Source organism: Ovis aries, chromosome 17 (assembly GCF_016772045.2).
Source record: "Ovis aries strain OAR_USU_Benz2616 breed Rambouillet chromosome 17, ARS-UI_Ramb_v3.0, whole genome shotgun sequence".
NCBI classification, from domain to species: domain Eukaryota; kingdom Metazoa; phylum Chordata; class Mammalia; order Artiodactyla; family Bovidae; genus Ovis; species Ovis aries.
This window is the reverse complement of record NC_056070.1, coordinates 28,787,728-29,906,586: the sequence shown is the minus strand read 5'-3', so window position 1 is coordinate 29,906,586 and position 1,118,859 is coordinate 28,787,728. Positions and strand designations below refer to the sequence as shown.

At 39.4% G+C, this 1,118,859-nt stretch overlaps 7 protein-coding genes, 1 long non-coding RNA gene, 1 other non-coding gene and 7 pseudogenes across 42 annotated transcripts; 7 read left to right on the top strand and 9 right to left on the bottom strand.

The window, feature by feature from the left end:
- The first annotated feature begins 10,604 nt into the window (after nt 1-10,604).
- Nucleotides 10,605-136,814, top strand: LARP1B (La ribonucleoprotein 1B). Of its 6 annotated transcripts, none has more exons than XM_027956279.3 (19): nt 10,605-11,500; nt 21,036-21,094; nt 21,457-21,516; nt 23,496-23,673; nt 24,858-24,998; nt 28,468-28,605; nt 28,830-28,995; nt 32,415-32,559; nt 41,002-41,176; nt 45,177-45,349; nt 50,034-50,399; nt 82,612-82,735; nt 103,104-103,312; nt 103,760-103,866; nt 118,550-118,710; nt 119,060-119,204; nt 132,010-132,119; nt 132,792-132,919; nt 134,024-136,814. In XM_027956279.3, the coding sequence occupies exons 1-19, from the start codon at nt 10,996-10,998 to the stop codon at nt 134,267-134,269; spliced, it is 3,336 nt and encodes a 1,111-aa protein (XP_027812080.2). In that variant the 5' UTR covers nt 10,605-10,995; the 3' UTR covers nt 134,270-136,814. The 6 variants fall into 6 exon arrangements, with proteins under 6 accessions (XP_027812080.2, XP_060257006.1, XP_004017305.5 ...); XM_027956280.3 differs by lacking the exon at nt 10,605-11,500 and adding an exon at nt 11,717-12,354; XM_060401023.1 differs by lacking the exons at nt 82,612-82,735; nt 103,760-103,866; nt 118,550-118,710; ... (2 more) ...; nt 132,792-132,919; nt 134,024-136,814 and having other exon boundaries at nt 103,104-103,201.
- A 26,950-nt stretch (nt 136,815-163,764) lies between these two features.
- On the bottom strand, nt 163,765-164,752 carry LOC114118837 (glutaredoxin-3-like; annotated as a pseudogene).
- A 10,738-nt stretch (nt 164,753-175,490) lies between these two features.
- On the bottom strand, nt 175,491-183,411 carry LOC101120017 (aminoacyl tRNA synthase complex-interacting multifunctional protein 1-like; annotated as a pseudogene).
- On the top strand, nt 175,530-185,798 carry LOC105602779 (WD repeat-containing protein 82-like; annotated as a pseudogene).
- PGRMC2 (progesterone receptor membrane component 2) lies at nt 181,728-200,636 on the bottom strand. 2 transcript variants are annotated; one of them, XM_004017531.5, is made up of 3 exons: nt 200,205-200,636; nt 185,372-185,527; nt 181,728-183,930 (listed from the first exon to the last, which is right to left on the bottom strand). In XM_004017531.5, exons 1-3 carry the CDS (start codon nt 200,620-200,622, stop codon nt 183,833-183,835), a joined length of 672 nt encoding a protein of 223 aa, XP_004017580.4. In that variant the 5' UTR covers nt 200,623-200,636; the 3' UTR covers nt 181,728-183,832. The 2 variants fall into 2 exon arrangements, with proteins under 2 accessions (XP_004017580.4, XP_060257005.1); XM_060401022.1 differs by having other exon boundaries at nt 181,728-185,527.
- A 53,751-nt stretch (nt 200,637-254,387) lies between these two features.
- Nucleotides 254,388-255,146, top strand: LOC101119757 (peptidyl-prolyl cis-trans isomerase A-like; annotated as a pseudogene).
- A 56,502-nt stretch (nt 255,147-311,648) lies between these two features.
- Nucleotides 311,649-711,573, top strand: JADE1 (jade family PHD finger 1). 12 transcript variants are annotated; one of them, XM_060401007.1, is made up of 14 exons: nt 311,649-311,853; nt 469,651-469,782; nt 505,572-505,634; nt 652,766-652,905; nt 673,803-673,880; nt 683,947-684,032; nt 686,167-686,324; nt 688,144-688,331; nt 690,725-690,936; nt 693,879-694,046; nt 695,262-695,378; nt 698,727-699,248; nt 704,365-704,482; nt 707,793-711,573. In XM_060401007.1, the coding sequence occupies exons 4-14, from the start codon at nt 652,839-652,841 to the stop codon at nt 708,701-708,703; spliced, it is 2,625 nt and encodes an 874-aa protein (XP_060256990.1). In that variant the 5' UTR covers nt 311,649-311,853; nt 469,651-469,782; nt 505,572-505,634; nt 652,766-652,838; the 3' UTR covers nt 708,704-711,573. The 12 variants fall into 12 exon arrangements, 11 of the variants coding, with proteins under 11 accessions (XP_060256990.1, XP_060256988.1, XP_060256989.1 ...); XM_060401005.1 differs by lacking the exons at nt 311,649-311,853; nt 469,651-469,782; nt 505,572-505,634 and adding exons at nt 624,482-624,571; nt 625,938-626,007; XM_060401006.1 differs by lacking the exons at nt 311,649-311,853; nt 469,651-469,782; nt 505,572-505,634 and adding an exon at nt 624,495-624,571.
- On the bottom strand, nt 401,116-419,269 carry LOC105602776 (uncharacterized). Its single transcript, XR_001021528.5, has 3 exons — nt 418,978-419,269; nt 408,337-408,396; nt 401,116-404,645 (listed from the first exon to the last, which is right to left on the bottom strand). It is a non-coding gene; the product is annotated as an uncharacterized LOC105602776 (long non-coding RNA).
- Nucleotides 606,591-607,328, top strand: LOC101109485 (vesicle transport protein SFT2A-like). The gene has a single exon (XM_042234345.2). The coding sequence runs from the start codon at nt 606,591-606,593 to the stop codon at nt 607,065-607,067; it is 477 nt and encodes a 158-aa protein (XP_042090279.1). The 3' UTR covers nt 607,068-607,328.
- Nucleotides 630,620-634,641, bottom strand: LOC101109213 (hsc70-interacting protein-like; annotated as a pseudogene).
- Nucleotides 634,643-640,791, top strand: LOC132658071 (eukaryotic translation initiation factor 1-like; annotated as a pseudogene).
- A 10,670-nt stretch (nt 711,574-722,243) lies between the features above and the next one.
- On the bottom strand, nt 722,244-799,952 carry LOC132658036 (sodium channel and clathrin linker 1-like). The gene is made up of 4 exons (XM_060401021.1): nt 799,765-799,952; nt 732,290-732,368; nt 728,884-729,020; nt 722,244-722,356 (listed from the first exon to the last, which is right to left on the bottom strand). Exons 1-3 carry the CDS (start codon nt 799,950-799,952, stop codon nt 728,895-728,897), a joined length of 393 nt encoding a protein of 130 aa, XP_060257004.1. The 3' UTR covers nt 722,244-722,356; nt 728,884-728,894.
- Nucleotides 723,647-723,718, bottom strand: TRNAR-ACG (transfer RNA arginine (anticodon ACG)). The gene has a single exon. It is a non-coding gene; the product is annotated as a tRNA-Arg (tRNA).
- LOC101108690 (sodium channel and clathrin linker 1) lies at nt 794,748-978,068 on the bottom strand. Of its 5 annotated transcripts, XM_060401008.1 has the most exons (19): nt 977,516-978,068; nt 960,702-960,769; nt 939,447-939,505; nt 938,844-938,916; nt 935,551-935,606; nt 908,239-908,377; nt 882,138-882,260; nt 872,681-872,746; nt 868,439-868,509; nt 853,951-854,070; nt 846,983-847,073; nt 843,052-843,143; nt 836,717-836,894; nt 830,304-830,402; nt 824,395-824,466; nt 820,767-820,841; nt 818,749-818,894; nt 806,604-806,795; nt 794,748-799,961 (listed from the first exon to the last, which is right to left on the bottom strand). In XM_060401008.1, the coding sequence occupies exons 1-18, from the start codon at nt 977,547-977,549 to the stop codon at nt 806,606-806,608; spliced, it is 1,752 nt and encodes a 583-aa protein (XP_060256991.1). In that variant the 5' UTR covers nt 977,550-978,068; the 3' UTR covers nt 794,748-799,961; nt 806,604-806,605. The 5 variants fall into 5 exon arrangements, 3 of the variants coding, with proteins under 3 accessions (XP_060256991.1, XP_060256992.1, XP_060256993.1); XM_060401009.1 differs by lacking the exon at nt 853,951-854,070; XR_009596990.1 differs by lacking the exons at nt 794,748-799,961; nt 806,604-806,795 and having other exon boundaries at nt 818,853-818,894; nt 820,652-820,841.
- On the bottom strand, nt 839,839-839,928 carry LOC114108877 (U6 spliceosomal RNA; annotated as a pseudogene).
- Nucleotides 978,069-978,150: 82 nt separating the features above from the next.
- C17H4orf33 (chromosome 17 C4orf33 homolog) lies at nt 978,151-1,068,691 on the top strand. Of its 13 annotated transcripts, none has more exons than XM_060401014.1 (7): nt 978,151-978,210; nt 988,007-988,196; nt 991,196-991,256; nt 993,999-994,050; nt 994,286-994,485; nt 996,292-996,438; nt 997,021-999,480. In XM_060401014.1, exons 2-7 carry the CDS (start codon nt 988,016-988,018, stop codon nt 997,124-997,126), a joined length of 747 nt encoding a protein of 248 aa, XP_060256997.1. In that variant the 5' UTR covers nt 978,151-978,210; nt 988,007-988,015; the 3' UTR covers nt 997,127-999,480. The 13 variants fall into 13 exon arrangements, with proteins under 13 accessions (XP_060256997.1, XP_060256996.1, XP_060256995.1 ...); XM_060401013.1 differs by having other exon boundaries at nt 978,151-978,296; XM_060401012.1 differs by having other exon boundaries at nt 978,151-978,296; nt 996,172-996,438.
- The last annotated feature ends 50,168 nt before the right edge of the window (nt 1,068,692-1,118,859 follow it).

The window sequence follows — 1,118,859 nt, the reverse complement described above, 5'->3', positions numbered from 1 at the left end:
TGCAGCAATTGTTTTCAATGATAGAAACCTTTTGGTGGCTTCCTTTTACTCTGAGAATAAAATTCAAGCCCTACCACTTATAGCTTCCCTGGTGGTTCAGATGGAAAAGAATCCGCTTGCAATGCAGGAGACTTAGGTTCAATCCCTGGATCAGAAAGAGCCCCTGGAAAAGGGAATGGCAATTCATTCTAGTATTCTTGCTGGGAGAATTCCATGGACAGAGGAGCCTGGAAGGCTACAGTCCATGGGTCACAAAGAATCAGACCTGACTGAACAATTAACACTTTGACTTTCACCACCTCTGGAAGCTGCAGGTTTGCCTTAGGCTTTCTCTCCAATCTCTCCAACCCATGCTTTATTGTGTCCTAGCTACAGTCCTCTTACCAGGCCTCAGTAAAAACACGCCCTCTTCACTCATCTTCTTTCAGTCCTTAACACCAAACTTCTTTCATTTTAACAAAATACTTGTCCCAGAGCCTGTTTCTTCTCATCCTTTAATTCTTAGTTAAATTTTACCTTGTTTCCTTCATAACATTTATCAATAATCTGCAATTATTGAGTTTGTTTGCTCTTTGTTAGTTGCCTCTAATAATAATTATTATAATAGTAATAAAACAGGAGGGGAGGAGGGCAGGGCATAGCATTTAAAAGAATGATATAGCCCAAGGACGTGACATAAACTGATTAGAACGAAATAGGTTCAAGAAGGCAGATGAGTCATCTTCCACTAAACCTTGAACTGCAGTATAGGCTCATTGTTACACATAGCAAGCTAAATGAAACATCCACAGGCACTATGACAGTTTAAGGTGGACCATAAATGAAACAGGAGGGAAGGGGGCAGGGCACAACTTTTGAAAAAATAAACCAATTAAAATTAAATGGTGAACACAACATAAACCAATTAAAATTAAATGATGCTGAAGCTGAAGCTCCAATAATTTGGCCACCTAATGCAAAGAAGTAACTCATTGGAAAAGACCCTGGTGCTGGGAAAGACTGAAGGTAGGTGGAGAAGGGGATGACAGAGGATGAGATGGTTGGATGGCATCACCAACTTGATGGACAGGAGTTTGAGCAAGCTCCGGGAGATGGTGAAGGACAGGGGCGCCTGGTGTGCATGGGGTTGCAAAAAGTCAGACACAACTGAGTGACAGAACAACAACAACTGTTAGGAAGTGGCAGAGCTGCTATTTGAACCCAGGTGACTGAACAACGACAATCTTGTTATGGGCTTCCCAGCGGTACTAGCTGTAAAGAAACCGCCTGGCTATTTGAACACAGATGACTCAACAACAATAATCTAGTTATGGGCTTCCCAGGGGTACTAGCTGTAAAGAAACCACCTGCCAATACAGGAGTTGGAGGAGACACAAGTTCAATCCCTGGGTTGAGAAGATCCCCTGGAAGAGGGCATGGCAAGCCACCGAAGTATTCTTGCCTGGAGAATCCCACGGACAGAGGAGCCTGGAGGGGTTCACGGGGTCACAAATAGTCAGACATGACTGAAACGACTGAGCAGGCAGTCTACTTTCATTTTTACCAGTGCCACTGTCATTTCTTTTTAACTGTAGGTTACAATCTGTATGTACCTATGTCAAGAAATTTAGGGCTTCTTGAAAAAAATTAAAATGGAATAGAATAAATCCTTACTCATTTAGTAAGGATAAGTACTGGTTTTGAAGCTTTTGACTCAATTATATATATATATAGTCACAAGATGTGAAAGCTACTGTACTGTGCATTCTGCCTTTCTGTATAAGTTTCAGAGCTGACCAGTGACCAGGTTCACCAGTGTATTCCCAGGGTCTAGCCCAGCCACTGGATCACAGTAAGTACACAGTGCATATTTATTAACTTACCAATAATAAACTATGGTAAATATTAAAAAGGTGATTAAAAATTTTTCCTTAATTTCTCTACAAAGTTTACTTCTTCTTATGTCAACCACTGATTTGAACTTGAATTTGTGCCAGTATTCATAAAGCTATACTAATATTAAATCTAACTGTTATGAAGAATTCAGAAGGGTTATTAATTTGTTGTATACCCTACTATTTGAAAATCTGTTCTTTGAAAACTGGAACAGAAAAAGGTATGCTTCCTTGAGCTTATACTTTTAAAACATTTTTTAAAAGATTAAATATTACTTAACTATTATTTGTGTTATTTCAAGTTATTGTAAAAGCACAAAGAGTAAATAGTGTGGCAGGAAAGGCAGACAGTTCAGACAGTTGTTAAATGTCAACTCTAGGCATAACTGGCAGAGAGTTTTCAAGCAAGACACTTAAACTTTTGAAAGTTCCCATTTTTGGTTCAGTTCAGTTGCTCAGTCATGTTTGACGCTTTGCAACCCCATGGACTGCAGCACACCAGGCTTCCCTGTCCATCACCAACTCCAGAGCTTGCTCAAACTCATGTCCATTGAGCTGGTGATGCCATCAAACTATCTCATCCTCTGTCGTCACCTCCTCCTGCCTTCAATCTTTCCCAGCTTCAAGATCTTTTACAATGAGTCAGTTCTTCACATCAGGTGGCCAAAGTCTTGGAGCTTCAGGTTCAGCATCAGTTCTTCCAATGAATATTCAGGACTGATTTTCTTTAGGATTGACTGGTTTGATCTCCAAGGGACTCTTAAGAAGTCTTCTCCAACACTATAGTTCAAAAGCATCAATTCTTCAGTGCTCAGCTTTCTTCACAGTCCAACTCTCACATCCATACATGACTACTGGAAAAACCATAGCTTTAACTAGATGGGCCTTTGTCAGCGAAGTAATGTATCTGCTTTTTAATATGTTGTCTAGGTTTGTCATAGTTTTTCTTCCCAGGAGCAAGCATCTCTTAATTTCATGGCTGTAGTCACCATCTGCAGTGATTTTGGAGCCCAAGAAAATAAAGTCTGTCACTGTTTACAGCGTTTCCTCATCTATTTGCCATGAAGTGATGCGGCCGAATGCCATTATCTTCATTTTTTGAGTGCTGAGTTTTAAGCCAGTTTTTTTCAGTCTCCTCTTTCACTTTCATTAAACTAGTGTGTTAAAACCTACATAAAAGTAGAGCGATCTACCTTCTTAGGAATGGCAATCTGGCTGAAAGGTAGCCTAGTTTTGTTTTGAAGCTATGATAAGCACAGTGTTTTCACCTATTTGTATGATACAGATAAGGTTAAAAAAAAAAGCAATTTTTTTCTAAAGGTGCTTTTATTCTCACTTTATCTAACATTGAATACCTCAGTTGTATTAAGTGAAGTGAAGGAGCAAAGCACATTATCATTGACCCTACATTGAAGGTTAGAGATAAGTGGAAGCATTTACTACTTACCTTAGAATTAGCTCATTATTAAAGCAATTATTACAATAAACAGAGTCTAAGGCTCTCCAATAGGAGGTAATAATGGCTCAATATATCTAGTTTAAGAATCTTTTTTAAAAATGTTATTTGATAGGTAGTTAAAAAAACAAACAAACTTGGGACTTCCCCAGTGGTCCAGCAGTTAAGAATCTGCCTGCCAGTGCAGGGGACATGGGTTAGATTCCTTGTCTGGGAAGATCCCACACACAGAGGGGCAACTAAGCCTGTGCACCACAACTACTGAAATCCACCTGTCTTAAATCCTGTGCTCCGCAATGAGACAAGCCAACACAATGAGAAGCTGGTGCACCACAACTAGAGAGTAGCTCCGACTCGCCACTGCTAGACAAAGTCTGCACATAGCAATGAAGACTTAGCACAGCCAAAAATATATGAATTAAAAAAAAAAATCTCTAGGGGACTTCCCTGGTGATCCAGTGGTTAAGAATACCCCTGCCAACACAGGAGACAGTTTCTATTCCTGGTCCTGGAAGATACCACACGCCATGGAGCAACTAAGCCATGCGCCACAGCTACTGAAGTCTGTGTGGTTAGAGCCTGTGCTCCACAACAAGAGAAGCCCCCAATCTCTGCAACTAGAGAAAGCCCTCTCGCATTAATGAAGACCCAGCACAACCAAAAAAAAAGTCTAAAAAAAATCTCTGAGCTCAGTTTTATCTTCTCCTTGAAATTTAGGACTTTGGAAAGGCCCTTGAAGATATGTATTAACATATTCTAAACAGGAAAAACAAGATTCACCTCTTAGAGGTTCATTTGAACATGTGATCATCAAGTTTGTATAATTACTTTAGATATTCCATTACTTCTGAGCCTTAGAGACCCATTCTTTCTTTTTTGAAAAGATAATCCTATACCTCTGTTCTAGATTCGTTTCCCATTAAAAAAAAAAAAAGATCAGACTTCTAATCCTGGTAACACAGTAAAATTAATGCTTGGTTAAGCATATGCATTTAAAAGCATAAAAATAGGTAGTATTATTGAGCTAAGCTCTTGGTAAGCATTTTACACATATTATCTTATGTAATCTTCACACTAATTATATTAAATAAGTATAAGTGGAGGGAGAGAGGCTGGCCAGTTAAAAAGTTGTAACAATATTGTTGTTAAGTCACTAAGTCATGTCCGATTCTTTGCAACTCATTGGACTGCAGCACATCAGGCTTCCCTGTCCTTCACTGTCAGAGTTCTCTCAAACTCATGTCCATCAAGACTGTGATGCCATCCAACCATCTCATCTTCTGTGGTTCCCTTCTCTTTTTGCCTTCAATCTTTCCCAGCATCAGGGTCTTTTCCAATGAGTGGACACTTAGTATCAGGTGGCCAAAGTATTGGAGCTTCAGCATTAGTCTTTTCAATGTAACAGTATTACAGAAGCATAAAGGCAGTTAGAGTAGGGTGGTGGCAGTGGAGAAAGTAAGACTTTGTGATAGACACTTAGGAGGTACAATCAACTGGTCTTGTTGAGTGTCTAGAACACTGCTTGGCAGATGCTTGAGAGATATTTGTAAATTAACAGATTATGGAGAGAGGGCTAAGGGAGTGAAAGGGTCACTCCTAGGTTATATGATGGTACATTCACTATGATAGGGAAAAGGGAAGGAAACCTGGTTAAAGGATGGACCTCTCTCACATTCCTACTGGTAGCTGGTTTTCCCATCCCCATTGCCTTGATGGCAGTATTTTGAATCAAATAACTTGTTTCTCCAGGCCAGATAGGGAGCCTACCCAAGGGCAAATAATTCATGGGATGGCTAATGATCTGTGTGATCGGGGTACAAAACATAAATTAAATCGAATCTTTTTTCATTTATTTTGACCTAAGAAGCAGAGGCAGAATCTGGCAGAGGACAGGCCAAATGACTTAACCTAACAGAGGTTCAGCAGTGGCAAATGAGATCAGTTAGATTCCCATCAGATATCAGGTGGAAAGCGCAAACTGAATAATTTGAAGAGAATTATTATTTGAGGGCTTCCCAACAAATGGCTCAGTGGTAAAGAATCTGTCTACCAATGCAGGAACCCCAGGAGGCTCAATCTCTGGGTCGGGAAGATCCCCTGGAAGAGGAAATGGCAACTTGCTCTAGTATTCTTGCCTGGAGAATCGCAGGGACAGACGTAGCCTGGTGGGTTACAGTTCACAGCGTCCCAAAGAGTCAAACACGACTGAGCACACACATACATTAAATTACTTACAGAGGTGCAGGTAAGAGTCAGGGAAAACCAACAAGGGATGGTGCACCACCTCAAGGGCTAGCGGTTATTATTACACTTCGGCCTCTAGAGGCAAAGGGAATGCTTAGAGTCTGCAGTCAACCCTTGGTGATCCACCTTAGGGAATAAGGACTATGACCCCACTATCTTTTGGCCTTGACTCTCCAGCAGATACTTCCCACTACCTGAATCCACAGAGTTACCAAGTAGGACAAGGTATTATCACAGGTGTAATCCAGGCAGAGTCAGCTCTTCCTGACACAAGAGCAGGGAAGGGGTGGAGAGCAGATATGGAGGAGCAAATAGGAGATAGGTGAGGTTGTTTCCAACAGTCAGTTACGTGGAAGCAAGAGTTAGTAATGTGTTTGAAAGAGGACAACAAATAGCCAGCTCCCTTCACTGACATTAGTGGTAATACACTAGAGTGAAGATACCCTATCATCTTCAGTTCTTTGCAGACCTTTTGAATACACACTAACCCTCCAGTTCTCTCCTTGCAAGTACAACTTATTGCCAAGGAAGTCCTTTTGTGTTTCTTCAATAAAGCATTATGATTTTTCACTTCAGAAACAACAACAAAACCGCAAACAAACAAAACCACCAACCATGGTTAAGTAGTCCATATGAATCTAACTTCAGGAACCACTCCACATACCCTTCTTTTCAACTGAATCTACATCTTTAATCCACTCTATTTAAATAAATGGTAAAACAGCTGAGAAAAGAGACGCTAAAGGCAAAGGAGAAAAGCAAAGATATACCCATCTGAATGCAGAGTTCCAAAGAACAGCAAGGAGAGAGAAGCCTTTCTCAGTGATCAATGCAAAGAAATAGAGGAAAACAATAGAATGTAAGACTAGAGATCTCTTCAAGAAAATTAGAGATACCAAGGGAAAATTTCATGTAAGATGGGCACAATAAAGAACAAAAACGGTATGGACCTAACAGAAGCAGAAGATATTAAGAAGAGGTGGCAAGAATACACAGAAGAACTGTACAAAAAAGATCTTAATGACCCAGATCACTCACCTAGAGCCAGACATTCTGGAATGTGAAGTCAAACGGACCTTAGGAAGCATCACCACGAACAAAGCTAGTGGAGGTGATGGAATTTCAGTTGAGCTATTTTAAATCCGAAAAGATGATGCTATGAAAGTGCTGCACTTAATGTGCCAGCAAATTTGGAAAACTCAACAGTGGCCAGAGGACTGGAAAAGGTCCATTTTCATTCCAACCCCAAAGAAGGGCAATGCCAAAGAATGTTTAAACTACTGCACAATTGCACTTATCTCACACACTAGTAAAGTAATGCTCAAAATTATCTTCAACACAATGTGAAGCAAGAAATTGCAGATATTCAAGCTGGATTTAGAAAAGGCAGAGAAATCAGAGATCAAATTGCCAACATCCGTTGGATCATCGAAAAAGCAAGAGAGCTCCAGAAAGACAACTACTTCTGCTTTATTAACTACACCAAAGCCTTTGACTGTATGGATCACAAAAAGCTGTGGAAAATTCTTAAAGAGATGGAATATCAGACTACCTTACCTGCCTCATGAGAAATCTGTATGCAGGTTAGGAAGCAACAATTAGAACTGGACATGGAACAACAGACTGGTTTCAGACTGGGAAAGGAGTATGTCAAGGCTGTATATTGTCATTCTGTTTATTTAACTTATATGTAGAGTATATCATGAAAAATGCTGGGCTGGATGAAGCACAAGCTAGAATCAAGATAGCCGGGAGAAATATCAATAACCTCAGATACGCAGATGATACCAGCCTTATGGCAGAAAGCAAAGAAGAACTAAAGAGTCTCTTGATGAAAGTGAAAGAGGAGAGTGAGGAAGCTGGCTTAAAACTCAACATTCGAAAAACAAAGATCATGGCATCTGGCCCCATCACTTCATGGCAAATAGATGGTGAAACAATGGAAACTGTGTTAGACTTTATTTTCTTGGGCTTCAAAATCACAGCAGATGGTGACTGCAGCCATAAAATTAAAAGATGCTTGCTCCTGGAAAGAAAAACTATGACAAATCTAGATAGCATATTATAAAGCAGAGACATTACTTTGCTGACAAAGGTCTGTCTAGTCAAAACTATGGTTTTTCCAGTAGTCATGTATGGATGTGAGAGTTCGAACATAAAGAAGGGTGAGCACCAAAGAACTGATGCTTTCAAACTGTGGTTGGAGAAGACTTGAGAGTCCTTTGGACTACAAGGAGATCAAACTGGTCAATCCTAAAGGAAATCAGTCCTGAATATTCATTAGAAGGACTGATGCTGAATCTGAAGCTCCAATACTTTGGCCACCTGATGTGAAGAGCTGATTCACTGGAAAAGACCTTGATGCTGGGAAAGAATGAAGGCAGGAAGAGAAGGGATGACAGAGGATGAGATGGTTGGATGGCATCATCAAGTCGATGGTCATGAGTTTGAGCAAACTCTGGGAGTTGGTGAAGGCCAGGGAAGCCTGGTTTGTGGCAGTCCATGGGGTGCAGAGTTGGATCTGACTGAGCGACTAAACTGAGAACAGATACCATTTTAACAGGCTTTTGTAAAAGAGACTGAAGAAGTACCTGGGGAAATTCCAAAAGGCTGATTATAACAGGAAGATCACCTAGTTGATAGGTAAAAGCATAAGGCTTCACCGATAAGAGTAAGTGAAGATGGTGCGTGCTAAGTTGCTTCAGTCCTGTCCGATTCTTTGTGACCCTATGAAGTGTAGCCTGCCAGGCTCCTCTGTCCATGGGAGTCTCCAGATAAGAATACTGAAGTGGGTTGCTATTTCCTCCTTCAGGGGATCCTCCTGACCCAGGGATCCAACCTATATCTCTCTCTTACATCTCCTGCATTGGCAAGCAGGTTCTTTACCGCTAGCACCACCTGGGAAGCCCAGTAAAGATGGTGCCTCTCTGGAAACACACTTTAAGGTGGACGTACAATGACTTATTTAATTGGAAACGGGCTTTCCTGATAGCTCAAAGGTAAAGAATCCACCTGCCATGCAAGAGATGCAGGTTCTATCCTGGGGTCGGGGAGAGTCCCTGGAGAAGGAAATGGTAACCCACTCCAGTATTCTTGCCTAGGAAATCCCATACGCAGAAGAGCATGGCTGGCTACAAGCCATGGGATCACGAAAGAGTCAAACACGACTTAGCAACTAAAGAACAATGACTGGAAAAAGGTTTATAAGGTTGCTTCAGTTCAGTCACTCAGTCATGTCCAACTGTTTGCGACCCCATGAATTGCAGCACACTAGGCCTCCCTGTCCATCACCAACTCCAGGAGTTCACCCAAACTCATGTCCATCGAGTCGGTGATGCCATCCAGCCATCTCATTCTCTGTCATTCCCTTCTCCTCCTGTCCCCAATCCCTCCCAGCATCAGAGTCTTTTCCAATGAGTCAACTCTTCACATGAGGTGGCCAAAGTATTGGAGTTTCAGCTTTAGCATCAGTCCTTCCAAAGAACACCCAGGACTGATAGAATGGACTGGTTGGATCTCTTTGCAGTCCAAGGAGACTCAATGGAAAAGACTCTGATGCTGGGAGGGATAGGGGCAGGAGGAGAAGGGGACGACAGAGGATGAGATGGCTGGATGGCATCACCGACTCGATGCACATGAGTTTGAGTAAACTCCGGAGTTGGTGGACAGGGAGGCCTGGCGCCTCGATTCATGGGGTCGCAGAGAGTCGGACACGACTGAGCGACTGAACTGAACTGAACATATATCCATTCCATGAAAAAGTATTTGGACTACGGGTTAATTCATAAACAACGGTTCTCTACAAAGCAAAGCAAAACAAAACCTTGTATAAAAACAAACAGTGCTTCCCTGGCGGCTCACTGGTAAAGAATCCGCCAGTTAATGCAGATGACATGTGTTAGATCCCTGGTCAGGGAAGACCCCATAAATGCCCAGCAACTAAACCCATGGTCCACAACTATTGAGCCTGTGCCTTAGTGTCGGAGCCGCAACTACGAAGCCCTGGAGCCCTAGAGCCTGTGCTCCTGCAACAAGAGAAGCCATGAAGTGAGAAACCTGATCATTGGAACTAGAAAAGCAGTACCCCTCGCAGCAAGAAAGACCTAACACAACCCCAAATAAACAAAAAAGAACCTAACATATAGCACAGGGAACTATATTCCATATCTTGTAACAAGCTATAATGGAAAATAATTTGAAAAAGAATATATATAACTGAACCCGTCTGCTGTACACCTGAAACACTTAAAAATTTTTTTTTAAAAGACACAGACAAAACCTGTAACTTTTATTTTTTTTTAAGCCGGCTTAGTATTAATCTGTTTTACTCCTAAGCACTTAAAAAATTTCGGATTGTGGGTGGGAATAAGGGCGGGGAAATGCACTAATTCTGGTCCCGGGGCAAAGGTTTCTTAAAGTTACCTATAAATTACAGTTTTTTATTTTTGACGTGACTCAAGATCACAGGTGACCACAGTGCCTGAAAACGCCAGGGGAAATCTTTTCACCGGGCGAAGCGACGGACGAGGGGAGCAAATTGGCCCGGTGGTGGAGGAGGGACCCTGAGGCCCATTCGGGAGCCGCCCGGGGTCGGCCGCCCAGATTACCCACTTCACCCCGAGGGAACTGGTCTTCAGGGCCCGGGGTAAAGCGACCCCAGCCCCCGGCTGCCCAGAGCCACGTGCGTCGGGCGCCCCGCCCCTCCCTCATAGCCGGCCGAGCGAGGCGCAAGCCCGTTGCGAGTCACAGAGGCCTGGTGCGCGCCCCGCCCCTGTGCCCGTAGCAAGGGCCGCCGTGGCCCGGGAGCCGGGGAATCGCCCTGTTCGCCCTCCTTTCCCCTCGGCTGGCCGCTGGGGCGGGGCCGGCCCTCAAGCAGGGCGGCACCCAGGCGGGCTCGTCAGTCACCCACCGCGGGCGGCGGCCTGGCGAGGTCCGGAGCCGGTGAGTAGCCACGTCACGCTCCTCCGGGAGGCCCCGCCCCCGCTCCGTCCTCTCGGACCGCCCCCTTTCCCGGCCCCGCCTCCGCCCCCGAGAGCAGTTACCGGCAGAGGTAGCGCGCGCCTCTCCGATTCTGCTAGAGGTCCTCAAGCCTCGGCTTGCGGTGCTTTTGCCTCAGCCCGCGCCGGGTGAGGGCACGCGGCTGCGGCTGCGACGCCCGGCGCGTGTTGGCAGGCTCGGGGCTAGCGCCGCTGAGGCAGGCTGGGCCGACGGGCGGTTAGCGCCCCGTTCGACGCGGGGAGGGGCGGCACGCCGAGAGCTGCACGGCCTCCTCACCCAACGCGGGCGGCCGTGGCGACGGCGGCCGGGTTCTCGGGTTCTCTTCCTCAGGCCAGAGCCAGTCGGTGTCCCGGCGGAGCGACGGGCAGCCGGGCTCCCTTGCCCCGGGCCCCCCCTGGCTGGGGCGGCTGGGGCAGGGGGACCATGTCTGCTCGCGTTCCAGTGCCCGCCGCTCACCCTCGGGAGGAGCCTCCCGCGGCAGCAGCTGAGAGGGAGTCGCTGGCGGCCGCGGCGAGCCGGCAGGCCGAGCAGCTAGCCCCGGTCGAACGGGAGGGCAAGGAGGCGGCGAGGGAGGAGAGGGCCGCGACCGCCACCAGCGCGGGGGCGCGGGGTGAGCCGTCGCCGGCGCCGGTGCTGGGACACAGCGTGCCTCAGGCGGCGGTGCCTGTGAAGCCCCTGGCGCTGCACCTGGCGCACAAGGCGCGCGGGCCAGGGGGCCCCTTTGGCGGGGAGCCGCCGCGACCGCTGCCGCGGGACCCGCCGGCCGAGAACGCCCGGGAGGAGGAGGCAGCGGCCAGCTCTGAGGAAAAGCTGCAGCCGCCGCCGCCGCCGCCGAAGGAGAATCCCTGGACCAGAAAGCCTCCTCAGCACCTGTCCCCCGCTGGGACGGGGCCTCTGCCGTTGCTCCCACTGGAAACCTTGGAGGCAGGTCTGTGGCTCCTCTGCGGTGGGCACCGGGAGGGTGTGTGCAGGGGCGACTCGTGGCGACCAAGGCTCCGCGGGGCTGGGGGAGGGGCAGGGGCAGGGCTCCTTGCCCTGTCAGTCGGAGGTGTTTCGTTCCAAGGTGTCATTCATTCTGCCTATTTACATAAATGGACATCTGGGAAGGGAGCGACAGGAAGAGGTGGGACCTCGGGTTCTCCTTGACTAGTGGGGGCACGGCGGGAGCGATGGAGCTGAGCCACTCCGCTGGCACTGCCTCAGTTTTGTCTTGCCCCCACGTGGTAGTGACTTGGGAAAGCTGACTTGAGGAAGATGTTCAGTTCATCCTACAGAAGTTTCTGTAGACTTTTTGAGAAGAGGTGAAGCAAGTCGGACGGGGGATTTATTTATAAATGGAAGCGTGGTTGTGAATTTTTATTATGAAATAATTGATAAGCTGAAAATTGTCAGGGTTTTCAAAACGGTGCTAAGTCATATTAAAAATGAGACACTATACTGCAGTTGTTAGTAAAAAGTTTTGAGTTCATAATTGTGGTGGAAAATTGTTGAAATAGGGTAGTTGACCAGAGAGTGAATTGCTCATTAGGTGAATAGTAGTCATAGTAGTCTTATGGTTCAACGGTCAAGAATCCTTCTGCCAATGTAGGGTATGCCTGTTGGATCCCTGGGCCGGAAAGATCCCCTGGAGAAGGAAATGACAACCCACTCCAGTATTCTTGACTGGGAAATCTCATGGACAGAGGAGCCTGATTGGCTGCAGTCCATGGGTCGCAAAGAGTCGGATACAACTTAGCGACTATATAACAACAAACATTCAGTTACCTGTCCTTCCTAGAGGAGGTAAGATTGTGCCACTGAATTTAATGCTGACCAATGCCCTGTGTTCCCTAGAGATTTATTTTGGTTATAACAACTTCAGGGTTTTTTTAAGTTAAATAGATATCCCAAATAAAACGAAGACAAACTAGTTTTGCTGTCTAAGTTGTAGTTAAGTTAAACTTCTCATATAGAAATTACAGCTGTTTACTTACAAGTGTTTGCTCTTCTTAAAGGTTAACAGTGAAACAGGGACAATTCAAGCGTGTTTACAGGGTTGTGAGGATCAAATGAGACTAAGGAATGGTCAAATATAAGGTGATAGTTATAGACACATATTGCAGCTATAGTAACATTTCTTCTAAGGAACTCCAATAGAGGGAGATAAGTGTTAGTTGGTTTGCACAGTAGTAATCATTTTTTAATGCTGCAGAACTTTAAACAAATAGTTTAAAGTATAACTTTAAACAAACAGTTATTTTACATCAGAGGTTTGATGGTCTTTAAATGATCATTTGATAAACCTTAACACAAAAAAATCTACTCAGAATTTTTTCTCTAAATTTAAACTTGCCACCATTCTCTCCTAGCTGCAAAGCTCTATTTGTTTACCACTGTTACTAAGTGAAGGGAACAAAAGTCTTAATTTGAAAACTTTAGTGAATCTTAATGTCTGTCTCACCTCCCTACTTTGAGACTTACACATATTATACATTATAGTCAGTGATCTACCAAAAAAAAAAAACACCTCTTGATTTTACAATTTGACAGGTTTTAAGACTCAAATTTTAATTGGAGATTACCTTGCTAAAATATTTAACAGTTTAATATAATTAGCCTGCAGGTGCCTTCATTAGGGACTTTAATCTTTGTTGCAGATTAAGCATCTGCTGATGAACCAGGTGTGGTTCATAGGGACTTTAATTTTGCCAATGTTTCTCTGTAGGCAACATTTCTATTCTTGGAATCTATTCGGTACCTGCAGGAATACTGTTCTTTATACTTAGAGTGCTGTAGTAACTTTATAGTCTATCCTCAACACTGACTCTGTACTTCTATGCAACTTCTGTTCGAAATTGAAAAACTCTGTCTAGGTAACTTAGATAAGAGTTTGTGGAGTAGAAATGCACAATTTGCATTCTAGACCAGACTAAACTACTATCTAGCTAGTTGACTTTTGGCAAGATTTCTGGGCCTTGTAAATGAATGAAGTGGATATATTTTCTTTCATTTCTTAATACCAGAGGGCCTTCTGTAACCTAAATCTGCCAGCTTTCTATTTTCCTGAGTAAATTTGCAACTTCAAGAATAATGATATAGGAGCAGACAGATGCCCTTTATGGTTCAGAGTCCAGAATAGGTGCAAACTTAGGGGAGTGTTAAATTAGTACAATAAATCTTTTTCGTTGGAAGCCTATGTGATTTATCCTATAAACCAAGAGATTCATGAGAGGGAAAGAGGATATTAATTATGCTATAATATCAGAATTAAACTTACGTTTTTCCTAGCCAAACCAGAATTTACTATCACTCACTTAATAAAGTACCAGAATTCCATCCATAAAATTTTTGCCAGAAAGTTTACTACCAGAGATAGAAACATAGGAAATGTAGCAAAGTATTTCTGGACTTGTAGTCATGATTTTTTTTGTTAGAACCTGGAGTTCTAACTGAATTGCAAGTGAGGAGTTCTTCAGCCCTGTGACACACTTTCCTTCACTTTGGGAATGGTTCTGGCTTGTGTATTGGTGTTTCTGGTAATCCAGATAAGAACCTCTTTTCAGCCAAAGCCTGGCCCACAAGAGAGCCTAGAATAGTATCATTGTGGTCTTAAGTTCTTGTCAGGAGACTAGAAAGAATTGTTCCCCGATCCATGTTTAAAGTATTTTACTTATTTTGAAGACCTTTACTAAAGTTACAGTATGGGATTTATGAGTCACTTACCTTGTACCCATGGTTATATTTTGCATATTAAAAACCAGCTTTCTAAATTTAATTTTTACTCACAAAAATATTGATTTGGGGGCTTGCCTGGTGACCTAGTGGTTAGGATTTGGCTCTTTCACCGCAGAGGGCCTGGTTCAATCCCTGGTTGGGGAACTATCCTTCATGCTGAGAGGTTGGGTCACAATACAAAAAATTATTTTTTTCTTTTTCATCTTTAGTCTTCTTGACCCCATCAACCTTTTCTCCAAGTGTGTTTCCCAGAAACCTCAAATAAGCTTACTGTAAATCCAATAACGTTTTACTTAAGTTATATAAGTTATACATAAATGTTTTTATAAACACAGAAATTTGCTGTTCCCTTCAAAAAGAAAAATGGTCACGTTACCAGTTTATTGAATATCCTTTCAGACCTTTCTGTGAAATTATTTCCAAATACAGTGTTTTGTATGTGCATTTAGACTTTTCTCAATTTAAAATTTTACCTGATCCTTTTATTTTTCTTTACAGTGAGTTTTTAAATTATATTAACAGTAGTTTCAGGTGTGTGATTCAGATTTGCATATACATATTGTGGACTTCTCTGGTGGCTTAGTGGTAAAGAATCCACCTGCCAATGCAGGGGATGCGGGTTCGATCCCTGGGTCAAGAAAATCAAGATGATGCTAGTGGTAAAGAACCTGCCTCCAGTGCAGGAGACTTCAGAGGCACAGGTTCGATCCCTGGGTAGGGAAGATACCCTGGAGAAGGAAATGGCAACCCACTGTAGTGTTCTTGCCTGGAGAATCTCATGGACAGAGGAGCCTGGTGTGCTACAGTCCATGGGGTCCCACAGAGTTGGACACGACTGAAGCGACTTAGCATTCCTGCAGAGAAGGAAAAGGCAACCCACTCCAGTATTCTTGCCTGGAAAATCCCATGGACAAAGCTGCCTGTCAAGCTACGGTTCATGGGGTTGCAAAAGAGTTGGACACAAATTAGCAACTAAACAACATTGCAAAATGATCATCATATATTTAGTTAACTACCATCTACATACTTTTTATAAAATTTTTTTCCTGTGATAAAGTTGATGCTTTTTAGTCTAAACTTTAAAAAATTGCAGAGAAGTGGTCAGTTATAACTGATGTGGTCAGTTTAGCCATTTTCCCATTAATCAACGTCCTGGTTGTTTCAAACATCTTTATGCATTTCTCTTATATACTGTCTAATTTACTCTAGGATAGCTATGTGGAATTGTTAGGTCACAGTGTATTTGTTGACAGGTTGTTCTCTAAAGTGACTACAGACTGAGTCTCAATTTTAGAGTCTGAGAAGTAAGTAGGCTTTTTTACATATTTTTTTAAGGTACTCATTTACTGTAATAAAATGGCATTTGATGACATTTCTCCCTTAAATATAATAAAACCATGTGATTAATGATTGATAACTGTCAATGCCTTTTCTTAATTAAAACTTTGCTAAAGATTATGGTCATGAAAATTAGAGTAAAATCACCTATCATGTTGAATTTTTTTGTTCTCACTATCCAAGCTTTTCAAATGAATTGTTTTCTTATCAGGAATTGTTTCCTTATAGATTAAGATATTACAGTAATATTCAAAGTTGTATTTTGGCTCACCAATAATTGAAAAATGGATATATGAAGATCATGTACTTGTTTATATATACGTATATACTTGGAGGCATGTATGTATATGTGTGTGTGTATGTTAGATACATATACATATGTATATACACATATACATATGTGTGTGTGTGTATATATATATATATATACAGTGTATGTATATATATATTGGAGCTTAAATTTCTTAGGCTTCATCTGTCTGAAAATTTTTAATTAAAGTTTCTATATTTCTAAATTTTTAGGTTGGCTTTCTTTTTCAGTCTTAGATTTTTATCTAATGACATACTGGGAGAACAGCTTCCTCCATTTTGTTTGGAACATGGGAATATGAAAATATTTTCTTGGTCTTGTTTTACATGTTCTATATGTGTGTATAAAATTATATGTAGAATCTGGTGTATTAATACATACAGATTTTTCTTATTTCTTAAGTTTTGCATTATTTTTTATAAATGTACCAATACTATAACTACTATATTGTTGAATATAGGAGTTACATATTTATTTTTTGGCTATGTCACACAGCTTGTGAGATCTCTGGAACAGTTTTCTAGAGCAGTGACGGCAGTGAAAGCCATGAATCCTAACTATAGGCTACCAGGGACCTCCCTAGAGGATATCTATTTAAATACAGTTATCTAGGGAACTTCCTAGAGGTTATTTGTTTTAATGAAGTCCGGTGGATCTTCCAACCCATGGATCAAACCTGTGTTTCCTGTGTCTCTTGCATTGGCAGCCAGATTCTTTACCACTGAGCCACCTAGGAAGCCCTTTACCTGCTACAATGAACATATTTTTTTGGCTGTGCTGCTCGGTAAGCAGGATCTTAGTTTCCAGACCAGTTGAACCCACGTCCCCTGCAGTGAAAGCATGGAGTCTTAACCACTAGCCCGCCAGAAATCCCTACAATGAAAATTTTATACAGACATCTTTGTATCTTGTCTTGATTCTCAGATAATTTCTAAGAAATGGAATTTTTTCATTAAAATGTGTATGCATTTTATTAATTTAATTTTTAAAAACTTTATTGGATTCCAGTTGATTTACAGTGTTGTGTTAGTTTCAGGTGTACCTCAAAGTGATTCAGAATGTATATTCTTTCTTTTTCAGATTATTTTTTCATATAAGTTATCATAAAACATTGAGTACAGTTCCCAGTGCTATACAGTAGGTCCTTGTTGCTTATCTTTTAAAAGGATATATATATATATGTGTGTGTGTGTGTGTGTGTATATATATATATATATATATATATATATATGTAGTAGTATTACTATTTTGCCATGTGGCTTGGGGGTTTTATTTAGTTCCCCCACCAGAGATTGAACCCAGGCCCTTGGTAGTGAGAGCAGAGTCCTAACTACTGGATTGGCAGGACATTCCAAAAATAGTATATACATTTTAAATGACAGATTATCCTTGAAAGATTCTACTACTTCATATTCATTCCAACAGCATGAGAGAAATGTCCATTTATACAGGGTTCCCAACGCTTGGCATTTTCTTTTTTGTCAGAATAATAGGTGAAAATTGTTTTCACTCAAATTTCTTAGTGCCATTTCATGTTTGGCCACTGCTATTTCGTTTTTGAATCGTGTTTATCTTTTATTCAGATTTGTTTTTTTAAAGCTCATGTCATTCTTTTAACTGAAAAAAGAGTGGGTTGATGAGGTGGTCTAAGAGAGCAGCACAAAGGACTTCCTTATGTTGAATTTGGGAATTAGACAAATGTATTCACAGTTGGCGTTGCACAACTGCGTGTTCCCTTTCTGCCTCTGTTGGGTAGTCTACCCTGTGTGGTTGATAGCATGAAGGAGCAGACCAGAATGCTTATTACTTTTTGTGGACAGCTAGCTCCCAAAGGAAGGAGGGGAAAGGTGCTGGCTTTGCAAGTCAGTTCTTTTCCTAAACTTACTAATCAGGAAACATTGTTTCTGTGGAAACAATTGTGACTTGGGAACAGGAATGTTCCAGGACAGTCTTCCTTTTAAAAAAGTAAATTAACTATAAGTGCCACTTGGTAACCAGTATTAAGAAATCCCTCTTTCCTATCCCAGAGTATCCAGCCACAGTGGCCAGCATAATTTGTCAAATATCTTTTGATGAAAATAAACTACCATATTGGTAAACTATATATCCAAATTACAATGTGTACTTAAAGATACTCTTGTCAATAAAATGTCAGAATTATTGAGGGCACAGAGTTAAATGTGGCCTATTTTCCCATATATTACCTGAGGAAGAGTTAAAGTTGAGAGATTAAAATTTAAACAAAATAATTGGTTGAAGTAAAAATCTCTCTTCCTTTTATTTTTAAATGTGTGAAGAAATAAAGATCAAGATTCTTCCTTCCTGCCTGCCCTGCTTGGCTTGCGGAATCTTTTGTTCCCAAATCACGGTTTGAACTCAGGCCTCTGGCAGTTAGAGAACTGTGTGCTAACCACTGAATCGCCAGGGAGTTACCTCCAACTTTTTTTTTTTTGAAGTATAGTTGATTTACAGTATTAGGTTACCTCCCCAACTTCTTTTAGCCAGAGGTTATAATCAGTGTCTGTGTAGGGTATGGCACCATGTTGATTTTTAAATCAAAATGATTATTAACTTACGTTCAAATATTTTTGTTTGTAAATAACTTGTCATTTAATACTGAAGTTTAAAAGTTTATGTGGTCAGAATAATTTTTAAATTTCTGACCTTAATTTTGTGATTATTAATGTCTTCTTGATTTGTAATAAAACTCACTTTTGTGGCTTATCCCTAACTACTTCCCATTACATCAAATAGTTTGTGTAAGGCTGTGTTTTGTAACCACCAGGCAATAGTTTACTTGACTTAGCAATATTTTAGAATGTGTTTTTACTTGGCTGAGGGAAAAGTCTTTCAAATGTTTGACACTGTGTAACTTTCATAAAATACATGTGCTATTTATAGAATATACCTTAGTCAAATTCCAGATAATATTTGACAAATACTGTTTTTGTTCAATTTTTTTCCTGCTTCCCTTTTTGTCCTACCTGTCCATCATATTTTTTTCTACATCTCATTTTTCTTAATGAAGTATTTATCCCTATGCATATTTACATGATGTATACATTTCCCTGTAGTAGTTTCTGTAGACTTTTTAAGAAGAGGTGAAGCAAGTTGGAGAAGGGGAATTTATTTATAAATGGAAGCGCAATTGTGAATTTTTTGTTATGAAATAATTGATAAGCTGAAAATTGCCAGGGTTTTCAAAACAGTGCTAAGTAGTCATATTAAAAATGAAACTGTACTGTGTTTGCTACTGAAAAATTTTGAGTTCATAATTGTGGTGGAGAATTGTTGAAATAGGATAGTTGGACCTGAGAGTGAATTGCTCATTAGGTTAATAATAGTCTTGTGGTTCAACGGTAAAGAATCCTCCTGCCAGTGTAGGGTATGCCTGTTGGATCCCTGGGTTGGAAAGCTCCCCAGTGACAACAAACTCCAGTATTCTTGCCTGGGAAAATCCCATGAACAGAGGAGCCTGATTAGCTGCAGTCCGTGGGTCGCAATCAGTCGAACACGATTTAGTGACTACACAATATGCTTCCCTGGTGGCTCAGATGGTAAAGAATCTGCCTGCAGTGCAGGGGACCCAGGTTTGATCCCTGGGTTGGGAAGATTCCCTGGAGAAGGGAATGGCTACCTTTGCTTGGAGAATTCCATGGACAGAAGAGCCTGGTGAGCTACAGCCTGCTGCTGCTGCTAAGTCGCTTCAGTCATGTCCAACACTGTGCCACCCCATAGACAGCAGCCCACCAGGCTCCTCCGTCCCTGGGATTCTCCAGGCAAGAACACTGGAGTGAGTTGCCATTTCCTTCTCCAATGCATGAAAGTGAAAAGTGAAAGGGAAGTCACTCACCCGTTTCCAACTCTTAGCGACCCCATGGTCTGCAGCCTACCAGCCTATGGGGTTACAAAGAGTGGAACATGACGGAGCGACTGACATTTACTTACACATTTACTTGTGTCCCTAAAGTATAAGGAAGTGTAGAGCAAATAGCCATGTACTCACTATCTGCTTTAGAAATATAATTTCTACAATATTCACACTCCTTGTGTGCCCATCCCTGGGGATGTCGTCATCCTTCATCCAGCTTCCTTTCATAATATCTTATTTGAATTTTTCTGGTTTTAACTCAAATCATTTTATTTTACTCTGAATTGGTCATTGCCATGATTTATGGGGTTCATTGTTTACTAAATTATTGTGTTTTCTGTTTATTCAACTTTAATATTTACTTTAGGGCATGTTTAACTAGATAATCATCGTGCTAGAGAAAAAGACATTTTAAAGCTTCATTTGGAGACTATTATTAACCTTCATTGTGTTCTTATTCAAGATAGGGACAGGTGATGATACTGTGATAGTCTTACACATGCTTTTACAGACATCTGTTTTATTTTTTATGGTTTGATTCTAGAGATAAGCTATTTTGGTTTTTCCAAAGACAAATTAAAGTCTTCTGACTTATTTTCTGGATGCTTCTTGATGTATGTGAATATATTTATATATACAAATATATGTATTATATATATAATATATGGCTTCCCTGGTGGCTCAGTGGTAAAGAATCCACCTGCCAGTGCAGGAGATAAGGGTTTGATCCCTTGGTTGGGAAGATCCCCTGGAGAAGGAAATGGTAACCCATTCCATTTTTCTTGCCTGGGAAACCACATGGACAGAGGAGGGCTCTGGAGGGCTACAGCCCGTGGGGTTGCAGAGTCAGACACTACTTAGCAATTAAACAGCAACAATATATATAATGTATATAGAAAAATACATCCCATTGGGAATTGATTCACCAACTTTACAAAAATGTGTTATATTTCTAATTTTTCCATGTTACACCTGTTAGTGAAAGGACTGGTTCTGTCAGTTCAGTAAGCTGTTAATATTTTCTTCTTCTTTATTTGAACACTGAAGACCACTTTCAGTCCATGTTTGAAATGTGGTTGATTTCTTGTTAGGAATTGGAGTCTTAGAACTTTGCATTTTGTTGAAAATAATGACTACATTGACTTACTGAAATTGGTTTAATTGTTATTTTGTCAAATATTTTAAGTGATACGGTTATAAAAACCAGTTCTTTGTTTTGTTTTTTTTTAGAGCTCAGTTCCCCCAAAATTATAAAAGCAGGAAAACTCAAGACAAAGAAATCCAATAAGGTATACTTGACAATAAATAATTTTTGACTATTCTGAAAGGAGCTCCTCAGATTACTGTGTATTTTTCTCTTCTGTCATTAATGTTTGATGTTAATATACTAGAGAATTGTAGCTTTTTCAAGATCTCCATATGCATATGTTATCCTGCATCTATCAGTTTAGTCAAAGTTGTTAATCGTTGTTAATAAGACCAAAGCGTTCTTTCTGGGTTCTGTTGTTGGGAGAAAGTTTTGGATTAATTTGGCAAATGTCTACATATCGATGAATGTAGATGATTTTAAAAGTTACATTTACTTTTAGAAAAATCTTTTTCTATTTTAAAAATTCCTAATTTGTATAACACTTCTTTTATTACTTCTTAGGCTAGTGATTTCAGCGATATGGCAAACTGGCCAACACCAAGTGAATTAGTGAACACTGAAGTGAGTATTCTTTTAAAACCTTTTTTTTAATAAAGGGAAAGTATTCTCATTTCACATGCCAACTTTATTTTACTTCAAATTTAGAGAATCACATTGATAAAGTACCCATTTTTCAAATACTTTGATTTCTTTCATCCTGTTGCCTTCTTCTGGTTGTATTCTCAGGACCATATATTTGGAAAGGTTGGGGTATACTGGGATGTCAACTTCATGTTATGCCTACAAATAGAGTATTTTTTAATGTAATGTCTAATTGAAGCCCGTTTTGTATTTCAAAATTTATTTTATATATGTTTGAGTAAAATTTTTCCAATGTGTTGAAGTATTAAGTCTTTATATATACATACATATGTATAACATATCAAAAGATGCTCAGTATATGGATTTTTTAAAACAGTTTTAGATTTTTATGTTTGCTTTATTTATTTATGACTGTGTTGGATCTTTATGCTGCTGTTGGGCTTTCTCTAGTTATGGTGAGCAGGGGTAGAGCATAGGCACAGCAGTTGTGGTGCACAGGCTTAGTTGACCCCAGGCCTGAGGAATCTTCCCGGACCAGGAATTAAACCCATGCCCTCTGCATTGGCGGGTGATTCTTAACCACTGGACCACCAGGGAAGTCTTAGTAAATTGATTTCTGATTTAACTATGAAAGAAGTTCTAAAAAGATATTCTGAAATAGTCTATCAAAAAGCTTTTTAGTTCCTTCCCTAGCTGTCCGGGTGTTAAGACCATGCTTCCACTGGCAGGGGCATGGGTTCAATCCCTGGTTGGGGAACTAAGATCCCACATGTTGGAGCCATAGCCAAATAAAAAAAAATAATAATAAATAAAGAGGGTTTTCTTTTTAAAGAAGTAGTGTATATAGTCATCTGGTTCCATGGTTTCATTTGACACTGTACATTTTGTTGTTTGTATTTTGTGCAGTAATATCGGAGTATAGTTTAATATATATGAAACAATTGATGACTAAACAACATAATGAACTGTATATGAAGGGTATAGTCTGATACCCTTTGACCTGTAAAACTTTCTCCACAAACAGGATAGTGAACTTGATTTGTAATTCTTCCCTGTTATGTCCCTCTCCACACCATTATCCCAACCACTGATAAGCTGTACTTAGTTAATTTGCCCTTTCTCCAGTTTAAAAAAAATTTTTTATTGGAGTATAGTTGATATACAATGTATTTACTACAGTTTTATGTAAGTGGAGTTATACAGCATGTATTTTTTTTTGCCCCTGGCTTTCATTTAGCTTAATTATTTTGAGTTTTATTTATGTTATATGTATGAGTAGTTTGTTCTTATTTACTGAGTAGTAGTCAATTAATGGATATAATACTGTCCATTCACCTACTGGTGAACGTTTGTGTTGATTCCAGTTTTTTGACTGTTAGGAATAAAGCTACTATATAAACATTAGTGTACACAATTTGCAAGGATATATGCTTTTATTTTTCTTGGGAGTAGAATAGGTGGATTTTATGGTAGCTATTTAAAATTTTAAATTACCAAACTTTTTATTCCACCAGTAGTGTATGAGAATTCTAATTGCTCTATATTCTCCCTAATACTTGACGTGGTCAGTCTTACTGTAGGTGTGTGATGGTATCACATTGTAGTTTTACTTTGCACTTTTCTATTGATGTCAAGTACATGTTCATGTACATTTGCCATCAGTATATCTTTTTGATGAAACGTCTGTTTAACCCTTGCCCACTTTTTAATTGTTTCCTTGTTGCTGCATTTTAGAGTTCATTATATATCTTGGATACAAATCCTTTTATCAGATACTTAGTAACTATTTTCTCCTTGTCTTTCACTTGACTTTTCTCTTAACAGTGTCTTTTGTAGTTTTTTATTTTTGATAAAAGTTGTCATTTGTTTTACGATATGTAGGTAAGGTATTACCACAAATTTGGGAATATGTTAGAGAAAATGTTCATGAAAATTTAACTCTGTAAAACCTTTTGCAGTGTCAGAGTGTCATCAGTCAAGGAAATAAGAAGCCACAAAATAGAAAAGAAAGAGAAGACAAGGTTGAAAAGAGAAGTGTTAACAATGAAAGCAAAGAAAACCGGGAAACAAAATTAGATGGTCCTGGTGAAAATGTCAGTGAGGATGAGGCTCAGTTAAGCAATCAACGAAAAAGAGGTTAGTTTGTTTATACCCTTCATTTTGATTTTAAGTATTTAAAGAGAGCTGTAGTAATGAAGAATCGTATTTAATCAGTTGATTGCTGATAGTCACCAGTGAGTAGTTTGGATTTCTTCACAACTGAGTGACTGAGCGCACAAACACACACAGAGCACACATTTATCTTTAAAACAAGCTATTTGTTGTTAGTCACTAAGTTGTGTCTGACTCTTTTGTGATTCCGTGGAATGTAGCCTGCCAGGCTCCTCTGTCCATGAGATTTCTCAGGCAAGAATACTAGAGTGGGTTGCTATTTCCTTCACAACCCAGGTAATGTTCCCAACCCAGGTATCAAACCTCCATCTCTTGTGTCTCCTATACTGTCAGGTGGATTCTTTATCACCAGGGAAACCTAAAACAAGGGCTTATTTATCCTCAAAGAATCTCATTGATACTCATTAGAATTTAGAGTATAGACTTTAGAGAACTTTTAGATTCTTTTGTATTCCCTTTGCCTTATCTGTCCATAGTTTGCCATATTTGTAGGAAATTAATACACTAATATTCTCTTAATTAATTTGGTAGTTTTTCCTTTTCCCATGAATCTTTTTGTTTTAGTTGAAAATTGTATTGGGCAGAAATCTGAACATTTTGAAACCTTAACTGTGCGATCCATGAATAGGTAAAGATTTCACTGTACTATAGCTATTAATTACACTATCATTTAGTCAACAAGAAATGTCAAATTGCTTTTATCTCTGAAGAACTTAGGAAAATACAAAGATTTATCAAATGAAGTTAGATTTGCAGTTAAACTGCATTTTGAAAAAGCTCATTAGTAGTTATACTGGATAAACTAAAATTTGAGGCAGTTATTTTAAACTAAAAGTGTTTTGAATCAATATTCAAATAATTTTCAGGTGTACCCTGTTCTGAAGCCTAAGTATCAAGTATTAGATGAAAGTAGTGTGTGTACTTAATATTCTTTTTATAACTTCTTTGTCAGAATTAAATGGAAGAGTGTGCATTTCATTTAAAAGCAAAAGAATTCCAGTTATATTCTATCATTGTCTTTTAACTTGAGCTTTAAAAACTTCACAGTTTTCATTTACTTAATTAAAATTTAGAGTCCTTTCACAATTGCAAAGCTTTAATGAAAATTGTGCATTGCCCTTAAATGATTTTATTTTGTTTTCTTCAAGCTAATAAGCACAGATGGGTACCACTGCACTTAGAAGATGTAAGACCAGAGAGTCAAGAAAGACCAGGGTCCCGGAATAGCTCAAGATGTCAACCTGAAGCAAATAAATCATCACATAACAATAGGAGAAATGACACACAAAGTAAGTAACATTTTAAGAGAAAAATGACTAATTTAGCCTTAATGCTCATTGTTGTAATAACTATGTATACAATATAAAGTATTTGAGAGTAAGTTGAAGATATTGTGCCCCTTATTCAGAGTTAAAGAGTCTATATCATAAGAACAGTAACACAGTCTGTCTGTCCACAGATAGAATTTCTCAGTAATGCCCTTTGCAGTTTTTCTGTCTTTCCCAGAATCTAACCTGTGACCACATGTTGCTTTTACTTGTCTTCTCTTTCATCTCTGTTAGTTTGAGATAGTTCTACTTTTGTCTTTTCATGATGATCTTTTTCTGAAGGACATAGGACAGTTATGTGTCTATGCCGTACCTCACTTGGGGTTTTCTGATGTCTCCTCATGATTGGGTTATGTTTTCTGATGTTTCCTCATGACTGGGTTATGAGTTTTTGGCAAGAATACTGCAAAGGTTAAATGATTTTCTTTCAAGTGTGTAACTTGAAAATACATGTAATATTGGTGTATCTTATTATTGGTGATCCTAACTTTGAGCACTTGGTTAAGATGAGGTACTCCAGGTTTCTTTATGATAAAGATACTCTTTTTTCCCTTGGTGATTAATATGTAATTTGTGGTCAGAGACTTTGAGAATGTGAGAATACCCATTTTTTCATACTTCCCTGGTGGCTCAGAAGGTAAAGCATCTTGCTTACAATGTGGGAGACCTAGGTTCAATCCCTGGGTCGGGAAGATCCTCTGGAGAAGGAAATGGCAACCCACACCAGTACTCTTGCATGGAAAATCCCATGGACAGAGGAGCATGGTGTGCTACAGTCCACGGGGTCGCAAAGAGTTGGACACGACTGAGCAACTTCACTTTCACTTTTACTTTAGTTTTCACTGATGATTTTTATTCTTACATGACTGAGGTATTAACCATGATGGCTACAAATGCTAATTTAGCTATTGCAGCATTTCTTATTGGCATTCCACTGTAAGAAACAACTCCCTGTTATTATTGGTGTGGACTAAAGTCATCTTATATTTTCAGTGGTTGAAATCATTACCATGATTGTTTAATTTTAATGCTCAAATTGTCCCAGAGTTGGCTCTTGGGAACCTCTTATGTTTGTTTCTGGATCCTTTAAAAAGTCAACTTTACTGAACTAATAATCAAAGAAACTACACTGAAATTACTGTCAAGTCTAAGTTTACTTTGTATCAGATTTTATTTACCTTTTCAGAATAAATTTAACTATACAATATAAATTATATCCTCTTGTATTTTTTTTGCTCAGTGTAATGATTTTCACATTCATCAGTATTGTTCTATATATCAGTAATTTCTACCTCTTTATTGCATAACAGTTTTCTGTTGAATGGATATACTCCTTTATCCATTCATCTGTTCATGGATATTTGGCATGTTTCTAGTTTTTGGCTGTTATGACTAATGCTGCCATCATTTGTATACAAGCTTTTCTGTGGGCATATGTCTTTGTTTCCCGTAAACATCTAGGAGGGGATTCCTAGGTGGTATGGTAAATGTGTGTATGTATATATACACACACACACACATATATATACACTTACACAGATACACACACACATACATACATACATATATTTGGTGTACCACACAACATGATCTTAGTTCACTGACCAGAGATTGAACCTGTGCCCTTGGCAGTGAAAGTGCAGAGGCCTAACTACTGGACCATCAGGGAATTCCCTGAGCATTTAGTTTTGTAGTTTTCTACTGAAATCTTTTAATTTTTTTTATTTTAATAATATTTAATTTAATTTCGGCTGTGCTGAATCTTGATTGCGTGAGTTTACTTTAGTTGTGGTGGGGGGGTAGTTCTCTATAGTTGTGGCGCATGGGCTTCTCATTGCAGTGACTTCTCTTGACGTGGATCATGGGCTCTAGAGCGCAGGCTCAGTAGTGGTGGTGCATAGGCTTAGCTGCTCCACAGCATGCAGAAACTTATACTGAACTGGGGGTCAAACCTGTGTCCCCTACATTGGCCAGTGCATTTTTTACTGATCCACCAGGGAAGCCCCTTCTACTGAGTCTAATAATTTTTAAGGCATGTTGTCCTATGAAAGCATTGTATAGCGAATACCTGTCTAATCACCATCTAGATTTAGTAATTTGGCTATCTTTAATTCATCTGCTGAATCGTCTGAAAGTAACTTGCAGATATTGTGACACTTGAGCACTGATGTCCCAAGAAAATGCAGCATCCAAGAAAATCAACACTAATTCCCTTATATCATCTAAAATCTAGTTAATAGTTATATTTACTCAATTGTCCACAAAATATGACTTATATAAAATTATAAATCTTGGTACTGGTATTTAGTGAGTAGAAACTAAGAATAACATGAAGACATCCTACAGTACCCAGGATAGCCCCCACACTAGAAAGTTATCTGATTCAAAAATGTCAATAATGCCATGGGTGAAAAACCCTGGTCTCTAGGGTATACAAACCTTTACATTGATTTCATTGTTTCAGTTTTTCAAAATTGAAATGTATTTGTTTTTACTCTGGCATTATACAAAAGTTCTATCTTCTCTATCTTGGTCAATGTTTGATATTATAGGACCTTAAAATATTTTTCACACTGGTACAGATTAGAAAATACTCTTTGATTGTCTTAACTTGCATTTCTCAAGGCCAGTAACACTGAGCATCTTTTTTTATTGTCTCTTTACATTTCCTTGTTTGCCCTTCCAATCTTTTAATGATTTTTTCCATCTAAGTCACTGCATGTGTGAGAATGTGCGTGTGCATGAGATACATTTGTGAGCTCTGTATGTATGCTGGATATAATTTGTGTATTGTGCTTCTGATATCTTCTCTCAGTTTTTGTTTTCATTTCCTTTTTTCTTAAAAGAAAAAAGTCTTTTACTTAAATAGAAATATCGTTTCCTTCAAAATTCATATTTCTCAAAATAAGTTGTTAGGGTGAAAACAAGTTGTCTTTTTTTTTTTCTTTTGGAGTTTTGTATTGTATAAAACTCAGTTACCTTGGAACTTCCTGAATTTTTAACAGTACAGTTTTAGGAAAGGATGTCATTATCTTTGTAGTATGTTATTTTACTTATTAGAATATCTTCTAATAAGTTATTATTATTATTATTGTATCAGAGGATGAGATGGTTGGAGGGCATCACTGACTCAATGGACATGAGTTTGAGGAAACTCACGGAGATAGTGATGGAAGCCTGATGTGCTGCAGTTCATAGGGTTGGAAAGAGTTAGACATGACTTAGTGACTGAACAACAACATAAGATATCCCTTTTATGGCAGAGATTTTGACAAACTACTGTGTAATCTCTTCAGTTTCTATCTTTCTGAAGAATGACCAGTTACTAATAACTGGTTACAAAGTGGGGTGGGGTGGTTACCACATTTTTATAAGATGTTAATCATAGTTGCAAACTGGAATATATAAAAATATTTTTATTTTAAAAAAGGTTGGAGGCGTGAAAGAGAAAAGAGAGATGATCAAGATGAAGTTTCCAGTGTGAGAAGTGAGGGTGGTAATATCCGAGGCTCCTTTAGAGGACGAGGCCGAGGACGAGGAAGAGGCCGGGGCAGAGGAAATCCTCGATGTAAGACATGATTTTTGTTTTATTAACTTAGATGAACGTTGAAAAATGTACAGATCCTCTGTTCTTCCCACTATACCATATAGTGTTTCAACTGATTTTTGTCTGATAATAAAGCTGGTTTTGTATTTGTTAACCCTTGAGAAACTTCACTTTGGATTTTTCTTTATAGTAACTGGTTTTTTTTTTTCAATCTGTGATCATTTTTCTTTCTTTGCTACTTCAAGTGAACTTTGATTATTCATATGGTTATCGAGAACATGATGAAAGGACTGATCAACCATTTCAAACAGAGCCTAATGCCAGTATGATGTATTACTATGATGACGGTACAGGTGTGCAGGTGTATCCTGTGGAAGAAGCAGTGCTCAAAGAGTATATTAAGCGCCAAATGTAAGTCACTGAACAGATGGGGTAGGAAAACCTGTTATAATGCCAAACTTTGACATCATTAATAATGAATATAACAAATTTTTATAAGCCGTTTATTGGTAAAATTAGAGGATTTTAATAGTCTTTTATATTTTATTTCTAGGAAATATTAGTAAAGTATATAAAGTATTTTAGAAAATTTATATTGGTTCATGTTGTTGTTTATATGACTCCTGCTTTCTCTACTGAGATATTTCTCTGCTTACAAGGATATTAGTGAAAAAAGCATAATGTGAAAGATTAAATATAAAAATTTAAAAAGTAAAAGTGTTAGTTGCTCAGTTGTGTTGGACTCTCTGTGATTCCATGGACTATTGTCTGCCAGGCTCCTCTGTCCATGGGCTTCTCCAGGCAAGAATACTGGAGTGGGTTGCTGTTACCTTCTCTAGGGGATCTTCCTAACCCAGGGATCGAACCTGGGTCTCCTGCATTGCAGACAGATTCTTAACCATCTGAGCCACTGAGAAAATGAGTGTATATATTTAAAATTGAACAAGTGAAATTTAGCTAATTTGCAAATAAATGTTTATATTAAAATTTGCAGATGAACATCAATGGCAAAAAAATGGTTGCTGTCTTCTGACTTTCTTCACAATTGATTTCAGAATTGATTGTTTTTTAACTTTTAAGTTTTCTGTGACATATTAAAAGGAGACTAATCCTTTTAGTTCAGACTTTTTATAATAGTTGCTTTCTGAATATTAAAGTTGATGTTAGGAGAATATTGTTTGTTCTAGTATCTTTAAGCAAGAAAAAAAAACCCTCTGTGTATTAGTAGTATTGTGTAGGATGTTTTGCATGTTTATATAATTTGCATATGCATATCTAATTTGCTAAAATTTCAACTTTTAAAATTATTATAAAGGGAAGGTAAAGGCTATTTTTGAAAGGACATAGCAGCTTTAAAATATCTACCTTTATTTTAAAAAAGAAAATGAACCTTGGCCCATTACCAGAAAATAATTTTTTCATTAGCATCAACCAGCCATCTTCCTTGGATGCCATCATGATGGATTTGATTGGCTTACAATATGAAGCAACTTGTTTATTTTTTTCTTGCTTCTTTTGTTACAGTTGATGAAAACATTGAAGAAAAGGGCCTTTTTATGGGCAGAAAGTGCCTGGCATGTGGCTATCAGCTTCAAATTATTATTCCTTTTTGTTTGTTCGTTTGTTTGTTTTGGTAACTCTTGCTACCAGGTCCCTTCTGAGACCTGACAGTGAACAGGCAACTCCATGTCAGGGTAACTGGCCTTCCAATGTGCTCATACAGGTGAGGGAGGAGAACAGCTACTTCAGTGTTGATAAAATTTCTGACCATGCAGTGTAGAATCCAGAGCTTCAAGGTAGGACATGATGATGTCCGCTAGGACAGTGGACAAAATGTTAGACACAGCACCAGGCATGACTTCTTTACTTGTCATTGTTTAGCAGCAGAGTTTTTGACAGGTACTAGAGCGCCAAGTTTAGAATGGCTGTTTACTGTTATCATTCTCTGATTAGTGCACATCTAGATTTGAGGAGTCATGCTTTTTGCCTTTGTATCTTTAAGGTTTCTCATACATATACAGGCTTATTCATTCATTAGTGTTTAGATTTTTGTCTTTGAGAAGTTCCTGAAAAACTTCTTGGACTTGTGGAATATTATGCTAAATATTTTTGAAGAGGCTAGATGTCTTAATGTCTGAAAATTTTCAAATTTAAACATATGTATTATGTGCCCTCCACATGCCAGGCACTGTGAAAAGGGCTTTTGAGGTGTAACAAAAATCAGAATGTTTCTTCAAGAAATTTCTTCAAGACTTAGATTTTTTAAAAAATTTTCTTCAGTGTTTAAGGAGAGTAAATGATTTACCTAGTATTACTGAGATGTTAGTTGTATTTCACTGATCTAAGGGAGCTTTACACTTTGATAGTTGGAAAATATCAGAGTAAAAATACAACTTGGGTATTTACATTTCTAAAATGAGATTTTTTTTCCCATACAGTGAAAGGTAGCTCAAAGCCAGCTTTCATTTATAGGTAATTATTTCTTCAAAATTAACAATTTGACCTAAATACTTCAAGGGTATCTTTAGTCACCCAGTTGCCACCCTTTGAAAACTTGCTTTGTGATTTGGATATAGTGTCGGATTGTTAAACTGTAAGCCATATCATTTGATGTCATGTATTTCTTTTGTATTATTCTTTTTTACATTTCCCCCCATTTATCCTCTTGTTTTGTTTCTCTAGAATCTTGTTTTCATTTTTTAAAATATGCAAGCTGTAATCTAAACAAGTGTTTCTGAAATGCCATTATTATATGTATTCTTAATATTATCTTTATATGTTGGAACTTGTTGATCCCACAGCTTGTTCATTTATATCTCCCTCTCTACTTTCCTAGAGAGACAATTAAGGTGTGAAAGTTTGCTTCTATAGTTTTTCGCCTATGTTTATACTTCATGGTGTTATAGATGTTCTTTATTTAGCTATATTCTGTTCATTTTTAAGGTCTTTTATAGTTCTCCCTCTCAAAGGGGAGGTTGAGGGTCTTGAATCATTCAAGTATAAAATTGGGTGTGTGCATCTGTGTCTGTGTATTCACTCAGCTGTTACTAAACATTGTGCTGTATGCTAGAGTTTGGACATATTAAACAATGTCATTACCCTACCAGCTTAGAAAACACAGCAAACTAATCTACTCTGTAAACTTGATAAAAACTGCTTCTAATATACCATTATTCTCAGTGATGGGAAAAAGTTGGAAGGCAGTCTGTTGACATGTTTAACTTTGTTATTTACTGTTTAAATGAAGCAAGTTAATGTGACTTAAAAAAAAAATTTTTTTTATTGAAGGATAATTGCTTTACAGAATTGTGTTTTCTGTCAAACCTCAACATGAATCAGCCATAGGTATACATATAACCCCTCCCTTTTGAACCTGTCTCCTGCCCCATTCCACCCCTCTGGATTGATACAGAGCCCCAGTTTGAGTTTCCTGAGCCATAGAGCAAATTCCCGTTGGTTGTCTATTTTACATATGGTTAATATGGGTTTGAAATGAAATTTTCACTTAATTGACTCATTAGAAAGTTAATTATTGAGCTTTTTTTTTTAAAGAATAACACTCTTTAATTGTTTATGCGTAGGTAAAGCTGATCTAAGTAGAAGTTAGTTTTTGAGAAGATAGTATTCTAAATTTGTTTCTACTTGTGTAAGAGAATTTACTAACAGTAGGGTTTTACAGCTATTTATATTTACCCTATGTTACAGTAAATGTGTATAATGTTACAATAAATCAAAATAGTTTTATAGCAGTTGATATCTTAATCAATAGACGTTTTAATTTCCGATTGAATAAATTGATGAAATTTATATTTACTTCTTTTTCTTTTCAGTGAGTATTACTTCAGTATAGAAAATTTGGAACGGGATTTCTTTCTTAGGAGAAAGATGGACGAGCAAGGTTTCTTGCCTATTTCCCTGATTGCTGGTTTCCACCGTGTTCAGGCTCTCACTACAAACCTTAATCTCATTTTGGAGGTAATTATTCATATATAGAACAGTCTGTACTTTCAGTTACGCTCTGAATCTAAAGCTGCTATAAAAAATAAATCTATTAAGTAATTTTAAGAAAAAAGCAAAAACATTCTTCCCTGGTAACAGAGCTGGTAAAGAATTGGCCTGCAATGCTGGAGACCCCGGTTCAATTCCTGGATTTGGAACATCCCTTGGAGAAGCGGTAGGCTACCCACTCCAGTATTCTTGGGCTTCTCTGGTGGCTCAGATGGTAAACAATCCACCTGGAATGCGGGAGACCTAGGTTGGATCCCTGGATTGAAAAGATCCCCTGGAGGAGGGCATGGCAACCCACTCCAGTATTCTTGCTTGGAGAATCCCCATGGACAGAGGAGCTATAGCCTATAGGATCGCAGAGGTGGACACAACTGAGTGACTAAGCACAGCGCAGTAACCTAAGACTCTTACTGTATCTCAAGGCTCTTTTGCCATTTTATAAAATCCAAATAAATGTCTAACCTTGGAAACCCCTCAAAGGATTACTGATGTTTCTACCTGTTTTTAATTGGATCCTTCTTGGTTGGGTTGAACCCCAAAACAAACTTAAACATTCTTGGGTATTCTTGGTCCTTTAGTATTTAGGTTGCTATAAAAGAGATTGTATTCTCATCATTAAAATTTTGAGAAATTTTCCTGTATACCAAGGGCTAGTTTAAAATAGTTATTCCAGATGTGTTCTTAAAGCTTTTATTAAATCTCTTGTCTGTTTTGTTGTAGAAATGGTTTCAGCATTTTTGGTTTTCCGTTCCCTACATATATACATAATATTTGCCCTTTTTCCTATATAGTTTTCTGAATTTTGGCAGTCTTACACACTTGTGCCAACCTGTGTAGCCAATCTCTTTCCTCATACATAGTCCCTTGGGACACTGATCTGATTTTGTTTTTTATCCCTCTAGTTTTGCCTTTTCTAGACCATCATGTAAATAAATTATACATCACTAGTTTGTAGCCCTTTGTTTCTGACTTCTTTGACTTAGCATAGTGCTTTTGAGATTCATTCTTGTTGTTTCATGTATCAGTTTGTTCTTATTGTTGACTGGTATTTCATAGTAAGGATGCACTGCATACAGTTCACTTGTTGATAGACATATAGATTGTTTCTGGTTTTTGAAGATTATGAATAAAGCATAGGTCTAAATATTGAGGATTGTGATTGCTGGAATCTGTGGTAAGTGTATGTTTAACTATAGGAAGTTGCCAACCTATTGTCCAAAATGGATTTAACCATTTTGCATGCTGCCATTTTGTATGAGAATTACATTTGCTTCTCATCAGCACATGGTATTCTCGGTTTTTTGAATAATGGTCGAAGAGTCAGACGTGACTGAGTGTACTCAGATCTCTAAGCAAGCTCTAGCTCCGCTATCATTTTCAATGAAGGTACCGATTTCCTCTGGTCTCCCTACCTCTAAGAATCTGGTTGTAATTCATTGCATCCTTTTTTGGTCTGTTCATATTCCCATTAAGTTCTTAATTTTTATATCACTGATTGTCTACTTCTATTATAAAACTTAGAGCAGTGGGGAAGGGATATTTTTAAAAGAACTTTTGCATTACTATACTGGTTAGCATTATTAATATGTAGTGGCTGATTTATAGTAAGAAATAAAACTGTTGTGAAACAGAAACATATAAGCATAGTGATTTAGAACAGCATAGGTCTGTATTCATTTAACATTCATTATGTACCTACCACTTACTACAGTAGGAAAGATGTCTTTTTTTTTTTTCCTTTAGGAAGGTAGGGCTTCATTAGGCTTTGCAGTGTAAACATACTGATTTAAAGCATGGACTTGAGGACCTGCATACATATCCTCATAGCTCCGGACTTCAAGCACTTCAGGCAGTGTTCTGAGGTTTCTGTAAAGTGGACTTCATGGGGTTGTTATGGGTATGAAATCTGTAATGACAGTATCTGGCATACACCTTAAGCTCTAAATAAAAATTCACTGTTACTTATATACCCTTCTATTTATTACTCCTTTTAATCAGCTTTTTCAAATATGTATTTGAATATGCTCAAGTGTTAACTTTCTTGAAAAGCTATCAAAGGAAGCAAAATACACTTTAGCTATTTCCCATCTCTACCTTGGTTGAGAATGTCTACATAGCCACACTTACTGAATCTGTTTCCTCCTTTCCCATTCATTTTCACCATACTGAATTCTTTTTCTTTCTCTCTCTCTCTCTTTTTTTTTTACTTATTTACATATGTATATTGTATTTTGATTGCTCTTGTAGCATTGTCACTTAACAGTTATAATACAATATTGTCTATAGTCATTGTACTGTGCATTATATTGGTCACTTATTTACTACTACTTATAAGTAAGTAGTAGTAAACAACATCGGTCTTATCCCCTCATCCATTTCCTGGTAAGCATTTTCTTCTTTTTTTTTAAAAAACAGGTTTCATTTTTTTAGATTCTACATATAAGTTATATCATACAATACTTGTGTTTGTCTTTTTCTGCCTTTTTTTATCTCACTTACTATAATGTGTTTAAAATTAATCCATGTTGTCAGAAACAGCAGGATATCCTCCTTTCTCATGATTGAGTAGTAGTCTATTGTGTATATATACCAAATGGTTTTTATCCATTCATTTTTTAGAGGTCATTTAGGTTGTCTCCATATCATGGCTACTGTGAATAATGCTGAATACATTTGGGAGTGCATGTATCTCTTTGAATATTTTTCATTTTCTTTGGATATATACCTAGAAGTGAGTGGAATTGGTGGATCATGTGATTCATCCAGCTTATTGCATTCTTGATAGTTGCTCCAAAACTGAGCTATTTGTGTCTTCGTTTTTTGTTAGATTTAATTGATTCTGGCTCTGCATTTAGTCAGTTGTATTCAAGTTATTTAACATCTTACATGCTAAAGTTTTCTCATTGTTAAAATACAACAAATAAGTGCTTAAGCTATCATAGAGTATGAGGACTTAGAGGAGTCATTAATATAATAATCATAAAGTCCTTAGAACTGTGCTTGCTACTCTCATCTCAAACCTTGTTGCCCAAATTGGCTGACCTTGCGGTTCCACAAAATGTGTGCTGCTCTTTTCTTACTTCTGTGTCTTTGCACAGGCTAGTCTTTCTCTTAATACCAGTCATAGGACTTGGACCTAGGGATATAACATCTATATGTTCCAGCATTGCTGGTTGCTCATAATAATAGGACCAAATACAGAAAAAAAGGACCAAATACAGAAAAAACCCCAAAGACTCAGAAATAACTGACTCACTGTTTCAGAGCTCAAGATAACAAGATTTGGTTTTAGTAAAAATATGTCTTAACACTTGTTTTGTCTAGATCTTTTCCTTAATTTGTGTATGCTATGAGTCTTTTAAGGCCTGAACCACAATTTTTCTCCTTTCTGCTTTCTTTATTTTCTTGAATTTCCGCCCCCCCAGCAGAGAATCCCCTGTGATTCAAGATTCAGTGGGTATATAGTGAAAAATTTCCTTCTCATCTTTCACCAACAGTGAACTAGTTAAACCTTCCTTGGTGTGGCAAGTAGTGTTATGCCTTTTTATGTATTTTTCCTGAGATCGTGTATGTTTTACTACATGATACTGTTTTGCTCCTTTAATAAAAACAGCATATATTGGAATATCATTCCATATAAAGAACTTTTAATTTTTTCTTGAATTTTTTTCTTAAATTGTGACATAGCTTAAACACTGTAAATAAGAAATTATAAGATTAAGGATGACTTCTTTTCCCCTATGTATGTACTCATGTTAAGTATTAAGTTTAAGGAAGCTTGGCTTCCCTGATAGCTCAGTTGGTAAAAAATCCACCTGCAATGCAGGAGACCCTGGTTTGATTCCTAGGTTGGGAAGATCCCTTGGAGGAGGGAAAGGCTACCTACTCCAGTATTGTGACCTGTAGAGTTTCATGGACTGTGTAGTCCACAGGGTCACAAAGAATTGGACATGACTGAGCTACTTTCTCTTTCTTTTCTTTTCTCCTATATAGGTACTCATGTTAAGTATTAAGATTAAGGTAGAACATTTTCACATTCCCAGAGAGTGCACTTGTACCCCGTCCTAGTCAGAATCATTGCTCTCCTCAAACATGGCTGCTTTTTAGAGAGTTCCCTCACCAGTTTAAAATATTATATAAAGTATTTGAATTTTTTTATACCCGACTTTTGCTTATTATTTCTGTAGAGGCTTATTGTTATGTGGGGCAGTTGTTTATTTTCCATTCTGCAGTAATATTTAATTGTATCATTATGAATACGCTATTTTTTCAAGCTCCTATTAATAGACATTTGGGTTCTTTACAGTATGAATATATGACTGTTGTGAATGTTATTGTACATACTTTGGATGGCTGCTGCTGCTGCTGCTTCAGTCGTGTCCGACTCTATGCGACCCCATAGACGGCAGCCCACTAGGCGCCTCTGTCTCTGGGATTCTCCAGGCAAGAATACTGGAGTGGGTTGCCATTTCCTTTTGGATGGATATACATATTTATTGTCTTGTGAAATTGATAGGTAACAGGATATATATATGTGTGTGTGTGTATGTATACAAATATATGTATATATAGTATATGAGCTTAGCTTTTGTAAATACTGCTAAAACATTTTTCCAAAGTATTGAGCCAGTTGAAAATATTGCCATTCAAGTGTTTGTCTTCACATCCATTGGTAGTCTTTTATTCAAAGTATTTTGAAAAACTAAACCCATAGGGAAGTTTTAAGGAGATGTTTCTCTTTCTTTTTTAAATTCAGGTAAAATAAGTAACATGCTGTAAAATGCAGGACTCTTTAGGTGTTCAGTTTGAGTTTTGAAAATTGTATAAGCCTGCTCCAAACAAGATATATCAATAGTTCATTACTCTAAAAACTTCCACAGTGGCCCTTTCCAGTCAGTTCCCCATCCTCTTGTCCTTTGCCCTGCCTAACCAAACCATTTTTGTGATTTCTGTTACCATAGATTTGTCTGTTATTTATGTTTGTATAGGTGGAAGTTTTCTGTCTCCTGGCTCTTTTCATTTGTAGTGTTGTTTTTTTTTTTTAATGTAATGTTATTTGAAATATAGTTGATTACAGTGTATTTCTCCTGTACAGCAAAGTGATTCAGTTACACACACACACATATATATATATATATATTCTTTCATGTTCTTTTCCATTATGGTTTATGACAGGATATTGAGCATAGTTCCTTGTTTATCCATACATCTCTATATAATAGTTTGTATCTGCTGATCCCAAACTCCTAGTTCATCCCTCCTCCAACCCCGTGGGCAACCACAAGTCTGTTCTCTGTGAAGACAAGGGTTATTTTATGAAACGTTTGTTACATATGTACATACAAAGTTGCATATGGATGTATATCTCTATGAGGTTCCAATGTAAGATGTATTTCTAAAGGTCAAATCAAATTTTGAGACACTGGGGATCACTTCAGGAGGTGAAACACTAGGATTTGAAAGGGAAGGTCTCAAAGGGGAGGCTGAATATCTGGCAGAGTAGAACATTGCCCTCTGGTGGATGGAAAAAGGCAGCACCAGACATCAGAACTAAGATCATGGCATCTGGTCCCATCACTTCATGGCAAATAGATGGGGAGACAATGGAAACAGTGACAGACTTTATTTTGGGGGGCTCCAAAATCACTGCAGATGGTGACTGTAGCCATGAAATTAAAAGGCGCTTGCTCCTTGGAAGAAAAGTTAGGACCAACCTAGATAGCATATTGAAAAGCAGAGATATTACTTTGGCAACAATGGTCTGTCTAGTCAAAGCTATGGTTTTTCCAGTAGTCATGTATGGATGTGAGAACTGGACTATGAAGAAAGCTGAGTGCCAAAGAATTTATGCATTTGAACTGTGGTGTTGGAGAAGACTCTTGAGAGTCCCTTGGACTGTAAGGAGATCCATCCAGTCCGTCCTAAAGGAAATGAGTTCTGAATATTCATTGGAAGGACTGATGCTGAAGCTGAAACTCCAATACTTTAGCCACATGATGAGAACTGAACTGAAAACTTCAGGTATCAACAGGATCTGGGGTAAAGTTGTTTAGTCACTAAGTCAGATGCGATCCTTTATGTGACCCCATGGACTGTAGCCCGACCAGGCTCCTCTGTCCATGGGATTTCCCAGGCAGGAGTACTGGAGTAGGTTGTCATTTCCTTCTCCATCATTTATAGTTTTTAAAATTCATCCATGTTGTTGCAAGATCTGGATGCTGGGGTCCACTGCTTTGCTACCAGGGTGTCATTGCTTCCAGACGATTCAGTGGACAAAACTAGGAAAATATATTAAAAAAAAAAAATACATGTATCACTAATTCAAAACCCTTTTTGGAACTTCCCTGGCAGTCCAGTAGTTAAGACTGTGTGCTCCTAATACATGGGTCTTGAGTTCGACACCTAAGGAACTAAGATCCCATATCCTGCAAGCTGCCTGGTACAGCCAAAGATTAATAGTAATAAGATAAAATACAAGGATGAGTAAGAAAAAAGAAATAAAAGATTCTTCTTTATTTCCTTCATTCCATATTTCAGACTCTTCTCTTTCAGTGATTATCCTGAGTCTCATCAAGAGTTTGTTTTTAAAAATTTCAATACTAACTTTATTAATGTCCAATTACAGAAAATATAACTTAAGAAGTAAGCATGATGCTAATATTAAGGTATAAAAGTGTAAGATACTTAGAGTAATAAATATAATGTGTTCTCCAACTAAAACACAGTGAGTTTTTAATCTTTATGTTAACACTTTGTATGTTGAGTTTTTATACTTGTCTTTTTTCCTTGTCTCTAAAGGTGAGTCCCTTTGAATTTCAGTTAAGATTCAAATTAGTAAGACTCTAATTTTTATTTCAAAGAAATTTTCTTAAAGTTTTATTTTTCCCTTAAATTATGCCATGTTTATTTATTTTTTTGAAGTTTATTTTTGAGAACCAGCATATCCTAGGGGCTAAGAGTTGTCATGTTTAGTTCACTTCATTCTCTCAGTTATGTTCGACTCTTTGTGATCCCAGCATCAGGGTCTTTTCAAATGAGTTGGCTCTTTGCATCAGGTGGACAAAGTATTAAAATTTCAGCTTCAAAATCAGTCCTTCCAATGAACACCCAGGACTGATCTCCTTTAGGATGGACTGGTTGGATCTCCTTGCAGTCTAAGGGACTCTCCAGAGTCTTTTCCAACACCACAGTTCAAAAACATCAATTCTTTGGTGCTCAGCTTTCTTTATAGTCCAACTCTCACATCCATACGTGATGGTTTTTCCAGCGGATGACCGCTGGAAAAATCATAGCCTTGACTAGACGGACTTTGCTAACAAAGTAATGTCTCTGCTTTTTAATATGCTGTGTAGGTTGGTCATAACTTTCCTTCCAAGGAGTAAGCGTCTTTTAATTTCATGGCTGCAATCACCATCTGCAGTGATTTTGGAGCCCAGAAAAATAAAGTCAGCCACTGTTTCCACATCTATTTACCATGAAGTGATGGGACCGGATGCCATGATCTTAGTTTTCTGAATGTTGAGCTTTAAGCCAACTTGTTCACTCTCCTCTTTCACTTTCATCAAGAGGCTCTTTAGTTCTTCTTCACTATCTGTGTGGATTACAATAAACTGTGGAAATTCTGAAAGAGATGGGAATACCAGACCACCTGACCTGCCTCTTGAGAAACCTGTATGCAGGTCGGGAAGCAACAGTTCCAACTGGACATGGAACAACAGACTGGTTTCAAATAGGAAAAGGAGTACGTCAAGGCTGTATATTGTCACCGTGCTTATTTAACTTACATGCAGAGTCCATCATGAGAAACTCTGGGCTGGAGGAAGCACAAGCTGGAATCAAGATTGCCGGGAGAAATATCAATGACCTCAGATATACAGATAGGGGACAGATAATAGTTTGACCTGGTATTACCTCATACTAAGTCTGTGACCTTTATCAAGTTACCCTACTTTATTTCTTTGAGCCTCAATTTCTTGTGTATGAATCCCAGCTTAAATTTACAAGGTGTTATGAGGAATCTCTGCATATGTGTGTTTATTATTCAATAATGGTGGGATTTATTACAGTAATTAGATATATTGCCTAAATTTTACTTGGTGATATTATATTAAGGAAAACAAAAGGAAATATTAATAGGAAAGGAAAAAATTGACAATAAAATTATAGTTGAACTTAATTGAAAATACTCCTTAATTGAAACTTTTTCACAATTAGAATAATCTGCTACATGCTAAATCAGGATATTTCATACTTTGCAGGCGCAAATGATTAAAAAAATTTTTTCTGTTCATGGATATTTTTTAAAACATGATACTATATGCTGATTTCAGACTTAAATTAGAAATACAGAGTGTACAATTAAATTTTTTGAATGAAATTGCTTTAATAATTAAAAATACCTATTTATAGGCACTGAAAGATAGCACAGAAGTGGAAATTGTGGATGAGAAAATGAGAAAAAAGATAGAACCAGAAAAATGGCCGATTCCAGGCCCCCCTCCACGGAGTGTGCCACAAACAGACTTCTCTCAACTGATTGATTGCCCAGAATTCGTACCAGGGCAAGCCTTTGGTTCACATACAGGTAACAACTTTTCTTCTAGAGCAAACAGCATTGTCAGTGGGGTATTTACTCCAATTTACCTATCTTTGTAAAAGTTTATTTAGACTCAGAAAATTAAAGATTATTTAATGTTTTGATGCTTTATGTTTTATTCATAATGCCTCCCACAGAAAGCTAGGAGTTAAATAGGGATTTAGGAATTATGGGAAGCGCTCTGCTCTATTTATTCTTATTTGTATACTTTGTCATGTTTGAAGTTTTTTCCTCTTAATTTTACTAAATGGGTATAGATATATTCTGCCTGTTTTCCCCTTGTGAGATTGAAGTAGTCTAAAAGTCTTACACTCAAGAGTGGGGGTAGCCTTCCTTTAATTTTTTTTCCAATGTACTTCAACTTTGTCTTGAAATCATAAGATGACCTATATTCTAAAGCAGAATTGGGGATCTCTTATGAAGTTATTATAATTATATGTTAAAGAATTGGTGGTATTTAGAATTTCCCCAAATTGCTTTAATGTTAAGAATTTTTTCCTGGATCATTTTTAAGACATTCCCTCTTGGGAAAAAAATATGTGTGCTTAAACTTTTTTCAGTCAGGGTGATGATCTACTGATGCTCTTGGATGTCATTTCATCGGAATATGCAGAGGAATAGGTGACTCAATGAAATATCATTATAAATATTGGAACAAATCGTGCTGCAGAAATGAAAGCGACCAGACTTCTCTGCAAGACTGTCTACTTCCACTCCTTGTGGAGGAGGTTGGGCCAACACTACAATGGAGATAACACCTTTGTGATGATGATGAAAGACAGACCCGAGAACTGCTGTTGTTTTTAATAGGAGCTGCCCATTTGTTTGTAATTAGCCTGGGCTGCATGTGCAATTTATTCACGGTGGGAAAGTTAATTATCTTTCTGGAAATATTGCAAGATTCTGTCTTTTCCTTCCAGACTTCTGTACTTGTGTCCAGATCAATAAAGCAGAAATAGGCTTGAGTGGAATTTCCCGGTTTGTTAGATCGTTTGATGTTTTCAGTATAGTGTACATTGTGTAACTCACCTATTGTCATAATATTTCACATGGACTATGAGATTTATTAATGTGGACTATTAAGGATAAGAAATCTTAAGAAATGAACAAGTGTATTTTTTTTTTTACTCTTTGAAATCTATTTTTGATATACCATTATAGAGACCTGCCATCAATAAAGCACTGATGGACAGTCTCACAGATATTTTTATTGAGCATTTCTTTGATTGTTAGCCCTCTGTGCCTCTCTGCCTAGAAAGCAATTTGGGCAGGTGTTTTAAAAGTTTGAGAACTTCAAGTGACTTTTTTTAGGTTTTTTAAAAAATATATGATGTCTGATTGTATAAGTTAGATTAATTTATTGTATAAACTTGGGGTCCAAGATGATACATTTAACCTTATGAACAGGCATTAGGTCAATTGTAAAATAGAAACAGGGTAGGTAAGATAGTCAAGTTGATGATGCCTGTCCATTAATCATTTATGCATTATTAATAAAATTACAAAAATAAAATCAATGTTTGTACATTTTTGTGTTTCTTTAAATATATACTCATTTACACACACGCATGTATTGTCTGAATCAAGTCAATCTGTATAGTTACCCAAAGCTATGATTCAAGGTGGATAAAAATGTCATGAAATAGATATCATGAAATATATATGGTAATTTATCTCTGAAAAGTCATGTTGTCAATTTTCAACTAGGAAAAAAATCTTTTTTTTCTAGGTTCTCACAAATTAGAACCTATTAAGTATCTCAAAATACGTGTCTAATTTTTGTCTACGACTAAGTGGTATTAATTTTGGGGGGGGCTGCATCCCATGGCTTGTTGAGATCTTAGTTCCCCAACCAGGAATTGAATCTGTGAATGAAAGTGCAGAGTCCTAACCACTGCACAGCCAATGAGTTCCTATAAACAAGTTTAATGTCAAATAATCCGTCATACTCAAACTCATTTGATCTTGGAAGATTAGGGTTTTACTATTACTATTAAATGGGCTTCCCAGGTAAGGGCATGGCAGTCCACTCCAGTATTTTTGCCTGGAGAATCCCATGGACTGAGGAGTCTTGGCTACAGTCCATAGGGTCACGCAGAGTCAGACACAATTGAAGTGACTTAGCACACACACATTATTATTAAAATTTACACACATATAGTTTGAAGTCTTTTCTTTGTAAAAGATATAAAAAATCATATAGAACATATGTTTAGTTTATATAGTGAACACCCTTTAAAAACTGTCAAAGACTCAAGTTTTCTTAACCAAATTCTTTGATATTTTAATGTCATTTAACATATAAGCACATGTGTTGTGAATATCATGAGACAAATAACTTCATAGCAAAAACATTACTCAAGCTTAAAGAGCATTTAGAGATGATTAAATCATAAGCTTAGGTTTTTACAGGTTTTCTTCAATTTCTGTGTTAAAAATAGTAGATAACTGATTTCTCTGCCTTGTGCCAGATACTATTCTAATATATACATGAACTCTGCATACTAATTTAGTTAATTCTCCCAGTTACTAGAGTGCTGGTTCTTAATTCACTGCATGAATAGAAACAATTCATGGCACCAGTAATAGAGTTATCTGAAGTTAATGTTCTTCCCATTTTGTACAACTTTTAATGTTAATACTAACAGTCCAAATCTTTTCACTCATACTAATTTTTTGGATCAATTAATTTGTACCATTAAGTTGTAGAGCAGCAGTGTCCAGTAGAAATAGTTTGCCACACATGTAATCCTAATAATTTAAATAGTATTAAAAGCTGTAAAACATGAAATTAATTTTAATATATCCAAATGTTAGAACATTAAAAATTATGAACCAATGTTATTTTTGTGCCAAGTCTTTGAAATCTGCTGCATATTTTATAGTTATATCCTGAGCACATTTCAGGAGTAGCCACATTCCAAGTGCTCTGTACCTCCATATGGCTAGTGGCTATTGTGTTGAACAGTGCAGTTTTAGAGCCTTTTTTGTTATGAAATAATATGCTTCTTTTTAAAGCAATATAGTAATTTGGTGGTTGAATCTTGGATCTAACCATGTCCATGGAAATGATAATGAATCCATCTAATTGTAGTATGTAGTAGATGAACGTAAAATCTTGAAATACTCTTCTCAAACTCCTGGCATGTGCCCTTGCATTTTCATTTAGTAAATTAAAAGGATTGTTGGTATTCATTTATTCAACTTTCTCTATGTAATATTCTGCTTTGCAGTATATTCAAGGAATTGGCTTTGAGGAGTAAATAATGCTTAGAAGTTTACAGTATAAATTTGTTTCTGAAACACGTTTTGTCCAAAGCAAGTGCATAATGCATTATAACTTAATATTCTTTCACTTTTGAAAAAAATTTTTTATAAAGGAAATTATGATTTGTATTTTATAAAGTATATAATTACTTTCATTAAATTGTGGAGAAAGGCATTTTAAATTCCAGCAGGACTGTAAAATATTCTAACTAATATTATTGCCAGTGCAGTGCACTTTAATGATGTGATACATTATGCTTTTTACAGTTTTCAGTTTACTGGATTTAAGTAAACCTTATTAGGAAAAAGAGAAAAGGCTGCCTTAGTGTAGATTCTAATAGAACCAATGACATTTTATTTGCTTAGTAGCGTTTTTTAAGATTCCTTAATTTCATTGCAGTTTATGAACCTAAGATTTCGCAGAGAATTGACTGAAATAAATGTGTTGTCATAATAAGTAAATGACTGGCATTGATGTTCTTGATAGGTTGGAATGAATGTGTCTCTGTAGGGGTTGATAACATTTGCTGCTATTATTCATTGGCTTCATTCTACATCTTACAGAGCCCTTTGGGTTTGAATATCATTGAAAGGTTATAATTGAGATTGATTTATCATGTTTTTGTGAAGAAAAAAAAAAATCAAGCCCAAGTAAAGAAAAAATGTGCTTTATAAGTAAGTAAACCATTATTTTAACTATAGAACTAACTTAAAATTTTAGAGTCTGCCCCAAATTCTCCAAGAATTGGAAGTCCACTGACCCTAAAGAAAAATGCAGAAACAAGTAATCTTCAAGGAATGTCTAGAGGTTTATCTACCAGTTTGCCCAACTTGGATTCAGAACCTTGGATAGAAGTAAAAAAGAGACATCATCCATCCCCAGTGAAACTGAAGGTAAGTTGTTATGACCCAAGTGAAGTTTGTATTCTATATCCTGAGTGGCTTGTAAGGCCACTGTTTTTCAGTTACATATATAAAATTTGGTAAAGTTTAAAACAATGGTAAAATTTGGAACCATTGCCCTTCAGTAAAAACTTACAGGTTACTAAGTAGTTGAAAATAATTGTATCAATTTTAAAAAATTATTTTACTTATGAGTATGATTTTAACATATTCTGCTTTAATCTTTTTACTTGAAATTTGTTTGAATACATTTCAGTTTTTTTAAAGATGACAACATTTTTCTAAATTTTGAATTTATAACTGCCGCATTATATGTAACCTTCTTAATTGTAGAATTATTTTACATATAATTATTTGTAAAGAATACGTGTCTGGTTTATGTTTTGGTGATTTTACAGTAAGAAAAAAAAATAATAAATTTCTTGGGGGCACACAAGGAAGTGAGATGATGGTAGTTACGGAACAATACGAGAGTTTCTTGCAATAGAACTGCTGTATTTTTGGCTGATGGTTGGATACGTGAACTTGAAATGTGATTTAAAAAAATGGCTCTGATGTAAGCTACAAACACAAATGAGTATAAGTAAAATGGAAATCCTAGTAAGGTTGATAGGTAACATCAATGTTTATCTTGTGGTAGTCTGCTATAGTTTTACAGTATGTTAACTTTGAGAGAAAGTGGGTAAAAAGTGCACGAGATTTCTGTTTTCTTTCTTTTTGGCTGCACTGTGTGGCACGTGGAATCTTAGTTCCTCAACCATGGATCAAACCCACAACCCATGCATTGGAAGTGCTGGACTACCAGGGAAGTCCTCAAGATTTCTATTTCTTATAATTATATGTGAATGTACAATTAACCCAAAGTAAAAAAGCTTACTGAAAATAAACTTGGTAATAGTGCCATTAAAATCATTCAAATATTCAAAGTAAGCTCTAAAAGGAAGAGGTCACAAGAAACAACAGACCCAAATGTAGGAAGACTGAAGAAGGCTATCATTAATATTAAAGATTACTGTGGTAGGGCTCTTTGTTCCTAAGATTAAAGTGTGAAGAAAGAAAGCATGAAGGACTTAAGGTTGTTTCTTCATTGGAGGAATGGAAAGGATGTTGATAGTTCACCTCAGCATAGGATGTTTGGCAATGTCTGGAGACAGTTTTTGGTTGTTAGAACAAAGTGCTACTGCATCTTGTGAGTGTGAAGGCCAGGGATGCTATTCAGTGTTCTCTAGTGCACAGGACACCTCCACCTCCACCACACATCCTGAAGAATTATCAAGCCCAGCATGTCATTAATGCTGAGTTTGAAGCCCTGATCCAAGATAACTTTGTACTTACTTATTTGCCATTTTTAAAAAAATTGGAATACATTTAATTTACAATGTTGTGTTAGCTTCAAGAGCACAGCAGAGTGGTTCAGTTATATATATATATATCCTTTTTCAGATTTTTTTTCCCATTATAGGTTATTACAAGATAATGAATATAGTTTCCTGTGCTGTGCAGTAGGACCTTATTGTTTATCTATTTTATACGTGTGTGTACATGTGCTTGCTTAGTCCCATGGAATTTTACAGGCAAGAATAATGGAGTAGGTTCCCATTTCCTCCTCCATGGAGGAGATCTTTCCAACCCAGGGACTGAGCCTTTGTTTCTTGTTCCTCCTGCATTGGCAGGTGAATTCTTCACCACTGTGCCCCCTATAGTATTGTGTATGTTGATTACCAAATTCTAATTTATCCCACCCCAACCCCCACTGTCCCCTGTGGTAACCATAAGTTTTTTATGTCTGTTAGTCTTTTCTGTCTTGAAAAGATAGCTTTTGAATTAGCAATGGTGGTTACACTCAGCATACTTAAGGTTTTCTTCCTTGGGTTATTTTAAAAGCCTAAGGCAGCTTCTCAAAATAAGATTTTTAAAATTAATTTATTTTAATGGAAGGCTAATTACTTTACAACATTGTGGTGGTTTTAGCCATACATTGACATGAATCAGCCATGGGTGTGCATGTGTCCCCCCATCGCAAACCCCCTTCCAACCTCCCTCCCCATCCCATCCCATCCCTCTGGGTCATCTCAGTGCACTGGCTTCGAGTGCCCTGTTCCATGCATTGAACTTGGACTGGTCATCTATTTCACATATGGTAATATACATGTTTCAGTGCTACTCTCTCAAATAATCCCACCTTCAGCTTCTCCCACAGAGTCCAAAGTCTGTTCTTTATATCTGTGTCTCTTTTGCTGTTTTGCACATAGGGTCGTCGTTACCATCTTTCTAAATTCCATATACATGCGTTAATATACTGGTGTTTAATATATTGGTGTTTTTCTTTCTGACTTACTTCACTGTATTATAGGCTACAGTTTCATCTACCTCATTAGAACTAATTCAAATGTGTTCTTTTTAATAACTGAGTAATATTCCAGTGTGTATATGTACCACAACTTTCTTTTCCATTCGTTTGCCAGTGGACATCTAGGTTCCTTCCATGTCCTAGCTATTATAAACAGCGCTGCAATGAACATTGGGGTACACGTGTCTCTTTGAATTCTCTTTTGTGTGTGTGCCCAGCAGTGGGATTGCTGGGTCGTATGGCAGTTCTAGTTCCAGTTTTTTAAGGAATTTCCACTGTTCTCTATAGTGGCTATACTAGTTTGCATTCCCGCCAACAGTGTTAAGAGGGTTCCCTTTTCTCCATGCCCTCTCCAGCATTTATTATTGGTAGACTTTTTGATAGCAGCCATTCTGACTGGCGTGAGATGGTACCTCATTGTGGTTTTGATTTGCATTTCTCAGATAATAAGTGATGTTGAGCATCTTCTTATATGTTAGCCATCTGTATGTCTTCTTTGGAGAAATGCCTATTTAGTTCTTTGGCCCACTTTTTGATTGGGTCATTTATTTTTCTGGTATTGAGCTGCATGAGCTGCTTGTATATTTTGAGATTAATTCTTTGTCAGTTTTGTTTGCTGTTATTTTCTCCCATTCTGAAGGCTGTCTTTTTCACCTTGCTTATAGTTTCCTTTGTTGTGCAAAAGCTTTTAAGCTTAAGTAGGTCCCATTTGTTTATTTTTGTTTTTATTTCTATTACTCTGGGAGGTGGGTCATAGAGGATCTTGCTGTGATTTATGTCTGTAAGCGTTCTGCCTATTTTTTCCTCTAGGAGTTTTATAGTTTCTGGTCTTAAATTTAGATCTTTAATCCATTTTGAGTTTATTTTTGTGTATGGTGTTAGAAAGTGTAGTTTCATTCTTTTACAGGTGGTTGACCAGTTTTCCCAGCACCACTTGTTAAAGAGATTGTCTTTTCTCCATTGTATATCAAAAAGAGATTTTCTGAAGATCCTGATTAATTTCTATATTTGTCATGGTGAACCTAGATAACTTGGGAGGATCATATCCTGGAAAAAATTTGTACTATATTTCAGTTATTCCAAGATCTACATTTTTTCCTCCACATTAAAAAAACTCTTTAACCCCTACTTTTTTTGGTCTCTTCCTCATAAATTATAAAAAGTTATATATAAAATATAAATTTATATATAACTGATATCAAATAACAAAAGACTGTCTCCTTGCTTTATCATTATTAACAGTTTGGTGTTTTTCTAAGAATTTTTTTATGTTTTTGCAAATGTGAAAACTAGTATATGTAGTTTTGTTTTTAACTATATTCACAGAGTGTTAAAGCTTACTTTTTTAAAAAAGTAATAACTTCTATTTACTAGAATGTTAGCTCCATCAGGGCAGACTTGCTGTCATATTTATTGTTATAATCTCCTACCTAGAACAGTACCCAGTTCACGTGAGGACCCAGATAATTATTGACCAAATGAATGAATATAGATTCACATGAATAGGAATTCTGGAGAGAACCAACTGTCTTCTTCTAGGGATAGGTTGGTTAGCATTTACTGAAGGATAAGGATTGATCAGAGCATGGCATTGGAAGATGAGAACATTGAAAAATCTATTTCTTTGTGTTGAGAGTTTGAAAATCTAGATTAAGTTAGACTTTAGAGGATCTAGAATCTACAAATTTGGACTTTACATTTTTCACAAGGGTGGAAATTCAATAAATAATTCGGCGAGTGATAGTGAATTTAACATGAAATTTTGAGGTAAAGAGATTGAGAATAGGGAGAATCATTGAATCTGGAAGTCTGAAGACCTTATTTTTTCTGGGAATACTTATGAAGTCCAGTGGTTAGGGCTCTGCGCTTTCATTGCTGGGGGCTTGGGTTTGAACCCTGGTCTGGCAACTAGGATCCCACATGATATGCTACAAGATGACTTTGGTTGTCTAGTTCATACTCATAGACTAATTTTGAGATTGTGGACCAACAATGTCACATTTGTAGGCCTTTTCTTCCCTCATCTGTAAAATAAGTTGGTATGCTGTAATAAATGTGCTAAGGATCATTCTAATTTTAGGGGAGTTTTTAATATAATCTTTCTTTTATTCAGTTTTGTGGGTTTTTTTAGTCTTGAACTTAGTATTTAGCAATTGCTTACTATTTATTGGGCCAGAATAATACTGGCATGATTTTCTTTTAGCATTTGACTGTTAATCCAGTTATTGAACAGTCTTGATATTACTTACATTAACATTGTTACACAGCATATATTATAAAAGTGATGATAATGTTTTTATATAAAATACCAATTCCTTCCTCTAGGAACCACCATCTCTTCCTGAAGAGGCATCAAATCAACTATATCTTCCAGATGAACAAGAACAAGAAGAACTTGATTTTTTCTTTGATGAAGAGATGGAACAAATAGAAGGTCAAAAAAACACATTTACTGATTGGTCTGATAATGATTCGGATTATGAAATTGATGATCAAGATTTAAATAAGATTTTGATTGTAACTCAGACACCTCCTTACGTGAGAAAACATCCTGGAGGAGATCGAACAGGCTACCACATGTCTCAAGCAAAAATTACATCTGAACTTGCTAAAGTTATCAACGATGGTTTATATTATTATGAGCAGGATCTGTGGATGGAAGAATATGAAAACAAACACACAGCCATAAAGGTAATTGTTTATGGCCAACATCTTTCTATTGATAACTTTGTTTTGATTGCATGTTGCTGCTTAGGTTTTCCTAAACTTGAGAGAGACCTTATTTTATGAAATATTGAGTATAAATAAATTATATTTAATTTGAAAAATTCCTAGAAATATATGATATTTACAACCTGAAAAAGTTATTTTATTAAAATGACAGTGAAAAACAAAAACAAAAAATAATGACAGTGAGTAAGTGCTTTCATTACCAAAAAATATTAGCACTCCCTGATTTAAAAAATCCTACCTTTTTTTCAAGTGAAAGTAATAAGAAGGCCTTTCCTCATTAGAAGAAATAAAAACTAAAGTTATGGACTGGCTTAGTTTATATGCTGTTTACATATGTGGCTATAATCACTTCAGCTGTGTGAGCAGGGCTTCAGAAAGTAGTTACTTTCATTGCCCTTTGTGTGCTTCTTACCTTAGTCTATGGTGCATGTTCTGTGACAGTGGAACTTGTTGACAAGTAGACAAGATTACACTGACTGTTTTCCTTGTTGATCATTATTTTGTTGCAGGACCTGTTTGAATGTTTGCTCCAGTTTTTCATCTTGAATTTCACCCAACCTCCTGGTATCTACCCCAGTTACTAAGATAAAATATAAGTCTAGAGTAGTCTACTGGCTGTCTGCATTCCTTTTATGTGACTTTTAGTGGTATAGATAGGGAATTAATAGGATCTTTTTCTGCCATTAAATTGATTAGAAAATTCCCCAAAATTAAATATTTACTTTGAGGTTAGAATAATGAGGAAAATTTGTATAATATACCAAATAGGAAAGATTTTAGAAATAGAGTTTTAGAAAAGCCAGCCAACTCATGGTTTTACAGTACTGGCTGTGAAGCTTCATATCATCAAGAAGTATGCTTTCCTTCTCAGTTTTTCCTGGAATTTCCATCACTGCTTTTATCCTCTTGTCTTGCCACTGCCTTTTTGAAGATCTTGCCTCAGGATATAGTAGCTTGTCAGTAAATTGGAGCCTGAGCAATTCTCACAGTCCTACTGCTATGGGAAAGGAAGTATGTTTTTATAGTTTCTTGGTTGAAATCTTAACTTGTGTAAGAATTGTTACATTATTTGTGATACTTAGGTTCTATAAATAATATCTAACTTAAATCTTTTTGGGAACAGAAAGAGATAGAAAATAAATTTACAATAGGTTAAGATTGCCCTACCTCCGTTCCCTATTCCTTTATCCTGCATCATTCTTCACCATCTGCCGTTCTGTGTATTGTACTTTTGATCATGTAAATGTCAGATCTGTGAGGAAGGGATTTTTGTCCTGTTTTTTGTACAGCCGTATCTCCAGTTGTAGCACAGTTGTTAGAGTTCCTGATGCAAAGTAGTACTCAATTCATATTTGTTAAAATGGATATTGAATTACAGATTAAACATTATGAACTAACCAGAAGAACCGACCTCTGTGTATAATTTTAAGAGAAGATATTTTCAGAGGTCCAGATAATGAAATTTCAAGTCACCTTGAAACAAATGCTCTTGGTAGGTGACTATTTGCTTGAAAGTGTAGACAGCAGTAATTAAATTCAATTACCTCATCTGTTGGCTTAGCCAAAAAATATTGGTCCAGAGAAAAAAGTCTTGGCTATATGGTTCTTAAGCATTATGGGTCTGTTCATAATTATGTCTTACCTAATCCCTATTGTATAACTTATTCCTCTTTTCTCTAATTCTGTGCTCAGCATATACTTTCTCATTAGAATTGTACTTCTTCTGTGGGTCTGTATAGAGGGAGAGAAATCAATTATTTAATTATTTATTACTCCTGCTGTGTGTATGTGACACCATGTTAGGTACTGGGCATGAAATCAGAAGATAACAGGATTTCTACATGCCTATTCTTACATATAATTGGGACAATAGACATTAAAATAAACCACAGTAAGTACCTGAGGTGCTGTTGAATTAGGCTATAAGGGAATGACTGTGAGAAAGTCACAGTTATAGTGAGATAGAAAGTATAGGTAAGAATGAACCATGCAAATAACAGATAAACCATATCCTAGGAAAGGGGAATAACAAATGTCAAGGATATGAGATGGGAAAGAATTTGGTATATTTGAGGAACTAAAAAAAGTGTTTATAGTATTTATACAAGAGAACAGTTATAGATATATAGGCATGTATCTGATCATAGAAGGTAACATGTGGGCCTTGTTAAGTAATTTGGAATTTACCTAAAGTTCAAATGGAGTACCTTGAAGAATTTTATACAGGCAACAGCATGTGATCTAATTTTTATTTTAGAAATACCAGTTTGGTTACTAAGGCAGAGAATGGATTAGATGGGGACAAGAGTGGCAGATGAAATTCAGTTGGGAGTCTTATTAAAGTAGTCCAGGAGGTGTATGTTGGTAATTTAAGATAAATTGGTGGCAAAGGAAGTGTAGAAATTAGACAACCCAGGTCTGAATCTTGAGGAAGGACCATTTAGGAGTTGTATAGGAAACTGGTGTTGTGGAAGCTGAACACTGTCTTCATGAGGAGAGAATAATCAGATATGCTGGAAGCTGGACAGATTGAGTTTAGGTATGAATGAAAAGAATGCCAAATTGGTAGGGTTGTTTGGTGATCATTTCTGCCTTTGTGAAGGGAGTTTTGCTGAAGCCATAAGCTATGTTGAAGTGTATGTACCAAAGAGTAGGAATAAGCCTTCTGTTTCTGACATGTCCTTATTGCTAAAGACAGTTAAAATGGCCTGCTAATAAATGAGAAAATATGAACTTAAAATCCTTGCAGATCTGAAAGATAAGTTATCAGTATAAAACCACAGAGAAGTAGAGGATTAAAATCAGTTTTGCCCGGGAGAGCATTTTGAAATTTGGATAGTTTGTGAAGTTCAGCTTTTCAAACGCCACCCAAAATATAGAGTAAAAGATAAACCTGTGGCCTAGTCAGAGTCAGGGGTTCTAACAGGAGTCCCTTCCCCTATTGAATTGGTACCTGAAAACTATACCCTAGTGAAAGGGTATAACTGCTTTCTCATCTGCTTCTCTAGAGGACTACAAAGCATATTTTCTTAGTTGTGCTGAGCAAGGTATCACATGTGAGAATGAACAGAAGTAGCAAACAATAAGCCCATACCATGAAAAAATTTAGGTAGTAGAATTATTAAGCATAGTATAGAGTAACTATGCTTACTATGTTTAAAGAATATCTGCAGGGAAAAAGAAATTCTAAAGAATAACCTTTGTAGAACTTCTGGAAGTAAAAACAGTTAAAGGCTGAAATTAAAAACTCAGTTAATTAAAGGGATTAACAACAGATTAGATACAATTAAAGAATCAGTGAACTGGAAGATAGGTTACAAGAAAGTATTCAGAAATCAACAGACAAAGAGATAAAATATATGAAAGAGGGTATAGAATGGTATTCTAGAAAGTCATTGCTATTATTTGGTATATTTCAAATCTAGTTCTGTAAGTTAACATTTAATGGATTTTATTATAAATCTTTTTATTTTTGAGAAAAGTAAAAAGGAAATGGAATATAGAGTAGAAAACGTGGTCTAAGATAGGTATTTATTCAGAGTTTCAGAAGGAAAGAGAGTAAATGGGACAGAGTCAGTGTTTTAATAGGTAATACCTAGGACATTTTCTGAGCTGCAGAGAAGTACCAGAGTAGAGTAGCCAGGGAAAGAGTGGGTTACTTTAAAGAAGAGCGGCTGGACAGTTAACTGACAGCTAACTTCTCACTAGTAACATTTGAATGCAACAGACCATGGAATTATGATGTTAATATAGCAAGGGAAAATAACTACCAACACCTAATTGTATGCCTTGCAAAAATATCTTTCAAGTAAGAGAGTGCAATATAAGAGAAATTGCAAACAGCAGAACCTCATCAAAGGAATTTCCAAAATGGAAATAAAAGTGATTCCAGATGCCAAAGGTACAGAAAGGAGTATAGAGCAAAGCAAGTGATAAATATGTAAACAAACCTAAATAAATATTAACTGTATAAGATAATAATTGTGTCTTACAGATTAACATTAACACAAACTGAGAGAAAGTACTTAAAGATACTTTTGTGTCTGAAAAGATAATTGATTATTTTTCAGTTTTAAAAGTTATTATTTTTCAAGTTTGGAGGATACCCATTTAAAAATAAATGTCTTAATGGGCTACTAGTTAGAATGTAATATGGTTCAACTATTTTGGAAAGCAGTTTGGCAGTTCTCAAAATGTTAAACAGAGTTATTATATGACCCAGGAATTCTATTCCTAGGTATATACATGAGAGAAATGACAACATATGTCCACAGAAAAACTTGTACACAAATCTTCAATACAGCATTATGAAAGTGTAAAGAACTCAAATATTCTTTGTCTGATGAATGAATAAAGGTGGTATAGCCATACAATGGAACATTATTTGCCAATAGAAAAAAGTGAATTTACTGATAATGCTACATGAAAACATCATGCTAAATAAAAGAAGCCCATCACAAAGTAGTACATGTTATATGATTCTCTTCATCTGAAACCCAAAACAGAGAGAAATTAAATTGGTGGCTGCCTAGGGTGGATTTTGGGATGGGTAAAGAAAATAGTGACTACTAGTGGATACTAGGTTTATTTTTGGAGTGATAAAAATGTTGAAATATTGATTATGATGGTGGTTGCAAAATTGTATACTAAAAACAATTATACACTGGGATAGATTGTACCATATTTGGATTTCATCTTAATAAAATTATTTTTAAACAAGTAAATGGAAAGACATCCTGTGTATATGGATTGGAAGTCAGTACTACCTGAAGTGATCTACAGATTCAGTGCAATCCCTGAATGACAATTTTTGCAAGAATAGGATAACAGATAATGAAATTTATATGGAATCTCATGGGACCCTGAAGAACCAAAGACAATCTTTACAAAGAAGAAATAAAGTTGGAAATCTCCTGCTGTTGATTTCAAAATACATTTCAAAACTGCAATAATCAAAACAGTGTCACTGGCATAAAGATAGACATAGACATAGACAAATGGAATTATAGAGCCCAGAAACAAACCCTTGAGTTGACTCTATGGTGTAATGATTTTGAGCTTGAATGCCAAGACCACCGAATGGAGAAAGGACAACCTCTTCAACAAATGGTGTTGGGGAAACTGAATATTCACATGCAAAAGAATGAAGATGGACCCTTACTATATCACCATAATACCTAAAAATTTTAATAACAGATTAAAGACTAAAACCTAAAACCCAAAGTCTTTAGAAGAAAACATAGGAGTGAAGCCTTGGGGAATTTGATTTGGCAGTGATTTCTTGGATATAACACCAACAGCACATGTGAAAAAAACAAAAATGGATAAGTTAGAAGTCGTGAAAATCAAAAACTTATGTGTATTAACAGACACTAAACAGGATGAAAGGACAGTCTGCAAAACAATAAAATAATTGCTTATCATAACTGATGATGTTAATACTATTGAATGTTTAAAGAAACCCAACAACTCAACAAAATAACTCAGTTTAGAAAATGTCATAGGACTCAATGGATGTTTTTCCAAAAATAGTATACAGATGGCCAATAAGCACATGAAAGTATGCTCAGCATCATTACCCAACAAGGGAAATACAAATCAAAATCAAATGAGTTAGCACCTCAAACTAATTAGGATGTCTACTTTCAAAATAAAAGGCAAAACAAAATTTGTTGGAGACTGTGTGGAGATATTGAAACCTTGCATTGGTGGTGGAAACATAAAATAGTATAGCTCCTATGGGAAACAATATGGCAGTTACAAAACTAAAGAGCAGCAGTATTCACAATAGCTAAAAAGTGGAAACAACTTAAAATGTCCATTATCAGATGAATGGATAAACAAAGTGATGGTGTATATGTGCAGTGGGATATTATTCAACTTTCAAAAGGAAGAAGGACATCTGTCCCATGCTACTACATCGATAGTCAAGATATGCTAAATGAAATGAGTCACTGAGACATACATGATTCCAGTTATATGAAGTACTAAAGTAGTGAAGTTCACAGAAACAAGAGTGGAGTGGTAGTTATGGGGTGAGGGGAAATGAGGGGCTATTAAATGGAATAGAATTTCAATTTTGCTTAATAAAAAAAGTTTGGTATCTGTTACACAACATGGTGAATATACTTAACACTACAGAACTATACACTTAAGATGGTTAAGATGGTAAATTTTGTTATTTGCTTTTTTTAAACCCCAATTAAAGGTGAAAATTAGAAACCCAGCCACTTATCAAATAAACAGTAAAGAAAAAAACTTTTGTGCATATATTAATATCAGACAGAATAAGGTTACAAAGTAGACTTGAAGACAAAAAGAATTACTAGTGCTAGAGAGTCTTTTAAAATAATGATTAAAAGTGAAGAAATTCATCAGAAAAGTGTAACTTAAAATTTGATGTATTTAATGCAGAATATTCAAATATGTGAAGCAAAAAGTTAATAGAATAAATCTAGTCATAGTGACTTAATTTACCTCCTAAGTAAATAAGGAATGTTCAAGTAATTTAAAAAGAATAATTTGATAAACAACTCTGTACCTAGCAACTGCAGAGTATAGCAAATTTTAAAGCATAATACATAAAACATAATAATGCATAAAACACATTAAAATTAAAATAATTTAGTATTTAACAATAGAAATAAAACACTTTCTGTTTTGTAACAAAGCTATATTTTATAAATAACTCACCAAGGAAGAAATCATAGTGAAAATTAGAAAATCTAAGTCGAATGTTAGCAAAATTTTAACGATGCACCTAGAGAGAGAAGACTCTCTTCAGTGCAGTTCAGTTGCTCAGTCGTGTCCGACTCTCTGCGACCCCATGAATCGCAGCACTCCAGGCCTCCCTGTCCATCACCAACTCCTGGAGTTCACTCAGACCCACGTCCATCGAGTCAGTGATGCCATCCAGCGATCTCATCCTCTGTCGTCCCCTTCTCCTCCTGCCCCCAATCCCTCCCAGCAACAGAGTCTTTTTCATTGAGTCAACTCTTCGCATGAGGTGGCCAAAGTACTGAAGTTTCAGCTTTAGCATCATTCCCTCCAAAGAAATCCCAGGGCTGATCTTCAGAATGGACTGGTTGGATCCCCTTGCAGTCCAAGGGACTCTCAAGAGTCTTCTCCAACACCACAGCTCAAAAGCATCAACTCTCTTTTAGGTAAATGCAAATATTAGGTAAAATGCTTGAAATCAATAAACCAATCACTGTTATTATCTTTTCTGTATAAAAATTTCCCCCCAAGTCGCAAAGCCTTAAAAACTTCTCACACTGCTTGATAGTGGCTGCTGCAAGTGAGTGTGTGTGTGTGTGGTTTGTTTGATTGGTATTCATTCTGAAAGAGGAGCCCTTATACAGCATTTGCTCATTCATTTATACAGCAGATGGGGTGAACAGGAGGATGAGCTAAAGTGTACTATTGTGTTCAAAATTGCTGCTTTTGTGGGGTTTATGTATATTTACTTACATTCCACCAGCTAAGGCAAATCACATGGCTAAGTGTATGGGCTGGAGTTGTATATGCTCAAGTGAGATGGAAGACAATTACATGATCTTTTAATCTAGGAAATCTGGGCTGTGAACAATAATATTAATACAATCTACTATAGCTTTTATAAAGCTAGAGGTAGAAATTTCTCATGAAGTTACAAAAGTTAGCAAAATAAACTTCCATAAGTTCAGTTCAGTTTAGTCACTCAGTCGTGTCCAACTCTGCGACCCATGGACTGTAGCACGCCAGGCCTCCCTGTCCATCACCAACTCCTGGAGTTTATTTAAACATGTCCATTGAGTCAGTGATGTCATCCAACCATCTCATCCTCTGTCGTCCCCTTCTTCTCCCACCTTCAATCTTTCCCAGCATCAGGGTCTTTTCAAATGAGTCAGCTCTTCAAATCAGGTGGCCAAAGTATTGGATTTTCAGGTTCAACATCAGTCCTTCCAATGAACACTCGGGACTGATCTCCTTTAGGATGGACCAGTTGGATCTCCTTGCAGTCCAAGGGACTCTCGAGAGTCTTCTCCAACACCACAGTTCAAAAGCATCAGTACTTTGGTGCTCAGCTTTCTTTATAGTCCAACTCTCACATCCATACGTGACTACTGGAAAAACCATAGCTTTGACTAGACAGGCCTTTGTTGGCAAGGTAATGTCTCTGCTTTTTAATATGCTGTCTAGGCTGGTCATAACTTCCCTGCCAAGGAGTAAGCATCTTTTAATTTCATGGCTGCAGTCACCATCAGCAGTGATTTTAGAGCCCCCTAAAATAAAGTCTGCCACTGTTTCCACTGTTTCTCCATCTATTTGCATGAAGTGATGGGACCGGATGACATAATCTTCGTTTTCTGAATGTTGAGCTTTAAGCCAACTTTTTCATTCTCCTCTTTCACTTTCATCAAGAGGCTCCTTAGTTCTTCTTCACTTTCTGCCATAAGGGTGGTGTTATCTACATATCTGAGGTTATTGATATTTCTCCTGGCAATCTTGATTCCAGCTTGTGCTTCCTCCAGCCCAGCATTTCTCATGATATACTCTGCATATAAGTTAAATAAGCAGGGTGACAATATACAGCCTTGACATACTCTTTTTCCTATTTGGAACCTATTTGGAGAAGGCCATGGCAACCCACTCCAGGATTCTTGCCTGGCAAATCCCATGGACAGAGGAGCATGGTAGGCTGCAATCCATGGGGTCGCTAAGAGTTGGATACGACAGAGCGACTTCACTTTCACTTTTCACTTTCATGCATTGGAGAAGGAAATGGCAACCCACTCCAGTGTTCTTGCCTGGAGAATCCCAGGGATGGGAGAGCCTGGTGGGCTGCCGTCTATAGGGTCGCACAGAGTTGGACACGACTGAAGCGACTTAGCAGCAGTAGCAGCAAGCAGGGTGACAATATACAGCCTTGACGTACTCTTTTTCCTATTTGGAACCAGTCTGTTGTTCCATGTCCAGTTCTAACTGTTGCTTCCTGACCGGCATACAGATTTCTCAAGAGGTAGGTCGGGTGGTCTGGTATTCCTATCTCTTTCAGAATTTTCCACAGGTTATTGTGATCCACACAAAGGCTTTGGCATAGTCAATAAAGCAGAAATAGATGTTTTTCTGGAACTCTCTTGTTTTTCCAGTGATGCAGTGGATGTTGGCAATTTGACCTCTGGTTCCTCTGCCTTTTCTAAAACCAGCTTGAACATCTGGAAGTTCACGTATTGTTGAAGCCTGGCTTGGAGAATTTTGAGCATTACTTTACTAGGGTGAAACTTCCATAAAAGTATATGGAAAGAAATAATTAGATCTAAAAGAGATTTTAGTCATACAATTATTTCAGAAGACTAAGATTACACTTAGGAAGACAATATAGAGGAAAATGTACATTTTTAGCTGCAGTGAAAGTGGGGGTGTACTTACTGATTATGGATAAATTTTTATTTTTAAAAGTACTTCAGATCTATAATTTGAACATTTAAGTTCAAGGGAAATTTTCTAGAAAATATGTAAATTAACAAAACTGACTAGAAAAGAATATAAGTTGCTAAAGACCATTTTAAATAATCTTCAAACTCTGATTTAACTTAGGTTTATTAGCAAGTTCTTCTAAAATTGAAATAATTTCAGCCATACACAGTTTCCAGTGACTGATAGTAAATATTCAAATATTTGTTGAATAGCTGAGGTGAAAAGAGGAAATATTTGATTCATTTTATGAAAAGAACATAACCTTTATACTAACGCCTGAAGAGAATATGAATGAGAAATTCATGAAAATACAAATGATGGTCTTTTAAGATTTTATTTTATGATAATATGAAACAACTGTGAAAGAATTTATATATTTTCTATGGCAGCCATGACACATTACTATGAATTTGGCAGCTATAAAACAACATGAGTTTATCATTTAATTTTATAAATCAGAAGTCTGAGCTCAGCCAGTTTCTCTACTCTGAGCCTACAAGAAAAATCCTGGGCTCTTATCTGTACTTTTATGTGAGAAATTACTTCCAAGTTCATTCAGATCGTTTGAATGAATTCAGTTCTTTGTGATTCCATGTAGAGTTGTTCAATTCAGTCGCTCAGTCATGTCCGACTCTTCGTGACCCCATGAATCGCAGCACGCCAGGCCTCCCTGTTCATCACCATCTCCCGGAGTTCACTCAGACTCAAGTCCATCGAGTCAGTGATGCCATCCAGCCAGCTCATCCTTGGTAGTCCCTTCTCCTCCTGCCCTCAATCCCTCCCAGCATCACAGTCTTTTCCAGTGAGTCAACTCCTCACATGAGGTGGCCAAAGTACTGGAGTTTCAGCTTTAGCGTCATTCCCTCCAAAGAAATCCCAGGGTTGATCTCCTTCAGAATGGACTGGTTGGATCTCCTTGCCGTCCAAGGGACTCTCAAGAGTCTTCTCCAACACCACAGTTCAGAAGCATCAATTCTTCGGCGCTCAGCCTTCTTCATAGTCCAACTCTCACATTCATACATGACCACAGGAAAAACCATAGCCTTGACTAGACGGATCTTAGTCAGCAAAGTAATGTCTCTGCTTTTGAATATCCTATCTAGGTTGGTCATAACTTTTCTTCCAAGGAGTAAGCGTCTTTTAATTTCATGGCTGCAGTAGAGTTGAGGGCCTTCATTTCCATTTTGGCAGACTGGTGCCTTTCAACTTCCTTCGACCCCCTGTGTTCTTGGTCAGATTGCACTGTCACTCTAAATCAGCAGCAATTGGTGGAACCCTACTTTGAATCTTTCTTGCCACATCTCTTTTGCCTGTAGTTGGAGAAAGTTTTCTGCATAATAAGATCACTCAGAAAATCTCAGTTACATCTGCAAAGTCCTTTTTGCCATGTATGCAATGTAATTACATGTTGTGGAGATTGGGATCTGTAAATCTGTGAGAGACCCTTCTGCCTAGTATAAGGTAGAGCTTTAGAAGGATGCATCACACTTTTAAGGAGAGCATTATAATACTTTTTAAGTTTTTAGTGAAGACACAAATGAGAGAAATAGCACAGTTCTTGTTTGAGAAATCAGTGTGATGAAGGTGGTTTTCCCCAAATGGATTGAAAGGTCAATTACATTCCAATAAATATTTCAACAGTGTTTTTTTTTTAAGGAATTTTATAAACTGATTCTAAAATTTATATGGAAATGTAAGGGACAGGAAACTCATCACACTCCTAAAAGCGAGGCAACTTGTTTTTATTAAATTAAAGGTACAATTTATTAAAGATATGAGACAGACTAGGAATGGAATAGGAAGTACAGAAACAATTGGATTCATCTGTGCACACTTGGCAAATGACATGATTATGTATCAGAGAGCTCTGATTTTTAATAAATAGTGCTGGAAAAGTTGTTGGTGAAAAAGTGAAATTACAGACTAATGGCTTACAGTGTCATTCATATCTATGTCAGTGAAGGGCAAAAACATTATTAGTGGATAACAGTAAAATGTCTTAATGCACTCAGGTAGGGAAAAGTTTCTTGAATGGACACAAAAATCACAATCTTAAATGATAAGATTGGTAAATTTAAAAACAGAATTTTTCATTAAACATCAAAGAGAGGGCATACATAATCCACAAAGTGAAGAAGAGATGGTTCTCATTCATGATTTGATAGGTATAAAACAAATGTATACAGAAGTTAAAAAAAAACAACACTGAAAGAGTCAGTAAAAACTAGTTATGAGACATGAACAAATGTTTCACAAAAGAGGAAGTCCAAGTAATTGAAATCATGAAAAGGTCTTCAAAGTTATTAGTAAAGAAGATGCAAATTAAAATTTCATTGTAAAAAAGCACATTAGCAAAGTTTAAACATTAGGCAGAAGTGTTTGGGAGTATTTAGAAGGAGAACTTCATTAATCCGTCTGTGATAACGCCAAAGGTACTATGCTTACCATCTCAATATGCTCTTGCGTTGCATTGTTCAAATGTCATAGCTGTTATAACCACATGTGGTTATTGAGTCCTCAAAATGTGGATAGTCTAAAATGAGATGTGCTTTAAATGTATAGTTTAAAGACTTAGTAAGAAAAAAGAATGTAAAAAAATCTCAATTTTTAAAATAATCACATTGAAATGATAATAAATTTGGTTAAGTAAAATAGTAAAATATTGCTCTTTTAAAAAACCTTTTTTAAAACTGTTTTTAAAACTTTATTGAAGCTGTAGCACACAGCGCACTAGATCTTCGTTCCCCAACCAGGGATTGAACCTGTGTCCCCTGAATTGGATGTATGGAATCTTAACCACTGGACAGCCAGGGAAGTCCCTAAAAAACCTTTTTAATGTAGCTACTGGAAAATTTTAAATTGTGATTTTTTGATATGTATGTATTGAACAGTACTTCTCTAGCAGAACCCAAGAAATGTTCATCAGGAACAATATATAACAGTATAGCAAAATTATTCATTATATTCACAAACTGGAAATAACCAAAATGTCCAACAGCAATTGACTGGATGTGTTGTGGTACAGTAAACAATGTGATACCATATAGTAGTAAAAATGAGTGACAGGTAGTACACATCTTTGTTAATCTAGAAAACAATGCTGAGTACAAGAAGTTAAGTACAGTTGCTTACAGACTATGATTCCATAAAGCTCTTGAGAACAAGTCAATTCAAAGATGCATTTTTTAGAAACATGTACAAGCATACATATAATATAAAGAAAAAGTCTGGAATAATGATCATATAAGTCAGAATCTGAGTTGTTTCTGCGAGGAATAAAATACACAGGGTTTCCAATGTACTAACAGTGTTATGTTTCTAGTAGCTTTTACATACTAGTTTTCTAAACAAGTTGCGTACGTACATATAACACATTTTCTTATGTGGCATATTTTATGACAATGCAAAGAACAGGCTGGTAGGAATGGGAATGTGTGGGACAAGAAGAGGTAAGCCAAAGATGAGTTATTTACTTCTTGGAGCTTCAAGGTTGTTCTTGGGCTAAAATCAAGGTTAGGTTGGCCCTCCCCCCGCTTTTTTTAAACTTAATTTTTATTTGAAGTATAGTTGATTTACAGTGTTGTGTTATTTTCAGGTGTAATGTTGAACCTGTTCTCGTTTTTTGTTTACAACTATTTGTATTCCTGTTCAGCAGTCTCCTTTGGGTGGTGGTGTAAAGCGATATGTTGTTGAAGGCTTTATTAACAGAGGACTTAAAGATAGGGCTTTCTTTGAAGAAACAGGCTGCTGGGCTTCTGCATCTTGTCACTCATATTGCTGGCTGGCTTCTGGGCTTGTGAGGGTAAAGAGTTGTCCAGTCTACTGTCTCTCATGATACCTCTCCCTAATGAGAAATCTTGAGTTTGAAACTGCAGAACAAAGGAGAGAAACCATCACAACCTGTTCTTCAGTCATTATACCCTCTGTCCAAGTTGCTTGTGTGGAAACCTAAACATGCTCATGCCTTTTTTTCTAGCATTTCAGGAAGAATCTTCAAATTAGAAGCTTTTGAATTATACTGGTCAGTCAGTCAGTCTCATCTTTAGGCTTACAGCATTTGCTGTTGTGCAGTATGTCAGTTTTGCCCAGTACTTCTTCGAGGATTATGTGAAGTTAACACAGGTCTTTGTGTCAGTTTCCAGAGTTCTCCTTGGCTTTCCTGCCTTTGTATTGTATGACAGAACATACTTAGTTTTGCTGGATGACTGAGACCATCAGCAGGCTCATTGCTGAGAGGGTAGATTGGACATAGGCTCTCTTCTGCTTTGACCTATTCTGAGTGTGTGGAGCCTAAAGCCTTGGGAGACCTGATGGCTGTTACTCTGTAGATTACTTTGCTGTCTTCTGTTGCATTTCCCTTACAAATACAGGCAGCTCTTTGTATTCGTTGCACATGGTGAGAGGAACTTCAGTTGTGGTGAAGTCTTTGGTATATAGCTGGAAGTGGTGTACAAATTCACCAGGAGATGCCCCATCATCACTTGGCAGACAGAAACATGACATCATCTTGACTAGGCAAGCCAAGAGTCACCACCACCATTTGAGCTGTTCCTCTTCTCACTAGAGAAGGACACCAACTTGGGAACCTCTCTGCCAAAAGCTGGGGACTGTTCTTGACCAGGAGTCAACTTGTGTGCAAGTTTCACTGTGTGCAATTCGGGACCAAAAATTAACTTCTCTGACCTTCAAATGGGGATCATTCTATTTTTTTTTTTTACCCCAGATGAGGATCATTCTCGTCTTCTTTACCTCAATGGGTTTTAAAGACTTAAAAGAATATATTTTGTTTATTTATTTATTTGGCTGTATCATGTCTTAGTTGAGGCAGGTGAACTCTTAAGTTGCATCATGTGGGATCTAGTTCTCTGACATGGGACCCTTGAATTGGGACTGCAGAATCTTAGCACCTGGATCACCAGGGAAATTGCTTTTAAGACTTTTGAAAACTGAAAGACTGAGCATGTGTGACAAAGAACAAAGGCCATATGGTTATGTGGAGGAATAATGATACAAATGGAGGTAAGATCAGGAATTTAAAGACAATGCCGAAACTTCAGGCATTACATAGAAATTGTGACATCAAAGTACAGTCTGTAGAGGTCTTCCCCTCTACAAGGCACTGTGAAAGTGAAAGTGTTAGTCACTCAGCCATGTCTGACTCTTTGCAAGTCCATGGACTGTAGCCCTACAGACTCCTCTGTCCATGGAGTTTTCCAGGCAAGAATACTGGAGTGGGTTGCCAATTCCTCCTGCAGGGGATCTACTTGACCCAGGGTAGATTGGGTAGATCGGGTCTCCTGCATTGCAGGCAGATTCTGAGCCACCAGGGAAGTACTATAGGGTCTGATATTTTCATAATTAGTCCTTTTGTGTTGTGTATTTTAAAATGCAAAACTCTTTTAATTCTTCCTCCTAATATCTTTCTCTGAAAGACTTCCTCAAATTTCCTTTCAACATGAGGCCTCATATCAACTATAGTCATTCTCTCTTTAGAAATGGTTTTGATTTGACTTCTCCCTGCTGAAGAGACAAGTGAAATAAACCTAATTTTTAATTCCAGCCACTGTTTAATTCCAGCCAAAGCCCCTGCACAAGTCAGATCCTTATTTTAATACACATACTTCAAATATGTTTTGGGTTTGAGTTCAGTCGCTCAGTCGTGTCTGACTCTTTGCAACCCCATGGACTGGAGCATGCCAGGCCTCCTTGTCCATCACCAACTCCCAGAATTTACTCAAACTCATGTCCATTGAGTCAGTGATGCCATCCAGCCATCTCATCCTCTGTTGTCCCCTTCTCCTCCTGCCTTCAATCATTCCCAGCATCACAGTCTTTTCCATCAAGTCAGTTCTTCACATCAGGTGGCTAAAGTATTGGAGTTTCAGCTTCAGCATCAGTCCTTCCAATGAATATTCAGGACTGATTTCCTTTAGGGATGGACTGATTGGATCTCCTTACAGTCCAAGGGACTCTCAAGAGTCTTCTCCAACATCACAGTTCAAAATCATCAATTCTTCAGCACTCAGCCTTCTTTACAGTCCAACTCTCACATCCATACATGACTGCTGGAAAAACCATAGCTTTGACTAGATGGACTTTGTTGGCAAAGTAATGTCTCTGCTTTTTAACATGGTGTGTAGGTTGGTCATAACTTTTCTTCCAAGGAACAAGCATCTTTTAATTTCACGGCTACAGTCACCATCTGCAGTGATTTTGGAGCCCCCGACAATAAAGTCTCTCACTGCTTCCATTGTTTCCCCATCTATTTGCCAAGAAGTGATGGGACTAGATGCCATGAACTCAGTTTTCTGAGTGTGGAGTTTTAAACCAACTTTTTCACTCTCCTCTTTCACTTTCATCAAGAGGCTCTTTAGTTCTTCTTCACTTTCTGCCATAACAGTGGTGTCATCTGCATATCTGAGGTTATTGATATTTCTCCTGGCAGTCTTGATTCCAGCTTGTGCTTCATCCTGTCCAGCATTTCTCATGATGTATTCTGCATGTAAGTTAAATAAGCAGAGTGAAAATATACAGCCTTGGTACAGTATGGTAGCTTTGTTTTAAGTTAACTCTTTGTCAGGAATTCATTAACATATGTTTGAGTGCCTGCTATGTGTTGAGGGCTAGAAATGTGGTATTTCAGGATGGTGACATTGGTGAAAGTGTAGATGGAGATAATTAATCCCGAAAATTTAGATAATAACTGCCATGATTGACTGTTGAATTTAGTTATGAGTTGCTTCATAAATAGGAAATAAGAAACTTGCTGAGTTATTGCAGTGGAACAGTTAAGGGAAAAGCCTGAATGAAGAAATGACAAGTGGAAGAATGTAGTACATTCAGATATATGTAAGTATTGAATATTAGCAATATAATATGAATATTGAAACTTGGTAATATATTGGAGAAATGGCAGTTCCTAAAAGTTGTTGAGTCCAAGCTTGCTCAGCTCGCCCCACAACAGGCCAATAAATCCCCGAGACATGCTGAGGCAAGGAATACTATTTAGAAAGTAAGCTGACAGAGAAAATGACAGACTAATGTCTCAAAGTAAGCATCTTGTTTACTGGATCTGGATGCCAGGTTCTTTTATAGAGTCAGAAAGAGAAGCAATGAGGAACTAAAGTCAAAAGGCAGAATAGGGAGGGAGAGGCAGTGAGGAAGTAAAGAGTCTTCAGTCTTGCAAAACATCTCCTGGAAGGGTCAGCCTTTGGAAGGGGTGTTAATCTCTTCTTTTTGTTGTAGCTATTCACAGGTGGGCAGGGGAGACTATCTCTGTATGAGCTGAACAAAGGCTCTTTAGTTTAACAGCCAGGCAGTGGGACAGGGTCCTCTGAGGCAGGCCATTTTATGTATGATTGTAGTAACAAAAGAAACAAAATGCAAGTCAAAGAAGCAGAATTGGGTTTTCCCTGCAACAAAGGGAGATAAAGAGTCAAAGTTGTGTGTATTTGTGTATTAATATATTTTTAAAGATTGGAAAGCACTGGAACATTTTATATGGTTATCGGAATGGTCCAGTGGAATGGGAGAGTTGAGGATATAAAAGGAAATAGAAAATGGAGTTAAATTCTTGAGGTTGTGAAACTGAATAAGATTCAGAGCATATGGATCAGAATTCGTCAGCCTTGGCCCTGTTGACATTTGGAACAAGATAATTCTTTCATGGAAGCTGTCTTGTGCAACAAAGAATGGTTAGCATCATCCCTGGCCTTTACCCACTAGATACCAGAAGTATCCCACCCCCATGACAATTTTAAAAAAATGTACCTTGAAGAGAGTTATGTGCACAAAATCACCTCTAGTTGAGAATAATTGATATAGAAGTATTGGTCTTTTAAAGAAAGGCTTTGGTTTCTTTACCTGGAGGAAAGAAATAGAACATGAGTGTGTAGATGGGTTTGTAGATTAGTTGGTAATAAAAGTAATTTTCTTCTCATGATTTTACCCTTCTCAATGAAATGAGTCAGGGTTATGTGGTTGGTCAAAGGGTCGAGAGTGACAAAGTTAAAAAGTCATTTTTGTAGAACGGGAGAAAAAGGTTCTTAGAAAAATCAAAGATTCCTGGTGAGCAGTTAGGGGGCGGGGCTAAGACTATTTCTTTTGCAGAAATTTTACTAGAGAGGCTTTAGACCAAAGAGACCAGACAGGAAAATGGAGGGCAGTACCAAGATACTTCTTGATTTAATTCTAAAAATGGTAGATAAGATCCTGTCTTGATCTTACTTGGTCACGAGCATTTAAAGCTGTTAACTTCTTGAAACTTTTTGACTTTCCCATTACACCACATTTTCTTGCTTTTCCTTCTACTTCTGTAGCCATTCTTTTTTCAGTCAGATTTACAGTTATCTTCCATCTGTTCCTTAATTTTCAGCAATTTCTAGGTTTATGACTTAAGCCCTCTATATTCTTACTGTTAACTGCTCTCCCTAAGCACTGTTTCTACTCAGGACTCTATTACCACTGTTTTTTTAAATCCCAACTCTTTTATATCTAAATTAGATTTTGACCCTGAATTTCAGATACAATGGATCTAGCTGTTTCCTGGGACATTTTCATCATATTTATTGTATAGTTCTTTAAAAAACAACATGCCCCAAACCAAGTTTCTCCATTCAGAACCTGCTTCTTTGTTCCTTTTCCTCTTCCAACTTAACAGAAGTCCCCAGTTGATTTATGATTCCCATCTTGGTGATTGGATCTGCAGCCCCTGAATATTGATTGGCATGGGTATATCCCTGTTGCCTCACATTAGTCAGTAGTCTTGTTTATATTACTCTCAAATTTCATGAATTCTTCCATATTTCCGGCTTCATCTTACTGTTCTTTTCTCTGTACACTGAAGTGCTTGAAGTTTTCCAAAGATACTCTTCTCATCTTTAAGCTTTTACATGTGTTTCTCCAAACCCTTGAAATGCTTTTGCCTCCATCATCTTTGCTACACAAACTCCTAGTCGTGTTTCAGACTTAGTTAGACAAAAAAAATAAGGGTATGCTCATTTCACAGATTGAAAATGAGATCCCAGAGAAAAGAAACTGAGCTCAGAAATGAGCATATACTCAGAGGAAATGTAGTAAATCAGATGAACTCAGTTTTAAAATTCACATCCTCATCAGCATGAGACTGTAGAGAAACCCTAAGATTCACCCAAGTTAGGAAGTAAAGTAGGAGACTGGGGTACATCTTAAATGTACCACTCAACTGAGGAGTAAAGAGAAGAAGCTGTAAGAAAAATTGCATGTTTTTGTCTTGATTCTGAATGGAGGCAGGTAGGAAGTAACCACTTGATGGTCAGACATTGTAGATTTGCAGCTCAAATTCATAATATAGCTCTGTCTGAAAAAACTAGAGCTAAGAATATAAAGTAGTTCTAGACTGTTAATCATCACAGGTGTCTGACATAAGTATGCCTATATCCTCTCTGGAGGAACTTATTTCAGAGGTTGGCAAACTCTTCTGTACTGGGCTGGGTAGTAAGTATTTTCTGCCTTTCAGGCTACTTAGGATTTCGGTTCTCTGTAGCATGTACTTTGCTTCATGTTTTTTTGTTTTGTTTTTAAATGTAGCCATTTATTGTAAAAACTGTTTTTAGCTAGAGGGCTCTACATAAAACAGACTACAGGCCAAATTTGTCCCATTGATGTAGAATGACTTCATTCTAATATTATTAGAATGTAATATTCCTCCAAATATTGCCATAAGTATTTTCTAGGAAAATTAAGTGATCAAAGAAAAAAAATGGCTAAGCAGGCAAGGAAATAAGTTAGCAAGTGTATTATTGTAGCTGAAATGACAGCAGAAAGAGACCCATAGGTCCTTTGAATGCTGCAATTATCAAAGCACAGAAGAGTCACAGAATATAAATGTTTACATGGTTTAATTAACGAATGATGCCTGGCGTGCTGCAGTTCATGGGGTCGCAAATAGTCGGACATGACTGAGCAACTGAACTGAACTGAGGTTCAAAATATGTGAAGGGGAAAATTAACAGTTCAGATTTGAAAAAAAGGAACAAAGCTCCTTTAAGAAGTAAAAGTTTATTTGAAGTTAAGAATTCAATGGTTGGGTTTAATAGCAGGTGAGACAAAGTTGATGAACACTGAGGATTTGTAAATTGAAAGAGAGGTCAGAAGAAATCACCCAGGATAAAGCACAGAGTGAAAGGGAATGTATGAAAGAGCTTCAGGAATTGGGGATAGAATGTACAGATGTAATTAGAGTTCCAGAAAAAGCAGGGAAAGAAGGGGAAGAGGCAATACATGAAGAGAGATCAGTACAGTTCAGTCACTCAGTCGTGAAACTGCACCATGCCAGGCCTCCCTGTCCATCACCAATTCCCAGAGTCCACCCAAACCCATGTCCATCGAGTCGGTGATGCCACCCAACCATCTCATCCTCTGTCGTCTCCTTTTCCTCCTGCCCTCAATCTTTCCCAGCATCAGGGTCTTATCAAATGAATCAGCTCTTCGCATCAGGGGGCCAAAGTATTGGAGTATCAGCTTTAGCATCAGTCCCTCCAATGAACACCCAGGACTTATCTCCTTTAGGATGGACCGGTTGGATCTCCTTGCAGTCCAAGGGACTCTCAAGAGTCTTCTCCAACACCACAGTTCAAAAGCATCAATTCTTTGGTGCTCATCTTTCTTTATGGTCCAACTCTTACATCCACACATGACTGCTGGAAAAACCATAGCATTGTTGAGACAGACCTTTGTTGACAAAGTAATGTCTCTGCTTTATATATGCTGTGTAGGTTGGTCATAACTTCCCTTCCAAGAAGTAAGCATCTTTTAGTTTCATGGCTGCAGTCACCATCAGCAGTGATTTTGGAGGCCCCCCAAAATAAAGTCTCTCACTGTTTCCATTGTTTCCCCATCTATATGCCAAGAAGTGATGCGACCAGATGCCATGATCTTAGTTTTCTGAATGTTGAGCTTTAAGCCAACTTTTTCACTCTCCTCTTTCACTTTCATCAAGAGGCTTTTTGGCTCCTCTTCACTTTCCGCCATAAGGGTAGTGTCATCTGCATATCTGAGGCTGTTGATATTTCTCCCAGCAATCTTGATTCCAGCTTGTGTTCATTCAGCCCAGTGTTTCTCATGATGTACTCTGCATAGAAGTTAAATAAGCAGGGTGACAATATACAGTCTTGACGTACTCCTTTCCCGATTTGGAACCAGTCTGTTGTTCCATGTCCAGTTCTAACTGTTGCTTCCTGACCTACATACAGATTTCTTAGGAGGCAGGTCAGGTGGTCTGGTATTCCCATCTCTTTCAGAATGGTTCCACAGTTTGTTGTGATCCACACAGTCAAAGGCTTTGGTGTAGTCGATAAAGCAGAAGTAGATGTTTTTCTGGAACTCTCTTGCTTTTTCTATGATCCAACGGATGTTGGTAATTTGGTCTCTGGTTACTCTGTCTTTTCTAAATCCAACTTGAACATCTGTAAGTTCACGTTTCACGTTGAACTTTGAAGTGTTGAAGCCTGGCTTGGAGAATTTTTAGCATTACTTTGCTAGTGTGTGAGATGAGTGCAATTGTGCGGTAGTTTGAGCATTCTTTGGCATTGCCTTTCTTTGGGATTGGAATGAAAACTGACCTTTTCCAGTCCTGTGGCCACTGCTGAGTTGTCCAAATTTGCTGGCATATTGAGTGCAGCACTTTCACAGTATCATCTTTTAGGATTTGAAATATCTCAACTGGAATTCCATCACCTCCACTAGCTTTGTTCATAGTGATGCTTCCTAAGGCCCACTTGACTTCGCATTCCAGGATGTCTGGCTCTAGGTGAGTGATCATACCATCATGATCATCTGGGTCATGAAGATCTTTTTTGTATAGTTCTTCTGTGTATCCTTGCCACCTCTTCTTAATATCTTCTGCTTCTGCTTCTGTTGGGTCCATATCATTTCTGTCCTTTATTGTGTCCATCTTTGCCTGAAATGTTACCTTTGTGTCTCTAATTTTCTTGAAGAGCTCTTTAGTCTTTTCCATTCTATTGTTTTCCTCTATTTCTTTGCATTGCTCACTGAGAAAGGCTTTCTTATCTTTCCTTGCTATTCTTTGGAACTCTGCATTCGGGTGGGTATAGCTTTCCTTTTCTCCTTCGCCTTTTCACTTCTCTTCTATTTGCAGCTATTTGAAAGGCTCCCTCAGACAAACATTTTGCCTCTTTGCATTTCTTTTCCTTGAGGATAGTCTTGATCCCTCTCTCCTGTACAGTGTCATGAACCTCTGTCCATAGCTCTTCAGGTACTCTGTCTAACAGATCTAATCACTTGAATCTATTTGTTGCTTCTACTGCATAATCGTAAGGGATTTGATTTAGGTCATACCCGAATGGCCTAGCGGTTTTCTCCACTTTCTTCAATTTAAGTCTGAATTTGGCAATAAGGAGTTCATGGTCTGTGCCACAGTCAGCTCCCAGTCTTGTTTTTGCTGACTGTATGAAGCTTCTCCATCTTCTGCTGCAAAGAATATAATCAATCTGATTTCTGTATTGACCATGTGGTGATGTCCATGTGTAGAGTCTTCTCTTGTGTTGTTGGAAGAGGGTATTTGCTGTGACCAGTGTGTTCTATTAGCCTTTGCCCTGCTTCATTTTTGTTGTAGTCTTACTTTTTTAGGTGCAGTTCCCTATCTCGTCACTCATTAAGATCATCTTTTCCTTTAGTGCCTCAAACATAACTCTGTGATAGTTATTTTTAAGTCCGTATTGTAAAATCCAACATTTGAAATATCTGGAAGACAATTTCTATTGACTGTTATTTTCTGGACTGTGTGTTACAATTGTCTGTTTTATTTTACATTTTAAATATTAAATGAGAAATGTCTTTTTACTAGACATTATAGATATTATCTGTTTATACTGTAGAGATTATAGATTGTTATCTTCTCTGAGGAATGTTGATTCTTTTTTCTTATTGGTTGCCCAACTTAAAATTTTTTTGGCTTGATTTTACTCTTTGTTGGGTCAGATCTTTGAAAAACCTCTAACTTGATAGAATTTAACCTGTAAACTCTGTGCCCCCTCAAAATCTTGTCAAGTATTGGGTTACACCTCTGCTAGAGAATCTAGAGTAAGTCTTAGTGTAGGGTGTGAGCCTTACTCTATAGCATGGCCTAATTTTAAGGTTATCTCAGCTGGATCCCTTGCATGTTGATGAGTAGTTAACAAGGGTCTCCATTCTCAACTGGGTTTATATGTCATCATCTTCCAACACTCAGTTCAGTTCAATTGCTCAGTCGTGTCCGACTCTTTGCGACCCCATGAATTGCAGCACACCAGGCCTCCCTGTCCATCACCAACTCCCGGAGTTCACTCAAACTCAAGTCCATCGAGTCAGTGATGCCAGCCAGCCATCTCATTCTCTGTCGTCCCCTTCTCCTCCTGCCCCCAATCCCTCCCAGCATCAGAGTCTTTTCCAATGAGTCAGCTCTTCGCATGAGGTAGCCAAAGAACTGGAGTTTCAGCTTTAGCATCATTCCTTCCATAGAACACCCAGGGCTGATCTCCTTTTCCAACTCTATTGGCCTTTATTATATGTCTTTAGCTCAGTTTCACTGCAGCCACTTTTGGCTGCGTCTTAGGGAGTCTTATATTGGTTTTCAGTTATTTTCATTGGGAGAAATAGGCTTGTATCAGCTCCTCTATCATATGAAGAAGCAGAAGATCATAACTCTTACATCATAAAGTTAGTCTGACAGAATTCAGTCTTTGTAAAGAATAGTGCAATAGGAACTCAGATACTATAGGTAGTGCTAGATTAAATTGTTACAACCATCTTTTTTTTCCCCTTTTGTCCTGGTTTTGAACTTTATCTAAATGTTACCATACAGTATACTTTTTTTTAGCTTTTTATTGGAGTATAGTTAATTAACAATATTGTGATAGTTTCAGGTGGACAGCAAAAGGACTCTGCCATACATATTCAAGTATCCTTTCTTCCCCAAGTTCCCCTCTCACGCATGCTGCCACGTAGCATTGAGCATAGTTCCTTGTCCTATGCAGTAGGTCCTTGTTGATTATCCATTTAAAATAGAGCAGTGTGTAGATGCCCATCCCAAACTCCCTAACTGTCCCTTCCCCTGTCCTTCACCCTGTCCTTCATTTGTTCGTTCATTACAGATATCTGAGTACCTGTGAGGTGTCAGGTATACTGGTAGGCACTTGTATACAGTGTTGAGTTAAATAAAAAGTTCCTGCTGCCATGGCATTTACAGGCCCAAGGTCCTTTATGTTTCCCCTGTTTGTTGAACTTGGACTAGGAACCTCTTTTGTATGTTCAGTTTAAGGTATAGATTAGTCAGCCCTACAACTGACTCATATCTTGCCTTTTCCTGGGACTCTGCTTGATTTCCTTAACAGGTTTCTGTGGCAGAGAAATGTTTTTACAACTGCTGAAACAGTGGTTGAAAAGTTTTGCCCCCTTTTAACTTCTATCAAAGTTTTCATCCCTTGATGCAGGCAAGAGCTTAGTCTTGGTTTTTAGGCAGTATTTGGAAATGTACAAAATCAGAATAGATAGTCCAGCTAGCAAAGGTAGCCAGTTGACTTGAAGCAGGAAAACGGAGAAAAGAGAGGTGAGGACAGAAAGTAGCCACTGGTGCTGGAAATGGGTGAACTATCTCTTAAGAAATGTTAAAATCTTGTGATTATTGCTAAGAACAATGATAATGAAAATCTTGTGTTTTAAAAAAGTGGATTGAAGAATGACCAAGAACACTAAAATAATATATGTCAATAAATGAAAAGCAAATCAGTTTCTAAAATATCTCCTTCAAAGATAATGTTAAAGCTAGCTGTTACAATGAAATATGTAGTTTATGAAATTCTAAATAAAAATTCTAACCTATTCCTTCTTTGATGGAATTCCAGTGATGTGTAACACAGATGTACTTTTTAATATCTTGATAAAAGATAATTTATGAAAAATATACACATGTATACCCGTGGCGGATTCATGTTGATGTATGGCAAAACCAATACGATATTGTAAAGTAATTAGTCTCCAATTAAAATAAATAAATTTATATTAAAAAATAAATTAAATGGGAGATTTAAAAAAAGGAAGATATAGTTTGTAATTTTTAAATGACTTTCTTGAGTAAAGAAAAGAAAAGTTGCTCAACCTTTTGATTGATTGGTCTAAGAAGACATAACTGTCTTCTCTAATGCAGTGAAGTCAAAAATTATTTGGGAATTGGTTCTAGAGTCCTTTTTAAGTTGAAAATTGAGTATGGCCAAAATACTCGTAAAATTCCATTTAACCAGTTATAAAGTATGTATATGGGTTTAAGCACAACGTCATATCATAATATGCATATGTAAAGTTATTATGTGTATGATAATGTAGCAGAATCATATTTATATAACACTCAAGTGTTTCACTGTTGGAAGCACTGGAGCAAATTTATGAAGATTCTAAGTTGGTGGCTCTTTCTGTTCATGGTCATCTTTTTCCTAAGAGCTGATATTTAGATTTAGTTAGTGTTTCTCTATGGTTCTCAACTTTTTAAAAAAAACATGGTGATGGTGCTCAGTGAAACTATAGTTGTTTGGATGGACACTTTACCTTTTAATCCTTTTTTTGGCCGCACTGCATGGCTTATAGTATTTTCTCAACCAAGGATCCAACCAGGGCTCCCAGCAGTGGAAGTGCAGAATCCTAACTGCTGAACCACCAGGGGATTCCCTGAACACTCTATCTTTTCATGGTCAAGACATTATTAAAATGTATATATCCCTTTGTTGTGTTTTTCTTTATGGGAGGTAACATTTTAGGGCTTAAGTTCTCCAGTGCATGCATATGTTCTTTGAGTAGAATGGTTGTTGCATTAAAAAATAATAACTTGAAAAAAGTTTTTGTTGTTGAACAAGTAAAATCAAATTTCTATAAGTTAAATATCAATATTGTTTTAATGTACTGAAGCTAAAGATTGTTTGGGTAGATAGGATGGGAGCAGATTGTGAAGCGTCTTAAAAGCTATGTAGAAATTTAGAATAAGGAGTGATTGTACTTCTTATAAAGAAAAGCAGTATGATCAAAATGTGGTTTAATAAGGTTTTAATCTCACAGAGGCATTAGTTTAGGTCAGAGTAGGGGAGGGCAGAGGATGAGTTACAATTCATTAATTGTAATCCAGGGATGAAATGAAGTGCTGAACCAAAGGGATAGCATTTATTATTTTTTCAACAAATATTCATTAATAGCCAGTTATGTTCCAGGCTTTGTGAGAATTGAAGATTAAGATACTATTTCCATGATCTTTTGGTACAGAAAGATTTACTAACCAGGATATAACACAATGATGCTAATAATTGATAAAATGTACTACATTTAACTTTTTGTCTCTTACAAAAGACACCATAAGAGAGTGAAAAGGCAAGGTTCAGAGTAGGGGAAAAACCATTTACAACATCTTGTAAAGAACTCTTAAAAGTCAGTGAGAGGGACAACTGTATAGGAAAATGAGCAGTAGAATTAAATAGTCCTACCACAAAAAAAAAGCTATCCAAATAACTTGTAAAAAGGTTTTCATCATTATTAGTCATCAGAGAAATACAAATTAAAACCGCAGTCAGATAACATATCTACCAGAGTGGCTAAATATTTAAATTTTTAAGTTTTGGGGGATAATTATAGATTCATAAGAAGTTGGAAAAATAGTTCAGAGAGGTCCATTGTACGCTTCATCCAGATAACCTTGAAAGGTTATCATCTTAGATAATTAAATCTAATATCTTAGATAAACCATAATTAAAGCACAATATTAAAACTAGGAAATTGATGTTCATTATCACAATGATAATATGTATGTGTAGTTCTGTGTCATTTTATCACATGTTGATTCACATAACTACCCTCAAAGTCAAGGCACTGAATTGTTTTTTCAGCATGAAGATCTCCCTTGTGTTCAAAAAAAAAAAAAAAAAATCTCCCTTCTGCTATTAAACTTACACCCATCTGCCTCCCTTCTGCTATTCCTAATCCTTGGTAGCCTCTAATCTGTTCTCTATCTCTGCAGTGTTATCATTTTGAGAATGTTACATAAATGGAATCATATAGCATGTTACCCCTTTGAGATTGACATTTTTTTCAATCATAATGCCCTTGAGGTCCATTCAGAATGTTTATATCCATAGTTTCATCCTTTTCAAAAGGACTAAATTTTAAAAAACTGGCACTCTCAAGTGGTGATGAGGATGTAGAGCAATATGAACTTACATATTGCTAGTTGGAATATAAATAGGCACAACTACTATGAAAGCGTATTTGCCAATTTCTACCAAAATTGAAGTGCACCACCTAATTTAGCAATTCCACTCCTAGTAAATACTCAATAAAAATGTATGTCATGTCTGCTGTCATAAATCACAGGGATATTTTTTGGGGTGTCTATCTCCTAAAATAAAGGGAATAAAAGCAAAAATAAACAAATGGAACCTAATTAAACTTAAAAATTTTTTGCGCAGCAAAGGAAATCATCAACAAAAGGGAATGACAACCTACCGACTGAGAGACATAATTTGCAAATTATATGACCAGTAAAGAGTTAGTATCCAACATGTATAAACAGTTCATACAACTCAATATGGAAAACAAAGACAAAAAAGATTAAAAAATGGATCAAAGAACTGAATAGACATTTTTCCCAAGAGGACAGGTGGCCAACAGGAACATGAAAAGATGCTCAGCATGATTAATCATCGGGGAAATGCAAATCAAAACCACAGTGGGATATCACCTCACATCTGTCAAAATGACGCTCATCCAAAAGAACGCAAATAACAAATGTTGGTGAGGGTATGGAGAAAAGGGAACCCTCCACTGTTGGTTGGAATGTATATTGGTGCAGCCACTGTGCAAAGCAGTATGGAGGTTTCTCAAAAATCTAAAAGTAGAACCACCACGTGACCTGACAATTCCAGTCCTGGGTGTATATCTGAGAAAACAACAAAAACACTTAATTTAACAAGATACACACACCCCAGTGTTCATAGCAGCAATATTTACAATTGCCAAAATATAGAAGCATCCAAAATGTGCATCAGCAGATGAGTGGATAAAGATGTAGTGTATGTATTTATATGTGTTTATGTGCACACACAGACACAATGGAATACTATTCAGCCACAAAAAGAACAAAATTTTGCCATTTGTGGCAATATGGATGAACTTAGCATTTGCTAAATGAAGTAAGTCAGAGGAAGAATGATCTCCTTTATATGTGGAATCTAAAAAACAGTGAACTAGAGAATATAACAAAAAAGAAACATTCTCATGGATATAGAGAACAAACTAGTGGTTACCAGCATGAGAGGAAAGGAGAGATGGGCAATATAGAGGTGGGTTAGTAAGAAGTACAAACTATTGAGTATAGGATAAGCTACCTTATCCTTGGTAGCTTGTACATATCCTTTGTATGTTGTACATATCCAAGGAATATAACCAATGCTTTATAATAACTATAAATGGAATATAACCTTTAAAAATTGTGCACCACTGTGTTGTACCCCTATCACATAGAATTGTTCTTACTGTTGTTTAGTTGCTCAGTTGTGTCCGACTCTTTGTGACCCCATGGACTCTAGCCCACCAGGCCCCTTTGTCCATGGGGTTCTCCATGCAAGTATACTGGAGTGGGTTGCCATTTCCTACTCCAGGGGATCTTCCCAATCCAGGAATGGAACTGGCGTATCCTGCAAGTCTCTTGCATTGCAGGCAGATTCTTTACTGTTGAGCCCCTGGGGATAGCCCTTATAATATAGAATATTATATATCAATTATTATTGTTCAATCGCCCAGTTGTGTCCAACTCCTTGCAACCCCATGGACTGTAGCATGCCAGACCTCCCTATCCTGCATCATCTTCCAAAGTTTGCCCAAGTTCATGTCCATTGCATCGTTGATGCCATCCAGCCATCTCATCCTCTGATGCCTTCTTCTCTTTCTGGCCTCAATCATTCCCAGCATCAGGGACTTTTCCAATGAGTCAGTCATTCGCATCAGGTGACCAAAATACTGGAGCTTCAGTTTTAGCATCAGTCCTCCTAATGAGTATTCAGGGTAGATTTCCTTTAAGATTGACTGGTTTGATCTCCTTGCAGCCTAGGGGACTCTCAGGAGTCTTCTCCAGCACCACAGTTTGAAGGCATCAGTTTGGTGCTCTGCCTTCTTTATGGTCCAGCTTTCACAATTACAAAATAAATGTCAATTATACTTCAGTTTAAAAGAAAAAGAGAGAAAGGGACTAACCTGGTGGTCCAGAGGTTAAGACTCCACACTTCTGCTGCAGGAGGCATGGATTTGATCCCTGATCTGGGAACTAAGATCCTGCATGCCTTGTTATGCAGCCAAAAAGGAGAGAGAAAAGAAAGAAACCTATACTTTAAGAGTTCCAGATATAGAAAACAAACTTATGGTTACCAGGGGATAGAGCAGAGGGAGAGATAAACTGGGAGACTGGGACTGATATATATAGACTACTATATATAAAACAGATGACTAATAATAACCTGCTGTATAGCATAGGAAACTCTACTCAATACTCTATAATGACCTAAATGGGAAAAGGATCTTAAAAAAGTGACTATATGTATAACTGATTCATTTACTGTACACCTGAAAGTAATACAACATTGTAAATCAACTATATGCCTATAAGAATTTTTTTAAAAGAGGGAAAAAATATATCTGTTGACCAAAGTAAGTGTTCTGTAAAAACAGTTATGGTAACATTTTTTATAATGACTGTAGTCTGAAAAGGACCTGAATGCTCATCAACAGTGGAATGGATTTTTTAAAAATCATGGTTTGATCATTACAGGGATGGACAAGCTTTTTCTGCAATTGTAGCACTGGAGCCAGCCATATGCAGTATATGAACAAATAGGTGTGGTTGTGTTCCAATAAAACTACTTAACAAAAACAAACTTGGCTTTTAGGGGCTGTAGTTTGCTGATCTCTGGTGTAGGGTCACAAACTATAAATGAATCTCATAAAGATATTTTCGTGTAAAAGAAACCATTTTATTACTTTTTTATAAAATTGAAAGACAGGCAAATGAATCTGTAGAATTAAAGTCAGAGTGTTGGCTATCTTTAGGAAGAAAGAGGGTAGTAATAGAAAGGTGCATGAAGGGTACTTCTAGGGTGCTTAGTTATCAGTTCAGTTCAGTTCAGTTGCTCATTCGTGTCCGACTCTGCAACCCCATGAATTGCAGCACACCAGGCCTCCCTGTCCATCACCAAGCCCTGGAGTTCACTTAGACTCATGTCCATCGAGTCAATGATGCCATGCAGCCATCTCATCCTCTCTCGTCCCCTTCTCCTCCTGCCCCCAATCCCTCCCAGTATCAGAGTCTTTTCCATTGAGTCAACTCTTCACATGAGGTGTCCAAAGTACTGGAGTTTCAGCTTCAGCATCATTCCCTCCAAAGAAATCCCAGGGCTGATCTTCAGAATGGACTGGTTGGATCTCCTTGCAGTCCAAGGGACTCTCAAGAGTCTTCTCCAATACCACAGTTCAAAAGCATCAATTCTTTGGCGCTCAGCTTTCTTCACAGTCCAACTCTCACATCCATACATGACCACTGGAAAAACCATAGCCTTGACTAGATGGACCTTTGTTGGCAAAGTAATGTCTCTGCTTTTTAATATGCTATCTAGGTTGGTCATGACTTTTCTTCCAAGGAGTAAGCGTCTTTTAATTTCATGGCTGCAGTCACCATCTGCAGTGCTTAGTTATATCTTTACCCAAATGGTGGTCCCACAGGTTCATTCACTTTTGACCCCTCATTGAGATATAAACTTATGATTTATGTTCTCAGTAATGTGTATATGTATATATAAATTTGGCTGTGTTATACCTTAGTTAATTTTAAAAATTAAAAACAAAACAAACATATAATTTGTGTTCTTGTCAGAATAGAACTGTTTATTCATTTTTGGCATGTGAGAAGCATACAATAAATGTTGACTGAAGTGAGAACTGCTAATAGCAAGTTCTATAGCAAGAGAAGGGCCAGTGAAGAGTAATGACTGAATTAGCTTGAAGAGTTTATTGAAGACTTTTGGGAAGTAATTTTGGTATGTAATATTGGGAAGTAATCATTTAAGACATTTTCATGGAAAAAAGATAGATCCTATTTTGAAAGGCTAATTGGATCTCATAAATGGTGTGAACTGGCAAGTAGCTATTCATATTTGAAGACAGAAGGAAAAGGTTGTTTGGTTAGCTGTTAAGAGCAAGATGTCACAACTATTTTGGAATTATGTTGTTTAATTTGATTCATCAGACAAATAACTTTGTCTTTTACCTGTGTCCATTCTTTTTAGATGTTACGCTGTAAATTTTAAGGTTATGGACATATTAGCACTGAGTAATGTAGACATGATATAGGGTTTATTGGGGGAAATAACTAGACGTAATACAATGTAAGCAGCCCCTCAAACTCTTCCCCCCTCCCCCCATGGCTTAGGCCAGGCTTGGATAGTCTTCATGCACTATGGCCAAATGACCTTCCAGTAGAGAATGGCCTTTACCTTTGTAATGTTTTGCATATTTGTAGTTCAGGGCAAGGAAAATCTAAGTAATTATGTAACAGAAATTAGAAGGGGGCCCAGGGACATGGATGGGCCCATTCTTCCTTAGAGCTAACAACATAGACCTACTCGGCATCCTTGCTGCTAAGTTTATAAAAGGGGTTTGGAAATGAATCTTCAGATCGATCTAGATTTATCTTCCATCATATGTTTCCCCTATTAGAAAATGAGGTAGAAACTTCTTGGACTAGTATTAAATGTCTACTGCTGCTGCTGCTGTCGCTTCAGTCATGTCTGACTCTGTGCGACCCCATAGATGGCAGCCCACCAGGCTCCCCTGTCCCTGGGATTCTCAAGGCAATGTGTTGCCATTTCCTTCTCCAGTGCATGAAAGGAAAAAGTGATGAAAGGGAAGTCGCTCAGTCGTGTCTGACTCTTAGTGACCCCATGGACTGCAGCCCATCAGGCTCCTCCGTCCATGGAATTTTCCAGGCAAGAGTACAGGAGTGGGTTGCATTTCTCCAACTTCCTTATCAGGGCTTTTTGCCACTAGTTCTAAATAAATTCTCTCATTTATTGAATTGTCTTCTAATAAATGACCCTTTATTCCAAGCTTCTCATCTGTGCTCATAGTACTTAATTTAGGATTCTTTTCCCTTTCTCTAAATTCTCATTTAAGGAGCTTCTTTTGTCTCATCTCCTCTGTGATGCCTCCCTTATGATCTTAATTCTTATACCAAATATTACACTTTTCAGATACTGTCTAATATTATTTTTATTTGTACATTTCTTTCTCTCCATCTAACTGGTAAATTCCTTAAGGATAGGAAATGTGTATTAGATTACTTTGTAACCTCGATAATACCTTAATGGTCTTGTGTCCCAATGCTCGATAAGTAATTAATGATAAGAATGTATGTTCTTATAATATGTTTTAATTATAAAATGTTTATAACATTTTAGGGTTCTTGATGCCACCTTTAGACTCTGAATATTAATTATTTTTAAGTATAATGCTGGATTCTTTATTGGAACATCTTTTTTTATTCTGTTGCAATCAATTCCGGTTTTTAAAACTCATTTTTTTGAGATTGGTATCAATTATTGTCTGTTGGTTACTCTCTTAGCCAGTTTAGTAATTAGATTCCTCCATTCTACTTTAGCAAGAAGTTGAGAACTTTAAGAAGCTAAATCTCATTAGTAAAGAGCAGTTTGAAAACCTAACACCTGAGCTTCCTTTTGAGCCAAACCAAGAAGTTCCTGTAGCAGCTTCACAGTCCAGGCAAGGTATGTAAGTCTGATTTTCTGTAAGTGTCTAAATAATATTAAAGCAGTTCTAAATTGTTTTTAAAGTTTGCTGCTTTGTTATTTGTGGAAAATGTTTAGATGTCTGATAAAAGGCTAGAATTTTAAAACTCAGCTTTTATATATCCTTTGATGAACTTCAAAACATTTTAAAGCCTTAAAAAATACAGATTGTAAATTTGGTAAGACAGCCATGTAGTAAGTGGACATAGTTGAAATTCCATCTTACTCTTGGTAAACAGGCAGGCAATCAATGACACAGGTGAACCAGGAGTTGTCTATTATATTACTAGATCATGCTCAAACTCAAATGCTTGCGTAAAAAGTAAGCTGAATTGGTTGGTTCTTTATGTGTCTTTCTTGATTTTAAGTTTGCTAGGAATCCTTTTCTTCGCAAAATAAGGAAAAATTTTCACTGACTTGTTGATTTCTTAAAATATACCATCAGTATAATTCTTTTGCTTTAAAGCCTTAGCTTTGTGTGAAAGTGGAAATACATTTGGGAGATTCATAAATTGAATCTGATATTTTCAGACAAGTGTAACTGATTTTATTATAGTTTTTCTGGAAGGCAGATTAAAGAAAAACTTTTAATTTGGAAAACTTCAGACATATGTAAAAATAGAGCAAATTGTATAATGAAATACCATTACCCATTATCTACCTATGCATTAGCTACTTAATCATCTTGTAGCCAATTTTATTTCATCTTGACTCCACTCATTCTCTTTACTTCCCATTGAATTATTTTGAAGCAAATTCCTAATTATATTATTCATATTTTTTATTTGTAAATATTTTTATATATGTTATTAAAAAGGACATCTATTTTAACACATAAATAACCCAGTACCATTATCATACTAAAATTGTTAGTAAAATTCCTTAATATGAAATATCTAGTTGGTGTTCAGATTTTCTCATTCCTCACTTTAAAAAAAAAATCAGGATCCTTAAAAGTTCCAAACATTGCAATATGTTGATATGTCTCTTTTAGTTATATAGGTTCATACTGGTTTTTTTTTTTTCCCCCTTGAACTTTATTGTTGTAGAAACTAGATTGTTTGCCCTGTATAGTATCTTACATTCTAGATTTTGCTGATTGCATCCCCATGGTCATCCAGCCGTTTTCTCGTCCTGAATTTTCTTTAATTGTGATTTTGATACAGAGGCTTGAACAGACTGAGGCTCACATTTCTGTAAGAATATGTCATATATTGTTTTGAAAACTACACCATGAGGCACATAATGCTTGATTCTTTCTTTGTGTTGGTGTTAGCTATTGACAGTCATTGCTTGTAGCTTTTGGTTCACATGGGGCTTCAAAATAGTGATAACTCTGTTTTCATAATTCTTTCTTAATTTAGTAGATTACGTCTGTAAAGAGAATTTCCATTAACTGACTGTTTATCCTGAGATAGAGTCCTAACAGGAAAAGGAATAAATGCTTAATTCTTTGTTTTTGTTTACTGTTTCCAAAGTAATGAGCTGGTTGTCTACATCTTTCTTTGGTGAGCAATGAGGAGTCTTTTCGGTTGTGATTTTAAAATTTTAAATTTAATAATTAATAATAATTTAAAAATTATCACTATGATCAAAACTATTCATTCATCAATAAATTTGGTAGAGTTGCAGGATACAAAATTAATATATATATATAGATACCAGTTGCATACTATCAAGGAAGTATCAGAAAGAGAAATTAAGGCAACCATCCCATTTATAATTACATTAAAAATAATAAAATACCTGTGAATAAACCTGCCTACAGAGGTGAAAGACCTATACTTGGAAAACTGTCAGAAACTGATGAAAGAAATTGAAGATGACAGAGACAGATGGAGAGATATACCATGTTCTTGGACTGGAAGAATTAATATTGTTAAAGTGAACATACTATCCAAGACAATGAACAGATTCAATGAAGTCCCAATGACAAACTTCCATGGTATTCCAGTGGTAAAGAATCTGCCTGCCAATGCAGGGAACACAGGTTTTGATCCCTGGTCCAGGAAGATTCCACATGCTGTGGGGCAACTAAGCCACTGCATGGAATCTCTGGAATCCACAAGCTGCAACTTCTGAGCCCATGAGCCACAGCTCCCGAAGCCCTCGCATCTTAGAGCCAGTGCTCCACAACAAAAGAAGCCACCACAATGACACACGCACACACCACAACTGGAGAGTATTAGCCCCCAACCTTCACAACTAGACAAAGCCCATCCACAGCAATGAAGACCAAGTGCAGGGCCCCACCCCCCTGCAAAAAAATGCCAATGACATTTGTCACAGGGCTAGAATAAATTGGAAGCACGAAAGGTGCCAAATGATTTTTTTCAAGACTCAAAGCAATCTTGAGAAAGAATAACAGTTGGAAGAATCAGAATCCCTAATTAAGACTATACTACAAATCTATAGCAACCTAAGTGTCCATCAACAGATGAATAAATAAAGAAGGTATGGTACGTATAGATATACTCAGTTCAGTTCAGTTCAATCGCTCAGTCGTGTCTGACTCCGACCCCATGAACCTCAGCACGCCAGGCCTCCCTCCCTGTCCATCACCAACTTCCAGAGTTCACCCACACCCATGTCCATCGAGTCAATGATGTCATCCAGCCATCTCATCCTCTGTCGTCCCCTTCTCCTCCTGCCCTCAATCTTTTCCAGCATCAGGGTCTTTTCCAATGAGTCAGCTCTTCGCATCAGGTGGCCAAAGTATTGGAGTTTCAGCCTTGACATCAGTCCTTTCGATGAACACCCAGGACTGTAATCCTTTAGGATGACCATAAAAAAAAAGAACAGAGTTTTGTGATTTGCAGGAACATGGATAGACCTGGAGGGCATTATACTACATGAAATAAATCAGACAAAGACAAATACTCTATGATATTTCTTATATGTGAAATCTAAAAAATACAACAAACTAGTGAATTATAACAAAACAAGAAACAGACTCACAGATACAGACTAGCGGTTTCCAGTGGGGAGAAGGAATGGGGGAGATTATGAGGTTAGAGGATTAAGAGATACAAACTATTATGTGTGATATAGGCTACAAGGGTATAGTGTATAATATGGGGAATATAGCCAATATTATTTATAATTATAAATGGAGTATTATCTTTATAAAAATTGTGAATCACTATATTGTACATCTCCAACTTATATAATGTCCATCAGCTATACTTTGATTAAAATATCACTAAGAACTGTACAAAAAAGATCTTCATGACCCAGATAATCACGATGGTATGATCACTCATCTAGAGCCAGACATCCTGGAATGTGAAGTCAAGTGGGCCTTAGAAAACATCACTATGAACAAAGCTAGTGGAGGTGATGGAATTCCAGTTGAGCTGTTTCAAATCCTGAAAGATGATGCTGTGAAAGTGCTGCACTCAATATGCCAGCAAATTTGGAAAACTCGGCACTGGCCACAGGACTGGAAAAGGTCAGTTTTCATTCCAATCCCAAATGCCAAAGAATGCTCAAACTCCTGCACAATTGCACTCATCTCACATGCTAGTAAAGTAATGCTCAAAATTCTCCAAGCCAGGCTTCAGCAATACGTGAACCGTGAACTTCCTGATGTTCAAGCTGGTTTTAGAAAAGGCAGAGGAACCAGAGATCAAATTGCCGACATCCTCTGGATCATGGAAGAAGCAAGAGAGTTCCAGAAAAACATATATTTCTGCTTTATTGACTATGCCAAAGCCTTTGACTGTGTGGATCACAAGAAACTGTGGAAAATTCTGAAAGAGATGGGAATACCAGACCACCTGACCTGCCTCTTGAGAAATCTGTATGCAGGTCAGGAAGCAACAGTTAGAACAGGACATGGAACAACAGACTGGTTCCAAATAGGAAAAAGAGTACGTCAAGGCTGTATATTGTCACCCTGCTTATTTAACTTATATGCAGAGTACATCATGAGAAACGCTGGACTGGAAGAAACACAAGCTGGAATCAAGATTGCCAGGAGAAATATCAATAACCTCAGATATGCAGATGGCACCACCCTATGGCAGAAAGTGAAGAGGAACTAAAAAGCCTCTTGATGAAAGTGAAAGAGGAGAGTGAAAAAGTTGGCTTAAAGCTCAACATACAGAAAACGAATATCATGGCATCCAGTCCCATCACTTCATGGGAAATAGATGGGGAAACAGTGTCAGACTTTATTTTTTTTTGGGCTCCAAAATCACTGCAGATGGTGACTGCACACATGAAATTAAAAGACTCTTACTCCTTGGAAGAAAAGTTATGACCAACCTAGATAGCATATTCAAAAGCAGAGACATTACTTTGCTGACTAAGGTCCATCTAGTCAAGGCTATGGTTTTTCCTGTGGTCATGTATGGATGTGAGAGTTGGACTGTGAAGAAGGCTGAATGCTGAGGAATTGACGCTTTTGAACTGTGGTGTTGGAGAAGACTCTTGAGAATCCCTTGGACTGCAAGGAGATCCAACCAGTCCATTCTGAAGGAGATCAGCCCTGGGATTTCTTTGGAGGGTATGATGCTGAAGCTGAAACTCCAGTACTTTGGCCACCTCATGTGAAGAGTTGACTCACTGGAAAAGACCCTGATGCTGGGAGGGACTGGGGGCAGGAGGAGAAGGGGATGACAGAGGATGAGATGGCTGGATGGCATCACTGACTCGATGGACGTGAGGCTGAGTGAACTCCGGGAGTTGGTGATGGACAGGGAGGCCTGGTCTGCTGCGATTCATGCGGTCGCAAAGAGTCGGACACGACTGAGCGACTGAACTGAACTGAACTGATGATCTCTTACATGTATTAGATGAATTATACTCTCATCTTGTTGATAACTTGTGCTGTTTATCAATTTATTGACTTTATCTACCTTTCATTGCTTTGTTTTGTGATAATGGAGTTGGATTCTTAACTGTCTTATTTGCCAGCTGGCCTGATGTTAATTAAGTTTTGTCAGTATTCTAGTTGCTACTGAGTTGCTTATTGTTTCTAGGCCTTTTCCACTGAAAGAGCTTGGAAATTTTTTTAAGGAAAATTACATTATGATTTTATGTTAATAATTTTTGTTCACATTTAATATTAAAGGTTTTATTAAATTTTATATTTGTACTGCTTTTTACTTACATAAAAAATATTCCTATGCACAGTAACAGAATTGTTTGTCCTATAATAATTTAAGAATAACAATAATATTACTGTAAATACTAAAAGCTTAGTTGTTTTAAAGTTCTTTAAACATTTAAAATTTGAACTGTTTAAAACTTTATACTTTTAAACTTTAAAAATGTTCTTAGGGTATTCCACTAGGGATCTTCAGAGTAATTATAAGATTTTTCATTTTGTTTAATTTGAATACCTTAAAATTAACAATTTATGCCCCTCCCTACATCATAGAATTAAAGTCCCATGAGGTATATTTTATTTATTTTTATTTATTTAAATTCCTGGGATCGACTTTTAACTTTATATAAATTATGCTATGCTATACAATGCAGTTTTAAAATTCAGTGACTCAAAGTCATTTAAAGTGATTATTGAAGTCAGAGTTAGCATGTGTATTTTTTTCATGGTTAAAGAAATGACCATGTTTTCATTTTATTTTTAATTGCATAATAATTACTTTACAATATTGTGATACTTTCTGCCATATGTCAACATGAATTAGCCATAGGTATACATATGTCCCCTCCCTCCCACCTTTTTTCCCCATCCCACCCCTCTAAGGTTGTCACAGCGCACTGACTTTGGGTTGTCTGCATCATACAGCAAATTCCCACTGGCTGTCTATTGTTACATATGGTAATGCATGTGTTTCAATGCTACTCTCTCAAATCATCCCACTCTCTCCTTCCCCCACTGTATCCAAAAGTCTGTCCTTTATGTCTGCATCTCCCTTGCTGCTCTGCAGTAGGATCATCAGTACCATCTTTCTAGATTCCGTATATATGCATTAATATACCATATTTGTCTTTCTCTTTCACTTCACTCTGTATAATAGGCTCTAGGTTCATCCACCTCATTAGAACTGACTCAAATTCGTTCCTTTTTATAGCTGAATAAGATTCCAGTATACTCTTACGTGTATGTGCACCACAACTTCTTTATTCATTCATCTGTCAATGGACATCTAGGTTGCTTCCATGTCCTTAGCTATTGTAAATAGTGCTGCAGTGAACACTGGGGTACATGTGTCTTTTTCAAGTATGGTTTCCTCAGGGTATATGCCTAGGAGTGGGATTGCTGGGTCTTATGGTAGTTTTATTCATCGTTAAGGAATCTCCATACTGTTCTCCACAGTGCCTGTATCAATTTACATTCCCACCACAGTGCAGGAGGGTTCCCTTTTCTCCACACCCTCTCCAACATTTATTGTCTGTAGATTTTTTGATGATGGCCATTCTGACTGGTGTGAGACAATAGCTCATTGTAGTTTTGATTTGCATTTCTCTAATGTTAAGCAATGTTGAGCAGCTTTTCATGTGTTTATTAGTTGTATATATGTCTTCTTTAGAGAAATGTCTGTTTAGAAGTGACCACATTTTAAATAAACAAAGGTTTCATGTTAGCATCTTTGTTTGGTTTGGCACCTTGGACTATATCCTCTGAGAACTATTAAAGAAATATGTAAAGTCTTGGAATAAACTATAGATTACCCTCTGATCCCCTGATAGTATCAGTAATTTTTATTGTTAACTGGGCAAATGTATTGCTCTGTGCAAAGGGAAAAAATATAACACTTTACTTTCAAAAGGAAAGAAGCCTAGAGGATATGGTTCACAGCTACAAAAATACATGTGATTCATTTGAAAATGGAGCCCTTTTAAAGACAGTGATCTAGTCAACCATCAGTATCTTCCATTGCCAAAAGTAAATATTCTCTCACATGCAGTTTGAATTGCATCATATCTGCCGCTCTTCATGTTACTCATTTTCAGTTCAGTTCAGTTCAGTTCAGTTCAGTCGCTCAGTCATGTCCGACTCTTTGCGACCCCATGAATCGCAGCATGCCAGGCCTCCCTGTCCATCACCATCTCCCAGAGTTCACTCAGACTCATGTCCATCAAGTCAGTGATGCCATCGAGCCGTCTCATGCTCTGTCATCCCCTTTTCCTCCTGCCCCCAATTCCTCCCAGCATCAAAGTCTTTTCCAGTGAGTCAACTCTTCGCATGAGGTGGCCAAAGTACTGGAGTTTCAGCTTCAGCATCATTCCTTCCAAAGAACACCCAGGGCTGATCTCCTTCAGAATGGACTGGTTGGATCTCCTTGCAGTCCAAGGGACTCTCAAGAGTCTTCTCCAACACCACAGTTCAAAAGCATCGATTCTTCGGCACTCAGCTTTCTTCACAGTCCAACTCTCACATCCATACATGACCACAGGAAAAACCAGAGCCTTGACTAAACGGACCTTTGTTGGCAAAGTAATGTCTCTGCTTTTGAATATGCTATCTAGGTTAGTCATAACTTTTCTTCCAAGGAGTAAGTGTCTTTTAATTTCATGGCTGCAGTCACCATCTGCAGTGATTTTGGAGCCCAAAAAAATAAAGTCTGACACTGTTTCTACTGTTTCCCCATCTGTTTGCCATGAAGTGATGGGACCAGATGCCATGATCTTCGTTTTCTGAATGTTGAGCTTTAAGCCAACTTTTTCACTCTCCTCTGTGGTATATTCACATAAAGGAAAAATATGCAGTAGTGGGAAATAAAAGATCTAAAGCTATTTGTGATGGTTTAATCTTAAAAGTAGAGGATGTAAAAAATCAGTTCACTAAATTTAGCGCTGTCTTACATAAAATTCATGGATACATGGATAGCTTGTAGAAACCATAAAGAGCAAGGGTAATTAATTTAAAAAATTTAATATAGTGTTTCAGTTCAGTCGCTCAGTCGTGTCCGACTCTGCAACCCCATGAACTGCAGCATACCTGGCTTCCCTGTCCATCACCAACCCCTGGAGCCTATTCAAACTCATGTCCATTGAGTCGGTGATGCCATCCAACCATCTCATCCTCTGTCATCCCCTTCTCCCACGTTCAATCTTTCCCAGCATCAGGATCTTTCCCAGTGAGTCAGTTCTTCACATCAGGTGGCCAAAGTATTGGAGTTTCAACTTCAACATCAGTCCTTTCAATGAATATTCAGAACTGATTTCCTTTAGGATGGACTGGTTGGATCTCCTTGCAGTCCAAGGGACTCTCAAGAGTCTTCTCCAACACTACAGTTCAAAAGCATCAATTGTTCGGCACTCAGCTTTCTTTATAGTCCAACTCTCACATCCATACATTGACTACTGGACAAACCATAGCTTTGACTAGACGGACCTTTGTTGGCAAAGTAATGTCTCTGCTTTTTAATATGCTGTCTAGGTTAGTCATAGCTTTTCTTCCAAGGAGCAAGTGTCTTTTAGTTTCATGGCTACAGTCACCATCTGCAGTGATTTTGGAGCCCCCCAAAATAAAGTCTGTCACTGTTTCCATTGTTTCCCCATCTATATGCTATGAAGTCATGGGACTGGATGCCATGATCTTAGTTTTCTGAATGTTGAGTTTTAAGTCATTTCTTTCACTTTCATCAAGAGGCTCTTTCATTCTTCTTCACTTTCTGCCATAAGGGTGGTGTCATCTGCATATCTGAGGTTATTGATATTTCTCAATAATCTCTTTGTTGACCCAGGGATTGAACCCGGGTCTCCTGCATTGCAGGCAGATTACTTACCATCTGAGCCATAGGGAAATCCCTAGGAAAAACATACTGCTATGTATAAAATTGATAAGCTACATTATACATTATAATGTACAATACATAGGAATATAGCCACTGTTTTGTAATAATTTTAAATGGAATAAAATCCATAAATATGTTGAGTCACTATGCTGTATGCCTGGCAATCTTGATTCCAGCTTGTGCTTCATGCACAATATATATATAGTGTTTAATATATATACAGTGTTTAATTCCTGAGAAATGGATGGAATTCTCTCTGGAGAGTCTGCAAATGGTTTGCCTGCATCTGAAATTTATGTTTCGGCCTTGGTGGGTTTCTGCGTACCAACCTGGTACCCACATAAAATGATTATGCTCTTTGAGTAAAGTCTCAGATATTTACCAAAAGATTTTTTTTTTAATCCTGTGTTTTTGGAAAGCTTGAATTTTTTCCTTACTTAGTTTCTTGTTCTCATTTTCATTTCTAAATCAACTGTATTTTAAAGTCTGTGTGTGTGTATGTGTGTATAAACCTTCATGTGCTATAATCTCCAATTTTTAAAAATATGAACAAAAATAAAATTAAGCACAAATTAAGAAGACAGAAATCAATCCAATATATTGCTAAGAAATGTTGACTAGATTAACTTTCAGTTAGAAAGACAGTTATGGGTTGGATTTAAAGGATATTCAGCTCTATGCTGTTTGTGTGTCATAAGTATACACAAAGATTAAAAGGTGAAAGGATGGGAAATGCTGTAAAACACTGATAGTAATTAAAAAAATTGCTGTTGCTTTAAAAAATAGAATTTGAGGTGAAAAAAAAAAGTATTTTGTTTTCACTGTCGTTAATATCTATCTTCCTTTTTATCCTCTAGACCTGATCCGAACACACTTCCGGCCCTCACACCCCAAATCAGCTTTAGCTAGTGCCTTTAGAGATCTTTGTGTTTAAGATGGGTCAAGTCAATCATCATCTTCCCTGACAGCAATGGATCAATCATTCTTTGTCTTGAAATATTCTTCTTCCTAGACACTGTTTGCTTAGTTCTCATTCAACTTCAAGGAGTCTTTTATTTGCTGCTTCTTTCCCATTTCCCCAGGCTTTGGATGCTTTAGCACTTAATCTTCAAATTTCTTCTTTCTGATTCTCAGTAACTCTGCAAGTAATAGTATTTAGTTTCATGTTTTTAAATGGCATCCTTATACTAATGAGTATCAAATTTATATGTATAGACTCCATCCTGTATTCTGAATAAATAACTGTGTATCAACAGTTTCACTTGGATATTTTATAAACATTTCAAACTGCATATGGTGAAAATTCGAAGTCTTAATTCTCACCCCTTTCCAAGGAATTCTCCCAGACTTCCACATCTCTATGATATGTTAACTGTATCTTTCTAGTTGTACAGGGGGAAAAAAAATCTTGATATTATTTTTGATCTCTTTCTTTTTCAACCTCTTATTTCTTATTCCTTGGCAGATTATTTCCATTATCCTTTAAAATATACCCAGAACCTAACCACTTCTCATCTTCACTACTTCTATCACTCTCACAAAAGCTACCATCATTTTACATTGGTTAATTATAATAACTCCTAATCTGTCTCCTTCCTTTCATTCCACTTTACAGGGATCCAGAATTGTCTTTTTTATTTCTTTTTTTAAAAGATAAGATATCATTTATACTCAGTAAATTTCACTTTTTGCATAAACAGATTTGGGAATTTTAACAAATACATAGTCTTGCAATTACCACCTACTCAAATTACAGCACAGTTCTGTTGCTGCTGCTGCTAAATTACTCTGCTCAAATTCTCCTATGTCTCTTTGTAGCCAACCCTATGCCTAGCCTTTGGCAGCCTGTTTTTTGTTTTCTACTCCTATAATTTTGCCTTTACCGGAATATCATATAAATGGAATTGTATAGAGTGTAACCCTTTGTGTCTGGCTTTTGTTTACTGTAATGCATTTGAGATTCACCATATTTTATGTGTCCTTTTTAATTGGTAAGTAATATTCCATCACATGGATGTAAGCAATTTACCATTAGTTGAAGAACGTGTGGGTTGTTTTTAATTTTTGGTGATTGTGAATAAAGATGCTATAAATAGTTGCTTAATAGGTTTTGGTAAGACAATAAGTTTTCATGTCAGTTGGGTAAATACTTGGAGTGGGATTGCTGGGTCTTGTGGTAAGTGTTTTTAACTTTATAAGAAACTGTCTAATTGTTTTCCAAAGTGGCTATGTCATTTTGCATCCCACCAGTAATGTATGAGGGTTCCCATTGCTCCATGTCTTCACCAGCACTTGGTACTGCAAAGTTTTAAGATATTTTTGCCTTTTATTAGGTATGTAGTAGCAACCCACTCCAGTACTCTTGCCTGGCAAATCCCATGGACGGAGGAGCCTGGAAGGCTGCAGTCCATGGGGTCGATAGGAGTCAGACATGACTGAACGACTTCGCTTTCACTTTTCACTTTGATGAATTGGAGAAGGAAATGGCAACCCACTCCAGTGTTCGTGCCTGGAGAATCCCAGGGACGGGGGAGCCTGGTGGGCAGTTATCTCTGGGGTCGCACAGAGTCGGACACGACTGAAGCTACTCAGCAGCAGTGTCTCATTATGACTAACAGTGCTGAGCATTTTTTTTTTTTTTTTTTTTGCTATTGGTATATATTTGGTGAAGTGATTGCTCAAGTGTTTTGAGATTTGTTTTTTTTCTTTTAGTTGTTTCCTTGCTGAGCTTTCAGAGTTCTTTATTCTAATCCAAGTCTATTACCTATATAATTTGCACATATCTTCCCCCAATCTAAAGATTTTCTTTTCATTTCTTAAGAATGCCTATTGGGAGTTCCTTGGTGGTCTAGTGGTTAGAATCCAGGACTTTCTCTGTTGTGGCCTGGTTTAATCTCTGGTTGGAGAACTGTGATCCTGTAAAAACTGCGTGATGTGGCCAAAAAAAGAGTGCCTTTTGAAGAGCAGAACTTCTTTTTTTTGGTTGAATTGGGTCTTTGTTGCAGTGCAAGGGGGTTTTTCTGGTTGCAGTGCACAGGCTCTAAAGTTTCAGTGCATTGACTTAGTTGCTCTGTGGCATGTGGGATCTTAATTCCTTGACCAGGGATTGAATCCACATCCCCTACATAGGAAGATAAATTCTTAACCATTGGACCACCAAGGAAGTCCTTATAACTGTAATCTTAAAAATCAATATGTGCCATCCACCTTTTTTCTCTTTTTATTTCCAAAATATTTTGACTATTCTAGTTTCCTTGCATTTTCACATAGATTATAAAAGTAGCTTACCTATTAAGCTATTTTTATTAAAAAAAATAGCTTATCTATGTCTATAAAAACTCCATATAGTATTTTGATTGGAATTGCATTGAATCTACAGTCTAGGAAGAATTATAAAATTTTAACAGTATTGAATCTTCCAGTCTATGAACATGATATACTTCTCCTTTTAAGTATTTGTTTGTTCTTCAGTGTTTTATAGTTTTTGTTGTATTTTGTACACATTTTATTGCCTATGTCCCTAAGTATATTATGATTTTGGTATCGCTATAAATGGTGCTTTAAAATTTTTATTATCCATTGTTTATTGCTATTATATAGAAATAGGATAGATATTTTTCATATTATTCTTTGTGGTGTTAATTTTAAGTGTCAGCTTAACTGAATCAGAGGATACCCAGATGTCTGGTTAGACATTGCTTCTGGGTGTCTTTGTGATGCTTTTTCTACATGAGATAAGTATCTGAATTGTTGGGCATGATAGATTGTCATCCTCAGTATCAGTGGACATCATCGAACCCATTGAAGGTCTGAACAAAAATGTGGAGGAAGGAAGAATTTGCTCCTTTTTTGCTGTCTCATTGAGCTGCTGTTGCTGCTGGGTCGCTTCAGTCGTGTCTGACTCTGTGCAACCCCATAGACGAACGTCTCATCTCATCTTGGGCTGGTATTTATATCATTGAGTTCCCTAGGTCTCAGGCCTTTGGACTCAGAGCTGAGTTACACCACTGGCCTTTCTAAGTTTCCAGCTTATAGATGACAGATTGTGGGATTTCTCATCCTCCATAGTCTTGTAAGCCAGTTCCTCATACTAAATCTTCTTTTCTATCCTACTGGTTCCTTTACTCTGGAGAATCCTGACTAATACAGTTTTGTATCCTGTGATATTGATAAACTTACCAGTAATAGTTCTAGTAGCTTTTTCTGTAGATTCTTTGATATATTTTACATTGATCGATTTCTGCATAGTCATGTTGTCTGTGAATAGCTGCAGTTCATTTCTTATTTTTATATATTTTCATTTATTGTCTTATTACATTGATTGGGAACTCCAACATGATGTTGAATTGAAGTTATAAGACATCCTTGCATTGTTTCTGATTTTAGGAGGAAAGCATTCAGTCTTTCACCATTAAGTATGATGTTAGTTATAGATTTTATTTCCAGCGTACTGAGAGTTTTTAAAAAATTTTTATTTAATTGGAGGCTAGTTACTTTACAATATTGTGGTGGTTTTTACCATACGTTGACATGGATCACTATGGGTGTACGTGTCCCCCATCCTGAACCGCCCCCCACCTCTTCCCCATCCCATCCCTTTGGATTGTCCCAGTACACTGGCTTTGAGTGCCCTGTTTCATGCATCGAACTTGGACTGGTGATCTGTTTCACATATGGTAATATACATGTTTCAGTGCTATTCTCCTGAGAGTTTTTAATCATGAATGGATGCTGATTTTGGATGGGGGGGTATTTTTTCTGGATCTTTTGAAATGATTACATGTTTTGTTTTAATTAGCTTATTTATATTGTGAATTGCATTGAATTATTTTCAAATAATGAGCCCAGGATAAACTTTATTTGACTGCGACATATTACCCTTTTTATACACTGTTAGATTCCATTTGCTTTTTTTTTTTTTTTTTTAGAGGAATGAAGAATATTGGTTTTTCTTGGATTATCTTTGCTTGATTTTGGTATCAGGGAATACTGCCTCATAAATGAGTTACTAAATATACCCTCCTCTTCTGTGTTTTGGAAGAGTTTGTATACAGTTGTTATTGTTGATTCCTTATAGAAGTGGTAGAATTTGCCAGTGAAGTCATCTGGGTCTGAAATTGTTGGAATGTTTCTAACTATTAATTAATTTTTTTAAGAGACATGGGCCTATTTAGGTAATCTAGGTTTTCTTGAGTGAACTTTTGTAGTTTATATATTAAAGAGTTTGTCTGTTTTGGGAGGTGTTTTTAGTAATATTCCTTTTTTATTCTTTCAATGTTTCTAGGGTCTTTAGAGATACAGGAATACCTCAGAGATATTATGGATTTGGTTCCAGACCACCATAATAAAGTAAAATACCACAATGAAGCAAGTCACAAGAAATTTTGGTTTTACAGTCTGTATACAGTATGTGTATACTATACTGTGGTCTATTAAGTGTGCAATAGCATTATGTCTAAAATAAAAATGAGCATATCTTAGTTTAAAAGTATTTTATTGCTTAAAAAATATGATAACCATCATCAGAGTCTTCAGTAAGTTATAATAGTCCTTTTCCTGGTGGAGGGCCTCGCCTCAGTGTTGATGGCTGTTGACTGATCAGGGTTGTGGTTGCTGAAAGTTGGGGTGGCTGTGGCAGTTTCTTAAAATAAGAGAACTATCAAGTCCACTGAATTGGTTGACTCTTCCTTTCATGAACAATTTCTCTGTGACATTTAATGCTGTTTGATAGCATTTTACCCACAGTAGATCTTTCAAAATTGGGAGTCAGTCCTCTCAAACTCTGCAACTGCTGTATCAACTAAGTTTATACAGTATTCTAAATTCTTTGTTGTCATTTCAACATTCTTCATAGCGTCTTCATTAGGAATAAGTAGATCTTATCTTAAGGAACCACTTTCTTATGAGATTACAGCAATTTAGTCACATCTTCAGTCTCCACTTCTAATTATAGTTCTCTTCCTATTCCCACTGGTTGGGACTACACTTTGAAAATAGTATTTTAGCCTAATCCTTGGAATATCAGTCTTCTCTGATAAACTTTTAGCAGAAACTGTATGGTAGACAATCACAATTGATATTCCCAAAGAGTAGATGGCCTGGTCTTCTGTGTTTTAAAGCTTTTTTGAGGTATAATTTCCACAAAATTAACTCACTTGAAGTGTATAGTGTGATTAATGTCAGTAAATTTGTATATTTGTATACCAGTGCCATAATTTAGTTGTTTTGTTTCTGTTTTTAAAAATTTATTTGACTGTGCTGGGTCTTAGTTGCAGCACATGGGATCTAGTTCCCTGACCAGGTATCAAACCCAGGCCCCGTGATTAGGAATATGAAGTCTTAGCCACCATATTCCCTGGGGTTGGAAGTCCCCCATAATTATTGTTAAATTGTGTCATGCTAAAAGTTACCTCACAATCATTTGCAGTCAATGTCAGCACTCAATTTCAGTCTGATATAACCAATGATCTGCTTTCTGTCTTTATGTTTTTGCATTTCCTAGAAATTTCATATAAATGGGATATATGATTTGTAGTCAATGTGTCTGGCTTCTTTCAACTAATATAATATTTTTGACATTAATCCATGTTGTTGCTTATGTTAGTACTTCTCTCCTTTTTGTAAGGTGTAGTGTTCTGTAGTATGGACATATTTCATTTTGTTTATCCATTAAATAGATGTATATTTGTGTTTTTTTTCCACTTTTGGCTATTATGAAAAATGCTATTTTGAACATTCACATATAAGAGATGGCCCATGATTTTAATTAAAAAGAAGTTATAATATCTAAATGATATTTGTATGTCATCTTTGTATTTTATAAAAAAATACTTTTTAATATATTCTTATCTCCTAACTAGTTATATTTCTAGTAATATAATTTTTATACTGAATATATTTTATGTACTTGCAATTTTCTTAACTGTTTTTGGTAATTTTTTTGTCAAAATATTATAAATTGGTAAATGATACACTATACAAATTTTGTTAAATGTTTCTTTTGAGATAACAAAAAGTACTCTATAGATCTTAATCTTCATAAAATTGGTATATCTGCTCTTGGTGATGGGTCGAATTCAGGCCGAATTCAACTTGGAATAAAATCAATGTAAAAGTGAAATAAAACTTTAACTTTTTAATATGAAAATGTTCAGATAAAAATAAAAGCAGAGAGAACTGTTGATGAACTCCCATGTACTTATCTTGGGCTTCCCCTTGTGGCTCAGCCGTGAAAAATCAGCCTATAATGCAGGAGACACAGGAGACTCAGGTTCAATCCCCTGAATCGGGAAGATCCCCTGGAGAAGGAAATGACAACCTACTTCGGTATTCTCGTCTGGAGAATGCCATGGACAGAGGAACCTGGAGGGCTATAGTCCATGATATTTGGACTCTCTCTTTGAGAGAGTTGGACAGGACTGAAGCACCTGAGCATGTTTACTGATGTTATCACTGAGTTTAGATGTTATCAGCCAGATCTATTCATCATCAAGTTTCCCTTAATTTTTTTTTTCCCCAAGGCTTTTGCTGCTAGAGCAGTTTTAGGCTGATGGCAAAATTTAGAGGAGAGTACAGAGATTTCACGTTTATACCCTGACCCTAGCTTGCTTGCTATTACCCATCTGGTGAAAGAGGTTGCCTCCTCAGAGCAATAGCCCACATCAGAGTGGTACATTTGTTACTACTGATGAGCCTACATTCACACATCATAATCAGCAGAAGTCCATAGATACATTAGCATTTACTTTTTTTTTTTTTTTTAGTTTCTGTTTTTCTTATTCTTTTAAAAAAAGTTTTTAATTTATTTTTGGCTGTTCTGGCTCTTTGTTGCTGTGTGTGAACTTTCTGTATTTGCAGTGAGTGGGGCCTACTGTAGTTGTTGTATGAGGGCTTCTCATTACGGTGGCTTCTCTTGTTGCAGAGCATGGGCCCTAGGCTTCGGTAGTTGCAGCATGTGGGCTCAGTAGTTGTAGCTCCTGGGTTTAGTTGCTCTGTGACATGTGGAATCTTCCCAGATCAGATATCAAACCCGTGTCCCCTGCATTGGTATGAGGATTCTTAACCACTGGACCACCAGGGAAGTCCCAGCATTTACTCTTGGTGTTGTATATTCTGTTGATTTGGATAAATGTATAATGAAATGTAGTCATCATTATAGTGTCATATATAGCATTTTCACAGCCCTAAAAACTTGCTCTGGGTTCTACCTATTCATCTCTGCTACCAGCCCCTAGAAACAACTGTTTGTTGTTGGTTTTTTTTTATCATCTCCATAGTTTTCCTTCTCCAGAAGGTCAAATAATTGGAATTTTGCAGTGTGTAGCCTTTTCAGATTGAATCCCCTCACTTGGTAATATGCATTTAAGGTTCCTTTGTGTCTTTTCATAGTTTGATAGCCCATTTCACTGAATAACTATCCATTGTCTGGGTATATGACAGTTTATTTATCCATTTACCTACTGAAGGACATCTGGTTGCTTCCAAGTTTGGGCAGTTATAAATAATACTGCTTTAAATATCCATGTGCAGATTTTTGTGTGGATGTAAGTTTTCAGCTCCTTTGGGTAAATACCAAGGAGGGTGACTGCTTCATGGTATGTAAGAATATGTTTAGTTTTGTAAGAAACTTCCAAACTGTCTTCCAGAGTGGCTGTACCATTTTTCATTTCTACAGTACCACCATGAATGAGAATTGCTGTTACTTCATATTCTCATCAGCATTTGTTAGTGTTGTTGGTGTTCTGGATTTTGGCCAGTCTAATAGATGTGTTGCAGAATCTCATTGTTGTCTTACTTTGCAGTTCCCTGATGATATCTGATGTGGAGTATCTCCGTGTGCTTTTTGCCATCTATATATCTTCTTTGGTAAGGCTTCTGTTAGGTCTTTGGTCCATTTTCTAATCAGGTTTTTGTTGTTATTGTTGTTGAATTTTGACGGTCCTTTGTATATCTTGGATAATAGTCCTTTATCATATGTGTGTTTTACAAATACTGTTTGACATTCTGTGGCTTGTCTTTTTATTCTCTTCAAAGTGGTGTTCTCAAAGCCGAAGTTTTTCCTTTTACAGAAGTTAGTATAGCAATTATTTCTTTCATGGGTCGTTAAATCTCTCCTCAGCATTTTACCAATGATTTTAGCAGATATTGATGAATATTTTCCTGATCCTCTATTTCACTAGAGTTGCAATATAGTCATCTTCTAATTTTGTTATTCCTTTTGTGTTTCTTAACCTAGAATTCTGTAAGGAAGAATTTTTTCTTTTAATTAATTCTTTATTTACTCTGGAATTCAATTTACAAAAAAGACAGGTTAAATTCTTTCTTCTTTCCTTGTATTCTATTGATCATTTTCAGAATAATGAGTTGGTGCCATAGCAGCCTAGAAATTTGATTAAATTTTAAAGTAACCATTATGAACTCATGGAGTCTGTTTATTTGATGTTCTTAGGCCAGTTCAGTCATTGTTTTGACTGGCAGTGTCTCCTAAAGTTTGCTGCTATGTCTCCATGAACCATGCTAATATTTTCATTTTTAACTTCATTGCTTTCTGGCTCAAGATTTCCTAGGCTTTTATAATACTTTGTGCTTCCGACTTTTTTTTTTAAAGAGACTAATCAGTGGAAAGTAGAATTTAGAAGCCATAATCTATATGCTAGGAAGCTTACTATTTCTGGGTTGTTACTGCTCCTATATCTTTGAATATTTCTTTTACAAGGGCACTGGCTTTACCATATTTTTCAGTGTATGCTCCTACTTTTAACCCCTGAGATTGTGTATCATCTTACCATACAGAAAAATACCATTAACACAATTCAGTTAAGTTTTTCAGTCATTGGATGGGGATATACTTTTTCCTAGGCACAATTGTAGATCCCGGTGTACATATATAGATTGCGGCCCTTGCTTTCAGAGAAGCACTGAGATTTACTGCTAGCATTTAATGGAAGATGTATAAGAAAATAAATTTTAATTTAACAAATCTAAAAATAAATGGATAAAAATGCAGAGGTGGCACAAAAAATAATTGATTAATGATTAATTCTGTTGGCAGAAGATGTTTGAAGAATGCTACACATTCCCAGAGAAAGTACTCAGCATTTGTGCTGGATTTTAAAGGAATGATATGAGTCTAGTTGGGTGTAAAAAGATGAGGGAAAGGGACTTTTAGATACAGGAAAAAGCATATGAAAAGATATGATGCAAGAAAACAAGAGCAACAGAAAATAGAAATAACAAGTAGGTTGCTATTTGGGGCACCAAGATTGAAATGGAGAATGACAATAGAAGCAAAACTTGAGCAAAATAGGAGAGTATTATATGCCATGATAAAGAGCCTATGCCTCTCCTAGAGGCAATGGGGAAAAACCTGAAAATTTTTAAGCAGAAATATGAAATGACCTAATTTGCTTCTCAGAATAATTATTCTGGCAACAGTAAAGATAATGGACTAGGAAGGAAAATACCAAGATCGTGAGACTAGGTAACAGAGTGGGTTTGTTCCCTTTTGAGTTTACAAACGTGTCTAAATAGTACTTGGAATGTATTAGGTACTCAGTAATATTTGTTGAGTGAACAAAAGTTTATTGTATGAATCAAAAGAAGTTGATAAGTCTGAATAAAAACCACATAGAAATAGAGCCTGCAGTTTTGACACTTTAACTTGATTTGTTTGCTTGCTTACTTAGTGTTTTACCTTCAGATTTTCACAAACTAATTAATAAAAATAACCCAACAGAAAAATAATCAAAAGGATATGAATGGCAAGCTCACACAAGGGAAATCTGAGTGCTGACTATATAAAAATATGCTCAACTTCACTAGTAGCCAAAGAAATGCAAATACCTTTTAAATCCCCTGAGATGGAAAAATATTTAAAAGTCTAAGCAAAACCTAGCCTTGACCAGGATAACTGCTAGTCAAAGTATGAATTGGTGAAACCACTATAGAAAGCAGGTTGGCAAACAGTACATTGCGCTTGACTCAGTATTTCCATTTCAGATATAAACCCTAGATAAATACTCATACTTGTACAAAGAGACATGTTCAGCAATGTTCACTGCACCACTATTGATTATACTAAAAATGTGAAAACACTGTCTTCAGGAGAATGAATAAATTTTAATATTTTGTATACAATATGATATTCTGCAGTGTAAATGAATAAACCAAAGCTGTATGAATAGAACTTGAGTAATGGTCACAAACAAAATATTGACTGAAAAAGCCTGCAAAATGATATTATACTATGATGCCATTTATATCAAGTTAATTATGCAAAATAATATTACTACATATATAGAGTAATAGATAAAAATATCAAATATAAGAGCCTGGTTATCTCTGAGGAGGAAAAACAAAATGGGATTAGGAAAGGTTATTAGGCATATTTTTCTTGAAAAAAAAAGTTTGGAACAAAGCAGAATTAAAATTTAGTTATCTAGATGATGTGTAGACAAGTGTTTTTCTTCTTAAATTTTTTCTTGTATATTTGAAATATTTCTAATGAAAAAAGTACTCTGAGAATAGAGAATTTCAGAATTATCCTTGTTCTCAGTAATAAAATAATTTTTCTAGCATTGAAATACTTTTAACAGTTGGTTTTGTTTGTTTGTTTGTTTGTTTGTTTTTTGCAGATTTGATTGATGAATTAGCTCAGAAACTGTTTGATGTTTCAGAAGAATCTTCAGCAACAATGGCCCGTTCATTGCCCACAGCAGTTCCAGAATCTCCCAGAATTTACCCTGCAAGGACACCCAAGACACCGCGAACACCTCGATTACAAGATCCAAACAAAACACCAAGATTTTATCCTGTTAAAGAACCCAAAGCTATTGATGTAAAGGTACACAGAACACCAAAAATATAAAGCCTACATTTTGTATACTTCACCATTACAAAATGAAACTTTTTTAGTTTCTATCACAATAAAAAAATTGTATTTTAAGTTGCAGGAATTTGTTTAAAAAAATGATATTTTACCACAGTGATGTCTTCTCAGGTTAAGGAATAACTTCTTTACAATGGATAGTGTTAATTAAAGGTGATCAGAATGTATAATAAAGAATCATTTTAAGCTGTGTTTTCTTTAATCCTTGTTTTGAAACCTTAGCCATGCTAAGTTTTGTAACTTGTATGTGAGATGTTTGAGTTTTGTGACTTCATATGATTTCATAATGTGTCATCTACAGTCTGAAACTGTTTGAGTTGGTTTATAGTCAGAGGGTTTTAATTTACTTGTGAGGTTCACACTACTGAAAGTAATTGCAATGTTTGACTTCTTTTTCCTTAGAGTCCAAGAAAGAGAAAAACAAGACATAGTACAAATCCCCCTGTAGAGTGTCATGTTGGTTGGGTAATGGACTCCAGAGATCACGGACCAAGAACGTCCTCTGTCAGGTACTGTATCTGTCAGACATTGCTTTGTTCTTGATTTTAAGTTCACTGGAAACAGTTACTAATTAGATATTTGGGAACATTTAAAAATTGATATGTTAGCAAGTTACAGAACAATGAAAATAGTAAAAAGAAGCCAAAGAAGAGGAAATAAGTGGGACAGTTTTACAATAAGTATGTTAAGGAATAATTCAGTAGGATAGTTTTTTTTTTTTCCCCTTTTTGAAGTAATTTCCACAAATGTGTACTCTTAGATTAAAAATATTTAGGTCTATTAAAGTTATTATCTTTGGAAAGATTCCAGATATTTTGTGGCATAGTAGGTTCTTAGTGAGTTAATGTGCTAAACAATCTGTTCAAACTATGTAAAGGATATGGAAATAAAACACATTAATATTTTAGAGTTTTTCCTTTGGGGGAAAATAATTTAGATTAGCTGGCTATTTTTCTTTTAGCTTTAATTTTACAAAAGACTATTATTTATCTGAAAAGAGATGACAGAACGAACTTTTACTATGCCAGTTAAATACATTATAAAAATATGGTTATGCTATGTCCTGTACAGTGATTGCAGAGGTGAGTTACTATTGCTTTGTGTTTCTTGAAAACCTGTCTTGCATTTGTATAGATATTTTCAAAATAATTATCTAATCAACTTTCTAATTGGAAAATGAGTTTTTAGGAAAACAAATCTTTCTTGACTGGTTACTATAAGGGAAGAATTCGTTTTAGTCAAAGAAAAACTAGAGAGTTTATCATGATCTGAAAATCTCCAAGTATTTTTTTTCAGGGATATTCATGTGGTACTTTTCATTTTGTTCTCATTAGATATATTTTCCTTAAAAGATAAAATGTCTATATGCTTTCCTTGCACATCTATTGTCTACTTAGTTATTTTGTATTCTAAGTCATTTTCAGAGTTTGTTTCTTTAATTATTATTTTTTATTGGAGGAGTATGTTTAGAGATAAGTAGATAATGATGAAAAATGTTGCACTGATATATAGCAGAGAAGACGATATATATAGTCCCTGCCTTTACAGACCTTAATTTGGAGATGGCAGACAAATATGTAATTACAATAATGAGGGGTGAATTTTTTTAATTAACTTACCTTGTAGAGTTTTAGTTATAAGCAAAATTGAGTGGAAGGTACAGAGTTCCCTTATACCTTTTGCATTGCCTGCCTCCCTCACCATAACCTTCCCCACTATAAACATTCATATCTTTTTAAAAAATTTATTTATTTTTAATTGAAGGGTTATTTAATTGCTTTAACAAATCTTTTGACCAGTTACATTAATGTAAGTATTGATTGGATTTAAATCTGTCATCTTATATTCTATTTGTCTTATCTATTCTTTTTCTTTTTTCCTACTTTATTTTGGATCAGCTTGGTTTTTGTAATGATTCTGTTTTATCTCTACTATTGGCTTGTTGTATCTCTCTCTCTTTTTTTAAACTAGTCTTCTAGGGTTTATAGTGTACATTATAACATATAATCTCCTTTCAAATGATACATCATTACATGTATAGGATAAGAACCTTACTATAGTAAAGTTCCATCTCTTCCCATCCTTTGTTATTATTATTTTTTAGACAATTAGATTTTAAAACAATTAACAGGAAAAAGGAAGTTTGAAAAATATTCTCATTTTTTCTATTTACAATGCTCTTCATTTCTTAAATATTTCTTGTGCTGGTCTATTGGCAATGAATTCTGTTAGTTTTTATTTAACAAGAAATGTTTAATAAAAAATTAAATTGAATTTAAAAGTAAAGCTGAAAGAAATTAAACATTCATTTAAAATAACAATGATAAATATTCTATATTAACCTAAATAAACATTTTAATAAGATATAGTTCGCAAAACAAAAGATTCCTGAATAGAGTGGTATTTGTCTTAAAGTTTTACATATTTGTTTAATGTTTTGTTTTATGTGAGATAACTGGATTCTCATATGTTTCTATATTCAGTCTTGTCATTTGTGGGTTTCTTTTGTTGTTGAAATAGAATAATAAAATCCAGGGAAGGGAGACATGTTTTAATAGCCTTTTCAGATAATTAAAATTTATTCTTTGATATTGTCCAAAGTAGGTATTCTTTGATTTTATCCAAAGTTGAACAAGTGGTAGTTTTGAAAATATTAGTTGCAATATGGAATCTGAAACCATATGTTAATGACTTTCTTATACTCAGTGAAGTTTTCATACTATGTTACATTAAAATCCACTGGACTTCTTCCACTTTGAATGGCTCTTTTGTCATGCATGCTTTTGTAACATCATGAGTCACTGGTCACCTGGAAAACTTGATTAACTTAGTTATGCAGACTTCTAAATGATGACATATCTCAAAATAAAATTTCAAAGTAATCACATTTTAAAAAGTCACCCCTGAGGAGGAGAAGGAGGAAAAGAGGAGGGGAAAGAGGAAGCAAGAGAAAAGAGAGAAGAAAGAGAGAAGGAAACACCATGAATGTCCAACAATAGGGCATCAGTTACACATATTGCTTTCCAAAGATACAAAGAGTTCTGCAACCATTGAAAAGTTATTGCTGGCTAGCTTACAGTATTTTCTTAAGAGGACCCCAAGAGAAAATACAACCAACACAAAATGAATGAGTATATCACATGTGCCTAACACACAGCGTTAACAATGTGATGAAGAGAGGAAGGCCAGCCTGGTGGGCAGGCACTGAGGAGTACACACAGTTCTGGATGTTTATTGAAACAAGGCCTCAAAACTGCAAGTGCAGAAGCAAGATTGTCAAATCTCATGATAGAGACCCCGTGAGGGCAGCAGCATCTATCAAAGGTGATGTTGAAACCCCCACCAGGTGGAAGAAGTTAACTGTGTGCTGCCCATAAGCATAGATACCCCATACCCATTGGAACCAAAATTAACTCCTGACACCTCCCCACCAACCAGTCAGCAAAATGAGAACTAGCTGATCATGTACCCCACAATCCCCCACCCTCACCCTGTCTTTTTTTGTTGTAATTGTTGAAGTATAGTCAGTCTACAGTATCGTGGCAATCTCTGCTGTACAGCAAAGTGACTCAGTTACACATATATAAGTGCTGCTGTGCTGCACACAGTTGTCGTGTGCTACTCTTTGCGACCCTGTGGTCTGTAGCCTGTCAGGCTCCTCTGTCCCTGGAATTTCCCAGGCACGAACGCTGGAGTGGGTTGCCATTTCCTCCTCCAGGGGATCTTCCTGACCCAGGGATTGCGTCTCCTGCATTGTCAGGGAGATTCTTTACCACTGAGTCACCTGGGAAGCCTATTATACATTCTTTTTTTTTTTTTTCATATTTTCCATTATGGTTTATCCCAAGCAATTGGATATAGTTCCCTGTACTATACAGTAGGACCTTGTTGTTTATCCATTTTAAGTGTAATAGTGTGGATATACCAACCCCAAACTCCCAGACCATCCCTCTCGCCCTCTCCTTCTACCTTGGTAACCACATATCTGATCCTGGTCTGCCTCACCCTGTCTTTAAAAACCTTTCCCTGAAAGCCATCGGGGAGTTTCGGGTCTTTGAAGCATTAACTTCCTGGATGCCTTGCTTGGTGCCTTAAAATAAACACACTAAGGAGAGTAATGTCAGGCAGATAACAGAGTGGGAAGGAATAGGTAGGTATCTGTCTCACCACTTAAACAACAGTTATATTTTCAGAAATTGTCTGTATCGACAGTTTTGGAACTCTACAATCTTCTTAAACACTTAAAGCTTCCAGAGGAAAGCATGTTGGGTAAATTGTCGATATTGGTTGATGTCAGCCTTTTGTGTAGTAGCAGCTGTCTATCTTCCTCCACCCCCAGCCCTGTAACTGGCGTTTGCGAAGATGGCAACCCCCACTCTGGTATGACTTGCTGGATCCAAAATAGGCAATGAGGACTTGTCCTCCAAATATTGGAGTTTGTATTCCGACTGCTGTTATGCCCAAGTCACAAAATCTCCCAATGACCACCAGGGAGCCGATATCCGATGCAAAAGCAAGAGAGTTTTTATTACCAAGCTCGAGCTGGGGTTCCCACCGATACCGATGCAGCAGCTATAGGGAGGAGCCCTGAGCTCTGGGTTACATTGCTTATATAGGGTATTCTCGCGCGAAAAATTCAAAAAACGGGAGTCTCCGGGTCTGATTGGTCACCTTCTGGTGAAGGGTTAGGTGTTGAGTTCTGATTGGTTCTCCTTTCCGAGGGCTTGATTCGAATTTCCCAGGCTGGCCAAGGGTTCTGATTGGTTCACAGGTGGTGGGGTAAGGTCAGGGGATTTCCAAAGGCTCTTTTCCTGGAACCTTACAAAATGGAGTAGCTTTGATTCTTCACTGCTAACTGCTTCTGATCAACAAAGTTCAGAGTCTGGTGGCCATTGTTTCTTCCACACTGGCTGAATGTCTTTTTTTGTTTTGACATTCAAAAGCAACCACTAATGGAGGGAAATTTAGAAAACGATCACCCATGCCCAAGAAAAGATGTAGGCTCAGAAAAAGATCTAAGAGACTTTAAGCTTTCACCTCAGACTTACCTCAGCACAGAATTACCCTACAACAGTTGAGGGAAAAAAAAAAAAAAAAACAGCAAACCCTGGGCAAGAGGGAGAATTTGATTTCCAGAGTTACCACAGTATAAGATTCAAATTTTCATTGTTAAACAACAAAAAAATCACAAGGCTTACAAAGAAATAAAGTATGGTCCGTTTGAAGGAATAAAATTAATTGATGAAAATGTACCTAATGAAGCTCTGATTCCCATTTTTCTTAATCAGAGTCTTTAAAACTGCTGTTTTAAGGATACTCAGAGAGTTAAATAGATATAGACAAAGATGGCAAAGCAATGTATGAAGAAAACAAGATTACCGAGAGAGAGAAATTATATGAAGGAACCAGAAAGGAATTCTGCAGCTGAAAATACAGTAACTAAAATGAAAAATACACAAGGGGGTTCAAAAGTAGCTTTCATCAAGCAGAAAGAAAAGAATAAGCAGACTTAAAGATGGAACAGTTTAAATTATCAAATCTGAGGAACAGAAAGAATGAAGAAAAAGTCAAGCAGTATCTAAGGGATCTGTCAGATACATGAACTAGACCAGTACACACACTGTGGGAATCTCAAAAGGAAAAGAGAAAGGGGGCAAGAAGAATATTTGAATAGTGGCTCCCAACTTGACAGAATACATGAATCTACAGATCTGGTAACCTTAATGAACTTGAAGTAGGATAAACCAGAAGAGACTAACTTCAAGACACTTTATAATGACACTATTGAAAACCAAAGACAAAGAGAAAATCCTGAAAGCAGCACAAGAGAAGATACTCATCATATACAAGGGATCCTTAGTAAATGTATCAGCCAATTTCTCAGCAGAATCCTTGTAGGCCAAAAGCCAGTAAACTGATATATTCAAAGTGCAGGGGGGAAAAAACCTGTCAACTAAGAATTCTTTATCTGGCAAAACTGCCCTTCAAATTTGAAAGACAGTCAGAGATAAAGCCTGAGGGGGGAAAAAAGAAACAAAAGATACATTGATTTAGAAGAAAGGAACAGAACTGTCTTTGCTCACAGATGACATGATTGTTTATGTAGAAAGTCATAAATAATCAATATACTCCTGAAACTAATAAGCAATTGCATCAGCATTACAGGTTACATGGTTAATATACAAATGTGAATCACTTCCCTATGTACTGGCAATGAACTGGTAGAATTTGAAATTAAGGGCAAAATACTATTTGCATTATCACCCTGCCCAAAATATGTACAAGATCTATATGAAGAAAAGTATAAAACTCTGATGAAAGGAATTTTTTAAAAAACTAAATAAATGGAGTTATATTCCATGTTCATGGATAGAAAGAGTACTGTCAAGATGTCAGTTCTTCCCAACTAGATCTACATATTCAAGACAATTCCAATAAAAAAAATCCCAGGAAGTTATTTTGTGGATGTTAACAGACTGATTCTTAAATTTTTTGTGGAGAAGCAAAAGACCCAGAATAGCCAACATGATATTTAAGAAGAACAAAGTTAGAAAATTGATATAACCTGGCTTCAAGACTTACTGTAAAACTACAGTGATCAAAACAGTGTGATATTGGTGAAAATTTTGATAAATATATGAATGGAACAAACTAGAGAGCCCAGAAATAGATCCACATAAATAAAGTCAAATGTCTTTGACAAAGGAGCAAAGGCAATACAGTGGAGCAAAAATAATCTTTTTAACTAATGGTGCTTAGCACAATTGAACATTCATATGTAAACAAGTCTAAACATAGATCTTATGTGCTTCTCAGAAACTAACTCAAAGTGGATCAGAGACCTCACAAAACTATAAAACTCCTTGAAGATAACAGGAGAAAATCTACGATCCTGGGTTGGATGTTGACTTTTTAGATATGATGCCAAAAGTGAAATTTGTGAAGGAAGAAATCAAGAAGCTGAACTTGATAAAAGTGGAAAACTTTTGCTCTGTGAATGACACTGACGAGAGAATGAAAAGACATGCCACAGAGTGGCAGAAAGTATAAAAGACACATCTGAGAAAGGACTATTGTCTATGATATACAATAAAACTCATCAATAAAGCTCTTATAGAATTCTTAAAACTCAACAGTAAAACAAACAAAATTAAAAAGCACCTGTTAGAAAATGGGCCAAAGACCTATCTGGTACCTCTCCAAATAAGATATACAAATGGCAAATAAGCACATGAAGATACTCCATCCACATCATATATTATCAGGGAATTGGAAAAGTGAGACAGCAATGAGATTGTACAACACACCTGTTAGAATGGCCAAATCCAGAACACTGACAACACTAATAAATGTTGGTGAAAATATGGATTAACAGAAACTCTCATTCACTGGCAATATTTTGGGATCTAAAATGGTACAGCCATTTGGAAAATAGTTTGGAAGTTTCTTACAAAACTAAACATACTCTTAGATACCATCTAGCAGTCACCCTCCGTGGTATTTACCCAAAGGAGCTGAAAACTTATGTCCACATGAAAATCTGTGCATGGATATTTAAAGCAACTTTATTTATAATTGCCCAATTTTGGAAGCAGCCAGGATGTCTTTCAAGTGGATAAACTGTGATATATCCAGACAATGAAATAGTATTTGATAGTAAAAAAGAAATGAGCTATGAAACCATGAAAAGACATCGAAGAACCTTAAATGCATATTACTAAGTGAAAGGATTCAATCTGAAAAGGCTACACACTGTAAAATTCCAACTATTTGACATTCTGGAAAAGGAAAACTATGGATAGAAAGACCAGTTTTTTCCAGGGGTTGCGGGGAAGGAGAGATGAATAGTTGGAACTTAGGGGATTTTTAGGCTGTGAAAATACTATGTATGACACTGTAATGATAGCTACTTCTTGTTATAAAGTATAGAATGCACAGCACCAAGAGTAAAGGCTAATGTAACTGTGAACTTTGGGTGATTATAATGTTGTCAGTGTGGATTGGTCATTTGTAACAAATGTTTCTACTCTGGTGGTAGATGTGCTGGATGTTGATAGTGGAGGAGGCCATGGTCTGGGGAGCAGGAAGTATAGATGGTATAAGGGAAATTTCTATGCCTTCCATTCAATTTGCCATAATGCTAATGTTTCTTTAAAAGATAAAGTATTCACTAAAAAAAAAAAAAAGCTGAAGGAGTTTGTTAGATTTGCTAGATTTTCAGAGTTTGCTAGATTTCCCCAGTAAGAAATGCTAAAGGTAGTCCTCAGTTTGAAATGAATGGACACTTGACAGTAACGTGAAGACATATGAAGGAAGAAGCAATTTTGGTAAGAGTTTTACTGTAATTTAACTTATAACTCCACTTTTTACTTTCTGTGTTATTTAAAAGACAAATAACTTAAAAAAATTACTGCTTTGTTATATAGTATATAAAGATTTAATTTAATTAGTAACAGAAAGTAGGGAACAGATATGTTGAGTAGAGTTTTTATTAATTATAATCCTCAAGACTACTACAAAGAAAAAATATATAGATCATATATAAGAGGAAATGATGAGAGTCAAAATATTTTATTCAGAAGGAAAAGAAACAACACAAAAGTTGACAGTAAGAGGAAGTGAGGGACAGCAAATCTATAAGGCATATAGAAAACTAATAACAAAATGGCAGGTCCTTCCTTACCAGCAGTTACTTTAAATGAATGACTTTAAATGAATAGACTTCATTTTCCAATCAGAAGACAGAGATTGGTAGAATGGTAAAAAACATGATCCAACTATATACATCTACTAGTTAGTGTTAGTTAGTGTTAGTCGCTCAGTTGTGCCCAACTCTTTGCGACCCCCATGAACTGCAGTCCACCAGGCTCCTCTGTCCATGAGATTTTCCAGGCAAGGATACTGGAGTGGGTTGCCATTTAAATTCAAAGACACAAATAGATTGAAAGTGAAAGGATGGTAAAAGATGCACATTTGAGAGAGCTGGGGTAGCTGTTTTAATATCAGACAAACTATACTTTAAATCTAAGAAAAATATAAGAGATAAGGACATTATATATTAATAGGAGGTTCAATATAGAAGACATAGCATTTATGTAACTAATAACAGCCCCTCAGGAGATATACGAAACAAAAATGGACAGAATTAAGAGGAAAAATAAACATTCTGTAAGCATAATTGGAGATTTCAATACCCTGCTTGCAATAATGCATAGATCAGCCAACCCAACATAAAATGATTAACAAAATAGAGTACATGAACAATATTATAAGGCAATTAGACCTAACACATTTAAGAATTTTTCACGTAACAATAGTGTGTGAATAGTGTGAAAAGTCACTCAGCCGTGTCTGACTCTTTGTGACCCCATACTTCTCCAGGCCAGAATACTAGAGTGGGTAGCCTTTCCCTTCTCCGGGGGATCTTCCCAACCCAGGGATTGAACCCAGGCCTCCTGCATTGCAGGCGAATTCCTTACCAGCTGAGCCACAAGGGAAGCCCAGGAATACTGGAGTGGGTAGCCTATCCTTTCTCCAGCATATCTTCCTGATCCAGGAATGGAACCAGGGTCTCCTGCATTGCAGGTGGATCCTTTACCAACTGATCTATCAGGGAAGGCCGTATTACCTAACAATGGAAGAATACAAGTTCTTAAGATCATGTGGGGCATTCACAATAGACTATATGTTTGACCATAACAGAATTTCTAATAAATTTTAAAAGAGGGATCACACAAAGTATCTTCTCTGACAACAATGGGATGTTAGAAATCCCTAACAGAAGGAAAATGAAAATTCACACATACATAGAAATTAAATAGCACATTCTTAAGTACCCCATGGGTCAAAGAAGAAATTACAGTGGAAATTAGAAAATACATTTGACCCTCCATATCCATGAATTTCTCATCCATGAAGGAAAAAAAAGATGCAAGAAACTCAAATCAGAAATGAAAATGGAGGCATTATTACTGACATTACAGAGATAAAAGGGATTCCAAGAGAATACTATGAGCAAGTTGTTATATATTAACAAATTACATAACCTAGAATAAATTCCTTGAAACACATAAATTACCTAAACTAATTTAATAAAAAATTCAACCCACCTATAAGAAATAAAGAGATTGAATCAGTAATCAGAAACCTCTAACAAAATTCTGAATCAAATGGTTACACTAGTGAATTCTGCCAAATATTTGAAGAAGAGTTAGCACTAACTCTCCTCAGACTCTTTCAAAAAACTGAAGAGAAGGGAATAGTTATTCTATTGAGGCCTGCGTTACCTTAATACCAAAGCCAGATAAAGGCATCACAAGAAAATACAATACATCCCAGTATCCCTTATGAATATAAATGCATATGTCCTCAGAAAATATTAGCAAATTAAATCTAACAGTGTATTAAGAGGATTATTCACCTTGACAAGTGGGATTTATCCCAGTAGTATAAGTGATTCAATATAATATAAGGGAACCAATACAATGCATCATATTAATAGAAAAAGGGAAAAAACTATGTAATCATTTCAACTGACATAGAAAAGTTATTTGATACAATCCAATGTCCTTTCATGATTAAAAACTCTTAGAATGCAAAAATTAGAGGGAAAATTCCCCAACATGATAAAAGGTATTTATGAGAAACCATGGTGGGCCTTATACTCTGGTGAAAGACTAAAAGCTGTCATCCTAAAATCAGGAACAAGACAGGGATACATGCTTTTGTCACTGGTATTCACTGCTGTGCTAGAATTCCTGTGTACAAAATGCATATAAATCAGTTGTCTTTCTATATGCAGCACTGAACAATTTGAAAAAAAAATTCAGAAAGCAATTCTATTTACATTAGCATCTTAAAAAAATAAATACTTAGGAATAATCTAACCAAGGAAACAAAAGACACATGATGAAAACTAAAAAAATTTAGTAGACCTAAATAAATGGGAAGACAGCCCATTTTCATGGATAGGAAGACTTAACATTGTTAAGACATTATTGCAGTTCTAAATGATCTATATATATTTGACACAGTCCCCACAAAAATGGAAAAAGCTTATCCTCAATTTTTTATACAATTGCAGGGAACCCTGGAAAGCCAAAATGACCTTTAAAAAATAAAATTGAAGGACCAACACTTGCCAACTTTGAAAGTTACTACAAAACAGTAATTAAAACAGTTTGGTCTTGGCTTAAGGACAGACATGTAGACTAATGGAATTGAAAAAAGAATCTAGAAATAAACACTGTCATATATGGTCAGTTTATTTTCTACAATGGTGCTGTTCAATGAAGGAGAGGATCATCTTTTTAATAAATGGTGCTGGGAAACTGGATATCCAGTGTGTGAAAGGATGAGATCCATACTTTACACCAGATACAAAAAAATTAATCGGAATGGATTGAAGACATAAACCTAAGAGCTAAAACTATAAAACTCTTAGAAGAAAACATAGGGGAACATCTTTATGATGCTAGATTTGACAGTGGTTTCTTGAGCATGACACAAAAGCACAGGCAATAAAAGAGAAAAATAGATAAATTTTACTTCATCATAATTATGCACTTTTGTATAAAAAAGAATACTATCAAAGTGGAAAGACAACCTACTGAATGTGCTGTGCTTAGTCACTCAGTCGTGTCTGACTCTTTGTAACCTTATGGACTGTAGCCCGCCAGGCTCCTCTGTCCATGGGGATTCTCCAGGCAAGAATACTGGAGTGGGTTGCCATGCCCTCCTCCAGGGGATCTTCCCCACCCAGGGATCAAACCCAGGTCTCCCGCATTACAGATGGATTCTTTACCATCTGAGCCACCAGGGAAACCCACCTAGTGAATGAGAGAAAACATTTGCAAATTATATATCTGATAAGGGGGTTAATAGTCTAAAAAAATCTTCAACAACTTCAACAGTAACCAGAAAAAACCCAATTCAAAAATAGGGAAAGGATTTGAATAGATATTTCTCCAGAGGAGATGTACAAATGGCCAATAAACCTGTGAAAAGGAGTGTAATATCATTAATCATTTGAGAAATGTAAATCAAAAACCAAAATGAGATATCCCTTCACACCCATTATGATGGTGTTATGGACTGAATTGTCTTTCCAAAATTATATGGTGAAACCCTAACCCTGCCGTGTGATTGTATTTGAGATATGACCTCTAAGGAAATTAAGCTTAAATGAAGTTGTCAGAATGGGGCTCTAATAACATAGGACTAGTGACCTTAATAAGAAGAGGAAGAAACACCAGAGATCTCTCTCTTTCTGCATGTAGACAGAGAGAGGAAAGGCCTTGTGAGGACACCTTGAGAAGGTGGCTTTCTGTAAGCCAGAAATAGAGACTTCTCGAGAAACCAAAACTTCTGGCCCTACGATCTTGGACTTCAGGCCTCTAGGACTGTGAGAACAGAAATTTCTATTGTTTAAGCCACCCAAGTCTGCAGTATCTTGTTATGGCAGTTGAGCTGACTAATACAGATGTGTATGATTTTAAAAATTGAAAGTAAATGTTTGTGTGGATGTGGAGAAATTAGAACCTTGTGCTTTGCTCTTGGAAATATAAAAGGCTGCAGCCATTGTGGAAAAAAGTTTGGCATTTTCTCAAAATGGTAAAACATAAAATTACCGTATAACCTAGCTATTTTAATCCCAAATCTATATCCAAAAGAAATGAAAAGTGTCAGTTGAACAGATATTTTTATGCCCATGTTTATAGAAGCAGTATTCATAATAGCCAGAGGGTGAAAACAATACATAGTCCATCAACATATGACTAGGTAACACAATAGGTATAGACATACAATGGGATGTGGTTCAACCATAAAGAATAATGAAATTTTGATTTAAGCCTCGACATGGACCTTGAGAACAAACATGCTTAGTGATATAAGGCAGACTCAGAAGGATGAATTTAGTATGCTTCCACTTATATGAAGTACCTAGAATAGTCAAATTTCAAAGACGAAGTAGAATAGAATTTATTGGGGGCTACAGGGAGAGGGAAAGTATTATTATTTAATGAATAGAGTTTTTGTTGGGGATGATAAAGAAGTTTTTGGTAGAGATAGTAGTGATATAATGTGAATATTTAATGCTGATGAGCCACTACACTAAAGAATGATTAAAATTACAAATATCATATATATTTTACATCACACACAAAGTCTTAAAAAAAAAAACCCCGCCACTGATTTCATTAGGTAAGTGTTTAGGTATGAATGGAAACCACTAGGCTTATGGTAACAAACAAAAAGTTTCCAAAATCCTTATTTTTGCATGAAATTTGGATTTTTCCTCAACATTTTGTTGAGGAAACAAACAGATTCATGTGTTCATTTTCAAAGAAATGACTGAGCCAAAACGAAGTCTGAATAACTATAAGTTGTTGGTTAATCTTCTAATTAAAAATGGTATTCCATGAAAAAAATCAGCTAGTCCAGGTCACAACTTTTTTTCAGGAGTGCTTTGACTTAGTACAACTGTCATAGTACTGCTGTAACAAATATGTCATAGACTGAGGAGCTTAAATAGCAAGTGTTTATTTCTCGCAGATCTGAGATTAATGTGCCCACAGATCCTGTGTCTGGTGAGGGCCTGCTTCCTAGTTTGCTCATGACCGTCTTGTTGTATCCTCACATAGCAGAGAGCCGAGAGAGTGGGAAGTACTCTTATATCTCCTCTCGTAAGGGCACTAATCCCACTTATTATGAAGGCTCTGCCATCATGACATATTTACTCCTAAAACCATCACATTGGGGGTTAGGAAGTCAACAAACAGTCCATAACAACAGCCATCATACTTTGATATGCTTCAAAAGTGCTTTTCTCCTCCTGATTGTGATAATAAACACATAGAATGAAATTTACCATCTCAACCATTTTGAAGAGTACAGTTCAGCAGTGTTAAGTATATTCACATTGTTGTGAAACATCTCCAGAACATTCTCATTTTGCAAAACTAAAGCTTCTGTTCCATTTTGTCACACGCAGTAAGACGTACTCAAGTGTTGAGATTTCATAAAGTTAATTTTGTTTGCTTCATCAAGGATCTCTTAAGATAAAACTGGCAAAAGAAAAAAAATTCAAGTATTACATAGCAGTGAATAATACAATCAGTAGTAAGTAAACTTTGGTGCCAATGCTTCAGTTTGCATCAGCAGTTTTATACACCATTGCTTTAGTACCATCAGTACAAATGTGGACACAATGAAGAGGGCAAAGAATGTCTAAAATTTTGTAAATAGTTTTGACCTTGCAGGCTTTCTGAAAGGTTCTTAGGAATCCCTCTAAGTATCTGCAGACCACATATTGAGAACCAGTGATTTAAATCAGTTTTAGGGAGATCACTTTGGTGACAGCATAGAGAAAGGAGGTTGGAAAACCCAGACACCAGTTAGTTCAAGTGAAAGAAAGAAAGCCTCAATTTGAATAATAGAGTGAAGATGAAAAGGAAAAGATGGATAAAGGTGAAATTTCAGAGGTGAAATTGATCTACAGAGAAGTAGGTATGTCTTTGGAGAAGGCAATGGCACCCCACTCCAGTACTGTTGCCTGGAAAATCCAATGGACAGAGGAGCCTGGTAGGCTGCAGTCCATGGGGTCGTGACGAGTCGGACACGACTGAGCACCTTCACTTTCACTTTTCACTTTCATGCATTGGAGAAGGAAATGGCAACCCCCACCAGTGTTCTTGGCTGGAGAATCCCAGGGACGGGGGAGCCAGGTGGGCTGCCATCTGTGGGGTAGCACAGAGTGAGACACAACTGAGGCGACTTAGCAGCAGCAGCAGCAGGTATGTCTTTAGGATAATGAAAATATTGTCTGCCGGATTTTACTCCTCATTTCTACTTATTCAATTTGTATTATTAACCTAATTACTCATAAAAATTGAAAATTTCTCCAGTACCATAAGAAAAAAAAATGTAAACTAAATTAACAGATCTGGAAAAGAGGAGTAAGCTAGCTGGTGAGTTATCTGCTTCTATTTACTGTTTCAGTTTGAGGATTTATGACCATGTCCTTTATCAACTTCTGAATTAAACCGTGTGTTGAACATGAATAGCTGTATATCATTAGTTTAGGAGAGTTTTAGGGGCTAATGCCTTCACTGTTCAAACTCCCAGTAACAAACAGTGCAAATTGGTTCTCGATATTTCAGTTTGAAGGTTTTTTTCCCCCTCCTCAAACAGCAGTTCAAATGCTTCGCCTTCAGAAGGTACACAACTAATAGGAAGTTATGGATGTACTCCTCATTCATTCCCAAAGTTCCAGCACCCTTCCCATGAACTTTTGAAGGAAAACGGCTTTACCCAACAAGTGTACCACAAGTATCGTAGAAGATGCCTGAGTGGTAAGATGCTTTCCTTTATATAGTGAGCTTTAAGATTAAAACATAATTGTAGCAAATTCAAGTTGTAACATTTAATATCAGGTTAAATATTCTTTTATTTTGTTTTGTTTTAATTACCTTAAATGTTTTTATATATTCTTTATTCATGTATTTTATAGTTTAGATACATTAGGGAATAAAGTTTACTGTATTCTCATTACCATTGACAAATGCTTAAACTTGAGCAATGAGTCAGAAAAATGATTATTCTTTGTTTAGAAGAAACCCAAATATGTTTTTGGAGATTAATGTATTTCAGCTTTCTTTATTTTATACTATGTAAAATGTCTGCCATTTTGACTTTTTCCAGAGAGAAAACGTTTGGGAATTGGCCAGTCCCAAGAAATGAATACCCTCTTTCGTTTCTGGTCCTTTTTCCTCAGAGATCACTTCAATAAAAAAATGTATGAGGAATTTAGACAACTTGCTTGGGAAGATGCAAAAGAAAATTACAGGTCAAATATTTTCTCATATTTTTACACTTGGAGGGAATTTTTATTTTTTAAAGTTGATTTATTTTTGGAAGCACTGGGTCTTGATTGCTATGCATGGGCTTTCTCTAGTTGCACCAAGTGCATGGGCTTCTCACTGCAGTAGCTTCTCTCTTTTCGGTGCGCAGGCTCTGGTTCAAGTGGGCTCAGTAGTTGTGGCTCACGGACTTAGTTGCCCTCTGGCATGTGGGATCTTCCTGACCCAGGGATAGAACCCATGTCCCTTGCTTTGGCCAGGAGATGCTTAACCGCTGGACCATCAGGGAAGTCCCTGAAGTAGTCTGATTTTGGACTGTGAAAATACCATGTGATAGCTAAGGAAAAGACTGTATTAGTTTTCTGTTGCTGCATAGCAGAATACCCCAGAAATTAAAAGCTTAAAATAACAAACATTTATTAGGTAATAGTTTCTAAGGGTCAAGGCTCCAGGAACAACTTAACCGAGTATCTCTGGCTCAGTTCCCCTGTAGGATTGCAGTCAAGGTATTGAATAGGGCTGCCGTCTCTGAAGAGGATAGAGGATCTTCTTCAAGCTCATTCACTTGGATATTGGCAAGAGGCTTAAGTACCTCACCACCTAGGCCTCCCCATAGGCATTTCACCATATGACTTCACTCAGAGTGAATTATCTAAGAAAGAGGAGAACTTCCAAGATGGACGCGTCAATGTCTTACATAACCTACACCTGAAAGTGACATCACTTCTGCCATATTACTGTGTTCACACAAACCAACCCTGGTATAATATAGGAGGGAGCTACACAGGTTTGTGTATATCAGGAGATGGGACTGTTTGGACCTGGCTTAGTGGCTGGTACAAAAGCCAAATGAAATTTGAGAGACATTTTTCTCTCCCTTGCCCTCACCATTACAGATTTCCCTTGGATGTGCATATATACATCCCCAAATTGATACATGCTTAGAGCCAAACCAATTGTTAAGATTCCTTGAGACAAGAAGTAAGGCCTCTCATGATACCTCCTGACTCACCTGTTCAATCTCATTTTTTCCTACTACAGTTGACCCTTCAACAATACCGATTTGTACCTGAATGGGTCCACTTATCTGCATGTTTTTTTCAATAGTATATACTATAGTACTCCATAATCTATGCGTGATTGGATCTGTGGATTTCTCTTATAAAGCTCAAATAAGAATCCATTGTTAATCAATTTGTGATCTTCAAGAGAAATACAAGATGCTGCAAAAACTTTTTCTGAAAAAACAATTTTTTTATACTTGCTCTGACTTGTGTAAAAATAAAGCCTGTTTAGTTTTCATCTAGAATCTTGATCAGGAATGATAGATAAATGGCATGTATACCTCATTACTGACATCTCTAATCAATCCCAGCATTATTTAATATTGTTCTCGAATTCAGATTTATAGTCTTTCTTCTCACACCTTTAATGGCTACTGCCAGTTTATCTGAGTTGGCACAAAAGGCAAAATTTGCCATTTCTTTAAAGAAGTTTTTTTTAAATTTTATATTGGGGTATAGTTGATTTATAGTGTTGTGTTTCAGGTGTACAGCAGAGTGATTCATTTATATATATCCATTTTTTTTTCAGATTCTTTGCCCAGATAGGTTGAGTAGTTTCCTGTATTATCTGTTTTATATATAGTAGTGTGTATATGTTAATCCCAACCTCCTAATTGATCCCTGCCCCCACCTTTCCCCCTTGATAACCATAAGTTTGTTTTCAAGATCTGTGAGTCTGTTTCTGTTTTATAAATAAGTTCATTTGTATCATCTTTTTAGATGCCATATATAATATTAAATGATATTTGTCTTCCTCTGTCTGACTTCACTTAGTATGATAATCTCTAGGTCCATCCATGTTGCTGCAAGTGGCATTATTTTATTATTTATTTACGGCTGAGTAGGTTCCACTGTATGTATGTACACATCTTCTTTATCCATTCATCTCTTGATGGACATTTAGATTGGTTTCATATCTTGGCTATGGTAAACAGTGCTACTGTGAACATTGGAGTGCATGCATCTTTTCAAATTATAGTTTTCTCCAGATATGTGCTCTGGAGTGAGATTGCTCGGTCATATGGTAGTTCTATTTTTCACTTTTCTCTGTACTGTTCTTCATAGTGCCTGATCTAGATATTCTCATTCAAACTGCGGTATGCTACCCATTAATGGGTTGAAATCAATTTAGTGGTTTTAACTTACTTAAAAAAAAATAGTAGATGCAGGGGACGTGAGTTCATCCCTGGTCAGGGAACTAAGATCCTATGTGTTGTGGGGCAACTAAGTCCGCATGCTGCAACTACTACAGATTCCACAGGATGCAGTGAAGAACCCATGTGGCTCAACTAAGACCTGACTCAGCCAAATAAATTGTAGGTCAGTTGTTCAGTCGTGTCGGACTCTTTGCAACCCCATGGACTGCAGCACACCAGACTTCCCTGTCCTTCACTATCTCCTAGAGTTTGCTCAAACTCATGTCCATTGAGTCGGTGATGCCATTCAACCATCTCATTCTCTGTCGCCCCCTTCTCCTCCTTCTATCAATCTTTCCCAGCATCAGGATCTTTTTTAATGAGTTGACTGTTTGCATCAGGTGGCCAAAGTATTGGAGCTTCAACTTCAGCATCAGTGCTTGCCATGAATATTCAATGTTGATTTCCTTTAAGATTGATGGGTTTGATCTCCTTTCCGTCTAAGGGACTCTTGAGTCTTCTCCAGCACCACAATTCCAAAGCATTAATTCTTCAGTACTCAGCCTTCTTTATGGTCCAGCTCCCACATCCATACATGACTACTGGAAAAACCATAGTTTTGGCTATACAGACTGTCAGCAGCAACCTGATGTCTCTGCTTTTCAATATGCTGTGTAGGTTTGTCATAGCTTTCCTTCCAAGGAGCAAGCACCTTTTCATTTCATGTCTGTAGTCACTGTCCACAGTGATTGGAGCCCAAGAAAATAAATTCTATCACTGTTTCTACCTTTTTCCCATCTATATGACATGAAGTGATGGGACCAGATGCTATGATCTTAGTTTTATGAATGTTGAGTTTTGAGAGGGTAACAGGCAGGAAGGCCAGGGGTCTCCAAATGGAGGAAATAGACTGCAAGTGTCAGACATATTTTCTCTCTCTCTTAAGCGGCAGGAGGAAACAAACTACAAGTGTCCAGATTTTTTCACCTTTTCTATGCAAATTTAAATAGGGTGGCCATGTGCAACACAAACCTCCGCGCAAGCACAGAGGCTTGGGCTATTGGCCCGCACACCACTATGCATGTGTATCAACTACAAGGATGGGTGCTGGAGTTGAGGCTTTCTATTAACACCACAGCCAAAGAGGAGGGTAATACTGTGCCTCTTTGTCAAGCCAAGCCCTCCCCCAGCTTTATTAATCTTCAAGCAAGTTCCTCACCAGCCACTTTGCTGAAAATCCTGCCAACAAAGTTGCCTGCAGGTATTGACCACAAGCCCAAGGAATGCCTAGGACTCCTAGAATAGGCTTATTTTCCTGTGGAATGTGGAGAAGATGAAAGGAGAGTTAGGCCTGAATATAGAGATGAGAAGAAAGTGAGAAAGCAGTGATTGAGAAGAGAATTTCGCATTGGCTTCAACTCTTTGAATGGTTTTTCAGAGACTTCTTTTCTTAAAAAAAGTTTTTATTAATATTTATTGAGGTGTAACCAATTAACAGTTGTGAAAGTCCTGCAGTCAATCCTGCTGGCCTTCGAAGTCAGATTCACTGGGGATTCCTAGTCCTTTGTCATTGTTGGGTTCCAGTGTCCTGTTGATGGTTATTAACCAGCTAGTTGCAATTTTGGTGGTCTCACAGGAGATGAGTGCATGACTTGGTCACATAGGAGAAGATGAGTGCCTTCTTAAATCTGTTTCTAGAGAGACTTCTTTATTCTGTATAAATAAGGAGACTGAGCAGTGATGTATGTCATGAATGATCAGAATATTGTTAATTATCCTCCAATTAAAAATAAATTTAAAAAAAGGAAGACTGAGCAGGAATAAGGCTGAAGTCAAGCTTGAGGAATTGGGGTTGGGCACTGAAAAAATTTTGATTAAGCTATTATCTGAGGAAAAATGAGAAATAATCAAAATAATTTTAGAAAGAGAGAGTCTCTGATGTTTGTGGATAAGTTTGAATCTATCTGCTTGGAAAGAGGAAGGATACGTTATGTCTGGACGTATGTTTGTTTCATCATCTTCATCAAAATGCAATTTTTGAATAAGATCTGAATGGGTTTCCCTCTAGCCTTAGCTAGTGATCTCTCCATTCACACTAAAAATTTAAGAGTTATGCTCCCATTAGAATGGCATCAAGAAAACAAAAAATAACAGTTGCTGTTGAGGATGTGGTGAAAAAGGAACCTTTATATACTGTTGGTGAAAATGTAAATTGGTCCAGTCACTATGGAAAGCAATAAAGAGATTCCTCAAAAAATTAAAAATAGATCTGCCATGTGACCCAGCAGTTCCACTACTGGGTATATACCCAAAGGAAATGAAAACAGTAATTTGAAGAGAGAAGTGCACTCCCATGTTTATCGCAGTGTTCCCAATAGAAAAGATGGCAAATAGATGGGGAAGCAATGGAAAGTGACAGACTTTATTTTTGGGGGGGCTCCAAAATCACTGCAGATGGTGACTGCAGTCATGAAATTAAAAGATGTTTGCTCCTTGGAAGAAAAGTTATAACCAACCTAGACAGCATATTACAAAGCAGAGACATTACTTTGCCTGCGAAGGTTCATCTAGTCAAAGCTATGGTTTTTGCAGTAGTCACGTATGGATGTGAGAATTGAACTGTAAAGAAAGCTGAGTGCCAAAGAATTGATGCTTTTGAACCGTGGTGTTGGAAAAGACTCTTGAGAGTCCCTTGGACTGTAAGGAGATCCAACCAGTCAATCTTCAAGGAAATCAGTCCTGAATATTCATTGGAAGGACTGATGCTGAAGCCGAAACTCCAAAACTTTGGCCACCTAATGTGAAGAACTGACTCATTTGAAAAGACCCTGATGCTGGAAAAGATTGAAGATGGGAGGAGAAGGGGACAACAGAGGATGAGATGGTTGGATGACATGAGTTTGGATAAACTCTGGGAGTTGGTGATGGACAAGGAAGCCTGGTGTGCTGCAGTCCATGGGGTCTCAAAGAATTGGACACGACTGAGTGACTGAACTAAACTGAACTGAACGGGAGACAACCTAAATGCCCTTCAGAGAATGAATGGATAAAAAAGATGCAGTATGTATATGCAGTGAAATATTATTCAGTCATAAGAATATTATTCAGCCAGTTTCAAACAACACAAGAGAAGACTGTACACATGGACATCACCTGATGGTCAACACTGAAATCAGATTGATTATATTATTTGCAGGCAAAGGTGGAGAAGTTCTATACAGTCAGCAAAAACAAGACCGGGAGCTGACTGTGGCTCAGATCATGAACTCCTTATTGCAAAATTCAGACTTAAATTGAAGAAAGTAGGGAAAACCACTAGACCATTCAGGTGTGACCTAAATAAAATCCCTTATGATTATACAGTGCAAGTGACAAATAGATTCAAGGGATTAGATCCAGTAGACAGAGTGCCTGAAGAACTAAAGACAGAGGTTCATGACATTTTATAGGAGGTAGTGATCAAGGCCATTCCTGAGAAAAGGAAAGACAAAATGGTTGTCTGACAAAGCCTTACAAATAGCTGAGAAAAGAGAAGGTAAAGGCAAAGGAGAAAAGGAAAGATATACCCATCTGAACACAAAGTTCCAAAAACAGGTTCCAAATAAGAAAGCCTTCCTCAGTGATCAGTGCAAAGAAATAGAGGAAAACAATAGAATGGGAAAGACTAGAGATCTCTCCAAGAAAATTAAAGATACCAAGGGAACATTTCATGGCAAGATGGGCTCAATAAAGGACAGAAATGGTATGGACCTAACAGAAGCAGAAGATATTAAGAAGAGGTGGCAAAAATACACAGAAGAACTATACAAAAAAGATCTTCATGACCCAGATAACCACGATGGTGTGATCACTCCAGACATCCTGGAATGTGAAGTCAAGTGGGCCTTAGGAAGCATCACTACGAACAAAGCTAGTGAAGGTGATGGAATTCCAGTTGAGCTATTTCAAATCCTAAAAGGTGATGCTGTGAAAGTGCTAAGGTCAATATGCCAGCAAATTTGGAAAACTCAGCAGTGGCCATAGGACTGGAAAATGTCCATTTTTATTCCAATCCCAAAGAAAGGCAATGCCAAAAAATGTTCAGACTACCACACAATTACACTCATCTCACACGCTAGCAAAGTAATGCTAAAAATTCTCCAAGCCAGGCTTCAACAGTACATGACCCAAGAACTTCCAGATGGTCAAGCTGGATTTAGAAAAGGCAGAGGAACCAGAGATCAAATTGCCAACATCTGCTAGATCATCAAAAAAGCAAGATAGTTTCAGAAAAAACATCTACTTCTACTTTATTGACTACGCCAAAGCTTTTGACTGTGTGGATCACAACAAACTGAGGAAAATCCTTTAAGTGATGGGAATGCCAGACCACCTCTCCTGCCTGCTGAGAAAACTGTATGTAGGTCAAGAAGCAACAGTTAGAACTGGACATGGAAGAATGGACTGGTTCCAAATGGGGAAAGGAGTATGTCAAGGCTGTATATTGTCACCCTGCTTATTTAACTTATATGCAGAGTACATAATGAGAAACACTGGGCTGGATGAAGCACAAGCTGGAATCAAGATTGCTGGGAGAAGTATCAATAACCTTAGATACATAGATGAAACCATCCTTATGGCTGAAAGCAAAGAACTGAAGAGCCTCTTGATGAAAGTGAAAGAGGAGAGTGAAAAAGTTGGCTTAAAACTCAACATTCAGAAAACTGAGATCATGGTATCCGATCCTATCACTTCATGGCAAATAGACGGGGAAACAATGGAAACAGTGAGAACTTTATTTGGGGGGGCTTAAAAATCACTGCAGATAGTGACTACAGCCATGAAGTTGAAAGATGCTAGCTTCTTGGAAGAAAAGTTATGACCAACCTAGACAGCATGTTAAAAAGCAGAAACATTACTTTGCCTACAAAGGTCCATCTAGTCAAAGCTATGGTTTTTGCAGTAGTCATGTATGGATGTGAGAACTGGACTATAAAGAAAGCTGAGCACCAAAGAATTGATGCTTTTGAACTGTGGTGTTGGAGAAGACTCTTGAGAGTCCCTTGGACTGCAAGGAGATCCAACCAGTCCATCCAAAAGGAAATCAGTCCTGAATATTCATTGGAAGGACTGATGCTAAAGCTGAAACTCCAATACTTTGGCCACCTGATGCAAAGAACCGACTCATTTGAAAAGACCCTGGGAAAGATTGAAGGTGGGAGGAGAAGGAGATGACAGAGGATGAGATAGTTGAACTGCATCACTGATGCGATGCACATGAGTTTGAGTAGGCTCCGGGAGTTGGTGATGGACAGGGAAGCCTGGCATGCTCCAGTCCATGGGGTTGCAAAGAATCAAACACAACTGAGTGACTGAATTGAACTGACCTGAACCAAATTTAAAAATAGGTTTCTTTTAAAATTCTGTGTTGCTGTGAGGACACCTGGCTCTACCAGAACTTAACGTTTCTCAAACCTTGGGCTAGCTGATGAGATGCGTTTTTCTTTTGGAAATGTTTGTCTTAAGCTATGTTAATGAACTATGTATTGACCCTAGACTCTGTCTTCAAGTTGTTTCTACCTAAGACTGTTAAACCTACTTGACAAACCAGTATGTTTTACTCATGCAAATGTTCTCTTAAGCTATGTTAATGAGACTGTATTTGCTTGGAAACCTGCCTTTCTTCAAGATTCATGTCCATCATTTTATGGCTGGGGCAACTCACCTTGTGCCATTGTTATCTCAAAATGTATGTTGTGGGTGAGGGTCCTGGTGCCAGTCTCTGAGTTTGGAGACATTTCCTTTCTCTAATTAGCTAACTGCTAGTAGCTATATAACATCTGGCTAAAGATCAGCAGGAGGGGCACTCTTTATGCCCCCTTCTGATGTCTATGTCAGAAGCTTTCTCTATCTCTTTTATACTTTAATAAAACTTTATCACACAAAAGTTCTGAGCGATCAAGCCTCATCACTAGCCCCAGATGGAATTCCTCTCCTCAGGACACCAAGAACACTGGAGTCGTTCATGGCTTAACAACAACCTTTCAGTTTTAAACCAACCTTTTCACTCTCCTCTTTCACCCTCATCAGGAGGCTCTTTAGTTTTTCTTTGCTTTCTGCCATTAGAGTGGTATCATCTGCATATCTGAGGTTGCTGATATTTCTTCTGGCAATCTTGATTCCAGCTTGTGATTGATCCAGCCCAGCATTTCTCATGATGTACGCTACAGAAACGGAGTGACTATATACAGCCTTCATGTGCTTCTTTCCTAGTTTTGAACGAGACCTTTGTTCCATGTCTGGTTCTAACTGTTGCTTCCTGACCTGCATGCAAATTTCTCAGGAGGCAGGTCAGGTTGTCTGGTATTCCCATCTCTTAAGAATTTTCCACAGTTTATTGTGATCCACAGAGTCAAAGGCTTCAGTATAGTCAATGAAGCAAAGTAGATGTTTTTCTGGAATTCCCTTGCTTTTTCTATGATCCAGCGGATGTTGGCAATTTGACCTCTGGTTCCTCTGCCTTTTCTAAATCTAGCTTGAATATCTGGAAGTTCTCTGCTTATGTAGTGTTGAAGACTATCTTGAAGGATTTTGAGTATTACCTTACTAGCACGTGAAATGAGCACAATTGTGTGACATTTTGAACATTTTTTGGCATTGCTTTTCTTTGGGATTGGAATGAAAACTGACCTTTTCCAGGTCTATGGCCACTGCTGAATTTTCCAAATTTGCTGGCATATTGAATGCAGCACTTTAACAGCATCATCTTTTAGGATTTTTAATAGCTCAGCTGGAATTCCATCACCTCCACTGCCTTTGTAGTAATGCTTACTAAGGTCCACCTGACTTCCACACTCCAGGATGTGTGGCTCTAGGTGAGTGACCACACCATCATGATTATTTGCAATCTGTGTATTCTTGTAACCTCTTCATAATCTCTTCTGCTTCTGTTAGGTCCTTGTCATTTCTCTCCTTTTTTGTGCCCATCTTTGCATGAACTGTTCCCTTGGTCTTTCCCATTCTATTGTTTTCCTCCATTTCTTTGCACTGTTCATGTAAGGCTTCTTATCTCTAGTTGCTGTTCTCTGGAACTCTGCATCCAGTTGGGTATATCTTTCCCTTTTTCCTTTGCATTTTGCTTCTCTTCTTTTCTCAGCTATTTGTAATGTCTCCTCAGACAACCATTTTGCCTTCTTGCATTTCTTTTTCTTTGGGATGTTTTTGGTCACTGCCTCCTATACAGTGTTATGAACTTACATCCATAGTTCTTCAGGCATTCTGTCTACCATATCTAATCCCTTGAATCTATTTGTTACCTTCACTGTATGACCGTAAGGGATTTGATTTAGGTCATACCTGAATGGTCTAGTGGTTTTCCTTACTTTCCTCAATTTAAGTAAGCCTCAGTTTTCAATGAGGAGCTCCTGAGCTGAGCTACAGTCAGCTTCAGGTCTTGTTTTTGCTGACTCTATAGAGCTTTTCCATCTTCAGCTGCCAAGAATATAATCAATCTGATTTCAGTATTGACCATCTGGTGATATCCATGTGTAGTCTTCTCTTGTGTTGTTGAAAGGGGGTCTTTGCTATGACCAGTGCGTTCTTTTGGCAAAACTCTTAGCCTTTGACCTGCTTCATTTTGTACTCCATGGCCAAACTTGCTTGTTACTCCAGGTATCTCTTGACTCCTACTTTTGTATTCCAGTCCCCTATGATGAAAAGGACATCTTTTATTAGTTCTAGAAAGTCTTGTAAGTCTTCATAGAACTGTTTGACTTCAGCCTCTTCAGCATTAATGGCTGGGGCATAGATGTGAATTACTGTGATATTGAATGGTTTGCCTTGGAAATGAATAGAGATCATTCTGTCATTTTTGAGATGCACCCAAGTACTGCCAAGTAAATAATTTTTATTTTACATAGAAAATATGAGACTTCACTGATGACAATGAAGTTAATATGTTTTACAATTCATAGATAAATGCAAATTTTTAAATTATTTGCGAAACTTATGTATGTTTTTATGTATACAAATAGGTGTTGTATTGACTGTCACAAGGTAAAGTATTTTTCTTACTGTTAGAACTAAGTTTTTAAGGCTTTTGTTATAATTAGTCTCATCATATTTTGGTACTTACGCAAACAATTTCTATTTGTTCCTCAGGACTTTCTAGTAACTTTTCTACCCAAGTATAGATTGGCAGCTCTCCTTCTTTGTTCCTGTGCTATCCTGTGTATAGATTTTTAAAACAGTGTTATAATTTTGATCTATTTCTGCAGTGTTCATGATGAGACTGCATTAGCTATTCCTTAGCAAGTATAGTTCAATGGTTAAGCACCTGAAGGCTTTCAAATCAAACCCATTAACTTACTGTGACCTTGGCAAGTTATAATCCCAGTAAGCTTTAGGTTCTTTATCTATAAAGTGGGGGAAACTATGGTAGATACCCTCCTAGGGTTATTGTGAAGATTTAAAAAAGAAAACATTTAAAGGGCGTAACATATTGCCTGATATGCTCAATAAATGATTATTCTTATTAGAAAGAAGATCAGTACTAAATATATTCATTAACTAACATTAGCATAAGATGATTTCGAGAAGGAAGGAGAGAGACAACATTTCATAGATATCTGCAATGCCAGGTCTGGTTTTTTAGTGCTTTACAAATATTATCTGACATTGAAAAGTAGGATATTATTACCCTCATTTTTAGGGATATGATTATAAACTAGAATTCAAATATAGTTATTTCTGGTTCTCAACTTTTATGTTTTCCACTCATCTAAGCTGTCTCACAGTGATGTGTCAGTGAATAAATGACAGCTGAGAGGCTGGTCATATTCCCCTACTCTTTCCTCCAGCAGTTATACTACATATTTGAGTTGCAGTATTAATATCATGCTTTTGATCTTTGGAATTAGTTTTCTAAAAAAATTAGACTGGGAATCCAGATATTGTAGTAGTCAGTTGTCCTTTACCAATAATCTAAGAATCCTAATATTCCTCTAAAATATCATTCACTCAGTATAACCTAAAATTTCTCAATTCTGCTTTCCATAAAGAAAGAAGCCTTAAAAAAAAGAAAGAAAGAAAGAAAGAAGCCTTGGCTTCATCGCAAGAGATTATTATTTCATTTGTTTGGAGTGGAGCCTGCATTTTTTTAAAAAGCTCCCTAGATGGTCCATATATGTAGTCAAGGTGAGGACCACTGGTATCAATATAATATGATTCCATTAAAAAGAGTTTTAAGATAGGTTTTTCATTCTTACCTGTTGTTTCATGAGTCTTCAGTCAGACAAACTCAAGGAAAAGCATCATTTATGGCTACCAAAGGAAAGGACTCAGGTTAGTGTGGTTGGTAAGCCCACATTTCTCTTGGCACCTTGCCAAGAAATTTGGTTATTCTTCCAGGCAGACTGTCACTCCATTTTAAATAAGCTGGTTACAAAAGACATGCATACACACGTCCTCTTGTGAATAATAGCTAGGCAGTGTTATGTTACCAGGAATAAAGAAATGTTGCCTCTTCTACACTGAGGTGTCCAGAATGATTTAGAGATTCTAAGTGAGGAAGTTTTTAAAATTGTAACATGTTTTAGTTGAATGAGCTAGATGGCACCTTTACTGTTGTCCATCGACTTATCCATGTCCACTCTCATGGATTCTGCTTATCCCCGTTAGCTGCAGGTTGAGCCCATGTAGTTTCTTGATCCATTGTCCAAAACTTGTCTCAGGTTCTCTAGGTGGTTGTAAGAAGAAAGAAATTTACTTTCTGATTTATGCAGTGATACAATTCTTCTGGAAAATTATCTTTTATTTAATGTGCTTTATAAACAGGAAGGTACTCTTAGAAGACAGTTTTAATTAGGTTTGTCCCTTTATAGTTGGGGCTTTCCTGGCGGCTCAGACGGTAAAGCGTCTGCCTGCAATGTGGGAGACCTGGGTTCCATCTGTGGGTTAGGAAGATCCGCAGGAGAAGGAAATGGCAGCCCACTCCAGTACTGTTCCCCAGAAAATTCTGTAGACAGTGGAACCTGGTGGGCTACATGGGATTGCAAAGAGTTGGACACAACTGAGCAACTTCACTTCACTTTATAGTTGATTGAGTCAACCACACCTAGGGTCTATGACCCAAGAGTATGGTCTTTATTTTCCTAGAGTAGGAAATACTTTTCCTAGAGTAGGAAATTAAATGCTCCTTTAAGAGCATTTAATACCATGTACTAAAACACCATTGCAAGCCTTCGTTTGGAAAAAAATCTAAAACTGCCAATTTGTCACTAAATCTTTTGAAATACCAAGGAGTTCTTCAGAAATAACAGAAAAAGATCCTTTGTCTGTTCAAAGAAGCCATGCTCTAGTTGTTCATGGGCTGCCTCTTATTTTGCACATTTCCAGTATACCTCCATGAGATACTGTGTCCAAGTCAACAAAAATAGGAAAACCAGCCGTGGATTAAAAAACTACATACAATTAAACATGCTTTTTTGGGATTATTTGTGCCGTGTTTGCTTATGTCAGTGCTATTAAGTATTATTATTTGCATTGTCACAGTGAAAATTTTATTATAAACCATTCCCCCCCCCCCCCGCCCCCCCACCCCCACCCCGCTGCAGGTATGGATTAGAATGTCTGTTCAGGTTTTACAGTTATGGACTGGAAAAAAAATTCAGACAAGAAATTTTTAAGGATTTCCAAGAAGAAACCAAGAAAGACTACGAATCTGGTAAAAACAAAATAATAACCTTATTCAATTTGAAAACTGTAAATACGAATCTGTCAATAAATAGGGAGATTGTATCCTTTTTTGGGGGTGGTACCACTATTATGATTTGTTATAAAGGATGGAGCACCATATAGTAAGAAGGTTTTTCATGTGAGATGTTGGAAAATAATCACTCCCAAGAGTTTCTTTATGGATTTGCATTTTGTCATTATTCCTTTGACTTACATGACTACTCACTGATGTTCCATTATGTGAAAATTCTGTAATATGAGCAAGTGTGCTTGGAATACAGGCTTTGGGCTAGATCCCTAAGTCTGAATTCCATTTCCACCCCTCAGTAGCTCTGTGGCCATGCTTAAGTTGCTTAATTTAACCTTGTTTAACTTGCTTAATTCAGTTGACTCATCAGTAATATTTACACAAGAGCACCTATATTACAGGGTGGTATATAGTTCAAATTAGTTTAATATACAATAAACCACTTAAATAATACCTGTTATATAGCAAATGCTTAATAAATGTTAGCTGCCATTATTCATTACAGTGTTAGCCTCAAGATCTAGATAAAGTGTATATTAGAAGACATGGCTTAATTGCTGGTAGGATCATAGTCAATATGAATCATTTTTTAAAGATTCTATATATTTTATTGTATATATTCTTTGTTACTAGGTCAGCTGTATGGATTAGAAAAGTTTTGGGCTTATCTAAAATATTCTCAATCTAAAACACAGTCTATTGACCCCAAACTTCAGGAATACCTCTGTAGCTTTAAGAAGCTGGAAGACTTCCGTGTTGATGTAAGTTTTAAGTTCTTTCACTGTATTATTTTTATTACTCTTATATTTGAGCTATTTGGGCTTATCAGTGACTTTCTTAACTTTAATTTTATAATTTTTATTTTTTAACTTTCATTTTAAAAATTCAACTTTCTAATTTTGAAATCAAATTTTAAAATAGGTGCAAAAATGGGACTTCCCTGGTAGTCCAGTGATTAAGACTCTACACTTCCAATGTGGGTAGCACAGGTTTGATTCCAGGTCAGGGAACTAAGATCCCACATACTGTGAGGCCAAAAAGGGAAGAAAAAAACAAAACAGGTACAAAAATTGTATAGAGAATTCCCATATACTCAGTTTACCCAGAGTCCCTAAATGTTAATATCTTACATAACCACAGTGGAGTTATCAGTCACTTTAATCAATTTGATTTCAAGAGGAAAGGGAAACATTTTTTAGAGAATGGAATGAGCATAAGATAAAGGAAAAGGGGAAAGAAGAGAAAAGAGAAAAAAGGAAAGAAGAATCAAAAGGAGCAGAAAAGAGAGGTGAAAGGTAAACTAGGTACTATAATTTGTCTTGCAGATTTGTGTAAATAGATTTGATAACCCAGGGGTGCAGTTAATAGAAGTACCGACATCTCTGGAATTAAAAAGCTGTGTTTCCAGAATGGTCCAGCCAGTTCTGTCACAAAGATGTCCTTGCTTTGACTTTGGCCCTATCTGAAGAGCGTTCAAGAATTCAGACCTCTGCTTTTAAATACAGTAGAAGTTTGGAGAAGGAAAAGATTAGAGTTATAAATGCTTTGCACTTGATGAAAGTGGCATAAAGAACAAAAATAGCCTCTCTGAAACGTTTTCCCAGAGTTATGGAACCCAGTGTATGGTCATGCTCTACTGTATAGTTCAAGCCCTAAAGATAGGAGAAGCTTAACAAACATGTATTGAATGAAAGAATTAACTGACAGGAAGGAAATTTAAGTTTAATACCTTAAATTTCTGTTAAATTTTCCTTATACTAATAAAATCTACTAAAGTTTCCCTCTGTTAGAAAATTCTGACCTTAGATTTTGAAGGGAGAAGAAAATAGTAAAATCATCACTATGTCGTCTTTCATAATTTGCAGCCCCCTATTGGTCAGGAGTTTGGAAGAAAAAGACATTCATCTACTTCTGGTGAGGAGAGTAATCGTCATAGACTTCCATCTAATTCCTCTACAAAGCCACCAAGTGTTGCTAAGCCTACACCTGCTAATCAGCTTCAGGTTCCAATAAATTCTCCCAGAAGGAACACTTCACAGGAGTCCAGTGACAATTCACACCAGAACAATGCTGCCTCAGTCCCAACAAATGGTGAACTGCCTGAGAAATAGACTCTTAACAAAAGTTGTTTACCCTTGAAATCAACATTTACATCAGTATTTATTGGGGAAAATCTTCTGATGTTTAATTGTGATAATCAGAAAAAAGAACAAGGAAGAAAAATGGTAGCATTTTTTTCTAGCAGGATAAATTCTAAAAATGTTGCCTTGATTTCACCAAGGATAGTTTTGGTAACCTTTTATAGAGATCCTCTAGTAATATATTTTAGTCTCAGTATTTCTTTTTCAAAGCCATTGTTTACAAGAACAGCCTTCCTTAAATATATATAAAAACATCACAAGGAATGCCTAACATTACAGCTCATACTTCTTAAAGAAGATATAGTATGTTGTATTCATCTCTTCTGTAGAGCTCTCTTAAAGAATCCAATTAACCCATTATCAATTATATTTGAACTTATCAAAAACAAAGGAAGATTACATATATGTTTTTTTAATTCAGAAAAAGAATGTGAAATACCACATTTGCTTTTCTTTTAGATGTATGGTTTAAAAAAAAATTTTTTTTTTACAAAAGTAGAGATATATTGCAGTTATATTGAAGTATATGCACCTTGGATGTTGGGTTTTGCTTCCGCTCCCCCACCAAGTCATACTTCATGACTTCCATAGTTATTGTTGTGTTGATGTGGAGTGTTCTGAATTGACATCAGTTAAACCTGCACAAGTAATTGAAATTGGAGCTGGGATTGGTTGGAATACTGTCCTAAGTTAATTAAATCTTGCACTGTTTTGAATGCATTTGCTCTTTGTACATCTGCAGGTCTGTATGTCACAAGTAGTCAGAATATCCTCAGTTTAAAAGGAATACCTAGTTTTTCCTTTTTTGTGTCTTTTAGTTTTGTTTTATGCTTATAAGTGTTTTCAAAAACAAATTTACTTCTAATTTTTATTACTGTTGCAACTGATGTAAGTGATAGTTTTAGTTTTTGTGGGAATTAAAATAAAGCACTTATTCTAAATTATTTGAATTGAATTTTAATTATTTTTGTTTAGTATATAGTTGAAAAGCTGTAATTTTCAAATTCTAGTAGAAGACCATTGTATTTTATGAATGATGTTTCAGTGTTAAACTTATATCTATTTTTATTTAACATATATTTTCCTGTATTGGGAAGAAGCAACTAATTTAATACACTAAATTAATTTATTATTTTCTCTTTGATGTCTTGCTCTTATAGAATGACAGTATTGAAATACATATTTTCTTTGGATAAATGGACTAGCCTTTAATAAATAAGAGATTTTCATTACTTTATTTCCCATGAATAAGTAATAATCTGCAGTTATATAATATTTAGTATTTGGGAAGTCATTTTGATATATTACTTCTAAGAAACTGTCAAATTTGAATATTCAGAAAATCTATTTAGATCTTGGGAAGAGAATCAAAAGTAAAACAAATAGATTTAGATAATACATTTAAAAATGTTTTCTTACATGCATCCAGAATACATATACATTCTGGCTTTTCAGTGAGGACTTTCCAAACCATGCTTTTTAGCTTTAAGTGCTCTCTTGAATTGATCTAAAAATCTTTCTCAATACCCTTTTTGTGTTGAACACTTACATCTGAAACCTGTATTTAACATTAAGATTACTTCCACTCACCTAAATATGCAAATGTATATTTGAAATTTGTATATGAAAATTGTATATTTTATGTGAAAATACAATAATCAAGAGTTTTGTGATATGTAATAAATTAGTAGTTTTATCATTATTTTGATTATAAAAACAATACATGTACATTGGGAAATTTAGAAAAGCACAAAGATGAAAATAAAGTACTTTTTTAAAAAAGGAAAAAACAAAATCAGTATCATGCTATACTTAGAGCATTATCACCTGCTTTTACTTGTAGAGGTGAGCATTTTCTGGTCATTAATATTTCTACACCATGACTTTTACAAGTTGTATAGTATTGTAGCATGCGGATGTGTCATAGTTTATTTAGCTAAATCACGTATGGTTGAAATTTTGTCTGTGGCCAGGTTTGGGCTGTTACAAACAACAGTTTAATTGATAATATCACAGATAAATCTGTGTGTAAACTTGGAGTTACTGCCTAACATAAACTCCTAGAAGTTGAAATTCTAAGTAAAAATATATTCCCAATTAACGTACTCTAGAATGGTTGTAAAGTTTACCCTTTTACCAATAGCATCTGCTTTTTACTGGTTATTATAAATCTTTGATAGATTGAGAAGCAAAACATTATTTTAATGTCATTATTAAGGTCATCATTTTAATCAAGTTACTAATGAATGATAATATTATTGTTTATTATAATAATATTTGTAGATGGCTTGGTCATATCTTTTATGTTTTCCTTTTAGCGTGATTTTATCTTTTTGATTAATTTATAGAGCTTTTTTACTTAGCAAGACTATTAATCCTTTGCTTTCTAATTTTGTTTATGTATATTTGACATAATATGTACATTTTTTTGGTAAAAGTTTAAAAAATTATACCACTTAAAGCCAAATGTGAAACTTAAGCAAATAAAAGCATTGCTATTCAATGAAAAGAAAAACATTATTGACTATAAATCTAAATAGTCCTACTTAAAATTTATGTAAGTTCCTAGAGAGCTTTCCTGGTGGCTCAGATGGTAAAGAATCCACCTTGGAGACTTGGGTTCAATCCCTGGGTTGGGAAGATCCCCTGGAGGAGGGTATGGCAACCCACTCCAGTATTCTTATCTGGAGAATTCCCATGCACAGAGGAGCCTGGCGGACCATAGTCTGTGGGATCGCAAAGAGTCAGACACAACTGAGCGACTAAGCACAGCATGGCACAGCACTGGAGACCTTAGATGCTTCTGTCCTTGGGATTTTGTAGTTTTCAGTTTTATTAAATAAAAAAGACAACATTAAAATGTTTAAATTAAGTTGCTTGTCCTTTTAAAGGAATGGTTGAAACCATCTTTGGAATTCTTTATACTAAAAGGAATTAAATAAGAAAGTTATGTGTTAACAGAGATATCATTTTAGTTTCTAAACAGATTTTTTAAACTTGTTTTGCCAGATTGGAACTTCACGCTAATATTCTCTGATGCTTCCTCTTGCCATTATACTAAATGACATTACCTCTTTCCTTTCTGTGCTTAATCTTATCTTTCACCTAATTTCTTAGCTCTTATGAAGCTGCTTTTATTTATTACATAGGAGACTGATCTAACAGAGTAATACCTAATTTTATCACCACTAGATGGCAGAATGGAATAAGTCAGATCTGTAAGTCTTTTGACAGTGTGTGTGTCTGTGTGTGTGTATGTGTGTGTAACTCTTACTCCATCTTGTGATTGTGTGTGTGTGTGTGTAACTCTCACTCTACTCTTACTCCATCTTGTGGTAATATGTAGTTATATCAATTACTCTTGCATTCCTAATAGTCACATGTTAACAGCTTGTGGTTACCTTGTTATAGTGATGCCAAGCTGCTTAGTTATTAGTAAATAAATACAGATAAATTAAGGTTTGCTTATGATTAAAGATAAAAATGCTTTGGGTTTTTTGGTAATTTCATTAAAAATTTGTAGTACTTCATTAGCATTATTTGTGATTAACTCTTGAGATGTAAACAAAGCAAGAAAATTGTAAGATGTATCTGTTTGTCTAGTTAACCTAAGCTGTGTAGTTAAATCCTTCCTGAAACACAAGAAACTAGGTGGTACTTTTATGACTTGAACTAAAAGTTATCATGCAGTTAGTTGAATGGCAGAGCAAGAATTTGAACTCAAGTAGTCTGGCCCAGACTTCAAGCTCTTCATCTTAACCAGACTGTTATTTAATAGCCTGAAATATTGAAACATATGAACCCTGACTCTAAAACTCAGAATGCTGTGATTCTTAATTATTATAAAATCAAGATTAGATTCTTATGGTTAAGACTAATGTTTTATCTTGGGCATCTTCTGTAGTAACGAGTGGTCTAGTGGAATAATTATATATATATTAAATGAGTCATGGTTAATGACAATATCATTCATGTGTTTCAATATTTTCCTAGAATTAGGTAAGGTAAAATAAAAAGTAAACATTTTATTCAGAATATGATTAGAAATTTTGCATTACATTAGAGTTATTATTGTCAACTACAGATATAAGATCCTGTACTATTTAGAAATAAGTGTTCTAATTTTTAAGAAGCTTGAAGGAAATATGCCACATGATTAACAGGAAGCACCTCTGGCTTAACATGTACTTTTAAAAAAATTTTTCTGAATTATTTACAATGAGCCTTTAAAAATTTTTAAAGTAACTTTTATTTTCCAATTTTTGTTAATATTTCATCTTGTTTTGCATGCTGATGGTGTGACTCCGTGGACTTAGCCTGCCAGGCTCCTCTGTCCTCTGTTCATGGGATTTCCCCAGGCAAGAATACTGGAATGAGTTGCCAAGTCCTTCTCCAGGGAATGAGCTTGCTTTTAACATGTCCAGTTAAAGACATGATTTGGTTAATAGACTGGTTTCTGCCAATACACTATACACATTTGCTTCAGATTTAAAAAAATCAGAATGTGCTGTTTTTTGTGTTGATTTTGTTTCTTCCAGGTAATAGGTCTACAAAACTGAATACCTTTCTCAGGGTATTTTAAGGTATGTTAGACCTTCATTACAGCATGAACATAATCATAGTACTGTAATGTTTTTAATGTTAAAAATTTCTGGTTTCTAGTTGAGTGTCCTTGAGTATAATCTGAGACTGACTTTTAATGAGTCAATAGAAGGGCTTTGAGAGGGAAGGTCTGTGAGACCCCAAAACTTAATACATAGGATTTTACATACTTTTGGGGGTAATAATGCATAGCTTTTATCAGATTTCTGTGAGGATTTATGATCCCAAATAAGTTTAATAACCACTTCTCTAGAAACAACTTATTTATTAGAAACATGAATCCTGGCTCCCCTCATTAAGTTACAGTCCTTCATCTACAAAATTGCACTTACCTCATAGTGTTATAAAGATTAAATGTAAAGCATTTAACACAGTAACTGACATGCAATAAGCACTCAGTAACATTAGCTATTATTAGGATTAAGAGCTGGACCAGTTATCTTCACGTTTGTAAAGATATTTTCTCCGGTAAACAGTGAATTTCATTTTAAATTTTCAGGTGAAATTAATTTATTTAAAACATTTTAGTCAGTAGAAAAAAGTGAGATTCCTTGTCATTGTTTCGTTGTCCTGGGATAATAACGTATGAATACTTTTCTGCTCTTCTTACCTCCATGTGAGAAGTAGGGTGCTTAGATGCTGCTCAGTTTCTGCTGACTCAACAACTGACAAGGGTAGGAATTCCATGAAGCAGTCACCATGTCATAGATTTGATTATGGAAATGTCTCCCTTTTAGTTCTTGCCTCTTTTTTTAAATTATTTAGTTAACAGTTTTGCTCATTGTGTTTTCCCAACCTCACCACAATCTGTTACTTCTGCCTCATCATAAATATCCAGTCCCTGAACAAGACATGAGAATCTGCCTTTCCATGGCCCATGCCTCTCCCAGACTCAGGCACACTCCAGTGACTGCCACACTGCCATTCATTGCCACTTACTTTCTTTTGTAAGAGGCAGAGTATACTGTGTAAGAGGCGAAATAGCTCACAAGTTTGTTAAAAACACACTTTTAGAGATTGCGTTGGGTCATCTAGGAACTATGGTGTAATGTAGTAGTTCTCAAGTTGGGGGTATGCCCAGGAGAACATAAATCCTTGCGGAGGAGTTTACATAGTTATAGATAATTTTAAAGGAATCAGTGTCCAGATTCTCAGGTTACATGAGTACTCTTTACTAAAATTGATTTATCCAATAATATGCTGGAGTTCCTAATAGTCTTTTTTCCTATGTTATAAAAGAAAGCCATTGCCCTTACCCATCCAAAATATTACTCTAGATGTGAAGGCCATCACGGGCCGCATAAAGGTTGAAATCTAATGATTTGTTGGGTTCTCATAAACTCATTAGACTTGCTGAATTTCTCTGCTTTATAAATACTTCTGTTAAGGGTAACAGAAGGTTTTGTGTATAATTTTGGTTGGTGTTCAATGTGTTATTTAATGAGAGTTAGAACATGTTTTTACCAAATCATACAAAATGTATACTATAATTACTGTCGGTCCTCATCTAATTTCACCTGATAAAATGTTTAAAATTTTCTACTTCCTATTTATAAGATACATCATTTTAAAAATAGCTGCCAAGCAGATTTGTTTTTAGTGGGCAAAAACCTCTTTGATTAAATTTCATTAAAATGTTAGATCATGATTCTTCTGACGATAAGCATTTACCATAAAACTTGTGTTGAGGATTGTCAAGTTATTTATCCAGTTCATTTCTCCTTCCCCTGGTCACACTGCATGCTCATTCTCCTTCTGCTTTAGACTTGCCAGTATAACTGGTTCTGGATACTGAAAGGCAGAGGAGGTAAGGGGCACTACTTTAAGACCTGCTTAAGTGCCATCTCCATGCTCAGTCTTTCCTTTTTTGACTGTGTGGAAGCCACATGTTCAAGATAGCAGAGCCTCCACATGGAGGAACCCGTGTCCCTATCTCTACTAACGTCTTATGAGACTCTATATTATAAAAAAAATAGTCATCTATTAAGCCATCAAGAGCTTGGAGTTACAGTAGTTAGTATTATCTTTACTGATAATGAAAAGTTTACTACCTATGTATATATATTGTCTCAATCATTATGTATTATTATTGGTAATAATGACTCCAATACAGAAGAAAAAAAATTTTGTCAATTAAAGCCACTTACGGTCAGAAGAAAATAAAAAAATTTTAATTGTATACTTATTTTGTTGTAGATAAATATCTGATGTTCAATAAGACATTCAAACATTAAAATGTACTAGGATAGAAATCTGGAGAAAATGGAATGGAAATGCAAGTTCAAGGGGAAAAGAGAAAGGTATAAGTTTTCTAAATGTTAAAGAAGAGCTTGCTTATACACTTTTTGAAAATGGATTTAAATATTATATTTGGGTTTCATTGAATTTACTAAAAAAGTGTCTTGTGGTATCACGCTCTCCCCTGGGGCTGAGTCGGCAGGCCCTCCCCTCCCATCTACACTCCCCGGGGCATTCCTTTGCTGATTTTTGAATGTGATTTTAAAGAGTGAAAAATGATACTATGTGTTTTTATAAAAAATAGTGCCTGGAAAAAAAAAAGTGATATTTATAACTTTGTAAGACTGTGGTTATAATATGCTGAAAGTTATGACCTTTGCAGCTATTAAAATGAAAAATTTTAAACAACTTAAAATTTGTGAGGGATACATACATTTATGAAAATTATCTTACAAGTTTTTCAAGGAAAAATGTTTGCACACTGATGGGAGGGGGGAAAGTGCAGACTCTGGAGTTATGTAGCTCTGCATCCAAATTTTGATTCTGCTGGATCACTGGACAAGTTAGGTTAATCCATCTTTCCTTATTCTTCTCTAGTATTTAAATGAAAATACATGTAAAAATTCCATGGATGGAGAAGGAGCCTGGTGGGCTGCAGTCCATGGGGTTGCAAAGAGTCGGATAGGATTGAGCAACTAAACAACAACGTTTGGTGCTAACTTGCTCTTGCTATTAAGAATCTTAATGAGGAAAGAGGGGTAAATTAGGAGTTTGGGAATTTATATCTAGTTTATATACACTATTGTATATAAATAGATAAACAACAAGGTAATTATATCATGTAATAATCTATAATGAAAAGTAATCTGAAAAAGGATATATGTATATGTAATAGCCACTGTATATGTATACGTAACTAGCCACTCCAGGTGAAAAACAATTTATCAAATCCCTTATATGTGAGAGTGAATTTATTGGATACAGGGTGAAAAGATTTTATTTTGGAAAGGAGGGATAATTTTAGAGTGTGAAGCAAGGGAAGAAGCTCTGTTACATGACAAAATGGCACTGGAAGGGACCTTATTTGAGAGGATATTAAGGATGGCAGGGTTGTTTGTCAAAGAAAAATAAGGAAACATAAATTTGCTTTAACTTACATTGTTGATTCTAGCCTACCATGCAATTAAAATAGCTCTTACATTTTAAAGTTACTCAAAAGATTGCTTTTAAGTTGGTGTAATTATTTTATATGTATCATAAATAGCATGTGCTTTATGAATCTCCTCCCTTGTGTGTGACTTCTATTTTAAGTAGATCCCAAGTGATGCCAGAGAATTAACTAGGTCAGTTGCCACTTGTGTTTGTTTCTTTCGTAAATCTTTTAAATCTCTGAGAGAATTCAAGAGGTTAAGTATGGCAGTTCCTTTACCTAGTACCTCTGATCACAGTGTGAACCTATTGACTCAGCAGATGAATGTTAGTCATCATGGCTGCCTGTGATGGCTATTGAACTGGGAAGTTCATGCCTGGTGACAGGGCAAATGCAGTACCTGGTGTCAGCCGACCTTTCTATTAAAATTTGGATTTATCACTAGAGTTCTTGCAATTTAGGGAAGGGATCATAGAAAGTCAGAACCACATTATGAAAAATGTTAGTGTTGGTAGGAGTATAAACTGGTACAAAAGTTCTATGATTGAAAATTTAGCAATAGCTTTCAAAATGCTGTTATGCCATGTGTACATTAAAGTTTATTGATGTATAGTTGATTTACAATATTGTATAAGTTTTAGGGATACAGCATAGTAGCAGTTATATGTATATTATATGTGTTCTTTTGCCTTATATGTTACTACATAACAATATTGAGTATAGTTCCCTGTGCTATACAGTTGGCCCTTGTTAGTTATCTACTTTACTTATTTTTGGCTGCATCAGGTCTTAGTTGCAGCAGGTGGGATCTTCGTTGAGGAATGTGGGCTCTCTAGTTGTGGCCCTCAGGCTCAGTAATTGCAGTGTGGCAGCTTAGCTGCCTGACTGGGGCTTGAACCTGAGTACCCTGCTCTGGAAGGCAGATTCTTAACCACTGGACCACCAGGGAAGTCCCAGTTAACTATTTTATACACAGAAGTGTATATATGTGAATCCCAGCCTCATATTTTGTCCCTCCCCCCACCTCTCTTTTCCTTTTGTTAACCATAAGTTTGTTTTCCGTTGTCTGTAAGTCTCTCTTTGTTTTGGAAATAAGTTCATCTGTTCTTTTTTTTTTCCTTTTATATTCCACATGTAAGTGATATTATATGATATTTATTTTTTCCCTGTCTGGCTTACTTCACTTAGTATGATAATCTCTCTAGGTCCATCCATGTTGCTGCAAATAATATTATTTCATTTTTTATGCCTGAGTAATATTCCTTTTTGTCCATTCATCTGTCCATGAGCATTTAGGTTGCTTCCATATCCTGGCTGTTGTAAATAATGTAGCTTTGAACATTGGAGTGATGTATCTTTTTGAATTGCAGTTTTCTCTGGATATATTCCTAGGAGTGGGATCTCTGGATCATATGGTAGCTTTATTTTTAGTTTTTTAAGGAACTGCCATACTGTTTTCCGTGGTGGCTGCACCAATTTATACTCCCACCAACAGTTTAGGAAGGTTCCTTTTTCTGTACACCCTCTCCAACATTTATTATTTGAAGAATTTTTGATAATGGCCATTCTGACCTGTGTGAGGTGATACCTCGTTGTAGTTTTGATTTGCATTCCTTTCATTATTAGCAGTGTTGAGCACTTTTTCATGTGCCTTTTAGCCATCTGTGTGTCCTCTTTGAAGAGATGTCTGTTCAGGTTTTCTGCCTGATTTTTGATTGGGTTGTTTATTTTTTTTAATATTGAGCTATATAAGCTGTTTGTTATGTGTACATTTTTTTAAGATTTTTTTTTTAAGTTCCTAAGCTTCACAATGCTAAGAAACTAAGATTTGTTACTTTGATTCATCTTAATATGTCCTTTTGGTTTTGCTGTAAGGTGACTAGTACAGCAATTCTATGTATATCTCTTCCAGATTTTTGGATGTTGGGATTTTACACAAGAGATAATAAATTATGTTTCTTTTTTTTTCCCTCTTCAGTGCTCCAAACAAACTCAGGTATATAGAGTCAGAAAGGGAGCAAAATATCTATCACTTACTAGTAACACTGACAACTGGGTTTAATACTCACACCTTTGCTCAAAAAATTAAGCTTGCCCATCCAGAGACAAGTGGACAAATTCAGGCCTCTCCTCAGAGGCAAGAGGCTCACCATTTAGAAGAGGAGAGGAGGTTAAGACAGAAAACTGGTTAGTTCTACACGGAATTCAACCTGGTAAGAGGAAGGGAGAGAGGAGCTGAGTGGGGCAACTCAGTTCTTTTGCCAGTCTCACCAGTCACTCGCACAGGAAGACTGAGAACTGAGAGAAGCACAGAAATAACTCTTTCCAGTACAGACTCCTGGAGGGTTTTTAGTTTCTGCCCTGGGGAGTGGTAGCAATGCTGGGAAGAGGATAGAGGCTGATTTCTCCTATAAAGACCCAGCACTGCTGGCATCCAGGGCTCTATCAGCTGTTAAACACCTTTACCAACTGCCCTCTCTTCTGATTCTCCTGCGTCATCCTGTCACACTGGTTTGATCACCGTCCCTGGCATGCCTTGCACAGCTTCCTGCATTTTGCAGTTTTCCTGGTCCCCCTCCCCCACCCCACTGCTGTCCATTTGCCTTTCCAGGTCCAGATCAAGCTCTCCCTCCCACAGCCCCTGGTCCTCTGAGCCCTTTCAGAACTTGTTCTCTGACACACACACACACCAACCTTTCGCCTTCAGCATGTGTTGCCTGTCTTGTTACATTTCTCCTTTTGGCTCTAGGTTCTAGTTCCTGTGCTTTTTTCAGTCCTAAAATGATCAATTAAGGAAAGCTTAACTTCAAGGAGAAAAAAAAAAGAGCGACCCTGTGAACTATGTTTTATATGTGGGAAACTAAGATTTATAACGTGACTCATTTAACATTGCAAATACAATATAGAAGATAATGTGTAGTGGAGGGACTGAGCTGTTCCTGTCCAGGCTGTGGAACTTAGTGTGCAATGGGGAGAAATTTAATCTCTCTTCCCACTCCCATCTCCTGTTTCCCAGGATACTGTGGCAATTGTTTGTTCATAGATGCCCCATAAGCTCTTGGAGGCGGCTGAGAATTAAGTTGCTTATTAATTCATTTAGTCTTGACCTACATATGGTTGAATAATCACAGGGCCATCTGTCTTCCTTAATTAACATGCAGAGATGAGGAGATTTCTCCCTACCTTCTGCAGATCGTGTCTGAATCTTGTCAAGAGGGCCCCAAATGACTTGCTGCCAGAGTCCTGGTAATTGCTTATAGTGAAACCAACAGCTAATGGGAAGGGCTTTTGTTGTTTTCACTTGTTTTGTCTTTTTGAAAAGGCTTGTTGTGACTAGCCCTTGCTATTTCACCAGCCAAAGATTCTCATAAATGAGTATGCAATTGTATATTTCCTTTCAGGTTCAGGAGACAGAATAAGGGATTTTCCCAGATGCTTGTGAGTTTTATCTCCCACAGTCTTCTGCTTTTCTCACAGGGTCCTCACTTATCTATATGACATCGATAGACTAAAGCAGTTATAAGGGCAGAAAAAAAACTTCCCTCTTCTCTTCTAGGTTCTTTGATGTCCTAATAAATTAATGTAAAAGAGAAAACCAAAAGTGTAATAACATGTATACCTCCATGTACACATATATACATGGAAGATGCCCAGAAAAACTAACTCACCAAAATGTCAGAAGACCTCACTATCTTTAGCTAAATATAAAATAAGATGTTTAGGGTGAGGAGTTCATTATGGGAGGTTATCAGGAAAAGTACAGTAAACAAGGATATTTGTGGAAATTGAAGTCTTGCCTTTCTCCTGTGATAAGTTCCCAGAGATTTGGTGATCCTCCTCTTCCTGATATAAAAAGGGAGACATCCTTACAAATAGAAAATTTTCTAACATATATAAATGTTTCTTACAAAAAGCTGATTTCTAACTCAGTTTTCAGAATTTCTCTCATTTCTGCTATAAAAAAAAAAAAAAAAAAAAAAAAACCACCAATAGTTTAAGGACTTCCCTCACAGTCCTGTGGTTAAGACACTGCACTTTTACTGTAGGGGGCTTGGATTAGATTCCCTGGTCTAGAAACTAAGATCCTACATGCCACATGGCACAGCCAAAAAAAAAAAAGAGAAAACAAAAAATAGCTTAAAATAGGTATATTTTGGGGCATCAAAATCTGTTCCCCTTCACAGCCTATTATGGAGTCTACTTTCTCTTGGTTGTTGACATGAAATGTGATGGGTTAAAAAGATGCCAACTAAAACGATGAACTCTTATTCATTTTTTATTGTAGTATAGTTGATTTACAATATTAATTTCAGGTGTACAACATAGTAATTCAATATTTTATAGATAATACTCCATGCAAATTATTATAAAATATTAGCTTTATTCCCTGTGTGGTACTTGATAGCCTTATAATTTATTTTATACCCAATAGTTTGTACCTCTTAATCCTTTTCATCTATTTTGCCCCTCCCCCAACCCTACTTGCCTTTAAGTGAAGTGAAGTCACTTAGGCGTGTCCGACTCTTTGCGACTCCATGGACTGTAGCCTACCAGGCTCCTCCGTCCATGGGATTTTCCAGGCAAGAGTACTGGAGTGGGTTGCCATTTCCTTCTCCAGGGGATCTTCCTGACCCAGGGATTGAACTCGGGACTCCCACGTTGTAGGCAGACAATTTACCCTCTGAGTCACCAGGGGAAGTGCCTTTGGTAACCATTAATTTGTTCTCTTTATCAGTCAGTTTCTGTTTGTTATCAAACCAAACTTGGTTCTGCTGTCCTTGGGCAATGAAACCAATTGACTGACACTACACTGTGGTGAAGGAAAGTGCAATGTTTATTGTAAAGTGCCAGACAAGGACTCTGGGGCAGCTAATGCTCAAAAAACCTGAACTCTCTGATGAATTTCAAGGAATCATTTTTAAAATCAAGATGAAGGAGGGGAGTTTCGGGATATGTGATCAGCTCATGCACAATTCTGATTGGTTGATGGTGAGGTAATAGGGTAGTGTCACAAGGGTTAGCATTATCAATGCTCAGGCTCCAATAGATCTGGGGGCTGTGTGCTCATGGTCATCAAGTAGTTAACTTCTTCCATTTGGTGCATCAGATACTGTTATCTAGGTACTTCGGAGAGGAACTAAAGATTCTGTGACTGCCGTATGGCTGATTTACCGTTTGAATTCTTACCCATTCTCCTGGCTCAACTGCTATTTTTATTGCTACATGTTCATATATTTTCAGTCATTGAGCCAGGCTTTTGTGACTTAGGAGCCTGGGAGACTGCAACTTTTCTAAAACAAGAGGCAGGCAAAGGACATGGGTGGATCTCCTATGTCTACAAAGCCTGCCACACATTTCTGTCACTTGAACCTCTGTGTACCTCTCCCCATGAGGTACACAGGGGAGGTACATAATCTCCATTTTATAGATCAATGAAAATCAGTAAATTGAGTCTTTGAGAGATGAGATATTTGTTAAAGTTACTGCTTCTAAGTGCAGGGTTGGAACTAGAATCCTGATTCCGATGTGGAAAGCTCAGTATCTCTGTATTCCAGTGCTGAATTGAACCTCAGAGACACAGTTTGGGGCAAAGTAGAAAAGGATAGATTTCTTGCTATGCCAGGCAAAGGGGCACACACTTAAAAAGCTATGTGTCCCAACCCAGAAGAATTTGATAAGTTGTTTTATAGCAGTAGTTCAAGGGCAGTGTTGCTGACAAGATTAGTCTCAGGTCTCCTAATCTTGATGAGCTTCTCTGGTCCCTTTAATCTTGCCTCAGGTGGTTTCTTGGCTGCTGCTTCTTTGATTAGTAACTGTTTGATGGAACTCAGAAGGTCATGGAGGCTGGAGTCCTGCCTACAGGGAATGGGGGACAAAAACACTTCCATGCCCAGAAGCCCCACAGGGTCCTCCTCAGTTTCACTTCTGGTCTCCTTACAAAGGGTTCTCCATATACCACTTAATTACAGTACTGTAGCATCAGTTCAGTTCAGTTCAGTCGCTCAGTCCTGTCCGACTCTGCATCTCCCTGAATCTAAGCACGCCAGGCCTCCCTGTCCATCATCAACTCCTGGAGTTCACTCAAATTCACGTCCATTGAGTCAGTGATGACATCCAGCCATCTCATCCTCTGTCATCCCCTTCTCCTCCTGCCCCCAATCCCTCCCAGCATCAAAGTCTTTTCTAATGAGTCAACTCTTCACATGTGTGGCCAAAGTATTGGAGTTTCAGCTTAAGCATCATTCCCTCCAAAGAAATCCCAGGGCTGATCTCCTTCAGAATGGACTGGTTGGATCTCCTTGCAGTCCAAGGGACTCTCAAGAGTCTTCTCCAACACCACAGTTCAAAAGCATCTATTCTTCGGCGCTCAGCCTTCTTCACAGTCCAACTCTCACATCCATACACGACCACAGGAAAAACCATAGCCTTGACTAGATGGACCTTAGTTGGCAAAGTAATGTCTCTGTTTTTGAATATGCTATCTAGGTTGGTCATAACTTTTCTTCCAAGGAGTAAGCGTCTTTTAATTTCATGGCTGCAGTCACCATCTGCAGTGATTTTGGAGCCCAAAAAATAAAGTCTGACACTATTTCCACTGTTTCCCCATCTATTTCCCATGAAGTGATGGGACCGGATGCCGTGGTCTTCATTTTCTGAATGTTGAGCTTTAAGCCAACTTTTTCATTCTCCTCTTTCACTTTCATCAAGAGGCTTTTTAGTTCCTCTTCACTTTCTGCCATAAGGCTGGTGTTATCTGCATATCTGAGGTTATTGATATTTCTCCCGGAAATCTTGATTCCAGCTTGTGTTTCTTCTAGTCCAGCATTTCTCATGATGTACTCTGCATAGAAGTTCAATAAGCAGGGTGACAATATGCAGCCTTGACTCACTCCTTTTCCTGTTTGGAACCAGTCTGTTGTTCCATGTCCTGTTCTAACTGTTGCTTCCTGACCTGCATACAGATTTCTCAAGAGGCAGGTTAGGTGGTCTGGTATTCCCATCTCTCTCAGAATTTTCCACAGTTTATTGTGATCCACACAGTCAAAGGCTTTGGCATAGTCAATAAAGCAGAAATAGATGTTTTTCTGGAATTCTCTTGCTTTTCCATGATCCAGCGGACGTCGGCAATTTGATCTCTGGTTCCTCTGCCTTTTCTAAAACCAGCTTGAACATCAGGTAGGTCACGGTTCACATATTGCTTAAGCCTGGCTTGGAGAATTTTGAGCATTACTTTACTAGCATGTGAGATGAGTGCAATTGTGCGGTAGTTTGAGCATTCTTTGGCATTGCCTTTCTTTGGGATTGGAATGAAAACTGACCTTTTCCAGTCCTGTGGCCACTGCTGAGTTGTCCAAATTTGCTGGCATATAGAGTGCAGCACTTTCACAGCATCATCTTTCAGGATTTGAAATAGCTCAGCTGGAATTCCATCACCTCCACTAGCTTTGTTCGTAGTGATACTTTCTAAGGCCCACTTGACTTCACATTCCAGGATGTCTGGCTCTAGATGAGTGATCACACCATCGTGATTATCCGGGTCGTGAAGATCTTTTTTGACTGTAACATCATGACCATTTATTTGTAATGTGACTACAAGCTACTGTAGGGGAGCAGAATTTGCCACCTTAAAATATATTTTGTTTTAAGCTGGTTATTTTCTGATAAACATAAACAGACATGGGAAGGACTCTGAAAACCAAGTAGGAATTGGCTTTTTGTAGGAGAAGGCAATGGCAACCCACTCCAGTACTCTTGCCTGGAAAATCCCATGGACGGAGGAAGCTGGTAGGCTGCAGTCCATGGGATCGCACAGAGTCGGACAGGACTGAAGCAACTTAGCAGCAGCAGGAAACTTACATTTGTAAGGGAAATCACCATTTGTAAGCAGCAGCAGCAGCAGCAGCTCCCTCTACCTAGAAGAGGAGAATGACCAATCTTTAAGAACTCTTATCATTGGAGAAGGCAAGGACTTAAAGCCAAATAAATTCTTACCCTCATTCCCTGTACTCACTTAACTTATTCTCCCCACCCTCAACATTCTCTTTAGCCTGGGGATGGTATTTAAGGTGAGGGCTTTGGCCATTTGGGCAAGTTAATCAGCTTTCCTGGGCTTCTCCCATGTACACATGTTGTGAAACTTTTATTTTTTCCCTGTTAATCTCTCTTATGTCAATTAAGAATTAAAGAATTAATTAAGACCATCCCAGAGAACCTAGAAGGAGAGAGGAAAATTTCTTCCTCCTCAACACTGCACTAAACCTCTAGGAGTGCAGAGTAGACCTGCATGATTAAAAAGGCATTCACTGGGACCTTGTCACAGGTGGAGAACTGTGAGGTCATGAGTTTGAGTTTTTCCCTTCTTGTCTTGAATGCATCTGCTACATATTCAAATCTATCTGCATACAAGTTATGAGCTATTGAAGGAAACTTGGAAAAGAACAAAGTTGTAAGACTCATGTTTACCAATTTCAAAATTTCCTACAAAGTTATCAAAACGTGATACTGGCATGCAGATGTACATACATACCAAAGGAATATATACAGAGCCTAGAAACGGTCCTCAGATATATAGTCTATTAATTTTCAACAGGGGTACCAAAATCATTCAATGGAGAAAGGACCATCTTTTCAAAAAATAGTGCTGGAAAAACTGGATATCCAACATGCAGAAGAATGAAGTTGGACCTTTCTTTTATACCACATACAAAAATTAACTCAGAATAAGTCAAAGACCTAAATTTAAGAGCTAAAGCTATAAAACTCTTAAAAAGAAAATATAGGAGAAAATCCTCATGGCTTTGGATTTGTTGACGGTTTGAATATAACATCAAAAGCATAGGCAACAAAAAATACATAAATTGCACACTATCAAAATAAACTTTTATGCATCAAATGATACTGTAAAAAGAATGAAAACATAGCTTACAAGATAGAGGATACTTCCAAATCATATGTTTGATAAGAGATTAATGTCCAGAATATGTGAACAACCTCTATAATTCAACAGCAAAAACAGCCCAATTCAAAAATGAGTAAAAGACTTGAATAGACATTTCACCAAAGAAGATAAACAAATGGCCAGTAAACATGTGAGATGATGACCAACATCATTAGTCACTGAGTGTGAGTGAGTGAAAGTCACTCAGTCGTGTCCAACTCTTTTCGACCCCATAGACTGTAGCCCACCAGGCTCTCCTCTGTCCATGGGATTCTCCAGGCAAGAATACTGGGGTGGGTTGCCGTTTGCTTCTCCAGAGGATCTTCCCAAACCAGGAGCAAACCCAACTCTCCTGTTTTATCTTATTTTAATTTTGCTTCCTTTTGGTCTTTACCCTACTGGGACCTTTGGGAACTGCACATATGTGTAACAGCATCTATCATACCTCTTCATTTTAGCTTAGGCTGGATTTGAAGAGCCAAAACAGGAAAACACTTAAGGAGACCTGAGACTCTCACAGAGAAATAAGCTAGAGCTGCTGTTTCTTTTAGCTTTGCTTTCCTGTTGTTTACTTCCCCTGGTGACTCAGAGGGTGAAGCGTCTGCCTACAATGCGGGAGACCTGAGTTCAATTCCTGGGTCAGGAAGATCCCCTGGAGAAGGGAATGGCAACCCACTCCAGTACTCTTGCCTGGAAAATCCCATGGACGGAGGAGCCTAGTAGGCTACAGTCCATGGGGTCGCAAAGAGTCAGACACGACTGAGTGACTTCACTTTTCACTTTTTTTTTCTTTCCTGTTCTTTATTATTAATTTTTTTAAATGCAATCTCTCCTTTTATCAACCTTCATCATTTCATACTGTAAGAAAGTAAAATCACTAAAGGCAAATAACCTTATGAATCTGCTGAGTGTGAAGACAAAAGGCAATGGTATAGATGAATGGATTAGGAGGGAGACACCTAACTCTAAGGGTTTACAGTTGATAAAAACTCAGGCTTTGTTGTACAATAAGTATCATTATGTGTTACGCAATGACTGGGTACTGATTGCTTGCAGTGACACAAGCATAAGCAATCCTTCAAAATCAAGCATAAATATAACAAGAAAAAAGGCAATATGGAAAAATTCAGAAATGTCCAACTATTGCTATTTCTTGGGTGAAACTCAAGTAGTTGGGTTCCCCAACAAAGTGTGAAAACAAGAGAATTTTAGAAAGCAGCAGTTTTAAATAAATGAAAGAAATGAAAGAAATTATGTAAAATGCCTTGCAGTCCTTCATTACATAGTTCATAAGTATGAAAAAAGAATTCTAGGCTGTCAATTCATAATTCTGGAAAATATTTTTGCATGTAGTGAATCTATAATAATAACTGTTACACAGTCTCTCTCTCCCTTGCTCTCTTTATGAGAGACCCTTACTACAAAGTCTTCCCTGCATAGTCTCTGTGCCACCATTTGCTTCCAGTTGCTTCACAAGCCACTCTTAACCCACCCTTGGAAACTATGTATAAAATTACTTAATGTGTGCTAACGATATGAGCATTTACACATCTAACCAATACATATTGAACCAAGATAATCCTTTAAACCATGATCATATGAGAAAGTGACATTATATCAATACTACAGACAACTTATTTTCCCTGTGAACTGTGGAATATTTTTTCCTTGGACAAATTCACCTCTTCCCAGAAATATGCAAAGTTCAGTGCAAAAGAGTAACAGTAAAGTGTTCATTACGCCATCAGAACAAATCACCTTGTTTTCAAAACATTAACTCCACCTTAGTTTCAAGTGCATCAGTGTACTAACCTAAAGGATTGTTAGCCATTAGGGGGCTACAAATCAAAACCACAAGGAGATACCACTCATACTCATTAGGAAGCCTATTATAAACACAAAACAGCACAACATTGTAATTCAACTATACTTCAAAAACAATTAAAAATTAAGAAATGGAAAGTGTTGGCAAGGATGTGGAGAAATTAGAACCTTTGTGCACTGCTGATAGAAATGGTGCAACTGCTATGGAAAACAGTTTGGCAGTTTCTCAAAATGTTTAACATTGAATTACCCTAAGAACCAATTATTCTACTTCTGGGTATATACCTAAAATAATTGAAAACAGGGAAGCAAACAGATAATTGTACACCAATGTTCACAGCAGCATTTTTCACAGTAACTGAAATGTGGAATAAAACAAATGTCCATTGACAGGTGAATGGACAAACAAAATGCAGTTTATCCATGCAGTGAAATATTAATCAGTCATAAAAAAGCCCGTGCTTACAGCATGGGTGAACCTGGAAACATTCTGCTTAGTGAAAGGAAGCCGACACAAAAGGACAAATAGCATATGATTCCACTCTGATGAAGCACATACAATAGGCAAATTCACAGAAACGAAAGCAGAGGTTACCAGGGACTGGAGAGAGGAGGAGTCACTGCTTATTGGGTATAAGGTTTGTGTTTGGGTTGATGAAAAAGTTTTTTTTTTTAAGTTTATGTATTTATTTGGCTGCACTGGGTCTTAGTTATAGCATGCAGGATCTTTGATCTTCATTGCAGCATGCAGGATCTTAAGTCGCGTCATGCAGAATCTTCAGTTGCAGCATGCGGGATATAGTTCTGTGACCAGGGATCCAACCTGGGCCCCCTGCGCTGGGAGTGCTGAGTCCTAGCCACTGGGCTTCCAGGGAAGTCTTGATGAAAAAGTTTTGAAAATGCACAGTTGCCCAATATCACAAAGGTACTTAATGCCACTGAATCATACACTTAAAAATGCTAAATGATACTATTTTTAATTTTAATGGTATGTATATTTTACCACTATAAAAAAGATTTGGATATAAAACAAAATAAATTATGAGCTAGGTGCTTTGTAGAGATACAGAAGCAGGAACTTGTAATTTCTCAGAAAATAAAAAGTTAGTTGGAAAGAGGGAGACAGGCCTTGAGTGGCTGAAACCAAGATGAGTGAGTTGCAGATAGCTTTATGGAGAAGGCTGAAGAATAAAGAAGGAAAAGAGCAAAAAGTATTGAGTACTATGAGTTACCAGACTCCATGAGAAAACTTTCATACACTTTTTTGTTCCATCCTCATGGCAATTCTGTGTGGTAGATACTGTTATGAACCTAATGTTTTGTGTGAGGAAACATAATTTTAGGTTAATAACTTGCTCAAGAATTTACTTAATTAGTGACAGAGCCAGGGTTTAAAACCTAGTATCACCTCCAGAACCCCTGCTCTTATTTTGCTGATCTCAACTTTTCTGGCTAAGAACTGGAACAACAGTATCCACCTCCCGGGCTTACGGTGATTTTTAAATAAGAATTTTTTGAGTTGGAAAATTCTGAATACACCTAAGGATTTTACGTTGTTCTTTGCTTGCTCTATCCTTTCTGCTACCGTTGGACGCTGAGACTTCTAAAGCACTCACTACCATAGAAGACGTTTCACTTAATGGATTGTTTTTGTACTCTTCCACCGTTTGTGAATTTCTCAGTAGCAAAGATACTCTTATTCATTGTTTTGGGTCAGATTTAAACTGGAGCAGTGGTTGTCAGAACAGAAGAGGGGACTTAGAGAAGTGAGAATCAAACAGCACGTATGAATTCAGGAAGCTCCAAAAGCTTCCTGAATCCCTACCACACCAAGTGTCGTCATTGCCCTCATTGCTGTCACCTCCGTCAACATTTATAACACAGCAATAACAACCCAGGAGCTTGGACATGTTACCAGAGCCTACTAGGGGCAGGCTTACTAGCCAGGGCTACAAATAGAAGTTTAAGCCCTTGCTTTCAAAGTGTCTAGAAAAGTCTCGTCTAGTCCCTCCCACCTTTCTCTATCCTGTCCTCTAATGCGAGACCCTCCTTTCATAAATGCCACTTTAATCATGTCATTCAGTGTTGCTGAAAAGAAATTCTGTAGTATTTAGGCCTTCCAAATTTGGATCTTAATATATTTAAAAAATTATTTCTTTTTAGAATAGATATTACATTCACACAGCTCAAAATTCACATTAGTATATGGACAAAAGTCTTTCTTCCCACTTGTTTCTCCCTGTTTCTCCATTCATTTCATGAATACCTTTCCAGAGTATTTCCCAGAGGGTTTCTAAACATGCTTTAAAAAAAATTTTAAAAAAAAAGACTATTTTTCCTAGAACAGTTTTAGGTTTACAATAAAATTGAGAGGAAGGTACAGAGATTTCCTGTATCTCCCACACATGAATGGCCTCCCCCACTGTCAACATCACTCACCAGAATGGTACATTTTCTTTTCTTTTCTTTTTTTTTTTTTATCAAGGATTGCTTATAAAAAACACCCTTGGTAAAAAAAAAAAAAACATCATATCACATAAATTGTGATATGTTATATTGATACATCATAATTATCTAAAGTCCATAGTTTAGAGTTCACTCTTGGTGTTGTACATTCTATGGGTTTGAAGAAATGTATAATAATATGTATCCATCATTATAGTATCATATAGAGTATTTTCACTGCCTAAAGATCCTCTGTGCTCTACCTATTCATCTCTCCCACAACCCTGGAAACCACTGGTCTTTTTCCTATCTCCATAATTTTTCTTTTTCCAGAATGTTGTATAGTTGGATATCATGCAATTTATAGCCTTTTCAGACTGGATTATTTCACTTAGTAATATGCATTTAAAGTTCCTTCTCAGGGCTTCTCTGGTGGCTCAGACAGTAAAGAATTTGCCTGCAATGTTTGAGACCCAGGTTTGATTACTGGGCTGGGAAGACCCCCTGGAGAAGGGAATGGCTACCTACTCCAGTATTCTTGCCTGGGGAATTCCATGGACAGGGGAGCCTTCTGGACTACAGTCCATGGAGTCACAGAGTCAGACATGACTGAGCAACTAGCACTTCCACGAACAAGGTTCCTTCATGTCTACATGGCTTGAAAGTTCACTTATTTTTTAGTGCTGTATAGTATTCCAGTAAGTATAGCGCAGTTTATCTACTCACCTACTGGAAAATAACTTGGTTGCTTACAAGTTCTGGCCATTATGAATAAAACTGGTACAAACATCTGTGTGTAGGTTTTTGTGTGGACATAGTTTTCAGCTCCTTTGGTTAAATACCAAAGAGGGGGACTACTAGATTATATAAATAAAGCGTGGTTAGTTTTGCAAGTAACTTTCAAACTGTCTTCCAAGGTAAGGTGGCTGTATCATTTTGCATTCCTACCACCAAGGAATGAATGTTCTTATTGCTCCAGATCCTCACATGCGTTTGGTGCTGGCAGTGTTTTGCATTTGGTCATTCTAATACCTTTAAGTGTTTGTCTGGAAGGAGTAATTGCAGTTAGACTTATCTGACCATATTTGGTGAATCTCTTTTCTCTTGAGAGGAACATCTATGGAATGATCAGATCTGTAATAAGGTTAAGAACATTCTGGCACCCTGAGAAGCAGGATTACTACTCACAAAAGAGCAGTCTAATGAAGGTGTGGGAGGGCGTGGGCCCCTTGGAGAACAGCTGTCTTCCTTCCCAGATGCTCCTTAGGTGGCCTCTAAAGGAATGAGTTCCAAAGAATTGATGCTTTTGAACTGTGGTGCTGGAGAAGACTCTTGAGAGTCCCTGGGACTGCAAGGAGATCCAACCAGTCCATCCTAAAGGAGATCAGTCCTGGGTGTTCATTGGAAGGACTGATGCTGAAACTGAAACCGCAATACTTTGGTCACCTGATGTGAAGAACTGACTCATTGGAAAAGACCCTGATGCTGGGAAAGATTGAAGGCAAAAGAAGAAGGGGACTACAGAAGGTGAGATGGTTGCATGGTATCACCGACTCAATGGACGTGAATTTGAGCAAGCTCTGGGAGTTGGTGATGGACAGGGAAGCCTGGCGTGCTGCAGTCCATGGGGTTGCAAAGAGTCAGATATGACTGAACTGAGCTGACTGAACTGAACTGACTGAAAGGACTGGGTTAACAGAGGTTGCAAGAAACATCTGATGTTAGGATGCCTGTGGTTTGCTCAGTTGGTAGCCTCCAGAGAGTCTGTGACTGGTCAGATAAGCCACTTTTGTGGGTAACATTCTTGTCCTGGAAACTGAAAACTGAAAAGCACTAAATAGAGTGAAAATAATTTGCCAGATATAACTCACCAGCTTGGAAGACCATATGGTTACATTATATGGAGATCATATTCCAATTCAAGGACTCCCCAAAATATCAATCTTGGGGAGACATTTTTAAAATTTATGTTTGCCTACTTCATTCTATAAAGGAATTGAGGTGATTTACAAGAATTTTAACCTTAGGATAAGTGGAAGTTTAAAAAGCTAGAGTTTTAAAGCTTTGATAGCATGCAGATTTATAGATTAAAGTAGTTTATTGTTCTTACAATTGGGATGAAAATATCTTTTTGAGCTGCTTAATAGCTAAGGTAAAAAGAGAAACATGATAGGTTAAAACTTCAGTTAAAGCAATGACAATTCAGCTTTTTAGGAGAAAGGAAACTTTTATTGTTTCTTAGGTCTGTAAGACATCTGTATGGGTTTTCATGTGTGGTCAGCAAGTGCCACATGGACATCTTTAATGTTCCTCAATAAACATGATAGTGGATACTGTCAGTAGTTTCCTCTACCATTCCTCTATGTAAACCAAAGATATAACATACATCATTCAAAAAGGTGATCTGAAGGAAGACAGGTCCAAGAATCAAGGCAAATTGGAAGTGGTCAAACAAGAGATGGCAAGGGTGAGCGTCGACATTCTAGGAATCAGCGAACTAAAATGGACTGGAATGTGTGAATTTAACTCAGATGACCATTATATCTACTACTGCGGGCAGGAATCCCTCAGAAGAAATGGAGTAGCCATCATGGTCAACAAAAGAGTCCGAAATGCATTACTTGGATGCAATCTCAAAAACGACAGAATGATCTCTGTTCGTCTCCAAGGCAAACCATTCAATATCACAGTTATCCAAGTCTACGCCCCAACCAGTAACACTGAAGAAGCTGAAGTTGAATGGTTCTATGAAGACCTACAAGACCTTTTAGAACCAACACCCAAAAAAGATGTCCTTCTCGTTATAGGGGACTAGAATGCAAAAGTAGGAAGTCAAGAAACACCTGGAGTAACAGGCAAATTTGGCCTTGGAATGCGGAATGAACCAGGGCAAAGACTAATAGAGTTTTGCCAAGAAAATGCCCTGGTCATAGCAAACACCCTCTTCCAACAACACAAGAGAAGACTACACATGGGCATCAACATATGGTCAACCCCGAAATCAGATTGATTATATTCTTTGCAGCCAAAGATGGAGAAGCTCTATACAGTCAACAAAAACAAGACCAGGAGCTGACTGTGGCTCAGATCATGAACTCCTTATTACCAAATTCAGACTGAAATTGAAGAAAGTAGGGAAAACCGCTAGACCATTCAGCTATGACCTAAATCAAATCCCTTATGATTATACAGTGGAAGTGAGAAATAGACTTAAGGGACTAGATCTGATTGATAGAGTGCCTGATGAACTATGGAATGAGGTTCGTGACATTGTACAGGAGACAGGGATCAAGACCATCCCCATGGAAAAGAAATGCAAAAAAGCAAAATGGCAGTCTGATGAGGCCTTACAAATAGCTGTGAAAACAAGAGAGGCGAAAAGCAAAGGAGAAAAGGAAAGATATAAGTATCTGAATGCAGAGTTCCAAAGAACAGCAAGAAGAGATAAGAAAGCTTTCTTCAGCGATCAATGCAAAGAAACAGAGGAAAACAACAGAATGGGAAAGACTAGAGATCTCGTCAAGAAAATTAGAGATACCAAGGGAACATTTCATGCAAAGATGGGCTCGATAAAGGACAGAAATGGTATGGACCTAACAGAAGCAGAAGATATTAAGAAGAGGTGGCAAGAATACACAGAAGAACTGTACAAAAAAGATCTTCACGACCCAGATAATCATGATGATGTGATCACTAATCTAAAGCCAGACATCCTGGAAAGTGAAGTCAAGTGGCCTTAGAAAGCATCACTATGAACAAAGCTAGTGGAGGTGACGGAATTCCAGCTGAGCTATTTCAAATCCTGAAAGATGATGCTGTCAAAGTGCTGCACTCAATATGCCAGCAAATTTTGAAAACTCAGCAGTGGCCACAGGACTGGAAAAGGTCAGTTTTCATTCCAATTCCAAAGAAAGGCAATGCAAAAGAATGCTCAAACTACGACACAATTGCACTCATCTCACATGCTAGTAAAGTAATGCTCAAAATTCTCCAAGCCAGGCTTCAGCAATACGTGAACCATGAACTACCTGATGTTCAAGCTGGTTTTAGAAAAGGCAGAAGAACCAGAGATCAAATTGCCAACATCCACTGGATCATGAAAAACCAAGAGAGTTCCAGAAAACATCTATTTCTGCCTTATTGACTATGCTAAAGCCTTTGACTGTGTGGATCACAAGAAACTGTGGAAGATTCTGAAAGAGATGGGAATACCAGACCACCAAACCTGCCTCTTGAGAAATCTGTATCCAGGTCAGGAAGAACTGGACATGGAACAACAGACTGGTTCCAAATAGAAAAAGGAGTACATCAAGGCTGTATATTGTCACCCTGCTTATTTAACTTCTATGCAGAGTACATCATGAGAAACGCTGGACCAGAAGAAACACAAGCTGGAACCAAGATTTCCGGGAGAAATATCAATAACTTCAGATATGCAGATGACACCACCCTTATGGCAGAAAGTGAAGAGGAACTAAAAAGCCTCTTGATGAAAGTGAAAGAGGAGAATGAAAAAGTTGGCTTAAAGCTCAACATTCAGAAAACGAAGATCATGGCATCCGGTCCCATCACTTCATGGGAAATAGATGGGGAAACAGTGGAAACAGTGTCAGACTTAATTTTTTTGGGCTCCAAAATCACTGCAGATGGCGACTGCAGCCATGAAATTAAAAGACTCTTACTCCTTGGAAGAAAAGTTATGACCAACCTAGACAGTATATTCAAAAGCAGAGACATTACTTTGCCGACTAAGGTCTGTCTAGTCAAGGCTATGGTTTTTCCTGTGGTCATGTATGGATGTGAGAGTTGGACTGTGAAGAAGGCTTAGCGCCGAAGAATTGATGCTTTTGAACTGTGGTGTTGGAGAAGACTCTTGAGAGTCCCTTGGACTGCAAGGAGATCCAACCAGTCCATTCTGAAGGAGATCAGCCCTGGGATTACCTTGGAAGGAATGATGGTAAAGCTGAAACTCTAGTACTTTGGCCACCTCATGCGAAGAGTTGACTCATTGGAAAAGACTTTGATGCTGGGAGGGATTGGGGGCAGGAGGAGAAGGGGACGACAGAGGATGAGATGGCTGGATGGAATCACCGACTCAATGGACATGAATCTGAGTGAACTTCGTGAGATGGTGATGAACGTGTCCGACTCTTTGCAATCCCATGGACTGCAGCATAAGCCTCTCTGTCCATCACCAACTTCTGGAGTTTACTCAAACTCATGTCCATTGAGTCGGTGATGCCATCCAACTGCCTCATCCTCTGTCATCCCCTTCTCCTCCAACCTTCAATCTTTCCCAGCATCAGGGTCTTTTCAAATGAGTTAGTTCTTCACATCAGGTGGCCAAAGTATTGGCGTTTCAGCTTCAACATCAGTCCTTCCAATGAATATTCAGGACTGATTTTCTTTCAGATGGACTCGTTGGATCTCCTTGAAGTCCAAGGTACTCTTAAGAGTCTTCTCCAACACCACAGTTCAAAAGCATCAATTCTTTGGCACTCAGCTTTCTTTATGGTTGAACTCTCATATCCATACATGATTACTATAAAAACCATAGCTTTGACTAGACGGACCTTTGTTGGCAAAGTAATGTCTTTGCTTTTGAATATGCTGTCTAGGTTGGTCATAGCTTTTCTTCCAAGGAGTAAGCACCTTTTAATTTCATGGCTATATTCACCATCTGCAGTGAGTTTGGAGCCCAAAAAATTAAAGGCAGCCACTGTTTCCCCATCTATTTGCCATGAAGAAATGGGACCAGATGCTATGATCTTTGTTTTCTGAATGTTGAGTTTTAAGCCAACTTTTTCACTCTCCTCTTTCACTTTCATCAAGAGGCTTTTTAGCTCCTCTTCACTTTCTGCCATAAGGGTGGTGTCATCTGCATATCTGAGGTTATTGATATTTCTCCCAGCAATCTTGATTCCAGCTTGTGCTTCATCCAGCCCAGCATTTCACGTGATGTATTCTGTGTATAAGTTAAATAAGCAGGGTGACAATATACAGCCTTGACATACTCCTTTTCCTATTTGGAACCAGTCTGTTGTTCCATGTCCAGTTCTAAGTATTGCTTCCTGACCAGCATACAGATTTCTCAAGAGGCAGGTCAGATGGTCTGGTATTCCCCATCTCTTTCAGAATTTTCCACAGTTTGTTGTGATCCATACAGTCAAAAGTTTTGGCATAGTCAATAAAGCAGAAATTGATGTTTTTCTGGAACTCTCTTCCTTTTTTGATGATCCAGAGGATGTTGGCAATTTGGTTCCTTTGCCATTTCTAAAACCAGCTTGAACATCTGGAAGTTCGTGGTTCACATATTGTTGAAGCCTGGCTTGGAGAATTTTGAGCATTACTTTGCTAGTGTTGCTTTATATGCTATACATAGACATCATCAGATGGTCAACACTGAAATCATATTGATTATATTCTTTGAAGCCGAAGATGGAGAAGCTCTATACAGTCAGCAAAAACAAGACCAGGAGCTGACTATGGCTCAGATCATGAGCTCTTTATTGCCAAATTCAGACTTAAGTTGAAGAAAGTAGGGAAAACCACTAGACCATTCAGGTATGACCTAAATCAAATCCCTCACGATTATACAGTGGTAGTGAGAAATAGATTCAAGGGACTAGATCTGATAGAGTGCCTGGTGAACTATGGACAGAGGTTCGTGACATTGTACGGGAGACGGAGCAAGACCATCCCCAAGAAAAAGAAATGCAAAAAAGCAAAATGGCAGTCTGATGAGGCCTTACAAATAGCTGTGAAAAGAAAAGAAGCCAAAAGCAAAGGAGAAGAGGGAAGATATTCCCATTTGATTGCAGAGTTCCAAAGAATAGCAAAGAGAGATAAGAAAGCCTTCCTCAGTGATCAGTGCAAAGAAATAGAGGAAAACAATAGAATGGGAAAGACTAGAGATCTCTTCAAGAAAATTAGAGATACCAAGGGAACATTTCATGCAAAGATGGGCTCAATAAAGGACAGAAATGGTATGGACCTAACAGAAGCAGAAGATATTAAGAAGAGGTGGCAAGAATACACAGAAGAACTGTACAAAAAAGATCTTCACGACCCAGATGATCACGATGGTGTGATCAATCACCTAGAGCCAGACATCTTGGAATGTGAAGTCAAGTGGGCCTTAGGAAGCATCACTATGAACAAAGCTAGTAGAAGTGATGGAATTCCAGCTGAGCTAATTCAAATCCTAAAAGATGATGCTGTGAAAGTGCTACAGTCAATATGCCAGCAAATTTGGAAAACTCAGCAGTGGCCACAGGACTGGAAAAGGTCAGTTTTCATTCTAATCTCTAAGAAAGGCAATGCCAAAGAATGCTCAGACTGAAGGAAGACAGTGGATTTCATATGCAACTCTATGATAATCCAAGGAATAAATTGAGGCATCTAGGGAAAAGGCTTACATTCTTCAAGATGTGTACTTTGCATATTTCCTTCAACTGGACTTTTGGTAAAGGTTGAGCAGGAATCTGGTAGATGCATTAAGATGAGGGGGATCCTTTCACTACAATGACCATTTTAAATATCTTACCATTTTATATGTCAACTGTACCTCAGTAAACGGCTTCCCTGGTGGCTAATGGTAGAGAATTTTCCTGCCAGTGCAGGAAACATGGCTATGATCCTGGGTCAGAAAGATCCCCTGGAGAAAGAAATGGCAACCCACTCTAGTATTCTTGCCTGGGAAATTCCATGAACAGAAGAAACTGGTGGGTGATAGTCCATGGGGTTGCAAAAGGATTGGATACAATTTAGCGACTGAACAACAAGTACCTCAATAAAGCCTGAATTTTTTTTTTAAGTTGAACAGGAGAAAATTAAATACACAAAGTCTCGCATAGCCTGACATTCAGATATTCTCTGTAGTTGTCTAAGAGAAGTCTTTCAGAATCAATCACAAATGGAAGGATGGCAACCTTTACAAAAACTGAAGGCCTGGTGTCATGGGCATAATTTTGATTTCAACTTCCAGGACACTGAAGCTTAAAGACTTACCTTAAAGACTTAGTTGTTGTTTTAGTCACTAAGTCATGTCCAATTTTTTTTTTTAAATTGAACTTTAAGATGTATATTGGGTTCTGTTTTTGGTGGAAAAAAGGTCACATATGTTATTTAGCACAACCTTGTGAAATACACAAAGTGATACTGGCGAGGAGCATTTTCTCCTCCTAGTCCATTTCTGAGGACTAACTCGTGAACTGCTCCACTGGAGGAAGCCTTCCTGCAGTGGGTGGGCACCAAGTCTATCGTTCATTAATTTTCTCCTTTCAGCAACTCCCCATTTTCTTTCAGTTCCTTCACGATGTCAGTCCTCCAACAAGCTCCCGCTTCACATACAGCTGGGGGTACGTTGGCCAATTGGAGTAAGCTTTTAATCCTTGCTGAACTTCTTCATCCTCCAATATATCAAATGTCTCATATTCAACCCCAGTACTATATAATACTTCCAGAATCTGTATGCTGAAGCTACACTTAGCTTCCTGTTTGTTTCCTTTCATAAAGAGTATCAGAGAAGCTTTATTTGTCCTTACTTTGAGCCTGTCCTCTAACTTGGGGGCTTTGGGGCAAATCGTATCTAGTTCTTTGATGTTTCTAGCTCCTTAATTATATCAAGTCCTCCTATGAGCTTTCCAGAAACATAGAGCTGGGGATAGGTGCGCCAACTGGAATAGGTTTTGAGGGCCTGACAAACTTCATCTGAGAAGATGTGGAAACTGCTAAACTGAATATTATGTTTGTTAAGAATTTCCACCATCTACTTGCTGAAACTGCAGCGTGGCTCCTGAGGTGTTCCTTTCATGAATAGCATGCAGTGGGCAGCGAGAAATAACTTCTTTGGGGGCCAGTTGAGGTCTTCCTTCAGGTGCTCACTACCACTGGGTGAGAAGGAGCCACTAGACGCATGTTGCTGAACTTTTTTAACTCTGGGGCCATGGGCACCATCTAATCAGTAGATTTTCTGAGAATTCTTGAAAAACAGGAAGGTGGGAACATAACTAATTTCATATTTTTCAGATACTTCAGGAACAGTTTCTGCTTCCAATTTCACAAATGAAACTTGTGGGAGCTCTTTGGCGAGCTCTGCCATCACGTTGTTCATCTGAGCACACTGAGGAGCTCATGGTGCCCAGAAATGGACCACAAGAAAGAACTTGGCTCTGAGGCGCAGCAGCTCCTCAAACTGCCAGGCTGAGCCGACCTCTACCACGGCTGCCACCACCTCAGCCACCCCTGCCACCATGCTGCCCATCATGTCCAACTCTTTGCAACCCCATGGACTGTAAGCCCTATGGTGGAAACACTATGTAGATGCCCCAAATCTATGAGATTCACTTTGTATTCTGTTTGTTTCCTGTTGTTGTTGTTGTTGTTGTTGTGTGTGTGTGTGTGTGCATGGTGGCCTCACCACTCAGCATGTAGGAACTTAATTGCCTTGACCAGGGATGGAACCTGTGCCCTCTGCATTGGAAGCACAGAATCTTAACCACTGGATTGCCAGGGTCCCTTTAAAGTGTGCTCTCTGCTGAATGTACCATTTTATGTAATAGCTTGAGTAAATGAAGTGCATTGTTCAGATCGTAGATATAGGAGTTGTATAGAACTTTATATGCCACTTCGAGAGAAGGCTATGGGTGAGGAAATTTTAAATTGATTGAGTTTAAATCAAACTCACTTTTCTGGAATTGACTACAATTATGGTTTCAACCACCAGAGTTGTATCAGTTATCTAGTGTTGCATAACAAATCATCCCACGTTAATGGCTTAAAAAGCCATCATTCATTTGCTCACAGTTTCTATTGGTTGACATTGGGCCAGACCTAGCTGGAGAGGCTCTTCTGCCATTCTTGCCTGAGGTTGCTTTTGGAACTGCAGTTATCTGGGGATTGCATGAGACTAGACCATCCAACGTGGAGTCATTAATAGGTCTGCTGCCTCAGATGGGACATTTGGGCCTCTCTCTCCACAGTCTTCTTCACGGAATGGTGGAATCTTTCTAAAAAGATTAAGAACAGAAGCTGTGAGGCCTCTTGAGGTCAAGACCAGAAGTCACTTGGCCCTTCTACTACATTCTGTTGGTCAAAGCAAGTCGCAGGACCCTTCCATATTCAGGGAGTGCAGAAATGGATTTCACCTCCGTGTGAATAGCTACAAAGAACTTGGGGCCTCTTTACATCCATTATGAAGGGAAATGCAAGTTCAAAATAGAGATCTAATTGGGTTACAGGTTTATAGGAAAAAAAGAAGTTCTATATATTATATTCTTGATTTATATGGTTTGAATATGAAACTGCTCCATTTGGTCTCAAAGCGGCTGTGTTGAACAGAGTGTTCATGTCTTTGTGAGGTATGTTTTGACAGGATTGAGAGCTTGCAGAGAGGGTGTCTTCCTGACTCTTTGCAGTGAGTCATTTCTTGGCTGCCTCAGCTCTTGGTAGATGCCCAGGCAAGAAATCCATCTTTAGAGCCCCGTAAGCTTAGGCCCTGTTTTGAGGGGATATGCAAAGAGTATGGGGCTTCCCTGGTGGTGCAGTCTGTAAAGAATCAGTCTACATGCAGGATGATCCCAGAGTCAGGAACATCCCCTGGAGAAGAAAACGACAACCCACTTCAGTATTCTTGCCTGGGAAATCCCATGGATAGAGGAGTCTGGCGGGCTCGAGTCCTTAGGGTCACAAAGAGTCTCAGACACAGCTTAACAACTAAACTGCCACCACCACATAAAGAGTATGACTTTTGAATAGCCTAGGGTCATAATTTATCTAAGTTCTAAAAAGAGTAAAACTTTTGTGAAATTATCTTTTCTTTATGTGAAGTTCACAGTATATGATTTGTTTTAGCAAGGTAAGGCCTGGCTGAAGGTAAATGCAATGGAAGTCCTGGTGACTGCCAAGTTAACGTGCAGGCACAAGCCGACGGAGAGGGAAATGGTAAACACTCTTATTTCAAATACCATATCCAAAATGACATAGGGCAGGGCAGAGTTGGAGTTTGGTATATCCTCTGAAAAATCAATGTGGAAGAGCTTGTAGTTTACACCAGGAAACTTTCCTGTGATCTCCTCACGAAAATAAAAGTTTCTGCTCTTAGAAATGAAGGCAGGGGAAGAATTCTTAATTTGAAAAATGCTGTTTTGGCCCTTTTCCTCTCTTTGAGTTGCCTTTCCTTCTGCCTCAACACATCAGATCAGTCCTATCTCCCCCAGGATTCTCTGGGAACTCACATCTGGTGTATGAAATGGATTTGGATCCTGTATTTCTGCCAAGTTAGACAAACGTGAGCACTGCAAGATGTGGGAGGCAAAGGAAGCAATTGTTTGTTACCGCACCATTTTAACTTTCCTCCCGACTTTCAGCTCTCACATTCACAGTGCCATTTGTAAAAGTGAAAATTCAGTGTCAATCCTGGGCCCACTTGAGTGTTCCATCCTTTTCCTTTGCTAGCTATATTTGTATGAAGAGACACACCATTCATTTCTTTAGCCTTCGGATCCACTTGAAAACTCTCACCAGGACTCAGACTTCTGTTCTTCTTTCTTCTAAGGCACTATATACATTTTTCGTCCTCTGAGCACCCTGGCAAGTGTGCTGACAGTGATGTTATTCTCTCAAGAGTGCAAACAGTGTTTTCTGCCTGACCATGGCTTCACACTGTCTCTCACTGAGGCCTGGTCAGGCAAGCTGTGGGTACACTTCTTGAGAAGGCTGATTGTTGTGAAAAACCTTTGCCACATAAACAGAAGTAAGGATTGGGTCTTTCAGATATGATTGCCAGCAACTTTTCTCTTATAACCTCTAGAACACCATTGCATCAGTTCAGACTTGTGACTGGGAAGAAATATCAGTTCAAAGACTTAATTGGCTAAGAATGAGGAGTACTTTGCAGCTTGGTGGATGGCAAAAGAACAGAATGCCCCAGGAGCATCTGCCTTGTTTCCCAATATTTAGAGGATTCACAGACTGGCTAGTCTGACTCAGACTCATAAAGGTGAGTTTTCCCCGGAGGAAGCTAGAGTGAGCCTCACTTTAGGTCTTCTGCCTTTTGGAGCACTCTCAGGGGCTTCTGTATTTCTGTATTTAACCTATCAATAAAAAGTAAGTATTGCTTTACCACAAACCTAATTTAGCTAAAATTATTTATTCATTTGTTCATTAATATTTATAAGCAGATACTGTCCTAGGGCTAGAGACACAAAGATAGATAAGACAGAATTTCTGCTCCTAAGAGTGAATGTCGTAGGGTGAGGATCTAAGAGAGGGAAGGGGTAGAGATATAAAAATAGATACTGATAGTACAGAACCCTTTCCCCCACTTTTTTATAATGTGAAAATATACTCTCTTCTGCTATGGCAAGTAAAGGTTTAATTGATTCATTTATTTAATCAGCAAACATTTGCCAATTGCCTGCTTTGCACTAGGAACTGTATCAGATGCTGTGTCTACTTAAAGAACAGCCTGAGGGTAACATAAGGAAGATCAAAGCAGCAGCCTCCCACGCCTCCCTTTGCCCTCTCCCTTGCTCTCTCACCTGGCCCTCTGCAGTGGGCTCCAACAGCACCAGATGAGGTGGCAGCACTTCCTAACCTTTTTTGTGTCCAAAAGAGGAGATGCCCTCAAAGGGGAACTTCAAAAAGAAGTAGAACTGCAATGCAAATATCACCTTCAACCATGCCAATCATTTGTCCTCCCTTGCTTTTCTTTAAACATACATGCTGCTTCATTCAAGGCAGTGAGGCAGCAACTCAAATGGAAGAACAGAAAAATAGAACAGTCAGAGTATGGTAGCTTTGCCAAAGACTGCTTACATCTTTGATGAGTCACCACCTTTAGTAAATGAAAACCAAGCCTCAAAAATGAATGGAGGCTACCTAGGGTAGTAATGGGTATGACCCAGATAAGGGCGGAGTCTTATCTCCTTCTCCACTTGATACCCAGTGAAGACATCTACAAATATTTCCATAATGCTTTTTAGTTCACCAAGCACTTCCTTTCCACACCCCGAGGCCCCAGATACATTAGTTCACTGAACCATACAGAAAAAGAAAAGAACTATTTGGGTAAATAAATGTAGATATTTCTTTTAGGTACTGAGGAGTAGATTGAAATCACTACATGGAAAATGAGACTTGAAATAGTTGAAAAAAGAAGAGGTAGATTTTGTTTGTAATATTACAGAAATATTTCCAAAATACATGAGTGGGTTAAACAAATTAAATTTTTTTTTTTTTAATTTAGCTGGGCCAGGCCTTAGTTGTGGCATGTGGGATCTTTAGCTGGACTCTTAGTTGTGACATGGGGGAATCTAGTTCCCTGACAAGACATTGAACCTGGCCCAGTGTTGAGAGAACAGTCTTAGCCACTGGGCCACAAGAGTCCCTGTTCTAAACAAATGTGCAAAGTAGCATACAGTAGTAGGATGCCATATATGGTTTTCAAAAAGGAGGTGAAATGGTAATAGCTAGGGTTTCCCTGGTGGCTCTGACAGTCAAGAATCTCCCTGCAATGCAGGAAACCTGGATTTGATCCCTAGGTCAGGAAGATCCCCTGTAGAAGGGAATGGCTATCCACTCCAGTATTCTTGCCTGAAGAATTCCATGGACAGAGGAGCCTGGCAGGCACAGTCCATGGGCTTGCAGAGTCGGGATGTGACTGAATGACTAACACACAGATGATACTTTGTAGTACTTACTACGTGCCATACCAGACACCGTTCTCCAAGCTCTTTACGTAGGTGAACTCACTGACACTCAAAACATCTCCATGACTTGGGTACTATAATTATCATTCCCATATTACAGATTTGAAAACAGCGAAGTTGAGTGTCTTGCCTAAAGTCACAAAGCTAGGATTTAAACCCAGGGCGGTTTGCCTATAGATTCTGGAACTTAAGTTTTGCAATATTTCCACAGGAACAGCTAAATGAATGTAAATGCTTAGGAAAAAAGATCAGAAAGATACATACTAAACTGAAAATCATGGTTGTCTTTGGAAAGAAATCAGGAATTGGAGACTGGGCAGGTCAAATATTCCATTAGCTACAATGCTTGAGGGTTTTGTTTCTCCCCAAAGAGATTTCCCCCAGGATAATGATTTCAGATTACTTCTGTTAAATTAATGTAAAAATTATTTAAAAAAATCTTGTGGTCAGTGGAAGTGATTTTTCATAAAATCACTAGGTTATGCTCTTCTCCTAAATTTCACATTGACTTTGGTATCTTTGGGAGTAGAAGCGTTAATTGTGTTAATCTTTCCTCTTTGTCCATCTCATAACCTCTGATGGAATCTTATTTCAGAGATTAGATAAAAAACTATTTCAGGTTTTGTCTGGAACAATGGGATGCATATTGGTGAAAGTATTATATTTCATGGCTGAAGTACCTTTCAGAGATACTTCAGAAACTGAAGCCCAGGTAGTCATATCAGATCAAGTATTAAGTATTGAACTAAATCAAGAAGGGATTTGTCATTTAATTACAAAAATGAAGTGGAACTTTAAAGTCTCATGCAGCTACTGCTGCTAAGTTGCTTCAGTCGTGTCCGACTCTGTGCGACCCCGTAGACGGCAGCCCACCAGGCTCCCCTGTCCCTGGGATTCTCCAGGCAAGAACACTGGAATGGGTTGCCATTTCCTTCTCCAATGCATAAAAGTGAAAGTGAAGTCGCTCAATCGTGTCTGACTCTTAGAAACCCCATGGACTGCAGCCTACCAGGCTCCTCCGCCCATGGGATTTTCTAGGCAAGAGTACTGGGTTGCCATTGCCTTCTCTGTTAAAGTCTCATATGTACTAATAATTAGAAAATAGTAGTGTGTTAGAGTTCTCCAGAGAAACAGACCAATAGGAGGTACAGACAGAGGTACGTCTAATCTTCGAATACAGATCTAAATCTCTGGGAAATTATAGATATCTATATATCTACATCTTCTCTCTAGACAGATAGATAGATAATGAGAGAATCAGAATTGGCTTACACATTTGTGGGGACTGGTGGGCCTGAAGTCTTCATGGTTGACCAGCTAGAAAATCAGGTAAAAGTTGATACACTCTGGAGTCTGAGGTCTACAAGGCAGGTCAACAGGTTGAAAACTCAGGCAGGGTTTATACTGATATGTTGCAGTCTTGAGGCAGAACTGCTTCTTTTTTGCAGAAACCTCATCTTCAACTTATCGGATGAGGCCTACCCTCATTATAGAGAGTAATCTGTTTTACTTCAAGTCAACTGACTTGTAAATGTTAATCACATAACACAAATACCTTCACAGCAACATCTAGACTACTGTTTGACCAAACAACTGGGCATCATAGACTAGCCAATTTGTGTGCATGTGTGTACATGCTCAATCATATCCAACTCTTTGCGGACCCCAAGGTCTGTAGCCCCACCTGGCTCCTCTGTCCATGGAGTTCTCCAGGCAAGTATACTGGAGTGGAATACTTGGAATATTGGAATACTGGAATACTTCCTATTCCAGGGGAATCTTCCCAACCCAGGGATTGAATCTGCGTCTCTGGTGTCTCCTGCGTTGGTAGGCAGATTCTTTACCACCATGCCACCTGGGAAGCCCCAGCCAGGTTAACACAGTTAACCATATGAGTAAAGTCTAATTTGAACTAAATTCTGACTGCTCAAAAATATATGTTAGAGATATGCCAGTCTAGTGATTTTTTTTCCATTTAAAAAAATCTTTATTGAATTTGTTACAATACTGCTTCTTTTTTGTTGTTTCATTTTTTTAATTTTATTCATTTTTTAATTGAAGGATAATTGATTTACAGAAAGTCTAGTGATTTTTTCACTTAGGATGACTGACGTTCTAATTTGCTTTAAAAGATTCAGTCATTTGAAAAAAAAACATTTGTATAGCGCATTTGCAATATATTTAGCTATTCTAATCACCAGTTTTGCTTAACACAAACTAGGTTGTGAGATAATTCTGAATTATTTCATGGCAGTCGAAATAAGGTTAACTAAAACAATGCACACAAATCTGTAAAGCTAACAGTAAACACACTGAACTCATTGCTATAATCATGCATTTTCACATTTGGTCTTAGTTAAAGATAGCTAGCCTAGATACAATGTGACTATGCTTTACAGTGAAACTGGTCAGTAATGAGGTGTGTTCAACTTGATAAAATCACTCACTTCTCTCTGACATCTCATCTGCAAGTTACACAAATGGTTAACTAAGTTACGCCAATGATTTCAGGATAATCTCAACCTGAATGTGGATTCTAAATAAATTATGAGTTGGGCATTTGAGAATATTAATAAATATGGATCTGTTGCCCCTGGCATTATTGCTGAAGTTTAGTATTGCCTTGATGCTCTGTTAGTAAACACATCAATTCTTTGTTACTGGTAAACTGAAGAAAAACTAGTGTCATTAGAATTATCAATTTAATTAACAAAAGGTTGTTACCTTCAGATAAGAACAAAATTATATACCACCTAAAAGCCATTTAAATGTCTTTCTGCCACTGCAAAGGAAGGAATAGTGTGTGGTGTATGCCATGGAGTTGGTGGCATTTGTCTTATTTCTTATCTGTGGGATAGGTATTATTAGTGTCTCTGAAGAGACTAACAGGAAAATTGTTGCTGTTCAGTCGCTTAGTCGTGTCCAACTCTTTGTGACCCCATGGACTGCAGCACACCAGGCTTGCCTGTCTTTCACCATCTCCTCAAACTCAAATTCGTGTCCATTAAGTTGGTGATGCCATCCAACCATCTCATCTGCTGTTGTTCCCTTCTTCTCCAGGCTTTATTCTTTCCAAGCATCAGGAGTCTTTTCCAATGAGTCGGCCTTTTTATCAGTGGTCAAAGTATTGGAGCTTCAGTTTCAGCATCAGTCCTTTCAATGGATATTCAGGGTTGATTTCCTTTAGGATTGACAGGTTTGATCTCCTTGCAGTCCAAGCGACTCTGGAGAGTCTTCACCAGCACCAGTGTTGGAAAGCATCAATTCTTTGGGGCTCGGCCTTCTCCATTGCCCAGCCCTCACATCTGTACATGACTACTGGAAAAACCTTCTCCATTGCCCAGCTCTCACATCTATATAGCTTTGACTATATGGACCTTTGTATGCAAAGTAATATCTCTGCTTTTTAATATGCTGTCTAGGTTGGTCATAGCTTTTCTTCCAAGGAGCAAGCGTCTTTTAATTTCATGGCTGCAATCACCGTCCACAGTGATTTTGGAGCCCAAGAAATTAAATTCTGTCACTCTTTCCATTGTTTCTCCATCTGTTTGCCATGAAGTGATGGGACCAGATGCCATGATCTTTACTTTTTGAATGTTGAGTTGCAAGCCAACTTTTTCACTCTCCTCTTTTCCCTTCATCAAGAGGCTCTTTAGTTTCTCTTCACTTTCTGACATAAGGGTGGTGTCATCTGCATATCTGAGGTTATTGATATTTCTCCTGGCAATCTTGATTCCAGCTTGTGCTTCATCCAGTCAGGCATTTCACATGATGTACTCTGCATATAGTTAAATAAGTAGGTTGACAATATACAGCCTTGATGTACTCCTTTCCCAATTTGGTACCAGTCCATTGTTTCATGTCCAGTTCTAACTGTTGTTTCTTGACCTGTATACAGGAGGCAGGTCAGGTGGTCTGGTATTCCCATCTCTTTAAGGATTTTCCACATTTTATTATGATCCACACAGTCAAAGGCTTTAGCATAGTCAGTGAAGCAGTTGTTCTGGAATTCTCTAGCTTTTTCTAAGATCCAATGGATGTTGGCAATTTGATCTCTGGTTCCTCTCCCTTTTCTAAATCCAGCTTGTACATCTGGAATTTCTCGGTTCATATACTGTTGGAACCTAGCTTGAAGGATTTTGAACATTACTTTGCTAGCATGTGAAATGAGTGCAATTGTGCAGTAGTTTGTACACTCTTTGGCATTGCCTTTCTTTAAGATTGGAATGAAAATTGACCTTTTCCAGTCCCGTGGCCACTGCTGAGTTTTCCAAATTTGCTGACATATTGAGTGCAGCACTTTAACAGCATCAGTATTTGAAATAGCTCAGCTGGAATTCCATCTAGCTTTGTGTGTAGTGATGTTTCCTAAGGCCCAGTTGATTTCACACTCCAGGATGTCTGGCTCTATGTGAGTGATCTTACCATTATAATTATCTGGGTCATTAAGATCTTTTTTGTATAGTTCTTCTGTGTATTCTTGCCACCTCTTCTTAATGTCTTCTGCTTCTGCTAGGTCCATACCGTTTCTGTTCTTTATTGTGCCTATCTTTGCATGAAATGTTCCCTTGGTATCTTTAATTTTCTTGAAGAAATCTCTAGGCTTTCCCATTCTATTGTTTTCCTCTATTTCTTTGCTCTATTGACTTAAAAAGCCTTTCTTATCTCTCCTTGCTATTCACTGGAACTCTACATTCAAATGGGTGTATCTTTCCTCTTCTCCTTTGCCTTTTGCTTCTCTTCTTTACTCAGGTATTTGTAACCCCTCTCAGACAACCATTTTGCCTTTTTGCGTTCCTTTTTCTTGGGGATGGTTTTGATCACCACCTCCTGAACAATGTTGTGAATCTTTGTCCATAATTCCTCAGACAATCTTGTCTATTAGATCTAATTCCTTGAATCTATTTCTCACTTCCACTGTATAATCATAAGGGGTTTGATTTAGGTCATACCTGAATGCCCTAGTGGCTTTCCCTCCGTTCTTCAATTTAAGTCTTAATTTTCCAATAAGGAGTCAGCTCCCAGTCTTGTTTTTGCTGACTGTATAGAGATTCTCCATCTTTGGCTACAAAGAATATAATCAACGTATTGATCATCTGGTGATGTCTAATAGGAAAATTGAGTGAAGTGAAGTCACTCAGTCGTGACCGACTCTTTGCGACCCCATGGACAGTAGCCTACCAAGCTCCGCCGTCCATGGAATTTTCCAGGCAAGAATACTGGAGTGGGCTGCCATTTCCTTCTCCAGGGGATCTTCCCAACCCATGGATCAAACCTGTGTCTCCTGCATTGCAGACAGACGCTTTACCGTCTGAGCCACCAGGGAAACCCAATAGGCTCATAAATTCAGAAACTTGCTCAAGGTCACCAGAAAACAGCAGATTCCCTTCAAGGCCTAAACGCTTCCTCTAAGACCCAGCTGAAGGAACTAAAATGTTTGCTCTGGTGTTTCTTCACATAACAAAGGTGATTTATTCTTATCTTGTGTTTGTCTCCTTTCTCACCTTTAGCACAGTACTAAGTGTAAAGGTCTTTCCCCACAAATAAGGCATTTCTTTCCAGGTGAGAGCAGCAGGTGGGACTGTTTTCAGTATGCTTTTATTACTTTGCAGTTTGTCTTTGGTTAGATCAAATTTAAACTTGTGTCTCGCCTTACTTGCCTTCTTCTGCATCACCACTGGAATAGACCAGGAACTGCAATCAGTGCCACAGTGATGGGAATGTTGGGGGTGGAGACCAGGGGTCATTGTGGGAGAGTGCAAACAACGCCCTGGGTGGGGTTTCAAGGCACTGATGAGTGTTTTTAGTTATAAGAGAAAAGAAAAGGGAGTCCTCTCCTTTCCTCTGGTTTTCCTTTGCTCACCTCTTCAGCGAAGCCTGTAAGCTGTTGTTCCTGCAAATTTTATTTAAATAGGCACTCAGGTCAAAATTGCTCTATGGTGCTTGTGCCTTGATTTAGTCATGAAGACGAATCTGTATTCTGCTGTCATATATCATTGCTAGATGTGAATAAGACTATATGGTTCTTCCCTTGAATTGTATTTATAAACTAAAGGGTACTAGAGATTATCTAGTCCAGTGATTTTCTCACATTTTTTTTTAATAGCACAAAAACCTTTTCAAACTTATTTCTAAGCCTACAAACAAAACAAAGAAGAGGTGCTGCTCTGATGTAGCTCTTAGGCTCTTTTCTCAGTTGTCTCTTTTTTTTTTTTTAGGGATGACTGACAAATGTATTTCTTTTTATTGTTTTCTCTAATGTATTTCAGAAACTGAAGTGTTTTATTTTATTCCACTGTTGGCCATTGTTTGAGCCCTGCACACTCCCTTTCCTTTCACCTTAAAGGGAGCGCCTTTGTGTGCAGCCACGCATTCATCATTAGTGTAGAGATCACGCTGGATCTGCCCCGAAATCTTCTTAGGATTTAGCTCCTTGTCATGGTGGGCAACCGCCGCCATGAATCTGACCAACAGGGTGCTGTGGAGCTTCCGCGTCGCCAAGGCGTTCCACGAAAACTCTGACAAGATCAACTGCTTCGACTTCAGCCCCAACAGGGAGATGGTCATCTCGAGCAACTCCATCGTGCTCTATGACTGCCAGGAGGGCAAACCAAAGAGAACCCCGTACAGTAAGAAATACGGCGTGGATCTCATCAGATACACTCATGCAGCAAATACAGTAGTTTAGGCTCCCCTGGTGGCTCAGACGGTAAAGCGTCTGCCTACAATGGGGGAGACCCAGGTTCGATCCCTGGGTCGGGAAGATCCTCTGGAGAAGGAAATGGCAACCCACTCCAGTACTTGGAAAATCCCATGGATGGAGGAGCCTGGTAGGCAACAGTCTATGGGATCACAAAGAGTCGGACACGACTGAGAGACTTCACTTCACTTCACTGTGGTGTTGGAGAAGACTCTTGAGAGTCCCTTGGACTGCAAGGAGATCCAACCAGTCCATTCTAGAGGAGATCAGTCCTGGGTATTCTTTGCAAGGAATGATGCTAAAGATGAAACTCCAGTACTTTGGCCACCTCATGCGAAGAGTTGACTCATTGGAAAAGACTCTGATGCTGGGAGGGATTGGGGGCAGGAGGAGAAGGGGACGACAGAGGATGAGATGGCTGGATGGCATCACGGACTCGATGGACGTGAGTTTGATTGAACTCCAGGAGTTGGTGATGGACAGGGAGGCCTGGCATGCTGCAATTCATGGGGTCACAAAGAGTCGGACACGACTGAACAACTGAACGGAACTGAACTGAACAGCTCTAACAAAAGAGACGATACTGTTCGTTACCTGTCCTTGCATGACCTCAAATATATCAGGTACTTTCCTGGACATCGCAAAAGGGTGGTGGCCTTGTTCATGTCACCTGTGGATGACGCTTTCATTTCTGGGTCTCTTGATAAGACCATTCGGCTCTGGGATCTCCGCTCTCCTAACTGCCAGGGTCTCATGCATATACAGGGCAAGCCAGTTTGTTCTTTTGATCCAGAAGAATTAATTTTGCTGCAGGTGTCAATTCTGGAATGGTCAAACTTTATGATCTTTGCTCTTTTGATAAGGGGCCATTTGCGACATTTAAGATGAAGTATGATTGGACTTGTGAGTGGACAGGGCTTAAGTTCAGCAGTGATGACAAGCTCATCCTGATCTCCACCAATGGCAGCTTCATCCGTCTGACTGATGCACTCAAGGGAGTGGTGATGCATGTTTGGGGGTTATGCTAAAAGCAAGGCTGTCACATTGGAGGTCTCATTTACCCCAGACTTCCAGTTTATTATGATTGGTTCAGAGGATGGCAAGATCCATGCTGGAATAGAGAGAGTGGTATAAAAGTAGCTGTATTGGATGGCAAACGCACAGGTCCCATTACCTGTTTGCAGTTCAACCCCAAGTTCATGACCTTTGCCAGCGCTTGTTCTAACATGGCCTTCTGGTTACCCACCATTGATGACTGCCCTGCATGGTGCTTGGCTGTTTTCTGTACAGTGAGGGGTGGCAAGTAGGAAAAAACTCAGAGGGGACTAAGATAATAGTGGGATTGGATCATTTGACTGGACTGGAAAGCATCCTTCCACATGGCCTTCCCAAGAATGAGCTATACATCTGCTCAAAAGAAGATAGTTACTTTGCTGAGCTTCTTACAAAAGGAATTCTGTCTCCAGAAACAGATTCATTAGGAGGTGCCAAGATTTCAACTTTCCCTGGTGAACTTTCACACATTACCATTGCCTGAGACAAAGTAAACCCACCATCTGATTTTGCATCTGTTAAGAGGAACATGCTCCACCAGGCCACTGACCACTGTTCTTGGGGCTCCAACATCTACTTCATCTACATACAAAGAATCTGTATCAGGGTGTTTTCTGGCAGTGATGATACACCCAATTCGAAGATCCAGATGGGGAAACATCAACAGGCTTAGAGTCAGCTACTGGTTGCTGTTTTTTCTCTTTTTTCTCCTTTCTTTTCAGTTTTCTCTTTCATCTTTTCTTCTCCTCCTCCTCCTCTTTTACTTGTTCTTTAGCACCAGAAGATATGGTTGCTATTGGTATAGATTGTATCTCATTTTCAGAAACTGTAGAATCAGCTTTTAGTGGAGTACCAGATGGAAATGGTATTTTACTCCATTTTGAATTTCTGCCTTAATTAGCTCATTTTAGTCCTTCTTCAATTTAGCATTTTCAACTCGAAGTTTCTTCTCTTCTCTAAGTTGTCTGCAAAATTTCTTTCTCCTTAATTAGAGCAATTTGCTGCTTCAATAATTTGATCTGCTTCTGCACCTTTCTGCTACAATCACTTCAGAACAGCATCTCTGGTTGCCATTTTTGCCAAGAAATGGTAGAAAATCATGTATCAGTGGACTGAGGCACCTCAGCAGCCTCAGCTGGGAGTGAGTAAGAAGTGCCGCCCCTCAGTTCCTAATATTTCCTTGGAGCCCTCATTTAAAGTTTATTGATTTAGTCTACCCTCTCATTTTACGAACTTAACAAAAAATTCTGAACAAATATTGTGTCTAGCTAGCACTGTACTAAGTTTAGAAAAAGTGTGCTTAGTTGCTCAGTCCTGTCTCTTTGTGACCCTATGGACTGTAGCCCACCAGGCTCCTCTGTCCATGGGGGTTCTCCAGGCAAGAATACTGGAGTGGGTTGCTATGCCCTCCTCCAGGGGATCTTCCCAACCCAGGGATCAACCCTAGGTCTCCCATATCGCAGGCAAATTCTTTACTGTCTGAGCCACTAGGGAAGCCCAAGAATACTGGAGGGGGTGGTCCACACATTCTCCAGGGGATCTTCCCAACCCAGGAATTAAACCAGGGTCTCCTGCATTGCAGGTGGATTCTTTACCAGCTCAGCTACCAGGGAAGCCCTTTGGAAAAACACTGGGCCTAAAATATGGGTATGCTCTGGTCCCTGGTTTATCAGGGAAGGCAGATGATTACAGCACAATAGTGAATTCAGTGATACAGAATTACCTGTGAAACTTGGAGCCATGGAACTGGGGCTCTCTAATTCAGTCTGGGGGTGAATTCAGAGTGTGAGCCTGAGTCTCTATGACTGGGCCAATTAGCTAGGAGGGCAGTTAAAACTTGGAAAGGTGTGTGGAAGAGTATTATATAGACTGAAAAATGGAGTGGGTAAGTAGCTAGAGGTATATTCTGGAAGCTACTAGGCATTTTATGTAATAGTTCAATGGGAACTGATGAAGAGGCCTAAGCCCTCCCTGTCTTGAAATTGAAAGTAAGGTGGTATCACTTAAGACCTTGAGGTACAGAAACAAAGAGGTCAAATTTATTTCAGATTGCCCATAGGGACAATGACCTTGATGAGAACTAGCAGAGAGGTAGGAAGACAAGCCAGGAGAGTCAAGAGCAGGAGCTCTCTGATAAGAGAACATGAGAGCAGAGGCAAGTCTGGGAGGAAAAGGATGCATCACACTGAGGTTCCAGGTACAGATGTCCAGCATGATCAGATGGGTATCTAAGGGGAAAAGCCTAAGTGGTTAGGACTCCAAGCTTTTACTGCTGACAGTGCAGGTTTAACCACTCGTCAGGGAACTAAGACCCCGCAAGCCTCTTAGTGCAGACAAATAATAAAAAGAGATGTGGGAAGATTAGTTTGAGATTAAATTAAGAGATTGCTTCAACTAATTTTGCTTCTCATTTTTCTTAACCTTTTTCTGTATACTAAACATATATTACTTTTCTAAATGGGAAAATGCATAAAGTCTGTTATCTTCCAACTTTGCTCTTTAACCCAACTGGCAGCATACCATGTAATAACCTGCATTTTCACTAATAATACTATGCAGCCACTAAAAATGATGATTGTGAAAGAAAAATGCAACAATTCACCAGTTTTCTTACACTAAACTTTACAATTTGGTTTAGTTGGACTCTGTAGATAGAGTAAAACAGAAAAATCTCTTGTGAATGAAGTGTTCACAGCATGTTAAGTGCTTTCTTGAATGGAGTAATCATAGGCACTCCTAATGTTCTGTTACCATTGATGGCAGAACAAATGCAAACCGGAAATATCTAGCCCAGTATCTCATCAGAAACGTAACTCACAAGTGTGTCTGAGAAGTTTCACGCTTTTCTGACATTGCCTGGGAATGATGAATTTTGCCTAAAAACAGTAACGAAAAGTTGGGTGGTTTTCATTTGAACTTCCTTGCCACAACAAAGAGATCATACTCTGTGATTACTATCACCTAGCAGATTGATAGCTGACCTACATGGAACATACATACTCAAAAGCTATCAATGAACATTTGCTACTTTTAATTCATTAGAAGAAAAGAACCATGCTCATTTCAGTAACTTATTTTCATTATGCTCAAAGCAATTTACACATTTAATAAATTTAGTACTACCCAGCTTATTTTTTTAAACCATTAAGAAACTGAAGTACAATTTACAATGTTGTGTTAGTTTCAAGTATACAATAGATTATTATACATATACGTTATGTATATATACTTTTTCAAATTATTTTCCATTATAGGTTATAACCTATTGAATATACTTCTTGGTGTTTTACAGGTCCTTGTTATTTATCTCTTTTATATGTGTATATGTTAATTAGACACCTTATTCCCTCCTCCCTTCCCCTTTGGTAACCATGTTTATTTTCTATGTCTGTGGGTCTGTTTTGCAAATAAGTTCATTTATATCATCTTCTCAGATTCCACATATAAATAACTTCACCTAATAGGATAATTTCTAGGTCCATCCATGTTGCTGCAAACGGCATTATTTCATTCTTTTTATGGCTGAGTAGTATTCCATGTATATATATCACATCTTTATTCATTCATCTATTGATAAGTCATTTAGGTTACTTCCATGTCTTGGCTATTGTCAACAACGCTGCTATGAGTATTGGGGTACAGGTGTCTTTGCAAATTAAAGTTTCCTCCTTCAGCTTATTCTAATCCATAAAGGCACAGTGTAAGCAAGGCTATACACTGTTAATATGCCAGAGATATCTATTTCTAGCAATGTGTAGCACTTCTCAGGTATCAAGATGTAAACAGGCTACTTGGGTGAGGAGTCTGATTTATCTCGTTTTCAACAGAATAATTTCCCCCAGTACTAGTTCAATATATTAACTTTTGCTTTCTAGATCACAGGTGGGGATAAATGTGTTAGACTCTGCAGATTTCAAAGAAGGCAGGTAGAATCACTGTCAGGAAAACGTGCACCATAGTCAAAGTTTTAAAAAACTTGACCTGTAATATGAATGGGTTCACCTTCTAATGAAGAGAAACTGGCTAGTACACACAGGATAGTCTTTATTTGGGAAACATAATGCCAACTTAAAGACACTATCAAAAAAAATAAACTGAAGAGAATAGAATTATTTAAAAAAATCACACACATTTTTATGTGAAATCTCATTTTTTACTCAGAACCACTATGGACGTTTAGGTAATTAAACAGAAAAGGAAATACAGCGAATCAGATCAAAATTGTTCAAAGGTTGTCTCTTTCAAGTAGAAGACAGAGACAATTCAGCTGAACTTTGAACATTATGTGGGGGTTTAGAGGTACCAACCTGTGCTGACAGAAATTCCCCTTACAGCCCTCTGAATTCTACAGTTCCACGTCCACAAATTCAACCAAATGCAGATCATAAAGTACTATATTTATTGCATATAGTAATACTGCATAAAAGTGGACTCACATAGTTCAAACCCTTGTAATTCAAAGGTCAGTTTGAAGACTGGTGTGGTGTTCTCAACTGTGCCTGATCATAAGCATTAACCAAGGGACTCCTTACAGTCCGAGACTCACTTTTTCCATTCTGGCTCACTGGGTGGCAGGTTTGGACTGCGGACCAAGAATTTGGATTTTAAGCACCTCAAGTGGTTCTAATAACCAGGCAGGTTGGGGAAATAGTGGTTAAGGGAGGAGGGGAGGGAGAAACAGCAGCAACACCAGTCACCACAGCTCCCATCCCCATACTCGATGACTGCCCATCAAACTACCTGAGAATGAGACCACTCAACTGAAATTGAGGAATTATCCATAGAACACTGTTTATTTCAAGTCCAAAACACATAATTAATCATTTTTCTTAACAGATTGTATAATTTTTACTGCATGAATATTTAGGGTTTCTCTATTCACAACTGTAAATTTACTTAACTTTAGGCTGAAATGATTCATTATATATATATATATATTTCTCCATATCAATTTACTCCAGAGGACACATACTTTTAACAAATCTGTTTAGAAAATATTTTACATAAAAACACACAAAGCATTACAACTCTTCAGTTGTTGCAACCAGCCTTCAGCAAAGATTTGGCTGAAACTCATCATTTTCTACAAAACATTCCAAGACTGAGTACAATAGAATGTAGTATTTTACATACTTTAGCTTATTATTGCAATTAAAACTTCCTCTTTCTTTGATGGCTTCTGCATATATTATACTCATACAGCAGGAGAATTCTTTTCTCTAACTGGTGACTTATTAAATAAAATGGTATTTTTGGGTATAACTTGTCTCCAATTAAGAACCTAAACAGTCATGATATGAAGAAATCAAATGATAGACATATATAGGGCTTTTTAGTAAGAGCATTTTCAAACAACAGAATTTAAAACCTATCAGTATAATATCCTTTATTGTTTTGTGTTCAGTAACTACCACCTGAAGTGCTATTACTTCTAGTATAATCAGTTGGCATCAAAATATAAAGTAAAAATATGTACATTTTAATATATCATTTCTTACCTGAATAATCTCAGATCTCTTGAGAATGTTCCACAAAGTGGAATTTCTTCCTAAAGTTACAGTGAATGTGGTACAATGTGTACAACTTGGTTAACCAGTGCCTGCCTTTCATTCCAATATTTTTCCTTATCTTGAATCAAATACACAATCTTGACTACCATATTATAATGCACTGGTTTACAGTTTGTATATAAAGTCCAACTCAAGCTTATTTTGGTTTATTGTACATGCTTTATTAAAAGGGTACGGGTATTTACAGTATCAGCAGAGTCCCTTCCAAGGCGCTCTCACACACACTCAAGACACACCCACACGACATCCATACTACAGCCCCATGCACCCACACCAGTGAGATGTGAGAGTCAAGACTCTTAAAATTAGGCAGCTGTTAGGGGACAGAGTTGTTGATTTGTTTTTCAATTTTTTTTTTTGAAAAGAGAAAAGCATGGGGGAATACATTTGGCCATTATAATGCTAATGAAGTTTGTGTATATTAACATATATATGGCAGTAACACTGAATATTCCTTTTACATTCTATATACACAGAATGACATCAAGGTTTCGCAGTCAACAGAATATTCCAACTTCAGTCTCAATGCTGCTTGTAGTGACTTCAGAATTCACATAGGGGCTTTCCCTAAAAATAATTCAAGTCTATGTAAGTGAAATAAGGCACAATTAATATTGATTTGATCTAGGGGAAGGAAAGGGATAAAAACTAGTTTCAAATGATCTTGCTGTTGGGGAATTAGCTTTGACTTAAATCCACCTGAAATCCATTCTTCTAATTTCCAAAGATTTCTTAGAAATAAAGGTTTTCTTCTTTTCCCTGACAAAACCCAAAAAGAAAAGCTTGGGATTCACATTTACCATTTTAATGTTTCAGTAGCCTTAACTACTTAAAACTGATGTACACCCTAACCTCTCCTGCCCAGGTCTCCTCTCTTCCTCACTGCTAAAACAAAAACACAGCACAAGAAATAGGAATTCCTTGCTGTGTTTTTTTTTTAAGAGATTTCAAAAAAATCTCTTATACACTCAAGTAGCAAATACATATCAGGTTGTCTTAGATTAAAAAAAAAGAAAAAAAGGAGAAAGTAATCTTGTCACTCTCTTGCTCTTTAAAAATATCCCTGTCTCCTTCCTTTCAGGATGAAGCCCCACCAGACATTACAAATAACTGCAACAAATGAGTCTGGCAGCACACATAATGTCTAGTATTCAAATCTTCATAGTGAGACTCATGTAGCTTGTACAATCTGTTGAATGTTTTTTGCAGCAGGTGAACCAAACCCAAAGATGCTGGACATTCTGTGAAAGGGAGTAAGAATTGCAGTTCTGAAGGCCCCTGACTTTGGTTGTTTACAAAGTTCAATCCTGTTTATTGTGATCCTTGGTATCTTCTTCATCTGTATATTCTGACGGTTCTTCCCCTGGTTTTAGGAGTCTGCCTACATAATCATATTTTTCTGAAAGATAAATCAAAAGAAAATCAGTAGCAATCAAATTTGTTTCAAAATTCCATTATACAGCAGGGAAGGTGTATGCTTCTTTCAGTCATAGAGAATAAGGTAAGTTTTCCCTATCATTTACCTTGTCCCATCTTTTTATACTCATGTAAGGCTTGAACATAAGAAAATAGGATCAGGGAACTTATAAAGCTTCGGATTTGTGCTTTGGAGGAAAGTGTTTCATACAACCAGTTCTTTTACCGTCTGCGCCACCAGGGAAGTCTCTATATACAACCAGTTCTTAATCAAGGACACTGCCTCAGAATCACTTGAAGATATTTTAAAAATATATGTTGAGTCCAGGACCCAGGCCAGGCTCTTGGAATACGTCTGATGACTGGTTTACCTCTAATGTGCACTGAGTCTCAGAGCAGATCTTTAAATTTAATAACCCAAAGTAACTGTAATTATTGTAATTAAATAAATAAGGTGGCAAACACAGGGCATTTCCAACAGTGAGAAGATCTTAAAAAAGTTAATGGTGACTTTCCTGGGGCTGAAGTAGGGAGAAGAGTATGAGGTGGAAAGTCACATGGAAAGTAAATCCAACCTGGACATATTCTTGGGGAGAAAATGTGACACACGTACTAGTCCCTAAGAAAACAAACCAAACGAACAGATGAAAATTCACTTGTTACTTATTAGCTTGCGTTCTTTGAGGTCCCGATATGTGACTCTCAGTATATTATTTTTCTTTCTCCTATTAAACTCTCTTAGATGTGACATGTTTTTGTTTGTGACTTGTTTTTATGTTACCATGTGTTTAATTTAGAACACTGTTATGCCCATTGTTATGTTCATGGTAATATTTAGTCATTTCTTGGTCAGGATTCTGAACTGAGTTTAAGTGAATTAACTGACAAATCAAGAGGATGAAATAGGAGGACTGCTTGGTTCAGCAGAACCAGTACAAGTGCCAAGAAGCCAGAAGAGATATTTCAAGGGATCCATAAGTCACATAAGTAGCAGTCCAGAGTGTTCACTGAGGCAGTAAAAACTGATGTCACAAGCATATAATGAATGAGAATGACATTTTTCCTTTATGGTTTGAAGGTAAGATAAATTAAATCATTTAAAAATAAACTAAAATTCAGTATCAGTAATCAACTCAGTTTTAAATATGAACCTATGTTGAAAAAACTCTTATCTTAATGAACAAACCTAAAGGTGTCACAAGTTTTATAAATTTTAGTTTGTAACAAGTGAACTTTTAAATATGGATTTTATTAACAATAAGCACATGTAACAGTCATTTTGATAGTTAGCTATGCTTATCATCAAATAATGATGGCAACGAAAACAGATAGCATCCTAAGACTCTTAAGGAGTAATGGAATGGTATGTACTTTCTTTGGCCATAAATTTAGTATTAGTAAAGAACCCAACAAAATGAAGGTACCTTTAAACTGCATTTCCCATTCTCGAACACTCTCCATTTGTACAGCATTCAAATCTGAGAGATCATCATATTCATCTTTAAGTGCATCTTTATCTAGGCAAAATGTTGCCAGTCCTCTGGAGGCATCCCTACCAGCAAATATTCCATACGGACCCGCTGGGGAAAAAAAAGAAATTATTTAGATTATCTAAAAATATTTTAGAATGTCTCAAAGGAAAATGTCAAATAAAAGAAACTTCATGTCTCTTATCTGGTACTCAGCCTTAATTTCAAAACATGCCCAGACACTAAACAGGATAATGAGAAGAAATTTCTTAGAAATCCACTTTTTTACCAAAGTAAAGTTTTTCACTGAAAATTTAGATTTCAACTACTTTAGATATTAAAAAAAAAAAAACTATTTAAACTTGAAGACTGTGAGGTATTAGAGAAAAGAGGAAACCTAGAAGAGTTAGGTTTGGAAGCCAGTTTTCTTGAGGGGAAACAATGCCTTATTGATTACTGTTAATTAGTTGTGGCATCTAAAAAGAATCAACAGAACACTGGCTGGATATATATATGGCTATAAGGACACAAAATAATTAGTGTAAAGAATCAGGAACCACCTTGTCTAGGGAGGAATGGCTACCAGAAGCAAGTCATTCCCAAAGTGTGTCCTTGAGAGCAGCAACTCTCTTGCACATCTCTGTATCTTCAATGCTTACCACAGTGCCTGACAGAAAGCAGGAACAAAATAAACACAGACTAACAGACAAAACTCCACACAACCGAACTTTCTGTATCAAGAATTTGCTTACATAAATCATAGGTCATTAATGAAATAGTACATAGCTATAAAAAACAATGAGGTAACTCTGTATGTACAGATGCACAAAGTCTATGATATAGTGACTGAAAAAAGCAATTAGATTACACAGTATGATTCATTTAGTTAGTTTTATTTTTATTCTTTTTTGGCTCCACTCTATGGCATGTGGGAACTTAAGTTCCTGGACCAGAGATCCAGCCCCCTGCAGGGGGTTAAGCCATGCCCCCGGCAGCCTGGTCTTAACCACTGGGCCACCAGAGAAGTCCGTAGTATGCATGACCTCCTTTGAACTAAAAGAGATGCACATACATGCACATTTAACCCGTATTTGTATATGCACAAAAAAAGCACCAGGAAGAATACAAACCAAGTACTTAACGGTAGTAATGTTTCTGGGGAATGGAGAGGAAAGTTTTACTTCATTTAATTGGCTAAGCCTGGCTACTTATTTATTTTTAGCCATGCCACACAGCTTGTGGGATCCTAGGTTCCCTGAACAGGGATTGAACCTGGGCCCTCAGCAGTTAAGAGTCCTAGCCACTGGACTGCCAGAGGATTCCCAAGTCTGGCTACTTAAAAAACAATATTTATAATATAAATCTTTTAAGAGTTAATTTTTTATTCATCTTAGTTTGTAGAACAGACCATGTAGATTTCCCTGTTTAAAACGTTTTAAGAAGTAGAAACTGAAGAGGAACTAAAAAGCCTCTTGATGAAAGTGAAAGAGAGTGAAAAACTTGGCTTAAAGCTCAACATTCAGAAAACTAAGATTATGGCATGTGGTCCCGTCACTTCATGGGAAATAGATGGGGAACAGTGGAAACAGTGTCAGACTTTATTTTTTTGGGCCCCCAAATCACTGCAGATGGTGATTGCAGCCATGAAATTAAAAGACACTTACTCCTTGGATAGCATATTCAAAAGCACATATTACTTTGCCAAAAAAGGTCCGTCTAGTCAAGGCTACGGTTTTTCCAGTGGTCATGTATGGATGTGAGAGTTGGACTGTGAAGAAAGCTAGGCACTGAAGAACTGATGCTTTTTAACTGTGGTGTTGGAGAAGACTCTTGAGAGTCCCTTGGACTCCAAGGAGATCCAACCAGTCCATTCTAAAGGAGATCAATCCTGGGTGTTCTTTGGAAGGACTGATGCTAAAGGTGAAACTCCAGTACTCTGGCCACCTCATGCGAAGAGTTGATTCATTGGAAAAGACTCTTGATGCTGGGAGGGATTGGGGGCAGGAGGAGAAGGGGACGACAGAGGATAAGATGGCTGGATGGCATCACCGACTCAATGGACGTGAGTTTGAGTGAACTCCAGGAGTTGGTGATGGATGGGGGGACTGGTGTGCTGCAATTCATGGGGTCGCAAAGAGTCGGACACGACTGAGTGATTTTATATATAAAAATTTCTTTCCTGAGTCTGAAAAGTTATCAATACATGACAAAAGAAATGTAGAGAAAACAGTTTAAAGACCAAATTTACTTGCTTAACTATTATGAGCCACAGAGTGGTCAGTGAAAAAACTTACTGTCCATTTAACAGAGTAAAGTATTTTCTAATGAGAAGTATATAGTACAAAAAAAAATTCCCTGATTTTTAAATGAGTAAAATAATGATTATAGAAAGTTATGTGTCAGAAAAGCATCTATACCTTTAAGAAGAAAATTCAAAAATTTCTAAACATTTATGAACCTTAGTTTGAACTACAGTGAGCACTGCACTATAAAGCTTACTGGGTTACTTAGGAAAACTAATGAGTTTTAGGAATGAGTTAGGAAAATTCATTCTCTTAAAGTTTCTTGTATGGAACAAAAAAGGAGCCTTAGCAATAAATTTAAGGACCATTATTAAGCAATAATATATTAACAGAAAAATAAAGGTAATACTTCCAGTAAAGTTTTTTATCCTGCTTTCCCATTCTTAAGTACTTTCCATATTGCTCCTTAATATTAGCTGAATATCACAATTCTCATTTAATCGTTATGTATTTTCCCACTGAATGGATATACCTATTAATTAACATAAACCCCTGACCCAGGGATCGAACCCAGGTCTCCTGCATTGCAGGCAGAAGCTTTACCATCTGAGCCACCAGGGAAGCCCATTAATATAAACTTAGGCTACCACTGTCTATTTCTAAATTTGTCTTCTATATAAGAAAATGGGACACTACTTACAACTGGTCAATATTGGTAACTTTCAAACATTGTCCATCATCTCAACTGACATTCAAAAAGGTATTTAAATGTTTAAGATAAAGAAATTTAATACTATTTATGTTTTTCCAGTAGTCATGTATGGATGATAGTCACAAGAGTTGGACTGTGAAGAAAGCTGAGCGCCATCAAAAGAACGGATGCTTTTGAACTGTGGTGTTGGAGAAGACTCTTGAGTCCCTTGGGCTGCAAGGAGATCCAACCAGTCCATTCTGAAAGAGATCAGCCCTGGGATTTCTTTTGGAAGGAATGATGCTAAAGCTGAAACTCCAGTACTTTGGCCACCTCATGAGAAGAGTTGACTCACTAGAAAAGACTCTGATGCTGGGAGGGATTGGGGGCAGAAGGGGACGACAGAGGATGAGATGGCTGGATGGCATCACCGACTAGATGGATGTGAGTCTGAGTGAACTCTGGGAGCTGGTGATGGACAGGGAAGGCTGGCATGCTGCAGTCCATGGGGTCACGAAGAGTCGGACATGACTGAGTGACTGAACTGAACTGAACACAGTAAATAGTAGTAAATTTCTATTTGCAAAGTAAAATCTGAAGTTCTTTAATTGAAGTTAATTGATTTGGAGAAACATTAACTTTTTTTAAAAAATTTAAGAATGGTTAATTTATAATGCTGTTAGTTTCAAGTGTACAGCAAAGTAATTTTTTTTTTAAATGTGATTTTTAAAAAGTATATATAGATTCTTTTTCGTTACAGGTTATTACAGATGTTGAGTCTAGTTCCTTGTGCTATACTAGGTCCTTGTTTACCTGTTTTTTATATTGTGCTTGTGCTTAGTCGCTCAGTCGTGTCTCTTTGTGACCCCATGGACTATAGCCTGCCAGGCGCCTCTGTCCATGGGATTCTCCAGGCAAGAATACTGGAGTGGGTTGCCATTTCCTTCTCTAGGGGATCTTCCCAACCCAGGGATTGAACCCAGGTATCCTGTATTGCAGGCAGTGAGCTACCAGGGAAGCTTTTATATAGTAGTGTATATACATTAAGCCCAAACTCGTAATTTATTTTCCCCTCATCCCCTTTGGTAACCATAAAAATTTTTTTTCTATGTATTTGTTTTATTAGTAAGTCATTTGCATCATTTTTAAAGATTTCACATGTAAGTGATATCATATAATATTTCTGACTTACTTCATTTAGGATAATCTCCAGGTCCAATCATGTTGCTGCAAATGACATTATTTCTTTTTTTTAAAAAATGAGAAACGTTAACGTTTGCTTTTCTTGACCAAGCCATGTGGCTTGCAAGACCCCAACCAGAGACTGAATCCAGCGCCAGCAGTGAAAGCACTGAGTCCTAACCACTGGACTGCCAGGGAATTTCTAACATTAACTTTTAAAACTAAGCAAGTTAAAAAAAAAAAACAAAAAACCAACACTAAAATTAAGCGAGAACAGTCCTGAGGGAAAGAAAAGTGGTCCACCTTAAAGCAGTTTAATGACCAAAAAAATCTTAATGCTGATTGGACCAATGCTTACAAACTTATAACAGTGATGAGTCAAACATAAAAGAAAAAATAAAACTGATTCAGGCTATAAAAAACTACAAGAAGAAAATGAGAATTTCAACTTTTTCAAGAATTTCCTTGCAATCTCACTTCCTTCTCATAGTATCGTGAAGTAGAAGGGATAGTTTTGCCCTCCCTTCTTGGCAGATGAAAAGATGCAAAGGTATTCAATGACTTGCCTAAAATTACTAACAGAATCAACCACTTTTCCAACTACACCGAACACAGTACATCTTGAGAAAACACAGAGGACCCACAAACCCAAAGGTGAAATGACAACCCTGAAAACTGGAGCATTTCACTGATCACAAAATTTCAGGGGAATGGCTATTTTAAAATACCTCTTAAAATGGAAGAACATTAACCAAAAAAAGCCGTAGAAATCAACAGCTTTTCTTAGCATTATGTTATATAATATTTACCTGCCTGCTCTACAAAATTCAATCTACTTGAGGATACTTCATCAACCTTAAACACATCCAAATGGTAAAAAGGAGAGACGAAAAGATGATCACTATAAGAACAGCAGTCATAAGAACCTCCATCTTTGAGTATATGGACAACATACCAGTAAAATTTCCTGCCAACTTCCCTAAGAGGGAATGCTGTTTTTTGGTTTGACTAACTTAAGAGTGGACTCGAGGCAACAGTTAATAATGCAAGCCTAATCCTAGACAAAATGATGTTCTGTTAACTATTGAAAAGAATGACCTCTCCACATATTTCAAATTTCCTACAGGAAGCATTTAACTTTTGAAAAGGTCTTCTTGAAAATAGTTTTCTTTTTCCTGTAAGATCATAAAGAATGTCATATTAAGACTAAGAACTAGAGTTGGAAAAGGATGACCTGCTGAGAAAGGAGGATTTGAAGTCCAGTTAAAGTACATTCCTCTGTTCAGTAATACCTCCCCTTTCCATTACCCCCTTATATAACTGACCTAAATGTTATGATTCTAATATTTTGGTGACTACTCTTGGCTATCCCTAATACTATAACAACAGAGAACTACCTAAGGAAAGCATATTTTAAATGCTCTTAGGTCTTTTGGTATGGTATAATTTATAAAAAAAAAATTAAAAGGCTAGCTTATATAAACCAATCAGATTGTTTTAACTATTAAGGTTCATTTCAACACTAACATTTCAGTAATAATAAAAGAATTAAACTCTTGCCTTCTAAAAAACTAAAATATAATGCTGATATAAAACTAGATTTACTATTTCAAGAATATTCTTGCTACAAAAAATGAACCCAATTATTTAGCCAAGACAGATTCTTTTAAATGTATTTATAAAACAAATATTCTAAGACATCATTTTACAGATAAATCTTACTTCTATGATACTGTTAAATATACCAAAGACATTATACTAGTTAGAATCCAGATTTCATTAATAGTTTTAAGAGTTAACATAACTTATGATAAAAATTTTTATGAAGTTCAAAAATCAATAAATCTATCAATTATTACATCCTGAAACTGCTTACTATCATACAATCAAATATAATGGAGTGACAGTTTTGAAAAGGGAAAGCATATGGTTATTGTAAAACACTAATGAGCAAAAAACTCCAGGAGAAAGTAAACATCTAAAATACCTAAGAGATCATTTTCTACTAGGGTGAGTATGTATCTATGAATATATTAGTATTTATGAAGAGAAGAAAATTCCAGAAGGAATATTTATTTTCATGGTATAAAAACCACAGTGCTCAGAGACAAACTTTAATTCATTAAAAGTTAAACAGCCTAGTTTTCTGGTGTGTTTTGACAATAGTCTTCTGTGATTATTAAAGCAAGTTAAAAACAAAAAATCTAATAATACTTGGTATAGGGCTTCCCAGGTGGCTCAGTGGTGAAGTATCCACCTGCCAATGTAGAAGATGCAAGTTCGATCCCTGGGTCAGAAAGATCCTTGGAGAAGGGAATGGCAACCCACTCCAATATTCTTGCCTGGAAAATCCCATGGACAGAAGAGCTGGAAGGCTACATTCCATGGGGTCGCAAAGCATCAGACACAACTGAGCACATGTGCACACTGAGTAATTTATTCCAAATATGGTTATAATGGACCTAGGAACAAATCAAACCATATATGAAAGTGATTAAATGAAATCCAACTAATACATCTTTTTTATACTTGGTTTGAGCAACTCCCAGGACTTTTAGAGGGAAGGCAGCATGGTAAAACTGGAAGAATACCTCTTCCAAGCCAAGATACTTGGGTTCGAGGCCACACTCTACATTTGAGGCAAATTTTATATGCCTAAAATTGTGGAGGTCAAACTAGATAATCTCCTAACTACAAGTATTAGGGAAGAAAAAGTATTCTATAAATGGTGTTGCAACAACTGAATAGCCCACTGTAAGAAAACAAAAACAAAAGTTGATGCTTACTTTACATCTTAAATAAATTCCGAATGTAACTAACCAAAATTCACTGAGAAAAAGAGAAACGTAAATTAAAATAATATTGAAATACTATTTTAACTTCTCAGATTGACAAAGACCAAAAAATTTTATATCACATTTTCTGCAAGAGAGTGAGAAATAGGCATTTTCATGTCATTGTAAATTGGTCCAACATCTCTGCAGGGCAATTTAGAAAAAAGTATCCAAATTAAAAAGGTCCATAACATAAGACTCAGTAGTTTTACTTCTAGGAATTTATTTAATAGATAATTATGATTTTAGTAACACATTGAAATGGTATGTACATGATACCATGCTTCCCAGGTGGCTCAGTAGATAAAGAATCTGCCTGCAATGCAGAAGGCTCTGGCAGACATGGGTCTGATCCCTGGGTAGGAAAGTTCCCCTTGAGGAGGAAATGGCAATCCACTCTAGTATTCTTTCCTGGAGAATCCGAGGAGCCTGGTGGGCTACAGTCTACAGGATCACAAAGAGTTGGACACGACTAAAGTGACTGAGCATGCATGCATGTATGTAATAACAAAAGACTGGAAACAAATATTCATTAAAAGTGGGCTACTAAATGATACACTCACAAGGAAGGCTCTCAATATATTAAAATATTGTTAAAGGTTTGCATTGTTAAAGTAAAAACCAAATTCATGGCATCAGGTCCCATCACTTCATGGCAAATAGATGGGGAAACAATGGAAATAGTGACAGACTACTTTTTGGGGCTCCAAAATCACCGCAGATGGCCACTGCAGCCATGAAATAAATAGATGTTTGCTCCTTGGAAGGAAAGTTATGACCAACCTAGACAGCATATTAAAAAGCAGAGACATTACTTTGTCAACAAAGGTCAGTCTAGTCAAGGTTATAGTTTTTTCCAGTAGTCATGTATGGATGTGAGAGCTGGATTATAGAGAAAGCTGAGCACCAAAGAACTGTGGTGTTGGAGAAGACTCTTGAGAGTCCCTTGGACTGCAAGGAGATCCAACCAGTCCATCCTAAAGGAGATCAGCCCTGGGTGTTCATTGGAAGGACTGATGTTGAAGCTGAAACTCCAATATTTTGGCTACCTGATGCGAAGAGCTGACTCATTTGAAAAGACCCTGATGCTGGGAAAGACTGAAAGCAGGAGGAGAAGGGGACGACAGAGGATGAGATGGTTGGATGGCATCACTGACTTAATGGACATGAGTCTGAATAAACTCCTGGAGTTGGTGATGGACAGAAAGGCTTATGCTGCAGTCCATAGGGTCACAAAGAGTTGGGAAATGACTAAACTGGAACTGGATATGTACTATAATTCCTGAGTGAGGGCAGATAGAAACTGATTTTTTTTTTTCTATCAGTGACAAAACTATAGGACATACCTCACTAAAATGAAAACTGAACTCTGAACAAAAGTATGAGATGCAAGAAATGACAGTGAATGAAGAAAATGGTAACTCTATTGGGTAAATTTAAATGAAAATTGGCTATTTAAAAAAAGTTTATTATTCAGTTTGAGGGTAGTGTTTGAAAAACTACAGTAAAACTCTAAGTCTAATAGAAATAACGTAGAAAATGGAGTGGGGAGGGATTAGAGTTTAAGCTTTCTAACCAAGGCCACAACATATGGCTGTGTACAACTCCAGGGGACACCATTCACATTTTTCTACATGATTGTCTTGTATATTTAATATTAAGAAATACTGTCAAATGGCAGTAAAGTGTTTTAAAGTGACAGTTCTAATTCGTACAAGAATGTTTGGTTAACATTCATATATTGTTCAGAGTAACAATGCCTATAGAAAAAATTAAAGGAAAAGACTCTTGTCACCAAAAGAATACAAATAGAATGCATCCAAATTAGCAGGGAGATATGAAACAGAAACAGACACCCAAATATAGAGAACAGACTTTTGGCTTCCAAGGGATAGGTGGAGTAGGGGTGGCAGAGATTGGGAGTTTGGGATGAGCAGATACAAATTAGTATCTAGAGAATGGATAAACAAAAGGTACTACTATATAGCACTGAGAACTATATTTGATACCCGTGAGAAACCACAAAGGAAAAGAATATGAAAAAGAATGTATGTATGTATGTAACTGAAACACTTTGCTGTACAGTAGAAATTAACACAACTGTAAATCAACTATACTAAAATGAAATAACAAAAATCTGTAGGGGAGAAAAAGTGGAATAAAAAATCCATCTAAGAAAAAACGGTGGGAAAGAAGACAAAGAAAAGTTGACAAGAGAAATTACTAAATAAGATAGTAGAAATAAATCTAAATATGTGAGTAGTGACAAAAAATATAAACTGATTAAGTTGTTAAAAGACAGTATTGGCATTAAATTTAGTTTTTAAAAATCCAGGTAATGTTGTTTATACAGAAAAAAATAAAAGATTGCTTAAAAGGATGGAAAAAGAACTGCTGAGGTAATACTTATCAAATGAAGCCTGAAGTCAAATCTGAAAATCAGCAAGGTGATAAGGATGTTTCTTCCTCTGATTAACACGGTATCAGTTCTAGATCTAGTGCTTCAGTTCAGTTCAGTCGCTCAGCCGTGTTCAACTCTTTGCGACCCCATGAATTGCAGCACACCAGGCCTCCCCTGGAGAAGGCAATGGCACCCCACTCCAGTACTTTTGCCTGCAGAATCCCATGGATGGAGGAGCCTGGTGGGCTGCAGTCCATAGGGTCGCTAAGAGTCAGACAGGACTGAGCGACTTCACTTTCACTTTTCACTTTCATGCACTGAAGGCAATGGCAACCCACTCCAGTATTCTTGCCTGGAGAATCCCAGGGATGGGGGAGCCTGGGGGGCAGCCGTCTATGGGGTCGCATGGGGTCGCACAGAGTCGGACATGACTAAAGTGACTTAGCAGCAGCAGGCCTCCCTGTCCATCACCAACTCCCAGAGTTCACCCAAACTCATGTCCATCGAGTCGGTGATGCCATCCAGCCATCTCATCCTCTGTTGTCCCCTTCTCCTCCTGCCTCCAGTCCCTCCCAGCATCAGAGTCAGCTCTCTGCATGAGGTGGCCAAAGTATTGGAGTTTCAGCTTTAGCATCATTCCTTCCAAAGAACACCCAAGACTGATCTCCTTTAGAATGGAATAGTTGGATCTCCTTGGAGTCCAAGGGACTCTCAAGAGTCTTCTCCAACACCACAGTTCAAAAGCATCAATTCTTCGGCACTCAGCTTTCTTCACAGTCCAACTTTCACACTCATACATGACCACTGGAAAAACCATAGCCTTGACTAGATGGACCTTTGTGAGATAGTTTCAAAACAACGATACACCCAATCTTTGTAAGGCTGGTTCCTTCAGGTTTTTGTTTAAGTTATCAATCTCCACTTTCTTGACAAACCAACATAAATAAGTACTTCTCTTTACCATCTAATGCTAATAAATAAAGTCCTTTATTATAATCATGTATTGAATGATTGTTTATTATCTGTCTTTCTTTAACAGAACATAAACTCCATGAGAGCTGGGAAGTACAAGTTTTGCAGACCCAGAGAATTACTCAAAACATTTATCTAGGCAACAGTGTGATGAAATCCAGGTAACTCCTTCTGAGAACTGATCTTGAGACAAAATGCTGGCTCTTGTACAGTAGTTATTTAGTGATGTATCTCACAAGTATGTATGTGGGGGATGAGTGACCTTTGCCACATGGTTGAAAGAACTATGAAAAGAACTTAAAAAGGGCTACCTCCAGATGTTAATCTATTCCTTTTCTTCAACCTGAACAACATCTTCTGGTCTCATACATGCTTTAAGCTATCCTTTTATACTCTGTGTTAGTATTTAATACAATTCCCTCTTTGATTAAAAACAATCGAATGATGCTGAACTCAGAGAAGCCAACCAACTAGGTACTGTAGAAATTACTAGTAAAGGGAATTCCCTGCCAAGCCAGTGGTTACGACTTTGAACTTCCAATACAGGGGGTGGGTCTGATTCCTGGTTGGGGAACTAAGATCCTATAAACCACATGGCACAGCCAAATAAAAAGAAAAGAAAAGAAATTAGTATAAATTTGAGCAGAGTATCAAAATTCATCAGAAAACTTAGCTGGTTCTGTTACCTGATTGTTAGGTAATGAATGTGCATGGGCATTAGACCTAACACAGACCCAGTTGGCTTCAAAACAAAAGACTAGGATGAAAGTTGGGTAGTGTCAATAGGACATTCGTGAAAGAATGTTTGTCTATATGTTGCAACTCTTGCTTCAGCTGCAATTTTGCAAACTACAAATAAAATTAACATGTGAATATGAAGTTAAAAAAGGAGGAAGAACACATAAAAGGTGTATGAACTCCCTTTCCCCATCTCCTAAACATTAGGCATCTCATGGGGGTACTTCTTACAAACTTCTTTTTCTTTCCAGTGGAATTTAAATGGTATGTTGGAGAAATTACAGCTTTGTTATGTCAAAGAATACTCTACATGGAATAAGGGGGAAGCTATGTATCTTAATACCAGAAATGTGAATAAACTATTATAAACTATAACTATAATTTCTTGCCATTCTAAAGAATAAAAAAAACAGTTTTGCTAGAATCCCACTGCAGAAATATTACACCAAATTATTAATAATTAATAATATTTAAAATGATAGATGAGTATTCCTCATCTATTATGATGCTGGAAACATGAAATTATATTATGCTGTGATATAGTAGGAAGCATAGCCTGTGAAGCCAGTTAGAGTGCGTTTGATTTCTACCTTGGCCATTTACTAGATATGTGATTTTGGGCAAAATCTCTGAGTTTCAGTTTCCACATTCGTAAAATGGGAACATTACCTATCTCCTAGAGCTGTCTGGAAATTAAATGATAATAAGCCCCAAATGGGAGTTTTCTCCTCCTTCTACCTTAACTTCTAGAATCAATGCTATTGAACAGAACTTGATGGGAAGATGGAAATGCTCTATAAAGTGCACTGTTTGGGCACTTGAAATATGGGTAATACAGAGAAACTCAATTCATGCGGCTTGTGGCTACTATACTGAACAGCACAACATGAAGCCATGAAAGTACGTTTCTCTGAGGCTTTAAATCCTTATGGGAACCAGGAGAGGGTATAAAAATAACAACAGATTCTCTATTTATCTCAGAATGCAGTTTATCTGAAATAGAGTAGACAGGCTTTGTGGTCAAATATATCTGGATTTGAATACCATGTCTGTGTGATCCAAGCCAATTTACCCCAAATTCCTAAACCCCAAGCTCTCCCTCTTAAGGACAGGAATGTTCACTAACCTCACTGAAGCACTGAGGAGATGGAGATGACAAATTAATAGATTTGAAGTAGTAGCTGCTTAACAAGTCTGCTTCCTTTCTCCTCCCATATTCTTTGCTTCTTACATGATCCACTTTCCTCACACACTGGCCAAGTGCCTGAACTGTTACTGAACTTAATATTGACAAAGGTAGCTAATGCCAACTGTTTCCCAATGTGTTTACTCCACTAAATTAAACTGCCAACAGCTACGTTTTTTAGAACTCAAACTTTAAAAATTATGACTAAAAATAAAAATAACTTCAACGCAGAAAAAGCCTCACAAGTAATCTTTTAACTCTAAAACCATTATTGAGAACTGGGAGTAGATATTGGCTAGACTCCCTAAACTCATTCTTTCAAGCTACGAAGTCTCATATAAGGATTTTTACTTCTGAATTACTCTGCTACAAAATTCCTTAATTGATTTGAGGATGAAAAAAATTAAAATAAAAACTGAATTTGTTTTATAGCCCCAAATTTTGCTTCAAGACTTCTGGGAAATGTTAGATCTCCTCTTAATGTGAAATACATTCCAAATCCATAAAGCTGATCTGGCTAACTTTAAGGTTCCTTTCAATAAAAAAATATTCCAAATATCTGTTTAGGTTGTTCAAAACTACTTAGAATTAAATAATGGGGTATCACTCTGCCTGTTCATCAGGAAGGACCTGGATGGAAATCAGTGAAAGCTAACCTAAAACCGAGCACTGGCTCAAGCCACACAAAGGCTATCTATATTATAACTATGACTCTCATCTTAATTTAAAAATTTCTGTTGCAGAACATTTGCCACTGGGTGCTGCCAAATTGTGTCCATGGCTGTCTCTCTTTGCTATTTTCAGATAGTGGCAAGGCATTAATGTGTGAGGACTGATAGGCTTCTTTGCACTAAACACTTGGTTGCTTCACTGTCCGTTTAGATAGGGGCTACAGAAGCAAGAGTTTTTAGTCTGGGTAAGTTCTGTATTAAAAACTTAAACCTGTACATAATTTCTAATCACTGAATACATAATACTGTATAAATTCGCGATTTAAAAAAATTAACTAATTTGGTCTGTTCCTTTAAATATTGTCCTTTGGCCCCATTGTCTTACCCATATTTGCTTAAGTAAACAAAAATGTACTAACTGTTTCAGCTGATATGAGTGGGTAGACATCAGGTTTTCTTTTTATACAAGCAGCAAGTACTTTATAAGCTATCTGTGACTTGGTTGAATTGAATGTAAATATATACACAAAATACAAGTAACTAAGAAATAAGTTCAACGTGTTTGTTGTTACTGGGTGTAGAATCTCCCATTTCTCTTCTCTAATCCAATTAACAAACAACAAACCAAAACACTTCTAAAATATCTTCCATCCACTAAGCACATAAATCATAGGTGTATAGTTGCAGGTGTCAATAAACAACATGGACTAACATATTAGAGGAAACCAACTTGTTTTTAGATTTGCCAACCCCTTGACTTTAAGACTTGGATGTCCTCTTTCAAATAACAGGTCACTATAGGTCTCTAATTTTATTTACTTTGACTGTAGTAACTCCTTAAAAGCTCAGAATAACTACACAACCAGCATGTACAATGTTGCTCAATTTTATGGTAGGCCAACAGGTTTCATGAGTCTGAACTGAAACGTTTGCTATAACTACACTGTTAAAGGGTTTCTAAACCAACCACCTTAAATACACAGTTCTCTGAAAGCAAAGCTTTAGAAACATTTAACTTGCAGAACTGGTGCATGGTAATATGAATTTATAGCTGTTTATAAAGTTCTTTCTCCTCAGTGAAAACAAAGTAAGTGATAATCAACGTGTATTTGAATACTTGCCTTCCTGCTACAAAAAAAAAGAAAAACTGGACAAGAACGCCTGCTGGGTATATGAGTTCCACCTCCAAAACTCAGGGCGAATAACCTTGCCAGTATTTATTAGGATCTGCATTCTGATCAGCTTCATCCCTCATATACTGTTAATCTTGGAAAGCATTTTTGTATCAAAACCGGTTTTTTAAAAAATGTCAAGGTTCTGCATATGGGACCGGATTTAATAGATTCTTAAAGGCTGGGACTTGGAACTACGTGTACTTAAACGTGGCCTTATGGGAACTAGTGGATAAGCGCTCGCGCGCACACACAGACACACAAGTAAAGAAAGTTATGAATTACAGGGTCTAAAACTTTAGGTCCCTACTTCAGAAATCTTCCTTCTTTCCCCGCAACGATTCCAGAAATCAGAAAGCTCAGTAAAGGCTGAGGGCCAGCGTGACTGGCGACAACTAGAAGGATTTTGAAAAATTCAGCCCAAGAAAAGGCTGAGAGGAGAAATGGGATAGGAAAAAGATGAAAACTCAGTGTCGCTCGGGCGACACTGGGATCCGAATTCGAAGGGTAAACACCGGTGGGGCCCGCGGCTGGGGCGTGTGGGGGGCAGGCCGTCTCAGGTGCGGCAGATACGGCTCGGGGGTCCAGATGTCGAGAAGGCTGGCAAACTAACCCGGTGCCCATGGGCCTCCCCATCAGAAGGGGGTCGAGCTTGAGCTGCAGGGGGTCCTCACCCTCCCCTTCCAACTCCTCCTCACCCGGGCCGTAGAACTTGCTGCCTTTGGTCACGTCGAAGACTTTCCCATTGACCGCAAGCAGGATGCGCGGGTTGCGAGACCCGTCGTACTGGCGCAGCTGCTCCAAGCTGAAGTCCCGCTTCTTCATACGAGGCAAAGAGGCAGCGGGGCTCTCTTCGCCCGCTCCGGCCCCGGCGCCCAAACCCCGCCGCCCCCAGCGCACCCACAGCCGGTAGGCCCCCAGCAACACCAGCGCCACCAGCGCCACGTTCAGCAGCATCTCCCCGCCCCCCGTCAGAAGCGCCAACGCCGTTGCCGACCAGCCGCCCCCTTCTGCTGCTGCTCCCGCGCCGCCTGGGCTCTCGCTACTACCGTCGCTGCTGCTCTCGCTGCCACTCCCCAGGGTGCCTAAATTCACGTCCCCATCACCCGCCGCCATCACTGCCCGCCAGCGCCTTCCTCCTCCTCCCCGCCCCCTGCCCTCCCCAACCCCACGGCCGGCCCCGCCCATATGGGGGGTTCCTAGCCAATAACGTGAGGGTAGGGGGCGGGGTCAGGCCGGCTCCCGATTGGGTGTTTACGCGGTAACGCTGTCTTGGATCTCTCCCTCTTCCTTCCTTTTGCTGGCCGCGCTCGCGTGCGACGCCCCGCCCACCTCGCCCCACACTTCCCTGCTCTCGCCTGTCTCCTCCTCTAGTTGAAGTACAAGAGGGGGGCGGGTCTGAAGAGAAGATACTGCGCCGGCCGCGCGCGCGCGCGTACGGGCGGGGCGAGGCTACGGCGCGTGCGCGGGTTCCGGGGCGCCACGCGCTCTCCTTTCCTCTGCAAACCCGTTGGGAGGCACGGCCTGGCCAGTGCTCTGGTTCTGCGCATGCGCCCACGAACCCCGCCCCTTCCCTGGTCTGGGTTTGCGTCCGCCAGCTCCCGCCTCTTCGCCTACGCTGCGCGTGAGAGTCTCACGTGCGCTGAGGCGGCTGCTGAGGCGGCCTCTCTCAGACATCTAGCCCGAGGTCGCGGGCTAATGGTTACTGAGAAGCTGCGACATAGATTTAACCGCTTCACGCCCCGAAAAGGGGTGTCTTTTCTCTCGTGGGCGCCGTAACGCCTGTCCAGAAGCCCGGAGCGTGGGCGCGCAGGCAAAGCTACGGCCCAGAAGTTTTGGCGACGTGCTGGAGTCGCCTGGCGCCAAGAGAGTGCACGGAACTCGCACTGGAATTGTTTGGCGAAAGGAATCTACGTGCTGTCTTCGAGGACACCAAGTAGCCACTTCCCAGTGGTTTTGGCCAAGGCTGCGCCTGTAGAATTTTCTTTCACATTTTAGACGAAAAGTGTCTTTATTCCTTAAGTCGCACTCACTGGGGCAGTAGGGAAGCGGATAGGGTGAGGTGGTCGTCCAGTTCGCTTATTTAGCTTAATCTACAGTTCCATCTACCTAGGTCTTGTAGTGTTAACCTTTCGAGTCCTTAAAATTTGGCGTAAATGTCACCTCTGAACCCTTATACTGAGCCCCTCACCTCACGCTCTGAACTCCTTTGTTGTGCTCCCTCGCCCTAGTTTGTTTTGTGTCACTAGTTCCCCGACCGCTACCCCCTCGCTGTAAACTACCCTTGTGGTGAATGAGGTGTGTCAAGGGAGTAACAGGTGGCTCAGACAGTTAAGCGTCTGTCTACAGTGCAGGAGACCCAGGTTCAATCCCTGGGTCAGGAAGATCCCCTGGAGAAGGAAATGGCAATCCACTCCAGTACTATTGCCTGGAAAATCCCATGGACAGAGGAGCCTGGTAGGCTACATGTAGTCCATGGGGTCGCAAAGAGTCGGACACGACTAAGTGACTTCACTTGTTTTAATCTTGAGGAACCTGTGGAATGGAGGAGAGATGTGGGCAAACTGGAGCGTATGGTATGCTAATTAGGGAAACAGCAAGTCGTCCATTTCGGCTTTAAGTACCGCAGAGGAGTGAAGTCTGGAAAACTAAGCTTGTAATCTTAGTATCATGGGATTGGCTTGGATTTACATTGCTGGTGCTTCCCTGGTGGCTCAGAGGGTAAAGTGTCTGCCTGCAATGCAGGAGACCTGGCTTCGATCCCTGGGTCAGGAAGATCCCCTGGAGAAGGAAATAGCAACCCACTCCAGTACTCTTGCCTGGAAAATCCCATGGATAGAGAAGCCTGGTAGACTATAGTCCATGGGACCGCAGAGTCCCTGAGCGACTTCACTGTCACTTTCAGCAGATACTGAAGGGAAAGCGATAGGATCAAAACTCTTCCCTAGAGCGATTATCTACTAGGATTGGTATGAAGGGTTGGAGTGCGGAAAGAATGGGAAATCAGCCGGCTAAGGTATTTGTGCAGGAAGTGCGGGAATCTAAGGGGCCAGATATTAACATTTTAGGTGTTTCTGTCACAGGTACTCGATTTTGCCTCGTAGCGACTTCACTTCAGAGGTATAAAAGCAGTCCATGGGCTGAACCTCTGCTTTAAACGTATTTTCTTGAGGCAGAGTGAACAATGGGGAGTAATCCTCCAATCTAGACTGTTTTTTAAAGTGAAAGTGGGCACTATCAACTACACTGGGAGAATGAAGAAGTGAAGTCACTTCAGTCGTGTCAGACTCTTTGCAACCCCGTGGACTGTAGCCCGCCAGGCTCCTCTGTCCATGGGATTTTCCCAGGCAAGAATACTGGAGTGGATTGCCATTTCCTTCTCCAGGGGATCTTCCTGACCCAGAGTTCCAACTTGGTTCTCCCGCATTGCAGGCAGACTCTACCTTCTGAGCCGCCAGGGAATTCAAATTTATACCTCTGGAAGGTTTTAAGAAACAAAGTTCTTTACACTTTTAAGTGACTGGAAAACTTATTTCATGGTATCTAAAATTGTATCAAATTAAAATTTCAGTGTCCATAAAGTTTTATTGGAATATAGCCAGTCATTCCTTTAAGTATTTTCTATGGCTGGTTTCCTCTACGAGGCAAACTGTTACTCCCTTGACACACCTCATTCACCACAAGGGTAGTTTACAGCGAGGGGGTAGCGGTTGGGGAACTAGTGACACAAAACAAACTAGGGCGAGAGGGAGCACAACAAAGGAGTTCAGAGCGTGAGGTGAGGGGCTCAGTGTAAGGGTTCAGAGGTGACGTTTACGCCGAAATTTTAAGGACTCGAAAGGTTAACACTACAAGACCTAGGTAGATGGAACTGTAGATTAAGCTAAATAAGCGAACTGGACGACCACCTCACCCTATCCGCTTCCCTACTGCCCCAGTGAGTGCGACTTAAGGAATAAAGACACTTTTCGTCTAAAATGTGAAAGAAAATTCTACAGGCGCAGCCTTGGCCAAAACCACTGGGAAGTGGCTACTTGGTGTCCTCGAAGACAGCACGTAGATTCCTTTCGCCAAACAATTCCAGTGCGAGTTCCGTGCACTCTCTTGGCGCCAGGCGACTCCAGCACGTCGCCAAAACTTCTGGGCCGTAGCTTTGCCTGCGCGCCCACGCTCCGGGCTTCTGGACAGGCGTCACAGTGACCAGGAGAGAAAAGACACCCCTTTTCGGGGCGTGAAGCGGTTAAATCTATGTCGCAGCTTCTCACTAACCACACTGGGAGAAAGGAGTGAAAATTGTCCCAGACAAACCTCATGTAGTCATCATAAGGTTAGAGATTAAGAGAAATCAAAGCTACCTTAGGACCTGGTAAAAAGGATGTGGTGCCAATGATGGAAACAGGGAGCTTGGGAAGAAACTGGTTTTTGGTGGAAGATGACTATAGCAGTCCCAGGTGTCACATAGTTCATACAACATCAGTGGACAAAAATCTCCCCAGCGGCTTCGTAGCAGGTCACTCCTTGTATGTTATTTTTCCAAAGTTGGGCTGTTAGCTAGTTTCTAAACCAGTTGCTGACAAGGAGCATAGGATTACCTTGATTTGTTAGTGTTTTTCTGGCTTTTCACAGTTCTTACACAGAAATGTGGACATTTAGCATCTCCGGTGCCTTCCTACTGAATGTCCGTAGCAACCCAAGACATTGTGACATCGCCCCCCCCCCAAAAAAAAAACCAACCAACCAAATCCCTCTATCCCCCACACACCCCCTCAAGAGATGATAGTGGTTAAGGATCACTGGCTTAGACCAATTGGAATTTATTTTGGAACTGAGTTATGTGTGTATAGATTTTTTTTGTTTCTGATTGGTTTGGAGGGAAGAGAGGAGTCAAACAGTATTGAAGTTACATTGTCAAGGAAATGGCAAGGAGAGGGACTATTGAATAGGTAACTAACATTGTCTGCCATGAAACTTAAACATTTTCTTTTATATTCTTGATAAATACCTCAGTTTTACACTTGAAATCTTTCTCTTTTTTCTTTTCTTTTTTAAGTCTTCTCCCCTCACCTCTCCCCCCAACAGGAAAATCTCTCTCCCAGTAGGATACTCTTGCTTTGAATACTGCAATAGCTTTCAGACTGGTGGCCTGCTCTGTCTTTCCCTCCATTCCTACATGGACTAGTCATGTATACTGATTTTCCTTTACTCCTTTATCTCCAGTGCTGCTCACCTAACTCAGAAACTCTTTTGGCACTCTGTAAATCCACAAATGGCTTCCCTGCCTTTCCCTTACAAATGTAATCCAGTGCTTACTGATTAACTTATCATCTCTGTGGAAGATATACCTCTTTAAGCTTGACCCCTTTCAGTGAGGTATTAGTACTAATCAACAAATGTTTATATTTCTTTTCTCAGACACGTAGCACACTTGCATCTCCCTGCTCCTTTGAACTCAGCATGGCCACTGAAATGTGACTGAAGTGATCTGTGTCACTTGCAAGCAAAAGTGATTAATATAGGAACCTGTGCACAGTTTCCCATGTCTCCTTTTGGCATAGTGACTGAATGTTTTAGTTTTATATTGCTGCATAACAAACCATCCTAAATCTTAGTGACTTAGAACCATAACCATTTCATAATCTCTCTTGGTTTTGGGGGTTGAATGGTCTCATGGGCAGTTGTCTCATCTTGCTTGGGGTCTCTCATGTGGTTCCAGCCAGGTATTGTCCAGCTGGATTAATTTGGAGGTGTGACAGGGATGCTAGAATGACTGAGCCTTTCTTTTCCCAGTGTTATTCCAGGGCGTCACTTCCCATGGCTTCTCCTGCAGAGTAGACTTCTTACATAGTGGCTCAGGACTCTTCAAAACTGCAAAAGCGTTCAGATCCTTCCAGTCTATTTCCAAGACTTAGGTGTGGAAATAACTCATTCTATTGATTAAGGCTGTCATAGGGCCAACTTAGTTTCAAGGGGAGGGGAAATAAAGTCCACTTCTTGATGGGGACTTGGGAGAAGAGTGACAAAGAATTTGTAGCCTTATTTAATCTACCACCCTAACAGAATTCCACATGGTGGCTGCTTTCATCAGCCAGGGTCTGAGAGTCAGAACGAAGTGGAAAAGAGTCCTTAGTTAACCCATATTGTTGTATGAGTGAGAAATACGTTTCTGTATACTAAGTCACTGAGATATTTGGCGTTGTTTGGTAGCAAATGAAGACTGATCTAATACAAAAATTGGTACTGGATGTAGAGCACTGCTGTAACACAAACCTAAAATATATGGCATTGACATATATGAATATGTTACAAATGGTGGTTGGTTGGTTGTTAGGCAGCATCCAGCTCTGATTCACCAAGGAATCTCTCAGCAAACCTAGCTTAGAAATTTGAGCTGAATAAATATTTCTTAAATAAGAGAGACTGTTTCTTATAATTCTGTTCTATTTCTCTATTTTAGGAGAAAACACTTCTTTCCCACATCAGATGTTTCTTGAAGTATGGAGGGGGTGCCACTAACATAACACTTGATACTTTATTCCAGCACTTCTAGCAAGTTTCCTGATGTGTAAGTTTGGCATGTGCAGCCCACCTTCCTCTCTCTTTTCTCATGGGAGCCAGGCCGCCCACAGAAAGTATGCTTTCTACCCTGCTGCTTCATACCACAAGTTTTACAGTGGTTTGCCCGTGCCGAGGGTGACCTGTCTAGGCCAAGGGAGGCTTGGGTAAGCTTAATAGTTTAAGTGCTCTGGGGGAAGGGAAACTTCAGGCTGGAGCTAAGTTCACTGGCAAGAAGTGATAAAATCTGTTATTTGAACTTAAGTTCACAAGAGCAAGAGAGTTAACAAGTTGGACGTTAATAATTTTGGACTTTAACATCAAGTCAGTCCTGATTACTTTGGGCTATAATTCAGCAGAGCAAGATAATGTAATTTCTGAGCTTTTCATTTCTTGCTGGAAAATTCATATTGGGAGTCGATCATAATCAGATTAAAGACATCTTTTTGGCTCTTAATTTTTAGAGTATTTTTATGTTACCATTTGATCTTGTTCCAGTAATGTTGAACAAGATAGTGGGACATAATTTGAAGTGGCAATAGAACAGGTTGTGAATTACAGTTCCCATGTACAGAATGACATGGGAGCTCATTTAATTGGTGTATTGTTCTGACTCAGTCAGGGTGTTCTGACAACAAAACCTACACTTTATCAGTGGTCCCATGAGATTCCACAAAAAAAGTGAAATTAGTACTGAAGTGGTCTTATGAAGATGGGAGCAGGACTACTCCAATTAACTGCTGACTTCTTACCCAAGGGAGCTAACCATATCCCAAGGTAATCGCAGTGGGTAAGCTGAAAGGTTTAAGGGAATGACCTTCATATATTTATACTAACATACCACCCAAAATAATTTTTAGCTTCACATGTAAAGGTTTTGTCCTTAGTGGCAAAAAATGTAATTTCTGGTATAATGTAAATATGACTATTTTAAAGTAAAAAGGTTTATGTTACTTAAAAATGCTTTAGTGAAATTAAATCCAATAGAAATTGAATACTCACATCTCCATTTTTACAGAAATTTTGCATTCTCTGTTTTTTGGGGGAGTGCTTTGCCATGGGATCTTAATTTCCCCACCAAGGATTGAACCAGTGCCCCTTGCATTTGGAGTACAGAGTCTTAAGCACTGGACTGCCAGAGAAGTCCCTACATTATTCTTTTTTTTTTCTCTTTTAATTTGTATTTTTATTTTACTTCCCCACAAAAGTCTTAAAAAAATATATTTTATGCTCAAATGTATTTTATTGCCTACGCTGTCCTTTTTTTAGGTGATTACAAAGTTGTTTATAATTTTTTAAAAGTTCTGAAACTTTCTAAAATTTGTTTTGGATTGAGTTATTATTATAATTATTACAATGAAATGGATGTAACTCCCCTTCTCCAATTAGTTCCTGAATATAATTTTCTGGTGTGCTGTGTGCTCAGTTGTGTCTGACCCTATGTGACCCTATGAATTGTAGCCTGCCAGGCTCCTCTGTCTATGGGGATTCTCCAGGCAGGAATACTGGAGTGGGTTGCCATTTCCACCTCCAGGGGATCTTCCAGACCCAGAGATCAAACTTTTGTCTCCTGCATTGCAGGCAGATTCTTTACCACTGAGCCATTTGGGAAGCCCGATTTTCTGCTAGGACACAGAATAAGAAAACATGTTGGGGGACTATTAGGCGTGGGGCTTACAAAAGATGAATAAATGATTGTTGTTCAGTGCATTATTTACAACAGTGTTTGGGTAAAAAAATGAGTATAGACTTACTGTATTCAGTAATCTTCAGATGAAAACTAGTGAAAATATTTTCTCCCATAAGTCTGTATAATTGTTCAAAAAGCACTGCAAAACATTAATGTATCTCTGAGATATGTTCCTTTTATATGTAATGTTGATCTGTTGGATGGAAATTTGGAATTTTTTAACATCCTTTTCCTTGAAATTATCTGAAATATGCAGTTGAGACACAGGAGAAAGACACAGAGTTCTCTCTCATTATTGAGCAGATGAACCTTGTAACTGACTGATATTTCCCAAAATGTTTTCCACATATCTTTCATTTTTGAATTCTGAGAGAGATATATGGAGCATGAAACTTTACTGTGAGTTTGTTACCCATATGAAGTAGGGCTCCCTTCAGCATTCCTTTTTGTTATCTCAACAGTTTTCTTTAACACTATCAGGGAATGGAAGAGGAAATGGTATTAGACAAAAATGATCATACCTCCTGCCATCCCACTCTGCAATATATCTGAACTCAGAACATTCCAACCCAGACCAAAATACTCAATTTCTAATGCCATGCTGTTTTCATAATAGAAATATATTTAAGATAAGGAAAGAAAGCCAAGAAATCTCCTTGCTACTGATGATGCATTGATTAAAGTAAATATTGACATCAGTATTCAGAATTATTCCTTTGTCTGGTGCCTTAGAAGCTTTTTGCACATGGGAGCAAGTTGTCATAGTAGGATCTGGGATGGGTGAGAGGATGCCTGTCTTTTATAAGTGAGGAAAGAATGATTTTAAAATGGAATTAGAAAAACTGAATTGAGATGACATCTCAACCTCACTAATATTTTAGACAACTCAATTTTAGGAAAGAGTAGGTGAAAGTTGATAATATTATCTGTGCTTGTATTCCCCTTGGAAAGTAGAATCCCAGGGTAGAGTTATTCCAGTTTGTAGATTACTAGGTTAAGAGAATAAAATTATGGGGCAGTGTGGTGTAAGTTGTGGGTTTTATTAACATTCTTGGCATCTTGGGCCAGCCCTTTCTCTTTCCTATTGAGTAAAATGCTAGTGAGGAAGTGGGTGAGAAAGGTCAGCCCTTTGGCTAGTCTTGATCTTGGGGCCAGGCTACCAGGAATCATGACTTATAGTATGTACCTTTTTGCTGCAGAATTTATAAAGGCAGATCTTTGGAGTAGGTGGACAGGAGAGTTTCTCTCATCCTGCTCTGCCAGTCAACAACTCCATTGTAAATCTGCCTTGTCCTAGGGATCAGTGTTGGAAGGCCCACTGGTGCCATCTTGCCTCCAGGATCAACTTTATCAGTATGAGTGGTGTTCTCAGCTGTCTACTCTTTTTCCTGTTTTTTGGTTGGCTCACAACTTGGTAGGAAGAGTCCCCTAAAGGTTCTCAGTCTTTATCAGTGCTATTCATATTAACACAGCAAATACTACTGTGAATTTTCCTAGAAAAAGTCAAGAAATTATGTTCAATCCAGCCTTTTTGTTTCTAATAATCTTTTGTATGTGTTTTATAGGTCTATACATATTAATGAGCATAGTTTGTTTTCAAAATGTCTTCTAAAGGACTGTTATTGGGCGGTATATAAAACATCAGAAGAGTTAAGTTCAAGAGAAAGATAATTGCTCGATAGCCTTAAACAGTTGGTTCTTTAAGACACACTATTGGCAAAGTTTCAAATAAGGTGAATGAATACATTAAGGGGTTGACTCTAAGGAGATCAGTCTTGCCATTCTTCCTGTGCTGTAAGTTACTTGGCCTGCTCTGCCTTTTAATATTCATAAAATCATAATATAAAAGATGGCCCTCATATGAGAAAATATAAGGCAAAATAAATATCTGATAACTATAATAGAAGCTCTGAGCCTATAGATCTCTAATATTTCAGGGGAAATAACACTTTTTAAAGGGACCCAGTCTTTGCTTTGTAAGCAACTTGGGTCTTTAGAAAATGAGCTGCTTTTTAGATTGAAAAAAAAAAAAGAGAGAGATTAAAGCCTTAGGTTAATGCAGAATAAACTGTTCTTGACTCTTCTGTCATAAATTGGCATGCATAATTCAAATATTGACATATGCTAGTGGAAATTTTGACTGGCTTTGACTTTGTTATGGTTACTGAAAGGAAGTTCTCCAGCAGAACACAGATTTTTATTGGCAAGCAGGTACAGGAATTTCTGATGAGATGAACCAAAAGATCACTGCTTTGATTCTTCTTTTTCTCTTGTCTGCAACATCCGATCAAAGATCAAGTCCTGTTGATCCCACCTCTAAAATATTATTCCAAATTAGACTAACCACTTCTTACCATGTCTGCTGCTACCATCTTGGTACAAGCCATCATTAGCTCTCATTTAGTCCATGACAGCAGCCTCTTGTCTGGCTCCTGGGTTGCAACTCTTACCTTCATAGAGTTTACTTTCAGTCATTAGCCATTTAACAATATAAATCAGGTTATCACTTCCTTACCTATACTTCACTGATGTTTTTACCTTGCAATTAAAATCTGAACTCATAATCACGGCCTTTATGATCTGTTCTGCACCTACCCTCTGATTGCTCTTGAGTCACATTCCTTGCTCTTTGTTCTCCAGCCAGATTGGTTTTCTGTTTTTGAGTGCTCCAAACTCATTTCTATCTTTGAGATTTTGCATTTGCTCTTTTTCAGGCCTGGAATTATCTGCTCCCAGATTTTCTCATGGCTGATTCATTCTCGTTGCTTAGGTCTCAGCTAAAATGTCCATCCCCTGGCAAAGGAAATGGCAACCCACTCCAGTATTCTTGCCTGGAGAATCACATGGGCGGAGGAGCCTGGTGGCCTATAGTCCATGGGATCACAAAGAGCTGGACACGACTGAAGCGACTTAGCACAAAATGTCCATCTCTCAGAGAAGCCTTATCCTGACAACACTAAAGAGCCCGTTACCCCTTCTCCCAAACTTTCATTTCCTATTCTGCTTAGTTGTTTTCACAGTATTTGATTCTGCCTGAAAGTATCTTATTTTTCACGTTTTTTGTCTATCTCTCTGCTAACCTCCAGTAGAATGTGACTCCATAATGGGTAGAGCTCATCTGTCTTGTTCCCTGCTATACTCTCAGAACTTGCAATGAAGGTTGTCATTTAGTGGAAGTTTATTGAATATTTGCTAGATGAACTCAAGTCCAGATATAGCCCGAGGGGGCCTCCCAAGAGGCCTTTGCATTAGTAATTTACCATAGTTCAGGGTTGTGGCCCTTTGTTTTAAATGCTCAGATGTCAGCTTTTGCCAGCGCATGGAGTTTTTTTCCTCAAGGGCAGAACTTATGTTAACCAAAGTATAAGATTGACATATAAAATCCATATGCCAATTTATTAGTTTTCAGTGAGCAGTGTAACTGTCACTTGGACCCAGACTTGGCTATGGACTGATATACATAAGATAGGGCATTAAATGAGAAGCTTTTGGGGAAAACATAGAATACAAAAAAGGAGAAAGAGTCAGATATCTGTTTCAAAATGTTCATCTAATAAGCATTTATATATTTCTGACTTTGTGTTCTGCGCTATTCACTGAAGAATCAACAAGGAATACTATTGAGCACCAGTTCTTTTGGATCTGCAGTTTAGTTGGAGAGGCAGACAACAAACCAACAATTAAAAACCAATGTCAAAACTTCTCTTTTTAAGTTAATGCCAGGGTGACATAGGAGGGCCTTGAAGGGAAACTGAGCCTTGGGGGATCAAGCCTTGGAGCTTCTCAGGAGATAGGGTTATTTGAACTGAGCTCTGAGAAGTCAGTCAGGCAGAACAAGACAGCAGGGGGTGGGGTGGCTGTGGGGAAGGGCACTGCGGGCAGAAACGCCAGCCTGAGCAAAGATCTGGAAGCTGGAGAGAGCACAACTTTCTAAGCATTAGAAGTAGTTCAGGGAGGTGGGATGAGAAGCCTGGCTTTCAGACTCACAGACCTAAGTGTGTGCGTGTGTGTTCTGTGTGATCCCATGCTCTGCAGCCCCCAGGCTTCCCTGACCATGGAATTCTCCAGGCAAGAACACTGGAGTGGGTTGCCATTTTCTTCTTCAGGGATCTTTCTCATCCAGGGATCAAACCCGTGTCTCCTGCATCTCCTGCTTTGCAAGTGGATCCTTTACTGCTGAGCCATGGGGGAGCTCCTCACAGACCCAAGTAGGTCTGGAGTTTCTCCCTGTAAAAGGAGCCACTGAAAGTTTTTGTTTTGGTGGAGGGGCAGAGTACATCTTTAACCCTGCCAAAGTAGAGCTGATACTTCACATTCCTTTTTTTTCCCCAAAGAACTTTCTATGAATATCTAGAGAAAGTCTACTCTCCTTTTCTGAGAACACATGATCTTTCATTTATCCAACCTGCTGCTTCCATTGCACATTGTGCTTCAGACACACCAAACTTCTCAGATTCCAGATTCACTTCCCAGTCTTTAATTATGCTTTTGTATGCCTGTCCCTTGCTATCACTCTCACTCACACCATTTTCAAAAAATGTTGTTGGATTAGTCCTCCAAACTGTAAAAGCAATATATGTTCTTTGCAACAAGACAGACAACCCAGAGATGTGCAAAGAAAGAGTTTGCACAAAAACTTTCTTTTCTTTTCAGTACCACACATACATACATAGTGTGCTTTGAAATATATATACTTTCAACTAAAATATATCTATGCTGTAAAATTTGTATAGTTCTCTCCTGCTCTGCCAACAGGATATCCAGTGTTTGCTGAATGCCAGGCCCTATGCTTTATCGTATTTATGCCACAACTACCATATAAGGTAGGTACTGTTATCCCCAGTGTGTAGACAAGGAAATGAGATGTAATTAATTTGCCCTAGGTTGCAAAGATAATGGGAGCAGCAATTTGAACTTGAGCAATGTGGTTCTCAAGTCCACTGCTTTTTGCTGTCTTCCAAATAATGCTATTTTTGTTCATTTCAGTGACTATATAATATTTTTATGGAGGCCCAGACTTTGGGCTACAGTCCATAGCGTTTCTAAGAGTCAGACACGACTGAGCGACTTCACTTTCACTTTTCACTTTCACTTTTCACTTTCATGCATTGGAGAAGGAAATGGCAACCCACTCTAGTGTTCTTGCCTGGAGAATCCCAGGGACAGGGGAGCCTGGTGGGCTGCCATCTATGGGATCGTACAGAGTCGGACACGACTGATGTGACTTAGCAGCAGCAGCAGACTTTTTTCAGTTCTTCTTATGTTGATGAATGTTGAGGTTATTTTTGCCACTTAAAATGCCTCGATATATAATTCTCCAAAGTGGGATTTGAGGTCAGAGGTCATACTTATTTTTAAATTAGTACATGGCCAAATTATTTTACAGGGATTGTGTAGCATTTTTATATTCCCCAAAATCATGGGATAGTAGTGTCTGTTCCTCAGTAGTTCTGATGATACTGATATTTTTAGGTTTGGTTTTTTTTGGGGAGGGGTTCTTTGGTTAGTAGGAACAGTGTACATTTGTTTTGATTTGCGAGTTTCCTGACTATAGATGAATTTGAGAATTTTTCTGTGTGTTTTGAGATATTTGCATTTCCTGTTCCATGATTTGTCTATTAATTTCCTCTCGGGTTCATATTTTCTGTTGGATGGTTTGTCTTTGATCATTTTGGGGGGATGGAACATATTTATAGTAGTAGTAGTATTAACCCTTTTTCTGACATATGTTCAAATATTTTCTCCTCTTGGTTCATTCGCCTTTTTAAGGCATCCTTTAGTTTAATTGGTTTGTGCTCAAATCTGTTGGTCTTTCCCTCATGGCTTTTGAGCTTCTTGGATTTTTGCTGCTGCTGCTAAGTCGCTTCAGTCGTGTCCGACTCTGTGTGACCCCATAGATGGCAGCCCACCAGGCTCCGTCATCCCTGGGATTCTCCAGGCAAGAACACTGGAATGGGTTGCCATTTCCTTCTCCAATGTATGAAAGTGAAAAATGAAAGTGAAGTCGCTCAGTCGTGTCCGAATAGTAGCGACCCCATGGACTGCAGCCTACCAGGCTCCTCTGTCCATGGGATTTTCCAGGCAAGAGTACTGGAGTGGGGTGCCATTGCCTTCTCCGAACAGGTTTTAGGCATCTCTCTTTATTAAGAGTTGGAGCGATCAGCTAGGACTCTCCTTGAAGAGTGCTTAATGGTCTTTGATGACTTTTCTCAGGCTCTTTTACCTTTGCTGCTACTTCATAGTCTCCTGAGGGATCTGTTTTCTTGAGATTTGTTACTACATTCGAGCAAAGCCTTTCTGGCCTGTGAGTCATTTGTAACTTACAAAAATGCGTTTGCATATTTTTGGTCTTATTTACTATGTGCTCATTTTGTTTCTCCTAGTTTTAAGAAGCAACTACCATGGCCTCTTCTATTTTATGTTCTGTGTTTTGAGTCATCTTTAGCCTCTGAGTTCTTAAACTTTTTAGAGGCAGTTTAGAGGGAAGATATGCCCTGGGTGTAAGACTTATGGATAGTGAAGATAACTTGGTAATGGGGAAGTTGTGGGCTTGAGAGGAGGTTCAAGAGGAGGTTTGATTCTGTTTTTGATTACAGCTGTATAATCCTGGGGAGGTTGTTATAAGCCTCAGGGCCCTTTATCATAAAATAGAAGTGATAATACTGCTCTGAGGCCAGTTTTTGACATAGGATAGGCTTCTAACAGTTTATTTAGATGTTTCTTCCTTTTTGGTCACATTTCAAGAATATTTTAATGAGATCAGGTCTTCACAAATTACCTTGCTATCCCTTTTGGCAAAACAAACTCTTTTCATTTGCTGTCAGCTTGTAAAAGAAGGATAAAATTTCTTAACCTTAAGGACTGGCATTCTTTACAGCTTTCTGGAATGAACTGCCTATATTTCATTATCGAAAAGAGAAACATTTAAACTCTTAGTGGAAATTATATATTTGAGACCATTGTATGCAAACCACAACTCAGGGCCAAGGATACAAGATAGAGCATGTGTGGATCGGGAATAGACACTAGGGCCTGGCCTGCATTTTGGTGGATTTTAAAACGTACAACCAAATTCATTCTAAGTCATCATTAGTGGGCAGATAGAAAAGAAAGTTAGAGGGAACCTAGATTTATCACTCAGGCCTGTCCCCTGCCCTCGAGCTGATGATCATGAAACCAATTAGTGAAAGCAGTTAGTTGAATCGATCAATTGATAATATACCTGGATAATAACTAATTTGAGGATTTGGGGCTAAGTACTGAGTCCAAGAAGCTAAATAGGAGAAGTGGGTCTTGGGAGAACTTACGCTTATCCTGTATGATGATCTTGGTTCTTTGCCTTCCACCTCCACATTTGAGGCAGCATCGTGTCTTAGATCAGGATACAGTAGATGAGGGGAAGGAAACCTAAACCAGTTCCTGGCTAAAAAGTCTTGCTATCAGCTCAGGCCTTGAAGGGTTCAGACTTTCTGCAGTATTCAAATCAACTAACATATTTGAACGCTATGTGTAAGTCACTGTGTAAGACGGTGAGGGTGTATGTTTGAGAGAAGCAGAGAGACAGGGGTTGAAGAGGGAGGAGGGGGTGCAGAAGGCAGATTTCTTGCCCGCAAGTAGCAGAGGTTGCTGGTAACTCAAACACTTAAGAGGTCAGACAAATAAGTTAGTTAAGTGGCTTTGCATGTGTAAGAGAAACTACAGAGTAAACATGGTAATTAACAACAGATACTTTTGTCACTGACAGTAGAAGGTGGTGTGGACTTTGGTAAACTGGAGTCCGTATTTAACAGGAATAGCCCTTGCAAGGATCTAGTGCAGTACTTCTCAAAGTATCATCTCTGGACCAGCAACATCAAAATCACCTGGAACTTGTTAGAAACGCAGTTTTTCAGTCCCATCCCAGACCTAATGAATCAAAAACTCTTAGGATGGGGTCTTGCAATCTGTATTTTAATGATCTCTCCCTTTGATTATTATACTCCTGAAAGTTTGAGTGTTGCCTTCTGGGAATTTGGGCCCAGTATTGCTAGATCTTTTGATTTTTCAAGAGAAGCTAGAAAAGTAAATTTTTATGGGAGTCTCATGATTTTTAAACATTATAAAAACTAGAGGATATGTGTAATTTTTGTTGGGTGGGAGCAGAGCTGCCTTTTGTAGGCCAAACTGAAGGCCAAGGAAAGCACATCTGTGGGCCTCGGGGTCTCCACGCTTCCAGTTTCAGCTTACAATAGGGTAGTCAAGTATTATGTTGACAATAGAGTAATTGAAAATACTATTGGACTAGAGGACTGACTCTCAATATGTGTTTGTTGGAGCGGAGTAGGGCAGCAGGGCATTGAAGTCTGCAGGAGGAGGCTTTAAAGAGTTGCACAGATTCTGAGACTTTACCAGACCAAATGCTTCCCTACTTCCTGCTGTGGTGACAGCCCTAACATTGTCAGCCACTGTTCCTCTTGCAAGTCCAGAGCATCCCTTGGATATGCAGTAAAGTGAAAAGAAGCCATGTCACAGGTCTAGAGCTGGTTTATAAACTGTTTTCACATCTGTCTTTGTATCAGACCTTTACAACACATACAATAGCTATAATGGTTATTGTTTCCATTTAAAGCTGTTGAAATAGGGACTTCCCTGGTAGTCCAGTGATTAAGACTCTGCCCTTTCAGTGCAGAGAGTTGGGAACTAAGATCCCACATGCTGAATGATGCAGCCAAAAGGAAAAGCTGCTGAAAAAGGCCTAGTGATTTGTTGAAGGTCACCTAACTTGGAAGGGGTAAACATGAGACTAGATACCTAATCTTATAATTTCTAGAGTTTTCCCTCCCATGTATAGTTTTATGTATTTATGTGTTTAACCATACCATCACTAATTCTTGAAAAGATCTGATGTGGCACACTTCACTATGATTGGTGACTTGGCCTCAGCTGGTCCCCTCTCTGGGTTGGTGTGCTTCCTGGGACCCCAGATTTTCTGCGGGCTGAGAAAGCATATGCTTTTAAAAGTTCCCTCCTGTCAGACTATAATGCCTGGCAGACACACATACATTCATTCCTCTAGTCCAACAGTACTTTCCATTACTCTATTGCAACAAGATATTAGATAGTATCACTGACTCAGTGGACATGAATTTGAGCAAACTCTGGGAGACAGTGAAGGATAAGAAAACCTGGTGTGCTGCAGTCCATGGGGTCACAAAGAGTCAGAAATGACTTAGGAACTGACCATAACACAACAAGATACTGAATTCCTCCCACCAGTTGTTCCTCTTGGAACCCTTCTTCATTACCAGCTTTCGTCTTGGCTCTGTGGGGTTCTGGGTTTCCTTATTCTGGACTGTTTTGTCACCCACTAAAAATCCCATGGACGGAGGAGCATGGAAGGCTGCAGTCCATGGGGTCGCTAAGAGTTGGGCACGACTCAGCAACTTCACTTTCACTTTTCACTTTCATGCATTAGAAAAGGAAATGGCAACCCACTCCAGTGTTCTTGCCTGGAGAATCCCAGGGACAGAGGAGCCTAGTGGGCTTCTGTCTATGGGGTCGCACAGAGTTGGACACAACTAAAGCGACTTAGCAGCAGCAGCAGCAAGCCTCAGGGGAACACTGTATCCAGAGCTGTCCTGAGTACAGGTGGTATGTGACCTGGACATCAGTTGTCTGGAATTGGACTAAGCACTCTGACGCTTTACATAGGCTGCTAAAAAGCTGCCAAAGTTGACATATGGTAAATTTGGATGATAAACGATAGACATTATTAAGGGAGGTAGAATTTAAAATTCCCTAAGTATTCTCCCTCAGTTCAGTTCAGTTCAGTCGCTCAGTCGTGTCCAACTCTTTGCGATCCCATGAATCATAGCACGCCAGGCCTCCCTGTCCATCACCATCTCCCGGAGTTCACTCAGACTCACGTTCATCGAGTCAGTGATGCCATCCAGCCATCTCATCCTCGGTTGTCCCCTTCTCCTCCTGCACCCAATACCTCCAAGCATCAGAGTCTTTTCCAATGAGTCAACTGTTCGCATGAGGTGGCCAAAGTACTGGAGTTTCAGCTTTACCATCATTCCTTCCAAAGAAATCCCAGGGCTGATCTCCTTCAGAATGGACTGGTTGGATCTTCTTGCAGTCCAAGGGACTCTCAAGAGTCTTCTCCAACACCACAGTTCAAAAGCATCAATTCTTCGGCGCTCAGACTTCTTCACAGTCCAACTCTCACATCCATACATGACCACAGGAAAAAGCGTAGCCTTGACTAGATGGACCTTAGTCGGCAAAGTAATGTCTCTGCTTTTGAATATACTATCTAGGTTAGTCATAACTTTTCTTCCAAGGAGTAAGCGTCTTTTAATTTCATGGCTGCAATCACCACCTGCAGTGATTTTCGAGCCCCCCAAAATAAACTCTGACACTATTTCCACTGTTTCCCCATCTATTTCCCATGAAGTGATGGGACCGGATGCCATGATCTTCGTTTTCTGAATGTTGAGCTTTAAGCCAACTTTTTCATTCTCCTCTTTCACTTTCATCAAGAGGCTTTTAGCTCCTCTTCACTTTCTGCCACAAGGGTGGTGTCATCTGCATATCTGAGGTTATTGATATTTCTCCCGGCAATCTTGATTCCAGCTTGTGTTTCTTCTGGTCCAGCGTTTCTCATGATGTACTCTGCATAGAAGTTAAATAAGCAGGGTGACAATATACAACCTTGACGTACACCTTTTCCTATTTGGAACCAGTCTGTTGTTCCATGTCCAGTTCTAACTGTTGCTTCCTGACCTGCATACAGATTTCTCAAGTGGCAGATCAGGTGGTCTGGTATTCCCATCTCTTTTAGAATTTTCCACAGTTTATTGTGATCCACACAGTCAAAGGCTTTGGCATAGTCAATAAAGCAGAAATAGATGTTTTTCTGGAACTCTCTTGCTTTTTCCATGATCCAGCGGATGTTTGCAATTTGATCTCTGGTTCCTCTGCCTTTTCTAAAACCAGCGTGAGCATCAGGGAGTTCACGGTTCATGTATTACTGAAGCCTGGCTTGGAGAATTTTGAGCATTACTTTAGTAGCATGTGAGATGAGTGCAATTGTGTCGTAGTTTGAGCATTCTTTTGCATTGCCTTTCTTTGGGATTGGAATGAAAACCGACCTTTTCCAGTCCTGTGGCCACTGCTGAGTTTTCAAAATTTGCTGGCGTATTGAGTGCAGCACTTTCACAGCATCAACTTTCAGGATTTGAAACAGTTCAACTGGAATTCTATCACCTCCACTAGCTTTGTTAGTAGTAATGCTTTCTCAGGCCCACTTGACTTCACTTTCCAAGATGTCTGGCTTTAGATTAGTGATCACATCATCATGATTATCTGGGTCGTGAAGATCTTTTTTGTACACTTCTTCCGTGTATTCTTGCCACCTCTTCTTAATTTCTTCTGCTTCTGTTAGATCCATACCATTTCTGTCCTTTATCGAGCCCATCTTTGCATGAAATGTTCCCTTGGTATCTCTAACTTTCTTGAAGAGATCTCTAGTCTTTCCCATTCTATTGTTTTCCTCTATTTCTTTGCATTGATCACTGAAGAAGGCTTTCTTATCTCTTCTTGCTGTTCTTTGGAACTCTGCGTTCAGATACTTATATCTTTCCTTTTCTCCTTTGCTTTTCACCTCTCTTCTTTTCACAGCTATTTGTAAGGCCTCCCCAGACAGCCATTTTGCTTTTTTGCATTTCTTTTCCGTGGGGATGGTCTTGATACCTGTCTCCTGTTCAATGTCACGAACCTCATTCCATAGTTCATCAGGCACTCTATCAGATCTAGGCCCTTAAATCTGTTTGTCACTTGCACTGTATAATCATAAGGGATTTGATTTAGGTCATAGCTGAATGGTCTAGCGGTTTTCCCTACTTTCTTCAATTTCAGTCTGAATTTGGTAATAAGGAGTTCATGATCTGAGCCACAGTCAGCTCCTGGTCTTGTTTTTGCTGATTGTATAGAGCTTCTCCATCTTTGGCTGCAAAGAATATAATCAATCTGATTTCGGTGTTGACCATGTGGTGATGTCCATGTGTAGAGTCTTCTCTTGTGTTGTTGGAAGAGGGTGTTTGCTATGACCAGGGCATTTTCTTGGCAAAACTCTATTAGTCTTTGCCCTGGTTCATTCTGCATTCCAAGGCCAAATTTGCCTGTTACTCCAGGTGTTTCTTGACTTCCTACTTTTGCATTCTAGTCCCCTATCATGAAAAGGACATCTTTTTTGGGTGTTAGTTCTAAAAGGTCTTATAGGTCTTCATAAAACTGTTCAACTTCAGCTTCTTCAGCGTTACTGGTTGGGGCATAGACTTGGATAACTGTGGTATTGAATGGTTTGCCTTGGAGACGAACAGAGATCATTCTGTCTTTTTTGAGATTGCATCCAAGTACTGCAGGGGTGATGGCCGGGAGGAGACACCCCATGTCTGAGGTCAGGGGCAGTGGCCGGGAGGAGCTATCCTGCATCTGAGGTCAGCGGCGGCCGGGAGGAGACACCCCACATCCGAGGTTAGGGGTGGCCGGGAGAAGCCACCTCGCACTGGAGGCCAAGGGTGGTGACCCTGAGGAGCCACCCCGAGCCCAAGGCCAAGGGTGGCAGCTGGGAGGAGCCACCCATGCCCGAGGGCAGGGCCGGCGGCCAGGAGGAGCATCCCGAGGAGCGGTGGAGGGCCTACAGGAGCTATCTCACGTTGAAGGTCAGGAACAGTGGTGATAAGGAGATACCCCTCGTCCAAGGTAAGGAGCAGTGTCTGTGCTTTGTTGGAGCAGCCGTGAAGAGATACCCCACGCCCAAGGTAAGAGAAACCCAAGTAAGATGGTAGGTGTTGCAAGAGGGCATCAGAGGGCAGACACACTGAAACCATACTCACAGAAAACTAGTTAATCTAATCACACTAGGACCACAGCCTTGTCTAACTCAATGAAACCAAGCCATGCCTGCAGGGCAACCCAAGACGGGCGGGTCATGGTGGAGAGGTCTGACAGAGCGTGATCCACTGGAGAAGGGAATGGCAAGCCACTTCAGTATTCTTGCCTTGAGAACCCCATGAACAGTATGAAAAGGCAAAATGATAGGATACCAAAAGAGGAACTCCCCAGGTCATTAGGTGCTCAATATGCTACTGGAGATCAGTGGAGAAATAACTCCAGAAAGAATGAAGGGATGGAGCCAAAGCAAAAACAATACCCAGTTGTGGATGTGACTGGTGATAGAAGCAAGATCCGATGCTGTAAAGAGCAATATTGCATAGGAACCTGGAATGTTAAGTGCATGAATCAAGGCAAATTGGAAGTGGTCAAACAAGAGATGGCAAGGGTGAACGTCGACATTCTAGGAATCAGCGAACTAAAATGGACTGGAATGGGTGAATTTAACTCAGATGACCATTTTATTTACTACTGTGGGCAGGAATCCCTCAGAAGAAATGGAGTAGCCATTGTGGTCAACAAAAGTATTCTCCCTAGTCTAGCTTAAGATGCAACAGTCATACATCTAGGTATCACTACCAAAAGAATTTTAGTAGTCTGACATTTCTAGGGTTCATTAAATGCTGCATTTAACCCTTCAGCAATGGCAGGGGGCTGATGGTGTAATTGGGGGACCCTCTGGTGGAGTCGAAAGTCCCCATATGACTTAAAATTGGCTCTCCCTTCATGGGTACACTTTCTCCATATCAGCAGCTCCATATCTATGGATTGAACAAACTGTGGATTGCGTTGTATTCTAATATTTACCATTTAAAAAAAATTTGTATATAAGTTGGATCCATTCATTTCATACCTGTGTTGTTCAGTTAATTCTGAAGAATTCTGGAATGTGCAAAATTAGGTGGACATTGTGGCTATCTTTGACATAGCCTTTTAAAGGGATTGTTTCTTTCATGTCTGGAAACTGGCCAGGAAAGGATGGTGGGGAGAGCTGGTTACTGCTAGGTATCTCAGTACTTACAACAGAGCTCTGCATGTCAACTGTATGAAAAGCTGTTCAGTCTATTTCTCATCTTTCCTCCAAACCATCATTGAGACTGACTATGTGTTTGAGAGGGAGAGAGACACAGAGTGAGAGAGACAGACAGAGAGACAAGAGCAGAGGAGAGAGGAAGGTGTGGGGGTGGTGGACGCTTAGTGACTGAGAAAGCACTGCGTGAAAAAATGGCTTGGTACACCCTTGCTGTGAATATTTGTAGGAAGAAATAGTGCCTTTTGCCAGGACCTTGCTTTTCCCAGGATTGGCTTCAATTACAGTTTTTTTTTAATCAGGAGTGGCAGATAACCAGTGGGAAGGGTGTGTTTCAGCCTTATCTTGAATGCTTCCTTACTTTACTTGACTTAATTAAAAAACTGGAGAACAGTCTAGTGTATAGTTTGTACCATTTCCTTTGCGTGTAATGAAAGTTTTATTTAAAGTCCTCATAAGCATTTCCACTTTTTTCAGCAGTAAGAATAATCAAATGAGAACTGTAAACACTTTTGAGGCCACTTTTATTCGACAAAACAATTCTCTTAAGCTAGTTTTCTCTTTCACTGTCTGAAACACTTAGGGACAGAAGAGTCTGACTTTTTTAGGAAAAATATTAATTCCTCTACATTATCACATACTGTTTAAGGCTTTTTCAGTTTAATAATAAATATTTTAAAACAAGAAAGGGACTTATTGATATGCTTGTCTCAGACTTCTTCCAACAGAAATATAGAATGCAGAGTATTTCTCAGATTATTTGAAAAATATAGCAAGTATTTTAAATTTCCCTCAGTGACCACATAAAATGTCATTTATCTGTCTACTTCAACACAGAGATGTTGGTAGCAAGTGAAAACTGAGGGTGGCTTAGAATAATAGCAGCTAATTTATACAGTTGTTTGCCAGACTTGTTCATACATGTTTGTGTAAATTCATACACGCACACATATATTCCTTTTAATCCTCACAATAATGTGTTGGTCAGGTACTATTATTATCACAACTTTACACATGAACAAACTGAGGTACAATGAGGTTAAGCAACCATTGCAGGTCACACAACTAAACCCTGATCACTTGCATCCAGGCAGTCTGTACTATGTGGACTCCCCTGACATGGCATTGCAGGGGCTCAGTGGAGGGTCAGGATTCTCCCATGCTGGCACCTGTGCCTAAGTTGTCCCACAGTGTTCTTGTGGGACATGGCTGCTATCACTCAGCAATCTCCAAAGGCTGCAATGGCTGACACCCATTGAGTCCTTACTACCTGCCAGGTAATGAAGGAAGTGCTTTACCTACATTATCTCACCAGTTCTCCCAGCAACTTTATGGGGTAGGAGTAGTTTCATCTTCATTTTACATATGAGGAAACTGAGACCTAGAAAGATTAAGTCACTTGTTCAAGATCACCAGCCAGTAGGGCCAGGACTTACCATTGTGCTCTCCTACTCTTGTGCTCAGGAGCTAGGCTCCTAATTTCTTTGCACTCCTAGTGAGGCTCTGCCAGCACACATTTTCTATATGTCATGACTGTTTTGCTAGGAACTTTCTGAAATTATGGATTCAGAGGTACTTTCAGAGAGAGAAAGCCCAGGTTACCAGGGAATCTGGAAGAGAGGAGATGACAGGGACTCTTCCCTTCAGGGGTGTGTGTGCAGATACATTATAGTGTGTTCCTGTTAGGAAGGGGGCACTGACTACTAAAATGGGAGCTGTCAAAATACTTGCTGTGGTTGGTTACATCTTGGTCATCGTCCTTAGATGTAGTATGCATTGTCTATTTCTCTTTTATTCATTCATTTGGCTGCTTTTGATGCCTTAAGTGTTCTAACTGCCTATTACAGCTGTAAAGCTCTAGCAGCATTACTTGAAAATAAAATCATCTACAGGCATACCTCAGAGATGTTGTAGGTTCAGTTTCAGCTTACAACAATAAGGTAAATATCTCAATAAAGCTAGTTACATGAATTTTTTTAAATTTTAAAGTTTATATAAAAGTAATCTTTACGCTATATTGTAACCTATTAAGTGTGCAATAGTATTATGTCTGAAGAAACAACATATAACATTTTTTTAATGTACAATCTTAATTAAGAAATACTTTATTGCTAAGAAGTGCAAAGCATCATCTGACAGTGCAGGGTTGCCACAAATCTTCAATTTTTAAAAAATGTATTTATAGACTACAATAAAATGAAGCACAATAAAATGAGATATGCCTGTATATAAGCTGTCAATATTATATTATAAAAATAGTTGTAGTAATTCCAGTTATTATAAAATGAAAGTATAAATATATAATATCAGATTTTACCTGAGAATAATAAGTGTTTAATTCTGTTTAATTCTGTTAATTTGTACTATTTTAATAAACATTTAATTCTGTATTTATAGTATATTAAATGCTTTGCCCGAAATTGGGATGTGACTCTCAATACCTCATGTCACTTCTATGTCTGAATATGAAGTTTGTGACAAAGAAATGTGTTGATAGAATATAATATCTCCATCAATGGGAGCAATTAGTAAACTGACTCAGTTGTCATGAAGGAATATTTAAATTTTCTGTTTGACGTAATAGTGATTTATTAATAGTGATTGCTGCTGCTGCTGCTGCTAAGTCGCTTCAGTCGTGTCCAACTCTGTGCGACCCCATAGACGGCAGCCCACCAGGCTCCTCCGTCCCTGGGATTCTCCAGGCAAGTACACTGGGAGTGGGATGCCATTTCCTTCTCCAATGCATGAAAGTGAAAAGTGAAAGTGAAGTCGCTCAGCTGTTTCCGACTCTTAGCGACCCCATGGTCTGCAGTCTACCAGGCTCCTCTGTCCATGGGATTTTCCAGGCAAGAGTACTGGAGTGGGGTGCCATTGCCTTCTCTGATTAATAGTGATTAGAAAATATTAATAGTAAGTAATGCATTGGGGAATTCCCTGGTGGGCCAGTGGTTAAGATTCCACACTTTGCCCAGGTTGGGGAACTAGGATCCCACAAGCTGGGAGTTATGGCCAAAAAACAAATAAACAAAGGAAAAGTGGTAAGTAATGCATCAACAATTATTAATTTTTTATGACATATAATTAAAATAACAATGAAAGAAAAAAATATGGAAAGACTTCACTTATAATTACTGTTATTATTCTCCAATATTCTTTTCTAGGCCTAGGCTCTGTGTTTGTGAAGCTGTCAAATGAGGTTCCTATTGCAATTCTGTGGTGGAGGAATTCTTATGAAAAATTGTGTTCCATTTGAGGGTTATGCTTCAAACCAGCTCTGGTAGTACCCACATTTAACTTACTGTAATTAGCTTTAATCTGGTATCTTAGAACTTTGGTGGCACCATTACAGTATTGAGATGTATCTTTTTTTTTTTTTTTGGTGTTGGTGGTGGGGCTATGACTTTACCATCAGCACATGGAAGAGGAGAAGGCAATGGCAACCCACTCCAGTACTCTTGCTTGGAAAACCCCATGGACAGAGGAGCCTGGTGGGCTGTAGTCCATGGGGTCGCTAAGAGTCGGACACGACTGAGCGACTTCACTTTCACTTTTCACTTTCATGCATTGGAGAAGGAAATGGCAACCCACTCCAGTGTTCTTGCCTTGAGAATCCCAGGGACGGAGGAGGCTGGTGGGCTGCCATCTATGGGGTCACACAGAGTCGCACATGACTGAAGCAACTTAGCAGCAGCAGCATGGAAGAAAAGCTATACAATACTAGGTGTTCATTGTATGTTTTGTTGTATATAGTGAGTTTTTGGGTATTAATAGGCCTTTACACATAAGAGTTGAATTCCCTCTTTAGCTTGGATTCCTGTATATTGTTGAAAAGTTCTCAGCTCAAGATAGGCAGTGGATGGGGCCTGAAGTAATAATCTACCTAATTCTTTCAAAGGGACAGCAACATGTATTCCCAAACTCAGAGGATAAACAACTTCCTCTGGCCTCTCCCTTTTCCTAGTTTTCTTTCTAAAATTGTGGATTTCTTATCTTAGTATTTGTAAAACTTGCCTGATTATAAAAATCATCTAAAGTGTTGGTAAAAAACAATTTTCTGGATCCTTTCCAGGCCCGTTGAATCTGAATTTTGAGGAATAGTATACCTTAAAGGGTATGTTTTTTCCAGTGGTCATGTATGGATGTGAGAGTTGGACTGTGAAGAAAGCTGAGCGCCGAAGAATTGATGCTTTTGAACTGTGGTGTTGGAGAAGACTCTTGAGAGTCCTTTGGACTGGAAGGATATCCAACTAGTCCATTCTGAAGGAGATCAGCCCTGGGATTTCTTTGGAAGGAATGATGCTGAAGCTGAAAATCCAGTACTTTGGCCACCTCATGCGAACAGTTGACTCATTGGAAAAGACTCTGATGCTGGGAGGGATTAGTGGCAGGAGAAGAAGGGGACGACAGAGGATGAGATGGCTGGATGGCATCACTGACTCGATGGACGTGAGTCTGAGTGAACTCCGGGAGTTGGTGATAGACAGGGAGGCCTGGCGTGCTGTGATTCATGGGATCACAAAGAGTTGGACACGACTGAGCAACTGAACTGAACTGAACTGACTGATACTTTAAACAGAGCTTTCCTGGTAGCTCAGTTGTCAAACAATCTGCCTGCAATGCAGGAGACTCTGGTTTGATTCCTGGGTCAGAAAGATCCCACGGAGAAGGGATAGGCTACCCTATACTCCAGTATTCTTGGGCATCCCTGGTGGCTCAGGCAATAAAGAATCCACCAGCATTGTGGGAGACCTGAGTTCGGTCCCTGGTTGGGAAGATCCCCTGGAGGAGGGCATGGCAACCTGTTCCGGTATTCTTGCCTGGAAAATCCCATGGACAGAGGATCCTGGTGGGCTGTAGTCCATGGGGTCACAAAGAAGTTGGACACGACTGAGCAACTAAGCACAGCACACAGCATGCTTTAAATAAGCACCCTGGACAATTCTTACAGTCTAAGCAGACTTGAGAAACAATAGTTTATTTGAAGCAAATTCATAGCTGTTGTGGCCATGGCCATATGAAATATAGCACAGGAGATCAGACCAGGTGGAAAGATCATCTTACCCACCCAAAGTCATCATGCAGAAGACTGCCCATAGCCGTCACTTTGCCTTAGTGAAGAGGGGAAAATGTGTAGATGGGTAATTTTCTCTGTGTCGCTTGCAGCTCCAGGATTCTACTCCTCGCTGAAATTACAATTATGTACATGATGAGATGTGTGTATATTTAGAATTTTTTCTAATGCTTTCTTCATGTGGTTATTGGGTTGTTTAAAAGTCAGTTTATGCACTGAATAATTGCTCCCTCATTAAACTCGGTGGTTTAATTTGAAAGATAAGCAGAGTTTATGTAACTCTAGGTCATTGCCCAGATCTGGAAGTAGTATTCCCTGGAAGTGAACTGGTCCCAAATTTGGGAAATATTGGGGCTTTTTGAGTTAAACTCACTTCCTGGTTCCTCTCCTCACCCTGGGGCATCAGGTCTCTCCTGCTGTCCTTCAGCTGTCTACTCTGTCACCTCTCTCTCCTCTTCTTTCCTTGATAGTGCTCCATGCTCCAAAATCATCTTTCTCTCCCTTTGAAGGTCTTCTCCTGAGTCAAAAGATAAAACAGAATGGCAGAAATAAAGCATAATCCATATGCATTTATGGACTATGCACAATCCATAACCCAATAATTCTTATCCTGTAGATTTGGTGATAAATGGCAATCCGCTCCAGGACTCTTGCCTGGAAAATCCCATGGACGGAGGAGCCTGATAGGTTATAGTCCATGGGGTCACAAAGAGTCGGACACGACTGAGTGACTTCATGTAGTAGAAAGGAAAGAATGGATAAATGCACACATGCCCTAGTGGGAGTGACTGATGGATGACTTAGTGCATTAACAAACTGTCCCACATTGAGAATAGACTGGTGGTTGTCAAGGGGGAGCAGGGTAGGAGAGGGTTAGGTTGAGGATTTGTGATTAGCAGATACAAACTGGTGTATATATAGAATGGATAAACAATAAAGTTTTACTGTATAGCACAGGGAACTATATTCAATATCTTGTGATAAACCATAATGGAAAAGAATATGAGAATGTATATGTATATATAACTGAGTCATTTTGCTGTACAGCAGTAATTAACACAGCATTGTAATTCAACTATACTTCAATTAAAAAAGAAAAAACTGTCATTGGCACTCTAAGACAATGCATGTTAACTAAAGGAATAAGTCTCAAATACATGCTATCAGGCAGTTGCAAAGGAGAGTGAGGGGAAATTTGGGGCAGAGGGATCTTTAAATCAAACCAAAAGGGGCATAGTTTACTCTGCTACCCGAGGTCAGCCGTTGTTCTTGGAAACACGTTGATACGATGTTCATCCAAGAAAACCAGGGAGACATGCTTGTGTCTGGTTAAAGGGCAATTCCAGGCCTTTCTCCCCACCCTCTTGGTTTCTCTTCACCTCTAGCAGGGCACTACCTGTCTACCCTCTGCAGGTAGGTCGTTCCAGAAACAGACAGTTTCCAGGAGAGCCATGAACTGTGCAAATCCACATTCAGAGTCCTCACATTTTTGATATTTAAGGCTGTTGACTTGTGGACTAAATGGTTGTCAGAGTCTTTTCACGTAGATAGAGTCAAGAACTTTTGGCTCAGGCTCTTATCACTCTACGTAAAGGTGAAAAATTGATTGGAAGAAAATGTGGCATTTTATTCTCCCTCATGTCAGTTGAAAGTTTAGTTTCCATGTCTTTCTGTGTCACTGAAATAGTAAATGCAAATCCAACCAGGCAGGCTTTTTTTTTTTCTTCACTAAAGGGTTCTGCATTAGGAAATGAAAAAATTTGACAGAGTAAATGCAGAGTGGATAATAGGAAGCATGTTGTATCCCCCTTTCCCAATTCAAGATACAAAGCTCAGTCATTCATCAGGCTGTGTGTTGCAGCATTTTATGGCATCCTTGGTTCCTTCGGTATCATGACTGCTTGGTGATTTTCAGTGATGGGGCAGACCTGCAGCGATAAGACAGGATGTGTCTCTGTTGAATTCAATTTTCACTTTACCTCACTCATTTAATGTTTTTCATATTTAAAAATCTGAAATATTGGTAACAGAAATTTGATGGGCCTGGCATTGAATGATACTGAAGAAATATTTTGGCTCAAGACCAATGATTAAATATGCTAAGAGACCTATTTTTCTGAGTGCCTTTGTATTTAGTGTTGCATTTTAAGTGACTTTGAAGTAGAGTTAGTGTTTGAATTACTTATTCTTTAAGGAACAAGTGTAGATATTTTATTATGAAATAGTGAAGAGTTTATCAGTAGTAAGTGACACTTCCTGGGTGCCAGGCTCTAACTGTTTTATGTGTATCATATGTTGTTCTCACTACAACCCCGGGAATGGCTGCCAGTTTTGTCGGTGTTTTTAGATGGGGAAACTGAAGCACAGGGATTTTGGATGACTTCAACAAGGTCTACCCTAGCTAGAGGTGCTGCTGGGCTGTGGGCCAGACAGCACTACTCCACAGTCTTCATGTGCATCCATAGAGCTGTACTGCCTCTACAGCAACAACGAAAATGTCTAGAAGAATGCACTGAAACCTGGCAGGACAAGTCCCCTCTAGGACTGCGAGAACTTTTATTTATGATGGTAATGTATTCATGTATTAAATGTGATTGAAACGTGTAAAGTTAAAATTGTGAAAGTCCTCAGTCAGGTTATTAATTTCCATAAATTTGTTGCTACTTGAAAAAATTGTCAATTAGACTCTTAAAGCTGGTAAAGAATCTAGGGATTATGTTAAAGAGATTATCTTCTTGTTTTTCCAGATGAGGAAACTGAGGTTGTATGACTTGCTTAAGCACATAAAACTAGTTAGTGACAGAGCAGTTCTGCTGATTTTGTGTGCTTTCTATTGCATTTTTGAGACATGTCTTACGTGGAGTAATTTGTAGAACTTAAGTGAATAGTTTGAGAATTTTATCAAATGCATGTACTCATGTAACCAATTTCAGAACCATATAGATGATTTAGTTCTTATGATAAAAATCATTGCTCCTGAACATTCCCTTGTATTAGGCAACTCTGAAAACTTTCCTTGTGTGTATTAGTAAGAATTCAAGTACTTACATTTTATGTGTATCCATACATTTTACCTGTCTCAGCAAAGATACATCTTAATGTGTGTGTGTGTATACTTCCTTAAAGACAGAAATAGGATTTTCACAAAGTCCCATGAGCTTCTTTTTATCCTTCTGCAAACCAGTTTCTAATTGATGAAATTGCTAATTGGTGTTCATTGTTTATCATTCACTCCAGTTGGTCTGTCAGTTCAGTTCAGTCGCTCAGTCGTGTCTGACTCTTTGCAGCCCCATGAATCGCAGCACGCCAGGCCTCCCTGTCTATCACCATCTCCCGGAGTTCACTCAGACTCACGTTCATCGAGTCAGTGATGCCATCCAGCCATCTCATCCTTGGTCGTCCCCTTCTCCTCCTGCACCCAATACCTCCCAGCATCAGAGTCTTTTCCAATGAGTCAACTGTTCGCATGAGGTGGCCAAAGTACTGGAGCTTCAGCTTTAGCATCATTCCTTCCAAAGAAATCCCAGGGCTGATCTTCAGAATGGACTGGTTGGATCTCCTTCCAGTCCAAGGGACTCTCAAGAGTCTTCTCCAACACCACAGTTCAAAAGCATCAATTCTTCGGCACTCAGCCTTCTTCACAGTCCAACTCTCACATCCATACATGACCACAGGAAAAACCATAGCCTTGACTAGACGGACCTTAGTCGGCAAAGTAATGTCTCTGCTTTTGAATATACTATCTGGGTTGGTCACAACTTTTCTTCCAAGGAGTAAGCGTCTTTTAATTTCATGGCTGCAATCACCATCTGCAGTGATTTTGGAGCCCCCCAAAATAAAGTCTGATACTGTTTCCCCATCTGACATAATTATTGTTACATACAACAGAATTCTTCAGTTGTTTGCTGCTCAAGCTCCCCATACACACTTAGAGTCAAAGTATACATGTCTTTTTTTTTTTTTTTTCCCAGTGTTCTTGCCTGGAGAATTCCAGGGACGGCGGAGCCTGGTGGGCTGCCATTTCTGGGGTCACACAGAGTCGAACACGACTGAAGTGACTTAGCAGCAGCAGCAGCAAGCAGTTTTTGTATTAAAGTCTTGAGAAAGTTTTGTTAAGAATAAGATGTATTGGCTAAAGGCAGTGTATCTGAGCATGGGCATCTTTGGTCTGCTGTGCTTTGTGTTAACTAGAAAAGCTTTCCAGCTGAGTTGGTGGTGAATCAGCACAATGTAGTCTGTCAGCTTGGCTCCTGTGCATCCTTCTCTTTCTCTTTCTGTTTACAGGCTTGGTGAATAGCATCTGTACGTGTAAGAGCTGTTGTCTGGCAATGGTGCCAGTGTTCATGAGTGATTTTCAAAACCTATTCCATATTCAAAAGTACGGAAAATGTGCTCTAGAGTGAGTGGATCTCAATTCATGTAAGTTCGACATCTAAAATAGTAGTCTTCTTTTTGTATCTTGTTCTACAGAATTATTCTAAAATCCCTAGCAAATGTTCTCAAAGGAAGTAAAGTAGTTTTTATACCTATACTCATATCAGTAATACTATAATTGAGAAAATTGGAGGTAACAATTGTTCAATAGAAGAATGATTATATCATAGTGAATATATAGATACTAAAAATGATTGATATGTGGCCAAGTTTTTACATGGAAATGTTTAAATAAGACAATATTAAACAAAAAAGAAGATCCTAAAGTTTCGATTGCTATTTTAAGTACTATAAATAGTAATCTTTACTTATGTGAAAAGTTTATACCTTAGAAGAAATTGCTTATGAAATTTTTATGCATGAAAATAATTAATTTTTTTTCAAATTGGCTAGGCCATACAGCATGGTGGATCTTAGTTCCCTGACCAGGGATTGAACCTGTACCCCTTGTAAGTGGAAGCAAGGAGTCTTAACCACTGTACTGCCAGAGAAGTCCCTGGAAATAATTTTTGACTTTATTTTGTTTTAAAAACATTGAAAGAGTTTTTATTTTGAAATAATTTGAACTACAAAAAAGTTGCAAGAATGATGTCAGTAACTCTCCCTGACCCTATACCTATAGTCCCTGATTTTTAACATTTTGTTTTATTTGTTTTACTTGCTTTCTCTCTTTCCTTATATATGTACATATTTTTCCTGAATCATTTGAGAGTAGCAGGTACATCATGCCCATTTACTCCCTTAATCTTCAGTGCATTTTTCCTAAAAACATCAATATTCTCTTGTGTACATACAGTAGAATTATTAAATTCAGGAAATTTAACATGGATATATAAAACTTTAAACAATGTACAGTCTATATTTCAATTGTCCATCGTCCTAACCTTGTTGTTTTCTAGTATTTGCCCCTCTCCAGTTCCGAATCCAGTCCAGGGTCATATATTGTATTTAGTCATCTTGTCTCTTTAGTTTCCTTTAATCTTCCCCACCTTTCTTTGTCTTTTATGATATTGGCATATTTGAAGAATATGGACCAGTTATTTTATATTCCTCAGTTTGAATTTGTTTGATGTTCCTTTGTGATAAGATTCAGATTTCTTCCTGAGGAAATTAAATGTTTGGCTAGAAAACTACAAAAGAAATGTCATGTTCTTCTCAGCATGTGGCATCTGGAGTCACATGATGTCTATCTGCTCCTCATTGGTCATGTTAATATTGATCATTTGATTAAAGTATCTGATTTCTGCACAGTATGGTTGCGATTTTCCCTATTAACAGCTGGTAAGCATTCTGAGGAGAGATATATTATGATCATAGAGGATAAGTATGCTCCTTGTCTTACTCTTGGGACTTCCCTGGTGGCTCAGACGGTAAAGCATCTGCCTACAGTGTGAGAGACCCGGGTTCAGCCCCTGGGTTGGGAAGATCTCCTGGAGAAGGAAATGGCAACCCACTCCAGTATTCTTGCCTGGAAAATTCCATGGACTGGAATCTGGTAGGCTATAGTCCATGGGGTCGCAGAGTAGGACACAACTGAGCAACTTCACTTTCACTTACCCTACTCTTTCCTCTAGACTTAGCATCTGTCTTGGTTTCTTTATAAAAACACATTTCTCAAGACTCACATATACATACCCTTGATAAAGAGGAAAACTTGAGTGATTTTGCTGAGATTATATCTTTGTCTGTGATACTCCCATTCAACCCTATCTAGTTTGTACCACAATTTAAGCCTATCTCAAAATGCTGTCTGTACTTCCCTATTTGTAACTAGATTTAATGTTTTCCTCTTTGACATCCAAGAGCACTTTGTACTTTTTTTGGGGGACATATTAACTTCTACTTTGTGCTTGTAACTAATGGTGTACTTCCTCCGTCTCAGTTACGACACAGCCAGTGCCTTGAGGACATGGACTGTGTCCTAATCTGCAACCTTTATTGGGCTTAGAAGAGGCAGTTGATGGGAGACACATGCTCGGTGTATTTTCATGAAATGTGTATTTACTCCTACTACACACTGCTTCTGATATACTAGAAATACTCAGTTGCATGTTTTAAGAACTCAGTTTCATCTGTTTAACATCTCTACACCTCCTGTTTAACAACATGTTGCTATTTTGCCCCTGAAGTAAGAATGGAAACCCTTCAGTGTCTGTCATTTTTGTATTCTTAGCTCAGGTGTTAAGAAAAGTGTTGTTGAGTGAATGAGTTGCTTCCTTACTGTGAGGATTTGTGTTTTACGTTGTCATCTAAGTCTCTTAATAGGGCACCAGGCCAACTTTTCATGGCTTTGACAAGAAGGTATGATGAGGTCTGCTCTTCCTCTGGGGCATGCTTCTAACACTCATTAAGGATAACTCCATATGGGTATAGACAGGAGAGCAGGTCCCTACCTCAGGACTCCTCTGTGTATAGGCTTTAGAAACTGAAAGTATAACCTGCCAAAATCACAGGAGTTAGGAGCCAAGGTTATTAATTTGTTCACATAGTATTAATTTATTCTGCCAAGACATGTAAGAACAAGCATTAATTTAGTTTGTAAGTTTAATGAATGTTTAGAAGAACTGAAATTCTAAGTAGGTCAATCAAATCTTATGGTACAGCTAACTTGCAATTATACTGGGAAAAGTTGTCCAGACAGATGACACTACACTGCATGTTACTTTATACAGAAACTGTATAAAATGCATAAAATCCGTCTTTTCTATAGTGTGTTTTTTTAGGTTAAGTTTTTGAAATGGTTTAAGGCATATCATTCTTCATAGTGGGGCTTTCCTTTAGAACATGAACTGGTCTATTATTTTAAAGATAATTTTTAAATTTTACCGTAGTTTTAGATTTCCAGGAAAGTTACACAGATAGTACAGAGAACACCTCAGCCAGTTTTCCTCTATTGTTAACATCACATTTCAGTATGTACATGTGTCACAAGTTAGAAATAAACACTGGTACATTATTCTTAACTACACTTAACACTTCATTCAGATTTCACCAATTTTTCTCTAATGTCCTTTTCTTTATTCTGGGATCCCACAGAGGACACTCCATTATGTTTAGTTAACATGTCTCCCTAGCCTCCTCTGGTCTGTGACAGTTTCTCACACTTTTCTTGATGGCCCTGACAGTTTTAAAAGTGTTAGTCGGGGTTTTTTTTTTTTTTTAAGACTGTCCCTCAATCTTGATTTCTTCAGTGTTTTTCTCATGGTTAGACAAGGGTTTTGGGGAAGAAGACCACAGAAGAGTAGTGCCACTCTTATTACATCATATTAAGGTTACATATAGTCAACATGACTCATCGTGTTGATGTTAACCTTGCCACAATGGTCAGGTTTCTATACTGCAAAGTTACTTTTTACTCCTTTTCAATACTCTACTTTTTGATGCCAGTCTTAAGGGCCAGCCTACTCTAAATGGAGTAATAGGGTGGAAAATTAAATTTCACCTCTTGGAGGGGGAAAGTATTGTCGTGAATTCTGCTGTAAGGGAGACTTGTCTCTTCTTACCTATTTAATCATTTATTTGTACCAGTATGAACACATTATATTTGCTATATACTTTGTATTATAATAAAATACTTTGTTATTTATTTTGTTTTCCAGACAGTTCCAGCTTTGGTCATTGGAAACTCTTTCAGCTAATTCCTGTGTCTCTTTGATATGTACCCATCATTTTTGTTTTTGGAGCACTTCCTTGTTTTCTGGTGCTAGAAGATGCTCTGGGCTATCTTGTATATTGTTGGACCAGCCCTAGAATCAGCCATTTCTACAGGGAGCCATGGTTCATTTTGTAGGAGAATGGTATTAGAAAGCAAGATCTGGTCCAGTTTTTGATCATATAATAATGAATTTTGCAAATGAAAGTGAGGTAGAGAACATATGCTTTGATAACAGCTTTAAGTTACTTTGAATCATATCTGCACCATGAATAGGCTGATCAGCCATCCCAGTTTGCATAGACCTGAGAGGTTTTTCCAGGGATATGGGACTTCCAATGAGAAGGGTGAGTTGGCCACCCTAGTCATGGAATTGGTTATATTCTTTGGTTGCAAGAGAATGAAATTCAAATAAAGTGACCTCAGTTTAAAAATGGAATTTAATGATTCATTTAACTGAGAAATGTAAGGATGTATGGATTTCAGGAAGAGCTGGATCCAGGGATCAAATTATTTAATTAGGGCTCCCTCTAACTTCATGTGTCAACTCCACTTCTCTCTGTGTATTGATTCTTTCTTAGACTTTCTGCATGTGGTGGGAAAAGTGTGGACTCTCTTTAATGGAGAAGAACAGCTGTCCTCATCCCCTAGAATAGGGATCAAAACTGCAGTGCCTAGAGGGGTGAGGCTTGGTGGAGGACAATAGGGAGTGATGGGAACTTTAAGGGAAGCTCTAGTTATCAATGCTATGCAGGAATGCAAGTTTACTATTGCCAGATATTGCCATTTTTCAAAAGAAGCCAGAAATTTGAAACCCTGATTTTTAAATGTTGGCAACTAATTAAATAACAACAGGAACAACATTAACTCTATTTGTACCAAGAATACGCCTATGGGAAAATATATTAAAATATGTTTTGGGTTGCCAGTTTATAACCTCTGGCTTCAGAAGCTCATGGCCACCATCTGGCAGCCTAAGGACCTACTTGGGTACATACCTGTGGAAGGTGGCTCATTTAGTGTTCTCAGGATACATTCACTATTTTTGAAAATAGATCCCATTTAACTTCATAATCACTAAATTCATCAAGCACTTTCTATGTGTCAGGCATTGTGATAAGCTATTTATACATCTCCTTTAATCTTTAAAGTAACCTATGAAATAGTTACTATTAGTATTATCACCATAGTCCTCCTACAGATGAAGAAACTGGGAACAGAGAGGATTTGTATTTTTCTCAGTATTTATAACTGGAAGCACCAGGGCAGGTTTTAGATACCTGCTGGGTCTGACTGCTCAGATTCTTTGCTCCATTGCTCCATTGTTTCAAATGGCTGCAGAGAAGAGACATCTTATGTCTCAGGGTCAGAGAAGGTCTGGGATGGAAAGAACCTTGGAGATTACTCAGTATGTTAACTTCCTTATTTTAAGATGGGGAAATTAAGGCCAAGAGCATGGAGTGATGGCCTCATGGTCTATCAGTGGTGAGCTGGGATAAGTGTAAAGCCCTTTTGATGCTTCATGTAGCTTCTGGGATTTGCTAACTGCAAGGACTAAATCCATGGTGGGTTTTACAAAGCATTCTGAAGACTTGACAAATGATCCCTGCAATTGCTGTTTCTGAATTGACATAATTCTTCATCTCTCATGTTAGGCTTTTCGAAGGGAAGGATATTTTTCTGTCTTTTTAACCAGGAAAGAAGATTACAACAATCATTTTTCTCTAAAGTGATAATTTCATCTATATGCTTAGCCATCACTGTGATTTGAGTACGAGGCCAGAGTAAGATAGGAAAGAAATTTCACAACTGTGATAAATATGTCTTTTAAGGTCTTTCTATCAATTCCTAAGAGATACGTCACCAAGATGCCTTGAAAGTTACATTTTGTCTTCATACAAATGATCATAATGTTCAATTTCAAAAATACTAAATTCCAATGTGTGATTCCTTAAAGGTATATACATGTGAATTTAACAGATATTTAAAGAAAACCATGTTTTTAATTGAAGTATAATTGATTTCCAGTGTTGTATTAATTTCAAATATACAGCACTATGATGCAGCCATACATGCACACATATATATCTATTCTTTTCCCTAATAGGTTATTACAAAATGTTGATTATAGTTCCTTGTGTTATATGGAAGGTCCTGTTGATTATCTATTTTACATTATATATAGGAGTGTGTATATGTTAATTCCAGAGTCTCTCCCACCTGCTTTCTCCTTTGGTAACCATAAGTTTGTTTTCTATGTTGGTCTGTTTCTGTTTTGTAAATAAGCTCATTTGTATCTTTTTTTAAAGATAAGCAATATCATATGATATTTGTCTTTCTCTGTCTGGCTTACTTCACTTATTATGATAATCTCTAGGTCCATCCATGTTGCTATATACGGCATTATTTCATTCTTTTTTATGGGTGAGTAATATTCCATTATATATATATATTTATACATATATATATATATATAAATACACCACATTTTCTTTTTCTATTCATCTGAGAGACAGCCTTTTGTATGAGAGAAATTTTGCTCATTTTGGGGGAATATAAAAATTAATAAGGCATGATTCCCATCTTCAGGGAGCTTATCACATAGTAGAAAAAAATTATTATTAATAAACCTCAATTACAATAGAATAAAAGAAAAGAAAAATAAAACGACTGAGGAAGTACTAGAAAAGGAAGCATCAAATCTGACTGAAAAGATCAGGGAGGACTTCGCAAACGATTTGAGCTGGATTTTGAAGGCTGGTCAGAGTTTAGCAGCTACAGACAGGGATGAAAGCTCTAAAGAGAAAAGGAAGTGCATGAGTAAATATGCAAAGTGAGAAACACAGGATGCCTTAAGAAAACACGTGATAACAAATTTGATCATATGTGCAGGGCTCTCTCATTGCCAGACTAAAGAGTCTGCTCTACTTGGTAAGCCTGGAGAATCTATTAAAGACTTTGAATGGAGAAATGAGATGATCAGGGATTTTTATAGGTGGACTTCACAGGACTGAAGGTGAATAGACTATTAGAAAAGCTATTGTGGAGCTTTCAACAAGAGCCAGTGCTGGTCTCATGAGCGGCTTGGCAGTGGGAGTAGAAAGAACATTGAAGGACATGGTGGAAGTAGTCTTTGGACTTGGTAGTGGAATGTGGGAAGAGCTTACAAGTTAGTTATAGGTGATTTCTGTGGTTTGAAGCCTCTGTAACTGGGAGAATGGTAGCATTATTATAGAAATGGGGAAGAGGGAGAGGAACTGGTTTGGAATAGAAGATGGGATAATTTCAAATTATTGAGACAGATGAGCTGTCTAGCTATCAAGGGAGATATATGTACATTTGGGTCTGGGGTTCTGGTGTGAGTACAGTTTATAGATTTGGGCTTGGGAGTCATTTACATGGAAAATAAGAGACAGGCTTAGCTGTTTATTATACTATGCCTCTTATTTTATTTTTTTTCTTCATTTTTTTTATTGAAGTATACTTGATTTGCAATATTCTGTTAGTTTCATGTACAGAAAAATGATCAGTATATATTTTTTCAGATTATTTTCCATTGTAGGTTATTATAAGATATTGAATGTTGTTCCCTGTGTCATACAATAAATGCTTCTTGCTCTGCTATTTTGTATATAGCAGTTAATATCTGTTAATCTCGTGCTTCTTACTTATCCCTCCCCATGCCCCTTTCCACATAGTAATCAAGAATTTGTTTTCTATGTCTGTAAATCTGTTTCTGTTTTGTGTATAGAATTATTTGTATTACTTTTTAGATTCTACAGATAAGTGATATATATATATATATTAATTTTTCTCCATATGAATTATTTCACTTAGTTCATATTTTCTATGTCCAGCCATCTTTCTGCAAATGGCAATATTTCAGCCTTTTTATGGATGAATAATATTCCATTACATATATATACCACATCTTAAGCCAATCATCTGTAGATGGGCATTTGGGTTATTTCCATGTCTTGGCTATTGTAAATAGTGTTGCTGTGAACATCCAGGTGCGTGTATTTTTTCAAATTAGAGTTTTTGTGTTTTCCATATATAAATCCAGAAGTGGGATTATTGGATCATATGGTAGCTCTATTTTCAGTTTTTTAAGGAATTTCCATACTGTTTTCCGTAGTGGCTGTACCAGTTTACATTCCCACCAACCATGTAGGAGAGTTCCCTTTTCTCCACACTCTCCAACATTTATTATTTGTAGACTTTTGATCATGGGTATTCTGACCAATGTTAGGTTATACTGCATTTTTGTTGGTCATCTTAGAAACATGTCTGTTTAGGTCTTCTGCCTGTTTTTTGATTGAGCTGTCTGTTTTGTGATATTGAATTGTATGAGCTATTGTAGATTTTGGAAATTAAGCCCTTGTCAGTCTGCCTCATTTGCAAATATTTTCTCCCATTCTGTAGGTTGTCTTTTTATTTTGTTGATGGTTTCCTTTTCTGTGCAAGAGTTTTTAAGTTTGATTAAGTCCCTTTTGTTTATTTTTGCTTTTATTTCTTTTGCCTTGGGAGGCTGATCTAAGAAAATATTGCTACAATTTATATCTGAAAATATTTTTCTGTATTCTCTCTAGGAGTTTTATGGTGTCATGTCCTATGTTTAGGTCTTTAAACCATTTTGAGTTTATTTTGTATATGTTATGAGGGAGTGTTCTAATTTCATTGATTTGCATGAGGTTATCCAGCTTTCTCACCACCACCTGCTGAAGAGGCTGTCTTTTCTCCATTGTATATTTTGTCTTCTTTGTTGTGGGCTAATTGACTGTAGACATGTGGGTTTATTTTTGGGTTCTCTATTTTGTTCCATTGAAATGGAGCTGTTTTTTGTGCCAATACCATGTTGTCTTGCTTAAGTAGCTTTGTAGTATTATCTGAAGTCTGGTTGGGATATACTTCCAGCTTTGTTATTTTTCCTCAGCATTGCTTTGGCAATTCTGGGTCTTTCATGGGTCCATATAAATTTTAGGATAATTTATTCTAGTTCTGTGAAAAATGTTTTGGATATTTTCATAGGGATCACATTAAGTCTATAGATTGCTTTGGGTAGTGTAGCCATTTTAACAATATTAATTCTTCTAAGCCAAGAACATGGGATATCTTTCCATTTTTTGAAATCATCTTCAATTTCATTCATCAATATTTTATAGTTTTCAGTGTATAGGTCTTTCATCTCCTTGGTTAGGTTTATTCCTAGGTATTTATGTGATTTTTAAGCAGCATTTTTTTTTAAACTTTCTGGTATTTCATTGTTAGTGTAAAGAAGTACAACAGATTTCGATATATTAATTTTATATCCTTATACCTGTTATTTTCTAATCTGTAGATAAGTTTAAAAAAAATATATTGTAGCATTCGGTTCTCATCACAACACCATGAAACTGGGGCCCAGAGAGGTTGATTAGTTTGCTCATATTCTCAGAGTTTGTTCATCCCAAAGACCAACTTTTTACCAGATCTTGTTCTGGTGAGAGGCAAAATTTGAAGCATACTGAGTTGAGTTCCCTGTAAGAAAGCTAAGGTTTGACTGTATTGAAAGGAGGCTGAGATGGAATGAAGACAGAATTTGCTGGGATTGCAGAGAAGGGAGGCCAGTGTCCTAACAGGGTTTATTGGTAGGTATGGGTCTTCCCATGGTGCAGAGGAAGAGCCAAGGATGTTGATGGAAGAGTGGACATGGGAGAAGATGTGGATCCTGGTTCTAAAGCAGCTAGGGAAGGATCTTTTAGGTCTATAGACAGCCATGAAGAAGGATGGCAGATAGTGGGGAAGTCAGATGACTTATACCTGAGATTAGGAGAGATTATTAACTAAAGTTTTAGAAAATAAGATGGTGTGAGAGGAGTGAAGAAAGCATAAAGAATGCTTATTCACGTTGGAAGGGAGATCTAGAAGATGCATGTAAGTGAAATAAGATGGTTGATAACTAGAGTACATTTGGATAGGGATGAAGATGCTGGTAGCTGGTAGAAAGGGAGGAAGAGGGATGACAGAGACATTTGAGAGGAGGCTGGAGGGGATGGAAGGTTCTGAAGAAGTCTAGTTGGAATGCTGGCTAGATTACAGTTCTATGTATAACCTAAAGTGGCTCTAAACCTAACTGCTATAAGTAAACATAGCTCAAGTGTGTCATACTATATAAATATTTTGGAATACAGAATGGAGCTGTTGTACAACAATGCCTGGAATGCTTTCTTTGTATTGACTAATCAAATAACAATCAACCTGAAAAGGTCAGGAGAGTTCTCTCTTCCTCTCTTTTTAATGGAACAAATGTCATCATACATCAACATTGTTTTAAAATTTGTGGTAGCTACATAAATAATTCTGTGCTTGGGAGGAATAACTCTCACACCTTTGGGGGTTAATTTTACTTCCTTTGAAATACTGTAGAATTTTAAACAAGTTCTCATTTTTGGATAACTGCCATGCCAGCTTTTAAAAGTGCTAAATGGCTTTTTGTGTGTTCATGTGTGTTCATGTGTGGATGTGATATTTAGTTTAAAAAAAACCTGAAGTCCACCCAACTTTTAAAACAACACCCTTTTTCCTGAATTTCAAGCCCCACTCTATGGTTATAACGGACAAGGTGGTGTTCATGGAATTGCTGCAACACAGGATCTGGCATCAGATATCCTGCACATAAGACCAACCTTCCCATATTTTAATGGAGTGACTTGGTGACGCTGGTTAACTTTCTTCAGCTTCAGTTTCTTCGTTTGTAAAATAGGAATGGAAGCATCTTGCCCAGAGATTGCACATAAAGATGAAGTGAGATAAGTGTGAAATGATCAGCTTCAAGGGTTGGGTGCTTGGAGCTTACCGTTACAACTATCTGTATTGGGGAATTCAGACGTGCAACAGTGTGAGAACTTATGGTCCAGGATATGTCTACTTTCTCATCTGAGTCTCTGAAATTTCTCATAGGTTCTATAACCAAAAATAAAACTGCAGTACTTATTTAAAGGGAAGATATAGGAAGTCTTATGGGCCACTGAGGGAATCGAATCAGCTTACTACAAGAATTTTAAGTAGCCTTAGGCACGGCCCTTGAAACTCTGCTTCTGATTCCCTTCTTGAGCTGCCACAATCCACTGGCTAATCCTTCTTGAGAGACAATGCAGGTTCCTCATCATAATAGTGAGATTAACTCTGATTTAAAAAACTTGTTTTTCTGGCAAGAGCAGAGTTCATGTTCTATTTATAGCAGATCTTTGGACTAATGCTCTCTAACTTTGCCTCTGAACTGATTCATATACACCAGGGATTTTAAGATCAGTTCTGATTCTAAGGTTAGGAAGACAGTTCCAAAGTGGCCTAACTCTTCGACCTTTCCTACTTATCTACATTAGTCTGGAAGTTGTACTAATATTTTTGGATGTAGAAGTTGAGGGATTAGGAAATTAGCTTTCATTTTGCAAATTAGATTTTAAATAAGATTATCCTTTTCATGAGGTTGTAGGAATGGATTAGTCCAAAGAATACCTAGATATTTTTTTAGCCCTTAAAGGATTACCCAGATCCTAACTTATCTCTTCACTTCCCTAACTCTCTTTTCCTCTCCCCTTCTCTCCCTTACTCTTCTCTTTTCTGTTTTCTTCCTTTCCTTTCTCTTCCTTTCCCTGTTCTCACTCATCTGTTATCTATCATCCATCTGTTTATCCATCTATCAGTCTGCCTATCCTCTTTTTCTCTCTCTATCTATTGCCGGGGTCCAGCCCTAGTGGATCCAGGGAATTCAAAGCGGGGACGGAGTTGGTGAGGAAAAACTTATTTATTTAGAAATATAAAGAGAGATTAGGAAAGAATAGTGTAGTAGGAAAATTAGTGGAGAAAAGAGGCTGAATAACTTGGCTTACGTGGAGAACCAATAAAACTCTGAGACAAGGGGTTTGCACCATCTACGTAGGCCACTGGCGCCTGCTTGAATAGCAGAGGGTGCCGTGCCTTGGGTTCCCTCTCGCGTGGGTCTTAGAAGCCAGGGCAAATAAGTAGACAGATGGGAATTCAGCCAGAAAAGGGAGAAAAGAACGACACGGGGGATCCAAGCATCGATGCCAGACCCAAGACTTTATTTTCAAAAGCAGCTTATATACCCCAAGTTGTACATAAAGAAATAATGGAATATGCAGAGTTATGCAGGGGCAGCAGTCCTGACCCTTATTGAGACCAGGCTTTCCTCTTGCGTACCTTCCAGTGTACAAAAGGTCCCAGGTGGTTTTACATCATCTTCTGGCCAGGGGGCCTGTTAACATTTTTATGGCTCTTTTCCTAGACAGATGTCTATCAACCAGAAAACCCATTTTCCCTTGAAGTGTTTTTTCTTAATCTGCATCACCCTCAAAGTACTAAATAAAGCTACATTCCTGTAGAACAAAGGTGCAGTGGGTTATAACAAAGAAAGTACTTAACTCAAAGATCTAATGTTGCTAATACTAGGGCTGCTACCTATTTTTTTCTACATGGCAACTATATCAACAAATAAAAGATATGAAAATTTGGCAGCAAGTATTGGCTCAACAAATGAAACCCTTAATCAGTCCTATTCTAATGATTTTGACTTCTCTGAAGCCCCTACATTCCTAGGATGTTTTAAGCTTCCTGTGCCTCTCGCGGTTGGGAGGCCACAAACAATCACATGCGCAGCTGTAAGAGTCTGGCAGGCAGGCTAGAAAGCCATCAGAGGGGTTTTTGGATTGAAACACTCTTATTAAGTCACCCAGGAGACTTATTGTCTAAAAGCTCTAAATTAACTTTTTCCAGAAAAAGGTGGTGGGGGACAGCCCCCTGTTAATGTCAGAAGAGTAGGTGGAAATCATAACACAGTAAAGCAGGCAGACTCTGGTTTTGGGGCAGATGCACGAGCAGATCCAGCGAGGCTCCCTTAAGGCCTGACTCGACTTTGCCTGTCAGGCCGCTTAACCTCATGACCTTTGCCACAGGCGGGACTCCTTGTGCTGGCTCCCAGCACTCTATCATGTACCTTTGTCTACCTATACTTTGTTTTAATGGGAATGGGAACAAAGGTGATAAGGGAGCAGTAGTTATCTGAAGTTTCAAATATCACTAGAGTTTGTTTGAAATGTTGCATGAAAGCAGTCCAATTTTACCTATCTTGTATCATTTCTTAAAATCATGGTCAAGGAAGAAGAGGACTTTTCTAGAGTCCAAAGAGATACAATTCAGTGTAATGAGACAAAACAGAGCAAAGGAAACTTGTTGGTTTAAAGCTAGAATTCCTAGTGATAAGAAAACAATTACAATCTCCTTTACCTCTTCAAAAGAAGAGGTACTAGTGGCTCCAGCTCCTCACCTGGCCTCATTTTCCAGTTGCCATAAAACTTTCTGCCCTGAGACAGACTACAGCCCTTCTGTCTGCACCTCACATCTGTGTAAGCAACCATCAGCCCACCAGTGCTGTGTAGGCAATCCACTCAAAACCTGGGTTTCTTAATTGCTTGAACTTCTCAATTCCTGTAATCCTCCCACTCCATTGCAACCAGTCATTGCCACTCCTCTGGTTAGACTACATATTTTTGGTAGTGTTGCTAATAGCTTCCCCTCCTTCAAATTTCTGGACAGTAAATTTTGACCTGCTATCTGATTACCACCTTCTGAATCTCAGTCTGACTCCTACCAGTTCCCTTTGAACTCTTCTTGGATGCCATAGGGACGTTCAATCCATTGACCCTAGGCTTTCTAAAAATTTTCTTCTCTTTCATATTGTTGTTTACCTTCTTGCCCAGCTAGTTTCTGTGATCTGGCATTTTAGTCACATCTTTGCAGAAAAGCTGAATTCAATTGTTCTCTCTCTCCGTAGTGCTCATTTGAAAAAAAACCCAACCTTGTGAAGCCTGGTTATCCTATGCTGTGACCATACCTGAGCAACTGCTGTTTGTAGAGAAAGTTTATACAACTGTGCTGACTGGGCTTGTCTAAATTTATCCACCCTAAATCTGAAATGGTATCCAATGCTGCCAGACAATGCTATTATAGTTTCCTGGCACATTAACTCTACTACACTCTAAGATGACCTATATTCTCAAACCTCCATACTTACATCCCATTTATAATCTTAACCAATTAAATGCAGATAACTAATTGCTACTGTATCTCCCTATCACTGAAACTATTAACCTACCTGCATCTGTACCTCCGCACATTCTATTTTCCTTCTGTTACACTGGTAGTAGTGTTTCCACTCCTCACATCTGATGTATTACTATGGATAGTTGTTTAAAATTAAACTGCCGTTGGTCCCACATCCCACTTGTATGTTCTGTTTCTCTATCTTTCTTTACATAATCTTCAAATTATTTGTTTATAACTGTCTTCATTTCCCATTTTTCTTTTCACAGGTCCTTTCCAGGGACATTTTTTGTACCCACCATTCTGCTGAAATTGGTCTGTTTACTACCATCTAATCAGTCAATTATCAATTTAATGGTCAATTTTTATCCTCACCTCATTCAATCTCTTACTAGCATCTGACACAGGTGACCTCTCTTTCTTTCTTCTCTTTCTTCATCTTCTTTTCATATTTAATGATTTTATTGTTTGTTTCACAAATAAAACATGTTAGTGAATAATTCTGAAGTGATGACTACAAATAGGTAATGAAATCCTGTTGACGACTGGCTTTGACTCCTTCATAGGTGCAGCTTTCCCTTTTTAAAAAAAAGTTTAAAAAAAAGTCTATTTATTTGGCTGCACTGGATGTTAGCTGCAACACTTGGGATCTTTGTTCTTTGTTGAGGCATGCGAGATCTTTTAGTTGTGGCATATGAGATCTAGTTCCCTAACCAGGGATCAAACCCAGGCCCCCTGCATTGGAGCTTGGAGTCTTAGTCACTGGACCACCAGGGAAGACCCCATCTTTCCCTTTTGAAATTCCTCAGCGATCTCCTAGTAAAGCACACTTGATAATTGAATATGTGACATATTTTGAAGAGTAACTGCTAATTCATGATTGAGTAAATATCTCCTTTCTTCTTGAAACTTTTTTCTCTAAACTGCCACATGTTTCTCTGACTTTTTTCCTATCTCATGGGTTGACCTTTTTGGATTTTTGCTGGTTGTTGTTTGTTATTCAACCTCTACACTGGAATGCTCCAGCATTGGGAACGTAGACTCTAGAACCAAATTACTTGGGTTCATATTCTGATTCTGTCACTTCCTATCTATATGACCTTGAGAAATTTACTGTATTATTTCCCTCATTGAGAAATGAGGGAAAATCATAGTTCCTGCTTCCTAGACATATTGTAAGGATTGAACGAGTTAATATATAGAGAGCGTATATGAAAGTTGTCTGTTAATTAGTGCTATATATTAATGTGATATATTAATGGAGCTGTTATTATTCCCCTCACTTTTTAATTTGGTGCTAAGGTGAAAGGGGCTTGCTTTTGGGTCATGGAACTGGAAAATGCCAATTAATAGCTTCTGGTGGCCCTTTTTTCCTGCTATGTGGAGAAAGTCAACATGAAAAGAATGAGGCTAACATATAAAAGTAGCTGAGAAGAAGTAAGTGAGTAGTGTAATAGTCAACATTCTTGGTTGTGAACAGCAAAATCAATTCCAGATAGTCCAGCTAAATTAAACAAAAAATGGATTTATTAAAAAAACATTAGGTGGCTGGAGGAATTTCCAGGATTACTGGAAAACACAATTGATATTTCATTGCCATGAAATATTACAGCCATGAACAGTATAGCTAAGAAAAATGGCTAACCTCTTTAAACAATTATTCTAGGAGAAGCACATCCCTACTATCTGCTGCCACTTAACATGCCCCAACCCTGAACCTGATGTCAAAATCTGTGCCACTGATGCCCCAGAAGACTAAGACAATTTGACTACTGATATTACTGGATAAATCAACAAATTTCCCAGTGCAAGGCCAACACTACAAGTCTTGTGTGGCTAAATCTGTTTGGCAAAGCACAGATCATATGTTTTTGCTCTAGCTGCAAAGGAGTCTGGTGAATGTAATTTTTATATCTTACTTTTGGAAGGCAGAATTGACAGTGTGGAAAACTATAAAGATATAAGAATGATTTTGGGCAGCCACAAGTGATACATTTCCAACATAGATTTGTGTTGTAGAAAAGGGGACCTGTTGATTTCATGTAAATTCCTTGATTTAGTTGTACCTAAGCCTGGAAAAGGTCAGTTTTCATTCCAATCCCAAAGAAAGGCAATGCCAAAGAATGCTCAAACTACTGCACAATTGCACTCATCTCGCATGCTAGTAAAGTAGTGCTGAAAATTCTCCAAGCCAGGCTTCAGCAATACGTGAACCGTGAACTTCCAGATGTTCAAGCTGGATTTAGAAAAGGCAGAGGAACCAGAGATCAAATTGCCAACATCTGCTGGATCATGGAAAAAGCAAGAGAGTTCCAGAAAAACATCTATTTCTGCTTTATTAACTATGCCAAAGCCTTTGACTGTGTGGATCACAATAAACTGTGGAAAATTCTGAAAGAGATGGGAATACCAGACCACTTGACTTGCCTCCTGATAAACCTATATGCAGTTCAGGAAGCAACAGTTAGAACTGGACGTGGAACAACAGACTGGTTCCAAATAGGAAAAGGAGTATGTCAAGGCTGTATATTGTCACCCTGCTTATTTAACCTATATGCAGAGTCCATCATGAGAAACGCTGGACTAGAAGAAGCACAAGCTGGAATCAAGATTGCCGGGAGAAATAGCAATAACTTCAGATATGCAGATGACACCACCCTTATGGCAGAAAGTGAAGAGGAACTAAAAAGCCTCTTGATGAAAGTGAAAGAGGAGAGTGAAAAAGTTGGCTTCAAGCTCAACATTCAGAAAACAAAGATCATGGCATCTGGTCCCATCACTTCATGGGAAATAGATGGGGATACAGGGGAAACAGTGTCAGACTTTATTTTTGGGGCTCCAAAATCACTGCAGATGGTGACTGCAGCCATGAAATTAAAAGACGCTTACTCCTTGGAAGGAAAGTTATGACCAACCTAAATAGCATATTCAAAAGCAGAGATATTACTTTGCCAACAAAGGTCCGTCTAGTCAAGGCTATGGTTTTTCCAGTAGTCATGTATGGATGTGAGAGTTGGACTGTGAGGAAAGCTGAGTGCGGAAGAACTGATGCTTTTGAACTGTGGTGTTGGAGAAGACTCTTGAGAGTCCCTTGGACTGTAAGGAGATCCAACCAGTCCATCCTAAAGGAAACTAGTCCTAAGTGTTCATTGGAAGGACTGATGCTGAAGGTGAAACTCCAATACTTTGGCCACCTCGTGTGAAGAGTTGACTCATTGGAAAAGACCCTGATGCTGTGAGAGATTGGGGGCAGGAGGAGAAGGGGACGACAGAGGATGAGATGGCTGGATGGCATTACCGACTCGATGGACATGAGTTTGATGAACTCCGGGGGTTGGTGATGGACAGGGAGGCCTGGCGTGCTATTATTCATGGGATCACAAGGAGTCAGACACGACTGAGTGACTTAACTGAACTGAACTGAAGCCTGCCCTTGGATCTTCTTGTTTTGTGAGAAGATAAGTTTCTTCATTTAGTTAACATAATTAACAGTTTTTTGGTTGATTCTATTAATATTTAATGTTTTTATAAGTATAGCTGGTTTTTTTTCCTTCTGATTTAAGCTCCACTATTACAATATCCTCTCAGTTGGTGTTCTACTCTAGGCCTGCCTTCTCTCCCTTTTGTTCATTTTCTTCTCTGGAGTTTTGGATACTCTTTCATCAATGTAAGCCTGTTCACTCTTCTGATTAAAACCCTCCTGACTTTCCATTGCCTTAGGATAAAAACATAGTGTTTGTACAGTGTACAGCTCTCTATAATCTGGCCCTCCTTTAGTTTATCTTTTTGCTGCTTCCTCTGATCACGTCTTAGTAGGCTTCATTTTATTCTCATTCATATCATGTTTTCTTTTCACTTTTATCTGTGCTTTTAGACTGTTTCTGTCTTCCTTACTGAGGGCTTAAGCCTGGGATACAGTCTCTCATTTCTGAGAGACTGTTCCAAAGAGGTAAGCAAAGGAAGAGACAGAATATATAGAGGTTTTTTTTGCAAAAACAATCAAACCAAAATAAAAACCAGGCAGTTGAACATCAAAGGATTACTGCTAATTAAAGAAAAACCACACACCTCTAGTTAATGAATTTTCTCCTTTTCTGTGTATGGAAAGATAGTGTACAAGAGTCTGGGCTTTTTTAAGCTATTCTTTTAATATGCATATTAGCTATCTTAAGCCAGTATCCTGTTATTTCAGTCCTGTGTTCCCCTCTGGGTGCTAATGAGGGTGGCTGCAGTTGCTGAAGGCTTTTGTCTGCAACATCCTTTGTTTACTGTAAAAGTCTTTGTTCAAGTCCTTGACTTTCTTCTCATTGGGGTTCTTGAGAGAATCAAATGATGTGTTCTGTAGAGGGTCTTCTGGTACAGTGGTCCCCAACCTTTTTGGCATCAGGGACTGGTTTTGTGGAGGACAGTTTTTCCATGACCAGAGTTGGGGTATGGTTTGGGGATAATTCAAGTGTATTACATTTATTATGCACTTTTTGTCTATTTGGGTTTCCCTGGTGGCTCAGAGGTTAAAGCGTCTGCCTCCAATGTGGGAGACCCGGGTTCGATCCCTGGGTCGGGAAGATCCCCTAGAGAAGGAAATGGTATCCCACTCCAGTATTCTTTCCTGGAGAATCCCATGGATGGAGAAGCCTGGTGGGGTATTATGTCTATTATTATTACTTTGTGATATATAATGAAATTATTATACAAGTCACCATAATGCAGAATCAGTGGGAGCCCTGAACTTGTTTTTCTGTAACTAGATGGCTCCATCCTGGCTGTGAAGGGAGACAGTGGTAACTGCTCTCCAGTGCTGACATTACTGCCTCAGCTCTACCTTGGATCATCATGTGTTAGATTCTCATAAGGAGTGGGCAACCAAGATCCCTCACATGCACAGTTCACAGTAGGATTTGCACCCCTGTGAAAATCTAATGCTGCTGCTGATCTGACAGGAGGTAGAGCTCCAGCAGTAATACAAGCCATGGATGAGTACATGCTAAATTGCTCAGTCATGTCCAACTCTTTGCAACCCGATGGACTGTAGCCCGCTTGGCTCCTCTGTCCATGGGATTCTCCAAGCAAGAATACTGCAGTGGGTTGCCATTTCCTCCTCCAGGGGATCTTCCTGATCCAGGTATTGAACCTGTGTCACCTGAATCTCTTGCATCGGCAGGCGGATTCTTTACAATTGAGCTACTTGATCTGACAGGAGGTGGAGCTCAGGCAGTAATGCTAGCAGTGGAGAGAAGCTGTAAATACAGATGAAGCTTAGCTTACTCACAGGCCAGTCACCTTCTGCTGTGCAATCTGGTTCCTAACAGGCCACAGACTGGTACTGGACTGTGGCCTGGGGGTTGGGGACCTCTGTTCTAATATAAAGGTGTACTCAGTTATCTTTTGCATGAGTCACAGTGCTGGGTTCTTCCCTGAGGTGAAGTCTTTGCTGCCCAAGGCAGGAGTGACTTAAACTCACAGTGCGTCTCCTATTTCATTAGATCTGTCCCACCTGATATGTCTCAGATGCTGGCTTTCCCCTTCCTGGAGTCACTAGAGCTGCATTGTGTCTTAAAAGGATGGACCATAAAAGCCTTTGTTAAGTTGTCCGTATACCCTTTATGTCTGTACTTATATCAGATTGTAAGCTCCTAGAGGAGCAGAGCCAAGTTGTTAACTCACATTCATGGTTCTAAATTCAGTGCAGTGAGCAGATCGGGTTTATCATCATCATGATGAAGAGGAGCTGGAAGATTTTTCTTCCATTATATTGAGTACAACTACTGAATTTTATAGGCTCCCTTGTAGAATTTTCTGGATGGTCTCTTCTTTTTCACTTGAATACCTTATTCCCCTGAAGTGAAATGCAGGATAGAGAGGTAAATGGTCTGAAAACAAATGTACTGTAATACATTCACTTTGGCTACAAAAATAAAACAACCCAAACCTAGTTTTTCTTGCAGTCTTTAAATCCAGATGGTAGTAAAATTTGACATTTCAATTCTGTTTGTGAAATTCATTTTGTTTTTAAATTGGGAAGAACCATAGAGCTAAAAATTGTCTGAAGTACTAGGAAGGCCTGGTGAGACCTCTTTAAGAGTGTTATTAATAAGGGCTTCGTATTTTAAAGTAAATTTAGAGGCACTGTAAATAGAGACTGCAAATAACTGTAATGATTGTGACTAAGGACCCTGATATCAGGCGGTAGTGTGCTGCCCCATACCTAAGATGAAAAAGGCAGAGGACTGGCTTGGACAATGGAGGGAAAAGAGAAATCTGGACAAAATTAGAGACAGTTTAGTAGCTAAATGTAGTTAATATTTTTTAGAGTTCTCATTTTTGTTTATAAGTCTCATTCCAAAAGATACGTTATTACACTCAACAAGTCTGTCTATAAAGTTCTAAAATTTAGATCATGTAAGGTCTCTTTATAAGTAAGTATTTATACTGTAAGGATCCAGTTTAATCAGTTAAGCTCAAGATTTAAGGGCCCAGTGTCCAGAGTGTTCAAAACCTGAAAAAAAAAATGACCCCCTTATACCTCTGCCCCTCCATTGACAAGGCTTGTTTCTGACTGGGTCTGATCTATATATATATCCCTGGAAGAAATCATAGAAATGAATCAGCAGCTATATGTTATAAGTAGTGTATCGATTAAGTTTGTTTTGGTTGAAAGTGAAGAAAGTTTAACCTAAATGATTTTAATTAAAAAAGGAGTTTATTGGCTTTTTAAACAGTCACAGTGGGGTGACTGGCTTAATTGTTGCTTGACACACATGCTCCAGAAATAGTGTCAAGGGCTGTGTCTTACCTCAGATTTTCTCTCTTCCATGTATAGATCTCATTCTTAGACAGAATTATCTGTTGGGACAGAGAATACTTCTCATTTTCAGCTGATGACCAAAAGCCCTGTTTCTGGTTCTCAATGCCTGCAGCAGGTCATATACTCATCCTTGAATCAGTCACTTTGTGTAAGAGAATTGAATCTGCTGATTAACTTAGTTCTGCCATGCCTTGCTCTCAAGTTAAGAGTGGGGACACGTCATTCAAATCACATGGTCTTAAGTTGGTGGGAAGGTAGTTCCTTTAGGGAGTTTCATGATGAATATAGGGGCCAATATGATAGATATCAGCTATAAATAATATTAAATTAAACTACTTGAAATTTTGATGGAATATTTACTTAATATTGACTGTTTACTGTGTGGTGGAACATGCGAAGATGAGTATGAAAGGTCTTCTCCTTAAGGTTTCTTATGGGGAAACCTGGGAAACCATCTAACTCTTAAAGTAAGGCTGCTATGAGAGCTTTATGTTTTCTAGCTCTGATATATTTAATTATAAGAGTCCAAGTACCTGACTGCTTTGATATATTGTAGGAAGCTACTTTCTCCTCACCTTTTCTCCAGGGAAGCACACATTCTCTGGAGATGGGAGAGAATAAGTTTTTTTGTATTCTCTCTTCCTTTTACGAACCACATTCTGCATATAGGCTAAAAGGAGAAAGAGTTATTTCTGGCATTGGACTGAAGGAAATTCCTCTGTGTTTATTGCTGCTGTATACATATACTGAACATTTTGAGTGCAGTGACAGTTATAGTTTCTTCCACTGGCTCTGGTTCATGTTCTTTTCTCTCTGATGATTTCTTCTCTGTTTTCTTCCATGTCTTTTCTCCTCCTCCATAAATGCATAATACATAAATGTGTGTGTGCGCATGTGTGTATAAACAGTTGATATGAGAATATTTAACAAATGGTATGTCATATTCATTTACTAATTAGAGTGGATGCCACCTATAAACAACCAGCGCAGTTGTAGTGGGACACAAAGCCTGTAAAGAAACAGAAACCATATCTGAGATGAGAAAGAGGAGATTCAGAGATACGAAGAAAAGTGTTAGGAAGCCAGTCAAGGGTGAGAGCAGAGAAGAATTAGGTTGTGAGAGAGAGCAAAGTGGAGAGGATGCTCAGTCTCAGAGCTACCTCCAAATTGAGAGGATTTCCTTTTCCCCAAGGGCTGTCTGTGCAAGTTCCTTTGAAATGCTGTTTCCCTTATTGCTCAATTGATTCTTCCGCTAAACCACCCTCTTCCCTTTAAAATCTACCTGAGGGACTTTGTTAGTAGAAACTAAAGCTAGCTGTCTAAAATGAGTGGAATCATACTATCTATAGTGTTTTTTAAATTGCTGTAACAACTTCGTCTTTCTCTTATCAATAGCAGACACCTCTCAGGTCAATAGATAACAGAACAATGTCATAGCTTTTGTGGCATCTGGTCTTTGTGTTATACCTCTATCTCTTATACCTCACATTCTCTCAGCCCCAGTTTTACTCCAGCCATTGCACAGGTGTTACCTTCCATGTACCTGCTTTACCTGTAACAGGTATTTCTGTTTCTGCCCTGGGTTTCTCATATCCTATATGGGAGATTCATGGGGACCCATTTAGCATTTGAGCATGGGCATACTTGAAGTATGAGGGAGTTAAACTTCATGGGAAAACCTTCACCAGTGGGGTATGAGAGTTGGTGGGTAAATGTTCCCTGATTCTATCTCCTGGAAAGGGACACTGTACATAATTCCTTAGAGGCCTCCAGTCAGATCAAGCTTCAATTTCCCATAGTTTCTGGTTTGGAAATAGACCTTTATATTGGATTTTCCTTCTTCCGGGTCCCATTCCTCCTGGTCCCTTACTACCATTCCCTGGGTTCATCTCTCAAAATAAATTACCTGAACTCAAGCCCTTTAGACTTCTACTTTATGTCCAGACCTAGTCTGAAACAGTTTTGCTTTGCCCTGGATGCATTCTTATTTATTATTTGCTTTTTAATGGACACGTTGATCATTTCCTTTTTTCATTGTTATAATCAATGTTGTGAGGAATGTTCTTATAAATACATCTTTGCATACTTGATACTTCTTTTCATAGAAAATATGACTATAAGTTAACTTGCTGAGTCTATTACTGATCAACAGGCACATACATTTTAAAGGCTTTTGATACATACTGGAGCAAAAACATTTGTATTTAACAGTTTCATATGTTTGTCAAAAAAAAATTAGCCACTAACCTGAGTGCATAATCTAAATGACTGATTAGATGTTCCATAACTATAAGCTAGCAGCTCAGTTGTGACTGAGATGGAGAGACTTGCTTCACTTGATCCAAATAAAACTTACTGCCAGATTCTTTGGGCTTAACTTTGTCCATCACACTTTGGGTCTTTTTAACACTATGGAGTAATAAGTGGCAAGAGATTAAAAATATTAAAATTTAATCAAGAGGCTCACTTTTAGATATTATAAGATGATCAGGCTAGTGATATCGCTGCTCAAGAAAGTTTTCAAAGACACGAAGACTTTTAATCTCTAATGCTGAAAATTTTAAGTTTACTACAAGAAAATTTTTCTTGAAAGAAAATAAAGGGGCCTTGCAGACGCCGCCACCCCGGAGCCTCCTTCACTGTCTAGCCATGGTCAACCCCACCGTGTTCTTCGACATCGCTGTCGACGGCGAGCCCTTGGGCCGCGTCTCTTTTGAGCTGTTTGCAGACAAAGTCCCGAAGACAGCAGAAAACTTTCGTGCTCTGAGCACTGGAGAGAAAGGATTTGGTTATAAAGGTTCCTGCTTTCACAGAATAATTCCGGGATTTATGTGCCAGGGTGGTGACTTCACACGCCATAATGGTACTGGTGGCAAGTCCATCTATGGCGAGAAATTTGATGATGAGAATTTCATTCTGAAGCATACAGGTCCTGGCATCTTGTCCATGGCAAATGCTGGCCCCAACACAAACGGTTCCCAGTTTTTCATTTGCACTGCCAAGACTGAGTAGTTGGATGGCAAGCATGTGGTCTTTGGCAAAGTTAAAGAGGGCATGAATATTGTGGAAGCCATGGAGCGCTTTGGGTCCAGAAACAGCAAGACCAGCAAGAAGATCACCATTGCTGACTGTGGACAAATCTAATAAATTTGACTTACGTTTTACTTAACCACCAGACCATTCCTTCTGTAGCCCAAGAGAGCACCCCTTCACCCCATCTGCTCGAAATATCCTATAATCTTTGTGCTCTCGCTACAGTTCTTTGGATTCCATATTTTCCTTATCCCCCTCCAAGTTTAGCTGGATTGCAAAGTTAAATTTATGATTATGAAATAAAAACTAAACAATTAAAAAAAAAATAAAGGGACACCAACAATTTAGATATCTCTGTGTCAGTATCACTGAAAAAGTCACAAGTGGCCCTATGTCTCTCTTCCTTGAAGATGCTGTCAGAGTTGACTGAAAGTAAGCCTCCTAAATTCTGAGTCCTTGGAAGAGGTGCCTCTCACCTTTTGCTTTACTGAAGTGACAATAAAGGGAAAGTTATCAAGTAAGCAAAGAAAATGGTGTAAGTGTTGATAGCATATCATATTAAATGCATTCTTATGATTGGACTACCTTGATTGCTTACATATAGTTTAGAATAATACACATAGTGGTGACTTATAGTTGACAATAGACAGTGATTGTAGGTTCCACAAAGGGGTGCTAAGTAGATGCTTGGTTAGAAGTATAGCTATTTTCACAGAAAAGAAAATCCTACTGACACTATTTTGACTTATAGCACTTCTTCCACTATCTTGACCTGCAATAAGTGTGTTGGGCATTAGCTCCTTAGTCAAGAGTGAAAATATTTGTAATGACATTGGTTCTCTGGGAAAACTAAAGTCTATTTACTTTATGTTGATTTAAAATAGCTTTTCCATGAACTTAACTCACATAAATGAAGAATTACTTGCCCTGCAATTTTTTTCTCTTTGTATAAATTTATAGGATATGTGGTTTAAAATATTAATACAGTTTAAAATTGCTTCTCTGTACTATTTCTGTTGATTAAATTTGGACAGAAGAGGTGGAGCCAGAACTTAGAAGCTGAGATATGACAGGAGTTTGAGATAGGCTATGTGGAGCCATTTAAAGCTTTCGAGACTTGAACTAATCAGAGCAAATCAGGATTTTCAAAACTATAATCTGGCCAGGATGTACATTTTAGGTTGAAAGAAAGTTGGGGGATCAGTTAAAAAACTGGCTTAGGTGATAAAGGCCTGAGCTCATTGTGCTGGCTCTAGAGGCAAACATAAATGAGATAAAGGAATAAAAGAGTCATTTGAAAGGATGCAGTGTGCTGAATAATAGAAGGACTGGGGAAAAATGGTCAGAAGGACTATAACTTTGTGTTTGAGTGACTAAGGGCAAGGACTTTGGCTTTTCCACCACTATATCTTTAGTGTCTAAATCAGTGCTTGGCACGGAGTAGATAAATATTTTCTAAAAGAGTGAAGGGCATTTATATCACCAAAAATGAGACGAAATTACCCATATGACCTTCTCAAATTAATTCCTCACTTGATATTTGTGAACCACCCACGTGGGACCCAGTGCAAATATTTACCAACCATATAATGTACACTTTTTCTTCCACCAGCAGACGTGATTTGGCAGATTTGTTTTGTAACATGTACATCATGTCAGCTTTTCAACTTCCTCTAGGAGTGAATTTTAGTCTCTCTAAGGGGTAATGCTTATACGACTCTTTCATCTTTGGAACAACAAAGTGATTTTCTCGTCGACCTGGCTGTTTATTTACTTCCTCATGAAGTCATGAAGAGCAACATGTTGCAATAGTATTTGCTTGTTTTGCATGGTATACGGAAACTGGAAGGAAAGGATTGACTTGCAGGGAAGAAGCCTATGGAGCCAGAGTTTATGCCTACAAAATTACTCATTAAACAAGGGTTATGGAATGGAAGGATGATCTAGAGAGCTAAAGTCCTATCCTCAAGAAACTCAGGTGGAGGAGGCCAAAATAGTATGGTAGAAACAACCTATGCAGAAAATAAAGAAATCTCAAGTGACAAGTCTCAAAGACCCTTTCCTGCCTCTTATTTTCTTCATATGTTAGAAAAAAGTCTTGAGTTAGGTACTGTTAGATTGCTTCCAGCCCTAAAGTCTACTATTCTTTTTCTAACCTTCAGTGCATTGATAAAAATATCTATTCTTCACGGTGGCTTCTGTTCAATTTCCTTCTGAATACTTATCCCGTGTTCCATGTTCCTTTTAGCACTTGCTTTAAGCCCTTACCAAACATTTTCACTTATGGAACATTTTCACTATGTTCTGTAGCTTGTTATCATGGCAGCAACTCCTGCTCATTTTGTTAAGATTTGATTACTTAGTCTAAGTCAGACAACACAGCAGTTGTGTTTGGAACAGCTAGTTTGATAGGGTTGTAAAAGGTATCCAGAAATTTGTTAAGAGCTGCCTCAGAACAAATCAGTTTGTCTGCCCTTAGCTACTGTTTATAACCTGAATATTTACACTCTCACCATATTTCTCCTTGAGCCACATTATTCCACTGAGGATTTGGGGACTGTGGTTGGCCCTTTCAACTCTAGTCCATCTCTTGAACCAACTTTTTTACCTAATGCCACATGGCACATAGTCCTATAATAAGTGTTATTAAAAGTAAGCAGGTTTCTTGTTAGGTGGCATCTCCTACTTGCTGTAAGAGAAGGTCTGAGTTCTTTCTCATATTCTTGATTCAACAGATTTATTATCAGATCACTGTCTATTCTGTTTTTTGAAAGACCACTACATTTCTGAAAAAATTCCTAAATAAATATACATAGTATTGTTGACCTCAGATTTCTTCATATTTATTAGATTTGAATGGTAGAGCTTAACAAGGATGGCATAGATTTCCATTGACAAAGTAGTACAGTGTCTGTGGGGGATTGATTCCAGTACCCCACAGATACCAAAATCTGTGGTTATTCAAGTCACTTATGTAAAATGGTTTAGTATTTACATGTGACTTACACATATCCTCCTATATATTTTATTATTTATTTACTTTTTTTTTTTTTTTTTTTTTACTGTGTTGTGTGACTTGTGAGATCTTACTTCCCTAACCTGGGATTGAACCTGGATCCACCTGCAGTACAAGTGTGGAGTTCTAATCAGTGGACTGCCAGGGAATTCCCTCATCTTACATATTTTAAATCATCTCTGAATTACTTATAACACCTAATACAATGTAAATGCTGTGTAATTAGTTGCTGGCACATGGAAAATTAAATTTTGTGTTTTAGAACTTTCTGGAATTTGGGGAAAATATTTTAATATGCAGTTGGTTGAAACCACACATGCTGAACCAGTGGATATGGAGTGCCTACTGTGCTGGTTATAAATTATTTGTAAAGATTGAATAGAGATGCAGGGTTTCAGTAGAACTTTCAACCTTTGCCAATAAATGCAGTGGTGTTGACTCCTTTTAAAAAGGTGCTTTAAAAAAAAAAAGACATGAAAATAGCATACAAGTGCTTAAAGGTACTAAAGACCCAAGGGAAAGTGTTACTCCTTTCTCTTTGGTTGTTGTTTGGATGCTCAAGTCACTGTGTGGGTTAGTAGCTGTCTCATTTGTTGTTGTTGTTGTTCAGTTGCTCAGTTGTGTCTGACTCTTTGTGACCCCATGGACTGCAGCATGCCAGGCTTCCCTGTCATTTACCATCTCCTGGAGTTTGCTCAAACCCATGTCCATCAAATCAGTGATGCCATCCGACCATCTCATCCTCTGTGTTCCCTTCTCCTGCCTTCAGTCTTTCCCAGCCTCAGGTTCTTTTCTAATGAGTTCGCTCTTCGTATCAGGTGGCCAAAGTATTGGAGCTTCAGCTTCAGCATCAGTCCCTCCAGGGAATATTCAGGATTGATTTTCTTCAGGATTGACTTGGCTTGATCTTGCAGTGCAAGGGACTTATGTGAGCTGTCTCATTTATGAAGTTCCAGTGGGGACTCTTGTTAATGAATCCCTCATTCAAATAAGAGAACAACTAAGGCTTTCATTTTAGGAGCTTGTTTCTTAGGGGAACTAATTTACCCCTTGATAAATTTCTCATAGGGAAGTGGAGGTTTGGAGAATGCTTATATTCACATACATGGCATGGGCTTTTTAAATATCTAGACAAAAATAAATCTTATTAAGACTGGATTCCTTAAAGGGTGCCTGCTTTGGTAGTCTGTAGTCTAATAGAGCCCACACAGCCCAATTGTCTGTGATTGGAGATTTCTTTACTGTCTAGTCTCATTCAAGTTCACATGCTGCTGAGGGCTACCCTTTCATGAACCACTGCTCCTCTGGGTGTCATGCACTTAGAAGTTTCCTAGGATATCCCTTAAGACGCATTTCATATGGAATTCAGCATGCTTTGAGGCATGAGTGGGTATCTATCTGTTAGATGTTTCGAGGATCATGTGTCAGCGTTTGTCAATAGTGTATTTTCACTCTGAAGTTTCTTAGCATGGCTGACACATGGTTTTCATTAGTATGATATTGATTAGTTAATGAGTATTGGCTCAGCTTCCATGTGTTTCTCTGGTATTAATTACCATGTGGTTCTTCCAGGTCCATTTTAGTTGTTTACAAAAAAATAATCACCTGCACCACTATTTTCCTCTGAACTCCAGCCCAAGGGATCCTGGGAGAGAGAGATTAACCTGGGAGAGGCCAAGAGGATCATTTGCCTTTCTCTAGTCTCTTCCAAGTTTATTACTATGACACGAACTCAGTGCCCTGCTCCTGCAATTATTGCGGTAACTGTCCTAATTCTCTGTATGGCAATGTGGGTTCTTGAGATTGATGAGGATGGGATCCAAGGAAATTCAGAAAAATAGAGCCATAAAGGTTAATGTTTTAAGATATGATTAATATGTCACTACATATTTCAAAATAGCAACGTCTAGAAGATTTCCTTACTTTGAAGTTTTATGTAGATGTTGAAAGTAACTGGTGGCCCAACTGATCCTAGATTGCCAAAAGACAATTGCATAAGCTCTCCAAGGGTTCTGAAATCCCTGAGAAGCTGGTGAGAATGCAAGTTGAGTAGCTTAGAGAAGAGTTAAGGTTAGCTTCCTGTTCTTGCTCCATGTGACCTGGGGAATAAAAGACTGTGAGTTTTTTTTTATTACTGATTCCAGTCTGTACATTTGCTCATAGTCCAGTCTTTAGCACTGAGGCTTAATCAACTGATATCTGTGGGATGTTTGCCTCTCTGTGAAGATTTCAGTCAAAATTGGAAGTGGATGTGTAACACTATGGTTCTCTTTCTACTGGACTTTATATATTTATGTGTATGTATATATGTGTATATATATATATATATATATGTCTGTATCTTTCTTGGCAGATAAATTCTTTCTGAGGGGTCAGATCTTTTTGTCCTATTGTGTTGATGAGAGAGAAGTTAGAGTCTGTCTTTTCCTTAAGTAATTAAAAAATTATTTATTTATTTATATTATTGGCTGTTCTGGGTCTTTGTTGTTGTGTGGGGGTGTTTTCTAGTTGTAGTGAGCAGGGGCTATTCTAGTTGCAGTGCGTAGGCTTCTCATTTCAGTGACTTCTCTTGAGTGCAGGCTCTAGGTGCATGGGCTTCAGTAGTGGCAGCCTGCAGGCTCAGTAGTTTCAGTGTGTAGGCTCTAGAGTGTGGGCTCAGTGGTTTTGGTGTACAGGCTTAGTTGCCCTGAGGCATGTGGGATCCTTCCGGACCAGGGATTAAACTTATGTCCAACTACATTGGCAAGTGGATGCTCCACCACTGGACCACCAAGGAAGTCCCTAGAGCCTGATTTTGGTAGCAGTCCCTCTTTTCTTGTAGTCCCCGTGTGGGTAGTCCCATAGAATATTTTGAGTAACAAATTAAAAATTCTCCTGGACAGCAGTGGCTTGACGTGTCCAAGTGGACCTTATGGACTGTAGCTTGCCAGGCTCCTCTGTCCATGGAATTCTCTAGGCAAAATATTGGAGGGAATTGCCATTTCTTTCTCTAGGGGATCTTCCTGACCCAAGGATCAAACCTGCATCTCCTGTGTTTGAAAGGTGGATTCTTTACCACTAGTGCCACCCGGGAAGCCCTATAATTATGATTATGTAAATATTATTCACATTTATCCAAGTCATGAAAACATTTACTTCTCTATACAACTTTTTGTGGGGTTTTTTGGGAATTAGTAATTTCCATGTTTACAAATTCATTGAGTTTTTTCTGTGCTTACAGTGTTGTTGTTGTTCAGTTGCTAAGTTGTTTCTGACTCTTTGCAACCCTACGGACTGCAGCATGCCAGGCTTTCCTGTCCTTCACAGTCTACTGGAGTTTGCTCAGATTTATGTCCACTGAGTCCGTGATGCTAACATCTCATCCTGTGCCACCCTTTTCTCCCTTTGCCTTCAATCTTTCCCAGCTTCAGGGTCTTTTCTAATGAGTCGGCTCTTCGCATCAGGTGGCCAAAGTATTGGAGGTTCATCCTCATCAAGAGGCTCTTTAGTTCCTCTTCATTTTCTGCCATTAGAGTGTATCATCTGCCTATCTGAGATTGTTGATATTTCTCCTGGTAGTCTTGATTACAGCTTGTGATTCATCCAATCCTTCCAATGAATATTCAGGATTGATTTCCTTTAGGATTGACTGGTTTGATCTCCTCGCAGTCCAAGGGACTCTCAAGAGTCTTCTCCATCACTACAATTCGAGGTCATCAATTCTTCAGCACTCAGCTTTCTTTATGGTACATCTCTCACGTTTGTACATGACTGCTGGAAAAACCACAGCTTTAACTTAATGGACCTTTGTTGGCAAAGTGATGTCTCTGCTTTTAATACTTAAAAGTTATGACCAACCTAGATATTATATTCAAAAGCAGAGACATTACTTTACCGACTAAGGTCTGTCTAGTCAAGGCTATGGTTTTTCCTGTGGTCATGCATGGAATTCTCCAGTCAAAAGACATAGAATGGCTGAGTGGATTAAAAACAAGACCCATCTATATGCTGCTATGAGAGGCTCACTTCAGATGTAAAGATACCACAGATTAAAAGTAAAGAGATGAAAAAAAATAGTTCATGCAAATGGAAGCCCAAAGAAAGCTGGGATAGCTATACTTATATCAACCAAAATAGGCTTTAACACAAAGATTGTAATGAGACACAGAAGGGCATTACATATTGATAAAGAGATCAATGCAACAGGAAGATATAACATTTGTAAATATTTATGCACCCAATGTGGAGAAGGCGATGGCACCCTACTCCAGTACTCTTGCCTGGAAAATCCCATGGATGGAGGAGCCTGGTAGGCTGCAGTCCATGGGGTCGCTAAGAGTCGGACACGACTGAGCGAATTCCCTTTCACTTTTCACTTTCATGCATTGGAGAAGGAAATGGCACCCCACTCCAGCGTTCTTGCCTGGAGAATCCCAGGGACGAGGGAGCCTGGTGGGCTGCCATCTATGGGGTTGCACAGAGTCGGACACGACTGAAGTGACTTAGCAGCAGCAGCAGCATGCACCCAATGTAGAAGAACCTAAATATATAAAGAAAAATATTAACAGACTTGAAGGGAAAATTAGCAATATAGTAATAGTAGAGGACTGTAAAGCCCCACTTATATCAATGGATAGGTCAGAAAATCAGTAAGGAACTATCAACTGGAAATTACACATTAAACCAGGTAGACTGAACAGATATATACAGGACATTCCACCCAAGAACCCTGGAATATACAATCTTCTCAACTGCACATGGAACGTTCTTTAGGCTAAATCATACATTAGATCACAAGTCAATACTTAATAAATTGAAGATGATTTCAATCATATCGTCTTTCCCAACCACAATGGTATGAAGCTAGAAATCAATTATAAGAAGAAATCTGCAAAATTAAAAAAAAATATTTGGGGATTAAACAGCATGCTTCTGAACAACCAATGAATCAACAAAGAAATAAAAAGCAAAATTAAAAATATATATCTTGATACAAACAGAAATGTAAATACAACATGCGAAAAATTAGGGGGTGTAGCAAAAACAGTTCTAACAGGGAAGTTTATAATGATAAGTCCCTACCTCAAGAAACAAGAAAAATCTTAAATAGACAACATAACTATACTTCAAGAAACTAGGAAAATTAAGAACAAATGAAGCCCAAAATTAGTAGAAGGAAGGAAGTAACAAAGATGAGAGCATAAATAAATGAAACAGAGCCTAAAAGGCAATAGGAAAGATGAGTGAAACTAAGATTCTGTAAAAAGATAAACAAAATTAAAAAACATTTAGCTTGACTCATCAAGAAAAAGAGCAGATTCAAGTATAAAATCAGAAATGAAAGAAGTTACAGCTGATACTGCAGAAATAAAAGGATCATAAAAGATTACTCCTTCCTGAGAAAAAGGTGTGTGGAATAATTTTTTGAAAGATTATGTAGTCAGGGTTTTGCCCTGGCAGCTTATTTGAACGCAGGCCTTCTTAATTAGATGGGTGTATAAAATTACTTTGTAGAATTTTAGAGAGATATATGCCCAGGCTTGCCTTGGAAAAGAACAGAGATCATTCTGTCATTTTTGAGATTGCACCCAAGTACTGTGTTTCAGACTCTCTTGTTGACTATGAAGGCTACTCCATTTCTTCTAAAGGATTCTTGCCCACAGTAGTAGATATAATGGTTATCTGAATTAAATTGGCCCATTCTGGTCTGTTTTAGTTCACTGATTCCTAAAATGTTGATATTCATTCTTGCCATCTCCTGTTTGACCACTTCCAATTTACCTTGATGCATAGACCTAACATCCCAGGTTCCTATGCAATATTGTTCTTTACAGCATCGGACTTTACTTCCGACATTAGTCACATCCACAACTGGGCATTGTTTTCACTTTGGCTCCATCTCTTCGTTCTTTCTGGAGTTATTTCTCTACTCTTCTCCAGTAGCATATTGGGCACCTATCGACCTGGGAAGTTCATCTTTCAATGTCATATCTTTTTGCCTTAATGACCCAGATAACCATGATGGTATGATCACTTACCTAGAGCCAGATACCCTGGAATGCGAAGTCAAGTGGGCCTTAGGAAGCATCACTATGAACAAAGCTAGTGGAGGTGATGGAATTCCAGTTGAGCTATTTCAAATCCTAAAAGATGATGCTGTGAAAGTGCTGCACTCAATATGCCAACAAATTTGGAAAACTCAGCAGTGGCCACACGACTGGAAAAGGTCAGTTTTCATTCCAATCCCAAAGAAAGGCAATGCCAAAGAATGCTCAAACTACCACACAGTTGCACTCATCTCACACACTAGCAAAGTTATGCTCAAAATTCTCCAAGTGAGGCTTCAATAGTACATGAACCAAGAACTTCCAGATGTTAAGCTGAATTTAGAAAAGGCAGAGGAACCAGAGATCAAATTGCCAACATCTGGTGAATCATAGAAAAAGCAAAAGAGTCCCAGAAAAACATCTATTTCTGCTTTATTGACTATGCCAAAGCCTTTTTGTGGATCACAACAAACTGTGGAAAATTCTGAAAGAGATGGGAATATCAGATCACCTGACCTGCCTCCTGAGAAATCTGTATGCAGGTCAAGACGCAAAAGCATCACTATGAACCAAACATGGAACAACAGACTGGTTCCAAATTGGGAAAGGAGTATGTCAAGGCTATATATTGTCACCTTGCTTATTTAACTTATGTGCAGAGTCCATCATGTGAAATACTGGGTTGGATGAAGCACAAGCTGGAATCAAGACTTCTGGGAGAAATATCAATAACCTCAGATATGTAGATGACACTACCCTTATGGCAGAAAGTGAAGAGGAACGAAGAGCCTCTTTAGTTGCTGAAAGTGAAAGAGGAGAGTGAAAAAGCTGGCTTAAAACTCAGTATTCAAAAACTAAGATCATGTCATCCGGTCCCATCACTTCATGGCAAATAGATGGGGAAACAATGGAAACTGTGACAGAGTTTCTTTTTGGGGGCTCCAAAATCACTGCAGATGGTGACTGCAGTCATGAAATTAAAAGATGTTTGCTCCTTGCAAGAAAAGCTGTGACCAAGCTAGACAGCATATTAAAAAAATAGAGACATTACTTTGCCAACAGAGGTCCATCTAGTCATAGTCTAGTCATAGTCAAAGCTATGATTTTTCCAGTAGTCATGTATGGATATGAGAGTTGGACCATAAAGGAGGCTGCGTGCCGAAGAAATGATGCTTTTGAACTGTGGTGTTTGAGAAGACTCTTGAGAGTCCTTTGGACTGCAAGGAGATCAAACCGGTCAATCCTAAAGGAAATCAATCCTGGGATGGTCACTGGAAGGACTGATGCTGAAGCTGAAACTCCAATACTTTAGCCACCTTATGCGAAGAACTGACTCATGTGAAAAGACCCTGATGCTGGGAAAGATTGAAGGCAGGAGGAGGAGAGGACAACAGAGGATGAGATGGTTGGATGGCATCACCTACTCAATGGACATGAGTTTGAGCAAGCTCTGGTTGTTGGTGATGGACATGGAAGCCTGGCATTCTGCAGTCCATAGGGTCACAAAGAGTTGGACATGACAGAGGGACTGAACTGAGCTGATGCCCAGGTTTCAGCCCTAGAGTTTTTGACTGATAAATAACTGCATTTGGCTCTGTATCTGGGGTATGATACTCAGTATGTATATTTTGAAAAAGCTCTCGGGGTTAATTCTGAGAAACATCTCTGAAAAATAGCTATTACTTTAGGGCAGCAACTCTAGAGTATAGTCTCAGGAGTGTGGAATCATGGAATAAAATAATGTGGAAAAAATAGTCTTTGAAATCAAACTTGAGTTCAGTGACTCCTCTTTAATTATCATAGTTGGTTGCTGTGTGATCTTGGGCACATGTTAAATGGGAATAATAATGATGAACTTGCTTGGGGTTTTGTGAGGTTAAATATGAAAATGCCTACCAAAGTGCCTAGCAGCACAGTAAGTCCTAAATTTCCTCCTCCCAACCCTTGAATGTGATATTGAGAAAATAGGTCAGGGTTAGTGTTGTTTTTTTGATTTTAAGGGAACGGGTAAACCATAGCCTGTATTGTATCAGAAGGGCATAAGTATCAGGTAAATGCTCTGGTGTGAGTCTTTCATTCTTCACATTCTCACAGCACTTGAAAGCTTGATTTATATTATATTGACCTGTGTTTAGATCTTTTGTCACTCAATAATTGCTCTTTAAATAGTTCTGATGGACATTTTGCCTATCCAGTCAGATGACAGATTACACAAAGGTAAGTGTACTCTGAGTAAGAACAGGGTTCTGTGCATTAAAAATTTAGTTCCTCAAATGATAACAACCTAACATTTACCCACTTTTCTGATTGATTGAGGAGACAGAGCATGAATAAAACAGAGCTTAGGAATTTAGGAGAATGTGATTACCAACTCAAATATCCAGTATGATGTTTCTCAGCAGTTATATGGATGACAACATAATGATACCGATTTACTGGTGTGTGCACGCATATTGGTTGCTTTAAAAACCACTTAGGAAGATAATTGCAGTTAATTCTTTATTTCTACTTGCTGTTAACTAGTCATCCCTTTACTGTTCTGGGTGACGATATTGGCATATGTAAAACTGCAGTAAGTAAAACATGCATGGTTTTCATTTTATTCATAAGATCCTTCAGGGAAGAACCTTTCCTTAGTAAATTTCATATTTCCAATCCCTAGAATAGTGTGTGACACACAGTAAGCATTCAACATAAATTCTGTTGATAAAACCATTTATATATACATAATACTGAGTAATGACGGAAGCCAGTAATTCTTTGTGATGCTAAGTATATTTCATCATTTTCAAAACAGAACATTAGTTCTTCTCATACTTTTGGGAATCTGCAGTCTTTTGGGCATTTAATCATAGATATCTGTAATCATTTTATATTACTAAAAGTGTTATGAATTTGGGATTTATGTTATTTGACTTTATAGCATTGCTACTTTTTAATTCAATACACTAAGTATTCACCAAATATCATCTGTTTTCAGGATTCCTTGAAATTCTATTGTAATGGAAACTTTATGTAAATTTAAGTTAAGGCTGACATTTGATCATTCAAGCAGTTTGCAAATAATTGTATTGATAAGTGTACTTTTAAAGTATTATTACTGTGGACTATGTTAGAACTGTAGTACATTTTAAAAATTATTTAGTTGCCAAATGATTTTTTCATTGTAAAATTCAGTTCAGTTCAGTTCAGTTGCTCAGTCGTGTCCGACTCTTTGCGACCCCAGGAATCACAGCACACCAGGCCTCCCTGTCCATCACCAACTCCCGGAGTTCACTCAGATTCATGTCCATTGAGTCAGTGATGCCATCCAGCCATCTCATCCTCTGTCGTCCCCTTCTCCTCCTGCACCCAATCCCTCCCAGCATCAAAGTCTTTTCCAGTGAGTCAGCTCTTCGCGTGAGGTGGCCATAGTACTGGAGTTTCAGCTTTAGCATCATTCCTTCCAAAGAACACCCAGGGCTGATCTCCTTCAGAATGGACTGGTTGGATCTCCTTGCAGTCCAAAGGACTCTCAAGAGTCTTCTCCAACACCACAGTTCAAAAGCATCAGTTCTTCTGCGCTCAGCCTTCTTCATAGTCCAACTCTCACATCCATCCATGACCACAGGAAAAACCATAGGCTTGACTAGACGGACCTTAGTCGGCAAAGTAATGTCTCTGCTTTTGAATATGCTATCTAGGTTAGTCATAACTTTTCTTCCAAGGAGTAAGCGTCTTTTAATTTCATGGCTGCAGTCACCATCTGCAGTGATTTTGGAGCCCCCCAAAATAAAGTCTGACACTCTTTCCACTGTTTCCCCATCAATTAATGTAATATAAAAGTCTCATGTTAACCATTTTTAAGTGTATAATTCAGTGACATTTAGGACACTCAGTGTCATGCAGCTATTACCACTATCTAGCTTTAGATGTTTTCATCACTCCTGAAGCAAATGGGAGACATTAAGCAGTCACTCCCATTCTACTTTCTCCACAGTCCCTCACAACTAATCTGTTTTCTGCCTACTCTAGATATTTCATATAAATGGAATTATACAATGTGTTGCCTTTTATGATTGGCTTCTTTTATTAACATTATATCTTCCAGATTCACCAATTTTGTAGCATTTATCAGTACTCCATTCTTTTTAGGGCTGAATAGTATTTCATTGTATATATATACTACATTTTAAAAATCCATTTATTTGTTGATGGATATCTGTGTTTTTCCCACCCTTTGGTGTGAATAGTGCTGCCATAAACATTTGTGTATAAGGCTCTGTTTGAGTCTTTATTTTTTATACTTTTGGGTATATACTTAGAAGTAAAATTGCTGAATCATATGATAATTCTATGTCTGACTTACATCTGGTAAACTGCCAAAAAGTGTCACCATTTTATATTACCACCAGCAATGTATGAGAGTTCCAATTTCTCCATATCCTCATCAGCACTTGTTATTTTTTTAAAAATATAGCCACCTTACAAATGATTTGAAACTTTGTTATAAATTCTTATCCTTCCATGGGGCATATTTGCAACCCTCCATTGTATATTTTCTGGGACACCTTTGAGTTTTGGTCCATTGCAGAGTTAAGGACACTCACTTGTCCCTTGGGGAGAATGAGTGGGGTGCTTTGTGTGATTTTGTGGTTAATGCTATTGATAACAGGGCTCTTTGTCCAGTCAGCACTGTGTTGTTTAGATGCCCAAGAGTGTCAGACTTGGAGTGTTGCTATTGATTGCTCTGAACAGTTTTCATCTTTGTAGGGAAAATTTGCAGGTTTATGGCTAGAGCAAGGACTCTTCTTGGTGCTATTTTTGCCACATCCAGATAAATCTATTGCAACAAATACAGGATAAGTTATCATTCTTACTATTTTGATGTCAGAAAGAGTACATTAGTAATAATTTATCTCTTCTGCTGAAAAGAAGCAGTGTTTTCCTCTGTTAGAAAATTATTTTAAAATGTTGACAACTTTAAGAGTTTTACTTTCTATTTTTTAACATTTTATCTTTTGAGAGACAAGTTTACACAATAAAATATACAAAGAGTTGTATCAGTTCAGTTCAGTCACTCAATCATGTCCGACTCTTTGCAGCCCCATGAATTGCAGCACATCAGGCCTCCCTGTCCATCACCAACTCCCGGAGTTCACTCAAATTCATGTCTATCAAGTTGGTGATGCCATCCAGCCATCTCATCCTCTGTTGTCCCCTTCTCCTCCTGCCCCCAGTCCCTCCCAGCATCAGGGTCTTTTCCAGTGAGTCAGTTCTTCCCATCAGATGGCCAAAGGATTGAAGTTTCAGCTTCAGTATCAGTCCTTCCAGTGAATACTCAAGACTGATTTCCTTTAGGATGGACTGGTTGGATCTCCTTGCAGTCCGAGGGACTCTCAAGAGTCTTCTCCAACACCACAGTTCAAAAGCATCAATTCTTCTGCACTCAGCTTTCTTTATAGTCCAACTCTCACATCCATACATGACTACTGAAAAAACCATAGCTTTGACTAGACGGACCTTTGTTGACAAAGTAATTAGGTTGCTATTAACTTTCTCATGTACTTTTCCAAAGAACCTATTAGGTAGAAACACAAATGTGAAAAATTTTAACACTACCTGTTACACCATTTGGAAAGAAATTTTAGCTTTGTTTAGAGAAAAACAGTTAATACTAATTTAAGCTTCTCAAAAGATATGTCTTCAAGATGCTAATATCTCCTAAGTGGTACAGAAACCATTAGTAAAAACAAGAAAATTAATGAAAGAACAATAGAGAATAAAAGACAAAGAAAGGCAAAGTATATCTCATAGTTTCTAGTGTATAAACATAGAATTTCAGGAAGCTCTATTGTACAAAGACATGCATAGTAGGCTTTCAAAAAGTGTAGAAGTTGAATAATGTAGGATAGAGAAAATGCTATAAACTAAATTAAAATATTTAACTTAATGAGCCAGACAGTCCAAAGAGGAAGCTTCATTTGTTTTTATCTCCAAAGGAGCTCAACTTTTCTGTTTACTGATCATTCAGCAATGTTTATTTAGTATCTTCTACATGTTAGGTACAGAGATGAAGCAGGGAGAAGAGATGATGAGAAGGCAGGGAATGAGAGGAATGTAAATAAAGATGTGCAGTCATAGAAATCGTACAGAGGTCAGAAGCAGATAGGAGAAGGAACTGACAAAGTAACTGACATTAACACTGACAAAGTAATGATGGCCTGTTAGAGAAGATTAACAAAGGAGATGACTGTAGCTCAGTTTTGAAGGTAAATTCTGGTTTAACAGAAAAGCAATGCGCAAGGAAATTCTGAGTAGCTAGAACATGGGCTGAAGTGGAGGCATGAAACAAATACAGTATGATCAGGAATTACAAATAATTTGGCATTAGTGGTTCTGAAAGTATAAAGTTTGAGGAGAAATTGTGAAATATAAGCCCAGAAAGATATTCAAGGCCTAGGTCTTGGAGGTTTTATATTCCATGATAAAGGGCACGAAATTTATCCACTTGTAGTGATGCGCCATTCAGTTGCTTTGAACAGAGAACTGGCAATTGAGATTTGGGATTCTTACTAAGATTTTGTATGGAGCAGCATTTCTCCTAGGACTGCAATGTTACCATCTTCTGCAATGCTTTTTTAAAAATTCAGAGGCTTGAATTCCACTGAATTGAATCAGAATTTCCGGGGGGAAACCTTTGGAATCAGCATGTATCTTCCACCTTGTAGTTTCAAGCTCATTCTTTCTCAAGGTAGGATTGAGGGAGTGGGCAAGACTAAATGCAGGAAGATCATCTAGCAGGTAATGTGATTATCCAGGTGAGAAGGTTTGAGACAGCCACAATGGGGATGGAAGAATTAAGAGAAGATTATGAACTTGGCAGATATTTTGCAGATAAAGTCAAATGCAGTTGGTGATTAGACTGAGTGAAAAGGAGGGTTTCAATTCAGGTTTCTAGAATAATTGGGTCATGTACAAATAGCTATTATTAATATTTTAATAAATCATAATTTTCCTTTAAATATATAATTTAAAAATTTTATGCAGTCTTAAATTTGACTTGTTTTTTTTGAGGGGGGTAAGGTGCCAATTGTTTTGTTGCCATTGAGTTTTATGGTAGAAATAAATGAAAAAAAATGTCAATTTATTGATATCTGTTACAGTCAACTTATCAGGAAAATATTTATTTAGTTTTAATGCCCCAAATACCTACATGCCCCTTTGAATAAAGCAAACAGATTTAGTTCTGATATTTTTGAGAGGACTTATACTTAAAAGAACTTCCAGATGTTTAAGCTGGTTTTAGAAAAGGCAGAGGAACCAGACATCAAATTGCCAACATCTGCTGGATCATCGGAAAAGCAAGAGAGTTCCAGAAAAACATCTATTTCTGCTTTATTAACTATGCCAAAGCCTTTGACTGTGTGGATCACAGTAAACTGTAGAAAATTCTGAAAGAGATGGGAATACCAGATCACCTGACCTGCCTCTTGAGAAACCTACGTGCAGGTCAGGAAGCAACAGTTAGAACTGGACATGGAACAACAGACTGGTTCCAAATAGGAAAAGGAGTACGTCAAGGCTGTGTATTGTCACCCTGCTTATTTAACTTATATGCAGAATACATCATGAGAAACTCTGGGCTGGAAGAATCACAAGCTGCAATCAAGATTGCCAGGAGAAATATCGATAACCTCAGATATGCAGATGACACCACCCATATGGCAGAAAGTGAAGAAGACCTAAAGAGCCTCTTGATGAAAGTGAAAGAGGAGAGTGAAAAAGTTGGCTTCAAGCTCAACATTCAGAAAACAAAGATCATGGCATCTGGTCCCATCACTTCATGGGAAATAGATGGGGAAACAGTGGAAACAGTGTCAGACTTTATTTTTGGGGGCTCCAAAATCACTGCAGATGGTGATTGCAGCCATGAAATTAAAAGACACTTACTCCTTGGAAGGAAGGTTATGACCAACCTAAATAGCATATTGAAAAGCAGGGATATTACTTTGCCAACAAAGGTCTCTCTAGTCAAGGCTATGGTTTTTCCTGTGGTCATGTATGGATGTGAGAGTTGGACTGTGAAGAAGGCTGAGCGCCGAAGAATTGATGCTTTTGAACTGTGGTGTTGGAGAAGACTCTTGAGAGTCCCTTGGTCTGCAAGGAGGTCCAATCAGTCCATCCTAAAGGAGATCAGTCCTGGGTGTTCATTGGAAGGACTGATGTTGAAACTGCAACTCCAATACTTTGGCCACCTCATATGATTCATTGGAAAAGACCCTGATGCTGGGAGGGATTGGGGGTAGGAGGAGAAGGGGATGACAGAGGATGAGATGGCTGGATGGTGCCACCCACTTGATGGACATGAGTTTCAGTGAACTCCAGGAGTTGGTGATGGACAGGGAGGCCTGGCGTGCTGTGATTTGTGGGGTCGCAAAGAGTCGGACACTACTGAATGACTGAACTGAACTGAACTGCTACTTACAAGATGTAAGGTCTAACTCATCACACAGCCAAAGCCCTTGAAAGTCTGAGCAGTGAGCTGGAGACACAGTGTTCCCCCCCTCACCACAGTGGGGTTTAATAGATTTCTCTATTAACTGATTTTTCAAACTGATTTTTCAAGTTGTGCAAAACCCAACAAAACACTCAAGTATGTACATTTTTCTCTGTCATTCTTTTTTTCTATCTCTTCATTTCTAATTCTGTCCTGAAGAAGAGATTCCTTACATACTACATGTGTCTATTGTTGTTAACTAACTCTTAACTGATGTATTGATACATAGGAAGCAAATCTATAATTCTTTAGGAGTGTGCTAGAAAGTATAGTGATCACTCACTGCTTTGCTTTCATATATTTCCCAGCTGTCTGTGCAATTAGGTTGGCCATGTGAATGATTCTGTATAGCAGAATGTGAGTGGAAATGATGTACTCCACTTGTAGGGTCTTCCCTTGTGGCTCAGCTGGTAAAGAATCCGCCTGCAATGTGGGAGACCTAGGTTTGACCCCTGGGTTGGAAAGATTCCCCCTGGAGAAGGGAACAGCTAAATTTCATAGGTGACTATTAAGGACATTTAAGTCACAAATGAATGGAGCTAGTGACAGACTGACAGGCATGGGGGTGACTCTTAGTTTAGCCTTAAAACATCATGAAGCCTACCCTTCTTGAGCTTTGTATTGTATTGAATGATATTGTATTGAAATCAGAATTTGTCTCTTACTTGTTTGGTCCTGCTTCCATTGTGTTTTCAGTTTTTTGATTTGCAAAATGGGGTGACTAATACCCATGTAATAGGATTATTGTCAGTATTAAAGATATGCCATATGTAAAATGTCTAGACCAGCGCCTAGCACATAGCAGGTGCCAGAGCCATCCTGGGAGAGCATCAGAGATGCAGTCCCATAATTAACTTTGTAAATTTCTGATGTGATTCACAGATGGGTGTTATTTACATTAGTGGCAATTAGTAGTTTTAAAATTCCTATCTAAAAATGGAATTTTCCAAATTCCAATGTCAGAGGGCTCTGACTCACCTGCCCCAGTGGGTGCATAGATAAGAGTGCAAATCAGTGGCAACTATTGTATTTTCCTGTTGCTCTTCAAAAGGAGATGAGGGCAACATTGCCATTGTGAGGGCTGATTATTCTCCAGGCTTGGGCCAGAAAGTCTGAATCTCCATGGCTAGGCTTGTTAGCTAGGCAATGCTGTACAACTGTTTGGATTGATGCCAGTCTAACTGATTTGTTCTAAAGGCTAGAAAAACTCAACTGAGCCATGGGCATAATAACTACAGTTCTAATCATGTTTATCCTCAAATTGTTTCTTTGTATAAATAGCAGGAAGAGTGTTAAATGAGGGTGGAGTGGTGGATTTCAGAAAACTTAAGATCTGATCTCCATAGTTTTGTTTCACTGTTGTGTTCTCAGCTTTACTGCTGTGTGACAATGGAAGCTTTCCAGTTTTGTCACCTTTGAAATGAGAGCTTGGACTGGGGTATCTTTAAGGATCCTCTAGGATCTAAGGATCTTTTCTGTAACCTTTTATAACCCAGACATAATTGAAGTTCCATAAGGCTCAGTCTCTGTGCAAGGATAATTCAAAGAAATGATGTGGCACCCCCAAAATAATTATATATTTTGCCACCACGTGCCATGTGGGGTCTTATTTTCTTGACCAGGGATTGGACTTTTTGGGCACACTGTGGCTTGATTGCTCACTTGTTTTTTTCTCTGTACTTGCAGTCAACTCTACATTATGCGTAACCAGAAGGGAGTGTTGTTTCTGAGGAAGGCCTAGGGTTTAGAGGACAAACTGCTAATTAATTTCCTTGCAGATTGACACAAATTCCACTTGTCTTGTTTGTGCTGTAACAACTGTAAGGCTATACTCACACTAGTTTTTTTTTTTTTCACTTCTACCTAAGGGGAGCAGGGCTCAATAGTATCTCTGGGATGGTGTGGGTGTGTCCAGGCAGGATAGGCCTGCCCTTGCCTGCAACTGCAGGCCCCTGCCTGATAAGGCCATAAGCTCACTGAAAAGTCATCTCTACGCATTTTGAAAATTTCACTGTGACCCACGTTGTTCAGTTTGTTGTTTTACTGAATTTCTGATGAAAATCAATTAAAGAACAAATATTTATTAAGCACCTGCTGTTGGGAAGATCCCCTGTAGGAGGACACAGCCACCCACTCCAGTATTCTTGCCTGGACAGAGGAATGGTCCATAGGGTCGCAAAGAGTTGGACATGACTGAAGCAACTTAGCACTCACGTGCACATATTCAAAATAATTCCCTAAGTATTCTGTGTAATAGTGGCTTCCTGGGTGGCTCAAATGGTAAAGAATTTGCCTGTAATGTGGGAGATTCTGGGTTTGATTCCTGGGTCAGGAAGAGCCCCTGGAGAAGGGAATGGCTCCCCACTCCAGTATTCTTGCCTGGAAAATTCCGTGGGCAGAGGAGCTGGTGGGCTATACAGTCCATGGGGCCGCAAAGAGCTGGGCATGACTAAGTGACTAATACTTTCATTTACACTTATTCTATGTAATGCATGGTCACTAGCCTCATACAGTTTTTAAATGGAGAAGTATATATAAGCACATAGAACAATATCATATTAGACCTAAAACTTTTAGGGCAACTTGAATTTTTTTCTTAAGGGAAAATATCTTTGTGATAGGTTGATTGTAATAATATATTGTTTACTATAAAATATTTTGTAATATATAGAAGTATGAAGAAAATATGAGATGAAAAAATTAAAAAAAATTTTAATTTTTGGCTCACCATGTGGCATGTGGGATCTTAGTTCCCTTACCAGGGATCAAACCCACATCCCCTTCAGTGGAAGCATGGAGTCTTAACCACTGAACCACCAGAGAAGTCCCAGAAAGATGAAAAATTCTGCTTCCTAGAAATATCTACTGTTAAGAGTTTTGATGAACATTCTTTGAGCCATCTTGGTATGCAATACACTCACACATATATTATGCATGCATAATTTTACATAAATGGACTTATAACACATTTGCTATTTGTAACCTGCCTTTTTTGACTCGGAAGTACATCAAGAAATGCTTCTCTATCAATAAATGTGTACTGGCATCATTATACTTATAGAAGACACCATAATTTATTTAACCAATCTTTTATTAGTGAAAACTTAAATCATTTCCAGTTCTTTGAGTGAGTGAGTGAAGTGAGTGAAGTCGCTTGGTCATGTCTGACTCTTTGCGACCCCATGGACTGTAGCCCACCAGGCTCCTCCATCCATGAAATTTTCTAGGCAAGAGTATTGGAGTGGGTTGCCATTTCCTTCTCCAGGGGATCTTCTCGACCCGAGGATCGAACCCGGGTCTCCTGCATTGCAGGCAGACACTTTACCGTCTGAGCCATATAAATAATCATTGCATATGTATCCAGTTTTGCCCTTACATAAATTACCTGGAGGTGGAATTGCTATATCAAAGAATATGAGCATCTAGACTTTTGATACATAATGCCGCTCTTCTCTCAAAAACCAAACCCTTGATTCAGATACTGTTAGCCCCTTGGCCCACTCTGGAGACCCTCAAATGGAGCAGGTTTACAGCCTCTTGTGTGTCTCTGCCAGGGTCATTCTCTAGCTTCTACAGTCAGGGAGGCAAGAAGTGCCAGAGAGTTCATGTGACTCCTAACTGATAAAGAATTGGAGGATAAATGCCCCAGTTTCTTGCCCTTTGGTGGGACTCTTCTGAGATGTGTTCTACACAGTCCTTGGAGGAATTCAGTCAGTTGCCTGTACTGAAATCTTGCTCATTAACTCACTTGTTTGCTTTCCTCTGTTACTGCATGACTTCCTCACCCCTTTACTTGGCTTCCTGGGATTTGTACTCAAATCCTTGCCTTAGGGTCTGCTTTTGGGGGAACCCAAATGAAGACATCTTTTGTATTTCAGATGAAAAGTGTAGTAGGCACGATAAGGGCCCCCAAAGATGCCTACATCTTAATTCTTGGAACTTGTGAAAATGTTTACCTTACATAGGATTCTGAAGATTGAATCACATATAAAGAACCTTGAGATGGGAAGATTATCCTGGATTACCAGAGTGGCCTCAGTGTAATCATCAGTTCAGTTCAGTCACTCAGCCGTGTCCGACTCTTTGTGACCCCCATGGACTGTAGCACGCCAGGCCTCCCTGTCCATCACCAACTCCCCAAGTTTACTCAAAAAAACATCAGTAATCATAAGAGTCCTTAAAAGTGACAAAAGGAGGCAGAAGAGGAGAGTCAGAAGGAAATGTGAGGAATAGTCAGGGAGATGCAGCATTATTGCCTTGGAAGACAGCGGTAGAGAACCATGAGCCAAGAGCTGTGGGTGGCCTCTCAAAGCTGGAAGAGGCAAGGAAATGGACTTACCTTTAGAGCCTCCAGAATGGAATCAGCCCTGGTGGGTCAGCAGACCAAGGGGCAGACCGATTGTAAGGTTCGTGCAGGGTATGAAGGGATGGAGTATAAGGTCAGGCCACTCAAGATGTTTGTTCTCTTGCTCTCTGTACATCCCCTGCCTCCTTCACTGGTACCCTGCACATGTGACTAACCTTCCTCTGAATTAATACTTGCCCCAGGCCCCAACTAGTGACTGTTGTTATCAAAGGGGCGGTGATGGGCATGCCCCTCTCCTGGTTCGATGGCAACTAATGACCCCACCTGATGCTAGTTCCCCAGCCCTGTACCTGGTAATCCCCCTCACCCCACATAGTGAGGACTGCCACCTTGTCCTGCCTGCCTGCCTGCCGTGTGCCACACATAGGACCTTGCTTCAGATACGTAAGCTCTCTCATACACTAAACCATTGATGTCTCTGTTTCTGACTTCAGGCTCCCTTTTCAGTCTTGAAGTCTGGCAAGCACTGGGCTTGTAGGCCTGTAGGGTGCAACCCAGTAGGACCCATGTTAGACTTCAAACCTATGAAATCATAATATAATAAATTTGTGCCAAGTTTGTGTAATCTGTTATGGCAGCAGTAGAAAACTAAGCAAAAAAAAAAAAAAAAAATACAAGGCAACTGATGCCAGAAGCATCCTGTGGCAGTGCTTATAGTCCCAAAGGAAAGGCGTGAACAATGAGGCTTGGAGAAGGAGGAAATTGTGAAATGCATTCCTTCCTCTGGATCAGTCATGGTTTGCCTACGGGTAAGTTTGGGGTAGATGATTCAGTGACCACCAAACATAGGCCTGGGCCCAGAAACTCTCCCAGCAAGCTAAGGGTTTGTGTGAGTTTTAATTTACTTGGAAATTCTATCAAGTTTAAAAACTTTCATGTGTGTGAAAACTACCTGGGAAAATAAAAGTTAAAGAAAGATCATCTGGGGAATTTGTTTAAAATGCAGATTTTGGATCTTATTTACCAGAGGTGCTGATTCAAAGGTTTGGAATAGGGCCCAGGGATTAACATGTAAAACTAGATTATTCTGACACGTATTGCTTTAGGGACTCTCCTATTAGAAACCTTTGCTCCTTGGTGGCTGGGGATGGGGTCTCCATGGCACCTGCTTTCTCAGGCAGGTTGTGGAGGGAAGAGCAGAAGAGAAGGAAATCGCTAGAAATTACCTACTATTGTATCATGTGCAGGAATCCTCCTTTAGTTTCTGTTTGGGAGAGTCAGTCACAACAGTAATTAGAGTTAACTGAAGCCTGATATTAATAAATGGAGGTGGCCTGTGTCACCAGAGACAGAGTATCTGGGCTGCTGGACCCCTGAGGATCTTTTGATCTTGTGGTTGATTTGCCTGCAGTAGCATTTCCTCATTTGGCTAATGGGCATATCATTTCCAGATGACCTTGCAGAGCCAGGGCAGTTCTGCTCTTACTCACTGGAAGAAGTGCACTCAAACATTTGGAACATTCTAAGGATTACAGATGTGCCCAAGGGTGTCTTGGCTCTCCTCTAATTAGGGCTGTGGAGGTCACTCAGAAAGAATTCTTGCATTTGCCTCATGCCTTTTTGAAGGAGGGTCTGTGCTTGTCTAGCTCCAAGCAGCTCTCTGAAATGTCAGGAGATAAGAAATGCCTCTCAGCACGAAGGCTTCCAGACACATATGTGACAAGAAATTTGGCATCAGCTTTACAAGTGTCAGATGTCTAGGATAAAGCAATATGGGTATAGTATTTCTAGTGCTATTTTGGTGCCTTGTGCATGAGCCTGCAGCATTAGAAAAACTGCTTTTCAGCTTTGGGTGATAGCCTTACTGGCTCTCGGCATGCACATCTGAAAGTACAGTTGGGTCACAAACTGGTGATGGGATGCAGCAAGTCACCCACAGTCATGGTACCAAGCTTCAAGGGAGTGCCTTTGAGGGAACCAGACATTCCTCAGCCTGTGATGACTTGAGTGATACAGCCAGAGCCTTGCATCAGATGATGCCTTAAAAGCATTAATCAACTTTTGCAACACCCGCGTGAAGTTGGTAAACACTTATCCTTGCTTTTCAGACAGAAAACTAAAGCATGGAGGGGTCCAGCAGACAGGGTCACAGAGTTAGTTGGTTTTCTTACCTTATTGTTTAATGATAACAGGTGAATGATTTCAGAGCAAGTTTCTACTTTATATAATTCAGGGAATATGTCTCTTGATGAGAGAACATTTTTGGCGGTTGTGACTCTGTAGAAGACTTGAAGCTCTCAGTCTGGCTGTTCATTGGTTAGGAGCAAATGCCTGGGGCACTTGACTTAACGACTGTCATAAGTGGTGTGAAAATATGTGTAAGAAAAAACAAAATATGGTAATGTAGTGAGGTTGTTACAGCAATAATATCCAAATAGGAATATTGTATATAAAGTCTAGGTGGTAATATAGCCCTTACTCCGAAGTTACTTGACCCTGGCTCTTCTTTTAATTTTATTTCTATTTATTTATTTTTTAAAGTTCAGTGATAAGCTGTGGACACCATAGTTTAAGAAACTTAGAAAGAGCTTACAGTGGTGATTCCCCCGAATGATTCAAATGTGGAAAAAGAAGGCCTGTGAGAAAAGATGAAGGCATTGCCCTTAACTTATAGAAAGAAAGTTGATGGAAAGTTATGTGGTCTATAAATATATCACAAGGCATTATTTTTAAAGGCAATTTAATTGTCTATTGATGACAGAAGTTGAAAAAAGTGGGTATATCCCAGAGCATGAAAAGTTTAAAGAGTCATAAGAAATAATTTTCTGGTGTGAAAGATGGTTAAAAACCAGAATAGGCTACACAGAAAAGAACTTCTCTTTTCTTAAGGTCTCATATAAATAGTCTAAATCAGCAAGCATGGCTAGTTAGCAGGGTTAATGGCTTCACATGATAGCCCATGTATCCTGAGTGAGCTGCCTAGTTAGTGATGGTAATGGAGTTTTTTTTTTTTCCCTGAACTTTTTTGTTTGAATTAATTTTAGACTTATAGAACAGTTACAGAAGTAGTATGTAAAGTTCCCATTTTATTCTTCACCCAGCTTCTCCTAATGTTAACATTTTATACCACCATGGTACAATTATCACAACTAAGAAGTTAATATCACTATAAAATGGATATCCAAAATTAATATCCAAAAATGAATTGAGACTTTTGAGAGGATGCAGAATAGTTAAGGCTATGGATAACCACATATCCTTCAACAGAAGAAATTACTTTGTTTGATATGTTGGAACTCCACATGAGACTTTGTTTATGCAAGTGATTCTATTGCAAAAAATTAAAAACCCGGGGCTCTAGGAAGAGAGGTAGTTAGATTGACCTCTCCTAGGAAGATTTTGTGCTTTTTATAATTATTTCACTTGTTAAATAATTAATTACAGGGTAAATGTGTTTGGTAATGACATTTATTAATATAACTCAATGTTACAGATTCTTTTTACTGTTTTTTCTTGATTTCTTCAGACTTGTCTTGCCTCAGGCAGAATCTTTATACTTGCTTTCTCCCCAGCACCAAAAATGATTTCCGACCCAGAGTCTGTGCTTAATTAATATTTGTTCATTGAAACAAATTGGCATGCTCATGCTTTTCTCATTTTTTCACATATTGTTCCTCTTGTTCAGTTGCTCAGTTGCGTATGACTCTTTGTGACCCCATGGACTGCAGCATGCCAGGCCTCCCTGTACTTTACCATCTACTGGAGCTTTCTCAAACTCATGTCCATCGAGTTGGTGATGCCATCCAACCATCTTATCCTCTGTTGTCCCCTTCTCTTCCTGCCTTCAATCTGTCCCAGCATCAGGGTCTTTTCTAATGAGTCGGCTCTTCGAATCACATGGCCAAAGTATTGGAGCTTCAGCTTCAGCTTCAGCAACAGTCCTTCCAGTGAACTTCCTAGGATTGATTTCCTTCAGGATTGACTGGTTTGATCTCCTTGCAGTCCAAGGGACTCTTAAGAGTCTTCTCCAATACCATAGTTCGAAAGCATCAATTCTTTGGTGCTCAGCCTTCTTTGTGGTCCAACTCTCCCATCCATGCATGACTACTAGAAAAACTGTAGCTTTGACTAGATGAACCTTTGTCGGTAAAGTAATGTTTCTGGTTTTTAATATGCTGTCTAGATTGGTCATAGCTTTTCTTGCAAGGAGCAAACGTCTTTTAATTTCATGGCTGCAGTTACCATCTGCAGTGATTTTGGAGCCCAAGAAAATAAAGTCTGTCACGGTTTCCATTGTTTCCCCATCTATTTGCCCTGAAGGGACCTGATGCCATGATCTTCATTTTTTGAATGTTGAGTTTTAAGCCAACTTTTTCACTCTACTCTTTCACTTTCATCAAGAGGCTCTTTAGTTCCTCTTTGCTTTCTGCCATAAGGGTGGTGTCATCTGCATATCTGAGGTTATTGATATTTCTCCCAGAAGTCTTGATTCCAGCTTGTGCATCAGCCAGTGTGGCATTTCACATGATATACTCTGCATATAGGAACTTCCCTAGTGGCTCAGATGGTAAAGCATCTGCCTACAATGCAGGAGACCTGGGTTTAATCCCTGGGTGGGGAAGATCTCCTGGAGAAGGAAATGGCAACCCACTCTAGTATTCTTGCCTGGAAAATCCCATGGACGGAGGAACATGGTTAGGCTACAGTCCAAAGAGTCGGACACGACTGAGCAACTTCACTCACTCACTCTGCATATAAGTTAAGTAAGCAAGGTGACAGTATACCGCATTGATGTACTCCTTTCCCAATTTGGAACCAGTCTGTTGTTCCATGTCCAGTTCTAACTGTTGTTTCTTGACCTGCATACAGGTTTCACAGGAGGCAGGTTAAGTGGTCTGGTATTCCCATCTTTTTAAGAATATTCCACAGTTGGTGGTGATCCATATATTCAAAGGCTTTGGCATAGTCAATGAGGCAGAAGTAGATATTTTTCTGGATTTCTCTCACCTTTTCTGTGATCCAGTGGATGTTGGCAATTTGACTTCTCGTTCCTCTGCCTTTTTAAAAGCCAATATGAACATCTGGAAGGTTTCAGTTCATGTACTGTTGAAGCCTCGCTTGCAGAATTTTGAGTATTACCTTGCTAGCTTGTGAAATGAATGCAATTGTACAGTATTTTCAACACTCTTTGGCACTGCCCTTTGGGATTGGAATGAAAATTGGCTTTTTCCAGTTGTGTGGCCACTGCTGAGTTTTCCAAATTTGCTGGCATAGTGAGTGCAGCACTTTCACAGCATCAGTATTTGAAATAACTCAGCTGGAATTTCATCACCTCCACTAGCTTTGTTTGTAGTGATGTTTCCTAAGGCCCACTTGACTTCAGACTCCAGGATATCTGGCTCTAGGTGAGTGATCACAGCATCGTGGTTATCTGGATCATTAAGATCTTTTTTGTATGGTTCTTGTGTGTATTCTTGCTACCTCTTCTTAATATCTTCTGCTTCTGTTAGGTCCATATCATTTTTGTCCTTATTGTGCCCATTTATGCATGAAATGTTCCCTTGGTATCTCTAATTTTCTTGAAGAGATCTCTAGACTTTCCCATTCTATTGTTTTCCTCTAATTCTTTGCACTGGTCACTGAGGAAGGCTTTCTTAGCTCTCCTTGTTATTCTTTGAAACTCTGCATTCAGGTGGGTAATCTTTCCTTTTCTCCTTTGCCTTTAGCTTCTCTTCTTTTCTCAGCTGCTTCTAAGTCCTCATCGGACAACCATTTTGCCTTGTTGCATTTCTTTTTCTCAGGGATAGTCTTGATCACTGCCTCCTGTACAATGTTATGAACCTTTGTCCATAGCTCTTCAGAGACTATTGGATCTAATCCCTTGAATCTATTTGTCACTTCTACTGTATAATTCTAAGGAAGTTTATTTTGGTCATACCTTAATGGTCTAGTGGTTTTACCTACTTTCTTCAATTTAAGTCTGAATTTTGCAATACGGAGTTCATGATATGAGCCACAGTCAACTCCCAGTTTTGTTTTTGCTGACTGTATAGAGCTTCTCCATCTTCAGCTGCAAAGAATATAATCAATCTGATTTTGATATTGACCATCTGATGACATCCATGTGTAGAGTCATCTCCTGTGTTATTGGAAGAGGGTGTTTGCCATGACCAGTGTGTTTTCTTGGCAAAACTCTGTTAGCCTTTGCTCTGCTTCATTTTGAACTCCAAGGCCAAACTTGACTGTTCCTCCAGGTATCTCTTGACTTCCTTCTTTTGCATTCCAGTCCACTATGATGAAAATGCCATCTTTTTTTGGTGTTAGTTCTAGAAGGTCTTGTAGGTCTTCATTGAACCATTCACCTTCAGCTTCTTTGGCATTGGTTGGGGCATAGACTTGGATTACTGTGATATTGAATGGTTTGCCTTGGAAATGAACAGAGCTCATTCTGTCATTTTTGAGATTGCATCCAAGTACTGCATTTCAGACTCTTTGTTGACTGTGAGGGCTACTCCATTTCTTCTAAGGGATTCTTTCCCACAGTAGTAAATATAGTGGTCATCTGAATTAAATTTGCCTGTTCGGGTCCATTTTAGTTCACTGATTCCTAAAATGTTGGTGTTAACTATTACCATCTCCTTTCTGACCACTTCCAATTTACCTCGATTCATGGACCTAACATTCCAGGTTCCTGTGGATTAATGTTCTTTACAGCATCATATTTTACTTTCACCACCAGACACATCACCAACTGGGCGTTGTTTCCACTTCGGCTCAGCCTCTTCATTCCTTTTGGAGCTATTTCTCCACTCTTCTCTAATAGCATATTGGGCACCTACCTACCTGGGGAGTTCATCTTTCAGTGTCATATCTTTTTGCTTTTTCATACAGTTCACATGACTTGCTCCTTATTCAAATATCTGGTCTTCCCTGTTGACTCAGATGGTAAAGAATCTGCCTGCAATGCAGGAGAGCCAATTTCAATCCCTGGGTTGGGAAGATCCCCTGGAGAAGGGAATGACAACCCACTCCAGTATTCTTGCCTGGAAAATTCTGTGGGCAGAGGAGCCTGGCGGGCTACAGTCCTTGGGGTCATGAAGAGTTGGACACTACTGAGGGACTAACACTTCACCTCACATCACCAACCTGGGGAGTTCATCTTTCACTGTCATATCTTCTTGCCTTTTCATACTGTTCACATAAGTTGCTCCTTAGTCAAATATCTGGTCAGGCCTTTCTTGACCGCCCTAACTAAAATAGCATTTCTCTGTCTCTCTTACTCTCTATGTTCTCTATTATTATTTTCTTTTTATTCAAAGTACTTTTCATTACCTAAAAGATACTTTGTTTGTTAATAGTTGTGTGATATCTCTCCTACTAGTAGTAAGCTCCCTGAGTACACTGACCTTGTCTTTTTTTACTGAATCCCTATGCCTACAACAGTATCAGGTAGGTGAGTTTACGTGAAACACTCTTTAAGGTGAATAAATGAATGTAGACATGGTCACCTGTACTTTGTACTTTGAAGATACAAATAGTCAACTTTAGAAAGCTTCACTTAGGCATCTTTGAATTTACAGTTTGCATATATGAAAACAAACAGTTTGACTATTTTTCAATCAGATCATTGTACTTCTAATTTTATCTATGCCTCTTACTGATGTTGAAAAATTATTTCTTATTTTAATCTTAAATAGTGATACTGCAGCTGGTAACCCCATAGGCACATTTTTGAGAGAAAATGGATAACTTCCGTGAAAGCCTTTGAGCTCCAAGAGAGATGATAACTACATTCAAGATATTTGTATTGTCATTATTAATTAGTGTTATGCAAAAGTGAAAGAACCACACAGCCCAATCAGTGTCACGGGATTCAGACCACCCACCAGATTCATAGGAGCTCAGATCCTATTAAATGAATTAAAATCATTCAAAATATTATACAAGTGAGCATCCCATCATATGGCAACTGAATTATTTTTTAGGTCCAGCATCATCTGTACACAGAGAAAAATTCACTTGTTATCTGTCTATATGGATGTGAGTGAAGCACTTAGTATATATTTGCCTTTTTTTTTTTTTTTAAGCATTCTTCATGCACAAAGGAAAAAACCTTCATGGTGACAATATTGTGCAAGGTTTGAAAGGGCAGTTTAGGGCAGCCCAGTCTGGAGCTCTTTGCTTTCTTTCGTCATTTGGCCTCTGGTTTAAGAGCTGGATAGAGGCTTCCTATCCTACACTGAGTGTGGTAGGCAGAATAATGGCCTCCAAAGTTGTCATGTCCTAATCCTTGGAATCTGTGAATATGTTAGGTTACATAGCAACAGGAAATTAAGGTTCTTAGAAAATTAATACTGCTTATCAGCTGACCTTAAAATGGGGAAATTATTTTGAATGATTTGAGTGAGCTCACGGTAATCTGCCTGCAATGCAGGAGACCTGGGTTCGATCTCTAGGTCAGGAAGGTCCCCTGGAGGAGGAAAAGACAACCCACTCCAATATTCTTGCCTGGGAAATCCCATGGATAGAGGAGCCTGGCAGGCTATAGTCCATGGGGTCACAAGAGTTGGACCTGATTTAGCAACTAAACCACCACCAAGGTAATCACAGCATCCTTAAAAGAGAAAGAGGAAGGCAGAAGAAAGTGTCAAGTGTGGTCATGTGAGAAACAATGACCATTTTTGACTTTGAAGTGAAAGAGTATCATGAGCCAAACTCAGGCAGCCTCTAGAAGCTAGAAAAGGCAAGAAAGTAGATTCTCCCCTACAGCCTCCAGAAAGGAATGCAGCCTTGGTTTTAGCCCAACCCTGGTTTTAATATTTGATGAGACTCTAATTAAAGTACAGAATAAAGATGGCAATAGGACTCACCTATTTCTGACTTCCAGAACTGTAAGATAACAGGTCTGTGTTTTTTAAGTCACTAAATTTGTTGTAATTTGTTAAAGAGTAGCAATAGGAAACTAATGTGCAAGGCTCATTCATATTCCTGTAAGACCCTCCTTTGGACCTACCCAGCATTATCTGCCTTTCCTATTGTATTTCTGCTCTTCTGCTTCAGTGAGATTGGTTTCCTCACTCATGATACATGCATTCTCACTCCCTAGCTCACTTCCAAACTCATCCGTATGTGGGTTTCTATAATTGAGAAAGAATTTCTCCCTCTTGCTAGGATGAAACTGTGTGAACCTGGCTTATTCTTCCCTTGAACTACTAGGTCAACCCTGATGACCCTAAATCTTCAGGTGCCCAGATGTTAAAAGTTTAAACAAGATGAGTTGAATTTCTGCCATGCACCAGTACTGTTGTCATGAAGATTAAGAAGATTAAAAGGCTTATTTTTAGGTACACACATGTTGACCAGCTGAAGAGAGATACACAGAAGCAATTAGGAAACAGCATGCCATATTCTGTAACTGAAATATGTTTGGAGTACTAAAAGAATGGAGGGAAAGGAATGACTAACTGCTTGATAGGGTAGATACGACGGTCACAGATTGGATTTCAATAAACTTTCTCGGGTGAGGGAATGTGTGGGCTCACTCATGAACGATGAGGCAGCAAACATATCCAAGGCCTCTGCTTCATTTATGAAATAGGCCTATTCCATAAATATCAGACGAAATATAAGATTATTTTGCTTTACTTTGGATATAATAGTTGGCAAGTTCTAACTAAAGTACAAAATAAAGATGGCAACCTGATCCCCAGAGATAGATCTGGAGCCTGGCAATGCTTTCAGGGGGCACCAGCAGAGCCTAGCCAGTTCAGCAGTCCTTGAATCTTTGTGTGTGCAGGCAGAGCAAGATTAATGTGGGCAAAGAAAGTGATTCCAACGACATTAACATACTGATTGCAGTTAAGTGCACTGCTTGTTCAACAAGTCTTCAGTAGACTAAAAAATATTTAATTAAACTAATGGGAAATGGAAAACATCTCTTATTCATATTATAAAAATATGTTTCTCATGTCTTCAGCTAATAGTTCTGTGTTTTTGATTCTCAAATATTTCTATCCCCAGTCATTAATTCTCACTTTTGCTCTAATCCTTGATTGAAAACCCTTACTGGACATTTCTAATTAGAAGTTCTGTCATTACATAAATGTCTATATACCTAAAACCAAATTAATATTATTTAAGAGCCTGTAATCTTTCCCCAAATCTCAATTTCTTTTGTAGGTATCACTAATATTATAATCCTCAAGATTTTCTAAATTGAGAATGAGTTATAACAAAAAATTCTGGAATAATTGTCAGAATTTTGGGGTTTTAGTTTAGATTCTGCCACTCACATACATGCTCTTGGTTCATTCACGTAACCTTCAGGATCTATTTCCTCATGGGCAGAATGAAGGACCTGGACTGGAAGCTAGGTGACTCACTCATGTATTTAACAAATACATTTTCAGCATCGACAATGTGTTGGTCAGTCATTAACAGAGCCTGCTGTGGGGATATGATTGACTGAGCTGGGCACAGATCCCAGCTTCATAGATCTGTTCTCTGAAAGACCCCTGCATCAGTCTTTCACTGTGTCCATTGATTCTGTCCTCAGGGTACCTCTGGGTGGGCTCTTGCTTCTGTCTCACTTTAGTCAGAGAGGGCTCTTACCATCTCGTGCTGAGGTGTCTGCCAGAGCACTTTCTTTGTCTCTGCATTCTCCCCATACAACCCAGGCTGCACAGTGTACTCTTAACCCATGCTGCACAGATGACCCTCCTCCTCAAGAGTCTGATACCTCCTATTGCTTCTTATCAGTGATGTCTTATTTTTTAGACTATTGTCAAAGTTCCCTGTAGTTTGTCCTTGAGTGTGTGCTCAGTCACTAAGTTGTATCTGACTATTTGTGACTCAATGGACTATAGGCCACCAGGCCCCTCTGTCTACGGTATTTCCCAGGCAAGATTACTGGGGTGGGTTGCCATTTCCTTCTCCAGGGGATTTTCCCTACTCTGGGATTGAACCTGCGGCTCTTGCATTGCAGGCAGATTCTTTACCACTGAGTCACCTGGGAAAGTCTGTATGTAGTTTGTCCTTACTTTATGTCTAATTTTATCTCTCTTGTTCAACATGAAACCTATTTTTTGTCAGGCCAGTCTCCTCATTCTTTGCCAATCACAGCTCACACATACATCTCTGCACTTGGTGAATCTCCCTCCTGAGACACTTCCTCCCACCTCACCTCTTGGCTAATGGTGTTCCCTCAAGGCTCAGTGAAAGTCCCAAATTCTCTAGGAAGTCTTCCCCAGAATCCACAAGCCACCATCTCCATTCTCTCATTTATTTTCCAAGACCCTTAGTGTATATTTTTTGTATTTTGGACGTTTGGCTACAGAATGTTATAGCATCCTCATGTGTAGGTCCTCAGCATGATAACATGCTTGGGAACTCTTTAAGCACAGCGACAGTCAGATGTTTTCTGTGGCCCAGCCCAGTTCAGGAACATAAGAGTCAAGGTTAAGACTTGTTGTTGTTGTTGTTCAGTCACCAAGTCATGTCCGACTCTTTGTGACCCCATGGGCTGCAGCACGCCAGGCCTCCCTGTCCCTTACCATCTCCCAGGTTTGCCCAAGTTCATGTCCACTGAATCGGTGATACCATCCAACCATCTTTGACTATGAACTTGTAAATCTGGTGGCCTGAGTTCTTAAGATGGCTTCACATTTTCCTGGCTGTGTGACCACAGGTGATTTACTTATCCTCTCTGAGCTTTCTGTTTTCTTATTTGCAAAACTGGGACAACCATATTACCTGCCCCAGTTATTCACTAGTTAATGTCTGTAAAGGGTTTAGAACAGATCTTGGAATATAGTGAGTACTCAAGAAGTTTTAGCTATTATTATTTCATTGAATTATTGTTAGAATTAAATGGAATAACTTATGTAAAACCCTCAGCATAGTGCCCAGCTTGTAGTAAGTATTCAATTAAAATTAACTGTTGTTATTATTCTTTTTAGCAGATGAGGGTGCTTTGTGGAAAAGAAAATGGCTATAGTCAAAATTGTTGTCAAATATTTAAAATTTATGAGGTACCATTATAATCTCTATTTTTTAAAGATGAGGAAACTGAGGTTTAGTGAGGTTAAGTAACTTGATAAGGTCACACACCTAGAAAATGATGAAGCAGATCAAACACCTGGGAAGTCCAATTGCAGAATCTGTACCTTTTAAACCAATATTCTTATGTTCCTCATCCTGGACTAGGCAGTTTAAGGGAAATCTTGATCTGTTAGTGAAAATAAACATGAAATTTGGGTTTTCAGTTCGGATTTTCGTATTTCCCGTCCTGGCCTTACCATTTATCTGGGCAAGATATTTTATCCTTCAGAGGTTATGTTTCCTTATCTGTAAGATGGAGATGGTAATACCTCTTTCATATGATTGCAGTGGGAACTAAAGAGGTAACATAAGTAAAGGTCTTCCAGCATAAGACCTGCACTTTAGTAGGTATTCAGGAAATTTTGGACTCCTTCTTTCTCTCCCTTTTGAAAATTTTAGCTGCAAGTTGTACATTTTAGTGCTTTTAATTAGTCTGTGATATGAGTTAGAATGCAGCATAGCAATCAGATAATCAGCCCATGAGACTCAGTTTCTGTTGCCCTGACTTTGTGTTATAAATAACCAAACATGGCTGGTATTCTTGACATGTGAACACATGGGCACAACTTATCCATGACCATTGTCCAGGCAGTGTCCCTAACTAGATGGAGTTCTTTCTACAAGTTGTGGCACGTTCCAGCAGGGAAAGCCTTTTGCCCAGCAGGTGGGGGTGAGTAAAGAATTTGAGACTGCCAATATAGTCTCAGTTGGGAATGCTCGGGTGTGCATATGAGGAGCAGAGAATGCTGGCACTTTGAGCAAGCATTTCAGTAAGCCTTTTGAAGGTCATGTCCCTCTTTGATGAGTATGCCATGGGAATTTTCCAAGGATTGTTTTACTTTAGTCTTTGGACTGAGTTGGTGGTCACACACTCTGTGGTTGAAAATAGCTTGAGTAATTAGGATAGAGAGAACATTAATGTCCCAAGATGTTAATAAAGCCAGCTACTAAGAATTCGTAGATAGGAATTCCCTTCCCAAACTTGATTCCTGAGCACAAGTTATATGATACATTTCAACAGCGAATAAGAGAAAACATTAGTCTCTTGCATATGTTGTAACCTTCAAGTAGGCATTACAGAGGCTACACTTTCCTTTTCTTCCTTTTAAAAATTTAATCAAGACGTCTTACCTTACACAGAGTGGATGATCCCCTGTGACTTCACTGCTCTCTCTCTCTCTCTCAGGAACAACTGCTGGCTGGCACAGTCAGCAAAGACAGCACCTTGGGTTTCCATGTGCTTCCCTGTTCTGTTTCCCATCTGATCTCTCATTTCAAGGATCCTTCATAACAGAAGCCTATCTCATTTCATAGGATTAATTTAGGAATAAAATCATTTCCTAAATATATCCTGCATAATACTTTGCATCAACATATTTGAAATATTTCACATCTGTGATAGAGTGAAAGCAGTTGATCATTAAAAATAAAACCCTCAACATTTCTACAGATGTGGTGATTTTTATCAGAGAGACTATATTAAGCAAGTAGTACTCTAAATGTAGATTGTCTGTGTTCAAATTCTGGCTCTACTGCTTATTAGATGTATTGTCTTAGGTGGGCTGTTTAACCTATCTGAGCCTTAAGGCTATCATGAGGATAAAATGAGATAATACATGTAAAGCCATAGTGCAGTGCCTCTCAATAAACATCAGCTATTTTAAGTACTTTTAATATCAGTATTACAGTGGTCTGCAAGGTTGGACTTTCCAAGAGGTAAATAAGATGGTACTTAAAAAGCCCCTTAGTACTTGAAATTGATTAAGCATATCCTTTTGAAGAAACTTGCTTACCTATAAAGAAAATGGCTGGATGAAGAAGAATGGGATTATTTTTCTGCTGTTTAAATGGGTAGGGGAACCACAAGGGGGGAATGGAGTAGGAGAAATTGGTTGATGGTATTGTCATCTCTGTTAGTCTCTCAATTTGTCATCCAGTAAAAAGATGACATCATAAAAGAGAAAATTTCATGTTAGATTTGCTCAAGCACCTGCTTCTTCACAAAGTCTCTGAGGATTCCATCTGTTTGTCCATCATTCATGCATCCATCCATCTAAATATTTACTGGGAGGAGGAGACAACAGAGGATGAGATGGTTGGATGGTATCACTGACTCAATGAGAGGCATGTAAAGATTTAGGAAAGGTCTTGCTGGTGTTTAGCCTCCTAAAGTATCAAAGATGGCACTTCCTGGTGGGTGAGGACTCAGAAGGTATCACAGAGGAGGGTGTCATTGAGCACAGAGCTGACAGCAGGTTGACTCTTGAGTGATGGGCCTGAATTCTCCAACATACCCAGCCCTAGTGAGTATTTCATGCCAAAGGCTAAAAGGAGCAGAGTAGGCCTCATCATAGGTCCTTTGCTTGCTTCTCCAAACAAGGCTCTCCAAACCCAGTTTAGAAAGTCAGTGTCAGGAAGGACGAAATGATTTAGAGCTTTTCCCTGCAAAGAGGCTGGGAAGAGCCATTGTTCCAAAGTCTGAGATAAATGAACTGCTGGATTCCTGCTGTGAGGTCACCAATGCCTGAAGATCATGTCTGATTATTTTTGTGAAAGCACATCTTTGTTGACTTCAAAATAAACTTCAAAGGTGATAATCCAATAGTTGTGTCATTGGCTGCACCCTTATGAGCTATGGACAGACACTGAAACAGGCAGGAATCAGGCAACGTTCCAGACCACAGATTAAACCTGTGAGTGTGCTGCTGATTTCAGTGTTATTACTGTGCCAATAAAAAGCTCTCAAGTTTTCTGAAGCATGAGAGGCACAATGGATAAAACAGGGGCTTTGGACAACTGCTTTTATTCCTTTATGTAGACAAATTAACTTTGGTAAATAACTTCTATGAGCCTATAAAAGCAGTGAGAACATTTACTTTAGTGGTTGTGAATATTAAACTATATGATATGGCCCACAATAATGCCTGACAAAAATCACTGCAGACAGTGACTGCAGCCATGAAATTAAAAAATGCTTGCTCCTTGGAAGGAAAGATATGGCAAACTTAGACAGAGAGACATCACTTTGCCAAAAAACATCTGTCTAGTCAAAGCTGTGGTTTTCCCAGTAGTCATGTGTGGATGGGAGAGGTAGACCATAAAGAAGACTGAGCACTGCAGAATCAGTGCTTTTGAATTGTAGTGCTGGAGAAGACTCTTGAGAGTCCCTTGGGCATCAAGGAGATCAAACCAGTCAATCCTAAAGGAAATCAACCCTGAATATTCATTGGAAGGACTGATGCTGAAGCTCCAATACTTTGGTAACCTAATACAAAGAGCCGAATCATTAGAAAAGACCCTAATGATGGGAAAGATTGAAGGCAAAAGGAGAAGAGGGCAATCGAGAATAAGATGGTTAGTTGGCATCACTGACTCAATGGACATGAGTTTGAGCAAACTCTGGGAAAGAAGGACAAGGGAGCCTGGTGTGCTGCAGTCTATGGGTTGCATAGATTCGGAGATGACCTAGCAACTGAACAGCAACAACACAATGCCTGGCAAAAAAAAAAAGAAAGAAAGAAGGATTTACTTCTAGATTTTCCTTGTTGGATATGGCAGCCAGCCGTTAAGTAATTCTCCAATGATTCATTCTCAAGGTATAACAATAGTGAACATTTATTGAATGTTTGCTATGTATCAGATACTATACTGGCTGCTTTACAATGTTATCTCATTCATTCCTTATAATAAGCCATTGACTTAACAGTATTATCCCTATTTTATAGATAAGGAAACTGAGCCTTAGAGAGGTTCAGTCATTTACCTAAGTTAACAGGTTTACCTTAGTATTAGAGCTAGGATCCTCTGCTGGGTAGTCTGACTCTGGGGCACATGTCTCCAGCCATGATATCATGACATACACGGACTTGATAAGTGAGGATACCTAGAGCTTGTGGCATTCTCTCCTACACTGTGAGGATGGCTGTGGTCTGCCATCAAGAGAGCCCTGAAGGGAACATGCTACCATTCTGGGGTCTGGTGGTTGAGAGATTTGTGAACATTAGGCAAAGACTTAGAATTTCCATAGACTGGCAAGGAAGGGACTGTATTATGTGGTTTGAAGTGTAGTGTGAATGGTGGGCAGAGTAAAGGTCATAGGAGGACGGTTTACTTTCACAAAAGTAGCAGCTGCTATGTAACTAAAAAGGCTAGGGAAGGGTAGTGGTGTTGAGGTCCTTACTATTCAAATCCATGAGGTACTGGGGTGACACTATCGTCCATGATATCTCATGTGTATGCACAGGATGATGAACTTTAGATTGTATGGTTTTTATCACTGCAGTTGTTTCTAACAATATGAAGATTTTCTCCTTCTGACTGTATGAATGGATTGGTGAGGATGTTGGGTCTGGGAACTCAAGGAGGCTGTTTCACTCTCTCTGTGTAGTCTGAAGTTGTCACAAATGCCTCAAAGTGGTTGCTTTGATTGAAACAGCTTTCTCAAACTTTTCTTATCACTTTGTAGTCCTAGCCTTTTGTTTGAGAAAAGAGACTCAGTTTGTTTCTTTTCCTGAACTAGAGATTATTATAGCTGTGTTCAGTGATATCAAGGATGTAACTGATCAGATAGATATTAATACTGCCCAGTATTGGGTAGGATATGAAGGAACTGGAAGCCACAATCCTGTTCTCAGGGATATTTTAATTTCGATTAAAGAGAAAACCAAAACACCACTAGCAAAGCTTAACTGCAGTTTTAAGGATTAAGATTACATACATCTAACAAAGTGGAGTTAATGAAACACTTTATGAGGAAACTCATGAAATTTTACTGGAAAAATTATTTCAGCATTTACAGGTCTGAATACTTGACATTTGGATGTGAGCCTAACTGAATGCTTATGAACAAAGAATGATGATTAATAACTATTTCTCCAAAGAAGGTTGAAATGTTTAGGAGGGATGAAACAAGGCTCTTTTAAATTCAGCACATTTACTAATAGATGAGGGAATAGATACTATGGGGCACAAATAGTAATGGAAACCTTATTCTTGATAAAGAAGAGCAAATGGTGCAGGGTTGTCTCTGTGTCAGCTCAGGGAAGTCATTTGATATCTTTGAACTCAGGTAAGAAATTTTTAAAGAAATTACTGAAAGATTATTATTTTCCATGCATTTGCTAAGAGATTTACATATGCCATGTCATTTGGTTCTTACTATAATCCTATGAGGCCTTCCCAGATGGCGCTTCCCATTGGTAAAGAACCCGCCTGCCAGTACAGGAGATGTAAGAGATGCAGGTTTGATCCCTGGGTGGGGAAAATCCCCTGGTGAAGGAAATGACAACCCACTCCAGTATTCTTGCCTGAAGAATCCCATGGACAGAGGAGCCTGGTGGGCTACAGTCCATAGGGTTGCAAAGAGTTGGACACGACTGAAGCGACTTAGCATGCACGTGAGTGCGCGCACACACACACACACACACACACACAGAATCCGGTGAGGTAGATACTGTTATAGTCTGCATTTTGAAATGAAAGCTCAGAGAGGTTAAGTAAACTGCCCAAATTTGCACAGCTACTAAATGACAAATCCAGAGTTCAAATCCTGGAGTCTTTGACTCTGAAGCTGTTTTTGACTATTCCTCCCATATATTTTATGAGGATGGTGATTGGGAGTAATGTAGGATTATTACATTCAGCAAACGTCAGTGATAGGGTTCTACAATTATGAATATTGAGGATTTAATGTGATTTATCTGGAGGTGACTGAAGCTGTTTCTCTGGCCATCATTAACTCCTTCGCAAACACCCCACAGTTGCAGGTGTTAGAGCTGATGCCTTGAGTTCAGCCAGATGTGGTGAGCAGAGGAGACTCAGATCCAGAAGTGGGATCTGGTGAGGGACTATGATAATGCAGTAATGGGCTATTCAGTTAACCATCTTTTCTCCTGTGTGCTTTGGTCTGTTCAACTCAGATGGATTAACTCTTTGGCCAGAAGTACTTCTCAGCCTCTGGTATTTCTTAACTCAATAGAATATTTTACAAGCTTCAAAAGTAGACACATAAGCACCATATCTCAAAATCAGTTCCCTCCTTCAGAGGCTACTGACTGGTTTGTTTACTTTTGGATTCTGTGGATTAAGTACTCAAGCAAATAATTCTTAAAACATTTTTTTTCTTTCATTCAGTGCTTTACTCTTTCTCTCTGCCCTTTTGATGCTTCGATCATACCCTGTAACCTACTCCTATCCTTCTCATTCTGGCCTTCTTTCCTGGTGACCTCTGAGAAATGGTGTTGAGTGATTTTGTCAGCACCATCTCATAACCCAGAGGCCTGTATTGAGTTGATTCCTCACAGCTTCTTGAGTGGAGACATGCGGGAAAAGCTAAATATAGCATTCCGGTCTTTGACCGGGGCTTCCGATCTACACACTTGAAACCAGCAGTCCCTGGGCACTGTGGTTCTCACTCATATTCAGGCCTGAATACAAATCAGACCTCCATGTTCTTCAAGAAGTGTCAGCATTCATGAAAGTTGAATATAAGTGAGCTACTCTTATTTTTATAATTTCATTTAAATAATATAATTTATTATCATAAATTTACATGTTACTCTACTGCAAATTAAGCTCTACCAGGCTTAGCTCCAAGCACAAAGTATATCCCTTGTGAACATGATCCTTTTCATAGAGACTCTTAGGAGGGACATAGATTGTATTTTATATTTTAAGAAGTCATTTATTTTCAGAGAATTCTGGGACTCAACCACTGTGATTATTTGTCCAGTCTTCCCAAGATCCCACAAAGCAGGCAATGTGGGCTAGATGGGATAGTGCACTCCATTTATTTATTCACTGCATATTTATAGAATGCCTCCCTGTTCCAGGCACTGCTGTGTGTTAGAGCTGTGGGGAGAGTGGAAATGAACTGGGATTGCTGCCTTGACTGTAGAATGTGTCACTTGACTCCACACCAGACAGCCCAGGTGGTCAGAAGTAAAATCACCTAGCAATGGCCACAAGGGAAAATGTCTTCTGGTGAAGCGGCTGATTTGACATTGAAGAGAGATTTATGACTGAAGCAAAACAGGGCCTGCTGACACTCCTGCTGATTTAGGGCCTCCTACCTAGGGTTGCCTGCCCAGGGTAGCCTCCTATCCTTTATTTTATTTTATTTTTTTTTTTTAAATTTTTTATTTTTTAAATTTTAAAATCTTTAATTCTTACATGCATTCCCAAACATGAACCCCCTCCCACCTCCCTCCCCATAACATCTTTCTGGGTCATCCCCATGCACCAGCCCCAAGCATGCTGTATCCTGCGTCAGACATAGACTGGCAATTCAATTCACAAACTGGGGGTTATTTTAGGTGCCACCAACTCCAGGGCCACAAGAGGGTGCTTTCCTCCTTTCAGGTTATGCCTTTTGGAAATGCAACTCTTCACACGTCTTAAAGCCAAGTTTCCTGGATCTTGGCAAATTCTGTCTATTCAGTGCGGGCCAGCAGACTTGATTCTAGGGGAAGAGAAAGGCGTAGGTCTGGAAATGTATGTTTATTTGTCTAATATCAGTTTTTTCCACTGAACTGTGGGCTTTAGGACCAGGTCTTGCCGTTTTGCTCATCCTTCTTTTCCTATGTCTGGATTAAATTCTGGCACGTACAAGGCCCTTAGTGAATATCTGTGCATTTAAAAACCTGATCTCACTTCAAGTCTCACTTCTCAGTGGTTTTCAACTTTTCTGTGTATCAGAATCACCCAAGGTCAGCTGGCCCAGGGATTCTCATTCAGTAGTCTGGGATAGGTTTGGAAATGTGATTCCAGAAAGCTCTGTGGTATTCTGATTTGAGGGCTGCTGTCCAGTTTTTCCTGCCCTGTACATAGAAATTTCATCTTGTTGCTCTGGACTTTGGGGCCTGTGGTTCCTCAGCTGCTTGAGTCTGGGCAGCACATTTCTTTATCTTAAACTTTTTATTTTGTGTTGGGGTGTAGCCAATTAACAATGTTGTGATAGTTTCAGGTGAACAGTGAAGGGACTCCGCTATACATATGCATATGCAGCCATAAATATCCATTCTCCCCCAGACTCCCTTCCCATCCAGGCTGCCACATAACATTGAGCAGAATTCCATGTGCTATACAGTGGGTCCTTAGTTGTTATCCATTTTGAATATAGCAACACATTCCTCTTTCTTTAGCATGCCTCCAATATCCCTTCAGTATGACCAACTCTCCTCCCCATTCTCCTCTTCCTGTTCCTCTTCTCATGAGCATCTCTTCCTGTCATCCCATTCTATAGGAGAAGGAGATGTTCCAAGAAGCCTTCACCTGCTGACCTAGGGAGGACACCTGGGAAGACACTTAAAACATAAGATTTTGGTTGCCACCCACAGGGTCAGCCTCTTTTGAAGGCTGATGTTCAGGGCCATCACTGATGGATGACACCAACTTCAGTTACACTTAAATATATACATTGATGCTGGAATAGATACAACCCTAAAGTTGATGAGAGCCCTTCCCTTATAACGGAGGCTGATAACATGGCTGAGATCTTCTCCTGCAAAGATCTTTTTTGTATGTTTTTGAGAAGGAAGTACATATGTATCATGATGAGTTTGGAGGAGAGTAAGTTTTTGTTTTTGTTTTTTTAAACTTGAAAAACTTATTTGAAAAAATATATGGGCTGGAGGAAACACAAGCTGGAATCAAGATTGCTGGGAGAAATATCAATAACCTCAGATATGCAGATGACATCACCCTTATGGCAGAAAGTGAAGAGGAACTAAAAAGCCTCTTGATGCAAGTGAAAGAGGAGAGTGAAAAAGTTGGCTTAAAGCTCAACATTCAGAAAACGAAGATCATGGCATCTGGTCCCATCACTTCATGGGAAATAGATGGGGATACAGTGGAAACAGTGTCAGACTTTATTTTTGGGGGCTCCAAAATCACTGCAGATGGTGATTGGAGCCATGAAATTAAAAGATGCTTACTCCTTGGAAGGAAAGTTATGACCAACCTAGATAGCATATTCAAAAACAGAGATATTACTTTGCCAACAAAGGTCCATCTAGTCAAGGCTATGGTTTTTTCAATAGTCATGTATAGATGTGAGAGTTGGACTGTGAATAAAGCTGAGAGCTGAAGAATTGATGCTTTTGAACTGTGGTGTTGGAGAAGACTCTTGAGAGTCCCTTGGACTGCAAGGAGGTCCAACCAGTCCATCCTAAAGGAGATTGGTCCTGGGTGTTCATTGCAAGGACTGATGCTAAAGCTGAAACTCCAATACTTTGGCCACCTCATGTGAAGAGTTGACTCATTGGAAAAGACTCTGATGCTGGGAGGGATTGGGGGCAGGAGGAGAAGGGACAACAGAAGATGAGATGGCTGGATGGCATTACCGACTCGATGGACATGAGTTTGAGTGAACTCCGGGAGTTGGTGATAGACAAGGATTCATGGGGTCACAAAGAGTCGGACATGACTGAGCAACTGAACTGAACTGAACGGAATGACAGAGAAGCAATTAACCTTTTTAATATAGAGTAAGAAATTATGCTTCAATAAAAAGCCAGTTTTTATACATACTTAACAATGTTGAACCTCATTCATAATTAATGGAACAGTTAAATGAGGTCTTATTTTCCCCCATCAGGTTGACAAAGATTAATGATAATATTAATCGTAAAAGAGGAGTCTTTTTATTATATGATTTGGCATTGCTAGAGTAGCACAGATAGTACAAAGAGCTTGGGCCTTGGAGGCAGATGGCCCTATAGAAACCCCTAAACCTGAATGTCTACCTCATTTGGTGTATTTGTGGACAAATGATTTAACCTCTTTGAGTCTTAACTTCTTTGTCTACAAGGCTGGAGAGTGATCTTGACTTTGTAAGGGTTCAAAACAAGCCTACCCCAGATTTTACACTTTTGCATCAGCATTATTTTGAGAGGCAATTGAGACTCTATATATTGGTTTAAGAGAAACTACTGCCCCTCCCTTTAGTACCTGCTGCTGCTACTGCTAAGTCGCTTCAGTCATGTCCAACTCTGCGCGACCCCATAGACAGAAGCCTGCCATGCTCCCCCGTCCCTGGGATTCTTCTGGCAAGAACACTGGAGTGGGTTGCCATTTCCTTCTCCAATGCGTGAAAGTGAAAAGTGAAAGGGAAGTCGCTCAGTCGTGTCCAACATTTAGTGACCCCATGGACTGCAGCCTACCAGGCTCCACCGTCCATGGGATTTTCCAGGCAAGAGTACTAGAGTTGGGTGTCATTGGCTTCTCCCCCATTTACTACCTAGAAGAATTTAAATTGGGCATTTATCCCAGAAAAGTTATTATTGAAGATAAATTTTTATCAAAGCAGACCCATCTATAGGTTGGACAAATATCTAATCACCAAATTTCAGGCCCCCAGCCCATTCTTTAGCTCAGGATGGCACATATACTTCATTTTACCTTCCTGTCTCTGACCTTCTCATGTACATGGGGTTCCTATACTAATGAAATTAAATTAGATTTTCTACTGTTAATTTGTTTCATGTCAATTAAATTATTAGACCAACCAAAAGGGCCTAGAAAGGTAGAGGAAATTTTTTCTTCTTTCCCAACAACTTCACAGAGTTTTAAAATAGCCCAGCTCTGGGCACAGTTGCTTTTAGTTAGTTAAAAGTCATCAGCTTATATTCAAATGTCACTATAAGCAATAGAGGTTGATACTTGTATTTGAAATTTTATTTTAAGGATATTGTAGAGGAAGTTGTTTTGTCCATCATGCAGTGTTCCTTTCCATTGGAGAAATTCTTATTTGATCTTAATATCAAGAAGTTTCACTTCTCCTGCTGTGCTTAATCTTATGGATTTGGTGATTTGTATACCTGACTGGTTTTCCTTCTTTGAACTAGCTGCTAGAAAGCCTGGAGCCAAATGTGTGGTCCATCAGTTTCATGCATCATTATGGTGTACAATCTTGGCCTCATACCTGGCTCCATTTATACACTGTCATTGTTTTGTTCTGTTTTTTAGATTTGCTCTCACTTTTCATTTATGTTATTGTGTTTTAAGTACTCTAAGCTGCTTTTTTAGCCTTTCTGAAAAGATACAGGATAAAAAAGTCATTACTAAAAAAAGAAGTAAACACATTTAAAGCAGTTTTCACAGTGCCTGGCCAATAGTAGGTACATAACATAAAAGTTAATTTTATATTTTCTTATAAACAAGTCTAATTATCATTTGTGGACACAGATTGGCCCCTTGTGGATTATATTAGAAAGGATGTGGCAAAGTGATTTTTTTCCATAGACAAGTATCCCAAACTGGAAAGGTATTACCACACTAGGTAATGGAAGGTATAACGCTAAAGCAAGCTGAGAGCCCAAATGGTCCAACCTCTGCATGGGATCCCCTCTAAGTAAGCCCAGCCTAGACCACAAATTATTTAAAAGTGATTTCAGTCTTTATTTGGGTCTCTCAAAGGACATGAAAGGGGCATTTGTTCTTATCCATCAGCTGCATGTCATAAAATGTGGCTTCTTTTCCTTTCCAGTTTTCTTTCACTCACTACCACCCAATGTATCCACTGACAACTAGATTTACCCTCCTCCCAACTCTTTATTATGTAGACTGACCAAGCTTCTCTGATTAGAGTTTTCCTTTTTTCTCATGCCTCTCTGGACTTCTTTCCCACTACTCATTCTCTGATTCTGTATCATAAAGGATTGATGAACTAGGCTGACAAAGACAATTCTTCTGCTTGCAGCTGGGTTGGGGAATTCTCACCTGTTAATAAATCTTCTCTGTCACCCAGGAAATAAAGGGTGATTAGTGTGTGATACAGTCCATGGGGTCTCAAAGAGTTGGACACAACTGAGCAACTAAGCACACACACACACATACACACACACATACAATGTGTGATAGAAGAAGAGAGCACATTGGAATGTGGCTCTAGCTCAGGAATACATTCAGGCATGTTGGGGCAAAGGTCAGGGCTTAATTCTTCTGGTCCTGCCTTTACCAAGGCTTCCCTTGAGTAAGGGACTTTATGACACCTGTAACTTGGAGGTAGAGTCATGATGCCCTTATGTTGGATGGAGTTGAAGCTATTGATGCAGAGTACAAGAATAATTTGTTGTTTAGTTGCAAAGTCATGTCTGACTCTTTATAACCCCATGGACTGTAGCATACCAGGCTCTTCTGTCCATGGAGTTTCCAAGGCAAAAATACCAGAGTGGGTTGCCATTTCCTTCTCTAGAGGATCTTCCCAACCCAGGGATCTAACCTGTGTCTCCTGCACTGGCAGGCAAATTCTTTATCTCTGAGTCACCAGGAAAGCCCAAGAGGATAATGATGGGGGCAAATGATCTGTCCTCTTCTTGGTTTCCTGTGGACTGTGGGAATGGCCATCTAGGCTTGCCTCCCTCTGAGTGGAGTAAGCTGAGAGGACGCAGTCTTAAATTCATTATACCCAGTTTGCTAATGCAAAATGAGACAGCCATACACTAGTTACTTTATTGCTCTTGTAAACCTATATGCTTATTTATCTTTCACATCAGCTTCAGGGTACCTAAAGTCTCTGATGTAAGGTTCACAGTAGAAGAGAACTAGAACGAGAGCTAGGCCAAGCCAAAAAATTGAGCCACAGAAATATTGACCCAGTACTGTGGTTAGTTAATATGATTCTCTTCACATTCTTTTCTTCAGTGACGATTTATTGAAAGCCAACTTGCCAGTTCTTCTAAATGCTGAGAACATTAAGATGATAGACCAATGGCCCCTGGTGTCCAGGAGCCATGGTGTAGATAGTAAGGGAGGCTGACCTAAGAAGGATAATCAGAAACATGGTGCTCAGTGCCACAGTTGAGCTATAAATGAAATGTCTTGAGAACCCAGAAGAGGGAGAGAGACTAATTTCAGAGAGTCAGAGAGGAGGAGACACTGGAGTTGGGGTTTAAGGATAAGCAGTCATTTGCTAGGGCTTCCCTGGTAGCTCAGTCAGTAAAGTATCTGCCTGCAATACTGGAACCTCGGTTCCATTCCTGGGTCAGAAAGATCCTCTGGAGAAGGGATAGGCTACCCACTCCAGTATTCTTGGGCTTTTCTGGTGGCTCAGCTGGTAAAGAATCTGCCTGCAATGTGGGAGATCTGGGTTTGATCCCTGAGTTGGGAAAATCCCCTGGAGAAGGGAGAGGCTACCCACTCCAGTATTCTGGCCTGGAGAAGTCCATGGACTGTATAGTCCATGGGGTCGCAGAGAGTTGGACATGACTGAGTGACTTTCACACACACACACACACACACACACACACACACACACACACACACACACACACACAGAGGCATGTGTTCATTTGCCTCAATTATATTTACCTGATTTTAGTTTGATCACATGACCTTATTAATATTAGAAAACACTGTCTAGCCAAATGTAGTCTTAGCATTTGGTCTTTTGCTTCTGCAGTTATTGATAGACCAGAGTGGAATTCCTGGAATGTTCTGAGCTAAAGAATTTGAAAGATGTCATACATAGTCACAGACAAACCACATCCTTAGGGCTTAGCAGATAAATGCTCTGGGACTTTGTTAATGAGAATTACGGGAGACTTTCACTTGGGCCACCCAGTATTTACTTCCTGTGACAGTAACACCATGTGAAATATATGCTGATCAGATGGGAAGCGATGGTCACTTGAAGCGTGAATGGGGATCTCCAGATCCAGGACAAATGGACAGAAGTTGCTGTTGCTTGGGATGTTGGGAATGATGGGGGCTCAGCACACACACGGGGGATTTCCTTCCAGCAGGAGTAAGGTTATTGGGTCACAGCGTGAAACTGGAGGTCTTGCTGAGCACTTGCTTCAGAATCACCACCAGCAAGGGCAGCAGGGTGGCACTCTCTCTCTGTGGCTTTCCTTAGCACTGCAACATATTTCTTTCCATTCTTTAGAAATAAATTCTGATTTACAGCTTTATATTTCTTTAGTGTCTGTTATAAAAGTGACCATTAAATACAGAGTTTTAGTGACTAAAACAGTTAGAGACCACAGCCAGACTGACAGCTTTAGGAGAGAGTTTATTTTCAATTTTTTTTCCCCTCCAGCCTGGCTTTGGCTTTAAATTAGATTGTAATAATCATAACAAAGCTCCTCCCTACCTTTAGTTGAAAGCACATTGTAGACCTGGACGCTTTCTGGGACTTTATGGCAGAATCCCATACTGTTTTAGAACTTTTATCTTCCAGGTTGTACAGCGTTTTATGGGTCTCTGTTTTCTATAGCATTTCAGAAACCAGTTCAAAACAATATGAATTTTCTAGGGTGCTAGAAGGATCTTTATGAAAAGCAAATCTCCCTCGCCTCCCCAACCCTGCCTCATTGTCTGCATTGATGTGGCTCTCATTATGTTAATAATGGATACCCAGTAAAGTAGGTTAGTTAAGCTGTTGGTTCTGGAGCCTTATTATCTGGGTATATTTCTCAACCTACGCATTTACTCACTGTGTGACCTTAGACCTCTTACTAAACAATTCTGTGTATCAATTTTCCCAGCTGTGAAGACAGAACAATGGTAGTGTCAACCTCAGAGGAAGGTTGGGAGGATTTATCAAGTTAAAGTACTTAGAGCACTTAGAACAGTTCTTTGCAGCAGCAAGTGCTTAACAAATGTTAGCTGTTGTTATTAGCTCAGAAGCTCATGAAGTTATCTATCATGGATGAATGATACTGAATGGCCTAATAGTCATCAAATAATTCCTCTCTGGTTGGTCTGCATGTACATGCTTGTTAACATTATAGTTAGGAGATTTTAAACTCTAAACAACTATATTCAATTGGCAACTACTTAGAATGATAATTTCCTAGTAGTTTAGAGCATTGAGTTTATACATGTTGAGCTCTTCTTGAGAGTATTGGGATTGGAGTCAGACTGTCTAGTCAAATACCAGTTCTGTTACTTATGTAGCCTCTTGATGGTTTGGTTCCCTCATCTATATAATGGAGATAATTTCTCACAAGATTGTTGTAAGGATAATAAATATAAATGTTTGGAACATGTTCCAAATATTCACAACAGTTGTCAAGGTGGAAAAGAGGAGGGATTGATGGCTCGTGGGTCAGGTTTGTTTATGACTAGTTCCCTGGTAACAAGTGATTGGAGCTGGGGATTTGCTCAGAGTGGCAGGCATCTGACAGCAAAGGGGAAAACACTCAGTCTTTTAAAACTTCAGGAATGTTGAGAGACATTACAAAACTCAGAAGGGCAAATGGCAGTTTGTTGCTGTCAGTATTATAATTGTGAGGGTGGACACTTCAATTCAGATGAATCATTCTGGATGTGTCCTGTCTCATCCAAGAATTCCACTTGGATAAAATGGGGTGACATCAGCAGAGAAAAGAAAGCAAAGGACCCAGTCTTTCTTCTTACTCCTGGAAATACTGACAGTGGTAGTACTATCTTGGGATTTATTCACTGTTACAAAGTTCCCAAATTGTAATGGGTGTAAAACTCAAATATGGAACTTGTTTGAAGGCCATCTTTCAGAGTTTCATCCACAGAAGTTCAATAGGCTGTCGGCGTAGTCTGGAAATCAGCTTGTTTTCAGACTCGAGGTGTTTCTGATGCAGGTGGTTAGACTACACTCCGAGAAAAAATGCCTCTAGTGAGACTGGGCAGAGTGAATTCCCCTGCAGAAGGTGACTGCCCGCGCCTTGGCGGGCATGATGGTTTGCTTCTGGAACTCAGAAACAAAAAATCCAGTTTTGCTTTATTTTGAGCCAAGGCACTGTTTAATAACCGATGTTATTTGTTAATTGTTTCTCACAATACTGCATGGATGACAGTATTAATTCTATTCGACACAAGAGGAATCAGGGCCACAAGGAAGATTTCTTTAAGGGTGCAATGTGGTTTGGTGCAAGCATGAATTATGGGCAAACATTATACGGGTCCTTTAATTTGTCCCCAGCCATCTGGGTATTGCTAAACACATCTGTTCCTTCTCCTGGAGAGGATGTTCCAGTGCTGCCGCACGATTTAAATTATGTCAAGAGAGAGGGTTCCATTTGTCCACTTCTCTGGTGCGTAGGGACGACTCCCCGGAGCCTTGATTTGCCGGGACTGGCGTTTATTCAGTGCTTGGGTACTTAACTCTGAATTTTGATTTGGGCATTTGCCAGGCATGATATTCTGCCAAGGCCTTCCCAGTCTGTTCTCTGCTGTTTTGCTCCTGAAGATTTACAGCTAATGAAGGGATAAAGAAAGGTCATGGCGAGAGGCGGCAGCATGTGGTAGTGACTCATGGTCTGGGCCTGGTGAGGAGCCAGTTTGGGTGGAACGCTCCACTAGCTGCTGTGCTTGTTTTCACGGGGCTCTCTGCCATGGCCCTGCAGGAAGCAGTTTCTCGCCTGTTGCCGGTCAGAGGGAAGGCCTGGTCATTCTCTCCATCCCTGTTGTTATGAACTCAGCTAAAGCCAACAAAGCCTGGTGGCCACTTGACAAAGAATCTTGTGGAGTAGGAGTTCAGGAGACAGTGGGATGGGCCAGTCCTGGGAGGGGTCAGGTCTTCAAGATCAGCCACAGATACCTGCCAGGGGCACTTTGACTGTGGGACTGAAGGGAGTCAGAGATGCTGAGACTGGCAGGCAGGGTTTCTCAACCCTGGCACTACTGACATTTTGGACCAAATAATTCTTTGTTGTGGGGAGGAGAACTGTGCTGCACATCATAGGATGGTTAGCAGCACCCCTGGCTGCTACCCACTAGATGTCGGTGGCACACCCCATGCTTCCCCTTTGCCCCCAGTTAATGCAACCAGTAAAGTCTCTGGGCATTGCCAAGTGTCCCCTGGAAGCAAAATAACCCCTGATTGAGGACCACTGTGGTCTCGTTGAATCCCAGGCATGGGACCAGTGTTAAGAAGATCCACTTTCCATCCTGTTTTCCTCATCCTTTTTCATTATCATCCCTAAAATGTATTGAGCACTCACCATGGGACACATACTCGATTTTGAATTTGTTATCTCATTTAATCCACACGACATCCCAGGATGAAGAAATTCTTATTGTTCCCATTTTGTGAAAAAGAAAACTGAAGTTTATAAAAGTAACTTGCCCAAGGTCACACAGGTAGTTGGGGCTTAAGCACAGGTTTACATGCCTCCTCCTCACCCTGTTGCCACATGTCATGGAGCCAATAACATGTGGAAAATGCTGACATGCAGGGTAAAAGCTGACATGCAGCATAAAAAAAGGGGCTGCTGACCAGAGGCAGGACCTCCACTTCAGGACTGGCATTCAGGATTATAAACTGTAAGCTCTGTGGAGATAATTAAGAGTTTAGATAAACTTGACTACTATGTAGTTGATTCAGATAGAGATCCAGCTACTGGATGCAGGTCAGGGCTTGATCACAGCTGAGCCTCTGCCTGTTTCCAGCTGTGGTCTCCTGTCCATGTCACTCCATCCCTGAGATGTGACACCTGATGGGATCCCGATGTGCCTTTTTCATTTCAGATACTGTCCATAGGACCATGGTATTCCACCCCAAACCCCAGTCCTTCCTTCTGCTTGAATCACTGCTGCTTCTGTTTAGCTCCAGCTGCCAAGTACTGGGGGCGTATCTGCTGAGTAACGACATATGAGGTTGCCCATCACCTCTGGTGCACTAAAGATTCTATGATATGACAACAGAAGCTGATGTGATCTCTGGTCTATGTAAAATAGTTGTAGTTTGTGGGAACTGATGACTCTGAATTGAATACCAATAGTCAGAGACAACTTTGGGAAGGTTTGCTGGGCAACAGTTGAGATTTTTAAAGGGAGGGTCAGGGCTTCTGGGGGTGTGCTTTCCTCAGTATTAGGAGCACCAGGTGGAGGTGTAGAAGATGTTACTTGAAACCCAAGTGAGCCTCTTCAGTGGGTCTTTTAAGTATATTTTACACTTAGTGGGGCAGAAGAGATTTTGGAATGCACAGTTGTTTTGTAGTCTGCTTGACACCTAGAACCAAATGGGCTTTGACGTTATCAGACAGCACTTGCTTCAACTACATGGACTTCAGCCCACATCCAGTTAGCATGTAAACTCGTGTGTGATGTGAAAGCTGTGAGTATCTTTGCAGAGGGAGAATTCCAGCTGACTTGCAGAGGGCTTACCTGAGGCCAGCAATAGTGTAAGGGGTTCTTTTTATTTTTATTTTGGCTGCACTGAGTCTTCATTGCTTTTTTTCCGCAGGCTTTCTGCAGTTGCAGCGAGCGGGGGCCACTCTTGGTTGGGGTGTGCAGTCTTCTCATTGCAGTGGCTGCTCTTGCTGCAGAGCACAGGCTTTAGGCACGTGGGCTCCAGTAGTTGCATCATGTGGGCTCAGCAGTTGCTGACTCATGGGCTCTAGAGCTCAGGCTCAGTAGTTTTGGCTCACAGACTTAGTTGCTCCACAGCATGTGGAATCTTCCCAGAACAGGAATCGAACCAGTTTCCCCTGCATGGCAAGGTAGATTCTTATCCACTGAGCCACCAGGAAGTCCTGTTTGGGGACTTCTGCTGCCCTTGTGCCTGATGGGTATTGATGTCCTGCCAAGCTTCCTCCATGTGTTAAAGTATATCTTGAACAGTCACCACACAGGCTTCAGCATTCCTACAAGACTGAAATCATCTCTGCGAATACCCTGTGTTCTAAATTCCCTCTGCCCTTCCCTGGTGGTCGTGCCCTTTCTAGAGGATATTGGGGTTGATACTGGCTGGTTTAGTGAGGTGTCATTTGAGTATACCAAGGCTGCTCACGGGAAACTTTTTTGCTTTTGCTCACTGTCTTGCTACCTTTAACATATCTTTTAAATATTAGAAAAATAATACAAGTTTATTGAATACAAATTAGAAAACGCAAATAGACAACAAAGGAAAGGAAAAGAAAAATTACCTTTTAATCTTATAACTCAGATATAGCCTCTGTTAACATTTTGGATATGTTCTCATGTTTTTGTTTTGCTTTTTACAAAGGGAGGAATTAGGAGAAATTGCTATAAGACTTGTGGCATATTCTTAGTAGAATATTCAAAATGATGCTTAAATAAATATTGATTTCTTGGCAAATGGGCCCTGATAATTTTTGACAACATACATGGTTTTAGAAATCTAAATAAGAAATGCAATATATTTTTCTCCTTGCTGATAAAGGGTGTATCTACAGGAGACAGTGTATGTGCATGTGTGTGTGTGTGTGTGTGTGTGTGTGTGCATGTATGTATGTAAATGGAATGTCTGTGGCTCCTGAAAAAGAAATTCTGTTGCTGGATTTGCTGACTCACTGCCAAGCCCTGCTGCAGGCAGGGAACAGATTCTGAGTTATTCAAGCCAAACATTTGGCCCTCATGGTTTATTGGCCACTGTGACAGACTTCTCCTCACACCTCACCTCCTCACGTCTTCCTTGTTGGCACGTGGACATATCTGGCATTTTGTTCATTTTGCCTCCTCATCCCCTCCTATTTCTTTCAGTTCCTCTTTAGCATTTCTCAGATTTATATCGGTACCACCACAGTTCCCTAGTGCACAGTGTTAGAAATACTCAGACACTTCCTTCCTGAGGTCACTGCAGGAAATCACCGTCTCTTTCTAGGACCCTGTCTGTGCACGCTGTGCCTTTGCAGGGCTCCTAATGTAATGGAGGGGAGGAAGACTGACCTTCATTTGTTCCCACTCACTCATGGAGTGGTTCTCTGTTTCCTTTCCCAGCCCAAAGTAGATCAGGGCATCAAATGAACCCTAAGTTTTGTCACACCCTGAGGTGGACAGGCTTGGTGAGATGAGGGAGAGGAACTGTACGGCTTCATTGGATGATTCCTTGTAACACTGAGTAGAAGACAGTTTTATACTGACTGGTATGACCAGTAATGCTGTCACTGTAAGGATGCATCTTAGGATCATAGTTTTAAAAAGTTAAAAAAAGAAGTGTTTAGCTCTAGTTGGCAAAGGAACCAGATACAGGGAATGATACTGTAGGTTGCTTGCCTTAATGGATCACGAGGTATGAAGGAGACTGGAATGACATGGACTTTATAGGGAAAACTTGTTTTCGCGCTCTGTAGTGTTTTCCCCCCTCCCACAGCCAGTTTTTTGGTTTGCTGTTGGATAATTTTGGAAAAGATCCTCAGCTAAAACAAGGCTATCAATAATTGCTTTTTAAGTTGTAATAATTGTCATTCTAAATTTTCATTCTATATGACAGATCATATAGTCACTCATTTATACCTTACAAAACTTCCATGGGAGGATCAATCACCTCTATTTTACAGACATGGAAACAGAGTATATACTTTAAGAAACCTACCCAAGGTCACATAACTGGTCACCACAGCACCAGCATTCGGGCCAGGAGTCTGACTTCAGAGACTACCCTCTGCTCCACCTCCTCTTGCAATAAATCAGGTGGTAAGACTCTGAGTTCCAGACAGACCCTTACTGTGTTATCTCAGGCGAGTTAGTCACCTCTCTGGGCCTCAGTTTCTTCATTTAGCTAAAATATCCTGTGATGCTATGGATGCGTTTATGCCATTCTCCTCCCCAACCCTTCAATTCTTGGAATGCGGGTAGAGAGAGAAATGCAATTTGCCTCAGAAGAAATCCAGACTTGGTTTTGCATCCAGCGCTTCCTTTGGTCTTGATTCCATTTCACCTGCAGGAGAGAGCTGCTATTCTACAGTGGTGGGAGGGGAGGTCTTTGTTAGAAGCCTAGACGATTCCCTTGGGGCAGCTAATCTCATTGGACTAATTCTACTGTTATGAAGAAAGGTTCACCATAACTTTCACAAGAAAAGATTTGAGATAGGGCAGTCCACAGAAATGGAGACAATTCTTCAGTTAGGAAGTGCACTATTCCATGTTTTCAAGAAAATTTTTTACTCCACAGACCCGGACATATTTAAAAGGAGAGACAATATGGTTCTGAGGATGAAGCAGTGAATTGGCTGAGGGAAATGCCTTTTTCCTACTGATTTGCCACATGTTCCCCATAAGTCATTTGACCATTTTAGGCTTCTGTTTCTTTGGTGAGCTTGCTATGGTAAAGCCTGAAGAATCACCTCTACAAATACTGACTTCTGATGGTCTCATTCAACCTCAGGAAGTTAGGTGTCTCAGCATGGGGTCCTGCTGCCCTGGTCCCTACTAGTTGAGCAGCATTTTCTGACTCCTCTGGTAGTCTGAGTTAATTCCAGCAGTGTGGGGATGGAGGGGTGTGCAGAGAGTCTGCTCCAAGTAGGAAAGCTGGTATAGACTGGACCCACATAGATCTCCCCATGGTTCTTGTGCTGTCTGACGATGGCCTCAACTGAGATTGAGCTCTCTGTGTGACAATGGTGATAGCAAACATGGCAAATGGGAAAAAGCTTTGGACTTTGTAATGAGCCACCATAATCAATAAAATAGCTTACTTTGTGACATGATGTGTGGGGGACTATGCGTACATTTGTAAAACTAGTTCTGTTCTAGCTGTTACACTAAACTTAAGACTGACTTTCTAATTCTTTATCTCCTGGAACAAAATCCATCCCTCTTTCCCTTTGACCATGAATATCATTCCCATTACCTATTGTCATGGTCTAGCTTTTAGGCACAAAAAGTTAAGCCTTAATTTCTTCTCTCATTCTTTTTACAGTGTCTTTGTTTTCTAACTTTTGTTCTGTGCACTGCAAGACTCACTCTTGTCTCTGCCTCTGACCTTTATAAGAATGTCTCAAGACTCAACTTCCATTAGGTGAGATTATCATTCCATAAATGTCTAGGCAGTGTGCCTAGGAGGAGAGCAAATCTTTGCCCTGACATTGGAGAAGCTGAGCACAGTTACTGTGCTGAGGTGGAGTGGCAGGGGATTATGCCAGAAGGGAAGATTGGCGTCAGATTGAGATAAGTCCCCTATGTCACACTGAAGGGGGTAGATTTTAAGCTATAAACAGCAAGAAGTTCACAGAAGGTTTAAACAGATCACACGCACATGCACACACACACACATACATCCCTCACCACATGGATTCAAGACTTGTTTGATTAGGTTTAGTTTATAGTTCAATACAAACATTTGATAAGCACCAATTTTGCATCAGGCTCTGTAACAGGTGCTTGGGCTACAAAGTTGCAGAAAGCATCATTCTTGCTTTCAGCGAGGAGTCAGAACTACATCATGACATAACAGTATAAGAGAAGTTCAGATTAAGTGCTTAGTCATTTATGCTGAGGAGGACCATTTTTAAGATTTAAATAAAAATACCTGTGATATTGGTGTGGGAAGAGTAGAAATCGGCAAAGTATTAACTGTAAATTTCTATGCGGTGTTGGTTGTCTTCATTATCATGATGTCTCCTGCCAGTTTTGGTCCTTTTGATTTGTGAAACCTGGTATTTCACACTTTAGGAAATCCTACCCAGTGGATTTCTTTCTAGGATTCATTAGGTAACATCTATTTGAAGAGAAAAAAAACAAAATGAGAATACCAAGGGAAGAAATCAGTTGGTGCCTGGCCAGATTTGCTTTGTATACCGTGAGCCCTTGCCTGTTTCCAAATGTTCTGGGTAAATTGTTTGGAGATTGTCCAGCTGAGACTTCTTATGAATAAAAAATGTTGCTATAATTAATGTCTTGCAGACCCAAGTTACCTTTTCCCAATAATTCACTTGTTATTTATGCTTAGAGACATATATAATATCAAGTTACCTAAGTGGAGAGGAGGAGGGTGGGAAAGAAAACCAAGCTCTGTTGTAAGGATCAGTTGTCAGAATACTGCTGACTTCATAAACCACTCGGGCTTTTTTTTTTCCCCAGGCAACACTTGATGTATTTATAGCCTTGAAATTTGGTTACCTATCAGTTAGCTTATATGTGAGTCACCCATGAAATATATGCACAGAGACCAGATGTACTAATTGCAAAGGTAGAGCACAGGTGGGAGAGCCCTGTTAAGACCCCTGTTTTAACAACAGTGGCAAATTGTGGGGAAAAGATAATTTATCATTAAATAACATTAAGACTCAATGGCAGAGCTTTCGAGTCTGGATTTAGAGAGCTATTCAGCTTTGCTCCTGTCAAGCTGGCCTCCCTGTCTTGGAGTCACAGGTTTCTAGTTTGATGTGGTATGTATGCTTGCTTCATGGAGTGAGAACAGCAGGGAGAGGATAGTGGTGGGGAGGATGGTAAGGGAGGTTACCGGAGAGAGAATAAAGAGTTGTTTGAGCAAAGTCATTTGTGGTAACTTAATTTGGCTTCAGAAATGACATTCTGACATAGCTGTTAAGAATTGCTTTGCATTTATTTATATTTAAACTTCCAGATTATTCTTTTCCTGGAATTATTTTCCATTCCAGACTCTTACCTGGTGAAATCTGATCCATCTCTCAAAATCTATCTCAAAAGTGACTTCCTTCATGGAAATACAGGTCTTACATTTTCTTTCAGGCATGTACTAGCATATTACATTCAAGCTGAAGGTATTATATTTAGGAGGAAGAAAACTTCAAGTTAAAAGTGAACACATTGTCTGGTATTTAACAAAGGTATATTTAAGGTTATTTCATTGATTATTTCTAAAGCTTTCTTCTGTGACTTGTGAAATTGTGGTTTCCACCTAGCCTTACGAGGAATGAATTAGTTACATTCAGGACAGATGGCATATTTTCCTCTCCTCATGCTTGTCCTTATACAAAAAAAAAAAAAGAAGAACCAGATGTTGGGGAATTTTCTTGAATGAAGTTATGTATTCAGGAGCCATCCAGACCTGGAAAATTATTCACTCTGCTCTGAATTTGGATGCAGTGTTCTATCTCTCGACTTGACTGAGTTGTAGAGACCTACCTTCAAAATGTTTTAGCAGCAGAGAAACTGAAAGCCAGATAAATTATTAAACTACAAACAGTGAGCCCCAGTTATTAAAATCAAACCTAACACAAACTAATGTTTTCATGCTGTTTAATAGATTCGCTCCAAGACTCCTTTTGAAGGTTGAATGACGGCTAAATGTACCTAACAGCTACAGAGGGAAAACTCCCCCTTGGCGTTTGAGACTTTTGTGGAGCTAGAGTCATATCTGGGCACAGGGAGAGTGTAATCCCTGCAGCCAGTGCTGATCACAGTTGTTGGCAAGTCTTGGTAACCATGCTTCGGAAGCTGCTGGCAATCACTAGGAGGGATGTGGAATTACATGTGTGTTAGTTGTTCAGTCATGTCCGACTCTTTATGACCCCGTGGGCTGTAGCCCACCAGGCTCCTCTGTCTAAGGAATTCTCCAGGCAAGAATGCTTCAGTGGGTTGCCATTCCCTTCTCCAGGGGATCTTCCTGACCCAGGGATTGAACCCTTGTCTCCCCCATTGCAGGCAGATTTTTACTGTCTGAGCCACCAGGGAAGCCTATGGAATTATGATGTGCCCAAATCTAAGGCTTTTCAATTGGAAAGATTCAGCCACATTCAGTCAGACAAAACATCCATTGTACTCTCCTCTGCCTTAATTCCTTCATTGTATACACAAAGACTTCATTTAAGAATGGCTGAAACTTGAGCTGTCATTCATTCATTTATTCATTCAAGAGAAAGTTATTGAATGCATATTATATTCTGGGTACTGTGTGAAGTGGAAAGAAATAAATAGGATCTTTTTCTACCAACCTGTCCAGGCTGGTGTGGGATGAATTGTTCTTGGTGAGTTTATAGGAGGTCCTGGAGATTAGCAGCTTTTTCTAAGTTGCTCATGTATCATTTTAAAAACAATTTAAAAATATAAGTAAACCATTAACATGGTTTAAACTAAAAAAAAAAATAAAAAGTGTGAAAGAGTTACTGTTGCGAAATTGCACCATCACACTCCTATCTTCTTGGAAACCGACACCTTTAACTATTTCTGCTTTTAGTTTGTTTGATATTACCTCCATATCTCTAAAAGCACACTTACTATATGTTTATTTATTTTTGGCAGCATTGCATGCTTGTGGGATCTTATTTCCCAAACCAGGGATCAGATCTTCAACCTCCGCAGTGAAAGTGCAGTCTCCTGACCATTGGACCACTGTGGAATTTCCCCTACATGTTTGTTTATTCATCGGCTATAGACATTTTATAATGATACCCTAGCAAAATTACTGCTGAGAGGAGTTAGAGGGTAAAGGAAGTGCTTTTAAAAAAAGGCAGGAAGGTATGGATAGCCTCATCTTAGAAAGTAAATGGTCAAGAAATTAAGTCGATTGTTGACTGACCAAGAAAATGATTTAAGTACATCATTTTGAGTTACAAAAGTAACCTTTACAAGAACTAAAAATAGTAATATAGTAACATTACAAAAATAAAGAAAGATGAATGAACTAGAGTCTCACCTACCCTTTTATCAGGAATCAGCCTAAATTTACACCTATAATGTCAACCCTTAAGAAGACTTTCTGCTCTTGAAGGACTGGGGTTTTTTGTTGATTTGTTTATGCAGGAAGAGATGGCTCTTTTATGCAGACTTTCTTTACACCTCACCTTTTGCGCCTCCAAATGGGTTTGCCCCTCTTAGAGGAGTTTGAGTTTTCATTTCACCTTAACTTGGAGCAAGTAAATCACTCGATAACCTGTGCTTCTTCTCGTTGTAGTTTCCTGCTCAAGGATTTTGCATCCCTGGGCTGGAATGAAATCAGGCAGAGCCCCAAGGTTTGTCTTTGACAAGCTTGAATCTTTTCCACAGAGGAAAATATGTGCTTTGATGCTCATTTTTGGGGGGCCTGAATCAATGTGTTTGGAATTATGGCTGGTTTTTGGGTTGCAGAAACAAGACTTGACCTGTTTTATTCAAAATTATAATGAATATTTTTAGATCATGTCTGATGAAGAAAACATTAAAAATATGCATACTCATGTAGAAATTACTTCAGACCAGATGTTAATTGATGGATCCATTCATTCCATACAGCTAATCTTTATTGAATGCTTAATACTAGGAACTGATAATAAGAAAGGATAAGATACTTTCTCCAAGAGGAAGCCTTAGCAGCTGTGGAGGCAGTGAATTACCTAGACAGAGAATGATTAGTACTACACCCGTTTGCTTTGCATTAGAGAACTTCAGCATAGCTCTGTAGCCAAAGGTTTTTATATCCAATGCTACCTGCCTGCTCAGTTGCTTCAGTCGTGTCCAGCTCTTTAAGACTGTGTGGACTGTATCCTCTGTCCATGGAGTTCTCCAGGCAAGAATACTAGAGTGGGTTGCTATTCCTTTCTCCAGGGGATCATCTCAATCCAGGGACTGAACCCGAGTCACCTGCATTTGCAGGCAGATTCTTTACCATTTGAGCCACCAGGAAAGCTCTTTATTTCCAATATTTTCCTATAAACAGGAGTTTAAAAAAATGACCAATCTGATATGTTTGCAAAGTGTAGGTTTGTTCATGTAGGTAGACCATTTCACAGCATGTGATTGTTTTGATCTGTCATTATGTGTCCTACATCCCAAAAGAGACTAAAATGGATTGGCTTGTGTTTCCCACACTGGCAGCTTAGAAGTACTACCAATACTGTACATTGTTGGTTTGAAGTGTCAAAGAGAAAATTTTCAGTTTAGAATTTAATCAATCATTCTTTATTTTTGCTATAAGTGAAAGTGAAAGTTGCTCAGTTGTGTCTGACTCTTTGTGACCCCATGGACTATACACAGTCCATGGAATTCTCCAGGCCAGAGTACTGGAGTGGGTAGCCGTTCCCTTCTCCAGGGAATCTTCCCAACCCAGGGATCAAACCCAGGTCTCCCTGCATTGCAGGTGGATTCTTTACCAGCTGAGCCACTAGGGAATCCCAAGAGCTAAATATATACTACACTGTACACTTTTAGATCTCCCCTCCTTTCTGAAAACAAAACCAAACCCTGCTTTTTGTTAATTAGCATGATAATCTTTCCAAAGGTGACTAGGAAATTGTTTTAGGTTAGTTCCTATTTAGTGTACTTTCCTGAATGAATATTTATTTTGCAGTGTGAGATCTACCTGTTTCTTATTAGAAGCCCAAGTGAGAATTCAAGGTGTGTGTATGTGTGTGTGTGTGTGTATGCATGTGTGTCTATGTGTGGTGGTGGTGGTGATGGTGGGGACATTACTTTGAAATACATCAGTATAACTCCTTATTCTTATTCATTATTATTCATTTGGTCCCTCTTACAATATGAATAGGAGAACAACATTTATAGATCACTTAAAACATTTTCCTAGAAGAAAGGGTACAAATTAGCCTACTTGAATCACTAGCTTTGCAGAGGAGAATGAGCAGAAGATATATTTAATCTTTCATCAAAGACTTTATTTGAAATTACTAATATACAGTTTCACTCAGAACACTGTGAAATGAGTTATTAGAACATTTAAACATGATCATCCTTTTTTTTATTAGCAGCATTATTCCTTACTCCTTTTGTTAGAAAAACACCCTGCAGTGTGTGCAGATCTGTTTAATTGCAATGCTTTTATATTTTTCCTCAAATGTATTTGACTTATTTTATAAATATTTCAAGTATGTAATTGCTATTTTGCTTTAACAAAAATCACAGATGTACTTAGATAATCTAAGGACTTAGAATCCATTTGCTCCCATGTCAGGTTTATAGGAGAGGTAAGTATGATTTGTTGACTTTATGGACTAAAGGAAAGCCTCTCACCCCCATAACCCCCTGCTGTACATTTTCAGAATGAACACCTAAGGAATGTAGTGAAAGCTGTGATATCAGATAGACCTGGACTCCAAGCTCAGTTCTTTTACTGAATAGTTGGGTAACCTTGATCAAATCCTTTATCTTATTTTAGGCCCTGGAATGTTTTGCAGAAATTATTGATAATAATATCAAACCTGCCAGACTAATATGAAGATAAATAGATAATATTAGGCACCTAACAGAGGGCCAGGCAAATAGTAAGTATTCAACACATGAGATTTCTTTTCCTGTTGGCTTGTTTTAATTGATAGAAGAGGCTTGCTAAGGAGAGTCTTGAGGTACTGATCCCAATCAGCAGAGATTCATCTGCTTTCTAAAAAATTACTGGGACTAAGAACCCTTGGTTTAACCTGGGACCATCTCTTCTCTTCTGTACACTATGTAAAGAAGTGTATTTTTATCCTCATCCACCCTCATCTTTGTGGTTCACCAATCATTACAATAGCAAATGTGAAGATGTAGCGGTTGTTTGGAATGGAGAAAAGTTGAGCAGATGTAGAATCCAGGGCCTGGCTAAGGGTGCAGGGAAGTTTGAATGAGGTGGACTGTCTGGGAATCCAGAAAAGCAGATGCCTTTGCAAGGCTGTTCAAGTTGGGGATAGAGGGGACAGGGCAGGGAGGCAGGCAAAGGTATGGTCCTTATTTGGGCAGAGGCAGCTATGAGCATCTTCAGAGAATCCATCCCACAGCCAGTGAATGCTATTTGCTCCTGGAAAGTATCTGAGAAATTATCCATGTTTTCATCACTTCACTTTGTAGCTCCATGCCTGAACAGTGCTCACTGACACAATTTGAAGTTGTCAGGTGAGTGTATGTTCCTCAGTTCTGTTTTGTCACAACAAAGATTTGGAGTGATGGACTTTAAAGCCCTTGGCGTGTCACAGCTCTTGGGTCTTGGACAGACCGTGTTATAGCTCTTAGGTCTCAAACAGACCGTGTTATAGCTCTTAGACAAATCAGTGTTACAGCTCCATATTACAGCTCTATTTTATTTAGAAAACAGCAGGAAAATCCATCCTCAAGGTATGAGGGCATGTCAACCCAAAGACGTGAAGAGAAGAGCACCTCAGCACATGGGAGAGAGAGAGAGAGATCCCTTTGGCTCCTCTTTTTATATGTCTTTTCCTCTCCCTGGGCCTGCCCTATGTAAATTGGGCTTGCCAGGAGTGTTTGTTCTACCTGAGGTCCTCACTCCGGTCCTTGGACATTCCTTTGTTCTGTTTTCGCGGGCTTTTCCCCTCCTTATCTTTTAGCCACTGCCATTCTGGACTCCTGTTTCCTATTCTAACTACGTAACAAAGTGAAACTGGTTACTTCAATTAATGGCGTAGTCTAGTGACTTCCCTTTCAGATACACCTTTCTTAAGGCTTTGTGCTGGAGAGGGTAAGCTGCAGGCATGAGCTCATGTGGTTTTTGTGTGCTGCTGTCCTGCTATGGCCAAAGGGGTAGCTTTGTCTTAAATGCAGTGCCTTGAAAATGTGGGATGTCCAATGCTTTCTCTGGTATTGTTGCCCAGAGAATGAGTAGGTTGACTCTATTTGTTGTTATTTGTCCCCTATACTACTTCCCTGGGTCAATTTGCAACCCACTCTAGAGGTGTGATGGAAATTGAAGTGGCAAGGCCAAATCTCCATTGACCATTAGTCATTCTGAGGCCTGGAGAAACCAAAAGCTGCCCTGGGGGTTTCTACCAACTCTGGACTGAGCTAAAAGGATCACCAGGCCTTCCTGGGAGTGGAAACCTTTTTTGCACCTCTCACAGTGCCCTGGGCAATGTTGTAACCACAAAATAATTGCTCAGTAAATACTTTCTGAATGAATGAATAAAAGTGTCTTTGAGACAGGCTCTTTTCATATTTGCTTCTTAACACTTGTCCGCTGTGCTTATCATTGTCATCATTGCCAATATCATCATTATAGTTGTAATCAGTAAGAAACATCTATCAAGTACTGATAAAAAGGGTGTGGTAAAAAGGAAAATCTAACAACATACAATCTAAGTGGAATTTGCAGGGAGCTGGGTTGTTATTTTTCAGTAATGAAGTCATGTCCAACTCTTTGCAACCCCATGGACTGTAGCACGCTAGGCACCTCTGTCTTCCACTAGCTCAAGGAATTTGCTCAAATTCATGTTCATTAAGTCAGTGATGCTGTCTAACCATCTCATCCTCTGCTGCCGCCTTCTCCTTTCACATTCAATCTTTCCCAGCATCAGGATCTTTTCCAATGAGTCGACTCTTTGCATCAGGTGGCCCAAGTACTGGAGTTTCACAGTTAGTCCTTACAATGACTATTCAGGGTTGATTTCCTTTAGGATTGACTGGTTTGATCTTCTTGCTGTCCAAGGGACTCAAGAGTCTTCTCCAGCATCACAGTTTGAAAGCATTGGTTCTTTGACACTCAGCCTTCTTTAGGTCCAGCTCTCACATCCATACATGACTACTGAAAAAAGCATAGCTTTGACTATATGGACCTTTGTTGGCAAAGTGATGTTTCTGCTTTTTAATACACTGTCTAGGTTGTCATAACTTTCCTTTCAAGGAGCATGCATGTATATGTATTAAGTCACTTTGGTCACGTCCAACTCTTTGTGACCCTATGGATCATAGCCCACCAGGCTTCTCTGTCCATGGGATTCTCCAGGCAAGAATACTAGAGTGAGTCACCATGCCCTCCTTCAGGGGATCTTCCCAGTGCAGGGATCGAATCAGCATCTCTTATGTCTCCTGCATTGGCCGTCAGGTTTTTTACCACTAGTGCCAGCAAGGAAGCCCCTCCAAGGAGCAAGTGTCTTAATTCCATGGCTGCAGTCACCACCTGCAGCGATTTTGGAGCCCAAGAAAAGAAAATCTGTCACTGCTTCCACTTTTTCCCCTTCTATTTGCCATGAAGTGATGGGACTGGATGCCTTGATCTTAGTTTTTTGAATACTGAGTTTCAAGCCAGTTTTTTTCACCCTCCTCTTTCATCTTCATCCGGAGGCTCTTTGCTTCCTTTTCATTTTCTGCCATTTGAGTGGTATTGTCTATGTATCTGAAGTTGTTCTTTCTCTTGGAAATCTTGATTCCAGCTTGTGATTCATCCAGCCCAGCATTTAAGTTAAATAAGCAGGGTGACAATATACAGCTTTGTCGTACTTCTTTCCCAATTTTGAACCAGTCAGTTATTCCATGTCTAGTTCTAACTGTTGCTTCTTGACATGCATGCATATTTCTCAGGAGAGAGGTAAGGTGGTCTGGTATTCCCATCTCTTTAAGAATTTTCCAGTTTGTTATGATCCACACAGTCAAAGGCTTTAGCGTAAAATTGAAGGAAAAATAGATGTTTCTCTGGGACTCCCTTACCTTCCCCAGGATCCAGTGAAGTTTGGCTATTTGATCTTTGGTTTCTCTGCCTTTTCTAAATCTAGCTTGTACATATGAAAGTTCTTGGTTCATGTACTGCTGAAGCCCAGCTTGAAGGATTTTGAACACAACCTTGCTATCATGTGAAATGAGCACAATTGTACAATGGTTTGAACATTGTTTGGCATTGCCCATCTTTGGGATTGAAATGAAATCTGGCCTTTTTTAGTCCTTTGGCCACTGCTGAGTTTTCCAAGTTTGCTGACATCTTGAGTACAGCACTTTAATAGCATCATCTTTTAGGATTTGAAACAGCTCAGTTGGGATTCTATCATCTCTGCTAGCTTTGTTTGTAGTAATGCTTCCTAAGGCCCACTTGATTTCTCATTCCAGGATGTCTGGCTCTTGATGAGTGATCACATCATTGTGGTTATCCAGGTCATTAAGACTTATTATTATTATTTTTTAATAGTTCCTCTGTGTATTCTTGCCACCTCTTCTTAATATCTTCTGCTTCTGTTAGGTCCTTACCATTTCTGTCCTTTATCATGCCCATCCTTGCATGATATCTCCAATTTTCTTGATGAAATCTCTAGTTTTCCCATTCTGTTGTTTTCCTCTATTTCTTTGCATTGTTATTTAAGAAGACTTTCTTATTTTTCCTTGCTATTCTCTGGAACTTTGCATTCAGTTGGGTTTATCTTTTCCTTTCTCCCTTGCATTTTGCTTCTCTTCTTTCCTCAGCTATTTGTAGAGACTCCTTGGACAAGTACTTTGCCTTCTTGCATTTCTTTTTCTTTGGGGTGGTTTTGGTCACTGCCTCCTATACAGTGTTACAAACTTCCATCCATAGTTCTTCAGGCTCTCATCTACCATGTCTAATCACTTGAATCTATTTGTCACCTCCGCTGTATAATCATAAGGGATTTGATTTAGGTCATACCTGAATGGTTAGTGGTTTTCTATACTTTCTTCAATTTAAGCCTGAATTTTGCAATAAGGAGTTCATTATCTGAGCCACAATTAGCCCCAGGTCTTGTTTTTGCTGACTATATAGAGCTTCTCTCTCTTCTTTGGCTGCAAATAATATAATCTGTCTGATTTTGTTATTGGCCATTTGGTGATGTCCATGTGTAGAGTCATCTCTTGTGTGATTGGAAAAGGGTGTTTGCTATGGTCAGTGTGTTCTTTTGACAGAATTCCGTTGGCCTTTGTTCTGCTTCATTTTGTACTCCAAGGCCAAACTTTCCTGTTATTCTGGGTGTCTCTTGACTTCCTATTTTTGCATCCCAATCTCCTATGATGAAAACTAGATATTTTTGATATTATTTCTTTGTATTATTTCTTTCTTTTTTTTTTTGTATTATTTCTTGGTGTTGTAGGTCTTCACAGAAACAGTCAGCCTTGAGTCTTACCTGACTCTTCATTCCTAGAACCTAGCACAGTTGAGGCACTGCAGGTTGTTGAATGGTACTGTTGTAGCCACATGTTCCGGGAAACAAACTCACTCAGAAGGACAATTCAGATAGTGGAGTGCAGTTTATTACAGTGGCGGGCCCAAGGCAGAGTCTCCTCTTAGCCAAGGACCCTGACCAGCATTTGTGAAAATCTTTTATACTCCATGTGTATGTGTCTGAACCCACCACTCCAAATTCCTTGAGACTTACATAAACCAAGGAAAATATGATCCGAATAATCCCATCATTCACGTGCTATGTGCTCATGTGCTCAGTCAAACAATTAGCCAATAATCAATAAACCCAAGGTTACACTCCGACAGATACAGAAAAATTTATGGCCTGTCTAGAGGAAGGGGTGATTAGCGTAGGTTTTCTCTTAGGCGATGAGTAACCTAGATACGATCTTCAAGGTTCCTCTGTCTGGAGGGGGTCTTATCCTTCTGTTGTTGCTTTCATAGGCACTAAACAGAGTTCAGAGTCCATTGGAAAGATGGCTGAGCATAATCAGCATAAACAGGCCTAAGATGGAGTTCAGGCCCTATGAATTCCTTCTTCAGTACCTGCAGGCATGAATGTGCAATAAGAACAGATTGGTGAAAAGGCTATCAGAGCTGAAGAGTAAGCTTTTTCAATCCTATTTTTTTTTCTTTGTATCAAACCACCTCCCTAGCACCTCCCACTGCACACCTGAATGAACTCTGTTTTTGTTTAGTTTGGTAAAGGAGTGCATATTGCCTCTCAGTGCTTGCATCTGTTAAGGTGAGCTCAGAATGTGGTGCTACTGTAACATTAGGATCTTGGCTGCCTTGAAATTTGCAGAGAGAAGAATTCTTTCGAATACTAGGAATAGATAAATACCCTGCTCCTGTTATTTCTCTGTGTCCAGGACACCCACTAAAGTCAAGAGGAGCTGGGGGTATATGGGGGGACCGTGGAATAGGGGGTTTTGTCTGTTAATTTGAGTTTCATTCTGTCATTTCACTCTGTAAGGTGATTCTGAAAGATGAATGCATTTATAAGGCTATTAATAACCATATTTCTCCCCTAATCATTATGATTAAGTCATTGGTACTGCCAGGTGCCTGCAGCTTTCATCACAAAGCCCTGAACAATTTTGCTTTGCCATTTGACTTGAGATACTCTGACTGACTCTGCCAGAGGAGTTGCTACTGATTTTCTTTCCTTCTTTGTTTAGTCGATTTAAATTCACACTGAAAACAGAGAGTAAAGTTTAAAATAATATTCTAAATCATGAAAGTCATTCTTCAGTTATGGAACAATAAGTCAGCTTTCCTTTTATTAGACTATTCCCAAAGGTTTTATGGTCAAAATGTCACAGCTTTTTTCCCTCACATTTTCTCTTCTTCCATCTTGAGTGTCTCATGATCCGATCATTCATTGCAGCCTGTGATTCCTGATATTTTATTCCCCACATTGTATTTACTGCAACAATGTCCCATATCTCCATGGATTAACTGCTACTCTCCCCCCACCCCATCCTCTGCCACTAACAATATTCTGGTGTACATTTGGTAACATCACAGAGCAGGGCAGAGTACAGTCCCTGGAGAGAGCCTGCCTAGTTTTGAGGCCCAGCAGTACCATTTACTAGCTTGTGATGTTGGCAAAGGAGAAGCCTCACCAAGCCTTCATTTCTTCATCTGAAAATTAGAATTATATAGCTATCTCCTGGGTTGGTGATGAAGATGAAAACTTTCCTGGCACATTAAAAGTACTGATTGGAGCATATGTGAAAGAGGAAGGCAGTCCTCAACATCCAGGAGCCGGACAGACACCAAGGGGTCTTAGTGCTTTCCTGTTAAACAATTTCTCAAACCATCAACTTCAGACAAGGCCACTCTGTGACTGTAGAGGATTAAAGAAAGCAACAACAACAAGACTACTGTGTAACCATGCTTGAACACAGACAAAATATGGACATTGTCCGATCCACAAACATAACCAAACATTTCTTTATCCTGGCTAATGTGAGTGACTGTGGATTCTTTAGCAATTACAGTTTCAACCTGGCTCTAGTCTTCCTTCTTGTTTGGAGTGGCAGAGTGCTGTACCGTGCAGCATGCGAAACTCCCCAACCAGGGATAGAACCCACAGCTCTAGCAGTGGAATCGCAGAATCTTAACCACCATACAACCAGGGAAGTCCTGGTCCCTCTCTCTAGATAAGATTTATTAAGATAGTCATAGAAGTACTCCCACTTCCTGATAGCATCCAATCCAGAGGACAGCCTACTTCCTTAATCCCTCTCCCAAATTATCTAATAGAGCCCGAATTCTGTAAGTCCTTTTTAACACTTTCTTATGAGATTCCCTGTGGTTCCTCTGGGTGTGTTTTCCCTATAATCCTAACATATTCAACTATAGGTGTATAGTCTCCAGTCTCCGGCTGGAGGGCATTGACAGTATTCCTTTTGATAACCATGAGTCACAGGATTTAAACACATACAGCATAGAGCAATGAAGAGGACATTTGGGGACCTTGTGCAAATTATTTAATATCTGTTAGTTTTCTCATTTGTTGAAAGTAGGAGATTACATTCATCAATTCTACTGTCCTTTTCAGCACAGCATGCTTTGAGATCTATGTCAGATACTTATCAACATTAGGAGTGCCATGGAACAAAAATAATTAACATAGGAATGTTCTCAAGCTTCCTATCTTTCCTGGGTTGCCAAAGAGAATCCTGTGATTACCAATCTAATTTCTCTCCTCCTCCCACCTGTTTATGAAGAAGCTCTGTCTTTATGGGAGATAGGCTAATATGCTAAAAGTAGGAGGAGAAAAAGGAAAGAAAACCACATAGTCTGGGGATGGAGGAGGATGTTTTCTGGGGATCACAGAGTCTGGTGGAGAGATTTAAACATCAAAAGGAAGTAGATGAGAGAAGCATGGGAAAAAGGAAAGTACTGTACAGATCATGTATGTAGATACTCTTTATTGCCTTTAAAAAGGAAGCACATAAATAATATAATTGATTATTAAATAATTTGGCTTGTTGAACTGTGCTTCCTGAAGGGAGTGCTCATCAAAAACTGAACCGTGCGGGTCTCTGAGTTTGTTAGGGTTTAAGCAGTACATTTCTCATGTAGTCAGAGAAGCCACCAAACAGGAGGCCTCTTTCTCCTGGAGGCCTTTAATAGCTAGTGAAGGAAATAATGGCTTCCCAGGTGGCTCAGTGGTAAAAAAAAAAAAAAAAAACAAAAACCCACCTGCCGATACAGGAGACGTGAGTTGGGAAGATCCCCTGGAGAAGGAAATGGAAGCCCACTCCAGTATTCTTGCCTGGAGAATTCCATGGACAGAGGAGCCTGGTGGGCTAAAGTCCATGGGGTTGCAAAGAGTCGGACACAACTAAGTGACTAAACAAGCACCACCCAAAGGAAGGAATAAGCTTTTTTGCCCATGTTTCCAGCAGGACTCAGGATTTAACCACATACAACTCCTCCTGATCTCCAATTGAAAGCATTCACAGAGACCAGGTCTTGTGTGGATAATAGTGAGAATATGCTTAAAGGGAGCTGGGTGGAAGGGGCAGAAATTAGTGTCATTAGCTGAAAGTTTCTCCTGGCAAGGTGTTCGTGAGGTTTAGTTAACTAGAGCTTTTAATTTGCATGGAAACCCAAAGAAGCTCATCTTTGTCAGATCAAGTAGGGTAACCAGACATTCTGGTTTGTCCGTGATTGTGGGGATGTGGGACTTCAGTGCTAAAATCAAGGATTCCTTGGCAAACTATGGTCACCCTCATTAGCATCCCTCTTCCTTCATAGCTTCAACTTGTCTTCCTTTCTTCATTCTGTTATAGGATTAATCCTTCTTTCTAACATGTTCCTTGTATACCAGATCCCTGCCAGTTATGGAGTTCCAGAACTGGAAGGGATTCTCAGATGTCATGAAGTCATCCTCTGCCTCCTAGCATGTTTCATTTAAATGGTCCCTTCAGATCATCTTTCCCCAGTGACAGGCTGGGCAGGGCTGTGCACAGGTAATGAACAGGTCAATGCTATTTCTATCATTTTATAATACTTGCTATTTGAATTTCTTACATCCTATCCAGGTTTTTTTTTTTTTTTTCCTTAAAAGTCGTTATGGGACTGGAAGAGAGGCATTGCTGCCCAGGTTTTTGTAAGGGAATTGTGAGGGTGTCCTAAGAGTTTAGAACTGCAGAGCTCTTATTTGTTAGTAGCCATTATGATTGGGGGTGGGGGGATGCTTTCCAGGTGGCACTGAATGTTAAAGAACCCTCCTACCAATGCAGGAGACTTAAAGAGAGGTAAGTTCGATTCCTGGGTTGGGAAGATCCCTTGGGGGCATGGCAACCCACTCCAGCATTCCCGCCTGTAGAATCTCATGGACAGCGGAGCCCGGCAGACTACAGTCTGTGGGGTCACAAAGAGTCAAGACATGACTGGAGCAACTTAGTATGTATAATTAATTTAGGGGAAATTACTGCTTTGTAATGGGACATTTAAATAAAAATTTCCAGGACTAGAGGTCTAAAGAGGGTTCTGTGTTTAGGGGATTCCTCCAAATTGCTGTTAGAACTCTAAGGAGATTGACTTGCCTGGTTCTTGGATGAGAAAGTTGCTGACATTTCAAATTCTGCTAGTTTTACTTAGATTTGGCTGAATTTCAGTCTTTGGCTGGCTAATTCTTTATAGTGGGTTTTCTCTTATGTCTTATTCAGATATATGTATGTCTCAATAACTTGAGTTTCAGAAAGTGTGATCCATTTTATTTTGTATGTATACAGCCCCTTTCTAGCTCGTCCAGGGTAGGTAATTTGTCTAATCTCAGTTGTTCAAACTGCTATTGAGTTCCAGTCATCTTATCTTGGGTAAACTGTAGAGAACTAGTTCAAAGACTCAGTAGAAAACTCTATTTGTCAAATTCTAGATCCCAAACCTTGGCTCAACTTAATACTTCAAGATATATTATATTTTGTTGTTGTTATTGGTATATAAATAATTTTGTCCCAAATTTATAACCAGTACATGTTCACTATAGTAAAATTTGTAAAATATAGGAATAATAAGAAAGGAATAATAGGAGTAAGAGTATATAGGAATAATAGGAAAATAATAGGAATTATAGGAAAAAGAGAAAAATTACCCTGATTCTACCCAGAGACAGTGACTGGTTTGGTGGGTATTCCCTTCTTTCCTACGCAGCTTTGCTTATTTTGCATATCACAGTATTGTACCCTTCTTTTTTTTCCGTGTGAATTATAACATAAGCTTTTTCCCCCTGTTTTACCATGAATTCTTTCTTAATAACATTTTTGGTGGTTGCTTAACACCCATGGAGTGCAAAGGCATTTCAGAAAGGACACGACTTGGTGGAGGAGACCACAACATACACATAGAGTCAGCTTTGAGCATGTTGCCAAATCAGTAAGGCAGGGGTATGAAATCTATGAGCAGCAAGTTGTCCTCAGAGGGTGGGAACAGTTGTAGCGTATCTCAGCATGGCTTTTCTTGCTCTGCACTGAACCAGATGAGGCACGTGGCTTCAGCAGATACTCTTCATAGTAGGTCTCTGGATCTGGAAGGCTCCACAACCCTTTCACCAATCTTCTGCATTCTTGGAAGAATTTACATCAATAAGCTATACACTTTGTTGAAGATAATTATTACTACACTGAACTTTCCTGAGGAGAAGGTAATGGCACCCCACTCCAGTACTCTTGCCTGGAAAATCCCATGGGCGGAGAAGCCTGGTAGGCTGCAGTCCATGGGGTCGCTACTATTCAGACACGACTGAGCGACTTCACTTTCACTTTTCACTTTCATGCATTGGAGAAGGAAATGGCAACCCACTCCAGTGTTCTTGCCTGGAGAATCCCAGGGACGAGGGAGCCTGGTGGGCTGCCATCTATGGGGTCGCACAGAGTCGGACACGACTGAAGCAACTTAGCAGCAGCAGCAGCAGAACTTTCCTGGAACCAAAGTCAACAAGAATAAGTGATGTTCCTGCCTTGGAGGATGTGTCAATTACCAATTTATTGCCTCACAGTTGCAAATTTTTCTTTCATTGTCTACTCTGAGAGAGTGGGTAGTAGTGTGTGCTCATTTGGGTCCTACTCTTTGTGATCTCACGGACTGTAGCCCTCCAGGTTCCTCTGTCAATGGGATTTCCCAAGCAAGAGTACTGGAGTGGATTGCCATTTCCTTCTCCAGGGGATCTTCTGACCTAGGGATCGAACCTGCATCTCTTGAGTCTCCTGCATTGTCGGGCAGATTCTTTACCACTGAGCCACCTATGAGCCCTTTAAGTGTTTTTTTCTTTACCAGGTGGCACCATGTTAAGCTTTGTCAGTAAACAATGCTTGAGAGACATTGTAGGAAGAAAGAATTTTGCTTTCCAGCCTGGCCTTTGCTCCCTAGGTAGGTTCCTGGAGTGATGTGGTTTCTCCAGCACTTGGCTCTGAGCTGCATCTATCATACATGGCAGCCAGCTGTACCCAGTGACTTGCATGTTACTCTTTCATCTCTTCTTAGGTGGTTTTGTAGTGAAATGCCTCTAGTGAGACATCTACCTGTGAAGACCTTTCCCAGCGCACTGGAGAAGGAATTCCTGCAAGTTCCAAAAAAGCAGATTTCCAGCATGTTTGGTCAACATGACACCGTCGCTATTTCTCTACCATTCATTCTGTGTCTGTGCTCTCTCCAGTGAAGTCTGGATTTCAGCCTTGTTTGAGGAGAGGCTGAGATTGTTCCTTAGGTACTGTGTCTTAGCCCTGGGGGTTGTAGCTCCTCCTTAATTCCATATCCTTTAGAGTTCCCTTTACTTCTTTGTGGCCACTTCCCTTTTACTCCAGTCTGCTGATGTAGTTAGTAGTTCTTTATATTAAACATTCCTATTAAATCACTACATGTGCTCTTTCTCCTGATTAGACCTAGATTAATAAAGGGGAGGGAACAGAGTGAAAGCCAGAGTGTCTATCTCTCCCTTTCTAGCATGATGGAGAGGCCATTTCCCTCATTTGTTACTCCTTGACTCAGCCTACCTGAGCCCCAGATTCCTCATCTGTAAAATAGTGTAAATGATAGCAATAGGAGAAGGAAATGGCAACCCACTCCAGTGTCCTTGCCTGGAGAATCCCAGGGACGGCAGAGCCTGGTGGGCTGCCATCGATGGGGTCGCACGGAGTCAGACACTACTGAAGAGACTTAGCAGCAGCAGCAGCAGCAGCAGTACTTGTCTCACAAAGTTCTTATGAGAGTTAAAAGAGATAATGCCTATAAATTATTTGAAACGTTGCCTGGCATGTAGTAAGTGCTTCAGTGTATGTTATTTGTCATTATAGTTTAATCCCGGTAAATCTGTCATTGAGTTTGATTGGAGGACCACAAGTACAAATTCAATTACTGACAAAAGCGTATACCACAGTTTGCTTAACCATTCCCATATGGTAGATGTTCTGTTGTTTTTGCTATTTTATTATAATAAACAATGCCATCATGAACATCTTTATGTATAAAACTCATTTACTCTGGGATTATCTTTCTTTATAAGGGAAGATGGACAGTCATTTATCCTTAGGGGAGTGCTTCATTAATATAAATTCTGGCCTGGCTCAATAAGGGAAGTAGAATTAGAAAGTATAGAATAAATCATGTTGAAGATCTCAGTGATTCTGAGATGTCACCAGCTTCTCAAGAACCTCTTTATGACTCTGCTCCTTACATGTAACAAAACTAAGATTTTCTTTTTGAGGAAATTCTAATAACTAATACACAATAAGTAATCACAGTTCTTCAGAATTTTTTTGTTCTAAGTTAGATACTGTGGAGGTGCCCATTCTCAGCCAATCAAATTAGTCAATTTTATTAAAATGCCAAATGTTTTAGGAGTTGAACTATTTGAGGATAGAATTTCAAGAATGACTTAATGTTATGTGAACTTGGGCAATTTATTTTAGCTTTTGTGAGTCCTGGAAAAATTCTTTTGGCTTTTCTGATATGCAGGTTCCTCAAAGTAAGATGGAGATAATCTCATACTAACCCATTAATTAATTCAGTTATTCAGCAATAGATAGTTGTTGAATAACTGTCTATTGAGCTTTTTTTCCTATGTGCCAGATAATATTCTAGGTGCTTGGGGGTGCATCAGTAAAAAATAAAATCCTTGCCCCAGAGAATTTTATGATATAGTGGAGATGGTGAGAAAGAGGGGGACAGATAATAAATGATAAGCATGATATTTAACTAAATTTTACAGCATGTTGAAAGATGGTAAATGCAAAGGAAAATATAGAGTCGAAAAATAAAGGAAGAGGAGAATTATGTGTACTTGGAAGAGCTGGGTTTTTTAAAGGATAGATAGGGTGGGCTTTATTGAGGTAACATTTGAGCAAAGTCTTAAAGGAGATAAGGCAGTTAGCTGTGTAGCTCTGTGGGGAGAAATATTCTAGGTAAAGAGGAATGTGTGGACAAAAGCTCTAAGGCAAGAGCATGTCAGGCATGTTTGAGGAATAGCAAGAGCACTGTTGCTGAAGCAGAGTGAGTGAGAGGGAAAATGGTAGTAGGTAAAGTCAAAGCAGTAAAGTGCCAGATCATGTTGGACCTTCCAGGCCGTTGTCAGAGCTTTGGTTTTTATACTGAATGAATTGGAGAGTCACCATAGGTACTGTGTGCAGAATGGACATGATTAGATTTACATTTTGTTAAAATCACTCTGGCTTTTGAGTGAGAATAAACCCTGGTGGTTAAGGTTGCTATTGCAACCCTGTCTCCATCATTTTTCCTTCCATGTGGAGGAGACAGCATGACAGTTGAAATCATGCGGCAATGAGGGGGCTTGGTGAACCATGCAGAAGTAAGGGCTGGGGTTGGGGAGGTATAGGCTGGTGGGTCAGCAGCTGAGAATATTGCAGAGAGGGCATGGTGTGGAGGTGGTAGGCAGAACTGGCCAGCATGGTGGGGGTGGGTCAACTATATTGAGCAAATTAGTAAATTAAGTGTGCATGTAAGTAAATATAATGAGGATAATAGAAGTCAAGTTTCTCACTGCTGGAGAAGGAATTAATGAGCACAGAAAGGGGAGAGTCTAGAAAGAACTCTGGAGTGTTGATTTACTTGATCTCTTTCTCAATATAGATATATAAGTAAGATATATAAGTATGTGTGTCCGTAAATACACATATACCTACCTCGTAGCTCTGTCAACTGAAATGACTTAGAAGCAATGGCATCTAGAAACTATGAGTATGATGAACAACCAGATATTGGTATCTAAGTAACCATCCTACAATAAAAGAAGCTAGGGATCCATGGAGAAATGGCCAATGGCTGATTCCAAGATGGGGGCATGACTTGAAACATCTTGTGTTGGAAAATGAGGAAATACTCAGTGATGGGGACATTTCAGAAGGATGCAGGGGCTTCCACTGGCCAAATCAGGGACAATCTTAGCATTAAAAAAGGGTTAATAGATTACAACTCATTGAATATATCCAGAATCCATGAATCCATACATACACATAAATAAATTAAAAGAGAAAGCTTGTCTTTCTTGTAGAATGCCAACTAATAAATGTAGCATGAATAATATAAATAGAGAACTGTGATTTGGAAACCTGAACAGATTTGGTTGATTTTGGCTGAAATAGAAAATCAACTAAGGCTGAAGGGTGAAGATTCCATGAGGAACAGGGTATTTTAATATAATCTAGGAATAGCTCTTCATAAAATATCAAACAATTACAAAGAGAAAAGAAGTGGAGAAACTTGGCAGATATCAATATGAATAAGTGACCAAGGTTAACATCACCAGTGTTGTATGGATTGATGTTACATATCTTTTACACTTTTACACCATGAAATTAAAAGTCTCTTGCTCCTTGGAAGAAAAGCTATGACAAACCTAGACAGTGTATTAAAAATAGAGACGTCATTTTGCCAACAAAAATCCATATATTCAAAGCTATGGTTTTTCCAGTATTTGTGTGCAGATGTGAGAGTTGAACCATAAGGAAGGCTGAGCACTGAAGAACTGATGCTTTTGGTTTATAGTGCTGGAGAAGACTCTCTTGAGAGTTCCTCAGATAGCAAGGAAATCACTCAATTCTACAGGAAATCAACCCTGCATATTCACTGGAAGGACTGATGTTGAAGCTGAAGCTCCAATACTTTGGCCACCTGATATAAAGAGCTGATTCACTGGAAAGGACCCTGATGCTGGGAAAGATTGAAGGCAGGAGGAGAAGAGGGCAACAGAGGATTAGAAGGTTGTATGGCATCACCAACTCAATGGACATGAGTTTACACAAACTCTGAGAGATAGTGAAGAACAGGGAAGCCTGGTGTGCTGCAATCCATGGGGTTGCAAAGAATCGGACATGACTTAGCAACTGAACAACAACATCTTTTATACTCAGTGTTATGTATCTCAGTGTGCTGCACTGAGAAGAGCATGGCATTGTCTCTGTGGAATTCTTGCCAAGAATAAATTTCCTGAGCCTGATCATGAGGAAACATCAGACATCCCATGTTGGAATTTGCTATGGTCTGAATGTGTTCCTCCAAAATTCACATGCTGGAGTCTCAGCACCCAATATTATGGCATTAGGAGGTTGGACCTTTGGGAGGTGCTTATGTCATAGGGGTGGAACCCTTCTGACCAAGATTAATGCCTTGTAAGTGAGGCTCCAGAGAGATTCCTTAGCCCCCGTCCACCATATGAGCACGCAGTGTGAAGATGTGTACTATGAACCATGAGAGGGCCCTCCCCACAAAACATGACCATGCGGTGACTTGACCTTGGATTTCCCAGCCCCCAAAACTATGAGAAATAAATGTTTGTTGTTTTTAAGGTATGCAGTGAATGATATTTTGTTTTAACAGCCCTAATGAACTAAGAGGTTATCCTACAAAATGTGCCATATGCTACGGAGTGTCTAGTAAATGAGAAATGGGGAAAGACTGAGGAATTGTTCTGGGTCAAAGGAGATATAGCATCATAATAGCTAAACACAATGTGTGTTCTTAAGAGGATCTTGGACTACAGAGGAAAAAGGAACATTCTTGAGATAATTAATGAAATTTGAGTGGGATTGGGTAGTATAGTAGTAGTATTGTCTCAGTGGAGCCTGGTCAGCTACAGTACATGGGGGTCACAAAGAATCAGACATGACTTAGTGACTGAGTGTGCACATACACACACGTCAGTTTACTAATTCAAAGAGTTGTGTGCTGGTTACATAGGACAGCGTTCTTGTTTTTGGAAAATACTTGTTAGGGGGTGCTTTGAGGTGATAGGACTTACTCTAAAAAAGCTCAAAATATTTTGTTAAAATTATTTCTAAATAGTTTTATTTCTGAGAGAAGGCTATTGGAGGTGAGAGATGATGGTGATTTAGACCAGGGAGGTGACAGTGGCATTGGTGGAAAATGGTCAGATTCTAGATATAATTTGAAGGTAGAAACAGTAGGACTTCCTGGTGAATTTGACATATGTTATAAAAGAAAATCAGAGTACAAGAACAACTCCAAAATTATTGGCTTGAGTACCTGAATTAATGGGATTACCATGAACTATGGGGTTGGGCAGGTTTTTTGCGGGGAGTTCTGTTTCGGATATGTTGAATTTGAGACACTTGCCAGGCTTCCTAAAGGAGATGTCAAAAAGGCAGTTAGATACAGAATCTGAAGTTCAAGACAAGATCTAGGCTAGAGATAGAAATCTGGGAGTTGGCAGTAAGTGTACAGTATTTAAAGTCAGTAGAGGATGAAATCACCAAGGAAGGGAATGTAGATTGAACAGAAAGAGGACATTCGCAGGACTGCTTGGCAGGGATTTTTCAGCCTAGGTAGTCTCATTGGAAAATGGCTCCAAAATGTCTAGCTACGATTTGCCCTCAGTATTTGAGAGATCCACATTCATAGATTCAAATATTTGAAAAGAAGTTCTAGGAAGTTCCAAAAAGCAAAGTTTGAATTTGCTGCACATGGCAGCAAATTACATAGTATTTACAACTATTTACGTAGCATTTACATTATATTAGGTATTGTAAGTGTTCTCAAGAAAGTCTTCAGAAGGTTGTGCATAGGTTTTATGTATGCCATTTTATATAAGGGACTTGAGCATCTGTGGATTTTGGTATCTGTGGGGAGTTGGTATACCAAGGACAACTGTATGTAAAATTCTATGCCCCAAATCCTGGCATTCTTTGTCCTCAAAGAGTTAACAGTTCAACACATGAAAGTAGGATAAATAACATAAAAGAATGAAGATACTATAAGCATTAAATTTACATTATATTTACTGTGTCAGGCACAGTGCTAAGTGCTTTATATGGATTATCACAATTAATCTTCGCCTTAACAATATGAGAGACTTCCCTGGTGGTTCAGGCAGTAAAGCGTCTGTCTACAATGCAGGAGACCTGGGTTCGATCCCTGGGTGGGGAAGATCTCCTGGAGAAGGAAATGGCAACCCACTCCAGTATTCTCGCCTGGAAAATCCCATGGACGGAGGAGCCTGGTAGGCTACAGTCCATGGGGTCGAAAAGAGTCGGACACGACTGAGCAACTTCACTTTCACTTTAACAATATGAGGAGGTAATAAGATTCTGCTCTTTTTTCTATGAAGAAACTGAGTCTTAGAAAATTTAGATAATTTAAGACCTCACAGCTAGTGAGGCTTGAAGTTCATACCCTTGTGCTCTACCTACATTGCTTTTCATTTTAGTGGCTGCACTGTCCTGCTTAAAGACTAGGACAAGGGCGAAAAAGCCTATAATGCGGTTCTAGATTCCTCTTGATCGGAGAAGGCAATGGCACCCCACTCCAGTACTCTTGCCTGGAAAATCCCATGGATGGTGGAACCTGGTAGGCTGCAGTCCATGGGGTTGTGAAGAGTCGCACACGACTGAGCGACTTCACTTTCACTTTTCACTTTCATGCATTGGAGAAGGAAATGGCAACCCACTCCAGTGTTCTTGCCTGGAGAATCCCAGGGACGGGGGAGCCTGATGGGCTGCCATCTATGGGGTCGCACAGAGTCGGACACGACTAAAGCGACTTAGCAGCAGCAGCAGATTCCTCTTGATAGGCTGAAACAGCCAAACCAAACCAATATACTTTCACACACACACAATTTGTAGCTGATGATTTAAAGGATTTGAGAAAATTCCATCCCTCAGAGTGACTGCTCCTCAATTCCTGGGGGTGCCAGCCTTTGGAGAAGGGTCCCAGAAACTCTGGTGTGATGCTGGGAGGACTGTTGTTTAGTCGCTGAGTCATGTCTGACTCTTTCGCGACCCCATGGATTGTAGCCCTCCAGGCTCCTCTGTCCATGGGATTTCCCAGGCAAGAATACTGGAGTGGGTTGCCATTTCCTTCTCCAGGGGTTCTTCCCAACCCAGGGGTCAAACTGGCATCTCCTGCATTAGCAGGCAGACTCTTTACCACTGTGCCAACCAGGGCTTCCCTGATAGCTCAGTTGGTGAAGAATCTGCCTGCAATGCAGGAGATCCCGGTTTGATTCCTGGATCATGAAGATCCCCTGGAGAAGGGATGGGCTATCCACTCCAGTATTCTTGGGCTTCCCTGGTGGCTCAGCTGGTAAAGAATCTACCTGCAATGTGGGAGACCTGGGTTTGATCCCTGGGTTGGGAAGATCCCCTGGAGAAGGGAAAGGCTACCCACTCCAGTATTCTGGCCTGAAGAATTCCATGGACTGTGTAGTTCATGGGGTTGCAAAGAGTCAGACACAACTGAGTGACTTTCACTTTCACTTTTACCAGGGAAGCCTTGGAGGGAGGGCTACAGGGCAGTAAACCCAAGTTTCTAAGAACCACAGTGCAACAATAGGTAGCAGAGAGACTTTTCTGCTGCTGCTGCTGCTGCTAAGTCGCTTCAGTCGTGTCCGACTCTGTGCGACCCCACAGACGGTAGCCTACTAGGCTTCCCCGTCCCTGGGATTCTCCAGGCAAGAACACTGGAGTGGGTTGCCATTTCCTTTTCCAATGCACGAAAGTGCAAAGCGAAAGTGAAGTCACTTAGTCATGCCCGACTCTTAGTGACCCCATGGACTGCAGCCTACCAGGCTCCTCCGTCCATGGGATTTTCCAGGCAAGAGTACTGGAGTAGGGTGCCATTGCCTTCTCTGGAGACTCTTCTAGGCTCCCAAAAGAACCAACTATTCCTAGGTTCTGAACACAACCAAGCCTGTGTTTTTAAGACTATATCTTTCCTGAAATTTCCTTCTTTTGGCTTGCTGTTATTTGCAACTTTTATAAGCTACTGAACCACATCAATGGTGTGAACAGTTTCAGAGCTTACATATTTCTTCTTGTAATCAATTTAGTCAATCTTGTAACTATAAGGAGTGAGATGGTAAATCCTGAGTTCCCATTCTGAGTCAGAATTTATGACAAGAACAGTGTGCTTGTGCCCAAACAGAACCATGCATGTATGGTAATATGGCACTTGAAATTTATGTACTTCCTTTTATCCAAGGAACAGAAAGTGCTTTGATAAAATGGATTAGGAGCCAACTGTCTTCAGCAGGCGACAAGAACAGTTCAAAATAAGACTGTGGAGGAAATCATTTAATTTCTGCAAGGCCAGGGTTCATATTAAACAAGCATGTTTCCCAGTGTCTTACAGAAATGGGTTCCAGGAGACCACTGCCATTTCAACCCCTGCTTAGCAGTAATGAATTTAACTGCATCTTTGCCCATCAGCTGTGTAACTGAAGAATTTCCTTCCTCACTGCTATTTGGAGCTGGTTGCCATGTAGGACTAGCTTCTGCTATTTGCTGAGGGTATTAGTACTCATTCCTTTCTACTCACTGCTTAGCTCTTCTCCTTAGTAAAGGCAACTCTGTCATTTTCTTTGCTAGCTTTAAAAACTAGCCTTGTAAATAAGTGCACTTTAATTTACAGCCCCACTAGAAAATAAAATGACTTCTATATATTACATATTTTAAAATGGCCATGGTATGACAGTTCCTTGTATCTATTCCTTTTTCCTGCAGTGTAACAAATTACTCAAAATGGAGTGCCTGAAAACATTTATTATCTCCCAGTTTCTGTGGATCAGGAGTCCTGGTGTGCCTTGACTTGGTCCTCAGCTTTAGGGTCTTTCGCAAAGCTTCAGTCAAGGTGTTACTCAGGGTTATGGTCAAACCCAGGCTTGACCAGGGGAGAATTTCTTTCCTTCACGTGGTTTTTGACAGGATTCCGTTCCTCGTGGGCTGTTGGACTGAGGTCTTAGTTCCTCACAAGCTCTTGGTCAAAGGTTTATCTCAGTCTCTGTACACATGAGTGTCTCGCAGGTGAGAGGGTGAGGGAGATGTCAGCAAGAAAGAGAGTGTTAACAAGATGGAAGTCAGCCCTTTATATCTTAATCACAGAAGTGACCTCCCATCACCTCTTACTCTATTAGTTCTATTACGCTACCAATTCATGCTTAAGTGTGGGGGATTACACAGGGCATTGAAAGCTGGGGGGCCAGGATCATTGTAAGCCATTTCAGAAGGCTGCCTATCATGGTCCTTCACATATCTTGTCTCACTTTATTCTCATAGTAATTTTCCAATGCATTTCTGGTCCTCCCATTTTATAGAAGGGGCAACAAGTTCTCTGACTCTCCTACCTGTACCTACGGACATTGAAATTCATCCTTAGTGACTCATAGTCTTTACTCATTTGTGTATTTATTTCATGAACATGTAGAATTATAAGATATTAGGTATGCTACTATGTTAGATAAGTTTGTATTCTTGTTAGAATATAGGTGTATACAAGCATCCTAATAGTTCTTAAGCAAGTGTTTCTTAAAGGGAGCAGCTGTTCATAAAGTATATTATAGTGCCTAATATACTGAGTTATAGCAGCAGTAGATATTCATAAGAATTATTAATCTATTAGTTTTTTTTCAAATATGTAACATATTTTTCAAATATATCTTCTGGTTTTTGAGTGTCTAGGACCCAATCACTGCTGTTTCAGAGTTGAAACACAGATGAGTAGTGGTTATGATGTGAACAATGCCCCAGAAGCTGAAATGGAGAATTTCATTCTAGTCCTATTTATAGCTCAACCTCAGTGTACAAAGTACAGGGGAAAAAAAACTGTATGTAACTTGAGTTAGCTCCACATTAAATGCATGAGTATCCATCCCAAGGCTCATCACTGTATTGCTGGTGATATAATGTACAGAAATGCTTTTATAAATTAAAAATGCCTATAAACATGAGATGAATCTTTAAAACCGTCGACGCTGCTGCTTCCTTAACTCAGGGAGCCTACAATGTGCCAAGCCCTGTGCAAACTGCTTCTTAGAATGCTACTTATTTAATCTTCCTCACAACTGCTCTAAAAAGCAAAATCAGAGCTGACAGTTACCAGTTGTACAAAAAGGGTTCAATTCTGCTTGCTGAGATGCCTTTGGGGGTGCATGAGTCTTTGGTGGCCAGAGAAGAAGAGCTCCAAGTGAACCCTCCCATACTGACACAGTGAAATCCCAGAGTTTTTGAAAGTGGGGTTGTGCTCCCATCACCAAGACCCACACAGAAACAGACCTGAGCAAGCAATGCTTTTCCTTTTTAGAAAGGTATAATGCCTCTTGAGATAACAGAAAATACTCTGGGATTTGAAAGTTAGTGAAAGGAACTACTCATGTAGGGTATTGCTTGACTAACGGAAAGGTAGGAATTCTTCCATGGGGCATCATCTAGCAGACTAGATGTAGCCTAGAGATGGTGATGTGGTCATCTCCGATCTATGCAGTTACTCTGAGGCCAAAAGGAAAAGCAAGCCCAGTTTAATAAAACTCAACAACAAGCATCTAGAGAATCAATAAATGTTGGTTGATGCCCACAGGGCAACTTGGAAGCAAAGTTACACCAACTGGAGGACTTTTTGCAGATAGTTATTTTTGAACAGCAATCTAAGATGTATAAAAGCAGAAATAGAAATGAGTGATGGCAGGAGCCCTGACTTGTGCCTTGAAATAATTAGTATGCTGTTGTTGATTTGCACTTTTTATGGTGTGGTCAAGAGGTCCCCATGATTCAGTGCTTCTTTTTCCTACCACGTGTCTCTCTTAGAAAAAACAGTGAAACAAAGCAATACTAATTTATTCATTAGAAGTTTCAGCCTCTAATGCAGCAGAGCAGGTAGGAAGTAGCTGCTGTAGTTTCTTTTACTTTTTTTTCCTTCAAATATCCAGATTTCTAAGGGTTGAAAAAGCACAAACACAAAAACCTCATTAGAATTTTGGATTAAAGACAGCTATCTGTCTTTTCTCATTTTTGATATGCCAGCTGATAATTGGGCTATAGCTGAGTCTAAAAATAACATACCGTACATTGAAATAATATTCCTTGGCTACATTTCCAAAGTGGTATTCTGGGACTTCTGTGCATTAATCCTGTAACAATAACAGGATTTGCGCTTTTAACTCCCTGGTGTAGCTTTGAAAATCTAGCCTAAAGCAGCTAATGTTGCTGCTGAAATCATCCTCTCACTATCCTTAGGGAAACGTGAAGATTAAAAAAATGACAATCCAACTGCTCAAATGACCTATACCTGGGAGAATAAGAGAAACAATCTATTTCTTCTCAGGAATTGGACTGATCAATAAAAATATTTCAAAAGGACCGTCATCCAGTAAAGTCCTTAGAATTTGTATCCTACTTCAGAGCACCCACCCTGGATATTTCCAGTGTGACCATATGACATTTCCCATAGGTAGGAGAGGCAGTGTGGTCGTTGAATAAGTGGAACTGAACTCGGTTGCATGCATGAACCCATATGTGTGCGTCTGTAGAGGGAAGGAAGTTGTCATTATTGTGTATGTTTCTGGTAAACATTCTTTTGCCCTACAGAAATTGGGCGTATCCCAGAAATTAGGTAATGTTAATCACATCAACTGAAAAGAAAATGCATATCCTTAAATTTGCACACAGCTCTAAATTGAAGCTCTAACTGGCTCTAAATGGAAGTGGCAGGAGTTTTTCAATGATACCATTAATTGCATTTTATTAATTGAGAAAAGGGGCTTTTGTGTAGCCATGGTTGTGATGGGCTAGATTTAATCAGTGTAGGTACCACTAACAGGCTGGCAGTGCTTTCGGCCTGCAATGCCTTTGAAATTCTAAAATGGAAAAGGAGGCCAACACACTGAGCAATTATTTCAGAACAGATTGCCCGTTAACATTTCATAATATCACTAAAACATATCCTTTCTGGGATGGAGACTTGCTTTGGCTATGAACCTCCAAGAGGTGGCAGCACCCCACGCTCTGTCGGCTGCTGCATTCTCCAGACCGAGCTCACCACGGAGGTCTCATCATTGCGTCACCTGAAAGCCAGTTTGCAGGGTGGGGGTGGGGGGGAGTGATAGAGGGGAGATACAGCATTTTGCATCTCAGTTCTTCCGGAGAGTTCAGGAAACAGCTGCACAGATTTCTTCAAAAGGATTTGAAAAAGGTTTTTTCTTTTTTTTCCCCTGAAATCTTCGGGCCTATGTGATATCTTCCTATGAAGACCACATGGGTGCACTTATGCATTTCCTGGTTTGCTCCCTGAGGGAGGAAGAGTTTCAATTGTCAGTGATCCCCTGAGACCTCATTTTCAATTGCCTGTACTTGTCTTTATAAACACAGGAAGGTGGGATTAAGACAGCATCATCGACAATCATTTTTGGAGCGTGCGTTTGTGCACGGCACTTAACACAGCGTTGAGAATGTGATGCTGTCCCCGGCTAGAACACTTCTCCTCTTTCCCAGCCATTCTCCCAGCCCCCTCCCTCATCTCATGCTAAAAATACTCCACAGAACAAATAGCTTTTGAGATAGCATGAAAACCTGAACAAATGAGTAATAGTATATAGCCTGACATGCAAAGTGTCAAATGCCTGAGAGGAAAAGCATCAGGTGATGTGGATAAGAGAGCTTTGGAGCTGGTCCAGACTGGCCGACATCCAGGTGTCTGTAGAACCTGGCTCTCTGCTTGTGTGTTAAGTTTGAGGGCAAGAACTGGGATGCACTGAGGGCACTTTACCGATGGGGGTTATTGGCAGATCAGAGGACAGAACTCTTATGGGAAACTAGTTTACTGGAGGCCACAAGGAAGCTGAAACTGGGGAACCCAGCCCAGCTCAGCCATGGGAATTCCTGTCCCCACTTTAGCCATCATAGGGACTTGCTTATGTGTCCACCACAACTACAGCCACCAACTTGGTCTAGCTTTTAGCGCTGTGCATCTTTTTAGCAGCTTATTTCTTTAGTCTCAACTTTGGCACTCTCATACCCTCTGTCTCATGGCATGTGCTTCCTGTATACATTTTTCCAGTTTCTGTTCCCACTGACAACTCAATGACCACATTCCCCATATTTCTCATTCAATTTCCAGAAAGAGAAAGGAAGAGAGGGAGGGAGGGAAGTGGGGGGCAGGAGAGAGAGAGAGAGAGAGAGAGAGAGAGAGAGAGAGAAGGAGAGTCTCCTTGGCTTGATTACATAATCACATAGTCTCTGTGTGGACTGAGCTTTGGAGGCCTACCCACCTCGCGAAAAATGAGCCAGACTGTGATTGGCAGTCCTTGAGTCACCTTTGTTAAAGACCTGCTTAGGGTGCCCCTCAGCCTGGACAGTAGGCACCGACATTCCTTTCAAGATGGCTGTGGATGTGAAAGGCACTGACTGATATTTTGTCCTTTCCTCCACACAAGGCAGGAGCAGCATTGTTCTCCGAGGCCTGACAATGCTGGATGTCCTGTTGTCAGGGTACTGCTGCCCTGGTGGGTTGCCCAAGCTCTAGTAAAAGGTGAACTCTTCACCTCTTTTCTTCTTTGCAGGAATTCAGTCATGCAGCTTGGAGAATGATCTTAAGGGTGATATTTTACACTCAGCGTTCAGTGATTCTGGAGACTTGGAGAAAGGGAAATAGAACCTTTATTTGAACCATGATGTCATGTGATTTTTGTACAGCACAGGTTTGTTTGGGCCAGGCTAAGGGAGGAGAGGATAGTAGTTGGATTAGGTACCAGTCTCCTTGTTATAATCAAGTTTCTCTTAATAAGATCTGGCTTATATTTTAATCCCAAGACAGATTCTCGAGGGCTACCTCTGGGTGCTATAACATATGAGCAGTGAGCCGCTTACCTGTTGCCCAGTGAGTTGGCAGCACCCCTGCTTGTTACTGCCAGTCATCTGGAGCAGGTGTGAGGGGGGCATACAGGGTGTGATGGCCAGGTAACTGCTACAGTTTACTGGTCTTGGGCCTTTGCCTTCCTCTAGTCTCCTCACTGTTACACTGAGGGTGTGTGGCCAAATGAGGCAGGCCTCACAAGGCAGCTTATTTGCTTTTGGTTATAAACCGCCAAGAATTTGAGGAACTCTTTCTTCTGCTGCTGTGTGCCTTGAGAGCCTGATTATCCTCTCTGACTTTTCCAGTTGTACCAGTCTCAGCCGTAAGGTACTGACAGTACGTTAACAGTGGATGTGAGGATAAAGTAGGGTGCAAACTACTGTTAGGTTTGTAGTGGTGATAGAGTTCCTTCAGCCCATCTATAGGGATTTTTATATATGGTGAATTTGGTCACTGATTCCACTGCTTCATGGCATCATGTTTATCATTACCTGAAGTTTTTTAAGAAAAAAATATGGATTGATGTTTCCTGATGTTCAGTTTGAACTCACTAATTAGGTTGTAAGTTCCTTGAAAGAAAGAAAATGCTTCTGTACTGCTAAGCATCTCCCACAATGTCAAACATCATCTTATATAAACCGTGGGTGCTCAATAGATACTTGTAATTTCAGGAGAGTTTTTGTTAGATCCTAAGGAGTCTAGATCCTTTCCAGTTATCTGTTTGGAAACCTGAAGGTACAGATTCATTTTGACCGAATTCTACCTTCTTTTGATCGTTCAGGAAGAACACCCTAGATACTGAGTTTTTCAGCACTCAGAGTCCCAGGCCTCTGATGAGATTCAAAATGTCCAAGAATCTTCAGCTTTTGGCTTATTACTTTAAAAAACTTTATATGTTTATGTATTTCTTTGGCTCCACTGGGTCTTAGTTGCAGCATGCGGGATCTTTAGTTGTGGCATACAAACTGTTCATCATGGCATGAGATCTAGTTCCCTGAAAGAAAAAGAAGTCACTCAGTCATGTCCGACTCTGCAAATCCATGGACTATAGCCCTCCAGGCTCCTCTGTCCATGCATGGAATTTTCTAGGCAAGGATACTGGCATGTGTTGCCATTTCCTTCTCCAGGGAATCTTCCCAACTCAGGAATCAAACCCAGGTCTCAGGCACTGCAGGCAACTCTTTACCATCTGAGCCACCAGGGAAGCCCTTGACAGGGATCAAATCTGGGTCACCTGCATTGGGAGCATGAGTCTTAGCCACTGGACCACCAGGGATCCCGACTAATTACTTTAAAATTTTCCTCTTAGTTAACTTCCTCTTTCACCAAACAATTCTTTCCTAGTAGGATAGGTGAAGTTATGCTGCAGTGAGGATAGCTTCCAAACTCAGGACAGATTCTGCCTGAGGGATCCTGGGTCCTAATAGCAGACAGCCTATCATCTCAGCAGGCTCTGCGGGGGCTCTGCGGCAGAGGGAGTGAGAGTGGATAATTGTGCCCTAACTCTTAACTGTGCCCCGCCCTTCCCCGGGCCCCTATAAAGTGACACACTTTACACCTGATCATATTCATTGGCTAGAGCATGTCTTGTGGCCATGCTTATCTTCAGGGGGATGAAGTTCAGTCTGTCCTTGTGCCTGCAGGATAAGAGAACCGGACATGCCGGTGACCTCCTCGATGACCTACACAGCTCCTCAGAGAGCTTCCAAGTTGCCACCTTCCAACACATCCTTTATTGAGGCATGGAACCCTTGCAAATCAATAGAAACATTTTGTTTTTTGGGGTTTCACAGGAATTAAAAATCAAAATAAATAATTTTTAAATTTGAAACCCATAATCAAGGTGATTTATATCAGTAAAAATTTAAATTTATTATGTAAGTATCATTTTTTAAATGTTTTTGGCTTAACTCAGTGATCAGAAGTAATCAGTGCACTCCTTTCTGAATGCCATCTGTAAATACATGGCTGAGGTAAGCAGTCCTCTGTGTTTATAGTTGCCAGGTCTGTTCTTATTTCCGATGGTTCCTGTACCTCACAATCACTTGGAGGCCCAGCAGCTCAAAGACACCTCCATAGAGCAGAGTCACTTTAAATTCATGGGCTGTGAGGTCCTACTCTTTATTTCTGCCCTATACCTGATTAGACTCTGTTGGTTGCAAAATAAGACGCTAAGGTTATTCAAAAGCAGGCAGGAAGCTGACCTACTCATTCAGTTGTCCTGTTTCTCACTCCCCTCAATAATTCCCCTCCCTCCAAAGAATTAATTATCTAACCATAAGAATATGAAGTTTCTTCACCAGTGTAGTGAGTTTGGTATTCAACTCTTTCAGTCCAAGTCAATGGACTGTTACTCTGATGTGCGAGATAAGAGCCAACCATTATGTGACTGAAAGAGCCTTTGCATTAGAGTCTGAAAGTTGCCAGTCTAGTGTTCAAGCTGTGTTAGCTTGTAAAAGTCACTTTGCCTCTCTGAACCTTCATTGGTGAGATTAGGATAATTATATTTACCTACCAGGGTGGAGTTTCCTGTCTATATAATGAAAATTATGTCTACCTCTCAGGGTCATGGGGATTTAAGTTATTTTGACAAAGACAATTTCCGGGAAATATATGTCTGTATATCCCAAGCTGGAAACTTCTTCCCTCCTTTTTTGCTTGCTAATTAAGAGTCATAAATAAAATGCTGACGAGCTGCAGTCTGCCGTCTGTGCTGTAGCTGGAGGGCTGTTTTGACTTTGCCTGACAAATGGCTAACCAGCCGCTCCCACCATGCCCAACTCAAGTGTTCAGCGCTGAGAAATCCAGCTACTGCCAACAGCATCTTATAAACTTGTCACTGTTTACTTACTCGGTGACAGTGTTTTTGTTCACTGATCATCCCTGAGATTTCACCCATCAGGGTGTGTCTGTTTCCCTCAAAATGCCATTTAAACACAATCATTTCCCAAACCACATGAAAGTACTGAAGATCCCTAAGTGAGACTTGGTGCCTTTACAGTTCATCCCCATTGCAATGCAGGTGGGGTGGAATGTCGTCTTTACAAAGCAGTAGGTAGATATACCTGGGACTTAATTCAATGGGCAGAAACTTCAGAGTTGCTTCAGTATACTACTAGCCAAGATTCCCAGGTAACCAGTTCAGTGGTTTTGCAAGGTGGTTGATGGTATGTTGGTAAATTGAAATGAGCCATGGTGGGAGTGTTTGTGCATGTGTGCTAAGTTGCTTCAGTCCTGTCTGACTCTTTGTGACCCTATGGACTGTAGCTTGCCAGGCTTCTCTGTCTGTGGGGTTCTCCAGGCAGGAATACTGCAGTGGGTTGCCATGCCCTCCTCCAGGGGATCTTCCAGACCCAGGGATCAAATCCGAGTCTCTTACATCTCTTGCATTGGCAGGCAGGTTCTTTACCACTAGCGTGGGAGTGTTTGCAGCATGAAAATTGGCAAACACTACAAAATCTGGCTTTTTCTCCTGGAGAGCTGGTTGCTAAACATTTACAAGCTCACCACTATGCAGTATAGCCAAGTCTTTGTGCACCTCGGTCAAACCCAGATATGACTGAGGATGGGAGAAAGGGCACTACAAATCAGAAGTATAAATGAAACTATGAAGGTGAGTTAAGAGGGAAAGAGTTGACTTTCTTGAGCCCATACTGTGTGCCAGGGTGTACTAGATGTAATCTAGATGGTTGGGATTGATACATACCAGGAAGTGTTTAGCAAGTTAATGGAGAGGGCCTACCAGAAATGTATTCACATGGAGGATAGAGAGACTCCCAGAGCCTGGTCATAAGAGAGGAGGGACAATTCAAGGTACAGCAACGTGCTTTTCACTCGGGCTTCTATCCAGGCCCAGACTGAGACTGGTGGAGGCTGTTTTGGGGAAGGGGTTTAAGCAAAAGCTGAAAAGGCTGCTTCATCAAGACTGTAGTACCAGGTAGCATGTTTAGATTTGGCATCTTGTTTGTTCCAGGACCTTAGCTGCCGCAGTGTGGGGACAACAGAGGCTCGGCGGACTCCCTGGAGCTCAGTGAGGTGGGCTCACTTGTGAGCACTTTCACAAGAGTACTTTGCAGAGGGCTACAGTGCTGTACGAGCAGACAGGGGCAAGGGTCAGTAGAATTTATTCATGTGACCTCGTATGTACCTTAGCTGATAAGGCAAGGGAGAAGCTTGGTGGCACATATATTTTCTCAGTGTGTTCTCACAACAACCATATGAGAAAGGCATTATTATATTCATCTTATAAGAAGATGGAAAAACTAAGGATCAGAGAGCTTGATCAACTTGCCTGATATGATGCAGAAAGTGAGTAGAAGGATTTCCCTGGTAGCCTAGTGGTTAAGACTCCACACTTTCACTGGAGGGGGCATGGGTTCAATCCCTGGTCAGGGAACTAAGATCCCACTTGCCAAAAAAAAAAAAAGTAAGTGGAAGAGCTGAGATCCAAACTTGGCGTAGTCTAACTTCAAACACCCCTGGGGTCCCCCTATGTCCTCCCTTTACCCCGTGTCTCTGGATATTCTGTCCTGTCCTTCTTTCTGGTCTTGGGGAAAAAATAGTCTCTCTTCTCTCTAAGGTCAACTTTTTACTGTGTCTACGATTTCTGTACCCTCCCATTTTCTGCCCCAGAGTCTTTATAAAGCACTCCCTTGCTCTGTTGTTCATCTTTGATCTGTCCCTCGCCACAGACTTCTTTCCCTCTATCACTTGAAGTGAGAGGCTGTATTGGTTCCTTCGTCAGTCTTCTCTCTTAGCCTTTCAGCCACATTTTACACAGTTCAGATTCTTCTTTATTCTTGAAACTCTCCACACTCAGCTTCTATGACTCGATTTTCTCTGCCCACTGTTACTCCTCTGGCCACTTTTGGCTCTTCTCCCTTTTTCTAATCCTTGAACTGTAGGCACTACTCCAAGAGTCTGGTGTTGGTTCTCGTCCTCTTCCTCAGTCTTTCCCCTTTGAGGTTCCCTTTGGCCTCAGCTCTCTACGCAGAAAATCCCAAATCAATAATCCACAGGTCTGATTGGGAAATGAATAGAAATAACTTGACTGGGTCTCTAGGGCCAAGAGCAGTCTCTGGCATAGAGTGAGCACTCAATAAAAAAATGGATTTCAGATGAAGAGAACATTGTGAATGGAGCTTAAGCATATGTGAATTGATTTATTTGAAGGGACTGAATTCATCAAAGTCAGGAACTGTGCCTTTCCCCCATTTTTGATTTCTGATCCAGCATAATACATAATAGCTGTTCAATAAATGTCCCTTGAATGAATGAGTCTAAGCTTGCTAATAACTCAGCACAGAATTGTGGCAGTCCTTATATAGGAATTTAGACCTCATTCTATGTGCAGTGGGCTTGGAGCCATCCAAAGGTTTTTCTCATTTGAGTAACTCAATTGGAGCCAAGCTCTAGGATGACTCATCTGGCTGCAGGCAGTGTTCAGAGCCTTGCACCATCTTCCTCCCTTGCCCTTGCTATTCTATCTCTAATCCATGGTCCAATCTTGTTGATTTTACTTAAGAATATGGCTTTATGACTTGTATCTGTGTCTGTGTTTCTCTTCTCACGGCCACCTCCCAAGGTCAGCCCTAATTACCTCTCGTCTGGGTTTCAGTGCTGGTCACTCTCACTCCAGTCACTGTTCTGTATGCCACAGGCTTTGGCTGTTCTACTAATGGTTGGCTCTGTGTTTGAAAAGAAAGAAAAAAAGAACAAAGCTGAATTGGTTCTGGGAAAGCAAGGATAAAGAGGACTAATATAGCTCTCCATTTTCTGCCTTTAATCTTATAGGTCCTTTAAATCTACTTACTGCTTCGGTTTTACCCTTGAATTGCCTGAGTGGATTTATCCCTTCATTGCTTCTTATAACAAAGACTAGGATTTCATCCCCACAATAAAGCCAAGTTGTAGGAGAAAGAGAGTGGACCATTGGAGAGGTTGTGCTTAACTACGATGTTACAGAGACCAGAGGAAATGTTCTGTCTTTTTGAAAGGAAGAACGATCTTTTAGGAGAGGGAGGACAGGGAAGGGAAGGGAAGGGAAAAAGTAAGAGACAGGGAGAAGATCTTTTTAGATAATAGATGAAGGGAAGGAAAAAAAGAGAGAAGAGCCGAGCTTCTGTCATTTTTTCATAGGTAATTTTGGGTAAACAGGCCCTTTCTGAAAATACTATTTTAGAACTCTGTGGGTCCAGAGTTTACGCTAGTAAAATTAGTGAGCTGATGGGCTTTAGGGGACCTCTTTGGGGACTCCTACACTTAAAAAAATTAGGTCAGTGTTATGCAAAGTGTGACCTGCCTTCTGCAAGGAGTTAAGTACAAAAATGACAATAAGTAGGAACTTTTTAATAATTATACATTGTCGCTGTGATGGGCTGAAGGTAGGTGGTACCAGCTGGAGGGAGCCAGTTACAGGCATTCCTTCCCATCTCTGTGGCTCAGTAACTTCAGATTGGTAGCCTGGAATCAGTCATGACAAGAAGTGTTTTTATCTAACAAATGGGCAATGCCACAGATCAGGACTCCTCCTCCCCCACACCCTGGGTGCTGAACATTTACCAGCTCACCAGTGCCTAGCTGCCATATCCACACACCTGATCAGGGGACACTATTGAGTAGAATGTTAAGTTTGCACAGTGAGTTGCTTGTGGCTGCTGCTGCCTTCTTAGCAAGCATAGTAAGATCATGTATCCGTCAGCCAAAGAATGGGGGAAAACTGGTTCTTCATCACGGGGAATTTGAGATGCACTGCCTTAGATCATCCTCAGCTTGTTCAAGCATTCCAGCAGAGGTCTTCATGATAACCACATGGAGTAGCCCACAGGTTTAGAAACCTGCTTCTCCAGGTAGCTGCATCCAGGGCAGCATAGAGAAGCAGAGAAGTGGTATGTGAAATAGATGAAGGTGTGTGTAATTAGTCTACCAGGGCTGCTATAACAGAAGACCATGGGCTGGATGGCTTAAACAACAGAAATGTATTCTCCTGTAGTTCTGGAGGCTGGAAGTCCAAGATCAAAGTGTTGGCATTCTCTCCTTGGCTTGCTGATCGCTGCCTTTTTGCCATGTCCTTACGTGGTCTTTCCTCTGTGAATGAACAGCTCTGGTGTCTCTTCTTTTTCTTACATGGACATTGGATTAAGGGCCCACCCACCCTTTTGACCTTATTTAACCCAAATTACCTCTTTTAAGGCCCTGCCTCTAAATATAGTGACACAGGAGGGTTAGAGCTTCATGAAATTCAGCTCATGAATTTTAAGGGATGCAGTTCAGTCTGTGGCAGTGTTGATTGTCAGTGCTGACTCTCTGGACTCATGTTGCATTCCAGTCAAGCATGGGGTAATGACATGAAACTGTCAGTATGAGGAGACCTCAACTTCACTCTAGGGATATCTTCTCACTTCTCCTGGATGCAGCTTTCACTTACCAGCAATCTGCATCCTTACCAGGTGCTTCCCCTCTGTTGGTTCCCATCTCTCCCATCTAGTCTTCTCTGACTCCTCCTGCTGGGAGAGGAGTCTCCCTCACCTGACTCACCCTAGTGCTCTCGCTGTGTATTGTTAAGTTGGTGATGAATCTTTGCAATGCCTTTCTTGATATCATCTCAGTATATACACTACATGTATTTAGGGCCTATCTACCCAGCTGGGTTGTAGGTGCCTTGAGAAGTGGATATCTCACTCTTCTTGACACCCAGCCTCCTCCATTCAGTGATTAATTAGCTATGTGCCTTTTATAGACTAAGAAGTAGATGAATATTGCAGAGTTGATGTAGCTTTTCCTAAAACAGTTAAGGTCATCATACACTCAGAGATGTACGTGGAATCAAATTCATAGCAGTAAGTACTGAGACTTTTTTCCCCTTTATTGTGGGTATCGAGCCAGAATTTTCCAGTAAATGCTCCTGCAATGTCATTTGTGGATATCATTGTTCCAGTGAGTTATTATGATTTTTAACTCTGACTCTGACACAAAAGAAACCTGGATTTGAGTTCTGGTTTTCCCAGTTACTGCTCTCTGGCTTTGAGTAAGTTATCTAAATTCTGTAAGGCTCAGTTTCTTCATCTGTAAATTACGAGTAATAATAATACCTTATTTCACAGAGTGGTAACAAAGGAGTAAAAGAGACATAAGTAGCGCTACGTGGATAGCAGATGTCCGTCATTAATATTACTCTGGTACACAGAGGGAAAAAAAGGTAGAAATCTTAATGATAGATATCAGTCTCCACTCCTCAGAACCAGAAGTAACATGAAAAGAAAAACATTTGCACACCATCAGAGGGTCAGCTGTGCAAATGGCACATTTAGTGCCCGATGCCAGGTGCTCCTGGATTAAGAATATTGTGAAGAATCCAGAAGGAACACTTTACTATCTATGACGTGTGTGCTAAGTAACTTCAGTCGTGTCCGACTCTGTGTGACTCGATGGACTGTAGCCCACCAGGCTCCTCTGTCCATGGGATTCCCCAGGCAAGAATACTAGAATGGGTTGCTGTGCCCTCCTCTAGGGGATCTTCCCGACCCAGGGATTGAACCCACGTCTCTTAAGTCTCCTGTATTGTCAAGCAAGTTCTTTACCACTAGCACCACCTGGATGGATTGACTTCTAAGCAACCTTTGGCCTTCTTGTGTTGTCATCAACCCCCTTCCCAAGTCCCACTTCCTTTTGTAAAGCACGAAACATCTTTGCCTACAAAACATTGTACATGTGTGGAGTTCTGTTATTCTGGAGGCCATTGGGTTGCATAGGAAGCACAACATCATTAACTGGAGATAAGTCAGCATGACATTTGTCTTGAAGTTAAGAATAAAATAAAGTTAAGGGACTTTTCCTGCAGTTCAATGGTTAAAACTCTGCTTTCCAATGCAGAGGGCTTGGGTTTGATCCCTGGTCAGGGAACTAGGATCCTGCGTGGCCTGTGGTGTGGCCAAAATTTTTTAAAAATTTAAAAAAGGCTTCCCTGGTGGTCCAGTGGCCAAGAGTCCTCCTGCCAATGCAGGGGACACAGGTTTGATCCCTGGTCTGGGAAGATCCCACATGCCTTGGAGCGACTGAGCCTGTGTGCCACAACTACGAAGCCACAAGAGAAGCCACTACAATGAGAAGCCCGCACACCACAGTGAAGAGTAGCCCCTGCTTGATGCAACTAGAGAAAGCCTGAGTGCAGTGACTAAGACCTAGCACAGTCAAAAAAAAAAAAAAAATACCCTTCAAAAAAACACTCTATAGTCTAACTAAAACTTCTAAATGTTCCAGAGCAAGCTTAGGTGGTAACACTCCTGTAGAGAGAGCATGAAGGCAGTGAGTGGGAAGACAGTGTGATCCTGTGCTTCTCTAGGCCAGCTGGTGCAAAGCAGAGGCCTCCTAAAAGACACAAAGTGGCTTGTCAGCTTTTCTACCTGTTCTAACAAGTTAGAAGTACATCCCAAAAGGTATACTGCAATATTGAAGTTCATTTATATACACTATAAAGTTTCCCCTGTGTGTCCTGCAGACTGGGAAGTGTCCATGGGTTGATCCCTTTGTGAATTACATGGAGCTGACAGGGCTGAAACCCACAATGACCCAGATGAGGATTGAAGCTTGTGCTGAAAGAGTGGCTGCCGCCCCAAACATGTAAGTAAGTAATATTAATCCCCACTGAGCAGAGTGGTGCAAAATTATTAAGGCTGCTTCCTGAAGAAACTTCTAATGTAGTGTGTAATGAAAATGTCAGGTGTGTGAGTTATTAGGCGCTGCCCTGCTGTTCTGAAGCACCAGGTATTTCTCTACCTGTTATCCAAGCAGCAGAGTCTTGTGAGGAAGGCAGTTGGGCCTGAGGAGAGCAGGCAATTATTTGTGCTGAGAGGATCTTAGAGTGAGTGACAACAGTGAAGCTGGCCTGAGGAGAGGGTGGCATGTCTGTGGTGGAGATGACGTGAAAAGGGGTGGGTGGGGAAGATGTGTGGGAGGATGACCCTGACTGGTGTTTGACCCTGCATAATGTCATGACCCAAATCATCTGGCCCTGCGGATTTAACAGTTGTTCTCAGGGCAGCTTTCATTATTAGGAATTCAGATGGGATCACTGTAGAAAGAAAGATGTTTACGGTTATTTCTGTAGTCGTTCTAGAAATGCAAACTCAGTGTTCGGCATTTATTTACATGTATTATTTATTTTGGACCTCATAGAAGTCTGCGTCTCTCCAACCTGTGTGTGGCTTATCTCAGCCAGATTCTTGGAGGCTCTCTGGCTTCCTCTCTTCTCTCAGTCATGTCCAGTCATTGTCAAATGGCACTGAGCAAGTTGATCTTTCTTGGTCTCCATTTCCTTGAGCACTACCTTTGTTGCGTTCCTTATAGTCTCTCCTGTTTTCTCTTTGCCACTTTCCTTGCCTGTACTCTGTCTTGTCTAGATTTTCTTCTCTCTGGTCTCCCTCGTTCCATCTCTTCCCCTTTGACCTTCCTACCCAGAGCATAGCAGGAGGATAGCTAACACCATTTACTAGATGCTTTTTATGTGCTAAGCCTTGGTGGGGTGGCGTGGGGGTGGGGTGTTACATACGTTGTATCTAATGTTTCAGTAACCTTGGAAATGGTATTGTTACTTCCACTGTTCAGCTTGGGAGGTTCTATCCACACTGGCTAATGAGAGTCATGGCTAGAAATTATAACCTAGGGTTGGTGAACCTCACAGTTCATGCTGTTCCCAACATGTGCTGCTTTCCCTGCTTAAAAATCTTCAGTGGCTCCCATTGCCTGATTAGTAGATCAAATCAGGTTTTTGTTTTTTTTTCTTTTGAAGTCCAGGCTCTTGTATCTCAGCATTCAAGACCCTTTAAAAATCTAGTTTACTGTGTTTCTAGGCTCTTCTGTCAACCCCTGTCACACACCCTACTATTTAGCCAGAAAAAATGAATAGCCAAACAAACAAAAAGCCTATTTTTATTTACACGCATATTTTCTTTCCTAAGTGCTTTTATGCATGCTCTTTTTTTTCTGCCTGCTGCAGAGACTCTGTCATTCCTTCCTCTGTGTAAGTAAGTGCTGCCCAAGCAAACACTGAACAGAGTTTAGCTGGAGATCCATTTATTTTCTGGTTCACAAAGGGTATATTGGATCTTTATTAAATAGTCTAAAATGTTCTTTCAATAATGTTTTTTTTTAATATCTTTTTAAAAGACATTTAAAGTGAATCAGAAAGCAATTAAATGATTAATTGCTGCAGCCGGATTCTGCTGCCCTCAGCCCCTGTGGATGCTATCTGACCGATTAACCTCTGTTTCTGAGCTCTGTCTGATTGAAGAAGGCAATGACGGAAAACGCTTGGCCTATCACATGACTGATCTTTGCTGTCATGAGCCATCGTTTTCTAACTGCAAGCTTTCATTTTCAAAGTCCTGGCATGATTTCAGGAGCTGTAAACCCTCATGTGAGTAAGTGAGCAGTAAGAACTGGCAGTTTTTCAATCTCAAGTCTCCTCAGCTTTAAACCTACATTTAGCTATGATTTTTTTTTTCCACCTTGAGTTGGGCATTCTTTTTGATAAATAAAATAGGGCAGAGGTGAATTTGACTGAGACGAATATGAGTTGGTCCAATTAGGCCTGACTTTAGAAAAAAGCCACAGCTGCCCCAACATTAATTCCATAGTCAGGTTAGGAGGTGAGAGAGGAATAGTGAATATATGGGGTTCCTAGTTTTCCTTCCACACCCAGGGCCACAGGGTGGGGAGCACTGAAAATGCAGCTGAAAATTATGAGTACGTTGATGGAGATGACCCATGTGCCAGTACTGATGTCTTGGGGAAGGTCAAGGAGTAACTCTCCAAGGTCTGACTCTGAATGGAAGAGCTTTGTGAGATATTAGGGAAGGAGATATCATTTGAAATATTACTTTCCTAGTTATAATGCTTAAGTAGTTGGAATTCAACTTAATGCACAATTTAATTGTTCTTAGTGCATTTTTACCTGGACAGTATGACTAATATTTTTACATTAAGGGGTGGGTAATCTGAAAACAAAAATGTGAATATACAATGAAGGACTTCCTCAAATATTTGTTCCTGCTTGATGGTTTTATTTTTAAATTTGTATACCAAGTGTTTAGCTATCCTCTTTTTATTTCTTAGCTTTTAAAACAAAGTAGTGAAAGGAGGATAGAGGAGGGAGAGAAGCTGTGCATACCACAAGAATGTTACAGTCGGCAGTATGATGAAAGTTAATTGTAATTTCATACTAAGGTTTTGATTCTGCATCTGTTTTTTGTTGTTGTTTTCTTATATCTAGCAAATAATTATTGACCAGCCAGTGTCCTTATGGTACCATTTTAGGAAATTTGATAAAAGAAATCCTATAAGGAAAAAACCATATTTTCGTTGTATGAAGCTCTTTTAGAAGACAGTTGCAGACAGCCACAGAAATAGTAGTAGCTTACATTTATGGAGTCCTCACAATTTGTCAAGCCCTACTCTAAGTGCTTTGTATAGTATTAGCTCCTTTAAATCCCTCTCAACGACTGTGTGAGAATGGTACTATTATCCCTATTTTATAAGTGAGAAAACTGAGGCACAAGGAGATTAAATTATTTATCTACATTCACATAGGTGACTGAATCCATAATTTGAACGCTGTCAGTCTGAATCCAGAATAAAAAGATAAAACAAATATAACCATAATGAAACTAACATTGCTCTTTTTAGATTGCCTAAACTTGCTATCACCACCAGTGAACTCTGAATGGTGATTAGTATAGAACTTGTAAGACTAGAAGAGGAATTGTTAGAGAAGAGAGATGGTGAAAGAGAGTGAAAAAAAGTGAGTGAGTGAGTGAGTGAGTGAAGTCGCTCAGTTGTGTCCGACTCTTTGCGACCCCATAAACTGTAGCCTACCAGGCTCCTCCGTCCATGGGATTTTCCAGGCAAAAAAAAGTGAAGATGTTAGCAAAAGCACCTGTGTGAGTTCCGAGGTAAGGATTCCAGAAGGTGAGGTGGCGGTACCCTCTGTGTATGATCAGCTGGGCCACAGCCTGGACGGGTGGGCAGTGAGGCCTAGCGGGTCAAGGAGCGTGGCTGCTGACTGATTTTTGTTACTCAGTGCACTGCTTTCCTGCTCCTCTGCTGAGATACGTAATGCCGACAACTCGCCTTGAATTCCATTCTATCTGAAGCAGTTTTAGATTTGCAGTTCACATCTCCTTCCGCAGAGCCAGAATGTGTTTCTTTTCTCAGACCTCTTACTACCTCAGAACACTTAGGACAGGTCCACCATCCTTTGTCTAAACACAAGGAGCCAGATATGTTTAGAAAGCCAAAATTTTCTAGGTTTTAGAAAGGTAAAATGGTAGTTGCCTCATATATTGTACATTATACAATGTACAGTGGAGTCTGGATCAGCACCCCATACTCAAATATTTTATTTCCACCACAAAATGTATGTGTCATCACACTTTGAGTGAAACAAAGAATGACTATCCTCAGCTATATGTTAAGAAGGTCAGATTTTGCCACCAGACAAATTTTTGTGCCAAATTTATGGGACTAATTTTGGTTGCAGGGCTTTTTGGATTTTGGAATTGAGGTTGGGGAATATGGAATGTATCATCATCAATTCCTTCCACTCTAAGTTGGCAAGAAGTTGACAAACCTGCTCCTGCATTTCCTACACTGGCCAGGAAGGAGTCTGACTTAGGCTGAGCCTGAAGAACCTCAGGTTTTGTCTTCTTATTCCAGATTTTAGTTGGGAAGGCAGACAATCTGGAAATAGAGTCAATATCTATACACTCTATATTCCCTGCAGTTTTGGTGGACAAAAAGTAACAAAGAAAATACAAACTCAGGAAAGAAGAGATTCAGGGTTTTTTTGTGTTTTGTTTTGTTTGTTTGTTAAACTTATTTTCGCTAGTTAGAAAAGCCTCTCCCCTTCTCTTGGGAATCACTTAGCTTAGCTTGGAGAACCACAGATTAAAGTACAATACAGTGAATATTATTAAAAAACAACCTGAAAAATGCATTATCCCAAAGATTTAGCAGCTAATTTTCTATTGCCTTTACTTCTTACATCATTCTTTTTCTCTCAGTGTATAACCTTCTTTAAATTTTATGTCCTGTTCTCAAATTCCTCCTGGGTTTAATGACTAATCTCTATTTGTGTTACCCTGGTGAAGCCTATAGAAGTAAAATCATAAATTAATGGCATATGTTTGTAGCTGTAAACAGGGGACAGATTCAGAAATATACAAACATGCCAAGTACCCTGTTTCCTAGAGCTGCAATGCTCAATTCCCAATTAACCTTAGATTTACAAGCCTAATCAAATGGCCCAGTCTATTTCTGTTGAAAAGCTGTGCAATGTGTATAATCTTTCACCTGACCTAAATCTCTAGTAAACCTTGGAAAGTAAACTCCTTTGTGGAGCTTGTCACTTTGTTGGATGAAGCTAATGCCCCTTTCTCAGGCCCCAGGCTACCATTTCATGTGCTATAGGACAAGTGGCAAAGGGACAGTCTGTGGCACTTTATGTAGGAGGACAGTCCTGACTGCTGATCCAGGGCTGTCACAGCAGGGCTATGCTGAGTCACTTGCACTTTGCCCCCAGGTCTTCCTTCCATTGACAGAGGAGCCTGGTAGGTTACAGTCCATAGGATCACAAAGAGTCGGACACAGCTGAGCATGAAGGCACACACGATACTTCAGTAAACTTTCTTTACAAATAGGGTATGATTTTGGAAGATAATGGTACCAAATATTTATTCACCACCTCTCTGGGTCAGCCATGCATTCTTTGAAGCTCTCTCCACCTATGAATACTCATTTAATCCTTTTAACAAGCAAAGAAAGAGTCAGGAAGTGTTATGATCTTTGTCTTAGGGACGCAAAAGTTCCAAAAAGGCAAAACTTGAATTTTCCAGGTACCATCAAGTATTTACATAGCTTTTACATTGTATTTACAACTATTTACATAGCACTGAAATTGTATTAGGTATTATAAGTAACCTAGAGATGATTTAGAGTATACGTGAGGATGTGCATAGATTATATGCAAATACTATGCCATTTTATGGGGCTTTCCTGATAGCTCAGTTGGTAAAACTACCCACTCCAGTATTCTGGCCTAGAGAATTCCATGGACTGTATAGTCCATGGGGTCGCAAAGAGTCGGACATGACTGAGTGACTTTCACTTTACTTTTTTTTGTGTGCCATTTATATGAGGGACTGGAGCATCCAGGATTTTAGAATCTGTGGGGCCCTGGAACAGACCCTGGTGGATTCCCAGGGACCACTGTATCAAGAAAGGATATAGATGCAAATATGTGTGGACTTTGGAGATTAATTTCAGGGTGAACTAGAGGCTGCTGCCTGGGCAAGACTAGATGGAAAGCTGATAAGGAGGAAGGTAGAGAATGCCAGAAGTGATGAGAAAAGAAAGCTTGATGTGGAAGAAAAAGCTTGTGATTAAGGAAAAGTGATGAACAGAGCTTAGGTTAGGTACTAAAATGAGCAGTCACGTCCTGTGAATTGGATTGCTGAAAGTAGGGTTAGGGAAAAGTAGAAAAGAAATCGATTGAGTGAGGCAAGATCAGAGAACCAGAATCGAAACTTTCCATGTGAAATGGCCAGAGCTCAAAGGACCCAGGAAGAGACTCTCAAGGCTTTATGTAGATAAAGTCCAGAGGAATAAAAAAATTATGTGTAATTTAAAAAATTAAGTTTATGAAGTTAGTAGATCTGAGAAAAGCAAAGAATTACGGCAGAGCATTTTTATCAGGTACTTTGCCTTGCCCTCAACTAGATGGATTCAAAACTGGTTGAGTGACCTTTCTCCAAAGGTGCTTCCTGGTGGATTACTGTCAGCCTGGTGGCCTTGCTCTTTATTTTATAAAGCTAATGCTCTGACAAAACTCTAACACTATGTGTTACCAAATGATGTTGATCTCATTTATCCTGTGTGTCCATTTCATCATTATCTAATTGGTTGTTCATGGGTTCCTGGGTGAGCTTCAGGGGGTCCATGAATCCTCTAAAATTATGATAATAGGTTTCTACTCACATTTCTGTATCCCTTGCTAGACTGTGAGTAACCTGATGGGATAAGGCAAGTTGTAATTGAGAACAGAAGAACAGTGTATATATTAATTTATAATTGAGCTATAATTCACTCATTCATTCATTCTACCTTTTCTTGAGTATCTCTGACATGCTTACAATCAGCTACTGGGCACACAGGAAAGAGAGGTCAGAATAAATTAACAAAGAGCAAAATAATAATAATTATTATTATAATGTGATGTTTGATGTAGCCGGGAGGCTTGAGGTTATCTTCCTAGAGAGGACACTTTACTGCAGCTGTTTTTTGGAAGGATACATAGGAATCAGTTGGGTTGGTGGTCCAGCAGGAGAAGGGAAGGGCATTTCAGGAACAGAGGTGAGAAACAGCATACCTTTGGTGGTTAAATGGGGTGGCTGTGGCAAAGGGCATATTGCAGGGGCTGATGTAGACAGGGCTAGGTGGTGACAGGCCTTTTATACGATGTTAAGAATTTATATTTTATTCCCGAGGTCATTCAGGCCATTAGAAAATTGAAAGGGTGTGATATGATTGAATGTTTATTTTGGAAGAATTATATTAGCAGTAATGTGAAGAATGTAAGAAGGGGCAAGATTGAGGCTAGGGAGTAGTTTTAGAAGGCTACTACAGTAATCAAAGTTAACAACGCTGCCGTGCCATTACTTACTACTCTTATTGCTGACATTGACAGCTGTTTCTCTATCTATTGCTATTACCACTGCCACTACTCCCACAGCAATAGTAAGGCTGATGGGGAGAAGGTGAGAGAAGCTGAAGAAGAGTCTGAGAAGTGTAAGTGTGATGTTGTGATTTATAATAAGAAATATATATTTGGTTTTTGTCCTGTTTCTGGCACCTAGCTCCTAAAATCCTTGGAATTTTCCAAGTGATGAGAGCAGTGAAGGTGTCTTGTTATGTTATTAATGAGTGACTTTTAGAAAGTTCCTGCAGGAACCTAAGGAGGGGAACCGCCTGGTAGGAGAACAAATCATGTGATTAGAGTGTTGGAACTTTCAGTCCTACCTCCTCCCTACCTGCCCTCCCAGCCCCTGGCCTCCAAGGAGGAGAGAGGGTTTGAAGATTGAGTTCAGTCACCAACAACCAGTGATTTAATCAATCACACCTCTGTACTGAAACTTCCATGAACCCCCAAAAAGGACCAAGTTGGGAGAGCTTCAGGTTGATGAACACCTGGAGGTTCAGGAAGAGTGGAGGTCTCAGAGAGTGAGGAAGCTCCATGTCCTTTTCCATACCTTGCCTATGCATCTCTTTCACCTGACATTCCTAAGTTATATCATTTTATAATAAGCTGATAATCTAGTAAGTACAATGTTTCTCTTGAGTTCTGTGAGCTTTTCTAGCAGATTAATTGAACCCAAGGAAAGGGTTTTTGGAACCTCTGATTTATAGTGGATGAGTGAGAAGCACAGGTGACAACTTGGACTTATGATTGGCATCTGAAGTTTGGATCAGGGGGCAGTCTTGTTGGACTGAGGCCTAAACTTGTGGAATATGAGGCTATGTCCAAGCAGATGGTGTCAAAATTGAGTTGAATTGTAGGAAACACAATATCACAGAATTGCATGGTATGGGGGAAAAAGTGCACACATTGAGGTTGAGTACAGAATCAAAGTAAGGAAGGTAGAGGAACTCTGAGAGGTAGAGGAAAATCAGGAGATAATGACCTCCTAAGAGAGGATGGTGAGCACTAACAGGTGATTAGGAGAGGTGAAGGGTAAAAAGAATTCAACATGTATTTGTATATTGATAAAGAAGCAGAGTTTTCTTTCCAGATGCTTCATTAACTTACTGTGATTTGACCAAGTTACGCTAGTGGAAAGCAGAGGGTGAAAGGGTTAATACTTTCTCCTGAGACTTTAAAGAGGGAGAGTTTCCCTGGTGGCTCAGACACTAAAGAATCTGCTCGCAATGCAGGAGACTCAGGTTCAATCCCTGGGTCAGGAAGATCCCCTGGAGTAGAAAATGGCTACCTACTCCAGTGTTCTTGCTGGGGCAATCCCATGGACAGAGAAAACTGGTGGGCTACAGTCCATGAGTTTGTAAGAGTCAGACACGACCGACTGAAACTAACTTTCCCTTTTATAGGCTTTCCTGGTGGTTCAGATGGTAAAGAATCTGCCTGCCATGCAGGAGGCCTAGATTCGAATCCTGGGTTGGGAAGATCCCCTGGAGAAGGAAATGGCAACCCACTCCAGTATTCTTGCCTGGAGAATCCCATGGACAAAGGAGCCTTGTGGGCTACAGTTACACAAAGTCGGACACAATTGAAGTGACTTAGCACACACACAGGAGATTTGTGTCTATTCCTTGAGTATTTGAGTAATACTTCAACTCCTGGCCAAGGACATGGGTCAATGATGGGTGCCTGTTGTTGAGAATGATGCCCTTGGAAACTTCACCACAGAGGAAAAACTGGCCTGTTTAAATCTGTTCTCAGATAATAAAATACAGGTAAAGACAACCTGCAGAAATACTGCGCCGTGATCAGAACATGTACTAATTCACATCTGATAGTTTCAGATACCCCTTATATAGTCAAGTTAGCAGAAATGAAGTAAAACAAAACTTGTCTTTCAGTTCTCCCCATGCATTTAAAAAATTGTCTCACCCTTGGTTCCTCTGCAGCAGCCCAGCAGTCCCAGTGGTGTATATTTAGTGGCAGGTAAAGTGACCACTTGTCTCAGGATCGGCTGCCCCTCCTATTCTCTAATTTCTAGGTGTACTTGGGGAGAGATGCAGCCCTGGCACTCCAACCTCTCACCTATTTGAAGGGTCAAAGCATTTCAGAAATCAGGTCTCAGGGTTAAAACCCTCAAGTGAACTCTGATGGGCTTTATTGGCAGTCAATTCCCTGAAATGCTGACGAGGAGCAACCAGCTGGCCCACCCATGATTAAAAAAAAAAAACTTCTAAAAACCCATGAGCAGAACTATTTTGAATTATGAATAAGAAGATTAAGGAAACATTAGTTTTTGCTATATTTAAAGTATTTTACAAAGGAGAAGTTCCAAGGAGGAGCTGTGCCAGAGGGTATGCACAATATTCAGAATCTCTTACTGTAAAATCCAGGCGCTCTCCTGGCATTTACAGAGACCTAGATAACAAATGTGTCCTTGTTTCCTGTAATTGTTATAAAGAAAACAATCCCAGCATCAGTGGAATCTTCCTCAATGACCTCTGAAGTGTCATTTGTTAGTTGAGAGTAAGGCACATGCTTGAAGAAGTTTCAAGTAATTCTCATTTGCACTGGAGTACTTAATCTTTACTAAATCTGGGGATTGACCCTAAGTAAGGATAGGACTGGCCCGACTGAGCTCCCAGCTGACATAGCAACTTACCAGTCATGTGAGTGAGCCACCTCAGAGATGGGTCCTCAGGCCCAGGAGGGTCTCCCCAGCCAACAGCTGACACTGCTGGAGCAGAGATGACAGGTTCCCACTGAGCCCTGCCCAAATTGCAGATTCTGAGCAAATTAAATGATTGTCGTTTGGTTAAGTTATAAAGTTTTAGGGTGGTTTTTATGCAGCAATAGGCAATTGGAACATTTGATTTCCAGGATGTCACACTCCTAGTTTTCTTCCTGCCTCATTGTCACTTTTTCTTGGTCTCCTTTGATGATTCCTCCTCATCTCTCTGTCATTGTTTTCAGCTTTTATTATGGAAAATTTTACTCATACACAAAATGGCAAAGTATAATGAACCTCCGTGTACCCATTATGCAGCTTTATAGTTATCAGATCCAATTTTATTTCGCTGATGCTCCTACCCACTTCCCTCCATCCCAGCCCATTTATTATTAACCAGATATCAGACCATCTTTTTGATATCATATTCTCTTCGTAATCTCACGCAGACTCAAAGCTTTGAATTTCCTTCACAACTGAAGACTCAAATTTATTACCTACACTATATCGCTGTGGCTTAAAGCATGGCTTGTGATACTTCCGTGCCTGAATTAAAATCATGGCTCATCCACAGACTGCCTTTGTGAGCTCAGTTACTTAATCTCTAATGCCTCAGTTATCCAGTCTGTGAAATAAGAGATGGAACTGAGCAGAACTCTGTGGGCCATCCTCCCTGCCCCCACAAGCACAAAAGCCCCTCTATGTCCCCTGCCTCTCCTATTTATAGAAAAGCTGAAGTCTTCCAGGCCTCTCTGAGTCACAAAAGTGCAGGCTCAAGCAGCTAATGATTAGGATAATAGAGTCACAGACTCAGTGTCTGATGCACGTGCCTGAGTTGTTTTAGAGATATTCTAATTGCCACCAGGGGAAAAAGTTAACTACATGTTGACCAGACTGTAGCTATGACAAAAGCTGCTACATCTTGAGCAGTACTGAAACTATGGCTAGCACAATTCCAAGAACTGGCCTTAGAGAATGAGATTAACCTATAGCTATAACAATCTATATCTTTGTGGGCATCAGAACAACTGTAGCTTGTTCCACCCATTTATGTAAATGGGCAACTACAACTGTCAGCAAAGAGATGCCACAGACCCATGTTGACATCTTCCAGTCTAAGAATACAATGCCCTATGTCAGCATGAAGTTACAGAAGATGAACCTTCGCCCATGATCCCATAGAAATGGAATGGTATTCTGACAAGTGGGGATTTGTAAGCAGCTTTGGGCAGGAAAGATGCTCTACTCATCTCTGGCCCTAGCACACCTTTCAGATCTTTCATTCATGCATTATCTTGCCTAACCTGTTGGTTCTTTCTATAGAACAAAGAAGTAGAAATGAAGAATAAGTCCTATATAGATGACCAGATTTCCTCCCTAGCTGCAACTTCAGTAATCTCTTGAACAAACTGTGTGAACAAGCTAACATATAAGGAAAGATCACAAGAAGTCAACAAACCTGCATGCAGTGGAAGATGGCTGTGACTCTGACCCCCTATCTCAATGACTAACTGAGATTACTTCCCTTTTACTCTTTAAAAAAATTTCATGACTGAGCAGAATCTCTGGAGGTGGTTTTGAGGGGATAGTGAGTCCAACCTTTTCTCCAGATTGCCAGCCTTATGATTAAGAGCAAATTTGCTTTCTACCAACAACTGGTATTGATTTTTGAGTAGCGAGTAGCTGGATATGAGTTTGGTAACAGTGATAATATTTCTTACTACCTCTTGGGATTGTTGTGAGGGTTAAATGAGTTAGCAAATGTAAAATACTTGTAATAGTATATATGCATATATACCTATTGGCTTTATTATTGTATCTCTAGGCCAGATCTCTTGCCTGAACTCCAGGCTTATACAACCAATTGCTTACTTGGCATCCTTACTTTGATGTCAAATAGACATCTCAAATTTATTGTTCTAAAATCAAATTCCTGATCTATCCCTCAAAATGTCATGTAACCCCTCCTCAGTCTTCTTCATCTCAGTTAATGGCATCTCCATCCTTCCATTTCCCTGGAAAAGGCAATGGCAACCCACTCCAGTATTCTTACCTGGAGAATCCCATGGACAGAGGAGCCTGGCGGGCTGCAGTCCATGGGGTTGCAAAAGAGTCAGACACGACTGGGTGACTGAGCATGCATACAAGCATCCTTCCATTTGTTTAGCCTCAAATGCCATGATGGCATCCTTTCATATCTTACATCTTTCTTGCTTTCGTATCTTACATCATATCCCGTGGGCTCTGCTTTCAAAATATATTCAGAGCCTTTCACTGTTATTGCTCTTGTAGAATCCTCCATCATCTCTCACCTGCTGTATTGCAACAGCATTCTCATTGGTCTTCCTGCTTCCACTCTTCCTTCCCTCACCCTCCCTCGATAGTCTACCCTCAATATCACAATCAGAATGATCCTTTAAAAAATTTAAGTCAGATCATGTCACTCTTCTGCTCAAAAGTCTCCAGTGGCTTCTAATATGATTCAGAGTGAACACCAAAGTCCTTACATCCCTCTCTGATCCCATCTCTATCTATACTCACTCATTCTTCTGCAGCCTCACTGGCCTCCTTTCTGTTTCTTGAACCTGCCAGGAGTGCTCCCACCACAGGTCTTTGCAATTCAGCTGTCCCTCTTCTTGAAATTCTCTTTGCTGGGATCTTCACAGCTAACTCTCTCACTTTCTTCAGTATTGGTTTAAATGTTACCTTCTCATTTAATGAATGTCCTTCTCGGTCAGTTTGAGTCCTGGCCAACCATCCTACTCCCACCTTTAACACTCTCAGTCGCTCTTACTCTGCTCTACATTTCTCTTTTCCTTGGTATATATCACCTTCTAACATACTTTATAATGTGCTCATTGTTTTGTTTATCATTTATGCTTTGTCTCCTCCTATGAAAATGTGCCCATCACGAGGCCATCTGAATCTGTTGTTTGCTGTTGAATCCCAACGCCTAGGACAGTGCCTGCCACAAAGTATACACCAGATGGATAGAACAGATAGGTAAGTAGGTAGATAGAAAAATAAATTTGTGTTTATTGATTCCATTTTTAATATTTGTCTATTTATGTGGCTGCACTGGGCTTTGGTTGTGGCTCATGGAATCTTCGTTGTGGCTGTGGGATCTTAGTGCCCCAACCAGGGATTGAATCTGGGCCCCACTGCATTAGGAGTACAAAGTCTTAACCTCTAGACTACCAGGGAAATCCCTAGATCTGTGTTTTAGAAAGATCACTCAGGAAGAGTTTAGATAGTTCAGAGGCAAGAAAGAAAGGAAATTCTTAAGATCTGTTCAATAATCCTTGGAAGAAATGATGATAAGAAACTGAGCTAGAAAAGAGGCAAGAAGAGCAATAAGTATTTGTTGGTAGAACCAATAGAAATGGATGGCAGTCTGTTATGGAGGCAGAGAGAGAGCAACAATGTTGAGTGGTAACTTTCAGATACTTTTCCCTTTACCCTTTATTGTTCTTGACTGAGACCTCCCTGTAATAAAAAACAGATTAACAAGAGAAAATCAGACAGAAACTTAATAACATGTATACCTCATGTATACCTGGGAGATGCCCAGGAAAACTGAGTAAATCTCTCTGAAATGGCCCAAGTCACCACCTGATATATCATCATCAGCTGAAGACCAAAGAAAGCTGTTAAGGGGTGGGGAGGTCAGTTATGGGAAGTTATCACGAAAAGTAAGATAAACAGGGTAAGGTTGTTATACAGAATTAAGTGTCCTTCTCCATTGCTAAGAGTCTCTTGTGACCTAGAGTCATCCTTCTCTTTTTGGTACAGAGAGGGAGGTACCCTTACAAGTAGAGGTTTCCCTTACAAAAGAGTAAATTCTACATGTTTAGAAATTCTCCTGTGTATATTTTTTTTTCTAAAAAATAATCAGCTTAAAATAATATTTAAGCCAAAGAGGAATATTTAGGGATGGCATATTCTGCTACCCTTCAATTGTCACCTCTTTTTGTTTGTTTCTGCTACTTGCAGTGATGAACTAATAGCAGGACTTTGACAAATAGTTGTGATTGGCTGATAGATAGGCTGAAACATATTTTCAAAATGAAAAAAAGTGGGAATTCCCTGGTGGTCCAGTGGTTAAGACTCGGTGCTTTCACTGTCAAGGTTCAATCCCTGGTTGGCCAAAATAAATAAAAATGAAAAAACTTTAGCTAATCACCTCACCCCCCAATAGTTGCTAATTATACCTGTGACACACTGCTAGTTGACCCTCACTCCTCAATCCGTTTCTCCCTTCTTCCATAGTGATAGAGTTTTAGCTTGATACATGGTCACTTGGTTGGAAACTGTATTTCCCAGGTACCCTTGCAGTTGGATGTGGTCGAGTAACTGAAGTTGGCCCAGGTGATGAGAGTAGAAGTGATGTGTGCCATTTCTAGAACTTTGCTTTAGAACAGTAGGCCAGTGATCCCATTTGATCCAGCCCCTTGTCCCTTAAGTGAAACAGGACTTTTTCGTGACTCAGATTTTGTTTCAGGAAGGGAGACCCCTTTCAGAGTCCAAGAGGGGGCTCTTGTCTAATACTTGAAAATGAGTTGTCTAAGGAGACACACATGCTGACCAAGCAAGAGACTTTATTGGGAAGGTGTGTCCAGGAGGAGAACAGCAGGGTAATGGAACCCAGGAGAACTGCTCTGCCACATGACTTGCAGTCTTGGGTTTTATGGTGATGAGGTTACTTTCTGGATTGTCTCTGGCCAATCATTCTGACTCAGTTTCCTTCTTGGTGGCTCAGACATTGCTCAGCCAGGATGGATTCCAGTGAGAAGGATTCTGGGAGGTTGGTAGGACATATGGACTGGTATCTTCTCTCTTTTGACCTTTCCTGACTTCTTCCTATTGGTGGTAGCTTATTCGTTCCGCCTTCCTTACCAGGACTTCCTGTTGTAAGACAGCTCATGCAACTGACCACCATCTTGTCTGGCCAGGGTGAGTGGTTTCACTGTTTCCTTTAACAACTTGACCATGCAGATTAGGTGAAATGCCCTATAGAAGTGGAAAAAAATTCCCTTCTTTCTTTCTAGATCTTTCTAGTTCTTTGGTTCTAGATTCTGCTTTAAAATTAAATTGATATAGGACAGATGAATAGAAAAACAAATGTTTAATAACATGTAGCCTGCACATACTCCCTGTATACATGGGAGATGCCCAGGAAAACTGAGTAACTCAGTGAAACAGCTGAAGTCATTGCCTTAAAAAACACCTCTTCAGCTGAACACCAAAGAAGATTTGGGGAGTGGGGAATCAATGGTTACCTGGACAAGCACAGTAAAAAAAAGGTTGTTATGTGGATTTAAGTTGTTACCTTTTCCATTGTTAAAAATTTCTTACTTAGTCATTCTTCTCTGTAAGAGTGGGAGACACTTTTACAAATGGAGATTTCCCTTGTGAATGTAAATTTTTTTTTTTTTTTTACAAAAGGCTAACTTGTACTCAATTTGCAGAGCTTCTGTCACATCTGAAGTTTTTAAAAAAATAACCAGCTTGAAATAATGAATATGCCAAGGAAGCATATTTTGGGGTGGCAAATCTGCTCCCCTTCAGCCCTATAGGATGGTGGAGAAATAAGATAAAAGGAACCTGAGCCCTGAGAAATAAGATAAAAGGAACCTGTAGCCAGAGATACTCTGCCAGTTACTCGGGAGAGAAATCTTCTCTAAACGTCCATATTTGGGGATTTCCTTGTTACAAAAGCTTAGCCTTTATCCCGACTAATACAACAGGTAAACTCAGTTGATGTCTTTGTTCCCCCATTATTCAAAGGAAAGATGGGTACATAGAATTGAGAAGTTCTTAAAACACTAATAAAATTATTCTCTTAATTCTGTTCCTTGTGTTGGTAAATGCTTGTTCTCTGAACGTGATAAAGAATTACAGAATCATGAAATGAAAGCAGGATTTGAATCAGGACACTCAAGGTAACTTAATACTTTGATAAATACTGTGGTATTCACAGTGGGTTAATAATTTGGCACAGCAACAGATATGCTTAATTTTTTCCCATATCTAGTTCTTTTCTTCGAGTTTCAATTATTTTTTTCTTTTTAATCTTTTTAGACATTCTTTTTAAAATAGGCTATACCAGATTATTTTACTATCTCAACTATTTGGGTGTGCTAATCCTCCAAAACTTTTTTGTCTGCTCACTCTTTCCCAAGGTAGATTATTTCTGCATATGCTTTGTGAGCTCAGCTTCAGCTGCAGTGGTTTTTCCTATAAAGTCTTCCTTGCCCTAGAGAATGGTTTTGATTTCTTTTTGACACGTGCCAGTCTGGGACTGGTTTTTATGTTCATTTTCTCAGTGTAAATGAGAACTCCTAAACTGGACATGACACAAGTCTGTGTTTTTTATTTTTCACCCAAATATTCTGGGAATAGAAACCCTCTTTTGTATTCTTTGTCACTTCTCTGATGCTGAAGAACAGACATTTTTAGACCCTTTCACTTTGGGCATTAAACTTTGTGAGTACCAGCTTTAGTTCAGAATTTCCATTCTAACTTTCTGTCTCATATGAGCCCAAGGCCATATCTCCTGATACCCATCACAACTATCCTAGCACTTAATGGACTGAGGTCTCTAGTGTTTAGTCCAGTCCCTTCTCTGGGCTACTGTTACTGCTTCAACTTTATGTTTCTTTTTTATTTCTGATACCTGGGGTATCCTTTCTTTGAATCTCAACTATATTAAAAACATTGTTTGTTATATTATGTCAGTCATTTTTTTAGTCTGTAAGATGAAGGGGTTCTGTGTTGGCTTTGTTGGCCACGTGCTGGCATGAGATGCTTTAAGTACTTTTTAATATTTAGTTAGCAGAAAGACTGAGGTCTTTTTGTTTGTCTTTTTGTTTGTTGGTTTATCCCCAGCACCACGAACAGAACACAGCATATAGAGATCATTTGGTGTATTTGTATTGAGTGAATGAATGAATGCTGGGTGGCAGGACTCAGCCTCTCCCAGACATTCTAGTTCTGGATTCAAATATGCAAACCTCACCCTACAAAACAAGAGTCTGCTAGTCATCCCAATCTCACCTCGTTAGAACACAACTGAGGGCTTGCCCGTCATGACTTTGCCATAGCCCTTGTGAATCTCTTTCTCTCACCTCCAGCAGCATTTAAGGCATTGCTTTCAGACACATTCAGTATATTCCCCCAAAGGAAGCCAGGTAAACATAATTTTCAGTAACCTGGGGTTATATTTTCAGTGGAATTTGAGCTCCCAGTCATGTTATAGTTCCTGGTTAAGGCTGTAGTCCTGGGCCATTACCTGGCTGGCCTTACCTGGCTTGTTTATCTCATAATGGAAGAGGCCAAAGACTTTCTATACCTTTGTTCATACACAGCTTTTGGAAAGGAAGATTAACTTTTGGTCAACAGAATTAGTACTTTCCATGTGATTGTGAGAATCAAATCAAAAAATTTTTCACTAGGCAATTAGTGGCTTTCTGGAAACCTTGAAAAATGGGTTAGACTGGTCCCTAAGACTTTCTGCAACTTGAGAGTATTGCAACTACCCAGGTACTGAAGGGGTCAGAGTTCTCTTACTGCCACGTATATGAGGGTCTTTCGCCTCCAATGAGCCAAAGTACTAGGTAAAATATTAAGCCAACAAGAAGGGTATGTTTTAATGTGTTTTACATTTTATAGAGCTCTGTGTACCATTAACAGTGAGGCAGTCTTAGCTTTATATTGACTCTGCCACTTACTCACTTTATGCCTTTAGCAAGTCACTTGACCTCTTAGAATCTCAGTTTTTTCATCACAAAAAAAACAGTACTCATTTTATGAGGGTAGTTATGAAGACTAAGTAATGTAATAGTAGTGAAATACTTAGCACAGAACCTTGCACTAATAGACACTCACTACATTCTAGGTACCTTTATTCCTATCTACTTTCCTATCCAGTCTGAGTACTTGGACAAAGGGATAGGCTACCCACTCCCTTCTCCATTATATCTTCCTGACCCAGGAATTGAACCAGGGTCTCCTGCATTGCAGGTGGATTCTTTACTAACTGAGCTATCCGGGAAATCCCAATATTGCCTAGAACTTCTATTTATTTATTTATTTGGCAGTGCCTTTGTTGTGGGATCTTTGATCTTCATTGCAGCACGTAGGATCTTTTCTTGCAGCATGCAAACTCTTGGTTGCAGCATGGGGGATCTAGTTCCTCCCTGGATTTTGAGCTTGGAGTCTTAGCCACTGGACCAGCCAGGGAAGTCCCACAGAGAACTTCTTTTTAAACCTGGGAACCTCACTTCCCAAGAACCACAGATTTGAACCAGAAAGTTGTCTGTACACTAAAGTATTATTAATCAAATCCTATTTAAAATGTACAGAGGAGGTTTTTCAGTCTCCATTCCCTAAAAGTCACTGTGGATTAGGGTTAGGGGTTAAGGTTAGGGTTTAACTTGACTGGATCAGAGGAACTGAACTATGATAACATGCAGATACACCACTGTTCTATGGAAATAGTGTCAGACTTCAGATTAAGGAGGGGTTAAGGAGAAAGGCATGATAGTTCTTGTTGAGAGTAATGGGAATGCTGATCCACTGGTTAAGGAGGGAGAGTAAGGGTAAGAGGAGTTTATGGGGCGTGGTGCAAGTTAAGGGGAAGAAACTCTGGATCAGCTGGGAATCTACTGGAGGAACATTAAAAACAGACAAGGGAAAAAAACGGTTGTGGAGAAAGACAAGACAAAGCACTTATGATAATAGCTGTCATTTCAAAAACTCCCATGGGTTAAGCTCCTGTTATGTAACAGGCCCAGGCCTGGATGCTTTATCAACACTCAACTTATCCTCTTATTCTCCAATCAACAGGGCATTATTATACCCAATATTGATGGGAAAATGGAAACTCTGGAATATTACAGTGACTTAGCTACTAAATCATGAAGTCAGAATTGGGATTCGGACACCAGTACCCATTTTCTTTCCATGAGGTGTAAGTGCCCAGGACCACAAGAGACTCTTCCCATAGGGTCTCCAAATGCTGGTGAAAGGTTTTTACCTAAAGCTGAGAAAGGAAGAATTAAAGTTGTGGAGAAATAACAATGGGTACCCTTCCTCAAACAGTATGCAAAGGTTGGTATCTGACTTGCATCAGGCTCTTGGGCATGATCTCAAATGTGGAGCTTGGCAGAAAGAGGAGGCTGGGAGTAGTTCGCTCCTTGAAAGAGAAAAAAAATGCTTCTCTTTGATCCCTCCAAATGTTGGAAGAATAAAATTGTCCAAAGCACATAGTTGCAGGAACCAACCTGGGAGCTGTCATTTTACCACAGAGGTTTGCTATAAAGGAATCCTGTGGTGAATCTTGAAGAAAGTATAAATAACATCCTTTCTCCAATTTATCTTTTCTATAAATCTGAATTTTTATGTCTTAGATTCTTTGACAGTAAATTGAAACCATAAAGAAAAAATTAAAAGTATCTACCAAATGTCTTGTTTATTCTGAACAATATTCAACATCATGAAACTACAGCGTTGGGAAGATCTCTGGATACCTCCTCAACATTCATCATGATGACTTGATTTGTAACTGAAAATAAAGCGTTAATTGAAAAACAGTTTTTTGGCACATCACTTTTATTTTTAAAACTTAAACTGGCAATCTGAATTCAGTGGTTTTTTTACCCTAGCAGGCCAGGAAACAATGTGATATATATTTAATCATAAAGAATGCCACCCAGTGGTAACTGTGGTACTGGGATTATGATTATGTTTTAATTCATTTTGTGCTGAAGGGCATGACCATTTACAGAGCTGTCCTATAAAACATGCCATGTACTAGTCACCTCATGTTATCAGCCTCCTCCTGGAGGAATAGTGGATTTTCTTCCAGTTCACGCTGTGCAATCTCTTCGTCATGTGTGTGAACTTTGCAGGATGTCAAGTGCCCCATTAAAAATGAATGGAGTATTTGAGGGGCTTCTGCAAATCCTCTCATGATCTTCCCCTTTGAACAGACAGCATTTTATTGTGTAAATTACAAAACAACACAGAGCCTGGCATAAAGAAGTGGGGAAATTGGCATTAAACCAAGAAAAAACTGGACTTCAGTCTAAGAACTCGGGAAACATTCAAATGTCACAACAGAATTGTTCCTTTGAGTTGCATAGGAACACGGACAGACTAGGAAATGCTTCATAATGTGGAGGTGGGTGCTAGGTCTTACTCTCAGGTAGAACCCAAGTGAACATCATTGTTCTCACTGTCGGGCTTTATCGTCTGTCTTCTCAATAGTAGTATGACCCCTTCCCCACAATTTCCCCCTCCAGTCAGTCACAGTGTGGGAAAACCACCCCTTCAGCAGCATCTCTTATCTGCTATATTATTGATATCACTAATACTTGATGTTGCTGTGTTTGTTTCTTTTCACCTGAGCTGTCATCAGTTCAGTTCAGTCACTCAGTCATGTCTGACTCTTTGCGACCCCATGTACCACAGCACGCCAGGCCTCCCTGTCCATCACTAACTCACGGAGTCCACCCAAACCCATGTCCATTGAGTCGGTGATGCCATCCAACAATCTCATAATCTGTCATTTCCTTCCTCTCCTGCCTCAATCCTTCCCAGCATCAGGGTCTTTTCAAATGAGTCAGCTCTTCGCATCAGGTGGCCAAAGTATTAGAGTTTCAGCCTCAATATCAGTCCTTCCAATGAACACCCAGGACTGGTCTCCTTTAGGATGGACTGGTTGGATCTCCTTGCAGTCCAAGGGACTCTCAAGAGTCTTCTCTAACACCACAGTTCAAAAGCATCAATTCTTCTGTGCTCAGCTTTCTTCACAGTCCAACTCTCATATCCATACATGACCACAGGAAAAACCATAGCCTTGACTAGACAGACTTTTATTGGCAAAGTAATGTCTCTGCTTTTTAGTATGCTGTCTAGGTTGGTCATAACTTTCCTTCCAAGGAGTAAGCATCTTTTAATTTCATGGCTGCAGTCACCATCTGCAGTGATTTTGGAGCCCCCAAAAATAAAGTCTGACACTGTTTCCACTGTTTCCCCATCTATTTCCTATGAAGTGATGGGACCAGTTGCCATGATCTTCATTTTCTGAATTGTTGAGCTTTAAGCCAACTTTTCCACTCTCTTCTTTCACTTTCATCAAGAGGCACTTTAGTCCTTCTTCACTTTCTGCCATAAGGGTGGTATCATCTGCATATCTGAGGTTATTGATATTTCTCCCAGCAATCTTGATTCCAGCTTGTGATTCCACCAGCCCAGCGTTTCTCATGATGTACTCTGCATATAAGTTAAATAAGTAAGGTGACCATATACAGCCCTGATGTACTCCTTTTCCTATTTGGAACCAGTCTGTTGTTCCATGTCCAGTTCTACCTGTTGCCTCCTGACCTGCATATAGGTTTCTCAAGAGGCAGGTCAGGTGCTCTGGTATTCCCATCTTTCAGAATCTTCCACAGTTTATTGTGATCCACACAGTCAAAGGCTTTGGCATAGTCAATAAAGCAGAAATAGATTTTTGTCTGGAACTCTCTTACTTTTTCCATGATCCAGCAGATGTTGGCAATTTGATCTCTGGTTCCTCTGCCTTTTCTAAAACCAGCTTGAACATCTGGAAGTTCACGGTTCATATATTGCTGAAGCCTGGCTTGGAGAATTTTGAGCATTACTTGACTAGCGTGTGAGATGAGTACAATTGTGCAGTAGTTTGAGCATTCTTTGGCATTGCCTTTGTTTGGAATTGGAATGGAAACTGACCTTTTCCAGTCCTGTGGCCACTGCTGAGTTTTCCATATTTGCCGGCATATGGAGTGCAGCACTTTGACAGCATCATCTTTCAGGATTTGAAATGGCTCACCTGGAATTCCATCACCTCCACTATCTCTGTTCATAATAATGCTTTCTAAGGCCCACTTGACTTCACATTCCAGGATGTCTGGCTCTAGGTGAGTGATCACACCATCGTGATTATCTTGGTCTTGAAGATCTTTTTTGTACAGTTCTTCTGTGTATTCTTGCCACCTCTTCTTAATATCTTCTGCTTCTGTTAGGTCCCTACCATTTCTGTCCTTTATTGAGCCCGTCTTTGCGTAAAATGTTTCCTTGGTGTATCTAATTTTCTTGAAGAGATCTCTTTGTCTTTTCCATTCTATTGTTTTTCTCTATTTCTTTGCATTGATCACTAAGGAAGGCTTTCTTATCTCTCCTTGCTCTTCTTTGGAACTCTGCATTCAAATGGGTATATCTTTCCTTTTCTCCTTTGCTTTTCGCTTCCCTTCTTTTCACTGCTATTTGTAAGGCCTCCTCAGACAGCCATTTCACTTTTTTGCATTTCTTTTTCTTGGGGATGATCTTGATTCCTATCTCCTGTACAATGTCACGAACCTCCGTCCATAGTTCATCAGGCACTCTGTCTATCAGATCTAGTCCCTTAAATCGATTTCTCACTTCCACTGTATAATCATAAGGGATTTGATTTAGGTCATACCTGAATAGTCTAGTGTTTTCTCCACTTTCTTCAATTTCAGTCTGAATTTGGCAATAAGGATTTCATGATCTGAGCCACAGTCAGCTCCTGGTCTTGTTTTTGCTGACTGTATACAGATTCTCCATCTTTGGCTGCAAAAAATATAATCAATCTGATTTCCGTGTCTACCATCTGGTGATGTCCATATGTATGTAGTCTTCTCTTGTGTTGTTGGAAGAGGGTGTTTGCTATGACCACTGCGTTCTCTTGGCAGAACTCTATCAGCCTTTGCACTGCTTCATTCTGTACTGCAAGGCCAAATTTGCCTGTTACTCCAGGTATCTCTTGACTTCCTACGTCTGCATTCCAGTCCCCTATAATGAAAAGGACATCTTTTTTGGGTGTTAGTTCTAGAAGGTCTTGTAGGTCTTCATAGAACCATTTAACTTCAGCTCCTTCAGCATTACTGGTCGGGGCATAGACTTGGATTACTGTGATATTGAATGGTTTGCCTTGGAAACGAACAGAGATCATTAGTGCTCTAAAAAGTAGAGACTCAGTGTTAGAGAGCTTAAATCTCTTTTCTTTTTTCCCCAGCTTTATTGGTGTACAATTGACAAAATTATAAGATTTTTTTAATTAAAAAAATTTTTTTAATATTAATCTATTCATTTGGCTGTACCAGGACTTAGTTGTGGCATGCCGGATCTTTATCTGTGACATGTGGGATCTAGTTCCATGATCAGGGATTGAACCTAGGCCTCCAGCATTGGGAGCACAGTCTTAGCCACTGGACCACCAGGAAAGTCCCTATAAAATATTCAAAGTATCTTCCTGGTGGCTCAGATGGTAAAGTGCTGCCTGCAGTGTGGGAGACCCTGGTTCGATTCCTGGGTCGGGAAGATCCCCTGGAGAAGGAAATGGCAATCCACTCCAGCACTCTCGCCTGGAAAATCCCATGGACAGAGGAGCCTGATAGGCTACAGTCCATGGGGTCGCAAAGAGTCGGACATGACTGAGCAACTTCACTTTCACATCATGATGATTTGATAAACATAGACGTTGTGAAGGGATTCCCACCATGAAGTTAATTAGCACATCCATCACCTCACATATTCATCTTTTTTCTGTGTGTGTGTGAACATTGAATTTCTACTTTGTTAGCAGATATTGATTATATAATACAGTATATTAGCAACTTTAGCTACCATGTTTTATATTAAATCCTCAGACCTTATTCATCTTATACCTGAAAGTTTATACCTTTTTCCCAACTTCTCCCTATTTCAGACACCTTCACCCCCAGCCACTTTTCTGGCAACCACTTTTATACTCTTTGTTTCTATGAGTTTGACTTTTTTTTCTTGATGTCACATGGAAAAAAAAGTGATACGATGTAGTATTTGTCTTTTTCTGACTTATTTCACTTAGTATAATGTCCTCAAAATCCATTCATGTTGTCACAAAGGGAAATTTTTATTTTTTCTCAAATTTGAATAATATTCCATTGTCTGTATACCATATCTTCATTATGCACTTATCCGTTGATGGACACTTAGGTTATTTCCATGTCTTGACTATTGCGAATAATGCTGCAGTGAACATAGGGGTGATGTGTCTTTTTGAATTAGTATTTTTATTTTCTTTGACTGTGTACCCAGAACTAGGATTGCTGTATCATGTGGTAGTTCTACTTAAAAAAAATTTATTTTATTTTATTTTATTTATTTATTTGGCTGCATCGGGTCTTAGTTGTGGCACACAGGATCTTCTATCTTTGTTGCAGCTTGCAGGATCTTCACCTGTGGCATGCAGATTCTTAGTTCTGGCATGTGGGATCTAGTTCCCTGACCAGGGATCTAATCCAGGCCCCCTGCATTGGGAGCATGGAGTCTTAGCTACTGGACCACCAGGGAAGTCCATCTATTTGTTGTTGTTGTTGTTGAGGCAAGGAATACAAATTTATTTGGAAATCCAGCTGGTTGAGAAGATGGCAGACTAAGGTCTCCAAGTAACCATCTTCAAGTCCATCTATTTTTAATTTTTAGAGAAACCCTCATGCTGTTTTCCATAGTGGCTGTACCCATTTACATTCCCACCAACAGCGCACTGGGTTCCCTTACTCTACTTGTTATTTCTTAACTTTTAAGGATAGCCATTCTAACAGATTTGAAGTGATACCCCTCATTGTAGTTTTGATTTGCATTACCCTGATGATTAGTGATGTTGAGTACTTTTCCTGTACTTTGTCATTTTTATGTCTTCTGTGAAAAAATGTCTATTCAGATCCTCTACTCATTTAAACTTTTTTTTTTCTTTTTTGCTATTGGGTTATATGAGTTCTTTATATATTTTGGATATTAACCCTTTATCAGATAAGTGATTTGCGAATATTTTCTCCCTTTTGGTAGGTTGCCTTTTTGTTTTGTTGATTTCCTTTGCTGTGTAGAAGCTTTTTAGTTTGATGCTGTCCTTCTTACTTATTTTTGCTTTTGTTGCCTTTATTTTTTGTGTCAAATCCACAAAATAATTGCCAGGATCCATGTGAAAGAGTTAAAATCCCTTTCAATAGCTCTCTTCCAGTTGCCTGTGCTGACAGCAGCCTCAACCTACACCTGAGTGAATTTGTCTTCATGGCATTTTCTGGCTTTTCTGAGGCTGTGAAAGGGGTGGGACCATCTGTGATTAGCATAAAGAAAGCAGCATGATTTATGAAACATCTGATTCTTAGACAGTATCCCCAGGGTGAAGATAGCCTGGGGCTTATTGATTTTCATGACTTTCTGCTTATTTGGAAAAGGGCCTTTTTTGACATTATATGGTTTTCCAATTTCTATTTAAGGGTGTACATCTGGGTATATTATTGTTATTGTTTTCATTTTAGATAGCAAGTAATATGAGTGAACAACATGGCTTTCATGCCATAAAATTGTTAGTTTATTAAAACTGTCATCTGGCACTTAGATTTGAATTATTTATATATTTTTCCATAAAGTGCTGACAGTGATAACAGGACCAGAACCATAGTCTGATTTAGGAAGGTGATTGACTCCTCTGCTTTTCTTGCCCGTAGGAAATGTTGCAGACAGCATTATCTTTATTGTGACTTGTCACTTTATATATACTGACTACTTACAGGTGCATTACAACTACAGGAGTTAGAAAGAGAAGCAGTACACCTCTTTCCTTATGTCTTCGGGTCAAAGTGTCCCTAAATTCTGATAAAGCCTCACCTATCAGAAGAGGCAGAATGTTAGAGTCCATCCCAAGGAGTCATTTTATGGCTTCTTGATAGGATTAAGAGACCAATCCTGAAACTTCACAATATTAACTAATTATATTTGGTCTACATTAGACTCAGCTTGTATCTTGGTGTCTCATTAATCTCCTCTTTCTCATTCAATCACTGATACCTTCAAGTTATTTTTTGGCTCTTCCCTTATCACATTTCCCTTTGTCACATTTTGGCTTGACATCCCAGATACTCTATTCCTCTTCTGCTTCATCCACCCATTCAGGTGAATGAATCTACTTCATTCAGGACCACTCACTATCTTCCTGGGCCACCAGCTTTCTCCTGAAAGAGAGGACACAATTGACCCTCTAATCCTTCTTGTTCTCCATACTCTACACAGATTGTCACCCCAAACTTCATCGAAGCTATGTCCTTGTACACTGATTGGGATGAATGGCCTGCAACCAGTAGGGAGATTTAGAAACAAATATAACTTTCCAGTGGAAGTTGAGGAATGATATTGTATCTGGGGCCCTTCTGTCTTTTTGTCTCCTTCATCATTGTGATCCAGAAATCTGCTTTTGCCAGCCCTGCTTCAGCCTGCTCCACCATTGCAAGGAAATAAAGTCTGTGGAGAGGAGAGACCATTTCAACTAAGTGACATAGCCTGAAGATAGAAATAGAAGTGAAACCAAGAAGGTATGTTTGGTGAACTGGCTTGACTAGAGTTCATGTTTCAAGTTGGAGAGTTTCAAGTAGGAGGAAGATGTGAGATAAGAATATTAAAGACCATTAAATAATTTGGAACTTGATAGCTAGAAATCATTAGAGATATTTTTATGATATTACTGATTTTTAGGATCATCATTTTCTGAGTAAAGGGTGTAAAAAGCTCTCCATATGATGGTAGAATGTTTTTTCCCCTTGAAGTTCTCTCAATTATCGCTTTATTTAGAGACTGTGTTATTCATTGCCATGCAACTTGAGAAATATTATATCTTCCTTGTAAGTTGACTTTTATTATATAGCTCTCTCACCTGGAATGATGAATTTTCCTTTAAATCTACTTTGTATGGTGTTAATACTGTAACACAAGGTTTTTTTCTTCCTTCCTTCCTTTTTTCTTTCTTTCTTTCTTCCTTCCTTCTCTATTTCTTTTCCCCAGAGTGAAATATTCTCTTTGGCTTTGGAACATCTTAGAGTTTTGCCTCCTACTTTTCTGATCTATCCTCACTGTGTCTTTCCTTTTTTCCCCTCCTCCTCCTGGTTACACTGAAAACCCAGGCCTTGTGCATTTGTGTACCTGGACATGCATGCTAACTTGTGTGGCTAATTATTTTATCCTGAGAGTTTATGTTATGGTTTTAGCTGTGACCCTATCTTTGAAGCTAGATCTCACACCTTCTCTCCAGTCTTGTTTCTGTCTCTCAGCGTACCTCAATTATCTTCCTCCCAAAAATGAACCTCTTCCCTATATCATCTACCCCATTATCTTTTTATCTTTTATCTTGGGCTTGGAGCCTTGGAATCATCTTCTTTTCTCCTTTATTCTCTATATTGTGCTGTCATAAATCCCTTGGTCCTGGATGGAATGCTAACAGAATCTCAACAGTAAGTTCACAGGGAAGGAGCAAAGCCAGCATCCAGGCGGATGGTTAACTAATAACTAAAGTCTTACAGATTATCTTCTGTAATTCTCTCTCTTATCCTCAATTTTTACTCCTTTGAAGCCTTGGATACAATAACTGTCCTGGAAACTATTCCAGTCCAAGATTCCAAAATTCTTAATCAGAATCTTTTTGGTGAAAGTGACATTCAGTGAAAATCTCTGGCAACATTTCCCCCAGTTGGAAAAGAATTGAGGATCAGACAAAGATTCTGGGAAGCCATGACTCCACAGTGTGTAAATCATGTGTTGATAGCTTGTGGAAAGGGCTGGTAGGATGTGCCTGTCCCAGTGAGGATAACTTCTTCCTAATTAGACTATTGTTTCCCAGTTCTCCCTGAACCCCACGATGAACTTTAAAAAAGAAAGTAAGTTCTCCCTATAAGATTTTCCTTTCCTTTTCTCTTTTCTGTATGAGCAGCATGGATGAAAGAGTTCTGTGATTGAGTTGAGATTCTCATCTAACTATTGGGCCATGACAGCAGGTATTGAGCATCACTATTGGTTGCCATATAAGGAACCAAGTGGGGTTTGCAGTTTTAAATGTTATTGTTTTTCTCTGTAGTAATATCCCTGTAATCCCCTTGGTTATCCTTTTCCAGTGATATAAAATGCTCTGACTGGTGTGAGAAGTCTCTAACCTTTAGAAACCCTCACTCAGCTTTCTTTTACTGGAGAATTGATTTTCATTCTGAGAAAATGCTCCTTCCTTTTACTGAGTAGTGAACCGAGAGTCCTTAAGTAGAATGGAGGGAGATGGGAGTGGGCAGGTCAAATTTGCCATTCTATCCCCCAGATGAATGAGGAATCTAGTTCTCTGGAATCTAGAGTTTCAGGGGTCTGCCTGAAAGGGAAAAGGCATTCCTTGGTTATTGTAACCTATTTAAATATTCTGTGGAACTTGCAGTCACTTGAGATTTTTCTAAGAAAAGAAAAAGAAAGTCTAAATATAATCCTAAAAGGCAGTTAACCTGACGACAAAGCACACCCAGTTGCAGAGGTTATTTCTCTGTAAATTGGCGAAATAGGCAAAAATCTTCCCTGGTATTACTGGCTGTAGCTACTGCTACACTTTATTTCATGCTCTCTCTTCCTGGCAGCATCATTGGTCTTTTTCCATGTTGGCTTCCCCAAACCTTATGCCCAGGGGCACACACATGCTACTCCTCTTATCTGGAAAGCTCTGCTCCATTCTCCCCAAGCTCTCTTCACACCTGCCCTCAAAAAGCAGCTTGACAACCCTTCACAGAGATAGCCTGAATGCCAGCTCTTCCATTATGCCCTTGGTTCGTCCTCTCAATCTCTCAACTTTTAAAACCTGTTAGCAGTGTATCAGGTCCATTGTGCTCTAATGGGGGACAGCAGGGAATGCTGGGCCAGGCTCTTTGACCAGTAATGGGGAGGGATTTCTCCTGATCCACCCACACTCTGTCATCCAGTCGACCAGCAGAGGCTGGTGGTGAAGGCCAGTCATGCAACAACATGAGGCTCACCTCAGCTGAGCTGCACAGATGCAGCCTGCAGCAAGCAGTGTCTCGTGTCACACTTTCCTGTCCTTCATATTTATGAATGTTTGTCTTTTCTCCCTGGTGGCAGGTGTTTCTAAAGACTTTGTGCTTGCGTATATTAAAGAATGTTGCTTTGTGGAAAGAGGATAATAAGCAGCTAACATTACTGAGAACTTACAATCTTGTCGGCATTCTTATAAGCATTCTTTAATGTGTATTAAATTCATTAACTTATTTAATCCTCCCAACAAATACTATGAGGTAGGTATTATTCCATTTTATAATTGGGTAAATTAAAGCACAGAGAGATTCAGTTCCTTTCCTAGGGCCACACAGCTCATAAATGCCAAAGCTCAAGCTCCTAACCCTGAGGCTATGGTCACTCTAGACTTCAGAGTCATACAAGATAGGCAGGGCTTAATAAACATTGACTGCACTTATGAGGAAGTTCAGTCATCTGATATCATCATTAGACTTGATTTGAAGAAGTAGCTGAAAGTTTATAGAGCTTAGAAATTTAGCTCTAGATGAGACCTTAGGGGTCATGTCATCAGGGAACCTGAGGCCCTGGAGCAGTTATATGAGAGTACTGTGTGCTTCATCTCGTTGACCTAGATCTTCCTGTCAAAGCTCCCAATAGGAAGGAACAGGGAGTAGTGCTTAGTTTGTGTTGTGTGTTCACAACATTCCAGGTGCCAAACAGAATTCTTAGGAAGTGAAAGTTTTGCCCCTTGAGGGTTTTATGTACTAGGATGTGGCTGTGGTTTTAGCATTTTAATTATTCAAATCGTAAGAAGGTAAATATGTACAATAATTAAAACCTTTCTTATTTTATATAAAAGGGAAACTTTGGAAACTTAGATTTAGAAACTAACTTTTATTTGGAAATGTCATTGCATCTGACAAAGTTCACTATCTAAATCTGAAACTTTCAGGATTGTTTTAATAAAATTTGAAAAAGTAATTTGTCATACTGATCTATAAAAGTGTGAATTACTCTGGGGATTAGCAGGTGAGTTTCTGCAGTAATTAGGTGTGCCAGAAATAATTCCCTGCTTCCCTCCCCCTCTTCCTCCCTCCTTTTCTACATTTCCTTGCATTCATCCTGGCCCCTCATGTCATTCTTCCGGGATTGTCTAATGAAATGAATTTCTCTTCCTCTACCCTAGAAAGTACCACTGTTTCCATTATCTCATGGAGCTATATGTGTGTGTGCATTTTGTTGATCTTGTAGTATTTCAAAGAACTATACAAACCTAAAATCAGGAATGACTGCAGAAAGGGTATTTTAATGGAAAAAAAATTTTTTTTCCTTGACCTGAGGGTTAATCAGGATCCTTCTCTCCATAATTTTTCAACTTCTCCATTGCAAGTTTTTTCCTAATCCATGAGTGCACTCTTTGGACTTTGATGAAATGTGAGGCTTTCTGGTGAAAAATGCAAATTGACAAGCAGTCATAAGCCCTGTGTTCAAGTCTCAGTTTTTTCACTTGCCAGCTGGGGAATTGAGTCTTTACTAAGACATGTGTAAAATAAAGAGAGGAACATTTGCCCTGCCTACCTCATCAGGGCTGCAGAGTGTACCAAATTAAATAGAGTAGAAAAGTTTTGAACAAGTCTTAGGTTTTATTTTGAAGAAGGTGACAACTACCAAGTTTTGAGTGCCAGGAGCCAGGTGTTCTACATGCATTGTTGTTTCTGCAACAAGCCTGAAATCTGTTTGTCTTTTTTTATAGATGAGAAAAGTGAGGCTTGAGAGATAAAGTGAATTTCCCAAGATTACACCACAGTGGAAAATCACAGTGGAACCAATTTCTTTTATAGCAAATTGTTTCCTTAATTAATGTAAGGCCTTTGTTCTGAGTTCCAGTTCTTGCAGATAAATAAACTATATATAAGTTTGGCCAGAAGTGTACTAACCTTAGGATGTACTGCTTTGGTTTGGGCCCTTTTAATTATAAGAAACCTTAGGTTTCAGAGAGATTTCGGAGGAATCCAGAGACAGAAATTGAATTATAACTGGATCTAAAGGGAAGCTGTAATGGACCGAGACCATTCTTGTCTCCCTCCTACTTTTTTCTCTGGCTTCACAAACAAAACATTCCTTTTGTATGTTGCCTCCACCCTCTTTTCTCTATTGCCTGACTCCCTTATAACCACGTCTATGTGGCCTGTAACAAGGACTCTAGACCTCTTACATCATGGCACCTCTTGATATGTCCAGTTGGCTTTTACCCCTACTGAAAACTGAAAATTTCCCTAAAGTCTTTTGGTTCGGTTTCCTAAGGGGAGGAATTTGACTGGCCAAGCTCATCTGTTTTACTCAGATTGCAGGTCATTGATTGCTGACAGGCCCATGAATTGGCTGCCTTTGCATTAGATGTCTTCCTTTGATTATGCCCATTTAGGAAAAGTGGTAGGAAAAGTAGGAAAGGAGAGTTAATATGACAGCTATATCACTTATATCTATTATAAGAAGGTATTTGTTTTTACAGTTCCTAATTTTTCCCAATCTTATTAAAATATTAAATTGACATATAATTTTAATATTTTATTGTTACATTTTAGCCTTTGTTCCTTTGTTCCAAAATACCCCTGCTTCTAACATATTCTCAATATTTGGATTCCAAGGATTCAGACTTTAAAATATAGACTCTAGGAAACACTGCAGCTTGTTTTCATCTTCTGAATCAGCATTACTTATGTTGGTTCTGTAGTTACATATATCATTACTTTATGTGTTTTTGAAGAAGATGGTAAAACATAGTACTTCAAAGATCTTCTTTCTATTAATGGAAGCAGTCATGTCCTCAAATTATTGCTGAATTATCTATAATTTAATTTAAAAGGTTATCAAAATAAGAAATGCAAGGATCTCTAAGCATTGTGAATGCGTGGAAAGTGAAAAGAATGGTTCATTCTCCAGGAGGGTCTGCAGAATTTGAAACTGTGAACAGACCTTTAGATTTGCTTCCTTTTCCCCATACTTCCTGGTTTGTTTTTTTCCTCTTTGCTGTTGCTCTACAAATGTATAATGTACATCTAAGCATAGTGTGACTTTTTTTTTGGCCATCTCATGTGAAGAGTTGACTCATTGGAAAAGACGGTGATGCTATGACGGATTGGGGGCAGGAGGAGAAGGGGACGACAGAGGATGAGATGACTGGATGGCATCAGACTCGAAGGACGTGAGTCTGAGTGAACTCCAGGAGTTGGTGATGGACAGGGAGGCCTGGCGTGCTGTGATTCCTGGGGTCGCAAGGAGTTGGACGTGACTGAGTGACTGAACTGAACTGAACTGAAGCATAATGTGACTTTTTTTTGGTTAGATACAAAAATCTATATATGTCATTTTATATCAGTGATTCCAATCCTTTTAATCCTTTGACACATATAGAAAATTGTACAGTTTGTACAGCACACTAACAAAAGATAGAATTGATTTGAAAATGTTCTATGTTGTTGTTTAGTCACTAAGTTGTGTCTGACTCTCTTGGACTGTAGCCCACCAGGTTCCTCTGTCCATGGGATTTCCCAGGCAAGAATACTGGAGTGGGTTGCCGTTTCCTTCTCCAGGGGATCTTCCTCACCCTGGGATCGAACCCAGATCTCCTGCACTGACCGGTGGATTCTTTACCACTGAGCCACCAGGGAAGCCTGAAAATGTTTTGTAGGGTTTAGCAAAATATTTATTACACATTCTTCATTTAATATAATTATAAAAATATATAAAACATTAGATAAGACATTATTACATTTTTATATGCCTAGTTAAAATGTTTTCACATTTTTATATGAGAAACTTTTTTCATAAACATAACCTTTTTGTATCAGATTTTATATTAGAAATGACTATATACCATTCCTGATCAAGACTTATTAATAATGATTTCTTCTAATCTCTCCAAATAGTTGTTATTTAAAAAAAGCAATGAGAAACTTTGGCCAAATGACAAAAATTACTTAAGACATTTAAAAAGCAATTCAGTTGAAATTACTTTGAAATTTTCTAAAGTTTTTTATTTCACTGACCAATGTAATGTTGAAATTTCTTATTCTAGCTCATGCTGGTGGGTTCTAGCTTGACTTTGCTCTCCCCCATTTACACCTGTTATACCTACTTTGCAGACCTCATATCCACTATTAGATACTAAAATTATAGCTTTATAGAGACTGCTTAGCCAGCCACCACAATTGTATTAGGTCAAACCTATAACAAATCTATCATCTGTGTATATATGTATGTATCTCTCTATGATCTGTCTAACAGTCAATATATCTATCCAGCTAGCTAGGTAGCTGATCTCCTAGTGGTTCTGCTTCAAGGACTGAACTCAGACTTTGGCAAAAGACAAATCCAAACAAAAATTCACATAATGAGTGGTTTAAAATTCACTATGCAAATGAACTGTTAGAGCAGTTACTTGCCTCTAGCTTGGCAATTACTCAAGTGCACACTGCAGCTATGAAATTAAAAGACACTTACTCCTTGGAAGGAAAGTTATGACCAACCTAGACAGCATATTAAAAAGCAGAGACATTATTTTGCCAACAAAGATTCATCTAGTCAAGGCTATGGTTTTTCCAGTAGTCAAGTATGGATGTGCGAGTTGGACTGCAAAGAAAGCTGAGCACCGAAGAATTGATGTTTTTGAACTGTGGTGTTGGAGAAGACTCTTGAGAGTCCCTTGGACTGCAAGGAGATCCAACCAGTCCATCCTAAAAGAGATCAGTCCTGGGTGTTCATTGGAAGGACTGAAGCTGAAGCTGAAACTCTAATACTTTGGCCACCTGATGTGAAGAACTGACTCATTTGAAAAGACCGTGATGCTGGGAAAGACTGAAGGCAGAAGGAGAAGGGGACAACAGAGGATGAGATGGCTGGATGGCATCACCAACTCTATGGATAGGAGTTTGGGTAGATTCCAGGAATTGGTGATGGACAGGGAGGCCTGGTATGCTGTGGTCCATGGGGTCGCAAAGAGTCAGACACGACTGAGCCACTGAACTGAACCGAACTGAACCTAACTGAACATTAGTCACAAACAGACAAAAGCATTGGTGGTGGATTAAAGATTGCTATGAATTCTTTGACACTCTTCCCATTGAGAAGTGGGGTCTGTTTTTTCTTTCATTGAATATGGGCTGGCCTGTGACTTCTGTGACCAATTGAGCTGGAAAGAATGATGCTATATCATTTCCAGGCCTATTCTCTAAAAGGATTTGGCAGCTTCTAAGCATGTTACATCCCCTAACTATGTAATAGATTAGGGGATGGAGGAAATAGGGAGATGCTGGTCAAAGTATACAAGTCTTCAATTATAAGATGAATAAGTTCTGAGGATCTCATGTACATCATGATGACTCTAATGCCAGCACTACAGTTAATACTGTATTGTATACTCAAAATTTGCCCGAAATTTGCCAAGAGAGTAGATTTTAAGTATTCTGAGAGCAAAGGCAGCTGATTAGCACAATAATAATGACTAACTCAAAGTTTTGAGAGAATAGAATTAAATAAGTAATAAAAGACATAAGATGGGAAAGGGCAATCAAGCAGATAAAAAATTAGTAGGAATTTAGCAAATTTCAGCAACATAATTAAGAAGTTTGATTTAATTCAAAGCTACTAACAGATGTGCTGGGTACCCTGGAATGCCAAGTATCAATTACAGATATTGATCCCCTTGGCCCTCAAGACAGGCTGGCAAGGCCCGCCGGCAGCCCCAGGCTATGAGAAGCCACAGCCAAAATTCCTTGGAGGGAGGCTGGAGCAGAATAAGGTTTGACAGGGAGCCCTACGATCCCTGGAGAAGCTGAGCACAATGAACAACTTGGAGCACTCCCTGCTCAGCCATAGGCAGTTTGCATGACCAGTATGCTCTCCCACCTAGAGGTGTACTTCAGCAGCCATGGCAGGGCAAGTCTGTCTCCTGGCAACAAGGGGCCAGTGGAGCTTCAGGAGAGTTTGTGTTCTAGGTGCCCAAGGAGGAAGGGATTGCTGGATCATATGGTAACAGTATTTTTAGTTTTTTTTTAAAGAACCTCCACCTTGCTTTCCATAGTAGCTGCACCAATTTATACTACCACCAACAGTGTAGGCTGATTCCTTTTTCTCCACTGTAATGGTTTATATTATGTATCCAACTTGACTGGGCTACAGAATGCCCAGATAGCTGGTAAAACATTATTTCCAGGTGTGCGTGTGGGGTTGTCTTTGCTAGAGATTAGCATTTCAGTCAGTTAGACTGAGTAAAAAAGATCGTCTTCACAATGCAGGTAGGCATCATCCAATCATTGAGGGCCTGATTAGAATAAAAAGGTGAAAGAAGAGTAAATGTTCTCTTTATGCTTGAGCTGAGACATCCATTTTCTTTTGCCTTCAGACATCAGTGGTCCTGATTTTGGAGCTTTTAAATTCTGACCAGGACTTTATACATCAGTCCCCCACTCTCAGGCCTTTGAATCTGGGCTGAATTATGTATACCACTCGAAGGCAATGGCACCCCACTCCAGTACTCTTGCCTGGAAAATCCCATGGATGGAGGAGCCTGGTAGGCTGCAGTCCATGGGGTCGCTAAGAGTCAGTCAAGACTGACTGACTTCACTTTCACTTTTCACTTTCATGCATTGGAGAAGGAAATGGCAACCCACTCCAGTGTTCTTGCCTGAAGAATCCCAGGGACGAGGGAGCCTGGTTGGCTTCCGTCTATGGGGTCGCACAGAGTTGGACACGACTGAAGCAACTTAGCAGCAGCAGCAGCAGCAACCACTAGACCCTCAGGGAATTCCCAATACATGCTTGTTTAAATTTATCCACATTTAAAATTCCCACTATATGCTTATTTAATTTATCTGATCACCCTTGCTCTTTGCATTCCACTTCTTTACTTTTTGGCTAAAGTTTCTTCTTCTTGAGTATATACTTAGTATTTTTTTCAATGAAGGTCCACAGATTTAGGCTTTTAAAATATGCCTTTTTGTCATTTATTTAAGATCTTTATGCAAAAAGAAATGGAAAGACTCGCAACCAGAGGCCAGAACTATGTATCACGATTCATTTCCTTACACATACATTTTATAAGTTCTTGTTTATATGTGAATACGGGTTTCCCTTCCACCCTCGTACAAACACTTACCCCTTCCAAGAATTACTTTAGGATCCACAAGGAAGGGAGGGCTAGTATTCACAAATAAACAAATTTCAAAAGAGAGTCAACTATACATTGTCAAAACAAGAGGGCTGAAAGAGTTCAAATGTATATATATACATAAGTACATAAAGAGATTCAAATATACCTTTTAAAAGAAGGAGGTTCAGAAACTGCTCTGGTGGTTCAGCGGTTAAGATTTTGTACTTCCACTGGAGGGTTGAGGGTTTGATCCCTGGTTGAGGACAAAAGGAAAAAAAGAGGGGGTTCTTTGTTATGAAGAAACAGAGGGATATGGCATTGAAGATCTGTAAAGGGGTTGTGATAGTTGTTCAAGTGAGTAGAACTTTAGAATATTTTTGTCAGTTCAATTTTTAACTTTTAGAAATCATAGCATAAAGTTTGGTCAGTTATGAAGGTGCTAATTTCATCATTATCTGTGAGCAGTAAACTTTCTTAGTTTTTAAAAAGAATATTTATTTCACCTTTACTTTTTATTTTTATTTATTTATTTTTTTTTCCACCTTTACTTTTTAATGAGAGTTTAGCTGGGCATTGAATTCTATGTTTATGATTATTTTTGCATAGCTTTTTGAGATCTCTTATTTGTCTCTGAATTTCTGAAGTTTTATTATGTTGTGGCTAACTTTGGAATTAGTTTAACTTATTCTTCTCAGAACTTATTATTATTGAACTTCAGGATTCAAGTTTTTTAGTTATGTATGTAAAAGTTCAGCCATTATCTTTACATTTTTTTTTAAAGTATCCTATTTTCCCTATTTTCTACTTTTGGAATTAAATATATACTAGACTTCCTCATTCCCTCTTCCATGTCTCTTAATCTTTCATGTTTTCCAGACTTTTATGTCCTTGTGCCTTTTTGATAAATTCCTCAAATCTGTTTTCCAGTTTATGAACTTCTTTGCTGTATCAAATTGCTATTTAGCCCATCCATATACAGTTTTAATTTCCTTGCGATCTCCCTGTAGTGATGGATGGGTTTTTACTTAGACTGCCTTTTCACATAGGGTATAATCCTTTAAATGTTGTAACTTTTATGCAGTGTTCTCAGTTCCATCTTTGTCCATATGGGCCCAGTGCCCATGCTATGTCCTCACACAAGCATGAAATTCCAAGCACTTAGGTGAATAGATCAATAATAAACTTTCCATCACTATAATGCAGCTACATCATGAACAGACACTTTGAAACTTTGCTCTGTTTTCAATTACCTCTTTGTTTCTGGTGACTGTGGATTTTTCTTTCTTTCTTGAGAGCTTAGCTATGAATTTAAAACATTTAAAAGTTATGTTTTATGCAGCATTTCTAGGTTTTTATAGTGAGATTTATCTTAGTCTGCATTTTGCTAGAACAGAAAGTCTTGAGTAACACTTTAATAATGAAGGGGGGAAAAATCTCATTATTTGTTTTAAAAAGAGAATGACAGTATGTGTTGATCTGGGACCAGGACAAATTACTCACACAGCACAAGCCAAAAAGGTTGGCTCTGTCTGTGTTTTAAAGCATGATGGTGGATCCCAAAGCTATCTTACATCTGCATCTTAGTGGCCACATACTTTACCATCAGAGAGCATGAACAATTACATGATGGGTTTACTGTCAGTCCTTGTGAAATAACTCGTCATAGTATCAGAATTTTGAGTTCTAGTCATTGGCTCTACCACTGACCAGAAAAGGTCAGGATGGCCGGGACCTAATTATTTATTAAATGATTTATAATATTAATTAATTAGATGTTATTAATACAACAAGAAAAGAATTGTGAATCACCTACTATACCAAATCCTAGAGATATGGAAGAGAAGCAGATAAAAGTTGCTGCTCTCAAGGAATTTCCAGTTCAATAGTAGGAGGCTGGCTCTTGGAATCAGTTATCATGTAAGTTCACATGGACTTTTGTCAAGGTGCAAAGGACTGGGTGGCCAGTTGGATCTTGACAGTAGAGGTGATAATCAAAAAAGTTCTGAGTGTAAGAAAGAAGAGAGTTGGAGGCTACTGCTCTTGCGATCAGAGATTTGTAGAAGGATATTTGAGGATACAGGCTCCTCAGTGAGCATGTTCAATACCTCTGTAGAATGGATATAAACGTACAGACTTCCGATATCCTTTCCTGGGTATCAGGAGACTTAGAGAGATAGCTGCAAAATGTTCGAGACTGCTGAAGAGCTGCCCTACCGGACCCAGGGGGTCTCGCCCTTCTCCAACCATTCAATAAATAGCACTCAGCGGAGATTCTGGCTGAGGAGACTTGTTTTCAAAACAACAGCTCTGAGCCAACCTACTTAAGTAGTTCCATATGTTTCTCCAGAGAGTTTATGGATTGTGGCCTTTGGAATTCTTTTGTTTATCACTGGGAATCCAAGCCCTGAAAGCTGCTAACCAGCCATGAGGTTTGCCGGTTATACAAGCTGTTGGACCTCTTAAGGACTTTGACATAAAGACCACTGTCCGTGGAATAAGAATTGGTGGTTTAAAAAGAGTGCACTTAACAGTATCATGTAAGTATCAGTTTCTGTATGCCTTTACTGGCCAGACTTTTTTTTTTTTTTAAACTGGTCTGTGCTTACTTGTGTGTGCCTTTAAGGCCCTTAAAGGGAAATTTGAGCAGAGCCTTCAGAGACTTATAATCAGAGAGGTCTTTTTTTAAAAAAATGAATGACTATCTTCAGCAGATCTAAAACTGTGACAGAGCAATGGAACCTTCCCTAAGATGAGCCCCTTTCCCCAGAAAGATGGGGACCCAAGCCACTGAGGACCCATCCTTCCTCTGGGCAACTTTCCCTTCTTTGCCTGCCCCGCCCCCACCAATACCCAGCCTGTAGTGACATTCTTCTACCCTTTACCCATCTAATACCAAACACATGGAGGATCTATCCTGTTTCCAGGAAAGAGGTTTCCATGGATTGCCCCAGCAGCCTTAATAATAGATGCTATTTATTGAGCACTGTGTGCAAAGCACTGTACTCTTTTTATACTTCATCCCCTTTGATCCTCACAATAGCCCAATGAGATGGGTGCTATAATTATTCCTCATTTTACAGATAAGGAAATCGAAGCTCAGGGAATCTGAGCAGTTTGCTTAAAGTTACTTAATACCTACATTAGCCTTCTACTTATAATTCCACTATGAGTGGCAGAGATGGGACATGAATTCAGGATGCCTGACTCAAAGCTCTTATCCACCATGCTCGATACCCTCCCATTCTCTTAGGAAAGTACTTTCAACTTGATCTCTAAGCCTCCGTCCAGCTTGGAAATGCTATGGCTCTTTTCAAATGTCAGTTGTATTGCGATCCATGCTGTTTTTTTGTTTTCCCATATAAAACAGTGCAGAAAAAGAGATTGGTCATCTCCCTTCACAAAACAGTCTTCCACACATTTGAAATCACCCATGGTTCAATAAGAAGCTTCTTCACAGAGTGAACTGGCATGGCTGGTGCTGAAGGATAACATCCTAGCAAGGCAGGTCTGAGACCTTGCAGTTCTGCCTGGTACATATTTCTTAGGGCTGACAGGTGAGTCAGCAGAAGTGAACAGACAATATACTATGTTTGGTTTTAGCATGATGAGTCAGCCCCAGAATGTGGCCAGCTTCAGTGTAGCCCCCTGAAGTTTTAACAATATTAATTGCCCTGTCACTTCCCGTTCCACACAGCTGGGTGGGATTGCTACCAGCCTCTCTGTTGAGAAGTTACACATTTCAACCCAGCCCAGAAAGGTTTCCTGCGGTGGGTGAAATGACAACATGCACAAAGGTCAAACTCCAGATGTGGAAATCTGACTTTTTTCCTCTTGGGGAAAACACTGCCTCCTTACAGTCTCAGAAGATATTTAGCACAGGTTTAAGGCCAAAGTCTACTGAAAGATCTAAGTTCCTCTAACCTGGAGGATAGTTGTCTGTTTCATGTAAATTTGTCTAAGAGTCTGAGACCACCTATTAGATTCCCAAACTGAAGGATCAGAGGAAGAGGGAGGTGTTTCTGAATGAGGGGACCTGAATGGAGAAGCTGGTGCTTGCTTCTGGAAGTTGGAAAGTACTGCAAGAGGAATAATGGGTTATTTTTGGACTGACCTTGACTGGATAAAAACGCCAGGTGGTGGTGGTAAGAATACACAGTAATAGGGTAGGGAGTTTGTCATTCATTTGGTCATTGATCTATTTATTCCACAAAAATTCCTATCAGGTTTGCAAAGTTCATCCACATTATATTGAAAGAGGAAAAGAACATGTAGCTTCTTAATTTTTTGTGCATTAATTAAAATAATGTTCCTCCCAAGTTTTTACCACTGGATTCCAAGGTGGGAATGAAATTTTAGTTCAGTTTGGTAAACTTAGTCCAATATTACGATCAGGTTAAACACAGCTTCCTTTCATCTTCCATATTTCTTCTCCCCACTTCTGCTCCTTGGCAAGTTGATCTCTGGATATAAAGCTGGCAATGGATGGAATCAGTGGCTCATAGGTGTTGTGACACTATCAGCAGAATAAGGGGGCTTTCCCGTTGTCGCTGGTCACTGGCAGAAAGGTTGATGTGATCTGCTCCCTGGATAGGGAATCACTGAAGAATGTGGCAGTCTTTGATGTACTGGCATTCATCCTTGGAGCCCTGGTCATGAAGTCCATTCCTGTGGTGGTGAGGAGCGGCTGCTTTTGTTCTGACCCTGAGCCCTTGCTGCTTCACTAGCACTCTCTGCTGGGGGAGTACGGAAGGGAATTAGCTTTCAGATGAGATATGTCAGTGAACTTTTGTACCAGTGATGCATCGTAACAAAATACCATTGAGCCCCCAGGGACATACAGCAATGAACATTCTTTTAGCTCAGAAGTTAGCAGTCTTTTTCTTTAAGGGGCCAGACAGTAAATATTTTAGGCTTCATAGGCTGTGCAGTCTCTGTCACAGATACCCAATTCTGCCCTTGTAGTGCAAAAGCAGCCATAAACAATATATAAACAAATGCATGTGTCTATGTTCCAATAAAACTTTATTTATGGAACTGAAATTTAAATTTCATATAATTTTCAGACTATAAAATATTATTTAATGTGTTGCGAAATGCTATTTTTTTAAACCATGAAATTGAACGGCCTGTTTTTGTTTTTTTTTTCCCCATGGGCCATACAAAAACAGGTGGTGGGCAATTTGGCCCGTGGACCGTAGTTGGCTGACACTTGATTTAGCTCATGACTCTTCTTTGTATTGGGCTTGGTTTCTCTGGGCTGCACTTGTTCATGAATCTGTGGTCATTTGTGAGTTGGCTCAGCAACTCTGCTGATTTAGGTGGGGTTCATTTACTTGTCTAAGGATTGGTGGGCTACTCTAGGATAGCCTTGGCTGTGTGGCAACCAGGATAACTTGGCTCTGCTACATGACTAGCCAGCAAGTTAGTCTGAACATGTTCTCATAGAAATGGCAGACATACACGAGTATAAGTGGAAATGTGCAAGCACATTTTTTATAGCCTCTGCCTGAATTATGTTTGCTAACACCCCTTTGGCTAGAGCAAGTCACCTGTCTGATCCCAGTGTCAGGGGTAAGGCAGAAAATTCAACTCAAAGCAGGAGGGCACTGCCAAGGTACATTACAAAAATGAATACATGAATACAATCAATACCAAAGGTCCTAAATTGGGAGGAATTTTTAAAATATTCTACTTGTGACCTCTTCCTTTAGGTGTTAAGATAGACCAGGGTATGAATGTAGAAGATATAAATGGGAGACATAGGCTTGTCAAACAAATAAGTGTAGTAAGAGAGGATAGAATGTGGGTAAAAGTGTAGAAGCATGAAAGAGCTATCTATCTCTTGGACTCCAAGGAGATCAAACCAGTCAGTCCTAAAGAAAATCAATCCTGTACATTCATTGGAAGGACTATTGTTGAAGCTGAAACTCCATTACTTTGGCCACCTGATGCAAAGAGCCGACTCATCAGAAAAGACCCTGCTCCTGGGAAAGATTGAAGGCCAAAGGACAGGGGGGTGACAGAGGATGAGATGATTAGATAGTATCACTGACTCTATGGACATGAATTTGAGCAACTCCGGGAGATAATGGAAGACAGAGGAGCCTGGTGTGCTAGAGTCCATGAGGTTGCAAAGAGTCAGACACGACTTAGCTACTGAACAACATCTATCTTCTAGCTATCTAAGATATATGTGTCTTCTTTCCTTCCTTCTCTCTGATTTTTCCCTCCTTTCTCTTTTAAAAATATACTTGAACTGGGTGAAAGGGGAAAGTGGTGCTTCATATACTACAAACTCTGACTAAAGTTCTTGGCATCATGGAAAATTCCTTGATTTGTTTTGTGAAGGTTGGCTGTACCCCCAGATTCCACTATTTCAAAGTAGAGATGTGTTTATATGGCTTAGGTTTTGTGTAAGGACTATGGAGGATTCAGGTATAAAACATAATGTGCAGTCTTCCTAGGTTCCCAGTAGCAAAATAGAAAGCTAGATCTATTTGTTATAGAACTTTAAGCTTTAGTTTTCTTGTAATTACAGATGTGCCTTTGAAGCTTATTGCAGTAAATTTGAGACCTTACAATTTAAAATGAAAATCAAATGTATTTGGAATTAAATATCATAGCTTTCAGAGTGGAATATTTTTAAAAGCATAAAAACCAAAAAGGTTCTGTATTTATATTCGATAAATGTTAATGGTTTGCCCTTTTCCTTATCTCCTAAGTCCTGCTGTCCAAGAGCCCTTAATTCTTTGGTTAGAATCAATGATGTCATCTAAAAGGAATGTTTGGAGCTCTTTCCTACCTCCACCCCAGTATTTCACATGGCATTAGCTTAACTAGGAAAACAGGCTTTGAAACTGAGTTAGAAAAGAATGATTATTTGTGTTTTGCTTTTATATTTTGCTGCTTTCCCCTGTAGATTATCTAGTTTAAAAAGGAACTTTCATCATCCTTGAAGTTTCATGTTGGTCAGATATTTTGTCCTGGTAATTTCCCCTCATTTTATTGACATTATGTTAGCAAAGGAAATACAAAAGGGTCTGAAATAAATCATGCCTCACTTTGCCGACAAAGGTTCATGTAGTCAAAGTTATGGTTTTTCCAGTAGTCATGTATGATAATGAGAGTTGGACCCTAAAGAAGGCTGAGCGCTGAAGAATTGATGCTTTTGAACTGTGATGCTGGAGAAGACTCTTGAGAGTCCCTTAGACTGCAAGGAGATCAAACCAGTCAATCCTAAAGGAAATCAACCCTGAATATTTATTGGAAGGACTGACGCTGAAGCTGAAGCTCCAGTCCTTTGGCCACCTGATAAGAGTGACTCATTGGAAAAGACCCTGAAGCTGGGAAAGATTGAAGGCAAAAGAAGAAGAGGGCAGCAGATGATGAGATGGTTAGATAGCATCACTGACTCAATGGACATTTGAGAAAACTCTGGGAGATGATCAAGGACAGGGAAGCCTGGCATGCTACAGTCCATGGGGTTGCAAAGAGTCAGACACAACTGAGTGACTGAATAACAATAAATGAGTTAACCATATGCTTGGGAGCTCTCCATTTACCCCAGTTCTGTAGGCAGCTACTCTACTGAGGTAATCTCATCCAGGCCCAGAACTATATACACAATGAATATGCTCATGGCCTGAGTCATATCTCCAGCTCTGATTTTGCTCATACCTTTAGATTTGTATACCCAACTATTGTTTAACTCAGGAGACTCTTGGATGTCTAACAGTCAACTTCAAACTCAACATGGCTAAAAGATACTCTTGATTCTACATACACTCCATTTACTTGTTCCTCTCTCAAACTCCCCATTACCAGTAAATAGTACCACTGTTTACTCAATTGCTTCGTCAAAGTCCTAGGAGTCACCCATCTTCCTTCACTTTATTTTATATCTTACCTATCATCCATCATTATGTCCTGGAGCTTCACACTGTATCCAAAGCTGACCAGTACTCAATGCCTCCACTACTACAGCTCAACCATGCCACTGTTACAGTCTCCTAATAGTCTCTCTGTTTTCTTCCATAGCCATTCTTTCTACAGCAGTTGGAGCGATCGAATAAAGATCAATCTACTCTCACACTTACATTTATTTTATGGCTTCTTTTCACTTTGAAATAGAATGTAAGTTCCTCACCAATGCCTGCAAAGACCCACACTTCAGTCTTCCTCCTCCCATTCCCTGTCTCAGCCTGTCTTTATCTGCACATTCTGTCTCTCGATCTGCCCAAGGCACTCATGTCTCTGGGCCTTTGCTCTTCCCAGCTGAAATGTTCTCTTCCCAGAAGTTTACCTGGTTGCTTTCTTTTCAACATGCAGGTCTAATATGTAGTCCTTAGACTACAGTCCTTTTTGGACTGTCCTAGCAGAAGCAATAGTACTTTTCTTCCACCATCACTCTGTCCTGTTTTAATAACTATTTTATTTTCTTCTTAGCACTTAAAACTCTTCAAAACTCTTTAAAACTCTTTTGCATTCTGGCTGTTACTAGCATGTAAACTTCAAGCTAGTGGAGGTGATGAAATTCCAGCTGAACTATTTCAAGTCCTAAAAAATGATGCTATTAAAATGCTGCATTCAATATGCCAGCAAATTTGGAAAACTCAGCAGTGGCCACACAACTGGAAAAGATCAGTTTTCATTCCAATCTTAAAGAAGGGCAATGCCAAAGAGTGTTCAAACCACTGCACAATTGCACTCATTTCACATGCTAGCAAGGACATGCTCAAAATTCTCCAAGTCAGGCTTCAACAGCACATGAACCGAGAACTTCCAGATGTACAAGCTGGATTTAGAAAAGGCAGAGGAACCACAGATCAAATTGCCAACATTAGCTGGATCATAGACAAAGCAAGAGAGTTCCAGAGAAACATCTACTTCTGCTTCATTGACTGTGCTAAAGCCTTTGACTGTGTGGATAACAACAAACTGTGAAAAATTCTTAAAGAGGTGGGAATACAAGACCACCTTACCTGCGTCCTGAGAAACCTGTATACAGGTCATGAAGCAAAAGTTAGAGCTGGACAAGGAACAATGGACTGGTTCCAAATTGGGAAAGGAGTCTGTCAAGGCTGTATATTGTCATCCTGCTTATTTAACTTATGTGCAGAGTAGATCATGTGAAATGCCAGTCTGGATGAAGTTCAAGCTGGAATCAAGATTGCCAGGAGAAATATCAGTAACCTCAGGTATGCAGATGACACCACCCTTATGGCAGAAAGCAAAGAGGAACTAAAGAGCCTCTTGATGAAGGTGAAAGAGGAGAGTAAAAAAGCTGGCTTACAACTCAACATTAAAAAAACAAAGATCATGGCATCTGGTTCCGTCATTTCATTGCAAATAGATGGGGAAACAGTGGAAACAATGACAGACTATTTTCTTGGGCTCCAAAATCACTGTAGATGGTGACTGCAGCCATGAAATTAAAAGACACTTGCTCCTTGGAAGAAAAGCTATGACAAACCTAGACAGCATATTAAAACCAGAGATGTCCCTTGGCCAACAAAGGTCCATATAGCCAAAGCTACAATTTTTCCAGTAGTCATGTGTGGATGTGAGAGTTGGACCATAAAGAAGGCTGAGTGTCCAAGAATTGATACTCCTAAACTGTGCTGTTGAAGAAAACTCTTGAGAGTCCCTTGCACAGCAAGGAGATCAAACCAGTCAACCCTAAAGGAAATCAACCTTGAATATTCATTGGAAGGACTGATGCTGAAGCTCCAATCCTTTGGCCACCTTGTGCCAAGAGTTGACTCTTTGGAAAAGACCCTGATGCTGGGAAAGATAGAAAGCAGGAGAAGGGGACAGCAGAGGATGAGATGGTTGGATGGTATCACCGACTCAGTGGACATGAGATTGAGCAAGCTCCAGGGGTTGGTGATGGACAGGGGAACCTGGCATGCTGCAATCAGTGGAGTCGAAAAGAGTCAGATATGACTGAACAACTGAATGACAACAATAGCAAAACTTCATGAGAACTTGATTTTGTCTGTTCATTTTGGTATGCCTGGCACCTAGAAGGTGCTTAGTACAATGTGAGTAAGCAATAAATATTTGCCAAGTTAATGAAAAAACACTAATGGGGACTTCTCTGGTGGTTCAGTGGCTAAGACTCCCAGATCCAATGCAGGAGGGCTGGGTTCAATCCCTGATCAGGGAACTAGACCCCAAGTCTGCAATTAAATGATCCCACATGCTGCAACAAAGACCTGGCACAGCCAACGAAATATATACTAAAAAAAAAAAAAAAAAAACCACTAATGAGGGAGGATTTATCTTGATGTTCTCAGTTTTCTTTTTAAAGCCTGCAGGGGGTGTTGAATTCTCCCAGGTACAGATGCCTTTCTCTTACTTGTAGCTCTTAAGAAGCAGGCCCATGTTGCTAAGCCCTGGGTCCTTCTAACTCATGCTCTTATCTTCTATTCACCAGCATTACATCCACCAAACACTCATCTCACTTCCATCATATGCCAGGCACTCTTCTAGGCCCTGGGGAGGTAGACATGAATAAAGCACACATAAACACCTGCTTTCATGCAGCTTAAGTCCTATGTATTTGGCCTATGTTTACCCTTGTCCATGCCTCTACACCACACAAATGTGAGGGAATCAGCTTTGTACCGGGGTCGTGTTGATGGGAATTAGTCTAAACAGTGCACTTGGTTTTTTAGTCGCTAAGCTGTGTCTGACTCTTTGTGACTCCATGGACTGCTGCATGCCAGGCTTTCCTGTCCTTCACTATGTCCTAGAGTTTGCTCAACTGATGTCCATTGAGTCGATGATGCCATCCAACCATCTCATCCTCTGTCTCCCCCTTCTCTTGCCTTCTATCTTTCCTAGCATTAGGGTCTTTTCCAATGAGTTGGATCTTAGCATCAGGTGGCCAAAGGATTGGAGCTTCAGCTTCAGCTTCAGTCCTTCCAATGGGTATTCAGGGTTGATTGCCTTTAGGATTGACTGGTTTGATCTCCTTGCTGTCCAAGGGACTCTCAGGGGTCTTCTCCAACACTACAGTTCAAAAGCATCAATTCTTGGACACTCAGCCTTCTTTATGGTCCAACTCTCACATCCATACAGTGCATAAGTTTCCCTTGTTTATCAGAAATGTGAAGGATTCCCAACTGGATTGCTTGTTCGACCCATAAAGGAGCAAGTGAGACAGCCTGGGCCAGTGTAGTCCCAGGATGGCTTTAGTGGGGTGCAAGCAGCAGAACAACAGGTCTGCTCGGCATGAATGCATGGGCTCGTGCTGGCAGCTTTATCAGCGCTGTTTAAGAAGTATGTGCGTGTGTGTTAGTCATTCAGTCATGTCCAACTCTTTGCAGCCCCATGGACTGTAGCCTGCCAGGCTCCTCTGTCTATGGGATTCCCCAGGCAAGAATATTGGAGTAGGTTGCCATTCCCTTCTCCAGGAGATCTTCCTGACCCAAGAATCAAACCTGCATCTGCTGCATTGCAGGCAGATTCTTTACCATCTGAGCCACCAGGGAAGCCCTCGCTCAGTTGTGTCCGACTCTTTGCGACCCCGTGGACTGTAGCCCACCAGGCTCCCCCGTCCATGGGATTCTACAGGCAAGAACACTGGAGTGAATTGCCATTTCCTTCTCCAGGGGATCTTCCCGACCCAGGGATCAAGCCCAGGTCTCCCGCATTGCAGGCAGACGTTTTAACCTCTGAGCCACCAGGGAAGAAGTATAGGTGAACTTAATTAGAGCTTAGGGGCCCAGAACAATCCATGGGTGCAGCATCTACTTCCCACTCAAAGGGTTTCATCTGGCCAGAGCTGTTGTCCTTGATTTGTCTTTGCTGTCTGTGCGCTTAGCTATTTTCTAAACATGAAATTATAGTGAGATCACTAGTAACACTGTTAGAGACCATTTTTAATTAGAAAACTCCTGTGCAGTCCAAGTAAACTACATTGTGAGGCTAGAGCTTTTGTCTCAAAGAATAGCTAACTGCCAGGCTAGCATCTAACTTAAAAAACCAAAACAAACAAAAAAACCCCACCATATTTAGAATCATTTCATTGTCCTAGAGAGTCAAGTTGTTTTCTCTACAAAAAACTACCAAAACAAAGAGAGTCCTTCACTTGACAATATGCTTTGAGGCTGCCATTCTGTCTACCATGAATGACAGGGTGGTGGAGTCCTCAGAGGTCACAAAGACAGGACATTCCAAAGCCCAGATTTGCCAGTACTCCCTTTTCTTGTGCACAGGCCAACTCTTATCACCTCCCCCACCCTCCTCCCTCCCTGTCCCTGTAACCTCACTGCTTGGCAAGTTAAATGTGATCTTAAGGGCCCGGTGAAGTGATGTTCTGGAATTTAGGGCGGATTAGATGTGTATTCCCAGATGGGCTGCTTCTTGTAAGTGATCAAGCCTCTTGATATTTTAAGTATTTGCCATCTCTCTTGAGACTGAGCAGATTAATGATGAAAGGAGGGCTTCCCCACCCTCCCTCCTCAGCCATTGAGCTTCCTGCTGCGAGAGTTCTTCCTCCATCTTTGTCACATCACAGTCACTTGCACATAGAAGGAGTTTGTTTTTCGAGGCCCAGGGACAACACTCTTTTTCTTTTGCCTGCTAAGACTGACATATACTTCCTCTTATAGGTAGAGTTGTCCTTAGTATCACTATGCCCTTCTGACCCTTAGGTATGAGATATTGGTGCCTACTAGTAAGTTCTTTCACCTTGTAATTTTTTAGGTTACCTCTGAATAGTCCATTATAAATATAACAAAAGGAACAGTATATGTGATTATATTAGTTTTAGAAGGACAGGTTCATAGCTTGCAGCTGGAGACACTAAATTTGCCTTAAGTTTGTTGTGCTTTTTAAATAACTGCTGAGATGTCTCATATAGAGTCTAAATTCAGTTTATTGAGTGCCTAAGAATTTGGCTATGGAGCATTATTTTAAGATCATAGCTTTGTATAATTTTAGTTACTTGATTATATTCACGTAAGAGTCTCCTCTTTGTAGATGTTCTTTAGGGTCTTTTTTGGTTCTAAACATTTTGATTCCAAATAGTTTGCATTTGGGTTTGTATGGATCATTTTTAGTCTGTGGAAATCCTGAGGTGTAAGAATGGCTGTTTCTTTGTTCATCTTTAAGATGGTTTGCTTGTGGGTGTTTTCCCACCTCCTTAGGAGTGATAACTGAGTTATTGCTCTGTTATTTAAGGCCATTCATTTAAGGGTAGTCCTTTTTGTAGGTGATTACTCAAAATCTGTCAGCTGCCACCAAAATACAATACACTCTCACACTTTACTTCAGAGCAGGGGTCTGTTCAATTGCATCTTGTCAAAGTTTCTGAGATCTGAGCTTTCCCCATCATTTCTTGATCTTACAAATTGAAGTTTTTATTTAATCACAGGAACTTCATGGGAAAACAGCATTATGTGAAATATTCATTCATCACAGTAATGGTGTGATTGAGGAATCTCAGCAGCTGCCCTAAGTCCACGGTTGTGAGAATACAATTAAAATTTTAACGTGTTTTGTGAAACACTTTTCTGTAGTGCTCAGCTTTCAAAGTACATGGTGCTTAAGTATTAATATAAACTCCTACTTGAAGCCCTGTTGTAAGTTTAATGATGAGAAACATCTTTTTTCTTTGACAAATTCAAACATATTGACCTTATAGATTTTGATAGTTGCTGAAATTCCTAGATTTAGTCTCAAAGTAAATCTTCAGAATATTGAATGCAAAGATTCTCAAAAGTTTGTGTGGATAAGAATCCTCTGGTGAACTTATTAAAAATGCAGATTTGGCTCAATTGCTGATAACTTTTACATAGCACAATGATTTTAACTATTACAAACAGCTGTGAATGTTTTAGGTTGGGTCATTGTGGTGAACATATGTATGTGTTTCTGTGGGGCATATAGCTGGGAGTGAAATTTTGGCATTATCAGTTAGCCACATATTCAATGTTAGTAGAATACTGACTCATTTGAAAAGACCCTGATGCTGGGGAAGATTGAAGGTGGGAAGAGAAAGGGATGACAGAGGATGAGATGGTTGGATGGCATCACTGACTCAATGGACATGAGTTTGAGTAAACCCCAGGAGTTGGCAATGGACAGGGAGGCCTGGCATGCTGCAGTCAGTGGGGTCGCAAAGAGTTGGACACAACTGAGCAACTGAACTGAACTGAACTGAAAATACTGACAAAGAGTGTTGCAAAGTGATTATACCAATTTATAGTCCCTCTTTTGGTGTGTAAGAATTTCTATTGTTCCACATCCTCACCAACACTTGGTATTTTCTGTTTTAATTTTAACCATTCTGGTGGTTATATACAGGTATTTCATTATCATTTAAATTTAAGTTCAATGAGTAAACAGTTTTTGGTATAATTACACAGTGGAATACCATTCAGCCAAAGAGAATGAACAGTCTACAGCTACATGCAACAATATGGATGAATATCATAAATATAATTGATAAAGGAAGCCAGACAGAAAAGAATGCATACTGTATGATTCCATTTATAGACTTCAAAAAAATCAAAACCTCAGATGAAACTAATCTGTGGCCTTAGAAGTTAAGATAATGGTTAACCCTGAAGTGGGGAAATGGGTTGTGAGTGAAAGGGAGCAGAAGGGGACCATATTGGTGATATTCTGCTCTTGATCTGAGAGCTGGTCTTTGAGACAGGTTTAGTTGTGAAACTTCAGCAAGGTGCCTGTTTATGGTGAGTGTACTCATCTGTATGTATAATAAACTTTTTATTAAAAACCTTTATCGAGTACAGATTTTCAGGCCCTTATGATGAAAAGTATGTTCCTTTCATGGGGCCGGGGACTTTGCATGCTTAAGAAGCACATAAGTGTTTGGGAGGCAGGTGACCTCAAAGTGCACTCTGAGAAATATTGGTGAAGGGGTTTAGAACAAGGCTGTCCCAGATGTGCCACTTTGACATGTAGACTGTTCTGAGCTAAAGGCAATCCACACCCAGCAGATTTTATATTTTACCTTCCCCTTCATTGTCTAAAAGAAACTAGGTAGAGGGCCTGGTCTAGGAAGAGACCTGTTACCACAGATAATTACACAGAATATGGGCTGGGTGTGGTAAGCAGGGGGTGAGAACGGCTGAGCTGGAGATCCAGTTCCTCCCTGTCTCATTGTGTTTGCATGGAGTATTTTTTACCAAACATTTGGGTTCCCATCTTGCAAAGAATTGGTTTTTTTCCCCCTTGAAGTGCCAGATCCCCAACCTCTTCTCCTTGATTCAGAATGGTGTATATGCCTCAACTGCCTAACTACTTGTGGGCCTCATATTCTTATGGGGCCCTTGTACATAAGTAGTTAAATTGGTTTTTCTCCTGTTAATCTGTCCTATATTAATTTGATTATTAGACCAACCAAAGAACCCAGAAGAGTAGAGGAAAAATTTTTATTCCCTCTACATTGGTAATTACATTCAGTGCTGCAATTTTGAAAGCATTCATCAGCCCTTCAAAATAATTTAATCAGCTGCTTTGTACATTGCAGTTATTTTAGATCATTTCAGACCACTCCCCTCCCGCCACCCCCCCACCCCCAGCCACCTTTCATCTTCTGAGAGTGAATCAGTCCTGGAAAATGAAAACACCGAGTGAGCTTCATGTGGGAAAGAGCTGCAGCTTATACTTGATGTGGAAAGGACAATCAAGTGAGAAATAAATCCATTAGGTGGGAAGAGAAAAACCCCATCAACTGCTGGAATCATAGAAACTCTCTCTGGGAGGAGGACTGATCATTTCTGATGAAAGCCCATTTCATTTATTTAGCCAAGAGTGATAAAGTATGTCTGTGTCTGAGGCATTTGGTGGAGGCTCTGTAAAAACTAGGTTAAGGACTCAATCAAAATCTCTTCCAATTACTTGAGGGAGGAAGCTCAGAATGCAAATAACTATAAAGCTATTGCTTGTTGTGACTAAAAAGTCCCCCACATGGTAAGGCCTGAATCAGTTTTCATTTCATCACTAAGGGGAAAAACAGAGCTACCAGACACAATTACAGGCGAGTTTTTAAGGGGAACAAAAGAAATGGGAAAAAACCATCACTCAGTGCTTGTTTAGAGTTTGCTCTATCCACCAAGTCCTGAGAAAGAAAATGTTTTCAAATGTCAAGAGGGAAGTGGTTCTTAACCAATTAAAAAAATCCTCAGCTTTTAAAGGGGCCATTATTCTCCATGGAAATATGGCAGTATAGACGATATTAGCTACAGGCAAGCTGATATTAAGCTGATATTCACTGATGTGGCTGTACCAGTTGTTTTTAAAAAATTGAAATACTTTCATACCTGTTGTAGGATTCCCTGAGCACCCCTCTCCACTTCCACACTTCCTGGCTCCTCTAGACTTCTGGACAGTACAGCAACTAAGGAGTTGATGTTGGGCAGTCCTGGAACTGCCAACTCTCTTCAGCCCTAAGCTACCTCAGAGGTCTTTGCTCTGTGGTAATACCTGTGAAGAAGTAGCCTTGTTTGGGAGGGTAGGCTGAGGGACCCTATCTGTGGTCCTCTCATTCTCTTTAGGTTTTCACTGACCTCCCTCCTGCAATGCTACTTCCCTTGTAATTTGTCATTTTTAGCAGTTTCTCACTAAAGTTATATTCTTAGGCAATGACGGATCAATAATTAAAAATGTAGATATTTTGTCATTAGATTAACCTTTGATTCCGTCAGTCCTAGATATCCAACAGCTTACTGATTCACTCACTCACTCACTCTCTCACTCATTCAGCAAACATCTGTGGAATGTCTGCTACAAGCCAGGCATTGTGTTTACCAGTAAGACTCCATCCTCAGCCTAAAATAAAGCTCACAGTCTGGTGGGGATGGCCAACCCATAAGTAGATAATTTTGGTGCAGTAATAGAGCTATGCCAAAGTATAACAGGAACATAAAGATTATGACAGGACTACCATCTAAGATAGCCTGAGATGGGTCAAGGATGACTTCCTGGAATTGGGGGTTTGAGCCTGGTCTTAATGGAAGAATAGAAATTAGGTGAATGATGATACAAAGATAGAGGAAATTTTGGACAGAGGACTGTATGAATAAGTGAGAAAGATAGTATGTGCAGGCAACATAGTGTAAAGTGTGAGAATAAAGTTGGTAGGAAGTGAGACCTAAGAGGAAGGTAGGGTCAGGAACACTGCCAAGGAGCTGAGATTTGATTGTGTAAGTTAGAAGCTTTTTGACTCACTAGGTATAACTAAATAATGTGTTACTAATAATAAAGTGTTAGTTTTGTGATGGCTTTACTCCTTTCAAAACTTAAATTAGAGCAAATTCAAGGTTATCCCCATAATATAGTGACTCTCTCCCACTGGCATTCCATATGCTTTTTTGAGAAAGAGATAAAGAAAGGGATCAAGCTAGGGCTAGGAGCCAGGGCTTGAGAATAACTCTCTGCTCAACTCATCCAAGCAGCAAGCTAGCTCATGATATTAACGAATCGCCTCTGCATTTTACCTTCTTGTCAAGAGTTTGGGGCTTCATCAAATAGGGGTACATCCAGAGGACAGTGCACCTTCATGTGTGTGTATTACCCATTTTGTTGGTCATGAGAGAACCGTGGACACTGAGAATTCAAAGCTGTGGAAGGTTTCCCATGCTGCGGGCTCGCATGCATTTTATGGCAATTCCTCTGGCTTCACAGAGCAGTGATTGGACATCCTGTGGGCAAGGAAATCTCAGCCACACACTTCCAAAGTAGTTATTTTTCACGTAAATTACATATGTTTATTGCTGTGCTAATATTGTGCCCATTTAAAAACATCCTCCAGAATGGAAACTGTAAAAGAATAAGAAAATGAGATTAAAACATTTAGAATAATTAGAATAATTTTTATTTTATTTACTTATAAAAAAACCTCATGATTGAATGTGTCTATTTTTTTAAAATCTTGGTTTATACTTGTGATACTATGATTTGTAGGTCTTGCACTAAGTTTATCTCAGTTTTAGTTTTAATGGCTGATGTAGTGGAAAAGGACTCATAAAGTGATGTTGACCCCAGAAGAAATACACTTCCCAAGTCACGAGACTCAGTTCTAGTTCTATCTAGAAATTACATAATCGTTTTGTTGAAATTCAAGTCAGTAAATTTCCTTTATCCCTGGTATCAATCAATTGTTCTTATAAGCTAATTGGCATGGGTATGTATTTTTCATAGTGTTAACAGCTTCAATTTTTAAACCTCTGTTTGAAAATTATAAAAATAGGTTAATAAATTCTGTGTCTATCCCAGATCTTTAAAGTGTTCTGTATAAATGTTCGTATACATGATGCCTTTATATCATTTTGGCAGTAATACCACAAAATGATGGAAACATTTCCAAACATTCTTTTCAAATTTCTCTTCAGTAGGGGTTTCTTTTGAAAAGCAGTTTTTTTTTTTTTCCCTGTTCTCATTCATTGTCAAACTGTTACCTTTATTTTGAAGGCACTATGTGGTTTTTGTTTATTTGCTTTTGTTTTTGTTTTCAGAAACAGCTGGGAGATAGTGTACTGATACCATCAAAGAAAAGGCAGCAAATGTAGGCTATTTGTCTTTTTGTAAAAGAAAAAATATGCCTCTTATTTAAGTTTGGCAGTTTAAAAATTGTCCTTATTGGATGTTGGAATGGGTGAGAGGAAGGAGTCCAGAACAAATTCTGAACTTTCCAGTGTGGACGTTTGCCTGAATGTGGTGTCACCAGATGAGGTAGATGGAGGAGAGGATGAGAGCCAGTTCAGAAAGATAATGAGACAGCAGTGGATCTTTGAGCTTGCTGAATTCAGATGCCTAGAGGACTTTCTGCTCTTACTTCATGCCCAGCTCATCCCTGGCTTTATGCCCAAACTTCCTTTTCCTCTGTTTGCCTATGTTGGTGGCACCACCATCTCCCAGTCACTTAATACTACAAACTTTTGAGCCATATGTGACTCGTCCTTTCATTTTCACCTGTATCCAATATGTAACTAAGATCTTTCCTTTGTCATTTGTTCATGCTTTACATATATTTATTGAGCACCTGATAAGTGCCAGGGGCTTCCCGCATAGCTCAGTCGGTAAAGCATCTGCCTTCAATGCAGGAGACCTGGGTCGGGAAAGTTCCCCTGGAGGAGGAAATAGCAACCCACTCCAGTGTTCTTGCCTGGAGAATCCCAGGGACGGGGGAGCCTGGTGGGCTGCCGTCTATGGGGTTGCGCAGAGTCGGACATGACTGAAGCGACTTAGCAGCTTAGCAGCAGCAGAAGATAATTAAAGTAAGTGATGTAATCCTGCCTGGGTGGTTGCTATAGAGGAGCTATCCGGGAGGTGCCATTTAGGGTGTGTCTGAAAGTCCATGCACTAGCCATAGGGGAAGGAGCTTTCTAGGCAGAAGGGCTCAAGCCCTGGATGCTCTGGGAGGTCCTGGCACAGAAGGCTGGTATAGCTGGGGCTTGGTGGCAGTGGGGTAATCCTGATAGTTATGACTTTTTAAATCTCTGCTACTAGGTTCCTGTGCCCCATCATCTCATATGAGGCCTATTGTATGATGCCCTCTAATTTCTCCCTGCTTTCACTCTCTCCTCCACACTATTTTTCATATGGATGTCTAATTAGCCTGGAATTTTCACAACATTCTGCCATGGTAAAAAGGCCTTCAGAAGTTGAGGAGCAGCAGGCTGACCTTTGGAGGTCAAAAAAGACAGGCAGTTCTGCACTTGGGGTGTTTGCTTCCTGTGAGATTTCCCAGCAGCCTTGGAAGGAAATGATGCTTGTCTCTTGTCACCCTCTAGTATTTAACCACCTGTGTGTTCGCTTTCCAGTGGTTTTGTTGTTATTTAGTTGCTAAGTCGTGTCTGACTATCAACCCCATGAACTGTAGCCTGCCAAGCTCCTCTGTCCATGGGATTTCCCAGGCAAGAATACTGGAGTGAGTTACCATTTCCTTCTCCAGGGAATCTTGCTGACCCAGAGATCGAACCCATGTCTCCTGCATTGGCAGGTGGATTCTTTATCACTGAACCATCATGGAAGCCATTTCTAGTGGCTTAAACAACACAAATGTATCCTTTTACTGTTCTAGGAGTCAGAAGTCTGGAATGGCCTTACTGGGGTAACAACAACATGCCAGCAGGCCTGTATTCCTTTCTGGAGGCTTTGTTTCCTTGTCTTTTTTAAGCTTCTAGAGGTCTCCCACATTCCTTAGCTTGTGGCCTCTTCTTGCATCTTCAAAACCAGCAAGGTAGCTTCTTCAATCTCTCACTGACTCTGACCTTCACTCTCTCACTTCCTACTTCTACTTGTAAGGACTTGTAAGTGATTACACTGGATAGGATGAAAGTGAACTCTCAAAGTGAACTCATTGATAACCTTGTTTCTCCCTTATCGTGTCACATAATGTATTCACAAGTATCAGGGATTAGGATATGGACATCTTTAGGGGTCATTATTTTGCCTATGACACCAAGCTTTGTTACATATCTGTGAGTCAAGGGGACTTCCTGCAAATGGAAAACCCACTAAGACTAAGAGAAGGCCAGTCATGGGACTCTGATTGCTTTGGTTCTGTATACATAGTGAAGCTATGCCCATCAATGGAGCAGGATTGTTACATTTTCCTGCAAGGGCAACGGAACTGGGGATGATGAGAATAACAGCCATTGCTATTAATAAAGATCACTGACCTTTAAGGTACCTCCTAACCCTGAGAGTTTATGATCTTCCTATTTGATGAAATGACACCCAAATGAGAATGCACTTGGAAGGTGTGCTTATGGAAATAGAGGAAATCATATCAGATAGCATAAGTTCTAAACTCTCAGAAGATTTACTATTAAGATTTATTTTAGTGAACACATCTGTCTTCCCCACACTTGGGTTATTTATAGGTGAAGAGGTACCAGAATGTTCCTCAGTGAGACATTCTTCTGCTCTCTTCAACCTCTAAGTTATGTCTATATTCTAAGGAAACTATTCTTTGGCAGGAAATCCAAGTGAACTGCCATTAAATTGATTTCCATTGGAGAGTGATCATATGTCCTGAGTTTATGGAAAAGTTATTACATATAATTTTATTCTCCTCAGTAAGGAATTAATTAAATATATAACTTAGCTCAATTAATTTTATACCTTGGTAAGATTTTTCATACAAATAACTTCACAAATTAGAACAAGATACTCTGTTTTAATCCATCTTAATTTCAGTTTGAGGAAGTGTAGTCAATATATCTTCCTAGTGGTGGAATTTTTTGCCTGAATAATCATATTGCTACAAAATGTTCTTAGTCAGTATAGCTAGAGACAAACAAGACTTACTTCTAGGCTCTTTGTATAAGCAACAAATTGGTATTTGGTAATACATTTACTTTGAAAATAGGTAAAAGGGAGAAATGTTAAGAACAATGATATCTAATATACATTAAACACCTGACATAACTTGGGCACTGTACTAAGTGCTTTACACATATGGCACTTAGGTTTCAATCTTAAAAATGAAGTATCTTCTCCTTACCTTTATTATAGATGGAGAGGCTGAGACACTCAGAGCAATGTTTCCTAATAATGTATAAAGCTGGAAAGGGGAGAATTGATATTTGGATTAATTTACTATTTCCTAAAACTGCTTTAACCCTAAACCTTTCTTCATCTAAGCTCCTCAAGGAGGAGGAGAGACTTTGGAATTTAGGTGAGTTTTAACAGGGAGGAGCTTGGGGTAACTGGGATGGGAAGGCCAACACAGCTGAGGTGTGATTATAGTGGTGTTCTAAAGGGATAGGAAGTGGACTGCAGAGAGACCCTATGAGAATATATCACCAGATCAGGATCCAGGGACCTCTGTGGCTGGGATCAGAGATCTTGCTTTGGCATCTTTTGTGATGAAGACCTGATCTGCCACTCCAATCTGACCCATTTCAGAAAATAGCTCACCCTTCTCCCAGCCACTCAAATCTTAGCTTGGAGTCATCTATACTTCCTCTCCTTTTTTCCCCTCCTCAGTCCTACTCATCAGCAAGTTCTGATTGTCCTACTTTAAAATATATCTAGAATCTGGACTCTCCTGTCCTGTCCATCCTAATAACCACCACCTTCCTTGGTCCAAAGATTCATCTACTCTCGCTCTCCTGAACTGACATAACAACTCCCCAGCTGGCTGCCCTGCTTTCACTCCTGCTTTCCTAAAATTCTACCATAAAGTCAGCTTTTAAAAACATAAATCAGATGATGTCTTCGTCTCTCCTCCTAATCTTCCTTGACATATTCCTCCTGCATTTAGAATAAAATCCCAATCCCTTAAAAGGGCATACAAGGCCTAGGTGAGCTGGATTTTGTCCCCTTCTCTGAAGCCCCCTGGGATTCTGTATGTCCTTTCCCATCTCAGGACCAACGTAGAACCTGGGTTCCCTCAGCTGGGATCACTGCTTTCCTTAGATATTTGACATCATCTCTTTAAAGAAGCCTCAGGTAAGCACACCTTCGCATATGTCTCTCAAATACTCTATCACATCACTCTTTACATTTTGTTGTTGTTGTTCAGCAGTCATTCCAAACTATTATTATTTTATTTGCAGATTGGTTGGTCTTTATCTCTTCTGTTGGAGGGCTAGAGCTCATCTGTATTAATTCTGTTTCTGACAGATTAGGAGTGCATTAAATATCTGATAAAGATATGAAAGAATGCATCTTAGAGATGTTTTTATTATTAAGTCCTTAAGCTGGTGCATATAGGGGACACAATTTGTTTTGGAGTGTCTGCTCAGCTCATAATAACTCTTTAAACTGGGTTTCCAGATTTGGAGAAAATGGCCCCAGGACCATTTGGTTGAATATAACCTTGATCTCCAGCCACATATCCAATCTCCAGTAGATTGGATAGCTGACCCAAGCTGGGTAAACCAAAACTGCAACCGTTGCAGTTTGGAATTAGGACTCAGAGTAAAACAGTTGGACTGTACTGTGTATCCTCAGGAGACCTGAGCAGTCATAAGTTCCACTCTAGAGATCAGAAATGGCTCATGAGCAAACACAGAGGAGACTGAGTCAGTGTGAACTATGACAACGAGACACAGGGAGAGAGCCTGGGTGACTTTCCAGGTTCTGAGTCCAATGTCTTCTTGCTGCCCAGCTGACCTCCTGCCCTTGAGTTCAGGAAAATATCAGCTGTCTACCCTTCAAACTGGGACTTCCCAGGGGTGCAATGGTAAAGAAAAAGCCTACCAATGCAAGAGACATGGGTTGGGAAGATTCCCTGGAGAAGGAAATGGCAATCTACTCCAATATTCTTGCCTGGGAAATCCCATGGACAGAGGAACGTGGCAGTCTACAGTTCATGTGAGTCACAAAAGAGTTAGATATGACCAAGCACACACACGCACCCTTAGAATGCCATCGCATATGTAAAGTCAGCGTGGTGAGGATTTAGCACTTTGGGAAAACAAATTTGCCATTACCATGTTGGTTCTGCTTCAGCACACGCTGCCCTATGTTTTCACCTTATATGATGATAGATGATTGCTTTCAGCTAGAAACTGCATAAGTAAGAAGGTTTCTAGAAAAAGCAAAGGAAAAAAAAAGCAGTGAGAGCCTAGCATCTTCATGGCATCCCTTGTAAGGAGAGAGTAAGGCAGAGTCTGAAAGCAGGAGGTGTGAGAGATGGAAAAGCAAGAGCTGTAGCAAATAGCAGGGAGCTGTGTGGGCGCAGTGAGCAGGGCTGCTGAGAACTAGGGTACTTGTCGAATATGAAAGGTATAGTTGCAAGATAGGAGTTTAGGAGCAGCAGAGTGAATTTCCTCAGGTGATGGATCATTATGCTGAAATCAATCTTCACAACAGAAGACAAAGTCAGCAAAAATGAAATATCCTTTGAAACCAGAGGTTTAAAGTATAGTAGGCTGCTCCACCATTAGTAACAAATCAATACCAACTCAGTTTAATACCACACAATCCCTTCTTAGCCCGACCTCATTACACCTGATACTAATAAGGGACTAGCATCCAATGGTCAAGGCTCGGAGTTTAATGTTGCTACAATCACCCCAATTCAAAAGGCCTTTATCAGCAAAAGCATGGGGGAGAAAAACATCAAGCTCTCAGCAATGCAGCCAGCTGTAAAGTATATCTCAATGAGCTCACCAACGTGTGAACTTCAAAAGCCCAGCAGGATCTACTTATATTTGAAGATTATTTAGGCATCTGCTGCAGAGAGGAACTGCCTCTGAAAATGGTGCCTCTGACTGGTTACTTCTGTGGCAAACCCCAGAACACGGAGCTCTCCAGAGTAACTTTCATTCTTATGAGAGTTTGCATCTCACTCAGCTTGGAGTGTCATTTCTCTGGCTGGGGGTGTCTGGACAGCTTGGGGAGAGCAAGTGGACTCTAAGGACATGGCAGAGTTGAACATTAGTTACTTTTGAACAGATCAACAGACAACCTGGTACTTCCATGACGAACGCTTTCCAAACCCAAGGTAAGAGTGATACACACAGTTCACATGTGCTTACAAGAGCATGAGTAAAAATATCCTGGGACTCTTCAACTTGAGGGAACTCTGCATCTGTGGCTGCATCCAGGCCCTGCTGGAGTAAATGGCCATGAAATTTAGCTAAAGGAAGTTTCTTTGCCAAAAAAGAGAGGTTGCTAAGACCTAGAGCAGTGTTTCCCAAACTGATCTCAAAAGGGTGTTAGTATATGTGAGGAGATAAAAGGATTACATGGATAATGCTTGTGAGATACTGAATTAAACAAGTTAAAATTAAAATTTTAAATGTATGTATGTGTTAATAACATTCATGCATAACAAAAATCTATATAAAAACATATGATGTGTGCATGTATGCTAAGTTGCTTTAGTTGTGTCCAGCTCTGTGAGACCCTATGAACTGTAGCCTGCCAGGTTCCTCTGTCCATGGGATTCTCCAGGCAAGAGTACTGGAGTGGGTTGCCATGCCCTCCTGTGAGTAGCAATAAAAAGCCATCTTAATAAATGCAATATTACCAATCCCATCAATCAACCTGGGTGCATGTATCTGATTGTGTCCTCTTCTCTCCCCATGTAACCAGTTTTCTGAATTTTGTGTTTGCGTTTTGCTTTTCATCTGGTTCAACTATATATATGTCCTTAAATAATGTAATTTAAAATTTTATATGCTTTTGAATTATCTTTATATCAATAGCATACTGTACACATTTTTCTGAGCTATGCTCTTCTTTCAACTATGTTCCTGATTTTTATAGGCATTGATATGCACAACTGCACTCATTTTCATTGTTATTATCTGTTCTATGAGTATCCCACAATTTTACCACTCTTTTTTTGTAGATATCATGTTGGCTACAGTGTTTTGCTATTACAAACAGTGGTGTTACAAACTTTCTTGAACATGGTTCCTGGGGCACGTGTGCAAGAATTTCTCTAGGGTACATATCTAAGAATAGAATTTACTGGATATGAGAGTTGGCACTTCAACTTTGTAGGATAAACCAACCAAAGTGATGGCTACAATTTTTATTCACTCCAGACTGTTAAGTTCATTGCTGTGTATCCTCATCAATACTTGGTAATGTCAGACTTAATTTTTTTCTTTTTTTGGCCTATTTCATTGTGATTACAGTTCTCATTTCTCTTACTTGTGAGTTTAATCATCTTTTCATGTTTATTGGTCATTTCAGTTTCATCTTCTATAAATGCTGTCTATGTTCTTGCTCAGTTTCTAATTGTTTTTTCCTTATGAATTTGTAGGAGTTCTTTCTGCATTCTTCATTGGACTTCTTAATTATATGTTTGTAAATTTCTTCTCCCTGTGTTTCAAGTTTTCACTTTCTTAAAGGTATCTTTTCATGAAGAGAAGTTTTACATTTTAATACAGATGGATTTATTAATCTTCTGTTATAGTTGTGCTTCCAGGGTCTAATTTAAGAAGTATTTCTGAACCCAAAGGTTATAAAGATGCTGTCCTTAATATTCTAAATTTTTGCTTTTCACATTTAAACTAATCTGTTTTTTAATGAATGGATTTCTTTCCCTCAGGACTTCTCTAAGTTGTGGACCTCCCTGAAGAGAGACAGAATGCAACATTTCCCTGTTGAAATTTGGCCTTGGGTTTATTTTTCAGAAGCCTCTTTAGGAATGTCTTGAAACACACTTTGAGAACCATGGCTCTGTAGATAGAAAGAAATGAAGCCCACTTTCTTCCTACAGTCTTGACCAGTTCTGGAACCTAGATCAACTGTGGGGTCACTTCCTTGTGATTGGCTTTCCTTAGTTTGAAAATAATGACCTTATTGCCTCAGCTAAAATGTAAAAAGCAATAAACTGGTAAGTATCAAAAACACTAGTGTAAAAACATTAGTATGCTGAAACAGATAAAAGTCATTTTAAATATTCACCATCCCCTCTCTTCACCCCATGCCTGTCACTGGGGACAGGAGTATTGTGTGGGAGGTTACTGCCTGCTGGATTCTCCCCTAGGCTTTCCTGTGGAGAATCTGGGGAATGGCTGGGTGGCAGGAGGGCAAAGAGGCTGAAACACTGAATCTGATGAAGAGCTTGAGGAGGGGTGGTTCACAGGGGTTTGGGGCATAGACAAGCCTTGATTCCTGCCTCTTGGAGAGTTGTTGGGGGGAAGAGTTGAGAGAGAAGTTTATAGAGCGAGAGGTTCAAAACAACCATGGAGTATGAGAGAATTGGAGAGACATGTTAAGGGACTATACAAAATGGTGCTGTGAATAATGAAGTAGATCTTTTAATGCCCTTGAAGAGGTACAAGAAAATATCAGAATAACTTTAAGTTGCTGGGTTTCTTTTATTGCAATGCCACACTAAGGCTTACTAACTGGGGTCACAGATATTATAAGATTCTTTTACTCATGTCATTTCATTTGATCATAACAATAATTCAGTGAGGTGGGTAGGTAAAACATTACTTATCCCCATTTCATCTGAGAATACTGACTCAGAGATGTGAAGTGACCAAGTCTAAATTTGAGAGTGGTTAGACAAGATTCAAAATTCAGAACTCATATATGGAGTGCCTGTGTCTTTCTACCATACCATGCAGCATGTTGGGAAGACAGATGTGGATGCTCTTGGATAAAATATTTGTGCAAAAACTAATCACTTCCAAATAAAATGACTGTTTTCTGTTATTCAGGTTTCATGATCATAGTTTCTTAAATGATCATAGTTTCTCAAATGCCACAATTTCTTAAGAACTGCTACGCAAAGTTTACTGCAAAGTACCTGTATCTTATATAATTTTGTAAGATTATTTTAACCTAGTGTTTCTCAAGTTTAGTTCACATAAAGATGACTTTATTTAAGTAAGTGGACATTTCCATTAGTAATAGGAGTATCTTATTCATAAATTCATAAGCATATAGTTCAAATTTTTCTGTATATTCCTGAGAAAATGATGGCAGAATGGCATTGGAGGAGGCAACTTAACATTTGTGTTCAATAAGATTAAAAAGCTAACCATCCCTAGGGAAGTAAGCCCCCTAACAATTCAAATATGATAAGATATTCTCATTTGCTGAGAAATGTATAATACTTAACACTACGGTTGAGAGGATCTCACTTTTCCATTTCACAAAATACATATGTATATTAATGTGTACTTTCAAGTGGCTAAAAAGGGGCCATCTTAAAACTTGAGATTACTATAACTATTTCTTGGTGTTGCAAGGATGATAGAGGATTTCAGGTGCTGGAGATATTTCAAGAAATTGTTATTTTATTAACAGTCTCTCTTACTCCTGGCAATTAATTTTCAGCAGTTTCAGCTGAAGTTAATAGCATTTTTTTTTTCCTTAACTGAGTTTTTTTTCTTCAATAATGCATTGGGAGTCCTACTGTGGCCCCATCTTGGCTGCAGTGTGCAGTTGTTCTGTGCATCATTTCTTCCAGTGATTGGAATAAACATGAACAGGTAGCCCAGAACATAATATATAAAGTCAGATCTGTGGCCCCAATATGATAGCAACAAAAAGTGATTAATAGTTTGTTGTAATGAGGCAACTGGCATTTAATAAGTTATTGATTTTTCTCAGCATGTTACTAAAATGATTTGGAATGTGAAAAAATGTCCTCTGTTCATATAAGGCAGTATTGATTAAGTATGAATTCATACATTGGGATTCTAGATGCCTTGTTATCTCAGGGCCAGTGCATATTACCTGATTAATATCGATAGTATTGTCCTCATCAGTGAATTCCCAAGGCATCGTTTTTTAGTCAAGGAAGAATGAAGTGTTTAGTGTGACCCTGAAATCACTTTGTAGCAGATCCAGAGAAAGGTTGTTGATGATTCAGAGCAAGTGGCTGCAGATTTAATTTGTTGAACTGGATTTAATTTGTTCCAGTTGTTTCAGTGTTGTAGTAATGCTTAGAAGATGCTCCTATTGATATTGTTTTACTTCATTATTTTCATGCACATTTTTCTTTGCCCAATAAATTCCTTCTCTATTTTCTATATGGCAAACTTCTAGTCATCCTTCAGGACCCCACTCGAAAGTCATCTCCAGGACCCTGTTCTTGGTTCCCTTGGGAAGATTTTGTTCTCTTGGATCCTCCTACCACCCTTCGTTGTACATAAGTCTTCAATGCAGAGGGATAATACCAGTAATTGTGGGTTTTGTTTTTTTTCTTGACTGTGCCAGGTCTTCGTTGCTTTGCGTGGGCTTTTTCTAGTTGTGGTGTGTGGGCTTTTCATCAGGTTGGGGTCTCTTGTTGTGGAGCACAGCTCTAGGCACGCGGGCGTCAGTAGTTGCGGCTTGTGGTCTCTAGAGCACAGGCTCAGTAGATGTGGTGCACGGGCCTAGTTGCTCCATGGCATGTGAAATCTTCCTGGACCAGGGATTGAACCCATGTCCCCTACACTGGCTGGCAGATTCTCATCCACTAGGCCGCCAGCGAAGTCCAGTAATTATGCTTCGTATTTGCTCCCTGCTAAACCTTGAACTTCTTTTGGACAGGGAAGGAAACTTTCTTTGGTGATTTGTTTGCCCGGAGAATTCCCAGTATCTGGGAGGAAAATATTAATACACAGCTGGCTATGTGTAAATACTTGCTGCTGTTCCACAGTGGGTAGGTGTCTCTTCACAATACCAGAAATGGAAACTTCTTGTTCCACAGGATTTGAATGAGCTTTATAGTACCTTGGAGATAACGGGTATCACTGTGCCAAGTATCTTTATTACTCCTGCTACCACCACCACTTATGGAGTGCACTGTGCTCAACACTTTAAACACAGAATCTCAGTTTCTCAGTATGGAGCAAGGTGATTATTAAGTTCTCCATTTTAGAGATAAAGCAAGGCTTAATACTTTCCCAAAGGTCACATTACTAATAAGTGGTGAATCAGAGAATCAAATCAAGGTCTTTCTGACCCCATAGCCTGTGTCTACAGTGTGACTTGAGACACTCTGGTAAAGGTTAATCCAAACCAGGAACCCAAAATTCCACCCTTAGAGATTAACTTCATTTTGAGTCTTGTAGGCTTTACAGGGGGCAGCTGTGGTAGGATAAGAAAACAGACTCAAATAGAGTATTCTAATAGATTGGAAATAGTTGATGAACTGTAACATATTAAATTCCTGCCAACTAATTTCTAATTTGCAAGGAGATCCGACCAGTCCATCTTAAAGGAAATCAGTCCTGACTGTTCATTGGAAGGACTGATGTTGAAGCTGCACTCCAATACTTTGGCCACCTGATACGAAAAGCTGAGTCATTTGGAAAGACCCTGATGCTGGGAAAGATGAAAGGCAGGAGGAGTAAGGGGAAGACAGGATGAGATGGTTGGATGACATCACTGACTCCATGGACATGAGTTTGAGTAAACTCCAAGAATTGGTGATGGACAGGGAGGCCTGGCCTGCTGCAGTCCCATGCGGTTGCAAAGAGTCGGACATGACTGAGTGACTGAACTGGACTAATTTCTCAAGATAGGTCAGTCAACAACTAGAAAAAAGCTTTCCCTTTAGCGGTATTTTACATAGGAAAGAAAATACAGAAAAGGGAGCCAGAGAGAGGATCTGAAAGGAGAGCAAAGATGCTAAAGACTAAAGGGAGTTGGGCGGGGGGATTCCTTTTGGTTTTTGTAAAGGCTCTGACCACCACTGAGATAATGGTGTTACTTCAAGCGGATCAAAATAGAATGGGAAATGCAACACCCATCTATAGCATAGTATTGGTTTCCTTTTGCTGCTGTAATAATGTGTGGCTTAGAACAACATAAATTTACCCCCTTATCATTCTGGAGATTTTCCTTCTGGAGGCGCCTAGGAAAGAAGCTATTTCCTTGCCTTTTCCAGCTTTTAGAGACCACCTGTATTCCTTAGCCTGTGATCTCTCTTTCCATCCTCCAAGCCAGCAGCATGACTTCTCTGACAGACTCTGGCCCTCACTCTCTTGCTCCTTCATTCACTTAAGGACCCTTGCGATTATTTGGGGCCACCTGGATAACACTGGATTATCTCTCCACTCAAACCTTGTAACTTAATCATATCTGCAAAGTCTCTTTTGCTACGTAGGGTTCCATATTTACAGATTGTGCAGATTAGGAGGTAGACATTTCTGGGGTACAGTATCCTGCCTCCCACAGATGTGTTAGAGTAGAAGAGAGAGAGCAGGAGATGGGTTCCAATCTTGCTGCTGCCATTGAGAAGTCATGTACCTTGGGGCAAACCTCAGCCTTCCTGGGCCATAGCTTCCTGGGCCATTGCTTTCTTTACCTAAATGCTGGGAGACATGTCTCTGGCTAATTAAAAGCCAGACTTGTTTTTGCACACCTGCAAATGATAACGTAGTATTTATTTAAGGCCACTGCTGAACATGTTATTAGTCCTTCTAATGGTGTTTCTGCAGGTTCTCAGCTGATTTCTGCTCACCATCCAATATTTACTTACACCTTGCCTACAGAGCCTGTAAATTTTCAATTTCTCATTTTAAATAGGAAGCCCCAATTCTGTAGTCTGGTCGATACATTAAATATCCACAGCCAAATTGCTTAACGCCCGGGTTTTTATCCCCTTCAAATTAAAGCTTTTAAAACACCCGGACTCCATGCTGGCTGAATGATACACACAGACTTTCTCCCGGCTCTCAGGGGCAGGTGATACTGGTTCCTGTTAAGTTCTAAATCTGGATGCTTTTTTATAGTGGAACAACTAAAAGGAATTGCTTCCTTATGATATATAACCACTACTTATTATAGACTGATCCATTTTGTAGCAGGGAGGTGGCAGGCAGGGGGCTGGAGGAAGAACAAGAACCAATCTTAGGCCTGAGAGAAAGTAACCTTCTAATTGCCTTTTCCATGACAGCATCATAAGCGTCTTTATGGTAGCTTTATTTCACAGTGACCTGCCACACTGCTCTAATTTTTCTGGTGTCACTCATGCAGGTTTAAAAAATGATTGGTTTTATGGCTTTTATTTGGGAATTTGTCAAGGTTTTACATTTGCGGAAGCCATGAAGCAGTGGCCTAATAGTTCATAATTTGGTGTTTAAAAGATATTGGTGGGTAGCCTGCTTGTGCCACAGGTGCCTATAGTGATCACATCCTTATGCCTAGTGGGGAAATCTCCATAATTTCTTTTATGCTACAGTAAACCTTTGCTGTCAGAAAATGCCATTCCAGGTTCCAGAGGGCTCCTGGAGTCCTGAGATGGGAGAAAAGCCTTTCAAGCTTCATGATCAGGTTGATATTTAAACTAATTCCCATGAAATGTACTTCAGGTGTTAGTAAACCCAGACTTGGGTCAGCGTATTCTGGCCAGCCAGATTTACGCACTCTTTTTTTATGACTCACAGTCTGGAAATGAAAAGCACTGGACTCTGAATTCTCTCTAGCTCTCTTGCTCTCTCTCCGTAGGATCTCAAAACCCCTAACAGATGTTTTTAAAAGCTTCACTTTTGAAGGCTGTCTTGGCCTCCTGCCACTGCGTATACTTTAAGGTTTAATGAAAATTGGTGCCTCCCGAGCTCTCCTCCTAAGGGGGAAAGCAGCTCCTCTCTGGTGAGCTTGCTCATTCCTGCTCAGAAAGAACACACGGGGCTGGTGAGGTCGTGTGTAAACACGCAGCACACACACCTGCTCCGTCCCTGGCTCCTTTCTTTCCCGGCTGCCTGGGCTGCCTCGGTCCGGTGCATACCTGCTGGTGTTTATCACAGTTGGTGTTTCTCCCCCTCCAGTGCGCCTCCGCGTAGCCGGTGCTTATTTGAGCAGTGGGCGATCTTTCTGAAGTGACCTCCGCGGGCCGGGAGATTTATGGTGGCGTTAGCTTTCATTATGTGTGGAGGCTGCCTTGTGAGCTCACTGAGTCGCTGTCAGAGGAAGAGCAGAACGCTTCCCAGAATAAGCCTCCGGTATTATCTTTGAACATATGTTCTTGATTAAACGAGAAGAGGAAAGTCTCTCCGTTTTTCCCATTTGGAGGTTAAAGTGGAGGGTTTGTCTAAAAACAGATTGCAGTAAATTGTGGGTTTATTTGAACAGTATGTCAACATTATTTACTCATGGAAAAAAAAAAAAACTCAAATTGATAGGTTTCTTTTAATTACCTCATCCTGAAAGCTGCTCTCCACAAACAGAAAATATTTCAGAAGCCATTTGGATAAGTCTGGAAATGTTGAATTACTGGAAACCTGCCGAGAATAATACCTTTGAAAATGTTTCCGTCGTTCTGAGTATAAGAAAACTTGATTAGGAAACAGCTTGTCACTGAGCAAACCGGTATTGCCTTCTGTGATCTTGATAGCCTCCTGGTAAAAGATGGCTTGCAAGATTCTTGCCTAATGATGATCACGCCATTCTGAAAAACAGGTACCTTTCTGAAGCTAGGGTGTTACTGTCCGTCACTCAGACCACAGTGGCCTTGTTTAACCCCACTATGATAATATCTTTCTCTTGGGTTCTGTCCAGAAAACACAAAAGCTCAATGAAAAAAGGTTCAGTAATTGAGTGAGTGCTGGGCAAGTCCAAAGCACTCTTCTTGCAAATCCAGGCCAAAGCACATTTTATAGACAGTGTCTTTTGACTTCATTGCTTGGTCCTGACTAGATGAAAAGATGATCTGATAGATACAGCCATTCCCAGGGCCCAAATCTATTTAGTGGGTGAGGGAGGTAGTTGAGGGGAAGACGGGACAAGAAGACTCACGTGCCAGCCACTCATATACACATATACCCTGGGCTCATATCCTTCTGTGTCATCCTTTCAAAACTGCTTCTGCAACTGACAAACAACTAATCTCAAAAATATACAAGCAACTCCTGCAGCTCAATTCCAGAAAAATAAACGACCCAATCAAAAAATGGGCCAAGAAACTAAATAGACATTTCTCCAAAGAAGACATACAGATGGCTAACAAACACATGAAAAGATGCTCAACATCACTCATTATCAGAGAAATGCAAATCAAAACCACAATGAGGTACCATTTCACGCCAATCAGAATGGCTGTGATCCAAAAGTCTACAAGCCATAAATGCTGGAGAGGGTGTGGAGAAAAGGGAACCCTCTTACACTATTGGTAGGAATGCAAACTAGTACAGCCACTACGGAGAACAGTGTGGAGATTCCTTAAAAAACTGGAAATAGAACTGCCTTATGACCCAGCAATCCCACTGCTGGGTATACACACTGAGGAAACCAGAACTGAAAGAGACACATGTACCCCAATGTTCATCGCAGCACTGTTTATAATAGCCAGGACATGGAAGCAACCTAGATGTCCATCAGCAGATGAATGGATAAGAAAGCTGTGGTACACATACACAATGGAGTATTACTCAGCCATTAAAAAGAATACATTTGAATCAGTTCTAATGAGATGGATGAAACTGGAGCCGACTATACAGAGTGAAGTAAGCCAGAAAGAAAAATACAGTATACAGTATACTAACGCATATATATGGAATTTAGAAAGATGGTGATGATAACCCTGGATGCGAGACAGCAAAAGAGACACAGATGTATAGAAAAGTCTTTTGAACTCTGTGGGAGAGGGCAAGGGTGGGATGATTTGGGAGAATGGCATTGAAACAAGTATAATATCATATAAGAAATGAATTGCCAGTCCAGGTTCAATGCATGATACTGGATGTTTGGGGCTGGTGCACTGGGATGACCCAGAGGGATGGTATGGGGAGGGAGGAGGGTTCAGGATGGGGAACACGTGTATACCTGTGGTGGATTCATGTTGATGTATGCAAGACCAATATAATATTGTAATTAACCTCCAATTAAAATAAATTTATATTTTGAAAAACTGCTTCTGATGTTTGCTTTCTGTGTGTGTGTGTAAGGGACTGTGGAGTGGTGGCATGGGCTCTGTATGTGAGAGGGTGGGGTGAATTTGGGGCCAGCATATCATGATCTACCCTGGGCCTCAAGTCCTTTGCACACATTCCATACTTTGGGCAATGTTCCATGCAACAGCATATTGTGTTGCATTTACCTCTTGGGAAACCTATAAGCAGATTGTTTCTCAGTAAGTGTTTCATCTGAAATGGACATGTGCAGGACTGACTCCAGGACTGCTGTGTGTGCTGGTACAGTTGTTTGGTTGTTAAGTATTGTTAAATATTGGTATTGCTGTCAGTTGGTCAACCACTGCCTGAAATCCACAGCCAGGCACCAAGTGTGATTGGGCACTAAAGCCTCGCCACCTTGGGTGTATATATAGTTGTCTTGGCCTGAGCTTCAGACAGGCTTCCCTGCACCTGCCTAGACCCTCAAGGCAGCCAGAGCATTGAATTCCTTTGGACCCAGTTTGGGTCTGTGTGGAGGAGGTCAGACAGAAAGAGACTTGCCCGGGCAGTGCTCCCAGTCATGCCAACAAAATTCACTTTGTAAAAGAAGTTTTGAGTCATTTGGGACATCAAAGGGTCTTTCTTCCTACCCTTGCAACTCTTTTCCTCCACATACTGGTGTGAAGTCCTGAAGCCTTCACCATGGAGACCAGTTCAAGGACGGAAGATGTAATTCTAGCCCCAGCTCCAACACTTAATAACTCCATGACCTTGGGCAAGGAACTTAACCTCTCCACACTGCAGTTTTCTCATCTGCAGAGTGTTGATATTGGCCTCGATTCCTTCCAGCTGTAACAACAAATGATTTTAGTCCTAAATTTCTGTTTACCAGCCCATTCACCCACCCCAAGTGGAATATCAATGGCTATTCCATTTATGCTTCAAGGAAAAAAAGAAAAATAACATCACCTGCTAACAAATAATGTTTAAACGTGAGTCAAGGTAAGAATGATGCCAAGTGCTCTGATGCAGCCTGAAAGAGGGACTTGACAGGCACAGGAGATGGCTGGCTTGCTCCACCCTTGCTCACCGCATTATCAGCACAGGTGAACACTCTCGATGAGCTCAGCTGATGGAGCTTCATGTTAATGGAGCCCTGGTCACTAACACAGTTCCCACTCCACCTGGCTAAGGTCATCTTATCTCGTGGTGCTACCCTAGCAACCACTTGAAAAATGTGCATTGTGGTTCATGCCAACGTGCAAAGGCCCCTAGAAAGTATGTAGATGTGTCAGTGCAAGTTCATCATGAACAGGAAAAATAATCTCAACATACAGGCAATAATGTCATATACTTGACATAGAGGGGCATTGTGTCAATGGGATTAACATTGTTTTTGATGACTCATTTTGAGTATTGCAGTTCTAAGTTATACATCATGACATTTCTTTTTTATTTTAAAAAAGTTTTCGGTCTTTCAACTGGTGATTCTTTTCTTTAATACGTTGGGTGTATTTTGAGATGGGGAGAGGAGGGTAAGGTTCCACCTTTTATTTTAGAATAACTATCATTCATAACTTCACAGCCAAAATACAGAAGTTCATTTTGTAGATTTTTTTTTATCAACCTATTCCCTCCATGGAAACTATCATTAATCATATAACATAGGCATCAACAAGGATTACTAGGACCAAGATACCATGATAGTTACTCTTATCTGCACTTGGGAAGGTTGTTATTTTATGCTTGTTAAGGACAGACGCATTTATAGATTTGTGTGTGAGTCTGTGGCTTTCTGAAAAGTTTGAGTTCTAGCCCAGGCCGTATGTCTAAGGGCTTCAGTGTCATGGTGTTGATAGACAAGTGTTGTGGTGGTTTGGGGGTCACCCTTGTTTTTTCAGGAAAGTAACTTTTTAATCTAGATTCTCATCTCATATCTCTGTTTCACTTTGGCTTCCTCTCTGTCCCCATAAACAAAACTCCTACCAGGCTTGAACTCCAGCTTGGTTTTAGGAATCATGGCCAGCTTTTTTCATAAGCAACACGGCAGACACTTAATGAAAGAATTTAAGCTGAGAAATTTAGTACTCTTGAATTAGGACATCCTGGGATTTGTCCCTATTCAACACGTTCTTAATTTAAAAGCTAAAAAATTGATAAATGTCACCTCTAGATGCACATACTAAATTCAGAATCTAAAAATAGCTGCCAAAGTACAACACACACAAGTACAGTATGAATGGGTTGATGTTCCTTCGGCAGTTTAACCTGTCAGTATCTCACACTGAGGGTTTGTCATTGTTGTGATAGCATTTTAGGTTTGAAACTGGCTTTCCTGTAGTGCTGGACTTATCAGCCATCCTTTGCCCATCTTCCTTCCTGTGTATGTAAAGGAACCTGCAAGACCCCTTGGTGAATGGAAGCCTGATCCACCAAAGCTTAGCAGTGAAGGAAGAATCTGTACCTTGGGGAGGGACAGCCAGGTTTTATGGCAAACGTTTGTTCCCAAGACTCCCCTTCTGTCTAGGGATTTCTTAGTATGGTATTGTCTCCCCATCAGACATTCCTCCTCCACTAATTCTCAGGACCAAGAGTGGACTTAATTCTCCTCTCCTTAATTCTCCAAAGCACAGTGTGGCTATGACCAAACTGTAACTTTTAAACAAATTTTTAGGTACTAAAAACTTGGGGTAACAAAAGAGAAATAAACACTAAGAGTTACATAAAAACAAATGATCTGGTTTGCAAGATTCATCTCTCTGCCTTGTTTCTGCCTCATTTGGAGAATAACTTCTATCTCTACTGCCTGGTGGTGGCCTCTAGCCAGGTCCCCAAGAGAGAAGACTGTTTCCTTCCCACCTATCTCAGGATCTCTCTTTCCAGTCAGAGACCTTTTTCTCTTGGATGACAGATACTGTCAAAGTCCATCCTTATTCTATGGTCTCTAAAAGATCAGAATGAACCTGGCTTGGCCCAGAAGCCTTATGAGACCTACAGGAGGATGAGGGTATTTATGTCTGGGAAGTGTAGGAAAGTCAGGACCAAACCCCAAATGCTTTCTTATAATAATGATTATGACCTTTTTTGTGTTTACAGCATACTTGCCAGTATTAGAATTTTTGTCAGTACACTTGAAAAAAAAGGAAAATTAACAAGTCAACAATCTTTATAGAATAATAACTTCCATGCTATAACAGCTCTTATTGGTCACTAAGAGTTGGACACGACTGAGCTACTAACACACACATTGGTTGTGTTTTATCACTTCTCTTGAATAAAACAATGTGTTGATCTGACTTATTCTCTTCAGGCCTCTAAGGGCAAAGTTCTTCCTTGTTCCAGTGAATATTTTTTTGTTTGTTTGTTTTGGTTTGATGTTACCACTGCCTTATGTCCAATCATAGCAAGTTATCCTCCATCCTAAAGGAGATCAGTCCTGGGTGTTCATTGGAAGGACTGATGTTAAAGCTGAAACTCCAATACTTTGGCTACCTGATGCGAAGGGCTGAGTCATTTAAAAAGACCCTGATGCTGGGAAAGATTGAAGGTGGGAGGGGAAGGGGACAACAGAGGATGAGATGGTAGGATGGCATCACCAACTCAATGGACGTGAGTTTGAGTAAACTCCGGGAGGTGGTGATGAACAGGGAGGCCTGGCATGCTGCAGTCCTTGGGGTCGCAAAGAGTCGGACACGACTGAGCAAGTTATCCATTTATTCTACATCATATTGCTTCTGTCCATCTAATGGACATCATAATAGCCTTCATACTTGGATGTAGCCAAAATAAAATTTTCCTGTCATTTAAAATATATTAGTACACTTAAGCTTTCTCTGACATACCAAAGTGCCACAGGACCCTCTTTGACAATAACTTTAATACATTATTAGGGTAATTTGAACAAGATCAGAATTTTCATAGTGCATGTTTTTGGCTAATCTTATTATATAAGCTTGCCTTTAGTGTGCATGTGATAGGTATGTAAAAGATATTTGCATTTAAATTTCCTACTTGTATGTGAATTCAGGTATATGTGTATGTTTTAAATAAGCAATATGGCAAGGAATGTTGGCTCACATACAAAGATCTATAGATGACTTTCTGAGCATGGGCCCTTGGGTTTTGTGGTGCTGTGACTACCTCAAAACAAAGGGAAATGTTTTGCTATGAATTTCCTGTTCCTGGAAGACTACAAGGTTGAAAAAATGTCTTCTTTCCTCTTGAGAACTATTCATGTGCCAAAGTAAGAAGAAGCCCTTGAAAGGATTACTCAGTCTTCCCCCCACATTTTCTCCTCACCTCCAAAGTCTAATAATTTTTAAAAAGAAACGGAAGAGCACTTGTCACTAAACTGCTTAACACTTTAAAATAGCCAGATGCAGTGCATGCCTCTCTGTCAGGTTTGGACTCACACCAACCATGAAAATGCTCTGTCTTTTTTTAAGGAAATCAATTGCATACATATCTCAAAAAGTATTCCAAAAAGTGGTTTCCTTTTTGCTTTGTCTGAACTACTCACACGTCAGTTTTAACCATGCTCTGAATCCATGAGCATTTTCTTTAGCTTGCCAAACTTCACCACCTTCTCTGCGTATTCACCCAAGTGACTGCACTATATCAGTTGATTGCTAAGAGGTCAAGATCCCTGAATCTCAGGCTTGGAAGAGACATTGAGATAGGTTACAAAATGCCCCTCTTTTTTTTTTTTTCTTTAAATAAATGAAGAGATCAAAACTCAGAGAGATTGACTGGCTTCTGGAAGCCACAAACCAGAAGGTAATAGACTAGGACCCAGACTTCCTTGGTTGATTTTAAGTTCATAACTGCTGCAGCTTTGGTGAAGCCCCTTGAATGCTGCTAGGAGTTCTATACATGTAAGGTGTCCATGGAAGGTTGATGAAATTGTCATTGTGCTCAATCCTTTATCAAAAGTACAGAATCCACCAAAAGTTTGTCTACCTCTAATAAATACTTCAGGGTAAAGAGCACCCCTTTCTTTTAGCCAGCTTTCAGCTATCTCTTACTTCTGAAATGGCTGAGAAAATACAATTCATTATTATTTATTTAAAGTTTTCAGTATTTAAAGTTTGTTAAATCTAGATGTGAACACATAATTGTTACAGAATCACAACTTCAAAATAAGCATTTATTTTGAAAACAATAAATACTTATAAGAACAATTTTGTCTAAAATCAGCAGTTCAGAAAATGATTTCATTAAAATGCCTTTATCTTCCAGGTTCAGCATCTAATTTGACAAAGAAAAGGAAATACAATGTTTATGACACCTGACTATGGAACATTCTTAGGCTTGTTGATTTGTGATGGTTTTCATTCAAATTAATCTTAATTTTTATCCTTTCTTTAAATTTGTGCTGCAATTGTTTGATATTGTGATTACACAAAAGTAACAAAATGATCCACTCTCCTAATTCTGTGATTAGCCTTCACGTTTCATTGTTCTATTGAACCCCTCACTTACCTTTTGCCCTTTCTCCTAGTGCATCCAGATGACTGAGGTTTACATATGTGTCATTTTCTCAATAACATCAGAAACCCTCCAGGAATAGAGGCAGTATAGCAGTGCCCCCTTTATGGTAGAGATCTTGAAGAAGCGCCTTTTGCACTGGGTAGGTTACCTCTAGCGTCATTTAAAGAATGTTTGCTGTGGTATCTATAAGTCTACGTAAACATGAACCATGATATTTGCTTTTAATTTGTTTGGCAGCCAGATTGCCTCAGTTCCTTGTCCCAGGCTAATTTTCAGGGCTTCTTCATGGAATCTAATCCAGGATTATGCTCAATCATTTGAGACAGCTATGAAGTAGGGTCAGGCTGCCTGCTGTCTGGGTAAGAGTAACTTGTTTATTGAATAGCTGGAACTCAGTGGAGTTTATTCTTTTGTTATTATCTGAAAACATACTCTTGGAGCTCCCTTTCCCATGCACAATTTTCTAGCCATTTTCAGGTGCAGTATTTTAAGGTCCACTCAAATCTTCTCCCTTCTCTCCTAATAACCCTAACCCTCCCCTGGAGGGAGAACAAGTGTGGTCTTTTCTTTCATTTTTCTCTTTTTCATTTCCCGTCAGTTGTTGCCTATGGTTCTGTCTTCCTTCTTTGCACATAGCCAGGCAAGAGGGATTAGGAACCAGGTGGAAATGTCTCTTATCTGTCAGTGTTATGATCTTGTCTCTGTACCCTTGGTTTTCTTCCAGAACCCTTTACCCTCTGGCTGACTTACTGTGACCCTTAACAGTATACTCACAGCTGGCCTCTCCTTGCAGCCTGCTTAGTCTTGAAATCTAACCTACTCTCCAACCTCCAGTCAGCTCCTGGACCACTGTCAGCACCTGCCTTCAGAGAAAATTCTCTTTCATGTATGTGTTCTCACTTGCTACTTTGGTTTCAAATCAATAGGTTTGTTGTTTTAGTTTGACTTTGTTTTTCCACCCTAGGTGCTTTCCCTCATTTGATTTGAGTCTAGCAGTGTACTTCCCTGGTAGCTTGGATGGTAAAATGTCTGCCTACAATGTGGGAGACCCGGGTTCTATCTCTGGGTCGGGAAGATCCCCCGGAGAAGTAAATGGCAACCCCCTCCAGTATTCATGCCTGGAAAATCCCATGGACCGAGGAGCCTGGTGGGCTAAAGTCCATGGGGTCGCAAAGAGTCGGACACGACTGAGCGACTTTTCTTCTTCTAGCAGTGTACTTAAAATTTTGTTTCATGCCAGATCTAGTTATTGTAGGGTCTCCTACTGTATTAAGTCTACTATACCAGGGAAGCAGAAATTGGACCTTTGAGTTTGGGAAGCTTTGCAAATATCCAGATAGGGAGAAACATAACCATCTCCCTTCATTGCAGACTTGCCTATTCTATGATTGCATCTGTTCCTATGTGATCCCTCTAAGAATCTATTTTTAAGTTTCTAGTTTTAATAGTCTGGACAGTATGGTAATAGCTGGACTGACTTTTTTGTGTTTTAGTAAGTCTATTTTTTTTTTTTTTTTTTTTTGATCTTGTGTGAGTACTTAGTAGTTACTGTCTCCAGCTTTGGGGCTTTAGCCAGAATTCTGAAACAATACGAAATGTTCCATCTTATTCTGTGGTACGTATGGTTGAGCCCTGGTGTTTTTAGACTGTAATTCTTAGTCTCATTTGAAAATGTAAATACCACTTAAACTAGTCAATCCCAGCTTTCTGAGGACCTGGGCTCTACCATTAATTGAGTTGTCTGGTGAGAACTTGGTTAGCAAACTGGTTATATGTTTGACTTGAGGTTTCTGGTGCTCTTCTACAAAGTGTAAAGGTTTAGAGTAGCCACCATGGCATATTTGGGATCTTCAACATATATTTCTAGAAAATGAAAATCAGTAATCTATCCTATGATGTTTTCACCTTGAGCTTGGACTTCATTGAAATAAGCTGCATGTGACAGGGACTTTATAGTAACAACACTGGAGAAGGGGGTGTGAATGGGAAAAGCTCATAAGAAATCAGGTTAATGGCTACCACAGCCATTAAGAGCAAAGCTACTGGTTTCGAATAGCTTTAGCAAAATTCCACATCAAGAGGTTTCCCAAAGGTATCGTGGAAAACTTGGGGAGGCTTTGGCAGCTTCAAAATACATTGAGCTATATTGTAGACCCCTGACTACCACTCCAATGTTATTGAACCCTAGAATTTTACACTCTGGTAAGTTTTCTAAACACAGATCTCTGAGAATGAAGGTCTGAAGGGTCTATTATCCTCATGTTTTAATACTCCTTGTCACTCTACTGCCATATATTTATGCTATGCAGTCCTCTGGCCTTAATTGATTGGATTAGGGTGGACAACTTGACCCCTTCTAGTATTGAACTTTCTTTCAAGAATTTGGAATTGGCTCCAAAAAAATATAAAGTCTGTACTTGTGGCTCAATCTGAAGTCTATAAACTCAGGCACTGTACATGGGGAAGCATAAAAGAGACAGGAAAAAAAGAGACACTTTTCCTTGTCTCCTGAGGGTTTTCCAGTTTCCAGAGCACTAACAGCTCTGAGTTCTTCTAATGAATTTTCCTTTTAGAAAAATTATACAAGTTAATGTCTCTTCTTTAAAACCAAGACAGCTTTGACTAGACAGAGAGCCCTCTAGTTTTATAGTATTACTTAGAGTAATTTATGTGAATTCTATGAACATGATTTTACTTTTGTTTATGTTGTGAAAGGAGAGGGAGACGTGTAATAGAAAGAGGGTTACTGCATTGCTCAGGATTCTGCATTGCAGACAACAGACTCCACTCAGTTCAGTTGCTCAGTTGTGTCCAACTCTTTGCAACCCCATGAATCGCAGCATGCCAGGCCTCCCTGTCCATCACATTAGATAGTTCACAGAAATTTCTGAACAGAACCAGGCTTAGAGGCCACACGACAAGAACAAATCAACCAAGTACAGCACATCCAGAAGAACTGCCCAGCTATACCAAGGCATTGTTCTTAGGGGCACCCATGATGTTGAAGTCTGGGTGGCAGAAATGCTTCCAAAGCTACCCCCAAGTGAAAAGGTTCCCAATCCCAATTCCAGAATGATTCTGACATGATCTACTTAGAGATAGAATCAAACTCCACAAGCAAAGTGCTCAGTCCCATAAGACCACCCTCCACTTCAGATGCCAGTCATGTGTCTAGATTATTACCTGTGTTTCCGACCTAATGATTGTAAATCAAAGGTTTGCATGATCCCCTCTTTGGGTTTGATTAATCTGCCAGAACAGCTCATAGAACTCAGGGAAACCTGGTTACTCAGTAAACTACCGATTTATTATAAAAAGATATTAAAAGACATGAATCAATAGCCAGCCAAAGAGATACATAGAGGAGATCCCACAGAGGCTTCTGTCCTCTGGTATGGTGCCACAGCATGGCAGAGTCACTGATTCTCCAAGAAGGGTCAAAAAACTATCCTTTTGAGTTTTTATGGAGACTTCATTGCATAATCATGGTTGACTAAATCCTTGACCAGAGGTGCTTGATTCAACCTTCTTTGCCTGGAAATCAATGGATAGGACTGAAAGTTCCAAACTTTAAATCATATGGTTGGTTCTCCTGACAACCAGCCTCCACCTTGGGGTGGGATCCAAAAGTCATCTTCTCTGAAGCTTTTTCAGGAACTGGGGAGGAGAGACTAAATATCCCATTGCTCTTATAGGTCAGGAAATCCCAAGGGTTTGGGAATCTGTGAGCCAGGAACTGTGGATGAAGACCAAATATATGAGAAATACACACACACACACATATATATATGTATATACTTGGTCATCTGAATGACCTAATATATGTATACATTTTCCTATACATCAGTGTCACACCAGGAAAAGCCAAAGATTTCTTCCACTATGTTTATTGGAGGAACCTGTCTCACTGAGGGTTTTAGCCACTGCCTCAAATTACTTTCACCTCCAAATCAGTGGTTGCTTGTGAACCAAGAGTTCCACCTGAACCTGAAAGGAGTACATAGAGGTTTTGATGAAACAGCGAATCTGAAGAGACCTAGAAACAAGACAAGGAGGTCACAGAGGTTGGAGACCTCCAACCTGGAGGGGATGAGGCGGGAACCTCAGGATCCAGCAGTGGGTTCCAGCTTAACCTCTTTGACTAGCCACACCTTGATGGACACCAGCAGAGGGCACTCAGAGACTAGACGAGACCAAAAATACCAGCTAGCTGGAAGACCAGAGTTCTCCTTTCGACTTCCGTCCCTCCCTGGAGGCCATCTTGGGAAGTAAGAGGGAGAGAAGAGCCCTCTGAAAGGATTTGTAAGAATCATCACTGAGAGGAGATTTAACTTTGAATTGATTGAATATTTACCTCAAAGTACAATAGAGATTTTTCTAAAAGCAGAAGAGACTGAGGTTTAAATTAAAAAAAAAAAAAAAAATCTCTCTCTAGCTACTGAGTGGGAATGGGGCCCTGTAGCAAACTGAGATTCATAATAGAAAATGAGTCACATATTTTGCACTTTTGAGTTGTAATGTTTACATCTCACACCTATTTGTAAGGCCTCTTCAGCCGTTTTGCTTTTTTTGCATTTCTTTTCCGTGGGGGTGGTCTTGATCCCTGTCTCCTGTACAATGTCACGAACCTCCATCCATAGTTCATCAGGCACTCTATCTATCAGATCTAGTCTCTTAAATATGTTTCTCACTTCCACTGTATAATCATAAGGGATTTGATTTAGGTCATAGCTGAATGGTCTAGTGGTTTTCCCTACTTTCTTCAACTTAAGTCTGAATTTGGCAATAAGGAGTTCATGATCTGAACCACAGTCAGCTCCTGGTCTTGTTTTTGTTGACTGTATAGAGCTTCTCCATCTTTGGCTGCAAAGACTATAATCAGTCTAATTTCAGTGTTGACCATCTGGTGATGTCCATGTGTAGAGTCTTCTCTTGTGTTGTTGGAAGAGGGTGTTTGCTATGACCAGGGCATTTTCTTGGCAAAACTCTATTAGTCTTTGCCTGCTTCATTCCGTATTCCAAGGCCAAATTTGCCTGTTACTCCAGGTGTTTCTTGACTTCCTACTTTTGCATTCCAGTCCCCTATAATGAAAAGGACATCTTTTCGGGTGTTAGTTCTAAAAGGTCTTGCAGGTCGTTATAGAGCCATTCAACTTCAGCTTCTTCAGTGCTTCTGGTTGGGGCATAGTCTTGGATTACTGTGATATTGAATGGTTTGCCTTGGAAACGAACAGAGATCATTCTGTCGTTTTGAGATTGCATCCAACTACTGCATTTCAGACTCTCTTGTTGACCATGATGGCTACTCCATTTCTTCTAAGGGATTCCTGCCCGCAGTAGTAGATATAATGTCATCTGAGTTAAATTCAACCATTCCAGTCCATTTTAGTTCGCTGATTCCTAGAATGTCGACATTCACCCTTGCCATCTCCTGTTTGACCACTTCCAATTTGCCTTGATTCATGGACCTGACATTCCAGGTTCCTATGCAATATTGCTCTTTACAGCATCGGACCTTGCTTGCTTCTATCACCAGTCACATCCACAGCTGGGTATTGTTTTTGCTTTGGCCTCATCCCTTCATTCTTTCTGGAGTTATTTCTCCACTGATCTCCAGTAGCATATTGGGCACCTACTGACCTGGGGAGTACCTCTTTCAGTATCCTATCATTTTGCCTTTTCATACTGTTCATGGGGTTCTCAAGGCAAGCATACTGAAGTGGTTTCCCATTCCCTTCTCCAGTGGACCACAGTCTGTCAGACTTCTCCACCATGACCTGCCCATCTTTGGTTGCTCCGTGGGCATGGCTTAGTTTCATTGACTTAGACAAGGCTGTGGTCCTAGTGTGATTAGATTGACTAGTTTTCTGTGAGTATGGTTTCAGTGCGTCTGCCCTCTGATGCCCTCTTGCAACATCTACCATCTTACTTGGGTTTCGCTTACCTTGGACGTGGGGTATCTCTTCATGGCTGCTCCAGCAAAGTGCAGCTGCTGCTCCTTACCTTGGATGAGGGGTATCTCCTCACCGCCACCCCTCCTGACCTTGAACGTGGAGTAGCTCCTCTAGGCCCTCCTGCACCCGCGCAGCCATGGTTCCTCGCAAGTAGGGTTGCTCCTCGCCCCTGGCCTCGGGCGTGGGGTAGCTCCTCCCCGCCACTGCCCCTGGCCTCGGGCGGAGGGTAGCTCCTCTCAGCCGCTGCCCCTGACTTTGGACGTGGGGTAGTTCCTCTTGGCTGCTCCTGCGCTGTCACAGCCTGGCACTCTCGGCCACCGCCCCTGACCCCAGATGTGGGGTAGCTCCTCCCCGTCAGCGCCCCGACCTCAGATGTGGGGTAACTCCTCTTGGCCTTACAAATAGCTGTGAAAAGAAGAGAAGCGAAATGCAAAGGAGAAAAGGAAAGATATAAGCATCTGAATGCAGAGTTCCAAAGAACAGCAAGAAGAGATAAGAAAGCCTTCTTCAGCGATCAATGCAAAGAAATAGAGGAAAACAACAGAATGGGAAAGACTAGCGATCTCTTCAAGAAAATTAGAGATACCGAGGGAACATTTCATGCAAAGATGGGCTCGATAAAGGACAGAAATGGTATGGACCTAACAGAAGCAGAAGATATTAAAAAGAGGTGGCAAGAATAACAGAAGAACTGTACAAAAAAGAGCTTCACGACCAAGATAATCACAATGGTGTGATCACTCACCTAGAGCCAGACATCCTGGAGTGTGAAGTCAAGTGGGCCTTGGAAAGCATCACTATGAACAAAGCTAGTGGAGGTGATGGCATTACAGTTGAGCTATTTCAAATACTGGAAGATGATGCTGTGAAAGTGCTGCACTCAATATGCCAGCAAATTTGGAAAACTTAGCAGTGGCCACAGGACTGGAAAAGGTCAGTTTTCATTCCAATTCCAAAGAAAGGCAATGCCAAAGAATGCTCAAACTACTGCACAATTGCACTCACATCACACACTAGTAAAGTAACACTTAAAATTCTCCAAGCCAGGCTTCAGCAATACGTGAACCATGAAATTCCAGATGTTCAAGCTGGTTTTAGAAAAGGCAGAGGAACCAGAGATCAAATTGCCAACGTACACTGGATCATCAAAAAAGTGAGAGAGTTCAGGAAAAACATCTATTTCTGCTTTATTGACTATGCCAAAGCCTTTGACTGTGTGGATCACAATAAACTGTGGAAAATTCTGAAAGAGATGGGAATACCAGACCACTTGACCTGCCTCTTGAGAAACCTATATGCAGGTCAGGAAGCAACAGTTAGAACTGGACATGGAACAACAGACTGGTTCCAAATAGGAAAAGGAGTACATCAAGGCTGTATATTGTCACCCTGCTTATTTAACTTCTATGCAGAGTATGTCATGAGAAACGCTGGACTGGAAGAAAAACAAGCTGGAATCAGGATTGCCGGGAGAAATATCAATAACGTCAGATATGCAGATGACACCACCCTTGTGGCAGAAAGTGAAGAGGAACTAAAAGCCTCTTGATGCAAGTGAAAAAGGAGAGCGAAAAAGTTGGCTTAAAGCTCAACACTCAGAAAACGAAGATCATGGCGTCTGGTCCCATCACTTCATAGGAAATAGATGGGGAAACAGTGGAAACAGTGTCAGACTTTATTTTTGGGGGCTCCAAAATCACTTCAGATGGTGATTGCAGCCATGAAATTAAAAGATGCTTACTCCTTGGAAGAAAAGTTATGAGCAACCTAGACAGTATATTGAAAAGCAGAGACATTACTTTGCCAACAAAGGTCCATCTAGTCAAGGCTATGGTTTTCCATTGGTCATGTATGGATGTGAGAGTTGGACTGTGAAGAAAGCTGAGCGCTGAAGAATTTATGTTTTTGAACTGTGGTGTTGGAGAAGACTCTTGAGAGTCCTTTGGACTGCAAGGAGATCCAACCAGTCCACTCTGAAGGAGATCAACCCTGGGATTTCTTTGGAAGGAATGATGCTAAAGCTGAAACTCCAGTACTTTGGCCACCTCATGCGAAGGTTGACTCATTGGAAAAGACTCTGATGCTGGGAGGGATTGGGGGCAGGAGGAGAAGGGGACGACAGAGGATGAGATGGCTGGATGGCATCACTGACTCGATGGACGTGAGTCTGAGTGAACTCCGGGAGTTGATGATGGACAGGGAGGCCTGGCGTGCTGCAATTCATGGGGTTGCAGAGTCAGACATGACTGAGCAACTGAACTGTTTACATCTCAACCTCCCTGAGTGCAAACTGCGAAAGCTGTACACTCCCTTGGAGCAGCATCTGGTGGTGTTTTGGAAATGGCTGGGTGAGAGTCAGGAATGGACAATGATAGTCCTTTCCTTTTTTTGGAGCGGATGTTGACAGTACAAGGCTCGCTAAGTTTCTGGTGGGCCAAGAGAAGACTAAGAGCCTGCTCAGCTGGTTGAAGAGACCAGCCAAAGCTGAGGGAATAGATGGTTGAGGTGGGGAGCAGACACACCTCCATATTGTCCTCCATGGCAAAGGGCTGCAGAAGAGGTGCCCTGCTGGCTACTCGTGACCAGTGTCTTACGGCATGAGTGAGCCAGCCACTAGACCCTGCCAGTAACAGAGGCCTGCTGGGTAAAGAGACTAACGCATAAGACTGTAGGACTTCCCAGCTGGACTCTCAGCAGTGATGTCTACCAGGTGGCCAGGCACTAGCAGGCCACAGTGGCCCCTTCCCTATAGACATGAGGATATGACTGGGCAGTTACCCCAAAGAGAGAGAGTTTATGTGGAAGAGGTTGCTTAAACCTGAGATGAAGAGAGAAGATAATTTTAATGGCAAATTTAATTTTATTTCTCACAGTTTAGCATAGTGACTAAGAGCATGAACTCTGGAGCCAAATGACCTGCTCTATTTGCAAGCCGGGTGCCCTTGGGCAAATAACTTAAATCTCTGACCTTGGTTGCTCATCTGTTAAATGGGGATCCTAATAGCACCACCCCCTAGGATATGTGAGTATTAAATGGTTAATATATCTCATGTCCTTGGAAGAGTGCCTGGCACACAAAGCAACCAACAGTGAGGGTTTGCTATTATCATTGTCCTCCAGGATGATGATTCCTGAGGAAGTTGAAATCTGTTAGAGAAAGTTTTTAAAAGTTCATGTCTGCTCTATCTCATCTGTGGTGTGTAAATTTTGGAGCCCACCAGAGACAGATACTTGGCTCCAATAGAGTCACACCTACAACAGCAACCCCTGGGGGTCGTTTGTAAATAGTCCTGCTTCATTCTGCAGGCTAAGCGTAGAAACACAGGCTGCAGGAGGCTGTCATCCGCCCCTCTTTAGAGCCATTTCTGTCTTTCAGCATTCAGGGCCATTTTCAGCCCAGGGGCAACAGGCTGCTCCCCTGCCTTGGTCTAACCGCCTGTTTTAGTTGTTGTTCTTTTATCTTCCACAACTGGGTGAAGTTGCTCTCTGAATTTTTATAGCACTTCAGGACAAGGGAGGCTATTGTTACAAGAAGAACCTTTAAGTGTATTGTTCATTCCTTTGAACAGAGATTTGCTGTTATTTTTAAATTCTAAACCTTCGGGGCAGTGAGAGTTTTAGGAGAACAAACTTCAATGCGTAATGACTCTGGCTTTGTGTTATTATGAAGTGGGAGAACCCTGGTGTCAATTGCCTGTGGTAGAGTCTGGTGTTTACAAAACTCAGGTCAGCCTACTGTCTTCCCTGGGCTGAGGCTATGTTCTCTGCTCCCTGGCAACACTCTCAGAAGGCCACCTATGGATTTATGCAGGTATTTACTTGTTAAGGCATTGGTGAGGACAGGTGAGAGACCTAGTACGTAAGGACCATTTGCTGAGCACCTGCCAAACGCCAGTATCATACCAGACATTCTGCATTAGACACTGGATTTATTAATGTCCTAGGGTAAAAAGATCTGATTACCACAAACTCGGTGATTTAAAACAATAAAAATCTTTCTTTCATAGTTCTGGAGCCTAGAAGTCTGAAATCAAGGTGTCTGCAGGGCCATCTTCCATCAAATGGAAGCTTTAAAAGCGCTAGTGGTGAATCCTTACTTGCCTCTTCTGATCTCAGCTTCTGGCCACATCACTCTAATCTCTGCTTCTGTGGTCACATTTCTTTTTCCCATTTCTGTGTCTTCTCTCCTGTCTCTTATAAGGATACTAATCATGGGATTATCTTTATGGGTCCTTATCATAGGTGATCCAGGAAGATCTAAGATTCTTTATTTAAATACATCTGCATAGACCCTTTTTAAAAATAAGATCATACTCACAGGTTCTGGGGATTAGGGCTTGAATATATAATTTTGGGGGAGGGATCATTAATCCACTATAATATCTCTGAGATTCTTGCCATAATATTCTGAAAACATGTATCATTATCTCAAAACTCAACTTCAAAAAGTTTTAAATTGCTCAGCATGATACTCTGTGAGTGACAGAGCTGACTTTAAAGCAGAATTGCCTGATTTCAAAGCAGTTGTTCTTTCTACTATATCATGCTAAAAATAACCATAATAATAAATAATTATAACTGATATGTATCAGCTATCTACTATGTATCAGGCAGGCTAGAAGTATTAGAAAGGTTTTTTTTCTAAACTTTATGACAATTCTAAAAATTAGGTCTTCTTAGTCACAATTTATAGATGAGGAAACTGAGGCTCAGATGAGTTCAAAAGGGTCCAGGTCATATATCTAATAAGTGCTTAAGCTGATATTTGGAATCAAAGACAAAGCAAGTCAAATGCTGCTGGAGAAATCTTCAAAGCCTGAGGAAACCTACAGATAGTAGCAGCATGACTTTTGGTAGATGAAGGATTGGCTAAGTTTCTTAGAAAGGCATTAAAATTACTGAAACCTTAGGATCAGCTTAACTCTATCTGATACAGTGTGGTTTGGGCATTTTTCATACTGTGAGTGAGGCAGAGATTTAAGGCATTTTCTTCTTTTTCCAGCCCTTGAGCCTGTCTTGTTTGTCAGGTTCTGTCCATGCTTTGACTTTGCTCAGTTAGAGAAATCTGCCTTTAACTATTTAGAAAGGAAAATAACTTCATTTGAAAAGCACCTTAACATTTCAGAGCACTATCTCATTTAGTTCTTAGAACAGTCCCTGAGGTTGGCAGGTAAGTATCATTATCAGTGTTCTGAAGTTGAGGAGACTGTTTCAAAGTGAGTTGTTACTGGCTATTTTTTTACACAGAGGCAGAAGCCACTTGAGGCCGGAATGTGTGACCGCAATTCTAATTCCTTTTTGAGTGTACCACACCTGTTTTCGATTAGGGGAAAAAAGAAAACAATAAAGATAAATTTGGCTAGCACCAGCTTTTGGTAGGGTAAGCAAAAAAAAAAAAAAAAGTAGGAAAAAGTTCTCCTTTCCCTTTTCAGTCTTGAGGGTAAACTATTGCATTTCAGCACTGGTACTCAAAAGTGGTTTGTAGCTGAGAATTTTTTCTTAAGGGCAGAGGATTCTTTGCAACCTTATTTTCCTTACAGTTCCAAACAAGAGGGCTAAATGTGCTCCGTTATGTCCAGATTGGTGTTTATAGTCCCATCCTCAGATGATAAATGTTACTTTATCAAGTATTACGTAGTTCTAATTCCCTTTTCCAAAGACTAGCTGTACATGCCAAAATTTTATGATGACAGGTCATAGAATTGGAATGAAAGAAATGTGATACTCAAATCCTACTAACTTAGATAATAGACAGAAATATCTTTTAAGCTAATGGTTTTTGGTTCTTAAGGCTTCATACTTGAAAGGGAGGTGATTTCCTAATGTTCAAAGTGAAGCATTTAGCCCAAGGAGCATGATTGCCACTGTAAGAATTATTCCTTAACTGTGGTGTAAATGCTGCTTCTTCTCTCTTGAATTGTTATTTCCAACCCAAAGGCCATGCATCTCCTTAAATAACTGCCCACTTCTAGGATCTTCAGCTACTTAACAACCATCTCCCACTTGCTCTCCCTTCCGACACACTCCCTGGCTGAGACTGACCAGAGGCCTTGGAAGCCCTCTTAACTCCTCAACTCTCAACTGCAGACATACACCCACTCCAACCAGCACTCACCTAGAGTTTTTGGCTCTTCCTGTTATTTCCACACTTGGATGAAACACCACACACCAGGTTGTGGGGTCTAGCACCCCTAATTGTTGGGGAGGTCACTTGATGTAACTTGGAAATGTGAGAGTTAATTCCCAGTGGGGCAAATTTTGACCAAGGAGAACCAGGCAATGGAAAGTAGGTGGGAAGATAAACTCCCTCTCTTTTGTCCTTCCCAGAGAGTATTAGAGGCATGTTTTCTCCTTGTACTCCATTTCAAGAGGTCTCACATGGTGAAGGTCAGACCTGCTGAGTGACTTGCTGTGCCTCTTTATGGTTTTTCACAAAGCAGAAGCCAGTCCTGTCAGGCACCACTTTGCATCGCTTCAAATTCTTCCCTTCATTCCTTTTTCCTTAGCCTTGCTAGCCTGGGTGTATACTTCCCAAATAATGCATCAGCCCTCTAAATCCTTGCTTCAGGCTATTTTTTTCCCCCAGAGAATCCAGGCTATTTCTTGTTGGATTGTTGTAAAAGAGATCCAAGAATCGGTATTCTCACTTTCAGGCACTCCCCTTCCTTTGTCAGTCCAAGGGACTGACAAGCATATGTTAAATATGGCATTCGCCTTTTGTGGGCCCCATTGTTTGTAAAATAGAGCCCACATTCCATCATCTGCCATTAAAAGCCCTATAGATTTGCTCTCAAACTAATTTTCCTTCTTTATTTTCCATGATTTTTCATTTATACACACTGTTCTCTGGCCAAACTGAACTAGTTGAAACTGTTCTATTATCCCATATTTTCTGATCTCCATGCTCTTAATCATGCTGTTCCCTTAATCTATAATGTCCACAGTTATGTCTCCTTTCCACATGCTTAAATTCTGTCCCTCAAGGGCAAGTTCAAATGCTACCTTCTTAGATTAATCATAAATTCCCTCCCCTCCACTATCAACCCATAAAATCCAACAATCTCTCTTTTCTGAGCCCCCAAACCATCTTGTCTGTATTTCTTTTGTGGTATTTACTACTTTTTAACTACTCTGTAATATTTTGTTATATTCATTCTCTCCAGTTAGAGCATAGGCTCTTGAGGGCACGTCCTGATTTCCTGTACCTTTGTTTTCCTGACACTTAGCACGGCTACTTGTACATAATTGGTGCTTAAGAAAATTTCATGAAATGAATACATAGTCCATTCATTACAGAAAAGCCCAAGATTATGAAAAAACTGATTAAATATTTCTTAAGCTCTAGATCCTTGGTTTTTCAGGGATATACAGAAAAAAAAAAAATGGCCACAGGGATGCTTCTATTTGTAAGTCGAAAGGTCAAGAGATATTAATAGTGAGAATGCCATGGCTTCCTGCCTGGGGCCATCAGACAGAACATGCCATAGCATTTTGCTGACCTTGGACAGTTGGCTAAGACGCAGGTCCAAATGATCTACCTTCTTAAGACATGAGTAATCTATAGGTTTCTGAATAATTATTCCTCCTGATAATGGAGTAAAATTTTGATTAAAAAAATTCCAACCTGAGTGTATTTTTACAGTGCTTTTACAGCATTTTAAAGTCTAACAGGTCAAAGTCCATAGAAATTTGAGGAAATTTATAAACTAAACATACTATTTGTAGTCATTCCATATTAATCATTTCTAAGATAAGTGAAATCTTCATAGGAAGAGTAGGCAAAAATCACTGGCTGAGTATTTTTCTGGTATGAAATGATAAACTATGAAATTCAAATGTATTTGGGAAATTAAATCATATACATATTAACAGTGAACTTATATAGAAACTCTTATACAGAAATTCAATAGTATTGAGGGTAAATAAATAGCACTATTGGGCATTATTAGTTTCCAGTTTATATTAAAACTATCATTTATATGACTGATATATATTTAGATATGTTTTATACATATATATTGGATTATATCTGAGATTAGGAAAACTTGTTAAGATAGAAACAAATTCTAATTAACAAATTAATGTGAATGGAAAATTATTCTTTTACATACTCCATATGTAAAAGGGTGTAATTGTGTGGTCATTCATAGTTTAATTTTGTTGGTATAAACAGACTTCATAAAATCAATAGAAGCAAGCAAATATGAATTGGTCAGCAAGACACTTGGAAGAATACTTAACGATGAATAGCAAGAGATGATCAAGTTTTTCATTATTATTAACACAAGAGAGGAAAGAAATGGGTTTAGTTGAGATAGTAACAGATCAAATTGAAATAGCTGGGTTAGGGGTGCAATGAACCTATGTACTCTGGAGTTTTTTGGGCAGATCTGTCTGTGGTTTCTCCCATTGGATCATCATGACTAACATAAGTGAGCCAGCTTTTTGTGGATCCAGGTCGCCTCACTGGTCCTACTTACAGGTATCACTTGTTGGCATGAGAGATAACAGATCTCATTCTTTTCAAGGCTTTTATGAGCTGATTCCCATTTAGGAATCACTGTGATAACCTGCTGCCCCAGTGATTCTCCTTGCTCCTAATCCCTACTAAAAATCGACGTTTTCTCCCAGAGGAGTCAGCAACAGCTTAATCTAAGTGACCACAGTCTGGGGCCAGGCTCATAAGGCCCAGTTCAGATTAATGCCCCATATAAATAAAAGGATATACTTTTTGCTGGCATGATTTTAAGAACTTGTGTTTTATAGCTTCCTCTTAAAATGGTCAAAACTTTTAAAGAAGATACTTCTTTTCTTATTAACTATATACTAAGCTAGTTTTCCCAAGTTAGTATTCCCAGCACTATTGCCAGTGCCCTGCTCCCCTAGAAATTCAGACGCCACAGTAGTTGAATCATGTTTAGTGCTTCCTTGTAATGCTTTTTCCTGCCTCTCTGTTGGTGACTCTCTTAGGTTGTCTGCTGTGTTTACCATACAACCAAATCACTAAAGTATGTATACTCTGTGTGAGATGTCAGCAAAGAAAAACTTGCTGGGGACAGAGTAAGTACAAAATAAGAAATAACCATTCTTCCACCCTAACAAAGGAACAAAAACAAAAACTCTGGGTTTTGTTTTTGTTTTTTGAGTTGTAATTGGTTTTCAATGTTATGTTAGATTCTAGTGTACAGCAAAGTGATTCAGTTATACATGTATATATTCACACACATATATATACACATATTTTTTCATAGCCTTTTTAAATGTAACTTTTATTTTATATTGGAGTATAGTTGATTTACAGTGTTGTGTTACTTTCAGTGTACAGCAAAGTGATTCAGTTATATGTATACATATAACCGTTCTTTTTCATATTCTTTCCCCATATAAGTTATTATAGAATATTGAGTAGAGTTCCCTATGCTATACAGTGAGTCCTTGTTGATTATATATTTTATATATTCTTTTTCATATTCTTTTCCTTTATGGTTTATTGCAGAATATTGAATATAGTTTCCTGTGCTACACAGTAGGACCTCGTTTATTTTATATATAGTAGTTTGTATCTGCAGAGTAGGCAATGCACCCCACTCCAGTACTCTTGTCTGGAAAATCCATGGACAGAGGAGCCTGGTAGGCTGCAGTCCATGGGGTTGCTAAGAGTCGGACACGACTAAGCGACTTCACTTTCACTTTTTACTTTCATGCATTGGAGAAGGAAATGGCAACCCACTCCAGTGTTCTTGCCTGGAGAATCCCAGGGACAGGAGAGCCTGGTGGGCTGCCATCTATGGGGTCGCACAGAGTCGGACACCAATGAAGCAACTTAGCAGCAGCAGCAGTTTGTATCTGGGCTTCCCTGGTGGCTTAGTAGGTAAAGAGTCTGCCTGCAATGTGGGAGACCTGGGTTTGATCCCTGGGTTGGGAAGACCCCTTGGAGGAGGGCATGGCAACCCACTCCAATATTCTTGCCTAGAGAATCCCCATGGATGGAGGAGCCTGGTGGACTATAGTCCATGGGGTCACAAAGAGTTGGACGCGACTGAGCAACTATCTACTAATTCCAGACTCCTAATTTATCTCTCCTCCACCCTCTCCCCTTTGGTGACCATAAGTTTGTTTTCTATGTTGGTGAGTTTCCTTCTGTTTTGTAAATAGTTCATTTGTATCATATTTTAGATTCTACATATAAGTGATAAAATATTTATCTTTCTCTTTCTGACTTACTTTACTTAGTATGATAATCTCTAAATCCATCCACGTTGCTGCAAATATTATCTCATTCTTTTTATGGCTGAATACTATTCTATTATGTATGTATACCACATCTTTATTCATCTGTTGATGGATACTTAGGTTGCTTATATGTCTTGGCTGTTGTAAATAATGCTGCTATGAACATTGGAGTGCATATATCTTTTCAAATTAGAGTTTTCTCCAGATATATGCACAGGAATGGAATTGCTGGATTATATGGCAACTCTAGTTTCTAAAGGAACCTCCATACTGTTCTCCATAGTGCCTGTACCAATTTATATTCCCATCAACAATGTAGGGAGGTTCCCTTTTCTCCACATTGTCTCTAGCCTTATTATTTGTAGACTATTTAATGATGGCCATTCTGACCACTGTGAGGTGGTATCTCATTGTACTTTTGATTTGCATTTCTTCAGTAATTAGTTTCCCTGGTGGCTCAGATGGTAAAGAATCTGCCTGCAATGCAGGAGACCTGGGTTCGATCCTTGGGTTGGGAAGATCCCCTGGAGAAGGAAATGGCAACCCACTCAAGTATTTTTGCCTGGAGAATGTCCATGGACCAAGCAGCCTGGTGGGCTATAGTCCTGAGTCACAAGGAGTTGACATGACGGAGTGACTAAGCATACACACAATAATTAGCAAAGTTGAACATCTATTTATGTGACTATTGGTTATCTGTATATCTTCTTTGGAGAAATGTTTATTTAGGTGTTCTGCATATTTTAAAAATTTTTTGTCACTTTATTTTTTAATTGAAGGATAATTACTTTGCAGAATTTTGTTGTTTTCTGTCAAATATCAACAAGGATCAGCCATAGGTTGATTCTTGAATGGGTTGTTTTGGGTTTTTGTTTTTGTTATTAAGTTGTATGAGCTATTTGTATATATTGGAAATTTAGCCCTTGTCAATCACATCATTTGCAGATATTTTCTCCCAATGCATAGGTTGTCTTTTCATTTTGTTTATAATTACCTTTGCTGTGCGAAAGTCTATAATTTTTATTAGGTTCCAATTGTTTATTTTTGCTTTTATTTCTGTTGCCTTAGGAGACTGAGCTAAGAGAACATTGCTATGATTTATGTCAGAGAATGTTTTTCCCATGTTCTCTTGTAGGAGTTTTATGGTCTTATATTTAAGTCATTAAATCATTTTAATTTTGTGTAGGGTGTGATGGAGTGGTCTAACTTCATTGATTTGTACGTCCTGTTTCCCAATACCACTTTCTGAAGAAATTGTTTTTTTCTCCATTGTATATTCTTGCTTCCTTTGTTATAGGTTAATTAATTGTAGGTTTATTTCTGGGTTCTTTATTCTCTTCCACTGATCCATATGTCTGCCTTGGCCAATACCATGATGTTTTGATTATTATAGCTTTGTAGTATTGTCTGAAGTCTGAGAGTGTTACACCTCCAGTTTTGTTCTTTTTCCTAAGTATTGCTTTGGCAACTCTGAGTCTTTTATGGTTCTATATAAATTTTAGTATCATTTGTTCTAGTTCTGTGGAAAATGCCATGGGTAATTTGAGAGGGATTGTGTTAAATCTGGCTTGGAGAATTTTGAGCAACCGTGAACTCCCTGACGTTCAAGCTGGTTTTAGAAAAGGCAGAGGAACCAGAGATCAAATTGCCAACATCTGCTGGATCATGGAAAAAGCAAGAGAGTTCCAGAAAAATATCTATTTCTGCTTTATTGACTATGCCAAAGCCTTTGACTGTGTGGATCACAATAAACTGTGGAAAATTCTGAAAGAGATGGGAATACCAGACCACCTAACCTGCCTCTTGAGAAACCTATATGCAGGTCAGGAAGCAACAGTTAGAACTGGACATGGAACAACAAACTTGTTCCAAATAGGAAAAGGAGTACGTCAAGGCTGTATATTGTCACCCTGCTTATTTAACTTCTATGCAGAGTACATCATGAGAAACGCTGGACTGGAAGAAACGCAAGCTGGAATCAAGATTGCTGGGAGAAATATCAATAACGTCAGATATGCAGATGACACCACCCTTGTGGCAGAAAGTGAAGAGGAACTAAAAGCCTCTTGATGAAAGTGAAAGAGGAGAGTGAAAAAGTTGGCTTAAAGCTCAACATTCAGAAAACAAAGATCATGGCATCTGGTCCCATCACTTCATGGGAGATAGATGGGGGGAAACAGTGGAAATAGTGTCAGACTTTATTTGGGGGGGCTCCAAAATCACTGCAGATGGTGACTGCAGCCATGAAATTAAAAGATGCTTACTCCTTGGAAGAAAAGTTATGAGCAACCTAGATAGCATATTCAGAGACATTACTTTGCCAACTAAGGTCCGTCTAGTCAAGGCTATGGTTTTTCCTGTGGTCATGTGTGGATGTGAGAGTTGGACTGTGAAGAAGGCTGAGCGCCGAAGAATTGATGCTTTTGAACTGTGGTGTTGGAGAAGACTCTTGAGAGTCCCTTGGACTGCAAGGAGATCCAACCAGTCCATTCTGAAGGAGATCAACCCTGGGATTTCTTTGGAAGGAATGATGCTAAAGCTGAAACTCCAGTACTTTGGCCACCTCATGCGAAGAGTTGACTCATTGGAAAAGACTCTGATGCTGGGAGGGATTGTGGGCAGGAGGAGAAGGGGACGACAGAGGATGAGATGGCTGGATGGCATCACCGACTCGATGGACATGAGTCTGATTGAACTCTGGGAGATGGTGATGAACAGGGAGGCCTGGCATGCTGCGATTCATGGGGTCGCAAAGAGTCGGACACGACTGAGCGACTGAACTGAACTGTGTTAAATCTGTATATTGCTTTGGGTAGTATGGCCATTTTAAATTATTCCAATTCAAGAACATGGTATATTGTTCTACTTCTTTGAATCATCTGCCGTTATCCTTATCAGTGTTTTGTAGTTCTTGGTATATAGATCTCTTATCTCCCTGGTCAGGTTTATTCCTAAGTATTTAATTATTTGATGCAATTTTAAGATTTAATGCAATCAATTTCTGTATGTTAATTTTGTATCCCACTACCTTGCTGATTTCGTTTATCAGTTCTAATAGTTTTTGTGTGGAGTTTTATAAAAAGTATTTATATGTATTATTTATTTATTTATTGGCTGTGCTGGGTCTTTGTTGCTCTGCACAATCTTTCTCTATTTTCAGCAAGTGAGCAACTTTCTCTAGTTGCAGTTCATGGGCTTATCATTGTGGTGGCTTCTCTTGTTGCAGACAGAGCACAGGCTCCGGGGCATGAGGGCTCAGGAGTTGTGGCACAGGCTTAGTTGCCCTGTAGCATGTGGGATCTTCCTAGACCAGGAATCAAACTGGTGTCCTCTGCATTGCAAGGCAAATTCTTAACCACTGGACCACGAGGGAAGCCCTATGTGGACTCTTTAGGGTTTTCTAGGTAGAGTATCATGTCATCTGCATATGATGACAATTTAACCTCTTTCCTTCTGATCTAGATGCCTTTTACTTTTTTCTTGTTTCATCGCTGTGACTAGGACTTCTAATACTATGTTGAATACAAGTGATGACAGTAGGCATCCTTGTCTTGTTCCAGATCTCAGTGAGAAGGCTTTCAGCTTTTCACCATTGAGTAATATGTTGGCTGTGGTTTTTTCATAAATAGATTCTATCATGTTGAGATATGGTCCCTCCACACCCACTTTAGTGAGAATTTTGATCATGAATGAATATTGAATTTTATCAAATCCTTTCCTGCATGTATTGAGATGATCATGTGATTTTTGTCTTTTCTTTTGTTGATGTGGTATATCACATTGAATAATTTGCATATGTTGAACCATCCTTATGACCCTGGGATAAATCCAACTTGATCATAGTGTATGAACTTTTTTATGTGTTAATTGGATTCAGTTTGCCAATATTTTGTTGAGAATTTTTGCATCTATATTCATCAAAGAAATTGGCTTGTAATTTTCTTTTTTGTTAGTCTAGTTTTGGTATCAGGACGATGGAGGCTTCATAGAATGACTTCTGGAGTGTTCCTGCCTCTTCAGTCTTTAGAAAGAGTTGGAGAAGAGTTGGTATAGATTCTGCTTTTTGTTTGGTAAAATTCCCCAGTGAAGTCATCTGGTCCTGGACTTTTGTTTGCAGGGAGTTTTTAAATTTACAGATTCTACTTCACTTCTAGTGATTGGTCTGTTCAAATTATCTATTGCTTCTTTTTTTTTTTTTTTACTTTATTTTACTTTACAATACTGTATTGGTTTTGCCATACATTGGCATGAATCCACCATGGGTATACATGAGTTCCCAAACATGAAACCCCCCTCCCACCTCCCACCCCATATCATCTCTCTCGATCATCCCCATGCACCAGCCCCAAGCCTATTGCTTCTTGATTCAGGAGAACTAATCTCATGAGTTTGACTCCTTATGACTCTATTAAAATTCCAAAATATTCTTTATGCATTAAGTAGGGACAGTGCAAAGCTCAAAATTGGATTGAAGACCAAGGGTTCTAAGAACAAACACAAAGATTATAAGATATTGTTTGAAAAGAGTTAAAGAATTTGGGACTTCCCAGGTAGCGCTAGTGGTGAAGAACTCATCTGCCGATGTAAGAGATGTAAGAGATGCAGGTTCGATTCCTGGGTTGGGAAGATCCCTGATAGGAGGGCATGGCCACTCTCTCCAGTGTTCTTGCTGGAAAATCCCATGGGCAGATGAGCCTGACGGGCTACAGTCCATAGGACTGCAAAGAGTTGGATACAACTGAAGTGACTTAGCACAAAGAATTGTTGGGAGCAGTAGTTAGGAAATTTTGATAAATTTCCATGGATTCTAATGTTTTGGTTGTGTTTGTTTTATCAACCACAGACACTTTGTAGCAGAAAAATTCACGTCAGAAAGCATACTCCACACACAAAACCCTCAGTGTAATAAGTCTGCATCATTCCCAGAGGAGTGAGGCTGGCTGAGAGCCTCTCCACTTGGCCAGTTTGAACCTGGTATCCATGTTATTAAGAAAGTGTGGTCTCTTAAGTACCTTTCATAGAGTGACTGTTCTATTATGTTTATGAGGTTTTTTTTTTTTTTTAACCATTGTGTTAAAATTTTTTTTTTTTAATGAAAAATTATCACACTTGGGACTTACCTGGTGGTCCAATGGCTAAAACTTTGAGCTCCCAATACTGGGGGCCTGGATCTAATCCCTAGTTGGGGAAGTAGATCCTACATGTCACAGCTGGGAGTTTACATACCTCAACTAAAGATCCTACATGCCAGAATGAAGATCAAAGAGCCTGTATACTGTAGCTAAAACCCCGCACAGCTGAATAAATCATTTTTTTAATATTTATTTTTATTTACCACATAGTGAAATTTACTTTTTAAATGTTTGTATGTAGTTCTATCAGAGAAGGCAATGGCAACCCACTCCAGTACACTTGCCTGGAAAATCCCATGGATGGAGGAGCCTGGTAGGCTGCAGTCCATGGGGTCGCAAAGTGTTGGACATAACTGAGCGACTTCACTTTCACTTCTCACTTTCATGCATTGGAGAAGGAACTGGCAACCCACTCCAATGTTCTTGCCTGGAGAATCCCAAGGATGGGGGAGCCTGGTGGGCTGCCGTCCATGGGGTCGCACGGAGTTGGACACGACTGAAGCGACTTAGCAGCAGCAGCAGCAGCATATAGTTCTATGAACTTAAATACATGTATACTTGTGTAACCACTACTACCCATAATATACATAATAGTTCATATGAGATTTTTTTTTATATATGCACTTTAGTTTGGGATTCAAGTAGTCAGTGAACATCCAAATCAATGTGCTCCACAGAGTTTGGTCCCCTAGAGAACAGTAAGAGTTAAATATTTAACAATAATGATAGTGCTAATTTCCAAGATTGTCTAAAGTTTAATGTTTTAATTCTTGGTATGCTCTAGGATGCTTGACTCCAAATACCTGCCCAGTGTTAGTTACATGGGCAGCCCATGCTTATCTACTCCTTTGATTGTAATGCCTGTAGCACTTTGAGAAACACATTCTTTGAAATCTCATTTAATCTTCACAACCACCTTGTATGTTATATATCTTGGGTTGGCCAAAAGGTTCGTTGTTGTTTTTTTTTTGTAAGATGGCTCTAATAGCATTTAGTTGTCTTTAACTTCATTCAAAAAATTTTGTTAGATTATATTGTGACAGCTGTCATATCAGTGTGAATTTTTTAAGAACTTATCAAAATTGATGAATTTGTGTGTAGCCATTTTAATGTTGAAAGTGGAAAAAAACATTTTCAGCATATTATGTTTTATCATTTCAAGAAAGGTCAAAACACAGCTGAAACACAAAGATTTGTGCAGTGTATGAAGAAGGTGCCATGACTGATCAGATGTGTCAAAAGTAATTTGCAAAGTTTTGTGCTGGAGATTTCTTGCTGGATGATGCTCCATGGTCTGGTAGACTGATAAAGTTAATAGTGATCAAATTGAGACATTGAGAACAATCAACGTCATATGATAGGGGAAATAGCTGACATACTCAAAATATCCAACCGTTGAAAATCATTTGCAACAGCTTCAATTCAGTTCAGTCGTTCAATCATGTCCAACTCTTTGCTACCCCATGAATTGCAGCACGCCAGGCCTCCCTGTCCATCACCAACTCCTGGAGTTCACTCACACTCATGTCCATTGAGTCAGTGATGCCATCCAGCCATCTCATCCTCTGTCGTCCCCTTCTCCTCCTGCCCACAATCCCTCCCAGCGTCAGAGTCTTTTCCAATGAGTCAATTCTTCACATGAGGTGGCCAAAGTATTGGAATTTCAGCTTTAGCATCAGTCCTTCCAAAGAACACCCGGGGCTGATCTCCTTCAGAATGGACTGGTTGGATCTCCTTGCAGTCCAAAGGACTCTCAAGAGTCTTCTCCAACACCACAGTTCAAAAGCATCAATTCTTCAGCACTCAGCTTTCTTCACAGTCCAACTCTCACATCCATACATGACCAATGGAAAAACCATAGCCTTGACTAGATGGACCTTTGTTGGCAAAGTAATGTCTCTGCTTTTCAATATACTGTCTAGGTTGCTCATAACTTTTCTTCCAAAGAGTAAGCATCTTTTCATTTCATGGCTGCAGTCACCATCTGCAGTGATTTTGGAGCCCCAAAAAATAAAGTCTGACACTGTTTCCACTGTTTCCCCATCTATTTCCCATGAAGTGATGGGACCAGATGCCATGATCTTCATTTTCTGAATGTTGAGCTTTAAGCCAACTTTTTCACTCTCCTCTTGCACTTTCATCAAGAGGCTTTTAGTTCCTCTTCACTTTCTGCCACAAGGGTGGTGTCATCTGCATATCTGACGTTATTGATATTTCTCCCAGCAATCTTGATTCCAGCTTGTGTTTCTTCCAGTCCAGCGTTTCTCATGATGTACTCTGCATAGAAGTTAAATAAGCAGGGTGACAATATACAGCCTTGATGTACTCTTTTCCCGATTTGGAACCAGTCTGTTGTCCCATGTCCAGTTCTAACTGTTGCTTCCTGACCTGCATATAGGTTTCTCAAGAGGCAGGTCAAGTGGTCTGGTATTCCCATCTCTTTCAGAATTTTCCACAGTTTATTGTGATCCACACAGTCAAAGGCTTTGGCATAGTCAATAAAGCAGAAATAGATGTTTTTCTGGAACTCTCTCGCTTTTTTGATGATCCAGTGTACGTTGGCAATTTGATCTCTGGTTCCTCTGCCTTTTCTAAAACCAGCTTGAACATCTGGAAGTTCATGGTTCACGTATTGCTGAAGCCTGGCTTGGAGAGTTTTGAACATTATTTTACTAGCGTGTGAGATGAGTGCAATTGTGCAGTAGTTTGAACATTCTTTGGCATTGCCTTTCTTTGGAATTGGAATGAAAACTGACCTTTTCCAGTCCTGTGGCCATTGCTGAGTTTTCCATATTTGCTGGCATATTGAGTGCAGCACTTTCACAGCATCATCTTTCAGGATTTGAAATAGCTCCACTGGAATTCCATCACCTCCACTAGCTTTGTTCGTAGTGATGCTTTCTAAGCCCCACTTGACTTCACATTCCACGCTGTCTGGGATGCTTTGATGTTTAGATTCCATGTTAGTTTGGTGGTGAGGGTGGAGTGGGGGTGTACCTTCTTGACGGTAAGATGTTCTGTTTTATACCAAATTGTAAAGTGGATACTTTATAATAATGTGGAATGGAAGAGATTGTGGGGCAAGTGAAGTGAACCACTACCAGCTACACCAAAGGCTGGTCTTCAGCCGAAGAAGGTGATGTTGTATATATGGTGGAATTGGAAGGGAGTCCTCTATAATGAGCTCCTTCAGGAAAACCAAATGATTAATTGCAACACGTACTGTTCCCAGTTAGACCACCTGAAAGCAGCAGTCAATAAAAAGCATCAGAATTAGTCAACAGAAAACACATAATCATCTTAAGAGTAATGCAAGACCACATGTTTCTCTGATGGCTAGACGAAAACTACAATGTGGAACAGCCAAAGAAATAATAAGAAAAAAAGACAATAGAGGAGTGGGAGTATAATTACAGGAAAACCATGTAGTCGATTTTTACTGCTTGTTTTATTTTTTTAAAGGTAAATATTTAAAATTATTTACAGTCATGTGAAGCTGATACCATGATTTCAATGCAGTGTTTAAAAGAAGTCTCAGGAGTCTCTGTCTGTTTTAACCAATAGGACAGTTTCCATTGGTTTCTTATGTTTTTCAGTCTTGAGGACACCATACCAGGCTCCCCACCACCACCCTCCTAGTTGAGGAGTCTAAGAATAATGGAATGGAGTATGCTGACTTAATTTAATTCTTAAAAGTAATCCTGAAGGTCTGGAGCACTAAAGCTTTTTAGCAGAACACATCATAGTATCGAATTTCTCTACAAAGTTTAGATAAATTAGAGAACTTGGGAAGAAGCAGTTCAAGAGTATGCAATTAACTTTTGTTATTCAAGTTCAGAATAAGCTGCTTAAATACTTTTTATTATTGGAAATTCAGTTTGTACTTATCTGTAAACAAGTAATGCCAAGGTCTGCCAGGGACATCGATGGTAATAGTCTGTTCACTTTCTAGACAGGATCCTTTTTCCTCCATCCCCACAAAAATGCTGAATAAAGAAACTCGCAAATTTATATCAGTCTGGGCAGTTGAGTTATGAGTTAGCTACATCAAGGCTAGCAAAAGTGGCAATGCCTAAATAGTGCCATTGTTATGGATAGTGGGAAAGCACAAGGACTGTAAGAAACAGAGGTAGCCCCAAGAAGGGTGATGTGCAGATTAAGTCCCTACAGCAGCCATGAGAATGACCTCCAGGGAATCTTGACCCTTCCTCCCCATCTTCAGCCCCCTAACCCCTGGCTTTCCGTAACTCTCCAAGCACAATCAAGTAGGATGTAAAACAGGTCTATCAGAGAACACTGACGTGTTTCAAGCTCCCAAGAGAATTTCAAGCAGAAGCAAACTAATGAAAACACAAAGGCCCTTGGATTCTAGGCTATAAGGTGATCCTGAAGTGAAAACCTAATTCACAAAAGTCTTAGCTCCTGTCACAGGGGCATTTTAACTTGGAATGTGCAAGTGCCTGAACATCCACTTTCTCCATCCTTTGTGGACAACACTCCCCAGTTCCAGACCAGACCCATCACTGTGATATTTTAGGAGAGTTATCTAAAAGCCTGAGAAAAAGAAGACCTGCCTCCTCACCAGAAAGGTTACAGGCCATCTCAAGTGAACCCTGATGAGAGGAACATATAGCCTTGGGCTTACGGGCTGTATAAAAGGCCAGAGTTATTACAGGTGGAGGTTTAAAAGTGCATCTTAAAAAACAGCAAATGCATTCCATCTGGGGGTTGATTTTAATGTTTGGGTGGGCATTAGTACTATGTATTAGACATAATCTAAAACAAAAACACTTTCTTCTTTAATATGCCACATTTGACATCTAATGTTTTTCTGTCTCTGGGAACTGGATTGTGGGTTTTACAGGTCTCTGTGCAAAGTCCATGCCCGCCAGCTACCCCTAGCGTGACTCTAGTACTCTACTGTCTGGCTATGTCAGCATCACAGGAAGAATGTCCTGGAATTCCAACCATTCCGGTAAAGAAGATCTTGGAAATCAGCTAGCCACTGAAGGGGAAGCAGTTAAAATCACTAACTTGTTTTCATCCAACACAGAAAAGGGTATTTCCTTTGTCATCAATTGGTCCAAAAAAAGCTTTTAAACATTCACATAGGAACAGTTTGCAAATGGCCAGTGTGCTGGTGGTAGTTATCAATCTGAGTCCTGTTTCCCAGTCTGGAGAAGCCCATGTGTGCAGTTACCTTTCTGAAGGCTCACTTCCTGCAGAGGTGTTGACAAGGAAGAGGAGAAAAGGAGAATAACATGACCTCCTTTCACCAGGAAACCTCAGATCACTTCCCTTTGTCTCTGTGCTCCTTTGTGAGATTTTGATCCAATCTGCTGTAGTGAGAAGAAACTCTCAACATTATTAAAAAAAAAAAAAACCCACCCCAACTTTCATTTTCCTTCTAAGAAATGGAGTTTTATTTCTGGATGATGAGGGCTTTGGAAGGCCTTGGCATGGTATATGAGTGATCCTTTCACAGCTGTGGAACATCAGTGAACTACATATCCAGAGTATAGAAGTAGCTCTTAAAATATCAGCCAAACGAAGAGTTGAGAGAGAGCAGCATCTTTAAGGAACTATGTGAATGTTACTGAATCCTTCAAATGATGGTATAACCCTCTGTGATAAAGCAACAGTCTCCATGGGCTGTATTTATAGAGAACTGACTTCATGGAGACAGCACAGAGGTCCCTAGAGATGCAGGACCCCTTGTTAGACATTATCTATTATTAGTCTTTTTCTACACACACTGTCTACTATTTCTGCAGTGCCCTGGATTCTCAGCAGAAATGCTTTAAGAATGTCTGTATCTTAATCTCCTGCCTGGCATCACCTAGCAGTACAGGAGTATGGTGACAAGAGGTTAACTGAACTCTTGGAGAAAGGGGCAGTGGGCATAGGGGTAACAAGTTGGTGGAGTGACTCTTCCCTTGGTAATAGGGAAGAAGAACTCTGAAATCCCAAAGTGCTTTCTGACATTTGCCACCCACATAAATTGAGTTAGTTATTAAGGGCCTTTCTGTTTAATTAGAAATCAAACCAAAGACCCTGGTGTCATAATTTATTCTCCTGCAAAATGATGTGACCTGGAGGTTCCAGCCATAACCACAGAAAAATTGGAAGTTGGTAAATGACTCTCCAACTGAAAACTCCAAAGACATAGAAAGGGCAGAGGGAAGAAAATGTACAATTAATAAACAGGATGAGGCAAGTGGGCAAGCCTTCACCTATGATGTCACCTGCTTGTATATGATGAAATATTACACAGCCAGTTTTGGAATACTATTTATCATGGGACCCCATTTTTCATTACTTCAACAATGAGAGCTACTAAATTAATGTCACATTATTTTTAATAGTTAAAAGCTCTATTCTGTCTGTTGTAATCCACAGATGAGGGAAGTACATGATATGGATGTACTATGATTTCCTCAGCTACTTCTCTGTCAGTGGGCACCAGTGTTGGTCCCAGTTCTATAAACAGTGCTGCAACAAACTTCATTGTTCATGGAAGCTTATATATCATTAAAAAGTTTATTCACTTTTTAATGTTATAAATATTTCTAAACACGGAAAGAAATGGGTGATAATACAAAAACACTGGAGCACTCAACATTATTTTTAAAATGTTTATTAACATTTTGAATATTTACTTCAGGTTTTTTAAAAAATTAGTATTATAAAGACCTCTTTTTTTTTTTAAACTTTGTATTATGTATTGGGTTATAGCCAGTTAACAGAGCTGTGATAGTTTCAGGTGAACATTGAAAGAACTCAGCCGTACGTATACATGTATCCATTCTCCCCCAAACTCCCCTCCCATCCAGGCTGGCACATAACGTTGAGCACAGTCCCATTTCTACTGTGCCATATACAGTAGGTCTACCTGGTGGCTCAGCTGGTAAAGAATCCGCCTGCAATGCGGGAGACCTGGGTTCGAGCCCTGGGTTGGGAAGATCCCCTGGAGAAGGGAGTGGCTACCCACTCCAGTATTCTGGCCTAGAGAATTCCATGGACTGTATAGTCTATGGGGTTGTAAGAGTGGGACACAACTGAGCAACTTTTACTTTCATACAGTAGGTCCTTGTCAGTTATCCATTTCAAATATAGCAGTGTGTATGTGTCCATCCCAAACTCCTTAACTATCCCTGCCCCCATCCTTCCTCCAGTAACCACAAGTTTGTTCTCTAAAGAGTCTCTTTATATTCCTCTTCCATTCTATTTCTTTCCCTTCCCTTATAACTACTTTAAAACAGCTATGTATTGTTCACCTCCAAGTTTTACTATGTATACACAGTTCTCTCTAATTTAAAATTTTATATAACTAGACTCATACTCCAGGTGTTGTTCAGTCACTAAGTCATGTTCAATTCTTTGTGACCCCATGGACTGCAGCATGCCAGGCCTCCCTGTCCCTAACCATCTCCTGGAGTTCACCCAAGTTCATGTTCATTGAGTAGATGATGCCATCCAACCATCAAATCCTCTGCTGCCCTCTTCTTCTGCCTTCAATCTTTCCCTGCATCAGGGTCTTTTCCAGTGAGTCGGCTCTTCACATCAGGTAGCCAAAGGATTGGAGCTTCAGCATCAGTTCTTCCAGTGAGTATTCAGGGTTGATTTCCCTTAGGATTGACTGATTTGATCTCCTTGCTGTCCAAGAGACTCTCAAGAGTCTTCTCCAGCACTGCAGTTCAAAACCATCAATTTTTTTGGCATTAAACCTTCCTTATTGTCCAGCTCTCACATCTGTACATGACTACTGGTAAAACCATAGCTTTGACTATATGGACCTTTGTTGGCAAAGTGATGTCTCTGCTTTTTAATATGCTGTCTAGATTTGTCATAATCTTCCTTCCGAGAAGCAAGTGTCTTCTAATTTCATGGCTGCAGTCACCATCCACAGTGATTTTGGAGCCCAGGAAGAGAAGATCTGTCACTGCTTCCACTTTTTCCTCTTTATTTGAAATGGAGTGATGGGACTGGGTGCCATGATCTTGGTTTTTTCAATGTTGAGTTTTAAGCCAGCTTTTTCATCCTTCTCCTTCACCATCCTCAAGAGGCTATTTAGTTCCTCTTTGCTTTCTGCCATTAGAATGGTATCATCTGCATATCTGAGTTTGTTGATATTTCTCCCAGCAATCTTGATTCCTGCTTGTAACGCATCCAGCCTGGCATTTCACATGATGTACTTTGCATGTAAGTTAAATAAACAGGGTGGCAATATATAGCACTTTCGTGCTCCTTTCCCAATTTTGAGCCAGTCAGTTGTTCCATGTAAGGTTCTCACTGTTTTGCTTCTTGAACCACATACAGACTTAGAAGAGAGGTAAGATGGTCTGGGATTCCCATATCTTTAAGAATTTTCCACATTTGTTGTGATCCACATAGTCAAAGGGTTTCATGTAGTCAATGAAACAGAAGTAGATGTTTTTCAGGAATTCCCTTGCTTTCTCTGTGATCCAACAAGTGTTAGCAATTTGATCTCTGGTTCTTTTGCCTTTTCTAAACCCAGCTTGTACATCTGGAAGTTGTTGATTCAAGTACTGCTGAAGCCTAGCTTAAAAGGATTTTGAGCATAACCTTACTAGCATGGGTAGGGAGGGGGCTTCCCTGGTGGCTCAGACAGTAAAGAATCTGCCTGCAGTTGGACATGACTTAGCGACTTTCACGCTTCATTAGCATGGGAAGTGAGCCCAATTGTCAGGTAGTTTGACCATTCTTTAGCACTGCCATCCTTTGGAATTGGGATGAAAATTGACTTTTTCCAGTCCGGTGGCCACTGCTGGGTTTTCCAAATTTGCTGACATACTGAGTGCAGCACTTTCACAGCATCATCGTTTAGTATTTTAAATAGCTCAGCTGAAATTCCATCTCTTCCACTAGCTTTATTGATGGTAATGCTTCCTAAGGTCTATTTGACTTCACACTCTAGGATGTCTAGCTATAGGTGAGTGACCACACCATTGTGTTTATCTGGGTCATGAAGACCTTTTTTGTACAGTTCTTCTGTGTATTCTTGCCACCTCTTCTTAATCTCTTCTGCCTCTGTTAAGGCTTTACTGTTTCCGTCCTCTATCTTGCCCATCCTTGCATGAAATGTTCCCTTGATATCTCCAAAAGTGAAGTTGCTCAGTCGTGTCCAACTCTTTGTGACCCCATGGACTGTAGCCTACCAGGCTCCTCTGTCCATAGGATTTTCCGGGCAAAGGTATTGGAGTGGGTTGCCATTTCCTTCTCCATGATTATACAGTAGAAGCGACAAATAGATTCAAGGGGTTAGATCTGATAGACCACTTGAACTATGGACAGAGGTTCATAACATTTTACAGGAGGCAGTGACCAAAACCATCCCAAAGAAAAAGAAATACAAGAAGGTAAAGTGGTTTGTCTGAGGAGACTTTACAAATAGCTGAGCAAAGAAGAGAAGCAAAAGCAAGAGAGAAAGGGAAAGATATACCCAACTGAATACAGAGTTCTAAAAGAACAGTAAGGAGAGATAAGAAGGCCTTCTTCAATGAACAATGCAAACAAATAGAGGAAAACAATAGAATGGGAAAGACTATCTCTTCAAGAAAACTGGAGATATCAAGGGAACATTTCATGTAAGGATGGGCAAGATAAAGGACAGAAACAGTAAAGCCTTAACAGAGGCAGAAGAGATTAAGAAGAGGTGGCAAGAATGCACAGAAGAACTGTACAAAAAAGATCTTGATGACCCAGATATACACGATGGCGTGGTCACTCACCTATCATCAGGGATTTGATTTAGGTCATACCTGAATGGTCCACTGTTTTTCCCCACTTTCTTTGGTTTAAGCCTGAATTATGTTATGAGGAATGGATGTTCTGAGCCACACTAAGCTCCAGGTCTTGTTTTTGCTGACTGTATCGAGCTTCTTCATCTTCAGCTACAAAGAATGTAATCAATCTGATTTTGGTATTGACCATTTGGTGGTGTCCATGTGTAGAGTCACCTCTTGTTTTGTTGGAAAAGGGTGTTTGCTATGACCAGTGTGTTCTCTTTGCAAAACTGTTAGCCTTTGCCCTGCTTCATTTTGTATTCCAAGGCCGAACTTGCCGGTTATTCTGGGTGTCTCTTGACTTCCTACTTGTGCATCTCAATCCCCTATGATGAAAAGGACATCTCTTTTTTTAGTGTTCTAGAAGGTCTTGTAGGTCTTCATAGAACTCATCAACTTCAGCTTCTTCACCATCAGTGGTTGAGGCCTAGACTTGAATTACTGTGATGTTGAATGTTTCGCCTTGGAAACGAACTGAGATCATCCTGTCATTTTTGAGATTGCACCTAAGTACTGCATTTTGGACTCTTGTTGACTATGAGAGGTACTCCATTTCTTCTGTGGGATTCTCGCCCAAAGTAGTAGATATAATGGTCATATGAATTAAATTCACCCTTTCCCATCCATTTTAGTTCACTGATTCCTAAGATGTTGATGTTCATTTTTGTCATTTCCTGCTTGACCACATCCAATTAACCTTGATTCGTGGATCTAACATTCCAGGTTCCTATGCAGTGTTGTTCTTTACAGCATCAGACTTTACTTTTACCACCAGACACATCTACAACTGTATGTTGTTTCTGCTTTGACTTAGCCTCTTCACTCTTTCTGGAGCTATTAGTAATTGCCCTTTGTTCTTCCCCAGTAGCATATTGGACACCTTCTGATGTAGGGGGGTGCTCATTTTCTGGTCTCATATCGTTTTGCCTTTTTACACTGCTCATAGGGTTCTCACCCCAAGAATACTGGAGTTGTTTGCCATTTCCTCCTCTGCTAAGTCGCTTCAGTCGTGTCCAGCTCTGTGCAGCCCACAGGCTCCCCCGTCCCTGGGATTCTCCAGGCAAGAACACTGGAGTGGGTTGCCATTTTCTTCTCCAATGCATGAAAGTGAAAAGTGAAAGTGAAGTCGCTCAGTCGTGTCTGAATAGTAGCGACCCCATGGACTGCAGCCCACCAGGCTCCTCCATCCTTGGGATTTTCCAGGCAAGAGTACTGGAGTGGGGTGCCATTGCCTTCTCCATTTCTTCCTCTAGTGGACCACATTTTGTCAGAACTCTCCACTGTGACCTGACCATCTTGGGTGGCCCTGCATGGCTTGGCTCATGGCTCCACTGAGTAACACAAGCCCCTTTGCTGTGACAAAGCAGTGATCCATGAAGGGGATATTCCAGGTATCCTTCTGCAATTCATTTTTTATTCAACATTGTATCTTTTAAGACCTAGCCACATTAACCTATGTAGAGAAAATTCTTTTATTTATTTAATTTTTGGAGGGTCTGCTTTGGGTCTTTGTTGCTTTACATAGGCTTTCTTTAGTTGCAGTGAGCAGGGAATACTGTTAATTGAGGTGCATGGGCTTCTCTTGTTTGGAGCACAGGCTCTAGGCACGGGGGCTTCAGTAATTGTGGCACACAGCCTCAGTATTTGCAACACACAGGCTTGGTAGTTGTGGCTCATGAGCTCTAGAGCACAGGCTCACATTGTGGTGCACTGGCTTAGTTGCTCCTCAGCATGTGGGATCTTCCTGGACCAAGGACTGAATCTGTCTCCTGCATTGGCAGGCAGATTCTCATCCACTGCACCACCAAGGAAGTCCTAGAGCACATTTTTAAATTTTGATGGATTGACTCTACCAGTTTACTTATATTAGTTCCAATCTGATAATCACTTATAAGATACAATGCTGCTTATTATTTACTATTTTAAACCATGCTCTGTTAATCTTCCTTATCCATATCTCCTTGAGGTATAGTTATAACGGTGTGTGTGTGTGTGTGTATAGTTATGTGTAAATCTGGCTGTGAAGTTGGTGGGACAGATACTGACAGTACTTGTCAATTTCATAATGATATTGCCAAATTTGTGATAATTTACACTCCTATAATGTGTAAGAATTCTTATTTCCCCACATTTTTACCAGTGCTCATTAATCTTTGTCAGCCTTGTCATGTCTTTTTTATAACTTTATTTATTTTTGGCTGTGCTGGGTCTCGGTTGCTGCATGTAGGCTTTCTCCAGTTGCAGGAAACAGAAGCTACTGTCTAGTTGTGGTGAACAGGTTTCTCGTTGCGGTGGCTTCTCTTGTTGTGGAGCACGGGCTCTAGGGTGTGTAGGTTTAGTAGTTGTGGCTCCTGGGCTCTAGAGCACAGGCGCAGTAGCTGTGGCACGCTGCCTTAGTTGCTCCACAGCATGTGGGATCTTCGTGGATCAGAAATTGAACCTCTGTCTCCTGCATTGGCAGGTGGATTCTTTACCACTGAGGCATCAGGGAAGCCCTTCATCATAGTCTTTATTTCCCATATTTCTGGTGATTTAAGCATATTTTCAAACATTTATTGGCAATTTAGTTTTCCTCATTTGTGAATTCATATCTTTGTCCATTTTTTTTCCTTTTAGGTTGATGGTCTTTATAAAATTGACTTGGAAGAATTCTTTGTATTAGGTTGAATCACATGAAATGGCCATTTTTGTAAGTCAAAATTATTGAATACTGGCAGTTACATATATATATATATTATATATATATATATATATATATATAAAAATAACGAAGCTTCCCTGGTGGCTCACACTGAAGAATCTGCCTGCAGAGTGCGAGACCTGGGTTCTATCCCTAGGTCAGGAGCATCCCCTGGAGAAAGGAATGGCTACCCACTCCAGTATTCTTGCCTGGAAAATTCCATGGGCTGAGAAGCCTGGTGGGTATTGTCCATGGGGTCACAAAGAATGGGACACAGCTGAGTGACTAATACTTTCACTTTCCACATAAAACAAGTATTTCTTGACATTAATCTCTTCATCATTATATGAATGTCAGCCATCTTCTGCCAGTTTAAGACTTTTATTTTAAATGTGTTTAAGACATCCTTTGGCATGTAGAAGTAAACATTAATACAGCCAATTTATCAATGTTTTCCTTTATGTTTCGTGTTTTTTCCTGTGTGTTGTTTAAGGAATCTTTCTTTACTCCTGTGCCATCAAAGAGATGTTCAGATTTTGCTGGTGTTGATTTACTAGAAGTGGGATTTCTGGGTTAGAGAATATTTGTGTGTATTTAAATTTTACCAATGTGTTAGAGTATCCCTTTCCAAAAAAATGCCTATTTAATGAGTGAGGAGGAATATATCATTGTTTTTTAAATTTAAATTTCCCTGGCAACTAGTGAAATAAAGCATCTTTTTTATGGATTTCATCATCATTTGCATTTGCTCATCTGTGAGTTTTCTATTCATATTATTTGCTTTTATGTCTGTTACAATTGCTTATCTTTTTCTTACTAATTTGTGGGAGTTTTTGCATTTTACTGAGATTAGCCCCTTATCAGATATATCCATGGCAATTTTTCCCTAAGCTAGCATTTACTTTTAAACTTTATCAGTTGTATGCCTTTTTTAAAACAAAATTTTAAATATTTTTATATATCAAACATACCCATCTTTCCTTGTATCACTTCTATATTTTTTTGTATAAACTGTAGGAAAGTCTCTCAGATCCCTAACTTATACATATAGTTTCATAAAATTTCTTTTAAGATTTTGGTTTAAAAATTTTTTAAGTATTTAATCTCTCTTGACTAAATCTTTATGTTTAATATAAGGTAGGTGTGTAAATAGAATGAAATAATTTTTTTCATCCTGGGTATCCTGATATGTAAATAATATCACATGAAATCATATCATATATGTGTTACATGTTTGATTTGCTCCACAGCTCAAAGGTAAAGGAGTGTTAACATACTGCTCTTGTTCCAATTCTATTTCAATGAGACTCAGTCCCTTCCAACAGGATTGTTGGGGAGTCCGTTCTCAGTCATTTTGAAGGGAGCCCCTTTCACTCATTTGGGATCATAAAAGAACTCTTTTAGGCCCTATTGGTCAAAGATAAATGGGGATGAAGTCCTTGGTTATCAGTCAGTGGAGTTTCTCTTTGAGAACTTGGTCTTCCTGCCCATGGAATATATTTGAGGGTGGCAACTTCTCTGGCAACATCTCGTTCTCCATGCTGGTGCTTGGGCACTGATGTTTTTCCTGAGCCTGCCTCTCAGGATGCCAAGTTCCCGGCCTGCCTAGGCACACACCTCTATCACTGCTGTAGTTTCTATCAGCTCTTGGAACTTAGCAGTTTAGAAAGGTTCCACCTACTGTCTTCTGGAAGCCAATGTTCCCTCCTCCCTCTCCCAAAGGTTGGGTTCTTCTGCCTTCTTGCTCTCCAAATAGGCAGCCTTGATCTGAGCTTAGATTCTCTTCCTTGGACTTGAGAAACTTCCTTGGACTTGAGAAATATGTTACCAGTAGGATAGTGAGGAGTGAGGGCACAAAAGGATTTTGGTGAAGAAGGTCTAGACTTTATGGTCAAAGGCCTGGCTATATTTTCTCCAGGTAAGAAATATCACTCTTCAGATGTTCAGTAACTCATCTCCTCTGCACCAAGTATGAATAGTCTGCTTTTCCTCAGATAACAAAAGCTTTATAATGTGGTTCATTCTGCCTGTCCTGCTGCATTTAATTGTTGACAACTCACATATTATATACCATATCACATTTTATATGTATTTGTGTATATATTTGTAATATATATTTATATAATTGTAAAATATATTATAAATTGTGTATATATCTATATATTATATATGTAAAGATCTGGAAGGATTACATTAACTTATTTGTGGCTGACTCTAAAGGCTAGGAATTACTAAAAATTTTTTTTCATTTCTATAACTTTTGAATCCATTATCATTTTTATCTCTGCAGCTAGAAAAATAAATATATTTAGGAAAATGTCACAGAATGTTAAAAGGATGTTGGTAGCAAGCAAAAGCTTTCTAAACAAAACCTGCAAAAGTTTTCCAGATATTTGCACTTAAAAAGACCCTTTTTAGATACTTAGGGAAAGGAAGTGATGATGACTGGACAGTAACAAGTGAAAGATGTCTTATTTATTTCAAAAAGTTGTTTGGTATAATGAAAAGAGCCCTGAATTAGCAGTCAGGCCATTTGGGGTTTTGTCATGGCTTTACTGTGAAATACCTGTGTAATTTTGATAGGTCTCTTAAGCCCTTAGCTTCTAATTTTTTCCAAAAACTGGACAATCTCTAAAGTCTCCTTCAGCTCTAGAATTTTATAATATATATGATTTAGAGATTCTTAGCTAATAGCTATGACGCCAGTTTCAGCTATCATGGTGTCACTAGCCATAAAACATCCAAAGTAACTTTCCTCCTTGAGAAGGTAGATGTATCTGCCTGCCATTCCTTCAGCCCTTCCTGATTTGCAATGACCACTGAACCAAATGCTTATTAGAGCTTTTGCCTGGAAAATGCCTCACTGACTGGAGAGCTAAGATTTTGCTCCCCATATGGTGTAGTTAAACAGACTGCCACCAGATCCAACAGCTAGGCTGATGCCTTCTGGGCAGCCTGCCAGCACATGAGAACAGAGATGTGCTTGCTGGGCACTGGGATCCCCATAGACATTCTTGCCTCTGCTCACTGTCTCTCCTTAGGCCTTCAAGGCCTGAACAGCTGTGCAGCTATGTCCTGGTCCCCAGGAGAAGCTGCCTTTATGCAGTAAAGATGACTCTGAGACACTGATCTCCAAAGCTAATTGCATGTCTGTAGTAGATTTGTTCTCAGTTTCTACCTTTTGATCATCTTACTCAGCTCTGCCCTGGACAACACTAATGGTTTTAGTCTCCTACCCTACCTAACTTAATAGTTCTTTTCAACAAGGTAGAAGAAAAAATCTGTTTCCATCATCCCAACACCAGGTCCAACCCACTTTTATAGCGGGGGCTTCTTAAAAGTAGCATTTTGGAGAACTGAACCAAGGATGGCAAAAGATGATGCCATTTCCCATAACAGAATCAATGTTCTTTCATCCCTAAAGATGTAAACTGTAGTTATGCTGGGTGTTTAGCCTAGAAATCCTAGGATTTCAGCATTGGGTATGTTTCAATATATCATCTGACTAAATTTCCATATGTTCTATCAATTCATATTAAGAATATATGACTATTCTTAATTCATATGAATATATAACCTGTCCCAGTTCCTGTTGACCAGTCTAGCTTAGAAGTATTGTTGTTTAGTTGCTAAGTTGTATCCTACTCTTTGTGACCCCATGAACTATATCCTGCCAGGCTCCTCTGTCCATGGGATTTTCCAGGCAAGAATATTGGAGTTGGGTGCTATTTCCTCCTCCAGGGAATCTTCCCAACCCAGGGATTGACCCCTGGGTCTCTTATGTCTCCTGTGTTGGCAGGTGGCTTCTTTACCACTGCACCACCTGGGAAGCCCATTTACAGAAGCCCATTTACAGTATCTGGGCCCTATTTAATAATGGATAATAAGATAGAATGGGATATAATTCTAGAGTAGCTTTTATTTTTTAATTTTAAAAATATTCATTTACTTATTTATTCATTTAATCACTCGGTCATTTGGCTGTGCCGGGTCTTAGATGCAGCATGTAGGATCTTTAGTTGTAGTATGCGAACATGTGATATCTAGTTCCCTGACTAGGGATCAAACCCTGGGCCCCTTGGATTGGGAGTGTGGAGTCCCAGTCACTGGACCACCAGGGAAGTCCTAGAGTAGCTTTTAAAGTAAGAAATGCCTAGATCCAAGTTATAAAAGAATTTAGTCTCATTTAAACCCAGAAGGATGTTAAGCATAAATAAATGAAATTTCTCATTTCTCCTGTGCTTGGTGAGTTTGGATGTGAGTATTGGTGGATATACTCTGTGATGTTGTGTATCCAAGCAGACTGTTGTGTTCTTTGAGCCTACTGTTATGATAGCCGTTGGAATGGGGAACAAAGAGCATAGGGAGATGGAGTCCTCATGTATTTAATTGATGAAAACTCAGTATATATTTCTCTCAATACATAGGAGCAACCATTTAAATTGTACTGGTGATTCTTTCTGACATTCTACTTACTGAGGTTGTGTTAGAGAGACTGACCTGCGAGACAGGTATAGCTGACTTATAATGTGTAGACCATTTATATACGTAGAAATGTGACTTTGTGTTTTTCTATAACTGAACACAAAGTAGGTCTCAAGCCCTCATTTTTGGTAGGCAATGTAAACTTTGTTATTTAAAATTAACTCAGTCACTTCTAGTTTTATACTTAGTCTCTTTGGTCACATACTTGGACACCAGTAGTATTCTTCCCTCCACCATCCTTCTACTCAGGGGAGACCCAAGTTACAGGTCTTGTCCAAATGTTCTCTGGTCTTTGCTGACCTCAACTGAGATGTGACTTCTCCTCTTTAGTTTGTGGACTTTGTAACAGCATCTTACTGCTGATGGTTGGCAGTCCAGGTTCCAAGTTCCTATTCTGCACATTCAGTCACTCAGTCATGTCCGACTCTTTGTGAGCCCATGAATCGCAGCACACCAGGCCTCCCTGTCCATCACCAGCTCCCGGAGTTCACTCAGACTCACATTCGTCCAGTCAGTGATGCCATCCAGCCATCTCATCCTCTGTCGTCCCCTTCTCCTCCTGCCCCCAATCCCTCCCAGCATCAGAGTCTTTCCCAGTGAGTCAACTCTTCACACGAGGTGGCCAAAGTACTGAAGTTTCAGCTTTAGCATCATTCCTTCCAAAGAAATCCCAGGGCTTATCTCCTTCAGAATGGACTGGTTGGATCTCCTTGCAGTCCAAGGGACTCTCAAGAGTCTTCTCCAACACCACAGTTCAAAAGCATCAATTCTTCAGCACTCAGCTTTCTTCACAGTCCAACTCTCACATCTGTACATGACCACTGGAAAAACCAGAGCCTTGACTAGATGGACCTTTGTTGGCAAAGTAATGTCTCTGCTTTTGGATACGCTATCTAGGTTGGTCATAACTTTTCTTCCAAGGAGTAAGTGTCTTTTTATTTCATGGCTGCAGTCACCATCTGCAGTGACTTTGGAGCCCCCCAAAAAATAAAGTCTGACACTATTTCCACTGTTTCCCCATCTATTTCCTATGAAGTGATGGGACCAGATGCCATGATCTTCATTTTCTGAATGTTGGGCTTTAAGCCAACTTTTTCACTCTCCTCTTTCACTTTCATCAAGAGGCTTTTTAGTTCCTCTTCACTTTCTGCCATAAGGGTGGTGTCATCTGCATATCTGAGGTTATTGATATTTCTCCTGGCAATCTTGATTCCAGCTTGTGCTTCTTCCAGCCCAGCGTTTCTCATGATGTACTCTGCATAAAAGTTAAATAAGCAGGGTGACAATACACAGACTTGACATACTCCTTTTCCTATTGCCCTTGATCTAACCCAGGCCTCTTTTGGTCCAATGGCCCTCTCAGCATGTCTTCATCCTCCTCGTGGATGAAGGGACCCTCAGTTTTTCTCCCCTGAATAGTGGAGTACATGGATTGAGGGGCAGGGGGTGAGGCTGCTTGCAGACTTCTGATGCCACAGATGCCTTTGATTTGATGATTGAGAGCTGTATTGCCATTAGAATTATTAGAAGCAAACAGAACTCATTCATTACTACTTCAAATCAGCCTACACACTGATCTACTGTTCTCTCAGTCAGTCCCCAGTTACCAGATGCTGAATGCAATTCTTGTGTTTTAAAGATATGTTGTTTTTATCAACAATATTGCCCCTAAATGAAAGTCAACCATTTACTTTAGTGCCTAACCAAAGTCAGATAAAACATTAAGTTAGATTTACTCAGATTTGGCATGTGTTGGGGGACGACAGAGGATAAGATGGTTGAATGGCATCACTGACTAGATGGATGTGATTTTGAGCAAGCTCCAGGAGTTGGTGATGGACAGGGAAGCCTGGCATGCTGCAGTCCATGGGGTAGCAAAGAGTCAGATATGACTGAGTGACTGAACTGACTGAGCATGTGTTGGTTTTCAGCTTGGTACCCTCTGACAGGGAATTTCAAAACTGCTTTTGCTTATTCACAATATTCACATTATATTCTGATTTTATAAATGTTTTATAACATTCTGAAAATATGAATCACAGAATATTTCCCTGCTCTGTGATTAATGACTTGATTGCTGAAATAGGATACAGTATCTAAAAGAGAACTAATGACAACACAGCTCTTAGAGGCAGAATTTCTCAGCTGGAGTTTAGAGAAGCCCATTTAAGAAGGCCAAAGAACTGTGGCTTATACCTTCCATGTAGGAGGGCAATGACTTACCAGTCTCGTCCTCCTCTGAATCCCTAGCACCTGGTACTGTACTTAGCGCATATTGGGTGCTCAGTATATTTGTTAAATACAGTAAGTGAATTAACAAACTTCTAATTAGCAGATTTACATCAATGGGACATAGAATGTGCTGGTTATTGAAGCAAAATAGGTCAATTTGAAGAAAGTTATGGACTTTCTAGGAAGCTAGTCATTGGAGAGAGTCTGTATGTCAGAAATACTGACTTTTAGGCTGATCTGATTACCAAAAAAAAGAATAACATATTTTACACATACCCTGAATTAAACCGCCTCCTTCAAGTCTCTAAGTAAGGCAAACTCACCTGATATACCTGACCTCTTGATTTTACATTAAGGAATTATATTTACTTCATACAGACTATTTTGTCCCCTTTAGGACTTCAGCCAACTCAACACATAGAAACAGAGACATAATTATTACAAAAGGCCTCTGAATATCCCCAGATAGCTCAAGGTATGAATGAATGGTCCTTCTTAAACTCTCATTCAAAGTTATTTTCCTGCTTATATATATATTTTAAAGATATCCTTGTTTGATTGCATGATCCATAGAAATTTGAGGCCACAACCTCAGGGGGACAGGGAAGGCTACTGAAGCCAGTCTCTGTGTCCTTGAAGGAAGAGGCAGGAAAACAAAGGCCCAGGCATGGAAGTGCAGCCCTATTGATGGACATTTCCCCACCCCAGCTTCCTCTCCTTTGGAGACATTCTCTTCTCTGTGTGTTCATCACTCCGCGTATAATGCCCCCCACCACCGGGGTAAGTGCCGAAGTGATACTCAGCCTTCCTTGAAACACAGCATAAGCTGGCGCTGGGAGCACGCAGCTCCCGCACACGGCTAGCACAGAGGGTGCCGACATGAGGCTGCAGATGGCCTTTTCTCTATCACATGGAGAGAGGCATTTTTGAGCTTCTTAAGAATACAGTGATGAGAGAAAGAGAAGGTGCTCTGATATCTCCAGGCCTCAATGTGGTCCTGAGGCTCTGGTCCCTGTTCACCAGCTGATGGGAAACTAGAACTGCTGGTGTGTTTCCCCAGGCTGTTTTCAGGAGCTCTTGACACTTACACCTTACAGTCCACATGGCCCCCTGTCAGGCCCACGGTAATCTGCTCCCACCCATCCTGCCTGCTGGTGCCCATGCCTCCAGGCTGCCCCTGCCTCTCCTCTGGCCACACTCTGCTCTCCCTGTCCCAGGCCTGGAAGGGCCAGCTCCCCATTCCTTCTACGGTGTCCTTCCCAGGTCGCAAAATCTTCCCACAGTGCTTTCAGCCCATATCCACATCTTACCTTCTCTAATTTCTTTTGCATGTTTTATCTTTACCTCACAGTTAGCCACTTGTCACAAAGCATCTCTTGCTTCATCACTCCTCAACACTTTACCCTGCTTCATTTTCTGTACCATACTCACACTTTAACATATTCTGTGTGTGTGTGTTTATGTATGTACAGATGTACTTTGGGACCTTCTGTTTTGTTAATTGTCCTTTTGTCCATTAGAATGTCAGTGGCACAACCCCAGCACTAAGAATTGTTCCTGGAAAATGATAGATAAGTATTTGTGAAATGAATTAGTGCTGGGCTGCTCTCCGATTAGCAATAGAACACATTTGAGAATTTCATTAGTGTGTGTCGTCTTTGTCGTTTCCTCTTTAGAGACTCTGTAACAATCAGTTTGTTCTGCTTTGATAGATATAACTCTCTCAGCCTTATGTCTTAACTCTATCCTTCTGCTGATTGCAAAATTGAAAGCAAAGATTGGTTCTTACCCACCTTTGCATTCAAGTTGCTCTTCATACATACAGTTGCTTCTCATATTAGGCCCCATAAAGAGTTTGCTGTATTTCCTAGTTATACGGAATCTCTCTAACCAGTCTTTATATATGGGCTTCCCTTGTGGCTCAGACACCTGCAGTGCAGGAGACCCTGGTTCAGTCCCTGCGTTGGGAAGATCCCCTGGAGGAGGTCATGGCAACCCATTCCAGTATTCTTGCCTGGGGAATCCCCATGGACAGAAGAGCCTGGAGGGTTACAGTCCGTGAGGTCACAAAGAGTCAGACACAACTGAGCAACTAAACACAGCCTTCATCTATACCATGGACAGAGTTTTACCTTCTTTATAATTCTTCTGTGTCTCTGAAAGCACCACGTAGAGAGAATTGTTCAGAAAAGCATCATGACTTGCTGTGTGTGCGTGCTGAGTCACTTCAGTCGTGTCTGACTCTGCGACCCCATGGATTGTAGCCTGCCAGGCTTCTCTGTCCATGGGATTCTCCAGGCAAGAATGGTGGAGTGGGTTGCCATTTCCTCCTATAGGGGATCTTCGACCCAGGAATTGAACCTGAGTCTCTTACGTCTCCTGCATTGGCTGGTGGGTGTTTTTACCACTAGTGCCACCTGGGGAGCCCCCATGACTTGTTGGACTGATCTAAATGCACACACTGAGGCGTTACATGCCACACAAGGCCCAGAGCATTACAGTGACTTTGGATACACAGAAGACCATCAGAGAAAGTCGACTGGTTTTTCTTCCTTTACAGGATAAGTCCTGAGATGTCATGAGGACTCTGTATACCTCAGCAGTTTGGACTACACCACCAGAGTGCACAGCCATTCCGCATTCATTTCTCTTGCATCTCCAGCACCATGATACTGATAAACCCCAGCTGCTGGTGAGTGCTCTCCACAATGCCAGGAACTGATTTAGTTCTTTGCATACATTTTCTCAATTAATCCTTACTTGAGGCATGGACTATTATTATCTTCCCTCTACACAAGTGGCAACTCCGGCACAGAGAGATTAAGCAACTTGCCCAGGGTCACACAGTGAGTCATTGGTGGGGCTCAGATTCAAACCCAGGCCGCCTGCTCCAGAGCCCTCACACTTAATCTCGTTGTTGTGCTGCGTCTGTGTTATCTGCTTAACACATCCACTGAGAAAGACTCTAGCAGCCAGGTTAGCTTCCTGCGTAATGTCTAATCCATAAAGGTAATATATAATGTGATTAAAAGTTAAAAAAAAAAAAAATCACAGCCTGTAATTGAGTGCCTCTTTAGCTGCAGGGTGTAGGGAATACAGGCTACAGTGCACTTATCTGAATCCAACGCTCTCATGGTCCAAACTTCCGCAAGCAGCCCAGGCCTATCAGTGTTTGAAATCTGCTTCTCAGTTAAGCATTTGTGATTTTATAATGATTTCCACATGCATTAGCATCCCATTAATGGGCCAGTATATGAGAACGGTTGTCTTATGAAGTGAGGGTTTCTTTTTTTTTTTTTTTCCCTCATTTCTTTTCCATTAAAACCACAGGTCTACAGAATGAAAATGCTCAATATAATGAGTATAACCTGGAAAGTAATTTCATGGGCTGTAGTACTTTGATGGCAATAATTCTTGGATGTCAAAGGATAAGGACACAGTTTTCTGCTTCTAATTTTATTCTTAGAAAATTATGGTACTGAGCCATCCACAGAGTCCCCTGTAGATTAATTCCAGTTTTTCTTTTGGAGAGGAGGTTTAAGGGAAATCTTAATCTGCTTTATATTTAACTCTTATCTCCACACTATGAATTAAAAATAGAAAGCTGGACTCTAGTCTCACCTCTGCAGACCCTCTGAGGGCTGAAGTTACCCCAGAGAAAGGATGGTCTGAGAACCACTCCAGGTCTCTTGTCTGGCTTAGCACCCCTCACTGACTTTTGCAATAGCTGCCTCTTTTTAATTTTCAGTCCTCATATTAACATGTCTAGAATGAGCTGTCTTTATTCTAGGATGCTTGAATGACATCTAGCATTTTCCTCAGGTACTTTTCATTTGTCAAAAAACTCAGTTAATTCTGAAATTTCCTGCATCCTCTGGTTGTTTGTTCCTAAATCCATGCTTAAGGTGGGAAAAGAAGTGAAGAGTAGTTTACTCTGCTTTCTCTTCAGCCAGTAAAAATTGCTCTGAGGTAGGCTTCCCCAGTGCCCCTTCTCCTCTCTTCTACCCTCTCTCCCTTCCATTTCCCATTCTCCCCACCTTTTCCCAATCCTCTTTTCCCTTCCTTTTCTCCTCCCAGGTCAAACCAAGGTCTGAGACAGCGGGAAGGGCAGGAATACTGCAGGTGCTGGAGGAGGAGTTGGAGTTAGGCTCACTTTCCTGCCCCATCTCCTAACTTGAAGCTTCTGAAATACAGTTGAGGGTCATTTATCCAGGAAGTAATCGTCTAGTCAATCTAGATTGGAAAGCGTAAGAAACCTCTAGGAAAACCTCTACAGTTTGGGGTTTCTGACACTTCAAACCCGGTGAAGTTAACATTGTGAACTTGTGAATTGTGGCTTATGTGACTGTGGGGAGAAAGCCAACCACATAGTAAGCAGGCTGAACATCTCTCTGTCCTCCCTTAATTTATAGACACTTTCCCTCCCTCACTTTTTCCTCCTGCATCTTACACCAGTGACAAGTTTCAGTTCTAAAGTCTTAACTCAAAATACCCAAGAGACCATTTTACGCTTAATTGTAAAACTGTACAACTTCAGGGAAGAGGAGCTGTTGTATTTTTTCTGTATTCCCTCCTTTTCATCACTTAAGTCATAGGAGCAATAACAGTGACGCCTTACTGAACACATGCTGTGTGCCTGACTGGTGGTGGGAGGGGTCCTGAATGTACATTCAGAGGAAACAGAGCTCCTCAAATCGTGGGGCCACCCACCCCCTTTCAGACAAATGCAGACAGGCTCCGGGACAATGCTCCTTAAATGGTAGATTGTTTAGTAGAACATGTTAGTTGTGGAGGCTGGCATTTTTAAAAATGAAGAAAATCAAATGAAATAAAACAGAAAAATATCAGAGGACATTGCATGTGGTAGGGGTAAGTATTATTTTGTGAGCCTTTGATTTTAGTTAAATACTTGTCTAGAGTGGAGAGTCTGATAGTGCTTACTGGGAGCTCTGCCCGCTCTCCTGGTCTCCCTTACAACCAGCCAGGTGACTGAGGTCTGGCTGTGGTAGCACATGCAGGGTGACCTATGGCCCATGGAACTCGCCCACACAGGCTCCTCCACTTTCTTCCTTCCATATATCTGGTGGATGACACCAGGGCCACCTTGAAGCCACAAGACGTCAGAGCCACAATGTGAAGCAGCCTGGGTCCCTGAATCATCATTGGAAAGAATGCCACCCACAAGAGTCATTTACTTGACCAGGGACACCAGCTTTCAGCTTTATGTAAAAAGAAATTCTATTATCTTAAGCCAGATTGTTTCACCTACCTTGTGTGTGTGTACTTGCACATGCCTTATGCTACATTTATTTCTAAATGTAGATTATAGTGAGAGACATTTGAAAGCCACTGCTCAGGACAGAGTGTGGTCCTAGATCATTTGCAGTTGAATCATGTGGGATGCTCATTATTAATGCAGATTTCTGGGCCCTGCCAAGATCTGCTGTGTAAGGGTCTGGGGCCTGGGAATGTTTGACAAACTCCACAGAGAAACCTTCTAAACACTTAAGTTTAAAGAGCGCTTTGGCCTCAGTATTGGTAGAAATATTTTCTTGGCAGCCCTAGGGCTGGATAAGCTTTATACCTATTTTCTTTGGTCACTGTCCAAAGTGTGAGTCTCTCCCTATTCTCCACTCTATCTATACTCTATATATAATCTTATTACAATAATGCTCTGTACTGATTCACATAATCCTTTTCTAAGAACATTTTCCACTCCTCCCCTTTTTCCTAAATATTTTAACTGTCCTCTAAAAAGTCTGCTGTGTAATTAAAAAATGCCCCTATGCCTACCTCTTCCCTAGACATTTTCTGGCTCTCCCCTAAGTTATCAGTTCTGCTCCCCATTCAGATGGGAGCTGTTTATTTTCCACATTTTTTATGTGGAATCTTAGGTGTATTCTCAGGGTTGAAAAATGGGGCAAGTCCCTTGCTTGTTACTCAACTGCAGCTTCCCAACCATGACTGCCCCCATCCTTTGGGATAGACTCATACTAATTAATGTATAGAGTTAATTCATAATCTCACATTATAAGAAATCTAATTCTTGAGTGATAACTGGCTAATTCAGCAACTCTTTCCACTCTGTCTTCTTCCACATGTTTATCCTTTAACTTGTTTCTTCATGGTCACAAGATGGCTGCCGTAACTCCAAATATGACATCCCTCACAGCTATTTCAGTATGAATTTCCTATGGCTGTAACAAATTGTCACAGACTTGGTGGCTTAAGCTATGATAATTTATTCTCTCGCTTGTTGGAGGCCAGAAATCTGAAATCAGTATCACTGGGCTGAAATCAAGGTGTTGGCAGGGCCGTCTTCCCTCCAAATGCTCTAGGTGCGAATCTGTTCCTTGCCTCTTCCAGCTTCTGGTGGCTGTCACTATTCCATGGCTTGCGGCTGCATTGCTCCAGCCTCTGCCTTCATCTTCCCATTGCCTTTTCTTCTGTGTGTGTCTTTCTTTCTCTTCTGCATCAAATTCCTGTCTGCCTCTTTCTTAAAAGTGACATTTGGGACATGGGTGATTGCATTTAGGGCCCACCTGGATAATTCAGGATAATCTCCCCATCTCATGTCCTAACCTTCATCATATCTGCAAAGATTCTTTGCCCATAAAAACTCACATGTATAAATTCCAGGGATTAGCACCTGATATTCCTAAATATTGTTATTTGGCTTACCTAGAATATCCAAAGATACAAAGGGCAGTTTCTCCTCATCTACAGTTTCTTAACAGGGAGAAATTCTTTTCTCAGAAGTGTACCATCTTAGCCGGTTCAGACTGTCAGAATGCTATAGACTGGGTGGCGTAAACAACAAGCATTTATTTCTCACAATTCTGGAGGCTGGAAAGTCCAGGATCAAAGCACTGGCAGACCCAGTATCTGGTGAAATCACTTCCTGATTTGCAGACAGTTGAATCTTGTTATTTCCTTATGTGCCTGAGAGAAAATTTCTCTCAATCACATTTTTTTTTTCTTATAAGAGCACTAACCTCATTTGAAAGTGTCTACCTTCTTGACTTAATTACCTCCAAGAGGCTTCACTTCTAATACATGGTGATGGTGGTGGAGGGGATGTTAAAATTTATACATACAAATTTTGAGAGAACACAAACATTCACTATGTAACACCCCTACCACCAGTTGCCTGCTAAGCCTGTTGGCTGGATATGTATCATAAACCCATGTATGTAGCCTCTGTGGGGGACAGAGGCTCTGTCACCAAAAAAAAAAAAAAAAGATGAAGGATGAGGGAAGGCTATTGGTTAGACCATCAATAATCTATATTAGGATTCCTGTATCTTTACAGTTCATATCTATTAATGTGATGTTGATGTTATTCTCTTTTGGTTTTTTACTGACTCCTTACTTCTGTGTGGACTATCTAACCACTGACAATTCAATTATTTGACCTCCTCATCTTTCAGTGACCATTCGCTACTCTATCTCTGTCTTTCAGTGCCATAGCTTCACCCTGGACCTGAACATCACCTGAAATCTCTCCTTTTCTGAAATAGCAACTACAGACAACTGCCTGTCTGACCACCTTCTCCCATCCTTCCAGCTTACTCATTTCAATTCTCCTCTGTCCTTTCTGCCTATCCATCAGCCATTCCTTTCTTGAGTTTCCTTCTATCCAGAATATATTGCCCGTATTCTAAATTCCCTTGACTCTTGGTCCTTCCTTTGAAGTTACCTTGCAAGACCCCAGTCTTGGATGAACCCTCACACTTCTTCCTTGTCATTAATTCTTACCCTGACACTCTCAGCAGATAACTTTACTTCATTTTTAATTAAAATAGAAGAAATCCGATGGAAATGACTCAATTTTCCATCACGACATTTATTGTCTGTGAACTGAGATGTTTAATCTTCTGGTCTTGTTACAGTGGAATAAAACTCTTCTGCTAGAGGCCTATCCATCTGCTTATCCTGTGGAAATACAACTAATTTCCGGTCAATGAGATGCAAGTAGAATTGTAGTATAGAGGCATTTAGGAAGCTTTTTAAAAGACAGTGGGCACATACCCTTTGCCCTGTTCCTCCGTCCAGATTCCTGGAAGTATGAATGTGATCACTGGAACTCCTGCAGTTATATTTTAAGAATGATGCTCATGTAATGGCTGAGTAGCTAGACAGAACTTCTTTAAGTCATTTTTACCTTCTTTATTTTTTTTTTTTAACAGAATCTCTCCAAAACTTTATTTTTTTTTCCACCTTGTGCATTTTTTTTTAATTTTAGTTTTTTATTTTTTAAATTTTAAAATCTTTAATTCTTACATGCATTCCCAAACTCATCCACATAAGATAATGCTTCTCTCAGATTCTTAAACCACACTCTTCAGATGTGTTTAAAATTTTGTTATGCTAAAATAACTTTATTTTTAGGCTAAAAAGTGTTAGTCACTCAGCTCAGTCATGTCCAACTCTTTGCAACCCCATGGCCTGTTGCCTACCAGGCTCCTCTGTCCATGGAATTCTCCAGGCAAGAACGCTGGAGAGGGTAGCCTTTCCCTTCTCCAGGGGATTTTCCTGACCCAGGGATTGAACCCAGGTCTCCCACATGGCAGGCAGATTCTTGACCTTCTGAGCTACCAGGGAAGCCCATTGTACTGAAAGAATTCTGTCTTCTTCCCAACCTTGACATACATTAGTCTGCTTCCATCAGCTTACCCCTGGAAAAGTCCATGTCCCATTGTCCTTTCCCAATTCCTGGCTTTCCTCTTCCTCACAGAGATGATATTAATAGATGTTGAGGGAGAGCAGGGGAGTGTTGAGTATGAAAAAAAGAAAACGTTGCTCTATTACCTAAATGTAATTCTGGTCACTTTTTAGCAAAATTGTATCATCCTCTCTTTTCTTTGTGCTTTAGTTTCTATGCTCCTTTTACCTTGTTTAGAAGTTGACCCAGAGCAGAAATGATACTCAAACTACACATCAGCAGCATCAAGCTTTTGTTCTTTTTGCTTTCTGATATTTTGAAAATATTAAAAAGAGGCCTTTTGTGTGATTTCTTTCCACAGGGGCACAGAAAACACCTTCTTGGTGAAAAATATAACCTGATTGTCTCAGAGTCTGAGTTGAACCGAGAAAAGATTCTTTCAAAAGTTGGCCCAAAAGGAAATGGGAGTAGCTGGTTTACCTCCCCTACCTGACCCCCTTCTTCTGCTTTGCTGCCCAAGTAGCAATTTTGAGAGGCAAACCTGATTGTTCACTCTCCTACTTAAAACCCCTCAGTGGCTGATCCTGATGCCATCTTTCACCTCTGTCCTCCTCACACCCTGTGCCTCCAGTTACCCTCAATTGCTTGCGGTAACCTGTGCTATTTCCCAAGTCTGCACTTTCTTTTTGTTGTTCTTTTCTGGACTGACTTGCCACCCCATCCTCCTATTAATAAGAAATACCCATTCACCTTCAGGGGTCAGTTCAAGAAACTTCTTGTGATTTGTGAAACTTCTTGTCCCCCTTTACCTCCCTTCTTTCAACTGACCTTTTCCTTCATTTTGTCCTTCTCTGAATAAGTCTAATAACATGTACCATGCTGCTGCTAAGTCACTTCAGTTGTGTCCGACTCTGTGACCCCATAGACGGCAGCCCACCAGGATCCCCTGTCCCTGGGATTCTCCAGGCAAGAACACTGGAGTGGGTTGCCATTTCTTTCTCCAATGCATGAAAGTGAAAAGTGAAAGTGAAGTTGCTCAGTAGTGCCTGACCCTTAGCGACCCCATGGACTGCAGCCTCCCAGGCTCCTCCATCCATGAGATTTTCCAGGCAAGAGTACTGGAGTGGGGTGCCATTGCCTTCTCCAAACATGTGCCATACTTGACTGCAAAATTACTTGATGTGTTAGTGTCCTTCTATTTGGCTGTAAGCTCAACAAAGGCTTAATCATTCTTTTATTGCCCAAGTAATTCATAAACATTTTCTTTTTGTAAAAGAATCAACCAATACAGAACATGAATGTTTCCTTTCACTTCTAACTACCTCAGTCTCCCGATCACTGTCTTATTGATATTTGAACCCTCAGTGCCTAGTTCAGTGTCTGGCACACAGAAACCCAAAAATTGTGTTTTGAATGAATGAAATGAATGAATGAAAGAAAGACTAATTATCCTTTTAACATTGTTATCAACCAGTAACACATCTGATCATAAATCTGAGTTTAAATACCCATTAATAGTATGCAGCTTCCTCACTCCATGATAACATCATGTATGTGCTCTCTTGTGGTTTATTTTTGCTAAGTCACTGTCTGAGTCTTCAGTCTCCTTCAGGTCCTGTTTACTTTATTCAAAGCTCTGCTCCTCTGCTGGCGCAGTTTACACTGGGAGGAAGTTTTCCTATTTCCTGTGCAGTGTAAATTGGTTTCTAAACAATCTTGCCCACAGTCTCCATTAATATGGCACTGTAGAGCAAGGCAGGATAAAATATTCAAAGTAGCAGGAGTTACTTTTTAGGATGATTGAATATGATGAAGGAGCCAAGGACAAAGGGTAATTTATTCCAAAGGAAGTCAACACCTTTGCTTTGCACTAGCTCTTGCAGCTAAAAAATAGGGCTGGTAATTGGACTTGCTTTATGAAAATCTCATTAGCATTAGCATATAACTAAAATGCACAGCTCCATAGTTAATTGCAATCCTGCACTGCGGTTAACAACTACAGTGATGACATTTGCATATTGCACATAAAATTAAAAATGCATGTCAGATAGGTGCTCTTTTGGAAAAAAAATCCTTGAATAACATTGCATTCACTACAATAATCGGAAAGATTTTGAATTTGAATGGAAATTATATGTATAGTATGAGCTTTAGAAAGACAGAGGAGCTTGATCAAAGAGGAGGGGAAGCTAAATATGAAACATGGCATAGGCAGAACTCCAGCAGCTGGGATCTTCTTCAAGGGCAGGGACCTGTAATACTGAACTGTGTGTGCTTTGTGTGAATGCCACCCTTTCTTCTGAGCGTTTCATTTCACTTTCCAGGCATCAGTCTCATCTTGATGCTTTTCCTCTATAAACTCCTAGAGATCATGGACTTGATCTTTTTAAACCTTTGAGTCCCACAATGCTTAGCATGTACAGGCTCTCAATGATTTGTAGGTGTGAACCAACTCAAGCCCTCTCGAATTGGATCCAGTAGACCTGAGGGGCTATGTACTGAAGTGATTAAGCGTGGATGTTTTCACTTCCATGGCCCTGAGCCAGTTACCTTGAGTGAGTTGCTTCAACCTCCCTAAGCCTCTGTTTCCTCTGCTATAAAATGTTTTCTGCCTTATAGGATTTTTGAGAAGATTTAGAAAGATAATGCATACATAATACCTACCAAAGCACAGTGCCTGGGCACATAGCAAGTGCTATTATTACTGTGTTTGCTGTTGTTTGGGGGTTAAAAATCATGGGAAAGGACATGTTGAGGCTGAGTGTTAGTCCTAGTACCAATCAACTATAAGACAGAACAGTGTTACTGTGAGTAATAATACCTACCACAAGGGCCAAAAATTTTTGTTCCATTTCACCAAAAAAGAAAATGAGTTCTTGAAAAGAGATTGGCAGGGGCATAAGACAACTATACCACTCTCTCTGTGGATACAAAGATCCATGACCAGGCTTTGTACATGGGACTCCTCTGTAACCACAAATTGCCTACTTCCTGGAAGACAACCATAAGCTAGGAAGTCAGGAAGGAAGTCAAGGTAGGGCCTTTTGTGGGGTAGGGCTCTTTCTTTCTTTATCATTCATTCATTGTTCAGCTAATACTATTTATTGTGTCCATACCTATGCAATGCATTGATGAACATGCATGTGACCTGATTGATATACACTTGGAAATTCTGGGCTAGAAGTAAAGTGAAGGATTGGAACTGGAGAAAAAGATATGTATGTCATCAGCATGGAGAGGAGTTTGAACTCTAGACATAGATGAGGTCCCTGTGGCTGTTCACTGGGAAACACTCCCAGTACAGGGATAGGAAAGGGAGTTGGTACCAGCTGAAGCAAAGGGAAGAGACTAAAGGAGATGAAAATTCTCAAAGAGATGGGAATACCAGACCACCTGACCTGCCTCTTGAGAAATCTGTATGAACGGTTAGAACTGGACATGGAACAAAAGACTGGTTCCAAATCGGAAAAGGAGTATGTCAAGGCTGTACATTGTCACCCTGCTTATTTACCTTATATGCAAAATACATCATGAGAAACACTGGGCTGGATGAAGCACAAGCTGGAATTAAGATTGCCGGGAGAAATATCAATAACCTTAGATATGCAAATGACACTACCCTTATGGCAGAAAGTGAAGAAGAACTAAAGAGCCTCTTGATGAAGTGAAAGAGGAGAGTGAAAAAGTTGGCTTAAAACTCAACATTTAGAAAACTAAGATCATGGCATCTGGTTCCATCATTTCATGGCAAATAGATGGGGAAATAGTGAGAGACTTTATTTTATTGGGCTCCAAAATCACTGTAGATGGTGACTGCAGCCATGAAATTAAAAGATACTTGTTCCTTGGAAGAAAAGTTATGACCAACCTAGATAGCATATTAAAAAGCAGAGACGTTACTCTGCCAACAAAGATCCATCTAGTCAAAGCTATGATTTTTTCCAGTAGTCATGTATGGATGGGAGAGTTGGACTATAAAGGAAGAGGAGCACTGAAGAATTGATGCTTTTGAACTGTGGTGCTGGAGAAGGCTCTTGAGAGTCCCTTGGACTGCAAGGAGATCCAACCAGTCCATCCTAAAGGAAATCAGTCCTGAATATTCATTGGAAGGACTGATGCTGAAGCTAAAACTCTGATACTTTGGCCACCTGATGCAAAGAATTGACTTATTTGAAAAGACCCTGATGCTGGGAAAGATTGAAGGTGGGAGGAGATGGTGACAACAGAGGTTGAGATGGTTGGATGGCATCACTGACTCAATGGACATGAGTTTGAGTAAGCTCCAGGAGTTGTTGATGGACAGGGAGGCCTGGCATGCTGCAGTCCATGGGATCACAGAGAGTCTGACATGACTGAACTACTGAACTGAACTGAAGGAGATGAAAGTTTCAACTTGTAGGTTGGTAGTTGCCAGAGTCAACTCTGTGTAAAGTGAATGAGGGTTATTGGATTTGGTGATAAGGAGGCCACGAGTGATTCTTCCCCAAGAGGGGGGGTTACTGTAAATGAATTCGGAAGAGAACTTCACATCAAGGGTAGATAGAGAATGGCAGCTGCTGCTACTGCTAAGTTGCTTCAGTCATGTCCGACTCTGTGCAACTCCATAGACAGCAGCCCACCAGGCTCCCCCGTCCCTGGGATTTTCCAGGCAAGAACACTGGAGTGGGTTGCCATGTCCTTCTCCAACGTGTGAAAGTGAAGTCACTCAGTCGTGTTGGACTCTTTGTGACCCCCTGGACTGTAGCCTACCAGGCTCCTCCATCCATGGGATTCTCCAGGCAAGAGTACTGGAGTCAGGGAGAATGGCAGGGTAGGAAGCAAATTCAGGAAAATGTAGGCTGTGCTTTGGCAGTAAAAGGATAAAAAAGCTCAGCCAGCAGCTTGAGGGCATAGCAGAGTTGAAAAACAACATGTATCATGTTGGAAAGACCAAAAGTAGGAGCCTCTGAGAAAAGACCTGAGACAGCTGGAGGTGGGGATGCCATTGAAATCAGCCCAAGTCCCAAGCTACACAGCTGTCTTGTGAGCAGTTCTATTCTGTGGGACCGAGGCCAACACCTTCTCACTTGGGTGAGGTACCCCTTTTCCTTGGCCTGCAGCCCTGGTTCTTACCTGTATCCCAATGCATCATATTTTTATGATGTATTCTATTCAATTCAATAAATTGAATTGTTACTTTCAATTTATTTGTCTAACTCCTCCTATGATGGTGAGCTCCTCAACCACGGGACCCATGTCTTATTCATCTGAACATCCTCATTGCCTAGTTCAGAATCTGGCACAATCAGTAGATTATTCAGTTCAACTGCATAGTCCCTCACAGCCAGTCTGTTCCATCAACTGGAGTTCCCAGTAATTACACAGCCTCTTGTAAATTGTCTCCTCCTTGGAAGATAATGATGGGCTGGGAACCAGAATCAAGGAGGAAAGATAAGATAGGGCTTTCTGTGGTGGACTGGGCTATTTTATTCATCATTCAGCTGATATTATTTTTTTTACCCATACCTATGCAATGCACTGTGCTAGGAACTGAGACAGAGCTGATCATGAATGTGAACCTGATTGGTATACAGTTGGAAAGTCTGGGGTAGAAGTAAAGTGAAGGATCAGAACTCAAAAAGATATGAACACCTCTGTCTCCATCTTACATATTTCTGATATTAAGGTTACAGCTGCAAGGAGTCTATGTATAGTTCACTCACCTCTCCATGCTTGGGAGAGTGGGAAAAACACACATGGGAGCCCTGTCTCACGATACACTAAGTGAGCTGTGTGAGGCAATAACTGAGATGAAGCTGGGAAGCCACAATCCTGTTCTCTCATAGCTTTTCCTGAGAAAGTCTGTGCCTTGGAGTCTTTCTACTTCTCTCTCTACTCTTTCTATCCTGGCTAATATTTGTTTTTTCACCTCCCCACTTCCTTTATCCTATTTCTACTCTTGGAAGCCTGTTTTTAGACTCAAGCCTTTCATTTGCCTTTGTTGTTGTTCAGTTGCTAAGTTGTGTCCAACTCTGTGGACTCCGTGAACTGCAGCTTACCAGGCTTCCCTGTCCTTCACCATCTCCTGGAGTTTGTTCTAAATCAGGTCCATTGAGTTGGTAATGCCATCCAACCATCTCATCCTCTGCCACCCTCTTCTTCTTTTGCCTTCAATCTTTCCCAGCATCAAGGTCTTTTCCAATGAGTTGGCTCTTGGCATCAGGTGGCCAAAGCATTGGCACTTAAGTATTAGTCCTTCCGGTGAATATTCAGAGTTGTTTTCCTTTAGGATTGATTGTTTTGATCTCCCTTGCTGTCCAAGGGACTCTCAAGAGTCTTCTCCAGCACCACAGTTCGAAGGCATCAATTCTTCGGAGCTCAGCCTTCTTCATGATCCAACTCTCATCCATAAATGACTACTGGAAAAAGCTATACCTTTGACTTTGCAAAGTGATGTCTCTGCTTTTTAATTTGCTGTCTAGGTTTGCCTTTACTCAAAGTTTTCCTGTAGACACACTAAGAAAATGATTTTGAACCATAATCTGACAGCTGGGGTTGTACCAACATTTTTCACCCCTCCCTATCCCATGTGAGTCCAACTCAGACAAAACCCAATACATAAGATCTTTTGCTTAACAGCTTACTCTTGGGCCACCAGTATACAGTGATGGGCCTTCGTGGAAAGTGACAGTCACTACCACGTCGTCAGAGCTGTATACCGACTGTCCTCATTTTCCTCAGTAAGCCAATACTAGCAGAGCTTTCCAATTAGCAACAGAGAAACTTTTTCTTTTTCACTCATGCTTAAAAAATAGTTATTTTTCTTTTTTCAGAAAGTGTTTCACTGGTAACCTCTTTAGGTCTAGTCTCCTGCTCTTCAGTCTAAATGTGCTGGCTTTCCACATGTTTAGGGATCAGGATGGGCCTGGCAGTGACCCAGGGGCACCAAGGGGCTGGCAGAGTAGGCTGTAATTTTACTGTCACTGACCACCTTCTCCAGGCCACTGCACACCCACCCTCCTGTGAGTCGGAGTTTGCAGAGCCTGGGGTCTAAGAAAAGGAAGTATTGTTTCCCAGCTGTAAGTCAAGAGTTGTGTTTGTGGGTTTGGTTTTCCTGCTTCTGGCTCATGCTTGTTCTTGTTTTCCTGGCACAAGGGCATCTGTGCCCAGAACAGCCGCTTATCTCAGCTGACTGCTATTTGCCAATACCTGGCTCATTCTGTTGTTCCGAAAAGTCACACAAAGGAAAAAATTGGGAATTCTTTCTGATGCTACATTGAATTTATCTGTGCTAAATATGTCTCAAAAACCCAAATTGCCTTAAAACCTAAACCAGGTTCCACAAGTGACTCACTCTTAGGCATGCAGGCAGAGGGTAAGGTGGGGAGAAGGGGAGTTGGGGAGAAAAACACACATATTTGGCTTGCCTAATTTTATAAGTCTTGTCTACTTCACTCTACCACAGACTTAAACCCACAGCTTCTATCTTGAGTCTCTAGATTCCTGACTGACACATGGATCTCTCCTTGCTCGGTGGGGTTCAGGACTCAGCACTAAGTGGCTTGGGTGGTGAGAGTGGCCACACACAGCGACTCCTACTATTTCCAAATGGGACTGCATCTAGCCAGCCTCTTCTCACTCCTTTCCTTGACTGGCTTTGTGGGCTGACACGATTTGCCATTTAACCTTTCTCCCTTTTGTTGCCCAATGCCTTCTTGGACATCTGTTGATGTCCCTGTCTGATGCTGTTTTCTAGAACCCCATTGTTTTTGTTGTTCAGTTGATAAGCTATATCAGATTCTTTTCGACCCCATGGACTGCAGTGTTCCAGGCTTCCCTGTCCTTCACCATCTCCTGGAGTTTGTTCAAACTCATGTCCATTGAGTTGGTGATGCCATCCAACCATCTCATCCTCTGCCACCCTCTTCTCCTTTTGCCTTCCATCTTTCCCAGCATCAGGGTCTTTTCCAATGAGTCAGCTCTTAGCATCTGGTAGCCAAAGCACTGGAGCTTCAGCATCAGTCCTTCCAGTGAATATTCAGAGTTGTTTTCCTTTAGGATTGATTATTTTGATCTCCTTGCTGTCCAAGAGACTCTCAAGAGTCATCTCCAACACCACAGTTCAAAAGCATCAATTCTTCGACATTCAGCCTTCTTTATGGTCCAACTCTCACATCCATACATGGCTGCTGAAAAAAAAACATAGCTTTGACTATATGGGCCTTTGTCGCAAAGTAACTCTGGTGTCTCTGCTTTTTAATATGCTGTCTAGATTTGTCATAGCTTTTCTTTCAAGAAGAAGAAAGCTTTTTTCCAAAAAGCTGTTCTTCCAAGTCTTTTCATTTCATGGCTGCAGTCACCATCGACAGTGATTTTGGAGACGAAGAAAATAAAATCTGCCACTTTCCACTTTTTCCCCACCTATTTGCCATAAAGTGATGGGACCAGATGCCATGATCTTAGTTTTTTTAATGTTGAGTTTTAAGCCAGCTTTTTCACCCTCCGCCCATAACATAAAATCATCTGAAGCATATACCTAAAGACTTGATTCTGTCATCTCTGCTTCCGCTACGGCTCACCAAAAATGGAGCTGCTTGTTTATCCAGCTGTCAGCCATTTCCCATAAATGTCTGGCCCAGCTTGCTGCACTGTGGCAGGCTTTACTTTAGTACCAATTGGTTGGCCCTCTGCCAGGTCTTCATTGTTGGCGACCCCTTCTTGCTATTGAACGCTGAGTATGAGTCAGAGGTGATGCTGATGAAACCCTGGGCAGGTCCTGACAGCCAGACCAAGCCACCCAGGGAGAGTAGGTCTGACCTCCTCTCCACAGAGCTGTGGTTAGTTCTAAAGCTTGGTGCCATCTCAGTGCAAACAGTGTGATACGCAATTCAACGACTCCTATGCACTCATCACTGGGGTGGGTTGTCAGAGGCACAGAAGAAGTATATGTTGGCTTCTGTAAGAGTTGTGGCCAGCAGCCACAGGTTCTTAATTGGGTTTAGTTTGAAAATAAATGCCTCACTGGATGGTGACACTTATCTACTCTTTTTTTTTTTGAAGAAAATTGTTGCTTTGTGTAGGCTGATGTGTAACTTTAATAATCTTATCCTTAGTCCCAAGTACTGTGCTAATTTGTCCCTAGTTTTCTTCATCTTTTACTGTATTTATACAGCAGCAGCTGGTGACTCACTATATCATTAGATAATACCCGTATTTTGAGAGGTTAAATTTCCTAGAAACCAGTTTCTAGTTTTTGTGTGTCCTTGCTTGTACTCTTTGAAGAGAACTGAAAAAGAATGTTCTACAAAATCCTGTCTTGCTCTGTGGTGATGAGGTCAGACAGACCTCCACATGAGGCTGAGTAAAGCTGCCATACAACTGTGGGGTGGCTTTGGGAAATTGCAGACACATGGGGCTCACTTAGTCACCACCGCAGCTCAATCCCATGGCTCCTGTCACCACTTCGGTGAGTTGGTAGTACAATAGAGATGTCACTGTGGTAGGGCCTGGAATGAGGGCAGTCATAGGGCAGTTTCACTGGTAAATGAAAAATAAGTTCTTTCTAGTCATTTCTTATTAGAAGGAATTTCTGAATGGAAAATTCTCTTCCACTAAATAGGATTTTATCTATATAAAACTTTATTGCTTATGACTATCAGGGTCAATTCCCATTGGCACCTGAGAGCTAGAAAATGACATCTGTCATCACAATAGAAAGAAGTGTTTGTTCTTAAATTGGTCAAAAGCCAAGTCATTAATTGCCTTTAAAGGTACAGAGGGAAAAAAGAATTAAGGGTTTTAATTGCCACAGAAATTCCAGATAGAAAATTTTACATTCAGTTGCACCTGAGGTAGCAGAAAACTCCAAGGGACTAAGTCCAGTGGCCAAACCAGAATTTGGTTTATATAAGATTCCCTAGAAGTGGATCACTGGGACTTGTACATATATTTGTTATATAGAGGTTTTCTTCTCAGTATAGCTTTAGGTGGATTATAATTAAATGTGTATAAACATGTATATGTTACCTATATATTCAGTCTGATGTATTAACCACAAGATACCAAATTATTAAAATTATTTTCAAAGCCACAAACTATGTGAGGGTAAAGATATTATCATGTAAAATGCAAAAATGCTTTCCAGCTATGCTGATATTTTATGCCAACTGAATGCAGAATTTAACTTAAAACCATAAATTTGTGTATTAAAATGAAATGAAAAAATGTTGACCAGCATATAAAAAGGGCAGCCATCACTGCCCATGATTTTATTTATAGTCTTAATGTTAAAAAGCCAGGGTTTCCCCCCACACTTTAAAGCACTGATAATATTTTCAATCAATTCCTACCTACTGGAGTATAATATAAATTCTTATATGTGCTTTAATAATTCTTTAGAAATCATTCTTTGGATTGGTATTCATCAAGTGAGAAAGGAATTACTTGATGTATTCCATGTGTTTTTATTGAGACCAAGATTAAAAAGAATAATAATAATAAGGGCTAGGTAAGTGCAGAGTCACCTCAGATTTTGGTTAGAGGAGGCAGAGGAAGAGAGTGAAGGCTGGCACGGTGGCGGCTGTGGCGGAAGCCATCCCTGGGCATAGTGGCCACACACTCAGAGGTTGTCTTTGATTTTAGTTTATATATTAAAGAAAATTTTAGAGTGTTTCACACAAATAGCTTGACAACTTATATTTCACAGTATTGTTTGCACACATGTCCCATTCCTGGGACATGTTGACTTCACGCTGAAATTCTGGGAAAGGAGGTGACACCATGTGGAAGGCAGCCTGTAAATGCTGTGGTTACAGAAAAGAGATCAAGTCCTTTGGTTTTCTCATCTAAGACTGTAAATTAATTCATTAATTTATTCAACAAATGAGTACCCATAATTCTGTAAGAGTCTGGGAAACAGTTCTTTTTTTTTTTTTTTTTCTGAACTGTGCAGTTGGTGGGATCTTAGTTCCCCAACCAAGGATGGAACCTAGGCCACGGCAGTGAAAGCACCAAGTCCTAACTACTAGGCAATGAGGAAACTCCCTGGAAAATAATCTATTATGAGTTGTGATATGCAACAGTTAGCAGTAATTGTGGAATTAACAGAGGAACCTGAATTACCAATCAACATAAAGGAATCAGGAGTAGATCAGAGCTCTCCCTGCAGCATGCTGTGTAACCTGGCTGTATAGAAACTGGGCATACATTTTGCTATCTGGACAGTTGCTACTGTTCAAATTGCCGCTGTGTACCTTACAGGTTGAATTCTATCAGTAAAACGTAAGTCTTCAAAGATATATAGGCAAAATGGGATTTTTTTTGTAAAGGACTTGAGTCAGGAAGGACCACAAGATAGAGACTCACCTCAAGCATCATCAGATTACATGATCAAGAAGGAGGTGAGTTTACGATTCAGAAGTCCGGAATCAGCACAATCTATATAAATAGACCTGGTCTGAGAGGAGCAGCTGTTTCTCTATGACTCATTAAAGATGCCTTACAAAACCAGAAGCTCTACAACTAGAGCTTGAAGATGTGGAAACTAGAGCTTGAAGATGTAGGAAAATTAACTACAAATGGAGCAACATTTAATAGCATAGCCCTATGAGTACTGTACAAAGGAAGTTTGCTTTTTCATCCTCATCTGGGTATGTTTCTATTGAAATACAAATGCAATGTACCACATTTTGCAAAACCCGAAGAGCTCTTAAAATGGGTACTTATGCTTGTCATAACTAGGTAGGGTGGGATGGAGTTCTTCTAAGAATGAAGACATTTACATGCAAAAGCCAAATTGATATAAACCATTATCATAAAAGGAGTGGAAGAAATGTCATGAATGAATGCCCTGTGGCTGAAGTACAATTTGAATCAGCAAAAGGCTACTATGTAGGAAATGATCTGACTGGTAGGCTGGTCTATTGTGAACAGACTCTGATTAACTAGACTTTTGTACTCTTTAACACACTTATAAGTAGTAGAAGTAGAAAACTTTCAATGGCTATAGTCATAACTAAAGAGGTAATACTGTTATTTTCTGAATATGTTAAAACCAGTGTAAAATAGTAGCATTGTTTCATTGCTGCTGCTGCTGCTAAGTCACTTCAGTCGTGTCCGACTCTGTGCAACTCCAGTCGTGTCCGACTCTGTGCAACCCCATAGACGGCAGCCCACCAGGCTTCCCCGTCCCTGGGATTCTTCAGGCAAGAACACTGGAGTGGGTTGCCATTTCCTTCTCCATTGCTGAATGCCCCTAAATCATCTGGCTGTTTCTATTATGAATGATTTAGATACAGTTCCATTGCATTGTAGGAAACAGCTCAGATAAACTCTTGGAATGTCTCCAAGTCTATAATTCCCTTGTGAAAAGTACATATAAGGGGAAAAAATTTTTTTGCATGTGTGTTTTGCCTAAGATTGTCTCTGCTCAGTTATTCCATTTTCCTCTTCCTTCTATTTTCTGAGATATTGAACCACTGAATATATAACAGAAAACATGCTTAAAACTCTTTCCTAATATTCCCCCACCTGAGGGCTGTGAGCTGTGGTGAAAATAATGGAGTAGATGAGCAAGCATGTGTTTTCACTGCAAACATTATTTTTATTGTCAATAAGTAATACGATGCATATATTTGTGTGTGTTAGTCATATCTGATTATTTGTGACCTCGTGGACTATCGCCCACCAGGCTCCTCTGCCCATGGAATTTCCCAGGTAAGAATACTGGAGTGGATTGCAATTTCCTTCTTCAGGGATCTTCTCAACCCAGGGATCAAACCTGCAACTCTTGCATTGGCAGGTGGATTCTTTACCTGTCTGAGCCAAGAAGAAAGTATAAATCCTGTAGTGATTATTCATTTCAGAACATTAGTGGGTTTACAGAAGCCTTTTTTGTTACATGTTTTTTCATGCAACTGAACGCTGAAAATATAATTACAATAAAATGGAGAGTCCTCAAGAATTTTTGACTTTAGAAAGGAATTTTCAAACTTGTCACAGGAAGAATTAGTGTGTTAGATGTGGAGGATTCTCCTCGAGGTTAATTTTTCCTATTTTTTTCCTGAGGAGAATATCAGTAGGAGATGCAACAGGAATATTTTAGGATGTTCTAGATGATATTATATCTGTTTCCACAAAAATTGCATGCCTACATTTAATTATGTAACCCTTAAATAGGGGAAATTATAATTCTATTCATTTGAGAATGTATAATCTTTTTCAAACACATTTAGATATAAGCCATATGTTAAATTGAGTAAATCAGGTGTTGAAATAATGTGCTTTACTTTTGAATACATTACCCCAGTATTTTTAAAATTATGAAAAGTCAGTAGCAGCCTGAGTATAAGTATATCAGAATAAATTATCAGGCTCTTAGCTCTCCTGGAAAAGGATATTGTTTTGACAGTTGAAATTTGGCAGTTGGTAACCTGGTAGATGGTGGTGGATAATGAGATGATACCTATAGTTTGAAAGCAAGGAGCTTGCTCTCAAGTGTCAGTGTTATCTGTCCTTGTATCCATTGGCACCAGTGCTGGCCAGTAGACGTGGGACATGGGTTGTCCAGTTTTCTTGTTCATGCCACCCATAACTCTAGTAGCATAGTCATCTTTCTTTGGAAAGGATTATCCATCGAAGATTATTGGCAGCAGTTTTAATCTGCACCCTCTCTTCTTCTGTCACGATGTTCATTCATTCATTCACACATTGAGAAATGCTTTTGGTGTACCAGGAGCTATGCTAGATGGTGAGATATAATGGTGAGCAAAGGCAGCCACAGTGAAAAATAATCATGCAATGAATGTACAAAGTAAGATAGGTACTATAGGCAGGGATGAGGGTCATGAGGGAGAGGACTCAACCCAGATGGGAACTTAGATAAGTTTGCCCTAAAGAATTTGGGCTTGAGTAAGATCTCAAGCTACGCCAGTAAATATGCGCCATAAACTGTGTGATTATTTAGAGGAGTTAAAATTAAATCACTTTTAAAATTTGGTTTTTCCAGGGCACTCAAAGCTGGTGTACTGGGACAACCCTGAGGGATGGGATGGGGAGGGAGGTGGGAGGAGGGTTCAGGATGGGGGACACATGTACACCCATGGCTGATTCATGTCAATGTATGGCAAAAATCACTGTAATAGTATAAAGTAATTAGCCTCCAATTAAAATTAATTAATTTTCAAAATAAAAATAAAATTCAGTTTCTCAGTCTCACAATCCACATTCAATGTGTAGCATTGGTCCCAGAGGATTTAACTTCAATACCTGCTGGAGTGTTGGTTATCTCAGAGGTTAGGTATCAAGAATTCCACAGATTAGTGTGAAGGATTCCACATGAGGTATTAGGAACCTCAGAGACTTGGTGTTAATCCAGTCTCAGTGAATGGAATAGTGGCAGTCCTATATATGTGGCATGTATCACTTGCTGGTCAGGTAAACATGTATATCTCCTACAGACATGTGTGTGTATTTGTCTACATGCATGTGTGTGTATATATGTGTGTATAGTGCTGTGACATTATTAGAACTTATGGAATTAGAATTTACTCTGGGTCATTACATACAAGATTCTCAACCTTTTTAAGTCAACAGCATATCCTCATAAGTCTAATTGTAAATCAGAAGATCTTATATCAAATATAATCATTGAGCCTGAAATTCAAGAACTCTGGTTGCAACACACCCTCAATTTTTAAATTGTGAAAAGTTGTAGGAGCTGCAAGTTATGTGCTATTTGTAATTACTTCTGACAAAATAAAGCTGGAGTTTTTGTCACAGATTAACAAACACAAATTATTGAGATTATTACTTTAATTATGTGACATTGTCTTTCCCACTGACAAAAGCAATCAAAATGACTAAAATTAAATCAGTTACAAAGAATCAATTCCCAAAGATTATAAATGTTGTTGAAAAACAGCATGCATTTATTAAATTTCTTACATTTACTCCAAAAGCGTTAGTGAGGTAAATACTCTCCTCCTATGGATTTCAGAATGTGTCTAGAAGTAGAAGTAATTCTGGAGATCATTTCATCAACCCTATCACTCTCTAGATCAGGAAACTGATATTTAGGTCAGGTGCACTGACCATTTTCAGTGACTTTAACCTATACAGATAAAAATGTCAGTAAGACTTTGATAGTAACAGGAACTAGACTGAATGACAATAATACTATAAGCATTAAATCTCTAATATTACAGAATTACAGAGTTTTAGACTTTCGATGACTATAGCAGTGCCTGGTCCAGTGTTGGAATCGCCTTGACAACAGCCTTATAGGTGGTCACCTGCTGCTACTTAAATAGTTACCCTGACAGGAAGTTGGAAAGTAGCCCATTCTATTATGTGGTAGCTTTTCATATTGGAAAGTCTTTACATTGAGTTGGTATTGTTATCTCTATGAATTTCTACCCATGGGCTCTGCCCTCTGGAGCCAAGGTCTGCAAAGTGTTTGCTGACAGCAATTACGTTTGCTCTAATTTTCTTCTTTTTCCAGGAAACGCATCCCTAGTTCTGAGTTACATGTCATATGTGGGGCAAAGGTCAAGTGAAAGAAAATAATGTAATAGTGTAAGAAAATAATGTACTGGGGCTTATTATTAGAACTCAAGGAGTTGGAATTTATCCTAGGTCATCAAATGTAAGCTTCTCAACCTTTTTGAGTCAACAGCATGTCCTCATTAGTCCGTAATTGTAGATTAGAAGATCTTATATCAAATATAATCATTGAGCTTTGTAATTCAAGAACTCTAGTTGCAGCACATCTTTAATTTTTAGCTTGTGAAAAGACTAACCATACTAAAAGAAATCAAATGCCATGAATTGTAACATGAGTGGGAGATTCAGTGAAATAAGAGGTGAGACCTTTTGCTTATAAAGACTGTGGTCGAGACACCTAGATTAATATCAGAATCTGTAGACTTTATATTGCACAAAAGCAATAAAATTTTACTCAATATTATAGCTTTGTCATAAAAAATAAAATTCTTAACAGTTATTTAACTCCATCCTTAAAAGAAAATGTCTCTTCACTTCTCTTCCAGTATTAGTTAAAATTCCAGGAAACAACTGATATGCTAGGATATTCTTAGCTACGATTTAAATTAGATTTGGGAAAATTGTACCATTTCCAAGTGGTTTGCGGACTATAAAAATATAAGTTTACTTGATTTTTAATTTAAATTTAAATCCTAGAAGGCTCTCTTCTCTTTATTCTCTAGAAAACCTAGTACATGAATGGTGCTTTTTAAAATATCTACTAATATAATTGTCTTCATGAATTCAAAGTACAAAATTACAGATTTTCTAAATACAGGGGCGAATGAATACATACATTTATCTGGCAAATCTAGCTACACAGATGCTGATGTTTGTTCAAAAGCTGATGTACCTACAGTCAGAAGTATTTTTAACAGTCTAAGAAACCAAAGACAAATAGACTTAAAATGGAATTTTGTTACAAATTGCTTTGTGTCTGGTGGGATTTTTGATTTCTGACCATAACTAGATTTGGCTTTATGTAAATTTGCTCTTTAAAGGCCTCAATATGTATAGGCCTATAGCCATTTACTCACTTACCCATTACACATCGTTTTACCTAGTGAGAACTGGTGAAAAGTGGATTCTATTTACTAGATTACCCATGGGAAAGAGTAGGGGACCCATGGGTCCAGTGAAAACATTTTTGCTAAGTGTTTGCTATTTATTTGCTAGGATGATAGCAATGTTAAGCTTGAAGGATGTGTGCATATGCATGTTAAAATTAAATTTGGTGCTTAGGTTGTTGTTTTATACAACTATTCTGTTTATTTAGAATCTTCTACATCCTAGGTATCTTGCCAGATGTTAGATGGGATATAAAAATGAATAAGATAGTTCTCACTCCACATTGTGACTGGTGAAACCAATGCTCAGAGAACTAGCAATACACATGTTGTCTTATAGGATGTACAAAATATTGTTGTAATATGGCATAGAATATTGTGACATAGGAGAAAATTTCAAATACAAGTTCCAGGTTGAGTGGAAGAGTTTGAAGCTATGTAAGGATCCACCTGCAATGCAGGAGACCTGGGTTCGATCTCTGGGTCCAGAGGATCCTCTGGAGAAGTGAATGTCTACCCACTCCAGTATTCTTGCCTGGAGAATTCCATGGACAGAGGAGCCTGGTGGGCTACAGTCCATGGGGTCTCAAAGAGTCGGACACAACTGAGTGACTAACACTTTCACTTCACTTTTTCATGCTGAACCATACAGAAAATTTTTCTAAAGTGTAGAATGAAATTAGCCAACTCTCTCAATATCTTTTGTTTTCCATATGTTTCTTCTTTTAAATAAAATATATTGTTTATTTCTTCCTAGCTTTCTGAGCATCTTTTGTTTTAAAGCTTTCCATAAGCCTTTTCAGGCAACTTTCTTGAAGAAAGAAAATTTTGAGCTGGGGCTTGAGGAAATGAAGATTTTCTGAGCAGGAAGGAGCACAAAAATACTCCAGGTATAGGGACTTGCTTGTGCAGGGCAGGAAGCTGTGATCTGAATTTGGGGATTGGGAAACACTGGGCTGCTTACTGGGGTATGAGAAGGGAAATGGGAACAGATGCAGCTAGGAAAGACATTGAAGCCAGGCTATTAAGCATCTAATGTACATCCTTGGGTAGCAGAGAAACAGCAGAGGTGGGTGGTTTTTTTTTTTTTTTTTTTTGGTAATTTGTTGTCTTTATAGCTGTGCAGGCTTTTCCCTAGCTGTGGAGAGTGGGAGCTACTTTCTAGTTGTGATGCGCCAGCTTCTCATTGTGGTGGCTTCTCTTGTTACAGAACACAGGCTCTACGGCGCTTGTGCTTCAGTAGCTGTGGTTCCTGGGCTCTGGGGCAGAGGATCAACAGTTGTGGTGCACAGGTTAGTTGCTCCGTGGCATGTGGGATCTTCCTGGATCAGGAATTTAATCCTGGTCTCTTGCATCGGCAGGTGGATTCTTTACCACTGAGCCACCAGGGAAGCTCCAAAAGGTTTTAAAATTCTTACTCTTAATTATTTGTAAGTAACTTCAGATTTACAGAAAAATTGTGAGTATTAATAATATAAGGAACACCTGTGTGTATATATATATATATATCTCCTTTACTCAGATTCACTTATTATTAATATTTTGTCCCATTTGCTTTTTTATTTGATCTCTCTCTCCTTATTATAAAACATATATGCATAAGTGTGTGTACACATATGCATACACATGTTTTCCTGTACCACTCAAGAGTAAGTGGAATCATGATCCTCTTCTCCTAAATGCCTTTGTGTGTTTTTCGTAGAAATCGGGATGTCCTCTTCATAACCACACAACAGTTACCAGCTTTAGTAAATTGAACACTGATATAATACTTTTTAATCTGACTTGGAATTCATATGCCAGTTTTGTCTACTGAAACAATAACGTTTTAATAGCATTTTGCCCCTTCCAGGACAAGATCTTGTCTAAGATAAAGAATCACATTTAGTTATTATGTTCTTTAACTCTTTTAATCTAGAACACTCTATAGCCTTTCTTTGACTTTTATAACATTAATAGTTTTGAATATTATAGCCTTTAAAAAAAATAGAACTGTCCTTTTTTGGTGCTCGAGATTTTATATAGGGGGTTACATAATTAGATCTGAATTTTAGAAAATGTCATTCAAGAGGCAATGTCAAAGATGGACCAGAAGGCAAGGGACAATGGATATGGCAATGAAATAGGGCTTCCTAGGTAGCTCTTCCCTGGTGACTCAACGGTAAAGAATCCACCTGCAGTGGGAGACCTGGGTTTGACCCCTGGGTTGGGAAGATCCCCTGGAGGAGGGCATGGCTACCCACTCTAATATTCTTGCCTGGAGAAATCCCCATGGACAGGGGAGCCTGGAGGGCTACAGTCCATGGGGTCGAAAAGAGTGAGCAACTAAGCACACCACAGCACAGGTAGCATTAGTGGTAAATAATCCACCTGCCAATGCAGGAAACACAAGAGATGCAGCTTTGATCCCTGGATTGGAAAGATCACCTGGAGAAGGAAATGGCAACCCACTCCAATATTCTTGCCTGGAAAATCCCATGGACAGAGGAGCCTGGTGGGCTACAGTCCATGGGGTCACAAAGAGTCTGACCCAACTGTGCACACACACACACACACACACACACACACAGACAATTTTTTGGCCAGTATTCCCTTCTTGGTAGGCAGAGATATCAGCATCAGAGCCTGGCCAGTATCCCTGAAAGTTGGCACAGGCATAGGAATGGAGAGAAAGCAATTCAAAATGTTTGAGTCCTGGGTTAGGCTGCTTTAGAAAGAAAAGAATAGTCTGAAACACCAGGTCCATGGAAGTTGGTGGAGAAACAAGACCAAGATCTAAAACAGTGGGTTTGGATTTTAGACTGTAGCATAAAAGATCACATAATGTGAGGATCCTTCTGAAAAAAAAAATAGCATTAAATGCATAGTTGAGCTTACAGTATGAGAAGTAAATCCCCAATAAATAAAAGTTAAGATTGAAGAAAAATTAAAAAGCTAGGCATGAACTGAATTCTAGCAAACTTCAAAGGAGATTTCTGGTGGATGCAGGAAGTTAAGCCGTGAGTAACAGTGAAGCAGGGGATGGAAAAGGGGTTAATGCATAAAACAAAGGTCATTGAGGGCTACACCTGCTATAAAAGAAAATAAAAATAAAAACAAAACAACTATGAACACTGTGAAGTGATAAGGAAGTTTTACTGCCTTGGCCTGGGCTTTGGATAGAAGGAAAAAAAGTTTCTCATGTAGGTTTGGATTTTAATTTATACTGCTTGAATTGTCTAAAAAAATGTTCAGCCTAGACATCCACATAAAAAGCCAGAGATAACACAGATTTGCCCAACAGAAGCAAATAACCTTCTTTGGAGAAACATAATTTCAGTGTAATCTATGTAAAGATTCCTACAGATAAAGCCTTGCTGAAGATGAATCCAATCAAAAACTATAAAGCATATGTGGAAGAAGAGGGACTCCACTGTAAGAATCCACAGAGACAATAAGACAGCAGAGTTAAATTCCCAGAGATTTGAGATAATAGAACTACTGACTTAGGTTATAAAATAAACATTTAAAAATGGCTAAAGACATAAAAGGATTAATCTAAACCATAAGAAAAGAATAAGATACTTGGAGGGTAATACAGTTTTGAAAAAATGAATAAGATAGAACTTCTAGAAATACAAAATATAGTTATTTAATTAAAAAATTCAGTTAAATACAAAATTGGCTACAATAGAAGGAAAATTAGTAAATTAGAAATAGAAAAAAGATATTTAAAAGAGTAAGAGATATGGAGGAATGAGAAGAATTATCTGGAATACCAGAAAGAGAGAGTAGAGATCATCATAGAGACACAATATTCAAAGAATTAAGAGCTAAGAATTTTCCAGAATAGATGAAAGATATGAATCATCAGATTCTGAAAGCATAAGGGGACCCAAATGAAAATAAATATACACTTAGACACATTGTTCGGAGAAGGCAATGGCAACCCACTCCAGTACTCTTGCCTGGAGAATCTCATGGAAGGAAAAGCCTGGTAGGCTATGGTCAATGGGGTCGCTAAGAGTTGGACACGACTGAACGACATCACTTTCACTTTTCACTTTCATGCATTGGAGAAGGAAATGGCAACCCACTCCAGTGTTCTTGCCTGGAGAAACCGAGGGATGGAGGAGCCTGGTGGGCTGCCATCTATGGGGTCACACACAGTCGGATATGACTGACGCGACTTAGCAGCAGCAGCAGACACATTGTTGGAGAACTACAAGAAAAAATAATCAAAGAGAAAATATATTAAAAGTAATTTAAAGAAATTTAAAGTAATTAAAAGAAAAAAGATTGTCTTTATGTTTTTAAACTTTTATTGAAATATAGTTGATTTACAATGTGTTAGTTTTAGGTATACAGAAATGTATATGTGTGTGTATATGTATATATATATATATCAGTTCAGTTCAGTCCAGTCACTCAGTCATGTCCAACTCTCTGCGACCCCATGAACTGCAGCACGCCAGGCCTCCCTGTCCATCACCAATTCCCATATATATATATATATACACACACACACACATATGTATATATGTATATATGTTTAAGATTCTTTTCCATTATAAGTTATTATAAAATACTGAGTATAGATAAACATAGTCTTTCAATATTAGCAACTGACTGATAGCAACAATAGAAGCCAAAAGACAACAAAATAATATTTTCACAATGCTCAGATATGCAGATGATACCACTTTTATGGCAGAAAGTGAAGAGGAACTAAAAAGTCTCTTGATGAAATTGAAAGAGGAGAGTGAAAAAGTTGGCTTAAAGCTCAACATTCAGAAAACTAAGATCATGGCATCTGGTCCCATCACTTCATGGCAAAGAGATGGGGAAACAGTGGAAACAGTGTCAGACTTTATTTTGGGGGGCTCCAAAATCACTGCAGATGGTGACTGCAGCCATGAAATTAAAAGACGCTTACTCTTTGGAAAGAAAGTTATGACCAACCTAGATAGCATATTCAAAAGCAGAAACATTACTTTGCCAACAAAGGTCCGCCTAGTCAAGGCTCTCGTTTTTCCAGTGGTCATGTATGGATGTGAGAGTTGGAGTGTGAAGAAAGCTGAGCGTAGAAGAATTGATGCTTTTGGACTGTGGTGTTGGAGAAGACTCTTGAGAGTCCCTTGGACTGCAAGGAGATCCAACCAGTTCATTCTAAAGGAGATCAGTCCTGGGTGTTCTTTGGAAGGACTGATGCTGAAGCTGAAACTCCAATACTTTGGCCACCTCATGCGAAGAGTTAACTCATTGGAAAAGACTCTGATGCTGGGAGGGGTTGGGGGCAGGAGGAGAAGGGGATGACAGAGGATGAGATGGCTGGATGGCATCACTGACTTGAGTTTGAGTGAACTCCGGGAGTTGGTGATGGACAGGGAAGCCTGGAGTGCTGCGATTCACGGGGTCACAGAGTCAGACACAACTGAGCAACTGAATTGAAGATAAAATAACTGTGAACTATAAAGTCATACACTGATAATCACTAAAGAACATGAGGGGCGTAAGAAACATTTCTGGACATATAAGCACTCATGTGTAGATTTATATTTTATTTTTGTGGCTGCACCATACAGCTTGCAAGATCTTAGTTCTCTGTTCAGGTGCTGAACCTGTGCCCCTCCAGTGGAAGCACAGAGCCTTAACCACTGGACCACCAGGGAATTCCCTACAACCAACTGTTAATAAAAGAATTTATAGAGGATGTACTTCAGGAAGAGAAAATTTTTATGCAGAAAGTTTAAGAAAAGAATGATGGACAAACAAGTTGTTAAACATGTAACTGAATAAATACATAATTGAACAAATCACAAATTTACAATGTCTGATTTCATGTTAATAAAAAGAACTAAAATTTGGACAACAATTACATGTAAAATGAAGGAGAGATGATCAAAGGGATGTTAAAGGGATCTAAGGTTCATGTGTTTAAAATTAGAGCAGTTGATTAATTTGAATATAAATGTTTTTAAAACTTAAACACTAAGAGGGTAGTTATAAGGTATATATACTGTCCGAAACATTAGTGAAAGGAAATAGGAACAAACTATGATTGATCCAAGAGAAGGCTAGAATTTTTCAAAAAAGAAAAACAGCAACAACAACAAAAAGAAAGGCAAGGACAAGATGTAAATGAAGACAAGATAAATAACTAAATATATCAAAATTATAATACATACAGGTGGACTAAATATTCCAGCTTAAAGATTGAGATTCTCAATTGGATTGATAAAAAAATGATCATCTTACCCTCTTTATAAGTAACATACCTAAAATTTAATAGCATATTTGAAGTACAAGGGTTAAAAATAAAATCAACAAATTCGACAGCTGTATTCTCTAAATTAACATCGAACAAGATATTTTTTAAGGAATGAAGTATCATAAGGGATTAAATAATGAACAATTCCCAGGACAATGTAACAATTTTTAATTTAAATAGGGCTAATAAAATAGCTTTAAATTATATAACAAAATTTGACAGAATTGTATGGGGAGAGATAGGTGTAGGAGGAAGTTATATTTGAAATGAGTACCTGTGAAACCTCTAATTAGAGATCTTGAAGGGAGTCATATATAACTGGCCTGTATCTCTAGAGAGAGGTTAGATTTTAAGTCTAAACATTTGAAATTAGAAGACTGTATTACTCCAAGTTCAATAGATTCTGAGCTTCTTGAGGAAGAGAATTATATACTTAACTTTGTAAGGGCCTTGTGCTTATCATGGAAAAGGCAATGGTACCCCACGCCAGTACTCTTGCCTGGAAAATCCCATGGATGGAGGAGCCTGGTAGGCTGCAGTCCATGGGGTCGCTAAGAATCGGACATGACTGAGCGACTTCCCTTTCATTTTTCACTTTCATGCACTGGAGAAGGAAATGGCAACCCACTCCAGTGTTCTTGCCTGGAGAATTCCGGGGACAGGGGAGCCTGGTGGGCTTCCATCTCTGGGGTTGCACAGAGTCGGACACGACTGAAGCGACTTAGCAGCAGCAGCAGTGCTTATCACAGTGTTATATACAAGTGCTCAATAAAGATTAAATTGACTGTATACCAATAGATAATGATTTTTTTAGGTTGTGCACATTTTTAGATCTAGAGATTAATATTTACTGAATGAATATGATGAGGACTATACAAAAGGTTTGAGACATAGTTCCTGCCTTTAGGAATATTGTAATTCAGTTGAAAGATTTTTTTAACCCAGTAACTTGAGAAAGAGCGATTATCAATTGTCCATAATGAAAGTTACATTGCCATGGTATCTGGGTGAAAAAAAAGTTCACCAGAGATTTGAGGTGTTGGAGAAAGCTGTACATAGGTGAAATTATAGTTGGTTCTTGAAAAAAATGGGCATCTTTGGTTGAAAAAAAGAGGGAAGAGAACATTTTGGTTTGAGGAATTAACATAAATTATTCAGAAGTAGAAATTTCTGCGTGTATTTGTGTGACAGTGATAATGGTAGTTTCACTGTGATTTAAGTACTGAGGAGTGGTAAGAGAAAAAGCTGGATAAATGGTTTTATGAAGTTTTGGAGGATCTTAAACTTGTTGTTAAGGGTATTGGGATTGCTTCAGTTCAGTTCAGTCGCTCAGTCATGTCCGACTCTTTGTGAACACATGGACTGCAGCACGCCAGGCCTCCCTGTCCATTACCAACTCCCAGAGTTTACTCAAACTCATGTCCATTGAGTCGGTGATGCCATCCAAGCATCTCATCCTCTGTTGTCACCTCCTCCTCCCACCTTCAATCTTTCCTGGCATCAAACTGAGTCAGTTCTTTGTATCAGGTGGCCAAAGTATTGGAGTTTCAGCTTCAGCATCAGTCCTTCCAATGAACACTCAGGACTGATCTCCTTTAGGATGAACTGGTTGGGATTGCTTACAAGGTAATAAAGAATCATGGCTGGCCTGGCATAATGTTTTAACTATTTCTATGAATAATCTGGAAGTAATGTATGAGAGAGCTTGAAAGAAGAAGAGAATGGTAAGCAGGAAAATCTGTTTAAAATATATTTAAATTAATTCAGGTATAAACTCATAAGGTCCAGGGCTAAGGTAAAACCAGGGAAATGGGAAAAATGGAATAAATTTGAGAGGCATTTAAAAAATGACAAAGTTTGGTTTGATTGTACATAAATAAAACTAGAAATGTGTCAAAGTTAAGCCTAGAATCATGGTAGTATCCTGGAAAAATGACTAATGTGAAGAAGAGTCAATAATTTATAAATTCAAATTTAGAGATTGTAAGGACCTTAGATCAATAACCCCCTATATGCAGATGACACTACCCTTATGGCAGAAAGTGAAGAAGAACTAAAGAGCCTCTTGATGAAAGTGAAAGAGGAGAGTGAAAAAGTTGGCTTAAAACTCAACATTCAGAAAACTAACATGGCATCTGGTCCCATCATTTCATGGCAAATAGATAGGGAAACAATGGAAACAGTGAAGTCATTATTTTGGGGGGCTCCAAAATCACTGTAGATGGTGACTGCAGCCATGAAATTAAAAGACACTTGCTCCTTGGAAGAAAAGCTATGAGAAAACTAGACAGCATATTAAAAGGCAGAGGCATTACTTTACCAACAAAGGTCCGTCTAGTCAAACCTATGGTTTTTCCAGTAGTCATGTATAGATGTGAGAGTTGGACTATAAAGAAAGCTGAGCATCAAAGAATTGGTGCTTTTGAACTGTGGTGTTGGAGAAGACTCTTGAGAGTCCCTTGGACTGCAAGGAGATCCAACCAGTTCATCCTAAAGGAAATCAGTCCTGAATATTCATTGGAAGGACTGATGCTGAAGCTGAAACTCCCAATACTTTGGCTACTTGATGTGAAGAACTGACTCATTAGAAAACACCCTGATGCTAGGAAAGACGGAAGGCGGGAGGAGAATGGGATGACAGAGGATGAGATGGTTGGATGGCATCATCAATGCAATGGGCATGGGTTTGAGTAGGCTCTGGGAGTTGGTGATGGACAAGGAAGCCTGGCATGCTGCAGTCCATGGGGTCACAAAGAGCTGGACATGACTGAGTGACTGAACTGAAAGGACCTTAGATCCCTGGGTTGGGATGATCCCCTGGAGAAGGGAAAGTCTACCCACTCCAGTATTCTGGCCTGGAGAATTCCACGGACTGTATAGTCCATGGGGTCTCAAAGATTCGGACATGACTGAGAGACTTTAACATCACTTCACTTCAAGGACTTTAAAAGTTATACTCACAGACACTTATTTTCAAAGATGAAGAAGCTAACATCAGAAAGTTTATGTAATTAGTTCATGGTCATCTCAGTGATTAGCTTTGAGAAAATGACTAGAATCCATGAAGAGATACTTTGAGGAGTTGGGATTGTGCTGCTGATGGGAAATCATCATTGGATGGATAGATCTGAGGAGTCATCTGAAAGGCAGAGACACGCAAATGGATATACTCTTCAAAGAGAGGTTACCAACAGACAAGGGAAGAGAAAAGATGAACGATAAAGTCATAAGGAATCTCCACTATTAGGAATTCAAGCTAGAAGGGAGATGGCTCCCAAAGGAGTTCAGGAAGGATCACATATGAGGACAATCAGAAGTGGCCAGATCCAGATCCTGCAGTGTGTTGCCCTTACGATACATTCAGTCTTTTGTTACTTATTTTATTTTGCATAAAATTCAGTATCCTACTGCATTTTTATGTAAACACCATCACATATTCTGTCAATACTTTATTTCTTGTTAATTTTCTTCCTAAGTATGTCCCTTTATTTCTTTGATTATTAATATTTAATAAGCAAACATGAACTAACATTTCATATTTGAAACATTGACAAAAATCTACCTATGTCTTGCTCTTCCATCCCATCTCTCTGACTCACTACAAATATAAGCACTTTTTTGCATTTTTGTATAGTTTTACCACTATATCTATATATATACCTGCTAAATTAACTTCATAGTTACTTTTTTACTTTAAAGGAGCTATTGTTGTTGTTCAGTCGTTAAGTCGTGTCCAACTCTGCAACCCCATGAGCTGCAGTACGCGAGGCTTCCCTGTCTTTTACTATCTCCCAGAGTTTGCTAAAACTCATGTCCATTGAGTCGATGATGCCATGCAACCATCTCATCCTCGGTTGTCCTCTTCTCCTCCTGCTCTCAATCTTTCCCAGCATCAGGGTCTTTTCCAATGAGTTGGCTTCTTGCATCAGGTGGCTAAAGGATTGGAGCTTCAGCTTCAGCAATCAGTCCTCAGTGAATATTCAGGACTGATTTCCTTTAGGATGGATTTGTTTGATCTCCTTGCTGTTCAAGGGACTCTCAAGAGTCTTCTCCAGCATCACAGTCCAAAAGCATCAGTTCTTCGGTGCTCAGTCTTCTTAACTCTCACATCCTACTTGACTACAGGAAAAATGATAGCTTTGACTATATGGACCTTTTTTGGCAAAGTGATGTCTCTGCTTTTTAATATGCTATCTAGGTTTGTCATAGCTTTTCTTCCAAGGAGCAAGCATCTTATAATTTCCTGGCTGCAGTCACCATCCATAGTGATTTTGGAGCCCAAGAAAATAAAGTCTGTCACTATCTCCATTTTTCTCCTTCTATTTGCTGTGAAATGATGACACCGAATGCCATGATCTTAACTATTTGAATGCTAAGTTTTAAGCCAGCTCTTTGCTCTCCTTTTTCACCTTCATCAAGAGGCTCTTTAGTTTCTCTTTGCTTTCTGCCATTAGATATGCATCATCTGCATATCTGAGGTTTTGGAACTTACTTTTACCCACAGTATTATGTTGTTTAAGATTCATCCATATGGGGGCTTCCCTGGTGGTCCAGTGGCTAAGACTCCGAACTCCCAATGGAAGGAGCTCAGGTTTGATCCCTGGTCGGGGAACTGATACCACATACCGCAACCAAGACCCAGCACAGCCAAAAAATAAAGATTCACCCATATTGTCATATGTAGCTGTAGTCCATTCATTTTTACTGCTCTGTAATATTTCATATATGACCATATGCCTCACTTTATTTTCCTATATCCAGAAATAGGAAAATTTCCACTTAGCCTATTTCCAGATAGTTTATTTTGAATAGTGCTTTTATGAACATTCTTGTGCTTGTCCCATAGTATACATTGCAAGGACTTCTATTGGGTATATATCTACTTACATTCATTTAAAACTCTTTTTGTGAAACATAGCACATTAGAATGGCATTAGGTGAGTTTTCTGATTGTGGAAATTCAAGTCTAAAATAATCAGCATCTTTTCCTAAAGTGAAATATTCAAGTACCACCCTAGGAGCCTTATATAGTACACAGCCTAGATAAGGGCTATTTACCAAATGTTTTCTTGGGGAGCAAAATTATAAGCTGGAGTTGGTCACTGATTTTTTTTTTTTTTCCCACTGACCCAATTTAATGTCAATGCTATTTTCAGGATACAAAAGGAAAACTGAGGGCCAGAGGCAAGGTAAGAGAGGTAACAGGTTAACTGAAGCTTAGCACTGCTTGGCAGCTAGTCCAGAAAAATTCACCTTCATCTTATTTGAGGGTCCTCTCAGCTTCCCTAGCAGCCCTCCTTGTGTGAGGGCGAACAATATGAACAGAAAGAACCAAGGAGAAGGGCTCTGCCAGCTTTGTTCACTCAGAATCAGTTGATTGTCTGCCAAGAAAAGTTTCTCATTGTCAAGAGATTCTGAGCTTGAAATTCTCATCTCTTTGTGAACACACAAGAAAGAACTCTTCTCTGGCCAGGGATCCTACATATGTGTATGTATGTGCACAGAGGCACAGGCAGACATGCAAAGAAAAAGTGAACACTGGACAGTCACAGAAGCTATTCTGCCATTCTCTTTATTATCATTTTCTACTTTTGAAGTGTAACAAATATATTTTCACGTAAATATAAATTGTAAGTATACCGTAAATATCAGTAACCATGTTGCTAAAACTTCCCACTCATTTTTACTTGTAGTAATCTAGCTTGAAAATCTACTTAGACTTTTAAGTCAAACCTCCTAATTTCCTGCTTTTACCAAACATCTTAGCCTTTGTCCCCAATGACAGTTTACTCTCTTTCACACCCATCTCACAGGGTGTCATGATGAAAGAAAAAGAATGAGTATCTGGTTATCTATGGATGCAGAAATGGAGGACCATCCAAAGGGGTCAGTGAGTCAGCAGTGTGACATGAACCATTGTGGCTTTCAGTGGGAACTTCTTTGACAAGATCTTTAGGGAAGAATTTTGTGGTCTGTAATTTCTAGTTATTTGCTATACTCCTATTTTCTTCTTGGGAAATGGATTTTTTTAAAAGTTGAATAGTATACAAATGGCATGTGTTTAGGTGGAGCAGAGTGCCAATGCCTTACCGATTATTCCAAGCCCACACACAAAAGATACATAAAGAAAGTATTGTTTCTGAATTGCAATGTGCATTCTACAAGGAGATATTTAAATCAGGATGGAAACAGCAGAGGTTTCTTCCTTCTTTGGACAGTACTATAAGGCATAAGAATTCCCTTACTCTGTCAAATGAGGGTACATTTCTCAATTCGTTTACCACCTTCATTGAAAGGGCTGGATGTAAATTGTATTCAATTAAGGTCTGTGCCTATAAGTACATTCCTGTAGAGTAGATATTATTTGGAAATTCTCTGTGCAACACCTATTCAGGATTTATCTAAGCATATTGTTAATATTTAAGTTTTCTAGACTCAGTCCTATGAAATAATATTGCTATCATTGCATGTTTACCCATGTCCAATTTCCTTTAAAAAATATGAAAATTTGACTGCAAATAGGTAGAGTAGAAAAGGTGAATTCTTCTTGTAGGAAGAGCATTAACTGGAACATTCTGATTCTTGAAAATTAGTACAGCAATTTTTTAACAGATAAAAGAACCTCTTATCTTATGAAGAGCTGCATTAATTACAGCCTGAAATTCTGTTTCATGCGTCCTCTTTCAGAGCCAAGGAGAAAGCAGAAAAGACGTGTGTTGTTGGAAGTCTGTTCTCCATTTTCTTTTTCTTTTTGTAAAATTGCTTTCTGAAAGGTAAATAGTACAGAAATGCTATGAGTTTAGGTGGAACACAGTGCCAAAGCAATACTAATTTTTCCAACAACAGTAGCTATAACTTTAAAAACAGAAAACAAATTCCAGTGTTATGAGTAACTTTGCTGATCATAATGAAAGAAGATGAAATTTAATGTCAATAGCAGTATAAGTGTAGGAGGTAATTCTATTTCATTTTATTTTCAGACAAAACAGAAACGGAACATGGTGATACAAGCAAATCAAATACAAGCAAATGAAAAAATCCAGGTAAAGAGTGTAGATATATCTTTGATCTACATTAAGACCAAAAGCTTTGGATTTAGAGCTATAAAAGGTAGTTTTCATTTTCATTTCATTTATTTCATTTTCATTTTAATTATGTTAAGACCTACCGTTCCCTTATTTCCTCACATTACCCTTTTTGGGTGATAGTGATCAACTAAATACAAGGCTATATAAGAGGGACATGGGAATAATCTATTGAGCAGATATTCTGTATGATGGTAATACTATCGTACATGCAAAGTTCACCAATATCTGCTTCCTGTTTTCTTTGTCCATCTTCATGAACTCTGTCCCCTTTCCTATTTAGCAACAACCTTTATCCAATGATTGGTTTAAGTCCAGTATATGTGTGCATACAAGCCTGCTATATAGTGGTGGTATCTACATGCTTAGAGTTAGGGGGCAATTCTTTCATTTTTTAAATGCATCTATAAAAGAAGCCAGGATATTTTTATGCACTGGTACTAGAGACCACATTCTCCATAATACATCCAGGAAAAATATCAGGTCAAATGGAATACTTATAAGATATGAAAGAATTTAAAGTAGCAGCAAGCAAGTCTAATTCTATGATATAAAACGCAAGTAACAAAATGGCAACACACTGTAGTATTCTTGCCTAGAGAATCCTGTGGACAGAGGAGCCTGGTGGGCTGCTGTTTATAAGGTCACACAGAGTTGGACATGACTGAAGTTATTTAGCATGCATGCGTGCATTGGAAAAGGAAATGGCAACCCACTCCAGTATTCTTGCCTAGAGAATCCCAGAGGAGCCTGGTGGGCTGTTGTCTATGGGGTCACGTGGAGTTGGATGTGACTGAAGCAATCACGATGGTGTGATCACTCACCTAGAGCCAGACATCCTGGAATGTGAAGTCAAGTGGGCCTTAGAAAGCATCACTATGAACAAAGCTAATGGAGGTGATGGAATCCCAGTTGAGCTATTTCAAATCCTGAAAGATGATGCTGTGAAAGTGCTACACTCAATATGCCAGCAAATTTGGAAAACTCAGCAGTGGCCACAGGACTGGAAAAGGTCAGTTTTCATTCTAATCCCAAAGAAAGGCAATGCCAAAGAATGCTCAAACTACCGCACAATTGTACTCATCTCACACGCTAGTACAGTAATGCTCAAAATTCTCCAAGCCAGGCTTCAGCAATACGTGAATCGTGAACTTCCAGATGTTCAAGCTGGTTTTAGAAAAGGCAGAGGAACCAGAGATCAAATTGCCAACGTCTGCTGGATCATCGAAAAAGGAAGAGAGTTCCAGAAAAACATCTATTTCTGCTTTATTAACTTGGCAAAGCCTTTGACTGTGTGGATCACAAGAAACTGTGGAAAATTCTGAAAGAGATGGGAATACTAGACCACCTGACCTGCCTCTTGAGAAATCTGTATGCAGGTCAGGAAGCAACAGTTAGAACTGGACATGGAACAACAGACTGGTTCCAAATAGGAAAAGGAGCACGTCAAGGCTGTATATTGTCACCCTGCTTATTTAACTTCTATGCAGAATACATCATGAGAAACGCTGAACTGGAAGAAGCACAAGCTGGAATCAAGATTGCCAGGAGAAATGTCAATAACCTCAGATATGCAGATGACACCACTCTTATGGCAGAAAGTGAAGAAGAACTAAAAAGCCTCTTGATGAAAGTCAAAGAGGAGAGTGAAAAAGTTGGCTTAAAGCTCAATATTCAGAAAACTAAGATCATGGCATCTGGTCTTATCACTTCATTGGAAATAGATGGGGAAACAGTGTCAGACTTTATTTTTTGGGGCTCCAAAATCACTGCAGATGGTGATTGCAGCCATGAAATTAAAAGACACTTACTCCTTGGAAGAAAAGTTATGAGCAACTTAGATAGCATATTCAAAAGCAGAAACATTACTTTGCCAACAAAGGTCCATCTAGTCAAGGCTATGGTTTTTCTGGTGGTCATGTATGGATGTGAGAGTTGGACTTGAAGAAAGCTGAGTGCCGAAGAATTGATGCTTTTGAACTGTGGTGTTGGAGAAGGCTCTTGAGAGTCCCTTGGACTGCAAGGAGATCCAACCAGTCCATTCTAAAGGAGATCAGTCCTTGGTGTTCTTTGGAAGGACTGATGCTAAAGCTGAAACTCCAGTACTTTGGCCACCTCATGCGAAGAGTTGACTCATTGGAAAAGACTCTGGTGCTGGGAGGGATTGGGGGCAGGAGGAGAAGGGGATGACAGAGGATGAGGTGGCTGGATGGCATCATGGACTCAATGGACGTGAGTTTGAGTGAACTCCAGGAATTGGTGATGGACAGGGAGGCCTGGCGTGCTGCAATTCATGGGGTCACAGAGTCGGATACAACTGAGCAACTGAACTGAACTGAAGTGACTTAGCATGCATGCATGCAACAATCGTATTACTCTTCTGTAAAAGTTCTAGATAAATGAACTTGTTGAGTCTGGTAAAATAACTGAGTTTAATAGAGAATTGAGAGTCATCAAATTAAAGTCAATGCCCTTTGGTGCTCAGAATAGGTTCACGTTTACAAATGGTGTTGCCTAATGTAGTAGAAAGAGCCCCACAAACCTAGATTTGAATTTCAGATCTGCCATTGATTGGCTGGTGACCTTGGCCAAGTGACCTTCTGATCCTCTGTACTCCTCCACAATGAGGGAAAATGACATTTAGCTTGCAGAGCTCTTGTTAAGGATAGCTATTCATTGGGTTCAGTTCAGTCACTCAGTCGTGTCCAACTCTTTGCGACCCCATGAATCGCAGCACGCCAGGCCTCCCTGTCTATCACCAACTCCCGGAGTTCACTCAGACTCGCTTCCATCGAGTCCGTGATGCCATCCAGCCATCTCATCCTCTGTCGGCCCCTTCTCCTCCTGCCCCCAATCCCTCCCAGCATCAGAATCTTTCCAATGAGTCAACTCTTCGCATGAGGTGGCCAAAGTACTGGAGTTTCAGCTTTAGCATCATTCCTTCCAAAGAAATCCCAGGGCTTATCTCCTTCAGAATGGACTGGTTGGATCTCCTTGCAGTCCAAAGGACTCTCAAGAGTCTTCTCCAACACCACAGTTCAGAAGCATCAATTCTTCGGTGCTCAGCCTTCTTCACAGTCCAACTCTCACATCCATACATGACTACTGGAAAAACCATAGGCTTGACTAGACGGACCTTAGTCGGCAAAGTAATGTCTCTGCTTTTGAATATGCTATCTAGGTTGCTCATAACTTTTCTTCCAAGGAGTAAGCGTCTTTTAATTTCATGGCTGCAATCACCATCTGCAGTGATTTTGGAGCCCAAAAAAATAGTCTGACATTGTTTCCACTGTTTCTCCATCTATTTCCCATGAAGTGATGGGACCGGATGCCATGATCTTCGTTTTCTAAATGTTGAGCTTTCAGCCAACTTTTTCACTCTCCTCTTTGACTTTCATCAAGAGTCTTTTTAGTTCCTCTTCACTTTCTACCATAAGGGTGGTGTCATCTGCATATCTGAGGTTATTGATATTTCTCCCAGCAATCTTGTTTCCAGCTTGTATTTCTTCCAGTCCAGATTTTGGCTGTTCTATAAAGTGTCTAGAAGGGTGCCTGACATGTATGGGCTCAAAAGTAAGTTGCTTTTGCTTTTACTGTTGTTATGTATTTTGACACACTGCTTTTCTATCAAATGCCTCTAATATTATAATGAACATAAAGACCCCAATGATCCTGAAATCATAAGTAAGATATAAAATGCCTGAAATTTAGAAAACACTTTTGATCCAGAGTACTCAAAATCCTCCCCTTCTAATTTCTCCTCCGATTAGTTTTGTAAACTGAAAGGAATACTCTTGTGAGCACATCCAGGAGCAGGCGTGAGACGGGATATCACTGCCTGGCTGCACCACTTTTACAGCCAATCCAGGCTAATTGAAGGGACAGAATGGCATCAGGAGGAAGGTGGGCAAAAGGAAACAAGGAGTGAAGTCTTCACATCATAGGCCACCAGGGATGTCTCAGAGGATCCCATCCACTTACACATAATGCAAATCAATTTGAGTCACCTGCTGAAAAAATGAATAAATAATTTGGAAAATGTTGCAATTTATATAGAAGCTAAGAAGGAAGGCAAAGACGTGGGTTCCTTTCAAATATCATTTAAAAAAAAATTTTGTCCAGAATTAGCCCAGTCATTGCTTCCCTTCTCGACTTTTCTCAAGCTGTCAAAAGAGAGCCAAACTTAGTTCTTAGTTCCTTCAGGTTTCTTGCTGGCTGCCAAATAATATGAGGCCCTTCATCTCCTCCCTGGTGTCGCAATCCTTCACAATTGCTTCATCCACCAACTGCCTCACGCCAACACTTTGCCTACTGTTTTCTTCTCTGTCTCTCCTTCCTGTGTGGCCACTTGGCCAGTTTGCCAGCAGCGGATTGGCCCAGATCAGGCTGTCACGTGACCAAGTCCCAGCCTCTGCAAAGCACCCACGTCTGAATTTCCATGACGCACCTGCTGCCGTCACTTTGGCTCTCAAGTAAGTCAGTGGTCAAATCTTTTCCAAAAGTGGTTTTGACAGAGAACAGCTTAAATCACCAAAGATGTTGACAAACGCACGTTATCTAGGAAAGTGAGTAAAGCAACTCATTTGAAGGACAGGAACAGATAAGGCCACCTCTTTGTCTCCTTGCCTTTTTACACTGATATTCCTGTGGAGACAAAGGGAAAGAATGGAAAGGAAACAAAGGCAAATCTTTAGCGCTGGCTGTCCCAGGGTTGATTAGGATGCTGATCTGTGTGGCAGGTTTCTAGGTTCTCACCCAACTTCTTGGCTGCTATTCAAAGGATTTAACAGTGCTCTTTGTAAATAGTGGTGTACAAAGCTGTTCTAAAAATAGTACATTTCCAGGATCTGAATTGGGTGAGTGGAATGAGTGGCAATGACTGTATTGTACAAGACAGATTACAAGCAAGTTACTCGATGGTACTTGATATGCAGGGTTATTCACATGCTTCCTCTGGCTTGGTTAAATAATGCAAACACATTTACCAACGTACATGATCATTTTGTTTATTTGTGCTCCGGAGAACTCGTGTGTGTTTATGACTGACAAATGTACGTGTTCTATTTTCTGACAATCAAACAAAGCTCTTGCGATGAGGTAAATAGCTGAGTTAAATAGTGGAGCCGACACTCCTGAGAATCGCTGATGTGACACTTTGGTGGTTGTTAATGACAGGTTTCCTGCTGCGCTTTCTGCCCGAAAGGATTTTTGCTGAAGGTGGGAATCAACAAGAGGCTCTGATGACTAGGGGGACTGCTGGGTTTGGCTAAAATCTCTCTGGAAACCATGTGCGTGAAAGCTTGTGCCTCATAAGTAATTTTTCACCGAGGGAGCTGCTGCTCTTGTTCTTCCTCGCCCTAGCGCCTGTGTTTGGGCTGTGTGGGACCTCAGAGAGCAGCACAGTCCTTGCTGTTGCCTACTGCAGAAGGCAGGTCAGAGGCACTTTTCACAGAAGACTCAGGCTCAGGAAGAGCCCTAACGGAGCTTTAAATAAGAACATAATTACCTGAAATGAGATGCTGTGATGTGTTTGCAGTCATTTGAAAGCAAAAGACACCCCTTCTATTTTCAGCTATAAGTGGTGCTTGTTCCTATACATTCTGAGAAGAGAAATGTTCTCTTTCCAAAATGCAATATAATTATTTCTTACATAAATTGTTGTCTTTCAGGCAGTTTGGAGATGCTCTTTTTTAATATCAGTAACGATGTGTAAAGTCTTAGGTGAAGCCCTGGATTGTTCTGACAGGTCAATTTCCTCTTAGAAGTCAGAAACTGAGAATAGGGACAGCTCTTGAAGGAGTCAGACCAGGGAAACACATTAAAGAGGATTAAAAAAAAAACCTCAGCCTGTCACTTTAGCAAACATTTCTCCTACCCAAACTTCATGCCTATAACTCGATACAGTCTTGGGTAGATTGGCTTTGACAGTCTGAAAGTGTACATTTTGACACTCCTCCCTCCCCTACTTCTGTATGACTTTGGGAAAGGTCCAAAAACTCTGACTCTCCAGTTTTCTCATCCATGAAATGGTTAGCATAATATCCGCTTCACTGTGAGGATTAAATGAGGTAATATAAGCAATGTTCTTGGCCCATGGTAGTAAATGGGATGCAGTTAGCATTCCTGGACATGGCCTCTCAAATAACATCCTAGTCTCCCTCAAAATAGGTATCATCTAATAGGCTGAACACTATTCAAATGTCCAATTCCTTTTGAGAACTACCACCCTCATCATTATTATTTTCCTGGTTGTTGAAGAATGAACAGTCCAGAAGGCATTAAATCAGAAGTTCCTGGCATATGCGTCTTTATCAACATCTACCTGATAATGGGTGTTAGGGCTTACCTGGTGGCTCAGACAGTAAAGAATCTGCTTGCAGTGTAGGAGGCCTCGGTTCCATCCGTGGGTCAGGAAGATCCCCTGGAGAAGGAAATGGCTACCCACTCCAATATTCTTGCATGGAGAATCCCATGTACAGAGGAGCCTTGTGGGCTACAGTCCATGAGGTCTCAAAGAGCAACTGAGCAACTAACACAATAGGGGTTAATTTCTCTTTGGAGCTGCCTTGGAGGATAACATAAACCATGATTCCAGCCATGGAATTTCCTCAATCTGGCTTTTATTTCTTATGCAAAGGAATTATGGTTTTTCCCCCCTAATAGGTGGATATTTGCTTACATCCCTGGAGAGTCAGAAAAATGATATAGATTTCATTTCTTGTTTGAGACTAATTTTTTTGCAAACAGATAAAAGAATATAACTGAGTAGATTATTGGAGGGCACACTCTCAAGCGTGAACAAAGTGAGCTCTGAAAGAGCCTAATGCAGTTATAGGGGGATGAAGGCCAGGTAACATCCTCATAGTCATGGTCACAGCTAAAACCCTTACCCACCATGTTTGTGAAGGTAAGAAGGGCATATGAGGTGGCTCTATAAATGGAAAGGTAAAACCATGTAAAATAAAGTGTAGATGGTACCTCTGCTAGTGACTGTTTTCAAAATTGGCTTTCAGTCTTTGTGTACAGTGTTCTATAAATTTATTCTACAAAGATGGTTAGTGATCATCATCCAAAGTTAATTAAGTTCCTATAAACAAAATCTCAGCCAAATATGTGAAAATATTGGAATTGACCTTTTTAAAATAAAGCTTTCACATCAGTATACTTAAAAATCATATTGAAAAGACAAAGGATTTTGAAAAATGTCCAACTTTCATTTTCACTGGCCAAACTGAATTAATTCTTCTGTTTTCTCTTCAGAGGGGCACAATATTGCCTCTAAGGGGCTTCTCTTCTCAAAGGGATAAAATGTACAAACACAGCAACTAAAAGAATGACACTTTCAATTCATTTGAGATTTGTTTTGCTTTTCTGTTTTATTGTAAGCCTATCTGCTAATGTGCTGACCGTGTTCTAGGCATTGAGAGGAATTAAAAGCTGTCACTGTGCTAATGGATCTTGTTGAGGGTGAAATGACTTTCATCTAAAAACTATTGTACTCAAGACAGTGTCCATAAGTCTCCAATTAAATTTAATCAACCACTAATATAATGCCAGAGATCTACAAGGCTGTGTATGGTTAACAGCAGGTAGGCTGGTGCGGCAGAGAAGTGGAATTTAGTAAAGGTAGATGAGGGTGGCTGTGGGCTAAATTATGTGCCCCCTAATTCGTATATTAAATTCTAATCCTTATACCTCAGAATGGGACTGTATTTGGTATAGGGTCTTTAAAGAAATAATTAATATGAGTCCATTAGGATGGGCCCTAATCCAATGTGACTAGTATCCTTCTCAAAGAAGATTTAGGATGCAGAGACACATAGAGAAGAGGTCATGTGAAGACACAGGGAGAAGACAGTCATCTGCAAGCCCTGAGGAGAGGGCCCAGAAGAAGCCAGCTCTGCTGACCCCTTGATCTTGGACTTTTAGCATCCAGAATTGCAAGGAAATAAGTTTATGAGTTTATTGTGTGAGCCACACAGTCTGGGGTGCATTTTCTTATTTATGGGAGCCTGTGTAGACTAATACAGTGGACTTTGGGATGAGTAAGATTTGTTTAGGTTGAGAAAAGAGGGCAAGTAGGTGCTACACTTCTGTCTTTCCTGTTGTTCTTATTTGGATTTTATTTTCATTGTTTGTGTCCTTGTCCTACTATTAGGTGTAGAAGTTAGAAGGGAGAAGGGAGATGGGAAAAGAATTTGGGATGGAAGAAGTAAAATCAGAGAATGAATGAGACTGTTGGAGACCAGACTTGGGTTTTACTGGCGACCATCAGACATGGAAAAGCAACAAAAATCTGCAACTGTAAAAAGCAGTGAGCAGTTTTAAAACTAAAGGATAACATTAAGAATAAGAAATTGTAGAGTGGTTAACAGGATTATCAAAAGTCTGAAATTTATCTGTACTCAATAAAGAGGTCTTTATTGCTTACTGGTGGCATCTGGTTAAGTTCAGCCTCTATCTTCTAAAGATAAATCCCAATATTATCATTGTAGTTATGACTTATTTGATATTTATAACACCCCAGGGTTGCTTCTTGCTACATTATTTTTACACTGTTGAAATAAATTTTTTTTGCAATGGATATAAATGATGTAAATATAATAAGGAAGCATTTATATCAATAGTAAAGACATGGCTGGGCTACTGAGTCAAATAGAACTTGTCACTCAAGTGATTCTCATTACTTATTAAATATTTCCCAGTGATTGAGGGGTTTCCAGTTGTGTGAAAACATAGTAGGGACAAACACCAGTGTGTGAAGATAAAATGCTGCCTCAAATCTAAGCTATTAATCCAAACTCATATGTTCTTCCCTTGTGGCTCAGCTGGTTAAGAATCCACCTGCAATGCGGGAGACCTGGGTTCAATCCCTGCATTGGGAAGATCCCCTAGAGAAGGGAAAGACTACCCACTCCAGTATTCTGGCCTGGAGAATTCCATGGACTGTATAGTCCACAGGGTTGCAAAGAATCGGACACAACTGAGTGACTTTCACTTTCATATATTCTACCACCTGGACATAATTTGTTTTCAGTGTGTAATGTCAAGAAATACGTATTTAAGTGGCCACATGCAGATTGTTATTTCTTAAGGAAAGAGCCTATGTTTGGCCTAACTCCTTTGAGTACTTTAGTCTCAATAGTGGCTTTAGAAGAATGTTTCTTTCATTACAATTTTGCAAGTTATGTTGGGGAGTCGGCAGGAAATAGAATTACTGAAGAAGGTTTTTATACTCTCATCTAAACTGTTAGGAAAATACTTGGTGTAGAGAACACTTCTCCCTTCAGAACCCTTTTTTTTGTTCTCCCAAGGACTAAAATGTCTGGGAGACTTTAGAGCTCCCTTTAGGGCCAAGGGCTGTTTTCTGCACAAGGAGTTCCTGCCCTGGGTGGCTCACAGCCTCTGGGGTCATGCCAGGCCCTACCTCACCTGCTGGCTCTGCCGCCTGGGCCCACTGTTGTCCACTCTCTGGTCCAGATCCAAACTGTCTATATATAAAGGACTTTGATCTGGATACTTTGACATTCAGTTTCTGGACTGAAGTGGCACTTTAATCAGCTTCCTATAGTCAGGGGCAGTATTCTTTACTCTCGTGCCTGGCTATAGTTCCAGAAATTCCTGGCTGAGCATCTGCTTTCTCAGGAGAAAAAGGTGAGCATGTAAAACATGTGAGTACTTTTCTTTGTATCCCTGTCGATAGTAAAATGCTCAGCACACATTTAATGCATGAAAAAGAGAAGAAAAGAAAAGAAAAAAAAAAAAGGACAGGGAAGGAAGAAAGACAAAAAGAATAAATGTGGGTTCTTTGCACAGTTAGAGACTTCCCTGATAGCTCAGTTGATAAAGAATCCACCTGCAATGAGGGAGATCTGGGTTCGATCCCTGGGTTGGGAAAAGCCCCTGGAGAAGGGAAAGGCTACCCACTCCAGTATTCTTGCCTGGAGCATTCCATGGACTGTGTAGTTCATGGGGTTGCAAAGAGTCAGACACGACTGATCGACTTTCACTTTTGCACAGTTGCTACACTTGGCAATGTGGTCTGCAGCAGTAGGAAAAAGCCAGCTAAGTGTCTGTAGCAATTCTGTTTGTAATGTTCTCTTTGACCATTAGCCCCAACCATTATCTCCTCCTAGGGGTTTCCCTGGTGGTGCAGTGATAAAGAATCCACCTGCCAATTCAGGAGATGCATGTTCAGTCGCTGGACTGGGAAGATCCCCTGGAGAAAGAAATGGCAACCCACTCCCTTATTCTTGTCTGGAGAATTCCATAGACAGAGGAGCCTGAAGGGCTACAGTCCATGGAGTCAAAAAAAAGTCAGACACGACTTAGCGACTAAACAACAGTTACCTCCTAACTCACCCACTTCTGTAGAGAATTCTTTTCTCCATAGAAGGATTGTCCCTGCCATCATATCACCAGACTCAAGGGATTTTCCAAGGGTAGGCAGAAACATTTCAGAGAACACAGCAAGAAGTCAAACTTAGGAAGATAAGGAAGGTCTAAAAAGTACAGCCTGCCTTATTTATCCTAGTGATGTTGTTATTGCCAGATCCTGTGTTAATCCTAATGATTTCCATTTTAGTTATCACAGGGCCTTACATGCCCCAGAATATCTGAGTAATTTTCCCCAACTCTGTTCTTAGACTGTCTATATCTTATATGAGATGAAGGAAAAAGAAAAATAACACCCTGTGGCAGATACTGGGCTAGGTACCTCTGGAAAACACATTTTGGAATGTCTACACAGCCCACAAGGATCCACTCAGCATGCTGCTCGCCACGGGGTGAGGCCCTTTAGCCCTGTTTATGCTCAGTCCTAGCCACTCTCCACTGAGAGTGGAGTGGATTTTCTTGAGAGACTTAAAAATTGGAGTTATGGATTCCTGCTACCTCTGTGTTGCTGCTGCTAAGTCACTTCAGTCATGTCCGACTCTGCGACCCCATAGACGGCAGCCCACGAAGCTCCCCTGTCCCTGGGATTCTCCAGGCAAGAACACTGGAGTGGGTTGCCATTTCCTTCTCCAATGCATGAAAGCGAAAAGTGAAAGTGAAGACGCTCAGTCGTATCTGACTCTTAGCGAACCCATGGACTGCAGCCTACCAGGCTCCTCCGTCCATGGGATTTTCCAGGCAAGAGTGCTGGAGTGGTAGTGTCTTGGAAAAGGATACATAAGCTCAAAGGCTATGGGTCAGTCAGCTCTGTTGGTCTAGGGGAGAGAAAGTGAATTCTCACAAAAGGAGAAAAAAAATCAAATACACAAAGAGACGCTACAGTGGATCCTGACGACTTTTTATTTCTTGGTCAAAACCTCATTATAAGGCTTAGCTGAATTCTTGACTTTAAGAACAATGGGATATCACTATAAACTTATAATTAATTTTTTCTGACTCATTCTCTCTCACTTTTTCCCTTAAACCAGGTCAGGTTTATTTCTATTACCTGGAATGTAAGGAATCCTAACCAGTAAAGTGATGGCGTGTGTTGTACCTTATTTAACATGATTTTCACAACAGATCTGTGAGGAATTTTCTGTCTCTGTTTTACTGATGAGGAAACATGGATTAGTAACAAAAGTTGCCTAGGCTTTACACTTCATGAATTTCCGGGATGGCATTTGGACTCAAGTTTTGTGAACTTCTGAACCTAATCTTTTCCCACTGGGCTCTTACTCCCTTGGAGGTGCTCTGACAGCTAGGGACATCTCCCGTGACCTCAGAAAGACCTGAAGTTTTGTAAACCTTAAGGTAACAAAGATTCCAAGGATCGCAATTGCCCTGGCTCCTGGTTCTCTAGCAGGACACCAGTTTCTGACTGTTCTGCCTGCCCCTACCCGGTGGGAACACAGACTGTGCATTCTTCTAGGCCTGGAGGAGACACTCTTAAGCTCCATGGGGAGCAGGATACCCCACCCCTCGGAGAAGGCAATGGCACCCCACTCCAGTACTCTTGCCTGGAAAATCCCATGGATGGAGGAGCCTGGTAGGCTGCGTTCCATGGGGTCGCAAAATGTCGACATGACCGAGCGACTTCCCTTTCACGTTTCACTTTTACGCATTGGAGAAGGAAATGGCAACCCACTCCAGTGTTCTTGCCTGGAGAATCCCAGGGATGGGAGCCTGGTGGGCTGCCATCTATGGGGTTGCATAGAGTTGGACACAACTGAAGTGACTTAGCAGTAGCAGTTCCCACAAAAGAAAAAACGTCAAGTCTAAAGGATAGTCTCCTTTGGGTTTGTTGTCTTCTGGCCCCTGAGAGTCAGCAGGGAGCTACAGCACTAGGCTCGTGCGCTGCCTCCTGCATTAAGCTCTGAACGCTCCTTCCACTAAACAGTTGGACCAGAATGGGTCAGTCTATTCTTTCCCTCGGAGAAGGCAATGGCGCCCCACTCCAGTACTCCTGCCTGGGAAATCCCATGGGCGGAGGAGCCTGGTAGGCTGCGGTCCATGGGGTCGCGAAGAGTTGGACACGACTGAATGACTTCACTTTCACTTTTCACTTTCCTGCATTGGAGAAGGAAATGGCAACCCACTCCAGTGTTCTTGCCTGGAGAATCCCAGGGATGGGGGAGCCTGACAGGCTGCCGTCTATGGGGTCGCACAGAGTCGGACACGACTGAAGTGACTTAGCATCATTCTTTCCCTGGAACATAGGGTCCTTTTTCCTTCCACTGAAAGCTGTTTTCTGTTTCATTCCATGATTAATTATTTGGAATTCATCATTCAGATCCTGTTGGGGAGGTGAGAATGCGGCCCAGGTGGGACCTGTGGCAGGGAGGTGCTCTAGGACTCCTGTCTTGACCAAGGCCTTTGATACCTTGATATTGGCTTAAGAACTTGTTAAAGACATGGATATATTTCCCCCATCTTCCTAATGACATGAGTGATCATTAAATGCCTATTTTGTGTTCTGAATGGGAATTATGATTCTCCCTCTGTGGACCCTGAGCCCATGTACTGAGACCAAGTTCTTGAAATTCTCTCCCTCTGAGGCAGATTCAGTATCGCACCACAGAGATGATAATTGACTCTTTTTTTTTCTTTTCTGTGTGATGATTTGATGATTGCTGTAACCACAGTTACCTGGCCAGGATTTACAAAAGGGGAATAAAAATTACAATTTGGAGATCACTCTGCACTCCCATCTTCATTTTCAGTTCCCTCTATCTATAAAGGTTTCCCTTTATCTTCGCCAAAACTTTGTTGGCTTAAGTGGTGGCCTGTTTAAGAATCTGGATTAGTTGTTAATGTTGCACTGATAGTTTTCTTAAGTACTTAGAGGGAGACTAAGATTAATGTTAGGTTAATCGACAGAGGAGCCTGGTAGGCTGTAGTCCATGGGGTCGCTAGGAGTCGGACACAGCTGAGCTATTTCACTTTCACTTTTCACTTTTATGCATTGGGGAAGGCAATGGCAACCCACTCCAGTGTTCTTGCCTGGAGAATCCCAGGGATGGGGGAGCCTGGTGGGCTGCCATCTCTGGGGTTGCACAGAGTCAGACACGACTGAAGCGACTTAGCAGCAGCAGCAGCAATCTCACTTTAGTACTTGGTACAGAGTAAGTAGTCTCTGAATAAATGTTAAAAGGATGAATTACAATGATTATAAAACACTGAATAAAAATAGAATCTATGGTACATCACTATACTCAATAAGAGGTAGAAATAAAGAGGAGAAAGAGGAAGAGAAAATTCTTATCTATAGAAAGCGATTAGATTAGAAAAAAAAAAAAAAACAACAACACACTGTTTTGCAATCCCAGTGTAATATTTGGTCCAGGCAAGGATCATCAACAAATGCTAAAGCCACTGGGTGAAGGGTTATTAGGAAATAAGTTATTCACAAGTCTCAGAACATCAACTATCAGATTACTTATTAATTACCAAGGGGAAAGAGTATCTTCGTACCAGAGAAATAGAGCAAACAACAGTTTAACCATGCTGTTACTCAAAGCATTACCAATAATGGGTCAAAGTGACGTTATGTCTCTCTTGGTATGCAGTTTGAAGTATGCAATGGTATCACCCCCCTTTTTTTCCCAAAAAGATTTCAACCGAAGCTAATTATGAGAAAACTGTCACACAAATTTAAAATGTTAGACCTACAAAATAAGCGACCTGAACTTTTCCCCAAAAAGTTAATCTCATGAAAGATGAACAAATTAGGGAGCTAGTTCCAGATTAAAGAAGCCAAAGAGATATAACTGACTCTAATGAGTATAAACTGAATAGATCCTAGAGCTTAAAAAAATATTAGGAAGAACATTTTGGAAAAAATTATGAATAACAATTTGGAAAATTCATATACAGCATATGTATTTCATGGTATTAATCAATATTAAACTTCTTATATGTAATAATGGTTCTGACGTTGTGTAGAAGAATGCTTGTCTTACATCATAAAATATTTAGGGGTGAAGTGTCATGATGTCTGTGATTTATTTTTAAATGATTCAGTAGTAAAATTATGCATATATCGCACACACTATAGTGTGTGTGTGTGAGAGAGAGAAGAAAAGAGAAAGAAATGGTGCAAAATTTTAACAGTTGCTGAATCTAAAGTGAAGAGTATGTATTGATTGTATTGTTCTTTCAACTTTTGTGTGAGTTTGAAAATTTTCAAATAAATTGCAGGGGGTAAAGAAATGACAAACAGACTGACTTTTACTTTACGAAAAAGTTAGAAAGCCCAGGTAGTTCTTTTTCTGAAATAGGTGAGAGAAATTGGAAAGCAAGACAGAATGAATAGAAAATAGAATCATAGAGTGTTATCATTTGAAGGATCTTTAAAGTCTGATGTTCAGACTGATTCTGAGAAACAATCTGGAAGAAAAAATTTCTGGCTAAATAAATTGGGGAAACAAGGCACCACTCTCTCTCTCTCTCTTGGAGACTCACAGTGAATATTATTAGCATGCTAAAGTTCTGAGTAAGGAAGTGTGTTTAATATTGTTTAATGTCACAATTCCTAAACTTATTTGATCACAGAACCTCTTTTTAAAAAACATTACCACCATTAATTTCCTCAGAAGCAAATGTTCCCCAGAATAGACAGAGAAATCCTGATCCAACTTTATTTAACAAGGAAAGAAATAGAGACTCAGAATAGTTGATTTTTTTCAAGGTCACAGTGGAAGAGATGAGCCAAGAACTCAGGTTCTGAGAAAGGTGATACAAAGACCGTGATTGGTAGCATTCACAGAGAAGGAAAACAATGTTTCTTACAAAGATCATGCTAATTGAAATAGTTAATGCCATTTCAACAGCAAAAACCCTGTGTTTTATCCCATTTATACAAGTTCTACATACAGCATCTGTTTTGCAAACATGCCACCTTTGTTTGTAACCATGGAGATATATGTTGTTTGCTAATATCATACCATGCAGGAGAAAATGAAATGTCTTATATATATGATGCAAATCTAAGTTTCATTCTGTTATATGGAGTAAATATGACATAGAATTGTGATCGAATCAGCCTGTCTTAAGTTACACTGCTTATCAGTTGTGATAGGCTAAGGGGGAAAAACTCCCATGTTCTGTCGCTTTATAAGCCAACCACATTAAGAACATACATCTGCTTTAAAACTACACAGTTCCTTTTCTAGTGCCCAAGCAGATTTGCTCTGGGCTCAAGCAATTATCAAACCCGGCTCTGTCTCTGATGGCTGCAGTTTGCATTCGGAGCATGAGCACAGCCCTGGTGCAGGACGGGCAGTCTCAGGCAACAGATGTCAACTCCCTTGTAAAGGCGCTGCTCTGCCTCACAACTGGCAAAGAGAACTGAAGGAGTTCCCTTCCCTTTATGGCTTTTATCTCTCTGGTTAATAGGGGATGGTGCTTAGAGGAGGCAATTCTTGAGCTATAAATCCAGACAGCAAATAAAGCATGGGGAGAAGGAGGAAAATTACAATGTAAGACGTTTCCTTTGTTTACTATGCTTAATTGGGATTCCACACATGAATGGAGAAGAGAAGAGGTTCTCTCTCCCAGGGTGACTAGGAAGGGGAAAAAGGTGGGTTTCCCTCTGTCTGCTTGCTTTTTAATGTGCAAATTAGTCAGAGCCTTTCCCAGCCTGAGAGAGTTTGTAGTTTTGAGTCCAAGGCCAGTGTCTCAGTGGGTGCTCAGTAAATATTAATTGAAGAAGATGATGGCTTTGAGGAGTGGTCTTAATTATATTCTCTCAGCCGCAGCCCTCTGGATGGACACAAAGGTCACTCTGTCTCTTGCCCCAGGCACTACCCGAGTGACCCATTCAGTTAATGAGAAAGGCCTTGTTCTCTCATTTGTCTCCTACCTCATCTGCAGTTTCATTCCCAACCCATCCTGTGGTCTGTGCTCAGAGACTGATGAGAAGAAAAAGTCAAAAGTAGAAACAACAGCCGCTGCAGCCTCACTGCTTGTATGCTCTTCCTCCACTGGACTCAGCACAGTACCCTCCTTGGGCTGGTAGCAAGGGGAGGGGGTTGAAGGAATTCAGCTGGAGAAATGGGTGGGGGCTGCCAAAGGGAATCTGATGTGGTGGATTGTGTTATTATTCCCAGCAACTCACACACCTTCTAACAGGATTGCACAACTTGCAGTGCCTCCTGAAGGAGAGTACACAGTTTCTGCACTTTTGATGTCAGGCTTGGACTTGTGAAAGTCAGTCAGTCATGTCCGACTCTTTGTGACCCCATGGACTGCCAGGCTCCTCTGTCCATGAAATTCTCCAGGCAAGAATACTGGAGTGGGTAGCTGTTCCCTTCCAGGGGATCTTCCCAACCCAGGGATCAAACCCAGGTCTCCCACATTGTGGGCAGACTCTTTACCATCTGAGCCACCAGGGAAGGAAATGGCAACCCCCTCCAGTATTCTTGCCTGGAGAATCCCATGGACAGAGGAGCCTGATGGGCTATACAGTCCATGGGGTCACAAAGAGTTGGACACGACTGAGCAACTTCACTTCACTTCACTTGGACTTGTGAATACTCTGGCCAATGGATTGTGGGCAACCTTGACTATTCCTCATTCAAGTAAAAGCTCTAAAGCTGCTGTGAACCAGATGTTTGTTCTCCTCCCCCCAAAATTCATACATTGAAGCCCTAATGCCCAGTGTGATAGTTTTAGGAAGTGATTAGGTTGTGAGGGTGGAGGCTTCATGAATGGGATTAGTGCCCTTAAAAGAAGAGACACAATGGTGTGATCACTCACCTAGAGCCAGACATCCTGGAATGTGAAGTCAAGTGGGCCTTTGAAAGTACACTACAAACAAAGCTAGTGGAGGTGATGGAATCCCAGTTGAGCTGTTTCAAATCCTGAAAGATGATGCTGTGAAAGTGCTGCACTCAATATGCCAGCAAATTTGGAAAACTCAGCAGTGGCCACAGGACTGGAAAAGGTCAGTTTTCATTCCAATCCCAAAGAATAATGCCAAAGAAGCTCAAACTACTGTACAATTGCACTCATCTCACATGTTAGTAAAGTAATGCTCAAAATTCTCCAAGCCAGGCTTCAGCAATACATGAATGGTGAACTTCCAGATGTTCAAGCTGGTTTTAGAAAAGGCAGAAGAACCAGATATCAAATTGCCAACATCTACTGGATCATGGAAAAAGCAAGAGAGTTCCAGAAAAACATCTATTTCTGCTTTATTGACTATGCCAAAGCCTTTGACTGTGTGGATCACAAGAAACTGTGGAAAATTCTGAAAGAGATGGGAATACCAGATCACCTGACCTGCCTCTTGAGAAACCTATATGCAGGTCAGGAAGCAACAGTTAGAACAGGACATGGAACAACAGACTGGTTCCAAATAGGAAAAGGAGCACGTCAAGGCTGTATATTGTCACCCTGCCTATTTAACTTAGAGTACATCATGAGAAATGCTGGGCTGGATGAAGCACAAGCTGAAATCAAGATTGCTGGGAGAAATATCAATAACCTCAGATATGCAGATGACACCACCCTTATGGCAGAAAGTGAAGAAGAACTAAAAAGCCTCTTGATGAAAGTCAAAGAGGAGAGTGAAAAAGTTGGCTTAAAGCTCAACATTCAGAAAACTAAGATCATGGCATCTGGTCCCATCACTTCATGGGAAATAGATGGAGAAACAGAGGAAACAGTGTCAGACTTTATTTTATTGGGCTCCAAAATCACTGCAGATGGTGACTGCAGCCATGAAATTAAAAGATGCTTAATCCTTTGAAGGAAAGTTATGACAGATAGCATATTCAAAAGCAGAGATATTACTTTGCCAACAAAGTTCCATCTAGTCAAGGCTATGGTTTTTCCTGTGGTCATGTATGGATGTGAGAGTTGGACTGTGAAGAAGGCTGAGCACTGAAGAATTGATGCTTTTGAACTGTGGTGTTGGAGAAGACTCTTGAGAGTCCCTTGGACTGCAAGGAGATGCAACCAGTCCATCCTAAAGGAGATCAGTCCTGGGTGTTCACTGGAAGGACTGATGTTGAAGCTGAAACTCCAATACTTTGGCCACCTCATGCGAAGAGTTGACTCATTGGAAAAGACTCTGCTACTGGGAGGGATTGGGGGCAGGAGGAGAAGGGGCCGACAGAGGATGAGATGGCTGGATGGCATCACGGACTCGATGGACATGAGTTTGGGTAAACTGCGGGAGCTGGTGATGGACAGGGAGGCCTGGCGTGCTGCGATTCATGGGGTCGCAAAGAGTCAGATACGACTGAGCAACTGAACTGAACAGAAGAAGAGACATGAGAGAGGACCTCTTTCTCTCAGCTGTGTGAAGATACAATGAGAAGACAGATACCTGGCAAAAGTCAGACCCTTACCAGACTCTGAATCTGCTGGCACCTTGTTCTTGGACTTCCCAGCCTTCAGAACTGGGAGAAATAAATGTTTGTGGTTTAAGCCACTCACTCTATGGTATTTTTGTTATTGCAGACTTAACTGACATACGTAGATGCATTGTGTATTTCCATCAGCTCTCTTGCTGTTTTCTCTTTGCCATAAGAATGGCATGGCCAAAAAATGGACTCCTCTTTCAGCCTGGATCTGGAATGAAGGAAACACAAAGATAAGACTGATGCTCGTGTCTTCTTCATTACAGATCCCGGAAAAAGCCTTGTAGTTTTAACTAAAAATCAGGGGGCTGTTTGCATAGCAGCAGAGCTGACTGATTAATGCCATTTGAGTGGAGTAGCAAAATGAAGTTAGTGACTTGACTGCTCCATCAGTACTGGTCTTTACCGGTCAAGCTACCAACATGTGATGAATAATAGAAGCTCCTTCAGCCCTTGTTCCTGCTGTTTTGACACTGCCCCCACAGCCTCCTTGAACTAAATAAAGTTGTATGGCATACCATTCCAACTGCTGACAGATCAAGAAAGGGGCTTCTTTGTGAGGATGCGCTTCTCCAAGGTTAGAGAAATCTTGGCTTTCTCCAGAGACCTGCATGAGAGGCATTGTATCTTTCATTTCTCTGAACTGCAGTCCAGATTTGCCTTAGTGCCTCCTCCAACACTGCAGGTGCCAACAGCCTTCCAAGAGGAGCAATGGGCCCATGGTAGAGTAGCATGACAACAGGGATAACTTTGACTCATTTGTGCTTTGCATTAGTATTTACACGCTTTCACCAAAGCACTTACCTAGTGTATGTTATAACTAAATACTGACTTAGATTAATGTCCTAAACAGGAAACAACTGAAAAATTAAACATTTATGAATTTGAACTGAGTTATAACTTTGTGTTAAGTTTATTTAGGGATCATTATTTGTTGGTTTATGTTATGCTATGCCTTTATAAAGATGGTTGTATGAAAATATTGAATCATACAGCCTCTTTCAGGAACTCTGTGACTATAAAATTCTTATACTCTTGCTAAATTTAATCAGATTGCGTATTACCAATAGATTTTGATAGCTGTCATAAAATAAGGAATTCAAACCAGCAGATGATTATAACTGACAACAGGAATGTAACTGTGAACTTTGAAAATATGCTAATGCTTATCCCTGTATAGAAATATTAGCCTAAATTCTTTCTATGACATATGCATACGTGTTTATAATCTATTTTTGTATAGAGTAAAAAAAAAAATCAGTTCCCAAAATATCACTCTCCCCTTTGACATTTATCAGTGATAGCAATAATGTCAGGGAACATTAGTATACTGAAGGAATACAGAGATGCTGCCTACAGCATACACTTGGGTTTTACTTTAAAAGAATTTGATACACATCCTGAACACTTGCCTAATTTTTGCTTTAGATCAAATTCCTGCATACTGGGTAGTCACTATGTTGGGTCTTGAATCTGGTCCTATTCATCTTTTTAGGCTCAGGAACTTGCATAAAACCCACTAAATAAGAGGGCCTTTACTCCGGCAGTTGGTGATGGACAGGGAGGCCTGGCGTGCTGCAGTTCATGGGGTTGCAAAGAGTCGGACATGACTGAGCAAGTGAACTGAACTGAAACAATAATTTGGATAGACAGATGGATGGGTGGTGGATAGAAGAATAGATAGCTGAGTCTCCTGTCCTCCTCAAAGATAAGACAAAAAAGTAATCATATTGATATTAATTAAAACAATTTAAGGAAGAAGGCCATGCATTCTTTTAATATAGGTAAGGTAAATCCAAAATAATATTAATTAAACTATGATAATCATTATCATAGTGATAGCTTACAGTGAACGATGTTGGATTTGTGATCTCTGAAGAAGATTTAGCTTCTGGACCAGGGACCAGGCTTGATCACTCAAGAGCTTTTGTGTAGCAGAGTTTTATTAAAGCGAAAAAGGGACAGGGACAGAGAAAGCTTCTGACACAGACATCAGAAGGTATGGAGAGTGCCCCCACTCACTAGTTTATCAAAGCCTATGTACTTTAACCAGACCCACTCCCACAACATACATCTTAAATTAACAAGATTAGAACAATAGAAAGGTCTTACCAGACCCACTCCCACAATATACAGTCTTAAGATAACAAGATTAGTCAGAAGGTTCTTGTTAAGGAGAAACATGTCCTTGAGCAGGATACATTGTTACACTGACTAAGACAAAGCAATGGAAAAAAAGTTTGTCCTTTTCTTCTCCTTGAGAGCCCCAGACCCCTTTCTCCTCCTCAGGGACCCTGGACTTATCAACCTACCTAGGAACTGACTCTTTCAATAGTAATAAATTAGAATGTTCATCTGAAGGCATCTTTTGCTTTAAATGCTCCTGAAGGCTCAGCAGTGATGGGTAATTTTCTTCATGCCCTCAGTTTTCCTTGAGAAGCTTTCTACAGCAAGCCCACAGTAAGATGTTAATAAGACTTCATCATGTAGGGGGCATGTGTTTTAGAGTTCTTGTTACTCTAACGTATAGACAAAAGTTTCTGTCTTATTCCTGCAATGCCTTTTATAAGGAAGAACAAGGAACTTCAGATGGGAATATGATTTGATGAGATCTATAGTTGTTTTAATGACAGGTTGGTTGTTATAACCCTTAGATCCATTAGGTTTTAGTCATGACTATTTGTTTCATCCTTGTTCAAAAATTCTAACTTCTTTCTCTGTGCATCCATTCTCCTCCTAAGTTCTTTGATCATCTTTGAGATCTTTGTGATAATTACTCTGAACTCTTTCTCAGGTAGATTGCCTGTCTCCACTTCCACTTAGATCTTCTGGGGTTTTATCTTGTTCCTTCATCTGGAAGATATTCCTCTGCTGCCTCATTTTGTCTAAGTTGCTGTTTGTATTTTTGTGTATGTGGTGGGTCAGTTAGGTTTCTTAACCTTGGAGAAGTAAGATGCTTTGTAAGAAGTAAGAGCCTTCTTTGTAAGACATCCTATGTGTCCCAACAGTGCACTCCCCTCTCATCACCCAAGCATTATGCTCTCGGGGTTCCCCCTAAGAGGGCCATGTGGCTCCTTCTGCTGTGGTGGGCTGATTATGTAGGCAATCTGGTAGCCTAGTGTGGTTGGCTGCCTGGCCCTGTCTCGTGCACATGCTTTTGGCTGCTGTTTAGCAGGGCCTGGTCACGAGGCAGCTGGCTGCAGAACCCTTGAGGGCCCCGGGGCTAGTGCTGGCTCACTGGTGGGCAGATTCAAGGTCCTGAAGACTCTGGGGCTGTTGCCCACCCACTGGCAGGTGAAGCCAGATCCTGGGCTAAGTGTCAGTGGAGTGTCAGACAGAGCCAGTTCCTGGAGTCTGACTGCAGAACCCAGGGATCCCAGAGCTCATTTCATATCAGAGAGAGAGAGAGAGAGAGAGAGAGAGAGAGAGAGAGAGAGTGTGTGTGTGTGTGTGTGTGTGGTTTCTGACACAATTGGGTGTGGGATCCAGGGAATCCGAAAGGAAATCAACCCTGGATATTCATTGGAAGGACTGATGCTGGAGCTCCAATACTTTGTTCACCTGATGCAAAGAGCTGACTCACTGGAAAAGACCCTGATGCTGGGAAGGATTGAAGGCAAATGGAAATGGGAGCAGCAGATGATGAGATGGTTAGATAGCACCATCGACTTAACGGACATGAATTTGAGCGAGCTCTGAGAGATCGTGGAGGACAGAGGAGCCTGGCATGCTGCAGTCCATGAGGTTGCAAAAAATGGGATAGGAATTGTCCCACTTAGCAATGCTAAGTTTGGGGGATACAGAAATGAAAAAGACATGCCTTACCATGAAGGAACTTATAAGGGGAGAGGAAGACAAGTAAGTGAAAAAAGGCAAACAAAGACAAAGTGAGTGTGACATTTAAGAATTAAAAAACTGTGAATGTAAGGAGGAGGAAGACAGTGATATTGAGTTAAAACATCAAGCAGAGACAGCAGCAAGCTGGGCCTTGGAAAATGAGTAGAAATTTCCCCACTAAAAATGGGATAGTGGGAAGGGTAGTTTTCCAAAAATAGGGAAAGTATGAGCAAAGGTACAAGTTGTAATTGCACAGCTTATTTCATTCATCTCTTCACCTAGTTGGAGCTCATAAATTGCTCTAACCTCAGAGAAGAGGGAGCAATATGGTGTACTAATAGCGCTGTATGAGGAGGCAGGTGGCGGGGAGCGGGGAGTGAAGGAGTATGGTAAAAGAAGAAACTAGAAAAGTAAGTTGGGGCCAGCCCATGAAAACAGATGTTGTTTCATTTATTTGAATGAAATGTACTCTGTACTTCCTGTGAGAAGGATAAGCCCGCTGAATTTTAGGGCTGACATTCACTTATATGGTTACAAAATAATGCAAGTTGACATTAAGTTGAAAAAGTACTGTCATGTGACTTCCTGCCATACACCAGAGAAAATCATAGCAGTAAAATAAGTGTTTAGTGAGCCAATACACTTTAGATTCTTTTCCAAGCCTCCCTAGGCAGCTTTGGACAAAAATGGGGAGGGGGCTGGAAAGATGAAAAGAGACAGGAAGAGGATAAGGGGGAAAGAGAACTGGAGGGGGAAGAGAAGGGGAGGAGAGAAAAGGAGGAGAAAAGAAGGAGGAGAAGACCAACAACTCTGTTCTCATGTTGAGGCAGTCTTAGCAGGGAAGAGAATGCAGAGTGATCACACTGCTTTTAATGAGCCTTTGATACCTGCACACCTCACCAGGAACATAACATCTCGTTTCTCCAATCAGAGGTGGAGGTTTTTTCATTTTTTTTTAGAGATGGATTTTTTTTTTTACTCTTGTTAGCCTTAAAGGGACATGAAACATGGTCACCATTCTCCAAGATAGGATTTACCTGAGGCTGGCTAGAAAATGTCTTAGTATGGAATTCATCTCTTCTTCATTCCTCAAAGAAGGAAACCAAAAGAATCTTCTTTAAAGAACAGCACCAACAACATGGAAATGTGCAAAGCTAGATTTAAAGCTAGATTATGCATAGCAATAGATCAAAGGCTGTGTAAGAGAGATTAATCTGAAAGGATTAATCTGAAAGGATCAGGTATCAAGAAAGGGAATAGGCTCCCTGTATTTGTAGCTGACGGTTGGCGGCCATGATGAATGTGGAGACCAAGGTGATACAGGGAGAGTTCTGTTTTAGATCCAGGTCATCTGAAGAGGGCAACTAAAGAGGAAAACATTAATAAGTCAGAGACCTGGCTTCCATGGGTGGCTTCCCAGAAGAATGGGAATAATGTTTGTATGACATGCTTGCTGGTGAGCAAAGCAAAGTCAATTCCCTTCTTTGTGACAGGCGGTTGTGTGACTCACAGGAGAGCACACCTCTTATTCATAGTAGTAAGGTTGGTTTATCTGAAGAAACTGTTGACGTGTTTGAATTGAAAAAGAAAGTGCACTTACAGACTGTATAAATGAGAAACTTGCACCTCAAACAGCTCATGCAGATTTAGAAGTGAGGCTTGAGACGCCAGAAAGGAACAGTGACATTAACGTGGTGTATTTAAAAGAGATGAAATCCAGGGGGATTTGCCAGATCCAAGAGGAACTCCTCTGTGTTCTATCCAAGCTGAACATTCCATTTTTTACAAGGGCTCCTTTGTTGTCATGTTTATACACAGACTAATAAATGCTTGACCTTTTTTAGTGATGAAGGAACAGTCTGTGCCTCAGGAGCATATTATTTCAAGAAGCACAAATGAAGAGAAAGTCCAAACCCCTCTGGGACAGATGGACTAAATATTTTGATATTGGAACCACATGGAGAAGGGCAGGGAGTAGGAAGCAGAATGGAGCACTGATAAGGGAACCTGGAAACAGCATCAGTCTCCTCAGATGTTTTAGGCGCTCCAGGTATGTATGGAACTGGACAGCAGCCTCACGTGAGGAGGGGATCACAGTGAACTAGACTTTTACCCTGATGTATAGTAAATATGGACCATAAATGAGAAACATATTTGTGGTCTGGCAAAAGTGTTGATTTCTCAACTTTTGGGTTCTATATAAAAATCACTAGTATTCATCAAGCATTTACTGCCTAGCTTGAACTAAGCTTTATATGAATTATTTAGTCATCACATTAACTTTATGAAACAGGCACTATTATTTCCACCCCAATCTTTTTTTTCTTTTGTAGACACAGAGGCACAGAGAAGGTAAGTAACCTCTGAGAGTCAGAGTATTGGAGTGACTTTGAACCCATTTAGACTGATGCTCAGATCCCAGTGCCTCCCACTGACTTTGGCATTAGATTCTCATTTGCCTCCCTCCTCTGATGCTGCATTATTCTAAATAAAAACTGCTGCTAAATTTAGGGTGAACTTCCATGGTACATGTGTAGTTGCCCTTAAAGTACCCCCACACATTTGTGTGTCTTTGAAACAGCAAATCCAGGGTAGTCATTACAGTGGTGTCGGGGCATGCTTAGAATGTGGCATTTTACCATTTCTTACTCAGTGTCGTCGCTAGTATTATACTGTTAAGACTCATTTTGAGAAGAGAGAATACTAATCAGTGGTGAGGGTGACAGAAAGGTTATTTTAAAAATTAAAAATAACCTAGCTTTTGATTAAAAAAGTCTTTACTTTGGAGGGTCAGAGACGAGTGATGAAATGTGGGATTCCAAGCGCAGGGCTGAAACCACGGGTATCTAAAATGCAGCGGAAAGAAGCAATGAAGATGTGAAAACCCTAAATAGCATGAAGTGATTGGTCTCGCTATTGGGCATAATGAACTCCTACCTGCGCTCAGTGCCACACAATGCAGAGTTTACAGCCCCTCTGAGACTGTTCACAGAGAGCAATGTCCAGGGGGAGTGGTGACTGTTCTGCTCAAGGACAGCGAGGTGTTGGGGACGCGGGTGGGGAGGGGGTGGTGTCCACCCCACCCTGAGTCAGGACCCGCCTGGCCTCAGCACGTCCCCCTGCAAGAATCTCAGAACTCAAGCCTTGTTCTTCCTTTACTCAGTTCCTGTTTTCAGAAGCAATCCGATAAACTCATTTATGTTGAAAAGTTTAATGTGTGACTCTTCCAAAGGGAGTTGGTTTTAACAGAAAATCAAGGCTCAGAACAAAAGTTGCAACAAGGTCTCAAATTTAACCTGCTGTACTCAGAACTGTGAAAAACAAAAGGTAGCTTTTTTGATTTCCAGAAAGGATCTAATCTTACTTCCCTAGCTTTCCCCACACTGGGTGCTATGAGGTAAAAAACAAAACCAACTTAAAATTGCCATTTAAAGCCATTTTAGTCTCCTCCAGTTTCAGATAGTCTTATTTTGAATAATTATTCAGTCACTACAATTTGCTACCTTCATTAGTTTTCTGTTGCTGCTGAAAAAATTAACATAACTCTAGTGGCTTAAAACAGTACAGATCTATTATCTTACAACTCAGAAGTCTGAAATGGGTGTCATTAGGCTACAATCAAAGTGTTGGCAGGGCTGGTTCCTTTCTGGGTCCTTTAGGGGAGAATCCTTTAGTTTCCCTTTTCCACATTGCTTGGATTATGGCCCTTTTCTTCCATTTTCAAAGCCAGCGACAGCAGGCGAAATTCTTCCATCTCTTCCTTCTGCCCTGACTCCTCTTTTTATTCCGCATTTAAGGATTCTTACATTATATGAGGGCTTCCCTGGTGGCTCAGTCAGTAAAGAATCCTCCTGCAATACAGGAGACCTGGGTAGGGAAGATCTCTTGGAGAAGTAAATAGCAACTCCCTCCAGTATTCTTGCTTGGAGAATCCCATGTACAGAGGAGCCTGGCAAGAGCCTGCACAGGGTCGCAAGGGTTGGACACGACTGAGTGACTAAACCACCAATCCAGGATAATCTCTCTACTTTAGGGTCATTTGATTCAGTTCAGTTCAGTCGCTCAGTCGTGTCCAACTCTTTGCGACCCCATGAATCACAATATGCCAGGCCTCCCTGTCCATCACCAACTCCCAGAGTTCACTCAAACTCACATCCATCGAGTCGGTGATGCCATCCAGCCATCTCATCCTCTGTCGGCCCCTTCTCCTCCTGCCCCCAATCCCTCCCAGCATCAGGGTCTTTTCCAATGAGTCAACTCTTCGCATGAGGTGGCCAAAGTATTGGAGTTTCAGCTTCAGCATCAGTCCTTCCAATGAACACCCAGGACTGATCTCCTTTAGAATGAACTGGTTGGATCTCCTTGCAGTCCGAGGGACTCTCAAGAGTCTTCTCCAACACCACAGTTCAAAAGCATCGATTCTTTGGCTCTCAGCTTTCTTCACAGTCCAACTCTCACATCCATACATGACCACTGGAAAAACCATAGCCTTGACTAGTCGGACCTTTGTTGGCAAAGTAATAGCTCTGCTTTTCAATATACTATCTAGGTTGGTCATAACTTTTCTTCCAAGGATTAAGCGTCCTTTAATTTCATGGCTGCAATCGCCATCTGCAGTGATTTTGAAGCCCAAAAAATAGTCTGACACTGTTTCCACTGTTTCCCCATCTATTTCCCATGAAGTGATGGGACCAGATGCCATGATCTTAGTTTTCTGAATGTTGAGCTTTAAGCCAATTTTTACTCTCCTCTTTGACTTTCATCAAGAGGCTTTTTAGTTCCTCTTCACTTTCTGCCATAAGGGTGGTGTCATCTGCATATCTGAGGTTATAGATATTTCTCCCGGCAATCTTGATTCCAGCTTGTGCTTCTTCCAGCCCAGCGTTTCTCATATAGCAATTTTAATTCCATATGCCTTCTTAATTCCCTTCCCTGTCTACCACACCACCCTTTCCAACTTATTTTTCTCTTCCTCTTGTTGTTCCTTCCTAAAAGGACATACACGCACATGTGTGTGGGGAGGAGATAGAGAGTCTCAGACCCAAGAGTTCTCTCTCCTCTGGATCTTTGCTGGTTTCTTTCATTTTAATATTCATTTGGCAGTGCTGGGTCTTAGTTGCAACACCTGGAATCTTCATAGTTGCCACATGTAAACTCTTCGTTGTGGCATGTGGGATATAGTTCCCTGACCAGGGATCAAACCCGGGCCCCCTGTGTAGGGAGCATGCAGTCTTAGCCACTGGACCACCAGGGAAGTCCCCTGCTGGTTTCTATTATAAAGTGCTGGACTGGGCTTGTTTCTGACTGAGCTGGACCTCACTGATTAAAATCTGTGACTAGTGAATTTGTGTTTGTTATTATCTCATGATGTGTAGCAAACCACCTCCAAAGTTAGTGGCTTAAACCAACAATGTTTTAATCATTAAAACAATAATTTCTTATGATTCTATGGGTTCAGCTGGACAGTTTGATCATTCTAGTGAAGTTGCTCAGTCGTGTCCAACTGTTTGTGACCCCATGGACTGTAGCCTACCAGGCTCCTCGGTCCATGGGATTTTCCAGGCAAGAGTACTGGATTGGATTGCATTTCCTTCTCCAGGGGATCTTCCCAACCCAGAGATGGAACCCGGGTCTCCACATTGTAGGCAGATGCTTTATCGTCTGAGCTACCAGGGAAGCTCATCATTCTAGAGGGCTCTTAATTGATGACCAGTTGAGGTGGTGTGCCCTGAAGCTCTTTGCCCCAGGGTTATTAAGCTTCCCCCATGGTAACTCCTGGTAAATGCTTCAGTTGGTTCCATTATCTACATCCTGTAGCCCAGGGCAAAAGTGTCTCATGGGCCCTTTTGGTGCCACAGGCTGCTGGTGGGAACTGAAGCTTGATAATGCTAACTAACTGAGGTAGCTCAAGCAAACTGTACTGGGCCATCGCCACCACTCTGCTGAGGCTTCTTGGCCACAGTGGAGATGGTGGTGTCTACTGGGAGCTGGAGTTGGAGATAAAATGTGCCTGCTGATGAATTATACCATTAGGGCATTTTCTGATCTGAGGAGAGGGGCACAGACTCTCTCTACCTTTGGATTTCCCTTGAAATCTGTCTCATTGCTCTTTCCTCCAGAATGTTACAACAGAGGTCTAATCAGAGAACAGATGGCTAACTGCTTGATTCTCATCATCTCCAAGACAGAACGATTTTCCCCTTCCCCTCACTATCGGGTAGTGGCTTTTCTAAGTTCATAACTCCTTCACAAAAGATAGATTTTGTCTGGTCCTCTGCTTACACTGCTGGGAATGATAATGGCGAAAAAGGAGATTACACACACAAAAAAAGGATGAATATTTCCAAAAACACCATCCCTATTAATCTTTCATTAGGACGTTTAAAGCATCAGCCATTCAGGTTGGTAGACTAGAGGCTCTGCCCTGGTGTTTCTCTGCACTGTGACTGCAGTAACTGTTTCTCTTTGGAAGGTGGCTGGCTTCCAGGAAGCCAGGGCATAAGGGGAAGTTCAGAGGAGCCTTTCATGCTGTACTGCCATGTTACCCATTCTCCTCCACTACCAAACACACACACACACACACACAGCTATATGTACAGTCTGAGAGTCAGCATCACCTGGGCCCTACAGAGACCAGTCACTGATCCTGCTTGATTCATGGGGCTTTTCTCCCTTTATGCAGTGAGGGCCCAGTGCTTTGATGCCACCCAGTAAGCATTGAACACATTGTCACGAGTTGGAAGTGGAGATACAACTGTAATTTGTAGAGACCATGCATTGCCCAAGGTCTCCATCCCCTCCGCCTTTGTTGGAATGTTTGGAAAATGCATGATTTTGGACTTGTAGTATATAGCTGGGAAATTCACCTATAGTTATATCCATCGCCCAGTGTATATGTGTTATATGTAAATATTTCTCGTAAGAATTCTGCCTAATTTTGCCAGTAGACACAATTATATACTGATGTGGGATATCATTGCTATAGTACTTTGATCATTCTAGTGGGCTCTAAAGTTAGGACATTGAATATTTAAAAAAAAAAAAAAGGAATAAGACAATTCCACAGAGCTTAGCCATGGAAAAAATGTTGATACTATAAAGTTTCTGGAATGTTGGAATTGACCCTATATGCCTTACTTCCAAATTAGGTGGTTTTGATTCAAAAGACTCAGTAGCTGCATCTTATGACTCTTCATTCTCTTGCAATCTAGAGATGTGTTGGGAGATACCCACATTTAGGAAGCACACAGTCCTTCATAAACAGGTGGGTAAGAGGACCAAAAGCTTGCAATAATTGGATCCAAACTGGTCATAGGATAGAAACCTAGGAGATAAGAGTCAGAACTTAGTGTGAGGGTCCAGAGAATGTTGCCCACAAGCTGAGACCTGCTTTAAATTACGCTTTGCTGAGGGTAATAGTGTACTGGGCCAGGAGTCAGGACAAATGGATTCTAAGCAGCTGTCTACGCATGTAAGCTTGGGTGACTCAATCCCTCTGAACCTCATTTTATTTGTCTATAAAATGAAAAAGGTTGCACTACAGGTACTTCATGGTATAAAGTTCTCCTCTTAACATATTCCCATAACAACTATGTACTAATGAGAAGAAACAGAAGACATAAATTTATACTCAATCCTGTTCCCACTAGTAGGGTGCTGTTGAGATCTCTGATATGCCAAATAACAAATAGTCACAGAGTCCATTAAGATCTAAGTGTCTGCTTTCTTGCTGAAAAAGGCTAGACTAGGGGAATAGGACTACAACTGAAATCAGGACTTCTACTCCTTTGCCTCAAGTCTGAACCTTGGGACTTATGGGAGGAACATACTGGATCTGCAGAGCACGTACCCAGGCAGAAGGTAGGGTGGCTGGCTGACTTCTCACTATGTGGTCCTCCAGACCATGTGGATGCTGGAACAGAGGGCCAGCTTGTCTTATAGGCAGGCAGCTCTGTAGAGAAAATCCACCCAAAGTAACTGTGTAACTCCCTGAGATGACCCAAGTTACCAGTTTATATCCTATCTTCCCCTAAAGACAAAAGAAAGATTGGGAAGGGTGGTGATGCATGCATGCTAAGTCCCTTCAGTTGTGTCCGACTCTTTGCAACCCTATGGACTGTAGCCACCAGGCCCCTCTGTCCATGGGATTTTCCAGGCAAGAATACTGGAGTGGGTTGTCATGTCCTCCTCCAGGGGATCTTCCTGACCCAGGGACTGAAGCAGTGTCTCTTGCATCTCCTGCATTACAAGTGGGTTCTTTACAGCTGAGCCACCAGGGAAGCTCTGGGAAGGATGGGGAAGCCACTTATGAGAGGTTTCCAGAAAAGGCTCAGTAAACAAGGGTAAGGTTTGCTATGCAGATATAAGTCTGTGCCATCTCCACTGACAAGAGTTTCTTCTGATTTGGAGTCATCCTCTTTCTGGTACAGAGAGATGCTTAAATAGAGACTTCCTTTATGAATATAAATGTCCCTTCTAAAAGGGTAACATCTACTCTGTTTCAGAGCTTCTCCTATGCCTGTAGTTTCTCAAAAGTAATCAGCTCAAAATAATCTTATTCTAGAACTAAGACTAGAACTCAAATCTTACACCCAAGTCTGTACTTTAAAAATACTTAACGTTGAATTTAGAAACACTTTCATCCAAGTCAAAAACCAGTGGAGCTGGTTTTGTGGAGTATTAGACCATGTTATACAATTGATTTCCTAAAGGAAATCAGTCCTGAATATTCATTGAAAGGACTGATGCTGAAGCTAAAACTCTCAGTACGTTGGCCACCTGATGCAAAGAACTGACTCATTTGAAAAGACCCTGATGCTGGGAAAGATTGAAGGTGGCAGAAGGGGACAACAGAGGATGAGATAGTTGGATGGCATCACTGACTCAGTGGACAGGAGTTTGAGTAAACTCCGGGAGTTGGTGATGGACAGGGAGGCCTGGCGTGCTGCAGTCCATGGGGTCGCAAAGAGTCGGATATGACTGAGTGACTGAACTGAACTGAACTGGGATAATTGAGAAGTTTGCGAACATAGTAAAAGCGCTGATAGAACATTATAAAGCCTATGGCTTAGGTCAAAGACCCACTGATTAAAGTGATGAGTGCATGTAGCCGGGGGAGTGGGAATTTGGCTCCAGAATTAGACCTGCTGAATGATGTAACAGACAAGATGGGACAAAGGACTGCAGAACCGCTAATTGTTTCCTACATGAAAACTGGTATGTTGGTCCTCAATGAATATTTTTAGTCATGAGAACTGTGATGACAATAATTATGTCATACTCACAAAACAACAGTAAAGATAGAGAAGGACTGGGAGTCAAAAATGTAGGCTTGCTAAAGAGAGACTCTTTATGGAGGCTGATCTAAAAACCTGAAACTGTGAACAAAAACCAGGGGTCACTGTAGTACCTGCCGAGTGAAGAGGCAAAGTGAATAATGATATTAAGTAGTATCTATCCACAGAGAAATGTGAATTAAAAACAATGGTGGCCGCAGAATGCTGACAGATATTTTTGAAAAAGAAACCATGAAAAAAAATCAATATTTATTTCCTAATCTTAACAAGGTACTGCTCTGCTCTCCACTTGCTGGACAATGCTTCCTTTCTGTCTTTGCAAATAATTATTGTGTTGCAGTCTTAGAATTCTATAATAAATGCCAACTGACTATGTCTAAATAAATACATCACTGATCTGTATTGTCAGAAAATGAAATGTTGCAAAGAAGTGAGTGCTTCATTGAACTGAAGCTTAGACCCTTTAAGTAGCAAACTTAAAAAATTTAGCTATTTTGATGGAAATTGTATTAAAATAGATTCCATTCTTCTTGGCCTCATTAAACCAAGTATGTGCCTGCGTGTGTGCTTAGTTGCTCAGTCGTGTCCAACTCTTTTTGACCCTGTGGGCTGCCAGGCTCCTCTGTCCATGAGATTGCCAGGCAAGAATACTTGAGTGGGTTGCCATACCCTCCTCCAAGGGTCTTCCCAACGCAGAAATTAAACGCACATCTCATATGTCTCCTGCATTGCAGACAGGTTCTTTACCCACTGAGCCACCTGGGAAGCCCAGACCAAGTATATTGAACATCATTTAATGTTTTCTTAACAGTTCTGAGTCAGTACTGTGAACATCAGCTTTACTACTGAGCAGTAGTACAGGACCTCCTCAGGGGTTGGTAAAATGTGCAGAGTTCCACTGCAATCTTTCCTGGGCCCAGAAATGATGCCTGTCTTTCCTGCCTATGACCACTATGCTGGCTTCCACTCTTAAGCCCAGGTCCCACATATGTTCTGGTTTCTATTCTTTCTGCTTTAACCAGTGGTGCTCTAATACCTTATCTGTAACCTTTCTGTGTACTCATAGCTATTATAGAAATCATATCAGTGATCTTTTAAAAACTGTACCATATTTTTATAGAATCCTCTATCAGCAGGTTATGATATAAAGACTTAGAAATGACCTGGGCTTCTGCCATAAATAAATCGCATAGACTTGGTGGCAGGAAGTTTCCTTGATACTTGGACATCTTTTACACCAATGCTACCTAAATCCATAGCTATATTCTGTATGCTTTTGATATTTTACAGTCTTATCACCAGATAGAATATTATTGTTAAAAGTTTGATTTTCCTTTGTTTTCTAAGATGACATTACTCAACACTTAGGTCTCATACTGTTACTTCAGAATTAAGTTAGTCCAGAGAATAGGAACAAAAGGAAAATATCTCAGGAATTTCCTGGTGGTCCAGTGTTAAGAGTCTGTCCTTTCACTACTGAGGGCCCCAGTTCAATCCCATATAACTAATATCCCACAAGCTGCATGGTGTGTGTGAGGTGGGGGGACATCTCATTCTATCAGATAGCTTCTGCTGTGTGAAAAACCATCCCAAAGCGTAATAGCTTGCAAATAAAACATTTCTTATCTCTCTCCATTCTGTGGCTCACTAGATAATTTTTCTAATCTGGGACAGTTCAGTGAGGGCTGGAGCAGCTGGGACCTTTCTCCATGTCATCTCTTGTCATCCAGCAGACAAGCTAGGCTTGTTTACATGGTGGACAAGAGAAAGTGAACCTCATTATGCAAGCACTTTTTAAGTCTTTACTGTGTCATGTTTGCTGGTGATCTGGAGGCCGAAGCAAGTTACAGTCAAATCCAAATTTCAGGGAGAAATATGCTCTATCTTGATGGGAGAGACTACAAAGTCACAGTGAGAGGCATCAGGCGTACAAGGATGGATTTCACGCTCACTTTGCAGTCTGCCGTGTTCATGGTGCTCACGCCGTGACTCAGCAGCATGTGCACCTCTTGAAGACTTCAGCTCTGCTCCCCCTCTGACATACTAAGCTAGTGCTCTTCTTCCTACTACCATGAAATCTCCTACAAGAGTAACTTTTCTTATCTCCTTCACTTCCTTCTCCTGGATTCACTTCTTAATTCTTGAAAGCTGATTTCTGTAGCAGCTAAGTAGCTACAGAGGTTATAACTAGGTTAACTAGCTACTGCCCAGTTATCAGTGACGTCTTCGCAGACCCTATCTTCCTTGACTGTTTTGTAGTTTTTAACACAGCTAACCTCCTTTTTTGGAACTCACTTCTTATGGTTTCTGTTACAAGTAAATATTAATTTTCTTCCTGGCTCACTGGCTGCTTTTTCTAATTTCTTTTCAGAGCTGTGTTCCTCCTCCCGTGACCATATATGTGGTTCTGTCCTCATCCACCTTCTCTTTCTTACATCCTCTCAGTAAACTCACTCACATTCACAGCTTCATTACAAACCTCTAGGTACTTGATTTCATCAGTTCCTGAACTTTTATTAAATTTGACTCCCTCTTCCACCACATGGCCCACTGACTAGTTTCACCCAAATGTTTGACCTATATTTCCCCTGAAATCTATTTTGGCTGCAAACTAAAGAGATAGTTCTGGGAGCTGTATAATGCCCTTACAGCCTGTAAGTCAGTTGATTCTAAATTTTCCTTCAGATAAAAGGGACTGGGAGGGAGGAGGTAGGCAGTGTGTGACTAACATTTGCTGAATGCCTACTTTGCGCAAGATGCTGTGGTCCCTCTTAACTGGCCAGGTGAACATCTTCTAGGATCACTTTCAAATAGGAGAAAAAGAGGCAGACATGGAATCTGCACAGGTAGCATCCCAGACAGCTACTGATACCCAGGTAAAGGCTGCAGTAACACCGAAGGAAACGAGACTCTGGAGATCTCTGTCTGTTGTAACAAACAAGAGGTATCTGACAGCCACAAACTGCTTTCAAAGAGTTTCTGCTAAAGGTATCTTAGGGTTTGTCACAAAGAAACATTTTTCTCTTAAAGATCTGTTTTCTGGGGAAATGGATTATAAAATAAAATTGCAATTCTTTTTTCCCCCTAATAGAAGTGCTTAGAGACTTGTAGGGCCCAAATTAAGCTCCTGGTAACATTTCTTCTGTCTGAGTAAGTTTCATTCGATTAAAGTAAAATTTCTTTCTTTAATTAATTGATTTATTCTTGGCTGTGCTGTGTCTTGGTTGCTACATGGGTTTTTCTCCAGTTGTGGCAAAAGCGGCTACTCTCTAGCTGCGGTTGTGGGCTGCTCAGTGCGGTGGCTTCTCTTGTCGTGAAGCACAAGTTCTAGGCAGCGCAGGCTCCCTAGCTGCGCCTCCCCAGCTCTAGAGCACAGACTCAGTAGTTGTGGCGCACCAGCTTAATTGCTCCGAGGCATGTGGGATCGTCCCAGATCAGGGATTGAACCATGTCTCCTGCATTGACAGGCAGATTCTTTACCACTGAGCCACCAGGGAAGCCCTGAAAATGAAATTTCTGAAGGTTATAAGATGGACATACTTCCAGTTATTTCCTGTTTTCTATTCCTTGATGGTGCTCCTGTGGATAGGTCTATTGTAGAAGTATGTGTCTATAGCCATACTACTGGGTATGCTGAGGGAATACTAAATATAATTAATCAAGTCATGGCTTGATATGGAACAGATTCTGAAGATGATATAAGATGACGCTGATGACTTAATAATAGGTTCTGAACCTACATTTTAAGTATAGTTGTCTTTCCTTAAAAGTATAAAATAAAATTTCCTTTGTTCTTTCATTTTCATATCAATAATGCACATAGTTTTCCAATGCCAAAACAGAACACGGTGTGATAGAATGCCGGCAGGCTGGTAGAGTGAATGAAACATCATTCTCCAAGAAGAAGCAACCTACTAGGTTGCCATATGGCCTGAATTATATTAGTGTATCCCTCCCTTTTTTAAAAAATTGGATTTTATAAGAATTTGAGAGTGTTACTTATTTTTTCCCCTCATTTTTGGTTTGTTTATATTGCTGTAAATATTCTTGCAGAGCAGTTGTGACTCTTCTCATTGACTGCATTCTCTGAGGGCTCATTCTAGGAAAATGCTACTTAAGTATTGTGCATTGGGTATGAATTATCCTGTATTGTTCGTGTATCTTCCTGCATTGTCTTTCTTACTGTCAATGGCAGTAAGTATCGTGGTTAGTGAATTTGGCTAACAGTGTTTGAAGCAGATGAGATTTTAGCTCACTCCTTGATAGCTGCATTGGCTCAATCTAAGCTAAGTCTTATTTTCATTAAAGGAGCAGACATGCTGAGGAAGAAGGTGCTATTTTTACATAGGGGCTTTTTCTACCGAAACCACATGATAACTCTATGCTGTTAAAATGATCTCAAGCATGCTGAGTTAGCTGAAGAAACAATATGCATGTTGCCAAAATCAAGGCAGTGCTATTCTGAGCCTCCTCTGAGGTCCTCTAGCTCTCCTTGGTGGTCATGAAGAGGAGACTAGGAGAGGAGCTGGTGAAAATACACGAATTACAGGTGAAGTGGAGGTGACTTCCGGTTACCTACAAGAGATTTTCTAAGTTCTTGGTTTTGCCATCAGTCATTGGGATATGAAAAGTTTGGTTACTCAGGTATTTGCAGACCACTATGTATTGATTACTTTTTAAATTCTCTCTCTAAACACACACACTCACGCACGTTGTTTTAGTCACTAAGTTGTGTCAGACTCTTATGTGACCCCATGGACTGTAGCCCACCAGGCTCCTCTGTCCATGGGATTTCCCAGGCAAGAATACTGGAGAGGATTACCACTTCCTTCTCCAATATATACATATATGTATATTTTAAGCAAAACTATCACAAAACAGTACTAACTTTCAGTTCAGTTCAGTTGCTCAGTCATGTCCGACTCTTTGCACATGAATTGCAGCACGCCAGGCCTCCCTGTCCATCACCAACTCCCAGAGTTCACTCAAACTCACGTCCATCGCGTTGGTGATGCCATCCAGCCATCTCATCCTCTGTCGTCCCCTTTTCCTCCTGGCCCCAATCCCTCCAAGCATCAGAGTCTTTTCCAATGAGTCAGCTCTTCGCATGAGGTGGCCAAAGTACTGGAGTTTCAGCTTTAGCATCATTCCTTGCAAAGAACACACAGGACTGACTTTAGAACATTAGAAACAAAAGTTTAGGCAGCTGCTGCTGCTGCTAAGTCCCTTCAGTCATGACCCTCCAAATCCAGTATAAAAAATGCCTTTATTATTATTAATATGGATTACTATGATTCAATATCTATTATATAATATAGAAAGTATTGTATTAAGCATTTTACAAACATTATTTCATTTAGTCCTTATAATATTCTTACAAAGCAGCTGTTACCTGCATTTACAGAAGACAACACTTCCCTTTCTTTCGCTTGCTTTTCTGATAACTGTCACATAAGTTATACTCAGTCGGAAAGTGACGGAGTTGGGATTCAGGTTTTGGTATCTAGCTCCTAAGTCTGTGTTCTTTCACCAGGCCACGTTTCATCTCTGAGGATGACGTGTAGAGTCAATTAGGAAACTGGCCCTCTATCAACAGCAGTTTCATTCTTCACCCTTCCTCCCCCATTTTCAAAAAATATTAATGAGAATAAGTTGCAGCACACCAAAATGGAAAAAACAAAATCTTCCTTCCTGGTAGTCTTCAACTGCTAAGTGTAAATCACCATCACATTTGGCTTCCCTTGTCTTCAGCAAATCCTTCTTAGCTTCCATCATTACTTCTCTCCAGCTCTGGCACTCTGTGGTAGTTTTTATCACAAAAGTCACCAATCGGTCAAAGATTTTATGAAAATTGATCTTCTTCGCACACATAGGTTTAACAAGCATTTTAACAGATTTCTTGGTCTCTCTTTGTTCATAGTTAATCAAAGAAAACTTTGGTTTATTTTAATTTCACATGAAGCAGCAGATAAATAAGGAAAGTGTTAAAGTTTTGCAGAGTTTTGTAAAAATCTCATTTTGCAACAAATTCCAAAAATTGCAATAACTTTCAAGTCTTAGTTTCTTTGGGATCATTTCTAATTGTTTTCAAATGTTTCCCCAGTTACATGTGTGCATGTGCTCCGTCACTCAGTTGTGTCCGACTCTTCGTGACCCCCATGGACTATAGCCCGCCAGACTCCTCTGTCCATGGGATTTACCGGGCAAGAATACTGGAGTGGGTTGCCATTTCCTCCTCTAGGGATTCTTCCCAACCCAGGAATCAAATCCATGTCTTCTGCAATGGCAGGTGGATTCTTTACCATGGAGCCACCTGGGAAACCCCCAGTCACACATTTCACACTAAAATATCTTCTCTTTTGAAAAATTCTTTCATCATAGATTTCATTTATATTTCATAAAAATTGGAATTTTTCTTCTTAGCAAATATCATCAATTCAGTTCTGTCGCTCAGTCATGTCCAACTCTTTGCAACCCCATGGACTGCAGCACACCAGGCTTCCCTGTCCATCCCCAGCTCCTCGCTTGCTCAAACTCATGTCCATTGAGTCGGTGATGCCATACAACCATCTCATCCTCTGTTGTTCCCTTCTCCTCCTGCCTTCAATCTTCCCCAGCATCAGGGTCTTTTCCAATGAGTAACTTCACATCAGGTGGCCAAAGTATTATAACTTCAGCTTCAACATCAGTCCTTCCAATGAATATTCAGGACTGATTTCCTTTACGAGTGACTGGCTTGATCTCCTTGCAGTCCAAGGGACTCTCAACAGTCTTCTCCAACACTGCAATTCATCGTCAATTCAGCATCAGTTATTTGGCTCTCAGCTTTCTTTATGGTCCAACTCTCACATCCATACATAACTACTGGAAAAACCATAGCTTTGACAAGATGGACCTTTGTCAGTGAAGTAATGTCTCTGCTTTGTAACATGCTCTCTAGGTTTGTCATAGCTTTTCTTGCAAGGAGTAAGTGTCTTTTAATTTCATGGCTCCAGTCACCTATCTGCAGTGATTATCAGAGAAGCACATTTGATTGTGTTGATAGCTTATCTCTCTCCAACAGTTTGAACTTTCATCTGTTGGTTATAATCTAATAGTATTTTATATTAAAAATATTTAATAACTAATGAGTAATTCTTAATAAAACGACAACTTTGCCAAAATTACTTATAACTATTAGTACTAAATTATATCACCAATATAATATTTTATTCTCTTGATTTACTGCTAGCTCAGAAATTATTAGCAATTTAAAAAGAATGCATTTCTATTTTTTAAATAGCATTCAAAGTGAAAATATTTCATGTATGAACTAAAACCTGCATTTAACAAAATCACTGCACAAGTAAAAGCAAATGGTCACATAGATTGACAACTGAAGTAAGAAGTTCTGTTTCTTAATCTTTAAAGGTGTTGGACTATCATTTATTACACATCACAGTTTTAAATACAGGGATATGAAGTACCACAGAATATGTGGAGCTGAGTCTGATCTCGGAAGGCCTCAGCCTGCAACAGCTTAGAACAGGGCTTGGGTTCCCAAGCAGATTGGGGCTGGGTAGCGGTGGTGAAAGCTCCGTATCCTAGCCACTGGATCAGTGGTCAGTGCCAAGGGCCCTGGCCCTTTGCTTTGCTCAAAACGATTACCAGAGATGGAAAGTAGTAAAGCAAGAGAAGTATCAAGAGGGGAAAACGTACAGTGCTTGTTGACAGACTCATGGGCGGACTCAGGGAGAGAGAGAGTCACTGAGTTTACACCTTTGTGGCAGTTTGAATTACTTTTATGGGGCATTTCTTCCAGGTTTGTTTCGGCCAATCATTGTGAACTTGCCTCGTTCACAGTCCCTATTTGATATCTCAAGATCCTTCACTGTGTGCATAGGCATCTCTTGGCCAAGATGGATTTTAACGAAAAAGCGTCTTGGTAGAACATCCATTGACGTAACTCCCATTTGGCCTCCAAGGAACCTATCTGCGTGTGTGCAGTTAGGGAGGTCTCCTGACTTCGAGAATGAGAGATACGTGGTGTGGGCAGGGACCAGACTCCTTGCCTTAATTGTCCTGCTCTTCTCTTGGAGTTTCCATTCACAGGGATGACTCTCCCATTGCTTTACCCTGCTGATCAGTAGCTTAGTCATGCCTGACTCTTTGCGACCCAGTGGACTGCAGCACGCCAGGCTTCCCTGTCTTTCACTGTCTCCTGGGGGTGGGGTGGGTGGCATATACCTCCTCCCTCAAGTCCATGTGTCTTGTCCTCCCTCAAGTCTAAGGTTAACTGGGTAATTGGAAGACCTCTGAATCCATTTCTATATAGACTACAATGTTTATCAAAGAAAATGTAAGAAATGTGCGAATCTGAAGCTTACTTTATATTCAAAGTTAACAGTAACTGCAGCAATTGTTTAGAATTTAAATTTAGGCCCCAAATTTTTTTTTTCAGGGAGGGCAGTTTCATCACTGACATTGTTTAGAATTACAGAGAATGATGCTAATAAAAAACAGACTGTTAGTTGGTTTTATTATTGTTCAGTCATTCAGTTGTGTCTGACTCTTTGCGACCCCGTGGACTGCAGCCTGCCAGGCTCCTCTGTCCGTGGGATTATCCAGGCAAGGATACTGGAATGGATTGCCATTTCCTTCTCCATGGTTTTATTATAGTTTTTACATTCTCTAGACAAGGCTGGCCCTGACTGCCTGCCCAGAGAGGTTTGCTCCACGTCTCTGCCCTTGATAAGTATGCCTGCCTGAATGTTTTCAGCAAGGAGGAGATACAATGAGCAAAGTGCAGATAATTTTGAAATTAACAACTGTAATAAATATCTGCTACTGCTAAGTCGCTTCAGTCGTGTCTGACTCTGTGCGACCCCATGGACTGCAGCCACCCAGGTTCCTCCATCCATGGGATTTTCCAGGCAAGAGTATAAAACTTTGTTTAAAGGTTGGAGTTGAGGTAGTAATTTAATGATTTTAAAAGTCAGAATAACATTGTTTTCTTGATTTTTCTGATTTTAGTTATTAGCTAGGTTTTTGTGAGAAGAGTCATTTAAATATGTATTATAAACACCCTTTGTAGGGTTGCAGCAAGTGCTTTTACTTTCATGAACATCCTTCTCAGTGTGAGTTAAAGGGACTGGTCTAGAATTATCTTTCCGGCCCTTTCAAGGCTGACAGTCTGTGATATCTATTTTGTTTCTTGTGAATGAAAGAACAAACTATTACCCCTACTCCCACCCCCTTCATCCCACAGTTCTCCTCCTTACCCCTAATCCTCAGGGGTCTGCTTGAAGGAGAGATTAAACTTGCACATCTTTCTGCATTTCTATAATCTCCACAGCAGAAAGATGTAAGACATGGGCTAAGTAATTAGGGGGAAAACCCATAAATACTAAAGCGTTTTCCGGGTCTTTGTGAACCTAAGGGTGTCCACGGAGAAGCTGAGTGCTCTGGGATGGGTCCCATTTCTTATGCAGTGGTGGGTCTCATGATACAGAATGGGGAAAAACAAAGGGAACTGACATTTCTCTGCATAAAAATGGCAATGAAAGCTACTATCTTCTTCCTGGGAAGCAGCAGTTCTGAAATTATGATGCATATGGGATTTTGACTCTGTTGTTTCGGAAAATTCGTTTCTGTCCTTGGAAAATGGAGAGAGAGAGAGAGAGAGAGAGAGAGAGAGAGAGAGAGAGAGTGTGTGTGTGTGTGTGTGTGTGTGTGTATTATGCAACAGATGCCTCAACAGAAGCCTCCCCCAACCCCACCCCACCCACTGCCTCTTGACTACTAGAGGGCATGTGAAAGTGTATATTCACCTCACACACCATACTGGGAAAATCTGAGGTGGTTCAAGTGGAGTGAGTGTGACAGCCCTCCTTCAACTGTCCTGCTGAAGGCGCTTTGATACTGCTCTTGACAGAGTAACTCACTTTAGAAAGTACACTGCTGGAGATTGCTAGCTCCTACAGGCCAGGAGAGAGGTGAATCCTATGGTAAGACCAGATCCTAGGGGTGTAATTATCTTCTTTCTTCTCCTCCTAGTGCTCTTCCTCCTGCTGCTTCTTATTTTTTTAATTAATGTACACCAAGAAAGATGGAATGGATTAATGGACTTCCATGTTCCCATCACTCATTCACCACTTTTGCTAATCTTACCCCATCCTGCTACCTGACACATACAACTTTAAAGTGAATCTCAGGTACATATGATTTCATTCTCAAGTTAATGATTCCCTTTTTTACATAGCCATAATACTTGTATCTTACCTTTAAAAACTAGCAATTCCTCAGAGCATCAAATATCTACTCAGTGTTCACATTTTTCAGTTGTCTCATAACTGTCTTTTTTATGTTTTACATTTGTTTGAATCAGTTTCTATAATGTGAATAGTTGATTTTTCTTATTTTCTGTTTTCATATTTTCTTCCTCACTGAGGTGGAGGTTTCTTAAAGGAAGGTAGAGGTTTGCACTGAGGAAGTATACATACAAATAACGATATCTAATCATTATGGATGTAGTAATAATAATTCGGAGAAGGCAATGGCACACCACTCTTGCCTGGAAAATCCCATGGACGGAGGAGCCTGGTAGGCTGCAGTCTATGGGGTCGCGAAGAGTCGGACACAACTGAGCGACTTCACTTTCACTTTTCACTTTCATGTATTGGAGAAGGAAATGGCAACCAACTCCAGTGTTCTTGCCTGGAGAATCCCAGGGACAGGGGAGCCTGGTGGGCTGCCGTCTATGGGGTCACACAGAGTCGAACACAACTGAAGTGACTTAGCAGCAGCAGCAGCAGTAGTAATAATAATTACTTGACCCAGCATGTACTTTGTGTCCATGCTAGATGAAGTACTTAGCATTTAATCCTCGCAGCAACTCAGTGGGTTAGGAACTACTATTTCCCAGTTTTGCAGTCAAGAAACTGGAGCACAGAGAAGTTCAGTAACACACCACTGGACATATACCTTGAAAGAGGTGGAGTCAGAATTTGAATCCAGTTTGTAATCACATGCTGCTTCTTAGCAGCTAACAATTATGTAGCACTTCCTAGTGTCAGGTGGCTCAGACATAGAGAATCTGACTGCTATGTGAGAGACCTGGGTTCTATCCCTGGGCAGGAAGATTCTCTGGACTAGGGAAAGGCAATGCACTCCAGTATTCTTGCCTGGAGAATACCATGGACAGAGGAGTCTGGTGGGCTACAGTCTATCCATGGGGTTGCAAATAAGCGGATACGACTGAGCAAGTAACACACACAAGGCTTAGTGTCAGGCACTTGTCTAAGTGTTTTACTTGAGTTAACTCATTTAAACTTCACAAAGTCCCCATGAAGGCAACACAGTCATGATCCTCATTTCATAGATGGATAAGTCAAGACACAAGAGTTTAGATATGAGAAGGGTTTTAAAAAATGTGGCTCCCAGATGGATAACTCAGCAGACGCAAGAGACTACTCGCCGTTGCCCTAAAGTGCTAAAGGAGGAGATCTTTAAAGGGAAATGAAGGGAGGCTGACAGGTATGTTACATCCTTTGCTATCCTCTCAGTTCACTATTGTACTTGGTCTTTTCCTTCTGCAGACACTACACCATTCAGACACTTAAGGGAAACTTTAGAATCCACGTCATCATTCTCAATAATATTCTCTTAAGTCTATTCTAAACATGAGTCCAAAACACTTAGAAATGACTTTACACTCTTCAGCCCTGCAGGCCAGTTACTGCCCAGCTCTAGGGGTCTACAGAGAACAACACTACTTCACAGAGCTCACCTCAAAAGATCCATTGCATACACTGCACCTTCCTACCTTCCATCTTTTCTCTCCACTTCTCTCTTGTGTATTCTGTACTTGTGAAGATTTCTGTGGACAGATAGTGGCTGCACTTAAGTACTTAGAAGTTCTGCAAATTCAGGTAGAGTCCAAGCTGACCTCAAACATTGATTTACACTATAGACAGTAATTGAGAGAGAAACCTAGCCACTTTAGAGATAATATTTGGTGCAGTTCTTTTAACAGAATGGGAGTGGGTCTCTCCTGACAGATGCTGGAAAAAATCTGGGGCCTCTTAGGGGAAAAACATTATTAATGGCTGCTGGAAAAAAAAATACATATTTAATTGAGGTTGAAGTTGTTAAAAGATAATTATTTTAAATTAAAGTCAAGATTCTCATGCAAGTATGAAGTGAACCAATGCCAAAGGTTTTATTGGGTGCTTTCATTAGTGATTAAACCAGTAAGATGTTACAATCAGTTTAAAGGAGAAAATCTGAAGAGCAAACACTTATATACAGGCAATGGGAAATGAGAAAATTAAGCTGCTAATAGATGTGAAAACTTCATGGACTAATAAAATGTAATTGTTGGAATCTTCTTTTCTGCAAGGGAAAATCAAATGTATCTCTACAAAACAAAATTCATTTGCATATCTGTGGACAAGAATCACTTGCATTACTATCAGCCTTCTACTATTTACAGAGTTGTAAAGTAGCCTAGTCAAAAGCAGTAAAAGGAACAGATTCCTATAAAATCAGATAAGCCCCATTGGTCATCTACACAATGCCCTAGCTTCCCACTGAAAGGATATCCAGTAATCTTTTGCCAATTTCAAAGTCTTTCACAGGGACTACCCTGGTGGTCCAGGGGCTAAAAGACTCCATACTCCCAAAGCAGGGGGCCCAGGTTCAGTCCCTGGTAGGGAAACTAGATCCCACATTCCCCAACCAAGTCCTGGCACAGACAAATTAAAATAATAAGTAAATAAAAATTTTAAAAATGTCTTTCACAACTTTTCCTAACAGACCCATAAATAAAGACATATTTATCAAGTAGAGTAACCAGGCAAGGTGATTTCTTAAAAAGATTCCTTAAAAAAGATGACGTTCACAGAGAGGCTCTGTAAGCCAGTTATCACTCTCCTGCTGTATCTCCCTTTTCCATTAAATTGTCTCTTTCTTTTAAGTTGTCATCATGGAAGATTTGGTACTGGGGTAAAGTAGAATACTTTAACATTGTATCCAAAAAGTTTGACTCAAGAAAAATGAGGAACTGTCACATCCTTGTTGGCAGGTTGGTTACTCCTAGCACTTTTGAACCACCTACAGAAAGTTGATTAGTTACCCACCTACTACGTCAATGTAGTCTCAGATGAAGTGCAATTTCTCAACATACTTTATGTTCATTAAATTGTACTGACATTTTCAATATCCAGCTTTAAGACTGACCAGTGGACGGTTTATTGGTCTAGAAAGCTCACAATTCTCCTCCTTCCTGTTTTAGTGGCAGAGGCCGTAACTGGAATGTAAAGCATAACCCTGATGTAAGTTTCACATGTTAGCTCTTCCCAGGCTCTAGTCTCCAAACATGCTCAGGGCATTGTTCTGCCTTGCTGGCTTGGGCCTCAGATTGTGCCAGTTATTACCTGTTCTTTCCCACTCATCTGGATCTTCTTTTCATACCTGGAGCCAGAAATTTTCAAGACCACAAGTATTAGAACCTTCAGAAAGTTCATTTGGCTTAGAGAAAAGGGATCATGACCACAGCAGTCCAAAACCAAAGGCCCAGTATGGTTGATTATCCAAACAAAAGTGAGTGCAAGATATTGAAACTTCTAACAGCAGCATGGAACAACCCGCTAGAAATAATTCTCAAGTGAAAGTGGAAGATACTATCCTCCTCACAAAACTGGAAAACACTTAAGTAAAATACCCAGTGCCAATAAGGGTGTAAAGAATGGCTCTATGACCAAGAGCCCTAGAACGTCATACCTCTCAGCCTACCATGTCCCCTTCTGGGGACAATTCAAAATACAGTGAAAAGTAAATGCACAAAAAGCTATATTTTAATATTATTTGTAATAATAATAAAAGCAGCCTGAATTTAGCAATAAAGATTGATAATAGACATTTGTCTCTATTTTCAAATAAGACATAGGTATTTAAATAATGATTATGAAGAGCTTAAAAAAACACAGGAAAATGTATGATAATTGAATTTTTTAAAGTTTTTGCTATGGAAAAATATCAGACAGACAAAAAAAGTAGAGAAACTTACATGATGAACCCTTACATTGAACAGTTTGTTATACAATTATTAATGCAAAGCAAATTCATTTCATCTACTGTATTCACTTTACTTCCCAGATTATTTGAAGCCAATTTGAGATGATATCATTTCATATGAAAATGTTTCAGCATGTACCTCTAAGAGAAAAGAATCCCTTAAAAATCATACATGCCATCTAAAAAATTAATAATATACCCATCAGAAAATAAAGCATTCAAAATCCAATATTCCAAACAAATAACCACAATTATTACATCCTTTTCATCAGCTCCTTTGATCCTGTTCTTATTCTACTGGGTCTTGGGTTAGCAATCTGAGTTCACAAAGTTATCAGCTTTGGACCAAAAAGTAAGTCCTGGAAATTCTGACTCAGAGTCTTGGTACAGTCTGAAAGTTGTCTAAGGGCTGTCAGTTCAGAAGCCTGTATTCTGAGTCCATTCTTTGAAGTATCCATAATTAGAAAGCCCCAGGACACTTGTTTTCTTGAGGCTCTAAGTAATTTTTTCGTAAAGATCCAACCCCATCTCTGATTTGTAACTTAAAGCAGAGCCTTCAGGCAAGTATGAGAGAAAAGTATAAATGATCTGTAAGACTGAATGGCTATGGCTAATTTATTACAGTAACCAGCAATATCAGAATGGAGAACAAAATTGTCTAATGTGTGCACATTGCATAAGGGTCTGATCAATGTTTCCCCTGAGGATAAGAACATATTATGGACATCAAGGGCAGTGGCAGTCTTAAGACCTCTCTGTAAACTGTACTATTTCTGAACTACTTATAAAAACATTTTACCTCTATAAACTTAACTTGGTGAATGCTGAGCATCTCTTCTGATTGGACAACTCTTCCTATGCTACTTAACAATAGTATTGGATTTATTTTAAGAATGTACTATGCTGCCCAACAAATCTAATTATGTCTAAATATTCTTTTTTTATAAAGTAAGAGAACAAATCTTTGGATTTTCTAGAGGTTGAGTATCTCCAAGATAGTTTTCTGATCATTTTATTTTTTTCTGAACTTGGGGTCCAATGTTGGGAAGGCAAAAGCAACAGATTTAATAGAGTAGATTTGGTCCATGATTAAAATAGGGCCATGGACGCTTGAGAAAAAAATTTACCTAATCATTGAAACAGTACTTAAAATAGAGAAGTAGACCAAACAAATTTAAGCAATATTGGCTCTTTCATATGTGAAGAGACTTTCTTCTTTGTTCTTAATCACAGACATGATATAATCAACATAAAGAAGCGTATTCTCATGTAATATAAATCTCCGCTATCTGAATGGATTACACAAAAGGTGTAAATAGTAACTGTTTGTTACCCCTTGTTAAGACCTCTAATATGAATTTAACATTTTAATAGAGAGAAAGCCAGTCTATTTTTGCATTAATTCAATATTTGGCAATAAAGAATTCCAAGTTCCTTTTCAAAAAATTATCTTTTGAATAAACCCATCAAAACAAAGATATCTCTGCCAAAATTTGAACATATTTCATCGCTTCTTTTTAGGAAAAAAATGACAAATATGCTTTACTTTCAGTAAACCTCCTACAATTTTCTGTCTCCATTCAAGTGTTGTCTTTCCCTATCATGTTTTCATGTTTTGGAACAGGTATTTTCATTTAGAACAAAGCTACTCACTTTTTCATTGAAAAACACACGAATTTCTTTACAAATGTTGTCTTGTCTTCACTATAGTTTGCACTATGTTGTCACTATCGTTCTTAGCATGATCTTACTACCTACAGTAGGGCTTCCCAGGCGGCTCAGTGGTAAAGAAGCCACTTGCCGATGCAGGAGATGTGTTCAGTCCCTAGGTCGAGATCTCTTGGAGAAGGGAGTGGCAACCCACTCCAGTACTCCTTTCTAGAGAATTCCATGGACATAGGAGCCTGATGGGCTGCAGTCCATGAGGTCATAAAGAGTCAGACACAACTTAGTGACTGAGCACACACACACTACTCATATTAACTATAACTTTTAAACAAACTAACCTCCATTTCACAGAGAGACCTGGGAGATGGGTGATTGAGAATTGAGTACTTACAAACAAGCACAAATGATTGTTCATTAACATGATATAAATGTATGCTACTCTATACCATGGTAATAAACAATAATATTAAACTATGTTTAGTAATCATTGTTTTAGCAGTCTTAGAGATTATCTAGGCATCCAAAGATTTTTCATTAAGTTGATGTAATATTAGTCCAATATTTTAAAGAATGTTAAAAGTTACATTTTAGTTCATATACGATAGAACATAATAATTGTTGATACCAAAAAGATTGTCACAATTTTAATTCAATTTGGTTAGACATATAATTTTACATTTTTATAATCTTTAACATTATTAAATAGTAATACTAACTTATTTCATCAATAACCAGTAGAAAAAGCTGAGGATGTTCAGAAAACAAACTTAGATCTAAAAAATAAAATGTACAAATATACTCTGATTACACTAATATGAGGGGAAAAGATACAGATTTTTTTCTTAAAACACAATTATAAGCTAGTGTGATTTATCCAAAGAATCACCTTGTGTGACTTTAAATTATTATGAATTATATGTTATGCATATATATTTAAATTATCATATAGAATACTTCTTAGCACTTTCTAAAAGATTATTTGTGCTGCAAGGCTAGAACATTTATAGAGAATTCTGTTGTAGTATTTATTTTCTAGAAGTTCTGGAGATACTAGATTTATGTATCCATACTGTAAGTATAAATAATAGACTTATTCTATAAGTCAATCAGAGCAGATTTCCTTTGATTTAAAACACCCTATTAGTACCCTCCAGAGGTAAGAAAATGTTTCACACACACGATGAGAGAGAAAAGCTTTTCTTAGCTATAATGACCTGACTTCAGCTCTATAACTTCAGCTACAGCTGAACTTCAGCTTCAGTTCCCAGTAAACTTGGAAATGAAACCTCACCACTCTAGTTCTCAATGGGCTGTTTTCTTTCTAGTGGGCACAAAATTGTTTCTTAATTGATTCAAGCTCATAGTAGATAAATAGCCGAAGAAAAAGACTAACAAGTTGGATTAGCTTTAAACTCTTACCTGATGGAAAATAGATGCTCATTATCCGTCTGACAGAGATCGTCAAATGGTCAGATGGTAAAACCAAATTTCCCATTATAATCAGCCATGTGCACATCAGAATTATGTACACCCATGGGGTCAAGTCTTAACTTTTGAGTTGAGACCTGCCTAGAAGTCTTGATTCTAGAAAAAGACTTGGCCCAGCTTGTAAGTTTTATAGAGACGCTCTAGATTATACAGTTGAGACCTGTCTAATGGTTAGAGACAAGACATGGACTTAGTGCCTGGACCTAGCTGTGGAAAGACATGCATAGGTTCATATATACCAGCTCTCCCCCAAAACAAGCCATAATGTGTGCTTATTTCTATGGTGTAAATTTTCCTATAATTGCTCTTTTTGATTGTGTTACCAACACAACATCATGAATGCAGAATTGGGAAGGGATTCGTATATTTAGTTCCCACAAACCAGTATAATCTGCTGTGGGACAAACTGATTGACCGTAAGTTAATCAAAACAGACAAGCAAACTTATCTAAGAACAGAAACTAAAGCACAAAATCAGGAAAAAGGAAGAACATCTTTAGAAATAGTTATTTGGCATTCAATCTGAGACAAGAAAAAATATGCCTGAGTCTAATCACTTCTTGGGCCATGCAGTTTACTTATACTAGCAAGTAAAGTCCATAGGAGTATCTCAACAGATCTCCCAAAATGGCCCTAGTACACAATATTTCACAAGATTTGTTGTTGTGTTGTGACACAAGTTGCTCAGTTGTGTCCAATTCTTTGTGACCCCATGGACCATAGTCCATCAGGCTCTTCTGTCCATGGAATTCTCCAGGCAAGAATACTGGTGTGGGTTGCCATTTCCTTCTCCAGAGGATTTTCCTGACCCAGGGATTGAACAGTCGTCTCCTGCATTGGCAGGCAGATTCTTTACCACTGAGCCACCAGGGAAGTCCATGTCACAAGGTAACTTGTTTTATTTGTGAACGATTCTCAGAGTTCTAAGTTTTTATGTGTATTTAGCCAAAAATTCTATTTTCTTGTAACTTCTAACCAGAGGGCTTAGTTATGCTCTTGAGAAATACACAGAATAAATCTAATATTTTGTTCAGTAAACTTTCAATAAAGATTACAGTTTTCTTAGGATTTTAGTGCTAGTCCAACTTTACAAATAGGAAACGGAGACCTAGAAAGGTTAATGACTTGCCTCCACTCATATAGTCCTGTGATTTGTCACATTTGATGCAATCAGAGAGGAAACTTAAAAACTGTCACAACACATCCTCTTAAGTCTTTGTACCATAGTTATGTTAATACTTTAACTAACTAATGTGTCTGTAAGACCTCTCATCATCTTAGCTGCCCTCTTCTCCTATAAACAATGTCACTCTGAAAGTGAGGTTTTGCTGTTCTTCGGTTGCTAAGTTATGTCCAACTCTTTGCGACCCATGGACGTGCTAGCATGCTAGGCTTCCCTGTCGTTCACTATCTACAGGAGCTTGCTCAAACTCATGCCTATTGAGCTGGTGATGCCATCCAACTATCTCATCCTCTGTTGCCCCCTTCTCCTCTTGCCCTCAACCTTTCCCAGCATCAGTGTCTTTTCCAATGAGTCAGCTCTTTACATCAGATGGCCAAAGTATTGGAGCTTCAGCATCAGTCCTTCGATGAATATTCAGGGTTAATTTCTATTAGGATTAACAAGTTTGATCTCCTGGAGGTCCAAGGAGATATCCAGAATCTAATCAGATGCCACAGGCGTCAGCTGATTAGTTCAAGGAACAGTGTATTCTGAATTCTGGAGTTAATAGTTTCTAAATAATTTGGCCTGTCACTTTAATTTTTAACTCCTTGTCAAGTAACATTTTCAAAAGTTTAAAGCATGGCTTTCATATAAATATAAAATAAACATAGGTCAAAAATTTATTCAACTCATTAATAAAGGAAACATAAGATATTAATAATAAAGCTAGTTTTAAAACTATTTGAGAAGCTAAGAAATATATAGTCCATCAAGAAGTACACATTGCAGTAAGTTTTTTAAGTTAGAAAAAAATATGTTTAATACCTTATTGATCAATAAATCATAACTTTTGAAGTTATCTTTTCCACCAAAGAGAAATCATTTGCATCTCTATCAGGTAAAAACCTCTAAGGTGGTATTACTTTCATAGTTTCTAGGCTTTAATTGATAAGTAAATAACAAAGCCAAATGAGGTCACTCCTAGAAAATGGAAACATCCTTAACTGCCCTCTTAAACAATCTCCCAGTATGACATTAAAAGAACTTTTGCTTTATCTTCAAGTATCATAGAATATGTATTAACATATTTTATGAGTCATTATTTTGTCAGTCTCCTACAACCTGATAAAGTGAAACAAGACAGTTTACCTTTATTTATATGAAGTTATTTCTATTATTCCAGTTTGTCTTCCTTCCCAGTGCAGGGTTCTTTTCTGTTACGTCCATGATAAGGGATGGTCAATGTTGAGGAGCTCTGTGTATTGCCAGGTAGCTCAATTTTTGTTAGAAACTCTAGTTCTTAGAGAGGTCTTGCTTGTACCGGTGGAAATATGCTCCCCTGTAATTTTTACTCACTGAATATTTGAATTAAGAGGTAGAAAAACCAGGCGGCTACTGAGTATTAACTTTAAAAGGAGTGCTAAAGTATCAATGGACATGGGTTTGGGTGAACTCCGGGAGTTGGTGATGGACAGGGAGGCCTGGCATGCTGCGGTTCATGGGGTTGCAAAGAGTCAGACACAACTGAGCAACTGAACTGAACTGAAAGTATCCCTAAGCTCAGTTGTAAAATGTTGACAGTTAACACACATCACTGTAAACTGGTTCTGCTAGAATTAGACAGTGCTTTCAAGGGGAAATTGAAAAATGTATATTCCTTATCTACACTAAGTGATCTCTCTTGAGTATTTTTGAGAGGCAAATGAATGTTTAATAATATAAGGCAGATAAGGGCTGGTCCCCCAACTCCAGAACTTTCTCACTGGCATCTAACAATTTGATCACCTAAAATTCCAAAACCCAATAATGCCATGATATTTACTAGGAATGGTTGGTTTATTTTATTATTACAAATTATAAGCACTTTATTAGGCCATAATTTTCCCACTGAGATAATAAAATAGCCTAAGATTACAATATAGTACATATCGGATAAAAGAAGGAAATGTGCACCAGCATGAAAGTCAGATAAACTCAAATGTATTTGGATAGGATATTTAAAGACACCCATGTAAATCACCTCTTTTCTTACTTAAGAGAGCATAAGTGACTTAGGCTATCCAGTTGTGAGTGACATAAAAGCTGGAAAAAAAATTTTTTTAAGTTAAAAGCATGCTGTTATGTTACCACATTAATAAATATTTTGTTTTGAGCATCAAGAACTACACATTTTATTGGCAGAAAAAAAAGTTTCTCCTGCTTTTGCCAGATGCATGTTTAACAAATATTAAAGAAATGCAGGGTTGCATTGCTACCAGATTATGAGCCCTCATCTCATTCTCGAACTGCTGATTAGTTCCAGTTCTAACATCTGGAGCCATGCCAAGTAAGTTTAATCCAGCTTCCATCTGACCTTTAGATTCTTGAGAACAGTTACCCCATTCTCCTGCTGTCTGTCTTCTTCGGATTAAACAAGTATGCGCCTCCTTAGGAATGGCTTCAGGATTGCTGATTTTCATGATTACCTTCCTGCAGAAGCTTTTTAGCTTTCCGTGTGTCCAAAACACAACATAACACATGTCTGATGCCACATTGACAACAGGCCGTCATCTCGCTCAACCTGCTTTGCCAACTCTGTGTTAAATAACAAGGGAAAGTGAAGGAAAATAAACATCTCACTTCCTTTTAATGGAGTGGCTTAGCCTGTTAAACTTCCTGGAGCAATTTAGAGTTCTCACTAAGCTCAGGGTCTAGTCAAGAGACAGAAACCACATCAATTATTTGAAGAGAGACAATTTAATGTAAAGCAGTGTTAGCAAGGTAGTAAGTTGTTTAGTAGGTAATTGAAAGGGTAAAGAGGAATTCTAAAGCGTTACAGAGTAGTAACTGTGTGAAGCTGTTATTACCCTATGTTCACCTACCTCAGGGTGGATACTAAGACAGGACTGAACCTGCAAAGATTTTATTAGGGAAAATGCCTGTGGAAAGGAAACCCAGAGGGAGCAGGGAAGGCTGAGATGCAGGTATAACCTGAGTGAGAAAGAAATGGCCATAAAATCAGAGGACGTTTTGCCAAGCCATAGAAGAGTTATTGGGCCAAAGAGGCTGGTCAGAGGAGTCCCAGTCTCCCAGGAATCAGATGCCCCATTGTTCTGGCAGGCTCAGTTAGTACGGTCAATTAAAATTAGGTCTGTCAGATAAAATATAGGACATCCAGTTACATTTGAATTTCAGATAAACAATGAATAAAATTTTAGTATAAGTATATCCCAAGTATTGCATGTGAGACACTTATATTAAAAAGTTATTTGTCATTCATATTTAACTGGCATCCACCTGACAGTTTTATTTGTGAGGTCTCTTGATCCTAACTGTACTTCATATGGCTGAAGGTCTGTGAGGTGCATTCTCATGGCTACCACACACTCTTGGGCTTAGGAGAAGAAAGGTAAGAGGTTGCAATTATTAAAACTTCAAATCTTAAAAGAGGATCTTGAGAAGATGAAACTCAGACATCTAAGGAAAGGGTCCCCAGTATCTGAGTGAGGATAGAACCGGTTTTACAACTATTGGAAAACTACAAAGTGGATTCAGCTGCCACCCTGGGAAGGAACCACTTGCTCTGGGGATGAAGAAGTGTTGCTGGACAGGACCCCAAGTCAACTGGAAGCCAACTGGAAGCAAAGGGAGAGCAGGAAGAAGCAAACCCCTTCTCCCGTCTCCAGCCTTGTAGTGTTCCCTTAGCGCCTGCTACTAGCAGAGTCTCGCACGGAGCCACTGGCAAGGCAGAAATGCAGAGCAGAATATCAAAGACTGGGGTTGGGATTTAAAGTAAAAATTTAGTAACTGGCGCAAATGCAGATTACCACAGATCACACCCAGTTAAAGAAATGCTGGGAAACGACTGGCTATTGCCCTACATGATTGCAGCATGACTCCCAGCTTACAAATTCCATGGTTTAATGGTGATGAGCTTCGGGATATGCTATCCCAAAGAAGGGCCCCTTGGCATATTGAATATTTTAAGCTTGAAGGAATTTGAGAAACAGCAGGTGTTGGGAGTCTCTGACATCCTTGAAGCAGGTCATAAGACCCTCATGTGAGAGGTGCCCTCTCCATACCCAGAGGAAAAGAGCATCCTTATCTCCTAATCTCCTTATCATCCTTATCTCCAAAGATGGAGAGACACTGGGAGGAAGCTGAGCAAACAGGCTTAGCTAAGTGTCTCCCAGTTTACCACTCACAACTTGAACCCTTTGTCCTATCTCATTTTTCCACTACTTATTGCTCAAACCTAATATAAAAATATTCAGGTTTAAGGGACTTCCCTGGTGGTCCAGTGGTTAAAATTCCAAGTTTCCAGTGCAGGGAGTGTGGGTTCAACCCCTCGTTGGGGAACTAAGTTCCCACATGCTGTGCTGTGAGGCCAAAAAAAACTTCAAGTTTAACCTGTTCTTCAGGTATCCATTTCCTTATGAAGGCTCCTCCCTCGTGTAAAACTTACATTTAATACATTTGTATGCTTTTTTCTTATTAATCTGTCTATTGTTACCAAGTCCCAGCCAAGAAAAAAGATATTTTTCTTCCTCTGTGTTGTTAAACAGAAAGATGCTGGTCACCAATCTCCATTCCCCATTTCAGGCAGATTACATGAACAGCCAACATGACTAGAGACAGATTTGCCTTTCCTTTTGAAATTCTCTTCTTGAGAAAACAAGAGAGGTCCTAACTAGGGTAGGACCTCAAGTCCATAATGAAGATTGACAGAGAGATAGGAGAGGATACGCAGTCTTGTGTTACATAAAAAATAGCCACAAATCCGAAAGACTCCAGTAAACCTAATCACCAAGGAAAACAGGTATTAGTATCCCCAGGTTGCCAGTGGACGCTAATCTCTTAGAACATGGAAGACCTGATGAGGAATTATATAACATTGAGGAAGAGGATATGTCATACTTGAATATGCCTCATGGTTCTCCCAGATATTGTCTTGTTTTGAGCCCTGTGTATTTCCACACATGGGGTAGGGGAGCTGATGACTGACCTCAATTCAGAATATAATGAATAATCTTGGAAGTTTTTAAGTGAAAAGGTGATATAGTCGTGTCTGTGGCACGCCAGTCCAGTACTCTTGCCTGGAAAATCCCATGGACTGAGGAGCCTGGTGGGCTGCAGTCCGTGGGGTCGCTAAGAGTCGAACACGACTGAGCAACTTCACTTTCACTTTTCACTTTCATGCATTGGAGAAGGAAATGGCAAACCCACTCCAGTGTTCTTGCCTGGAGAATCCCAGGGACGGGGGAGCCTCGTGGGCTGCCGTCTATGGGGTCGCACAGAGTCGCACAAAAGCGACTTAGCAGCAGCAGCAGTACCTTAGAAGAGAATCTTACCAGAGGGCAAAAGATAAGGATTTATCAGTAATTCATTCAAGATATAATGATGCCCTAAAGTAAACTAGTACTTTAGAGCTTACGCTAATCCAAACTGGAGCATTTTCTCCAAGATGAAACAGGATTTTAAAGGAGATTTTAAAAAAATAAAATATTTAATGAGTACGAGGGGAATTGTATCTAACTTTTAGTTTTTTAAACCTTTTTTTTTGGTGGCATTTCTGCTCCATTCACATCCATGCATTCACTTGCAAATAATTCCCATCAACCTTTCAAATGTTAACAGATGGAAAGAAAAGTAGGAGCATTTTGGGTGGGATTTCTGTGATTCAAATGAATGAGAGTTAAATGTAAATAGCTGGAAAAAAAGAATTATCTGATTGTACCATAATTGTTATTTTCATTTCAAGGGTTTCAAAAATAGAATAGTATCTTCTGGTGATTGCTTCCTATATTAGTTATCTATTATTGCATAACAGATTTTCCCCAAACTTAATAACTTAAAAAGACAACAAACATCTATGATCTCTGGTAGTTTCTGTGGGTCAGGAATTCTGGAGCAGCTTAGGCGGGTCATTCTGGCTCAGGGTCTCTCAAAAGCCTAGAGTTGAGACATTAGCTGAGACTGCAATTGTCTGAAGGCTTGATGGGGCTGGAGGATCCCTTTTTAAGATTGCTCATACATGTGACTTGTTTTTGAGGTGGAGGACTTCTCTTCATAAACTTTTCCTGGGATTCTCCAGGGTTCACAGGACATGGCAGCTTTCTTCCCCTCAAGCAAGTGACCCAAGAGAGTGAGAACCAGGCAGACGCAATCGCTCTTAATGAGCTAGCATTGGACATAGCATCACTTAGCATCACTTCTACCACATTCTATTCATCAGAAGCTCTTCACTAAGTCTTGCCCACATTCAAAGGGAGGGGAATTAGGTTCAACCTTTTGATGGTAGGGTATGATAAAGATTTTGTGAGCATGTTTTAAAAAAACACACTTTAACTTAAAACAGGTTTTGGCATTTTGTGCACCAAATAAAATTCCCAGCTCATTGAACAGCTTCACAAAACCAAGTGACCTTGCTGGGAGTTGATATGTCACTTCTTTGGTCAGCAATAGCTTGCCAGTTTGCTCTGAGATGTCTAAGAGTTGTGCAGTCATAGATGCGTAAAGTGTGAAATTTGTAATCCAAAGAGGGGAAAAAACCTAAAAGAACAAACCACTGTAGCTTCATCATCTGAATTATTTTGCTTGAATTTCCATTGAAAAAAACAGTTTCTTAAATTCAAGCTTCAATGTCAGAAAAAATGGAAAAGCTCTAACTAGTTCCTAGGAGTATAATATGTAAGTGATGGAATTCCAATAATTTGATACTTATTGTGGTGGTTTAGTTGCTAAGTTGTGTCTGACTCTTGCAACCCCATGGACAGCACTTATGTATTATAGAGTACTGTCCATTATAGAGTGACTAAACCACCACAATACTTATTAGGAGTCAGAAAGAATGTTCCCACCAGGAAAACTAAAACATCATTACAGCCAAACAAGAAACATTTCTGCACTTATGTCTTCGTCCATTTGGACTGCTATAACAGAATAGCATAGGTTGAGTAGCTTATAAACAACCAACACTTATTTCTCATAGTCCTGGAGGCTGGGGAATCTAAGATCAAAGGGTTGGCAGATTCTGTTTGCTCTGAGAGGCTAGGCATCCTAGACAGCTATCCTTTCACTGCGACCTCAAAAGGTGAAAAGGGTGAGATATCTCTTTTATAAGGACAATAATCTCATTCATGGAGGTGGCACCCTCATGACTTAATCACCTCTCAAAGGCTCCACCTCCAAATACTATCACCTTGGAAGTTAGGATTTCAACATATGACTTTGGGGGGAGGATATAAACATTTAGTCCATGGCAATTTAACTAACTGGAAAAGAAAAGAACCCTCAAGATTTTGAGAATGCCATCTGGGAGAAGAATCAAAGATCAACACTCTAATAACTTTGGGGTTTTTATGGGCAGGGGGGTGGGTGGGGAAGGTGATAACATTCAGAATTCCTGTTACAATTAGCTCAGCTCTTGTTCTGTTAAAATTCTTTTTCTAAAAAAATTTTAGATATAGTCTATATTTTATTGATTTTATTGGAATATACTTGCTTTACAATGCTGTGTCAGTTTCTGTTGTACAATGAATGAATCAGCTATATGTATGTGTACATATATCCCCTCCCTCTTGAAACTAGTGATTTGATTGCTTCTTATCTTCATTGATATGGCAGTTAAACTTGGAGCCTTGACTTCCTTTGCTACTGCTTCTCCTTTTGGAAGGTCTACAACTGTAGCTGTTAGACCTGAAAGATAGGTAACCTTTAACATATATATATATATATACATATATATATGTGTATATATATATATATATATATTTGGCTGCACTGGGCTGTAGTTTGAAAGTGAAAGTGAAGTCACTCAGTCGTGTCTGACTCTTTGCTACCCCATGGACTGTAGCCCACCAGGCTCCTCCATCCATGGGATTTTCCAGGCAAGACTATTGGAGGGTCTCCCACGTTGTAGGCAGACGCTTTACCGTCTGAGCCACCAGAACCTTTATCTTTTTTATATATAAATATGTGTATATATATTTTTTAATTGGCTGCACTGGGTCTCAGTTACAGCACATGGGATCTTTAGCTGTGTCATGTGAACTCTTAGTTGTGGCGTGTGGGATCTAGTTCCCTGACCAGAGATTGAATCCAGGCCCTGTGCACAGGGAGCACAGTCTTAGCCACTGGACGACCAGGGAAGTGCCCCTAACCTTTATCTTTTGCTTCTTGGTTTGATTCTTGGCTTGTTAGAATTGCTTTGCACCTGAGCTGAAATCATGAGTTAACTTCAGAAAACAAATCCCAGGAAGTAAGGCGAGTCTAGCTAAAAAGAAAAATAATACTTTGCCTAGAGCAGCAATATTAACAAGGACCTTTTCAAACTGGTATTGCTTCCTTCCCTCAGGAGCGAGGGGAAACATAAAATTCAGTGGCTATTGCTTTCTTAAGAGAAGAGATGTGCCCTGTTATTATGGTGTTGGGAGAGGGGGGGGATTCGGAGTCTTTGGGACCATAAAAAGAAGAATGAAATGAACTTACAGAAACTTAAAAGCAATCAAGATCACCTAGCATTGGCAGAAAACTGGGCATCTACTTGTAAACCATGGGACATGCTGGCAAAAGCACTATGGTGTTTGGTGTAGAATTGTAGGAGAGAAGCACACAATGTGGAAACTGAATGCGTGTGTGTGTGCTAAGTTGCTTCAGTCATGTCCGCCTCTTTGCAGCCCATAGACTATATAGCCCACCAGGCTCCTCGGGATTCTGTCCTTGGGATTCTCCAGGCAAGAATACTGGAGTGGGTTGCCATCCCCTCTTCCAGGGGATCTTCCTGACCCAGGGATCAAACTGATGTCTCTTAACATCTACCTGCATTGGCAGGCAGGTTCTTTAACCCTAGCTCCACCTAGGAAGCCCTAGAAACTGAATACTAAGAGTTTAAGAGCTTGTGAATATTAGGGGATCATTGAGACTTCCTCTCCCACTTGGTCCCTACACTTGAGTTTGTTCTAGGAGATAAAGAGTATTGATCTGCCAAATTAATCTTCTGCCTCCCCAAACCAAACCGATTTGTAACTTTACACCATCTGTTGGTGTTAGTGGTGTGATTCTCTCCTACACTAATTAATGGCTCAAAAAGAGCTTCAAGGACCTAGTTGTGAATTTTTGCCAGTTTCCACTATGAGTAAATTAAGGTTTCATCTTAATTTAGACCAGTGTCCTCTACTTGTCCCCAAGCCCTCAAGGATCTGCTTTCTCACTTGTAGGAAGTTCAGTTCTCTCCCTTTTTCATTGCATCCCTGCCCCTACTACCATATTTCTACTGGATAATTCAAGAGAAAATTTAAAGTCTGGGCCTCTAAACACAACTTTTAGAAAAGATCCTTTTACCTCTAACTTCAGTTAAAAAGGCCTTTCCTTTGTCAGAGCCCTTTACACTGGAAGAGAAGTTTGACAGTATTGTAAAAGAGTGAGAAATTCAGTGTCAAAAGAAGAGAACTTTTATTCAAAGGGGAAAAAAAAGCAAAGTTAACTTTCAGAATCACTGTTTCACAAAAATCACGTTACCTAGATTTACTGCTGAATCATGTATGACTTTGCAAAAATCACTTAATTTTCTGTGCCTTAGTTTCCTTATCTCTCAAATGAGAAACCTAGACCAGTTACTGTAAAGCATAATTCTAAAGTGACATGATAGTATATCAACATCCCTCAATGATCATTGACCATGTGATATTTGCCACTATCCTTAGGGCCTAACAAAGTATGTTCTATGTCTGGACATGACACCTTTTAAAATCAGGGTGAAAACTGCTCCACAAGTTACTTGGGAAGTAAGCAGACAGTTGAGGGGCAGCTGCATGGTGGCTAGTTGCCTAGCTTCACAATACAGTTGGCTCTCGACATACACGGGTTCCTCGCCTGCCTAAGGAGGGCCAGCTGTCTTGCACCATTTTGTATAAGAGACTAACACATTCTTGGATTTTGGTATCTGGTTGGGGTGAGTCAGGGGGTAGTCCTGGAACCAGTCCCCTGTGGTCACAACCACTCTTCCCCTCCCAGACCCATCACTTCTTTCCCTTTCTACTTCCCTCAATGCTCCCCCCCACCCCACCCCCACCCACCCCCAGATTCCTAATACCTCTCCAGGGCTCGAAGTCAGGAGAGAATTGCCACTATCTTCAGAATCATCCCAGGTGGTATCCCCTGGGGGTGCTGCCTAGATTAGATGTGGGGTAGCAAAATACCGCCACATTAAAAGCAAGACTCATCTGGTAGGAGAGGTAAAGATTGTTTTTGGATTTATTTAGTTAGTCCCTTTTGCCTCTCAAAATAAACATCTTTGTGCTCAGTTAAAAAGCTTTCCAAGATGTTCACAAGAGAAGGGGAAATTCTTGCCAAAAACTTAAGCCCAGCCAGACAGGGATACTGAAATTTTGCTGCCTGTGGAAGCACGTGGCCAGGCGAGACTTTGGCATAAAAAAACAGTAATCTGTGTTTAAATGATGGCAGAGTAGACTTCTGGTGTTCAGAGGCTACATTAAGGGAACCCAGGCAGAGTATATGGGGTCCAACAACTCCCATCGACAGTTCCCCTTCAGTTACAGTTCACAACACACGCTTATCTATTTACAGAACTTACAACTCGGCAAACGATGGTCCTTATGGCTGGAGGGGTAAAGAGAAACACTCCTCTCACTCTTCTCACAGTTTTAGTTCTGCTTCCAATTCTGAGCAGTTGCAAAATGCTTCAGAAGATTTAGGCCTGAGAGCCCCATCTGCAGCTTTGCAGTGTTGTGACCTTGGCCAAGACACTAACCATCTCTGAGCTGCAACTTTCTCATCCATAAAATAGTGATAATAATGCCTGTTCTACTTTACTTGCAAGAATGTTGTGAAGATCAAATAACATAAATGAAAACACTTTGTACTTTAAAAGATGCTATGTAAACGCAAGCTATTTTTAATTATCAGGTGTCTCTTCTTCCTCTGCTTTTTTTTTTTTTTTTAAATCTCGTCTGTTTCTGTGTCCTTTAAGCATCATCATAGTTTTTTCTTAGTCTGAGATTCTCATTGTTGTTAATGCTCAGCTTCTTAAACATGGATGGGCTTGTTACCAGCCAGGCAAACCTGCATCTACAGGTCTATCTAGCTCCCTATTCAGAGACAAATCTACAACCTTTAGTAGAACCTCATTCATTAGAGAAGTCAGGTATGGAGCACTTCATGCCTTGGTGTCCCACGTCAGTGATACAAAGTTGAATGGGCAGGTCCAGCCCTCAAGGAACACATCATCAGATCCAGGCATCTCAGATCAGTCAAACAGATCAGTCAGGTCTATATATAAACTTCAGCAGATCTTTTCTTTCTGGCCTCTACTCCTTGAAGTTCAGATCTATCTGGACCATTCGAACTTTGATCTATCTGGCCAAAATTTGAACTTTGAAGTCCTTCATACCTTTTCCTTTGGGGCTTCCCAAGTGGCTCAGTGATAGTGAATCCTCCTGCCAAGCAGGACCTTTGGATTTCATCCCTGGGTCAGGAAGATCCCCTGGAGAAGGAAATGGCAGCCCACTCCAGTATTCTTGCCTGAAAAATTCCATGGACAGAGGAGCCTGGTGGGCTACATAGAGTCCAGGGGGTCACAAAGAGTCACACATGACTTAGCCACTAAACAGCAGTAGGAGCAACAGACTTTTTCTTTTAGAGAAAACAGGTAACTTTATTCAAGTCTTCTTGAAATTATTTTGCACATCCCTTTGTTGACTGACCACATATCTCTTATTCCTAATTCAATACCTAACTCAATGCTGAGGTTCTGCCCTGTGTGAGATTCCATATTAGGCAAGAACTGATCCCACTTGTATATCCATATAGCTTGACTACCAGGACCAAGACCTAAGACCACTTGTGGCAACATGACTTATTATTTGTTCTAGGAAATTCTTGCTCAAGAAGATAAACTTGTAGAGCAACAAATAATTTCACTGTTTGCATTAGGAAATTCTCCCAGACCAATTTTTTTGAACAGTAAATTGCTCATTAGAGCAAATGATTATTCTCAGGACAATAGATTAATTACTTGAGCAAATGGCTCTCTTACCAAATAACTATTTATTTACCAAGATGTGTTTCAAGAGCCTCTTTTAGCTATATCTCTCAATTCCAAACTACTGTATCATAAACTTTTCCTAGTGTTAACCTGATTCTCACTTTAAAAGACCCACACCACAAACCCTGTACATTCTGCCTCTGACCTCTCCTTCTGAGGTATTCCTAAGATTCTGTCCAGGAGGTAATTTCCCTCCTTGCAGTAGGCTTAACAAAATTAGTCATGCTTAACCAACAGATTATTAGTGACTTCTTAGGGAGTTTGTAGTTGACAACTTTGTGTATCAATCAGCAAAGCAAGAGAAACAGAGGTAAAACGTGTTTTCATCTTATATCTTGCTGTGTCTTTTAAAAAGACTTCTATAGTCATCATCATGTTAAAACTCAGAATTTCATTGGCACTTCTTATTCTTATTATATGATTTGGAGTAGTTTTTATCTTAAATTACCCATGAGATAGTACACATAATTGTTTTCTTGCTTGGGACTTCTAGAGTGTTCTAGCCAGTCTTGGATTGGAGAAGGCAATGGCAACCCACTCCAGTACTCTTGCCTGGAAAATCCCATGGACGGAGGAGCCTGGTAGGCTGCAATCCATGGGGTCACGAAGAGTCAGACATGACTGAGCGACTTCACTTTCACTTTTCACTTTCATGCATTGGAGAAGGCAATGGCAACCTACTCCAGTGTTCTTGCCTGGAGAATCCCAGGGACGGTGGAGCCTGGTGGGCTGCCATCTATGGGGTCACACAGAGTCGGACACGACTGAAGCGACTTAGCAGCAGCAGCAGCCAGTCTTGGATACCTCTAAAAATCTTTCTGTCACAAAACACTCTCTATCCTATCCATTGTATTTCCACTGCATGTTAGAAAGTGATTAGCTCCTTGTGTTCATGCCAAAGTAACGGACTAGTATTTGAGGACCTTAACTGAAAAATCTTTAGAGGGGTTATATGAGAGCCAGTTCATTGTTCACACTAAGCGAAATGGCTTGTAATCTGGCTCTCTTATCCAGTTTGAGACCTGGAAACATATCAAAAATGTCACACATGGAAACGAGCACTTGTTTAAATTCATGAAATAGCAGTCACTTAGAAAGAGGAGCTTGGTGAGTCAGAAGCCAGTCTTACAGTTCAGTTTGATCCCTGCCAGACGTAGCCTATTGTGTTTATAAACTGAAAAAGTTGAAACCAATATAGCAATCATGATAGTTACCATGATCCATGATGTCATGGAGCCTGATATCATGATAGTATGTTGTGGGGTTTTTTTTGGCCTCACGTTGCAGCATGCAGAATCTTAGTTCCCCAACCAGGGATTGAACCTGTGTCTCCTGCAGTAGAAACACAGAGTCTTAACCACTGGACCACTAGGGAAATCCCTCTATATATTTTTCAAACATTTTAGGTTTCAAAAGGAAATATTTCAATTCGATACTGCCTTTTGTTGACTTCAAAAGACTTATAATCCTCCTTATAAGTATGTATCCCATGGTAAATTCAGTCTTTTTTTTTTTTTCCCTTATGGATAGTTTTTATTTAGAATTATTTCAGAAAATCTAAATGTTGTAGTACTTTAGAGTATCTGCTGCTACTGCTGCTGCTGCGTCGCTTCAGTTGTGTCCGACTCTGTGCGACCCCATAGACGGCAGCCCACCAGGCTCCCCTATCCCTGGGATTCCACAGGCAAGAACACTGGAGTGGGTTGCCATTTCCTTCTCCAATGCATGAAAGTGAAAAATAAAGTGAAGTGACTGAGTCATGTCCAACTCTCAACGACCCCATGGACTGCAGCCTACCAGGCTCCTCCGTCCATGGGATTTTCTTGCATAGAGAAATTTAACATACCCTCATTTTGTAAGCAGGTAAACTGAGAAAACGAACGTTCCTTGAGTACTTGTGTGCCCAGTAGAGACCAAGATGCTTTCAAATACATTACACTGATTTTGACAAAACCCCTGTGAGTTGAGTAACAATCTCCCTGTTTTAACGCTGGTGAAGCCAAAGTTCAGAATTTAAGAAGTTTATTAAAGATCTTGGGAGTGAGTGGTAGAGGAAGACTGATTTCAAAGCCTAATCTTGTTTAATATCTCATTGTGATACCTTACCACAGTATCATAGACATTGTCTCAACCATTTTTGAGTTGTCTTTGTCTTCCAATTCTTTTATATATAAAAGATATATATATATATGTGACTTATATATATATATATATATATGTTACTCACTTATTTGTGGCTACAGTGGATTTTCATCGCTGCGTGGGCTTTCTCTAGTTGAGTCTAGTGGGGACTCCTCTCTAGTTGCTTGGGCTTCTCCTTGCAGTGGCTTTTCTTACTGCAGAGCGTGGGCTCCAGGGCGTGTGGGCTCAGTAGTTGTGGATCCTGGGCTCTAGAGCACAGACTCCATGGTTGTGGCACATGGGCTTAGCTACTCCATAGCATGTGGGTCTTCCTGAATCAGGGATCAAACCCGTGTCTCCTACATTGGCAGGTGGATTCTTTACCACTTTTAGCCACCAGGGAAACCCTTTGTCTTCCAGTTCTAACATTAATAAGTACTAGTGAATGATATAATTTTCAAATAACGTATAAGGGGTTTTTAAAAGCTGGGACCAAAGCTCACATGCTTATATACTGACATGCTAATCAAGGTCCAGACTTTTACTTAAGCGAACAAATTGTTATCCTGAGATAAACTGAACCAAACTCCTTTTGTGAATTTGCTAGTTTGTCTTCTCTATTTGAAAACATTATTCTCTGTGATAATTACATATCGATCTTAACGTATTGTAAATAGTTCATCTATGGACATACTGTATCTGTTCGTTATCTTATCAAAAGTTACTTTTCTAATCTTAAAATTCTATTACATTTTGTAAAATGATCAAATGGCAAAGCATTATTTTTTATCTTCTTGATTAACAACAATTCATATAATAGGAAACTGTAGCATCTTAAAAGAAGAAACATCTTTACTATTAAATTCAGTACATCTGCTTTTTTTAAAACTAAAGATTCAAGATACTAAAGAGATAAAGTCGCATTGGACTATTTCTCTTTTTTAAATGTTATTTAACAAGTTCTAGTGATCAGAAGGGATTCTCTTCTGCCGCTTATTTTTGTCTTATGCTTTTTTACTCTTGGTCTGTTTTCTATCCCATTTCATTTTTACGCCTTCTTACTTTTAAGGACACATATCACACCCTGAAAATGCTGCTTGCGCATCTCTGTTCTGTTTATGACTAGGGTAATGTCAATGGCATTTTAATATTTCATGGCATCAATCAAGAGCAGACCTTCCCCTCCTTATTTTTCCCTTTTCCTTTCTACTTCTTACTCTTTATTTTACTTAAAGCCTAAATAATAGAACACCTATATGAAATTGAAAAAATTCTGATTTTTAAAAATGAGGAGTGGCTATCACTTTGAAGACAAAAACAAATATTAATACATACCCTAACTGCTCCACAAGTAGAAAGCTGGCAGGAATCCTGGAACATGAAGCCAGTGAAAAGGACCCAGCTTTGTTGGAGAAGAGGAGTTTCTGATTGGCCTGACTATTTGAGGGAGGTTATAAGGAGTGTGGAAAACCCGACCTTTCTTGAAATGAGGAATGCTTTTGGAGGATTCTGCACACAAAACAAATAAAGGCTCTCCAATCACCTGTGAGCTTCCATTTTCCGTTCAGAGCAAGGCAGCAGTCTCTTGGTTATTCTTTGGCAGATTTCTTCTACTGTGGCAAAAAAGCCTGAACTGATGACCTTTATGACATGTATTTAAAATGGTATTCCTGAATGGGTAAAACAATATAACTGCTGTCTTCAACTCAGGCATAGAGTAAAAGCAAAGAAATAACTCCTGGTTTCTTCATCTACAAGCTGGCACTTCAGCCTGTCTTTTGTCTTTCACTCCTGTGTCCTACGTTCTAAACTTCATAAAAATCTCAATAGTAAAAGTGATAAGTCGGCTTAAAGAAAAGCCAAGCTCTCGATGAGAGAAATATATAAAGTATCAAAGCCCTGAATTACTACTAGTAATAATTCCTTGTGGAAATTTTTTAAAATTTCACAGTACTATCAAAATTAACCATTTGTCAACCTATTCTGTGCCAGGAACTTTTGGATGATAGAGCTGTGTACAAGAGAGGCAAGGCTTCTGATCTTGTGTAGCTCATATTCTAAAACAATGGGGGATGGGGAAGAGACAGACAATCAACAAGTAAATAATAAATAAACAGAATATTTTCAGATAATATAGACAATAAGCAAGGTGATATAATATGATGTAATAGAGAATGGCTCTGGACTGTGACTATTTTAGATTGGATCACACAGGTCGTAGAGTCTCTGTAAAGAGAAAATAGGGCAGAATTTCTTAGACTTTGTGGAGAACTTTAAAACCTATCTATTCTTCCTTATCCTCCAAGTAAGGTATTTTCCTTATCTTACTGAAGAGAAAGCATAGATCCTGGATATTTACCTACATATATGGATGAGAAAACTAAGATCAATAAAAGTTAGTTAAAGTCTTACAGTCACAAACAGGTGGTGCACAGCTATCTCATACACTGCCTGGGCAGGTGTAGTCTTGTAGGCAGTGGCTTGGCCATCACACAGCTCCTTTGTACTTATTAGAAGACAGTGCCCTCTTCTCAGCCAAATGTCCTTATGCAGTGTGCAACCTACACAAATGTACATGACATTCCTGCTCATGAAGATGGTGTATCTGGAAACCAGAAGGTGACCCCCATTTCTCTCGGTGGGTGGAAGAACAAGTCATCTAGGAACAGACAGACTTTCCTTATGGAGCATTTGGTGACTGATGCCCCGTAGTTTTGTAAGTTAGGATGCATAAGTATTCATTTTCTGGGGAAGGATGTGATGAAAATTTGGAGGACCTGTCAAAGGCAGGCAGGTTTTGACCCTTGATAAGCAGAGCTCTTTGCTGAAAAGAATAAGGAAATCATCTTTAGAGAATTTTCCTAGGGAAGGAGCTGACCTCTCTTAACTAAAATTAAAATCAAAGAAACCCATTAATAGGGACTAGAGTGTCCTAAGACTTGGTGTCAGATAAAAGCAATAGCATAACTGGCATAACTTTGGTTTGAGTGGTAAAAAGGTGGAACTAGAGAGTTTTGAAATAGGAGAGAGAAAAGAAGTATGGATCCATAAGGTGACAGATTTTTTTTTTAAGAAGGTCTTGAGATGAGTCTGTTAATCACAATCTGTCCCTGTCTCCTTCTCCACCAACCCTAAACTGTGCTCAGGTAGCTGTTTATACCTCAAAATTCACACACCAATGGGGCAGGCTGAAAGGCCATTGCTGAGTGACTTAGACATGACATGGATGAATGCTCCTTCAGGATGGGACAGCCATTTGAAGGTGAATCGCAAGGCTGCCGTGCAGTGGTGGTCACAACCTTGATTGTATAGGTTGTATGCAGCACAAAGCACTTGGCCCAGGGCTCTGAGAGGGTCTGACATCTGGCCTGATACTCTCTTGCATCAGCTGGGAAAAGGAGGCTCTTTTCTAAAGGGTCTACTCTGAAGGAGCAATTCAGAGAATCCTATTTTCTGAATCTCACAGGGGAATCATCCTTGCAGAGATTGTCTCCTAGCCATTCCCCCACCCCCAGTCCCCACTAGAGCAGGTGTAAACTTCAGCCATTCTCCTTCCTCAGTGCCCTGGCCACCTTCCCCAATACATGCACCATCAAAAAGCATAGGCTTCTGTCTGCTTGTCTGTGTGGACTTTTCCCTGCTGCTCCCATTACCTATGAGTCATGAGTATGCATAGTGGTCACTTGGCTCCAACTTTTTTTCTTTGAAAAAGGAAAAGGCAAAAACTTTGTGGCTTAAAAGTAGAAGTGTCAAGATGGTGTTACAATTATAGCACCAAAGTCTGGAGAAATGCCTCAGACATGGAAAGCATTAAAATATAGAAAGCTGGTTTTCTAAAATAGTTTTATGGCACTGATTTAAATGGTTTGGATTTTTCCCATTTTCTCTTTAGGTTTATTTTAAAGTTTATTTTACTTCTTTCTCCTCTTTTGATTGTAATCAGTCATCTATAAGACCACTAGGGGAGACCTTTGGGAACAGTAGTTTTTAAATGATGATGAGATATCAAAGTGACTTTAGGAGAAAAAGAAAAGAAAAGGTAACCACAAGTACAGTGACCCAGAAAGTAGGTTCAAGGCCATTTCCCATTGCTTAAGGGCTTGACGACAATGAAGGAGAAGATTCCACAACCCCAAACAACAGCAATATAAAATACTGTCACCCCAAGTCTTTCTTCCCAGAGGAAAAATGTCAAGGATATTTCTAAGTTAATTGGACAAGCAGAAGTGACTGTTCTTTTAAGATAACTTCTTCCTTTGAAAGACCTGTGGGTTGATGTCTCTAAACCAGTTCCTTCATGAAGATATTTCATCTTCAGCAAAAATGTGTAGCAAGTCATGTGCTATTTCTAATTTTTTATGTTTTTAGAGCTGATTCTTTTGAGCCACCAGTGATGCTGGATCTCCTGTTCTAAATAATGCTAATGTTAAGAGTCACATAACCCTAAGCCCTGCCACCCTCTGGAATTCTACCTGGGTGGGCATTTCATCAGTGTCTGTAGCTTCATGAAGGGCTTGTGATATTTTTCTGTCTTGTCCTATCATCTCATTGTATTAATGAATGCCACCCACAATGGAAAAAGTAACATTTACTGCACTAGAGAAAGAAAAATAAGGTAAGATTCTAATATTGCTAGCCATTTCTCTTGGCAACATATCAGCACCTGCAACATATGCCATAGCATTTCCCATTTCATATAAATACATCTCAAAAAATGCTCTTTTTTGTCCCACGCCTACATTGCAAAAAGATAAAAGTCAAAATTTTAGTTTAAAGTTCACTTTTTTCTAAGTTTATGTAACCAACTTGTGAGAGCTAATATTATAACCAGAGATAATTCAAGTAAAAAAGTCTTATTATATTATGGCATACTGGAAAAAAAAAGAGTAGCAGACTGATAAACGTAGAATGCAGCCTCAGTGACAAATGACTCTGTGAGCAGAAGCGTCAGGCAGTTCACAAAGCATAAAGCAAGCTATAAACAGCACCAGGCAGAGGGCAGTCTTAATATGCATGTTGTTGTCTGAAAGGCCTGCAGGGCATCAATCATTTCAGTTACAACACACAGACACCTACCATAGAAAACCTCTGTGTTACCACCTAACAGAAGGAAAACTGAGATAAACAGTAAGATTTCAAAGACACCCCAAAATACACTGATTTGGGTGGTATGGCATAAGGTCTTGAAGGAAAGAAAATGGGCCACAGATAGCATGCATCCATTCATTCATTTAGCAAAGATTTATTGAATATCTAAGTAGCAAGCACTAGTATGTCCTGGGACCACAAAGATAAAGAAAATATGGTCTCTGCACCGTAAGTCTCAGTGTTTATTAAAACAAATGCCATCTACATATCCTCAATAGCGATGCATTCTTATGGATATGGTGCGATGAAAGATAGCACGAGAATTTCATAACAGCTCCATTTGTAGTTCTCCAAACTGGGAATAACCCAGATGCCCTTCAGCAGAGAACTGGTAAACTATGGGATATTTACACAGTGAAATACTACTCGGTAGTGAAAGTAACAGCTCCTGTGACAATATGGATGAATTTACAAGCAATGTTGAGCAAAAGAGGTAGATAAAAAGAGTCATCCTACATGATTCCATTTACGTAAAGTGTAAAACAGACAAAAAATAAAATGTGGTGAACAAACACCAATTAGGGCTTACAGTGGGTTTGTGGCAGTTGAAACTGATGGTGAACAAGGGGGGCTGCTGGGTAATGTTTTTGTTTTCTGATCTGAGTGGTGGACACATAGTTGTGATCACTGTGGGAATATTCTTTATACACTTATGTGCATATTTGCACATTTTTATTAAAAATATAGTGAAAAATATATGCTAGATGTTTTAAGGGCTATATTTCAGTATATGTCAATTGTTGGTAGTGTTTTAATTCTAGAATCTATTCTTGGCATCTCTAAAACTTGCCTCAGTTTTCCCGTGCTGGGCCTCTATTCAAAAGAGAATGAGCATTTAGAGATATCGTTAAAGATCTTTTTAAAATTCCTGCTTTTCTTCCAGTTTTGAAAAAAAATTAACCACATTTTGGTTCACTCATGGGCTCCCCTGGCGGCTCAGGCAGTAAAGAATCCACCTGCAATGCAGGAGACTCAGGTTCAATCCCTGGGTTAGGAAGATCCGCTAGAGAAGAAAATGGCAGCCCACTCCAGTATTCTTGCCTGGAGAATCCCATGGACAGAGGAGCCTGGTGGGCTACACCCATGGGGTCAAAAAGAGTCTGACGTGACTGAGCGACTAACACTTTTACTTTTCTAATTTAACAGCTGCTCTAGAATATTTAGAATTCTGCCAGAAATTTACCTTAAAAGCAAATTAGTATACAAAAACGTGGCTAATATTTCTTTAATTTCAGATCTCAAATAGTTATTTGCTGGGTGCCTTCTTCTTCTTCTTTTTTTTACTTTTTATGTGGTTTTTGCCTGCACTGGGTCTTTATTGCTGTCTGGCTTAGTCTAGGTTCTGTAAGTGGGGACTCCTCTCTGGTTGTGGTGCACAGGCTTCTCAATGTGGTGACTTCTCTTGTTGTGGAGCATGGCTCTAGGGACACCTGGGCTTCAGTAATTGCAGCTCCCAGGTTCTACAATGGGGGCTCAGTAGTCCTGGAACATGGGCTTAGTTGCTCCACAGCATGTGGGATCTTCCCCGATCAGGGATCAATGTCCCCTGCATTGGCAGGTGAATGCTTAACCTCTGAACCACCAGGGAAGTCCTGCCTTCTTCACAGAGGCCTTTGTCAGGATTTTCTGTTCTGAGAGTTACCTGTTTTGAAGGTGAGAAAGTCACACCACTGCCAACTCCTGGCTAGTAGCTTTTGCTTATATGGGGCAGAGGCCCTAGGTGAAACCAGAATTTGTCATTGAACAAGATTAAATTCTCTTGTAGTGTTGGGGAGAGCACCATAATTCATATTTGCTTAGGGCTAGGACCTTGAGTTGACAAGTTTTGTTCAGTTCAACTAGCAAAGCTCAGAATTTCCACAGTGCATTTTCACCTAAGACCATGAGTGTGTTCTCAGAATGAAAAGTACTTTCCTGGGCATTCTGGAGGTATAAGAACACCTTCAGTTTCATCTAAATGGCCCAACTTGGGGACTCACATAGTGTTTAATTTATAAATGGTATTTCATAAAGCACAGAATTCAAGAGCTAGAAACTGTTGTTGTACAGAAACAGCAAACAAGCAGGAAATAAATAGCCCTTCAACAGTGGTGAATTATGACACAAAGACAATGCTGAAATAAGACTAACCAAAATTGTGGCTGCCCAATCTCGGCCTTTTGGCTGAGATCGCAGACGGTAAAGCATCTGTCTACGATGTGGGAGACTCGGGTTCGATCCCTGGGTCAGGAAGATTCCTTGGAGAAGGAAATGGCAATCCACTCCAGTACTATTGCCTGGAAAATCCCATGAGCAGAGGAGCCTGGTAGGCTACAGTCCATGGGGTCGCAAAGAGTAGGACACGACTGAGCGACTTCACGTTCATGTTCACATTCAAGTCCTTTAAGTGCTACTACATTGTTTGCTTTAAAACAGAATGAAAAATTCTCAGCTGTAAATCCCAAGGAGCAGGTGGACTTGACAGCAGCATTATCTCCCTAAATGCCCCCATAACATCCATTAAAAATATGTCTAATCATATAAATTTTCAAATATACACAAAAGTAGAGCACAATGTAACCTCATGTATTAATTACAAAGTTTCAATAAAGATTAACATTTTATCAGTCTCATTTCATCTATCCCCTCCCTACATACTCTGCTTTCCCTCCTCTATTTCTTTCCTTCCTTTTTTCCCCTTCCTCCTTTCTGTTGAAAAGTTTTAAATAGTCTCAGATAACATGTCATTTCCCTTGTAAATACTTTAGCAAATATCTCTAAGTGAAAGAAAGTGAAAATGAAGTCGCTCAGTCGTGTCCAACTCTTAGTGACTCCATGGACTGTAGCCTACCAGGCTCCTCCATCCATGGGATTTTCTAGGCAAGAGTACTGGAGTGGGTTGCCATTTCCTTCTCCAGGGAAATATCTCTAATAAGATGTTAAAAAAAATCCACCATTCCATTATCATACCTAACAAAATTATGAGTAATTTCTTAATATCTAATGCTTAGGTCGTCTTTAGATTTCCCCAGCTCTTTTTAAGAAAATTTTCATTTTTATTGGAGGATAATCACTTCACAATATTAGGTTGCTTTCTGCCATATATCAACATGAATTGGCCACAGGTATACAGGTGCCCCCTCCCTCTTGAAAGCCCCTGCATCTCCCTCCCCATCCCACCCCTCTAGGTTGCCACAGAGCACTTCCCCAGCTCTCTTAAAGATGTATTTTCCAGTTGGTTGGTTGAGTTAGGATCCCCAAATGGTCCACTCAATGCATTTGTTTGTTATGGTTCTTAACTGTTTTATTCTGTAAGGTCCTCCCCCTTCCCATTTCCCTAACGCTTCTTCTTATGCCTCAATTTGTTATAGAAACTGGCTCTTTGTTTTCCTGAAGCATGTCCCCAATTCTGCTTTTGACTGTTTCCTTGTGGTTATTTAACTTGTTCCTGTACTCCCTATAATTGATGGTTAAGCCTAGAGGTTGATTAGATTCAAGATCATTTTTTTTTTCTTCAGCAAGGCACCCATTTTAAACTTTAATCTGCCCAGTCTGCTATAGTTTATTTAGTACGATCTTGGACTCTACATTTCTACATCTTTTTGTTTGTTTCTAACCCCGATTTTTTATGGTGCTTTATTCTATTAATAGTCACCCAGCCACCTATCTGCAGAACTGACAGAACCTAAATCTTTGCAGGTTTCATCCTGGGCTCTTTCCCTCACAGAATGCCTCTAGAAGAAGAGCTCTCTTTCCCCATTTCTCACATCTGCCATGATCTTCTGAAACTAGAACCCTGCAGCAGTCTTGGAAGAAGGGCAGTGCCATTCTCCCCAGTCAGGGTCTCACAAAATCCACGGTGAAAAAACAATGTTTACGTTGTTTTTTCAGTTGAAAATTTTCTTTGCCATTCAGCAATTTCTTTTACAGTATTAAAACTGAATGCTGGGCCCGAGGAAAGCAAGTTTCTACTAATTGACTACCGTCCTTCTCTTTTTCCTCCTGTAAAAATTTCCAGATCAGATTGTCGTATTTTCATTGTGACTGTCTTAATTATTGGAGCTCTCCCTAGTATTAAATTTCTTCTTTTCCTCAAAGCTGGCAAAATGTTGATAATTGCTGAAGTCAGAAAATAAGTACTCAGGTTCACTATAACAATCTCTCTTTTGAAATAAAATAATGAAACTGGAAAATTATTATTTTTTCTCTTCTCATCACGCCTAAATCAAGTGTCCAGTAGAGAATGAAACATTCAGCCAGGTCATTTGCCACAGTGACTCAGAGGTTTTAGAAGCTGTCTTTTGACTTGATCACTAAAAACAAGCTTGGGATTTTTCTGAAAGCCACTGCATTTGGTGCTATTTATTTCAATGGAAGTCAGAGATTGTGATTTTAGCTTTGCCTCTGTGGAAGCCTATCTGTTATCAAAAGCTGCACTTTATGTTCAAAGACATAAAGTATGAAGTCAGTGTTGTTCTAGATCGGGGAGGGCACAGGGGTGTGACTGTGTTGCTGAAGGGCCGAGGGAAGATTACCTGCCTGAGCCCTGCTTTGTTCTGCTGTAGTGGGTGCAGCTTTGCAAATGAAAACAGGATGGCCTTTTGCATGCAATTATGAACATTTAAAGGCAAATAAATGAGTATTAGAGAAACATTATAGCTTCTTTACTGAAACTGCAAATCCTTAAGACCACTGTGGGAAGAAACGCTCCAACATCAGAGGTGTGGAAACATAAAAAACAAGGCAAAATTTGTTTATGTTTCAATAAACAACAGCTGTTTTAAAAATTAACAAAATTTTTCACAATATTCATGATTTCTGCAATATATGTTTTATTATTTCCTTTGTTGCATTTGAAAAACTCTTAAATGAAAGGAACTCTTTGCAGGAGAGGAATCAGGAGAAATGGAAATATTTACTGTGTGTCCTGTCCTGCCTCAAAGGAGGGACTCGAAGAGGAAGGAAAAGTGGTTAGAGCTGCAGAAAGAGGTCCTCTAGCCAAATCCCAAAGTGCTTTGGGAAGAGCCAAAGACTTAGCCTGAGATGAAAAAAGTAGTGAAGTTGGTAGGAAGCTTCAACCAGCTTGAGGTCTAATTGTTTCCTCAATAGGTGATGGGTTTAGGTAGAGGTCCTCAATGCTAGCTGCACATTAGAACCACCTGGGGAGTTCTTTCAAATACCAGTGCTAGGTGGGAATAAGTAGGTTGAGGTGGGGCCTGGCATTTTAAATGCTCCCAGGTGTTTCTTGCATGCTATCAGGGTTTAGAACAACTGAGCTAAGGTCTTTCTCACTTAATATATTTATTTTGCAAGTTTGGCATCTGAAGATTTTTTTTTCTAGTTTATTATGTGCTATTACTGTATCCTGCTGTTACATGAGTAATGATCCATTAGTTCTGTGGGTCATGGTCTAGCTAGGCTTCAAGTAGAAGAAACTTAAGAAAAAACATTAAGCACACTCATACTTTTTAAAGAAAAAGTTAAGTGTACTTTTGAAACACAGTTAAATACAATAAGAACTATTATACCTTATTTTAAGATAATATCTTAAATAATCTTTAAAGAAATAAATACCCAGAACCAAACTAACACCTGCTTGCATGCATGCTAAGTTGCTTCAGTAATGTCTGAGTCTGTGACACTATGGGCTCTAGCCCACCCAAGCTTCTCTGTCCATGGGATTCTCCAGACAAGAATACTGGATTGGGTTGCTGGGCCCTCCTCCAGTGGATCTTCTTGACCCAGGGATGGAACACACATCTCTTTTGTGTCCTGCATTGGCAGGTAGGTTCTTTACCACTAGCGCCACCAGGGAAGCCCTAATTGCAACCAATTGATGTTTATCCTAAGCTTGGTTATTTATAATCAGACTTTAAAATGTTTCCTCCACTCTCTGAATCTTTATCTTAGAAATAGACCACCTTATTTGAAACACTAGTGAGTTTTGGGTGACTGCTTTCATCAGCGGAGCCTGGTGGGCTGCCGTCTATGGGGCTGCACAGAGTTGGACACGACTGAAGTGACTTAGCAGCAGCAGCAGCTTTCATCCAAAAGAACTTTCTACATTTTGGAAAGAATACTGAAATAACTTGTCCATTTTCCCATACCTCTTTAGTTTCCTTTTTTATGTCTTCTGCAAGTTAAAAATGTGATGTACTTTTTTCACCTTAATAACCGTAATACAAATTTATTTCTGATATATCTGCCATATAAAAGATTGTATTTATTTTGCTATGAAACATTACACTTTAAAACAACATATAGTAAAGAAATGGTAGAGTTTAAAAATTATCATTTTGCAAGCATTATAGAAGTAATTGATTTGGTCCAGAATCTTCAGTGGGTGCTAAAACCATTGAATTCAACTTGGACAAGATATTTACTTAATCTCATAGTACTTCCCTACAAATTACAATAACAAAGGGAAAATCTTTGGTAACCTCTTAATGGAGAAACCTGGGGACAGTACCTGAATTAAGGGAACACAGAATAGTCCAACTGATGTCAGATGTCTCCTAATGTGATACACTGAGAAGGACCCAACATCCCTGTGTGGTATTCCTGCCAAAAATGCATTGCTGAATCATAAAACAAATCGTAAAAGCGAATCAGACTTACTCCAATTCAGGGACATACTGTAACTGGCCTGTACTCTTCAAAATTGTTTGTATCATGAAAGGTTGAACTGCTCCAGGTTAAAAGAGACTAAAGAACACAGCATCTTTAAATGCATATCCTAGGTTAGATTCTAGATAGAAAAGATAATTATTCTTTTCTATAAATGACGATAAGGAGACAGCTAGAAAAAACTGGATATGCATTGTATAGAACTGCACCAATGTTAAATTTTCTGAATATGATCATTGTGCCATATCTGTGAAATAGAAGTCATTGTTCTTATGAAATACATGCTAAGATTATTTAGGAGTAAAGAATCATGATATCTGGAGTTTACACTCTAATCTTTCATAACTCCTCAAAAATAATAAAATTATAACAATTATATATGTATTGAGAGAGAGAGGAAGACAGTATTATAAATTGGTGAACACAGATGACAGATATACAGAAGCTCATTGGACTGGATCTATAAGTTCTTCATTTTTCCCAAAAGAAGACATTCCGAAAACCCATGTGAACAGAATACTTAGGAGCCTTGTAAAAGGACAAACAGTTTTTCAAAGGTCATTTTTTCTTCACCTTTTCCTTTACCCACTTTTGGCTGCTTTAACAAATGTTTAATGGTTTGTGAAAAGACAGTAAAACTCTAGGAAAGAGTCTTCCTTAAAGGAAATAATTTGAAAATTGACAAATCCTTTTATAGTCCCATAATTATCTCCTAATTTATTGGTTTAATAAATTCAGGTTTTTTGGTAGTTAGGCTATTCTTTTTTTATTTTAATAAAATATACATAAAGTTTACGATTTTACCCATTTAAAGAATATTCACATCATCATTATCCATCTCCAGAACTTTTTCATCATCCCATACTGATAAACCCATCAAACAATAACTACTATTCACACCTTTATATACTTTATATACCTTTATATACTCTGAGTATTAATCCCTTACCAAATAGTGATTTGCAATTTTCTTCCCCATTCTGTGGGTTCTTCTTTTAAACTTTTTATTGCACAAAGGTTTTCAATTTTGATGAACTTCAATTTGTGTCTTTTTCCTTTTATTACCTGTGTGTTTGATATTACATCCAAGAAATCATTTCCATTCTGCTTCTTAAAGTGGTGAATAGCATAAATTTTTTTCCTTGCACGTTGGAATAGGAATGATAATCATAGTTGTTTATGATTTCTGAAATGCACAATCCATACATTTTTGTCTCAGCAATGTGTAACTTCAAAGTGAAGTTACATTTCCTTTTTATAACTAAATTGTCGCTATCCGTTTGCTGAAATGTAGTCCTTTTAAGTCTTCCCTCTGCTCTTTCTGGAGATTTCTCAGGGAATTCTCTCATGTACTCCAGAATAATTGCTCAATTTTGTTTTCTGTTCAAATGCCTTTCTTTTGCCTGTGCTGCTGGTGACCCTTGTGAGATGTTCATTCTGCTGGACACAATTGTCTTCCAAGTGTATCTGCCAGTGAGGTCTCTAACTTGCCCTCTGATTCAGAGAAATGAGGAATTTTTGCTTTTCCCTCATCCCTGATGCAGGTACCTTGAACTTCCTGGCACAGATACCTGTTTTCAATCCCCTGTTCCCGGGGCGGACACAGCATGTGGTCCTACGGGTGGCAGAAAGGGACTGTGTGTCCATGTTCGGAGTCTCGGGGTGGGAACCTGAAGTACTGTTACCAGGAAAATTATTCAGACATCTATTAAAACAACAAAGAAGACTGTTGCAGTAGGTTGTCAAGACTGGCGATAATGAAAACAGATAAGGCTCAACTCTGAATACAGCAAGGAGAAGTGCAGATTTATAGCCAAGTAGCAAAAGTGAGAGAGGTCAATGGATGGAAAAATCACAGAAAGATAGGAAAATTACCATCAAAGGTGGGGGATTCTTGTTGAACTGACTTACCAGCATTCTTACTGAAGACAGAGTGTTTAGGTGTTAAGAGTAGGGTTTGGGGATTCTGATCAGACATCAAGAGTAGGTGATTCTCTCTAAACTGACTGAGCAGGATTTTTCCTACAATTGAGCTCTGCAGGCCCAGGAAGGATGGGGGCCAAGGCATAGTCAAAAAGAGGGCTCAGAGGAGCATGTCTACAGTTTGGTCAAAGAATGTTTTGTCAGTTCCTCTTCTTGCTCAAGGAAAGAAGACACATTTTTTTCTTCCCTCAGATAATTTAAGTCCATTGCTTGTCAGTCGCTTTTTGTTCAGGGACTAGCTGAACCATCTGTTGAGACTTGGCAGCCAATTGAGAAGATTTCTAGATGTTGGCCTTGAAACATCCTAAGATGGTGGAACGAGGACAGAAGTGATAATGATCAATTTCCTGGCTTGTAGTTTGAATGTCTCTGACAGACATCAGTGTCACATGCTCAGCCACTTCAATCATGTCCGACTCTTTGCAACCCTATGGACGATAGCCCACCAAGCAAGCTCCTTTGTCACAATTGTGGTTATTTTCTGAAGCAGAGCATGGAAGATGTAAGTCTTCCAGTGAACTTTCCAAGTGGCCCACACAGCAGCAGCTCTGGGCACAGAGGGTGTTCAATGTCCAGCTTTAGCAAGCAGGACTTCTTTAGGTACAAGATGACCCAGAATTCAGATAAAGACCTGGACAGTCAGATTCTAATTCTCAGTAGCTCTAAGGCAGGAGAGTGTGAGAAAAGTTGAAAACATTATTTTGAAGAGTTGTAGCCAGATATTGGAGGAAATGAGAAAAATTGATAATTTAGTAAGGACTAACAAAAAGTGCAGGAGAGCAGAACCTAGTTATTACAGATAGAGAACAAAACCTCATAGACAATGAATTGGACCAGAATCTGATAACCTACAAGGGTGTGCTACAGTTTTCCTATAATTTGTGAAGTGTACCTACTTCCTGTAGTTTATGAAACATGAAATTTCTTTATATAGTCACCCTCCTTTTTGATTCTTGTTTATAAAATAAATCTGATTTCATTATATTTGGCTCAATAATTTACATAAGTTCAGCAACAATGTATTTGACCACATAGGCTTTTTTTTTTTTTTAAGTCTATTTTGGTGGAACTTTTAGTAGGGAATCTCAAAAGACTTAGAAACCTCTTGAAACTAGGAAGCCAAGCCAAAAGCATACTTCCATACTTTACCTGAAATACCTATAGATTTGGGTGATTTCCTCTCTTCTTGAGGCCCCTAAAAATATCCTAGGTTTCCTGGGCCTCCCAGGAAGTGACTTTATTCATTTACCTGTAAGACTAGGAATCCTGTAAGTCAAGTACCAGGCTGGTTTTTCCAGCTTCATAAGCACTGGCTCCATAAAGTCAATCTTAGTGTTTTTTAAACTATCTGGTTTTATCTGCTCATATCTGATTCTAGGTACAACATTCTAAAAATGATATTCTAGTCAAAGCTTGGTTATAGAACTAATTTTTCCAGTTATGTTGTGTTACAAAAAGGACAGATTCTTACTGAATTTATGCAAATAATTAATACTCTATGAGAATTTCTTAATTCTGGAGAAGCCAGACCGGGAAGAAAAAAATGTGTTCAGTTTGTGTTTATAAAAATATAATTATTAAATTGTTGTGGGTTAAAAGGGAAAAGGGTACTATCAGAACATAGAATATTAAAGAACTAGCAAAGTTCCAAAGACAAAGCCATAATTATCGTTAATCAGCTCATTCAGTCTCATGTAATTAATTTTTCTTCTGCTTAATCTTGAGTTAGCAGTTTTATGAACCTGTAGCTTCTCAACTAGAGTTCTGGAAATTCTTACTCATTTCACTGGTATGGTCTCAAAGTTATTTAAGCAATGCCATTTTGGTGACTTTTGGCCTGTATCCCAGAGTGCCTGTTATATTCTTTTCCGAGCCTCTGAGTTCGTCTCTTTTTGTTGACGATGAAGCACTCTGGCCTGTAGTTGCTTGCAAACACTTTTAAGAAAGTTATCACAGTAAAAGAATAACTACTTGTGAATGATAAAAGACTTAAAATGACCATTGTTAAAGATCTGATGGGAGTTCATTTGAGGGAATTTGGTTATTTCTGTGGCATGTGGTATTATTTATTTAAAAATAATAACTGAAATTATGACTGATAACATTATACTGGACATATGGACAACAATGGTAGTGACAAATTTCTATAAACTTCGCACAATTTTAAAAATATTTATATCATTGACATTTACCCATGCAAACATAATCTATGGAAGGTTAAGCATCTCTTCTTACTTGACAATGATTTTCATGTCATTCAACATACAGATAAATCTAATTAATTTTTAATATCTCTCTTTTTACAAGGTAAAAGAACAAAGCTTTGAAGATTTCCAGAAGCCCTCTGAGAAATCTCAAAGTCAGTTCAATATCAAAATTTTATCTAGAATTTTATTTAGGGAAGGCAAAATTGTCAAAAATTTCAAAAAGTTTGAACATTTGATTAAATAAGATCATAAATCACTGTGAAGTGAAACTGAGCTACCTATTTAAAGTGACAAAATTCAAAAATAACTATAGGAGGTCACATGATTGTAAAAAACCTTATTGGCTCTTTTAAAAACTGAGAAGACTTGGTCTTCATAAATAATCAAGGGTGTGATAAACATTTATATAAAGCACAGGAAAATTCTGATATGACACAAAATCTTGTTTTCCGAAGCATATTATGCAAAAGGTAAAGAAAAAGATTTACGATCTCTTATTAAGAGCAGAAAAACAATCTAAAAAAAATTACCATTTTTAGCAGAAAGTCAAATTCTATTTTTGCATCAGTATTCTTTTGATATCAAAGTTCATTAAGAAACTTATAAATAACACATCCAATCTGAGTCTGCTTTGACCACATGAGATAAGATTTCCTTTTCTGCAGACTTTCCACAGAAAAACTTTATATTCATTCAGTTTTTATCTTATACTTTCCCTTTTCTCATATTGGAGCAACCAGTCATTTAATTTAGGACAAAATTACTCTTCTTCCCTTAACAAAACTACCTCCTACATTTCCTTCTTTTCAGGCAAAGTTATTTCTCTTCTTCGTTATTATTTGTAGTAGTTTTATTTACATATGATTCTCAGCCATTAATGACATTTTTAAAAATTTCTTTATTTATTTATTTTTGGCCATGCTGTGCAGCATGTGGGATCTTAGCTCTCCGACCAGGCCCTGGCAATGGAAGCACGGAGTCCTGACCACTGGACCACCAGGGAATTCCCTAAAATTCATTTTTTGAAAACAAAATGTAATTGCTTTACAATGTTGTGTTAGTTTCTGCTGTACAGCATCATGAATCAGACTTCCCTGGCCGTCCAGTGGTTAAGACTCTGCACTTACCGTGCAGGGAGTGTGGGTTCCATCCCTGGGTCAGAGAACTAAGATCCCACATGCTGTCAGGCCAAAAAAAGAATATGCCAACATTGTGACTCAGCCATATGATGCACATATCCCCCACTTTGAGTCTCCCTCCCATGATCCCATCCCACCCCCTAGGCCTTCAGAGTGCGGAGCTGAGCTCCCTCTGCTATACAGCAGCTTCCCACTAGCTGTCTGTTTCACACATGGGAGTGTATTTATGTCGGTGCTGCCCTCTCAATTCGTCCCCCTCCACGCCTTCCCCACCTGTGTCCACAAGTCCATCCCTACACTGGGCCTCTGTTCCTTCCCTACAAATAAGTTCATCAGTGCCGTTTTTCTAGATTCCATATATATTTGCTGGTGTGCAGTATTTGTTTTTCTCTTCCTGACATACTTCACTCTGTATAGCAGGCTCTGGGTTCATCCACATTACCTCAACTGACTCCGTTTCGTTCCATTTTGTGGCTGAGTGATATTCCATTGTATACACGTACCACATCTTCTTTATCTATTCATCTGTCAGTGGACATCTAGGCTGCTTCCATGTCCTGGCTATTGAAAATAGAGCTGAAATAAACTATGGGGTACATGTGTCTTTTTGAGTTACAGTTTTCTCAGGGTATATGCCCAGTGGTGGGATTGCGGGGTCATATGTTAGTTCTGTGTTTAGTTTTTTAGTGAATCTCCATTCTGTTCTCTGCAGTGGCTGTGCCAATTTACATTTCTACCAGCAGTGTAAGAAAGAACCCTTTTCTCCACATCCTCTCCAGCGTTTATTGTTTATAGATTTTTTTGACAATGGCCATTCTGGCTGGTGTAAAGTGACACCTCACTGTAGTTTTGATTTGCATTTCTCTAATAATTAGTGATACTGAGCATCTTTTCATGCGTTTGTTGGCCATCTATCTGTTTTCTTTGGAGAAATGTCTGTTTAGGTCTTCTGCCCATTTTTGTCTTGATTGTTTGTATTTTTGATATATAACTTCATAAGCTGTCTATATATTTTGGAGACTAATCCTTTCTCTGTTGCTTGTTTGCAAATATTTTCTCACATTCTGATGGTTGCCTTTTCATCTTGTTTATGGTTTCCTTTGCTGTGCAAAAACTTTTCAGTTTAATTAGGTCACAATTGTTTATTATTACTTTTATTATCTTAGGAAGTGCGTCAAGAAAGATCTTGTGGTGATTTATGTCAGAGAGTTTTTTCCTATGTTTTCCTCTAAGAGTTTTAAAGTGTCCTATCTTTCATTTAATTCACTTTGAGTTTATTTTTGTGTATGGTATTAGATAGTATTCTAATTTCATTCTTTTCCATGTAGCTGTCCAGATTTCCCAGCACCACTTATTGAAGAGGCTGTAACCTTTTCTCAATATAGGGAGATTAGGAAGTAGGCAGTTATGATTGTCTGTCACATACCACCATTCTGTAGACTAGTGAATTTAATGAATATGTAATCTGTATGAGTTAGGGCTTTCCAGAGAAACAACCAATAGGATATAGATAGATAAGAGAAATTTGTTATAGGAAATGGCTCACACAATTACAGAAACCAAGAAGTCCCACAGTCAGCTATCTCCAAGTTGGAGAGCCAGGCAAGGTTGATATAATTCAGTCTGCGTCTAAAGGCCTGAGAATCGAGGGCCTGATGGTGTAAGTCCCAATCTGATTCCAAAAGTACAAGAAGTAGGAGCTCTGATGTCCAGGAGGAGGAGAAATTGGATGTCTCAGCTCAGGTAAAAAGAGCTGTACCTGTTTGTTCTATTCAGACCCGTGTTGATTTAGATGATGCCCACCAGCATTAGTTAGGGTCATCTTCTTTGCTCAGTCTACTGAAGAAAGGCTAGTTTCTTCCAGAGACACCCTCACAGACACACAAAGAAACAATGTTTTACCAGCCATCTGGATAGTCCTTAGCCCAGTCAAGTTGATACATAAAACTAACCATCACTCCATCTTACAGTTTTTATAGGTATTTGCTTCCTCATAGTACAACTTTTCGATGTGGCCAAAAAAAGCATGTTTATTAACAAATCCAAATATGTTTAGCTTCTGTGTTCCATATAAAATAAAAAGCCAAAAGTATGTAACCTTGTGCTTAGTAATGAATGTTTCAGTAGTTTATCTTACTTAGAAATGGTCTAGATATTTAACACATATCTGTTACTTAACTTAGCATAACTCAAAGTTTACATGTTACCAGAAAGACTTTGGAAAATATTTTCAGGCAGATATGTTATTAAACAAAGTTAATCATTATCTCAAGTTATTTCCTTCTTAACTATTTTTATAGCATATGCATGTTAGGCATGTATCACAAATGCAAAACCTATAAAGGTTAAATACATGGGTTCTTTTGTTTTACTGCTGTGCTTGATATGCATAAAGTAATGGATAATGGATATCACAAAATTTATTTATATTGCATCTTGTCCATTTGTTCTTATAATTTTTATAGTCTTAAACATTTAAGAGATATACTATTACCTTCTTTGACTAGTAAACCCAAGTAAAATAAAAAAGTATGCTTAATGCTAACACTATGACATAGTCATTTTTATGATACCAGACTAGTCAAAAATTTACTCAGGCAGGTCACATGAATTTCAAAAACATTTGGGTTCATTTCTATATTTCTTAGAGTTTTAAGAATATTTTATTTAAGGTCTTTAAACCAATTTGAGAGCTACTTTATGAGACTGTGTAAATTAATTTGGTAATACCATCTGGAAGTAGAAAAATATCATGTATACATGACATATGTACATACATAAACATATACAAATATACAGACACGAGACCAAATAGCTCCCATTCTGAAATGTTAGTGATGAGTCTGATAAACACAGTAATGTGAACTCACCAATTTACATGAAATAGTTGCTCCACTTTATATTTTTTTCTGAATTGTGTTTCTGGCAAACAGGACAAGGTGAGATTACTTACTCAACAGAGAGCTAAAGGATTTCACCAATATTTGTGGAGGAAGCGTTAAGACTTTCTTTTGCTCTGATGTGTAATCTTAAGGAGGCTGTAGAGAGAGAACAAGATGGCAGAGGAGTAGGTGGACGTGGAGAACATCTCTCTCCATGGATACATCAGGAATACACCTTCAGACACAGAAGTACATGCAGAACACCAGCTGAGAGAGGACAGGAGTACCTCACCAGCGGAAAAGAATATACAGACCAACGCAAAACTTGGTAGGACGAAGGAACGTGGGGGAGAAACAGGAGTGTGAGTACGGCTGGATCTGCTCTCGGCAGGTGAGGAAACTGAAGCAGGGATCCGATCCGCGAAGCAGGGCAATTGTCTGAGTCAGAGAAACACTGAAGGCTGAAACAGCTGATCTGTGGCAGCCTGAATGGAATGAGAATCAGACGGTCCTTGCCACAGCCATACATACCCCAGACAGGGACACATTCCCCTGGAAGGCGCAGGGGCTGGGAACTGGAGTTTATAGATTGTGGAGCAATCCCTGGGCGAGGGCTGCTGTTGACTGTGGAGAGATGGATTGAGAGGATGTGCAGGAGATTGTGGTGGGAAATGCCTGTGGAGAAAAGCTGAGCAGTCATGGAAGCAAGGTGATACTGCTGAGTCACGTGTAGGGGGTGGAGCCATCACCATAGCCTCTCTCCCCCAACATGCCAGCATTGGGCATGAAAATAGAGAGGCTGGTCTATCAAATGCCTGATGCACTGAACTACGGAGTAGGATCCCATCCAGGGTGCCCCTTGAAGTGCCTGACACTGATCTACAGAGGAGAACCCCAGCCAGGGGGGCCCCTCTATGTGCCTGACACACCGAACAACAGAGAAGGACCCCACGTAAGGCAGCCCTCTAAGTGCCCGAACAGACAGAGCTAGGGAGAAAGACTAGCCAAAGAGGCCTTCTAATTGCCAGCTACCAGAGGCTCGAAGAAAGACTCTGTAGGGCCGTAACTCCTGCGGCAGAGGCAGTCTGTGTCTCTGTACACTTGGTGCGGCCAGGATCCCTGCAAGCCAAGCAGCTGTGCCACCTTCATGCTCAACTCTCACTGGGGCAGAGCTGCCGCAGGCAAAAAATGTCTTGCATCTATGTACGCAGGCTCACTTCGGTCGTGTCTGACTCTTTGTGACCCTGTAGACTGTGGCCTGCCAGGTTTCTCTGTCAGGGAGGGGGTTTCTCCAGGCAAGAATACTGGAGCATATTGGCCAATACTGGTTGCCATACCCTTCTAGAGCACTGTATTTCCTGCTGCCCTAGCCACCAACTCCCCTGAGTACCTGGTGCTGCCAGAACCCCTGCGACCCAAGCAGCTGCACCACCTCCACACCTGGCCCTCACGGGGACAAACCCAAGTCCTCCAGGGCAGCCTCGGGAGCAAACCCCAGTGGATGACCCACATGCAGAGGTGGAAATAAAACCACAATTGAAACCCAGGGGCAGTGTGGCTAAGGAATAAGACCCCAAACCCTCTCACCAGCTGTACAAGCTACAGATTAAATCCACACAATCAACTAGGCAAACTCTGTGTCTATGGAATATATAAAAGGTAAGCTCCCACAAAAGAAAACACACTAGTTCTGATAGCTGTGGGCATTGGAGGCAAGAACACAGGAGTAGGACCAGATTAGAATCTGAGCTGCCCCCATAGCCGGAACAGAGATCAGCACAGTGTTGGAGGGCATCCTAGGGAGGTGAGGTGGACTGTGATTCCCAGAGAGGGAAAGGACTCTAACAGCAGTGACTCAAGAAAAACGTTTATTATTCTTATGTTTTGACTTGTTCCGTAGATTCTTTTAGATTAAAAAAAATTTTTTTCCCTTTTTTCCCCCTCTCTGTTGTAGTTGTCGATTTTATTGGCACTATGAAATCTATTTAAGCTTTTGAGCTTTTCTTTCTCAGTCATGTTTTTTATTGTTGTTATAAATCTCTGCCTCTACATTGGGCTTTTGCATTTCTGGAGAGTTTTCCTTTTTTCTCCTTCTTCCATTTTTTTTCCCTTCTCTTTTTTATAATTTTAATTTTTAATTTTGTAACCTATTATATTTTTTCTACATTTATTCTTTGGTTTGCCTTTCCTACTGTTCTTTCCCCCTTGCAGTTAATCTTTAGTGTATATAAATCTTCATCTACCTCTATTTAACTTTCCATATCTTTTCTTTCTTTCTTCCCTTTCCTTTCTTTCTTCCCTTTCCTCTCAAGATATCTGTTAGTTTTGTTTTCATTGCTTTATTCCCCACTTGGCACCCCGCTTTAGTTTTGTTTTCCACTTTGTGCTTTAGTTAGTTTTGTTCTTAACTGGTAAATATAATTTTTTATTTCTTTTGTTTGCCAGGTCAATCTATTGTACTTTATTTTTCTTGGACTGTTTTGACTTTGCTCATGGGTATATATGTATATGTGTATATTCCTTTATTTTAATTATTATTTGCCTGATTTTGTAACTGCCATTTGTTTGAAGTCCATCTTTGGTTTCTTGTTTTTGGATATTTTTTTTAATCTCACTTAATGCCATGACAAACCACTTGTAGAATCTTCGTTCCTGACCAGAGATCAAGCCCTGAGTCTTTGGAGTGGGAGCACTGACTCCAAGACCCTGGACTAGAACTAACCCTAGGGAGTATCAAACAGTGAGAACTCACACAAAGGACACCACTTGAATACAAGACCTGCCATCACCCAACCACTAGTAGCACCCTGTGCAGGCTGCCTCATCTAAACAACAAACAAAACAAAAATACTAACCCAATCATCAACAGACAGGAGTACCACCTCACTCAGCCTTGCCCATCAGAGGAGAAACCAACAAAAACTCAGCACAAATCTCACCCTGTACAAAGCTTACACAAACCACTGGACCAACCTTAGGAGGGAAGAAACCAAAAGGGAGAAAGGGTTCAAACTTGAAGCCTGGGAAAAGGAGACCTCAAACATAATAAGTTAAAAAAACAGATAACGAAAAGGCAGAGAAATACTGCACAAATGAAGCAACGAACTAGAAACACAGAAGTCCAAATAAAAGAAGAAGAAATAGGCAAACTGGAAAAGAACTCAGAATAATGATAGTAAAGATGCTCAAAAACCTTGAAAACAAAATTGAGAAAATACAAGAATCAATTAACAAAGACTTAGAAGAATTAAAGAATAAACATACAGAGACAGACAACACAATTAACTGAAGTTAAAAATACTCTAGAAGGAATCAGTAGCAGAATATCTGAAGCAGAAGAATGAATCTGTGAACTGGAAGATAAAATGGTGAAAATAACTTCTGAAGAGCAGAATAAAGTAAAAAGAATGAAAAGAACTGAGGATAGTCTCAGAGACCTCTGGGACAATATCAAATGGACCAACATTTGAATTATAGAGGTCCAGAAAAAGAAGAAAAAAAGAAAGGGTATGAGAAGATTTTTGAAGAGATTATAGTTGAAAATTTCCCCAACTATATGGAAAAGGAAATAGTCAATCAAGTCCAAGAGGCATAAAGAGTCCCATACAGGATGAACCCAAGGAGAAACACACTAAGACACATACTAATCAAACTAACAAAGATTAAACACAAAGAAAGAATATTAAAAGCAGCAAGGGAGAAGCAAAAAGTAACATAAAAGGGAAACCCAATACATTTAACAGCTGATCTTTCAGCAGAAACTCTGAAGACCAGAAGGGAATGGCAGGATATATTTAAAGTGAAAAATCTACAACCAAGATTACTGTACCCGGCAAGGATCTCACTCCAAATTGATGGAGAAATAAAAAGCTTTTCAGACAAGCAAAAGTTAAGAGAATTCAGTACCACCAAACCAGCTTTACAACAAATGTTAAAAGAACTTATATAGTCAAGAAATACAAGAGAAGAAAAAAGATATACAAAATCAGCTCCAAACAATTAAGAAAATGGCAATAGGAACATATATATCAATAATTACTGTAAATGTAAATGGATTAAATGCTCCAACCATAAGACACAGACTGGCTGAATGGATACAAAAACAAGATCCATATATATATTGTCTACAAGAAATCCACCTCAGACCTAAAGACACATATAGACTGAAAGTGAGAGGATGGAAATATATATTCCATGCGCATGGGAAGCAAAAGAAAGCTGGAGTAGCAATCCTCATATCAGACAAAATAGACCTTGAACTAAAGAAGATTACAAGAGATAAGGAAGGACATTACATAATGATCAAGGGATCAATCCAAGAGGAAGCCATATAAAGCGTCTGCCTGCAATTCGGGAGACCTGGGTTCAATCCCTGGGTCAGGAAGATCCTCTGGAGAAGGAAATGGCAACCCACTCCAGTTGCCTGGAAAATCCCATGGATGGAGCCTGATAGGCTATATAGTCCATGGGGTCGCAAAGAGTCGGACACGAATGAGCGACTTCACTGCACTTCACTTCACTTCACTTCATGCACTCAGTACATGACAAACACTAACAGACATGAAAGGAGAAATTGACAGTAACACAATAATAGTAGACTTTAACACCCCACTCACACTGATGGACAGATCATCAAAACAGAAAATTAATAAGGAAACAAGTCTTAAATGATACATTTGATGAGATGGATCTCATTGATATCTTCAGGACATTCCGTCCAAATGCAGAAGAATACACCTTCTTCTCAAGTGCACATGGAACATTCTCCAGGATAGACCACATATTGGGTCACAAATCAAACCTCAGTAAATTTAAGAAAATTGAAATTGTATCAGGCATCTTCTCTAACCACAATGCTATAAGATTAGATATCAATTACAAGAAAAAAACTGTAAGAAACACACACATGGAGATTAAACAACACGTTTCTAAATAACCAACAGGTTACTGAAGGAATCAAAAGGGAAATTAAAAAATTTCTAGAAACAAATGACGATGAAAACACGACAACTCAAAATCTGTGGGATACAGCAAAAGCAGTCCAAAGAGGGAATTTAGAGCAATACAATCCTACCTCAAGAAACAAGAAAAACATCAAACAGACAACCTAACTTTACACCTAATACAACTGGAAAATAAGAACAAAAAACCCAAAATTAATAGAAGGAAAGAAATCATAAAGATCTGAGCAGAAATAAATGAAAAAGAAATGAAAACAATAGTAAAGATGAATAAAACTAAAAGCTGGTTCTTTGAGAAGATAAACAAAATTGACAAACCTTTAGCCAGACTCATCAAGAAAAAAAGAGAAAAGAATCAAATCAACAAAATTAGAAATGAAAAAGGAGAGGTTACAAGAGACATTGCAGAAATACAAAGGAATATAAGAGACTATTATGAACAACTATATGGCAGTAAAATGGACAACCTGGAAAAAATGGACAGATTCTTAGAAAAGTTCAATCTTCCAAGACTGAACCAGGAGGAAATAGAAATTATGAACAACCCAATTACAAGCACTGAAATTGAAGCTGTGATCAAAAATCTCCCAAAAAATAAAAGCCCAGGACCAGATGGCTTCACAAGAAAATTCTATCAAACATTTAGAGAAACACTAATGTCTATCCTTCTAAAACTCTTTCAAAAAATTGCAGAGGAAGGAACATTTCCAAACTCATTCTACGAGGTCACCATCACCCTAATACCAAAACCACACAAAGACAACACAAAAAAAGAAAACTACAGGCCAATATCACTGATAAACATAGATGCAAAAATTCTCAACAAAATTTTAGCAAACAGAATTTAGCAACATATCAAAAAGCTCATACACCATGATCAAGTTGGGTTTATTCCAGGAATGCAAGGCTTCTTCAATATATGCAAATATCAATGTGATACACCATATTAACAAATTGAAAGATAAAACCATATGATCATCTCGATAGATGCAGATAAAGCCTTTGACAAAATTCAGCACTCATTTATGATTAAAACCCTTCCTAAAATGGGCATAGAAGGATCCTACCTCAACATGGTAAAGGCCATATATGATAAGCCTATGACAAATATTCTCAATGGCGACAAACTGAAAGCTTTCCCCCTAAGATCAGGAATAAGACAAAGAGTGTCCCCCTTCACCACTATTATTCAACATAGTTCTAGAAGTCCTAGCTCTAGAAATCAGAGAAGAAAAAGAAATTAAAGGAATCCAGATTGGAAAAGAAGAAGTAAAACCCTCACTGTTTGCAAGTGACATGATACTGTACATAGAAAACCCTGAAGATACTATCAGAAAGTTACTAGAGCTGATCAGTGAATTTAGCAAAGTCTCAGGATACAAAATCAATACACAGAAATCACTTGTATTTCTATATACTAACAATGACAAATCAGAAAGAGAAATTAAGGAATCAATCCCATATACCATTGCAACAAAAAGAATAAAATATCTAGGAATAAACTTACCTGAGGAGACATAAGAACTGTACACAGAAAATCATAAGACACTGATGAAAGAAATCAAAGATGACATAAACAGATGGAGAGATATTCCATGTTTCTGGGTGGGAAGAATCAATATTGTGAAAATGACTATACTACCAAAGGCAATCTGCAGATTTAATGCGATCCCTATCAAATCACCAATGGCATTTTGCACGGAACTAGCACAGAGTGAAAGTTGCTAAGTCATGTCTGACTCTTTGCGACCCCATGGACTGTACAGTCATGGAATTCTCTAGGCCAGAATACTGGAGTGGGTTGCCATGCCCTTCTCCAGGGGATCTTCCCAACCCAGGGATCGAACCCAGGTCTTCTGCATTGCAGGCAGATTCTATACAGCTGAGCCACAGGGAAAGTCCTGAAGTAGCACAAAAAATTTCACAATTCATATGGAAACACAGAAGACCCTGAAAAGCCAAAGCAGTCTTGAGAAAGAAGAATGGAGCTGAAGGAATCAACCTTCTAACTTCAGATTACACTACAAAGCTACAGTCATCAAGACAGTATAGTACTGGCACAAAAACAGAAATATAGACAAGGGAGCAAGATAAAAAGCCAAGAAATAAACCCATGCACCTATGGGTACCTTAGTTTTGACAAAAGAGGGAAGAATATACAATGGGCAAAGATAGCTTCTTCAATAAATGGTGCTGTGAAAACTGGACAGCTACACGTAAAAGAATGAAATTAGAGGTGTTCCTTATGCTATACACAAAGATAAACTCAAAATGGATTAAAGACCTAAATTAAGACCAGAAATTATAAACCTCTTAGAGGAAAACATAGGCAGAACACTCGATGACATAAATCAAAGCAAGATCCCCTATGACCCACCTCCTAGAATAATGGAAATAAAAGCAAATGTAAACAAGTGGGACCTGATTAAACTTAAAACCTTTTGCACAGCAAAGGAAACTATAAGCAAGGTGAAAAGACAACCCTCAGAATGGGGGAAAATAATAGCAAATGAAACAACTGATAAAGGCTTAATTTCCAAAATATACAAGCAGCTCATACAACTCCATGCCAGAAAAACAACCTAATCAAAAACTGGGAAAAAGACCTAAACAGACATTCCTCCAGAGAAGACATACAGATGGCTAACAAACACGTGAAAAGGTGCTCAACATCGCTCAGTATTAGAGAAATGCAAATCAAAACCACAACGAGATATCACTTCACATCAGTCAGAATGGCCATCATCAAAAAGTCTACAAACAATAAATGCTGGAGAGGGTGTGGAGAAAAGGGAACACCCTTGCATTGTTGGTGGGAATGTAAATTGATACAGCCACTGTGGAAGATGGTATGGAGATTCCTTTAAAAACTAAGAATAAAAGCAACATATGACCCAGCAATCCCACTCCTAGGCCTATACCCTGAGGAAACCAAAATTGAAAAAGACACACGTATCCCGTTGTTCATTGTAGCACTATTTGCAATAGGTAAAACATGGAAGCAACCTAGAGGTCCATCAACAGATGGTACATATACACAATGGAATATTACTCAGCCATAAAAAGGAACACATTTGAGTCAGTTCTGATGAGGAGGATGGACCTAGAACCTATTATACCGAGTGAAGTGAGTCAGAAAGAGAAAGATAAATATCATATTCTAATGCACATATACGGAATCTAGAAGAATGGTATTGGAAAAACTTATTGACAGGGCAGCAATGGAGAAACAGACATAGAGAACAGACTTATGGACATGGGGATAGGGGAGGAGAGGGAGAGATGTAAGCAAAGAGTAACATGGAAACTTACATTACCATATGTAAAATAGAGAGCCAATGGGAATTTGCTGTATGGCTAAGGAAACTCATACAGGGGTTCTGTATCAATCTAGAGGGTTGGGATAGGGAGTGAGATGGTAGGAAAGTTCAAAAGAGAGGGGATATATGTATACCGATGGCTGATTCTTGTTGAGATTTGGCAGAAAACAAAATTCTGTAAAGCAATTATCCTTCAATAAAAAAAGAAAAAGAAAAAAAAGAAGCTGTGGAACGAATTTTAGGTGAGAGACTGAGGGAATATTCAGTCAGTTGTCTAAATGTTTCCAAGGCTCATCTGAGTGGATACAGTATCCAATCTATTTAAAATTAGCCTTTTTTTTTTTTTATTCTTCTTTTCTTCCTCAGGTAGTTGCTTCTGGGGATCCCTGAGTCCCTTGAGAGCCCTCATAGGGGCCAGAGGCTTAAAATTCTACTGACTATAGGGAGTTGAGGGCCTAGACAGGAAAGAGAAGTTCTAACAGGGCTAGGTACTCATTGCACTCAATTGCACTCATTTCACATGCTAGTAAAGTAATGCTCAAAATTCTCCAAGCCAGGCTTCAGCAATACGTGAACCGTGAACTCCCTGATGTTCAAGCTGGTTTTAGAAAAGGCAGAGGAAACAGAGATCAAATTGCAAACATCCGCTGGATCATGGAAAAAGCAAGAGAGTTCCAGAAAAACATTATTTCTGCTTTATTGACTATGCCAAAGCCTTTGACTGTGTGGATCACAATAAACTGTGGAAAATTCTGAAAGAGATGGGAATACCAGACCACCTAACCTGCCTCTTGAGAAATCTGTATGCAGGTTAGGAAGCAACAGTTAGAACTAGACATGGAACAACAGACTGATTCCAAATAGGAAAAGGAGTACGTCAAGGCTGTATATTGTCACCTTGCTTATTTAACTTCTATGCAGAGTACATCATGAGAAACGCTGGACTGGAAGAAACACAAGCTGGAATCAAGATTGCCAGGAGAAATATCAATAACCTCATATGCAGGTGACACCACCCTTATGGCAGAAAGTGAAGAGGAACTAAAAAGCCTCTTGATGAAAGTGAAAGAGGAGAGTGAAAAAGTTGGCTGAAAGCTCAACATTCAGAAAATGAAGATCATGGCATCCAGTCCCATCACTTCATGGGAAATAGATGGGGAAACAGTGTCAGACTTTACTTTTTTGGGCTCCAAAATCACTGCAGATGGTGATTGCAGCCATGAAATTAAAAGATGCTTACTCCTTGGAAGAAAAGTTATGACCAACTTAGATAGCATATTCAAAAGCAGAGACATTACTTTGCCGAATAAGGTCCGTCTAGTCAAGGCTATGGTTTTTCCTGTGGTCATGTATGGATGTGAGAGTTGGACTGTGAAGAAGGCTGAGCGCCGAAGAATTGATGCTTTTGAAGTGTGGTGTTGGAGAAGACTCTTGAGAGCCCCTTGGACTGCAAGGAGATCCAACCAGTCCATTCTGAAGGAGATCAACCCTGGGATTTCTTTGGAAGGAATGATGCTAAAGCTGAAACTCCAGTACTTTGGCCACCTCATGCGAAGAGTTGACTCATTGGAAAAGACTCTGATGTTAGGGGCAGGAGGAGAAGGGGACGACCAAGGATGAGATGGCTAGATGGCATCATGGACTCGATGGACGTGAGTCTGAGTGAACTCCGGGAGATGATGATGAATAGGGAGGCCTGGCGTGCTGCGATTCATGGGGTTGCAAAGAGTCAGACATGACTGAGCAACTAAATTGAACTGAACTGAACAGGGCTAGGTAGAGGAGTGAAGGAGGCATTGTTTGAAGGTGGATTCATCAAAAGATTCAAAGAATGAAGGGAAAGGGAAAGTGGTAAAAGGAAGAGAAATAATGGAAAGGGAGAAGTCTTGGATGAGTCAGTTCAGAGAGATCCTTAATTGCAAATTATCCTTCATAATATCATGCCAACAAGAAAGGAAGTGGACAGTTAATCCAGTAATGGTGGAGCATGTAGTTAGCAAGTAGTTTCAGTCAACCGAGAAGTTCTGTGGGGGAAGCAGGAATCAAACAGAGAGAACAAAGAGGCTTCAGAAGGAGCTAGGAAACAAACTTCCAGCCCAGGAGTCAGAGAATAAATCACCATTTGAAACAAAGAGCCAGGAAGAACTTCCAGCCCAAGGGTCTGATGATGAATTTGATCACATCTAAGTTGTAGCGCCATAAGTGTTAAAGTTGTCTTACACCTGTTAAAACAGTAAGAAAGACTTTATTCAGGACTGTTTTGATAGGTGATCAAGACTATGGCAGTAGGGGAGAGAGACTGGGCTCAACTCTAAATGTAGTAAGAATGAGTAGAGATTTATAGCCGAGGAGTGGGCGGGGGGTTGAGGGGATGAGTCCCTGGGTAGAAAATTAATGAGGAGGCATCAAGAGTTAGGAGGATTGTTGTTAAATTGACTTAACAGGTTTCTTGCTAAAGGCAGGCTATGGTGATCCGTTATCGCGGGAGGGAATTCTCTCTACATGACTTAACAGGATTCTTGATACATTTAAGCTGTACAGCAAAGTTGGAGGCCATAGTTGACAATGAGTCCAGAAGAGATTCCAAGGAGTCTAAAATTTGGTCAAGGAGCATGTCTGTGCTGTTTTGTTACAGCAGCCCAGATGGATTAATCCAGGTGGGTCTAACTGACCTTGTTACTAAAACACTTGACGTAAGGACAAGTTCCAGTTCCCTGCCCCCACGCAGAATCCAGAAGCAGTCCCCCAAATTGCAGATTTCCAACTTTAAACGCTGGAAGATTCAGCCTCCCCCAGTCCCCTGATAGTAAAGGCTCCTGCTGCTGTAATTATACTAAGATTCTTTGACTTCTGTTTTCACCAGGCTTTGCGTGTTCACCTTGTGTCACACTTTTCTGCCTTCTAAACTTGTCCTTCAACAGTTTTCTTCACTTTTGCACTTACAGACTTGATAGGAGAGGTGAGAATGGGAAACTTACTATTGAAAATAATTTCTTGATCTCTCCATTCTGTCTACATTTTAAGTATTTATAAAAACACATTATATCTTAGTCTCTGATTAAGTAAAACTGAGTAATAAATGGATTGAAAATCTTAATGTTTTCATTCTGAAAAATTACTGCTTTATGAAAACTTCATCTGTAGCAGACAGACAGTGGAGAGAGTGATTATTCATATTGCAGACTAATCTTCCCATTTTCAGAATATTTTACAGAGAGCTACTCCTTGCCCCCAACCATATCCCGACATTTCCTTTCTTTCTTCACTGCCAAATACTTTCCCATTTTTGCAGGTCTTATAATCTGTTAATACAAACATTTGAGATTTACAGTTTTTATGCCCAAGAATGACATTATGTCTGACATTTCATTTAGTTTTTAAGACTTCAAAGCCTTAATCTCAGAATAGCAAGCAGCTTCTTCTAGAAGGCTAACACCAACAGTTGGTAGTGGCTCTCTGAGTGACACTTTTGCATTTAGCAGAACAGAAAATCATAGTGGGTTAGTGCTGTCTACCCTGAGAGTGGAATGGGGAGTGATGGCAGGGGGGGTGCCACATATTTTTCTAACCTTATGTAGCCCAAAGGGAAGGGAAGGTGACTTTTTTCAAACACCATGATGGAAACAGTCTGTGATAGGAACCAATAATAGAAGACAGTTTGGATTGAGAAGGCTTTTTAGTACCTCTGAAATCTCACTACCCGTACTCCTCAGCTTCTCATTATGTACCCTGGTGGGTTTGCCTTCTTCTGGTTGGTCACCTTTTGATGATGCTCCTCTTAGTATGTACAATCCATGATGGAATGAATAATAGAACATCTTACATGCAATGGAATACAAATCTGTCCAATGTGACACTTCTTAAATTGATCTTTTTAAAAACTGTGTTTGCTTATTTTTGGCTGCGCTGGATCTTTGTTGCTGCACGTGGGCTTTCTCTAGTTGTGGTGAGTGGGGGCTGCTCTCTCGATTCAGTGTGTGTGGTTTTTACAGTGGAGCACAGGCTCTAGGGCTTGCAAGCATCAGTAGTTGTGGTGCATGGGCTTAGTAGCCCTGTGGCAAACCCATGTCCCCTGCATCGGCAGGCAGATTCTTAACCACTGGACCACCAGGGAAGTCTGAAATGTGATGTTTTTATTGAGCCATTTTAATACAGTTAATCCAAATATGTCTTCAGGGTTATGTATTTCACTCGAATTTTGTAGGGAAGGAGAAAGAATAAGTAGAAATCAAGACCAGAGGGTGGACTCAACATGTGTGTTTGAATATCCTAAACTACTATGATCCTGCTCAGGCTGGTGGTGGGTGACATGGTTGAAGTGGAAGGAAACAGGGCAAGTCAAAAGACCACAATAACCGCAACTTTCATGAAAAAACTGAGAGAGGATGGGTTTAAGAGTTTGGGCAAAATGAAGCTTGTGCTTCGTTTTGCTATACTGTCTCTGATTACTGATACTGAGCTTCAGGATATATAAAATGAAGTCCACACCTGATGGCTCACATGGTAAAGAATCTGCCTGCAGTGCAGGAGACCTGGGTTCAGTCCCTGGGTCGGGAAGATCCCTGGAGAAGGAAATGACAACCCACTCCAGTTTTCTTGCCTAGAGAATTCCATGGACAGAGGAGCCTGGTGGGCTACAGTCCATGGGGTCACAAAGAGTCGAACAAGAATGAGAAACTCTTTCACTTTCTGTATTATATCAATCTTCTCTGATGTCTTTGCTTATCCTGTAGTTACTAATTTAACTTATGAAAATGATATTTATATGACATGAGTTTTCCTAAAATCTGGCATGAATTTTTTTGATTTGGAGGCCACATGAGTGCTTACAGTCTTTAGGTAACAGAGCTACAAAATACAGAGCCTGAGTTCTTCAGCAGGTTTCTGCCAAGTGTAAAGATTGAAGAGGGATGGAGGAAGAAGAGCTCTAGTTTGGCTTAGAGACCCCAGGAATAAAAACCTCAGTTAGATTCTTTGCAAGCTGCTTTTGAATTAAAGTTCAGATTTGAGAATTTAACTGGGTTAGAGTAACTCTAGAGGACCTCAGGGTTTCTGGGATATCTCAGAACCCCAGAAAGCTACTCATCTTCAGAAGACTCAAATCAGGATAAGCTTGGAAGTTGATCAACCAAATATGGAGAATCCTGCCTATAGAAATCAACCCTAAAATAGCTTTTCACTCTCAAGCCAAGTCACTTCTCAAGGACTAATGTAGGAGCAAGTCAAGCAGTTATTAAATATCCAGTTTACTGTTTGAGCAACAGATCAGAGTGCATGTTAGTTTCATGAGCATAGGAAATCCTTTCAGTCATAGTGTGGATTTGTGATATCTGTTCATTTTATTTCTTTGAGTAGGAAAGACTGCAGAAGGAAACTCCTCAACGCAAATTACAATGGCTTCCAAGACAGCAGTGATGCTTAAGAAATGTCATGTTGCTTGACACACGGGCTTTTTGAACTGTGCATCAGAGTATTTGTTTAAAATACTACTGTGAGAGTCCTTTCTGCAAAGCTGTCTATAAACATTTTCACTTCCTTGTAAATAATTACCATAGGATAAAAGGACCAACTAGAAAGTATGAGTTCTAGGCCCTGAGTTCTTGTGCCTCATCTAAATTTGCTTTATAAAATCTCTCTGGAAAAATCAGGAATGTGAATTTAATGGCCTGGGTGGGTTTTTGCATTGTAAGTCTACAAAGCAGTATGTTGAGAAAGCTTAGTGCTTGGAATCACCCAATGTACTTTATACATTTATTTAGAGAAGAATAGTTTAGTTTTAATTATTTATGATAATAGCTCTCAAAACACTAGTAAATGTCCTTGGGTGCATATTTTGTAAAAGTAATGAAGTCTTTGTAATGTGAGCTTTCTCTGCAGCTATAAGCTGCCTTCTCTTTGCTAGCAGACCAGGGCAGAAGAGTGTGTCTGCGTTTTTGCATAAGACTGTATATAAATTACCAGGCTGGAGGTGTTTAGCAAGATGCTACTGAACCTGATCAAGGATTTCTAAGAACTATTCCTGGGTATACTCACTACTCCACCCCACAACCACCCTCCCTCTCAATCATAGTTGCTAATGAGCAACTTGATCAAAGAAAACATCACCATGAGGGGGATGAGCTGCCTATCAGAACATTGTTGTTATGGTGTTTCAGTGTTTTTCTTGTTGTTCTTCCTTTCTTGCTACAGTCTTATGGTACTACAATAAAACATAGAAAGAAGCAATGTAAATCTACTATATTTCCTTCTGGCCTGAGTTGTATATACTGTGGTCTATGGATAAGTCTTATTATGTCAAAAAACCTTCTTTTTTCTTTGGTTTCTTTCTTCTGCTTCTCTCTACCTAGCTCCTCTGCCTAGGATTAGCTTTTTTTTTTTTCCCCCTTCACTTGCGGGGAATTTATACACAACAAAACCATGGGAGTGTCCACAGAGCAGTCAGCAAGTATGTGTCATTCATTGACCACCAAAGTTACAGGTTCTGTTTTATACCTTTTTAGTAGCCCCCCTAGTGCCTAGTTAGGGTTCCAACATACCTTGATGAGAATGATCTATACTCAGTCTAGAGTCAGTGGGGCAAACCCCCAGCACATTTTGATTTAACTTTTACAGCTTTGCTATTTGCAAGTGACCTGAAAAGTGCTGGTGTATTGTTATCTATAATTATGAATCCCATTTCCTGGAGATTTTGTGAGAGTTAGATGAGATGCCTTTAAAGTACTTTGCAGAAAAGAATCGGCCAAGCTTGAAAGATGGTGAGTGAGATTCACTTAGCTAGTAAACAAATCTAGTTGTGTCTTCATTACAAAATGTTGGAGATCTGGATACTCAAGAAGTTTCTAGACATAGCCATTAAAATTTTACTGTAAAAAAATTACTGTAAGAATATTCTGTTTAGCCCTACCATCAGTCCATAGGCTCCCAGACAGAGACTGATTATTAAGAAAGCTGTATGTCAGTGCCTCATACTCAAATGAAATTGCACACAAATCATTGTCATTCGGACAGGAATACAGTTCTAGTAATGTCAAAAGTATCCTGCAAATTAAATATGGCTTTTTTTGTGACTGAAAGAGACTGACCAGTTCTGCTTAAAGTTCTATCTTTAGGAAAAGAGCCTCCTGGACATCTGATTTGAAATAAATGAGTCACTAGTGAATTAGAAGCAATGGCAGAGACCAGATAACCTGGCTATGGGCAAGGGGCTGCCTCTTGAGAGGCAAATGTAGTACATGATCCATGAGGCAGTAATGCCAAACAAGACATGAAGGAAACATGGATTGATCAGGCAACTTGGATGGGCACAGATGGGGAGTGATTTCTAAAACTAATGGCAATGCCACCTGCCCATCAAGGATGGCATGCTAGCTCATGGGTGCAGCAAAAAGGATAATGGCAGATGCTTTTAGTGAACACCTTTATTCACAAAGCTTTCTCTTTAAATGAAAGGGGTCTGCTGCAGTTATGTTCTGCTGTGTTACAAACGACTCCAAAATTATTGGTTTAAACCACAACATTTTATTTGTTTACAGTTTATGTTTGAATCCATTTGTTCAATGAGATTCTTCCCCTCCCCACCCACAAATACAGACTCTCAATTTTATTGATCACCTTTAGAGGAAGCTAGAACCAGCTAGCTAATTTAAAATGTGATTAATAGACAGAATTAAGAACTTATCCTATCTTTCCCATATTATCTGAATTTCAGTGTAACTCAGTATTTGATGGAGGAAATGTTTTTTCTACAAAAAAAAAAAAAAATCCCAGCTAATAAAGAAGGAAAAAGAAAAATATATCATCATATGTATCCTCTAATTAACTGATTCTAGGGTAGTGACCATCAATATCTGGTAATGTCATAATTAAACATTATATATCTCCTGATACACGTGTGCGGCTCCATCCATGAAGCTATCTTGCCAACAAACACCACACATATAAATAAACAAAGCCCTGAATCTGCTCCAGACTTTAGATCTAACTATAATTTCACAGGAAACATAAGAGACAGTGGAATATGTTTTCTTAAAAAAAAAAAGGATGCAGTCAGCAAAACAGACTGTGGGAAACTTAGTAGGTAAAAAAAAAAAAGTTTCTTCACTTAAAAAACAAATTACAAGATTTCTCAGTGGGCGAGAGGGGCAGGTGGGGCAGGCAGGGCAGCTGCCGCTGCTGTGGCCCAAGAGCGGGCCATGGAGAAGCTGCTGTGGGTCCTGAGCGTCCAGGACAACAAGGAGCAAGGCCTGACCATGCAGGTCCTTGATGCCTTATCCCTTAGTTTCAACACCAGGCTGAAGTGGTTTGAGATATGCGTCGTCAGTGGCATCTTCTCCATCCTTGGAACTGGATTGCTGTGGCTCCCTGGAGGCATCAAGCTTTTTGAAGTGTTTTATACCTTTGGATATACTGCTGCCTTAGCCAGTACATGCTTTTTAATGGGACCCATGAAACAACTGAAGAAAATTTTTGAAACAAAGAGACTGCTTTCAACAATTGTTATACTTTTGTGTTTGGTGCTTACACTGTGCACTGCTTTTTGGTGGCATAAGAAGGGGCTGGCTATATTATTCTGCATATTGCAGTTCCTGTTGATGACCTGGTATAGTCTGCCATACATCCCATATGCAAGAGTTGCACTAATTAAGTGCTGTTCTTCTCTCCAGAGCTGAAAGCTCTTTGGTAAGAAGGAAACTTTGAAAAGACCATTTGAAAGTTGATGTTCTGGTTTGGTTTTTTTTTTTTGATGTTTTCCTTCTGGTGAAGTCCACTTTTCCTGACCCAGTATTCACTCCAGAACAACTGCACTGACCACCTAAGACCATTTTGTATACTGATAAAAACTACATGCTGACTAAACTGTTAAATGCGTGTGACAGTAAATTCATTATGTGCCATTAATCTACTCTTCCAGAGACAAGGAGATTTTAATCATTGCCCATTGTAAATGATTTTTAGCCAGTTTTTAAATCTTTTCTAAACAGCATTTGGGATGTGAATATTTAAGGATTAAGCCTATGCTGCAAGATATATTCAGCCTTTTTGGTGGTTTTTAAGTGTCTACATTTTAAAAACACCTTTTTAAAATAAAAACTTTAAATGTGAAAGTTTTTGCTTTAAGCTAAAGATTGCTTTATTATATGTAATAAAAAATAATATATAAATCTTCATAATTTCGAAATAAACTCACACTTGGGAAAAACAAAGAGCAAATTACAAGATAAAAACAGAGAGAAAGAAGGGCAACAGAGAGAAAGGAGAGAGAGACTTAAACACTTACTGAAGAATTGCAGTATCTTATTTAGATACTGACCCAAACAACTGCTGCTGCTGCTGCTAAGTCGCTTTAGTCGTGTCCAACTCTGTGCGATCCCGTGGACTGGAGCCTACCAGGCTCCTCTGTCCATGGGATTTTCCAGGCAAGAGTACTGCGAACTGCCAAAAAAAGGAAAAAAGGAAGACAAATGAAGGCCGTGGAGAAAGAGTGAACACTGACTGGATATATATAAATCCAATATATATATATATTTGAGAATATAAAAGGATTATTTTTAATGTTTTTAGGTGTGGTACTACCATTGTGATTATGTATATATTTTTAAAAGAGTCCCTATCTTTTAGAGATACATAGTAACATATGTGTAGGTGAATTGATGTATTCTCTAGGATTTCTTCAAAATAATCAAAGGTGGAGCAAAATTGGCAGTTTATTTATACCTGATGAAGCCAGGCAATAGGTACATTGGGAAATTTATACTATTCACTCTATTTATATGTGTTTGGAAAATCCCATAGTATTTTTTTTAATTAATGGAAATCACTAAAAGAAATGAAACATCATAACTTCCAAACCAGTATAGGGTGATGGGAGGACAAGAGGACCAGGAGAAAGATAGCCCAGAAAACCTTACCCATCTAATAGAGGTAGGAAAGAAGGAAAACAAAAACAGTTGCCCAAACAGTAGTGTCCCAGCAAATGAAAGTTCTCTAGTAAGCCTTACTTAGCCATGCTTAGACTCCAGAAATCTCACCTCCGAAGTGAAAGTGCTTTTTTGAACTAGGACACTGGGTTCTAATCCTGATCCTCCCTGTTATAGCCATGATGTTCTCTGGGCTAAACTGTGCAGGATCCTCAGGCTGTATAAGACCCAAGACATCCTTTGGCTATTGGCAGCTTTGTGACAGCTGGCTGGGACTAGAGACCAATTTGTGCCACAAAGCTAGCAAAGCCAACTGGGTCACCTGAGGAAGTAATCTGAGCTCTAACCTGGTAAGCTAACTTTCAGCCTGTCCCCTGCTGCTGTGGCTCTTCAGGCAGAGCCTAAAGTTCTGCTACCTAATAGCCAGTCCCAAGACACTATTCCAAGAGCATCGTCTCTTACAGACTTTTAAAATATGATTTGGCAAGATTCTAGTACGGGTGATTTGCAGCCTATTTGAATGAAAATATATGTCAAAAGACGGGGCAATGGGATGGAGGTGTGAATACCACAAAGACTGCTGCTAGTCAGGCATGGGGATTTTGAAAAGGAAGAAAGCCTTTCTTCACTCAAATGTGAATTTAAGCTCTTTTCTTCTTTCCAGGTTCATCCTTTCAGGTGCTTTCTATGTGTTTTCCCACATGTTCTCTGATTTTTTTTTCTTTTGGTTTCTCCTTTCAGAGGAGAATGGTGCTTATTGTCATCTCCTAAGCACTGCATGTATTCCCATATTTCTCCCTGGATATGCAGTTTTCATATGGCATTTCCATCTCCATTCCTGTTCCCATTTCCTTTTTGTCAAAACTTGCCTCTTTTTTAAAAAATGAATTCTTTTATTTTTCCTCTGAATCTCTGTACTTTATTCTCTCTGAAACTCCATGGCTTATTCTGTTCTTGCTCTTGTCCCCTCTGGTGCATAAGACATCCATGAAAAGATTAAGTAGCGAAAAGCTCTCTGAGTAAGGTCAGGATGTGTTGTGATGTGGAAAAGCTTCTGTAGTTACTGTGCTTTATTGGTTGAGATTGTTGTCCTTTTTATCCCCCTGGGCATTCACTAGGTAAAATGTCTGGATTCTGTCTTCATTTAGCTCATAAACTCTCTTAGGGCTCTAAAAGTCAGATTGCCTTTTCCTTTGTATTTCACTTCTCAATTTGATTATCACCCTACATGGCATCTGGTTCATGATGAGAAGAAAAGATTCAGAGAAAGAAACCAAATGAGAAAAAAAAAAAAAGACCTATGTTACCTTACCAAAATTGACCTTGAACATTGATGAAGTCATAGCTAACCCTTTCTATAGGAAATTGAGGTACACCAGCATAGGCACTGAATAATACCGTATACTTTGATGATGATGGGGGATCTAGAGCTATTTAAAAAAGGGAAAACTATATGAAAAAAAGTAAAGAAAAATAAATTGTAAAAAAAAAAGGTAAAAGAACTCCCAGGTAATCGACCCACAAATTACTTATTTCGGCAGAAATAATAAACTTACTACATCAACACAGTTCTAATACTTTATGTATATTTACTCATAATCTTCTTCACAAACCACTATTAGCCCAACTCTGCAGATGAGAAAACTGAGGCCCAGAGAGGATAAGTCTGTTATCACAGTTACATAGCTGGTAAGTGGTAGCTCTGGGATTTGATCTCAAGCAGCCTGGTTACACTGTTCAAGTAACTAACTGCAGTAGCATTTTGATTTTTTAATAGAATTTGTACTTGCCTTCATTTATAAAGATTTAAATGAAGTGTATTTCTCTAATATTTCAGTAGAAAATGAGTCTCAGGGTATGGGCAACCTAAAAATTTTGTGTGGACCTGATCATATTCCAGATCTTTGCTCATATTCATGATTCCACACAAATTATAATGAAGAGTGCTTAAAAATCCAGCACAAAATTTTCAGCGGTAGCAGTAAGGAACATAAGACAATTGTTAAATGATAGTTATCAGAGAAGAACATTTTATGTGAAAAATTCTAAGTAAAACCATAACATAGAACATAACTCAGAATTTCAAAAAAGCAAGAAGATAATCTGTTAAGATTAAAATCTAAAGGATCAGAATGTATATACTTGATGAATGTATGTGATTTTCAAAATCAATATGCAAATTTTAATTTAGGGGAATTTCAACACATATATACAGCTATGACATGGATGTGGTATTTATAAATATATCATAGGTACATTGTCAAGGTAAGGTAAATCTACCACCATTGCTGGTGGTAGAAAAGATGATCAGTGGCTCTGTCGTGTCTGACTCTTTGAGACCCTGTGGACTGCAGCATACCAGGCTTCCCTATCCTTCACAGTCTCCCAGAGTTGGCTCAAGCTCATGTTCATTGAATTGGTGACATCATCCAACCATTTTATCCTGTTGTCCCCTTCTCCTCCTGCCTTCAATCTTTTCCAGCATCAGGGTCTGTTCCAATGAGTTAGCTCTTTGCATCCGATGGCCAAAGTGTTGGAGCATCAGCATCAGTCCTTCCAATAAATATCCAGGGTTGATTTCCTTTAGGATTGATTGGTTTGATCTCCTTGTTGTCCAAGGGACTGTCAAGATTCTTCTCCAACACTACAGTTTAAAAGCATCAATTCTTTGGCACTCAGCCTTCTTTATGGTCCACATCTCATATATGTACATGACTACTGGAAAATCATAGCTTTGACTTTATGGACCACTGTTGGCAAAGTGATAGCTCAGCTTTTTAATAATGCTGTGTAGGTTTTTCATAGCTTTTCTTCCAAGGACCAAGTGACTTTTAATTTCATGGCTGCAGTCACTATCCATAGTCATTCTGGAGCCCAAGAAAATAAAGTCTGTTACTGTTTCCGTTATTTCTGCATCTGTTTGCCATGAAGGAAAGGAACTAGATGCCATGATCTTCGTTTTTTTGAATGTTGAGTTTTAAGCTAGCATTTTCACTCTTTTCCTTTACATTCATCAAGAGGCTCTTCGGTTCTTCCCCTTCTGCCATAAGAGTGGTGTCATCTGCATATCTGAGGTTATTGATATTTCTCCTGGCAATCTTGATTCCAGCTTGAACTTCATCCAGCCCAGCATTTCACATGACGTACTCTGCATATAAGTTAAATAAGCAGGATGACAATATACAGGATTGATGCACTCCTTTCCCCAATTTGGAACCAGTCTATTGTTCCACGTCTGGTTCTAACTTTTGCTTCTTGACCTGCATACAGGTTTAGGCAGGTAAGGTAGTCTGGTATTCCCATCTCTTGAAGAATTTTCCACAGTTTGTTGTGCTCTACACAGTCAAAGGCTTTAGTGTAGTCAGTGTAGCAGAAGTAGATATTTTTCTGGAATTCTCTTGCTTTTTCTATGATCCGATAAATGTTGGCAATTTTATCTCTGGTTCCTCTGCCTTTTCTAAGTCCAGCTTGTACATCTGGAAGTTCTCAGTTCTTGTACTGTTGAAGCCTAGCTTGGAGAATTTTGAGCATTACTTTGCTAGTGTGTGAGATGAGTGCAATTGTGTGGTAGTTTGAATGTTCTTTGGCATTGCCTTTCTTTGGGATTGGAATGAAAACTGACCTTTTCCAGTCCTGTGGTCACTGCTGAGTTTTCCAAATTTGCTGGCATATTGAGTACTACACTTTCATAGCATCATCGTTTAGGATTTGAAATAGCTCAACTGGAATTCCATCACTTCCACTAGCTTGTTTGTAGTAATTCTTCCTAAGGCTTACTTGACTTCACACTTCAGGATATCTGGCTCTAGGTGAGTGATCACACCATTGTGGTTATCTAGGTTGTTAAGACCTCTTTTGTATAGTTCTTCTGTGTATTCTTGCCACCCCTTCTTCATATCTTCTACTTCTGTTGGGTCCATATAATTTCTGTCCTTTATTGTGTCTTTGTTTATCCTTGCATGAAATGTCCCCTTGGTATCTCTAATTTTCTTGAAGAGATCTCTAGTCTTTCCCATTCTATTGTTATCCTCTATTTCTTTGCATTGTTCACTTAGGAAGACTTGCTTATCTCTCCTTGCTATTCTTCGGAACTGCACTCAAATGGGTATACCTTTCCTTTTCTGCGTTGCCTGTCATTTCTCTTTTCTATTTGTAAGTCATCCTCAGGCAACTGCTTTGCCTTTTTACCTTTCTTTTTCCTGGGGATGGTTTTGATCACCACCTCCTGTATAATGTTATGAACCTCTGTCCATAGTTCTTCTGGCACTCTATCAAATCTAATCCCTTGAATCTATTTATCACTTCCACTATATAATCATAAGGGGTTTGATTTAGGTCATACCTGAATGATATAGGGGTTTTCCCTACTTTCTTCAATTTAAGTCTGAATTTGGCAATAAGGAGTTCATGATCTGGGCCACAGTCAGCTCCTGGTCTTGTTTTTGGTGACTGTATAGAGCTTCACCATCTTCAGCTGCAAAGAATATAAGCAATCTGATTTTGGTATTGACCATCTGGTGATGTCCATATGTAGAGTTGTCTCTTATGTTGTTGGATAGGGTGTTTGCTATGACCAGTGTGTTCTCTTGGCCAAACTCTCTTTGCCTTTGCCCTGCTTATTTTGTACTCCAAGGCCAAGCTTGCCTGTTATTTCAAGTATCTCTTGACTTTCTGCTTTTGCATTTCAGTCCCCTCTGATGAAAATGACTTCTTTTTTTGGTGTTAGTTCTAGAAGGCCTTGTAGGTCTTCATAGAACCATTCAACTTAAGCTTCTTTGGCATTAGTAGTTGGAGCATAGACTTGAATTACTGTGATATTAAATGGTTTGCCTTGGAAATGAACTAAGATCATTCTGTCATTTTTGAGATTGCACCTGAGTACCACATTGCAGCCTCTTTTGTTGACTGTGATGGCTACTCCATTTCTTCTAAGGAATTTTTGCTCACATGGATGCTAGGGTGTATGCATGGTAAGTCACTTAAGCCATGTCTGACTTTGCAACCCCATGGACTGTAGCCTGCCAAGTTCCTCTGTCCACAGGATTCTCCAGGCAAGAATACTGGGCTGGGTTGCCATGCCTTCCTACAGGGCATCTTCCTGACCCAGGGATTGAACTGGGGTGTCCTAAGTCTCCTGCATTGGCAGATGGGTTCTTTACCACTAGAGCTACCTGGGGATATAATGGTCATCTGAATTAAATTTTCCCATTTCCATCCATTTTAGTTCACTGATTCCTAAAATATTGATATTCATTCTTGGCCATCTCCTGTTTGACCACTTCTAATTTACCTTGATTCATGGAGCTGACATTCCAGGTTCTATGCAATACTGTTCTTTACAGCATCAAACTTTACTTTTACCACCAGACACATCCACAACTGAGTGTTGTTTCTGCTTTGGCTACACCTCTTCATTCCTTCTGAAGCTGTTTCTCCACTTTTTCTCTAGTTGCATATTGGACACCTATGACCTGGGGGGTTCATCTTTTTGCCTTTTCATACTGTTCATGGGTTTCTCAAGGCAAGAATGCTGAAGTGGTTTGCCATTCCATTCTCCAGTGGAAGAAAGGATAAAACTATATAAATCAATTTAGGAATTATCTGCCACTCAGAGAAAGAATTACCTGCAAAATACAATATTTGGACTATGAGCTGGAAAAACACTGTTGAGCCTTACTGTTAGCTCTTGCTGCTGTGAGGCTGTAGAAATCTGTCTCTCTTGTGTTGTTTACAGTGCATTATCTGTAACCTTTTAATGGTTGTCAGTGAACTTGCTGGGATAGCTGAGTAGTTTTCGGTTCTTATACTATACAGATCAATACTCCATCATTAAACTTAGGACGTAGATTTCAACTGACTGAGAGGAGAAAAAAACTGACCAAGTTGTTTTTCCAACATCCTAGTGGCAGGTGGTATAGGAGAGTAAACTGAGATTGTAGCTTGTGAGTAAATATCTTTCAGACTCTAAAATTCAAAAGATCACCAGGACATCAGGGATAACTTAGACCCACCTCTTCAATACCCTGTTCCTCGTTCTGCTCTGTTCATATTGGTGGATATTCTGTGTGGCTTATAGGCATTGATAATACACTTGGAACTTCTGCCATGGTCTCTTCCTGTTTTTCTTACTAATGTAAGGCTGAACTAGTGGTTGAATTAGTGGAACAAAATTCATTTGATGCATGTGTACAGATGTATATGCATGCATGCCTGCTGTTCCTATTCCATATTATAAATAATCATAAAAAATTTTTTCTGATCCATCAACTTTTTAACTGGAAAAATTTTAAATAGATAATTTACATAGTTCGATTAAAAAGTACATAAAAGAGTACACAGTAAGAAGTCTTTCTCCTCTCTCTGTTCTCATTCCAACCAATCCATTTCCACTCCTGCAAACAACCAATGCTATTAGATTTTTGGTATCCTTCCAGAGATATTTTATGTATATACAAGAAAAATTATATAAATATACATTTTTTTCTTCCCTTTTTCATACAAATGGCTATCTGGTTTACACATTATTTAGCTTACTTTTTTCAGGCAACAGTAAATCTTGCTGTCTTCTGATACTTTCTCTGCCCTGCTCTGTTCTCTCTCCTGTCTTTGCCCACTCTTCTATTTGTCACTCATAATATGCGTTCACTCTCCACTTTTGTGCGCTAGAAACACATTAGTCCATTCACTGATTAGCTGACTTCTCGTGCTAAAGATTCTTGTGACTTTTTGTGCTAAAGATTGTACATTTATGCATTCGATGTTGTCTGCTTAAATGTAATCCCCCAAAGGATGTAGTCTAGACTAGAATAATTGGTGTAGACTAGAATAATTACGAGTTGAACGAATGTCTTCTCCTAACTTTGACTTCTGACTTTTTGCCATCCACTTAGTGTTGTAAAACTAGATACACCTACTTTTACTACAGTGCTAGCTTGTTAATAGACAACACGGATTGGCCAGATTTTGATAGAAGATATATAGAATCATTCTTTTAGTAAGTCAGTATGATAGGAAAATAGATATAAAATAATTATAAACCTTTCAGTTCTTTTAAATTGTATCCATAAATTTCAAATTTGATCTATATTATAGCCTTAAACTACTAAATTTTTTAAAAGGACTTGAAATATTTTTGATAGCCATACCTAAAACTTATATGAAAATGACATGTGAATAGCTAACTTTTAAAAACAAGAGTATAAAAAAGAGTAAAAAGATATTAAATTATACTAAAAAAGTAATAAAAACAGGGTGGTATTGGCACAAGAACAAATTAATGAGTGGAAAAGAACAGAGATACACTAATGTGTATATAATTATTATTAATTTTGTGGTACCACAAAACTGATAAAGAGAAGATAACTGGAGTGGGGTGCCATTGCCTTCTCCCAACTTAGCAGATAGTTTTGGGAAAACTTACTCATCATATGAGAAAAAAAAATGTAACTAGATACCTGCCTAAAACCCCACATGGATTAAAGGCCTAAACATGGAAGTTGAGAATATAAAATTAATAAAAGAAAATATATAAAACTATCTGTGACCTAGGGGGAGGAAATAATTTGTTTTTCATTTTTTCATGCTGAAAATATTCAAATATGTCAGAAGTATGACAAATAGAACAATGAACTTTCATATAGTTATCACCCAGATTTTAAAATTAGTAAGATTTTGTCATGTATACTATCATGTAAGAATTGAATCGCCAGTCTATGTCTGACGCAGGATGCAGCATGCTTGGGGCTGGTGCATGGGGATGACCCAGAGAGATGTTATGGGGAGGGAGGTGGGAGGGGGGTTCATGTTTGGGAACACATGTAAGAATTAAAGATTTTAAAATTTAAAAAATAAAAAAACTAAAAAAATAAATAAATAAAAAATAAAATAAAATAAAATTAGTAAGATTTTGTCATGTTTGCTTCTTCTACCCTTTTTTCATTAAAATTTTTACTTTGTCAAAGTATCTTAAAACAAATTCAAGATTTCAATTTCATCCAATATAGTCCACAGTGTAATTTTAAAAATATGGGCATATTTTCTATATGTATCTACAATGCCATCTTTGTACCTATAAAAGATAATAATTTTTTTGGTCCTACCATGCAGCCGGTGGGATCTTTGTTTCCTGACCAAGAACTGAACCCTGTTCCTGGCAGTAAAAGTACTGAGTCCTAACCAGTGGACTGCCAGGGAATTCCCAAGATAACAACAATCATGTAAGGGCCTTTTAAACAATCAAACTAGTACACATCAAGTACATTAGAATAGTTTCCTTGGGTAGGAGAGAGAAGGGAAAATGGGAATGAAGCATGGAAACAAAAAAGAATAAATAAGTAGAACAAGAGAGAAAACATGCCTATGTCAGTGATGATAACATACCATGAACTGAGGGATAAACCTCAATCTGAAGTAACATAAATGATGCTAGTCATGGGATCTCTGAGCAAAGTGTTCAGACAGGGTTACCTGTTGGGGATTTCATCTCTTGCTCCTAGCATGGTGCCTGACACCCAGGAGGTACTTAGCAAATGTTCCTGAAGTAAATGGTAATGTGTTCCTAGAGGTCAGTGCCAGATTACAATATTTTACATCTGGTTCTAAGAAGTAAAGAGCTATATTGCCTGGCTGGCAAAATAATTATCACCTGAAAAAAGCATTTATTAAATATCTTCTAATTCATGAAATTTATCCTTTATTAGTTCATCTACTGTTTGTTTCAAATCTCTGAATAACAGAACTGTGTCTTTCATTATGGGGAATGTTGGACCACATGTCACTTGAAAGGTGTCTTTCCCTAAGTGTTTTTTAATGTACTGGCTTGAACTCAAAACTGGCCTATCAGGGACGGTTAATGTTTTCCTCATGAGGAATCTCGATGCAGTTGAATATTATAATTTTAGCGTGTATTTTATTAACTCAGAACCTTTTCAGTTCATTTTTGCTAATCTACAATTCCTGTAATTATCACGAAAAAGTACTCTGGCAAATTAACCCCACTTCTTGATGCAGGCTTAATAGGAAAAAGTTATTTTGAAAACACAATGGTTTATAAGCACTGGTTTACAAAACACACTGCAACACACTTACACTTTGTAATACGCTTTTAAATAGTTAAACTTCACTGGTGTTGAGTGTGTTTATTTCCATCCTTTATTTTCCCCTGTTAACTTCATTACTTAAGATACGTCTGACTAGATGTTGGCAAAGGACCTCCTGGAAGCACGCAGTTATGGTGAAGGAGAGTGGAAGGAGCCCCTGTTTGAGGAGGAGAGTGGACATCATTAGAAATAAGTGTGATTTGAACAGCTGACTCTGATGGAAGATTGTTGAGAGAGTAATAATTGGTTACATGAAAGTCGCTCAGTCGTGTCCGACTCTACAACCTCATGGACTGTAACCTGCCAGGCTCCTCTGTCCATGGAATTCTCCAGGCAAGAATACTGGAGTGGTTAGCCGTTCCTTCTCCAGAGGATCTTCCCAGCCTAAGGATCAAACCCAGGCCTCCCGCATCACAGGCGGATTCTTTACCATCTGAGCCACCTGGGAAGCCCAATAAAATTATAATCAGGGATTATGCAGTGAATCTGTGGATTGAAAGTAACTAATAACTGCTCCATATAATCTAAGATTTAGAAATACCTGTGATAAAATAACTACGAAGAGGTAGAATCAAACCATAGTCCTGGATGTTTTGATCATTGAAGCTGGAACAATGGGAATAACCATGAAAGCTTCTAAAATAAATCCGTATAGGAGTTAGTGAGCAGAGACAAAAGCAGACTTTAGAAGAACTAACTTCAAAAAAGTTTCTCTATATAATAGGGGTCAAATTGTTACACTAAAACGATCAAGTCCTCCCAGGGATTCTAGGTCATGTCTCAGCCATCACTGTTGACTCGGACATTTCTAGAGACCTGGTGTATACACTCACTCTTCCACCCTCCACTCTCCTCATGGCCCAGGCTTCTGGACACTGAAGTTCCCCATCAGTCGGTTGGATGGTGGTACAGGCTGCTGCCGCTAAGTCACTTCAGTCCTGTCTGACTCTGTGTGACCCCATAGACGGCAGCCCACCAGGCTCCCCCGTCCCTGGGATTCTCCAGGCAAGAACACTGAAGTGGGTTGCCATTTCCTTCTCCAATGCGTGAAAGTGAAAAGTGAAAGGGAAGTCGCTCAGTCGTCTCCGACCCTTCGCGACCCCATGGACCGCAGCCTACCAGGCTCCTCGGTCCATGGGATTTTCCAGGCAAGGGTACTGGAGTGGGGTGCCAGCCTCTAAATACAGAGCTCCCTGGGCTCTGCAGTTCACTGGAAAAGGTCTTGTGAGAGCCAGAAAGTGCATCCTGAGTGTCTGGTGAGATCAAACCTGAAGAGAGGGAGATAAGGAAAAAGTTGAGTCATTAGTCACTTCTTTTAACTAACTCTCTGAAGTTGGCGGGCTTCACACTAGACCTGGTGATTAAGGGGAAAGAGATGGCTCTTACAATTCAACTTCTTTAAGTACAGAGAAATTTAAAGCTTCCCCTGGGCATTCCTCTTTAAATGCTTCAAAACAAACCTCAGTGTCTCTAGGCTAGTGCGGTTCTCATCTTGCGCACAGCCGTTGATGGGGAGAGGGAGTGGGTCAGGCGTCTCCTATTGGACGGTGACTCCGTGGTCCTCTGCCTTTTCACAGCAATCTCCCAAAGGGAGGAACAGAGGCACAACACCAGGGGGCAAACTGACAACGCTGAGAGGTCATTCCACTCGCAGAGAGCACACGCAGGCTGTTATCCTGAAGAGGGGAGACTGCTTGCAGTTTTCCAAGTAGGTAGTCTGGCGTTTGCTAAAGAAGTGCTTTTTTGTTCCCTTATCCCTCATAGAAGAGAACATATATAAAAGTTAAGAAAATTCAATACTGAGAATAACTTTTTTTTTTACTTAAAAAATTTTTCTAATACATGTGTGATTCTTAGTTCCAGAGACTCAATTACTCAGTTATCAGAGATAATATGGATGAGGTGACAAGACCTATACCATCTACCTCGCTGCTCAAACAGAAATCTAGGATTCATGTTGTTTCCTCTCTTCTCATATCCAGTCTATTAGTCTCATTATTTGTCCTTTATGTATACATATATATATATATTTTTAATTTGTCTGCATTTTGGGTCTTAGTTGCATCATATGATTTCTTTCATTGTGGCGCATGGACGCTCTAGCACGTGAGCTCAGTAGTTGTGGCACATGGGCTTAGTTGCTCTGCAGCATCTGGGATCTTAGTTCCCTGACCTAGGATCAAATGCACATCCCCTGCATTGCAAGACAAATTCTCAACCACTGCACCACCAGGGATGTCCCTCAAAATATTTTAATTCATCCACTTTTCTCCATTCCCATGATACCATTTTACTTTAAATCATAGCCCTATCTCACCTGAACAATTACAATAATCTCTTAAATAGAACTCACTCTTACTTCTCTATACTCTATCTTTTGGTAGCCAGAGAGATTTTTTAAATTTTGAACATCAAACCTTTCATGAGGTTGTGTCATCTTCAGTGGCTTCCTTCAAGGGCTATAGATGAGTTGGCCCTTCCCTAACATCTAACTTCATTTCCTACCATACTCTGCCCTCATACCACGGGCTTGTTTGAGGTCCCTGGACTAAGCCAACCTCTTATCTGCCTCAGAGACTTTGCCCTCATTTCCCCCGGCTGTAATGCTGGCCTCCTCGTGACTGGTTCTTTCCTATCTTTTCGGTCTTAGCATAAACATCACTTTCACAGATAAGATCTCCCCAACTTGTCTCCTTCCCTTGTTTTTTTACTTTTATTAATATCCTCTGCTTATCGTGTTCATAGCACTTATAATCTGAAATTGTCCTATTCATTTGTTAATGTATATGCTGACTGTTGATCTCTTCTCTCCCACAACAGAATCTCAGCTTTTCCAAGGTAGGAACCATGCTTGCCTTTGTGACATCACTGCATCTACAGTACTTGTAATAGTGCCTAGAGCATAGTAGATATTCAGTGGGTATTTGTGAAATGAATGAATAAAGAATAAAGAAAGATCATCTGAGCACGAGTTAGCAAACTCTGACCCATCAAGGGCCAGATAGTAAATATTTAATGTTGGTCACCTACAATCTCTGTAGCCTGTTCTTCATGTAATGACCATTCTTCACTGCTACAAAAGCAGACCACGGGCTGGATGTGTCCCAAGGGTCATGGATGCCACGCCCTTATTTAGACTAAGGGAGAAGTTTGCCCATGTCCATAGTTACCTCTGATGTCTAACTTTTGTATACTTGTCTTGAGTTCTAGACTGTAGTAGATAAACAGGAGTAGTTGTGTCGTTGTTATCTCCTTGTTCGTGACCCCTTCTTAGTGAGCCTGTTCCCCTCAGTTCTTGGAGAAGAATAACTTTATCAGATAAGGTATCACTCGGTCATGTCTGCCTCTTTGTGATGCAATGGACCATCGCTCTCCAGGCTCCTCTGTCCATGGAGTTCTCCAGGCAAGATTTCTGAAGTGGGTAGCCATTCCCTTCTCCAGGGTATCTTCATGACCTAGGGATAGAACCCAGGTCTCCCACATTGCAGACAGATTTTACCATCTGAGCCACCAGAGAAGCCCTATTTATGGGAATAACCACCAGAGAATAAGTTTGTATGCTACCTGATTTCCTCCACAGCTCCTTCTTGCTACTCAAGGCCAGTTGTACTAGAGCTGAACTCTACCCTAATCACATGATGTCTTTGTGGAATTTGGACTTAGGCCACTAAAATTTAACCAATTAGATGCTGTGATGGGCTCTTGAAATAAAATCGTTGAGTAGATCCAAAGCAAATGTAAGAGCATATTTTCAGAGAATAGAGATACCACAATAAAAAGAAAGTCAGTCTACTAAAACCACTGAGAAAGAAGGAGCTACACAGGTAGAAGCCGAGACCTGAAGCCCCAGGGTCCTGTGAGAAAAGGACTAGCCTTGGGTCCAGTCCCATGGCCTGCATGTAGGTCTGCTTTGCTTATGTCCTTGATATCTGTCAAGTGGTCTGTTGTTATCTCTCCTTAACTGACCTAATTTGAGAGAGCTTCTATTCCTGACAATGGGACTGACTGTTTCAAGTTACTATCAAAACTATCAATTGATACACACATATTTGACAGATACCTGCTATGTTTAGGACGTCTGACAGACATTATATGTATAAGAAATTGTTACTGCCTTTAGGGAGGGTAAATATAATTGAGGGATGAGACAGAGATATACAAAATAATAATTAAAAGCATAGGCCGTGTGTGGTAAGTACCTCATGACTAGGGTTTAAAAAAAATCAATTTTAATGGTATTTAAAGTAAAATGAAAATGGATGCTGAGGAAATAATACTATTTCAAAAGAATTACACAGTAGTGCATCCTTACAAATAAAATTGCTTTTTATTAAGAATTACAGTTTTATTTATCTGAGTATTTAAAGGACATTTTAGCAGAATTTTAAAATTAGCCATGAGTTAAATCTATTCAGATTAACCAAGAATAAACCATTCCTGTACTCTTTCTGAAAGAGATAATGACTGTCCTCAGATTATCTAAAAAATGTTTGGTCTTAACAACAAAGGACAGATAAAGTCCCTGGTGTATTCAAAGTGAACTCAGGGTATTTTATCAATACAGGCATCAGGTTACCAATTGCTTTCAAAATGTGCTCCCTGATATTGTCTCTGTGTGGACAAAACATTCACTCTGAAAAACCATCTCTAGAGATCTGTGTCTAATATAGCTGTGTATAGGAATTAACTCGGAGAAGGCAATGGCAACCCACTCCAGTACTCTTACCTGGAAAATCCCATGGACGGAGGAGCCTGGTGGGCTGCAGTTCATGGGGTTGCGAGGAGTCAGACACGACTGAGCGACTTCACTTTCACTTTTCACTTTCATGCGTTGGAGAAGGAAATGGCAACCCACTCCAGTGTTCTTGCCTGGAGAATCCCAGGGACGGCGGAGCCTGGTGGGCTGCCATCTATGGGGTCGCACAGAGTTGGACACGACTGAAGCGACTTAGCAGCAGCAGCAGCAGGAATTAATTTTTCCTGAAAAATGTGTAGAAATGCCATCTTCTAGGGATGCTACCTATAAGATCTAAAGATCTGCTCAGTCTGAAGTGGAGATAAACTCCATAAAGAGGACAAGTTTTTTAGGGTTGTTTGTTGTTGTTGTTGTGACATGGGGTATCTTTAGTTTTGGCATACAAACTCTCAGTTGTGGCATGTGGGTTCTAGTTGCCTGACCGGGGGGCCCCTGCATTGGGAACACAGAGTCTTAGCCCCTGGGCCACCAGGGGATTCCCTATCAAGATTTTTTTAAAGTAAGTTTTTATCAAAGCATTGTTTTAAAAAGAAATAAAGATGGGAAGTGGGGAGTAATAAGATTAATTGCCTGTCATATGGATGCATAGAAAATCAACCTATGTACCATAATCTACACTTTAGGTACCAGCGATTTTTCTTCATCCACTGAGTATATATAGACTTGATACAAAACAGAGTATGAGTCAGTAATTAATTTGTGTTCATATGCCAATACTGATAGTATTAATAACTAATCAGTGGTTCTCCAGCTTAAAATAAGAATCACTTGGGAGCTTGTCGAAACAGATATACTGAACTCCCAGAATCTCTGATTTAGTAGGTAGGCCTGACAATGTGCACTTCTAACAAGTTTCCAAGGTGATACTGATGCTACTGGTCTGAGCAACCGCACTGAGAACCACGGAACTAACAACATTCACGTAAGCCTGAACTTCCCTGCTGGATATGCCTAGAGAGTCCGCTACCACTGTGGGAAGAAACAGCCTGAGGTGATTTTCTTATGAATTCTAATGCTCAAAAGTCAGACAATGATTCTGGGGATTCTGTAATTCTGATTGATTTTTAATTTCCGTATTTTCACTTAAGGCCCACTGCCAGCTCATAGTGGTGGCTTAGGTAAAGAGGTGCATGTAGCAGGCTCCCGTGAGAGTCACCAGCAAAGGACCACGGCAGAAAATCTTCTCACCAAAGAAGCTCACACTAAGTGCTCTAGTGATTGTGCTGGGCCAGTCCAGTTCCCATGTTTGGAAAGGACTGTCCAAAAGAAATGGAGTGCTGCTACATGGGTGAACCTTGAAAATATTGTGCCAAGTGAAAGAGGCCAGTCCTCAGAGACCACGTAATATGTGATCCTGTTCATATAAAAGTTCAGAACAGGGAAGTCTATGGATACTGAAAGTAGATTAGTATTTTTAGAGCTGATGGGGAAGGGGAGAGGTGGGGGAGTTGGGGAGGAGGTTATCTAAAGGGTACAGGGTGTCTTTTTGAGGTGATATAAATGTGTTAAAATTGTGGTAATAGTTGTACATACCTGTGAATATACTAAAAACCATCGAATTGTACACTTCACATGGGTGAATTATATGATATCTGATTTATATCTCAGTGAAGCTGTTAAGAAAAAAATACTGTCCGCTGGCACTTTGGTCATCCTCATGCCAGGCTCAGTGTCTTCCTAGTGTCCAAAAAGCTTTCCCCGGTTCTTGTGCATGCACAGACTGTCTCAAGCAGATGGCCAGGCACTAATATTAGTGGCCATTTCTAAAAGCAAAGAAGGGATTCCCAAAATATAATTAAGCTTTTGTTACCTATTACTTTTATCTAAAGTGGCAGAAGAAAGGTTATGAAAAAAGCACAAAAGACCAACAGAACAGTTTTCTGGCTTCTTTCAAAAGTGGTTTGTAAAATAAAAACTAAATGTTCCAAGTATAAGAATTAGGAGAAATCACTGAGGCGAGGCCTATACCCCAGGAAAGCACAGTTTGAAGGGGACCATGAAACTTGAGCTTCAGAAAGCATGTTTATATATCCCACAGGATAGAGATGGTATTAAGAAGTGAAATAACTTTTCTTTCAAGGGCTACATGAAAAAACTGGTATGTGAAGGAAAATGCCCTGAACTGTTCAGGCCTTGGACATACTTAAAAAAAAAAAAAAAAAAACTTCAGAAAATGCAAGTCATCCCCAAAGCAAATTACCTCAGAGGTAATTCATGACTCTATTTGTAAAACATTTTCTGAGTACATATAATAGCCCCCAGCACTATAGTCAGACACTGTCCTAGGCTTAAATAATACCAAGGAAAGAGAGGCTGTCCCAGTCTTCAAGGAGCTTATTGTTCTACTACTTTCTGGTGACCACTTTGACAAATGGTGTTTTGGAAGCATAGAAAAGGGACAGGTAAATTATACCGTGGGCTTAGAGACAACTTCCTGTAGAAAATGACCCTTGAGCTGAGTTTTTTTTGTTGTTGTTTGTTTGTTTATTTGTTGTGTTGATGTTGGGTTTTTTTGTTTTTTTTTTGAGCTGAGTTTTAAAGGATAAGTAGATGTTAGCTAGCTGGAGAATGAAGGGATAGGACATGACAGTGTGACCTTAAGAGCAGATGAAGAAGCTTAGCTTTGGAAGACACTGTTGGCAGTGGCTTGGCTCCTTCATGCTCCTGGCACATGCAGAATCGGTCTACTGGGGTTCTAGAATTCCCTGGGTAACCCTGATCCCTGCGATCTGGTGACATTACTTCCTCCTCTTATTTTTCCACTCGTAGAATTTGCCACTGGTGGTGGCTTGCTATCGTTGCTTGCTTCTGCTTGCCTCACCATCCTGATGACTTCTTAGCTCTTTCCTCAGCTCTGTAACCAGTTTACTATAGTGAATGTCCTCTGCTCCAAAGACCAAAAAAGGGGGAAGAAAAGCAAAAGAAAAAAGTAGGAAGGCATAGAAACAACAGACAGTGTCATTTCTGATGGCAACAGCAATCACCTGCAAATGGCTGGGATGAACGGTTGTGTGAGGGGAGAGGAACACATACAACAAGAGAAGTAGAGTGTTCGGTGCTAAACTGAAAGCTGCGGAGTCATTGAAGGATTAGGCAGGTGTCTGATTAGCATTTAGTAAGAGCACCTTAGGGCTTCTCAGAAGGCACTGGTGGTAAAGAACCAGCCTGCCAATGCAGGAGGCATAAGAGACTCGGGTTCTCTCCCTGGGTCTGGAAGATCCCCTGGAGGAGAGCATGGCAATCCACTCCAGTATTCTTGCCTGGAGCATCCCATGGACAGAGGAGGCTGGCAGGGCTATAGTCCATTGGGTCTCAAAGTGTTGGACATGACTGAAGTGACTTAGCACACACACATGCAAAATCACCTTGGTAGTAATGCAGAGAGCAGGTTTATTGGGGTTGGTCATGCTCAGCTTATCAGTAGGAAAACCGTTTAGGAAACTGTTTCAATAACTTGGTGAAGGATGATACTGGCATGGACTAGGCATTAGACCAACATTTTGGTCTCAGTGCCCTTTATGCTCTTGAAAATTATTGAAGTCTCCAAGATAGCTGACTTAGTTCTCCACAGCACATACAGACACAACAAGGTGATAGAAAAGAGATTACTTGTTGATGAATATTTCCATTTAAGAGCCTAGACAACTTTTCTGAAAAATTTCTCGGCTGATTCTCTTCTAGTGCTTAAACTAGTCACTGAAAAGAAGGGGCAGAGGAAGCATCATGTCCTCTGTTTGAAACTAATCGTGATTCTGTCTCTGGATCCAGGATTGGGGCTGGATTCAGCCTCCTCTGAAGCTTATGGAGGCATCTACCAACAAGGAAGGCTGTGGAAAAGGTAAGAGGTATCAGGGCAGCACTATTGGTGGCTGTCATAGGACTCATCAGTGTAGAAGCTGTCCATCAAAGTCCCAGATCTAGCGATGATTAACCAGAGAGACAGTGAAGTAAAATGAGCTGTGACCTGAGGACTGGACTGTAGTGCACACTGACACTTAAGGAAAGAGCAAAGGAAAGGCATGCTCTGAAAGAAAGTCTGGGGTAGAAGGACCAGTGGTTAGAATCGCTGGACTCTAAGTCAGGCTGCTATAGTTGAGCTCCAAGAATGCTGTTACCTATCTGATCTTGAGAAAATTACTTAGATTTTCTAAATCTGTCTTCTCACCTAAAAGATGGCAGAAATAATTATGCCTATTTCATTAGTGCTATTAAGAGGGAGGATTAAATATAGTAATTGTGTAGTTGGCACAAAACCCTTATTAAATGAGGGCTATTGTCTTATTAGCATTTGTATTAATGAGGATCTGCTTCAGAGATGGAAAGATAATCAGATGTAACAGAAATCAGGAGAGAAGAGAATTTAAAAAAAATATCTCCAGTGATAAATACTGAAAAGAAGTCGCTTAAGATAAGGACTCTCATGCAATACTTAAGGGTTATCCTATTGATATTTTTAGCATCTACTATTGGCTTATATTAAACTAGCAGCCAACTAAATCCACAAGATATTTTTATACAAACTCCAGTCAGACTAGGTCTCCATCTTTCTGTACCTGTGTAGCTAGCTGCAAGATTTAATTTATGTACTACATTGTTGCTAATCACTAGCCTTGTAAGATTAATTTGAATCTTTGATCTATTTTGCTTACATTAGGTGACATTTCCATTGTTAATGTCATCTGCATATTTGATATGTATATCTTGTTTATTTTTGTCTAGTATTTTAACAGCTAAGTGGTAAGTTACATTTATCTATGCTTCATTCTGTCTCCATATTTATTTCACATAGGATTTTGATAAATAAGTAAATGCCTGAACATGCCTAGTACTATGTGTAACACAAAGAAGATGTTCCTAAATTCTTCCCTACTGCCTTCTCTCTTCTTCCCTGGATCACTCTTCTTTTTCTCTCCATTCTTTTAAAATTTCTTTAAAACTTTGTTTTAACATATTGCCTTGCTTACAAAGAGAAACTACATATAGGATAGGATAGTGTTTTAAAATCCAAATGGCTGGAATAGATTTAACTGAATTTCATGGTTTGAGTTGGTGACAGCTCCGTAAGGGAGGATAAAGGCATAAATATACTTCTGTCTCCTTTTCTCATGGTTTGCTAATCCCTGCTTGAATGCTCTACCTCCCATCCCTCTCTCCCACATCCCCTCTAGACCCTCAAAAGAGAGCACAGTCACTTCACTGCTAATAGGAATGAATTCATTGCATATCTATAATGTGTACAGCGTCAGGTTAGGACTGAAGTTAAGATACTTGAAGCCAGAAACAGTCTGTCTGCCTTTTAGGACCTAATGAAATCTAGTATCTGGGTTTAATTCCCTTCTGCTGGAGTCTCTTTGTTTTCCTGTAAATCGACGATCCCATGCTAACAGCTAGGGGAAAGAAAGAAAGGAGACACCTTGTGGATTTCGCCCTCCCGCCCAGGTAATATGTACATTTTGTACACGTATTCTTTCTTGCTTCCAACAAATATTTCTGAAATTTTCACTGTATGCCAGGCATGATTATAAATACTAAGGGTACTGTGGAGAATAAGGCAGGCAAGGTCCTCATCCTCGTGGGATTTATAGTCTAGACGGGGTGGACAGACAATAAACACAAAGAAAAATGCATGAACAGGGCACTGTTCGACATAAATGTGATCTAGAGTATTTGAATAAGTGACACGCTGTGGAGTGGCTCCTTTGGGTTGAGTGGGCAGGAAAAGCTCCTCTAAGCAGGTGACTTTTCAGCTGAGACCAGAATGACAAGAAAGAACCAGTTACACTAAGATCTGAAGAACATTCCAGGCAGAAGACAAACTAGTACAGAGCCCTGGAGGCAGGGATAAAATCCCTGTGTTCACAGGGCTGAAAGGAGGCCGGCGGGGCCGGAGTGCGGCACCCAAGGGGGAGAGCGGTATGAGATAAAGCAGGAAAGCCATGGGCCAGATCACCTGGCAAGGCCTGGCCAACCTGGTGGCCTGTGAGAGTGTCCTGGGGAGCTTTGAAAATGCTGGGATCCCTCCTCCATTCTGATTAACTTGATCTGGGGTGGAGCCCCAGAGACAGACGTTAACAGAGGCCTCTGTGCAGCCAGGGTTGAGGATTGGTGATATCTGGGTTTCACAAGCCGTGGTAGGGAGTTTGTATTTTCTTCTAAAGTGGAATGGGAAGTCACTAAGGAGTATTTAGCAGAAGAGAGATGGGATTTGAGTAATTTCTTTAAAAGATCCCTCTAGATGCTACATGGAGAATGGACTATAGAGGATCAAGAGAGGAAGCAGGCGATTATTGTCTTTTTGTGGACATATGCTTTCATTTCTCCTGGGCAAATACCTAGGAATGGAGTTGCTGGAAACAACCCAAATGTCTATCAAAAGGTGAATGGACAAATAAACTGTGATGTGTCCATACAATAAAATACCACTCAGCAATAAAAACAAAGAACTACTGCAATAGCATGGATGGAGCTCAAAACCATTTTACTGAGCAAACTCAGGCAGACACAAAACAGTATATACTATACTAATCCTCTTATGAGGTTTAGGAAAAGGTAAAACTAATCTGTGGTGATAGCAATCAGAAGAGGCTGCCTCTAGGGGCTAGAGACGATGGGAAGCAGTTTAGTAGAGAATTTATTAGGGTAATGGAAATGTGTATTGTGATTACATGAGTATACATATTTATCAAAACTCCTTTGAATTGTGCATTTAGGATCTGTGCATTTCATTGTACATGGATTTTATACCAATTCAAAAAATGAAAAAGAACTACTACACACCTTCTAGAATGACTTTTAAAAAATGCCAGGTGCTGGAGAGGATAAAGAACAATTGGGACTCCCAGATGTTACTGGTGGGGGTGCGAAATGGAAATTAGTTCAGTAGTTTCTGATAAAATTAAACAGGTACTTACCATACAGTTCACCAATCTCACATGCAGATGTTTACCAAGAGAAATGAACTGTGTTACAAAAAGACCTGTATGTGAATGTTTATAGACAAACGCAACATGAGTTGTAGTTCGGAGGCTCTTTGCAGTATTCTGGTGAAACATGATGGCATAGTCTAGGCTAAGGAGATGTAGATGAAAGATAGGAGATGGAATGGAGGCAGGCTATGGAGATGAAGAAAAGTCAGCAAGTTCAGGATATGTTCTGGAGGTAGAATCTGTGGGAACCCCATTGTTGATTCTGTGAGAAGGAGAGAGGAATCAAGAGTGACTTAGGTTTTTGGTATAAGCATCTCGGTGGTTGATGGTGTCACTGATGGAGCTGTTGAAGACTGGGATGAGTAGCCTAGGGGAGAGGAAAATCAAAAGCTCTTCTAAACCATGTTAAGTCTGAGATGTTTATTAGACTTTGCGGATATTTTAGTAGTGGGCTGCTAGAAAATATGCTTCCATCTTTTATTGTTAAAATATACACTTTCAGGACTTCCCGGGTGGTCCAGTGGTTAAGACTCTGTGCTTCCACTGTAGGGGTGTGTATTTAGTCCCTGCTTGGGGAACTAAGATCCTGCAAATTGCGTGCTGTGCTCAGTTGCTCAGTCATGTCCAATTCTTTGCAACCCAATGGACTGTAGCCCACCAGGCTCCTCTATCCATGGAATTTTCCAGGCAAGAATACTGGAGCGGGTTGCCATTTCCTTCTCTAGGAGCGCTTCCTGACCCAGGGATTGAACCTGCATCTTTACCACTGTGACGCTTGCTGGTGCAAGCTGTGTAGTGCAGTCAAAAAGAAGCTTTCAGTCTGGTCAAGTGGAGAATGCTGTGATGGTAGGTGGCAGTAGAATGTAGTTCCTTGAAGTTGTGATAGAGTCAGTAACAGACTTGTAAGAAGGGAAATTAGATATGTTTTAATGTTTCTCTATCATTGTGGGCCCAACACATAGAAAAGACAGGAAAAAAACTTCATGATGAAGTGAAACAATAAATAGTTTTAATCCAAGCCAGTGATATACTCACTGAACTGGAGGTTCATGAGAACCAATCAGGCTTGAAAATTAGATAATGATTTGGATTTAGGGATATGGGCTAATATGGCCATTCCTTGTAAGTTATTGACTGCTATATAACAAATTACCCCCAAATTTAAATTAGCAAGAATATAAATGTTTATTATCTTACACAGTGTTTGTGGATCAGGAATTTGGGACCAGCTTAGTGGGTTTTGTTTTTCAGTAGGAGGAGTTGCTTAATAGTTGTTCTTGTTTTAATATTTTTCAGGTTTTAAAAACGTTTAAAGTTTTTGATTCCCAGTAGGAAAATATTATCTGAATGATTGTTTTAATGGCAAATCACTGAAAATTGTTTCAGCTTCATTTGGGACAGAGGGAGAGAGACTATCTTCAGAGCACCATAGCTTTTCCTCCCTCAGCAGGTCAGAAGTACACTGGATTGTATTCCTGTGACATCTATTAGGTGACCACAGTTGCTTCTCCTTCAGCATGGGCTTTATTTGTCAGAAGGGCCTTGGGCTTGCCCTCCAAATTTGGCCGATGATTTACAGATGAGACTCACAACTTTTGGGCTGCTCTGATATTTCAACATATTGAAGTTCTGAATCACATCCTAGAAGGCCGTCATAACTTCTGAAACCTGCATTGTCTGTAAGAACCTCTGGATCACTAGTAATTTCATTGAGCCCAAGCATTCCTGCCATTCCAGGCATACCCCATCCCATTCCAGGCATTCTTCCAGGAAAATTAGCAGGTGTTGCCCATGGAAAGCCACCTGAAAAATAGCTATATTGAGCTCCTGTTTGTCTTCTGATTTCTCCTTCCTTCTGGAGTCTTTTCTGTTCCTCCCAAGCCTTCTTAACCCTTTCCATTTTTTCTTTGAGCCTTTCATCTTCATGGTCTTACTCAGACTTTCTCTGTTGTTCAGCAGTTTTCTGGGCCCTTGTTTGAACTTCTTTCAGCATTACACTAATATCTTCATTGTTTACAGTCAAGGGCAGGACCATGGACTTTTTCTACCCAGTGGCCCAGAGGTACATGTGCTTTTCCTGCCCACTTGTAAGGCTGAGCTGAATCAGGATTTATTTCAGTATCTCTGTCAAAGTTTCAGATGGTAGCAATTGACTTCTGTAATTTGATGAAGACTCTGGCTCTCTTCAGAGAAGGCAATGGCACCCCACTCCAGTACTCTTGCCTGGAAAATCCCATGGACAGAGGAGCCCAGAAGGCTGCAGTCCACGGGGTCATGAAGAGTCGGACACGACTAAGCAACTTCATTTTCACTTTTCACTTTCATGAGTTGGAGAAGGAAATAGCAACCCACTCCAGTGTTCTTGCCTGGAGAATCCCAGGGATGGGGGAGCCTGGTGGGCTGCTGTCTATGGGGTCTTGGCATACAGAGAAGATTCAGCTTGATGGCATCTGTGAACAAGTCAATGGCTTTCTGTAGCTCACCATCGTTTAGGGCTGCAATGGCAACCACATTTTTATCATTTGCCTGATCCATCATCCCCTGTTATCTCAACATTTTCATCTCCCATTCCTTGGCAGGCATCAGTGTTTGATTCAATCATACTTTACATTTTTATTATAGATCACTTTAGTTCAGTCCCTCAGTCATGTCCAACTCTTTGTGACCCCACAGACTACAGCACATCAGGCTTCCCTATCCATCACCAACACCTGGAGCTTGCTCAAACTCATGTCCATCAAGTCAGTGATACCATCCAGCCATCTCATCCTCTCTCATCCCCTTCTCTTCCTGCCTTCAGTCTTTCCCAGCACCAGGGTCTTTTCCAATGAGTCAGTTCTTTGCATCAGGTGGCCACAGTATTGGAGTTTCAGCTTCAACATCAGTTCTTCCAATGAATATTCAGGACTTATTTCCTTTAGGATGAACTGGATCCTAGGTTGGATCTCCTTGCAGTCCAAGGGACTCTCAAGAGTCTTCTCCAACACCACAGTTCAAAAGCATCAATTCTTCAGCGCTCAGCTTTCTTTATAGTCTAACTCTCACATTCATACGTGACTACTGGAAAAACCATAGCTTTGACTAGATGGACTTTGCTGGCAAAGTAATGTCTCTGCTTTTTAATATGCTGTCTAGATTGGCCATAGGTTTTCTTGCAAGGAGCAAGCGTCTTTTAATTTCATGGCTGCAGTCACCATCTGTAGTGATTTTGGAGCCCCCCAAAATAAAGTCTGTCACTGTTTCCATTGTTTCCCCATCTATTTGCCATGAAGTGATGGGACTGGATGCCATGATCTTAGTTTTTTGAATGTTGAGTCTTAAGCCAGCCTTTTCATTCTCCTCTTTCACTTTCATCAAGAGGTTCTTCAGTTCCTCTTCACTTTCTGCCATAAGGGTGGTGTCATCTGCATATTTGAAGTTATTGATATTTCTCCTGGCAATCTTGATTCTAGTTTCTGCTTCATCCAGTCTGGCATTTCGCATGATATACTCTGCATATAAGTTAAATAAGCAGGGTGACAGTATACAGCCTTGATGTAATCCTTTCGCAATTTGGAACCAGTCTGTTGTTCCATTTCCGGTTCTAACTTTTGCTTCCTGACCTGCATGCAGATTTCTCATGAGGCAGGTAAGGTAGTCTAGCATTCCCATCTCTTGAAGAATTTTCCACTTTGTTATGATCTACACAGTCAAAGGCTTTGGTGTAATCAGTGAAGCAGAAGTTGATGTTTCTCTGGAATTCTCTTGCTTTTTCAATGATCTAGCAGATGTTGGCTAGTTGATCTCTGGTTCCTCTGCCTTTTCTAAATCCAGCTTGAACATCTGGAAGTTCATGGTTCACATACTGTTGAAGTCTGGCTTGGAGAATTTTGAGCATTACTTTGCTAGTGTGTGAGATGAGTGCAATTGTGTGGTAGTTTGAACATTCTTTAGCATTGCCCTTCTTTGGGACTGGAATGAAAAGTGACCTTTTCCAGTCCTGTGGCCACTGCTGAGTTTTCTAAATTTGCTGGTGTATTGAGTGCAGCACTTTCACAGCATCATCTTTTAGGATTTGAAATAACTCAACTGGAATTCTATCACCTCCATAGCTTTGTTCATAGTGATGCTTCCCAAGGACCACTTGACTTTGCATTCCAGGATGTCTGGCTCTAGGTGAGTGATCACACCATCGTGGTTATCTGGGTCACGAAGATCATTTTCGTATAGTTCTTCTGTGTATTTTTGCCACCTCTTTTTTTATCTCTTCTGCTTCTGTTAGGTCCATACCATTTCTGTCCTTTATTATGCCCATTTTTACATGAAATATTTCCTTGTATCTCTAATTTTCTTGAAGAGATCTCTAGTCTTTCCCATTCTATTGTTTTCCTCTATTTCTTAGCGTTGGTCACTGAGTAAGGCTTTCTTATCTCTCTCCTTGCTATTCTTTGGAACTCTGCATTTAAATGGGTATATCTTTCCTTTTCTCCTTTGTCTTTAGCTTCTCTTCTTTTCTCAGCTATTTGTAAGGCCTCCTTAGACAACCATTTAGCCTTTTTGCATTTCATTTTCTTGGGGATGGTCTTGATCACTGCCTCCTCTATAATGTTACAAACCTCTGTCCATAGTTCTTCAGGCACTCTGTCTAAGGGATCTAATCCCTTGAATCTATTTGTCACTTCCACTGTATAATTGTTGGGGATTTGATTTAGATCATACCTGAATGGTCTAGTAGTTTTCCCTGCTGCTAGCTGCTGCTAAGTCGCTTCAGTCATGTCCGACTCTGTGCGACCCCAGAGACTGCAGCCCACCAGGCTCCCCCGTCCCTGGGATTCTCCAGGCAAGAACACTGGAGTGGGTTGCCATTTCCTTCTCCAATGCATGAAAGTGAAAAGTGAAAGTGAAGTCGCTCAGTCATGCCTGACCCTTAGCAACCCCATGGACTGGAGCCCACCAGGCTCCTACTTTCTTCAATTTAAGTCTGAATTTGGCAATAAGGAGTTCATGATCTGAGCCACAGTCACCTGCTGGTCTTGTTTTTGCTGACTGTATAGAGTTTCTCCATCTTTGGCTGTGAAGAATATAGTCAATCTGATTTCTGTATTGACCATCTGGTGATGTCCATGCGTAGAGTCTTCTCTTGTGTTGTTAGAACAGGGTGTTACTTACCTCACTTGATATGTACTCCTTTGGTGGCTCAGACCATAAGGGATCTGCCTGCAGTTCAGGAGATGCGGGTTCAATCCTTGGATTGGGAAGATCCCCTGGAGAAGGGAATGGCTACCCACTCCAGTATTCTTGTCTGGAAAATCCCATGGACAGAGGAGCCTGGCGGGCTGTAGTTGGATACCACAGAGCAACTAGCGCTTTCCTTCACTTGAAAGTTTGTCTGTCTTTATGTTTTCCTCTGCCTTCTCAGTATCTGGCTTTTCTTCATTGGTATGTTCTTCTGACTTAGTTTTATGAGTAGCAAGTGGTATTTTACCCCCACGACCCTCCACCCACTCCCTCAGTAAGTACATTTCTTCAGTGTGCAGGACACTGGAATCTTGCTTACACATTTTCATGATGGTTCAAAGCTCTCTCACTTTGAGGATTCCTTGGTCCAGCAAGGCTGAGGCTGAGACCAGGTTCCACACCAGGATCACACAGTAGGGTGAGACTGCTCAGTTTTGAGTCTGGAGATCTCCTCACGTCGCAGTCAATATGCTGGGCAGGACTACGGTTATTTGAAGGCTTCACTGGGGCTAGAGTAGCTGCTTCCCAGATTCATAAACATGGCAATTTAATTCTAGCTATTGTAGGAGGACTCAGTTCCTCACCACATAGACCTCTCCCTGGGCTGCATGAGTAGCTGGCTTCCTCCACAATAAACAGTCCAGCGGTGTGCAAGGTAGAAGAAGCAATATCTTTTATGACCTAGCTTCGGAAGTCATTCTCCATCATTTCCACAATAGCCTATTGATTACAGGTCAGGCCCATTCAGAGCAGAAGTATCTGCACAGGGGAGTAACTAGTGGGAGGATCGCATCATTGGAGGCCATTTTGGAGGCTGGTATCAGGTCCCTTTTCAGGTTTTGTAGTTTATGATATATTAAGTTTATAAAGGGACTCTTCTTTGTGGTGGTATATGAGAAAAATTCCCCTAGATATTTATGGCTTCAGACCTTATATGCAATTCAACCAGCTTTAGAATATCGTCAAAAGAATTTGAGAAGATAAACATATTTTTAAGCAATAAGAGTTTTTTAAAACATTGGGAAAGCTTACAATTAAATATAGAAATGTACTAAAAATGAAACACATAGTATTAGTATTTTTGTGTAAAGGATTCTGTGTATTTAGTATTTTATGTTTTTATGTTTAGAAGATCTAATAGAATAATAACACATTATATGTGTAATGCTTATTTAAAAGGTGTAACTAAGTAATTGATTTTGCATTTGTGATTTTAAGTGGAAATGTTTCAAATGTAAATGCAACATTAGACATTTAAAAGAACTTAAAATTAACATATTTATAAGATTAATTTATTAGATATATGTAAATTACTTAAGTACTTGGAAAGTGTTTTTGGGTTTCAGTTGAATTTTTTGGTCATTCAACAGAAGAACTTAATATATATATTTATATATATTAATATTTATAAAGTTATAAAATTTTTAAATAGATTAATTAATGACCATTTAATGTGACCAACCATTAATCAAAAGTCCCTTTAGAAGGGATTGTTTAAATTTAACTATATCTATAAAACTTTATAAATCTATATGTGTGTGTGTGTGTGTGTGTGTGTGTGTGAAGTCGCTCAGTTGTGTCTGACTTTTTGCGACCCTGTGGACTGTAGCCCGCCAGGCTCTTCTGTCCATGGGATTCTCCAGGCAAGAATACTGGAGTGGGTTGCCATTTCCTCCTCCAGAGGACCTTTTCAATCCAGGGATTGAACCCAGGTCTGCTGCATTACAGGCAGACGCTTTATCCTCTGAGCCACCAGTATAAGCTAACTTAAATATCTCCGTGGATTTTGATTTTGTAAAGGCAAGCATTAATTTTTCAAAACCAAAGTAACTTTCAAATACTTTTCTTTGAATGCACTAAAGTTAACCTTGAGTAAATGGATTCACTTGGATGGCAGGTGGGGAAACCGGGGAAGAGAGATTTTGACTGATGAGTCAATCCTGCCTGGAGAAGCATAGGCCTGACTAGTGCTCTGGCCTGATGACTGAGCTGGTCTACAGATAAGAACTCTTCTCTGCCTGGGCCCGAGGGTGGGGAGCAGGGCAAGGAGCCAGATCTCTGCCGGTGTCGTCTGTTCCCCCTCCCACCTCCTTGATCTCACGTGCTCCATGCATGTAATAAATGCCACACTAGCCTTAATTCCAAGTCACAGCATGATTCTTTCTTTCTCTAAAAGAGCTGAGTGCATGGCATACTGGTCTTTATTAACTTGCTCTTTGATTGTCCAAGGGACTTCTAACTGACCTGCAGGACTAATTGTGTCTGTATTAAGCAACGAGTACAGTTAAAAAAAAAGAACATCAGCAAGTCCTAGACATAAAAGCTGCAAGTTCACCACATTGTCATAATATGACTTATAAAACAAAAATATATCCAAACATTGATTAGTATGGGTTATAGCACAGACTCACATTTAGCTTTTGGTTGTAATGTTGAAGTTTTAAATTTACTGTAACTGATCTTATGCCTGAACCTCTTACCCAGCAGGGTTGTGGACAGGAGCGCTCTTAAATTTTCCATTAGCTGTATTTTTGTGTCTTCCATCAAAGTTCAACTCCGAGTTCATGCTCTTTGCCTGAGATGGCATCTGGATGCCTGAGAAGAGCCTTGGAAGTGCCAAGTGCCAGAGTAAGGGCTGCTGTCTGACAGAGGATGGCCTGCTCTTCAGAGTGGTACCTGTCTAGTGCCTGGCCCTGCTGGCCTTCCCACCAGTTTTAGCATCCACTACTGCTGACTAAGGAGTCCCCACAACCTCTCAATCCCAACTTCTCCCAGAGGCCTGCTCTCCCCTCCCCACCACCCAGCTCCCGCCCTGCTCTGCCCTTCAGCAGTGCAGGGCGGACTCCCCACTCCTATCCTGCTTTGAGAGTTCATGGTCTAGTGGCCGAGATTAACACATGTTATGGAAAAGGTGACATTTAAGCCAGAGTTTGAAAGGGGTGTGCAGTTTCAGCAAGCAGAGATAAAGAATCAAAAATGACTTCCAGAAAAATTGAAGCATGAATATCAAAGGACACAAATGGTTCCTTTTTCCTTCCCCCTCCTAATTGTATTTCTATAAAAATCATCTTCTTGGTACCGTGTCATCACATGGTTTCTGTAAGAATCATCTTCTGACCATATAATATTAGTTGGTGAATGTTGATGGAATTCTTACTCAGTGGGCCAATCAGTTCTTCCTTGGGAATTTTGAACTGAAACTAAGCAAAAAAGTAGTCACTTTCTCTTGGTTTACAGAGTTAAGTTTTGGAGCTCTTGATGACTATGACCTTGAGAAGAGAAGGAAAAGAGGAAAAGAGAAAGGAAGAGTAAGAAAAAGAAATGGAGGGCATACAGAGGGGAAAACATCACAGACCGAAAATCCTGGTGACCGCTGTGTCTCTGATTTTGGACATTCCTGAGGTTCAACTGCATTTCTGTTCTTGGGATCCTTGAGATACAGTAATACCTTTCTGATAAATTTCTTTTCCCTTAGGCTAAATTGAGTTTTTTGGATGTTTGTTGTTGTTGTCTTTGGTTTTGTGGGGTTTTTTGACAGTTCTCCTAATGAATTGTGTTAGTTTCCTATTGCTGCGGTAGAATTATCAAAACCCGGTGGCTTAAAACAATAGTTTATTCTCTCACAGTTCTGGAAGGTACAAATCCACAGCCAAGGTGTCCGCAGTGACATGCTGCTGCTGAAGAGTCTAGAAAAGATCACTCCCCGACTCTTTCTAGCTTCTGGCGGGCGCTGGCGAGCCTGGGCCTTCCCTGGCTTCTGGCGGGCGCTGGCGAGCCTGGGCATTTCCTGGCTCGTAGCTGCGTCACCCTCATTTCTGCCTCCATCTTCACGTGGCCGTCTTCCTTCTGTATGTCTCTCTGTGTCTTCATGTGTCCTTCACATTAGGACACCAGTCGTTTGATTTAGAGCCCCCACTATCCAGCAAGATCTCATCTAAACTAATTACATCTGCAAAGGTCACACTCTGATTGTCCAGGTGGACATGAATTTGAGGGCATACTATTCAACTAAGTACACCATTCAACACGCAAAGGCACTGGGGCTACAAGTTCAGGTCCTGTTTCGAGCCAGGTGCTTGAGGAGGTGGAGTGCTCTGCTGAGGATGCTGAGGTTTGCCCTCTACCCACAGGGGAGGCGCTGAGTGCTTGTTTGCAGGAGAGTATCATGGCCAGAGTTTCTTGGATGACTGCTTTGGTCACAGTGTGCTAAATAAACTGGGGCCGGGAGGGCTAAGGAGGAAGGAACACCAGTTTTAATATTGGATAATTCAAGTGATAGGAAATACCATCTCAAGTCAGGATAGATGGTATGGGAAGAGGAAGAAGGAACAAGTGGGAGACATATTGCAAATTCAAAGTTAACTAGTTGCTGTTCAGTTGCTCAGTCATGTCCAACTCTGCAACTCCACAAACTGCAGCATGCCAGGCTTCCCTGTCCTTCACAATCTCCTGGAGTTTGCTCAACTCATGTCCATTGAAATGATGATGTTGTCCAACTATCTCATCCTCTGTTGCCCCCTTTTCTTCCTGCCCTTAATCTACCAACATCAGGGTCTTTTCAATGAGTCGGCTCTTTGCATCGGGTGGCCAAAGGATTGGAGCTTCAGTATCAGTCCTTCCAATGAATATTCAGGGTTGATTTCCTTTAGGACTGACTGGTTAGATCTCCTTGCTGTCCAAAGGACTCTCAAGAGTCCTTCTGTAGCACCACAGCTCAAAATCATCAATTCTTCGGTGCTCAGCCTTCTTTATGGTCCAACTCTCACATCCATACTTGACTACTGGAAAAATCATAGCTTTGACTATACGGACCTTTGTCAGCAAAGTAATGTCTCTGCTTTTTAATATGCTGTCTAAGTTTGTCACAGTTTTTCTTCCAAGGAGAAAGCGTCTTTAAATTTTATGGCTGCAGTCACTATTTGCAGTGATTTTGGAGCCCAAGAAAATAACTTAAAGTTAACCAGACTTGGCAGTTAATATGTTGTGAGTGGGAGGAAGCAAGTAAAGAAAGGGAAGCATCTAGGTGACTGTACAATATGGGTGGTCCCTGAACATGGCTGAGTGGTTGCCAAGTGAGAGATAGTATTACCCGGAGGTCTGGGATTAAAGGGAAACGCAAGGCTTGAGGATCCCACAGGGTAGACCCCAGAGACTTTATGAGTGGTCAGGGAGTTGGAAGTAGGCTTTTTCAGTTGGGATTACTTCCATGAAAAGCATCCCATGTTTGTATAAGAGGATTCCGTGGCATAGTCCTTACCTGCTTTTGCTTTTGTGTTTTCAAATACTCTTTACCTACATCAGGGTCTTTGTCTGGACAGTGTATTTTTTAATTTTAATACATGTTGCCAGTTTACTTTCCTAAAAGGCTGTAACAATTAACTTTTCTACTGGCACTGTATGAGAGTCCCCTTTCCTCCTTATTCCCACGATTGGTAGGTATTTCACTTTTTAATTTTTGCTATCTGAAATTATGACTTCTTTTAATGGCTGTAAAACATTCCACCATATCAACATACCATAAAATGCTTAAATATTTTCCTATTTTTGGACATTACATTGTTTCCCTTCTTTGCTATAATTAATAACCCAGAAATAGGCATTTTTACATAAATCTCTGTCTATCCAATGATACTTATAGTGACTGTTATAATTTGAAAGAATATAACATAGATATAGTTTCCCCAGGCTCTTGCTTTGCTGTTTTTCTTCCTGTGTGCCTTTCTTTCATTTCACTGGTAATATTTTAGGTGGACAGAGGAGGGTATAAGAAAGGGAAAGAGTTAAAACAAATAGATTTGCCCAGTCACTGAGGCACCACCAAGGACTCAGCAGCCTCCCCATCGGGCGCCCTAGCTTCCCCACGCTCTGCCCCCCCACCCCCACCCCGCCCGCCTTCTCCCGCCACTGCCTTCTGCTGGCCGTTTCCACTGAGGAAAAGGAATCGTATCATAGGTCTGCTATCCAGAACCTCAACTCGTTTGATCCCTTTGTTGATGCAAGTAAGGGTGACGATCTGCATCCTGTTGGCACTGAGAATTATATCCATATAAGAATTCAACAGAGAAACGGCAGGAAGACCCTTGCTACTATCCAAGGGATCACTGATGATTACGATTAAAAAAAAACCAAACTAGTGAAGGCATTTAAGAAGAAATTTGCCTGCAATGGTACTGGAATTGAGCATCCAGAATATGGAGAAGTAATTCAGCTACAGGGTGACCAGCGCAAGAACATATGCCAGTTCCTGGTAGAGATTGGACTGGCTAAGGACGACCAGCTGAAGGTTCATGGATTTTAAGTGCTTTTGGCTCACTGAAGCTTAAGTGAGGATTTCCTTGCAATGAGTAGAATTTCCCTTCTGTCCTTTGTCACAAGTTTAAAAACCTCACAGCTTGTATGATGTAACCATTTGGGGTCTGCTTTTAACTTGGACTAGTGTAACTCCTTCATGCAATAAACTGAAAAGAGCCATAAAAAAATAGATTTTTAATTTTCTATTAATTCTATTTCTGTCTGTCATTACTAAAGTGATCTGGAATTGCTGTTAAGCCATTAATATATATATATATATGTATATGTATATATATGTATATGTATATATGTGTGTATATATATATATATATATATACATATATATATATATATATGGCTGTGCCAGTTTTAGCTGTGCCACGAGGGATCTTCAGTCTCTGCACATGGGATCTTTTTTGGTTGAGGCATGTGAACTTCTTAATTGTGGCCTAAGGAACCTACTTCCCTGACCAGGGATCAAAGCCAGGTCCCCTGCACTGGGGGCATGGACTGGTAGCCACTGGACCACCAGGGAGGTCCTTGAGCCATTATTAATTCTCTAATTTTACCTTGTCCGTACATGAAGGTTCTCATTTAATGGAGGGAAGAACAAATGCATCCTAGTATCCTAGCACTATCTGTAACCTACAAAACCAGCTTAACTATTTTCTTAGTCATTGAAATTCTGAAAAGCATCAAACCTTTCTTGCCATGATGATGGAAAAAAAGATGAGATTTAAATCTTTATACCATGAATGGTACATGTTATAATTGTTGTTGTTTAGTTGCTCAGTCGTGTCTAACTCTTTGCAGCCCCAGGGACTTTAGCCTGCCAGGCCCCTCTGTTTATGGAATTTTTTCAGGCAAGAATACTAGAGTGGGTTGCCATTTCCTTCTCCAGGGGATCTTCCCAACTGAGGGATTGAACCCGCATCTCTTGCATTGCAGGCAGATTCTTTATCACTGAGCCAACGGGGAAGCCCATATGTCATATGACTGGAAAAATAAACATCTTTTTCTATATTCCTCTTCCCTTAAACTTTAGCTATTAAAGTCAGAATGCTTCGATTGCAGAATTCTCACTTGAGCAAGGTTTTTATGTAACATTATTCATATTCTTGGCCTTGGATGCCAATTAAGTCTCTCAAGTCTAAAACCGCTTTGTTTGCTTTTTAAAGAAATCTGCCCACCTTACAGGCCTACAAGTTAGCTCACCAGCTTGCTCCCTACCCCCCTTTCCTCCCCAGAGGACTTTGCTTCTGTTGGTTTCCTGCCAGCTCTTACTTTCAAATTGAAATAGTTCAGTTTCTCTGTTTCTAGAACATAGAATTCATTACTCCTGGATTTTTGCCAACAATGTCCCTCTCATGTTTTTAAAACTAAGATGAATGTTACAGAGTGACCTAGTGGGCTCGACCCATGATTAGAAGTCAGTCAATGATATATGAGATGTCTACATGGATGCTCTATTCTGGGCAGTGGAGCTGCTAGGGGAACAGGCCTCTGGTAGGGTGGGAGGGCATCGAGGGCGAAGCCTTGGGGCTGGAGTGGAGAAATATGTGTGAGAGATTAGGTAAGATCTGGCTGATGTGAGGCAAGACTCAAATTCTTCCCCTGCCCTCAGGGTCCTGGTGAGTCTCTACCATAGAAAGGGCATAGTCATTAATTCTTCTTGGCCATTTAGATGGAAAACAGAAAGCCAGGTGACAGAGAATATTTATAAAGGGCTCTAGGAAGAACTACTCCTTTTTTCCTTTTTTTAAAATTTTCAATGCTCCTTTTCTCTTGCTACCCTTGCAACCCTGCTTAGCCTTTTGTTTGTACTGGTACTGAAAAGGTGAGCCTTCCTGCAGCTGAGCAGAAATTGTAGGAACTTATACATCTGCATAACCTTAGGCCACATGAATTTTTCATTCCTGTGGCTCTGTTGAATGACATTGGGAGATTTCTCTACCTTTTAGGCTACTTTCTAGGAATATGTTAGTGTTTAAATTCTTTTCTGATTGCCTATTTTTTTTTAAATTAAACTTTCCGTTTTGAGATAATTGTAGATTCATGTACAGTTGTAAGAAATACTGCTGGGACATCTTATGTACCCTTTACCCAGTATCCCACAATAGTAACATTTTATAAATACTAGAGTACAACATTACTGTAGGAGACATTCATGTACAAAATGATTGGCATTGATACAGTCAAGTTATATAAGGTTTTCATCATCAGAAGGATCCCTCATGTTGCCCTTTGATAGTCACACAGGCTTCCCTCCTTCCCTGACCCCCTCATTATCACTTGGTAATCACTAATCTGTTCTCTGTTCTTATATTTTGTCATTTCAAGAATGATATGTGAATTGAATCATACAGTGAATAACTTTTTTGTATTGGCTTTTTAAACTCAGTATAAATTCTTGAAGATTCGTGTATGTATCAATAGTTTTTTCTTTTTTTAACTGCTGAGTAATATTTCATGGTATGGATGTACTACAGTTTGTTTACTGTTCACTCATTGAAAGACATCTGGGTTGTTTCCAGTTCTTGGCTACTATGAGTAAAGCTGCTATGAACATTTGTGTACAGGCTTTCATGTGAACATAAGTTTTCATCTCTCTAGGCTAAATGCCCAAGAGTGCAATTGCTGGGCCTTGTGGCAGTTGCATGTTAGTCTTAAAAGAAACTGCCAAACAGTTTTCAGGAGTGGCTGGACCATTTTACATTCCCACCAGCAATGTATGAGCAATTTAGTTTCTCCACATCCTTGCCAGCATTTGGTGTTGCCACTATTTTTTTTTTTTTTTTTTAATTTTAGCCATTTTGATAGTAGTGTAGTAATACCTCATTGTGGTTTAAATCTCCATTATTTTCCTGATGGCTGATTATATTGAGCATCTTTTCAAATGCTTATTTGCCATCTGTATATCCTCTTTGGGAAATGTGTTCATGGTTTTAGCCCATTTCCTAATTGAATTGATTTTTTTCAAATTGTTGAGTTTTAAGTGTTCTCCATATATTCTAGATACTAGTTCTTTGTTGAGTATGTGGTTTGCAAATATTTTCCTCAGCCTATAGCTTGATATTTCATTCTCTTAACAGGGACTTTTGGAGAGAAAAAATTCAATTTTGAGAGACCCATATCTACCAGTTTTTCCTTATATGGATTCTGCTGTTGGTGTCAAGTGTAAGAACTCTTTGTCTAGCCCTAGATCCCAAAGATTTTTCCTGTATTTTTTTCTCAAAGTTTTATAATTTTACATTTAAGTCTGTGACACATATTTTAATAAGTAACTTTTTACATCTCTACTGTCTGAAATAAGTCTTAGCGTGTGGAATCCTTTTTGCTCTCATTTTCTTTCTCAATCTAGGGAGCGCCAACTGACTCACGTCCCTGATACTAAATCACAGTACAATTTCTGACTGGGTACTTGATTCTGAATTTGTAATGAGTTAGTTGAGTCATATACTTAAAAGCATGAACTCTGGAGGCAGACTGCTTGGGTTCAAGCAGTTCCTGGTGCCACCTCTCAGAAGCTTTATGATCTTTGGCAAATTCGTTCATCCCCCTGAATGTCAGTTTTTCACATCACTTAGATCTGGATCTGGATGAAAATAATAATTCCTACTTCTCAGGTTGTTGTGAGAAGAAAATGAGATATTAGGTGTGAAATGCTTAGTGCGGTGCCTGGCGGGTGCACAGAAAACATTCAATAATCGTCTCTTTCCCTCTTTCCTGCTCCCTGTGCAGATTCTCCTAGCACCTTCCCCACCGTCTCCGTTTCTTTCTTTCTACTTCTTTTGTTCTTAATTATTCTACTTCATTTATGAAACCTGCTTAACCTATTTCAGCATTGTATAGATACCTATCTTCACGTTATTGTGGTATTTATATGTGTGGTCAGGTTACCTTTATTGCTTCTATAGGTATTATGTGTGCGTGCTCAGTTGTGTCCAACCCTTTGCGACCCTATAGACTGAAGCCCACCAGGCTCCTTTGTCCATGGATTTTCCTGGCAAGAATACAGGAGTGGGTTGCCATTTCCTCCTCCAGAGGATCTTCCTGACTCGGGGATTGAACCCATGTGTCCTGCATTTCAGGAGGATTCTTTTACTGCTGAGCCACCAGGGAAAGCCCATGGAGCTTTCCAAATACACATCTCTTTGAGAGCATACTCCTCGCCCTCCACAGAGTCTAGCTCTATGCTGCATAATTGGCAAATACTCAGCAAGTCCCCTGGAGAAGGAAATGGCAACCCATTCCAGTATTCTTGCCTGGAGAGTCCCAGGGATGGAGGAGCCTGATGTGCTGCTGTCTATGGGGTTACACAGAGTTGGACACGACTGAAGCGACTTAGCAGCAGCAGCAGCAGCAAATCCCCAATCATTGACAATGGTGAATCTAAATTACAGCCTGTTTCATTGAAAGCAATTTGGCACAATGAATCTGAAGCCTTAAAACTTTTGATCTAGTAATTTACTTCTTCAAAATCTATCCCAAGAATGGTAAAGTAGGTAAACAAAAATTTATGCATAGAAATATTTACAGCCTTATTTGTAAAAGTATGGATTCAGAAAAGCATAAGTGTGCAACATTAAAGAATCAGGAATCATTCAAATTTCATGTATATGGCGAATATTATACTGTCAATAAAACTTCATTTTCCTAATCATGGATTATAGAACTATAAGGATATAAGGATATTCACCAAAGTACTCTTTTTATTAGTAAAAGCACAGAAATAACATAAACCTCCAACTATATGGATAAACTAAGTAAAATATTGTCAGAAAATAGAAATATAGTATGACCTCATTTGTCTAAACTATGTATGTCTATTAAGATAAGCACACACAAATATACAAAAGGCAGTAAAAATATACATAAAAATTTTAGTGGTCATTATCTTAGAGTAATAGCTTTTTGGTGATTTTAATTTTAATTTTGTTTTCTCTGAAACATAATGTTTAATACTTTCAGCATTAGAAAATAAGAATAAACATTATCTGTTTTTTAAAATGGTGCTTTGGAGGCTATTTAATTACACAGATATATTGATCATTCATCCATTGCATTAAAAACATTTATTAACTGCCTACCAGCTGTTAGGCCCAGTACTAGAAACATAATGGAGAGAATAATTGACAAAGTCATTGAATCACAGATAGTGAGGGGTGCAAAAAATGACAAAACAGTGAGAGAAGCAATAATATTGTGATAATACTGAGTGTCATGGAACCTTAGAAAAAGGTGGGGGTTAGGGAGGTAAGATAAGTCTCTTTGGTAGAACTTGAGTGAATTAGAGCCAGAAGTGGTGTAGATAGGGAAGAATGTTCCAAGTTTAGGGCTAAGATTTTCAAAGGTTCTGAATGGATACTACTGAAGAAACGTGACAAGCCATGGAAGCAGGGGGAGGGTTTGGAAGGAGAACTAGCAAAAGTAGGTAGTTATGTTGATGACACATTCTATCCTTAAGAATAAACAAAGAAAAAAGAGGCAATTAATGGAGTTAATGAGAATGCCGTGATCATATTTTTGCTTTAAAAGATCACCCTTACTATTGAATAGAGAATGAATTAGAAGAGGACAGGACTGCAGACAGGTGGTGGTTTAAGTCACTGAGATGATGGTAGTGGCTTTAGGGATGGAGAGAGAGACCTGACGTAGATGTGGTCTGATAATAGACTGGATTAGTGGTGGTGATGGTGGAGGACATGTCACGGAAAAGCAAGAGCCAAGGATGATGTCCCGACTCCTAGTTTGGGCAGCTGTGGATGGTGGCGCCACTAATTGAGATCTGGGACAGATGAGGAATCACAAAGTGGGAGGGAAAATGAGTTCATTTTGGGGGTACACCAAGTCTGAATCACCTGTGGGGAGTCCAGTACCCGGGGTGTTCAGAAAAGTTGTTGAAGATACAAATACACATGTATGTTTTGGGGGGCGGTCATGAGGGCAGGTGAGAACACTAAGAGATACCTGTAGAATGAGAATAGAATGGGACTTAGGAGAGACCCTAAGGAAAACCAACATTTAGGAGACTGAAAGTGAGAAAGCAAATTAACTCAAAGCTGGTGTGGGACAGAAATTTTGTGTGTGATGTAATTTACAACCCCTTCTGGGAAGCAATTAGCATTCCTGATAAAGTGCGTGAACAGTTTTCTGACAGACTTTAATAAGACTGAGAACTCCTTCTGGGAAGCTAGGGTTACCCATCCAGCTGATTGACTAGCCTAATAATCTTTAACCAGATGTTCTTTTTTTTTTTTCTTTTTGTATCCATTCTAAACATGGTTGGTGAATCATTCCTTTTTTCTTATAAAATGTCTCAACCAAAATGACTCCTTCAGTTGAATTTTTTGAAAGCTTCTCATTTACTCAAAAACAGTTTGTCTGAGGCATTGCTTTAACCAAAGAGAAAGAGGAGCCTCAGAAAGCGAATTAAGAGGGCAGAGAGATAGGAGAGAAACCAGAAGACTGTTGACATTATGGAAGCCAGGTTGATCTTAGGCGGTCTCGACCTGCAACAGCTTGGAGCCTGGCTTGGGTTCCCAACCAGAGATTGAGGCTAGGTCACGGCTGTGAAAGTACCAGATCCTAGCCACTGGACCAGTGGTCAGTGACATGGATTCTGGCCCTTCGGCTTTCCAGAAAAGAATTCTCACAAAGATGGAAAGTAGTGAAACAAGTAAACTATTTATTAAGAGGAGGAAAAAAGACAGTACTTGTGACGGATGCACAGCTAGACTCAGGGAGAGAGAGTTGCTGAATCTCATCCTCATGACAGTTTGACTCACTTTTATGGGGCATTTCTTCCAGGTTTCCTTTGGCCAATCATTTTGACTTGTCTGGTTCACAGTCCCTATTTGGTATATTTCAGGATCCTTCCACGTGTACACAGGCCGCTCTTAGCCAGGATGGATTTTACAGAAAAGGGTAGAACATACCTTGACATAAATACACTTTGGCCTCCAAGGAGCCTTTCTGCACATGTGTGGTCAGGTATTCTGGTCTTGAAGTTTTGATCCACAGGGAATAAATCTTAAATTGCTTTACCCTGGGTGTGTGCAGTGGGGTGGGGGTGGGGTGTGCTCATCTACCTCCTGCCTCAAGGTGAAAGTATTTCATGAAACAGGGCACAAAGCAACAAGTTGTGGTGACCCAAGGATGAAAGAGCAGATAAAACCAAGGAGGGTCTTGGAATGCAGGAACAGAAAAACCAGACCCTTATCGTCCTTCCCTCCCCCACGTTTAACTATTAACAGATTTCAGGTCCTCCTGAGCAGTAGAACCTGTCTCACCTCCTACCCCACATAGGGAGAAGGTATTTGCCTTACCCAGTATCCGTGCCTCATCCAATCAGCAAATGACCCACAAGACCCCTATCCCACTCCTTGTACCCTGGGTATAAAAGTGGACCAAGGACCCCTGTTCAACGTCGGTTCTCCCTTGAGCTGGCCCGCTGTTCTAACAGTGTCTCCCACTCTAATAAACTTTATTTCCCTCTCATTCTGTCTCACATCTGGAAATTCTTTTCCAACTCATGCATGGATCACAACACAAGTATCAAGTTGAAGTAGAAGATCAAGTGAAATATGAATGAGAAATTGCTCCTGATTTTAGCAGTAAGAATGTCAACGGTGATCTTCTTTCAAAAAGTGTGACTGTAAAAGGGAAGACAGAAATAAAAGAGAATAAGGGAGATTTGAGTTTGTTTGTTTTTAGTGGGAGACAGAAATTTATTTGAATGTGTTACGGAAGGAATTAGGAGCCAGAGCAGTAGGAAATACCTGAGAGAGCAGGGCTAATCTCGAGTTAGGAGATCAGGAAAGGTGAGCTGGTCTCAGGGTTCTGAGAAGGGAGGGAAGGGCACGTGCATCCCACGGTGGTAGAAAAAGGGGAGGGTGAGCCTGTAGGGAAGACCTTCTGTAAGTTTGGTGTTAGAAGGTTAGAGGATTTCCTCTTCAGCAGTTGCTGTTACATGTGTGATGTAGGTTAGGAGCTCTGCTGAAGATGCCTAGGTAAGTGGCAGGATGGCAGTGTGAGGACCGGGAGAAGGCTCTGAGAAAGATCCCAGTGAGAGCAGGGGAGTGAACTGTCTGGGGAAATAGTGATTTCAGGACACGGTGGAAGTGGTGGAACACCTTCGAAACAGCCAGCCCAGGTCTGTGATTTTCTCCTGTGGTACTCTGAAATCCTGATTCAGGCATGAGGACAATTAACCTGGACAGTTACTGGTGACTCCCTTGCTTGGAGCCTAGGCTGTTTTCTTCTTACTGTATAAACACTTCCAGTTGATCTCATCCACTCCCATGACCTCAGTTAACCTCTCTACGCTGATAAATCCTAAACCAATACTCACAACCCAGTCTTCCTCTAGAACAGCTGACTCTTGATCCCACTGGCCTTGTGGGCATCTTCAGTTGTCTGCCTCCTCAAGCTGAACTAGTGCATTTTCTTTCCTTAGGAATTTCCTTCTTTTCCTTTGCCCCGGAGGCAGGGGTTTGTCGTTTTCCCCCTGAACCCTGCTCAGTGTTTAATGAACGTCTGCTGGAATTTCAAATGTAGGAGTCCACTCAATTCTCTAAGCCAGAGATTTAGGAGACATCTTTTACTCCAGCTTCTTCACCTCTGACATCCAACCTCACACACAGATGAACCTCATGGCAGAAAAAAACCCAGTAAATTATCAAACAGTTACAACACAGAAACTGAAGGGTTGGCTTTACCTCCTCTTTGCTTCATTAACATTGGAACTAAACCTGTGTGTGGGGGTGCCTCCCTCCCAGCTTCCTCCCCCTACCCCCTCCCACACACACACCCTGTGGCCTTAGAGAAAACGGGAGCCAGTTTTTCATTTGCTAATGATTTGGGCTCAGGTTATAATGGACCATTAAGGTGTTTTGTGGAAGAAAAGAGGAAAATGGAGCTTTCCGGTGGAGGAATAAAGAGACTGGAGTGGATTCCAGGCCCCTCCTCCCTTGCCTACTTGTCTCCCTTGCATGATCCACGGCTGTCATTCAAGCCTCCATCTCTCTCCTGGTAACTGCAGAAGCCTCCCAACTAGCCTCCCTACCTTGTGTCTCACCTCTACCCCATCCTTTTGCCACACAGAAGCCAGGGGCTTTATTTAAGAAACAAAAAATAAACCTCCAAATCGAGAAAACCACTAGACCCCCCCCCATCTCCACCGCACCCCCAATCTGGTTAACACCTGTAATCTTTTAGGTTTATGATTGCTCCACACCCTGTAGTTAATTGTCACCACTCCTTTGTATTTTTAACTGCCCTAAGGGCAAAGAATTCGAGAAGGAAATGGCAGTCCACTCCAGTGTTCTCGCCTGGAGAATCCCATGGACAAGCCTGGTGGGCTACTGTCCATGGGGTCACAAGAGTCCAACAGGACTAAGCTACTTACTACACCGCCACCACCAGGGACAGAGAATAGACCTGCTTAGCTATTTACTTGCAGCCTTGTCTCCCATGCCTCGTCATGTACCTCAAACATGGTGGATGAAAGTAAAATCTCTCCCTCAGAGGGAGAGGGAGAGGTGGGATGATTTGGGAGAATGACATTCTAACATGTATACTATCATGTGAATTGAATCGCCAGTCTATGTCTGGTGCATGGGGATGAAAGTAAAATCTACTCAGGTGGTTGCTAAAGCCGAATCAGAATTAGTTGAAAGCCTAGTTAAAACACAGATGGCTGGATCTCCCTTTCTGATTCAATAGGTCTGGGGTGAGGATGTAAGTAATGGATCTCTGACAGGTTCTCAGGAGCAGCTGTTGCTGCTGGTTGGAGATCACATTTTGAGTTATCACCGTTCTGCATCTAATTAGAGAGGACTGGAGGGGTAGATTGGAGTGACTTTTTAGATAAGAAGAAAGGTCCATGGGAAACAAAATTTGGAAGTCATAGAGGCCAGTGGCTAAAAGAGATATTTGAATTTGATATTAAAATTGGCAAAACTTTCCAATAGTTGACAAGTTTGAGGGAGTAACTATGAGAATATATGCTTGAAGTGGCCTGTAGATGAAGTTATGGTATGCAGGCTGGCCAAGACCTGAAAAAAAAATTACTTTAAAAGGTAAAATACTGAAAAGATAAAAATGAAAGAAGTGAAAAGAAACATTGTAAAATGAAATATGTGACATCATTCAAACATGTGACATTATTAAAAATGCCTAGAAAAACCTGAAAAATATATGGCAGTGTTTATAATCGTTACCCATATAGATGCCATATATCATCTTACTTTGCCTTTCTAAAATTTGAAAATTCTCTCCATCATGTTTTCCATTCATGATTGAGAAAAGCTCCTATTTTGAACCTCTGCAGTCTTGGACATTTCCATCTGGCTGAATTAAGTTATTTCCTCTTCTGTCTCTCTGTCAGACTTGTTTCTCTGACATCTTGCATTGTGCTAAAAGTATGAAAATCAACAAAATTAAAATAACCAAATCAAAGACAAGCAAAAGAAAACAAAAATGAAGAACCTCGAGAAAGGCAATAATTTAGTCAATCCTGACACCTGCAAGAAAGCATCTTTATCACTGGTCTTCCAATCATTCTATGTACTGTAACCACCTACTTGGAGGGATTACCAGGCTGTTCATGACTGGTGACTTCATCGATTGGTTAGACAGGGAGCTCTGTTCCCCAAATAGTATCATTCAAAAAAGTTATTCTCTTCTGTCATTTAGTTATTAGAGTTATTTTAAAAACTACTTGACAACTTAAGCTCCCTTAATAACAAGGTATTGGGGATTAAATTAAAAGTTCCACACAATTTAAGTACATATAAACTTTTAGAACACAACTCATTTTATCCATGAGAGCACTTGTGCAATAAAAATTGTATATGTCATATGTCATATATCATAACATATACCAATTGGCAATGGTATTTGCCAGGAAGAATTTCTTGCTCGATTTCTTTGAAGGAATGAGATTTATAGGATTTTAGCATACATATCTACTTCATTTCAAAGATGAACAATTCTGAATTTTGTGTCAAGGTTTTATAATTCTTTACCTGCAGAGTAGACACAAATGAAATAACTAGGTAAATATTTATAAGTTTAATCATGTATGATTTCAAAATAAGGAATATGAATATATGTATTCAGTATTTCTATAAACCTATTATTATGGAAGAGAACAATTAAACTGTGTATGCCAATAGCAAAATGAAAGCGATATACAGAATGGTAATTATTACCATGAACACTGATCAGATCAGAAAAGACTAGAATCTTGATAACTACACTGACTACTTTGTACCTATTTTCTTGAATGTTCTTTTTATCTCTGGTAATAAAGTGTGAATTAACAGTACCATTCTAGAAACCAGGAAATTGCGATCATGAATGATTTGGTAAGTTAATAAGTGGCAGAGTGTTACCAGAAACTCATTTCCTAATTGCCAACTTAGTACTTATTCTTTAAATATGCTGCCACAAGACACTGCTGTCCCTTTTTTTAAAAAATATTTATTTGGTTTCATCAGCTCTTGGGGCATGTGGGATCTAGTTCCCTGACCAAGGATCAAACCCAGGACCGCTGCATTGAAAGCAGAGAGTCTTAGCCAGTGGACCGCCAGGGAAGTCCCTGCTGTCCCATTTTAGAAATAGGATGTATAAAATTTCCTTTGTGATTTGGCAGAAGACATTTATTATTTAAAAAATGTCAATCACTGATCATTAATAACAAGTTGTTTTTACACATTATTGATACAAGTTGTCCTCCACTTCTACAAATAATCATCAACTTGTAAGTTTGGTAAGAACAATCAAATTACTGAATGCTAATAAGACAAAGGGTGTTGAATATCATCTTGTCTATCATCTCAGTGGGGAAACTAAGATCCAAAGACATTTGTCCAGAGTTATAGTGTGAGTTGATAGGAGGCTGCAGACTTTTAGTCCAGGGCTGTATACGGCACATGACACATGGCACTACCTCATCACGTTCCTGGGACCATCAGTCTTAAGCATAGAATCAGTGTTGAGGGTTCATGTATTCTTTTACCCCCTTTTTTTCTCATCTATTTACTCAGCACATTTTCATATTTGTTGCCTGATGTTTTGGGAGTGGGGATAGTCAGAAAAAAAAACTTAAAGGCTGAATGGCAAGTGTAGTTTATTTTTTATTTTTATTTTTTGCAGGGGAAGTTTCCCTGGAATGTGGAAAAGTTGCAGTCTTCAAAGGCGAGAAGACCAAGAATGAGAGAGAGGAGGGATGGCTCATACTGCCAGGGTCTCTGCTGGGCATGTTTATGGAGTTATTCCAGTTAACAACCCTTCAGGTAGGGCCTGTTAACCCCATTTTATTACTCAGGAAGAAACTGAGGCTTAGAGAGGTTTTGTAATTTACCCCACAGTTGCATAGCTGACAACACGTAGAGTCAAGATTCAGTTCAGGGTCTGTCTGGCTATGAAGCCTGTGTCCTTTTACTTCTGCAGTAGAGTATGTGTAAAGTGAACCAAGGAAAATAGCAGTAACTTCAGGGCAACATTAATAATAGTAATAATGATAGCATAGGGCTTTACATATGTGGTTTCTTTGAGCAGGATTAAGTGAGCACATAAACAGGACTGATAGGGTGTCTTTGTACTTCATTAGTGAAGCAGGCAAGAGAGAAAAAGGAGATATACTTAAGATTTCCTTTGGTTTACTTTGCTTTCTGAAAAACAATTGAAAGACTCAATTAGTTTTGTTTTCCCACATTTATCAGATTACTATGATCCTGATGTAGGTGGAGGGGTTGGTTTGTGATTTTGTGAAACCAAACCTGACATATTCAGAAGACTTCTTCCAGTGGACAAGTATGCCTTTGGGTTTAATACTCAATTTTGTAATCAGTGACCTATGTTCCAGATTATTGAATAGTATTTTCAACCTGTACCCCCATTTTTTTTCTTTTCCCTTTTGAAGCAGAATACCATATAGACTCATTTCTTTAAGGGGGGTCCATGAGAGAAGAGGGCTTCCCTGGTGGCTCAGAGGGTAAAGAATCGGCCTGCAATGCAGGACCCCAGGGTTTGACCCCTGGGTCGGGAAAACCCCCTGGAAAAGGGAATGGCAACCCACTCCAGTGTTCTTGCCTGGATAATCCCACGGGGCCTGGTGGACTACAGTCCATGGGGTCCCAAAGAGTTGGACATGACTGAGCGGCTAACACTTTCACACTTTCATGAGAAGTGTGTTAATCTCCACTCCTCTTTTACACATAAATACCCCTGAATTAATCGAATTTTATGTTAGTCTGCAGCTCCAGTTTGAGCATTAGACTCAATTCTCCCTATTTGGAAGACAATGTCCAGTTCTGTAACACAGTGTAACATAGCAGTGGTGCCAAATTACAAATAATTAGTTTCCTAATGAATTAATGCTTATTTGGAATTATTATTTCGATACAAATTTAGGTAAAGATGTGTTCCGCCTCCCAAACTGGATTTTCTATATTTAAAAATGTCATTATAATCCGCAGCTCCCCCAAAACTGCTACTACCAAAGAACTATTTATTTTTCCATTCAATCTAAAAATAAAACCTCTCACCCAAACTACATTCCTTAATAGCCACAGTTTAATCTACATAATTTTAAAGTAATTTGAAAGAATCCTTTCTAGTGCAGTGATGTCAGACAAGAGTTGAGACTGAGAGAGTTTGAAAGGGATAATTTAAAAGCCTGGAGGTATCTTGGAGACACTTCAAGAAAGTCTAGGCTCAGGTGAAGGAAGAGATTTTAAAAGCTGGAGCATGCGGCTCTTTGCAAGCCCCTGCTGACACAGGCCGAGCCTGCTACGGCGAGGGCCGCGAAGAGTTAACGAGGGCCAGAGCCCCCCGCACCGCGGTTCCCGGCGAGCTCCCCCCGCCCTCCCGTCCCCACCCTCTCGTTTTGGCAAGGGATTAAAGTGCTCCCCCCTGTGGCAGCAGTGACCCAGAAATGAGTTTGATTCACAGAGTCCTTCCTCCATAACAAGCCAAACGCCCGTCCGAGAGTGCCTCCCTGCGCGAGCGCCGGGTGTGTGCGCGCCGGCCAGAGCAGGGGCCCGCCCGGCTCCCCGCCCGCCACTCCGTCCGCCAGCCCGCCACGGCCCGAACTCATGCGGCGCGGAGCGAGCGGCGAGGAGCCCAGCGCCGCGGCCGAACCCCTCCGCAGCAGGTACGCGCGCGGGCCGCGGGGGGCGCGCGGGGAGGGCGCGCCGACCGAGAGTCCGCGCGTGTCCGCGTGTGGGTCCGTGTGCGCGTTCCGATCCCGCGGCGGCGGCGGCAGCGGCGGCGGCTGCAGGACGAGCCGAGAGGCTCAGCCATATTTGATGGTTTTGTTGCTTTGCTCGGGAGTTCTCGGGAGTAATTTAATGCCGAAGGTCGCTGCCTAGTGGAAATAATATAGTACGTCATTAATATGGCGCCAAAAGATTGGGTTCTCGATATGTAGCAAAGGAGGGAGGGCCGGCAGCCGCCGAGCGCAGCGTTACTATCCCACCAGTAACTTGGGCATTGCCGGGGCGGGGGTCAGAGGAGGAGGAGGAAAGGATGATTTTTGGATCCTGAGAATTGATGTGTGTTGGATCAGTAAGTTTTATTATGATTATTTTTCAGTTTTGGGGGCTGAAGACTTAAGAGCTTTTTCTTTTGGATTTGCGAAGAACATGCGGTTTTCAGGCGAATCATCAATTAAAACGCGTTCAGGAGTAGAAACCCAGTTTAGTTGGCTTTAGTTATAGAATTTTTTAAACAGCCAAAGTGCATTAGGTTGCATGGAAGTGGAAAGCATAATAGCAACTTGGTAGACAGATGGCAATGGCAGAACAAGGTCCGGGTACATATATGAATCCAGAGTGTGTGTGACCGTGGTGGTGGTGGTGCGGGGGAAGGGACGACTGTATAGTACAAACATAGGTGTGGGTATAGGTACATCCGTGTAGGGTAGCTGCAGCCCTCTTATCACCGCGTCATCACATGTCCAAAATATTCATTGCATCAATTCAAGGGCAGTGAGGGAGGGGTGGGGGGGGTGCAGGGACAATTTAGCAATTAGATTCTTCCCAGTTGGGTTTCTAGTGAACGGACCTTTTACTTATAGCGAGACTGCTTGTGAAGTGTAAAACCCTTTATCGGTGAAATTAGGAAGGAGTTGCGTTGGTAGACCAAACTACCGATTAACCATGAACTTAAAAACGGATTGCAACCTTTGGCACCGTCTGCAAATTGTGAGGGTGGTGTCGTGTCGCTTGGTCCGCCTGAAAACGTGCAGGGTGCACCCCGGGACTGCAAGTTGCGAAGCCCTTCAAGTGCACGTGTCCTGTGCCTGTGAGTGTGTATTTGTGAGTTGGGGGCTGTTGTTCTGTAGCCAGCAGGCTTTCCGGGTTGTTGGCGCTGGCTTGCAAATGCGGGAGAGGGATGGAATGTGGAATGTTGACCGGGGAACCGAATCCTGTCGGAACGGTCCCATTTGCTAGGGAAATTCGATCCCTTCCACCTCCTTCCCGCTCCCCCCGCCCGCCTGCGGGCAGGAGGCGGGGCCGAGGACGCGGCTGCTGCTCAAAGTGGCGGAGCGCGGCGGCGGGAGGCAGGTGCACGGCACCCGCCAGTGGGGGTGCCTCAACTTCCGCGGGCGTTTAAATAGCAGCCTCTCTCCCCTCCCACCGGTAATAGGTGACCTGGCGGCCGAGGGCGGCGGGGGGGAAAGGGACGGGGGAGACCCGGGAGCTAACCTCCGCGGCACGTGGGCAGGTGCTGGGTGGCCCCGGGGCCAACTTTTGTGGCCCGCCTCTGGCGCTGGAGGAGAGGCGGCTCCATGTGGAAATGGGGACGGGCGGGCGGCGGCCGAGGCGCTGCTTTCTCAGCCGCGCCGGAGCGTCACCTAACGGTCCCAGCAGCGCTGCCGGGGCCCGGGGTGGGGGGTTTCGGGGGCGGGGACGCCTGGCCTACCGCGCCCGCGCCGCGGGAGCCCCGCACAAAGCCCGCGGCGCGGGGGCGGCCATCGCGCTCACGCCCGGGGAACGGCCCGAAGCCCGTCGCCGTCCCCGCGTTGATTCCGGCGGGCGGCCGCAGGCGTTTGTTTGTTGGTTCCGCGCCGCCTTCCTCGCCGGATGGCTTCCTGTGACAGAGGTGATACACAGTTTCCAGAACTGTCTGAGGGCGGGAGCGGGAGCCGAGTCCTCTCCGAGCTGCTCGCCGTCACCGCTGCTCCCGCTCCCATCTCACAGCCGTTTCTCGCCGGCGCGCCCGCCCCAGTGAAGGTGCCGCCCGGGAGGGACTCGGGGAGGGGGGGACGGCGCGGCCGTTTCCAGCGGCGCAAGTGGTTTCTAGACGCGAGGGAGCGTTTGATTTGCAACTGGGGCCGAGCGGATTGGTGCAGCTGGCGGCGGCGGGGCGGGAGGAGCGGCGGCGGCGGCGGCGGGGGGGTGGCCACTTTCAAACGGAGAGGGCGGCGGCGGCGGCGGGGACTCGCTGCGGAGGGAGCGGGGCTTGATTGCGCCACGAGAAGGTGTCATCACTGCACCGGGGCTAATTCCGGCGGAGGTGCCGGGAGTTACTTTCCCCTCCTCCCGCGCTGTTGTTTCTGTCGCCTTGGGAGGAGGAGGAGGAGGCGGCGACGAGAGGGGGGGTGGGTGGCGGCGTCGCTGCGCGAAGCCGCGGCTCTGCGCACAGCCCGGCGGGCGCCGTACGGTGCTTTCTCCGGTGCGGGGCGGCGGCCCAGTTCTCCCCGCCCCGGCATCCCCGCCTTCCTGGGGTCCTCAGCTTTCTCTGTCCTGCCCCCCCTTCCCCCCGCACGGGCTCTGCATCCCAGAGTCCTCCGCCCCCGGCTCTCCTCGCCCCGGGCCCCCCTCCCCGGGCGTGCCCCCCTCTCCCCGCCCCGGCTTTTCCACCCTGGGCTTCCCTCCCCGGCGCGCGGGGGCGGCCGTAGTCCCGGCACCCGGTGAATGCAGCGAGCAAACAAAAAAGCGGGCGATTTAAACGTGCCTTCGAAACCCGTTAGGAATGCATCGTCACCACGAGACCGTTTAAAAGCAGCTTTGGCTGGTTTTCTAGTAACTAGGAGGCAGGCGCCCCACCTCGCTTCGGCGGGGGTGAGGGTCTGTCGCCTTCTATTTACCACAGCCGAGGGGAAATTTAAATTTTTCCCTTTGTAAAGTGATAGCTGCAGTTGAATGACTTAAGACGGCTACATTTTTAGGAAATTGAGAGAGAATCTGAAGTTTCCATTAATGGGAATGCTTAGGGGCTCCTTTCCCAAAGGTTTTTATTAGGTGAACTATTTTTCCTTTTTAGAAAACCCGCTGTGAACGGCTAGCTCTCTAGTTACTTGTACCTCAAGGCTAATAGCTTTCAAAGTTAATGAACTAGTTTTGAGATACAGAGAAATTACTTCCCTGGAAGCTGGTTTAGGTAGTGATCCACCAGTGGTTATAGATTAGGAAGTTGTGTTTGACCAGATCGCCGCTAATCAAGATTTAATCACTTTTAGCTGGAGAAAGGGAGTGTTCAGTGTAACTATACTTACACTGACAACACTTTTGATAAAATAATTTATTGTAGTAGAGTGTGCAACACATACTGGACAGATAAAGTGCGTGTTCTGTGTGTGACACTTGATAGCAAATGCCTTCACCCGAGAATTCTTAGTGCCCTTTTGTCCCAACGATTTTAGTCTCATCTAATGCCACTTTTAAATCAGATTGACTTTGGTTATTTTGTTTTCTCCCTTAAATTTATGTGTTTTTATATGTTTTTGATGAGCTGGCATATATACCTCCTCGCAGCAGCCAGAGATAAAAGGAGTTGCCTGAACTTGCAGTAGAATTTGAACTTGATTCCATCTTAAGGTCATAGGCTGCTTTCTAAGAAGAAAATTTGAGTGGGTTGTAACAGAGATTTTTAACTTTGACAAAGGTGGATGTATGTTCATTTAGAAAGAACAAGATTCCCCCCCGCCCCCCCCCCCAAGTTCCTCCTCCATCACCAGACAGGTTTTCAGCCTATAAGTGAATACTTTTCGTTTCCTATTGCAGAGGTTGAAAGAGTAGCTATAAAGGGAAAATAGTGAAAAATGATGAGTGTGTGAAAAGGGGGAACAGGAGAAAAAACTTTTTGGACTTTAAGAACATGTTGTATTTTAGAATGAACAGTTGCTTGGCCCAGAGACTTTGGGTAGAAGGATTAACTAAAAAAGCAAACAAAACTTGGAGGACTTGGTGAGAATACAAACACATCTCCATGTGTTTCACCTTCATAAATAATTGATTTTTTACTTCAAAGAGCCCTTAGTGGCTTAAAGTATTATTACAGAAATGGTGTTATTTTACATGTACACGTTTTCAACTAGAGAAGCAAATATAAAAACAGATTCCTATCACCTAGAAATCATCATTTTATCATTTTCCAGGTAATTGTGTATACATATGTATAATGAATCATACTATCTGTACAGTTGTGTAAGCAGTGTGTTTTTTTCTCCTGTTAGCTAGTTTGTCTATTTGGGATACATTCAGATTTTCTTCCTTGGCCTCCAGGTACAACAGCAGCTTTGTCTAAAACACTGTCCATTCAAAGATCATTGCATCTTGTTACTTCCTGTAAGTAGACACTAATCTGTAGTAACTTTTTGACAGAACCTCTGACATTGAGGAGGCATGTCTTAGGAGTTAATCATGACTGGATTTGAAAAAGTTAGAATTAAAGTAGCAGTTTTTTTGTGTGTAATTTAAGAGTCTTCAGTTTGAAGATTATTTGTTTGAAAACTGTTTTAAAAAAATTTGCCTGATGTATTAATCTGCACACTCGCTGAGAAAAAAAATCAACTGTGTGTGTTTCAGTACTGAGGTGGTTAGAACAGCAAACATCTAGACATCAAACACTGACCAAGTCTTGTATTTTTAGGCATTGTCAGGAGTGAGGAGGAGACAGATGACTTGCACAGTTCTGCTTGCCTGCTTCCTTTCTGTTGGTGAAGCTCTTTCCTCAGTTAGCAATATGGGGCACCTGTTACGCTGTTACAGTTCATGGTCTGTCAGAATTTGCACTGTATGCCCAGTTTTCCTACATGCTTAATAAAATAAGACATTCTCTAGAGGAAAATAAAACACTTTTGTCAATATCTTGCTGCTTATTTGGATTGGCATTGAAATGCTTGACTTAATTGGTCAAACAGTGGGAGTTATACCAATGTTAAACTTCTTTCCTCTCTGTTCAAGCCTGTTATAGAACACTGTTGCCTTGTTTAACAGTAAATTAAAAAAAAAAATTTCAAATAGAGGCTGACTTTGCTTGGAGTTGTTAGTTTCTTAGATTGTATCAGAAGCCTGATAGGAACCTTAATTGGCAAAGTTTTAGTTCCTGAGTCAGTAAGTTGTTTCCTTTAAAGTTTTAGTGTTCAGCTGGTTTTCTCTATATTAAGACCTTGTTCAGTCATTAAGCTGTGTCCTACTCTTTGCGACCTCATGGGCAGGAGCATGCCTGGCTTCCCTGTCCTTCACTGTCTCCCAGAGTTTGCTGAAACTCATGTCCATTGAGTCGATGTTGCCATCCAGCCGTCTCATCCTCTGTCACCCCCTTCTCTTCCTGCCTTCAGTCTTTCCCAGCATAAATGTCTTTTCCAAGTGAGTCGGTTCTTCTCATCAGGTGGCCAAAGTAGTGGAGCTTCAGCGTCAGTCCTTCCAGGAAATATTCAGGGTTGATTTCCTTTAGGATTGACTGATTGATCTTCTTGCTGTCCAAGGGACCATCAGATGTCTCCCTCAGCATCACAATTCAAAAGTATTGTAAGAGCATTGTATCTGACTCTTTGCAACCCCGTGGACTATAGCCTGCCAGGCTTCTTTCTCCGTGGAATTCTCCAGGCAAGAATACTGGAATGGGTAGCCATTCTCTTCTCCAGGGGATCTGCCTGCCCCAGAGATTGAACCCAGGTCTCCTGCATTTCAGGCAGATTCTTTACTGTTTGAGCCACCAGGGAAGCCCATATGAAGACCTGGCAGCACTTTATTTGGTAATGTATTTAAAATTTGGACAGTTGATATTTTTATTATATATAGTATATAAAATTTCAAAAAGTTGAGACAATTGAGAGTCTTGCTATTTGCTTGGTGAAAGTGAATGGGAAAGTCGCTCAGTCATTTCTGACTCTGTGACCCTATATGCTATATACAGTCCATGGAATTCTCCAGGCTGGAGTACTGGAGTGGGTAGCCTTTCCCTTCTCCAGGGGATCTTCCTAACCCTGGAATCAAACCCAGGTCTCCTGCATTGCAAGCAGATTCTTACCAGCTGAGCCACCAGGGAAGCCCAGGAATACTGGAGTGGGTAGCCTATGCCTTTTCCAGTGGGTCTTCTGACCCAGGAATTGAACCCAGGTCTCCTGCATTGCAGGTGGATTCTTTACCAGCTGCCCATTTGGGAAGCCTATTTGCTTGGTGTGTTTATACAAAGAATATTGATATGTGATTGTGAGGGATTTATATTTTGGTATTTTCACAGATGGTTGGCTCTGATGGAATAAGTAAACTCTGCACTCCTAATAAATGGAAGAGTGGTCCTGGAGCCCCTTTTTACCTTTCAGTTGAAGTGGCATCTTGTTAAGATTAGGCAGGGTTGAGTGTTGTGGAACAGAGAGAAAATTTAGTCTAAGAGGATGTTGACTGTGACTCTGGTCATGTTATTGTGGCTTGGCCTTATCTAGCCTAGATGTCTTCCTTACCTGAAAGCAACAAAAATAGGAAGAGTCTGGGTATTTACATTTTTGAGTTCTTTGTTAACTCTAGACTAGTGGTATATTATGTGCACTTAACAGATGTTCAGGGACCAAGGTTTTAATGAATACTCTAAAACAAGTTACATATTTACCTTTTTTTGCTTTTGGTTCTTCAGGTAGAGTTAAAGACTGTTAAGGTGATTGAGGGCAGTTGAAGTAAGTTCATTTTTTTTAACTTTAGGTTCTTTCGGACTGATTTGTTGAAGGAATTAAATCACGGTTTTCTCTTGTTTTGAAAGCGCTTCCAACTGGCAATAATATATAGTTTTTAATACTGATCTGCACAGGATCAGACATTTAATAATGTCTGCACATGAGATTTTATTAATTTGAAAATTTATGACAGCTTCTAAGACAGTTTCTAAGCAGTTATTTTAAGTGAAGGTTTCACTGGTGAGAGTCCAAACTGAAGATAAAATGAACATTTTTTTCTTTTACTCCTTTCTTCCAGAATAAGCAGCAAGAATTGGCAAGGTTAACAAGTTGCTGGAGTTTGAGCTGCCTGGTTTTGTGTTTGTTTAGCACAAAGTACACTTAACATGATTTAAGATTTTTCTTGATTAGTCATGGTCATTTTTATGACCATCAGTTATTTCAGTGTTGAAATAAAAAGATGCACTTTAGATGTGTAGGCTGAGTACTTGTGACTTGTAACTTTTTTGAGGTCAAGGACACTTGAGATCCAAAACCTGTGGGAACCTCTCTAGCAGAAAAAGTGAGTTACTCAAGAATTTGCATGTCATTTCAGGGTCTAGATGAATACTTTTAAGTGCATCCTTGGATTTCAATTTGGCATTTAAATTCTGGTGACTTCTTTGTATGATTTCTCTCTGATCCTTTTACATCACTGTTAAACCACACATTATAGTTAAAATGCCTGTCTAGAACAGTCATTTTTCTGCTTATTGGTTACTGGCTTGAAAATCAGATAAGTTTATTAGTTTTTATAACGTAGTATACATTGGCCCTAAGAAGGAGCCTCAGGGGTTTTCCTTTGAGAAAAATTCACAAGTTTCTAGACATGGCTTTAATTTAAGTTGCTTAGAACACTACCCTCCTACCCTGCCCTCTTACCCCCTTACTGCTAGTCTGTTGATTTAAAGCAGAGGTCAGTAAACTATTTTAGTAAAGGGGCCAGATAGCAAATATTTTAGGCTTTGTGGGCCTGATAGTCCCTATTATAGCTGTTCAACTCTGCCATCCTAAGTGTGAAAGCAATCAGTGGACAAAAAGTAAATGAATGAATGTGACTGTGTCCCAATAAAACTTTATTTACAGATAGTGAAATTTGAATTTGGAATAATTTTCAGGTGTTCTGAAATGTTCTTTTGATTCCCTCTTCCAAACCATTTAAACACATAAAAACCATTCTTAAGTATTGAACACCAGCAGGTTGTAGACCCCTGATTTATAATGACACAGCCATACCTATATATATATATATGGAAAACCTGTACTATAGTATATATACCTGTAGAACAGTATATACCTGTAGTGTAGGATGTGCATGCATGCATGCTAAGAATCTTCAGTCATTTCTGACATTTGTGACCCTGTGGACCTTTGCCCGCCTGGCTCCTCTCCATGGGATTCTCCAAGCAAGAATACTAGATTGGGTTGCTGGGCCCTCCTGCAGGGGAGTTTTCTGACCCAGGGATCGAACCAGCGTATCTTACGGCGCCTGCATTGGCAGGCGGGGTCTTTGCCAGTAGTGCCTCCTGGGAAGCCTGTAGTATACTATAGTGATACAGTTTTAGCTGGTCACCAGATTGTTTCTGCTGGGACTGAATTCTGTTTCTGATAGGAACCTGAAACAAGTTGAAATCAGAAGTTTGTTTGATAAATATGCAGGCGGTTGACTCATCTCAGGGCTGTGGCTCCTAACTCTTTGGTTCCTAGATAGCCTTTGAGGGTAGGGTGTGTAATACAGGACCCCATGCACCTTGCAAAACACAGCTAGGTAGTCACACCCTCCCAGGAGGCCAGGCCAAGAAGCCCTGCGTGAGGGAATATACATTATGACCTGGGACTGCATCCAGAGGAGTGTGATGTCTCTCGACGTAGGGTGTGTGTCACACCAGTTGGAAGTGAATACCTGCTGCTCAGAGGACACAAAGCCCTGTGATAGTGTTTAGGGAACCACTTGTGCGCACTCTGTCCAGCTCTCCAGCAGGCAAAGTGGCATTTGCAGCCATCTTCACATCAGCTTGCCAGGAAATATGTTTCAAGTTCTAAGTTAACAGACTGTTGTTTGTTGAGTACATTTTAGTTGTCTGACCCCTGATAACCTGTAGTCCATGGCCTTAATCTTCGCGATAACCTCTTTCTAAATCTCAGGAGGTGACCAGCAGCAGGAAGTCCATGGTGCCATCACCTGGGAGGAGGATGGGTGGCACAGGTCTTTGATTCAGCCTCTGGCTTTGCCCTAGACCCATCTGTGTGTCTTTGCCCTTGCTGCTTAACCTCTCCAGAACCTACTGTACGTACTTCCTTTTAAAATTAGGAAAGGTAAATTACCTCCAAAACACTTTCTGGAGATTGTTAGGATTTTATGTGTTTCTTTGGGGAAGATGTCCTGTAGACACAATCCATGGCTGAGACTGTTTTCAGCTTTAGCCTCAGAGACTACTTTGCAGACCTTGCTGCTAGGTTTTGAGACTGTCTTGTTTCTATGACTGTAGTAACAGGACTTGTACCGTTGTGATGAAATGTTTGTTTTAATATATAATTCAGATGATGTGTAAATGCAGGTTTTGTTGTGTTGTTAAGTGAGTCATCTAGATCTTCTAGTGTACAACATTGGAAGTCTATACATTTTTTTTTTTAAACTGTACTTTAAAATTTTTTGGTGATTTAACATTGTTAGTGGTAACTGATAGTTTCTGACAACCGGCTGTAATCAGGGAACAAAGTTCCTCAAAACAGCTGCATTTCAGCCTGTGCACAGTGTAATTGTCATTAGCTGGTTGAGTCTGGTTTCTGCAGAAGCTGCTTTGTATATCCTGTATAAGAACATCTGGTTTGAGCATTTAAAAATCTTTTAAAATTACCCTGTAGTCACTTTGCATTTATTGGCTTATTCTTCCGAGAGTCAGATAAGGGAGTGTAGACTCCTTTCCCATCCTTATTTTGACATTGGTTCATTCAGAACTATCTCCTGCTAACTAACAGTTTTTTTTTTAAGTGTTATTCTTAGTGAAGTTCTAGAGTTTGATCTGAAGAATGTGTGTGTGTATGTGTTAAAAATTAGGATTTGGTTTAAAGATCCCAAGGCTGAATGGAACACAAACATCTCATTGCAGTGAAGTGTTATATAAAAAACTTTCTTTTCATATATTCTGAAGAGATTGGTCTTATGTTTGTTTTCTCCAGTAATTTGTTAAAAAAAGAAGAGAAAAAAGTATGAAAAGAGGACCTATAGGGCAAAATAGACTGCATCTTTCATGTGAATGTTGACACAGAGCAATAGCACTGTGTTAAGTGTTAAGGAGGATTCTGAGGTCACGCCTGGGCTTGTGGAAAAAAAGAATGACCTAATTTATTAACCATGCCTGCCATGGGTAGAGGAAATGGTGTGTTTGGTAACCATCTCTGGAATGTAGCTTTTTTTTTTCTTTCCCCCAAAATAGTACTGCTCTTGACATGGATAAGAGGTTGAGTATTTATTTGACTTTGAATTCTTTAAAGGTAGTTTAAACCCTAGTGTTCTTGTCCGAGTTAGTTTCTGTATTCTTACCACATATATTTTTAGTGACCTGCTGCTGGTACAATGGCTATTCTTATGTTTTGAAAACTTGCACTTTTGAATGAAATAATGAATGAGTGATAGTAGCATTTTACGGCATTATCCTGTTACCTTTTCTGTTTTTTTTCCTCCTATGCTATTTCATCAGGTATTTTAAAACAAGATGAGCCTTTGATACTGCATCTCAGGAAGGAGGTGGAATATATGTAGTTTATTGGTAGCTGCTCAATACATGTAGTTCGTATATATATTCATATACTTTGAATATATGCAGTTTATTGGCTGGTGCCTGTGTGGGGCCAAGAGGCTGTGCTCCCAGGGTCTTCTATAATGTGAGGAGCAAGAAACAACAGTTCTGGATTTTAAATCTTTACTATTAACAAATAGCATAGTGCAGGATCATGGTAAAAAAATAAAATCATCTAAAAGGTCATTCAGTTCAGTTCAGTCATTCAGTTGTGTCTGACTCTTGGCGACCTCATGGACTGCAGCATGTCAGGCCTCCCTGTCCATCGCCAACTCTTGGCGTTTACCCAGACTCATGTCTATTGAGTCGGTGATGCCATCCAACCATCTCATCCTCTGTCGTCCCCTTGTCCTCCTGGCTTCAATCTTTGCCATCATCAGGGTCTTTCCCAGTGAGTCAGTTTTTCACATCAGGTGGCCAAAGTATTGGAGTTTCAGCTTCAACATCAGTCCTTCCAATGAATATTCAGGACTGATTTCCTCCTTTAGGATGGACTGATTGGATCTCCTTGCAGTTCATGGGACTCTCAAGAGTTCAAAAGCATTAATTCTTCAGCACACAGCTTTCTTTATAGTTCAACTCTCACATCCAGACATGACTACTGGAAAAAACGATAGCTTTGACTAGATGGACCTTTGCTGGCAAAGTAATGTCTCTGCTTTTTAATATGCTGTCTAGGTCATATGCTGTAAAAGGTCATAAATGGAAGTAAACTTTCCCAACCTATTCAGTCTAGAACTCTGCAGTCACTCCAGAAATTTTCCATGAATATGCAAGCAGTTGTGTGTATATATATATCTTCCCTCTTTTATATGTAAATGGGCTGATATTCCATTTTTCTCCCCTGCAGTTTGTGGGTGTTTCTTTCTTGGTATGTGTTTTGGTACTTCCAACATCTGAACATACAGATCTACTAAAAAGGAATTCTGAGTAGATGGAAACGGGTAGAAGCTCAGGGTTGGAGTCCATGATGTCTGGTTGCCTTATATTGTTTGGGGTGAATTCATGGAAAGAGAACAAAAATACATCCCAAATACAGATGGTTGGAATGTTTTATCATAACTGCTCTTCAGGTGCTGACTCTAATTGTCATCAATTACAGAGACCTAGGAGGGATTTAATAGATTATTTTAGGGCTCATGAACAGAGATTGGATTACTTATAAAGGCAAATGGGAGCTGCCTGTGATTCATTCAGAACCACTCACATTTATAAATTTCTTAAAATCTTGAAAAAATTTATTTACTTTTAAAGTCCGGTTTTAAAAATAACTTATAAAGAACTTAATGGTGAACTAGTGTGTTACAGCACTTGGGTTTTATTAGTAACATTCACAGGGATGAGTATTGCATTTATGATTATCTGGGCAGTTATTAAAATCTTTTCTTGGGGAGAGGTGGTAGGTTATTTGTTGCTAATATAAACTCTTTTTCAGCTGAATATTTTCAAGTGGATGTCCCTGCAGAGACTGTAGAAGCTTGGGCACCATGTCCTTTAAATAAATTTTGATACATGACATTATAACAGACACATTTTTATAAGTTCTTTTTTTCTGAGTTGAAATATTTAGACAAGATTAAAGCTTTTAACACTTACGATCTAAGCAGTTTGTCAGTTATATCAAATCTATGACTGTCTTTTTGACCAGATATAATTTTTGGTTAAAGTGAGAAATCTGGGTTTGAGTTACAGTCACACTAGTATTTTTAAACTCTGAGCATTTGAATTTAGATAGTGTTGTTAATTTGAAAACTTTATGTCTAAGACATTAATGTTTGCTATAAAAACTGAGATAAGAAACCAGCTGATCTTGTTCACATTCATTTATGGATGGATAAGAGATTACTTTGAAGTATAGGTCATTATTATATTTGGGTATTTTATTTGGGGTAATGTATACTCTTTGAATGGAGAAGGAAATGGCAACCCACTCCAGTATTCTTGCCTGGAGAATCCCATGGACGGAGGAGCCTGGTGGGCTACAGTCCGCAGTATCGCAAAGAGTCAGACACGGCCGAGCGACTTCATTTTCACTTTCACTTTCACACTCATTGAAGATAAGAAGAAAGAAGATCTATTAAGAAAATGTGAGTCTTTCTTTATGGGGGAAGTATTAATAGTCTATGACCAGTGACTAAGGGACCAAATCATGTTGCATAGTGTTTAAAAATAATATTTGAATGTCTGAACTTAGCAAATAGAGCCACCTCATTTCAAAATCTTTTGTCTTTATGTAAGACTTCTTGGTGTCTGAAAGTCAGTTCTTTAATGTATGTTTTTATATTATACATATGCTAAATACATTTAAAAATATAGTACATTTAAATATTAGATTATTAACTTTGACAGAGAATGGAAGGACACCTTATAAATTTGAAAATTAATAGAAGTTACTCCAACTAAAGGTCAAGTAGATATTAAAGTGAAGTGTCTCACATTCTCTAAAGCTGAGTTGAACATAGGATAGAGTTTACATTCAGGAACTCAGTCATTCATCCTGCATTGTGTGGGTGTGTGCAGTCACTCAGTCGTGTCCGACTCTTCTTGGCCCCATGGACTATAGCCCACCGGGGTCCTCTGTGGGATTTTCCCACACGAATACTGGAGTGGGTTACCATTTCCTACTCCAGGGGATCTTCCTGACGGGGGGATTGAGCTCAAGTCTCTTGACTCCTGCATTGACGGGTGGATTCTTTACCACTAGCGCCACCTGGGAAGCCCCCTTCATCCACTGCATTAGTTATGTATTAAGTGATACACAGAGAAGGAATATGTAGAGGTCTTTGAGTACTTTCTAGAACTTCTTGAGAGTGAAGAATGAAAACATACTGGACAAAATTGATACTTTGAAAAAAATAGCCTTTCTGCATATAAACCATAAGCAATGAAAATCACTAGGGTGCAATCCTTAGTATAGCTGTAGAGTTTATGGCCTGATAAATGGTCCCTGTTCCACCACAGAATGATTCTAATAACGGGACAGTTCCTCAAATCTGTCTTTTTCCCAGGTGTAGCACTGAATAAACATTCTGAAATTCTTAATCATCTTATTCTTTTGTAAAAGTTCTTCTTTCTGTCCTCCAGGGTCATTTCTCATTCTTTCTTGGCTAGAGTCACATACCAGTCATGCCTCCCTGGAACCACACCCAGGTCACTAAATTTGTTCCCTTGCAAATTCCTGAACCACTTGGGGATGGGTTCCTTCAGCTAAGGGCTGCTCTTAACTTAGTGCCTGCCGATTCTCCACCCTAATTTCAGTCCAAGGAAAACATAAATTTGAAGGTTTTGAGGCAGCTTGCTGTCTCATGTACATATCCCGTGAAAGTGTTAGTTGCTCAATCATGTCTGACTCTCTGCAGCCCTGTGGACTGTAGCCTAACAGGGTCATCTGTACCAGGCAAGAATGCTAGCGTTGGTTGCCATTTCCTTCTCTGGGAAATCTTCCTGACCCAGGGATTGAACCCAGGTCTTCATAACAGTTACCACACTGCAGCTAGTTATCTAGATATCTGCTTACTGTATCTCCCTTTGGGCCATTCCCTACCTTGTTCATCATATCTTTGGCATCTAACTTGATGCAGTTTTAATTGAATGAACATGTTAACTAATCCACTGCTTTTTAACACGTGTGGCAGGAGAGGCTGAAGGAGAGTGGTCTGCATGCAGGATGTCGCCTGTGCTTCCTGAGGAGATGGTGCCCTGCGCAGCTACCACGCGCACCTGGTTGTCTCGGCTCGTCCTCCCCGTTTCCAAAGGACTGTCACTTGACTGATCCAGCCAGGGTCTTTGGCCAATGACTTCCTCTTACTTGGCCTTTCTAGGCAGTGTTCATATTATAATCAGGTTTCCTAGGTAGTTTTTTTGCTTTTTGGGCAAAGTCCCAAATGCCTAATAATTAGTATTTTGTCTACTTAGCTGTTATGCTTCTCATGGCAAATGGACACTCCAGGCTCCCGTAAATTGTATCACATTGAAGCCAGTTTTGATGAAATCAGATAGAATGTTAGAAGAGCCCTGTTGAGGACTGGACCCAGAGTTCCGGGGGTGCCTGTTGTAGCTGCCCTTTGAAGTCGTTTTTTTTTTTTTTTTTTTGAAGTTTTGCTTAAGACCCATTTCTGTGAAGTCTTTATTTCACATTTAATCCAAGAGAATCTCTGTTCTCTAGAATTTAACTATAACCTTTTAGAGACACACTTGTATAAAATATTTGAGTGATGATGCAAGGCAGGAGTTGATTGCATGTTAAAGAAAATAGTACATTAAAAGGCTGAGTGAAAAAGTTCTAAAAGATGAAAAAGGTGAAATGAGTGGTACTGAATGTAAATGGTTTTAATTGGAGTGGTGGATGGTACTTGGTGGTTTTGAGCTGAGCCCTGGAGAAGAGATGGGATTGGGATGGATGGGTGAGGAGGAAAGGGCCAAGGAGCACTGGGCGCAGAGGCTGAGGCTGGAAAGAAGAGGTGTTTTATGATAGAGGCCAGGCAAGCTGATTAGGGGGTCTTGGTAGGAGAGATGTTTGGGTAGAGCAGGGAGGGGCCAGGTGGTGGGAAACCCTGGGTTTCTAGCTGGAGCCATTTGCAGTGTGAAACGGAGAGATTGGCAGAGGAAATGGCTTGGAGAGGTCACCTTACAGGATGGATTAATTTGCTGTAATAATTCCATAAAGAAGGCTGAGCATTGAAGAATTGATGCTTTCAAACTGTGGTGCTGATGAAGACTTGAGAATCCCCTGGACTGCAAGGAGGTCAAACCAGTCAATCCTAAAAGAAATATTCATTGGAAGGACTGATGCTGAAGCTCCAGTACTTTGGCAACCTGATACAAAGAGCCGACTCATTGGAAAAGACCCTGATGCTGGGAAAGATTGAGGTTAGGAGGAGAAGAGGGTGACAGGATGAGATGGTTGGATGGCATCATCAGCTCAATGGACATGAGTTTGAGCAAACTCTGGAAGATAGTGAAGGACAGGGAAGCCTGGCATGCTCTTGTCTATGGGGTTGCAAAGAGTTGGACTCAACTTAGTGACAGAACAACAAAGAAAACCGTGGGCATGGAGAAAGGAAGGCTGGTGCCTAAAGCAGTCTAGGTGTAGGTGGCTGAAGACCTGGCGGGGCAGTAGGGGGACTTGGGATCACATATTATGGAATGATGAGCCTTTGCAATTGAACAGAAAGGTAAGAAAGGATTGTTGCTGATGTTGCTTAGTCGCTGAATCATGATTCTTTGTGACCCCATGGGCTTTAGCCCACCACGCGCCTCTGTCCATGGGATTTCCCAGGCCAGAACACTGGAGTGGGTTCCCATTTCCTTCTCCAGGGGACCTTCCCGGCCCAGGGATCGAACCCACGCCTCGTGCTTTGGCAGGTGTGTTCACCGCTGAGCCACCTGGGAAGCCCAAGAAGAGATACATATTAGTAAATAAGTGAGCAAATAGTAAGATTCTGAATATGAAGGCACTGCGGAGAGTAATATGCTAGGTTTTATAAGTATACAGTGTTTTGCCCAAAATGTGCTGCCGCTCTTTGTTACCTCTTTGTTCTTCAGGACTCAGCTCAGAATCTTAACAATGCCATCAGCGTGTGTTTCTCTAGCCTTGTGTTGACCACTGTCGAGCACTCACCGTGTTGAATTCCTGCTGACCAGTCTGTCAGCTAGCCCGGGAGCTCCCTGAGATCAGACGTAGTCATTGTGCTCCAGCACCTCCTCATGCATTAGACATTCAGATGTTTGTGGGATGCATTATATGCTATTAGGTCTTCTTGTTGCTTTCTCTGGAGCGTTGCAAGTAGCCCTTTTAATTGATTATTACTTATCTTACTGCCATCTAGATAATAATCAGCGAGTGCCCTAAATGATGCTGAGGGCCTTCTGCTTGCTCTATTGGCTTTCATTGGACAGATGTTTGCAGCTTACAACCACTGTATTGTGTGTCTTAAAGACAGTAACATGTGCATACTTTGATTTCTTGATGGAGTAAGTAACCCCAGGTGAGGTAAATCAGCCTGATGTCAAGGTTTAAGTACCTCAGAGCCACAGAGGCAGCGATGCTGGCGTGCCCGCGCCCCGTCACGGTGCAGGTTCCCTGGAGAAGTGCAGCACGCACAGCATACTTCACCTGTTTTACTCAGGCTCTTCCAGGGCTGGTGAGAATGGAGTTCATTAGAAGGGAAATACCATTCTTACTTTCCTTTTACTTGCGTATTTTTGCATGTTAGGAGCATCATCCGTTTTGGCCAGTGCTTGCATTTTGCATATAGTGGCTGTTGAAAGCATGTGCTTTCTCTGAGAGCTGTGTGTGAACACTAGGAGGAGAGCATTTTGGTGTAAAAAGATTCTGAGTTTTCCGAACTCTTCTGTTTAGGTAAAGCTAGTTGTCCGAATCAGTGAAGATGCAGCCAACATCTGTTGCCTCATTTCTAGCTGGGGAGAGCTTATGGGCTTTCTCAGCCTCTTTCTCCTCCTCACCGTTCTTAACACCTGCTCATGATGGGGGGACTGTGTTTTTCTTGCCCTGATGCTTCACACTGTGACTCTTAAGGAATTCCTCTTTAGGAAACACTTTCTTTTTCTCTTTTTCTTGTTCTCAAACTCTCGTGCAGTGCAGGATTTAGGAGCTGAAGCTGTTACTGGGAACGAGTGGGTCTTTGCCTTTCTGTTTTTGCCTGGTGCCTCCTCCCCCGTTTGGTGCGGGGGCAGGGGTGCCTTCTAGAAAGTGAGAGGACAGCTCAGCTGTCAGCACCTGGCGTTTTGGCAGAGGGTGACAGGGCAGGGAGGATAATCACATGGGCAGTGGGCCACAGGAGTTTGCCGACTGAGGAACTTTCTCTGGGGTGGGCCTGCCCTAGGTTGCTGGGTGTTAGAGTTACGGGTGAAGAGGGCTCTGCAGAAAAGCCAGGGCTGTGGGTGGGGCTGTAGATTTTATGACTGTTGATGCTACCTGTGACCCAGATCAGGACTCATGTCCTGGCTTCCTCTTGGAGATTCTTTTAATCATCTTTTGAAGAATCATTTGGTAAAAACATACAAACTTTAACTGGTGAGTGTCTCAGAAAGGAAATTTTCAGTATAGATTTCAGTATAGTATAGATTTTAGTATAGAATGTTTGAAAGAACCATATAGGTCTGTTTTGAAGGTGGGAGCAGATGCATTGTATGGCATGCATTCAGCTTTTCTTAAGTTTTCCAGTTCCACTTGGAGCGGACCTTTGGGTTTTTATTTCTGACTCGTAGAGCAGTTTCTGTCTTGTTCTGTTCTAGCGTAGTGATGCTCCACATTCTTTCCCCACAGGGTTCCTGTGTGCCCCACTCTTAGAAACTCATCACATTGTGATGGTGGGGTTCCCAGGGAGGGAGAGTTTTTGGGATATACTTTTCCGAGAGGCTGAGCGGGGAGGGGATGGCTCACCAACCATACTTTGACTTGGAAAGCCCTCCTCTCTCTTTGGGAATTACCGATCTGGCAGTAGTATTTGGGCCCTAAAGAGGTCAAGGTGATGAGTAATTTTCAGTTTGGAAAAGGTGTTTGGTTGTGTTTAGAAAGCTGCCCTGTCTGAATGTAACCTCACGGTCATCTGTAGGAGTTGGGTGGTGGCCGTCAGTCCCAGTCCACCGCCCTCTTTCTCTGTTCTGTGGCGCTGGAGGCCTGTTACCACCAGCTGCCTGGCAGGAGCTGGCTGGGTAGGCTGAGTGCTCAGACTGCTTTCTTCATTTGGTTGAGTTGGGTTGGACAAGGCCTGTAAGGAGCTGGGAAAAAGGTAGTGAACTTGGATTTTTCCTGCTCACAATGTGACCTTGGGCAGGTCACCGCTTAAACCTTTTAGACTTGAGTTTTCCTCCTGAGTAAAGGGGAGGAGTCTAGATAAGAATGAATTGCTGGGGTGCTGGAGATGACTAGGATAGGTGTTTGCATTCCCAGTGTCCCATTTGTTCTGTCCCTAGAATTCTAGGTATTCCGTTTTTAGGGTTCTTTCAGTAGTATTTGCCGGAGAAGCAATGCTGCCCAGTGCAGTGTAGATATTCACACATGCCGGCATACCCTGTCCCTAACCACCCTTCCCAATACACCTGTAAAATATGAGTCTGTATATAGTGAGGAAGCACTGTGCTCATTGCCATGGGGTTTTCTCTGCAGAGCTTGCTGCCAGTCAGCTAAAGAGACTCCCGGAGTAGTTGTAGTGATAATGTCACAGGAGTGAGAGAGAAGCCTGGCACCTTTGGGAGACCTGCTGATGTGTAATTTCTCCACCTCTCCCCCTCCTTTTTGAACCTGTTCTGTTAAGAATTGCACCTAATTATGTGTCTTTGGTCTTTTTACTGTTTATAATTCAAATGCTACTTAAAGCCGATTGTTTCCTTTTTGTGTGCTGTAAATCCTGGGCTGCCATCTGAAGCACAACTTGATGGTTGTGTATTATCATCTTGGGTTAAGTGCTGTCTCATTGCTTTGCAGGCTGCCTGCTGTTTCCCGGGGAGATCATGAAACGAGGTCGCCTTCCCAGCAGCAGTGAGGATTCTGACGACAATGGCAGTAAGTCCTGCTTTGTTGTTCTTGGAGCCTACCAGGGTTTGGGTCCATGTAAAAACAGGATTTTTTAATGTAATGCTTTAAAGAGCTGAGGCGCTTCATGTATCAGGGAGGTCAGAAAAGAGCCAAGGCCTGAGTATCACATCTGAGTGGGATGCTGCCGGTCTTTATCTTGCTGGGTGAGGCAGGTGGCATTCCTCAGGCTTCCTGTTTGTTGTCCAAAGGTGAATAATCCAGTTTCCAGAGTCACTGGTGTGTCTGTTTTTCCTAAACATCATTTATAGCACTTCACAGTTGCTTTTTATGAAAAGGGAACTTAATCGAAGCCAGTTAATTATTAACTAGTCCAGCCTGATACAAAGGGAGATGGGCTGCCTGGTGTGATGTGAAAATATCAAGCACAGGTTTTTAGTAGGTCACGAGTCAGCGCTCTTCAGTGGATTTGAACATGACTGTATTTAATAATACTACTGTCTGCGACTCAGCTCTCTGGCATCCTCATATTTTCACAGTGCAGCTGAGAACCAGAAGTTAGTTGGCTTCCAGGCAGTCAAAATAAATGTCACACAGCGTCTGTGTATTGGGAAGCTCACAGACGACCCAGGGAAGAGTGTCTTTCAGATAACAAGGAAATTTTGAACCTAGCAGCGTGCCTGAGCTCTGGCCCATTATCTTATGTTTTGTATTACAGATCAGATTTGGGAAACCTTGAAAGATTGCTTACTCTGCTGAGTGATGGGAAAGGTATTAGGCCTGTTTACAAGGATCTGTCTTTGACACATGACTCTCCATCAGAGCTGGATCTCATCAACGCAGTTGGAGATGCCTTTCTATGCACTGTGGAAATGAATATATGTAGACACACATTCAGAGCAGGGAGGGGCCAGGGAAACCTATAGAGGAGACAGAAATTGAGGAGTCCTGAGGGATGAAATTGTTTTATGCAAACTGTTGTTTTTCTGTGCTCCAAGTTTTGGCAGGTTCAGTTAAGTTCAGTTCAGTCACTCAGTCGTGTCTGACTTTGTGATCCCATGGACTGTAGCACGCCGGGCCTCCCTGTCCGGGCCTCCCTGTCCGTCGCCAACTCCTGGAGTTTATCCAAACTCATGTCCATCGAGTCGGTGGTGCCATCCAACCATCTCATCCTTTGTCGTCTCCTTTTCTTCCTGCCCTCAGTCTTTCCCAGCATCAGGGTCTTTTCCAGTGAGTCAGTTCTTCGCATCATGTGGCCAAAGTATTGGAGTTTCAGCTTCAGCATCAGTCCTTCCAATGAATATTCAGGACTGATTTCCTTTAGGATGGACTGGTTGGACCTCCTTGCTGTGCAAGGGACTCTTAAGAGTCTTCTCCAACACCACAGTTCAAAAGCATCAATTCTTCGGCACTCAGCTTTCTTTATGGTCCAACTCTCACATCCATACGTGACTACTGGAAAACTATAGCCTTGACTAGACGGGCCTTTGTTGGCAAAGTAATGTCTCTGCTTTTTAATAGGCTGTCTAGGTTGGTCATAACTTTCCTTCCAAGGAGTAAGTGTCTTTTAATTTCATGGCTGCAGTCACCATCTGCAGTGATTTTGGAGCCCAGAAAAATAAAGTCTGCCACTGTTTACCCATCTATTTGCCATGAAGTGATGGGACTGGATGCCATGATCTTAGTTTTCTGAATGTTGAGCTTTAAGCCAACTTTTTCACTCTCGTCTTTCATGAAGAGGCTCTTTAGTTCTTCTTCACTTCCTGCAGATTAAAAGCAGCAGAATTAAAAACAGCAAATTAGGAAGCAAGGCTTTGCTGTGGGCAGCACACTGACAGCCAGCAGAGCTATTAGAAACAGAGGAACTCAAACACAGTTTGATTGGAGCTTTGGGTGCAGGCATGGAGCAGCTCGGAGGAGAATTGGTGGTGATGGGAAAGCTGTGACCAGATGGGGAAGGGCTGGGACCCTCCCGGACAGACAGTGGGAGCTGACCTTTAGCACGAGGCGGGCGTGGACTGGGTGAGGAAAGCAGAGGCACGGGAGTGAGTACTCTGGCGAGGGGCTGGCCTTCTGTTTCAGGGGACTGTGTGGAGGGGCTGCACCCCCTCACCCACCCCCCGCTCCGTGGGAGCCGTTGGGAATGCCTTCTAAACTTCTTGGTACTTGTTGGTTCACGGCCCTCACTACTTGTTTTCTTTAATATTTACTTAGGCTTTTTACTCCTTGAGGCAAAAACAAGCTTAGGGATCCCTTTCTTGCACCTCGGGTGCCTGTCAAAGTGTCCTCTGGAGTTGTATGCACTCAGTAAGTGCTTGCTGCTTGCTGAATACACAGTGTTGCCCTGCAGCAATTGCAAAAAGGAAACATTGCTTTTTAGATTCAGAACTAATCAGAAGAAGGGTTCATGAATTACTTCCAGTGCTTGATGAAAGGCCCCGAGAGGCCTCTTCCCTTGCATTTTTGGTTGAGGAGTAGGTCTGTGCTTGCTCTGACTTGGGTCTCTTGTCCACTTGGGAGGGCTCAGTCACAAAAAGTTCTCCTATGATGTTCTCTCAGACTTAGACCCTTCTGCTTTCTGGAATAGAGCTGCCCAATGGAAGGGAGATGTTCTAGTGTAAGTAAGGAACTGAGTTTTAAATTTTTATTTAATCTTAATTAAAATTTAAAAAGCCACATGGCTAGAGATTACCATAGTGGACAGTGTAGTTCTGGACCCTGGCCCAGTCCGGGCCTGTCAGCTGTCCAGAGGCCCTTCCATTTATCATTGCCGGCGGACATAACGAATCCCACAGCCTTTGTGGCTTAGACAACAGACATTTACTTCTCATGATTCTCGAGGCTGGAATTTCAAGGTCAAGATGGTGGCAGGTTAGCTTTCTCCTGAGGGCTCTCTGCTTGGCTTGCAGACCGACTGCCACCGTCTTACTGAGTCTTCATAGGTCTTTTCTCTGAGCCTGTGCATTCTTGATATCTCTCTGTGTTTAAATGCCTTCTTGTGATCCAGTGACATTGGATTGGGGCCCATCATTTTAATCACCATTTTAAAGGCTTTATGTCCAAATAATATAATGCAGTCACATTCTGAGGTACTGCGGGGTTATGTTTCAGCATAAGAAGTTTGCGGGGGACATAGTTCAGCCCATAGAAGACCAGATGCTTCATCTAAACCTGTTTTTTCACCCAGAGCTCTAGGAGGAAGAAAGGTGTCCAAAGCCCCCACCAAAAGTGTATCCATCAAGTCACCTTCTTTGTAATGGGCTGGTTTTGTCCTCCGGCTAATATGTTTGTGTCTATGCTGGTCTCCCTGAAGAAAGCAGGATGGAGGGAGGACTAAGGTAGATATTTATAATGTGCTGGAGGGCTAATGTAGGTAGACCACAAAGCTGGTTTTTCTTCTGCCCTAGGCTCCACATGGAAACTGAGTGGTGGTGGTAGAGGATGAAGACGATAGCTGCTGATAGAAGCGAGGCAGGCTGGCCTCATCATGGTTGATCCAGTGGAATGTGGTGGTACTTTGTGGCTGTGCAGCCTGTCTCGGCCTGCTGATTTGGTCGTTAGGGTGGGTGATGGTTGTGGCAAACAGCTCTCATTTAGAACCTTTAGAATGCCGGGTCATATAGATGCCTGCACACATCTACACCATAAACACACTTTCCACCTTCTCTGAGGGCGGCTGCTGTCCCGTGTGGGCCTCTGCCACCAGCCTGCCTGTGTGCGTTGGATACCATCCTCTCATGTAGGCACATGGTGGGTGTGAGCAGGGTGCCTTCTGCCTCTGCACTCAGGTACCCAGAGCTGAGCCTGCCCTTAGTGTGGTGCTTGGAAGCCTTGCTCATAACCAGGGCTGTGTCAGTGCCGTGGCCACTCCTCAGCCTTTCCAGCCTGTATTTTTGACAGAAGTTTGGCAGCAGCTTCCAGCCCAGCGCCTCGCATGTCCAAGTGGAGAAGAGACAGCTGCAGACATCAGCTTGGGGCCCCCACGTAGCCCTGGCTGGGCCCGGCTGGCCGCCTGGGCCGGAGCCCTTTGCTTTGATTTCTAGCTTGGTCCAGGGGACTAGCAGCATGGTATTTACAGTTGGGGATGCACAGGCACTTTCTGCGCCAGTGCAAGCCCGTCTCCAGCTGTAGGCATAGCTGTGGAAGCCTTTCTCCAGGGGCCCTGGACTGCCAGCCTTGCAGTTGGGTGAAACCGCGTTGGGGTGTTCACGGGCTGGGCTCCTGGGACAGGGTGGCTCAGCCAGTCTCGGAAGTTTAATGCCTTGTGCCAGGGCGCAGCCTCGGGAAGCAAGCGCTTTATTTCTTCTGAGTCCTTGGGCCTCCGTCTTCAGGGGTTTTGGCAAATGCGACAATGGGCCCACCAGCCGTTTTCAGTGTTTCCACCCAGCCTCAGGGGGGAGGAGAGGAGCTGGAGATGGAGTGGGCCAGTGATGTAGTCACTCATGCCTCCATAATGAAGCAGAGTTCGGTGAGCTTTCAGGTGGTGGCCCTGCGGTGGCTGGGCAAGACCGGTGTGCTCTGAGAGGGCTTGGACGCCCCGTGCCCTGTGCCCAGGCCTTGTCCTGTGTATCTCTTTATTGGCTATTGATTCACCCCCTTCAGTATCTTTTTTATAATAAATTGGTTGTCTAGTATGGAACATGTTTCTTTGAGATCTGGGAGCTGCTCTAACAAATGACTTGAGGGTCTTGGGAACCTCTGCCTGTCAGAAGCACAGGTAACAACCTGGGCTTGGAGGCTGGGACTGAGTCCGTGGGATCTAGTGCTGTCTGCATGGCAGAATTGAGTTGAATTCCTGGACATGCTGCTGGCACCTGGTAGTTGCTTGTTACGATGCGGAAGCTTCCACAAGCACGTATTGGAATTGGGTCTAGGAACCATTTTTGCCTCATGCCCCAAATTACAGGGCCGTGTTGACCTCCCTATGGGAAGGTCCAGGGTGAGGCGAGGGCTTGAGGGGCCGGGCACCTTGCGGACGCCTTCCCTGGTCTCCCGGTTCACACCCCTGTGCTGACCCTGAAACACGTCTGTCTTTTCCAGTTACCCAGCCAAGTTCTGCTCCCTCTGTTGTGATGACAAAGACACAGAAAACAGCTGAGTAAAAGTCAACCAACTAATTTTGCACTTAGCAATGCAGGTTGATGAGTGACAAACAGGAAGTTATGTGAGGACTTTTGTTTTCCTGGGCTCTCTCCAGCTCACAGATCAACAGTGAAGAAAGACCAAAATTTTTAGCAGATGAAACGTACTTTCTCATTTGGACCTTTTGTGTTAGTTACATTTTTTAATAACTTGCTTTCCCTTTTTTTTGTTTGTTTATTTGACTGTGCTTGGTTTCCTTCCTGACAAGTCTTCAGGGGTTTCTCAGCGGTTTCTCTTTTGCATAAAGGTTAATAACTCTGCTTCTGCTTCTATTCCTGTGTGACAGGACCTTTAATTTGCTCCTTTCCCACCATCAGTTGAATCGTGTGACACCGAGGAGTTGTGTAGAAATTCTTGAAATGTGGGAATTTTGGCTCAAGTACCGCAGAATGTGGGCTGTACGCATGTCTCCTAGGCACGTGGAGATGGTTTTATCTCTTGTCACACCCAGCTTGTGGCTTGTCGACATTGATGGGCAGAGCATCATCTTGGGTTCAGGGAGCAACTAGCACCTGATCTGCTACATGGACTTGGACTTAACAGAAGGGCTGGGTGACTGTGAAACACAACATTTGTGTCAGTTGGTTGGAGGCCCAGGTATGTTGAAACATTCCTGGGCCAGTGCTCTGAACACACACCCATCAAGCTTTGTGCTTTGGGAGATAAACCGCAGAGCTAACAAGCCGTGTTGGGAGGGAAGGGGGTCGGGCTGTGGGAGATGCGGGGGCAGCCCCTGGTAGCAAGAGCAGTGGTGTGGGAGGCGGGTCTTCTATCACACAGTGCAAGCAAATAGGAGCTGTGTTAGATCTGTCCCCTTGTCTCAGACTGGACATCCTGTAGCACCTCCTTACTGGCACAGGGCTGGCCTCGCCTTGCTCTCTCCACTCTGCACTACTGTGACACCGACTGGCCCTCTGGGCTCCGTACTTGCTGGTCCTAAGCATCTTATTTTGTTAAGCTGGTTCAGCACTCTAAAAACACCAGTGTGATGTTTAGGGTCTAGGAGCGGGCTCTGAGGTAGGAGATGCGCCATTTGGTCAGGGGTGAGGCTCTTGCCTAGTTTGCATTTCTGGTGGGGTGAGCACCCACCTGTGCTGCCTGCCATTCACTCTTGTTGCTGAACCTTTCATGCGTTGCAGCACCTGGAAGGCTTAACACGAACTACCAAATGCTGGAGGTGTGTCAATATGTATTAGATTTACTCTTGAGGTTTTTCCCTTATTTTAGATCTAGGGCAAGACAGCATGACCATATTTCAAAAGACAGTGTGAAGGTAAATGCAGACTAGACCCAGAGAGCAGGGTGAGTAGCGCAGAGCACGCACAGGATCCTGCTCGTGATGCCGCGACCTGCGAGCCTTTTGTCGCTTTCATCACCCCTGCGTTTCTGTTTTAAGGGAAGGTGGGGATAATAAAACAAAGCAAGGCTTTATTTTTTGCTAATTCTTCTCCGTGTTTAATAAGATTAATTGTTGATACTAAAAGTACATGTCAAGAATTTAAGTCACTTGTTAGTAGAGTGGACTTTAGGTAATAATATCTTGTGTATCAGCAGTGAGTAATTTTAAATGTTACTGCTGAATTTTTAGAGTTCCTAACTCTTCTCCTGAAAGCAACAAAAAAATAAAACAAAAAAATTTGCTTGCCATATTCTCAGCTTATCAATAAATGTCAGCACTCTGAAAACAAAACCAAAATATAGCATTTAACCCAGCATAATCTTAGCACATGACTTTTCAGGACTAATGAGTGGCCAGCATTTTACTGTAGTGTAAATCGTTGTCTCCTAGACCTTTCGTGTTAGAAATACTGATTTTTTTTTTAACCCAACATACTTAAAAAGTTCTACATCATAACTTTTAATTAGTGTGAATTCTTCTGCTTGGATCATGGTCTGGGAAGAACCAGAGTGAACGTGGCTGAGAGAGAACTCGTGTAGGGATATCAGGCATTGCTTGGAGCCTCCCGTGGACTTTGTAGATGGAGGTGTGTTCTCGTCAGGAAGCAGTGGCCCCACTACGCTGTCTTTAGAGGCATTAATGCTTTATTTTCCGTGACCTCATTTTCCTTGAGCTCAAAAGCCTATCTTCTAATAGGTAAAACAGCAGTATGTTCTTAGTAGCTGCCACCATCAGTTCTTGAGTGATAGTCCTGAACAGCGACACTGTATTTTTGCCCACTTAAAGACATTTTTCAAAACATTACGAATCTGCTGTGTGCACAGCACTGACTTAGGTGTACTGTATGTTGTAAATAGTTATTACATAGTTTTAAAGTGAATTAGAGGGAGGAAATTGCCAACAAGTATCTGCTGCTGGACAAGGGAGGGAGGGACCAACTGCTTCTCACTGTTCAGCCAAGTCTAGGTTCTGTACAGACCACCTGCATAGAGAAAATAGAGCGTTTTCTTCTCCTTTATTGTAAATGGATGGCAGAAAATCAGCAATTATTTTCTGCTCACACTTAAAAGTGTGTACTTTGATACATGTTGACATGTTTACACCCATGAAATCATAAAACTGAAGAGAATCCTTCCCTTCCCTCTCTCCCCAGTTAACCTCTGATCTACTTTCTGTCACTATAGATTAGTTTATATTTTCCAGAGTATTATATAAATGAAATAATATGTACTCTTTTTATCTGGCATTTTTCATTCCACATAATTATTCCCACATTCATCTATGTTATAGGTATCACCAGCTCATTCTTTTTTAATGCCGGATAGTACCCCACGGTATGGATATGCTGCTATTTGGGTGGTTTCTGGTTTTTGGCTTTCTAAGTAAACTAAGAGCATTTCTTATGTTGGTGATAATTTAAGCTTAGCTTTCCCCCCAATCTTGCCCTTTCTGCAGGGTGAGTTTAATATTAATTTTTCTCTTCCTCCTTGTGCATTAGGCAAATTAAAAGGAAGAGAAGCAGACTGTTTCTGGGTGGACCAGCGTTTCTCTCGGGTAATATAATTAGATGCCAAATTTGTAGCAGTTTTCAATATCTGTTTTTAAAAACAGGCAACATTTTTCAAGAATGTGAAAGCAGTCCTAGGAAAAGTTTCAAAATGATCCCCCTTCCTTGGATTGAGTTCTGTGCCAGCTGCATGGAACCTTGAGAACCAGCCTGGAGGCTGTCCCTAACACTTGAGATAGCGATTCACGGTAGAGGGGCCACCCCTTTCCACCCTGCATCTCTGCCCCCACCCCGGGCTCCTGGGCAGTCCGTCCAGAGTCTGCTTGTGCAGCCTGTCTGGGCTGCTGGAGGCTGGGCCCAGGGACCGGAGGGGGCAAGACAGCCTGTCTAGAGACCGTGAGCTGCCCAGCCGCCTTCCTCTCTGGGTTCCTAATTTGGTTTGTCTTCCTTTTCCCAATAGTGACCAGATTTAGAACTTCCTGCAAGTCAGACTTACCCCAGTATGCCTTTTAGTGTGGGAGTGAAACTTTCTTGTTCATTCAAGAGTCTAAGACTGAACCACTCAGTATGGTTACCAGTAGGAAATCTGTTCTGCTGGCCTAACAGCACAGTCAGTGACCCAGTAAACAAGCCTCAGGACTGGTCATCAGTGGTAGTCCTCTTGCTTGTTGAGGGACGCTTGGCAATCCCCTTAGTCTCCGTCATGGCAAATCTGATGATAGGCTTAGATGCAGAATCTATTTCTTTATATCCCCAGGGTCTTAAGGGTGCTTTGATTGTGTCCCTTGTCTCTGGAATCTGTAGAGATAAGGGTTTCCTGTTTGAGTGAAAAGTGATTTTGTTGATAGAATGGCAGTCCCCCTCAGGTTTTAGTTTTTATTTCAGGGGAAGGGGCAGTGGTGTTAATTTATGGGAAGTGCTAGAGTCTGTTCGACATGGAGGAGAGTTATTAGGAAGTTAGACACACTGCAGGTAATTAGGGTGGTTTCGGATCTCAGGCAGTGATTCAGCATCCAGAGACAGGAGGCAGTGACGGGTGGAGGAGAGGGGCTGAGGTGCCGAGGTCCTGGGCAGCTGCATTCCACTTGGCCATTAATTGGATGTGTCCTGAGTGAGGAGAGTTTAGAATGACTCTTGAATAGAAGAAGAAGAAAAACAGGGTTGAATAAAATATTGAGCCCAGTTACTGTAGTGCTGAATTGACCCACCTTAGGAACGTCCGGGGCTCACTTGATGTCTGATCCGAAGGGGAGCATGGACCTGGCGCTTGGGAGGGACACTGATGTGGGAATGCAGGTCTGACAGTCTCCCAGGTGAGACTGTGGGTATGGACGAGCCCTCCCTGGGGAGGGACACTCGAGCAAGAGGAACTCTGACATTGTGGCATTAAGGAGACATAGGCAGCCTGGCGGGGCTCCCCGTTTCCATGATTTAGCAGGGGAAGGGGCCACATGATGGGATAAGAGCATCCTGTCCTCCGAGCTCAGAGAAGAGCTGATGCCGGCAGGCGTTTTCTGGGAGAGGGGAGCAGGCAATTTTAAAGGTGATTTGGCTGCAGCCCCTAGTCTGTGGCAGGTCAGAGTTTTCCTGTTCTAGGAATTGCTAAGTTCTTTTGTGGAGTCAGAAATTTTTTCCTAATGTTTTGGGTTATGGGTTTAGCATATAGCACAATGATGTTAGCGTTTAAAAAGTTCCTGAAAGTTTTTCTTAAAAGCTTCTGGATTTATACTTAGCACTGTGAGACTCTGAACCTCGAAGAAATGCAGGCTTGTGGATGAAGGCACTAGCTGCATGGTGCGCTTGAGTGCCTCTTCCCTCTGAGAGTGTGCTGTGACACAGCGGCCTTGACCGCTGGCTACGGAGTGGTCTTGCTGGCTTGCTGTGGGAAGTGAGCGTGTGGTGGGAGTGGGGGAGCTCTTGGGGAGAGGGGAGAGCTCGGCAGGGCACTGGCCGTCTCCTGCGGTGGCACTGAGGGCGCCTTGCTGCGAACACTCCGTGATTTGTGTACCTCTTATTGATTGCTTTTCTTGGGACATTTGTGTCTTTAGGCCTGTCGACTACCTGGTCCCAGAATTCCCGATCCCAGCACGGGAGAAGTTCCTGCTCCAGACCTGAAGATCGAAAGCCTTCAGAGGTAATTTCTGAGTGCTGGCGTGACAGTGCATGTCCTACATGTGTGTGTGAGTGCATATCGTTGACACACACACCTGGTTGTTGATATTGATGTCAGTGCGTTCTTGGGTAAGTTATGTAATCCCTCTGTTCCTCAGTTTCCAAATCTGTAAGATGGGGATAATACAGGTGTTCACCTTACAGGATCCTTATGAGGATTAAGTGGATTAATACACAGAGGTAGATTGTGCTCAGTACATGTTAGCTGTCATTAGTTATGTTCTTCAATATTTTTGACTGAAAAATCCCATGGACAGGAGCCTGGCGGGCTACAGTCCATCGGGTGCAAAGAGTCGGACACGACTGAGCGTGCACGCACTGTAGGAAGCTGGTCCCTGTGTGAGAGCACCGGTCCCCACTGCTGGAACCCCTCCTGGTGTCAGCGCTGGGCAGTCTGGGTGATGCTGGCCTTGGCCCTGACCTGTGTTTTGTTCCAGGTTGTTGGTTTTTTTTTTTTAAGTTTCTGAGTTGAAATGACTTCATACTTGAAGTGCTGAGGTTGAACACTGCTGGAGACCTCTGAGCGCAAGTCCATTTGAGGGTGTCTGCCTCCGTCTTGAGCACCCCCTCCCGAGTCTCCAGTGCAGAAAGAGTGGACTGACTGCCTTTTCTCTTCTTGTTGCTTCAGTTTGATTTTTTTTTTCTTCTTTGGCAGATTCCCTTATTTACTATTGATACTAAACAGACTTAGTTGGAATATGTTTTTAACTAATTTTCTTCCTGAAGATGTAGAGCTGAAACTTGAAAGGCCTTCTCTCTTTAGCTGGGGGGTGGGGGGGGCGTGGGCCCCTGGTCTCACTTGGGCTTCTGTTGAAGGTGCATAGCCAGGCTCCTGCCAGTTCCTGGGACTTCAGTGACATACAGGGGGAAGGTCTAGATCCAAAATGGCAGGCTGGAGACACGGCCCTTTTATTCAGACCCTGCCTCAGACTTTATCGTGGTGACGTATATTAAAGTGATCACCAGCCTGAAAAGTCACCAGGAAAAACAAATATGGACCTATTAGCAGGCATATAATGTGAACTGTACTTCGCAGCACAAGAAAGAACTCCCTGTCCCAAGAAGAGAGAGTTCAGCATTGTGACTTGTGTAAACAGAGAGTGTAGCTTACAGATGCAGGCTCACTTCGTGCCAAATACAACTTGGGGTGGTGCTAATGCCAGGGTCAGCACTTCCTCTTGTAGCTCTGAGATGCGAGCGGACTGAGGCGAGGCCCTGGTGGGAAGTCTCCGTCAGGAGCAGCAGGCGTGTGGGGGTCCCCTTTGTGGTTGGTCCCTCCTTGACCTGCGATGAGGCATTGAGGTGCTCTCTTGGCAGAGGGTACCTTGGAGTCTTGTGGTCTGTTTTGGCAGGGCGAGGAGAGGCTGGTAGCTTGCTTTCTTCTTTATCTCTCCTCCTCCTCTCCTTCCCCGACAAGTGCTGCTTACCTAGCAGAAGTTATGCTAGGTGAAGGAGTGCACATTCTTTACAAGCTCATTTCTGCCTGGACTCCACTGGTCTGTCGTGGCTTCTTTCCTAGATTTTTGCAGCCTTTGCTCTGCCTGGCATTGGCCACCCAAAACCCAGCCTTGCAGTCACCTCGCCGGAAGCCCTGGTGCCCAGCGGGGCAGGGGCTGGGTGGAGGCAGCCTGAAGGTGGGAAGAGAAGCCCTGGTGGCCCTGGGTTTTGGCTTGGTGTTGTTACATGGTTAGTGGAGTTCTAGGTCGTAAACATTTACCAGGAAGTTGCCCTTGAGTGAAATGACTACCTCCGGGGGTTTTTAGGCACGCGTCTTCCGCAGCCTGCTTGCTGACTTGGGAGTCTGCTAGCAGTTTCCCAGGGAGGACACTGAGGTTCCTGTGTCGTGGTTGCTGGTGCAGACGTGGCCGTCTCGCAGAGCCAGGGAGGGAGTGAGTGCACTGAGCTGCTGCCGCTCCCATCCTGAGCGCGGTCCAGGGTGTTGGCAGGCCCAGGGGTTTCCTCAGTAGGTCAGACTGGTTCTCTGTTGAAACAGTGACCTGGTTACATGGCAGTACCGTGGTTACCCTGCAGCTGCCAGTGCTCTGAAGAAGAATGCAAATACCCAGTGTCAATAACCCTTTGCTCTCCCTGTCCAGGTGTTTAGGACAGACCTGATCACTGCCATGAAGCTCCATGACTCCTACCAGCTGAACCCGGACGAGTACTACGTGCTGGCGGACCCCTGGAGACAGGAGTGGGAGAAAGGGGTCCAGGTGCCAGTGAGCCCTGGGACCATCCCCCAGCCTGTGGCCAGGTAGACGTGCCTGGGAGAGGGGCCATCCCTCCCCCAGCAGTGGTCTTACTGCCCTGCCAGCCAGCCGGCTGCGGGGGCCAGTGTTGGAGTTAGCAGTAGGGCTTCTGGGGGAATAAGAAATGTGGTAGAAACACGCCTTGGGTCCAGAGGTGGTGCCATGGGCCTCCACCTTGGAAAGGTGCTGCTCTCCTCAAGAGGAAGGTAAATTCTAGGACTTCCCAGGAAGTAGGGGACACCTGGATGTAGGCACAGTGGCTCCCTCTCCTGGAGGCTGCTCTGCTGGGGAAGGGTATCTGCCTATCGTCCTGCTGGGTCAGCTCTACCTCTGGGGGAGGACGGGGGTGAGCAGTCCTGTCAGGCTAGGGCCATGCCTTAGAGTTCTCCTTGAATAACCTTTGCCCACATGTTCTGAGAGACTTTCTCTCGATCTTACTTCCAAACCACTTTTCCCCTGAAAGGTTTTGAGGGTCAATCTTTGATGACCCGCCTCAGCATGAAGCTGGGCCTGTTTGCTCACCTGTCTGAGGCTGCTCCCAGGGAGGGAGCGCCCGGCTTCACCGCCGCCTCAGCTACCTGCTTTGCGAAACGCCCTCTTTCACCATCACTGAGTGTGGACTGAGTTTACCCTCAGCCCTCTCCCCCATCATGTCCTCAGGCGCTTGAGATGATTGAACCTGATTATTGGGTTAGGAGTCCCTGGGACAAATGTCCCTGTAAGTGCGCAGGATTAAATGACCCTCCCAGGCTGGACTGCTGTCTGGGGAGTGAGTGGAGTGTTCCCTGGGCTCTTTAGGAGTCGCCCACCTCTGGGGCACGGCACCACCTAACTGCTCAGCTCTGGCGTCCCCAGTCCCAGGCATTCCGAGCCCAGCAAAGGACAAGTAAACACCCACACAGCTTGTGGAAGTTTTCACCTGAAACCCTGCCCTTAGTTGAGTAGGAGGAAAAACTCCCTTAAATTTGCCTATCTCAATGTCATATATTAATAGATAAAGCCGCTCTGGTATTATAAGGGTGATGGAACTATGACAGACTCCTTGGACAGCTGGGTATTAATGCAAACTGCCGGGGCCCTGAGACCTGGAGGTGGCGGGACGGTATGGATGTGAGGGGCTCCTGGGCCTCCACGGTCTCCAGTCAGCAGTGGTTGGGCCTTCTCACGTGCTCTTTCTCCTGAGCGGGTGCGAGGACGGCAGTTCTCCAGGTGTTCACAGGTGGAAGCATGAGGAGCAGAGGGACCTCCCCTTCTCTCCTGGGACCCCCGGTGTGTGTTGGGAGCGCCCCTAACTTGGCTGGGACTCTGATTCTCAGGCTGCCTGGAAATGGCCGAGGCCTGAGTTTCAGCCCTGGAGGTGATGGTTCTCCCCTTGGCTCCCCAGTGTTCCGCTGTACCCGCTGTCCGTGAGGCTGCTCCTGTCTCCTCTGTGTCCCAGAGAAGCCCATGCTTGGTGGCCTCCAGCAGGGGCGGGCAGGCCTGGTTCGTGGCGGGTGATTCAGTCGTTAACCCTTGACACTTAGGGCTGAGTGCATTCTCGAGTGTGTGCACCACAGGGTCCTGGGAGGCCACGCGGAAGAAGCTGGTGGTGACACCTTTGGTAGTTTTGTCGCTTTTTTATTTTATCTAGTTTTATTTTAGGGGCTTTAGTAACTCCTACTTTATTTTATTAGCAGTGATGTTAGGGCGCTAACTCTCTTAACCAGGCAGTGACCTGGGGTTTGTGGGTCAGAGGTGGAAGCTCGCCTGGGGCCTTCTGACAGACAGACTTGCTTCCTTGTGGCAGGAAGGGTAATCCGGCTGCCTTATTTTCTTCTTACCCAGGGTCGTATCTGAAGAGAAATCCCTCATGTTCATCAGGCCCAAGAAATACATTGTCTCGTCAGGCTCCGAGCCTCCGGAGCTGGGCTACGTTGACATCCGCACACTGGCCGACAGTGTGTGTCGTTACGATCTCAACGACATGGACGCTGCGTGGCTGGAACTGACCAACGAGGAGTTTAAGGAGATGGGTGAGAAAAAACGGCTCTGTTGCCTTGTGTACAGGATGAGGAAGGCCTGCAGGTGAGGGGAGAAGCTCCTCACCACCTGGGGGCGCCGGCTCCACCTCAGCCTCAGACCTGCGTGTCCGGCTGCGACAGACTCGGAGTCTGCGTGTGCTCCCTGGACGAGTGGTGGGCTGAGGAGGGCTCCTGGTTCCCACCCTGACCTACAGCCCCGTGTGCTCCCTGGACGAGTGGTGGGCTGAGGAGGGCTGTTTTCCACGGGGGAGGAGCAGGGCCCCTGGTTCCCACCCTGACCTACAGCCCCGAACCCGCCACTTCCTTACCTCCAGGAAACTAAGGAGGCTGAGCTCTTCGGATCCCTTCTTCAGCACTGACCTGCTGTTGTTCACAGTAAACTCCACTCCAGCCAAGCACTTGTGCTTTCTACCTCAGCGACTCCCCTGGAGTCTTTTCCTAAACCCGAGTGCTCCGTGTGTGTGTGTCCTGGCTCTCCCTGGGGGAAGCCCCACCTTGGCGAGCGCCCCGCCCGTCGTGGTCCAACTCCCTGCACGCCAGTCAGCTCTCGTGTGTGTGCGGCCCGGGGCTCCTGCGCCTCCTTTGCTTGCATCTCCTTGTGTCACGCCCAGGATGACTCTTGGGTCTCGGCTTGCACGCCACTTCTGATTGCTGAGGGTTGCCTGGAGTGTGTGGAGATGGCAAGTCAGTGAGGCCCAGGCTGGGTTCCCCATGAGAGACTGGGAGGATTAATTAGCTTTGTGCCATAGGTTGAGGTCGCGAAGTGGCGCAGGCTCTTTGCAGCCTAGCTTATGTAAGTATTTATGAAATGGTGAATGGATTTCAGAGCCCTGTAGGATTGAGACTGTGTTTGTGTGGGTCCCTGAGCCTCGCATGGTGCCTGGCGTGTGACGGGTGCTGCTGCGCCTGTTGCTCCCCACCCTCCGAATGGGAAAGACCCTGTGGACTGAGCTGGGAATTTTGACAAAGCTGATATGTTCCTCATGGTCCTTGCTTTTAGATATTAGTGGCTAGACTGTTAGTAGGCGATGAGGTTGCTTTGTAGAATCTGTTCAGAAGTTTTCTCTTGGAACAGAATACTGTGTTTCAGCTTCATAGACTTTGCGGGAACCCCTGTACCCCACCAGACCGGCTGGGCGTCCTGAGTTCAGGCAGAGGGACCGACGACGGCCAGGGGCTGGGGGCTTCTGTGGATGGTTCAAGGGGTAGTGCTGGGTCTCTGTCGGACGGCGAGGCAGTGCTGGACGCTGTGGCAGGATGAGTGTCGCAGTTGTCTATCACGTACTGAACACATGCTTGAAGACATTTACCTTGGCTTTCATTGGTTTTTTTAATGGTGAAAATTAATTATAGGGTATACGGTTGTATTTTCAAAGCCAGTGATGTTTTCAAAACTGGTAGGAAGAATTGAGATGAAAGTGTCTGGCCACGCAGAAACAATCTCGTTATTACATAGGGTTTGAAATGAGAGGTGGCTTTTTTGAATATGTGTTTATTAGGGCTTATCACAGTGCCAGCACTGTTGTGTTCTCCAAGTTTTTAAAAACTGGAAGTGTCAGTTACATTTATGGTAATGCATAAGAGTTGTTGGCTCTGATGACATTGCTGTTGTTTCTTAGATGTGTTTTACTGTTTTTTACAGCCTGTTTCTTCTTTCTTGCATGAGTGTTTTCATTGTAGGAAGTTAGGAATACATTCACAAATGGAAGAAAATAAAAGTCTTACCCCACCTCTAGTTAAAACCTTGAAGTTATAACCTCTTGAAGTTTATTTTTGGCCATTTCTTGCATAAGAATGCATTTTATTTGATTCAGAAGGAGCTGTCTTCTTTGCTTCAGACATTGCTTGTATTACTTTCACGTCTGATTAGCTTATGCATCTCAACTAGTAAATTCAGAGGGTAAGGAGGGATAAACCAGAGAAAAACATTTGAGTATTCACAGCGAAATCTGTTTTCAGCACCATTTTAAGCTGAAAAATGGAATGTTTTTTGAAAAAATAACCAAGCCATACTATGTGGTCATGGTTTTGAAGTCTGTTACATGCTAGTTGTCATGTATAATATTGTAATGAAATGCCAGTCTAATGTATTCAGTAGTTAATATCCTTGAACCCTTGTGGGATTTGCCTTTCACTTTTCTACCTCCCAGTGCTGCGTCTTCAGTACCTGACCACAAAGAACAAACTGTTGTGTGGATGTGTCTTTCTGCCTTTTAATTTAAAGATCCTTCCTTGAAAGGGTCAGAGAGACATTCAACAGATAACATTTGGGACATTCAGGATACATTTATTTATAATATTATTTATTCATTGTGAATTTGTTAGTATAACAATATTTATTCATATGGATTTATCAAAGTAGGTTTGTGGCATTTTTCCTCCAGGAATGCCCGAGTTAGATGAGTACACCATGGAGAGGGTCCTGGAGGAATTTGAACAGCGGTGCTATGACAACATGAACCACGCGATTGAGACTGAGGAAGGCCTGGGGATCGAGTATGATGAAGATGTTGTCTGTGACGTCTGCCAGTCACCCGATGGTGAGGACGGCAACGAGATGGTGTTCTGCGACAAGTGCAACATCTGTGTGCATCAGGTAGGTGGGCAGCGGGGCCCGGGAGGAAGCCACAGACGGGGTGGGGGTAAGGACGCGTGCCCACCTCTTTCTTAATACCGGGTGTTTCAAGTACTTCTTGCTGCTTTTACAGCCAGGAGAATGGGATCCTGTGTTAATTTGCTCGGGCTGCTCTAACAGAGTGTGCCACCAGCTGGATGACTTAAAATGACAGAAATTGTTGTCCTGCTCTCTGGAGCCGGGAAGCCTGAATTCAGGGTGTCGGCAGGGCCATGCTCCCTCTGCAGCACCCCTCCCTCCTCGCCTCTTCTGGCCCCTGGTGGTTTGCTGGCAGTCGTCGGCATTCCGTGGCTTGCAGCCGTGCACCGCTCTGGCCTCCGGCTTTGCCGTCGCTTGTGTCCTCGCTGTGTGTCTCTGTCTTGACACTTGGCTGTCTTCTTGTAGGAAGACCGGTCACAGTGGGTGAAGGGCCCTCCCTACTCCAGTGTGAGCTCATCTTAACTGACTACATCTGTTTTCTTCTGGGTTAGGACTGACTGTAACATAAACTTTTCAGACACGATTCAAAACATCACTTTTGCTGGCGTCACGATAAACTGAGCCCCTAAACAAGAGGAAAGGGGCCCCTTTTCTTGAATGTTACTTCCTGTCCTCCCTGATGTCAGTAGGATTTGGCGGTTGCTTATTTTTAATAATTGCTTACTTCCCTGGTGGCTCAGACGGTAAAGTGTCTGCCTGCAGTGCGGGAGACCTGGGTTCGATCCCTGGGTTGGGAAGATCCCCTGGAGAAGGAAATGACAACCCACTCCAGTGCTCTTGCCTGGAAAATTCTGTGGACTGGGGAGCCTGGTAGGCTACCGTCCATGGGGTCGCAAGAGTCAGACACGACTGAGCGACTTCATTTTCACTTTCACTTTCAGTAAGGATGGGCATAGGGTAATTTAAAAAGCTTGGGAGAATCTCAGTCTTGACTCTTCTTTCATTTATTTTTTAATACAATAATAAAGTAATCTGTATTTCTCTGGGGATATGTATTCATATAAACTCTTTAAAAGACTGTTCTGAGGTACTTGCTTTGAGTTCACCTGTTGATGCTGAGATTTACAACAATCTTGAAGACTTGTGTGGGATGGTGGCTTGGTGACCTCTGGGGAAGAAGAATCAAGTTTGTGATTCTCAGTTGTTTTTGTCCTTCTGGCTGCCTCCTGGGGGTCCCTTCTGCCCGAGGACTTCACAGGCTGTATGGCCTTAGCCCATCTCATCCTCATGACACATGAACCATCGTTTCCTGCTGATTGTGTGATAGCCCATCTTGTAGCTCTGGGTTTTCAGATGACCAGAGCTTTCCTTGGGATCGTGGAGAATTCTCTTAGAGGACCGGTTGTCTCAGCATCATGACCGTTGTGGCTACCAGTTTGCTCCTCTGTTGTTTGTGCTGTTTTACTTGGATGACATTTAGTGCTTTTTTTTTTTTACTTTTTTTTACTTTTTTAAACTTTTTTACCATTTTACTTTTTTTCCCCCCCAATCCTGAGAAAAGTTTTGTTTGAAAAAAAAGAGTTCTGCTTGGAAAGTACTCACACCCTCGGTTTTATGAATGAGTCACCTGGTGTCGGGGTGGGCTGTTCAGAGTCCCACAGTGGGGGACTGGCAGAGTTGAAGCCGGAGCTCCAGGGCGGGGGCCGGCTGGGGGTGCTCCAGACGCCCCACCCCCGGCCTGGTCTCCTGCTCTTTCGGCCACGCATCGTCTCTTAGTACTTCCTTTGGCTCCTTTTTCTTTTGAGATGTTCTTCATGACTTGTCTTTAAGGCATCCTTTGTTTTAATCTTCTAATTTACTTAGACTTGTTTTTCCAGTAAAAAAGAAAAAATACCTGTTCAAATGAGACTTTTTCTGGAGTGCCTGATATAGACTTTTTTGGTATTTGAAACCTTAATAGTGTCAGTTCTATAAAAAGTTTTGTCTTGTTTTGTTTTTCCAGGCGGTCTGTGTTGACAGTGGCTCATTCACGGCACCGACGCTGCTCCTAAGCTCCAGCCTTAGTGTCACTTAGCTTTGCTGCACTCTCATCCTGTGGTTTCCTTTCTGCGTCCTGGATATTCAGATTGCATAGCGGCTGTGTTTTTCCTGTCTGGAGAATTGGAGCTGTGTTACTCTGTCTCTCCACTTCCTGACTCGTAGTTAGTTCATTTAAGGATAAAGTTCTGAACAGTTTGGTGTTTTTAAATGGCTCTGACTGTGCTCCTGGTCTCATCACGGTTTTCTTTCTCTACTTCTTTAGCGTTTGCCTTTTCTTTCTTTGACCCATCTTAATGGCTTTTAGTTGCCTTGAGTTCTGCAGTTATTGCTGTCTTGTATAATTTGCCATCTTAGTAAAGCAGGCTTTGTTTTGAACATCAGCCAAAGAGACCAAATTCCTGTTTTGTCTAGAAGGTCTCGTTTTTCTGTGCCTGTGGTGCTCACTTGGGGTGAGGAGGTGTGGGGGCCAGGTTAGTGGAGTTTGCTCAGCCTGGGGTCCCGGCTGCCCCTTGGTTCTTTCTCGTGCCCAGAGGTGTCTCATGTCACAGCTTTGGGAGACTCAGCTGCTTTGTGTTTTCTCCTCATTCTGTGTCAGCTGCATCAGTAAATCAGAGGGATGCCCACCCCATCTAGCCCTGGAGAGTGTTTTGAGGATTTACTGACTACTATTTAGAAACTTGGTACAGGGGGTATCTGTAGCTACACAGCAGATTTCTGTTAGACCTTTCTGTCCTTGAGTGGTTTTCAGGCCCACCCCGGGAGTGTGTGGCACCCACCTCCTGACTGTGAGGCTGCCCGGCACCTTTCCTGAAGGGAGTGCCTCTGTTTGGTGGCAGTTCTGGTGTTTGGTGGCTTAACCCTTTCTAGGTGTTTAAAACTAATAGACATACCGGGAAAAACAACTCTCTTCTCTCTTTTCCTTGGGATGTGCGGTGTCTTCACAGGCCTGCTATGGAATCCTCAAGGTCCCAGAGGGCAGCTGGCTGTGCCGGACGTGCGCCCTGGGTGTTCAGCCCAAGTGTTTGCTGTGTCCCAAGAAAGGAGGAGCGATGAAGCCCACCCGCAGTGGGACCAAGTGGGTGCACGTCAGCTGTGCGCTTTGGATCCCCGAGGTGGGTACCCTTCTGGGCGGTTCAGCTCCAGAGCCCGTGGCTGCTCATTCTCATGGGGAGCCCTTCATTAATTAATTAGCAGGCCTCATCGTAGCTGTTGAGGAACACGACGCCTGTGAGTTCCTCCTTTTTCCACCTTACACTGAGCCTGAGGCATGCTGTGGCCTGCTTGCGGTGTGTACGCTTGTAGACATGTTCACTGGGAGCCACAGCTAGTTGGATTCCTGGGTGGAGGTGTTCAGATTTGTCTTCAGATGCCATTGCAGCTGGCCCTCCGCTGCGCACAGGGTCCCAGGAGCGGACCCATGGCGTTCACTTCGCGGCCTTCCCCTGAGGTGGGCTGTAACCCCTTGGAGCTGGCGAACCATGCAGGCCACACGGTTGTGGTTAAAGAACCACTGCTCTAGGTTACATTTGTGTGATTTTTATTAAAATTCTTACTTAGCCTAAGAATTTCGACCTTTTTAATTTCAAGTCTGGTCTAATTTATTTTAAGTCCCAGACCTTGACTAATTTAATTTGCATGGCTCACTCTGAGAATATCATTTGTGATTCAAATTTTAGCATTTTTTGGTGTGTAATTTTGGTGCATTTTTCTCCTGAGGAAAAAAGTTATCTGAGTGATTTTTGAAGTGAGGCTTCAAGACTTGGGATCTCACAGTTTGGTATTGACAGGATACAGTTCAGTGATCCAGGCCAAACACAGAGAGGGCACCTTATTGATCTCGGTAGTTTTCTATTTAGTTTAGTAAACATTTCTGACTGAGGAGAATGGTTTTTCTTTAGTGAGAGAGAGATACTATTTTAAAAGCAGTCAGTATTTACTTACTCAGTTGTTCACAATGTGTTTTAGTATATTTAAGACGGATTTCCAGCCTTGACCACTTCTCTGTGGACCAGAGGTGTACTCGCTCACCTTGTCCTGATACGTACACATCTGACCTATCACTCGGGTGAGCAGTGAGTGTTGGTATATCTGAATGTCTTTACAAACAGGATGTTTGCATCAGATGAAACCCAACCCCCCTCCCCAGGTGTGGAGCTCGCCCCTTTAAAGTGGGATTTTACCTGTGCTAGGAGGGCGAGGGCCCCTTGGCATCCCCTGGTAGGAGAGTCATGGGGAAGGAAGGCATCTTGAGGTTTCTCCTGTCTGTGCTCTGCTTTTGTCTGTCTGGCGGCCTCTACCGCTCTGTCTTGCTGTGTCTCGGCCTCCAGGTGAGCATCGGCAGCCCCGAGAAGATGGAGCCCATCACGAAGGTGTCCCACATCCCCAGCAGTCGGTGGGCGCTTGTGTGCAGCCTCTGCAATGAGAAGTTTGGGGCATCCATACAGGTAATCAGCTCAGTCGGGACAGTGTGACTACCCTTCCCTGCATTGCAGGGCAGGGTTCTGAACTAACTCTCACAGGGTTTGGAGATGGGACTGGACTCCAGGAAGCACAGCCCTCTCAGGTTGCTGAGGGCCCCGGGGATGGTGATAGGGGCGGGGGTACAGCCACACCCCGTGTACATGCTTTTATTGGTGGGTTGTAACCAGAACACCAGTTGTAACCCTCACAGGGCAGCTCAGAAGTCTGCCTGGGCCGCCTGGCAGTTCCAGTCTGTTCCTGTTTCTCCTTGCTGCCACAAGCCTGGCGTCCTGGGGACAGCCCTGGGGGCAAGCTGGAGGCTGGGCACTTGAGGGACAGTCACCTCCACCTGCTGAGGGGCCCCGCTGGTGTCTGAGGCGTGCACGTTGGCTCCTTGTCTTGGTGCACAGTGTTTGGAATCAGCTTGGCATGCTGATGTTTTTGTGTTTGGTAAAACAGGGACTCCTTGGAGCACCAGCTGGGTAGGGGGCACCCCTGAGGTGCTACTCCTAGGGTTCTGCACAGCCTGGATTTCTGATTTTTTTTTACGCTCTTGTGTGTGCGAGGTCGGGTTGGAGGGGAGCCTGTATATAAGAATTGTGCCTGCATTTTCTGTGTCCATGTGCAGGCAAGTGCAGAAGGTCATAATGTAGCAAGAATTAAGGAGAAAATATAGATGGCCTGGTGGTTTACTGTGTTGTATAAAAGACTACTTGAGAAGTTAATTTCTGGGCCTCACGTTTTTGGCGTCTAGACAGTCTTGACTTAGGAGGCCTGAGACGCTGTTGCACCAAGGTCTCCAAGGCCTCCAAGGCCTGCCTGTGGCCCTGCTGGCCCCTCCTGTGGGGGTGCCTCCTCAGGGCCATGGCTCCACCCCCACTCCTCAGTCCCCGGGTCACCTCCTGAGGGCAGAGGTGTTGGATTGGGGGGGGTTCTTTTGATGCAGAAAACACAGCAGCTCAGCCCAGACACATACTGCACAAGCTTGGTCAGACGACCAGTTGAGGCTTTGAAAGAAATGACCTCATTTGACAAAATCAGTTTGTATTTTGGCTGATAGATATTCCTCTCGGTAAGATACCCAGTGGCTGGTGGTTTTTAAAAAGTTTTCATTTTACACACCAAGCAGTTGTGCTTTTCTTCGTTATCACTTCCACTGGTGTTCAAGAATCCAGAATGTAACAAAAATATTCAGAGGGTGAGGCAGGAGACAGCTGGTGGGATTTGGCTGTGGACCTTGAAAATAGTGCAGACTCTTTTGTATGTGAATGGAATCTGCTTAGAACTAAAACATGACAAAAGCCTTTGGCCTGAGAATTGTATTCAGAGGACATGGAGGAGAAATTTTTTAAAAGCCACAAAGTAAAAAAAAGAAAGACATTGGATCGGGTATAGGTATATGTGTACAGACTGCCCATGGAAACAAGCTGTGCAAACCAAGGAAAATGGAAATCGTTTTCTTCCAAGGTACCTGATGTTCTGAGGGTAGAGATTACACCCTTTACTGAGCAGGTCCTTCATTGATGGATCCTTCATTGATTGGGATCTCTGCTTCTCTTTTAAACAGAGACGATAAAATGACGTTTTGTTGTTGTTGCCATTGACCTCTTTTTCCAGAATATTAATTTGAAGGAGGAGAGGCCAAGGAGGTTTGATGATTTTTCATATCTTCACAGAATAGACTGATTTTATTAAAGAATTCCTGTCTGAAATGTCTGCAGCTGGAAAGGCTCAGGCTTATGTTTCTGTAACATCTGTTTGCTGAGTCAACCTGAATGGGAAAACCCAGAGGAAGGCCATTTGGCGTCTTTACAAAGCCCAGCATAAACGTTCTGCTGTGGCGTGTTCCTCTTGCAGGGGCGCTGATTTAAAGTGTGTTGTTGGCGCCAAACCCTGATAGCGTCTCCGCTGTCCGTTCCACTCTCCTCCCCTCTTGGCTGCCTGCGGAGGAGGAGGAGCAGCGCTTGGCCTTTTACTGATAGTGGCCAGGTGTGTGTGTGTTCTGCCACCAAAGCGGATTTCACACATTGCTTGGAACTGAGGTTATTATTAAAGACAAAATTACAGATTTATGTTCGTGTGCTTGAAGTGTGTGCACTGGGGGAACTGATTTTCTGTGAAGTGAGCTAGATTTTCTGTACTTTTGGGTAGAAGAGGCTTTGTCATAATGGAAGAAGTCATGACTGGCACTGAGTCCCCTCTTAAATTCTGAAGTGATTAGGGGAAGAAGCCAAAGCCCCAGCCCCAGCCTTTGCAGAATGTGATGATGCTGTGCAGGGCTCCTTTGAATGAGTTTAGTTAAGCTTTTCAGCTGGCCCCAAGCCACCGGGTTGCGGGTTCTTCTTTCTACAGGCTTGCTGTGCCCAGGATCACTTGGCCTCACACAATACAGTGTTGCTTTTTAGGGGGACTGGCTTCAGTCACCACCAGGAGCCTCCTCCCTGGCATTCTCCCAGCACTGATCAGATGGGGAGAAGTTAATCGCTTTCCTCCTGCTAGGCCTCCAGCTTGCTGTGTGGATCAAAGGCACTACATGGTCCTCCTGGTGGGGCAGTGAGTGAGAGGTCGGGCTGGGTAGGCCTGACCTCTGGGCTGACCTTCCTTTCACCTGCTGGCAGTAGGCCCCTCGCGGTTGCACTGCCAGGCCTGCCAGGCGCAGCATGCCCAGGTCTCAGAGCTCGGCCTCATGGGCCCAGAGGCCTCTGCATCTGGCAGAGCTTCCCTAGGGTGCAGAGACTAGTCTCACGCTGTCTGTGCAGGGTGGTCCCAGTCTCTGATTCCTTGCATCTCTTTGGGAGTTTTTAATTCACCTCCTGGGTCTTGAGCAACCCTCACTGCTGGGAGGAGTGTGCCACCCGTGTTGGGCCTCGTCCTGGGGGACACGGGAAGGGCCCCCATGATCCTGTAACATCTCTTCTTGAGGAGATTTCACCACTCAGGCGTTAGAAAAGCTCAGATGGGTAAAAAAGCAAGTGAATGCCTGAGAGTGCACGCTGTGTATTGAGAACATCTGCACGTGCCACCTGTATAATTACGTGGGCCTTACGAGGTGATTCTGGATGCAGTTGCTTTTGTAAGAGAGTTACTGTTTGGTTAATGAAAAAAAGCCTCCTGAATCCCAAGCCATAGCTTATGTAAAACACAATTAGATCTGCCAGGGGTCATCCACGTGAAGCCGTTCTGTCCCTGAGCGCTCCAAGTGCAGCTCTTCCCGTGTGTGTGCGTGTGTGCATGCGGGTACACGCGCGTGCGGGTGGACGGGGTGCTTGCGCTCAGGGCTTCGGGTCCTGTCCCTCCCTAACCCCACCGCTTGCTCTCTGTTTTCTCGCCAGTGCTCCGTGAAGAACTGCCGCACAGCCTTCCACGTGACCTGTGCGTTTGACCGGGGCCTAGAGATGAAGACTATCTTGGCAGAGAACGACGAAGTCAAGTTCAAGTCCTACTGCCCGAAGCACAGCTCGCATCGCAAAGCCGAGGAGGGCCTTGGTGAGGGGACCGCTCAGGAGAATGGGGCTCCCGAGTGCTCCCCGCGGGATCCGCTGGAGCCCTTCGCTGGCCTCGAGCAGAACCGGGGGGAGGCCCACCGGGTCAGTGTCCGTAAGCAGAAGCTGCAGCAGCTGGAGGACGAGTTTTACACGTTCGTCAACCTGCTGGACGTGGCCAGGGCCCTGCGGCTGCCCGAGGAGGTGGTGGACTTCCTGTACCAGTACTGGAAGTTGAAGAGGAAGGTCAACTTCAACAAGCCCCTCATCACTCCAAAGAAAGACGAAGAGGACAATCTAGCCAAGCGGGAGCAGGACGTCTTGTTTAGGAGGCTGCAGCTGTTCACGCACCTGCGGCAGGACCTGGAGAGGGTAATGATCGACACTGACACCTTGTAGTGGCCTAGAGAAGACGACGGCAAAGAGACGGCCGCTTGCCCAGAGCAAGGGACGGTAGCCGGTTCATTTACTCTCAGACCCTGTACATACCGCAGCATGAGGTGGTGTTGGTTCCATATATTAATGGGCTGGGAAACTCGATGTACGCACACGCAAGATGACCGCAGAATGGGGAGCTTCTCTGGTTTAATTTTAAACACTTGTAGTTAACTGTTCTGGGAGATCACATGGGGTACCTCTTTACCCTCCTCCATTCTAGAGCTAGAGGGAACTGAGCCCCGGGGAAATGGCCAGGGGATGGGCTTAGAATTGTTTACAGACTGAAAAGCCAGAATGGATTTTATGGTGTGGGGGCTGGGGCGGGCGGGCAGAGGCAGGCAGATCTTTTGTTCAGTCTGGGGCGGCACACCCGACGTGCTGGTCACTGGCTCTCTGAGGAGAGCGGCGCACTGCTTCTCGGGCCCAGCCCCGTTCCTCGGCTCCTCACGGGGCCGTCGCCCTCGCAGTCACTGACTGAGCAGAGCAGGCGTGGGTGCTAGCCTGCGTGCATCGCCACCGCGCCCCTGCGTGTCTGCTCCCCCAGGCTCTCCCGCAGCGAGGTGCTCCGTCGTCACCGAGGCTGTGTGTGTGTGCCCGTGACTGTGTCCGTGTGTCTGTCTGTCTGCTCTGTCTGGTGTGGGTGTGGGGTGGGATTCCTGGTGCACAGAGGCCTGTGATCTGACTGAGGAGCCCGTGGGCACAGTAGCACACTCCGTTTCACACTTCTGGATCACACTTCAGCCCGCAGTCTCGGCTGGCGGCACTTCCCTTCCGCTGTTGCTGCTTTGTATCTCCCCAGCGTCTCTGGAGTCCCCGTCTGGACCTCCTTTCCTGCTACTGGAATAATCAGGAGCGGGCTGTCTTTCCCCCCTGGCCTCCTGCTCCCCGTAGGTAGCTTCTGACTGAAGCTTACTAATTGGTGATGCATCTCTGAGCACCTTCTGTGGCAGCTCCCCTGATTGCCCTGCTGCCAACAGCCGGCTCCGATTAAATTCATTAGTGCACGGGAGATGGAACGGAGGAGCAGCCTGTGCTGAAAGGCACCCAAGTGGCCTGAAATGGTTAACGCATCTCCCCCAAGCACCTAACTTATTAGTGATTCACCTGCCTGGGAGAGAATCTGACTCAGAGCTGATGGGAAGTGAGAGCGTAGGCAACGAATAGGGTTACGTGGGAGAAGTACCGAACCCAAAAGCCCCGGCTCTCACAGACACCAGCACCACCCTGGCAGAGGAGGCGTGGCAGGGAGAGTATTGGTGGGCCTGCGTTAGAAGAGACTGTTCTAGAACCTGACGGTGACACCGCACCAGGATTCAGGCAGAGGGGAGGCGAGGGGTGTGGAATTGAGGCTCTCCTGCTCCCGTGCCCCCCCTGGTGGTGAGTGTGAAGAAGACCTCGCCTCAATCACAGGTCTGTGTGACCTTTTTTGTTAGCGATGAGAAAAGGGTTCAGAAGGATAAAGTGGAATCCTGGTGAGAAGCCTTGTCCCAGCCCGACAACTGCTGTACTCGGGGTTGCATGAGCTTTGGAGTCAGTCCTCAGGAGGGACGACGAGAAGTCTGATGTTTGGACTGTGTGTGTCTCGATCACCACAGAATAAAAGTGTAGAAAACGCTCGTGGTGTACTAACTTCTGTACTGCAGATACTCAGATTAACACGCACTTGAAATTCTAAAGTTTTTTTTTGAGTCATCACTTGCTTTCTAAGTAGAATGCCAATGATGTATGAGAATAGGGAATAAATCGGGATTTCTGTCTGTGTGGCATTACTTGCGTTTACTTTAAAGAGTCGTTAAGATTTTAGGGCCTTTAGTGTCAGTTTAAGCTTATTAAAATGAAAACCATGTTTTCCAAAATGTGCCACAAGGCCAGTTAGGGTGGAGGCTTTAAAAAATGGAAATCCTGGCCTTGCTGCAGAGAGTACAGTTATTTGTAATTATAAACAGTAGTGGGCAGAAGACTCCTCAGAGCAGGGGTGACAATAAGAACAAATCATAAATTTGTTTTCAAGTGAGTTGAGTCTTGGGTAATTCACACACTAGGTAGTGTAATTCACACTAGGTAATTAACATTTCTTAGTGGTTAATAAGAAGGACATGATCAAGGCATGTGTTCCCTTCAGAACTGAGGAGTGAATAGGCCTCGTTAGAAATGCAGACAACGCTGAGTGATAATGGTGGTTGTTCCTGCAAATACACACCTTGGGGGCGCCTTGCACACCTGCGTTCCAGTTCTGGACCAGACAGGTGACAGGAATGGTCTCCCAACGGTGTGGGGACCTGAAGACACCATTACCGATGAGGCGGGTGCCATGCCAAGTTGCCAAGGCTGCCACTTCATTCTGGTGGGATCGCCCTCCCCCAGACATTGGCTTCTGAAGGAAGCACTAAACATGAATTCAGCAGCAGCAGAAGGAGTACTTTCTCAGATAAGAATACACCACCTCGGCACTGGGGCATCCAAACAGCAGGCCCTGGGGGACCATTCTGTCCAGCTTTAAGTGGGATGGTCACTTTTGACATTCTGATAGAGGCTACAGTTGTCGTAAACATAAAAGGCAAGTTAAGCTCTAGTGTTGCAAGCAGTGTTTGGGATTCAAGAAAACTTGAGATCATTGTTGGGTTCCTGAGGGCAGTGGTTCTCAGAGCGTGGCCCCAGCCTGCAGCAATATGACCTGCTGACCTTTGGACCCCACCTGACTGCCAAAATTCTGGATGTGGAGGCCAGCATTCTGTATTTTAGGCCCCTTCCATGTTTGGAAACCTTTGCTTTGTGTCTCTTGGGTTTAACATAGGAGATCTGGTTTTGGGTGCCACCTCGCTGGCAATCGGGAGAAGATGGAGGGGAAGGAAGTCAGGTCTAGCAGTGCACAGAAAGGCCAGGCAAGATGTGTCTTGACAGAGCCTCCGTTCAGTTTGATACACAGGGGCTGCTGATGGAGGTTGCCCTTCACAAGGCATTCTGTGCATAAGGGAGGTGAGGTTTAGGGCACTCACTATTCTGTGCCCACCCAGGTCTAGGTTATTCAGAGGCTGAGTTTTCCAGTAAAACCCTGGGGTCATAGATGTCTCTCTTCTCAGATCATGGGGAGTGGAAGTGTGGTTTTCCCACTTAGCAGCCAGGGTGGACATCTTTCCTGGGAAAAGTGGTTGCAGACGCTGAAGTTAAATTTCAGTAATAAGAGTTCAAGTTCTCTGTCTTTCTATTTCCATTGGCCATTTTAAGGAAAAAGATGTATCTCTATTGTACATCTGACTTTAACCTTGTCCACTCCTGGATAAGTCTACTCCTGTCAGAGAATTTACCCTTCCTATCTCCACAAGTTGAGTTCCCTGTCTTAATGTAAAAACCATTCTTCATTTGTTTTTCAGCAATTAATGAGTCTGTAATAATGATCTAGGTTTGACTCCTTCCTCTTTTTGAGCTTCTACCCTTAAATCTCCTTTGAGTCGAATATTTGTAAAGAAAATCTCACCCACTGGCTACCTCCATCCCCAAACTGAACAGAATTCTTAAAAAGGACTCTTAAAAAGGACACCTACTTACTGCCTGGGAGGGAGGGGGTGAGGCCGTCAGAATGTATTTTAACCAGGGTGAATGACACTGAAACAGTATTTACTCTGAAATTATAGGAAGGCTGATTTTCTTTGCAATTATTTTTATTAACAAGTGTTAGAAAATTCCTAAACAAACAGTGAATCATTTGGGATCAAGAGAAGCCTGACTTGGTGTTCCTGCTGTTGGCCGGGAAATTACACCATTTATGATGTGTAAAATGCAAACGTGAAAGCCAGCTGACCTTGTGTTCTTTCGCAAAGGGGGCTGTCTTTAACACAGCTGGGGAAGAGCAGATGGAATTGTTAGGGTTCTTTAGGGGTGGTGTCTGAACATAAGCCAAAATTTAGGGTTGTGTGTGTCTTGTTGCCACTTGCTGCTGAAAGATGAGTGACCTTTGAGAAGATGACTGGGGATGGGACTGCCCTAGTGGTGGGAGAGTATAGTTGTGCCTTTGGTGTGGGAGCTGATCGGGATATGAAGTCATTTTTCTCAGTCTTGCCACTGAGCTTTCTGGGAAGGTATTGTTCACATCTTGAAGACAGCTTTAATTGTGTATATGGTGTGTTGCATTTGACATTTGTGTTTCCAGGCCCATGTAAACTGATTGGGTTTACCAATAAGTTTTAGGACTGAACAGATTTAAGGGAGTTTATTGACTAAGTCATTAAATTTTGACTCTATTGACTGATCACAGGTGGCTTTGAAAAGGGGGAACAAATTTGTGTTGATTAGTTAGTATAGGTTAATGAGGATATGCATGCTGTCCCCCAGTGGTTGTGCATCAGATGCCAAGTGGAGCTCGTAGCGCTGGGCTCTCAGTTCCTGACAGATGGATCAGGAAGTAGGCAGTGTCAGTGTTTTCCAGTGGTGATGCAGAGAGCGGGCCTTAAGATGCTGATGGTAGCAAATCTGTGGCGGAGCAAGGACCCTCCCTAGGTGTTTGTTCTGTAGGAACAAAGTAGCTACCTGTAAACTCCAAGGTATTTCAGAGAGCTCAGTGTCTTGGTGACCACTTGGCATTCTCATGGGCCCCATGCAGGAACATTTTTTTGGGGGGGCTCTTCCCTCTGATGGTCCTTGACCTTGTGCTTGCCTAGTTGCATCTTCAGAAGATGCTTGATAAAGTGCAACCAGGGTGGCTTCTGAACTGCTCTAAAGCTTCTGACAATAGAATTCACGGGAGGATATCGAGGGTGATAAGCAGAGTCCTTTGGCAAGAGCTGGTATGCTTGGCTTTGGACACCGTTGGGCATCTCTTTGCTAGGATGAGCTGATGGCCAGGCCACTGGCCTGGTTTGGTGTTGGGGGCATGGCTCCCTCCTACAGGCCCTCTCTGTGGTACTTCTTAGCATCACAGGGAGGTCAGAGATTACATAAAACATTTATATTTTCAGTCAAGGACCTAGTGGGACACATTTTTTTTCCTCGTTAAAAAAAAAGTACTGTTATAATGTATATTGCTTACTTAGAATCTTTATTCTCTACATTCCAGGTTCGGAACCTCACTTACATGGTGACCCGCAGGGAAAAGATTAAACGATCTGTGTGCAAAGTCCAGGAACAGATATTCAATCTTTACACTAAGCTTTTGGAGCAAGAAAGAGTTTCAGGTATGCATTAAGCCCTGGTAGGTCAAACAACAGGGCAGGGGTTAGCCTTAACACTGTTCAAGGGGGAAACATGCTAGTGTCTTTTCAATTTTCTTTTTTACTCTAGAAGAATCAGAGGGAAGGCTTTTGTTGTTGAGGGAAATCTCAGGCATTTGAGGCACTGTGGTCTAGGGGATGGGGCCATGGGTTCAGCCTCCTATGGGTTAAATCCTGTATTCCCTACTTACATGCCCCACACAAGTGAGTCTAAAGTTTTCTGAGTTTCTTCCATTTCCTCACACGTAATGTTGGGATGAGATCTCCAGCTCCCTCCTGGGAAATAGTGTGAGACTCAAAGAGCAACTTATGTATTGCAAAGCACTTGATAAATGTACAGTGTCTCGGGGATACCTAAAAAGATGTATTGATTATCTAGCCTTTGGGTCTACCTGTAACATGTAAATATATCTAAGATTACTTAATGTACATATCCACATTTAGAGAACATTTACAGTGGATTATTTTGGTGTAATTGGAATTTTGAATGTTTTTGAGAGTCAGCACAAATTATTTAGTGCCGCCTATTTTTGCATTTCTCCAAAGAAAAAAACTAAGGTATGGACTTCCTTCCCTTTGGAGAGCACTTCAGTGACTTTGAGATCAAGTGCATAGTGGGACAGGTTTTTGGACCTCTCTGAAGTCTGTCCATCTGTAAGAGGTTTGGTCCAGAATCCTGGCCTCTGAAGGCCTTGAAGTGCTAACATTCTGTGCTCACAAGCCCCAGAAAGCAGGTGTTATAAGGATTTCAGAGGAGGAGGAAGAATGCTGAGTGTGTAGAGACCTACCCGCTAGTAGGTAGGTCTTGGGAGCGCGCGTCTGCTTCTCTTGGCACAACTTTCCTTGTGCACAGTCAACCGGCTTTCTCTCACCTTCTGCTTCTGTGGCTCTACGTATAACATGAAACATGGACTAAACGAAGAAATAATCATAACCTATTATGTTGACATTCTGGGGTTACTTGAAACCATCTGGATATATGTGACCAGAAGTAACTGGTCAGCTGGACAAAGAGGATAAAAAGCTTGGCAAGTTTTAAAAGATATCCTTGATGCCGTTAACTTATTTAGTAATATTATCCTAGATAATTTGCAAGAGTAAATATTCCCCAAATCTGTCAAGGTTATATCAATAGCTAGACTTGTGAGTTCAGTTGTAAAATTTTTTAAATAAGTTTTTTCAGGTAGAGTATCATAAATATTGGGTTGGCCAAAAAGTTTGAATTTTTTTTCATAAGATGGTACAGAAAAACCCAAAAGAACTTTTTGGCTAACCTAGTACCAGCAGTTTGATTCATCAAAGTGAACTTATGTCTCTTCATTATTCCTATTTGAATGCAAATAAAAGAGGGGGCTCTCCCTTCGTGTCCGCCTGGCTGGTGTGGAGCAGTCTCCTCCAGCAGCAGCGGCCCAGGATCGCCAGTGCAGTTGTGCCCATGGAGTTTTGCCCCTGGAGGGCTTTCTCTGACTTGCTAGGTCCTTATGTCATGAGTGATTACTAATGAGTTTGCCTTTGAAAGTAAGTTGTGAAAGGAAGCTGTAAAGAATACTTTGATCTGATTCTACTTGGGTCATTTCTCACAGGTATCAGGGCATTTTTGCGTTTTGTTTGTGTTTCAGGGCGTCTCTTTGGGTAAGTGGCTGAGCCTCCGAAGGTCAGGCAGCGTTCTGTGTGACAGCTGTGATGCGGGCCTATGGTCCAGAGTCCCTCTGCTGTTCCACAGCAGGAATGGGGTGCGGGGTCCTCCTGCCCCCAGTGTGCGTGCCAGGTGTGCCTGGTTGGAAGCCATGCCCCAGGGAAGGGAGTGGGAGCCCCTGGGATGCCTTTTTTCCCTCCCTTTTTCCAGTTTTAGACTTTCGGTTGTGTTCTCACTTGTGCCTCACCTGATCTACCTTTTGAGAGAGAGGATTCCAGATGAGGCAGAGCAGATGGCCGTGACTTGAATGTGTCCCTGGGGTCCATGTTGACACTGTCTGTGATTCTGGGATGGGCAGGGCCGTTCTGCTTGGGTGAGTGTCCTCAGTGGGGACAGTGCTTGTGGGAGTCATGAAGCTGAGGCTCCTCAGAGCCTGGATCCCAAGTAACAATGGAAATCAGAGGACAGTACCTCTTACATTTTTAATTTCCCACAGCGGGTGACTGAGTAAAAGAAATAGAAATGTGGTGTGAAGGTTGGCCCTAAGTTTGGTTACTGAGAAAGCAGCCATTTTTGAAAGAGCAGATTGGAAAGCCCTGTGGTCGTGGGGATTCTCTCTTAGAGCCGCTAGCTCATTCTGTCTGCACGTGGTGTGCGTTCCTGCCCAGCAGTAGGTTCACATGGGCTCCTGTGCTACTCTGGACGAAACCTCATTTCCTGGTGGCTCAGAGAACAGGACAGCTGTTTTGCGGCTCTGGAGGCTTCTGCAGGGACATGGCCCTTCTGATGAACTCTAGTATGTTATGGATTTACCCAATATTTTTCAGACTGAGAGTTACAGTTTGTTACCGGGTTGTGAGATGCATTTTAGCAGGTCAGCACCAGCATTAAAATAAGTGAAACAACAGAAAATGTCAGAGTATTCATGTCGGTGATGAAGGCTAACATGGCTGCAGGAAAGTGCACTTTTCCTGGGTTATGATTGTGCAGCTTAGTTCTTAATGTGATTTACATAAACAATGCTTGAAAAACACCAATTTAACTTATCCTTGTTTAGATGATAATTCAGTTTAATTCCACAAGTGTGTTGTACATATGAGTAGACATATGTACTGTGTCAAGAATGATTTTAAACACCTCCCTTTATTCATTTCACAGTGTATGTGTATTTAGCCTCGTTCAAGCCCCGTGAGGGACAGATAAATTTGGAGAAAGCATAACAGCTCCACTCCCTGCCCTTGTGTGTGTGCTGCTCCCAGGCAGCAGGCGAGGCAGGTGCTAGGAGCGGGGGGTGGTAGAGGCAATGCTTACTTGACCACGGAAAGATTCTGCAGTAAATCACATATGAGAATCAGATCAGTTATTTTGTTTGAAGGCAAGTGTATTCCTTGAAGACAGTTTCATGAAAAAAATTATGTGAACTTAAGCTGTTTTAGAAAAGAGCGTCTAGAGCATGCAGATTCTCGAGGCAGGTAGTATTTTTACTATAAAAACCAAACTTTTACAGACTGGGTGATTGTATGCTGTACTGTTGGGTGGGAAGTCTGCATTAGTGGGCCATGCTAAGGGGTCTAAAATTTTATTTTTCTGGATTTGCTTCTGCTGCAATTTCTTTTTTCTGTGGTTTTATGTTCACAGGTGTGCCTTCTTCCTCTTGCTCCTCCTCCTCACTGGAAAACATGCTTCTGTTTAACAGTCCTTCTGTGGGCCCTGACGCTCCTAAGATAGAGGACTTGAAGTGGCATTCTGCGTTCTTCAGGAAGCAAATGGGTACTTCCCTGGTTCACTCGCTGAAGAAGCCCCACAAGCGAGATCCATTGCAGAACAGCCCTGGGAGCGAAGGCAAAGCCCTGCTAAAGCAGCCAGACCTGGCGGGCAGAAGGGAGGGGACGGTGGGCCCAGAGAGCTTTCTGAGTTTTGAAAAGACCTTTGCAGAAGCACGGCTCGTATCAGCACAACAGAAAAATGGCGTGGTGATGCCAGAGCACGGGAGCAGAAGAGACCATCGTTTTCATTGTGACCTCAGCAAGGGAGACTTAAAGGACAGACCTTTGAAACAGAGTCACAAGCCTCTGAGGTCCACAGATGTGTCCCAGAGGCACGCGGACCACGCCAGAGCTGCCACCTCCCCTGGGGCGGGGCAGTCAGCGCCGGGCACGAGGAAGGAGGCAGTGCCCAAGTGCAACGGCTCCCTGATCAAAGTGAACTATAACCAGTCTGCAGTCAAAGTGCCTACAACACCTGCCAGCCCAGTGAAGAACTGGGGAGGATTCCGGATTCCAAAGAAGGGGGAACGGCAGCAGCAGGGAGAGGCCCCAGAGGGGGCCTGCCACCAGCACTCAGACTACCCCTACCTGGGCCTAGGCCGAGTTCCAGCCAAGGAGAGGGCGAAAAGCAAACTGAAAGCTGAGAACGAGAATGACGGATACGTCCCTGACGCAGAGATGAGTGACTCCGAGAGCGAGGCCTCAGAGAAGAAGTGTATCCACGCCAGCAGCTCCATCAGCAGGAGGACAGACATCATCAGGAGGAGCATTCTGGCCTCTTGATGAAACGGGCGCGATGGTGCAGGAGGCAAGAGCTCTGACACGGGGGACGAGTGGAAGCCCATCACTCCTGAGCTACACAATATACATTTACTTGCAATTCTGATTGGAATTTTCTTTCAGAGTCATTTGTAAATCATTGTTGTGAGAAGTGTGTTATTTGCAACTTGTTGAGGAAACACAAGAGTAGATTGTAACCGTAAGATACTGCTAAGACTAGAGGCTGAATTAACACTACAATAAGAATGGATGAAGTAAGTTTCTAAAGAGGGCTAGGCTGAACTAAGAGTGCTTACTGCCCTCTGTATCCTTCCCAAAGCACAAACTCTTAGTTACCTGAATATATGGAATCAGAGATGGTTCTTGAGAAACCCTCACGTATCATTTAATAGCCCATAAAACTTATTTTCTAGGACTGTGGTGGACCTTGAAGTCATATTCATACTTTGGCCCACGGACTGCTTTGTTGCATTGTAGTATACAGGCAGTAGCTCTGAAGCTTTAGTAATTCTAGGGAATTCATGTGTAAATAAAGCAGATGAGGGAAGAGAAAAGTTTTAAAAAGGTCATTACCGGAAGATCTGAAGGGACAGGGTGGAGCTGCCGAAGCTTGGAGATTAGGGTAAATGGAAGCAGCAAGGTCCTGCTGCTGGCAGCTCTTGACTGTGTTCTGGATAGAGGGCAGGTGGAGAGTGACGCCATCCCAGGGTTCCATCCATGAGAAAGTGCAGTTGAGGTCCCATCCTTACCAGTCCTCTCAGCCTTTCTCTTCCCTAACCACTGCCTTCTGGGCCAGCTTGGGATTCTGCTGGCCATTGGCAATACCTGGCCACCTGGCTTCCAACAACACAATGGCTGTTCAAGTTGAAGCAATGAACTTCCAGACTCTGGCGACTCATATTTCCAGAGCCAAACACTAGTGCGTATGCTGGGGAATCCGGCCTTCCAACATGAATGGATTCCTTGGGAGAAAAAAAAAAAGAAAAAATACCCAAAATAGGTTATATTTTAAGAATAATAGAAAGGCAATAAGTTGCGATAACCTCTTAAAACCCTTGACCAAGTTTATACAGGAAAGAGATTGAAGTATAACAGGTTTTCTGGAGTCAGAGTTCTAAGCTCTAATTCGTAACTTGGACTTTCTGATTGCAAATGGCAATAACTAGTAAGTTATCAGCAATAAATTTAGCATTAAATTTGAGTACAATGTTCTGTTTTTGCACTCACTGTAGTGCGTTTTGTATTAAGACAGTGGATAGTGTTAAGGTCCTGTTAATTTTCTTTGGAATTCAATGTAGTTGTGAATCAAACTTAAGGAAAATTTAAGTAGCAATGAGATTTAGAATTATGGGCACTTGGAACAAGCCCAACTTCCCCTAAATTATCCCTTAGTTTGTTAATACCAGTACTCAGATTTCTGATTCATTTATACATTTATTTCCATGTGGCAGGGACATTCTGATACTTAGTGATGCTTTGAGTTCTATAGTAGTTACCTTTCAAGTCTTCCAGATGACTGTCAACAAGGAAAAAAGGCTTATTGAATTCCATCTTGCTATGCAAGTTTTATCAGATGATCAAATAGTAGATCTGATACATCCCCATTGTATGTATGACATTTTCAAACCAAGTCTTAACTTTTCAAATACATTTTAGTAACTGATTCAGGGGAGGGGAAAGAATGACCCAGGTTTTTAGATTGACTATTTTTGAGCTATGGGGCTCATTTTTCAAAGAATGTTGTCCAGATAAACTGTTGCTACAGATATTAGAAGTTTCTTATGAATCCAAGTTGTACATTAACTCAGCATAATTTAAAAATCAGATTTTTTTTCTTTGCATATGAGCAAGAAACCTTTTGCTGGATACAGAAGAAGGTGGACTCTTTACAGTTCTTTTTTGACTACAGCAACAGCTCTGGGTGAGAGTAGAATATATAGAGGGATAATCTGTCAAGCCATAGAAAGAAAATCTAAATTCTAGTAAGTCTATGACCTCTCACCATTTATAAGAGGTACCAGATTCATTTGCACTATTAGGAATGCTAGTTTTGTGCAAAAATAATGCCTTACCTGTTTTTTCCCCACATTTAGGTTGAAAAGCTTTCAAACGTTCCAAGTTATGCTGAACCAAAAAGAAAACAAAAATAAAAAACCCCACACAGAAACAAAACACACAAACACAAAAAGCCCACACCTTTAATTCCTGCTTTGAAATGCAAATGGTACAGTTTCTCTGACAGTGTAATGACAGCTCTGTAAGTCAGTTTCACGTCCTGCTGGGAACTCTGTATGAGGTTATGAGCGGCAACTAACCCAACCTGCCCACTTGCACTCTGAGTATGGAACCATTTGCTCTTCTTTTCTTCTTTGTTTAAAGCTTTATCTTTCCGTGTGCATCCTGACCAAGAAATATCTTTGATTATGATCAATGTATTATGTCAAAAATGTAGGCTAGTTAAACTTTTGTAAAGTTGCCTGGAATGTCATTTGTTAGGTTATAAACACAAAATCTAAATGAAGGGTTATATGTGTTGTGTACAAATCTTAATTATTTTGAAATGGACAAACTTGTCATTACATTTGTAACCTTGTACAGAGGATTTTTCACTATGTGCCTAGCTTGGTGTCCATTCAGCTAAAATTGGGTAAAAAAAAAAGGTGCATGAAGAGTTAAAAATCAGAATTAAACAAAAGTATATGTAGAGATGACTATTTTATATTACATGGCCCAATCCTGTATTTATTTCTACCCCCTTTTTGAAAGTATTTATAAAACTAGTTGAGGACAGCTGTATTTTTTTGTTGAACTATTTAGTAGAATTTGTGCCTTTTTGTCTGTATGTGAATAAATGCTGTACATTTTGCAATACATTTTAAAGTGTCATTTGAAATCTAGTTTTGCTAAATGTTTAGGTGTTCGTGTGCACACTGTCTCATGTGACGGTGCATGTCCCTTGTCTCACTGGCATGAAGACTGCTGGGGACAAGAAAAGACTGGATGAGCACAGGCTCACTGAGCTGCTTTCTGGTTCAACTTTGATGGTGAGACCCTGACGAATCATGGTCTGATCTTGGTGTTCCCTCGTTGGAGTTCTTTCCAGAATACAATGTTGGATCTGAAAACAACCAGCTGAAGCAACTTGAAGAGTCAGGTTGGAGAGAGCTGGGTTTACAGGCTAAACTGTAGTTTACCAGCCACGTGACCTTTGCCAAGTCACGTAACAACTGTAAGCCTCAGTTTTCCCTTCTGTAAAAAGAACAGTGACATCCTACCATCTTCTTGGGGTTGCTCTGGTATTTGAAGAACGCTCATGGAGCATCTCATAGAAAGCAAGCAGTAGGCAGTTAGTAAATGTTTGGCTGTCATGTTTATGATTAAGAATAAGAAACTTATTTCTCCAACATAATGTTGACTGGTGAGCCTTCTGAGGCAAAAAAATACATGTTACTCCTGAATAACAGGGAGACTATCAAAAATTATTTTTCAAAGAATGGTTTCATTAAATGCATTATTTTCATCACAGAATTCCACAATATTAGGGCAAAAAAGAGATACCTCCATTCTTTACAAAGAAGATCACAGCATTAATTAGGCACTAGCAGAACTGGGCCAACCCCAGTTCTGGTTTTCTAGTCCGGTGTTCTCCCTGCTGGAAGGTCTTTACTCAGCCTCTACATGGAGGCATCAGCATCTCATGCAGTGCACCTCTGTGCTAGGAACAGCAAAAGAGGTGTGGGTTACAGAGATTAACTCTCATATATACTGTGATGAACAGGAGCCACAGCAGGGTGATGGCACAATTCCTAGTTTCAACTTTTGTAAAACTGGCCACTGGTGTTTTAATAACATGAATTGGTGTTCATCAATTTGGTTAAAAGCTTGTTTATTTCTCCTTGTTCCTCCTTAGTGACTATTTACTTCCGTGTTGCTTGCTCTGAGTAAGACCCCAGAGAGAAATAACTGATTCTTCCTACAAGGTCTTCAAGTTGAATAACCACAGTAGTTCCCAAGGGAAATTAAGTCCCCAAGAGCCAAAGGAAGGGCCTCTTGCTGGCAGTTGTGCAACACGTGATGGGAAACGTGGCGTCAGGGACCATGTTGGTGGTTTTACCCAGATCACTTAGACAATAGCTAGCAGACATTCGCCATCTGCAGCAAACTTTGCAATGAACTTCAAGGTCGAAATCTTCAGTGTGATTTCCCTTCAATGTTCAGAGCTGCATCTGATGATGTACCCTGGTCTGGGGCAGACCAGACCTTTGACTGAAAAGGTAAAAGCAAGCGTGTTATCCGCTTCCTTGACACTGACCGTTCCCTGGGCTGCCGAGTGGCGTCGCTGCAGTCCAGCCTTTCCTGAGTTCTACTGCACTGCTTGTCAGGCACTTCCTCTTTGACGTGTGCAGGTGCTTGAGATTTGGGAACTCACCCTTTTTCTATACCTTGCCTTAACAGAATGCCATCCAGACCTGGAACCTATGTGTATCTCTCCAACTCCCGCAGCCAAATGGTGGTCTCGGTGTACACATTACACAGTATCTCTTCAGTGTTTCTTGCTTCTTGTTTCCCACTACCTGCTGCCGTATAGTTCAGTGGCATTTCTTGCCTGGATTATTGCAGCAGCCTCTATCTGGTTTCCCTGATTCAAGTCTCGCTCCTCCCAGTTAGCTGCAGCCTTGCCATCTCCATAGTGATAATTTCCACAATAATAACTGACTTCATCATGCCACAAAGTCATCAGAGAACCTCCAGACTCCTGCAGATGGTTACCCAGGGCTTATCAAACAACAGAAGCACTGCTGGGCATTTTATGCGCATTACTTTATTTAAAGCTCACAGCATGACAAACAGGGATTAAGCAGCATGCTCAAGGTCGGTAGGTGGTTGAACCAAGCGTCTCCAGTCTCCAGCCCCAGGACCCTGCTGCCTCTCAGAATAGAGAGCATTCACATAGACTAGTTTGTGTGTTTTTGAGTATACTAAGAATATTATATGTGAACTTTAATGAATTTCTGTAAAGAAAAGCTAATTATCTTGATTTAAAATACTATGTTAATGTACTGGTTGAATGACTATGAACATAACATGATATATTTGGCTTGAGGTCAGTTAGTCCCTACCTTCCAGGGAGAATGGGATTAGTTACTTTAGTGTCCTATACATTTGTAGGACACACATGTGCACACATTTACAGATATTAAATATATGCATATATGATCAAAAAATAGCACCCTATCAGGAATGCAAAGAATATTTTTCTCTATATCTTGACAAATTACTTGGAAAGTTAAAGAGAATCACCTAAAATCACACTTTCTTGACAATGACTCTGCAGTTAGAACATTTTAAAAATCTAGATTGACGCTATGCAAAACCTTCAAATCAGTATTTTTGCATAAAGTATACAATCTGGTTAGCGTTCATAAATAAGTAATGCCAAATTAAATAGCAAAGGTAAAAGAAAAAAGTATACTATCCTCCCTAATGTATCACTGATGTATCCTGATATTCTCAGTACTACTTGGCTTATATAGTCTGAGTCTTAAATATGACATTTATTAATTATGGGTTAAGTATGGTTATTTTACCTGTTAATCTGGCTGATGATTCTGATTTCCGGATTAGAACCACGTGAGACAGTTTCTTCACAAAGCAGATCTTTTCTCCGGTGTTTTCCCTCCTCCGTGGTCTTTCCTCCTTTTCTTGCTCATTTTGGCTCTGCTTCAGCTTTACAGTTTGAATCGTTTCTCTTTTTCATATGAAATGCTGGTGGGCATATCTTTGCCTCAAATAGTCCCAGATACTCAAAGTAAGTAAATACCTTTCAAACACCATGCTTTAAAATACTATGCTTATTTTGACTCAGGAATTCATACAGTATTGTATCAACCACTTTATAATTGCTAAACACAACTTAACATATATTTATTATTTTTTGGTAGATATCTGGTAAATAATTTTTTTTGGTGAAATTGTTACCACCTATGAAAAAAATCTGTCAGTATGTTTTTGAATCTGTCTCCTAAAGCAAAGGAAATAAACCAAAAATAAACAAATGGGACCTAATTAAACTTAAAAGCTTTTGCACAGCAAAGGAAACCATAAATGAAAACAAACTTCTGAATGGGAGAGAATATTTGCAAATGGTATGGCCGACACCACAACAGTTCAAAAGCATCAATGCCTTGGCATTGAGCCTTCTTTATGGTTCAGCTCTCCCAGCTGATGCTTTTGACTGTGGTATTGGAGAAGACTCTGTCCCTTGGACAGCAAGGAGATCAAACCAGTCAATCCTAAAGGAAATCAACCCTGAATATTCACTGGAAGGACTGATGCTGAGGCTGAAGTTCCAATACTTTGGCCACTTGATGTGAAGAGCTGACTCAGACCTTGATGTGAAGAGCTGAAAAAGACCCTGATGCCGGGAAAGACTGAAGGCAGGAGAAGGGGACGACAGAAGACGAGATGGTTGGATGGCATCACTGACTCAGTGGTCATGAGTCTGAGCAAGTTTCAGGAGTCAGTGATGGACAGGGAAGCCTGGTGTGCTGCAGTCCATGGGGTCGCAAAGAGTCGGACACGACTGAGTGACTGAACAACAACAAAACGGCCAACAAGGGGTTAATATCCAATCTATATAAACAGCTCATATAACATCATAAAAACAACTTGATTAAAAAATGGGCAGAAGCCTTGATAGTTTTCAAAAGAAGTAATGCAGAAGGCCAACAGGCACAGGAAAAGATGTCTGCTAGTCATCAGGAAAACGCAAACCCAAACCACAAGATCTCACCTCACACTTGTCAGAATGGCTACCATCAAAAAGAACACAAGTAATAAATGTTGGCAAAGATGTGGCTGGTTGATTGGAATATAAATTTCATACTGTGGAAAACAGTTTGGCATTTCCTTTAAATAACTAAAAGTAGTTACTATATGATCCAGCAATTCCACTCCTTGGCATATATACTTCTGGAAAAGACAAAAACTCTAATTCTAAAAGACATACACCCCAATGTTCATAGAAGCATTATTTACAATAGGCAAGACATAGAAGCAACCTAAGTGTCCATCAACATGAATGAATAAAGATGTGGTGTGTGTATGGATACACACACAAATAAGCCTATAATAGAATACTACTCAGCCACGAAAATAATGAAGGTTTTACATTTGCAACAACATGGACAGACTTGGAGGGTATTATGCCAAGTGAAGTAAGTCAGAGACAAATACTGTATGATATCACTGTGGAATCAAAAAATTCAACACACTGGTGAACATAACAAAGAAAACTTTCCAATACAGTGAATAAGCCGGGCTTCCCTGGTGGCTCAGTGATAAAGAATCTGCCTGCCAATGCAGGAAACACAGGTTTGATCCCTGGGCTGGGAAGATCCCCTGGAGGAGGAAATGGCTACCTGCTCTAGTATTCTTGCCTCGAAAATCCCACGGACAGAGGAGCCTGGTGGGATATAGTCCTTGGGGTCGCAAAAAGAGTCAGACATGATAGGCAACTAAACAGCAAACTACCAGTGGGGAGAGGAAGAGGAACAATATAGGGGTAGAGGATTAGGAGGTACAAACTATTACATACAAAACAGGCTGCAAGAGTATACTGTACAACGTGGGAAATACAGCTACTATTTCATAATAACTAAATGGAGCATAACCTTCAAACACTGCGAATCTCTACATGGTATGCTTGTAATACATCGCACAACTATACTGCAATTAAAAAAAGCTTAAAAGGCAGTCAAAAAAGGAAAATCTGGAAACATTTCAACGAAATAACCCACTAATTTATGTAACTTCCTTTGCTTAGATCTGTATTTTTCACTACAGTTACTTGACTTTTTAGGTTATGGTCAATTTCTTTTCAAGATTTGAAAAAACTCCACTAGATATGAAAATACTTTTCTCAGGAATTTTTCTACGTAATGCATAGCGTTTGATAACCAGAAGGGCTCTTTGAGTTAGAGGCAGAATCAGAAAAGGCAAGCAAAGACCTGGTCACAGCTCTGACTCACTATACTAAGGTTGATGAATGAAAATGTGAAAGAAGTTTTCAAAATCTGTTTTGCATCTGTTATTTCCTATCAACACATGAAGTGATGAACTAAAAGGAAAGAATGGACACTAGTCAGAATTACCTGAAGTCTAGGATGAAGTGTATGAGAGAACCAAGCTGTCTGCCGTGCGGTCCAGTTTCCGTGACCAGGGGCCTGAGAGAGCCTGTAGAGGCAACTGCTCGGTCACCGGGAGGGAGTGGGAGAGACGCCAGAGGCACGGGTTCCGCAGACCAAGGATGCAGTGGTGGGAGAAGGGATCTGGGTTGGAGACACCTGGTTTGAAAGCCTGCAGTGACACTTTCCACCTCCATGACCCTGGGCTAGGTGTTTGACTTTTAGGACTTTACATCTTTAGAAAAGGAATGATAACACCTACCTAGCAGGGCTGTTAGATTATATGAGATGATAAATGCAAAATGTCAGCACAATGCACTGCATATTGTAGGTGCTCAACAGGCATACCTTATTAATACACATCAGCCTGGTTATTGTAGGTGCAGGGAAAGATTCTCCAGTGGGTCCAATGGTTTCTTTTGACTATTTGTAGAAACATGACTTAACTACCCTCACTCTCCTTTATCTCCAAGAGCACAGTTTCCATGACAGGAAATCCTAGTCTCATATTTTTAATCTTCACAGATTTAAGTGCTAACAGATTTCCTTATACATCAGATTATACACTGATGGCTTTTTTATTCTTTGAGAAAAGGACAAAAATAGGGACTGAGAACTTCCATGACGCCATACTACAAAACTCAAGTATTTTAAATAAACGTAAAAGGAACACACAGTGATTACTAGGATGCTACATGGATTTACTAAAAAGAAACTTATCTTTTCAGACAGGATATAGATTAGGTCTGGGAAGTATGACAGTTGTGGCATAAATGAACTTTCTTAGGTAGAAGCCTAGGTCTGTCTGGATGTTTTTATGATAGCGTTGAAGCGGCAGTATGGGCTAGACTGAACACAGATTGACCTTGCCTCATGGGTCCTGCTAACCGTCTATCACAGGAGACGGTAGTTAGTAGGCTCGAAGAGACTGACTGCTCAGGTCTGTCTAGTTCTTCTTTGTTCAGTGATTTTCATGAAAATATGGGTGGCATGTTCATCAAAGCTATAGATGGACTTCACTGTAAGTAAAAAAAAAAATTGTCATGGATGCAAGAAATATAGCAGTAAAACAAAATTAAACAGATGCACTTCCTATGCTTATAGGTAACAAACTGGATGGCAGAATGAGGATGTAAAATGATCTCAGCACATTATAGTAATATAATCAAATTTAAAAGGGACAGAGGAACAGTTTGGCTTCTGGGGCAAAGATCTGGCTAAGCAACAAAACCTTGGGAAGAGACTTAGGATTTCAGTCAACAGTACGCTCGGTGACTTTCTAACAGTGTCATTCAACTTCTAAAAAAAGCTAACATGATTTTACGTTGCATTAATGGAAGTAGGTAGGCACTAGAACAGTGTGATTCTCACTTTTTTCTCATCCTAAATATGAATGAGAAATCATATGAACATTTTTCCAAATCACTGACTACAGTAACTCTCAGAGCAAGCTTCCAGTTCTCTTCTCGGGGTGAGGGAAAGGGGAGGGGTAGGTACTGTGAAACCACACCCATCCCCTGGAGATTCTGAAAAGCTGCCCTCTACCCCCCACTTGGGCAGGTATCACTCACCCTCTCCCCACTGCTCTCAGTCATCACCCAGAACAAGGTAATTAGTAGTCCATACCTTGAATATAACGTTTGGCTCTGGGCCTAAGACTGACGCATCCCAAGCACACCTGGTTGAAGTAAGGTGCTCACAGAACCTAATGAATGGGTGAAGGACAACGAACGTCTTCAGAGATCAGTGACTGGCTGGCGCAGGGACTCAAAACCAAGTTCTCTGAGGAAATGGAGATGCCTACTAAGTGCAAGGAGAACATGAGAATTATTTTCCAAAGGCTGAAGATCTGCCACGTGGAAGATGGTTTAGACGTACTCTGCTGCACAAGGTGGAACAAAGGCAAGAGACACAACTCAGGAAAGAACCTTCTGGCGGTCAGCGCTGCTGGAAAGTTTGATTGGGGGAACCTGCCCGCCTGGCACAGTGAACTTCAACAGCTGTGCATATAACATTGCTAATGTGTCACTAAAAAAATGAAGGAGTGAACTTTAAAAACTTGTGTTTAAAATGGAATAAACCAGAGCAGATTCAAAGCTATCTCTATGACGTGTTTCTCATTTGCTTACATTCCAATATACTTTCTGAGGGGAAGAAACAAGAGTAGGTTAGAGTGAGGGCGTTCAGAGCATCTACGGGAACCCAGGGGCACATGGGAATTTTTGTGGTGAACTCCTGGGCTAGAAAACCACTCAGTGTAGACTTTTTTCTTAGTATTAGAGTTGGGTGGGTGCCAGTGTTGTAAAGAATTACTTTAAAAATGCCTTGCCATTCTACGATTTTTGTTATCTAAGGAAACATATATTTACTTAGTTCTTCCTTCCATAAGTACTAAGAACATTAATACTGTCACAAAAGCCACACATTTTTTTAAGCTTTAGGAGCTGGCAGGGGGACTTCTCCGGCAGTCTAGTGGTGAAGATGCCACGCTTCCACTGCAGGGACCACGGGCCCCATCCTGGGCTGGGGAACTACTGATCCTGCATGCTGCACTGGGTGGCCAAAAAGGGAAAAAGAAGAGCTGGTAGGGGACGGGTTTCATAGGCAGCACTGGGTGCCACAGGGTCCGTCTCCCCTCTGTACACATTTCTGTGTATATACACATTTTTAAGTAAGCTAAAAAATTTAGTCATTATTTTTGATTAAAGGGTTTATTTAAAAAAAAGCTCATTACAGATTTATTTTGAGAAAATTGATAAAACACATTATGGTTAAAGAACAGAATTTATAATAAAATGTTAAAAAGTTTTTTTCAGGCTTCCTTGGTTTGTCTGAGAGTTGGCTTGGCAGGCTGTGCAGCTATGAAATATTCATATTTGCTGAATAAACGAATGACTGAATTGTTACTAATGTTCGCCCATAGTTCTCACACCAGAGGAGAAATTACAAGATTGTTGGCTGCCCCGATTTGCATATTTGTATACAGAGTGAAGAAGAGGTAATCATATCTCTTTTCTTTCTCAGGGAGACACGAAAAAGAAACATGAATAAATAAAATGAACTAGCTATGTTAGCCCCAATTTCAGATTTATGCCATTTCTTTTCTCTCTTTCCTATTCATTTCCCCTGTCTCCTAAAATTAAGTTCACAGAGTAAATGGTACTTACTGTCTATGAAATCAAGGCTGACCAATATGAGGAATGTCCAAAACAATACTATATTTTTACATTAAAAATCATTACTGAACAAACTTTTCTGGAAGAAAAATCACCATACATGTTCAGTTCTGTTGCTAAACATAGCTTAAGTCTGTTCAAATTGAACAGAGATCAGAAAGGCCGTTTATCTGCATTTTAGTACCATATCCTTTCCTTGGAGAATATCTAAGCCTTCAAGAAAGGCTGCCAACTGGAGTGAGGTCATTAGGATTAAAATGTAAAGAGTACATTTTACATTTACCTTTGCCCAAAGTTTGGAGAAAGTGCTTACGCTGAAAGATTTTACCTTGAAGCAAAAAGTCTGGAAAGTTATATTATCTTTTTGGAAAAAGACACTACTACTTATATTTCATTTGTCTACACTGTTAGTTTCTGAAGTGTTTTCTCCTTCAGTCTCATTTTTTTGGTCAGATACAATTCTAACATTTTCTCTGATTAAAAGTTTAAAAAACAAACATTATATTCTAAACATACATATGAACATAACTCTTATAACCCAGGCTGTGAATGACACAGGATGGAATTTAGACAGTCAAATGAAAAGTCTTTTAAGAAATGGAGATAAGCTGAGCGCCTACCTGCCATTTCCTGCCATGCCTGTATTATCATCTCATTAGCGCATCTGACACTAGCGACCATTGCTCCCTCCTGCCTAGATTCCATCCACCCTTTAGTTTTCATCATACTGGATTCCTTGGTTACCAGCCTCTCCCTGCTCCTATGCAGTCTCCTCCAATGACATTTCTTCCCGAGCTCATTCAACCAATAAAGATATTTTCTAAGGTCTCTCCTTAAAGACTCTTTTTCAGTTTTTAAGCAGACAGCTCTGAACACCTTCCATACTCCGGGAGCCATGCTGAGTGCTAAGGATACAACGATGAGTGATGGACAGTTCTGTTCTCAAGGAGCTTGCAGTCTGTTGGGAAGGAGATAACATTATAGTAAAAACTTCAAAAAGAGTTACAGATTTTGTTAAGTGCTATACAGGAAAAAACAGAGCATAGATTAAGAGCAATACAACAAAGGGACCTTACTGAGCCTGAGGCAGGGGTTTGTGGGGAGCTGCACACTTGAAGGATATGCAAATGGCAAAGTGTGAGCAGAGACCCTGTGTGGAGGAGGAGGATAGCGTAATGATAGGAGGTACAGAAGGGCATCCTCAGGGAGAGAGCACAAGCAGTGGAGGGGAAGAGGTAGTGAGAGTGCATCACACAGGGCCTTGAGGCCCGCCCCTGCCCTCGTGGTTTCAAATCTCAGCTCCAGGCCAAAGAGTCCACGACCATCTCCATTTGTTGGCACCAGTCCTAAACTTCTGACTGCTGGCTGGACATTTACACGTCCACATTCTCATGCCACCTCATTGTCTTTGGACTGTCGCAATGGTCTCCTAACTTTCTGTCCAGGTGCAAAACCACCTAAGCCGATCACAGAAAGCAGGGAGCATCACGTTCAAACTAGCAGCAGAGAGGAGTGACTACAGTGGGTCTATGAAAATCAACAGGATGGCAATAGTTCAGTAGCACGCAGTCTCAGAACTTAGGATTCCCTTTGATCCATACTGCTTTGAGTAATAGCGAAAACAAAACAAAAGAACGCCACCTCAAAATCCAAAACCCCAGACAAATGAGAACCTTCCCAAATTCTTAAATATCAATATTTGATAAATACTGAAAATCACATAAGGTAAAAATGAACTACTACAATTATACATTAAAAATACATGACAGCATCATTTTAGGAAGTACATAATTTATTACATGTGAGTTCATAATAAAATGGATACTTGGGAACTTTAAAAATGAGTTATGAGTAACAGATGTGAAATTCTCAAATCCTGAAGCCTGAAATACTAAAATTCTTGCATTTAAAAAAAACCCTCTTTCTCATGATTAGCATAGTTTGAAAATTATGATGCTTTTCCAAGGGAAAAAGGAGGAATTAAAAAATAGACACGTTGATGAAGGCAATGCGTTCTCCCCAGCTGGCTTTATGCTCCACTGAAGCTCAATATCGGATCATCTTTTCTTTACTTACAGGAAGCTGTCACTCTTCTGGTTTACAATAACCCTCCAAACAGAATGGAAAACGCTTGTGCAAAATGGCCCTCTACACAGGTTTTACCATTTTAATACACTTCTGGTCAACCACTTTCCCAATTCTAGGGTTCTGTGAGTGAACGCTGAATAATTTTAAATATTTTCCAGATTCATCATGGAGGCTGCTTTTCTTCTCTGCACTGTAATCGCACTGAGCTGCAATTGAAATGAACAATCAGTAAGTAGTTAACTTTTTCTATGGAAAATCTTAGACTAGTACAAAGTGTAATGCATCACAACTTACAATTACTGAAAATAACTTTATTGTAAGGCGTCTTGTAAGAGGTCACTTCTTGCGTTCATTTCTCTTTTACTCTTGAGACTTCAAAATGATTACACTAGAGATATGTGTGTCAAGTATGACTTTCCACAGCTCAGTGATATACTTACAATTTCAAAACATATTTAACGGATGAAAGGCATCTAGATTAAACGTTAACCAGGAAAGAGACTAGAACACAAACTAAGTGCAAGCCAGCACAGTGCAGGGCTGATAATAAAAAGATGATGACAGGTCATAGTAAGTCTACTGAGAAAATAATCCTTAAATATTAAGCTGGAACTGATGACATAGACACACGGTGAAAAATACCTAACGGTACAAAAGAGCACACAGCATAAAGGAAGTCTTCCCGTCTCCCTCCTTCACTCCACATCCCTCTTTCCAGGGACAACCACCACTTCCAGCCTCTAAACAAATTTCTTGAAGTATCCTACGTGAGAATACATGCACGTTATTGCTCCACTTTTCTTGAAGAATGACAAAGCACTCTGAGCAGTCTCCTACTTAGTCTCCTACTAAGCAGTCTGCGTTATTCCGTCTGTCTTTCATCTTCTGCGCACTCTGCTCCACTGCAGCACTTCTTTTGGGTTGTTGTTGCTTAGCTACTCTGTTTAGAATATGAGCCTTTTATCATATACTGCGACTATTTTTCTCAGTTTGTCACTCACGTTACTTTTATACGCAGAAATCTGAAATCGTACATAATCACATTTGTTTATTTTCAGAGTTTCTAGGTTTTGTGTCACCACGCTGGTTTCTAAAAATCCCATGCAGTGAAAAGAACACCATGCGGCATTCAGTAGTTTAGAGTGATGCACTCTAACCGTCTATACCATCGTCCCAAGACGGATGAAGGCCCTACAGAAATCATTGATCAGAATAGCACGTTCCCAGCATGACTCAATGACTACAGTGCAGGGTTTGTGCTGAGCCAATGAGGAGAGGCTGGACTGCCTGAGTAAAGACAACATGTGAGAGACAACAATAATCTTTTAACCCCTTTACTTTACTGAATATCAAGCCCTTGAACGTGAACGTGAAGTCGCTCAGTCATGTCTGACTCTTTGCGACCCCATGGACTGAAGCCTACCAGGCTCCTCTGTCCATGGGATTTTCCAGGCAATAGTACTGGAGCGGATTGCCATTTCCTTCTCCAAGGGATCTTCCCAACCCAGGGATCGAACCTGGGTCTCCAGTGTCGTAGACAGACGCTTTACCGTCTGAGCCACCAGGGAAGTCCCTTAGCAGGATATTATTTCTAATAGCAGTTCCCAATTTCTGGAAGAATATGGCAAAGTTAGAAAGGATTCAGAGAAGGCAAAGATAAAGATTTTTAAAAATTGAATATATGTCTTAGAAACAAAGTTTATGAGTTGAATACTTATAAAATAGAAAAAAAAAATACTAACCCCAGGGAATAAATTCCTCTTTGTGTTTGGGGAAAATGGTCAATGATTACTTTCTGTCTTCAAATGAGAACAGAATGGCAGGAACAAAAAATTTAAGGAAAAATCTGTAAGGCAGTTACTGACAAAATATTTTTTAAAAGGCTCACAAAGAGATTAGGAGAATCTGCCATTGGAGAGTTTAAATAACAGGAGAAATATTAGCATGGACTGTTGAGGTTTAATGCTGTTGGGAAAGGGATGGGAGTAGATGCCAATTGGATTATATCATCAAGGTTCTGTAACTGGACTCTTGTTACTGTCCAACTCCAGGGAGCTGGTTTTCAGTTCAGTCTGTTCAGTCGCTCAGTCGTGTCTGACTCTTTGCGATCCCATGAATCGCAGCACGCCAGGCCTCCCTGTCCATCACCATCTCCCGGAGTTCACTCAGACTCACGTCCATCGAGTCTGTGATGCCATCCAGCCATCTCATCCTCGGTCGTCCCCTTCTCCTCCTGCCCCCAATCCCTCCCAGCATCAGAGTCTTTTCCAATGAGTCAACTCTTCGCATGAGGTGGCCAAAGTACTGGAGTTTCAGCTTGAGCATCATTCCTTCCAAAGAAATCCCAGGATTGATCTCCTTCAGAATGGACTGGTTGGATCTCCTTGCAGTCCAAGGGACTCTCAAGAGTCTTCTCCAACACCACAGTTCAAAAGTATCAATTCTTCGGTGCTCAGCCTTCTTCACAGTCCAAATCTCACATCCATACATGACCACAGGAAAAACCATAGCCTTGATTAGACGGACCTTAGTCGGCAAAGTAATGTCTCTGCTTTTGAATATACTATCTAGGTTGGTCATGAAGGCAAAATGATAGGATACCAAAAGAGGAACTCCCCAGGTCATTAGGTGCCCAATATGCTACTGGAGATCAGTGGAGAAATAACTCCAGAAAGAATGAAGGGATGGAGCCAAAGCAAAAACAATACCCAGCTGTGGATGTGACTGGTGATAGAAGCAAGATCCGATGCTGTAAAGAGCAATATTGCATAGGAACCTGGAATGTCAGGTCCATGAATCAAGGCAAATTGGAAGTGGTCAAACAAGAGATGGCAAGGGTGAATGTCGACATTCTAGGAATCAGCGAACTAAAATGGACTGGAATGGGTGAATTTAACTCAGATGACCATTTTATCTACTACTGCAGGCATGAATCCCTCAGAAGAAATGGAGTAGCCATCATGGTCAACAAAAGAGCCCGAAATGCAGTACTTGGATGCAATCTCAAAAATGAGAGAATGATCTCTGCTCATCTCCAAGGCAAACCATTCAATATCACAGTTATCCAAGTCTATGCCCCAACCAGCAATGCTGAAAAAACTGAAGTTGAATGGTTTTATGAAGACCTATAAGACTTTTTAGAACTAACACCCAAAAAGATGTCCTTTTCATGATAGGGGAGTGGAATGCAAAAGTAGGAAGTCAAGAAACACCTGGAGTAACAGGCAAATTGGGCCTTGGAATGCGGAATGAAGCAGGGCAAAGACTAATAGAGTTTTGACAAGAAAATGCACTGGTCACAGCAAATACCCTCTTCCAACAACACAGGAGAAGACTCTACACATGGACATCACCAGATCGTCAACACCCAAATCAGATTGATTATATTCTTTGCAGCCAAAGATGGAGAAGCTCTATACAGTCAACAAAAACAAGACCAGGAGCTGACTGTGGCTCAGATCACGAACTCCTTATTGCCAAATTCAGACTTAAATTGAAGAAAGTAGGGAAAACCGCTAGACCATTCAAGTATGACCTAAATCAAATCCCTTATGATTATACAGGAAGTGAGAAATAGATTTAAGGGCCTAGATCTGATAGATAGAGTGCCTGATGAACTATGGAATGAGGTTCATGACATTGTACAGGAGACAGGGATCAAGACCATCCCCATGGAAAAGAAATGCAAAAAAGCAAAATGGCTGTCTGGGGAGGCCTTACAAATACCTGTGAAAAGAAGAGAGGTGTAAAGCAAAGGAGAAAAGGAAAGATATAAGCATCTGAATGCAGAGTTCCAAAGAATACCAAGAAGAGATAAGAAAGCCTTCTTCAGCGACCAATGCAAAGAAATAGAGGAAAACAACAGAAGGGGAAAGACTAGAGATCTCTTCAAAAAAATTAGAGATACCAAGGGAACATTTCATGCAAAGATGGGCTCGATAAAGGACAGAAATGGTATGGACCTAACAGAAGCAGAAGATATTAAGAAGAGGTGGCAAGAATACACGGAAGAACCGTAGAAAAAAGATCTTCATGACCCAGATAATCATGATGATGTGATCACTCACCTAGAGCCAGACATCTTGGAATGTGAAGTCAAGTTGGCCTTAGAAAGCATCACTACGAACAAAGCTAGTGGAGGTGATGGAATTCCAGTTGAGCTGTTTCAAATCCTGAAAGGTGATGCTGTGAAAGTGTTGCACTCAATATGCCAGCAAATTTGGAAAACTCAGCAGTGGCCACAGGACTGGAAAAGGTCAGTTTTCATTCCAATCCCAAAGAAAGGCAATGCAAAAGAATGCTCAAACTACCGCACAATTGTACTCATCTCACAGGCTAGTAAAGTAATGCTCAAAATTCTCCAAGCCAGGCTTCAGCAATATGTGAACTGTGAACTCCCTGATGTTCAAGCTGGTTTCAGAAAAGGCAGAGGAACCAGAGATCAATTGCCAACATCTGCTGGATCATGGAAAAAGCAAGAGAGTTCCAGAAAAACATCTATTTCTGCTTTATTCACTATGCCAAACCTTTGACTGTGTGGATCACAATAAACTGTGGAAAATTCTGAAAGAGATCGAATACCAGACCACCTAACCTGCCTCTTGAGAAATCTGTATGCAGGTCAGGAAGCAACAATTAGAACTGGACATGGAACAACAGACTGATTCCAAACAGGAAAAGGAGTACGTCAAGGCTGTATATTGTCACCCTGCCTATTTAACTTATATGCAGAGTACATCATGACAAATGCTGGACTGGAAGAAACACAAGCTGGAATCAAGATTGCTGGGAGAAATATCAATAACCACAGATATGCAGATGACACCACCCTTATGGCAGAAAGTGAAGAGGAACTCAAAAGCCTCTTGATGAAAGTGAAAGAGGAGAGCGAAAACATTGGCTTAAAGCTCAACATTCAGAAAACGAAGATCATGGCATCTGGTCCCATCACTTCATGGGAAATAGATGGGAAACAGTGTCAGAGTTTATTTTTTTGGGCTCCAAAATCACTGCAGATGGTGACTGCATGCAGCCATGAAATTAAAAGACACTTACTCCTTGGAAGAAAAGTTATGAGCAACCTAGATAGCATATTCAAAAGCAGAGCTGGTTTTAAGCAGGCGTTTTCTTTACCACAGGGCTTCCCCTGTGGCTCAGCTTGTAAAAAAATCTGCCTGCAATGCAGGAGACCTGGGTTTGATCCCTGGTTGGGAAGATCCCCTGGAGAACGGAACAGCTACCCACTCCAGTATTCTGGCCTGCCATGGACTGTATAGTCCATGGGGTTGCAAAGAGTCGGACACGACTGAGCAACTTTCACTTTCTTTACCATGGTCCTTAAAAAAGATAAACTTGAAGCTTTAAAGACTGTGATGTAGAAATTTAATTTCTATGTATCTAATTACCTATTTACCACTCAATGACCATGCTAAGAGCTTTATATGTGTTAACTCCTTTGATCTTTCAATAACTCTATCAGGGAGGTGTTATTATCCTAAATATGAACAGACTGAGGCTTAGAGATGTTGAACCTGCCCAAGGTCACATGGCTAATTAATGGTATGAGGTTATTTGCTGGACACCAAAATACCTCCACTCAAGATACTGCCCTGAACATGTTGGCTCCTGTAATCTTATAATCTAAATGAATAAGTGAATTCTTAAATAATGAGCTCATCCTTCAGTGCATAATTTCATAAGAAATTAAACTTACCTGATAAAACTATAATTACTTTTAAGAAGGAAAGGTAACAGAAGGGCAAGTTATGATTGGATTTTGAGAGCCATGCCATGCTCATACCAGAAGCAGATTAACAAAAAAATCTATAAATATCACAAACTGAATTCTGTGAGTACTTAGGGTTAACTGCTTTACTTGCTTTACTATATATGAAATTATCCAAGAATAATGTTAATTATTAGACTAATAATATCTAAGAATAATGTTATTTTTGATCAAAACAGTAAATTTATAACCAAATATAATTAATAATACACTTGGTTTGTTTCTATCTAAACTATCTATTTCCAGCCTATCTTTATAATCACTAAACTCCTCTCATTTTGTTCCTAACAGGAGAGACTATTTGCTCCTACTTTAGAACAAATGGCCCATTTCATTTACGTGATATGTGAGCATTATGAGTAACTGTCCCTTATTATTTCATGGATGTTCTGCATTTTCTACTCTATTTCCCACTGGACAACTTTTATGTGGTATTTGAGATTTATATGGTCACATACAAATGTCCATTAAATGAAGTTAAACCTATAAGCTAGGTAATTTTTTTTCTATTTAAAAACTGCAATAGGAACAGTTAGTGCAATTTGGAACACTATATTCAAAGCAATGTAATTCACTTTCAAATCTCTCAGTGAATACCTGCCTAGTTTTAGGCAGAACATAATTCTAGAGCAGTGCTTACTGTGAGAGTTGCTCTATATGATGCTCCAAATATGACAGTCATGCCTTCATGCAGCTTTTGAGCATCTGAAATCTGACTAGTGTGAGGATTCCAATTTAACTGACTCACATTTAAATAGCCGCTAGTGACTACAGCTATCCATATTGGACAGTGCAGTTCTAGATCCAGGTGATGTTTATTTCTGTTTCTAAAGTTTACTTTTTCAATCTCAAATATTAAAGAGACTAATTTTAAGTAGCTTAGTCAAATAAAAATAAAATACTCGTTCTCTGGAAACTGTTGAGGAATGTTTTTAATCTGTGACTTACTCAGACTCTCATCATCCAGGCATAATGAGGCTGCTTCCTACCTGCTGGGAGGCCGAAGCAGCTCTCTGTTCCGCTTCACTCAGTCGCCTCTGAAGTCTGTTGGATTTTTCCTGATGCTCTAGAATTAACTTTTCATTCTATTAAGGGGAAATACAAGACAAGTTAGAGATCTGTACGTGGCATGGAGGTGTTTCATGGAATTATCAATGAAAAATCTGAACATCATTTTATCACTTACAAAATGCAATGACAATATATCTCCAAATTCTTATTTTTCAAGTTATGAACGCCAAAGCTCAAAGCTGGTTTTACATTATGACTAAATTGGTGTCCTCCCCGCCCCCACCACCACCCACCGCTGTCACAAACCACCAAAGAAAGTGAATTAAATCCAAAGCAAAGTGAACCTGAAGTTAAGACGAGGATGTTCAGTTTGAGATGCTAGAAAACTGCTCTGCCATCACCTGCGAGTGTGAGAGCACAGACCTGGGCCTCACAAGCAGAGTGTCATAAGGGGCGGGCTGAGTCTGCATTTTTTGTCAGGCTCTTGGGTGATGCGGACACTGTTGGCTGGGGCGCTCAGAACCACTGTGCTTGCAGAGCTTCCAGGGAAGTGGTGACATCTTGCACACATTATTAAGTCAAGAAGCAGAAAATACTCATTCCAGAAATCCTGATTTTTACAGAATTAGACTTATTTTAGGGCTTCCCTGGCGGCTCAGCAGTAGAGAATCTGCCTGCAGTGCAGGAGACCCAGGTTTGATCCCTGGGTCAGGAAGATCCCTTGGAGAAGGGAATGGCAACCCACTCCAGTATTTAGCCTAAGCGACTGAGCGACTAACATTTGCACTATTGAGACTTATCTTAAATGATTTACATGCTGAAGTGAAGTTGCTCAGTCGTGTCTGACTTTTTGCGACCTCATGGACTATAGCCTACCAGGCTTCTCAGTCCATGGGATTTTCCAGGCAAGAGTACTGGAGTGGGTTGCCATTCCCTTCTCCAGGGGATCTTTCCGACCCAGGGATTGAACCCAGGTCTCCTGCATTGTAGGCCGACACTTTACCCTCCGAGCCACCAGGGAAGCCCTGCTGATACACTGAAAGTATTACTTAAAAAAGAGAAGGTGGGGCTTCCCTGGTGGCTCAGTGGTAAAGAAACTGCCTGCAATGCAGGAGAAAGTGAAAGTGAAATCGCTCAGTCATGTCCGACTCTTTGCAACCCCTTAGACTGTAGCCTATCAGGCTCCTCCGTCCATGGGATTTTCCAGGCAAGAGTGCTGGAGTGGATTGCCATTTCCTTCTCCAGGGGATCTTCTCAACCCAGGAATCGAACCTGGGTCTCCCGCATTGTAGGCAGATGCTTTACCGTCTTCCTTGGTGGCTCTCCTGCAATGCGGGAGACATGGGTTTAATCCTTGGGTCAGGAAGATCCTCTGGAGAAGAAAATACCAACCCACTCCAGTGTTTTTGCCTAGAACATCCCATGGATAGAGGAGCCTGGAGGGTCAGGCACAATTTAGTGACTAAAACAACAACAAACAACAGTAATAAAAGAAGAAATCTTTTCCAAGTTTCCCAATACATCTGCATATATCAGAGGGTATCAGGGTCAACGGAGTTATTAAGGCACTAGTAGGGGTTGTGTTATATTTAAAGAAATACCCTGAAGCCCTTATCCCCTTGGCTATGGATGCAACCTTACTTGGAGTAGGTTCTTTGTTGATGACTAAGTTAAGATGAAGTCATTAGGGTGGGTTCTAACCCAATATGACTGGTGTCTTCATAAGAAGGGGAAATTCGGACACCGAGACTGACATGTACAAAGGGAAGAACATAGGAAGACACCATCAGCAAGACAAGGAATGCTTAAGGCCACTGGAAGTGAGGAGGGAGGCCTGAACAGACTGTCCCCTGGGAAAGTCAGAAGGAACCAGAGCTGCTGTCTTCCTGAGTCTGGACTTCCGGCCTCCAGAACTGTGAGTCAGCCAGTATCTGCTGACTGAGTCACCCCAGCCTTTCCTCCTCTGTTAGAGCAGCCTCAGGCAACTACACAGGCATCAAGACTGTCAATCTGTCACAACATGGTGTAATGCAGACAAGTGCAAGCCATCTATCAATTAAAAAATGTATTAGCCTTCTCCACGCTTAACTACTAGCCTGAAAAAAAAAGTCTATGCACACACAGAATTATTATATAGTTTTTTTGAACTAGATAGTTCCTGTGTCCCAACATACAAGCGATAAGAGTGAATGTCATGCCTAGTAATACAAAATACTGAAATAACAGTATCCTGTTAAAATGTGCTTATTCTATTTCTTATTGTGCCCAAAAGCAAAATTAAATTGTATGAAGAGAACACTATTAGCTGCTCCAATTTACCAAGATGTTTAAATATGTAGTCTTAAATTTAAGAGGCACATCATTAACATTAGAGAAAACCTGAGGAAAAACTGCCATCCTCTATACTAATCATTTTCATAGTTACAATCAGATGATATATAAGGTACATATTTCTGTGCTGCTACCATAATGGTGAAGGCAGAGTCCAGATTAGATAAATCATAATATATGTAAATGTTCTTTTTCTAACTAATCATTTGAGTTGCTTTTGATCTTCCAGAAAAATAACATTACTGTGTTGAATATTTTCCTTTAAAATTTTTTTTCACATTTTAAATTATTTCCTTAGGACAGATTTGTGGAAGGGGGAGCTACATCAAAGAGTATTTTAATGGCTATGGTCTAATTGTTTTCTAAATTTCTCATGTCAATTTATAATGCTATAAGACTGAAGGGCAATGACTTCACTAATGCTCCTATGGAAGGCCATAGAGAGCTAGTGGGCCATACAGCCTGTTAATGAAATTCCAAGAAATATGTCAGAAGTTAAAACATCAAATAAAGAAGTAGAGTTCTAGAAAGTTCTAATTATAATCTAGAAATTGTTTAACTCTTTTTCTTCAACGAAAACGATAAACCCTTGTTAACTTTAGTTCTAAAGCATTAACGTAAAGGAATGCTTTCATATATTCCAGTAGGCAAATGTCGATATAATCCAGTAGACATGTATTTCCTACATGTCTTTCTGATGGATTAAAGCAAAATTAGTGGAACTGGGTTAAAAAAAAAATCTTAGACATGCACAGAAATAAAGAGGATCTGAAACAGCACAAGCTACACTGGTGAAATTGAAACAGGAGCTCTGTCTGTCATTTAAATATGATGAATCACTGATGTCCAAAGCTTTTATTCGCATTATATTATGTGTGGACTTTTAGTGTTATGTATGATTTCTGCAAGAAATACTCACATCCGCATGGTCATTTCCAAGTAGAGAATTAATTTGGACTTGGCTCAGGTAAGATTCTATAGCATGCGCTTCCCAGGAGGGCCGTTATCTTACCTCAACTACCTTTTCATTTGCCATTTCCAGCTGAGAAAGCAGCTCTTGGGTATGAAGTTTCTGTCGACTCAGCTCACTCCTATTAATCAAGAGAGAGGAAAAAGAAAAGAAAAAACCATTACTATAACTGTTCACAAACCTAACAAAATAGAATCTTTATTAGTGAGGTACATGTTCATGTTCTGAACAAAAAATATCTTGTGTGCAAAATAAAAGTTTCTTACTAATAGGCCATATCTGGAATGACTCATTTCTTTGTAAAATATACATATATTCTGGAGAGTGGTAGTACAACAGCGAGAATACACTTAACACTACTGAACTGTTCACTTAAAATAGATTGAGACAGTAAATTTTACAATTTAAATAAAGGTTAAAATTGTCCATTTTATATTAGGTATATTTTACCACAATAAAAAAAACAAACCTCCCCTCACATATTTCAAAAGTGCCAAAGTATCCCTTATGTCACTATCTTGCGATATTATTTGGCATTAAAATAAAAGTATATTCATATTAAACATACAGTATTTGTTGTTTTTAATGTTCATATAGCGCTTCTTAGAGAGGCTCAATTCTTAGAAATTTAAGGTAATGTTAATCACTCCAAACACCATTTCAGCTTAGTATATTCAGGATTAAAATATAAGTTTTGGTTGTTATTTGCTTTATCTTATGCATTCATATCCTTTATGCTTTATTAGATAGAATTATGCACATAAGGGTCATCTTTTTTTGTTGTTGTTTAACATATAAGCATTGTATTTCCTTTGGCCAAAGATAATCTCAAAAGTCCCAGGTTAGAAGCAGATACAATGGAGACTTTAAAATAACTTTTACAAGATCAAATTAATCTGAGTATTAAAATAGTTCATTCAGGACTGGTTTTTATCCTCTGACATTACTTCTGCTTCTAAAATAAATCAGTAGATTAACACTGCCAGTTATCAGCTTTGACTTTTTTTCAAAGTGAGCCTAAAAACCTGGTAAGTTCTGCAAGTGTCCTATATTTGAATGGATAGTTGTTAAAATCAGCAAGCTATTTGTTATAAATACATAGGATAGAACAAAAAATGTCCACAATTCAATTTCACAAATATCTACTGACCACTCTAGCATGTGGTATAAACACCTGGGTGTGCCATAACAGAACTGACAGACTAGTGGGGAATGGCTTGTTCCTACTCAGTGGCTTCATCAGTACAGGTCAGGTCACTGACAATGAGGAGCTTGAGCACTGGTCACTGAGTGCGTGACAGACAAACTCAAATGTTTCACCTTAGCTAGTTTTGGTGGTAACAATACCAGGTGGTGCTGGTGGTAAAAAATCCACCCGCCAATGCAGGAGACATAGGAGACGCTGGTTTGATCCCTGGCTCAGGAAGATCCCTTGAAGGAGGAAAGGGCAACCTGCTCCAGTATTCTTGCCTGGAAATTTCCATAGACAGAGGAGCCTGGTGGGCTACAGTCCATGGGGTCGCAAAGAGTCAGACACGACTGAGCATGCATGCACACGTGTGACAATAAGGTAGGATAAACTGCAGTGCTTAAAGTATCTCGTGTAGCTTACGGGCTTCCCAGGTGGCACTAGTGGTAAGGAACCCACCTGCCACTGCAGGTTAGATGTATGAGGCATGGGTTAAATTACTATTACTCCTCAACATAACAAAGAAAAGCAAAATGACTAATGTGGCCAGCCTTCTGGGCTGAATGCAATTAAATGGTATGCACATCAGTGCTAATGAGAAATAACCTTTGAGTATTATTGAGAGGAAGACGATACAGTGATCATATTTATAAAGTTGGCCAACACTCAGTTTATACAATACCTTTTCAGACAACACCTACTGCATGATTTGATACCTATGCTATTTGCTTACCCATGACAATTTATTTGAATAATACAAATAATTTCTAATAATTACTATTAGATAGTAATAATTTCTCACAAAATTTAGGATCACAATGATACAAATTATTAACTTAAAAAATGCATTTATTTTTAATCGGACGATAGTTGCTTTACAATGTTGTGTTAGTTTCTGCCATATAACAACATGAATCAGCCATCAGTTCAGTTGTTCAGTCGTGTCTGACTTTTTGCGACCCCATGAACCGCAGCACACTAGGCCTCCCTGTCTATCACCAGCTGCTAGAGTCTACCCAAACCCATGCCCATTGAGTCGGTGATGCCATCCAACCATCTCATCCTCTGTTGTCCCCTTCTCCTGCCTTCAATCTTTCCCAGCATCAGGGTCTTTGCAAATGAGTCAGCTCTTTGCATGAGGTAGCCAAAGTATTGGAGTTTCATTTTCAACATCAGTCTTTCCAATGAACACCCAGAACTGATCTCCTTTTGGATGGACTGGTTGGATCTCCTTGCAGTCCAACGGATTCTCAGTTTTCTCCAACACCACAGTTCAAAAACATCAATTCTTTGGTGCTCAGCTTTCTTTATAGTCCAACTCTCACATCCATACATGACCACTGAAAAAACCATAGCCTTGACTAGACGGACCTTTGTTGACATAGCCATAGATACACATATATCCCCTCTATCTTGAAAAAATTATTAACTTTAAGTTCCTTTTCATCTGTGTAAATGTCTATTCTATTGTGTATCAAGCAGTCACCCTCACTGGACAGTGAGCAACACTGCTCTCCACCAAGAAAGTGGAGATAATGGTAATGGTAGTAATAATAGCAAACATTCCCCTGCTTACTCTGTGTGGTGGTGCTAGTGATAAAAAACCCACCTGCCAATGCAGGAGATATAACAGACATGGGTTCAATCCCTGGGTTGTGAAGATACCCTGTAGGAGGGCATGACACTGCACTCCAGCACTCTAGTATTCTTGCCTGGAGAATCCAATGGATAGAAGAGCCTGGCAGGCTACAGTCCTATAGGTTGCAGAGTCAGATATGACTGAAGTGACTTAGCATATCGCTATTCTAAATACTCTAAACTAAAAGGTCAATTTTCATTCCAATTCCAAAGAAAGGCAATGCCAAAGAATGCTCAACTACCGCACAATTGCACTCATTTCACAACACTAGTAAAGTAATGCTCAAAATTCTCCAAGCCAGGCTTCAGCAACACGCGAACCCTGAACCTCCAGATGTTTAAGCTAGATTTAGCAAAGGCAGAGGAACCAGAGATCAAATTGCCAACATCCGAGGGATCACTGAAAAAGTGAGAGAGTTCCAGAGAAACATCTATGTCTGCTTTATTGAGTATGCCAAAGCTTTTGACTGTGTGGATCACAACAAACTGTGGAAAATTCTGAAAGAGATGGGAATACCAGACCATCTGACCTGCCTCATGAGAAAATCTGTATGCAGGTCAGGAAGCAACAGTTAGAACTGGACATGGAACAACAGACTGGTTCCAAATTGGGAAAGCAGTATGTCAAGGCTGTATATTGTCACCCTGCTTATTTAACTTACATGCAGAGTACATCATGAGAAATGCTGGGCTGGATGAAGCACAAGCTGGAATCAAGATTGCTGGGAGAAATATCAATAACCTCAGATATGCAGATGACACCACCCTTATGGGAGAAAGTGAAGAAGAACTAAAGAGCCTCTTGATGAAAGTGAAAGAGAAGAATGAAAAAGTTGGCTTAAAGCTCAACATTCAGAAAACTAAGATCATGGCATCCAGTCCCATCACTTCATGGGAAATAGATGGGGCAACAGTGGAAACAGTGTCAAACTTTATTTTTTTTGAGCTCGAAAAACACTGCAGATGGTTACTGCAGCCACAAAAATAAAAGAGGTTTACTCCTTTAAAGAAAAGTTATGACCAACCTAGAAAGCATACTGGAGAAGGCAATGGCAACCCACTCCAGTACTATTGCCTGGAAACTCCCATGGACAGAGGAGCCTGGTAGGCTGCAGTCCATGGGGTCGCGTAGAGTCGGACACGACTGAGCGACTTCAGTTTCACTTTTCACTTTCATGCACTGTCCTATTCCAGTATTCTTGCCTGGAGAATCCCAGGGATGGAGGAGCCTGGTAGGCTGCCGTCTATGGGGTCACAGAGTCGGACACGACTGAAGCGACGCAGCAGCAGCAGCAGCAGCAGCAGCAGCAGCAGCAGCAGCAGCAGCAGCAGCAGCAGACAGCACATTAAAAAGCAGAGACATTACTTTGCCAACAAAGGTTCATCTAGTTAAGGCTATGATTCTTCCAATAGTCATGTATGGATGTGAGAGTTGGATTATAAAGTAAGCTGAGTGCCGAAGAATTGATGCTTTTGAAATCTGGTGTTGGAAAGACGCTTGAGAGTCCCTTGGAGTGCAAGGAGATCCAAGCAGTCCATCCTAAAGGAAATCAGTCCTGAATATTCATTGGAAGGACTGATGTTGAAGCTGAAACTCCAGTATTCTGGTCACCTGATGGCGAAGAACTGACTCATTTGAAAAGACCCTGATGCTGGGAAAGATTGAAGGTGGAGGAAAAGGGGACAACAGAGGATGAGATGGTTGGATGGCATCACCAACTCAATGGACATGAGTTGGAGTAAACTCCGGGAATTGGTGATGGACAGTGGGGGCCTGGCATGCTGCAGTCCATGGGGTTGCAAAGAGTTCAGTCGCAAAGAGCGACTGAACTGAACTCTAAGTGCTTTATATAAACTAATTCTCTAGCTTTCATAATAACCCTGTGAGATGCCCATTTTTACACACAAGACGATTTAGAGGCAGAGGCATTTACAAATCAAGTTAAGTAACTTGCCTGGAGTCACAAAGCTAGTCAGTTGAGAGTCAGGATCGGAAAACCAGACCCTATGATTCCAGTCTGTGCTCTTAGCCTCTCTCCTGTACTGTGCACCACGGCAGGCAACTGCTGAATGTTGGTTAGATGAGTAAATAAAAGAGAATGTTTGTGTGTGTAAGGGGTATTTTAAGGAGCATAGATACTTACCTGGAAATCTGACAAATTATATTTTTACTTCTGATTTCTTCCCTAAAGCTTCAGTCCTATACTCAAATTTAACATGACTAACATCAAACTTTTCGCACTACCCTGCCAATCTACTTTCTCAGTGCTGAGATACAACCTACTTTTCATCTTCCTACTCAGTCTTTATACTGACAACATCACTGCTTAGGTTAAAAACTGTAAAGTCGATTCTATCTCTCGCTTTTTCTTGAATGCAACATCTAGTTTGCCCCTAAACAGATTCTTCTGTGCAGTAGTATTTCTTGCCTCTAATGTTCATTTCTATTCAGTGTGACCATCACAACAAATTCTTGTAACTTAATTTTTAGATTTACTGCAGCTGCCAACTGCTTGGGCTTCTCAGTATCAGGTGAAAAACTGTATGCAAAGCATCCATCGGTGCATACAGAGGCGCTCAATTAACAGTGTACTTTTCCCTAAATGCACCCACCACTGGGTATTTCTCCTTCTAAAGCACCACTTCAATAATTTGCTTCCTTGAGCAGTAACTTCCAGTGGCTCTCTGCTACTGGACAAAACAGTCCAAATTCCTGAGATGGACATTCAGATTCTTCTAAAACGTTGTGTAATTTATCTTTCCAATCTTCTCTTCAATAGGAACCTTTCAGTTCAATCAGTTCTCACTGTCTCGCCAACAGAACACATATGTGCCATCTCTAAGCTCATGTTCATGTCATTTTCTGTATCCTCTTTTGTGGACCTTCCACGAAAATCCTGCCTACTCTTTTAAGATTCCACCTTTGCTCCACTTCTTTCCATGTCTCCTTCCTGGTTCACTTTAATCCAGACGGTTCTCTTCTCACAGCAATGTGTTAATACTTATTTTATGTAGAAGACATTTGGCAATTGCCTATTGTAATTCTAATGGGTGGTTTATATATGTGTGTATGCGTATACAAGTACACACACACACACACATACACACACACACGTGCCCCCAATTATAATGGAAACTTTAAAAAGGGGATTGTTTTTAGTTTCTACCATATATGCCAAAGGACTTTACACATAGGGATTTAATAAATATTTGCAGATTTATGGCTAAATTTTCATAAGGAACTTGGCAGTTAGAAAATGTATTTTAGATAAAGATTTTAAAAAATGTACTTATAGTCTGCCACTTTCTCCAAAGGACTTGAAGAACCCAAGAAAAGGTAATTTTTTAGTTAAGCATTTCCTTTAAGTTTCACTCCTGAATGAAATTTTAGAAGGTATTAAAGGCTGGGGAGAAAAGTGATTTCACCAGCTCTGTCCCTCGAGACCTTCCTAGAGCCTGCCTGTCAGTACTTTGCAACTCCTTATTTCTCTGTCAGGATATTTCACTGCAGGGATAAAGGAAAGACTCAGGAGGATGATCTGACTCTGTATTATCTATGAGAAAATGTCTCTTCATTAGGGGACATAATTGAGAATTCCCTAGATCATTAGTGATTTAGGATATACATAAAATAAAGCTTTCCAGAAAGTTTCACAGTGGTATTACATTTCAGACTCTAGCCAAGTAAAGCTATATAATCTCTTCACTGGAAATCTTTAAAAACAGCAATGTCCATATCTATCGGGGATGATTTAAGCGCAGCCGGCCAGGAGGTACAGAGATAGACAGCATTTCCAGTTTCTGTGTGACATCATGGCAGCTAAAGATCACTTTATACTAGCCACAGAATTTAAATGAAACTGTGCCCAAGTTCTCCATAATTTCTAGCATAGTATATAACACGTTATAAGGTTTAAGGTAAAATTATCTTCTACCGATTTCCTGTAACTACAGAAGAAATAGGCATTCTTTATAACCCCAATGGGAACTGCTTAGTCCATTGGTGTCCTAAATAATTTTCAGTTCACAGATATCAATTCATGTGCATGTGAGAGAAAACCCTAGTCACGCCTACAAAACATAATTGAAAAACTAGTTGTAAAAGGTAACTAATTTACTACCTTCTGGGCAGAGAAAATTTCACAAAATGATTCATAAACAAATAAATGAATGCTGCATTTACTAAGAAAATATTAGAATCAACACTGGGAAGTCATCCAGTTCCTCAACTGGAGACAGAGGTGGGTGAAGAGTGAGCACCAAGGCCAGGGCCCTTCCTCCGGCCCATGGAGAGGCTTTGGGTAGGTTCACAAACACCCTGAACTATACCCCAGATCTTCACATTTATCCTATCTGGGAAGAAGATCCAGAGTCTTCCTCCAATTTTTAAGAGGTCTGAGCACTAAGGAAGGATAAGGATTTTGGCTGAGCTTTTTACCTGGAATATACAAAATTCTGAAAGAATTTTTTTTCCCTTTAAAGTATGAGCATACTGACTGGAGTGTTTTAATGTTGAATGTCTTTCTTACACACGCCACATCCATAATGATATCATCTAATTATTTCCACTTTTGGTTTCATTACAGTGGTACAAGAATTTAAAGGCACTTGGCAAACAATTCAAATACAGAATTATTCTAGATTGTTACAGTATTCACCCTATTTTACAGTTGCTTATCTAGACTTAATTCAATAGCATATTCTCCAAAGTATACAATTCCATTTAAAAAGAAACTTCCTTTCTACTCACATATCACTGGTTTAATTAATTATGTATTTCTGAAACTGGCATATAACCTGGTTTGGGAACAATCACACTGATATTGACAGTGTCAGACAACACTAGAGTATCTAAGTTGATTAGACAAGAGCATGCAGAGTGCCTTGGGCATTGGGTCAGCACGCTTTATACAGAAACTTCACTGGTTGATGATGCCCACGATTAAGTGGACATCAGCCAGGAGGGTTTTCCACTGCACCTGACACAATTAATATTGTACTTTATTATAACCTTGGGCTTCCTTTGTGGCTCAGCTGGTAAAGAATCCGCCTGCAATGCAGGAGACCTGGGTTCGATCCCTGGGTTGGTAAGATCCCTTGGAAAGGGAAAGGCTACCCATTCCAGTATTCTTGCCTGAAAAATTCCATGCACTGTATAGTCCATGGGTCAGACATGACTGAGCGACTTTCACTTCTATTATAACTTCAATGCTGCAAAATAGTAGTTATTCTCATCTTATAGATAAAGAAATTAAGACTCAGAAAAGTTAATGTTCCTAAGGTCAGGCAGTGACTGAAAGAAAAAATGTGTTTCATACTCAATCTTTTTATCAAAATGTTCTCTCAACTAAAGCACATTGCCTCTTACCTTAAGCCCAATCATTTACAAGAGGTATTATTAAAGTATGTCTGTGGCATAACATAATATCAAGATCTATAGGCAAAGAGAAAAAATTTAATCCCGAGTATGCAGCAAAATGGTAACTGCAAAAACTGTGACCTCAAAAGACCTAAATATGAAAACAGGTTTCAAATCTCATTTAGTTAACTAAAAACACCACAGGTTTGCAGGCCAGTTTCACCAATATCAGGGCAATGTTGGTCACAGTCCAGGTTCCTTCTTTCCCAATCTGCACTTAGATCCTCCTAAAGTGATCTCATTTAGGCCATGACCCTGTCCAATATGCTACTGGAGAGGAGTGGAGAAATAACTCTAGAAGGAAAGAAGAGGCCGGGCCAAATCAGAAATGACTCCTAGTTGTGGATGTGTCTGGTGGTGAAAATAAAGAACAATATTGCATAGGAACCTGGAATGTTAGGTCCATGAATCAAAGTAAACTAGAAGTGGTCAAACAAAAGATGCCAAGAGTGAACATCCACATTTTAGGAATCAATGAACTAAAATGGACTGGAATGGGCAAAGTTAATTCAGATGACCATTATATCTACTACTGTGGGCAAGAATCCCTAAGAAGAAATGCAGAAGCCCTCATGGTCAACAAAAGAGTCCAAAATACAGTACTTGGGTGCAGTCTCCAAACCTGCACAATGATCTTGGTTCGTTTCCAAGGCAAACCATTCAATATCATAGTAATCTAAGTCTATGTCCCAACCACTGATGCTGAAGAAGCTGAAGTTGAATGGTTCTATGAAAACCTACAAGACCCTCTAGAACTAACACCAAAAAGATGTCCTTTTCATTAGAGGGACTAGAATGCAAAAGTAGGAAGTCAAGAGATACCTGGAGTAACAGGCAAGTTTGGCCTTGGGATACAAAATGAAGCAGGGCAAAGGCTAACAGAGTTTTGCCAAGGTAACACACCGGTCATAGCAAACACCCTCTTCTAACAATACAAGTGACGACTCTACACATGGACATCACCAGATAGTCAATACCGAAACAGACTGATTATATTCTTTGCAGCCGAACTAGGAGAAGCTCTATAGAGTCAGCAAAAACAAAATCAAGAGCTGACTGTGGCTCATATTAGGAGTGTCTTCTCGCAAAACTCAGACTTAAATTGAAGAAAGTAGTGAAAAACACTAGGCCAGTAAGGCATGACCTAAATCAACTTCCTTATGATTATACAGTGGAAGTGACAAATAGATTCAGGGGATTAGATCTGGTAAAGAGAGTGCCTGAGAGAACTATGGATGGAGCTTTGTAACACTGTACGGGAGGCAGTGACCAAAACCATCCCCAAGAGAAAGAAATGCAAAAAAGGTAAAATGGCTGTCTGAGGCGGCCTTACAAATGGCTGAGAAAAGAAGAGCAGCGAAAGGCCAAGGAGAAAAGGGAAGATAAACTACCTGAATGCACAGTTTCAAAAACATCTACTTCTGCGCCACTGACTATGCCAAAGCCTTTGACCGTGTGGATCACAACAAACTGTGGAAAATTCTTAAAGAGAAGGGAATACCAGACCACCTTATCTGCCTCCTGAGAAACCTGTCTGCAGGTCAAAAAGCAACAATGAGAAAGAAACATGGAAAAATGGATTGGTTCAAAATTGGGAAAGGAATACGTCAAGACTGTATATTGTCACCTTGCTTATTTAACTTACATGCAGAGTACATCATGTGAAATGCTGGGCTGGATGAAGCTCAAGCTAGAATCAAGATTGCTGGGAAAAATAACAATATCCTCAGATATGCAGATAACACCACCCTTATGGGAGAAAGTGACGAGGAACTAAGGAGCCTCTTGATGAAGGTGAAAGAGGAGAGGGAAAGAGCTGGCTTAAAACTCAACATTCAAAAAACCAATATCATGGCATCTGGTCCCATCACTTCATGGCAAACAAATGGGGAAAAAAATGGAAACAGTGAGAGACTTTATTTTCTTGGGCTCCAAAATCACTGCAGATGGTGACTGCAGCCATGAAATTAAAAGATGCTTGTTCCTTGGAAGAAAAGTTATGACCAACCTAGACAGCATGTTAAAAAGCAGAGACGTTACTTTGCTGACAAAAGTCTGTATAGTCAAAGCTATGGTCTTTCCAGTAGTCACGCATGTATGTCTGAATTGGACCATATAGAAGGCTGAGTGCTGAAGAATTGATGCTTTCAAACTGTGGTGTCGGAGAAGACTCTTGAGAATCCCTTGGACAGCAACGAGATCTAATCAGTCAATCCTAAAGGAAATTAACCCTGACATTTTGGAAGGACTGATACTGAAGCTGAAGCTCTAATACTTTGGCTGATTCATTGGAAAAGACCCTGATACTGGGAAAGACTGAAGGCAGGAGGAGAAGTGGACAACAGAGGATGAGATGGTTGGATGGCATCATCGACTCAATGGACATGAGTTTGGCAAGCTCCGGGAGTTGGCGATAGACAGGGAAGCTTGGCGTGCTGCATTCCACGTGGTCACAAAGAGCCAGACACAACCGAGCAACTGAATGACAACATGAGCCTAGAGGAATACGAATGAGCACCTCAAAGCAACCTGTCCAAAGTGGCAACCACTTCTTATCTGTACCTTCCCAAGCTTCCTCCCTCCCTCGAAGGACATCATTACTTTCTACCCACATGCTCAGGTTAAAGCTTCAGCACTGTCTTTGATTCCCTCCATTTTCTCAACCCCTATGTTTGACTTATTGTAAGGTTTTCCCTGTGAAAGTTGCTCAGTTGTGTCCGACTCTTTGCAACCCCACGGACTATACAGTGCATGGAATTCTCCAGGCCAGAATACTGGAGTGGGTAGTCTTTCCCTTCTCCAGGGGATTTTCCCAACCCAGGGATCAAACCCAGGTCTCCTGCATTGCAGGCGATTCTTTACCAGCTGAGCCAGAAGGTTTACCTGATGCCCCCTTAAAATATTTCATAACTGCCCATTTCTTTCCATCTCCACCCACCATGTTCTGTACTAAGCCACTGTCATCTATTGCCTAGAATACTGTCACAATCTAATAGCTGCTTTCCCTCTCTTTGCCCTTTCTGTAGTTTATTTTCCACATAATTGCTAAAGAGGCCTTTTCAAGACCTAGAAATGATTAAAATTCTCCAATGATTTCCTACTGCTGCACTTTGGACTTTAACTTAAAATAGTCCTACTTAAATATCTTGCTTAAAACTAAGTAAAAGCAGCTGACTTATTATAGCCTACAAGATTTGCAAGGTCTGATCCTTGCCTAGTTCCTCACCTTGACAGCATTCTCTCTCCTCACTCACTATATTTAACACGGGGCTGCTCCCTAACACTGCACCTTTGTACTTACTATTGTTCTAATTACCATCTGCCTGGAATATTTCCTTGGCTTTTTCATATAGTTGATTTCTTTCTATCATTTGAGCCTCAGCTTAAATATCACCTGTTTGGACTACTTTTTAAGAAACTGTCCAGCCCTTGTAGCTCCCAACCTGTCTGAATTATCATCTATCACACCACTGCATTTGTTTTCTTCATGCAATTTAAAATACAAAGAATCATTTTGTTTACTTATTAGTTTACCTTCTTATTATTTCTCTCCCTATCCTGGAATGAACGCTCTAAAAGAGAAAGTACATCCACAAAGCTTAGAACAGTGTCTGGCACACAGAAGGTGATTTTAAACCCCGGTAAATTTTAGTTAATTCCACAGAATCAGTTAATTAGTCCATTCAATCAGAACATTTCCAATATCCTACATCTCACTTTTTCAAAGTTTTCGCTACTTACTTGCTCTCATATCACAACTAATTACATAATTCGGTGATTACATTTAAAGTAGCCATCAAGTGGTGTGATAAAGTGAGGAGACTACTGCTACAAAAACCAATGGCTACAGAAAGCTTATTTTATTTGAAGAATGAACTCAAAGTTTCAAAGAACTGTATAAATTTTCCTCATAACATATACTTTTAAATGCTGATCTTAGGATAAGATTGACAGAACTATAAAGTCTACTCGTTCAATAAATACTGAAGTGAGTGTCTTTGCTAGGTGCTATGGAGACGAGGAAGAACAAGATCTAGTTCCTGCCACAGCGAAGCTTAGGAACAACCAGAAACTGTGAGAAGCTATGAGGGTTATGCTATAGGCAGTAAACGCTATAGAAAGTTCACAGTGCTATGGGAACACATATGGAGGATTAGGGGATTAGAGCTGTCTCTCAGAGGAAGTAGGTTTTTAAGCTGATATATGAAAGATAAACAGGAGTTAGATGGACAAAAGCAGGGTAATGAAGAGTGTTACAATCAAATCCATGTGTGAAGGCCAGGAAATAAGAAGGAATAATAAATTTAGAAACCTGAAAGGAAGCTCAGTGTGAATGGAACAGACTGTTACTAGGATATGGGGGTGGGGGTGAGAGAGGAAGAAGCTGGGAACAGAAAAATACAGCTTGGATTTTATATGCGTAAGGTAATATAAGGAAACACAAGGGTGTTACATGTCTTGATGGGAAGTGGAGACTTAATTATCAGTCCACTGGGGAGGCACTGAAGTATTTTAAGGAGAGAAGTGACACGAAAAAATCAGAGAATCTTGCTGATTATAGCAGGAAAAACAGTGAGTAAACATGACTGTAGTAAATTAGGGGCTTTTAGCAGTAATCTAGGTGAGCAGTGTTGATAGCCTAAACTGTTGGAGGGAAATGGATGGATTCAAGAGTTACTTAGGAGGCAGCATGAACAACACTTGATAATCAGGGGTGTGAGGAAAAGAAGGGGTTGACACCCAGAGTTATGCTGAACAAGGGGGTAGACAGTACCACACATGGAAAAATATGGGATGAAATAAAATACAGGAACTGGGCTCGGTGAAATTAGTTCACAAGTATTGAAAATGCTTAGTCTGAGGTACCTATTGAAATGTTCAGTAGACAGCTGGAAATACAGATTATTTCAAAAAGGTCAACCTTAGAAGCTGTTTTATAACAATAATTAGTCTTTTTCAGTTTGTCTCTGTCATAGAAATAGATATCCGAACTCATGCTGAAAGAGAACATTTCTTCTCTGAATACACTTCAGTTCTCAACATCACCGGCATATACACCACTGAAGAGGTGTGGCTGTGAGGCGAAGGGCACAGCTTTTCCCACAATGCACTAGTCTCATGTTGATGTATGGCAAAACCAATACAATAATGTAAAGTAATTAACCTCCAATTAAAACAAATAAGTTTATATTAAAAAAAAAGAAAATATCACAGATACTTTAAACAAGAGAAGAGAAGTCATGGTTCCTGAAGGCATGGGATGAGAGTTTGAATGTAGGCCAGTATCTCAGGCATCATAATTAATTACTATAATTACTCAGATCATTTTGTTATTATTGAGACAGTTTAAGTTTTAAGGATGGGTCATGTGTATTTTGGTTGATACACCGTAAGGGAAAATTTCCTCAACGCATGACATCCTTTAGTGATGACTGAAGATTAAATCGCACAAGGCTCCATTCTATACTATATGAGAGAATCGGAAACAAAAGGTGTACTATGCGTTTCAGGGAAATGATGGATCTGCCAGCTGCAGGCTTTCTCTGAAACTCTCTTATGACAGATTAGCATAGCATGTGCCAGATGTTTTTTTTCTGTTGAATTATACTATAATATGCTTCAGTTACTTTTAGTAATTATGCATTTTGTAATCTGCCAGTACCTGCAGCTGCCTCTCATTCTGCTAATTAAAATAAAAAAGAAATTTTTTTTTTTTTAAGAAAAGCAGTTATGGCAGCCAAACATCACATATATACAGCCAAGAATAATGTGTTAAGAGACTGAAGAGAATTCTTTAGTCTCAAATGCTGTGTAATTCATAGAAATATACATGAATTGTCCACTCACTGGACAAGAGAAGAAAATATTACACACTGTATATTATTCATTCATCTATTCAATACAATTTTATTGAACAACTACATGCTGGGCAAGATGTTAGCTCATGGTTTGTAGAAGAGGTGAACAAAAATGATAGTTGTGCTACAATTCAGTAAGTGTCATAAAGAAGAATTAGCAGAGTGGTATGGGAATTTTGAAGAAAAAAGATTCACTCTGTCAGAGGGATAAAGGATGCCTTACAGAAAAAAATAATATCTGAATTGGGTCTGGAAGGAAGAAAATTTATTTATTTACATGTATGTATTATATTTATTTATTCAATATTTTCTGCTTTCCCATCAATACTCTAATAGCTTCAAAAAAGATAAGGGGGCTTTGCTGTTATCCTTAGTACTTTAAGAATAGTGACACTCAATAAATACTTTATGGGTAAATGAAGTGAAGACTAGGCTTGGTAAAAGGGCTGCCCTTACCAACGTTTGGCTTCTTGGGGCAGTTGTTCAGTGTGGCTAAAACATGCCCTTCACAAGGTAGGGACAGGCAGACTGCTGACAATAAGGTGGAGGAAAGACTGCCAAAAACCCCAAACCAAACCAAACATTCAGGCAACAATAAAACAGAAATATTTAAGTAAACAAGGCCAGGACTCTATTTGCTTTTTAGGAAAATACTTCTGAGAGCAGCATGCAAGATGGAATAGAATGGAGGAAAAAAGAGTGATGGCAGAAACCAGGGTGATCCAGGCTACTTTAACAGCCATGGTTAAAGATATGAAAAGGCCTGGCTGAGGGCAGGAACAAAATATGTTACTGCATGTTTACACATACGCAAGCATTTCTTCCGGACAGATTCTGCTACCTGGTGTTGCAAATGAGTATGCATGGTTGAAATCTTTTTAGCTACTGCTACATTACCTTATACGAAGGGTTTGCAAGTTCATATTTCCACCAGTACTGTATACCCCATTTCTGCTCTCTCATGTGTTTGCAGATGCTGCATGTTAAGCATCTTTTATATTTTTGCCAATTTGCTGGGCAAAATTGTTTACATTTGCATTTCTTCATACAATACAATATTTCTTCAGTGTATATTGTGGCTGAGTTGGTTTAAAGGAACTCTGTACATCTGCCTTTGTGAGCTGCATGCTCACATACTGTGTCCATCTATTAGGCTGTTACTCTTTTTCTAAATTACTGAACTCTATGGATTCTGCATGTCGATCTTTATTTTTCTGTCATTTGTATTTGTTTTTCTATCTTTGTTTAGCATTTCTTCACAGAGAATTTTAATTTTTACCGTGAAACAAATTAATCAATTTTTGCACTGTGGGTTTTTGTTTTGATTAGAAAGACTCATTCAAAGATAATAAAAATAATCTAATTTCTTCTAATACTTTCCTTATTTTGAATTTAGCTTTTTAATCCATCTGGAATTGACTTTGTATACTGAATAAAGAATATACTAACCTAGAGGGGTGGGATAGGAGGAATGGGAGAGAAGTTCAAGAGGGAAGGGATATATGTATACATATAGCTGATGTAAGCTGTTGTACAGCAGAAACTAATACAATATTGTAAAGCAATATACTCCAATTAAAAAAGATAAGTTAAAAAAAGAGGGAGAACACATAGCTACAAGAATAAACTCAGAACTATAAACCAGAAAAAAAGAATATACTAAATGATTTAAAATTTTCCCAACATCATCTTTTCATTTGAAGTGCTGTATTATCATGAACAAAATTTGTTCATGTTCCATGTTCTGTTCAAATTATCTACTCTTGTGCCAAAACCACCATATAGCTTTATATATTTTGCTTCTTGTAGGGCAAATCTTTTTCCCCCATAAGAAATTTAAAAATTTAATCTATAAAATAACAATAATCTCTCATTCAAGTAAGATTAGTATAGATATATTACAGTTACAGATCTTCTATATTAATATGTAAACTTTAAATGGTTTTTAAATAGATCTCCTTGGAAGCTCAAAATTCTCTGTGTTGCATATATTTCAAGATAAAAGAGTAACTTTTATCAAGAGGAAGTAATTATAGATGAATTAGTACAATTTTACAAATTCAAACAAACTTCAAACTGAAAGAAGATACCACAGAGGAGCTCAAATTTTTAAAGAGCTTCATATATTAAGCTTTTTGATACTAAGATAAAAAACTTCCTTCTGTAGGAAAATCATTTAATTATTTTGTGTTGCATTTAATTATGGCTATACTTGCTTATGGGAAGATCTTAAGAAATTACAGGTGTCTGGTAATAGTATTTAATTGTCAGTTGTCAGAAGGAGCCAAAGTTTCCAAAGGCAGCAAAACTAGGGCAGAGAGGGCTCTAGTATCCTAAGTGTTTTGAGGTTGTCCAGGTATTTAGTCTCTGATTTTGGGCTTCCCTGGTGGCTCAGAGGTTAAATCGTCTGCCTGCAATGCAGGAGACCTGGGTTCGATCCTTGGGTTGGGAAGATCCCCTGGAGAAGGAAATGACAACCCACTCCAGTTATTCTTGCCTGGAGAATCCCATGGACGGAGGAGCCTGGTGTGCTACAGTTCACGGGGTCACAAAGAGTTGGACACAACTGAGTGACTTCACTTTCACTTTTGGTCTATAATATTCTCCTAACTGTAGTAAATAGGTGGACACATAGTAAGGAAGATAACAGTCAATTTATAAGAACTCAATTGTTATGATGTAGAGAGGACAGACGGAGAAGGCAATGGCACCCCACTCCAGTACTCTTGACTGGAAAATCCCATGGACGGAGGAGCCTGGTATGCTGCAGACCATGGGGTCACTAAGAGTCGGACATGACTGAAGTGACTTAGCAGCAGAAAGGACAGAGAAAAACAGCCAAGTGTTTTCAAGACCTGGTGAGGGCAGACCAGCACTAAGTTTTAAAGGGAAGATTTTTCAGAAGGAAAGCTTTGATGCTCAATATGGCACAATGAAGGTACGCTAGGAAGCAGGGTGCTTGGATCCAACACGAAAAAGCTCATTTTTGACAGCTGTTAATAAATACTTTTCACCTGAATGGCAGAATGCATCAATTCATGGCATATACAGAAAAATCCGTACGGGTAGAGTCAAATGCATAAAATGAGCCATTTGAATTTTTTAATGTACAGCTCTGTGTCTATTTTGTAACTTATTAATAAAAGACCTAATTGGTTCAAGACTTGGGATTGTATTGTTGAATCATGCTAAAAACAAAACCATTTCTAAGGAGAGCAAATGAATCCTTCCCCAGGGACACAGAAAGAGCACCGAGCAGTTAGCCTGCGCACTACTGATACAACACAGCATCCATCAAACTGCCAATCCCCAATACGGATGCTACTGCAAATATGTCTAGCACAGACCATATTTATAACATATTTTTTCATTGGAATAAGCATAAATTTTAATCTTCAACTTCAAAAAATATAAATTTATTGTGGCTGCTATGTAATGCTGTATTATGACCTAAGGTGAGATTTGTCAGTGAAAATACTTCAGTGGCTACTTTCATATTGCAAAAACAACTTTAACATGGGGATTTCCCTAGTGGTCCAGTGGCTCAGACTCCCTGCTCCCAATGCATGGGGCTTGGGTTTGACCCCTGGTCAGGGATCAGATCTCACATGGTACAACCAAGACCCAGCACAGCCAAACAAATTAAAAAACAACAACAACAACAAAAAACTTCAGCTTGATTTCATATATATTCCTCAGTATTATGTCTCCAAAGAGGAAGGAGATACAATTCATATATATAAATCTTGTATAAAATTTAATGCATTCTAGAACTAGTAATTTTTTTACAATTAAAAATGAAATAAGTATATGTTTATTTCATATACATAAATCTCATGCATTATATAGCATGATTTACTTTGAATTTCAGCTAAACTATTTCAAATCCTAAAAGATGATGCTGTTAAAGTGCTGCACTCAATATGCCAGCATATTTGGAAAACTGAGCAGTGGCCAAAAGACTGGAAAAGGTTGGTTTTCATTCCAATCCCAAAGAAGGGCAATGCCAAAGGATGCTCAAACTACCACACAACTGTGCTCACTTCACATGCTAGCAAGGTAATGCTCAAAATCCTTCAAGCTAGGCTTCAATAGTATGTGAACCAAGAATGTCTAGATGTACAAGCTCAATTAAGAAAAGGCAGAGGAACCAGAGATCAAATTGCCAGCATCTGCTGGATATAAGAAAAAGCAAGGGAATTCCAGAAAAACATCTGCTTCATTGACTACGCTAAAGCCTTTGACTGTGTGGATCACAACAAACTGCGGAAAATTCTTAGAGATGGGAATAGCAGATTATATTACCTGCCTCCTGAGAAACTGGTATTCAGGTCAAGAAGCAACAGTTAGAAAAAGACATGGAACAATGAACTGGTTCAAAATTGGGAATGGAGTATGCCAAGGCTGTGTACTGTTATCCTGCTTATTTAACTTACACGCAGAGTACCTCACATGAATTGCCAGACTGGATGAAGCTAAGCTGGAATCAAGATTGCTGGGAGAAATATAAATAATCTCAGATATGCAGATGACACCACCCTAATGAAGGAAAGCAAAGAGGAACTAAAAAGGCTCTAGAAGAGGGTGAAAGAGGAGAGGGAAAGAGCTGGCTTAAAACTCAACATTCAAAAAACAAAGATCATGGCATCTGGTCCCATCATTTCATGGCAAATAGATGGGGAAACAGTGGAAACAGTGGCAGACTTTATTTTCTTGGGTTCCAAAATCAATGTGGATGGTGACTGCAGGGATGAAATTAAAAGACATCTGCTCCCTTGAAGAAAAGCTATGACAAACCTAAATGGTGTATTAAAAAGCAGAGACGTAATTTTGCCAACAAAGGTCCATATTGTCAAGGCTGTGGTTTTTTCAGTAGTCAAGTGTGGATATGACAGTTGGACTATAAAGAAAGCTGAGCGCTGAAGAATTGATGCTTTTGAACTGTGGTGTTGGAGAAGACTCTTGAGAGTCCCCTGGACAGAAAGGAGATCCAATCAGTAAATCCTAAAGGAAATCAACCCTGAATATTCATTGGAAGGACTGATGCCGAAGCTGAAGCTCTAATCCTTTGCCCACCTGATGTGAAGAGCTGACTCACTCACTGGAAAAGACCCTGATGCTGGGAACGATTGAGGGCAGGAGGAGAAGTGGGTCACAGAGGAGGAGACGGTTCAGTTCAGTTCAGTTGCTCAGTTGTCTCCGACTCTTTGCGATCCCATGAATTGCAGCACGCCAGGCCTCCCTGTCCATCACCAACTCCTGGAGTTCACTCAGACTCACGTCCATCAAGTCTGTGATGTCATCCAGCCATCTCATCCTCTGTCGTCCCCTTCTCCTCCTGCCCCCAATCCCTCCCAGCATCAGAGTCTTTTCCAATGAGTCAACTCTTCGCATGAGGTGGCCAAAGTACTGGAGTTTCAGCTTTAGCATCATTCCTTCCAAAGAAATCCCAGGGCTGATCTCCTTCAGAATGGACTGGTTGGATCTCCTTGCAGTCCAAGGGACTCTCAAGAGTCTTCTCCAACACCACAGTTCAAAAGCATCAATTCTTCAGCACTCAGCCTTCTTCAGAGTCCAACTCTCACATCCATACATGACCACAGGAAAAACCACAGCCTTGACTAGACAGACCTTAGTCGGCAAAGTAATGTCTCTGCTTTTGAATATGCTACCTAGGTTGGTCATAACTTTTCTTCCAAGGAGTAGGCATCTTTTAATTTCATGGCTGTAGTCACCATCTGCAGTGATTTTGGAGCCCAAAAAAATAAAGCCTGACACTGTTTCCACTGTTGCCCCATCTATCTCCCATGAAGTGATGGGACCGGATGCTATGATCTTCGTTTTCTGAATGCTGAGCTTTTAGCCAACTTTTTCACTCTCCTCTTTCACTTTTATCAAGAGGCTTTTTAGTTCCTCTTCACTTTCTGCCATAAGGGTGGTGTCATCTGCATATCTGAGGTTACTGATATTTCTCCTGGCAATCTTGATTCCAGCTTGTGTTTCTTCCAGTCCAGCGTTTCTCAGGATGTACTCTGCATAGAAGTTAAATAAGCAGGGTGACAATATACAGCCTTGACGTACTCCTTTTCCTATTTGGAACCAGTCTGTTGTTCCATGTCCAGTTCTAACTGTTGCTTCCTGACCTGCATACAGATTTCTCAAGAGGCAGGTCAGGTGGTCTGGTAGTCCCATCTCTCTCAGAATTTTCCACAGTTTATTGTGATCCACACAGTCAAAGGCTTTGGCATAGTCAATAAAGCAGAAATAGATGTTTTTCTGGAACTCTCTTGCTTTTTCGATGATCCGGTTGGATGGCATCAATTACTCAACGGACATGGGTTTGGGCAAACCCCAGGAGATAATGAAAGACAGGAAAGCCTGGTATGCTGCTGGGGTCCATGGGGTCACAAAGAGTCAGACACAATTTAGGGACTGAACAACAAAAACAACTTTGAATACAACAATTTCTTAGCATTTATAAAGGCTATTTCTCTAAGCCCTGTATTTGCTGGTGGCTCCCTAAACTTTTATTTTACTCACTAGGCAAGAATTTAATTCCTTTTATCTGGGTTTGTAGTAAGTGTAAAGGGTTACGGTTGCATGGGATTCAAATTCAGGTCTGCCTGACTCCTGAGTCTGCGCTCTTTATCTATAATACTGTGCTGCCACTTTATGTGCTAAAAGTTTTAAACTGTTTTTCAATATTATTAAATATATAATTTTTTTCATGAAAGGAAATAATCTTAATGTGGAATTTTGTGAAAATATTTTCTATTTTGAGAGTCAACATTTTAGTTTTGACCTGTCAGAGCATGCTAACATAATCCTAGTGAGACAGTAGAGACATGCCAAAAGACTTTCTTAGTATATTGGAATGTATCTCCATTTTCAACCCTGTGGCTTAAACAACCAACATAGGCATATTAAGCAAACATTAACTATATCCTATGAAAACCAGGTTTTCCCATGCAAAACCCTAAATATAAACAATGAAGCCTTGTTAAAAATATTTTCTCACATTTTAATAATTTTATAAAATTATATAACCAAGAAATATTTAACTTAAACATAATTACTCTCCTTTTAAAAAAGATATCTAAAATATACGACTAAATCTAAGTATTTAAAGCATGTGAAAAATGACCTATTTATTTTTGATAACGATTTTACTTTCAAGTAACCTTCCTCAATCTGCCAAAAATGTCATAAGACATGGGGCCTTTTAAACTGAATAAAAACAGTGCTCTAATTCGTGGAACAAAGATCATACCAGATTGCCACAAAAGGAGAGGCTGGGAAAATCTAGATCTTTTTTCTCATCTTTAATACGAGTATTCAACAAAGGATTCTTTCCTTATATATTTACATGAATTTATTAAAAATTATGTTACACTTAAGTAGAATAGCAGAAGGAAAAGCAGTGACAATAATATCCATTTAAATTTGAAAGGAAAAGATCACAAGAATTGAAAAGCATGTTGAAAATATCCCAAGGACAGTCAAGGATTAGCAATTTGGGGACATTAGTGTTAGTTGCTCAGTCATGTCTGACTCTTTGGGATCCCACAGACTGTAGCCCGTCAGGCTCCTCTGTCCATGGGATTTTCCCAACAAGAATACTGGAGTGGGTTACCATTTCCTCCTTCAGGGGATCTTTCTGACCCAGGGATCAAACCTGGGTCTTCCGCATTTCATATGGATTTTTTACCATCTGAGCCACCAGGGAAGCCCTTGGGGACATTAATCAATTAAAACACACCCCCTTCCCACCCAGAAGAATCTGAGTATAGAACATGTCAGATTCTAATAATATGTTTGCATGATGCTTTACAGCTTACAAGATTTGCTTTGTACTTCATAAATAACCCTAGCAAACTAGTTTTTATTCTTACAGATAATAAAATTGAGAATTGAGAAAACTGGTTTATAGAACATCACATATTTGTGGTATAGCCCTTGGACCTGAACCTATTGTTTTAGTTTTTTATAGACCCAACTGACTCCTACACTAAGACCTTCAGTCACTCACTCATGTTTAGGGGAAAAATTTTTGGTCTTTAAAACTGATACTTCAGTAGCTCCTTATTTAAGGCCACTGGTAAATATATGATTCTAAGCTTATGTTTTTCAATATTTAAAAGCCAAGTAAAGAGTTACACATAAAAGATGGAGACTATTTTGGGAAGACATATACATAGGACTTTTTAGGATTCTATGCAAATGAAATAAAATGAACATAATAATGTCTTTAGTTATGTGCTATATGGGTGATTTGAAAAGTTCACATTAATTCTGAAACTACTTAATATGATTTGAGAACAGTGTAAATTCATAGCAATGACATAAAAAATTTAGTTTTATATAAATTTAAATTCACTGAAATGGTGAAAGAAGGAAAGAATTAGTTTACTAAAGTGAAGTGAAGTCGCTCAATCATGTCTGACGCTTTGCGACCCCATGGACTGTAGCCTACCAGGCTTCTCAGTCCATGGGATTTTCCAGGCAATGGAGTGGATTGCCATTTCCTTCTCCAGGGGATCTTCCTGACCCAGGGATTGAACCTGGGTCTCCCACATTGTAGACAGATGCTTAACCGTCTGAGCCACTTTTAGTTTACTAAAAGTAGAGATCAAATTACTAAAAATGAAGTAGCAGAGTAAACATGTTAGTATAGCTCTTTACAGTCTGATTCTCCAACTAGAATACAGTGTCTCTGATGGAATGGTGGTATTTGCTCACTTTCATGCTGATGGTAAGAAACTATTTTTTAAAATACTGTATGATATTAGAAAAACAATAAACTTACTAATGTTAGGTGTCAAGTAATGTTATTATTCTCTTAATTTTGAAGGAAATATTCTATTTCCATTTTTTCCTTTTATCTAAGAGGCCAAAAAAGTCACTAAATTACTGGAAATTTGGTAGTTCTAACTTGCTTAGGATTTGGAAGGCTATTTACCAACACTTGGTATTTTAAGGCTGGACACAAAAGGTGCTAAGTTTTGAAACTGAAAAAAGTCCTTGTTATACCCACTGGATTCAAGAGTATACTTGAAGTCAAGATATTAACTGAGTGACCGGGCTGGGCAAGACCTTGTTACCTAGTGTGATCTGCTGAGCACATCTGATCTGGGGCCCCAGCACCATGGAGTCTATATAAGTCTACACTAAGATTTAAGTAGGAACGGTCTTAGAAGGTTGGTTGCTTTGTTTTAAATTGCTTATTCTGTGGGTTATTTCTACATATTGCTCTCTTAGACAGATAACCACTTCATATTGCTATGTTAGGCATTGTATTTTGGGGAAGAATGTTTTCAGTTGAGAGTCTGATGAGGAGGTAGGATAGCAAAGCAGAGATGGAATCTATGAGACAAATGAAGAGTCTGGCCTCCTAATCAAGCAGGGGCAGTTTATCTATTGTTACTGTAAGATATGTGGGGAAAGATGCATTCAGGAAGATGAGTGCCATGTTGGGAACTGTAGAAGTTCTCTTCTGATTGCTTCTCTTTGCTCTGTGAAGTAGGGATTGAAGTTATCACATGGGAGTGGTAGTAGGGGAGGAGATGTGATAGGTTTGAGGAAAGTCACTTCATGGCAAATAGACGGGGACACAGTGGAAATAGTGGCTGACTTTATTTTTCTGGGCTCCAAAATAACTGCAGATGGTGACTGCAGCCATGAAATTAAAAGATGCTTACTCACTGGAAGGAAAGTTATGACCAACCTAGACAGCATATTAAAAAGCAGAGACATTACTTTGTCAACAAAGGTCCATCTAGTCAAGGCTATGCTTTTTCCAGTGGTCATGTATGGATGTGAGAGTTGGACTATAAAGAAAGCTGAGAACCAAAGAATTGATGCTTTTGAACTGTGGTGTTGGAGAAGACTCTTGAGAGTCCCTTGGACTGCAAGGAGATCCAACCAGTCCATCCTAAAGGAGATCAGTCCTGGGTGTTCATTGGAAGGACTGATGTTGAAGCTGAAACTCCAATACTTTGGCCACCTGATGTGAAGAGCTGGCTCATTTGAAAAGACCCTGATCCTGGGAAGGATTGAAGGCAGCAGGAGAAGGGGACGACAGAGGATGAGATGGTTGGATGGCATCACTGACTCAATGGACATGGGTTTGGGTGAACTCCGGGAGTTGGTGATGGACAGGGAGGCCTGGCGTGCTGCAGTTCATGGGGTCGCAGAGTCGGACATGACTGAGTGAGGGTAGTGGAGGTGATAGAGTTTCAGCTGAGCTATTTCAAATCCTAAAAATGATGCTGTTTATGTGCTGCGCTCATTATGCCAGCAAATTTGGAAAACTCAGCAGTGGCCACAGGACTGGAAAAGGTTAATTTTCATTTCAATCCCAAGAAAGGCAATGCCAAAAAAATGTTCAAATTACTGTACAATTCCACTCATTTTACATGCTAGGAAGACTATGCTCAAAATCCTTCAAGCTAGGCTTCAACAGCAGATGAACTGAGAACTTCCAGATGTACAGCTAGGTTTAGAAAAGGCAGAGGAACCAGAGACCAAATTGCCAACATTTGCTGGATCACAGAAAAAGCAAAAGAATTTCAGAAAAACTGCTTCATTGACCATGCTAAAGTCTTTGACTGTGTGGATCACAACAAACTGTGGAAAATTCTTAAAGAGATGGGAATATCAGACCACATTACCTGCTTCCTGAGAAACCTGTATGCAGGTCAAGAAGCAATACTTAGAACTGAACATGGAACAGTGGACTGGTTCCAAATTGGGAAAGAGTAAATCATGGCTGTATATTGTCACCCTGCTTATTTTACTTACATGTAGAGTACCTCTCACAAAATGCTGGGATAGATGACTCACAAGCTGGAATCAAGATTGCTGGGAGAAATATCAACAACCTCGGATATGCAGATAATATCACTTTAAAGGCAGAAAGTGAAGAGGACTGAAGAGCCTCTTGATGAAGGTGAAAGAGGATAGTGAAAAGGCTGGCCTAAAACTCAACATTTAAAAAAGTAAGATCATGGCATCTGTTCCCATTACTTCAGGGCAAATAGGTGGGGAAAAAGTGGAAACAGTGTCAGATTTCATATCTTTTCATATCAGAAAAGATATGAAATCAATGTGGATGGTGAGTACAGCCATAAAATTAAGACATTTGATGCTTGGAAGAAAAACTATGACAAACCTAGACAGCATATTAAAAAGCAGAGAGACGTTACTTTGCCAACAAAGGTCCGTATAGTCAAGGCTATAGTTTTTCCAGTAGTCATGTATGGATGAGAGAGATGGACCATAAAGAAGGCTGAAGAACTGATGCTTTTTGAACTGCAGTCCTGGAGAAGACTCTTGAGAGTCCCTTGGACAACAAGCAGGTCAAACGAGTCAATCCTAAAGGAAATCAGCCCTGAATATTCATCAGAGGGACTGGTGCTGAAGCTGAAGCTACCTGATGTGAAGCTGAAGCTTTGGCCACCTGATGTGAAGAGCCAACCTAATGGAAAAGACCCTGATGCTGGGGTAGATTGAGGGCGAGAGCAGAAGGCGGTGACAGAGGATGGGATGGTTGGATGATATCACTGACTCAATGGACATAAGTTTGAGAAAACTCAGGGAGATAGTGAAGGACAGGGAAGCCTGGAGTGCTGCAGGTCACGGGGTTGCAAAGAGTCGGACACGATTTAGGGACTGAACAATAACAACAACTAGAGAGTATGAACTAGCCCACCAGGGACTATCCAGGCTGACTGCTTGGCAGTTAAGGGCCCCTTTTGTGATCATGAATATAAAGTAAGAGCTGGCATGGCTGTGTTTTACTCCAGCCATTTTGAGCTGAATGGCTCAAAGAACAGAGAGGGGAAGGAGTTGGATTTAACCAGGGCTTGTTTGGAAGAAGACAAAAAAGGCCAGGAGAGCTGAGGATGGTTATCCCTACTGGCCCTTTCTAAAACTCCACTCCCTCTAAAAATACATGCACTGCCTATTCCCTTTTCTGCTCTATTTTGCACTTAAGTATATCTATTACATCATATATTTAATTTCTCCTGTTTACTGTCTGCCTCCTCTATTGGAATAAAAGCTCCACAAGGGTGAGAGCTTTGTGTTGTGCTCACAGCTATTGTCTTTTAAAAGGTACACCTCCTTGCTGGATATCAGCTGAGCAGTTAGTACAGTGTTTGCCCCTCCCCCCTTCCCACCACTGTCCTGTGCTTTAACAAGTAGTGACTGGCTGGTTTATTACCTAATTGCTATTTTTAAAGGTCTGCGTGCTTCGGATATAATTTTGATCTTTAAAACTGACACTAGTAATTTCTTATTAAAATAAGTGGTCCTTAAGGTGATGGGGATGTCTCTAAAATTTTCTTAAGTAGAAGAGAGTAATAAAAAGTGGAAAGTGATAAGAAATGAGATTAGAACACATGTAAGGGCTAGGTCAGAAAATCCCTGTGGCCAACTTCTTCCTAACTGGGAGGTGGGAAAGGATGGGAGAGTGGAATGAATTAACAAGATTTATAATGTAAAAGGTTATCTCTGTCATAGCATGGGAAATGGATTAGAGGGAAGAGGAGCTTGGGGTTCCAGAAACCAATCAGAAAGCTGCTGCAATAATCCGGGCAGGAGAGGAGAAAGACCTGCCTAAGGAGCAGAAAGACTAAGGAAGGAGTAATGCACAAAGACAAACAGATCTGAAAGCCATTTAAGGAGGCAGGATCAGCCTCAAGGACTGACTGGAGGTATAGGGAAGGAGTGGAGAGAGAGAAGCCAGGCAGACAGCGCTTCTAAGTCATTCCATGGGCCACATCGAGGTTGTTACCAAGTTCCCAACTACTGGAAACCAGGAAAGGAGAGGAGAAAGAGGGGCCAAGGCAGACGGTGCTTCTAAGTCATTCCATGGGCCACATCAAGGTTGTTATCAAGTTCCCAACTATTGGAAACCACAGGGCTACTTCTAAAGTGTCTAAATTTTAGCTAAAAACACCAAAACCCCCCAAAAAACAATTTCCAATGTTCAGAAGAATTATATTACAATGGCCTGATGACAGGCAGCAGGACTGATGAGCACTGTTGGCATAGGACTCATTCTAGTAAACTCCTATAGGCTGGTCACATGCAGGGCTACCTACTGGGCTTCCTCATAAAGCTGACACTGCACCCCAGAATTCAAGCTAGAGCAATTCTTCTTTGGTCCTGTACTGTTGGCTAGCAAAAATTCCCTTGAAAAAAAATCTAATTTCAATAATTCTCAAATAAACCACCTATAAACATTTGAAGAATACTTATCAAGTGTCCAAAACTATACTATGGCTTTTGAAAGTGAAAGTGTTAGTCACCCAGTCATGTCCAACTCTTTGCAACCCCATGGACTATAGCTCGCTGGGCTGCTTTGTCCATGGGACTCTCCAGGCAAGAATGCTGGAGTGGGTAGCCACCCCTTTCTCCAGGGGTTATCTATCCAACTCAGGAAATGAACCTAGATCCCCCATCCTGCAGGCAGATTCTTTACCGTCTGAGCCACCAGGGAAGCCCACTATGAACTTTATATTTACATAAATATTTATACTCATATAGGCATATACACTCAACAAATATTATATGCCAATAACTGCTGGTGGTGCCTGTGGATGTACGTGAACAGTTCACAGAGGTCTGTAATATATGACCAATGTGTCAGGTTTAGAACAGAAGCTCAAACATGAGTACAGGTGTCACTGGATAACTAAACCTTGCCACATTATTCTGTGTAATATTTTCTCCTCTGGAAGTATGGCCTTGAATTATGAACAGTACTAATTTGTAAAAGTTAGTTCACTCAATTCTAGTGCCTATGGGACTTCCCTGGTGGTCCAATGGTGAAGAATCTGTCTTGCAAAGCAGGGGACACGAGTTCAATCCCTGGTCAGGGAACTAAGATTCCACATGCCGAGGAGTGACTAAGCCCTCTCTGCAATTACTGAGCTTGCATGCTACAACTAGAGAGTCGATGTGCCACAAGAAAAGACCCTGCATGACACAATGAAGACCGTGCATGCTGAAATTAAGACCTGATGCAGCCAAACAACGTGTGTGTGTGTGTGTAAACTGTAGTGCCTATATCCTGAACTATGTATTCCTTTATCATCATCGTCCCAGTAATTCTTAGAATTTAAGAGGATTCAAAGTGCTGACATTGAGTTTTTCTTAAATTTGATGCAAAATATCTGCCAAGTGACGAAAAATTTCTCTGAGTAGACTTACAGTTTCTAATCACCAAAGCATACTGACTGATGAAAAAGCTATCATGTTAGAAAATGAGATGGTCCATCTTTACAGGGCACCCTCAGCATGGGCAGGCCCTCACTAGGTAATTCACACAGTTACACATTATGCTATATTTTCCAAAACTTGTCAAGATTTCAGCCAATATGACACATACTTTTTCATCTCTCATTTCAACACTGTGATACAAATAAATCAAATTTAAGCACTGCTGCCCAGTTAGAATAACTGTCTTTCACATACTAAGTGAAGTCAGACAGAGAAAAACAAATATCATCTGATGTCGTTTATATGCAGAATCTAAAAAAAAAAAAAGATACAAATGCACTTATTTATAAAACAGAAACAGACTCACAGAACAAACTTATGGTTATCAGAAGGGAAGGCTACAGGGGAAGGATAGACTGGGGAGTTTGGAATTGACATGTATACACTGCTATATTTGAAACAGATAACTAATAAGGGCCTACTGTATACCACAGGGAACAGTTGCTCTGTAATAACCTAAATGGGAAAAGAATTTGAAAAAAAATATATGTATAACTGAATCACTTTGCTGTACACCTTAAACTAACATAACATTGTTAATCAACTATGTTCCAATATATTTTTAAAGAAGTAAACAAAGAATAATTGTCCTTATATCCCAGGTTTAGGACTCCACATAATTAGTTGCTTTGAAACATAATGTTTCATAATGTTTCTAAATGTTGTCTTGACTCAGATTTGAGTCCCTAGTTAGAGGCCCATCAGTTTCCCTTCATGAGCTGTTGATTAGACTCATACTCACAACCACTTCCCCTACTGGGCTCTCATACTCTGCGCCGCTGTACACCTGCCTTAACTGCCCCAGGGCCCGGTATCAGATGACCAAGGACAGTCCCTACGCTTCAGAGCCCACTGCAGTCACTCAAATTAGCCAGTCCTAAAACTGCTTCCACGATGGCTCATCGGGTAAAGAATCCTCCTGCAACACAGGACACACAGGAGATGCAAGTTCTATTTCTGGGTCAGGAAGATCCCCTGGAGGAGGAAATGGCAAATCCCTCTAGCATTCTGGCCTGAAAAGTCCCAAGGACAGAGGAGCCTGGCAGGCTACAGTCCATGGGGTTAGAGAGTCAGACATGACTGAGCGACTAAGCACACTTGAGCAGACCTGCTTACCCTGCCTCACTCCTTCCAGCAGAAATCACAATACAGGTTCTCCACTGATCCCCACCAACTCCCTCTGCCCTGTAACCGACCTTCCTCTGAGTGGACTTGTGTTCACCCCAGGGAACTGTGAGTATAAGAAGCTGTACAACTTATTTCAGGGTCTGCCTCTTGATCTGAGTCTAGTCTCACTCTATGTCATTCAAGGCAACAGATTAAAACAAACAAGTATATAACATATTTCTTTCAGTTAAGAAATAATACTAAGATTAACTGCTAATGTTTATTAATTAGAAATAATATGTTGTGTAAGTGCAACATTGGTTCTAATGGTCCTGACAGTAATTCCTGGTAACAACTCTGATTAATTTACTTTGCAGCTACAGTCCATTTCAGCTTCTAGGATCTGTAACTGACCACAGACACAAGTAAAATGCGTAAGACAAAAGTTATCTAAACCTAGTTTTCACCAACATATGTCCATTACTATGCTACACGAGGCAGGATAGTTTAAAAGAATATATGTGTGGATCCAATAAAGGCACATTAGACTATTCAGATTAATCCATTCATTAAAAACCCCACAACACTTTAAAAACATCAATGAGACAAAAATATAGCAAAAACCCCCAAGACAATTTTTGAATGAAAGTTTGTAATGAGAAAAATAAGTAGACTATTGGGGCACCAATGCTTCTGGAGGGCATATTCATAATACTTGACAAATTTAGGATCTGATTCTATTCCCACTCAGAGAAAGAGGTGCTTTATAGATCCAACACTGATCTGGGACCCTGAGGGGTATCACCTCGGGATAAAGGTGAACCATATCTGAATCCACACCCCTGCCCTCAAAGATAGAGGACTACAAAGAAGCTATGTGGGGCATTAGCAAAACAGGAAGAGAAAAGGTAAAAGAAACATTCCTGAGAAATTGTCGCCACAGACTGGTCACCTTATAGATTGAACTCAAAGAACCAACACCTAGGGCAGGTCAGAAACCTTCCTCTTGGTGGACGTGCTCAAAACTGGTAGAGCTCTCAGAACCCAGAAGTAGAGACAAAGACTCTCTATGAAAGACACGTTACACAAGTTTTCCAGGGCGATTATTAATAAGCAGATAGAGAAACCAGACAACATGCACAGAAACCAGCACAAACAGGCCTGTCTGGTGATGATACTAGAGTTATCAGATGCAGACTCTCACATAATGTTTACCATTTTAAAAGAAAAGCATGACAAACCTGAAAATATCAGCAAGGGACAGGAGGCTTTAAGAATGCAAAACTGTGGACTTGAAAAGAGCTCAACAGAAATCCTAGACATAAAAAAATACCTTAGGATAAAAACTCAACGGGCATATACAGCAGCAGATTGAACATAAAAAGAGACCTTATGAAAGAGAAGAGAGATTTCAAGCTACTGTCAAAATACAGCACAGTGAAAGAAAAACATGGAAATAAAGAAGGTAAGAATGTAATATAAAAGTCTAAGATGTCTTGCAACAGAGTCCCTGAAGGATTGGGGGTAGAGAATTGATGAGCAAAGGAAGCATTTGTTTCAAAATCAACCTTACTGAGGTATAATTATGGAAAATAAAATGCTGCCACCTTGAGTGTAGAACTTGGGGAGGTTTGACAAATACATACACCCACATAACTATATCACAGTTAAGATAGAATATGTCTATCACCCCAACATGTTCCCTCATAATCCTTTGCCATCACTACCCACTAAACCCAGCTCGAGGCATCCACTAAGCTGTTTTGTCACCATAGATGAGAATCATCTTTTCTAGAATTTCATATAAATGAAATCATACAGTATGTACTTTCTTTGTTTTTTTGTTTCATCTCATTTTTGAGATTCATCAATGTTTTCTGCATGTATCAGTAGTTTATTTCTCTTTATGCTTAATGTTTATCCATGTATCTGTGGATGGACATTTGGGTTGCTTCCCATTTTTGGCTATTATAAATAAAGCAACTACAAATATCTGTTCATGAGTTTTTTTGTGTGTGAATATAAATTTTCACTTCTCTTTGGTAAACTCCTATGAGTAAAACTGCACAGTCATATGGCAAGCACACATTTAAGTTTGGAGTAAGCTGCCAAATTATTATTGTTGTTGCTGAGTTGTAACACTTAAAAAAAAATAATGGGAATCCAAGTCCTTAGTGGAATATACTAATTGCAAATCTTTTCATATAGTCTTGTTTACGTTTTCTTACTGGTGGCTTTTCAAGAGTAGAAGTTTTTAATTTGATACAGTCCAGTTTATCAATTTTTTCCTTTATGATTTGCAGTTCCTGTGTCCTATGCAAGAAATCTTTGCTTACTGCAGATTTTCTTCTAGAAGTTTTTACTGTTTTCCTTTCATATTTAGATCATGATTCACTTCAAGCTATGTGTATGTGTGGCGTGATGTAATGGTGTGGTAGGTAGCCTCTACAATGGCCCCTAATTTCCCTGCTCCGTGGTATTCACACCCTCACACTCAAGGGACTATATCAACAACTTGCTTCTAATTAGTGGAAAAAGGATAAAGTGATGGGATGTCACTTTTAAGATCAGGTTAAAAAAGACCAAGACTTTTTAGTTTTGTTTTTCCCATATCTCCTTCTCTCTGTATGACTCTCTCTTCCTCTTTCTCTCCCCACCCTCCCTCTGAGGGAGGTAGGCTGTCATGTTCTGAGTTGATCTATGAAGAGGACTACAAGGCAAGGAACTAATGTGTCCTGACAATAGCAGTGAAGACCTGAAGCCTGCCAGCTATAGAGAGCACTTTGGAGTAAATCCTCCCTGCTGGAGCCTTGAGATAGGTACAGCTTAGGCTAACACCTTGATGGCAGTTCCATGAGAGAGATCTAGAGTTGGAGGCATTCTGAGTCAGACCTGTCTGTATTCCTGACCCACAGAAGCTGAGAAAACAAATGTCTGTTGCTCTCAGCAATTAAGTTTTAGAGTAAGTTGTTAAATAAGGGTAGATAACTGATATAAGGGCTTTTAATAAAATTTAGAAAAATTTGGCCTTTATTTCTTAAAATACCTCTACTCCTACCCCACTTCCACCCATCTTTGTACCACTATGTTGTCTTTCAAGTCACTGAGGTTCTGTGTTCATTTTCTTTTTCTCCCTATGCTACCATTTTTGGATAGTTTTTTTTCCTTCCTTCCATCTTTAAGGTCTCCAGTCTTTTCTTCTGCAGTATACAATTTGCTGTTAATCCCATCTAATAAATTTTATTTTTTTGATTTTTATTAAATATAAATTTATTTATTTTAATTGTAGGTTAATTACTTCACAATATTGTACTGGTTTTGCCATACATCACACATGAATCCGCCACAGGTATACACGTGTTCCCCATTCTGAACCCCCCACCCTCCTCCCTCCCATCCCTCTGGGTCATCCCAGTGTACCAGCCCCAAGCATCCTGTATCATGCATCAAACCTGGACTGGTGATTCGCTTCATATATATTATACATGTTTCAATGCCATTCTCCCAAATCATCCCACCCTCTACCTCTCCCTCTGAGTCCAAAGGACTGTTCTATACATCTGTGTCTCTTTTGCTGTCTCACATACAGGGTTATCATTACCATCTTTCTAAATTCCATATATATGCATTAGGATGCTGTATTGGTGTTTTTCTTTCTGGCTTACTTCACTCTGTATAATAGGCTCTGGTTTCATTCGCCTCATTAGAACTGATTCAAATGGATTCTTTTTAATGGCTGAGTAATACTCCATTGTGTATATGTACCACTGCTTTCTTATCCATTCCTCTGCTGATGGACATCTAGGTTGCTTCCATATCCTGGCTATTATAAACAGTGCTGCAATGAACATTGGGGTATACGTGTCTCTTTCAATTCTGGTTTCCTCGGTGTGTATGCCCAGCAGGGGGATTGCTGGGTCATAAGACAGTTCTATTCCAAGTTTTTTAAGGAATCTCCACACTGTTCTCCATAGTGGCTGTACTAGTTTGCATTCCCACCAACAGTGTAAGAGGGTTCCCTTTTCTCCACACACTCTCCAGCATTTATTGCTTGTAGACTTTTGGATCGCAGCCATTCTGACTGGCATGAAATGGTACCTCACTGTGGTTTTGATTTGCATTTCTCTGACAATGAGTGATGTTGAGCATCTTTTCATGTGTTTGAGCCATCTGTATGTCTGTTTTGGAGAAATGTCTATTTAGTTTTTTGGCCCATTTTTTGATTGGGTTGTTTATTTTTCTGGAATTGAGCTGCAGGAGTTGCTTGTATATTTTCGAGATTAGTTGTTTGTCAGTTGCTTCATTTGCTATTATTTTCTCCCATTCTGAAGGCTGTCTTTTCACCTTGCTTATAGTTTCCTTTGTTGTACAGAAGCTTTTGATTTTAATTAGGTCCCATTTGTTTATTTTTGCTTTTATTTCCAACATTCTGGGAGGTGGGTCATAGAGGATCCTGCTGTGATTTATGTGAGAGAGTGTTTTGCCTATGTTCTCCTCTAGGAATTTTATAGTTTCTGGTCTTATGTTTAGATCTTTAATCCATTTTGAGTTTATTTTTGTGTATGGTGTTAGAAAGTGTTCTAGTTTCATTCTCTTACAAGTGGTTGACCAGTTTTCCCAGCACCACTTGTTAAAGAGACTGTCTTTTCTCCATTGTATATTCTTGCCTCCTTTGTCAAAGATAAGGTATCCACAGGTGCGTGGATTTATCTCTGGGCTTTCTGTTTTGTTCCATTGATCTGTATTTCTGTCTTTGTGCCAGTACCATACTGTCTTGATGACTGTGGCTTTGTAGTAGAGCCTGAAGTCAGGCAGGTTGATTCCTCCAGTTCCATTCTTCTTTCTCAAGACTACTTTGGCTATTTGAGGTTTTTTTGTATTTCCGTACAAATTGTGAATTTTTGTTCTATCTCTGTGAAAAATACTGTTGGTAGCTTGATAGGGATTGCACTGAATCTATAGATTGCTTTGGGTAGTATACTCATTTTCACTATATTGATTCTTCCGATCCATGACCATGGTATATTTCTCCATCCAATAGTGTCCTCTTTGATTTCTTTCACCCATGTTTTATAGTTTTCTATATATAGGTCTTTAGTTTCTTTAGGTAGATATATTCCTAAGTATTTTATTCTTTTCGTTGCAATGGTGAATGGAATTGTTTCCTTAGTTTCTCTTTCTATTTTCTCATTATTAGTGTATAGGAATGCAAGGGATTTCTGTGTGTTGATTTTATATCCTGAAACTTTACTATATTCATTGATTAGCTCTGTAATTTTCTGGTGGAGTCTTTAGGGTTTTCTACGTAGAGGATCATGTCATCTGCAAACAGTGAGAGTTTACTTCTTTTCCAATTTGGATTCCTTTTATTTCTTTTTCTGCTCTGATTGCTGTGGCCAAAACTTCCACAACTATGTTGAATAGTAGTGGTGAAAGTGGGCACCCTTGTCTTGTTCCTGATTTTAGGCGAAATGCTTTCAATTTTTCACCATTGAGGATAATGTTTGCTGTTGGTTTGTCATATATAGCTTTCATTATGTTGAGGTATGTTCCTTCTATTTCTGCTTTCTGGAGAGTTTTTATTGTACATGGATGTTGAATTTTGTCAAAGGCTTTCTCTGCATCTACTGAGATAATCATATAGCTTTTATTTTTCAATTTGTTAATGTGGTGTATTACATTGATTGATTTGTGGATATTGAAGAATCCTTGCATCCCTGGGATAAAGCCCACTTGGTCATGGTGTATGATCTTTTAAATGTGTTGTTGGATTCTGATTGCTAGAATTTTGTTAAGGATTTTTGCATCTATGTTCATCAGTGATATTGGCCTGTAGTTTTCTTTTCTTTCTTTTTTTTTTTTAGTGGCATCTTTGTCAGGTTTTGGTATTAGGGTGATGGTGGCCTCATAGAATGAGCTTGGAAGTTACCTTCCTCTGCAATTTTCTGGAAGAGCTTGAGTAGGATAGGTGTTAGCTCTTCTTGAAATTTTTGGTAGAATTCAGCTGTGAGATTCTCTAGATAGGAAACACAAAAAGGGTGTCTAAATTCGAACCCAAAACAAGAAAGTAAATGGTAATGGGATCACACTTATCAATAATTACCTTAAACGTAAATGGGTTGAATGCCCCAACCAAAAGACAAAGACTAGCCAAATGGATACAAAAACAAGACCCCTCTATATGCTATCTACAAGAGATCCACCTCAAAACAAGGGACACATACAGACTGAAAGTGAAGGGCTGGAAAAAGATATTCCATGCAAACAGAGACCAAAAGAAAGCAGGAGTAATAATACTCATATCAGATCAAATAGACTTTAAAACAAAGGCTGTGAAAAGAGACAAAGACACTACATAATGATCAAAGGATCAATCCAAGAAGAAGATATAACAATTATAAATATATACGCACCCGACATAGGAGCACCACAATATGTAAGACAAATGCTAGCAAGTATGAAAGGGGAAATTAACAGTAACACAATAATAGTGGGAGACTTTAATACCCCACTCACACCTATGGACAGATCAACTAAACAGAAAACAAGGAAACACAAACTTTAAACGACACAATAGACCAGTTAGACCTAATTAATATCTATGGGACATTTCACCCAAAACAATGAATTTCACCTTTTTCTCAAGCGCACACAGAACCTTCTCCAGGTTAGATCACATCCTGGGCCATAAATCTAGCCTTGGTAAATTCAAAAAAAAATTGAAATAATTCCAAGCATCTTTTCTGACCACAATGCAGTAAGATTAGATCTCAATCACAGGAGAAAAACTATTAAAAATTCCAGCATATGGAGGCTGAACAACACACTGCTGAATAACCAACAAATCACAGAAGAAATCAAAAAGAAATCAAAATATGCGTAGAAATGAATGAAAATGAAAACACAACAACCCAAAACCTCTGGGACACTATAAAAGCAGTGTTAAGGGGAAAGTTCATAGCAATACAGGCGTACCTCAAGGAACAAGAAAAAGTCAAATAAATAACCTAACTCTACACCTAAAGCAACTAGAAAAGGAAGAAATGAAGAACCCCAGGGTTAGTAGAAGGAAAGAAATCTTAAATATTAGGGCTGAAATAAATGCAAAAGAAACAAAAGAGACCATAGCAAATATCAACAAAGCCAAAGGCTGGTTCTTTGAAAGGATAAATAAAATTGACAAACCATTAGCCAGACTCATCAAGAAACAAAGGGAGAAAAATCAGATCAATAAAATTAGAAATGAAAATGGAGTGATCACAACAGACAATACAGAAATACAAAGGATCATAAGAGACTACTATCAGCAATTATATGCGAATAAAATGGACAATGTGGAAGAAATGGACAAATTCTTAGAAAACTACAACTTTCCAAAACTGAACCAGGAAGAAATAGAAAATCTTAACAGACCCATCACAAGCACGGAAATTGAAACTGTAATCAGAAATCTTACAGCAAACAAAAGCCATCTAGTAAATTTTAAAACTTCTGATATTATAATTCTCATTCCCAAGATGCCATTTGCTAAATTTCATTTCTCTCCTGGTCATCTTTATGTGTTACATCACTAAAGATATTTACAATTGCTGACTTAAAGTTCTTGTCTACTGATTACATCACCTCTGTCATTTCTGGGTGGGTTTCTATGCACTGATTTTTCTTAAAAAAAAAACAATAGTTTTGAATAATAGTTTGCTTATCTAGTGTTAAAAGTATTGAATTTGTCTGGCAGGCAGTTAAATTACTTGAGGACAGTTTGATTATTTTGAGGCTAGGTTTTAAGTCCTGTCAAAGTGAATTTAGGATATCTTGACTGGATTAGTGATTCTGGAATTTTTACTGCATGCCTGTGTGTCTACCAAGAATTCTCCAGATGGTGGTTGCAGCTAGTAGTTGGATGTAACCATAATATTCTCAGTAAGTGCTTCATGTTTTCCAGCTTATAGCTTCCCAGTCATTGTTTGTCTGGCCTCCTGAAGGATTTTCACTCTAATGCATCATGACTCAGATTTTAGAAACACATTCAAGAGGACCACTATGCAGATTTCTGGGTCTCTTCTCTGTGTAACTCTCATCTTTCTGGTTCTCTGCTAAACTTCACTTAGTTCAGGCACCAAACTCTGATCTCTGTTCTCCTCAGCTGAGAGGGATCACTCACTGGCAGGTGGCTGGAATCTCCTTTGTGGACTATGGTTCTCAAACTGCTTGCAGGCAGAAATCCAAGGTGATTCTGAATTTCACCTTGTTTTCTTGTCTCTAACGGATCAGAGAATCAACTGTTCCAAATATTTTATCTAGTTTAATAGTTGTTTCTGGTGGGAAGTTAAGTCTGGCACAAGTTTCTCAACTATGGCAGGAGGTAAAGATTGCCAGAGGACATATTTAGAGAGTTGACATCTGGCATTTTCTAGAATCAAAACCAAGCCACACTTTCATAAACCACAAAATACAGGAACATGAAACCTTTATTATATACATCACAATGAAATGATAGAAAACAAAGAGAATATCTGAAGCCACAGGAAAACAGATTACTTTCAAAGGACTGTGAGCAGATTACTTCTCAACAGAAGTAAGAGAGGCCAGAGATTAACAGATTGTTGTTTTTGATTTTCTGGAAGAAAATAACAATCAACTTAGAATTCTATACCCAGCAAAATATCATTCAAATATGAACATAAGGTAAACATGCAGACTTTATTTTTGGGCTCCAAAATCATTGCAGATGGTGATTGCAGCCATGAAATTAAAGATGCTTACTCCTTGAAGGAAAGTTATGACCAACCTAGACAGCATATTAAAAAGCAGAGACATTACTTTGCCAACAAAGGTCTGTCTAGTCAAGGCTATGGTTTTTCCAGTAGTCATGTATGGATGTGAGAGCTGGACTATAAAGCAAGCTAAGTGCCCAAGAATTGATGCTTTTGAACTGTGGTGTTGGAGAAGACCCTTGAGAGTCCTTGGACCACAAGGAGATCCAATCAGCCCCATCCTAAAGGAGATCAATCCTGAGTGTTCATTGGAAGGACTGATGTTGAAGCTGAAACTCCAATAATTTGGCCAACTGATATGAAGAGCTGACTCATTTGAAAAGACCCTGATGCTGGGAAAGATTGAAGGCAGAAGGAGAAGGGGACAACAGAGGATGAGATGGTTGGATGGCATCACTGACTCAATGGACATGAGTTTGGATAAACTCCGGGAGTTGGTGATGGACAGGGAAGCCCAGCATGCTGTGGTCCATGGGTCGCAAAGAGTCAGACACGACTGAGTGACTGAACGGAAGGTAAATATATTTTACAGACAAAGAGAAGTTGAAATTTTATCAGTAGCATATCTTCACTTGAAGGAACTTCTGAACGATCTAATTTAGACACTAGAGGCCTTATAAATAGCTGTGAAAAGAAGAGAATGAAAAGCAAAAGATAAAAGGAAAGATATACCCATTTGAATGCAGAGTTCCAAAGAATAGCAAGTAGAGATAAGAAAGCATTCCTCAGCGATCAATGCAAAGAAATAGAGGAAAACAATAGAATGGGAAAGACTAGAGATCTCTTCAAGAAAATTAGAGATACCAAGGGAACATTTCATGCAAAGATAAAGGACAGAAATGGTAGGGACTTGGGGAGCCTCGTGGGCTGGCATTTCTGGGGTCGCAGAGTCGGACACGACTGAAGCGACTTAGCAGCAGCAGCAGCAACAGAAGCAGAAGATATTAAGAAGAGGTGGCAACAATACACAGAAGCACTGTACAAAAAGATCTTCATGACCCAGATAATCACCATGGTGAGATCACTCACCTAGAGCCAGACATCCTGGAATGTCAAGTCAACTGGGCCTTAGGAAACATCGCTACCAATAAAGCTAGTGGAGATGATGGAATTCCAGTTGAGCTATTTCAAATCCTGAAACATGATGCTATGAAAGTGCTGCACTCAACATGTCAGCAAATTTGGAAAACTCAGCAGTGGCCATAGGACTGGAAAAGGTCAGTTTTCATTTCAATACCAAAGAAAGGCAATGCCAAAGACTGCTCAAACTACCACACAATTGTACTCGTCTCAGGCTAGTAAAGTAATGCTCAAAATTCTCAAGCCAGGCTTCAGCAATACGTGAACCGTGAACTTCCAGAAAACATCTATTTCTGCTTTATTCACTATGCCAAAGCCTTTGACTGTGTGGATCACAAGAAACTGTGGAAAATTCTGAAAGAGATGGAGTACCAGACTACCTGACCTGCCTCTTGAGAAATCTGTATGCAGGTCAGGAAGCAACAGTTAGAACTGGACATGGAACAACTGACTGGTTCCAAATAGGAAAAGGAGTACGTCAAGGCTGTATATTGTCACTGTGCTTATTTAACTTATATGCAGAGTACATCATGAGAAACGTGATGGGCTGGAGGAAGCACAAGCCGGAATCAAGACTATCGCAAGAAATATCAATAACCTCAGATATGCAGATGACACCACCCTTATGGCAGAAAGTGAAGAAGAACTAAAGAGCCTCTTGATGAAAAGTGAAAGAGGAGCGTGAAAAGTTGGCTTAAAGCTCAATATCCAGAAAACTAAAATCATGGCATCCAGTCCCATCACTTCATGCAAATAGATGGGCAAACGGTGGAAACAGTGGCTGATTTTATTTTCTGGGCTCCAAAATCACTGCAGATGGTGATTGCAGCCATGAAATTAAAAGACACTTACTCCTTGGAAGAAAGTTATGACCAACCTGGACAGCACATTAAAAATAGAGACACCACGTTGTCAACAAAAGTCCATCTAGTCAAGGTTATGGTTTTTCAGTGGTCATGTATGGATGTGAGAGCTGGATTATAAGAAAGCTGAGCACCAAAGAATTGATGCTTTTGAACTGTGGTGTTAGAGAAGACTCTTGAGAGTCCCTTGGACCACAAGGAGATCCAACCAGTCCATCCTAAAGACGATTAGTCCTGGGTATTCATTTGAAGGAATGATGTTGAAGTTGAAAGTCCAATACTCTGGACACCTGATGAAGAGCTGACTGATGTGAAAATACCCTGATGCTGGGAAAGATTGAGGGCAGAAGGAGAAGCGGACAACAGAGGATGAGATGGTTAGATGGCATCACTGACACAATGGACATGAGTTGGGTAATCTCCGGGAATTGGTGATGGACAGGGAGGCCTGGTGTGTTGCAGTTCATGGGGTCGCAAAGAGTTGGACATAACTGAGCGACTGAACTGAACTGAGACACTAGGAAACTAGTTCCAGCTGGAATGCTTGAGATAGAAGAAGAAATTCAGAATAAAAAAGTGGTAAATATATGGGCTAATATAAATGAACTGTAATAACAGAAACCAATTAGTAAGGTGAAACAAAAACATTACAAAGCAGACTTTAAAATCTGGTGACAACATAATTTCCAAATCTTAGGGGAAAAGTGGAATGATGGGAAAAAAACACTAAGTCAATAAAGAGTACGAGAAAGGAAACAGAAAGTAAGCAGTGACAGAAATATGGAAGCGGAAGTGTTAGCCACTCAGTCTTGTCTGACTCTTTGTGACCCCATGGACTGCAGCCCACCAGGCTCCTCTGTCCATGGAATTTTCCAGGCAAGAATACTGGGGTGGGTTGCCAGAAGATTTCCTCCTCCAGGGATCTTCCTGATCCAGGGATGGAAGCCAGGTCTCCTACCTTTCAGGCAGACTCTTAACCATTGGAGCTACTAAAACAATGAAAACAAATCCCAATATAGTTTAGATTACACTGGATATAAATGAACTAAGTGTTCTAAAGCAGAACAACATATTGTTTCTAAGAGACATATTTATGGAAAACAGAAGTAATTAACAATAAAATAACAAAAACATCCCCATTTATTCAGGAATTTTAAAATGTACTTATAAATAACATGGATTGAAAGTAGAAAAGAAAAATTTAAAAATATTTAAAACTGAGTAATTGTGAAAATACTACATACATCAAAACATATGCTAAAGCTATGTCAGTATCTAGTGGAAATTTTATAACATTTAAGAATAGATGCATTAGGAAAAATGAAAACCTGTGAGACATGCTTCTATTTCAAGAAGTTAGAAAAGGAACTGCAACGTGAAAGTCTTATTTTGTCTGATTTAAGTAGAGCTACCACTGCTCTCTTTCAGTTTCCACTTTGAGCCTGCGTCCTTAAAGTTGTAGTGAGTCTCTTATAGGCAGTATATAAATGGGTCTTGTCTTTAATTCACTCAGCCGCTCTGTATTTTTGAATGAAGCTCTCAATCCATTTACATTTGGAGTAATTACTGATATGTAAAAATCTACTGATGCCTTCTCACTGACTGTCTTCTGGCTGGCTGCACTTCTCGTGTTCCTTTTTTCCTCTCTTGCTGCCTTCCTTTGTGAATTGGCGATTTTTCGAGACGAGTCCCCTCTTTGTCTTTTGCAAATCTAGTACAGATTTTTGCTTTGTGGTTACCACAAGGCTTACTCAAAACATCTTACGGATAGAACAGTCTATTTTATGTTGAATACAAAAACTTTGCTTGAATACAAAAACTCTACCTTTTACTCCCCTGCCTCTTAAATTTTTTAATGTCACAATCTACCTCTTTTTGTATTGCGTATTCATTAACAACTGTATTCATTATGGTAGTTATAGTTATTTTTAATACTCTGGTCCTTAATCTTTATACTATAATTATCAACACACGATTTTACAGTATTAGAGTTTTCTGAACTTGATTATTTACCTTTATCACTGTGTTGTAAATTTTCATATTACTAATTAATATTTTTTTAAATTTCAGCTTGATGAACTCCTTTCAGCATTTCTTGTATGGCAAGTTTAGAGATCATGAATTTCCTCAGTTTTCATCTGGGAAAATCTTTATTTTCCCTTCATGTCTGAGGGGTAACGGCTAGATGGAGTGTTCCTGGTTGGCATTTTTCCCCTCCCTCTCAGCACTTTGAACACATCATCCTATTCTCTCTTGGCTTGTAAAGATCCTACTAATACCCTAATATGGGTTTCTCTATATAGGTTACAAACTTTTTTCTCTTGCTGATTTTAGGATTCTCTCTTTCTCTTTGCTTTCAGCTTCACGACCTTGAACAGCTAAATCTCTCAGGTTTGGCAAGTTTTCGTCATTATTTCTTAATCTTTTTGAAGTTTCCTTCTGAAACTCTACTGATTTGGAGATTGTTTCTTTTGATTGCGTTCTCTAAATCACAATGGATTTTTTTTACTCCAATATTCTTTTTCTTTGTTCTTTTTAACTGGATTATCTGTCTTAATACTTATATGTTTCCTCAAAGCTCCCATCCTCTAATTCACTGACTGTTTCTTCTGTTTGATCTACTCGTCTATTAATGCTCTCCACTGAATTTTACATTTTGTTCATTGAATTCTTTAGCTCCAGAATTTCTGCTTGGTTCTTTTTAGGATTTCTATCTCCTTAAATTTCTCATTCTGTTCCTGTATTGTTTTCCTGATTTCATAGAATTATCTTTCTGTATTTGAGGTAGCAGTCATCTCTTCCAATCCAGAATGGCTTCAGATGAGAGATACTTTTTGTTAGTTTTGCTTTAGGTTCTGGGGCTTTCTCTGACTTTGCATGGATACACCTACTTTACGCTCCTTGAGGTAGAATTTATAAGCTTCCACTCCAGTGTGTCTAAATTCACACACACACACACACACACTTTTTTTTTCTCCAACAGAATGCTGTAATTTCTCCTCTGAATACTTAGACTTCTACAAAGGTTCTCTATCCATGGGTGACTGCCCAAATCAGTTATGTCCAGGTGCTCCCAGATTGTGGCTGAAAGGGGACAGAGCCAGTTGATAGGCTTTGGGCCATTTCACAGCCCGTACAGAGGTCTGCATGTCTACTAACCAATGTGTGGCTGGGCAGGACTCCTCCTGTGTCCCTTCATGTATGAATAGTGCTGCTGCTGCTGCTGCTGCTAAGTCGCTTCAGTTGATCCCACAAACCCCACAGAGGCACTTTTGTTTGTGGATGGGTGACAGTTTTGTTATTTAAGAGAGAAACAAAAAATGAAGGATATCTTAAGTACTATAATGTTGACTTCATTCCTCCAAGAGGATTCTAACTGGGAAATAGCATGTGTATTTCTTTGACTTGGGAGGTAGTTACATTGGTGTTTGCAATATACCTTTAAAAAAACTGTACATGTTTTATGTATTTATACTGTATTATAAACATTTAAAAAGAACACATTTTTCTATTTATTTTAGGGTCCATGGAGGGTATGTCCATTGACCCTAATCTAAAAGAGGTAAGAAAATTAAAAAAAAATAATAAAATAGTTTCAGACTCTAAGAACTTCAGTATTTCTAAACAGAAAAATATTAGTATGAACTAGAGAAATACAAGAAAATTGAGGAAATAATGGTGTTTGAGCTGGAATGCAATGTGGGCAAATATTTACACAAGAGTAAAACTATGCACCCTTGGGTTCATGATGGTTATATAACATGTCCCCAAATTCTTTGAGATTCTTCTCAAAACATGGGGTCTAATTCTCACCTTGAATATGGGCTGGACATAGGTTTGCTTCTAAAAAGTGTGATAAATGTGATAAGACATGACTACAAATGCAGGAAATGAGAACTGCATCTAAAATTAAGTGACCAGAAACTTAAAACACTTGTGTGTGTATATGTGTGCATATATATACACACACATATAGATACATACGTATATCTATATACACACACATATATATCTATACACACACACACACATATAAACTGCTAAATCATGACTTCATGGGAAATGCAAACCAAAAAACTACAACAGATACGCACACACACACACACACAAAAAGCAACTCAAACACAACACTAAAAATGGTCATCAAACCCAAGAGAACAAAAGAGGAAGGGAAGAAAAAACACCTACAAAACCCAACCCAAAATAATTAAGAAAATGGCATTAGGAATACACATATCAATGATTACCTTAAATGTAACTGAATTAAATGCTCCAACCAAAAGACACAGACTGGCTGACTGGATACAAAAACAAAACCCATATATATGCTGTCTACAAGAGACCCACTTTAGACTTAGGGACATATACAGACTGAAAGTGAGGGATGAGAAAAGATATTCCATGCAAATGGAAATCAAAAGAAAGCTGGAGTTGCAATACTCATAACGGACACAATAGACTTTATTTTTTTTTAATTTTTTTGCTATATCTTTATTATTATTTATAGATGCAAGAAGAAAGGTCATCATATACACATAGCATAGGTTATAGGTGATAAATTATATAACAATCATGGATACATGAAATGGAAAAAACTGAAGGGAACTAAATTAACAAGATTGTGATTATCACCATACTTGAGCTTCTGAAGTCCACTGACTTACCTTGAATATGATATTATAATTGATTTAATCCTACCAATTACTTTTACAAATAAGTTATTCTCCTTGAAGCTTCTCATAACACCGAGTTAAGGTATTATTTTCTATGACCACTGACACTTTAAGCATCTCTTAGATAAAGTAAGATGTCGTCACTCAGTCATGTCCAACTCTTTGCAACCCCATGGACTATAGCCCACCAGGCACCTCCATCCATGGGATTTTCCAGGCAAGAGTACTGGAGTGGGGTACCATTTCCTTTTCCAGGGGATCTTCCTAACCCAGGGATAAAACCTGGGTCTCCTGCATTGCAAGCAGATGCTTTACCCTCTAAGCCACCAGGGAAGCCACTTAAATAAAGTACTGAATCCTTATTAATTTTATGTTTACATATTTTACCTCCATCACGTTTTAAGATTTTAACATATTTATTGATCAAAATCTAATTAGTGGTCTATCCGTCTATCATCTTTTTGACTGAAATGCAATGAACTGAAAGATTCCAAGGAGCAAAAGTAATCTTGAGAAAGAAAAACAGAGCTGAAGCAATCAGGATCTCTGACTTCAGACTATATGACAAAGCCACAGTGATTTAAACAGTATAGTCTTGGCAAACACACACACACACACACACACACACACACACACACACACACACACACACAAATATAGATCAGTGGAACCGGATGGAAAGCTCAAAATAAACCGACACACCTATGCTTAAATAACCTACAAAAAAGGAAACAATACTATACAATGGAGGAAAGGGAGTCTCTTCAACAAATGGTGCTGGAAAACTGGACAGTTTCATTTTAAAAATGAAATTAGAATATTATCTAACAACATTTACAAACATAAACTCAAAATGGATTAAAGAACCAAATGCGAGACTTAGCAGTAAAAATTCAGGAGAAAAATCAGCATAGATTGGCACTCTCTGACATAAATCAGAGCAGTATCTTTCTGATCCATCTCCCAGAGTAATGGACATTAAAAAAAAAATTGAAAAACAAAAAGACCTCATTACACTCAAAAATCTGTTCATAGCAAAGAATAGACAAAACAAAAAGGCAACCCACAGTTCAGTTCAGTTCAATCTTTCAGTCATGTCGACTCTTTGCGACCCCATGAATCACAGCACTCCAGGCCTCCCTGTTCATCACCATCTCCCAGAGTTCACTCAGACTCACGTCCATCGAGTCCATGATGCCATCCAGCCATCTCATCCTCTGTCGTCCCCTTCTCCTCCTGCCCCTAATCCCTCGCAGCATCAAAGTCTTTTCCAACGAGTCAACTCTTCGCATGAGGTGGCCAAAGTACTGGAGCTTCAGCTTTAGCATCATTCCTTCCAAAGAAATCCCAGGGCTGATCTCCTTCAGAACGGACTGGTTGGATCTCCTTGCAGTCCAAGGGACTCTCAAGAGTCTTCTCCAACACCACAGTTCAAAAGCATCAGCCTTCTTCACAGTCCAACTCTCACATCCATGCATGATCACTGGAAAAACCATAGCCTTGACTAGACGGACCTTAGTCGGCAAAGTAATGTCTCTGCTTTTGAATATGCTATCTAGGTTGGTCATAACATTTCTTCCAGGGAGTAAACGTCTTTTAATTTCATGGCTGCAGTCACCATCTGCAGTGATTTTGGAGTCCCAAAAAAGATCAAATTGCCAACATCCGCTGGATCATGGAAAAAGTAAGAGAGTTCCAGAAAAACATTGATTTCTGCTTTATTGACTATGCCAAAACCTTTGACTGTGTGCATCGCAATAAACTGTGGAAAATTCTGAGAGAAATGGGAATACCAGACCACCTGACCTGCCTCTTGAGAAATCTGTATGCAGGTCAGGAAGCAGCACTTAGAACTGGACATGGAACAACAGACTGGTTCCAAATAGGAAAGAGTACGTCAAGGCTGTATATTGTCACCCTGCTTATTTAACTTACATGCAGAGTACATCATGAGAAACGCTGGGCTGCAAGAAGCACAAGCTGGAATCAAGATTGCCGGGAGAAATATCAATAACCTCAGATATGCAGATGACACCACCCTTATGGCAGAAAGTGAAGAGGAACTAAAAGCCTCTTGATGAAAGTGAAAGTGGAGAGTGAAAAAGTTGGCCTAAAGCTCAACATTCAGAAAACGAAGATCATGGCATCCAGTCCCATCACTTCATGGGAAATAGATGGGGAAACAGTGAAACAGTGTCAGACTTTATTTTTTGGGACTCCACAATAGACTTTAAAATAAAGACTGTTACAAGAGACAAAGAAAGACACTACATAATTAATCCATATTCAATCAATCCAAGAAGCAGATATAATAATTGTAAATACATATATATAACCAACATAGAAGCACCTCCTATAAGGCAAATGCTAACAGCCATAAAGGGGAAATTGATAGTAACACAATAGTAATGGTGGACTTTGATGCATCATTTACAACCAACAGACAGATTCTGAAAGAAAATAAGGAAACACAAGTCTTAAATGACCATTTTATACTAGATAGAATTAACCGATATTTACAGAACATTCCAACCAAAAGCAACTGAATACACTTTCCTCTCAAGTGCACATGGAACCTTCTCCAGGACAGATCACATCTTAGGCTACAAATCAAGCCTTGCTTGGCAAGTTTAAGAATATAGAAATTGTATCAAACATCTTTTCTGACCACAATGTCATGAGATTATAAATCAATTATAGGACAAATCTGTAAAAAACAGAAACACACAGAGGCTAAATAATATGTTGCTAAACCACCAATGGATCACTGAAGAAATCAAAGAGAAAATTAAAACAGTACCTAGAGGCAAATGAGAATGAAACACAATGATCCAAAACTTATAGGATGCAGCAAAAGCAATATAACCTTACTTCAGGAAACAAGAAAGATCTCTAATAAACAACCTAATATTACACCTAAAGCAAGTAGAAAAAGAAGAATAAGCAAAATCCAAAGTTGGTAGGAGGAAAGAAATCACAAAGATCAGAGCAGAAATAAATGAAATAGAGATGAAGGAAACAACAGAAAAGATAAATGAAACTAAAAGCTGGTTCTTTGAGAAGATAAAATTGATAAACCTTTAGCCAGAATTACTGAGGAAAAAAAGGGAGGGGCCTCAAATCAATAAAATTAGAAATGAAAAAGCAGAAGTTACAATGGATACCATAGAAATACAAAGGATCATAAAAGAGTACTACAAGCAACTATGTGCCAATAAAAAGGACAATCTGGAAGAAATGGATGAGCTCTTACGAAGGTACAACCTTCTAAGACTGAACCACCCGTGGTGGATTCATGTCAATGTATGGCAAAACCAATACAGTATTGTAAATTAAAATAAAGTTAAAAAAATATGAACAGACCACTCACAAGAACTGAAATTGAAACTGCGATTTAAAAAGTTCTAAGAAACAAAAGCCCAGGAACAGATGGCTACACAGGTGAATTCTGTCAAATATTTAGAGAAGAGTTAACACCTATCCTTTTGAAATTCTTCCAAAATTTGCAGAGGAAGGAATACTCTCAAGCTCTATCCTATGAGGTCCACCATCACTCTGATACCAAAACTAGAGAAATAAAAGAAAATTACAGGCCAATATCACTGATGAACATAGTTGCAAAAATCCTCAACAAAATACCGGTAAACTGAATCCAACAACACATTAAGAGAATCATACACCATGAGTGAGATTTATCCCAGGAACACAGGATTCTTCAACATATGCAAACCAATCAATGTGATATACCACATCAACAAACTGAATGATCAAGATCATGCTACTGCTGCTAAGGCACTTCAGTCATGTCCGACTCTGTGCGACCCCACAGACGGCAGCCCATCAGGCTCCCCCGTCCCTGGGATTCTCCAGGCAAGAACACTGGAGTGAGTTGCCATTTCCTTCTCCAATGCATGAAAGTGAAAAGTGGAAGTGAAGTCGCTCAGTCGTGTCCAACTCTTTGCGACCCCATGGACTGCAACCTACCAGGTTCTTCCGTCCATGGGATTTTCTAGGGAAGAGTACTGGAGTGGGTTGCCATTGCCTTCTCCAATAAAGATTATATGATCATGAAAATAAAATAACCACCCCAAATCCCATATGATCATCTCAATAGATGCAGAAAAGTCTTTTGACAAAATTCAACATTGATTTATGATGAAAACTGTTCAGAAAGTGGGTATAGAGGAAGTTCATCTCATCATAATAAAGGCCATGTAAAACAAACCCATAGCAACATTCTCACTGGTGATATACTGAAAGCACTTCCACTAAGATCAGGAAAAGACAAAGAGAACCACTCCTGCCACTTTTATTCAACATAGTTTTGGAAGTCCTAGCCATGGCAATCAGAGAAGAAAGTGAAGTTAAAGAAACCCCAATTAGAAAAGAAGAAAAGCTGTCCCTGTGTGCAGATGACAAAATACTATACATAGAAAATCCTAAAGATGCTACTAAAAAAACTACTAAAGAAAACTACTAAAACTTATCAATGAATTAGGTAAAATTGAAGGACACAAAATTAATACACAGAAATCGCTCACATTCCTATACACTAAAAACAAAAGATAAGAAAGAGAAATTAAGGAAACAATCTCATTTACCATTATGTCAAAAAGAATAAAATACCCAGGAATAAACCTATCTATGGAGATAAAAAACGTATCCTCAGAAAACTATAAGATACTGATGAAAGAAATCAAATATGACACTACCAGATGGAGAGATATACCATGCTTGTGGATTAGAAGAATTAATATTGTCAGAATAACTATATTACCCAAGGTAATCTACAGATTCAATGCAATCCCTGTCCAATTACCAATGGCATTTTCACAGACGAAACAAAAAATTTTACAATCTGTGTGGAAACAGAAAAGACCCGAAAACCCAAAGCAATACTGAGAAAGAATAATGGAGTGAGAGGAATCAGGTTCCCTGGATTCAGACTATACTACATGGCTACAGTAATCAAAACAGTATGGTACTGGCACAAAAACAGAAATATAGATCAATGGAATAGGATAGAAAGCCAAGAAATAAATAAACCTAGGCACCTATGACAAAGGAGGTAGGTCAATCTATGACAAAGGAGACAAGACTATACAATGGAAAAAAGACAGTCTCTCCAATAGTGGTGCTGGGAAAACTGAACAGCTACATGTAGAAGAATGAAATTTCAACATTCTCTAACATCTTACACAAAAACAAACTCAAACTGGATCAAGAACTAAGGCCAGATACTATAAAACTCTCAAGAGGAAAACATAAGCAGAACACTCTTTGACATAAATTGAAGCAAGATTTTCTTGGATCCACCTCCTAGAGTAATGAAAATACGGACAAAAATAAACAAAGGGGACCTAATTAAACTCAAAAGCTTCTGCACAGCAAAGGAAACCATAAACACAAAGGAAAAGACAACACACAGAACGGAAGAAAATGTTTGCAGATGAAGCAACAAGGGATTAATCTCCAAAATGTACAAAACAGCTTATGAAGTACAAAACAAAACCCCAAACCAAAACAGAAAACCAAAAATCCAGAGACAGAAGACCTAAATAGACATTTCTTCAAAGAAGATATACAGATGGCCAAGAGACACATGAAACGATGCTCAACAATACTAATCACTAGAAAATGCAAATCACAATTACAATGAGATACCACCTTCTACCAGTCAGAATAGCCATCATCAAAAATCCACAAACAATAAATGCTGGAGACGGTATGGAAAATCTACATTGTTGCTGGGAATGTAAAGTGAGTACAGCCACTGTGCAGAACAGTTACGGAGGTTCCTTAAAAACTAAAAATAGAGCTATCATATGACCTAGCAATCCCACTCCTAAGCATATATCTGGGAAAACCATAATTTGAAAAGATACATGCACTACAACATTCACTGCAGCACTATTTACAACAGCCAAGAAATGGAGGTAACCTACATGTCCATCAACAGAGGAGCAGATAAAGAAGATGTGGTACATACATATACAAGGGAATACTATTCAGCCATGCTGCTGCTGAGTCGCTTCAGTCGTCTCTGACTCTGTGCAACCCCACAGACGGCAGCTCACCAGGCTCTCCTGTCCCTGGGATTCTCTAGGCCAGAACACTGGAGTGGGTTGCCATTTCCTTCTCCAACGCATGAAAGTGAAAAGTGAAACTGAAGTCGCTCAGTCATGTCCATAAAAAGAATGAGATGATGCCATCTGCAGCAATGTGGATACTTCTAGAGACAGCCATGCTGAGTGAACTCAGATAAAGACAAATATTATGATATTTCTTACATGTGAAATCTCAAAAATGGTATAAATGAACTTATTTACAAAACAGAAATAGAGTCACAGATGTAGAAAATAAATTTATGGTTACTGGGGGAAAGAACAAGGAGGAGGGATAAATTGGGAGATTGGGATTAACATATATACACTACTATAGGTATATATACATATATAAAAATAGATAACTAATAAGGACCTACTGTATAGCACAAGGAACTCTATTCAATATTCTATAATGACATGGGAAAAGCATGTAAAAAGAATAGCTGTATGTATACATATAACTGATTCAGTTTACTGTAAATCAGAAATGTATCAACATTGTAAACTATACTGTAGTAACAATAAAAAATACATGTATGACTGGGGTGAAATTACTTTTCAAAAATCAAGTAGTATTCCTGAAGTCATGGTTTGCAAAGGCATTAACAATCTTTCTAGCCCAGACTATAAACAACAGACAGGATTGTATTAAAACTACTTTAACAGACTCAGGGAGTTAAATGCAGCATTCTATGTCCTTCCTTTTGGCAAGTGCTTTGATCCATACCTCAGGAAATACAAACTAAAACAAAACACATTCACTATCAATAATCTATTGGGAGTGATTAGTTGGTGTTCACAAGTTACACATACAATATAGCAAAATCCAAGGATTCAAAAAAGTATTTTATGGGTTAAGAGTATGCAGAGATGATTACAACCATAAATATTTTTCAGTAAAACATATTAATAGGCATTACAAAGGAAATAAATGTTTCTGTGTATCTATATACCTGCGTGCATATATAGAAACACATGTATCAAAAATAGCCTATCATTTCATGTCAGGTTTTGCCACAAAAGTGTAAGAAGATAACTTAGGAAAAACTGTTTTCAGTTTTTTGAATTTAGAATTGCAGATGATGAACTGCAGACTTGTATAAATTTTTTTCAAGTCCAGAGCTTCTTCATGTATGACACAGAGAGTGTGATGGTTAATTTTATGTGTCAAATTGGCTGGGCCATGGTGTCCAGATGTTTGATCAAACATTATTCTGGATGTTTCAGTGATAGTATTTTTGGATAAGATTTACATTTAAGTCACTGAACTCTGAGTAAAGCAGAATGCCTCTCATAATGTGGGTGGGCCTTATATAATCAGTTGATGGCCTGAATAGAACAAAAGCTGATGAATTCCTCCAAGCAACAGGGTACTCTGCAACAGAGGACTTTGGGCTCGAACAGTAACACTGGCTTTCAGACTTCCAGAATGAATGCCTTTGGACTTGAAAAGAACAGCTTGACTATCTAGCCTGCCAGTCTTCTCAGAGTTTGGACTTGCCAGGCCTGTACAATCACTTGAACCAATTCATTAAAATAAACCTTTACACACACACACACACACACACACTCTTTCTCTCACATACACCTTATTGGTTCTGTTTCTATGAAGAACCCTAATACAGGGAGCATAATAGCATTTACTTCATAAAGCTTTGCGATGATTAAAGGAGTATGTAGAGTGGCAAACAGTGTATATTCAACATACAGCTACCTTTCATAAATATGTGTGGCTTCCCAAGTGGTGCCAGTGGTAAAGAACCTGCCTGCCAATGCAGGAGATATAAGAGACATGGCTTCAATTCCTGGGTTGGGAAGATTCTCTGGAGGAGGAAATGGTAACCCACTCCAGTATTCTTGCCTAGAAAATCCCATGGACAGAGGAACCTGGGAAGCTACAGTCCATGGGGTCACAAAGAGTCAGACAGGACTTGTGACTTAGCATGCACATCATAATCTTAAGACTGATGTTAAACCTCATTTATTTTATGTGGTTTTGTTCTTCCTCACGTAAGCACTGTGAACTGAACAACATCAAGAATTACACTATGACAAGCACATGGTGGTAGCTTTGGACTGCACCAACTTAGTTAACCTGCAATTCTGTTTCCCAGGATTCCTTCCCTGCCTGGTCCTGGGCTGGTGTTGATCATATGAGAAGTTTGTGCAGTGAAGGCTGGCAGGATGCCTGGCACTGTGGCAGCTCCTGCACAGCTGCTGCTATGTTAGGTCACTATAATGGTGTGGGGCACCACCTGAACCCACAGCAATTCCATTTTCTGCCTCTTGTTAGACCTCCTCTTTTGGCCTCTTGGACCATATACAGATCCATGGTGAAGGGCAGCAGCCTCTCCTGCAGGTCATCCACAAAAGTGGTTTGAGGTGGAAGTGATGAGAGACAGGTGAAAACAGGGTTTCAGTTTGTCCTCGTGAGCTGTTTTCATCTGCATCCAGCTGTCCTTCACAACTGCTGGTTCAGAGACCCACAGTGGCTTCAGGTTTAGCATCAGATGCAGAGACAAGTGCATTGAATTGAATCCTCTACCAGTGCCACTGCATAAGGTCTAATTCCTACAATAAATCCCATATTCTATTACTATTCAGTACTGTCTGGAGTAGTTCTGTTTCCTTGAATAAACCCTGATGCATGGAGAAATTGGTACCAGAAGTAGTTCCAGAGGAATATAACCTTATGAATGGGTACTCTAACTCGTGAATTATCTAGAATTCGTTCTATGCTCTGCTTAAATTTAAAGGTCAGTAGTAAAGGGGACCGTGATAATCCATGGTAAAGAGTTAAATTATTACCTGTATAATCAAGTGCCTGTATACCATAACATTTTGAATGACTAAATAATGACATGGAATGATGAAAATAATGCAGCTTCCAGGTATAAAAAGAAAGCTCTGAAAATAAAAATAAAGGGCTCAGAGTTTTGGATTATGAGTTCAAAGTCTAGGTTAGGGGGCCAGAGCTGTTACTACCCTAAAGTGAAGTGAGAGTGAAGTCGCTCAGTTGTGTCTGACTCTTTGCAACCCGTGGTCTGTAGCCCACCAAGCTCCTCCGTCCATGGGATTCTCCAGGCCAATACTGAGTGGGTTGCCTTCCTTCTCCAGCTACTACCCTAAAAGAAACCCTTATCTCCAGCTGTTGCAAAGCTGAATTTTCTGACAATTAAATCCAAAGTCGAATCCCAGGAATGGCTGAATTACACCACAGGCTGAATGCATAGCCATGCAGGGTCTTTTTTCCCTACAAGTTGAAATGGTGATGTAAACAGACAGACTCCAGTGAAGCTGAGCCTTGAAGCCCTAAATTCTGCAATGCTTTCTGAGTAGAAGTGGTCCTTCTTCTCTGTTTGGGAAGGTAAGTCTCCTTTGCCTGAAGAATTTGTAAAGGACTCACCTAGGACGATGCCTTGCAACGAATAGCTAACTCCTTTCAGGAATTACCTGCCATCATTCATTGCTTCTACATCTATAGCCAGATTAAGTCTACTTAGCTCTAAGAAATGCGGTGAAGACAAGACCTCTGAGGTGGCAGAAAGCACCATGATAATTATACGATTTTGCCAATTTTACATAGAAATCAGAGAGTATGTGTGAGATTGGGTCCTAAGGCACAGATCATAGAGAAAAAAATTCCACAAAAAAAAAAAACCACTGGATGAGGCCATGTCCAATATGGGAAAGTAGATATTCTACATCCAAGAATAGCTCAAGCCCAAGGTAAAAGAAACCCAAGTAAGATGGTTGTGCAAGAGGGCATCAGAGGGCAGACACACTGAAACCATACTCACAGAAAACTAGTCAATCTAATCACTAGGATCACAGCCTTGTCTAACTCAATGAAACCAAGCCATGCCTGTGGGGGCAACCCAAGACGGGCGGGTCATGGTGGAGGTCTGACAGAATGTGGTCCACTGGAGAAGGGAATGGCAAACCACTTCAGTATTCTTGCCTTGAGAACCCCATGAACAGTATGAAAGGCAAAATGATAGGATACCAAAGAGCCCCCAGATTATTAGGTGCCCAGTATGCTACTGGAGATCAGTGGAGAAATAACTCCAGAAAGAATGAAGGGATGGAGCCAAAGCAAAACAATACCCAGTTGTGGATGTGACTGGTGATAGAAGCAAGGTCCGATGCTGTAAAGAGCAATATTGCATAGAAACCTGGAATGTCAGGTCTATGAATCAAGGCAAATTGGAAGTGGTCAAACAAGAGATGGCAAGGGTAGCGTCGACATTCTAGGAATCAGCGAACTAATATGGACCGGAATGGGTGAATTTAACTCAGATGACCATTATATTTACTACTGTGGGCAGAATCCCTCAGAAGAAATGGAGTAGCCATCATGGTCAACAAAAGAGTCGAAATGCAGTGCTTGGATGCAATCTCAAAAACGACAGAATGATCTCTGTTCGTTTCCAAGGCAAACCATTCAATATCACAGTAATCCCAGTCTATGCCCCAACCAGTAATGCTGAAGAAGCTGAAGTTGAACGGTTTTATGAAGACCTACAAGACCTTTTAGAACTAACACCCAAAAAGATGTCCTTTTCATGATAGGGGACTAAAATACAAAAGTAGGAAGTCAAGAAACACCTGGAGTAACAGGCAAATTTGGCCTTGGAATGCGGAATGAAGCAGGGCAAAGACTAATAGAGTTTTGCCAAGAAAATGCACTGGTCATAGCAAACACCCTCTTCCAACAACATAAGAGAAGATTCTACACATGGACATCACCAGATGGTCAACACCGAAATCAGATTGATTATATTCTTTGTAGCAAAGATGGAGAAGCTCTATAGAGTCAACAAAAACAAGACCAGGAGCTGACTGTGGCTCAGATCATGAACTCCTTATTGCCAAATTCAGACTTAAATTGAAGAAAGTAGGGAAAACCACTAGACCATTCAGGTATGACCTAAATCAAATCCCTTATGATTATACAGTGGAAGTGAGAAATAGATTTAAGGGCCTAGATCTGATAGATAGAGTGCCTGATGAACTATGGAATGAGGTTCGTGACATTGAACAGGAGACAGGGATCAAGACCATCCCCATGGAAAAGAAATGCAAAAAAGCAAAATGGCTGTCTGGGGAGGCCTTACAAATACCTGTGAAAAGAAGAGAGGCGAAAAGCAAAGGAGAAAAGGAAAGATGTAAGCATCTGAATGCAGAGTTCCAAAGAATACCAAGAAGAGATAAGAAAGCCTTCTTCAGCAATCAATGCAAAGAAAGAGAGGAAAACAACAGAATGGGAAAGACTGGAGATCTCTTCAAGAAAATCAGAGATACCAAGGGAACATTTCATGCAAGGATGGGCTCGATAAAGGACAGAAATGGTATGGACCTAACAGAAGCAGAAGATATTAAGAAGAGGTGGCAAGAATACACAGAAGAACTGTACAAAAAAGATCTTCACGACCCAGATAATCATGATGATGTGATCACTCACCTAGAACCTGACATCTTAGAATGTGAAGTCAAGTGGGCCTTAGAAAGCATCACTACAAACAAAGGTAGTGGAGGTGATGGAATTCCAGTTGAGCTGTTTCAAATCCTGAAAGTGCTGTGAAAGTGCTACGCTCAATATGCCAGCAAATTTGGAAAACTCAGCACTGGCCACAGGACTGGAAAAGGTCAGTTTTCATTCCAATTCCAAAGAAAGGCAATGCCAAAGAATGTTCAAACTACCGCACAATTGCACTCATCTCACATGCTAGTAAGGTAATGCTCAAAATTCTCCAAGCCAGCCTTCAGCAACATGTGAACCATGAACTCCCTGATGTTCAAGCTGGTTTTAGAAAAGCCAGAGGAACCAGAGATCAAATTGCCAACATCTGCTGGATCATGGAAAAAGCAAGAGAGTTCCAGAAAAACATCTATTTCTGCTTTATTGACTATGCCAATGCCTTTGACTGTGTGGATCACAATAAACTGTGGAAAATTCTGAAAGAGATGGGAATACCAGACTGCTTGACCTGCCTCTTGAGAAATCTGTATGCAGGTCAGGAAGCAACAGTTAGAACTGGACATGGAACAACAGACTGGTTCCAAATAGGAAAAGAAGTATGCCAAGGCTGTATATTGTCATGCTGCTTATTTAACTTCTATGCAGAATACATCATGAGAAATGCTGCACTGGAAGAAACACAAGCTGGAATCAAGATTGCTGGGAGAAATATCAATAACCTCAGATATGCAGATGACACCACCCTTATGGCAGAAAATGAAGAGGAACTAAAAGCCTCTTGATGAAAGTGAAAGAGGAGAGTGAAAATGTTGGCTTAAAGCTTAACATTCAGAAAACGAAGATCATGGCATCTGGTCCCATCACTTCATGGGAGATAGATGGGGCAACAGTGGAAACAGTGTCAGAGTTTATTTTTGGGGGGTCCAAAATCCCTGCAGATGGTGACGGCAGCCACAAAATTAAAAGACGCTTACTCCTTGGAAGAAAAGTTATGACCAACCTAGATAGCATATTCAAAAGCAGAGATATTACTTTGCCGACTAAGGTCCGTCTAGTCAAGGCCATGGTTTTTCCTGTGGTCCTGTATGGATGTGAGAGTTGGACTGTGAAGAAGGCTGAGCGCCGAAGAATTGATGCTTTTGAACTGTGGTGTTGAGAAGACTCGAGAGTCCCTTGGACTGCAAGGAGACCCAACCAGTCCATTCTGAAGGAGATCAGCCCTGGGATTTCTTTTGGAAGGAATGATGCTAAAGCTGAAGCTCCAGTACTTTGGCTACCTCATGAGAAGAGTTGACTCATTGGAAAAGACTCTGATGCTGGGAGGGATTGGGGGCAGGAGGAGAAGGGGACAACTGAGGATGAGATGGCTGGATGGCGTCACGGACTCGATGGACGTGAGTCTGAGTGAATTCCAGGAGTTGGTGATGGACAGGGAGGCCTGGCATGCTGCAATTCATGGGGTCGCAAAGAGTTGGACACGACTGAGCAACTGAACTGATACCTTTTATTTCTTTTTCTGGACATAGTGCACTGATTAGGACTTCTGGTACAAATACTAACAGAAGTGGTAATAGTGGTCTTGGTCATCTTTCCAGTCTTCAAAGAAAAGCTATTAAGATTCATGTTTTGCTATTCAGAATAACGTTTGATTTATAAGAGATACCTTTATAAAATTACTAAATTCTGTTTCTAGTTTGCTAAGAGACATGTTAAAAATCAAAAATGATAAATATTAAATTTTCTCAAATACTTTTTCTATCTCTATTGAGATAACATTATGATTTTTCTCTTTCTAAGTAATGTGGTAAATTACATCAATTTGTTTTCTAATGCTTTAATAATTTTGTATTCCTTGGATAAAGTCAAACTGGTAATAATTTTTTGTTAGTTATTTAACGCAAATAGATGCTTTTTATAATTCATGTAATGTTTTTAGCCATGAGAGGACAGGTCCAAATTTCCTAGGTCACCAATAAATGGAAGTAAAAATTTCCCTTTGTTTCAAACTAATTCTAAATACATTTTCATTACAGCATTCCACCAAAACTTTTCTTATTTTTATTATTAAGAATAAAAGCACCACAGGGTACCAAACTGAATGGTTCATTCTCAGTTCTATCTTATTCAACCAGTCACTAGCATTTTATAAAACACTATGGTTGGTGGTGGGGGCAGGGGGATTGCCCAAGCTGGCAGAGTAAGAAGACTCCAAGCTCACCTCCTCTCAAAAGTAACAACTATCTGCAGAACAGTCATCAATGAAAAAGCGCAAAACCTCCCAGAAAAGATATACAACTAAAGACACAGTGAAGGGGCCACAATGAGATGGGTAGGAGGGACGGACTCCTGATATAATCAAGTGCTATACTCTCTGGTGGGCAACCACAAACTGGAGTATAATTATACGCAGAGTGAGAGTTCTGAGCCCCATGTTGGGTTCCCCAGCCTGGAGGTTCTGTACTGTGAATGCAAACCCCTGGAGATCTGGCTTTGAAGGCAAGTGGGGCTTAATTTCAGGAGCCCTATACGACTGAGGGAAATAGACTTCACTCTTAAAGGGCACACACAAAATCCTATGTGCACCAGGACCCAGGGCAAAAGCAGTAATTTGAAGCCTGCGCCAGACTTCCCTTGTCGGAGAGTCTCTGGGAGAAGTGGGGATGCCTGTGACTCTTCCTGCGGACATAGACACTGGTGGTAGCCATACTCAGGAGCTATCTATTGCACAGCTGATGCTTGTAGCTGCCATCTTGAAATCTTCCCTCTGGCTCCTTAGTGTCAGGACTTGACACCACCCAACAGCCTGTAGGCACCAGAATTGGGACACAGACCACTCATCAGCAGACAGGCTGCTTTAAAGACATCCTAAGACCTCAGTTCAGTTCAGTCGCTCAGTCATGTCTGACTCTTTGTGACCCCATGAATTGCAGCACAACAGGCCTCCCTGTCCATCACCAACTCCCTTCCTCTAAATATGGCCCTGCTCAAAGGACCAAGATTCTGCTCCACCCACCACTGAGCAGGCAATAGCCCTGCCATCCAGGAAGCCTGTACAAGCCTCCAGACCAGCCTCACCCACCAGAAGGTAGATACCAGAGGCAAGAAAACCATGATCTAGCAGCCTGCATATCCAGTCCACTAACAGTAGGCCAACACAAGCTTTGGAACACAGCAATCCCCCATAACCAACTGTGTCAAGAACCTGCCCCCGCTCATCAGCAATCTGACATCAGCTCTGGGATGCCTGGGCCCTGCAGCCAGATTCCAGGAAGTGGCTCTGCTTGCCACTAGTATGGCATTAACCCCAGGACCTAGAATCACCAAGCAGAGGGCAGGCAACAGCTCAGAGTCTTATAAATGCTGACTCTGCCCACCAGAGAGCCAGCACTAGCCCTGAGGCCCCTGAGGGTTCCACAACGAGCTGCTTCAGAACTGGGTCTAACTAGTACACAGGAGCATCCATACAAGGTAGGGCCTGGCAACCAATCAGGCTACAGGACAACAAGTCCACTAGACTGCCACATAGTCAGCCCACCACAACAGAAGGACCCATGCAGCCCTCTTGGGGGAATCCCTAGAAGCTATAGTTTGAGTGATGAGAGGGGAGTGTACTGGTGGGACGCATAGGATGTTTTCTACAGAAGGCCACTTCTCCAAAGTTGAGAAGAGTGACTAACCTACCACATACATAAAGATACAAATAGCAACTTAGGCAAAATGAGGAGGCAAAGGAATATACTCCAGATGAAGGAAGAGATAAAATCCTAGATGAAGAAATAAGTAAAGTGTAGACAGACAATATACCAAGAAAAGGTTCAGAGTAATGACTGTCAAGATGATCAAAGAACTTGGGAAAAGAATGTATACAGAGAGTAAGAAGTTAGCAGTTCCTGTTATAAAGAGAAAACATAAAAGACCAACTAAACAGAGATGAAGACTACAAATGAAATGAAAAATGCACTAGAAGGAAACAACAGGAGACTAAATGATACAGAGGGATGCATCAGTGAGCTGAAGACAGAGCAAGGGAAATCACTGTCACTGTACAGATTAAAAAAAAAAAGAATAAAATGAAATAAGGATAGTGTAAGAGACCTCTGGGACAATGTCAAGCATACTAGCATTAGCATTTCAGAGAGAAAGGGTCAGAGAAAATATCTGAAGTCATAATAACTCATAACTTTCTAAGCCTGGGAAAAGAAACAGTCCAGGAAGTGCCGAGAGTTCCAAAGAGGAACCACACTAAGACGCATGATAGTTAAAATGACAAAAATTAAAGATAAAGAGAGAATATTAAAAGCAGCAAGGGAAAAGCAACAAATACCAGACAAGGAATGCCCATAAGATTATCAGCTTATTTTTCAGCAGAAACTCTGCAGGCCAGAAAGGAGTGGCACCATATATGTAAAATGATGAAAAGAAAAAAACAAAAACCCTACAACCAAGAATCTTCTACCCAGGATGGTTCTCCTTCAGATCTGACAGAGAAATCAAAAGTTCTATAGACAAACAAAAGATTAACTTGAGCACCAGCAAAACAGCTTTCCAACAAATGTTAAATGAACTTTTCTAGGAGAAAAAGAAAGGCCACAACTAAAAACAAGAAAATTATTGAATGGAAAAGCTCACTAGTAAAGGCAAACATACAGTAAAGGGAGGATATCATCCCCACAAAAAGCTAGTAGGGAGGTTAAAAGATCAAAGCAGTAAGCAGTTAAGGGATACACAAAGCAATCAGATGTGAAATATGAAACAAAAAATAATCATGGAGGGAAGAGTGCAAATGCAGGTATTTAAAATGCATTTGAAATTAGAGATCAGCAATGTAAAACAATGTTAAGATCATGGCTTCCGGTCCCATCAGTTCAGTTCAGTTCAGTTGCTCAGTCGTGTCCAACTCTTTGCAACCCCATGAATTGCAGCACGCCAGGCCTCCCTGTCCATCACCATCTCCCGGAGTTCACTCAGACTCACATCCATCGAGTCCGTGATGCCATCCAGCCATCTCATCCTCTGTTGTCCCCTTCTCCTCCTGCCCCCAATCTCTCCCAGCATCAGAGTCTTTTCCAATGAGTCAATTCTTCTCATGAGGTGGCCAAAGTACTGGAGCTTCAGCTTTAGCGTCATTCCTTCCAAAGAAATTCCAGGGTTGATCTCCTTCAGAATGGACTGGTTGGATCTGCTTGCAGTCCAAGGGACTGTCTAGAGTCTTCTCCAACACCACAGTTCAAAAGCATCAATTCTTCAGTGCTCAGCCTTCTTCACAGTCCAACTCTCACATCCATACATGATGACAGGAAAAACTATAGCCTTGACTAGACGGACCTTAGTGGGCAAAGTAATGTCTCTGCTTTTGAATATGCTATCTAGATTGGTCATAACTTTTCTTCCAAGGAGTAAGTGTCTCTGCTTTTGAATATATTATCTAGATTGGTCATAACTTTTCTTCCAAGGAGTAAGCGTCTTTCAATTTCATGGCTACAATCACCATCTGCAGTGATCCTGGAGCCCAAAAAAATAAAGTCTGACACTGTTTCCACTGTTGCCCCATCTATTTACCATGAAGTGATGGGACCAGATGCCACGATCTTCGTTTTCTGAATGTTGAGCTTTAAGCCAACGTTTTCACTCTCCTCTTTCACTTTCATCAAGAGGCTTTTTAGCTCCTCTTCACTTTCTGCCATAAGGGTGGTGTCATCTGCATATCTGAGGTTATTGATATTTCTCCCAGCAATCTTGATTCCAGCTTGTGTTTCTTCCAATCCAGCGTTTCTCATGATGTACTCTGCGTAGAAGTTAAATAAGCAGGGTGACAATATACTGCCTTGATGTACTCCTTTTCCTATTTGGAACCAGTCTGTTGTTCCATGTCCAGTTCTAACTGTTGCTTCCTGACCTGCATACAGATTTCTCAAGAGGCAGGTTAGGTGGTCTGGTATTCTCATCTCTCTCAGAATTTTCCACAGTTTCTTGTGATCCACACAGTCAAAGGCTTTGGCATAGTCAGTAAAGCAGAAATAGATGTTTTTCTGGAACTCTCTTGCTTTTTCCATGATCCAGCGGATGTTGGCAATTTGATCTCTGGTTCCTCTGCCTTTTCGAAAACCAGCTTGAACATCAGGGAGGTCCCATCACTTCATGGCAAATAGATGGGAAACAGGGAAACAGTGAGAGACTATTTGTTTGGGGGCTCCAAAATCACTGCAGATGGTGACTGTAGCCATAAAATTAAAAGATGCTTTCTCCTTGGAAGGAAAGTTATGACCAACCTAGACAGCATATATTAAAAAGCAGAGACATTACTTTGCCAACAATGGTCAGTCTAGTCAAGGCTATGGTTTTTCCAGCAGTCATGTAGAGATGTGAGAGTTGGACTATAAAGAAAGCTGAGCACTGAAGAATTGATGCTTTTGAACTGTGGTGTGGGAGAAGACTCTTGAGAGTCCCTTGGACTGTAAGGAGGTCCAACCGGTCCATCCTAAAGGAGATCAGTTCTGGGTGTTCATGGGAAGGACTGATGCTGAAGCTGAAACTCCAATACTTTGGCCACTTGATGCAAAGAAATGACTCATTTGAAAAGACCCTGATGTTGGGAAAGATTGAAGGCAGGAGGAGAAGGGGATGACAGAGGATGAGATGGTTGGATGGCATCACTGACTCAATGGACATGAGTTTGAGTAAACTCTGGGAGTTGGTGATGTGCAGGGAGGCCTGGCGTGAGGCAGTTCATGGGGTCGCAAAGAGTCAGACACGACTGAGAAACTGAACTGAACTGAATGTAAAAAAACAATTAAAACTGCTTTGTATCTAAAGCAATATGATTTAGAAAAACCTTGTGGTAACCACAAAACAAAAATCTATAACAGACATACACACACAAAAAAGAAAAAGTAATCCAAACACTAAAGATAGTCATAAGTCACAAAGAAGAGAACAAAAGGTGGCAAAAATCTACAAAAACAAGCCCCAAACAACTAACAAAATGGCAGTAAGTACATCTCAATAATTATCTTAATTTTGAATTGTCTAAATGTTCCAGTCAAAGGACACAGACTGGCTGGTTGTATACAAAAACAAGACCCATACATATGCTGCCTACAGGAGACTCACTTCAGATCTAGAGACACACACAAAGCTAAAGTGAGGAAATGGAAACAGGTATTCCATACAAATGGCAATCAAGAGAAAGACTGGGTAGCAATACTTAGATAAAATAGACTGTAGACTTAAGACTGCTGGAAGAGACAAAGGAGGACAACACATTAATCAAGGGATAAATTTAAGGAAAAGATATAAGAAATGTAAATATATATGCACCCATATATGAGCACCTAAATATATAAGGTGAATATTAATGAACATAATAGGAGAAACTGACAGGAAATAATAATAGTCAGGGACTTTAACATTCCACTTATATCAATGGACAGATCATCCAGACATACAGTCAGTAAGGAAATTCTTGCCTTAAATGACACATTAGATCAAATGAACTTAATTTATATACACAGAGAGTATTCCACCTGAAAGCAGCAAAATACACATTCTTTTCAAGTGCAAATGGAACATTCTCCAGGATAGATAACATGCTAGGCCAGAAAATAGGCCTTGATAAATTTAAGAAAACTGAGATCATATCAAGCATCTTTTACAATCACAAATCTATGAGATTAGAAATCAACTACAGGAAAAAACTATAAAACCACAAACGTGGAGGCCAAACTATAGCTACAAAATCATCAGTAGAGCACTGACTAAAACAGAGAGGAAATTTAAAAAATATGTAGAGACAAATGAAAACGAAAACACAACAATTCAGAACTTATGGGACACAGTAAAACCAGGTCTAAGAAGGAAGTTTAAAGTGATACCTGCTTATCTGATGTTTTCCCAAAAAGGACACACAGATGGCCAATAGGCATATTAAAAGATGTCCAACATCACCGTCATCAGGGAAATGCAAATCAAAACCACAATAAGGTATCACTACACACCTGTCAGAATGGCTAACATCAAAAAGAACACAAATAACAAGTGCTGGCAAAAGTGTGGTGAAAATGGAATGCTAGTACACTGTTGGTGAGAATGTCAACTGATGCACTCACTGTCGAAAACAGTATGGAAGGGGAGAAAAAAACAGTATGGAAGTTTCCCCCAAAATAAAAATAGAAGTACCAATTCCACCCTTGGGTATTCACCTGAAAGGAAAAAAAACAACCCACTAATGTAAAAAGATACATGCACTCCAAAGTTCACAGCAGCAATATTTACAATTGCCAAAAAATGGAAGCAACTTAAGTGTCCATCAATAGATGAATGGATAAAGAAGACATGAAATATATACACAATAGAACACTACTAGGCCAAGAAAAGAAACTAGTGAATATAACAAAAAGAAACAAGCTTGTAGCTACAGAAAACAAACTATGGTTACTGGTGGGGAGAGAGAAGTGGGGAGGGTTAGTATAGGGTAGTGGATTAGGATGTATAAACTACTAGGTATAAAATAAGCAAAAGCATATATCGTGCAACATAGGGAATATACCCAATATTTTACAGTAACTATAAAGTGTTGTGAATCACTATATTGTACACATATAACATATAATATTGTACAGCAACTATACTTCAATAAAAAGAAATAAACTGGCAAAAAAACAAAGCAAACTTTAATGGTTAGGACCATATTGACTATATCCAAGATGACTAAATTTGAAACCAGTATCTTTTACTTTGTTAGCTCTGTGACCTTGAACAAGTTCCTCTATGTCACTCAGACTCAGTTTATCCATCTGTAAAAGTAAATATTATCTATTTTTATGTCATTCTTTTTGAGTTTTTTTTTTCTCTCTACAGTTCTTTCTCTTGTTTGTGTCAGTATTTTTTCTCAGGCTCAGCTAAATTTTCATTTCTCCAAACTAAATTTTAGAACTTAGTCCTCAGTTGCCAAATTTCCCTATCCAGACTTACTTTCTATACCTTCTAATTCCATGACTTTAAAAATTATGTGTATGTTAATCACTCTTAAATTTATAGCTCTTGTTGCAATATCTTTCCTGAACTCCAAACTTATGTACCTAACAAGTTGATATTCTGACTTAAATATTTTTTGGGTAGCTCATACTTAACATGGCCCAAAGCAAACTTTTAAAAAATGATTTCCAGTCCTTCGAAACTTAATCCAAGTTATCATCATTTTGTAATTGGCTAATCACAGTACTGGTTCATCTCTCTTCTTCTACCTTTGACCCTCTCCAGGCTATTCATCATAGAGCAGTCAAAGTCATCTGTTGAACATTTAAGCCCGATCATACTATTTTGTTAAAAGCCCTTCATAGCTTCCTGCCAGGGTCCAGCCCCGGTGGATCCAGGGAATTCGACGCAGGGATGGCGTCGGCGATTAAAGAGAGATTAATTAGAGATTTAAAGAGAGATTAGGGAAGAACAATGTAGTGAAAAAATAGAGAAGAAAAGAGGCTGCTATTCCTTGGTTTACACGGAAGGCTAATGAAGTCTCAAGAGAAGAGACTTGCCCTGTTCACGTAGGCCACAGGCACCCGCTTGAATAGCAGAGAGTGCCCTGCCTTGGGCTCCCTCTCACGGGGGTCTTAGAAGCCCGGGCAGAAAAGTGAATGCAGAGAGCCTCTGTGTTCCAAGGGATCAGCCTGAAAAAGAGAGGGAGGGAGAGGGAGAAAGAGGGAGAGAGAGTTGACGCGGGGGGAGCCAGATTTCCTAGAAATTGGTCCATCTCTTTATTTTCCAGGAAAGCTTTTATACTTTTAGTTGTACATAGAGATCAATGGATAATACAAAGTCATGCAGGGTCAGCAGCCCTGACCCTTATCGAGACCAGGCTTTCTCTCTGCATATCTTTCCATATACAAAAGGTCTCAGGTGACTTACATATCTTCTGGCCAAGAGAAGTCTTCTGTTAACACTTTATGGCTCTCTTCCTTAATGAATGTTAATCTCATTTCCCCTAAAGTGTTTTTCTTTAATCTGCATCACCCTTAAAGCACTAAAGTTACATCCCTATAGAACAAAGGTGCAGTGGGTTATAACAAAGAAGGTACTTAACTCAAAGATCTGCGTTGCTACTTGTTTTTTCTATATACCAACTATATCAACAAATAGAAGATATGAAAACTTGGCAGCAAGTTTTGGCTCAACAATGAAACCCTTAATCAGTCCTATTCTAATGATTTTTCCTAGAATTTTTTAAACTTTCTGTGCCTCTCATGGTTGGGAGGCTGTAAACAATCACATGTGCAGTTGCAAAAATCCGGACAGACCTGTCAGGCAAGTTAGAAAGCTATCAGAGGGGTTTGAGCTGAGTCACTCCTTTTACGCCTAGGAGACTTATTAATTAGAGCTCTAAGTTAATTTTCTTTAGAGAAAGGTGATAGGGGATAGCAAACTTTTAAAAAATGATTTCCAGTCCTTCGAAACTTAATCCAAGTTACCATCTCTTCTATAGTCAGAAGAGTATAGTATAGCAAACAGTAAACGGACAGATTTTGGTTTTGGGGTAGATGCTCGGGCAGAGGACCCCTTGAGACCTGACTCGCTTTTGCCTGTCAAGCCTCTTCCTCATGACCTTTGTCATGGGCGGGATTCCTCCTGCTGTGCTGGCAGCTTCCCATTTCATTCATCATAAAAGTTCACATTCTTCCTGGGCAAATGTCAGCAAACTTTTTCTTAAAGGGCCAGAGAACAAATACTAGGCTTTGCAGGCCAAACAGATTCTGTTGCAACTATGGAACATTACTATGCTATATCTATACATGAATAGTATTAAGATTCTAAACTGCCATGTCCAACAAAAATCATTGTATTTCCTGGGATATGCATAAAATTTATAAAACAAACAATATTAGTTTGATCGATAATTGTCAACATTTTCATAGTAATTTAATATTTGTTGTAAAAAATATAAGGTACAGACTTACATATTTTTAGAAAAAGATTATGGCAAGGACATTAAACTAAAGGTTAAATAATTTTTCTGTAAAATGTACCAAAGAATTAATAGTGGACTTACTTTAGATTATTGATTCTAATTTCTGCACTTTCAGTGAGTTTCTTCGTTTCTTCTTTCCACCTATTGGCTGCTTTCTGTGTAGTAGCTAAGAGATGCCTCAGTTCAACTGTGGAATTTCGATTACTGTCTTCCATCTCTCTTAATTGAACTTCAAACCCATGTTCCTTTATTGAAAATTCATGCTCCATTGTACTGATCTAAGGAATAAAATGAAAATAGTATTTTCTTTTTCTTTTCTGTTATTCTAGAAGACATGGTGATCATTGATAAATACAATCATTTATTTTGTGGTCTGTGGCATAGAAATGTTTGGATGAGAAATCTATATAAAAATTTATTTTACAATGTGTCTCTACCATAGATGAAGACTTATCCTGTGTTATAGTATAAATTTAATGAAACCAGAATTAAGATGGAGTACAAAATTTTTAACACTTTCCCCAACCCCTTGAAATGACAGTAGGAAAAAAACATACTACTAATATAAACCTGCTTTCATCATCTATTTTTACTTTTGCTGCCTGGATGGACAATAAATGTTCATGCTCTTAGTAACTGAGAGCTGGGTTTAAATGGAAGCCAATTACATTTTTTAAAACACACAAAAAATGTTTATTGGTTTATTATAAAGGATACAACTCGAGCAGAGCCAGATGGAAGAGAGATACACAGCAAGGTACAGGATGGTAGGGGGTGTGCAGAGCTTCCAAGCCCTCTCCAAGTATGCCATGCTCCCAGCACCTGATGTGTTCATCAAAAGCTCCTCTGAGAGGCTCCTCAAGCCACTTTTGATTTACATACTAAAGTTCAGAGCTTTGTAAAGTTTAAAAAAGAAATTATATACGAGAATTCCTTTACTACCACAGTTAACGGTATACACAAACAATTCCCCCTCGCCCCCAGAAAAGACTAAAATGCTTTTCAGAAAGTTATATGAAAATGTCTTCAATTACTTCTAGGTTATTTATGTTATTATAGTAAAAAAAAAACCCTTAATGTAGAATGAACATATGAATAAACGTTCTTTGGATACCCTAAAGCTTTCTCAACTTGAGGTTCAGGGAGAGAATTAACCTGAATGCTCTAAAGTACCCAGTGTATGTAATGAACTGTCTGCTTTCATATACATCTAGAATGAAACTACCTATTACCATATTTGAGGCAACTGATAAAATAGTTAAGTGGTTACTAGAACAATTTCTCTGGTATACTCTCAGGTTATCTTTATCTTGCTACACTGAAGAAATATTATAAGGAACACCTATCTTGTGATATTTTAAAGTAATGTGCTTTAAAAATGGTCACAGCTGGAATGGCTTCTAGTAAGTTATTAAATATGACTATTTTCAAACTCAAAAAAGAATGAATAAGAAGCCTCAATATTACTGATTCAAAAAACATCAAAGAAAACTCAGCAACAGCTAAACTCATGGCTCATGGGGGAAAACTACAAACATTTTGTCCTCATTATTTCTGCTCAATGCTGCACAGTTTCTAAATCTCTTAAACTTGCTTTCTCAAATGGTACACAAGTAGAAGACTGACTTTATAAATACTGGCACTGGAAAAACTACCTTGGATTTATTAATTTTGTATCGTATTATTACTCCTGGGCAAGCCTCCTGAGGCTCTGCGACTTCTGCTCTATTTAAAACATTTTTAAATTACTGAATTTTACAAATTTTGAACTGAATATCCTTCCTTGCTTCGATTTCTACTTTCTCTGGAGAAGCCACGGTTCTGATATCTTAGGTGGAAGTATTTAATTCTGCCTCTGTCTCTCTCACACACAACATGCATTAAAAACTGATCTATGCATCTACACAGTTTTATCACTCTTCCTGCCTAGTTTAACTCCCCATTTCTATTTGAAAAATCTATCTGCAGCTTGACAAGCCTTATTCTAAGGTCCTTCATGATAACGTGCTCTCTACCTAATTCTATGAGACTGGGTTATACTATTATTCCCTTCTCTTAGTTTCTGTCACAATGCATTCTCATTCCTGGATCTTCTTACATGCTCCCTTTGACTAGAATAATCTTTCCCCTCCTGCTTATCTTAGTTATTTCTACTCAACTTTTAGAACTTAGCTAACTTATTGCTCCTACAGGGAAATTCTCTTACTATCTATCTAGAAAAAGCTCTCATAGTGTCCTATGCTTTTCCTAAAGAACACTTACTAGTTTGCAAAGATACAATTAAAGTTTGCCCACCTCCATGCAAATAATAAGTTTTCAAGGATGGGACCATGTCTTTTTCATTTACTATTACATCTTTACCGTCTGAATCATAATAAAGGTATCAAAATTCAGTCTTTAAATGAACCCCAGATCCTTCAGTTGACACAATTCCAACTTAAACTGGACAGGTCTGCAATGATGCAGGATGGATAAGGGCCAAGACAACTCTGTCTTCAAAACAAAAGTCTCACTAAGGATTCAATTCAGAATGCTGGGTTGGAAAAGCAGATTTATGGTCTCCTTTCCCTTTTCCTTTGTGTCCTTCCTTTGCACAAAACTATTCACTCACGTAGACAGGATTGCTAAAAACTAACCACATCTCCTAATTTTATATTTTTATGAGGAGTATTTAGACCACAAAGATATGTAGACTACAAAGATATGTAGATCCTTTGCAGAAAGAAGGAAGGAGTTAGGAAAAGAAAAAACTGGGGCAGAAAGGACAGTAGTGGCTTTATGATCAAATGAAAACTTCATAAAGTAAGTTGTTATGGTTCTCAACCAACTGCCCTCTGAATACCCAACTGTTTTGATCTTTCTGGCTCCTAAAGATCACACACTTTTCATGGGGAGAAAATTAACAAAGTGTAGCACTAGATTCTTATGTTGTTAAAGAAGGAATCAGCTACAAAGCAATTTATCCGACAGCCCTCCCCCATAAAATAGAATTATAGCTGTCTAGTCCCTTATTTACCAATGATTATTTTCTCAAGCTACACGCAGACTTGGCATAAAGGGAGCATTTCTGGTAGGAAAACTTTTTTTTTTTTCCTAAGAGACATCAGTTATTATTCTGAATTAAAGATGGACTAAACGCAGTATCAAGTAGGGGAAATTCGTGCATTCCCTTCTCCCCCATTATAAGAACTCAATCCCCAAAACACAAGCATACTGAAAAATTACGCAAAATACAAAAAAATTAAAAAGACAAATATATAGTCTCTGTCTCAGAGATATAACTACCTCTAACTTTTACATCATTGTTATTTATGAATTTTAAAATTGAGATTAGTGGATACAGGATTACAACATATATAAATACATATGCACACTTTTCACTTTTAAAAATACTTAGGACATAACAATACAAACACATTATAAATTATTTGGAAACATGATTTTTAATGATGACTCAATACAGCACTTTGTAAATGTACCATAATTTAACTATTTCTAGATACGTTGTTTTTAATTTATTACAAATAATGTTGCAATGAACTTCCTTAAATTATAAGACACTGTAATTATTCTATTATGACTAAATTTTATAGACTCTCAATGTCTACCATTTTACACCTGCAGCTTCACATTCACTCAAACTGACAACTTTGCAGTTAATTAATACAGAGTTTAAACTTTTAAAAAACTTGTTTATTAGCAATTTGTTTTTCTTAGTTTGTGAATTCAGCTCACATCTCATACATGTTTCCCTATTGGGTTACAATTCTTTTTTTTCATATTTTTCGAAGCTCCTTGTGTGATCTTTGTCTTCTGTCATATTTATTAAAACTATTTCATCCAGTTATTTCTCTTTAAAATATTTTTAAAGTTGTTTTAAATATTTAAAAACCTTATATATAAATTTATCAATATATTTATTCATTTGCAATTCTCCCATTTTTCAGTTTTGCTGACAAAGTTCTTTCCCATCTATCAGTTAAATATTCAACTTCATTTCCTACTAATGCTGTCTATGATCACTAATAGTTTTTAGTTATTAATCCATATTAAATTTATAATATGACATTTAAAAATAAGAAAATTTAAGATTTTTCAAAGTACACTGTCATTTTTAAATTATGGAAATGTTTCAGTATAGAAACTTTCAAACATATACACAATAGAAAAACTTTACAACGAATCCCTATATGCTTATCGCCTAGTTTCCATAATCATTAAATTCACAGCCACTCCTGTTTGATCTATAATTCTACTTACCTTCCTCTGCCAAGATTTACCTCTCTCTAGCTTACAATGACATACTGAACATGAATTTTAAGGGTACAACTCAATTTTTATACATATAGTGACATACGAGCATCACCACCCAGATTTAACTACCTCAGAAACTGGCTCTCTTATGTGCCCTTCTAATCAGTATTCATCCAACTAAAATGCAACCACTATTCTGATTCCATCCTTATAGGTAATTATGCCTGTTCTTCATTTGCATATAATGAAATTAATGTAAGTTTTTAATGTCTGGCTTCTTTTTCCAATATTATATCTGTGAGACTCATATGCCATTGCTTATAGATGCAGTTCATTCTTTTCATCTATTCCATATACAAACATACCATAATTTATTTATGTCATCTCACATTGATGGACATTTTAATTATTTCCAGTGTTCTGATAAGACTAAAATTTCTATGAATATTCCTGTATACATATTTTGATGAACACAAGCACTCATACCAGCTGGGTATGTAGCTAGTATTTTATTATTATTATTTGGCATAGTATGTATGTATATCCAACTTAAAAAAGATACTACCAAATGGTGGCTATACCAATTTATATAACCAAAATAACCAATGAAGGTACTGGATTTTTTACAACTTTGTCAACACTTGATACTGTCAGTTTTTAAAATTTCAGTCATTCTGGTATGCATGCTATAGTACCTCATTATAGTTTTAATTATATTTCCATAGTAAATAATGAAGTTGAACTTTTTTCATATATTCTCTTTTATAGACTAATTTTTTGTTCATTTTTGGAAATGGGGTGTCTGTTTTTTGTTTTGATTAACTTTTTTCTTACTATTTCATTATTAACTGGTAAAAGTTTTTATATTCTAGATATGAGTCTTTTTTGGTTGTATGTATTATAAATACTTTCTTCTACTTTTTACTCTCTTAATGGTGTCCCTTTTGATGACTTAAAAATCTTAATTTTAAAGAAATCCAATTCATCTACCTTTTCACTATGATTAGCTCTCTTTTTGTTCTGTTTAAGAAATTCTTTCTTAGCCAAGATCATGAAGGTTCTCCTTGAAGCTCCATCATTTTATATTTCACATTTAGGTCTATAAGGCAGCTCAAATGAATTTAAATAAATGGTGTGATATAAGGATCAAGGTTTATTTTAAAAATATGGACCGAGCTGAACTCACAATATTTGCTGTAAAGATAATTATTTCCCTACTGAACTTTTGTGGTACCTTTGTTATGAGGTGATTATGAAAACTGGGTTTGTCCCTGGATTCTATTTGTTCTATTGATCAGGTTGATTATTCTCCTGTTGATTACACACTGTCTTAATTAGTATAGCTTTACATCAAGTCTTGATATCTGGTAGTGTGATCTTTCCCCTTTGTTTTTCAAAGAATCCTCACAGATTAAAGCGAAAAGCACAAGCTTCTTTGTATGATGTAAGAGTCTCTTTTTCAGAGTTTAATCTTTTATAAATAACTACACTGTTTGACACTTGCAATAGGAGGCATTCATAAAAACATGCTGATATGAATTAGGTTGGGATGTGACTTCTCATGAGTCCTCACAGCAGTGAAAAACAAAGTGAAACACTAATGCTACCTCCCATGTCCTTACTATGAAAATGGAAAATACAGACCTTTCTCATAAAAAGTAAATGCCACTTGTAAGGACTCCCCTTCACACCCCAGACACAAATACAATCAACTGATACAGTTCTAAATAATTTTTAAAAATTTTAAACAGTATTCAAAATGCATATATATTTAATATAAACAGCTATGTTTTATATATAAATGAAACATAATAAGGTCAACTAAAATTAAAAAAAGTGTTAATGCCACTTTTACAAAAGTCACACAGAATGGGGAAAGGCAGGCAACATACTGATGGTGATACCTGTGCTTGAAACTCCCTTTAACAGGTTATCATGTCCCTATTGCCAAACCATATAAGCATTAGAGAAAGAAGCAGGTGGGGAAGAGAGAGAAAAGGGAATTTTTTCCAGAGGACACTTTTGTCCCTTGCCTTTTCCCCTGGCATGGAATTTTTAGACTACCTATAAGTAGTTCTCAGAGCATACTGATATACCATTATCTGCAGAGCTAGTTTTAAGAGCTCTATTTTTGAGTGGCTATTAGGTGGTTCAGATGGTAAAGAATCTGCCTTCAATGTGGGAGACTGGGTTAAATTCCTGGATTGGGAAGATGCCCTGGAGGAGGGCATGGCAACCTACTTCAGTATTCTTGCCTGGAGAATCCCCATGGACAGAGAAGCCTGGCAGGTCCGTGGGGCTGCAAAGAGTCGGACATGATGGAGCAACTGAGTACAGCACATTTTAGAGGGAAGAGAGGACAGCAGTCCGTAAAGTTATCTATAGTTTTGCTAGCACTGCTTAAATTGCTTTGGCAGGAATATCAGTGCATTTCATGGTTGGAAAAGCATTTTTTTGTGTGTGGATAGTGAAAGCAATCATTTTCAAGTGTGCTTGCCAAGTTCTGCAACACAGAAAAGACTGGTTAATGCTCTGCATTATGGTCTAGTGCTATCTGATGAGACTTAAAAAAAGGTCTTAAAAATGTTTTAACAGGTCTCTGTAAATATTCTCTATATTTTGAATTTCACAGGTACACATTTAATTCTAACTAGATTTGAATATACCTTTAATTTGGCTTTTTTTGAACCTCGAGGGCCATCTTTCTCAAATCTTCAGTCTGTTTCTGTAACTGTTCATTTTCCTGCTGAAGTTTCAACCTTTGTTCACTGACAAATCCACAGTTCTCTCTCTCAGACTCCAATATATTTTGAAGTTTCTGAATCATTTCTTGGCAACGCGATATCTCTTCTGAGGAACTGATTAAAAAAACAAAACAAAAAGAACCTTTAAACTTAATGATCTGGAATAGAAGTCAAGAACTCTGTCCATATTTTATACTACAGACTTGTTTTCTTTGTTCTGAGTCATTTATCTTCACTGTAGACTTAAACTGTGCGGTTTTACAATGTATGTTACACCAACCAAATATACTCCATTTAGCAATCTTAACTAATAACAGAAAACTGAATTGCTATCACTCACTAAGGAAGTCAATGTGAAACCTCTTTCCAATTATTCCTAAAACTGAGAATCAAGGACTTCAAGAGGACAAACGAAAGCTAATGATGAGGAAGGTGGACAGGTAATAATCAAAACTCTTTTAATCATCAATCAACTCTATAGAAGACATTTGCTGACTATACTAAATTATGAATTATAATAAGACAATTCAAATTAAAAAATAAACTTCTAGTTGTATAAACTAATTTTATTTTATCACAGTTTAAACAGGTTATATTTCTTGAACTTTCTCAACAATAGATTACTGAGTGACAAGACCTCCAGACATGTATATTGTTTCAACATACTGCTAATTTTTATTCCTATCTTTTAAAATTTCCATCTTCTCAATCCCAGGTAATCAAGTACTATGAACATTCCCTAGCCATTGGGTATCATAGGAAATATATAATATCCTTTACTGCCATAATATTGTAGCTCCTTTTTCCTGTCTCAAACTTGGCTAATAAAGTTCCTAATGGATGTAGGTAATGATCCTCAAATGATGCTCAAGTCAGAAAGATGCTAAGATAAAAAATAACAACACATTATGTGCATCAAAACAGGAGTCCAAAATGTTACTATTTATAAACAATTATTGCAAAAAAGTGAAAGCTGAATCAGATCAAGCCCCTTGATCTAATTTTTAAAAAAATGCATGGGGCAGGAAACAAGGTAAATGATATGATATATATGCATGTGGGTAGAGAAGACTCTTGAGAACCCCATGAACAGTATGGAAAGGCAAAATGATAGGATACTGAAAGGGGAACTCCCCAGGTTGGTAGGTGCCCAATATGCTACTGGAGATCAGTGGAGAAATAACTCCAGAAAGAATGAAGGGATGGAGCCAAAGCAAAAACAATACCCAGCTGTGGATGTTGACTGGTGATAGAAGCAAGGTCCGATGCTGTAAAGAGCAATATGGCATAGGAACTTGGAATGTTAGGTTCATGAATCAAGGCAAATTGGAAGTGGTCAAACAGGAGATGGCAAGAGTGAATGTCGACATTCTAGGAATTAGTGAACTAAAATGGACCGGAATGGGTGAATTTAACTCAGATGACCATTATATCTACTACTGCGGACAGGAATCCCTTAGAAGAAATGGAGTAGCCATCATGGTCAACAAAAGAGTCCGAAATGTAGTACTTGGATGCAATCTCAAAAACGACAGAATGATCTCTGTTCGTTTCCAAGGCAAACTATTCAATATCACAGTAATCCAAGTCTATGCCCCAAACAGGAACGCTGAAGAAGCTGAAGTTGAACGGTTCTATGAAGACCTACAAGACCTTTTAGAACTAACACCCCAAAAAGATGTCCTTTTCATGATAGGGGACTGGAATGCAAAAGTAGGAAGTCAAGAAACACCTGGAGTAACAGGCAAATTTGGCCTTGGAATGCAGAATGAAGCAGGGCAAAGGCTAATAGAGTCAGCAAACACCCTCTTCCAACAACACAAGAGAAGACTTTACACATGCATATCACCAGATGGTCAACACCGAAATCAGATTGATTATATTCTTTGCAGCCAAAGATGGAGAAGCCCTACACAGTCTACAAAAACAAGACCAGGAGCTGACTGTGGCTCAGATCATGAACTCCTTATTGCCAAATTCAGACTTAAATTGAAGAAAGTAGGGAAAACCACTAGACCATTCAGGTATGACCTAAATCAAATCCCTTATGATTATACAGTGGAAGTGAGAAACAGATTTAAGGGACCAGATCTGATAAGATAGTACGCCTGAGGAACTATGGATGGAGGTTCGTGAAACTGTACAGGAGACAGGGATCAAGACCATCCCCATGGAAAAGAAATGCAAAAAAAGCAAAATGGCTGTCTGCAGAGGCCTTACAAATACCTGTGAAAAGAAGAGAGGCGAAAAGCAAAGGAGAAAAGGAAAGATATAAGCATCTGAATGCAGAGTTCCAAAGAATAGCAAGAAGAGATAAGAAAGCCTTCTTCAGCGACCAATGCAAAGAAATAGAGGAAAACAACAGAATGGGAAAGACTAGAGATCTCTTCAAGAAAATTAGAGGTACCAAGGGAACATTTCATGCAAAAATGGGCTCGATAAAGGACAGAAATGGTATCGACCTAACAGAAGCAGAAGATATTAAGAAGAGGTGGCAAGAATACACAGAAGAACTGTACAAAGAAGGTCTTCATGACCCAGATAATCATGATAGTGTGATCACTCACCTAGAGCCAGACATCTTGGAATGTGAAGTCAAATGGGCCTTAGAAAGCATCACTACAAACAAAGCTAGTGGAGGTGATGGAATTCCAGTTGAGCTATTTCAAATCCTGGAAGATGATGCTGTGAAAGTGTTGCACTCAATATGCCAGCAAATTTGGAAAACTCAGCAGTGGCCACAGGACTGGAAAAGGTCAGTTTTCATTGCAATCCCAAAGAAAGGCAATGCCAAAGAATGCTCAAACTACCGCACAATTGTACTCATCTCACACATTAGTAAAGTAATGCTCAAAATTTCCAAGCTAGGCTTCAGCAATACATGAACCGTGAACTTCCAGATGTTCAAGCTGGTTTTAGAAAAGGCAGAGGAACCAGAGATCAAATTGCCAACATCCGCTGGATCATGGAAAAAGCAAGAGAGTTCCAGAAAAACATTTATTTCTGCTTTATTGACTACGCCAAAGCCTTTGACTGTTTGGATCACAATAAACTGTGGAAAATTCTGAAAGAGATGGGAATACCAGACCACCTGACCTGCCTCCTGAGAAACCTATATGCAGGTCAGGAAGCAACAGTTAGAACTGGACATGGAAAATAAATAAATTTAAATTAAAAAAAATAAAAAAGAAAAATACACACACAAAAAAGAACTGGACATGGAACAACAGACTGGTTCCAAATAGGAAAAGGAGTACGTCAAGGCTGTATATTGTCACCCTGCTTATTTAACTTCTATGCAGAGTACATCATGAGAAAGCCTGGGCTGGAAGAAGCACAAGCTGGAATCAAGATTGCTGGAAGAAATATCAATAACCTCAGATATACAGATGACACCACCCTTATGGCAGAAAGTGAAGAGGAACTAAAGAGCCTCTTGATGAACGTGAAAGAGGAGAGTGAAAAAGTTGGCTTAAAGCTCAACATTCAGAAAACGAAGATCATGGCATCTGGTCTCATCACTTCATGGGAAACAGATGGGAAACAGTGGAAACAGTGTCAGACTTTTTTTGGGGCTCCAGAATCACTGCAGATGGTGACTGCAGCCATGAAATTAAAAGACGCTTACTCCTTGGAAGAAAAGTTATGACCAACTTAGATAGCATATTGAAAAGTAGAGATATTGCTTTGCCAACAAAGGTCCATCTAGTCAAGGCTATGGTTTTCCAGTGGTCATGTATGGATGTGAGAATTGGACTTGAAGAAAGCTGAGTGCCAAGGAACTGACGCATTTGAAGTGTGGTGTTGGAGAAGACTCTTGAGAGTCCCTTGGACTGCAAGGAGATCCAACCAGTCCATTCTGAAGGAGATCAGCCCTGGGATTTCTTTGGAAGGAATGATACTGAAGCTGAAACTCCAGTACTTTGGCCACCTCATGTGAAGAGTTGACTCACTGGAAAAGACTCTGATGCTGGGAGGGATTGGGGGCAGGAGGAGAAGGGGACGGCAGAGGATGATATGGCTGGATGGCATCATTGACTCGATGGACGTGAATGTGAGGTAACTCCGAGAGTTGGTGATGGACAGGGAGGCCTGGCGTGCTGCAATTCATGGGGTCGCGAAGAGTCGGACACGACTGAGCGACTGAACTGTACTGAATTGAGAGAAGACTCTACAACACAAACAACCCAGGTTTTCAACAAATTACTTGTAAGAAAGTAAAAGAGAAAGGAGGAGATTCCTGGATGTATATCTCCATTCCCATAGATACACACCTTTTCTTTATCCTTTCTTTAGTCAACAGGCACTTTTAGGTTATCCCAATACCTTGGCTATCATCAAGAATACTGACTGCAATGAATATGGGAATGCAGATTGCCTTTGGATCTATACTCTGAAATAGGATCACTGGATCATACGGTAGTCCTACTTTTAATTTTTTGAGGCACCTCCATTCTGTTTCCCATGGTGGCTGCACTAATTTACATTCCCACTAACAGCATGGAAGGGTTCCCTATTCTCCACATTCTTGTCAATACTTGTTATCTTTTGTCTTTTTGACAACAGGCATCCTAACAGGTATGAGCTGATACCTCACTGTGGGTTTAATTTGCATTTCCCTGGTGATAAGTGCTGTTTGATTTACCTTTGGTCAGCTATGTCTTCTTCTGAGAAAAATTTGATCAGATCCTTTGCCCAATTTTTTTCCTTTTCTTTTCCCATTGAGTTGTTCAAGTTTACTATATATTTTGAAAATTAACTCCTTATCAGGTGTATTATTTGCAAACATTTTCCCCTATGCCATAGTGTCTTTGTACTCTATTGACTATTTTCTTTGCTGTGTAGGGAGGTCTCAGTTTAATGTAACTTCATTTGAATAGTTTTGCTTTTGTTACCTGTACTTGTGGGGTCATATCAAAAAAAAAAAAAAATCACTGCCAAGACCAATGTCAAGAAGCGTTTCCCGTTTGTTTCCTTCTAGCAGTTTCACAATTTCAGAATGTACATTTAAGCCTTTAATACATTATGAGCTGATTTTTGTATACGGTGTGTGGTAAGGTTCCAATTTTTCTTCCACATCTAAATGTCCAGTTTTTCCGGCACCATTTATTGAAGAGATTATCCTTTCCCCATGTGTGTTCTTGACACCCTTGTCAAACATTAGGTGACCACAAATGTATGCATTTATTTCTGCACTCTCTCCTCTGTGCCATAACTATACATTGTTTTATACCAGTATTGTATTGTTTTGATTACCAAAACTTTGTAATATATTTTGAAATTAGGAAGCGTGATGCATCCAGTTTTTGTTGTTGTTGTTGTTCTTGTTCCAGAATGGTTTGGCTATTTCAAGTCTTTGGAGGTTCAATACGATTTTAGGATTTCTCTGTACTTCTGTGAAAACACCATTGGAATTTGATAGGGATTTTATTGACTCTATAGATGGCTTTGTGTAGTATGGATGTTTTAACATTATTATTTCATTCAATTTATAAACACACCTTTATTATTTGTGACTGTCAAATTATTTCCTCAGTGTTTTCCAGTTTACAGATTTTTCATTTCCTTGGTTATAAATTCATTCTAAGTAATTTATTCTTTTTGGTGCTATGGTAGATGGAATTGCTAATTCTTTTCCATATAGTTTGCTGCTGGTGTATAGAAATTCAACTGATTCTGGAATGCTGGTTCTGTATCCTGAAGCTTTATTGAATTTGCATATTTGTTCTAATGGCTTTGAGGCTGAGTCTCCAGTTTTCAAAATATGAGATCATATCATTTATAAACAAAGACAATTTTACTTCTCTTCCAATTTAGATGTTTTATTATTTTTTTAATCTAATTTCTCTAAGACATACAGTACTATGGTGAATACAACCGGCAAGACTGGGCACTCCTGTCTTTTCATGATCTTAAAGTTTTAGGTTTTCACCACTGGGTATGATGTTAGTTGTGTTCTTGTTATAAATGGGCTTTACTATGTAGAGGTACATTCTGTCTACATCTAATTTGTTGAGAGTTTTTAATCGTGAATGATACTATATTTTGTAAAATGCTTTTTTATATCTATTGAAATGATCATATGAATTTCATACCTCATTCTTTAAGGTAGTGTTTCATTACATTTATTGATCTGTGTATGTCAAAACATCCTTGCATCCCAGGTATTAATCCCACTATGATCCTCTTAAATTTGGTTTGTTAGTATTTACTTTTCAGGAGTTTTGCATTTATGTTTATCAAGGATATTAGCTTATTATTTTCTTATAGTATGTTTGTCTTGCTTTGGTTTTAGAGTAATGATGGCCTTGTAAAATGAGTTTGGAAATGTTTTCTCTTCTTCAATTTTATGAAAGAGTTTGACATTAAATAATCTTTAAATGTTTGGAAGAATTCATCAGTGAAGCCATTTGGTTCTAACTTTTAAAAAATCCAAGGAGGTTTTTGATTATTGATTGAGTTTCCTTAATGTTAGGTAAAGACGACCAGGACACCAAAAACAGTGTCTAACAGGCTTTAACGGGAAAGCGCTCCTGGGCGGGGTTCCTGGACCCGAACGAGGCAGGTCGAGGAAGTCCGCGCCCGGACCATGTTGGGGGTGGTTTTTATACGTTTGTTGCGAAGGATGGTCAGGCTAGATGGACGGGGGTTCGGATGCGTCCCCCGGCCGAGGCGTCACAGGCTGACAGGTCCTTCTTCGTGGCTGGGGTGGGGTGGCTTTAGCTGGCGAAGTGTGCTGTTATTGGTCCTCGGGATCTGGGAGGCTCCTTCCGTTAGGGACCTCCCCCATGGTGGGAGGGAGAGGAGAGGCAGCCAATCATGGCCCCCGGGGTCGGCCTTACACTAATAGAAACTGGTCTGTTCAGATTTTCAATTTTTTATAAGGTTGCATATTTGTAAGAATTTATCAATTTTTTCATGGTTGTCCAACTTGTTTATGTATCTTTGTTCACTGTAGTCTCCTATAGTCCTCTGTTTTTGTGTGGTATCAGTGGTAATGTCTCCTCTTTTATTTCTGATTTTTATTTATTGAGTCTTCTCTCTTTTCTTAGGCTTCCCTGGTAGCGGAGCTGGTAAAGAATCCGGCCTGCAACGCAGGAGACCTCGGTTTGACTCCTGGATGGGAAGATACCGTGGAGAAGTGATAGGCTACCCACTCCAGTATTCTCGGGCTTCCCCGGTGGCTCAGTCGGTAAAAAATCCTCCTGCAATGCAGGAGACCTGGGTTTGATCCCTGGGTGTGGAAGATCCCCTGGAGGAGGGCATGGCAACCCACTCCAGTATTCTTGCCTGGAGAATCCCCATGGACAAAGCAGCTGACTGGGCTTCAGTCCATGGGGTCACAGAGAGTCAGACACAACTGAGCTACTAGGCACAGCACAGCTCTCTATTTGATTTATTTCTGCTCTAATCTTTGTCATTTCCTTAAGGGTGGGCTTAGTTTTCCCTTCTTTTCTCGTTTCTTTAGGTGTAAAGCTGGGTTGTTTATTGAGATGATTTTCAAAACGTACACATTTATCACTGTAAACTTTCCTCTAAGAACTGCTTTCACTGCATCCCATACATTTTGTATATTTTGTTTCTATCTTTGGTTGTCTTAAGATACTTTCTTTTTCCATTTTGATTTCTTCTTTGACCCACAGGTTGCTCAGGAGTGTGTTATTTAATTTACACCTGTTCTGTTAATTTTTCAGTTTTGCTCCTGTTACTGCATTTCAGTTTCATATCACTATGGCTGGAAAAGATACCTGATATAATTTTAGTCTTCTTAAATTGGCTAAGATTTATTTTTGTGGTCTATCATATGACCCATTCTGGAGAATGTTTTGTGTATACTTGAGAAGAACGTGCACTGTGTTGCCGTTGTACAGAAAGTTACTAGGTCTATTTGGTCTTTAGCGTTGCTCAAACGTGATGTTTTCTTATTGATTCTCTGTCTGGATGATCTACCTATTAGTGAAGGTAAGGTACTGAAGCTCCTTAGTATTACTGCTTGCCTTCTATTTCTCCCTTCAGTTCTTTTAATATTTGCTTTACTATACCTAGGTGCTTTGATTTTGAGTGCATATGGTTTTATGACTTTTCTTTTGACAAATTAACTCCTTTATCATTATAAAATGACTGCCTTGATTCTTGTGACAATTTTTGACTTAAATTCTATTTTGCCTGATATAAGGCATCTCTACTGTCTCTTGGGTACCACTTGCATGGGCTATCTTTCACCATCTCTTAAGTTTTAGTTTGTGTGCTTCTTCATATTTAAAATCAGTCCCAGGTAGGCAGAGTACAATTGGAACTTGATTTTTAATCCATTGAGCCTACGTCTTTTAACTGGAGAATCAATCCACTCACATTAAAAGTCATTACTAGTAGATAAGGCCATAACACTATTGGCATTTGTCAACTGTTTTCTATTTTGTAGTTCCTTGATTCCTTCACTCCTATTTTGTTGTCTTCTTGTTGATTTTTGTACTATGTTTTCATTCCTTTATCTTTTGTGTACTTATTACACACTTTTTCTTTGTTGATTAGCATGAGGCTTACAGGAAACAGTTTATATTAAGCTGGTAATAATTTGCCTTCAATCACATAAAAATCTCTATAATTTCACTTCTCTTTTTTTTATTACTGGTGTATAATTTATATCTTTTTATATAATATATCCATGAACACATATTATACCTATTGTTATTTAAAAATGTTTATCTTTTAACTTCTATACTAGAGTTAAAAATTATCTATGTACCACCATTACAGTGTTAGAGTATTCTGAATTTGACTATATATTCACCTTTACCACTAAAAGTTTATACTTTCATGTTTTTATGTTGCGGCTTTCAACTTGAAAGTTGCATTTCAACTTGAAAAATTCCCTTCATCATTTCTTGCATAAGTGTAGTGGTAATGAACTCTCTTTTGATTTCTGCTTGTCTGGGAAAGTTTTTATCTCTACTTTGTTTCTGATGGACAGCTTTGCAGGATATAGTATTTTTGGTTCACAGTTGTTATTCAGCACTTTGAATATACTGTGCCACACACTCTCTCTTGGCCTGCAAGACTTCTTCTGAGAAATCCATTGACAGATTTATGCAGGGATTTGGGGAGTCCCATGTATGTGATGAGTCCCTTTTTTCTTACTATTTTCAAGTTCTCTTTTTTAAACTTCTGACATTTTGATTATAATGTGTCAAGTAAAGTTCTTGATGTTCACCCTAATTTGTGCTTCTTTGGGCATCATGGATCTGGATGTTCATTACTCTCCCCAGATTTGGGAAGTTTTCTGTTATTTCTTTAAATAAACTTTCTATTCTTTCTCATCTTTGCTCCTTCTAGAATTTTCATAATGTGAATACTGATTCATTCACTTCAAGGTGTCCCATAAGTCATGTAGGTTTTCTTCACTCTTTTTCATTCTTTTTTGTTTTGTTCCTCTAACTGAATTGATTTCAAGTGACCAGTCTTTGAGTTAGCCGATTTTTCTTCTACATGATCAAGTCTGCTGATAAAGCGCTTTATTGAATTTCATTGTATTCTTTAACTCCAGGGTTTGTTTGGTTCTCTCTTTATGGTTTCACTTAGTTAAATTTTTCATTTCATCCATGTATTGTTTTTTTTTCCTGATTTCATTTAGTTAAGCATCTGTATTCACCAAGCTACCTTAAGACAATTATTTTTAATTTTTTGTCAAGAAGTTCATGGATCCCCATTTGTTTGGGGTTGATTAGAAGAAACACAAGTTGGAATCAAGATTGCCGGGAGAAATATCAATCACCTCAGATATGCAGATGATACCACCCTTATGGCAGAAAGTGAACAGGAACTCAAAAGCCTCTTGATGAAAGTGAAAGTGAAGAGTGAAAAAGTTGGCTTAAAGCTCAACATTCAGAAAACGAAGATCATGGCATCTGGTCCCATCACTTAATGGGAAATAGATGGGGAAACAGTGGAAACAGTGTCAGACTTTATTTTTTGGGGCTCCAAAATCACTGTAGATGGTGACTGCAGCCATGAAATTAAAAGACACTTACTCCTTGGAAGGAAAGTTATGACCAACCTAGACAGCATATTCAAAAGCAGAGACATTACTTTGCCAACTAAGGTCCATCTAGTCAAGGCTATGGTTTTCCAGTGGTCATGTATGGATGTGAGAGTTGGACTGTGAAGAAGGCTGAGCGCCAAAGAATTGATGCTTTTGAAGAAGACTCTTGAGAGTCCCTTGGACTGCAAGGAGATCCAACCAGTCCATTCTGAAGGAGATCAGCCCTGGGATTTCTTTGGAAGGAATGATGCTAAAGCTGAAACTCCAGTACTTTGGCCACCTCATGCGAAGAGTTGACTCATTGGAAAAGACTCTGATGCTGGGAGGGATTGGGGGCAGGAGGAGAAGGGGACGACAGAGGATGAGATGGCTGGATGGCATCACTGACTCGATGGGCATGAGTCTGAGTGAACTCCGGGAGTTGGTGATGGACAGGGAGGCCTGGTGTGCTGTGATTCATGGGGTCGCAAAGAGTTGGACACGACTGAGTGACTGAACTGAACTAGAGTCTTATTAGTTTGCTTTGGTGGTGTCATGTTTGCTTGGCTCTTTGTTGCCATCTGTGCATTTGAAGGAGTAGACTCCTCTTCCAGTCTTTAGACTGGTTTTGACAGCTAAAGTCCTTTTCTTGCCTCGTTCCAGAACTGATGGGACTGACTCTGGGTTCTCAGCTAGGTGGAACTGAGACCATGTCATGTGGTTGTTGCCAGTCCATGACTGGCAGACCTGTAACCAGGGGTGCAGTCAAATGTTATGCCTACTAGGATTCTAAGGGTGCTCCTATCATGTCACTGGGCTGGTTTATGGGCAGGCCAAACTGCTTCTCAACCGTGGTAGAGTGAAACTGGAGCTGGGTCACAGACTGCTTCAGGGATCTTAGTCAAGTCTGAGGCTGGTGGTCCTATAATGGGGGCATCTACAGGCATTAGCTTTTGCTTGCCTTGGGTGAATTCCTGGGCATGTAAGACTGCCTCAGATTGTGGTAGGATGGGTTTGGATCCATGTAGTGTGGCTTTTGCTGGATCTGCAGTCATGTCAATGATTGGCAGACTTGTTACCAGGGGAACAATCAGGTGTGGCAGGTCTGTTAGTGCTCCTGTCTGGTTACTGGGCTGCTTCCTGGTGGGCAGCATTAGTTCAAGCTGTGGGAGAGTGGAACTGCAGCTGGGTAAACAGGAGTGCTCCAGGGGCCACAGTGAGGTCTGAAGTCAGCAGGCCTATTGATAAAGAGTTCCCAGAAGGATTCCTTGGGAAGGGGCTAGGTGCAGGATTGGGCAAGCAGGGCCAGAGCCAAGTCCACAGAAGATGAGGTTGCTTTGAGTTCACAGATGACACCACAGTTGGAGGGCCTGTCACTGGTACACAGGCTTGCTTCCTCATTTTGGGGCTCTACCAGGGTTTTACAACCTCCTAAATGGATCTCAGTGCTCCCCTAAAGGCACTTTTGTCTATGGATGCTTGTTAAATATTTGTTTCTGTGAGAGAAATGGCTGGGACCTCTTATTCTGCCATATTGCTGATATCACTCCTCTTTATTTTAAAAATATACATAAAATATACCCTATAACAGAGATTGAAACTTCATGCAACTTATGTAAGCTTTACTATATTAAGTAATACTCTGGATGGGGATAAGGTATAGGAATATTCAGAATGGATATGCCAGATTATAACTTTATCATTTTAACAGATAATATAATAAATAAAAAATGATAATTATTGAATATTCAATACCTCTAAGCTGAGTATAAAAGCAGTAATTATAAACAAGCTGTATAGTCAGTATGAAAAAAAGATCTTATGAACATCCTATTTAATTGCCAGAAACAAGAAATTTAGAATAAAATGGTTCAGTACTGCATCTCTTCTTTCTCAAGAAATTAGCTTTCAAAAATAATCTTAAAAAAAAGTTCTGTTCAGTGCTAAAAGGTTTTTTTCCTACATAAGATGTAATTATGTATCCTATAAAAAATCTAAAAAATCTGTCAAAAATTGTATGAATTCTGAAAATGTAAAAGAATAACTTACTTTATTTCAAGTTGTTTGATTTTATTTTCTGCTGTCTTAAGTCTCAGCTGAAGATCATCTTTTGAACGCTCGGCAACCAGGCATCTTTGGTGCATTTCTTCTAGTTTTCTGTAATCATTTTCATTTATTCTGCCTTCACGGTAAATCTGCAGAAGAGGCTTATATGTATATTATTTTGCAGAAAGAAATTATCTTAAGAAATTACACAGTTTAGAAACTGAAATAAATGATAAGAAATAAAAACTCATGATGTGCTCATCTGTTCTCACTAAAAGATTAAAATACATCGATAATTAATTTTGGTTGTCTCGCATTTTCAAAATAAAATGCTGAAAACTGACATACAAAATAATTGCTTATTTTTTAAAGTTATTCATTGTACTATTCAAATAGTTTTAATATGTTAGTAAGTAATTGAACACAGCTGAAATTAAAAAATACTCTAAATGTTACCACTTGGAGATAATCACTTTCTTTGATGAACACTTTCAGGGCAATTCTGTATTGCTGTATTCAAAAGTACAGCTACATGCTGTGGTGCAGTGAGAACTATCTGAAAGTGACTCCAGAATCTCATTCTAGGTTAACCAGACCCTGATTTAGCTGAAATGGAGGTTTCCCCTTCCCCAACAGAAGTGGTTGTAGCCAAGTTCTGCTTCCTATGAGACTGAGCTTCCACCTATGACACAGAGGCTATAACATTCCATGAACTGCAAGGTCTCCAGATGTGAGGCAGATCACATTTCAGACAAACCCTATACAGAGGTACTCTTCAAATCCAGACTGCTTGGCCTAGTAACCAATGTCTTTTCCCACTGACCAGACTGCTTTGTTACTCCTGCTCTACAAAAAGACAGTATCAGCATGTCAATGTCCTGCTGGTAAAATACACACCTATACTTCAGAACCAGTGGTTATTCATTCTGACTATAGCATACCTAGCTGTAGAACAGTGGAAGAAGAGAAAGCTTTGACTTTTCTTTTATCTGTTGCCTTTAGTCTCGTAGGTTTTACATTTCTCCAATAAAGCCTATTCCTTAACCTATGCCATATGATATTGAAAATTCATCCCAAACCCTGCTGGCAGGTGGCAATCTAAATGGGATCTATTCCTATTCCACAACAGAGAGGACTCAGAAGGAATCAATCTTTCAGGAGCGGTGACCATGAACAGCCTATCTTGAACATGACATGCATGTCTTATTTTCCCCCACAAATGGGATTATATACTATATTCTGTTTTGTAAATTACTCTTTTACTATCTGATGTTCTCATAATCTTTTTCCATCAATAATATAGATATATCACATGTTTTTGATGCTATATAGCTCTTCTTTGAAACTCAAACCCTGGTTCTACCATACGCTATTTTTTTTTTAACATCGGACATGTTACTTAACTTCTCTATGAAAGTTCCTAATGCAGCACCTGAAACACAGTATGTGCTGAATCAAATTCAGCAGCCTTTTTACCCACAAGGTATTTTAAGAGTGGATTATTTGCTGCTAATTAAAAAAAAAGTTATCTAAGTAAGAAGTAAATTTTAAACTATAGACTTCTTACAATATTCTTTCTCAAATGCCACTGGGGTAAATATTCTTTCCAAACTATGAATAAAAATCTGTACTTTTAAAAGGTAAAAATCATAGCAATTTATAATTTTTTGTTTATATATACCTGCTATGTTTACAGATGGCCTAAACCCAGTAAAAGTTGGTAGGAATTTTAAAAAAAGAAAGACAAAATGAAATTTAATACTGGGATGTGGTCTAAGCAAGGAATACAGTTACATCATAAAAAAGTTCAAAAAAATGAGGCCACTCTTATAAAGAAATGTATATAGGCAATATCAGTATTCAAATGCAGATTCTGAAAATATTCCAAGCAAATAAAAGAACTCACCAGGAGAATACTTATAACATAGGGGTTGCTAGTAGATAGTATGATGAAAGCAGACAGTAATGTTGAATATTTGCAGTTGGGTTTAGGTAGTTATTTTTTTCCTTTTTCTTTTTACCTTTTCTAGTTCTTCTTCCACTGCTTTTTTCTCCCTGATGGCTCGTTCGATTTGATCTTGTTTTTCAGCACACTCCTATAAATTAAAATCATATTTTAAATAAACATAGTTGTAAAACCTTAAGAAAAATGGGGGAAATGGAAAAGGAAAACAATTTGTTTATAACAGAAATATCACACTTACCCTATCTATGTAAGAAGATCATATTCATTATTATTATTATTTTTTTAAAAAAGCTCAAACTTCAAAAGCTACCTATTCAGGATTTCAGAAATCAACTCGGATGTAGAAAGCCAGTGAGTTATAGGTAAACATCCTAGATGGAATACAGAGGTTGATGGATTCCAGGGAGAAATAAATGAAATCCCTATCTCATATTACAGTTTTCCTTTTCATATACTCTTATCACATATTTTAAAAAGGTAACAGAACTAGACTGTGGCACACCACCACAGGGATAACCTCTGGCCTAAAACGTACATGGATATATAAATTCTAGAATGGTTAATTTTCTATCGTAAATCTTGTAAACAGCAAATTGATACAGTAAAACATTTTACTAACATGAACAGAAAACATTTCTGGCTTGAAAGTTTTTTTTTTAAAATTTTTAATTGGAGGATAACTGCTTTATAATATTGTATTGGTTTTTGCCATACAATTAACAGGAATCAGACATAAGTATACACATGTCCCCTCCTTTCCACACTTCTAGGTGGTCACAGAGTACCAGGTTACTGGCTTGAAAAATTTTAATCAGTAAAATCAAACAAGCTCATCAATAGTCAATACAATTTAAAGTTTTGCAAATGAGACTGAAACTAAGAACAATCATTCTAACAATGGCTCTTCATAGCTATTCTCTATTTTTAAGAATGGGTATGGTTATTTTCTACCATTATGCTATGAATGAACCTGCTTTGCTGACAACACACTGCTAATATTCAATTATCTTTATCATAATTATATTTTACAAAAGTACAACATACACTGCTATACTTAAAATGGATAACCAACAAGGACCTACTGTATAGCACATGGGACTCTGCTCATTGTTACGTAACAGTCTAGATGGGAGGGGAGTTTGGGGGAGAATGGATACATGTATATTATGGCTGAGTCCTTTTCCTGTTCATCTGAAACTACAATACAAAGTAAGAAAGCTTAAAAATGTTTTTAAAGCTTCTAAAATAAATCAGATAATTAATCTAAATTTATCTTTTATTAAGAGAGAACTTACTGGGTAAGACACATTTATGTAGTAAGTTGCTAATCTATGAAAAGGTAGTATTGTGGTACGAAATTTGGGATTTCTCCTATGTTCATACCTATCTCATGTAATTTTTTAATTGACTATTTCTTAGAGCAGTTTAGGTTCACAGTAAAATTGAGGGGAAGTTACAGATTTCCCCTATACTTCCTTCCCTCATACATAGATAACCTCTCCCATTATTAACATCCTGCAATAGTAGCGGTACATTTGTTAAAATTGATGTACCTACATCACACATCATTATCACCTAGAGTCCACAGTTTAGAGTTCAATTTTGGTGCTGTATATTTTGTGAGTTTGAAAAGATTTATAATGACATATATCCACTATTATAGTATCATATAGAGTAGTTTCACTGGTCTAAAAATTTTAGCAGATATCTGCTGTCAATCACCACCAATATTCCTACCTTTTGGACAAGAAACAACCAAATGATACTAGAAATTTTTTCAGGTACTCATGAAGTATTTTCAAAATCATACCCCCAAAGTGTATCATAAAGATAATCTCAATAAATATTAAGAATCAATATCACACTGATTATCATATAAGCCATGATAATGGATCTGAAAAAGATCATAATGAACGTCTCAAATTACTTGTATGAACTTGGGAATTTATAACCAATCCTCTCCCTCATTTGCTATAGATTAACAAAAACCTCTGCTACTTGGCAGGAGTAAAACCTTGAGTATTTCAAGAGAAATTCTGTTACACTACTCTTTAAAGGGGGTACATGGCTTGAGATAAAACTGACTCTGATCTTTTCTTCAGCTCAGTTCAGTTGCGTCTAACTCTTTGCAATCCCATGGACTGCAGTGTGCCTGGCTTCCCTGTCCATCACCAACTCCGAGAGCTTGCTCAAACTCATGTACATGGAGTCAGTGATGTCTATCCAAAAAATCTGCACAATACCCTAAAATATAAGGTTTTCTCTGTCCTGCAAGCATAACTTAGGTTGGTTTAGCTAAAGTATGGTTAACTTCCCTAACTTCATCTTTATAGCATACAGGGTAAAACTGGTAATGAAGAACAGAAATCAATAGTCAGCATCAGGTTATTACGCCTCAAACTGCAGTCTGAGTTTCTGAGAAAATGTGCTTTTTAAAAGTAGTTGAACATGTCGTACTTCAAGCATACCTCTAAGTGATTAACATTCAAAAAACTCCATTTAGTACAGCTTTTTTAACGAAACCAATATGACATCAGATAATATTTAATATCTTTAGAAAAATCCACTTAGTTATGAGCTATGAATGTTTTACTATAAATCCTAAGCAGCATCTCTTAAGACACAGAAATTATACTTTTTACTCTAAAGTGAGTTTATATAGCTCTGATTGTTACATAGCTATCAATTATTTTTAAAATCTCTGCAGACTTTATATAGTATCTATTTCTACATAGAAAGAAATACTGTTCTTGTCCCACCAGAGTTTACATCTATTAAATAATCCTAGACTAGAATGTCGAAAAATATGATCATTCTTTTAGGGGTGTTTAAATATCAATTAGTCAGTAACTATTTATTGAAAATACATTGTGCAAAATATTGTATTAAGCAATGGAGAAAATAAAGTAAAGCATAATATTTTGCTATTGTGAAGTACTTACAAGCTACTTGGAAAGATAAGACTTTCATGGAGAAAGACAAAGAAGGGGAGGCAGGGAGCAAGAAGGAAGACAAGAAGATAGAATAGAAGGCATATGTGATGTCTTATACTTATTACCAGACATAATTCGTTGATAAATTTTGTAAGAAAGATTAAAAATTACATAGAGATTCAGAAAAGATGAGTTTGCAAAACTGGAAATGACAATCTTTCTAATCTCTGGAAACTGTTTTACTTTTATGCTCCTGTGAACAAAGTTATTAAATTCCACTTCATCAAATCTTCGAGTTAAATTTAAATGTATATATTTAATCCCACCTCGAGTTACACAAGTACTCTTTCCTCTTCCTTCTTTGCCTACACATTCCCCAGTACTCATTTCTTTTTGGAAGACTTTCTTCCTTCCCACTGCTATGTATCTTTCTTTTTTTCTGACCTCTCAAATGAACCCAGCACGTGGCAGCAACTGTACCTGGATGCTTCAGCAGTACCCTATGCATTCTTTGTTGAAAAAAGGTAATCATAGTGAAACGTGATAAATGTCATGCATCTTTCTTACCAGACCATAAGTTCCAAGATTGCAGGTAGTATGTTTATCTTGATTTTTTTTCTTTTCCTAGCATCTATCTCAGTCCCTGCATTAATGACTATCTTCTGAATAAATGGATGCTCAATAATGTGATCTTGACCTTTAAAATAAGCAATATTCAGAAGAAAATGTTAACACAGTTTTCTAACATACCATTTGAAGGGCTGAAAGTTCTTCTGTTAGTTGAAAAATCTGTTTATTATATTGTTTTCTTGTGTTTATAATCTGTAAAGTAAGACACATATGAATTAAGTCTACAATAAAAATAATTAACATCTAATAAAACATGTATAATACTAATTTTGATTAAAAATAAAATTATAACTTTTAAGGCATAAAGGATAAATACAAAATATATTGAGTCAAGGATTTATCATGACAGGGAAAGTAAATGAACAAGGTGATAAATCCTAAAGGACAGTGATTGTTAAATTTCCTGTCTTAAGATTCTTGTATACTATAAAAACAAAGAATTTTGCTTTTACAACGAGTTCTTTATTAAAATTTATCATATTAGAAAGGAAAACAAAATTTAAAAATATTTACTTATTAAAGAAACCTATATGCAGGTCAGGAAGCAACAGTTAGAACTGGACATGGAACAACAGACTGCTTCCAAATAGGAAAAGGAGTATGTCAGGCCGCATACTGCCATCCTGCTTATTTAACTTATATGCAGAGTACATCATGAGAAACTCTGGGCTGGAAGAAGCACAAGCTGGAATCAAGATTGCTGGGAGAAATATCAATAACCTCAGATATGCACATGACACCACTCTTATGACAGAAAGTGAAGAGGAACTAAAAAGCCTCTTGATGAAAGTAAAAGAGAAGAGTGAAAAAGTTCGCTTAAAGCTCAACGTTCAGAAAACGAAGATCATGGCATTTGGTCCTATCACTTCATGGCAAATAGATCGGGAAACAGTGGAAACAGTCAGACTTTATTTTGGGGGGCTCCAAAACCACTGCAGATGGTGATTGCAGCCATGAAATTAAAAGATGCTTACTCCTTGGAAGAAAAGTTATGACCAACCTAGATAGCATATTCAAAAGCAGAAACATTGTTTTGCCAACAAAGGTCCGTCTAGTCAAGGCTATGGTTTTCCAGTGGTCATGTATGGATGTGAGAGTTAGACTTGAAGAAAGCTGAGCGCCGAAGAATTGATGCTTTTGAAGTGTGGTGTTGGAGAAGACTCGAGAGTCCCTTGGACTGCAAGGAGATCCAACCAGTCCATTCTGAAGGAGATCAACCCTGGGATTTCTCTTGAAGGAATGATGCTAAAGCTGAAACTCCAGTACTTTGGCCACCACGTGCGAAGAGTTGACTCATTGGAAAAGACTCTGTTGCTGGGAGGGATTGGGGGCAGGAGGAGAAAGGGACGACCGAGGATGAGATCCACCAGTCCATTCTGAAGGAGATCAGCCTTGGGATTTCTTTGGAAGGACTGATGCTAAAGCTGAAACTCCAGTACTTTGGCCACCACGTGCGAAGAGTTGACTCATTGGAAGACTCTGATGCTGAGAGGGATTGGGGGCAGGAGGAGAAGGGGATGACAGAGGATGAGATGGCTGGATGGCACCACCAACTCGATGGACATGAGTTTGGAAGAACTCCGGGAGTTGGTGATGGACAGGGAGGGCTGGCGTGCTGTGATTCATGGGGTTGCAAAGAGTCAGACACAACTAAGTGACTGAACTGAACTGAATCCCTTATAAGTAAAAGTAACTAAAGTTGTCACAGGTTAACATAAAAAATACACTTTTTTGAAAATATGTATATTTTCCAAAAATTAAAAAAATATTTAGAAAAGTGGCATTATTGTACATTTATGCATATTTCCTTAATTTCTCTGGCTTAATAGAAGATGGACTCTCACCCTTTTCTAGCAACACAAGAGATGATTCTACACATGGACATCACCAGGTGGTCAATATCAAAATCAGATTGATTATATTCTCTGCAGTTGAAGATGGAGAAGCTCTATATGGTCAGCAAAAACAAAATGGGGGCTGACTGTGGCTTAGATCAGGAGCTTTATTGCAAAATTCAGGCTTAAATGGAAGAAAATAGGGAAACCACTAACCATTCAGGTATGACCTAAATACAATCCCTTATGATTTTACAGTAGACATGATGAATAGATTCAAGGGATTAGATCTCATAGACGAAGTGCCTGAAGAACTATGGATGGAGGTTTGTAACACAGTACAGGAGGCAGTAACCAAAACCACCCCAAAGAAAAATAATTGCAAGAAGGCAAAGTGGTTGTCTGAGGAGGCTTTATAAATAGCTGAGGAAAGAAGAGAAGCAAAAAGCAAGAGAGAAAGAGAAAGATATACCCAACTGAATGCAGAATTCCAGTGAAGAGCAAGGACAGATAAGAAAGCCTTGTTAAATGAACAATGCAAAGAAATGGGGGAAAACAACAGAATGGAAAGACTAGAGATCTCTTCAAGAAAATTAGAGATACAAAATGAACATTTTATGTTAGGATGGGCACAATAAAGGACAGAAACAGTAAGGACCTAACAGAAGCAGATTTAGAGATTAAGAAGAGGGGTCAAGAATACACAGAAGAACTATACCAAAAAAGTCTTAATGATCCAGATAACCATGATGGTATGGTCACTCACCTATAGCCAGACATCCTGGAGTGTAAAGTCGAGTGGGCCTTAGGAAGCATTATTATGAACAAAGCTAGTGGAGGTGATGGAATTCCAGCTGAGCTGTTTCAAATCCTAAGAGATGATGTTGTTAAAGCACTGAACTCGATATGTCAGCAAACTGGGAAAACAGCACTGGCCACAGAACTGGAAAAGGTTAGTTTTCATTGCAATGCCAAAGAATGTTCAAACTACTGCACAACTGCACTCTGTTCACATGCTAGCAAGGTTACACTCAGAATCTTCAAGCTAGGCTTCAGCAGTATGTGAACTGAGAACCTACAAATGTACAACCTGGGTTTAGAAAAGGCCGAGGAACCAGAGATCAAACTGCCAAAGTCCACTGGATCATAGAGAAAGCAAGGGAACTCTGGAAAAACATCTACTTCTGCTTCACTGACTCTGCTAAAGGCTCTGACGGTAGAGAAAAAGTGGAAATAGTGATAGATTTTCCTTTCTTGGGCTCCAAAATCACTGAGGATGGTTGGCTGCAGTCATGGAAGTAAAAGATGCTTGCTCCTTGGAGAGAAAGCCATGACAAACCTAGACAGCATATTAAAAGCAGAGACTTCACTTTGCCAACTAAGAGCCAAAGCTATGGTTTTTCCAGTACTCATGTACAGGTGTGAGGGTTGGACTATAAAGAAGGCTGAATGCTTAACACTTCATGCTTTCAAACTGTGGTACTGGAGAAGACTCTTGAGAGTCCCTTGGGCTGCAAAGAGATCAAACCAGTAAATCCTAAAGGAAAAAAATCCCTGAATATTCATTGGAAGGAATGATGCTGAAGCTGAAACTCCAATACTCTGGCCAACTGATGCGAAGAGCCGACTTGCTGGAAAAGATCCTGACGCTGGGAAAGATTGAGGGCAGAAGGAAAAGGGGGTGACAGAGGACAAGATGGCTGGATGGCATCACCGGCTCAATGGACATGAGTGTGAGCAAATTCCGGGAGACAGTCAAGGACAGGGAAGCCTGGTGTGTTGCAATCTATGGGGTCTCAAAGAGTCAGACACGACTTAACAAGAACAGAGACATGGTAGGCTTCCTAAGTGGTTCAGTGGCAAAGAATCTGCCTACCGATGCAAGAGCTGCAGGGGACACAGGTTCAATACCTGAATCAGGAAGATCCATGGAGGAGGAAATGGCAACTCACTTCAGGTTTCCTGTCGGGATAATCCCATGGACAGAGGAGCCTCGAGGGCTACAGTTTATGGGGTTGCAAAGAGTCGGACACAACTGTTCATGCATGCAGGCACAGAGATATGGCAGTCAAATACAATGATATATAAACATGGACTGGATGCTGAACTTTAAAATCTAAACAACCTTAAAGAATATTCTAGAGAAATCTGAGTGTGGCCTGAAATAATACTGATTTTTTAAAGATATGGTAATATTGCTGTGGTTGCGTAACAAAATGCCCTTTGTCTAGAAAACAGATGTCAAGATGAAGTGTCATGAGGCCTGAAGCTTATATTTGAATGTATGGCAAAAGGGAAGAGTGTGTATGGAACATAAAGAGACATGGAAAGGACACAGCAAGACACTAAAAGTTTTCTGGGTGAGACAGAAATAAGTGTTCATTGTACAACTCTTTCATTTTCACGGATTTGGAAATTTTTTAATATAAATTTATTTTAATTGGAGGCTAATTACTTTAGAATATTATATTGGTTTTGTCATACATCAACATGAATCCACCACAGGTGTACATGTGTTCCCCATCCTGAACCCCCCTCCTACCTCCCTCCCCGTACCATCGCTCTGGGTCATCCCAGTGCATCGGCCCCAAGCATCCTGTATCCTGCATCGAACTTGGGACTAGCGATTCGTTTCATATATGATAGCATACATGTTTCAATGCCATTGTCCCAAATCATCCCACCCTCTCCCTCTCCCACAGAGTCAAAAAGACTGTTCTATACATGTGTGTCTCTTTTGCTGTCTTGCATACAGGGTTATCATTACCATCTTTCTAAATCCCATATATATGTGTTAGTATACTGTATTGGTGTTTTTCTTTCTGGCTTACTTCACTCTGTATAATCAGCTCCAGTTTCATCCACCTCATTAGAACTGATTAAAATGGATTCTTTTTAATGGCTGAGTAATACTCCACTGTGTATATGTACCACAGCTTTCTTATCCATTCATCTGCTGATGGACATCTAGGTTGCTTCCATGTCCTGGCTATTATAAACAGTGCTGCGATGAACATTGGGGTACACGTGTCTCTTTCAATTCTGGTTTCCTCAGTGTGTATGCCCAGCAGTGGCATTGCTGGGTCATAAGACAGTTTTATTTCCAATTTTTTAAGGAACCTCCACACTGTTCTCCATAGTGGCTGTACTAGTTTGCATTCCCACCAACAGTGTAAGAGGGTTCCCTTTTCTCCACACCCTCTCCAGCTACTCTGTTTTTTAGTTTTTTCGTCTTTAAAATGGGTTTTTGTGGTTTTTTACTCCTAAACTCACTTTAAATTTTTTAACTTTACCCTCACCACTTATGAATTAATTCATATTAGAGGAAAAGACAAATATTATGTCCTCCCTTTTTCTTCATATGTAGGCAAAGTTATATTTCCAAGATAGTTTATTTTTAAAAATTTTTTGTATTTATTTATTTGGTTGTGCTGGGTCTTCTTTGTGGCATGTGGGATCCAGTTCCCAGACCAGGGATCAAACCCAGGCCCCCAGCATTGGGAGTGCAGAGTCTTGGCCACTGGACCACCAGAGAAGTCCCTCTAAGACAGTTCTAACTTTCATAAGGCTCAGAATTCAAACCAAGAAACAATTCTTTACTTTTAACGCAAAAATGCAAGAGTTAGTTTTGATAATGGAATTGTAAATGGTAACGCAATTCACAAACTGTGTGGTATCAGCATAATGTGACTGAACAGCCCTGGGCTCAGTATAGCAAGGAGAAGGTATGAGTCTAAGTTCTGGCTTTAATTAGTATAAAATTTTGAGTGAATCAATAACCTCTCATGGGTTTAAGCTTCATTACCAATGAAGTAAGAGATTAAAGCAGATTTCTCTAGTACTCTTGTTCTAAGATACTGCAAATAACAGGATATTTTCTTCTTTTGCTTATGTATCCCAAGATTCTTTTTGATCCTTCTTGACGCTATGCTTAAGGTGAGTTAATCTTCACTATATTCCTAGTCTAAATCTCTCTCCTTCCCACTTACTCTACCTACTACCTCTATTTCACTCCAGCTCTAATGTTAGGGGCTACCATCATGAGATGATTTTTATGTGAAATTTAGTACAGCTGATATAACCAGTTGATAGTTACTTACCTAGGTTCATAAGGCAACAACTCAGGTAGTAGCTAGTCTTAAGCTGTGAAATTCTATAAAATTTTGAATTTTAAATATAATTAAAATTCCTTACCGCTGTCCTGGTTCTTAGGGAAGCGTCCTGCACAATCTGAGAAACCGTTTCTTTCATTTTCTCTATATCTTCTTGTTTTTGCTTCTCCTCAAGCAGAGCCTTCAAAAATAATTTGATGTTATTATAGATCACATCATTATTAAGATTATATAATAAGTGGGTAAAAACCTGTCTACTAATCACTTTCTTAAAAACATACATCTTATTTGGAACTTCTGAGACATCTCTAGTTGGAGATCTTGTCTAAGTTATGACTGATATTTATTTCCTCTAACTTCCACACCTGATCTTGTCCTCACGAAAAAATTATTATTCTTTGATATTTATTTCAGACAGTACCATCACTCTTCTGATCCCTACAGATGGAAATTTAGAATTATGTTTGAATTTTCCTTCTCTTTTATTACCTATGTAAAATTTATCAAATTTAAATGTTATATTCTTGGAGAAACCTCTTAGGCTTTCCTTTCTATAAATTAATTTATTATTCCATTCCTTTCCACTATTTGGTTTTATTCAAATTATGTCACTTGTCACCTCATAACTCCATCACGGCAGATACCACCCACTTCATCTCAATGATATTTCTAACCAACCAATCCTTTTCATTTCCCCTTAAAAAATACTCTTACGATCCTAGTTCTGTTGTCAGTCACACCCCATTTCTTTGCTTTTTTGTGGAACAAAACTTCTCAAGTCTGCACTTGCTCATTTCCAAAACTTTCTATTATGTTTGCCCTAATCAGGCTTTCACCATCATCTCTACACTGCTAACTCAAGAGTCACCTCTGAGTAATTATCTTATGTGATCTGTAAAGCACCACTTGAGATAAAAATTTTCTTTTCCTTGTTCTACTTTCTTTACTTTGCTTTTAGCATATAATAATATTGGTTTTCCTCTTAACTCACTGATTATTCCGTTTGAGTCTACATTGCTGTTTCTTCCTCTTTCCTTGAACCTCTTTATTAATGGACAACCCAAGACTTAGTTCTTGGTCTTTTTCTCTATTCAAATCCATCTCTTGGTGGTCTAATCCAAACTCATGGTTTTAAATATCATTTATATGCGGACAAGTCCCAAGTTTATATCTCTAATTTAAATATCTTCCTGAACTTGGAACTCCTAAAATTTTAGGTTTGAGTCAATCTTTTTTTTTAAATTAAATATCATTACTTACTAGTGGTTCTCTGTTTTGACCCCACTATCTTCCAAAGATACCATACACATTCCTATCTCTATTTTTTGTTTGTTTTAATAAATTTCCTCCACGTATATAGGTAAGCTAGTGAGAAGTAACAGCTATTCTGATATAACAACCTTGTCAGGCAGAATGGGACAATGGGAAAAGGAAGTTTCATAAGAAAACCATGCTAAAGCTGTCTTTCATGCCTGTTTGTATGACTGGTTCAAAGAACTTTTGACTTCTTGGAACAAGCAACTGAAGGTGGGAACTCTCTGGTCATTAAGCAGTGAGTCAAGAGGGAACTTAATACACATTGCAGACATAAACATGAAATTTGACTCAAGACAAATTTGTAGACTTGAGACCTGGTTGAGAAAATTTAAGGGACAAGCACTGAGTATCACTACTATCTTCTCTGTCCACTGTGCTCCATACAAAATGATCATCTTTATGATCTTATGTTAAGAACACTCATATGGTTAAGCTTCAGATTAGATAAATAATTTTACCCTGCTCTTAATTCTTCTAGCTAGCTTAGGTGTTTAGAGGAATTTCCAAGAATATTGTGCACTTTGTGCCTTTCATCCTAGTTCTAACAGACAGTATTCAGATCACCATTCATTGATGACTACTGATGGACTCAGATATGCAGATGACACCACCCTTATGGCAGAAAATGAAGAGGAACTAAAAAGCCTCTTGATGAAAGTGAAAGTGGAGAGTGAAAAAGTTGGCTTAAAGCTCAACATTCAGAAAACAAAGATCATGGCATCTGGTCTCATTACTTCATGGGAAATAGATGGGGAAACAGTGCCAGACTTTATTTTTCTGGGCTCCAAAATCACTGCAGATGGTGATTGTAGCCATGAAATTAAAAGACGCTTACTCCTTGGAAGAAAAGTTATGACCAACCTAGATAACATATTGAAAAGCAGAGACATTACTTTGTCAACAAAGGTCCGTCTAGTCAAGGCTATGGTTTTTCCAATAGTCACGTATGGATGCAAGAGTTGGACTTGAAGAAAGCTGAGTGCTGAAGAATTGATGCTTTTGAATTGTGGTGTTGGAGAAGACTCTTGAGAGTCCCTTGAATTGCAAGGAGACCCAACCAGTCCATTCTGAAGGAGATCAGCCCTGGGATTTCTTTGAAAGGAATGATGCTAAAGCTGAAGCTCCAGTACTTTGGCCACCTCATGAGAAGAGTTGACTCATTGGAAAAGACTCTGATGCTGGGAGGGATTGGGGGCAGGAGGAGAAGAGGACGACAGAGGATGAGATGGCTGGATGGCATCACTGACTTGATGGACGTGAGTCTGAGTGAACTCTGGGAGATGGTGATGGACAGGGAGGCCTGGAGTGCTGCGATTCATGGGGTCGCAAAGAGTCGGACACGACTGAGCAACTGAACTGAACTGATAAATGCAGAAGACCACTGTATCTACTACTGTGGGCAAGAATCCCTTAGAAGAAATAGAGTAGGCCTCTTAAGTCAATAAAAGAGTCCAGAATGTAGTGCTTGGGTGCAATCTCAAAAATCACAGAATGATCTCTGCTTGTTTCCAAGGCAAACTATTCAACATCACAGTAATCCAAATCTATGCCCTGACCACTGATGCTGAAGAAGCTAAAGCTGGCCAGTTCTATGAAGATCCACAAGATCTTCTAGAACTAACACCAAAAAAAAGATGTCCTTTTCATCACAGGGGACTGGAATGCAAAAGTAGGAAGTCAATAGATACCTGGAGTAACAGGCAAGCTTGGCTTTGGAATACACAAATGAGGCAGAGCAAAGGCTAACAGAGTTTTGACAAGAGAACACACTGGTCATAGCAAACACCCTCTTCCAACACCACAAGATATAACTCTACACATCAACATCAACAGATGGTTGATAACAAAATCAGACTGATTATATTCTCTGCAGCTGAAGATAGAAAAGCTCTATACAGTCAGCAAAAACAAGACCAGGAGCTGACTGTGGCTTAGATCATGAAGTCCTTATTGCAAAATTCATACTTAAATTGAAGAAAGTAGGGAAAAACACTAGACCATTCAGGTATGACCTATATCAAATCCCTGATGATTATACAGTAGAAGCGACAAATAGATTTAAAGGATTAGATCTTATAGACAGAGTGCCTGATGAACTATGGATGGAGGTTTGTGACACTGTACAAGGGGCAGTGATCAAAACCAATGGACTGGTTCCAAACTGAGAAAGAGTATGTCAAGAGTGTATACTGTCACCCTGCTTATTAAACATATGTGTAGAGAACATCATGCAAAATGCCAGGCTGGATGAAGCACAAGCTGGAATCAAGATCGCACAGAGAAATATCAACAATCTCAGATATGCAGATGACACCACCCTTATGGTGGAAAGTGAAGAAACTAAACAGCCTCTTGAAAATGAAAGAGGAGAGTGAAATAGCTGGCTGAAAACTCGACATTCAAAACACTAAGATCATGGCATTTGGACCCATCACTTCAGAACAAATAGATGGGAAACATGGACAGACTATATTTTGGGGGGTTCCAAAATCACTGCAGATGGTGACTGCAGCCATGAAATTAAAAGATGCTTGCCCCTTGGAAGAAAACCTATAATCACCTAGACAGCATATTAAAAAGCAGAGACATTACTTTGCTGACAAATGTCTGTCTACTCAAAGCTATGGTTTTTCCACTAGTCGAGTATGGATATGAGAGTTGGACCATAAAGAAAGCTGGGCACTGAAGAATTGATGCTTTTGAACTGTGGTGTTGGAGAAGACTCTTGAGAGTCCCTTGGCCTGCAAGGAGATCAAACCAGTCATTCCTCAAGGAAATCAGTTCTGAATATTCACTGGAAGGACTGATGCTGAAGCTGAAACTCCAATACTTTGGCCACCTGATACAAAGAACTGACTCACTGGAAAAGACCCTGATGCTGGGGAAGACTGAAGGCAGGAAGAGAAGGGGAGCACAAAGGATGAGATGGTTGGATGGTATCACTGACTTGATGAACATGAGTTTGAGCAAGTTCTAGGAGCTGGTGATGGACAGGGAAGCCTGGTATGATATAGTCCATGCGGTTACAAAGAATCAGGTACAATTGAGTGACTGAACTGAACTGAATTCTGATCACAGAAGGGAATACTATCTGAAAGACATAAAAAGTACTTTAGCATTCCCACAGCTTAGATTTGGATGATTATTTCTTTTTTATTTCCTAGTAGTGTCTTAAGATGTAACTTTCAGCTTGTTTTGTTTTTAATAGTCCTCTTGGAAAACCCTCTATCACGTAAGAAAGGAAACATACACTAAGTATTTCATTTGTATTCTGCATAGTTCTCAGTGGAGTACTATACATGTACTAGGTATTGAATAAACGTTACTTCAGTGAAATAATAATTTAATGATCGCTGAGATGGGCATACCAGACCACGTGACCTGCCTCTAGAAATCTGTATGCAGGTCAGGAAGCAACAGTTAGAACTGGACATGGAACAACAGACTGGTTTCAAATAGGAAAAGGAGTACATCAAGGCTGTATATTGTCACCCTGCTTATTTAACTTCTATGCAGAGTACATCATGAGAAACGCTGGACTGGAAGAAACACAAGCTGGAATCAAGATTGCTGGGAGAAATATCAATAACCTCAGATATGCAGATGACACCACCCTTATGGCAGAAATTGAAGAGGAGCTAAAAGGCCTGTTGATGAAAGTAAAAGAGAAGAGTGAAAAAGTTGGCTTAAAGCTCAACATTCAGAAAACAAAGATCATGGCATCCGGTCCCATCACTTCATGGGAGATAGATGGGGCAACAGTGGAAACAGTGTCAGACTTAATTTTTTGGGGCTCCAAAATCACTTCAGATGATGACTGCAGCCATGAAATTAAAAGACGCTTACTCCTTGGAAGAAAAGTTATGACCAACCTACATAGCATATTCAAAAGCAGAGACATTACTTTGCCGACTAAGGTCCATCTAGTCAAGGCTATGGTTTTTCCTGTGGTCATGTATGGATGTGAGAGTTGGACTGTGAAGAAGGCTGAGTGCCGAAGAATTAACGCTTTTGAACTGTGGTGTTGGAGAAGACTCTTGAGAGTCCCTTGGACTGCAAGGAGATCCAACCAATCCATTCTGAAGGAGATCAGCCCTGGGATTTCTTTGGAAGGAATGATGCTAAAGCTTAAGCTCCGGTACTATGGCCACCTCATGCGAAGAGTTGACTCATTGGAAAAGACTCTGATGTTGGGAGGGATTGGGGGCAGGAGGAGAAGAGGACGACAGAGGATGAGATGGCTGGATGGCATCACAGACTCAATGGACGTGAGTCTGAGTGAACTCCGGGAGTTGGTGATGGACAGGGAGGCCTGGTGTGCTGCGATTCACTGGGTCGTACAGAGTCGGACACGACTGAGTGACTGAACTGAACTGAACTGGTGGCTCAGACAGTAAAGCATCTGCTTGCAATGGTGGGAGACCTGGGTTCTACCCCTGGGTTGGGAAGATCTCCTGCAGAAGGAAATGGCAACCCACTCCAGTACTCTTGCCTGGAAAATTCCATGAACAGAGGAGCCTTGTAGGCTACAGCCCATGTGACTGCAAAGATCACATAACTGAGTGACTTCACCTCACTTCATGTAAGGGAGCCAGAAACATTAAAAACAAATTTTGTGACTTCTATGAACTAAATACCATTAAATGAAAGTGGTAAAAGCCAAAAGATATGTTATGTGATAGCACAGTAATCACAATTGTGAGAGGGTTAAAAAAACAAAGAACAGTTAAATCTTCATAACTAAATTTACTTCCTGTCAATGAAGCTTCTTGCTGTATTAATTACATAGGTAATAAAGGGGAAATAAACATTAATAAGATTCATCTTATTCAAGTGAACAAAATAGAGTATACATACTGCAGTAAATTGCTTCAGAAGATCTTTTTTAAGTATGAGACTACTGGGATGAAGATTAGTTACACGAGGATGGAGATATAAAAGAAGTCTGATATGAAAGTTTTAGGAGAGGGCTGTCACTATCATATTTTATGATGTTAGGTCTTAACATCAAGAGAGCAGTATGTCTACTATTAGTGAGTGTAGTAATTTCATTCTCATGTGTTAATTCTGTAGTTACTGATTCCCTTACTATCAGGTCACATGGAAGAATGTTCAGCATTTCATTGTTTTATTATATACTTATTATTATTTAATAAACTTGTTTACTAATTTTCTTACCTGATTTTTTTGAAGGTTGGCTTCTTCTAGGAGTTGCATGCTATTTCTGGCTCTTACGATAGCTTCGTATTTCTCATCTTCTAATTCACTGCACTTTGCCTGTAATGCTCTGGTCTGTTCCTCCAGATGTGTTCGTTCTGCTCTTAATTGGGTGGCTTCTTGAACTGCCACAGATAATCTAAAAATTAATAGTTCCACTGAGAAAGTTAAAAATTTTTAAAAAGGAAGAAGGAGACAGGAGATTTCCAAAGCATCTATTACAGGATAAGCACTATTCTAGTTACTTTCACATGTATTTTCTCATTTAATTCACATAAAAGTTCTATAAAGTAGGTTTCAAATATTTCCATTTAAAAATAACAAAGACCCAGAGAGCATAAACATTTAATTATGGTCATATGAATAAAGAGCAATGGGGCTTAGACGAGCCTAGATATCCTGACTCTGATTGCATTACTTTGTACATTTTTCTACTCACACTAATTCATTCTGTCTTAATAGTCACATGACAGTGTTAAAAAGCAAATCCTTAAAGAATAAGTTATTCTGTTTATTTGGTCCTTTTTTCTTTTAGCTTTTTCCTTGGCTCCTTTCCTTATGCTCTATCCAGGTAACCCATGTTAAAATAATGCATATATTTAAATATTTTTCCATGTTCATAAAATCATATGTATGATTTTTATATACACACATACACATAAATATACATACACAGTATATACACATCTATCCTTAGGTTTTTAAACATAATTTTTTCTGTTATAAAAACTAAGATCATAGTATATACCCTTTTCTGCACTCGCTTTTTAATATTCAATAATGCCTTATAAAAATCACCTCAACCAATATAACCAGGAACTCTTTTCTTTCTTAGTCTGATGGATGTAACTTCTCACTGTTAATTTGTATCTCCTGAATTCCTGGAGAGTTTAAGCATTTTTTAAGTTTGTTAGCTAAGTGAACTGTCTTCTTTGAATTCCCTCTTCATATCCTTTGCCCATTTTTTTTTTTCTGATGGCTTATTTACTTTGCTTATTCCTTTATAAGAAGTTTTTGAATATTAAGATATTTAACCTTCAGTTTGTTCTTATGGTGCAAATACTTTTTCCCAAATCTAGTTTTTTGTTGTTACCTATTGTCTCTATTTCAGAAATCTTTATTACACTAAAAACACTCACTTTAATATAACTAAATTTGACTATTTTTTTCAACATCTGGGATTTTTTTAAAAGATGATCTCCCTTATCAAGAGATTGTTAATGTAAGCTCCTAGATTTCCTCAAAAAAAGTTATGCCCTAACACTTTTAACCTGTAAATCTTTAATTAATCTGGAATTTACTTCTGAATGTGCTATGAGAGAGGAGTCCAATTTAACTTTCTTCCAGATTGAGAGCCAGCTGTATGAGTACCTTTAGCAACTGATGAACTGAAATAATCCCTTATCATATCTAAAATATGCAAATATGACTTACTTATAGATTGTCATGACTCACTAATCTATTTGTCTATTTGATGCCCAAGTCATATTGATTTGATTATAGTGGAGTTACAGGATAGTACATTCAGATCATCAGCTTCATAATTTAAAGATTTTCATGATTTTATAACATAAAAGATGTATTACTTTTGTTATTATTCTCATATAGCACTTTTACATGCTCTGCAGCCAAATCTGATATGAATCCTTTCTTTCAGCTTACTAAAACTGGGTCAAGTTCCCTCTTTATAATAATAGTAACAGCAATGATAATCACAAACACTTGTAAGAGCAGTCTTTGTGCTAGGCACTTTATGTATGTTAAAGAAAACATAATCCTCAATATCTTCAACAATGCTATGATATAGGTTACAGCATTAGCCTATGAAGTAGGATATGAGGTTATACTATATAAACTAAATGGGGTAGGTTAAAACATTATTTTATAGATAGATAAACTGAAGTACAAAGAGGGTAAGCAACCTGCCCAACATTATTGATCTAGTTACTGATGAAGCTGGAGTTTGAATTCAGTCAGTTTGTGCCCAGAGCCAGTGTTCCTAAAAACTATACTATACTGCCAAATAGAAACTTCTACTTAAATTATACTGATTCAACTCACAGATCCATAACTATACAGCAAGAGGCTGTCATTTCAAGTTAAGTTGGTTAATACTAAAATTCAGGGTACCAAATGAAAGTGTGCATACTGAACTTTATCACTCCCCTCTGCCCCCGACTCTTCAGTTTTAGGACACACTCAGGTTTGTGTGCTCCAATTCCCAGCCACATCAAAAGGCTGATGGACCCTACTTTAAACTTTGGAGAAATCAGGCCAAGAGAGAGCACCCTCAGACTCTGATATCTGAGGACTGTCCTAGGATAGCTCACTAACTCAATATAATACTGCCAGACTATAAGACCACTTATACATACCTACCTACCTGTCTACTTTCTGGTGTCTTACTTTTTGGATAAAATACTGAGATATAACTGACATACAACATTATAGTCAACCCCCCATATCTGTGCTTTCCACATCACAGATTAACCAATCACAAATCAAAAATACTTTTAAAAATCCAAAAAACCTCCAAAAAGTAAAACTTAAATTTGCTATGCATTGTCAACTATTTACATAGTATTTATATTGTATTTGTAGGTAATCAAGAGATGATTTAGAGTATACAGGAGGATGTACGTAGGTTATATACAAACACTGCAACTACTTTATAAGAGATTTGAACATCTATGGATTTTGGTTCCAGAGGGGTCCTGAACCCAAAACCCAGTGGACACTGAGGGACAATTATATATTAGTTTCAGGTATAAAACATAATACTTCAGTATCTGCATATATTTTGAAATAAGCACAATAAGTCAAACTCATATCACCACGTATACAATTGAAATTTTTTTCTTGTGATGAGAACTTTTAAGATCTATTCTCTTAGCAACTTTCAAATATACAATACAGTATTATTAACTCCAGTCACCATGCTGTATATTACCTCCCCATGATTCATTTTTTTAATATAATAGGAAGTATATAACTTTTGATTACCTTCACCTACTTCTGCCACCCCCGACTCCTTGACTTTGGCAACCACCAATCTATTCTTTGTATCTATGAGTTTGGTTTTTAAAAATAAGATATGTTTCATGGTTTTGTGTATGGGCCATGCTAATTTTCTCTGTATGTTCCAGTTTTTAGTATATGTGATGGAGAAGCAAGTATTCTGGTATCTTACTTTTAAATATCAATGGATAGAATGGATCACCAAGCCTTTGAAGGAAGACAGACAGGCTTACAGAAAAAAACGAATGTTCGAGAAAGCAGAGACAATGCAGATGGCAGAATAAAAAACAATATTTTAAAATACTTAATAAAGAGACAATGTAACATTTATCTGTACTAAGATACTATAGAAAAAGAAACATTCAAAGGATAAGAAATGGCTCTTAAAAAAATTATGATAGCTAAATAAAATATTGAACAAATGGTTAACTAGAAGAAAATTTAAAGAAACCTCCATTGTCACCCCATGGACTATACAGTCCACAACATACTCCGGGCCAGAATACTGGAGTGGGTAGTCATTCCCTTCTCCAGGGGATCTTCCCAACCCAGGGATCAAACTCATCTCCCACGTTGCAGGTGGATTCTTTACCAGCTGAGCTACCAGGGAAGCACCCAAGAAAGGAGAAAATAAATGAACAAATGGACTATGGGACAGAAAAAATACGAAAATGAGGGAATCAATCCTTTAGATCCAATATCCATCCTTTAGATCCAATATCCAGCTAATACTATGTTTGAGAAAAAAAATGATAAAAAAGAATAAAATTATTCAACAACAACAATAAAAAAAATCCCTGAAAAATTCCCCCAAATTGAAGAACATCATTTCTATATTGAAATGTCCCCAGTAAAATGAATGAAAAATAATTCTTACTAAACGTACATGCTGTGCAGTTTTAGAATGTTAATTGTGGCAGCAGTGGAGTGGATGACCCTGCAAGTCACCAGGGGAGGGGGAACCAGGTCAAAGAAAAAAAATTAGAATTTTGATTGAAAGGAATTTTTAAGGTAAAAATTATTTAAAACCTAGAATTTCCAACATAGGATTCATTATTCAGTCAAACTATGAAACACCTTTAAAGGTAAAATAAAGATATTTCTAAACAATGTTTTTAAGTACACCTTCCAGGTGTACTCAGGAAGCTGAGGGGAATGACATCTATTAAAATGGGGTGGAGGCAATAAAGGACAACAAAGAACAGTGGTTCAAATTTTGGTCTTATTGGCATATTCTTTGAAAGAAACACCAAATTTAAAAATATGAAGAGGTAGTTTAAAGCAATTTTATTCATTTCACTCCAATCTTATTCAACAGAGCAGATACAAACTAGCAGTCTTTCCCAAAGAACTGTCATTCCCTAGAGATAATTCCAGTCCCCATGAGTTATCTAAAAAAAGTGGGGTGGGGGGGTGGGTGGCTGTCTTTGGAAGATGGCAGGAAATGATTTATGCTTCCTAGATGTCTGTGGCATTTGAAAGAATCACAAATAATAATTTTATAAATAAGTAATATGTGTTTGATTTTATAGAACAAAGATGCCCATTAAAAACACAACTTTTCAATCTGGTAGTTCCATTAAATAGGATAGATTTACATCTAAAACAATGGCTGAACATTAGACACACACCAACTACACTAATAATTCTGCTTTGTCTTATATAAAATAATAGGAGTTTTTAAATTTTAAAGTAAAACATTTTTATCACAATAGAAACAATATTAATTTAATAGCTCCAAAAGACAGTCAATGTAAAAATTTCCTCTTCAGAGGTAACTACCTGAATACTGAACTTTAAACAATACTTAGATTTTCTTACATATGTAGGAATCCCTTCTTCAGAAGCTTTCAATTAAGTTATAACTTTATACTAAAAGCCAAACAAAAAACCCTGAAAATCTCAAAGCCGTAAGTACTAAAAACACAACTTAAAGCACGGATGAACAATTTGATTCCTTACGAAGTACTATCAGAATCAAAGGAAGTGAAGTTCACTTATTCAGATTTCACCATTTCAAGTCTCTAGCATTTAGGTGCATAACACAGAATGCTACTAAAATAACAAATAAAAAAATCTACAACCACAGACTTTTTCTCTAAGGTAAACAAAAAATAAGCTCAAGAAAACAGTCAAATATTTGACCAACTACTGAAACATTTAGGGGGAAAAAAAAACCCAAAACCCCAACACTTAAAAATAACAACTTCTTTCATCAGAATCTCAAGTTAGCAGTTAAAATCATTTAGTTCAGAACAAACTGTGAAGAAAGAAATTACTTTCATTAACATTTTGGAGAATAAGAAACAGAAGTCCAAAAACACTAATTTTTTCTGAACAAACACAATCAGCCATGGATCTGTGACTAGAACTGAGATCTCAATTTTCATGTGCTTATTTCAGTAGACTATTTCTGAGTATAACAGTTTCTAATCTACAGAGTGGATTTTTTAGCTATAAACCATAATGTGATTTTATGGGCTGTAGTCACTGTATCTTTAATAGACCACAAATGACAATTTTAATGTTTCTTAAAGGAGTATGCAACAAGTATGCATTAAGATAGCAATTAAAGACAAAGCTACAAAATATATTTAAAAAGTAGTGTGCGTGCTCAGTTGCTAAGTCGTGTCTGACTGTTTGCAATGTCATGGACTGTAGCCCTCTGGGTTCCTCTATCCATTGGATTTTCCAGGCAAGAATTCTGGATTAGGTTGTCATTTCTTTCTCCAAGGGATCTTCCTGATCCAGGGTTCTGACTCATGTCTCTTGTGTCTCCTGCATTTGTAGGTGGATTCTTTACCACTGTATCACCTGGGGAAGCATCCTAAAAAGTAGCCCAGACCTTCAAAGGAACTGAAAATTACTGTTTCATAAGACTTCAGGGAAAACATCAACAATGATTTCTCAGGTATTTTTTCTCATGTATCTGCTCAGCAAGGAAAGGATTTTTCTATATAATTTTTACCCAACTTCATTATCTCTTTTCCTGTTTTAAGGTAAAAAGGAACATTTTTAATTTGGGGACTAACTAAACTTGACTAATACTGTTTTGGAGAAAAAGCAAAGAGAGAAATGATCTCTGAGTATATGTTCAAAATATATGTTCAATCTTTTGAATATGACTTTTAAAATAAGCAATATTCAACAAAATAGATTTTAAACCTATGATTTATAGTTTGTTTAGCACTTAAAAAAAACAAAGTATAATAAACAAATTCTAATATGGAATAACTTTTGAAGCCTGTAGATAAAGCTAGATGTATGTAACAATTTACCTTGCTTCTAATTGTTTCATACTAGATTGTAACTGCTGTAAGCGCCTATCTGATGCTTCTTCTCTTCCTTGTGCAGAAACCATATCCTCCTCCTAGAAAAGAAACTGAATGTTTATGTTTAGTACATAAAAATTCAATACATCATTAAACAGAATAAATAAAACACTCTAAAGCTATTATATTGATAGAATTTCATATATAAGTTTCGGTCAGTCAGTTCAATCACTCAGTCACGTCCGACTCTTTGCAAGCACATGGACTGCAGCACATCAAGCTTCCTTGTCCGTCACAACTCCGGGAGCTTGCTCAAACTCATGTCCACTGAGTCAGTGATGCTGTCCAACCACCTCGTCCTCTGTCGTCCCCTTCTTCTGCCTTCAATCTTTCCTAGTATCAGGGTCTTTTCCAAAGAGTCAGTTCTTTATAACAGGTGGCCAAAGTGTTGGAGTTTCAGCTTCAGCATCAGTCCTTCCAATGAGTATTCAGGACTGACTGCCTTTAGGATTGACTGGTTTGATTTCCTTGCTGTCCAAGGGACTTCAAGAGTCTTCTCCAATACCACAGTTCAAAAGCAAAGCAATACTACTTTGGGAATAGAGCATGCATATACTAAAAAAGGGGAAGAGAAAAAGAAAGTGCAAGTGAAAGTCACTCTGTTGCTGCTACTGCTGCTAAGTCGCTTCGATCGTGTCCGACTCTGTGCGACTCCATAGAGGGCAGCCCACCAGGCTCCCCAGTCCCTGGGATTCTCCAGGCAAGAACACTGGAGTGGGTTGCCATTTCCTTCTCCAATGCATTGAAGTCGCTCAGTCGTGTCTGACTCTTAGTGACTCCATGGACTGCAGCCTACCAGGCTCCTCCGTCCATGGGATTTTCCAGGCAAGAGTACTGGAGTGGGTTGCCATTGCCTTCGCTCAGTCATGTCCAGTTCTTTGTCTCCCCATGGACTGTAGTCCATGGAATTATCTAGGCCAGAATCCTGGAGTGGGTAGCCGTTCCCTTCTCCAGAGGATCTTCCCAACCCAGAAATCGAACCCAGGTCTCCCACATTGCAGGCTGATTCTTTACCAGCTGAGCTATTAGGGAAGAGAAACTATCAATAATTATGTATAGGTAAAACAATAATCAAATCAGAAATTGTATATGGATTTTTACCACTATTCCAATTATTTCTGTATAGTGCAAGTCTAACAAAATAAGACAGTGATTTGTAGGCAGATAATCTGCCTTTAGAGTATGTTCTCTTAACCAAGTTATGCTGCATTCCATTATAATCATAAATAGAGATTCCTGAAATAGTGATGCATCAAAATTAATAGGTTTTATTTGTACCATCTTTATAAAAATTTCCTGTTCATCCTTTCTTATCTCTTGGTGTGTTGGCTTTATTTTGCCTTCAACTCTGAAGTACAGTTCTACTGGACACAGAATTCTTAATGAGCACTTTTTTCCTTCACTACTTCAAGTGCACCACTCCAGTGTTTTTTGCTTTCACAGTTTCTTGATGACAGGTCCATCTATCTCTGTTCATTTTTCTGTTGCTGCTTTCGAGTTTCTCTTTATAACTGGCTGTCAGTTTTGTCCTGATGTGTTTAAAGTGGTTTTCTTAGTGTTAATCTTACTAAGGGTTCACTGAGATTCTGAATCTGCTAATATTTTCTACCAAATTTTGGAAGTTTTCAGATATTTCTTTAAACATCTTTTCTGCCCCCTACTTTGGCAACTCCAATTACACTTCTCTTGGCTTACTTCATGTCCCACAGATCTGAGGTCCTGTTCATTTTTCTTCCATCTTTTAAACGCTATTCTTTGAACAGGAACATTTCTGCTCATCTATCTTAAAGTTCAATGATTATTTCTTCTGCTTGTTCTAATTTTTATTGCTGTTGTTTGGTCGCTCAGTCGTGTCTAACTCTTTGTGACCCCATGGACTGCAGCACGCCAGGCTTCCCTGTCTTTTACTATCTCCTGGAGTTTGCTCAAACTCATGTCCACTGAGTCCATGACGCCATCCAACCATCTCATCCTCTGTCATCCCCTTCTATTCCTGCACTCAATCTTTCCCAGAATCAGGGTCTTTTCCAATGAGCTGGCTCTTCGTGTCAGATAGCCAAAGTATTGGAGCTTTAGCTTCAGCATGAGTCCTTCCAATGAACATTCAGGATTGATTGGTTTGATCTCATTGCTGTCCAGGGGATTCTCAAGAGTTTTTTCCAGCACCACAGTTTGAAAGCATCAATTTTGAGCCCATCTAATAAAATCTTTATTTGGGTTGCTGTACTTTTAAAATCTAGAATTTCTATTTTTAAAATTATTTTCTAGTTCTCAATTAAAAACTCTTTATCTTTTTTTCCCACTGAAATCTTATTTTACTCTAATTTAAAAATATTTTCTTTAACTATTTGAACAGCTTATTTGAAGTCTTTGCTTGCTAAATCCAAAAGCCAAACCCAAACTCAGTGAAAAGTGAGAAGTTTCTATCAACTTCTTCTTCCCTCTTCCCCTACCAATTATACTTTAGTATCTAGTAAGTTTTGATTGAAAACTGGATAATAAAGATAATGCATCACAGTTTCTCTAGATTCTATTTTGTTCTTTCGAGGATTATTAACTATTGCTCAGTTTAGGCAATTACCTTACCTAGATTCACACTCTGGGGTGTTTCCGCTACAGTGTGCAGCAGCTGCCATCTGTGATTTCATTTTTTGTCCCCACTGTTGCTTTTCTAGCTAGGCTCCCTGGGAACCAGCTGTGCCTGCATAATTTGAGGATCAATCAATTTTTGAGCAGAGGGAGGGCTCATCCTCTTCTTGGATTCATTGCTCTTACAGATTCCCTGGTAATTTCTAGCTGCTCTGCCGGCTTTGGGCTCTGTCCACTGATACTTCAAATATTAGTGCTTCAGCATTCAGCTGCTCAAGCTGCACACATCTCGGGAATGTACTCAGTTATAAAAAGCAGCAAACCTAAACATCTAGTTTCATATGGCTATATCTTTCAAGAGTTCTAGCCCTAAACTTTGATTTGAGCACTATTATAGTGTTAGTCGGTCAGTTGTTTCCAACTCTTTGTGACCCCATGGACTGTAGCCTGCCAGGCTCCTCTGTCCATGGGATTCTCCAGGCAAGAATATTGGAGTGGGTTGCCATTTCCTTCTCCACGAGTGCTACTATAGGAGCCTATAAAGTTTTTGCTTGCTGAAGCCATAGCTGCAGGGATTAGGGAGAACTCTGAGGCCAGAAAGTTAAAAACTCATGATTCTTATCTCTTTTGGTGACTGTTTTGGGGAGTGCTGCAGTGTTTCAAAAAACCCAATTTTTATAACTATTATCTATGAGAAAGTTTGCATAAGCTTTTCACAAATCTACCGTTAATGGAAATCTATAACCAATTTTCACATATTAGGAAATAAGGCTTAGAGAAGTTACATAGGTAGTAAGCACCAGAGTTAGAGTTTTAATTATTAGATTCATCTAAATCTAAAGCCTGACCTCTCCATGACACTTTCTCTATTAAAATCTTCTCTCTGTAAAACTTCTCTATTACACATAAAACGAACCAGTCTTCTTTGCCAATAAATAACACAAAACATAGTATTAAACAGAGGGGAGTATTAAATACCTCTTTTCCATTTACATCTAACCAGTTAACCCAAACTGGATTTTACATTAACATGTACTTCAGCAATGATGTGTTAAGGGATGATTATGATATCATGTTTATTAACTTTAAGGTATAGTGAATAGGAATAAAAAGTTATTTCCAGTGTTATAACTCAGCTTCCTAATTTCATACTCAGAGGACAATAACATGATTAATTCATTTTCTAGCAATCCTCTTTAACACCTAATCCAAAACAGATCGACAATAAAATACACAGAAAACAAAGCTACAGGCATCATACCAAGCTGTCTTGGAAAGAGGAACATACCTTCTTCTGCATCTGTCCTTGAAGGTCTTCAGTCACTTTAGTTAACTCTTCCACTTTTGCTGCTGCAACTCTCAGATCTAACTTGGCTTGCCTAAAATACAAAGTAAATTAACAAATACTGTTTTCATAGATGATAAAAATTTTTTAAATTAGAAAAGAAACCTAAATTTGGTAAAATCAGTACTAACCACAATATATCTAAAAATAAATCCAAGAGATATTGAAAGATTCTTTTATTACTATTGAAAGACCTCTCTATGTGGAAGAGAGTGAAGAAAAAATAGAGCTGAAAGGATGAGTTCAAAGTGGAAGTCATTAATACTTTAATTGGATAAATTACATTTTATATTCAACTAATTCAACAGATTTCATGAAGAACTTTATCATCTTGATAAATTACAAGAATGTCAGTGCTTTATGTATACTACAGCTGTGTCTATCATTTCCTGAATAAAGTTAGAGAAATATTGCTTGTTGGCCTTTCTATGAAAATGAACCCAAGTTTCAACACCTTGATCATTCCTTACACACGAGAAGTATAACAACCTCTTAACATAATGGACTGAAACATGTCTCAAGATAGTCTAATATTACTTTCTTTACAAAGGACAAAAAGGACAAGTTTCTGAATGTTTTAGCAGAATCAAATAAGTTTTAATATCTTGACTCCCCACAAAAAAAGATTTTAGAATAATAATACTTTCTAAAACAAAACAAAAAAAAGATTTTTAAATTAAACACTAAGTAGAAATACAGAACATGTGGATTATGGGGAAAAAGGAAGGAAGGTATTTTAGGAAGGAAGGTATTTTAGTGTAGGAACTGCCGATATTTATTTCTTAATTATATTTTATGTATGTATTATAAATACAAAGCATACCAGTGCTATTGAAGCCAAAGAAATTATTTTATGCAAAACTCACAATAAATGTTAATTCATTACCTTTGACTTTAACAGTATCTATAATTACATAACTAATTAGCATAAAACAACAGGAAATAAAAATCTAATAATACCTAAAATGTTTCAGGTAGTTATTAGGTTCCAGGATCTGCCTTAAATGTTCTGTGGATATCGTCTCACTTAACAATAATTGTGAATAAGTCCTATTTTTATATCAAACTGAAGTCAAGCCAGTATGTTGACAGAGGTTAGCCAACTTGCCTATGGATTCAAAAATAAGTAATGAAATAGGTATTTAAGAGTCCTCTAGATATTTGTTGTTGTTATTCAGTTGCTAAGTTAAGTCCAACTCTGCAACCCCAGGGACTACAGCATGCCAGGCTTCCTTGTCCATCACTCTCTCTCAGAGTTTGCTCAAACTCATGTCCATTGAGTCAGTAATGCTGTCCAACCATCTCATCCTCTGTCATCCCCTTCTGCTGCTCCCAATTTTTTCCAGCATTAGGCTCTTTTCCAGTGAGTTGGCTCTATGATATACTGTTACCGAAAAATGGTACCAATAATGTTTCATAAGATTATGCACTTAAGAATAAGCTTTGTTTTAAATGAACCCAATTTACAAAAATATGAATTTATTAGCCATAAAATATATGTTTTCTATGCAAATTGATTCACCAGATGACAAAACAAAAACAACTTCAAGACCACCTTACACTAATGTACGTAAAATGTAGACTAAGAGACAATGTCAGGAGAGCATCTACTATATGAATCAATCAACAAATCTACCAGTTATAAAATTCTATGTATTTTAAAAAGAAAAACTTCAGGAGTAAGATTATATATAGTAATGATAAAATTCAGTAACCTCTGAACAAGCAAAGCACCCACTCTGATTTGGCTTTTTTGCCTTCAGAAGAGGGATAATAATGCTTATTCTACTTATGCCATGAGATTGCTGAACAGGTCAAAATAGGTAATATACATTAAAGTGCCTGTAAAGCATAAACAAATGGGAGGCCAGAGCATGATTAAAGAAAAAAAAAATGTGTTAAGAGATACAGAGCGAATGAGGTGCAATATGGAGAACCTGCGAGTCAGGAACCCAATTCTGTGAGCAATCAGTGTTGTAGCTTAATTCAATTCACTTGACCACAAGAGTATCTCAGCAGTCTCATGTCCCACAACAGAAACGTGGATTTGATAATTTTCCAAAACCGAGACTCTGGACTAGATGGTTTCCTGATTTCTATCTACTCTGCCCACTGATTCTAACTGGTATCTCAGTTGTGCATTCCATTTCTACTTCCATTGCCCAATCACTGGCCTCATCATTACTTCTCAGGACTATCCCAATAGATTACAAACTGATCTCCTGACTTCTGGTCTTCTCTTTAATGCATCCTACCTGCCCTCCCCCTCAAAAAAAGTTATCTGATGATAAAAAGTCTTGTATAATAATGATTTCTGGATTCCTCACTTCTTTGGGCATATAATCAATACTCCTCAGCATGGTTTATAAGGTTAGTCTCATCTCTTGCTAGTTCCCCTCATGTAATTTATGTTCCTGGTATAACAGACTACTAACTCCATGTTTCTTTAACACAACCTTGTTTATTTTTTCACATTTGACTTGAGTAGATTTCTTTTGCTTTTACCGATAAATTCCTTAACAACCTTCAAGACTTAGCTCAAAAGTCTCATTTCAAGTCTTCAACTTCCAGGCAAAAGTCTCTAGAATGTCAGCTCTCATAATTCATAATACTTTACATACTGTTAACAGATACTCCTCTCATGGAACTGTGAGTTCATGCGAAAAAATATGGAATGTAGGATCATTAGAGGCAAGGGTCATATTTTATTAGTTTTCAAATCCTCATGGATAGCACACTACCTGGCATGTGGCAGACAAGCAAATGAATCATAAATGAATCAAAGAGAGCACGAAAGGAAAGGAGACAGAGGGTCACGGGTTCCACTCTGTCTTGATATTTTACTCAGATCTTGAAGGTCCAATTTTTTATTCATGTGTGGAAATCCTAAAAGAATAATTTTGTGAACAGTCCTTCAAAATGTATCTTACTTGAAGCAGAGCCTTTCATTTGAAACAGAATCTCTTAAGTTATATTCCCTAAAACATACAAACAGCTATTATGCTTTTTGAGGAAAATACACAGTAAGTTATATATACTTATTTATTCCTATACTGTTCTACAAGACAGAAAAGCAATAGATAGCTCTTCATATCTACTTCTGACATGAAATACTGAAAAATATTCTAGAACTAAAGTCATGAGATCTATCCTTTACACTTGGCTCTATCAGCACAGGAGACTGTGAGAACTGAGCCAACGACTTCTCTCAGGTTCAGAACTGAGGCCGTAAAACAGAGATAAAAACAATTTTCCTGCATAACTCACAGAAATATCATAAAGTTCAAATAAGGCAATGCCTATTAAATTACTTTATAAACTTTACTGTCAGTACAATGCAGTCGCTTAATCGTGTCTGACTCTTTGTGACCCCATGGACTGCAGCATGCCAGGCTTCCCTGCCCATCACCAACTTCCAGAGCTTGTTCAAATTCATATTCATTGAGTCCATGATACCATCCAACCATCTCATCCTCTGTCATCCCCTTCTCCTCCTGCCTTCAATCGTTCCCAGCATTAGGGTCTTTTCCAATGAGTCAGTTCTTTGCATCCAGTGGCCAAAGTATTGGAGTTTTAGCAGTTTATACAAATGTAAGCTATCATCACAATCTTGCCTCTTTTTAGATTTTGAGTTGTCAGGAATGGTGTGGTATTGCATTAATTTATAGCTGGTTTGCAAAAGCTTGAGGGATGCCTGAATGTCTGGCCTTGCCTCTGGGCCAAAAAGTGAAAAGTGTGATTTATGGTGTGCTGCTTAAAGTCTGAATCTCCTCTGGTAACCCTCAAACACAATCTGTTTACTGATGGCTTTCACCTGGTATAACTGGTTAGGCGGCCGGACTGGACTATGTGATCGGACGGGCAAAGAAAAAAAAAAAAAAAACACCCAAAACTTCTCTGAGTTTTCCTGAAGCCAAGATTTACTGTACACATCTTGGTGGCTCAACCTGGAGACAAAGCATACCTTTGCGTGCATAGAGACCATAGAGCATTTGGGCCTGGATGTCACTTGGGCCTCCTAAGCTCCCCCTGTGCTCTTTTACTTATTATTGTATAATATCCTTAGCCTTTAAATAGAAGCTTATGTGACTATGCTCTGTGGAGTCTGATGAGTCACTTCAAATATTCAAACTTGTGAAATCTTTAAAGTTTCAACAAAAATAATTCTAATTTTATTTTATGAAGGAGCTTTAATAACTAGTTATACTATTTTACATTTAAATGTTTTAGATACATAAAGAAAAGTGAAAGTGCTAGTTACTCAGTTGTGTCTGACTCTTTGCAACCCCATGGACTGTAGCCTGCCAGGCTCCTCTGTCCACGGAATTCTCCAGGCAAGAATGCTGGAGTGGGTAGCGATCCCATTCTCCAGGGGATCTTTCCCACCCTGGAACTGAACTCAGGTCTCCCGCACTGCAGGCAGATTCTTTACCGTTTGAGCCACAAGGGAAGCTTGTACATCCTTTTATAAAGGTAATAACAAGTTTTCATAAAAAAAAAAAGATAAATAAGAATAGTTACATTTTGTTTTTGCTAAAAGGAATATTTTTAAAAGCACATTACTTTTAGGTATGCTTCTTTGTCAAGCAATTTAAAATTTCTGAGATTTTTCTTTAATGTGATTTTCATCACTCATTAAAGAAGTTTGATCTTTAAAAAGCAAAGCTTTGTTCTGTTAAGAAAAGTATAACCAAATATAAAACATGATATACCTCAATGTAGTTTATATAAGGATACACTTAAATTATAGCATTAACTTGGACAGAAATTAAATGTTTTCATTATAAATATCTTTAAGATTTGAATCCATTTTAAGATAAGTTTTTATCTGTCTTTTTCAGGCTCGTGTCAAGAGAATTCTAGAAATGTGTACAGTATTTGTTTCACACAATGAGAAGTGATAACATTCTGAAAAAAAAAAAAGAAAAAGTGCATACTTTAGCAAGTTCATGTGCAATTATCTGTAAAATAAAGCCAATCACTTATGCTTAAAAATTAGAAAATCCCCAAACAATTTTAGACAAAGTTCTGAATTTCTAAGATCACTTCTGATTTTAGAAAACTGACTACAAGTAGCAAAACTGGAAAAAGTTTAACTTGTCTCTCCTTTTAATCTTTAGTAGCAGTCTAATGATTAAAAGTTTTCAAAGGACAGAAGACTACAAAGAAAGCAATAGATATTAATAATCTGTGTAGTGAGTTATCAAAACCTTAAAACAGAGGCTACTCAGTCTTGAAAACAGTTCATTTGTATATAATTTTTTACATAATTCAAAATTATATATAATTCAAAGTAGTTCAAAATCCCAATTTCTATGTTGAAATATAATTTTCCATCAAACCAGTCAGAAACAACTGAGTGACGAACACTTTTACTTTTCAGTAGTAACTCTCTATACTTTCTTTGTACAAAAGCAAGCCTTTTGTAACTACATTATATACAGCCTCTGAGTCTTATTCATTCAGAATGTCAGAGTGGTACCTGCTCATCTGTTTTTCAGAATCTCTACAGATAATTCTGATACACAGCTACGGCCTTAGATTTTACTGAATAACTGCACAATCAGTATGTTTACCATTACAAAGAGACTGTCAACAATTATTTCAAATATAGTTTTAGAGTTATATGACTTTGGGTACCACTGACAAAGTGTATAACATATTAATTCACTTTCTATTTTAACCAGGCTTATGCAATGGGCATACTCAAAAAATGTTTACTAAGTACCTGTGACATCTAGAACACAGAAGGTGTTTTTAAGGTAATACAAAACACACAAAAATAGGTTAGATACCGTAATCTTTAGGAGGGCCACAAAGCACACTTTAAGCATCACAAAAGACTGAAGTATTATGATTCAGAGTAGGTAGTACATTTGCATTTAGTTTAGGGAATATTAAAGTGGGAGGTATTGAAAGTAAGAATTGGCAGAGGCCGGACAGTGAATCTCACAAGCAGAGATCTCACAAGAGTAAATTTACTCACAAGAGTAAATCTTAAAAGAGCTTCAGGAAGGAACAAATAAGTTCAAGCATAAAGGTAGGCAGGTGTAGGGCTTATTTAGGGAAGAAGGGAAGGAAGACTGAAAAAGGCAATGGGGCCTACAACGTAAATGACCTTAATTGACAAGTTAGGCAATTTATATTAATTTAAGGGCAATGGAGAGCTACTCGAATATAATGGGATCAGAGCTACACTTTAGGAATTTGAATAAAAGGCAGGGAATGTCCTACATGAGTGATGGTAACGATAAGCAAGCAGTTCCACTGGGAGAGATGGCACAGACTTTAGAGAGACAGAATTTAAGGGATTCTATCCATTCACTCTTTGAACAAATATTTATTGAATGTTTATAATATGCCTTGCACTATGAATATAATCTGGACATGTTGAGTTTCACATGTTCATGGCTCATTCAGCTTTTTTTTTTTTAAATTTTTATTTTTACTTTATTTTACTTTACAATACTGTATTGGTTTTGCCATACATTGACATGAATCCACCACGGGTGTACACGAGTTCCCAATCCTGAACCCCCCTCCCACCTCCCACCCTATATCATCTCTCTGGATCATCCCTGTGCACCAGCCCCAAGCATCCTGTATCCTGCATCGAACATAGACTGGCGATTCGTTTCTTACATGATAGTATACATGTTTCAGTGCCATTCTCCCGAATCATCCCACCCTCTCCCTCTCCCTCAGAGTCCAAAAGTCCATTCTATACACCTGTGTCTCTTTTGCTGTCTCACATACAGGGTCATCATTACCATCTTTCTAAATTCCATATATATGTGTTAGTAACTGTATCAGCTTTTGTTTATTTTTAGCTATTTCAGGAGTCCTATGCTTATTTTTATTGAGCACCAACCCAAACTACTCCCCGATAGCTCAGTTGGTAAAGAACCCACCTGCAATGCAGGAGACCCTGGTTCGATTCCTGGGTCAGCGAAGATTCGCTGGTGAAGGGATAGGCTACCCACTCCAGTATTCTTGGGCTTCCCTTGTGGCTCAGCTGGTAAAGAATCCACCTGCAATGCAGGAGACCTGGGCTTGATCCCTGGGCTGGGAAGATCCCCTGGAGAAGTGAAAGGCTACCCACTCCAGTATTCTGGCCTGGAGAATCACTGTATGGTCCATGAGTCACAAAGAGTCAGACATGACTGAGCGACTTTCACTCTCACCCAAGCTACACTAAGGACTGTTGTCAGCACTGCTGATACAGTGGCAAACTAGGAAGAAAAAGCCTCTGACCTCATAAAGTTTATATTGCTTTAGGGAGACAGACAACAAATATGTAAACAAACAAATGAGATAATTTCAGAATGTGATAATGCAATGAAGCACATTATATATAACAATGGGAGAGAGACTTGGATCATCAGTGACAACCTGTCTATAAAGAAGGAATATTTGAACTAACCAAGACAATGGCGCTGATTTAAGAAAATCTAGGGTGAAAGTTGGAGAAGGAAATGGCAACCCACTCCAGCATCCTTGCCTGGAAAATCCTGTGGAGAGAGGAGCCCGGTGGGTGGCAGTCCACAGGGTTGCAAGGAATCAGACATGACGGAGCACACATGCACGCACACAAGGTGAAGAAAACTACAGGCAGCAAGATTAGTAATAAATGCAAAGAGTGTGAGAAAGGTACTTAATAAGGAACAATTAGCTGGGATGTATCAGAGAGAGAAAAGTGTAAGATGAACGTAGAGAGGAAGGCAGAGACAACAGAGAATATAAGTGCTTCTGGGCAAGGAAAGAATTTTGGAATCTGTTCCAACTGCAATGAAATCCACTGAGTGTTGTAAGCAAGTGAGTGATGTGATTTGCTTTATGCTCTGAGGAGATTTTTTGGGCTGGTGTGTGAAGAATAAATAAAGTGGGGTAAGAGAGAAAACAGGGAAAACAGGAGGCAAAGACAAGGAAGAGAGAGTGATGGCTTGGGGTAGCGATGACAGTGTTGATGACTGGATTTATGATCATCTGGATCAGTGCAAAAACGACTTGACTGTAAGGGTAAACCAAAAGAGCAGAACCAAGCAAGATTCACTGGTCTGAAGACAGTATCAGTTACTAAGATGGGGAAGATTTCCCTCCTCCCATCAATCAATCACAGAAATTCCATGTTTATCAATATATTAGGGTTTTGTGTTTAAGACTTTTTAACTAAAAACAGTTTAAAAACCACTGCCCTAGTATTCAAGTATAGAGCTGACAAAGTGATAAGACCAGAGTACACATGTGGGAAACACTGTCATTGAGATCAAGTTTAAGTTGGGTAGGGTAAAGGTGATCATCCAAGGAGGGGATGGGGCAGGGAAACTGTGTAACATGGCCAGAAATTTAAGAAATTTCTACTTTTAGCAGGTAGGATGGAAATGGGAAAAGCAAAAAAGGGAAACAGTGACAAAAGTCAGAGAAGAAATCAGGATACAAACAAAAAAGACCTAATAGAAAAAATTTTCAAGGACATAAAAGAAGGAGAAAGAAGGATTTTGTTTTAAGGCGAAAATGGTGCCAGTCAACTTAAGGAGAAGGATAGAGATAGGGGACCAAATCCAAATTGAAAGAAATTCTGAGGAACAACTACAGCAAATGCAGGTTTTTCCTCCAAGCAATTTCAAAGAATGGGAAGCAGACAATACAGTTATCTGAGGAATCATCAGGGGAGGTATAGGTATGTATACACACCTGAGGTCTTAGAAGAAACTATGAGACTAAGATTTGTAAAAAGAGTGAATATAACTGATGGAACAACATACAAGAAGAAACAAGTTCAGGGTTGTACAGCTGGCAAGACATGGGGATATAACAATAGAAAGGAGGGGAAAAGAAAGGAACACTTTATCTAGTTCCTAGCAACTAACAGTAACAACAAAGGTAAGGCTAATTTCCAGAGCAAGGGAGAGAACTTTTTTCTATTGCAGAGATTAAGAAATTAGAAGACTGGAATTCACTATTATTTATAAAATAAATAATAAGAACCTAGTGTATAGCACAAGGAACTCTACTCAGTAATCTAATATGGGAAAAGAATCTTTAAAAAAGAGAGGATATATGTATATGTATAACTGAAGTCACTTCGCTCTATACCTGAAACTAACACAACATTGCAAATCAACTATACTTCAATAGACATTTTTTAAAAAACCAAAAAACTAAAGTTCATTCAGTTAAGCAACGTGGCCAAATCAAGAGAAAATTTAAAATAAGAATACTAATCTAAAGCTGTCTGACTTCAAAGTCTATGCTCTTTATACTTCACATCACACAGAAGTGTACTTTGGGGTCAGGTATACAAATGTGGAGTGTCTGCAAAATAAAATTATCAATAAAAAATACATTTTGAAATAAAACTAGTATAAGAGGCAAAAGTTCCAAACATGAAATTATGAATTTCTTTCTGCTGTTGACTAGTGTGTTCTAGAAGTAAAGTCTCATATTTTTCTTTATGCCTGAAAGTTTAAATGATAATGATACAAACATTTTTGAATAAGGGGTGACTAAATAACCCCATAAATAACATTAAAGTGAAACAGGGTAAAGAGATAGGAAACTGACAGCAAAACCCTATTTCTTAAAACATGTTTTCTACTCTCAGAACAACTAGCTGCCAACACATAAGAAACTGTCTGGCAGTTCTTATGACTAAGCACATCTGCTCAGGGCCATTTCTCACATAGGACAGTTTCCAAGACTCTCTATGAATCAAACCCAGTGATCGATGAATTCCAGATTTCCATAGCATCTTTATAATAAAAGACACAATATTATTCAAATTGGAACATAAAACATCTGAGAAAAATCTGTTATCTCAGCTACAATAAAACTACTACCTGGCAGAGGTACATACACAGTAGTCCTCCCTTATCTGCAGGAGATATGTTCCAAGACTCCCAGTGGACGCCTACAACTGTGGATCCTACTGAAATCGACGTATACCATGTTTTTCTCTATATAACACATAAATCAAAACTTAGATTGGGCACAATAAGAAATTAATGGCAAAAATTAATAAAACAATTTTAACAATAACAGAAGTTATGTGAATGTGGTCTTTCTCTTATTGCACAAGTTTAATGCCTTTCTCATCTTAACTAAACACTTACCATGAACCGTGGCTGTAACTTCTGCAGTTGGTGCAACAGCAAAGTCAGCATGAATTTCTTTCTCCTTCTTCACAATTTCAGGCAGATTTGTTTTTTACCATTGGTTTTAGCAACCTCAGCAGAAGCTGTTCTTTCTTTATTAAACAGAGAATTTTCCCCTTTTCATTAAAGGAAGCACTTTAAGGCTTCTCCTTGGCATATCTGAATTGCCAACATCACTACTCTTGTGCTTTGGGGCATTATTAAGTGAAGCAACAGTTATTTAAACACAGGCACTGTAGTAATCCACTAAGTGACAGGATACAGTGGACAAAATTATGACTCACAACTGGGCAGCACAAAACACGACAGCACGAGGTTTCATCATCCCGGACTACCAAGCGGATACATACGACTGCATGGCTGAGGAAGGTAAGAGGTAATTCTCCAAGGAATGGCAGTCTAAGAAAACAGCTGTGCCCCCAAAGACTGGCGGCAAAATACACAAATAGAAAATCCACATAAATGAGCTTAGCTTTGCTCCTCTGAGGAAATGCAATTTAATTAATTAACTGACTTAATGACTCAAAAAGTTGTTTCTTGTTTTTCTTTTTTTTCTTTCTTTTTTTTTTTAGTTTTTATTTTTTAAATTTTAAAATCGTTAATTCTTTTTTTTTCTTTTTTTTCTTTTTTTATTTTTTAAAATTTAAAATCTTAATTCTTACATGCATTCCCAAACATGAACCCCCTCCCACCTCCCTCCCCATAACATCTTTCTGGGTCATCCCCATGCACCAGCCCCAAGCATGCTGCATCCTGCGTCAGACATAGACTGGCGATTCAATTCACATGATAGAATACATGTTAGAATGTCATTCTCCCAAATCATCCCACCCTCTCCCTCTCCCTCTGAGTCCAAAAGTCCGTTATACACATCTGTGTCTCTTTCCCTGTCTTGCATACAGGGTCGTCATTGCCATCTTCCTAAATTCCATATATATGTGTTAGTATACTGTATTGGTGTTTTTCTTTCTGGCTTACTTCACTCTGTATAATCGGCTCCAGTTTCATCCATCTCATCAGAACTGATTCAAATGAATTCTTTTTAACGGCTGAGTAATACTCCATTGTGTATATGTACCACAGCTTTCTTATCCATTCATCTGCTGATGGACATCTAGGTTGTTTCCATGTCCTGGCTATTATAAACAGTGCTGCGATGAACATTGGGGTACATGTGTCTCTTTCAATTCTGGTTTCCTCGGTGTGTATGCCCAGAAGTGGGATTGCTGGGTCATAAGGTAGTTCTATTTGCAATTTTTAAGGAATCTCCACACTGTTCTCCATAGTGGCTGTACTAGTTTGCATTCCCACCAACAGTGTAGGAGGGTTCCCTTTTCTCCACACCCTCTCCAGCATTTATTGCTTGCAGATTTTTGGATCGCAGCCATTCTGACTGGTGTGAAGTGGTACCTCATTGTGGTTTTGATTTGCATTTCTCTAATAATGAGTGATGTTGAGCATCTTTTCATGTGTTTGTTAGCCATCCGTATGTCTTCTTTGGAGAAATGTCTATTTAGTTCTTTGGCCCATTTTTTGATTGGGTCGTTTATTTTTCTGGAGTTGAGCTGCAGAAGTTGCTTGTATATTTTGAGATTAGTTGTTTGTCAGTTGCTTCATTTGCTATTATTTTCTCCCATTCAGAAGGCTGTCTTTTCACCTTGCTTATATTTTCCTTTGTTGTGCAGAAGCTTTTAATTTTAATTAGATCCCATTTGTTTATTTTTGCTTTTATTTCCAGCATTCTGGGAGGTGGATCATAGAGGATCCTGCTGTGATTTATGTCTGAGAGTGTTTTGCCTATGTTCTCCTCTAGGAGTTTTATAGTTTCTGATCTTACATTTAGATCTTTAATCCATTTTGAGTTTATTTTTGTGTGCGGTGTTAGAAAGTGATCTAGTTTCATTCTTTTTACAAGTGGTTGACCAGTTTTCCCAGCACCACTTGTTAAAGAGATTGTCTTTACTCCATTGTATATTCTTGCCTCCTTTGTCAAAGATAAGGTGTCCATATGTGTGTGGATTTATCTCTGGGCTTTCTATTTTGTTCCATTGATCTATGTGTCTGTCTTTGTGCCAGTACCATATTGTCTTGATGACTGTGGCTTTGTAGTAGAGCCTGAAGTCAGGCAAGTTGATTCCTCCAGTTCCATTCTTCTTTCTCAAGATTGCTTTGGCTATTCGAGGTTTTTGTATTTCCATACAAATCTTGAAATTATTTGTTCTAGTTCTGTGAAAAATGTGGCTGGTAGCTTGATAGGGATTGCATTGAATTTGTAAATTGCTTTGGGTAGTATACTCATTTTCACTATATTGATTCTTCCAATCCATGAACATGGTATATTTCTCCATCTATTAGTGTCCTCTTTGATTTCTTTCATCAGTGTTTTATAGTTTTCTATATATAGGTCTTTAGTTTCTTTAGGTAGATATATTCCTAAGTATTTTATTCTTTTCGTTGCAATGGTGAATGGAATTGTTTCCTTAAATTCTTTTCTACTTTCTCATTATTCGTGTATAGGAATGCAAGGGATTTCTGTGTGTTGATTTTATATCCTGCAACTTTACTATATTCATTGATTAGCTCTAGTAATTTTCTGGTGGAGTCTTTAGGGTTTTCCATGTAGAGGATCATGTCATCTGCAAACAGTGAGAGTTTTACTTCTTCTTTTCCAATTTGGATTCCTTTTATTTCTTTTTCTGCTCTGATTGCTGTGGCCAAAACTTCCAGAACTATGTTGAATAGTAGCGGTGAAAGTGGACACCCTTGTCTTGTTCCTGACTTTAGGGAAATGCTTTCAATTTTTCACCATTGAGGATAATGTTTGCTGTGGGTTTGTCATAGATAGCTTTTATTATGTTGAGATATGTTCCTTCTATTCCTGCTTTCTGGAGAGTTTTTATCATAAATGGATGTTGAATTTTGTCAAAGGCCTTCTCTGCATCTATTGAGATAATCATATGGTTTTTATTTTTCAATTTGTTAATGTGGTGAATTACATTGATTGATTTGTGGATATTGAAGAATCCTTGCATCCCTGGGATAAAGCCCACTTGGTCATGGTGTATGATCTTTTTAATGTGTTGTTGGATTCTGATTGCTAGAATTTTGTTGAGGATTTTTGCATCTATGTTCATCAGAGATACTGGCCTGTAGTTTTCTTTTTTTGTGACATCTTTGTCAGGTTTTGGTATTAGGGTGATGGTGGCCTCATAGAATGAGTTTGGAAGTTTACCTTCCTCTGCAATTTTCTGGAAGAGTTTGAGTAGGATAGGTGTTAGCTCTTCTCGAAATTTTTGGTAGAATTCAGCTGTGAAGCCATCTGGACCTGGGCTTTTGTTTGCTGGAAGATTTCTGATTACCGTATCAATTTCCGTGCTTGTGATGGGTCTGTTAAGATTTTCGATTTCTTCCTGGTTCAGTTTTGGAAAATTGTACTTTTCTAAGAATTTGTCCATTTCTTCCACGTTGTCCATTTTATTGGCATACAACTGCTGATAGTAGTCTCTTATGATCCTTTGTATTTCTGTGTTGTCTGTTGTGATCTCTCCATTTTCATTTCTAATTTTATTGATTTGATTTTTCTCTCTTTGCTTCTTGATGAGTCTGGCTAATGGTTTGTCAATTTTATTTATCCTTTCAAAGAACCAGCTTTTGGCTTTGTTGATTTTTGCTATGGTCTCTTTTGTTTCTTTTGCATTTATTTCTGCCCTAATTTTTAAGATTTCTTTCCTTCTACTAACTCTGGGGTTCTCCAACTCTTCCTTTTCTAGTTGGTTTAGTTGTAGAGTTATCTTTTTTTTCTTTTGAGCATCTTGCCAGATGTCTAGCACTGTCTTAAACGATGGTAAGGTGAAAAGGGCTACATAAAGATCCACACTTTAAAGGAGCTTAAAAACTAGCAAAGTGATTAATATGCAAAGAATTAAGTACATTAAAGTGTTAAATATACTGTGACAGATAAATGTGCAGCTTATGGCTGAGGCACACAGGAAGGCATATCTGGTTGTACCTGGGGAGGAAGAAACCATAAGATGCAGAAAGTGATTTCTAGAAGATATGACACTTCTGAATCCTGAAAGCTGAGAAGATATTTATCAGGAAAAGGCATTTTAGGCATCAGGAACAATTTGAGCACAGGGAGGGATTTATGAAATAGCACAGCTTGTTTGGGTAACTGGGAATAGTTCAGGAAACTGAGATGAAGAGTGACAAGATACACAGTTAAGTAGCCAGGGGTCAGGTCATAGAAGACTTCATGTCAAGTTAAATAATTTCGATTATATCCCATAGGTATTTTGAAGTCATTGAAGGAGACTGACATGATCAGATTTTATTTCTGAAAGATCATTTTGATGACAGTATGAAAAAGGAAGATGGAGAAGAGGTAAGCCAATCTGGAGGTTCCTGCAGAAGCTCAGATGAGATGATGGACTGAGCAAAGGCAATAACGTAATGATGCAAAAGTGAAGGATCTGAGAGACACTTAGAAGGTAGAGTTGGGACAGAAAAGAATTTAGGATGCCTCCAAATTTTGTGAAGCAGAAACTGAATGGTGCCATTTATAAATACAAAGAGAAGATTCAAGAGATATTAATAACATGCTAAGTTTATTACCTCTGACTTATCTTGGTAGAGATAACCAAGAGATGTTTGAGCTACAAAAATTTAATAAGCTCTTATCTTTAGAGATTATGGAAGCTACAAAAGTGTACATAAGATGCAATAGGTCAGATTTCAACAATTTAGAGGCTTTCACATCATGTATAAACTTAATAAACACTGTTTCTACATTGAGAGCACACATGTAGTATGTAAGTCCTCAATAAATAAAAATAGATTACTAAGTTACAAATTCTTTATACGAAAACAGTTATCTATACCTGCTAATGAGATCATTCCTTAATGGCTAAAGTTTTTTTAAAAATAAACTCTGGTAATGCCTCTCTAATGAAAAGATACTATGAACCCTTACACAAATGCTTTTGAGTCAATCTTTACACTACACACTTTTACAAAGATAATACTGTTGTTCCCAAAAGACACACAAATGAAGTCCTTTCCTTCAAAGACTTCACAAGACAGATATAAAATCTGAGCACACATGGCCTGAAAAGTAATTATTTTCATGACTTAGCTGGGTATACATTATAAAGAAATATATATGACAGAAAAAATCATCTAAAGAAAAAAACAGCATAAAATCTCAGTTAAAAGGAATAAACGCTCAGTACATCCACAAGAAAAGAACAGTAAAAAATCTGCTGGAATGAATGAGAGAAGTATTCCTGGAGAAGGCAAGCTTAAACAAGATTTAGAAAATTATAAATTTTCTACAAAACAGAATAAAGGTCAAATGCAAAAAAGAAGGAATGGAAAGTTCTTCATGAGAAACAGCAAAATGACTATCGTATCTAACTGGAGGGTTGGGAAAGACCAGGTGAATGAAGCTTCTTTGAAACTAGGCTGACAAGTTTTGTCTGCTATGATTGGTATCATTAGAAACGCTTGAAAAGAAAAATGATAAAAGATTTAATTATAAGTTCATATGATTCTCATTTTTTTTGTATCATTAACATCAAATAACAAATTGAAACTAGTAAATTTTCAGTATAAGTATACACTTACACAAAGCTAGTGTTTAAAGAGTTTCTAATGTAGTTATTTTTGGCACAGATACACACATACAGGGTATCTCAAAACCTAAATTCTGGTAATATCAATATGCCCATCATTCAGAATCTGTCAAACTTGAAAGCAACATCCTTTTCCCTAAAAGAAGCATCTGCTTATCCTTCTGTTCTTTCAAGCCTGTGGCAGGAAAAGCAAGCATAGTTTTATGTATACAACTCTGAATTGCTTAGTGTTAAGCTATGTAATATTGTCAGTAAATATTATGGCAAAGTTGCTCATGGACAGTTAAACACTTAAGATGTTTTAGGCTTTATAAAACCAAAACTAGCTTTGTTAATCTGTAATCTCAATTTATAATCTGCAGACTCAGATGCCCCAAAACCAAATAACATAGTTGTCAAAAAACAATATATCCACTCATCATTCTTCAACGATCAACTTTCATTCTTGACTTCCTTACTGCTGTGAATACTGTTCGAGTCACGTTTAGAAACTCTCTAGAGTAGCAATTACAAAACACAAGTTCTAATTTAGCTCCTCCATGAATTTGTTGTGCAACCCTGGAAGACAATTTCTGAGACTTTGATTCAGTTTGGTTTCTTATATAAATTCAGGAAGTTGAGCTAAATGATTATTACGATACCTTTAGCCATAAAATTTCTTGATTCTTCCAATGTCCTTTAGCCCAGTATCAAAAGCCCAGTCTTTTTTTAAAGACTCTATATAGAGAAAATGGGCAGAACTTGGTGATATTGGGAGAAAGGGCATTAGAAGAATCATGAAATTTTATGGCTAGAGGTATCTTAATAATCATTTAGCTCAACTTCCTAAATTTATAGAAGAAATCAAACTGAACCATAGTCTCAGAAACTGTCTTGCATCATCATCATATTGGGCTTCCCAATATGGTGGCTCAGATGGTAAAGAATCTGCCTGCAATACAGGAAACCCGGGTTCAATCCAAGGGTGGGGAAGATCCTTTGGAGAAAGGAATGGCTACCCACTCCAGTATTCTTGCCTGGAGAATTCCATGGACAGTGGAGTCTGGCAGGCTACAGTCCATGGGGTTGCGAAGACTGAGACACGACTGAGCAACTAACACAACAACAACCATATTATAGTAGGTCTTTATGAACCAATTTTCTTATTCATTTTCCTTCCAAAATTTCCACACCCTGATTTATCCTACTGATATTATAAACCTCGTATTTTATTCTTTTCTTCCACTCTTTTCTGAACCTTGAATGCAGAGTTGAGTTAATCACACTATTCTTTCTGTGACTCCATGATCTGCCCATGACTATTAGCTGTGAAAAATCTGCTCTTATTTATTTTTATTTTCCTGTTCATTCCCAACCTCTCTCATTCCCCTTCATTTTTGTAGGTTCACATTAAAATATGACACATCTCTGGATATATACATATACTGGTAAAATATATATTATTATATACATGTATGTATTTTTGTGCCATAGATCCATATTTTTACTTTCTCAACATAACCTTGTTTTCTAGCTCTACCCTATGATTCTGTTACTACATCTTTACATGTAAATACATGTTTTTAAATGATGAACAGTATTCCACAGGATGCAATCACCATATTTTACTATCCTTCTCCCTATACTATTTCTGGACATGTTTTTATTTTATTCTTTAATAGTACATGCATGCACACATGCACAATACATGTGTGTGTATATACACACACACACAAATGTGTATATATATTACACACATACTTTAAAATTATTTTACATATATGAATATGTCATATATAACTAAAACATACATGTCCATAATCTATGCAATGTTGCTTAAAACATTTTAAATGTATATGAATTACATCATACTGTAATCGTCTTTTACCTTGTTATATTCCACAGTATTAACCTGCATTTTCCTGATTGCTATATTTTTGAAATGTTTGTTCATATCCTTTGCCCAATAGCATATGGATTTTTATTTATTTTTATTGATGCTTAGGCAATGTATGCTCAACACTAATGCACTGTCAGCTGCACGCTTTGCAAATGTCTTCATTTGACGTATATTAATTTTTATAATGCAAGTTTTACATTTTAACATACTCAAATCAATTTTTACCTTTTTGGCTTGCGTTTAAATTTTGATTAAGAAGTACTTCCCCAGCAAAATTTATTAAAGGGAGATTTTTTTGTTTTGCTTTGTTCTTCTCTAGCACTTATTGCCTCTTAACATACTAAGATGTCATGTTTATTGTCTGCCTGCTCCTGCTAGATGTAAGTTCCAAAAAGACAGAGGTCTTTAGCTGTACTGTACATTGATGCATCCCATGGGTAGAGTCTGGCACATAGCTGATGCTTGCTAAATATTTATTGAAATAATGGATTCAATGTTTTAGAGAGGTGTGTTAAATCAAGCTGTTAATCACATAAATCACATCTTTTATATGAGTTAAATCTTTATTAAACTTATATTTAACAGATAAAGATTGTATCAGTGTTAAAATCTTTACTAGCATTATGGATTTGCTCTACGCCTTGTGTTTCTGTCAGTTTATGCTTTAGTATCTACATTTTTTATGATAAAACAATTTTAAAAACATGTTTTAAAAAATGTATATAACAAAAGATTCAATCAAATTGGCCTTTCTTCTAAACATCCTAAATTAGATAAGATTCATTTTAATTTCTTTAGTAGTATTAAAGTTTTATTTAATCACTATAAATAATAATAATATCTAACACTAACTATATGTATTTACTGTTCTAAAACTGCTCTAAGTGTAATGTCTGATGAATAGGTAGCCTATAAAAAGGCTACTAAATATTCTATTAAATAGTAGAAAGTGAATTTAAGAATTTAACTAATAAATATAGCACATCCCTAGTAGTATACTATACAATGTTATGGTTGATAATATTGATATGATATTCATATTATCTATAAGTAAAAAAAAAATAGGCTATTAGTGTGTATACCACTTCCCTTTTTTTACTAAAATATTTAAATACACAAACCTAAGTTATACATTTAAGAAGTTAATAATGCTGCTGCTGCTGCTAAGTCGCTTCAGTCGTGTCCGACTCTGTGCGACCCCATAGACGGCAGCCCATCAGGCTCCTCGATCCTGGGATTCTCCAGGCCAAGAATACTGGAATGGGTTGCCATTTCCTTCTCCAATGCATGAAAATGAAAAGTGAAAGTGAAGTCACTCAGTCGTGCCCAACTCTTAGCGACCCCTTGGACTGCAGCCCACCAGGCTCCTCCGTCCATGGGATTTTCCAGGCAAGAGTACTGGAGTGAGGTGCCATTGCCTTCTCCGAAGAAGTTAATAATAGTTACCTCTAAATAATGGAATTATGAGATTTTTATTTTCCACTTGAGTTGCATAATGACTTTGTCTGGTCTTTGTCTAAGCTTCTAAGATGGGGCATATAAACCCTTAACTTCCCAAGTAAAGGCAATGTCTTTAGCATAAACTCAGGGGTAGTCTCAAGTAATGAACTGATTCATGGAAGGCACCTAGAGAGTTTCAGGATGGGAGGAGGTCTACTAGAAGGACCAACCATGTAACTACAGAGTTGGAGCTTTGAGCCATGTGATATAGGCCTGACCTCCTGACCCTCGGGGAAGGAAGGAGATCTGGAGATTAAGTTCAATCAAGTGATCAATGATTCATTCAATTAGTCATAACACTTAAAATTCAGAAACTGATTCACATAGGATTTTGCTCTTTGATGCAGTCATCATAAATTTCACTTAATTGTCATGTACACTTGTCTACATTTAATATAAAGCATGCTCAGCCACTCAGTTCTGTCCAGCTCTTTGTGACCCTTTGCATTGTAGCCCACCAGGCTCCTGTGTCCACATGATTCTCCAGGAAAGAATGCTGGAGTGGGTTGCCATGCCCTCCTCCAGGGCATCTTCCTGAGCCAGGGATTGAACTGTGTCTCCTGGATTGCAGGCAGATTCTTCACCTGCTGAGCCATCAGAAAGGCCCAATACAGAGCATATGCACATAATAAAACCTCAGTAAAAACTTAGGACACTGAGGCTTAGGTGAGACTCCTGGTTGGTAAACACACTGATGTCCCAGGAGGGCGAAACACACTGATTCTATTGGGAGAGGACACGAAGCTCTGCTTTTGGGATCTTTCTAGATCTCACCCAAAAGTCTCTTCTTTTGGCTGGTTTTGTTTTATGTCCCTTGTAATAAAATTTTAATCACCAGTATGGTGCTTTCCTGAGTTCTCTGAGGCATTTTTGAGAACTATCAACCCTGGGGGTTTAGGGGGAACACCAACATATTTGCATTCAATTGATCAGAGAGGTGTGAGTGGCCTGGGGACCCCTGAACTTGTGGCTGGTGTCTGAGTTGAGTGCAGTCACACTGGGGACTGTGCTCTTAACCTATGGAGTCAGTATTACGTTCCTGTCAGAATTTTATTGCAATTTGATGTCTTCATACTATCCAAAGTGTTTTTATAATGGACTTACATTACTTTTATAATTTAAAAAACTTTCATTTTTTTTAAAAAAAAGATGATCTTGCAATTAAATAAATCATTACTATTTTAAATTGCAAAATCATTAACACTGAAAGAAATAAGAAATAAAAGCCCACAAGTAAAACTGTCTAGGGAGAAAGAAGGTAAATGTACTAAAATTTTAAAAGTTCATGAAGTTAATAAAACAAAAACATAAAGAGTGGTATATAAAACTTTGTAAAGTAGGTCTTTAAAAAACCCGATTAACGTATCTGCAGGGCAAAATACATGATGGTAGGAAAAACAATTGGAGAAGGAAATGGCAACCCACTTCAGTATTCTTGCCTGGAGAATCCCAGGGACGGAGGAGCCTAGTGGGTTGCCATCTATGGGGTTGCAGAGTCGGACACGACTGAAGTGACTTAGCAGCAGCAGGAAAAACAAACTAAATAGCAAGACTCATTTAACAAACAGTAACTGTATTTTTTGTAGAATATAAATATACAATTTAAAGATATTTCTATATGACAGCATCATAGTACAGAACCTTATATGACTATACTTCTGAATTTTAAGTATTATGACTAGGGGGAGTGAAAAGTGAAAAAATGTTTATTTTGGTCATTTAGAGTTTATCCTCTGAAGTCTATTAATGCAATGACTATTAAACCACTGGGTCATAATATATGTACGGTATTAAGCTGAGTGATTTTTAAAAACCCCTTACTAGCTGCCTTCTCCTCCCTTCCCCGGTCTCACTTCCCTACTTTTCTACTGCTGTTCACTGGTCTTACCTCTAAATAACGTACATGCTTTGAAACTCTTAGGGTCTGCTTAGAAGGGAATTCAAAGAAAAATATGTGTAGAAACAAATTTTTAAGAGGACTGATTTTTTTCTATAAGCACTGGATTTGCCAGCATGGGACATCCTTTCACATATATGTATTATTGTTGCCTCCTGACTAACATTCCTGATTTCAGTCTCTTCAGACTCAAAAGACCATGCACATGAGAAGTAACTGACAGAAGTTTAAAAGGGAGGGAAAAAAAAAAAAAAACCATTCATGGAAAGAACTATGACATCATCACTTCCACTGAAGAAAAGTAATTATTGTAACAAAAATTATTTTTGACAATACCTAAGTTGTTTTCGGAGTTGCTCGATTTCCGCACTTTGTTCAGTTACTGTTTTCAGAAAATGTTGATTAGTCTGCCACAAGAAAAAAAAAAGAAAGAAACATTTAGTATTAGAACATTTAAAACTCTATGCCAGACTAACTGCAGGGTATGTAAGTGAAAAAAATGAACTCATGATAATGATTAGATTTTTAATGATAAAATATAGCCCTAGCCCTCTTTCCTTGCCTTCCCTATTTCAGCAGATACCTGCTTTATTTCACACTACCTGTATTTACATTTCTGCATCTCCTGATTTTTTCCAGCCTTCTAAGCCTCCTTTGCTCACCTAAAGAGCAAAGTCTTTCTGTGTAGTCTTTTTCTATGTAGACGACTACAGATGGTGTAGAATTCATGTCCCCAGCCTGTTCCAGAAGAGCCCAAAACAATGAATGAAGGAAATCGGTAGGTAAAAATCCCAAATTCCCACGCCCTATGGTAGAATAACTCTGAGCCTGTTTATAAACTGGCTTCCAGAGTTCATTGTAGGATTAAGTTTCAGTTACCCACAGGGTTAATTTGCTTGACTGATAAAAATCCTTTATTGGCTGCCTTGTTCTCCTTTCCTAGCCTTATTTCTCCACTCCCCTACTGGTTTTTCCTGGTATTACTGCCCAATAAATTATATACTTTGGGACGCTTTCCTCAAGGTCTGCTAATGCTAAAGGAAGATATGAAACAGCTTTCCAAGTGTACAAAAACTCTTTTTCTAAGGGAATTATCTTCCATAAGTGCTGGTTTTACCATGACGGTACAAATTCCTTATCATTGCCATTAGCTATATGCCTTAAAGGCAACGTCATATAAATTATTACCTTCTAACCGATAGTCTTGTTTTCAGTCTCTTCCCATTTTAACAGATCATTCACACCTCTCTCCAAGTAAAGTCCCTGAAGCAGTTTTCACTGAGCTTTTTCCATACTCTACCCAATTTCATGGACTTCCTATTTTAAATACACTTTTGTAATATCCCTCTACTTGGGATGTCCTCATTCTGCCAGCATTCAGCACTCCATACCCCACGTGGTTCACTCACTCTTAAGACAAAACTGTTTCCTTTTTGCATTTTGATAAAACTTTATATATACTTTCATAATGTACACTGCAGCACATTTAGGTACTGTATTTAAAGTTTAATATTCCTTGTTACAACATGAGCCTATTTTTGAAAACCACTTCCACTCAGAACTGCCAGCATCTTGCACATGATTCAGTACTTTCTAAGTACTTGTACCTTTGAGGAATGAATGAACCCCTAATTAAGACATGAAAGAGAGCCTGAGGACTACATCTTTACCTTGGGAAGTGGACAACTCCAGTACAGAATTCAGTATTTAATTCACAGGCTACAATTTAAGAGACCATCAAGGCATACAGAGAAAGGATAGAATAATGAGAGGTAGGTGAATTAAAAAGTTAAAACAGAAAAGTGGATGTGACATAGGGCATAATCTATGCAAGACATATGATTATATAGCTGAAAGGCTGACTCGAAAATGAAATGATTTTGTTCTATGTTATTTCAAAAGATAAAATCACACATCAGTGGGAGGAAATCTGGTAAAAAGATTTTAGCTTTCTAATAATTAGCATTCAAAGGAACAGGCTCTTTGAGGGAAATGGAAAGATCTCTTACAAGGAAAGGGTATTAAAAGCAGTCACTAGAGAGGATCATCTAAACTGAAAAGCATTTAATAGAAGGATGCCTGTATCATTTGAGGGACTAGATGATCTTTAATATCAATTCAAATTCTCCTGTGAAGCTATCTCAATGACTCAGCCCAAAATGATTCATGTTTCTGAATTCCTTTATAATGTTTGTAATGTACCATTAATGCTTTATTATAACTTATATAGTCGCTGAACTGGCATAACTAGTGCTTGCATTTTTTTTTTACTATATGTGAGCACCTTAAAGGTAGATTATGTAATTAGCGGAAGTATACATTAGGATTGTGAATTTTAAGAAGCTAGTGTAGGGAACAATCACATATAACCTGCTAGCAAGCCTATTAAGAGCTCAACAATTACATCTGAATATGGCTTTATGATGTTACATATTTGTGATCACAAAGAAAATTATGTACTATATCAATAATACAGAATTTGGAGATTCATAAAGGACCCTGGAAGTCTCCCTTTCAATCACCAATTATTTCCAATGTCATTCCTATTCTACCAGTTAGACAGGGGCTCTGTGAACAGATGCACATTTCTCTTCAACTAGAGAACCCATGACAGTGGAAGGAACTTAGTATGCAATTGACAAATATTTCTGGGTTAGAGATGAATAAATATCAAGAAAAATATGCTTTCAGTAAAGACAATCTGTAGGAAACATAAACTCTTATTATATCTATAGTAATAATAAATAAACATATTTTTAGGTATCATTTAGTTCAGGGCATTTTACATTCTGCCTATTACTAAACTACACTGCTTGTGAAAGATTTTATTCATTGTTATATACTCATCAACTTTCTGTACATATATAGGAATCTATTCGTTTAAGAGTTTATTCATATAATCAGAAAAATTTTTAATGGAAATTATTTGATTTTGACTCAAATTTCCTTCTATGACCATGCTCTGAATGCTCTTGAGATTTACAAAATCTTTACAATCACTTAACATTTAGATTTAGTAGAGTCTTATTTATATATACCTTAATGTATGATGTATTAAGACAAACTCTTAAAAAATTTCTCTTAGCATTTTTCTTTAACCACAGGATAGTCTTTTCTTTGCTCTTTATAACATAAATGCTTCATCCAACTTTCATTTCTGTATCTCTTTTATTATATCCATAGTCTATTATTCTTAGTTTTGGTCTGTTGTTATGAACACCTTACAATTTTTTTTTCTTTTTTTGGGTGGGGGGGCTTCCCTGGTGGCTCAGATGGTAAAGAATCTGCCTGCAATGTGGGAGACCTATGTTCGATCCCTGGTTTGGAAAAATCCCCAGGAGAAGGGAATGGTTACCCTCTCCAGTATTCTGACCTGGAAAATTCCATGGGGTTGCAAAGTCAGACGTGACTGAGTGACTTTCACTCACTCACTAGAAATTTTTAAAGTATGTCCTGTAAATATTTACATAGCTTTCTATGACTTTCATCAGAATAATTTAGGGTTGAATATAATAAAATATGGGCACTGTGGTATAAAATTCCAAAGGATTATGTAATAGCACACTTTTAGGAAATACTGAAAGAAAGAATAAGCAATTGTGATGTTAGGTTAAATTATTCAATGTCATGTAGAAATAAGACTTCTTAATTAAGAAAATCAGTCATCATTTTATTTTGGAGCACTTTAGTACTATTTTAAAACTCTAAGAAGCACATTATTAAAAATAAGTGATTAGAAGTTTCCAATATTAACATAAATAGGGAGAAATTTAGTATTTTTTACATGGTTAAAGGAGAAATTTTTAAAAGTAGAATAAAATTGATTGGATAAACTTACTTTTAATGGCACAACTCCACTCTTAAACAAAGACATTTTCATTAGGAACTAACAAGGATTAGCAAGGTAACTAAGCAAAACGAAGAAAGGAAAGAGAGGAATTGTCTGAGATGTCATAATCCTATTACTCAACAATCAGGTAAAATAAAATTCCAAGACGGAAAACAAAACAAAACAAAAACAACAATAAAAAAGAAATGTGTGTGTGTAGGGGTTAAAGAGCAGAACTGGGAAGGCTAATTCTACTTCTTTTGGGAAAAATTAAAGGGAAATTAAGGTGTAGCAATTCAGGTGATGGGTGGTCAATCAACTAACAAGTGGTTCTCAGTGGCCTACTGGTTTTAACCATTTGGGCTACTCATTTCTCTAGCAGTTCCACCATTCTTAGTTGATACCTTACCATATTTTAGAAGAAACGCTAAGAATAAAGAATGAACCCTACTCTTGAGGTACTCACAGTCTAGATTACGCTCAGGAGATCGTACCAAGAATCCTAAGAGCACTTTCAGATTAGAATATATTTCAGATAGATGTTAGTTTTAGATCTCTAGAACCCACTGTAAACTCCCATGTCACGCTACTGAATCCAAAAGACAAGACAGATAAAAAGAAGAGTACTGCCTACCTACGTTAATTTCACGTTTTTTATCTTGTTGATTTACCTTAGCAAAAATACAACTACTTACAGTGACAATTTCTAATTTATGTAAAAAGTGCACTAAATGGATGTTTTCACTTACCATTTCTACATTCTCATTAGTAACATGAAGATGCTTGGTCAGCTGCTGAAAACTTGTCAGCTGATCCTATAGCAGGAAGAAAGGGTACATAAATAACATTGTGTTTAAAACCCATATTTAAAATTAGACTAAAATCAAGTCTAAAATTATTATGGCTAAATCTAGAGGACATCACTTGCATTTCTTTCAACAAGTACTGTGAGATCAATAGTCAAAGAAATAAAAAGAAACAAATGTTTAATGCCTACAAAATTAAATAAGTTGACAATGTGGAAACTAATGTGGCTAATTATTTTATGTGAAATCATTATTTCAAGTCTCTTATCCTCATCCATCAGAGGGCAGACAGAATTAAAACCACAATCACAGAAAACTAACCAAACTGATCACATGGATCACAAACTTGTCTAACTTAATGAAACTATGAGTCAGGCCATGTCGAGCCACCCAAGATGGACGGATCACGGTGGAAAGTTCTGACAAAAAGTGGTCCACTGGAGAAGGGAATGGCATATCACTTCAGCATTCTTGCCTTGAGAAACCCATGAACAGTATGAAAAGGCAGAGAGATATGACGCTGAAAGATGAACTCTCTCATGAACTAATGAAAGATGAACCAATAGGCTGCTGAAGAAGACCAGAGAAATAGCTCCAGAGGGAATGAAGAGGTGGAGCCAAAGCAGAAACAACGCCCAGTCGCGGATGCGTCTAGTGGTGAAAGTAACATCTGATGCTATAAAAAGCAACATTCCATAGGAACCTGGAATGTTAGGTCCATGAATCAAGGTAAACTGGAAATGGTCAAACAGGAGATGGCAGAGTGAACACCGACATTTTAGGAAACAGTGAACTAAAATGGACTGGAATGGGCGAATTTAATTCAGATGATCATTGTATCTACTACTGTGGGCAAGAATCCCTTAGAAGAAAAAGAGTAGCCTTCATAGTCAAAAGAAGAGCCCGAAATGAAGTACCTGGGTGCAATCTCAAAACAGAATGATCTCTATTCATTTCCAAGGCAAACCATTCAATATCACAGTAATCCAAGTCTATGCCTCAATCACTAATGCCAAAGAAGCTGAAGTTGAATGGTTCTATGAAGAACTACAAGACCTTCTAGAACTAACACCAAAAAAAGATGTTCTTTTCATCACAGGGGACTGGAATGCAAAAGTAGGAAGTCATGAGATATCAGGAGTAACAAGCAAGTTTGGCTGTGGAGTAAAAAATGAAGCAGGGCAAAAGCTAACAGAGTTTTGCCAAGAAAATACACTGGTCATAACAAACACCCTCTTCCAACAACAAAAGAGATAACTCTACAAATGGACATCATCACGTGGACAATACTGAAATCAGACTGATTAAATTCGCTGTGGTCGAAGATGGAGAAGTTAGCAAAAACAAGACCTGGAGCTGACTGTAGCTCAGATCATGAACTCCTTATTACAAAATTCAGACTTAAATTGAAGAAAGTAGGGAAAACCACAAGGCCATTCAGGTATGATCTAAATCAAATCCTTTATGATTATACAATGGAAATGACAAATAGACTCAAAGGATTAGATATGATAGAGTGCCTGAAGAAATATGGATGGAGGTTTGTGGCATTCATTGTACAGGAGGTAGTAAAAAAAAAAACTACCTCTACGAAAAAGAAATGCAAAAGGCAAAATGACTGTCTAAAGAGGCCTTACAAATAACTGAGAAAAGAAGAAAAGCAAAAAGGCAAAGGAGAAAAGGAAAGATATATCCACTTGAATGTAGAGTTCTAAAAACAGAAAGGAGAAAGAATTCCTAAGAGAACAGTGGAAATAGAGGAACAGAACAGAATGGGAAAGCCTAGAGATCTCTTCAAGAAAATTAGAGATACCAAGGAAACATTTCATACAAAGATGGTACAATAAAGGACAGAAATGGGATGGACCTAACAGAAGTAGAGGATATTAAGAGGTGGCAAGAATACACAGAAGAACATTACAAAAGAGATCTTCAGTTCAGTTCAGTTGCTCAGTCGTGTCTGACTCTGTGACCCCATGAATCGCAGCATGCCAGGCCTCCCTGTCCATCACCAACTCCTGGAGTTCACTCGGACTCACGTCCATCGAGTCTGTAATGCCATCCAGCCATCTCATCCTCTGTCGTCCCCTTCTCCTCCTGCCCCAATCCCTCCCAGCATCAGAGTTTTTTCCAATGAGTCAACTCTTCGCATGAGGTGGCCAAAGTACTAGAGTTTCAACTTTAGCATCATTCCCTCCAAAGAAATCCCAGGGCTGATCTCCTTCAGAATGGACTGGTTGGATCTCCTTGCAGTCCAAGGGACTCTCAAGAGTCTTCTCCAACACCACAGTTCAAAAGCAGCAATTCTTCAGCGCTCAGCTTTCTTCACAACCAAATCTAACATCCATACATGACCACAGGAAAAACCATAGCCTTGACTAGATGGACCTTAGTTGGCAAAGTAATGTCTCTGCTTTTGAATATACTATCTAGGTTGGTCATAACTTTTCTTCCAAGGAGTAAGCGTCTTTTAATTTCATGGCTGCAATCACCATCTCCAGTAATTTTGGAGCCCCCCAAAATAAAGTCTGACACTGTTTCGCTGTTTCCCCATCTATTTCATCTATTTCCCATGAAGTGATGGGACCGGATGCCATGATCTTCGTTTTCTGAATGTTGAGCTTTAAGCCAACTTTTTCGCTCTCCTGTTTCACTTTCATGAGGAGGCTCTTCAGCTCCTCTTCACTTTCTGCGATAAGGGTGGTGTCATCTGCATATCTGAGGTTATTGATATTTCTCCTAGAAATCTTGATTCCAGCTTGTGCTTCTTCCAGCCCAGCGTATCTCATGATGTACTCTGCATAGAAGTTAAATAAGCAGGGTGACAATATACAGCCTTGACGTACTCCTTTTCCTATTTGGAACCAGTCTGTTGCTCCATGTCCAGTTCTAATTGTTGCTTCCTGACCTGGATACAGATTTCTCAAGAGGCAGGTCAGGTGGTATGGTATTCCCATCTCTTTCAGAATTTCTCACAGTTTATTGTGATCCACACTGTCAAAGGCTTTGGCATAGTGAATAAAGCAGAAATAGGTGTTTTTCTGGAACTCTCTTGCTTTTCCATGATCCAGAGGATGTTGGCAATTTGATCTCTGGTTCCTCTGCCTTTTCTAAAACCAGCTTGAACATCAGGGAGTTTCACGGTTCACGTATTGCTGAAGCCTGGCTTGGAGACTTTTGAGCATTACTTTATTAGCATGTGAGATGAGTGCAATTGTGCCGTAGTTTGAGCATTCTTTGGCATTGCCTTTCTTTGGGATTGGATGAAAACTGACCTTTTCCAGTCCTGTGGCCACTACTGAGTTTTAATGAACCAGATAACCACGATGCTGTGATCAGTCACCCAGAGCCAGACATCTCTGGGTGCAAAGTCAAGTGGGCATTAGGAAGCATCACTATAAAGAAACTTCGTGGAAGTGATGGAATAGCAGCTGAGCTACTGCAAATCCTAAAAGATGATGCTGTCAAAGTGCTACACTCAATATGCCGGCATATTTGGAAAATTCAGCAGTGGCCACAGGACTGGAAAAGGTCAGTTTTCCGTCCAAACCCAAAGAACAGCAATGCCAAAGAAAGTTCAAACTACCACACAATTGCACTCATTTCACATGCTAGCAATGTAATGTTCAAAATTCCCCAAGCCAGGCTTCAGCATTATGTGAACTGAGACCTTTCAGATGTTCAAGCTAGATTTAGAAAAGGCAGATGAACCAGAGATCAAATTGGCAATATCCACTGGATCATAGAAAAACCAAGAGAATTCCAGAAAAACTCAACTTCTGCCTCATTGACTACACTAAATACTTTGACTCTACTGATCACAACAAACTGTGGAACATTCTTTAAAGAGATGGAAATACCAGACTACCTTACCTGCCTCCTGCAAAACTAGTATGCAGGTCAAGAAATAGAACAGGACATGGAACAACAGACTGGGTCAAAATTGGGAAAGGAGTACTCTGCTTATTTAACGTATATGCAGAGTACATCATGCGAAATGTCAGGTTGGATGAGGCACAAGCTGGAATCAAGATTGCTGGGAGAAATATCAATAACCTCAGATATGCAGATAACACTACTCTTATGGTAGAAAGTGAAGAGCAACTGAAGAGCCTCTTGATGAAGGTGAAAGAGGAGAGTGAAAAAGCTGTCTGACAACTCAACATTCAAAAAATGAAGATCATGGCATCTAGTCCCATCACTTCATGCCAAAGAGATGGGGAAACGATGGAAACAATGACAGGCTTTATTTTCCGGGGCTACAAAATCACTGCAGATGGTGACTGTAGCCACAAAATTAAAAGATGCTTTCTCCTTGGAAGAAAAGCTATGACAAACCTAGAAAGCATATTAAAAAGCAGAGACATCACTTTGCCAACAAAGGTCCGTCTAGTCAAAGCTACGGTTTTTCCAGTAGTCATGTATGGATGTGAGAGTTGGACCACAAAGAAGGCTGAACGCCAAAGAATTGATGCTTCTAAACTGTGGTATTAGAGAAGACTCTTGAGAGTCCCTGGGACTGCAAGGAGATCAAACCAGTCAATCTTAAAGGAAATCAGTTCTAAATATTCATTAGAAGGACTGATGCTGAAGCTGAAGCTCCAATACTTTGGCAACCTGATGCAAAGAGCTGACTCATTAGAAAAGACCCTGATGATGGGAAAGACTGAAGGTAGGAGGAGAAGTGGACGACAGACGTTGAGATGGCTGGATGGCATCACCGACTCAATGGACAGCTTGACTTTGAGCAAGCATGGGGAAGTGGTGAAGGACAGGGAAGCCTGTTGTGCTGCTGTCCATGGGGTAATGACTGAGCAGCGGACATGACTAAGTGACTGAACAACATCAAATTATTTCTAGAAATCAATCCATCAGGAGACAGGTATGATATAAACACCTTGTCCAATATTGAAAAACCACATTCAAACCTGTTTAAAACAAACCATGGCACAGTTATTATTGTACCTTTTCCTCTTCTCATGAGTCTCATGGTTTGACTGCCCCACAAGTTTTAAACCTTTTGATTATCTACTATGACCAAATTAAATATCATATGTGCAGGTGACATAAAGTTGGGAGGAGGTGTTAATATGTCAGATGACAGATTTAAAGCTTGATAGCTAGAGCTTCAAATAAAGACAAAGTATTATCTGTAAGGTCTATGCAAACAGCAACAGTAACAACTAAAACCCCCTAAAAACCCTAACTTCAAAGCTGTACCATAAAAATGATCATATTCAGGTGGAAAACAAAACCTAATGGCTTAGTTTACTGATCTAAATGAAGAAACAGCCTTCAAAAAGATACTTATATTAGAAATGATTTCTAGATCTCAGAGGTAAAAGTATTACAGCTCAGACTACATGTGTGTTATTTTCAAACCAAGGTATGTTGGGAAACATCATTTTGTAAACTGAAAAGGAACATAAGCATTATTATGATTTTTTTAGGTAAAAATACCCATTTGTAATGATTAAAAAACAAAGTCATAAACTGGAATTTGAAAACTCTGTAAGAGTTGAAAAGAGAGACAGTGATAGCTGCCTTCTCAAAATTCCACAGGAAAGGAACCAGAATTGGAATTACTCCATAGTTTTAAATATTTGTTGTTGTTTAGATGCTAAGTCGTAAAAAAAAAAAAAAAAAAGATGCTAAGTAGTGTCTGACTCCTTTGTGACCCCATGGATTGTAGCCCACCAAGCTACTGTGTCCATGGGGTTTCCCAGGCAAGAATACTTGAGTGGGTTGCCATTTCCTTACCCAGGAGATCTTCCCACCCAGGGATCGAACCCACGTCTCGTGTCTCTTGCATTGGCAGGAGGGTTCGTTACCACTGAGCCACCAGGGAACCCTACAGACACATTCAAATCCTGAGTTACAACAAAGCACTCAGCAATTACAAATCATTTGCAGATAATAAGACTGTTAGATATTATATTAGGTATTCAGTCAGTTCAGTTCAGTCGCTCAGTCGTGTCCGACTCTTTGCGATTCCATGAACCACAGCACTCCAGGCCTCCCTTTCCATCAACAACTCCCAGAGTTCACCCAAACTCATGTCCATCAAGTTGGTGATGTCATCCAGCCATCTCATCCTCTGTCATCCCCTTTTCCTCCTGCCTTCAATCCCTCCCAGCATCAGGGTCTTTCCCAATGAGTCAACTCTTCGCATGAGGTGGCCAAAGTACTGGAGTTTCAGCTTTAGCATCAGTCTTTCCAATGATCATCCAGGACTGATCTCCTTTAGAATGGACTAGTTGGATCTCCTTGCAGTCCAAGGGACTCTCAACAGTCTTCTCCAACACCACAGTTCAAAAGCATAAATTCTATGGCGTTCAGCTTTCTTCATAGTCCAACTCTCACATCCATACATCACCACAGGAAAAACCATAGCCTTGACTAGATGGACCTTTGTTGGCAAAGTAATGTCTCTGCTTTTGAATATGCTATCTAGGTTGGTCATAACTGTCCTTCCAAAGAGTAAGCGTCTTTTAATTTCATGACTGCAATCACAATCTGCAGTGATTTTGTAGCCCCCCAAAATAAAGTCTGACACCATTTTCACTGTTTCCCCATCTATTTCCCATGAAGTGATTGGGACCAGATGCCATGATCTTTGTTTTCTGAATGTTGAGCTTTAAGCCAACTTTTTCACTCTCCTCTTTCACTTTCATCAAGATGCTGTTTAGTTCCTCTTCACTTTCTGCCATAAGGGTGGTGTCATCTGCATACCTGAGGTTATTGATATTTCTCCCGGCAATCCTGATTCCAGCTTGTGTTTCTTTCAGCCCAGCGTTTCTCATGGCTTACCCTGCATATAAGTTAAATCAGCAGGGTGACAATATATAGCCTTGACGTACTCTTCCTATTTGGAACCAGTCTATTGTTCCATGTTCTAACTGTTGCTTCCTGACCTGCATACAGATTTCTCAAGAGGCAGGTTAGGTGGTATGGTATTCCCATCTCTTTCAGAATTTTCCACAGTTTATTGTGATCCACACAGTCAAAGGCATTGGCATAGTCAATAAAGCAGAAATAGGTGTTTTTTTTGAACTCTCTTGCTTTTTCCATGACCCAGCGGATGTTGGCAATTTGATCTCTGGCTCCTCCACCTTTTCTGAAACCAGCTTGAACATCAGGGAGTTCACGGTTCATGTATTGCTGAAGCCTGGCTTGGAGAATTTTGAGCATTATTTCACTAGTGTTTGAGATGAGTGCAATTGTGCAGTAGTTTGAGCATTCTTTGGCATTGCCTTTCTTTGGGATTTGAATGAAAATTGATCTTTTCCAGTCCTGTGGCCAGTGCTGAGTTTTCCAAATATACTGACATATTGAGTGCAGCACTTTCACAGCATCATCTTTTAGGATTTGAAATAGCTCAACTGGAATTCCATCACCTCCACTAGCTTTGTTATGTATAACATAAACTGCAGTGTTACCTGTACGTATGGGGCTTCCCAGGTGGTGCTAGTGGTAAAGAACTCGCCTGCCAAGGAAAGAGAGGCAAGAGATGTGGGTTCGATCCCTGGGTCTGGAACATCCCCTGAAGGAGGGCATGGCAACCCACTCCAGTATTCTTGCTTGGAGAATCCCATGAACAGAGGAGCCTGGCAGGCTACAGTCCATAGGGTCACAAAGAGTCAAAACACAACTGAAGCAACTTGGCACACACACATGCACACATATGTATGTATAAATTACTATGAATTTCTCTGGGGAAAGTATGGTCCAATACTATGGTGAGAAAAGTCAACCCCCTTCCTAACCAAACACATAAACCAATAACATAGTCTTGACAAGAAGGAGAATTGCTTTCTTTACTGTATGAGAATATGGTCAGAAGAATCTTTATTCCACCAGTTGCTTCGTTATCTGGCTTATTGTTGTTCCTCTTTAAACACATTTTAAAGAACTTTATAATTCAGGACAACAACTAAACAGAATGAAATATGAGACAACAATGCAGCATCTTGTGCACTGAAAGAGTATAGGCAGTCCATGTCCTGTAGTCTTAAAATGCATGATTTTCACTTACTATAGTACAGTTGAATTATATTAGTCCTGTATAACAGGATTCAAATCTCAGTCACAAATACATTAACTGTATAATCCTATATAAAACATTGATTATATATCACTCAGTACATTAATTATTATTACATAAAACGCAGACTTTACTGCTAACTCTTCAGTCTACAACTGACCATGTGACAGCAGAACATCATGATCGGTGTCTAATTACTTTCGGTCCCAGAGTTTCTGTTATTCAGTTCATGCAGAGACAGCAAAGTGTGCAGTTGTGCTGTCTCCTTTTCCTCCAGTGATAATATACTCATGTGACATTTTTAAGAAAATTGATAACTGAAAGAAGGAATTAGCCAATGAAGATAAAACTGCTGCAAAGAAACAGAAAGTGATAACTCTGGGTAATGTTGTAAATGAAGTTACAGGAGAAAATATCTGAATGTGAGAACATGGACATGGACACTGCCACTATTCAGGACACACCGGCAAGGGTAACTTAGTGAAAGCGAACCCAACATGAGTGAAGAAAGAAGTTCTGATGAAAACGATGGAGATGTCCTAGAAGGGGGACTAGCAAAAAATTCACATCACAGGAATACTAAGGTTATTTCATACATTGCAAAGGATAAAATGCTGGAAGCTGATCCGAACTTAGAAAGGAATATTCGAAGTTCACCAAAGCATAAAAAAGATACCTGCTCTGTGTCATAAAGTTTTCAATATACCTAGCAGAAAAAGAATCAATGGAAAGATAAGGGAGGTAGATTTTTCAATGGAATGGATGGTCTTGTGAGATAGTGAGTGTATGTTAACAGAGATATCAAACAAAAGTTAGATGCCCACTTTAAAAGAATATTAAATGATTCTTGCTTTGGACATAAAGAAATCCTTAATAACCATTAAGATTCTTTCCTCTTTTAAAACCCTATTCTGATGAATTTATGTTAGAGGCACTTGACATCTATTTCAGTAAAAGGTCACATTGAAGGTTGTTAACATTTTTGTTTTACACAGTGTTGTCATATTTGAGTAGCCTTCTTCACTGTCCATAAACTAATGAACAGTTTTGGTCTTTTTTTTAATCAGGTAAAAAAAATCAGGAATATAAAAGTTTTAGAGATTCATTTATACATAAAATCTTATGGCCGCTTTTTAGCCCTAAGTACAGCTTTCAGTGCTAATAACATTATAAAACCCAACGTACACTAGGCACTATTTTAATCATTTAGTGTGTTCAAAAGATTTCTAACCATCAAAGATCTATTTATTGCCAACATAAATATTACACTAGAGACTTGGGCATTCTTCTCCAAAACTGAATTTCTCTAGAATGCAACTTATTGATACACAAGAAAACCATGAAATCCAAAATTACCTTTTGCTTTTGACTTTCAAGAACATGAATCTGGGCCTCAGTCATATGTTCTTGGTAAAGTTTCTGTAGCTTACACAACTCCTGAGAAACAGTCTGCCAGAGTTCTATAGCCTGAGCTTTTTCCTATAAAAGAAAAACATTAGCGAACTCATTATTAGTAGGCTACCGCACAGGATAAATGAATCACATTCTCTTACACAATGAGTTCATATACATAAAGTCACAAAATAAAAATAGAATTTATACATGATGGTATGGTTGCAATATTTTTGATGATATAAAGTTGTATTAATAATTAGAGAGTAAAACTAAACATGAAAATTCTTTAGTTTGAAATTTTCTTTTTATTCAGATTTAATAGCAAAATGAAAACCCTTCAACCAGAGAGAGAGGTTTAAACCACTTTCTTTGTTTCACAAAAAAGTGTAAGCCATAAAAATTCTACAAGTGTAAGCCAGGAAAACTATCCTTGGTAAAGCACAAGCGTTTTTTTCTGATTGCAAAAGTTATGTTTATCTTAAAAAATTAGGAAAATACAGAAAAATGAAGAAGAAAAAATTACCTGATTTTTTTAAACCACATGATAATAAATACTGCTAACATCTGGACACAATCAACTTAATAAATGTTGGATGTATTCTTGTTTATAAATGTGATTTGAGGGGAGAATTTTGTATTTTTTCTTAAAGAAAAAAAAAACGGACTGATACAGTATGTTGATTGTATTGTACTATTTTCATTTGGCATTTTATAATAAGAATTTTATCAGGCCATTATTCTTTCAACAAGTATTTCTCAAAAGTGATACAGGGACCCATTAGACAAAATTATGTTCATAACAAAAGGAAGGCATTATTCTCTTTACTCTCATCTGCACATGAGTTTACGGTGGAGTTTACCAAAGTTTATATGATGTAACCTGTGATATGGTCATTGCTCTAATGGCTACTGAAATGCATTCCTAGGTTCCTATTTGTTCTAAAATGTCCTAGCTTTGTATTCTTGCCTCCTTTGTCAAAGATAAGGTGCCTGTAGGTGCATGGATTTATCTCTAGGCTTTCTATCTTATTCCATTGGTCTATATTTCTGTTTTGTGTCAGTACCATACTGTCTTGATGACTATAGTTTTGTATTATAGTATGAAATCAGGAAGAATGATTCCTCCAGCTCCATTCTTTTTTCTGAAGATGGCTTTGGCTATTCAGGGTCTCTTGTGTTTCCACTGAATTGTGAAATTTTTAATTCTAGTTCTGTGAAAAATTCCATTGGTAAATTGATAAGGATTGCACTGAATTTGTAGACTGCTTTTGATAGTATATTGATTTTTGATACCATTGTTTTTCCAACCCAGGAACATGAAATTACTCTCTATCTGTTTATGTCATCTTTCTTTCATAAAAGGAGGCAAGAACATACAATGGAGAAAAGACAGTCTCTTCAGTAAGTGATGCTGCAATTCTGAACAGCTACATTTAAAAGAATGAAATTAGAACACTTTCTGACACCATACATGAAGATAAACTCAAAATGGATTAAAGACCTAAATGTAATGGCTCAGATGGTAAAGTGTCTGCCTACAATATGGGAAACCTGGGTTCAATCCCTGGGTCGAGAAGATCTTCAGGAGACAGAAATGGCAACCCACTCCAGTATTCTTGCCTGGAAAATCCTATGGATGGAGGAGCCTGGTAGGCTACAGTCCACGGGGTCGCAAAGAGTCAGACATGACTGAGCGACTTCACTCACTCACTGTAAGACCAGAAACTATAAAACTCTTAGAGGAAAACAGAGGCAAAACACTCTATGACATAAATCACAGCAAGATTCTCTATGACCCACCTTCTCCAGTAATGGAAATAAAAACAAACAAGTGGGATCTAATTAAACTTAAAAGCTTTTGCACAACAAAGGAAACTATAAACAAGGTGAAAAGACAACCCACAGAATGGGAGAATAGCAAATCAAACAACTGACAGATGATTAATTTCCAAAATATACAAGCAGCTCATGCAACTCAATAACAGAAAAACATATATCCCAATTAAAAAGTGGAAAGTGACAGAAGACCTAAACAGACATTTATTCAAAGAAGACATACATAATAAACATATGAAAAGTAGCTCAATATTGTACTTTATTAGAGAAATCCAAATCAAAACTACAATGAGATATACCTCACACTGATCAGAATGGCCATTATGAAAAAAATCAACAAATAATAAATGCTCGAGAGTGTGTGTAGAAAGGGAACTCCTTTTGCATGGTTGGTAGGAATATAAATTGATACAGACATTATGGAGAAGAGTATGGAGATTCCTTAAGAAAACAAGGAATAAAACTATCAAATGATCCAACCGTTCCACTACTATGAACATACCCTGGGAAATCCATCACTGGAAAGGACACAGGTAACCTAGCGTTCAATACAGCACTATTTGCAATAGCTGGGACATGGAAGCAACCTAGAGGTCCATCAACAGATGAATGGATAAAGAAGCTTCTACATATATACAATGGAATACTACTCAGTCACAAAAAGAAAGTCATTTCAGTCAACTCTAATAAAGTAGATGAAAAAAGAATCTATTATATACAATAAGTCAGGAAGAGAAAAACAAATACTGTATATTAGCAAATATATAAGGAAGCAAAAGGCAAAGGAGAAAAAGAAAGATATACCCATTTGAATGCAGAGTTCCAAAGAATAGCAAGGAGAGATAAGAAAGCCTTCCTAAGTGAACAATGCAAAGAAACAGAGGAAAACAACCGAAAGGGCAAGACTAGAGATCTCTTCAAGAAAATCAGAGATACCAAGGGAACATTTCGAGCAAACATGCGCACAATAAAGGACAGAAATGGTACAGACCTAACAGAAGCAGAAGATATTAAAAAGTGGTGGCAAGAATTCACAGAAAAACATTACAAAAAAAGATCTAAATGACCCAGATAACCACAATGGTGTGACCACTCACCTAGAGCCAGACATCGTAGAGTACAAAGTCAAGTGGCCTTAGGAAGCATCACTACAAACAAAGCTAGTAGAGGTGATGGAATTACAGCTGAGCTACTGCAAACCCTAGAAGATGATGCTATGAAAGTGAGGCACTCAATAGGCCAGCAAATTGGGAAAACTCAGCAGTGGCCACAGGACTGGAAAAGGTCAGTTCTAATTCCAATCTCAAAGAAAGGCAATGCCAAAGAAAGTTCAAACTACTGCACAACTGCACTTATTTCACATGCTAGCAAGGTAATGCTCAAAATCCTTCAAGGTAGATTTCAACAGTACGTGAATTGAGGACTTTCAGATATAACAGCTGGATTTAGAAAAGGCAGAGAAGCCAAAGATAAAATTGCCAATATCCGCTGTATCACAGAAAATCAAGAGAATTCCAAAAAAAAATCTACTTCTGCTTTACTGACCACACTAAACCCTTTGATTGTGTGGATCACAACCAACTGTGGAAAATTCTTAAAGATTAGGATACCAGACCACCTTACCTGTCTCCTGAGAAACCTCTATGCAGGTCAAGAAGCAACAGTTAGAACCAGACATGGAAGAACGGATTGGTTCCAAACTGGGAAAGGAGTATGTCAAGGGTGTATAGTGTCACCCTGCTTATTTAACTTATATGCAGAGTATATCATACAAAATGCCAGGCTGGATGAAGCACAAGCTGGAATCAAGATTGCAAGGAGAAATATTAACAACCTCAGATACGCAGATGATACCACTCTAATGGCAGAGAGAGAAGAGAAACAATAAGAGTCTCTTGATGAGGGTGAAAGAGGAGAGTAAAAAGCTGGCTTAAAACTCAACATTCAAAAAACTAAGAACATGGCATCTGGTCTGATAATTTCAAGGCAAACGGCGGGGGGGAAAGTAGAAACAGTGACAGATTTTCTTTTCTTGGGCTCCAAAATCATAGAGAACGGGTGAATGCAGCCGTGAAATTAAAAGATGTTTGCTCCTTGGAAGGAAAGCTAAGACAAACCTAGATAGCGTGTCAAAAGCAGAGACATTAGGTTGCTGATAAAGATTCAAAGCTGTGGTTTTTCCAGTACACATGTATGGATGTGAGAATTGGATCAAAAACAAGGCTGAGTGCTAAAGAACCGATGCTTTCCATCTGGTGTTGGAAAAGACTCTTGAGAGTCCCCCAGACTTCAAGGAGATCAAATCACTCAATCCTAAAGGAAATCAGTCCTAAATATTCATTGGAAGGACTGAATCTGAAGCTGAAACTCCAATACTCTGGCCAACTGATGCAAAGAACTGACTCACTGGAAGAGACTGTGATGCTGAAAAAGATTGAAGGTGGGAGGAAAAGGGGTTGACAGAGGATGCGATGGTTGGATAGCATCACCAACTCAAAGGACATGAGTTTGAGCAAACCGGGAGTTGGTGATGGACAGGGAGGCCTGGCGTGCTACAGTGCATGAGGTCGCAAACAGTTGGGCACAACTGAGCAACTGAACTAAACTGAGCTGAACTGGGAGATGGTGAAGGACAGGGAAGCCTGGTGTGCTGCTGTCTATGGGGACACAAAGAATTGGACATGACTGAGAGACTGAACAATAACAACACAGAATATAGAAAAATGGTATTGATGAACCTACCTGCAGGCAGCAATGGAGACACAGACATAGGGGAAAGACTTGTGGACATGGGGTTGGGGGGGAAGGAGAAGGTGGGATGAATGGGGAGAATTATCATGGAAACATATAAACTACCATATGTAAAACAGAAAGCCAGTGGGAATTTGCTGTACAACTCAAGGAGCTCAAACCCGTTCTCTGTGACATCCTAGAGGGTAGGATGGGATGGGAGGTGAGAGGGACATTCACGAGGGAGGGAACATAGGTATGCCTACAGCTTATTCATGTTGAAGTATAGCAGAAAATAACAACACAATATCGTAAAGCAATTATCCTTTAATTAAAAATATCTTAGGGACATTGCAGATGGATTCTTTACCACCTGAGAAACCAGGAAAGTCCTCCACAAAGCAGAGCAAAAACTTTATTCATTCATTGAGGAATTGGGCTTTCCCAGTTCCTCGTTCTTTAAAGACCCCTTCTGCCTGGAGGAGGGAAGCAGGAAACTTTTAACCAGTAAGAGTGTTATTTCTGGCCTGCTAGATTTAAATGCCAAACTAAGCAACATTTTCTGAGTGTGGGTCTCTACAGTCCCCTCCAAGGAAGGCACCCAGGGAAATTGGTTTCGGGGGACAGTTTGGGAACAGCATTCAGCCTCTCCCATCTCCACTCTACTGGGCTGAGCATGAATTGGAAGGATGGGTACCACCTCTCAATTTCAGATGCTGTTCTCTGATACGTCAGATAGGAGATCCAGAGTACAGTTAGGGTCTGTGCATGAAAAATCCCTAAGAGGAAACATAATGGTATTCTGGCTAAACCAATTTGACAAGGGTCATTGAAGAGATCAAGCCCTGAGCCTTTGTGTGGGAGCACTGATTCCAAAACCCTAGACTACCAGCGAACTAACCCTAGGGAGTATGAAAGAGTGAGAACTCACACAAAGGAAATCAGCTGAATACAAGACTCGGCTTCACCCAACCATCAGTAGCACCCTCCAGTAGTATAGGACACCTCATCTAAACAACAAACAAACAAAAAAAACCACAAACCCAATCATCAGAGACAGGATTACCACCTCACTCAGCCTTGCCCATCAGAGGAAAAACAAACAAACAAAAACTCAGCACAAATCACACCCTATATGAAGCTTACATAAACTGCTGGACAAACCTTAGGAGGGCAGAAATCAAAAGGGAGAAAGAATTCAACCTTGAAGCCTGGGAAAAGGAGACCTCAAGCACAGTAAGTTTAAAAAAAAAAATAAAGAAAAGGCAGAAAAATACTACACAAGTGAAGGAACAAACTAAAAACACAGAAGTCTCCAAATAAATGAAGAGGAAATGGGCAAACTACCTGAAAAAGAATTCAGAATAACGATAGTAAAAATGATCAAAAACTCTGAAAACAAAATGGAGAAAATGCGGGAATCACAGAAGAATTAAAGAATAAACAACACAATTACTGAAATTAAAAATACTCTAGAAGGAATTGATAGCAGAATATCTGAAGCAGAAGAACAAATCAGTGACCTGGAAGATAAAATGGTGGCAATAACTTCTGAAGAGCAGAATAAAGTAAAAAGAATGAAAAGAATTGAGGATACTTTCAGAGACCTCTGAGACAATATCAAACGCATCAACGTTTGAATTATAGGGGTCCCAGAAGAAGAGAAAAAGAAAGGATATGAGAAAACTTTTGAAGAGATTATAGTTGAAAAGTTCCCAACAAGGAAAAGGAAATAGTCAATCAAATCCAAGAGGCATAAAGAGTCTCGTATAGGATAAACCCAAGGAGAAACATGCCAAGACACATACTAATCAAACTAACCAAGACTAAGCACAAAGAATATTAAAAGCAGCAAGGGAGAAGCAACAAGTAACATACAAGGGAAACGCCATATGATCTTTCAGCAGATCTGCCGATCTTTCAGCAGAAACTCTGCAGGCCAAAAGGAAATGGCAGGATATTATTTAAAGTACTGAAAGGGAAAAATCTACAACTACTGTAACCTGGCAAGGATCTCATTCAAAATTGATGAAGAAATAAAAATCTATTCTGACAGGCAGAAGTTAAGAGAATTCAGTACCATCAAACCAGTTTTACAACAAATGTTTAAAGGGACTTATATAGTTCAGAAATACAAAAGGATCTACAGAATCAACCCCCCAAAATTAAGAAAATGACAATAGGAACACATATATCAATGATTACTTTAAATGTAAATGGATTAACTGCTCCAACCAAAAGACACAGACTGGCTGAATGGATTAAAAAAACAAGATCCATAAATATGCTGTCTACAAGAAACCCACCCTAGACCTAAAGATACATATAGACCAAAAGTGAGAAGATGGAAAAATATGTTCCATTCAAATGGGACGCTAAAGAAAGCTGGAGTAGCAATCCTCATATCAGACAAAACAGATCTTAAAATAAAGAATATTACAAGAGATAAGGAAGAACAGTACATAATGATCAAGGGATCAATCCAAGAGGAAGACCTACAATTGTAAATATCTATGCACCCAACACAGGAGTACCTCAATACATAAGGCAAACACTAAGAGACATAAAATGGAGAAGGCAATGGCACCCCACTCCAGTACTCTTGCCTGGAAAATCCCATGGACATAGGAGCCTGATGGGCTGCAGTCCATGGGGTCGTGAAGAGTCTGACATGACTGAGTGACTTCCCTTTGACTTCTCACTTTCATGCATTGGAGAAGGAAATGGCAACCCACTCCAGTGTTCTTGTCTGGAGAATCCCAGGGATGGGGAAGCGTGGTGGGCTGCCGTCTATGGGGTCACACAGAGTCAGACATGACTGAAGCGACTTAGCAGCTAGCAGCAGCAAGAGACATAAAAGGAGAAACTGATGATAACACAATAATAGTAGGAGACTTTAACACACCACTCACACCAACAGACAGATCATCAAAATAGAAAATTAATAAAGAAATACAAGTCTTAAATGATACATTAGATGAGATGGATCTCAATGATATCTTCAGGACATTTCATACAGATGCAGAAAAATACACCTTCTTCCCAAGTGCACATGGAACATTCTCCAGGATAGACCACATCTTGGGTCACAAATCAAACCTCAGTAAATTTAAGAAAACTGAAATCACATCAGGCATCTTCTCCAACCACAATGCTATAAGACTAGATATCAATTACAAAAAAGAAACTGTGAAAAACACAAACATATGGAGATTAAACAACACATTTCTAAATAACCAACAAGTTACAGAAGAAATCAAAAGGGAAATTGAAAAATTTCTAGAAACAAATGACAATCATTTGAAATCAGATTTGAAATCATGAGAAATGCTGGGCTGGAGGAAGCACAAGTTGGAATCAAGATTGCCGGGAGAAATATCAATAACCTCAGATATGCAGATGACACCACTCTTATGGTAGAAAGTGAAGAAGAACTAAAAAGCCTCTTGATGAAAGTGAAAGAGGAGAGTGAAAAAGTTGGCTTAAAGCTCAACACTCAGAAAACGAAGATCACGGCATCTGGTCCCATTACTTCATGGCAGATAGATGAGGAAACAGTGGAAACGGTGTCAGACTTTATTTTTTGGGGCTCCAAAATCACTGCAGATGGTGACTGCAGCCATGAAATTAAAAGACGCTTACTCCTTGGAAGGAAAGTTATGACCAACCTAGATAGCATATTCAAAAGCAGAGATATTACTTTGCCAACAAAGGTCCATCTAGTCAAGGCTATGGTTTTTCCAGTGGTTATGTATGGATGTGAGAGTTGGACTGTGAAGAAGGCTGAGTGCCGAAGAATTGATGCTTTTGAAGTGTGGTGTTGGAGAAGACTCTTGAGAGTCCCTTGGACTGCAAGGATATCCAACCAGTCCATCCTAAAGGAGATCAGTCCTGGGTGTTCATTGGAAGGACTGATGCTAAGGCTGAAACTCCAATACTTTGGCCACCTTATGCGAAGAGGTGACTCATTGGAAAAGACTCTGATGCTGGAAGGGACTGTGGGCAGGAGGAGAAGGGTGACAGAGGATGAGATGGCTGGATGGCATCACCAACTCGATGGACATGAGTTTGAGTAAACTCCGGGAGTTGGTGATGGACAGGGAGGCCTGGTGTGCTGCGATTCATGGGGTCACAAGAGTTGGACATGATTGAGCGACTGAACTGAAAGCTCTCACTGTATGCAGATGACAGGATACTGTACACAGAATACCTTAAAGATACTATCAGCCAATCACTAGAGCTAATCAGTGAATTTAGTAAAGTTGCAGGTTATAAAATCAATACACATGAATCACTTGCATTTTTATATACTAAAAATTAAAAATCAGAAAAAGAAATTAAGGAATCATTCCCATTCATCATTCCAACAAAAAGAATTAAATATCTAGGAATAAACCTACCTAAGGAGACAAAAGAACTGTAACACAGAAAATTAAAAGACGGGGTGGTCCTAAGATGGCAGAGGAATAGGACGGGGAGACCACTTTCTCCCCAACAAATTCATCAAAAGAACATTTAAACGCTGAGTAAATTCCACAAAACAACTTCTGAATGCCGGAAGAGGACATCAGGCACCTAGAAAAGCAGCCCATTGTCTTCGAAAGGAGGTAGGAAAAAATATAAAAGACAAAAAAAAGAGACAAAAGAGGTAGGGACGGAGCTCCGACCAGGAAGGGAGTCTTATAAAAAGAGAAGTTTCCAAATACTAGGAAACACTCTCGCTGCTGAGTCTGTGGAGAGCCTTGGAAGCACAGAGGGCAACATAACAGGGAGGAAAAATAAATAAATAATTAAAACTCACAGATTACAAGCCCAACGGTAACTCCCCCAGCAGAGAAGCAGCCCAGACGCCTGCACCCACCACTAGCAAGAGGGGGCTGAGCAGGGAGGCGCAGGCTGCATTGCTTAGATTAAGGACTGGGCCTGAATGCCTCGAGGGCAATCTGAGTGAACTAACCTGGGCTAGCAAACCAGACTGTGGGACAACTACCACGCGAAAAGCCCTAAGACACAGCTAGGCCCACGCACAGAACAAAGGACTGAACAGAACTAGCCGGCTGCAGACCATCCCCCTCTGGTGACAAGCAATTGCAGCCCCAGAGAGACATTGTCTACCAAACAGCAAGCAGGCTTCTTTGCTAACTAAGACTTCTTGGGGTTCTGGACAGTCAACATCCGCCTGAGAAGGTGTGCCGGTTATACACCCAGAAAACCAAGTGGCAGGGATGGGGGAGGCGACAAGTCACAGCAACCGCACTCGCCCAAAACCTCACCACCTGAGCTGCTCGGACCTGGGAAGGGCACAAAACGCAGGTTCAACCGAGTCTGTGCCTCTGAGGACTACCCGAGTGCCTGAACCTGAGCGGCTTAGACCTGGGAGTTGCATGCAGCCCAGGGCTGGCCTCGGAAGGTTCCCAGAGGAGCAACCTAGAGCCTGAGCGGTGTGGGCAGGGAGGGTACACGCGCCGTGAGCAAGGGCAGGCCCGGTGTGGCTGAGGCACTGCGAGCACACGCCAGTGTTATTTGTTTGCAGTGTCCCTCCCTCCCCAGAGCGCGACTGAAAAAGTGAGCCTAAAAAAAGTGTCCACCATCGCCCCCTTTGTGTCAGGGTGGAAATCAGACACTGAAGAGACCAGCAAACAGAAGACGCTAAAACAGAGGGAACCACCTTGGAAGTGACAGGTGCAATAGATTAAAACCCTGTCGTTAGTACTGACTACACAGGAAGGGGCCTATAGATCTTGAGAAATATAAGCCAGACCAAGGAACTATCTGAAAATGAACTGACCCACAATACCCACAATAACACCAGAGAAAGTCCTAGATATATTTTCACTATTTTTACGATTATTCTTTTTTTTAAATTTTTTTAAAAATTTTAAGTCCTCTATTATTCCTTTAAATTTCACTTTTATAACCTACTATTACTTTGCAAAAAAAGACCCTATTTTTTAAAGCAAACTTCATATATATATATTTTATAATTTTTGTGACTTTTTTTTTCTCTTTTTCTTCTTCTTTTCTTTAATATTGTATTTTTGAAATTCCAAACTCTAGATTTTTAATCTTTGCTTTTTGGTATTTTTTATCAATTTTAAGGTAACAAATTGGGTACCTTTAAGAACCTAATCTTCAGTACCCATTTTTACTTGGGAGCGAGATTACTGGCTTGACTGCTCTCTCCCCCTTTGGACTCTTCTTTTTCTTCACCAGGTCGCCTCTGTCTCCTCCCTCCCCAACTCTGTGAATCTCTGTGTGTTCCAGATGGTGGAGAACACTTACGGAACTGTTTACTGGCTGGATCTGTCTCTCTCCTTTTGATACCTGCCCCCCTTTATCCTCCTGGCCACCTCTGTCTCCTTCCTCCCTCTTCTCTGTATAACTCCGTGAACATCTCTGAGTAGTCCAGACTGTGGAGTGCACACAAGGAAGTGATTACTGGCTAGCTCTCTCCTCTTTTGATTCCACCTCATCTCATTTGGGTCACCTCTAACTCCCTCCTCCTTCTTCTCTTCTCCATGTAACTCTGTGAACCTCTCTGGGTGTCCCTCACTGTGGAGAAACTTTTCATCTTTAACCTAGATGTTTTATCAACGGTGCTGTATAGAAGGAAAAGTCTTGAGAGTACTGTAAAAATAAGACTGAAAACCAGAAGCAGGAGGCTTAAGTCCAAACCCTGAGAACACCAGAGAACTCCTGACTCCAGGGAACATTAATTGACAGGAGCTCATCAAACGCCTCCATACCTACACTGAAACCAAGCACCACCCAAGAGCCAACAAGTTCCAGAGCAAGACATACCATGCAAATTCTCTAGCAACACAGGAACACAGCCCTGAGGTCCAATATACAGGCTGCCCAAAGTTACTCCAAAACCACTGACATCTCATAACTCATTACTGGACACTTCATTGCACTCCAGAGAGAAGATATCCAGCTCCACCCACCAGAACACCAACACAAGCTTCCCTAACCAAGAAACCTTGACAAGCCACCTGTACAACCCCACTCACAATGAGGAAACTCCACAAACTGCCACAATTCAGAAAGGCCACCCCAAACTCAGCAATATAAACAAGATGAAGAGACAGAGGAATACCCAGCAGGTAAAGGAACAGGATAAATGCCCACCAAACCAAACAAAGAGGAAGAGACAGGGAATCTACCTGATAAAGAATTCTGAATGATAGTGAAAATGATCCAAAATCTTGAAATCAAAATGGAATCACAGATAAATAGCCTGGAGGCAAGGATCGAGAAGATGCAAGAAACGTTTAACAAGGAACTAGAAGAAATAAAAAAGAGTCAATATATAATGAATAATGCAATAAATGAGATAAAAAACCCTCTGGAGGCAATAAATAGTAGAATAACAGAGGCAGAAGATAGGATTAGTGAAGTAGAAGATAGAATGGCAGAAAAAAATGAATCAGAGAGGAAAAAAGAAAAACGAATTAAAAGAAATGAGGACAGTCTCAGACACTGCCAGGACAGTGTTAAACGCCCCAACATTAGAATCACAGGAGTCCCAGAAGAAGAAGACAAAAAGAAAGACCATGAGAAAATCCTTGAGGAGATAATAGTTGAAAACTTCCCTAAAAGGGGGAAGGAAATGATCACCCAAGTTCAAGAAACCCAGAGAGTCCCAAACAGGATTAAACCCAAGGAGAAACACCCAGTTTAGTTCAGTTCAGTTCAGTTCAGTCGCTCAGTCATTTCCAACTCTTTGGGACTCCATGAATCACAGCACGCCAGGCCTTCCTATTCATCACCATCTCCCGGAGTTCAATCAGACTCACGTCCATCGAGTCAGTGATGCTATCCAGCCATCTCATCCTGTCGTCCCCTTTTCCTCCTGCCCCCAATCCCTCCTAGCATCAGAGTTTTTTCCAATGAGTCAACTCTTCGAGTGAGGTGGCCAAAGTACTGGACTTACAGCTTTAGCATCATTCCCTCCAAAGAAATCCCAGGGTTGATCTCCTTCAGAATGGACTGGTTGGATATCCTTGCAGTCCAAGGGACTCTCAAGAGTCTTCTCCAACACCACACTTCAAAAGCATCAATTCTTCGGCACTCAGCCTTCTTCACAGTCCAACTCTCACATCCATACATGACCACAGGAAAAACCATAGCCTTGACTAGACGGACCTTAGTCGGCAAAGTAATGTCTCTGATTTTGAATATGCTATCTAGGTTGGTCATAACTTTTCTTCCAAGGAGTAAGCGTCTTTTAATTTCATGGCTGCAGTCACCATCTGCAGTGGTTTTGGAGCCCCCCAAAATAAAGTCTGACTCTGTTTCTACTGTTTCTCCATCTATTTCCCGTGAAGTGATGGGACCAGATGCCATGATCTTCATTTTCTGAATGTTGAGCTTTAAGCCAACTTTTTTACTCTCCTCTTTCACTTTCATCAAGAGGCTTTTTAGCTCCTCTTCACTTTCTGCCATAAGAGTGGTGTCATCTGCATATCTGAGGTTATTGATATTTCTCCCAGCAATCTTGATTCCAGCTTGTGCTTCTTCCAGCCCAGTGTTTCTCATGATGTACTCTGCATAGAAGTTAAATAAGCAGGGTGACAATATACAGCCTTGACATACTCCTTTTCCTATTTGGAACCAGTCTGTTGTTCCATGTCCAGTTCTAACTGTTGCTTCCTGACCTGGATACAGATTTCACAAGAGGCAGGTTAGGTGGTCTGGTATTCCCATCTCTTTCAGAATTTCTCACAGTTTATTGTGATCCACACAGTCCAAGGCTTTGGCATAGCCAATAAAGCAGAAATAGATGTTTTTCTGGAACTCTCTTGCTTTTCCCATGATCCAGCGGATGTTGGCAATTTGATCTCTGGTTCCTCTGCCTTTTCTAAAACCAGCTTGAACATCAGGGAGTTCACGGTTCACACCCCAAGACACACATTAATCAAATTAACAAAGATCAAACACAAAGAACAAATTTTAAAAGCAGCAAGGGAAAAACAACAAATAACACACAAGGGGATTCCCATAAGGATAACAGCTGATCTTTCAATAGAAACTCTTCAGGCCAGGAGGGAGTGGCAAGATATACTTAAAGTGATGAAAGAAAATAAACTACAGCCCATATTACTGTACTCAGCAAGGATCTCATTCAAATATGAAGGAGAAATCAAAAGCTTTGCAGACAAGCAAAACCTGAGAGAATTCAGCCCCACCAAACCAGCTCTCCAACAAATGATAAAGGATATTCTCTAGACAGGAAACACAGAAAGGGTGTAAAACTCGAACCCAAAACAATAAAGTAAATGGCAACGGGATCATACTTATCAACAATGACCTTAAACATATATGGGTTGAATGCCCCAACCAAAAGACAAAGACTGGCTGAATGGATATACAAACAAGATCCCTATATAGGTTGTCTATAAGAGATCTACCTCAAAACAAGGGACACATACAGACTGAAAGTGAAGGGCTGGAAAAGATATTCCACACAAATAGAGACCAAAAGAAAGCAGGAGTAACAATACTCATATCAGATCAAATAGACTTTAAAACAAAGGCTGTGAAAAGAGACAAAGAAGGACACTACATAATGATCAAAGGATCAATCCAAGAAGAAGATATAAAAATTATCAATATATATGCACCCAACCTAGGAGCACCACAATATGTAAGACAAATGCTAACAAGTATGAAACAGGAAATTAACAATAATACAGTAATAGTGGGAGACTTTAATACCCCACTCACATCTATGGCTAGATCAACTAAACAGAAAATTAACAAGGAAACACAAACTTTAAACGATACAATAGACCAATTAGATTTAACTGATATCTATAGGACATTTAACCCCAAAACAATGAATTTCACCTTTTTCTCAAGCACACACGGAACCTTCTCCAGGACAGATCACATCCTGGGCCATAAATCTAGCCTTGGTAAATTTAAAACAATTGAAATCATTCCAAGCATCTTTTCTGACCACAATGCAGTAAGATTAGATCTCAATTACAGGAGAAAAACTATTAAAAATTCCAAAATATGGAGGCTGAACAACACGCTGTTGAATAACCAACAAATCACAACAGAAATCAACATATACATTGAAACAAATGAAAATGATAATACAACAACCCAAAACCTGTGGGACACTGTAAAAGCAGTGCTAAGGGGAAGGTTCATAGCAATACAGGCATACCTCAAGAAACAAGAAAAAGGTCAAATAAATAACCTAACTCTACACCTAAAGCAACTAGAAAAGGAAGAAATGAAGAACCCCAGAGTTAGTAGAAGGAAAGAAATCTTAAAAATTAGGGCAGAAATAAATGCAAAAGAAACAAAAGAGACCATAGCAAAAATCAACAAAGCCAAAAGCTGGTTCTTTGAAAGGATAAATAAAATTGACAAACCATTAGCCAGACTCATCAAGAAACAATGAGGGAAAAATCAAATCAATAAAATTAGAAATGAAAATGGAGCGATCACAACAGACAACACAGAAATACAAAGGATCATAAGAGACTACTATCAGCAGTTATATGCCAATAAAATGGACAACGTGGAAGAAATGGACAAATTCTTAGAAAACTACAACTTTCCAAAACTGAACCAGGAAGAAATAGAAAACCCTAACAGACTCATCACAAGCATGGAAATTGAAACTGTAATCAAATCTTACAGCAAACAAAAGCCCAGGTCCAGACGGCTTCACAGCTGAATTCTACCAAAAATTTAGAGAAGAGCTAACACCTATCCTACTCAAACTCTTCCAGAAAATTGCAGAGGAAGGTAAACTTCCAAACTCATTCTATGAGGCCACCATCACCCTAATACCAAAACCTGACAAAGATGCCACAAAAAAAGAAAACTACAGGCCAATATCACTGATGAACAGAGATGCAAAAATCCTTAACAAAATTCTAGCAATCTGAATCCAACAACACATTTAAAAGATCATACAGGTGGATTCATGTCAATGTATGGCAAAACCAATACAGTATTATAAAGTAAAATAAAGTAAAAATAAAAAGTAAAAAGAAATAAAAATAAAAATAAAAGATCATACACCATGACCAAGTGGGCTTTATCCCAGGGATGCAAGGATTCTTCAATATCCACAAATCAATCAATGTAATACACCACATTAACAAATTGAAAAATAAAAGCTATATGATTATCTCAATAGATGCAGAGAAAGCCTTTGACAAAATTCAACATCCATGTACGATAAAAACTCTCCAGAAAGCAGGAATAGAAGGAACATACCTCAACATAATGAAAGCTATATATGACAACCCACAGCAAACATTATCCTCAATGGTTAAAAATTGAAACCATTTCCCCTAAAGTCAGGAACAAGACAAGGGTGCTCATTTTCACCGCTACTATTCAACATAGTTCTGGATGTTTTGGCCACAGCAATCAGAGCAGAAAAAGAAATAAAAGGAATCCAAACTGGAAACGAAGAAGTAAAACTCTCACTGTTTGCAGATGACATGATCCTCTCCATAAAAACCCTAAAGACTCCACCAGAAAATTACAGAGCTAATCAATGAATATAGTAAAGTTGCAGGGTATAAAATCAACACACAGAAATCCCTTGCATTTCTATACACTAATAATGAGAAAATAGAAAGAGAAACTAAGGAAACAATTCCATTCATCACTGCAACGAAAAGAATAAAATACTTAGATCTACCTAAAGAAACTAAAGACCTATATATAGAAAACTATAAAACACTGGTGAAAGAAATCAAAGAGGACAGTAATAGATGGAGAAATATACCATGTTCATGGATCGGAAGAATCAATATAGTGCAAATGAGTATACTACCCAAAGCAATCTACAGATTCATTGCAATCGCTATCAAGCTACCAACGGTATTTTCACAGAGCTAGAACAAATAATTTCAAGATTTGTATGGAAATACAAAAACCTCGAATAGACAAAGCAATCTTGAGAAAGAAGAATGGAACTGGAGGAATCAACCTGCCTGACTTCAGGCTCTACTACAAAGCCACAGTCATCCAGACAGTACGGTACTGGCACAAAGACAGAAATATAGATCAACGGAACAAAACAGAAAGCCCAGAGATAAATCCACGCACCTGTGGATACCTTATCTTTGACAAAGGAGGCAAGAATATACAATGGAGAAAAGACAATCTCTTTAACAAGTGGTGCTGGGAAAACTGGTCAACCACTTGTAAAAGAACGAAACTAGATCACTTTCTAACACCATACACAAAAATAAACTTAAAATGGATTAAAGATCTAAACGTAAGACCAGAAACTATAAAACTCCTAGAGGAGAACATAGGCAAAACACTTTCCGACATAAATCACAGTAGGATCCTCTATGACCCACCTCCCAGAATACTGGAAATAAAAGCAAAAATAAACAAATGAGACCTAATTAAAATCAAAAGCTTGTGCACAACAAAGGAAACTATAAGCAAGGTGAAAAGACAGCCTTCAGAATGGGAGAAAATTATAGCAAATGAAGCAACTGACAAACAATCTCAAAAATATACAAGCAGCTCATGCAGCTCAATTCCAGAAAAATAAACGGCCCAATCAAAAAATGGGCCAAAGAACTAAATAGACGTTTCTCCAAAAAAGACATACGGATGGCTAACAAACACATGAAAAGATGCTCAACATCACTCATTATCAGAGAAATGCAAATCAAAACCACAATGAGGTACCACTTCACGCCAGTCAGAATGGCTGCGATCCAAAAGTCTACAAGCAATACATGCTGGCGAGGGTGTGGAGAAAAGGGAACCCTCCTACACTGTTGGTGGGAATGCAAACTAGTTCAGCCACTATGGAGAACAGTGTGGAGATTCCTTAAAAAACTGCAAATAGAACTGCCTTATGACCCAGCAATCCCACTGCTGGGCATACACACCGAGGAAACCAGAATTGAAAGAGACACGTGTACCCCAATGTTCATCGCAGCACTGTTTATAATAGCCAGGACATGGAAGCAACCTAGATGTCCATCAGCAGAGGAATGGATAAGAAAGCTGTGGTACATATACACAATGGAGTATTACTCAGCCATCAAAAAGAATCCATTTGAATCAGTTCTAATGAGGTGGATGAAACTGGAGCCGATTATACAGAGTGAAGTAAGCCAGAAAGAAAAACACCAATACAGTATACTAACACATATATATGGGATTTAGAAAGATGGTAACGATAACCCTGTATGTGAGACAGCAAGGGAGACACAGATGTATAGAACAGTCTTTTTGACTCTGTGGGAGAGGGAGAGGGTGGGATGATTTGGGACAATGGCATTGAAACATGTATAATACCATATACGAAACAAATCGCCAGTCCAGGTTTGATGCATGATACTGGATGCTTGTGGCTGGTGCACTGGGATGACCCAGAGGGATGGTACGGGGAGGGAGGAGGGAGGGGGGTTCAGGATGGGGAACACATGTATACCTGTGGCGGATTCATGTTGATGTATGGCAAAACCAATACAATACTGTAAAGTAATTAACCTCCAATTAAAATAAATAAATTTATATTTTAAAAAAACAACAAAAAAAGAAAAAAAAAGAAAATTATAAGACAGCAATGAAAGAAAGCAAAGACAACATAAAGAAATGGAGAGACAATCCATGTTCCTGGGTAGAAGAATCAAAATTGTGAAAATGACTATACTACCTAACGCAATCTACAGATTCAATGCAATCCCTAGCAAATTAGCAATGGCATTTTTCACAGAATTAGAAGAAAAAATTTCACAATTCATATAGAACACAAAAGACCCCAAAAAGCCAAAGAAGTCTTGTGAAAGAAGAATGGAGCTGGAGGAATCATCCTTCCTGACTTCAGTTTATAGTACCAAACTACAGTTATCAAGACACTATGGTACTGGCACAAAAACAGAAATATAGACCAATGGAACAAGATAGAGAACCTAGAGATAAAGCCACACACCTATGGGTACCTTGTTTTTGACAAAAGAGGCAAGAATACACAATGGGACAAGAACAGGCTCTTTAATAAATGGTGCTGTGAAAAGTGGACAGCTACATCAAAAGAATGAAATTAGAACAATTCCTAACACCATACACAAAGATAAACTCAAAATGGATGAAAGACCTAAATGTGAGACCAGAAACTATAAAACTCTTAGAGGAAAACATAGACAGAGCACTTGATGACATAAATCAAAGCAAGATCCTCTATGACTCACCTCATAGAGTAATGGAAATAAAAACAAAAGTAAACAAGTGGGACTTGATTAAACTTAAAAGCTTTTGCAGAGCAAAGGAATCTATAAGCAAGGTGAAAAGACAGCCCTCATAATGGGAGAAAATAGCAGCAAGTGAAACAACTGACAAAGGATTAATTTCCAAAATACACAAGCAGCTCATACAACTCAATACCAGAAAGACAAACAACCCAGTCAAAAAGTGGAAAAAAGACCTAAACAGACATTTCTCCAGAGAAGACATACAGATGGCTAATAAACACATGAAAAGATGCTCAAAATCGCTCATTATTAGAGAAAAGCAAATCAAAACCACAATGAGCTATCACCTCACACTGGTCAGAATGGCCATCATGAAAAAGTCTACAAACAAGAAATGCTGGAGAGGGTGTGGAGAAAAGGGAACACTCTTGTGCTGTTGGTGGGAATGTAAATTGATACAGCCACTATAGAAGACAGTATGCTGCTGCTGCTGCTAAGTCACTTCAGTCGTGTCCAACTCTGTGCAACCCCATAAGACGGCAGCCGACCAGGTTCCCCTGTCCCTGGGATTCTCCAGGCAAGAACACTGGAGTGGGTTGCCATTTCCTTCTCCAATGCATGAAAGTGAAAAGTGAAAGTGAAGCTGCCCAGTCATGTCTGACTCCCAGTGACCACATGGACTGCAGCCTACCAGGCTCCTCCGTCCATGGGATTTTCCAGGCTAGAGTTACTAGAGTGGGTTGCCATTGCCTTCTCCGAGAAGACAGTATGGAGATTCCTTAAAAAATTAGGAATAAAACCACCGTATGACTCAGGAATCCCACTCCTAGGCATATTATACCCTGAGGAAAACAAAATTGAAAAAGACAGATGTATCCCATTGTACACTGCAGCACTACTTACAACAGCCAGAACATGGAAGCAACCTAGACGTCCATTGACAGATGAATTGATAAAGCAGTTTTGGTACATATACACAATGGAGTATTACTCAGCCATATAGAGGAACACATTTGAGTCAGTTCTCATGAGGTGGATGAACCTAGAACCTATTATACAGAGTGAAGTGAGTCAGAAGGAGAAAGATAAATATCATATTCTAATGTACATATACAGAATGTAGAAAAATGGTACTGAAGAATCTATTTACAGGGCAGCAATGGGGAAACAGACATAAAGAATAGATTTATGGACATGGGGAGAGGGGAAGAGAGGGTGAGATGTATGGAAAGAGTAAGGTGGGAATTTACATTTACCATATGTAAAATAGATAGCCAATGGGAATTTGTTGTATGGCTAAGGAGACTCAAACGGGGCTCTGTATCAACCTAGACAGGTGGGGTGGGGAGGGAGATGGGAGAGGTTCAAAAGGGAGGGGATGTATGTATACCTATGACTGATTCATTGTGAGGTTTGACAGAAAACAACAAAATTCTGTAAAGCAATTATCCTTCAATAAAAAAATATATTAAAAAGAAAAAAAAATAAAGAATAAATTTTAGGGTCTTCTCTGGTGGCCCAGGGATAAAGAATCTGCTTGGCAATGCAGGAGACACAGGTTTGATCCCTCGTCTGTGAAGATCCCACATCCTAAGGAGCAAGTAAGCCCATGCTCCACAACTATTGAGCCTGTGATCTAGAGCCTGGGAGCCACAAATATTGAGCCTGTGTGATGCAACTATTGAAGCCCTCATGCCCTAGAGTCCCTGCTCTACAACAAAAAACACCACCACACTGAGAAGCCTATAACTAGGGAGTAGCCCCTGCTTACCCCAACTAGAGAAAAAGCCCACTCAGCAACAAAGACGGAACACAGCCAAATAAAGAAATAAAATTATTAACAAATTTAAAAAAATAAAACAAAAATGTCTTAGTTTTAATTAGTAATATGATAAATATGCCACACACACACAAAAAATACTTTTTGGAGTCCTGAATGGTTTTTAAGTATACTGAAGAGGGGTTCTTAAACCAAGGTTGAGAAACTAAGCCATCATATAAAAAGCATTATTCTCTTTTTAGAGAAGTGGAAACTAAGGTTCAGGCCATTTGCCTGGAGTCACTCAGCAAGCTGCTGACAGAATCAAGAAGAAATCTTCATCTCTTTGTCTCTAAAGCCTAAGCTTTTAAATTCCAGGTCAGAGCTATTCCTCTCTCAGTTTTAATTGGTAGGTAAGATGGTGTAGTGAAAAGATATGCATTTTTGGAACATAACGAGTATATATTTCAAATAAATAATACATTTATAAGGTCTAAAGAAACTTTCTGAGGCATAATAAACATTCAGAGATACACAAATCATAAATTAGTACACTGAGTGCACTCATGTGACCAGCAACCAGTTCAAGACAGAGAATGTTATTACCAGTACCTTTAAGCCAGTTGCCCCTTTCTTCTTGATACTACAATCCTCCAAAATTAACCATTATCCTGACTTCTAAAACCTTTTATTAGTTTAAAATCTGTAGACAAAAGTAGAATATGGAGCCAGAATTCAGGCTGGATTTCTAATTCCTGGCGGAATGACCTTCTAAATTCATTTTATTTTTTTAAGACAGTTTTATTTTCAATGGAATAGTCATACAAATGCCTCACATCTCAAAACTGCATTTTTTCAAATGTGTCTGATGGTAAAAATCATCTGGAATACTAGGTAGAAAGCCCAGATTCTCCTAGACCAGTGGTTCTGAAAGGACTGGCAGGGATACCTTAGAACCTGTAAGAAACATAAGTTACTGACTCATATCCTAGACTTCTTGAATCAGAAACTTGGGGAAGAGGATAACAATCTTTATTTTAATAAGCCCCCAGGTGATTATAAAAAACACTAAAATTTGAGAACCACTGTACTAATACATAACCAATAATTTGGCAAAAAGAAACACAACTGAAATGATTCCATATTTTAGATTAAAAAATATTTCCAATTTTTCACAAGCAAAACATTACTACAATGAATATATTTATTCATATATTTTTATGTATAACAATTTCTTAGGACAGGTTCCTAAAATCTATGTAATGTCACCATCAAATTAGTTGGTCAAAGGATATAAGCATTTCTAGGCTCTTACTGCCAAGCTGCCCTCCAGAAAGATTTTTATAAATCACACTATTATGAGAAAACAAAATATTTCAAACTAAAAATATTTAGTTAGGGACTTGATATTGTAATAAAGGACAGAAATGGTAGCGACCTAACAGAAGCAGAAGATATTAAGAAGTGGCAAGAAAACACAGAAGAACTGTACAAAAAAGATCTTCACAACCCAGATAATCACGATGGTGTGATCACTCACCTACAGCCAGACATCCTGGAATGCGAAGTCAAGTGGGCCTTAGGAAGCATCACTATGAACAAATCTATGGATGGAGATGATGGAATTCAGTTGAGCGATTTCAAATCCTGAAAGATGATGCTGTGAAAGTGTTGCACTCAATATGCCAGTAAATTTGGAAAACTCAGCAGTGGCCACAGGACTGGAAAAGGTCAGTTTTCATTGCAATCCCAAAGAAAGGCAATGCCAAAGAATGCTCAAACTACTGCACAACTGCACTCATCTCACACGCTAGTAAACTAATGCTCAAAATTCTCCAAGCCAGGCTTCAGCAATACGTGAACTGTGAACTTTCAGATGTTCAACCTGGTTTTAGAAAAGGCAGAGGAACCAGAGATCAAATTGCCAACATCCACTGGATCATCGAAAAAGCGAGAGAGTTCTGGAAAAACATCTATTCCTGCTTTATTGACTATGCCAAAGCCTGTGTGGATCACAATAAACTGTGGAAAATTCTGAAAGAGATGATCTGCTTCTTGAGAAACCTGTATGCAGGTCAGGAAGCAACAGTCAGAACTGGACATTGGAACAACAGACTGGTTCCAATATACGTCAAGGCTGTATATTGTCACCCTGCTTATTTAACTTATATGCAGAGTACATCATGAGAAATGGTGGGCTGGAGGAAGTACAAGCTGGAATCAAGATTGCCAGGAGAAATATCAATAACCTCAGATATGCAGATGACACCACCCTTATGACACAAAGTGAAGAAGAACTAAAGAGCCTCTTGATGAAAGTGAAAGAGCAGAGTAAAAAAGTTGGCTTAAAGCTCAACATCCAGAAAACTAAGATCATGGCATCTGGTCCCATCACTTCATGGCAGATAGATGGGGCAACAGTGGAAACAGTGGCTGACTTTATTTTTCTGGGCTCCAAAATCACTGCAGATGGTGATTGCAGCCAGGAAATTAAAAGATGCTTACTCCTTGGAAGGAAAGTTATGACCAACCTAGACAGCATGCTAAAAAGCAGAGACATTACTTTGCCAACAAAGGTCTGTCTAGTCAAGGTTATGGTTTTTCCAGTGGTCATGTATGGATGTGAGAGCTGGACTATAAAGAAAGCTGAGTGCTGAAGAATTGATGCTTTTGAACTGTGGTGCTGAAGACTCTCGCGAGTCCCTTCTACTGCAAGGATATCCAACCAGTCCATCCTAAAGGAGATCAGTCCTGGGTATTCATTGGAAGGACTGATGTTGAAGCTGAAACTCCAATACTTTGGACACCTGATGTGAAGAGCTGACTCATTTTAAAAGACCTTGATGCTGGGAAAGATTGAGGATAGGAGGAGAAGGGGATGACGGTGGATGAGACGGTTGGATGGCATCACCGACTCGATGGACATGGGTTTGGGTGGACTCTGGGTGTTGGTGATGGACAGGGAGGCCTGGTGTGCTGTGGTTCATGGGGTTGCAAAGAGTCAGACACGACTAAGTGACTGAACTGAACTTGATATTGTACCGGTGTTACTGGCTCCCAAAACAATTATACTTGAGATACACAGAATTTTTTATACTTAATTTTAATTCTTCATCTGGCTTTATAGCAATAATAATAATAAAGATGATTAAAATAATAGGTAACTTTTTTCACACATGTGCTAGGCATTCCACTATGTGCTTTATGAGAATTTAAAACTAATTATATTAAGAACTCCAGAAAAGGAGAATTACTATAATCTCTGTTTATAAATGAAGAAGGTGAAGCACAAAAAAATTTCCCAAGATCACAGAGTGAGAAAGTAGAATCGGACCAAACTCAAGAAGTTTGACCAGATTTTTCTTCAAAAGCTCGTGTGTTTCACAAAAGGAGACGCCAATATTCTCCACTGCAAGATCAATGCCAATTACAGTGTCTCATATATAGTAGACACCTAATAAATATTTGTGAAATCAAGATATTTGAATCTTATTATTTAGACTTAGTGCTTTAATAAAGCATAATATAATAAAGAATTCTCTCTCAATTTTCTACTATAAATTGCACTGTATTTAGTTTTCAATTTATTCAGTTTGGATTCACCTAGTCTTCATGCATGACACAAAGGTCTTTCAATCTAGTGATGCATACCAAAACAACTGTACATAGAACTTAGTAATATACATAAACATGAATGTACAAGTAATAAGCAGAATTAACATTTAACATTATTATTTTATGGATTCATTAACATTTTATAAAACTGCTTGAACTGTCGCTCAGTTAAAATTTCACATTTATAAATGAAGTACATTGCAGATATTGTGGCAAAATTTTCTTTCACAAACTTTTTCAACTTTGACTGTTCAATCCTGGACCTCACCAAACTTACTATGAAATAATAAACCAAAATGTAGCAAAAAGGAAGGACCATCTTCAGAGAAATAATATGGGACCAAGCAAGGTGTAGATGGAGAAAGGCAAAGACGGTAAGATAGGAGGGAAAAGGGGTGAGGAATGAGAACAAATGTGACTAAAAAAAAATAAAATAAAATTGAGTGTTAGAAATTATAGCAACAGAAGTACAACAGAGAGATGCTTTTTAGAAGTAGAATTCTCTTTTCTTGTTGGTTTGTTTTTTGAAGCTACAAATCTTATCTAGTTCTGCAGTCTTCTTTTTTTTAATAAATTAAATTTTTAAGTATTTACTGAGGTGTGGCTGACAATCACTGCCTATATTTAAGGTGTACAAACGAGGGTTCTTTTACATATGTCTGTCACAGCATTTTTTAAGAGTAGTAAGAAATGCATATTCTGCTACAGCTTTCAAAAGGTATTTAATGTCTGGTTAGAAAGCATTTTAAAGTCTAAATTAATTTTCATTTATTTATTTATATGTGAACATTAATGGGCTTCCCAGGTGGCAGTAGCGGTAACGTTGCCATTGCAGGAAACATAAGAGACATGAGTTCGATCCCTGGGTGAGGAAGATTCCCTGAAGGAGGGCATGGCAACTCAGTCTAGCATTCTTGCTTGGAGAGTCCCATGGACAGGGGAGCCTGGTGGGCTACAGTCTGTAGGCTTGCAAGAGACAGAAAGGACTGAAGCGATTTAGCATGCATGCATGCATGCACATTAATAAATTCTTCCTGAAATACTAGGCTAAAACAGAGCAAAGAATATGCTTTCCTCATTATTTTTTCCCCTCTATTACTTTTCAAATCCCTTCCCTTTATATGTTAAAAAGAATTCAGTGCTACATAATGCTCCTTAACAAGGTATATATAGCCTATCTAACTAATAAACGATATCACTTTTGAAAGACAAGAATTCCAAAACCAAATTTCCAAGGAATAAAAGACAATTCAACTTTTTACAGATAACTATAAAATCAAAATTTTAATAATGAATTTCTAATCCCCATTTATAAAATGAAGAAACTGAGGAACACAGCAAGGTATAAAAATGGGATTCAAATCCATAGAAGATATGAGATACCTGGCATACAAAATTGTAAATTAAAATAACATTCTCTTACATATAACCAAAAAAATTACAATGCTAAAAACAGGATATAAATAATATAGCTTCCCAAATATTTCGATAACCATACAGGAAGAAAAAAGGAGGAAAAGCATAATTCTAAAAGAAGTGTAAATTTAGAAAAATATAATTCCATAAACTTTGAAAACTGAAGAAAATGGTTATCAGAAGAAAACACGGGCAAAAATGTAAGTTTAGGCAAGTGGATAATTGATTCTTTTCTTCAAAAATTTTCTTTTGCATTAAAATATTTCACAACACACAAAAAATCATGCCAAAAGAATTAGGATTCAATTAAAATATATACATGGCAACTGTAACATACAGCAAGAGTACATATTACAAGTTTTGTTACCTGTTCACTACTTTGCAAACTGTAGGAAATCATCATGCTAACGATTTTGATATTCTATTATCATTCATAAATAATGACTGATCACAGATTTTTAGAAATTCTCTGTTTATTCAGGATAATAAATATATCACTCACCTGACTGGCCAGTTTTAGCTGTTCTTGAAGATTCCTGACTGTTTCGTCATCTGTATATATCTCATTTCCCATCTCTGTGCCAAAGGGAAGGGCCTCCAATTGTTTTGCAACAACAGCATCTTTTAATTCATTGTGCAACCTTTGGAAAAAACAGTGAACACAACAATAATCTAATTTTAGTAACAGTAGTTATTATTTCAGGGTCAACTAAATCAACATTTGGGTCAAAAATCACTATTTACACAAAAATCATTCCTAAGTCATCCTCTAAATGTAGAAGTATTTAAAAATCATTAAATAATGAGTCACAAGAAAAAACCTTCTGCACAACAAAGGAAAATATAAGCAAGGTGAAAAGAGAGCCTTCAGAATGAGAGAAAATAATAGCAAATGAAGCAACTGACAAACAACTAATCTCAAAAATACACAAGCAATGCATGCAGCTCAATTCCAGAAAAATAAATGACCCAATCAAAAAATGGGCCAAAGAACTAAATAGACATTTCTCCAAAAAAGACATACAGATGGCTAACAAACACATGAAAAGATGCTCAACATCACTCATCAGAGAAATGCAAATCAAAACCACAATGAGGTACCATTTCACGCCAGTCAGAATGGCTGCGATCCAAAAGTCTACAAGCAATAAATGCTGGAGAGGGTGTGGAGAAAAGGGAACCCTCTCACACTGTTGGTGGGAATGCAAACCAGTTCAGCCACTATGGAGAACAGTGTGCAGATTCCTTAAAAAACTGCAAATAGAACTGCCTTATGACCCAGCAATCCCACTTCTGGGCATACACACCGAGGAAACCAGAATTGAAAGAGACACGTGTACCTCAATGTTCATCGCAGCACTGTTTATAATAGCCAGGACATGGAAGCAACCTAGATGTCCATCAGCAGATGAGCGGATAAGAAAGCTGTGGTACATATACACAATGGAGTATTACTCAGCCATCAAAAAGAATCCATTTGAATCAGTTCTAATGAGGTGGATGAAACTGGAGCTGATTATAGAGAGTGAAGTAAGCCAGAAAGAAAAACACCAATACAGTATACTAACACATATATATGGAATTTAGAAAGACGGTAACGATAACCCTGTATGTGAGACAGCAAAAGAGATGCAGATGTACAGAACAGACTTTTAGACTCTGTGGGAGAGGGAGAGGGCGGGATGATTTGGGAGAATGACACTAAAACATGTATAATATCATATAAGAAACGAATCGACAGTCTATGTTTGATGCAGGATACAGGATGCTTGTGGCTGGTGCACTGCGATAACCCAGAGGGATGGTATGGGGAGGGATGTGGGAGGACTGTTCAGGCGTGGGATCTTATGTACACCCATGGCGGATTCATGTCGATGTATGGCAAAACCAATACAGTATTGTAAAGTAAAAATAAATAAATAAAAATAATAATAATAAAATAAAATTTTAAAAAATACATCAAAATTTTGAATTATTTAAATTGATCAAGTCAAAGATACACAATTCAGTTTGTCCTAGGAAAATTTTAATTTTTCAAACAGATAAAATTCTTATACCTTATTCATTGATAAACAAGTCATTCAGAAAAAAATTAAATATAATAATTTCATCTAGTTAATGAAATGGAAAGGGGATTATAGAATTATGTGTTAATTTCTTCACTGTGTTTCACAAAACTCATTTGATTTCTGACTAGTTCTAGTTTATAAAGAATAAAATTCTTGATGGTTATGAAATCAAGACTAGAGGCTGTACTAGTTTGCATTCCCACCAACAGTGTTAAGAGGGTTCCCTTTTCTCCACACCCTCTCTAGCATTTATTGCTTGTAGACTTTTGGATCGCAGCCATTCTAACTGGCGTGAAATGGTACCTCAGCGTGGTCTTGATTTGCATTTCTCTGATAATGAGTGATGTTGAGCATCTTTTCATGTGTTTGTTAGCCATCTGTATGTCTTCTTTGGAGAAATGTCTAAATTCAAATATTTTGGTAATTTAAAATTATCAAAAAAATTAGGTGTATAGTATAGACACAGAAGGGAAAATGGTTTTTAACATCAGAAAAACTTGAAAATTTTGAATTTGTTTATTTATAACCAGAAAACATCATTTACATTAAACATATCTCAAGGTAAAAATTTCTCAAGGGAATTGTATCCATCTCTATAGAATAATCTGGGAATAAGCAGTGGCTCAGACGGTAAAGTGTCTCTACAATGCAGGAGACCTGAGTTCGATCCCTGGGTCAGGAAGATTCCCTGGAGAAGGAAATGGCAACCCACTCCAGTACTCTTACCTGGAAAATTCCATGGACAGAGGAGCTTGGTGCAGGCTCCTGTCCATGGGGTCACAAAGAGTCGGGCACGACTGAGCGACTTCACTTTCACTATAGAATAATCTAAACAGAATTACCTACTAATACTACAATCTCCACTGAAACTAGAAAAATACAATCTGAAATTTTAAAACATGTTTATTGAAAACAAAGTTCATCAGATACAATAAAACTCACAAGGCAATAATCTGTTACCAGTAGGGTGAAGGCAGGGGGGAGATGCAGTATAGGGGTAGTAGATTAAGAGGTACAATTTATTAGATACAAAATAAGCTAAGAAAACATCTTGTACAACACAGGGAATATAGCCCATATTTTATATTAACTATAAAGGACATATGGGGCTTCCCTGGTGGCTCAACAGTAAAGAAGCCACCTGCAGTGAAGGAGATGTAGGTTCAATGCCTGGGTCAGGAAGATCCCCTGGAGAAGGAAATGGCAACCTACTCCAATATTTTTTGTCTAGAAATCTCATGGACAGAGGATCCTAGCAGGCTTACAGTCCATGGGGTCGCACAAGAATCGGACATGATTTAGCAACTGAACAACAAATAAATGAAGTACAGGTGGTTCAGTGGTAAAGAATACACCTGCCAGGCAGGAGACGTGGGTTCAACCCCTGGTTCAGGAAGAGCCCCTGGAGAAGGAAATGGCAACCCACTCCAGTATTCTTGCCTGGAAAATCCTATGGACAGAGGAGCCTGGTGGGCTACAGTCCATGGGTTCACAAAACAGTCGGTTACAACTTAGTGACTAGACAATAAATGAAGTATAAACATTGAGAATCACCATATTGTTCATCTGTAACACATAATATTGTACAGCAACTATAATTCAATATTAAAAAACAAAACCTTTATTGGTTAAGAGCAAATTTGTTGTTGTTCAGCTGCTAAGTTGTATCTGATTCTCTGTGACTGCATGGACTGCAGCAAGCCAGGCTTTCCATTCTTCACTATCTCCCAGTTTGCTCAAATTCATGCCCACTGAGTTGGGGATACTATCTAACCATCTCAACCTGTGCCATCCGCTTCTCCTTTTGCCTTCAATCTTTCCCAGGATAAGGATCTTTTCCAATGAGTTGGCTCTTCACATAAAGTGGCAAAAGTATTGGAGCTTCAGCATCAGTCCTTCCAATGAACATTTAGATTTAGAGTTGATTTCCTTAGGACTGACTGGTTTGATTTCCTTGCAGTATATCCAAACTTCCTGAATCAGAAGCCAGGATCTGTCACTTTGTTTGCTATGTGACTTTGAACATGTTACTTAACCTCTTTTGGTCTCAGTTTCTTTATCCTAGTTGCCCCCTCCCTGTCTAGGAGACTCTACAAGATCAGCAAGTGGGTCCTAACAGGTTCCTTTCGAGTTACTGCTTCTGTTCTGGGACTCAGAGCAAGTGAGATTCTGTGTGTGCTCTTTAGGAGCGGAGTTTGTTTCCTCTGGCTCTCCAATATTCAAATCCCACTGGCTTTCAAAGCCACAAGTTTTGAGGGCTTAGCTTCCTGGTGCAGGACCCTGAGCTCAGGAGTCTGACGTGTGGCTTGGACCCTTTGCTCTTTAGGGAGAACTGTGACTGTGATTATCCTCCAGTTTGTGGGTAACCTACCTGAGGCTGTGCCTACAGTATGTCTCTGCCCTCTCCTACCCCTTTTTTCCCTTAATCTTTCGGCCACTCTGTGCAGCATGTGGGATCTTAGTTCCCTGACCAGGGATGGAATACACGCCCCTTGCAGCGGAAGCCTGCCATCTTAACCACTGGATTGCCAGGGAAGTTCTACCCATCTTGTTTTGGTTCCTTCCTTTAGTTGTAAAAATATTTTCTGCTGAATTCAAGTGATTCTCATTGACAGCTGCTCTTCAAACAGTTGTAATTTTGCTGTGGTTAGAGAAGCTGAGTTCAGGGTTTTCCTATTCTGTCTACTTGGATTTCTGCGCTGATATGCAAAGCAAGGACTACCTATATGTAGTTTTTTTTTTTTTTTTGCTTTAGTATCTGAAGTATTTGGAGAAAGGGTTTTAATCTCACAGTTTGCAATCCTGCTGTCTCTTGCCCAAATGCCCTAATTCTCCAAATGTCTTACAATTTGGGGTTTCAGTACTTGCACCCAAGCACTGCATGCTGGACTCTTGTTGACTGTGAGGGCTACTCCATTTCTTCTAAGGGACTCTTGCCTTCAGTAGTAGATATGGTGGTCATCAGAATTAAATTTGCCATTCCAGTCCATTTTAGTTTACCGATTCCTAAAATGTGGATGTTCACTCTTGCCATCTCCTGTTTGACCACTTCGAATTTGCCTTGATTCATGAAACTAACATTCCAGGTTCCTATGCAGTATTGTTCCCTACAGCATCAGACTCTACTTCCATCACCACTCATACCCACAACTGGGTGCTGTTTTCGCTTTGGCTCTGTCTCTTCATTCTTTCTGTTATTTCTCCAGTCTTCTCCAGTAGCATACTGGGCACCTACCGACCTGGGGAGTTCATCTTTCATGTAATATCTTTTTGCCTTTTCATACAGCTCATGAGTTCTCAAGGCCAAGAGTACTGAAGCGGTTTGCCATTTCCTTCTCCAGAAGACCACATTCTGTCAGACCTCTCCACCATGATCCATGTCAACTGCATGGTTCAAATACTCTTTTTTGAGTTTTCCTTTCAATTACTGAGGAACAATCTGTTTATATTTCCTTCCAGCTGGTGGAGTTGTCTGTTTTGCCATTCAATGCTATCACTGAATTTTTCTAAACTTTAAAAAAAACAAAAAAACAGAAAGTTGGAAATTTTCTATCCTGAGGCTTTGTTATTGGGTTCTTGCAAATTTTAAACTGTCATATCTTTTAACATTATGAAATATCGCTATTTATAATATTCTCTTACATTAAGGTCTACTATTAATATGTCTGATTTTACCCGTTTTCTTTCAGTTTGCACTTGCATGGTTTATTTATTCTCCATTCTCTTATTTGCAACCATTCAATATTCTTGTATTTTAGAACTCTGTCTGATAAGAAGTATGTAAGTGTCCTTTTTAATTCCTCTGATAAATCACTGTCTTTTAACTGTAGCATGTAGTATACTGAAATCTTCTGTAATTAGTAATGTATCTGAGCTTATATCTATTTCAGTATTTGCTTTCTATTTGCCCTGTCCATTATTGATTGTTCTCTTCTTTCATGCTTTTAGATTATTTTTTATTACTCCATTTTTCTACTCTATTATCTGGGTTGGCAGTTACATGATCTTTTGCTTTACTTTTGAAGATTATAACATGCATCACTGAATAATCAAACTCTAAAATAAATTAGCATTATATCTCTTTTGGGCAATGCTAGAACCTGAGAATATTTTAACTCCAAATACCCTTTTCCTAAATTTATCTTATTGCTATCATGTTTTGGCTTGGTAAGTGAGTGCCTCATGAGCCAATAGAAAATCAAAACGCTGCCGTTTTGAAGTGTCTTCTCTTACTCTATGCAACAACCATGAATCATTTCTCAATCAGATTGTGACATGTGTCCGAAAGTGGATTTTATATGACAACCAGCCATGCACAGCTCAGTGGCTGGACCAAGAAGCAGCTAGATAGCACTTTCCAAAGTCAAACTTGCATCAAAAAAAATGGGTCATGGCCACTCTTTGGTGGTCTGCTGCCCATCTGATCCATTACAGCTTTCTGAATCTCAGTGAAACCATCACATCTAAGAAGTATGCTCAGCAAAATCAACGAGATGTACGAGAACAGCCACGCCTGAAGTTGGCATTAATCAACAGAAAAGGCCCAATTCTTCTGCACAACCAATGCTTCAGAAGTTGAACAAACTGGGTTACAAAGTTTTGCTTCATCTGCCATATTTCACCTCACCTCTCACCAACCATCACTTCTTTAAGCATCTTGACAACTTTTTGCAGGGAAAGTGCTTCCACAAGGCAGAAAATCCTTTCGAAGAGTTTGTTGAATCCAGAGACATGGATTTTTATGATACAGGAATAAACAAACTTACTTCTCATTAGCAAAAATGTGTTGATTGTAACGATTCCTATTTTGATTAATAAAGATGTGTCTGAACCTAGTTATGATGATTCAAAATTCACAGTCTGAAACCACAATTACTTTTGCACCAACCTAATATTTAACTCTCTATAAATATTTTAGAGACATTATTATCACTTTGGAATAGCTGATAGTCATTGGGCTTTTCACAGTTCCCTTTCCTATAATTCTAAGCTTTCATCTGGGATTATTAATTTTCTTCAGGTAGATTATCTGTTTAGGATTGTCTTCAATTTTTCTAAAGATAGTGTTCTCAATTTCTTTTCATCTGACCTTTCTTCTGAAGGATAGTTCACTGGGTAAAAAAACTGTATATTAACAGCTTTTCTTTCAGTACTTTAAAAATATTCCACTGTCAATCTCTTTAACAAGTGGTGCTGGGAAAACTGGTCAATCACCTGTGAAAGAATGAAACTAGAATACTTTCTAACACCATACAAAGATGAACTCAAAATGGATTAAAGATCTAAATGTCAGACCAGAAACTATAAAACTCTTAGAGGAAAACATAGGCAGAACACTCTCTGACATAAACCACAGCAAGATCGTCTATAAGCCACCTTCCAGAGTAATGGAAATAAAAATAAAAATAAACAAATGGGATCTAAGACCTAATTAAACTTAAAAGCTTTTGCACAACAAAGTGCGACCCCAAGGGCTGTAGCCTACCAGGCTCCTCTGTCCATGGGATTTTCCAGGCAACAGTCCTGGAGTGGATTGCCATTTCCTTCTCCAGGGGATCTTCCCAACCCAGGGATCGAACCCGGGTCTCCTGCATTGTAGACAAATGCTTTACCGTATGAGCCACCAGGGAAGTCCAAAGGAAACTATAAGCAAGATGAAAAGGCAGCCTTCAGAATGGGAGAAAATAATAGCAAATGAAGCAACTGATAAAGAATTAATTGCCAAAATATACAAGCAGCTCATGCAGCTCAATGCCAGAAAAATAAATGACCCAATCAAAAATGGGCCAAAGAACTAAATAGACATTTCTCCAAAGATGACATACAGATGGCTAACAAACACATGAAAAGATGCTCAACATCACTCATTATCAGAGAAATGCAAATCAAGACCACAATGAGGTACCATCTCACACCAGTCAGAATGGCTGTGATCCAAAAGTCTACAATAAATGCTGGAGAGGGTGTAGAGAAAAGGGAACCCTCTTACACTGTTGGTGGGAATGAAACTAGTACAGCCACTATGGAGAACAGTGTGGAGATTCCTTAAAAAACTAGAAATAGAACTGCCGTATGACCCCAGCAATCCTACTGCTGGGCACACACTGAAGAAACCAGAATTGAAAGAGACGCATGTACCCCAATGTTCACTGCAGCACTGTTTACTAGCTAGGACATGGGGGGAACCTAGATGTCCACCAGCAGACAAATGGATAAGGAAGCTGTAGTACATATACACAATGGAATATTACTTAGCTATAAAAAAGAATGCATTTGAGTCAGTTCTAATGAGGTGGATGACACTGGAGCCTATTATATAGAGTAAAGTACGTCAGAAAGAGAAACACCAATACAGTGTATTAATGCATATATATGGAATTTAATCCTATATGCAAGACAGCAAAAGAGACACAGATGTAAGGAACAGACTTTTGGACTCTGTGGGAGAAGGTGAGGGTAGGGCGGGATAGCACTGAAACATGTATACTACCATATGCGAAACAGATGACCAGTGCAAACTGGATGAAGGAAGTAGGGCACCTAAAGCTGGTGCTCTGGGACAACCCCGAGGCGTGGAGTGGGGAAGGATGTGGGAGGAGGGGTTCAGGACTGTGGGACACATATGCACTCATGGCTGCTTCCTGTCAATGTATGGCAGAAACCACCACAAAATTGTAAAGCAGTTAGCCTGCAATTAAAACAAATATATTAATTAAATATTCCACTGTCTCCTATTTTCCGGTATTTTTTGTTGAGAAGTCAGTTAATATGGTATTGCTGCTACTGTGAGGATAATCTCTACCTGCTTGATTTTTTATCTTTGGTTTTCTATTACTGCATAATAATGCACCTAGGTATAGTACTTTTGCATTATCCTGCTCATGACACATGGTGTATCTTTAATTTGTGGACTGACGTCTCTCTGCTTTCTCTGGACTCAAGCTATACGAATTTTAGTTCTTTTCACTATATCCCATATGTTTCTCAGTTTTTGTTTTGCATTTTCTATCCCCTTCGCTCTCTTCTGAATATTGTTTTCATTCTGAATATTTCCTTCTAACTTGGGTTGCATTCCATTAACTCTTCAGTAATATCTCATTTGTCTCATTTTGATTAACTGCATTTTTTCTAGTTCTACAATCTCCATTTGGTCCTTTCAGAGTTTTTAGTTCTTTTATCGAAATTCTAAAACTGTGTCTTATCTCATTTAACATAGTTCATAGTTAAAGACCAAACCTGTGAGTCTGTTTCTATTGCATACTGTTTTTTATGATTTTTTTCAACCATGTTGTCTTCAATCTTACTGCTACTAGCTCTTTTTACACCAGATATGAGCCAGATATCACCAAAAATTAGAGAGATACTTTGAGGCCTAGCAATGATGTTATCTTTTTCTAAAAGACTTCCTTTTCTTTTTTCAGGTGGAGAGGGATATTATCAATCCCTGATTATGCTGTACCAACATCAAAGATTCAGATAATTCAGAGTCATGTTTCAGTTCTTTTTGGGAGTAGTTTATTTTGAGGGAATCACCCTTAACTTCAAAGCCTGGATGTTCCTGAGCCACCCACCCTCAAGTCTGATGGGCCCTGAATTTCACTTTTTATTTCTCTTGCTCCATGAATTTGCTTCAAGCTCTGCTCATTCTCAACCTCTCCTCACTTCTTCTAACACAGGGAGATACATCCAGCAAAAAGTAACCCCAAATCAGATTCATGTCCCTGCACTCTTTCTTTTCCAGGTCTTTGCTCTACAATTCTACAGTGACGCCAATTCATTTAAACAGATTTGATTATTGTCAAATTTTTTTCAAGATCTTCTAGTATTTGTCCAGATTCTCCAGTTTTTCTCAGGAGTCTGATGCCACTACTGCAAATAAAACTCTCTAATTAACTTGTCTACAATTAATTAAAAGTGTTCTGAGCACTAGTTTGGGTACATCTCACTAGTCTGATAATGCTGTTGATTTTATGCAGCTTTTAATTTTAATTTTCAATCCCTCTTTATATCAGGAGTTAGTTGAAAATGTAGTTAAGAGAAATTCTTTACACCCACATACTATTATTTCTAATTTATGATGTGATTTGTGTTTAATTTGTATGTATGCATTTATATGATGGACAGGATTTGCAGTCCATGTTTATTAAAATGTTTTATGGGTCCTGAAAACATAGTATATTCCTGTTGGTTCATATATGAGTAATAGAAGCAGAAAAAAAATATATATATGTATATATATACTCAAACTTGTTCTTTGCTCTTTGTATCTTTTATATCTCTCTTATTTTTGCTCTTGTTTCTTTGAAATAATATATAGTATAATATAATATTTATAAATACTAAGTAAATACATGTTATCTAATTCTCCAAAGATCTTAGCAGTATAGTTGAAAAACTAAAGTCATTTAAGTAATGCAAAGATTTTTAAGGAATCTTTTTCAAAGTATTACTTTTTATGTATGGTTAATGAATCTTGAAAATTAGATATTAATAATTTAAGTAAGGGCTTCCTTGGTGGCTCAGTGGTAAAGAATCTGCCTGCAAAGTAGGAGAAGTGGGTTCAATCGTTGGGTCAGGAAGATTCCCTGGAGAAGGAAATGACAACCCACTCCAGTATTCTTGCCTGGAAAATACTATCACAGAGTTGCGTGGCAGGCTACAGTCCATGGCATTGCTGAAGAATCAGACACGACTTAGCAGCTAAACAGCAACAACAATTTAAGTAGGTTCAACAAACATTTGGGGGCTTCCCAAGTGGATCAGTGGCAAAGAACCTGCATGCCAATGCAGGAGATGAGGAGATGCAGTTCAATCCCTGGGTTGGGAAGATCCCTGGAGGAGGAAATGTCAACCCACTCCAGTATTCTTGCTGAAAAATCCCACGGACAGAGTGTGGAGAGCTAGAGCCCATGGGACTGCAAAGAGTCGGACACAACGGAGCACACACATGCAAAACATTTGAAGAGCTATTATATACAAGACAGTAAGAGAGTTCTGGTCCTAGGTGCATTTATTCAAATATACAACCAAGTCAAAATGTAAGAATGGTAGGAAAAAGAAAAAGGAGTATGTTTCCTGGCATTTGGATGGTTTCAAAGTAAGAGGAGACATGAAATCACATAAAAGCTTGTGAAAATAAATAGTGTTATTAATAACAGTAGAACCACATTTCTCTGCATAGTTGCTTTGTCTGCAGTCACCATCAATTAGCTGATCTCTATTTTCTCGTGTAAATGCTTAAAAAAAAAAAAGTCAATCTTATTGGTTTATATTGCAGAACTGTTTTTTTTTTTAATTTTATTTTTTTTTAGTTTTTATTTTTAAATTTTAAAATCTTTAATTCTTACATGCATTCCCAAACATGAACCCCCTCCCACCTCCCTCCCATAACATCTTTCTGGGTCATCCCCATGCACCAGCCCCAAGCATGCTGCATCCTGCGTCAGACATAGACTGGCGATTCAATTCACATGATAGTATACATGTTAGAATGTCATTCTCCCAAATCATCCCACCCTCTCCCTTTCTCTCTAGTCCAAAAGTCCGTTATACACATCTGTGTCTCTTTCCCTGTCTTGCATACAGGGTCGTCATTGCCATCTTCCTAAATTCCATATACTCCATTGTGTATATGTACCACAGCTTTCTTATCCATTCATCTGCTGATGGACATCTAAACAGTGCTGCGATGAACATTGGGGTACATGTGTCTCTTTCAATTCTGGGTCATAAGGTAGTTCTATTTGCAATTTTTAAGGAATCTCCACACTGTTCTCCATAGTGGCTGTACTAGTTTGCATTCCCACCAACAGTGTAGGAGGTTCCCTTTTCTCCACACCCTCTCCAGCATTTATACCATGTTCATGGATTGGAAGAATCAATATAGTGAAAATGAGTATACTACCCAAAGCAATTTACAAATTCAATGCAATCCCTATCAAGCTACCAGCCACATTTTTCACAGAACTAGAACAAATAATTTCAAGATTTGTATGGAAATACAAAAAACCTCGAATAGCCAAAGCAATCTTGAGAAAGAAGAATGGAACTGGAGGAATCAACTTGCCTGACTTCAGGCTCTACTACAAAGCCACAGTCATCAAGACAGTATGGTACTGGCACAAAGACAGACATATAGATCAATGGAACAAAATAGAAAGCCCAGAGATAAATCCACACACATATGGACACCTTATCTTTGACAAAGGAGGCAAGAATATACAATGGAGTAAAGACAATCTCTTTAACAAGTGGTGCTGGGAAAACTGGTCAACCACTTGTAAAAGAATGAAACTAGATCACTTTCTAACACCGCACACAAAATAAACTCAAAATGGATTAAAGATCTAAATGTAAGATCAGAAACTATAAAACTCCTAGAGGAGAACATAGGCAAAACACTCTCAGACATAAATCACAGCAGGATCCTCTATGATCCACCTCCCAGAATTCTGGAAATAAAAGCAAAAATAAACAAATGGGATCTAATTAAAATTAAAAGCTTCTGCACAACAAAGGAAAATATAAGCAAGGTGAAAAGACAGCCTTCTGAATGGGAGAAAATAATAGCAAATGAAGCAACTGACAAACAACTAATCTCAAAAATATACAAGCAACTTATGCAGCTCAACTCCAGAAAATAAACGACCCAATCAAAAAATGGGCCAAAGAACTAAATCGACATTTCTCCAAAGAAGACATACGGATGGCTAACAAACACATGAAAAGATGCTCAACATCACTCATTATTAGAGAAATGCAAATCAAAACCACAATGAGGTACCACTTCACACCAGTCAGAATGGCTGCGATCCAAAAATCTGCAGAACTGTTTTGCTGAGACCACACAGACCATGATTAGGAAGCTGGACAATCAGGAAGCAGATATGCTGACTGCTGATTCTAGGAACACACCTCTTTAGTTTAGCTGAGATCCTGGGATCAGGAAGTACTGCCAGTGGTAATGCCTGCAGGAACACCCTGACTTAGCTTTGACAGAAGCAGTTGCAAGAATTATTGGCACTAGGGCCACACTACACTTGTTAGATTCTCATCCACAAAAACAGATTCCCAGATAATGCTTTCCTCCTACTTATCTCCTGATTTAGGTCATTTACATGTGCTTATCATTAGCAGAACCCAATTCACATTCTGAACTAGACTTTGATTTTCCAGAGTCTGCAGTATAAGAAGGTATACTATAGTAAAGGAGGGTGGAGCAGATGTTAGGCCAATCTACTATATCGGCCATAAACTATTATAATTATACAATGTAATTAAATATGACGCAAAATGAACAAAAGTACAAAAGAGCTGGGTTTTTTCCTATGAAACCTAAGCTGAATATGAAAGGCTCAATAAAAATGATTTATTAAATAGCTGCTGTTGAATTAGAGGTAGGTAAAATAATTATAAAAAGTCAGAGAAATTATGAAGTCAGAGGATCAAAAGGAGATCAAAAGGATCTCTAAGCTCTTACCCTTCTTCAAAGAAACTGAAACTGGAAGCTATAAAGAACAAATTATTCTCCATGCTTTATGTGTAAAAGACAACAAAGAACTGTAAGTAGTAGTCTTACTCAAAGTAAAGATCTTCAGTTCAGTTGCTCAGTCACGTCTGACTCTTTGCAACTCCATGAACCACAGCACGCCAGGCCTCCCTGTCCATCACCAACTCCTGGAGAACACCCAAACCCATGTCCATTGTGTCAGTGATGCCATCCAACCATCTCATCCTCTGTCGATCCCTTCTCCTCCTGCCCTCAATCCTTCCCAGCATCAGGGTCTTTTCAAATGAGTCAGCTCTTTGCATCAGGTGGCCAAAGTAATGGAGTTTCACCTTCAACATCAGTCCTTCCAATGAACACCCAGGACTGATCTCCTTTAGAATGGACTGGTTGGATCTCCTTGCAGTCCAAGGGACTCTCAAGAGTCTCCTCCAACACCACAGTTCAAAAGCATCAATTCTTCTGCACTCAGCTTAGGCATTATATAAAAAATTAAATAAGTGCACATTCATATTAAGTCAGAGTAAAAAATTTTAAAGTATGCATGTTGTACGCATTTTGTCTCTTTCAATCTACAGACTGACTATTGATCTAGAAGGAAAGAGGGTTTGTACTATATTTTATGCTAGGTACCATATGACTGAATTAAAAAAGTAACAGTGTTTCTGACTATAATATGGTACTTTACATTAAATTATTATGTATCTATGCCTTTTAAGTTATTTATGTTTTTTATTATTTTTCTATCTTACCATTTGCAGTATTAGTTCAAAAGATACTTTAAAAGCATGTAGTATAATCATAAAAATATACAGACATTAAAGTGAAATCCAGGCCCAATCCCTCATTTCATAGATTAAGAAACTGAGTTTTACCTAGTATGTTGCTGGTGGGAAGGCAAGTTGATACAGCCACTACAGAAAACAGTATGAAGATTCTTCAGAAAACTACAAACAGAATTACCATATGATCTATCTATCCCACTCCTGGCAATATGCCTGGTCAAAACTATAACTCGAAAAGACACATGCACCTCTACGTTCATAGCTGCACTGTTTATAATAGCCAAAACATGGAAACAACCTAAATGTCCATCAACAGATGAATGGATAAGGAAAATGTGGTACCTATACACAATGGAATGCTAACTGGAACACATACGACGTAAAACTCAGTTTCTTAATCTATGGAATAGAGAAGAGACTTGTGGGTGCCAAGAGGGAGAAAGGTGGGATGTCCTGGGAGTTTGGGGTTGGTAGATGCAAACTACTACATTTAGAATGAATAAACAACCCAATGTATGGCACAGGGTACTGGTTGCAAAATTCTGTGATAAATCATAATGGAAAAGAATATAAAAAAAGAATGTATATATGTTTATAACCGAGTCATTTGGCTGTACAGTAGACACTGGCACAGCACTGTAAATCATCTAAACTTCAAATTAAAAAAAAAAAAAGAAACTGAGCTCCAGACAGATTAAAGTACTAATACTAGGAAAATTACCCAGTCAGAAATTGCAGTTCTGAAATTTTAACCAATTATAAATAGGCAAGACAACTTTCTAAATCTTTGAGTGGACAAAGATGAATCAAACAATTCTAACAGTTTGTTTTTGAACTGAATTTTTCATTGATAGTAAGATGCACCATTTCTTTTACACAATATATTAAAAATAAAATTGCTGCTTATTAATTTGATATGCTATTCCCTACAGCTACATCTCAATTTTGTAGATCTTAAAATAGAGAAGGGAACAGGGAATAGTGTTAGTGAATTTTAGAACTCTGTAAGAGAGAAGAGAGAGTAAGACAAATACAATCACAAAACATTCTAGACAACTGCCTTGTACAACCCCTCTAACATGGCTCCCCTCACCTTACAGACTTTATTCATCGTTAAGTCCAAGCTTCCTGGGTGAAGGTACTGACATCACCACCATGGGGCAGTGTTTCCTTTGGGAATTAATACAGAACAGCCTGATAACTACAACTGTTGCTTCCCGTTCTGCTTCTACAGTGACTCATATATATTCTTTCCAGAAAAAATTGGAATTTTCAAATTCTGAAGTGCCACTGAGTACAATCCTTCAACAGTACACTCTCCTCTGTTTAAAATCCCCGAAGAGCTCCCTACACCATCTGTAGTACAAGTTTAAATTCCTTGACTGGGCATATATTCAGCAGTGGCCACAGGACTGGAAAAAGTCAATTTTCATTTCAATCCCACAGAAAGGCAATGCCAAAGAATGTTCAAACTACTGCACAATTGCACTCATCTCACAAGCTAGCAAAGTAATGCTCAAAATTCTCCAAGCCAGGATTCAATAATACCTGAACTGTGAACTTCCAGATATTCAAGCTGGTTTTAGAAAAGGCAGAGGAACCAGAGATCAAACTGCCAAGACCTGTTGGATCATCGAAATAGCGAGAGAGAGTTCCAGAAAAAAACATCTACTTCTGCTGTATTGACTATGTCAAAGCCTTTGACTGTGTGGATCACAACAAACTGTAGAAAATTCTAAAAGAGATGGGAATACGTGACCACCTGACCTGCCTCCTGAGAAATTGCTATGCAAGTCAAGAAGCAACAGTTAGTACCAGACATCGAACAACAAACTGGTTCCCAAACTGGGAAAGGAGTACCTCAAGGTTGTATATTGTCATCCTGCTTATTTAACTTATATGCAGAGTACATCATGCAAAATGCCAGGCTGCATGAAGCACAAGCGGGAATCAAGATTGCTGGGAGAAATATCAATAAACTCAGATATGCAGATGACACCACCCTTATGGCAGAACGCAGAGAAGAATTAAAGATCCTCTTGATGAACATGAAAGAGGAGAGTTAAAAGTTTGGCTTAAAGCTCAACATTCAGAAAACTAAGATCACGGCATCTGGTTCCATCACTTCATGGCAAATAGATGGGGAAACAGTAGAAAGACTGTTTATTTTGCTCCAAAATCACTGCAAATGGTGACCACAGCCATGAAATTAAAAGACACTTCGTCCCTGGAAGAAGAGTTATGAGCAATCTAGACAGCATATTAAAAAGCAGAGACATTACTTTGCCAACAAAGGTCTGTGTAGCCAAAGCTATGGTTTTTCCAGCAGTCATGTTTGGATGTGAGAGTTGGACTATAAAGAAAGCTGAGCACCGAAGTATTGAGGCTTTTGAACTGCGGTGTTGGAGAAGACTCTTGAAAGTCCCTTGGACAGCAAGGAGATCCAACCAGTCAATCCTACAGGAGATCAGTCCTGAATAGTCATTGCAAGGACTGATCCTGAAGCTGAAACTCTAATACTTTGGCCACCTGATGTGAAGAACTGACTCATTTGAAAAGACGCTGATGCTGAGAAATATTGAAGGCAGGAAGAGAAGGGGACGACAGAAGATGAGATGGTTGGATGGCATCATCGACTTGATGGACATGAGTTTGAGCAGGCTCCAGGAGCTGGTGATGGATAGGGAGGCCTGGCGTGTTGCAGTCCCTGGGGTCGCAAAGAGTTGGACACAACTGAGTGACTGAACTGAACTGAAATGAGCATGCAAGGTCTTATTCTATCTGGGCTCTGCCCACTATTCCAGGCTTGTGTATAATTCCCTATATAAATATGCTGGGATACGGCCACTGTAAATGATCTGTACTTTAATAAACATACAAATTTTCATTTGATGAACTCCTGCTCATTCTTAAAGGATCTGCTCAATTTTCATCCTCTCACTTAAGCCTTCTCCAACCAGTGATGTAATCAACAATTATAACTGGATGTGTTATAGTTACATTGTCTGCTGTGCTCAGACTTAAGTAATCCTTGACAATAGCCCATGATCTGAGGAACAGCATAGGATATTCTTTACATAGAGACATTTATAATGAGACTAAAGTTTTGCATATTTCTCAAGGGTAGCCTTATCATAGACTGACTGACATCAAGTGTTCTGACAAATAGAAGTACTGACCATTATTTAAACCAACCAAAGTACCAAGAATGGGTACCTTCAGGATTTGACTAAAGAACAGAGAATCGGCTTTTTGGTTAAAAGAGTAGGAGCAGCAGCTATATGAGAGGGGTGCCACTACTGAAAGGGACCATGTAGTCTGTATAAGACAACTAATAAAAGAAGCATATCCTCACAGATGGTCCCAATGTTTCCTAATTTTAGTTGTATTCCATGTTCCTCCTTATCATGCATTCTCACTTACTTAGAATGACCTGTTTCTATTTCTTGAAGCAAAAAAGAGCCAAATGTGTTCCCATATGTAGGTGCTTACGATCCTAATATTTCCAATCATCCACCCCAAAATATTATTTGAACATTTAATACATATCAAGCACTTTCAATCTTTGGTATACTATGGTAAACAGAATAGACAAAGGCCACAACTCATGAAGGATACATTTTAGTAGAAAAATGACAGGCAAATAAATAATTTCAGGTAGCAATAGGTATCACGAATAAAACTGGGTAATAGAAAAATGGAAGTTCAGAGGAGGAGTACTACTGGATAACGTGGTCAAAGAATGCCTTCCTGATCGAAGAGGAGGAGACAGTCCTGTGTAGGTCTGGAGAAAAACATTCCAGGCAGAAGAAATACTGATAGGCAAAAGGGCTTCTAGTAGAAACTTGATTTGCCAGTTTTAAGCTTCAGCAATACGTGAACTGTGAACTCCCTGATGTTCAAGGTGGTTTTAGAAAAGGCAGAGGAACCAGAGATCAAATTGCCAACATCTGCTGGATCATGGAAAAAGCAAGAGAGTTCCAGAAAAACATCTATTTCTGCTTTATTGACTATGCCAATGCCTTTGACTGTGTGGATCACAATAAACTGTGGAAAATTCTGAAAGAGATGGGAATATCAGACCAACTAACCTGCCTCTTGAGAAATCTGTATGCAGGCCAGGAAGCAAGAGTTAGAACTGGACATGGAACAACAGACTGGTTCCAAATAGGAAAAGGAGTACGTCAAGGCTGTATACTGTCACCCTGCTTATTTAACTTATATGCAGAGTACATCATGAGAAACGCTGGACTGGAAGAAACACAAGCTGGAATCAAGATTGCTGGGAGAAATATCAATCTCAGATAAGCAGATGAGACCACCCTTATGGCAGAAAGTGAAGAGGAGCTAAAAAGCCTCTTGGTGAAAGTGAAAGAGGAGAGTGAAAAAGTTGGCCTAAAGCTCAACATTCAGAAAACGAAGATCATGGCATCTGGTCCCATCACTTCATGGGAAACAGATGGGGAAACAGTGTCAGAGTTTATTTTTTTGGGCTCCAGGATCACTGCAGATGGTGACTGCAGCCATGAAATTAAAAGACGCTTACTCCTAGGAAGAAAAGTTATGACCAACCTAGATAGTATATTCAAAAGCAGAGACATTACTTTGCCGACTAAGGTCCATCTAGTCAAGGCTATGGTTTTTCCAGTGGTCATGTATGGATGTGAGAGTTGGACTGTGAAGAAGGCTGAGTGCTGAAGAATTGATGCTTTTCAACTGTGGTGTTGGAGAAGACTCTTGAGAGTCCCTTGGACTACAAGGAGATCCAACCAGTCCATTCTAAAGGAGATCAACCCTGGGATTTCTTTGGAAGGAATGATGCTAAAGCTGAAGCTCCAGTACTTTGGCCACCTCATGCAAAGAGTTGACTCATTGGAAAAGACTCTGATGCTGGGAGGGATTGGGGGCAGGAGGAGAAGGGAACGACAGACGTGAGTCTGAGTGAACTCCGGGAGTTGGTGATGGACAGGGAGGCCTGGCGTGCTGTGATTCATGGGGTCACAGAGTCAGACATGACTGAGGGACTGAACTGAACTGATAGCTCAGTTGGTAAAGCATCTGCCTGCAATAATGCAGGAGACCCCGGTTCAATTCCTGGTTCAGGAAGATCTTTTGGAGAAAGGATAGGCTACCCACTCCAGTATTCTTGGGCTTCCCTTGTGGCTCAGCTGGTAAAGATTCCGCCTGCAATGCAGGAGACCTGGTTTTGATCCCTGGGTTTGGAAGATTCCCTGGAGAAGGGAAAGGCTACCCACTCCAGTATTCTGGCCTGGAGAATTCCATGGGCTGTATAGTCCATGGGGTCACAAAGAGTCAGACACGACTCAGTGACTTTCACATTCATGTGCCAGTTTTAAGGAAGCCAGTAAGATGAGCAGTGTGACTGGAGACTAGTAATTATGGGGGGTGTGGTAAGAGACATATATATACAGAAATATACAAACAGACTTATCATAAACAGAGACATATACAGAAACTAGGATACCTCTGAGTTTACATGAGAGGTATACCTCTGAGATTATTAGAAAGAAAAATATTAAACTTTAAGTAAAGAGGATGGTTTTCCTCACAGTATATAGACATAAATTAGCTCCAGAAGAGCAGTGTTTATCATGGAATTCCAGAGATATCTTTTCTTTCACTGGAAAACAGAGCAAATGTACTCATCTTCTGCTATTAAATAGTTTCTGAGTACAGAATAACATTTTTGGACAAGTACTGAAAAATAGCAGCTTCATTTTTTCTTTTATAAATATACACAAGAACTCTTTTCTCCCAAATTTCAAATATATAACATCTAGTACTTTGTGTTCACAGGCTATTATCAACACACACTAATGATATACTTCTCAAGCTGGGGATCTGGCAAAGAGACTGGGAATGCCCAGAGAATCTAATTTGGAAAGGCAGTGGTATTTGATAACAGAACTTCCACAGGACTGAGGGAAACAGAAACTCTCGGAAGGCAAAAACAAAATCTTGTGCATACCAGGACCCAGGGGAAGGGAGCAGCGACCCCACAGGAGATTGGGTGAGACTTGCCTGTGAGTGTTTGAGGGTCTCCTGGAGAGGTGTTGGTCAGCAGTGGCTTGCTGTGGCGATAGGGGCAGTGGCAGCAGCAGTCCTGAAAGGTGCGTGTTGGTATAAATTCTTTTGGAGGCTGCCAGTGGCCTTACTGGAGAAGGCAATGGCAACCCACTTCAGTACTCTTGCCTGGAAAATCCCATGGATGGAGGAGCCTGGTAGGCGGCAGTCCATGGTGTCGCGAAGTTGGACACGACTGACCGACTTCACTTTCACTTTTCACTTTCATGCACTGGAAAAGGAAATGGCAACCCACTCCAGTGTTCTTGCCTGGAGAATCCCAGGGACGAGGGAGTCTGGTGGGCTGCCGTCTACAGGGTTGCACAGTCAGACACGACTGAAGCGACTTAGCAGCAGCAGCAGTGGCCTTACCAGTAGCCTTACCGGGCTTCCCTTGTGGCTCAGCTGGTAAAGAATACATCTGCAATGTGGCAGACCTGGGTTCCATCCCTGGGTTAGGAAAATCCTCTGGAGAAGGGAAAGGCTACCCACTCCAGTATTCTGGCCTGGAGAATTCCATGGATTGTATAGTCCAGGGGGTTGCAAAGAGTCAGACACGACTGAGCGACTTTCACTTTCACACTAGTAGCCTTATCATAGAGCATGCAACTCTACGACTGAGCCACCTCAGGCCAAACAACTAACAGGGAGGAAGCACAGCCCTCGCATCAACAGACAACTGGATTAAAGATTTACTGAGCATGGCTCTGCCTACCAGAGCCAGACCCAGCTTTCCCCACAGCCAGTCCCTCCCACCAGGAAGCAAGATTTATAATCCTACAGCCAAGAGAATGAAAATCACAATCACAGAAAGCTAATCAAAATGATCACATGGGTCTCAGCTTTGTGTAACTCAAGCAAGCTATGAGTCATGTCTTGCAGGGCTACTGAAGATGGATGGGTCATGGTGGAGAGTTCTGACAAAATGTGGCCCACTGGAGAAGGGGATGGCAAACCACTTCAGTATTCTTGCCTTGAGAACTTGATGAACACAATCAAAAGGCAAAAAGATATGACACTGGAAGATGAGCCCCCAAGGTTGGTAGGTGTCCAAAGGCTACTGGGGAAGAGCAGAGAAACAGTTCCAGAAAGAATGAAGAGGCTGACCTAAGCGGAAATGTTGCTCAGCTGTGGATGTGTCTGGTGGTGAAAGTAAAGTCCAAAGCTGTAAAGAACAATATTACATAGGAACCTGGAATGTGAGGTCCATGAATCAAGGTAAATTGGAAGTGGTCAAACAGGAGATGGCAAGAGTGAACATTGACATTTTAGCAATTAGTGAACTAAAATGGATGGGAATGTGCAAATTTAATTCAGATGACCATATAATTACAGTATAACTACCACTGTGGGTAAGAATGCCTTAGAACAAATGGAGTAGCCCTCACAGTCAACAAAAGAGTCTGAAATGCAGTACCTGGGTGCAATCTCAAAAATGACAGAATGATCTCAGTTCATTTCCATCCAGCATCACAGTAATCCAAGTTTATGCCCCAACCACGAATGCTGAAGAAGCTTAAGTCAAAAAGTTCTATGAAGACCTACAAAACCTTCTAGAATTAACACCCAAAAAAGTCATTTTCATCAGAGGGGACGGTAAAGTAAAAGGAGGAAGTCAAGAGATAGCTGGAGTAACAGGCAAGTTTGGCCTTGGAATACAAAATGAAACAGGGCAAAGACTAACAGAGTTTTGCCAAGAGAACGCAGCAGTCATAGCAAATACCCTCTTCCAACACCACCAGAGATGACACTACACATGGACATCACCACATGGTCAATACAGAAATCATATTGATTATATTCTTTGTGGTCGAAGATGGAGAAGCTCTACACAGTCAGCAAACACTTCTGGGAGCTGACTGTGGCTCAGACCATGAGCTTCTTATTGCAAAATTCAGGCTTAAATTGAAGAGAGTAGGAAAAACCACTAGGCCATTCAGGTATGGCCTAAATCAAATCCCTTATGATTATACAGTGGAAGTGACAAATAGATTCAAGGGATTAGATCTGGTAGACAGAGTGCCTGAAGAACTATGGAGGGAGGTTCATAACACTGTACAGGAGGTGGTGGCCAAAACCATCCCCCAAAAAAAGAAATGCAAGAAGGCAAAGTAGCTGTCTGAAGAGGCCTTAAAAATAGTTGAGATTAGAAAAGAAGGGAAAGGCAAAGGAGAAAGGGGAAAAGATACCAAACTGAATGTAGAGTTCCAGAGAATAGCAAAGACAGAAAGAAAAGCCTTCTTAAGTGAACAGTGCAAAGAAATAAGAGGAAAACAGAATGGCAAAGACTACAGATCACTTCAAGAAAATTTGATACCAAGGAAACATTTCATGCAAAGATGGACACAACAAAGGACAGAAACAGGGAGCAAAAGAGATTAAGAAGAGGTGGCATAAATATACAGAAAAACTATTTAAAAAAAAAAAAAGAAAAAAGGTCTTAATGACCCAGATAACCGCAATCATGTGATCACTCACTTAGAGCCAGACATCCTGGAGTGTGAAGGCAAGTGGGCTTTAGGAAGCATTACTACGAACAAATCTAGTAGAGGTGACAGAATGCCAGCTAAGCTATTTAAAATCCTAAAAGATGATGCTGTTAAAGCGGTGCACCCATTAAGTCAGCAAATTTGGAAAACTCATCAGTGGCCACAGTACTGGAAAAGGTGAGCTTTCATTCCAATCCCAAAGAAAGGCAATACCAAAAAATGTTCAAACTACCATACAACTGCACTCATTTCATATGCTAGCAAGATTATGCTCATAATACTTCAAGCTAGGCTTCAGTATTACGTGAACTGAAACCTTCCAGATGTACAAGCTGGATTTAGAAAAGGCAGAGGAACAAGAGATCAAATTGTCAGCATCCGCTGGATCACAGAAAAATCAAGGCAATTCCAAAAAACATCTACTTCTGCTTCACTGACTACACGAAAGCCTTTGACTGTGTGGATTACAACCAACTGGAAAATTCTTAGAGATGGGGATACCAGACCACCTTACCTGTCTCCTGAGAAGCCTGTATGCAGAACAAGAAGCAAAAGTTAAAACCGGACATGGAACAACGGACTGGTTCCAAAGTGGGAAAGGAGTACATCAAGACTGTATACTGTCACAGGGCTTATTTAACGTATATGCAGAGAACATCATGTGAAATGCAGGGCTGGATGACTCAGAAGTTGGAATCAAGATTGCTGGGAGAAATATCAACAACCTCAGATATGTTACTCTAATTGCAGAAAGTGAAGAGGAACTAAAGAGCCTACTGCTGATGGGGGTGAAAGAGAAAAGTGAAAAAGCTGGCTTAAAACTCAACATTCAAAAAACTATGATCATGGCATTCAGTCCCATCACTTCATGGCAAATAGGGGGAAAAACTGGAAGCAGTGACTGATTTTATTTTCTTGGGCTCCAAAATCACTGCAGACAATGACTGCAGCCATGAAATTAAAAGACGCTTGCTCCTTGGAAGGAAGGCTATGACAAACCTAGACATTGTATTAAAAAGCAGAGATAACACTTCACTGACAAAGGTCTGTATAGTTAAAGCTATGGTTTCTCTAGTAGTCATGTATGGATGTGACAGCTCAACCATAAAGAAGGTTGAGCACCAAAGAATTGATGCTATTGAGTTACGGTGCTAGAGAAGACTCTTGAGAGTCCCCTGGACAGCAAGGAGATCAAACTAGTCCATCCTAAAGAAAATCAACCCTGAATATTCAATGGAAAGACTGATGCTGAAAGTGAAGTTCCAATACTCTGGCCACTTCATGCAAAGATCCCATTCACTGGAAAAGATCCTGATGCTGGAAAAGATTGAGGGCAGGAGAAGCTGGAGACAGAGGATGAGATGGCTCGACAGCATCACTTGACTCGATGGACATGAGTCTGAACAAACTCTGGGAGATGGTGAAGGACAGAAAAGTCTGACGTGCTATAGTCCATGGGCTTGCAAAGAGAAGGACATGACTTATCAACCGAACAACAACAACAATTTAGTAAGTACTCAATAAATATTTACGAATTATTGGATGCATGTTTTATTACTTCACCAAATATTAAATCTGAAGGTAAGTGACTCCAGATTTGTTTCAGCAGTTCAGTAATGTAAGGACAAAAGGTTTCCCCATCTTTCCCTTCTTCCCATCTCCTTGCGTTTCTGATATCTACTATCATGGTTACAAAACAGCTACAGCAGCTTCAACATAACACTTTCTAAAATGCTGCAGTACATGGGGTTGCAAAGAGTCGGACATGACTGAGCTGGACTGAAAATGACAAGGAACTGAAAGGAGGTAAGTTTTCTTCTTGCCAGTCTCTCTTATCAGCAAGAAAAATCTTCCCAGTGGCACTACTGCAGACTGTCCCTTACTTCACTGGATAAAAGTGAATCTCATGTTTATACTTACACCAATCCCTGACAAAAAGAAATGTGCACTAGATTATAATCAAAGATTTATCACCTGAGATTGTGGAAGAAGCTCAAATCCTCTGAGCGCAATGAAACTGGAACAAAATCAGGGTTATATGAACTATGAAAGAAGGGAAAATAGCTCTTACAGAGGCAATGATTGTCTTTCAAACCCTCAATAATAAAATAAAAATAGTAACAATAAAAAGTAGTATTTACTTAGTGCCAGACAGTGCTGTACATATATTTACTCACTATATAACCCAATTTCCTTCCTTTGGCAAGTTATGAGATGGAAATATGATATTAAAGAAAATAAGACAAAAACAAAATAAAACTAGTATATTCTCAACATGAACTGAATTTCAAGGAATAGACTAAAAATGAAGATGATATAATGAATATTTTTTTCACCTTTCCTAAGTCTCATAAAATGATTTCATTATTTTCTATTTGTAATCAATTCCTAGGTAATATTCAGCTATATACAATGTAGTAGAATGTTTCCCTGACCCTAAAAATGTGGAACTGCTACTACTGTATAATCCAAGCCACTGCTAGCTTCCATTATTCAGACTTGATCATATCTAAAATATTTTCCTTAAAAATGATAAACTCTGATTTTGCAGTCCTTAACAGCAATGCTTATTTAAAAGCAGGATACTGCCCTAAAGACAGAGAGTTTACTTTAAAACCTGATAACATTTTGAGTTATTTAAAGTGCCTTTTAACAAGCTCAGGATCCATTTTTTCTCATTTCCCTATTATACTCAGAATAAATACATTCATGAGCCATGACTGCAGCACTATTAAAAAGGTAAAGGCAGATTTTTAGAGGACTGGTTTCAAAAGACCTGGACTTAAAAGGAAGAGCACAGAGGCAAATAAAGGAAATGACTAAATCATTGGCTAATTCATGTAACACTGTATTATCCCCAAAACATTAAAATACAAACTTCACTTACATATACTGGTGATTCAAAAATCTTAGTAATACTCTTTACTAGGAAGATCATAGGCTGTCTCATAATTATTTTGAAAAAGAATAGTACATCATAAAAAAGTTAGAAAACTTTTCATGGGAAAAACCAGAAATAAGTGAGAAAAATGGAAAATCTAGTTAAGAGATTTACATAGAAGAATGCAAGCAAAGGAATGCCAAACTTTAAAAAGATTTCTTAATTTTTTTGGCTTAGTTTTATGTCAACAACAAAAGTTCTATCAGATCTCAGTCCAGTTACATAACCTTCAAAATTAAACTTGGAATAGAATAAAACCCGGAACATTTTTAAAAGAAAACGTGACAGAAGATCTTTATGACCACAGGCTGAAAGGATTTGTTAGAGACACAAAGATCAACAACCATAAGAGAAAAGATAGATGTATTCAACTACCTCAAAATTTAAAAAAAATAAAATTTTGTTGATCAAACATATCACAACCTGGGAACAAGAATCTGAAATGTACCTATTGTCTAACACAATGAATGGGCCACTGGCACTCATTGTTCATTTTCATCCCTTTCCATATTCTAGCATCTTTTGCAGTAACTAAAATTCTAAAACTGTATTTCCCAAATTTCCTTGCAGCTGGTGTGATGTATGGGATTCGTTTCAGCAGTGAGAGGCACTTGAGGGGGATAAGGAAGGTGGAAGTGACTGAGAATATTTTCCTTCAGGTATGATAGATGGCAAGCAAAATTGGTAGACTTGAGAGTTCTTGAAATCAGCAACCCATACTCCACTTTCCAGTGTCAAGTTTTCAGCTTCACGAAAATGATGCTGTAGTGGTGGCTATAGCAGCATAAATTCCTGACCACAGCATCTCAGCCTCTGTGGTATGACTCTAAAAACAATGATCTTACCTACATTTTAACGGAAAGTGACTAAATCTCTACTTGTTTGAAATGCCTACAATGGTTATGATTAACACTGACTGGCACACCAACAAATACTGACAATACAGATTATATAAATTTACTAAGGGAAAGATAAATAGAAAATGGGGAAAAGAATGTGCATTTCATGAGAAATCACATGGGTAAGTAAAATGGTTGAACATGAAAAATGGTTGAATACATTGGTATTCAGAAAATGAAAATTAAAAACACAATGAAATACTATTTAGGACTCAAAATAATAAAAATTAAGAAATCTGGTAAGGGCAAGTGTTGATAAAAGATACGGATCAATAAAAACTCATAAATATCACTGTAGGATGAAAATTGGTATAGCCACTTTGGAAATTAAGCTGGCAATATATTGCAGAGTTGAATACCACATGGCCTATAACCCATCAATTTCATCCCTTGAAATTATTCTATTTACTCATGATACTTAGTGAAAAAAAAGTGTACCTCAGAAGACTAAATAATACCGTTTTATATACGTTTTTAAAAATACATAAAAATAGTATATCCTTAGGTATAGATGTATCTATAAAAATTTAAAAAGCTAGGGAATGATAAATTTCAAGACAGTATTAACTGCTGGCAGAGGGAAAGAGAGGGATGATGTAGGGAAAGAAAACATGGATAGGTGCACCAGTATTGATAATATTTTAGCTCTTAACTGGATGGTGGGCTGACAGGCTTTCTTTTTATTGGTATGTTTCTTAACGTATTTATATATTACATGCTATTCTACTACTAATGACTGCTAAACATTTATAAAGTGTTTCTTATATACCCTATTTTAAGCATTTACTTTGTCCTTTATAGTCAGCTCTACAAAACAGGTTCTGCTATTATCTCCCATTTACAGATGAGGAAACTGAAGCACAAAGAGGTTAAGTAACTGTCCAAGGTCACATACTTAGAAAGCAATGGAGCCAGGAGTCAAAGAGGACATCAGGCCCCAGAGTCCACATTCAAAACCAGTATACTACATGAATAAAATACCAAGTAACAATAAAAGTTACCTAAGACAAAAATAAAATAAGAAACAGTTAATTGATCTACCTTTCATTTTCCCTGATGACATTTTCAAATTGTAGTTTCATCTCACCCATCTGTTTCTGAAAGAATAAAATATAGCTGTAGGAAAACATCTTCAAGACAATTAGAGCTATATTAAGTATTAATAGTTCACTCATATGCACGTAATCTGTGACACTAGTCTATAGATAAGAAATAATTATTATTCACTTCTAACAATAAATATTAGATATTTTAATGATATACAGAACATTCTGAATAGAAATAAAACCTTCTTATATATTAAGAAATATTTATAAATAATTTGTATGATTTCTAGATGTTCATAGTAAAAGAAAGATATTCCTCAATATGTCACTGTAAGAAATACTAATGATCCCTAGACCTTGACTGTATGTCTTGTTTCATCCTACTTTAGGTGGAAGTCCATGTAAGTGTGCTTAAATTTTGAAAAGTAAAATGTTACTGGTGAAAAAAAGCATATAAAGATCTTCTTTAGCAATAATTCATTCAGTCTCTGATTGACCTCTTTTATTAGCTGTTTAGTCTCTCTGCAAATACAAGGTTGCTACAGTAAACCAATGTGGTTACTAACACAGACAGTAGTAGGAAATATAGTTAAAAAAAAAAAATCACTAACTAAAATACCAGTAAGAATAAAATACACATTGAAAAGGGAATGAAATGAAGGTATTTTTAATTTTTTCTGAGGGGTTAAAGGGATTGTAAGATTACAACAGAAAAGGAAGGACATTTCGAGCAGGGTGAAAGTAAACGAAAAGAAGCAAAAAATATTAGACAACACAGGCATAGTTGTCAGTTCTCAATAAGAGTAAATGAGCAAATGGAGATCAGGAAGGTGGCCATGTAAAACCAAACTTAAAACAAAACTGCAATCAACTCATGATCTGCCCGTTAGTCTTGCTTGGGTACCCTAGGCTAAAGGAGAAGTGCCAAGCCTGGAGAGAACCTGGCAAGGCAAGGCTGGAACAGGCAGAGCTCCAAGCCTTTCTCTCTTCCTGTCAACCAGAGAAGCTCAAGGCAGCTTGGTTTAGGAAATCAGTAACAGCCAATTATAACTACAAAGTTGGCTTGAAAGGTGAACCTTTCCCAGCTCCCTGCTGTGCCTGAATCACAATTAAATCAAAATGAATGAATTCACGACCAGATAATTGAGAACTGACCATACATGGAGCGATGCAATGAGAGGTAAAATTGGAAAGGCAGGTGGCAGGTCTTGAATGTCATGCTAACTAAGAGGTTTGGACTTTATTGTAGGAATTATTCCTGCTTTGTATTTTTTTTTTTTAGATTGATCTTTAAAATTTTCAAAAATGTCAGTGTATCTTGGAAAATATTATTCAAATAATTAGGTGGGATATATGCATTAATACGGATTCAGGGTAAATTGTTACAGTAACACAAAAGATTTTTTACTGCAAAATATTTAAAAATATTTAAGAGTTGGAAGGAAACAAAATTCAGCCATATCTTTCTTATCATCAAAATTTCCCCAATTATGAAAATTTTCTGGAAGAAAATCTTTCATATAGAGAATTATTATGAAAATTTTCCTGCTTTTGAGATACACTATTTTTTTACTGGGTCAATAAGAAACCGTGAGAACTATTGCTAATCAATAATATCTATGTGAGCAAGTGTTAGAAGTAGAAGTTAACATCTTTTTTTCTCCCTAAAAGTAGCAACTATTCTTATCACAGACCACTGGGCGTTCTGCTCCACCTACCTCTCTTTTGAAATTAATCCAGTAATCATTTTTAGATGGAGAATGACAAATGGAAAAGTGAAGTTAAATATGTTAGTAAACTAGCTGATTAAAGAGATAAATGAATCAGATTGATTATAGAAAAAATTAAAATTTTAAGTTTAATTTCAAGAAACTAGATATTCCATCTTACAACTAACAAACCACAGGTCATTATAGTAATTTTGAGAGAGTGAACTCAGCAGGAACTTTAGGCTCACTATCCTAAAAATTGGAAATGGCAACCCACTCCAGTATTCCTGCCTGGAGAATCCCACAGACAAAGAAGCCTGGCAGGCTACAGTCCATGGGGTCGGAAGAGTCAGACATGACTTAGCGACTAAAGAGAGAGAGAGAGAGAGATCCTAAAAATAAAAGCAAAATGTCATCTGCGCAAAAGAGAGCTTTCTGTTACTGTCAGTTAAAAACAGCTCTATAGCCGGAAAAAAAACAAAACAAAACAAAAACAACCCAATCAAAAATGGGCAGAAGACCTAAACAGACATTTCTCCAAAGAAGATATGCAGATGGCCAACAGGCACATGAAAAGATGCTCAACATCACTAATTACTGGAGAAATGCAATTCAAAACCACAATGAGCATCACCTCAGACTACTCAGAACAATCATCATAAAAATGTCGACAAATAATAAATGCTGGAGAGGGTGTGGAGAAAAGAGAACCTTCCTACACTGTTAGTGGGAGTGTAAAGTGGTGCAATCACTATAGAAAACAGTATAGAGCTTCCTTAAAAAATGGAAAGCAGAATTACCATGTGATTCAACAATCCCATTCTTGGGCATAGTCCAAAAAATACTAATTCTAAAACTGTAATTCAAGAAGATATATGCACCCCAATGTTCATAGCAGCACAATCTGCAACAGACAAGACTTGGGAGCAACCTAAGTATCTATCAACACACGAACAGATAAAAAAGATGTGGGGTATATATAAACACTCACATACACAATGGAATATTACTCAAGCCATACTGAATGAAGTAATGCATTTGCAGCAACATGGATGGTCTTAGAAATTAACATCTAAGTAAAGTAAATCAGAGAAAGACAAATATCATACAATATCACTTATATGTGGAATCAAAAATTGATACAAATTAACAGAAACAGACTCACTGACATAGAAAACAAACTTATGGTTGCCAAAGGGAAAAGAAGGGAGTGGGATAAATTAGGGATTTATAGATACACACTATACAAGATTACAGACACAGGTATTTATAGATACACACTATTATATATAAAACAAACAACAAGGACCTACTGTATAGAACAGGGAACTAGATTCAGTATCTTATCCTAACTTATAATGGAAAATAATCTGAAAAAGAATACACATCTATACACAAACACATAAATGTGGATAACAGAATCACTTTGCTGTACACTTGAAACTAACACAATGCTGTAAATTGATTACAGGTAAATATTTTCTTCCTTATCAAAGGATTTGTGAAGAAACAATGTCTATTTACTTTTTCTTTTTTTAAAGAAAATATTACCAAAGGGTTAACACCTATGATTTCATACCTGATAATATTTCAGCTGACCATTTAGTTCTTCCAAATGCTTATCATACTCAGTTATAAGAGGAACTAAAAAGCTAAAAAAAAAATGCAAAGTTAGAAAGATGCATATTCTGGTTAATTTAGTTTAATAAATATATAACATGAAATAAATAAACATCAAAACTTTTATGTTAATTTTCTCCATAACAATCAATACTTTACCTTTTTCCTAAACCAGAGATTATCACAGCCTTAGCTCAATTAATATTTCAAGCTGAGTAACTTTTTTATTGTAGGGGCTGACCTATGCGCTGTAGGATGTTTAGCAGCATTACTGGCCTCTGCCCGTTAGATGCCACTAGTGCCCGTGCCCTCCACAACAGTGACAAGCAAAACTGTTAGCAGACATTGTCAAGTATCTGGGGAGGGGAGGGAAGCAAAATCACCCAGTTGAGAGCCACTCTTAGAGATGATGATAGCAGCTTTTTTTTCCCTTGTCAACTCAATGACAGGTCATTTAAACCTAATTAGAGCAGACTAGAAAATAAACATTCCTAATACTAAAAAAATTTTTAACAATAATTAAACATAATTGAGAAAATATTTTCTGGTAACACAATCTTACCTTTGGTCAGTTGCTGAGTTTTCTAATGTGTCATCTCCATCTCCTTTGACGACACCTTTCTGTAACAGAAAATAATGCATCTTTAAATTTTATTTTCTCATATAATTTGAGCCTCAACTGACAGTAGTTTAAAATTAAATACAATTAAAAATGTTATAACCTTAGAAAATACCAGACCACCTTACCTGCCTCCTGAGAAATCTGTATGCCAGCCAAGAAGCATCAGTTAGTACCAGATATCAAACAACAGACTGGTTCCAAATTGAGAAAGGAGTACGTCAAGGCTGTATAGTGTCACCCTGCTTATTTAACTTATATGCAGAGTACATCTTGTGAAATGCCAGGCTGGAGGAAGCACAAGCTGGAATCAAGACTACCAGGAGAAATATTAATAACCTCAGATATGCAGATGACACCACCCTTATGGCAGAAAGTGAAGAAGAACTTAAGAGCCTCTTGATGAATGTGAAAGAGGAGAGTGAAAAAGTCGGCTTAAAACTCAACATTCAGAAAACTAAGATCATGCCATTTGGTCCAATCATGTCATGGCAAACAGATGGGGTAATAATGGAAACAGTGAGAGACTTTAGTTTTGGGGGGCTCCAAAAATCACTGCAGATGGTGATTGCAGCCATGAAATTAAAAGACACTTGCTCCTTGGAAGGTAAGTTATGACCAACCTAGACAGCATGTTAAAAAGCAGAGACATTACTTTGCCAACAAAGGTCCATCTGGTCAAGGCTATGGTTTTTCCAGTAGTCATGCATGGATGTGAGAATTGAGCCATAAGGAAAGCTGAGTGCCGAAGAATTGATGCTTTTGAACTGTGGTACTAGAGAAGACTCTTGAGAGTCCCTTGGACTGCAAGGAGATCCAACCAATCCACCCTCAAGAAAATCAGTCCTAAATATTCATTGGAAGGACTGATGCTGAAGCTGAAACTCCAGTACTCTGGCCACTTGATGAGAAGACCTGACTCACTGGAAAAGATCCGGATGCTGGGAAAGATTGAAGGCAGGAGAAGGAAGGGATGACAAAGGATGCAACGGTTGATGGCATCACCGACACAATGGACATGAGTTTGAGCAAGCTCCAGGCGTTGGTGATGGACAGGGAAGCCTGGAGTGCTGCAGTCCATGGGGTTGCAAAGAGTCGGACATGACTGAGTGACAGAAATGAACTGAACTGAATATTCTATTGGGCTTTCCTGGTGGCTCAGCAATAAAGAATCCACCTGCCAATGCAGGAGGTGCAAGTTCAAACCCTGGGTTGGGAAGATTCCCTGGAGAAGAAAGTGGTAACCACTCTAGTATTCTTACCTGGGAAAAGTTATGGACAGAGGAGCTCGGTGGGCTCCTGTGTCCATGGGGTCACAAAGAGTTGGACATGATTTAGCTACTAAAGCAACAACAATATTCCATTGCACATAGGTACCACGTCTTCTCTATCCATTCACCTATTGATGGGCACTTAGGGTGTTTCTGTATCTTGGCTATTGTAAATAATGCTGCAATACAAAATGGTGCATATATCTTTAGAATTAATGTTTTTCTTTTTTTGAAAATGCTCAGATGTGGAATTGCTGGTTTGTATGGTAATTCTATTTTCCATGTTCAAAGGAGCCTCAATACATTTTCCATACTGGATGTACCAATTTACATTCTTACCAACATTGTGCATGTGTTCCCTTTATTGTACATCCTAGCCAACATTTGTTATTTCTAGTATTTTTGATAATAGCTGCTCTGACAGATATGCTTTCAGTTTTTCACCACTGAGTACTGTACTGGCTGCAGGGTTTTCACATATGGACTTTACCAGGTATAAGTGTGTTCCCTCTATATACACTTTGTTCAGAGTTCTTATAAATGAATGTTAAATTTCTTAAAAAGCTTTTTTTTTTTTTGCATGGAGATAATCATATGACTTCCATTCTTCGATTTAACATGGTGTATTTTATTGACTAATCTGCCAATGCTGAACCATCCTAGAATCTATGATAAATTCCACTTGAGCATAGTGTATCTGCTCTCTTAGTATTGCTTTTGTTGTACTGCACAGATTTTAGATTTTTCCATTTTCATTTGTCTCCAGGTATTTTCTGCTTTCCCCTTTGATTTCTTCAGTGACTCATTGGTTGTTTAGTAGCATATTGTCCAGCCTCTGTGAGTTTGTATTTTTGCAGCTTTTCTTTAAATAGTTGATTTTTAATCCACAGTTTTGTGGTTGGAAAAGGTGCTTGGTATGTGAAATGATTTTTAATACTGAATTCAGCTTTTTTAACATATAAAGACTACTCAGATTTCTACTGCTTCTTGTATCAGTTTTGGTAAGTTTTACTTTTTCAGTCATTTTGTCTATTTCACCTACATGGTCAAAGATATTAGTGTAAAGTTGTTTATAAATCACCCTATAATCATTTTAAATGTATATTTAATCATTTTAAATGATACTGCATCTGCAGTAATGCCAAAATTTTTGTTTGATCCTTATAATTTGCTTTTTCTCTATGCTGCAATTATTGATTGTTGATTCAAATGCCATAAGAGATACAGAAGTTTCCTTTGAAGAGACTGACAAAGATGGAGGTAGAAAGATCCTGAGTTCACTTCTTCTCATGAGCACACCAAAATCACAAGTTTCTGCAGAATAACCATCACTGGAGAAAATCAGAACCTATGCAAAATAAGGTCTTCCATAAACAAAGACATAAAGAAGGAATGATAACAAGACAGGTAGGAGGGAAAGCACACTCAAGACATAATCAAGTCTCACGCCCCAGGTGGGCAATGCACAAAGTGGATAATAATTATAATACAGTACTTCCCCCACACGAGTGAGGGTTCTAAGGCTCACGTTGTGCTCCCCAGTCTAGGGATTTCTGAACCAGGAAAAGGAGCCCCCAGAGTATCTGGCTTTGAAGGCCAAATGAGACTTATAATATTGGGAGATTCAAAGGACTGAGGGAAATGAGACTTCACTCTTACAGAGTAAACACAAAGTTTCACATGTACTGGGAACCAGGGCAAAAGAAATAAATTGATAGAAGCCTGGCCCAGACAAACGTGGTTGCCTTGGGAAAACTCCTGGAGTGGTGCAGGGTGGCTGTGGCTCACCCTGAAGCCAGAGAAACTTGTGGCAGACATATGTGGGGGCTATCTACTGCATGGACACTGCAGTAGGTGGCCTCCATCTTGAGATCCTCCCTCAAATTCATCAGTGTCAGGAGCTGACCCCACCCAACAAGCAGTAGGCACCAATGCTGACACACTCCATCAAACAACTAACTGGGCAACGTCATGGCCCACCCATCAGCAGAGAGGCTGCCTAAAGACTTCCTGAGCATACAATCACCTCTAGACATGCCTCTTGACATAGAGACCCAAGACTTGGCTCCACTCACCAGTGGGCAGGCACCAACTCTGAACTCCAGGAAGTATACACTAGCCTCCAGAACAGCCTCACACACCAGAGGTGAGACAAGAGATGCAAGTCCTTCAGTGTGCATATCTAGCCTGCCTACATCAGGGAAAACCCTACTCTAGGATCAGATGGGTCCCAGTCCTGCCACAAAGCAAACCAATGCAAACTTCATGGACTGTAGCCTACCAGGCTCTTCCATCCATGGGATTTTCCAGGCAAGAATACTGGAGTGAGTTGCCATTTCCTTCTCCAAATGCAAACTTCAAGACACCACAAAGCACATACCCAACTTTATCAGTAACCACCCCCATCTGACAGCAACTGTGAGATCTCTGGATCTTCAGTCAGACTCCGGGACCCAGAGCTCTGCCTGCCAGTGGTCTGGCACTAACCCTAGGACCTGGCTTCAACCACCAGTGTGGCTAAGCAATGGCCTGGAGTCTTCTGGATGCAGACACTGCCCACCAGTGAGCCAGTACTAACCCCACAGCTCCCTATAGTTCTGCAGCCAGCCACCTTGTGACTATGCCCCATTAACCAGCAGTCAGCAGCATCCACACAAAACAGTGCCTGGCAACTAACCAGGCTAGGGGACAAACACAGTTACCAAACTGTCCACATACTCAGCCTGCCACAACAGAAGGACCCACACAGCCCTACTGGGGCAAGTCCTAGAAACACAGCTTGAGTGATGAGAGGTTTGTGTGCTCCTGCGACACATCATACATCTCCTACTCTCCAAGATCAAGAAATGCAACACAACTACCATGTACATAAAAATGGGAATAGCAACTTAGGGAAAACGAGATAGCAGGAGAACATGTCCCAGCCAAAGGAACAAGATAAAATTCCAAAGAAATAAGTGACACTATGATAAGCATCTACTTGAGGGAAGGTGAGAGCAATGATTATAAAGATGATCAAAAAACTCAGGAGGAGAATGGATGTATAAGCAAGAAGTCAGAAGTCTGTAGAAAATATGAAGACCCACACAGAGATGAAGAATACAATAATGGAAACAAAAAATACACTAGAAGGAATCAACAGTAGACTAAATGATACAAAGGAATGGATCAGAGAACTGGAAGAGAGAGAACTGAAAATCACTGCTGCTGAACAGAAAAATGAATGAAAACAAATAAGGACAGTTTAAGAGACCTCTGGGACAACATCAAGCACATTAATATTAGCATTATAGAGACCCAACATTATAGGGAGCCAACATTCGGTGGATCATCGAAAAAGCAAGAGAGTTCTAGAAAAACATCTATTTCTGTTTTATTGACTATGCCAAAGCCTTTGACTGTGTAGATCCCCACAAACTGTGGAAAATTCTGAAAGAGATGGGAATACCAGACCACCTAACCTGCCTCTTGAGAAACCTGTATGCACGTCCAGAAACAATAGTTAGAACTGGACATGGAACAGACTGGTTCCAAATAGGAAAAGGAGTACGTCAAGGCTGTATATTGTCACCCTGCTTATTTAACTTATATGCAGAGTACATCACGAGAAACGCTGGGCTGGAGGAAGTACAAGCTGGAATCAAGATTGTTGGGAGAAATATCAATAACCTCAGATATGCAGATGACGCCACCCTTATGGCAGAAAGTGAAGAGGAGCTAAAAAGCCTCTTGATGAAAGTGAAAGAGGAGAGTGAAAAAGTTGGCTTAAAGCTCAACATTCAGAAAACGAAGATCATGGCATCTGGTCCCATCACTTCATGGGAAATAGATGGGGAAACAGTGGAAACAGTGTCAGACTTTATTTTTGGGGGCTCCAAAATCACTGCAGATGGTGACTGCAGCCATGAAATTAAAAGACGCCTACTTCTTGGAAGAAAAGTTATGACCAACCTAGACAGCATATTAAAAAGCAGAGACATTACTTTGCCAACAAAGGTCCATCTAGTCAAAGCTATGGTTTTTCAAGTAGTCATGTATGGATGTGAGAGTTGGACTATAAAGAAGGCTGAGTGCCAAAGAATTGATGCTTTTGAACTATGGTGTTGCAGATGACTCTTGAGAGCCCCTTGGACTGCAAGGAGATCGAACCAGTCCATCCTAAAGGAAATCAGTCCTGGGTATTCATTGGAAGGACTGATGTTGAAGCTGAAAACTCCAATACTTTGGCCACCTGATGTAAAGAGCTGACTCATTGGAAAAGACCCTGATGCTGGGAAAGACTGAGGGCAGGAGGAGAAGGGGATGACAGAGGATGAGATGGCTGGATGGCATCACCGATTCAATGGACATGAGTTTGGGTGGACTCCGGAAGTTGGTGATGGACAGGCAGGCCTGGTGTGCTGCGGTTCATGGGGTCACAAAGAGTTGGACACGACTGAGTGACTGAACTGAACTAAACTGAACTATAGGGATCCTAGAAGAAGTAGAGAGAGATAAAAGGGTCTGAGTAAATTTTAGCAAATTGGTGAAAATTTCCCTAACCTGAGGAATGAAATAGTCACCCAAGTCTAGAATGTGCAGAGAATCCCATCCAGGATGAAGCCAAAAGGAACACACCAAAACATATTGCAATTAAAACAACAAAAGTTGTATATTAAGAGAGAATACTAAAAACAGCAAGGAAAAAGCAACAAATAATATGAAACAGAAGGCCTATACCACTGTCAGTGATTTTTCAGCAAAAATTCTGCAAGTCAAAAGGGGATGGCATGATATTTAAAGTGATGAAAGGCCATAATTATGGCTGATTTGTACCCTTGTACAGCAGAAATGATCACAACACTGTAAAGCAATTTTCCTCCAATTAAAAAAAAATAAAGAAAAAATAAAGTGATGAAAGGGAAAAAACCTACAACCAAGAAAACTATCCCCAGCAAGGCTCTGGATCAGATTTACTGAGAGATCAAAAGCTTTACACACAAGGAAAAGCTGAGAGCTCACCACCACCAAATCAAGTTTTATAATAAATGATACAGGAACTTCTCTAGATGAAAAAGAAAAGACCACAACTAGAAACCAGAAAATTACTTACAGAAAAGTTCACCAAAAAAGGCAAACATGTACTAAAGATAGGAAATCATCGACACATAAACCTGATGGGGAGGTTAAAAGACAAAAGTAGTAAAATCATCTGTAACCACAATAAGCAGTTAAGGGATATACAAAATAATTAGATGAAAAATACCATATCTAAAACAGTAATCATGAGGGGAGAAGAGTACAAATGAAAGGTTTTAAAAATGCATTTGAAATGAAAAGATCAGCAACTTAAAACAATCACATACATATATATTTATATGGACTGCTATACAAAAACCACATGCAAACCATAAAACAAAAATCTATAATAGCTATACACACAAAAAAGAAAAAGGCATCCAAAAGTACCACTAAAGATAGTTTTCAAATCACAAGAGAGGAGAACAAAAGAGGAAAAAAGATCTGTAAAAACAAATAGAAAACAATTAACAAAATAACAATAAGAACATATACATCAATAACTGTTAAATGTAAATGGACTAAATGCTCTAAATAAAGACATAGTGTGTGGATAAAAAACAAGACTTTCTGCCTACAAGAGACTTAAGACCTAGAGACACACATAAACTGAAAGAAAGGGATCTAAAAGCTATTTAATGCAAATGAAAATCAAAAGAAAGCCAGAGTAGCAACACTTATATCAGACAAAAAGCCTTAAAAAGACTGTTGCAGGAGACAAAGGAGGATGCTACATAATGATCAAGAGATTGATCCAAGAAGAGATAACAACTGTACTCATGTACACACACAACACACAAGCACATAAGTATATAAGGCAAATATTAACAGACATAAAAGGAGAAATCAAGAGTAACACAGTAATAGTAGGAGACTACTTATGTCCATGGATGGATTGTCCAGACAAAAAGTCAATAAGGAAACACAGGGCTTAAATGAAACATTAGACCAGAAGAACAGAAGGACTTAAATGATATATGTATATATACACGCAATCTTTTCAAGTGTATATAAAATAATCTCTGGCATGGATCACAAGCTAGGCCACAGAACAAGCCTAGGTAAATTTAAGAAAACTGAAACCATATCAAGCATCTTTTCTGACCACAATACAATGAGATTAGAAATCAATTACAGGAAAGAAAACTGCAAAAAAATCACAAACGCATGGAGACTAAACAATATATTACCAAACTAATTTATCACTAAAGAAATCAAAGGAAACAAAAAAATACCCAGAACCAAATGAAAACAAAAATAGAACCACCCCAAATCTACAGGACGCCTTAAAAACAGTTCTAAGAGGGAAGCTTATAGTAATGGGAGCTTACCTCAAGAAATAAGAAAATTCTCAGATAAAACAACCTAGCCTTATCCCTAAAGCAATTAGAGAAAAAAGAACAAACAAAACCCAAAGTTAGTAGCAGCACATGGACTTGGAGGGCATTATGCTAAGTGAAATAAGTCAGACAAAGGAAGACAAATGCTCTATAATATCACTCATATGTGGAATATGAAATATATAACAAACTAGTGAATATAACCTAAAAGAAGCAGACTCACAGATACAGAGAAAAAAAAAATTGTGGTTACCAGAAGGGAGAGAGGATGGGGAAGAAGTAATATAGGGAAACATAAGAGTATGAAGTACAAATCAGGTACAGAATAAGCAAAAGGGATATACTGTACAACACTGAGAAGATAATCAACACTTACAATAACGAACTATAAATGAGATATAACTTTGAAAATTGTGAACTGGTAAAAACTGTACACCTGTGACTTATAATTGTAACTGTGTATCAATTACACTTCAACTAAAAAAGAAATAATAGAGAACTGTCCTATAGCTTTTACCAATTTTCCCCCAACAGTAACACCTTGCAAAACTGCAAACAATAAAGTACGGTAAAACTTCCATAATAATGATATTAAGTTAAAACACAGGATAGTTCCATAACCCAAGAATCCTTCATCTCGTACCTTTAGGGCAACGTCCTACCCATCTACGTCTCACCCATCCCCATCCCTGAACTCTGACAACCACTAATTTGTTCTCCATCTATATGTTGGTTCAAGAGTCTTGTAGAAAAGAAACCAATTAAGTATGTAATATTCTGTGATTGGTCGCTTTTTTCCAATCAGCATAATTTCCTGGACATTTTTTACATGTATTAAATATTAATTTCTTTTTAGTTGAGAGTAATAGTACATGGTAAGTATGTACCATGGTTTGTTTAACCATTCACCATTGGTTGTTTCCCATTTGGGGCTATTATGAACTATCCATGGGTGTACATGTGTCCTCCATCCTGAACCCCCTTCTAACCTCCCTCCTCATCCCATCCCATCCCACTGGATTGTCCCAGTGTACCAGCTTTGAGTGCCCTGTTTCATGCATCAAACCTGGACTGGTGATCTATTTCACATATGGTAATGTACATGTTTTAATGCTATTCTCTCAAATCATCCCATCCTCACCTTCTCCCACAGAATCCGAAAGTCTGTTCTTTATATTTGTGTCTCTTTTGCTGTCTCACAAATATGGTCATTGCTAACATCTTTCTAAATTCCAAATATATGTGTTAATATACTGTATTGACGTTTTTATTTCTGACTTACTTCACTGTGTATAATAGGCTCCAGCTTCATCCATATTTTAGGATATTATGAACAAAACTGCTACAAATATTTCTGTATAGGTTTTTGTAAACAATGGTTATTTAGGTTGTCATGGTTCATTTAGGTTTCTCTATGATGAATGAAAAGGAATTGGAGGCTAATTTTAACTTTTAATTGGAGGCTAATTCAGTTCAGTTCAGTTCAGTTGCTCAGTTGTGTCCGACTCTTTGCGACCCCATGAACTGCAGCACGCCAGGTCTCCCTCTCCATCACCAACTCCCGGGGTTCACTCAGACTCATGTCCATCGAGTCACAGATACCATCCAGCCATTTCATCCTCTGTCGTTCCCTTCACCTCCTGCCCCCAATCCCTCCCAGCATCACAGTGTTTTCCAATGAGTCAGCTCTTCCCATGAGGTGGCCAAAGTACTGGAGTTTCAGCTTTAGCATCATTCCTTCCAAAGAAACCCCAGGAGTGATCTCCTTGCAGTCCAAGGGACTCTCAAGAGTCTTCTCCAACACCACACTTCAAAAGCATCAATTCTTCAGCGCTCAGCCTTCTTCACAGTCCAACTCTCACATCCATACATGACCACTGGAAAAACCATAGCCTTGACTAGACGGACCTTTGTTGGCAAAGTAATGTCTCTGCTTTTGAATATGCTATCTAGGTTGGTCATAACTTTTCTTCCAAGAAGTAGGCGTCTTTTAATTTCATGGCTGCAGTCACCATCTGCAGTGATTTTGGAGCCCCCCAAAATAAAGTCTGACACTGTTTCCACTGTTTCCCCATCTATTTCCCATGAAGTGATGGGACCGGATGCCATGATCTTCGTTTTCTGAATGTTGACCTTTAGGCCAACTTTTTCACTCTCTACTTTCACTTTCATCAAGAGGCTTTTTAGCTCCTCTTCACTTTCTGCCATAAGGGTGGCGTCATCTGCATATCTGAGGTTATTGATATTTCTCCCAGCAATCTTGATTCCAGCTTGTGCTTCTTCCAGTCCCGTGTTTCTCATGATGTACTCTGCATAGAAGTTAAATAAGCAGGGTGACAATATACAGCCTTGATGTACTCCTTTTCCTATCTGGAACCAGTCTGTTCTATGTCCAGTTCTAACTGTTGCTTCCTGACCTGCATATAGGTTTCACAAAAGGCAGGTTAGGTGGTCTGGTATTCCCATCTCTCAGAGTTTTCCACAGTTTATTGTGATCCACACAGTCAAAGGCTTTGGCATAGTCAATTAAGCAGAAATAGACGTTTTTCTGGAACTCTCTTGCTTTTTCCATGATCCAGCAGATGTTGGCAATTTGATCTCTGGTTCCTCTGCCTTTTCTAAAACCAGCTTGAACATCTGGAAGTTCACGATTCACATATTGCTGAAGCCTGGCTTGGAGAATTTTGAGCATTACTTTACTAGTGTGTGAGATGAGTGCAATTGTGCAGTAGTTTGAGCATTCTTTGGCATTGCCTTTCTTTGTGGAGGCTAATTACTTTACAATATTGTAGTGGTTTTTGCCATACATTGACATGAATCAGCCATGGGTGTACATGTGTTCCCCATCCTTAACCCTCCTCCCACCTGGCTCCCCATCCCATCTCTCAGGGTCATCCCAGTGCACCGACCCTGAGCACCCTCTCACGTGTATCGAACTTGGACTGGAGATCTATTTCACATATGATAATATACATGTTTCAATGCTATTCTCTCAAATCATCCTACCCTCGCCTTCTCCCACAGAGTCCAAAAGTCTGTTCTTTGCATCTGTGTCTCTTTTGCTATCTCGCCTATAGGGTCATTGTTACCATCTTTGTAATTAGAAGAAACTACAAAATTCTTCACATAGTATCACCAGCAATGTCTGACTGATTCATTTTTTTCTCCATACTTTTCAGTATTTGACTTTTCAGTGGGGCTATGTTTTCGTTTAACCATTCTGGAAGGTATGTTGGGACATTTCATCATGGTTTCAATTTTTTAAATTAACCTAGTAACTAACTGTTAATTACTAATCCTATTAAAGAAAATCTAACATAACAGCTCAATCGAAAAGTATGGTAAGGATATTTACTCCTGAAATACTATTTTTTCTAGAACACAACATGGAAATACCTAGCATGCATGTTTAATCTCAGTACAATCGATTCAGAACCAAGTATACATGTCACATGCGTCAAGGCTAGATTACAAATTATCATAGTCATCATTGTCATCGTCGTCATCATCATCATCATGTTTTCTTTTCAACGCATTTGATGCTTCATTGGCAGTATTTTGTGATGAGACCATGTTAGTGGTAATAAGAATATTTCTTTAATTCTTAAAGAGATGGGAATATCAAACCACCTTACCTGCCTCCTGAGAAACCTGTACGCAGGTCAAGAAGCAACAGTGAGAAATGGACATGGAACAACAGACTGGTTCAAAATTGGGAAAGGAGTACGTCAAGGCTGTATACTGACACCCAGCTTATTTAATTTATATACAGAGTACATCATGCCAAATGCTGAGCTGGATGAAGCTCAAGCTGGAATCAAGATTGCCAGGAGAAATATCAATAACCTCAGATATGCAGATGACAATACCCTAATGGCAAAAAGCGAAGAGGAACTAAAAAGCCGCTTAATGAAAGGGAAAGAGAAGAGTCAAAAAGCTGGCTTAAAACACAACATTCAAAAAATGAAGATCATGGCATCCAGTCCCATCACTTCATGTCAAATAGATGGGGAGAAAATGGAAACAGTGAGAAACTATTTTCTTAGGCTCTAAAATCACTGTGGACAGTGACTGCAGCCATGAAATTAAAAGATGCTTGCTCCTTGGATGAAAAGCTAGAACAAACCTAGTTCATTTCAGTCGCTCAGTCGTGTCCAACTCTTTGTGACCTGATGGACTGCATGCCATGTAGGGCCACCCAAGACGGATGGGTCGTGGTGGAGAGTTCTGACAAAATGTGGTCCACTGGAGAAGGGAATGGCAAACCACTTCAGTATTCTTGCCTTGAGAACCCATGAACAGTATGAAAAGGCAAAAAGATAGGACACTGAAAGGTGAACTCCCCAGGTCGTTAAGTGCCAAATATGCTACTAGAGATCAGTGGAGAAATAACTCCAGAAAGAATAAAGCGATGGAGCCAAAGCAAAAACAACACCCGGTTGTGGATGTGACTGGTGATGAACGCAAGGTCCGATGCTGTAAAGAGCAATATTGCCTAGGAACCTGGAATGTTAAGTCCATAAGTCAAGGCAAAGTGGAAGTGGTCAAACAGGAGATGGCAAAAGTGAACGTCGACATTCTAGGAATTAGTGTACTAAAGTGGACTGGAACGGGTGCTTTATTTGCAGTAGATGCCTAATAAATTAGTGATGAGTTTCTTCCAGATTACTCAGAAAGCTATTCTTCTAAAAAATAATTAATAATCTTCTAGTATTTAAATCCAAACTATTCAACCTAACCATTCAAGGTCCTCTATAATGTGGGAATAATCTACCCTTCCTAACCTTATTTTCAATTACTTCTTTCACATATGCCAAACACATTACAGAAACTGAAGTATGTTTTAGTCCCTAAATACAGCTCTCATTTTCTCACCCTCTTTGGCTACTCATCATGCCAGTGGGTCCAGCTACAATGCTCTTCACCATGCCCTCTTTTGGCCCCTCACTGAAGTTTTCAAAATCCTATCTACTTAGCAGTGCCTCTCAGATACACTACATATCCTCCAGGAAACTCCCAGATCTCTCCAACTATACATGATCTCCTTTTTTCTCTTATTACTAATAGCTGGTTTTAAAGTTTTTAAAAGATTCAAATATTATGCCTCTTATCCAATTTAATATTTCTCATCCCATATTTTTGTAAGTCTCTATGTTATACCTCTAAAATTGCTATGTTATTTTACATAACTTTACATTGCTAAAACTCCTGGCACAGTGCCTTACATAAAGATGGTGCTCAATATATATTAAGGTGAATTAAGTGAAGACACTGCTCCACAACTATCTTCTAAGGATAGCTGCTAAGGAGATACAAATGCAAAATGACTCAATAATCTAAATTATAAAAGCTATAACATTCTAAAATAAAAGTAATAAATCAAAACATAAGATAAATATCTAAAAATAAAAATACAGATTCAGCAACCCCTTCTTACTTGCTAGTAAAACTTTAGGAATTAGGGACTGCATTATTTACTAAAAATTCAAGTTGGGAGAATAAGATTGAAATTGACTTATTTTAAAAGTATTTATAAGACTTGATATTCCCTAAAACAAAATTTAAACAAATTATACAAAAGAAAAGAAATATTTATAGAATTATAAAAATCTTGAAAAATGGATATTGTATAATTAATTTCTATCTGTTTTGATCCCAAGATGACTTCCTGAGATGACAGTGATGATTTATCACAGAAAGAGTGGCAATAATTTGGACTGTAGTCAGGTAAACTAATTTTGTAGACACTTTTCTTCCTCTAAGACAACTAAATACTCTTTAAGTATTGTAATTACAGTTCTGAATGTTGTTTTCCGGATTTTAATCAGCATCACAGGCTACCAAATAGCATCCTTTCCTCTATCCTTTAGAAGTATAGGTTGACTAGCATTTTGTGAAGGTGTTCTTGTACATTTTAGAGGGTTGCAGTAAACTCTTACACCTTTCATTGTTATCAAGAGGAGGTTGATTTTCATCAATAAAGGTGGCTGAAGTATGACCTAAGAAATTGATAAACTCCTAAATTCAGACTTTAGTTAAAGTCCTAAATTACTGATTTTCTATCTTCACTAGACATGGGATGAGGCAAATTGACTCTTCACAGTTTTACCTGAGTAACCCATCACATGGAGAGTAGAACCACACTATCTAAAAAACGATAGCCATATGCCACATTTCAGTTCAGGTTAGTCACTCAGTCGAGTCCGACTCTTTGCAACCCCATGGACTGACTGTAGCAAGCCAGGCTTCCCTGTCCATCACCAACTCCCAGAGCTTGCTCAAACTCATGTCCATCAAGTCAGTCATCTCATCCAACTCTCTCATTCTCTGCCATCCCCTTCTCCTCTTGCCTTCAATCTTTCCAGCATCAAAGTCTTTTCCAGTGAGTCAGTTCTTCACATCAGGCGGCCAAAGTATTGGTGTTTCAGCTTCAGCATCAGTTCTTCCAATAAATATTCAGGACTGATCTCCTCTAGGATGGACTGGTTGGATCTCCCTGCAGTCCACGGGACTCTCAAGAGTCTTTTCCAACATCACAGTTCAAAAGCATCAATTCTTCAGCACTCAGCTTTCTTCATGGTCTAACTCTCACATCCATATATGACTACTGGAAAAACCATAGATTTGCTTTGATTAGATGGACCTTGGTTGGCAAAGTAATGTCTCTGCTTTTTAATATGCTGTCTAGGTTGGTCATAGCTTTTCTTCCAAGGAGTAAGCATCTTTTAATTTCATGGCTGCAGTCACCATCTGCAGTGATTTTCGAGTCCTAGAAAATAAAGTCTATCACTTTTTCCATTGTTTCCCCATCTATTTGCCATGAAGTGATGGGACCAAATGCCATGATCTTCGTTTTTTGAAAGTTGAGTTTTAAGCCAGCTTTTTCACTCTCCTCTTTCACAGTCATCAAGAGGCTCTTTAGTTTCTCTTCGCATTCTGCCATAAGGGTGGTGTCATCTGCGTATCTGAAGATATTGATATTTCTCCCGGGGATCTTGATTCCAGCTTGTGCTTCATCCAGCCTGGAATTTTGCATGATGTACTCTTCATAAGCCACATTAGTCTATTCAAATTTAAAATTTCTTAAGTGAAAATCAGATAAAAGACCTGTCTGTTGTGTAGCTTAATTTCAAGTGCTTAACTGCCCCATGTGTTACTTGCTACCATATTAAAAACTACTGAACTATACAACATTTCCACAATCACAGGAAGTTCCACTGAACAGTACTGGTCTAGAAAGCTTGTAATTTGACTTAAATAATAAAAGTGGTTTGTTATATTGTTATCAATAAAGTTTTATATTTCTAAACTCATGATCAACAAGAGTAGCCCTACTATTCCTTCAACATAAAGTAATCAAATAACTATTATTCATTAATACTTCATTAATTCATTAATAATTCATTAATCAAATAACTATCATTTGATTAAAACTGGACCAGCTCTTATACATTATATTAAGACATGTCTAATTTCTTCCTGCCTCAGAGCCTCTTCTTGGCTTTTTCCTCGGCTTGTTCTTCACTTTCAGTGCCAACTTAAATGTTGCTACCTTAAAGAAGTCTTCTCTGCCTTTTCTACCAAAAACAAGTCTCAGTCACCACCACACTGCATACACATTAATCTCTCTCAGCACCCTGTTTATTTTGTTCATAAACTATCACAGTTTTTGTTCATTCATTTCTCTCTCTTCCACTGAAAGAGGATCCTCTGCATATCTTATTGATAGGTCTGTCCCTAGAGCTTACATAGTGGTCAAGCACTTGTTGAATATATTAATGTTTGCTCTATCGGTGAATAATATGCACAATGACTGTCTTTTCCTCCCACAACCAACTCATACCTCTTAGCACCATGTTTTTATATTTATTTCTTCCTTCTTTTTCTTTCTAGTTTATGTTATTTCCTCTCTTTCCTGAGTCTCAATTTTTTAAAAAAATTTTGAGTTCAAGGTGTAACAGGCAGAAAAACAAGTTTCAAGCTAGAAAAGGAAGATACTTTTAAGAGAGTTTTCAGAGAAAATAAACTTATTTTTAATATTCCACTCTGTCTCTCAGCAAGTACAAAAAGAACAAAAACACTTATCCCATCCCTAGTACACACATGTATAATACTAGTGTGGCACAGGTTACAAAGAAGATGCAATTAGCTTTCATGTGAGAAAAGGCAGTGATTTAAGGGGGTGGGGGAGTAGGAGGAAAGAAATGAGGCAAAAAGGATATGACTCACTCACCTTCTTGAATAAAATCTTTTTATCTTTGAACATTTGTCAGCCAGTGCCCACTACTACACTCTCAAAGAGCAATGCGATTTGAAATACTTTTTATTTATACAGAAAACAAAACATAATCAAAGAAAGACAACTAAATTTCACAACAACCTGAAGGGGTCATTCAAGAAATTAATTATGTAAAATATATTTAGCTTTACATATTTAAGATGGACTATTATTCAGCCATGAAAAATGAAATAAACCCAATTGAAAAATGAGCAGAAGATCTAAACAGACATTTCTCCAAAGATGGCTAAGAGGCACATGAAAAGATCACTTTATTATTAGAGAACTGTGAATCAAAACTATAATGAGGTATCACTTTACACTGGTCAGAATGGACATCATCAAAAAATCTATAAACAATAAATGCTGGAGAGGGTGTGGAGAAAAAGGAACCCTCGCACATTGTTGGTGGGGATATAAATTGATATCGCTAGTATGGAGAACAGTATGAAAGCTCCTTAGAAAACTAAAACTAGAGCTACCATATGATCCAGCAATTCCACTCAGGAGTATATATCTGGAGAAAACCATTATTCAAAAAGATACATGCATACCAATGTTCACTGCAGCACTATTTACAACAGCCAGGACACGGAAGCCACCTAAATGTCCACTGAGAGAGAAACGGATAAAGAAGATGTGGTACATGTATACCATGGGATATTACTCAGCCATAAAAAAGAACGAAAGAATGCCATTTGCAGTAACGTGGATGGACCTAGAGACAGTCATACTGAGTGAAGTAAGTCAGAGAAAGATGGACATCATATGATATTACTTGTACATGTAATCTAAAATGTGACACAAATGAATTTATTTACAAAACAGAAACAAAGTCACAGATATAGAAAACAAACTTATCGTTACCAAGAAGGAAAGAGGAGGGTGCAGAAATAAACTGGGAGATTGGGACTGACATATACACACTATTATATATAAAATAGATAACTAATAAGGACCTACTGTATAGCACATGGAACTCCACTCAATCTCTGTAATGGCCTATATGGGAAAGGAATCTGAAAAAGGATGAGTATATGTATATGCATAACTCATTCACCTTATTGTACACTTGAAATGAACACTGTAAAATCAACTATACTCCAATAATGATTTTTTTTTAAAAAAGGTAAATAACCCAATTTTTTAAATGGGAAAAATATTTAAAAAGGAACATCTGAAAAACATCAGTTCAGCTCAGTTGTGTCTGATTCTCTGCAACCCCATGGACTGCAGCACACCAGGCTTCCCTGTCCATCACCAACTCCCAGAGCTTGCTCAAACTCATGTGAAACAGAACATCCAGATGGCCAAAAACCATATGAAAATATTCTCTACATACCTATTTATCAGAGAAATGCAAAATTATACCATCACACTGTTAAAAAAGAACTAAGAAGCCCCAAGTGGGATCATTTCCTAACCGCCCTCCCCATCATAGCAAAAACTAAGACGGTTTCAATCCCTATCAGAGATGTGACCTTTAAAACAGTCCACCTGAAATTTGCTAATCAGTACTATGCCACCTCATGCAAAGAGTTGACTCATTGGAAAAGACTCTGATGCTGGGAGGGATTGGGGGCAGGAGGAGAAGGGGACGACTGAGGATGAGATGGCTGGATGGCATCACTGACTCGGTGGACGTGAGTCTGAGTGAACTCCGGGAGTCAGTGATGGACAGGGAGGCCTGGTGTGCTGCGATTCATGGGGTCGCAAAGAGTCGGACATGACTGAGCGACTGAACTGAACTGACTAATGAAGTAACTGCATGGAAAAGGCCCCTAGACCGTCAGTCCCCCATTAGAAGACAGCCTGGCCTGAAATAATTCTTTCTTTTCCTTCGTTAATACCTTTTGCCACATCCTCTCCTTCTATCCATAAAAATCTTCCATTTTGTACAACCCCTCCTAGTGTAGCTGATTCTTCAATTTTTGAATAACGCTAACTAGCTCTTCAAAATAAAAAGAATGAAATAATGCCATTTGCAGCAACATGGATGGACCTAGAGATAGTCATACTAAGTGACCAAGATGCAGAAAAGACAAAAATCATATCACTGCTGCTGCTGCTGCTAAGTCGCTTCAGTCGTGTCTGACTCTGTGCGACCCCATAGATGGCAGCCTCCCAGGCTCCACTGTCCCTGGGATTCGCCAGGCAAGAACACTGGAGTGGGTTGCAATTTCCTTCTCCAATGCATGAAAGTGAAAAGTGAAAGTGAAGTCGCTCAGTCGTGTCCGACTCTTCGCGACCCCATGGACTGCAGCCTACCAGGATCCTCTGTCCATGGGATTTTCCAGGCAAGAGTACTGTAGTGGGTATCACTATATGTAGAATTTAAAAAGATAATACAAATGAACTCATTCACAAAAGAGAAACAGATGTCAAAAACAAACTTACGGCTATCAAACGGGAAAGGTGGGGAGAGCAATAAATTAGGAGATTGGGATTAATATACATATGGTACTATACATAGGCAGTCAACAAGCACCAACTGTATAGCACAGGGAACTCTCCTCACTATCTCATAATAACCCATATGGGATAGGAATCTGAAAAAGAATGGATATATGTTTATGTATAACTGAATCAATTTGCTGTATTTGAAACTAACAACATTGTAACTCAACCATAAGTCCAGTAGAAAATACAAATTATAATAAAATATCTTTAGAAAGTTATATAAAATTATAAGGGAAAAGGTTTTTTAAAGAATGAATTATGAAGGTATTATGAACCAAATATATTAAATATATAAGCTATTAAAGACACTGGAAGACTCTCTCCGTTTAAATCCACAGAATTTAAGCATTACTATTTATTATAAAGGTATTAGATCTTGTATTTTCTTAAGAAACAATGCTATATAAAAAATCTAAAGGCAATTCACAGAACTTACTTTGATCCAAAAGAAGTCTCAATGATCATTACGTGGTAACAGTACTAAAGAATTTTAACTATCACTTGTAATACAGTTCCTATAAAAATTATCCTTGAAGTACCAACTTAAAATATAAGAAATACCAAACTACTGCAGGTTTTTTCAATATTGGAAAAAAGGTTTCACAAAAATATGTCCATTTAACACAGTCCTGGCAGTTTTACAGTACCTAGTATGAGAAAAAAGGACAGTTCACTAGGATTTTACCTTTAAAAATAGAACAAAAAGCATGAACTATTTATATTTCTCAAGCTGATCATTACTTTTTACATCTCCACTTTCATTGTATCTGGCAACAGAGCTCACACGATGTTGGAAGAAAAGTAGGTAGGAGGGAAGAAGAGGAAGGTTATGGTTGTTCCATTAATTCAACTCATTTATTGAGTATATAACAAAAATTATTCTAGAAACTTGGGAAATGCAGCTAAACAAAACAGGCAAACAAATTTATGAACAATTTCTGTTGCTAGTAGCAACAACTAAAATTACAGGGACGAGATCTGAGCCAGTGAACCTGGGTCCCATTTACTCTTTGATAATGAAGTTACCTCCTACCTCTCTCTTCCTTTACTGCAAAACAAAGAGAAAGCAAAAACAAAACAAAAAAACCAACAACAACAAAAGAAAACTCCTCCTGAGTATTTTATCAGAAACCAGAATAATGCTTCTGGGGTGAAAAATCCCCAAAGGTGCACTGCATATGGTCAAGGATATGGACCTTTATGCTAGAAAGCAAATTAAACTCCCTGTCAAGCTCCGTATCACCTCTCACTCACCAATACGAAGTATGTAGTGAAAGGCAAGACCCATGGGGACTGAGTCTTGAGACAGCAACATGTTCTGAAGAGAAGACATACTGTGCAAAGGAATCTTAGGCAGTAGCAATATACTAATATGAAAAATAAGAAATAAAAATCAAGATTTGACTGTATGACTGACAATAATACATGTAAGAGAAGGACATGTACCTTCAAAGAATTAAAGGAGCTACATAATTTCCCCAAATAGTACTCTATTAAGTAAGGGAAAACCTGTCCCTACTTAGTATGTTACCATCAGCTTTAAATATTATAATCACTGGATATATAGACTTCCATGGTGACACAGTGGATAAAAATCTGCCTGCTGATGCACGACCAACTAAGCCCACGTGCCGCAACTACTGAGCCTGTGTGCCACGACTACTGAAAGCTGCAAGCTCTAGGGCCCACTTCTAGGTCACAACTTCTGAGCCCACATGCTGCAATACTGAAGCTTAAACGCCTAAAGCCTGTGCTTTGCAATGACAAGACCACATATAGCAACAAAGAGCAGCCCTCGCTCACCGCAACTAGAGAGAGCCCTTGGAAAGCAGTGAAGACCAGTGCAGGCAAAAACAAACAAAATTAACAGTACACAGTGAAGGTGCACATAAAGGGCTAGCTAGAGTCAATCTTTTATTTGGTAAAACCATCTTTCGTAATCCAGTCAGCCAGATTTTAGGAGACAGGATGCAATTCCATACTCAGAGGTTTACTCAGGCTTTAAAATCAATCTTTTGTTTGAATCGTCCCTTCAGAGATATTTCCATATGACATCAAGCAGAAGCAAAAGAACCTAAGAATCTGAGCAAAATTTAGAGGCTAGTGGATCATGAGATTCTCTATTACCTAGTATCTTAAAAAAAAAAAAACAACTTCCTTTTAATACCTTAAAAGCAATTGCAGTTTTAATTATAAGATTTATCTATGTCAAAAGCAAAATATTTCTTTACTGATTCAGTATAGAGCTACCATTTAACCTAGGAGCTATTTTTATTTTAATATCCTGTAACTCAGACTGTACCAGTAAGTATATTTTATTGGTCAAAAAAATACAATATTTAAATAAAAATGTATGCCCAAGAAAAAAAAATTTAAAATAATGCCATGTATTATTTCTTATTCTGAGTTAGTTCATGCTTCTGTTAAATTTATGAGAATTGAGAGTTAAAGTTTATAACTGGATGTATCCTAAAAACAATTCTAGGATGTTTCAAAAGTCTAATGAATTCTCATTTTACAATTCTGACATTTTAACACCATATACATATATCGTAAGCTCAAACTCCGGTGAGGACAAAGGCAATTTCTATGGTCAAAGAATTTATAGTCATTAAACAAAAACAACTTTGCTTCCTTACAAGCATCAGAGTTGTAAGAAAAATTTTCAAGTGCTATAGGCAACTTCACATGGAATAATCCTAAATAGCATTTATTCTACACTTGTCAAATACAGACATATTTACAACCAAATTTGAACTTAATTTGTTAGACCCCAATTTAATTTACATACCTGTACTGTTGAATATTTGAAAAAATTTTCCATTTTATACCGCCTAAGGGTTTCATTCAGTCTTTGATCTGAAACAAACAAACAAACAAAAAAAAACAATTTGTAATGTTCAACTTTGAATGACAGAAATAAAGTAGATATTATTTGAAATATCCAATGCAAAACTGTTAGTCTCCACTGCTGTTGAAAATAAATCATTCTGAAGACATCATTTTAGAATTTAGATATTCTATACACTTAAGTCAAATAATTACTTCTGCTGCTGCTAAGTCACGTCAGTCGTGTCCAACTCTGTGCAACCCCATAGAAGGCAGCCCACCAGGTTCCCCCGTTCCCTGGGATTCTCCAGGCAAGAACACTGGAGTGGGTTGCAATTTCCTTCTCCAGTGCATGAAAGTGAAAAGTGAAAGTGAAGTCGCTCAGTAGTGTCCGACTCTTAGCGACCCCATGGACTGCAGCCTACCAGGCTCCTCTGTCCATGGGATTTCCCAGGCAGAGTACTAGAGTGGGTTGCCATTGCCTTCTCCCAAATAATTACTACCAGTGGGAAAAAGAACAGCTACAAAGAACAAATTTCTCTGATTCTGAAAGTTTTAATTCTCAGTCTCTCTGGGATTGCTCTTCAGATTCTTAGAAGTCAAGAAAAAGTACCTTCCACATTTATTTTTTTATTCCTGCTACTAGATGTGAAAAGAGTTGGAGAGATAAGGCTAAACTATACTTCTTCAGAAGTTAAAAACTGCTGAAATTCTCTTTCAGGACAAACCTCCACACAGAGGAGAAACTGCAAGACTAAGCATCCAAATTAAACAGGAATAGGCAAGGCACAATGGAAAAGAAGGTCCAGAAGAGCCAAGGACTCTTAGAAACTACAAGTAACATTTTTATTTGAAGCAGGAAAAGCAATACAACAGAACATGCATGCCTGCGTGCTCAGTCACTCGGTCATATCCAACCCTTTGTGACCCCACAGACTGTAGCCTACCAGGCTTCACTGTCCACAGGATTATCCAGGCAACAACACTGGAGTGGGTTGCCATTTACTCCTCCAGGGGATCTTCCCAGCCCAGGGACTGAACGTGCATATCCCCTCATCTCCAGGACTGGAAGGAGGATTCTTTACCACTAGCCAACTGGGAAGCCCACAGTAGAACGTGTGTGCATATGTGTGCTCTGCCTCTCAGTCATGTCTGACTCTTTGCAACTCCATGGACTGTAGCCCACTGGGCTCCTCTGCCCATGGAATTTTCCAGACAAAAATACTGGAGTAGGTTGCCATTTCCTCCTCCTTCCTGACTAGTGGATCGAATCTAGCTCTCTTGCATTTCCTACATTGGCAGGCTGATTCTTTACCACTGCGCTATGTGGGAAGCCCCACAATAGAACACAGTACCCAACAAATATACAAAACTCATTCTTTCAAGATCACATGGAATATTTAAAACTGATAATTTGGTGAAAAAAGAGTAAGTCTCTTGAGTTTTTGAATATTTAGGTGGGATTCATCCCAAGGGTTTTTCAATATCCATAAATATCAATGTGACACATCACACTAACAAATTGAAGAATAAAAACTGTATGATCAACATAATAGATGTAGAAAAATATTTCAACAAAATTCAACATCCATTTACGATAAAAAATCCTCAGAAATCAGCCATACAGGAAACATACCTAAACCCAATAAAGGTCATACATGGCAAACCCATGGCCAACATCACATTCAACAATGAAAAGCTTACAGCACTTTCTCTAAGATCAGGAACTCTTGCCACTTTTATTCAACATAGTTTTGGAAGTCCTGGCCACAGCAATCAGAGAAGAAAAAGAAATAACAGGAATCCAAATTGGAAAAGTACTAAAACTGTCACTGTTTGTAAATGACATGATACTATATATAGAAAATCCTAAAGATGCCACCAGAAAACTACCAGGATTCATCAATGAATTTGGTAAAGTTACCAGATATAAAAGTAATATACAAAAATCTGTTACATTTCTATATACTAAAAACAAAGTATCAGAAACAGAAATTAAGGAAACAATCCCATTTACCATTAGGAACCAGAGATCAAATTGCCAACATCCATTGGATCATCAAAAAGGAAGAGAGTTTCAGAAAAATACCTACTTCTGCTTCATTGACTATGCCAAAGCCTTTGATTGTGTGGACCCCAACAAGCTCTGGAAAATTCTTAAAGAGATGGGAATACCAGACCACCTGATCTACCTCCTGAGAAATCTGTATGCGAGTCAGGAAGCAACAGTTAGAGCTCGACATGAAACAAGAGACTGGTTTAAAATAGGGAAAAGAGTATGTCAAGGCTGTATATTGTTACCCTGCTTATTTAACTTCTATGCAGAGTACATCATGAGAAATGTTGGGCTGGATGAAGCACAAGCTGGAATCAAGATTGCCAGGAGAAATATCAATAACCTCAGATATGCAGATGACACCACCCTTATGGCAGAAAGTGAAGAGGAACTTTAAAAAGCCTCTTGATGAAAGTGAAAGAGGAGAGTGAAAAAGTTGGCTTAAAAAGCAACATTCAGAAAACTAAGAACATGGCATCCAGTCCCATCACTTCATGGGAAATAGATGGGGAAACAGTGGAAACAGTGTGAGACTTTATTTTTCTGGGCTCCAAAATCACTGCAGATGGTAACTGCCACCATGAAATTAAGACACTTGCTCCTGGGAAGAAAAGTTATGACCAACCTGGACAGCATATTAAAAAGCAGAGACATTACTTTGCCAACAAAGGTCCATCTAGTCAAAGTTATGGTTTTTCCAGTAGTCATGTAGAGATGTGAGAGTTGGACTATAAAGAAAGCTGAGTGCCGAAGAATTGATGTTTTTGAACTGTGGTGTTGGAGAAGACTCTTGAGAGTCCCTTGGACTGCAAGGAGATCGAACCAGTCCATCCTAAAGGAAATCAGTCCTGAATATTCATTGGAAGGACTGATGCTGAAGCTGAAACTCCAATACTTTGGCCACCTGATGCAAAGAACTGACTCACTGGAAAAAAACCCTGATGCTGGTAAAGATTGAAGGCAGGAGGAGAATGGGATAACAGAGGATGAGATGGTTGGATGGCATTACTGACTCAATGGACATGAGTTTGAGTAAATTCTGGAAGTTGGCTATGGACAGGGAGGCCTGGCGTGCTATGGTCCATGGGGCCACAAAGAGTTGTACATGACTGAGTGACTGAACTACTGACCATTATATCAAAAATAATAAAATAGGAATAAACAAAAATCCTGTATCCTAAAAGCTATATGACACTGAGGAAAGAAACTGAAGACATGAATATATAGAAAGATATACTATGAAGCTGGATTGGAAGAGTCAATATTGTTAAAAATCACAATACTACTCAAGACAATCTACAGATTCAATGCAATCCCTATCAAAATGCCAATGGCTTTTTTCATAGGCCTAGAACAAATAATTTTAAAATTTGCATGGAAACACAAAAGATTCTGACTAGCCCAAACAATCCTGACAAAGAAGAACAGAGGTAAGGAATCATGATCCTTGACTTCAGACTATACTACAAAGATACAGTAACTAAAACAATATTGTACTACAGAAAAGCAGATGACACAGATCAACGCAACAGGATAGAGAGCCCAGAAATAAACTCATACTCTTATGTTCAATTAACATATGACAAAGGAGGTAAGGCTACACAACAGAGAAAAGACAGTTGCTTCAAGAAATGGTGCTGGGAAAACTGGACGGCTATATGTAAAAGAACAGAATTAGAACATCTCTTGACACCATATACAAAAATAAACTCACAACAGATTAAAGACCTAAATGTAAGACTGGAAGCCATAAAACTTCTAAAGGAGAGCAAAGTCAGAACAGAACACACTTGACATAAATTGAAGCAATATTGTTTTGGATGTCTGCTAAGGCAAAGGAAATAAAACCAAAAATAAACTAATGAGACTTTACTGAACTTAAAAAATTTTGCCCAGCAAGGGCAAAAATGAAAAGACAGTCTACGAGGTGGGAGATAATATTTACAAATCATATGACTATTAAGGGGTTGAAATCCAACATGTATAAACAGCTCAAACAACTCAACATCAAAAAACAAATAACATGATTAAAAAGTGGGCATAAATAATGAACACACATTTTTTTCCAAAGAGGAAATGTAGATGGCCAATAGGCACATAAAAAGATGCTCGACATCACTAATTATCAAGGAATGCAAATCAAAACCACACTGAGATCACCTCACACCTGTCAGAATGATTATCATCAAAAAGAATGCACATAACAAATGTTGATGAGGATGTGGAGAAAAGGAAGGCCCTCTTATCCTGTTGGTGAGAATGTTAAATTGTTGCAGTCACTGTAAAAAGGAAAAACAAACAAACAAACAACAGTATAAAGGTTTCTTAAAAAACTAAAAATAGAACTACTGTGTGACCCAGCAATTCCACTCTGGGGTGCATAGCCATAAAAACAAAAACACTAATTTGAAAACATACACGCACCCCAATATTCATAACATGCATTATTTGCAATTGCCAAGATATAAAGAAACAATCTAAGTGTCTATTAACGGACGAATAGATAAAGAAGATGGAATACAACTCCACCATAGAAAGAGGGCAATTTTGTCATTTGCAGCAATATGGATGGAACTGGAGATCATTATGCTAAGTGAAGTAAGTCAGAAGACAATTGTCGTATGACATCACCTACATGTGGAATCTAAAACATACAACAAATGAGTGTATAGAATCTAAAAGAAGCAGACTCAGAGATATAGAGAACAAATCTGTGGTTACCAGTGAGAAGAGAGGGAGGCTTACTGAGGTAGGGGAGTAAGAGGTATAGAGCCTTAGGTACAAAAATGCTACAAGAATATATTGCATAACATGGAGAATATAGTCAATACTTCATAAATAGAATACAACCTTTAAAAATTGCAAACCACTACAATGTACACCCATAACATATAATATTGTGCAGCAACTAGACTTCAGTTAAAAGAAGAAAAACTAAAACTTTAAATAAGAGTAAATCTTAACTTTCAAAAGACTTAAACTGAAGAGAATATACCATCCTAAAATACATCTCTTTGGCATAAGAAGTATTTTAGGCTGATAATTCTTAAGAAACAGAATAGGAAAAGCTTTGAAAAATTGAGAAGTTCAGTTCAGTTCAGTCACTTAGTCATGTCCAACTCTTTGCGAGCCCATGAATTGCAGCACGCCAGGCCTCCCTGTCCATCACCATCTCCCGGAGTTCACTCAGACTCATGTCCATCGAGTCAGTGATGCCATCCAGCCATCTCATCCTCTGTTGTCCCCTTCTCCTCCTGCCCCCAATCCCTCCCAGAATCAGAGTCTTTTCCAATGAGTCAACTCTTGGCATGAGGTGGCCAAAGTACTGGAGTTTCACCTTCAGCATCATTCCTTCAGAAGAAATCCCAGGGCTGATCTCCTTCAGAATGGACTGGTTGGATCTCCTTGTAGTCCAAGGGACTCTCAAGAGTCTTCTCCAACACCACACTTCAAAAGCATCAATTCTCTGGCGCTCAGCTTTCTTCACAGTCCAACTCTCACATCCATACATGACCACTGGAAAAACCATAGCCTTGACTAGACGGACCTTTGTTGGCAAAGTAATGTCTCTGCTTTTCAACATGCTGTCTAGGTTGGTCATAACTTTTCTTCCAAGAAGTAAGCATCTTTTAATTTCATGGCTGCAGTCACCATTTGCAGTGATTTTGGAGCCCCAAAATATAAAGTCAGACACTATTTCCACTGTTTCCCCATCTATTTCCCATGAAGCGATGGGACCAGATGCCATGATCTTCGTTACCCTTTTGTTAAAGATATTTACATTTATGAGGAAAAATTCCATTTATAAGCACATCCCCCTGTTTACACCAGAAAGAGAAAGTGTTAGTCGCTCAGTCACATCCGACTCTTTGTGACCCTATAGACTGCAGCTTGACAGGCTCTTTACTGTCCATGGAATTCTCCAGGTAAGAATACTGGAGTGGGCAGACATTTCCTTCTTCAGGAGATACTCCCAACCCAAGGATGAAACCCGGTTCTCGTGCATGGCAAGTAGATTGTTCACTGTCTGAGCCAGAGGGAAGCCCTGAAAGTGTTAGTCGCTCTGTTGTGTCTGACTCTTAGCAACCCTATAGACTGCAGCCTGACAGATTCCTCTATCCATGGAATTCTCCAGGCAAGAATGCTGGAATGAGCAGCCATTCCCTTCCCCAGGGGTGTCTTCCCTACCCAGGGATCAAATCCAGGTCTTCTCCTGCACTGAAGGCAGATTCTTTACCATCTGAGCCACTGGAGAAGCCCAAGGTAACGACTTAAATCTGCATAACAATCTTACTCTTGTTTATGGTGCTTTTCTTGGTAACTTCTTGTAATGGCTCACCCTCTTTTCCTATATCTCCTTTTGTCTTTATCTGAAAATGTTTTTTAACACTGTAGCTTCAGCATTTAAAGGAATTTTTCTGTTTTTCTGGGTCACTAATGTATACAGAAGGTAAACACATTATTAAACTTGCTTGTTTTCTCCTATTAGTCTGTCTTTTACAATAGGGGGTCACAGGCAACAATCTAGAAGGGTACAGGAAACTTATTTTTGCTCCCTTGCAAAGCCAAAGAGAGTACATTACCTGATAATAGCAAAATTAGGCTAGAATAGAGAGACAAAAGCTATCAGAAAAATATCCGTTATGTAAGAAATTACCTTTCAGTAACCTATTGGTCTCAGATGAATGACAGGACAAATTGAAAAGTACTTACACTTTCTGATTTCAAGATTTTCTAGAAAGGTAAAATAATCAAGACAGCATCATATTTTAAACAAATAAAACCAAAGATAAATGGAACAGAATAGAGAGTCCACTAGTATACCCACGCAAACTCAGACAACTTGACCTTGGTCAAAGGAATAAAAAGCACATTAACACAGAAAACATAGACTTTTAAGTCTTTAGTCATCATCAACAAATGAGGAGGATACAAATGGAGAACCATAAGAAAGTAAAGACACAAACTCTGCATCTTAGAAATTCATTAAAAATCCTTCATTGTCTTAAATACAAAAAATGAAACTACCAAAACTATAGCGCAAAACTTAGAAAATCTACATGAGTTATACTTTGACAATTCATTTTCAAATACAACACAAGAAGCACAACCCATGAAAGAAAAAAAAATATTGCTAATATGGACTTTATTAAATGTAAACTGCTTACTCTGTGAAAGACAATGCTTAAAGAATGGAAAGACAAACCTCTGGCTATGAGAATACATTTTCAAAACACATAACCGGAGAACGGTTTGCATGCAAAGTACTCAAAAAAACAGAAAAAAAAATCCACAATAAGAAATCAAACACTCCAAATTAAAATAAATAGGACTATGTGTAGCCATCTTTTAGAATAACATATAGAGATGGGAAATAAGCATGTATTAGTTGATCAACATTGGGGAATTACTGGAAAACAATAAGCACTGTGCATTAGGGTAAAGCAAATTAAAACAACATGATGCCCTATCCATAAAATAAATAAATAAATAAAAATATAGGTGGAAATGCAATGAGAAAAACAATATTTTGTGAAAGAAGAACAAGGGGGGAGGACTTGTTCAACCAGAGATCAGGATTTATTAAAAAGTTATTGGCATTTAGACTGTGTGATAGTTATATAAACAAAACTAACCTATGGAAGAGAATGCAGGATCCAGAAATATACCCATGTGGGTATATTTCTCATATATATGAGCACTTGAACTGTGATCAAAGGGCACTTCAGAGTAATAAAGAGGGGAGCACAATCTTTTTGTAAGTGGTTCCAGATCAGCTGGATACGCTCATGGAAAAGAACAAACCATTATTCATAAAAATCAATTCTATGTGAAATGAAGATCTGGGAGGAAAAACTGTCACTGTTTGCAGATGACATGCTACGATACACAAAAAATCCTAAAGATGCCACTAGAAAACCACTAGAGCAAATCAATGAATCTGGTAAAACTGAATACAAAATTAATGCACAGAAACCTCTCACATTCCTGTACACTAATAAACAACAAAAGATCTAAAAGAGAAATTAAGGAAATAATCCCAATTATCACTGCAACGAAAGAATAAAATACCTAGGAATAAATCTACCTAAGGAGGTAAAAGATCTGTACTCAAAAAACTGTAAGACACTGATGAAAGAACTCAAAGACTGATTTGAGTTGACAGATATACCATGTTCTTGGATTGGAAGACTCAATACTGTGAAAATGACTACACTACCCAAGTTCAGTTGCTCAATCTTGCCCCACTCTTTATGACCTGCAGGACAACAGGCTTCCGTGTCCATCACCAACTCCCAGAGCTTACTCTAACTCATGTCCATCGAGTCAGTGATGCCCTCCAACCATCTCATCCTCTGTCATCCCCTTCTCCTCCTGCCCTCAATGTTTCCCAACATCAGGGTCTTTTCCAATGAGTTAGTTCTTCACATATGACAGAAAACACTGCTAACAGCATTATTCTCAATGGCCCCCAAAATGGAAACATCTGCAAGTATCTATCAAAAGAATGGATAAAAATGATAAATTTATAAACTTTAATATTCTACAGTAATTAAAATGAGTATACTACATCTACATGCAAGAATATGAAGAAATCTCAAAAACATAATATTAAATAAAAGACACCAAACGCAGAAGGCAACATAGTTTATGACTCCATTCACATAAATTTCAATCACAAGTAAAACAGTTTTTACAGTGTAAAATTACAGATATTATCTTTATCTTTGGGGAGCAGGAAATGGGTATAATCACAAGTGGTCATCTGGGGTGCTAGCAATGTTCTATTTTTTGGCCTGGGTTATGATTATTTGAGTTTTGAGCTTTGTAATAATCCTCTAAGCTTTATATTTATTTTCTCTACTTTTCTGCATGTCACACATAAGCAAATATACATATATATGCACATACATATTAACTATATACAAATTAATATATGTATATAATGTACACACACAAAATGTATACATTCTACACTGTTAACTTCAGATAATAGTTCCTTCCTTGAAAGCATGCATAATTTAGTGGAGAAACATGACACATATGTTGGAAAAGAAAATGGCAACCCACTCCAGTATTTTTGCCTGAAGAATTCCATGGACACAGGAGTCCTGTGGGCCACAGTCCATGGAGTTGCAATGTACAGGACACAAATGAGCATGTACACACACAAGACATTATTCTGAGGAAGGAATAAGTAATTACAAAGTATTAATAATTTAAACCATTTTTAACTTTAATTAAGTTTAAAAAGAATTATTCCTTTTTATTGTTATCCTCAGAATTTTTAAGAGTTACCTGACACATGGCACTAAAATTAGGGTCTGGTCTCTAGTAGTAACACAAACTACTACTTTTTGATAAGGTTTTAAGTAAGAAAAAATACTAAATCTGACATTTCAGTAAGTGAAATAGGTTAAGAAGTCAATTATGCATCAAGGAGGGAAAACAATCTTCACAGACTGCTTTAAACTGGAGGAAATTTTACTGTAATGTGAATCTACCATTTCTTTCATTCAACAAGCACTTATTTCACTTTATAGTTCGCATTTTCTGGATTACTGATGAAATTGACATTTTCATATTTTTAGCACCTCATCAGGTTTTATTTTTTGTAAATAACCTATCATATTCTTTAACATTTTTCTATTAGTGTGAATGTATTTTTGTTCGTGAAAGACCTTTTTAAATTGTGGATGGTAATCAACTCTTCATTATATTTATTTTAAGCATATTCTCCCTCTCTGTGGCTCGGGCAGTCATTACATTGATGATGTTTCTTGTGATATCCAAGTTTTTACTTCTAATGCAGTCTGCTGCTGCTGCTGCTAAGTCGCTTCAGTCGTGTCCAACTCTGTGCGACCCCATAGACGGCAGCCCACCTGGCTCTCCCGTCCCTGGGAATCTCCAGGCAAGAATACTGGAGTAGGCTAATGCAGTCTATTCATATATATATTTTCCTTTCAGTCAAAAATGTTTGCTGAAGAAATCTATGATCCTGAGATCATAAAGACACCCTCTTAACTTTTTTTTTCTGAAAGTTTAAAGAGAATGTATTCCTTCAACCAATAATTTTTTTATATGGTGTGAGAAAGATGTTATTTTTTCTCTCCCATTTAGATAGCCAATTATCCTAGCACCATTTGCTCAACAGCCTATCCCTTTCCCACTGATTTGTATTGCCTGTTCTTTCAGACAACAAGTGTTTGTGGATGTATGCATCTGTTTCTCTGCTAGCTGATCTCTGTATTTATCTATCTACAGTATAATAGGGGCTTCTCAGGTGGCTCAATGGTAAACAATCCACCTGTCAATGCAGGAGACGCAAGACTGATTCCTGGATCGGAAGATCCCCTGGAGAAGGAAATGGCAACCCACTCTAGCATTCTTGCCTCGAAAATCCCATGGACAAAGGGGCCTGGCTGTCTACAGTCCATGAGGTCGCAAAGAGTTGATTTAATAATTGGATTTTTATAATGTCTTAATAGTTGATAAAATAAAATTTCCCACCTTGATGTTCTTTAGAACTCTTTTGGCTATTTTCAGCTCTTCTACATAGATTTTAGAAACATGTCAAATAGAGGTTTGGGATTGCATTGAATCTATCCATTAATTTGTGGGAGAATCGACATGTTTACTACACTGAGTGCTCTAATCCATACATTTGATATGTTTCTTTATTAATCTAGGTTTTTTCTTACATACTTAATAATTTTCTAATGCTAACCACCCTTCCATTTCTGGGATGAATCCAATATGAAGGTGACTGTATGTTTATTATATATCTACACACACAAATGAGCTTAATAGTCATTGATGGATTCAATCTATTAATATTTTTATTTTATTTAGGATTTTAGTTTGTGTGCATAAGTGAAACAGGCCTATAATTTTTCTTTCAAGCAAGTGTCTTTGCCGGACAGAGAAGAACGTAAGACACTGGGTTCAAACCCCAGCCCAATTACTTACTACTTATGAGTTAACCTAGAAACTGTGGTGGCACTTATCCAGATTTTTTATCTACGGCTATTGAACAGATGGGTATGAGAACTGTAAAAGCAAGCTATGGAAAAGGTGTTATTGAGTATGTGCTCTAGAAAAGCAGGGGCATGGTCACATTAATATTAATAACAAAAGAGCAGATGAATCAATGGGGAAATTGTATAAAAATGGGGAAAACCGTTTTAACCTGTATAAAAAAAAAAGCTGCAAAAGAATTAAGGAAATGAAAGAAAATGAAGGGTTCAAAGAATACAGGTCTTGATGAGGTCAAAAAACAGTTATAGTGGGAGTAAGGTATTTGTGTTTAAGATTAAAAAGTAGGGCAAATTGACTTCTGCTCATGCTCAAGATAAAGTAACATGGTCCATTTTCCCACCTGACAACCAGAAAAACAAAACAGTGGTTTGCCAGGTACAAGACATCAGGAAATGATAACGACAACATAAAATAAATGAAGTGAGCACTATGATTGCCCCAGCCTAAAAACAGGTCAAGGCTGTATATTGTCACCCTGCTTTTTTAACTTATATGCAGAGTATATCATGAGAAACACTGGGCTGGAAGAAGCACAAGCTAGAATCAAGATTGTTGGGAGAAATATCAATCACCTCAGATATGCAGATGACACCACCCTTATGGCAGAAAGTGAAGAGGAGCTAAAAAGCCTCTTGATGAAAGTGAAAGAGGAGAGTGACAAAGTTGGCTTGAAGCTCAACATTCAGAAAACAAAGATCATGGCATCCGGTCCCATCACTTCATGGGAAATAGATGGGGAAACAGTGGAAACAGTGTCAGACTTTATTTTGGGGGGCTCCAAAATCACCACAGATGGTGACTGCAGCCATGAAATTAAAAGATGCTTACTCCTTGGAAGGAAAGTTATGACCAACCTAGACAGCATATTCAAAAGCAGAGATATTACTTTGCCAACAAAAGTCCATCTAGTCAAGGCTATGGTTTTCCCTGTGGCCATATATGGGTGTGAGAGAGTTGGACTGTGAAGAAGGCTGAGCGCTGAAGAATTGATGCTTTTGAACTGTGGTGTTGGAGAAGACTCTTGAGAGTCCCTTGGACTACAAGGAGATCCAACGAGTCCATCCTAAAGGAGATCAGTCCTGGGTGTTCTTTGGAAGGAATGATGTTGAAGCTGAAACTCCAATACTTTGGCCACCTCATGGGAAGAGTCGACTCATTGGAAAAGACTCTGATGCTGGGAGGGATTGGGGGTAGGAGGAGAAAGGGACGACAGGATGAGATGGTTGGATGGCATCACCGACTCGATGGACATGAGTTTGAGTGAACTCCGGGAGATGGTGATGGACAGGGAGGCCTGGCGTGCTGCAATTCATGGGGTTGCAAAGAGTCACACAACTGAGTGACTGAACTGAACTGAATGACTTGAGTGATATTTCATGCCAGAAAACAGGGAGGAAAATTGCACACAAAGATCAGCAGATTCTCTGATTTAAGGAGATGAAGCTGACACTCAGTGGAAACCAAGTAAACTAGAATTGGCAGGACAAAGAATAGGAGAGAAAGCTGCACAGAGAACTCCATATGTACGTAAGATCTGTGAAGGGTATGTCTTGTGTAAACGAAGTACTGACTAACTTTTTAACTATTAAAGGAACTGAATTTACAGTTTAAAATCTTCCACAAAGAAAGCTCTAGGTTCAATTGTCTTCACTAGTAAATTCTACCAAACATTTAAGGAAGAAATATCAATTCTACATAAACATCTTCCAGAAACCTGGAGAGGACAAAATACTTTCTAAGTAATTCTGAGGCCAGCATATCTTGACACCAAATGAGACAATGACATTAGGGGAAAAAAATTTTTTTACAAAGGGTTTATGAACATAGACATGAAAATTTTAAAGAGACATTTAAGATAATCAATGTTAAACGGTATATTAAAAAGATAATACATTATGACCAAGAGTTTATTCCAAAACGGCAAGTTTAACACTTGAAAAGTAATCTATACAAATCTTGCTATTAAAAAACTAAAAATGAAAAAAAAAAATCTGATCATCTCAAAAAATGTAGAGAAAGCATTTGGAAAAAAAATAATCCAATATTCATTCTGATTTTAAAAACTCTCAGAAAACTAGGAATAGAAATTAGTATCCTCAACCTAGTAAGGACATCTATGGAAAACCTACAGCTAGTATCATATTTAATTTTGAAAAACAGATACTTTCTCCCTAAAATCAAGAACAATACAAAGATGTCTACTCCAAACACTTTGGCTCAACACTGTACTGGAGGTTTCAGTAAGTACAATGAGGCAAGAAAATAAAATGAAAGGCATTCCAAAGAGGAAAGGAAGAAGTAAAACAGTCTATTCACATATGAAAAGACTGTCAATGTAGAAAATCTGAAAGACTCTGCATTAAACCTACTGGAACTATTAAGTGAGTTTAGAAAGGTGACAGGGTAAGTACACACATACAGAGTATTTCCATACACTAGGAACAATAAATTAGAAATGGAAAGTAAACAAATAGTTTACAATAGTAGCTAAACCAGCAATACGTAGAGATAAATCTGACCAAATATGTGCAAAACCTATATATAAAAACTATAAAATGTCACTGAAAAAAATTAAAGAAGAGATATCAGTTGAGAGATATTTTTTCATTAGAGAACTCAATATCATTAAGTGAATTCTACACAAATTAATCGAGAGTCATACAATGCCTATCAAAATCCCAGTATCCTTTTTTTTTTTGTAGAACTTAACAAGCTGATCCTAAAATGTATATGGAAATGCAAAGGACCTATGACAGTCAAAACAACTGTGAAAAGAACAAATCTGAAAGGCTACACTGATTTATTATAAAACTGTAATAATCAAGACAGGATATTGGTTACCAGATAGATCAACAAAACAGAACAGAAATGGATCTACACAAATATCTTCCTCTGACTTTTTAACAAAGATGCAAAGGTAATGGAGAAGGAAATGGCAACCCCCTCCAGTGTTCTTGCCTGGAGAATCCCAGGGACGGGGGAGCCTTGTGGGCTGCCATCTATGGGGTCACACAGAGTCGGACACAACTGAAGTGTCTTAGCAGCAAAGGTAATTTAATGGAGAAAGGATAGTCTTTCCAATTGTGCATCCATATATAAAATAAAGTGAACCTTGACGCTTGTCTCACACCTTGTGCAAAATTTAACTCAAAATGCTTCACAGATTTGAGTGTAGAAATTCTAGAAGACTACACAGATGAGAAGCTTTGCAGCCTTGAAAGATCTTTAGACATGTGTGTGTGCTCACTCAATTGTAACCGACTCTTTGCAACTCCATGGACCATAGTCCACCAGGCTCCTCTGTCCAGGGAATTTTCCAGGCAAGAATACTGGAGTGAGTTGCCATTTCCTACTCCAGATGATCTTCCCTACTCCAGGGATCGAACCCACATCTCTTGTATCTCCCGCTTTGGCAGGTGGATTCTTTACCATTGTGCCACCTGGGAAGCTCAAGTTTTTATATATGACACATCCATAAAAGAACAAATTGATGAACTGAACTTCACAGTAATTAAAAACTTCTGCTCTATGAAAGACATTCTTAAGAGAATGAGAAAAAAAGACTCCATCCCCACTGGTGAATAAACTCTTCACTCCTTAGCTTAATACACATGTCACTCTTTGAACAGGTCCTAAGGACTATCAGACCTGCCTTCTTAGACGGAGGTGGAAGAATGGTGTACTGCAAATATGCTATAACAAATTAAAGGAGGCTCAAAATCAATAGAAGTCAATGAAGAGAAGGTCAAAGGTAGGTGGGAGAAGGGTAAGCTTTCTGTATTTACCTGAGCTGGTGTTTAGCTAATCAACTAATCTGGTCACCCACCAACTATAACTGGCATACGAGGTCTAAAGGAAAAAAGGGGAGAATCATAGACATCCAACACTCATTTTCATCTCTTCCTGCAAACCTTACTATTCCATGCTTCAATTTCCTGAATAAGTAGTTATTTCAAGCCTCCGAGCCTTTGCTTCTTTTGGTCCCTCTGAAAATTCCCTTCTTCCAACGCACTTCTCTTCTGGTGAACTATCATTCATTTTTCAAGAAATAATTTACCGTGGCTTCTATCGTTCTCTCTGGTATTTGGACTTCAGTTTTATTTAAGAATTCTGGCTGGTGCATTTCTCTAAAACATAGTTTATGAGTGTCTCAGGAACCTTCCCACCCCAACCAAACTTCTCACCACCAATTCTTGTCCCACACCACTCAGATGGTGGTGAGCTAGTCCTCTTTATGGGATGAAGGATATTCCCACATGAAACCTAAGAAACAATGGTAGTGTTATAGTGTCATATACGTCATTAATGATTTTAGATAAAGTGTGCACCTGAAATGTGCTAGACACCATGCTAAGTGCTTTATTGCATCATCTCATTTAACCTTCAAAACACCACCATGTGCTATTATACCCATTTTACAAGTAAGAAATTTGAGGCACAAAGAAGCTCAGTAACCTGCCCAAGGTCAAAAACATACAAAAGAAACAGAGCTAACACAGAGCCTAGACAGACTGAATCCAGAGGCTGAGTTCTCCATCACTGGCCTATGGTGTTTCCAAAATGGAATGTACCATTTTCTCCCCTCCCTCCCCCATTTTCCCTGCTGCTCAAGCAAGCCAAAAACCTTAGTTGCCCTATACCTCTTTCTTCCAAATCCTTTCATCTCTAATCTCACTATACCTACCTTAGTTCACGTCTTACCTGGATAATAACAATCACCTGACTGCACTTGCTGTAATGCATGTTCCTAACAGCCAGCTGGGTTTTTCAAATAAATCACAAACTGATCAAGTTACTCTCAACTGGATTCCTTTCAGTGATTCCTATAACCTGTGCAATGATTCCAACTCCTGAAAACACAGCAGAAAGGCCCTTTGCCATCTGGCCAAATTCTTCCCTTTCAGCTCTACTTGCCATTTCCCTGTATACATCAAATTTCATTCAAACAAACCTTCTTTTCAAAGTTTTTAACAAAACATATTCCTAGTCCCTCCCGTGTTGTAAATATTGTTCTCAACCACACAGTTCTTTATCTAGTAAATTTATATTTTACTTCAAATATAAAGTTTCAGCCCAAATAGTACCTTCCTTAACCACCACCACCACCAGGTAAATTATAACCCTGTAATAGTTAATGTTTGTTAGCACTGTGTCAGATACTATTCTAAATCCCACACCTATTTTAAGGGCCGTTTAGTCATTCGACCAACCCTGTGAGAAACCTGAGGCAGAAGAGTTGACAGTTGCTGTTACTTCAGTGTATTTATGGAAATCATATATTTCCCTCCTCAAGTTAAATTATTGGAGGGTAGAACAGTCCTCCTTATCTTCATAGCAGCTATGCTTGTCTAGTGCCTGGCACATAATAGAAACAGGAGCTCCATAAATATCTTTTGGACAAATGGCCGGAGCTGTGCCTCCAGGTTCTAACTGCAGACTTAGAAACTCTTCCTGGCAATTAGCCCTCTAATTCCTCCAGAGCATGTGAGTATTTGCCAAACGCTTCTGCTTAATGTACGCGTATCCTCATATACACCATCAAGCTTTTTCTGCAGCTTAACTTCTTTTAAGTTTTTACAAATTACCACGTACCCAACAGGCATTCAGACAACGATTCAGTCAACGATGACGACATTAAACATTACATATGAGAATTCTCAATAAAGGAATGTGGAGCTTACTTTGATCTCGCAGAAAGTCGATTTCTGTGGCCATTTGGATGCAATTTGTTTGGAGCTTTCACTACCTGTACTTTTCTCAAAAAGACACAAAGCTCGCAATGCGGGAAAGCAAAACTAAGGCAAAGCTCCGGAGGTTGTCTAGCACTCGAGCGGTGTGATCAGCATCCTACTCACGCGGCGTCAACAGCCCCGCCGCGCCTCCTTCTCCCGAGTCCCAGCCCAGTCCCTCGCTCAAGCGAGACACCAAATTTCAGGTTTGTTGCGGACCCGCCAAGTGAACTGTTTCACGTTCACCCGAATCCCAGCCAAGTAGGACCAGGGACGCGGCTGGATGTATTGGACGTCCCGCGGGTCACTCGGGGTCGTGTCAGGCCACTCAGGAGAGCGCCGAGAGAGCCGGCGGGCAGCCGGGCGGCGGCATCCTTGGAGGGGCGGGGAGCGACGCCAGGACGACCGAGAAGCCCGGGGCCAGCAGCGGAAGTCCACTCGGCCCGCCCTGCGACTTTGAAACCGGTGCCCCAGACCGCTCCTTGGAGACGGTGACGCCGCCTGCGTCATCACGCGGGCGTCAGCGTCTACGTCATCGCGCTTCCTGGCGTTCTCTCACATTATTGGCTGTTTGTCCAGCGACGGGCGGGGCTGTGGGAACCTGGATGACAGCGGGCTGAGGCACCTGTGTGGCGGCGGATGCGCTGGTGGGCCTATGTCTTCGGAGGGTGGGGGTCACCAAATTATTTTTTTTTCTTTTTATTCCTTCAAAAAGAAAGAAATGTAAACATCGGTAGGTTATTAAATACATATTTTAAGTGCTCCAGTATCTTTGTTGCCAAGCACTTTTGGTCTGGGAGAACTCGCTCACCAAAGCGGATGGTTGAAAAGTACTTAGGTTTCGGCGCCTGGGAGCGGAACCCAGCCTGGCGTCTTCAGCGTCTACCTCCAGAGCTGTGTGGCTGGAGAATTTCTGGGTGTGAATTTGGTAATCTCCAGAAAATAAGTGACGTGGGTCTTTGGAGAAAGGACACAGCTGCTGTCTATATAGTTAGCTGTGTAGCAATAAGGCATGGAGTTAGGAGTACTCCAGAGATCCTGCAAATTCAGCAGTTATTTCTTGAGAGAGAACTTTGCTTCCTCAAAAAAAGGAAGACAAACGTTACGATTTTTGCAAGAAAAATTAGGTAAAACTTTACATTTGTAGACGGGTTACAATCCCCATTTTAAAAAAGCGATTTTGTCTAGATTTGAACCTCATCACTGTTTAACAGTTAAGATTAGAGGAAATTTCAATCCCAGCAATAAAAATGTTAACCTGAAGTCAGTCCCCAGTTTTAGTGCTTTTAAAATAAATGTGTTTTTATGAATTGAGGTAAAGTTTCTGAATAGACATATCATAGATGTAGCTCGATGAACAGTTCAGGAAGTTTTTGTTGTCTTGTACTGATACATAAAAACTAATGTGCTAAGTCGCTTCAGTCCTGTTAGACTGTTTGCCACCCTATGGACTGTAACTCACCAGATTTCTCTGTCCATGGGATTCTGCAGGCAAGAATATTAGAGTGGGTTGCCACGCCCTACTCCAGGGGATGTTCCCTACCCAGGGATCCAACCTGCGGCTCCTGCATTGCAGGGAGATTTCTTTACCGCTGAGCCACCTGGGAAGCCCAAAACTAATGGTGGTGGTGGTTATAGTTGCTAAGTTGTGTCCGACTCTTGCGGCCCCATGGTCTGTAGCCACCAGGCTTCTCTGTCCATGGGATTTCCCAGGCAAGAATACAGGAGCTGGTTGCCATTTCCTTCTCCAGGAGATCTTCCCCACCCAGGAATGGAACGTAGGTCTCCTGTGTTGCAGGCAGAGTCTTTACAGACTGAACTAGGAGGGAAGAAGAAATTTTTTAAATGTGTCCAGCTGTATCCAGTTAGGTATTTGAAGTCCTATTACAGGTTTTCTCCATACTCACTATTAAGAGAATGAGATGGTCCCTGATCTGGTTTTCAGTGGCCATGAAGTTCAAACAAAAACTTGTTGGAAAAAGAAATTGAGAGTACAAGCTCCAACTCTTTATCAAAGGTCAACCAGTGGCGTTTTCTTCAGGAATGTCTGACTCCCCAAGTGTTTGCTTATATCTTCCCCTATATTTGAACCTGGTGGATGAGATGGCTGGATGGCATCACTGACTCGATGGACGTGAGTCAGTGAACTCCGGGAGTTGGTGATGGACAGGGAGGCCTGGCGTGCTGCGATTCATGGGGTCGCAAAGAGTCGGACGTGACTGAGCAACTGAACTGAACTGATACTGTCATAGGGTGATTTAACTTGACACCAAACAAGTAGTTATAAACTTAACTCTACATCACTAGAAGTTGATATTAGTGTCCGTGAAAGCAGACAGTATTTTCTGGTTGTAAATGATGAGGTAGTCTCTACATTACATAAATTAAATATCTGAAATTGGAATTTTTACCTCTGCACTTGAATTCTTTGGCCTATACAGTTAAGATCGATACAGACTATAGTTTTGGGGTTTTAAGGTGTGGTGGGGTATTTTGGTTTTTGTTTTGGTTACAAGATTTTTTACTGGTTGAATTTTAATGGGTTTGAAAATAATTTTAATCTGTAAGAAACAAAACTGCTATGATTTCACTTATCTTTAAAGTGTCCCTTCTAGTGTTTTCTCTTTTTGAAACTTCTCTTCTGATTTCTACTCACTTAGCCCAAGGTTGGTGCTTCCCTTTGTAGTTACTTCATGCTTCTTCCTGCAGTGTCTATCATAGTGTTTTATATTGACTTCAGGCTCCATCATAGTATCTGGAACACAGTGAGCACTCAGTAAGTGCCTGATGAAGGAATTAATTTACAGAACGTGTGTGCATACAAAATATCTATTACTGCAATTGAGTACAGTGAATGAGAAAAGAGAGAGAAAAGTCCTTAGGATGTTTGTAACCATTATCTAGTCACTCTTTCATGTTTTTATGTTAGATTTATTTCTGCAATAAGGAAAACCTTTGAAAGTCAATAGATTGCATGAATACTAATTTATACAATATATTGACACTGAGCACTGTGAGAAAAACATGAGGAATACAAAGTTGGAAATTTAAGCTAGGATCAAAACTTTAACATTGTCATATTAGATGCCATAAAAAGTGATTTTTTAAAAAACTCGTAATAATAATTAAATTTTTCCAACCAAGAAGATAACCTGGCAATTCAATCTCTTTTTAAGCTTGTATTTTTTATTATTATAATTACTGTAGTAAAAAACATATAACATGAAATCTACTCAATCTTTAAGGTGTTAAACACAGTATTGTTAACTATGTGCATGTTCTTGTACAGTAGATCTCCAGAACTATTTCATCTTGCACGACTGAAACTCTATACCTATTGAACGGCACTAATTTCCCTCTCCCACAAAAAGTGATTTTTCTAAAACAAAAATAATCATCTGTTAAAACAAACACAAAAGTTGTTTTCCCCCCAAGAAAGTTTTTTAAAGCATAAGATCCCCTGGAGAAGGGAGTGGCTACCCACTCTGATGTTCTTGCCTGGAGAATTCCATGGACAGAGGAGCCTGTGGGTTCCAGTCTATGAGGACGCAAAGAGTTGGACACGACTGGGCTACTAACACACACATGCACACAATCTTTTTTGAGAGTGTACTCTGCCCCATGTACATTAACTCATTTATTCCTCACAAAACCGTGTAAGGTAGTTGCTATTTTTAAACTTTTTTACAGTAACTTCCTGATAACAGTTGAAATTTGCCTGAATTTGGATTGGAATTCACTCAGTCTGGTCCCAATGTTAGAACCACCATGTTAAGACCTCCCAGTGGTAGAGGATAATTTACAGCTAGGATAATATTATTTACAGCTACTGTAATATAGTTTACACTTTTTGCTTACATAGGCAGTTAGTCTTTCGTTACTTTAAGTGAATTATTGCCGCACATGTTCTATTATACTCTAAATGAGATATAGTTGCTTTTTAAGTTGTGCAACAATTGTAAATACTGCTGAGTTTCCCTTCCTTTTCTTTGTAGAAAACCGCTCAAACTTCTGTGGAACAATTGAAAACTTTGAGCTGTTCACCCGTAGTCCTTCAACAGGTGTCTGCGCTTTATCGGCTAAGCCCCGCCCCCAGAACGTGAGGGCCGCGGGGCGGAGCCTAGGGCGCAGCGCGCTCCGCGTGACCTGGGCCGCCGGGAGCTAGCCAGTGGCGCACTGAGAGCCCACGGGTCTGTGTTCTCTTCTTGTTACGCTTTCTCCCCTCTTGTCATTCCTCTCACCCGCTCCCAGTCTTGTTGGCTTTTCTCTGGCAACGTACTTTTCAGCTGCTGGTTCTGGCGGCCGTTTCTTCCCACTCTCCAGGCTGACTTCCTCATTTCTCCGTCTCTCTCTTAAATGCGTGGAGGAGGTGGCAAGTGGTGGTGGGGTGAGGACGCAAACTGGGAAAAAAAAATATCTTACTGTAGAAAACTGAAAAAAAAAATTTCGTGAATAGAGGGTTTGGAAATTTTCCTTACAAAATGTTTTATTAAGAAAACACATTTTCCATAACTTCCTTCTTTTATCCTTTGTTCAATTTTTTTTTTTTTAATCCTCTCTAGACTCTTAATGCTCCCGGGTTCTGTCTCCATTCTCATCGTTCATTTCCTTTTTAAGATCTTCGCGTAGTAGAAGTATGAAAAGAATTATTTTTTACTTTTTGATAAGACTAATTTGAAGACTAGAAGTTAAAATGTTAGAAACTACATATTAATAAACATTCATTTTAAGAAAGTCTACACAGCCAACATTAAAATTGTATGTTAGGGTGGTGTGCTGCTTGAATGAATGCATTCTTTCAATAATATTCCTGATATTCACTCTGACTTTTTAGAAATGTTCAGCTTGCAGAACGTGAGGGAGACAAGAGGTAGTCACAAAAACGTTTGAGAGATCCAGCCTTAAATTAGACTTTTTTTAAAAAGCATTTTAGATTATTTTTGAATAGTAATTCGTGTCTGTTTTAGTGTAAAACTCAAGTAGGTTAAAAAAAAAAGTGATACAGTGAAAGTAAAACTTCCTCAGCTATCTCAGGTCCTCCAAAAAAGGCAATTACTGATACACTGGTGTCTCATATATGCTTCCTGAGATAATATATGCATTCACAAGCATGCATGCAAATACTCTCCCTTTTTATTAAGTAAATGTATACTTTCTGGACCTTGCTTTTTTAAGTTACTATATCTTAGCTGGTATATATAGAGCTGCCTCACTTTTTTTAACTTTTGTGGGCTATTTCATCGTATGAGATAGCATAATTTATTTACCAGTCCTCTACCTGTGGGTGTTTAAGCTGCTTAACAATATTTTGTTATTCTGAACAATGTTACAACAAATAACTTTATAGAATGTCATTTTGAATGGGCACAGGTGTAATAACTCCTAGAACTAGAGTTGTTGAGTCAAAGGTTATTGGCATTTTTTGCTTTGATAGTTACTGAGGGATGCTCTTTACTGCGTCTGTGCCAGTTATGCCTGAATAACATCTTGATTGTTTCTCAGTGTCCTCATTATCATGGCATTTTCAAACTTTCTGATTCTTGACAATATAAATGAAAAACAGTAATTTATTGTTTTAGTTTGCATTTCTATCATTAATGAGATAGAACATTTTGTATTTCCTGTGTGCTGGCTATTCATACTTTTACACCATTTTTCTGTTGATAAGATCTTTTCCTTATTGATTTCTAGAAGCCCTTTAAACATTAAACAAATTAGTTATTTATCTCAGTTATGAGTTGCAAGTATTTTTCCCAGACTGTCTTTGATTCTGTAATGGCAAGTTGTTATTTTTGTGGTGGAGGAAGATGGACTTTTGCTTTTATTTTTTAAATGCTTACATAGCCAAATGTGTCCGTGTATCAGTTTTTTTTTCAAAATGTATTCTGGATTTGGGGTTATATTTTAAAAAGTTTCTTTTCTACTGTAAGATTATATTATAAAAACAACCTCCCGATTTTTTCTTTCTTGTTTTTATGTGATTTGATTTATGTTTAGTTCTTTGGTTTTTTTTTTTTTTTTTTCCCTGCTGTGCTACTTGTCTCGTGGGATCTTAGTTCCCTGAGTAGGAATCAAACCCAGGCCCTGTAGTGAAAGCACAGTCCTAATCACTGAATGATGCTAAAGCTGAAGCTCCAGTACTTTGGCCACCTCATGCGAAGAGTTGACTCTTTGGAAAAGATTCTGATGCTGGGAGGGATTGGGGGCAGGAGGTGAAGGGGATGACAGAGGATGAGATGGCTGGATGGCATCACCAACTCGATGGACGTGAGTTTGAGTGAACTCCGGGAGTTGTTGATGGACAGGGAGGCCTGGCGTGCTGCGGTTCATGGGGTCGCAAAGAGTCGGACACGACTGAGCAACTGAACTGAACTGAACCACTGAACTGCCAGGAAATGCCCTAGATCTTTGATTCATTTAAAATTTAGTTTGGTGTAGGGATCCAGTTTTATTAAATTGAACTGCAAAATGAACCAGTTGATAATGGGTGAGTCTTGATTGATTAGCTACATAAGAACCATTGCCAACTCCCCATAGACTTCTGTACAATATTTATCCAATACCTGCTATGGTGCCTGAAATAAAATGCTACTGCTAAGTCACTTCAGTCGTGTCCGACTCTGTGAGACCCCATAGACAGCAGCCCACCAGGCTCCGCCATCGCTGGGACTCTCCAGGCAAGAACACTGGAGTGGGTTGCCATATCCTTCTCCAATGCATGAAAGTGAAAGTGAAGTCGGTCAGTCGTGTCCGACTCTTCGAGACCCCATGGACTGCAGTCTACCAGGCTCCTCTGTCCATGAGATTTTCCAGGCAAGAGTACTGGAGTGGGTTGCCGTTGCCTTCTCCAGAAACAAAATGAGTAACTAATAAACCTTTGATAAGCTAATTTAAAAGGAAGTTTCTAGATATGAAATATTATCTTAGTTATTTGCCATCATATTAATATATAGTGTTGAAAAAGATAATGATACCCCAGTACAGTTGATTTCTCCTCCATAAAATCTTAGAATCATGAAGTTTTAAATCCAGAGACTAGAGCAGTTATTCACTCCACAAATAAATTAGTAAGTTCTTATTATTTACAGGCATTCTAGCTCATGGGGAGAAAATAAACAAGTTGGTCATGTAGTTTTAAGTGCTGTGAACCAAAACAGAGCAGTGTATGGGCAATAGAGAATAACAGGGAGTGGAATGCTTCTCGGATGCCCAGCAGCCCAGGTCATGAAGGACACTGATAAATGAATCGTCTCTACTTCATATGAGCACATATGCAAACAAAGAAAATAGAAAGGTTGTGGGGGTTAAGCCACCATGAACCTGAGTGTCCCTAGGGAGTTGAAAGAAAAATCAATTGTCTCTGTCTAGGTCCAGTATTTTCTTTAGATTATAAACTAGTGGGCAGGACTATGCTTTTTAGTTGATTTTGTTGTATTATGTACACTTGATGTATTTAAGCAGATTAACAAGTTGTTTTGATATGAAACTAACGTCATTTTATGCAATTTAAGTCAAAATCGTATTCTGAGTTCGGTCACTCAGTCTTGTCCGACTCTTGCAACCTCATGGACTGTGCAGCATACCAGGCTTCCCTGTCCATCACCAACTCCCAGAGCTTGCTCAAACTCATGTCCACCGAGTCGGTGATGCCATCCAACCATGTCATCCTCTGTTGTCCCCTTCTCCTGCCTTCAATCTTGCCCAGCATCAGGGTCTTTTCAAATGAGTCAGTTCTTTGCATCAGGTGGCCAAAGTATTGGAGTTCTGGCTTCAGCATCAGTCCTTCCAATGAACATTCAGGACTGATTTCCTTTCAGGTGGACTGGTTTGATATCCTTGCAGTCCAAGGGACTCTCAATAGTCTTCTCTAACATCACAGCTCAAAAGCATCTGTTCTTCAGCACTCAGCTTTCTTTATAGTCCAACTCTCACATCCATAAGTGACTACTGGAAAACCATAACTTTGACTAGATGGACCTTTGTCAACAGAGTAATTTCTGCTTTTCAATATGCTGTTTAAGTTTGTCATAGCTTTTCTTCCAAGGAGCAAGCCTCTTTTAATTTCATGGCTGCAGTCACCATCTGCATTGATTTTGCAGCCCAAGGTAATGCTGTTTCCATTGGTTCTACCCTTGGTCATATCAGCCATGGCACTCTTCCCTGCTAGTGGAAGTCTAGCTGATGTTTCTTGCAGTAATTCACAAATAATATTCAAGGAAACCTTAGAAGAAAAGGAAGAAGGAACCAGTGGAAAGACTTAGATTATCACTACCTTATGCTGTCAATGAGAGTAGCTCTGCTTTCATCATTTATTTATCTTTCAGCCAAGATGACATTTTGCAGTAATTTGAAGCCACAGTCTTACCACGAACCAGCATATGTGCTTGGAAGTGATAGGCTATTTTTAGGAGCACATCACTGCATGTGGTTTAATTCCATTTATAGATAGAGATGATGGCCTACAAGAACTGGGAGTTGAAAATTCCCTGGTGGAAACCCACTGATTAGGATAGGCATCCCTTTAATGTATGCAGCGTTTTGGTGTGTTTGGATATGGTAATTGTATGGAGAATGAGTGAATCTACCAAAACTTCATAGTCACTGAGCTATGTTTCACCAGGATTGTCAAAAACTGTCAAGCCCTAAGTTAGGAGTATAGCATGTTAGTGCCAGAATCAGATTTAATGAGCACTTCTAACATCTTGATTTATTCTTTTTCCTCTATGCTGCAAGAAGGTACTGGTACCAAAATTGGGAATAGAGGGTAATATATTTATTTTTAAAGAGTGTGCCTTCATATTTCAACAGAAGAAAATAAATTTATTATTGAGGCATATTATCCCATGCAAATCAAGACTGAATTCCACATATATTAGAGTCAGTTTATACAGTCTTATCACTCACTGAGCTTATTTCAATGATGTATATAAATTGCTCAACATATCCTCTTCTAAAGTGCTATTAGCTGCAAATGGCTCATGATACCGTAACTATATTTTTGATTTTAGAAGTTATTAAAATTTGTTAGCATATAGTGAAAATTGAGAAAACTACATACTTTACAAAAAGATTTTTGTTTGAAGCTCTTGGATTCATTATCTGACACACAGCTTATATATTTGGATCTCCCAATGCTGGGCATGTAGTAGGTACTTAATATATATTTGTTGGAATAAATTTACTCAAGTATAGATTTTATGAAGCATCACATTGTATACATTAAATATATACATTTTTTTGGTCAGTTATACCTCAGTAAACGTGAAAAAAATGTCTTGAAGCAAATTTTTCAAAATGTAGGACTTTATTATTTGCAATAAAAATAACATGAAGCAAGGAAATAAGTCTAGATAAGTCTTCGGATAAGTCTAGAAATATCATCATTTACTCATCAAGATTTTCTTTGGGGCAAGAAATAAGGACCTAGTATAATTTGGGGGGATCTGTCACTCCTAAATAAGGTTTCCATCTATTTGCAGATTTCTTAAATGTCTTCATCTGGGAAAGCATGGCTGACATTGGTTCAGTTTCTTGATTTACTAGCTATTTGATCTCGGATATGTCTTTTTCTTCATTTGTAATATTTAATAATAGTTTCTCTACAAGTTTTTGTGAAATTAAACTTTTATAAAGTGCTTGATCCATAGTGTTCAACAGAACATAGTTTTATTAATTTAACACTGTGCCCTTCTGTTTAATGCTTAGAGTAACAATTTAAAATGAAAATACTGCTTGTGTCAGATATACTTTGTCTATTTGAAAGTTTAATGATTGCAGATTTTGTTACCATATTTCAGTTGGAGAGAAGGGATTAACCAAGCATGTGGTCATTTAACACTTGAAATATCAAAGATTGAAAAGGCTAAGAAAAACCTTACTCTGAGACTAAGGACGACAGTGTTAAACTTTGCCAATCTTGAAATGCTTGAAACCCCTCCCTCCATTTTCACTCCAAAAAGGAAAAGAATTTTAGCCAAAAGAACAATGTTAACAGCAATGCTTATTTTCATTTATACAGATTTCGAAAAATCAAATTGAATTTTACTGTAAAGATCTTAATTCTCAGGCAATCCAGTAATTCATCTGCACACATTACAGTAAGATGAAGAATGGCATATAAACCTATAGTGCTTACAGTTTTAAGTAAATGAACAGTTTGCAATGGCTTAGTTACAGTTCTTAAAAATTAATTTGATACACTCTTTACAAGGTAACTCGAGCCAGATCTAGTCTTAACAGTTTTACATCCAATCACCTATTATAATAGAATTCCATATCCATGATTTACTACAACATGAATGGCCTTTTGACTCTCAGAACCGTGTTCTTGTCACTCAGCTGCCTTCCTGCCTACTATTTGGCTTGGAAATTTTCATTTCATTTCTTTCTAAAGGAAACATTTGTAAATTGTTAGCTTTTCTTCTTTTTTTTTGCCCCACTTAGAGTCTTTAGATGGATTTTAAAATTGAACACACTTGGGATGGGTTTCCAGTGAAGCATGAGCCAGTGTTTGTCAGGCTGAATCCAGGTGACAGAGGAGTGATGATGGAAGTCAGTGCTCCATTTTTCAATGATCCTCCATCCCCACTAGGAGAACCAGGAAAACCTTTCAATCAATTGTGGGATTATGAAGGTAAGTAGAAGTGCTGTATTTTATTGCAAACATAAATCTTTTTATAATAACCTCTCATAGAACTATTATTTTATCTTGCTCTAAGGAAGTGAGTGCTTCTGAGCCCCTGACACGTGCAGTTTTCTGATATTTCCTACCAATCTCTCATTCTGACTTTTTCACCATTACCTATGGACTTCGGCTATATAACTAGAACAGTGAAAAATGGCAATTACAAATCCAGATTTTTAAATTGCTGCTATATTTCCTTCCTTTGTGTCTGTTACCTATTTTAAGAAGAGTTCAGCATTCCTGTTTTGTTTTTAAGTATCTTCAAATGGCTACTTTAACCTTATAAACCTTCTTTATGGAAGCTTTGGGGTGTTTTACTTATTATAAAAACATCATCAACTTCAACATGAAGTATAGTTTCTATTTTATACTGGCAAATAATCTCACACATCAAAGGGAGGCTGAGAGACCTGCTGTGAAGTCGCAGTTTCAGGTTTGCTGTATGAGCACCTTCTAATGAACCCTAATTAAGCTACCAAACTTACCTTTCTGAAATAATCTTTAGATGCCATTTCCTAGATAACAGATCTTTACTATCCCTGAGATAAGGTTCAAATCCTTCCCCTAAGCTTTCATGGTACTTGTGAATCCAACTATCATTAAACCAAAAGCTCTTAACTTCCTAAAGGCTGATAGTCTAACCTTTCGGTCATATTCTCACTCATGTGCCTTTTCTCGTTCTAGCCCCATCCTTTGATACATATCATTCACAGTCTAATTCAGGTTCCATTTCTTCAAAGAAACCTTTGATGACTCTTCTGTCCACAGTAACATCTACTTTCTCTATACCATTTGTATAGCATGCACTTTGTTGGTGTTAATTTATCACATCTTAAACATATATTGTTTTTTATTGATATAGAACTTGTATAGACCAACTTCCTGATCATGTTAGTCACTCTCACTAATGTGAGTTATATACTGGAGGTACTATAGACACTAAACAAATCCTAAACTCAACTAGTCCACTTCTCTTAAACCTACTTCTTTCCCTAATTGCCCAATCTAAGTCAATAGCACCATAATACATCAAATCACCAAATAAAGAAATGTGATATCTTTTCAAGATACCCATCTCTGTCTCTATATTTGGATTAAGTCCTAGCAGTTTCACCTCCGAAGTGTTTCTCTAATTCAATATCTCTTCTTCATCCTACTATCCTTGCATAGGTAAAAGACTTTAAAAGGAATAATAAGACTCACTGAATTGTTAATGGAACCATATCTTAGATTATTTTATTATTATAAAAATAACACATGGAAAACTAGAAACAACCTAAATGTCTATCAATGAAGGATTGTGTTAATCATAACATTCTATAGAAGAATACTATGCAGCAATTAAAAAGAATTAGTTATCTATATGCTGTGAACTTGTATGTGTGTGTATATGTGAAGAAAGCAAATTGTAAGCAGAAAATGAGTCTATAGATACAGTTTTTTAATCTATGCAAGTAGAATAGATTGTGGAAAGGCAGAAGTCTGACAGGTTTTAGAACAAAGTGGGAAGAAAAAGACTTTGACTTTTTATTTACATATATGTTTATATTGTTTTGATAATAAGCATATATCACTTTCAAAATTCTCTTAATTTTTAAAATAAGCATTCTCAGAAAATTCCAGGAAATTGTAAAGAGTATTCCACTTGTCAGAGATAAACAGCCGTAACATTTTTGTACATATTTTGCAGGCCTCTAAGCACAGGCATATGTGCACATTTTTGTTTCATGTACACTTGCTTATTGCTCTGCAGCTTATCAAGTATCATTGCTTGTATCCTTCGTACATCAAAACTACTTAACTGTATATTTTAATGACTGAATTATATTCTATTACATGGAATACACAGATTTCATTATTTTTTTAACAGCTCTCCTATATAATGTGTGCTTAGTTGCTCAGTTATGTCCGACTATGTGACCCTATGGAATACAGCTGGCCAGGCTCGTCTGTCCCTGGGGATTCTCCAGGCAAGAATACTGGAGAGGGTTGCCATTCCCAACCTAGGGATCGAACCCAGGTCTCCCACTTTGCAGGCAGATTCTTTATCATCTGAGCCACCAGGGAAGCCTCTCCTATATAACAGGTTTATTTATATATAACAGGAGGTAACCATTTAGACCATTTCTTTTGAGTAATACTTTGATAAATAGCGTGTTACTTCTTTTCTCAGTTGTGTGATTATTTCCTTAGGATAAATTCCTTGAAAAAGATAACTAGATCAGAGTCTGTGATAATCTCATTTCTTTTCAACCTCACCAGCACTAGGCTTTATTAATATTTTTATTTAATGGCTATCTGATATGGTTTTTCCAGTAGTCATGTATGGATGTGAGAGTTGGACTATAAAGAAAGTTGAGTGCCAAAGAATTGATGTTTTTGAACTGTGGTGTTGGAGAAAACTATTGAGAGTCCCTTGGACTGCAAGGAGATCCAACCAGTCCATCCAAAAGGAAATCAATCCTGAATATTCATTGGAAGGACTGATGCTGAAGCTGAAATTCCAATACCTTGGCCATCTGATGCAAAGAACTGACTCATTTGAAATGACCCTAATGCTGGGAAAGATTGAAGGCAGAAGAAGGGGATAACAGAGGATGAGGTGGTTGGATGGCATCACCAACTCAATGGACATGAATTTGAGTACACTTCAGGAGTTGGTGATGGACAGGGAGGCATGACGTGCTGCAGTCCATGGGGTCGCAAAGAGTTGGACACGACTGAGCAACTGAACTGACTGACTGATATGGGAAAAAAAATGATTTATTTTTTATGTATTTTTTTCTTACAGGCAGTGTCTAGTTTTTATTTTCCTCTTTTCCTCATAGTGATACAACTTTAATTAAAGATAATGTATTAATTCATTTATATTCTAAAGATATAAACAGATTATTTATTGTTGAAGCAAAGTTAAATTTCTCTATATGTCCTATCTCTGTTTTCAAAAGTCGTGGAGGCATTTTTCTTGAATGACATAACTGAACAGTATTTAGAAGTGGAACTTTGTCCGTAAGTATAAAATATTTTTTCTAACTCATTACTACATATTTTGAACACATTATTTTATAATTGTAAATCATATAGATTAATAAAAGCTCACTAATTCTAATTCTCTAATGAAGTTTTCTAATAAATTTGAAGGTTATTTTGCAAAATGAAAAATTCTCATAAAACAAACTCATTATTTACACTGTAAATTTGCTTTATTATATATTAGCTATTTAGAAATAAAGATATAATGAACTTACTTTATGAAAATGATGACTGTGAAAATGATAACTTTCTGAAAATGACTTTTTAGGGGATTTTTTTAACTAGGTTAAACTTTAATCTTATATATTACATAACTATGTGTTCATGTGTTCCTCCCTTTATTCATCATTCATTTGCTGAGTATATACTATGTCACTTTGTGTGCCACATATTAAAACTAAATCACACATGGCTTTTCCTAGACTCAAGAAAAATATTAACCATGGACTCTCTCTGTACAAATTTAACTGGTCCTTGGGAACTGTCTACCTGGTTGGCAGTTTTCTTTCCTCTAGATGTCAAAAAGTAAATTTATGCCTACCTGTTATCTAAATTGTAAGAAAAGTTAATATTTAGAAATGAAATATTTATTTATACACCACTACTATTTTAAAATGACATTTCAGTACTCCTCAGCATTGGTTATCTTGCAGTCTTTGTCCTTTTGTAGACTAAGCAGAGTCCCAAACAATTGATTTAAATGAGATTTTGGATACAATTTTCTTTTACTTTGGTTTCTTGCTAATATTAGATTTCTTGCTAATGTAACTGTTTGCAGTTACAGTTTTTCAGAAGTACTCTATATCTTTGTTATCCTTCAAATAACATGTCAGAAAATTTTTTGAGAAATATGATTATCATAAACTATAATGTGAAGTAACAAAATTTCCCCATATGCATCAGAAAGCTAAGGCAAATAGGTTTATAACTTGTATGGAAGGTTAGTCAAGAACTTGAATCTGCTAGAATTCTTGAGCTACATCCTTAGCTTAAATTTGTCAGATAGTATCAGTTTATTTTCATAAAGTAATGACTTAGCACAAAATACATTGAATAGCTTTATCTTTTGTTAGAAAATTATGCAATAACCATTGTGTATAAAATTAATTCTAAAAGTTCAGTTTTAGATCTATTAGGACAGTTAATAATCAATAATCTTGGTTTTGCTTCAGGCAAGCAACTCCTCTGACAGTTAATCTCTAGGAAAGCAATTTGAATATGTTTGAATTTGTAAGGCCTTTTATTGCTCTTAAGATATTCATATGGTTGCATAATAACAATAAAAATAAGCAGAGAACTTTTAAATGGAAAAGAATACTTGTTTCTCTTAGACTCATTTCTTGAAGGAAATCCTTCTGGAAAACTCTCAATAGACCATTTGTGCCAAATGTTTAGATACAGTCTTTTACAAAGACAGTAAATTTGCTTCATGTAGCTATTTGAAATCCTTTGATTCTTACTGACAGGGATAATCCCAATTATGCTCTCCTATTAGAATTTTCTTGTGGGGATATGTTGTGCTTCTTTTTTAAAATGGACATCACTGGGATGACCCAGAGGGATGGTACGGGGGGGGAGGAGGGCGGAGGGTTCAGGATGGGGAACACGTGTATACCTGTGGCGGATTCATGTTGATGTATGGCAAAACCAATACAATATTGTAAAGTAATTAACCTCCAATTAAAATAAATAAACTTATATTAAAAAAATTAATAAAATGGACATCAGTGTCAGAACTAATGGTAGAAAGCAGGAAAACACAACAGGCAGATGGAATGAGGACAATTGTACTGGGAAATAGTTAGAAATTAAAGTCTTCAGCCTGTGAGGTAGTTTTAGACAACCTATATTTTTATTTTCTATCTCCTAAATTAGCTTCAAGACAGTTTTCTTATAGAAATAACGTTTTAAAAAGTTGTGGAATTTTGACCTGGAAATTGGTGCCAGCTTCCTTTAGGATACTTTACTTTTCAAAATAAGTTTTCTAATGAACTCCAAATATCCCGCCCATTTTTCATACTGTGTATCGTCTAACCGATTGAAATATTTCATTTCTTATTTAAATAATATAAGGAAGAATCTGAACATGTGTAACTTTATGCATTTGAGGGCACTTGCCTGGGAAATGTGGAGAAGGCAATGGCACCCCACTCCAGTACTCTTGCCTGGGAAATCCCATGGACAGAGGAGCCTGGTAGGCTGCAGTCATGGGGTTGCTAAGAGTCGGACACGACTGAGCGACTTCCCTTTCACTTTTCACTTTCATGCATTGGAGAAGGAAATGGCAACCCACTCCTGTGTTCTTGCCTGTAGAGTTCCAGGGAGGGGGAGCCTGGTGGGCTGCCGTCTATGAGGTCGCACAGAGTCGGACACGACTGAAGCAACTTAGCAGCAGCAGCAGCCTGGGAAATAAGTCATTTCTAAGTAACTGAACATGCTAGGTCTCCCTGTAATTATCTAGTATGCATATTGCGTCCTTTAATTATTTGGAACTTAGTCACAAGCATGCACATGGAGGACGTCATGGCACCTGACTCCAGTATTCTTGTCTGGAGAATCCCATGGACAGAGGAGCCTGGCAGGCTGCAGTCCATGGAGTCACATAGAGTCAGACATGACTGAAGCAACAGCATGTGCACACACACGTGGAAGACGGGAAAGATAGTGAAGAAAATAATGATCGTTTCAAACACTCATGAAAGATTTTAAATTTTACAGCCATGGACAGCATTTGGTGCTTTTACTTTCTGGAAGAAGAAATGTATGGAAAGTAAGTAAATGAAAATATGAGACAAAATCCTTAAGTGTACAGGGTATATTGTTACTGTTGCTGTTCAGTTGCTCAGTCATGTCTGACTCGTGTTCATGGGGAATTACAACCCACCAGGCTTCTTTGTCTATGGGATTTCCCAGGCAAGAAAACTGAAGTGGGTTGCCATTTTCTTCTCTAGTTTAAAGTATAAATATGAATATACCTTTTTGTGTTTCAAATGTTGTTTCTGTAGCAAGGACTTGATCTATCATTCAAAGTGTCTAGAGGAGAAGCAAAATGGGAAGGCAGTGCTTTTATTCCTTGGAGTTATTTTCCACCAAATGTGACAAAATTCAATTTATTTGCAATTCATGGATCAAAAGATGAAAGAAGCTATGAAGCTCTTTACCCTGTACCTCAACATGAGCTGCAGCAAGGACAAAAACCTGATTTGTAAGTAGAAAATAAATGAAAATATGTCCCAACTGTAAGAGTTTTTTTTTTTTTTTTTAATTAATTCGTGGTAGGGTAGCAGTAACATTTTTTGGTTAAAGAAGACACATATAAGCGTAGTCTTATATGTGTCTCTCCACTGCTGTCAGTAGAGCACTTAGATTTCCACAATAGTGTGAGAAGAATCTTCTTAGTGAGTACTATAGCAGTTAGTGTTGAAGTACAATTGCAAATTTATTTATGATCCCTTTCAGAGGCAAATGACCAGAGGCATCTGTATTTCCTGGTGTGAGCAGTGGGTTAATAAATCTTTTCTTCTGCTGAAGAATCTGACCTTAAGTTAACTCTCTAGTTCTCTTCTCCTGGTCACCTCATGAGGATAAAAATGTCAGCTGTATTTCTAGGCAGTATAGATGGGGACAGCAGGGCTTAGAGATTTCCCTTTAATAGTAATGTACCCTGAGGGGACCCTGGAAGCTACTCCTAGAGAGTTACTACAAGAAATACTATCTCCTGTGGGGCAGCAGGCATAGAAGCTAAGACCTGCAAATTTTCCATTTAAGTCTGATCCCTTTGCACCTGAAGCCATCACTTAAGGAGAATGTAGCCCCCATCCAGTCTTAGGAATGCTACATGGACTGCTGCAGACACTACCCACTCAGAGGAAGGAAAGCCAGACACTGTCCTGGGGCAACCTGAGAGTACTCAAGTGGCCTTTGAGAGTCCCGCTCTATTGAGTGTACTCAAGTGGCCAAGGTAGCCTGGTGAGTCTGCATGTTTAGAAAAGCCTAATAGAGACATCCTAGGAGAAGGCAATGGCACCCCACTCCAGTACTCTTGTCTGGAAAATCACGTGGACGGAGGAGCCTGGTAGGCTGCAGTCTATGGGGTTGCTAAGAGTCGGACACGACTGAGCGACTTCGCTTTCACTTTTCACTTTCATGCATTGAAGAAGGAAACGGCAACCCACTCCAGTGTTCTTGCCTGGAGAGTCCCAGGGACAGAGGAGCCTGTTGGGCTGCCGTCTATGGGGTCGCACAGATTCGGACACGATTGACACGACTTAGCAGCAGCAATAGAGACATCCTAGTGGGCTTTGCATCATGGTAGACGGATTTCCCTAACTTTTACCCTTGGCAAGTGCTGCACTGTCTCCCTTGCCCTTCCTGTCATGCTGTTACTCTGCTCTACTTGGATTTTTATCTCTTCACGCCTGTTCCTTTATTCTGCCTGAGATATTTTCCGTTTTCCCCCTTGCTTTTCTTCCAGGTCCTGACCCTTTCTAATCAGCCTCTTTCTCCCTTCCTTTCTTTTATCCTTCGATGTTGTTTCCTAAGCTGCTTAGTCTGGATTGACAGTTGTGACTAAAACTGGTTCACCTTGGTCAGGTGGGCAGAGTGGGACAGGAATCTAGATGCCACTCACTCAGGGCTTTCTTATCAAGATAGCTTGTTTCTCTGGCTTCTCACAAGCTGATGCACTCCTGTATTTGGGCTTCTTGTTTATAGGTTATTGGATGCTTACTCTAGGTAAAAGTGTGATTATGCTGTCGGCTAGCGCAGAGGGTTTTCCTTTAGAGCTGAGTTCCACTGCAGCATGTGAGCTAAGCCTGGCTCTCCTCTTTGCATGCTCAGTCGCTTCAGTCATGCCCAACTCTCTGTGACCCTGTGGACTGTAACCCACCAGGTTCCTCTGTCCGTGGGATTCTCCAGGCAAGAATACTGGAGTGGGTTGCTGTGCCCTCCTCCAAGGGATTTTCCTGATCCAGGGATCAAATGCCGTCTCTTACATCTCCTGCATTGGCAGGTGGATTCTTTACCACCAGCGCCACCTGGGAAGCCCCTCTCTCCTCATTGCTAAGCCGCTTCAGTCGTGTCCGACTCTGTGCGACCCTGTAGATGTCAGCCCACCAGGCTCCGCCATCTCTGGAATTCTGCAGGCAAGAACACTGGAGTGGGTTGCCATTTCCTTCTCCAATTCTCTCCTTATTAGGCCACAGTAAAAAGCTAATAGTTAAATGGTAGTAAATCCTAGGAGTTAAATGATTATCCTAGAAAGAGATAAAAAGAATTAGATTTAACTCTCTTTTACATAAATCTGCCTTGCTTTGGCAAAGGAGTCTATCCTTTAATCTGTTAAGCTGAAACTTTTAAAAAGCAATTGTTTGTATAACTGATATAAATCATATCAGAGTTTGAATATGAAAATATCTGTGAGAATATAACATGATTTGTTTAAGACTAGATGAAATGAGTCAGGTTTTGACGGTTGATTTTTATTTGTCCCTTCAGCTGTGAGGGAGCTATTTGCAAAACTGAAAGGAGAGTACTTTGAGATATGGGTGAATATTTTCAGAGCTGAATGTTTGATGGCTAGAGTAAGAAAACTGTACATGTGAATACATCTTACCTTTGAGGTTCTTAAAATAGAATGTTGTCCTATAATAGATATGACAAAATAAATAGCTTCTCAGGACAGATTTTTCACAAATATATAATTCATTTCAATTCCAACTATCTTTTTCTTTGCATGTAGCCATCGTCTGGAATACTTCAAGTCTTTCAGTTTTAACACACTGCTTGGAGAAAAGTGGAACCAGCCAGAATCAGACCTGTGGCTGATAGAGAAACCTCATGTGTAGGAGTATAGTAGATGACTGTATCAATCATTTCTTCTCTATATCCTTTAATGTAAACCAATAATAATCTCTTTCAAGATATCATGAACACATTTCAACAATAAATATTTTATGGAGGTCAGTGAAAATAGAGTATTTCTGTGGTAAATTGTGTATGAATTAACAGGAAAGTAGAAAGTTCAGATATGATTTTAATTGTAAAGTGAAAATGTTTCTCAGTCACTTTGTCCAGGAGCCATCATGTCAAGGTTCTACCATCTGCCTTGCATCACCATCACCCCCAAATATCCCTGACTCAGTCAGCCCAAATCATCATTTCTCTTCCCACTTCCCTAAATCTCAGCCAGCTTGTAACTGAACATCTTATTTGCACATTTTTGAACTCCATTGTAATATAAATTCTTGGACTTCCCCAGTGGTATAATGGTTAAGAATTTGCCTGTCAATGCAGGGGTCATGGGTTCAGTCCCTGGTTGGAGAAGATTCCACATGCTGTGGGGCAGCTAAGCCTGTGTACCACAACTACTGAAGCCTGTACCCCCTAGAACCTGTGCTATACAACCAGAGAAGCCACCACAATGAGAAGCACTCACCACTAGAGAAAACCTGTGTCAGCACTGAAGACCCAGCACAGCTCAAAATAAATAAATAAATTTTTTTGAAGTAGTACAAAGTTGGAGGATTTACTCTACCTGACTTCTAGACTTATTAAGCTTCAGGGTTGAAGAAACTTTGATCTTGGCATAGATTTAGATAGATATATCAATGGAGCAGAGTAGAGAAACCAGAAAAATAACTACATATGGTCAGTTGATTTTTTGACAAAGGGAAAGGATCATCTTTTCAACAAATAGTTTTCCAGTTGGGATAACTGGGAAAACATGAAAAAAAAAAAAATCAGTTTACCTAAGAACCTACAGAAAAAATAAAATGTGAATGGTGAAATAAAAAAGGTTCTAGAAAAAAGATCTTCATATCTTGGGGTAGAAAAAGATTTTCTTCAAACAGGACATAAAAAGCATTAACTGAAAAGGAAAAAAAATGAGAAATTGAACTTCCATCAAAATTTAAAATTTCTGTTCATCAAAAGTTTCCATTAAAGCAAAGAGGTAGTCTGGCAAGTCCACTCCTGAGTATATATCTGGGGGAAAAAAATGGAAGCACTAATTCCAAAGAGTACACATACCTCAAAGTTCATAGCAGCATTATTTACAGTTGCTGAGATCAGAGGCACCCTAAGTGTCCATCCGTGAATGGATAAAGACATGTATAAATGAGTACTAGAAACACATGGAGTAACAGGCAAATTTGGCCTTGGAATATGGAATGAAGCAGAGCAAAGGCTAATAGAGTTTTGCCAAGAGAATGCGCTGGTCATAGCAAACACCCTCTTCCAACAACACAAGAAAAGACTCTACACATGGACATCACCAGTGGTCAACACTGAAATCAGATTGATTATATTCTTTGCAGCCAAAGATGAAGAAGCTCTATACAGTCAGCAAAAACAAGACCGGGAGCTGACTATGGCTTGGATCATGAACTCCTATTGCCAAAGAGACCATTCAGGTATGACCTAAATCAAATCCTTTATGACTATACAGTGGAAGTGAGAAATAGATTTAAGGGACTAGATCTGATAGAGTGCCTGATGAACTATGGACAGAGGTTCATGACATTGTACAGGAGACAGGAATCAAGACCATCCCCAGGAAAAAGAAATGCAAAAAACCAATATGGCTGTCTGAGGAAGCCTTACAAATAGCTGTGAAAAGAAGAGAAGGGAAAAGCAAAGGAGAAAAGAAAAGATATACCCATTTGAATGCAGAGTTCCAAAGAATAGCAAGGAGAGATAAAGCCTTCCTCAGTGACCAATGCAAAGAAATAGAGGAAAACAACAGAATGGGAAAGACTAGAGATCTCTTCAAGAAAATTAGAGATACCAAGGGAACATTTCATGCAAAGATGGGCTCGATAAAGGACAGAAATGGTCTGGACCTAACAGAAGCAGAAGATATTAAGAAGAGGTGGCAAGAATACACGGAAGAACTGTACAAAAAAGATCTTCACGACCCAGATAATCATGATGGTGTGATCACTCACCTAGAGGCAGACATCCTGGAATATGAAGTCAAGAGGGCCTTAGGAAGCATCACTACAAACAAAGCTAGTGGAGGTGAAGGAATTCCAGTTGAGCTATTTCAAATTCTGAAGAATATTGCTTAAGATATGCACAAATGCATTTCCTTGCTGTATTGTAAATTGTTCACTACAGTACCACTCAGATTCTCTCTTCTTGCCATTTAAATAGATTACAAAAATAAAAATAAAAATAAATAAATAAATAGATTACACAATTCAAGTATTTATTCAGGTGCTTTCTCATGCTTTTGCTCAGCTCCAGTATAAGTCACACTCCACAGGGAAATATACTTTTTATTTTTAGGCCCCAATTACGTTCTTTTTACATTATTATTATTTTTTTTGCTAAAAAAAAATAGTTAAGTTTTTCACTTCATTTCTTCCTTCTTTTAAAAATACTAGGCTTTGGTGGCCGAAGATGGTGAGTATAATTAATTAATCTGATATTTGTAAAGAAAAAGGTTGCAAGTGGTGGAGCAATTGCAGTAAGCCCTCAACACTTCTATTTATGCCTCAAAGCCCATGTATCATCTCTACTTTCCATTTAAGTTTCCATAATATATTATATATATATTTATATATTATATATATATAAATATATATATGCTGTATTGTGGCACTTTCCAATTTAAGTTTCATAGTATATAATGTTGCTGTATTATAGCACTTACCCACTATGCTAGGAAACTGTCCAGACCTATCTCCCATCTTCTCAGTCTAACATTTTACTCCAGCAACCAGTTGGATTCAGCACACTGACAACATCCTGCATCATGGTTTTGCTGCTGCCCTAGCTCATGCGAACACCTGCAGGAACCCACTTAGCCAGTTTCATGCATAGAGTACTCTAGATATGAGAGAGAGCTCACACCATATGGTACACCTCTTGACCAAGAAGGATGGGAGTAGGTGGATAAATCCCTCAGATGACAGTTCTGAGGTCCCTTCCACATCGCTCTGTAGAAGACATCTATAGGGATTGCACTCCAGTTGCTCACTGCTGCTGCTAAGTCGCTTCAGTCGTATCCGACTCTGTGCGACCCTATAGACGGCAGCCCACCAGGCTCCCTGGTCCCTGGGATTCTCCAGGCAAGAACACTGGAGTGGGTTGCCGTTTCCTTCTCCAGCAGTGACCAAATAATAGCACAAACTGCCTCATTTCCTGTTTTGCTCTTCCTTGCTCCTTGTTCCTGTTTGAGATTACTTTACCAAAATCAACCCACTTGCAAGCCCTTGTTCCAAATCTGTTTTATGGGGAAGGTAGGCTAAATCAGTTGTTACTTAAAGAGACCCTTGGAAGTGGTCCATCGAGATGGGAATCAGGAGCTCTTATCGTTCATGGGGCATACAGTGATAGGGACCCCATTGGTATTAGTGATGATACCAGAGTAACATCACAGTTACTAAGACTTTTTTACTGGTGGTAGACTGGCTTGAGGAGCAGGTGAAGGTCAAACATCAGTGTAACCGATAGCACTTGGCATAGAAGCAGTGGTAATAGTAGGGACTAGGAGCTATTAGCCACTTATTATTTTGTTTTTAAAAATTTGGACATTGAAATAATTTTATTTGCTATTTCTCCATTAATAAAAAGTAACAATTTGGAGGAGATTTTGAGAAGATGGTGGATTAGGAAGAACCAGGAATCTGTCTCCCAATCTAGACAACAGTTGTACCAGCAGAATTGTCTGATATAATGGTTTTGAAACTCTGGAGTCTATTGAAGGTGAAGTTGACTGCTGTCTGATAAAGGCTTTCAGCTCACTTCAGTTCAGTTGCTCAGTCGTGTCTGACTCTTTGCGACCATGGACTGCAGCATGCCAGGCTTCCGTGTCCATCACCAACTCCCAGAGCTTGCTCAAACTCATGTCCATCGAGTCGGTGATGCCATCCAACCATCATCCTCTGTCGTCCCCTTCTCCTCCTGCCTTCAATCTTTCCCAGCATCAGGGTCTTTTCCAATGAGTCAGCTGTTCCCATGAGGTGGCCAAAGTACTGGAGTTTCAGCTTTAGCATCAGTCCTTCCAAAGAACACCCAGGACTGATCTCCTTTAGGATGGACTGGTTGGATCTCCTTGCAGTCCAAGGGACTCTCAAGAGTCTTCTCCAACACCACAGTTCAAAAGCATCAATTCTTCGGCACTCAGCTTTCGTCACAGTCCAACTCTCACATCCATACAAGACCACAGGAAAAACCATAGCCTTGACTAGCCGGACCTTTTTTGGCAAAGTAATGTCTCTGCTTTTGAATATGCTGTCTAGGTTGGTCATAACTTTCCTTCCAAGGAGTAAGCATTTTTTTAAATTTTCTGGCTGCAATCACCATCTGCAGTGATTTTGGAGCCCAAAGAAATAAAGTCTGACACTGTTTCCCCATCTATTTCCCATGAAGAGATGGGACCAGATGCCATGATCTTCATTTTCTGAATATTGAGCTTTAAGCCAACTTTTTCACTCTCCTCTTTCACTTTCATCAAGAGGCATTTTAGTTCTTCTTCACTTTCTGCCTAAGGGTGGTGTCATCTGCATATCTGAGGTTACTGATATTTCTCCTGGCAATCTTGATTCCAGCTTGTGCTTCTTCCAGCCCAGCGCTTCTCATGATGTACTCTGCATAGAAGTTAAATATGCAGGGTGACAATATACTGCCTTGACGTACTTTTCCTATTTGGAACCAGTCTGTTGTTCCATGTCCAGTTCTAACTGTTGCTTCTTGACTTGCATATAGATTTCTCAAGAGGCAGGTCAGGTGGTCTGGTATTCCCATCTCTTTCAGAATTTTCCACAGTTTATTGTGATCCACAGTCAAAGGCTTTGCCATAGTCAATAAAGCAGAAATAGATGTTTTCCTGGAAATCTCTTGCTTTTTTGATGATCCAGCAGATGTTGGCAATTTGATCTCTGGTTCCTCTGCCTTTTCTAAAACCAGCTTGGACATCAGGAAGTTCACGGTTCACATATTGCTGAAGCCTGGCTTGGAGAATTTTGAGCATTACTTTATTAGCATGTGAGATGAGTGCAATTGTGTGGAAGTTTGAGCATTCTTTGGTATTGCCTTTCTTTGGGATTGGAATGAAAACGGAACTTTTTGAGTCCTGTGGCCATTGCTGAGTTTTCCAAATTTACTGGCATATTGAGTGCAGCGCTTTCACAGCATCATCTTTCTTTCAGGATTTGAAATAGCTCAACTGGAATTCCATCACCTCCACTTTGTTCACAGTGATGCTTCCTAAGGCCCACTTGACTTCACATTCCAGGATGTCTGCCTCTAGGTGAGTGATCACACCATTGTGATTATCTGGGTCATGAAGATCTTTTTTACAGTTCTTCTGTGTATTCTTGCCACCTCTTCTTAATATCTTCTGCTTCTGTTAGGTCCAGACCATTTCTGTCCTTTATCGAGCCCATCTTTGCATGAAATGTTCCCTTTGTATCTCTAATTTTCTTGAAGAGATCGCTAGTCTTTCCCATTCTGTTGTTTTCCTCTATTTCTTTGCACTGATCACTGAGGAAGGCTTTCTTATCTCTCCTTGCTATTCTTTGGAACTCTGCATTCAAATGGGTATATCTTTTCTTTTCTCCTTTGCTTTTCGCTTCTCTTCTTTTCACAGCTATTTGTAAGGCTTCCCCAGACAGCCATTTTGCTTTTTTGCATTTCTTTTCCATGGGGATGGTCTTGATCCCTGTCTCCTGTACAATGTCACGAACCTCCGTCCATAGTTCATAGGTACTCTATCAGATCTAGTCCCTTAAATCTATTTCTCACTTCCACTGTATAATCATAAGGGATTTGATTTAGGTCATACCTGAATGGTCTAGTGGTTTTCCCTACTTTCTTCAATTTAAGTCTGAATTTGGCAATAAGGAGTTCATGATCTGAGCCACAGTCAGCTCCTGGTCTTGTTTTTGCTGACTGTATAGAGGCTCCTTTATACTAAAAAACGGGGAATGCAGAGTTAAATTTCTTGTGACAGCTATCACTGAAATATCTGTTAAACAGTATATCTGATTCAATAGTACACTGAAAGCAGAAGTTTCTAATAATGCCCTAAGGCACTGGAGTGCCTAACGTATATCTTTTGAAGAGATAGCTTTGCAGATATAGGAAACCAAACTATAAATGGAACAGTTCTGAGTGGTTAAAAAAAAAACAAGGTGCCAAATTCAAATATATGTTTTTGAATGATCTTTGAAAAAATATCCTGAACAAAAAAAGACAATACCACAAGTAGTAACCTTTAGTATATATTGTAGAAACCCAAGTGTCCTATATTATTAAAATAGTCCTGGTTTTTCTCCTAACTGCCTGACTTTGTGCTAGTCTTTTCATTAAAATTTCTAATGTTTATCTTTCAGGAACCATATATTTAGTTTTGACAGCAGTCTCAAGGAGAGTCATATGGAATGCTTATTTTTAAAGTTAAGAAAACTGAGTTTCAGAGACTAAACATCTTGCCTAAGATCATAGAGTTAAGGAACAGTGGATTTGAACCAAGGAAGTTTGATTCTAGAAACCAAGCACTTGTCAAGTATTCTACAGCCTCTGTAGTCTTAAGTACACATCTAAGTAAGGCTACAGAACTAATTTCCTCCCCGATTCTATAAATAAACATAACACAGGAGGAAAAAAAGAAGTCCATAAGCCCTTCACTTTTTTGTGGTACACTCACAGAGAAGATGGGTATCCAAGTTACTCCTTTGTAATAAGCCACTTGCTAAGAGAAACACAGTTTTCACCCTGGGTCCCCCTAGGGTATCATTTATTGTAGCATTGGAGTGTCACAGCAGGTATACTTTGGTGGCTCATCTGAATACAAAGCTCTTAGGATTTATGCTAAATAAATAGGGGATGAGTCACAGGGTAGTAGAAAATCAGAGAGAAGGAAAACCCAGGCCGCATCTCTGCTAAACACTTTTTCTAACTTGGTTTTTGTCAAGGATCAAAAGACAAACTTCAGAAGATATAAAACTCTGGCAATAAATCCAGACTCTTGAGTAACATGCAATAACTATAATAGTTTTTTATCTTTATGTATCAGAAACTGAAGAAACTTAGCAGTAATTCATTCTATCGACAAATGATCTTATAATCTACTTGTGCAGAAAACCTGAAAGTTGTGACTATCTGCTTTCCTGTCCTTAATATTTTACTGTTTGATGATGTATCTGTTTTCCTTTTGAGGAGATGATTATCTTATCAATAATTTTGAAGTAAATTAATTTATATCAATGACTTTTCAAATTGCAGGTTGCAAACCCTTGGGGAGTACACTGCATGTGTGTGTGTGTTCATGCGCATGCACGCACACGCTTAGTCATGTCTGACGCTTTGCAACCCCAAGGATTGTAGCCTGCCAGGCTGCTCTATCCATGGGATTTCCCAGGAAAGAGTACTGGAGCAGGTTGCCATTTCCTAATCCAGGCTATCTTCCTGACTCAGGGATCAAACCCGCATCTCTTGTGCCTTCTGCATTGGCAGGTGGATTCTTTACCACTGCGCTCCTGGGGAAGCCCTTTTTTGGAATCTATATAGTGAGTTGTAACCCATAAATAATTAAATAGAATTTAAAATAGAAGAATGAATCATATTTATCAAATACATATATTGTTTCAAGAGTTTTGTTCTTAATTTGGATCTAGTCACAAAAGTTCAAAATCCCACAGTTTAGAGCATTTGTAGAACATAGACTTTTCTTTCCATTATGGCTTATGACAGAACTTTTAAATTTAGTTTTAATTGGAGAATAATTATAATATTTTTATGGTTTTTGCCATATCATGAATCAGCCATAGGTATAGGTATATCCCTCCCTCATGAACCCCTCTCCCACCTCCCTCAGAGATTGTCTCAGAGCACTGGCTTTGGGTTCCCTGTGTCCTATGTCAAACTCCCACTAGCTCTGTGTTTTATATATGGTAATGTGTATGTTTCAATGCTTTTTCCTCACATCACCCCACCCTCTCCTTTTCCCACTATATCCAAAAGTCTGTTCTTTATGTCTGTGTCTCCTTTGTTGCCCTGCACGTAGGATCATCAGTACCATCTTTCTAGATCTCATATACACGTGTTAATATACGAGATTTGTCTTTATCTTTCTGACTTCCTTCACTCTGTATAATAGGCTCTAGGTTCATCCACCTCAATAGAACTGACGCAAATGCATTCCTTTTATGTCTGAGTAATACTCCCTTGTGTATATTATAACAACTTCCTTATCCATTTATCTGCTGATGGACATCTAGATTTCTTCCATGGCCTGGCTGTTGTAAACAGTGCTGCAGTGAACATAGGGGTACCTGTGTCTTTTTCAATAATGGTTTCCTCAGGGTATATGCCCAGTAGTGGGAATACTAGGTCATATGGTGGTTTTATTCTTAGTTTGTTAAGGAATTTCCATACCATCTTCTATAGTGGCTATATCAAGTTACATTTCCACCAATGGTGTAAGAGTGTTCCCTTTTCTCCATACCCTCTCCAGTATTTATTGTTTGTAGACTTTCACGATGGCCATTTTGACCAGTGTGAGGTGATATCTCATTGCAGTTTTGATTTGCATTTCTCTAATAATGAACAGTGTTGAGTATTTTTTCATATGGTTATTAGCCATCTGTATGTTTTCTTTGGAGAAATTCCTGTTTAAGTCTGCCCACTTTTTGATTGGCTTGTTTGTTTTTCTGGTATTGAGCTGCATGAGCTACTATATATTTTGGAGATCAATTCTTTGTCAGTTGTTTCATTTGCTATTATTTTCTCCCATTCTGAGGGTTGTCTTTTCACCTTGCTTAGAGTTTCCTTTGTTGTGCAAAAATTTTTAAGTTTAAATAGACCCCATTTGTTTATTTTTGTTTTTATTTCCATTACTCTAGGAGGTGAGTTGTACAAGATCTTGCTGTGATTTATGTCAGAGAGTAGAACTTATATTTTAAATACTCTGGTTGTTCACAGTATTATCCTCTGGATAACTAGTAAATATCTAAAAGATGCTCAGTGATTAGTGACTGAAGAAGATACAAAGAGGAACCTCAAACTCAAATGTGCTCTTATGCAGCTTAAAAACTAAGGAAAGGACTATGACCTACTTTAATCTTCGATTCTATTTATAAATTTAAAAAGATAGATAGGACTTGCAGAGATATAGAGCCTCATAGATTAAGTATATTCATTAAAAGTGGTCCTTTCCACAGCATGTAGCTCTTTTTCTAATCTCTAAATTAAGATGCTTTGGGTTGTAAGTAAAAGTAAGCTCAACCCAGGTACCTTGAATATAAAAGAGGATATGGCAGACTTCTGGTAGTTTTGATGTTCAGTTCAGTTCAATTCAGTTTAGTCGCTCAGTCGTGTCCGACTCTTTACGACCCCATGAATCGTAGCACGCCAGGCCTCCCTGTCCATCACCAAATCCCGGAGTTCACTCAGACTCATGTCCATCGAGTCAGTGATGCCATCCAGCCATCTCATCCTCTGTCGTCCCCTTCTCCTGCCCCCAATCCCTCCCAACATCAAAGTCTTTTCCATTGAGTCAACTCTTCACATGAGGTGGCCAAAGTACTGGAGTTTCAGCTTTAGCATCATTCCTTCCAAAGAAATCCTAGGGCTGATCTCCTTCAGAATGGACTGGTTGGATCTCCTTGCAGTCCAAGGGACTCTCAAGAGTCTTCTCCAACACCGCAGTTCAAAAGCATCAATTCTTCAGCGCTCAGCCTTCTTCACAGTCCAACTCTCACATCATGACCACTGGAAAAACCATAGCCTTGACTAGATGGACCTTAGTCCGTCGGCAAAGTAATGTCTCTGCTTTTGAATATACTATCTAGGTTGGTCATAACTTTTCTTCCAAGGAGTAAGTATCTTTTAATTTCATGGCTGCAGTCACCATCTGCAGTGATTTTGGAGCCCAAAAAAAATAAAGTCTGACACTGTTTCCACTGTTGCCCCATCTATTTCCCATGAAGTGATGGGACTGGATGCCATGATCTTCGTTTTCTGAATGTTGAGCTTTAAGCCAACTTTGTCACTCTCCTCTTTCACTTTCATCAAGAGGCTTTGTAGCTCCTCTTCACTTTCTGTCATAAGGGTGGTGTCATCTGCATATCTGAGGTGATTGATATTTCTCCCAGCAATCTTGATTCCAGCTTGTGTTTCTTCCAGTCCAGCGTTTCTCATGATATGTTCTGCATAGAAGTTAAATAAGCAGGGTGACAATATACAGCCTTGATGTACTCCTTTTCCTATTTGGAACCAGTCTGTTGTTCCATGTCCAGTTCTAACTGTTGCTTCCTGACCTGCATACAGATTTCTCAAGAGGCAGGTCAGGTCTCATGGTGTCATCAGGTTTTCTAGGTCTGTTTGTATGTGGTTTTCTTGCTCTGCCTTCTTTCAGGTTATTTTCATTCAAAGACCATCTTTCCATTTTGTATATGAAATGACTGTGGGTGTTATAAGTCTCACAATGACAAACCACAAAATCCAACACATGAGAAAATACTCAATGATTTATGACACTATTCTAGATATTTTCCTCACTTTATGAATATTATAGAATTTTTTACAGTTTGAATTTTGATAATTGCATTCCCATGCTTGCATCTGACTTCCGTATTGTCTGTGAATTACATCTAGAAGCTTGATTATGTCCAGGCTCAATTTTTGGTAAGAATATTTCACAGACAGTATTACAATATTCTTCTATCATCAGATGCATAATGTCTGGTTGTATCCATTTTGAGGTGTTAGAAGCCATGATGAACATTTTTTAAATCCATGAGTGATAATCCAGTTTTGCCATTACTTACTTATTTTAATAGCTTTTGAATTGTCTCAGTTCAGCTATCTGGATATTAAGAACCACTGTTTTCACAAGATAAATGCTTGCTTTTCTTTGATTTAGCTGTTTTCTGAATACTTAGTCCTTTAGCAATACTAAAGATGACCAATGAGATTTTAAAAAGTATCTTCCTGAACTCATGGATTAAAAATTCTTTATATGTGTTAATTCACTGCAGTTTTCTCATTGATGTTTAATGTGTTTCATCTTTGGTCAATGGAGTCTCTTTAAGTCTCTAAGTCTTTGTCATCGTCAATAGCTTGTCTGCTTTCTGGTGTGACAAGATGGTCCAGATTCATCTTAGACGTTGCCTGCTATAGACATAAAGCTAGCCATTTCTCCAGTAAGTCTTGGTTCCTGTTAGTGGCAAATGATACTTAGAGACCACTGTTTGGAAACTAGGAGTGCTCATTGCTGATGGGTTGGGTATATTTTTCTAGTCCTTTTAGAAAATACGTCATGGTTTTATATTGATACTTCCTACTTGATCTCATACATTTTATATCTGTTTTCCTTCTGCTGCTGCTCCTGCTAAGTTGCATAAGTCGTGTTCAACTCTGCAACCCCATAGATGGCAGCCTCCCCTTGTAACATGACCCAAATTTGTTTTCAGTGATTTCAACATAATTTCTCATTTGTTTTTTCCCACAATAAGAGACTGAATAAATTAACACTATCAACAACAATATGATTACTGGAAAGAGGTTAAAAAGATTTTTGTTTTTGCTCTTCTTTTTGACCTTAGAGTATATCCCAAAAGGATATACAGCCAAATTCCTGTATTTAAAACCAGTTGAAAGTAGTTTCTATCTTATGTTTTATGCCCCCAAATTCAATATAATTGAGTTCATTGGTTTCATTCCCCTTTCACTTTGAGGGAGTTGTTTTTTTGTTTTTTGTTTTTTTTTTTAATTTAAAATACTTCTGAGATTTCAGCTTTAAATCTGTGGATCAAGATATACTCAGAGAAGTCTGGCCTCTGTTCTGGTTCCCTCTAACTCATCACCTCTGTCCCCTTATGGCTATAGTTCACACTTCCATTTTTGATATAAGCAAGAAAGAAAACACCAAGATAGCCACACATGACAAGTCAAATTTCTCTTTAATTTGCCTGAGCAAATAGACTTGTAACTATGGGGTCTTACCCAGTTTTACTAATAAATAAGAGATTCTTATGCAGATTTACTAATGATTTCAAGGATATAAAGCCAAAGGCTCAGGCAAACGAAAGAGAAATTTGATTTGTCCTGTGTGGCTATCTTTGTGTTTCCTTTCTGCATTGGATACATTCTCTGGCTAGTATCAGATGAGGTCTTTAAATGAGATTTGTGTCTGACCTCACATAGCAAGAAAGGAATTGTTTAATGAAGCCTCCCTATTTTGTATTTAGATTGGTAAAGGGCTTATGTGACATTTTCTCTGGAGCCATGCCTTATAATCCATAGATTTCCAGGGATAATCTTGCTAAGAGTATTTCACAGATAAGGGCACTCCTACTATTAGATATATTTAGCCTGAAGATATTTAGGTTACATTTACCAAAAAATTAGACTAGAACACCTGAGTTTTTCTCTTTCCTAGAGAATGTCCCTTATCAGAGAGAAACAGATCATGGGCCAGCAGCTTTAGCAAGGAGCAAGAATTCCCTCTAATGAATACCTTAACAATGACCACACTGCTTCATAGGTCTTTTAAATTTCTTTTAGCAACTCAATTACTCCTTTTTCTTCTTTATTCACTGTTATTTGAACCTTTTTTCAATGTGTTGATGGAAACATTTAACTTGAGTGTGTAATTTTTCTAAGGCCAAATTCACTGCCTTCTCTGGCCAGTTAGTTTCTATAGGTGTTAGATCTATTGAGAGACTTAATTCAGCTTCCTCTAAATATTTTTTCATCGTAGAAATAATTGTTTACATAAATCTTGATTTTTTATTTAAAGATATAAATAAACTTACAATTCTCTGTTGCATCATATAGCTGTAGAAGAGAGATTAATATTTGATATACCATGTATTATTTAATATTATAGGATAATTATATTCCTCCTCAATAGAAATGGCTTCCCCTCATCCACATTCCACATTACACAGATGGCAACTAGACTATACTGTTAAATTAATTCTGGATCGCATTTGGTTTGTTCCATGTATTATGGTACAGGTTTTTACAGATGTCATTGTGTAAATTTACTCTTGCTAGGGAAAACACAGATTGCTTCTATATCTAAACCTCCATATTTGTTGGTTTTAAGAACCCAGGTAGCTAACTCAGGAATCTGATGAAGGCGTATACCTTAGCATTCCATTCTCTTTTCAGAGATGGACACTGAATTTTTTTGTTGAATATCCACATGACACACTTTGTTGTTGTTCAGTCACTAAGTCATGTCCGACTGTTTGCAACTTCATTGTCTATGGCATGCCAGGCTCCTCTGTCTTCCACTATCTCCTGGAGTTTGCTCCAATTCATGTCCATTGACTCTGTGATGCTACTTAACCATCTCATCTTCTGTCTCCCTCTTCTCCTTTTGCCTTCAATCTTTCCCAGCATCAGGGTCTTTTCCAATGAGTCAGCTGTTTGCATCAGGTGGCCAAAATAGCAGAGCTTTAGCTTCAGCAACAGTTATTCCAATAAGTATTCCAGGGTTGATTTCCTTTTGTTTGACTGGTTTGATCTCCTTGCTGTCCAAGGGACTCTCAAGAGTGTTCTCTAGCACTGCAGTTCTAAAGCATCAATTCTGCGGTGCTTAGCCTTCTTTATGGTCCAACTCTCACATCAGTATGACTACTGGAAAAACCATACCTTTGATTCTACAGACATCTGTCAGCAAAGTGATGTCTCTGCTTTTGAATACACTGTTAAGGTTTGTCAGAGCTTTCCTTCCAAGAAGCAAGTGTCTTTTAATTTCGTGACTGCAGTCATCATCTACAGTGATTTTGGAGCCCAAGAATAGAAAATCTGTCACTGCATCCACTTTTTCCCCTTCTGTTTGCCATGAAGTGATGGGACTGGATGCCATCACAATTTTTGAATATTGTTTCACACCAGCTTTCTTACTCTCACCAAGAGGCTCTTTAGTTCCTCTTCACTTTCTGCCATTAGAGTGGTGTCATATGCATATCTGAGGTTGTTGATATTTCTCCCAGAAATCTTTGTGTGTGTGTATGTTCCTTTTGCTTTTTTTTTTTTTACGATAGTAAAAGATGTTTATCAGTTTTCACAATAATAGCCAGACAGAAAATAAAGGATAATTACAATTGCAAGCCATTATGGGAACATGATTAACCTAACAATATAAAAAATAATTGGGCTTCCCTGGTAGCTCAGAGGTTAAAGCGTCTGCCTGTAATGCGGGAGACTAGGGTTCGATCCCTGAGTTGGGAAGATCCCCTGGAGAAGGAAATGCAACCCACTCCAGTACTCTTGCCTGGAAAATCCTATGGACCGAGGAGCCTGGTAGGCTACAGTCCACGAGGTCGCAAAGAGTCGGACACGACTGAGCGATGTCACTTCATAAAATAATTACATACAATTTGAGGGGTCAAGCAGAATGATGTGATAAGTGGAAGTGCATACATGCGCATGTTTTCATCTGCTCAGCCAGTCTATGTCTTTTGATTGGTGCATTTAATACATTTACATTTAAGGTAATTATCAATATGTATGCTCCTGTTACCCTTTTCTTAATTGTTTTGGGTTTACTTTCTGTAGGTAGGGCTTTTCCTTCTCTTGTTTTCTGCCTAGAGAAATTTCTTTAGCATTCGTTGTAAAGCTGGTTTGGTGGTGCTGAATTCTTTTAACTTTTGCTTGCCTAGAAAGCTTTTGATTTCTCTATCAAATCTGAAGGAGAGTCTTGCTGGGTAGAGTATTCTTGGTTATAGGCTCTTGCCTTTCATCACTTTAAATATGTCATGCCGTTTCCTTCTGACTTGTGGAGTTTCTGTTGAGAAATCAGCTGATAGCCTAATGGGAGTTCCCTTGTATATGTCATTTTTCCCTTATTGCTTTTAATATTTTATCTGTGTCTTTAATTTTTGTCGGTTTGATTATTGTGTGTCTGGGTGTGTTCCTCCTTGGGTTTATCCTGCCTGGAACTCTCTGTGCTTCCTGGAGTTGGTTGATTATTTCCTTTCCTATGTTAGTTTCACAGCAATCTTAATTCCAGCTTGTGATTGATCCAGCCCAGCATTTCACATGATGCCATCTGCATAGAAGTTAGATAAGCAGGGTGACAGTATACTCCTCTGTTGTACTCCTTTCCCGCTTTTAAACCAGTCAGTCATTCCATGTCAGTTGTAACTGTTACTTCTTGACCCACATACAGGTTTCTCAGGAGATAGGTAAGGTCATCTTATATTCCCATCTCTTTAAGACTCTTCCATGATTTGTTGTGATACACATGGTCAAAGGCTTTAGCATAATCAATGAAGCAGAAGTTTTTCTGAAACTTCTTGCTTTCATCATGATCCAAGGAATGTCGGCAGTTTGATCTCTGGTTCCTTGGCCTCTTTGAAACCCAGCTTGTACATCTGGAAGCTCTCTGTTCACCTACTGCTGAAGCCTAGCTTGAAGGATTTTGAGCATAACCTTGCTGGCATATGAAATGAATGCAATTGTCTGGTAGTTTGAACATTTTTTGGTATTGCCCTTCTTTGGGATTGGAATGAAAACTGATCTTTTCCAGACCTGTGGCCATTGCTGAGTTTTCCAAATTTGCTGGCATATTGAACAGCACTTTAACAGCATCATCTTTCAGGATTTTAAATAGCTCAGCCAGAATTCTGTTACCTCCATTAGCTCTGTTTTTAGTAATGCTTCCTAAGAGCCACTTGACTTCACACTCCAGGAAGTGACGTTACCACACTATCATGGCTATCTGGGTCATTAAGACCTTTTTCGTATAGTTCTTCTGTGTATTCTTGCCACCTATTAATCTCTTCTGCTTCTGTTAGGTCCTTACCATTCCTGTCATTTATCATGCCCATCCTTGCATAAAATGTTCCCTTGTATATCCAGTTTTCTTACAAAGATTTCTAGTCTTGCAGGAAAACATTCTATTGTTTTCTTCTGTGTCTTTGTATTGTTCATTTAAGAAGGCCATCTTACTACTCCCTGCTATTCTGCAAAACACTTCATTCAGTTGGGTATACCTTTCCCTTTCTCCCTTGCCTTTCATTTCTCTTCTTTTTTTTTTCAGCTATTTGTAAATCCTCCTCAGACAACCATTTCACCTTCTTTCATTTCTTTTTCTTTTGGGATGATTTTGATCACTGCCTCCTGTACAATGTTACAAACCTCCATCCATAGCTATTCAGACACTGTTTACCAGGTCTGAGTCCTTGAATCTACAGTCACCTCCACTGTACAATCTTAAGGGATTTGATTTAAGACATACCTAAATGGCCTAGTGGTTTTCCATACTTTTCTTTAATTTAAGGCTGAATTTTGTAAAATTTTGTGGCTCATGATCTGAGCCACAGTCAGCTCTAAGTCTTGTTTTTACTGACTGTGTGGAACTTCTCCATCTTTGACTGCAAAGAACGTAATCAATCTGATTTTGGTGTTAACCATCTAGTGATGTCCATGTGTAGAGCCATCTCTTGTGTTGTTGGAAAAGGGTATTTCCTATGACCATGGTGTTCTCTTGGCAAAACTGTTAGCCTTTAATCTGCTTCATTTTGTACTCCAATGTCAAACTTGCCTGTTATTCCAGGTATCTCTTGACTTCCTACTTTTGCATTGCAGTCCCCTATGATGAAATGACATCTCTTTTTGATGTTAATTCCAGAAGGTCTTGTAGATCTTCATAACTGGTCAAATTCAGCTTCTTGACATCACTGGTTGGAGCTTAGACTTGGATTACTGTGATACTGAATGGTTTGCCTTGAGAACAAACCAAGACCGTTCTGTCATTTTTGAGGTTGCATCCAAGTACTGCATTTTGGATTCTTTTTTTGACTATGAGGGCTACTGCATTTCTTCCAAGGGATTCTTGCCCACAGTAGTAGATATAGTGGTCATCTGAATTAAATTCACCCATTCCCGTCCAATTTAGTTTGTTGATTCCTAAGATGTTGGTGTTCAATCTTGCCATCTCTTTGACTTGACTATGTCCAATTTACCTTCATTCATGAACCTAACATTCCCGCTTCCTACACAGTATTGTTTTTACAGCATCAAACTTTACTTTCACCATCAGACATATCCACAGCTGAGCATCATGCTTGCTTTGGCCCAGCCACTTCATTCTTACTTGTGTGCTTTATGCTCAGTTGCTCAGTTGTGTCAGACTCTGTGACACTATGGAGTGTAGCCTGCCATGGTTATTCTGTCCATGGAATATTCCAGGCAAGAATACTGGAGCAGGTTGCCATTTCCTCTTCCAGGTGATCTTTCCGACCTAGGGATCAAACCCAAATCTCTTGCATTGCCAGGCAGATTCTTTACCACTGATCCACCTGGCAAAGTAATTGCCCTCTGTTCTTCTCTAGTAGTATATTTAGTACCTTATGACTGGGAGGGCTTATCTTCTGGCATCATATATTTTGCCTTTTCATACTGTCTATGGGGTTCTCTAGGCAAGAATACCAAAGTGGATTGCTATTTCCTTCTCTAGTGGACCTTGTTTTGTCAGAACTCTTCACTATGACCTGTCTTGGATGCCTTGCATGGCATGGCCCATAGCTTCACTGAGTTACAGAAGCGCTTTTGCCACGACAAGGTTTTGATCCATGAAGGGGTTCATGAACTGTAGCACACCAGACTCTCCTGCCCACAGAATTTCCCAGGCATGAATACTGGAATGAGTTGCCGTTTCCTTCTCCAGGAGATCTTCTTGACCCAGGGATTGAACTCATGTCTTCTGCATTGGCAGGCAGTTTCTTTACTACTGAGCCAGCAGGGAAGCCTGTGACCCACTTTAATTCTTCCTAATTCCCACAGAGCTTTCCTTGAGTGCCACATAAGGATATTTTCTATTGTCTAATGATCTAGGACCCATTTGCAGTTGACTACAACCCAGACTCTGCAAATATCTAAATGATCCTCTGAGATTAGGAGCCTAATTCCTCTCCCAAATGCTAACCTAACATCTCTCAACTCTGCCAAATAACCAGATTTGCCTTTCCTTCTCCCTTCAAGGTTTTTTCCTATCAGCAAGGCAGATGGCTGCCAATTTCCGAACAGTAACATGGCCCTCAAGGCAGGAACTCCTGTTAGTGAACCAGGCAACTGCTTGTCTTGACTAGGGAGAGAATCATAGGGCTTGGACCACTGAGCAGCGTAGGGAAGGGAGATCCTCAGGGGGCTTTCCCATTGGCTCTATGAGCAACTTTTTCTCGTATTCAGTGCACTCACCCGAACTTCCCACCTAGTACCCTCTTCCTTTCAGGATTTGAAACCGCTCAACTGGAATTCCATCACCTGTGCTAGCTTTGTTCTTAGTGATGCTTTCTAAGGCCCACTTGACTTCACATTCCAAGATGTCTGGCTCTAGATTAGTGATCACATCATCTTGATTATCTGGGTCGTGAAGATCTTTTGTGTACAGTTCTTCCATGTATTCTTGCCACCTCTTCTTAATATCTTCTGCTTCTGTTAGGTCCAGACCATTTCTGTCCTTTATCGAGCCCATCTTTGCATGAAATGTTCCCTTGGTATCTCTAATTTTCTTGAAGAGATCTCTAGTCTTTCCCATTCTGTTGTTTTCCTCTATTTCTTTGCATTGATCGCTGAAGAAGACTTTCTTATCTCTTCTTGCTATTATTTGGAACTCTGCATTCAGATGGTTATATCTTTCCTTTTCTCCTTTGCTTTACACCTCTCTTCTTTTCACAGCTATTTGTAAGGCCTCCCCAGACAGCCATTTTGCTTTTTTGCATTTCTTTTCCATGGGGATGGTCTTGATCCCTATCTCCTGTACAATGTCACGAACCTCATTCCATAGTTCATCAGGCACTCTATCTATCAGATCTAGACCCTTAAATCTATTTCTCACTCCCACTGTATAATCATAAGGGATTTGATTTAGGTCATACCTGAATGGTCTAGCGGTTTTCCCTACTTTCTTCAATTTAAGTCTGAATTTGGTAATAAGGAGTTCATGATCTGAGCCACAGTCAGCTCGCGGTCTTGTTTTTGTTGACTGTATAGAGCTTCTCCATCTTTGGCTGCAAAGAATATAATCAATCTGATTTCGGTGTTGACCATCCGGTGATGTCCATGTGTAGAGTCTTCTGTTGTGCTGTTGGAAGAGGGTGTTTGCTATGAGCAGTGCATTTTCTTGGCAAAACTCTATTAGTCTTTGCCCCGGTTCATTCCGCATTCCAAGGCCAAATTTGCCTGTTGCTCCAGGTGTTTCTTGACTTCCTACTTTTGCATTCCAGTCCCCTATCATGAAAAGGACATCTCTTTTGGGTGTTAGTTCTAAAAGGTCTTGTAGGTCTTCATAAAACCATTCAACTTCAGTTTCTTCAGCGTTGCTGGTTGGGGCATAGACTTGGATAACTGTGATATTGAATTCCAATTCCAAAGAAAGGCAATGCAAAAGAATGCTCAAACTACCTCACAATTGCACTCATCTCACATGCTAGTAAAGTAATGCTCAAAATTCTCCAAGCCAGACTTCAGCAATACGTGAACTGTGAACTCCCTGATGTTCAAGCTGGTTTTAGAAAAGGCAGAGGAACCAGAGATCAAATTGTCAACATCCGCTGGATCATGGAAAAAGCAAGAGAGTTCCAGAAAAACATCTATTTCTGCTTTATCGATTATGCCAAAGCCTTTGACTGTGTGGATCACAATAAACTGTGGAAAATTCTTCAAGAGATGGAAATACCAGACCACCTAACCTGCCTCTTGAGAAATCTGTATGCAGGTCAGGAAGCAACAGTTAGAACTGGACATGGAACAACAGACTGGTTCCAAATAGGAAAAGGAGTACATCAAGGCTGTATATTGTCACCCTGCTTATTTAACTTCTATGCAGAGTACATCATGAGAAACGCTGGGCTGGAAGAAGCACAAGCTGAAATCAAGATTGCTGGGAGAAATATCAATCACCTCAGATATGCAGATGACACCACCCTTATGGCAGAAAGTGAAGAGGAGCTAAAAAGCCTCTTGATGAAAGTGAAAGAGGAGAGTGAAAAAGTTGGCTTGAAGCTCAACATTCAGAAAACGAAGATCATGGCATCCGGTCCCATCACTTCATGGGAAATAGATGGGGAAACTGTAGAAACAGTGCAGACTTTATATTTTTGGGCTCCAAAATCACTGCAGATGGTGACTACAGCCATGAAATTAAAAGACGCTTACTCCTTGGAAGAAAAGTTATGACCAACCTAGATAGTATATTCAAAAGCAGAGACATTACTTTGCCGACTAAGGTCTGTCTAGTCAAGGCTATGGTTTTTCCTGTGGTCATGTATGGATGTGAGAGTTGGACTGTGAAGAAGGCTGAATGCCGAAGAATTGCTGCTTTTGAACTGTGGTGATAGAGAAGACTCTTGAGAGTCCCTTGGACTGCAAGGAGATCCAACCAGTCCATTCTGAAGGAGATCAGGCCTGGGGTTTCTTTGGAAGGAATGATGCTAAAGCTGAAACTCCAGTACTTTGGCCACCTCATGCGAAGAGTTGACTCATTGGAAAAAACTCTGATGCTGGGAGGGATTGGGGGCTGGAGGAGAAGGGGACGACCCAGGATGAGATGGCTGGATGCATCACCGACTCGATGGATGCGAGTCTGAGTGAACTCCGGGAGATGGTGATGGACAGGGAGGCCTGCGTGCTGCGATTCATGGGGTTGTGACGAGTCGGACATGACTGAGCGACTGAGCTGAACTGAACTGAACCCTCTTCCTTGTAGGATTGCCTGCTGATCTGCTTTGCTGTGATGTCTTTTCTCTATTCAATATCTCTCTGGCATCATCCAAGGCAGGATTGATATCTAGCCTCAGAGTTATTTGATGTCCTTCTTTGAGAACAGTTTGACCAAAACCCAGTAGCAAGACAGCAGCTCTATTTCAGGTGGGTTTTAATGAGGAGCTGCCTCTTAGTTTTCAAATCCAAATCCAAGAGGTCTTTGCTGAGTAGCCCTATTGATTTCTCCTGAAGACTTCACATCTATATATATTCTAAGAGGCGAATATTCTTATATAATCTGAGTAGTCGCATTACGAGGTGTTAGTTGGGCTCCCTGCACCATTATCTTCTGCAAATCTTTTTTTTCCCCCTTAGGACCCCACTTAAAATAAGATTTATTTTCGATGACTTTGTGATAGGGGCTAGCAATAGTCTTATAGGAGCAGTGTAATTTTATCAAAACTCAAATAACCCTCCTAGCTGTGAATTTCTTGCTTGCTAGAGATAATAACTTGTTTCTCACAGTTTAAAGAATGCATTTGGTTGCTACTGGAATTTCTGATTGGGCTCAATTTAAATTGTAGCTGGATTTATCAGCTATCCTCTTTGTCATAAAAGTGGCTGTGGTTCTTAACTCCTCTTGACCTTTTTCCTCTGAGGAGTCAATTAACATAATAGCATCTATGTAGTACATTAACTTGTTCTTAATGGTGGTTTAGTACACATCTTGACTCACTAAATTTTGGCAATATGCCAGGAAATGTAATTTGCAGTACAGTAAATTTACCCTGGTTTCCATTCCATGAAAATGCAAACTGTGTCTGGTTAGATTCTGAATTTGGAATTGATAAAAAGGCATTGTGCTAGATATTAAGTTATATCTAATTTAATAGATAAATGGCATAGCATGCTGCCTTGACTTGTCACACTTCTTATATAGTTTTTACATATTAGATATAACTGAAGCAACCAGAGGAACCACCTTGTTTGATCCTTGACTATCTGTTATTTACCTTCAGGAACCTTCTGCTTGTATAGTAGCTAGGACTGTTAAAAAGAGGGTTAGTGGGAATCAAAACTCCTTAATCAAAACACCTTAACCCTTTCCTTAATTGGAACAATAGTCTATTGTTGCCCTCCTAGAATTCTGTACTGCTAGTGTTAGTACAATTCTAAAGGTTCTCATTTAGCATGACTAATTAAAACTGGGTAAGAAGTGAACTTAGGCAATGTTCCCTGTAAAAGACAAAGGCAATAGGCTTCATGTTTTCAGCTACAGGAAAGGGAGGCTATATTTTAGTCAATAAACATATTCCGTTTATATTCAGATTATTACATTGATTATGTGACATTTTCCAAGGACCCTTACCCCACAAATCCAAATTATGATATTTCATCATAAGCAATCTTAAACCAACCAAATACATCCTGCTAAAAGCATTCTGCTGACAAGGAAATTCTTGCTAGCAAGTATAATTTCACCAGATTTTTTGTAATTTGATTTATAAGGAGATTTGACTGTTGTGGCTCAGATGGTAAAGAATCTACCTGAGTTCAATCCCTGGGTCAAGAAGATCCCCTGAAAAAAAAAAAAAAAAAGAAGATCCCCTGGAGAAAGGTATTACAATCCACTCCAGTATTCTTGCCTGGAGAATCCCACAGATGGAGGAGCCTGGCAGGCTGCCATCCAGGGGTTACACAGAGTTGGACATGACTGAAGCGACCTAGCACACATGCACTTTCTTTTCACTTAGGACATCTTTCACCATATAAAAGAAGAAAGTGGATTGCTGTTTTGCTACTTAATTATCTATTTCATAAAGACTTTTGAATTTCTGCCAGTATATCTTTTGACGATGATCCTAAGAATAGTATTTTCTGAATCAAAAGGCAAATACATATACACTTTTGCTGGAAAATACAAAATTATGTGCCATAGGGAAATTTGCATTTCTACCATTAAAGTATGATAGTTTCTGTTATCCCACAGCTTCTCCAGCGGAGTATGCTATGCTTTGAAGATTTTGCTGTTCTGATAGGTGAGAAATGGTATCTCAGATAATTTGCTCTTATGTTATTATAATCTTTTTGGACATCATCTTGCTTGTGTCAGAATCTGACAGTGTTGATCATTACCTCTTAGATGTCTCTCACTTGTCTTGGAGATATCACTTTCTCAGTTCTTCTAATTCTTTTTGGCTAGTTCCTTCCCTTTGCAAACTTTAAAAAATGGACTTTGCCAAACATCAATCTTTAGACCTCTTCTTTCTATTTTCTCCCTTGGTCACCTCAATCAGTATTGCGGTTTAAACTATGTATATTTACTAATGATTCCCAAGTGTATGTTTTCATCCTTCTAATGTGTGCATGAACACATATACCTCTTCATATTGCCACTAAGTTATCTAAATAAGCATCTCATATTTGCATCTCCAAAACTAACTCTTTTTAGCCACCATACCTGATACTCCCCAAGTTATCTTAAATGGCAAGTCTTCCTGTAGTTCAGAACAAAATTTCTTTTTTATTTGACCAAAATCCAATTCATTGACAAATCTCATCATCTCCACTTTTGAAATATATCCAGATTCTCACTACATCTTAACACTTTCATTACTACCAGTCTAGCCCAAACCACTATCATCTAGCCTGGATTATTGTAACCTTGAGTTATTACTGTAGTCTTTGATTGATTTCCCTGCTTCTCCCCTTGCCCTACTCCCCTGCATCTGCACCACCAACCCTGTTTTTTAAAAAGAAGCCAGAGTCTTACTTTTTAAGAGCAACATTATTCGGATAAGATTTATATAAAACAAAATGTACTCATTTTAAACGTACAGTTTGATTCCTTTAAAATATACCCTGTGCCTATCTGTGATCAATCCCTGATCCCATACCCAAGCAGCAACTACTCTATTTTCTGTTCCTACTGTTTTGCCTTTTCTAGAAATTTCATTTAATTAATTTCTATGACTTCAGTCTTTTGGGTCTGTGGTCTGTCACTGGCGTGATGTTTTTGGAGTTTATTCATGTTGTGGCACACATATATAGTTTGTTCCTTTTATTGTTCAGAAGTGTTCCATTATATGGATAGACTACAATTTATTGATTTACCTGTTGATGGACATTTGGATTGCTTCCAGTTTCTACCTATTTTGATTAAAAGTGGTATGAACATTTACATACACATATTTTTGCAACCATAAGCTGTTAATTATCTTCAGTAAATATCTAACAGTAAAATTATTGGATCACATGGTAACTATAATGTCTAGCTTTTAAGAATATGATAAATTATTTGCAAAGTGGCTTTACCATTTTATAGTACTAACAAAGAGTTATAGGTATTCCACATTTTCACCAATCTTGATATTGTCAGTTTTTTCAATTTTAGACTTTCAAGTGTGGGTGTGCTGGTTACTCAGTGTGGATGACCAGTGATTATGAGTATCTTTTCATGTGCCTATCGGCCATTCATATATTTTTTTAATGAAGTATCTGTTTAAATATTTTGCCTATTTTTGTTTGTCTTTTTATAATTGAACTGTTTTAAAAATATATTCTGAATACAAATCCTTAGATAAATATATGTATTGCAAATACTTTATCCTAGTCTTTGACTTGACTTTTTCATTTTCTTAAATGTGCCTTTCAAAGAATAGATGTTTTATAACTTCTACTCATTGAATTCACAATATGTTACTAGAATACATCATTTTATTCTTCTACCCACATTATGTTGTTTTTATTTTTGCTTCTTTTAATCAATTATATTAAAAATATTTTTAAATAGAGGAAGGTATTTGTTTTATATCTCAAAAGCATTTGTTTTATATCTCCCCCCATATTTACCATTTCTAGCACTTTCATTCTTTTGAAATCAAAGATTTTGTTTTTCAATCTGGCTTTATTTTCTTCTGTCTCAAGAACTTCCTTTAGTATTTTCTAGAGTTTAAATATGCTGGGAGAAATTCTCTCCAAATTTTCTTGTCAGAAAAATCTTTAATTTTTGAAAGATAGTTTCATTGAGCATGGAGCTCTAGGCTGACTTTGTCTTTCAGTATGATAAAGACATAATTTCATTGCCTTCTTATTTGCATAGTTGCAGATGAGATATGCTGTTTTCTTATTTTTTTCTCTTTGTTTAATCACATATCTTCATTTGGTCACTCACTTTTGTGATTTTCCTTTTATCACTGAGTTTTGGTAGCTTGTTTCTAATGTGCCATAGTATAGATTTCTTGACCATTATCTTAACTGGGGTTTTGTTGAACTTCTTGAGTCTCTGAATTTGGAGTTTTAATAAAAATTGGGAAGATTTTAGCCATTAATTTTTTTAAGTTATAGAATTTATTTTTTAATTTAAATTTATTTATGTTTAATTGGAGAATAATTGCTTTACAATATTGTGTTGGTTTCTGCCATGTATCAACATGAATCAGCTATAGTTATACATATGTCCACTCCCTGATTGATTTTTAATTGGAAGATAATTGCTTTACAGTTTAGTGTTGGTTTCTGCTGTACAACAATGTGAATCAGCTATATGTATACATATATTCTTTCCCTCTAGAGCTTCCCTCCCACCACCACCCTATTCCAGCTCTCTAGGTCATCACAGAGTACCGAACTGAGCAGTTACATAGCTGTTTCCTGCTAGCTATTTCACATGTGGTAGTGTATATATCCGGAGAAGGCTATGGCACCCCACTCCAGTGCTCTGGCCTGGAAAATCCCATGGACGGAGGAGCCTGGTGGGCTGCAGTCCATGGGGTCACTGAGGGTCGGACATGACTGAGCGACTTCACTTTCACTTTTCACTTTCGTGCGTTGGAGAAGGAAATGGCAACCCACTCCAGTGTTCTTGCCTGGAGAATCCCAGGGACGGGGGAGCCTGGTGGGCTGCCGTCTATGGGGTCGCACGGAATCGGACATGACTGAAGCGATTTACCAGCAGCAAACAATGGCAATGGCTCCAGTAATCTGCCAGTTAATTGGCACCCTTTCCTTGGTCCGATCCAGAGAGACTGGTCACAGGAATACTGGGGAAATGGGAACCACCTTCTGCCTTGTTTGCCCACATGACTTTCACTATGATCCCATCTTCCTTACTTTACCCTCTCTGTTATGTCATTGCTCTATTTCCCCTTCTCTCCCATATGTAGCAGAACAGAAAACCTTAACCTGCTTTCCTTTGAGCAGGGAGGATGGCTGGGGTGAGGAGAAAAAACCAACAGCCAATCCTTCTATACGAAAATTTTCTTTAGGGGTTGAGAGGGTTATGGCAGGGTTTTTCAGTTCTTCAAAATTAGGAGACAAAAAGTCTTCTTTTAATACAAAATACTGAATTTCAGGTTATCATGGCATTCACTAATTCTTTTATTTTCCTTTATGTAGTCTTAATATATTTTCAGCTTAATATGTTGACAACCCTTACCATTAAACATTGCTGACTGGCTCACTTGAACAAGGGAATGGGAGAAACTTGCTGTCTTGGAGAATGTTTTATACATTTCTGCATAACCCACATTTAACTTCTAAAACATCTAGAACATTAATTACATTTGCAGTGAGGCAAATAGAAAGTGGTAGAAGGGCGGGCAGAGAATACACAATCATGCTGTGCATTGCATATTACTTTTTCATTAATGCCTTTGAATGGCAGTGAAGAGCAGCTGATTGTAGCTCCTTTAAACTTTACCTCTTTTCCTCCTTCAGTTTGACCTCATACCTCAAGTCATAATGTATTTCACTGACTGTTATTGCAAAAGTATTTTAACTGGTAATTCCAATGGGATAGATCACTTTCAGTGGCTCTCAATTATACTGCTTGAAACTAATAGTACTAGCACAATATCACTGTGCCAATAGCTGAGGAAATAATGGAATTCGAAATAGTTATCCAACAGGTTGGTCTAGAAATAAAACTGTTTATCCAAAACAAAATCTATTCCAATTTAATGTAGGGTGATATATACCTTTATATATGTATCAGAAGTCTTTGTTAAAATGTGCAAATACGCTTATGAATTTACATAACTTTGGCAGTTATCTGAGCTGAACACTACCAATTTGCTAGAATTATTTTGAAATAATTATTGTATACTGATAACTTAAGCCTTGGATGTTGGACTCTCACCATCAAGTAATTCCTGAAACAGCATTTAGAACTATTTTATCACAGTGCTTTTCTAGAACATTGTTTCTTACTGCCTTTTGCCACTAGATGGAAGAAGCAGGTTAACAAAATGATATTTTTGGTGTTTTATTCAACTCTACCCAGAAACAACCACAACACTGTGTTTAAAATAATGACAGTCTCAGCATTCTTTTTTATTTTTACTGAAGTATTTATTTTCATGTACATGCTCGATCTAAAAAGTATATTTCTTTTGTATTTTTATAGAGATTAATTTTCTTTTTATTATTTTAAAGGACTGAAATTTTCAAAAACAACCAAGAAGGAAAGCAACTGCTACTGGAAGAGGAGAGGTAAGAATTATAATAAGATATTGGTATATAAAAAATGGGTATGTGGCAAAATAATTCTTCATGTGCATTACTGTCCGATAAATAACAGTCCTCATTCGTGTAATTATTCTTTTGTGCCACAAATGCTTACTGAGCAGTTGGCACGTTGAAGACACTAAACAGAGTGCTGAGAAACATACAAGGGATGACTTAAGCTCAGTAACTGCTTATAAAATTTTTACATTCTACAGGGGAGTTGAGCAAGATTCATTTATGCATCATTTAAAATAAGGTAAAAATGGATAAATACTAGAAATACAGGTACAATATTTTGGACATAGAGGGAGTGTAGGTTTGGAGTGTCACTTTAACCTGAGGCGAGCAGGAATCACTTCATGAAGAAACTGGAATTAAGAGGGACAGTTGATGTGGAAGGGACAGAGAATGGCTTTCCTATGATAGAGGCAGAATGAGCAAAGGTGCAGTTTAAAAGCATGTATAATGTATAGTGATGAAATGACAGTGCATTTTAAAAAGCAACTTAAATGTTTATATAGGTAAGACATTGTAAAATGTAGTTTTTGAGCAAATGCTAGATATAGGAAGGTGCTAAAGCACTGTGTAGGAGGGTAGGCATTCCAGAAAAGTGAAGCTTTAGCTTAGAAACAGAAGATCCCTCAAGATGAAGTAGCCTGGTAATGAGAACACTAGCATCCGTCTGATGCCTGTGTCTTATCAAATGTAGGTTTACTGTGCATGTGGGTCTGTAAATTGGTAGGAAGACTCCATAAGAGAATGATGAACTCTGACGAATGAGAGCAATTTCCTGCAGCTTCTATTGTTCTTCACCACTCTACACATGTTAGAAAGGAGACCAAGGTGGTAAACAGTATCATTTGACTCCAAAAAATAGTATTTAATGTTTGGAATAACGCATGGTTCTCCCTACCTTTATACCTAGTGTCTACCAATGTAAATGATCAAAGATGTCTATTCCAGCTGTTGAAGGCAATGAGCTTGAACCCTGATGTTATGAGTGGCTATAAAGTTATCTAGCTTTTAAATCCAGCCTCAGAATTTGATTTTATGATCTCCTGTGGAACTATAGCCACAGGTTAACTAAAGGTTATGAAGTAATATTTCCTTTTTATGGTTTTGAATTCACTGCCTTGTAATTTCAGAGATCACCTTGTTCTACTGTAGGACAAGCTTCATGGTTTTATAATTTTGTACAGCTCAGTGAGGATCTTGTAACTGGTTTCCAAATTCAGATTCTATTTTATTCCTATAACATTATTTGTATCTACTTCATCACTATTTTAATTGCTAGAAATGTATGTAGGAGACCTCAATATAGTTTTTAGCTTATAGTTCCTATTTTTTCTATTTCTTATTTATAAGTAAGGTATAATTAAAACATAAAATTAAATATTGTTTTTTATCTTGATGGGAGTAAAAATGCTATGCTTTAAGTCTTATTTAAATCTGGTAAGTCTGTGATCGTACACAGGATTATTAAATTACCTGGTATGTAATGTACATATATATTTTTATATATTTATATTTCAGATGAATAAATTCAGATTATAAACAGCCTCACCATTTTATTCTACAGAGCAGCATTTTGGTAATAGCTAAATATATTCATATTTCCCCAAATTCAAATTAGTAGTCTTGATTATTTTAACACACATATAAAATATTAGCTTTGTTTATATCTTATTAAATAAAGCTGATAATTTTATTTTATTGCTACTTTGTGTGCCCTATAAAATATAAACTAATTCCTCTTCAAAGAGAATGACGTCAGTTTGATTTTATGACTTTTTTGCCCCTCTACAGTTAAATCTTAAAAAAATTATAACTCAATAGTAGTATTGGATCTGAAAAAATGGAACTTCAAAAGTACTTATTAGAGGGATAAAAAATGGCTGTAGAAGCCTACATTAATTGTTGGCTTTCTTTTAGGACTGTGTCTACATAGGCAAGATAGAGAATAGAGGTGCTTATCTGAAAGAGCTGGGCAAAAATTTTAAGCCCTGTAATTGAAGCAATGATACAGTAAGGTGTTTGTAGCCTGCTTATTCAGACTATGTATTTATATTGATTCCATTGGCTCAGCATAATTGTGTTTAACTCTCTATAACTCTTTACCCTTATAGATATCAGTAGAAAATCTAAAAATAAAATTTTCTAACTTGATACAGCCTCACCCTACCTTTAGTGTAGCTTGGTTTCCTATTATTTGTCACATGAAAATCATTGGTGATTTTCCTATAGAGACTTTTCTTTTTAAAAATCTGACAAGAGAAGTTTATATGGCTCAATAAAACACGCCTGTTAAAAGTGTTATTTGCTCCTTATTAACTTTTAGAAGTTTATTTCTTCCAGTTTAGAATAATGTAGTTTTGCCTTTCAGGAGTCATAGCATTTTTGGCCAAATTACATCTCTTTGTTACCACAGGTAATATAATATTCCTTTGTGGAAATCCAATTAAAACAAAACTCATCAGTCCAAATTCTGTTCTTTGTAGTGCTGGCATCAAATGGGAATTTCATAAATTCAATAGAAAGAAGACAGTTGAGAATTTGGTAAACATCAAGCTATTTTAGGAAGGGAGCTACATCATAATTGTATTAGCGGTTGAGCATAAGGGCACCTCAAACCGTAGTGTATGGTGTGTTGTTTTGGTTTTGCATTTAAGTTTTTCTGTATATACAAAGTGGGTTTAACAAAAAAGATATCTCACTTCAAAAGTTTCATACTGGAGAATGTTTGAATACTAGAATAAAAAATCTGTGCTTCTTGTTCACACATATTCATTTTATTTTGTTCCATAAATTTTCTTGTTGGCATTTGATATTTGTCAACTATATAACAAAACAACTAAAATTTCCTGCAAAATTATGATTATTTTGAAATTTTGAATTTTTACTAAAGATGATATTTTTTACTGAAATTTCCAAGTGGCCAGAATGCCTTTGACCATTTTGGGATATTACAAAGAACATTGTTTATAAGAAAAGAAACTTCAACATAGTACATTTAAAATTTTTTCTCTTTTTTTTTAAGCAAAAGTAGCTCAGAGATAGACATAGTTTGAGAATATTTAGGAGCAGAAGAACAATAATATCATATTGTTAACAATAAAACAATATGGAGTTTTAAACTTTTGTGCAGTTAAATTTCTTTTTCTTTTATGATGAGGTAGCTTTCTAAATGGTTATTTAAACCTATAGCAGTCAATGCTTAGATTAATTTATGCCTGGCTCAAAATTTTGCTTTCTTTCCTTCCATCAGAATCACTTTGGCTAATTTTCTTTACATAATGGGGAATGAATAATTGAGAAGGCGGGAGTGTATCTGCGGTAGCAGCAAAGTGTATCTAACACTAGGAGATTCAAGAAGTATTATGTTGTAGAGAGGGAATAAAGAGTCTCGTTACTGAATTCAGTTCAATTCTATTCTTTAAGATCATTTTCTCTTACAGACATTTCACAAAATCATCTGAAATAAAGACTGTAACTTTGAAAACAGACTTACCAGTGTAGTTAGGGGAAATTGGAATAGAAAAATGAATTCTGAATAAGGCTTCAGATTTCTTAAAAGTATTTTTGTTCTTCTATATATTCTTCAGAGTGATTCTTCTAAAACATAAACCTTGTCAGTAAATTCTCTGCTTAGAATGTAACATTGGTTTCCAATGGCTTCAGCATAAACTCTAATGTTAGCCCCCAGGATCTGCACCCACTTCTATCAGCAACATTTCTCTCACTGTATCCCCCTACCACCCACCATGCACCTTACATTCCTTTTATATATCATCTCTCATCTTCTTTCAGCTTTCACAGTGCTCTGTGCTTTCATTCAAGCAGTTTTCTCCATTCATAATCACCCTTGTAGCCTTTCCTTTTCTGTTCCTACATGTCTTTCGATTGTATTAATAATGTCTGTGAACTTTGCGGGCACTCTCAACTCTTTCAGTTCCCACCGTCAGAACTAGAGGCTCCCTACTCTGTGCTCCCATATTTCTGTTACAGCACTTTCACAGTTGTCTTGTGTGTTGTTCACAGTTCTCTTTCCCACTAGATTGTGAGTTACCTATGGGCAAGGAAAATGTCTTCTTTTTGTAGTTCTAACATCAGCACAGAAAAGCAGATGGTGGTTACACAAGATATGTTTGTATTATTAATTGATTAATACTTAATAAACATTTAATGTATACCCAGGTAAGAGAAACACTCTAAGATATTTTGGGGGGGATACATATATTATTGGAGAAGGAAATGACAACTCACTCCAGAATTCTTGCTTGGAGAATCCCATAGACAGAGGAGCCTGGCAGGCTATAGTCCATAGGGTTGCAACAGTCAAATATAACTTAGAGACTAAACCACCACCACATACATATAATATACATATAGTATACATTTAGTATAGTAAAATAAATGCTGACTAATTAATGTCATTATTTTCTGTTGTCAAAAATCTTGAAATTGAAGTAGACAAAACAAACATCCAGAATAAACTATCCAAGATAGTTATATTCAACATATATATTTTCCGTTCTTGTGCAGCTCAAGTGTTAGGAGGCATTTTCTGACTACTACAACCTATATTTATCTCCATGTTTCCATTACTTTTCTCTTATCCAGTCAGGTTCTAAATGTATGCTTCATCGAACTGTTCATTGGATTTTAGATGTGCATTTTGTCTTTCTTCGTGATTATAAAGATTATATGTTCTTTTAGGTTAGGGGTTACATCTGCTACTTTGAATTTTTTTTCCTGCAGAATCTAGTGAGAAGCTGCACACACAATATGCTCTCAAAAATTATTTATGGAATGCGTAGGGGTTCAGAATGAGCCTCCTCAGAAGGTATCACTTTTGTATGGAGATTGTTTTGAGCTGGGGCCAGTTGAGTCTCTGAAGGTTCAAGAGAAACTACTGCCTTTCCTTTAACTACCTATAAGCATTTGAATTAGGAATTTTTCCTAGAAAAGAGTTTTTACCAGAGGTAAATTTTATCTAAGTGGCTTTATCTATATGGCAGGGCAAAGATCTAATTATCAAACTTCTGATTATCCTCATATTGTCCTGTGCATAACCCTCCTATCCTTGGAAGCCCCAAGCTTCTATCCAGTCCTTAGGTGAGGATGGCATCTGTACTTCATTTTACCTTTCAGTCTTTGAACCTCTCATGTATAGGAGGTTTCCATATGTAAAAAGTTAAATTTGTTTTTCTCCTATTAATCTGTCTCATGGCAATTTAATTATTAGACCAATAAGAAGAACCTAGAAGGGTAAAGGAAAGTTTTCTTCTCCAACAAATGAATAAAAGCAAATTCACATGTTTAAACACTGTAAATGCTACATAAATAAAGGTACCTATGTGCTGAGTCACAAAAAGCAATTCCTCAAAGTATTTTTTGTATAAATTTTGCTGTGGGTGAATACCATACAAAAATATTTTACTATAATTAGTATAATTCCTTAAAATGTGATGGGGGTGTTGACTACCTTGAGGTTATTAGTAAAAATAATGTTATTTCAGTTTAATTTGATAAAGACCAAGGAGGCTAGAAAGACATTGCTTTACTTATATCACGGGATTTGGTCTTCTGTCTTGTTTTGACCACTGGAATATGGAATTACCACAAAGAGGCACAATTTACCCAGTGCTGCACAGTTTACCTGTGACTCTCAAGTCCAAGACTTACTGAGGGACCTGAATGTTCCTTTCTTTGATGATTTCCCCCCAGCACCACCAGGTGAAGCTGGACAACCTTTTGATGGACTCTGGGAGTCTGAAGGTGAAAAATTTTCTATTTTGAGTGCCAAAGCTGAGAGAAATAGAGAGCACGTGCTATGATATATGGCAGTGCTCTCTTACAGTATCTGTTAATCCTCTCAGAGTTTCCGAAGACCTGACAGTATTCATCCTGAGTGACATGGAGAGCTGGAGTCAAAAATTATGTGACCTAGAATTGAAATTTTTTGAATAAACAGTCTGTATCTGATAGGCACTTAAAAATTATTTCTGAAACAGTACTAACAATTCACGTGAAAACGTTAGTTTAAGAAGTAAATATAGATAATTGATTTGTAAATATAGATAACTGATTCAGCTGTTGAGTGGCATTTGTAAAGCATGCATCCTTAAATTTAGTTGACAGTGTGTAAGTTTTGTCGTTGCTGCTGCTGTTTACTCACTAAGTTGTGTCCCACTCCTTGCAACCCTATGGATTGTAACCTGCCAGGCTCCTCTGGCCATGGGATTATCTTGGCAAGAATGCTGGAGTGGGTTGCCATTTCCCCCTTCAGAGGATCTTCCTGACCCAGGGATTGATCCCGTGTCTCCGGCTTGGCAGGCTAATTAGTTACCACTGAGCCACCTGGGAATCTTTTTTTACGTTCCAAGAACTATAAAATTATACCTTTAAAAAATTTTAGAGGTATTGTTACTCTTATTTCTAAAAAAAACATAGCTGTATATTTTGAGAAAGATTTTTCATCCAGATATTTTATGATTTTTTAATTTAGACATTTCATTGAATAAGTTATGGAAAACAAAATGATTTTTCATTGAATCATAGTGTATTGGAACTCTACCTGTAGGAGTCTAAAAGCCTGACTACTCTTGAATATATCTGTGTCTACATCTGAGGCCTCTTGACTCCAAGTTTGGAACCTTTTGAGATATGCTATTGTCCTGTTTAAAAAATTCATTTCTTCAACTATTTAGAATTTAAAAGAGTAGAAATTCTTTCTCTGGAATCTGTCTTGAAACCATATTTACAACTTTGTTGTGAACATGGAAACCTGAATATGTCCTTTCTTTACCCCAGACTTCCCATGCCTAAATCTGAACTTGTCCAGATTTGATCGTCCTCATACACAATCACTTTTATTTCTGACTTTCCAGTTTGTGTTACTCTCCAAGTTACCAGCCTTGAGATCCTGATATTGTCATTGACCTCTTCATTTTTTCACCCCACAAACAGTTATCAAATCCTATAATCATATTTTTGGGGGTATCCCTAGAATATGTTCCTTTATTCCTGTCCTCAGCGTGAATTCTTGAGAACTGTCTGGACCATTACAGCCTGCTTTCCACTGGTGTTTCTGCTCCTAGGGTCTCTCTGATCCTGCTTATCCCACATACAATGACCCAGCTGGTGATCTTAAAACACCACTTTGATTATGTTACTCTATTTTTTTTTTTTTTCAAAAAAGATTAATAGCTCCATTTTGCTTGCAAAACTAAGCCCATAATTGTTAGACTGCTGCTCAAGGCCTTTGATTGGCTGCTCTGCAAACTGTTCAATTACTATTCTTCCAGAAACCTCTGCCTCAACCAAGCAGGTCTGCTCATTTTAACTTAAATGAGTTGAACCTTTGACAATATAGGATTTTCCTTTCTTTCTCCTTACCCAAATCTTTCCTTTTCAACCCTACCAAAATAATGCCTCCTCGGTGAAGCCTTCTAAGATAATCCCGTTCATGGTGATTACTCTACCCTTTGAACTCCCATAATGTATTTTGCTGTGCCATTCATTTAGAAATTTATTATATACTGCTTCATGGCATTTACATAACCCCAAATTGAATTTTGATTTTTTCTAATGATTTTTACTGCTGTTTAAATTCTTAGATAATGTCTTGTTTCCCTTGTCATATTTAAAAAACAAATAAAATTTAAAACAAACAAACAAATAAAAAAATAAAGAGGCAAGAATGTGTATTTTCTGTCCCCTGAGTGGATTTACTGTACAGCTAATGAAATTTTAGCCTCTTACTTGAATGGATCTCTTCACTGAGTCCATGTCTAATTTTGTTTTCATAATTTTGAATTTTTTTCAGACAGGGTCCTGTCAAAATATATACATTTCTAGCTCCATAAACCTTGGGTCTAACTCTGAATGGGAATGATGTTGTTGTTCAGTTGCTAACATATCTGACTCTTTGCGACCCCTTGGACCATAACACGCCAGGCCTCTCTGTCCTCTACTCTCTTCTAGAGTTTGCTCAAATTCATGTCCATTGAGTTAGTGATGCCATCCAACCATCTCATCCTCTGTCACCTTCTTCTCTTTTTGCCTTCAGTCTTTCCCAGCATCAGGGTCTTTTCTAATGAGTCAGCTCTTTGCATTAGGTTTCCAATCAGAATGGCAGCTAACAGTTAATATTCATTTTGGGCTCCCCTGGTGACTTAGTTGGTAAAGAACCTACCAGCCAATGCAGGAGACATGAGTTTGATCCCTGGGTAGGTAAGGTCCCCTGAGAAGGACATGGCAACCTACTCTAGTATTCTTGCCTGGAGAATCCCATGAACAGAGGAGCCTGGCAGGCTACAGTTCATGGGGTCACAAAAGAGACAGACATGACTTAGCCAGTAACCAAAAATCAACCAACAATATTCATTTTGTGCCAATGTTGAGGCACTGTTTTGCTATCGTATTTCTGTTTAGCTACAAATAGAAAGAACTCCCCTCCTCTGTTCCACTCAAACTGCATTATAATAAATTATGTTAATTTCCAAATTTGCAAGAACAAAGAATAGAGAAATTCAGCAGAAGCAAGTGCACACAGAGTAGGAGAAGATACAAGATCTCTCTAAGCAACTTCCTTTGGCCCCTGAAGTCTTGGCAGAGACATAATCCCAGCAGGGGGTGAGTTATGAAGGCCCTGAGAAGATGAATGATTTTGTTATGCTGGGCCTTTTATAATTAGGATTTATGTTAGCCCTCAAGAGCTGTTAGTAGCAATGTGAACGTCACTGAGTCGTGTCTAGCTCTTTGTGACCCCATGGACTATAGCCCCCCAGGCTCCTCTGTTCATGGGATTCTCCAGTCAAGAGTACTGGAGTGGGTTGCCATTCTCTTCTCCAGGGGATCTTCCTGACCGAGGGATTGAACCCTTGTCTCCTGCACTGCAGGCAGATTCTTTACTGTCTGAGCCACCACGCAAGCATATACTAGCAATAATGTGTCTTTAACTAGAAATATTTGGAGACATCTGAATTCTCCTGCTTCTCAAGTCTTATGTGGCATCAGAAGGTCACAGCCTTATTGGGGTGGAGGTGGAAGATTGGAGACGCTCCAGTGTACAGGATGCCCTGAGCAGAATCTCTTTCCCCTGCTTGACAGCATTCTGGCAAGCACTTTACAAGTATCAATCCATTTAACCCTCACTGCAGTTCTATGAGATAGTTATGATTGCTATCACCATTTTACATGTGAGGAAGCAGACTCTCAGAGAAGTTCATTATCTTGCCTGTGATCGCTTTGGGCATAAGTAATGGATCTGGTACTCAAAGGCCAGGTTATCTAATTTTAGAACTAGACTTTTTAGCATTCCTTACTAGATTGATTATAGTAGATGAATTAGTTTGTATTTATAAAAATTCTTTTTGAAATTCTCTTTTTATTTACTTACATCCCTCAAGTCTGTTCACTGATTAATTTTGAAAAATAGCTGAGGGAGAAAAAAAAGGTTCTAGTGAGATAAGTTTGGAAAACACTGCAAACTCTAATGGTCCCTTGGAGAGTCACTATATATTAGCATATTCAGTTCAGTTCAGTTGCTCAGTCGTGTCCGACTCTTTGTGACCCCATGAATCGCAGCACACCAAACCTCCCTGTCCATCACCAACTTTCGGAGTTTACTCAAACTCATGTCCATGGAGTCGGTGATGCCATCCAGCCATCTCATCCTTTGTTGTCCCGTTCTTCTCCTGCCTCCAATCCGTCCCAGCATCAGAGTCTTTTCCAATGAGTCAACTCTTCACATGAGGTAGCCAAAGTATTGGAGTTTCAGCTTTAGCATCAGTCCTTCCAAAGAATACCCAGGACTGATTTCCTTTAGAATGGACTGGTTGGATCTCCTTCCAGTCCAAGGGACTCTCAAGAGTCTTCTCCAACACCACAGTTCAAAAGCATCAATTCTTCGGCGCTCAGCTTTCTTTATAGTCCAACTCTTGCATCCATACATGACCACTGGAAAAACCATAGCCTTGATTAGACAGATATTTGTTGGCAAAGTAATGTCTCTGCTTTTGAATATACTATCTGCTGCTGCTGCTGCTAAGTTGTTTCAATTGTATCCGACTTTGTGCGACCCCATAGATGGCAGCCCACCAGGGCTCCCCCGTCCCTGGGATTCTCCAGGAGAGAACACTGGAGTGGGTTGCCATTTCCTTCTCCAATGCATGAAAGTGAAAAAGTGAAAGTGAAGTCGCTCAGTCGTGTCCGACTTCGCGACCCCATGGACTGCAGCCTACCAGGCTCCTCCGTCCATGGGATTTTCCAGGCAAATATACTATCTAGGTTGGTCATAACTTTCCTTCCAAGAAGTAAGCATCCTTTAGTTTCATAGCTGCAATCACCATCTGCAGTGATTTTGGAGCCCCCAAAAGTAAAGTCTGCCACTGTTTCCACTGTTTCCCCATCTATTTCCCATGAAGTGATGGGACCAGATGCCATGATCTTCGTTTTCTGAATGTTGAGCTTTCAACATTCAGAAACGTTAAGCCAACTTTTTCACTCTCCTCTTTCACTTTCATCAAGAGGCTTCTTAGTTCCTCTTCACTTTCTGCCATAAGAGTGGTGTCATCTGCATATCTGAGGTTATTGATATTTCTCCCGGCAATCTTGATTCCAGCTTGTGCTTCTTCGTAATTCCCAAATCCTTCAGAAGATAAATTTGTTTCATATTACTAACCTGACATACTCAAACATATTTTATACTCATATATACATATATGTATATGCATAAATATATATGATATATATATACTAATAACAACAATGGCAACTACTATTTATTGAGTACCTACTATGTCTCCAACACTGTTCTAAAATTTCTCATATTAGTCCTATGACATCAGTTCAGTTCAGTTCAGTCACTCAGTCGTGTCCGACTCGTCACAACCCCATGAATCGCAGCACGCCAGGCCTCCCTGTCCGTCACCAACTCCCAGAGTTCACTCAGACTCACGTCCATCGAGTCAGTGATGCCATCCAGCCATCTCATCCTCTGTTGTCCCCTTCTCCTCCTGTCTCCAATCCCTCCCAGCATCAAAGTCTTCTCCAATGAGACAACTCTTCGCATGAGGTGGCCAAAATACTGGAGTTTCAGCTTTAGCATCATTCCTTCCAAAGGAATCCCAGGGTTGGTACTCCTTTAGAATGGACTGGTTGGATCTCCTTGTAGTCCAAGGGACTCTCAAGAGTCTTCTCCAACACCACAGTTCAAAAGCAGCAGTTCTTCAGCACTCAGCCTTCTTCATAGTCCAACTCTCACAACCATACATGACTGCAGGAAAAACCATAGCCTTGACTAGACGGACCTTAGTAGCCAAAGTAATGTCTCTGCTTTTGAATATACTATCTAGGTTGGTCATAACTTTTCTTCCAAGGAGTAAGCGTCTTTTAATTTCATGGCTGCAGTCACCATCTGCAGTGATTTTGGAGCCCAAAGAAATAAAGTCTGACACTGTTTCCCCATCTATTTCCCATGGAGTGATGGGACCGGATGCCATGATCTTCGTTTTCTGAATGTTGAGCTTTAAGCCAACTTTTTCACTCTCCTCTTTCACTTTCATCAAGAGGATTTTTAGCTCCTCTTCACTTTCTGCCATAAGGGTGGTATCATCTGCATATCTGAGGTTATTGATATTTCTCCTGGCAATCTTGATTCCAGCTTGTGTTTCTTCCAGTCCAGCGTTTCTCATGATGTACTCTGCATATAAGTTAAATAAGCAGAGTGACAATATACAGCCTTGACGTACTCCTTTTCCTATTTGGAATCAGTCTGTTGTTCCATGTCCAGTTCTAACTGTTGCTTCCTGACCTGCATACAGATTTCTCAAGAGGCAGGTCAGGTGGTCTGGTAGTCCCATCTCTCTCAGAATTTTCCACAGTTTATTGTGATCCACACAGTCAAAGGCTTTGGCATAGTCAAGAAAGCAGAAATAGATGTTTTTCTGGAACTCTCTTGCTTTTTTGATGATCCAACGGATTTTGGCAATTTGATCTCTGGTTCCTCTGCCTTTTCTAAAACCAGCTTGAACATCAGGAAGTTCACGGTTCACATATTGCTGAAGCCTGGCTTGGAGAATTTTGAGCATTACTTTACTAGCGTGTGAGATGAGTGCAATTGTGAGGTAGTTTGAGCATTCTTTTGTGATGCCTTTCTTTCACTGTTCTAAAAATTTCTCATATTAGTCCTATGACATAGATACTGTCTTTACCTCTGTTTGACAAATTAGGAAACTGAAGCATAAGGCATTTGACAGTTTTGTCCAAGGTCGCAAAAGTGGTTTAGGTGCAGTTTGAAGTCAAATACTGTTCTGAACTTGTGCGTAGTCACTCAGTTGTGTCCAACTCTTTGCAACCCTGTAGACTATAGTCCATCAAGCTCCTCTGTCCGTGGGGTTTTTCAGGCAGGAATGCTGAAGTGGGTTGCCATTTCTGCCTCCAGGGGATCTTCCTAACCCAGGGATCAAACCCACATCTCCTGTGCATCCTGCATTGCAGGCAGGTTCTTGACCTGCTGAGCCATCAGAGAAGCCCGTATTTAGTACCTACCATCTGAGGTCGCAAAGAGTTGGACACAACTGAGCGACTAATACTTTCACTTTCATCTATAGAAATGCTATAGAATGAGTTTTTCAGTGAAATTACTTTGGGAAACAATTGAAACAGAATATTTTGTACTGACAAAAGATAAATTACTTTAACATTTAATGTTCACAAGTCTTGAGAATGTTACACTGAATTTTCTAAAATAGTTTAAAGTAATGCTGAATATAAACTTTAATTTTATAGGTAGTTTTTAGAACAGTGTTTGGGACATAGTAGGTACTCAATAAATAGTAGTTGCCGTTGTTGTTATTAGTATATAAGGTACTAGATGTCCATTCTTCAGGATGTAATTTTTTTATAAATGTTTACTTTCTTGACTCTTTGGATTAAATTTCTCAATATGATGATTGTTTTTTATTTGCAGTTGTTGATTTTTTTTTGAACAGCAAGGTTAAACAGTGTCTGGAGGTGGAACTCTGCCTATAAGTTCTCTTTTAGTCCACACAGGCTGATTGCTACTTTAGGTTAGCTTTCCAAATAGTTTTAAAAAATCATTAATGTGTCAGACATTCTATTTGGTTTGCAAACTGTGTTTCAGTCCCAACCATATTTGTTATTGTAGACACCATACCAAGTTAGAAGCACTAAAGTAGATAGACTAACCACATTGTGAAACTAGTCTCACAGGTCTCAAAATTATAGAGAGCTTCTGGTGTACTTATGATACCCAATTTTTTAGGGTATTTATAACTCTAATTCAACTCTGCTAAGTAACTTCTGTATACACACACACCCCTTACACTTTATAGACTTCATCTTTATTTAACAAGCAAAGTTTAGAAGATAATTTCCTAATGAGATGAGTTCTGAAGTACTGAGTTCCAAAGTATCTGTTTCAAACTTTTAAAATTTAAAGCCATCTATTTAACTCCATCCAGGGCATTACCATTTCTACACAAAGTCTATGCAAGAGTATAGGAATTCTTCTGGCCCTTACTATACTGGACAAACAATGTTGATATCTGTAAAGATGCTCAGTCAAGCAGTATGGTTTAAGAGATGCATTACATGGAGATAACTTTAAAGAAAGAAAGAAAGAATTCTTTAGATAGTCATTTTGGATTGTAAAATACAATTTTACTACACTTAAAAAACACTTAACCACATTCAGTCTATTTAAATAACTTCACATTCTGCCTGGTAAAAAGGCTATACTGGATTTTTTCTATGACAGCCAGTCATCTAAGGATGTACTTCAACTCCTCAGAGTAACCTCATCCACAGATTTTTCTCTCTTTCTTTTGGTAAAAGTTGTTCCTTAACGTGCTTATTCATGTTTGTTCTCTTATCTCAAGTCTTGTTTTATGATTTTCTTAGTTGTAACAAGTTAGCAAATTCAGTTAGGATTGGCTGAGTCACTGAACCTGTAATTTTTTTTTAATCACATTTTGTGTGTCTTTCTCATTTGATAATAAAAAGAAAGCATATACATTAAACACTCTTAGGAAATAATATAAAGCACATATACAAATAAAAATCAACTGTAATACTGCTACCCAGGTGAAGTCACTGTTCACCTTTGGATGTATATAATCAGATATATAAGTAGCTAAATATTACCAGCAGGTTGGTTTTTTTTGTTTGTTTGTTTTTGCTTTGAGGATTTTTGCTTATAGTGTATTTTTATAATTTTGAATTTAACTGTTTATATTCAGAATGCTTCTCATAGTCACAGTGCATGCCTGGCCTTCTAAATATTTGAGCATGATTTCTCTAGAGTCATACTGCATAATTTTTTTTTTTGGAGCATATTATCATCTTGTCATAGAAAATCAGCAGAAGCAAACAGCATTAGGTTCTTTCTGTCTCAAGTCCCATACTCCCAGTCAGGTAATTTGCTCGCCATTGCTTCCTTTTGCTTAGAGGAAAATGGGCAAGCAGTAGAGGGAACCTACTCTACTAGATGGAACCTGCCATGCGACTCTTGGCTTTAGCATCACTAACATTGCTAAAATGCTTCATCAGTTTGGATGTGTGCACCTTTTCTTTTGTGCATCTGATGGGCAGTTCTGATCCTTATTTTTTTCACTGAAGCAAAGTGTGAGATGATGAAATAAGCCAATCAATGAGGCATTTTAAAGAACTGTCTTGCTGTTTCCAAGTCATGCTGGTGAAACCTAAGATCTGCCAATTGCCACATCAGTTGTTATCGACAATAACAGCAACAATAATGACTAACAAAACTATAATGCTTAAGTTGTGTCAGATGCTATCCTGAGTACTTTTCCCATGTTAAATCCTTTAGCCCTACCATAATCCATTTTACAGGTGAGGAAAGTGAAAGTGAAAGTTGCTCAGTCATGTCCGACTCTTTGTGATCCCATGGACTATAGTCTGTGGAATTCTCCAGGCCAGAATACTGGAGTGGGTAGCCTTTCCTTTCCCAGAGGATCTTCCCAACCCAGGGATTGAACCCAGGTCTCCCGCATTGCAGGCAGATTCTTTACCAACGGAGCCACAAAGGAAGCCATATATCTATTGAATAACTTGACCAAGGTTTCACAGCTAGTCAGTAACAGAGGCTAAACTTGAATCTGAACAGTCTGATTTTAAAGTCCATGCTCTTTAATCTCGATGCTGCTTCTGTTGATAACTTAAAAATTAAATTAACTTGAGTTGCTAAGATAATTTCTTCAAAATGACTCACTTATTTTCTTCACTCTTATTGTGTGGATATTTGCATCTCAGCGAGAATAGTTCAATGAGTGAAACCGATATGTTTTGCAGTTTTAATCATATAAATGCATAAAATATTAAAAACAGTAAGCCAAAAAAAATTGTGTCCAAAGTTGAAAATCTTGAGTATTTATAAGACTTTATATATTTTGATTCACAATTTATACTGTGCCTGTAGATATTCTGTGACTAAGTAAATTGAAAGTCTCCTGTTCAGCAAAATTCTTTTATGTATAACTGAAAGAAATACAACTCAAGGAAATTTGAGCAGAAAGAATTGTTGACTCAGATACTTCAAAAGATCAAAGGTGAACTAGCTGGCATGCTTCAGTTTGCCTCAATTCAAAGATTAGAGTGATGTCAAAGAGTATTTCTCTCTTGCTGTTTTCTCTTCTTACACCTTCATGTCCTACCCACCACCAGCCCTTTCCATTCATCTCAAAATCCCTTCCACATCTATGTGTATCTGTCTCACTCTTTCATCTTGTAGAGAGGGGTTTCCTTTATGAGATGGTGCTGAGGGAGGTGACTCAGGCAGTTGAAAATTTGCAGCAGTCCTAACTTGGCCAACTTAAAGGAAACAGGTTTCTTCTTCTTGCTTCTGTCTGCAAAGAGGCTGTGATGCTGTCATTGCCAGCCCTGCTGGGACCACATAATTCAAGGTGTAAGGAATCGTTCTTCAAAAGCAGAGAAAGTTCTGGGGGAAGTGGAGAAGGAAAATCTCGCAGAGTTGATTGGTGATCGTTTTATCTACACATCTCCAGCAAGTCATTATACAGTCCTCAAATATAAATCCTTATGGGTTATTCAAATTATTCATGTTTTCTTTCTTTTTTTCTCCACCTGGAACACTACCTTTTGGAAAATTTTCTGGAGTGCTGAATGGAGAAACAAATATACATAAGCTACTGTGTCATGTATCATGAACTACTAAAGTATGTTGTTGGGAGATAAGATTGAAATTATTAGCATTTTCTTCTGTTGAAAGAATATGTCTTATGTAGTCCCAAGATTAATTTAAAAAAATCAAGAATCACTTTGGATTTTCAAGTTTTTATGTGTTAAGACTTCTCTGAATTTTTTTAAACAGGTATGCTTCATTAACTTACCACACTTATTGCCACTTTAAAGATTTTATTATTCAGATTATATAAAGGTAGCCATTTTACTCTAAGTAGTTATTGCCTATATTGTCTTTGTAAGGCAGCATCTTGGAAGGAGCTAGATTGCTTCATTTAATCTTAATATAGCACTCATCCATGTAGTTTATATTTCTTGAAATAAAAGTCTATAATAAAGAAAATGAAAATTTTTACTATAAAAATGTCTTTATTGCTGATTAATTTATTTAAAAACACTTTTTTCTTAATACCTACTGTGTTTCAGGCATTGTTTTAGGCACTGGGGATACAGTTATGAAAAAATAGGCAAATCTTTCCTCACAGGATGTTTATTCAATGAATCATAGTACATAGGTTATAATATGAATGGTTGTATTGTTGACATCATTTTATAGGTACTGTGAACAGTAGCCACAGGACTGGGAAAAGTCAATTTTCATTCCATTCCTAAAGAAGAGCAATGCCAAAGAAGGTTCAAACAACCATACAATTGAACTCATTTCACAATGCTAGCAAGGTTAACTCAAAATCTTTCAAGCTAGGCTTTAGCAATCCATGATCCAAGAACTTCCAGATGTACAAGCTGGATGTCAAAGAGGCAAAGGAGTCAAAGATCAAATTTCAAACGTTCTTTAGATCATGGAGAAAGCAAGAGAGTTCCAGAAAAACATCTACTTCTGCTTCATTGACTATGCTAAAGCCTTTGACTATGTGGATTACAACAAACCATGGAAGATTCTTTAAGAGATGGGCATACCAGACCACCTTACCTGTCTCTTGAGAAACTGGTATTTGAGTCAAGAAGCAACAGTTAGAAATGGACATGGAACAACTCATTGGTTTAAATTGGGTAAGGCATATGACAAAGCTGTATATTGTTACCGTGCTTATTTAACTTCTGTGCAGAGAACATCATGGGAAATGCTAGACTGAGTGAATCACAAGCTGGAATCAAGTTTTCTGGGAGAAGTATCAACAACTTCAGATATGCAGATGATACCAGTCTAATGGCAGAAAGTGAAGAGGAACTAAAGAATTCTTGATGAGGGTGAAAGAGGAGACTAAAAAAGCTGGCTAGAAAGCCAACACTCAAAAAAATAAGATTGTAGCATGTGGTCCCATCACTTCATGGAAAATAGAAGGGGGAAAGTGAAAGCAGTGACAGATTTTCTTTTCCTGAGCTCCAAAATCACTGCAGATGGTGACTGCAGCCATGAAATTAAGAGACACGTGCTCCTTGGAAGAAAAGCTATGATAAACCTAGACAGCATATTAAAAAGCAGAGACATCATTTTGCCAATGAAGGCCCATATAGTCAAATCTATGTTTTATCCAGTAGTCATATATAAATGTGAGAGTTGTAACATAAAGAAGGCTGAGCACCAAAGAATTGATGCTTTTGAACTGTGGTGCTGGAGAAGACTCTTGAGAGTCCCTTGGACTGCAAGGAGTTCAAACCAGTCAATCTTAAAGGAAATCAATTTGGAATATTCATTGGAAGGACTGATGCTGAAGCTTAAGCGCTAATACTTTGACCACGTGATGAAAAGAGCTGACCCATTGGAAAAAACCCTGACGCTGGGAAAGACTGAAGGCAAAGGAGAAGGGGGTGGCAGAGGATGAGATGGTTAGAGAGCATCACCGACTCAATGGATGTGAATCTGAGCAAACTTCAGGAGATAGTGGAGGACAAAGGAGCCTGGCATGCTGCAGTCCATGAGGTCACAAAGAGTCAGACATGACTTAGTGACTGAACAACAACAAATGTGATCAACTTATAAATAACATTTGTTGAGAAATTCTCATATGCTAGGCTTTGTTAATCATGTACATATTACCTTATTGTCTTCACCTGGGCGGGAAGTATTATCATCAATGAGAACTAACTCATTGGAAAAGACCCTGATGCTAGGACAGATTGAAGGTAGGACGATAAATGGGTGACAGAGGATGAGATCGTTGGGTGGCATCACTGACTACATGGACATGAGTTTGAGCAAGCTCTGGGAGTTGGTGATGGACAGGGAAGCCTGGTTTCCTGCAGTCCATGGGGTCGCAGAGTCAGAAACGACTGAGCAACTGAACTGATGTGAAATTTGGTATTGCATAAAAATGATAACTAAAGGAAATATTCTCTAGTTACTCAGATGTATTTCCCAGTAATCTTCATTGGTTCTGAAAGCTGCCTTTTTATTTCCTCTTCCTTTTCTTTTCCTCATTCTCTCTGGCCATTTTGTCCTGCCTCCTACTTTCTCTTCCTTGTCCCAACTTTTCTTTTCCTGTCTTGCATAGAATTGTAGAATATTGGGGCTGGAAGAAACTTTGAGGGACATCTATTTAAAAGTTTTATTCAGTTTTGAAATCTCTTTCACCTTGTTGTTGGAGCAAAGATTTTTGTCTAGGCTTTGATAGAAAAGATATAGTATTTGAAGGACAGTAGCCTCTAAAGACTGCCATAGTTAGAAAGTAATTTTCCATATTTAGTTGAAACTCATTTTATATACTTGCTAGATGCTGTTCCCATTTTTGCCTTTTAGATAAACAAAAGCAAGTTTTATTTCTCATCTATGTGAGAAGTTGGGCAAAAACCTAATCACAGGGCTGCATCTAGCTGCAAAGGAGGCTGGAAAATGTCACCTCTAGCCAGGCAATCACAGTCCAGCTAAACGCTATGGTATCTATTTTTAAAATATAGCAAGAGAGAATAGATATTAATGGATAGTTAGCAGTCATGCTGCATGTGTGAAACATAGACATCATGTTCTGTGTTCTCTGATGTGATGGTCATTAGATATGGCCACTAGAGGAGACCCAGGAGAAGTTCAGAAAAATAAAGTTTCTCATACTTATTGGTCCTAGAAACAGAAGACATGGCATACCACGAAGAGCAACATGGGAAAGCACTGGCATGGGTCAGCAGCCAGAAGGGGTGGGTGGTGGGTGTTGTAGATTGGGATTTCCTGAGAAAAAGTCAAGGCAGGGTAGTGTAAACAGGTCAGGTTTGGCTAGTTTGGAAAACTTTTCCAGGCTGTAAGCTATAAGGGTGGTCCCTGATTGCCTGATACCTGGCCCTGGGATGATTAAAGCAGAGGAATACTGCCTCCTGGGTGGTGTGGCCAGACAGAGAGAGCGAAGTCTCTGGATTGATTACTTTACATATCAAAGGCAAGCTGGGAGCAAAATGAGGTATTATTACCTCATACCTGTTAGAATGGTTGTTATCAAAAAAGACTAGAAATAACAAGTGTTGGCAAGGATATGGAGAAAAAGGAACCCTTGTGTACTTGTAGTGAGAATGTAAATTGGTACAGCTACTTTAAAAACCAGTATGGAAATTTCTCAAAAATTTAAAAGTGAAACTACTATATGACTTAACAATTCCACTTCCACTTCTGGGTATTTATCTGAAGGAAATGAATAAAACTGATTTGAAAAAAATTCTGCACATGCATGTATGTGTATGTCCCCATGTTCATTGCCACATTACGGTAGCCAAGACATGGAAGCAATCTAAATGTCCACTGATGGATGAAAGAAGGTGTGGTATATATCTACAATGGAATGTTATTTAGTCATAAAAAGAATGAAATCTTACCATGAATGGACCTTGAGGACATTATGCTAAGTGTAATGAGTCAGGCAGTGAAAGACAAATACCTGATGATAAAATATTGACCTATCTATCTATCTAGATGGAAAGATGGAGAGAGAGAGAGAGAGAGATAATACAGAAAACAGATTGGTGGTCTCCAGAGGTGGAGAGTAGGTGAGGTGGATGAAATGGATGAACTGTTTTTTTTTTTTTAAGTTCAAATAAATTGAATGTTTTTTTTTAATGAAGAAAAAGAACAAAATCATATTAAGATGCACTTTTGTATTTATTTTCTAAAAAGTGTGAATTCATATGCCTTAGATTGTTTGTAGAGTGTCAGTGAAGTGGTGGAGAAATGTATAAAGCATATACAATTTTAAAGAAAACATTATTTTTACCAGTCACTATAAATGATTTCTGCTGGTCTTCCAGGTATCTCAGCGGTAAAGAATCTACCTTCAATGCAGGAGACATGTGTTGGATCTCTAGGTTAGGAAGATCCCCTGGAGAAGGAAATGGCAGCCCACTCCAGTATTCCTGTCTGGGAAATCCCATAGACAGAGGAGCCTGGCAAACTACAATCCTCGGGGTAGCAAAAGAATCAGAAATGACTTAGCAACTAAGCAACAACAACAAATAAATGATTTCTTAAAAATATAAATAGTACACAACACTATAAGAATTAAATATGTAGGCCAAATAGTGCTAAATTGAGTGTCTTTCTTTTTTGTCCATTATTAAAAGTGAGCAAGTAAAATTTAAAGAAATTAAGTATTAAAATTCTTCAATTTAATTTGTTTATGTTACAATGTTGAATACAAAAAATCTAGTTTTAATTTCTAATTTTAAAGACATCATTACCAAGAACCTGAATTCTTAAAAGATACTTCTAAGATATTCATTCCTTAACATTGTTGATGAGGCAGTTTCTCTTTTTACCTTGTAAACATGACATTAGGCAAGTATGTACTTAATTCATACTTTGGTTAAAATGCACACATCAGTGGAGAAATAACTCCAGAAAGAATGAAGGGATGGAGCCAAAGCAAAAACAATACCCAGTTGTGGATGTGACTGGTGATAGAAGCAAGATCTGATGCTGTAAAGAGCAATATTGCATAGGAACCTGGAATGTCAGGTCCATGAATCAAGGCAAATTGGAAGTGGTCAAACAAGAGTTGGCAAGGGTGAATATCGACATTCTAGGAATCAGCGAACTAAAATGGACTGGAATGGGTGAATTTAACTCAGATGACCATTGTATCTACTACTGTGGGCAGGAATCCCTCAGAAGAAATGGAGTAGCCATCATGGTCAACAAAAGAGTCTGAAATGCAGTACTTGGATGCAATCTCAAAAACGACAGAATGATCTCTGTTCGTCTCCAAGGCAAACCATTCAATATCACAGTTATCCAAGTCTATGCCCCAACCAGTAATGGTGAAGAAGCTGAAGTTGAACGGTTGTATGAAAACCTACAAGACCTTTTAGAACTAACACCCAAAAAAGATGTCCTTTTCATGATAGGGGACTGGAATGCAAAAGTAGGAAGTCAAGAAACACCTGGAGTAACAGGCAAATTTGGACTTGGAATGCAGAATGAAGCAGGGCAAAGACTAATAGAGTTTTGACAAGAAAATGCACTGGTCATAGCAAACACCCTCTTCCAACAACACAAAAGAAGGCTCTACACATGGACATCACCAGATGGTCAACACTGAAATCAGACTGATTATATTCTATGCAGCCAAAGATGGAGAAGCTCTATACAGTCAGCAAAAACAAGACCAGGAGCTGACTGTGGCTCAGATCATGAACTCCTTATTACCAAATTCAGACTCAAATTGAAGAAAGTAGGGAAAACCGCTAGACCATTCAGGTATGACCTAAATCAAATCCCTTATGATTATACAGTGGAAGTGAGAAATAGACTGAAGGGTCTAGATCTGATAGATAGAGTGCCTGATGAACTATGGAATGAGGTTCGTGACATTGTACAGGAGACAGGGATCAAGACGATCTCCATGGAAAAGGAATGCAAAAAAGCAAAATGGCTGTCTGGGGAGGCCTTACAAATAGCTGTGAAAAGAAGAGAAGCGAAAAGCAAAGGAGAACAGGAAAGATATAAGCATCTGAATGCAGAGTTCCAAAGAATAGCAAGAAGAGATAAGAAAGCCTTCTTCAGCAATCAATGCAAAGAAATAGAGGAAAAGAACAGAATGGGAAAGACTAGAGGTCTCTTCAAGAAAATTAGAGATACCAAGGGAACATTTCATGCAAAGATGGGCTCGATAAAGGACAGAAATGGTATGGACCTAACAGAAGCAGAAGATATTAAGAAGAGGTGGCAAGAATATATGGAAGAACTGTACAAAAAGATCTTCACAACCCCGATAATCATGATGATGTGATCACTAATCTAGAGCCAGACATCTTGGAAAGTGAAGTCAAGAGGGCCTTAGAAAGCATCACTATGAACAAAGCTAGTGGAGGTGATGGAATTCCAGTGGAGCTGTTTCAAATCCTGAAAGATGATGCTGTGAAAGTGCTGCACTCAATATGCCAGCAAATTTGGAATACTCAGCAGTGGCCACAGGACTGGAAAAGGTCAGTTTTCATTCCAATTCCAAAGAAAGGCAATGCCAAAGAATGCTCAAACTTCCGCACAATTGCACTCATTTCACATGCAAGTAAAGTAATGCTCAAAATTCTCCAAGCCAGGCTTCAGCAATACGTGAACTGTGAACTCCCTGATGTTCAAGCTGGTTTTAGAAAAGGCAGAGGAACCAGAGATCAAATTGCCAACATCCTCTGGATCATGGAAAAAGCAAGAGAGTTCGAGAAAAACATCTATTTCTGCTTTATTGACTATGCCAAAGCGTTTGACTGTGTGGATCACAAGAAACTGTGGAAAATTCTGAAAGAGATGGGAATACCAGATCACCTAACCTGCCTCTTGAGAAATCTGTATGCAGGTGAGGAAGCAACAGTTAGAACTGGACATGGAACCACAGACTGGTTCCAAATAGGAAAAGGAGTACATCAAGGCTGTATATTGTCACTCTGCTTATTTAATTTCTATGCAGAGTACATCATGAGAAACGTTGGACTGGAAGGAACACAAGCTGGAATCAAGATTGCCAGGAGAAATATCAGTAACCTCAGATATGCAGATGACACCACCCTTATGGCAGAAAGTGAAGAGGAACTAAAAAGCCTCTTGATGAAAGTGAAAGAGGAGAGTGAAAAAATTGGCTTACAGCTCAACATTCAGAAAACGAAGATCATGGCACCCGGTCCTATCACTTCATGGGAAATAGATGGGGAAACAGTGGAAACAGTGTCAGACTTTATTTTTGGGGGCTCCAAAATCACAGCAGATGGTGACTGCAGCCATGAAATTAAAAGACGCTTACTCCTTGGAAGAAAAGTTATGACCAACCTAGATAGTATATTTAAAAGCAGAGACGTTACTTTGCCAACAAAGGTCTGTCTAGTCAAGGCTGTGGTTTTTCCTGTGGTCATGTATGGCTGTGAGAGTTGGACTGTGAAGAAGGCTGAGCGCCGAAGAATTGATGCTTTTGTACTGTGGTGTTGGAGAGGACTCTTGAGAGTCCCTTGGACTGCAAGGGGATCCAATCAGTCCATTCTGAAGGAGATCAGCCCTGGGATTTCTTTGGAAGGAATGATGCTAAAGCTGAAGCTCTGGTACTTTGGCCACCTCATGCGAAGAGTTGACTCATTGGAAAAGACTCTGATGCTGGGAGGGATTGGGGGCAGGAGGAGAAGGGGACGACCGAGGATGAGATGGTTGGATGGCATCACTGACTCGATGGTCGTGAGTGTGAGTGAACTCCGGGAGATGGTGATGGACAGGGAGGCCTGGCGTGCTGCGATTCATGGTGTTGCAAAGAGTCGGACACAATTGAGCGACTGAACTGAACTGAACCTGTATGAAAGGTAGTAAATAAACTGAGGCCAAACTGATCCTGATGCTTTGCCATATCTGACTGTTTTGTGAGCAGAACACTTTAGCATATTTTGAACAGTGTGTTAAACATTATTAACATGAAGTTATATAGTGTTAGTCGTTCAGTTGTCCGACTCTGTGACCCCACTGACTGTAGCCCACCAGGCTCCCATATCCATGGAATTCTCCAGGCAAGAATACTGGAGTGGGTAGTCATTCCCTTCTCCAAGGGATCTTCCTGATCCAGGAATCAAACCTGGGTCTCTTGCATTGCAGGTAGATTCTTTACCATCTGAGCCACCAGGGAAGCCCAGAATCTATATAACTGGTCCTGAAATTAATATTCTTTTACCTGACAATTACTCAATTAATAGAAACAGCTGAAAATTTAGGTGAAGTTTAGAGTGATGGCCATGTTTAGCATACTTTCAATAGCAGGTTGAAGAAATTTATGAAGCCTACACAAATGGAGAAAGAGAAACCTCTTTAAACTGTGTAAATGTTAAGGGTTCTGGTTCCTACTGTCACTCATTTTTAGCTTTAGTCTATTAAGTAGCCTGCAGTTTTCTGAGAATGATATACCGGAAAATATAGGTAAAAAATTAAAATTGGATGACATTTTAACTTCAAAATGCCTGAACTGTCAGCCTAATTTCAACTCTATCATTATGATTCTCTTTTTGTTTGCTTAGGCAAAGACAGCACCTGGTCCTACTGCTTTCCAACAATGATGCATTTGCAGTGAGTACTACAAATCTTTGCTCAATCAAATCAGCCTTTGTTTTTACAGTGACTATATTTTAAAATGTAGGATTAAATGACTTTGAAGATTAGAATATTTATATATTTCATGTTTAACTTTTATTTTTTTCTCAAAGTTAGGTGAAGAGGAGACAAATGAGTTTGGAGGTTGAGTAGGGCTGAAGTCTATGAGGCTAATGTTTGTGTGTGTCTGTATATATGTATATACATGTGTATATGTGTGTGTGTATGTATATGTATGTATATATTATGTCATATCACTGGTGTGGCTGGTTTATGGGTGGATAATTAATATGGATCAGTAATTGTTATTTTATGTGTGCTCTTGCACATTGGATTTAATAGTGATCACTACTCTTCTGGGATTAAAGCTTCTACTCAGTTCTCTAAAAAGGAGCAGCAGAGAATACTGTGTGTTTAATTAGAAAATTTTCTGTAAACTGAAGACACATTTGAATGAAGAAGGAGAAATTTTTTTAAGTGAATAAATTTCAAAATAACTGAAAACTACAGAAAATGATGACACCTGCCACTGAGATTTAACATTTCCCATGTAGATTTGACACATATTAAAAATAAATCCTTATAGACACAGCTGATACCCGTCTCTTATCCCTTACCCTTCTTTCCCTCTTTTCTTCTTCCTATCTTTTTCAGTTTTTTTTGACTTTCACTGTTCTCAAGTTGGTCTATATCATTTCCATAGCATTTTCTTGCCTTTTTAAATGTCTGTATCCATAGAAAATCTTTAAAAAATATTTTTAAAAGTTAAAAAAATGGTATATTCTTCTTACTAAATTGTGAAGAGGTGCTAATATGTTTTTGTAAATACAATCTAGGGCAAAAGTCAAATACTTTCCAAATTCATATATTTTGCAGTTTTTCAGTTTTATTCTAATAGATAATATCAGTATGTTCCTCAATTGATGAACAATGAAGTGATTTCTCTTCATTTTTTAAAAGCAATTATATCAATAAAATAATTATTTGTAAAATGCACATAATTCAAAAATCTACTGAAAGGCTTATAGGACTAAATACAATATACCTTTGATCCATTATTTCTCACCAGTCTTATTCCATTGGCAACTGCTTTCAGGAGTTTTAGCTCCTTTTCTTGTTTTCATATTTAAAATACTCGGTGTGTGTTTTGGTAATTCTTTTGAATCATTAAGAAAAGACACAATAGATAATGTATCTCTTTTTTTCTCTAATAGAAACACATTCAGACATAAGCTTTTTGTTGTCAAAGATATCTGAGTCCAAGAGTGTGTGCTAAAAAGGCGAGGATTAGAGGTTTGATGTGTATGTTGGCCAGTTATCCCATGTGGTCCATGACTATATATTACAACCCTAACTCTTGTAAGCTTTTCACCTGTGTATTCTATCGGTTTGAAACTTCAGAAAATGGGGAGGCAAGGAAAAAACCAGAAGCCTGTTGTAAAATTGCTAACAGGGGTAGAAATATGGGACTGAGGAGCTGAAATAATGACCCGTCTATAAAAAGTATAACACACTACTGAGGAATTCTTCTCCAACTCTAGAAACAAAATTCTTAGCAAAGGACTGAATCAGTCCACTGTAGAGACAGTGGTCTTATCACTGGATTTTAGAAAAACTTGCTCACTCTACTGGGTTTTCCTGGTGGCTCAGATGGGAAAGAATCTGCCTTCAATGCAGGAGACCCTGGTTGGTCCCTGGATCAGGAAGATCCCCTGGAGAAGGGAATGGCTACCCACTCCAGTATTCTTGCCTGGAGAATCCCATGGACAAGGAGTCTGGTGGGCTGCAGACCATGGGGTCACAAAAAGTCAGACACAATCAAGTGACTAACACTATTGGGAAGGCTTGTTTTACTTTGTTATTTAAATTTTGGAGCAAGTGGAAATAAAAAATGATTCAAGATCTATTGTTTAAGAAAAAGTCATCGGAGACTTTTTGAATTAGAGGACATTTGCATTATTGATCTTACATTGTAAAATATTTCCAGGATTGTTATTTAAACAATAGTTAGTAGCAAAATTTATACTCAGTTCAGTTCAGTCGCTCAGTCATGTCCAACTCTTTGCGACCCCATGAATCGCAGCATGCCAGGCCTCCCTGTCCATCACCAACTCCCAGAATTTACCCAAACTCACGTCCATCGAGTCGGTGATGCCATCCAGCCATCTCATCCTCTGTTGTCCCCTTCTCTTCCTGCCCGCAATCCCTCCCAGCATCTGAGTCTTTTCCAGTGAGTCACTCTTTGCATCAGGTGGCCAAAGTATTGGTTCAGCTTTAGCATCAGTCCTTCCAATGAAAGCCCAGGACTGATCTCCTTTAGAATGGACTGGTTGTATCTCCTTGCTGTCCAAGGGACTCTCAAGAGTCTTCTCCAACACCACAGTTCAAAAGCATCAATTCTTTGGTGCTCAGCTTTCTTCACAGTCCAACTCTCACATCCATACATGACTATTGGAAAAACCATAGCCTTGACTAGATGGACCTTTGTTAGCAAAGTAATGTCTCTGCTTTTTGGTTAGCAATACTTAAAAAGTTAAGAAGGAAGTAATAATCTTTTTTTAATGGTAAAATAATAATTTATTATCTGTCATTTGTCATTTGTCTCCCTCAGAACCCTGCCCGTATATAGCTTTATGTTATTTAAACAATCTTTTTTTTGTTGTTGTAAGAACAAAGAACATAGGGCCTACTCTCTCAAATTTTTAAGTGTATAATATGTTATTGTTGACTGTAGATACAGTGTGGTACAGCAGACCCCTGGAGCTTATTCATCTTGCTAAACTGAAACTTTATGCTTATTGCTAGTAATTCCCCATTTCTAAATCCCCCAGCACCTGGGTTCTACTCTTTGATCCTATGAAGTTGACTATGTTAGATACCTCGTGTAAATGGAACATTTGTCTTTCTGTGACTGACTTAGCATTATTTCACTTAGCATAATGTCCTCAAGGTTCAAGATATGTTGTCACATATTGCAGACTTTCCTTCTTTTTAAAAGTCTGAGTATTATTTTACTGTATGTGTATATACTACATTTTCTTTATTCATTCATGGAGGAGAATTATCTTAAGAGAAACAGCAAGGCGTACAAAAGAGTGACTTACCTTTTGGATCTTCTTAGATCAGCTCTGTCCAGTAGAAATTTCTGTGATGTTGGGAAATGTTCTGCATACGCTCTGCCCTAAATGGTAGCCACTAGCCACATGACATGTGCCTAGTGCAAATTTTAATTAATTCAGATTTAAGGTTAAATTGCTAGGTATGGCTGATCTCTACCATATTGAACAGTGACGTTCTAGGAAAAGTATCACATAGATAGAGGTATGGCATCTTCTCTTTTCTTTTAAATGTAATTGTGCTTTTTGATCTTTAATGTGTCTGAAAAGATGTGAATATAGCTAACATTCCAGTTGTGAAAGTGGAAAGGAGAAATAAGTTCTAAATGAAGTGTTTTAAAAAAATAATCTATGTGTTGTTTGAGAAATATTTAATACAAAATACGCTGCTGGTTTAACACCCTTAAATTACCTATATATGTGCACATAACTGTACAATATGGTAAAAAATTTGAAACTTTGTATTCATACTGTTATATAATATAAAGATATACTACTAACATAATACCATTAAATTGTGTGTATCTATTCTCATAGGCACATGGTGTGTATTATATCTGATAAAGAATAAAAAAACTAAAATCTAAAAGATGCATCATTAATGAAAATTAAGGAGTAATTTGAAATTTTGGTGATCTTATGCACATTTATATTCTCTATCAATAAAGAAGAATTCAGAGTAATTAGGGTAGAGGTAAAAACAAGGGGGGGGGTGTGACAGAGGGAAAGACCCATGAAACAACTTGGGTCTTCAAGACAGGATGCTGATTGATAAAGTGTGAAGAAAGGATAAAAGGAACAAAACAATCTTGAAATCTATCCTTCTGAGTATTTTGAGTTAGGATGAACCAGAATTGACAGAGGCCTGTTTCACTAATGAGAACTTAATTTTTTTTTTGCTGTTTTCCAAAAATAAAAATGCATTAATTGACCATTGATAGTCTTATAAAATGAGGTAGAATTTTCTACAAGGTAAATGATGCACATTGGAGTCAAATGGACAGGGGTACTAATTCCAGCCAACTCTGTTGCTTCCTTGCTGTGACTTTAGATTAGTGACCTAACCTTTCTGACACTCAGTTTCCTAATCTGTGGGTTGGAGAGAATGAAACAATCACTTCAAAGGCTTTTGGAGATGATGAAATGAAACAATGAATGTCAGGCACTGCATTGAATGTTTAATACGTAGAGTTAAGCCTTCAAATGATATTAACCACTGATGAAAATATTAAAAGGAATATAAATCAGAAGAAATAGCATTGCATGTTCCATGTGTTGCATTTCAAGTATGGTGATGAAAATGTGACTTAGAAAATACTTATGGAAAAGAGATACTATCCAAATACAGATGAATGGAGGTATGGGAAACTCCTGAAGGGAAAGTGTGAAATTTATGAAATTTGAAGTAAGGAGGTTATTTTAAAAAATGTGCAATTTTTATTATAATTTAAAATCTCAGGAGAAAAGTTACTGAAATGGAGAAAATGATGCTTTAAAAAAAGAAGATTTATGGAGTGGGAAGAAAGCCTGAGTTGATGGGAAGTAGAAATGGAGAAAATGCTTATTGTAGAATGCCCAAATGCTTTTAGGCTTTCTGGGAACAAGGCAAAGATAAAATAATCCATCATGATCACTGATCATGGTTCTCCATAAAAGACCGGTTTGAAGGGTTTTTTCATACACTATAATATCCCAGTGATAAAAGAAGAAATTTTTAAGAAGTGACAGGAAATAAAAAATCCATAAGACACATATATACTTTATTATCTACTGTATAAAGAGCTTTTTCCTAATTCTCTCCATAGTGTATGGAGAGAGCTCCTTTTCCTTAAATGTGTTTCTCAGAATCTTGTATTTTGATTTTTATCTATTGAAGCTATCTTGGTCAACAGACTTAATGGAATTTTCTCATTCTTCCCGATTTCTGTGCAGCATGTGACAATAGTGATCCTTTCTTTCTTCTTGAGATTCATTTCAGAGTTCTAGTTCTTTGATTAGTCCTTTGCGATCTTATTGTTTTCTTTTTTCCTGGTCCTCCAAGTATCTCTTCTCTTTGTTTCTGCTGTTAGATCTCGTGTGTTTTACATTCCCCGCTATGACCATCTGATCCTCTTCCACGCCTGCAACCTTAATTTCTATTCATATTTCTCTGCTGCTGCTGCTAAGTCACTTCAGTCGTGCCTGACTCTGTGCGACCCCATAGATGGCAGCCCACCAGGCTCCCCCGTCCCTGGGATTCTCCAGGCAAGAAGGCTGGAGGGGGTTGCCATTTCCTTCTCCAATGCATGAAAGTGAAAAGTGAAAGGGAAGTCGCTCAGTCTTCGCCACCCCATGGACTGCAGCCTACCAGTCTCCTCCATCCATGGGATTTTCCAGGCAAGCGTACTGGAGTGGGGTGCCATTGCCTTCTCCACATATTTCTCTAATATATGTATATCTGTGCCTAACTTTTCTCCAGAGTGCTAGTCCTACATTCCTAGTAAAGCTCACTGTGTGCATGTGGATATCCTGACAGCAAGTCAAAGTTAACATTCCTGAAACTGACTTATCAATTTCCAGGTTTTGGTTGAGCATCTCTACCTAAAATTGCCCCATTATCTTCTAAATCAAGCAGACAGGAAACTTCTGCCATCTTTGTTGCATCTCTCTCGCTTATTATGTACCATTAGTTGCCACGTCTTGTAACTTTGCAGAGTTTTGCTATTTAGCAACTGTGAAGTAGTGTGAATGACTACTGAATGTAATTGCTATGTACTGAACCAAACAGCAAATAGTGACTAGAAGGTCCATTAGAACCCTAAGCATTCCCTGATAGTAGGTCAATCACTTGAGGGGATGAGCATCGGAAATAAAGCTTGGCTGGACCATTAAAGTAGAAAGTTATGGAAGACAGAGAGAGGACAGGGCCACGGTCCAGGAAACTAGGCGTCCACGTAATCTCCAGCCTCTAGACAACTGCAGTGCTTGAGCATGCCTCTCAGAATAAGGTCCTCTGTGTAGCTTTGTTAGAGTTCTCTGGATAGCAGTGTCTCTGTAAATATTTTTGAATAACTTAACAGACTCTCAGTACTATTTGGATATGAATAGGATAAGAGGAAAACATTCAATTAAAAAGTTACAGATATGATTTCTTTAATTTTATCCCACCCCCACTATAAAACATTTGAAAGGAAGTGATTTAAAGAGCAAGCTGGGCCTCGTGAGTGGCCCAAATAACATTAGTGCAGTATTTCATCACCTCCCTATTTTTTTTTTTAATTTTTATTTTTACTGTATTTTACTTTACAATACTGTGTTGGTTTCGCCATACATTGACATGAATCCACCACAGGTGTACATGCGATTCCAAACATGAACCCCCCTCCCACCTCCCTCCCCACAACATCCCTCTGGGTCATCCCCATGCACCAGCCCCAAGCATGCTGTATCCTGCATCAGACATAGACTGGTGATTTGATTCTTACATGATAGTATATATGTTTCAATGCCATTCTCACCTCCCTACTTTTTATAACTAGTGACTGCATTTTGTCAGTTGTTTTCCTAAACCATACTTCCTGGCATCTCAAGGGTACATTTTGGTCACTTGTGTTTTTGAACTGCCTGTCCTTCCCCAATGGGTTGATAACAATATAGAAAGGCCCATTTGTGCAGTGTCTTTTTTGTTGTTGTTGAAGTAAAGCAAATGAATTTTTGCATGTTGCCTTACTGACAAGTTTGCAAATTGCCAATCTTTGCTCTTTTTTCTCCCTCCCAATTTTTCATAGTAGTAATTAAGGACTGTAAATTTCAGTTTATCACTTGTGTTAGGAATAGTAGCATAAATCATAGTAATAGCACCGTTTATTTCAGTAATGCCAGCCTGCCTGCAAATCACTTGTAAATTGGTTCCATGGATGTACCTCTATCAAATTAATCAAAAACCACCTACTTACATTTTCTGAGCTTATTTCAAAGGCCTAGTAACAGTGAAGAAGAAAGACCATTGCTGACCTTTCCATTTTTATTTATTTGTGAATTCTGAACGGCTCGTGCATGTATTTTCATTTTGAATCTTGGCGAACATCTAACTGAGCTTTTTATATAGTGCTTTTTTTTTTTTTTTTTTTAAATCACGGGTTGGGATTTGTGCCCCAAGTAATTTACTTGCCAGATGGTCCTACTGTGGTTTATACATAGTCATAATAATGTTTGATTGGACATAAAATTGTTAACCATTAAAGAATTTGTGAGAAGTAACACTTTTCTGCTAGAAAAAGATTTTCCAATTGAGCATAATTGTTTTCAACTTTGGGAAGCTAGGCAGCAGTCCCTTATGTTTGTCCCCTAGTACCCAAGAAGGTGGTATCAGTGTGTTGTTCTGAATTTGGAGGGAAAAAAAGAATCTTTCCTTATGTGTTTTCCTTATATTCCTGCTTACGCTTTCTGGACAATAGCTAAGACAACTCCAGTCCACATGAGGCTGCCTCCAGTGTACTGTTTACCTAACATGCTGAGTTCTATCCTGGATATGGTGTCTTCTTTGGGAATCTCCTGATGCACATCATTCATGTCCAGCTTACTTCTTATTTATTGATCCTGCCCTAAGAGGAGAAAGAGAAATTTAAATTTAGCAATAGCTTATTCTTACCCAAAGTCAAACATTCTTAGTGGAAAAAATACAGGTTATTTATTTTAATTTTACATTTGGAATTACAAGGATGAGATAAAATCAAATTCTAGGGCTCAGATAATAAAATATAATAATAAGCATGGTCTATAACTTTATATGCATACTTTCCTTCTATTTCTGTTCTGATATATAACTTGGTTTTGAGAAATTATTATCTGTATGCAGATTCAATATTTCAGTGTTTTTTATTGTAGAGTCTAAGGTTAGCATAAGAAATCAAAAATAAGTATAGGGATCTTAACTTTCATAAAGTTTGCTTTTGTATCTAATTTAAAATATAAAGACAAATTTCCTATGAATTCTTATAGTTTTAGTATCTAGTTTTAATCTCCATGTATTTTCCACTCTAGTTTTTCCTGTTAAATAGTCTATATTGAAGATTTCACACTTGGGAAGTTGGAATAATCTTTAAAGCAAATCTACTTGCTATTTTTTTCTCTTCTCCTTGGATGAACATGTAATTGGCAATACTTTGCTTCAAAGAATTTCTTTTATTAGAAAAAGAAGAGAGAGAAGCAACAGATGGCCTTGAATCTTGCTATTTTCTAAAAGAAATTAAATAAATAAATATTTTATTTCTATGTAGTAAAATCAGAAAGCCCAGAGTGAGTTTGATACATTTTGAAATACTGTTAAATAATTCTTTCAATAACTGTTTTATCATTTAGTCCTATGTATGTACATATGCAGTAATTCTCATGGAGAAAAAAATCTTTGGAGAGCAGTGGATTAAAATATCAGAATATTAAGTAGAGATTTTAAAGAGTGACAATTATAATTATTATGAATTCTTTCATGTGTGTGGAAGAAGCTAGTATTGAAAGCATCTGAGAGCATACCCATGAAATAAATATTTGCTATCTGTATATCCATATATTGAAACTATATTTGTAAATTTATTTATAAATATACATGATTAAAGCATATTTTCATTGTCTAGTTTTTTAGTAACCCACTTTGTCATATAAGTGTGAGAGAGAATAAATTAAAATAATTTAGCCACAGGAAATTTTTTTAGCCTGTTAGGTTTACTTTATTTATGAGACTTTAAGATATTTCAGTGTTGTTTCTTAAAGATAAACCCAATAAAATTAAATCTTGAAAGCCATCACATTTAACAATAAACCAGTGATTAACTGATAAGTTCTCAAAGATGGTGAAATAATGATCTTTCCTTCTATTCCTTTCACCTCTATTCTCTTATAAAATAAATCATTTCCAGACTGTCAACAAGCATGAGAAATTTCTAACTAAAGACCTTTCTCTCTCGAAGACACTGAAAAGAGAGGCTTAAAGTGAAAAGTGCCATAACTACAATAGTAAGTGCATTCTACCAAGAATAAATAAAAATTGCAAAGCTTGACAGTGAAGGGAACAGAGGGGAATTCAAGTGACTAAACCTCAAAAAAGGATTATCCTTGTTTGTGAGGAATCTGTTCCAGTAAGAAATCAATCTAGAAACCTCTGCATACAAAAAGAGCTGGGCAGTTTTCTGAGCTGTAGGGAAACTGCCACTGAGACCAGTCATCCTAACTGGACACTGATCTGCCTACAAGTCTTCAGGTTCCAGCAATAGACGTCTGCCTTGGCCTTGACAGTTATTAGGCCTTAGGTCTATTTATTTAGACAGCAGCTGTCCTAAATCAATGACACTCACACAGTGATTAAAATAAATTTGGTACTATATTTTTTTACAGCTCTATTAACTTTACCATTTGACTTTCTGTTTTGTAAAAGGGGGAAAATGAAAATTGAGAACTGTGCGTATACTGTTTAAGTGCATGCCAACCAGATTAAAATCCCATCAGCAGATGCAGAGAAAACTGAACCAAAGTGACAGATTTAACACTGCTGTCTGTTTGTGTGTCAGACAGAGTTAAATGTTTTGCTGAATTCTTCAAATGGTTTGGCTCTGTAGTATCTAGCATAATCAACACTGAAAACTGGAGCCCGATTTCGTCTTGGGAAAAGTCTATGTGCACTTGAGGATCAAGAAAGTTGCTATTGAAAGTGGTATGTTAAAAAAATGGGTTTGATTAATGAAAACAAAGTTGGCTATTTGAATATATTTGTTAGGCAGAAATGAAATCATTAATTCATTTATTTACCAGACTTTCGCTGAGTACTTTTTATGGGTCAGATTCTGTTAGGGGAGGAAGAGACAAAGTCAAATAACATGTAGTCTCTGCTCTTTTGGAGCTTTTGCTACAGTGACATGTATCCACTTTTTCAAAATGTTTTGGTAATTTAATTAATATTGATTGGATTTCTTAAAAATGAGTTTTCTCTGAATTTTTTTTTTGTTTTTTTGGTATATGTTTTCTTTATATCTACTTTAAATATCTCTTCTTCTGCTTTGGAATAAAAATAGAGCAAAACAACAGAACAGAAAATAAAGCAAACACCACCAAGCGATGCTACTACACTGAGAGTCTACAAAGGAAGGAATCCCACTAGCTCGGAAAGGAAGAAAGACTTTTTTCTTCTATATTAAAGACTGTACCTTTTCTTTGAGGATGGTTCTTTATGTTAGAAGTTCATTGATATATAAGTGCCACCTGCAAAATCTGCTGTATTGTTTAATGCCTTTCACATTTTTAGCTGTAGATTTATGCAGTTTTTACAGGCTTCCCAGGTGACTCCCAGTGGTAAAGTGTCTACCTACCGATGCAGGAGATGTGGGTTTGATCCTTGAGTGGAGAAGATCCCCTGGAGGAAGAAATGGCAACCCACTCCAGTATCCATGGCTGGGAAATCCCATGGATGGAGGTGCCTGACAGTCTACAGTTCATAGGGTCGCAAAGGAGTGAGATATGACTCAGTGATTAAACAACAACAATACAGTTTTGTAGCACACTATTATGCAGGTTTAAATAAGAAGAATTTGATGTCTTTATGAGAACCATTACAATCCTTCCCAAATTATAAACACTACCTTTTGAGGAAAGAAAATAGGCTATTAAACTACACTGAAATCATCAATGTCAACTTTCAACTTTGCTGGCTTGGGTTTACCTGTATTTAGTATTATGAGTTCTACTCTGATTGAGCACCCCTGACATCATATATGGGGTTTGTCAAATATGAGGATTCACAGGCTAATTCAGTTATTCAAATAATATTTTGTGAGTATTTACCATGTACATGGTGTTATTCTTGCGACTGGGGTTATATGTGTGAACAGGAGTCTAAGCTCTTATCTTCAGTGAGCTAGCTCATATTCCAGGGAAAGTCCTGACTAGCAAAGAGTTCAGGTGGAGAAATTCCTAATGATTCTGTCCCACAGAATGAGTTATCTATCTTCAGGAAATAAAACACTGCAGTGTAGGACTTAGTATCTCATACATTTACTCTTTTAACTTATGCTTAGAGTGTACCTACTGTGTCCAAGGCTATATTCTAGGCATTGGATCCTCTCTTAATATTCAGATTTAGGAGATCTTGAATGTCTCCTATGAACTTATATTTTTATAATTACCTTACAATCATACAGTTTTTTTTTAATGACCACTTTAATCAGTTCATTTCGAATGTAAATAATCTTAGCTAGGATTGTAGTAAGAGCTATGTGGCAGAAAATTCCTAGTGGGAAGCAACAGCTAGTACACTATGATGATGCCTTCTATTATGTGTTGATAATTGATTAAAAAAAAAAACTGTTGTATGTATTTTCCTTTTTTAGCCATGCCACTTGGCTTGCAGGATCTTAGTTCCCCAACCAGGGATCGAACCCTGTGAGTCCAAACCACACTGGGCTGCCAGGGAATTCCTTATTGTAATCTTAATCAAGCAAAGTTGATGGCCAAGATGGTGTTTCAGGGGGAATACTGGAGATCTTTACTGATTTTCTTGCTGAAATGATAATTCCCTCCTTAAAAAGAAACTGCAGGAATGCCTCTGTTTGCATCTCTGGTTCTACTCAGATGCTTAAACAGGGATTTCCTTGAAATTATAGAAACGGTCACCATATACCTTGAAGAAATTGGCCTGAAATATTTTTGAGGACCAGATTTTAATGTGGTTTCTGAATCAAGTTTAAATTTTTCCAATTAAAAAAAATCAAACCATAGTTTTTCAGTAGGAAAAACTAGGGTTTGAGAGGGTAGGTGGCAAGCTGATGATGTTGAGGTTTGGGATATCAAGGCAATGCCTTTGTGATAGCATATAAATAGTACATTGGTTCCCTCTTCCAGCTAGTAGATGGAATCTTTTGCTTCACCACTCAGAGAAAAATTTAAAGAATTTAGCAGCAGAATATCTAAATGTTGGGAGGTAGCACAAGGGACAAGGGAGGAAGAGCACAGAAGTGCCTACCTCAATCTATAAGTGTTTTCACAATTTTTCTTAGAATCTTGCCTTCTGCCTAATATAACAAGAAGATCACTTGAAAGAGTCACTTTGGAAAGCAAGATGATACTGTGAACAATTAAGGATGTTAAATCAACCACAGTCATGTGGTTTTCTCTGTGAATAGATACTTCAGCTCAGTTGCTCAGTCATGTCCGACTCTTTGCGACCCCATGGACTGAAGCGGGCCAGTCTTCCCTGTGCATCACTAACTCCTGGAGACGCTCAAACTCATGTCCATCTAGTCGGTGATGCCATCCAACCATCTCATCCTCTGTCATCCTTCTCCTGCCTTCAATCTTTCCCAGCATCAAGGTCTTTTCCAATGAGTCAGTTCTTCGCATCGGGTGGCCAAAGTATTGGAGCTTCAGCTTCAGCATCAGTCCTTCCAACGAATATTCAGGACTGATATTTGCATGAAATCTTTCCCAGCATCAGGGTCTTTTCCAATGAGTTATTTCTTTGCATCAGGTGGCCAAAATATTGGAATTTCAGCTTCAGTATCAGTCCTCCCAATGAATATTCAGGGCTGATTTCCTTTAGGATCGAGTGGTTGGATCTCCTTGCAGTCCAAGGGACTCTCAAGAGTCTTCTCCAACACAACAGTTCAAAAGCATCAATTCTTCGGCACTCAGCTTTCTTTATGGTCCAACTCTCCATGACTACTGGAAAAACCATAGTTTTGACTTGATGGACCTTTGTTGGCAAAGTAACGTCTCTGCTTTTAGTATGCTGTCTAGGTTGGTCATAGCTTTTCTTCCAAGAAGCAAGCATCTTTCAATTTCATGGCTGCAGTTACCATCTGCAGTGATTTTGGAGCTCAAAAATATGAAGTCTCTCACTATTTCCATTGTTTCCCCATCTCTTTGGCATGAAGTGATGGGACCAGATCCCATCATCTTAGTTTTCTGAATGTTGAGTTTTAAGCCAGTTTTTTCTCTCACTTCTCTCACTTTCATCAAGAGGCTCTTTAGTTCTACTTCTTTTTTTGCCATAAGGGTGGTGTCATTTGCTTACCTGAGGTTATTGATATTTCTCCCAGCAATCTTGATTCCAGCTTGTGCTTCATTCAGCCTGGCACTTCACATGATGTACTCTGCACAGAAGTTAAATAAGCAGAGTGACAACATACAGCCTTAACATACTTCTTTCCTGATTTGGAACCATGTTATTCCAAATGATGTTTGGAACAACATTGTTCCAAACAATGTTCTGTTGTTCCATGTCCAGTTCTAACTGTTGCTTCTTGAGTTGCATACAGATTTCTCAGAAGGCAGGTAAGTTGGGCTGATATTCCCATCTCCTGAAGAATTTCCACACTTGTTGTGATCCATACAGTCAAAGGCTTTGGCGTAGGCAATAAAGCAGACATGGATTTTTTTTTTTCTGGAAAACTCTCTTGCTTTTTTGATGATCCACTGCTGCTGCTGCTGCTAAGTCACTTCAGTCATGTCCAACTCTGTGCGACCCCTAGATATTGGCAATTTGAGCTCTGGTTCCTCTGCCTTTTCTAAATCCAATTTGAACATCTGGAAGTTCACAGTTCACATACTGTTGAAGCCTGGCTTGGAGAATTTTGAGCATTACTTTGCTAGTGTGTAAGACGAGTGCAATTGTGTGCAACTTTGAGCATTCTTTGGCATTGCCTTTCTTTGGGATTGGAATGAAAACTGACCTTTTCCAGTCCTGTGGCCACTGCTGAGTTTTCCAAATTCGCTGGCATATTGAGTGTAGCACTTTAAGAGCATCATCTTTTAGGATTTGAGATAGCTCAACTGGAATTCAATTACCTCCAGTAGCTTTGTTTGTAGTGATGGTATGATCTTAGCCACAGTCAGCTCCCAGTCTTGTTTTTGCTGACTGTATAGTGCTTCTCCATCTTCAGCTGCCAAGAATATAATCAGTCTGATTTTGGTATTGATCATCTGGTGATGTCCATTTGTAGAGTCGTCTCTTGTGTTGTTGGAAGATGGTGTTTGCTATGACCAGTGTGTTCTCTTGGCTAAAATCTGTTAGCCTTTGCCTTGCTTCACTTTGTATTTCAAGGCCAATCTTGCCTGTTATTCCAGGTATCTCTTGACTTCCTGCTGTTGCATTCCAGTCCTCTATGATGAAAAGGATATCTTTTTTGGTGCTAGTTCCAGAAGGTTTGGTAGGTCATCATAGAACCATTCAACTTCAGCTTCTTTGGCATTTGTGGTTAGGCCATAGACTTGAATTACTGTGATACTGAATGGTTTCCCTTGGAAATGAACAGAAATCTTTCTGTCATTTTTGAGATTGTACCCAAGTACTGCATTTTGGATTCTTTTGTTGACTATGAGAGCTACTCCATTTCTTCTAAGGGATTCTTGCCAACATTAATAGATATAATGGTCATCTGAATTAAATTCACCTGTTCCAAACCATTTTAGTTCACCAGTTCTGAAAATATCGATGTTCACTGTTGCCAGTCTCTTGTTTGACCACTTCAGCTTCTAAGATACTTCAGTATATTCATTTATTATTTGGCCTAATGCTCATTAGTCATTCTACAAATGTTCAGCATTGTTAAGTGTTAAATGTGCTAGACAATGGGAACATGCTGGTGTACAGGGTAGACTTCCTGTTTGACCTCTTAGAATTATATTTTCTCATACAGAAGGGAATAACAGATGATAAATAAAAAGTTTGTTCAGCTGAAACAGTGGTTTACTGGTGTAGTCTGAGTTCTAAACATTAATTTGTTTTTCTGTAATACTTTCAGAAAATAAAAAATGGCATCCTGTTCTTATCTTAGTAAATGGTAAAGAATCTCTTCTATGAATGTAGCTAAAATGTCAGCTCTGTGAGGGCAGGGACTTTGTTTTGTTGGCACCATATGCCCAGTTCCTTGAAAAGATCTATTGCATGGCAGGCACTTATTAAATACTCACTGTACGACAATCAGGAGCTTGATAAAGCCAGGAATTAATTTAAGCTTCTTGATACAGAAGCAGGTGGAATGAGAAGAATAATGGTATTCTTTTTGGATCCTAGGGGCTTCCCCAGTGGCTCAGGAGTAAAAATCCGCTTGCAGTGCAAGAGACGTAGGTTTGATCCCTGGGTCAGGAAGATCTCCTGGAGAAGGAAATGGTCACCCACTCCAGCCTTCTTGCCTGGGAAATCCTATGGACAGAGAAGCCTGGCAGTCTACAGTCCCTGGAGTTGCAGAGTCAGTATACTATCATGTGAATTGAATCGCCAGTCTATGTCTGACGCAGGATGCAGCATGCTTGAGGCTGGTGCATGGGGATGACCCAGAAAGATGTTATGGGGAGGGAGGTGGGAGGGGGGTTCATGTTTGGGAATGCATGTAAGAATTAAAGAGTTTAAAATTTAAAAAATAAAAAACTAAAATTAAAAAAAAAAAAAACTGAATAACTCAACAACAATTTAGATCCTAAGATTTGTTGGTGTTCAGTGGGCTCATATCTTTTTAAAAAATATATATTTTTAAATGACTTTTGGAAAAATGACATCCCAAACAGTTAAAGCTTGGTTCTTACAGTAACACTTCTCATCTTCAAATGAATCCAGAAATTACAGCCATAATGGAGAACTTACAGAAATTTCTGTTTCGAAAGGAAGTCAGACAAGTTACTTAAGATTGTCCTAGCAGAAGAATAGTATATTGAATTCCAATAATTTCACAGTGGACCCTTGATCTTAAATGTTCTCCTTAAAAAAAAATTCTGAAAGGGAGACAACTATTGGCAGCCCTATGGAGTTACAATAGAGCCAATTCCAGAGGGGTAAAATTCCTCACATACTTTCTTCTCCAGATTCAAAATAGACTGTCAAGGGAAATCACTGTGACCAGTGGATTATGTTTATCAGACACCATAGATTTTGGTTTATGAATCTCTTCATAGAAATTGTCAGTTGTCCTGTGGACAACATTGTTACAGCAGTTCCCTGAACGGTTTTTTTTTTTTTTAATTGAATTGTCTTGATCTCTGAGGGAATGGAGCTGGAAAGCAGAGAAGATAATTTGGCTCTTCACTATCACTGTTTTCCAAATGGGTAATTTTTAAAATAGGATTGTCAGTGGTTCTGGCTGACTTAAGTTAATATTAGATTCTTCATTAAGGGTTGACAGGAACTGTCTGGAAACGAAGGAAGTCTATGGAGAGATAATCTGTGTTAAAAAGGAATCCAATGTTCTCTATTTGAGACATGGATTGTTTCCAAAGCCTGTCTCTATTTTGCCTTATCCCTGTTAAAAGACTATATTAATACGCATTAATGAGGTGAACCATTTAAAAAGGTAAAAATTGATGTCAGTAGAAAATTACTAAAAATTACAAAACTGATAAAATAGTTGTTGATGAATGTGTTATAATAGACAATATAATAAATATAATCAGTTTCTGAAATAGTGACAAAGAATGAAATGACTAACTCAAACAGGTAGGGGCATATAAAATCCATTAGAGGTTATCTCCGTGATTCAGGTCAGGTTCATTTGGTATGGTGACTGCTACAGATCTCCATTGTCTAGGTTTGCCTGCCAAGGATTTACATAGATATTAACAACTAAAATAAAGATACAGCTAATGAGCAAGTAGTTTCCCTTACTTTTCCTTAGAACTCTAAGCAAAGGTCTTCAGTATCATTATGCACTTATAAAAATCAGCTCTTTGTACAATATGATCTGACATTTTATATATTAGTGAAAGTGAAAGTGTTAGTTGCTCAGTGGTCCCCTGACTCTTCACGACCTCATGGACTATAGCCCTCCATGGAATTTTCATGGAAATTTCCATGGAATTTTCCAGGCGTGAATACTGGAGTGGGTTGCCATTCCCTTCACCAGAAGATTTTCCCGACCCAGGGATCAAACCCGGGTCTCCTACACTGCTGGTAGATTCTTTATCATCTGAGCCACCAGGGAAGCCAATAACAGACAATAAATATTTTCAACTTTTTATAAATAATAAAACTATGAGTGGGGTGAATACTCAGTGGCATTACTAATGGGTTTTCAACTTAGGAGCCATGATTACAAGCTTGCCTTATAAAAAGCATATCATTTTTGTCTAATTTAAACTTAGGTTCTATTTGTTTAATACATTAAATCTGCCAGTTGAAAATTATTGCTTTTTTGATTATTAACTCTAAACTATGAAAGAAAGAACTGAGTTTACAATTTAAAATCAGCACTACCTGGAAACAGTGGAATGGGATTCTATTTCTTCCTTGGGAATATTTTCCACCTGGTATGGATAAAATGAATTCATATGCAATTCATGGATCAGGGATCAGAAGATTCAATACCACATGAAGAAACTGAGGATGGACAAGGCCTAACTTGTGAGTATGCAAATAATTTGATTATGTATTTACTTTCAGGTTTTATCTTTAATGAATTGTGAGAGGGAGATACAAGCTTTAACTACAACTCCTTAAGTTTTTTTTTTAATATGCCAGAAGGATTTTCATTGCATTTCTGGTGATTAAAATAAGAAGCTCTATTCACATATACTGAGATTTTTTCCAAATTTATTTAAAAACATTTTCTGGTTTATACTATGAGAGCTAATTGGAACTAAAAATGCCAAGGAAAATTTTAAATTATTTTGGCTTTCTAAATTATAGAATTAAATCTAACAAGTAACCTTTATGTTTTATATTATTTTATATTTTATAATATATTTATAAACATATATAATATGTTTATATTATTTTCTCAACCCTCCACAAGGGAAGCCCAACCCTTCATAACTCCAACCCAACTCCAAATATGGTTTACTTTTTGCAAATATTCCCTGTGTATTATATTTTATAGATATTTGAAATTTTTGGTATAATACCTGCTCATTTCAGATGCTACACATTTTAGGGGAAAGATGCTTTAAACATTCATCATTTTTTCACAGTGCCTAAAATTTAAAAACTACACATACATGTACAATTATAAATATTCAAGTATGTGTAATATAATATATATATATCTTTTTGTGTTCTTTATATATAACACAATTGAATTATTTTTGACATTTTTGCTTGACCTGCTTTTTTATACTGTAACAACTCCATTATTTGCTTCAACTCCCACCTAATTGGAAATGAATCTACATAGCAGTCAACTTGAATCAACTTCCTTCAGGCTGTGCTAGGCACTGTACAGGACTGTATGGTTTCTGTTTGCTTTTATGAATGATAATAGTCACATTGCCACTGGTAGTAAAAACCTGCATACTTTGATAGTACATAGGTAAAGCTCATTCTACAGGAGTGTTGTATGAATGAAACTATTGGATTGGCCAAAAAGTCCATTAGGGTTTTCCATACTGTATGAAAAACCTGAACAAAGTTTTTGGCCAACCCAATGCTTAGTTAGTATACAATTTGTCTGTGTGAGTTGAGTGAACGTGTTTTGTAGTAACCAGGGATTCATAGAAACTGCCAATAAGACATGAGAGGATACCCTTGTTGTTGCGTGGTAAACCTCAGATTCAGACCATCCTGACATATCTTAAAATGTGAATGCAACAAACTGATCATATAAAATTTTTTAGGTGAGATTTGAATTTTAAAAAAAGTATGTATATAATCATTAATTAGCATAGAAATAATGATTTCTTACTCCTCAATGAATACTGTAGCAAGTTCTGTACGTGTATACATGAGAAAAATATTTTAAAAAGATTGAATTCATTATTATATCATTTAAAAGTAATATAACCAATGTATTAATGAACAGTTTTAAATTAATTTATTTATTTTAATTGGAGGCTAATTACAATATTATAGTTGTTTTTGCCATACACTGACATGAATCAGCCATGGGTGCACGTGTCCCCCATCCTGAACCCCCTCCCCCACCTCCCTCCCCATCCCATCCCTCAGGGTTGTCCCAGTGCACCGGCTTTGAGTGCCCTGTCTCATGAATCGAACTTGGAATGGTGGTCTTGTGTGCATTTTTCTTTAAATTTCATTTAATGAATAATAAAAACATGGTGATGTCTTTAAAACTTAAAATTTGACTTTTTCTTTTCTATGTGACCTGAAGCCATCGCCTTGAGTATTTTAAAACTTTCAACCTGAAGTGGATTATGGGAGATGACTGGGGAGCAGCCAGACTCGGAGCTGTGGAAAGAGCTTTCCTGTGATCCTTTACCTTCTGACAACACAAGTTATAACTCATGAAGAAAGGCACTTAACACTCCATGTACCACCACCTTTTGGCCTCAGCTGGACAGCTGAAGTAAAATTGTCTGCTACCACTGTGAATGTTCCAACAACATGAAAGAAATAAATCATGTAATTGAACATGGCTTTTACACTTTATCTTTTACTAATAATGATTTTTTTAAAAATAAATGATAAAAGAAAATAATCATTTGGATGTTTCTTTCCCATTAACTCATTCTTCCTGGCAAGTTTTCTGTTCCCTGAAATAGAGCTTTTGAAAATTAAGACGGATTATGGTATGTTTCTGTTAAAATGCCAGTCATACATTGCATAGTGCTGAGACCTGAAGTAGAAAAATAAACTGCTGCAAATTTTGCCCTTAAGGAAAATAGTGCTTTTCTCAGTGCTTTGAAAATACTTCTCAGTGTTACACTTTAATATATTATTTATTTTCTAAATATGGCAATTTTCTTGTAGGGATGGCATTGCAGGTCATCTGTCAGAATAAATGCTAACCTAGCCTAAAATACTCTGAGAAATATTGGTTTAGTGGACTAGAATAAGTCCACTAGTCATTATATTATTAAATTATTGGGCACTTGTTGGATTCAGAAATGTTTTGTATGTTAAAAGTATATCTTTCTCCAGCCTCCAGCACTTTCACTGAGTCTCTGAGGAATCAGTTTATTTATGGTGGCAACAATAGTTGATTTTGAGACCTTAAGCTTAAAGATAAACTATTTCTTTTCTGCATCAGCCTTTGAATTTGGGTGCCATGGAAAAGTAGAACAGGATAATAGTACCATGCAGTTGCCCATGTAACTGGTGGGCAGAGATTCTTTGTTGCCCTGGAGAGAAGGGGAATCCGATCCTAAGAAATTTGCCTATTCTCTCATTTGCCTCTCTAAAAACAGTTTGGGGTTATTTATAAATTAAATCCTTGTTTAGTTAAAACTTGTTCTAAATAACACAGTGTAGTTCTAATCTTGTGGCAACTTCATAATCCGTTCTGGGGATTACAAAAGTGAATATTCTTAACAATATTGGGGACAATTCTCAACAAAAATGAGGACAATAACAAAAAAACTCGAAGAAATTTAATGAACAACAACTTCACTTGGGAACTTAAATGTAGTAACTCACATCCTGAAAGAATGAATGAAAAAATAAATTCCATTATTTCTGAGCTCTTAATTATGGTAAACCAGTTCAGATTATAAATTCAAAATTCCCAGCACTTCATACTTAAGTTTGAAAATGTACTATAGTTTAAATATATGGTGCAGTGAAATTTAAGTGTGAATCCACCCCTCCAGACCTCCAGCCTTAGCTGGAGGGAAAATAGCATATTCTTATGTCCCGATTCATCAAAGGCCAGTTTTCAGGTGTTTTGATGGTTAAATCTGTCTAGGGAGTGTCCATGAATTTTATACAAAGATTTCTCTGTAGGCTGCCTTGCTTCTGCAAATGGGAGTTTGGGAACTTTAAATGAAAGAGTGTATAAAGTTTTCTTTGCTGAGTGTTATTAACTGAGGGACTCTGGATTAATTTAGCAGCCAGGTCTGTTCTTTCAGCCATAAGCCATGCTGTCAGAGAAACTTAATTACACTTTAAGTGGGATGCAAATGAGTTGTGACACTACATCATTTCACATGAAAGGTTCATTACTTACATTAACTTGCACAATGCCTGCTCCTAAACCTAGACTCATTACAATATTCCTGGGATTATTTTTTTTTAACATAGCTAAATACAAATAGGGTTTTAACTTTTAATAGCCTGTTTCTTTTTTAATATTTAAGACTACAAGTGTTCACTTTATTAAATGATTATGAATTGAACTTCTAGATACATAAATATATTAAGGCCGGCAGAAAAAAAAACGTTCTATCACGTTGCTGCTCAATAGCGCATTCTCAGGACCCGATTATTCTTTAAAGTAACTTTATATCAGTAACTTCTTTAGCACTAATATCCATGACTTGAAACAGGAAATTGAGCAAGCTTTAAAATCAGAAGTCTGAGGAGTTTTATCCTTAGGACTTAACAGATTTTTCTGAGGATCTGTTGGGTGATTTGGGGTGAGGAAACATAAACATAAAAATACATTTTATATTGATAATTGAAAGCTTGAGTGGTGGGGATAAATCAGTCATGACTATCTGACGATGTATTAGGACAAGTAAAACAATATATTTGATCCTATTCTGAAGAAATGGTTCTGGAATTCTAAGTGAAGAGAGAGTTCATTTTAAATTCATACCTCTGTTCTTTGATGTGGTAATAAGAGTTTTAGAGAAAATTAGTTGTTTTCTTCCTAACATAATCAGTTACTATAATCAATCTTTGGTGCTTGACAAATTTATCCTCAAGGATTGGTAGCAGGAAAAACAACAGAAGCAAATTTTTGTCACTTACGCTCTTGGCAAAGTACTTTACTTGTATTAGCTCATTTAATACACACACATAAAAGCCCTGTGAAGCAGGTACTCTGTCCCTATTTTACAAATGACAGAACAGAAAAAGAGAGGGATTAAGCAAGTTGCCCAGAGTCTCAACAGTGTGAGAGCCAGGGTTCAAACCGACTCATTCTGTTTGTAAAGCTCCTGCTTTTAACCACTATGGCATACCACCTATGTTGTACAAGAGATTTTTATATTTATTAAATATAATCAAAACTATTTTAAAATAAGTAGATGACAAAGTCCACAGAAATCATAGTGGAGAACAGATCCTCATTGTGTTAAGTGAAGAATGTGATTTAAAAAAAATTGAAGTACAGTTGATTTACCATGTCATAGAGGAACATGATATAATTCATATTGTGTCTATTTATTCAAGTAAATCCCTAGGGTTTAGAATCAAAGTTTTGTTATAGTTTTTTAATATTTTTTTTGATGTAGACCATTTTTAAATTCTTCATTGAATTTGTTACAATATTGTTTCTGTTTTATGTTTTGATTTTTTAGGTGCAAGACATGTGGGGTCTTAGCTCCCTGACCAGGGATCAAACTTATACCTCGTGCATGGGAAGGAAGTTTTAACTACTGGACTTCCAGGGAAGTCCCCAAATTTTATTATAATTTAATATACCAGCCATTAGATGCTGTTTCATTTTAAGGCACAAGTCTTTTTCCTAATGTATAGTTCATGGTAATTATTACAAATAGACTGATATCAAACTGGAACAGATGGAAAGGTGAATTATATTCTTCATTGCAAATTTATAGAATAAGGTAAAACCATGTAATGCCCTGAGCTGCTTCACTATAATTTAATATACTGAAATTGTAGTTAGTTTACTAGTAGTTTGGTGTTTGAGGGAATTATACAATTTTTAAATCCAAATTTACCTCCTCATAACATGACCATTCCATCTTTTAAATTATAGGAAATATGCTCCTAAATTGAGGATAATATGTGTGTATTGAAATTTATATTCCTTATTGTGCCAGTCATCAGTTTACTGCCTCTGAGCTTCAAATTCATGCTGTATTGCCTGCTCTGCAGTCAAGAAATGATCCTGTTATCATTTCTCACTTTCAACAGGCGCAGCCGTTCAGCTATGACAATAGAGGGCAGTGGAGAGACATTGTAAGAGAAAGGAGGTTCTGTTCCTCTTTCTGATGCTTTCTCCTCCTTGGCTTTCAGCAATGCATGAAGGGAGTAAGCATCCAGGTGTAACCACCGCCCCTCCCCTCCCCCCACTAGCTACAGTCCTCAAGCACCACTGTTTCTTGGAGAAAGTGCATTCCTGGTTCTCATCAGGTGACTGTCTCATTGCCAGTATGAACACTATGCCCCTCGACCAAAATGTTCATGAAAACACATCTGAAGTTGGAAAAGAATATGAGCATTTTAGAAGTAGGAGAAACCTTAGAAATTGTCTCGTCTAATCCTTCCTTTTTGTAGGAATCTAGAGAGGTTTATTCCATGTGTTGTCACACCTTTTATGTAGCTTGTAACACTTTTAAATCTTCCCCTTCAGGGTTTATATTTTAAATAATGACACTACTTATAATTGTTTAAAACATTCAATTTGAATTGCAAAGGAGATTTTATTTATCTTGAATTTCAATGAGTATTTATTGACTTTCTACAAATTTTCCAAGTGTTTTATGGACTACAAGAATAAAAAGGAGACACTTATTTTCTAAGCTAAAACAAAATATAAAAAACCCCATGAAGCAGTATACCAAGGTAGAATATGGTAAAACCCACAAGTTATCCTCCAATTAAAAATTACTTTATAAAACCACAAGAGTTATACAGAAGGAGACTGGAAATCATATTTGGGGCAATAAGGGAGTACTTTCATGAAGACTATAGACATATAAACAGGATGGGTAGGGTCTAACAGTTAGACTTGAGGAGTGGGGAATAAGAGTGTGTGGATAATTTAAAGCATAAACAAAGTTTCAGAGGCAGAAAAATGTTTTACAATGGGATGTAAAATGCCCTCTAGCTTGTTTTATTGTGGGCATAGGCTAGTTACAGGAGAATAATGGAAAAACTTGGCAAAATTACAAATTTTTGAATTTTCATAGATCATGACACATGGTATTTCAATAAAAATCAAGAAAATGTAAGATGAGATGAATAAATGAGTTAATCATAATTATATTCATATAAATTCAAATTGCATGAATTAAACAATAGAACTTTGAAAGAAACCAAATTCTTCATCTTTGACCTCTGAAAAGAGCCTTAAAAAGAGCTAAGAAAGAGCTAAATTGTTTGGATATGACAATATAAAGATTTCTCACTGAATTGTATGTGAAAAATTTGGTTTCATTTTTAATAATCTTAAAATTATTTTCTCCATCATTGAATGTTAAACGTAATATCCAATATTGACTTATATTAAAGAAAGTTAAAGGGCTCCATTTTCTGGTTGGGGGGGGATTAGATAACCTAAATAGCTTTCAATTTTTGTAAATCTAGAAGATTTTTTGGAGAAGGAAATGGTAACCCACTCCAGTATTCTTGCCTGGAGAATCCCATGGATAGAAGAGCCTGGAGGGCTACAGTCCATGTTGTTACAAAGGGTCAGACACAACTGAGCTACTAACACACAGAAGATTTTTAATACATATAATAGAACATAAAAACTGTTCATTTAAATGCCCAAAAGGTAATTTGAAAAATTCCAAAGGAGATAAATGATGAGGAAACAAAGCCCCAGAACAAAAACTAATGTGGAAGCTGCCTTGGGAGGTGGGGACGGGGGTTGGGGTTGGTTCCATCTCTCAGTTCTCCTCAGGAGCTGATTTAATGGCCCTGTGGGGACAGAAAATGACACTGCGGATACATAAGTCAGGGAGTTGAAAATGAAATAGAAAATCAAATGAAAAACTATTGAAGATTTGCAACACCAGTGAAAAAGTCAGGGGTAGGTGAACTTGAAAAATATCTACTCACTGGTACAGGCTGTCAAATAAGCAACTTGCCAGTTTCAGCCTGAGTTGGGAGATAGGGTAGCAGAATTTTCCTCTGAGAGTTTACAGATGTGGGCCTACCTTCACATTCATTAAAACTGAGTTACATCAAATAATGTAGATAATCTCAAAAGTATAACTTTGCATATATACATACAGAGCATAAATATAGTATACTGATGCTGCTGTTTAGTCTTTCAGTCATGTCTGATTCCTTGCAACTGCATGGGCTGTAGCCCACCAGGCTCCTCTGTCCATGGGATTCTCCAGGCAAGAATATTGGAGTAGTTGCCATTTCCTTCTCCAGGGGATCTTCCCAACACAGGGACTGAACCTGGGTCTCCTGCATTGCAGGTGGAGTTTTTACTGACTGAACCACCAGGGAAGCCCATAGTACCCTACTATTTTATAAAGAATAGACATATGCAAGATGGTACTTATTGTATACACATATAGAGTTTATAGGTAAAATTATAAGATCATGAATAGAAGTAATAAACATCAAACATGGGAGATTAATGAATTTTTCTTAAACTGAGTATGTTAAAAAATGCTTTAAGGAGACAATTTAGGTGATACAAACATACAAACAAAATTTCATAACACTTGAGGAAGCAAACAGTCTCTATTCAGAGAACTGCAAAATGGGGTGGAAGGCAGGAAGCTGTGATAGGATAAAAAGTAAAGGAAAAGGAAGTGAAAAATAGAAAATATCTAATTGGCTATGGCCACATGGTCAACCTTGTTTGAGATGAAAAGGGAAAGGAAAATAACTATAGAGCCCAGAGTTGGCTTCATTTTGGGGACTGGCTGACTGACTATCCTGCTTTTCTAGTCAAGTGGAACATTTATAGAAACAGGAAAGTTCACCTTAGTTTCAGTTTGCTGACTTGGTACTCCAGGCAGGAGCACTCCATCTTGGGCCTAGCAAGTTATACAATAGGTGGTAGATATTTATTATATCTGTATTTTAAAAATATAGCTGAAATATTTATAATATTAATTAAAACAACTGACAGAATCTTTTTTTAAATTTTTTTTATTGAAGGATAATTGCTTTACAGAATTTTGTTGTGTTCTGTCAAACCTCAAAATATACCAGCCATAGGTATACATATATACCCTCCCTTTTGAACCTCACTCCCATCTCCCACTCATCCCACCCCTCTAGATTGATACAGAGCCCCTGTTTGAGCTTCGTGAGCCATACAGCAAATTCCCGATGGCTATCTATTTTACATATGGTAATGTAAGTTTCCATGTTACTCCTTCCATACATCTCACCCTCTCCTCTCCTCTCCCCATGTCCATAAGCCTATTCTCTATGTCTGTTTCTCCATTGCTGTCCTGTAAATAAATTCTTGAGTACCATTTTTCTAGATTCTGTATATATACATTAAATATGATATTTATCTTTCTCTTTCTCACTTCACTCTGTATAATAGGTTCCAGTTCATCCACCTCATCAGAACTGACTCAAATGCATTCCTTCTTATGAGGCTGAGTAATATTCCATTCTGTATATGTACCACAACTTCTTTATCCATTCATCTGTCCATGGACATCTAGAGTGCTTTCATGTTCTAGCTATTGTAAATAGTGCTGCAATGATCAATGGGATACATGTGTCTTTTTCAATTTTGGTTTCCTCAGGGTATATGCCTAGGAGTGGGATTTCTGGGTCATATAGTAGTTTTATTCCTAGTTTTTTTTTTTTTTAAGGAATCTCCATACTGTCTTCCATAGCGGCTGTGTCAATTTACATTCCCATCAACTGTGCAAGAGCATTCCCTTTTCTCCACACCCTCTCCAGCATTTATTGTTTGTAGGCTTTTTGATAGCAGCCATTCTACCAGTGTGATGTGATATTTCATTGTAGTTTTGATTTGCATTTCTAGTTATATTCAAAAGCAGAGACATTCCTTTGCCGACTAAGGTCCGTCTAATCAAGGCTATGGTTTTTCCAGTGGTCATGTATGGATGTGAGAGTTGGACTGTGAAGAAGGCTGAGCGCCAAAGAATTGATGCTTTTGAACTGTGGTGTTGGAGAAGACTCTTGAGAGTCCCTTGGACTGCAAGGAGATCCAACCAGTCCATTCTGAAGGAGATCAGTCCTGGGATTTCTTTGGAAGGAATGATGCTAAAGCTGAAGCTCCAGTACTTTGGCCACCTCATGCGAAGAGCTGACTCATTGGAAAAGACTCTGATGCTGGGAGGGATTGTGGGCAGGAGGAGAAGGGGACGACCGAGGATGAGATGGCTGGATAGCATCATGGACTCGATGGACGTGAGTCTGAGTGGACTCCGGGAGATGGTGATGGACAGGGAGGCCTGGCGTGCTGCGATTCATGGGGTCGCAAAGAGCTGGACACGACTGAGCGACTGAACTGAACTGAACTGAAAATGAGTGATGTTGAGCATCTTTTCATGTTTGTTAGCTATCTGTGTGTCTTCTTTGGAGACACGCCTATTTAAGTCTTTTCCCCACTTTTTGATCGAGTTGTTTGTTTTTCTGGCATTGAGTTGTATGAGCTGCTTGTATATTTTGGAAATTAATCCTTTGTCAGTTGTTTCATTTGTTATTATTTTCTCCCATTCTGAGGGTTGTCTTTTCACCTTGCTTATAGTATCCTTTGCTGTTCCAAAGCTTTTAAGTTTAATTAGGTCCCACTTGTTTACTTTTGGTTTTATTTCCATTACTCGAGGAGGTGGGTCATAGAGAATCTTGCTTTGATTTATATCAAGTGTTCTGCCTATATTTCCTCTAAGAGGTTTATAGTTTCTGGTCTTACATTTAGACCATTTATTCCATTTGAATTTATCTTTATGTATGATGTTAGGAACTGTTCTAATTTCATTCTTTTATGAATGGACATAGCTGGACATAGCTGTCCAGTTTTCCCAGCACCATTTATTGAAAAGACTGTCTTTGTCCTATTGTATTTTCTTGCCTCCTTTGTAAAAAACAAGGTACCCATAGGTGCATGGGTTTATTTCTGGGCTTTCTATTTTGTTCCATTGGTCTATATTTCTGTTTTTGTGTCAGTACCGTACTGTCTTGATGACTGTAGCTTTGTAGTATAATCTGAAGTCAGGAAGATTGATTCCTCCAGCTCCATTCTTCTTTCTCAGGACTGCTGTGGCTATTTGGGGTCTTTTGTGTTTACATTTGAATTGTGAAATTTTTTGTTCTAGTTCTGTGGAAAATGCCTTTGGTTATTTGATAGGGATCACATTGAATCTGTAGATTGTGTTAGGTAGTATAGTCATTTTCACAATATTGATTCTACCTACCCTGGAATGTGGAATATCTCTCCATCTGTTTTTGTCATCTTTGATTTCTTTCATTAGTGTCTTATAATTTTCCATGTACAGTTCTTTTGTCTCCTTAGGTAAATTTATTCCTAGATATTTAATTCTTTTTGTCACAATGATGAGTGTAATTGATTCCTTAATTTCTCTTTCTGACTTTTCATTGTTAGTATATAGAAATGCAAGTAATTTCTGTGTATTGATTTTGTATCCTGCAAATTTGCTAAATTCACTGATTAGCTCTAGTAATTTTCTGATACTATCTTTAGGGTTTTCTATGTACAGTATCATGTTGTCTGCAAACAGAGAGCTTTACTTCCTCTTTTCCAATCTGGATTCCTTTTTTTTTTTTTTTTGTAATGGAAAGACATTCTTTAATCATGGCCTGGAAGACTTAGTATTGTTGAGATGATAGCATTACATAAAATGATACACAGATTCAATGTAATTTCCACTAAAACCCCAATGACATTTTTTGCAGAAATAAAAAACCCATTCCAAAATTCACTGGAATGTTAATGGGTCCCAAATAGCTTAAATAATTTTTAAAAGGCAAATCTAGAGACTTATACTTCCAGATTTCAAAGTTTACCACAAATTTGAAGTAATCAAAATATTGTGTATTGGCTTATGGAAATATAAATAACAGAGACTAGAATAAAAAATCCACAATAAACCCTCTCGTATATAGTTAAATGATTTTGACAAAGGTGCTACCATTGTGTGGTAGAGAGGACTCTTTTCAACAAATGGTCCTGGAAAAACTGGATGTCTACATGCAAAAGAATGAAATTGGTCCTTTTTTTAATACCACGTTTAAAAATTAATGCAGAATGGATCAAACACCTATATGCAAACTAGAAAAGTACTGAAGAAAAGCATATGGCAATATTCTTATATATGACAGAAAAAGCATAGGCAACAAGGAAACAAATATATCAATTGGACATTACCAAAATTTAAGCTTTTGTGTAAAATTCAAAACTATCAAGAGAGTGAAAAGGCAGTCCACAGAATGGGATAAAGTATTTGCAAAATCCTTAAAGAGATTAATATCCAGAATACACAAAGAACTCCTAAAACTCAACAACCACCACTGCAATTAAAAACTGGGCAAAGTAGCTTCCCCAACTGTACAGGACACAGCCAATGAGACCCATTTGCTTATCTTATCCAGAGTACTGATAAGTACATCACTGTAGAGGCTGAGGGAGTAGCAGATAGAACTCCTGGATAGTATTAAAGAGACGCAAATCCTAACCACATCAGGGACTGCATCAAAAAGCCCACCCATGAGTCACTGGTGGTACCTTGCCCACTGATCCCCCAACTCCAGCACTCTGCTTGCTTTGCTCATATACTACTACACCCTGTGTCTGGCTCCTGGTGCACATTCCTTATGGGGACTGGAGTGAGCTCTGGCAGATGACTAGCGGGGACTCACAGAAAATCAGACTGACTCTTCAGGCCAGGGAGAGACCAGAAACTTTAAGTAGTCTTTTTTTTTTTAAGTTTTAAGTCTGTCCTTGGTTAAGCAAAAAAGTGGCTGTCGGCCCCCGTGTATATATTGCAACAATGAGAGAAGGCATATGAGCTTAAGAATTCAGCCAAAAGAGGGAGCAGGAAGCCTGGAGCAGATGTAGCCAAAGAATCTGATAAACCCTGAGAATTCCTAGCAGGATGATGGAAGTTATTCCTCTTCAAAAAGTGAAAGTGAAAGTCGCTCAGTCTAGTCGGACTCTTTGTGACCCCATGGACTATGCAGTTCATGAAATTCTTTTTTAAAAAAGTAATTAATTAATTTTAATTGGGGACTAATTACTTTACAATATTGTGGTGGTTTTGGCCATACATAGACATGAATCAGCCATGGGTGTACATGTGTCCCCCATCCTGAACCCCGCTCCCACGTCCCTCCCTATCCTATCCCTCAGGGTAGTCCTGTTTTTGGCTTTGAGGACCCTGTATCATGCATCGAACTTGGACTGGTAGCCTATTTCACAAATGGTGATATACACGTTTCAATACTATTCTCTCAAATCATCCCACCCTTGCCTTCTTCCACAGAGTCCAAAAGTCCGTTTTTTTACATCTGTGTCTCTTTTGCTGTCTCGCATATATACACATTAATATACTGTATTGGTGTTTTTCTTTCTGACTTAATTCACTCTGTATGATAGGTTCCAGTTTCATTCAACTCATTAACACTGATTCAAATGCATTCTTTTTAATAGCTGAGTGAAATTCCATTGTGTATAGGAACCATATATACAATTTTCTTAAATTTCTTAAATATTTGAATTTTGTCAAATTTACTGAGGTTTGATTTGTGACCCAAGACGTAGTCTATCCTGGAGAATGTTCTATGTGCACTTGAGAAGGTGTATCCTTCTGCCTTTGGATGGAATGTCCTGAAGATATCAATGAGATCCATTTCATCTAATGTATCATCTAAGGCTTGTGTTTCCTTATTAATTTTCTGTTTTGATGATTGATCCATTGGTGTGAGTGGGGTGTTAAAGTCTCCTACTATTTTTGTGTTACTGTTAATTTCTCCTTTTATGTTTGTTAGAGTTTGTCTTATGTATTGAGCTGCTCCTATGTTGGGTGCATAGATATTTACAATTGTTATGGTTTCCTCTTGGATTGATCCCTTAATCATTACGTAGTGTCCTTCCTTATCTCTTGTAATACTCTTTAAGACCTATTCTGTTTAATATGAGGATTGGTACTCCAGCTTTCTTTTACTTCCTATTTGCATGGAATATATTTTTACATCCTTTCACTTTCAGTCTATATGCGTCTTTAGGTCTGAAGTGGGTTTCTTGTAGACAGCATATATATGGGTCATGTTTTTATATCCATTCAGCAATCTGTATCTTATGGTTGTAGCATTTAATCCATTTACATTTAAAGTAATTATTGATATATATGTTCCTATTGCCATTTTCTTAATTGTTTGGGGTTGAGTCTGTAAATGCTTTTTCTTCTCTTGTATTTCTTGACTATATAAATCCCTTTAACATTTGTTGTAAAGTTGGTTTGGCCATAGTGAATTCTCTTAACTTCTGCTTGCCTGAAAAGCTTTTTATTTCTCCATAAACTTTGAATGAGATCCTTTCTGGACAGTAATCTTGGTTGTAGATTTTTCCCTTTCAGTGCTTTAAATATATCCTGCCATTCCTCTCTGGCCTGCAGAGCTTCTGCTGAAAGATCAGCTGTTGAGCATATGGAGTTTCCCTTGAATGTTACTTCTTGCTTTTCCCTTGCTGCTTTTGATATTCTTTCTTTATGTTTAGTCTTTGTTAGTTGGACTGGTGTGTGTCTTGGTGTGTTTCTCCTTGGGTTTATCCTGTATGGGACTCTTTGTGCCTCTGGGACTGTATTGACTACTTCCTTTCCCTTGTTGGGGAAATTTTCAACCCTAATCTCTTTAAAAATTTTCTCATACCCTTTCTTTATCGCTTCTTCTCCTAGGTCCCCTATAATTTGAATATTGGTGTGTTTGATACTGTCCCAGAGGTCCATGAGACTATCCACAGTTCTTTTCATTCTTTTTACTTTATTCTGCTCTTCAGAAGTTATTTCCACCATTTTATCTTCCAACTCATTGATTTGTTCTTATGCGTCAGGTATTCTGCTACTGATTCCTTCTAGAGTATATTTAATTTCAGTAATTGTGTTGTTTGTCTCTGTATGTTTATTGTTTAATTCTTCTTGGTTAATTGATTTGTGCATTTTCTCCATTCTGTTTTCAAGGTTTTTTATCATCTTTACTATCATTATTCTGAATTCTTTTTCAGGTAGTTTGCCTAGTTCCTCTTCATTTATTTGGACTTCTATGTTTCTAGTTTGTTCCTTCACTTGTGTAGTATTTCTCTGCCTTTTCATTATTATTATTTTTTAACTCATTGTGTTTGCAGTCTCCTTTTCCCAGGCTTAAAGGTTGAATTCTGTCTTCCTTTTTGTTTCTTCCCTCCTAAGGCTGATCCAGTGGTTTGTGTAAGCTTTGTATAGGTTGAGATTTCTGCTGAGTTTTTGTTTGTTTGTTTGTTTTTCCTCTGATGGGCAAGGCTGAATGAGGTGGTAATCCTGTCTGCTGTTGATTGGGTTCATATTTTTGTTTTGTTTTTTGTTTAGATGAGACATCCTGCAAGGAGGCTACTGGTGGTTGGGTGATGCTGGGTCTTGTATTCAAGTGGTTTTCTTTGTGTGAGTTCTCACTATTTGATACTCCCTGGGGCTATTTGCTACTCCCTAGGGCTAGTTCCGGAAAAGGCAATGGCACCCCACTCCAGTACTCTTGCCTGGAAAATCCCATGGACAGAGGAGCCTGGAAGGCTGCAGTCCATGGGGTCGCTGAGGGTCAGACACAACTGAGCGACTTCACTTTCACTTTTCACTTTCATGCATTGGAGAAGGAAATGGCACCCCACTCCAGCGTTCTTGCCTTGAGAATCCCAGGGATGCGGGAGCCTGGTGGGCTGCCGTCTATGGGGTCTCACAGAGTCAGACACGACTGAAGCGACTTAGCAGCAGCAGCAGGGCTAGTTCTCTGGTAGTCCTGGGTCTTGGAGTCAGTGCTCCCACACCAAAGGCTGAGGGCTTGATCTGTGGTCAGGAGTGAAGATTCCACAAGTGGTTTGTTATGGCGTTAAGTGAGATTAAAACAAATATCCAAAAATGGGAAACCAAAGATGAACCCCAGAGAAATGGCAGTTACAAAATCAGGCAAATAATAACTAAAATGGTGGAACATACACATATACACCTATGAGCAAAGGGAAAACAGTCTGACAAAATAAAGTACAGTAGATTGACCTGGTGAATGAAGTAAATAAAAAATTATATTTACTAGTTAAAAACAAAACTAACTAAAGCACAAACATAAAAAAACTAGAGCAAGCTGCCAATTGGGGAATAATGCAATGAAAATAAAATTAACAAATATGTTGAGAGGAAAGGAAAGGAAGAAAAGAAAAAAAGAATAGATATGCAAAGTTAAATAGAGGTAGATGAAGAAGATTTGTATACATTAAAGATTAACTGCACAGGGAAAACAACAGTAGGAAAAGCAAACAAAGGAATAAATGTAGAAAAATAATAATAAGTTTAAAAATTAAAACTAAAAAAAGAGAAAAAATAAAAGGAAAACTCCACAGAACTGTAAAAGCCCAATGTAGAGGCAGAGGTTTATAACGGCAAAAAAAATGTGACAGAAAAAAAAAGCTCAAAAGCTTAAATAGATTTCATAGTGCCAGTAAAATCAACTACAACAGAGCGGGGAAAAATGGGAAAAAAAAGAAAAAAAATCCAAAAGAATCTACAGTTCAGTTCAGCCACTCAGTCGTGTCTGACTCTTTGTGACCCATGAACTGCAGCACATCAGGCCTCCCTGTTCATCACCAACTCCTGGAGTCCACCTCCAACTCCTGGACTCCACCCAAACCCATGTCCATTGAGTCAGTGATGCCATCCAACCATCTCATCCTCTGTTGTCCCCTTCTCCTCCTGCCCCCAGTCTTTCCCAGCATCAGGGTTTTTTTCAAATGAGTCAGCTCTTCTCATCAGGTGGCCAAAGTATTGGAGTTTCAACATCAGTCCCTCGAATGAACACCAAGGACTGATCTCCTTTAGGATGGACTGGTCTGCTCTCCTTGCTGTCCAAGGTACTCTCAAGAGTCTTCTCCAACACCACAGTTCAAAAGCATCGATTCTTCACTGCTCAGCCTTCTTTATAGTCCAACTCTCACATCCATACATGACTACTGGAAAAACCATAGCCTTGACTAGATGGACTTTGTTGGCAAAGTAATGTCTCTGCTTTTTTAATATGCTCTCTAGGTTGGTCATAACTTTCCTTCCAAGGAGTAAGCGTCTTTTAATTTCATGGCTGCAATCACCATCTGCAGTGATTTTGGAGCCCAGAAAAATAAAGTCAGCCCCTGATTCCACTGTTTCCCCGTCTATTTCCCATGGAGTGATGGGACCAGATGCCATGATCTTCGTTTTCTGAATGTTGAGCTTTAAGCCAACTTTTTCACTCTCCTCTTTCACTTTCATCAAGAGGCTCCTTAGTTCTTCTTCACTTTCTACCATAAGAGTGATGTCATCTGCATATCTGAGGTTATTGATATTTGTCCTGGCAAACTTCCAGCTGTGCTTCCTCCAGCCCCATGTTTCTCATGATGTGCTCTGCATAGAAGTTAAATAAGCAGGGTGACAATATACAGCCTTGATGTACTCATTTTCCCATTTGGAACTGGTCTGTTGTTCCATGTCCAGTTCTAACTGTTGCTCCCTGACCTGCATATAGGTTTCTCAAGAGGCAGGTCAGGTGGTCTAGTATGCCTATCTCTACAGAGCAAGTCAAAACATAAGAATAATATATGTTTTTCTTTAGTCACTGCTGTCAGAGTCCTTTCCCTCGCTGGGAGTCATAGTCCATCTCACCTCCCTAGGATGCCTCCAACACTGTGCTGATCTCTGGACCTTTTGTAGGGGCACTCAGATTCTAATCTGGTCTTACCCCTATGTGTTCTTGCCTCCAATATCCACAGCTATCAGAACTAGTCTGTTTTCTTTTGTGGGAGCTCTCAATGATCTTTTATGTATTCCATAGACACAAAGTCTGCCTAGTTGATCGTGTGGGTTTAATCTGCAGCTGGTACAGCTTTTGGGAAGGTTTTGGGTCTTCTTCCTTAGCCACACTGCCCCTGTATTTCAATTGTGGTTTGCTTCCACTTCTGCATGTGGGTTGTCCAATGGGGTTGGCTCCTGAGGCTTCCCTGGAGGACTTGAGTTTGCCCCCTGTGAGGGCCAGAAGTGGAGGTGATGCAGCTGCTTGGGTCACAGGGGTTCTGGCAGCACCAGGTACTCAGGGGGGTTGGTGGCTAGGGCAGCAGGAAATATAGCAACCAGTATTGGCCAATATGCTCCAGTATTCTTGCCTGGAGAGTCCCCCTCTCTGACAGAGAAGCCTGGCAGGCCACAGTCTACAGGGTTGCAAAGAGTTGGACACAACCTAAGAGACCCTTCGCGCATAGATGCAAGACGTTTTTTTGCCTGTGGCAGCTCTGCCCCAGTGAGAGTTGAGTGTGAAGGTGGTGCAACTGCTTGGCTTGTGGGCACCCTGGCAGCACCAAGTGTGCGGGGACATGAAATGCCTCAGCCACAGGAGTTACGGCCCTATCAGAGTCTGTTTTTCAAGGCTTTTGTAGCTGGCGATGAGAAGGCCTTTTTGGCCAGTCTTTCTCCATAGCTCTGCCCTTTCAGGCAGTTAGAGGGCTCCCTTTCCTAGGGTCCTTCTCTGTTGTTCGGGTACATAGTGAGGCCCCCCTGGCTGGGGTTCTCCTCTGTAGATCGTTGTGTCATTAACTTCAAGAGGCACCCTGGATGGGATCCTGCTCTGTAGTTCAGTGCGTCAGGCATTTGATGGGCCAGCCTTGTCTTGCTCAGCTGCCGATGCTGGCATGTGGGAGAGAGAGGCTATGGTGATGTCTCCACCCACTAGGTGTGACTCAGCAGTATCCTCTTGCTTCCTTGGCTGCCTGGCTTTCCTCCACAGCCATTTCCCACCATGATCTCCTCCCTCACATCCCCTCGATCCACCTCTCCACAGTCAACAGCACCCCTCGCTCTGGGATTGCTCCACACTCCTCAAACTCCAGCTCCCAGTCACTGTGCCTTCCAGGGGGCTCTAGTCTCTGTCTGGGGTATGAATGGCTGTGGCAAGGACTATCTGGTTCTCATTCCATTTAGGCTGCCACAAATCAGCTGTTTCACTCTCAGCCTTAAATGTTTCTCCTCTGACTAGACAATTGCCCTGATGTGGGGATCGGATCCTTGCTTCAGTTCCCCCACCCACCGAGAGCAGGTCCAGTCCTACTAACACTCCTATTTTACCCCCTAGTTCCTTCATCCTACCGAGTTTTGCATGGTTTTATGTATTCTTTTCCTCTGCTCAGGTACTCCTGTCCTTTCTTGGCTGGTGTTCTGCATGCACTTCTGTGTCTGAAGGTGTATTCCTGATGTATCTGTAGAGAGAGATGTAGTCCACGTCCACCTGCTCTTCCACCATCTTGTTCTCCTTAAAATTGAAAAAAATTTAATGTTTTTTATACTTTTTAATTGAAGTATTGTTGATTTACAATGTTGTACTAATTTTTGCTGCTGCTGCTGCTAAGTCACTTCAGTCATGTCCGACTCTGTGTGACCCCATAGACGGCAGCCCACCAGGCTCCCCCGACCCTGGGATTCTCCAGGCAAGAACACTGGAGTGGGTTGCCATTTCCTTCTCCAATGCATGAAAGTGAAAAGTGAAGGGAAGTCGCTCAGTCGTGTCCGACTCTTAGCGACCTCTATAGCAAAGTGACTCAGTTATACATATGTAGATATATTCTATTTTTAATATTCTTTTCCTTATGGTTTATCCCAGGAGATTGGATATAGTTCCCTGTGTTATACAGTAGAACCTTGTTGTTTATCCATTCTAAATGTAATAGTTTGCGTCTACCAACCCCAACCCCCAGCACATCTCTCTCCTTCTCCCTCCTCCCCCTTGGCAGCCATTAGTCTGTTCTCTATGTCTGTGAGTCTGTTTCTATTTTGTAGAGAGGTTCATTTGTGTCTCTTTTTTAGATTCCACATATAAGTGATATCATATGACATTTGTCTTTCTCTTTCTGACTTCACTTCCTATGATACTCCCTAGTTGCATCCATGTTGCTGCAAATGGTGTTGTTTCATTCTTTTTTATGACTGAGTAGAGTTCCATTTTTAATGTGCACTACATCTATTTTATCCATTCATCAGGGGACATTTAGGGTGCTGCCATGTCTTTTTTTTTTTACACATATATACATCTTTTTAAAATATTCTTCTCTATTATGATTTATCTCAGGAGATTGGATATAATTCCTTGTGCTATAAGGTAAGACCTTGTTGTTTATACATTTTAAATGCAATAGTCTGCATCTACTAACCCCAGATTCCCAGCATCTTAATTAATATTATAATTTTAATATCAAATAAAAAGATTTCATATTGCTCTGCACACAATAGATTTTCCCAATATCCCTTATGGGTGTGATGTAAAACTATGTAAATCAAAAGATTAGCAGTAAAAGTAAGCAAGAAATTATAAAGATATAGGTAAAATATTTAAATATTCTAAATAGATAATATCTTAGATTACTATCCTATGAGAATGATGTTTTGAAACTAAAACCGCTTTTGGAGTTAGAAGGGTTTTTAGAGTTAATGTCTCTCTCTCTCTCTCTTTTTTCATTTTATTTTTTGACAGATGATAAAGCCCTAGATGCACAAAGATGAAGTAGTTTACTCAAACCACTTAGTAAAGTCGTCAGAATCCAATTCTTTTGTTCCCTAATCTAAGGTTAGATATCAATACTTTAGACTCCGTCTTGCTAGATTTTATGTTCCAAAATAAAAAGCAACCTGAAACTATACTGATTGTTATCCTTAATAACACATTCTTTCTTTTATTTTTTCCCCGTTTCATGCATACACAGTTCTAAGTTTTAGTAAATAACAAAATTGCAAAGGGCAATCAATAATGGACAGTGCACTAGAGTGGCAGTCTTTCAGAACTTTCATTTTGTGCATCTCCAGAACACAGATAAGGATGGCTCATCAACCAGGAAATCTGGGCAATCTGTCAAAAAGATATCAGTGTTGCAAAGCACCATTTGACTCAGCATTCTAGTCCTCCCAACCAACTCCCCACCTGAGAACTGAATGGTAATTTGTGACTCTTAAGCACTGACCTGGAGTAGGAGTCTTTCTCTCCATTGGAGAAGAACATTGGGAGGAAAGGTTCTGAAATGCTTTGTTCTTATTTCAGAACTTCAGGAAAACTGCTTGTCTATTGGTTTTTGAACAGCTACTGTCAATCTCACCTCCCCGAGGGCAAGGAAAATGCCCAGCAGGATTTCTGGCCTGAAAAATTGCACATACATAATCATCACATCCTACTATTGGGCTTTAGTCTGCTCCCTACATCCTTAAATGTCTGGAATCCTATTTTAAAGTAACTTTCTCTTTTAGCAGGAGTATCTGGTTCCTCATAAAATGATTTTTCCTAAAATAAGACTTTAGAAAGCAGATTTTAGGAGAAATGTTAGAATTTTCCAAGCCTTTTGATTACTTTTAGACAACCAAAAAATTTGCCTAAATAAAGCTGTTTGGGCGTGCAATGAGGCAAACCTCCATTTGTGGTATAGCACTAGAAAATGAGTATCTTTAGAACGGAGAATGTTAGTATTTTTTTTTTTTTTAATAATCATTCAAATGTTTATAGCCCTGTACATGCACTAAGATGAAAAATCAGTGCAACTGGAGAAAAAAAACAATGGTTTAAACAGTTTGGAAGAAAAGAAAGTATCCCAATAAATCACTTGTCATTGTGGATAATAGAATACTGCATCATCTTCTATCAGCTAGAATAAAGGTTAAAACACTGTGCTTGCTCTCTAAACTCTGTGATCTCACTGGCATATTCAATAGTGGGTTCCATCATTATTGCCTTTTTGGTAATGGAAACACTTTTCTTTCCTATAATTGTTTATAATTCCTGAAAACTCTTAAGGAATGCATCTGCTTTATAATAAATTCTCTGCTAAAAGTGTCAAGAGATAGCAATAATAGGAAGAGAGAAGAAAATTTCTTTTCTCAGCAAGCATAAAGTGTTGATAGAATGCTTCACAAATTATTTAAAGCATTTTGCATTTAAAAAAAGGAGTTTCAAGAGGAAAGGTTGTCTTGCTCTGAAAAATGATGGGTTTAAAATGCAAGGGTATAGCATTGAAAACTTAATTTGAAAACCTTGAGCTATTCCATCTAGACCATGATCAGCAGCAATCTATCACTCAATCCAACCATTAGTCCTTCTGAAGTTCATCTCCTGACTGATCACCTCTTAATCTCTTTTGCATCATTCCCATCCTCTATGAAAATTTTTGAAGTTCTTATTTTAAGTAAAAATTGTGTATGCACATCATTTATGGAGTTGAAATATGCTGCCAGGTTAGCTACAAAAATAGCAATCTCCGACTATGCCTCTCTTTCTTCCCTCCACCCTAGAGAAAACTGTTATACCCCTTTAGCTTATTATTTAACCCCTTTTATGTTTATGCTATAGTTGATTAGATGTTTAGTGAATACATGATTACAACCAGGTAAATGCTGTTCAAAGAGCTAAGTTAATTAATAAACTATGTTTACCTTAATTTTCCTATATAATTTATGGGTTTCCTGGGAAAAAAAGACTGGTTTATTGTTTTTCTTCTTCTCTGTGCCTTTCATTAATTAAACCTCAAATTATCTATGGTTGTCTAAATCTCCTCTTTGTATGATTAGATGTAGCAGGTTTCCCTGGTGGCTCAGTGGTAAAGAATCCACCTGCCGTTGCAGGAGACATGAGTTCAAGTCCTGAGTCTGGAAGATCCCTTGGAGGAGGAAATGGCAACACATTCCAGTATTCTTGCCTGGGAACAGAGGAGCCTGGTGGGCTATATAGTCCATCAGTTCAGTTCAGTTTGGTCACTCAGTCATGTCCAACTCTTTGTGACCCCATGGACTGCAGCACACCAGGCTTCCCTGTCCATCACCAACACCTGGAGCTTAGTCAAACTCATGTTCATCAAGTCGGTGATGCCATCCAACCATCCCATCCTCTGTCGTCCCCTTCTCCTCCTGCCTTCAATCTTTCCCAGCATTAGGGTCTTTTCCAATGAGTCAGTTCTTCATATCAGGTGGCAAAGTATTGGAGTTTCAGCTTCAGCATCAGTCCCACCAATGAGTATTCAGGACTGAAATCCTTTAGGATTGCTTGGTTGGATTTCCTTCCAGTCCAAAGGACTCTCAAGGGCAAAACCAATACAATATTGTAAAGTAAATAAATAAATAAATAAAGAGTTTTCTCCAACACCACAGTTCAAAAGTATCAATTCTTCAGTGCTCAGCTTTCTTTATAGTCCAACTCTCACATCCATACACCACTACTGGAAAAACCAAAGCTTTGATTAGATGGACCTTTGTTGGCAAAGTGATGTCTCTGCTTTTTAATATGCTGTCTAGATTGGTCATAGATTTTCTTCCAAGGAGCAAGTGTCTTTTAATTTCACCATCTGCAGTGATTTTGGAGCCCAGAAAAATAAAAAGTCTGTCACTGTTTCCATTGTTTCCCCATCTATTTGCCATGAAGTGATGGGACTGAATGCCATGATCTTAGTGTTCTGAATGTTGAGTTTTAAGTCAACTTTTTCACTCTCCTTTTTCACTTTCATCAAGTGGCTCTTTAGTTCTTCTTCACTTTCTGCCATAAGGCTGGTGTCATCTGCATATTTGAGGTTATTGATATTTCTCCCAGCAATCTTGATTCCAGCTTGTTCTTCATCCAGCCTAGCATTTCTCATGATGTACTCTGCATATGAGATAAATAAGAAGGGTGACAACATATAGCCTTGATGTACTCTTTTCCTGATTTGGAAACAGTCTTTTGTTCCATGTCCAGTTCTAATTGTTGCTTCTTTACCAGCATACAGATTTCTCAGGAGGTAGGTCAGGTGGTCTGGTGTTCCCACCTCATTAAGAATTTTCCACAGTTTGTTGTGATCCACACAGTCAAAGGCTTTGCAGGGGAATGTTCAAACTACCTCTTGAGTCCATGGCATCGCAAAAAGAGTCAGACACAACTTAGCGACTAAACAACCAACAAGCCAGACATTCTATCAGATTAATCTTTTTGTAGTCATCTCTCCCAGAGCTTGCTTTAATCTGCGTTATTCTCCCTCCTATCTGGGGTAGAGCTGACATTCTTTATTTATACCATCATGCTGGGGATTCTTTCACTTTCTCTCCTTGGTTTGATCTATTTTTTTTCTATCCCAGGTTTTTCTCATTGTCAGTTTACTCTCTCATTTTGTAGAATACATCCTTGAATATCTCTTACCGAAAGCATATTTGTGACATTATATGTCTAAAGATATTTTTATTCTACCCTGAAATGTAAATTAAGCCTTTCAAATTTTATCAAGGTAAAATTATATATAATAATTGCATAAATCTTAAATGTACAGTTTGATGATAGATACACACATACCTATACATACCACCTAAATGAAGTATACAACATTTCTGTCAGTTAAAAGGCTTCTTAGTGCCCCATACTAGTTAATACTCTTTAGAAGTTAACATTATTCTGAGTACTATGACTTGAATTAATTTTTCCTTCTTGAAACTCATAAACATGGAATCATATAATACATACTTTTTTGCACTTATTTTTTCACTCCATATTTTTTTGGTATTCGTTCATATTATTTAGCTTATGAAAGTTTTCTAAATTGTCAGTGCTTAATATTATATCATGAACAGATCATAAATTGTTCTTATATTTTCTTCTAGAAGTTTAAAAAATTTCTCAAGTAACATTTAAGTTTATGATCTAGTTAAAATTAATTTTTTGAATAGGATGCAAAGTATGGACCAAAGTTTATTTATTTATTTCTTCTATATGGATACTCAGTCTCCAGTATCCTTTATTGAGAAAAGCATTGTGTGCCCCACCAAACTGGAGTGATACCTTTGAGTAAATCACATGACTGTATATGTGTGGGTCTCTTTCTGAACTCTGTTCTGTTCCATTGATCTATTTACTCATCCTTAGGCCATTAACATAGCCTTGATTGTTGTACATTTACAGTAAGTATTGATAAGTACTCCAGCTTTATTCTTCTTTAAAGTTGTCTTGCTATTCAAGGTCCTCTGCATCTTTGTATAAATTTTAAGGTCAGTTTACCAGTGTCCATCAGAAAAACACAAAACAATCCTTTATTGGATTGAGAAATTTCTTTTGTGTTGCTAGTTTGCTGGGTCTTTGTCATGAATAAATGATGAATTTTATCATTTGCTTTATCTTAGTCTGTTGATATATTTATATTATTTTTTTCCTTTATGAATGTAGTAATTTACATTGAGGGTGATTATATTCAGATGTTCAACTGAATATACATTACATTCTGGGAATAAATATCTACTTGGTGTTGATACATTATCCTATTAATATAATATTGGATTTAATTGCTAATATTTCATTTAGGATTATTTAATTTTTGAGAAATATTGAACTTTAATTTTTTGTTTCTTGTAGCATCTTTGTCAGCTATGGCTACTAACTTGGCTAACTTGGCACTTGAATAGTAGTTTAGTTGGTTATGGGATACTAGGTTGGAAATAATTTCTTTCCATTGTCTTCTAATATTTAATATACTCTTGAGTAGAATTATGTGATTATGGTGTACATGATAGTGTATAGGATCTTCATATGTTTCTGATAGTTTAAAAGTTACTACACTGTACTTTATTGTGTATTCATTGCTGTGCTGGTAAGTAAGTTGTATTTTTAATCTCTAAACTTAGATTTCACGTTGTGGGAAGTTTTCCTGAATTACTTTATCCACAGTATAGTAGGCTAAATAATGCTCTCTTCAATCCCCCTCATCCCAACCCCTTTTCTCCTCAAGATGTCCACGTTCTAATCTCTAGAAAATGTAAATCTTTACATGGCAAAAAGGACTTTACAGATGTGGTCAAGTTAATTATCTTCAGGTAGGAAAATTATCCTGATTGTCTGAGTAGGCATGATGTAATCATAGTGGTCCTTATAAGAGTTATGTAGAAGGAGTTAGGGAGAAGGCCATGTATTGTCTAAAGCAAAGTTAGAGTAATATACTTTGAGGAATGAAAAAGGGAACAACATGGTACGGAATGTGAGTGGTTTCTACAAGCAGGAAAAGGCAAGGAAATGAATTCCTCCCTAGAGCTTCCAGAAGGAGCCTTGCCTACACTTTAATGGTAACCCAGCAAAACTGATTTTAGTCTTCTGACCTCCAGTATAGTACTGAAAACAAATGAATGTATGTAGTTTCAAACCACCAGTTTTGTGGCGCTTTGTTATAGCAGCCCTAGGAAACGAATACAAAGGCTTATCTTCTCTCTTTCTTTTCTCTCTACTCTGTAGAACTCCCATCATACTATAACTTCTTGATCTCACTGGCTATTTTCTTATCTTTTAGCTCAACTTTCTAGAATATTTTCTAAATTTCTCTTCAAGCCTATTATTTTAACTTTTCATTTTCACTCTCAAAGTTCTAATTTTTCTAGGAATTTGCCCTTGTTTTGTTCTCAGAATGTCCTGCTGCCCCTTTTTAATGGTATCCCGTTCTTGTTCGTGGTTGCAATTAGGGAGTATCTTTTGTACAGAAGACATGCCAGGCTCTGAAGTGGTGGGCACACTTTTTTAAAAAAAGTATTTATTTTGGCTGTGTTGGATCTTTGTTGCTATGGACAGGCTTTCTCTAGTTGCGGTGAGCAGTCTCTAGAGCATGGGGTCACTAGTTGTGGTACCTGGGTTTAGTTTTCCCACAGTATGTAGGATATTAGTTCCTGGACCAGAGATTGAACCCGTGTCCCCTGTTTTGGAGGTGGATTCTTAATCACTTGACCACCAGGGAAGTCCCATGGTGGGCACATTTGATGAAGGGAATGACAGAGGATTAGATGGGTGGATGGCATCACTGACTCAGTGGACATGAATTTGAGCAGGTTCTGGGAATTGGTGATAGACAGGGAGGCCTGGCATGCTGCAGTCCACGGGGTCTCAAAGAGTCAGACATGACTGAGTGAACTGAACTGAAAGTTCAATATGGCTGAAATGGTGAGTGAGAAGAAAATGGGTGGAAGCTGGAGAAGTAATTAAGAGTCAAATCACTCAGAACCTTCTGAAACAATTTTTGGAGATTGGAAATTTCTTTTAAGAAAAGCAGGAGACAAACAGGAAACCTTAGGATTTACGTTGCTGTTTAGAAAAATTTATATTCCTTGGAGAATGGATTGGAACTAATCAAGACTGAAGAAGGAGACCAGTTGTAATAATCCAATTGAGAAATGGTAATGTCCTGAAATAGGATTAGGGAAGTGGAGAGTGGGAAAAGTAGTTAGTCTTATAGGACATTAGTAAGTAGGTTTGGGAGGATAAGAGTGGGAGGAATGGCAGATTTGAAGGGATGGTTCATTGTTGAGTTAGATTTTGATCATATTGAGCTCAAAGTGCCTATGGGACATCCAGGTGAAATCTGATCATTATTCTCAGGCATAAATACACTCAGTAGTTCCCTATTACTTATGTGTTCAACATAAGACTAAATCCCTTTGCATGGTACACAGGGTTATTTCCATTCTCATCCCAGCACTTCTGTCTGGCTTCATCCCATAATAAAAACTCTTAACTTCTTTAGCTACTTATTCACACCCTTTCACATCTCCTTGTCTTTAACCATACTATTATGCATTTGACCCACACCACATGGGTTCTTCTGTGAAGCTGAACTTCGTTGTTTCACACAGATCCCTCACACCAAATATTTGTGAGTCTTCTATCTTTAACTGAAGATTGTGAGGGGTTACAGGAGAAACTGGGTTACATAGTACACAAGTGTTTGACCTCGCATTGCTTACTTCCTCTTCACTCACCTATTAGATTTGTGTTGTTGGATACTGTATCCACTGACCACCTGTGGTAGCTGTTAAGCATTTGAATTGAAGTTAGTTTGAGATCAGATGTGCTGTAAGTGTAAAATATAAACCAGACTTGGAAGCCTCGATAAAAGAAAATAAAATATATTGATAATAATTTTTAAATTATTGAAGTGACAATGTTTTGGACATACTGAGTTAACTAAAGTATATTATTAAAATGAATTCCCCTTTTCCTTGTTTTAAAACTGTGACCACCAGAAACTTTCAAATTATATATATGGCTCACAATATGTTTCTATTGGAATGAGCTGTCTTAGACCTCTCCCGTAAATTGTCAAATTCTTCTTATATTATGTAAAGCAATTAATTGAACTCTTGAGGTTTTATTTAAACTTGCATATCCAATCTCACCAAGCACTTTGATTTCATTAGATCTCCTTAGGAAGAAGGTATTATTAATATTATTTATCTGCTAAGTCACTTCAGTTGTGTCCGACACTCTGCGACCCCATAGACGGCAGCCCACCAGCCTCCCCCGTCCCTGGGATTCTCCAGGCAAGAACACTGGAGTGGGGTGCCATTTCCTTCTCCAATGCATGAAAGTGAACAGTGAAAGTGAAGTTGCTCAGTCGTGTCCAACCCTCAGCGACCCCATGGACTGCAGCTTTCCAGGCTTCTCCGTCCATGGGATTTTCCAGGCAAGAGTACTGAGTGGGGTGCCATTGCCTTCTCCAATATTATTTATAGAAAAAAGAAAAAATTCAAAACCCCAAACATTCAATTTTCTACTTTGGTACTCACCACATCATGTGATTATTTGAAAAATTTCTTTTCCCCCCACTAGGTTGTGAACAAGGAGAAGGCAATGGCAACCCACTCCAGTACTCTTGCCTGGAAAATCCCATGGATGAAGGAGCCTGCTAGGCTGCAGTCCATGGGGTCTCTAAGAGTCGGGCACGACTGAGCGACTTTACTTTCAATTTTCACTTTTATGCATTGGAGAAGGAAATGGCACCCCACTCCAGTGTTCTTGCCTGGAGAATCCCAGGGACGGGGGAGCCTGGTGGGCTTCCGTCTATGGGGTCGCACAGAGCTGGACACGACTGAAGCGACTTAGCAGCAGCAGCAGCAGGTTGTGAACAAAGAGCAAGTCTTTCTCATCTTTCCCTCCCCAGTGCTGTTGGGAACATAGAGTAGGTACTAAGAAATGCTTATTAAATGACAGGATTTGGTTATTATCTGAAAAGAAAATATTAGCTGAATTTAGTAATTACATTAATAGAAATTGGTTTTTATAAATTAAGACTAGTGGTAAACACATCTTGATGTACTTCTCTCTCTCCATTTTTCCTTGACCTTATAGATTGATCCAGTAATGATCACTTTAATCTGTTCATTGCCTCTGTGTGACAAAGTCTGTGCTAATATCATTCTCCTCTAGACATGTAAGAAGAAGTAGAGAAGGAATTTAAATCAATAAAGCTAACAAATAAATAACAAGCTAGAGAAGTGCAGCGTGTCACTTAAGAACATGTGAGGTGAAGGGCATATTGACAATTTCTGGTAACTAAGTAGATTGAGTATTGATAGCAGAAGTCATTATGAAATGAACCCTTACTTGAAATCATGTTTACATAAGGGTGTCATAGCAAGTAGGTATTATATATATACCATTATAGCATTGTCCTTGAACCTGTTAGGCAGACTGAGGTTTTAGAGCTTACTGCAATTACTGACTCCAACTATAATGCCTTTAATGCATATTTTAAAGTTTGAAATGCTCTTGCTGACTTCACACAACAGTAGTCACCTAATGATAGAAGCTCCTCCTGTACTTGAGAAGAAAATTTCAAGAGAGACCAAGCATAAAGTGATATGGTGAAAAATGATAATACAAATTGAGCCATATTTCCCTAGTGGTTTAGGTACACCTTGACTTTAAATTTAAAACTTTTGGAAGTTGCATTCACTTTTAAAGGCCATGCATTCAGTAATCCCAAGAGGTATCTCATGATTTCTGTCCATGGGAGACTAGGTTCTACAAAATGTCTTACTTATTGTTTACTTGTTGTAGATTTAAAGGGAGAGACAAATGGAGTGTCTCAAGTTTGATCAAGTTGGATGTAATAAAATTTGCTCAAGTGAAAATCAGTAACCCCTTCACTCAATTTTTCGAAAGACTTCTCTAAAGAGATGAACTGTACCATAGCACAATGATTTCTTCATTAATATAGAGGATTAGTAAAATCACAGAGAAGGCAATGGCACTCCACTCCAGTGCTCTTGCCTGGAAAATCCCATGGACGGAGGAGCCTGGAAGGCTGCAGTCCATGAGGTCGCTAGAGTCAGACACAACTGAGTGACTTCACTTTCACTGTTCACTTTCATGCATTGGAGAAGGAAATGGCAACCCACTCCAGTGTTCTTGCCTGGAGAATCCCAGGAACGGGGAAGCCTGGTGGACTGCTGTCTATGGGGTCACACAGAGTCGGACACGACTGAAGCAACTTAGCAGCAGCAGTAAAATCACTCTCCTTATTTGTCATTCATTCCTAGAGATTACAAACCTAAACATGTTCAAACTAAAGCCAGTCTATGCAGGGGAAAACTGTTGATGACACAGGAATAGTATTCTGGTCGTATGCATACCTATCCATTTAATCTACTGTTCTCCACCTTTTGTTTTCTTATCTGAATAAATAGGACTAAGCAACTAACTTATTGCCTGCAACTGTTAATATTTCATAAGCCTCTGCTAGTTTGGCCAGCATATTTCTATGTAGCCTTTTGGTTATACAGTCTATAATAACAGTAGTATGGTAATAAATATCCAAGTTTCAAATTATAGTACAGTTTTTAAAAATCCTATATTGCATGGAGAGAGAGAGAAGAAGATGAAAATAATTAATAGAAAGTTTAAATGATAAGTGGACTTTGTATAGCAATGGCCATGAGAAAATTATCTCAAAAATATGAAAATTGGCCAGTGCACCAAAACTGTCATTTATTATACAATGGAAAGCAGAGTAGAAGGGCAGAGTAATTTCATTCTAATGCTTCTCTAACTCAAAGCCATTTTCCTTAAGAAACGTTTTTAGGTATTCATAATATTCATTCCCTTTGAAGTTAACAATCTCTTTAGTCCTTAAAATCTTAAGATTTTCTCTAGTGGATCACTTTTGGGGTTGTGATCCAGCAAAAAGCCAGAGTAAACATTTTTTTCAAAGTATTTTTCTGTGGGCATACCACAGTGGAAAACAGATCAAGCTGGTGTACTAAGCATAACCCCATAGGAGCCAGAAGCTTTACTGGTTTTCTGGAGCAATTCACACAATCTTCTGCACTGCTTGAAACGATACTTACCAATAGCGCCATACTCTCAATTACACTGAAATGGCTATCATTCAGTGTTATTTCTGCTTTATAGATCTATTAATCACTGAATATTTTATATTTAAATATTCAATCCTTTTTTTGGTACTATCTTCATGTATTCAGTATTGCTGAGGCACAATGTTGCACACTGATTAATATTTATAGAAGTCTCCAGATTTGGGATTAGAAATAGAAAATCAGATGAACAAACTATAGCTTCTCAAGGTGGGTGACAAGGATAAGTAGAGTTATGATTTCAGTCCCTGTGGGTAAAAGAAGGATATCAGAAGATCAAATCTCCATGCAGTTCAAAGCAACTGCACAGAAAGCGTACGAACTGAAAAACAAGATGGTGGTGTGAACAGGATCACGTTTTCAGAAACACGGGAATTTAAATGATTAAAGCCATGCTGATGGACTTTGTGGAGAAGATGGAAATTGTGGGGAATAATATAATAATTATTATTTAATTATTTAATATAATATAATTAACATTATACAATAAATCAATATACTATTTACTTAATTTAATAATTATTTTATTAATGTAAATTATTATTAATAGTTAATAATAATTATTTGCTTAACAATTAATATACTGTTTTTTCAATATTGATCTTAAAAGGTACGCTGCATATAACTAAAACATCTCCAAGTCAAGTAAAAAACAAAAATTTCATTTTGATGGCAATTCAGATTATTCTCACATAGAGTAGGTGCAGTTTTTTTCTTGGCTTTCCTATTTATATTTTTGGCCTTTGGCATATTTTTCAGTTCTTTTTGTTGGTTTTAGACAGAAAAGGCAAAAGATCTGATCCAGCTTCACAGGAAAAAAGAACAGTCATGAGCTCTGCAAAGAACTTTAATCTCTTGCCCAAATGAGGTCCTACCAAACTCAAAGGACCTGACTTGACTGCTTTCCGGAATAAAATACATTCCAAGATAGGTCTCTGAAGAGAAATACAATCTTTGTGTCAGTTGTTTATGATAATTACACCCAGTGGAATTAAGGCAGGTACCAGGAGGTGAAGGAATCTAGATTATTGTCCGATATTGGTGTGCTGATATCACTAACATTTGAGACAAAGACACTGATTTGCTGCATAATCCTGGAGGGAAGAAGAGAGAGTTCGGTCAGAATTAGAAATGTATCCAGGAGGTGAGTTACCTGGGCTGAAAGAAACTCGTCAGACCTGATAGCCTAATCTATATCCGGCGGGCATTCCTGCTACACAATCCAGTATCCTCTTCTCCCCTCCCCCAACCTGAAGCTCACTATTTCTTCATCCTTTTTTGTTATTTCCTCCTGGCACTAAGTCTTCATTCAGTTCTCTCTACCTTTACTTGCTTATGTGTTTACTGACTTTCTCTGCACGCTAGCATGTAAGATTGGTGAGGGGCCAGGGCTTCGTCTTATCATCACTGTATCTCTTGTACATTGTGGGTCAATGTTTGTTGAGTAAATGAGACTTAGTGAGGTGTTTAGAATGTGGTTCAAATGTATCTTTTGAAAAATAAATATGAATGCCTTAATAATATTCTGCATAAACAGCTATATGAATACATAGATGGAGGTTTAAGTGATGCCTAAAGATAGTATTCAAGTATGAAATTTTAAGGTTATTTTAGTAGAGAATATCAAAGTGAAATTGCAAATAGGCAGCAACATGGCATGTCACACTTTTTAAACTATATTAGGCACAGAAAATAACAAATGCTATTTCTAGACAAATATCTCCAATTGTAAATTATATTTTAAGGTATATCACTTTTGCACAGAGTCCATGTATAATGGAGACCAAGATTAAGGAAGTACACTTGAGAAATAATATTCATTTATCTGCATTGACTCTGTTTTTAGCAAAAAGAATCACTGTGATGATTTGGTTACCATTCAGCTTGCTTTGGGTACATGAAATGAACATTTCAGGATTTTGTTTGAAAAGACAGAAGTGTATCCATTTTCATTCTCTTTATCATAATAAGTCAGGGCCAAGGTTATAATAAGAGTGCAAAATGAAACGTGAATAGCAATTTTAAAAATAGAGGTTATTCTCTAGAAAGCTAATTGTGAGTTCTATCAAATTTAATAAAAGTGGTTCTTCTTGATCAAATTACTTTGAGGTATAGTTTAGAAGATGATTATACTATATAATTGAACTTGCCAATTAAAATGTTGATTACTTTAAAACAGTATAGCTTTAACATGGGGTAGAAAAGTAAAATATAAAACAATATCTTTGGAAAATCCTCCTGGTAACAAATTGTAAATTGGTGGGAGGTAAGGTACAACCCTAGGGAAATTTTTTATTCTGTATTATAGACAGGTGAATGAAGCACTGAACTGTTAAACTACAAATCTTTACTGAAGTGATAAGTACAATTCAGTTGCTTTGATTTTCTAAGGAACTTAAGAAATACTTCAAAAGTTTAACTTAATCCCTCCATTATGTCTTTTTTGAAAGCTTTTTTAAGTTTATTTTTTAACTGGAGGAACGTTGCTTCACAATGTTGTGTTAGTTACAGTGAATCAGCCATAATTAATTCTTTTTCATGGCTAATATTTCATTGCATATATGCACCACTCTTCTTTATCCATTCATCTTAGATGGACATGTAGGTTGCTTCCACGTCATGGCTACTGTAAATAAGGCGCAGCGAACACTGGGGTACATGTGTCTTTGAGAGTTGTGACTTTCTCAGGGAATATGCCCAGTAGTGGGACTGCTGGGTCACATGGTAGATTTATTTGTAGGTTTTTAAGGAATCTCCATACTGTTCTCCATAATAACCGTATCAGTTTACCTCCCCACCAACTGTGTAGAAGGTTTCCCCTTTCTTCACATCCTCTTCAACATTTATTGTGTGTATATTTTTTGGTGATGGTCTTTTGGACTGGTGTGAGGTAATACCTCATGGTAATTTTAATTTGCATTTCTGGAGTTGGTGATGGACAGGGAGGCCTGGCGTGCTGTGATTCATGGGATCTCAAAGAGTCGGACACGACTGAGCGACTGAACTGAACTGAATAATTAGTGATGTTGAGCATATTTTCATGTTTATTGGCCATCTGTATGTCTTCTTTGGAGAAAGAAATTAGATTTTTTTTTACCCATTTTTTGATTGGGCTGTCTGTTTTTCCAATATTGAGCTGTATGAGCTGCATATATATTTTGGGGATTAATCCTTTGTCAGTTGTTTCATTTGCAATAATTTTCTCCCACCCTGAGGGTTGCCTTTTAATCTTGTTTAATTTTTCCTTTGCTGTATAAAAGCCTTGAAGTTTCATTAGGCCTTACTTGTTTCTTTTTGTTTTTATTTCCATTACTCTAGGAGGTGGGTCAAAGAGGATCTTGCTGTGATTTATATTGAAGAGAGTACTGCCTATGTCTTCCTGTAAGAGTTTTATAGTGAAAGGCTACTCACTCTGGTATTGGGGTCACAAAGAGTCAGACATGGCTGAGCAACTTTCACTTTCACTGTACGATTATACGGTGGAAGTGACAAATAGATTCAAATAGTGACAAATAGACAAATGGTGTTAGGAACTGTTCTAGTTTCATTCTTTTACATATAGCTGTCCAGTTTTCCCATCACCACTAATTGAAGAGGCTGTCTTTCTTCCATTGTATATTCTTGCCTCCTTTGTCAAAGATATGGTGTCCATAGGTGTTTGGGTTTATGAAGACCTACAAGACCTTTTAGAACTAACACCCAGAAAAGATGTCCTTTTCATGATAGGGGACTGGAATGCAAAAGTAGGAAGTCAAGAAACACCTGGAGTAACAGGCAAATTTGGACTTGGAATGCAGAATGAAGCAGGGCAAAGACTAATAGAGTTTTGCCAGGAAAATGCACTGCTCATAGCAAACACCCTCTTTCAACAACACAAGAGAAGACTCTACACATGAACATCACCAGATGGTCAACACCGAAATCAGATTGATTATATTCTTTGCAGCCAAAGATGGAGAAGCTCCATACAGTCAACAAAAACAAGACCAGGAGCTGACTGTGGCTCAGGTCACGAACTCCTTATTACCAAATTCAGACTTAAATTGAAGAAAGTAGGGAAAACCGCTAGACCATTCAGGTATGACCTAAATCAAATTCCTTATGATTATACAGTGGAAGTGAGAAATAGATTTAAGGGCCTAGATCTGATAGATAGAGTGCCTGATGAACTATGGACTGAGGTTCGTGACATTGTACAGGAGACAGGGATCAAGACCATCCTCATGGAAAAGAAATGCAGAAAAGCAAAATGGCTGTCTGGGGAGGCCTTACAAATAGCTGTGAAAAGAAGAGATGCGAAAAGCAAAGGAGAACAGGAAAGATATAAGCATCTGAATGCAGAGTTCCAAAGAATAGCAAGAAGAGATAAGAAAGTCTTCTTCAGCAATCAATGCAAAGAAATAGAGGAAAAGAACAGAATGGGAAAGACTAGAGATCTCTTCAAGAAAATTAGAGATACCAAGGGAACATTTCATGCAAAGATGGGCTCGATAAAGGACAGAAATGGTCTGGACCTAACAGAAGCAGAAGATATTAAGAAGAGGTGGCAAGAATACACAGAAGAACTGTACAAAAAAGATCTTCACAACCCCGATAATCATGATGATGTGATCACTAATCTAGAGCCAGACATCTTGGAATGTGAAGTCAAATGGGCCTTAGAAAGCATCACTACGAACAACACTAGTGGAGGTGATGGAATTCCAGTGGAGCTGTTTCAAATCCTGAAAGGTGATGCTGTGAAAGTGCTGCACTCAATATGCCAGCAAATTTGGAAAAGTCAGCAGTGGCCACAGGACTGGAAAAGGTCAGTTTTCATTCCAATCCCAAAGAAATGCAATGCCAAAGAATGATTAAACTACTGCACAATTGCACTCATCTCACACGCTAGTAAAGTAATCCTCAAAATTCTCCAAGCCAGGCTTCAGCAATATGTGAACCGTGAACTTCCAGATGTTCAAGCTGGTTTTAGAAAAGGCAGAGGAACCAGAGATCAAATTGCCAAAATCCGTTGGATCATCAAAAAAGCAAGAGAGTTCCAGAAAAACATCTGTTTCTGCTTTATTGACTATGCCAAAGCCTTTGAGTGTGTGGATCACAAGAAACTGTGGAAAATTCTTCAAGAGATGGGAATACCAGACCACCTGACCTGCCTCTTGAGAAATCGGTATGCAGGTCAGGAAGCAACAGTTAGAAATGGACATGGAACAACAGACTGGTTCCAAATAGGAAAAGGAGTACGTCAAGGCTGTATATTGTCACTCTGCTTATTTAACTTCTATGCAGATTACATCATGAGAAACGCTGGACTGGAAGAAACACAAACTGGAACCAAGATTGCCCGGAGTAATATCAATCACCTCAGATATGCAGATGACACCACCCTTATGGCAGAAAGTGAAGAGGAGCTAAAAAGCCTCTTGATGAAAGTGAAAGAGGAGAGTGAAAAAGTTGGCTTAAAGCTCAACATTCAGAAAACGAAGATCATGGCATCCGGTCCCATTACTTCATGGGAAATAGATGGGGCAACAGTGGAAACAGTGTCAGACTTTATTTTTTTGGGCTCCAAAATCACTGCAGATGGTGATTGTAACCATGAAATTAAAAGACACTTACTCCTTGGAGGAAAAGTTATGAGCAACCTAGATAGTATATTCAAAAGCAGAGACATTACTTTGCTGACTAAGGTCTGTCTAGTCAAGGCTATGGTTTTTCCTGTGGTGATGTATGGATGTGAGAGTTGGACTGTGAAGAAGGCTGAGCACTGAAGAATTGATGCTTTTGAAGTGTGGTGTTGGAGAAGACTCTTGAGAGTCCCTTGGACTGCAAGGAGATCCAACCAGTCCATTCTGAAGGAGATCAGCCCTGGGATTTCTTTGGAAGGAATGATGCTAAAGCTGAAACTCCAGTACTTTGGCCACCTCATGTGAAGAGTTGACTCATTGGAAAAGACTCTGATGCTAGGAGGGATTGGGGGCAGGAGGAGAAGGGGACGACAGAGGATGAGATGGCTGGATGGCATCACGGACTCGATGGACATGAGTCTGAGTGAACTCTGGAAGATGTAATGGACAGGGAGGCCTGGTGTGCTGCGATTCATGGGGTAGCAAAGAGTCGGACACGACCGAGTGACTGAACTGAACTGAACTGGTCTTTTTATATTGGTTCATTGGTCTATATTTCTGTGTTTGTGCCAGTACAATATTGTATTAATGTATATTTGTCGTATAGTCTGAAGTCAGGAAGATTGGTTCCTCCACATCTGTTTTTCTTGGTCAAGATTCCTTTGGCTATTCATGGTTTTTTGTGTTTTCATATAAATTGTAATATTTTTTGTTTTAATTCTGTGAAAAATGCCATCGGTAGTTTGATAGGAATTGCACTGAATCTGTAGATTGTTTTGGGTAGGATAGTCACTTTCACAATATTGAGTCCTCCAGTTCAAGAACATGGCATAGCTCTCCATTTGTTTGCGTCATCTTTGATTTCTTTTTATCAGTGTCTTAAAGTTTTGTACATACAGGTCTTTGGTCTTTTTAGGTAGGTTTGTTCCTAGATATTTTGTTCTTTCTGTTGCAGTGGTGAATGGGATTGTTTCCTTAGTTTCTGTTTCTGATTTCTCATCATTAGTGTATAGGAATGCAAGGGATTTCTGTATATTAATTTTATATCTTGCATTTTTATTATATTCATGGACTAGCTCTAGTAACTTTCTGGTGGCGTTCTTAGGGTTTTCTATGTATTGTATCATGTCATCTGCAAACAGTGAGAGTTTTTACTTCTTTTCCAATCTTTATTTCTTTTTCTTCTCTGAATGCCATGGCTAGGACTTTCGAAACTGTTTTGAATTGTAGTGACAAGAGTGGGCATGCTTATCTTATGCCTGATCTTAGAGGAAATCCTTCATTTTTTCATCATCAAGAATAATGTTTCCTGTGGATTTGTTGTATATGGCCTTTATTATGTTGAGGTAGTTTCCTTCTGTGCCTATATTCTGTAGAGTTTTTATCCTACATGGGTGCTGAATTTTGTTGAAAGCTTTCTCTGAATCTATTGAGATGATCTATGGTTTTAATCTTTCAATTTGTTACTATGGTATGTCACATTAATTGATTTGCATATATTGAAGAATCCCTGCATCCCTGGGATGGAGCCCACTTGATCATGATGTATGATCCTTTTAATGTGTTGTTGGATTCTGTTTGCTAGAATTTTGTTGAAGATTTTTGCGTCTATATATCAGTGATATTGGCCTGCAGTTTTCTTTTTTTGTGGTATCTTTGTCTGGTTTTGATATCAGGGGGATGGTGGATCTTGTCTCTCTGAAGGGCAATGCCATGTTCAGTGTTTTGGGGTGTCTATGGGCTTGGTATGGCCTGCCTGCTAATGGGCTGGGTTCTGTCCCTATTTTGCTGAAGATTTAGCATGAGGTGTCCAGCACTGGGTCTTGCTGGCCTTTGGGTGGGACTTGGTCTTAGTGTTGAGATGGAGTCCTTTGGGAGAGCTCTTGCCGATTAATGTTCCAGGGGTTGGGAGTTCTCTGGGGGTCTAAACTCCTGGGCTTGGTTCTCCCACCTTGGATGTTCAGGCCTGACCCCTTGTGGTAACACCAAGACTTCACAAGCCACATAGCACAGATGACAAAACCCTAAGACAAATGGTGAAAGCAACTCTCACAGACAAGAACACCCAAAGAAACTCACACACACTTACAAAGAGAAAAGAAAAAAGAATAAAAACAGGAATCAAAAAATGAAGAGAGCATTCAAGCCAATAAACAAACCTGTAAGTGAAAATGAATACTAAAAACTAGACTAGCAAAAATACAAAAACATGGAAAGAATGCTGTTGTCCTCTCCACACAGGGAGCATCAGCCAATCTGTCTACTTAGAAAGTCCTCTAATATTTCTAGGAAGGCCTCTGAACCTGCTGAGGGCTCTGTGAGGTCAGCTCAGACTCAGATCTGGCCTTACTCCAGCTTGTACTTGCCCCCAAAGTCCGTGGTTTCAGGCTAACTGCGGGAGATGTAATCTGCTGCCCCTGCGGCTGCAGGAGCTCATTCCCTTCCTCTTTGCTGCTGCTGCTCCACTTTGGTTTTGGACTCCCCTCTGCTTGTAGTCCACCCTCTGGTGTCAGTTTCCTGCTCAGACTAGTGGGGGCTAAAGTAGTGGCTTGTTAGGGCTCACTTTCTCAGTTGGGCTGGGGAGAGAGAGAGGTATGGAAGCCACAGTTGGGGTGTTTGAGGAGTGCGGGCTGCAGGGAGACCCTATGGGAAGTTGCTACAGTCTGAGGTGGGGCTCTCCCCACTCTCAGGGGAATTCCGCCCTCCCCACTCTCAGGGGAATTCCACTCTCCTAGGGGAATCGGCCTTAGGTGATGTGTCCCTCATCAGAGCCAAGCTGCTTAGGCTCCCAGGAAGGTGTAGGCAGTAGTAACCTGTGCCTGCTCATGGCTTGGTGGCAGCTGTTACCTCTGAGGTCTGGATCACAGTGACGGCATTCCCCCCCCCCCCCCCCCCCCCCCCCCGCCTCAGGCACTCTTCCTGGCTTTGAGAGTGTTCAGTTACCTTGCATTCTTCATTCTGGGATCATAAACAGCAGTCATGCCTAGTTGCTCATTCTGGCTTTGGGATGGCCAGGAATATCTATTTCTGGGGTCAGGCAGTTCATAGCCACGGCTCATCCCACCTAGGACATTTGGGGAGATAGCTTACTAGGGTTATGGCAGACACATTGTTTCAGATTACAGGAGCAGCAAATATGGGGGCAAAAGTGTGAGACAAAGAAAGAGGTCAGGAGTTGGAGAAATACTATATCAGTTTGGGAAGAAGTCATGCAAAGGAAGGGTGAGCTGATGGAGTCTAGGAGGTTAATTACTAATAGGGCTCAAATAGTTACAGTGTGTTTTAAAAGATGCTGGTCTCATGGTGCCTTCAGTTCAGTTCAATTGCTCAGTTGTGTCCGACTCTTTGCGACCTCATGAACTGCAGCATGCCAGGCCTCCCTGTCCATCACCAACTCCTGGAGTCCACCTAAACCCATGTCCATTATATCAGTGATGCTATCCCACCATCTCATCCTCTGTTGTCCCATTCTCCTCCAGCCCTCAATCTTTCCCAGCATCAGGGTCTTTTCAAATGAGTCAGCTCTCTGCATCAGGTGGCCAAAGTATTGGAGTTTCAGCTTCAGCATCAGTTCCTCCAATGAATACCCAGGACTGATCTCCTTAAGGATGGACTGGTTGGATCTCCTTGCAGTCCAAGGGACTCTCAAGAATCTTGTCCAACACCACAGTTCAAAAGCATCAATTCTTCAGTGCTCAGCTTTCTTTATAGTCCAACTCTCACATCCATACAGACTACTGGAAAAACCATAGCCTTGACTAGACGGACCTTTGTTGGCAAAGTAATGTCTCTTCTTCTTAATATGCTGTCTAGGTTGGTCATAACTTTCCTTCCAAGGAGCAAGTGTCTTTTAATTTCATGGCTGCAATCACCATCTGCAGTGATTTTGGAGCCCAGAAAAATAAAGTCAGCCACTGTTTCCACTGTTTCCCCATCCATTTGCCATGAAGTGATGGGACTGGATACCATGGTGCCTTGGTATGTGGTAAACTAAATATGGATACAACTTTTAGATATTGAATTTTGGAGTGCTGTGATTGGATGAGACTTTTCTGGGTTCTTGAGAGCATGAGTAATTTTGCACCTGCAGGGGTTGTAAGTAATTGTGACCAGAAGGTAGACTGTGGGACAAATTCTTGGCGGCTCTTCACTTCCAGAGTGGAGTGCATTTCACCATCCCTGGAACCTGGTTGGTTTTGTATCTTTCTTTGACCAACATATGTGGCAGAAGTAATGCTGTGTGAGTTTCAAAGCTTAGGACTCAAGAGGCCTTGCAATTTTTATCTTCACCCTTGGAATGCTGCCTAAAGTATGTCATGTAAGGAAGCCTGTCTAAGTTATTAGAAGATGAGAGGCCATGTGAAGGAAAACCAGGGCATCCCAGTTGACAGTTAATACCTATTACGGGACATCTAAATATGGCAGTCTTGGATCTTTTATGCCTGCTGATCCTGCAGCTAAATACAGCTCAATGAATGAGCCACGGCAAAACCAGCAGAAAATCTACCTAGCCAGTCTATAGATTCCTAGGAAATAGCATATCATTCCCATTTTAAGTATTAACTTAAACAAATGGGTTACAGTGTGTTTATTCTTTTATTTATTTGTTCATCCATTCATCTATTCATCCCATATTTCTACAATGTGTACAGTGTACAAGATGCTAGGAGCACAAAAGATCCAGAGAGACATGTTACCTTTCACCATTTCTGCTTTTATTGCACTTTTCCAAGGCAATTAGAACTCTACACATAGGTATTTACATTAGATACAATTCTTATAAAAATTCCTAATTCTGACCCAGCCTTTTTTTGAAGTTACCTCTTATGTAGTAGGGACTTCCCCAGTGGGTCAGTGATAAAGAACCTGCCTGCAATGCAGGAGATGTAGGAGATGTGGGTTCCATCCCTGGATCAGGAAGATCCCCTGGAAGAAGGCATGGGAACCCACTGCAGTATTCTTCCTGGGAAAATCCCATGGACAGAGGAGCTTGGCGGACTACAGTCCATGGGGTGTTCAGTCACGACTGAAGTGATTGAGTGGCAGCAGCAGCTTATGTAGTAGAGTTTGCACTTATATTGAAAATAATTTCCACGAGTCAGTACTTAGATTCAGATGTTCTATAACAAAACTAGTCTTAGTAAAATGTGAAAGTTTAAATTGCTCAGAAAACAGGGCAGAGAATTATAAAATGGTGGCAGAGTTCTGGTGCTTCTCTACAATAAAAATTTGGGGAAAAAGGAGACAATTCTTAAATAGAGTAATACAGGCAAGGAAATACTAAGTTTTTTTTTTTCCTCTAAGAATCTATTATTGAGAGCAGAAAAGCTCAAAGAAATCAATTTTTTCCTAAAAAAGAATGGCCAGGCTCTAAGATTAATTGAGTGGTGCTCAATTAATACATGTGCTTATATTTTCAGAAGGCCCCAGGAAAATTTAAGTTCTGTCAGATTTAAACCTAATACATTGGGGGAACTAATCAAGTAAATACATCTTTCATTCTTGTCTTAGTCTTTTGGGTCTGCTATAATAAAAAACCCACAGACGAGGTAGTTTATGAACAGCAGAAATTTATGCCTCACAGTTTAGAGATTGGAAGTCCAAGATTAGGATGCTGGTTGGTTTCTGATAAAGGCCCTCTTCTGGGTTATAAACTGCTGATTTCTCTCTGTGTCCTCACTGGGTGAAAGGATGGGCTAGCTGTTTGGTACCTCTTTCAAAATACACTAATCCCAGTCATGAATAAAGCATAAATCCACCTTTATGAATAAAGAGTGTATATCTATTTAGTTACTGTTTCCTAGTGTCAAAGAACTGCCTTAAGTTTGTACACTTTAGTATTTTTGAAAAAAAAAGTAATAAAAATTATACAATTCTTTAAATTCTGGAAAGGATGTGGAGAAAAGGGGACCCTCTTGCACTGTTGGTGGGAATGTAAATTTATACAGCCACTATGGAGAACAGTAAGAAGATTCTTTAAAACACTAGGCATAAAGCTACCATATGACCCAGCAATCCTACTACTGGGCATGTGCTGTGTGTGTGTGTGTGCTAAGTCGCTTCAGTTGTGTCTGGCTCTTTGTGACCCTATAGACTGTAGCCCTTCAGGCTCTTCTGTCCATGGGATTCTCCAGGCAAGAATACTGGAATGGGTTGCCAAGCCCTTCTCCAGGGGATCTTCCTGACCCAAGGATTGAACTCGCATCTCTTGCATCTCCTGCATTGGCAGGCAGGTTCTTTACCACTAGTGCCTTGCGGGAAGCACCACACATGCCGTGAGAAAACCATAATTCAAAAAAAAACCACATGTACCACAGTGTTAATTACAGCACTATTTACAATAGCCAGGACATGGAAGCAACCTAAATGTCCATCAGCAGATGAATGGATAAAGTTGTGGTATATATATGCAATGGAATATTACTTAGCCATAAAAGAGAAATGAATTTGAGTCAGCTGACCTGAAATGGACAAACCCACAGCTTATAATACAAAGTGAAGTAAATCAGAAAGAGAAAAACAAACATCATATATTAATGTATATGAAATCTAGGGCACTTCCCTGGTGGCTCAGTGGTAAAGAACCCACCTGCCAATGCAGGAGACATAGGTCCAATCCACGGGTCAGGAAGATCCCCTGGAGAAGGAAATGGCAACTACTTCAGTATTCCTGCCTAAGAAATTCCATGGACAGAGGAGCCTGGCAGACTAGTGTCCATGGGGTTGCAAAAGAGCTAGACATGACTTAGCAACTTAAACAACAACAAATGTAATCTAGAAAAATGGTACTAATGAACCTATTTGCAGAGATGCAGACATAGAGAGTGGACTTGTGGGCTGAGATGGGGACGGAGAGGGTGGGACGAACTGAGAGAGTATCATCGACATACATACACTGCCATGTGTAAAATAGCTAGCTGGTGGGAAGTTGCCGTATAACACAGGGAGCTTGGCCTGGTGCTCTTTGATGACCTAGAGGGATGGGACTAGCGGGAGGTGGTGGGAGGCAGGCTCCAAAGTGAGGGGATATATGTATACTTACAGCTGATTTGTGTTGTTGTATGGCAGAAACCAACACAACCCTGTAAAGCAATTAGCCTCCAATTAAAAATAAAAAAACTCACATTTAAAATACTACTACTATACCAAAGCACTTGAAAAAGAGAACAATTGAAAGAAAACAGTTAAAGAATAAAGAGACAGATATCAAGGGAGAACAGAAAAATGTATCAGGAACCTAGAATAATAAGTATAATTGGATGTTATGTTTATTACTGACTCCCCTAGGATTTTCCCTCTCCCCCTAAAAGTGAAGGGATGGAGGCATTAATAGAAACAGAGAGCCTGGAGAGTCTAGAGGAATGGCTACACAGTACACTTCTTATAAAGCCTCTTGTATGTAGTGGGTCTCTCAGGTCAACATTTGGCAACTATTATCTTCAGTTTCCATGAACTGAGGAGCCTGTCAGGCCACAGTTCATGGGGTCACAGAGTCAGACATGACTGAGGCACCAACACACACACGCACACATCTTCAATTTGTTTGTGATTTCTCTTAGAACTTAATGAGGTGAACTTCTGGTCTTCTGATAAACGCAATAGCTACCCAAAGTGCAGGAAGGAGATTTACAGTTAAGTATGAGAATTTAGATTTATATTTTTGTCTTGCAGTATGTCTTCTCATAAGAGGATCCATACAGTAAGTGGGGTAGAATATATATTAAAAGAAAAACTCCTGAATCTTGTCAAACATTTATGGAGTATTTGGGTTTTTGTCATATAGTATGGAATAAATAACAATATTTTTCATTACTGTACCCATGTTACTAATTTGTGTCCTAACCACAAAACTACTGCAATAAAATTTTAAGTCTAATGGAGGAGTAAAACTAATTGAATGATTTCACTGTTGCAAAATATATCCCAAATGGCTAAATGATTTTGCTTGTTGATTGGGTTTATTTAGTTTCAAGCTTAAGCACCAATAAATATTTGTTGAATAAATAAATAAATTAATTAAAGTAAGGGTAAAATGTCAGGATCAGCTGCTACTTCTAAAGTATGCTTAAATTTTTAAGTTAATATGCTTATCAAAAGCATCCAAATGATACAAAGGTATATGAAGGAACAATTCTTAGTTTCCCCTTCTATAATACCTCTATCTTATCTTCCTGAAAAAAACCCAATGTTAACATTTCATGGCTATCCTGGTATTTTTCCTTTTTTAAAAAATATATAGGTGTATCTACACATGGATACATTGGGATGGCCAAAATGTCCATGTGGGTTTTCCTTTAATATTGTATGAAAAAAACTGAACAAACTTTTTGGCCAACTCAATATATGCATCAGTTCAGTTCAGTCCAGGGGCTCAGTTGTTCCAACTTTTTGCAACGCCATGGACTGCAGCATGCCAGGCCTCCTTGTCCATCACCAACTCCCAGAGTTTACTCAAACTCATGTCCATTGACTTGGTGATGCCATCCAACCATCTCATCCTCTGTTGTCCCCTTCTCCTGCCTTCAATCTTTCCCAGCATCAGGCTCTTTTCAAATGAGACAGTTTTTTGCATCAGGTGGCCAAGGTATTGGAGTTTCAGCTTCAACATCAGTCCTTCCAATGAATATTCAGGGCTGATTTCCTTTAGGATGGATTGGTTGGATCTCCTTGCAATCCAAGGGACTCTCAAGAGTCTTCACCAACACCACAGTTCAAAAGCATCAATTCTTTGGCACTCAGCTTTCTTTATAGTCCAACTCTCACATCCATACATGACTACTGGAAAAGCCATAGCCTTGACTAGATGGACCTTTGTTGGCAAAGTGATGTCTCTGATTTTTAATATGCTGTCTAGGTTGGTCATAACTTTCCTTCCAAGAAGTAAGCATCTTTTAATTTCATGACTGCAGTCACTATCTGCAGTGATTTTGGAGCCCAAGAAAATAAACTCTGCCACTGTTGCCGCTGTTTCTCCATCTATTTCCCATGAAGTGATGGGACCAGATGCCATGATCTTAGTGTTCTGAATGTTGAGCTTTAAGCCAACATTTTCACTGTCCTCTTTCACTTTCATCATCAAAAGGCTCTTTAGTTCTCTGCTTTTTGCCATAAGGGTGGTGTCATCTGCATATCTGAGGTGATTGATATTTCTCCTGGCAATCTTGATTCCAGCTTGTGCTTCATCCAGCCCAGCCTTTCTCATGGTGTACTCTGCATAGAAGTTAAATAAGCAGAGTGACAATATACAGCCTTGACGTACTCCTTTTCCTATTTGGAACCAGTCTGTTGTTCCATGTCCAATTCTAACTGTTGCTTCCTGATCTGCATACATATATGAAAAGATATGCATATTTATAGAGGTTTTTCTTTATATCATAATAAGATTATATTATAAATATTGGCCTACAATTTGCTTTTTTTTCTGCTTAATTATGTATCAGATTTTCAGGTCAGTACAAAACCACTCCTCTCTAACAACTGCAGAATCATCTATCATGTCTTATTATACTTAACCAGTACTTTATTTATAGCCATTGAGGTTGTTTCTAGTCATTTTTGTGTTTCTAGCAATGCTGCAGGAAATATTTTCCTACATGCATCTTTTTGTATTTCTGATTTTTTCCATATGATGGTTTTCTAGAAATAGAATTACTGAGTCAAAGGCTGTGCACATTTAATATTTTAGTAGAAACTGCCAGATACTTTACAAAAAGAAGCAATTCAGACTCCTATCACCACTGCATGAGATTGCCTGGGTCCCACATCCTCATTAGCACTGGAAATACCTGTCTTATTTGTTTGCAACAATAATGGGTGATAAAAAATCTGGTTATTTTACTTTTGTATTTTTCTTGTTATTGTCAGGTTGAGCATTTGTGTCTCTGTAAATTGCATTTCTTCTTCTTTACATTGCCATTTGATTTTGTTTTTCCCATTTTTCTATGCAAAATTTGTTTTGCTTATTACTCAGTAGAAGCATTTTGCATTATAGGAATAGAAGTATTTGTCAGCCATGAATTTTTTGGAGTTTTTTTTTTTTTTTTTTTTTAGAATATAGTTTTTTCCTTGACCTTCTTTATGGTATTTTATAGCAAGCTGAATTCTTTTTGTTTTACTACTTTAAAAAATTAATTATCTTCTTTGTGACTTCTGGGTTCCCTTTATTGCTTAAGAATTTCCATACCTTGAGGTTTTATAAATAATCTCCTATTTTAAAATATTTTTCACAGTTTTTTTCAGGCTTAGGTTATAAACCCATCTGAAATTTGTTTTTATATGAAGTGAAAGTCTGTCTTTAATTTTTTCCATTTATGTACACAATTATGCAAACACTCTCTTTTCCAACATATTGAAGTGCTTCTTTTATCATATATCATTATTATGTATACTTGGATCTGTTTCAGATTTTCTATTCTGTTGGCTCTTTCTATGCCAATATTATACTGATTTCATTGTGAGTGCTCTGTCATGTCTAACTTTTTGCAACTCCATGTACTGTAGCCCGCTAGGCTCCTCTGTCCATGGAATTTCTTAGGCAGGAATACTGGAATAGATCACCATTTCCTTCTCCAGGGGATCTTCACCCAGAGAGCAAACCTGTGTTTCCTACATCTCCTGCATTGTAGGCAGATTCTTTACCCATGAGCCTCTTGGGAAGCCCATACTGATTTCATCAGTGTAGTTTAATTATTTAAATGTTTTGTAGGAAGCAATCTACAGATTCAATGCAATCCCTATCAAGCTACCAGCGGTATTTTTCACAGAACTAGAACAAATAACTTCAAGATTTGTATAGAAATACAAAAAACCTCAAATAGCCAAAGCAATCTTGAGAAAGAAGAATGGAACTGGAGGAATCAACTTGCCAGACTTCAGGCTCTACTACAAAGCTACAGTCATTAAGACAGTATGGTACTGGCACAAAGACAGAAATATAGATCAATGGAACAAAATAGAAAGCCCAGAGATAAATCCACACACCTATGGACAACTTATCTTCGACAAAGGAGGCAAGAATATACAATGGAGTAAAGACAATCTCTTTAACAAGTGGTGCTGGGAAAACTGGTCAACCACTTGTAAAAGAATGAAACTAGATCACTTTCTAACACCATACACAAAAATAAACTCAAAATGGATTAAAGATCTAAACGTAAGACCAGAAACTATAAAACTCCTAGAAGAGAACATAGGCAAAACACTCTCCGACATAAATCACAGCAGGATCCTCTATGATCCACCTCCCAGAATACTGGAAATAAAAGGAAAAATAAACAAATGGGATCTAATTAAAATTGAAAGCTTCTGCACAACAAAGGAAACTATAAGCAAGGTGAAAAGACAGCCTTCTGAATGGGAGAAAACAAAAGCAAATGAAGCAACTGACAAACAAATAATCTCAAAAATATACAAGCAACTTATGCAGCTCAATTCCGGAAAAATAAACAACCCAATCAAAAAATGGGCCAAAGAACTAAACAGACATTTCTCCAAAGAAGACATACGGATGGCTAACAAACACATGAAAAGATGCTCAACATCACTCATTATCAGAGAAATGCAAATCAAGACCACAATGAGGTACCATTTCACACCAGTCAGAATGGCTGCGATCCATAAGTCTACAAGCAATAAATGCTGGAGAGGATGTGGAGAAAAGGGAACCCTCTCACACTGTTGGTGGGAATGCAAACTAGTACAGCCTCTATGGAGAACAGTGTGGAGATTCCTTAAAAAACTGGAAATAGAACTGCCATATGACCCAGCAATCCCACTTCTGGGCATACACACCAAGGAAACCATAATTGAAAGAGACACATGTACCCCAATGTTCATCGCAGCACTGTTTATAATAGCCAGGACATGGAAACAACCTAGATGTCCATCAGCAGATGAATGGATAAGAAAGCTGTGGTACATATACACAATGGAGTATTACTCAGCCGTTAAAGAGAATTCATTTGAATCAGTTCTAATGAGATGGATGAAACTCAAGCCGATTATACAGAGTGAAGTAAGCCAGAAAGAAAAACACCAATACAGTATACTGACACATATGTACGGAACTTAGAAAGATGGTAATGATGACCCTGTATGCGAGACAGCAAAAGAGACACAGATGTATGGAACGGACTTTTGGACTCTGAGGGAGAGGGAGAGGGTGGGATGATTTGGGAGAATGGCATTGAAACATGTATACTATCATGTAAGAAATGAAGTGCCAGTCTATGTTCGATACAGGATACAGGATGCTTGGGGCTGGTACATGGGGATGATCCAGAGAGATGATATGGGATGGGAGGTGGGAGGGGGATTCAGGATTGGGAGCCTGTATACACCCGTGGTGGATTCATGTCAATGTATGGCAAAAGCAATACAGTATTGTAAAGTAAAATAAAGTAAAAATAAATAAATAAATAAATAAATAAATGTTTTGTAGGTACAATTTCACTATTCCTTTCTCCCTCTCACCCCCAAGTATCATGGCAACAATCACATATTGATTCTTCTTTCTGAACTTTTAAAATATTTTTCCAGTTCTTCAAGAAACTCCGTGGTAATTGAACTGAGTTTATGTAATTATTGGGGAAAATTATTATTATGCTACATTTTGTCCCTCTCTTCCTTTCTTCAGCTTTGAGAAGATAATTTGTTCCTGAAATACCCTTCAAGGATGAGTTCTCCTAAATCTAAAATGTAATTTTCACAGAAAACTTTGATGCTTCATCATTTAACTGACAGAGCATTCTTGATTTTATGTAATTGAACTGTTACGGCAAACACAACAATAAAGATAAAGGAATAAAGCAATGCAAACAACACAGAAGACCATCACCACTGTAACTAAGAAGTTGTGAGCGCTTGTAGGAAAGAATGAGAGGCATCGTGGGCCAAGCACATCATTGCCACATGCCACAAGCAATGACTGCAGCACACTGCTGCTCATCTCCAGGTGCTTGACTGCTACTGAGGATGGAATCCAGGTGCACTCACATGATTGCAAAGAGATTCCTCATTTGCTGAAATAGGGTGTAAGATGAAATAATTCACAAAGTCACATTCCTTTTTTTTTTTTTTTGGTTTATTTTTTAGTTGGAAGAAAATTGCTTTACCATATTGTGTCAGTTTCTGCCATACAACAATGCAAATCAGCCGCAATTATACATACAACTCCTCCCTGTTGAGCCTCCCTTCCCTCCCCCATCCCACTTTCTTGTAACTTGAATAGGCTTTCCATGAACATGGTAGACCTCTATAAACCTTTTCAGCTTTTTTTGTGTTTCCTCATCCAACACTGAATGCAATGCTTCTACACTGTAGGTTATTAAATAAATGTTTACTAACATTGTGAATTGATCCACTCAGGAGAAAAAGTTAAATAAATTGATTTCTAGAAAACTGGCAGGTATGTTTTTTCGCTTATGCAATTTCTCTTGCACTAGCCATAATGTAGGAGATAGTGTTCCTGAACTCACATTTATTTTTGGCACTGACAGCTGTTCTCCAGACTTTCCATTAATTTATTACATGTTCATGATTGCATCTGATTTCTATTTGGTATGCTATCCCCACTGGAATTTCTTGGTTTCTAAGCAGACTTCATGCACAAAAACAGCTTCAGGATGTGGGCAACTCAGAATGAAGTGTCCATTAAGGTATGAGCAAATATGAGAGGTTCCAGGGTTCCAGGTGGGTGTTCATTATAATTTTAATGACCATCAGAGGTATCACCCAAGTAGACAGAATCCTGATTGGCGGTCTGAGTGAACTATACAGAGGGAAGAACTAGTCAAAACGAACAGTTGGGAAATAGACAGATACATAGGTAATTTTAATTCAGTAGGACAGAAGTCACTGAAAAGTGAGCATTGAGTGCCGTAGGCATGTAAAGAAGGCATCCAACTAGTTATTTTGTGAATCAAGACAGGATCAGAATTCTGGTGAGGGTCAAATAAGCTAAAGGGAACAAGTGGGAAATGAACTTCAAGATGGTTTAAAGACAAAATACATTCCAAAGGGCTATGGATATCTAGACCTTCAGAGATTATTTAGTGGAGACTGTTTGCTCCTGCCTCCTTTTCTGCTTTGTCTGTACTAATTTCCATTTTAAGACTGCAGCTGATGCTTCCTAACCAGGTTAGCAGAAAAGATTCAACCTGCTCCAGTTGCTGTGGGTAAAGAGGGGCAATGAGCTCACAGAGTGGCTATGGAACGACTTGATTATGATCTGTTAGCTTCATTGCTGATCTGGACAGAGATGTTAACTGTAGTGCCACCTGCTAGAGTCCAGCTCTTACCCAGGTAACCCCCTGTTCTGATAAAGCATTGTGCTTTCTCCCTAGACTGAGCCTTCCTAGGTCTGGGCTGCTTCCCTTAAGTCTGTGCTAGTAGTGGAACGATTTAGCGTCAGGTTCCCGATGCTCCAACCGGCCAAACTTGAGAAACAATATTTTCATTCTCTTTTGAAATTTTTGTCTCCTAATGCCATCAGTTTAAATATGTACATCAGTTTATTTTGGTATATGTTTATATTTGAGACACAATTCTGAGAACCTGAGAAGTTTGAGGAGAAGTCCCTTTCTACTCAGTAAAAAAAAAAAAACAAAAAACCAAACTTTTAAAAAAAAATTTAAATTTATTTACTTTAATTGGAGGCTAATTACTTTACAATATTGTATTGGTTCTGCCACATATCAACATGAATCCGCCATGGGCGTACACGTGTTCCCCATCCTGAACCCCTCTCCCCCATCCCTCCCCATAACAACAAACTTTTTATACCTCTTTTACATTTATAAGCACTTTGTGTATATATTATCTTATTTCATCCTCCTAACAAGTCCATGAAATTATTGCAGACAAAAATGACTAATATTATAGCCTATAGAAGGGGAAATAGCCTGAAAGGATAGTATAATTAATAAAAATTATTTTCTGGGTTGAAAATTGCTTTTTTGCCATTAGTTTTGGGGCAAATTTAGGGTTTAGGGGTAATTTTCATATCTTGTGGAAATATGTTACACACCCTGAATGTTAGCACATGCATTCATTGGGCACATTGGGGTGTGCCGATGTATCTTTCATAGATATATTTCTTATGTTTAGAAGTATAAAAGTGTTGATAAACAGATTCTGTTATGCAGCTGATCCACTAAAAATTTTCTTTTCTCATGCCTACTAAAATCAGCATTAAGATATCAGTTTTCTTTCTATAATAATTAGGACAGCTGGTATATTAGAATTATGGGGATTTGCCTCTTCTTGTGTCTTGCGCTTAACGGGATTGAGGTTACTTATCAGACTAGAACAAGGACTGGCCCTTCATTTATTCAACATGGGTCCATTTACAGAAGGCAGTGCACTTGGAAGCTCTGCTGGAAGAGCTGTTTTCCGGGCAGATGACAGCCAAGAGCCTGATTACATTTTAGATTAATTTATAGTGAAGGGAACTGCCTTTTCCACTCCTTTGGTCTAATCTAAAGACAGTGGACAGAAAAAAATGTATAGACCTTAAGAACTGCTCATTTTCCTGATCTGGGGAGTGTAGACTGTTTTATTTATAAAGTAAATTTGATGATGTCTATGGCAAACCAAGCTTGTATTTTTCAAATACCAAGCTTGTATTTACCAAGCTTGTAGTTTACAAATTTATGAGCCATCAGTTTTTTATTCTTCAAAAAAGTTCGAAGTCTTCTGATAAATCTAATTTGATTCCCTTTTAAGTATTCTGTGCGCAGCGGGATCACTACCTCCCATTTGTCTGTTACCTATTGTATACTGTATGTGCTGAAAGGACACCTTTTACCTAGTTTTCCCTGGTTTGTTTTCTGAGTCAAGGCCTCTTTCCTATCAAGGAATCTTTAATTGGCTGACTCATTCTGTTGATATTTTCCTTATGATTGTTAATTTTTTATCCTTAATATTTTCAACAAAATTGAGTCCATTGTTAGACATTTTTTTCAATATTAAAAAAGATAGGATTAGAAAAACTATTAGTATTAACTTGTACTACTCTCACATTTATTTGCACATTGACTGTGGCTTAG

What these genes read in the sequence shown, in the direction of transcription:
- LARP1B (XM_027956279.3), top strand. Translation starts at nt 10,996, where the DNA reads ATGTCTGCTCGCGTTCCAGTGCCCGCCGCTCACCCTCGGGAGGAGCCT. An exon ending in AGACAAAGAAATCCAATAAG is followed by an intron (nt 21,095 to 21,456) that starts GTATACTTGACA and finishes ATTACTTCTTAG; the next exon opens with GCTAGTGATTTCAGCGATAT. An exon ending in CAAGAAAGACTACGAATCTG is followed by an intron (nt 132,120 to 132,791) that starts GTAAAAACAAAA and finishes CTTTGTTACTAG; the next exon opens with GTCAGCTGTATGGATTAGAA.
- PGRMC2 (XM_060401022.1), bottom strand. Translation starts at nt 200,622, where the DNA reads ATGGCGGCGGGTGATGGGGACGTGAATTTAGGCACCCTGGGGAGTGGC. An exon ending in CAGCAAGTTCTACGGCCCGG is followed by an intron (nt 185,528 to 200,204) that starts GTGAGGAGGAGT and finishes TTTTTTCCCCAG; the next exon opens with CGGGTCCGTATGGAATATTT.
- LOC101109485 (XM_042234345.2), top strand. Translation starts at nt 606,591, where the DNA reads ATGGAGAAGCTGCTGTGGGTCCTGAGCGTCCAGGACAACAAGGAGCAA.
- JADE1 (XM_042234339.2), top strand. Translation starts at nt 667,311, where the DNA reads ATGGACGGAGGAGCCTGGTGGGCTACAGTCCGCAGTATCGCAAAGAGT. An exon ending in GGATTCTGACGACAATGGCA is followed by an intron (nt 673,881 to 683,946) that starts GTAAGTCCTGCT and finishes TTGTGTCTTTAG; the next exon opens with GCCTGTCGACTACCTGGTCC. An exon ending in ATCCCCCAGCCTGTGGCCAG is followed by an intron (nt 686,325 to 688,143) that starts GTAGACGTGCCT and finishes CTTCTTACCCAG; the next exon opens with GGTCGTATCTGAAGAGAAAT.
- LOC132658036 (XM_060401021.1), bottom strand. Translation starts at nt 799,952, where the DNA reads ATGGAGCATGAATTTTCAATAAAGGAACATGGGTTTGAAGTTCAATTA. An exon ending in ATTAGAATCAATAATCTAAA is followed by an intron (nt 732,369 to 799,764) that starts GTAAGTCCACTA and finishes CTTGATTAATAG; the next exon opens with GAGTGAGCTGAGTCGACAGA. An exon ending in CAAATGAAAAGGTAGTTGAG is followed by an intron (nt 729,021 to 732,289) that starts GTAAGATAACGG and finishes TCCCCTTAATAG; the next exon opens with AATGAAAAGTTAATTCTAGA.
- LOC101108690 (XM_060401008.1), bottom strand. Translation starts at nt 977,549, where the DNA reads ATGGCCACAGAAATCGACTTTCTGCGAGATCAAA. An exon ending in CGACTTTCTGCGAGATCAAA is followed by an intron (nt 960,770 to 977,515) that starts GTAAGCTCCACA and finishes TGTTTGTTTCAG; the next exon opens with ATCAAAGACTGAATGAAACC. An exon ending in TTGAAAGTCAAAAGCAAAAG is followed by an intron (nt 872,747 to 882,137) that starts GTAATTTTGGAT and finishes TTCCTGCTATAG; the next exon opens with GATCAGCTGACAAGTTTTCA.
- C17H4orf33 (XM_060401012.1), top strand. Translation starts at nt 988,016, where the DNA reads ATGGATTTTAAAATTGAACACACTTGGGATGGGTTTCCAGTGAAGCAT. An exon ending in TTAGAAGTGGAACTTTGTCC is followed by an intron (nt 991,257 to 993,998) that starts GTAAGTATAAAA and finishes TAAATTTTACAG; the next exon opens with CCATGGACAGCATTTGGTGC. An exon ending in CAAGGACAAAAACCTGATTT is followed by an intron (nt 994,486 to 996,171) that starts GTAAGTAGAAAA and finishes GTAACCCACCAG; the next exon opens with GTTCCTCTGTCCGTGGGATT.